The 1,153,433-nt window shown below is 45.0% G+C and overlaps 1 protein-coding gene across 6 annotated transcripts; it reads left to right on the top strand.

The window, feature by feature from the left end:
* The first annotated feature begins 408,741 nt into the window (after positions 1–408,741).
* Positions 408,742–1,126,211, top strand: ZNF462 (zinc finger protein 462). 6 transcript variants are annotated; one of them, XM_030194319.1, is made up of 14 exons: positions 408,742–408,972; positions 595,513–595,558; positions 707,635–707,884; positions 734,867–740,319; positions 741,513–741,674; positions 749,078–749,376; positions 828,387–828,505; positions 837,589–837,771; positions 936,972–937,236; positions 945,075–945,211; positions 1,035,269–1,035,489; positions 1,049,938–1,050,064; positions 1,098,253–1,098,373; positions 1,124,148–1,126,211. In XM_030194319.1, the coding sequence occupies exons 3-14, from the start codon at positions 707,668–707,670 to the stop codon at positions 1,124,341–1,124,343; spliced, it is 7,500 nt and encodes a 2,499-aa protein (XP_030050179.1). In that variant the 5' UTR covers positions 408,742–408,972; positions 595,513–595,558; positions 707,635–707,667; the 3' UTR covers positions 1,124,344–1,126,211. The 6 variants fall into 6 exon arrangements, with proteins under 6 accessions (XP_030050179.1, XP_030050176.1, XP_030050180.1 ...); XM_030194316.1 differs by having other exon boundaries at positions 1,035,266–1,035,489; XM_030194318.1 differs by lacking the exon at positions 408,742–408,972 and adding an exon at positions 409,710–409,777 and having other exon boundaries at positions 1,035,266–1,035,489.
* Positions 1,126,212–1,153,433: the final 27,222 nt, after the last annotated feature.

Raw genomic sequence — 1,153,433 nt, 5'->3', positions numbered from 1 at the left:
AACCTCTACAAAATGGCCAAGAGCAAGGAGCTGTCTAAGGATGTCAGGGACAAGATCATACACCTGCACAAGGCTGGAATGGGCTACAAAACCATCAGTAAGACGCTGGGCGAGAAGGAGACAACTGTTGGTGCCATAGTAAGAAAATGGAAGAAGTACAAAATGACTGTCAATCGACAAAGATCTGGGGCTCCACGCAAAATCTCACCTCGTGGGGTATCCTTGATCATGAGGAAGGTTAGAAATCAGCCTACAACTACAAGGGGGGAACTTGTCAATGATCTCAAGGCAGCTGGGACCACTGTCACCACGAAAACCATTGGTAACACATTACGACATAACGGATTGCAATCCTGCAGTGCCCGCAAGGTCCCCCTGCTCCGGAAGGCACATGTGACGGCCCGTCTGAAGTTTGCCAGTGAACACCTGGATGATGCCGAGAGTGATTGGGAGAAGGTGCTGTGGTCAGATGAGACAAAAATTGAGCTCTTTGGCATGAACTCAACTCGCCGTGTTTGGAGGAAGAGAAATGCTGCCTATGACCCAAAGAACACCGTCCCCACTGTCAAGCATGGAGGTGGAAATGTTATGTTTTGGGGGTGTTTCTCTGCTAAGGGCACAGGACTACTTCACCGCATCAATGGGAGAATGGATGGGGCCATGTACCGTACAATTCTGAGTGACAACCTCCTTCCCTCCGCCAGGGCCTTAAAAATGGGTCGTGGCTGGGTCTTCCAGCACGACAATGACCCAAAACATACAGCCAAGGCAACAAAGGAGTGGCTCAGGAAGAAGCACATTAGGGTCATGGAGTGGCCTAGCCAGTCACCAGACCTTAATCCCATTGAAAACTTATGGAGGGAGCTGAAGCTGCGAGTTGCCAAGCGACAGCCCAGAACTCTTAATGATTTAGAGATGATCTGCAAAGAGGAGTGGACCAAAATTCCTCCTGACATGTGTGCAAACCTCATCATCAACTACAGAAGACGTCTGACCGCTGTGCTTGCCAACAAGGGTTTTGCCACCAAGTATTAGGTCTTGTTTGCCAGAGGGATTAAATACTTATTTCCCTCTGCAGAATGCAAATAAATTCATATACTTTCCACAATGTGATTTTCCGGATTTAATTTGTGATGTGCTATCTCTCACTGTTACCAATAACCTACCCTTCAATTATGGGCTGCTCATGTCTTTGTCAGTGGGCAAACTTACAAAATCAGCAAGGGATCAAATACTTATTTCCACCACTGTATCTTTCCACACCAGACATCACTGCAGAAACCCAGGCCAAAGTATCGGCCTGCTTATCCGACATTGCTGCCTGGATGTCCAACCGCCACCTGAAACTGAACAAGACCAAGACCGAACTTATTGTCTTCCCACCCAAGCCCACTTCTCCTCTCCCTTCACTCTCTATCTCAGTTGATAACACCCTCATCGTCCCCGTCTCATCTGCCCGCAACCTCGGTGTCATCTTCGACTCCTCCCTCTCCTTCTCTGCGCATATCCAGCAGATAGCCAAGACCTGTCGCTTCTTCCTCTATAACATTAGCAAAATTCGCCCCTTCCTCTCTGAGCACACCACCCGAACTCTCGTCCACTCTCTCATTACCTCTCGCCTTGACTACTGCAACCTACTCCTCACTGGCCTCCCACTTAGCCATCTATCCCCCCTTCAGTCCGTTCAGAACTCTGCTGCATGTCTTATCTTCCGCCTTGACCGATATACTCATATCACCCCTCTCCTCAAGTCACTTCACTGGCTTCTGATCAGATACCGCATACAGTTCAAGCTTCTCCTACTAACCTACAAATGCACTCGATCTGCAGCCCCTTCTTATCTCTCTACCCTCATCTCCCCTTACGTTCCTACCCATAACCTCCGCTCTCAAGACAAATCCCTCCTTTCAGTACCCTTCTCCACCACCGCCAACTCCAGGCTCCGCCCTTTCTGCCTCGCCTCACCCCATGCTTGGAATAAACTCCCTGAGCCCATACGCCAGGCTCCCTCCCTGCCCATCTTCAAATCATTGCTCAAAGCCCACCTCTTCAATGTCGCTTTCGGCACCTAACCACTACACCTCTACTCAGGAAATCTAGACTGCCCCAACTTGACATTTCGTCCTTTAGATTGTAAGCTCCTTTGAGCAGGGACTGTCCTTCTTTGTTAATTTGTACAGCGCTGCGTAACCCTAGTAGTGCTCTAGAAATGTTAAGTAGTAGTAGTAAGTAGTCGAGTTACGAAAATAAAACTTAAGTATTGAAGTTTTATTTTCATAACTCCCAGAAAATGTTCTTTGGATAAAGGATTTGGATATATACTCATTTGTGACATGACAAACTCAAGAGAGAAGGAAAGCTTGTTTGGCCTTAAGGAAAGATACTTTCACTTGGTGCTTCATTTCTTCTGGCTTACCATTGTAAATGCCTTGTTAAATATTTGGGGGTTAAATATGTCTATTATGACCCAGAGCAGTTGCATACCTTTATAGATTAAAAGAAGATCATGAAAGGTTCTACTTAAGGCTCTTTTTTAACATCTTTGTGAGTGATATTGCGGAAGGGCTGTCTGGTGAGGTTTGTTTCTTTGCGGATGATGCCAAACTCTACAACAGGGTGGACACCCCAGACAGTGTGGATGACATGAGGAAGGACATAGCGAAGATTGTGGAATGGTCTGATATTTGGCAACTAAGATTTAATGCTAAAAAAATGCAGGGTCATGCACTTGGGTCACAAGAATCTGAGGGAATGGTACAATATAGGGGGCAAAGTGCTTTTGTGTACAAAGCAAAAGCGGGACTTGGAGGTGACCTTAAAGTGGCCAAACAGGTGGAAAATCGACGGCCAAAGCCAGAAGGATGCTCGGGTGCATAACGAGAGGGGAAGACCAGCGGGAAGAAAGAGCTGAAGGTGCCCTTGTATAAGTCTCTGGTGAGGCCCCATTTAGAGTAATGTGTGCAATTCTGGAGACTGCGCCTACGGAAAGATGTAAGCAGGATGGAGTCAGTCCAGAGGGCGGCTACAAAATTGGTAAGCGGTCTTGGACATAAAAGATATAAGGACAGGCTTATGAACCTCAACATGCATATGCCGGAAGAGAGGCAGAAAACAGGAGATATGATAGAATCATTTAAATATCTCAGGGGCATTATTGTACAGGAAGAGCCTTTTTCAAATGAAGGAAAACTCTGGAATGAGGGGGCATATGATGACGTTAAGAGGAAATAGGGTTAGGAGAAATCTAAGAAAGTATTAATTTACGGAAAAGGAGGTGGAATCTTGGAAAGTTGTGGAGATGAGGACTGTGTTAGAGTTTAAGAAAGCATGGGACAAGCATGTAGGATCCCTTAGGAAAAGGAAGAGTTAAGCATTACGGAGGATGGGCAGACTGGATGGGCCATTTGGCCTTTTTCTATGTTTCTTAACTTAGTCAAGAATGAGATATTTTAAAGTTTATGGGGATTTTGTTTCATGCTATTGTCAATTCATTAGTTTATGTAAAGATTTTCCTTTGTACCTCCCTATTTACTTGACTCCTCCCCCACCCCCAATTGATTATTACATAAGTATTGCCATACTGGAACAGACCAAAGGTCCATTAAGCCCAGCATCCTGTTTCCAACAGTGGCCAATCCAGGTCACAAATACCTGGCAAGATCCCAAAAAGTACAAAACATTTATTCTGCTTATCCCAGAAATAAGCAGTGGAGTTTCCCCAAGTTCATTTTAATAATGATCTATGGAGTTTTCCTTTAGGAAGCTGTCCAAACCTTTTTTTAAACCCCGCTAAGCTAACTGCCTTTACCACATTCTCTGGCAACGAATTCCAGAGTTTAATTACACGTTGAGTGAAGAAATTTATTCTCCGATTCATTTTATGTTTCAATCATTTTTATCAAAGTTCACACAATCAGCTGTTACATTTCACATTGCATAATTGTTTCCACAATTACTGTTGACATACCATCATATTTGTATTTTATCTTTTTATTCCCCCCCCTTGACTACTCCCCTACCCCTCCCCATTCCTTATCCCCCTTCCTCCCCCAAACCCTCCCCTCCCTCCCCTTCTATGTCCAATAACGAGCAGAGGCAACGTGAGCAGCAGCATCTAAGATTATAGGTTCAGTATCTGGCTCCGGTCTGTTCGGGTCAAAGTGTCCCAAAAGGGTGCCCATCTGCATTCAAATTGTTTCCTCAGCTGATGTCACGTCCGTGGCCGTGACAACCCTCAGACTTACCCTGTTTCTGGGAGTCAGTGTCTGTGCTGGCTTCTGCTTGTCTCTGTGTCTGTGTCTGTCTTAGGTTCTCTCTGGCTCTGTGTGCTGATTGCCCTACTGAACCTCACCTGTGTGGGCTATGCCTCTTCCAAGATGGCTGCCGCCTCTTCATCTCTGCCAGTATCCAAGATGGCTCCCGCTGTTACTTTCTATGGGATGCCTGCTCTGAGTGTCAAGCCTCTGTTTGGTTGCAAGGTGATTGCTGCAGCTGTAGCTCTGGTGTTGAGGGCTTTATTAATCACTTGGAGACTACAGTCCTGGCCTTTGCATCTCATCTAATCTCATCTAAAGGTCCTGGTGTATAGAGTGCCCTGTACACAGTTTCAGTGTTTGCTCTGAGTGAGTTTCTATGTTTGTGTATACTAGCTAGCTTAGGCACCGTGTGGCTTGTAGCCTGTGTATAGCTTTGCTAGTGTTCTATGTTTGTCCAGACTAGCTAGCTTAGGCACCGTGTGGCTTGTAGCCTGTGCATAGCTCTGCTAGTGCTCTGTGTTTGTTTCCAGTGTTTGACTAGCTAGCTTAGGCACCGTCTGGCTTGTAGCCTGTGCATAGCTCCGCTAGTTCGCTGTGTTTGTTTCCAGTGCATGACTAGTTAGCTTAGGCACCGTCTGGCTTGTAGCCTGTGCATAGCTCTGCTAGTTCTCTGTGTTTGTTCCTAGTGTAGACTAGCCAGCTTAGGCACCGTCTGGCTCGTAGCCTGTGCATAGCTCTGCTAGTTCTCTGTGTTTGCTCCTAGTGTAGACTAGCCAGCTTAGGCACCGTCTGGCTGGTAGCCTGTGCATAGCTCTGCTAGTTCTCTGTGTTTGTTTCCAGTGATAGACTAGCCAGCTTAGGCACCGTGTGGCTTGTAGCCTGTGCATAGCTCTGCTAGTTCACTGTGTTTGTTCCTAGTGTTAGACTGGCCGCCCTTGCTAGTCACTATCCCAAGACTGTCTTTGTTCCTAGTGTTAGACTGGCCGCCCTTGCTAGTCACTATCCCAAGACTGTGTTTGTTCCTAGTGTTAGACTGGCCGCCCTTGCTAGTCACTATCCCAAGATTGTGTTTGTTCCTAGTGTTAGACTGGCCGCCCTTGCTAGTCACTATCCCAAGATTGTGTTTGTTCCTAGTGTTAGACTAGCCGCCCTTGCTAGCCACTATCCCAAGACTGTGTTCCGTTCAGCTAGCCGTCCTGCTAGCCCTCCTGCTGAGACAGTGACTTCAGCTAGCCGTCCTGCTAGCCACCTCCAGAGACAGTGTTGCATCTCCTGCTAGCCGTCCTGCTAGCCCTCCTGCGGAGACAGTGACTTCAGCTAGCCGTCCTGCTAGCCACCTCCAGAGACAGTGTTGCATCTCCTGCTAGCTGTCCTGCTAGCCCTCCTGCGGAGATAGTGACTTCAGCTAGCCGTCCTGCTAGCCACCTCCAGAGACAGTGTTGAATCCTGCCGACTGCCAGAACCCGGACAGACCCTGCTTGTCTGCCTTGCCTTCGCCTAGGGGCCAGGGGGCACCCCTGGACCTTCATTCCTGCTGTTCCTGTAAGTCCTACCGGCTGCCAGAACCTGAGGGCTCAACCCGAGGGGGAAGGCAGTCAAGTGTAGGTGAAGCCTAGGTCCAGGGTGTTCCAGTTCCGCGGGTTCCGCTCCAGTGTGTCCCAGTCCAGCGGGTTTCACCCCTGTATGTTTCAGTCCAGTGGGGCCACTCCAGTGTGTCCAGTCCAGTGGGCCCCACTCCAGTGCGCACCCGTCCGGTGCGTTCCAGTTCCGAGTGTTCCGGTGTAGAACTCCAGTCCGGAGTTCCGGTCCAGTCTTATCTCCTCTCTACCTGGAAGGTGATTTTGCCTAAAGGACTCACAAACCCCGCGCTTCCGGGGAAGAAGCCTGAAGGTATGCCAAGGTCCTCGAGAGCGCGAGAGACGCGACAGCTGAGGCTGGTTCCGCACTTCCAAATGTTCTGTACGTAAAAGCATGAGTATTTGAGTTTGCCAGTTTTGCAGTGATGGTGGTTTATTCCCCAGCCACTCCTGTAAAATTGCTTTTTTTGCTACCACTGTAGCTCTTTTTACAAAATCTGTAAGTCCTTTCAGCATGGGCTTACTTAGCCTTGGATGTCCAAAAAGCAGCTATGGATCGTAGTTCCATCTTCAAGACCAGAGCTCTGTTACTTGCCTTAGTATGCTTCTCCAAAACCAGGCTACTCTTGGACAGGTCCAAAACATATGAGCCAACGTGGCCCCTTCTTGATGGCACTTCCCACATGCTCCATCCGGTGATGCTTCCATATGGAACGCTCTTCTAGGTGCCACGTAAATCCTTAATGCAAATTTATATTGTAATTCCCAGTGCTCTGCCAGTTTTGTAGTCTGCCAGAGTGTCCGCACATGGTCCTTGAACATAGTCTCTGTTATCTGGCTTCCCAGATCTTGGCTCCATTTTGCCGCATAGCCCGCATAGTCTGGTTCTGGCATTGTATCTCGGATGTGGCGGTGGTGGTAGGCCATTGGTACTTTCAATTTCGCCCCCAGCGATATGGCAGATGCCAGTTCCTCCCTCACGTCCTCGGTGAGGTCTGTCCAAGGCAAACTGGATACGTGGAGGGGCATAATCGAAAGATCGTCCAAGTACGCATTAGGACGTCCTTACGAAAATGTCCAAAATCAGGCATGTATAATCGAAAAATAGTATGGGTGTTTTTCGATAATCGATTATCCCTGTTGCAAAATGACCAAATGAGAAGCGCATAAACGTTACTAAATAGAGCGTCCTAACACGTTTGATTATCGCAGCTGAAAACGACCAAATCAGAAAGTGTGTAAAAGAATGTACATAGTTGTACTGCAAGTACAGTGCATGCTGTTCTGGATATCCAGGTACGGGAAATATGAGGGACGTTCATACGCGTCAAATACAGGAAGATCATGCCGCTCCACCGAATATTCCTCATATATGCCCTATCTGGATGTCCAGAACTGCATGCACTGTACCTACTGAACATGCAGCTATAAGCATATTGTGTGTATGTGAAAAGGGTTGGGTGCTTCATACTCATCTATATAAGGCAAGTTCCGGATGCATGAAGGGCCCACACAAATAACAACCAGTCATGCACGTCAGGGACGTCTATGATTACGACGGCGTCCACGTGCTGATAGGGCCATATATGGGATGGTAATCCATATATGGAGCTGTGCACGAAACGACGTCCGTCACGCAAGGGCGTCCATATAAGGCACTTGTTTTCCAACACCTATTCTCACTGAAAAAATGGCGCACCGACGTGAGCCAAAGTTCAGCCACGCAGAGAGCCTGCTGCTGGTGCGGCTGTGCCTTAGGCACCGGCACATGCTGTTTATCACGCACCACCACCCCCCCCCCCCCCCCCCAGGATCCAGGCCATGAGAGCCTGGTCCCGCATCAGGGACAGGCTTGAAAGGTAAGTGTTTGGCCCACCCACTCCCCTCCTGTACCTACACATATAACAGCTCCGTCATCAATGTAACCAGTAACTGGAGTGTGCATGCAAGGATAATGAGTAATTTGGGTACATGCACAATCACTAATAAAATGTATGTACTTGAAAGGACGACCATTAATTCCCACATCCCTACAATAATGTATTTCGTTATTTAATTATTTCTTGCATTTGTACCCCACATTTTCCCACCCCTCTTTGCAGGCTCTATGTGGCTTACAACACATCATGAATAGTGAAAACATTATACCAATTAAACGTATAGCATACTTGATAACATGGTAATGATAACACATATAAAGTAGTTTAACAAGCATAACTTATAATGCATACAAACGGGACTCTCTGGCCTCATGGCCACGTCTATGGCATCATCTGCATAGGAGCCAACTCGGTGGCTGCTGTGGGTGCTTCAGCACCCGTAATATTGAATAAATTCCTTGTATGTGTCCAGGGAGGGGTGATCCCCACTGGGGTTAGTACCCCCAATAATTTAAAAAAGGTGGCTCCTATGAATCTGTACCAATGGAAGTGGTCCCCCCCCCAACAGTGTTGACCCTCTCTGCTATTTGATTGACAAATGAATGTGTGTGCAGAGGGCAAGAAGGACCATCCCCTGACTCCTGCTCTACAAACTTATATCTTACAGACGCTTCGGGGTTCACCAGGACCTCGAGTCCCTGAGGAGGAGGTTCCGCCGTGTGAGGCAGGAGAGCCCTGATCTCATCAGGGCAGTGCGACGGCACCTCAGGGCTCGCCGTAAGTATTCAAAACAGGACACTTGTACTGATTTCTAAATATATTTATTGAATAATGCAAATGTCCTGTACAATATCAATTTCCATGTGGCTAATAGCCAACTACTAAGTAATAACATATCTGTCCCAGATCACGGACGCAGGTTGCAGGTGCCCTCCCATGACTGTGGCTGCAACTTCCAACAACCATCCCCCCCCCGAGATGAATGAGATGACATGCTTCACTTTACTCTCCCCCTTTCTGGGGTGGGTAGATAGTGTGTCCTGGTAGACCTGCCTGAGGCGCTACTTTTACTGGATGTCATGGCCTCCCTCACATAAAAGTTATGTGCTAAACACCCTTCCCACCACCCCCCCCCCCCCCATTAAAAAAACAACAAAAACAGGTCAGCAAACCCTCGTCGCATCTCACAATGTAAACATGCTGGTCAGCAATGAGTGTGGTCTGCCAACATGTCCTGTGTGTGCTGTGTCAGAGCAGCTTCCAGGGTTCCCTGTCATGTCATCTGATGCATCTCGGTCCCCATGGGTATAGGCCACGCCTCTCCACACCTTTCCCCCGCCTCAGGCCACCCAGGTACTGCAGTATGCAAGCCATGTTGCATGTGCTGATCTCAACCACACTCTTTTTACATACACAGGGCTCCAACACCAGCAGGAGGAGCAGGCAGATGAGGAGGGCCACCTGGAGGAGGAAGAGCCAGCCCAGGAGGGCCACCAGCAGGAGGAGGAGGAGGAGCCGCTGAGGAGGCCCACGAGGAGGAGGAGGAGGGGGTCCTCATCATTGATGAGGACATTCTGGAGGACCCCTCCCCACCTGCAGCTCCATCTGAGCCATCTCCCTCCCCTCGGCCATCTCCATCCCCTGAGGCAGCTCCATCGCCTGAGGCAGCTCCATCGCCTGGGCCACCTCCATCCCCTGGGCAGGTGGTAGATGGCCAGAACCAGCTGCTGCAGGAGGTCAGAGCGCTAAGGCAGGGTAATGAGCAGCTCCACGGCCCACTGAGGGTGGTGCTGCTGCAGCTCATTACCCTGCTACAGAGGGCGCTGGTAAGAGGCCGTGGCCGGCCTTGACCTACTTTGGGAGAGGGGGTAATATGTAGGGGTTGTGGGGAGTGATATGTAGGGGTTGTGGGGAGTTGGGTGAAATGCTGAAATGTGTGTGTGGGGGTGTTGGGGGGATATGTTGTGGGGGGGAGGAATTGTTTGAGGGGGGGTTGGGGGGATATGTAGGGGTGTTGGGGGTTTGTTGTGTGTGGGGGGGGGGGATTTGTAGGGGTGGGGGTGGGGGGGATTATGTTGGGGTTTTTACATTAATATATTTTTTTTATATTTATTCTAACAGAGTGTCTGTGTCTCTCTACCTTGTGCATTACATATAACCAAATGGTGGTGTTGATGTGAGAGGAGGCAGCAATATGCATTGCACGAAATTTGAATTGTGAATGGGAAAGTTGATGCATGTCTGTGATAATGTTGCCCATACAGAAGCCCACCTGTTCATTCCAACCTGCATGGCCGTATGTGCAGGGGGGGGTGGGGAGATATGTTGTGGGGGGGAGGAATTGTTTGAGAGGGAGGGTTGGGGATATGTAGGGGTGTTGGGGGTTTGTTGTGTGTGGGGGGGGGATTTGTAGGGGTGGGGGTGCGGGGGATTATGTTGGGGTTTTTACATTAATATATTTTTTTTATATTTAATCTAACAGAGTGTGTGTGTCTCTCTACCTTGTGCATTACATATAACCAAATTGTGGTGTTGATGTGAGAGGAGGCAGCAATATGCATTGCACGAAATTTGAATTGTGAATGGGAAAGTTGATGCATGTCTGTGATAATGTTGCCCATACAGAAGCCCACCTGTTCATTCCAACCTGCATGGCCATATGTGCAGGGGGGGGTGGGGAGATATGTTGTGGGGGGGAGGAATTGTTTGAGAGGGAGGGTTGGGGATATGTAGGGGTGTTGGGGGTTTGTTGTGTGTGTGGGGGGGATTTGTAGGGGTGGGGGTGCGGGGGATTATGTTGGGGTTTTTACATTAATATATTTTTTTATATTTAATCTAACAGAGTGTGTGTGTCTCTCTACCTTGTGCATTACATATAACCAAATGGTGGTGTTGATGTGAGAGGAGGCAGCAATATGCATTGCATGAAATTTGAAGTGTGAATGGGAAGGTTGATGCATGTCTGTGATAATGTTGCCCATACAGAAGCCCATCTGTTCATTCCAACCTGCATGGCCATATGTGCAGGGGGGGGGTGGGCCGCGGAGGCTGGATGGCTATTACTGTTGAGGAACACAAATGGCCATCCAGCCTCTCTCCCTCCCCCTTACCATACAGCCCCACAGCATAGAGTGGCATAAATAATAGATTTGTTGTCTAACACTTGTGATCTGCCAAGTACAAACTTGCACATAACCCTAGGTAGCACATACATGATGTTTTCTCAGTGTTATCACCAGACACCCTTACCCACAACCATACCAAATTGGTGAGGGGGGGGGGGGCCACCAAGGAGCTACAAACAGCTGCCTCATCTTTTCACATTCAATGCATCTGCAATGGTATATAGTGCTGAGGACAAAAGGGAAAACAATGGGAAAACCATTAGATGGAGGCATAGGCGTAGTTTGAGTGTTTCATTTGGGGGGGGGGCAAAGGATGGGGCGGAGCATATTAGCATATTCATAATGAATATGTATGAGATATCAAGCCAGCTCTTTCTCCCTTCCTTCCTTCTTTCCTCCTTACCCAGCACTCCCTCTTCCACTCCAGTAATATTTCCCCACCCCCTTTCCCATACCATGCCAGTGTTGACCTTAGAAATGCATAAGCTCTATATGTAGATCCTTCAAGAGGTAGTGTGTCATGATTTAGGCTCTACACCCTTTCTGATGTTTTGGTGCCACCTCAGTAAAGCCAACACACAATCTCTCCACTGCAATACACTATACACAAACTTGTGCAAAAACACACTCATAACCTTACTAAACCATAACAGCACTAATTCCAAGGACAGGACGAGCTGCAACCTTATGCGTGAAAAGGCAGAACTGTAATTACACCAGGCTCTAAAACACCAATACACTACCTCGTGAAAAACACATGACACAACAGACATGACACAAGGAACTAGAAAGCAAAAAATATGAAGGCAAAATACTGAACTGGAAAATTAACTCAAGAAGTCAGACTCAGCATGCAGCAATACCAGAAAAATTGAAACTTACATGCAAAATTTCACAGATGCACATTTCAAAAAGCTGACATATTCCAATTAATAAATTCTGAATAAAATACTTTTTTCTACCTTTGTTGTCTGATCATTTAGTTTTTCTATTCGCTTTGGTCCCAGTGTCTTCTGTTTTATGCAGTGTCTTCTTTCCATTTGATATTCCATTTAATAGATTCAAAATAAAATACTTTTTTGTACCTTTGTTGTCTGGACATTTTACTGTTCAATCATGCTGGTTCCAGGTTCCTCTTTTCCTGTCTTTCTGTTATCAATAGAAATCAAACAAAATAAACATGGAAAAGAAAATAAGATGATACCTTTTTTATTGGACATAACTTAATACATTTCTTGATTAGCTTTCGAAGGTTGCCCTTCGTCAGATCAGAAATAAGCAAATGTGCTAGCTGACAGTGTATATAAGTGAAAACATTCAAGCATTACTATGACAGGGTAGGAGGTATGCATGGGGACATCAAAGCATATCATTGATATTCTAACAGGATGGGTGTGGATAGGTGAGGGGTGGGGTGATCAACAGAGACATACAGCTTTATGGTTTATAATGGGCTAGGAACCCCAGATCCTTGTTAAGTCCTTTCTGTTGGGTGTTAAAATATTCAATCATTCTGACTTCAAAGGTCTTATGTTCTTGTATGGTTTTAAAGTTACCTTTCAGGATTTTCACTGTGAAGTCACTGGTACAGTGTCCTGGTCCTATAAAATGCTGACCAACAGGCGTGAGAGCCCTACTGGCACCAGTATTGTTCATGTGATGTCTATGTAAATTGAATCTTGTCTTAAGCATCTGGTCTGTTTCTCCAATATAGCATCCTTCGTTGTATTTTTTACACTGAATGATATATACCACATTGGAAGATGAGCAAGTGAAAGATCCCTTTATGTTGAATATCTTTCCTTTGTGGATGACTGTGGGGTCCTGTGAAATATTTTGGCATAGTTTGCAACTGGATAAATTACAGGGAAGTGTGCCCTTCTGTTCCTTTTCAGTCTGTGATGGAAGTTTACTTCTGATTAGCTTGTGTTTTAAGTTGGGTGGCTGTCGGAAGGCCAGTACTGGTGGGGATGGGAATATCGCTTTCAGTAGTTCATTCTCCTGGAGTATAGGTTGTAGATCTCTTATGATTTTCCTCAGTTTTTCCAGCTCTGGATTGTATGTCACTACAACACTACAAGGGGGATTCTGTCTGTGGATTTTTTCTCCTTGTACTGTAGCAGATTCTCCCTGGGTGTTTTGAGGGAGGAGGCAATATTCTTGGAGATTATTTTGGGGTTGTAGCCTTTCTGTTTGAAGGATGCAGTCAGGCTTTTAAGGTGTCTGTCTCTGTCCCCTGGGTCAGAGCAGATACGGTGGTATCTTGTGGCTTGGCTGTAAATGATGGATCTTTTTGTATGTGAAGGATGGAAGCTGGAGTTGTGGAGGTAGCTGCATCTGTCTGTGGGTTTCTTGTATATAGAGCACAACCTCACCTGAAGAAACTCATACCAAACCAGCCTGCTGTGGGCACATTCTACATGCTACCCAAGATCCACAAACCGGGAAACCCTGGCAGACCAATCATATCAGGTATTGGCACACTCACGGAAGAAATATCTGGATTCATAGAGGGAATTCTGAAACCTCTCCTACACAAAACTAACAGCTTCATACAAGACACCACAGACTTTCTGAATAAATTGAAAAATATCAAGCAACTACCACCTAACACCCTTCTGGTCACGATGGATGTAGAATCACTATACAGCAACATTCCACATGCGGATGGCATAGCTGCATGTGGAAGACTCCTAAAAAAAAATCCACACTGGACCATCAATACTCACCAGAAACTATTACAAAATTAATCAAATTCATTTTAACTCACAACTACTTCCACTTTAACAATGATATCTATCTACAAATAATGGGCACTGCGATGGGCACCAGGACAGCACCCCAATATGCCAACCTTTTTATAGCTGAGCTGGAAGAGACATTTCTGAATACACACCAGGCCAAACCTCTAAAATACTACCGGTACATCAATGACATTTTTATGATTTGGACGGAGGGTGAAGAAACTCTGAAACAATTTTATTCTGCCTTCAATACATACCATCCTACAATCAGATTCAAAATTGACTACTCCCCAGAAAAAGTCAATTTTTTGGACACCACGGTCTCAATCAGTGATGGCTGTATACAAACATCTATATACAAGAAACCCACAGACAGATGCAAGGATCTGGGGTTCCTAGCCCATTATAAACCATAAAGCTATATGTCTCTGTTGATCACCCCACCCCTCACCTATCCACACCCATCCTGTTAGAATATCAATGATATGCTTTGATGTCCCCATGCATACCTCCTACCCACCCCCATCCTCCCACCCTGTCAGACTGTCATAGTAATGCTTGAATGTTTTCACTTATATACACTGTCAGCTAGCACATTTGCTTATTTCCGATCTGACGAAGAAGGGCAACCTTCGAAAGCTAATGTATTATGTCCAATAAAAAAGGTATCATCTTATTTTCTTTTCCATGTTTTATTTTGTTTGATTTCTATTGATAACCTTAAGAGTGGACTAACACGGCTACCACACTCCTGTCTTTCTGCTAATTCTCCTTCAACTGCTTGCTGTCCATTTGTCTTATTCCATTCCTTCACTACACCTACCTTTGACACATTATTTCTTTTTTAGCTCTTTCCTCTCTGTTTTGTTTCTTTACTGCCTCTCTGTTCACTTAAATTTCACCCTCGTCCTCATCCTTCTCCTTTTTAGTTTTCAGCTATCAAATTCCATTTCCTTCTCTCACCCACTAGCTGCCCCATTCCTCTTCTCAGTCCTTCCTCCAACCTTCCATTTCCTTTCATCTTTAATCAACTCTCCATTACCACATTTCTGCCCCCCCATCACTATCATCATCTCATTTGTTTCCTTCCCACCTCCCGTTTGGCCTCTCACCATTTGCAGCATCTTCCTCCCTCCAACCTTCTAGCCCAGCACACCTGCTCCCTTTCTCCCCTTGTAGCCTAATGTCTCCCTGTCCCTTCCAGCCCCCCCCCCCCCCTTCCCTATGGTCCAGCATTTCTTCCTCCCGCTCTTCCCTCCCTCCAATTGTCCAGCATTTCTCCCTCACTCCCTTCTGTCCCTGGATCCACAATCTCCCTCTTTTTCTCTTTCCCCTCTAGTGTATATCTATCCCTCCCTCTCATCCATCCCCATGTACAACCTCTCTTCCCTCCTTCTTCTCTCTCACTGCCCACATCACTCTCAGTATCTCCCTTCCTTGCACCCTGGGCCCAACATCTATCTTTTTCGTTCTCTTCCTTCCCCTTTTAGCATCCCTCCCATCCCCATACAGCATTTCTCTCTGTCTCCCTCCCTCCCACTTCCATGTTCCAACATTTCCTATTTTCTCTTGCTGTCCCTCCCTCCTCCTCCACATCCAGCATTATTTCTCCCTCTCTCTCCCTCATGCATCTCCCCCCACCAACATTCCCTACCTCTCTCGCTCACCTCTACCTAGCATTACCCCATCACCCCAACAGTGCTCCTGTGACTGTCTCTCCCTGTCTCCCTGCCACCAGCCAGCATGCTGCCTCGGTCTTCCCCGCCGGCGCTGCCTCGGTCCCTGACTCCCTGCAGCATTTTTGTCTTCACCCGTCCTGTACCCGTCGCCGTCAGCGCTGCCATTCATTCTCACAGGCAGCCTCATTCCCGCTCCCCTTTGCCACATCCACTCCTCCGACCGGCTCTCTCTGATGCACTTCCTGTTAAACAGGAAGTGCATCAGAGAGAGCCGGAGGATGCGGCAAAGGGGAGCGGGAATGAGGCTGCCTGTGAGAATGAATGGCAGCGCTGACGGCGACGGGTACAGGACGGGTGAAGACAAAAATGCTGCAGGGAGTCAGGGACCGAGGCAGCGCCTGCGGGGAAGACACAATTAAGCCCCGCCAGTTTGCCGGTGTGACTCGTTTGGGGGGGCAATACCCCCCCTCGCCCCCCCCCCCAATCTACGCCCATGGATGGAGGCTTACTGCATCACAGTTGCAATATAATACAAGAGTTACAGAAGGGCACAAATAAATATGGTGTTCATTCACACCTTTTTCTGTAGTAAGTCAAGGTGACCTACCTTCCTGTATTCTGGGTTTTCCCCTGTCCCAGGAGGACTGTAAGTTTGTACCTGAGGCAATGGAGGGTTAAGTGTCTCGCTGTAGCTCACAAGGCGCAGCAGTGGGAATTGAACCGGCAACATTGTGATTACAAGGCTGGTGATCTAACCACTAGGCCACGGCAGCCACCAGGTTGTAGCTACCTGCAGGTAATTTGGGTTAGGACCTGTAAGCACAAACCCTCTCCCTCACCATGTCTTAAGGGCTCAGTAGGCAGTACCTGTGGCCACCTTGAAACTAGTTTGCAGCCTACATGTTAGAAATGTTGTTGTTCCAGAACTATAGAGGATTGTAGGACTGTGTTCAATACTGTGCTAAAAACATGAATTGCCTATATTGTTCCCCCTCCCCGTCCTATCAAAAGTGAGAATGGGTGGCCATTTCATAAATGGGGACTGGGGTTCAGCACATAAACAAGGATTGAACCTACCGGGAACCAATACAGCAGCTGCAACAGCTGGCCCACAGCATTGAGGACCTGGCAGAACCACACAGTACGAGGCTGATGGCCTCCAACCAGTGCACAGGAACCTGTGGTGAACATACAGCTAAGAGTTGACTGCAGACAGTGAACGGACACTCCTTGATGATGAGCAGAAAGAGAAGAGGTGGCAGAGAAATAAGAGCTTACCATGAACGTCTGTTTCAAGAATGTGTAGTGTGCCTTCTATCTTCTGAAACATTAGCTGGAAGTCTGCCTCAGTGAAAGGACCCTTGCCGAGGGGGTGCTTGATTTGGTGCAATTGTAGCAATTTCTTGGCTCCCACAGACTGCCTGCTACAACCAGGCAGAGAGAATGGGAGACAGGAAGAGGCTCAAAGGATGGAAACGGAAGCGTTGTTGGCTGAGGGCAACCACAATTAACAACCCCCCAAAATACACAGGTGTACCGAAGCATACCTTGCCAAACACAAACCTTAATATAAGTGAAGGTAAAACGTGTGAACTAATGTGAATCAGAACTGCCAAAGTCCCAGCGCATAAAATCGCGGGTTAAATGGCAATCAAGAAGGGGAAGGCAGGTGGGGACACCCATAGTTATCTACCCATAATCGAAATCACGCGCTTCAAATCGCTACCTCAGCTGGGCACATTTAGGAATTGTGTGTATAATCGAAATTAAAGCGCCCATATCAGACACGCCTATCCCCCGTCCAACATGGGCGTTCCTGGCGTCGATATAAACGCCCACTCCGTATTTTCGAAATCCCATTGGTACAATGCCGCCACGCCAGCCCCCAACCCGGAAGGGTAATTTCTCAGATGCAGAGGTGGAGCTCCTGGTGCAGGAGATAGAGCAAAGGCACGCCAATCTGTTTGCTCCCACAGGGCAGAGGCTGGCTGCGACCACAAAGCAGCGGGAATGGGAGGCGGTATGTGACAGGCTGAATGCAGTCTTCCATTGTGGGAGAGACGTCGAGGACTGTAAGCGGAAGTGGCGCAAGCTGAGGAGGGATGTGAGGAGGAAGGCTGGGGCCAATCCCGCAGCACATGACACAGCCAACCTCACCCCCATGGAGCTGATGGTTCACGCTCTCCTACCCCAGGAGGGCATCCACGGGATCGGGTCCCTTGACACCTCGGCCCAGCCTGAGGGCTCAGGTAGGTTGTCCATTATGAGGTTGGGGTATCTGTTGTGCTGCACTGTGTTATACAAGTTGGGGCCAGGGGGAGGGAGGTGAGGAGTGGGGGGGGGGGGGGCAGGAGGAGGAGTTTCACCAGGGTGTGTCTCAGACTGTCTTCATATGTGGAATAAACGCCCACCTTTATGATGGTGTCCTGACCTCCTAACCCCTACTCACTTGCTCTGTACCCTTACTCCCTATCCCTACCATAGTCATTGGCTTCCCTCTTACTTGTCCTGTGTGTGCATCTTAATTAAATTGTAAGCTCTATTTGAGTAGTGGTAGTATTAATGTGTGTCCTAGGAGCAGACTCTGTGGGTGCTGTGGGTGTTTGAGCACCCCCAATATTGAAATATCATGTAGGTGTCCAGGGAGGGGTGATTTGCACTGGGCTTAGCACCCCCAATAATACTTTACACTTGGCTCCTATGGGTGTGTGTAGGTTACTACTGTGGCACAACTTTGGAGCCCTTCCTTCCTACTCCCTCCTATTTTCCCATCACCAAACTGTGCCTATTTCCTTCTATCACTTCTGTGCTCTACTCAGTGTGGGCCACAAGCATGCAACTTAAGGAGCAGTTCTAGGCAGTCTACCAAGTCAGTAGTAACAGAAGACATGCTCAAATGTCCTTCACTTTAACAAATATACAACAAACAGCTTGTCCACAAAGTTGTGAGCGGTGTCCCTCTCTTGGCTGTCCGTCCACCACCTGTACCCAGCTGCCTGTGGTGCTGTCTTTCACATCGGTGTCAATTCCATTCCTCCTCACCATCTCTCTTTGCTGGGTCATGAAGCGTGGGGCAATGTATATGAATGCTGAAAGACAAAAGTGGGTTATTTTCACCAACATACTTCCTCACCCTTGTGCTATACAGGTGATGACTCTGATGAGGCTGTCCCTAGTGGCCTCCAATCCCAACAAAGGCCTACACCAGCAGTACAGCCTTAACCTCCACCACCTACAGCAGCAGTACAGCCTCAACCTCCACCGCCTGCAGCAGCAGTACAGCCTCAACCTCCACCGCCTGCAGCAGCAGTACAGCCTCTACCTCCACCGCCTGCAGCACCAGCAGTACAGCCTCTGCCTCCACCGCCTGCTGCAGCAGCAGCAGTAGAGGCTGTACCTCCACCACCTGCAGCAGCAGAACCAGCAGTAGAGGCTCAACCTCCACCAGCACCACCAGCAGAGGCTGGACCTCTACCACCGGTTGACTTTGCTGATGAGGAGGATACGTATAGGGGGCCAGCTCCTCGCCAGAGGCCATCCAGCCAAAAGAGGCAACTACTGCGGCTGGCCACTGATTTGCTGCGGCACTATGTGCGCTTGGAGGAGTACTGGCAGCAAAAATTAGAGCTGCAGCGGGAGGCACTGCAGGCGCAGCGCCAAGCCCACCAGGAGGTGCTCCAGGTGCAGCACCAAGCCCACCAGGAGGTGCTCCAGGTGCAGCACCAAGCCCACCAGGAGGTGCTCCAGCAACTCCAACAGCTGCAGCACACCATTGAAGGCCTGCGCCCTCAGGTCACAGCACCTACTCCACTGGTGCTGCTGCTGCTGCAGCAAAACCTGCCATCCACCTCCTCCAGTGGGCAGCAACCACCAGCTAAGAGGTGGGCGTTGAGATCGTCCGCCTCCGCAGCCACTAGTTCAGCACCCACCAAACCAGCTCCCCTTCTGGGTCCTGTGGCCAGGCTACAGTCAACAAGATGGCCAGATTTCCACAGCGAAGCCGCAGGCTGCTGTATGGATACGGAGGAGGACAGTGGGAGCAGCCCATCAGAGGAGTCTGAACAGACTTCCCCTGCAGCACCAGCTGCAAAGGAAGTCCGTGGGAGGGGTAAGAGGGGACCGGGGAGGGGACGAGGAAAGTGACGGCACATACTGGAGGGTGAGGGTTGGTGGGGGGTGTGATGGTAACACTTATATGAATAATACAAATAAATGTGCACTTACTTTCACAGAAAACTTGTTTCCGTGAGTCTTTGTCTGGCTCTGACGCCAAGCTGGTAAGCAGTGAGCTCTGCTCTGTGGGCTGGGGGTGGAGGGGACTCCTCTTCCTGCTCATCTGGGGCCTCCTCTGGTGGCTGTGGCTCCTCTGGGAGGGCCTGTCCTCTGCGCTGGGCCAAATTGTGCAGCATGCTGCACGCCACAAAGATCTTGGCCACCTTTTCTGGACTGTAGAGCAGCTCTCCTCCAGACTGGTCCAGACAGCGGAACCGGTTTTTCAACAAGCCAAAGGTCCACTCGATGATCCCCCGGGTGCTCCGATGCCTCCTGTTGTAGGTTTCTTCTGCCCCTGGTTGTGGGTGCACCACGGGGGTCATGAGCCACGTCCTCTGCGGATAGCCTCGGTCACCTTTGGAGAAAAACAGAATGAGATAGATGAGTTTGTATTGCCTGGAGCAGGTACAAGGGGGGGGATTAGGATAGTGGGTTGTGGAGTGAGGTGGAGGAAGGCAGGGCAGAAGGTTGTCCAGTGGAGGAGGTATAGTATGGGTACATCCATGTTGCACTTACCTAGTAGCCATTCACCAGTGAACTCCCCTCGCTCAAACCTGCGGAAGATGCCCGAGTGCTGTAGGATGTAGGCATCGTGGGTGGAACCGGGGTACCTGGCACACACGTCTAATATCTCCCCCTGGGCATCACACACAACGTGCATGTTCATAGAATGAAATGCCTTCCTGTTTCTGTAGCAGTGGCGTAGCCAAGGGTGGGCCCGAGTGGGCCCAGGCCCACCCACTTTGGGCTCAGGCCCACCCAGTAGCAGCACACCTATGATGTGGCTGGCAGGGCTCCCCAAGCCCCACCAACCAAAAACTCACAACTGTCTCTCCTGCATACCTTGTAAAAAGCGGATCTTTGCCTGCAGCGAGCAATGACTGATACATACTATTCAAACTGGCCCCACAGCCTTCCCTCTGATGTATTCCCACCTATGCATTTACAGGAAGTTGCATCAGAGGGAAGACTGCGGGGCCAGAATGAGCAGTGTGTATTAGTTGCTGCTCACTGCCAATGAAAATCTGCTATTTAAAAGGTATGAGGGGGATGTTTGAAAGACCATATGGCTTGCAGGCGAGAAAGGGAGAGACCAAATCACTTGTTGGACAGGGCGGAGTTCTGCCCATCTTGGGCCCAGGCCCACCCAAAAATTGAATGTCTGGCTACGCCCCTGTTCTGTAGGTGGCTTCGTGTGGCCGGGGGGCGGGGGGGGGGGTCTGAGTGCAACATGTGTGCAGTCAATCACACCTATGACCGAGGGCAATCTAGCAACAGCATAGAAGGCAGCCATGTTGTTGTGCAGGGCCTGGGGGGTGGTGGGGAAAGTGATGTAGTGAGAGGTGTGAGTTAGAAAGGCATCCAGGAACTGGGTGAGACAGTGTGAAATAGAAGCCTGGATGAGCCCTGTGTTAGCAGCTAATACAGATTGAAAACTCCCAGTGGCCAGGACAGAGAGAGAGGCAGTGATTTTGAGGTGGACAGGGATGGGGTTATTCCTACGGGTCTGAGGCTGAAGGAGGGGTTTCAGCTGCTCACAAAGCTGCACAATGGTCGCCCTATCAAACCTGAACCTTGTTAGACACTGCTGGTCAGTGAGGTGTAGGAAGGTGGTGCGGGGCCTGAACACTCGGGGCCATGAATACCTCCTGCGGTGTGTGGCCTCTTCCTCTACCATGCCAGCCACCAGTGCATTAACTGCATCCATATCCCCACCAGTAGTGCAAGTATTAGTACTAGTAGTAAAACAAGAACAGCACACAGATCTCTCACTGCCAGCCACCACGCCCTCTGGCCAGTCACTCCCCAAACAGTACAGGGAACACAGAGACAAACGGAGGTCAGAGAATACAATATACACATGGGAACAGTGAATGGAGAGGGATAGGGGGAGGGGAAGGGACCGATAGAGCAAGGAGGAGGAGTAGGGAAAGGTCAAAAGGTAAGACACAAAAGAGGCAGGTGAGGGTAACAACGTTCCAACTAGGGCAGACAGACGAACGCAACAGGTACTCCACACACTCAGCTTTCTCTGCAACCAGCAATTCAGCTCTCCCAACACCGATCTCGCTACTCTCCAACTCCATGCAATCGCTAATGGGTCTAAAGACGATTTCCCCCTTGCTCTGGTCACTTTTATTTCGGGTCTAAGCAATGACGCCCATGCTCCCACCCACTCAAAATCATTTCGCTATCCGTTATACGTTGTAGACGACCACCTCGTAACACCGCCCCTGACACGCCCCTTATTTGGGCGTTTGTATTACTACTACTACTACTACTACTATTTAGCATTTCTATAGCGCTACAAGGCATACGCAGCGCTGTACAAACATAGAAGAAAGACAGTCCCTGCTCAAAGAGCTTACAATCGTATCTGAGCGTACGAGCGAAATGGACGCACTGAAAGTTTTGTTTCCATTATACTGATTTATTCATTTTTGGGAGATAAACGTCTATCCCCGGATTGGGGTCGCACTATAGGCGTTTTTCTCTTTCGATTATAAGCAGGATAGTGTTTTAGCTGATAGTAATGGAAATAGTCCGCTGAACTTATTTTGAACTGGGCTCTCAATTCTGAGAACGTTCTGATATGTCCTTCGTCTGTGAGCACATGATGCAGGTATTCTATCCCCTTTTCCTTCCATTTGTTGAATACTGCATAGCTTCTCCCAGGTTCAAAACCTGGGTTAAATAGTAGGTGAAAGTAGAAAAAGACCTGCACGGTCCATCCAGTCTGCCCAACAAGATAAACTCATATGTGCTACTTTTTGTGTATACCTTACCTTGATTTGTACCTGTCCTTTTCAGGGCACAGACTGTATAAGTCTGCCCAGCACTATCCCCACCTCCCAACCAACAGCCCCGCCTCCCACCACCGGTTCTGGCACAGACCGTATAAGTCTGCCCAGCACTATCCCCGCCTCCCAACCACCAGTCCCGCCTCCCACCACCAGCTCTGGCACAGACCGTATAAGTCTGCCCAGCACCATCCCCGCCTCCCGCCACCGGCTCTGCCACCCAATCTCGGCTAAGCTCCTTAGGATCCATTCCTTCTGAACAGGATTCCTTTATGTTTATCCCATGCATGTTTGAATTCCGTTACCGTTTTCATCTCCACCACCTCCCGCGGGAGGGCATTCCAAGCATCCACTACTCTCTCCGTGCAAAAATACTTGCTTACATTTTTCTTGAGTCTGCCCCCCTTCAATCTCATTTCATGTCCTCTCGTTCTACCGCCTTCGCATCTCCGGAAAAGGTTCGTTTGTGGATTAATACCTTTCAAATATTTGAACGTCTGTATCATATCACCCCTGTTTCTCCTTTCTTCCAGAGTATACATGTTCAGGTCAGCAAGTCTCTCCTCATACATCTTGTAACGCAAATCCCATACCATTCTCGTAGCTTTTCTTTGCACCGCTTCAATTATTTTACATTCTTAGCAAGATATGGCCTCCAAAACTGAACACAATACTCTAGGTGGGGCCTCACCAACAATTTATACAGGGGCATCAACACCCCCTTTCTTCTGCTGGTCACACCTCTCTCTATACAGCCTAAAAACATTCTAGCTATGGCCACCACCTTGTCACACTGTTTCGTCGCCTTCAAACCCTCAGATACTATCACCCCAAGATCCCTCTCCCCGTCTGTACTTATCAGACTCTCCCCGCCTAACACATACATCTCCCGTGGATTTCTATTCCCTAAGTGCATCACTTTGCATTTCTTCGCATTGAATTTTAATTGCCAAACCTTAGACCATTCTTCTAGCTTCCGTAGGTCCTTTTTCATGTTTTCCACTCCCTCCGGGGTGTCCACTCTGTTACAGATCTTAGTATCATCCGCAAATAGGCAAACTTTACCTTCTAACCCTTCGGCAATGTCACTCACAAATATATTGAACAGAATCGGCCCCAGATTGACAAATAGGGGGTAGCTTTCGGCGAGAAACCATGCATGCGACAGATCCATTTCCACACCGCTATCATTGTAGGCAAAATGTGTGACTTCTGTAGGACTTCTGGGGGGGGTGGTGCTTGCTACCATGCAGAAATCCTGTAAAGTTGTCCGAGCCAAACAGGCTTAGTTCCATCTGGGTAACTGAATATTCACTTGTCTTTCTAAACCAGTCATTTAAGTGTCTGATTCCACAGGCTACCGTTAAATATCGTAAGTTCAGGAGGCCCAGGCCCCCGTATTCTCTTGGGATCTGCAGTATCCGCATGGCAATTTTCGCTTTCTTTCCTTTCCAAAGAAATTTCTGCAATAGTTTATTTATTTGGACTTGATCGCATCTTCAGATTCCTTCACTCCCAACTCCTCTAGCCCTGTGTCTCCCACCCCCGGAGAGATGGTGAGCCAATGTGATTTGTGTGCATTTATTTTGAACCCCGAAAGAACACTGTATTGTTCTATCCGTGCCCAGAGCTGCTTCAACGAATTCTGGGGGTCTCTCATCACCACCAACAAATCATCTGCAAATGCCAGAGTCTGCACTACCTCTTCGCCCACCTCCAGGCCCTTTATCTGCTCATCTTTCTTTAGAGTGCGAAGCAGAGGCTCAATAGACAACAAAAACAATAGGGGTGAAAGGGGGGGCATCCTTGACGAGTACCCCGCCCTATGTCTATAGGGTCCGTTCGCACTCCATTGATTAATACAGACGCAGTAGGCTTAGTGTATAGCGTTTGCACGGTCTGTAGATACCAGCCATCCATCCCCGTATATGCTAACACTCCAAACAGGAATTCCAATCCTATTTTGTCAAATGCCTTTTCGGCGTTGAGACTTAGGAGGATTGCTGGTATTTGATTAACTTGACTGTTGCTCATTGCCTTCAGCAGTTTGCGCACATTAGTGGAGGAATGTCTGCCTTTCACAAATCCCGCTTGCTCAGGCCCTATTATATCTGGTAAATATTTGGCCAACCTGGTGGCCAGTATTTTTGCTAGTATTTTGATGTCAACATTCAAGAGCGAGATGGGCCGGTAGTCTTCAGGTTTATCCCCTTCTTTCCCTGGCTTGGGCAGCAACGTTATCAGTGCCGTGTTAATTTGTCGGGGAAACCTGCCTGTCTCCACTGCTTCCTTAAGATAAGCATGCAGCACTAGTAATGCTTTCTGGGGTATCATATTATAGAACTCTCCCGTAAACCCATCTGGACCCGGGGCAGAGTGGAGAGGCAAGGATTTAATGGTAGCTTGGAGCTCTTTGCCAGTGATTGGCCGATTTAGAGCCTGCAGTGCTGATGGAGCTGATGGTATCTTTGAGGCTTCTAAATATCTTATGAGGGATTTTTTATCTATTCCTTTATACTTTTGGTATGTTTGGCTGAAATGTTCTAGGAATATTTTTGCTATTTTTTCGCTTTTCGTATGTATTTGACCTCTCTCATCCTTTATGGCTGATATCACTCTATTCCTTCCCCATGTTTTAACCACTCGGGCAAGCAGGGTCCCTGTTTTATTTCCAAATCTTTGCAGCCTGTACTTATAATATATAGCCCCTTTAAGTGCCCTTTCCTGCAGCAAGGAGTTAAGTGCCACTTGTGCAGCTTGTAGCTTCTCCCTATGTTCCTTAGTTGAGGTGCCCGTGCTTCTAACCGCACTATAGCTGCTGTTAGCTTTCTTTTCCGTGCACATACATATGCTATTATATCTCCTCTCAGTACTGCTTTTGCTGTTGGCCAATACAACTCAGCATTTTGTTCATGTTGCTTATTATAACTGGCAAATTCCTCCCATTTTTTGTTCACATATGCTTTGAAATCTGCATCGGCCGCCAAGTAGGCTGGGAATCTCCACCCTGCTTGTCCCTGGTAAAACTGTCCTGCCTCCAAGTCTATCCATACCATTGCATGGTCTGATACTTCTTCCGGCCCTATTTCCGCTGTGTAAACTTTTTGGAATAGTTTTTGCCCTACTAAAATGTAATCAATTCGAGAAAGGGTACCATGGGCTCTTGAAACATGGGTGAAGTCTTTTTCTCCAGAATGCAGGACGCGCCAGGTATCCACTGTATTTGTTGCTATCATAAAACGCGAGAGTGCTCTAGCTCTGGGGACCCCCCTATGAGCTTTACGCGGCTCTGAGCAATCTAACTGGGGGTCTGCCACCATGTTCAAGTCTCCCATTATCAACTGTTGTAAGCTGGAGTACTGGTTACAGTGCTGAATTAATTCTTGGTAAAATCTTTGGTCATAGGTGTTGGGCCCATACACTGCCACTACTAATACGTCCAGGCCCTGAAGCCACATGCGCACTAACACATAGCGGCCCTCAGGATCCTGTACTAACAGTTTCGTTTTTGATGCCAGGCCTTTTCGCACTAAAATAGCTACTCCCTCATGTCTCCCTTCTGATGAAGCTGCATGCACCTCCCCCACCCAATCTCTGGCTAGTTTTTGGTGCTCTTCTGCTGTGAGTCGTGTCTCTTGCTGACAGGCTACATCTGCCTTGTGTCTTTTAAGTGCTGTTAAGATTTTGTTTCTTTTAATTGGTGATGAGAAACCCCCCACGTTCCATGTAATGAATCTCGTTGTGTTAAGTTGGGTCATAATGTCGTGAAATTATTTTCCTTCTACAGTTAAACTTAACAATATGAGGTCTGGGCGCCCAGCTCCACCCATTCCCCCTACTCTCCCTTCTACCTCTACTCCTTCCCCTCTGCTCACTAGTTCCATTAGCACCAGCCCTCAAAACATTCATAAGTGTGAATTCCTCCCCATCCTGACCCAATCCACCTGCTATACCTGCCCCTCCCCTCCCCCCTCTCCCATCCCTCCCTCCCCCCCCCCTTCTTCCTCTCTCCCCAATTGAACCCTTGTCTTTATCCATCTCCTAACAAGATAGATATTGAGATCACATACATTTTGCCAGGGACCTCCGCGCCCTATCAATAACAAATGTATTCAAGGAGGAAGTGACGTCAGCGCTTGTGGATGGACACCTGACGAGAGGGCTCCGCTCCTGACGGAATTAAAATAAGATAAAACCCCTCCAAATTGAGCGCAGTACCCGCAGCTTTATATCGGAAGGATAGCTAAACTTATGGCAGCCCGAAAGAGTCTCACAAAGTTCAAGTTTACGAGCAAAAAAGGCGAGGCAAGCAAGATTGCGGGATCGCGATCGGGCACACGAGGTGGCAAGATGGCGGCCGGAGATTCTGAAACGGATCCGGACCCCGAGGAACCAGCAGTGAGTGGCACAGATCTGGATAGAAATGAAGTGTCGCGCTGGTTCAAAGAATTAAAAGCAGAAATGATAGCCACCCGGAAGGGAATACAGGCCTCTGTGGCAGAGCTCCGTGAGGAGCTGAAGGACATTGGATTGTGGGTAGCTGAGACGCAGGAACGAGTGGATACGCTGGGAGAAGAAGTGCAGATACTACAGGTAGCACTGAAGAAAGAGCAGCAGTTCAGATCGGATTTTGAACAAACAGTAGAAGACTTGGAAAATCGCTCACGGAGATGCAATCTCAGATTTAAAGGAATCCCAGAAGAAGAGCAATATAGAGATGCCATGAAAGTGGTGCAGGAGATTAGTGCACACATACTTAAAGAGCGGCCTGGAGGAAGAGACCAACAAGAGAGAGAACTACCAGTTCTGGACAGAGCACATCGGAGCCTGGGGCCACAAAGAGGCGGGCAACCCAGAGATATTATTGCCTGTTACCATGAATTCAGAGTGAAAGAAGCAGTGTGGAAAGCAGCCCGCGTAATGGGAGACTTTAGCTGGAAAAATTGTAAACCAAAAATTTATCAAGACTTGGCCCGAACCACTCTTCAGAAACGGAAGGAGTTTAAAGAGGTGACTCAATACTTGCAACAGATGGGTCTAAGATATCGGTGGCTGTACCCATTTGGGCTCCAGGTCACAGTCGGAACTACACACAGAAGGCTGCAATCACCTAAAGGAGCCTGGAAGACCTTGAGAGAAATGGGGTGTGAGGACTTGCCAAATGGGGAGAGCTCAACACCACACCGCAAGCAGACACCAGTGAAAGATCGAAGCTCCGGAGAGAATCAGACCAGAAGAGAAAAGGACCTTAACATCATGAAGGAGAGGCAGAGAGAATCCGAAGATGAAGGACTGGACTGAGTAAAATCAGATAAGCTATTCATGGGGACTTAAGTTTTCATACATAGTGAATTAAGCTATAGACTATAAAGTAATATGAAGGACCACTGAGGCTGCGGGACTGAAGGGGAGGTTTGATTGGGGAGGAGGGGGAGAATATGAAGGAGTCTAATGTCGGGGGACATTTTCAGCGGGGACTCACTTCCTTTGGGAGGAACTGGCGAGAAGGGAGGAGAGCCAGTTGAAGGGGAAGGGAAGGGATGGGGGAGGGGGGCCAGAGGGCAAGGGGGGGAGGGGAAGGGGGGGATTTTGAGGGTAGGATCTTGGAATGTAAATGGTCTCAACAGTCCCGGGAAGAGAAGTATTATTTTTCGAGAACTACGCAGGTTGGAGTGGGATATAGCAATGTTACAAGAGACACATATACAAAAGAAGGATGAAAAATTGTTAAGGAACCGGGTACTGGGCGAGGGGTACCTATGCGCGAATCCCAAAGGGGGGAAATCTGGGGGGCTGGCTATATATGTCAAAGATAACCTGCAATTCACCAAGGAACAAGAATTCAGGGGGAGGGATGGTAGATGCCTGGCAATTAAAGGATCAATTAAGGGCCACCCAATTACACTCATTAACATTTATGCACCAAATGAGGGACAAGGGGAATTTTTTGATAAATTATGAACAAGCCTAATACCCTTTGTCGAGGGTCAAATACTACTGGGGGGTGATTTTAACTTCCCCGCAGCGGGGCTTGACCACTCGAAAGGAAAAGAACAAGGGGCGAAATACACAAGAGGGAAACTTCTCAAACTAATGCGGGAATTAGATTTACTGGACTTTTGGAGGTTGCAACACCCAGGGCAAAAAACCTACACGCATTACTCACACGCACAAAAGACATATGGTAGGATAGACGCGATCTGGGGTAGTCGTTCGTTATGGGGAGCCCTTAGAGGGTCTGAAATTGATAATATACATGCCTCAGACCATGCCCCGGTGTGGGTCATGGTGGGGGGGTTGGGCAAGGAGAGAGGGGGAAGGGTATGGAGGCTTAATGAGTCCTTGATAGACTCAGAGGAAAATTGTAAGGAAGTAAAGGATATAATCAAGGAATACCTGAAATTCAATGACAATACAGAAGTAACAGATGGGACCTTATGGGATGCCCTCAAAACAGTGGTGCGGGGGCACCTGATTAAAAAAGGGGCACAACGAAAGAGGGAACAAGGGACTCAGGAAATGTTAATTCGTCAAAGGTTGGCAGAGTGTGAGGCGCTCCACCATGAAGAGGGGAATCCCCAAGTGTTCAGAGAATTATTGGCTTGTAGAGCAGAGCTGCAAAAATTACAAATTGGGAAGATGGAATTCCAATGGAAATTATTACAACAAAAATTCTTTGAATATAGCAATAAGGCAGGCAATATGTTAGCTCGGAAATTACACTGCAGACAGGTACAAAATACGATAACTAAACTAAAAAGGGGAGGAGGAAGCATGGTGCATCAGGATGGGGATATTAGGGCCGAGTTTGTGAAATATTATATGAAACTATACTCGAAAGAAGAAGGGGCAACATTGGAGGAGAAGCGGAATTACATAAGGGACTTGGGTCTGAATAGAATAACGGAGGCTCAAAGGGTGAACTTAGAAGCCCCAATAACATTGGAGGAAGTGTTAGGAGTCATCAAGGGATTAAAAGGAGGGAAAGCGCCGGGGATAGATGGATACACGGGGAAATATTACAAAGTATTTAGACAAGAATTGGCTCCCCTACTGGTAAGAGTGGGTAATGCCTGCTTTATGGGGGAAGAGATGCCTATAAGTATGCATGCAGCGGGGATTACAGTACTCCTCAAGCCAGGGAGGGACCCTACTTTGTGCGGCTCCTACAGGCCGATCTCCTTGTTGAACATAGATGTTAAGATCCTGGCCAAGGTGATGGCGGAGCGCTTGGGCAAGCTTTTACCATTCTTGATTCATGAGGATCAAGCGGGGTTCGTGCCCCATAGGCAAGTAGCGGATAACATTCGTAGAACTTTGAATATTAAGTGGGGAGCTCAGAGGAGAGGGGACTCCCTTACCCTTTTAGCGATTGATGCAGAGAAAGCATTCGATAGAGTGGATTGGGAGTTCCTATGGGAGAGCATGGCACAAATGGGGATGGGGAAAAATCTTATAGGCTGGCTGAAGAAATTGTATGCCCGCCCGGTGGCAAAAATTAAAATCAATGGGGGATACTCTGAACACTTTGATATTCAGCGGGGAACTAGGCAGGGGTGCCTGCTTTCCCCATTATTATTTGCCGTAGCCATAGAGCCATTTGCTCAGAGGATCCGTTTGTTCCAAGAGATACGAGGGGTTCGGATGGGGGTAAGGAGCACAAGATTGCACTATTTGCGGACGATATTTTATTTTATATCTCATCTCCTATGACGACAATGCCTGTTTTGATTAAAGAGTTGAAGAATTATGGATGGGTATCGGGATTTAAGGTGAACTACGATAAGTCCGAGGTGATGGGGGTCACTATAACAGAAATGGAGGAAGAAAGAATAAAAGAAGTGTTTAAATTTAAAGTAGCTAAAGATAGTTTTAGGTATCTAGGGATACAGATCCCGCGGAATCTTAATAAGTTATATCAATTAAATTACATACCTTTATTAAAAGAAGTGCGAGGGGATATGACTAAATGGCAAAAGGGGTGGCTTTCATGGTGGGGTCGTATTGCGTCAGTAAAAATGAATATTCTCCCCCGGCTTCTATTTTTGTTTCAAACATTACCAATTCCAGTACCTAAGAGGGAGCTCATGAAGTTGCAAGCGGATATAGGAACATTTATCTGGGGGGGAGCACCGGCAAGGTTAGCACGGAAAATAATGTGGGGCACACCTGACCAAGGGGGGAGGGGGATACCAAACATCCTCTGGTACTATTGGGCATCACAGCTAAAACAAATAGCGGTATGGGGAAAAGTAGACTTATCATCAATAACAAAATTAGAGCAGATATTTGTCCAAGAAGGGGTATTGGAGGGCCCCAATTCCGGATAATACATATAAGGGACTCACCCTAAACCCCTTTGTATCACATCTCTTAGCTTTATGGGGTACTTTAAAATATAGGCTTAGGGGATCTAGGACTAAATCCACATTCGCTTGGATCACACAGGACCCAGGTTTCCCAGCCGGGATTCAGGGTGGAGTGTTTAAAACATGGTTCCATAAAGAGCTGATAAGATTTCGAGACTTGCTGACAGAAGAGGGAATTAAACCTTTTGCAGAATTACAGGAGGCCTATGAACTACCACCATCTGATATATATGCGTATATGCAGGTAAAACACTATATAACATCCACAAGGTGGGTTAAAGATAAATTAGTAGAAAAGGAAAAAATGGAAGATATATGGGGGAAGATCGATTTATGGGGAAAGGGAATCTCTAGGCTGTACGATCATATACGGGGGTCACAATTTGTAAAACATCAATACATGCAGGCCTGGGAGAGGGATTTGAAACAAGAACTGACTGACTCTGAATGGGGAAGAGTATGTAGAGAGGTCAAAAAGGCCTCTGTATGTGTATTATTGAAAGAGAATGCATATAAAGTATTAAGTAGATGGTACTATACGCCGGAGAGAGTAAAGGCAATGTTCCCTGAAGCCTTGGATATATGCTGGCGATGTAAGGAGGAAAAAGGCACTTTTTATCATGTATGGTGGGAGTGTGCATACATACAGAAATTCTGGGAGGGAGTTACGGGACTATTGACAGAGGCCCTGGACACTCCATTCCCATGTGATCCAAAATGGTGTTTATTGGGGTGGGGGAACCAGAAAGGAGTGAAATGGGGACAAAGGGTTAAGAGGTTAGGCCTCGCGGCTGCAAAATCCATAGTAGCAGCGTTCTGGAAACAAGACAAGGGACCCACAGTACATGACTGGATTGGGAAGGTCAGGGGATTAATGGTGATGGAGGAACTGACAGACAAAAGGAGGGGGAGGTTTAATGCTCAGGCTGAAGAATGGAAACAACTTGATCGACTATTGGGGAAAGAATTGTAAGGGTGGGGGGATATAAGGAGGGGAATTTGGGAATGGAAGGGACCAAGGAAGTGGGAATGGGGGGGAGGGAGGATAAAAATAGGGGGGGGGGGGGGGAAAATGGAGGAGACATAGGAGGGGACATTCTTTATTGTATATATGTTTGTATTCTGAGGTTCAGAGAAGGGAATGATTGTTGTCACCAGAATTTAGGATGAGACAATGTAATGTAACTCTTATAAGGTTTGTTCAATAAACTTTACAAAATTGAAAAAAAAAAAAAAACAAATGTATTCAAACCTACTTTATAACCTAATTTGCTTTCAAACCAGCAATAACAAACAACAATTTTATCGTTTCACTGACATCCTCAGTATACCTTCCACCTCACCACACATGTCCCAATTCAGTCTGATGGCTTCTCATCCGGAAGACTGTTCAATATTTTAGCCACGCCAGCCTTCGCTTTCTCTGCGCATTCAAAAGTTTGCCAATGTCCGTTCTGCATTACTTTCAATGTGGCCGGATATAATAAAATACATCTGATATTTTTATCATACAGCTACTGGCACAATGGTGTGAACTGTCGCCTTCTTTCTTGCAAAGCATACGAGTAATCCTGAAAAATGTGCACCTTGTGGCCTTCATATTGCACAGTGTCCCGCTTCGCTCTGTAGCCACGTAAAAGTTCAGCCTTATGAATATAATTGTGTAGCTTAATAAGCACTACTCTCGGAGCGGTGCAACCATCTTGCTTCTTGCCCACGCGGTGCGCCCGTTCAAGGCACAATGGTCCCACGCTATCCAATAGGGCAAACTCTTTTTTCAGCCAAGTTTCCATTATAGTTGAAAGGACTGCAGTCCCGATCGTTTCTGGTATTCCAATGATCCTTAAATTAGATCTCTGGGAGCGGTTTTCGAGGTCGTCCATTTTTTCCAACAACATCTTCACCGTGTTGGCCATCTCACCCCGCTCTTCCGCAGCCGATGGGCCTGCGTCTTCCAGAGATGAAACCCTCTGCTCGAGATCTCCCGTCCGATTCCCCAGATCAGCCAACAGGGTCTCAAATGCAGACAGCTGCTCTGACAATTTTCCAAACTTAGGCTCTAAAGCCGTTGTCACTGCCAGAGTTAACTGCTGCAGCTGCTTTTCTGGTTGCTGCTTCGTCTCCATAGTGCCGGTCTGTTTCAGTTTCTCTTTCTCCCGCTTAATTCCCTTCCCCACCATACTGCTCCACAATGATTCCAAATATCTGTCCATTGAGCAGGGATTTACAGGAACAAAGAACTCAGTAGGCTAATTATAGCTGTTAAGGTGCCCGAAGGTCCCGGAGAGCAAAGAAGCCCGTCTTGCTCTCTCAAGGCATCACGTGATCTCTCTCCGATTCATTTTAAATGTACTACATTGTAGCTTCATCAAATGACCCCTAGTCCTAGTATTTTTGGAAAGAGTAAACAGACGCTTCACGTCTACCCTTTCCACTCCACTCATTATTTTATAGACCTCTATCATATCTCTCCTCAGCTGTCTTTTCTCCAAGCAAGAGCCCTAGCTGCATTAGCCTTTCCTCATAGGGAAGTCGTCCCATCCCCTTTATCATTTTTGTCGCCCTTCTCTGAGGTTTTTAAAGTACCCCATGAGTCAGTGACTCCGATTTAGCTGCAGCACTAACGAAAAAGGTCAGTGGCAGGGGCAGAGGGAGGCAGCAGGACTGGGGGGGGGGCAAATGGTCCTCATTGCCCAGGAGCCAAGACTGCTCTCAGTCTGCCCCTGCACATGTTTATTCACGCCTTCAAAGAAATGAATCAAATTGGTGTGGCAAGACTACCCTTGCCTGAACCCATGCTGATCTGTCCCATTAACCATGTTATCTATGTGTTCTGTAATTTTATTCTTTATAACAGTTTCCACTATTTTGCCTAGCACTGAAGCTGGGCTTACTGGTCTGCAATTTCTCAGATCAAGCTCCATCTCTGGCCATCTTCAAATCTAGGCTAAAAGCCCACCTTTTTGATGCTGCTTTTTAACTTCTAACTTTTACTCACTTGTTCAGTACCCTCATTTTATCATCCCCACCTTAGTAATTCCCTTATCTCTTATTTGTCCTAATTAGATTGTAAGCTTTGTCGAGCAGGGACTGTCTCATGTTCAAGTGTACAGCGCTGTGTACGTCTAGTAGCGCTATAGAAATGCTAAGCAGGTCCATGGCAGAAATCACATGATTACGCTGGGTGCACCTTTTGAATCCACTGGGGTGGGGGGGGGGGGGGCAGTTCTTCCTAGACCTCGAGAAAACTGGCCAAATTAAATTCCTCAATCTTGAGCGTCAAAAAGGGTCAAGGCTCAAATTGAGGTTGGTGCTCAGGCCTGAAGAGCCCTGGGAAAAAGAAGGAAAAATTGAAAAGTCGAAAAATCTAATACAATAAAGGGGAAAGGTACCAAAAATTTAACAAATGAAGAAAATTAGAGAAATTAAGGAAAGGAAACTGCACGGGAAGCACTGAAAAAATTAATGTTAATACATGCTGAAGAGAGACCACAAAGATGTGACCTCTCAGCTCCACGGACATAGGCGCCTACGCCATGAGTGCTGTTGGTGCTCAAGCACCCCCAATATTTCACCCACCAGAACTTCCTTTCGCCAGCCCAGAATTTTAAAAGTCCCTCCCTCCGAGTTCCAGGGTTCCCCTCCCTCTGAGTTCCAGGGTCCCCTCCCTCCCTCCAAGTTCCAGGGTCCCTCTGAGTTCCAGGGCCCCCCTCCCTCCGAATTTTAAAAGTCATCTTACCTCGTCGGGGTTACGGCGGCAGCAGCAGTGAAAAGCATGCAGGCTCGGCACTTCAGCCTTCCCTTCTCTCAGCTCTGGTCCTACCCTCATTTCCTGTTTGGCAGGACCAGAGCTGAGAGAGAGAGAGAAGGCTGAAGCTCCCTATCTGTTTTCGCATCCTGTTCAAACTTCTTCTACTAACCTATAAATGTACTCACTCTGCTGCTCCCCAATATCTCTCCACACTCGTCCTTCCCTACACCCCTTCCCGTGCACTCCATTCCATGGATAAATCCTTCTTATCTGTTCCCTTCTCCACCGCTGCCAACTCCAGACTTTGCTCCTTCTGTCTCGCTGCACCCTACGCCTGGAATAGACTTCCTGAGCCCCTACGTCTTGCCCCATCCTTGACCATCTTTAAATCTAGATTGAAAGCCCACCTCTTTAACACTGCTTTTGACTTGTAACCACTTGCCTCCATCTACCCTCCTCTACACATTAATTGATTTGCTTGCTTTATTTTTTGTCTATTAGATTGTAAGCTCTTTGAGCAGGGACTGTCTTTCTTCTTCTATGTTTGTGCAGCTCTGCGTACGCTTTGTAGCGCTATAAAAATGCTAAATAGTAGTAGTAGTAGTAGAAGGGACATGTGAATGCACGGTGGGACGCTTCTAGAATTTTCTACTGTTTATGCTAGGCAGCGAATACTAATGGCCTGCTTGTCCTCAGTGAACGTCCAAATTCCGATTTTTGCAAAGGCAGAAAAGGGACATCCAATTCTGCAGTATATCCAAATAGCAAGGGGACATGTTCTGGGTGGGACTAGAAAGGGCCCAAAATCAAGACATTCAACAATTATTACTGAACGGGAAGAAATGTCCAAGTCAAAAAAGGCCGTCCTAAGTTATACCTGTTTCAGTCATGTCCAGCAGCTGACCACTAAAGGAATTAAGGGATGAAACCTCTTTAATTGTAAGGAGGGGTGACAAAACTTTCTTCAGGTATATTAGTGAAAGGAGGAAGACTAAAAAGGGAATTGTGAGACTGAAAGATGCTGCGAACCGCTGTGTAGATAATGATGAAGAAAAAGCAAGTTTGCTAAATTGATACTTTTGTTCTGTTTTCACAGAAGAAAATCCTGGAGAAGGACCGCGATTGACTGGCAAAAGTACATATGAGAATGGAGTGGATATAGCACCGTTCATGGAAGAGAGTGTGTATGACCAACTTGAAAATCTAAAGGTGGACAAAGCCGTGGGACCGGACAGGATCCACCCCAGGATATTGAGGGAGCTCAGAGAGGTTCTGGTGGGTCCTCTTAAAGATTTGTTTAATAAATCCTTGGAGACGGGAGAGGTTCCGTGGGATTGGAGAACAGCGAACGTGGTTCTTCTTCACAAAAGTGGTGATAGGGAAGAAGCTGGAAACTATAGGCCAGTAAGCCTCACTTCGGTTATTGGAAAAGTAATGGAAGTGATGCTGAAGGAAAGGACTCTGAGGGAATGAACTCAGGGGGGGGGGGGGGGGGGGCTGGAGACAGGCGGGGCTTTCGGTGATGCAGCCGCTTCGACGGAGGTGGTCGGCGGAGCGGAGGGGGTCACTGGGTGGCTGGAGGGGGGGCAGGGAACAGAGGAGAATCACACACACTCTCTCTCACAGACACACTCCGTGGAAAACCTTGCTAGCACCCATTTCATTTGTGTCAGAAACTGGCCTTTTTTACTAGTACTTTATTTATTTGAAATCTATTTTATTGACGATCATAATAATACAGCCAATACGAAGGCACATATACATTGTCATCATAATACCATAACAATCTTTAACTAGTTCCATAACGTCAATACCTTTTAATTTCCTCCCCCCCCCTCTCCGAGTATTAACAATTCCTTTCCTTTGGCCCACTGAAAATAACACTCATATATAGTTAACACGTATACATCAATACTTCAATAAAGGCTGGTCTCACCCATACAATTAGCCACCTTACACAGATCGTTCCAACTTGGAGCTCTCTTCCCCCCCTCCCCCCTCCCATTCCTTATAATCCCCCCCAAATAATGATCTTATACCCCCTTCCCCCCCCCCCCCCTTCCCAAATCCCCAGACTACAACGTAGGAGTATTCATCAGTAAGCTACGAGCTCTGCTAGACAGGGCCTGCACATATGGTTCCCATACCTCCCAGAATCGTTGCCTACTTCTAGGACCACGACTCGCTCTATATGCCTCCATCATCACCAATGAGTGAAGCATATTCCTCCACATCCAATAAGATGGCCCTGTTTCCTGAGTCCAATATTGCAATATACATTGTTTCCCAATGATTAAAGCCTTATATATTAAGAGTCGCTCCCCCTGCCGAATAACTAGCCCACTCTCATCCAGTCCCAACACCATATTCTTGGGTGGCAGACGTATCTTCCTTTTTAGCAATATTTCACAATATTCCATGATTTTACCCCAAAACTGCCTAATTACTGGACATTCCCATAGCATGTGAAATACAGAAGCTCTCTGAAAGTTGCATTTACTACAGTTTGGCTCCTGTATTCTTCCAGCATAATAGGCCTGCACTGGGGAAAAATATGCTCTCAATATGATTCTAAATTGTATCTCTCGATGCCGAGCACTGGTTACTTTATGTGTTATCTCCTTCAGGTATTTAACTATGTCCCCACTTCTTATCTCCACTTGCATGTCAATAGACCATTTCTGAGCCACTACCTCATAACTTCGGGGTGGAGCAATCATTCTTAACTGTTTATAAAGTATGGAAACCGAAGTCTGTTCCCTACCTTGTGGCAAAAATAAGTTCACCAATAAGTCATAAATTCCTCTATCACACTTGCTTCTACTTAATTGCATAATGTAGCTGATGATATTCATACCATGTCACATTCTTTGCACCCACCATACCCTCCAGAGTCTCTCTTGAGATAACCTTCCCTGGGTCCTGCACAACATCCGCCACCAAGATCACCCCCTCCTGTACCCAGTTAGCAACCCTCTTTTGCATATTCCCCGGACCAAAATCTGCATTCCCCACTGGTCAGTACAATGTGGATTCTTATTCAATTGCTTTAATATATATTGCCACATACTACGCATCGGGTGTAATAAAATATGTTGCCTCCAACTCTTAGGCAGGTTTTTACCCTTAAGATGTAACAAATAATATGGATGGTAGGGCCTGAATATTTCATACTCAGTCTTCCAATCCGTATACTCTTCTGTTTCCAATATCCAGTCTGCTAGGTGTCTCGTCAAACATGCCCAATTATATTGTCTTATATCAGGCATCCCTAAGCCTCCCTCCTCCCCTCTTCCATGCATAAATTCCATTTTGAGTTTTGCCTTCTTCCCACCCCAGCAAAACCTGGACAACATTCCATTAAGTTTCTTAAGATCTTTCGTCTGTACCAGAATCGGCAACTGTCTTAGCACATAAAGCCATCTCGGGAAAAGTACCATTGCGAAGAGACCTACTCTCCCGCTCACCGTCAAGGGCAATCCCTCCCATCTGGCCAACTGATATCTCGTATGCTGAAGGAGCTCATCTACATTTCATCTATATAATCTATTCAAGTCCCCAGTTAACACAATGCCTAGATATCTAAACTCCCTTGCCGACCATCGCAATGGAAATTCACCCTTCCACTGCTCTCTTACTTTATCAGTCATAGGCAATCCCTCAGATTTTTGCATATTAAATTTAAATCCCGAGAATGTACCGTATTCTGCAAATACCTCCATCAGTACTGGTAACGACCTCTCTGGTCTATCCAGATGAACCAGGATATCATCCGCAAAGGCTGAGATTTTAAATTCTCGGTTTCCCAATTTTATCCCTTCAATCTCGGGATTCCCCAATATGTCACACACTAAAGGGTCCAATGTTATGGCGAAGAGCAGTGGAGACAAAGGGCACCCCTGCCTAGTACCCCTATTTACCGGAAAGCTTTCAGAGTACGAGCCATTAACCAGCACTCTGGCCGCTGGGTTTTTGTATAATATAGATATTGCTTGTGTAAAGTACCCCTCAAACCCATAAGCCCGCAGCGTTGCAAAAAGAAATTCCCACTCAACCCTATCGAACGCCTTCTGGGCGTCGAAACTGATCAATAGCGAGTCTCCTCCTTCCCTACGCACTCGCTCCATCGTAGCTAATATCATCCTAATATTCTTCACACTCTGTCTCCCTTGAATAAATCCCACTTGAGGAGAGGCCACAATCCCAGGCAGCACCCCAGCCAATCTCACAGCTAAGATCTTAGCCATCAGCTTTGCCTCATAACTGATGAGTGATATCGGTCTGTAAGAATCTGGTAAAGTCGGATCCTTCTCAGGTTTCAGAAAGACCATTATATCTGCCAATCTCAAGGATGACGGGAGTTCCCCCAATGCCACAGAATCATTAAATGCATTGACTAATGTGTCCCCAATGTCCTGTACTAAGATTTTATATAGCTCAGCCCGGAATCCATCCGGACCCGCTGCTTTATGCAGTGCACTATCTCTGATTCCTCTATGGACCTCTTCTATTTCTATCGGTTTGTTGAGCTCCTGCCGCTGCTGCTCTGATATCTTAGGCAGTGCTACATTCTCAAGATACATATCTGGATCTAAATCATCTGCGTCATTCTTGGCATACAACCTAGCATAATAATCTTGGAACACCGCCTGTATCCCTGCATCCGTGTGTACCAAGCCCCCTGATGACTCCCGCACTGCCAGCACTCTTCTCTGTCCCCTCGCTCTCCTCACTAATCCCGCCATCATTTTCCCTGGCTTATTGCCATACTGAAATAATCGATATCTATAATATTCAGCTGATTTACTTGCTCTTTGGTGCAATAACTCATTAAGTGAGGCTTGTGCAGCCAACAGTTGCTCCCTAGTATGACTTGTGGAATGTTGTCCATAAGACCTCCTGAGACGTACTAGTAGTTTCCCCATTCTAATGATCGCTTGATCTCTCCGTTTCTTCTTCCTAGCGCTATACGCTATTATCTCTCCCCGTAAGACAGCCTTTCCTGCTTCCCAATATAATATCGGGGTATGTATATGTGATGAGTTATGCATGGTATATTCTTTCCATTTCTCTCTAATATGTGTCCTGAATTCTTGATCATAATACAGATCCATGGGAAAGGCCCATCTAAACTGTCTACTTTGTAGAGTCTGATCCCTCATTTTTATATATATAGCCGCATGATCTGATATGATCGTAGGGTCAATATCTGCCTCGATAATACCAGAGAAACTCTCTTCATCTATCAATAGATAATCAATCCTTGATTGTGTATGGTGTGCTCTAGAGTAGTGAGTATAGTCTTTAGTGGTTGGGTGTAACACTCTCCACGCATCTACCATTCCCAGTGCTCCACATAGCAGAGATATACCCTTATTATCTCCTACTGCCCCTCCCGATTTAGTGTGTGATCTGTCCATACTCGGGTCCGCCACCACATTAAAGTCCCCCCCAATTATCTTCTGCTGAATGTTGGACTTTTGTACCTTGCTTAAGAAATTATGATAAAATTGTTTATTGTACACATTTGGGGCATAAACATTGCAGATTAGACAAGACCTGCCATTCACCTTTACCTGTGCTATAATATATCTCCCATCTGCATCTGTATGGGTCTGGACAACTTCGACTGTGAGGGATTTATGAAATAGGATCACCACTCCCGCTTTTTTCCCCACTGCCGGGGATTCTAGCATAGTCCCCACCCACCAAGTTTGGAGCTTCTTATGCTCCTGGGCTGTTAGATGTGTTTCTTGGAGAAGCGCAATATCAGCACTTTTCTTTTTAAGGCTATGGAGAATTTTCTTCCTTTTAATGGGTGACGATATGCCCCCCACATTCCAAGAGTATACTTTAAGTCCTATTACGTGACCTCATCTCGCTCTTGACTCAACAGATGTACATCTACTAATATCCAGCAGGAGTGGTGTCCCAGCTGCACCACCCCCACTGCTCTTTTCCACTCCCCATCATCCTTCCTCTCTCTCACTTGCACTCTCTTACTGATGTATTTCAATTGGTAGCCTGTATCCCTTCCCCTATACTTCCCCTCCCCCCTCCTCATCCCCCCCTCCCTTTCCCTGATCCCTCATCCCCTTCCCCAACTTCCCTTCCCATTCCAAGAACTAGTCACGATATAACACCTGCATTCACCCTTCAACACAAACTATTCAACATCCCCTTCCCGTTCTATTCCCCAACATATTGTCTAAATATATCCATATACATCATATCCACTACTTCAGTCTTTATAGTCTCACTTATAGGTGACAGGAGAGATCCTCTGATATTTTGTTCAGTTGATGTCGTCCTCCCCTCACAAACTGCCATCTGCATGTTCTCGAAGTCCGCTCTCCAACTCGAGGGCCCTCCAGGAAGCAGTCAATTATCTTGCCAAAATCCTCGCTGCCATTACTCTCACATATCTAAGTTCAGAATCCAAAATCCAGTACCTGCAGCATAATAATCCTCATCTATACGATCCCCTGAACTTTCAATCCTGAGTCTCTCTTATCCATGGTTGAACCAAACACTTAACTCGTAATCATTTCGTGTAATCCGGAGGGCCCCAAACAGCCCTCCACAGAAGCCATTGTTCTTTCTCTCTTTCCTCAATTAGCTGGGTCTGTTTCTTTTTGTTGTATATAGTCTTTAGCTGCTTCCACCTTATCAAAAATTTTTGTAACTCCATTTATGGTAACCCGCAATTTAGCTGGATACAAGAGTGCAAACTTTATCTTCTTATGAAACAGGTCTGTACACAAAGGCGCGAAGGACTTCTGTAATATCTGTACCTGCTGAGAGTAATCCTGAAAGCATAAAATCTGCTTTCCCTGATAGGTAAGAGAATTGCCACTGCGAATCGCATCCAAAATATGCTGTTTATGGCGAAAGTTGAGACTCTTGAATATTACCACTCTTGGTCTAGCCACTGTCTGCCGCGCAGGCCCCACTCTATGGGCCCTCTCCTCGCAGAAATGTTGCAGTTTATCTGCTAGTTGTAGTGTCTGTGGGAGCCATTCCTCCAAAAAGGTCGGCATGTCCTTATCCAGCAGTGATTCAGGGAGTCCAACTAGTCTCAAATTATTTCGCCTACTACGATTCTCTAAATCGTCTACCTTTGCTTCCAGATCCTGCATGCGTCGTTTCAGTTGCACTGAGTTCTCTTTCTCTGCCTCTACGGTCTCCTCCAGGTCCGAAATACGTTGCAGGCCCTCATCCAGCTCTAGACTCATGCTGTCTAACCGCTCATGAGCTTCTTCCGTCCGATCGTATAATTGTTGAAGTTTCTTGTCCAGTGCTGCCTCAACTGCTGCTGTTACCTCTGCGGTGATCTCTGTCAGCCACGCCGAACCCACGTTATGCTCTCCGAGCTCACGATGGTCGGCCATTTTGTTATCAGCCAGCTTCGTTTTATCTCGCTCTCTCCTGACCGTTTTCGCCACCATTCTTTGTTCGATCACGTTTCCTTCAATCGCCGGTCAATTCCCCGGGTCTTTACAATCGCAGCTGCACCGCTTTTCTTTATGGAGTCGGCAAATTATCAGATTATAGGGTGAATGTGCATGGAGCTCCGCTCACTAGCATCAGCCCTGCACCATGGCGTCACGTGACCTCTTTACTAGTACTTTAATAAGTGAATACAAGATTCTTAGTACACTTTTTTTTTCTAACTTTTTTTTTTTAATACTTTTCTCTTTGTTGTTTTACCTCATGGTTTGGATGCATGTCATTTTGACTGTACAAATATGGGTTTTATCTGGTTTAATGCTGTTTTAGTTTTAATATTACTGTTTATTGTTTCAAAATACAATTAAACATGATAAGAATTGTGGTTTATCCTTTACAAATATACTCCACTATTCTTGTTGTTTTAAAGTGTTTAAGGTTCACTTGGAATTGCCAATATATATATATATATATATATATATATATATATATATATATATATATATATATATATATATATATATATGTATGTATATATTTTATATCTTATACACAAGGGTGGCTGAAACACAGACAGGCCTGTGTCAAGTTGTGCCTTGTTTTGAATAAAAAGTTTTTGCAACATTTCTGATGCACACTTTCATTGTCATTTTCGCAACATTACTGACTGCACACTGTTTCATTGTCATCTTTGCTGTGTTTTATTTGTTCTTGGTTCTGAGGTAGCCATGTGCCTGTTTTTGTTTTTGTTTTTTGTTTCCCCCCTTCCGTCCTTCCCTACACCCCTTCCCGTGCACTCCGCTCCATGGATAAATACGCCTGGAATAAACTTCTTGAGCCCCTACATCTTGCCCCATCCTTGGCCACCTTTAAATGTAGACTGAAAGCCCACCTCTTTAACATTGCTTTTGACTCGTAACCACTTGTAGCCACTCGCCTCCACCTACCCTCCTCTCCTCCTTCCTGTACACATTAATTGATTTGATTTGCTTACTTTATTTTTTGTCTATTAGATTGTAAGCTCTTTGAGCAGGGACTGTCTTTCTTCTATGTTTGTGCAGCGCTGCTTACGCCTTGTAGCGCTATAGAAATGCTAAGTAGTAGTAGTAATAGTGAATTTCCTGGAAGCCAATAAGTTGCAAGATCCAAGACAACATGGTTTTACCAAAGGTAAATCATGCCAAACGAATCTCATTGAATTCTTTGACTGGGTGACTGGAGAATTGAATCATGGACGTGCTATAGACGTAATCTACTTAGATTTCAGCAAAGCTTTTGACACGGTTCCCCACAGGAGGCTCTTGAATAAACTTGACAGGCTGAAGATAGGACCCGACGTGGTGAACTAGATTAGGAACTGGTTGATGGACAGACACCAGAGGGTGGTGGTTAATGGAATTCGCTCGGATGAGGGAAAGGTGAGTAGTGGAGTGCCTCAGGGATCGGTGCTGGGGCCGATTCTGTTCAATATATTTGTGAGTGACATTGCCGAAGGGTTAGAAGGTAAAGTTTGCCTTTTTGCGGATGATACTAAGATTTGTAACAAAGTGGACACCCCGGAGGGAGTGGAAAACATGAAAAAGGATCTGCAGAAGCTAGAAGAATGGTCTAAGGTTTGGCAATTAAAATTCAATGCGAAGAAATCAAAGTGATACACTTAGGGAGTAGAAATCCACGGGAGGACGTATGTGTTAGGCGGTGAGAGTCTGATATGTACAAACGGGGAGAGGGATCTTGGGGTGATAGTATCTGAGGATCTGAAGGCGACGAAACAATGTGACAAGATGGTGTCTGTAGCTAGAAGGTTGCTAGGCTGTATAGAGAAAGGTGTGACCAGCAGAAGAAAAGAGGTTTTAATGCCCCTGTATAAGTCATTGGTGAGGCCCCACCTGGAGTATTGTGTTCAGTTTTGGAGGCCGTATCTTGCTAAGGATGTAAAAAGAATTGAAGCAGTGCAAAGAAAAGCTACAAGAATGGTATGGGATTTGCATTACAAAGATGTATGATGAGAGACTTGCTGACCTGAACTTTGTATACCCTGGAAGAAAGGAGAAACAGGGGTGATATGATACAGACATTCAAATATTTGAAAGGTATTAATCCGCAAACTAACCTTTTCCGTAGATGGGAAGGCAGTAGAACTAGAGGACATGAAATTAGATTCAAGGGGGGCAGACTCAAGAAAAATGTCACGAAGTATTTTTTCACAGAGAGAGTGGTGGATACTTGGAATGCCCTCCCACGGGAGGTGGTGGAGATGAAAACGGTAACGGAATTCAAAAATGCGTGGGATAAACATAAAGGAATCCTGTTCAGAAGGAATGGATCCTCAGAAGCTTAGCGGAGATTGGGTGGCAGAGCCGGCGGTGGGAGGCGGGGCTAGTGGTTGGGAGGCAGGGCTAGTGCTGGGCAGACTTCTACAGTCTGTGCCCTGAAAATGGCAGATACAAATCAAGGTCAGGTATACACATAAAGCAGCACATATGAGTTTATCTTGTTGGGCAGACTGGATGGACCGTGCAGGTCTTTCTCTGCCGTCATCTACTATGTTATTATGTTAATCCCCCAATGGTTGCTCTCCTCCTCCCTCTCCCCTAAACCTGAAAGGGGATACTAGGCTCTATGATAGCTTCAGGTATTATGAGTAGCCCAGTGGTTTAAACCAGTGACGGGCTCACAATTACAAAATAAAGTTAAAATGGGATTTGAACTTGGGTCCCTTGGTTTACAATTCACTGAACTAACCACTAAGCTGCCCCTCTGCTCTGCAGGGATATCTGTGTGGCCATTGTTCTAAGAATGTTGCCAGACAGATGTACTTGTCCCTGCTATTTTGGTATTCATATGTTGGACATTCCAGTTTGTAAAATGGTTGCTCATGCTGAATGTCCTCAGCACACAGATATCTATCTCATGTATTTTCGAACAGGAAATGCTGAGGTATTTTCTGTTGGAAAATACATGTGAGACGGACGTCCATTTTGGATGTTATGAGCTGGACATCTCTGATCTGACTTGGATGTCATTTTGAAAATGCCCCTCCACATGACTCTATAAAATACCAGCACAATTCCTACTGAAATCATGCCTAGATTGATGGCACAGACACTGCACCTGTTCAAGAGCAAGTGCAAATGTCTGGGCATTGAACACACGCATAAACATTGCCCTGTTATAAAATTACCCTCTTTACTGAAGGGATTTGAAGCTACTATAATTCATATTTGAATGTTCACTTGCCTACTTGAATGTCGTGTTATATTTTCTAAGCAAAAAAAAAAAAGGAGAGCAGAAGTGTGCCCCTAACAACAAATCACAAGCAATAGAATGTAAAGGAAGAAGGGAGTAGACCAAAGCAGATGGTTTATTAAAAATTGACAATAAAAACAACTTATTGCAGTTCTGTGTTTTGGCGCCACATACGCCTGCTTTAGGAGTCAAACAAATTATCTCTGCAAGAAACAACACAACATACAAACTATAAAATTACATAAATAATAACCATATGTGAAAAATATAATAAAAAGGAAATAATAGGACCCAGGTACAAAACTTAGATTGTGACCCCTCTGCGTACATCTAGTAGTGCTATAGAAATGATTAGTAGTAGTAGTATTTCGATGATATAATACAAATACCAAAATGGGTGCTGTGCAGGTGATAAAAATAAGTTTTAAAATATACATTATAGTAGTCTGACAAAAGATACAATTATATCAGAACATATAAAAATGATATCATAACTACAGATTGTTATTTTAAAATATATACGTGTTTAAGGGCCCATTTTAGCAAGCTGTGGCAAAGGAGACCTGCACTGCCGTCGGCATGTGTTTTACACCTGCGCCGAGGCCCCCTTTTAACGCAGCTGGTAAAAGGAAAGGAAATGGCCATGCGGCAAGCACTTGCCGTGCAGCCATTTCAGTTTAAAACAATAACATACTGATGTAGCAATACTGTGGTGAATCCTTAGCGCAAGGGAATGTGCACACCCATTTTTTAAATAATGATGTACTAAGTAGAACAAAAAAATTTTAGAATGCCAAAAACAACTGTAATGAAACCCACTTATCGCATGTTATATATTCTCCGAGGAGAAGCAGGCTGCTTGTTCTCACATGTGGGTCGACGTCCGCGTTGGTCCAGTAATCGGCATTTTGCAAGCAAAATATAAACAAAGTTTTGCCAGAGTCTTTTGGCGCGTGTGCGTGGACCAATTTCCCACCTGTCGCGTGAGCGTGCCTCCTCAGTTTTCTTTTCTCCGCATTGAGGTGAGGTAGTTTTTTTCTACGCTCCTCTTAGGCCCAGGAAAGAGTTTTCGAGTTTTCGATTTTAGGCTGTGCGGTCGGGTTATTCCCTTATTTTGTGCCCTTTTTCTTTTATCAGGCACAATCGCGTCTTTTGATTTCGCCGAAGCCATTTTTCCTTCCATGTGGCTTCAGACATTGTACTCGGTGCAACCGAACTAGGGTTACCATATTTGCCCTAAGAAAAAAGAGGACACATGCCCCGCCCCTTGGCACACCTCTTCCCCGCCCCTATCCCGCCCATGCCCCACCCCTTGCACCAACCCTTGCCCCGCCCCCTATTCAAGACTTCAATGGAAGTCTCACGAAGCTGCCGCTTGAACTGTTAGCAGCAATTTTGAAGTGGCACAGGGAGCAAGACAGTCTGTAGGTGTGCCAGGCAGGAAAGAGGGGGCTCTTTTCTGCCCTGAAGAGATCGCTAGATCACCAGGGCACCACAGTAAGGTAAAGGAGAGGAGGGGAGAATAGGACACCCTGAGGACTGCCCAGCAGTCTGCCCTCCAGCCTGCCCAACCCACCCGGATGCATGGCCGTGTTCTCAACAAGAGGGCATGTCCAGGTAAAACTGGACATATGGGTGCTCATTTTCAAAGCACATAGACTTATAAAGTTCCATAATAACATACATAACTTTGTTAGTCTATGTGCTTTGAAAATGAGCCTCATGGTAACCCTACCAGGGAGAGCCACGATTTTATATCAGATTTCAAGTTTTTGAACAACTGTTTGCCCTCATTTGCATGGACAAATAAAACCCACAAGAAAATGGAGGTAGACCAATAACGTTGAAACACAAGGGTTTGGCTTTAATTGACATCTAAAAGCACAACAAACAGTAATATTTAACACAGGATTCAATGAGTCCAAACAGAAATAACAATTGTGGCACCATTTAACCAACCATGGAATAGTGCCCACAAGAAAATGGAGGTAGACCAATAACGTTGAAACATAAGGGTTCAGCTTTAATTGGCATCTAAAAGCACAACAAACAGTAATGTTTAACACAGGATTCAATGAGTCCAAACAGAAATAACAATTGTGGCACCATTTAACCAACCATGGAATAGTGCCCGCAAGAAAATGGAGGTAGACCAATAACGTTGAAACACAAGGGTTCAGCTTTAATTGGCATCTAAAAGCACAACAAACAGTAATGTTTAACACAGGATTCAATGAGTCCAAACAGAAATAACAATTGTGGCACCATTTAACCAACCATGGAATAGTGCCCGCAAGAAAATGGAGGTAGACCAATAACGTTGAAACACAAGGGTTCAGCTTTAATTGGCATCTAAAAGCACAACAAACAGTAATGTTTAACACAGGATTCAATGAGTCCAAACAGAAATAACAATTGTGGCACCATTTAACCAACCATGGAATAGTGACTTCAAAAGAATGCAGCAGTATATCAATTGCACAGGAACAAATGAAGTGTAAAACAGAGACCTGCACGGGAATGGGACAAATAAAACCCACAAGAAAATGGAGGTAGACCAACTATCTAGTGTAAAACCTCTTACAACTATAAAAGCAGCAAAACTGCAAAAATTTGTCAAGCAGCTGTATTGAGTGTACCGTACAACAGAGAATTGCAGTGGTTCCCAAACCTGGTCCATACTCCTGGAGGCACCCGCATTCCAGCCAGTCAAGTTTTCAGGATACCCACAATAAATATTCATGAAAGAGATTTGCAAAGTTTGCATTCAGTGGTACCGGAGGCTCCCCAGCCAGATTTCCAGGATACCCACATGCAGTGCAAACCTCTCTCATGACACTGTAGCAGCAGTAGACAATCTATGTTTCAAAAGTTTCTGAATCTGAATTTGATTGATTCTGAGCTCTAGAATACTTATCAGAAGAGCGGATATTCCGCAACAACTTTGGTTGGCACTTGATATACATATGAAAGTCTTTGCATGTCATATGCTTAAAGTTGTGGTGTACAAAGAGAATTCCCTTTACAGATTCAACCAGAAGTTTGTTTCTCTCCTTTGTCCATTGGCTCTGCATTAAGGAAAAAACTCGTTCAGTGTTAGCATTATGTGATGGAATCGCAAAGAAAAACTCTGCAATGATAAGAAGTTCTGAGAAACATTCCTCAGTCTTGCAACTGTTGAAGTACTTCACCCATTTCTCATGTGACAATAACTTTTCAAACTCTTCATTTTGGTTTGACTCAACAAATCTCTTCAAGTTGCAGAACTGATCAAAACATTTGCTATCGTCAATGCCTATTTCCTTTTCTTTGAGATATGCCACAGTTGCAAGAACTTCATCCCAACTTGGAATTTTAGTGAAAGCCATCCATGAAAATACAGTGAACTCCAGTGGCACGGTCCACATTTCCAAATATTGCAAACATGTGGTGTACAGCGAGGCTACTTGTGAACAAAATGCTTCACAGTGGTCATCCTGTCCATCTTGATGCAACTTCTTTAACAACTCCTTCACCTTTAGTGACATGAAACTCTGTTGTGCTCGGCATGTGAGAACAGACTGGACAGATTTAAGGCAGTTCATAACCTCCAGTAGCGAATTATTTTCACGTTCAATTTTTTCAATGTGTGAATGGAACACATTCATCAGCGAATGCATATGCCAAAGGTAAATCTCACTAAGATCATTTTCAAAGAAATTTCGAATCACAACAGGTGGCATTTCTTGAGACAAAAAGAAAGACTTCAAGGCTGGAAACATCTGCAACATGCGATGGATGCTAGGAAACAAAGACAGCCATTGAGTCTTGCAGTGATAAAGTAGCTGACGATATTCCACTTCAACAAATTCACAGTACTCTTTTAACTGTTCAGTTCGAACAGTGTAGATTGAGAAATAGTTGTAAATTTTTAAAACTATTGACTCAATATCAACATCAAGTGTATCAGCGCCATGCTGAATGCAGTTATTCAAAACATGTGCTGGACAACCAATTCCAACTAATGTACCATTGCCACTGCTTTTTCCTTTCATCTTCTTTAAATTAGCAAACACATTCTTGCCAGTATCTCTACGCTGAACACCTCCAAAATTAGTATTACAATTATCTCCTGCAAAGGCTATACACTTCTGAAATAAGCTATGTCTGTCCAAGGTGTTCTTAATGCACGTTGAAATTGTTTCTGCAGTTTCATCTGGAGTGCTATGCACATCAATGAGTTTCGACTGTAAACCACCATTTTTCCAATCGAAGTAGTAAATAAGAATTGGAAACAACTTCTGAGATCCATGATTACTACCATCTGTTGCAACCCCACAGAAGCGTACACAGCTTAGTGCTTTTACAACCACATCAACGGAATGCGGAGCCAGCACACTATTAACAATTGCTTCGGTTTTTGTTCGTGCACATGATATTTTTCGTGCAATGCTGGAGTCAGGTAATACTGTTTTTACTAACCTGCAACTGCAGTCCATAGATTTATAGCTACGATGATGTTTAACTGCATGAAACGCCAATGTTCCTTCAACAGCTGAAACAGAATCATCAATTTTGGAACATGGTGTTATGAAAAAATCTGTAAGTTTCATAGATGAGCTTTCTCCCCGAACACTCTTAACATGTTTCGACGTTCTGATATGTGCCTCTAAATCAAGTGTACCTTTATGCGCAACAGAAATATAAGTCCCACCACCACATGTTATGCATTCCGCTTCCCTGTCATGTCAACCTGAACGAAAACATGGGTATTTCGCTTTCATCACATCAGTAAATGAACAGTTTCGTTTCGGCATTTCTAGTTCGTAGCTCATGTTCGATGACTGTGGTCAGTGCAGTGAAAACTCTGTAAACACAAACCAAACACATTTGCTTATTTCCGATCTGACGAAGAAGGGCAACCTTCGAAAGCTAATCAAGAAATGTATTAAGTTATGTCCAATAAAAAAGGTATCATCTTATTTTCTTTTCCATGTTTTATTTTGTTTGATTTCTATTGATAACCTTTAAGAGTGGACTAACACGGCTACCACACCTCTCTACTTAACACAAACCAAGAAAACCGTAATATCTATTCCTTGTATGTCCAGGATTCCCACTGTCTCCCTGTTCACTCTCTTCCACTTTCATCCTGTCTTCTTATCCAGCATATCTCCCCCAAGCTCAACCTCATTCCCAGATCCAAAACGTCTCCCAGTTTCTTCCCCCCCCCCCCCCCCCCCCCATTGTCTGTTAAACTAATTTAGGAATGAAAAACCAAAATGAGAATATTATGATGGCTTTTATATCACTCCATGGTGCGACTGCACCTTGAATACTGAGTGCAATTCTGATCACCATACCTCAAAAACTATATAACGGAATTAGAAAAGGAATAGAGAAGAGTGACGAAAATGGCAAACATGATGACTTCCTATGAAGAAAGGATAAAGAGGCTAGGGCTCTTCACCTTGGAAAAGAGACAGCTGAGTGGAGGTATGATAGAGGCCCACCCCCCCTATCTCCTCCCTCTCAGGCAGAACCCCACCTACTTTAATTTCTCTACTTCAATCAATAAGCATTCTCCACCATCCACCTTTTGCCAGCTCTCTCGCCCCCCCCCCCCCCCCTACACGCTTCTACGTTCCCTTAAGGTTACCAGATTTTTGGTTTGCAAATCTAGTACACAAGGGCTGGGCCTCTGCAGACATCTCTCTACCATAAAAATTATAAAGGAATATAATTTTTAATTTGATTCTATTTTATAACTTTAAGTTGCTTTGCACATAATACCTAAAAACATTACCAGAATTCAAACAGCATCAATCCAACCTATGAAAAAGCAACACTGCAAATATGTCAGAATCTAGAACACCAATACATCACATCTGCAGTTAGGACAATAGAATATGCTGGACTGTCACAGATTGTTAAACAGAAATTATGCTGTAGAAGAATCACTCACCACAGTCAAACATGCAAAACACAAAATACAAAGATATTGTATCTTAAGCCCATAGCTAATGGAAGCTGCAGGTTTAAATTTTATTTTAATTACTATCAAGAGTTATGTTTAAAATGTAAACCTACCCTATGTTCCTGATGGTTTGGTCCACTGGAACCTACATATATCAGTGTTGCCACTATACCCAGCAAGCAAAAGCAGAGGAAAGGTTCATATAACTCACTATCACCTTAAACTTGATAGGAATCTTCAGCTTTAACTGAAAGAATAGATCCAGAGAGCCTTCTTATTCCATTTGTATTATGACCCCCTTCCCCTCCTTTCCACATCAGAGGGTCAAGCATCGACATACACATTTTTTTTAGATCACAAGGCTGGTTAGTGATTACAGCACTACTGGATGTAATAAAACTGGGGTTTTCTTTTTTTATTACCTCAGCATTGCTAAACAGTGTTAACACGCTTGTCTCTTCAGGAAAGAGAGAAGTTAAAACAAACCTTTGTAGCCTTTCTATTCTTTTTTTTCTGTATATTCCGCTCCCGTTGCAGGCAGGCAAGTTAGACAGCACTTAAAAGCTGGAGCCACAGAATAACAAGTCACCCTGCAACCCACAACAAGATGATTAGTTCCGCATGGCCGGGGGGCACTTTTAAGGGAAACAACATTGGGCAATAAAACGTTTAACAGAAAAAGAAAAAACCCAGCCAGCGTGATAGGACGGAGGATACCACTTGTACAGATAGATGAGGAGAGGAATGGTAAGGAAGCCCTGGAGAGTTGAAAAAGATAGCACAGAGAAGCTGCCGGACATTTGTGCACCTTTGTTCCAATCCAAATGAAATCGAGAACAGGAGGATTTATTTTAACCAACGGGGAGAGAGATACCAATTGAATTACCCAGCCAGTTCCATTCTGGTCCCTCCCCCCCCCCCCCCCCCCCGCAGGCGGGCCCCAGTTTTCTTCTACTTGAACAACTACTTCTATCTCCGGTTTTCTTCTACTTCCCCGAATCCCCACCACACTACCGCGACTGCATGGCAGGCAGCCTGCCAACTAAGTGAAGTCTAGCAGCTACATCAAGAAAGTGACTCCGTCCGACCCAGACCCACACGACTCGGATAAAAAACAAATTTACCTCGTGGCTGCAGCAGGCACTACTAGTTGACTCGTGCGTGCAGGAGGACGGAGGGAGGGCAGATCGATCAACTAATCAGCTGACTGGGGCGGGTACGTCATCACGCATGGACGCTGCACGTCGGACGAGGGGAGGAGACTGAAAGTCAGGAGGAGGAGCGGAGGACTCGGAGAAAACCCGGACAAAGCCAGCAAACGAAGAAATCCGCCCGGACTCCTGACAGCGCCCTCAAAAAGAGGACATGTCCGGGGAAATCCGGACAAATGGTAACCCTAAACCGAACCATCTCAGGTACTGATACCCACACCTGGTGTATCCAGTGCCTTGGGCCCGACCATAGCCCAGCCGCTTGCAATCTGTATCTTCGTATGAAGAAACGGACCCAAGCGTCTCGAAAAGCCCAACGAGAAAAACTTGATGGGGCTCAGTCCGGTCCTTCGACATCGGTACCGAGGTCAGCGGTGTGGAGGTTTTGGCTGCTGAAAGACCAATTCGTGCTGGGAGCAGTGAGGCATCAAGTGGGTCTCCACCTGCCTCGAGGCCTCCTGTTATGCAGGCCCCCCGGGACCGACCTTCGTCGGACCTGGCCCCGAGGAGGTGTGAGGATTCCATGTCCTCCTCATTGGTACCGAGGAGTCTCGATGACGGACATCGAACAAAGGCGAAGAAGCACCGTCATCATTCTTCTTCGACACACGGTGCCGGGAGCTCCAGGGCGTCGAGGGAATCGGCACCTGAGAAGCATTGGTGCCGAGAGGATCGCTCCCCCTCTTTTCAGGAGGTGCCGATGTGTTGGTCTTCTGGCAGCCCGGTACCTGCTCTCAAGCCTCGACAGATTCTGCCACCGGCTCCTTTACTGACCCCACAGCCTTGTCTGACGGCGGCTCTCGACGAGCGCATCAGGGCTCTGCATCCAGAGCTTCTGGAAGGATTGCTGCGCCAGTCTGCTTCGGTGTCGGGGGTGCTTGTGTCTTCCATACCGTCTGCTTCAGCGGCATCTGGACCTTCGCCTGTGGTGAGGTCCCCGACCTCGGTGCCACCTGCCACCCAGGTCGACTCCCCTTCTATGTCGGTGGAGGAAGATTCACCGCAGTCCAGGCGGGCGTCGACTTCTCGGCACAGCCATCGAGGACGTCGCTCCTCGGCGTCGAGGCAGGCTCAGTTTCGGACTGCTCTGAGGGATGTCTTGTCCGATACCGAAGATGAGAGAGTTCGTGGGAGGAAGAGGAAGATCCCAGGTACTTTTCTTCTGACGAGTCCTATGGGATTCCCTCAGATCCTTCCCCTCCACCAGAAAGGAGACTTTCTCCACCAGAGAGTCTATCCTTAACCGCCTTTGTCCGGGAAATGGCTGCAGCTATTCCCTTCCCTATGGAGGTTGAGGATGAGCCCAGGGCTGAGATGCTCGAGGTCCTGGATTACCCTTCTCCACCTAGAGAGGCTGCAATGGCTCCTTTGCATAATGTACTGAAGGAAGTCCTTATGCAAAACTGGTCGTTCCCTCTTTCTAATCCCGTGATTCCGAAAAAAGCTGAATCCCAATATCAGATCCACGGTGAACCTGGTTTGATGAGGTCTCAGCTACCTCACAATTCCATGGTGGTGGACTCCGCCCTCAAAAGAGCCAAGAGCACTAGGGACTATGCCTCGGCGCCCCCAGGCAGAGAATCTAGAACCTTGGACTCTTTTGGAAGACATATCAGGCCATTATGTTCGCTGCCGATTTCCAGACTTACCAGCTCTTCACGAGAATCCACTTGCAGTGAGGCAACTGTCCAGCTTGATTGATGCACTCCCTCTGGAGCAGGCCGAGCATTTTTGCCAGGTGGTCGGATAGCAGAAGGCGTGTAGAAAATTCCTGGCCAGGGGTACGTTCGACACTTTTGATGTAGCATCCAGGATCGCTGCCCAAGGTATAGTGATGCACAGACTCTCATGGCTGTGTGTCTCTGACCTGGATCATTCAGTCCAGCAGCGGATGGCAGATGTTCCTTGCTGGGGGGGATAACATTTTTGGTGAAAAAGTAGAGGCTCTAGTTGACCAGATCAAGAAGTATAATGATGCTATGGATTCTCTCTCCCGCCGGGCGTCTTCTGCTACTACCTCCTCATCCAGGAGTTTTTTTGGAGGGAAGAGGAGTACTCCCTATTCGTATGCTTTGCGTAGGTACACTCCTGCTTCTCGGCAGCCTGCCCAGGCTCAGTCCCAGCGCGCTCGTTCTCATCAACAGCATGCACCTAAGACCACTGCGGCTCCCCAGCAAAAGCAAGGGACGGGCTTTTGACTGACTCCAGTTCAGCATAGCCTCAGTAAACGTGTTCATACCAGACGACTTGCTGGTTGGGGGGAGAGGTTAATGTTTTTTCACCACATGTGGCCTCTCATAACCTCCGACCGGTGGGTTCTTCAAATTGTCTGGTTAGGATACACCCTCAATTTGGAATCCAAGCTTCCAAATTGCCCACCGGGAGCTCAGTCCTACAGCTCACAGCACAAGAAGGTACTTGCAGAGGAACTCTCCGCCCTTCTAAAGGCCCAAGCGGTCGAACCCATTCCACCAGGGGAAGAAGGGCTGGGATTCTATTACAGGTACTTCCTTGTGTAAAAGAAAACAGGGGGGATGCATCCCATCCTAGATCTAAGGGCCCTGAACAAATTTCTTATCCAAGAAAGGTTCAGGATGGTTTCCCTGGGCACCCTTCTTCCCATGATTCAGGAAAATGATTGTCTATGCTCTCTGGACTTAAAGGATGGTTAAACACAAATCTCAATACTTCCAGCTCACAGGAAGTATCTTTGATTTCGGCTGGGAACACAGCACGTTCAGTAACGTGTACTGCCTTTTGGCCTGGCTTCTGCGCCCAGAGTGTTTACAAAATGCCTATGCAGACTAGGAGTGCATGTGTTTCCTTATCTCGACGATTCGCTGGTGAAGAGCACCTCGAAGGAAGGTGCTCTGGAGTCCATGTGAATGACTATTCAGATGCTGGAGCTACTGGGGTTCGTCATAAATTATCCCAAGTCCCATCTCACCCCATTCCAAAAATTGGAATTCATTGGCGCTCTGCTGAACACTCAGATAGCTAGAGCTTATCTCCCCGAGGCAAGGGCGGACAACCTTCTGTCCCTGGTGTCCATGGTTCGAGCGTTTCAGCAGGTCACGGCTCGGCAGATGTTGAGACTTCTGGGGCACATGGCCTCCACAGTTCATGTAACGCCCATGGCACGTCTACATATGAGATCAGCTCAATGGACCCTAGCTTCCCAGTGGTTTCAAGCTGCGGGGGATCTAGAGGATGTAATCCAACTGGACGCCTACTTTCGGAATTCTCTTCAGTGATGGACAATTTGATCCAATTTGACTTTGGGGCGACCATTCCAAGTTCGTCAGCTACAAAAAGTGCTGATGACGGATGCATCTCTCCTGGGGTGGGGAGCTCATGTAGATGGGCTCCACACTCAGGGAGCTTGGTCCTTTCAGGAAAAAGGTCTGCAGATCCACCTCCTGGAATTAAGAGCGATCTGGAACGCTCTAAAGGCTTTCAGAGATCGACTATCCAACCAAATCATTTTGATTCAGATAGACAATCAGGTTGCCATGTATTGCACCAACAAGCAGGAGGGCACTGGATCTCGCCCTCTGTGTCAGGAAGCCGTCCAGATGTGGCTTTGGGTACACCGTCACGGCATGTTTCTCCAAGCCACTCATCTAGCAGGCGTAAACAACAGTCTGGCCGACAGGTTATGCAGGATTATGCAACCTCATGAGTGGTCACTGAACATGGGCGTAGTCTGCAAGATCTTATGAGCATGGGGCACCCCCTCGGTGGATCTTTTTGCCACTCAGATCAATCACAAGGTCCCTCAGTTCTGTTCCAGGCTTCAGGCCTACGACAGACTAGCGTCAGATGCCTTTCTCCTGCATTTGGGGACAGGCCTTCTGTATGCGTATCCTCCCATGCCTCTAGTGGGGAAGACTTTCCTGAAACTCAAGCGAGACTGTGGAACCATGATCCTGATTGCACCCTTCTGGCCGCGTCAGATTTGGTTCCCTCTTCTTCTGGCGTTGTCCTTTGAGGAATCCTGGAGATTGGAATGTTTTCCAGCCCTCATTTCCCAGAACGAGGGGTTGCTTCTACATCCCAACCTCCAGTCTCTGGCTCTCACGGCCTGGATGTAGAGCTTAGAATTCGCCTCCTTGGGTCTTTCAGAGGGTGTCTCCTGAGTCTTGCTTGCTTCCAGAAAAGATTCCACAAAGAGGTGTTACTCTTTCAAATGGAGGAGGTTTGCCGTCTGGTGTGACAGCAAGTCCCTAGATCCTCTTTCTTATCCTTCACAGACCCTGCTTGAATACCTTCTACACTTGTCAGAGTCCAGTCTCAAGACCAACTCCGTAAGAGTTCACCTTAGAGCTATTAGTGCTTTTCATCGTCGTGTAGAGGGTAAGCCTATCTCTGGACAGCCTTTAGTTGTTCACTTTATGAGAGGTTTGCTTTTGTCAAAGCCCCCTTCCAAACCTCCACCAGTGTCATGGGATCTCAACGTCATTCTCACTCAGCTGATGAAAGCTCCTTTTGAGCCACTGAATTCCTGCCATCTGAAGTACTTGACCTGGAAGGTCATTTTCTTGGTGGCTGTTACTTCAGCTCATAGGGTCAGTGAGCTTCAGGCCTTAGTAGCACATGCACCTTATCTCAAATTCATCACAACAGAGTAGTCCTCTGCACGCACCCTATGTTCCTGCCAAAGGTGGTGTCGGAGTTCCATCTGAACCAGTCAATTGTCTTGCCAACATTCTAACCCCGTCCTCATACCCGCCCTGGCGAAAGCAGTTTGCATACCTTGGACTGCAAGAGAGCATTGGTCTTTTACATGGAGCGGACAAAGCCCTATAGACAGTCCGCCCAGTTGTTTGTTTCTTTCGATCTCAACAGGAGGGAAGTCGCCATCGGAAAACGCACCATCTCAAATTGGCTAGCAAATTGCATTTCCTTCACTTATGCCCAAGCTGGACTGACTCTGGAGGGCCATGTCACGGCTCATAATGTTAAGCCATGGCTGCATCAGTGGCTCACTTAAAGTCAGCCTCCATTGAAGAGATTTGCAAGGCTGCAACATGGTCATCAGTCCACACATTCACATCTCACTACTGCCTTCAGCAGGATACCCGACGTGACAGTCGGTTTGGCCAGTCAGTGCTGCAGAATCTGTTCAGGGTTTAGAATCCAACTCCACCCCTTAGACCATTTCATGTCAATCTATGTTATGTCCTCACCGTTGCGAGGCCCAATTGACCAATGTTCATTGTTTTGAGTGAGCCTGGTTGCTGGGGATACCCTATGTGAGAACAAGCAGCCTGCTTGTCCTCGGAGAAAGCGAAGATACCTTTAGCAGGTATTCTCCAAGGACAGCAAACTGATTGTTCTCACAAACCCGCCCACCTCCCCTTTCGAGTTGTTATTTATTTCTTTATTTGCTTTTTGATTAAACTGAGGAGGCACGCTCACGCAGTGTGCGGGAAATCGGTCCGCACATACGTGGTGCGCACTGCACGCATGCCAGAAGACTCTGGCAAAACTTTGTTTATATTTTGCTTGCAAAATGCCGATTCCTGGGCCAACGCGGACATCGACCCATATGTGAGAACAATCAGCCTGCTGTCCTCAGAGAATACCTGCTACAGGTAAGTATCTTCGCTTTCTTTCTTGTAAAACACTGTGAGGAATCTGCATATATTGCTCACGACCAAAACTCCTAGACAGAAATCTGTTACCATGGTAAATAAACTTAAATTTATGCGTGTCAAAAAATAAATATGGACAGGTGTGAAGGAACATCTTTACTTACCTAAAATGCTTTCGAAAAGGAAATGGTTAGCGCAGCAGTATCCCGGCTGTTATCAGGCATCGCCACCCACACGCTGCCAGGTTACCGTGGGTGGGTGGTGATAAGGATTCCCTGCCGCATGGCCATTTTGGTTTTGGGGTTTTTTACCCGCTGTGTTAAAACACTGGTATGCGGGAAAAATCGGCCCCACCGCTACTGCAGGGCCCTTTTTCCCACAGCTAGGTAAAAGGACCCCTGTGTGAATACAAAACTCATTGTGAATATAAACCAAGTACCTCATTGGAAGTGCAATTTAAAGCCTTACACTATTTGAAAAATAAATCCCCAAGTGATAACCAAATGAATTATATTAATACAGTGAACAAAATTTAAGTGTGGTGATCCAGTGATTAAAAAATGTGATGATTATTGAAAATATAAAAATAATAACATGTGATTAAAATGAGGCAAGCCAAAGATAGTGAAATATATAATAGACACATACCCCTGGATTCTATATATCACACTGAGATTTCCGCACATAAATTGAAGCATATTCCATAACAATACACACAACTTAATTAGTTAACAAGCTTAGTGCTGACAATTGGATGTTAACAACAACTGTCAGTATTGATTAGCATTAATTAGAATTTATGCATACTACCACTAAGCATATTTTTCAAAGTCGTGTACGTAAATTCTAATGCATGCTGCCAAAAAGGGCATGGTTATAGGGGTGGAATGGGCAGGTCATGGGCATTCCAGAATACTGCACAGGGTTATAGAATCTACCTGCTCTGCGCCTAACTTAGGTGCCAGTATTTGCATTAAGTTTTACTTGGCATAAATGGCCACACCTAGAGTTAGGCTCTCATGCAGAAATTTAGGCTTATACTATAAAGTAAACCTAATTTAGGCGTACTTTATAGAATATGCTTAGGTGAATTGCATTTTGGTGCCAAAGTTTTAGGCATGATATCTTATATCTAGTCTAAAATGTATATACATACAATAAATAAAAAGAATATGAAGGTCCAATGAATAAAATTGTGGTGATTCTAAAAATACAGGGAAAATAAAACTTAATTGAAGGTGCAGTAATGGTTTATGTATCTAATAAGAGCAATATACATCAGTTGTAATTGTAAAGATCACAAAAGTGAACTGATTTGACGCGAAAAATATGTACCAAATAATATAATGTGTAATGATTTAAAGTCTATAATTGACTTATGTATGATGATTGAAAGTCTAAAAATTAAACCGTGCTAAAAACGCTAACATGCCTTTGTAAAAGGGGTCCTTGGTGTTATGGTAGGCATCGGGTGGGGGAAAGGGGGGTCAAGTACATAAGGAATGTTGAGACTGTTTAGGTGTTTTATTCCATTATTATGTTATGATTGATTCTGTTATAATACCAAGACAAAGTGATAGGGAAAAAATGCCATTTCGTAAGAACCGGTTTTCTGAAATAACCTACTGTATGTAACATTCCTGGGTTTCATTTTCAGCGTGATAGTGCAAGCTGGGTATCTCAGATCTATCAGCCATACCTTTTCCCTGGTGCCATTACAACCATAGACCCATAGAAAAATGTAGGCAAAGACTTTCTCAGAGGACAAGCAGTCATGATATTCTCACAAATGGGTGGCATCATCTGATGGAGCCCAGTGCGGACACTGCCAAAGTGTACTGCCACTTTAGATCTTTAAGGTAGTGCCCCGACCATGGGCGCCTTCCTGCCTGACACGGGAGCATGGGACCTGCAGTCTTTTGTTTCCTGTGGAGCAGAGAGATTATATTTTTGGTCTCTGAGCAAGTAAACTTTTTACCTTTTGATACCTTCCCTTTTCGTGTCAAATTGCCTCATAACTATTTGTTTTTGTCATAGATTTACTTTTATAACATTTTTATTAATTTTTTTTAATGTTGCATTTTTTGGCCCGACTACCCTTCTGTCTGCCCAGGAACCATCAGCCTTTCTCAGGTACGGGATTAATCGAGTTCCCCAGGCCTTTGAATCTTTTGACCTTGCTTCTGCCATTTTTCCCTCCATGTCATCGAGGGTGCCGAGTGGCTTTAAAACGTGTACTCAGTATAATAGGACTATTTCAGGCAAAGACCCCTGGTGTGTTCAGTGCCTAGGTTCCAATAACTGAGACATTCACTGTAACCTCTGTCAGAGTATGCAGAAGTGGTCCATTAAAGCCTGCAGAATCCAGTGTCAACAACTTTTTGGTTCTGCATTGACATCAGAATCATGCATGGCAGGAGATTCAGTCAGATTCAGAACCAGTATCAATATTGAGTGCACTTATGCAGCATCGAGAAGCATCACTTATGCAGCCTAAGAAGCATCACCATCGCTCTCCCTCTAGGCACTCGTCCTACACCTACCTTGCATCAATGTATGGAAATACATGCTGCAGTGACCACTCTCCATCTCATTTCGCTTTGAGAGTTTTCAAGATCCTCCAGATCTTGTATGACCATCTCAGGCTATGTCCACACACCAGCTTCTCAGCCGATACCAACACCTACCCTGCATGAGGAAATCCAGGCTATGCTCAAAGAAGAGCTTTCAGGGCTACTGCAGTCACAGTTTCTACAGGCTTGTGCCTGCCTCAGCCCAGCTCATGGATACATTGGAGAGACAGTCATGGGAGAGGTCCCGTACACTAGCTCGATGTCAGCTTGTAACTGACCAACTCGTGTATCATCATTGGCAGAGGAGCTTTCTCCAACATCAAAAGCTGATACGCATCAATGTAGTTTGATGCATAGTTGATGGACCTGCCGCACTCTCTCCTGTGTACTCCTCATGAGCAGAGTGGAATAGCAAAGAGGTGCTGAGTGTCTTGCAACAACAGAAGAGAAAACAAAAAGCATTGAAAGTCCAAATGTAGCATGATATTTTTATTTATTTTATTTTATTGCATTTGTATCCCACATTTTCCCACCTATTTGCGGGTTCAGTGTGGCTTACAATACATTGTGAATGATGGAAATACAATGTGTTACAGTACAATTATGGGTTACATTATGAGGAGTTGTGGGAAGACAAAGTCAAGTCAAAACAACATTTAGAGCGTAGAAACTATGGAATGTTACAATGGGGAAAAGATAGGGCAATAGAACAATAGTACGAAAACCTTAGGTAAAGTAATTTTATATGTGGGTGGAGTATTCGGGGTAAGAGAATTTAGAAGAAAGTGTATTGATGCATTTCTGTTAGTTTGTATGGACTTCATGTGTTTTGATCCTTGCAATAAATATTCTCAAAGAGATAAGTCTTTAGTCGTTTGCGGAAGTCGGTTAGTTCGTAGATCGTTTTCAGGTTGCATGGTAGTGTGTTCCAGAGTTGCGTGCTCATATAAGAGAAGGTTGATGCATGTAGTACTTTGTATTTTATGCCTTTGCAGTTAGGGAAGTGGAGATTGAGGAAAGTTCGGGATGATCTTTTAGCGTTTCTGGGTGGTAGGTCTATTAATTCAGACATGTATGCAGGGGCTTCACCGTGGATGATTTTGTGGACTAAAGTGCATACTTTAAAGGTGATACGTTCTTTGAGTGGGAGCCAGTGCAGCTTCTCACATAAGGGTTTTGCACTTTCGTATTTTGGTTTTCCGAAGATGAGTCTGGCTGCTGTATTCTGGGCTGTTTGAAGTTTCCTCAGTATTTGTTCTTTGCAGCCTGCGTATAATGAGTTACAGTAGTCCAGATGACTGAGTACGAGTGATTGCACTAGGCTGCGGAAGACGGATCTCGGAAAGAATGGTCTTATTCTTTTCAGTTTCCACATGGAGTAGAACATCTTTTTGGTTGTGTTGTTTGCGTGGGTTTCAAGTGTTAGGTGGCGGTCGATTGTGACTCCTAGGATTTTTAAAGTTTCGGAGATTGGCAGTTGTAGTTTGGGTGTGTTGATTTCGGTAAATTTATTCGTGTTGTATTGGGAGGTAAGTATGAGGCATTGAGTTTTTTCTGCATTCAGTTTCAATCGGAATGCATCTGCCCAGGTATTCATGATGTGTAGACTCTGGTTGATTTCGTTGGAGATTTCGTTAATGTCTTGTTTGAAAGGAATATATATCGTTACATCATCTGCGTATATGTAAGGGTGAAGATTATGATTTGATAGAAGTTTTGCCAAGGGAATCATCATTAGGTTGAAAATAGTTGGTGAGAGGGGGGATCCTTGCGGTACTCCACATTCAGGTGTCCATGCAGCAGACGTAGTTGAATTTGATGTGACTTGATATGAGCGCAAGGTTAGGAATCCCTTGAACCAGTTTAGGACATTGCCTCCGATGCCGAAATATTCAAGTATGTGTAATAGAATTCCGTGGTCAACTTGACATGTCAAATTGTAGGAGGAGTATGTTGGTGCCTGTAGCAATCATTTGTTTGAATTTGGTCATAAGGGTGATTAGGACTGTTTCTGTGCTGTGATTTGATCGGAATCCTGATTGCGCATCATGCAGTATTGAGAACTTGTTGAGATAATTTGTGAGTTGTTTGGTTACCATCCCTTCGGTTATTTTGGTTATTAGTGGAATAGATGCTACTGGTCTGTAGTTAGTTATTTCGCTTGCGTTTTTCTTTGTGTCTTTGGGTATTGGGGTAAGTAAAATTTTTCCTTTTTCCTTTGGGAAAAGTCCGTTTTGTAGCATGAAATTCACGTTGTTCGTTAGGTCTGTTATGAATTGTTGAGGAGCTGATTTCATGAGGTTGTTTGGGCAGATATCTAGTTTGCAATGGGATTTGGCGAATCTTTTGAGCGTTTTAGAGAGGAGGTCCTCTGACAGTAGTTCGAATTTGGTCCAGATCCTGTCTGCTGGGTATATTCCGTCTTCTGGGTCTAGACAGTCTAGGAGTGTGGCGTATTCAGTAGGGCTGGTGGGTATTTTAGGTCGTATTTGTATAATTTTTTCCTTGAAGTATTTCGCAAGGTCGTCAGCCCCTGGTGTATCTTTGCTATTGTTCGTAACTGGTGTGGTGTCTAGCAATTTATTTACAAGGTAGAAAAGCTTGTGTGTGTCTTTATAGTTTGGTCCGATTATTGTTTTGTAGTGTAGTCTTTTAGTTTATGGTATATTTGTATTTCCTCCGAAGTGATTTCCAGGCATTTAGTGTGTGTTCATCTTTCTTTTTGTTCCATGCGCGTTCTAGCTTTCTGACTTGTGTTTTGAGTTTTTTCAGCTCTTCAGTGAACCATGGATTTGATTTTTTCCTGCGTGATGTTCTGGTTTGGATTGGGGCAATTGTGTCCAATGTTGTTTTGCATATGTCATCCCATTCTTGGAGGAATTGGATGCTGTCTGTATTTGTTGACCATTCATTTTGGTAGACCTGTTGCCAGAATGTTGTGGGGTCTATTTTTCCTCTTGTGGTGTATGTTGTTTGTTCATGTTTGTTGATTGCGTTTTTGTGTATTTTTCGCCAGTGGAGGGAGACATATGCTTTATGGTGGTCTGTCCACAGTGCGGGTGTCCATCTTGTGTCTGTAAGTTGGAGAGTTGAGTCTGAGTCGAATTTGTGTGTGATGATGTCTAATGTGTGTCCCTTAACGTGCGTTGGTTGAGTGTTAGGTGCGTGTAAATCCCAGAGTTTTAAGAATTCTTTGCATTCTTGTGTGCCTGTTGAGGTGTCGTCTTCGAGGTGTAAGTTGATATCTCCTATTATGAGGATGTTTGAGGCAGAGACACATGTATTCGAGATGAAGTCCATGAGTTGTGTTTGGGAGTCTTTCCATTTTCCTAGTGGTCTGTAGAATAGGATTGCGCTGAGGTGTCCTTGTAGGTTCGGATGAGTGATTTTTGTCGAGGCGATTTCGAGTTGTGGTGAGGTGGATTCGCCAGTGGTTGTGATGGTGAACTCGGATTTATAAATTATGGCTATTCCGCCACCTCTTTTTCCATTTCTTGTCCAGTGGGTGATTTTGTATTCTGGTGGGCATGTCTCTATGATGGCGGGGTCTGTAAGGCTGTGGAACCATGTTTCCGTGATGAATAAAAGGTCTAGATTATCTGTGGTGATCCAGTGTAGTATGTCTACTGAGTTGCTTACTGCTGATCTCGCGTTGATGTATCCTATTTGGATTGAGCGGTATGGTTCTGTAGGGAGGTTAGATGTGTTTATCTTTACTAGTTGTCTGTTTTCTCGGCGGTTGAATTTGTCGTTGTTCTTGGGGTTTTTTTTCTCTCTCTGTTGGTGGTATTCGTATGCGGGGGATTTTCCTTTAGGTTGGTTATTGTGTTTTTGGTCTAGTGAGTTGTTGTTAGGTTGTACGTAGAGTTGGTGAGTTGTGGTTGGGTTGTCGTTGATGCTGGGGGTGGTCCATGCGTGGTAGATTATAGGAATGAGGTAGATTATTATCAGTAACTTGTTAGTTACTGATAATAATCTACCTCATTCCTATAATCTACCACGCATGGACCACCCCCAGCATCAATGGGGGTGATATGATATGAGGTTAATTGTCAGAATTATTGATTTTGCTGGATCAGATACCAATATAAAAAATACATCTGCAAAGACTTATTGGGACAGAATCAGATCAACTGGTCTGGCTTTCATTTCACATTCCCCTTCCCCCTGGAAAACTACTGACAAACCAGCTGGGTGTATACCTAAACCCATTAACATATCTCCAAAGAATCAATCACAGAGACTATTCCTAACAAAAGACTATACCTCCACCTATTCTCAGACAAAGACTAAGCCCATCTAAGCTCAATCACCCTCAGACAATGGACCAGCAGATGTTCCTTTCCAAAGACAGCTATCCCAGAGACTGCAGTAACAAAAGACTCCACCTGTGACTCAGACTGAAAGCCCATCTACCTATTCACAGACAATGATTCAGGCTGGGGCTAAACAAAAAACACTGATCACCTATAGAAATACAGCTGGCTACCTCAGACAAATCTTATCAGATGTGCCCCCCCCCCCCCCCATCAACTATCAGACAAGACACCAGCACATGTGCAGCAGTGGCGTAGCTAGGTGGGGCGCAAGGGTACCAGTCGCTCCCCTAATCAGATTACAAATGAAAACGGCACCTACCTCACCACCTGAGCCACCACACAGCAGCATGGATTTTATTTTACACTTTGCTACAGTCAGACTAACACTTCTTCTCCCCTTTCTCTCTCTCTCCCATATTGTACCAAAACAACCGTCCCTGAACCTCTTCTTTCCTCAAACACTCCACCCCAACACCTGAGCCTAGCAGACTAACACCGGCACTTTCACTTTCTCTTCCCCCTCCCCCTCAGTTCCACAAACCTGCTTTCTCTAGCAGCACCTCCCTGCTGCTGTTTCCCTGCAGCGATCACAGGCTGCCTGAGTGAGGGTCTGATGCTTCCTTCTGCTCCGCCCTTCTAACACAACATGTTGTGTATGCAAGGGTGACACGCGGCAGAGGGAAGCATTCGGCACCGGCTCAGGCAGCCTGTTATTGCTGCAGGGGCTGCTAAAGAAAAGCAGGTTTCATGGATTTGGAAGGGGAGAAGAAGGTTAGATTGAGAAGAGAAGACGGTATCAGCCAAGGAAGTTGGATAAAAACAGAAGACAGGGTGAGTGAGCCTATCTAGCCCATTATATGAAATAAAAATTGAGTATCATTACAATAGCTTAAAAAATTAGTGTAGCTGGTAGAAACAGCAGTTAAAAACTCTGTATTTTTTTGGAGGAAGTGACGTCACGAAGATAGATGGCTGCCTAAAACCTTAGCTCCTGCACTTCCCCACGATTCTGAGCCATTTGCCACATTCACCCGCAATACTTTTGATGTTTCATCGAGTGTTTACGTCGGGGAACAGCAACTGCCTGCAATGAGCAAGCCACCGGCGTCGCAGCACCGGGAGGGAGAGCGCCATTCCACTCGGCAGGCGGCAAAGGGCCCGCTGCGTCCTGTGTCACCAGAGCTGCGGCAGTCGTCAGACTCCGATACGGCTTCATCCCACGCGGATCCAAGCTGCTCCACGGTTCAAAAAAAGAAAAGTGCGCCGGATGACCTGGCAAAATGCTTAGAAGCAATCTGAGAGGAAATCAAAGCCTCCAAGGTGGAGATCCTTGAACACGTGGATGCCATAAGCTTGGACCCACGCGAGCTGGGGGGCCGTGTTGAGGCCTTGGAAGAGCGGTGCGACGAGCAGGCAGAAACTAATGAGGCGCTGGAATCGCGCATTGCCCAACTGTCAGAGCAAAATGAGGATTTACAATACAAATTGGACGACCTCGAAAACAGAGGTCGCAGACATAACTTGAGATTTCAAGGCGTTCCAGAGGCGGGTGGCGGAGAGGATGTCCCTACCATTGTGCGCGAAATATGTGGAAAGCTACTGGGCGACAGCTCTGATCTGGCAGCGGTGGAGATCGATTGGGCACACTGGGTAAAGCGTTGGCCAATAGACCCAGGGATATAGTTGTGCACTTCACGTCTTATTCAGTAAAGGAGCGAGTCTGGCAGCGGGCTTGCCAGCAGCCAACCCTGGATTACAATGATGCAAGAATCGCTGTTTTTCAAGACATCACAGTACACCCTGGCGCAGAGAAGATCTATGAAACCCGCATTGGAAATATTGGTCAAGGAGAAGATTGCTTACCGCTGGAGCTTTCCTTTTCCGCTCTGCTTTTAACTAAATGGTAAGTAGTACCGATTCTGTCGGGTTTCTGAAGCATGGCAGAGTCTGCATGAAGCGGGACTGACTCCTACAGCAGCAATGCCAGTGGGGATTGCTCCTTCTACGAAAGCCAAGCTTCAGAAATGGAAGCACGTGGGGCAAAAGGCATCGAAGTCTGGGACCTGACTTGGTGTGTGCAAATGCTGACTCTGGATGGACGTGTAAAACAAGTATGGGGTGAACAAAAGGTTTTGGCGTAATGGCTGGGAACTGCTCAGCTAATACTGTTTATAGTATGGTTGCAGGGAAATGGGAAAGTGGCATAATAAGCTAAAGGTGTGATAGGATGGGGTCGTGTGAAAGGTGCAGGAGGGGGGAAGGGTAGTACATCGGGTTAGTGGGTTGCTCCTCCAAGAATCCCATTCAGTGCTCTAGGCGCTGTCTGGTGGGTACCATAGAAGGAGGGGATGTTTTGTAAGGGTGGGGGAAGGGATAGTGTATATGGGGGTTGGACAGTAGAAAGGTTGGGTGGGGGGAGGAATTGGCAGAGGGTGGAGGTCCAGCTAAAAATGAAAGGGGGGAGGGGGGAAGGACTGGGAGGGATGAAGTATGGGGGGCGGTTGGGATGATGTGGCCAGGTTGTTTAATGTATAAGAGTGTGTGGAAATTGTGGAAGATTGAAGATGTGTGCCATAAACATCAAGAGCAATGAGTGCAGAGTTAAAAATCCTATCCTATAATGTCAAGGGATTGAATATGCCTCAAAAGAGGCAGAAGCTATATAAAGAGATACAGCGGCTGGGGCCGCACATAGTGCTTCTACAAGAGACACACCTCTGCCACAAGCATGAGCGATTTCTCTCCTGCCCGGGTTACCCTGGGGTGTACTGCACCTTCTCTAAGAGCTCAAAAGCAAAGGGAGTGGCGATATTGATTCACAATGCGATAGGGGCACGGGTAATGAAGGTTAAGAAAGACCCAGGTGGGCGTTTCTTATTTATACACATTCAAATAGACCAGGTAGATTTAACGATAGCATCAGTATATGGCCCGAATAGTGGGCAGATAGAGTTCTTTACTAAAGTGAAAAATTCCTTAGCATCTTTTGTACAGGGTTCCCTAATAATGGGGGGTGATTTCAATGCTGTTATGAGCCCCAGTATAGACAGGTCAGGTGCCTCCAGCACAGAGGGAGGGGGACAAAAAGAGGCTGCAACACTGGAATCTCTGGCACACTCCTTGGGAACTATAGATCTATGGAGACTGACACATGGCGGACAGAGACTATACATTTCACTCCCCAGTGCATGATTCCTACTCACGCATCAATTATATATTTGTTGATGCCACGTTGGTGGAGAGGGGACCCCAGGCAGGAATAGGCAACATGACACTTTCAGACCATGCACCGGTATGGGTTACTCTACCAACCATAAGGCCCGAACTAAAAGATAAGAGATGGACCTTAAATACTAGTTTGCTGCTGGAGAAGGAGGTGGAGGAGGGCTATAGAGCGGTGCTGAAGGAGTACTTGGAGTTCAATTTGGATTCGGGTTCTCCTTTGGGCACAGTCTGGGATGCTCTGAAGGCGGTCTCCAGGGGATATTTTCTACAACTTGCTAGTAAGCGATTTAGGGTGCTTAAGGCACAAATAGCAAGATGTCTGGAGAAAATACAAAACCTGGAGTGTCAGCATAAGGCGCATAGATCCCCTTTGATTTGGAACCAGTTATATGGTGAGACGGCAATATTGGATTCTATTTACTCAGAGCAGTTTAACCTGGGAAGAGAGAGGTTACGGGTGGGAGCATACGAGACAGCCAACAAGGTGGGACGTCACCTCGCGATAAAGCTGAGGAGACAAAAAGTTGATCAAATGGTCAAACAAGTGAGAGATGGCACAGGTGCCATGCTGAGTAATACCACTTCAATTCGCAAATGTTTTAGAGAATTTTATCAAAATTTGTATTCCCAGGAGATAGCACCCTCTCTGGAAACCATTGCTGAATATCTGGCAGATAGCGAACGTTCTACCTTGTCCCCACAACACCAGGAAATGTTGGAAAAACTGGTTACCTCACAGGAGCTCCAAGAGGCTATTCGGGGTTTACCCTCGTGCAAGTCTCCTGGATTGGACGGGCTTCCCAATGAGTTCTATAAGAAGTTTGCACCTGAGTTGGCCCCACTTCTAGCAGATCTGTTCAACCAGACGGGAGGGGGGAGGGTCCCTGCCACCATCCATGATGGAGGCATGGATAGCAGTGTTGTCTAAACCAAATAAGGATATTGCGGAGTGCAGTTCGTACAGGCCCATATCGGTATTGAATGCAGATGTCAAAATATTAGCGAAAGTACTGGCCAATAGGTTGGGACCACTGATGCCGACACTCATACAACCTGCCCAAGTAGGCTTTGTGTCGTATCGCAAGGCCATGGATAATATCAGATGTTCTTTGGATCTCATGTTTTTAGCCCAAAGAAATCGAAGACCCTTGTATCTCCTCAGTTTAGAAGCGGAAAAAGCTTTTGACCGGGTCCATTGGCCCTTTATGTATAAAGTTTTGGAGGCAATGAGATTTGGACCACAGTTTAGAAGATGGATTCAGGCATTTTATGAGTCCCCTCGAGCTTGCATTAGAATAAATGGGAGCGGAGGAAGTGACGTCACCCATGAAGATGGCAGCTTAGCGATCGGGCTCCCACTCACCGCAACCTAAAAAGCACGAGGTCTCCCGATAGCGATATTGCTGCTGCCGGTTTTCGAGCCCCAAAGACAGCGGAAGTGCGGGTGATCCGGGCGACGATGAGTATGCAAGCTGAATTAAGCCAATTCGGCTTTAAAGGAGGGATACCAGTGAACCGAGAGGCGGGAGCGGGAGATCCTCCCCCACGCGCCAGAAGACCAACGGAGGAGGCGTCCCAGAACAGCCCATGTCTTTTCGGGGAGGATGTAGAGCAAATGGCGGCGGACCCCTTAGCTGAATTAAAAGAATGGCTACAAGAAATTCGAGCGGATGTGAAAGTGGTCCGGGCGGAGCTGGAGACGCTGGGCTCTGACCTCCGCGGCGAAATCAGAGAATTAGGAGGCCGAATAGAGGAGGTAGAAACCCGGGTAGAAGAGCACTCGGAGGAGCTTGGGTCCCTAGATCGGGCGGTTGCAGATGTCCGACTGGGCCAACAACAATTGGCAGAGAAGCTGGAGGACCTAGAGAATAGAAGCCGCCGCCTCGAAACCCCGGAATATACTGACTGTGAAGCAGTGGTGAGCGCCTTGTTGGGAGAAGCAGGTACCCCACTGGAGGCGGACACAGTTGGCTTGGAGCGCTCCCATAGGTCTCTGGGCCCAGCTAGAAACAACTTGCCTAGGGACATCATAGCATGTTTTCAAGATTACAAGCTAAAAGAGCGGGTGTTCCAGGCTGCAAGACGCCTCCAAAGCTTCAAGTGGGACACATATCCAATAGAGATCTACCAGGACCTGGCAGCTGCCACCTTAAAACGCCGAGCGGAGTTGCGGCTGGTCACGAGGCGCCTGCAGGAGCTTGGCATTCGCTACCGCTGGAAACATCCTTTTGCCTTAGTATTTTATAAGGAAGGCCGGATGCACCAGGTGAGAACACTTGCTGAAGCCCGAGTAATGCTACTGGAGGCACAGGAGAACATCGGGAGAGCCAACAAGAGCAAGAGCCAGATGCCCCACTCAAAGTGGCAGCGCGTGGGCAAAGGACATAAGCGATTGCAGCGCCAGCAATCTGCTGGCCAACTCACATGACTGTGGGTAAGGGGGACTAATGATATGCTGAGGCGAGCCAGGGGGTGGCCTGATAAATGTTCAAAGGAACTAGCTGCATAGACCTCTTAAGTTAAGTTTACATTGGCTTGGATAGTTGTTGTCGGAAGACCTGTTATGTTATGAAGTTGTAAAGGTATAATGATAAGGTGAGTGGAGAGATGAGTCGCTTCCTCCACTAGATACTTCTTAAATGAGGGAGGATCAAGGTGAATTTGGGAGGAGGGCGGGATCACAAGAAGGGGAAATAAAAGATGGGGGAACGAACAACAACAAGGAGTGTACGGTTGATGAGGGTTGTAAGCATGCGGGAGTAGGCTCCAGGGGCCCACAGAAGACGTAAAGATGCAGGATGTAACATTGGCGCTCCTGAATGTCAGGGGTCTCAATGTGTCTATGAAGCGGCAGCTTCTGTTTAGGGAGCTAACTCGTTTAAAAATAGACATAGCCCTGATTCAGGAGACTCATTTAAAGAAGCAACATGAGGGGTTGTGCAGGCATCGTCATTATCCGCACATTTTTTATGCATCCAACACCCTAGGCTCCAAAAGCAAAGGTATCATGGTGGCATTCAAGGACTCCCGCCCGTGGCAGATCCAAAAGGTTATCAGGGATAAGGGTGGCCGTTTTCTTTTGATAATTGTGCAACTGGGGACACAAAAGTACACTATAGTTAATGTATATGGGCCAAATGAAGACCACGGGGGGTTTTTCCACCAGCTGGACCAGTTACTTCTGACACATGGGGAGGGACATGTGTTAGTGGGGGGGGGTGATTTTAATATTACCTCTAATCCACAGTTAGATAACTCCTCCCCAACAGTAAAATATGCCCGTTGGGGGAGGGAGTCTCTCCATGCTTTTATTGCCAAGTGGCATCTGAGTGATATTTGGAGGCAGGCCCACCCCACCCAGCGAGACTATACCTATTTCTCTTCGGTCCACAACTCTTGCTCACGTATTGATTTTTGGTTGGGGGACACTACTGTCATAGGAAAGGTAAGGGACCAGCGTATCGAGCCACGTACGTGGTCAGATCACAATCCGGTCATCCTAGTGCTGAAGATCCCGGAGGGGCGACAGACTGCTTCACAGTGGAGATTGGATGATGCGTTGCTGGCTGAAATGACCCATGTGCTCCAATTTGAAAGGCTTATTAAAGAATTTATCCAATTTAATGATAACGGGGAGGTTTCCCCAGGGGTGCTTTGGGAGGGTTTTAAGGCGGTCATGAGGGGCCACTTTATTGCCTTAAAAACTCATATCCATAGGGAAAGAACCCAAGCAGAGGAATTTGCCCGCAAACAACTAGCCCAGGTGGAGGAACTAATCCGCAGACGAGACCCTGGAGGCCCATCACAAAAGTTATTAGACCAAGCTCATAAACTTAGGCAAGAGATTCGAGAACTCCAATTAGCTGACATCTCAGAGCAGTTGCAAAGGGTGCGCAAAGCACATTTTGAGTTTGGCAACAAAGTTAGTAGGCTGTTAGCACATAAATTAAAACAACAGGCAAATAGAACGCACATAACACGCCTAAAAGATGAAAGTGGGGATGGCACAACAGACCCGGAGGCCATACAAGCAATCTTTAAGCGATACTATGAGAAATTATATACTCCTGACATTAACCCAGAGGAGGTGGAGATTAATGCTTTCTTAGATGGGGTTCATTTGCCAACTCTCACAAAAGGGCACAGGACCGGCTATCTAGGCCAATTGAGCTGGAAGAGGTTGAACGCGCTATTAAGGAGCTGGCGCCTAGTAAGGCCCCGGGGCCAGACGGGTTTACGAATAAGTTCTACAAAACCTTTGTAACTCTCGTGGCCCCTATGTTGCAGAGGGTGTTTAATGACCTGGGCGAGAGGGGTTCTCTGCCGGAGACTTGGCACTTAGCAAATATTGTAGTTCTGCCTAAGCCGGGCAGAGACCCCCAATTGAGTAGCTCATATAGGCCTATCTCCTTATTGGGGGTAGACTATAAAATCTTTACCTCCATATTGCTGGCCCGCTTGCAGCAATACCTCCCGCAACTGATTCATGAAGTTCAAGCAGGGTTTATACGTGAGCGCCAGACGTTCGATAACATTCGCAGGACGCTCCATCTTATTCAGTATGCTAACATTAAAAAACTCCCACTCTGTATAATCTCATTGGACGCGGAAAAGGCGTTCGATAGGGTGCATTGGCCATTCTTATTTGCCACACTGAAGAGGGTGGGCATCTCCGGGGATTATTTACATTGGCTCTCTCTGTTGTATAGGGCGCCTACAGCTTCGGTAAGAGTTAACGGGAGTCAGTCGTCTCCATTTCTATTGAGGCGGGGAACGCGACAGGGCTGTGCCCTGTCGCCCCTCCTTTTCGCCCTGGTGGTAGAACCATTGGTAGCTTACATTAGATCCCACCCGAGTATCAGGGGAATGAGGTTGGGACAAACAGAGACCCGGATTTTATTGTTTACGGATGATATCCTCCTCACATTGACAAACCCCACCAGGTCACTTCCAATCATAGGGGCAGCCCTGCGAGACTATGGCTGGGTAGCTGGATTCAAAGTTAATATGGACAAATCAGAAGCATTAAATATCACTATACCAGCAGATCAAGTAGATGAGCTGAGGACTACCTTCCCCTATCGCTGGGCACCCAAATATATCAAATATCTAGGGGTAAACATAACAAAAAGGTGGGAGGGCCTGTATGAGGCTAACTTCCCAGCAAAACTACGGGAGTTTCTACTAGAGCTGGATAAGTGGGAGGGCCTAACAATTTCCTGGATGGGACGGATCAGTGCAGTTAAAATGATTTTATTGCCCAAAATGCTATATTTATTTATGGCGCTCCCAATCTCGATACCCGATACATTTTTCAGAAGCCTGCAACAGCGGGTATTTTCCTTCATTTGGAAGCGAAAGCCACCACGGGTGCGGAGGTCAGTAATGCATCAGCCAAGAGCACATGGGGGGATGGGAGTGCCTTCGTTCTTGCTTTATTATAGGGCAGCTCATCTCCGAATATTAGCTGAGTGGCACCAGGGGAGGGCGAGGGCATGGAAAGATATGGAGCAGTCTTGGTGTAAGTCCCACCCGCTCAAAGCAATACCTTGGCTACCTGACAGAGTGTTAAAAGGGATAATAAAAGAGGCCCCCCCAATTGTGGGGTGGCCACTTATTATTTGGAGTAGAATCCGTACCAACTTTTTCCGAGGGCACAATTTTTTCTTACATATGATGATTCGGTATGCGCCAGGTTTTGGCCCGGGATCTGCAGATCAATGCTTTAAGAAGTAGGAACAAAGGGGGCTAAGAGAATTGGGTCAGGTACTAGAGGATGGGGAGCTTCTTACATTTGAGGAAGTGCAGGAGGAATATGGGATTCCTGCCTCCAATGCTTTCCAATTCCGCCAATTGAGGGATTTTATTCTGAGACGCACAAAGGAAGAGCTGAGTTTAGAGGAAACACAGCTAGAGCGGGCAATGGTTGGAGGAGGTGGAAGAGGGGGAATATCTTGGCTTTACAAAGCACTTCTCCCACAATCACGCCCCATTCTGTACTACACTCAGAAGTGGGAAGAAATATTAGGGGCTCCATACGAATACCATATATGGGAAAGGGTGTTCATGTCCTTACTTAAAGTGTCAGTCTCTAATACTTTGGTAGAAAATGGCTACAAAATATTATATTGCTGGTACTATACACCACAGAGACTAGCCAAGATGTTTAAGTGGGGGTCTGCTCTCTGCTGGCGCCAGTGTGGTATGGTGGGGGACATGGTCCATGTTTGGTGGGCTTGCCCGCAGGCTCAACAATATTGGATGAGAGTGTTGAAATTGATCACTAGCATAACAAAAATTGTTTTTCCCATGAAACTAGACCATTGCTTACTACATATAAGACTGCAAGGCAGCAAAAAGTACGCGCACCAACTGGCCGCCCAGATACTGGTGGCCAGCAAACTAGTGCTGGCGGCGGCATGGAAGCAACAGACTTTACCAGGCCTAAAGGCGATCCTGCGGAAATTGGACTATATTCAGTTGATGTCTAAGCTGACTGCTATGAGATTGGGTCGACTTATACCCTATCATCGAGTTTGGGACCCATACACGGAGTGGTTGGCACAACCGGACCCTACCTTGTCAATCAACTAAGAGGGAGGGGGGGAAGGCGGGTAGGGGAACTATAAACAGTTGGACAAAGTTAATCTAAAAGTGTTAAAAGTATACGCTGGAAATTATCCGGCTGAATATTTGCAATTATATTTGTATGTTTGACTTTCATTTAATAAAATTTATTTAAAAAAAAAAAAAAAAAGAATAAATGGGAGCAACTCGGAGTTGTTCACCCTGCACCAGGGAACTGGACAGGGCTGCCCGTTATTTCCTTTATTATTTGCTATGGTCATGGAACCCTTTGCTTCGCGCATGAGGTTAGATCCGGGAATTTCGGGGGTCCGAGTGGCAGATAGAACTCATAAAATGGCCCTTTTTGCAGACGATATTCTGTTATACGTCACACGTCCACTGACAACCTTTCCAAATCTTATACGCCTCATTGATGAATACTCTGCATTATCGGGGTTCAAGGTAAATATGGCAAAGTCAGAGGCATTGAATATTACGCTTCCAACAGAAACCATAGACTATTTGAAGGCGTCCTATCCGTTTAAATGAGCTAATAAACAAATTAAATACCTGGGGGTGAATATTATTTCGAAGTTAACTGAGTTATTTGAGGCCAACTATAGGGGCCTAATTTGCCAAATAAAGGCAGATCTGGAGAGGTGGGGGGATCAAGATGTCTCCTGGTTTAGTAGGGTGGCCATTGTCAAGATGAACGTGCTGCCCCGAGTGCTATATCTGTTTCAAGCGCTGCCTGTGATGATACCCAGGTGAGTTCTTACATCACTACAGGACTCTATTGTGCGTTTCGTCTGGGCCGGTAAGAGGCTGCGCCTGGCACGTAGGATAGGAGACAGGGAGGCCTGGGTGTCCCCAATCTCCTGTGGTACTATAGGGCACTACAAGGGAAAGCGGCTATCGAATGGTACCAGGATTATCCCGATAGGCAGTGGGTACACTTAGAACAGCATTCTGTGGGGTCCCGGCCGCTGGGGGCACTCATGTGGCTTCCCAAAATGTTTTGAGTACTGGAAGAGGGGATGTGTTCGTCCATTTGTGTCACGCTCCATTACTGGGATAGTTTATTCCCAAAGGGAAAGTGCATACTGACCCGGAAGGCGCCCATAGCATTCAATCCTTTGTTCCTACCGGGGACGGAAGTGGGGGTATTTACAAGATGGTATAAGGAGGGCATGAGATGCTGGGGTCAACTGTTTGATGATGAGTCTCTGCTCTCGCTGGAGGCCTTGCGGAATAGGGGCCTTATAGGAGCTGGGGAGGAATTTGCATATCATCAGTTGACCCACTTCCTTAAGACTGAGGCGGTTAGATCAGCCCTAGGCAGGACCAGGCTAGGTCTAAAAGACATTTGTGATAATAGTACCTTGTCTAGAGGCTTGATCAGTAGGTTATACCGCGGAATAAGTTCACAGGCACCCAGGTACACCCTGCATAGGAAAAGTTGGGCAAAAGAGCTTGGGGTGAATCTGGGGGAGCCCGAGTGGGAGAGAATAGAACGCACAGTGGCTGGTGTGTCCACACATGTCCCGTTTAAGGAAAATGCAGTGAAAGTTCTGTTTCGATGGTACCTCACCCCAGACCGTCTCAGGAGAATATATCCAGGTCTTGAGGGTCTGTGTTGGAGAGGGTGTGGAAAAAGGGGTACCATGGGGCATGTGTGGTGGAGTTGTGTAAAGGCCCAAGCTTTTTGGAAATCAGTTCATAGCCGGCTGCAGAAGTGGGCGGGAGGCCCTTATTCCCTGGTCACCAGAGCTTTTTCTCTTTAACGCACGACCTGTAGGGCTTCAGAACCACCAATGGGCTCTGGTGTGATTAGCGGTGGGAGTGGCCAGGGTGGTTATAGTGTCCCAGTGGAAACAAGTGGGAGTACCATCAATCCTTAAATGGCATAACAAATTGCAATATGTGTGCGAAATGGAGAGGCTGTTAGCTGAAAGAAAACATCAGACGAGTACATGGCAAACGATCTGGAAACAATTTTCACAACTCTATAATTAGAAGAATACATGACCCTAATGAGGGAGGCTTCTATGAAACTGTTCACGTGTATCCTGGCGGGTAGGGTGGGTGGGGATTGAAATTTATAAAAACTCACTATAAAGTTTGAAGTATAAAGAGGCTATACTAAGTATAGTAACATAGTAGATGACGGCAGAAAAAGACCTGCATGGTCCATCCAGTATGCCCAACAAGATAAACTCATATGTGCTACTTTTTGTGTATACCTTACATTGATTTGTACCTGTCCTTTTCACGGCACAGACCGTGTACGTCTGCCCAGCACTATTCCCGCCTCCCGCCACCGGCTCTGCCACCCAATCTCGGCTAAGCTCCTTAGGATCCATTCCTTCTGAACAGGATTCCTTTATGTTTGTCCCACGCGTGTTTGAATTCTGTTACTTTTTTCATTTCCATCACCTCCCGCGGGAGGGCATTCCAAGCATCCACTACTCTCTCTGTGAAAAAATACTTCCTGACATTTTTCTTGAGTCTGCCCCCCTTCAATCTCATTTCATGTCCTCTCGTTCTACCTCCTTTGCATCTCCGGAAAAGGTTCGTTTGCGGATTAATACTTTTCAAATATTTGAACGTCTGTATCATATCACCCCTGTTTCTCCTTTCTTCCAGAGTATACATGTTCAGGTCATCAAGTCTCTCCTCATACGTCTTGTAACGCAAATCCCTTACCATTCTCGTAGCTTTTCTTTGCACTGCTTCAATTCTTTTTACATCCTTCGCAAGGTACGGCCTTCAAAACTGAACACAATACTCTAGGTGGGGCCTCACCAACGACTTATACAGGGGTATCAACACCTCCTTTCTTCTGCTGGTCACACCTCTCTCTATACAGCCTAACAACCTTCTAGCTACGGCCACCGCCTTGTCACACTATTTCGTCGCATTCAGATCCTCAGATACTATCACCCCAAGATCCCTCTCCTCGTCCATACCTATCAGATTCTCCCCGCCTAACACATACGTCTCCCAAGGATTTCTATTCCCTAAGTGCATTTCTTCGCATTGAATTTTAATTGCCAAACCTTAGACCATTCTTCTAGCTTCCTCAGATCCTTTTTCATGTTTTCCACTCCCTCCCGGGTGTCCACTCTGTTACAGATCTTAGTGTCATCCGCAAATAGGCAAACTTTACCTTCTAACCCTTCGGCAATGTCACTCACAAATATATTGAACAGAATCGGTCCCAGCACCGATCCTTGAGGCACTCCACTACTCATCTTCCCCTCCTCCGAGCGAATTCCATTCACCACCACCCTCTGGCTTCTGTCCGTCAACCAGTTCCTAATCCAGTTCACCACTTCAGGTCCTATCTTCAGCCCATCCAGTTTATTTAAGAGCCTCCTGTGGGAAACTGTGTCAAAAGCTTTGCTGAAATCTAAATAGATTATGTCTATAGCTCGTCCCTGATTCAATTCTCCTGTCACCCAATCAAAGAATTCAATGAGATTCGTTTGGCACGATTTCCCTTTGGTAAAACCATGTTGTCTCGGATCTTGCAACTTATTGGCTTCCAGGAAATTCACTATCCTTTCCTTCAGCATCGCTTCCATTACTTTTCCAATAATCGAAGTGAGGCTTACCGGCCTGTAGTTTCCAGCTTCTTCCCTATCACCACTCTTGTGAAGAGGGACCACCTCCGCCGTTCTTCAATCCCTCGGAACCTCTCCCGTCTGCAAGGATATATTAAACAAATCTTTAAGAGGACCCGCCAGAACCTCTCTGAGCTCCCTCAATATCCTAGGGTGGATCCCATCCGGTCCCATGGCTTTGTCCAACTTTAGCTTTTCAAGCTGTTCAAACACACTTTCTTCCGTGAACGGTGCTCTATCCACTTCAATCTCATTTGTACTTTTTGCAGTCCATCGCGGTCCTTCTCCAGGATTTTCTTCTGTGAAAACAGAACAAAAGTATCTATTTAGCAAATTTGCTTTTTCTTCATCATTATCCATATAGCAGTTCGCAGTATCTTTTAGTCTCACAATTCCCTTTTTAGTCATTCTCCTTTCACTTACGTACCTGAAGAAATTTTTGTTGCCCCTCCTTACATTTCTAGCCATTTGTTCTTCCAGCTAAAGAAAGGGGAAGAATGGGGATTTATTATTTGTAACTGTGTAAGATGTGCATCAAAGCTTTCTCCGTTCTGTACAGGAAGCAATGTTGTTTTGTTCCGTTGTCCAATAAAGACTTCATGCAAATTTAAAAAATCTGTATTTTTTTGCTCCTTTTTCTATACTGTTCTATACACTACAGATGAAATTTCAGTGAGGATATCCTGTTTCTTGATGGGTTCATCTTAACTGTTGTAATCAGCCTTGGGAAGCCAGGTGTTATAAAGTTGATGGAATATATTGAAATTAAATGGAAGTAAAATTAAACTCTCCTTTCATTGGGGCTCATAGAATCACATCTTCACTTCATGTTTTGTAGAAGGTTACATTTTAGATACACAAATACACAAAGAGGTGCTGGACTTGGGAAGGTGGGAAGGGGGGGGGGGGTTGAGGGAAGAAGGTGCTGGACTCTTGGGTTTGAGGAAAAAGGAGCAGTGCTGGTCTCAAGGGAAGGCTAGGAAAAAAGTGAGAGTGGTGCTGGATTCAGGAGACACCTGAGAGATAAAGAGAAAGTGGTGTTGTAGTCATGGTGGGCCGGGGACTGAGGGATAAAGAGAAAGTTGCTGGACTCAGGAGAGGCTGAGGGAATGAGAAGAAGAGTTGCTGGACTCATGGGAGGGGGGGCTGAGGGCAGAAGGAGAGGTTCTGGACTCATTGGGGAGAAGGGAGATGTGCTGAACCCATGGGGAGGGAGAAATAGGGAGGGAAGGGGACAGGTGCTAGATCGCAGGGGTAGGGAGATAGGAGAGATGTGGACCATAGTGGTGGAGGAGAGGGGAGGGACAGAGAGATGCTGGGCTACAAGGGTGTAAGAAGGGAGGGGTTGATACTTGTCATGGTGCAATCATGTGGGAGAGACCATGGGGGATCTCAAGTTAGGAGTGAGAGGAGTATAGTTAAGTACAGAGGGAAGAATTGTACTAATCAGTTCTGTTCATGCTTCAGGCCCATGACAGACTAGCATCAGATGCCTTTCTCCTGCATTGGGGGACAGGCCTTCTGTATGCGTATCCTTCCATATCTCTAGTAGGGAAGACTTTGCTGAAACTCAAGCAAGACTGTGGAACCATGATACTGATTGCACCTTTCTTGCCGCATCAGATTTAGCTTCCTCTTCTTCTGGAGTTGTCCTCCAAAGAACCGTGGAGATTGGCGTGTTTTCCATCCCTCATCACTCAGAACGAGGGGTCGCTTCGACATCCCAACCTCCAGTCTCTGGTTCTCAGGGCCTGAATGTTGAGAGCTTAGAATTTGCCTCCTTGGGTCTTTCAGAGGGTGTCTCCTGAGTCTTGCTTGCTTCCAGGAAAGATTCCACGAAGAGGTGTTACTCTTTCAAATGGAGGAGGTTTGCCATCTGGTGTGACAGCAAGGCCCTAGATCCTCTTTCTTGTCCTACACAGACCCTGCTTGAATACTTTTTACATTTGTCAGAGTCTGGCCTCAAGACCAACTCAGTAAGAGTTCACCTTAGTGCAATTAGTGCTTATCATCGCCGTGAAGAGGGTTAGCCTATCACTGGACAGCCTTTACTCTGTATACTCATGTATACTCTGGAGGAAAGGAGAAACAGGGGTGATATGATACAGATGTTCAAATATTTGAAAGGTATTAATCCGCAAACGAACCTTTTTCGGAGATGCGAAGGAGGTAGAACGAGAGGACATGAAATGAGATTGAAGGGGGGCAGACTCAAGAAAAATGTCAGGAAGTATTTTTTCACAGAGAGAGTAGTGGATGCTTGGAATGCCCTCCCGCGGGAGGTGGTGGAAATGAAAACGGTAACGGAATTAACATGCGTGGGATAAGCATAAAGGAATCCTGTGCAGAAGGAATGGATCCTCAGGAGCTTAGTCGAGATTGGGTGGCAGAGCCGGTGGTGGGAGGCGGGGCTAGTGCTGGGCAGACTTATACGGTTTGTGCCAGAGCCGGTGGTTGGGAGGTGGGGCTAGTGGTTGGGAAGCGGGGATAGTGCTGGGCAGACTTATACAGTCTGTACCCTGAAGAGCACAGGTACAAATCAAAGTAGGGTATACACAAAAAGTAGCACATATGAGTTATCTTGTTGGGCAGACTGGATGGACCGTGCAGGTCTTTTTCTGCCGTCATCTACTATGTTACTATGTTAGGTGAAAGAGAAGGGAATAGGAGACCAGGGATGGAGTGGCACAGGAGATGTAGGGGGGAGAGGAGGACATGGAAAGTTGATAGGTACAGGCAAGTGAAATATAGGTGGAGGACTGAAGAGCGAGAAGGTGAGAGACAGAAAACAGAGAGAGAGGAAATATATCAGAGAGATATAGTGAGGGAATAGGAAACGATAAGAGTAACATGGAGAAAGGACAAATGGACTGCACTTACTGAAAATAGAGCAGAAGACATACAGGCAAACAGAAAAGAAGAAACTGGAACCAATATGCTTGGAAAAATAAAGTACCTAGGCAACAAAGGTAGAAAAAAAAGTGTTTTATCTGAATTTATTTGGTGGAATACGTTAGCTTTGGGAAATGTGCATCATGGATGTCTTTGGGGTTTTTTTTCAGTACAAGAGGAAACGCATTTCTGTTTTTATTTTTCCTACGTTGTGGTACATACCTAGTTTGACTTCTTCGGTTTCCCAGTCCACTTTTTGTCTTTATATTTCTAATTTGTGATCCCTTGGTCTATATTTGGTGTGTGACCGAGGTGTAGTATTCTGTTGGCAAATAGTTTCTGTGTAGAATTCTGTAACAGTCCCACTTGTTCTGTTGTACCAGCGTCCTGTGTATTGTTTGTTGTGCTGCCTGTGCTTACATAGGGTTCTTGTTGTTTAAATCATAGGAATCAGCGCTAATGTTCTATGGTAGATTTTTCTATATGTATGTTGAGTTAGGATTTTTTCAAGTTTTCTGTTATTTCATAATGTGCCTGGTAGTGGAAAACAAAAAAAAAACGTCTATCTTTCCCTGATGAAAATACTGTTTAGAAAAACATCCGGCTTTGTGATTTGGACATTTTATTTTTTGGTCCATTTTCAGACAAAAAACGTCCAAATGCAAAATGTCCAAAATAGATGAAGAGTGGCTTTGATCCTGGCAACATGGGTTTGATTCCCAATGCAGCTCCTTGTAACCTTGGGCAAGTCAAGTGCACGAGGGGCATTTTTGGATATGACATCCAAGTCTGAATTTGAACATTTTTGTAAAACGTCCGAAATCAGAACTGGAAAGAAAGTCATTTTCTACAAAAAAAAATCTTTTCCTTTTGAAAATGCTGTTTGGAAAAACGTTTTGTGATTTGGACGTTTTATTTCTTGGTCCATTTTTCAAACAAAAAAACGTCGAAATACAAAACGTACAAAATACACAAAAAATCCACAATAGAGTGAAACCATTCACATGTTTTAAGTGTAGTAAAAAACTTTGATTGTATTGTAAATCTCAAAGTACATCAGACAGTCCACACGTGAGAGAAACAATTTGCATGTATAGAGTCAGAGGCGTAGGCAGGTTTTGACATCAGGGGGAGCAGACTTTTGTAAAATAGGCGCCAGTGCGAGGCTTGAGTTCTTCTATATTTCAGGAACGCCAACTCTTTAGCCTTTATTTTCTCAGCCGCTTGCTTGGAGAATCATATCGGTTTCCTTTTTCTTTTATTTACTCTCCTTACATAAAGGTTTGTGGCCGTATTTATAGCTTCTTTCAGGCTGGACCACTGTCCTTCCACTTCTCGTTCGTCCTCCCAGCCCATCAGCTCCTTCCTCAGGTATTCCCTTTATGTGTAACCCATAGCTGCTTTAAGTTCTGAATATTGTCTTAACCGGCGATGCATTAGCTGGATCCGCATAAACTGGATATTCGGTGCCAAAGCCCGGATATGGCCCTGTATTGAATTTCCAGGAATGCTGTCAAAATCTTCCTCTGTGACTCATGGACTGTGTGACAATGAAGATGGTATTAGTTCCAAAGCTTTACACCCTCTACCTTTTGGGTGAAAAAGAATGATGAAACTCAATTCCAATTCAATATAAGAACCTTTATATGGAACTCCAAACCTCCTAGAATTAGCTGTGCCAAACTGTCCATGTCTACGTTAGAAGGATGCCTTGGGCTGCCAGATTTACACCTTTACAATATAGCCACCTTCATGTGCTGGATCTATGAGGCAATTACAGGTCACTGGAGACTAGAGAGTTGCACGAGGACAGAAATCCAACCCATCCCCACCCGTCCCCACTGGAATCCAACCCATCCCCACCCATCCCCGTAGGAAATCTAACCCATCCCCGCCCGTCCCCACAGGGAATCTTACCCGTCCCTGCCAGAATTTAACCTGTCCTCACCCACAAGAATTTAATGGTACATTAAAAGAAAATTCCTGTCAGCTCTCTCAGTCTCTGGGTTTGAGCCGCAGCACAGCAGGCAAGGAAGGAACGGAAGCTGGAACACTCTGGTGTGCACATATAAGACTTCTCTGATTCACTGGCACTGTGTGCTAAGAGATCACCACATGCACGCACCAGTAGGTCAGGTTGTTATGGTATAAGCCAATCATCAGAATTAAATGTGTAGCATGATGTTGTGTTGGATCAGATACATATATATACACCAATATATTTGTGCAGCTTAAAAAAAAAAAAATATATATATATATTTGACACTGCAGCAGAACTGGCTTTCATTCCAAAAGCCCTCTTCCCTTTCCCTTTGGGGAACATTAAAAAAAAAACATTTAAAAGACAAAGGTACTACTGACCTCACCTCCCCCTTTAACAAAAGACTCCTCAAGTAAGAGACTGCCTCAAGGCTAAATTGACTCTCTTCCTCTGATCAAAAAAGCCTGGCTGATCAACACAACAAATCAGTAGAGGCAAGGAGACAAGCAGGTGGGAAAGGTATGAAATACAGCTACTAAAAACAAAGGACACCTGCTGGCTGCCCCAGGCAAATCTTATCAGAGGAATAGCTATCACAGAGAATCAAGCAGGAAGCCCTGTACATCAAAAGACCATTTGTCAGCAAAATCCAGACAGCAAGTCTCGTGATGTCATAAGACATGAGACCAAGACTCAGGGGTCATGTGCAAAAAAACCAGGAAGCCAGCAGCCTGGCCTGCTTCCCTGCAAATAAGAGTATAAAAGGACAAGCTGTTTCCCCAAGAAGGGCACTCTCTTCAAGACTCTCCCACCAGGAGATTCTCTCTTCAGCACCAATCCAGATGCCTTGCTCTTGATCTGCAGTCCACCTGCCTCATGGCTCTTCAATGGACCACAAAATGCTTTGCAACAGACTGCTTTGTAAGTTATAACTTTTGATCTAGACCTGCTACTCTACTTTACCTTACTTAAGCACAGATTATCTGTAAAGATCTTTTAAAACCTACCTCTCGTGTGCAATTGTATATTAAATCAACCTTTTTGAAGCTAAATATACGGTCTCTTTGTGTTCTGAGTATATGGTATCTTTTATATATACTTAATTTATTTAATTTATTGCAATTATCACCTTTGGTGATTGGTGGAGAAATTAATATCCTAAAACTTATAAATACAGCACCTGCTCTTAAATTATACTGTAAACAGTAGCGAGTGCTCTAGAGCTCTTTCCCCAAAATAAATAATTTCTTGTAACAAGGTGACATCTAATGCTCATGCTTATGTCAGAGCTGAGGTCTGTGCATCAGCCTGGAAGCAGAGAGGATTAATAGTAATAGTAAATGACAGCAGATAAAAACTGGATCGGTCCATCCAGTCTGCCCAATGTTCACAATCGTTATCAATTCATGATTAAATCAACAATGAATGTGATATATACTTGATTACGGTCTTTCTGTGGTGTTTCTGGGACATAGACCATAGAAGTCCGCCTGGCCCTATCCTTATGTTCCAACTGCTGGAGTTGCCCTCAAAGCCCATTCCAGGCTATTCATCTTTTCATTTGCGGGACACAGACCGTAAAAGTCTGTCCAGAACTGTCCTCATGTTCTAGCCACTAAAGCTGTCTAAACCCTTTCCAGCCCATCCAAAACCAGATTGCCATTTATGAGACACAGACCGTACAGGTCTCCCAGTATCGGCCCTAGTTCATCACAGCCAGAGTCACCATGTAAGTGTTATGCAACACATCCACACACATGCAGCCATTTAAGTTTAGGTTTTTTATAACTTCCATTTTCTAAATAGAGATCCTCTGTGTTCATCCCATGCCTTTTTGAATTTCGCCACCATTTGTATCTCTACCACCTCCTTAATGGAGGCTTTCCACATCTGTGCTGTTAAAGCAAGGAGGAGACAGCACTCAAAGAACTTGGGTACTTGGTAGGTGAGAGGCTGGCGCAAGTGCAGCATACACTTCCACGGGAACCCCACAGGAACTGCTTCCATCCCCATGGAATCCCCGCAGAACTGCTTCCGTCCCTGCGGGAATCCCGAAGGATTCCCGCAAACCCCGTTCCCATGCAACTCTCTACTGGAGACGCTCTGCTCAAGATCTCCTAAATAACTGTGCTGCCCATCTTCCTTTCTCAGTTGTATTCATGAGCTGGGGGGAGAAGATATATCCTCATTACTGCAACCTTTCAGAAAGGCCTGGAGGTGGTGGAGAACTTCAGAATCTAGGAAAGCTTGGAGAAAAGGCTGCTGAGGGATGATATGATAGAAGTCTACAAGATAATGAGCGGAGTAGAGCGGACAGATGTGAAGCGTTTGTTTACACTTTTAAACAACAACAAAACCAGGGGACACAAGATGAAGCTAGAATATGGTAGATTTAAAACAAATAGGAGAAAGTTTTTCTTTACTCAGCGTGTAGTTAGATTCTGGAACTCGTTGCCGGAGAATGTAGTGACAGCAGCTGGCCTTATGGAATTTAAAGGGGGTTTGGACAGATTCCTGAGGGAAAAGTCCATTGAACATTATTCAAAAAAATTTTTTTTTGGGGGGGAGAGGGGGTTTGCCGGGTTTTTGAAGCCTGAATTGGCCGCTGTCGGAGACAGGATGGTGGGCTTGATGGACCCTTGGTCTTTCCCAGTATAATGGTGCTTATGTACTTATCCCCATTTCTAACCATAATTCACAACCTATAATTTATGCAAGGCATGGGCAGGAATTTATTTACAACCTGGGATAAAAAGGAGGCCACTACAATAGGGGTGTTCCTGAGGTGGGAGAAGGGCAATTTCCTTAATTTAGTCAACTGCAGAATAAATGGCAGATTCCTTCTACTCATTATCTGCAATACCTACAACTATGCCACTATTATAATGTTAAATAACCAATATGGAGATGGTTGAAGCATTGGTTCTCTCACTAAGACTTTTGACTTAATCCCTTTGACATCTAATAAACTTTCATTTTTGTATAAGGTAGGGAGAGAACTATGTGAAAGGAAATATTTAAATGTTTTAGCCATGGCATGATCCAAAGATCTGAAAATAGACATCACTGTCTAAGACATACAGAATCAATTCTAAGGACCTTATGAAAAAGTAAAAAACACAAATCTACAGGAAATCCAATCAAACTGTTACACAGGACGTGTTTGACTAGGAAGAGAGGGACCTAGATGGGTTTATGCAAAAGGCATGCTACTTCATTCCATCTTAGAATGTTTGGAGTAAAGTATTCTCTACATTAGAAACAGTTTTACAAACCTGACTAGAATGGAATTATCAGGATCTCCTGATGGGGGATGATCAGATTTTTACTGATCAAGGCCTTCCCAAAGAAACAAGAAAGTTTCTCTTTATAGCGATCCTAGTTGTTAAGAAAACGATTCTACAATTTTGGGCCTTTCAGGATACACCACTGTTCCAAGACTGGCTCTCTAGAATGAATGATATATCTACTTTTGAACAATGCATATACCACGCTAAGACAAAACCTGAATGGGTGAATTATAAAAATCTGTGGAAGAAGGCAATCAAAACATGGCTGTTTTTGTGTGTTTGGGGATACTGGTGGATGACACTTTTATGGGATGTTATACAACTGTAAATTGTGTGTACCTTGTGTGCTGTTTTATTCTGTGTGAGTGATATAATTTTAGTCTCTTTTCTGTTTTACGCTGGAGTTCCTTTTCATTCTTTTTATTTCAATTGTAAACAAGTAAAGGCAGTATAGAAAATGCAAATAAACTGTAAACAGCTAACTTCACAAACTTTCAACTCACAAACACACACCAGGACATGGCTAAATGCTTGAGTACTTGTATACTCAAATGCTTCATGTTTGTACATATTATTTAAGTGAAGGTTGAATGAGGGATAATTTGCTGTTGCTTTGTTATTGTTTTTGTGGTTAATAAGAACATGTATCACGTCTTGCACCATCTTACTAAGTAAATTTAGTTGAATCACAAACCTTACTTGAAATAATTGTTTATTCAAATGTGTAGCACTCTATAAATACCTTTGTTTGTAAACATTTGTGGGGGTCTTGGGAAATTCCTTAGCTTTGTTATGGCTGTACAGCTGTTGATGGTTTGATTACTAGTTGATTTTTTAACTTTCTATTTAAATAACTTTTCCAGTAATATATACAAAGAGAAAGGAATTCCATCAAATTAATAGGCATTATAAAATAATCTAAATAATAAGCACATGAATATATTTCAAGGCAGATTTTAGTTAGAAAGTTGTAAGGGGATATCAGATGACCAGGAGGGGGCATAGAAAATTCCCATAGTACTTTACAAGAAGCTCTGCCAAATATTGAGCCTCTTGTAAAATAGGTACATAACTGCATATTGATAGTGCCCCATGTCCAGCAGGAGCAGCAATTTTAGGGGGTCTCTTACTAAAGCTTAGCTTGAGTAATATGCAGCAGGGCCCATAGGAATAAAATGGGCCCTGCTGAAGATAACTCAAGCTAAACTTAGTAAAAGACCCCCTCATAAAGCTGCATGTGGGGAAAACAATCCTGTTAACACTCCCTTTCCTGGTGTGTATGGAAGTATTTTTTTATTATTATGGCTCTCGCTCTCCACATTGATCCTGCAACATCACCCCCCCTCCCCCCATCCCTCTGGCACTGATCCCCCTGATCATCCCATCTGGCCTTCCAATCTCCCCAAGACATCTGATTCCTTCCCTGACCCCCTTAGCAGCCAACTTCCCAACACATCAGATCCCCCAACCCCCTCAAAGTATCTGATTCTGTCCAGAGAAAGAAGATTCCCATCTAACCTCCTGGCAACAAACATCCCCAGTGCCCCCTCCCTGGCAGACTTCACCCACCTCTATCCCTGATCACCGTCTCTGGCTTTATGGGGGGTCCATGGTTTCTAGTGGAGCAGGAGTAATCCCCACTTCTGCTCTTATGGGCCCAGGTTCCAAAATGGCAACTGTAACCCCTTAATTGATGGCCTGAACCCTAGCAGTAATAATGTAGGGACCATGGTAACCAGTTTTAGAATCCAGAGCTTTTAAAAAAGGACCAAGTGAGGATTGGTGCTGCTCCCACTAGACGCCAAGGACCCCAGATGGAGAATGGAGGTTGGGGGATCAATACCGGAGGGTGGGGGGTGGGAATGATATTTGGAAGGCCAGACCTTGGCATTATTACCTGTCCTATAAAACAGTCACTTGTTAGTGCCTTGAGTCAGGTGTAAATGCTAATGTTTAGATTTTTTTTTTTTTTTGATCAACGTAGATTATTGGGGAAACACATTTCGATAGATTAAGCCTATCCAAACCATACCCTCTTCCAACTCCTACTATGCCTCCCCACTTCTAAATAGCCCCTTTTCTAAACTAGCATTTATATCTGTATGCCAATTTGCATGCATAAATGCTATTTACACACAGGGATCTTGTAAAATAGTGGCCATAATCAGAGAAAGGAAGGCTATTATTTATTTATTTGTTGAATTTGGAAGAATACCATAGATGAAACAGAAAAACTTAAGAATTTGATATTTTGAATATTGAAACTATTTCTATGGTTTTAATCCAGGAACCATCCCCTTACTTCTAAGGTCATCACACACGTAGGCATTAAACAGTACTGCCTTCAAGGGCACTGTCTTGAGATACATTAGGAACATAGGTCTAATGCCTGAAGCTTGTGCTCCATGGTCTTTGGTTCTGTCTTCCTCTTTTGCTATTTCCTAAAGATTGAACTCCTTTGTAACCATTCTGAATCCTGTTTGAATACTTACAGATTGTCTGATTCTCAGGCACAAGTATTCATGAGAACAAACTGTGAATGAAACCTTTGTCTACACAGAGCAAAGAAAAGGACAGTGCACATTCTTTACACAAAACACATTTATATGCAAATAAATAGAACAGTTGTTGACCATCATGTCTTGGAGTTTAATCAGATAGACCTGAGTAATATGTATAAACAGCGGGTACATAGTACAATGGGGGGGGGGACTTTTCTAGTGTAACTAGTCCCCCCCCCCCCCCCCCCCCAGACAGGGTTATTTCCCAGAGATGTGGTCTCAGGACAGCGATGTTATAGTCGTGGCTGCTGTCAGAAAACACACTCAGGATTAGGGGACTAGTGCAGGATACTATCCTCGTCTTCCGCTCTCAAAGAATGGAAGAGGAATTAAAGCTAAAGTTTAGGATTTTTCTGATAAAGGAGAACAAACTCAGTTTTTCTTTTAAATATAGTTAAACAATTTTAATATTTCAGCTTAAACTTTTAAATTAAACATTAACTCACTATTAGAGATAAACAAGCTTCGATTACTACCCTATTAACAAAACCCCTAAAACCTTCTCTGTAATATACCTTTTGTTTCCTTACAGGAAAACAAGCATCAGCTTTTATCTATAGCGCTATCAGATAAGTGTCCACTTTCTTTAACTTCTTGTTGTAGTAGTACTAATGTTACTATGTGTCATGAGTACGTATTTTATCAAGAATTTGATTCTTTGCTCTGTTTTTTTTCCCTCTCTCTCCACAGGTTTCCCGTAACGTCTTCTTCACAAGGATGGTAAGTATATTTTGTAACTTTCTCTCATGTATAATAGTGTGAGCTTCTTACTAATTTTCTTTTGCTTAAAGTCACCAGTTACTTAGCTGTCGTGGTTTCCTCTTTCCCGGGTGCAGACTTGCTTGCGTTGGAGCTCGTGAGTTGTCTGGTTTTGTTCACTTTTTCTATGGTCTTCCTCCTACACCTCTCTCTTAATTAAAATAATTGGAAGGAAAACCTTACTCTTCCTACTTTCTTCTTTTAATAATCTTAAAGAGGGAGTGCTATCAACAGCGGAACTGTGGGCTCTATTTAAATAAAATCAAAATAAATAAAGGCCTTTACTTTCTAGCGCCTATGCTATTGATTTCTCTTCCCTACTCTTAATCAGTGCGTTTGGTCTCTCTCAGTGGTGCAGCACAGCTTCAACATTCCACCAGCAGCACAGCTCTGAACATTCCACTCACTGTTCCCACCTTACATACACAGTTTTTTTTTTTTTAATTCTTTTTCCCTTACAATGTATAATTTTCCCCAAAAATGTATTAAACCTACTCCCCCTCTACCTAACCTCCCTCTTACATTCATTAAATTTTAACTAACCTCTTACACAAATCTTTCACACACTAACCCCACCAAACACATCAATTGCAGCAAAAACACTTCCCTCTTAAAACAGACACTTCTTCTAGTTCTCTCCCCACCTTCAATTATCCCAACTACCTTTAAAATTATTTTTCCTTTCGTTTTCCACCCAAATTACTCCTCTCTCACTCACACACAACCAGTGCAGCGCTTCCTCTCCCTCTGAGACCCAAACTCACTCTCTCAACTCCCAACTGACCAGCAAGCCGTTGCCAAGGCGACCAGGACTCAGCTTGCTCAGCTGTTGTCCCGGGGTGATGTCACTATAGACCCCTGATGTCACTATAGAACTCTTATTGTTTTTCTCTGGAGGAGCTCAGGAAAGATTATTTTAACCCCTTAGGGTTACACTAGCAATTAAATGGCTTAGGGTCTAAATGTACAGCTTCTATTTGACATGAAACTGCTGTATGATAGTCATAAACCAACACTTTTTAAGTGCATCCACAGTTCTGATTACACAGATCAGACATGTGTGTGCTCGGTATTAAGGCAGAAAGCTGCCTATTTTCTTTATTTTCTCTCCAGAAATTCAGCAGTTTGCTATGAAACTGCATGGTTTGTTTGTTTTTTTAATGTTAGTTGTTACATCCTTGTCTTTGTGAGGCTATCTTGACATTCTGCCATGAAGTGGAAACAGCCTGTTCTTTCAATACTATTCCATGCTTTTATGCCTAGATGTATCTCATGTATCTTCATTTCCTTTGTCCTCTAAGGCAGCAAATAAATGTTTGTATAAATAACTATGAATTTTCTTACAGATCTGCCTCCTCCCCAATGATGTTCTAGACAGGATGATGAACATGCAGCTGTGTATATATACACCTTTAGTGATTAGTGGCATCCAAAACCAACCTTAGCCAACTTTATTTCCATCGCTCTGAGAGGGAGTGAAGCTGAGATTCCCAAACAACTAGAAAGAGACTGCAACTGAGATGTCCTGGAAAAACAGCAAATCCCTCAGACCTGGAGGATCCTGTTACCATGAGAACTGCAGATATTTCCATTGTGATGGCATGCTCCATCAGCCATTTGTTACACCCATTTGATTAGGAGGTACGTCTCCTTTAATGGGATTTTCATCAGACATTATCCCATGGCAGTTTGCAGAAATACTCTTCTTTTTCATGTATCCAATACTCAGATTATTTTAATGTCTTTTATTGAGGACTGAAGACAACTTTTGACCAGGCAGTTTTCATCTGGTCCTTTATACCTCAAGTTGTCAGAACCAGGGCTGGGATCGGGTACACGTTTACTTACACATATTAATATGTTCCTTCATTTTAAATTCCCCTCTCCTCACCCCCAACACACCTGGTCTGGCCAATTCAATGAGAGTCTTTTGCCAGAAGCCATGCACCAAAGGTCCTTCTGACATACAATATGTTACCTTTTAGCCATTGCCGTAGCCAGGGAGTGGGATTGTATGGGCCTTCCATGTGGTAGTGCACAGCACCTACCAACAGAGCTACTGAACAAGACTAGGCTGAAGACATTTTGCGAGGGAGTTATCAATGTTGGCTACCATTGATAGGTTATTTTACCACAAGTCAGGCTATTTTAGCACAAGTTCTCCCCTTAATGAAATACTAAAAAGCGAGTATCTCTCAGAAGAGATGCCAACTCATCCTAGATGAAATTGCCCCTCTTTGTTCCAGAACTTTATGTAAACGTCAATCATCACCATGGTTTTATGACCTACTAAGAAACCTAAAATCACAAACCAGAAACTTAGAAAAAAAGCATGAAGTAGATCAAGAAACAACCTCACCTTTAATGTTTTGAAACAGTAACAGAAAATTATAAGAACGCCATTAAAAGAGCAAAAAGAACCTACTATACTCAAAAAATCACAACCAATGGCACAGATATAAAGAAACAATATCAACTCATAAAGAGCCTCCTTAATACCAATATAGTTACCTGATCACCTTCAAACAGCCCATCTGCAGACCAATTGGCTATGCACTTCCTATATAATAAAACTCACCTCCAACGTTCTAATGTGCTTGGGACCGTGGATCCCTCGGCTCGGAGGTGGTCTGCTAGGCAGCATCGAACCCGATGACGTCACTAAACCCAGCTGATCAGAGGAACTGGCTGCTGGCACGCACAAACAAAAAAAACAAATCGGATAAACAAAAAGGCTCGAGACTGCCGCCCAACTGAGGAGAATACCGCCGCCCTCCTGAAACTGCCGCCCACCTGAGGAAAATACCGCCGCCCTGACACTGCACTAACAAACAAACAAAAAAACAAGTGAAGAGACAGCCTCCGGGCGCCTCAGCAGGGGACGTCGACCACACCGCAAGCTGCACGAAGCTGAACCGCCCTCCGGACACGCACTAACAAAAAAAAAAAAAGGTGAAGACACAGCCTCCGGGTGCCTCAGCAGGGGACGGCAACCATAACGCAAGCTGCAGGAAGCTGAACCGCCCTCCGGACCCGCACTAACAAAAAAAAAAAAGGTGAACAGACAGCCTCCGGGCGCCTCAGCAGGGGACGTCGACCATAACGCAAGCTGCACGAAGCTCACGGACAAACTTTCCTAACAGCAGGTACACTTAAGGGAGGGAGGGAGGGAGGGAGAGAGGGGGGGCCTGGAACTTGAAGGGGAGACAAAGACACATGGAGAGGGGGAGAGAACAGAATGGGAGGGAAGGGGAGAGGACAAATGTTGCACTTGGATGGATGGAGGGCATGGGAAAAAAAGAGCACAATCGCTAGATTGAAAAAAGGAAAAGGAACTGAAAAACCAAACACCGGGGGGGGGGGGGGGGGGGGGGCATGACCCTGCACACACACACACACACACACACACAGTCTTTCACTCTTTGTCTGTCACTGTGACACACATTCTCAAACACACACACACACACTCTCTCTGTCACACACACATACACGCTCTCTCTCACACTCAGGGAGGGAGGGGGCAGGAACTTGAGGGGGGGAGGAGGGAGAGAGGGGCCTGGAACTTGAAGGGGAGACAAAGACACATGAAGGGGGGGGGAAGAGAACAGAACAGGAGGGAAGGGGAGAGGACAAATGTTACACATGGATGGATGGAGGGCATGGGAAAAGAAGAGCACAATCGCTAGATTAAAAAAAGGAAAAGTTACTGAAAATCCAAACACGGGGGGGGGGGGGGGGGAGACCCTGCACCGGACAGAAGGAAGGGGTCATGCACACACACACACACACACACACACACACTCTCACACACACACACACACACACACACACACAGTCTTTCACTCTTTGTGTGTCACTGTGACACACACTCTCTCAAACACACACACACTGTCTGTCTGTCAGACAGACACACCCTCTTACACACACATACCCGCTCTCTCTCCACGCAACCAGTCTTTCACTCTCTGTGTCTCACTGTCACACACACTCTCTCACACACACACACACACACACACACTGTTTCTCTGTCACACACACACTCACACATACTGTGAGAGGGTAGGTAAAAGGGGATCTGGGAAGGCACGCAGAAGGGGGTGCAGGCAGTCGGGGAACCCCAATGGGGTAGACTTCATGTGCCCAACACCCACATTCAGAAAGCTGCGCTACCGGAGGCAGAGAGGTTGGCCGGGTTAAGGAAGAAGAGGAGGAACTACCAGTCCCAGAATCTCTCTCTTCCCCACCCAGCTGTGCAAGAATTAGGGGAGGAGATAGAAGATTGGGAAATGGTCTCTGAGGGAGGTGATGAGGGCCAGCTGGAGAGGTTGGGGGTGGGGGAAGTTGAAGAGGAGGATAAAATGGAGGTTACTGAAGGACTAGAGGAGGAACAGATGGAGATTGGAGCCCTGGCTCAAACCCAAAAAGCTGCTGTAAGAGGGTGGCTAGCTGTACCTTGGAGGGACTGGTGGAAGACCGGAGGAGAGAGGCTAAGGTACTGGGGGAAATCTCTACTAAAGAGGAAACAGGTGCAGCCTGTGGGAGAGAAAGAGAGCTGGGCACAATTGAAACCCCAGCCTGAACCAGGTGGGAATAAAGCTGTGTAACCGTGCTGTAAGAAGGTGCAAGAAAGACTGTGTAAACTGTTTCATACTAAAAGGTCTGGGCTGCAACCTACCAAGCTATTGGGTTTTTCCCTCTGAAAATGTACTGTTCCCTAAGTGAAGTAATCTGAGCTAAAGTGAAGTGAAGTTATATGGACTGTTTTTGAACCTGAGTTTGAAGTTATATGGACTGTTTTTGAACCTGAATTTGACTGTGTTGAACCTGAATTTTGGTCACCGCATCTCAAGAAAGATATAGTGGAACTGGAAAAGGTGCAGCGAAGGGCGACTAAAATGATAGCGGGGATGGGACGACTTCCCTATGAAGAAAGACTAAGGAGGCTAGGGCTTTTCAGCTTGGAGAAGAGACGACTGAGGGGAGACATGATAGAGGTATATAAAATAATGAGTGGAGTGGAACAGGTGGATATGAAGCGTCTGTTCACGCTTTCCAAAAATACTAGGACTAGGGGGCATGCAATGAAACTACAGTGTGGTAAATTTAAAACAAATCGGAGAAAAGTTTTCTTCACCTACCGCATAATTAAACTCTGGAATTCGTTGCCGGAGAACATGGTGAAGGCGGTTAGCTTAGCAGAGTTTAAAAAGGGGTTAGACGGTTTCCTAAAGGACAAGTCCATAAACCGCTACTAAATGGACTTGGGAAAAATCCACAATTCCAGGTTTGTGCGTTTGGGAAGCTTGCCAGGTGCCCTTGGCCTGGATTGGCCGCTGTTGTGGACAGGATGCTAGGCTCGATGGACCCTTGGTCTTTTCCCAGTGTGGCATTACTTATGTACTTATGTACTTATGAATTGTGCTCTGGGCTGCTAGCCTAAACAACCTGGAGTGAAGGGTGTTTTGTTGATTTGAAGCAAGAAAATAAAAGCTCTTACTTATAAACATTGGGCTTTGAATGTGCCTCTGTGAAAGGAACGGAGGGAGGAGGAAGTCCTGGGAGTTCACAGGGCCTGGAGCCAAGGCTCAGAGGGGCCAGATTGCTGTGGAGTGAAGGCAACAGTCGTGTGGAGGAAGAGGCAGCTAAGCAGGGTCGAGCCTAGCTGGGTCCTGGATGGGCGACCCAGCTACAATACACATACACTCAGACTCACTGCTCACCGCTGTATTCCCAGAACTTCAAACACAAAGGTTGGGGGTACCTGCACTTCAGACAGAATGAGGGGGTCATGCATACACACAGACACATACCCTGGCACACTATAGTTCAGTGACACACACAGACACACACACACACACACACTCTCTCTCACACACACACACACACACACACACACTTTTCCACTCTCTGTGTCTCACTGTGACACACACACAATCTAACTTTCTGTCACACCCACACTCTCACACACACATACACTCTGATTCACTGCCCACCCCTGTACTCCTGCAAGGGCTTGCTGGAAGGAGAAGGATATGGAGACACACCCACATATACTTTGTCATACACTATCTCTGTGTCACACACACACACGCTCTGTCTCTCACACACGACCAGTCTTCCAATCTCTGTGTCTCACTGTCACACACACTCTCACAAACACACACACGCACACTGTTTCTCTGTCACACCGACGCTCACAAAAACACATACACTCTGTCTCACTGCCCACCCCTGTGGTCCTGCAAGGGCAAGGATTGTGGATATTAATGGAAGAAAGGAGCGATGCACAGCACCTGTACATTGCCTCTCTCTCTCTCTCTCTCTCTCTCTCTCTCTCTCTCTCTCTCTCTCTCTCTCTCTAACATACACACTCCAAGGAACAAAAAATGGACACTGAAAATCCAAACACGGGGGAGGGGGCATACACCTCAGAAAGAAGGGACAACAGCCAGCACTTCAGACGGGAGGGGCCTCTCAAACACTCTCTCTAACATACACACTATCTCTGTTTCTCACAGACACTGTTGATTAATCATTTTATTACTGTATTCCAAACACAGTCTCTCTCTTTATCTTTCACAGCCTGTGGCTCTCTCTCACACACAGTCAAAATGACAGACAACCAACAAGCAACTAATACACAAAATGAGGAAGAAAAAAGAAAAAAAAAAAAAGAGGCAGAAATAAAATGGCACCAAGCAATGAATGAACATGAAAAGGCACAAGAAAGACAAAGAAATACTGCAAGGAAAAGGAACCACACCAAACAGAAGACAGAAGAGCAAAAAGCAACTAGAAGACAAAGAAAAACTGAATTACAAAGGAAAAGAATCAATGAAATGACAAATGAACAAAGAGAACTCCACAGAAAAAAACACACTATAAGACAAAGGGAAAAATTACAGCACATGACAGATGAAGAACGGGAAAAGAAAAACAAAAGAAGATCATATTTACGAGCAGAAAAAAAACAAAGAAAACACCCTTCATTATCTCCTCAGACCCTTGCTGAATTCTTTCACGACAAGGTTCAAAAGATAAACCTTGCATTCTCTACCTCTCCACCTCTCCCTCCACTAGTCCGTTCCCCTCTCTTTCCTTCCCCTCAGTCCCTTTCCTCCTTTCCTGAAGTTACTATTGAGAAAACTACACTTCTCCTTTCTTCCTCAAAATGTACCACCTGTTCCTCTGATCCCATTCCCACCCACCTTCTTAATGCCATCTCTCCTGCTCTTATTCCTTTTATCTGTCACATTCTCAACCTTTCACTTTCCACTGCGACTGTCCCTACTGCCTTTAAACATGCTGTGGTCACACCTCTCCTTAAGAAGCCTTCACTCGACCCTACTTGTCCCTCTAATTACCGACCCATCTCCCTCCTTCCCTTTCTCTCCAAATTACTTGAGCATGCTGTTCACTGCCGCTGCCTTGATTTTCTGTCCTCACATGCTATTCTTGACCCACTACAATCTGGTTTTCGCCCTCTCCACTCAACCGAAACTGCGCTTACTAAAGTCTCCAATGACCTATTACTGGCTAAATCCAGAGGTCTCTATTCCATCCTCATTCTTCTTGATCTTTTCGCTGCTTTTGACACTGTCGATCACAGCATATTCCTCGATACCCTGTCCTCACTTGGATTCCAGGGCTCTGTCCTTTCCTGGTTCTCTTCCTACCTCTCCCTCCGCACCTTAAGTGTTCACTCTGGTGGATCCTCTTCTACTTCTATCATTCTGCCTGTCGGCGTACCTCAGGGTTCTGTTCTTGGTCCCCTTCTCTTTTCTACCTACACTTCTTCCCTTGGTTCATTAATCTCATCCCATGGCTTTTCCTACCATCTCTATGCTGATGACTCCCAAATCTACCTTTCTACCCCTGATATCTCACCTTGCATCCAAACCAAAGTTTCAGCGTGCTTGTCTGACATTGCTGTCTGGATGTCTCAATGCCACCTGAAGTTAAACATGACCAAAACCGAGCTTCTCATTTTTCCCCCCAAACCCACCTCCCCACTCCCCCCATTTTCTATTTCTGTTGATGGCTCTCTCATTCTCCCTGTCTCCTCAGCTCGAAACCTTGGGGTTATCTTTGACTCTTCTCTCTCCTTCTCTGATCATATCCAGCAGATCGCCAAGACCTGTCGTTTCTTTCTTTACAACATCCGTAAAATCTGCCCCTTTCTTTCCGAGCACTCTACCAAAACCCTCATCCACACCCTTGTCACCTCTCGTTTAGACTGCTGCAATCTGCTTCTTGCTGGCCTCCCACTTAGTCACCTCTCCCCTCTCCAATCGGTTCAAAACTCTGCTGCCCGTCTCGTCTTCTGCCAGGGTCGCTTTACTCATACTACCCCTCTCCTCAAGTCGCTTCACTGGCTCCCTATCCATTTTTGTATCCTGTTCAAACTTCTTCTACTAACCTATAAATGTACTCACTCTGCTGCTCCCCAGTATCTCTCCACACTCGTCCTTCCTTACACCCCTTCCCGTGCACTCCACTCCATGGATAAATCCTTCTTATCTGTTCCCTTCTCCACTACTGCCAACTCCAGACTTCGCGCCTTCTGTCTTGCTGCACCCTACGCCTGGAATAAACTTCCTGAGCCCCTACGTCTTGCCCTATCCTTGGCCACCTTTAAATCTAGACTGAAAGCCCACCTCTTTAACATTGCTTTTGACTCGTAACCACTTGTAACCACTCGCCTCCACCTACCCTCCTCTCCTCCTTCCTGTACACATTAATTGATTTGATTTGCTTACTTTATTTTTTGTCTATTAGATTGTAAGCTCTTTGAGCAGGGACTGTCTTTCTTCTATGTTTGTGCAGCGCTGCGTACGCCTTGTAGCGCTATAGAAATGCTAAATAGTAGTAGTAGTAGGGAAAAAAATACAAGACACAGAACTGCAAATGACTATACAAATGAAACCAAATAAAAGAAAACAGAATACCAACTCTGATGAGGACAACGTACCAAATAAAAGAAAAAAAACAGAAACAAAACACAAAAGAAAAACAGCTATGATGGATGAAGAAAAAACACAAAAACTCAACAATGATAGGACAGATGAACATATACAGTCAACAGAAACAACACAGAAATAATAGAGAGAAACAAAGAAAAAAATTCTGACAAACAACAAAAACTACACTACTTGATGATGAACAGATACATAGTAAATGACAAATAGCACAAACGGAAAAAAAGAGGCGTAAAGCAGAAGCACAAAAAAAAAAGACATAATGCACGCACTGAACATGAAAAAGCAGAAGAACGTGAAAAAGCAACTGCAAGGAAAAGAGCTAACATACAACATATGACTCCTGTGGAAAGAATCAGTAACAGGAAAAGAAAAACAGAAAGGAAGCGAATTGCAGAAATGACGGACCAAGAAAGAGAAACACCTTCAAAACAGATACAAATAGAAAGAGAAGAGCACTTTTACAACAACAAAGACAGAAACAAATGACAACAACACAAACTGCAGACAACAATGACACAAGGAATAACACAACGACAGTATAGTGCACAACTCATACCAAAGGAATTGCCATAACAGACTGTGTCAACCAGAACGACATTCAGTACTAAAGTTGTGGACAGCTAAACACAGTCTGTATAGTTTGCAAAGCAAAATTTTTCAAACATGAAACACCATCTGACAACCTTTTCACACAATGCTGTAGTAAAGGAAAAGTTCAACTACCAAAAATTAAAACACATGAAATCATAGTAAAGCTTCTTTGTGGAGAACATGAATATGCAAACAATTAAAAAAAACATTAGGTCCATTAACAGTTCTTTAGCTTTCGCATCCATGGGAGCGAACATTGCAGCACCACCAGGATATGGCCCTTACTGTTTCAGAATTCATGGAAATATTTATCATAGAACAGGAACACTATATCCTTCAAAAGACAAAAAAATGACAATTTGCACAGTTATATATTCTAGATCCTGATGAAGCAGCGAGTCAAAGACTACGAAACTCAACAAATGAAAAAATGACTAGATTTAAGCAAATAATTGCAACTGGCAACAATATACTCCTCCTACAATTTGACATGTCAAGTGCCTTTGATATGGTTGACCACGGAATCCTACTACACATACTCGAATACTTTGGCATTGGAGGAAATGTCCTGAATTGGTTCGAAGGGTTCCTAACCCAACGTTCGTATCAAGTCACATCAAATTCGACCATGTCTAAAGCATGGACACCTGAATGTGGAGTTCCACAGGGATCACCTCTCTCACCAACCATCTTCAACCTAATGATGATCCACTGGCAAAACTCCTATCAAACCATAACCTCAACCCATATATATACGCTGATGATGTGACAATATACATCCCCTTCAAACAAGACATTAACGAAATCCTCAACGAAATCAATCAAAGTCTACACATCATGAACACATGGGCAGATGCATTCCGTCTGAAATTAAATGCAGAAAAAACTAAATGCCTAATACTCACCTCCCAATACAACACAAAAGAATTCACAGCCATAAACACACCAAACCTGAACCTTCAAATCTCAGAAACGCTAAAGATTCTTGGAATCACTATCGACCACCACCTAACGCTCAATACTCATGCTAACAACACAACTAAAAAGATGTTCTACAGCATGTGGAAACTTAAAAGGATAAGACCATACTTCCCAAGATCCGTCTTTCGCAGCCTAGTACAATCCCTCGTGCTCAGCCATCTGGATTACTGCAACTCGCTATACGCAGGTTGCAAAGAACAAACACTGAGAAAACTTCAAACAGCCCAGAATACGGCAGCCAGACTCATCTTTGGAAAACCAAAATATGAGAGTGCAAAACCATTACGAGAGAAACTACACTGGCTTCCACTAAAGGAACGCATCACTTTCAAAGTATGCACATTAGTCCACAAAATCATTCACGGCGAAGCCCCAGCCTACATGTCTGAGTTAATAAACCTACCACCCAGAAATGCCAAAAGATCATCCCGAACCTTCTTAAACCTCCACTTCCCCAATTGCAAAGGCGTGAAATACAAAACGCTACATGCATCAACCTTTTCTCACATGAGCACGCAGTATTGGAATACACTGCCACGCAACTTAAGAACAATCAACGAGCAAGCTTCCTTCCGCAGATCACTGAAGACCCATCTTTTCGAAAAGATTTACGGAAAGAACCAAAACACATAAAGTCCACACCTACTATTCACGAATGCATCACACATTCACCTCGGAACTCTCATTCCCGTAATATCACATCATTCATAACTTCAATCACAGAAAGATATATATCATATGTCTTTATGCCTTCTTATTGCCCTCTAAGCTCTCATTGTTTCCTCCCAATGTTTCAATGTTTGTGCTCCATTGTTACACTCCCAAGGACACTCCAATTGTTTCGCATAATTATGCAAAATGTAATCCATGACCAATCTGTAACAAATTGTATTTCCAATATTTAACTCATATTGTAAGCCACACTGAACCCGCAAAAAGGTGGGAAAATGTGGGATACAAATGCAATAAATAAAATAAATAAAAATAAATGATATATTAATGAAGCAATTAAGTAAAATTATGGCACAAAAAAATCCATTTGCACATGCATGTAAAATGTTGTTTGAAGTGGAAAATGAATGCATATATGAAGCAAAACGACAAAAAAAGAACCAACAACAGTATCAATGGTCATTGTTAAAGACCGTAAAAATGATCAAAGACGATACAATGCTCCTAGAGCAAATGAAGTCGTATTCATCTTCCAAAATACAGATAGAGAACCTCCATTACACAGAGAACTAATTATACATTGCAGAAACAAGGAAAACAAGGAACAAAAACATGAGATAATCAGTGTCTTAGATCCAAAACTGGAACCTATGGTATATCCAATATTCTCCGAGGACAAACAGGCTGCTTGTTCTCACAAATCGGTGACGTCCACGGCAGCCCCTACGATCGGAAATCTTCCTAGCAACAGCGTTTGCTAGTCCTCGCGCGCGCCCGCGATGCGCGCATGCGCGGCCATCTTCCCGCCCGAAATCGCTCGTGTTCGCTAGTCTCCTTTTTTTCGCGGCTCAGGACGGCTGGTTTTTTCGGTCGCTCCGCACCCCTAGGAGATCCCTCGCAATTCGCGGTCTTTTTTCTCTTTTAAATTTTCCTCTATTTCTAGTGTTGGCCTGTAAGTTTTCTTTCGTGGTCGAGTGCGGCTTTTTTCTCCGCCCGTTCACTTTTTGGTGAGTTTTTTGTGCCACTTTTTCACCATCGCGGATTTCGATTTTGCCGGCGTGATTTTTCCGCCCATGTCATTGAAGCCTTCCAACGGCTTCAAACCGTGCATCCAGTGCGGCCGGATAATCTCCCTCACTGACAGGCACGCTTCTTGCCTTCAGTGTATGGGGGCTGGGCACCGTCCTCAGGCCTGTAATCTCTGCCTTCTTTTGAAGAGGAGAACTCAGGTGGCGAGATTAGCCCAGTGGAACGTTTTGTTTGGGGCTTCATCCGGCGCGTCGACATCCTCCGTTCCGCGGTCCTCGGCATCGGGGCCTTCGGTACCGCGCCCATCCTCTACTTCGGTATCGACATCGAGGCCTTCGGTATCGAAGTCTTCGTCTGGTGGAGCTGCGAGACCGGGATCATTCCTCGTGAGGATGTCGTCGGAGGGTGCTTCAATGTCTGGAGTGCAGGTGAGGGCTGTCCATTCCCCTGCTGGTGGCGGTGAGCCCATGAGCAGGTCTTCGCCTGTCTCGAGGGCTCCCACGGTACAGCCCCCCCGGGACCGACCCTCTTCGGACCCGGACCCAAGGAGACGTTTGGATTCGACGTCTTCCTCTTCGGTACTGGGGGGTACCGATGCCGTGCGTCGTGCTAAGGCAAAGAAGCACCGGCATCAGTCACCCTCCAAGCGTGGTACCGAGAGCTCTGGGTCGCCGGTACCACCGGCACCCAAGCGTCTGCATCGGGAGGACCGCTCACCCTCCATTCAGGAGGTATCGATGCGCTCACCTGTGGACAGCCCGGGTACCGCCTCCATCCCCGGAACGGATTCGCAGCTCGTCGCCGGTACCGGCCCCACCGCCTTTCTCCGCAGCCTCTCTGAACGAGAGCCTCAGGGCCGTCCTTCCGGAGATCCTGGGGGAGTTGTTGCGTCCTTCTCCTCCGGTACCGGGGGTGCTTGCACCGCCGGTGCCGTCGAGTGAGGCGACAGCTGGGCCCTCGTCTGCGGTGAGGACACTCGCCCCCGGTACCGCTTGCGGTGCCGCCCGCCTCCCAGGAGGACTCCCCGACGACGTCGATGGAGGGAGCTCCATTGTCTCCGCTTCGGGAGTCCTCTTCTCGACGCTCCCACCGTGGCCGTGTTTCCATGGAATCGAGGCGGGCGCAGCTTCGGACCGAAGTCTACAAGCTGGTGTCCGACACTGATGAGGAGGCCTCATGGGAAGCAGAGGAAGGCGTCGGATATTTCTCTGACGAGGAGTCTGACGGTCTTCCTTCTGATCCTACTCCCTCGCCTGAAAGACAGCTTTCTCCTCCGGAGAGTCTCTCTTTTGCGGCCTTTGTCCAGGAAAATCTACAGCAATTCCCTTCCCAGTGGTCACGGAGGATGAGCCGAGAACTGAGATGCTGGAGCTCTTGGACTATCCTTCGCCACCTAAGGAATCGTCCACAGTACCCATGCATCATGTCTTCAAGAAGACGTTGCTGGCGAACTGGGCGAAGCCCTTAACTACGCCCCACATCCCCAAGAAGATCGAATCTCAGTATCGGATCCATGAGGACCCGGAGTTGATGAGGACTCAGTTGCCACACGACTCTGGTGTGGTGGATCTGGCCCTCAAGAAGGCTAAGAGTTCTAGGGAGTATGCTTCGGCGCCCCCGGGCAAAGACTCTAGAACCTTAGACTCCTTTGGGCGGAAGGCCTACCATTCTGCAATGCTCATCGCCAAAATCCAGTCCTACTAGCTCTACATGAGCATACACATGCGGAACAATGTGCGACAGTTGGCGGACTTGGTGGACAAGCTCCCTTCTGAGCAAGCCAAGCCTTTTCAGCAGGTGGTCATGCAGCTGAAGGCGTGTAGGAAATTCCTGGCCAGGGGGGGTCTTTGACTCTTTTGATGTTGCATCCAGGGCCGCTGCTCAAGGTGTGGTGATGCGCAGGATCTCATGGCTGCGCGCCTCCGATCTGGAGAATCGAGTCCTGCAGCTGATTGCGGATGCCCCTTGCCGGGGGGATAATGTTTTTGGAGACAAGGTCGAACAGGTGGTTGAACAGCTCCACCAGCGGGATACCGCTTTCGACAAGTTCTCCCGCCGGCCGCCTTCAGCCTCTACCTCTTCGGGTAGACGTTTTTACGGGGGAAGGAGGACGGTTCCCTATTCTTCTGGCAAGCGTAGGTACAATCCTCCTTCTTGCCAGCCTGCTGCTCAGGCTAAGCCCCAGCGCGCTCGCTCTCGTCAGCAGCACGCGCCTCAGGCCCCTGCGGCTCCCCAGCAAAAGTCAGGGGCGGGCTTTTGACTGGCTCCTCTAGAGCATAGCCGACGTCCCAGTATCTGTGCCGGACGACCTCCCGGTCGGAGGGAGGTTAAAATTTTTTTCAACAAAGGTGGCCTCTTGTAACCTCCGATCAGTGGGTTCTCCAAATAGTCCGGCTAGGATACTCTCTCAATTTGGCCTCCAAACCTCCAAATTGCCCACCGGGAGCTCAGTCCTTCAGCTTCCAGCACAGGCAGGTACTTGCAGAGGAACTCTCCACCCTTCTCAGCGCCAATGCGGTCGAGCCCGTGCCACCGGGGCAAGAAGGGCTGGGATTCTATTCCAGGTACTTCCTTGTGGAAAAGAAAACAGGGGGGATGCGTCCCATCCTAGACCTAAGGGCCCTGAACAAATATCTGGTCCGAGAAAAGTTCAGGATGCTTTCCCTAGGCACCCTTCTTCCCATGATTCAACAGGACGATAGGCTATGCTCTCTGGACTTAAAGGATGCCTATACGCACATCCCGATTCTGCCAGCTCACAGGCAGTATCTTCGATTTCGTCTGGGAACATGGCATTTTCAGTACCGTGTGCTACCCTTTGGGCTCGCCTCTGTGCCCAGAGTGTTCACCAAATGCCTGGCCGTAGTAGCGGCTTCTCTACGCAGGCTGGGAGTGCATGTGTTCCCGTACCTCGATGATTGGCTGGTAAAGAACACCTCCGAGGCAGGAGCTCAGCAGTCCATGCAGGTGACTATTCAACTCCTGGAGCTGCTAGGGTTTGTGATAAATTATCCAAAGTCCCATTTTCTTCCAGTTCAGAAACTCGAATTCATAGGAGCCCTGCTGGATTCTCAGATGGCCCGTGCCTACCTTCCAGAGACCAGGGCCGACAATCTGCTGGCCCTTGTCTCCTCGGTGCGGGCGTCTCAGCAGATGTTGAGATTGCTCGGCCACATGGCCTCCACGGTTCACGTGATTCCCATGGCCCGCCTTTTTATGAGATCAGCTCAATGGACCCTAGCCTCCCAGTGGCGCCAGGCTGCTGGGGGCTTAGAGGACGTGGTCCGCTTGTCCACGAGGTTTCTCCTCTCCCTCCATTGGTGGACAATTCGATCCAATTTGACCCTGGGACGTCCCTTCCAGATTCCTCAGCCACAAAAGGTGCTGACCACGGACGCGTCACTCCTGGGGTGGGGAGCGCATGTCAATGGGCTCCACACCCAGGGGAATTGGTCCGTCCAGGAACAAGGTCTACAGATCAACCTCCTGGAGTTGCGAGCGGTCTGGAACGCTCTGAAGGCTTTCAGGGATCAGCTGTCCCATCAAATTATCCAAATTCAGACAGACAACCAGGTTGCGATGTATTACATCAACAAGCAGGGGGCACCGGATCTCGCCCCCTGTGTCAGGAAGCCGTCAGCATGTGGCATTGGGCACGCCGGTTCGGCATGTGGCTCCAGGCCACATATCTGGCAGGTGTAAACAACAGTCTGGCCGACAGATTGAGCAGGATCATGCAACCGCATGAGTGGTCGCTCAATTCCAGAGTGGTTCGCGAGATCTTCCAAGTGTGGGGCTCCCCCTTGGTGGATCTCTTTGCCACTCAGACCAATCACAAGGTCCCTCAGTTCTGTTCCAGGCTGCAGGCCCACGGCAGACTGGCGTCGGATGCTTTCCTTCTGTTTTGGGGGGAAGGCCTCCTGTACGCGTATCCTCCCAGTCCTCTGATAGGGAGGACTTTGCTGAAACTCAAGCAAGACAGGGGAACCATGATTTTTATTGCTCCTTTTTGGCCTCGTCAAATCTGGTTCCCTTTTCTTCTGGAGTTGTCTTCCGAAGAACTGTGGAGATTGGACTGCTTTCCAACCCTCATCACGCAGAATGAGGGGGCGCTTCTCCATCCCAACCTCCGGTCTCTGGCCCTCACGGCCTGGAGGTTGAGAGCGTAGACTTCGCCTCCTTGGGTCTGTCAGAGGGTGTCTCCCGTGTCTTGCTTGCTTCCAGGAAAGATTCTACCAAGAGGAGTTACTTCTTCCTCTGGCGACGGTTTGCTGTGTGGTGTGATGGCAAGACCCTAGATCCTCGCTCTTGTCCTACACAGACCCTGCTTGAATACCTTCTACATTTATCCGAGTCTGGTCTTAAAACCAACTCTGTAAGGGTTCATCTTAGTGCGATTAGTGCATACAATTACCATGTGGAAGGTAAGCCGATCTCTGGACAGCCTTTAGTAGTTCACTTCATGAGAGGTTTGCTTTTGTCAAAGCCCCCACTCAAACCTCCTACAGTGTCATGGGATCTCAATGTCGTTCTCACCCAGCTGATGAAACCTCCTTTTGAGCCACTGGATTCCTGTCATCTGAAGTACTTGACCTGGAAGGTCATTTTCTTGGTGGCAGTTACTTCAGCTCGCAGGGTCAGTGAGCTTCAAGCCTTGGTGGCTCATGCTCCTTATACCAAATTTCATCATAACAGGGTAGTCCTCCGCACTCACCCTAAGTTCTTGCCGAAGGTGGTGTCGAAGTTCCATCTGAACCAGTCAATTGTCTTGCCAACATTCTTTCCCCGTCCTCATACCCGCCCTGCTGAATGTCAGCTGCACACATTGGACTGCAAGCGAGCATTGGCCTTCTATCTGGAGCGGACAAGCCCACACAGACAGTCCGCCCAACTTTTTGTTTCTTTTGATCCCAACAGGAGGGGAGTGGCTGTGGGGAAACGCACCATATCCAATTGGCTAGCAGATTGCATTTCCTTCTCTTACGCCCAGGCTGGGCTAACTCTTGAGGGTCATGTCACGGCTCATAGTGTTCGAGCCATGGCGGCGTCAGTGGCCCACACATTCACATCTCACTACTGCCTTAAGCAGGATTCCCGACGCGACAGTCGGTTCGGGCAGTCGGTGCTGCAGAATCTGTTTGGGGTTTAGAATCCAACTCCATCCCCCTAGGCCCATTTTTATTCTGTTCCAGGCTGCACTCTCAGTTAGTTGGAAAAGTTTAGGTCAATCTCAGTTATGTCCTCGCTGTTGTGAGGCCCAATTGACCACGTTTGTTGTTTTGAGTGAGCCTGGGGGCTAGGGATACTCCATTTGTGAGAACAAGCAGCCTGCTTGTCCTCGGAGAAAGCGAATGCTACATACCTGTAGAAGGTATTCTCCGAGGACAGCAGGCTGATTGTTCTCACCTACCCGCCCGCCTCCCCTTTGGAGTTGTGTCTTCCCTTGTCTTGTTTTTGCTTGGTACGGGACTAGCGAACACGAGCGATTTCAGGCGGGAAGACGGCCGCGCATGCGCGCATCGCGGGCGAGGACTAGCAAATGCTGTTGCTAGGAAGATCTCCGATCGGAGGGGCTGCCGTGGACGTCACCCATTTGTGAGAACAATCAGCCTGCTGTCCTCGGAGAATACCTTCTACAGGTATGTAGCATTCGCTTTATTCCCAGATGGAGATCAGAGTTGGGGGATAGATATTCCTTTATGCAAACAACCAACATCTATATGCAACCTGAACAACATATCAAAAAAACCTAGAATACGAGTAACACAAATGCAGTACTATGGGTACCGTTTTGCAATTAGAGATGAATTTAACCCTTTCCTAAGTGCAGGTAAATTAATACAACAATATTTTGTAGATGCATACATTAAAACAGAGGCAAACAGACTAAATTATATTTGAAACAATCAAAAACAAGAATTGAAAAATACTCAGGCTTACTGGACCACCTAGCAAGTGAAGCTACAAACAGAGGAAATACACCAGGACAGGCATTTATTTTGCCATCATCATTTGCTGGAAGTCCTAGAAATATGCATCAAAACTATCAAGATGCAATGGCTATAGTTAGAAAATATGGCAAGCCAGACCTGTTCATAACTATGACTTGCAACCCAAGATGGGAAGAAATTAATAACAATCTACAAAAAGGAGAGGCACCACAATTTAGACCTGACTTATTGGCAAGGGTGTTTCATTTAAAATTAAAAGAATTAGTGCATGATATATGCAAACAGCATATATTTGGTGTTCCTCTTGCTATCATTTATGTAATTGAATTTCATAAAAGAGGTTTACCCCATGCCCACATATTACTTATTCTCAAGGAGGAAAACAAACCTAAAATAAAGCAAATAATTGACAACATCGTATGTGCAGAAATACCTTCTGAAAAACACTTCCCAAGACTACATGCAACAGTTATCAAACATTTTTTTTTTTGTTACATTTGTACCCCGCACTTTTCCCACTCATGGCAGGCTCTATGCGGCAAGCAATGGAGGGTTAAGTGACTTGCCCAGAGTCACAAGGAGCTGCCTGTGCTGGGAATCGTACTCAGTTCCTCAGGACCAAAGTCCACCACCCTAACCACTAGGCCACTCCTCCGCCATGCAATCAGGAAAATGTACATTTACCGTGCATGCAAAATGGCAAGTGTTCTAAACAATTCCCAAAAGCATTCCAAAATGAAACCATAGAAAACAGTGATGGATTTCCCAAATATCGACGACGAGATAATGGCATTGGTACAGTGTTACATGGACAATTCATTAACAACAGTTGGGTAGTCCCTTACAACCCTTTTTTACTTTTAAAATACAACTGCCATATAAATGTGGAAATATGTGCATCTATAAAAAGTGTAAAGTATCTTTTTAAATATGTCTACAAAGGACACGATTGTGCAAATGTACTTATTACAGAGCACAACAATGTACAACATGATGAAATAAAAACATTTACAGACTCAAGATATATTAGTGCTCCCGAGGCTGCATGGCGATTAAACAGCTTTCAAATGCATCATCAATCACATACCATACAGAGATTAGAAGTACACTTAGAAAATGAACAGAGCATTGTTTTCCAAGCACAGAAAGTTGAAGCAGCAGTAGAAACAGCCAAAACAAGGGATACAACTTTAACAGCCTGGTTCAAACTAAATGCAAAAGATAATAATGCAAACAACATTTTGTATGCAGATATACCTGTACACTATACTTCTGATAAAACGCAAAGGAAATGGATGGGGAAGAATCCTTTAGTGGCCTCAGCGAGGGCAGCATGGAGATGGCTCTGTAAGAGATATCGCTTCGACTGGAGAGTGACACCCTTTTTGCCTTTGTTTCATAACCCTGACTTTTCAGAGGGCACCTCCTCGAAGACTTTTGGTCGCTGGAGACAGCTAGGGATCAAATATATCTATCAGTTGGTTACGGAGAAGGGTAAGACCCAACCATTTTTGGAACTAAAAAAGGAGTTTAAGCTTAGAGAGTCGGACCACTTTGCCTTTCTTCAGGTTCAACACTACATCAGATCCTTAGGCTGGTTGAATTTAAGCGAGGATGTTCAGGATACATTGAGTTCTGAATTGACTTTGGGGGCTCAAACAGCAGTGCCTTTAAAATACCACCACAGGTCCTTACAAGACTCGACAGAGAATATAGACTTTCGCACCAGCGCTCAACGCTGGGCTAGAGATTTACTGTCAGAGGTAACGGAAGAGATTCTGTGTAACTTTCTTTCATCCATCCATAGGGCTTCCATTTTTACCCGGCACTGGGAAATGCAGTACAAATTCGCTCTTAGACTGTATATCTCACCAGATAGAGTGATGAAGGCAGGCTTTGGAGAAGTTGACACTTGCCCGTGGTGTGATCAGAATCAAGCCACACTCGGTCACATGTTTTGGTACTGCCCGCACGTTTTACAGCTGTAGATACAAATTTTACGAGAGATCAAGAAATATTGGGGATGTACAATCCAGAGACATCCCCTGATGCTTTTTCGGGTCTACAAGTATGTTAAACCGACTCTTCCGGGCTTCTTGTCTTTCCTACTGAGAGTGATTTTGATGGGAAAGAAAGTCCTTTTACAACATTGGCGAGATACCAGAGCCCCAACAGTAGGTACTTGGAGAATACAAATGATCGAACTCCTCAAACTAGAAAGACGTGGCATTTTGGATTTATCCTCTGAGGAAGGCAAGCGGTTTCAAAGAACATGGGAGAAATTTTGGGACACTCTGCAACCCCTTGCAAGGAGCAGAATTCTAAACTAGAGGCGTTTGGCTTTGAGTTACCGGCTGGACTTGATGACTGGGCAGCTTGTGTTTGGGGAAGGGACCAGAGTGGGGGGGAATTAGGACGGGAGGTTGGGATTTAGAGAGAGATGGGGGACGGGAGGGTAGCAGTAGTTGAGGGACAAGGGAGCAATAAGAAACAACCTGGATTTTCCTGCAATCAGTCTGTTGATGGCATCCAATGCTTTTGCTAAAAAACAACAAAGCAGTGGAATCAAATGCATTTATTGGAACAATACCCGACGTGGCCACGTTTCGCCCTCAGGCTGCGTCAGGGGTATAAACTATAAAAACAAAACACAAGTATAAAAACATGTATAACCATACATATTAACAATGTCATAAGCATGATTCAACTAATAAAAGGCAATTATATAAAAAAGATATTTAACATATATAAAACAATCCTTTAAGAGTTCTAAAAAAACATGTATAGACATACATGATATCATCTGTAAAACAAATATTTATAATTATCATTAAAATCATACATCACATAAAATTTTTATCAGAACATCTACAATTACTCATATCACATTTATAACTCTGAATAAAAAATGTTAAGATCATACAATTAGAATCAAAACATTTCAATGAAGAGGGGAAGAAATTTCTTTATACATACCTATCAAAAGTGTATGTAAATATATCATACACACTAGTAGTTCCAAAAATCTAGTTCTACACAGATATAAAAACAAAAAATAAAAATATCATCAGACAAGAAGCATATCTAAATGTGCACAAAACTTTTAAAAGACTCTATACATTCTAGTTTCTCCACTGATATTCTTAACACAAAACCAAAAAAAACTCCTTAGAAATAAATAACCAGTCCACATTACTGCTAGAGGCAGGAAACAGTTCACTGAATAAAAGACTTCTCACAAAAATATAACAGAGGAAGCACTGCAAGCACTCAATCTTAAAAACAACATCTAGTACGTCTCCATCAGATCACAGCTAGACTCCCTACATATTCCAAAGATGTGCAAGATGAACAGAAATAAAGCAAACACTTACCCACTTATCTGCTACTTCCAACTAAACTGATATGCATTAGCTTTACTAGCTTCTGAGACCCATGACTCATATAGCATCATCATAAGGTTAAAGGCCATCTCTAAGCACATTGCAAGTATCTTAAAGGGCCAGATAGCTATTTTACATTGGAGAGCCAGATTTTAAAATAAACAGTGCTTAATTGTGAAATGTTCATAAAGGTTACAAAACTGATGATCTAAATTAATAAAAGCTTACAAATGGGTATAAACATGAGGCAGCTTGGGCAGAGAAATCATATTTGTTAATTTGGTGTTTAACTTTTCAGTCCTGTAAAGTGGAGGAATGCCATCTGGGTTTAATTTACTCAGAAGTCTAGCTTTTGCTAGACCAGAGGTTAGAAAGGTCAGAGAGAAGTAATTATTTACCACATCTGGATACCATTATAAGCAAGGCATATTGCAGGCAATTAAAAGGATTTGTTAATTGTTCTTCTATTTTTAAATTGTAAAGAATTATGTACAAGAGTCCCAATAATATTATAATAATTTTCTTTTTATTCAACTGCCAATACCATGACAGAGCTATGTAAAGAACTTTTACATAGGAAGCAACACAGAGAATAATCTCATCAGGTACAGAGATGAAGTTGCTTGCTAACAATTTTTCTGTCTTTACTTATATACAGAATATTTTGGCATTCCTTTTCTTCTTTTGCATACAATGTTCTTTACTTAAACTTTGTACACCCTATTTGCTCATATATGTGTCCTGTTATTTTTCCCTTATCTTTGTCCTTGCTTCTAACCACAAATCAGCATTTCTTTTATCAGACATTGTTTGTTCCTAATCTCCTATGTCAGGTGAGGCTTGTTCTGTGTTTGCACAATTCAGTTTTCCGCTGACCATGTGCACATTCCTTTTTCAAGGTTATTACTTTCTCAGTTTCTTCTGAGTCTGTGTAATTTTCCATCTTATTTCTATACAAGTTACACAAACCTCCCTTGAACACTGTTTTACAGTGTTCACCACACTTATAGTTCTGCTAGCATGTTTGAGCCAGTTTAGGATATGGAATTTTTCATCATTCCTTTTAACTGGGCCGTCGTAGCTACAGAACATTTTCTTTCAAGTGTATGTAATCTAGACAATCAATTTTATTATATTCATACTGCCTTTTTGTGGTTAGATTTACAGATATCATTCTACTGCTTCCTCTTGTTGTTTCACTTTACTATACAGTACATTTGTCATATTCTGTACATTGTTAATTCTCACTTCCTTCCTTTTCCATATTTTACATGTCAACAAACAATTCCAGATCACCAGTGCTATGCTAACAAGCAATACTACCAATAGGGGATGTGCAATCCAATTTAAAAATCTATTTGCTGAAGCTGAATGTCCTGTCAAGGGGTCCCACCAATGGTGTGCCACTTTACTCTCTATCATTTCGCTCATCACCATTACTTCTTTATTATCAAGAACTGCTGCTGCTGTGATCACATTTATGTCTTTATGCACTCTTTTTATTATCTCTTTTACCTTTCTGCTATCATTTAATATTTTATATAATTGGGTCATGTTGACATTCAACCCTGATTGTTGTAAGTGCGTATAGTTATATTGTATTTTTACATCCTTCTGTTCCTCTGGATATAACTAATATGTATAATTCCTCCAATGCCATTTACTTACATTATAAAAACAATCATTTATCACAGAAGTGTTCAATGTCCGTAAGAACTCATTATCTTGGATTGTTTTGTTAATAATACACAATACTTGGGGCGCTATTTCAGAAAAACTTTCATACTGTATGTCGAATATAGTCATATCACAGTTTTTTATTCCCATTCCCGTCAGTATACATCGCTCATCTATTTCACTTTCTCTTAGAGAGACATATCCCATTGTTGTTTGTTCACAATTATCCAGAGAATGTATTTTGTTATCATTACCGATATATTTTCCCTTCAAATTTGGACTTAGTAACCAATTTCTGAACTCTATCTTTAATAACAGAGGTTTCAAATAAAACTTACAAAGCTGGGTTACTTGTCGTATCTGAAATCTAGTAACCATACCTAAACATAGGTTTTCTGTACACTGACTCTGTCCTTTCTTCGTACTATACCAATACTTGATCCCCTTTTTTCCAAATAATTCATCAAGTACCTGTGTTTGGCTGAGTAATAGACCATTTTGAACTTGGTCCTTCTGGTGTATAGCTATTATATCTTGCATATTACACCATGTATAATTTAAGAATTCCGTTATATTTTTCCATGTACTATTTTCCCATTGTACTATTTCTTGTAATATATCATTGTGCCCTGCTATGGGCATCTCCCATAATCCTGAAATTTTCGGTATTCGTGGCAACCATTTGCCAATTATATGTAATTCATCCTTCAAATCTGTACCCAAATTACTTAACCGACTATATAAGGTTTGTGTATCTACGGTGTTCAAGACTCCTAATCCAGTACCTGCACTTCCCAATAATGTATCATACCAGGCCCTACGACGTCTGCACTTGGGCAGTTTTGGGAACGTTATATTATATGTTATGGTAACTCGTCGAGGGCTATAAGTAACCGACTCACACGCGTTAGGTCTCCTAATTATTGTGTCATTTATTCGTCCTAATGTAGCTTCGGTTTCTATCTTAATAAAATGTACCCAATATGTTCCATTAACTACTTCTGAACCATTTGTGATCATCAGATGCATCTCCTCCTTTATTTCGAACGGTATTTGTGTATTATTACAGGATTCTATAGTATCTATCCTTGCATCCCAATTAATACCTTTCCAAGTATTTGGCCAATATCCCTTTGGTTTTTTACAATAACGTATTTGTGTAGCATTGTTAGGAGTAAAGCTAAAAGGTGCTTTCAAAATTACTAATTGAGTCCAAAGAGCGATATTGTTATCCTTCACATAGTCTGCAGTATGTTCGATCCATACCTCTGAAGGTAAGGGAATAGTAGCATTCCAGAAAGTGCATGTAGTACCACTTTTACATGTTACATTATCTTGTGTTCGCGTTATTCTTTCTGGATCCAATGTGAGCTTACCTACTAGCGTATTCTCCTGAATCCGTACAATAGACATGGCCGGAGAATATGCAAGCACCATCAGTGGCAATAGACCTATCCATATTGCAATTTTATACAACATTATCTTTTACCGCTCTAATGTCTGACAAGTGTACCCAAGTACAATGATCACGCAATTTTGCTGCAGTATGTGTGAGTTCCTGTATCTCGAATGGTCCAACGTAAATTGGATCTTTCCAAGTCTTGTGGGTGAAATTCTTCCTTAGTACTTTCTGTCCTATAGAGAAATGAGAACAAAATGTCATGTTAGGTAGTCTCTTTGACTCTCTGATTGCCATATCCCTAGTCAAATCTACTATTGGATTAACTTGTTTCCAATAGTTTGTTACTCCCTCTAGTGATTGATCCACATGCACTACAGGTATCCCTCTTGGATCTCGGCCTGTATGCAATTGGAATGGGGAAATTTGTAGTTTTGAGCTTGGATGACTTCTCAGTTGTAACAGGGCAAGCGGTAGTACATCCAGCCAAGTATACTGTTTTTCATTGTTTTTATTCAAAGCCTTTAAAAGAACTCTAAGTTTTGTTTTAATAAGACCGTTGTAGCGTTCCACTAGGCCATTTGAAGTAGGTCTATATACTGCCACCCGTCTGTGCAGTATACCGCAAAGTTGAGTCATATCTTTCACCAAAGCATTAACAAAATGACTTCCATTATCTGAAACTAATTTTTTTGGACATCCATGGGCTGGTAGTATATGATGCAAGAAGGTATTCACTACCACTTGAGCATTTTCTTTTGTACATGGAAATGCTTCTACCCATTTTGTAAATGCGTCCACCCAAACTAAAAGATACCTTTTACCTTTTACCGGTATTACCATATCTGTAAAATCCAGGTGCCATTCTATACCTGGTCCCGATGGAATGGGTATGGATCCGGGAGAAATCACTGGTCCTCGATGTACTATATTTTTAGAACAAACCATACAATTTAATACAATTCGTGTGGCATAAGCAAATATATTTGGATGCCAAAAAGAAACTTCCATAGCTTTGCTCATGTCAGACGCTGGTAAATGCAACGTTATATGCCAATTATAAAAATTATTTATCAGTTCTGAAGTGGAAATGCAAATTTTTCCACTAGGGTGTATCCATTTTGTTTTTCCCGCATCCATCTTACAATCTAGATTTTGCCATTTCAATTTTTCTTGTTCAGTAGGAGCTACCCTTTCTTGTGTGGGATCTGGTGGGAATGGTGTCTCACCAATGTCCCCCGTATGGGATCGTGTATGTACCATTATTTTATTCTGCAACACTTCTTTTGCGGCTTTGTCTGCTAAATCATTTCCTTTTGCTTCAAGTGTATTTTTACCCGTATGAGCTGCCACCCATACTATGGCCGTTTTACTACCATGACTTTCTCGCTCACTTAAGATTTGAAAGACATGCTGCCAAGTTTTGCAATGTTGCAGGGGCTTTCCATTCGCCGTCAAAAATCCCCTCCTCTGCCATTTTAACAGATGATACTGCAGAGAACTCACGACATATGAGCTATCCGTGTAAATGGTACAATTCTGATTAATTTCAGTTTCTTTTAAAGCGGCATAAACACCCATTAGTTCAGCTTCCTGTGCCGTGCTGCCTGCTGGTGCATTATACTGCAATTTCCTTTCTACCTTCAAATCTGTAGCATATAAGATTACTTCTAATGCTGCAAAGGACGATTGGGTACCTGACTGAGCTGCGTCTGTGAACCAATGCTTACCATCTAAGTTGTCTAATGGTGAAAAGGACAGCATAAAAAATGAAGGTATGTTAATCAATTGTTCTATCTCTTTTTCTACCTCTGTTTCCATACAGAAGATTAAGTCCATATTATTTTTCTGTTCTTTTGTCATTGGTTTTGTTTCTATATCCTGTCCTATAAGTACTGCTTGATATTTTCCATATCGTGTACTTGTAAGTGCTGCCTGGCTATTAGACAACATGTGATGTATGGTATGATCTGTATGCAGAACAATAGGAGTATGTGGCATGACTGCTCTCCATTTTTCTATAGCGGCAACTAATGCCACTAGATATTTTGACAATGGAGGTAAACCCTTTTCTACTGCATTAAAACTTCCTGATAAATATGAAACAGGATTTGTAAATTCCTTTTCTTGATTTACCATTGCGGCCCATGATGTTCCCATATCCTTGGTCCAAATGTGTACTTTCTTACAAGGATCTACTGTTGCTAGAGGATTATGACGTGACAAATATTGTACAATAACCTTTATAATGTCAATATCTTTTTTTGTTAATTCTATAGCAGTTTTTAATGGAGTTCCTGCTGGAACCTTTAGATGGCGGTACAAAGGGGCAATAATCTGCGAATAATTAGGAATCCATTGTCTACAATAATTAAAAGATCCTAGCAATCCCCGTAATTGGGTTAAGGTACGTGGCAAAGGAGCCTTCAGAATTTCCTGTAAAGCCTCACGTGTTACTATTTTTGATGTTCCTGATATTGTTTGTCCCAAAAACGTCACCCGAGTACGGGCTATAACACACTTATCCCTATTGCATTTGTATCCTGCCTGCAATAGTTGTTGAAATAATTGTTTTGTCCAATATATACATTCCTCCCTTGTGGGTGCTGATAGCAGTATGTCATCAACATAAACAAACAAGGAAATATTATCGGGTAAATATTGTCTAAAATCAGATAAATCTTTCAATATTTGTTTAGAAAAAACAGACGGACTTTCTGTATAACCCTGTGGTAACCGTGTCCAACGATACGGTGTTTCACCAACAACAAAAGATGTTAAATCTCTTGATTCTTCAGCGAGGGGTATAGAAAAGAAAGCATTAGACAGATCAATGACAGTGTTATAGTTATGAATAGGCTGACTTTGTAATAGCGTCAAGGGGTTAGCACACACAGGAAATTGTGCTTTCACCAAATCATTTAATCCTCGTAAATCATGTACTATTCTTACATCTCCATTAGGTTTTGGTACTGGGAACAAGGGTGTATTGTACGGTGATACTGATGGTTCTATTATTCCAAATTTTAAAAGTTTATTTAAATGTTGCATTGTCTTAGATAACAGGGCTGGTCGGATAGGGTATGGATCTAATTTAGGTCCCTCACCATCTCTTAAAAGCCTAATAACGTGAGGTACCATTTTGGCCTTTCCATAGGGTTCTGAATCTGTACTCCATAATTCCTCTGGGAGTTCTTTCAAGATTCTATCCTCTTCTTCACTATCCCCCAGATATAATTCTTTCTGGACTAGAGATATTAAAAGGCTTTGTTTTTCCTGCGGAAATTTTAAAGTTAAGCCTAGCTGAGTCAGTAAATCTCGTCCACACAAATTTACTGGACAATTGTCTGATATAACAAATTGTACTGACGCAACTCGACTTATCTCTTCTCGCTGCTTGTTTTTAACATTCAATTCCACTACAGTTGGTGTCGTGATGCGCTTTTCCTGCTTTCTTCCCTCAAAGCCTATTAAAGTATTAGTTTCTCCGCTGAGATATACGCCCTTAGGTTTCTGTGACAATACAGATTTAGTTGCTCCTGTGTCAATCAAAAATCTAATTGGAACATGTAACGCTCCAATATACAAGGTAATGAATGGTTCTGAATTATTTAAAGAAAAGGAAACTTCTTCGCCACACCCCTCTGTAGCTAGTCAATAACATTCATCTGTCTCTGGCGAATCATCAACCCAGGTAGCATATTGTTGCTGTACCTGTTGTATAGGTTGTGGTTGTACCTGAATGCTATTCGGATCTACCACCTGTCCTACTGTTGGTGCTGGCACTGGGATTGGTTGACTTATGGGTATCGCCTGGGTGACTACAGGTCCCATCCCCTGATTTCTCATATTACATTCATTAGCATAGTGTCCCATATTGTGACAATTCCAACACTGAACATTTGCTCTTCTATTTGGTGATGGTTGACTAAGACCTCTTCCTCTTCCTCTACCTCTAATCATGCCTCTTCCTCTAGAAAATTGCATCTGATTCTGATACATGGGAAACATTTGTTGTTGCTGGTATGGAACCTGATATTGAGTGGGAAAATTCTGTGCTGGCTGAGTCTGTGGGGTCATGTAATAAACAGTTTGTTTTTCCGGTTTTTTATTCTGTCTTTCCTTTCTATCTTCCAAATCCTTAATCTGCATGTTCATTAATTTCTCTGATGTTTTCGCATGATCCTTTACTGTTGACTCTAAAACCTTCATGTGAATATTACTAAAATGTATTAATGTTGCCCTAATCTCTGGCCATGGTTTTGTCACTAATGCTACCACATTATCTAAATTTTTTCTCATATTATTAGGTAGTGTAGCATAAAACAAGTGCAAAAATATCGCCGATGTGGGTGCCACATCCGCATCGTCCCCTGTCTGTGCTTTATAAATCTGCATACATTTTGTCAGATGTGTCACAAAATCAGTTTTACCATCCCATCTAATAGTCGTAATTGCTGAGAAATCAACAGCAGTTGGGTATATTACTTGCAATGCGCGGGAAAGATCTCTGCGTGCGTTACCAGTAAACATAGCTCCATCTTGGGTGTGCAGCACTAAGTTTGGATTCTGTGCCTGTACTGCCAATTGTGCTAAACTAACTCCTGCTGCTGTACAAAATGCTTTAAAATCTCCCACTGCTAATTGAGTGCCTGCTGTTAATGCATCCATCTGTTCCAACCAAATTCTTGCTCCCTTCTGAATATTGGGTAGTTTATTTGTCATTGTACTTATATCTATAGGAGTATAAGGTTTATAAACTCGTGAAGTATTACCCAATGCATCTGTACGTATAAACACAGGATATGCCGATTGGGTGGTCCCTTCATCCTTACTGCTTTCCTGCATTTGTTGCTGTATAACTTCGATCCAGGTCTTTAGACCTAAAAGTAACTCTTCCTGTTCCTTCCATTCCTTTCCTTTCTCTATGACAATCCTTTCTAACTCATGTATTTCTTTTAAACTTCCAGGACCTTTAATATTGCATGGAAGCCTAATTTCTGCTTCCTTAAGAGCATTCACTAACTGATTCCAAAACACAAACCCATATCCTGTTATATTCTTTCGTATTAGAGTAGCAAACAGATTTTCAAGGAAAATACACTTATCTGATGTCAATCGTACTTTTCCTTTCTCTGTTGACTTAAAACTTGTTCCTGGTTGAGAATCCCTTTTATCTTTATCTCCTTTCGTATCCCCTTCCTCGTTTTCACTTACCTCCTCATCCTTCTTTTTCTCAATTAACTTAACATTGCCCTTCATTGTAAATGATCCCTTTATCTCAACACCTGCTTCTTCACTCGCAACTGTACTGGGAGCTTCTGTCCCTTCAATTTCTGTGGCATCTTCTACTTCAATTACAATAGGTTTTTGTTTTTGTCTAGGTTTGACTACAGGTTCAGTTCCCTTCTTAACTGAGGCCGTAGTAGACCATGGGTGATATCCTGCAGCTACACCATCTAAATCGTCTTGACTTTCCTTACCTAATTCTTTTAGTAATGTCAATGGATAAAGTGAAGTTGGAGGATGAATCACAACTGTAGGAGTTGTATTTTCATTATATGGCGGTGGTGCCGTAGGTTCAGTTTGTTGGGCTTTTCGTTCAGTCTCCTGTTTTTCTAACAATTTTCTAAGACTTTCTTTTTTATCATGATGCCACATATCACTTGTTACAGAAAAAAGATTCCAAAAATGCAAATGTTTAACTAACGATTTGCCCTTTTTATGGTTCTCAATATACTTAAGCAATTGCAACAATGAGTGCTTTTCAAAAGATCCATTCTGGGGCCAGCCCAAAAAAGAATCCTTCTGCGCATATTTTACCCATTTAGTATGAATTTTCTCTAGCTCTTTCTTATCAAATGGAAAAGATTCCATTACATGTTGCAAAGGTGTACACATGCGTGTGCTATCTATATACAATGTATACTGTACTTCGGACGTCTCCGATTCAGTATCTTTCTGAGCACAATTTGCCATAGCTATTTGACAATAATAACAGCAAAGAAATGGTAATGCAAAAAATAGAAGAAAAAGACCGAAAGAACAGATTAAATATAACAAAAAATACAAATCAGACAGCGTGTAGGTAATATAAAATATATATACTTACGGATCCGAAACTTTTCTCGTCGTTTTCTATTTTCTCGTTAAGCACGGGACAGATAGCCTTCTCACGAGCTGGCCAGTATCGCGAGCTTAATGGCAATCCCCGTCAAAAATGTAAATAATAAATGAAAGCGGACAGGTAAAAATATTACCGTCCTGCCGCGCAGGTCGCCAATTGTTAATTGTTCTTCTATTTTTAAATTGTAAAGAATTATGTACAAGAGTCCCAATAATATTATAATAATTTTCTTTTTATTCAACTGCCAATACCATGACAGAGCTATGTAAAGAACTTTTACATAGGAAGCAACACAGAGAATAATCTCATCAGGTACAGAGATGAAGTTGCTTGCTAACAATTTTTCTGTCTTTACTTATATACAGAATATTTTGGCATTCCTTTTCTTCTTTTGCATACAATGTTCTTTACTTAAACTTTGTACACCCTATTTGTATATGTGTCCTGTTATTTTTCCCTTATCTTTGTCCTTGCTTCTAACCACAAATCAGCATTTCTTTTATCAGACATTGTTTGTTCCTAATCTCCTATGTCAGGTGAGGCTTGTTCTGTGTTTGCACAATTCAGTTTTCCGCTGACCATGTGCACATTCCTTTTTCAAGGTTATTACTTTCTCAGTTTCTTCTGAGTCTGTGTAATTTTCCATCTTATTTCTATACAAGTTACACAGATTAGATTGAACGTTGTTTAGAAGGAGATAGAATAAATAATTCTAGATGATTTAGAATTTGTCTTATAAGGAATTCTGATTTCTGCTTATTTTAGAATATGTTTTATTCTGTGTAATTAATAAGTTCTATTTCTATGTAGAATATCTTTTCAATTCAGTGTTACATCTTTGACTGACTTTTCAAGTGAAGCTTTGTCTGCAGTTTAAGGGGTCATCATCTGGTTTGAATTATCTACAGTCCTAGCGAGTTCTGTGTAGGAAGCTAGGTGAAAGAGGTCAGGGAAAGTCAAGTCATCTCCTTGATGAATAGCTAAATGAAGGACTGGTTTTCTGAAAGTAATAAATATATGTGTGCCATTAAGCAAGACTGGCCCCTTGGCCCTTGACCCCTTAATGAATGCCAGAGTCCAGTTAGCAGTTAGTATGAAGTTAGCTGGGAACCTAAGAATTTAATAATAATAAAATGCAAGAGATAGGTGCCACATTGTCTAGTGTGAGAGGCCCCAGGTCATAGGTCAGTTTAGGAAATATCTCAAACCTATGTAACTGATATTTTGGAGTAAATGTATAGAGATAATTAGTTCAAGGCAGGGTAATCAATCTATTCTTTACCATCTGGTGAGAAAGGGGGGGCTAGAGAGGTGTAGGACCCTATATAACTGAGAGCAGAAGCAGCTTACGTAGGAAGAAGAGAAGGAGCTGAGACAGAAGCCACAAGACACAGAGAGCTGAGAAAGAGAAGAAGAGACCTAGTGCTGATGTCCTACTTTGTTTGCTGGCAAATAAAGAAGATTTCTCTCTCATTCTGGTGTGTGGTGTTTGACTCCTGAAGTACCACAGATTCTGCTAACAATAGTGGTAATTCCTGCAACAAACACAATGCTTTCAAAACCGAAAACTCTAGGAATAAATAACCTGTCCACATTACTGCTAAGGCAGGTAACAGTTCACTGAATGAAAAACTTCTCACAAAAATGTAACAGCAGAGAGAGCACTGCAAGCACTCAATCTTTAAAAACAACATCTAGTACGTTTCAATGAGATCACAACTAGACTCCCTACATATTCCAAAGGTGTGCAAGATCAACAGAAATAAAGCAAACACTTACCCATTTATCTGCTACTTCCAACTGAACTGATATGATTAGCATTACTAGCTTCTGTGAGACCCATGACTCATATAGCATCATCATAAGGTTAAAGGTCATCTCTAAGCACATTGCAAGTATCTTAAAGGGCCAGATAGATATTTTACATATGAGAGCCAGGTTTAAAATAAACAGTGTTTAATTGTAAAATGTTCATAAAAATTACAAAACTGGTGATCTAAATTAATAAAAGCTTATCTAAACAAATGGCTTTGTCATAGAAAAACCGAGTAGTCACTCTCTTGATTTAACCCATATGGTTTCACTGTATTAAATTTAAAAATAAGCCTCTGTTCTGCCTTTAACAACAATTTGTTGACATCTCCACCTCTCCAATGTGTTTTGATTCTCAATAATACAAGAAATCTCAATTCTTCAAAGGAGTGCATAAAATCATGCATATGTTCTACCAGTGGTTTTTCAAACTTCTTGTTTTTTATGGCACTCTTATGTTCTGCAATGCGTTTGTTGAATATACGTACTGTTTTACCAATATATACTAGTCCACAAGGGCAAATAATTGCATAGACAACCTGAGATGTTTTACAATTCGAATATTGTTTTAGTTCAAATTTTTCTCCTGTCTTTGGATTTTCAAAAAATTTTGCTTTCAGATTTACTGTACAAAAACAACAATTCAAGCATGGGAAATGCCCCCAAACTGGATCTTTCCTTACAGGTACTGGTAATGCTGATGGTGCTAAGAAATCTTTTAAATTTCTATTTCTCTTAAATGCTATCATCAGTTGTTTCTCAGAAAAGCACGGTATATTCTGAACAAGTGTCCAATGTTTTCTAAGTATTTTAATAATATCACGTGACACATGGTCAAAATAAAGGGTACACATAATTTTATCTGTATTCTTATCAGGAATATTATTATTTCTATGGAGGAGGTTACCTCTTTGATGTTCTTTTGTTTTTAGCATCCCTTCCTCTATGTGGATATCCCCTCTGTTTAACTCTATCAGCCATTACATGCATCTGTTTCTGAAAATCATTAGTATCTGAACATAATTTTTTAACTCTTAAAAACTGACTATATGGGAGGTTACGTTTCAACGGTTGGCTATGACAGCTATCATATTTCAAAAGTTTATTCCTGTCTGTTGTTTTACGGTATATTGTAGTTTTAAAATTACCATGTTCAAATTGTATTTTTATATCCAGATATGGTATTTCTTTTCTATTAAAATACATTTGAAATTTCAAATTATTATCACGTGTGTTCAACCATTCGTGAAACTCTCTCAGCTGTATTTCACTACCTTCCCATAACATCAGTATGTCATCTATGAATCTCCTCCATGTTAAAATGTATTTTCTCAAGGGACTAGTCTGTATATATTTCCTTTCAAAATTACCCATGAATAAGTTTGCCAACGATGGGGCTACCGTTGCCCCCATGGCTGTCCCTTTCACCTGTTGGTAGTAACATCCTTCAAATTTGAAAAAAATTTTTTTTAAAGCTATAGTAATTATTTGCATGATGAATTCTGTGGGTATTCTTCTATATGATTTCCTTTCAAGCAATGCTTCTTGAATTACTGCCAATGCTTCATCTTGTGGGATACTTGTGTAGAGAGACTCGACGTCAAAATTACATTACAAAATATTCTGGTGTTATCAGAGGAGTTTCTTCCATGCATAAATCCTGTTTGATTAGTGTTGATAATTTTAGGTAAAACAACTTGCAATCTTTCAGCTATGATCTTAGCATATATCTTAGCATCAAGATTGATAAGTGATAGAGGCCGATAGTTCTGTGTGTACTGGGGGTCTTTACCAGGTTTCGGGAGGACTGTAAAAGTAGCTTCAGTAAAACTGCCATTAACCTCACCAGTTGTAACTAAATGGTTATAGAATGATGGGAGCAAGTGTTGCCTGAAAAGCTAAGTAGAATTCTAATGTAAGACTTTATGGCAGATAATACATCTTGTTCCGTTATGGGAGCCATTAATTCCAAATTATCAGTTTCATTGAGAGTATGATGTTCAAGATCCTTTAGAAAAGCTAGCTCATGGTCACTTAAGTTGGACTCTGATTTATATAAAAATGAGTAAAAATGCTGGAAGGTCTTTAATATATTTTGTTGGTCTGTAATTATTGCATTATTATCATCTTTAATGACAGAGATATAATTTTTTTCAGCTGGCATGGTTGAAAAGTGAGGTGAAGGAAGCTATTAGGGCTAAAAGAAACGCCTTCAGAAAATGGAAGAAGGAACTGTCTGAAAATAACAAGAAGCAGCATATGGAGTGTCAAAGCAAATGCAAGGCCAAGAGGGATTACAAAAAAAAGATAGCATTAGAGGCAAAAAAACATAGCAAAAAAAATTTTTTTTGTATATTAAAAGCAGGAAGCTGGCAAAAGAATCAGTTGGGCCGCTGGATGACCGAGGGGTAAAAGGAAGGGGTAAAAGGAAGATAAAGACGTAGCGGAGAAATTGAATGAATTCTTTGCTTCGGTCTTCACCGAGGAAGATTTGGGTGGGATACCGGTGTCGGAAATGGTATTTCAAGCGGACGAGTCGGAGAAACTTACTGACTTCACGGTAAACCTGGAGGACGTAATGGGGCAGTTCAGCAAACTTAAGTGTAGCAAATCTCCTGGACCGGATGGTATTCATCCTAGAGTACTGATAAAAACTGAAAAATGAGCTTGCGGAGCTACTGTTAGTGATATGCAATTTATCCTTAAAATCAAGCTTGGTACCAGAAGATTGAAGGGTGGCCAATGTAACGCCGATTTTTAAAAAAGGTTCCAGGGGAGATCTGGGAAATTATAGACCGGTGAGTCTGACGTCGGTGCCGGGGAAAATGGTAGAGGCTATTATTAAAAACAAAATTACAGAGCACATCCAAGGACATGGATTACTGAGACCAAGTCAGCACGGCTTTTGTGTAGGGAAATCTTGCCTGACCAATTTACTTAAATTCTTTGAAGGAGTAAACAAACATGTCGACAAAGGGGAGCCGGTTGATATTGTGTATCTGGATTTTCAAAAGGCGTTTGACAAGGTACCTCCTGAAAGGCTACAGAGGAAATTGGAGGGTCATGGGATAGGAGGAAATGTCCTATTGTGGATTAAAACTGGTTGAAGGATAGGAAACAGAGAGTGGGGTTAAATGGGCAGTATTCACAATGGAGAAGGGTAGTTAGTGGGGTTCCTCAGGGGTCTATGCTAGGACCGCTGCTTTTTAATATATTTATAAATGATTTAGAGATGGGAGTAACTAGCGAGGTAATTAAATTTGCTGATGACACAAAGTTATTCAAAGTCGTTAAAATTACAGAAGGACCTTACGAGACTGGGCGGCTAAATGGCAGATGACGTTTAATGTGAGCAAGTGCAAGGTGATGCATGTGGGAAAAAAGAACCTGAATTATAGCTATGTTATGCAAGGTTCCACGTTAGGCGTTACGGACCAAGAAAGGGATCTGGGTGTCGTCGTCGATAATACACTGAAACCTTCTGCTCAGTGTGCTGCTGCAGCTAGGAAAGCGAATAGAATGTTGGGTATTATTAGGAAAGGTATGGAAAACAGGTGTGAGGATGTTATAATGCCATTGTATCACTCTATGGTGCGACCACACCTTGAGTATTGTGTGCAGTTCTGGTTGCCGCATCTCAAGCAAGATATAGTAGAATTGGAAAAGGTGCAGCGAAGGGCGACTAAAATGATAGTGGGGATGGAACGACTTCCTTATGAAAAAAGACTAAGGAGGCTAGTGCTTTTCAGCTTGGAGAAGAGACGGCTGAGGGGAAACATGATAGAGTATATAAAATAATGAGTGGAGTGGAACAGGTGGATGTGAAGCGTCTGTTCACGCTTTCCAAAAATACTAGGACTAGGGGGCATGCGATGAAACTAGTAGTAAATTTAAAACAAATCAGAGAAAATGTTTCTTCACCCAACGCATAATTAAACACCGGAATTCGTTGCCGGAGAACGTGGTGAAGGTGGTTAGCTTAGCAGAGTTTTAAAAGGGGTTAGACAGTTTCCTAAAGGACAAGTCCATAAACCACTACTAAATGGACTTGGGAAAAATCCACAATTCCAGGAATAACATGTATAGAATGTTTGTACATTTGGGAAGCTTGCCAGGTGCCCTTGGCCTGGATTGGCTGCTGTCGTGGACAGGATGTTGGGCTCGATGGACCCTTGGTCTTTTCCCAGTGTGGCATTACTTATGTACTTATGGATTTTAGATAGTTGGCTAGCAGATGTCCGGCTTTATTATTGTTGGCATAGTATTGGGCTGATTTCATGAATATCTCTTTACTAGCATTGTTGGCTAATAATAAGTTGTATTTATATCTTACTTTTTTTAACTTTTCCAAAGTGCCCAAATCAGAAGGTATTTTCTGATGGATCTTTTCTAAACATGATATAGATTTTTCCAGATCGTTTATTTCATGTTTGTTTCTTTTTTTGTTTGGCAGAGAAGCTAATAATTGAACCACGTATGAAAGCTTTGAAAGCGTCCAATTAGTGTCATCTAATGTATTAAATTTAAAGTATTCTATAATGTCACTATTAATTTCTTCTATAAATTCAGGGTAGGCTAATAAACTAGCATTGAAGCGCTGTCAAGTCTCTCGAGACTTGTATAGCTGTTTCTTAAGAGTTATTTAGCTGTAAGTCTCAATATCTTGAAGTATAAACCCCTAGCACATCAACACACCTAAATCTCTTGTTCTTTTCTGAAGTTCCTTTATTGAATAACATAGATGATTACTCACAGTTAGATGTTCACAAGCACAAAGGAACCCTGTAGTTTGTGAGCTTTATCAGTGGAGAGAAGGTAGAAGTTTAACCAGGATCAGCTCATTGCAGAGATAAGAAAAGTAGTTCCACAGATAGAGGCAGCTCGGAGTTAGGTGTTTGGGAGTGCAGTACCCTCTTTTAGGAGAGTATTTTCAGGGTGAAAAGACTAGTGCTTTTCCAGAGCTACAACAGGATCATTGCTTTGTCCTGGAGCAAAATGGATACTGTCCTCATGGACGGGGGGGGGGGGGGGGGGGGGGGCCGAGCCAGAAGCTCATACAGACTCAGAGAAGAAGGAGTAGAAAGGCCAATAGGGACAAAGCCTGTCCTTGAGTGGCAAGGGTGGCTCTAGGGGGCAGCCCCTGATTGGAGGAAAAGGTCATACCTGGCTGACCTCTCAGGACAGAGGTAGTAGGAATGGCCAGGAAGTGCTGGCACATAAACAAAGAAGCCAAGCTTGGCTGAGACAGAGGAGTGATCTAAGCAGCATCACAACCAGTAGTAACAGATCTTATACAGACAGGCAAGTGAGGTTGCGTTGTCTGTGAACTACATTACACACAATGCATTGCTCACACACATATCTTAGCAGTGAAGACTGCAGCAAAGATCTTTAGGAGTAAGAATAGCAGTGAAGGCATTAACACATTTTAGGGTCACACTACAACTAGTGCCAGGCTGTCAGGGGACAGAACAAGCGCCATGTTTTTGCCCTTGCTTTAGATGATAGATCAGCAAGTTGTAAAAAGATGTGTGCATGATCAGATAGGTGTATAGTATCAATATTGGTATTGGATACATTATTTAATAAGGCCTCAGAGATTAAGTAGTAGTCAATACGAGAATAGGAATTGTGTGGTAGGGAGTAGAATGTATAATCGCGTTCGTTGTCATGTAACAAGCGCCATACGTCACATAGTTCAAATTGTGACCATTATCAGGGGCATTTTCGAAAGAGAAGGATACCCATCTTCCAACACAAATCTGGAGATGGGCGTCCTTTACTTGGTCCATTTTTTTTCACGACCATGCCTTGAAAAGGTGCCCGAACTAACCAGATGACTACCGGAGGGAATCGAGAATGACCTCCCCTTACTCCCCTTGTGGTCACCAACCCCCTCCCACCCAAAAAAAATTTAAAAACATTTTTTGCCAGCCTCTATACCAGCCTCAAATGTCATACCCAGCTCCATAACAGCAGTATGCAGGTCCCTGGAGCAGTTTTTAGTGGGTGCAGTGCACTTCAGGCAGGCGGACCCAGGCCCATCCCCCCCTACCTGTTACACTTGTGCTGGTAAATGTGAGCCCTTCAAAACCCACCAGAAACCCACTGTACCCACATGTAGGTGCCCCCCTTCGCCCCTTAGGGCTATGGTAGTGGTGTACAGTTGTGGGGAGTGGATTTGGGGGGCTTCATCACTTTACATGCTTGATGATACATGACGCTCACCATACTATCCCTTAATGTTTAGGAATTTAATAACACAGACAAGAAAAGCAACACTGGGCCTTCAAGAAAGAGATAACAGCCATCCTTTATTGTGACAAAGACCTGACACGGGCCATGTTTCGGTGCACAAGCGCCTGCCTCAGGGGTCAGAGTATGTCTTCGCAATATATTAACAGGAGTTTACAGACAGTCGAGCTAAGTTGCCAGCTGATGCTGGACTTGCAGTCAGTCGAGCAAAACGCTGTCTTTCGGAAAGACTGTCTGTAAACTCCCCTCCTCTTCTCTGCCCTTCTCTTGCGCCCTATGGAATGCCCGCTCTATCTGTAACAAACTCGCCTATATCCAGGACCTCTTTATCTCGCGTCACCTCCATCTGCTCGCCATAACAGAAACCTGGCTCTACCCTGATGACTCTGCTTCAGTCGCGGCCCTGTGCCATGGCGGTTATCTATTTTCACATACTCCTCGCCCTGCCGGCCATGGGGGCGGTGTTGGACTACTTCTCTCTCCCTCCTCCAGATTTCAACCCCTTCTTCCACCTCAATCTCACTGTTTTTCCTCCTTTGAAGTCCACTCTATCCGCCTTTTCTCTCCTCTGCCTCTTCAAATAGCGGTCATTTATCGTCCCCTAATAAGTCCCTTTCATCCTTTCTCAGTGACTTTGACGCCTGGCTTGCCTTCTTCCATGATCCTTCTTCCCCCTCTCTCATCCTTGGTGACTTTAATATTCCTGCTAATGATCCTTCCAACTCTTATATTTCCAAGTTACTCGCTTTAACATCCTCCTTTAGTCTCCAACTATGCTCCACCTCCCCCACTCATCAAAATGGTCACTGTCTTGATCTCATCTTCACCTCCAACTGTTCACCCTCTAGTTTCCTTGCCTCTGATCTTCCCTCCTCTGATCACCATCTTATAACTTTCACACTTAAATCTCCTCCCTCCCAGTCCCGTCCTATCTTATCTAATTCATCTAGGAATCTTCACGATATTGACCCTTCATCTCTATCCTCCCATGTTTCAAACCTCCTCTCTACTGTGGCACCATCCACGTCTGTCAATGAGGCTGTTTCTTCCTACAACAATACTCTATCCTCTGCCTTAGACACTCTTGCACCTTTGATGACCCACCCTGTAAGGCGTACAAAACCCCAACCTTGGCTGACTTCTAATATCCGCTACCTACGTTCCTGTACCCGCTCCGCCGAACGCCTCTGGCGGAAATCTCGGGCCCTTGCTGATTTCTTACACTTTAAGTTCATGCTGACCTCCTTCCATTCTGCTCTTTTACGTGCCAAACAGGATTATTATATCCAACTGACCAACTCTCTTGGCTCTAATCCTCGACTTCTCTTCACCACATTGAACTCTCTCCTCTCCCCCAACTCCCCCTTCATTATCTCCTCAGTCCCTTGCTGAATTCTTTCACAACAAGGTTCAAAAGATAAACCTTGCTTTCTCTACCTCACCACCTCTCCCTCCACTAGTCCGTTCCCCTCTCTCTCCTTCCCCTCATTCCCTTTCCTCCTTTCCTGAAGTTACTATTGAGGAAACTACACTTCTCCTTTCTTCCTTAAAATGTACCACCTGTTCCTCTGATCCCATTCCCACCCACCTTCTTAATGCCATCTCTCCTGCTCTTATTCCTTTTATCTGTCACATCCTCAACCTCTCACTTTCAACTGCGACTGTCCCTGCTGCCTTTAAACATGCTGTGGTCACACCGCTCCTTAAGAAGCCTTCACTCGACCCTACTTGTCCCTCTAATTACCGACCCATCTCCCTCCTTCCTTTTCTATCCAAATTACTTGAGCGTGCTGTTCACTGCCGCTGCCTTGATTTTCTCTCCTCACATGCTATTCTTGACCCACTACAATCTGGTTTTCGCCCTCTCCACTCAACCGAAACTGCGCTTACTAAAGTCTCCAATGACCTATTACTGGCTAAATCCAGAGGTCAATATTCCATCCTCATTCTTCTTGATCTTTCCGCTGCTTTTGACACTGTCGATCACAGCATAATTCTCGATACCCTGTCCTCACTTGGATTCCAGGGCTCTGTCCTTTCCTGGTTCTCTTCCTACCTCTCTCTCCGCACCTTTAGTGTTCACTCTGGTGGATCCTCTTCTACTTCTATCCCTCTGCCTGTCGGCGTACCTCAGGGTTCTGTTCTTGGTCCCCTTCTCTTTTCTACCTACACTTCTTCCCTTGGTTCATTAATCTCATCCCATGGCTTTTCCTACCATCTCTATGCTGATGACTCCCAAATCTACCTTTCTACCCCTGATATCTCACCTTGCATCCAAACCAAAGTTTCAGCGTGCTTGTCTGACATTGCTGTCTGGATGTCTCAACGCCACCTGAAATTAAATATGACCAAAACCGAGCTTCTCATTTTCCCCCCCAAACCCACCTCCCCGCTCCCCCTGTTTTCTATTTCTGTTGATGTCTCTCTCATTCTCCCTGTCTCCTCAGCTCGAAACCTTGGGGTCATCTTTGACTCTTCTCTCTCCTTCTCTGCTCATATCCAGCAGATTGCCAAGACCTGTCGTTTCTTTCTTTACAACATCCGTAAAATCCGCCCCTTTCTTTCCGAGCACTCTACCAAAACCCTCATCCACACCCTTGTCACCTCTCGTTTAGACTACTGCAATCTGCTTCTTGCTGGCCTCCCACTTAGTCACCTCTCCCCCCTCCAGTCGGTTCAAAACTCTGCTGCCCGTCTCATCTTCCGCCAGGGTCGCTTTACTCATACTACCCCTCTCCTCAAGACCCTTCACTGGCTCCCTATCCGTTTTCGCATCCTGTTCAAACTTCTTCTACTAACCTATAAATGTACTCACTCTGCTGCTCCCCAGTATCTCTCTACACTCGTCCTTCCCTACACCCCTTCCCGTGCACTCCGCTCCATGAATAAATCCTTCTTATCTGTTCCCTTTTCCACTACTGCCAACTCCAGACTTCGCGCCTTCTGTCTCGCTGCACCCTACGCCTGGAATAAACTCAGGGCCGTGCCTAGGGTCTCTGGTGCCCCCCTTTAGACTATCAGTTGGCGCCCCCCCATGAAAATGATCGCTCACCACTTGCCACACTGAAAGGAATTGTCAGCAATATTCTTAGAAACAAATTGGTATACATTTCAAAATAAGATAGCAGATGTAAATTCTCAAAGTGGACATATTCCAAATGCTAAAATGAAAATAAAATGATTTTTTTCTACCTTTGTTGTCTGGTGACTTTCTTTTTTCAATCATGCTGGTCCAGTATCTGATTCTGCTGCTATCTGTCCTCTTAACTCCATTTCCAGGGCTTCCTTTCCATTTATTTCTTTACTTTTCTCCTTTCTTCTTCATTTCTTGCTCTATATCCATTTCCAGCAATTTCTCCTCTCTCCCTGGGTCCTGCCCTTCCATTCTTGTCCCTCTCTGCCCTTCCCTCCTCCATCCATAGCCAGCAATCCTCCTCTCTCCCCTCCCCTCCATTTCCAGCAATTTGTCCTCTCCCTGGGCCCCCATGTCCATCCTTGTCCCTCTCTGCCCTTCCCTCCTCCATCCATAGCCAGCAATCCTCCTCTCTCCCCTCCCCTCCATTTCCAGCAATTTGTCCTCTCCCTGGGCCCCCATGTCCATCCTTGTCCCTCTCTGCCCTTCCCTCCTCCATCCATAGCCAGCAATCCTCTCTCCCCTCCCCTTCCAGCAATTTGTCCTCTCCCTGGGCCCTGCCCTCCCATCGATGCCTCTCTGCCCTCCCATCCATGCCTCTCTGCCCTTCCCTCCACGCCCTGGGGCCTTTAAATCTTTTACTTCCGGTCGCAGCAGCGTCAGTGAAAGCGGAGCGCTGCCGACGTCTCCCTTCCCTTTGCGCTCTTGGTTCCCTCAGTGTCCGCCTTCTTCTGACGTCAGAAGAAGGCGGGACACTGAGGGAACCGAGTGCAAGGGAAGGGAGACGTCGGCAGCAGTGGCGTAGCTAGGGTAGTTGACACCCGGGGCCGGTCATTTTTTTAACACCCCCCCCCCCCCCAAAGCCAGTACTAGGCATACTGAGAATACAAAACACTCACGACCTATAGAGCAATTTTACCATACCATAAGCAGTCGTTTCTACGAGTCACACAAGGAAAAGGAAAGCATCTTAAGCACTACAGTGAGCACTAGAACATCAATTCACCTATTGTAAAACGAAACCAGACAGAATAGTACAGATCGTCGATCCTGCACAGTCAATGCCAACTGAAAGCCATGTCTTTTTCACAAACACAGATACACCCTAATCCACTATAGAATAAGTAATCATAAACTTTCTATTTAGACAAAAATTAAACTGAACCCCCGATGCCAGACTCTGCATACAATGCAACACCACAGAAACAGAAAATGTCTCCTAGTACTCTGCAAAATATAAAGACAGCAGATGTAAATTTGAAAAAAACTAACAAAAATGAATCACCACTTTACAAATTAACAAATAGAAATAAAACAAATACAGAAAATAAAATGATACCATTTTATTAGACTAATACATTTAGCTTCCAGAGGCCAAAATCTCCTTCCTCAGGTCAATACAGTATAGTGCTGTTACAGTATCCTATCCTGATCTGAGGAAGGGGGTTAGTCCAATAAAAAGATTACCTTATTTACATGTTCTATTTATAAACATTTATTAACACAGCTAAAATACTATATCCTAAAGCAAAATAATAAAAATATATATTTACAGTTTGTTGTCTTTGGTTTCTGCTTTATAAGTACATAAGTACATAAGTAGTGCCATACTGGGAAAGACCAAAGGTCCATCTAGCCCAGCATCCTGTCACCGACAGTGGCCAATCCAGGTCAAGGGCACCTGGCACGCTCCCCAAACGTAAAAACATTCCAGACAAGTTATACCTAAAAATGCGGAATTTTTCCAAGTCCATTTAATAGCGGTCTATGGACTTGTCCTTTAGGAATCTATCTAACCCCTTTTTAAACTCCGTCAAGCTAACCGCCCGTACCACGTTCTCCGGCAACGAATTCCAGAGTCTAATTACACGTTGGGTGAAGAAAAATTTTCTCCGATTCGTTTTAAATTTACCACACTGTAGCTTCAACTCATGCCCTCTAGTCCTATTATTTTTGGATAGCGTGAACAGTCGCTTCACATCCACCCGATCCATTCCACTCATTATTTTATACACTTCTATCATATCTCCCCTCAGCCGTCTCTTCTCCAAGCTGAAAAGCCCTAGCCTTCTCAGCCTCTCTTCATAGGAAAGTCGTCCCATCCCCACTATCATTTTCGTCGCCCTTCGCTGTACCTTTTCCAATTCTACTATATCTTTTTTGAGATACGGAGACCAGTACTGAACACAATACTCCAGGTGCGGTCGCACCATGGAGCGATACAACGGCATTATAACATCCGCACACCTGGACTCCATACCCTTCCTAATAACACCCAACATTCTATTCGCTTTCCTAGCCGCAGCAGCACACTGAGCAGAAGGTTTCAGCGTATCATCGACGACGACACCCAGATCCCTTTCTTGATCCGTAACTCCTAACGCGGAACCTTGCAAGACGTAGCTATAATTCGGGTTCCTCTTACCCACATGCATCACTTTGCACTTGTCAACATTGAACTTCATCTGCCACTTGCAAGCCCATTCTCCCAGTCTCGCAAGGTCCTCCTGTAATCGTTCACATTCCTCCTGCGACTTGATGACCCTGAATAATTTTGTGTCATTGGCGAATTTAATTACCTCACTAGTTATTCCCATCTCTAGGTCATTTATAAATACATTAAAAAGCAACGGACCCAGCACAGACCCCTGCGGGACCCCACTAACTACCCTCCTCCACTGAGAATACTGGCCACGCAATCCTACTCTCTGCTTCCTATCTTTCAACCAGTTCTTAATCCATAATAATACCCTACCTCCGATTCCATGACTCTGCAATTTCTTCAGGAGTCTTTCGTGCGGCACTTTGTCAAACGCCTTCTGAAAATCCAGATATACAATATCAACCGGCTCCCCATTGTCCACATGTTTGCTTACCCCCTCAAAAAAATGCATTAGATTGGTGAGGCAAGACTTCCCTTCACTAAATCCGTGCTGACTTTGTCTCATCAGTCCATGTTTTTGTATATGCTCTGCAATTTTATTCTTAATAATAGCCTCCACCATCTTGCCCGGCACCGACGTCAGACTCACCGGTCTATAATTTCCCGGATCTCCTCTGGAACCCTTCTTAAAAATCGGAGTAACATTGGCTACCCTCCAGTCTTCCGGTACTACACTCGATTTTAGGGACAGATTGCATATTTCTAACAGTAGCTCCGCAAGTTCATTTTTTAGTTCTATTAATACTCTGGGATGAATACCATCAGGTCCCGGTGATTTACTACTCTTCAGCTTGCTGAACTGACCCATTACATCCTCCAAGGTTACAGAGAATTTGTTTAGTTTCTCCGACTCCCCCGCTTCAAATATTCTTTCCGGCACCGGTGTCCCCCCCAAATCCTCCTCGGTGAAGACCGAAGCAAAGAATTCATTTAATTTCTCCGCTACGGCTTTGTCCTCCTTGATCGCCCCTTTAACACCATTTTCGTCCAGCGGCCCAACCGACTCTTTGGCCGGTTTCCTGCTTTTAATGTATGTAAAAAAATTTTTACTATGTATTTTTGCTTCCAACGCTAATTTCTTCTCAAAGTCCTTTTTTGCCCTCCTTATCTCCGCTTTGCATTTGGCTTGGCATTCCTTATGATCTATCCTGTTACTTTCAGTTGGTTCTCTTCTCCACTTTCTGAAGGATTGTTTTTTGGCTCTAATGATTTCCTTTATCTTACTGTTTAGCCACGCCGGCTGACGTTTAGTCTTTTTTCCCTTTTTTCTAATACGTGGAATATATTTGTCCTGAACCTCCAGGATGGTGTTTTTAAACAGCATCCACGCCTGATGCAAGTTTTTTACTCTGCGAGCTGCTCCTTTCAGTCTTTTTTTCACCATTTTTCTCATTTTGTCGTAATCACCTTTTCTATAGTTAAACGCTAGCGTACTTGATTTCCTAGTTTCACTTCCTTCAATGCCAATATCAAAACCGATCATATTATGATCACTGTTATCAAGCGGCCCTCGTATCGTTACCCCCTGCACTAGATCATGAGCACCACTAAGGACTAAGTCTAGTATTTTTCCTTCTCTTGTCGGCTCCTGAACTAGCTGTTCCATGAAGCTGTCCTTGATTTCATCAAGAAATCCTATGTCCCTTGCGTGTACAGATGTTACATTAACCCAGTCTATATGCGGGTAATTGAAATCCCCCATTATTATTGTGTTGCCCAGTTTGTTTGCGTCCCTGATTTCCTTTAACATTTCCGCATCCGTCTGTTCGTCCTGGCCAGGCGGACGGTAGTACACTCCTATCACTATCCTTTTCCCCTTTGCACATGGAATTTCAATCCACAGTGATTCCAAGGAGTGTTTTGTTTCCTGCAGAATTTTCAATCTATTTGATTCAAGGCTCTCGTTAATATACAATGCTACCCCTCCACCAATCCGATTCACCCTATCACTACGATATAATTTGTACCCCGGTATGACAGTGTCCCACTGGTTATCCTCCTTCCACCAGGTCTCAGAGATGCCTATTATATCTAATTTTTCATTTAGTGCAATATATTCCAACTCCCCCATCTTATTTCTTAGGCTCCTGGCATTCGCATATAGACATTTCAAACTATGTTTGTTGTTCCTAAGTACATCATGCTTAGTACTTGACAGTATTAATTGGCAATCTTTTGTCTGATTTTTATTGTTATTTAAAGATACCCGATCTACTACAATCTCTTTTGCAACCTCACTATCAGGATACTCTATCTTCCCTGTTATGGTGATATCTTTGAAAGATACCTTATCCCGAACCATGCTCTTTTGAGCGACTGTCGGCCTTCCCCCCATTTCTAGTTTAAAAGCTGCTCTATCTCCTTCTTAAACGCCGATGCCAGCAGCCTGGTCCCACTCTGGTTAAGATGGAGCCCATCCTTTCCTCATCTTCTTTTCACCGTCTTCCTTCCATCCAGCATCTGTCTTCGCTCTCTCTCTGCCATCCAGTGTCTGCCCTCTCTAATGTCCCTTCCATCCACATCTGCCCTCTATTTCTGCCCCTTCCATCCACCATCTGCCCCAGTCTGCCATCTCTCTCTCCCCCTTCCATCCACCATCTGCCCTCTCTCTCTCCTTTCCCTCCAGCATTTGCCCTCTATCTCTGCCCCTTCCATCCACTGTCTGCTCTTTCACTCCCTTCTATCCACTGTCTGCCCTTTCTCTCTGCTCCTTTGATTCACCATTTGCCCTCTCTCTTTCCCCCTCCCATCCATTCAGGGTCTGCCCTCCCTCTCACTCCCCATTCCATCCAGGATCTATCCCCCCTCTCTCAATGCCCCCTCTTTTCGGCTCCCAGTTCCCACCTGCGGCTGCCCCTAGTTCCAGATCCATTGATTCTCCCATCCACCCCTGCCCCAGGCATAACCCCATTCTCCCTCCTGCTCACTTTTCAGACCCCAGTTCCAGCTCCATGCCCATTCTCCCATCTGTCTCCCACCCAGTCCCTTCTGCCCATCCGAGTCCCCCTCACCCCATCTGTCTCCCACCCAGTCCCTTCTGCTATCCAAGTGCCCCCCACCCTCACCCCATCTGTCTCCCACCCAGTCCCTTCTGCCCATCCGAGTCCCCCTCACCCCATCTGTCTCCCACCCAGTCCCTTCTGCCCATCCGAGTCCCCCTCACCCCATCTGGCTCCCACCCAGTCCCTTCTGCTATCCAAGTGCCCCCCACCCTCACCCCATCTGTCTCCCACCTAGTCCCTTCTGCCCATCCGAGTCCCCCTCACCCCATCTGGCTCCCACCCAGTCCCTTCTGCTATCCAAGTGCCCCCCACCCTCACCCCATCTGTCTCCCACCCAGTCCCTTCTGCCCATCCGAGTCCCCCTCACCCCATCTGGCTCCCACCCAGTCCCTTCTGCTATCCAAGTGCCCCCCACCCTCACCCCATCTGTCTCCCACCCAGTCCCTTCTGCTATCCGAGTCCCCCCCACCTTCACCCCATCTGTCCCCCACCCTTACCCTGCCTCGTCTTCTCCCTGCCACCCGGTCTTTAAAAAGAAATTGCCGACGCGATAGGGAGCGCAGCACCTAGTGTGCAAGTAAAAGAAGCGGATCCGATCATCTCATTGGGCCTTCCTTCACTGTCCCGCCCTAGAGGAAATAGGAAGTTGCGTCAGAGGAGGGCGGGACAGTGAGGGAAGGCCCAATGAGATGATCGGATCCGCTTCTTTTACTTGCACACGAGGTGCTGCGCTCGCTATTCGCGTCGGCAATTTATTTTTAAAGGGCTGGTGCGGGGGGGGGGGTGCCAGGAAGAAGAGCAGCGGGAGCGGCAGCACCCCCCTTTCTGATGACACCCGTGGCGGACCGCCCCCACCGCCCCGCCCTTGCTTCGCCATTGGTCGGCAGCGCTTTCACTGACGCTGCTGCGACCGAGGTAAAAGATTTAAAGGCCTTGGCGGCGCGGGGCGAGGGTAAGCACCGCGGCGGTGCCCTCCAGAGGTGGGCGCCACCCTGCGGCGCTTACCTCGGCACGGCCCTGAATAAACTTCCTGAGCCCCTACGTCTTGCCCCATCCTTGGCCACCTTTAAATCTAGACTGAAAGCCCACCTCTTTAACATTGCTTTTGACTCGTAACCACTTGTAACCACTCGCCTCCACCTACCCTCCTCTCTTCCTTCCCGTTCACATTAATTGATTTGATTTGCTTACTTTATTTATTTTTTGTCTATTAGATTGTAAGCTCTTTGAGCAGGGACTGTCTTTCTTCTATGTTTGTGCAGCGCTGCGTACGCCTTGTAGTGCTATAGAAATGCTAAATAGTAGTAGTAGTAGTAGTAGTAGGAAACCCCTGTTTATATTTTGCAAAGACATACTCTGACCCCTGAGGCAGGTGCTTGTGCGCCAAAACACGGCCCGTGTCGGGTCTTTGTCACAATAAAGGATGGCTGTTATCTCTTTCTTGAAGGCCCAGTGTTGCTTTTCTTGTCTGTGTTATTAAATTCCTTAACATTAAGGGATAGTATGGTGAGCGTCATGTATCATCAAGCATGTAAACTGATGAAAACAGCATTGTGTATACACTCCTAAGAATGAAGTCAGTATTATGTAGTGGGAGTATCATATTATTAGAAATGAGTACATTAACATATAGCATAGCAGTGTGTAAACCACAAACACAGTATGTTCCAACCATGAGATATGGATACCCGGATAACCAGCATTCCCTCACTGACTCCAAGGTTTTATGGAAACCATATATGGTTTTAGGAATATCAATAGTAATGGAAAGGTATTTAAACAATCATATGATTATTATAAATCGTACAAAAATGTCAAGAGAACTTTATAACTGATTAAGACTAGTCCTATAAGAAAAACAAAAAGAGCAAGAAAGAAAATATATTGGTTAGAAAATCTTACACGTAGATTGCATGATAGCCCATATAAAGACTAAACTGTAATATAAGCAGTCATAATAGAAAATTTAAGTTCAACTTGCGTCAATTTTACTTGGAGCAACTTCTTCCACGTAAGAGGCCAAGGTGTCAGGAGAAGTGAAATCTTTGGTAACATTATTGTAAGTTACCTGCAGCTTAGCAGGGTAAAGTAGGCCATATCTGGCGTTAATTTCTTTCAATTTGGGACGGTAAGCCAGAAGTTGTTTCCGTGCTTGAACCGTTGCTTTGCAGAGATCCTTCAGGAATTCAAGCTCTTGGCCTTCATATTTTACTGGGGCACGAATGCCTTTCTGCAGCGAAACGGGTTCAACCTGATGCCGTTTACTATTTTTACCAGATGCCATGAGTTATAGGGCTGTTAAATTGTAATTAGTTACATATGGTTATTTGATAATCCAATTGATTGTAGGAGTCTTAGAGAGCTCAGTGATTATGCTGCCATCTCAGTCGGTGCTCCACAGTGCCCCCCCCCCCCCCCCCCCAATAGAAAGACATTTGCTATGCACATTTCCCAGTGCTAAAATATTCCATTTAAACTATTCAAAATTAAAAAAATAATTCTGGACATTTTATTTTTTCATCATGTTCATTCCAGTTTTCCTTTTTTGTTTTCCTATCTGTCATCTGCTAATTCTCTTTCAAGTGGCTGTTGTCCATTTGTCTTTTCTCTCTCCTGTCTATTTCCTCACCACACCTGCCTCTGACATATTGATCATTCCTTTTTAGCTCATTCCTCTTTTTATTTTATTTTCTGCCTGTCAACTCAAATGTCACTCTATTTCTCACCCTTCTCCTCCTCTTTAATGTTCAGCTACCTATCAAATCTCCATCTTGTCTCATCTACTAGCTGTCCCATTCCCCACCTTCCTCAGCCCTCCATTCCCATTACGATATTTCTATCCTCTGTAAACACAATCCTCTCATTCATTTCCTTCCCACCTGGCTTCTCCCACATGGTTCCCCTATTCCTAGCATCTTCCTCCCGCCACCCTTCTGCCCTCTCTGCATGGTTCAACATTTCTCCCTCTCTTGCCCCATGCCCATTGTCTGGCATCTCTCCATCACGTCCTTCTGCTCCTGGATCTAACATCTCCCTTTCTCCCCTCTTCACCTCCTGTATTTCTCTCCCTCACTCTCATCCCTCCCTTGTTCAACAATCTCCCATTGTCCAACATCTCTCTCTCTCTCCCTCCTTTCTGCCCTGGTTCCAACATATCTCCCTTCCTCTCCTTCACCATCATGCAAAATATTTCTTCTTCTCTTACATCCCCTCTCCATGCAGTATCTCTTCCTCCCTCTCTCCACCTCCACATGCAGCATCTCTCCTTCCCTCTTTCATCAGAAAGGGGGGTGCTGCCGCTCCCACTGCTCTTCTTCCTGGCACCCCCCCCCCCCCCCCCGCACCAGCCCTTTCAAAATAAATTGCCGACGCGAATAGCGAGCGCAGCACCTCGTGTGCAAGTAAAAGAAGCGGATCCGCCCGGGGGGGGGGGGGGGTGAAAGACTGGGCGGCCAATGGCAGATGAAATTTAATGTGGACAAATGAAAGGTGATGCACATTGGAAAGAATAATCCGAATCACAGTTACCTGATGCTAGGGTCTACCTTGGGGGTCAGTGCTCAAGAAAAAGATCTGGATGTCGTTGTAGATAATAGGCTTCAGGTCAGTGTGTGGCGGCAGCCAAAAAAGCAAACAGGATGCTAGGAATTATTAGGAAAGGGATGGAGAATAAGACCAAAAATACTATAACACCTTTGTATTGCTCCATGGTGTGTCCACACCTTGAATATTGCGTTCAGTTCTGGTTGTAGTATCTCAAAAAATATATAGCAGAATTAGAACTGGCGGGCGGTAGTAGTAAAAGCAGCAAGCAGGCAGGCTTGACTCCGTCGTTCACTTCCCTGCCTTCTCAGCGTCCCGCCCACCCGAAAGGAAATGACATCAAAGAAAGGCGGGATGCAGAGAGGGCAAGGAAGCGAAGGACGGAGTAGAGCCTGCCTGTTTGCTGCTTTTACTACCGTCGCCCGATAGTACCAGCACAAAAAAAGCACTGGGTAAGACTCAGTCATTTGGCCGGGCATTCCCCCCCCTTGCCCCCCCCCCCAACTACGCCCATGACTGTCGGCTTTCTCCCGATTTCTAGTTTGAAAGCTGCTCTATCTCATAAGTACAGAAGTATTGCCATACTGGGATAGACCAAAGGTCCATCAAGCCCAGCATCCTGTTTCCAACAGTGGCCAATCCAGGTCACAAATACCTGGCAGATCCCAAAAAAGTACAAAATATTTTATACTGCTTATCCCAGAAATAGTGGATTTTCCCCTAGTCCATTTAATAATGGTCTATGGACTTTTCCTTTAGGAAGCCGTCCAAACCTTTTTTAAACTCCGCTAAGCTAACCGCCTTTACCACATTTTCTGGCAAAGAATTCCAGAGTTTAATTACATGTTGAGTGAAGAAAACTTTTCTCTGATTCATTTTTAAATTTACTACATTGTAGCTTCTTTGCATGTCCCCTAGTCCTAGTATTTTTGGAAAGCGTACACAGACGCTTCACATCTACCCGTTCAACTCCACTCATTATTTTATAGACCTCTATCATATCTCCCCTCAGCTGCCTTTTCTCCAAGCTGAAGAACCCTAGCCACTTTAGCCTTTCCTCATAGGGAAGTCGTCCCATCCCCTTTATCATTTTCATCGCCCTTCTCTGCACCTTTTCTAATTCCACTATATCTTTTTTGAGATGCAGAGACAAGAATTGAACATAATATTCGAGGTGCGGTCACACCATGGAGCGATACAAAGGCATTATAACATCCTCATTTTTGTTTTCCATTCCTTTCCTAATAATACCTAATATTCTATTTGCTTTCTTAGCCGCAGCAGCACACTGAGTAGAAGGTTTCAACGTATCATCAACGACGACGCCTAGATCCCTTTCTTGGTCCGTGACTCCTAACGTGGAACCTTGCATGATGTAGCTATAATTTGGGTTCCTCTTTCCCACATGCATCACTTTACACTTGCTCACATTAAACGTCATCTGCCATTAGACGCCCAGTCTCGTAAGGTCCGCTTGTAATTTTTCACAATCCTCCCGCGATTTAACGACTTTGAATAACTTTGTGTCATCAGCAAATTTAATTACCTCACTAGTTACTCCCATCTCTAGGTCATTTATAAATATGTTAAAAAGCAGCGGTCCCAGCCCAGACCCCTGGGGAACCCCACTAACTACCCTTCTCCATTGAGAATACTGACCATTTAACCCTACTCTCTGTTTTCTATCTTTTAATCAGTTTTTAATCCACAATAGGACACTACCTCCTATCCCATGACTCTCCAATTTCCTCTGGAGTCTTTCATGAGGTACTTTGTCAAATGCGTTCTGAAAATCCACATACACAACATTAACCGGCTCACCATTATCCACATGTTTGTTCACCCCTTCAAAGAAATGTAGTAGATTGGTGAGGCAAGATTTCCCTTCACTAAATCCATGTTGACTTTGTCTCATTAATCCATGCTTTTTGAATATGCTCTGTAATTTTGTTCTTAATAATAGTCTCTACTATTTTGCCCAGCACCGACATCAGACTCACCAGTCTATAATTTCCCGGATCTCCTCTGGAACCTTTTTAAAAAATCGGCGTTACATTGGCCACCCTCCAATCTTCCAGTACCACACTCGATTTTAAGGATAAATTACATATTACTAACAATAGCTCCGCAAGCTCATTTTTCAATTCTATCAGTACTTTGGGATGAATACCATCCGGTCCAGGAGATTTGCTACTCTTCAGTTTGTAAACTGCCCCATTACATCCTCCAGGTTTACAGAGAATTCATTAAGTTTCTCCGACTCATCAGCTTTGAATACTATTTCTGGCACCTGTATCCCACCCAAATCTTCCTCGGTGAAGACCGAAGCAAAGAATTCATTTAATCTCTCCGCTACGGCTTTGTCTTCCCTGATCGCCCCTTTTACTCCTCTGTCATCTAGCAGTCCAACCGATTCTTTTGCTGGCTTCCTGCTTTTAATATACCTAAAAATAATTTTACTGTGTTTTTGCCTCCAACGCAATCTTTTTTTCGAAGTCCCTCATAGCCTTCCTTATCAGCGCTTTGCATTTGACTTGACATTCCTTATTTATTTATGGCATTTATATCCCACATTTTCCCACCTGCGGGCAGGCCCAATGTGGCTTACAACAGTAAAGGGCTGAAAAGACATACATTAATTTGGCATAAACAATCAAGTACATGGAAGTAGGAGTGATCAGTAAGTAATTACAGGGAAGGGGTAAGAAAGTGGAGGATGTCATTAGGTACAGTACAACAGTTAGGGATGCAACGGCAGGACTTTAGTGTAAGCTATTCCAAATAAGGTGGTCTTGAGTGCTTTCCTGAAGGTCAGATGATCGGGAGTAGTTTTTACAGATTTAGGTAATCCATTCCACAAATCAGCACCAACATAGGGGAAGGTGGATTCTTAAGTGGCTTTATACTTGAGTCCAGAACATGTAGGGTAATGGAGAGTTAAGTACGAACAAGATGATCTATCAGAGTTCCTAGGTGGTAAGTTGATAAGGTTACCCATATAAGCTGGAGAGTTGATAAGGTTACCCATATAAGCTGGAGCTTCTCCGTAGAGGATTTTATGCACCAGGGTGCAAACTTTAAAAGTGATCCGGTCTTTAACGGGTAGCCAATGTAGTTTCTCATGCAGTGGCCTCGAACTTTCGAACCTCGATGTTCCATAGATCAGCCGTGCAGCAGTATTCTGAGCAGTTTGTAATTTTCTTTGAAGCATTTCTTTGCACTCTGCATAGATTCCATTGCAATAATCAAGGTGGCTTAATACTAGTGTTTGAACTAGATTGCAAAATACATCTCTAGGGAAATAAGGCTTTATACGTTTCAGTTTGCAAAGAGCGAAGAATGCTTTCTTGGTGGTAAAGTTTGTTTGTTGCTCCAGTGCTAAGTTTCTATCTACTATAACTCCTAGGATTTTTAGAGTCTCAGAGATGGGCAAGGCAAGCTCAGGAGTGATTAAGGTGGACAGTTTGTACTTGTTATGGAAAGAGGAGAGTATAAGGCAATGGGTTTTCTCAGTGTTGAGTTTTAACTTAAATGAGTTGGCCCAAACAAGCATGGTGTGCAGCCCCAGTCTGATTTCACTGTGTATTTCGCTTAAGTCCTTTCTGAAAGGGATATAGATTGTGATGTCATCCGCATAGATAAATGGGTTGAGACCAAGATTCGAAAGAGCTTTTTTTCCAGAGGAGTCAACATGATGTTGAAGAGTGTTGGTGAAAGAGGTGAGCCCTGAGGCACACCACAGTCCGCTGACCATGAAGGCGATAAACTTGTGGTGGTTTTAACTTGGTAGGTTCGTGATGTTAAACAACCTTTCAACCATGCAATGACGTTTCCACTGGCTCCAAAGTAATTGAGTAGCTGTAGCAGGATTGTATGGTCCACCATGTCAAAAGCACTCGACTTGTCGAATTGTAAAAGTAGAATGCTTTTTCCTACAGCTATTTCCTTTTTGAAGTTGGACAAGTGTGTTACTAGCATAGTTTCGGTGCTATGGTGCAGGCAGAATCCCGACTGTGATTCATGCAAAATATTGAACTGGTTCAGATATTCGTTGAGTTGTTTGTTCACCATGCTCTCCAGTAATTTTACAAATAGTGGAATTGATGCAATCGGTCGATAGTTGGTGAGATCATTGCTTTTTTTCTTGACGTCCTTTGGAATTGGGGTGAGTAAGATGTTTCCATGGTGTTCAGAGAATATTCCATTAGCAAGCAGGAAGTTCAAATGTTGCGTCAGATCAGCAGCACAGCAGTTTGGGGCGCATTTGAGTAAGTAGTTTGGGCAAATATCCAATTTGCAAAATTTACTCAAAAATCTGCGTATCTCCTGTGTTACAGAATCAACTTTTAGAGGTGTGAAGTTTGAAAACGTTCGGTCAGCTGGGTGCTCACCGGGACCAGGATCCATGCCATTGATAAAATGCATGAATTGTTCTGCGGTAATGAATTCTGCAACCTTATGATTTTTTCTTTGAAAAACTTGGCCAGATTTGCTGCAGACGGGATGTCTAGATTGGTAGATGTAAGCGTAGTAGTATTTGTTAAGTGGTTTACGTAAAAGTAGAGTTTTCTCATGTCTGAGTAATCCGGACCTATTTTGGATTAAAATAGAGTTTTTTAGATTGTCTTATTGCATACTTGTAACGTCTTTGAGATTGCTTCCATGCATTGAGAGTCTGAGTGTCCTTGCGCTTTCTCCATGCCCTTTCAAGTTTTCTGGTAACGGTTTTGAGTTTTCTAAGATTGTCACTATACCATGGTGTAACGGCATGCCTGTTTGTTGTCTGTATTCTAAGTGGAGATATAGTGTCTAAATTTCTTCTGCATCGTTCATCCCAGTTTGAGAAGAAGTGAACTGACTCCACCGGTTCAGGCGAATCAGTCTCGTAGATTAACTGCCAGAATACCTGTGGGTCTATATATCCTCTGGTGCTGTATGTCATTTTGGTTTGGGCGTGCTGTGGACCTGTTTCCTGCCATGAAATGGAACAGATTAACTTATAGTGACCTGACCATGGAATTTCTGACCACTTAACATAGGTTAATAGGAAATTGAGGTTATCAGTCAATTTATGTGATAGTAGGTCAAGCGTGTGACCTTTTGAATGGGTTGCCTGATGATTCCAGCATGAAAAGTCCCAAGAATGGAGGAAGTCCAAACAGTCGCGTGTGTGATTGGATGAACAGTTTTCAAGATGTAGATTTATGTCTCCTAAAATAAGTACATTAGGACTGGCCATACATGTGCTTGAGACGAAATCCGTAAAGGTAGTCTGTGCCTCTTTCCAGTTGCCAGGCAGTCTATATAACAGGATGCCGGTCAAGTGACCATATAATGCTTTATTATGGATTCTAATAGAAGTGATTTCTAGAAGCGGTGTGATGGAATCTGCAATGGCTTCTATTACGAAGTTGGAGCGATAAATAAGTGCAATACCTCCACCTCTTTTTCCTGTCCATGGCCAGTGGATGCGTTTATAGCCTGGGGGGCATAAGTCAAGTATGATAGGATCAGTTTGATTGTGGATCCAAGTTTCTGCGATGAAGAGAAGGTCTAGGTAGTCTGACAAAATCCAGTCGTGATAATTGCAGTTTTATTAACTACAGATCTGGCGTTAGCGTAGCCCACTAGAATAATATGATAGGTGGAGTCCAAGGGCTGTGTAGGATAGATTCCTATGAGCTGTCTGTTTCTGGCTGATGCAGTCTTAGACTTGCAATGCTTGCCAAATTGTAGATGTTGATCTAATTTAGGCAATCTATCATTGATATGTGAGTAAAATCTCCTGGGCATTCTGTACTGGTTGTGTATAATGGGAATACAATTGTTTTCAATGGAATGTGATAAGTAAAATAAGGAAAGGAAATAACATGTGAGAAAAGATGTAAATATATGCATTTGGGGGGTATTGGAATGGAAACTAGGCTATCAAACCAAATAATCTGTAGTGGTTGTAATCCAGGGCAATACTGCTAGATAGAGAAAGGCAGGGGCAGATGGCAGATTCCCAACCTCAAACCAATCAGATGAGAGCTGCAGAGGGTCAAGTGAAGGAAATAGCACAATGCAGGAATTGATCACAGTCTGGTAGTTTGAGGAAAGACTGCCTCTGCTAGCAGCCAGCCACCAGATATAGAGCCAAAGCCGGAAGATTAGTAGGCGATCCAAGTCAGGAACAAGACAACAGCCTCTCACGAAGTGTAGTGAGATCAAAGAGCCCCGGTTACTCTAGGCTGCTGGCAGCACACAACAGCTGAAGGGTGGCACAAAGGATGTGTGAACTCGGAGAAGGCCCGCAGCGCGAGACGTTAACAGCCTGGTGGACACTTTCAAGGTGGATAGGGCCAAAAAGGCTGCTTGGGACGAGTCAACCAGCAGCACCCCGAAACATACCGGACCCAGCAGCACGTCCCAAACCCGCAGGTGCTCTCAAACACTGACCAGCAGCAACGCTTCCGGATCGCCGAAACACAGGCAGAAAGATGACTCCGACGACCGCTAGGAAGCAGGCCAGCAACCCGACACGCTCCCCACGGCGATCCGCACCACAAAAGGCAAACCAAGAGGCACCCGACAATCCGTGAGAGCCTACAAGGCAGGCACTAGCAAAATCAGGCCAAACTACGATCGGGCAACGGACATACTCAATGCGATAATCAGGAGCTAACGGTTCTTAAGTCCCGCTTCTGGCAGCCATCTTCAGTTTCTGCTGTTTCTTATTATTTTCAGTCGGTTCCTTCTTCCATTTTCTGAAGGATTTTCTTTTAGCTCTAATAGCTTCCTTTACTTCACTTTTTAACCACGCCGGCTATTGTTTGGTCTTCCATCCTCCTTTTTTAATATGCGGAATATATTTGGCCTGGGCTTCCAGGATGGTGTTTTTGAACAGCATCCATGCCTGATGTAAATTTTTGACCCTCGCAGTCGCTCCTTTAAGTTTTTTTTTTCACCATTCTTCTAATTTTATCATAGTCTCTTTTTTAAAGTTAAACACTAACGTATTTGATTTCCTATGTATACTTACTTCAAAGCTAATATCAAATCCGATTATATTATGATCACTGCTATCACGCAGCCCCAGCACCATTACCTCCCGCACCAGATCATGCGCTCCACTAAGGACTAGGTCTAGAATTTATCCTTCTCTCGTCGGCTCCTGTACCAGCTGCTCCATAAAGCTGTCCTTGATTTCATCAAGGAATTTTACCTCCCTAGAATGCCTCGATGTTTCATTTACCCAGTCAATATTGGGGTAATTGAAGTCACTCATTATTATTGTGTTGCCCAGTGTGTTTGCGTCCCTAATTTCCGTTAGAATTTCTGCATCCGTCTGTTCATCCTGGCCAGGCGGACGGTAGTACACTCCTATCACTATCCTTTTCCCCTTTACACATGGAATTTCAATCCACAGTGATTCCAAGACGTGTTTTGTTTCCTGCAGAATTTTCAATCTATTTGATTCAAGGCCTCGTTAATATACAATGCTACCCCTCCAAAAATTCGATCCACCCTATCACTACAATATAATTTGTACCCCGGTATGACAGTGTCCCACTGGTTATCCTCCTTCCACCAGGTCTCAGAGATGCCTATTATATCTAATTTTTCATTTAGTGCAATATATCCTAACTCTCCCATCTTATTTCTTAGGCTCCTGGCATTCTCGCATATAGATATTTCAAACTATGTTTGTTGTTCCTATTTACATCATGCTTAGTACTTGACAGTATTAATTTGCAATCTTTTGTCTGATTTTTATTTTTATTTGACACCCCATTATCTAATACGTTCTCTTTTGCAACCTCACTATCAGGATACCCTATCTTCCCTGTTTTGGTGATATCTTTGAAAGATACGTTATCCCGAACCATGCACTTTTGAGCGACTGTCGGCCTTCCCCCCGTTTCTAGTTTAAAAGCTGCTCTATCTCCTTTTTAAATGCTGATGCCAGCAGCCTGGTCCCACCCTGGTTAAGGTGGAGCCCATCCTTTCAGAATAGGCTCCCCCTTCCCCAGAATGTTGCCCAGTTCCTAACACATCTAAAACCCTCCTCCCTGCATCCACGCATTGAGACTCCGGAGCTATGCCTGTCTCTTGAGCCCTGCGCGTGGAATGGGTAGCATTTCAGAAAATGCTACCCTAGAGGTTCTGGATTTGAGCTTTCTACCTAAGAGCCTAAATTTGGCTTCCAGAACCTCTCTCCCACATTTTCCTATGTCATTGGTACCCAGATGTACAAAGACAGTCAGCTCCTCCCCAGCACTATCTAAAATCCTATCTGGTTGATGCGTGAGGTCAACCACCTGTAGGAGTATTTGCTGTGATCTCACCCACCCGGTGTGCACATGAGAGCACCTTTACAGCCAACATGGACGCTGCAACCTTTCACCTATATGTCTGACTACCAACTGTGCAGAAGTCAGCATTTCAGCTTGTAATAGATTTACTGAAGCCTGCACCACCTCCAAGGTCACTCTGTATCGGGGGAGAATGCATGTCCCTGAGAGAGAGAGAGCTTACGAGATAAGACGGACAATGGAAGCTTCATACAGATGCTGGGAGTACATGGTGGGATTATTTCTGATTGGCTCCCAGAAAACTGATGGGTCGGAGACGCGGGAACAGAAGAAGAAGAAAGAAGTTAGTTGGCGGGAAGAACGGAAGGAAGAAAGAACAGAAGAAAAGAAGAGGAGAGGACTTGCATTTCTGCAAGCACCTGATTTACCTGAGAGACTTACTGATAATACCTGGCAAAGCTTTTCCCCAGGTTACAGCTGTCTACAGGATCTATACTGAGTCTGTATCATCTGTTGCTGAGCAAGACAAGTGCATCACCTAAGCTCGTGGGACCTTGCTGAGACATTCAGCTGAGATATCGGAAGGAACCTGATCTGGTGACCGGAACGGTGAGATCATAGCCTACTTCCTTCAAGCTGGGTTAGATAATTGGTCTGTGCTCGGACCCATCAGATGCGTGACGTCAGGATTTATGATCTCTACTCGCTGTTAGCCTAGTATAAGATTTGTGTGGTAATCATTAGGATCTCGGTATTGTGTTTATCTGTCGTTACAGATTAGCCACTAGGATAATCATAGTTATTCTCTATATTTTTGGTATCATTGTGCATGCAATCAGGAATTGCTGATGCTATAAGCTGATAAGGATTTTTCTATATTTTTGTATATAACACTGTATAAATAAACTAATATATTCCATTGGTCTGTCCGTTATTTTCCATGTAGCGAATGTCGGGCGGAGGCCACACCCCCTAGACATAAGCGAGTACGTATGTAGGAATTGGCCTCTTACAAAATCTATATAACCACCTACAAATTGGGGGCGTTCGTCCGGGACGGTTGGTGCAGGAATAGCAGAAGTTAAGCCTTTTTCTGGGTCTTTTCAGAAGGCTGGTTTAATCTCCTGTTTTTCTTTGCACGAACTGCAGTTCCACCTAGCTGACGGCAGACCTTTGTTTATACAGCTGTGTTTTATTGCTGTAATTGGTTGACAGATTTATTACTCTGAGCTCCAAAAGAGAAATAACGGTTTCTCTAACTCTCTGTCAGGAAGGAAAACAGGGTGTGTTTAGTCTTTAACATGGCGACCGGCACGGTTGGCACATTGCCTGAAATGCTCCTAAGTGAACAGGAGAAGGGCGTGCTGAAAATATTACTGCCACTCTCTCATAGTAAGACAAAACCAGCACCTCCTACAGTAGAGTCTGTACGTGCTTTATTTAGTAGCAGTTCACCAAATAGCTCAGAAGTATATGCTACGGTTTTAAATACAATTATAAAAGAGAAACAGCATTTGTCACAATGGATGCTTTGTGAACTGGGCGTGTCTCTTTTGGCAGTTAAAGACTCTTTGATGAATGAGATAAGAGAGGTATCTGTACCTCTAACAGATCGCATAGCGGATTTGCAGTTAGATTTGTCCCAGACTAGGGAAACTGTCCAGGAGCGAGACAGCGAGTTAGCTGCATTACGAGTTGATTTAGAGACTGCCAAAACTGCTTTAGCAGGGACCAGTGTAAGCCCCGCCCCACCTCACTCCTCTGAAGAGATGTGTACGGAGTGCCAGACACTGCATGATAAGTGTAAAACTTTGCAGTGTGACCTATCTGATTGTGAAGCACGTAATTACACATTAAAGGAAGAAATTGCCCAGTACCTCGTGTCTTTTGATTCGTTGCAAGAGAAATTTTCTCGTTTGACTGGTGCTTTACACAACCAGACTAGGGAAACAGATAAGTTGCAGACATTATATCGGGAGCTAAAACAGGTCTCAGAAGGTGTTCAGAGTGAGTTGCGCAGGGAGCTAGTGACCACTCAAGAAGAATCTGTGTCTGTGTTTCAAGATTGGCACGCGGCCAAGCTAGAGTTGGCTGAGTTAAAAGAGAAGCAGGAGACAGTCTCACTGCAATTACAATGTACAGTGAAGGACAGAGATTCATTGTCTAAAGCATTAGATGAGTGCACTGTAAAGATTTCCACAATGCAGCAAGAGCTTACGCACATGGCGCAGGAAGAAGTACCATATACCTTAGAGTTCCCCGACAGTTTTGCTGCGGGTCACCCAAGCCCAGCTCCCGAAATGAACCGTTACGTGAGCCGGGAGGGACCCGAGTTAAACACACCCATTGGGGGCATGGCTTCGGCTCTTTCCCGCCCCTCTGTACAATCCAGCCCCATAGTGGCTGGTGACCGAAGCAGCAGACCCGAGACAGTGACACACCCATTGGGGGCACGGGATCAGGGACGGCCTGCTGAAATCATCAGCTCACTTGGTCAGGTGCCTAGCTCAGGGTTTCAGCCTTCGGCAGATCCACCCAGTTTTAGCAATACACCTGCCCCGAGGTTCTCTACACCTGGTAGTGATCAGCGGCATGTCAGGCCGGAACCCAAGAAAGGAATGTCTATGGAGAGGCAAGCATATATTATAAAGATGCTACGCACCGTAATAGCGCCTTTTAAAGAGTCTGCCTCGGTATCCATAGAAACCCATCTTAAGGCAGTGCATGAACTCCTGCAGACCATGCACGTCTCTTCTGAGGATGACATCAGAGCCCTCCTCAAATGGACCTTTAGCACCGAGTGCCATGAAGTTCTAGATTTGATCATGTCCGATAACCCCGATTTACGGTCAGTGGAGCAAGCCTTAGCGAAGCGCTACGGTCTCTTTGCCAACTCTCTTGAAGCTAAGCGTGCAGCGTATACTATTAGTTGTAATCCGGAGGAGAGTCCGCGGGAGTGGGCCCATCGCTTGAAGCGTGCATTTTACCAAGGGGGGGTGCCGCCTGATTCTAAAGATCTTGAATTTGGTGATTTCAGGGAACTTTTTATACAGGGTCTGCCGGATCTGATAAAGATTCCCTTGGCAGGAAAAAACGCAGAACCCTATTCCAGCCTTCTAAAGCAGGCTGAAGGAATTTTTGAAATCTGCCGCGCCAAGCCAATCGCAGAGACTCCGAAACCGGCATCCAAGAGTCGCAACAGGGTGATACCACCCGCTGTTTGTGCGGTCACTTCCACGCTTTCTCTGGAAAACAAAGCGCCGAGACCAACTACGCCGCCGGGCTCTCAGGCCCTGCCGCGGGATGCAGCGCCTCCTATTGCACAGGAGGGACAGCAACAACCTAAAAAGAAGCGGTTTAATCAGAAGAAGTGGAATGCAGAGAAGATCCGTGCTATGCAAGCTCAGCTGGACCAATTGATGGCAAGATGTTCAATCGCGGAGTCTAGCAGTGTACCTAAGACACCTTCATCTCATAAAAAGGTCAAATTCCAGAAGCAGAAGGACCAGTCTTCTAGACCGCCGACCCCTCCGGGGCTGAGTGTTAAATCTGTTGAGGTGGAACAGCCATCCTCTTCGGAGGAAGAACAAGCATGACTAGACGTGGCCACAAAACCTGTTACCGCAAGCGTCCCCACTGTCCACGTGGATGCGTTGTCGTCCATCAGTGAGGAGTCCCCCGTGAACCATGCTGCGTCGCAGCCCTCGAACCCGGAAGGGCCTCTTTCAAAAGACTCATCCCAGGAAGTCAGGTATTTTCTAGGTAAGCTTATATCTAAAGGTTACAGATATACCGTGGAGTTGTTAATTCAACAAGTACTTTCCTGTGAAGGTCTCCTGGATACAGCATCAGAGGTGACTTTGGTCACCCAGGGCCTGTTTCAGAAACTCGAGGCATCTCTAGGGGGGGGTCAGGATGTGCTGCGTGTCACACCGTGCGACTTGTCACTGGTGGCCTATGGCAATCAAAGTATTGGAACTGTGGGACAGGTTTGGCTATCTTTACAGCTTGGACAGATGACCGTCAGGCACCCTGCCATCATCACTACCAGTGAGGGTGAAGAATTTCTGATTGGAAATGACCTTTTGAAGAGATTTCGGCCTGTTTTGGATTATGACGAGGAAACGATCTGGTCTAAGGTCACTCGACCCCTTAAATATGTGCGAGGGAGATACTGGCGTACAGTCGGTGATGCCAACTCTGTGGAGCTACAGGACACTCCCCTGCGGATTGATCTCCGGTGTTCCGCGGATCCGCCCATGCGGGAGCCTCCGTTGACAGAGGCACCAAAAGGGGGTCAGACGCATGAAGAGCTGGTGCAACAAGCGGACCATCTAGAGATTGTTTCACAGGACACAGCATCACCTGAAATCTCATCTCCTATCTCTGGTCCTGATTTTGCTCATCCTTGCAAGGTGACTGTCATCACCCAGAAAGGTGATGAATTCACCATACCAGTTCAGGTGGCTAACACCCAATGGCTTCAAGCTACTTTACTGTTCACTAGTGATCTCTCCTACATCAGTGACTCGTTGTACAGCCAAATTCGTAAGTCTGTACAACTTCCCTTCAGCAGATGTTCCTCTACTTCGGTACAGGTACCGGGACAAGGCTCCAAGCCGCTTGACGGAATATGTGGCCTTCCCTTGACTGTGGGAAAGAAGACATTCACTCACCACTTCTCTATTGTCCGGGGCTTGAGGGAACCCTTATGTTTGGGGTCAGATTGCCTTGCACGACTGGGAGTTTATGTGGACCTGGTGAATCTAGTCCTGTGGAGTAGAATGCAGAACAACCCAGTGGAACTTGAACCTACGGCTGTTTGTTTGAAGTCTGGACAGACCATTCCCCAGGTCTGTGAGGTAGTCTGTGACAAGGATGTAACCATTCCAGGTAGGGTACGGGATTTTTCCCTCAAGCTTCGCCTCGCTCAAGGACAACGTCTGCTGGATGAGGTAGTGTTCTTTAACCCACATGCCCACTTTCGAGACCTTGGATTGGCAATTGGTGTTCTGCCATGTTTGGAGGTCACCGGTACCACCTTATACCTGTTGGTCACCAATCCACAGTCTGCTGAAGTTGAGCTATCTGCTGGAGATTCTTTTGGCTTTCTGGTTGGCCAGTCTTTCCATGATGTCGAGGTAAGTTTGCCTATCCTTGGCAGGCTGCCTTCTTCTTGGGACACCTGCCAGGGGGGGGAGACGACTGACAGTTGGTTTACCTCTCCCAGGGGCCTCATATCTCTCGAGTTTGTTTGGCCCTATGATGCGACGTGTGCTCAGGTACAGGTGGAAGATGACTTCTTGTTTCTGTCCAGGGAAATGTCTGTACCTCAGAAGCCTCGAAGGGTGAATTCTGTGGAAACCTCAACCTTGCAGGAGGACATTGAAGAACAGGTGGAAATTTCATCCAACCAACCTTTCTCAGAGTTTGATGCTATGGTGAAAGAGCAAGTGGAACAGGCTGATGCTTGTACTACTCACACAGAGAAGAGGAAGTTGACTCAGTTGTTGTACAATTACAAGGACCTTTTTGCTGTAGATTCGTATGACTGTGGACTTACGAACCTACATGTCACCAGAGTGCCTACGGAACCTGGTGGCAAGCCTGTCTTTGTGCGTCAGTATAAGATTCCATTGGCTTCCTATGAGTCTGTACAAGAGATTCTCAACACTTTGGAGACCAGGGGTATCATCAGACAATGCAACAGCACGTACAACTCCCCTCTGTGGCCCATCTTGAAAAAGAATAACAGCTGGAGAATCGCTCTGGATTACCGTCAGTTGAATAAGCGAGTACCCTTGTCCCGGTGGCCTATGGCTCCACTGGATCAGAACCTTGCAACCATCAGGGGGCTAAGTATTCACCAGCCTGGATTTGGCATCAGGTTTTGGACAGTACCAGTCCATCCCCACGATCAGCATAAACTGGCTTTTACGTTTGGGAAGAAGCAGTATACGTGGAACAGGACACCCTTTGGGTTTCTCAATTCACCTGCTGAATTCAACATTTTCCTACACAAAGCCCTACCAGATGCTGAAGCTCGAGGAACAGTGGTCTATGTGGATGACATTCTGATCAAGAGTCCTACCTTTCAGGAACACCTGGAGGAGATGGAGCATGTCTTCACGCAGTTGGCAGATGCTGGAGCTAAACTGACTCTTGCCAAAGGACAATGGTGCAGGAAATCACTGAATTACTTAGGGTATGAAATTTCTGCTGAGGGTCTGCGACCCCAGAAGAAGCGAGTGCAGTCTTTACAACAGTTGAAACAGCCCACCAACATCACTGAACTTCGTTCCTTTCTAGGAATTTGCAACTACTCCAGACAGTTCATAGATGAGTATGCGGAGATCACCCGACCGTTGGTCAAGTTGTTGAAGAAAGATACACCTTGGGTCTGGGGGCCAGAACAGAAATCTGCTATGCAGGAGCTGAAAGACAAGCTTAGCTGCTTCCCATGCCTCGCATACCCCGAGGGAGGTCGTGAGTTCTACGTGGACTTGGGATATTCCCAACACTCTATGAGTGCTGTCCTATATCAGAAGTATGACACGGATAAGAGGGTAGTGGCGTATGCCAGTAAAGGACTAACGGATGTGGAGAGGAAGTATTCCGAATGTGAGAAAGCACTCCTGTCTACCGTTTGGGCTTTGCAACACTTCAGAAGTTACATCCAAGGTGAGAAGCTAATTGTGGAGACTTGCCACCAGCCCATCAGTTTCTTGGGTAGTGACCGAATTAAGACCGGTCGAGTGTCAAACAGCAAAATAGTCTCCTGGACATTGGCTCTTCAAGGCTGGCCTCTGGAGGTAAGGTATGCTCAGAAACATCGTAACGCAGTAGCCCAAGGTATGGCTGACCTACATGATTGTGCAGAACAGGATTCCATTGCAGGTATTCCCGAAGCAGATGTTCCCCCGCTAGAGAAAGAACCTCATCGACACCATCTGTATGATGAACAGACTTGTGCTACCATGCCTAAGGTCTATGTAGATGGTTGTGCTTACCGTCGTGATACAGTCAAGGAATTGGTTGCAGGAGTAGGAGTGGTATGGGATCCAACCAATCTTGAAGAGACCCTGAAGCACAGCTTGGGCTCGCGAACTAATCAGTACGCTGAGATTGTGGCAGCTCTGGTGGCGGTACAGTCTGCAATTCAGAAAGGAGTCCGACAGTTGGTCATATGTACGGATTCGGACTATGTGAGACAGAATTTTGTGTCCCATTTGCCCATCTGGAAGCAGAAAAATATGTTAAATTCCAAAGGAAAACCAGTACATCATGGAAACTTGATCCAGATTTTAGATCAACTGGTAAAGGACCATGACATGACCATCTATTGGAAGAAGGTCAAGGGTCATGCAAAAGTTGACAGTCCCGACAAGCTGGGAAACGACTTGGCCGATCACCTGGCCAAGGAGGGTGCGCTTACAGGAGAATTATGGCGACCCCCAGATGTGGAGACTGCGGCTGTCCATGCGGTCACCCGACGACAGGCGAAGCAGTCCAACGACACGCCGGTGGTCCAGTGGTGCAGGGAAGTCCCATCCTTTGATCTTGTCATGGCACAGAAATCCGACCCGGTGATCGGGAGATTTTATGAGTACATATGGAATCCGCAAGACTGTTCCCTGACGGAAGAACACAAGCAAGATGAGGAAATGAGGATACTCTACGCCTCCCGAGAGAAGTTCAAACTTCACAAGGACCTGCTTATTCGGACGAGCAAGCATGGCATTGAGCAATGGGTGGTGCCTAAAGAATATCGAGGCATTATGTTGCAGCATGCCCATGACGAACCATGTGCTGGACATAGAGGGGAGAATATCACCTATGAGACCCTAAAGCAAGTAGCTTATTGGCCTCACATGCGACAGGATGTACAGTTGTACACGCGAGGGTGTTTGACCTGTTGTCGTTTCCAGCCATCTTCACCATCTCACCGAGCACCACTTAGGAAGAAGGGTATCGCCATGCCCTGGTCGGATATCCAGATTGATTGGGTTGGTCCTGTAGTTCGATCCACTCGTGGTAACAAGTACTTGCTCACAGTCACCTGCTTGTTCACCAAGTGGTTGGAGTGTCTGCCTGCACCCAACTGCACGGCAGAAACCACGGCTACCTTACTACTGAATCATGTGTTCAGCCGGTGGGGTTTGCCTATGCGAGTGGATTCAGACCAAGGTTCTCAGTTCACGGCGGAGGTGATTCAACATATGTGGAAAATGCTTGGAGTAAAGAGTAAGTTGCACATAGCTTACCGACCTCAATCTTCGGGACAGGTGGAAAGAGCTAATCGCACTATCGTGACCATTCTGAAGAAGTATGTGTCATCCTCAGGTAAGAATTGGGACCTTGTCTTACCATTGGTCCTTATGGCGATTCGTTCCACACCCCACCGTTCCACCGGAGTGTCTCCTTTTGAGATGATGACAGGTAGGGAAATGACATTACCAATTCATTTGTTGTACAGGACTAATGATGGGAACTTGTCCAGTGCTACCTCCACTCATGAATATGTCACCCATTTGCGTAAGCATTTGCAAAGTGCCTTTGCCTTTGCTCAGAAAAATTTGGAAAGTAGCGCTAGAGGTAGAAAAGCCTATTATGATCAAGGGACTACCTCTAAAGAATACCAAATTGGCGACAAGGTATTCTACTTCAATTTTGCCAGAAACAAGGTTAAAGAAAGGAAGTTTCTGCCTAGTTGGCGTGGTCCATTCCCAATAGTGGAAAAAGCTTCACCTGTGGCTTACCAAATTTGCCTCAAGAAAAATACTAAGGGTGAAGACACCCTTAAATGGGTCCACATCAATCAGTTGAGACCACGTCATCCCAGTCATTTGATTCCAGACGTACGTGTTGATGACACGAACTGTACTAACACCCCAACAGCATAGTCTGTTTTCTTTGTACCTTGCAGATGCAGAAAAGAACCCTGATGATCGTGTTCTTGATCTCCGTGCTGCTGGGATCGTGGTCCAAGATGATCGAACCTGGTCCCATGTCTGGAGTTGTTCTGCAAGATACCCCTGGCTTCCTGATTACCCAGTCCCAGATTGTTCCCCAGAAAGTAGTTGTGTCCCTTGACCCAATGCATGTACTACTGAAACATTTCAATATGAGTAACTTAACTCTGTCTGCTGTTACCCATTCCTGGTTTCTCAATTATATGCAAAATGCCCGTGCACAAGTGAAGAACATTTTGCATCAACTGGACAAAGTCATGGTACAACCTATGCAACCTTATAATTCCAGGTCCAGATCTAAGCGTTTTCTTGGTCTGGCCGGTGGTTTGATTTTTTCGGCCATTGGTTCACTTTTTGGTATTTCCATGTCTGTTGCCAACGTAGTTTCTGTCCAAAAGCTGCAGGCCAATATACAAGCCATCCAAGCAGACTTGAAAGCCATCGAGACCAAATTGGTAGTCCAACAGAGCCAACTTGTGGCCCAGGGTAAAACTATTGCTGATACGGTCACTCTTGTGAATTTACATACACATAAAATTAGTGCTAACACAGCTGATTTGTTGACAATTAAAGGTACCATGAATGAAGACCGTGTGTTTATACAACCTGTTAAGGACCTTATCCAGGATTTATTTAGGGAAGTAGATACTAGTGTTAGGAAGCTAATGCAGGGACAGATACCAACGTACCTGATACCATCTGATGTTGTTAAAGATGCCTTTGCCAAAGTTACCCGTTTGTCTATTGAACCTTTTCAAATTCAAATCGCATTTCATTTAGGTACTGCCTTTCCCCTTTATTTGGATATGGAGCGTATGGAAATTGCCTTCATCCTTAATTTGCCATTTATTATGCCTGAGAATGTATACCAGCTTAAACAAGTTGTAATGTAGGTACGTGGCATGAGAATTTGTACCTTAATGTTGATACACCTAAGTATGTTGCTTACCAACAGGATGCTCCGCAACATTATTTGGTCCCTAACTTAGACCTTTGCCACAAAACTAAAGATGTTAATTGGCTATGCCCTGGTAAACCTTTCCTGAAAGACACAACAGAAGCTCTTTGTGGCTTGTCCACAGAGAATGTCCAAGAGAAGTGTAAGGTTACCGTGTCAAAATATGACGATTTTTCTGATACCACTGTAGCTGTACTGGATACGGTATGGTTAGTTAGCACACCTAGTACGGAACTTACTGTCACCTTCCAGAAGCATGATGTAATCAACCGTTACACTCTTCCTTGCAATGTTTGTGTGATCGCTGTACCCAAGTATGCTGTTGCCCATGTAGGAGGAGTTTCCCTGTTTTATCTTGACACAGACCCGGTTGTTTCTGAGTTGGAAGTGCTTGATGTATTTCGTGGACATCCTATTGACTTTGCTATGGACCTTATACCATTTTTACAGTCCAAAGACTCTCACACTGTTGAATTATCTGTCGACCATGAGACTCTCGAGGTTGCAGATTACAAACGTCGTTCATCTGATGTCACCCAGTTCCACATGTCCACTCACGTTGTCATCCCACTTTTGACCATCTCGTGGTTCATCATGTTCCTGTGTGCTGTAGTGTTTTGGAGAGACCTTCGTCATTTACGCTATCGCGTAAACACTTTGTCACCTACGGCGATGAGATTGCAAGACTTTATGTAGTTACATCTGACCAGCGTTTTGCCAACAATTTATTCTGTTTTCACTTTTCTGTACTAATATGCTTTGCTTTGCATGATGTGATTATGGTTCATGATTTGTTTGATTAATTTTCATGTGTTAAGACTTTTAACTAACTGCACATGCGGGTTCTATTATTCAGTATTTTGCTGTATTAGCATTTTTGATTTCCTTGTGAACATTATTTTGCTTAATAGAACTGTTGGAAGTGTGTTAGTTTGCATTAGTTGAGATTTACTTTGAAACTTTTTGTAGTTGACCATGAAGTTGTACCTGAATCCTGACTGAACTGTCTGGCTTATTTTTGTAGTTAGGTTGGAGAAGGCCTTTACTCCTTTGTAGTAATTTCCATCTCCAAGGGGGGGAATCTGTAGGAGTATTTGCTGTGATCTCACCCACCCGGTGTGCACATGAGAGCACCTTTACAGCCAACATGGACGCTGCAACCTTTCACCTATATGTCTGACTACCAACTGTGCAGAAGTCAGCATTTTCAGCTTGTAATAGATTTACTGAAGCCTGCACCACCTCCAAGGTCACTCTGTATCGGGGGAGAATGCATGTCCCTGAGAGAGAGAGCTTACGAGATAAGACGGACAATGGAAGCTTCATACAGATGCTGGGAGTACATGGTGGGATTATTTCTGATTGGCTCCCAGAAAACTGATGGGTCGGAGACGCGGGAACAGAAGAAGAAGAAGAAGTTAGTTGGCGGGAAGAACGGAAGGAAGAAAGAAAGAACAGAAGAAAAGAAGAGAAGAGGAGAGGACTTGCATTTCTGCAAGCACCTGATTTACCTGAGAGACTTACTGATAATACCTGGCAAAGCTTTTCCCCAGGTTACAGCTGTCTACAGGATCTATACTGAGTCTGTATCATCTGTTGCTGAGCAAGACAAGTGCATCACCTAAGCTCGTGGGACCTTGCTGAGACATTCAGCTGAGGTATCGGAAGGAACCTGATCTGGTGACCGGAACGGTGAGATCATAGCTTACTTCCTTCAAGCTGGGTTAGATAATTGGTCTGTGCTCGGACCCATCAGATGCGTGACGTCAGGATTTATGATCTCTACTCGCTGTTAGCCTAGTATAAGATTTGTGTGGTAATCATTAGGATCTCGGTATTGTGTTTATCTGTCGTTACAGATTAGCCACTAGGATAATCATAGTTATTCTCTATATTTTTGGTATCATTGTGCATGCAATCAGGAATTGCTGATGCTATAAGCTGATAAGGATTTTTCTATATTTTTGTATATAACACTGTATAAATAAACTAATATATTCCATTGGTCTGTCCGTTATTTTCCATGTAGCGAATGTCGGGCGGAGGCCACACCCCCTAGACATAAGCGTGTACGTATGTAGGAATTGGCCTCTTACAAAATCTATATAACCACCTACACACCTTCGCACCAGGCAGGCAAGTTACCAGGCGATCCTCATGTCCACCAGCCACCAGCTATCTATATGCCTCTTAGTATATCCAATATAGTATAAGCGGCATGGGCATATGATACAATACACTACTTGTGAACTGTCACAGGAGATCAAAGGAGGTCCTACACCTTTCAGAAGTTCCATGAATAAACAAACCATGCAAGGTTCCACGTTAGGAGTTACGGACCAAGAAAGGGATCTGGGTGTTGTCGTCAATAATACACTGAAACCTTCTGCTCAGTGTGCTGCTGTGGGTAGGAAAGCGAATAGAATGTTGGGTATTATTAGGAAAGGAATGGAAAACAGGTGTGAGGATGTTATAATGCCGTTGTATCGCTCCATGGTGCGACCGCACCTTGAGTATTGTGTTCAATTCTGGTCGCCGCATCTCAAGAAAGATATAGTAGAATTGGAAAAGGTGCAGCAAAGGGCGACTAAAATGATAGCGAGGATGGGACGACTTCCCTATGAAGAAAGACTAAGGAGGCTAGGGCTTTTCAGCTTGAAGATGAGACGTCTAAGGGGAGACATGATAGAGGTATATAAAATAATGAGTGGAGTGGAACAGGTGGATGTGAAGCATCTGTTCACGCTTTCCAAAAATACTAGGACTAGGGGGCATGCGATGAAACTACAGTGTAGTAAATTTAAAACAAATCGGAGAAAATGTTTCTTCACCCAACGCATAATTAAACTCTGGAATTCGTTGCCGAAGAACGTGGTGGCGGTTAGCTTAGCAGAGTTTAAAAAGGGGTTAGACGGTTTCCTAAAGGACAAGTCCATAAACCACTACTAAATGGACTTGGGAAAAATCCACAATTCCAGGAATAACATGTATAGAATGTTTGTATGTTTGGAAAGCTTGCCAGGTGCCCTTGGCCTGGATTGGCCGCTGTCGTGGACAGGATGCTGGGCTCGATGGACCCTTGGTCTTTTCCCAGTGTGGCATTACTTATGTACTTATGTTGGTGGTTAAAGAGAACTTAAAGTACACACATTTACCATATGGAAAGTGTCCTCCAGGAGAGTGATCAACCTGAGAAACCTTCAAAATTTCACCCATATTGGCTTGTCGTCTATATGCTATTTTTGGGTGTTCGCAAAGATTGGGATGCACCGCAAGTGCATTCCAATGTTTATGAATAATACCACCAACAGCAGTAGCCCGAGATGAATATGGAAGAACACATACCGGGGACATGTTTCATTCTGTTTAGGCAGAAAGAGCCATGTTACGATCAGCATATAGGGCCCGCTTACAGGCTTTCTTGACGACACCACTGGGATAACCCCTATACATAAATCTTTCAATCATATCCACAGCTTGAGATTTGAATTCCTCAACTGAGGAACATAAACATCTCAGTCTAAGAAACTGGCCGACAGGAACACCCCTCTTCAATGAATTAGGATGAAAACTAGAATAATGTAACAAGGTGTTCCTGTCAGTCTGTTTCCTATATATGATAGTATTAAATCTACACCCAGAAGATTTTAATATTTTAATATCCAAAAAATCAATCTCAGATTCACAGAGTTTTGTAGTGAAAGTGATATGGGGGTCCACACTGTTGATGTAACCAATAAAAGCCTGCAAGCTATCCAAAGAACCATTCCATAGATGACATCGTCTATATAGCGTTTCCATAAAATAAGATGATCTTTAAAACAAGAGTCATAAACAAATTGATTTTCAAATCTTGTGAAATCTTGTCATATATAAACATGCCAAGAAGTACAGAGTGATGCACTTGATAACTTTTAAAAAATATCTAATTGAGGTACTGAAAATTCCTGAAGAATCACATCCTCCTATATCAAAAATTTATTATATACAGCCTTTTCATAAGAAGGAACATGAACCTGGAGAGAGACTTGAGATTTGCTTCGGAAAATTTGTTAATCTTAAGGATATTTGAAAGTTGATAATTTTCCAAAATTTCAATTTTATTTTGCAGGAAAAGGTTTTCTTTAATAAGATTAACTTGAATCTGTTGACAATTTTGTATTGTTTTGGAATTTGTTTCAATTTCTTTACCCATAGATACTAATTTTTTATCAAGCACTGTTATTTTTTTCCGACTCAGAGTTAAATTGCTGATTGAAAAATTTGAACTTCTGAGAAAAGGAAGCTTCCAAACCTACCAAAGCTTCCCATATATTGTCCAAAATTATTGTTTGAGGTTTATTAGGCAAATAAGACTTACTTGGTAAGTCCAAATCTGAAAAGGAAATCACCGCTGGTTGTGTCGCGGATGACTCAAGATTTTCCCCAAGGATACTTTCTCCTCCTCCTTCACCCGCCATTTCCACCACGGGGAAAGTCGGCGTTTCTGGCCTCGGGCCGGCACCCGCGCCTAGAGACCCTGTCGATTCTTATACATCCGGGGTTTCCTGGACCATCCTCGGGGCCGCCGCCGGCATAGGAGGTGGGATTCTCGATTCGGGACTAAATGATGTTTCTTCTTCTAGCCGGAGGAATGGCAAACCTCTCCCCAAACTCTCCGGCAGTGAAGGAGTACCCGCCAAAACACCTGGTGAGAAGAAGCGATCTAGTGTCCCTGCAACAGGCAAAACAAGCATTGCGGGGCTGGCATGTTGTCTGCCTCTCCTTTTTGGCATTTTGCGATCAGGAAATAGCGTTTCTCGAAAGAGATAGGCAGGTAGGTCGAGAGCAGCTTCTAGCACTTCTTACTCAGACGCCATCTTAGTGCAAACTTTTTAAAGCTGAACAGACAAAAGACTAAGGGCCCTGTTTACTAAGCTGTGCTATAGGTGCGCTAATGTTTTTAGCGCGGGCTAATACTAGAGACACCCATAGGAATATTTGGGTGTCTGTAGCATTAGCGTATGCTCATTTTTAGCATATGCTAGAAACACTAGCATACCTTAGTAAACAGGGCCCTAATATTGTTTGTTTTGGGGACTATAATTCTTCGCATTAAAAATCTTTACAATTAGTTACAGGACAAATTTTGCAAATAACAAATAAATCTAAAGTTTTAGGCATAATTTTAGATTATCCTTTGATGATCATATTGCAGCTTTGGTATAAAGAAAAATTGAATTTTTGACCGTGTCAGTTAAGAGCAATCTGGTCCAGTTTAAGCATGGAAAGTTTTTGAAGGATTGTTCAGATTGTCCTTTTACCATATCTTGATTATTGTAACTTTATATGGGGGTCTAACATCAAAGTTATTATGAAGATTACATCTGCTTCAGAATACGGCTGCTAGACTGATTCTGAGAGTCAATACATTTGAAAGAGTGACTCCTTTTTTCTTGCATTGGCTTCTGGTGCATTTGCGTATTAAGTTTAAAATAGCTTGTATAGTTTTTAAAACTTTGGTGGGACAAAATTCAGTAGGTTTATCTAAACATGTGACCTTATTGTCTGCTGAATGAGCTTTTCATTCTATATATTCTAATGCTTTGTTGTTTCCAAATTTTTGTGGAGTTAGGTTTAAATATCTGAGCAATTCTTTTCAATATTTAGTGGTAAAAATTTGGAATGATATTCCATATCAGGTTAGATCCATTCGGTCCTATTTTTTGATTAGAAAACAGTTGAAGGCTCAATGATTTTCAGTCTCAAATATAGATTCAGTTTAATGTAAATTGTATTGTTATTAATTTGTAATTCCATCTGATTGAGATGTTTCTTTTCTTGTTATCCACAATGAATCCCATGGAGATATTGCAGAATATAATTTATGAATGGAATGGAACTTCGCCCTCTACTGCCTCAGATGCAACATAGATTGTAAGTCTCCAGGCAGGCAAATAATTTGAACATCTGGTTTTAATTTGCTTTAAATTTGACTTTGGAAAAGGTAATAAATCCAAAATCCAAGTGCTGCTGAGAGAAATGTATTGGGGAGGGCATAGAATGGGCTGAGTCAAGACACAGAGTGGGACACAGAGTGCAGCCTCTGGCAGAGGAGCAGCACTCAAGTTTTGCAGCCGTCCCTCAGGATCATACATACAGTTTCCCAGACTTTAGAGCCCAGTAGACTAGCACGATCCGGCCCATGCATGCAAAGTACTGGATTTCCAGTGCTGCTCTGTCCCCAGGCTTGAGAGCTGCTCCTCCAACACAGTTCTTTCTGCACTTTACTACCTGCTGCAATTTTGACTGCTTTGCTTGTGTCACTGAACTCTTTGAGCTGTTATATGCATGCACATGCTGTATGCTGTCTCTGTCACATGCCATGTCATTGACTCAAATATTCACTTCTAGGTCTGAAGAAGATGCAAACTGTGGGCTTAATGAAGGAAGTAAAAAAGAATCATGAAATTGAGTGTGCCTTCAATGAACCAACCTAAGCCAAACCCTAACAAATACCACTGCCATGTAGGAACTTGAGCTATGGTAAGATGCCACTGCTATGATATAAGTACAGAGAATCAGTAGCGTATCTAGGTGGGGCGCAGGGGGAGCGGTCGCACCCCTAAACAGGTACTTTGAAAAAATGGCGCCTATGCGCCACATGCAAAATCTTTCTCTCCCCCCTCTCGTACGAGACTTGCATCTGTTGTTCTCCTGTCTCTTCTCCTGCCCGCAGCTTGTGGTCGTTCTTACTGCCCTGAAGGCTTCTCCCTCCGGCGCTGGCAATTGGCACAGTCAGCTGTTTGCCAGCGTCAGGACCTCTCCTTAGGCGCGTTCCACCTCTGCGGGCGGGATGCGCCTGAGAGGTCCCGACGCTGGCAAACAGCTGACAGTGAATCGCCGGTGCAGCAGGGGGGAAAAGGCTTCAGAGAAATAAAGAGTAGTTACTTACCTGTAACAGGTGTTCTCCGAAGACAGCAGGCTGCATATTCTCACAAGTGGGGTGACGCCACGTCGGCCCCGGAGGATTTTAAAGCAAAATCTAAAAATCTCTTTTACGGCGTTCCGTTGCGCGAGCGATCGCACTGCGCATGTGCGCACACCTCTTCCTGCTCGCTGTGCGGACACGCCCCTCAGTTAAATCCAAAAGATGGAGGAGACAACTCCAAAAGGGGAGGTGGGAGGGTTTGTGAGAATATGCAGCCTGCTGTCTTCAGAGAACACCTGTTACAGGTAAGTAATTACTCTTTCTCCAAAGACAAGCAGGCTGATATTCTCACAAGTGGGGTATCCCTAGCTTCCAGGCTTACACAACACAACAAACAGTGGTCAATTGAGTCTCGCAACGGCGAGGCCAGAATAAAAATTGACCTGAAAAGAAGAAACATCTAAATGAGTGTAGCCTGGAACAGAACAAAAATGGGCTTAGGAGGGTTGGAGTTGGATTCTAAACCCCAAAGAAGTTCTGCAGCCCCGACTGCCCAAACCGACTGACGCGTCGGCTATCCTGCTGAAGGCAGTAGTGAGATGTGAATGTGTGGACTGATGACCACGCCGCAGCTTTGCAGATCTCTTCAATAGTGACTGATCTTAGATGAGCCACCGACTCAGCCATGGCTCTAATTTTGTGAGCCGTGACATGGCCCTCTAGAGTCAGTCCAGCTTGGACAAAAAATGAAGGAGATGCAATCTGCTAGCCAAGAAGAAATGATGCGGTTTCCGACAGCAACTGGCATTAAAAGAAATAAACAACTGGGCGGACCGTCCGAGGGAGCTCGTCTGCTCCACGCAAAAAGTGCGCAGCTTGCTTTCGCCAGGGCTTGTAAGATGAGGGAGAAAGAATGTTGGCAAGACAATTGACTGGATCAGCTGGTACTCTGATACCAGCGCCAGTAAGAACTTTGTCTGCATGCGGAGAACTACTCTGTTAAGATGAGAAGTAAGGTAAGGCGCTTGAGCTACTGGAGTCTGAAGCTCACCGACCTTACGAGTTGAAGGAACAGCCACTAAGGAAAACGACCTTCCAGGTCCAATACTTCAGATGGCAGGAATCCAGTGGCCCGAATTGAGCTTGCAGCAGCTGGATGAAAACGACATTGAGACCCCAAGATACTGGATAAGGAGTGATAGGGGCTCTGACCGAAGCAGAAGAGCCAATTGTCAAAATTATTGGGGATGCTAAGCCCAACAGAAAGAATCCCCCCTAGACACATACAAGGAATTCTCTCAATATTGGGGGAGAAATAAACCTGTCATGAAGTGGACAGCTAAAGGCTGACCTTTTACACGTTGATGATAAGCTCTTATTGCACGAAGATGAATACTGACAGAGTTGGTCTTGAGACCAGACTCAGACAGGTGTAGAAAGAACTCAAGCAAGGTCTGTATAAGACAAGAGGCAGGATCTAGGGCCTTGCTGTCACACCAGACGGCAAACCTCTTCCATGAAAAAGAATAACACCTCTTTGTGAAATCTTTTCTGGAAGCAAGCAAGAGTCGGGAGACACTCTCTGGAAAACTCAACGAAAACCACACTCTCAACATCCAGACCGTGTGAGCCAGAGATTGGAGGTTGGGATGTAGAAGTGCCCCCTCGTTCTGCGTAATGAGAGCTGGAAAACATTCCAACTCCAGAAGAAGAGGGAATCCTATCTGACGCAGCTAGAAAGGAGCAATCAGAATCATGGCTCCACAATCTTGCTTGAGAATCAGCAAAGTCTTTTCCACCAGATGTATGGGAGGATACGCATACAGAAAACCTGTCCCCCAAAGAAGGAGAAAGGCATCCGATGGTAGCCTGCCGTGAACCTGCAGCCTGGAACAGAACTGAGGGACTTTGCGATTGGACTAAGTAGTAAAAAGATCCACTGAGGGGGTATCTCACTTCCGGAAGATCTATCGAAACTATAGGCATGCTCAACAACCATGACTGTAGCATTATCCTGCTCAGCCTGTCGGCCAGACTGCTGTTTACGCCAATTAGATAAGTGGCTTGGAGAAAACATGCCGCGTTGCGGGCCCACCGCTACATCTGCATGGCATCCTGACTCAGAGGGCAAGATCCAGTACTCCTTTGTTACCGAGTACATCACAACCCGATTGTTTGGTTGAATTAAAATAATTTGGTTGGATAGCCAGGAGGGATGCAACCTTCGTCAGCAGCTTTTGACTGAGTAAGGTGGACGGGACGCCTCAGAATCAAAATGGAGAGAATTAACCACCTCTGAGGGGAATTCCGAAGACTGGCGAACAGTTGGGTTACACCCTCTAGATACCATAAACTTGATACCACTGGGAAGCTAGGATGCACTGAGCGGATGTCATGTGCAAAAGTGCCATGGGAGTTACGTGAACTGTGGAAGCCATGTGTCTAGAAGTCTCAATATTTACTGTGCTGTAATCTGTTGAGACGGGCAATCATCGTGTTAAGGGAACACATGCACTCCTAGTCCATAAAGATACGCTGCAACAACAGCTAGGCACTAGGAAAAACATACTCTGGATGCAAAGAGAGTATAAGTATCGTTTTCCTGAAGTATGGGAAGAAGGATGCCCAGGGAAAGCATCCTGAACCAAAATCTGTTTAGGCCCCTTATGTCTATGATGGGACGCAACCCACAAGGAAGGACCTGGAATAGAATCTCAACCCTTCTTGCCCTGGAACGGGCTCGACTGCATTGGCGCTGAGAAAGGCAGAGAGTTCCTCTGCAAGTACTCACTTTTGATGGAAGCTAAAGGATTAAGCTCCCAATGAACAATGTGGAGGGTTTGATTCCAGATTGAGAATGTATCCTAACCGGACTATTTGAAAAAACCCACCGGTTGGAGGATAAAAGAAGTCACCTTTGGTGGAGAAAATTTAAACTTCCCCCCCGACAGGCAGATTGGCCGGTACGGACATTTTTTTTTTTTTTATAGTGGCTATGCTGAATTGGAGCCAGTCAAAAACCCCTCTCTGGTTCCTGCAGAATAGCTGCAGGGGCCTGATTAGGTGCACGCCGCTGACTAGAACGAGCATGCTGAGGCATAGCCTGAACCGGCTGTCGAGAAGTAGGAGTATAGGTACGACCCCTTAAGGCACAAGGAAAACTACTCTTCTCTCTAAAGAACTTCCGAGATGAGGAAGTGTATGCACAGCATATCTACAATTTTCTGCTGAGTCTCCTCCTCCAGGTGATTGGCACACAGTCATGAGAGTCTGCGCATCACTGTACCTAGAGCAGAAATCTAGGTGTTACATTACAAGTGTCGAAAATGCCCTTGGACAGGAACCTGCGACACACCGTGTGCTACCTGACCACTTGGTGAAAAGGTTTAGCCTACTCCGGTGGGAATGCTCGTAAAGATCTGGCAGGACTTGATTGTGGACGCGATCATGCCAGCCTGGTACGCCATTCTCCAAAAGAGGCTAAGGATGTATGCTCTGGCCCCGGGGGCGCCGAAGCAAGTTCTTAGAACTCCTATCTGTTCTGAGTGGCAGAAGACTCAGGAGAAGATGGTAGTCCAGGACCTCGAGCATCTGGGCATTGGGCTGATTCACAATCTCCACTGTAATGTCAAGACAGATAGAAGATCTAGAGGATTCTCAGCAGAGAAAACCCCATGACCTTCATGTTCATCAGATGAACCATCATTGAACTGAGCTAATTACTCAAACCGAGCAGCTCAGATCCAAACGCGTCCGATATGGAGGCGCGGTAAGGTCTACGACAGGGTCGAGAAGTTGCCCCAGTAGGCCGCGAACACCCCTACCAGAGGCAGCATCGGTGAAGGAGACCAGGTGAAAAGCTAGATGCCGCAGGAGGCGGTAGCACCCATGGCATCCAATGGTATCCATGGTCCCGAAGCCAAGGACAAAATCTGGAAATGCAAGGGAATCGAAACCAGACTGCCAGATGACTTCCATAACAGAGATGTGACCGATGGTACCGATAGTACCCATGGCATCGACGGTACTGATGATACACATGGTACCGATGACCCCCGGTACCAATGGTACCCATGGTACTTGGTACCGATGATAGTCATGATATCTGGTATCGATGGTACCCATGATACCTGGTACCGATGGTACCCATGACATGTGGTACCGATGGTACCCATGATATCCGGCACCAACAGCACCGACGGTACCGATGGTACACATGGTACCGACGGTGCTCATGACACCTGGTACCAATGGCACCCATGGCACTGATGGTACCTGGTCATGATATCTGGTATCGATGGTACTCATGTACCGACGGTATCCATGATACCTGATACCCATGGTATCCATGGTACCGACGATACCCGATACCGATGGTACCCATGGTACTCGGTACCGATGGGTGATGATACCTGGTACCGATGGTCGATGGTGCCCATGATACCTGGTGCCGATGGTGCCCATGATACCTGGTACCGACGGCACCCATGCCCCAATGACATTCGGTACCGACGGTACCCATGGTACCGATGATACCCGGTGCCGACGGGACCCATGGTACCGATGATACCCGGTACCGACGGGACCCATGGCACCGACCATGGCACCAATGTTCCTGGTACCGATACTCCTCGGTATCGACGCACCGATGATATTCGGCACCGATGGTACTCGGTACCGACGGCACCCATGGTACCGATGATACTCGGTACCGACGGTACCCATGACACCCGGTACCGATGGCACCGATGATACCCGGTACCGATGGCACCGTTGATACCTGGTACCGGTGTATCGATGTCCAATGCCAGGATACCTCCATAACAGAGGGAGCAACGCTCTCGGCACCGACTGATGTCTGAAGCCCGGATACCTCCATAACAGAGGGAGCAAAGCTCTGGGCACCGATGGTACCGACACCCGCTGATGCGCCCGAATGACCTGCCAAGCAGGAGGCGCCGAGGCAGGTGGAGACCTACTCGATGCATAACTATACCCAGCGTGCATCGGTCTCTGTCGGACTCCAGAATTGATCTCCTTCAGGCATCCCTGACAAGTAGCATACGTCTCGTCTTTGAGACACTACTTGCGCTTCACAGGGAGATGATCCGGCCCAAAACACATCCGCCGATGCGCCCGAATGACCTGCAGAGCAGGAGACGCCGAGGCGGGTGGAGACCTACTCGATGCATAACTATACCCAGCGTGCATCGGTCTCTGTCGGACTCCAGAATTGATCTCCTTCGGGCATCCCTGACAAGTAGAATACGTCTCGTCTTTGAGGCACTACTTGCGCTTCACAGGGAGATGATCCGGCCCAAGACACATCCGCCGATGCGCCCGAATGACCTGCAGAGCAGGAGACGCCGAGGCGGGTGGAGACTCACTTCAAAGGTTACACCACTGATTTTGTGTCACCAGGTTGCCCATTCACCAGGGTTGCACCTGCTTAAGCTCCTGCTTTTCTCCTGTGACATACACCTTCACCACTTGTGAGGCTTAAAGACAGTGGTGTGCTGAAGCAGGCTCTCACAGCTCTCGAGAGCCATTTGTGAAGTTTTAATAAATGGGTCCTAAAAATGTGGGCTTGTTTTATTTGCTGGCGAGAGAGAGCCCACAGATAACAATATACCAGCACTTTTATAAGAAAAAAGAAAAAGAGAAGCTTAAATGCTTTGTTTTCATTTCAGGCACAGCCCCTTGTGACTCTGGCAATTACTTAACTTTTCCTTGCCTCAGGTACAAAAAGTACCTGTAAATATAAGCCACAATGAGCCTGTCCATGAAAAAGTATAAATGAAAAAATAAAAAAGAGATTTTACTCCAAGGACCTGAAGAAAACACGAAGCACTAACGAACTCCGTGTCTCCTCAGACGCGGAAAAAGAAAAACTGAGGGGCGTGTCCGCACAGCGAGCGGGAAGAGGTGTGCGCACATGCGCAGTGCGATCGCTCGCGCGACGGAACGCCGTAAAAGAGATTTTTAGATTTTGCTTTAAAATCCTCCGGGGCCAACGTGGCGTCACCCCACTTGTGAGAATATCAGCCTGCTTGTCTTTGGAGAAATAGGCTCTCCTGTTTTAAAGAACCTCCTTGCTCGTACCGTTTTCTGTTCTCAAGCTAACCTCCTTGAACTCCCCAGTAGCAAGTTGGGCTGTTTCCTATTCCTCTGCAGTCCTTCTGGGCTCGACTATTTCCTTTGAGCCTCGCACATGGCTGAAACTGATGGGGACCAAGCCGGCAGAGGAGTAGGAAGCGCTCCAATGTGCAGTTGGTTGCTCCGCATCTTCCCGCGATGCAGGGTGAGTAAGTATACAGTGAGGGAGAGGGAGGCAGCCGGAAAAGCCATCTGTGCCCTGCTTTAGGGCAAAAAAAGCGGAAGGCAGCACAGAAATATGCGCGGGAAAATCAGAATTCTATGCAGTGTGGCTCCTAGTCCATATTTCCCCTGTTTTACAGACATTCAACTTTAATTGAAGTTCTGGAAACTGTGACCTTTTCCAAACAACAATTCAGTTATCCCAGCCCCCACTGCCCTCTTCAACTGGACAAAGTATTTGTATGTCATCAAACGGGTAATAAGTGCAGCCTTATTCTTTCAACACATCGCACAGGTCTTGTATTCAGATTAAATACCGCAGTGAGAGAGCAGAAATCCTTGTGGAACTCCCCTTGACAGGTCCCACCTCAAGAGGTGTTTCCTCCACCCTTTTTCAGATCTGGCTGATATTTTTTCCTATCAGAGTGACTGTGCATATCCAAAAAAGAAGAATAAGGATTGTACATAGTCTACTACTACTACTACTACTTATCACTTCTATAGTGCTACAAGGCATATGCAGCGCTGTACACCATACACTAAAAGACAGTCCCTGCTCAAAGAGCTTACAATCTAAATAAGACAGGTAAACAGACAGAACAACTAAGAGGTAAGGGAATTAAAGAGGTGGGTACAGGGCAAGTGAGAAGTGGTTAGGGGTCAAAAGCAGTGTTAAAGAGGTGGGCTTTTAGCCTGGATTTGAAAACGGCCAAAGACGGGGCTAGACGTACAGTCTCGGGAAGTCTATGCCAGGCGTGAGGTGCAGCGAGATTTGGTATGGTGGCATTTTTAATATGGTAATACTAGGGCCCAGTTAAGGAACAGGTTATTTTGAGTTAGTCTTCACTGGACCAAACTTGCTTCCCTTGTGCCATCACTATCTAGCAGGATACACAGTGTCTTAAAAGGTGGAGGATAAAGGATTTTTGTTGTTGTTGTTGTTGTAATCTGCCATGGGAAGATAGAATATATTGAAATTAAATGAAAGTAGAATTAAACTCTCCTTTCATTGGGGCACATGAAATCACATTTTCATCTGTTTTGTGGTTTACCTTTTAGGTACACAAATTGGTTATTCTGTTTCAACCAAATTCATGTTTAATGTAGGGTATAAATGTAATAAACAAATAGAGAGAAACTCTGAATGTTGAGCACCTGATTCTCATAACATGATGTCTGTTTTAGTGGCCTTGACCAGGAGAAAAAAAATCTCTGCACAAGTATAACACGTGCTAGAGTGTCCTTATAACCAGCCCCTCCAAATGAAACACTGGGGAGCGCTGAAAGAGACAGGGAAAAAGGTTAATATGGGGAGAGAGAAGGATATAGTAAATGCTGGACAGGGATGGAGAAGGACAAGAGTCAATACTGGACAGGGAGAGGGTTGGGGCATTGAAACACAAAGAGGCAGTGCTGGAGAAAGAAGAAATGGGGACATAGGGGCACTACTGAAAAGGGGGGGGGGGGATAGATGCTCTACTGAAAAGGAGGGGGATAGGGACACAGGGGCACTACTGGAAGGGGGGAAGGAGATAGTGACACAGGGCACTACTGGAAAGGGGAGGAGATAGGGACACAGAGAAGGTACTACTGGAAAAGAAGAGGAGGTAGGGTCACAGAGTAGAAAACAGTAGAAAAGGGTATTTTAATTTCAATTTGATATTAGGAATATGACAGTATTTGAAAACGCACATCTCCGATACCTTCAAATTAGTAACCCTGCAGGGGTCTGAGTGCATTTTGTTAAGTAATTTTGGATGTACTGCAGCACAGATTTTGATGGGTAGAATCAGGGACTGCAAATCCCACATGAATTTGGGATGCGAGTTCACACTAGGACTGGTTAAAAAAGCTCCCTTCTGTAACTGGATCACTTGGTAGCTCTATACACAGCTATTTGATAGTGGGGAAATAAAACGAAAGATCACTTGCCCTGTACCCACCTCTTTAATTCCCTTACCTCTTAGTTGTTCTGTCTGTTTACCTGTCTTATTTAGATTGTAAGCTCTTTGAGCAGGGACTGTCGTTTAGTGTATGGTGTACAGCGCTGCATATGCCTTGTAGCACTATAGAAGTGATACAGATGTAGAGAAGGAAAAGAAAAAGACAAGAGGTGAGAGAAGAAATGGAAAGGCCAACCTGGAAAAGAATTTGTAAGGTTGACTCATGGAAAATGGAAAAAAAGACTGGGACCAGCCAAATTTCCAGACAACAAAGGTAGAAAAAATATTTTTATTTAATACTTTGTAAGGACTGAGCTGTACCTGCTTTGTAAAATGTACATTTTTTTATATTATTATTTTGCAAAGTACAGGAGAAAATGCATTTCTGTATTTTTTTTTTTTTTTATACCAGTATTGCACTATTTATAGAGTCTGGCTTCCTTGGACAGAGAGGAGGGGGTTCTCTATTTCAATTTTTGTTGTTGTTGGTGGTGGTTTCTTTTGTTTCGGGGTTTTTTTTTTGTGGCTCCCTATTCTGTATTAGATTGGAATATTGTCACAATTTGGGTTTCTGCCAGGTGCTTGTGACCTGGGTTGGCCACTGTTGGAAACAGGATACTCGGCTAGATGGACCATTGGTCTGGCAATGTCACTCACAAATATATTGAACAGAATCGGTCCCAGCACCGATCCTTGAGGCACACCACTACTCACCTTTCCCTCCTCCGAGCGAATTCCATTCACCACCACCCTCTGGCTTCTGTCCGTCAACCAGTTCCGAATCCAGTTCACCACTTCAGGTCCTATCTTCAGCCCATCCAGTTTATTTAAGAGCCTCCTGTGGGGAACCGTGTCAAAAGCTTTGCTGAAATCTAAGTAGATTACATCCATAGCTCGTCCGTGATTCAATTCTCCTGTCACCCAATCAAAGAACTCAATGAGATTCGTTTGGCACGATTTCCCTTTGGTAAAACCATGTTGTCTCGGATCTTGCAACTTATTGGCTTCCAGGAAATTCACTATCCTTTCCTTCAGCATCGCTTCCATTACTTTTCCAATAATCGAAGTGAGGCTTACCGGCCTGTAGTTTCCAGCTTCTTCCCTATCACCACTCTTGTGAAGAGGGACCACCTCCGCCGTTCTCCAATCCCTCGGAACCTCTCCCGTCTGCAAGGATATATTAAACAAATCTTTAAGAGGACCCGCCAGAACCTCTCTGAGCTCCCTCAATATCCTGGGGTGGATCCCATCCAGTCCCATGGCTTTGTCCACCTTTAGCTTTTCAAGCTGTTCATACACACTCTCTTCTGTGAACGGTGCTCTATCCACTTCAATCTCATTTGTACTTTTTGCAGTCCATCGTGGTCCTTCTCCAGGATTTTCTTCTGTGAAAACAGAACAAAAGTATCTATTTAGCAAATTTGCTTTTTCTTCATCATTTTCCACATAGCGGTTCGCAGTATCTTTTAGTCTCACAATTCCCTTTTTAGCCATTCTCCTTTCACTTATATACCTGAAGAAATTTTTGTCACCCCTCCTTACATTTCTAGCCATTTGTTCTTCCGCTTGCGCTTTCACCAGACGTATCTCTCTCTTGGCTTCTTTCAGTTTCATCCTGTATTCCTCCTTGTGTTCCTTTTCTTGAGTTTTTGTGTATTTCTGGAACGCCAACTCTTTAGCCTTTATTTTCTCAGCCACTTGCTTGGAGAACCATATCGGTTTCCTTTTTCTCTTGCTTTTATTTACTTTCCTTACATAAAGGTTCGTGGCCCTATTTATAGCTTCTTTCAGCCTGGACCACTGTCCTTCCACTTCTCGTATTTCCTCCCAGCCCATCATCTCCTTCCTCAGGTATTCCTCCATTTTACTAAAGTCAGCACGCTTGAAATCCAGAACTTTGATTTTTGAGTGGCCGCTCTCCACTTAGCTGTAATATCAAACCAAACCGTTTGAAGGTCACTGCTGCCCAGGTGGGCACCCACTCGGATATTTGACACGCTATCCCCATTTGTGAGCATCAGATCCAGTGTCGCTCCCTCCCTCGTGGGTTCCATCACCATTTGTCTGAGCAAACCACTTTGTAAAGCATCCACGATCTCTCTACTTCTTTCCGATTCCGCAGACGGAACCTTCCAATCTACATCCGGCAGATTGAAATCTGCGATCAGGTCTTTATCTAATTCCTCCAATTGTTTCGGAGGTCTGTAGACAACACCCACGTGTATAGAGGTTCTATCCTCTCTTTTTAAGGTGATCCATATCGCTTCTTCCTTTCCCCAGGTCCCTGTCATTTTGGTCGCTGTGATATCATTTCTCACATATGGAGCTACTCCTCCACCCTTACGACCCTCTCTATCCTTCCTAAATAGATTATAGCCTGGTATGTTTGCATCCCATTCATGGGAACCATTTAGCCACGTCTCCGTGATTGCAACAATGTCTAAGTCTGCCTCCAACATCAGGGCTTGAAGGTCATGAACTTTATTGCTTAGACTGCGAGCATTTGTGGCCATCGCTTTCCATGTTCATTTCCTGGTATGTGCTTCAACATTTGTGATTTGGGGTTGTCTTTTCTCTTTGGGTACCTTCATATCCTTTTGTTCCAACTTCATTTCTTTCTCTTCTGCCTCAGTTCTATTTTCAGGATCATCACCATGCTGTAATGGAGCAAAAGAATTCTGTAGGGGCAACACTACAGCCCCTGAGCAACAACACAGACACTGCTGTGTAGCTGACACCAACCGGAGCCTATTTTATAAAAGTCTGCTCCCCCTGAGATCAAAACCTGGCTACGCCTCTGGTGTTGGGAAGATCATTAAGATAATCATGAAAGTGGTTGAGGAGAAACTTGAAGAGGGAAAGATTATTTTATGAGTACACAAGTGCACTTTCACATTTATTTTCTCACTCCGGTATATGGATCACAGTTAGTACATGGACTACAATGCGCTGTCACAAATGGTATATTGGCTATACAACGAGGAAGATAAAACAACTTATAGCCGAACACATTAGTAATCTGAGGATTTTTAAAAGGGAAGCACCCTTAGTTGTACACTGGACAACTTTGAATCATACGCTGGATGACTTAAAATACACTGTGTTGGCACAAATTAGAACACCTTTTGGTGGTGATGTAGCAGAAATGCTCAGAAATAAAGAACAGAGGATGATTTTCCAGTGGGATACTGTTATTCCACGGGGATTAAATCGTGAAATTGAGTGGCTGTAGGCTTAATGGGGAGGCGGAGTTAGTAAGATTCAGGAGTATAAGACAGCGCATGTTTGAGCGTCTTTTCCAAGAGGAGAGTCGTGGCTGGGAGACTGTCTCACCGCAGGTATGCCAAAAAGCATATAATAAATGGCTTGAGAAAAATGGCGCAAAATAAATGATAACGAACTGAATGTTTATAAAGTCTCTAATATACTGATGTCTTTGTTTGAGCTACGCCGACATTGTCATTTTAATCTGCTTTTAACTTTTAGATTTTGTGATTTCCCCTGATGAAGCAACACCGTTGCGAAACACAGCTGGTGTTGGGAAGATCATTAAGATAATCATGAAAGTGGTTGAGGAGAAACTTGAAGAGGGAAGGATTATTTTATGAGTACACAAGTGCACTTTCACATTTATTTTCTCACTCCGGTATATGGATCACTGTTAGCACATGGACTACAACGTGCTGTCACAAGTAGTGCCCCAGAGAACTGTCTCTAGATAAGTATTTTGAAAATTTAGAATTGATTGTTATATATGTGTCAAAAAAATTCTTTTTTTAATATTTTTGTTCAACCTTGGGGGCAGGTAGGGACACAGTGCAGTGATGTTTGAGTGATTAACATATTAAACTCAATCATGCGGAGTGATGGTTAATATGCACAACTGAGCACTGTATTATTCATCAGTATATTGATTATGTATGTGAGTTAGAAGTAATTGAAGAGCATGTGAAAAAATTTAAAAAATTAAACAAGGGTTTCTATTTGAAAGCAAATTGATTGATTTATGAAACCAGGACAGAATTAGTTACCCCAGATATTTTGCATTGATTAAATTTTAAATGCCAGACCCGCGACCATTCTTCTAAGGTTCAGAGATCCCTTCTCATTGTTTCTACTCTATTAGCTATTTTCGTGTCATCCACAAAAAAGGCACACCTTTCCTTCCAACCCTTCAGCAATATTAAACAGAATAGGCCCCAGCACTGACCCCTGAGGAACTCCACTGCTCACCTTCCTTTCCTCTGAGTGGATTCCATTTACCACCATCCTCTGCCACCTGTCGGTCAACCAGTTTCCTATCCAGTTCACCACTTTCGGTCCTAAATTTCAACCTTTTCAGCTTATTCACAAGTCTTCTGTGGGGGACCGTATCAAAGGCTTTGCTGAAATCTAAGTAGATTACATCTAGCGCACATATGAGCATATATACATCCTCCACTCAAAAGGAGTCCAGGATTCAAGCTTCTATGTCTGGGGGGCGCCGAAGCAAAATCATAAGAACATAAGAATAACCATACTAGGTCAGACCAATGGTTCATCTAGCCTAGTATCCTGCTTCTAGCAGTGGTCAATCAAGGTCACAAATACTTGGCAGAAACCCAATTAGTAGCATTCCATGCTACCAATTCCAAGGCAAGCAGTGGCTTTCCCAATGCCCATCTCAATAACAGACTATGGAGTTTTCCTCCAAGAACTTGTCCAAACCTTTTTTAAACCCCGACACACCAACTGCCATTACCACATCCTCTGACAACAATATTTCCTTCTATTTCTTTTAAAAATATATCCATGTAATTTCATTGAGTGTCCCATGGTCTTTCTACTTTTTGAATGAGTGAAAAATTGATTCACTTCCATCTGCTCCACATCACTCAGGATTTTGTATACCTCAATCATATCCCCCCTCAGCCCTAACCTCTTTAGCCTTTCCTGATATGGGAGCACTTCCATCCCTTCTTTCATTTTGGTCATTTTTTTAAACCTTTTTAAATTCAAGTATATCTTTTTTGAGATACAGTGACCAGAATTGAACACAGTGAGGTTGCACCATGGAGCGATACAGAGACATTACAATATTTTTGGTCTTATTTTGCATCCTAATAATTCCTAGCATCCTGTTTGCTTTAGCCACCGCTACACACTGGGCAGAAGATTTCAGCATATTGTCTACAATGACACCTAGGTCTTTTTCTTGAGTGCTGACTCCTAAAGTGGACGCTTGCATCAGATAACTATGATTCAGATTATTCTTCCCAATGTGCACCACTTTGTATTTGTTCACATTACATTTCATCTACCATTTGGATGCCCAGATTTCCAGTTTCCCAAGTCTTCCTGCAATTTCTCACAATCTGCATGCGTTTTGACATATTTGAATAGTTTTGTGTCATCTACAAATTTGGGGGGTCTTTTACAAAATGTCAGTAAGTCCAAAGCAGGCTTACCGAACACTAAATTGGAACTACCACTGGCCCAATGTAGCCTCCAGTGGTTGTTCCTCCCTGAACACACACCATTTCCAGGGGAAAAAGAAAACCCCCAGAAATGGCTTACATGGCGGTAACCCAATGCCCGATTACTGCAGGGTTACGGCAGGAGCCCTTATCACCACCTCAATGGGTGGCGGTAAGGGGTCCTGACGCATGGGAAAATAGCCCCTGCCACTAGCGTGGGGCTCTTTTCCCGCAGCTTGGTAAAAGGACCCCTTAATCACCTCATTCATTGTTCCGATTCCAGATAATATATAAATATGTTAATAGCACCAGTTCCAGTACAGATCCATGTGGCCCTCCACTATTCACCCTCCTCCATTGAAAAAAATGACCATTTAACCATACCCTCTGTTTTCTGTTCTTAATCCACAGGAGGACATTTCCTCCTATCCCATGACTCCTTAATTTTCTCAGGAGTATTTCTGTCAAAAGCTTTCTGAAAATCTAGATACACTACATCAGGCTCACCTTTATCAAAATGTTAATTCGCACCTTCAAAAAAAAAAAATGAAACAAATTGGTGAGGCAATACCTTCCTTGGCTGAATCCATGTTTGACTCTGTCCCATTAAACTATGTTTATCTACCTGTTCTATAATTTTATTCTTTATAATACTTTCCACTATATTGACCGGCACTGGTCAAGCTTACCAGTCTGTAATTTTCCAGATTACCCCTGGAACCCTTTTTAAAAATTGGCGTCACATTCACCACCCTCCAATCTTCAGTTACTATGGACGATTTTAATAACAGATTACAGATCACTAGCAGCAGAACAGCAATTTCATGATTGAGTTCTTTCAATACCCTGGGGTGTATATCGTCTGGACCAGGTGACTTATCACTCTTTAACTTGTCAATTTGACTCAATACATCTTTCAAGTTCACAGAGATTTCTTTCAGTTCCTCCTCTTGACAGTACTTATATTGCTTCTTATTTCCTTCATTCAGATCCTTCTTCCATTTTTTGAAGGACAATTTTTTTTTAATCTAATATCCTCTTTCACCTCACCTTTTAACCATCACCCCTGAAAACCATTTCCTTAAAGACCTAAGCAAAGAATTCTTTAAATCTCTTTTCTATGGCCTTGTCCTCCCTGAGTGCTCCTTTTGCTGCTTCCTGATTCAACAATCCCACAGATTCACACCTGGAAAAAAGTATTAATATTAGTTTTTGACTCTGCAGAAAGATTTTCTTCATATTGTCTTTTAGCCTTCTTTATCAATGCTTTGCATCTGGCTTGACAGTACTTATATTTCTTCTTATTTCCTTCACTCAGATCCTTCTTCCATTTTTTGAAGGACAATTTTTTTTTTTATCTAATATCCTCTTTCACCTCACCTTTTAACCATGCTGCCTGTCGATTCCTCTTTTTCCCACCTTTGTTAATATATTGAATACATCTAGTCTGGGCTTCCATGCTGGTATTTTTAAACAACGTCCATGCGTGATTTAAAGTCCTAACCTTTGCGACCAATCTTTCAGCTTCTTTTTAACCATTTTCCTCATTTCGTCATAATCGTCCTTTTGAAAATTAAGAGTTGCTACATTAGATTTCCTTAGTGACTTCACTCCAGATAGCTCAAATTTGATCATGTTATGATCACTGTTTCCCAGCGGATCCAACACCGTTATCTTTCATACTATACCCCGCATTCCACTAAGGATTAGATCCAAAATAACTCCCCCTGAAGCATTTATTATATCTAGAAATTTTACCTCCCTAGCACTTCTTGATGTAGGAATTATCCAGTCAATATTAGGATAATTGAAATCACCCATTATTATAATGTTGCCCAATTTCCCAGCTTTCGTAATTTCTCTAAACATATTTTCATCTGTCTGTTCTTTCTGTCCTCGCAGAAGATAGTACAGCCCTACCAGTATACTCCTTCCTTCACACCTGGAATTTCTATCCATAAAGTTCTCACACTGCTATCTGTTTTGTGTAGAATGTTTATTTTACTTGACTCAATTCCCTCTTTAATATATAGCACAACCCCCCCCCCCCCCCATTTGATCCACTCTATCAGTGTTATATAATTTGTAGCCTTGATTGTCCTTCTACCAGGTCTATGAAATGCCTGTTATGTCTACTTCTTCATTTAGTGCTATATACTCCAATTCTCCTTTCTTATTCTTAAGGCTTCTAGCATTTGTATATAGACACTTTGAATTATCTTATTTCCTTGCATCTACAGGCTGCTTTAAAATTCATGGGGATAATTTGCATCCTTTATTCTGTTCTCCCATTGAACACTAATGGCTTTCTTTCACCATTATTGAAACCTCTCTTGGTATTCCCTAAAGGTCCTGTTTCAATGGTATCCTTCAAGGATACTCCACACTGAACCATGTGCACCTGGGCAACTGTTGGTTCCCCTCCCCCCGCCCCCCCAATTTTAGTTTTTAAAGTTGCTTTACTCCTTTTTAAATGTTAGTGCCAGCATCCAGACTCCGCTTCCCCAGAATTTGCCCAGTTCCTAACAAATCTAAATCCTTTATCCTTGTACCATCATCTCAATTACGCTTTGAGATCTCAGATCTCTGCCTGTCTCTTGGGTTCTACGCATGGAACGGGGTGCATTTCTGAAAATGCTACCCTGGAGGATCTGGATTTCAGCTTTCTACCTAGGAGCCTAAATTTGTCTTCCAGAAATTCTCTCCCACCTTCACACCAGGCAGGCAAGTGACCAGGCGATCCTCACGTCCACCAGCCACCAAGCTATCTACATGCCTAATAATCGAATCATCGACTATAACAGCCATCCTGACCTTTCTGTCCTGGGCAAAAGCTCCTGGAGACACATCCTCAGTGCAAGAGGATATTGCATTACCTGGTGGGCTGGTCCTGGCTACAGAATTACTTCCAACTTCACCAGGGTGATGGTCTACTTTTAGACCTCTCTCCTCCAAGGCAGCACAGCCAGTCTGGAGGTGGGACTTCTCTACAACATCCCTGTAGGCTTTCTCTATGTACCTCTCGGTCTCCCTCAGCTCCTCCAAGACTGCTATTCTAGCCTCGAGAGAACAGACTCATTCTCTAAGAGCTAGGAGTTCTTTGCATTGAGCACACGCATATTACCTCTCACTAACTGGGAGGTAATCATACAATGCAAAGACTAGATAGCACCCCTCTCGTTGCTGGATTGCTGTCTGCATCTTAGTATTATACAGTTGTTTAATTAAATCTTAAGGTACTAAGGATATTAAATTAATAAAAAGAGCCTTAAGATTATATGGTATAATGTGTAATTTCTTTAGTGTTTGCTTCTCCTCTTATCCTAATTAGAATAATTGACTATAAATGATGAAGACGGAACTAGGCCCTGATGTGCCTTCTATAGACTATTTATTAATGCTGTGGCAGAAAATTCAAGTTTTAAAACTATGGTAGAATGGGTATGGAGACTAGTCAATAAAATTAGCTTTTTTAAAAAAAATTCTGTCTTTATCAATAACCTACAATTCCTCTTTTAAACCCCAATCTTTAAGTTACCAAAACACAGAGCAAAATAATGTTCATTTACCCAGAGAGATGCCCTCTTCTCTCAGAACTTCTCAGAAAGAAAGTTAAGTGGGACCTCTGTATAGATTTATTTCTAAGGGGAAGCTAACCCAGTAATCAGATTGCCCTTAGTAACCTTTGCAACTATTCTACTTCCTCACACCTTAATTAACACCTAATTCATGTCATTAGTAGTGCTACCTCTCCAGCAGCCAAAGAACAGAAAATAATTCTCTTTTAGGACAAAGTTTGAGCCCCGCTACTATACTTTTTATTGTTCTTGGCTGTTAAGTTTTTACCTCTAGAGAAAGTTTCAGTTTTAAATTATGAAAAAAGAGTTGTATGCAATGAAAACTAGTTAATAATATTTGTTCTTTTTTTTCCCCTAAGACTGAAATAGTCCCTGTTGTGCCTTCTGGAGGCTATCTGATAATGCTGTGGCAGAAAGTTTTTTTGTTCATTATTCTGTCATTATCAATAACCTACAATTCCTCCTGGCCCTTTTCAGAGCGGATTCCACCACCAAATAGTGATGAGGCAACTGGGGCCTATTAAAACCAGGAGAACTCTTTAGGAGGACAGGAACTGACAGAGGGGACTCCCAGTTCTTCACTTGAACATCTCGCAGTAACTTGTGAACTGGGACTGTCACAGCCTCTCTAGGAGGAGAATCATAGTCCAGGACCTTGAACATCTCAGCCCTAGGTTCATCCTCTGTCTCCAACTGCATTGGAATAGAAGCCTCATTTCCCTGACAAAAGCAGGGAAGGAAAGGGGTCAGCTGGGATACCATAGGACTCCTCCTCTGAGAAGTACCTAGGGTCCTCATCAGACGTCCGTGAGCACTCCTCATTGGTGTCAGCAAAGAACTCCTCATGGGAGGGCTGAGACCAAGCCTGTCTTGAGAGAGAGGAACTTTGTTCTTGTCTGGAAGGACATCGAGGTGTAGGCTCCACTCTGGTGAAACTTCCTCCATCAACATCGAATGGGTGCCAGCAAAGGTGGCTGTTGACACAGCAACCACACATGGCAGCAGCATCGGAGACCTTACCGTTGGCTGAAGGCCTTGCAGGGCAGCAGAAAGAGGCATGGCAAGCACCCCAGATGCCGATGCACTCTGCTGGATAAGCCCTGCCAGGTGCTCATGGAGCATGTCCTGGTTGTGCTCATCAAAGGCCACCATTGGGAAAGGCTGGGGTGTTGGTTCAGAGGCAGCTTATGAAACTGTCGGGGACCGGAACTCATTATGCCCCAGTGCTCCCTACACCTTACATCGAAGGGGATTGATGCTTGTGCTTCTTGGCCTTTGCCCGATGCCGAGCATCAACACTCATTGGTGCTGATGAGGATGTTGTTGAATCCCCATGTGTCCTTAGTGTCAGGTCCAATGTTGACTGGCCCTGGGGGCTCTGCATAGCGGCCAGCATCGAGGCAGGTGGAGACCTGCTCAATGCATGCCCACTCCCAGTGTCAGATATGGGTCTAGCAATCATGAGGACCGATGCATCCAATGCCAGTGCAAGCACCAAAGTTGATGCCAATGCTGATGTCAACGATTCAGACTGAGCTCCACAAATTTTCTCTTTTTTAGCCTCTCTAGACAGCTGGATTCTTTTCTGCATATGCAAAGAAGACAGCTAGGAGTATGTTCAGGCCCCAAACACTGGAGACATCAAGAATGAGAGTCTATTCCAAAGATGGTCCGATTGCACCGAGAACAGCGCTTGAAGCTACTGGGAACCTTTGATGACATTGAAAGAAAAACAGCCATGGCCAAATCAAACGACTCAATGGTGACTTCAAAAATGGGCAAAGCACTAGAAAAGAGACAGGGAAATCTCCCGACCGAAACTCAGGCCTAAGAGGGCTTGCAGAGTGTGAGAAAAGGAAATTTTAAAGTGGGGAAAAACATGACTGAAGCAATAAAGGAAGGGAGAAAAAAATCCCAAAGGGAAAACCAAAATAGAGCAGGAAGAAAATTCTGCTGGGAAGGCAATGAAAAATACTCAAAAATTTACTCACACACCAGACGCCATGAGGAGCAATGGACAATGCAATCTCTCCTCAGGGCAGGTGAAGAGACTGTTGGTCCCATGTTCTCATGCCATGCGGAAAAGCACTTGCTCATGAGCAGTAGGGACGCTAGTATGTACTTTTAAAGTTATACGTGAGAATAATATGGCCTGCTTGCCCTCAGAGAACATATTTTCAACTTTTGTATTTCTTTATTATTTTATTTTTTCTACATTTCCTCTCCCCATGACTTCTACGTTTTTCTTATATTATTCGTTTAGTATTTCCTTTAGATTTTCTCATCCTCTTATCTTTTTTTTAGTTTATGTTATGGGTTCCAATTCTTTTATTTTCACATTTTCCTTTTGTTTCCCTTTATCCCACCTATACTCTTCCATTCACTTCTCCCCCTCCTGCCCATGCACCTTGCTCCTCACCTTCCCACACACATTCTTCTTCCCCCACCTCTTCGTAATTCCCTCATCTTTCACCTGTTTCACTCATCTCTTCCTCCATCCCACCCTTTTTCTCTTTCTATAACCTCCACTTCTGGCCCTTCCCACACATCTCTCCTCCTCACCCTTCTTTCAGCAATTCTTGCACTTTCATCTCTCTTTTCTCCTTCATCCTGTCTTTCTCTTCTCTTGCTTTTTCCATCTCTTACCTCCACCTTCTCTCTCTCCTTTATCTCTTTCCTTCTCACTCCTCATAGACTCCCCTCTTATCTCTCCTGTCTCTCATCTTCCCCCTCCCCAGCACACACTCCCCCTCTTTCTCGCTCTCTCTTCTTGCCCTTCCTCCTCATCCTGGCACATATTTCTCTCTCTCTCTTGTTCTCCATTTTCTGTCACACCCTCTCACCTTCCTGCTTCTCTCTCCCTCTCTCTCTTTTCCTCCTCCCTTCTGGCACTCTTCTTCAGGGGTAACAGAACATCTTGAAGCGTTGTCTCTGCTCCTCTGCCCCATTCCACCCCTCACCAATGTGATTCTGATACTGTGTACATGGTCCCTGTGGTCCACCCCATTCCACTGCCTATGCCTTCTCTTCCTTCCTCTGCCTTGGCACACTCTCCTCCTCTCTTCACTGCCAGACACTGACAATTGTACAGCTACCCATGAACTATAGATGCTCTCTCAACATTGTACAACACTATTGTAACTCCACCAAAATGTAAATTTTAAGCCACTTTGAACCAAAACCTGTTTTTGGTTAACAGTGGGATACAATAATGCATAAATAAATAAATGTAGTTGCCCAAGGATGTGTAGTAGAAGTCCATTATATAATGGCCCCTAGCTGCCCAGATGCCGTTATAGAATTCTAACATAACCAAGCATCAGCACACCTAACATTTATACGCCTACAGTTACATCAGCCAGTATTCTGTAAGTAATACAAGTAACTTATCAAATTCTGGCTTTTCAATCAAGCCTTTCCTTCTGGACCTTCAGACTATCTAACCACCTTGCCCTTTCCCTCTAATTACTCTACACCTTTTCCTTCTCCTCCCCTGCTTCTCTGAGCTTTTATTGTTAAGTGCCCAGCTGCCATTTGGCGATGGGTGGTAAATCATATGTAATAAAATAAACTGAGAGCCCCACCCATGTCACACTCATTTAAGCACTGCCTTGATTTTATGTGCTTTGTAAGTTAAGTATGTTGGTATAGAATAGCCTTTAGGTGCCCTGCCACCAAATTTGCGGGTGAAGCAGCAGAACAGAGACCTTATTGGTGGCAATGATGGACCATTTTTATATGTGTTTGAAGAGAAACGTACCAGTTCTTTGCATTTCAATGGATCTGTCAGCAACATTTGATACACTACAACCACCAATCTTGCTGAATAGGTGCTCAGCTAGTGACGAGGGGGAAGGGTGGAGATTTATGTTGTTTAATATTGTAATGAGGTTCTGAGACCCCCCAGTGTTTCAGGACAGCTTGGACTTTTCCTTTTCAGGTTTGCAGAAAATTAGGCTGGTAATGAGCCCTTCAGTATAATAGACAGAACCCGACTTCTAAGAAAATGCTAAGAGACTGTATTTTTAGCTCAAAGCAGCATCAGTAGTCCCTCTTTCATGCGCACCATTCACTCAGGGTGAGTTTCTCTTCCTCACTCCACTGGACTCTTCTTCCACCAGAAACTTCTGATCTGACTTAGGAACGCCCAGCACCCTTGCTGCTCAGTGCTCCAAGTCTCTGTTGCAGCATCAGGCAAACTTACATCAAATAGGCTATTCTTAAATTCTTGGGCTTATGCAAATTAATCCATTCAAACTCTTAGACACTATTTCAGGGGGGTTTCTTTAGTCAGCTTTTCTTCCTTCACACTCCAAACCTGGACTGACTCCTTTCTGGACCAAACTCTTAGGAGTACAGTCCAACAGCTACCACACCCTGGATAAGACCAACCTCAATGTGATCATACGGTCCTGGGGAGCTGTTAGTCCAACTCAAAATAAAGTTCAAAATATATAGTTAAGACATTAAAGTTAAGTACCTCCTTCATGTTTTGTACTTCCTTAAATCCAGTTCCACCCCCCCCCCCCCCCCCCCCCAGGCCTTCTGGGTCCTGTTCTTCTCCAGTAGGCAGTGGATGGTGGTCCTAGTCCTGAGCCTCTTCTTCTTCCTCCTCATTCTTCTTCTACTACCTTCAAACCCTTCCCTTCCTTTCCTTTCAACTGTTCCACCTATTGGAGCTTGTCTCCCCTTCTAGGATCCTCCTTCCAGCTCTGTTCTGGCATAGGACAGAACTTTCTAAATGGAAGGCCATTTCTGACCTCCAAAACCTTTTGGACCTAGTAAGGCTTCCTGGGGCTTAGTCGTTTGCATCCCCCCCCCCCCCCCCCCACACACACACTTTCTTCTCTTAAAGGGCTATGACCCTATTCTACCTAGGCAGATCCTGTGCCTGCCAGATCTTAAAGAAGAAATTCCATTTCCCTTTCTACATTAGCCTTAACTAAGAAAATCAGAGAGCCAGAGCTCCCTCTTGTGGTAACTCAAAGACAGGGCACCATCTGTATCTGTCACAATACACAGGTGAAGCAAAAAAAAAGTAACCCCCTACTGTTATTTGCAGTTTTCTCATTTACAGAATTCTCATTTTCTCTGCTAACGACACCTTGCCATTTATTGCGGTTCCAATTCAAAATGCTTTTAAAATAAATTATCTGTAAATTAACATATTATCAAATACAAATCATTCAAATTGAAATTATTGTTTATGAAAATGTACCTCACTGTGACATCATTAACAGTAAGCTGGTACCCTGTGTGGGTTTTTTTTTTTTAAATAATGGTAGTATTACAGTGCAAACATTTTTGAACATGAAAAAATCTCTAGGTGGTCACATTTTACTTTCTTCCATTTGGGTTGATCTTGATTACTCTTTAGAATGTCCTTTTATTTTTGCATAAGACCATTTTCTGTTTCTTCACTCCCCCTGTCTTCTTTCCTTCATTGCTCTCTTTCATCTTCCCCCCCCCCAACCCCCACCCATTTCTTTTGTCTGCCTTTTTATCTATTTTTAGCTAGATTTCATTCTTCCTTTTCCCTCTCCAGCCTATGTAACTCCACTCCACTTCATACATTTACTTCTCTAAGAACATAATGTAAGAATAGCCATACTAGGTCAGACCAATGGTCCATCTATCCCAGTATCCTGCTTCCAATAGTGGCCAATCCAGGTCAAAAGTACTTGGCAGAAACCCATGCTACCAATCCCAGGGCAAGAAGTGGCTTCCCCTATGTCTATCTCAATAGCAGACTATGAGCTTTTCCTCCAGGAACTTAGCCAAACATTTTATAAACCCAGATATGCCAATTACTGTTACCACATCCTCTGGCAATAAGTTACAGAACTTAAGTATTCATTGAGTGAAAAAATATTTCCTCCTATTTGTTTAAAAAGTAGTCTTCCCATTTCCATCAGTCTACTGTATAAGGGAAAATTTCTTTTATGTGATAGACTAGCCCCACCTAGTGCATCCCAGGATGTGCTGTGTGGTGCAGGGAGCCGCTATTTTGAAGAGGGCATCGCCAGAAGCAGGAGCAAGTGGGTACCTCTCCTGCTTGTTTTCAGATACGGTTCTGGGGGGGAGGGGGTCCTGGGGGGAGTGCTGCTCAATGCTAGGAAGAGAGGGAGGGGTCCTTTAAACCATCAGGGCATTTATGTTGATGTTTGGCAGGGGGAGTGGGGGAGCCCACTAGACCACCAGAGAAGTATTTTATCTTTTCCTATTAGTGGATGGGGAGAGGGAGGAAGGGAGGTCATTAGGCTTGGGGTAGGGTGGTCAGGTTGGAATGACACCCACCTATTTCAACTAACCCTCCTACGCTGCCCTGGACCTGGTGCAACTTTTCCTAGCACAACACGCAGGTTAACTTTTTTTTTTTTTTTAGCATGGCTGTGGATAATAAATGACTGCATAAACATACATTTAAATGCATTTTAATGCGGTCTGTGGTAAAGGTTTCTGCATGAGTTAACATCTGTGCTGAAACCCTTCCTGCATTTCTATCCCAAACTAAAACTATATAATGCCAATGTTAATCATGCGGCCAGTTTTCTGCATGGGCCCATCAGAATGGAATCAAGGCTGACCCGCTGAGAGTGCCTCTTTAACCCAGCTAGAAGTGTGCACATTGTAGAGATGCATGCATGCAGCAGGATAGAGGAGGCCAAAGTAATAGATGTGAAAATTGTATTCCATTTGTTTTGCTGTCTTAGATATAGAATGCCTCCTAATTTATCCAAACATCAGACCTACATTTTAACTGTCCAAATATACACTCAGTGACAGATCAAGTGGATGTGTCTTTTTATTCCACTTCCCTGGTGAAAGCAGTGAATAAGCATGTTAAGCTGCCATCTCAAGCGTTATCTTTGTGTTAGAAATGAAATACATTCCTCTTACCAGCCTCACCTTTAAACCAAAATAACATTCAAGTCTGAGAAAATTTTCTTAGGGGTTTCAAATAGGACTCAATAATGTTGATATATACACCAAAGCTTTTCCCTATGAGAAGGCCACAGTCAAGCTGTTTTAGGCCTGTATATATGCATCTGCTATATTAATGAAATCAGTAATATAGAATTCAAACCATTCTGTCTTAGCAGCATCAAGTTCTTGTCAGTTGCCAAAGAACGTAGTCATCAAATGTATTAGAAATCAAGTATGATCATCATGACCGGCTCAAGAGACTATCCAGCTCATAATCGAAAGTGATCGCCGGCCATTTCCCGACACAAATCGGGAGATGGCCGGCAATCTCGGAAAAGCGGCGAAATCGGTATAATCGAAAGCTGCTTTTTTTTGACAGCATCGCCACTTTCCCGTCGCCTCACTGGCGAAAGTTCAAAGGGGCGTGTCGGCAGCAAAGCGAAGGCGGGACATGGGCGGGTATGGGCGTGGCTACCAGATAGTCAGCTTTCGCTGATAATGGGAAAAAAACGGAGTCAAGCAGTATTTCGCCGGGTTTACTTAGTCCTTTAATTTTCACGACCAAGCCTCAAAAAGGTGCCCCAACTCACCAGATGACCACTGGAGAAAATGGGAGATGACCTCCCCATACTCCCCCAGTGGTCACCAACCCCCTCCCATACTAAAAAAATAAAAATAAAAACCTTTTTTGCCAGCCTGTATGCCAGCCTCAAATGCCGTACCCACCTCCATGACAGCAGAATGTGTTCTATCCTCTGACAGCCTTTCCCTGGTTGTGATTTGGCTCTCGGGTAAGTGTGACACCTTTTCTGTTAGGTGCACTGCAGAGTCACATCAGCAATGCATTGTGGTGGGTGTAGGGTACTGGGCTCTACTCCCATGGTGCTTTTCCCCCTGCTAACTGGGTCAGAGTGTGCCCTGTTTTGTTTCCTGTTGTAGTCCATGCGGTAGTAGCCATTTTTGTAAGACAGTTTTAGATCCCTTTCCTGTGTTACCCACGTCAGAGAACGTAGTTCTTACCTTGAATGGTGCTGAAAGAGGGCATTGTACACCATTGTGCCAGCTCTGACCTACTGTTAATCTTAGTACCAGGGGACTCTTTGCCAGTGGGGCACAACCTCTGATCTGCAGTTAACTGTGAGTAAATGTGCTTATTTCAAGAAAGGACTTTTTCAGAGAGATTAGTCTTCAGGTATGAACTGCTGTGTCAAAGTTATACAGCAGCAATAAGTCCTAGAGGCTGTATGCAGGTCCCTGGAGCAGTTTTAGTGGGTGCAGTACATTTGTGGGTAGTGGTTTTTTTTTTGGGGGGGGGGTGGGGGGCTCAGCTCCCAAAGTAAGGGAGCTATGCAAGTGGGAGCTTTTCTGAAGTCCACCGCAGTGACCCCTAGGGAGCCCGGTTGGTGTCCTGGCATGTCAGGGGGGGCCAGTGCACTAAAAATGCTGGCTCCTCCCACGGCCAAATGCCTTGAATTTGGCCGGGGTTTGAGATGGCTGACATAACTTTCCATTATCGCTAAAAAACGAAGCCGGCCATCTCAAACCCCGGCCAAATCCAATGCATTTGGCTGGCTGCAACCGTATTATCGAAATAAAAGATGGCCGGCCATCTTTGTCGAAAATACAGGTCTGGCCAGCTGTTTGCGGCGCCGCTAAAATACATCAGCGGCCATGTATTTTGCCGGCGCAGTTCGATTATTCCCCTCCACGGCACCCTGAGCAAACTTTTGCTTAGGCATCCCCCTCCTGCATGGGCGTAGTTTGACTGTTTCATTTGGGGGGGGGGGGGCAAAGGATGAGGCGGGGCATATTAGCATATTCATTTGCATATATGTATGCAAATGAATATGCTAATATGGAGGAAGGAAGGAAGGGAAAAAGAGCTGGCTTTTTTTGGGAATAACCATAATGAATATGTATGAGATATCAAGCCAGCTCTTTCTCCCTTCCTTCTTTCCTCCTTACCCAGCACTCCCTCTTCCTCTCCAGTAGTATTTCCCCACCCCCTTTCCCATACCATGCCAGTGTTGACCTTAGAAATGCATAGGCTCTATATGTAGATCCTTCAAGAGATAGTGTGTCATGATTTAGGCTCTACACCCTTTCTGATGTTTTGGTGCCACCTCAGTAAGGCCAACACACAATCTCTCCGCTGCAAAACGCTATACACAAACTTGTGCAAAAGCACACTCATAACCTTACTAAACCATAACAGCACTAATTCCAAGGACAGGACGAGCTACAACCTTATGCGTGAAAAGGCAGAACTGTAATTGCACCAGGCTCTAAAACACCAATACACTACCTCATGAAAAAAAAGCAAAACAAAAAGGGCTGCAAATACTACATGCTAGCAGAATACTGCACCTTGATCACACATGAAAAACACATGACACAACAGACATGACACAAGGAACTAGAAATCAAAAAATATGAATGCAAAATACTGAAATAGAAAGTTAACTCAAGAAGTCAGACTCAGCATGCAGCAATACCAGAAAAATTGAAACTTACATGCAAAATATCACAGATGCACATTTCAAAAAGCATACATATTCCAATTAATAAATTCTGAATAAAATACTTTTTCCTACCTTTGTTGTCTGATCATTTAGTTTTTCTATTCACTTTGATCTCAGTGTCTTCTGTTTTATGCAGTGTCTTTTTTCCATTTGATATTTTTTCTCTCACCATGTCCACCATCCTCCTGTGTCCTTAGGCGTCCTGTCTACCATCTGTAGCCCTGTCCCTATCCTTCCTCGAGTTTCAGTATCTGCCCTCAACGTGTTCCAAACCAGCCTTTAAACTCAGCAGTTTGCCCTCCATCCATATCCAGCATTTCTCCTCACTCCCCTCCATCAATGTGCATCTACTTCCTTTGTCTTTCCTTCCCTCCATCCTTGTCCAGCATTTCTCCTCTCTTCCCTGCCCTCCACTCCATCCATGTCTAGCTTCTCCTCTCTTCCCTCCCCTCCATCCATGTGCATCTCCTTCCTGACTTCTCTCCCCTCCATCCATCTGTCCAGCAATTCTCCATTCTCCCCTGCCCTGTCCTCCATCCACCCATATCCAGCAAATGTCCTCTGTCCCCTGCCCCCTCCATTCATCCATCCATATCCAGCAACTCTCCATTCTCCCCTGCCCTCTCCTCCCTCCATCCATATCCAGCAAATTTCCTTTCTCCCCTGTCCCCTCCAAGTATAGAATAAGTAACCACAAACTAAAATTAAACTGAACCCTCAAGAGGCCAGATCCCACATACAATGCAACACCATAGAAACTGTGATGCATGACCCCTAGTAATGTGCAAAATATAAAGATAGCAGACATAAATTTGAAAAACTGACAAATACCAATCACCACTTTACAAATTAACAAATAGAAATAAAACAAAAAATAAGATAATATCATTTTATTGGACTAATACATTTTTCAATTAGCTTTCAGAGGCCAAAACCTCCGTCCTCAGGTCAGTACAGTATACTGCTGGTACGGTCCTGTCCTAAGGATGGAGGTTTTGGTCTCTGAAAGTTAGTCAAAAATGTATTAAAATTAGTCCAACAAAAAGATCACCTTATTTTCATTTTCTGTGTAAAACCACAGCCACAATACCACTTTATTGTAAAGCAAATAAATCAATCTTTTTTCTACCTTTGTCGCCTCTGGTTTCTGCTTTCCTTGTCTTCTCTTCACTCTCTCCCTTCCATCCAGCATCTGCTCTCTTTCTCTCTCCCTTTCGTCCAGTGTCTGCTTTCTCTGCCCCTTCCATCCACTGTCTGCCCTCTCCCCCTTTCCATATGGTGTCTGCCAGCTTTCTCTGCCCCTTCCATCCACTGCCTGCCTTTTCTTTCCCTTCTTTCCAGCATGTGCCTCCCTCTCTCCTTTTTATATGATGCATTCCAGCATCTCCCCTTCTCGCCATCTTTCTCTCTCCACTCTCTGTTCCCCATCCATATCCATCTTCTGCCTATCTCCTCTCTATTTGACTTTTTTCTCTCCATGTTCACTGTCATTCCCTCTTACTCCCTCTCTTTCCTATCCATAACCTCCCCTCTGTGTCTCTGTCTCTATTCCCCCATGTTCAGCATTTGCTCTGTGTCCCCATCATGTTCTTCACCCTTCTTTCTCCCTTTCTCCTGCACTCCAAACCCAGGGCCAGTATCTCTCTCCCCTGCTTCATAATACTGCATCTTGTTCTCCCCCCTCCCCTGATCCAGCCTTTTCCCAGTCTCCTCTCCCTCATGCAATCCCACCTTTCTCTTCCCTCCCTTCTTGCTTCTCTTAGATCTAGACTACCATCAATGTCACTCCTTTCTCCAACCCCTTTTCCCATTCCCCTGCCATGCTTGCCTTCCTCTCTCCCACCACCCTTTCCCCTTAGGTCTGCCATTGCAGTCTCCACCCCCTCTTCCTCTTAGATAATGCCATCACATCCTCCTCTCTCCCCCCCCCCTTCCCTTTGGTCTGGCTGGCTGACATCGCTCCCCCCCCCCCCCCGAACTAGTGCGGTATCGCTCTCTCCTCCTCACTCCATGAGGAGGCGGGACACTGTCCAGAGAAGGCTTCCGGGGCTGGCCGAAGGCAGCGCTTACATTATTGATGCTGCTGCTCGAAGTTTAAAGACGTGCAGGAGCAGAGCGGGTCATGGAGTGAGGAGGAGGAGAGCGATACCGCACTTCAGGCCCCGCCCGTGGCTATGCCCTTACCTGCTTCCTGATTGCTGCTTTTACTACTGGCAGTGGCGCCTCGCCCGCCAGTTCGCCGTTGCGACAAGACTAAGTCGCCGTCGACATCGTCTGGGGGGGGCAATGCCCCCCTCCCCCACCCAATCTACGCGCATGCCCTCCTGCATAAGTGCTCCTCCACATTGGTACAAACCCCCTGCCCACATTGACACACTCCCACATCAGCTCCCTTTTAGCAAGTCAGTCCACCTGCATAACCCCAACATACTTCAGGGATCCGTGGTCATGTTTAGTTTCAGATGTCTCACCGCCATCTGAAACTAAACATGACCAAGACTGAGCTTCTTATCTTTCCCCTAAACCACCTCTCCTCGTCCCCATTCTCTATTTCTGTGGATAACATTCTCATCCTCCCTATTTCAACAGATCGTAACCTTGGGGTCATCTTTGACTCCTCTCTCTCTCCTTCTCTGCACATATTTAGCAGACTGCTAAAACCTGTCGTTTCTTTCTCTATATCACCAAAATTTGCTCTTTCCTTTCTGAGCACACTACCAGAACCGTTATCCACACTCTTATCACCTCTCGCTTAGACTATTGCAAATTGCTTCTTACAGGTCTCCCACTTAGCCATTTCTCTCCTCTTCAATCTGTTCAAAATTCTGCTGCACGATTTATATTCCACCAGTGTTGCTATGCTCATATTAGCCCTCTCCTCAAGTCACTTCACTGGTTCCCTATCCATTTCCACATACAGTTCAAACTCCTCTTATTGACTTACAAGTGCATTCACCCTGCAGCTCCTCAGTACCTCTCCACTCTCATCTCTCCCTACACTCCTCCCCAGGAATCTCTCTTATCTGCACCCTTCTCCTCCACCGCTAACTCTAGAGACTCCGTTCCTTTTATCTTGCTGCACCATATGCCTGGAATAGACTTCCTGAGCCGGTACGTCAAGCTCCTTCTCTGGCTGTCTTCAAATCTAGGCTAAAAGCTCACCTTTTTGATGATGCTTTTAACTCCTAACCCTTACTCACTTGTCAGTACCCTCATTTTATCATTCCCGCCTTAGTAATTCCCTTATCTCTTATTTGTCCTATTTGTCTGTCCTAATAAGATTGTAAGCTCTGTCGAGCAGGGACTGTCTGTTCATGTTCAAGTGTACAGCACTATGTACGTCTAGTAGTACTATAGAAATGATAAGTAATAGTAGTAGTAGTGGGGGGTGGGGCAACAAGAGCAGGATCAGTCCCCACTTGTTCTTGCCTGATGGCTGCCTTCTTAAAAGATAGTGCCACTAGGGAGTTCAACCTGCCATAGAAGAGAACAAAGCTTGAACCTGCTGCTAAGGTTCAGCTGCACTGTTTCAAAGAAAGCTCTAGAACAGTGATTTCCCAAACTGTCTTGGGGAAACCTCAGTCAGTCAGGTTTTCAGGATATCCACAATGAATATGCATGAGATAGATTTGCATACCAAGAAGGCAGTGTATGTAAACTGATCTCATGAATATTCATTGTGGATATCTTGAAAACCTGACTGGCAGGGGTTCCCCCAGGACAGGTTTGGGAATTACTGCTCTAGAACATCAATACACCCTCTGGGAAAACTAAGTTAGATTACTAAACATCCCTACACCCCTTCCCGTGCACTCCGCTCCATGGATAAATCCTTCTTATCTGTTCCCTTCTCCACTACTGCCAACTCCAGACTTCGCGCCTTCTGTCTCGCTGCACCCTACGCCTGGAATAAACTTCCTGAGCCCCTACGTCTTGCCCCATCCTTGGCCACCTTAAATCTAGACTGAAAGCCCACCTCTTTAACATTGCTTTTGACTCGTAACCACTTGTAACCACTCGCCTCCACCTACCCTCCTCTCTTCCTTCCCGTTCACATTAATTGATTTGATTTGCTTACTTATTTATTTTTTGTCTATTAGATTGTAAGCTCTTTGAGCAGGGACTGTCTTTCTTCTATGTTTGTGCAGCACTGCGTATGCTTTGTAGCGCTATAGAAATGCTAAATAGTAGTAGTAGTAGTAGTAATTTCCACGCTAACAGAATACCTGGTCTCAGTCACACACTTAAAATAAAGATAGACCCTCAGAGAGTACAGAATAATTGATCACAAATTTAAAATGGAAATATATGCACAAAAATTAAACTGTGCCTCCAAGACACCACACTCCGCATGCAGTACAACACCAGAGAGATAGGAGATGCAATTCCTCCTATACTATGCAAAATATAAAATTAGCAGATTTAAATTTAGAAAATCAACACATTCCAATCACCAAATTGAAAATATTTTTTCTACCTTTATTGTTTGGCTATTTTATGTTTCTAGTAATGTTGGTCTGAGTCTCTGGTTTCTGCTTTCCTGTCTTCTCTTAACTCTCTTTCCATGGGCTCCAGTCCATCTGATACTTCTCTTCTGTCATGTCTTTCTCATTTTCTCCAGCATCTCTCCCTCCTGTCCAAAATCTGCACCTTATTCTGTTCTATTTAGCATATTTCCTATTTTGAAATCTCTCTCTCCCTCTCCTCTTTCGTTCTTTCTCTCTTTTTTCCCTGTGTTCTGCATCGCTCTCTATCCTCTCCCTATATCCAGCATATCTCTCTCTCCTCTCCCTTTATCCAGCATCTCCCCTACTTTCTCTCCTCCTACACCTCCTAAATCCCCTCTGTCTCTCAATTCCAACCTCCTGTATCTAGCATCCACACTCCTTCTACCTCCCAATGTCCTGCATATCCTATCCATTTTCCTATGCCTCTGTGTCCAACATTTCCCCTTTCTGCTTATATCCCTCTGTCTCCAAATGCTTCCCATGTCCAACATTTCCCTTCAATCTATGTACCCCATCTCCTTTGCCCCATGTTCAATATCCACTCCATCTTCATATGCCTCACATCATGTCCCATATCTTTCTTCCATCTCCTTATATTGTCCTATTTCCAGAATTTCCTCTCTATCTCCCAACTCCCACTTCCCATGTGTCTATCTGCACTTTCTCTCCTGATTTCTCCATATATCTGGCATAAGTAATTTCTTCTCATCTCTCCCCATGTCCTCATTCCCCTCTCTGTGCCCAAGATCTTCCCTCCGTCTCCTTGTGTCCTCATTGTCCAACATCTCCCTTAACAATGCCTCCTCAATCCAGCAACTGTTTCCCCCCCCCCCATGTCCAATAGCTTCCTTATGTTCCCTTCATATCAGCATCTTCCCTCCCTCCCCTCTTCCCCCAGGTCCAACATCTCTCCATATTTTCCCTCCCTCTCTCCCCTCCATCCCTAGGTCCAACATCTCTCCCCACCCCTTTCACCCCATGGTCCAACATCTCTCCATTCTCCCTCCCATTTTCCAGCATCTCTCCTTCCCTCTCCTTCTCTCTCCACCTCTGGGACCAGGTCCAACATTTCTCCCTCTTCATCCCTCACCCCTCCACCCTGGAGTTCAATATTTCTTCTTCCTCCCTCCCATTGTCCAGCATATCTCCCTCCCTCTCTCCTCTAGGACTGGATCCAACATCTCTCCTCCCCTCTTCCCTTCCCTCTGTCCACAAGTCCAACATCTCTCTTATCTCTTTCCTCCCCCCCCCCCCCTCCATTGTCCAGCATGTCTCTCTCCCTTTTCTTTATGCTTGGGTATCTCCTCCTCTCTCTCAAACTAACTCCCACTCGTGGTCCGACACCTCCCTCGGTCTACCTTTAAATGGGTGTTTCTCTTCCTGAGCACCGGCAGTGATAACATTTCACATAATGCTGTCCGTGGCAGCCCTGGCATCTTCCATTTGCCATGCCCCTCCACAATAGGAGGTTGTATCAAATGGGGTGGGACATGGCAGAAGAAAGATGTCAGGGCTAGCATGCAGACTTACATGAAACACTTCCACTGCTAGTGCTAGATAGGGAAAAAAGCCCATTTAAAAGTAGACCAGTGGGGGTGGCCTAAGAGAGGGGGGTTGCCAAACCCGGAGGGAGATAAATGAGATATGTTGGAGGGGTGAGAAATGCTGCTGCTAGCTGAAAGAGCAAAGAGTTGGCTGCTGCAAGACAGCTGGTGAGGCAGACTTTTGGTGCCCATGAGGTATGGCGTCCTGAGCCAGTGTTTCCTGTTCCATGCTTTGAGAAGTCTTGATGCTCACCCACCAGTCAGCTGTATATTCCCTATGATGCAGACCTAGGAAACCTGACTTCTGGGCTTGTGCTTCTTGGGTATTTTCTGGGGTTCCATGACCACTCAGGCATCTGGGATGTCTTTAGTAAATATATATATTTTAAAGGGGTCCTCACTTCTGTTCTAGGGTTGTAACAGGAAATCCAGTTCAGGGCACAGGGTTCCAGTGCAGCACCAGTTCCACCGAACACCATCAAACCCCCAAAAAACCCACTCAGTTCAAAGGTTCAATTAAAGTTCAGCTCAAAAACTTAAGTAAAGTTTAGTTCAAATGCTTAAGTAAAGTTCAGTTCAAAAACTCAAATAATAAAAAACCATGAGCATTTCACCTTTCCTCCTGTAGCACTCCAGCAGCCCTGCAGCAAGCAGGGCTGGCAGTTCAACTCCCACTCCACAGTAACAAACTCCTGTGGCCTCCCACAACTGCCTTTAAGCGCTGGAAAGGTTGGCTTTTGTATCTTCCCAGTCCATGCTGGCTTGCTCCTCTAAGCCAAGAAGTTCTGGAGGCAGGTCCTTTTCCTCCTCCACATATTCCATAGGTTCAGTTATCTCTCCACAGACTTCTCCTCTCCCTCCATAGGCGCCCCGTATAAGAGGCTTGGGGAGGCTTAGCCCAACCATTACCTTCCCCTGCCTCCTTCTCAAATTTGGTGCAGGAAAGAAGTTCGTCGTCAGAACAATTACAAAACCTCCCCCTGTAACTGAGATGCACTTCCTGCTGCCCTTCCGTTCCGGTGGCAGAGCCTCGCTGTGACTGTGAGCCTGCCTGAGTGTTGCAGCACATGGCTCCACTATTTACAGTCAGTTACCGACTGAGACAGGGAGGGAGCGGAGGCAACAGCAGATCGAGCAAGTGCCGAAGAAGTGGGTAAATGTTGAGGGGGAGGAGTATTTGGGTCTCTTATTTATTGCTTTGCTTAACTGAGAGGGGAGACAAGACATTGGGGCAATGTTGGATTGGGGCAGAGAGAGAGAGAGAGAGAGAGGGTTTATAAGTCAAAATAAAAATAATATTTTGTTTCATGCAGATGGGCTATAAGCCCCTAAAGCAGTCCATTGGTTTTCTTATATTTTGCCTTTGCTGAACAGGGAGGAGGGGCAAGACAGTGGGGCAATGTTGGATTGGGGCAGAGAGAGAGAGAGAGGGGGGGGGGATTATAAGTCAAAATAAAAATAAATATTTTGTTTCATGCAGATCTCTTTTGTTTAAACATAACTAAATGGGCTATAAGCCCCTAATGCAGTCCATTTTGTTCTTGTGATGACTTACACTGTGCCAAAATTGAAAACTCTTATCTCTGTCTGGTCATTAATAAAAGAGCTCATTGTGAACGCTTTCCACCCTAAAAGGCTGTTTGTGCATAGTGTTTTGCAGTTGAAGGATTGTGTGTTGGCCTTACTGAAGTGACATCAACACTTTAATTTAATTTTAGTTTGTTTGTCATAACATCAGACATGATTTTAGAATATTTTGGAGGATATGATGTCGAATTGTTCCATAGATGTTTATGTGATTTCGTGATGGTAAGTGCTTGAAATAATTGAGTTTAAAATATGATATGTCATTTATGATATATAAATCCATTTTTACATGCACATAGAAGCATTTCTTGTCAATAACCAGCAGCCCTTCCTTGGGACTCAGTCTCTTCTCCACCATGACAAAATTATATACCAAATACACTGCAAGAAAACTTTCACTTGCTAACCTTCAATCTCACTAATTAGGGTGGTGCTTGTAACTTTTCACATTTGGGATGTTGTACTTATTTTTTTTCTGTGTGTTTACAATTATGGATGTAAGCCCTACCCCTAACCCCACCCCCTTTAGCCTCCCCAAACAGTTGGGCCACCGACTGCCTATGTCTCCCACACTTCTTAGAGCTTTTAGGAGATCTGCCCTCTCCTCCTCACAGCTGGGAGGAATTATATATTTTATTTATTTATTTGTTGCATTTGTATCCCACATTATCCTACCTCTTTGCAGGCTCAATGTGGCTTACAATACATCATGAATAGTGGATACAAGAAGAGAGTAAACATTTGGTATTACAGAGGGTTTTGGGTTACATGATAATGATGAAGCATATTAGTAATAAAACAAGAAAACATTATAAGACAGTTTTGGATACATGTGGAGGATTTCACATGTGTTGATCTTTGTGATATGTCTTGTTGAAGAGATGGGTCTTCAGTAGTGTGCGGAAGCTGGTTAGTTCATGGATTGTTTTTAGGTTGCGCGGCAGCGCGTTCCAGAATTGTGTGCTCATATAGGAAAAGGTTGATGCGTGCATTAGTTTATATTTTAGACCTTTACAGTTGGGGAAATGAAGATTAAGAAATGTGCGAGATGATTTTTTAGCGTTCCTGGGTGGTAGGTCTATCAGGTCTGACCTGTAGGCTGGGGCATCACCATGGATGATTTTGTGAACTAGGGTACACACCTTGAACGCGATACGTTCTTTGAGTGGGAGCCAGTGTAGCTTCTCACGTAGGGGTTTAGCACTTTCATATTTAGATTTTTCGAATATGAGTCTGGCTGCTGTGTTCTGGGCTGTCTGGAGTTTTTTGAGTATTTGCTCTTTGCAGCCAGCATAGAGTGCATTGCAGTAGTCTAGATAGCTGAGTACCAATGATTGTACCAGATTACGGAAGACGGTCCTTGGGAAGAATGGTCTTATTCTTTTTAATTTCCACATTGAGTGAAACATTTTTTTGGTTGTGTTTTTCACATAACTTTCAAGTGTTAGGTGCCTATCAACGGTAACTCAGAGAATTTTTAGGGTGTCCGAAATTGGTAGGTTCAGTTTTGATGTGTTGATGGTGGTATATTTGTTCGTGTTGTGTTGAGAGGTGAGTATTAGGCATTGGGTTTTTTCTGCATTAAGTTTCAGCTGGAATGCATCTGCCCATGAATGCATGATATGAAGACTTTGGTTGATGTCGTTGGAAATTTCCTTTAAGTCTTGTTTAAATGAGATGTAGATAGTTACGTCATCAGCGTATATGTATGGATTGAGGTTTTGGTTTGATAGTCGTTTGGCCAAGGGTATCATCATTAGGTTGAATAAGGTCGGTGAAAGGGGAACTCCGCATTCAGGTGTCCATGTGGCTGATGTAATCGAATTTGATGTCACTTGATATGAGCATGTGGTTAGGAACCCCTTGAACCAGTTGAGAACGTTGCCTCCAATACCGAAGTATTCGAGGATGAATAGTAGAATTTCGTGATCAACCATGTCAAAGGCGCTAGACATGTCGAATTGTAGAAGTAGTATGTTCTTGCCGGTTGCAATCATTTGTTTGAATTTAGTCGTGAGCGTAACTAGTACTGATTCAGTACTGTAGTTAGACCGAAATCCTGACTGGGAGTCGTGTAATATTGAGAACTTGTTTAAATAGTTTGTGAGTTGTTTGGTCACCATCCCTTCTGTTATTTTGGTTATTAAGGGAATGGATGCTACTGGCCTATAGTTGGTTAGTTCACTAGCATTTTTCTTTGCATCTTTGGGTATGGGGGTGAGTAGAATGTTTCCTTTCTCCTTTGGGAAGAGTCCATTTTGTAGCATAAAGTTCACATGTTTCGTTAGGTCTATTATAAATTGTTGAGGGGCCGATGTCATAAGGTTGTTTGGGCATATGTCTAGTTTGCAATGAGATTTGGCAAATCTTTTAAGCGTTTGGGAGGTGAGATCCTCCGATAGTATCTCGAATTCGGTCCAAGTTCTATCTGCTGGGTATACTCCAGGGTCTGGGTCCAGACAGTCTAGGAATACAGCGTAGTCAATGGGGCTGGCAGGTATTTTGAGTCGCAGTTGTACGATTTTCTCCTTGAAGTACTTCGCGAGGCTATCGGCTCCTGGTGTGTCTTTGCTGTTGTTTGTGACTGGTGTGGTCTCTATTAGTTTATTTACGAGTTGGAAGAGTTTGTGTGTGTCCTTGTAGTTTGGTCCAATTTCCTTTTTATAATATAGTCTTTTAGTTTGTCTTATGGTATATTTATATTTTCTTCAAAGTTGTTTCCAGGCGTTAAGTGTGGGGTCGTCTTTCTTTTTATTCCACGCTCGTTCTAACCTTCTAACTTGCATTTTAAGATTTTTCAGTTCTTCATTGAACCATGGTATTGAGTTCTTTCTGTGTGAGGTTCTGGTTTGAATTGGGGCAATGTTGTCTAGTATTGACCTGCATCTGTTGTCCCACAGAAATTGGGCTTCTTCACTGCTGCTCCCTCTGCTGGTAGCTGGAGTAACTGACCCCCATTTGCTGGAGTTACTTCCATTTCTGCTAATGTTTAAGATCCCTTCCATGTTTTGGGGTCCACCGCTCTCCTTCAGTCTCCCAAGGGATTCTGGGTATGGTAGTTCTGGGATTGGCTGCTTCTATGGTCATGTTTACCTGCCTTATCACTATATCCTATATAATAAAAAGCACCTCCAACGTTCTGAAGCTGACTCCCTGAAAGTGAAGCCTTGAAGCATTCGTGCTCCTGCTGTATCTATCTCCTGAATTGACATCACGTACTTCCGGATTTGTCACAAACAGCAGTTACCAATCACTGGAAGGGAACACTGCAGAGTTGCCAGGCAACGGAATGCGACGTCACATGCATGAGGGTGTTGTCGTCCCTCCCTCCCTTCCAGTTCCGGGCCCCCTCCCTCCGAATTTTAAAAGTCATCTTCACTTACCAAGTCGGGTTTACGGCGGCCGGCAGCAGCGGTAAAAGGCGAGCAGACTCGGCCCTTCTCTCTCTCTCAGCTCTGGTCCCGCCCTTGCGGAAACAGGAAATGAGGGCGGGACCAGAGCTGAGAGAGAAGGGCCGAGCCTGCACGCCTTTTACCGCTACTGACGGCCGTCGTAACCCCGACTTCGTAAGTGAAGATGACTTCTAAAATTCGTAGAGAGGGGTGCTGGAACTGGAAGGGAGGGATGACGATCCTGGAACTGGGAGGGAGGGAGGGACGAGGGAGGGAGGGGGGATCCTGGAACTGACAGACATAATCGCACCCAGTCTCACTCTCTCTCTGTCACACACACACACACACTCACACATTCATAGTTACATATAGTTACATAGTAGATGACGGCAGAAAAAGACCTGCATGGTCCATCCAGTCTGCCCAACAAGATAACTCATATTTGCTGCTTTTTGTGTATACCCTACTTTGATTTGTACCTGTGCTCTTCAGGGCACAGACCGTATAAGTCTGCCCAGCACTATCCCCGCCTCCCAACCACCAGCCCCACCTCCCAACCACCGGCTCTGGCACAGGCACAGACCGTATAAGTCTGCCCAGCACTATCCTCACCTCCCACCCACCAGCCCTGCCTCCCAACCACCGGCTCTGGCACAGACCGTACAAGTCTGTCCAGCACTATCCCCGCCTCCCAACCACCAGTCCCACTTCCCACCACCGGCTCTGGCACAGACCGTATAAGTCTGCCCCAGCCCTATCCCCGCCTCCCAACCACCAGCCCCACCTCCCGATCTTGACTAAGCTCCTGAGGATCCATTCCTTCGGCACAGGATTCCTTTATGCTTATCCCACGCATGTTTGAATTCCGTTACCGTTTTCATTTCCACCACCTCCCGCGGGAGGGCATTCCAAGCATCCACTACTCTCTCCGTGAAAAAATACTTCCTGACATTTTTCTTGGGTCCTCTCGTTCTACCACCTTCCCATCTCCGGAAAAGGTTCGTTTGCGGATTAATACCTTTCAAATATTTGAACGTCTGTATCATATCACCCCTGTTTCTCCTTTCCTCCAGAGTATACATGTTTAGTTCAGCAAGTCTCTCCTCATACGTCTTGTAACGCAAATCCCATACCATTCTCGTAGCTTTTCTTTGCACCGCTTCAATTCTTTTTACATCCTTAACAAGATACGGCCTCCAAAACTGAACACAATACTCCAGGTGGGGCCTCACCAATGACTTATACAGGGGCATCAACACCCCCTTTCTTCTGCTGGTCACACCTCTCTTTATACAGCCTAACAACCTCCTTGCTACGGCCACCGCCTTGTCACACTGTTTTGTCGCCTTCAAATCCTCAGATACTATCACCCCAAGATCCCTCTCTCCGCCCGTACCTATCAGACTCTACCCGCCTAACACATACGTCTCCCGTGGATTTCTACTTTGAATTTCTTCGCATTGAATTTTAATTGCCAAACCTTAGACCATTCTTCTAGCTTCCGTAGGTCCTTTTTCATGTTTTCCACTCCCTCCGGAGTGTCCACTCTGTTACAGATCTTAGTATCATCCGCAAATAGGCAAACTTTACCTTCTAACCCTTTGGCAATGTCACTCACAAATATATTGAACAGAATCGGCCCCAGCACCGATCCTTGAGGCACTCCACTATTTACCTTTCGCTCCTCCGAGCGAAATCCATTCACCACCACCCTCTGGCGTCTGTCCGTCAACCAGTTCCTAATCCAGTTCACCACTTTGGGTCCTATCTTCAGCCCATCCAGTTTATTTAAGAGCCTCCTGTGGGGAACCGTGTCAAAAGCTTTGCTGAAATCTAAGTAGATTACGTCCATAGCTCGTCCCTGATTCAATTCTCCTGTCACCCAATCAAAGAACTCAATGAGGTTCGTTTGGCACGATTTCCCTTTGGTAAATCCATGTTGTCTCGGATCTTGCAACTTATTGGCTTCCAGGAAATTCACTATCCTTTCCTTCAGCATCGCTTCCATTACTTTTCCAATAACCGAAGTGAGGCTTACCAGTCTGTAGTTTCCAGCTTCTTCCCTATCACCACTTTTGTGAAGAGGGACCACATCCGCCGATCTCCAATCCCTCGGAACCTCTCCCGTCTCCAAGGATTTATTAAACAAATCTTTAAGAGGACCCGCCAGAACCTCTCTGAGCTCCCTCAATATCCTAGGGTGGATCCCATCCGGTCCCATGGCTTTGTCCACCTTTAGCTTTTCAAGTTGTTCATACACACTCTCTTCTGTGAACGGTGCTCTATCCACTTCAATCTCATTTGTACTTTTTGCAGTCCATCGTGGTCCTTCTCCAGGATTTTCTTCTGTGGAAACAGAACAGAAGTATCTATTTAGCAAATTCACTCTCTCTCTCTCTCTCACAGTCACTCTCACACACACTCTCTCAAACATACACACTCCAAGGAAAACCTTGCTAGCGCCCGTTTCATTTGTGTCAGGAATGGGCCTTTTTTACTAGTATATAACATTTACTTAGATTTATACAATATGCTACAGTGGCTTATAAAATTTGTCGTACCCTTATACATTTTTCATATTCTGCTGTCTAAAAATTCAATTCAGAATGCAGAAAACAAGTTTGTTTCACTGATCTACACAACCTAGTCTATTTTCAACAATTACAGAAGTATACGAAAAAGCAATTAAGAATCAGAAAACAAAATATTTTTATTGCATAATCTTCACAATCTTTGTTATAAGCTCCCATATTAGCTCTGTTTCCAAAAACTGCCTTAACAAAGCCCACAATAAGTTAAATAGATCCCACCTGTGTCCAATCACCAGGGCCAGCTCAAATGATTGTGGCACCCAAAGCAACTTTTGCTTTTGCACATCCATCTTTGGGTCAATCTTGCAGTATGAGCACTGTAGACAAGGGCAAATTTTGGTCAGTAGTGTCACCAGCTTAAGTGAAACATTGGTGCTATGCTGTCATTATCCAAGTTGTGAGCCCTTGGGCCACAGTCGGAGAACCAACTGTGGCAGATGGAGCACCAGGTAGAGTAGCACTGGCAAACTGAGCTACCTCCCAGAAACAAGGAAGAGACTTGACAGGAGCAGGAGTACTATAGCAGAAGTAAGGCAGTTCCACCAGCAAGGGGTGCCTCCAAGTAGGAAGGATAAAGGAGAGTCTCCCTACAATGTAGACAGAGCTTCAGGCAGGAAACCACTCAGACAATAGCTAGAATGTGTCTCAAGAACATGCTCACACAGTAGCCGGAAAGCTTAACTGAAACCAAATCACACAATAGCAGGAAAGCATCTCTGGAACCCACTCACACAGATAGCTGGGGCAATGGAGGGTTAAGTGACTTGCCCAGACTCACAAGGAGCTGCAGTGGGAATCAAACCCAGTTCCCCAGGATCACAGTCCACCGCACTAACCACTAGGCTACTCCTCTGGAGCCCACTCACACAGATCTTCATGGACAGTCTTTGTACATCAAACCAATACCACAAATCACCTGCCTTTTCACAGCACAGAGGGAACCCTGTAAGGAGCAGGGTTGGCAGTTTCTCCCACCTCTCAGCACCACGCCCGGTGTGGCCTCCTCCGCTGCCTTCATGTGCTGGGCAGGGCAACCTTTGAATTCTCCCACTCCATGGTAGCTGGCACCTCTCCCTTGGGCAGCTCTAGTGGCAGACTACTTCCTTCCTCCACATACTCCATGGAATCCCTCTCTCCTGGTGACTGAGAGCCTCCAGGAAATCTGCTCTCCCCTTCTCACAGCTGGGGGGAATTATATACTGATGACGAAGCCAGAGAAACTGAGTTTCATCCTTCCCTCTCCCTCTAGTGGGGAAGGGAGTAACAGGCTCACCCTGCCTCGAGCCATTGCTCCCCCTGCTGGGGCTGGGAATCCATTCCATCTTTTTAGGACTACTCTCTTCTCTCATTCTTGCAAGGACTTCTGGGACCCGTAGTTCTGGGCTCAACTGCTTCACTGGGGAATCTCTGGGGCTTGCCTTGTCACACACCCCCTCCCTCAAGAAATTGCGACTCTCGGAAGCCCACAGCGGCTTTTCCGTAGAGTCTGCAATTCGTGATAGGGCATCAGCATTCCCATGGAGCCTCCCTGCTCGGTCCTGTACGGTAAAAGAAAAGGCCTGTAGGGCTAGATACCACCTAGTAAGGCGGCTGTTGTGCCCCCGCATCTGCTGCAACCATTTTAGAGGGGCATGATCTGTAATAAGGGTAAATGGACGGCTCTGCTAGTAATACTTCAAGGCTTCCACTACCCACTTAATAGGTGTTAATTTTCTACTTAAAAACAAGACTGGGTGTTCCTCCTGCCCAAACTCCTGGGATAAGACCGCCCCCAACCCCATTTCGGAGGCATCCGTCTGTAGCAGAAAGGGTTTCCCAAAATATACCCCTTTCAAAACGGGTTCCTTACATAAGATATTTTGAAGAGTGTTAAAGTCCTGTTTCCTTTTCTCTCCCCATACTAAGGTATTGGGGTGGGCCTTCTTGAGCATGTCTGTCAATGAGCTCGAAATCTCTGCAAATCTAGGGATAAATCGCCTATAATACCCTATGAGCCCTAGAAAGCTACGCAATTGCTTTTTATTGGTGGGTAGGGGGAATCCCTGATACCCTGCACCTTATCAGTCAGGGGTTTGATGACCCCACCCCCCACCCGGTACCCCAAGTATTTCACTTTCCTACTGGCAAATACACACTTCTTCTGGTTTAAGGTCAGCCCTGCTTTCTAGGGATTCTAACACCGCCTCCACCCGGGGCAAATGGGATTCCCAATCAGTGCTAAAAATCACTATGTAGGCGGCGGCACATTCCTGATGCAACTGCAGAATATGGTCCGCTAATTGTTGGCAGCATGCAGCCGCCCCATTCAAGCCAAAAGGCATCTTTTTGAATTGGAATAAACCCAAAGGTGTACTAAAGGCCGTTTTCGGTTTTGCTTCTTCTGCCAAAGGAATTTGCCAGTACCCTTTAGTAAGATCAAGGGTGGTCAGATATTGGGCTCACCCTAATTTATCCAGTAATTTGTCGATACGGGGCATGGGGTACGCATCAGATCTAGAGATAGCATTAACCCTCCTAAAGTCAATGCAGAATCTTTGGGATCCGTCTGATTTGGGCACAAGAACTACTGGACTGGACCAGGGACTATTAGATTCCTCTATTACCCCTATATCCAGCATCTCCTGTACCTGTCTAATAATTTCCTGTCACCTGGCCTCGGGCACCATATAGGGTCTCTGACGAACAATCCTTCCTGGCTTTGTATGAATGGAGTGTGTAATTACATGAGTTTCCCCCGGAAGGGGATTAAGGACATCCTGAAATTCCTCCAACAGGGTCTCTACAGCTCGCCTCTGTTGGAGATTTAGGGAAGACCCAATGACTGGTGCCCCCCTCTCCCGGAGGTCACTGAGCTGGGGTCCCTGGTCCTCATCCAAGGCAGCCACCATTCATTCCCGCTGTATCCATGGACACAACACATTTATATGATACGTCTGGGTTTTCCCTTTCTCATTCTTAACTCAATATGACCAGGGACCTACTTTCTCTTTTATCACAAAAGGACCCTTCCATTGGGTGGTGAACTTATGGGTGTCCGAGGGAATCATTACTAGGACTTTATCCCCTGCCTGAAAATTCCGGACCTTAGTACCCTGGACGTAGTATCCCTTCTGTGTCTCCTGGCACTTCCCTAGATTACCCTGTGCATAATCAGAGAGGTGGTGTAACTTAGCTCGCAACTCCTTTAAATATGTGCTTACAGTCCGGGGGTCATCTACTTATTCCACCCACTGCTCTTGTATAATATCAAGAATTCCCCGTGGAAATCGCCCATACACTAATTCGAACGGGGACACCCCCAACGAGGCCTGAATGTTCTCCCTGCTGGCATATAGAGCGAACGAGAGTAACTGATCCCAGTCCTCATATTGACGGTTCAATCCCCTCCTTAACATACTTTTGACCAGCAATTGTGACGCTGGAGTCACTATGGGATATGGTTTACAATATCCAAACCTCTATGCAAACTACTTTAAAGCAGAATTCTTCTGATATTGAAGTTCTTTCTGAGGCTGCCCTGCTTCAAGCACAAGTGACTGCACAGCAAACCCAGAAATTGGAACGTGTGGATATCAAAATTCAAGAAATGGGATCTATAGAAACAGCTTTGGTTAAAGACAATAATTTCCTACATAAACGACTTGAATACCTTGAAAATCAGACTAAAAGGCTTAACCTTAGGTTTCTTAATTTTCCCAAATCGCCATTAATTTCTCCTTTGGAGATGGTTAAAAAATATTTGGTGGACATCCTGGGAATGGATAAGGACTCCCTCCCTCCCATTACACGGGCTTATTACATCGGGAGTACTGGAGTGGTGGTGGGAAATCCCCCCGTAATAGGGGAGGGAATGAATCTTACCTCATTCCTAGAAAGCTCATTAGAAATAGTTACTCAGAGGTTAACTCTGCTTGCCACTTTCGCGTTGGAGCCTGATACGAATGCCATACTACGGCTTTCGTTGAGACACTTAGAAAATCTGTTTTTGGGCTCAAAGGTCCGTATCTTTCCAGATCTCTCACGGCCTACACAGATGAGACGAAGGGCCTTTTTTGGAACTTCGCCCCAGGGTGGTGGCATTGGGAGCAAATTTTGTTTTGCGATTTCCTTGTCTTTGTAATGTGGTGCTTGAGGATAAACATTTTCAGTTTGTAGATCCAAAACAGTTGAAAGAGTTTATTGATGCAAGAGTTGATGTGAATATAGTAAACCTTCCCTAATTTAGCAGGCTGGGGTCTGAACCAGAGGAAGCATCTATTGATTATTAATTTTTGTATCTTTTTTCTTTTTTAATTTCCTTAATCTTGGAATCAAATTTCAATTTTAACTTGTGGACAAATGGGCTGTAAAGATATATACTTATCAATTTTGTTTCCTAATGTTAAATAATGCCGATTGCATATTCACTTTATGTGGTGATATATTGGAAAATTTAACTAAAAAAAAAAAAAAAAAAAACATACTTTTGAGGGTCTTGTTAAACCGCTCCACCATGCCATTAGACTGAGGGTGGTAAGCTGAGGTGGTAATGTGCCGAATGCCAAAGGCCTCCCAGAGCTGTTTAACCGGTATGATTTAAAATTAGAACCTTGGGGAGAGGTCACGTGATGGCGTAGTGGAGAGCAGCAGCAAGTTGTCTTTCCTCCTGAGACCCTTCCCGGTTCTCCAACTTAAACAATGCGAAGAGAGACGGGAAAGGAAGAAACAGTAAGCTTAACATTTCGCTAGTATATGGATCCTTTCTTAATTTGCGCAGAGGCGGGCATGCCAAGCAAAACAGGAAAAAAAGAAGCAGCGAAGCCGCGCGGGCCTCCCGAAGCCAAGATGGCGCGGAGTCCTGGGGCCGAACCATCATTGTTCAGCGAGCCTCAACTGCAGCAAATAATAGCCGCAGTTAAGAGCGCGACGGAACCGCAATTTGCACTTTTGACACAACAAATGTCAGTAATAGACAAAACGCTGGAGGAAACAGTACGGCGCACAGGAGAACTAGAATGCAGAGTGGCTGAGACGGAAGATCGAGAGACAACAATGGCGTCGTCAGTGCAGGTCCTACAAAAGTTGGTAAGGGAGCAGGGCCAACTGATAGACGAACTGGAAAACCGCTCGCGTAGATCGAATATCAGACTTGTGGGCTTTCCGGAATCTGTTCCGGACCAAAATTTGTCAGCGGTTCTGGAGCGCTGGATAAATGCTGAACTAGCGTTGATAGACAGCATAGGAAAATTATGCCTGGAACGGGCCCATAGACTCGGCCACAAACAAGAAGGTGCGCAGCGCCCCAGAGTGATAATAGTGAAGATCCACAATTTTCTACATAAAGTGGAAATCCTCCGGGGCGCAAGGCAGAGAAAGGACGATCTTAAGTATGAGGGCCATACTGTGAAGATATTTCAGGATTACTCTTGGGCATTACAACAGCGTCGCCGAGAATTTAATCCTATTTGCAGTGTGCTACACACCAAAAAAGATAAATTCATGTTGGTATACCCAGCTACATTAAAGATCCATCATAATGGGAAATGGCATGCTTTCACAACACCTAAAGAAGCAGCAGTTTTTCAAAAAGCAATGCATGTAAAAGCAGAATCTCACTAAGACTAAAATAGGATTCACGAGCACAACACCTTGGGAAAGGAGACCATGTGGATTACAGTAAATGGAGGAAGTTCATGAGTCTAAGAGGCAGTGACCAGGAGTGTGGATGGTGGCAGGCAGCTAGACTCAGACATGTTCACAGCCATCCCCACCATAAACCAGATTTGGGAGGTGATGGAATATAATACCATTCTGAGTAAAGGATCGAAACTGTAAACGGAACAAGCTAAAGGTTTAAGTTTGAGTTACATGAAAGTGTTTGTTTGTTAAGTTAGCATGTTTAAAAATGAGAAATTGCAAATGTCTGTAAATGTCAAAGATCATATGATGGGAGCATAAGGATTTGGGGGAGGACTGGGGGGGTTATCACAACGACCTATGATCATCCAAGATCTAGGGGGAGACGAGAAGGGTAAAGAGGGGCGTAAGGGAAGATTCGGGGTACTTCTGGGAGGGAGGGGAAAGAACTTAGAGAGAAGGATGGGGAAGGGATGGGAAAAGAATGGAGGGGGGGGGGGGGATAAGGGAGGACAGGGACTACATTTAAGAGACCAGGAAAAGAACTCAAGTGAGCAAGGAAGGCTCTGTCCTTCAGACAACACCTTAGGTACACAATACAAACAGATGTCCTCAGATCAGGCAAAACAAAATAGAAAGGATCAGGGCGAGGCTGGGCGCCCGATCCTCCATTACAGAACTTTTGCATACAGGAACCTAATAAAGGATGTTAATGGCTAAGACCGTTAGATTTAATACCTGGAATGTAGGAGGAATTACCTCTCCTATCAAACGCGCTAAAGTGTTGACAGCGCTACGTAGGAAGCAAACCGATATAGCATGCATCCAAGAAACCCGCCTGTCCCAAGTAGAAAACCAGAAATTAAAAAGGAACTGGGTGGGTGAAGTATATGCCTCTCCAGCAGAAGGTCGAAAAGGAGGTGTAACTGTTCTCATACGAAAAGGATTAGTATCAAAATCAGAACTAATAACGGTAGACTCGAAGGGTAGATATGTACTATTACATATATGGCTGCAGGGCAGAGAACTACTATTGCTAGCCCTTTATGGGCCTAATACATACGACAAAAACTTTTATAATCATTTGATACAGTTATGCAGGCCGTACAGATCTCTGAAGCTTATGGTCATGGGAGATTTTAATTTGGTAGCGCGACCTATGGAAGACTGTTCAGATCCAAATAGGGCTCATAGGGGAGGCCCAAGGGCTAGGACATTATCATCATTCATGCGAGCCTTGAGCCTGGTTGATTCTTGGAGAACTCTGCATCCGGGGCAGAAAGATTTCACTCATTTGTCGAGAGCTCACGGGACGTATTCCAGGTTAGACTATGTCCTAGTGGCTCGCTCATTGTTTCCGAATGTGACCTCAGTGGAGATAGGGGCTGTGGACATATCAGATCACGCCATGGTTTGGTTGGACTTAGAGGCGCCAAAACACTACCAACAGCATGGAAGGGGATGGAGGTTCCCGGCCTACCTATATAAAAATCAGGAATTTGTAAAATACATACAGGCAAAGTGGGATGAATATGAGAAATTTAATGGACAACATAGAGATAACCCCGCATTGTTTTGGGCTACGGCAAAAGCAGTGATGAGGGGTGAGGTGATCGCATATGTAAATAGTAGAAATAAGAAAATCTCTAAAGCTATTATAGATCTAGAAATGAAATTACGAATAGCTAAAAGGAAAGTTATAAGATCACCAACAGGGGCAAATAGAGACAATATGCAGTCGGTGCAAGTAGCACTAAATTCCCTCTTGCACGAGAGAGCTACACGGGGACTCTTATATAACAAATACAGACTCCAGAGATTTGGGAATAGGACGGGCCCAATGTTAGCGGGGATGGTTAAGACATGGGGGAATCACCAGGTAATCACAGCATTGAAGGATGACCAAGGGAAATTACATCATACGAGTGAAAAGATTGCAGAAATTCTTAGACATCATTTCTCGGGGATATATTCAACCCCAAGTAAGAGTGATGTAGGAGCAATAAATCAATACTTGAGACAGGCTCATCTGCCAGAGCTAACTCAACAGGAGCTGGAGTCTTTGAATGGTCCAATTACTGGCAGAGAAGTACAGGAATGCATAAAGTTCTTAAAACTAAATTCAGCGCCCGGCCCGGATGGATTGTCGGGAGAGTTTTACAAATTGCTAAATGCCAAGTTAGTTAAGCCATTGATATTAACTTACGAACAGGTAGTAAAGCGGGGACAGGTGGCGGATTATGCCAACGAAGCCCTAATAGTTCTTATAAAGAAACCAGGCAGAGCAGAGGAACTCCCAGACTCATATAGGCCGATATCCTTAATAAATGTAGATTTAAAAATATTATCAAAGATAATGGCAAACCGCCTTTCTAGGATACTGTCCAGGGTAATAAGTACAGAACAGGTGGGCTTTGTTAAAGGGCGGCAAACCGTAGGAAATGTCCGGAGACTTCTAATAGGAATGGCCTCATGCCAGGGATCTGAACAACAATCCTTGGCAATCAGCTTAGATGCAGAAAAAGCTTTTGATAAGCTGCACTGGGATTATTTGTTCGCCACCCTACAGACTATGGGATTCCAGGGCTGGTTTGTTCGAGCACTTCAAGTATTATACACAGATCCAACAGCCGCAGTGTTAGTTAATGGGATTAAAACACCATCATTTCACATAGGTAGGGGGACACGCCAAGGCTGTCCGCTCTCACCATTCTTATTTATATTGTCCCTAGAACCGTTGTTAAGGAGGCTATGCCTCAGGACAGATATTGTGGGAGTGGACGTGGGAGGTACTATAATTAAAACACTAGCATTCGCAGATGATTTACTAGTCCTTCTTAAGAACTCTAGATCCTCAGTACCGGCACTACTACAGGAGATAGAATCCTACGGGAGGCTCTCTGGGTTTGTGCTGAACAAACAGAAGTCACAGGCACTTCCAGTATATGGGATACCACCTGAAAGGGGAGGAGGGGAGATACCAGTGCTACCAGAGGGGACGCCCTTGAAGTACTTAGGAGTATATATCCCTCAGAACTTAACTTATCTTTATGACAGTAACGTTCAAAAGCTGTTACGGGACACAAAAGATAGACTGACTACATGGCAGGGATACCCATTGTCATTGTTGGGCAGAATAGCCTTATACAATATGGCAATAGTACCTCGCTGGTTATATGTTTTTCAGGTTCTGCCGTTGTATTTGAAATAGAAGGATGAGAGGCAACTCAACAGGCAGTTGCAAAAGTTTCTGTGGAATGGGAAAAGGGCTAGACTCCCCTTGAGGACATTGCAGGTGCCTGTTGAGTATGGAGGCTTGGGCCTTTTAAGCATTAGGCAAATGACAATTGCAAGTGGGATGAGACACATAGCAGACTGGTATAGGAACACGCAGGATTTTTCGGCCACCTCGCTGGAGTTAGCTCTGACTGATAATGTACATTTTAGTTGTATACTGCATGAAACAGGGAGAACCCCGCCTTATGAACTTGGACGATCAATGATAATGCCTACAGCGAAGAAAGTTTGGCGATGGGTCTGCAAACTCCATAGATTCAATGCGGAAGCAACTCCATTTTTGTCCATAAGCAGAAACCCAGCTTTCCCAGCAGGAGATATGTATCAGATCTTCAAGAAATGGCAACAGCGAGGAATTAAATATGTGTACCAGATTATAAATGAACAGGGACGCCTGCTGCCCTTCAAGGAACTGCAAGATAAATATTCTCTTCCAAATACAGATCTCTTTCATTATAGTCAGTTGAAGCATTACATTGATAGCCTGAAATGGCAAAACTTGGCTGAAGATGTGCAGGAAGAACTGGCCGCAGCATACTCCTTATCTGCTCAACAAAAAGTTTCCTTGTCGCTCTACCATAGACACATCCGAGACACTGCAGCAGAACTGCCTTATGAAAGGCTAGCTCAGGCCTGGTCAGATGAACTAGGGGTGACCCTATCACAAGACATCTTCAAAATCCATGTTTTGAACTTGAAGAAATCTACAAGCTTTGTTTGGTGCTGGGAACTACAATATAAGTTTGCAGTCCGAATGCATATAGCCCCCAGACGGGCATTCCACATGGGCTTGTCCCCGGCAGGGGAATGCCCCAAATGCAATCATGTTGGGGCCACGTTGGGACATATGTTTTGGACATGCCCACATATTACAAAATTTTGGAGACAACTGATAACAAATATATCACAGATGTGGGATACTCGCTGGATTTTGGATTACAAATTATTGTTCGGTCACGTTAAAATTGTGGCCCCAAAACCTAAAGGACTTAAAGAATTCACAAACAGGGCGGTCATTGCGGCCAAGAAGGTGATTCTGCTGGAATGGATGGCATCGAAAGCGCCAACTCTACAACAATGGAGGACCCAGATGATAACTTTAATGAGAATGGAGAGATTTGATATAGTGCAGTTGGACAATAAAAGAGGACAGCAATTTGAACGGAGATGGGCACCATTCTGGCAAACGTTAACGCCAGCAGCACGGGGACATCTGTTAAATTTATAACAATGCCAAGGAAGGAGGATAGAGAAATATTGTGTAAAGTAGTCTCGGAGGGCATGGAAGGGCGGGAGGGAGGGTTAGGGAGGGACTGGGGGGGAAAAGGGGTGATAGAGGGAGGGGGGAAACAGAAAAATGTATGGAACAGGATGAATATTGTATAGACAGCTGAAAGTGCTGGAACTATCGCAATAATGTACGCTTGAATTGGTGGATGTTTCTAGCTGATATGTAAAGTTATGTCTTGTTTCAGAATAAACAGATTTAAATATAAAATTAGAACCTTGGTCCATGAGGACCTCCCTTGGGAAGCCCACCTCACAGAATAGTTTCACTAACTCACTGGCAATCCCATTAGCTTTTGTATTACGTAGGGGTATGGCCCAGGGGAACCGTGTAGCCCTGTCCATAATGACCAAAATGTATAGGAATCCTCTCAGGGTTCTAATAAGGGGTCCAATGATGTCCATGGCCATGCTAGACATGGGCTCCATTATGATGGGCAGGGGTAACAGCGGGGCCTTTGGGAGGAAACGGTCTGCAAGCTTCTGGCATTGGGGACAACTCTGACAATAGTCCTGCACTTCCTGATGTACCCCTGGCCAATAAAAATGTTCCCAGCACTTGCTTCAATGTATTTTGGGAGCCCTTATGGCCCGCTAAGGGATGATCATGGGCCCCCCTAAGGATGATTTTCCAGAACACTCTGGGGATTACTAGCTGTTGCTCCCGGGCTCCCGGACCTCTCTATACAATATCTCATTTTCCAGCCTAAAGCGTGGAAAACTCCCAGAAGGCCCTCCTGCCGTTTGCTCAAAAGCCCTTTTTAGAACAGGATCCTCTCTTTGCTCTTGCGGAAAAGCGGGGAATCTTTTTAACACTTCCTCGGGGATCCAAGACATGACTTCCCCCTTACCTATTTCCCTCATGGCCCTCACTCGGTACTGTCTCTCCAAGAGCCAGGTTTCCTTCGTTTTCCTCCCCCTCCTCGGAGCCTCTAACAACTCTTCATGAAAGGGAAATATTTGCCTCAGGGAGTCACCACCTGTGGTGTCTGCTTCTGCCTTGGCCTCCTGAGCCCGAGTGGTCACCCACCCATGTAATTCCTTCAGACATCGGGTAAAAGGGTCCCAGTCCTTTCCCAATATCAGATCAAAGGGTAATTTTGGTAACACGGCCAAATTCAACTGTCCATTAAAGAGGGGGCTACAGAGCCCTATTCTAAATGCGGTAGCAGCAGTGGTGTGCTGGAGCCGGCTCGCACCGGCTCGCAAGAGCCGTTTGTTAAATTTTCTGGCATCTTGCGAGCCGGTTGTTGGCCCGTGCGAGCCGGCTCGCCTCCGCTCCCCCGCCCCGCAAATCCATCTTCCGTCTGCCCTCTGCTCCCCATAGTAGCCCTGCTGGTTTCCTTTCTGCGCTGCCGCCGCCGTCCTGCCTTTAAAAAATTAATTTTCCCTCGAGGCGGCCAGCATTGAAGCGAAGGCAGCAGGCTCAGCTCAGTTCCTGCCTTTGTTCCATTCCTTCGCATCATGGCTCCGCCCTTGCGCAAACAGGAAATACGTCAGGCAAGGGCGGAGCCATGATGTGAAGGAACGGAACGAAGGCAGGAACTGAGCTGAGCCTGCTGCCTTCGCTTCAACGCTGGCCGCCTCGAGGGAAAATGCATTTTTTTAAAGGCAGGGCGGCGGCGGCAGCGTAGAAAGGAAACCAGCAGGGCTACTATCGGGGAGCATAGGACAGATGGAAGATGGACGACCAGGGGAGCGGAGAGGGCTGGAAGATGGCGAAGAGGAGGGCAGGGGGGAGACGAGGATTGCTCGACATGGGTGAGTGGATGGAGGGCAAGGCAGGGGGGAGAGGAGGGTCGCTGGACATGGGTGGGTGGGTGGATGGAGAGCAGGGCAGGGGGTCGCTGGACATTGGTGGATGGAGGGGAGAGGAGGGTTGCTGGACATGGGTGGGTGGATGGAAGGCAGGGAAGAGGAGGGTTGCTGGACATTGGTGGATGGAGGGGAGAGGAGGGTTGCTGGACATGGTTGCATGGAGGGGAGAGGAGGGTTGTTGGACATGGGTGCATGGAGGGCAGGGGAGAGGAGGGTTGCTGGACATGGGTGGGTGGATGGATGGAGAGCAGGGCAGGGGGGAGAGGAGGGTCGCTGGACATTGGTGGATGGAGGGGAGAGGAGGGTTGCTGGACATGGGTGCATGGAGGGCAGGGGAGAGGAGGGTTGCTGGACATGGGTGGGTGGATGGATGGAGAGCAGGGCAGGGGGGAGAGGAGGGTCGCTGGACATTGGTGGATGGAGGGGAGAGGAGGGTTGCTGGACATGGGTGGGGTGGATGGAGGGCAGGGAAGAGGAGGGTTGCTGGACATGGGTGGGTGGGTGGATGGAGAGCAGGGCAGGGGGGAGAGGAGGGTCGCTGGACATTGGTGGATGGAGGGGAGAGGAGGGTTGCTGGACATGGGTGGGTGGGTGGATGGAGGGCAGGGAAGAGGAGGGTTGCTGGACATTGGTGGATGGCAGGGAGAGGAGGGTTGCTGGACATGGTTGCATGGAGGGGAGAGGAGGGTTGTTGGACATGGGTGCATGGAGGGCAGGGGAGAGGAGGGTTGCTGGACATGGGTGGGTGGGTGGATGGATGGAGAGCAGGGCATGGGGGAGAGGAGGGTCGCTGGACATTGGTGGATGGAGGGGAGAGGAGGGTTGCTGGACATGGGTGGGTGGATGGAGGGCAGGGAAGAGGAGGGTTGCTGGACATGGGTGGGTGGATGGAGAGCAGGGCAGGGGGGAGAGGAGGGTCGCTGGACATTGGTGGATGGAGGGGAGAGGAGGGTTGCTGGACATGGGTGGGTGGATGGAGGGCAGGGAAGAGGAGGGTTGCTGGACATGGGTGGGTGGATGGAGAGCAGGGCAGGGGGGAGAGGAGGGTCGCTGGACATTGGTGGATGGAGGGGAGAGGAGGGTTGCTGGACATGGGTGGGTGGATGGAGGGCAGGGAAGAGGAGGGTTGCTGGACATTGGTGGATGGAGGGGAGAGGAGGGTTGCTGGACATGGTTGCATGGAGGGGAGAGGAGGGTTGTTGGACATGGGTGCATGGAGGGCAGGGGAGAGGAGGGTTGCTGGACATGGGTGGGTGGATGGAGAGGAGGGCAGGGGGGAGAGGAGGGTTGCTGGACATTGGTGGATGGAGGGGAGAGGAGGGTTGCTAGGCATGGGTGGAGGAGAGGGAAGGGAGAGAGAAGAAATGCTGGACATGGGTGGATGGAGGGCAGGGGAGAGAAGGGTTGCTGGGCATGGGTGGATGGAGGGCAGGGGGGAGAGGAGGGTCGCCGGACATTGGTGGATGGAGGGGAGAGGAGGGTTGCTGGACATGGGTGCATGGAGGGGAGAGGAGGGTTGCTAGGCATGGGTGGAGGAGAGGGAAGGGAGAGAGAAGAAATGCTGGACATGGGTGGATGGAGGGCAGGGGAGAGAAGGGTTGCTGGGCATGGGTGGATGGAGGGCAGGGGGGAGAGGAGGGTCGCCGGACATTGGTGGATGGAGGGGAGAGGAGGGTTGCTGGACATGGGTGCATGGAGGGGAGAGGAGGTTTGCTGGACATGGTGCATGGAGGGCAGGGGGGAGAGGAGGGTCGCTGGACATTGGTGGATGGAGGGGAGAGGAGGGTTGCTGGACATTGGTGCATGGAGGGGAGAGGAGGATTGCTGGACATGGGTGCATGGAGGGCAGGGGAGAGGAGGGTTGCTGGACATGGGTGGAGAAGAGGGAAGGGAGAGAGAAGAAATGCTGGATATGGGTGGAGGGGAGGGAAGAGTGAGGAATGAGATGAGAAGAGGGAAAAGGAAGAGAGGAGAATAACTGCAAATGGATGGAGAAAAGAGGCAGAAGCTGAGGACCAGAAATGAAGAAGAAAGGAGGAAATAAATAAATGGAAAGGAAGCCCTGGAAACGGAGTTAAGAGGACAGATAGCAGCAGAATCAGATACTGGGCCAGCATGAGCAGAAAAACAGTCACCAGACAACAAAGGTAGAAAAAAACTCATTTTATTTTCATTATAGTGTTTGGAATATGTTCACCTTGAGAATCAGGTGCTCAACATTAAAAGTTTATATTTATTTACTTATTTATGGCATTTTATCCCACATTAAACATGAATTAGATTGGAACCTGGGATCATTTAATAGTTTTTTCCTGGAGAGAGTAATGCATTGCCCCCCCCCCCCCCCCGGCTATAGCCAGCTCTGCAATTTGGGGGGGGGGGGCGCAGAGGTGGACGGGGGGGGGGGGGGGGGCACCGAGGTGGACCGGGGAGAGAGCCTGTTGTTAAAAATTTACCAGCACACCACTGGGTAGCAGCCCCATGAATGCACTTAATGCCTATAGTGCCACAATACCTCCCCTCACCCTCTTTAATGTTACTCCTTATCCTATTCCACAAAGATCTGGATAACATGGATTGGTTAGCCCCAGAGTCCAAAAGTGCCTTTACTGAGATTCCCTCCAACTGGACTTCGTGGAAGAAAAAGGATTCCTGGTCCCTTCCTATTTGACCCATGAATCCTACTTTTTCTCTACAATCCCAAAGGAAATGACCCCTCTTCCCACACTGGAAACACCTTCCCCCTCTTGGCTAGGGCCCAGGGGTCCTCATTCCCTGCTGCAAATGGAAAAGGGATTAAGGGGGGAGTTTCTCTGCTTCATAATACAACTCTGCTCTTCTAGTCACATCCTCTAGGGAGCAAGTTCCTTGCCTAATAAGCCACTCTCGCACAGAACTAGGTATAGCGAAGAGGAATTGTTCCACCACTCTATCACCTGTTCTGCCATTTTCTTATCTGGCTCCAACCACTTGCAAGCCATATTTGAGTTTTTGTGCTAAGGCCCGGGGTCTCTCTTCCCCGCTTAGGGCTGTCTCCCGGAAGAGTCTTCGGTAATAATCCTTGGTTAACTCCAGCCTACTTTTAATGGCAGCAATAACCTGTCCATAGTCCAAGGCTTGGGCCGCTAAAGCCTCCCCAGTTAAACAGCCAGCCAGCCTCATAGCCCACTGCTCCGGCGGCCATTTTACAGCCCTTGCAATACACTAAAAAGTCACTATAAAGTCCTCCACATCATCCTTTTCTCCCATCTTGCCCAAAAACAAAGACCCATAGGTAGCAGGTCCTACCGCCATAGGGGAATACTCAGGAGTGACGGGTGCTGCGACTTTACCTCCATCACCTGCATCTGGACTTGCAGGGCTTTTAAGAGGGGTCCCTGCTGCTCCCTCATAGCCTCCACCACCTGGTATAAAGCCTGCTGCGGGTCTTCCTGTTGCTTCTGAAATTGGGCTGCCATCCAATGCAGCCAACTCCTTCTGCTCCATCTTCGGTGGCAAAGATCCTGTAAAGCAAAAAAAATCCCAAGTGCGGTACTTTTTTTTTTTAAACCTCAGTGGGGCCCCTTTAAGAATACAGCCTGGGTCCTATACCTCCTGGCTTTTGCTCCCTTAGCTGCTCTCCTTATCCAGCCGTGGCCCTACCTAGATACTGCTTACCTTGGGTGACCGCTGGTCTGCGCCTTCATAAGGGAAGCCAGAGTCCACTGCAAACGCCTCTTTGCCGTGGTTCACGGTCTCATCCCCATTTGCGGTGCCATTGTAAAGGGGGGTCTGCTTCCTCCTCATGGGTGGAGCCAGCAAGCCTGCGGGGCTCCCAAGGTTCCAGGACAGAATACTGCTGATACTGTGACTCAGGGCCAAAGTATTTTATTATCAAGGCAATTTCATACCAAAAATCATAATTATATTCTTCAAAACAAAACGTACAGCCCTCTTAATATAGTCTTCAAAAGAAAAAGGTACAGTCCTCATAAGATGATCTTCAAAAGGAAAAAGGTACAATCCAGGTTCCAAAATCCCTCAGCAAGCGCTCAGCTCCTCAAGACCTCAGGTCTTCTATTAGGTCATTAGCTTTCCCTTCCCCCTCCTTCAGAAGGCTTTAGTAAGAGTTCAGCACACTTCCAATATAGCACAACAGTTCAGAACAGATCTTCATGGACAGTCTTTACACCAACCCAATACCACAAATCACCTGCCTTTTCATAGCACAGAGGGAACCCTGTAAGGAGCAGGGTTGGCAGTTTCTCCCACCCCTCAGCACCATGCCCGGTGTGGCCTCCTCCACTGCCTTCATGTGCTGGGCAGGGCAACCTTTGAATTCTCCCACTCCGTGGTAGCTGGCTCCTCTCCCTTGGGCAGCTCTAGTGGCAGACTACTTCCTTCCTCCACATACTCCATGGAATCTCTCTCTCCATTCGTCTCCCCTCTCTCCTGGTGACTGAGAGCCTCCAGGAAATCTGCTCTCCCCTTCTCATAGCTGGGGGGAATTATATACTGATGGGGAAGCCAGGGAAACTGAGCTTCATCCTTCCCTCTCCCTCTAGTGGGGAAGGGAGTAACAGGCTCACCCTGCCTCGAGCCATTGCTCCCCCTGCTGGGGCTGGGAATCCATTCCATCTTTTTAGGACTACTCTCTTCTCTCATTCTCTTCTGGGACCCATAGTTCTGGGCTCAACTGCTTCACTGGGGAATCTCTGGGATTTGCCTTGTCACAGAGTCCCATAAGGAAACGTCGAACAGATGGTAAGAGGCTAGAAAACCAAGAAGTGATAGAAGATTACCAAGAGTTATCGACAGAAATGGCAGGTACAAAATCATCAATATGAAGCTTAGCTAAAGTAACAATTTTGTCCATAGCATTTGTAACAATATGCGAGCAATTAACAACAGTACAGCATTCAGAACTATTTAAAACAGTACATAAACCAGCTTGAGAAGCTAACAAATAACCCAATCCTAATCTATTGTAATGAGAAAAAATAGTAAGTTCATCAATTTGGTCTTGTACAGCACTAAAGGCAATGTTAAATTCATGGGTCAAAACATGTGCAAGAGCTTGAGTCTTAATTAGGCATAAGCAGGACTTTGGTTATCTTATGGGAAATAACAGAACAAGGGAGTAGGAGAAAGATAAGGCCATAATAAAAATAGAAAATCAGGAAAAGCCCATAATGTTTTTTGTTGACATGTCCAGGTGACAGATGAATTAACATAGGTCAGTGTTGGTTTCAGGTATTGTGAATCAGCAGTCTGTACACAAGTACAACGCTGTCATGGTTCACACAGTCAGGGTATCACATGGGAGATATCATGCTGTTTCTGGAAGGTGTCAACTTGGAGTAAATAAGAGTGCTTTGAATCTCATAGTTGTTTAGGCCTGAGGTAATTAACAAAAATCCAGAAACTCAAGGCTGTTATCAGATTTTATGCTTTACAAAGTTGTAGTTATATTTAAGTCACAATAAAATCAATTGCTAGTCTGGCCTATCCCAAAAGAGTATATCATAAGTCATATACATATCCCTATTCAAACAACCCACTCACAGGTTAGCTGGAAAGTGTCACTGGAACCCGTTCACACAGTAGCACTAGGCACAGCCAGGAAAGAACTCAGGAACATCTAATGAACCACGAGCATCTACAAGACCCAGACACAGCCAGGAGCTTAGAGATGTAGAGGCAACGATGCCAGATCCAGGAGGTGGAAAAGTACTTCCTGAAGCATGATGTCCCGTTGAGAATCCTGCGCCTTAAGTTGTGGCATGAGCCAGTGTCCAGAACAGAAAGAGTGCCACACTGCTAGAAGTATCAAATTCAGCTGGGACCATGACCCAGGAATAAGGGTAGGACTGTGACACAGTGTTTAACTTAATCCATATATTCAACTTTAGTATCCCTATAAGTAGCAGCACTGAATACATAGATAGAGCAGCAACTGTGCCAGCACTGTAAGGAAAGTTCTATAACTTAAGTGCCCACTGTGCACGTGTTGCACACATAAATATGTAGAATAATAGCATATAAGAACATAAATGCAAACACTGTGCCTCAATGCTATTCTACAAATACTTGCTTTACTTACATAGCATGTATTTGCAAGAGGGCATACACCAGGGCAGAGCATGAGTGGGACTTAGAGGCTGCTACTTACATGTGTAACTTATAGAATACTGTAAGATACATGGCTATGTTTCTGGATTTAGGTGCTTGCACTTAACGCCAGTTCTACAGCTGATGTAAGTATGGACACTTAAATGTTAGATGTGTTGATACCAGGTTATGCTAGAATTCTATAAAGGAACCTAGACAGTGACTCCTGAATCGGACAAGGGTGGGATGTGGCAGCTCCTAAGCACAAGCCTGTGTTTAAATGTTGTACAGTGGCACAGAATCTGCTTGCAACTTTGGCCTGGGTCTGAGAAGAGGTAGGACAGAGGCTTGGGCAGGAAAGAGGGGGAAGATGCTGGGGGTAGGAAAGGGGAGAGGAGATGTGAATGAAGGGGAGTAAAGAGTGGAAAGGAGTATGCGAGCTACCTAGAATGGAGAGAAGGAAGGAAAGAGGGTATGCTAGCCACCTGGTGGGGAGAGGAGGGAGGGGAAGGGGGATGCTGGCCACCTAGGAAGGAGGGTAGGGAAAGGAAGAGAAGATGCTGGAGTACAGAAGGATTAGGGAAGGGAAAGGGACTATGGTAGAATTAGGGACTTGAGTTGTCCCAAGGGAGAAGGAGGAGCACAAGGCTGAAGGCTCACCTGGGGTATAAGATACCCTTGAGCCAGCTCTTGTATCTGGCCATTAAGCAATTGAAAAGGCCCAACATTATCCACATATTTTTTTCAAAATACATGACTAGGTCATTTACATGCTCACTGGTGAGTGCATAATTGCCTTTCAATAATGATCTAATAATGTTGTTCACATGGGACATTTCCAGATCAACCATAAAACTTCCCCAAAATCAGGGGTGCTGAGTAGAGCAGAAAAAGCTGTTTCACTTGAAATTCAATATAGAAAAATGATTCTGTTCAGAAATTCTGGTGTCATATCAGTTGCAGCAGTTCAAACTCCCTCCACTTTCAGGCACTGTGTAAAGTAACACAAAACACTGCCAATAGACACTCAGAAGGTTACCATACCTTACCAGCATCAAGTCCAAGAGCTCAAACATCACCAACCCTACCCATAAAGAGACAGCACTGCATATATTCGAGGCCACCAGTACACCTCCTATTGGGAAAAGAATACAAGGCAGGATGCTACAGATTCCTACTCAGAATCTATATGCTAACAAAATCCCTCACACAGGCAAAATACAAATCATCACCTAGTAAAGAATAAGGTGCAGAAAAAATTGGGATTGTACCACAACTTAATTTACCACAGGAGTGACTTTTTCAAAACATGTCTAACCTTTTGTGCTCTTGATCCATTCCCATCGAATTGGCTAACGATCTCAGAACTTGGTCTTCTTCCAAAGATTCTTATCGTAATCAATTACAGTCTCTCAACTGGTCAGGTTCGCTCATCATGGAAATCAGCAATTCTGTATCCTACTCTTAAGAAAGCATCTCTAGACCCTTAAGTCCCCCCTCACTATTGCCCTGTATTCCATCTCTCTTTTCTTTCTAAGATTCTGGAAAAAATAGTCTCCCCCAAACACTGAGACCCTCACTCAGACCCCCACAAATGCCCCACCCACCCTTGTAGGCCCCCTAGGGCCTCCTGGGCCTATCTACCAAATCTAGGGGGGTCTTGGGGTTAGGACAGGAGCAATTTCCAGTCACTCCTGCTCCTTCTGGCATCAAGCTCAAAATAGCACTAGTGACTTCTAGTGGTAGTGTTGCAGTAATTTGTGGCACCATTTTTCACCCAGTGCTAGAATGGACAGGAGACATTTGGGGCTGCTCCTGCCCTGATTCTAAGACACCCCAGGAGGATCTAGGGAGCTTGAGATGGGGTCTTCAAGGGGGTCTGTTGGGGACCATCGGGGGTGACCATCAAGGGAGATCTTAGTGGGGGGGGGGGGGGGCACCAGGAGCAGCCCAGGAGCAGCAGGCTGTAGCTTTATGGTCCAATGCTCCTGGTCCAGAAAAACACCATTATTCCATTTACATAATAGTGAGATACTAACCATGCAAATGTATGCAAAACAGTTATTTACTATGTATACCACAGTACAGTCTATTAATGTGTGTTACAATAATATGACCATACATTATTGCTCTTTAACAAACAATAAGGGGCAAAGAACATGTTATGGCTATAATGCACCTCACTAGCTACCATACTAAAAGACTTTCAAATTAGAAACAAACATGCAGGCAAGAAAAAAAAACAATCAGAAAAACCCAAGAACCCTGTCTCTGTAAGCAGTAGAACACTGAAAAGAAAAAGAGAAACAAAAATGCATGACCTGTACTCAACAAAATACAAAAATATTTCTAATTATCTACTATAATAAAACTCACCCTCAACGTTCTGAAGACAACGTTCTGAAGTCACTCACTGAAGGGTTCATGGTGGTGAAGCCACAACACTGACCATGTCTCTCTGCCCCGCCCTCGCATGACGGACCAATCAGAAAAAACACCCTCAACATTCTGAAACACAAAGGACCATCACAACACCGTTCCCAGGCAACACTAGGCAACGTAAGACGGACCAATCAGAGGAAACTACGTGACAATAAGGGAGGAGCATTCCCCAGCAGAATGGCTCATTATCTGTGCAGCACGGAGAGCACAGAACCACCGCCGGAACGAGAGAAGAATATTCCTGCTGTGGGTATGTGCAAAAATAGACCGGGGGGGGGGGGGGGGGGGGGATTTTTTAATGCCTAATGCCAGTACTGAAGAGTGCCAGAGGGCCTATAGCACAGACTATGTTTGGGATCGCTTGACATGGAGTCAGAGGAGCCGGAAAACAAAGTGCCCGTCACCATCTGGGATGTGGGCGAACAGGACAAGCTGCGGCCCAGCTGGAAGGATTACCCGCGACCCAGCCAGCAGCAAACAGCGACCAAGGAAGGGGGAGGAGAACTTCTTCCCTGCCTAGGAATCGCTGGAGACTGGCTGCCAAACTAACGAAACAACCGCACACCGATGCACTACCTCCATCATTCGAAAGGCATCCACTCTTTCTTCAACAGAAATGCAAACTAATAATACAAAACAAACAAAGAATACATGGTTTCTCAGGCGGCTGCAGGTAACTCCCCACCCCCTTCCTCTTCCCCTTTTGCCGAAGCGGCCAAGGACGTGCCCAACCATCCCCAGCCTCAGGCAAGCTGTCTCCCACCTCGGGGATCCCTCAAGCACCCGGAAAAAGACGGCGCTGATTCCTGCAGCGCATAAATGTTCCAGCATTCCCCTGCAGCCGGCCTGAAATGGATCAAACATACCGGATCACCCCCCGACGGCCCGAGACCGTGCTCTTCTCCCTTCCGCCAACTTAAAACAACCATCCCCGTCCTCAGGCAAGCCGTCACCCACCTCCAGGATGCCCAGAACCCCAGCCCAATGGAAAAAGATGGCGCTGCTTCCAACAGCACATTTCACTTCCAGCGTTCCCCTACAGCAGCCCTGAAACGGCCAAAAAATACCGACAGACAAAGAACGTGCTCCTCTACCTTCCGCCCATCTAAAACAACACTGCTGCCTCAGCACAACACAAAAAAAACCATGAAAAAAAAAAACACTCAACAAAGGCTGACCCCCCTACAACCACATTTACATTTCACCAACAGAAAGACCCCCCTCCGCAAACCTCCTTGACAGACAAAACCACACACACACACAATACAACAGAAACACACCCTCAAAGCCACACACCAATCCAACCCACTTTGCCAGCACAGCACATCCCCCAACCCCCAAGCAAAAAACAAAACAAAACAAAAAAAAGACACACATCAACAACCTGCACACACACCGCACCCTCACACACTCACACACACACACAAAATAACTCTGTGACACATACACACACACACACAAAAAAAACCACATGCTAGCGCCCGTTTCATTGGTTTCGGAAACGGGCCTTTTTTACTAGTCCTATATAATAAAACGCACCCCCAACATTCTGAAGCTGACTGCATAGCTGAGGCATTCCTGCTCTCTGTATCCATCTCCTGAATTGACATCACGTACTTCCGGGTTCATCACAAGCAGAAGTGACCAACCACACGAGGTTTCTCGGCTTCAGAATGTTGGAGTGCATTCTATTAAATAGGATTGATCAGTTCCTTGAAGCACAGCCAGAGCTCAGCGTCCTGCACAGTAAAGCTCAGACAACAGAAAGAGAGGGGGGGCCTGACACCAGAGAGGGAGGGAGGGGGGGCCTGACACCAGAGAGTGAGGGAGGTATGTCACACACACACTCACTCTCTCACACACTGTCTCTCACACACTCTATGTCTCACACTATATCACATTCACTCTCTATGTGTCACACAGTCACTCACACACTCTCTTGGTCTCATACACTCAGTCTCAAAGAGAGTTTGTGTCTCACACACACTTTCTCTCTCGCACACACTGTATCTGTGTGAAACACTCTCTCTCTCACACTGTGTCTCCCATACGCACTTGCACACACAGGGCCGGTCTTAGCAAGTGCGGGGCCCTATGCAGACCAATTTGGTGGGGCCCCATCCTAGCCCCACCCTACCGTAGCCCCACCCCCACCATAGCCCCACCCCATTGATAAGATTATTCCATTTTAGAACATTTTTTTATTTATCAAATTTCAAAGACAAATGAAGCTAAACTTGTACAAAAAAATGATTGAAATAATAAGCACAATGCTATCATGAAACCTCCCCTCCCCAGAAATTATTCAGTTCAAGTCCACTACAATTAGTAGTTCCAATTCTCATAACAAAGGAGAATAAAGGAAAAATATTAAGAAAAGATTCAGTACTTTCAAATTCCCCTATTACTCTGTAACCCATATATGCAATAAAATAAAAATGAAATGAAAAGATATACAATAAAATAAAGTGATATGTAAAATATAATGTACAATATAAAAACATATAGACCACCAAGGTATTAAAATTGTTTTAAAATATATACCACAACTCTCTGACTCAAGAAGACTCCGACTCTGTCATCCATAATTGTCTGACAACACACAGAAAAAAATAAGTAAAAAAAAAAAAGTCACAATTAATATCTTATACACCAATATACCAGCCATACGGAAAATGCAGATTATCAACAATATGAAGCTAGCAAGGGATCATAATATCACAATTCTCATGTAGAGCCACAAAACACCCTTTTAGAGATAGTGTGTCATGATTTAGGCTCTACACCCTTTCCGATGTTTGGTGCCACCTTAGTAAGGCCAACACACAATCTCTCCACTGCAAAACACTATACACAAACGTGTGCAAAAACACACTCATAACCTTAACAAACCATAAACAGCACTAATTCCAAGGACAGGACGAGCTACAACCTTATGCGTGGCATGGAAAGGCAACTGTAATTACACCGGGCTCTAAAACACCAGTGCACAACCTAGTGAAAAAAAACAAAACAAAAAGGGCTGCAAACTATACACTAGCAGAATACTGCACCTTCCTTGATCACACCTGAAAAACACATGAATGCAAAATACTGAACTGGAAAGTTACCTCAAGAAGTCAGACTCAGCATGCAGCAATACTACAAAATTAAAACTTACATGAAAAATATCACAGATGCACATTTCCAAAAACTGACATATTCCAATTAATAAATCCTGAATAAAATAGTTTTTTCTACCTTTGTTGTCTGGTGACTTTGTTTCTCCGAGGACAAGCAGGCTGCTTGTTCTCACTGATGGGTGACGTCCATGGCAGCCCCTCCAATCGGAATCTTCACTAGCAAAAGCCTTTGCTAGCCCTCGCGCGCCGATGCGCACCGCGCATGCGCGGCCGTCTTCCTACCGAAACCAGCTCGTGTCGGCCAGTCTTCTTTTGTCCGCGCTCGGTATGGTCGTGTTTCGCCGTTCGTGCCCCGGAAAGTTGACCTCGCGCGTCGTTTTCGACTCGTTTCTTCTCAGAAAGTTTTTAAAAAGTGTTCGGAAGAGCCTGTTGGTTTTTTTCCTTCCCGTAATTCGAGCTTTTCGCCCCGGTAAGTTTTCTTTCGTCGTCGGGGTAGGCCTCAGTTAGGCCTTGGTCGAAATTTTCTTCTCCCTATTTTTGTGGTGCCAATTTTCGTCATTTCGAGTTTTGATCTCACCGGCGTGATTTTTCCGCCCATGACATCGAAGCCTTCCAGCGGCTTCAAGAAGTGCACCCAGTGCGCCCGGGTAATCTCGCTCACTGACAGGCACGTGTCGTGTCTTCAGTGTCTGGGGGCTGGGCACCGCCCTCAGGCCTGTAGTCTGTGTTCCCTTTTACAAAAGCGGACTCAGGTAGCGAGGTTAGCCCAGTGGAACATTTTGTTCTCGGGCTCTTCATCGGCATCGGCACCGGGGGTATCGAGTGCATCGACGTCTTCAGCGTCCAGACCTTCATCCTCGGCTGCCAGTGCATCGAGTGCATCGAGGCATCGGCCCTCTGCATCGGCGCTGAGACATCGGACGACTGTATCGACGTCGGTGGTACCGGGACCTCGTCTGCTGATGTCGTCGGACGGTGGTGCTTCGTCTGGAGTGCAGGTGAGGGCTGTCCATTCCACTGCTGGTGGCGGTGAGCCTTTGGGTGGGTCTCCCCCTACCCTGAGGGCTCCTGCGGTACAGCCCCCCCGAGACCGACCTTCTTCGGCCTCGGCCCCGAGGAAGAGACGGCTGGATTCTACATCCTCCTCGTCGGTGCCGGGAAGCTCCGGTGACATGCTTCGCAAGAAGTCGAAGAAGCATCGACACCGGTCCCCTTCCCGTGTCGGCACCGAGAGCTCTGGGTCGCCGAGGGAGTCGGCACCCAACAGGCATCGGCACCGAGAGGACCGCTCACCCTCTGTCCAAGAGGTGTCGATGCGCTCCACTCTGGACAGCCCGGAAGAGCCTCCACGCCCAGAACAGACTCTGACATCGACGCCTGCATCGACCTCCATGCCTTTTTCTGCAGCCGCTCTGAACGAGAGCCTCCGGGCCGTTCTCCCAGAGATCCTGGGAGAGCTGTTGCGCCCTACCCCTCCGGTACCGGGGGTGCTTGCGCCACCGGTACCGTCGAGCGTGGCGCCGGCTGGTCCATCGCCCGGGGTGAGGTCTCCGGCGTCGGTGCCGCGTGCGGTACCGACTGCGGTCGCCTCCCAGGAAGGCTCCCCGACTACGTCGGCAGAGGGAGCTTCGCCGGCGCGGGCGAGGGAGTCTACCTCTCGACGCCCCCACCGTGGCCGTGGTTCCACGGAGTCGAGCCGGGCACGGTTGCAGACACAGGTTCGTGAACTTGTGTCTGACACCGAGGGTGAGGCCTCGTGGGAAGACGAAGGAGACATCAGATATTTCTCTGACGAGGAGTCTGAGGGTCTGCCTTCTGATCCCACTCCCTCTCCTGAAAGACAGCTTTCTCCTCCCGAGAGTCTGTCTTTCACTTCCTTTGTCCGGGAGATGTCAACGGCCATCCCCTTCCCGGTGGTTGTGGAGGATGAGCCCAGGGCTGAAATGTTTGAGCTCCTGGACTATCCTTCTCCACCTAAGGAAGCGTCCACAGTACCCATGCATCATGTCCTAAAAAAGACATTGCTGGCGAACTGGACCAAGCCTTTAACTAACCCCCACATTCCCAAGAAGATTGAGTCCCAGTACTGGATCCATGGGGACCCAGAGCTGATGCGCACTCAGTTGCCTCACGACTCTGGAGTTGTGGATTTGGCCCTAAAGAAGGCCAAGAGTTCTAGGGAGCATGCTTCGGCGCCCCCGGGCAAGGACTCTAGAACCTTGGACTCCTTTGGGAGGAAGGCCTACCATTCTTCTATGCTCGTGGCCAAAATTCAGTCTTACCAGCTCTACACGAGCATACACATGCGGAACAATGTGCGGCAGTTGGCGGGCTTGGTGGATGCGCTCCCCCCTGAGCAAGCCAAGCCATTTCAGGAGGTGGTCAGGCAGCTGAAGGCGTGCAGAAAATTCCTGGCCAGAGGGGTGTATGACACCTTTGATGTTGCGTCCAGGGCCGCTGCTCAAGGTGTGGTGATGCGCAGACTCTCATGGCTGCGTGCCTCCGACCTGGAGAATAGAATCCAGCAGCGGATTGCGGACTCGCCTTGCCGTGCGGATAACATTTTATGGAGAAAAAGTCGAGCAGGTGGTAGAGCAGCTCCACCAGCGGGACACCGCATTCGACAAGTTCTCCCGCCGGCAGCCTTCAGCCTCTACCTCTACAGGTAGAAGATTTTTCGGGGGAAGGAAGACTGTTCCCTACTCTTCTGGTAAGCGTAGGTACAATCCTCCTTCTCGACAGCCTGCGGCCCAGGCAAGCCCCAGCGCGCTTGCTCTCGTCAGCAGCGTGCGCCTCAGCAAGGCCCCTCGGCTCCCCAGCAAAAGCAAGGGACGAGCTTTTGACTGGCTCCAGCAGAGCATAGCCGACATCCAAGTGTCAGTGCCGGGCGACCTGCCAGTCGGAGGGAGGTTGAAAGCTTTTCACCAAAGGTGGCCTCTCATAACCTCCGATCAGTGGGTTCTCCAAATAGTCCGGCAAGGATACACCCTCAATTTGGCCTCAAAACCTCCAAATTGTCCACCGGGAGCTCAGTCTTACAGCTTCCAGCACAAGCAGGTACTTGAAGAGGAACTCTCCGCCCTTCTCAGCGCCAATGCGGTCGAGCCCGTGCCATCCGGGCAAGAAGGGCTGGGATTCTATTCCAGGTACTTCCTTGTGGAAAAGAAAACAGGGGGGATGCGTCCCATCCTAGACCTAAGGGCCCTGAACAAATATCTGGTCAAAGAAAAGTTCAGGATGCTTTCCCTGGGCACCCTTCTTCCCATGATTCAGGAAAACGATTGGCTATGCTCTCTGAACTTGAAGGATGCCTACACACACATCCCGATACTGCCAGCTCACAGGCAGTATCTGCGATTTCAGCTGGGCACACGTCACTTCCAGTACTGTGTGCTACCCTTTGGGCTCGCCTCTGCGCCCAGGGTGTTCACAAAGTGCTTGGCTGTAGTAGCAGCGGCACTTCGCAGGCTGGGGGTGCACGTGTTCCCATATCTCGACGATTGGCTGGTGAAGAACACATCCGAGGCAGGAGCCCTGCAGTCCATGCAGATGACTATTCGCCTCCTGGAGCTACTGGGGTTTGTGATAAATTATCCAAAGTCCCATCTTCTCCCAGTGCAGAAACTCGAATTCATAGGAGCTCTGCTGGATTCTCGGACGGCTCGCGCCTATCTCCCAGAGGCGAGAGCCAACAACTTGTTGTCCCTCGTCTCGCGGGTGCGAGCGTCACAGCAGATCACAGCTCGGCAGATGTTGAGATTGCTGGGCCACATGGCCTCCACAGTCCATGTGACTCCCATGGCCCACCTTCACATGAGATCTGCTCAATGGACCCTAGCTTCCCAGTGGTTTCAGGCTGCTGGGGATCTAGAAGACGTGATCCACCTGTCCACGACTTTTCTCAAATCCCTGTATTGGTGGACGATTTGGTCCAATTTGACTCTGGGACGTCCTTTCCAAATTCCTCAGCCACAAAAAGTGCTGACCACGGATGCGTCTCTCCTGGGATGGGGAGCTCATGTCGATGGGCTTCACACCCAGGAAAGCTGGTCCCTCCAGGAACGCGATCTGCAGATCAATCTTCTGGAGTTGCAAGCAATCTGGAACGCTCTGAAGGCTTTCAGAGATCGGCTGTCCCACCAAATTATCCAAATTCAGACAGACAACCAGGTTGCCATGTACTACGTCAACAAGCAGGGGGGCACCGGATCTCGCCCCCTGTGTCAGGAAGCCGTCAGCATGTGGCTCTGGGCTCGCCGTCACGGCATGGTGCTCCAAGCCACATATCTGGCAGGCGTAAACAACAGTCTGGCCGACAGGTTGAGCAGGATTATGCAACCTCACGAGTGGTCGCTCAATTCCCGTGTAGTGCGACAGATCTTCCAGGTGTGGGGCACCCCCTTGGTAGATCTCTTCGCATCTCGAGCCAACCACAAAGTCCCTCAGTTCTGTTCCAGGCTTCAGGCCAACGGCAGACTGGCATCGGATGCCTTCCTCCTGGACTGGGAGGAGGGCCTGCTGTATGCTTATCCTCCCATACCTCTGGTGGGGAAGACTTTGTTGAAACTCAAGCAAGATCGAGGCACCATGATTCTGATTGCTCCTTTTTGGCCGCGTCAGATCTGGTTCCCCCTTCTGGAGTTGTCCTCCGAAGAACCGTGGAGATTGGAGTGTTTTCCGACCCTCATCACGCAGGACGAAGGGGCGCTTCTGCATCCCAACCTCCGGTCCCTGGCTCTCACGGCCTGGATGTTGAGAGTGTAGACTTTGCCTCTTTGGGTCTGTCAGAGGGTGTCTCCCGCATCTTGCTTGCTTCCAGGAAAGATTCCACTAAGAGGAGTTACTTCTTCCTGTGGAGGAGGTTTGCCGTCTGGTGTGACAGCAAGGCCCTAGATCCTCGCTCTTGTCCTACACAGACCCTGCTTGAATACCTTCTGCACTTGTCTGAGTCTGGTCTCAAGACCAACTCGGTAAGGGTTCACCTTAGTGCGATTAGTGCATACCATTACCGTGTGGAAGGTAAGCCGATCTCAGGACAGCCTTTAGTTGTTCGCTTCATGAGAGGTTTGCTTTTGTCAAAGCCCCTGTCAAGCCTCCGACAGTGTCATGGGATCTCAATGTCGTTCTCACCCAGCTGATGAAACCTCCTTTTGAGCCACTGAATTCCTGCCATCTGAAGTACTTGACCTGGAAGGTCATTTTCTTGGTGGCAGTTACTTCAGCTCGTAGAGTCAGTGAGCTTCAGGCCCTGGTAGCCCAGGCCCCTTACACCAAATTTCATCATAACAGAGTAGTCCTCCGCACTCACCCTAAGTTTCTGCCAAAAGTTGTGTCGGAGTTCCATCTGAACCAGTCAATTGTCTTGCCAACATTCTTTCCCCGTCCTCATTCCTGCCCTGCTGAACGTCAGCTGCACACATTGGACTGCAAGAGAGCATTGGCCTTCTATCTGGAGCGGACATAGCCCAACAGACAGTCCGCCCAATTGTTTGTTTCTTTTGATCCCAACAGGAGGGGAGTGGCTGTAGGAAAACGCACCATATCCAATTGGCTAGCAGATTGCATTTCCTTCACTTACGCCCAGGCTGGGCTGGCTCTTGAGGGTCATGTCACGGCTCATAATGTTCGAGCCATGGCAGCGTCGGTAGCCCACTTGAAATCAGCCACTATTGAAGAGATTTGCAAAGCTGCGACGTGGTCATCTGTCCACACATTCACATCTCATTACTGCCTGCAGCAGGATACCCGACGCGACAGTCGGTTCGGGCAGTCAGTGCTTCAGAATCTGTTCGGGGTTTAGAATCCAACTCCACCCCCCTAGGCCCATGTTTGTTCTGTTCCAGGCTGCACTCTCAGTTAGTTGGTAAATTTTTTAGGTCAATCTCAGTTATGTCCTCGCCGTTGCGAGGCCCAATTGACCATGGTTGTTGTTTTGAGTGAGCCTGGGGGCTAGGGATACCCCATCAGTGAGAACAAGCAGCCTGCTTGTCCTCGGAGAAAGCGAATGCTACATACCTGTAGAAGGTATTCTCCGAGGACAGCAGGCTGATTGTTCTCACAAACCCGCCCGCCTCCCCTTTGGAGTTGTGTCTTCCCTAGTCTTTGTCTTGCTACATATGAGACTGGCTGGCGCGGGCCGGTTTCGGGCGGGGGGACGGCCGCGCGTGCGCATCGGCGTGCGAGGGCTGGCGAGGGCTTTTGCTGGTGGAGATTCCGATTGGAGGGGCTGCCGTGGACGTTGCCAACACACAATCTCTCCACTGCAAAACACTATACACAAACTTGTGCAAAAACACACTCATAACCTTAACAAACCATAAACAGCACTAATTCCAAGGACAGAACGAGCTACAACCTTATGTGTGGCATGGAAAGGCAACTGTAATTACACCTGGCTCTAAAACACCAGTGCACAACCTAGTGAAAAAACAAACAAACAAAAAGGGCTGCAAACTATACGCTAGCAGAACTACTACTACTACTTAGCATTTCTATAGCGCTGCCAGGGTTACGCAGCGCTGTACAAGTTTAAACATGGGGAAGGACAATCCCTGCTCAGGAGAATACTGCACCTTCCTTGATCACACCTGAAAAACACATGAAGGCAAAATACTGAACTGGAAAGTTACCTCAAGAAGTCAGACTCAGCATGCAGCAATACTACAAAAATTGAAACTTACATGAAAAATATCACAGATGCACATTTACAAAAACTGACATATTCCAATTAATAAATCCTGAATAAAATAGTTTTTTCTACCTTTGTTGTCTGGTGACTTTGCTTTTCTGATCATGCTGGCTCAGTATCTGATTGTGCTGCTATCTGTCCTCTTAACTCCGTTTCCAGGGCTTCCTTTTCATTTATTTCTTTACTTTCCGCCTTTCCCCTTCATTTCTTGCCCTACATCCGTAAGTAAAAGCTGGGTCCTCCGCAGACTTGACTGTCCAGTGGATCCAGCTTCTGCCTATTTCTATATCCATGTGCACTTTTTCTCCTCTCTTCCTTTTCCCTGACCTCATCTCCTTCCTCACTCTTCCCTCGCCTCCATCCATGTCCAGCATTTCTTCTCTCTCCTCCATCCACCCATGTCCAGCGACCCTCCTGTCCCCCCTGCCATCCATCTATGTCCAGCAACCCCCCCTGTCCCCTCTGCCCTCCCCTGCCATCCACCTATGTCCAGAGACCCCTCCCCTCCATCCACCCATGTCCAGCGACCCTCCTGTGCCCCCTGCCCTCCCCTGCCATCCACCTATGTCCAGAAACCTCCTCCCCTGCCATCCACCCATGTCCAGTGACCCTCCTGTGCCCCCTGCCCTCCACCTATGTCCAGAAACCCCCCTCCCCTGCCATCCACCCATGTCCAGCAACCCTCCTCTGCCCTCTGCCATCCATGTCCAGCAACCCCCCCATGTCCCCTATGCCCTCCCCTGCCATCCACCTATGTCCAGAAACCCCCTCCCCTGCCATCCACCCATGTCCAGCGCCCCTCCTGTCCTCCCTGCCCGCCCCTGCCATCCACCTATGTCCAAAAGCCCCCCTCCCCTTCATCCACCCCATGTCCAGCGACCCTCCTGTCCTCCCTGCCCGCCCCTGCCATCCACCTATGTCCAGAAGCCCCCCTCCCCTCCATCCACCCCATGTCCAGCAACCCTCCTGTCCCCCCTGCCAACTGCATTCCACCTATGTCCAGAAACCCCCTCCCCTCCATCCACCCCATGTCCAGCGACCCTCCTGTCCCCCCTGCCAACTGCCATCCACCTATGTCCAGAAGCCCCCCTCCCCTCTATCCACCCCATGTCCAGCGACCCTCCGGTCCCCCCTGCCAACTGCCATCCACCTATGTCCAGAAGCCCCCTCCCCTCCATCCACCCCATGTCCAGCGACCCTCCTGTCTCCCCTGCCAACTGCCATTCACCTATGTCCCGCGACGCGAGTCTCCTCGTTCCCCTGCTGCCCCCCTCCCCTCCCCGCCAAACGACCCTCTTCTGCCACCCGACCCGCCCGCACCTCACCTCACCTGACCCGACCCAGCATTTAAAAAAAACCTCCAAGCGGCGGTGCCCGTGCCTCGCATCTGAGAGGAGAAAACTCGCTTCGTCGTTGGCCGGCCTTCCCTCAAGTCCCGCCCTTGCGGAAGTTACATCAGAGGGCGGGACTTGAGGGAAGGCCGGCCAACGACGAAGCGAGTTTTCTCCTCTCAGATGCGAGGCACGGGCACCGCCGCTTGGAGGTTTTTTTAAAATGCTGGGTCGGTCAGGTGAGGGGCGGGTCGGGTGGCAGAAGAGGGTCGTTTGGCGGGTCGGGGAGGGGGAGGGCTCAGACAGGAAAGGTCTCGGGTGTCTGGAGGGAGGGGGAGCAGCAGGGGAACGAGGAGACTCGCGTCACGGGACATGGGTGGAGGGCACGCGAGTGTGGTCGGAGAGGCGAGGCAAAGGCGAGGCGTGCCGCGCGGGGCCCCCTTAGGTGCGGGGCCCTATGCGGCCGCCTCGGTCGCCTCTGCCTAAGACCGGCCCTGGGGGAAGTGGGGGATGGGGTACTGTGGGACACAATGAAGGCGGTGGTGAGGGGTATACTGATTAAATGGGGAGCAAGGAAAAAGAGGGAACGGGGACAGAAGATGATGGAGTTACGACAAAGATTAAGCAAACTAGAAAGAACGCACCAGAGAAACCCATCCCCCCGGGTGTGGGAGGAGCTCTGGAAAATTAGGGGGGAGCTAGAGCAAGGGCAGATGGTGGAGGTGGAATATATGAGGACGAGAATCCGGCAGCAGTTCTTCGAATTTGCTAACAAATCTGGTGTCATGCTGGCCAGATGTTTGAGAGCGAAACGGGTAAAATCTAAGATACAAAAAATTAAAGATGGTACGGGAGGGTGGCTGTATACGGATTCCGACATAGAGAAGGGATTCCTCAGCTATTATAAAGGCCTATACAGAGCTCCAGTCCCCGGAGATTGTTGCTGGATACCTAGACTCGCTTCCTCTCCAGAGCCTAAGTGATGAGGGGCGCCAAAGGATGGAGGAGCCTATGCGGCAGGGGGAGATCACGGGGGTCATTCTAAAACTACCCAATGGTAAGGCCCCCGGACTTGATGGGTTTACAGCAAGATTCTATAAACAATTCGAGAGTCTGGTAAGCCCGTTGTTGTTGAGGGTGGGTAATGGGGTATTGGAGGGAGGGGAGCTCCCGAGATCAATGATGGAATCATACCTAAACCGGGGAAAGACCCGACAGAGTGTGGGTCCTATAGACCCATTTCCTTGCTCAACGTGGATACTAAAATCATAGCTAAGGTATTGGCCAACAGATTGGGCAGATTGTTACCTACATTAATAGATTCAGATCAAGCCGGTTTTATACCGGGGAGGCAAGTATGAGATAATATCAGAAGAACACTGCACCTGATGTGGGAGGCTCAGCACACTAGAACAGGGGTAGCTATACTGTCGATAGATGCTGAAAAGGCCTTCGACAGGGTGAATTGGGGCTTCTTGAGGGCAGTGCTTCAGAGAATGGGCCTGGGAGGGAATTTTAGTCTCTGGGTAGAGGCCCTGTATAAGAACCCAAAAGCATGCCTGAATATTAATGGGGGATATTCGCCCTTTTTTTCGATTGGTAGAGGCACCAGGCAGGGGTGTCCACTGTCCCCACTGCTTTTTGCCCTTTATGTGGAACCAGTGGCCTTGGCGATCAGAGACCACCCGGGGGTAAGAGGGATGAGGATTGGTGACCGGGAACACCGCATAGCGCTGTTTGCCGATGACATGCTACTATATGTAAAGGACCCGGGAGACAATCTCCCGATTATCTTGGGGATATTTGAGGAGTATGAGAAATATGCTGGGCTCAAAATAAATAGGGATAAAAGTGAGATTTTGGGAGTCTCCTTAAGGGAGGAGGAGGAGGCAGAGCTAAGAGTCCGGTTTGAGTTTAAGTGGGCGAGACAAAGAATTAGGTACCTAGGGATCCAGTTGCCGGGGGACCTAGAGAGGTTATTTGCACTTAACTATGAACGCTTGCAAGAGCAGATACAAAATGACATGTTGAGATGGAAAACCAAATGGTTATCATGATGCGGGAGGATGGCTGTGATTAAAATGAATGTGCTACCATGCATATTGTTCCTCTTCCAGACACTGCCAATTGTGGTCCCGAAAGCATTTCTTAAAAGGCTACAGAGTACCATATTGAAATTTATATGGGGAAACAAGAGACCGCGGCTGGCACAAAGGGTCTTGTGGGGGGGAAAGGAGAGAGGAGGGAGAGCGATCCCCAATTTGGAGTGGTATTATTGGGGTTCTCAATTGAAGATGCTTTTGGATTGGGAACGGGGTAAGGAGAAGCCTGCTATCCAAGTGGAACAAGCCTACTGGCCACAGAGGACGTTGAGGTTATTGTTGTGGACTTCTGAGAGATTGGGGAGAGGGCAAAGAGGGAGGGGCAATCCTTTTCTAGGTCATCTACTGGAAGTATGGGGAATGTTGAAGAGACGAAGGGGGCGCCCAGCGGCGGTGTCATCACTGGCTCACCTTAGGTGGGAGCCTAAATTCATAGCGGGTAAGGAGAATGCTACGTTTGCTAGATGGGAGCAGAGGGGAGTGGAGAGATTTCGAGATGGGATGCATGGAAGTGGCTTGTGGACCTTTGAGGAGATGAGAGAGAGGTATGGGATCCCTGAAGGAGACAGATTTGCGCATACACAATTAATACACTTCATGGGGAAACAGGGATGGAGGGGGGGAACACCACAGGAGGGAGAATGGTTGGAAAACTTGTGGAGCCTGTTGCGAAAAGTCCCAAGGTCCATCTCTGTGGTGTACCGCTACCTCCAGGGGGAGGAAGAGCGGGCATACTCATTCCAGGGAGCGTGGGAGAGGGACTTACACTGTCACTTAACAGAGGAGGAATGGGAACACATATGTGGGGAAGTTCAGAAGGCTTCAGTTTGTGTATTGATACAAGAAAATGCCTATAAAGTCCTCACGCGGTGGTACTACACACCAGAAAGGTTGAAAAAAATGTACCCTGGGATCTCGGAAGAGTGTTGGAGATGCAGGACACAGACAGGCACATTTCTCCATGTATGGTGGACCTGCCCGGGGGTGGTGCCATTCTGGCAAGCAGTGATGAAAGTGCTGGTCAAGACTATGGGGGTATCCCTGGTGTGTAACCCAAAGGCCTGCTTACTGGGAATGCACAATGAACGGGAGGTGTGGGAAGAGAGTAAACTGATGCGCTGGGGACTAGCAGCAGCAAAGTGTCTCATCGCGCGCGGCTGGAAGTCAGTGGACACCCCCGATATAAGGGAATGGAAAATCCAAGTAAGGCAATTGTGGTACATGGAGAGATTAACGGTCTATAGAAGGGAGGGTGAACTTAAACGCAAGAAGGGATGGGAAAGGGTACAACACATGATAGAGCATCTTTAAAGAGGCTGATGGGCATTCCAGGGAAAGGGGAGGGGGGAATAGGGGGTAACACTTAGAGGGAGAAGGGGAGGGGGGGAATTATACATATTTGCATAAGTAATGGGGGATTATATGGGGGGCATTAATGGATGGGGGAAGGTACAAGGAGCAGGGGGGGGATTATAGAGTTGAACACGTGGAGACACATCGTAGCTAAGAGATAGTCTGCCTGATGTAACAAAGTTAAGCCTCCAAGAACTGGGGAGGGGAGTATGTTATGGGTCGTTGATTGTAAATGTAACTGTTGGGAAAAGAAGCAACCCAACATAGCTGATCAGAGTGTGTATGGAGGCACAGTGGAGAGATAGCTATCACAATTGATGTTTATTCAAAGTTATATGGTTAAGATGGTATATAGAAGATAAAATACAATACTGTATGCAACTGATTACGGTAAATATTGAGGCACACATGTGAGATAGTTATAATAATTGATGTTTATTCAAGGTTGCATGGTGATGTATGTACATTTATGACAAAATGCAATAAAAATTTTCAAAGTTAAAAAAAAAAATTTAAACTTTGTTTTATATATATAACTATTTACAAACAATGTTCATTTTGCTCATTGAGGGTTCTCCCTTCCCTCCACGACCCTTTTTATAAGGTCTATTAGCAGCAGCAGGAGATGGCCCTGTGTCTCCAGCTGCTGCTGTACCGAGTGCCGCAGTGCTGCCAACTCCAGCAGCAACTAGTTTTGTATAGTAACCAGTTGCTGCAGGAGTTGCAGTACTGTGGCACTGTTGTCCACTGGTGGTGCTGCTGGTGCTGGTGGGTGCTGCTCCTGCTCCTGCCTTCTCCTCCTCCCCCTCCAGAGAAGGCATATTTGCCCATTCATCGGGCCCATGTCGCACCTCCCATTCCCCACCTTCTATGAGGACCACCTGTTCCACTTCCTCCTCCTGGCCCACAGCCTCGGCCTCCTGCTCCTCCTGCCCCCCCCCCCCCCCCCCAGCCTCAGCCTTCTCCTCTGCCACTGGTGCTGCCGCCACTGCCTCCTCCTCCTCCTGCTGCCCTGTGTATGTAAAAGGATTGTCCAACATGGCTTATGTATTGCAGGAGCTGGCTGGCATGAGGCAGGGATGGGGAAAGATGTGGTCAGTGGTGAGCCCTGGGGTAGTCGCCTGGGGTGTGAGATGCATTAAATGACATGACAGGGAACCCTGGAAGCTGGTCTGACATGGAGTACACAGGATGTGTTGCCAGGGCACACTCATTCCTCAGCAGTATGTTAACATTTTGAGTTGTGACTATGGTTGGATGATCAGTTTTTGTGTGTGTGTGTGTGTGTTGGGGGGGGGGGGGGTTGAAGCACTATTTCTCATGCTATGACATCCACTAATAGCAGGACCTCAGGCAGGAATACCATGAAACATTATCCACCCAAAAAAGGGGGATACAGAAGTGAGGCACCCTTCCCTGCCGTACCTGTTGCAATGTCACCCATTCCTTTATATGTCATCTCATTCATCTCAGAGGAGGTTAGTTGGAAGTTGCAGCCACACTCATGGGAGGGTAGCTGCAACCTCAGGCCTTGATCTGGAGCAGAGGTGTTATGACTTACTTTTTGCCTATTAGCCACATAGAAGCTGATTTTGTACATGAAATTTGCATTATTAAATAAATGCATTTACAATAATCCTCTTGTCTTCTTTAACTTCTTTGTAACACCAATTGTATGATGTAACCTGGCATGGTGATGCCATAACAGGTCACTATAAGCCAGTGGCGTACCAAGGGGGGGGGGGGGGGGGGGGGGCGGTCCGCTCCGGGGGCACGCCGCTGGGGGGGGGTGCCGCGCGCCGGTCAGCGTCGTTCGTTTCCATGCTCCCTCTGCCCCAGAACAGGAAGCCTGTTCCGGGGCAGAGGGAGCATGGAAACGAACGACGCTGACCGGCGCGCGGCACCCCCCCCCCCCCACTGGGGGGGTCTTTCGCTGGGGTGGGGGTGTACTTTCGACGGGGGGGGGGGGGGGGGGGGGGGGGTCGCGCTGCACCGGGGGGGGCTGCACCCGGGGGGCGGGGCGCATCGGCGATCCGCCCCGGTGTCTGCCCCTCTAGGAACACCACTGCTGTAAGCCACATTGAGCCTGCAAATAGGTGGGAAAATGTGGGATACAAGTGCAATAAATAAATAAATAAATAATACAAATGACTACAGGTGCTCTGTTTATGTTTCAACAATTTTTATTGATGATATAACAAGATTAACTGTCAACAATCTCAGTATATATCTATTTGAGAACAAATCAAACTGAATACAAGCGTGGTGATAAGCTCATCATCAAAATTTTAACATTTTCCCCCCCTCCAACTCCCTATCCCTCCTCCTCCCTCCCTCCCTTTTCCCCCTTCTCTACCACACTGTCTGCTCGCATCCTTCCAACTCCTGCAATGGAAAAGTAGTATCTGTGTCACATATTCATTAAATGCCCTCTGGCATAAGGTGTTAGTGTCTGCCAGAACGGGGTCCAGCAGTCCCAGAAAGCTCTGGCCTCGCACGGCCGCCGGCTTCTCATGCTCGTCCTTTCCATACGTAGCAGGTGGATCATTAGCCCTCTCCATTGAGAAACCGTGGGGCCCTCTGCGGACAGCCATGCCCGCAGTATCGTTTTCTTCGCCACCATGACAGTTTTCAAAACAAACGCCTTGCATCCTCTAGGTAGGGGCTTAGAGAGCTGTAGGTAGCCAAAAAGTAGTCTAGGGTCTTCTTGCCAAGTTATAGCCCAGGAGACAGCTGTCTGCTTGATCAAGGCCCTCCAAAATTTCCGGACCTGTGGACAACTCCAAAACATATGGCCCAGTGTGGCTCCCTCAGCTGTGCATTTGGGGCATGCTCCGTCCAGCGATACTCCCATGTGAAAAGCTCGCCTAGGTGGTATATATGCTCTCAATGTGAACTTAAATTGTAATTCCCAGAGATTTGTTAAGTCTGTGTTCTTGCGGTATCCAACAAGGTGCTCCTGTATCAATGTAGTTGTGATTTCTGTCTCTAGTTCTTCACTCCACAATTTTGATAGCCTTTCAAAGTCCGGTTCTTTTGCTATGTCTTTAAGGTGTCTGTGGTAGTATGTGAGCGGAACATTACTTTGTGCCCCCAAGGAGAGTACCGATCCCAACTCCTCCTGTACATCTTCTGTCAAATCTTCCAGCGGGAGGCTCGCTATGTAGTGTTGTAATTGATAATAATGGAGCCAGTCTGATGGGCTCAGAGAGAACTGGGCCTGGAGAATCGGCCACGGTTTGATCTTTCCGTTTTCATCTATAGCCTGTAAAATGTATTCCAGTCCTTTATCCTTCCAGCGTGCAAACGCTTCATGGAGCAGGCCCGGCTGGAACTCCGGATTGCCACAGATTGGAAGGTACGGAGTCACTCGGGTCGAAAATCGATGATGCCGACACACCCACCTCCAGACCGCCCGTGCTGCTGGCAAGGACTGCGCCATATTTAACAAGCTATGCTCTTCTTTAGAATTCGAATGTACCAAATAACTTATGTGCCTTTGTTCATTTGCAGATAGTTCCAGGTGAGTGGGGGTAAAGTATTGTGTGCGCCGTAGCCAATCATTCAAATGTCGCAGTCCACTGGCTATCGTCATGTAGCGCAGGCTCAGCAAATCCTAGCCCGCCAAATTCTGCCGGCAAGTGTAAGTTGGTCAGTGCTGTTCTAAGTTTTTTTCTTTGCCCATAAAAAGGTCTGTAGCATCTTATTAAGTTGTTTTTCATCAGTCTTGGTCAGATATAATGGCAAGGTCTGGAACACGTACAGCCATTTAGGTATTATCACCATGTTGTACAGAGCTATTCTACCCATTAGTGATAAGGGGAGGCCCTGCCACATTTGGAAACTCACTCTCGTATCATTCATCAGTTTTTGTACATTTCTAGCATACATTCGGGAAAGCTCTCGGGGTATTTTGACTCCCAAGTATTTAAGTTCTTCTTCCTCCCACTCTATGGGCAGTGAAAGTCTACGTTTTATATTGTTCCCCGGCAGTACTTCTAGCGCTCTGGATTTTTGGATGTTCAGTGTGTAACCCGATATTTCCCCATATTCCTGGATCACCTCTAGAATCCTAGGGACTGATTGTTCAGGGTTTTGGGTCACCACAAGCAGGTCGTCAGCAAACGCCAGGGCCTTGACCCTTCCCCCCTCTACGGTTACCCCCCGCACCTCCCCGTCCGCTCGTAACGCTCGAAGCAAGGGTTCCATCGCCAAAATGAACAGGAGGGGGGAAAGGGGGCATCCCTGCCTCGTCCCCTGGAGTATCTGAAAGTTTTCTCCTTTTACCCCATTCACCAGTACTGCCGCCTTGGGTTCGTTGTACAAAGCCTGCAAGGCGTCTCCAAACCAACCCTGTATTCCTATATAACTGAGTAACCCAAACAGGTATTTCCAATCTACTTTGTCAAACGCCTTTTCCGCGTCTAAACTCAGGATCAGGGCTTGCCTGTTCCGGACAAAGCCTACCTGCTCCTCTCCTATAAGGTCTGGCAGCAGGTGTCCCAAGCGCGTGGCTAGTATCCTCGCTAAGATTTTTACATCTACATTAATCAAGGAGATGGGATGGTAAGATCCTAGTTCCGTCCCATCCCATCCCGGCTTGGGTAGCAGAGTGATCAGGGCCTCATTCGCATAAATGGGGAACTTCTTGTCTTCTATTGCTTGTTCTAAGTATTGTCCAATTGCTTCTAATCCCTCCTTGGGTAGTGATTTATAATATTCACCCATGAACCCATCCGGTCCTGGTGCCGAGTTCATGGCCAGGGCTCTAATTGTGTCTTGTAATTCTTTCCCTGTTAACGGTTGATTTAGCATATCTACATGTTGTTTTTGGAGTTTCGGGAGCCCCATCTTGTCTAAATATGTAGGTAAGGTACTTAAATTTCTGGCTGAGTGCCCTCCATAAAGTGTTTGAAAGTAGCTATGGAAGATCTTCCCTATATCCTCACTTTGGTTTTTAATTACACCTAGGGGGTCTCGTATTGCTGCTAGGGCCATTCACCTTCTCCAGCCGCGCAAGGAGTGTGCCTGCCTTGTTCCCAAATCTCTGCAGCTTGTATTTATAATATATGAGAGATTTCCTGGTTTGGCTGTGGATTAATGTGTTAAGCGTCACCTGGGTCGCTACGTATCTCTCTTTGTTTGCGGCTGTTGGGGATTGTGTGTACTGTCGTTTGGCTTTCCTAAGTTTGGCTTCCATGTGCAAAATCGCCTTGGCTTGCTTTTTCTTTCTCGCATGAACATATGCTATGATATCTCCCCATATTACCACTTTGGAGGCCATCCAGTATAGGCTAGGGTTGTCTGCATGTTGTTTGTTAAATCGCTTATATTCCCCCCATTTGGTAGCTAAATATTGTGTGAAATCTTTGTCCCCATAAAGGTAGCCCGGGTATCTCCAGCCCCCCATGTTTTGGTAGTGGTCTGGGACTTCAAGGTCCGTCCACACCAGAGCATGATCCAAGATTTCTGTAGGCCCAATTCCGGGGTCGCACACCCAGGGGAAGGCTAGGGTATCTATCAGCATATAGTCTATTCTAGAACTTGTGCCATGAGCCCTGGATAGGTGTGTACAGTCTTTAGTCTCCGGGTGTAGCACTCTCCAGGTATCTACTAGGCTCAAAGTGTTCATGAATGCTGGGAGTGCTCTTTGCTTGTTCCCACCCAGCGGCGCGCCTCTGGGATTTGTGGTGTCCTTCTCTGGGTCCGCTACTAAGTTGAAGTCCCCACAGATCAGTAGCCTCAGTGATGCTTGAGGGGCGCAGTGCTTTATAATAGCTTGAAAGAAGGCTGGCTTATATTCATTAGGCCCATATAGAGAGACCAGCAAGAATTCTTGGTTTTGGAGCCAGAGGCGTATTATAACATATCTCCCCTGGGGGTCTTCCGCTATCAGTTCGGCTTCGCCGCTAGTCCCTTCTTAATTAGAATTGCTACCCCATGTTTCCTGCCTTCCGCTGAGGCCGAGAACACATGTCCTACCCATGCTTTTTGCAATTTCCGGTGCTCCTCCTCCGTGAGCCTAGTTTCCTGGAGGCAAACCACGTCTGCCCTATGTCTCTTCAGAGCCTGTAGTATTTTTGTCCTTTTCACTGGTGTGGCTATACCCCCTACATTCCAAGATACAAATCTAATCGTTTTAATCATCCCTATTCCTGTGAATGGGGTCGGGCGCCCAGCCTCACCCTCCCCTCCTCCCGGTTCCTCACCGGTGTCCGCTGCCATTTTCTGAAATCACTCAAAAGTTTACATGCCGTCTGTCTTTGAGGAAGCCCGAAGGTTCTGCGAACTTGTGTGTGTGGTGCGTCCTTTGCCTTGTTCCCCCTCCCTTCTCCCCACCCACCCCCCTCCACCCCCTTCCTTCCCTGGCCCTCCCTCCCTCCCCTTCTTCTCCCTCCCTTTCTTATCCTCTCTATCCCCTTCGTGTGCCTGGCTACCCCACTGCCTTGGCGGGGAACCAGAGGTCACGCAATGATGGGCTTCCCCCCACCTGTACTTCCTAAGCCCCGTTCTCAGCCCATGGGGCAATAGGCTACCCTCCACCTGTGGAAAGTGTGTCCCCCCTTGTGGCTAACATTGGCTCCCCACATTCACCCATTCTATTCACATTCACAGCCAATCAAACCAAAAAACATGGTTGTTAACTTAATTTCTTACGTGCTTGCCATTTGCTCCTTCCCTCAGTGCCACGGCCCTCACTACCCAAAGTTCAGGTCAGGGCCTTCATCAGCCTTTTTTAGTCTCTTCCTCGTAGCTGAGGCATTTCTCATCCCTGTTGTTCCACATCTGTGGGTGGCTCGGCTTTCATCGGTTCCTGGGCTTCCGATGGGGAGGGGTAAAGGTTTTCCATCCTCCCTCTGTTAGTACTTTCAACTGGGCCGGATATAGGAGCATGAATCGTCGGTTCTTCCTGGCCAGGTGCCGGCACAGTGGACCAAACGCTTTCCTGCGTTCTTGTAATGCCGCTGAATAGTCCTGGAAGATCTTTACTCCGGATCCATCATATGCTAAAGTGTCCCACTTTGCCCTGGCACCTCTCAGGATTTCCTCCTTATGGAGGAAATTATGAACTTTAATTATCACGGCCCTGGGCCTGTTTCCTATGTTGGGCTTCCTTCCCAGCCGGTGGGCCCTTTCTAGGCATAGTGGCCCTATGCTGTCCGAAAGCGCAAGTTCAGACTTCAACCAGCGTTCCAACTGCGTAGCTAGTGATCGATCTGGGATCAATTCCGGTATGCCTATCAGCCTCAGGTTAGACCTTCTTGACCTGTTCTCCATATCATCCAGATGCTGAGCTTGGATTTTCAGGGCCTTCTGCAAGTCTCTAATAGCTTTGTCTTTATCTGTTGTTAAGTCCTCCAGATCAGAGACCCGGACCTCCAGCTCCCCCGTCCTGCGCGTTGTGTCGCCTAACAGCGACTCAACTCCCTCCAGCCGCTCTGCTAATCTGGTCAGCTGGGGCTCCAGCGCGTTTTTCACCGCTTCTGTTAGTTGTTGCAATTGCTCTGGGTGGAACTGTGGCGGGCTGTCCGACACCGATTTGGGCGCCATCTTGGATTCTTCCGGGCTTCGTTGTTTCTCTGTGCTCTTTTTCGCCATTCTGCTTGGCATTGGCCGCATTTCACGGGTCACAAAGTGATCCATGTGCTTTCCCGGATCACACTTGCACGTTAGGGTCTTAGTCGTTCGGTTTATCGCGCGTTTTAATCGCGAGGGTGGGGGGGTTTCCCAGAGAGTCAGAAGACACGACTTCCTCCCTCAAATCATCACGTGACTCTCCCAGGTGCTCTGTTTATAATACTTACGTTGAGCCCTGAGGTGCTGTCGCATGCTCCTAATAATTTCAGGGCTGTCCTTACATATGCGGCGGAATCTCTGCCATAGGGATTGCAGGTCCCTTTGTATGCCAAAACGTCTGCAAGATACAAGATTGTACATCAGGAGTCAGGGGATGGCCCTTCTTACCTTCACAACACCAATTCCTTTGGAAGCCAAATTGGAGAGACACACAACACTGATGGGGGGGGGGACATTACATTGGTACAGGTGATGTCATTGAGGTGGTCATGAGGATAGAGAATAACGTTTCTGTGCAGTATTGCAGGGATGTGGGAATGTTTTTCCTTTCTAGATTCTATTAATGGATGTGCATGTGCACATATCACTGATTACACTTGAATGCAGACTACAGTTAGTGCTTACATTGCTGAGGGAGCTCTTATATGTGGTGCTACAGGAGGGGGACCTGATAGCCCATGCCCAGTGCTGGGGGGGGTGTGCATTCCCAAACAGTTACCTTTCCAAAGTGTCCTTTATTATAGTCCATGCTCTAATGGAGATGGTCCTTGGGGGCAGATGGTGGTGATGCATGAAGAGGCACCATCTGTGCCTCAGGCAAAGCTGCACTAGGCACATGCTTTCTGCCACACTGAAACTGAGCTCTCTTCGCAGTGCCATGTTTCTCAGTGAATAAACGTTCTAAAACGTGCATCACCTTATATGGATGTCCAACACATATGAATGTCGTTACATACATACATACATACTACTATTACTCATCATTTCTATAGCACTACTAGACGTACGCAGCGCTGTACACCTGAACATGAAGAGACAGTCCTTGCTCGACAGAGCTTACAATATAATTAGGACAGACAAACAGGACAAACAAGAGATAAGGGAATATTAAAGTGAGGATGATGAAATAAGGGTTCTGAACAAGTGAGTAAGGGTTAGGAGTTAAAAGCAGCATCAAAAAGGTGGGCTTTTAGCTTAGATTTGAAGACGGCCAGAGATGGAGCTTGACGTACCGGCTCAGGAAGTCTATTCCAGGAATATGGTGCAGCAAGATAAAAGGAACGGAGTCTGGAGTTAGCGGTTGAGGAGAAGGGTGCAGATAAGAGAGATTCCCGGAGAGGAGTGTAGGGAGAGATGAGAGTGGAGAGGTACTGAGGGGCTGCAGGGTGAATGCACTTGTAAGTCAATAAGAGGAGTTTGAACTGTATGCAGGAACGGATAGGAAGCCAGAGAAGTGTCTTGAGGAGAGGGTTAATATGAGCACAACGACACTGGCGGAATATTAGTCGTGCAGCAGAATTTTGAATAGATTGAAGTACATAAGTACATAAGTAATGCTACACTGGGAAAAGACCAAGGGTCCATTGAGACCAGCATCCTATCCACAACAGCGGCCAATCCAGGCCAAAGGCACCTGGCAAGCTCCTCAAACGTACAAACATTCTATACATGTTATTCCTGGAATTGTGGATTTTTCCCAAGTCCATTTAGTAGCGGTTTATGGACTTGTCCTTTAGGAAACCGTCTAACCCCTTTTTAAACTCTGCCAAGCTAACCGCCTTCACCACGTTCTCCGGCAACGAATTCCAGAGTTTAATTAAGCGTTGGGTGAAGAAACATTTTCTCCAATTTGTTTTAATTTTACTACACTGTAGTTTCATCGCATGCCCCCTAGTCCTAGTATTTTTGGAAAGCATGAACAGACGCTTCACATCCACCTGTTCCACTCCACTCATTATTTTATATACCTCTATCATGTCTCCCCTCAGCTGTCTCTTCTCCAAGCTGAAAAGCCCTAGCCTCCTTAGTCTTTCATCATAGGGAAGTCATCCCATCCCCGCTATCATTTTAGTCGCCCTTCGCTGCACCTTTTCCAGTTCCACTTCCACTATATCTTTCTTGAGATGCGGCAACCAGAATTGAACACAATACTCAAGGTGCCGTCGCACCATGGAGCGATATAACGACATTATAACATCCTCACACCTGTTTTCCATACCTTTCCTAATAATACCCAACATTCTATTCGCTTTCTGAACCGCAGCAGCACACTGAGCAGAAGGTTTCAGTGTATTATCGACGATGACACCCAGATCCCTTTCTTGGTCCGTAACTCCTAACGTTCTTTGTGAGTTAGTTCTGTCTCTGTCTCTGTGTGCTGGCTGCATTGGATTGTCTGTGTGCTGTTTCCCGTTCCAGATTTCAGCCCAGTTCGGTCCAGATCTTCCAGACTGCCAGACTTCCTCTTTCTGTTTGAACCTACACAGCACCCATAGTTTCCTGGTGATTGCTGCAGCTGATCCTCAGCTGCTGCTGGGCTTATTAGCTAGTTTGAAACCTTTCTGCTTTGCCTTTGCAGCGCCTAAGGCCCTGATATGTTGGTGCTTGTGGCACTTCTGCCTAGCTTAGTTTCCGGTTCTTGTTCCCTGCCTGATTCTAGTTTAGTCTTTGTGTAGTTTAGCTTGTCCTGTCCTAGTTTTGATTCTTGTTTGTATTTCTGTGTCTAGTTCTTGGTTCCTTGTGTGTTTTGTTTGGTGACTGCCTGGCAGCTTCCTGTCTTATTTCTTATCTGTTTGTGTTTCTTGTTTTCCGGCTGCGCTGGCAGCTTTTAGTCCTTCCCTGTTGTGTGTTACCTGTTGCTATCCTGCCCCTGCCCTGTCCAGCAAAGCCCTGCCGGCCGCCTGCACCCAGGGGCTCAACTCCTGGGGAAAAGCGGCTAAGCGCAGGTGAAGACTAGGGTTCCTGCTCTGCCTATTCCAGCTTGTTTGCCTCTGCTGCAACCCCAGTCCGGGGTTCCAGTCCTGTTCTGCCCTGTCCCAGGTTTGAGGGTGGTTTTGTCTGCCACTGCCGCTCCTCAGCAGTGGCCCAACGGCTCACAAACCTAGTTCCTGTTTGGAAGACGTGACAAGGACCCACTGATCTGAGGTAATCTTGGTCCACTCCTCGAGAAAGAGGGAAAGGCGTCCTCCTACAGCTGTAAAGGAGGAGTGGACCGGCGTCCCATCATTGTGGAGGATGGCCCTAACTCCTGGCCTTGAGCCTGCCGCTGTGGAGCGTTTGTCCGAGCGAAAGGAGTTCCTCTGCTGAAAGCAGGCATGTTGAGTAAAACCAGCAGAGCGCCCTGGGCGATACCTTCTAGCTTAACAGAAGCGAGGTCTGGCGGAGAAGGGAACCACTTGACCCTTTGGAAGAAGGCTGCGGCCTATCCTCAGGTAACCGCTGGGGTTTAGCATCCCCCAGGTCTTTAACAATCTTCTCCAACTCCTCTCCAAATAACAGAAGGCCCTGAAAGGGCAACTTCACTAGCCTTTGCTTAGAGGCCATGTCAGCCACCCAATGCTGTAGCCAGAGAAGGCGGCGGGCAGACACCACCACAGACATCTGTTTAGCCGAAGCTCTGACCAGATCATAGAGGGCGTCAGCTAAAAACGACAATGCCGACTCCATGCACGGTGCAACCTCAGTGAGGGACTCTGCACCATCCATGGGCTGTTCCACTGCCTGTTGTAACCAAGAGAGGCAGGCTCGAGCAGCAAAAGAACTGCAAATAGAAGGCCTTAAGGTTTGGACCGAAATCTCAAAAGACCATTTTAGCGCTGATTCCGGCCGCCGGTCCTGAATGTCCTTCAGGGCGACCCCTCCCTCTACTGGGAGGGTGGTCTTTTTTGTCACCGCCATGGAGAGAGATGGCTAAGTGGGAGACCTGTGAGAAGCAAGTTGCAATTGTCTAAGCGAGAGGTGATAAGAGTGTGGATGAGGGTTCTGGTAGTGTGCTCAGAAAGGAAAGGGCGAATTTTGGTGATATTTTAGAGAAAGAAATGCTGAATATGTGCAGAGAAGGAGAGGGAGGAGTCGAAGATGACCCCAAGATTACAAGCTGATGAGACAGGAAGGATGAGAGTGTTATCCACAGAAATAGAGAATGGGGGAGGAGGAGAGTTGTTTAGGGGGGAAAGATAAGAAGCTCAGTCTTGGTCATGTTTAGTTTCAGATGGCGCTGAGACATCCAGGCCGCTATTCAGCTTATTTTCGAAAGAGAAAGACGCCCATATTTCGACCCAAATCGGGAGATGGGCGTCTTTCTCCTGTGTGCGACGAAATCAGTATAATCGAAAGCCGATTTTGGTCGTCTTCAACTGCACTCCATCGCAGGAATGAACAAAGTTGATGGGAGCGTGTCGGAGGCGTGGTGAAGGCAGGACTGGGGCATGGTTATCGGCCGAGGAGAGATGGGCGTCTTTAGCTGATAATTGAAACAAGAAGGGCGTTTTGGACGAGAATTTGGTCCGTTTTATTTGGACCCTTTTTTTCAGGTCCAAGTCCCAAAAAACTGCCCCAACTGACCAGATGACCACCGGAGGGAATCAGGGATCACCTCCCCTGACTCCCCCAGTGGTCACTAACCCCCTCCCACCAAAAAAAAACCCCACTTTACAAACTTTTTTTCCAGCCTCTATGCCAGCCTCAAATGCCGTACCCACCTCCATGACAGCAGAATGTGTTCTATCCTGTGACAGCCTTTCCCTGGTTCTGATGTGGCTCTCGGGTGAATGTGACACCTTTTCTGTTATGCGCACTGCAGAGTCACATCAGCAATGCATTGTGGTGGGTGTAGGGTATTGGGCTCCGTGATTCCAGTGGCTTGTGTTAAATGCTCACGATGTTGGTAGTTGGTAGGCTCTACTCCCTTGGTGCTTTTCCCCCTGATTACTGGGTCAGAGTGTGCCCTGTTTTGTTTCTGGTAGTCCATGAGGTAGTGGCCATTTTTGTAACACAGTTTTAGATCCCTTTCATGTGTTAGCCACGTTACAGAACTTAGTTCTTCCCTTGAATGTTGCTGAAAGAGGGCATTGTACAGCATTCTGCCAGCTCTGACCTATTGCTAATCTCAGTACCAGGAAGACTCTTTGCCAGTGGGGCACAACCTCTGATCTGCAGTTAACTGTGAGTAAACGTGCTTATTCAAATAAAGGACTTTTTCAAAGAGATTAGTCTTCAGGTGCCAACTGGTGTGCCAAGGTTATACAGCAGCAACAAGTCCTAGAGGCCTGCGTGTATGCAGGTCCCTGGAGCACTTTTAGTGGGTACCGCAATGCACTTCAGGCAGGTGGACCCAGGCCCATTCCCCCTACCTGTAACACTTGTGCTGGTAAATGGGAGGCCTCCAAAACCCACTGTACCCACATGTAGGTGCCCCATTCACCCCTAAGAGCTATGGTAGTGTTGTACATTTGTGGGTAGTGGGTTTTAGGGGAGGGGGGTGGGGGCTCAGCACCCGTGGTAAGGGAGCTATGCATGTGGGAGCGTTTTCTGAAGTCCACCGCACTGACCTCTAGGGTGTCCAGTTGGTGTCCTGGCATGTCAGGGGGGCAAGTGTACTATGAATCCTGGCCCCTCCCACGACCAAATGGCTTGGATTAGGATGTTTCTGAGCTGGGCATTTTTATTTTCCATTATCGCTAAAAAACACGCCCAGCTCACAAATGACTAAATCCATGGCATTTTGGTCCGTACAAACCGTATTTTCGAAATGAAAGATGGACGCCCATTTTTTTCGAAAATAGAGTCTGTCCCACCCCTTCACGTACCCGTTCTCGGACATAGATGCCCATGGAGATGGGCGTTCGCGTTTGATATCAGATAGGCAGGCTGATACTTTGGCCTGGATTTCGGCTGAGATTTCTGGTGTGGAGAGGTATAGCTGGAAGTCATCAGCGTAAAGATGATACTGAAAACCATGGGATGAGATCAGAGTACCAAGGGAAGAAGTATAGATGGAAAAAAGAAGAGGTCCCAGGACAGATCCCTGAGGTACACCAATTGACAGTGGGATAGAAGTAGAGGAGGATCCACTACAGTATACACTAAAGGTACGCTGGGAGAGATAAGAAGAAAACCAGGAAAGAACAGAGTCCTGAAATCCAAGTGAGGACAGCGTATCAAGGAGTAGGCTGTGATCAACAGTGTCAAAAGCAGCAGATAGATTGAGAAGGATGAGGATAGAATAGAGACCTTTGGATCTGGCCAGGAACAGATCATTGGAGACTTTAGCAAGCACTGTTTCAGTTGAATGAAGGGGGCGAAAGCCAGATTGAAGTGGATCAAGAATAGCGTGAGATGAAAGAAAGTCAAGGCAAGGGCGGTGAACAGCATGTTCAAGTATCTTGGATAGGAAAGGGAGGAGGGAGATGGGGCGATAGTTGGAAGAACAGGTAGGGTCCAATGAAGGTTTTTTAAGGAGTGGTGTGACTACAACATGTTTGAAGGCATCGGGAACAGTCGCAGTGGACAGTGAAAGATTGAGGATATGACAGATAAAAGGGATGACAGTAGGACAGATAGTGTTAAGTAGATGGGTGGGAATAGGATCAGAGGAACAGGTAGTTAGTTTCGAGGAGGAAAGAAGATGTGTAGTTTCCTCTTCAGTGATTTCAGAAAAGGAAGAAAAGGAGGCAGGGGTTGGAGGGTTGAGAGAATGGACTAAGGGAAGGAGAGGTGGAGGTGACCTGGTTGAGAATTGAAGTTTAATCATGTGAACCTTATCATGAAAGTACTCAGCCAGAGTCTGGGGGGAAAGTGAAGGGGGAGTTGGAGGTGAAGGCACTTTGAGGAGAGAGTTCAGTGTGGCAAAGAGACGTTGAGGGTTTGAGCCAAGAGAATTTGTCAACTGGATGTAATAGTCCTGTTTGGCAAGTAAAAGAGCAGATTGGAAGGAGCTCAGCAAGAATTTGAAGTGTATGAAGTCAGCATGGGCACAGGATTTCAGCCAAAGGCATTCGGCAGAACGGGCACAGGAACGTAGGTAGTGGATTCTAGAGGTCAGCCAAGGCTGGGGTTTGGTACGTTTTACAGAATGGGGAATGGGAGGAGCGAGAGTATCCAGAGCAGAGGAAAGAATAGTATTATAGGAAGAGACAGCCTCATTGACAGACTTGGATAGCATAGTGGTAGAGAAGAGATTTGAACCACTGGAGGACAGAGTAGAAGGGTCAATAGCTTGAAGATTCCTAAATGTATTGCTTAAGATTGGACGGGACTGGGGAGGAAGGTATTTAAGTGTGAAAGTTATCAGATAATGATCAGAGAGGGGAAGAGTTGAGGCACAGAAACTGGAGAGTGAGCAGTTTGAGAAGAGGATAAGATCAAGACAGTGGCCATTCTGGTGAGTGGGGGCAGTGGAGCACAGTTGAAGATTGAAAGAGGATGTTAAAGCAAGAAGCATAAGAGTCAGAGGGATCATTAGCATGAATGTTAAAATCCCCAAGAATGCGGGAAGGAGATGAAGGTTCAAGAAAGAAGGAAAGCCAGGCATCAAAGTCAATGAGAAAGGAAGAAAGGGACTTATCAGGGGGTCCATAAATGACTTCTACTTGGAGAGGCAGAGGAGCAAATAGGCGGATGGAGTGGACTTCGAAAGAAGAAAAACAGTGAGACTGAGGCGGAGGAAGAGGTTGAAATTTACAAGAGGGTGAAAGTAGTAGCCCGACACCACCTCCGCGGCCAACCGGGTGAGGAGTATGGGAGAAAAGATAACCTCCATGGCATAGGGCCACGATTGAAGAAGTGTCTTCAGGGTAAAGCCAAGTTTCAGTTAGGGCAAGCAGGTGGAGAGTACGAGACATAAAGAGGTTAAGGATGTAGGAAAGTTTGTTACAGACAGAGCAGGCATTCCACAGAGCGCAGAAGAAAGGCAGTGAAGAAGAGGGGAGGAGAGGAACAGCAATTAGATTGGAGATATCACGGTGTGACCTGCACAAATAGGATGATAGCTGATGTGGAGGACCAGGATTGGGATTAATGTCCCCAGCGGAGAGCAGGAGAAAGAGCAAGAGAGTATGAAGAAGGGTAGGAGAGGTATGATGACAGCGATGAAGGCGAGATGTACTCAGATAGAAAGGAGATGGATGAATGGAAGGAAGGAAATGTTGAAGGTTGAGAGCTGAGAAAAAGGAAGCGGAAAAAACAGATGGTGAGATGATGAATACAGAGGGTGGACAATGTGTTCCTGCAGTGTACAGTGGTTTCAGATGGAGAAACAGATTAGGAAGGGACAGTACCAAGAAGAAAAAGTGTGCTGGAGCCATAAGTAGTAACTGGGAGAAAATAAATGTAAAGAGAAAATGCTCCGCGTGCCATTAGAGCGGAAGCCCTGAGAGGATCGGACCTGGAAGTCACCCTGGAGAAGGCTGTAAGGATATGCAGATGAGTTGCGAATCCTCCACAGCACCTGAGAACTGGGCACCTGTCAGCTGAGGAAAGGCTTACCAGGGGTTAGGCTGAAGCCAGCATGCCTCCCCCTGAGCCTGGACATTTAGCCCAGGACGGTCATCACGTGGACGGCCATTACGTTCATGGACGTCTTCACACGTGCGAAGTCTTATATGGATGATTATTAAGTATGTGAACGTCTTCATATATACAATGCAAAATATGAACATTTGTTACATTTCCAGTACCTTTATGTCCCGCAAGTACAGTGGAGATTTGTAGCTGGTGACATTTGCCTTATAGACTTTCTTCGGCGGTTGTGCTTGAAAGACATCCTTTTTACTTTACTTTGGATGTTTCTGATTTAGCCGTTTTGCACTGCGATTTTGGAATGCCTAAGGACATCTATACTAGGAATGGAGGAGTAGCCTAGTGGTTAGTGCAGTGGACTTTGATCCTGGGGAACTGAGTTCAATTCCCACTGCTGCTCCTTGTGACTCTGGGCAAGTCACTTAACCCTCCATTGCCCCTGGTACAAAATAAGTAACATAGTAGATGACAGCAGAAAAAGACCTGCACGGTCCATCCAGTCTGCCCAACAAGATAAACTCATATGTGCTACTTTTTGTGTATACCTTACCTTGATTTGTATCTGTAATTTTCAGGGCACAGACCGTATAAGTCTGCCCAGCACTATCCCTGCCTCCCAACCACCGGCTCTGGCACAGACCGTATAAGTCTGCCCAGCACTAGCCCCGCCTCCCACCACCGGCTCTGCCACCCAATCTCCGCTAAGCTTCTGAGGATCCATTCCTTCTGAACAGGATTCTTTTATGTTTATCCCACGCATGTTTGAATTCCGTTACCGTTTTCCTCTCCACCACCTCCCGCGGGAGAGCATTCCAAGCATCCACCACTCTCTCCGTGAAAAAAATACTTCCTGACATTCCAGGTGCCCTTAAATACAACTAAAGATCAGACAAAAGATGGCAAATCAATAGTGTCAGGTACTAAGCATCATGCAAATAGGAACAACAAACATACTCTGAAATGTCTATATGCAAATGCTAGGAGTCTAAGAAATAAGATGGGAGAGTTGGAATATATTGCACTAAATGAAAAATTGGATATAATAGGCATTACTGAGACCTGGTGGAAGGAGGATAACCAGTGGGATACTGTCATACCAGGGTACAAGGTATATCGTAGTGATAGGGTGGACCGGACTGGTGGAGGGGTAGCATTGTATATTAACGAGAGCCTTGACTCAGATAGAGTACAAATTCAGCAGGACACAAATCACACCTTTGAATCATTGTGGGTTGAAATTCCATGTATAAAAGGGGAAAAAAACAGTGATAGGAGTGTACTACCGTCCGCCTCGCCAGGATGAGCAGGTAGACGCAGAAATGATAAAAGAAATCAGAGACGCGAACAAAATGGGCAATGTGATAATAATGGGTGACTTCAATTATACAAATATAGACTGGGTAAATGTAACATCGGGACACGCTACAGACAGGGCCGGTCTTAGCAAGTGCGGGGCCCTATGCAGACCAATTTGGTGGGGCCCCACCGTAGCCCTGCTCCACCGTAGCCCCGCCCCACCATAGCCCCACCCACTGTAGCCCCACCTTACCCTGGCTCCGCCCCACCCTACCTCCGCCCCATTGATAAGATTATTCCATTTTTAGAAAAAATTTTTATTTATGAAATTTCAAATAAAGACAAATGAAGCTAAACTTGTACAAAAAACTGATTGAAATAATAAGCCCAATGCTATCATGAAACCTCCCCTCCCCAGAAATTATTCAGTTCAAGTCCACTACAATTAGTAGTTCAAATTCTCATAACAATTAGAATAAAGGAAAAATATTAAGAAACAATTCAGTACTTTCAAATTCACCACCAACAAAAATCTGGTTCCATGCTAGATTATAGTTTGTTTGTTTTTTGTTACATTTGTACCCCTCGCTTTCCCACTTATGGCAGGCTCAATGGCAGTTGTTAACTTGGTTTGGTTTTGGTTTATTTTTTTAAATAAATAAATAAATAAATAAATAAATAAATAACCAATGTGCCAGGGCTTTTTAAAAACTCTACTTACCAAAAGACCACTGTCTTATCTTATTTAGGGTATTTTAAAGAACCTTTATGCATTAAAAAGTTTGGTTTAGAGGCCAGCCCAGCCCAGCCCAGACAGTTAATCTGCTATGTAGAAGACCTGGCACCTGGGTTTGACTCCAGAGACCAGAGCTAAGCTTCTTTTTTTTTTTTTTTATGTTTTTATTAGTAAGAGTGAGTGTAACAGACTTCCATCAGACAAGACAACCGCTTTTCCGCTCATCTAAGCACACATGCAGCTGCAGGGTAAGGGTTCCAGAAAGAACTACCAAAGTAGCATCAATCATCATCATTTATACCTGCTTGCTTCCTTGCCCGAATCACTGGGCAAACTTGCTCCAGGCGGCGGTGGTGGGTCAGTGGTGTGTGGGTTGCTCCACTGGCACTTGACAATCTTCTTCTAGTCGCACTTCTGACTCCCCAGCGGGCCCAGTGAATCCACGACGTCGATGGCTCACCGAGAGGCTCCGACCACGCTCCTCGCTCTTCTTTTTCTCCCTTCCCGCTCAATGACTCCCGCCCACAGGAAATACCATCAGAAGAAGGCGGGACATTGAGCGGGAAGGCTGGGGTGTGAGCCGTTCATCGTGCTTGTTGGCTGCTGCTGCCTGTGCTGCAAGTTACTCTGTGTCGGGGCCGGGTCGTTGAGTTCTGTACTGTGCTGCTGGGACTGGCAGGCGGGAGCTGACGGCGGGCAGAGCGGGGGCGGGCTGTGTGGGCACTGGTGGCGGCGGGAGGCAGCGGAGCGAATTGGCGCTTTTGATGATGCGATACCGCATGCGGTCCGACAAGCGAGCGGGGGTTGGAGGGAGAGGCAGAGTTGAGGCTCGCCGCGCGGGGCCCCCTTAAGTGCAGGGCCCTATGCGGCCGCCTCGGTCACCTCTGCCTAAGACCGGCCCTGGCTACAGAGGTACAATTCCTTGATGAAATCAAGGACAGCTTTATGGAGCAGCTGGTGCAGGAGCCGACGAGAGAAGGAAAAATTCTAGACTTGGTCCTTAGTGGAGCGCATGATCTGGTGAGTAACGTTATGGTACTGGGGCCGCTTGATAACAGTGATCATAATATGATCAGTTTTGATATCGACCTTGAAGTAACTGTACACAGAAAGTCAAATACGTTAGCATTTAACTTTAAAAAAGGAGACTATGATAAAATGAGAAGAACGGTTAAAAAAAAACTTAAGGGGGCAACTGAGAGAGTAAAAACTGTACAACAGGCATGGACGCTGTTCAAAAATACCATCCTGGAGGCCCAGGCCATACATATTCCGCGAATTAGAAAAGAAAGATGGAACTCCAAAAGACAGCCGGCCTGGTTGAAAAGTGAGGTGAAGGAAGCTATTAGGGCTAAAAGAAACGCCTTCAGAAAATGGAAGAAGGAACCATCTGAAAATAACAAGAAGCAGCATAAGGAGTGTCAAAGCAAATGCAAGGCGCAGATAAAGAAGGCCAAGAGGGATTACGAAAAAAAGATAGCATTAGAGGCAAAAAAACATAGTAAAATTTTTTTTCGGTATATTAAAAGCAGGAAGCCAGCAAAAGAATCGGTTGGGCCGCTGGATGACCGAGGGGTAAAAGGGGCCATCAAGGAAGACAAAGACGTAGCAGAGAGACTGAATGAATTCTTTGCTTCGGTCTTCACCGAGGAAGATTTGGGTGGGATACCGGTGTCGGAAATGGTATTTCAAGCGGACGAGTCGGAGAAACTTACTGACTTCATGGTAAACCTGGAGGACGTAATGGGGCAGTTCAGCAAACTGAAGAGTAGCAAATCTCCTGGACCGGATGGTATTCATCCTAGAGTACTGATAGAACTGAAAAATGAGCTTGCGGAGCTACTGCTAGTGATATGCAACTTATCCTTAAAATCGAGCGTGGTACCGGAAGATTGGAGGGTGGCCAATGTAACGCCGATTTTTAAAAAAGGCTCCAGGGGAGATCCAGGAAATTATAGACCGGTGAGTCTGACGTCAGTGCCGGGGAAAATGGTAGAGGCTATTATTAAAAACAAAATTACAGAGCACATCCGAGGACATGGATTACTGAGACCAAGTCAGCATGGCTTTTGTGTGGGGAAATCTTGCCTGACCAATTTACTTCAATTCTTTGAAGGAGTAAACAAACATGTGGACAAAGGGGAACCGGTTGATATTGTGTATCTGGATTTTCAAAAGGCGTTTGACAAGGTACCTCATGACAGTGGCGTAGCCAGACCTGACATTTTGGGTGGGCCCAGAGCTAATATGGGTGGGCACTGTATATATATAAGTGAGAGTAGCATTTCTTGAAATACTCCTAAATAATGCCTTAAAGTGCACTTGATGAAGGATTTCTAAATAAACAGTCTGCCCAACAGCTGTCCAGCATCAATATAAACCACATACATACTCAAAGCCTATGTAGCAAACTTTAACAACACCAATTCTGAACACACAAATACTAATAACAGTACCTTTAAAAAGGCAGCAGTGAATATACACAACAGCAATACGCGTCTCACTGGAAAAGTCAGACTACTCAGACTGATATAGATCCCAACACAAACCACATGCCAGAAGAATCACTTTGGTCACATGCAGAACACAGACCAACCCTCATCAATTGCCCAGCATCAGCTCTGTCCTTCCCTACTCCTTCATTCCTCCCTGTAGCCCGACATCAGTCCTACCCTTCCCTTCCCCACTCACCTCATCCATCCCTATAACCTGGCATTAGTCCTACCCTTCCTTTCCTACCTCCCCCCCCCAATCCATCCATCCATCCCCGTAGCCTGGCATCAGCCCTTCCTTTCTCTACACTACCCCCCATCTATCCCTATAACCTGGCATCAGCCCCATCCTACCCCCACCCCTCCTTGTAGTCTAGTATCAGCCCTGTCCTACCCCCTACTCATCCCACCATTATGATGTTAAAAAAAAACCATTTACAATTGTATTACTTGCAGGGCTGGGCTGGGCTGGGCTGAGAAAGGCAGGGACAAATCAAACATGTTAAGTATCACATACCATGTAAAATGAGTTTATCTTGCTGGGCAGACTGGATGGACCCTACAGGTCTTTTATCTGTTGTCATTAACTATGTTACTTTATAACACCAGGCTTCCCAAAGGCAGATTACAGAAACAATTAAGATGAACAGTTAAGATCAAGAAATAGAATATTCTCACTGAAACTTTGCCATCTGTATTGTATAGAACAGCATAGATAAATGAGCACAAAATACAAAGATTATCACTGCTATTTCTACCAGCTATAATAATTTTTAAGCTGTTTTACTGATGTTCAATTTTTATTTTATATTTAAATCTAGATATAGGAAGGTTTCAAATAAATTAAAAAGCTGTTAAATAAGTAAAAAAGAAAAAAAAAATCCCACCTCCACCTTTTAAGGCACTGCCTAATGCCTATCCAACCGTAACTGTTTTAGACTTTTTACAGATGGACTACATATTTATTTTGAAAATTCTTTTGCTAAAGTCCGTATAATGGACTAGATAGGAACACCCCATCTCCTGTTTTCTTCAACCTCATTGTCCTGTCCTGTTCTGTGCCGTGTAGGGGACGGGTCGGGTGATAGCTCCTGCAAGTGCCGCGGAGGTGGAACCCTGCAGCCCACAAAGTCAGCGAGCCAGAGCACACACATGTGCCGTGGGACCGGTCCCTTACCTTACCTCTACTACAGCCACGGCGCCAGCCCAGCAGTCAAAGAAGAAAGAAGAACAGGTCACAGGAGTCAGCTTTGCACAACCAACGAAGATCAAGCGCCGCTGCCGCCGAACAGCTGGGCTGCTGCAGCAAGTGCAGCCTGCAACACACACCGGACCTCCCCCTCCCGTGCTGCCGGCGCCTGCACTGCTTGAAGCCAAGAGAAGGAGCAGAACGTCGTCGAGAGAGCTCATCTCAGCCGCAGCGGCCTTGTGTGGTAAGCTATTTTACTACTACACAAGGCCGCTGCAGCTGAGCTCTCTGGACGACATTCTGCACCTTCTCTTGGCTTCAAGCAGTGCAGGCAGCACAGTGAGGGGCTGGGAGACAGGAGATTGGGAGTGCGCGGACAGCAGAAGGCTGAGTGGGCTGACAAGCGGCAAGCAGGCGCCGCCGCCAACCACCTCCGAATCCGATCCAGCCAGCGTTTGGAAGTGGCACTGCGTGCACTTCAGGAACTAAACTAGTGATTTTTTCCATCCCCCCTAGCTATGCCTACGCCACTGACAGGGCAGAACTGAAAGGCTGTGCAGCACTCTCACTGCAGCCTAACCTAACCGGCACCTAGAAGACCAGCACTGGATTGGAGGAGCAGGACAAATTGGGTGGGCCTGAGGTGTGATTGGGTGGGCCTGGGCCCATCCAGGCCCACCCGTAGCTACGCCCCTGCCTTATGAAAGGCTACAGAGGAAATTGGAGGGTCATGGGATAGGAGGAAATGTCCTATTGTGGATTAAAAACTGGTTGAAGGATAGGAAACAGAGAGTGGGGTTAAATGGGCAGTATTCACAATGGAGAAGGGTGGTTAGTGGGGTTCCTCAGGGGTCTGTGCTAGGACTGCTGCTTTTTAATATATTTATAAATGATTTAGAGATGGGAGTAACTAGCGAGGTAATTAAATTTGCTGATGACACAAAGTTATTCAAAGTTGTTAAATCACGACAGGATTGTGAAAAATTACAAGAGGACCTTACGAGACTGGGAGGCTAAATGGCAGATGACGTTTAATGTGAGCATGTGCAAGGTGATGCATGTGAGAAAAAAGAACCCGAATTATAGCTACGCCATGCAAGGTTCCATGTTAGGAGTTACGGACCAAGAAAGGGATCTGGGTGTCGTCGTCGATAATACGCTGAAACCTTCTGCTCAGTGTGCTGCTGCGACTAGGAAAGCGAATAGAATGTTGGGTATTATTAGGAAAAGTATGGAAAACAGGTGTGAGGATGTTATAATGCCGTTGTATCGCTCCATGGTGCGACCGCACCTTGAGTATTGTGTTCAATTCTGGTCGCCGCATCTCAAGAAAGATATAGTAGAATTGGAAAAGGTGCAGCGAAGGGCGACTAAAATGATAGCGGGGATGGGACGACTTCCCTATGAAGAAAGATTAAGGAGGCTAGGGCTAATCAGCTTGGAGAAGAGATGGCTGAGGGGAGACATGATAGAGGTATATAAAATAATGAGTGGAGTGGAACAGGTGGATGTGAAGTGTCTGTTCACGCTTTCCAAAAATACTAGGACTAGGGGGCATGCGATGAAACTACAGTGTAGTAAATTTAAAACAAATCGGAGAAAGTTTTTCTTCACCCAACGTATAATTAAACTCTGGAATTCGTTGCCGGAGAAAGTGGTGAAGGCGGTTAGCTTAGCAGAGTTTAAAAAGGGGTTGGACGGTTTCCTAAAGGACAAGTCCATAAACCGCTACTAAATGGACTTGGGAAACATCCACAATTCCAGGAATAACATGTATAGAATGTTTATACGTTTGGGAAGCTTGCCAGATGCCCTTGGCCTGGATTGGCCGCTGTCGTGGACAGGATGCTGGGCTCGATGGACCCTTGGTCTTTTCCCAGTATGGCATTACTTATGTACTTATGAGTCTGCCCCCCTTCAATCTCATATCATGCCCTCTAGTTCTACTGCCTTCCCATCTCCGGAAAAGGTTCGTTTGCGGATTAATACCTTTCAGATATTTGAACGTCTGTATCATATCACCCCTGTTTCTCCTTTCCTCCAGGGTATACATGTTCAGGTCAGCAAGTCTCTTCTCATACGTCTTGTAACGCAAATCCCATACCATTCTCATAGCTTTTCTTTGTACCGCTTCAATTCTTTTTACATCCTTAGCAAGATACGGCCTCCAGAATTGAACACAATACTCCAGGTGGGGCCTGACCAACGACGTATAAAGGGGCATTAAAACCTCTTTTCTTCTGATGGTCACTACCCTCTCTATACAGCCTAGCAACCTTCTACTTACAGCCACCACCTTGTCACACTGTTTCATCACCTTCAGATCTTCAGATACAATCACCCCAAGATCCCTCTCCCAGTCGTTACCTATCAGACTCTCACCGCCTAACACATATGTCTCCCGTGGATTTCTACTCCCTAAGTTCATCACTTTGCATTTCTTCACATTGAATTTTAATTGCCAAACCTTAGACCATTCTCCTAGCTTCCGCAGATCCTTTTTCATGTTTTCCACTCCCTCCCGGGTGTCCACTCTGTTACAAATCTTAGTATCATCCGCAAAAAGGCAAACTTTACCTTCTAACCCTTAAGCAATGTCACTCACATTGAATATATGTAAACCGCTTTGAATGTAGTTGCAAAAACCTCAGAAAGGCAGTATATCAAGTCCCAATTCCCCTTTCCATTATACCTACCTGATTTTGGACATTTTTGTTAGGACGTACAAATTCAGACTTAGACGTCCTATCGAAAATGCCCCGCCATGTCTTCTAAAAGATAGTGAAAGATAGTCCAACAAAAAGGTATCATCTTATTTTCCATGTTTTGTTTTTATTATTTATTAACTAGTAAAAAAGGCCCGTTTCTGACACAAATGAAACGGGTGCTAGCAAGGTTTTCCTCGGTGTGTGTATGTTTGAGAGAGTGTATGTGAGAGTGACTGTGTGTGAGAGAGAGAGAGAGAGAGTGTGTGTGTGTGTGTGTGTGTGTGTGAGAGAGAGAGAGTGAATCTGGGTGCGAGTGTGTCTGAGAGAGAGAGAGTGTGTGTGTGAGAATGAGAGTGTGTGCACAGGGCCGGTCTTAGGCAGAGGCGACCGAGGCGGCCGCATAGGGCCCCGCACCTAAGGGGGCCCCGCGCGGCACGCCTCGCCTTTGCCTCGCCTCTCCGACCACACTCGCCTGCCCTTCACCCATGTCCCGCGATGCGAGTCTCCTCGTTCCCCTGCTGCTCCCCCCTCCCTCCAGACACCCGAGACCTTTCCTGTCTGAGCCCTCCCCCTCCCCTCCCCGCCAAATGACCCTCTTCTGCCACCCGACCCGCCTGCACCTCACCTGACCGACCCAGCATTTTAAAAAAACCTCCAAGCGGCGGTGCCCGTGCCTCGCATCTGAGAGGAGAAAACTCGCTTCGTCGTTGGCCGGCCTTCCCTCAAGTCCCGCCCTCTGATGTAACTTCCGCAAGGGCGGGACTTGAGGGAAGGCCGGCCAACGACGAAGTGAGTTTTCTCCTCTCAGATGCAAGGCACGGGCACCGCCGCTTGGAGGTTTTTTTAAAATGCTGGGTCAGGTGAGGTGAGGTGCGGGCGGGTCGGGTGGCAGAAGAGGGTCATTTGGCGGGGAGGGGAGGGGGGGCAGCAGGGGAACGAGGAGACTCGCATCGCGGGACATAGGTGAATGGCAGTTGGCAGGGGAGACAGGAGGGTCGCTGGACATGGGGTGGATGGAGGGGAGGGGGCTTCTGGACATAGGTGGATGGCAGTTGGCAGGGGGGACAGGAGGGTCGCTGGACATGGGGTGGATGGAGGGGAGGGGGTTTCTGGACATAGGTGGAATGCAGTAGGCAGGGGGGACAGGAGGGTTGCTGGACATGGGGTAGATGGAGGGGAGGGGGGCTTCTGGACATAGGTGGATGGCAGGGGCGGGCAGGGGGGACAGGAGGGTCGCTGGACATGGGGTGGATGAAGGGGAGGGGGCTTTTGGACATAGGTGGATGGCAGGGGCGGGCAGGGAGGACAGGAGGGGCGCTGGACATGGGTGGATGGCAGGGGAGGGGGTTTCTGGACATAGGTGGATGGCAGGGGAGGGCATAGGGGACATGGGGGGTTGCTGGACATGGATGGCAGAGGGCACAGGAGGGTTGCTGGACATGGGTGGATGGCAGGGGAGGGGGGTTTCTGGACATAGGTGGAGGGCAGGGGGCACAGGAGGGTCACTGGACATGGGTGGATGGCAGGGGAGGGGGTTTCTGGACATAGGTGGATGGCAGGGGAGGGCAGGGGGCACAGGAGGGTCGCTGGACATGGGTGGATGGAGGGGAGGGGTCTCTGGACATAGGTGGATGGCAGGGGAGGGCAGAGGGGACAGGGGGGGTTGCTGGACATAGATGGATGGCAGGGGGGACAGGAGAGTCGCTGGACATGGGTGGATGGAGGAGAGAGAAGAAATGCTGGACATGGATGGAGGCGAGGGAAGAGTGAGGAAGGAGATGAGGTCAGGGAAAAGGAAGAGAGGAGAAAAAGTGCACATGGATATAGAAAATAGGCAGAAGCTGGATCCACTGGACAGTCAAGTCTGCGGAGGACCCAGCTTTTACTTACGGATGTAGGGCAAGAAATGAAGGGGAAAGGCGGAAAGTAAAGAAATAAATGAAAAGGAAGCCCTGGAAACGGAGTTAAGAGGACAGATAGCAGCACAATCAGATACTGAGCCAGCATGATCAGAAAAGCAAAGTCACCAGACAACAAAGGTAGAAAAAACTATTTATTCAGGATTTATTAATTGGAATATGTCAGTTTTTGTAAATGTGCATCTGTGATATTTTTCATGTAAGTTTCAATTTTTGTAGTATTGCTGCATGCTGAGTCTGACTTCTTGAGGTAACTTTCCAGTTCAGTATTTTGCCTTCATGTGTTTTTCAGGTGTGATCAAGGAAGGTGCAGTATTCTCCTGAGCAGGGACTGTCCTTCCCCATGTTTAAACTTGTACAGCGCTGCGTAACCCTGGCAGCGCTATAGAAATGCTAAGTAGTAGTAGTAGTTCTGCTAGCGTATAGTTTGCAGCCCTTTTTGTGTGTTTGTTTTTTCACTAGGTTGTGCACTGGTGTTTTAGAGCCAGGTGTAATTACAGTTGCCTTTCCACGCCACACATAAGGTTGTAGCTCGTTCTGTCCTTGGAATTAGTGCTGTTTATGGTTTGTTAAGGTTATGAGTGTGTTTTTGCACAAGTTTGTGTATAGTGTTTTGCAGTGGAGAGATTGTGTGTTGGCGACGTCCACGGCAGCCCCTCCAATCGGAATCTCCACCAGCAAAAGCCCTCGCCAGCCCTCGCGCGCCGATGTGCACGCGCGGCCGTCCCCCCGCCCGAAACCGGCCCGCGCCAGCCAGTCTCATATGTAGCAAGACAAAGACTAGGGAAGACACAACTCCAAAGGGGAGGCGGGCGGGTTTGTGAGAACAATCAGCCTGCTGTCCTCGGAGAATACCTTCTACAGGTATGTAGCATTCGCTTTCTCCGAGGACAAGCAGGCTGCTTGTTCTCACTGATGGGGTATCCTTAGCCCCCAGGCTCACTCAAAACAACAACCATGGTCAATTGGGCCTCGCAACGGCGAGGACATAACTGAGATTGACCTAAAAAATTTACCAACTAACTGAGAGTGCAGCCTGGAACAGAACAAACATGGGCCTAGGGGGGTGGAGTTGGATTCTAAACCCCGAACAGATTCTGAAGCACTGACTGCCCGAACCGACTGTCGCGTCGGGTATCCTGCTGCAGGCAGTAATGAGATGTGAATGTGTGGACAGATGACCACGTCGCAGCTTTGCAAATCTCTTCAATAGTGGCTGACTTCAAGTGGGCTACCGACGCTGCCATGGCTCGAACATTATGAGCCGTGACATGACCCTCAAGAGCCAGCCCAGCCTGGGCGTAAGTGAAGGAAATGCAATCTGCTAGCCAATTGGATATGGTGCGTTTTCCTACAGCCACTCCCCTCCTGTTGGGATCAAAAGAAACAAACAATTGGGCGGACTGTCTGTTGGGCTGTGTCCGCTCCAGATAGAAGGCCAATGCTCTCTTGCAGTCCAATGTGTGCAGCTGACGTTCAGCAGGGCAGGAATGAGGACGGGGAAGAATGTTGGCAAGACAATTGACTGGTTCAGATGGAACTCCGACACAACCTTTGGCAGAAACTTAGGGTGAGTGCGGAGGACTACTCTGTTATGATGAAATTTGGTGTAAGGGGCCTGGGCTACCAGGGCCTGAAGCTCACTGACTCTACGAGCTGAAGTAACTGCCACCAAGAAAATGATCTTCCAGGTCAAGTACTTCAGATGGCAGGAATTCAGTGGCTCAAAAGGAGGTTTCATCAGCTGGGTGAGAACGACATTGAGATCCCATGACACTGTCGGAGGCTTGACAGGGGGCTTTGACAAAAGCAAACCTCTCATGAAGCGAACAACTAAAGGCTGTCCTGAGATCGGCTTACCTTCCACACGGTAATGGTATGCACTAATCGCACTAAGGTGAACCCTTACCGAGTTGGTCTTGAGACCAGACTCAGACAAGTGCAGAAGGTATTCAAGCAGGGTCTGTGTAGGACAAGAGCGAGGATCTAGGGCCTTGCTGTCACACCAGACGGCAAACCTCCTCCACAGAAAGAAGTAACTCCTCTTAGTGGAATCTTTCCTGGAAGCAAGCAAGATGCGGGAGACACCCTCTGACAGACCCAAAGAGGCAAAGTCTACGCTCTCAACATCCAGGCCGTGAGAGCCAGGGACTGGAGGTTGGGATGCAGAAGCGCCCCTTCGTCCTGCGTGATGAGGGTCGGAAAACACTCCAATCTCCATGGTTCTTCGGAGGACAACTCCAGAAGAAGGGGGAACCAGATCTGACGCGGCCAAAAAGGAGCAATCAGAATCATGGTGCCTCGGTCTTGCTTGAGTTTCAACAAAGTCTTCCCCACCAGAGGTATGGGAGGATAAGCATACAGCAGGCCCTCCTCCCAGTCCAGGAGGAAGGCATCCGATGCCAGTCTGCCGTTGGCCTGAAGCCTGGAACAGAACTGAGGGACTTTGTGGTTGGCTCGAGATGCGAAGAGATCTACCAAGGGGGTGCCCCACACCTGGAAGATCTGTCGCACTACACGGGAATTGAGCGACCACTCGTGAGGTTGCATAATCCTGCTCAACCTGTCGGCCAGACTGTTGTTTACGCCTGTCAGATATGTGGCTTGGAGCACCATGCCGTGACGGCGAGCCCAGAGCCACATGCTGACGGCTTCCTGACACAGGGGGCGAGATCCGGTGCCCCCCTGCTTGTTGACGTAGTACATGGCAACCTGGTTGTCTGTCTGAATTTGGATAATTTGGTGGGACAGCCGATCTCTGAAAGCCTTCAGAGCGTTCCAGATCGCTCGCAACTCCAGAAGATTGATCTGCAGATCGCGTTCCTGGAGGGACCAGCTTTCCTGGGTGTGAAGCCCATCGACATGAGCTCCCCATCCCAGGAGAGACGCATCCATGGTCAGCACTTTTTGTGGCTGAGGAATTTGGAAAGGACGTCCCAGGGTCAAATTGGACCAAATCGTCCACCAATACAGGGATTTCAGAAAAGTCGTGGACAGGTGGATCACGTCTTCTAGATCCCCAGCAGCCTGAAACCACTGGGAAGCTAGGGTCCATTGAGCAGATCTCATGTGAAGGCGGGCCATGGGAGTCACATGGACTGTGGAGGCCATGTGGCCCAGCAATCTCAACATCTGCCGAGCTGTGATCTGCTGTGACGCTCGCACCCGCGAGACGAGGGACAACAAGTTGTTGGCTCTCGCCTCTGGGAGATAGGCGCGAGCCGTCCGAGAATCCAGCAGAGCTCCTATGAATTCGAGTTTCTGCACTGGGAGAAGATGGGACTTTGGATAATTTATCACAAACGCTGCTGACGAGAGCAAGCGCGCTGGGGCTTGCCTGGGCCGCAGGCTGTCGAGAAGGAGGATTGTACCTACGCTTACCAGAAGAGTAGGGAACAGTCTTCCTTCCCCCGAAAAATCTTCTACCTGTAGAGGTAGAGGCTGAAGGCTGCCGGCGGGAGAACTTGTCGAATGCGGTGTCCCGCTGGTGGAGCTGCTCTACCACCTGCTCGACTTTTTCTCCATAAAATGTTATCCGCACGGCAAGGCGAGTCCGCAATCCGCTGCTGGATTCTATTCTCCAGGTCGGAGGCACGCAGCCATGAGAGTCTGCGCATCACCACACCTTGAGCAGCGGCCCTGGACGCAACATCAAAGGTGTCATACACCCCTCTGGCCAGGAATTTTCTGCACGCCTTCAGCTGCCTGACCACCTCCTGAAATGGCTTGGCTTGCTCAGGGGGGAGCGCATCCACCAAGCCCGCCAACTGCCGCACATTGTTCCGCATGTGTATGCTCGTGTAGAGCTGGTAAGACTGAATTTTGGCCACGAGCATAGAAGAATGGTAGGCCTTCCTCCCAAAGGAGTCCAAGGTTCTAGAGTCCTTGCCCGGGGGCGCCGAAGCATGCTCCCTAGAACTCTTGGCCTTCTTTAGGGCCAAATCCACAACTCCAGAGTCGTGAGGCAACTGAGTGCGCATCAGCTCTGGGTCCCCATGGATCCAGTACTGGGACTCAATCTTCTTGGGAATGTGGGGGTTAGTTAAAGGCTTGGTCCAGTTCGCCAGCAATGTCTTTTTTAGGACATGATGCATGGGTACTGTGGACGCTTCCTTAGGTGGAGAAGGATAGTCCAGGAGCTCAAACATTTCAGCCCTGGGCTCGTCCTCCACAACCACCAGGAAGGGGATGGCCGTTGACATCTCCCGGACAAAGGAAGTGAAAGACAGACTCTCGGGAGGAGAAAGCTGTCTTTCAGGAGAGGGAGTGGGATCAGAAGGCAGACCCTCAGACTCCTCGTCAGAGAAATATCTGATGTCTCCTTCGTCTTCCCACGAGGCCTCACCCTCGGTGTCAGACACAAGTTCACGAACCTGTGTCTGCAACCGTGCCCGGCTCGACTCCGTGGAACCACGGCCACGGTGGGGGCGTCGAGAGGTAGACTCCCTCGTCTGCACCGGCAAAGCTCCCTCTGCCGACGTAGTCGGGGAGCCTTCCTGGGAGGCGACCGCAGTCGGTACCGCACGCGGCACCGACGCCGGAGACCTCACCCCGGGCGATGGACCAGCCGGCGCCACGCTCGACGGTACCGGTGGCGCAAGCACCCCCGGTACTGGAGGGGTAGGGCGCAACAGCTCTCCCAGGATCTCTGGGAGAACGGCCCGGAGGCTCTCGTTCAGAGCGGCTGCAGAAAAAGGCATGGAGGTCGATGCAGGCGTCGATGTCAGAGTCTGTTCCGGGCGTGGAGGCTCTTCCGGGCTGTCCAGAGTGGAGCGCATCGACACCTCTTGGACAGAGGGTGAGCGGTCCTCTCGGTGCCGATGCCTGTTGGGTGCCGACTCCCTCGGCGACCCAGAGCTCTCGGTGCCGACACGGGAAGGGGACCGGTGTCGATGCTTCTTCGACTTCTTGCGAAGCATGTCACCGGAGCTTCCCGGCACCGACGATAAGGATGTAGAATCCAGCCGTCTCTTCCTTGGGGCCGAGGCCGAAGAAGGTCGGTCTCGGGGGGGCTGTACCGCAGGAGCCCTCAGGGTAGGGGGAGACCCACCCGAAGGCTCACCGCCACCAGCAGGGGAATGGACAGCCCTCACCTGCACTCCAGACGAAGCACCACCGTCCGACGACATCAGCAGACGAGGTCCCGGTACCACCGACGTCGATACAGTCGTCCGATGTCTCGGCGCCGATGCAGAGGGCAGACGCCTCGATGCACTCGATGCACTGGCAGCCGAGGATGAAGGTCTGGACGCTGAAGACGTCGATGCACTCGATACCCCCGGTGCCGATGCCGACGAAGAGCCCGAGAACAAAATGTTCCACTGGGCTAACCTCGCTACCTGAGTCCGCTTTTGTAAAAGGGAACACAGACTACAGGCCTGAGGGCGGTGCCCAGCCCCCAGACACTGAAGACACGACGCGTGCCTGTCAGTGAGCGAGATTACCGGGGCGCACTGGGTGCACTTCTTGAAGCCGCTGGAAGGCTTCGATGTCATGGGCGGAAAAATCACGCCGGCGAGATCAAAACTCGAAATGACGAAAATTGGCACCACAAAAATAGGGAGAAGAAATTTTCGACCGAGGCCTAACTGAGGCCTACCCCGACGACGAAAGAAAACTTACCGGGGCGAAAAGCTCGAACTACGGGAAGGAAAAAAACCAACAGGCTCTTCCGAACACTTTTTAAAAACTTTCTGAGAAGAAACGAGTCGAAAACGACGCGCAAGGTCAACTTTCCGGGGCACGAACGGCGAAACACGACCGTACCGAGCGCGGACAAAAGAAGACTGGCCGGCACGAGCCGGTTTCGGGCGGGAAGACGGCCGCGCATGCGCGGTTTGCATCGGCACGCGAGGGCTAGCAAAGGCTTTTGCTAGTGAAGATTCCGATTGGAGGGGCTGCCATGGACGTCACCCATCAGTGAGAACAAGCAGCCTGCTTGTCCTCGGAGAAACAAAGTCACCAGACAACAAAGGTAGAAAAAACTATTTTATTCAGGATTTATTAATTGGAATATGTCAGGTTTTGGAAATGTGCATCTGTGATATTTTTCATGTAAGTTTTAATTTTTGTAGTATTGCTGCATGCTGAGTCTGACTTCTTGAGGTAACTTTCCAGTTCAGTATTTTGCATTCATGTGTTTTTCAGGTGTGATCAAGGAAGGTGCAGTATTCTGCTAGCGTATAGTTTGCAGCCCTTTTTGTTTTGTTTTTTTTCACTAGGTTGTGCACTGGTGTTTTAGAGCCCGGTGTAATTACAGTTGCCTTTCCATGCCACGCATAAGGTTGTAGCTCGTCCTGTCCTTGGAATTAGTGCTGTTTATGGTTTGTTAAGGTTATGAGTGTGTTTTTGCACACGTTTGTGTATAGTGTTTTGCAGTGGAGAGATTGTGTGTTGGCCTTACTAAGGTGGCACCAAACATCGGAAAGGGTGTAGAGCCTAAATCATGACACACTATCTCTAAAAGGGTGTTTTGTGGCTCTACATGAGAATTGTGATATTATGATCCCTTGCTAGCTTCATATTGTTGATAATCTGCATTTTCTGTATGGCTGGTATATTGGTGTATAAGATATTAATTGTGACTTTTTTTTTTTTACTTATTTTTTTTCTGTGTGTTGTCAGACAATTATGGATGACAGAGTCGGAGTCTTCTTGAGTCAGAGAGTTGTGGTATATATTTTAAAACAATTTTAATACCTTGGTGGTCTATATGTTTTTATATTGTACATTATATTTTACATATCACTTTATTTTATTGTATATCTTTTCATTTCATTTTTATTTTATTGCATATATGGGTTACAGAGTAATAGGGGAATTTGAAAGTACTGAATCTTTTCTTAATATTTTTCCTTTATTCTCCTTTGTTATGAGAATTGGAACTACTAATTGTAGTGGACTTGAACTGAATAATTTCTGGGGAGGGGAGGTTTCATGATAGCATTGTGCTTATTATTTCAATCATTTTTTTGTACAAGTTTAGCTTCATTTGTCTTTGAAATTTGATAAATAAAAAAATGTTCTAAAATGGAATAATCTTATCAATGGGGTGGGGCTATGGTGGGGGTGGGGCTACGGTAGGGTGGGGCTAGGATGGGGCCCCACCAAATTGGTCTGCATAGGGCCCCGCACTTGCTAAGACCGGCCCTGACTTCCCCTGTATCATTTGTTCTCCAGTACTCCTGTATACCAGTCTTCACTTCCTCCCTCACTTGTTCCTCTCCCAGGAGTGACTCGTTGAGTTTCCACCTGGTGTTCTGCCTCCTGGGGTCCCATCCCTGTAGTCTGATCCATATCATAGCATGATCAGAGATGTGAATTGGTTCTATTTCAGTCTCCACTATCATTGGCGCCCAGTTGCGGTGTACCCACAACCCATCTATCCTGGTATAGGAGTTAGCTGCATAAGAGTAGAACGTGTACCCTCTTTGTGTGCCCCTTACTATTCTCCAGCTGTCTACCAACTCCATGTTAGCCAAGAATTTTCGTAATGCCTTTCTCCCCGGTCCTGACTGGTACCCCCCTCCTCCCGAGTGGTCTAATCGCGCATCCGGGGCAATGTTAAAATCTCCTCCCACTAGTCCCTGCCTTCCTATAAACCCTTGAATCTCCTCCCACAGTGTGCGAAAAAAATCCCCTTGTCCTCTATTTGGGGCATATATGTTGACCAGCGTCACCTCCTTCCCTTGTAACAGTCCCCGGATGGCCACACACCTCCCCGTTATGTCTTTGAATTCCTTCATGTTAGTCATTCCACAGGTCTGTCTTAGCATTATTGCCACACCCCCTACCTTCCTCCCCCCTGTCTCCTGGTGTACAATCACCTCGTTGTACAGTCTAGAACATAGCAATTGCCCATATCTGGGTCTCAAATGTGTCTCTTGCAAGAACAAAACATCACATCGCAGCCTATTAATCTCTTTCATTACCCTCGCTCTCTTTCCTGGGTTATTGAGGCCATTCACATTCCAGGAACCCACTTTCAAATCTCCCCCCTCCCCCTGATCCCCCCTTCCCTCCCTGTCCCTCCTTCCCTCTCCCCTTTCCCTGTATCCCTCCCCTACCCGACATGCCTACTGCTGTCAGGCAATAAGGAGGCTCCGCGTTCCCCCCCAGGCCCCCAGATCCCCAACCCCCCCTCTGTTACCCAGTTATATACCTTGGGTCTCCCCCCCCTCATACCTCCCTTTATTATCCTTCCCTCCCCTTCGTCCCTCGTACTCTTTGCGAATATCATTAAGCAAGTTTGACATTTTGCCCCCTCCCCGCTATCTTACTCCTCTTATTTCCCAGCTTCCAATGTCCAACAGCAACCCACCATCCCCTCCCCAGGCAGTCAAGTTCCTAAACATGTCTTTCATACTCATCCAAGTACTGTCTCTCATAGGCTTCAGGAGGCAGTTCTATCGCTCTTCTTTCCTCTCCTCACTGCCACTTGCCATGCTGAGTCTGGTCGTGGATCCTCTGCCCTTTGTGGCTGGGGCTCTTGGGCTGGGACGTCCTCGCACCCCAGTGCTCTGAGCGCTGCCCATGCTTCTTCCGGTGTTTTCACTTTCTTTGATTTCCCCTTCACCGTAAGCCACACTGCATAAGGGAACAGCCATCTGTATCGGATCCCTTTGTTTCGCATGAACCCTGTCACTTCTCGCATTGTCCTTCTTTTTTGCAGGGTTACGCCTGCCAAATCTTGATATACTCCTATCTTGTAGGTTTTCCATGTTATTACCTTCTGCTGCCTGGCTTTAGCCAAAATCCGTTCTTTAGTGGGAAAGTCTAAAAAGCATGCGATAATATCTCTGGGTGCCAGATCCCTCTGTAGCCCCACACTTCGATGTGCTCTTTGTAGGCGGATCTCCTGCTGCACACCCTCCTCCTCTGGATTCAGGATAAACTGACACAGTTCCTTTATCACGGTCTCTGAGTTCGTAAAAATGTCCAGCTCTGGGATTCCTTTAAACCGCAGGTTATTGCGGCGGGATCTGTTTTCCAGATCTTCCACCTAGTCTTTTAATTGTTGGATCTCCGCTGCGCTGACAGGCGTCTCCATCCTTTTGTCTTTTGCTTCCGCCTGCACACGTTCAAGTTGTTCCTCCACCACCTCTACTCGTGTTCCCAAGTTTCGGATCTCCCTGAGCGTATTTTGGACATCTGTTCGGTAGCCTGCCAGCTCAGACTTCAGTTCTTTAAACCAGCCCACCACCTCAGCTTTCGAGATCTCTTCAGTGGTTTCCCCCTCTTCTCTGTGACTCTCCTCCTCCGAGTCCGATGGGATGTCACTCAACTTTTCCGTTCCTTGGCTGTTACCTGCTGTCTCTAGTTTCCCCTTGGCTGCAGGGTCCGCCGTGAATCTAAATTTTTCAAGGCTTTTTCTTGGAGGCATCTTGGAGTACTGCTCTCTCCGCTCCCCCTCCTCCTCCTTTCCAACTTCTTTGGGCTGCGCTTGTTTGCGCTGCACCCTTATTTCTCTATTATAGCTGCTGCACTTGCTCTGTTGACCCGCAGCTGTCTTGCCAACAGTGAATTCTGCCCTGTGCCAGCTCCGGGGCCAATGCTGCTGCTTCCTGTCCAAGCTGCTGCCTGTCGCGGGGCCCCTCTGTCGTTGTGAGTAGGGACTACTCCAGCTGCTATCCGGCCGGTCTCTCCCGCAGCTACTGCCTCCCTATCACAGCTGGTCTCGGGATTCTTTTCCTCTCACTGTGGCTTTTAACTGTCTGCACCTCCCCCGCTCAATCGATGGCTGATTTCTCTCTCCACATGCACACCATGAGTCGGGGGGAGGGGGAACAAGGAGACACCGCACCCACAGCAAATTAATCCGGTCCCTCCGATCTCCACTCTTCAGCACTTGATCTCTCTGGTACCTCTGCTGCGAGACACCCGCTCAGGTGAGGGGGGAAAGCGCGTTCCGGGTCTGCTGCGGCGGTTTTATCGCCGTTTCCGCCGCTCTTCCGTTCCGGCCGCCATCTTGTTTAGCGTCGCTGAGCTGCAGGAGGGCTCCCTGGGGCTCCCCATGCGGTTTGGCACCATCCCACCGCTCCCCCGTCGGTCCCCTACTTCCCCTCAAGCTGCTCTCTCATTCAGGGGGGGGGGGTTCAGCGACCTCGATCCCGGGGGCCTCATCAAGGGTCTCGCGGAGCTCACTCCTCGGCGGCCATCTTGGATCACGGCTCCACTGGAAGTCAAAGTTTAAATTTTTTACCATATCAGGGTCTGTGTCTCTACTTTGTGCACTACATATGTGGTATTTTCAAATGCTGGGCTTGATGTGAGAGGAGGGAGCAATCTGGGTTGCATGACAGGTCAACTGTGACACAGAAACTTAGGTACATACATGTCATAAGTGTGGCCATGTAGAAGGCCACCTGTTCCTTCCAAGTTGCATGACTGTATGGTAAGAGGGGAGGCTGGATGGGCATTTCTGTTGATGAACAGAAATGCCCATCCAGCCTCTCCCCCCTTAGCATAAAGCCCCACAGCACAGAGTTGTCTAAATAATAGGTATGTTGTCTAGCACTACATACTTGCAGATAAGCATAGACAGTACCTAGACTATTGTTTGCTTTCTGTTCAGCAGACAACCTTACCCACAGCCAACCAACATCGGTGAGGGCCAGGAAGGACATACAAACAGCTGGGTCATCTTTTCACATTGAATGTATCAGCAATGGTATATACTGTTGAGGAGAAAAGGGAAAACAACAGTGAAAACATTAGATGGATGTTTACTTCATCACAATTGCAATATAATAAATTACTGCTTACTACTACTTAACATTTCTAGAGCGCTACTAGGGTTACGCAGCGCTGTACAAATTAACAAAGAAGGACGGTCCCTGCTCAAAGGAGCTTACAATCTAAAGGACAAAATGTCAAGTTGGGGTAGTCTAGATTTCCTGAGTAGAGGTGTAGTGGTTAGGTGCCGAAGGCGACATTGAAGAGGTGGGCTTTGAGCAATGATTTGAAGATGGGCAGGGAGGGGGCCTGGCGTATGGGCTCAGGGAGTTTGTTCCAAGCATGGGGTAAGGCAAGGCAGAAAGGGCACAGGCTAGGGGAATTATATAGGCGCCACCCTGTAGCCACCTGCAGGTAATTTAGAACAGGAACTGTAACTAGAACCCCTCTCCCTCACCATGACTTAAAGGCTCAAGCCCATGGTAGGCACGCACCTGTGGCCACCTAGAAAATGGTTTGCAGGATTTAATTTACAAATGATGTTGTTCCATAACTATGGAGGATTGTAGGACTGTGTTCAATAATGTGGATAAGACATTCAGTACATATATGCTTCCCACCTTCCCACCCTCACAAACCTTGAGAAAGGGGGGGGCACTTCATAAAAGGGGACTGGGGTTCACCACATAAAGAAGGATGGAACCTACTGGGGAGACACATGAGGTGCAAAAGAAAAGCTACCAGATGTGGATACCCGTGAACCAGGTGAAAATAGAGGCGACATTTGAATCCAGAGAACATGCACAGAATGGGGAGCCCTTGACCATGAGGGATGCACACATCCATTCTCAGGGCCTCTTCCCCTCCCCCACCCCCACAGGCAGCCACAACTGAGTGTGTCCAATAGAGAACAAGACATCTGTACAATGATGTGGGTAGAAACTATCATCACTATCAGAGTCCAGTGCAGGGGCGTAGCTACGGGTGGGCCTGGGTGGGCCCAGGCCCACCCATTCTCGGCTCAGGCCCGCCCATTTGGATGTCCTTCTCCAATCGGAGGCGGAGGGTTGTACGGGGGTGTGGCCGGTGTGGCTTACATGCTCTACTGCCTCAGCCTGCACCTGCTCTTCGTGCCCCGCCGCTCTCGCGCTACCTGCACGCCGCCTCCTGGAAGCCCCGCTGCGGGCGGCCGACATCGATCCCAAGACCCGCGCCGCCTTCCTGCTGGGCGGGGCCGGCATGTACGCGGTAGCAGCGCTGGTGCACACGGCGCTGGAGCAACCCGAGGCGGCCGAGCAGGCCCTGGAGCGCTTCCAGCAGCTGGGCCCCGTCTGCGCGCCCGCCTCAGATTTCCTCCGCGGCTCCGACGAGCTCTTTGTGGGCCTTAGTCTGTGCGCCGCCCTGGAACTGAAGCAGAGGCTAGGACAGGAGGTAAGTCGGTGTGGAAGCCTCAAGGTGGGCCATCTATGGTAACCAAGAAGTAGCTGTGGAATGAACTATTGACCCTTACATCATCTGATGTATGGGATCCTGTTGACACTGATTCCTGAAGGTTTTTTTCCCCTTGGGTTTCACTCACCTGAGGAGGGGGGTTGGTATGGGAGGGGGAGGTGTATGTGTGCTTGGTTTCTTGGGGCTACAAATAGGGGCAAAATTGGATGGCAGGAGGCCTAGATCTGAACTTTATCTCAGATAAGAATCAACTGAGGAGTTGAGTTTTGAGTTTATTTTTTATATCACTCTGTACCAGGGGCGTAGCTACGGGTGGGCAGCCTAGCGTACCACGTCGCGGGCAGCCGGGCATCCGCTCAGGTCTCCCAGGGCAAGCTCCGAAGTTCCGAACATCAGCCCGCTGGCGCCTATCTTCGGGAATGCACTGCAGGGCTGCGCAGGCAGCGCGTCGTAGTGTTTCCCATGATTCCATCCATCCTATGCAGCAGTAGTAGCGCTAATGACTGGACGTGCGCACGTGCACGCACGCAGGTGCGAGGCGAACCTCAGCCTGGCCCTACCTGGACGTGGGAATTGGTTTGGGAACTGGAAGTTCGAGACAGACGAGAGATCATTCCAATCCAGAGTCAAGTTTCAGCACTCAGCAGTGTCTCCATAACTTTACTGCCAAGGTAAGCAGCAGCTGCCTGCTGCCAGCAGCCCAGCCCAGCAGCTGCCAGCAGGTAATAAAATTGTAAATGCTTTTTTTTTTTCATCATAATCATCATGTAATTTTTTTTTTAAATTAAGGCTAGCTCAAGAATTAGGTGTCTGCTTTGGTTGAATCGTAGCTGCCGTCTTCTGAGTATGTTTGTCTCTAGTTACTCTAGGTTGATAAGATGGTCGTTGATAACTTATTTTAGAATGATAAGATGTTCTGTAATTCTTGCGTTGTTGAAAACAGGGCTTTGAAGAAAAATACAAAAGCTTTTTATGATTAGATTTTTGTAGTTGTGGGCTCAGTGGTTGTATATTTCATATAATGTTTTTTTGGCTGGGGATGATCTCTGTAGTGGCCAGGTTAAAATAAAAAAAAAGTTTTATGTTTAATGTGGGTGGGTTTTTGGATGGGGGTGGGCTCTGAAGTACCCAGGTCATTAAAAAAAAACAAAAGGTTTTATATTTCGTGCTTCAGGGTGGGGGAGGGGGAAGATTGGGAACAGGGGAGATGCCAGACTATGGGGGTAGGACAGGGCTGAAGCTAGGCTACAGGGAGGGGTGGGGGGTAGGGTAGGGCTGATACATAGCTATGGGATGGATGATAGGGAAGGGAAGGGAAAGGAAGGGCTGATGCTGGGCTACGGGGATGGAGGGGGGTAGGAAAGGGAAATAAAGGTCTGATACTGGGCTACAGGGATGATTGGAAGGGGGAAAGGACTTCAAAGGTATTTACCCATGTTCTTTTTAATACAGTTTAATCAGTCATTTACATTTGTTATAAACTAAACTTTGAAGGATATATGCCATTTCTGTAATTATATTGCAGGATCCTGACATATGTGTTGAGATGTTTGCTATTATAGTAGACTTAAGTCTTGTCAAATTTAAGATATGGGATAACGTAACTCTATTTAAAAATATCAGTTTTTCCATTAAGTATGTGTATGGTTTATGCTGATGCAGGGCAGCTGTTGGGCAGACTAATTAGAAATCCATCATCCAGTGCAATCTAAGGCATTATTTTGTAGTATTCCAAGAAACACTACTCATACCTGTATACATAGTGCCCACCCATATTACCTCTGGGCCCACCCAAAATGTCAGGTCTGGCTACGCCACTGGTCCAGTGTATTAGAGTCCACTGCTGTCCCTTGCAATCCTGTTGACCAGCTGCAGTGCTGTAACCTGTCCTGCAAGATGCAAGAAGTGTTTGTTTAGCACCTACATAGCAGAAGGGGAAGAGGTGGTTGAGAGGTGTGAACTTACCTTGAACTTCTTCTGGTGCAAAATATTGCCAGACAACACACCAATCTGTTTGCTCCAAGGGATCAGAGGCTGGCTGCTTCTACTAAGGAGAGAGAATAGGGGACAGTGAGGGACCACATTAAACACAGCAAGCAGCTCCTGGAGGGTAGAGAATGGAGAGTTGGTCAGATATAGAAAATGCAGAGTACAGGGGCGTAGCCAGACACTCAATTTTGGGTGGGCCTGGGCCCAAGGTGGGTGGGCAGAAGAACTCTGCCCTATCCCACAAGTGCTTTGGTCTCTCCCTCTCTCGCCTTTATACCATATGGTCTCTCAGACATCCCCCTAACCTTTTAAATAACAGACTTTCACCGGTAGCGAGCAGCAACTAATACACACTGCTCATGTTGGCCCCACAGCCTTCCCTCTGATGCAACTTCCTGTTTCCGCATAGGTGGGAATACATCAGAGGGAAGGCTGTGGGGCCGGTGTGAGTAGTATGTATCAGCTGCTGCTCACTGCAGGCGAAGATCTGCTATTTACAAGGTATGCAGGAGGGATAGTTGGGAGTTTTCGGCTGGTGGGGCTTAGGGATCCCTGCCAGCCACATCATAGGTGTGCTGCTACTGGGTGGGCCTAAGCCCAAAGTGGGTGGGCCTGGGCCCACCCGGGCCCACCCTTGGCTACGCCACTGGCAGAGTATATGATAAGCTGCCAGCTAACACCCAGCCTGAAACTTTTTCAAAGGAAAGGTACACAGCCCACACACCAGTTATCTTTCAAGAATTCCCCAAAGGTGTACACATAAGCATACAGGTTTACTATAAGTGAACCTAAAACGTTTATAAATGCCACCCAATAATCTAAAGAAAAACATCTAAAGTGCGAGCACAGAGAAAGACGTTTTAAAGAGGTGCCCACAATGGGAATGCAAACGACCAAACCGGCAGAGCAGCTGTGGACGTTTATAGTTTTCACCCATAATCAAAATTAGGACGTCCAAACTGGCAGAGCAGCTGTGGACATTTATAGATTCTACCCATAATCAGAATTAGGTCGTCCATCTTGGGGATGTCTACTCCGCCCTCACTTGGACGTCTTTCAGGCAGTATTTAAACGTCCTTCTCAGTATTTTCAAATTTTTGGATGCCATTGTCAGAATGGCACCAAGACAAGCACCCACCCACAAGGGTAATTTAAGCGAACCTGAAATAGAACTCCTGGTGCAAGAAATTGCAAAAAGGAACACCAATCTGTTTGCTTTCAGGGGGCAGAGGCTGGCTGCTTCAACAAAGGGGAGAGAATGGGAGGCAGTGAGGGACCGGGTCAACGCAGTCTTCCACTGTGGCAGTGATGTAGAAGACTGCAAGTGGAAGTGGTGCCAGCTGAAGCACAATGTGAGGCATAAGGCTGGTGCCAACCCCCCAACAGACGGCACTGCTAACTTGACCTCCCTCTAGAGCGTATTGTTCATGGGCTCTTGCCCCAGGACGGGATCCACGGCATTGGGTCCCAGACACATCAGCACAGCCTGAGGGCTCAGGTAGGTTTAGGATTAGGAAGCTGTGGTATCTGTTGTGCTGCACTCTTTTTTCCACTGCTTTCCACACCTCCGTGCTGTAGCCACTGTGTCCTCTGCACTCCTTCCACAGTTCTATGTCTACCCACCTGCCTGTGTGGCTCTCTTGCACATCAGTCAAGTACACTGCGCTCCTCGATTCCAGCTCTGTACCATGTACAATGACATCTGTGGGTTGCCTACCAATGCCATTCCTCACCATCTGATTGCTGGGTCTTCACATGTGGGGCTATGTATATGAATGCTGCAAAACAAAGGTGGGTTATTTTTACCAACACACTTCCTCCCCTTTTGCTATGCAGGTGATGACAGCGAGTCAGATGCAGAAGCTGGTCCTAGTACCCACCAGCCCCAGCACACTGAAGGACAGATAGAGCAGCAAACTAGTGGGCCTGGAGGTGTGACTGCACAGGAAACCATTCAGGGACAGTCACATGGAGTAGAACCACAGGACACAGCAGCAGGAGAGAATTTCCCTCCCCCACCCACAGCCTTTGCCGATGTTGGCACAGAGGAAGAAAAGGAAGAAGGGGAGGCACATCATGAGCAGAGATCATCCAGCCAGAGGAGGCAGCTGCTGCACCTTGCAACCCAATTGCTGGGCCACAATGTGCAGCTCGAGGATTACCAGTGCCAGAAATTGGAGCTGCAAAGGGAAGTACAGGCCCAACAGGAAGCGTAGTACAGCAGCTCCAACGGCTGGAGCAGAGCATCAAGGGCCTATGTCATGACCTCCAGGTGCACTCTAGAGCCCTGATGCAGCATCAAGTGCCATCTCCTTCAACCAGTGCACAGCAACCACCGGCAAAGCAGAGGAGGTTGAGATCCTCAGCCCCCCCAGACACTGGTCCATCAGCATACAAGAGACCAGCAGCCACCACACCAGCTCCCCTTCTGGATCCTGTGCCTAGGTTGCAGGGCAAAACACAGACCTTCAAGGTGGCTGGACTTCCAGAGGGCAGCTGAGGCAGCAGGCTGCCTTGTTGACAGTGGGACCTCATCAGGGGTGGACTCTCAATAGAGTTCCCCAGCAGCACCAACAGCTGGACTGCCACCAGCTGCTCAGGAACACAATGGGAGGGGTAGGAGGCAACGGGGATGGGGCACTACTGCCAACTCCAGGCTCCGCCCATTCTGCCTCGCCGCACCCTATGCCTGGAACAACCTTCTTGAGCCCCTACGTCAAGCCCCCTCCCTGCCCATCTTTAAGTCTCTGCTTAAAACCCACCTCTTCAATGCTGCCTTCAGCACCTAACTCTTACCTTCAGGATATCTGGACTGCCCCAAATTGACTGCCCCCATCGTATCATCTACTCACTTGTCCTTTAGATTGTAAGCTCTTTGAGCAGGGCCTGTCCTTTTATGTTAAATTCTACAGCGCTGCGTAACCCTAGCAGCGCTATAGAAATGTTAAGTAGTAGTAGTAGTAGAACGGGGCGAGGGGAGGGGGTGGGGAAAGTAGACAATAGTGTATTTGATGGGACATGCTGGGGTGGGGGAGTGTGGACGTGGTAAGGGTGAGGGTGTGCTGGGAGGTGGGAGGAAGGAGTGTGAGGGTTGGAGGGAGGGGAATATGCACAGAATGGGTGATGGTGGTGGTGTTTAACTAGTATGTGATTGCAATAAATGTTTACTTACTGTCACAAAAAACTTGTCTCAATTAGTTTTTTCCTGGCTTGGACCCCCACCTAGTGGGCACTGCTCTGCTCTATGGCCAGGATGTGGAGGGGTTTCCTCATCATCTTGATCTGGGGGCTGCTGCTCTGGTTGCTGTGGCTCCTCTGGGAGGGCCTGTCCTCTGCGCAGGTCCAAATGATGTAGCATGCAGCAGGCCATAAAGATCTTAGCCACCGATATACTCATATCACCCCTCTCCTCAAGTCACTGCACTGGCTTCCGATTAGGTACCGCATACAGTTCAAGCTTCTCCTACTAACCTACAAATGCACTTGATCTGCAGCCCCTCCCTACCCTCATCTCCCCCTATGTTCCTACCCATAACCTCCGCTCTCAAGACAAATCCCTCCTTTCAGTACCCTTCTCCACCACCGCCAACTCCAGGCTCAGCCCTTTCTGCCTCGCCTCACCCCATACTTGGAATAAACTCCCTGAGCCCATTCGCCAAGCCCCCTCCCTGCTCATCTTCAAATCCTTGCTCAAAGCCCACCTCTTCAATGTCGCCTTCAGCACCTAACCACCATACCTCTATTCAGGAAATCTAGACTGCCCCAACTTGACATTTCGTCCTTTAGATTGTAAGCTTCTTTGAGCAGGGACTGTCCTTCTTTGTTAAACTGTACAGCGCTGCGTAACCCTAGTAGCGCTCTAGAAATGTTAAGTAGTAGTAGTAGTAGTGGCTGTACAGCAGCTCCCTTCCAGAACGATCTAGACATCAGAAACTGTTTTTCAGTTGTCCAAAGGTGCGCTCTATGATGCCACGTGTGGGCTATCTGCTGTTGTGGTCCTCCTCTGGCCCTGTTTGTGGGTGCACAATAGGGGTTATGAGTCAACTCCACTGTGGGTAGCCTCTGTCACCTTTGGAAAGAAGCAGGATGAGAAACATGAGTGTGTATGGTTTGGAGTGGGTACCTTGTGGAGGTGGGGTGGGAATAGTGGGTTGTGGAGTGACCTGGAGGAAGACAATGCTGAGGGTTGCCCGGTGGAGGAGGTATAGTTTTGGCTGATCCATGCTGCACTTACCCAGGAGCCATCCGCTGGTGATCTTCCCTCGGTCAAACCTGCGGAAGATTCCTGAATGGGTTGAACCTGGGTATCGGGCACACACATCTACAATCTCCCCCTGGGTGTCACACACAACTTGCACATTCATAGAGTGGAATGCTTTCCTGTTCCTATAGGTGGCCTCTCGTGCCCGGGGGGGGGGGGGGGGGTCTGAATGTGACATATGTGCAGTCAATGACGCCTATATCCGAGGGGAAGCGAGCTACGGTGTAGAAGTGAGCCATGTTGTTCTGCAGGGCCTGGGGGGTGGTGGGGAAGGTGATGTGTGGGTAAGAAAGGCATCAAGGAACTGGGTGATGCAGTTAGAAATGGCAGGCCGGGTGATGCCCGTGTTGACAGCTAGCACAGACTGGAAGCTACCAGTGGCCAAAAAAGAGAGAGAAGCGGTGATCTTGAGGTGCACAACGATGGGATTGTTCCTATGGGTCCTGGCCTGCAGGAGGGGTTGGAGCTGGTCACAAAGGTGCTGAATAGCAACCCTGTCAAAGTGGTACCTATTGAGACACTGCGGGTCAGGGCCTGGAAACTCTGGGGTGTGAGTATCTCCTGCAGCGCCTCTCCTCTTCCTCCAACATGTGAGCCATCTGTGCATTCAGTGCCTCCATTTCCCCACACAACAGGTGCAATAATGACACCAGTGCTCACCTCTCTCTACCAACCTGGTGAAACCTACCACCACCAACAAACACAAGCTGACACTCACTCTCCCACCACCAACAAACACAAGCTGACACTCACTCTCCCACCACCAACAAACAATGCAGTCACACACAGCACAGCCAAACAACAATCACTCTCTCACCCACTGCACACTCTCTTGCCACTCCCTCTAGCCACTCAAATCTCCAAGCTGCAACCGACAGTCTTCACAAACACACATACAGCAGCAGCAGCACACAGGACAAAGCGAGAAACACAGACAACAAACAGGTAAGGGGATGCAATAAATGAAATGTGAACTTGGGGACAGTGAATGTAGAGAGATGGGGAGGAGAGGGGGGAGATAGAGGAAGGAGTAGTAGTGACTGGGGTTGGGGGCTAGAAGGGGAAGGAAAAGCTGAAAAGGTCAAACACAAAAGAGGCAAGTGAGGGTGAAAACGTTCAGACTAAGGCACACAGACAAAGGTAACAGGGCACTGAACAACTCTCAACTTTCTCTCAAAACAACTATTCCTCCACTCTCCAACTCCACAAAATTGCTAATGGGTCTAAAGACAACTTACCTCTTATCCTAGATGTTCCCGCCAAGGTGAAAACATTTTGCAGTCCGTTATACGGTGGAGACATCCATTTCGTAACGCTGCCCAAAACACGCATCTAGCACCCCTCTTATGGGGACGTCTATACTTGGATGTCCTTGTGGTTAGAACGTCTTTTCGTCTCTGTTTTGATTTTTGGCTTTGGACGTCTTTCTTATACAAAGACGTCCATGTGCCTTTTATGTCACTTTTTGGATGTTCTTCTCTTTCGAAAATGAGTCCAAAAATCATCTACCTCAAGTCAGGACAGTATTAGCAAAAGATGACAATATCAAAATATATAAAAGTGAAACACAAAAGCATTCCAATGGCAGTCTCAGGGGAAAGGGATGGGTGGGCAACGGAGGGAGAACAGAGGGAGATAAATGCATGGTCGGAAATATTGGTAATAAGTTTCACTTATACTTTCTGATATTGTCATCTTGTTTTGCACATGCTATCCTAATCTGAAGAAGATTTTTAGCGTCTGAAAGATAGTCAAAAATGTAATAAGTTAGTCCAACAAATAAATATCCCCTTAATATCCATTCTTTTTTTTTTAATTTTTACTTATTACCCTTTAAAATGGACTAGTAAGGTTACCATACAACTTTATAATAAAAAATGTCGAAAAAACAACAATAAAAATATTTTGTCTGAGTTCTGAGAGATCTTCTGGGACATTTCCCTGGTAAGTGAACATTATTTTGCTCTGTGTTTTGGTAACTTAAAATTTGGGGTTTAAAACAGGAATTGCAGGTTTCTGATAAATACAGTTAGAATTTAAAAAAAAAAAAAAAAAAAGCAAACTTTATTAACCAGTCTCCATACCCTTTTCCCCATTGTTTTAGAACTTGAACTTGCTGCCACACAACATTAACAGATAGCCACTAGAAGGTACAACAGGGCCTAGATCAATATTCATTCCCACCCCTCCCCACTCCCACCCATCCCTAGCACATCTCTTCATTTATAGTTAATTATTCTAATTAGGATAATGAGGAGAGTTTCATTAGTTTTAATTACATTTAATTATTTTATTAGAAGCAAACACTAAATAAATTGTTTGAGTATACCATATAATGTTAAGGCTCTTTAAACTCATCTAATATCCTTAGTACCGCAAAACGTTTTAATTAAACAACTCTCTAATAGTAAGATGCAGACAGCAGTCCAGTAGAGAGGTGCTATCCAGTCTTTTGCACTGAGTGTCATATGCATGATTATCTCCCAGTTGGTAGAGGTTATATGTCTGTGCTCGATGCAAAGAGTTCTCTTAAGGCTAGAGTAGCAGACTTGGAGGAGATGAGGGAGACAGAGGTACATAGAGGAGACCTACAGGGATGTTGTAGAAAAGTCCAACCTCCAGTCTGGTAGCCCTTTGCTGCCTTGGAGGAAGGAGGTCACATAAAAGGAAAGCATCACCCTGGTGAAGTTGGAAGTAATCCTGTAGCCAGGACCAGCCCACCAGGGGATGCAATATCCTCTCACACCGAGGATGTGTCTCCAGGAGCTTCTGCCCAGGAGGGAAGGGCTAGGACTGTAGTATTTGATTCGATTATTAGGCTGGGTGGCTGTGGACGAGGATCGCCTGGTTACTTAGCTGTCTGGTGTGAAGGTGGTGGCCTCATGGGTCACCTAGATAGGATTCTAGATAGTGTTGGGGAGGAGTTGGCTGTCTTGGTACATGTGGGTACCAGTGACATAGGAAAATGTGATAGGGAGGTTCTGGAAGCCAAATTTGCTGAAATCCAGATCCTTCAGGGTAGCATTTTCAGAAATGATCCCTGTTCCAGGCACAGGACCCAAGAGGTAGGCAGAGAACCGAAATCTCAATATGTGGTTGAGACTATGGTGCAAGGATGAGTGATTTAGATTTGTTAGGATCTAGCCAACATTCTGGGGTAGGGGAAGCCTGTTCCGAAAGGATGGGCTGCACCGTAACCGGGATGGAACCAGGCTGCTGGCATCAACATTTAAAAAGGAGTCTTTTGCATTGAGTGTCACAAGTAAGATTATCTCCCAGTTGGTGAGTGGTTATATGTGTGTACCTGATGCAAAGAGATCCTAGCTCTCAGAAAATGGGTCTGTTCTCTTGAGGCTAGAGTAGCAGACTTGGTGGAGCTGAGGGAGACAGAGGTACATAGAGGAGACCTACAGAGATGTTGTACAGAAGTCCCACCTCCAGTCTGGAAGCCCCTGTGCCACCTTGGAGGAGGGAGGTCTCCTAGAAGGAGAGCATCACCCTGGTGAAGTAGGAAGTACTCCTGTAGCCAGGACCTGCCCACCAGGGGATGCACTATCCTCTCGCACCGAGAATATGTCTCCAAGTGCTGCCCAGGAGGGAAGGGTTAGGTCAATTGTTGTAGTTGGTGATTCGATCATTAGGCATATAGATAGCTGTGTGGCTGGTGAACGAGAGGATCGCCTGGTAACTTGCCTGCCTGGTGCGAAGGTGGAGGACCTCGCGCGTCACCTAGATAGGATTTTAGATAGTGCTGGGGAGGAGCCGGCTGTCTTGGTACATGTGGGAACCAATGACATAGGAAAATGTGGGAGAGAGGTTCTGGAAGCCAAATTTAGGCTCTTAGGTAGAAAGCTCAAATCCAGAACCTCTAGGGTAGGATTTTCTGAAGTGCTACCCGTTCCATGCACAGGGCCCAAGAGACAGGCAGAGCTCCAGAAGTCTCAATGCATGGATGAGACGATGGTGCAAGGAGGAGGGTTTTAGATTTGTTAGGAACTGGGCAACATTCTGGGGAAGGAGGAGCCTATTTCGAAAGGATGGGCTCCACCTTAACCAGGGTGGGACCAGGCTGCTGGTATCTGCGTTTAAAAAGGAGATGGAGCAGCTTTTAAACTAGAAACTGGGGGAAGGATGACAGTCGCTCAAAAGAGCATGGTTCAGGATAAGGTATCTTTCAAAGATATCACCAAAACAGAGAACATAGTAACATAGTAGATGACGGCAGAAAAAGACCTGCATGGTCCATCCAGTCTGCCCAAGACAAACTCATATGTGTATACCTTACCTTGAATTTGTACCTGTCCTTTTCAGGGCACAGACCATATAAGTCTGCCCAGCAGTATTTCCCACCTCCCAACCACCAGTCCCACCTCCCATCATCGGCGTATAAGTCTGCCCTCCTTTATCCTCGCCTCCCAACCACCACCCCCTCTTCCCCCCAACTGCTCCGCCACCCAATTTCAGCTAAGCTTCTGAGGATCCATTCCTTCTGCACAGGATTCCTCTATGCACATCCCACGCATGTTTGAACTCCGTTACCGTTTTCATCTCCACCACCTCCCGCGGGAGGGCATTCCAAGCGTCCACCACCCTCTCCGTGAAAAAATACTTCCTGATATCTTTCCTGAGTCTGCCCCCCTTCAATCTCATTTCATGTCCTCTCATTCTACCGCCTTCCCATCTCCGGACAAGATTCGTTTGCGGATTAATACCTTTCAAATATTTGAACGTCTGTATCATATCACCCCTGTTCCTCCTTTCCTCCAGGGTGTACATGTTCAGGTCAGCAAGCCTCTCTTCATACGTCTTGGAACATAAATCCCATACCATCCTCATAGCTTTTCTTTGCACCGCTTCCATTTTTTTAACATCCTTCGCAAGATACGGCCTCCAAAACTGAACACAATACTCCAGGTGGGGCCTCACCAACATCTTATACATCTTCTGCTGGTCACTCCTCTCTCTATACAGCCTAGCAATCTTCTAGCTACTGCCACCACCTTGTCGCACTGTTTCGTCGCCTTCAGGTCCTCAGATACTATCACCCCAAGATCCCTCTCCCCGTCCGTCCCTATCAGACTCTCCCCGTCTAACACATACGTCTCCCTTGGATTTCTACTCCCTAAGTGCATCACTTTGCATTTCTTCGCATTGAATTTTAATTGCCAAACGTTAGACCATTCTTCTAGCTTTTTCAGATCTTTTTTCATGTTTTCCACACCCTCTGGGGTGTCCACTCTGTTGGAAATCTTGGTGTCATCCGCAAAAAGGCAAACTTTACCTTGTAACCCTTCGGCAATGTCACTCACAAATATATTGAACAGAATGGGCCCCAGCACCGATCCCTGAGGCACTCCACTACTCACCTTTCCCTCCTCCGAGCGTACTCCATTCACCACCACCCTCTGGCGTCTGTCCGTCAACCAGTTCCTAATCCAGTTCACCACTTCAGGTCCTATCTTCAGGCCATCTAGTTTATTTAAGAGCCTCCTGTGGGGAACCGTGTCGAAAGCCTTGCTGAAATCTAAGTAGATGACGTCCATAGCACGTCCTTGATTTAATTCTCCCGTCACCCAGTCAAAGAATTCAATGAGATTCGTTTGGCACGATTTCCCTTTGGTGAAACCATGTTGTCTCGGATCTTGCAACTTATTGGCTTCCAGGAAATTCACTATCCTTTCCTTCAGCATGGCTTCCATTATTTTTCCAATAACCGAAGTGAGGCTTACCGGCCTGTAGTTTCCAGCTTCTTCCCTATCCCCACTTTTGTGAAGAGGGACCACCTCCGCCGTTCTCCAATCCCTCGGAACCTCTCCCGTCTCCAAGGATTTATTAAACAAATCTTTAAGAGGACCCGCCAGGACCTCTCTGAGCTCCCTCAATATTCTGGGGTGGATCCCGTCCGGTCCCATGGCTTTGTCCACCTTTAGCTTTCCAAGTTGTTGATACGCACTCTCTTCCGTGAACGGTGCTATATCCATTCCATTCTCAGGTGTACTTTTGCCAGTCCCTCGCGGTCCTTCTCCAGGATTTTCTTCAGTGAAAACCGAACAAAAGTAGCTATTTAGTAAATTGGCTTTTTCTTCATCATTATCTACATAGCGGTTCGCTGTATCTTTTAGTCTCACAATTCCCTTTTTAGTCCTTCTTCTTTCACTAATATACCTGAAGAAATTTTTGTCGCCCCTCCTTACATTTCTAGCCATTTGTTCTTCCGCTTGCGCCTTCGCCAGACGTACCTCTCTCTTGGCTTCTTTCAGTTTCATCTGGTATTCCTTCCCGTGTTCCTCTTGAGATTTTCTATATTTCTGGAACGCCAACTCTTTAGCCTTTATTTTCTCAGCCACTTGCTTGGAGAACCATATCGGTTTCCTTTTCCTCTTGCTTTTATTTACTCACCTTACATAAAGGTCTGTGGCCCTATTTATTACTTCTTTCAGCCTGGACCACTGCCCTTCCACTTCCTGTTCGTCCTCCCAGCCCATCATCTTCTTCCTCAGGTATTCCCCCATTTTACTAAAGTCAGCACGCTTGAAATCCAGGACTTTGAGTTTAGAGTGGCCGCCCTCCACTTCAGCCGTTATATCAAACCAACCCGTTTGATGGTCACTGTTTCCCAGATGTGCACACACTCGCACATTTGACACACTATCCCCATTTGTGAGCACCAGATTCAGCATCGCTCCCTCCCTCGTGGGTTCCGTCACCATCTGTCTGAGCAGAGCACTTTGGAAAGCATCCACGATCTCTCTACTTCTTTCCGATTTGGCAGACGCAACCTTCCAATCTACATCCGGCAGATTGAAATCTCCTATCAACAGAACCTCTTTTTTCTTTCCTAATTTTTGAATATCTGCAATCAGATCTTTATCTAGTTCCTCTAATTGTGTGGGGGGTCTGTAGACAACACCCACGTGGACAGAAGTTCTATCCTCTCTTTTTAAGGTGATCCATATCGCTTCTTCTTTTCCCCAGGTCCCTGTCATTTCAGTCGCCATGATATCATTCCTCACATACAGAGCTACTCCTCCACCTTTACGACCCTCTCTATCCTTCCTAAATAGATTATAGCCTGGTATGCTTGCATCCCATTCGTGGGAACTGTTGAGCCACATCTCTGTGATTGTAACAACATCTAAGTCTGCTTCCACCATCAGGGCTTGAAGGTCATGAACTTTATTGCTTAGACTACGAGCATTTGTGGCCATTGCTTTCCACCTATATTTCTTGGTATGTGTTTTAACATTAGTGATTTGGGGGTGTCTTTTCACTTTCGGTACCTTCATGTCTTTTTGTTCCAACTTTATTGCTTTTTCCTCTGCTTCAGTTCTATTTTCAGGAGCATTACAGTGCTGTAATGGAGCAAAAAAATTCTTTAGTGGCAACACTTGTGCGGGTGGATGCTTCTGTGCCACATGACGAAGTCTGCCTGAGCCTACAGTGAACCATCTGTTCTTATGTGGTTTTATTCTTTGAGGGAGTGGTGAGAAGCTATTTCTCTGTGCAGTCCTAGAAGCTGGTTTAATTGTATCCAATTCTTGCATTACTTTACTGAGCTCTTGTTTAAAACTAGATAGTTGAAGACAGATAGGGCAAGCTTTAAGTCTCCAGATGATTGGCCTTGAAACTAAAGTACCACAATTATTGCAGAGAATAAAAGTCATCCTGATTTCTTGAATTGGGTATGAACAGGTGTACTTAGTTGGGGTTAACAGTCTGTAAGACTGCCTGTGTATGATTAAGTTAATGAGGTTTGGTTTGTCTATAAATGAGTGAAAAACCCTGGGGTAGGTGGGATTATAAGTCCCAAGTGCCAGCTAACTACTGTGTTAAGGCAATTCTCTGGGTGGGACCAGAATTTTCAAATGATTTAACTTCCAAATTTGCCCTAGAATATAAAAAATAAGCTTTCCTTGTTGTAATATAAATCCAGATATTCCCAATAATTATATCAGTTTCAACAATGTAAAATGCACTTTAGAGCCCCAATACAATACAGCCTCCCTCTCAGAGCTTGGTAGGAAGAGAAAAAGAAAGAAAATAAGAGGTTTCACAGGGCAAAAATTAATTAAGCACTAAGCTTTAAATTAAAGAGAATATCAGGAATCTCACCTTAGCCAGCAAGTTGAGAAGTTTGGAATTTAAAAGGTCCAAATTTGTTATACTTTGGAGGAGTTTGCTTCAGGTACAGAGAGGTCAGCACCTGAGCAAAGTTAGAAATGGTATGACCCCTATTCAGAGCTCAACCCTTACCTCCTGCTGTGTAATGATTAAGTCCCAAGTGCCAGCTAACTACTGTGTTAAGGCAATTCTCTGGGTGGGACCAGAATTTTCAAATGATTTAACTTCCAAATTTGCCCTTAGCCAGCAAGTTGAGAAGTTTGGAATTTAAAAGGTCCAAATTTGTTATACTTTGGAGGAGTTTGCTTCAGGTACAGAGAGGTCAGCACCTGAGCAAAGTTAGAGAAGATAGGGTATCCTGATAGTGAGGTTGCAAAAGAGACCATAGTAGATCAGGTGTCCTTAAATAAAAATAAGACAAAAGATTGCAAATTAATACTGTAGAGTACTGAGCATGATGTAAATAGGAACAACAAACATAGTTTGAAATGTCTATATGCGAATTCCAGGAGCCTAAAAATAAAATGGGAAAGTTAGAATATATTGCACTAAATGAAAAATTAGATGTAATAGGCATCTCTGAGACCTGGTGGAAGGACGATAACCAGTGGGACACTGTCATACCGGGGTACAAATTATATCCAGTGATAGGGTGGATCGAATTGGTGGAGGGGTAGCATTGTATGTTAAGGAGAGCCTTGAATCAAATAGATTGAAAATTCTGCAGGAAACAAAACACATCTTGGAATCACTATGGATAGAAATTCCATGTGTAAAGGGCAAAAGGATAGTGATAGGAGTGTACTACTGTCCACCTGGCCAGGATGAACAGACAGATGCAGAAATGCTAAAGGAAATTAGGAAAGGAAACAAACTGGGCAACACAATAATAATGGGTGATTTCAATTACCCCCGATATTGACTGGGTTAATGTAACATCAGGGCACGCTAGGGAGGTAAAATTCCTTGATGAAATCAAGGACTGCTTTATGGAGCAGCTAGTACAGGAGCCGACAAGAGAAGGAAAAATTCTAGACCTAGTCCTTAGTGGAGCGCATGATCTGGTACGGGAGGTAATGGTGCTGGGGCTGCTTGATAACAGTAATCATAATATGATCAGATTTGATATTAGCTTTGAAGTAAGTATACATAGAAAATTAAATATGCAACAAAAACAACACACTCCATAGTTTCTACTAATTTTCGATGTGAGATCCGTCAGCTCCCTCCATGTTCCAGAGTGTGTGTGGAAACAAAGCACCATTGGTAGACCTTATGCCTCTGTTCTCATTTCCTCCATCATGTGTTTTCTACCTTGGCAGTATCACCGGTGGTGGGAGGCGGGGATAGTGCTGGGCAGACTTATACGGTCTGTGCCAGAGCCGGTGGTGGGAGGCGGGGCTGGTGGTTGGGAGGCGGGATAGTGCTGGGTTTGTGCAGCGCTGCGTATGCCTTGTAGCGCTATAGAAATGCTAAATAGTAGTAGTAGTAGGTAGACTTGTACGGTCTGTGCCCTGAAAATGACAGTTACAAATCAAGGTAAGATATACACAAAAAGTAGCACATATGAGTTTGTCTTGTTGGACAGACTGGATGGACCGTGCAGGTCTTGTTCTGCCGTCATCTACTATGTTAACGTTTAACTTTAAAAAAGAAGACTGGAGTGGCCTAGTGGTTAGGGTGGTGGACTCTGGTCCTGAGGAACTGAGTTCGATTCCCACTTCAGGCACAGCTCCTTGTGACTCTAGGCAAGTCACTTAACCCTCCATTGCCCCATGTAAGCATCATTGAGCCTGCCATGAGTGGGAAAGCGCAGGGTACAAATGTAACAAAAAAAAAAATTTTCATACATATTCAAACAGGAGATTTAGAGGCACGCGTTTCGGCACTAGAAGATGATGTGCGCACGCAGGGCCTGGACTTGATTAATCTACGCCAACAGTTGCTGGACTATTCTGTGAAAATTGACAACTTAGAAAACCGCTTGAGAAGGAATAATTTGCAAATAGTAGGCTTACCAGAAAGTGTGCCAGAGCGGAACTTGGCTTCTTGGCTGGAGAACTGGTTGGCAAAAGAATTGGCTCTCTTTGATTCTATGGGCCCCCATGTGATAGAACGTGCACACCGCATGGGCAGGAATGCAGAGGACCGAACCCAGCCTAGAATTGTGATAGTAAAGATCCTAAATTACAGACATAAATTGGAAATTCTTCAGGGCTTCCGTTCGAAAAGAGAGACTTTAGTATTTGAAGGACAACGCATATTAATATTTCAGGATTTTTCACCTGCAGTCCAAGAACAACATTGGAAGTTTCATCCAATCTGTGTGGCCCTCAGTAACAAAGGAACTTGGTTTATGCTTTTATATCCATCACTGCTTAAGGTCTTGCTGAATGGTCAATGGTTAGCCTTTAAGACTGTGACTGCTGCAAAATTGGCACTTATAGAAGAAGATATTCTCATGCCAGATCATTGATTTTGACTGCATGTGCATGTCAAATAATGGCAACCTGCAAAAAACATGGATACACCAAAGTATGCTTGTCAAAATGGGAGGAGGGGGTCCCTAGCATTAATGGTGACCCTCTACATTCCCCAGAACTTTAGCCTGGGTAAATGTTGATGGGGTTGTTTGGGGTTTTGGGTTTGGGTTGGGGAGCATTGGGGGGTGTGAAGGTAACTGGCAGGAGTGTTTGGTTTTAAAGAGTGTACAAGTGATGTTGGGTTTATGGGGGTGGGACAAGGGTAAACTGTTTAATTATGTAATCTGCAGTTTGATTCTCAGGGCAGCCCAGCAGGAATACAGTGTGATTATCAAGTTAGTATACATTTTGGGAGCCGCTTTGATGTATGCAGTTGGGGGGCGACCTAGGCAAGGCTGGGTGCCAGGGTCTCTAATTAATATGATATCAACTATGACTCTCTCTCTTAAATGCAAGTCCCCATGCCTGTTAGAATAGCTACCTGGAATCTGGGAGGAATCACATCGCCAATAAAATGCACAAAAATATTAACAGCCTTAAAACATCATAATATCAACATAGCCTGTTTACAAGAGACTCGTTTCTCCCATTCTGAACATGCAAAGCTGCATAGGGTGTGGGTGGGAGAAGTACATGCGGCCTCTACTCAAGGGAGAAAAGGAGGGGTGGCGGTGTTGGTCAGAAAAGGCCTCCCCTGTAAAGTGACTACGTTAGTTCGGAGTTCTATGGGGAATTATCTGATACTGAAGCTGTGGATGCAGGGAACAGAGATATTGTTGGTGGTAATATATGGCCCTAGTCAACATGACCCCCAATTCTTTAATGCGGTGCTTCAACATTGTTTGCAATTTAATTCGCTTACAGTGATGGTTTTGGGAGATTTCAATCTAGTATCAGACCCCTTTATAGATTGTTCTAATCTGGGCGTGTTAGGTTCCAAAAGGGCTCGGGCACACATTTTCAACCATTTTAAGCATACATTAAATTTGGTGGACACATGGCGGGCTTTACACCCCGGAGAAAGAGACTACACACATCGTTGTCAAGCACATGGAACACATGCCTGTTTGGACTACTTATTAGTTGACACTACTTTTTTCTCCCTCGATATTAACAGCAGTAATAGTTCCTGAGGAAATTTCTGACCATGCTCCAGTTTGGGTGGATGTCGAGTTGTCAACTGAAGGGAGGATTGGAGTAGGCTGGAGATACCCTACTTATTTACACAAGGATTGTCACTTTCAGAAATATGTACAAGAGAAATGGGAAAGTGATATTAATCATAATAAAGAACATATAGAGCAGCCCACTTTGTTCTGGTCGGCCTCAAAGGCAGTGCTGAGGGGCGATATTATCTCATACATTTATGCTCGGAAAAGGCGTTTAGCCAGAGGCATTTTACTTTTAGAATCAAGATTGTGTAAAGCCAAATGTGCTCATATCTCTAGGCCTTCTCGAATAACTTTAGAGGGTCTACAAGTGTCTTGTCCACAATGTTGGTGAGCCCTTAGGTCCCACAAGGCCCCGAGGAGCCTCAAAGGACAGCCGTGCAACCCCAAATCTTCACCCGTGGCGACCGCTGTTCACCAGGGGTTGAGCCCCCAGCTGCAGGCGGCCAACGGGACTGCTGGAACCGCGGGGTTGACGGACTGACCTGGCTGGAGTCGGGAGACGTGGGCAACTAACAAGCAGTAGTCAGGGTCAAGCAAGTTTCTGGGCAGGCAGCTATCAAAGCAGTAGTCAGGTTCAAGCAAGTCTCTGGGCAGGCGGCTATCAAAGCAGTAGTCAAGTTCAAGCAAGTCTCTGGGCAGGCGGCTATCAAAGCAGTAGTCAGGTTCAAGCAAGTCTCTGGGCAGGCGGCTATCAAAGCAGTAGTCAGGTTCAAGCAAGTCTCTGGGCAGGCGGCTATCAAAGCAGTAGTCAGGTTCAAGCAAGTCTCTGGGCAGGCGGCTATCAAAGCAGTAGTCAAGTTCAAGCAAGTCTCTGGGCAGAATACCAGGAAGTAACAAACACGGGAACACGGAGCAGGGCTTGGGGAACAGAACCTGAAGCAATGTGTCAGCTCAGTTTCCATCTTTAAATATCGTGCCACATTAGCCGCCCTGCCCTCGTAGGAGTAGCCCACCAATCCGGCCCTGGGTATCGGCAGAGCCCCTCGGATTGGCTCTGCCCGATCTCCCAGGCGGAACCACCAGCTTGGTCTTCCAATCCGGCGCTTTGTAGGTGGAGCTCCAGGGTCCCCGGCTCTGGAAGGAGAAAGACGCCGACCCACGCGTACTAGCGTCGCCATCTTGGGCGGCGCGAACCCTGACTCCACACCCGGCGACAGAGAGACCGGTGGCCGCAGTCGCCGGCCGCCGGACTCGGCCAGACCCGCCCCCATCGCGGCGGAGCCCGCCCCCACGCCAGGGCCCATGGGCTGCCACCCTGCGCCGCGGAGGACGCCGGCTCCCACCCCCCGCGGCGGGAGAGCAGGTAGAGGCGTGGGACGCGACAACAAGCTATTCAAACAGCTTTGAACACTATGCTGCATGAGAAAGAATCCCATTCTTTATTATATTATAAATATAAATTATGGCAATCATCCAGGAAAGATGATGGCTCGTTTAATTAAGGCATGGGGGGGGGCCCAGGGTGGTGACCTTCTTGCGAGACTGTAATGGTGACCTTACTAATAACCCAGCGCGTATTGAGCAGACATTTACTAAATATTTTACCTCACTATATAAGGACCTCAGCCTGGGGCTCAAGGACTAATTGATTATTTGCGAGATTGAGGCCTATCTAAACTCACTATACAGGAGATAGACTTCTTAAATGCCCCATTATTATTGTCGGAGTTTCAAGGGGCGATTAAAGGCTTAAAGATGTCTTCTGCTCTCGGCCAAGATGGTTTTGGGGGAGAGTACTATAAGATTTTGCCTTCAAAAGCTTTGGGAGTCCTTTTGGCATATTATGATGAAGTAATTGAACAGGGGCAATTCCCGCAATATGCTAATTCTGCATATCGGCCCATATCCCTATTCAATGTGCATATAAAATTGCTTTCTAAGATCGTGGCTGAAAGAATGACACACTGTCTTCCCAGATTCATATGTTTTGATCAGGTGGGGTTTGTACGCCAGCGGTATTCGGCACTTAATGTGTAGAAGTTATTACTGGCAATGGCTCACTACAGTGTAAAAGAGGTTACATCTGTCATTGTCAGTTTAGATGCAGACAAAGCTTTTGACAGAGTGGGCTGGGAATATATGTTTCACACTTTGTCCTATATGGGGTTTACTGGATGGTTCTTGCAGGCTATCAAAGCATTGTACGCCAGTCCCACTGCTTGTTTACTGGTAAATCGTGTTAGAAGGACTGAATTTCCTATATTAAGAGGTACAAGGCAGGGGTGCCCTCTCTCCCCCTTGCTTTTTGTAATTGCTATGGAACCCTTATTGTGCACACTATCTTTAGCAGAGGGGGTGAGGGGGGTGTCAATATCCACATATCAAATAAAAACCTTGGCATATGCGGATGACCTACTTGCGGTGCTGACAAATCCTCTACAGTCCCTTAATAATTTAATACCTTGCTTGCAATATTATGCCACTCTGTCAGGCTTTCAGTTAAATTTGGAAAAATCATATGCCCTGGCATTATCACCGGATGTACAGAGGTCGTGGCGAGGTGTATTTCCCTTGCGTTGGGCTCAAGGAACGCTTAAATATTTGGGGGTACAAGTGCCAGCAGATCTTAGCCAATTGTACACACTTAACGTAAATCGGTTACTGAAAGAAACACAAGAACAGCTGCAGTCATGGAGGGCTCTCCCTGTTTCCTTAGTGGGACGCATAGCTTTATATAATATGTTTATTGTACCCAAATGGTTGTATGTATTTCAACTCTTACCATTGTACTTAAAAGTATCAAATGAAAAAAAATGAAATAGAATGTTACAATGTTTTCTGTGGAAAGGTGGGAGGGCGCAACTCCCTAGCTCAACATTATACATTCCGGTAGAGTATGGAGGCCTGTGATTGATTAGCATGCGAAATATCACTGTTGCCAGCGGCATGAAACATATAAATGACTGGTTTTGTGGTAAACAAGATTATTCAAATACTTCACTGGAGCTGCACTTTAGTAGCCTTCTCCATACAGCAGGGGAATATCACCAGAGGTGTTGCGGAACTCATCTATAATGACTACGGCCAAGGCGGTCTGGAGGTGGATTTGACTGCAGAGGGGCATATTAAAGCTTTTACGGACCTTCAGGCTGAGTTTGCTATTCCCAGCAAGGATACATTTTTTTATCTCCAATTAAAACACTATGTTCAGTCGCTTCCCTGGGAGGCCTTGGTCGAGGATGTCCAGGAGGAAATTTCAACAGCATTTTCTTTAGAGGCACAACAGCAAGTATCTCTCTCCTTTCATCACAGACATATTAAAGATACAATTCCAGAATTGGATTATGCCCGGTTGCTGCAATGCTCTTTGACTTTGCCACAACTGAAGGCCCATATCCTTGGTCTTCGACAATGCTTGTCATCTGTCACACAATGGGAATTACAATATAAATTTGTCCTCAGACTGTACATTTCACCTCGAAGAGCATTTCACATGGGACTTTCTCCTTGAGGCTCCTGTCCCTGGTGTGGAGCTGAGGGAGCTATACTGGGACATATGTTTTGGTTCTATCCCCGCATTGCCAACTTTTGGAAAGAATTATTGACACAAGTTTCTAAAATGTGGCGTTCAGGATGGTATTACATTCCTGCTTTATTGTTTGAGTACCCCAGGCTGGGTCCTCCAGTCTTGTCTGGTTACAAATCCTTTGTAAAGAAAGCCACCATTGTAGCAAAACAGGTTATCTTGAATGACTAGTTGGCAAGCAAAAGACCTTCACACCAATAATGGCAATGTCACATGATTCTCTTACTGAGACTGGAGCGTTTGAGAGTTAGAGACTTTGAAACAACAAAGGGAGAACAATTCCAGTATTGCTGGGCCCCTTTTTGAGAAACGTTGACTCCTGCGGCTCGGAGTCGGCTACTGAAATTATGATGTTCACCTGATATGTGTTTGTCCTGAGGTAATTCTGTACTCTGCTATTTTGAATAGGGGTGGGAAGGGGGGTGGGAAGGGTGGGGATACTGTTAATTATGAGCATATTTGGCTGTCTCTGTTTATGTTTCTTTATTAATAAAAATGATTTCAACATAAAAAGGAGGAAGGACCGGCAAATGAGAGCCAGCATGGTTAAAAAGTGAGGTGAAGGAAGCTATTAGAGCTAAAAGAAAATCCTTCAGAAAATGTTAGAAGGATCCAACTGAAAGTAATAGGAAACAGCATAAGGAATGGCAAGTCAAATGCAAAGTGCTGATAAGGAAGGCAAAGAGAGACTTTGAAAAGATGATTGCATTGGAGGCAAAAATACAGAATAATAGTTTTTTTAGGTATATTAGAAGCAAGAAACTAGCAAAAGAATCAGTCAGACCGATAGATGACAGAGGGATAAAAGGGACAATCAGTGAAGACAAGGCCATAGGTGGAGAGTTTAAATGAATTCTTTGTTTCAGTCTTCACTGAGGAAGATGTAGAAGAGATACCAGAGCCAGAAATGGTATTCAATGCTGACAAGTCAGAGAAACTGAATCAAATCTCTGTAAACCTGGAAGATGTAAAGGCGCAATTTGACAAATTGAAGAGCATCCCAGAGTATTGGCAGAATTGAAAAATGAACTTACAGAGCTATTGTTGGTAATATGTAATTTATGTTTAAAATCAAGCATGGTCTTTGGTATCCTTGGTCGCTCTCCTACTGTCTTTGTACTGTTATATTTATCGTGGGGTATTTTGAGTTCTCCGCCTGCCAGCGGATTTCTTTTCACTGGAAATTGGAGAATGTCCAATGTAATGCCAATTTTTAAACAGGGTTCTAGAGGTGATCTGGGAAATTATAGACTGATGAGTCTGACGTCAGTGCCAGGCAAAATGGTAGAGACTATTATAAAGAACAAAATTACAGAGCATATGCATAAGCATAGATTAATGAGACAAAGCCTAAATCGATTTAGACAAGGGAACTCTTGACTCATCAATCTACTACTTTTATTTGAAGGGGTGAAGAAGCATGTGGATAAAGGTGAGCCGGTCGATATTGTGTATCTGGATTTTTAAAAGGTATTTAACAAAGTGTCACGATTGTGACTATATTCCCTGCCGGACTTGCCTTGGGGTTCCTTCAGCCAAGCCAAGTCTGCTTGTAAATCCTGAAGCCTGTGTGAAAATCCTGAAATCTGTTCCAGTCCAGTCTAGCTCATTCCGGGATCCTGTTCCAGCCAAGCCGTGCTCTGCTGTTGTGCTGCTAAGCCCCACCCTGCTGGTGACCTCACCTGTAGTGCCTTTATTACCACCTGGGAACTTCCTAAGTGGGCCTTTGCATCGCTATAGGTCAGTCGGTGTGCTGTTGCACTTCTGCTTGGTTCTTTCTGTGGGCATTTCTGCCTTCTGCTTCAGTGTGTCTGTTTGGGGCATTTCTTCCTTCTGTGTGCTTCAGTGTGTCTGTTTGGTCAGTGGTGTTTGTTATATTCCTCTTACTTGTAGTTCATGCTCTGTCTCCTTGTGCTGGCTGCTGCCAGTGGGTGTGTAATTAGCCCTCACCATACTACACCTGGGATTGTTCTCTCTGGTTGCAGTACTCTGTGGTGAGTCTGTTTCTCTCTAGTGTTTCTCTGTGTGTTTTGTGGCTGCCTTGTGTTCAGCCTTCTGTTAATGCTCTGGTATTGATTTATAGTTGTAGCCTAGGGGGTCACGTAGTGCCATGGCGGAGAGCGGTCGCTGAAAAGCGGAGCTCCCACACTTCTGAGATTACTGATCTGCAAAACCGGCATCTGGTACACGACTTGCTAATATAAAACTCCTGTGGCAAACTGGAACGGAGAGTGAACAAAACAAGAACTTTTACTCGCTTCCTAGTAGCGGAATGGCCTCCAGAATTCAAAAAAAAGAAAAAGAGAAGGGCACGACCCGGATCCTAAAATGGCGGACAGCCTGCCGACACAGGGCTCCTCAGTATGCTCCGCGTGGACCGCTGAAATAACAGCAGAGGTAACGGCGGCGGTAGAAGCTGCACTAGATAAAAAACTACAAGCTCTCTATGACAGAGCTGAAGCTGCTCACGAACGCTTAGATGACTTTCATTTAGACTTAGACCATATTCAACAGCGAGTCAGTGACATTGAAGACCATATGCAGGAGACTGAGGAGCCCAGAGAGACGCTCCAAAAGAAAATGAAGGAGATGGAACAGAAGTTGGACGGGCAAGGAGAAATAATCTGCGTCTTGTCGGATTACCTGAAAGCCTGAAAGATGCGGATCTGGTGAGTTTTTTGGAACGCTGGCTTACAGAGAAGCTGCAATTAAACAACCTGCAAGATCCGTTGTGAATTGAACGTGCCCACCAGATAGGACCCTGCCGTCCATCAACGGAAAAACCCAGAGTGGTCATAATGAAACTTTTACAGTACGGGCAGAAACAGGCGATTTGAGCCATTCGAGCGGGTCAGATATTACAATATGAGGGTCGAAAAAACTTATGCTTCCAAGACTACTTGATTAGTGTGGCAACGTCGAGACACGCCTTTGCTCCGATATGCGCTGAGTTGTAAGAGCGAAAAATAAAATTTTTTCTGATCTATCCCACCAAACTGAGAATTTATCAAGAAGGAGTGGAAAAAAATTATGAAACAGTAGAGGCGGCTAAAGATTTCCTGAAGACATTACCAATCAGAACAACGAAATGAGGTAACCTATAGAAGTTTACAGACTGGTAAGCGGACATATTTCATGAGACTGAGAAATTGAAAGGGCCTCTTGAGAGATTAATCAGCAATGTAACAGAGAGACGTATTTGCTCATAGAGGTCCTGGGCGAATAATAGACCAAGATAACACATTATATTTAAATGGAAAAGAGATTGCAGCTCTCCTATGAGAGGACACAGCTACATCAGATGTTTCCATGGGAGATAGCCTCGGAGGACAGGAATAAGAGGTTGGAGAAGCATGAAGCCCCATGAGCTAAGCCTTGACATGGGACAGCACGTGGCTTAATTTTGAATCGTGAGGACCACGCAAATTGATCCCACATGGCTACAGCAGAGGGGGCCAAGCGGAGAATACAACACTTCTGGACCTTTGAGATAAGAAAACTCTAGGAAAGTTATCATTCTTTAAATATCTTATGTTTATATAATGTTTGAATGTGAATTATAAGTACATAAGTAATGCCATACTGGGAAAAGACCAAGGGTCCATCGAGCCCAGCATCCTGTCCATGACAGCAGCCAATCCAGGCCAAGGGCACCTGGCAAGCTTCCCAAACGTACAAACATTCTATACATGTTATTCCTGGAATTTTGGAGTTTTCCAAGTCCGTTTAGTAGCGGTTATGGACTTGTCCTTTAGGAAACCGTCCAACCCCTTTTTAACTCTGCTAAGCTAACCGCCTTCACCACTTTCTCCGGCAACGAATTCCAGAGTTTAATTACACGTTGGGTGAAGAAAACTTTTCTCCGATTTGTTTTAAATTTACTACACTGTAGTTTCATCGCATGCCCCCTAGTCCTAGTATTTTTGGAAAGCGTGAACAGACGCTTCACATCCACCTGTTCCACTCCACTCATTATTTTATATACCTCTATCATGTCTCCCCTCAGCCGTCTCTTCTCCAAGCTGTATAGCCCTAGCCTCCTTAGTCTTTCTTCATAGGGAAGTCGTCCCATCCCCGCTATCATTTTAGTCGCCCTTCGCTGCACCTTTTCCAATTCTACCATATCTTTCTTGAGATGCGGCGACCAGAATTGAACACAATACTCAAGGTGCGGTCGCACCATGGAGCGATACAACGGCATTATAACATCCTCACACCTGTTTTCCATACCTTTCCTGATAATACCCAACATTCTATTCGCTTTCTTAGCCGCAGCAGCACACTGAGCAGAAGGTTTCAGTGTGTTATCGACGACGACACCCAGATCCCTTTCTTGGTCCGTAACTCCTAACGTGGAACCTTGCATGACGTAGCTATAATTCGGGTTCTTTTTTCCCACATGCATCACCTTGCACTTGCTCACATTAAACATCATCTGCCATTTAGCCGCCCAGTCTCCCAGTCTCGTAAGGTCCTCTTGTAATTTTTCACAATCCTGTCGCGATTTAACGACTTTGAATAACTTTGTGTCATCAGCAAATTTAATTACCTCGCTAGTTACTCCCATCTCTAAATCATTTATAAATATATTAAAAAGCAGCGGTCCTAGCACGGACCCCTGAGGAACCCCACTAACTACCCTTCTCCATAGGAGGGATATTATAAATGGATATTTAGTAGCTTAAGGTGCCTGTCACTATAGTAACAGGGGAGGAAGTGGGGTACCCACACGTGACGGGTTCTACATAGAACTACATGGGGGTGACAGGGTTTGGGGAGATAGGGACTAGAAAGATTGGGGGAAGGGGGAGGGGTTTTGGGGGAGGTCAGTAAAGGGAGGGGATGGTGGGCGCTCCAACAGGAAGAAAAAACCTTGGCGGGGAAGGGACTGGAAGATCACAGAGGACAATTAGGGGGAGGGGTAAGCTGGGATACTCATACTTTCTAGAGAATTTGCACCCCTCTAAACACCAGTTTAATGGAATCACCTAAATAGAGATATGATTAAGATATTGTCATGGAATGTGGGGGTATAACATCACCAGTCAAAAGATCTAAGATTTTACAAGCATTGAACAGACAAAGGGCACACATAGCACTGCTTCAAGAAACGCATCTGGATGCAATTGAGCACAAAAAACTGGGCCAATGGTGGGTGGGTGACCTGGTGGACAGTCCCACGACCAATAAAAAAGCGGGGGTGGTAATTTTATTTCGAAAAGGGCTACAATATGTGATATACCGTAAAGTCACTGACTCTCAAGGGAGATATGTTATTCAACACATAACACTAAACAACAGACCATTGCTATTGGTTAATATATATGCCCCAAATCAATATGACAAACAATTCTTTCAGAATATTATCAGGCAGGTGCAGAGTTTTGAGCAGATGCCGGTGATAATGGGCGGAGATTTTAATCAAGTATTTGACCCAATGGTGGACAGCACTGGCATCTCTCGGATTAGACCAGTGAACTATTCTAAGGGAGTGCCCTGGGTGTGTTCAGAGTTAGAGCTGTTGGATTCTTGGCATCTGTTACACCCAGGAGAGCGTGATTATACCCATTTATCTAGGGCCCACGGTACACAATCACGTATAGATTATTAATATCACAATACATTGCGACTCATCTGGAAAAGGCGGAGATAGGCCCATCACAAATATCCGACCATGCAATGATTTGGGTAACATTGAACTGGAACAATGAAGCTCCGAGGCCTTTTTCTTGGAGATTCCCTAGAGCTTTATATTATGATTCCCAGTTTCATGCATTTATGAAAGATAGATGGAGAGATTATGGGGAACTCAATAGAGAAAGCTTTCAATCAAACCCAGTACTTTTTTGGGAAGCCACTAAGGCGATGGACACATAATATCTTACTCAGCTCATAAAAAGAAAATGAGGGAAGCTGAGATGATACGATTGGAGGGGAGGGTGCGAAAGCTCTGACAGTTATATGGTAAAACACAATCTAGCACCCATAAGAAATTACTGATGATGTTGCAGGTGGAACTCAACCAACTGATTCATTCCCGTACACAAAAATCCTTGACATACTATAAATACCAGATGTATAAACATGCTAACAAACACAGGAAGCTTTTAGCGAGATTAGTTAACCAGACAGGGGGGAGGAGATGGGTAACACAAATCAAAGACGAACAAGGAACTAGACACCACACTAATAAAGAAATTAATAGAGTATTTGAAGCCTTTTATACTCGATTATTCTCACCACCAGAGGAGTAGGGCCTAGAAGCAACATCATATTTAAAGGGGCAGATCCTTGGGAGAAGCCAGCAGAGGTTCAGTGGTGTATACGAGATAGTCCGATGTATAAATCACCGGGAATAGACGGGTTCACCTCAGAATGGTACAAAAGTTTAGTTGATGATATTGGGGTGTGTCTAACAATGGTCTTTAATACATATATTGCACAAGGGGAACTTCTAGATTCACTGAGGACAGCGCAAATAATTGTTTTACTGAGATCCAACTTTGGAACAGAATCTTATCACCCAATATTCCTGATATCCTATGAGGCTAAATTATTTGCTAAAGTTCTGTCAAACAGATTGGCTAGGTTCCTACCTCAATTGGTGCTAGACCCACAGGTAGGATTTGTGCAGGACCGATCGGTTGCAAAAAACTTGAGGAAGATTTTAATGGCATTGGAACAGATAAAACTTGGTAAGATCCCTTCAGTACTGATCAGCTTTGATGCTCATAAGGCCTTTGATCGGGTGCGCTGGGACTTTATGTTCGCAGTGCTGGAGGCATATGGAATGACCGGGTTTTTTGGGGAGGCCATTAAGACACTGTATCATGGCCCATTGGCAGAGGTGATGGCGAACGGAGTGACATCCCGAAGGCTTGAAATAGTCCGAGGCACTAGACAGGGCTGTCCATTGTCCCCTCTCTTGTTTGTGTTGGTGATAGATCCCCTAATTCGAGATATTTGGGGGTCAAAAGAAATACAGGGGATACACGTGGGGCTTGAGCATTTTAAAATATCCGCTTTTGCGGATGATTTATTTGTCATCCTCAGACAGCCGAGCGTGTCTATCCCAGTGGCTCTGGAACTCATTAGGGAATTTGGAGACTTCTCGGGTTTTGGACTTAATTTGGATAAGTCTGAGATCCAACCGCTATATATGACAGATGACGAATGGTCTCGATTGGCTTGCCCACTCAGACGTACAGATAACTCGTTTATCTATTTAGGAATACAACTACCAGGGGATCCCTCAAAGGTATACCAGAGGAACATAATTGTCTTGTTTGAGTATACAAAACGCCTCTTAGAGAGATGGTCTAATTTACCGCTATCTCTTTTGGGACGAATCGCCCTATTTAACATGATACTTTTCCCGAAATGGCTTTATTGCTTTCAGGTACTGCCAATATATTTTTTGAGAAGAGACTGGAGGAAATTGATGGGTCTACTTTCTAAATTCTTTTAGAATAAGAAAAGGCCCCAAATAAACTGGCAAAACCTGTTAGATAATTGGGAGAGGGGAGGAATGGGAGTGCTAGACTTAATGCAATACAATAGAGCCTGCTTAATGAGACATATAGGGGATTGGCTAATGGGAACAACTTATCATACGCCGAGAGCTGAGGAAGAAAAATGGATTAGTCCGTTGAAACTGTAATATGTGCTGCAAGCCAAACAATCCTCTCTCCCGAAAAATATCAGGAACAGTTTGTTGATTAGGCCGCTTCGGCTGGTGTGGAGAGAACTAGGATGCACATGGGCCTTTGATGCTCATCAAAATGGGCTACTGCCTATAAGAGGGAATGGAGATTTTCTCCCAGGTATGGACAATGTACAATTTAGAATTTGGGAACAAAAAGGGATTCATAATATACAAGACATGGTAGACTCAACCGGTAAGATTAAGCGGTTAGACTCCTTGGGATTGGGAGTGATAACATGGATGGACACCTTTGCATACCAACAGATTTCCCATTATATGGTAGGAATCCCTAAACAATCGCTTGCTATGGATATACCCAATAAAATAGATAAATTCTACGAATTACCAACAGACGAAGCCATATCAATATCACAGCTACACAAAAGGCTTTTGCAACAGGAAAAGCATAAGCACATAGAACATCTTATAACGAAATGGTCGACGGATACTAAAAGAGTAATAACAGTGCAAATGCTGCTGAGCAATATGAGACAGATTCCCAGAAAAATACACAGTGCAAAATTAAGAGAATGCCAGGGAAGGGTGATTTTTCGAGCCTATACATCTAAATTGAGGCTCTATAAAATGGGAGGCGTGGATTCTCCTACTTGTGAAAGATGTAGAAGGGCCCCCTGTACCTTTTACCAAGCCCTGTAGGAATGCCAGAGAATCCAACAGTTCTGGATTAGGATATTTGGGTTTTTGGGATTTTTGATACACAAACGCATCTTGCCACGATCAGAGCACGTTCTTCTGGGGGAAGATGTTGTGTTGGGGGCTGGAGCTGTTCACTATTGATTTACAAAGCATGTTTAATAGGCAAAAAATGCATAATGGTCAATTGGGTCAAACCAGAACCTCCCACGTATTGGCAATGGCATAATAGATTCCGCGCCCTGTTGCTGATGGAATTGCGAGACGTCTCCTTGAGATTCAAAAGACAAAAAGAATTATACCTTACATGGAAGAGCTATATACACGTTCTTGCACCTCGAGCCAGGGAAGGGTAATTTTTCGAGCCTATACATCTAAATTGAGGCTCTATAAAATGGGAGGCGTGGATTCTCCTACTTGTGAAAGATGTAGAAGGGCCCCCTGTACCTTTTACCAAGCCCTGTAGGAATGCCAGAGAATCCAACAGTTCTGGATTAGGATATTTGGGTTTTTGGGATTTTTGATACACAAACGCATCTTGCCACGATCAGAGCACGCTCTTCTGGGGGAAGATGTTGTGTTGGGGGCTGGAGCTGCTCACAAAGCATGTTTTACAAAGCATGTTTAATAGGCAAAAAATGCATAATGGTCAATTGGGTCAAACCAGAACCTCCCACGTATTGGCAATGGCATAATAGATTCCGCGCCCTGTTGCTGATGGAATTGCGAGACGTCTCCTTGAGATTCAAAAGACAAAAAGAATTATACCTTACCTGGAAGAGCTATATACACGTTCTTGCACCTCGAGCCCGTAGTTCTATTCTTAATCGACTGGGGGACCCCCACATTCCTACATGACATAATCAGTAACACTAGATGGTGATATAAGTTCCATGAGATTATGGGAAACTTCCTGTTGGGGAGGGGAAGGAGAGGGGTGGGATATAGGGAATTCCAAGAAGAGGAAATTGGAAGAGACTTAAGGAGGAGGGAAGCAGAGACCGCTACTCCATCACTGCTGATAAATAGGCAGCACACTAATGACATAAACTGAGACTGGCAACTGTTGCTATATTATGTTTAGCCTACGCTGCAAAGCCTCTGAGATAAATTCAGTACTGCACCTTGGAGGAAGAGCAGAGGAACAAGGAACAACTTTGTTTGTCAATTTCTGGATGATGATTCTTTTGGGGGAAAAATATTACTATGCCTGTTAAACAGTTGCTTATGTGAGTTACTAATAGTATTGGATACTTACAAATGGTTTTGTTTAAAAAAAATACTGTTATAAAGCTTTACAGCAGGGAGAGGGTGGGAGAGGGAGGGATTTGGGCAAGGATAAATAGAAGAACTTGTTTGGACGTTTGAAATAGGTCTGATAGTAGACTGTTGTATTAACATTGTTAATTGTTGAAATTTTATGCCTGTGTGGTTTCCTTATGTTATCAATAAACAGATTTAAATATAGTTGTAGCCTAGCTTTGTGTTCTGCCTTGTCTGTCTTATTTTGTGTCTCTAGTTCCCCTCTGCCTTTTTCCCTCAGTCCCTGTTTGTGCAAGCTTGTTGTTGTATCCTGTTATCTGAGGAAGTGCCCTCAGTTCTGAGTCCTGATTCCTGGTCCCTGTTAGTCAAGCTTGTTTTGGAGTCCTATTCCCTGTGTGAGTTCCTGTATCCTGTACGTCCTGCCGGCTGCCCGTACCTAGGGGCTCAGCGGCCAAGTGCAGGTGAAGTCTTGTTCCAGTCCTGTGTTCCAGTCCGAGTGTTCTAGTCCAGTGTGTTCCTGCTTTGCTTACCTACATCTGTAGCCCCTGTCTTGGTGGTGTATCTGCCCAGTGCTGGTTGGGGGGTTTGCCTGCCACTGCCGCTCTACGGCAGTGGTTCAAGGGCTCACGAATCCAGGTTTCCCTTGAGAGGCCTGACACAAAGTACCTCATGAAAGACTCCTGGCATTATAGTGGGTTGTCAAATTTATGCTTGTCCTGTAATAGTAGTATAGGTACCCTTGAGCATGTTTTTCCTGCCCTGATCTTCAATCTTTTTGGTAGGATGTATGGGATAGAATAAGTGATATTCTTCACATCAGGTTTCCTCTGTCATATAAACTCATTATTTTCCGATCTGCAGGGCTAGAAAGCAAAGACTACAATTGTAATTACAAAATATATGATACATTATTAGCTTTTGCAATTTCCACTATTATTAATAGCTGGAAAAAACACAAATTAGTCTCTTTCTCTTTTTGGTGAGCCATCGTATGCACCATTCTCAAATATAAGAAAATTCTATCTGAACGCAATAACTCTATGAAAAATTTTCAAACAACATGGGAACCGGTGATTATGTTTTGTCAACTTTAATAATTAGGTTATAGTGTGCATTCAATGCCCATTTTTTCTTTTTATATGAATATTTATTTTATTATTATATATTTTTTTCTCCTTCATTTATTGCACTTGTTATAACAAAGAAGTTGCAGTGTATAGAGTTGTCCTTCTACCATATCCATGAATGTTCATTGTTGGTTTATTTGTTATATTTGAACACATTATTGAACATTCAATAAACATATTTGAACTAAAAAAAAATTTTTGAAAGACTCCTCAGAAAATTAGAAAGTTGTAGGATAGGAGGCAATGTCCTATTGTACATAAGTACATAAGTAATGCCATACTGGGAAAAGACCAAAGGTCCATCGAGCCCAGCATCCTGTCCACGACAGCGGCCAATCCAGGCCAAGGGCATCTGGCAAGCTTCCCAAACGTACAAACATTCTATACATGTTATTCCTGGAATTGTGGATTTTTCCCAAGTCCATTTAGTAGTGGTTTATGGACTTGTCCTTTAGATTAAAAACTGGTTAAAAGATAGAAAACAGAGAGTAGGGTTAAATGGTCAGTATTCTCAATGAAGAATGGTAGATACTGGGGTTTCCCGGGGTCTGTGCTGGGACTGCTGCTTTTTAACATATTTATAAATTATCTAGAGATGGGAATAACTAGTGAGTTAATTAAATTTGCTGATGACATGAAGTTAATTAAATCACAAGAAGATTGTGAAAAATTGCAAGAGGACCTTGTAAGACTGGGAGACTGGGCATCCAAATGGTAGATGACTTTTAATATGAGCAAGTGCAAAGTGATGCCTGTGGGAAAGAGAAACTCAAACTATAATTAAGTTATGCAAGGTTTCACATTAGGAGTCACCGAGGAAAAGTGTCATTGTTGATTATACATTGAAACCCTTTGCCCAATGTGCGGCAGTGGCCAAGAAAGCAAATAGAATGTTAGGAATTATTAGGAAAGGAATGGAAAACAAAACTGAGAATGTTATAATGCCTTTGTATCACTCCATGTTGCGACCACACCTCGAATACTGTGTGCTGTTCTGGTTACTATATCTCAAAAAAGATGTGGAGGAGCATAATTGAACGCAAACGTCCATCTCCGAGAACGGGTCCGTGAAGGGGTGGGCCAAATCGTATTTGCGAAAAAGATGGACATTTATCTTTAGTTTCGCAAATACGGTTTGTGCCAGGCAAATGCATTGGGTGTGGGCGTTTTTGAGATGTGGGCGTTTGTTTGAGCTGGGCGTTTTCGTTTTTCAGCGATAATCGAAACCGAAGCGTCCCAGCTCAAAAACGACCAAATCCAAGGCTTTGGGTCGTGGGAGAGGCCAGGATTCATAGTGCACTGGTCCCCCTCAATGCCAGGACACCAACCGGGCACCCTAGGGGGCACTTTTAAAAAATAGGAAAAAACATTAAATTATCTCCCAGGTGCATAGCTTCTTTACCTTGGGTGCTGAGACCCCCCAAATCCCCCCCCCCAAACCCACTCCCCACAACTCTACACCATTACCATAGCACTTAATGGTGAAGGGGGGCACCTACATGTGGGTACAGTGGGTTTTGGGGGGGGGGGTTAGAGGGCTCCCATTTACCACCACAAGTGGTACAGGTAGGGGGGGATGGGCCTGGGTCTGCCTGCCTGAAGTGCACTGCATTACCCACTAAAAGTGCTCCAGGGACAGGACTTGTTGCTGCTGTATAACCTTGGCACAGCAGTTCACACCGTAAGACTAATCTCGCTGAAAACGTCCTTTATTTCCATAACTGCGTTTACTCACAGTTAACTGCAGATCAGAGGTTGTGCCCCACTGGCAACGAGTCTCCCTGGTACTAAGATTAGCAGTAGCTCAGAGCTGGCAGAATGGTGTACAATGCCCTCTTTCAGCAACATTCAAGGTAAGAGCTAAGTTCTGTAACGTGGCTAACACACAAAAGGGATCTAAAACGGACTTACAAAAATGGCCACTACCTTGTGGACTACCAGAAACAAAACAGGGCACATTCTGACCCAGTAAGCAGAGGGAAAAGCACCATGGGAGAAAAGCCTACCAACTACCAACACAAGCTAGTGAAATCACAGAGCCCAATACCCTACACCCACCACAATGCAATGCTGATGTGACCCTGCAGTGCACCCGAGAGCCACATCTGACCCAGGGAAAGGCTGTGAGAGGATTGAACACATTCTGCTGTCATGGAGGTGGGTACGGAATTTGAGGGTGGCATAGAGGCTGGGAAATAAGGTTTTTGCAAGTGGGTTTTTTTTGGTGGGAGGGGGTTAGTGACCACTGGGGGAGTCAGGGGAGGTGATTCCCGATTCCCTCCGGTGGTCATCTGGTCATTTAGGGCACTTTTTTGGGACCTGTTTGTGAGAAAAAGGGTAAAAAAAAAGTGTCCTAAATTCTCGCTAACAACGTCTTTTTTTTTCCATTATCGGCCGAGCGCGCCCATCTCTGCTTGGCTGATAACCACGCCCCAGTCCCGCCTTCACCACACCTCCGACACGCCCCCATCAACTTTATTTATTCCCGCGACGGAGTGCAGTTGAAGACGACCAAAATCGGCTTTCGATTATACCGATTTGGCCGCCCACGGGAAACGGACGCCCATCTCCCGAACATGGGCGTTTTTCTCCTTTCGAAAATAAGCAGGATAGTGAAATTAGATAAAGGGGATGGGACGCTTCCCTTTGAGGAAAGGCTAAAGCGGCTAGGGCTATTCAGTTTGCAGAAGAGAGAGCTGAGTGGAGATATGATAGAGGTTCATAAAATACTAAGTGGAATGGAACTGGTAAATTGCTTGTTTTCTCTTTCCAAAAACACTAGGACTAGGAGGCATGCAAGGAAGCTACTGAGTAGTAAATTTAAAATGAATTGGAGAAAACATTTCTTCACTCAACGAATAAATAAACTCTGGAATTCGTTGCCAGAGAATGTGGTAAAAGCAGTTAGCTTAGCACGATTTATAAAAGGTTTGAATAATTTCCTAAAAGAAAAGTCCATAAGCCATTATTAAGATGGACTTGGGAAAATCCACTGCATATACTAGGATAAACAGCAAAAAAATCTGTTTTACTGTTCTGGGATTTTGCCATGTACTTGTGGCCTGGATTGGCCACTGTTGGAAACAGGATACTGGGCTTGATTGACCTTCGGTCTGTCCCAGTAGGCAATGCTTATGGTCTTATGTTCATGTTATTTTTCCAATTGGATTGATCCTAGTGTCTCTTTAACATTTTCTCTTGTTGTTTTTCACATAAGTCCTTTTCCATGATCTCATTTCCATTTTTTGTTTCTTCCCTCTTCCTGTCTTCCTCCCCTATATCTGACATTGATCCTTCTATTTTATCTTTTCTCACATCTGCCTTTTTATCTACTTATAATTAAATTTCACATCTTTCTCTCCTTCCAATCTTCATTCTCCCTCTATGCATCTTTAAGTTACTTGCCAGCTTTCTATTTCTTACTCTTCCGTATTCTCCGAGGACAAGCAGGCTTTTATATTTTCACAAGTGGGTGATGCCCGATCCACGTCGCCCAGTCCACCATTTTGCCAAAGCTAAAAAAAGAGCGCTTTGTGGAATGTGGTCTCCTCAGTTCTCTTTTTTCCATGTGAGGAGAAGGTGCTGTTTTTTGCCTTCTCCTCATTCATCCAGTCTGAGAGCTTTTTTTGTGCCTTCCAGCTGTATTTTTTCTCATTTTCTTTGTGACTCCTCTTATAGGATCTCTTTTTTACCTTTCTTTAGTTTCTTAAATTTGTTTTGCCCAGTTTGAAGTTTACTTATTTTTTTTGCATCATCGAGCCATTTTTAGGCCCTGACTTCAGCTGGTTCTTTTTCTCTCCATGCCTTGCCCCTTTTTTCAGGCATAATTGAGTCATTTGATTTAGCCAGGAGAAGTTTCCTGTCCATGTCCACGAAGACACCCAGTAGCTTCAAGCTCTGTACTTGGTGCAATCGGACTATCTTGGGAAAGTATACCCATTCTTGGTGTCTGCAGTGTCTTGGGCCCGACCACAGCTCTGCTAACTGTGTTCTCTTTCTTAACATGAAGAAGAGGACTCAGGTTTCCCGAGAGGCTCAACAAGAGAGAATTTTTGGATGCAGAGCCAAGTCCAGTTCCTCGACTTCGGCATTGGCATCAAGGTCAAAGGCATCGGCATTGACGTTGAGTGTCACACCGGCATCGTGAGAGTTGGTAAGCATGACTGCTTCTAGACCCTTAGACACTGGGAGAAGTGAGGCATCGTGTGTCTCCACCTGTCTCGAGGCCTCCTGTTGTGCAGGCCCCACAGGACTGTCCATTGTCAGACCCAATCCCGAGGTGATGCGAGGATTCGACATCATCCTCAGCACCGAGAAGCCTTGGTGACACGCTTCGGGTGGGCCAAGAATCATCGCCATCGGTCACCCTCGATGCATGGTGCCGGGATCTCTGTGGCGTCGAAGGATTCAGGACCTGAAAAGAGTCAGCGCTGGAAGGATCGCTTCCCCTCCATACAGGAGGTGCTGATGTGCCTCTCTCCAAGCAGCTGAGATCCCACTCCCGCATCGACTCCAGTGGTTCTTCAACCTGTGCCTCAACTTGCACCCTAGCTTTTCCCAGTGTCGGCCCTCAATGAGTGCATCTGGGCCTTGCTCCCAGAGCTGCTGGATGGCCTTATGCAACAGTGTGAATCGATGTCAGGGGTGCTTGCATCTACCCTACCTCATGTTGTGGCCCTGCCTGGTCCTCAGCCTGACGCAGGCGCCACTTACGGCTCTGGTGTAGACTGCCACGCAAGCCAGCACCCCGATGTTGGTGGAGAAAGCTTCACTGGTGTTAAGGCGAGAGCCGACCTTTCAATGCCGCTCTCAAGGACATGGTTCCTCAGCCTTGAGGCAGATTCAGTCTTGGCAATATCATAGGGAGATATTGTCCGACACCGAGGAAGAGCGTTCATGGGATTCAGAGGAGGATCCCAGATACTTTTCCTCTGATGAGTCTTATGGGTTTGCATCTGAACCCTCCCCTCCACCTGAAAGGAGATGGTCTCCCCTGGACAGCCTTTCATTTCCACCTTTTGGTCTACATATCTCCTCCTAAGGAGACTGTGACTGCACCTATCCATGAGGAACTCAAGTTAGTCCTCGTCAGGAACTGGGGGTCCCCTCTGTCGATCCCTGTTATGCCAAGAAGATTGACACCCAGTATCGGATCCATGGTACATCTGATTTTGATAGGCCTCAGTTGCCTCACAATTCCATGGTGGTGGAGTTTGCTCTCAAGAGAGCCAGGAGTACTAGAGACTATGCCTAGGCTCCCCCAGGCAGTGAAGCTAGAACCCTGGATTTTTTTAGGAGGAAGGCTTCAATGTTCATCTCCTGTATATAGTCCTACCAGCTCTTCATGAGCATCTACTTATGAAACTCGGTGCGACAGCTGTTGCATTTGTTGGTTGCCAGAGGCAGTTTTGACATTTTTCATGTGGCATCCAGGATCTCTGTTCAAAGTATAGCAATGCACAGACTCTCATAGATGCATGTTTCTGACTTGGAACACTCTGTTCAGCAGCAGTTTGCAGATGCCCCTTGCCAGGGGGATAACCTTTTTGGAGAGAAGGTTGAGGATCAAGAAGCATACTGATACAATCTCTTCTCTCTCATTCCAGGTGCCTTCTGCATCCCAGCTAGGAGGGTTTTTGGCAAGCCACGGAGCAGTTCCTACAACTATTCTAGACATAGGTACACTACTTCTGCTCACCAGGCTCAGCCCCAGTGCGCTCGTTCACATCAACAGCATGGGCCTAAGACCCCTGCTGCTCTCCAGTCAAAACAAGGGATGAGTTTTTGACTGGTTCCAGCAGAGCAAAGCCACAGTAAAAGTGTTCATTCCGGACGACATGCTGGTCAGGGGGGAGTTTCAAATTTTTTACCATAGGTGGCCTCTTATAACCTCTAACCGGTGGGTTCTTCCAATAGTCCATCTCAGATACGCCCTCAATTGGCATCTCAAACCTCCAAATTGCCCACCGAGAGCTCATTCATTCAGCTCTTAGCACAGGCAGGTACTTGAAGAGGAACTCTCCGCCCTTCTAAAGGCCTATGTGGTTGAACTCGTTTCACCAGGGGAAGAAGGGCGGGATTCTATTCCAGGTACTTCCTTGTGCAGAAGACAGGGGAGGATGCATCCCATCCTAGACCTAAGGACCCTGAACAAACTTCTAGTTCAAGAAAAGTTCAGGATGGTTTCCCTGGGCACCCTTCTCCCAATGATTCAGAAAACCAATTGGCTATGCTCTCTGGACTTAAAGGATGCATATACTCACATTCTGATTCTTCCAGCCCACCAGAAGTATCTTCGGTTTCGGCTGGGAACACATCACTTTCAGTATTGCATGTTGCCTTTTGGCCTAGTGTCAGCTCCCAGGGTCTTCACCAAATGTCTAGCAGTAGTTGGAGCATCGCTACACAGACTGGGAGTCCATGTGTTCCCATATTTTGATGATTAGCTGGTAAAGAGCACCTCAAAGGACAGTGCTCAGGAGTCCATCCGGATGACTATTCGGGTGCACGAGCTACTAGGGTTCATTTTAAACAGTGACTGGAGCTCATAGGAGCCCTGCTCGACATACAGAAAGTTCGAGCCTACCTCCCAGAAACGTGGGCATAAACAATACCCTGGCCGACAGACTGAGCAGGATAATGCAACCGCATGAGTGGTCTCTCAATATGGGCATAGCCTGTAAGATCTTCTGAGTGTTTGGCACCCCTCGGTGGATCTTTTTGCTACTCAGATCAATCACAAGGTCCCTCAGTTCTGTTCCAGGCTTCAGGCCCATGACAGACTAGCATTGGATGCTTTCCTCCTCAATTGGGGGACAGGTCTCCTGTATGCTTATCCTCCGATACCTCTAGTAGGAAAAACTTTGACGAAACTCAAGCAAGACCGCGGAACCATGATTGTGATCATGCCGTACTGGCCGCAGCAGATTTGGTTCCCTCTTCTGGAATTATCCTCCAAAGAACCGTGGAGATTTGAGTGTTTTCTGACCCTTCTCATACAGAACAAGGGGTCGCTTCTACATCCCAACCTCCAGTCTCTGGCTCTCACAGCTTGGATGTTGAGAGCCTAGAATTTGCTTCCTTGGGTCTTTCGAAGGCTGTCTCCCAAGGCTTGCTGGTGTAGCACCCCCTTGGTTTCATCACTACCCCAACTCAAAGCAGTAGTGAAATGACTACTAATCACAGTGGTTGACGGTAGACAAGTTCCCCTGAGTCAAGGCACACTTCCATCCTGAATCGCTTCAGACGTTTAAAAAAAAAATTTAAAAACCTGCATTGAAATTTGGAGACATGTGGAGGGGGACAATCAAATGGGGACGACCATCTCTAAGGGTGCCCATCTCTAAGGGTGCCCATCTCTACGGATGGTGCCGCGAAGGGGCGGGGCATCCCGTATTATCAAAACAAGATGGGCGTCCATCTTTCGTTTCGATAATACGGTCAGGGACGCCCAAATCTCAACATTTAGGTCGACCTAAGAGATGGTCGACCTAAATGTTGAGATCGTCAACCTTAGAGATGGGCGACCTCGATTTTTGCCGATAATGGAAACCAAGGATGCCCATCTCAAAAATGACCAAATCCAAGACATTTGGTAATGGGAGGAGCCAGCATTCATAGTGCACTGGTCCCCCTGACATGCCAGGACACCAACCGGGCACCCTAGGGGGCAGTGCAGTGGACTTCACAAATTGCTCCCAGGTGCATAGCTCCCTTACCTTGTGTGCTGAGCCCCCAAAACCCACTCCCCACAACTGTACACCACTACCATAGCCCTTAGGGATGAAGGGGGGTACCTACATGTGGGTACAGTGGGTTTCGGGTGGGTTTTGGAAGGCTCACATTTACCACCACAAGTGTAACAGGTAGGGGGGGATGGGCCTGGGTCCGCCTGCCTGAAGTGCACTGCACCCACTAAAACTGCTCCAGGGACCTGCATACTGCTGTCATGGAGCTGGGTATGACATTTGAGGCTAGCATAGAGGCTGGCCAAAAAAAAATTTTAACTTTTTTTTTAGGGTGGGAGGGGGTTGGTGACCATGAGGGAGTAAGGGGAGGTCATCCCCGATTCCCTCCGGTGGTCATCTGGTCAGTTCGGGCACCTTTTCGAGACTTGGTCGTGAAAAAAAAATGGACCAAGTAAAGTCGGCCAAATGCTCGTCAGGGACGCCGTTCTTTTTTCCATTATCGGCCAAGGACACCCATCTCTTAAGCATGCCCTTGTCCCGCCTTCGGTACGCTGCCGACACGCCCCCGGGAACTTTGGTTGTCCCCGCGACGGAAAGCAGTTGAGGATGCCCAAAATTGGCTTTCCATTATGCCTATTTGGGCAACCCTGAGAGAAGGATACCCATCTCCCGATTTGTGTCGGAAGATGGGCGCCCTTCTCTTTCGAATATGCCTCTGATAGTAACACTTGAGAACACCCACAAATACTCACTCTCTTTTCTAATAACAAACTTATATTGCACATTTTAAATAAAAACCATTCAATACATACTTTTAAAACCAGTTAGAATTTGTTTTCACAGTGCTTTCTTTTCTTTAAAAAAAAAATTCCTTAAGACCTATTAACTAAAGTGTCCAGTGCATTATCTCTTTCCAGGCACAACAATCTTTTCTTCCCAGAGAATCTTATCAGATAAGTATTTCTTTTTTTTTTTTACTTAAATTCCCATCTATCATTAACCTTTTTAAGAAATTGTTTCTTTGTGGTAAAATTGTTGTTTCACGGTTTAGTCTTCACAGAAACCAAGGAAAACAGGATCTCAGGAACTCCCCACCCTCTCAGGTAAGTAATACGTTGTCAAGTCCCAGTAACATTAAGGGCCGCTTTTACTAAGCCGTGTAGGTGCCTACGCGCGCCCAACAAGCACCAAATAGGAGTTCCCCGCCCAGTTACCGCGTGGCCTTTGCGGTAATTTCAATTTTGGTGCGCATCCACTATGGGCGTCTGAAAAATAATTGTTATTTTTGGATGCACGTAGCGGACGTGCACCTAATGGCATCTGACACACGTAGGTCATTACCGCCCAAATTCTTTACCGCTAGGTCTATGGCTGGCAGTAAGGTCTTGGACCCAAAATGGACATGCGGCAATTTTGATTTTGCCACACATCCATTTTCAGGAAAAAAAAGAGGACTTTTTTACAGGTGCACTGAAAAATGATTTTGCACATGCCCAAAACCCACGCCTGCACTACCACAAGCCATTTTTCAGCGCGCCTTTGTAAAAGGACCCCTAAGAGTGGTATAATCGAAAGGGACACCCAAGTTTTGCTGAGGACGTCCTCGCAAAACGTCCCAGTGGAGGGGCAGGGAAACCCATATTATTGAAACACGATGGACTTCCATCTTTCGTTTTGATAATACAGTCAGGGACGCCCAAATCCTGAAATTTAGGTCGTCCTTAGAGATGGTCGTCCCTAAACGTGGTCGTTTCTGATTTTTGGCGATAATGGAAACCAAGGACGCCCATCTCAGAAACGACCAAATGCAAGCCCTTTGGTCGTGGGCGGAGCCAGCATTCGTAGTGCATTGTCCCCCTGACATGCCAGGACACCAACCGGGCACCCTAGGGGGCATTGCAGTGGATGTCATAAATTGCTCCCAGGTACATAACTCCCTTACCTTGTATGCTGAGCCCCCCAAATCCCCCCCAAAACCCACTACCCACAACTGTACACCACTACCATAGCCCTTACGGGTGAAGGGGGGCAACTTTCTGAGAAGTTCTGAGAGAAGAGGACATTTCTCTGGTAAGTGAACGCTACTTTGCTTTGTGCTTTGGGAACTTAAAGATTGGGGTTTAAAGGAGGAATTGTAGGTTAGTGTTAGACAAAATTAAAAAGCAAATTTCAACAGCTAACAGGTTATCAATAGAAATCAAACAAAATAAAACATGGAAAAGAAAATAAGATGATACCTTTTTTATTGGACATAACTTAATACATTTCTTGATTAGCTTTCGAAGGTTGCCCTTCTTCGTCAGATCGGAAATAAGCAAATGTGCTAGCTGACAGTGTATATAAGTGAAAACATTCAAGCATTACTATGACAGTCTGACAGGGTGGGAGGAGGGGGGTGGGTAGGAAGTATGCATGGGGACATCAAAGCATATCATTGATATTCTAACAGGGTGGGTGTGGATAGGTGAGGGGAGGGTGATCAACAGAGACATACAGCTTTATGGTTTATAATGGGCTAGGAACCCCAGATCCTTGTTAAGTCCTTTCTGTTGGGTGTTAAAATATTCAATCATTCTGACTTCAAAGGTCTTACGTTCTTGTATGGTTTTAAAGTTACCTTTGAGGATTCTCACTGTGAAATCACTGGTACAGTGTCCTGGTCCTGTAAAATGTTGACCAACAGGCGTGGGAACCCTGATGGCACCAGTATTGTTCATATGATGTCTATGTAAATTGAATCTTGTCTTAAGCATCTGGCCTGTTTCTCCAATATAGCATCCTTCGTTACATTTTTTACACTGAATGATATATACCACATTGGAAGATGAGCAAGTGAAGATCCCTTTATGTTGAATATCTTTCCTTTGTGGATGACTTTGGGGTCCTGTGAAATATTTTGGCATAGTTTGCAACTGGATAAATTACAGGGATGTGTGCCCTTCTGTTCCTTTTCAGTCTGTGAAGGAAGTTTACTTCTGATTAGCTTGTGTTTTAAATTGGGTGGCTGTCGGAAGGCCAGTACTGGTGGGGATGGGAATATCTCTTTCAGTAATTCATCCTCCTGGAGTATAGGTTGTAGATCTCTTATGATTTTCCTCAGTTTTTCCAGCTCTGGATTGTATGTCACTACAAGCGGGATTCTGTCTGTGGATCTTTTCTTTTTGTACTGTAGCAGATTCTCCCTGGGTGTTTTGAGGGAGGAGGCAATATTCTTGGAGATTATTTTGGGGTTGTAGCCCTTCTGTTTGAAGGATTCAGTCAGGGTTTTAAGGTGTCTGTCTCTGTACCTGGGTCAGAGCAGATATGGTGGTATCTTGTGGCTTGGCTGTAAATGATGAATCTTTTTGTATGTGAAGGATGGAAGCTGGAGTTGTGGAGGTAGCTACATCTGTCTGTGGGTTTCTTGTATATAGATGTTTGTATACAGCCATCACTGATTGAGACCGTGGTGTCCAAAAAATTGACTTTTTCTGGGGAGTAGTCAATCTTGAACCTGATTGTAGGATGGTATGTATTGAATGCAGAATAAAATTGTTTCAGAGTTTCTTCACCCTCCGTCCAAATCATAAAAATGTCATCGATGTACCGGTAGTATTTTAGAGGTTTGGTCTGGTGTGTATTCAGAAATGTCTCTTCCAGCTCAGCCATAAAAAGGTTGGCATATTGGGGTGCTGTCCTGGTGCCCATCGCAGTGCCCATTATTTGCAGATAGATATCATTGTTAAAGTGGAAGTAGTTGTGAGTTAAAATGAATTTGATTAATTTTGTAATAGTTTCTGGTGAGTATTGATGGTCCAGTGTGGATTTTTTTAGGAGTCTTCCACATGCAGCTATGCCATCCGCATGTGGAATGTTGCTGTATAGTGATTCTACATCCATCGTGACCAGAAGGGTGTTAGGTGGTAGTTGCTTGATATTTTTCAATTTATTCAGAAAGTCTGTGGTGTCTTGTATGACGCTGTTAGTTTTGTGTACGAGAGGTTTCAGAATTCCCTCTATGAATCCAGATATTTCTTCCGTGAGTGTGCCAATACCTGATATGATTGGTCTGCCAGGGTTTCCCAGTTTGTGGATCTTGGGTAGCATGTAAAATGTGCCCACGGAAGGTTGATTTGGTATGAGTTTCTTCAGGTGAGGTTGCGCTTGTGTAGGAAATGTTTTGATAAGGTCTTTCAGCTGTTTTGTGTAATCCTGTGTGGGGTCCTCAGTTAGTTTCCTGTAGTATTTATTGTCTGAGAGCTGTCTATGCCCCTCTTCAATGTATTTTTGTATGTCCATAATTACCACTGCGCCTCCTTTGTCTGCGGGTTTGATGATAATGCGTTCGTTAGTTTGTAGGGTTCTTATGGCCGCTCTTTCTGGTGGGGTAAGATTGTACAGAATTCTTTTTTGTTTGTTGGAGAGTTGTGATTTAACCCTATGTCTGAAACTTTCTATGTAATTATCCAGTTTGTAGTTTTGTCCCTCCTGTGGGGTGAAATAAGTGTTCTTCTGTTTAAGACTGTATTTCGGATCATTTGATGTCTATTGTGGAAATGTGCTTTAAGACGCATTTTTCTGAAGAATTCTTCTAGGTCTGAATATAGCTGGATTTCATCTAGGTTATTCGATGGGCAGAATGAGAGCCCTTTGGAAAGCACAGAGATCTCATGTTGTGATAATTGATGGTTCGACATAGGGTTAAATCATAACTCTCCAACAAACAAACACCCAGGCCCACCCATAGCTACGCCCCTGCTCCATAGTCTTTTCCACATAGTTTTAAAAGCTTTGTACCACAGCATTAACAGATAGAATCTAACAGCCACTGCAGGATCTAATTTAGTATTAAGGGTGAATAAAAAGAGAGAGAGAGAGGGAAAAGCAAGCAGGGCCTAGTTTAGTATTAAGGGAGGAATAAAAAGAGAGAAAAGCAAGCATCATTAACTAGTTGCCATAGTGTATAAACCCTTTCCCCACAGTTTTAAACTGAACTTTCTCTAGAAATAGGCATTTTCCCCATAGTTTTAAATTGAAACCTTTTCTAGAGGTAGGAACTCCTTTGTTCTAAACGGCAGTTATTTTTCTTTTCCTTGGCTGCTGGAGAGTTAGCTCATCCAGTGACCTAGTTTTAAACTGAAATCTTTTCTAGAGGTAGGAACTCCTTTGTTCTAAACGGCAGTTATTTTTCTTTTCCTTGGCTGCTGGAGAGTTAGCTCATCCAGTGACCTAGTTTTAAACTGAAACCTTTTCTAGAGGTAGGAACTCCTTTGTTCTAAACGGCAGTTATTTTTCTTTTCCTTGGCTGCTGGAGAATTAGCTCATCCAGTGACCTAGTTTTAAACTGAAATCTTTTCTAGAGGTAGGAACTCCTTTGTTCTAAACGGCAGTTATTTTTCTTTTCCTTGGCTGCTGGAGAGTTAGCTCATCCAGTGACCTAGTTTTAAACTGAAACCTTTTCTAGAGGTAGGAACTCCTTTGTTCTAAACGGCAGTTATTTTTCTTTTCCTTGGCTGCTGGAGAATTAGCTCATCCAGTGACCTAGTTTTAAACTGAAATCTTTTCTAGAGGTAGGAACTCCTTTGTTCTAAACGGCAGTTATTTTTCTTTTCCTTGGCTGCTGGAGAGTTAGCTCATCCAGTGACCTAGTTTTAAACTGAAACCTTTTCTAGAGGTAGGAACTCCTTTGTTCTAAATGGAGGTTATTTTTCTTTTCCTTGGCTGCTGGAGAGTTAGCTCATCCAGTGACCTAGTTTTAAACTGAAATCTTTTCTAGAGGTAGGAACTCCTTTGTTCTAAATGGCAGTTATTTTTCTTTTCCTTGGCTGCTGGAGAGTTAGCTCATCCAGTGACCTCAATTAAGTGATAATTAAGGGTGGGGGAAGTAGAATACTTACATAGGTTGCTGAATCAGCTTAAAAGAGCCTGTTCAAAAGAGGCCCCTTAGATTCAAAAGTATATAAAGAGGAAAGGTCCCACTGAACTTTCTTTCTGAGAAGTTCTGAGAGAAGAGGACATTTCTCTGGTAAGTGAACGCTACTTTGCTTTGTGCTTTGGGAACTTAAAGATTGGGGTTTAAAGGAGGAATTGTAGGTTAGTGTTAGGCAAAATTAAAAAGCAAATTTCAACAGCTAACAGAAAACAGCTAATCTCCATAGTCTTTTCCACTTAGTTTTAAAAGCTTTGTACCACAGCATTAACAGATAGAATCTAACAGCCACTGCAGGATCTAATTTAGTATTCCCACCCACCCCTAGGACAACTCCTCATTTATAGTCAGTTATTGTAATTAGGGTAACAAGCAAGGAGTGCTCTTATAGAGTTTTAAATACATTTCATCACCATCTAAGAAGGAAATACTAAATAAATCATACAATATACTATAAAAAGTAAAAGACACTTTTATATTAGGCTAATATCCTTAATACTGTAGCAAGTTTTAAATTATTGAAAAACTCAAAAACACTAAGATGGAGTCAGCAGTCCAGCAGCGAGAGGGGTGCTATCCAGTCTTTTGCATTGAGTGTCACATGTATGATTATCTCCCAGTTGGTGAGATGTCATATGTTTGCGCCCGATGCAAAGAGCTCCTAGCTCTTAGAGAACGTGTCCGTTCTCTTGAGGCTAGAGTAGCAGACTTGGTGGAGCTGAGGGAGACAGAGGACATAGAGGAGACCTACAGGGATGTTGTAGAGAAGTCCCACCTCCAGTCTAGTAGCCCTTGTGCTACCTTGGAGGAGGGAGGTCTCCTAGAAGGAGAGCATCACCCTGGTGAAGTAGGAAGTACTCCTGTAGCCAGGACCTGCCCACCAGGGGATGTACTATCCTCTTGCACCGAGGATATGTCTCCAAGTGCTGCCTGGGAGGGAAAGGTTAGGACAGCTGTTGTAGTTGATTCGATCATTAGGCATATAGATAGCTGGGTGGCTGGTGGACGTGAGGATCGCCTGGTGACTTGCCTGCCTGGTGCGAAGGTGGCGGACCTCACTCGTCACCTAGATAGGATTTTAGATAGTGCTGGGGAGGAGTCCGCTGTCTTGGTACATGTGGGTACCAATGACATAGGAAAATGTGGGAGAGAGGTTCTGGAAGCCAAATTTAGGCTCTTAGGTAGAAAGCTCAAATCCAGATCCTCTAGGGTAGCATTTTCTGAAATGCTACCTGTTCCACGTGCAGGGCCCAAGAGACAGGCAGAGCTCCAGAGTTTTAATGCGTGGATGAGACGATGGTGCAGGGAGGAGGCTTTTAGATTTGTTAGGAACTGGGCAACATTCTGGGGAAGGGGGAGCCTATTCCGAAAGGATGGGCTGCACCTTAACCAGGGTGGGACCAGGCTGCTGGCATCGGCATTTAAAAAGGAGATAGAGCAGTTTTTAAACTAGAAATGGGGGGAAGGCCGACAGTTGCTCAAAAGCGCATGGTTCGGGAAAAGGTATCTTGCAAAGCTACCTCACAAACAGGGAAGATAGGGTTTCTGGATAGTGAGGTTGCACAACAGACCGTGGTAGACCAGGTGCCCTTAAATACAACTAAAGATCAGACAAAAGATGTCAAATCAATAGTGTCAGGTACTAAGCATCATGCAAATAAGAACAACAAACATACTCTATTGCACTAAATGAAAAATTGGATATAATAGGCATTACTGAGACCTGGTAGAAGGAGGATAACCAGTGGGACACTGTCATACCGGGGTACAAAGTATATCGTAGTGATAGGGTGGACCGGACTGGTGGAGGGGTAGCATTGTATATTAATGAGAGCCTTGACTCAGATAGATTACAAATTCAGCAGGACACAAATCACACCTTTGAATCATTGTGGGTTGAAATTCCATGTATAAAAGGGAAAAAAACGGTGATAGGAGTGTACTACCGTCCGCCTCGCCAGGATGAGCAGGTAGACACAGAAATGATAAAAGAAATCAGAGACGCGAACAAAATGGGCAATGTGATAATAATGGGTGACTTCAATTATCCAAATATAGACTGGGGAAATGTAACATCGGGACACACTACAGAGATACAATTCCTTGATGAAATCAAGGACAGCTTTATGGAGCAACTGGTGCAGGAGCCAACGAGAGAAGGAAAAATTCTAGACTTGGTCCTTAGTGGAGCGCATGATCTGGTGAGGGACGTTATGGTACTGGGGCCGCTTGATAACAGTGACCATAATATGATCAGTTTTGATATCGACCTTGAAGTAACTGTACACAGAAAGTCAAATACGTTAGCGTTTAACTTTAAAAAAGGAGACTATGATAAAATGAGAAGAACGGTTAAAAAAAACTTAGGGCGGCAACTGAGAGAGTAAAAACTGTACAACAGGCGTGGACGCTGTTCAAAAATACCATCCTGGAGGCCCAGGCCATACATATTCCGCGAATTAGAAAAGAAAGACGGAACTCCAAAAGACAGCCGGCCTGGTTGAAAAGTGAGGTGAAGGAAGCTATTAGGGCTAAAAGAAACGCCTTCAGAAAATGGAAGAAGGAACCATCTGAAAATAACAAGAAGCAGCATAAGGAGTGTCAAAGCAAATGCAAGGTGCAGATAAAGAAGGCCAAGAGGGATTACGAAAAAAAGATAGCATTAGAGGCAAAAAAACATAGTAAAAATGTTTTTCAGTATATTAAAAGCAGGAAGCCGGCAAAAGAATCGGTTGGGCCGCTGGATGACCGAGGGGTAAAAGGGGCGATCAAGGAAGACAAAGACTTAGCGGAGAGACTGAATGAATTCTTTGCTTCGGTCTTCACCGAGGAAGATTTGGGTGGGATACCGGCGTCGGAAATGGTATTTCAAGCGGACGAGTCGGAGAAACTTACTGACTTCACGGTAAACCTGGAGGACGTAATGGGGCAGTTCGGCAAACTGAAGAGTAGCAAATCTCCTGGATCGGATGGTATTCATCCTAGAGTACTGATAGAACTGAAAAATGAGCTTGCGGAGCTACTGCTAGTGATATGCAACTTATCCTTAAAATCGAGCGTGGTACCGGAAGATTGGAGGGTGGCCAATGTAACGCCCATTTTTAAAAAAGGCTCCAGGGGAGATCTGGGAAATTATAGACCGGTGAGTCTGACGTCGGTGCCGTGGAAAATGGTAGAGGCTATTATTAAAAACAAAATTACAGAGCACATCCGAGGACATGGATTACTGAGACCGAGTCAGCACGGCTTTTGTGTGAGGAAATCTTGCCTGACCAATTTACTTCAATTCTTTGAAGGAGTAAACAAACATGTGGACAAAGGGGAGCCGGTTGATATTGTGTATCTGGATTTTCAAAAGGCGTTTGACAAGGTACCTCATGAAAGGCTACAGAGGAAATTGGAGGGTCATGGGATCGGAGGAAATGTCTTATTGTGGATTAAAAACTGGTTGAAGGATAGGAAACAGAGAGTGGGGTTAAATGGGCAGTATTCACAATGGAGAAGGGTAGTTAGTGGGGTTCCTCAGGGGTCTGTGCTAGGACTGCTGCTTTTTAATATATTTATAAATGATTTAGAGATGGGAGTAACTAGTGAGGTAATTAAATTTGCTGATGACACAAAGTTATTCAAAGTCGTTAACTCGCGACAGGATTGTGAAAAATTACAAGAGGACCTTACGAGACTGGGAGACTGGGTGGCTAAATAGCAAATGATGTTTAATGTGAGCAAGTGCAAGGTGATGCATGTGGGAAAAAAGAACCCGAATTATAGCTACGTCATGCAAGGTTCCACGTTAGGAGTTACGGACCAAGAAAGGGATCTGGGTGTCGTCGTCGATAACACGCTGAAACCTTCTGCTCAGTGTGCTGCTGCGGCTAGGAAAGCGAATAGAATGTTGGATATTATTAGGAAAGGTATGGAAAATAGGTGTGAGGATGTTATAATGCCATTGTATTGCTCCATGGTGCGACCGCACCTTGAGTATTGTGTTCAATTCTGGTCGCCGCATCTCAAGAAAGATATAGTAGAATTGGAAAAGGTGCAGCGAAGGGCGACTAAAATGATAGCGGGGATGAGACGACTTCCCTATGAAGAAAGACTAAGGAGGCTAGGGCTATTCAGCTTGGAGAAGAGACGGCTGAGGGGAGACATGATAGAGGTATATAAAATAATGAGTGGAGTGGAACAGGTGGATGTGAAGTGTCTGTTCACGCTTTCCAAAAATACTAGGACTAGGGGGCATGCGATGAAACTACAGTGTAGTAAATTTAAAACAAATCGGAGAAAACTTTTTCTTCACCCAACGTGTAATTAAACTCTGGAATTCATTGCCGGAAAATGTGGTGAAGGCGGTTAGCTTAGCAGAGTTTAAAAAGGGGTTGGACGGTTTCCTAAAGGACAAGTCCATAAACCGCTACTAAACGGACTTGTAAAAATCCAAAATCCCAGGAATAACTTGTATAGAATGTTTGTACGTTTGGGAAGCTTGCCAGGTGCCCTTGGCCTGGATTGGCCGCTGTCGTGGACAAGATGCTGGGCTCGATGGATCCTTGGTCTTTTCCCAGTATGGCATTACTTATGTACTTATGTACTTAGATGTGGGTACAGTGGGTTTCGGGTAGGTTTTGGAGGGCTCACATTTACCACCACAAGTGTAACAGGTAGAGGGGGATGGGCCTGGGTCTGCCTGCCTGAAGTGCACTGCACCCACTAAAACTGCCCCAGGGACCTGCATACTGCTGTGATGGAGCTGAGTATGACATTTGAGGCTAGCATAGAGGCTGGCAAAAAAAAAATTTAATTATGTTCTTTTAGGTTGGGAGGGGGTTAGTGACCACTGGGGGAGTGTAGGTGGTTATATATATATTTTGTAAGAGGCCAATTCCTACCTATGTACTCGCTTATGTCTAGGGGGCGTGGCCTCTGCCCAACCTTAGCTGCATGGAAAATAACGGACAGACCAATGGAATATATTAGTTTATTTATACAGCGTTATATACAAAAATATAGAAAACTCTTATCAGCTTATAGCATCAGCAATTCCTGATTGCATGCACAATGATACCAAAAATATAGAGAATAACTATGATTATCCTATTGGCTAATCTGTAATGACAGATAAACACAATACCAAGATCCTAATGATTACCACACAAATCTTATACTAGGCTAACAGTGAGTAGAGATCATAAATCCTGACGTCACGCATCTGAGGGGTCCGAGCACAGACTAATTATCTAACCCAGCCTGAAGGAAGTAAACTATGATCTCACCGTCCCGGTCACCAGATCAGATTCCTTCCGATACCTCAGCCGAATGTCTCAGCAAGGTCCCACGAGCTTAGGTGATGCACTTGTCTTGCTCAGCAACAGATGATACAGACTCAGTATAGATCCTGTAGACAGCTGTAACCTGGGGAAAAGCTTTGCCAGGTATTATCAGTAAGTCTCTCAGGTAAATCAGGTGCTTGCAGAAATGCAAGTGTTCTCCTCTTCTGTTCTTCTGTTCTTCTCCTCGGTTCTTCAGCAACTAACTTTTTTCTGTTCCCGCTTCTCAGACCAATCAGTTTTCTGGGAGCCAATCAGAAATAATCCCACCATGTACTCCCAGCATCTGTATGAAGCTTCCTTTGTCCGTCTTATCTCGTAAGCTCTCTCTCACTCTCTCTCCCTCAGGGACATGCATTCTCCCCCGATACAGAGTGACCTTGGAGGTGGTGCAGGCTTCAGTAAGTCTATTACAAGCTGAAATGCTGACTTCTGCACAGTTGGTAGTCAGACATATAGGTGAAAGGTTGCAGCGTCCATTTTGGCTGTAAAGGTGCTCTCATGTGCACACCGGGTGGGTGAGATCACAGCAAATACTCCTACAGATTCCCCCCCTTGGAGATGGAAATTACTACAAAGGAGTAAAGGCCTTCTCCAACCTAACTACAAAAATAAGCCAGACAGTTCAGTCAGGATTCAGGTACAACTTCATGGTCAACTACAAAAGTTTCAAAGTAAATCTCAACTAATGCAAACTAACACACTTCCAACAGTTCTATTAAGCAAAATAATGTTCACAAGGAAATCAAAAATGCTAATACAGCAAAATACTGAATAATATAACCCGCAGGTGCAGTTAGTTAAAAGTCTTAACACATGAAAATTAATCAAACAAATCATGAACCATAATCACATAGATCATGAAAATCACATCATGCAAGGCAAAGCATATCAGTACAGACAAGTGAAAACGGAATAAATTGTTGGCAAAACTCTGGTTAGAGGTAACTACATAAAGTCTTGCAATCTCATCGCCGTAGGTGACAAAGTGTTTACGCGATAGCGTAAATGACGAAGGTCTCTCCAAAACACTACAGCACACAGGAGCATGATGACCCACGAGATGGTCAAAAGTGGGATGACAACGTGAGTGGACATGTGGAACTGGGTGACATCAGATGAACGACGTTTGTAATCTGCAACCTCGAGAGTCTCCTGGTCAACAGATAATTCAACAGTATGAGAGTCTTTGGACTGTAAAAATGGTATAAGGTCCATAGCAAAGTCAATAGGATGTCCACGAAATACATCAAGCACTTCCAACTCAGAAACAACCGGGTCTGTGTCAAGATAAAACAGGGAAACTCCTCCTACATGGGCAACAGCATACTTGGGTACAGCGATCACACAAACATTGCAAGGAAGAGTGTAACGGTTGATTACATCATGCTTCTGGAAGGTGACAGTAAGTTCCGTACTAGGTGTGCTAACTAACCATACCGTATCCAGTACAGCTACAGTGGTATCAGAAAAATCGTCATATTTTGACACGGTAACCTTACACTTCTCTTGGACATTCTCTGTGGACAAGCCACAAAGAGCTTCTGTTGTGTCTTTCAGGAAAGGTTTACCAGGGCATAGCCAATTAACATCTTTAGTTTTGTGGCAAAGGTCTAAGTTAGGGACCAAATAATGTTGCGGAGCATCCTGTTGGTAAGCAACATACTTAGGTGTATCAACATTAAGGTACAAATTCTCATGCCACGTACCTACGTTTACAACTTGTTTAAGCTGGTATACATTCTCAGGCATAATAAATGGCAAATTAAGGATGAAGGCAATTTCCATATGCTCCATATCCAAATAAAGGGGAAGGGCAGTACCTAAATGAAATGCGATTTGAATTTGAAAAGGTTCAATAGACAAACGGGTAACTTTGGCAAAGGCATCTTTAACAACATCAGATGGTATCAGGTACGTTGGTATCTGTCCCTGCATTAGCTTACTAACACTAGTATCTACTTCCCTAAATAAATCCTGGATAAGGTCCTTAACAGGTTGTATAAACACACGGTCTTCATTCATGGTACCTTTAATTGTCAACAAATCAGCTGTGTTAGCACTAATTTTATGTGTATGTAAATTCACAAGAGTGACCGTATCAGCAATAGTTTTACCCTGGGCCACAAGTTGGCTCTGTTGGACTACCAATTTGGTCTCGATGGCTTTCAAGTCTGCTTGGATGGCTTGTATATTGGCCTGCAGCTTTTGGACAGAAACTACGTTGGCAACAGACATGGAAATACCAAAAAGTGAACCAATGGCCGAAAAAATCAAACCACCGGCCAGACCAAGAAAACGCTTAGATCTGGACCTGGAATTATAAGGTTGCATAGGTTGTACCATGACTTTGTCCAGTTGATGCAAAATGTTCTTCACTTGTGCACGGGCATTTTGCATATAATTGAGAAACCAGGAATGGGTAACAGCAGACAGAGATAAGTTACTCATATTGAAATGTTTCAGTAGTACATGCATTGGGTCAAGGGACACAACTACTTTCTGGGGAACAATCTGGGACTGGGTAATCAGGAAGCCAGGGGTATCTTGCAGAACAACTCCAGACATGGGACCAGGTTCGATCATCTTGGACCACGATCCCAGCAGCACGGAGATCAAGAACACGATCATCAGGGTTCTTTTCTGCATCTGCAAGGTACAAAGAAAACAGACTATGCTGTTGGGGTGTTAGTACAGTTCGTGTCATCAACACATACGTCTGGAATCAAATGACTGGGATGACGTGGTCTCAACTGATTGATGTGGACCCATTTAAGGGTGTCTTCACCCTTAGTATTTTTCTTGAGGCAAATTTGGTAAGCCACAGGTGAAGCTTTTTCCACTATTGGGAATGGACCACGCCAACTAGGCAGAAACTTCCTTTCTTTAACCTTGTTTCTGGCAAAATTGAAGTAGAATACCTTGTCGCCAATTTGGTATTCTTTAGAGGTAGTCCCTTGATCATAATAGGCTTTTCTACCTCTAGCGCTACTTTCCAAATTTTTCTGAGCAAAGGCAAAGGCACTTTGCAAATGCTTACGCAAATGGGTGACATATTCATGAGTGGAGGTAGCACTGGACAAGTTCACATCATTAGTCCTGTACAACAAATGAATGGGTAATGTCATTTCCCTACCTGTCATCATCTCAAAAGGAGACACTCCGGTGGAACGGTGGGGTGTGGAACGAATCGCCATAAGGACCAATGGTAAGACAAGGTCCCAATTCTTACCTGAGGATGACACATACTTCTTCAGAATGGTCACGATGGTGCGATTAGCTCTTTCCACCTGTCCCGAAGATTGAGGTCGGTACGCTATGTGCAACTTACTCTTTACTCCAAGCATCTTCCACATATGTTGAATCACCTCTGCCGTGAACTGAGAACCTTGGTCTGAATCCACTCGCATAGGCAAACCCCACCAGCTGAACACATGATTCAGTAGTAAGGTAGCCGTGGTTTCTGCCGTGCAGTTGGGTGCAGGCAGACACTCCAACCACTTGGTGAACAAGCAGGTGACTGTGAGCAAGTACTTGTTACCACGAGTGGATCGAACTACAGGACCAACCCAATCAATCTGGATATCCGACCAGGGCATGGCGATACCCTTCTTCCTAAGTGGTGCTCGGTGAGATGGTGAAGATGGCTGGAAACGACAACAGGTCAAACACCCTCGCGTGTACAACTGTTCATCCTGTCGCATGTGAGGCCAATAAGCTACTTGCTTTAGGGTCTCATAGGTGATATTCTCCCCTCGATGTCCAGCACATGGTTCGTCATGGGCATGCTGCAACATAATGCCTCGATATTCTTTAGGCACCACCCATTGCTCAATGCCATGCTTACTCGTCCGAATAAGCAGGTCCTTGTGAAGTTTGAACTTCTCTCGGGAGGCGTAGAGTATCCTCATTTCCTCATCTTGCTTGTCTTCTTCCGTCAGGGGACAGTCTTGCGGATTCCATATGTACTCATAAAATCTACCGATCACCGGGTCGGATTTCTGTGCCATGACAAGATCAAAGGATGGGACTTCCCTGCACCACTGGACCACCGGCGTGTCGTTGGACTGCTTCGCCTGTCGTCGGGTGACCGCATGGACAGCCGCAGTCTCCACATCTGGGGGTCGCCATAATTCTCCTGTAAGCGCACCCTCCTTGGCCAGGTGATCGGCCAAGTCGTTTCCCAGCTTGTCGGGACTGTCAACCTTTGCATGACCCTTGACCTTCTTCCAATAGATGGTCATGTCATGGTCCTTTACCAGTTGATCTAAAATCTGGATCAAGTTTCCATGATGTACTGGTTTTCCTTTGGAATTTAACATATTTTTCTGCTTCCAGATGGGCAAATGGGACACAAAATTCTGTCTCACATAGTCCGAATCCGTACATATGACCAACTGTCGGACTCCTTTCTGAATTGCAGACTGTACCGCCACCAGAGCTGCCACAATCTCAGCGTACTGATTAGTTCGCGAGCCCAAGCTGTGTTTCAGGGTCTCTTCAAGATTGGTTGGATCCCATACCACTCCTACTCCTGCAACCAATTCCTTGACTGTATCACGACGGTAAGCACAACCATCTACATAGACCTTAGGCATGGTAGCACAAGTCTGTTCATCATACAGATGGTGTCGATGAGGTTCTTTCTCTAGCGGGGGAACATCTGCTTCGGGAATACCTGCAATGGAATCCTGTTCTGCACAATCATGTAGGTCAGCCATACCTTGGGCTACTGCGTTACGATGTTTCTGAGCATACCTTACCTCCAGAGGCCAGCCTTGAAGAGCCAATGTCCAGGAGACTATTTTGCTGTTTGACACTCGACCGGTCTTAATTCGGTCACTACCCAAGAAACTGATGGGCTGGTGGCAAGTCTCCACAATTAGCTTCTCACCTTGGATGTAACTTCTGAAGTGTTGCAAAGCCCAAACGGTAGACAGGAGTGCTTTCTCACAGTCGGAATACTTCCTCTCCACATCCGTTAGTCCTTTACTGGCATACGCCACTACCCTCTTATCCGTGTCATACTTCTGATATAGGACAGCACTCATAGAGTGTTGGGAATATCCCAAGTCCACGTAGAACTCACGACCTCCCTCGGGGTATGCGAGGCATGGGAAGCAGCTAAGCTTGTCTTTCAGCTCCTGCATAGCAGATTTCTGTTCTGGCCCCCAGAACCAAGGTGTATCTTTCTTCAACAACTTGACCAACGGTCGGGTGATCTCCGCATACTCATCTATGAACTGTCTGGAGTAGTTGCAAATTCCTAGAAAGGAACGAAGTTCAGTGATATTGGTGGGCTGTTTCAACTGTTGTAAAGACTGCACTCGCTTCTTCTGGGGTCGCAGACCCTCAGCAGAAATTTCATACCCTAAGTAATTCAGTGATTTCCTGCACCATTGTCCTTTGGCAAGAGTCAGTTTAGCTCCAGCATCTGCCAACTGCGTGAAGACATGCTCCATCTCCTCCAGGTGTTCCTGAAAGGTAGGACTCTTGATCAGAATGTCATCCACATAGACCACTGTTCCTCGAGCTTCAGCATCTGGTAGGGCTTTGTGTAGGAAAATGTTGAATTCAGCAGGTGAATTGAGAAACCCAAAGGGTGTCCTGTTCCACGTATACTGCTTCTTCCCAAACGTAAAAGCCAGTTTATGCTGATCGTGGGGATGGACTGGTACTGTCCAAAACCCTGATGCCAAATCCAGGCTGGTGAAATACTTAGCCCCCCTGATGGTTGCAAGGTTCTGATCCAGTGGAGCCATAGGCCACCGGGACAAGGGTACTCGCTTATTCAACTGACGGTAATCCAGAGCGATTCTCCAGCTGTTATTCTTTTTCAAGATGGGCCACAGAGGGGAGTTGTACGTGCTGTTGCATTGTCTGATGATACCCCTGGTCTCCAAAGTGTTGAGAATCTCTTGTACAGACTCATAGGAAGCCAATGGAATCTTATACTGACGCACAAAGACAGGCTTGCCACCAGGTTCCGTAGGCACTCTGGTGACATGTAGGTTCGTAAGTCCACAGTCATACGAATCTACAGCAAAAAGGTCCTTGTAATTGTACAACAACTGAGTCAACTTCCTCTTCTCTGTGTGAGTAGTACAAGCATCAGCCTGTTCCACTTGCTCTTTCACCATAGCATCAAACTCTGAGAAAGGTTGGTTGGATGAAAATTCCACCTGTTCTTCAATGTCCTCCTGCAAGGTTGAGGTTTCCACAGAATTCACCCTTCGAGGCTTCTGAGGTACAGACATTTCCCTGGACAGAAACAAGAAGTCATCTTCCACCTGTACCTGAGCACACGTCGCATCATAGGGCCAAACAAACTCGAGAGATATGAGGCCCCTGGGAGAGGTAAACCAACTGTCAGTCGTCTCCCCCCCCTGGCAGGTGTCCCAAGAAGAAGGCAGCCTGCCAAGGATAGGCAAACTTACCTCGACATCATGGAAAGACTGGCCAACCAGAAAGCCAAAAGAATCTCCAGCAGATAGCTCAACTTCAGCAGACTGTGGATTGGTGACCAACAGGTATAAGGTGGTACCGGTGACCTCCAAACATGGCAGAACACCAATTGCCAATCCAAGGTCTCGAAAGTGGGCATGTGGGTTAAAGAACACTACATCATCCAGCAGACGTTGTCCTTGAGCGAGGCGAAGCTTGAGGGAAAAATCCCGTACCCTACCTGGAATGGTTACATCCTTGTCACAGACTACCTCACAGACCTGGGGAATGGTCTGTCCAGACTTCAAACAAACAGCCGTAGGTTCAAGTTCCACTGGGTTGTTCTGCATTCTACTCCACAGGACTAGATTCGCCAGGTCCACATAAACTCCCAGTCGTGCAAGGCAATCTGACCCCAAACATAAGGGTTCCCTCAAGCCCCGGACAATAGAGAAGTGGTGAGTGAATGTCTTCTTTCCCACAGTCAAGGGAAGGCCACATATTCCGTCAAGCGGCTTGGAGCCTTGTCCCGGTACCTGTACCGCAGTAGAGGAACATCTGCTGAAGGGAAGTTGTACAGACTTACGAATTTGGCTGCACAACGAGTCCCTGATGTAGGAGAGATCACTAGTGAACAGTAAAGTAGCTTGAAGCAATTGGGTGTTAGCCACCTGAACTGGTATGGTGAATTCATCACCTTTCCGGGTGATGACAGTCACCTTGCAAGGATGAGCAAAATCAGGACCAGAGATAGGAGATGAGATTTCAAGTGATGCTGAGTCCTGTGAAACAATCTCTAGATGGTCCGCTTGTTGCACCAGCTCTTCATGCTTCTGACCCCCTTTTGGTGCCTCTGTCAGCGGAGGCTCCCGCATGGGCGGATCCGCGGGACACCGGAGATCAGTCCACAGGGGAGTGTCCTGTAGCTCCACAGAGTTGGCATCACCGACTGTACGCCAGTATCTCCCTCGCACATATTTAAGGGGTCGAGTGACTTTAGACCAGATCGTTTCCTCATCGTAATCCAAAACAGGCCGAAATCTCTTCAAAAGGTCATTTCCAATCAGAAATTCTTCACCCTCACTGGTAGTGATGATGGCTGGGTGCCTGACGGTCATCTGTCCAAGCTGTAAAGATAGCCAAACCTGTCCCACAGTTCCAATACTTTGATTGCCATAGGCCACCAGTGACAAGTCGCACGGTGTGACATGCAGCACATCCTGACCCCCCCCCTAGAGATGCCTCTAGTTTCTGAAACAGGCCCTGGGTGACCAAAGTCACCTCTGAGGCTGTATCCAGGAGACCTTCACAGGAAAGTACTTGTTGAATTAACAACTCCACGGTATATCTGTAACCTTTAGATATAAGCTTACCTAGAAAATACCTGACTTCCTGGGATGAGTCTTTTGAAAGAGGCCCTTCCGGGTTCGAGGGCTGCGACGCAGCATGGTTCACGGGGGACTCCTCACTGATGGACGACAACGCATCCACGTGGACAGTGGGGACGCTGGCGGTAACAGGTTTTGTGGCCACGTCTAGTCATGCTTGTTCTTCCTCCGAAGAGGATGGCTGTTCCACCCCAACAGATTTAACACTAAGCCCCGGAGGGGTCGGCGGTCTAGAAGACTGGTCCTTCTGCTTCTGGAATTTGACCTTTTTATGAGATGGAGGTGTCTTAGGTACATTGCTAGACTCCGCAATTGAACATCTTGCCATCAATTGGTCCAGCTGAGCTTGCATAGCACGGATCTTCTCTGCATTCCACTTCTTCTGATTAAACCGCTTCTTTTTAGGTTGTTGCTGTCCCTCCTGTGCAATAGGAGGCGCTGCATCCCGCGGCAGGGCCTGAGAGCCCGGCGGCGTAGTTGGTCTCGGCACTTTGTTTTCCAGAGAAAGCGTGGAAGTGACCGCACAAACAGCGGGTGGTATCACCCTGTTGCGACTCTTGGATGCCGGTTTCGGAGTCTCTGCGATTGGCTTGGCGCGGCAGATTTCAAAAATTCCTTCAGCCTGCTTTAGAAGGCTGGAATAGGGTTCTGCGTTTTTTCCTGCCAAGGGAATCTTTATTGGATCAGGCAGACCCTGTATAAAAAGTTCCCTGAAATCACCAAATTCAAGATCTTTAGAATCAGGCGGCACCCCCCCTTGGTAAAATGCACGCTTCAAGCGATGGGCCCACTCCCGCGGACTCTCCTCCGGATTACAACTAATAGTATACGCTGCACGTTTAGCTTCAAGAGAGTTGGCAAAGAGACCGTAGCGCTTCGCTAAGGCTTGCTCCACTGACCGTAAATCGGGGTTATCGAACATGATCAAATCTAGAACTTCATGGCACTCGGTACTAAAGGTCCATTTGAGGAGGGCTCTGATGTCATCCTCAGAAGAGACGTGCATGGTCTGCAGGAGTTCATGCACTGCCTTAAGATGGGTTTCTATGGATACCGAGGCAGACTCTTTAAAAGGCGCTATTACGGTGCGTAGCATCTTTATAATATATGCTTGCCTCTCCATAGACATTCCTTTCTTGGGTTCCGGCTTGAAATGCCGCTGATCACTACCAGGTGTAGAGAACCTCGGGGCAGGTGTATTGCTAAAACTGGGTGGATCTGCCGAAGGCTGAAACCCTGAGCTAGGCACCTGACCAAGTGAGCTGATGATTTCAGCAGGCAGTCCCTGGACCCGTGCCCCCAGTGGGTGTGTCACTGTCTCGGGTCTGCCGCTTAGGTCACCAGCCACTATGGGGCTGGATTGTACAGAGGGGCGGGAAAGAGCCGAAGCCATGCCCCCAATGGGTGTGTTTAACTCGGGTCCCTCCCGGCTCACGTAACGGTTCATTTCGGGAGCTGGGCTTGGGTGACCCGCAGCAAAACTGTCGGGGAACTCTAAGGTATACGGTACTTCTTCCTGCGCCATGTGCGTAAGCTCTTGCTGCATTGTGGAAATCTTTACAGTGCACTCATCTAATGCTTTAGACAATGAATCTCTGTCCTTCACTGTACATTGTAATTGCAGTGAGACTGTCTCCTGCTTCTCTTTTAACTCCGCCAACTCTAGCTTGGCGGCGTGCCAATCTTGAAACACAGACACAGATTCTTCTTGAGTGGTCATTAGCTCCCTGCGCAACTCACTCTGAACACCTTCTGAGACCTGTTTTAGCTCCCGATTTAATGTCTGCAACTTATCTGTTTCCCTAATCTGGTTGTGTAATGCATCAGTCAAACGAGAAAATTTCTCTTGCAACGAATCAAAAGACACGAGGTACTGGGCAATTTCTTGCTTTAATGTGTAATTAAGTGCTTCACAATCAGTTAGGTCACCCTGCAAAGTTTTACACTTATCATACAGTGTCTGGCACTCCGTACAAATCTCTTCAGAAGAATTAGGTGGGGCGGGGCTTACATTGGTCCCTGCTAAAGCAGATTTGGCAGTCTCTAAATCAACTCGTAATGCAGCTAACTCGCTGTCTCGCTCCTGGACAGTTTCCCTAGTCTGGGACAAATCTAACTGCAAATCCGCTATGCGATCTGTTAGAGGTACAGATCCCTCTCTTATCTCATTCATCAAAGAGTCTTTAACTGCCAAAAGAGACACGCCCAGTTCACAAAGCATCCATTGTGACAAATGCTGTTTCTCTTTTATAATTGTATTTAAAACCGTAGCATATGCTTCTGAGCTATTCGGTGAACTGCTACTAAATAAAGCACGTACAGACTCTACTGTAGGAGGTGCTGGTTTCGTCTTACTATGAGAGAGTGGCAGTAATATTTTCAGCACGCCCTTCTCCTGTTCACTCAGGAGAATTTCAGGCAATGTGCCAACCGTGCCGGTCGCCATGTTAAAGACTAAACACACCCTGTTTTCCTTCCTTACAGAGAGTTAGAGAAACCGTTTTTCCTCTTTTGGAGCTCAGAGTAATAAATCTGTCAACCAATTACAGCAATAAAACACAGCTGTATAAACAAAGGTCTGCCGTCAGCTAGGTGGAACTGCAGTTCGTGCAAAGAGAAACAGAGGGTTAAAACAGCTTTCTGAAAAGACCCAGAAAAAGTTTTAACTTCTGCTATTCTTGCACCAACCGTCCCGGACGAGAGCCCCAATTTGTAGGTGGTTATATATATATTTTGTAAGAGGCCAATTCCTACCTATGTACTCGCTTATGTCTAGGGGGCGTGGCCTCTGCCCAACCTTAGCTGCATGGAAAATAACGGACAGACCAATGGAATATATTAGTTTATTTATACAGCGTTATATACAAAAATATAGAAAACTCTTATCAGCTTATAGCATCAGCAATTCCTGATTGCATGCACAATGATACCAAAAATATAGAGAATAACTATGATTATCCTATTGGCTAATCTGTAATGACAGATAAACACAATACCAAGATCCTAATGATTACCACACAAATCTTATACTAGGCTAACAGCGAGTAGAGATCATAAATCCTGACGTCACGCATCTGAGGGGTCCGAGCACAGACTAATTATCTAACCCAGCCTGAAGGAAGTAAACTATGATCTCACCGTCCCGGTCACCAGATCAGATTCCTTCCGATACCTCAGCCGAATGTCTCAGCAAGGTCCCACGAGCTTAGGTGATGCACTTGTCTTGCTCAGCAACAGATGATACAGACTCAGTATAGATCCTGTAGACAGCTGTAACCTGGGGAAAAGCTTTGCCAGGTATTATCAGTAAGTCTCTCAGGTAAATCAGGTGCTTGCAGAAATGCAAGTGTTCTCCTCTTCTGTTCTTCTGTTCTTCTCCTCGGTTCTTCAGCAACTAACTTTTTTCTGTTCCCGCTTCTCAGACCAATCAGTTTTCTGGGAGCCAATCAGAAATAATCCCACCATGTACTCCCAGCATCTGTATGAAGCTTCCTTTGTCCGTCTTATCTCGTAAGCTCTCTCTCACTCTCTCTCCCTCAGGGACATGCATTCTCCCCCGATACAGAGTGACCTTGGAGGTGGTGCAGGCTTCAGTAAGTCTATTACAAGCTGAAATGCTGACTTCTGCACAGTTGGTAGTCAGACATATAGGTGAAAGGTTGCAGCGTCCATTTTGGCTGTAAAGGTGCTCTCATGTGCACACCGGGTGGGTGAGATCACAGCAAATACTCCTACAGGAGTAAGGGGAGGTCATCCCCAATTCTCTCCGGTGGTCATCTGGTCAGTTCGGGCACCTTTTTGTGCCTTGGTCGTAAAAAAAATAGGACCAGGTAAAGTCATCCAAGTGCTCGTCAGGGACACCCTTTTTTTTCCATTATGGGTCGAGGATGTCCATGTGTTAGGCACGCCTAAGTCTCGCCTTCACTACGCCTCCGACACACCCCCCCTGTAAACTTTGGTCTTCCCTGTGACGGAAAGCAGTTGGGGACGCCCAAAATTGGCTTTCGATTATACCGATTTTGGGCGACCCTATGAGAAGGACGCCCATCTTATGATTTCTGTCAAAAGATTGGCGTCCTTCTCTCTCGAAAATGAGCCTGTGTCTCTAAAGCATTGAAAATTGAGTACTCTTAAAATGCTTTTAAATGTCTGTTCTTTAAGAACCTCGATTTTCTAAAAAAAAAACGAATTAAAAGAAAACCCTGTGTGCACACAAAAAAAATATTTTGACATTTCATTTATCCTGTTCCTCGGGCTCACTTGCGTTGGCTAGCCTCCTTCTCTCCGTCGGAACCACACAGCTGTGGAACCGGAAACTGGAACTGGATCTTCAGTCTTAATACTTACTAGCCTGTCTGACTTTAATTAATCCAAAAAAAGAAAGGCTACCTTTATGCTGTGAACTTGGTGTATGTAACCTTTCTTCAGCAGGAACCTATATGAAGTTTGCTAGTCACAAAATAAAAATATAAGCTAGCATCCCTTTCTGAACTAGCCCAGTGTACTCTATCTAGAGTTACCATATGGCAGGTTTTACCCGGACATGTCCTCTTTATGAGGACATTGCCGAGCAACCGGGTGGGTTTTGCAGGCGGGCCTAATGGTGTCCTATCCTAGCCTCCCCTCCCCTTACTTACTCTACTGCCCTGGTGGTCTAGTGACCTCTTCGGGACAGGAAAGAGCCCCCACTGAGAGCTGAAGTATCGCGAGGCCGCTTCAACTCTCGGTGCCCATTTTGAATCGGCACCGGGACCATCAGTACTCAGCATTGCACAGGGAACAAGATGCAGGGCAGCGCTCCGGGCAAGAAAGAGGGGGGCTCTTTCCTGCCCCGAAGAGGTCACTAGACCACCAGTAGAGTAAGGTAAGGGGAGGACACCCTTAGGGGTGTGTGACAGGGTGGGGGTGGTGAAAGGGGTGGGGTGATATGTGATAGGGGTGGGGTGTGAAAGGGGCGGGGCAGGTATGGTGGGGTGGGGCATGTGTCCTCTTTTTGGGGGAACCAAATATGGTAACCCTAACCCTATCAGATCTATTTTCAGTCAGATCCACCAGTCTGCAGCTCTGATCTGACCTGGAAAGATTAGTACCTAGCAAGCAGATTCCCTTTTTGGGCCACTCTGCCTTGGGGTTGCCCTCACTGAAGGAAACTTATTTCCTTTCAGTAATACTTGGACCTTTTGGGCCTGCTTCCCAAAGTCACCTTTATAATGCCCACTCCTTGTGGCAGGAGAATTATTTGGATATCAATCATTGACCAAACCCTTTTAGATTTCTCCTTCTTTTTGATACTCTTTTTCAAAATTCCCCTCTAGTATTTACTTAAATTCACAAAACGCTTTTCAAAAGGTTTAATTTCTCTGCCAAGGCAAGCTGCTCTAAATTATTAGCCTTCCCTTTAAAACACCACTGGCCACCCAAACACTTCTTAGACCTGTTTCTTTCAGCTAACCTGCCAACACCTATAGACACATCTTTCCTTTACTAGTGCCTGTCTCCAACTGAACTTTTTGTCCTGCATAAGCTGTTGTTATGAAAACAGATCTGGCTAACATCATCTGATCCCCTTTAGCCAATCAGTAACCCCGAAACAAAAGTTACAGTTTTCTCTAAGAATATGGAACCTGGAATCTTTTAATGCCAGCTCGATGGCGTCAGCATTTAAAAAGGAGATAGAGCAGCTTTTAAACTAGAAATGGGGGGAAGGCCGACAGTCGCTCAAAAGCGCATGGTTCGGGAAAAGGTATCTTGCAAAGATACCTCACAAACAGGGAAGATAGGGTTTCTGGATAGTGAGGTTGCACAACAGACCGTGGTAGACCAGGTGCCCTTAAATACAACTAAAGATCAGACAAAAGATGTCAAATCAATAGTGTCAGGTACTAAGCATCATGCAAATAAGAACAACAAACATACTCTGAAATGTCTATATGCAAATGCTAGGAGTCTAAGAAATAAGATGGGAGAGTTGGAATATATTGCACTAAATGAAAAATTGGATATAATAGGCATTACTGAGACCTGGTGGAAGGAGGATAACCAGTGGGACACTGTCATACCGGGGTACAAAGTATATCGTAGTGATAGGGTGGACCGGACTGGTGGAGGGGTAGCATTGTATATTAATGAGAGCCTTGACTCAAATAGATTACAAATTCAGCAGGACACAAATCACACCTTTGAATCATTGTGGGTTGAAATTCCATGTATAAAAGGGAAAAAAACGGTGATAGGAGTGTACTACCGTCCGCCTCGCCAGGATGAGCAGGTAGACACAGAAGTGATAAAAGAAATCAGAGACGCGAACAAAATGGGCAATGTGATAATAATGGGTGACTTCAATTATCCAAATATAGACTGGGTAAATGTAACATCGGAACACGCTACAGAGATACAATTCCTTGATGAAATCAAGGACAGCTTTATGGAGCAACTGGTGCAGGAGCCAATGAGAGAAGGAAAAATTCTAGACTTGGTCCTTAGTGGAGCGCATGATCTGGTGAGGGACGTTATGGTACTGGGGCCGCTTGATAACAGTGACCATAATATGATCAGTTTTGATATCGACCTTGAAGTAACTGTACACAGAAAGTCAAATATGTTAGCGTTTAACTTTAAAAAAGGAGACTATGATAAAATGAGAAGAACGGTAAAAAAAAAACTTAGGGGGGCAACTGAGAGAGTAAAAACTGTACAACAGGCGTGGACGCTGTTCAAAAATACCATCCTGGAGGCCCAGGCCATACATATTCCACGAATTAGAAAAGAAAGATGGAACTCCAAAAGACAGCCGGCCTAGTTGAAAAGTGAGGTGAAGGAAGCTATTAGGGCTAAAAGAAACGCCTTCAGAAAATGGAAGAAGGAACCGTCTGAAAATAACAAGAAGCAGCATAAGGAGTGTCAAAGCAAATGCAAGGTGCAGATAAAGAAGGCCAAGAGGGATTACGAAAAAAAGATAGCATTAGAGGCAAAAAAACATAGTAAAAATGTTTTTCAGTATATTAAAAGCAGGAAGCCGGCAAAAGAATCGGTTGGGCCGCTGGATGACCGAGGGGTAAAAGGGGCGATCAAGGAAGACAAAGACTTAGCGGAGAGACTGAATGAATTCTTTGTTTCGGTCTTCACCGAGGAAGATTTGGGTGGGATACCGGTGTCGGAAATGGTATTTCAAGCGGACGAGTCGGAGAAACTTACTGACTTCACGGTAAACCTGGAGGACGTAATGGGGCAGTTCGGCAAACTGAAGAGTAGCAAATCTCCTGGACCGGATGGTATTCATCCTAGAGTACTGATAGAACTGAAAAATGAGCTTGCGGAGCTACTGCTAGTGATATGCAACTTATCCTTAAAATCGAGCGTGGTACCGGAAGATTGGAGGGTGGCCAATGTAACGCCCATTTTTATTTCAAAATTTGTTTATTATTTTGCATATGGTTACAATAAAACATTTAACAGAAATCTTCTCTCTCTCCAATGCAAATCTATTCTCTAAGTTATACACAGGTCTGGTTAGGGAAATTTACCCCTTCCCAGCCTTAGTACAATATTCTGTGTTGTCACAAACTTTAACTTTAACTCTTTAAATCTTACCCCCCCCCCCTTCCACCCTCTCTATCCCCATCTCCATCCCCCCTCCCCTCCTCCCATCTCCCACCCTCGTCCCTTTTAAATAAAGACTATTCTGCTTGATTGTGTAACGCCCATTTTTAAAAAAGGCTCCAGGGGAGATCCGGGAAATTATAGACCGGTGAGTCTGACGTCGGTGCCGGGGAAAATGGTAGAGGCTATTATTAAAAACAAAATTACAGAGCACATCCGAGGACATGGATTACTGAGACCGAGTCAGCACGGCTTTTGTGTGAGGAAATCTTGCCTGACCAATTTACTTCAATTCTTTGAAGGAGTAAACAAACATGTGGACAAAGGGGAACCGGTTGATATTGTGTATCTGGATTTTCAAAAGGCGTTTGACAAGGTACCTCCTGAAAGGCTACAGAGGAAATTGGAGGGTCATGGGATAGGAGGAAATAGAATGTTGGGTGTTATTAGGAAGGGTATGGAGTCCAGGTGTGCGGATGTTATAATGCCGTTGTATCGCTCCATGGTGCGACCGCACCTGGAGTATTGTGTTCAGTACTGGTCTCCGTATCTCAAAAAAGATATAGTAGAATTGGAAAAGGTACAGCGAAGGGCGACGAAAATGATAATGGGGATGGGACGACTTTCCTATGAAGAGAGGCTGAGAAGGCTAGGGCTTTTCAGCTTGGAGAAGAGACGGCTGAGGGGAGATATGATAGAAGTGTATAAAATAATGAGTGGAATGGATCGGGTGGATGTGAAGCGACTGTTCACGCTATCCAAAAATAATAGGACTAGAGGGCATGAGTTGAAGCTACAGTGTGGTAAATTTAAAACGAATCGGAGAAAATTTTTCTTCACCCAACGTGTAATTAGACTCTGGAATTCGTTGCCGGAGAACGTGGTACGGGCGGTTAGCTTGACGGAGTTTAAAAAGGGGTTAGATAGATTCCTAAAGGACAAGTCCATAGACCGCTATTAAATGGACTTGGAAAAATTCCGCATTTTTAGGTATAACTTGTCTGGAATGTTTTTACGTTTGGGGAGCGTGCCAGGTGCCCTTGACCTGGATTGGCCACTGTCGGTGACAGGATGCTGGGCTAGATGGACCTTTGGTCTTTCCCAGTATGGCACTACTTATGTACTTATGTACTTATGTAATATCCTGAAACTTTATTTTCGAAATTTGAAAGCTCAATTCCATGGTTCCAAAGTATGGATTTATCCAGATGTCACCAAGTCTACACAACAAAAAAGGAAGATGTTTCTTGCTTTAAAAAAAAGGACAATTGATATAGGTGCATCCTTTTATTTGCATACCCGTGTAAGTGTATAGTGAAACTGGGCCAAACTAAATATACATTCTTTTCACCGGAACAGCTAAAATCGTTTGTAGAAATGAAACAAGTGAAATGATTTGTCTGGAGTTAATGCAGCTTTACTTAAAATTGTTTATTTCTTCATACTTCCCTAACTCTTTCCCCCCCCCCCCCCCCCCCTTTTTTCTTTTCTTTTTTTCTTTTTTATTGGGGTCTAAGGAAGGTTACAAATTATATTGTATGCATAAATGTTTAAAATTTTACATTCTATATGAATATTTAATTTAATGTTATTTGAAAATTTCAAATCTAAAATAATTTCTCATTTCTACCTGCATTTCTGTACAAGGTAATCCTTGATAATTGTATTTTAAAAGCATAAATTAAAAAAAAAAAAAGAACAAAATTACAGAGCATATTCAAAAGCATGGATTAATGAGGCAAAGTCAACATGGATTTAGTGAAGGGAAATCTTGCCTCACCAATTTATTACATTTCTTTGAAGGGGTGAACAAACATGTGGATAAAGGGGAGTCGGTCGATATTGTGTATCTGGATTTTCAGAAGGCGTTTGACAAAGTACCTCATGAAAGACTCCAGAGGTGTTGGAAATAGGATGCTGGGCTCGATGGACCTTTGGTCTTTCCCAGTATGGCAATACTTATGTACTTCACGCTACTGTAATTGTGAATATAAAAAATACACATTTTCCTGGATACGCTACATTTTCCTCAATAAAGTCAATAAAATATCCAATGAAATTTTCCAAAAACCACCCAGAAAATTCCACAAAATTTCCCTCTATCTGATATAACCAAGGAATTTCAAAGCGTGCACTCAGAGATGCATAGCCCCTCCGTAACGTGTTCTCCCACTAAACAGTCTTAGATTAATTTTTCACCAGGTCAGACACCATAGCCCACCGAAAGGAAGTCCCCAAAGACCCCTACCATCAAAAAGAATTTTTTACAAATTTTCTCTGGAACCCCAGCCAATGCGTTCCAAAAATCATGTTTTAAAATTAAAATTTAAACAATCTAAACCCAAGGACCTTCTTACCTTTCTCCCCATACATGAAGAAGACCACCTCCACTTTCCAAAACAATCCAGGAATCCCACTGGAGCTCCATTTAAAAATCACCGAAAATTGCGATTTTGCTTGGAGCTGCAGCCGGGCAGGCCAAAAATTGAGGCCCCTGCCAGCTCTGGATCACCCTTGGACCCTGCAAATGGGTCCAAACATTAAAAAAAAAAATGAAGTGGCCCTGGAACACCTTCGGACCCTGAAAAATCCCAGATCACCTCTGCACCCTACAAAGCCCAGCTGCAGCCCCGTGGAGCCCAGTCACAGTCCCATGGAGCCACCAGAAGCCCCCCTCTCAAAAGAAAAAAAAGGTAAGGGGCTAAACATTTAATTTACTCTAAAAAATTAGTTTTTTTAATCCTTTACACTGGCTTCTAGGAAAGATTTCACGACAAGGTTTAAAAGATAAACCTTGAATTCTCTACCTCACCACCTCTCCCTCCACTAGTCCGTTCCCCTCTCTCTCCTTCCCCTCATTCTTTTTCCTCCTTTCCTGAAGTTACTATAGAGGAAACTACACTTCTCCTTTCTTCCTCCAAATGTACCACCTGTTCCTCTGATCCCATTCCCACCCACCTTCTTAATGCCATCTCACCTGCTCTTATTCCTTTTATCTGTCACATTCTCAACCTCTCACTTTCCACGGCAACTGTCCCTACTGCCTTTAAACATGCTGTGGTCACACCTCTCCTTAAGAAGCCTTCACTCGACCCTACTTGTCCCTCTAATTACGACCCATCTCCCTCCTCCCTTTCTCTCCAAATTACTTGAGCGTGCTGTTCACCACCGCTGCCTTGATTTTCTCTCCTCACAAGCTATTCTTGAACCACTACAATCTGGTTTTCACCCTTTCCACTCAACTGAAACTGCGCTTACTAAAGTCTCCAATGACCTATTACTGGCTAAATCCAGAGGTCAATATTCCATCCTCATTCTTCTTGATCTTTCAGCTGCTTTTGACACTGTCGATCACATCATACTTCTCGATACCCTGTCCTCACTTGGATTCCAGGGCTCTGTCCTTTCCTGGTTCTCTTCCTACCTCTCCCTCTGCACCTTTAGTGTTCACTCTGGTGGATCCTCTTCTATTTCTATCCCTCTGCCTGTCGGCGTACCTCAGGGTTCTGTTCTTGGTTCCCTCCTCTTTTCTATCTACACTTCTTCCCTTGGTTCATTAATCTCATCCCATGGCTTTTCCTACCATCTCTATGCTGATGACTCCCAAATCTATCTTTCTACCCCTGATATCTCACCTTGCATCCAAACCAAAGTTTCAGCGTGCTTGTCTGACATTGCTGTCTGGATGTCTCAACGCCACCTGAAATTAAATATGACCAAAACCGAGCTTCTCATTTTTCCCCCCAAACCCACCTCCCCGCTCCCCCCGTTTTCTATTTCTGTTGATGGCTCTCTCATTCTCCCTGTCTCCTCAGCTCGAAACCTTGGGGTCATCTTTGACTCTTCTCTCTCCGTCTCTGCTCATATCCAGCAGATCGCCAAGACCTGTCATTTCTTTCTTTACAACATCCGTAAAATCCGCCCCTTTCTTTCCGAGCACTCTACCAAAACCCTCATCCACACCCTTGTCACCTCTCGTTTAGACTACTGCAATCTGCTTCTTGCTGGCCTCCCACTTAATCACCTCTCCCCTCTCCAATCAGTTCAAAACTCTGCTGCCCATCTCGTCTTCCGCCAGGGTCGCTTTACTCATACTACCCCTCTCCTCAAGTCGCTTCACTGGCTCCCTATCTGTTTTCGCATCCTGTTCAAACTTCTTCTACTAACCTATAAATGTACTCACTCTGCTGCTCCCCAGTATCTCTCCACACTCGTCTTTCCCTACACCCGTTCCCGTGCACTCCGCTCCATGGATAAATCCTTCTTATCTGTTCCCTTCTCCACTACTGCCAACTCCAGACTTCGCGCCTTCTATCTCGCTGCACCCTACGCCTGGAATAAACTTCCTGAGCCCCTACGTCTTGCCCCAACCTTGGCCACCTTTAAATCTAGACTGAAAGCCCACCTCTTTAACATTGCTTTTGACTCGTAACCACTTGTAACCACTCGCCTCCACCTATCCTACTCTCCTCCTTCCTGTACACATTAATTGATTTGATTTGCTTACTTTATTTTTGTCTATTAGATTGTAAGCTCTTTGAGAAGGGACTGTCTTTCTTCTATGTTTGTGCAGCGCTGCGTACGCCTTGTAGTGCTATAGAAATGCTAAATAGTAGTAGTAGTAGTAAGAGGTGTTACTCTTTTAAATGGAGGAGGTTTGCCATCTGGTGTGAGATCAAGACCTTTTATCCCCTTACTTGCCCTACACAGACCCTCTTGAGTATCTTCTACACTTATCAAAGTCTGATCTCAAGACCAACTCCATAAGGGTTCACTTTAGTGCAATTAGTGCTTATCATCAATGTGTAGAAGGTACGTCCATCTCTGGACAGCCTCTAGTTGTTCGCTTCATGAGAGATTTGCTTTTGTCAAAACCCCCTGATAAACCTCCACCAGTTTAATGGGATCTAAACATCATTCTAACCCAGCTGATGAAAGCTCCTTTTGAGCCACTGAATTCCTGCCATCTGAAGGACTTGACCTGAAAGGATATTTTCTTGGTGGCTGTTACTTCAACTCGTAGTGTCAGTGAGCTTCAGTTCTTAGTAGTGGATGCACCTTACATTAAGTTTCATTATAACAGAGTAGTCCTCCGCACGCACCCTAAGTTCCTACCAAAGGTGGTGTCGGAGTTCCATCTGAACCAGTCGATTGTCTTGCCAACATTCTTTCTCCAACCTCATGCCATGGTGAAAGCAGCTTGCACACCTTGGATTACAAGACAGCGTTGGCCTACTGGAGCAGGCAAGGCCCTACAGACAGTCTGCCCAGCTTTTTGTTTCTTTTGATCCCAACAAGATGGAGGTCACCATCGGGAAACGCACCATTTCAATTTGGCTAGCAGATTGCATTTCCTTCACTTATGTCCAGGCTGGGCTGGCCTTGGAGGGTCACATCATGGCTCATAATGTCAGAGCCATGGCTGTGTCAGTAGCTCACTTGAGGTCCACCTCCATCGAAGAAATTTGCAAAGCTGCAACGTGGTCTTCAGTCAACACATTCACATCACACTACTGCCTTGAGCAGGATACCTGATGCGACAGTCGGTTCGGGCAGGTAGTGTTGCAAAATCTGTTTGGGGTCTAGAATCCAACTCCACCCTCCTAGGCCCATTTTTAATCTGTTCCAGGCTGCACTTTCATTCAGATTGTATGTAGTTTCAGGTTAATCTGTGTTATGTCCTCAGAGAAAGCGAAGATACTTAGCGGTAGCAGATATTCTCTGAGGACAGCAGGCTTCATATTCTCACAATCCCTCCCACCTCCCCTTGGAGTTGTCTGGTTATTTTTTACTTAATTTTTTGCTTTAGTATTAAGCTGAGGAGACCGCACTCAAGCATGTGCGGTGGAACGCGGCTCACACTCCACAAAGCTCTCTTTTTACCTTTGGCAAAACACTGGATCGGGCTACACAGATCGGCATCACCCACTTGTGAGAATATGAAGCCTGCTGTCCTTGGAGAATACCTGCTACAGGTAAGTATCTTCGCTGTCCTCCCATTCACCACTTCTCATTACTTCCCCAGCCTCCTATATTCCGCTCTGTTCTTAACCTACTTTCTAGCACCCCATTTCTACCCCCTGTACTGATCCTTCAGCCTTATCTGCCTTCTGCTTCTCATCTCCTCACCAGCTCCAGGTCCTTCACCCACTCATCCCTTCTCTACCTCCAGTCCCTTTCTTTTGTCTTGCTGCTATCCCATACCCCCTTTTATCTCTTCAATTTCAAACTCTCTCACTTCCTTCAAGGACCTGTCCCTTTCCTTTGCTTTTCCTGCTCTCCATACCTTCTCTCTTTTTCAATTCTTTCCCAAACCATCCAGGCCCTTCAAGCTATCTCCCATCCTCGCATTTCTGCAATATTAAAGTCCTATTCACACCTTTTATTCAGTCACTTAGCCTCCATTGTCCTCGTAATCCCTATTCAATTTCTTAGTCTACTACTACTACTACTTAGCATTTCTATAGCGCTGCCAGGGTTACGCAGCGCTGAACAAGTTTAAACACAGGGAGGGACAGTCCCTGCTCAAGAGAGCTTACAATCTAACGGTAACAGACTACGTAGTCAGTGTAGGTAGCAGGAAAGGGGAAGGTGGTTAGGCGCCAAAAGCAAGGGAGAAGAGATGGGCCTTGAGTAAGGACTTGAAGATGGGCAGGGAGGGCGCATGGCGTAAGGGCTCAGGAAGTCTGTTCCAGGCATAAGGTGCTGCGAGGTAGAAGGGGCGGAGTCTGGAGTTAGCGGTGGTGGAGAAGGGTACAGATAGGAGTGATTTGTCCTGAGAGCGGAGGTTACGGGTGGGAACATACGGGGAGAGGAGGGTAGAGAGGTAATGGGGTGCACTTGAAGGTCAATAGGAGAAGCTTGAACTGTATACGGTAGTGGATTGGGAGCCAGTGAAGCGACTTGAGGAGAGGGGTGATATGAGAGTATCGGTTCACGCGGTAGATAAGACGTGCAGCGGAATTTTGGACAGATTGAAGGGGGGATAGGTGGCTAAGCGGGAGGCCAGCGAGGAGAAGGTTGCAATAGTCAAGACGAGAGGTAACGAGCGAGTGGACGAGGGTTCGGGTGGTCTGTTCAGAGAGGAATGGGCGAATTTTGCTAATATTATAGAGGAAGAAGCGACAGGTCTTAGCTGTCTGTTGGATATGGGCAAAGAAGGAGAGGGAGGAATCGAAGATGACTCCGAGATTGCGTGCTGAAGAGACGGGGAGGATGAGGGTGTTGTCAACAGAGATGGAAAATGGGGGAAGAGGAGAAGAGGGTTTGGGTGGAAAGATAAGGAGCTCAGTCTTTGCCATGTTCAGTTTCAGATGCCGGTTGGACATCCAGGCAGCGATGTCGGAAAGGCAGGCTGAAACTTTGGCCTGGGTTTCAACTGTGATGTCGGGAGTGGAGAGGTAAAGGTGGGTGTCATCGGCATAGAGATGGTACTGGAAACCATGAGATGAGATCAACGAGCCTAGGGAAGAGGTGTATATCGAGAAGAGAAGTGGTCCAAGGACAGATCCTTGGGGAACCCCAACAGAGAGCGGGACGGGGGTGGAAGAGGAGCCATTAGAAGATACTCTGAAGGTGCGTTGGGAAAGATACGAGGAGAACCAGGAGAGGACGGAGCCCTGGAACCCAAATGAGGACAGTGTGTCAAGAAGTAAATTATGATTGACGGTATCAAAGGCAGCGGATAGGTCGAGGAGGATGAGGATGGAATAATGGCCTTTGGATTTGGCGAGGAACAGGTCACTGCAGACTTTAGAGAGTGCTGTTTGTCGAGTGTAGTGGGCGAAAGCCAGATTGAAGCAGGTTGAGGACAGCCTGAGAGGAGAGGAAGCCAAAGCAACGGCTGTGGACAGCACGTTCAAGTAATTTGGAGAGGAAGGGTAGAAGAGAGATGGGGCGGTAGTTGGAGGGACAGGTGGGGTCAAGTGATGGTTTTTTGAGAAGTGGTGTGACTACTGTGTGCTTGAAGGTGTCAGGGACAGTAGCAGTGGAGAGAGAGAGGTTGAGGATGTGACAGATTGAGGGGGTTAACTGTAGGAGAGATGTTGGTAAGCAGATTGGTGGGAATGGGATCCGAGGAACAGGTGGTGCACTTGGAGGAAGAAAGAAGGCGAGCAGTTTCCTCTTCGGTGATCTCAGGGAAGGAGGAAAAGGAGGCCGGGTTAGGTTGGTTGAGGGAGTGAGTTAAGAAGTCACAGGGAGGAGAAGACTTGGAAGTGAATTCAAGGTTCCCCACTAATGCCCCAGCTAATTCCCAAGTCACCATTCTTCTACCCTACCCAATCCCTGAGTCCTCACTCACAATCCCACTAAGCCTTGAGTCCACTTGTACACTCCCAATACCCAGCCAATTCTAGAGTCTGCCTAATTGTGAGCATTTGCCCTCCCGCATCTCTATGTCCCCAGTCACATCCCTCTCGTCTCTTTCTCCCTCTTCTGAATCATTCATAGTTCCTGCCACTCCTCCATAACACCTCCTCCCTTCCCCAATACACACCCATCTAATTCCTTCTTCTATAATCATTTACCCTCCCTTTTCTCCTCCTTACTACAGGCGTCATCCCTCTGCTCTTTCTACTACACCTTCCCCTGCACATGCCCTTGCTTCTCACCCCTCACAGTACTGGGGTACTTTTATTAAGAAGACACTTACCTTTATTTTGCAAAAACGTGTGTAAATTACCATAATACCAAAAGGTAGGTGTTCACTATGATAGAGTCTGGGTAGAGCGCAGGCAGGGTGCACACTTACAAGCATAACTCTAGATTCAGTAAATGGTGCTCAAAATTTAGTGCCGAAAAGAAATCCATGCAGAGTGCTATTCGATAAATGATGCTCTGAGATGGGCATTGTTAACAGAATAGCACTTAGAGCTGGGTTCCATGTCATGAAAATGACGCCCGAATAGGACACAGCTGCGAGAGCTCCAGGCTCAACGGCGTAGTCAGTCAGAGTGGAGAACAGCCCCGGCCTGGGCAAATCACGCTCACCTAGAGAAGCTCCAAGACCGGCGGGCGAACCGGCGGAAAGACTGGCGAGCTCCGGCGAGGTGTTGGACGACTCCCGAGCGGGTGAGACACGCCAGCGGGAGACCGGGGCTGAGCCCAGGGCCTGAGTCGGGCATCGGACCCACAAGCAGCTGAGCACCTTGTCCAGGTACCTGCACAGAAGTGGAGGAACACTTACTGAAGGGAAGTTGCACAGACTTGTGTCACTGATGAAGGAAACATCGCTAGGCAACAGCAAAGTGGACTGAAGTGATTGGATGTCAGCTATCTGGATGGTGATGGTGTAAGCATCAACCTTTTTTTGGATGGCAGTCAACCTGCGAGGATGCGGTGGATCAGGACTGGAAGTGGAAGAGGAGGCCTCCTGTGATATGTCGGCAGCAGCATCTGGCGAGTCACCTGCAGTAGGTGAGTCGTGCAAAATAATCTCCAAATTGTCAGCATGTAGAACAATGTCAGCTATCCGATCTTTCTGAACTCGGATTACCTCATCATGCTGCTTCCCACCTTTCGGAGAATCATCCAACTGGAGCTCCAAAATATGAGGGTCTGCTGAATTCTGGAAATTAATTCGAATAGAGGTGTCCCTAAGCTCCACGAAGTTGAACCACCGACTCTGCTCAAGTGCTTTACTCGCCCATAAGGAATGGGATGTGTGACTTGAGACCATTCCCACCCACCTTCTTAATGCCATCTCACCTGCTCTTATTCCTTTTATCTGTCGCATTCTCAACCTCTCACTTTCTACTGCGACTGTCCCTGCTGCCTTTAAACATGCTGTGGTCACACCTCTCCTTAAGAAGCCTTCACTCGACCCTACTTGTCCCTCTAATTACCGACCCATCTCCCTCCTTCCTTTTCTCTCCAAATTACTTGAGCGTGCTGTTCACCTCCGCTGCCTTGATTTTCTCTCCTCACATGCTATTCTTGACCCACTACAATCTGGTTTTCGCCCTCTCCACTCAACCGAAACTGCGCTTACTAAAGTCTCCAATGACCTATTACTGGCTAAATCCAGAGGTCAATATTCCATCCTCATTCTTCTTGATCTTTCCGCTGCTTTTGACACTGTCGATCACATCATACTTCTCGATACCCTGTCCTCACTTGGATTCCAGGGCTCTGTCCTTTCCTGGTTCTCTTCCTACCTCTCCCTCCGCACCTTTAGTGTTCACTCTGGTGGATCCTCTTCTACTTCTATCCCTCTGCCTGTCGGCATACCTCAGGGTTCTGTTCTTGGTCCCCTCCTCTTTTCTATCTACACTTCTTCCCTTGGTTCATTAATCTCATCCCATGGCTTTTCCTACCATCTCTATGCTGATGACTCCCAAATCTACCTTTCTACCCCTGATATCTCACCTTGCATCCAAACCAAAGTTTCAGCGTGCTTGTCTGACATTGCTGTCTGGATGTCTCAACGCCACCTGAAATTAAATATGACCAAAACCGAGCTTCTCATTTTCCCCCCCAAACCCACCTCCCCGCTCCCCCCCGTTTTCTATTTCTGTTGATGGCTCATTCTCCCTGTCTCCTCAGCTCGAAATCTTGGGGTCATCTTTGACTCTTCTCTCTCCTTCTCTGCTCATATCCAGCAGATTGCCAAGACCTGTCGTTTCTTTCTTTACAACATCCGTAAAATCCGCCCCTTTCTTTCCGAGCACTCTACCAAAACCCTCATCCACACCCTTGTCACCTCTCGTTTAGACTACTGCAATCTGCTTCTTGCTGGCCTCTCACTTAGTCACCTCTCCCCTCTCCAGTCGGTTCAAAACTCTGCTGCCCGTCTCATCTTCCGCCAGGGTCGCTTTACTCATACTACCCCTCTCCTCAAGACCCTTCACTGGCTCCCTATCCGTTTTCGCATCCTGTTCAAACTTCTTCTACTAACCTATAAATGTACTCACTCTGCTGCTCCCCAGTATCTCTCCACACTCGTCCTTCTCTACACCCCTTCCCGTGCACTCCGCTCCATGGATAAATCCTTCTTATCTGTTCCCTTCTCCACTACTGCCAACTCCAGACTTCGCGCCTTCTGTCTCGCTGCACCCTACGCCTGGAATAAACTTCCTGAGCCCCTACGTCTTGCCCCATCCTTGGCCACCTTTAAATCTAGACTGAAAGCCCACCTCTTTAACATTGCTTTTGACTCGTAACCACTTGTAACAATTTGCCTCCACCTACCCTCCTCTCTTCCTTCCCGTTCACATTAATTGATTTGATTTGCTTACTTTATTTATTTTTTGTCTATTAGATTATAAGCTCTTTGAGCAGGGACTGTCTTTCTTCTATGTTTGTGCAGCGCTGCATATGCCTTGTAGCGCTATAGAAATGCTAAATAGTAGTAGTAGTAGTTCTTGGACATAATCCAAAATAGGCCACAATCTCTTCAGAAGATCATTTCCAATCAAGAATTCTTCACCAACACTGATAGTAATGATGGCAGGGTGCTTGACAATCATCCGACCGAGCTGCAAGGAAAGTCAAACCTGTCCCACAGTACCGATGCTCTGATTGCCATAAGCCACCAGTGACAAGTCGCATGGAGTGACACGCAGCGTATCCCGACCTCCCCCTAGAAATGCCTCGAACTTCTGAAACAGGCCCTGGGTAATCAACGTCACCTCTGAGGCTGTATCCAGTAGACCCTGACAGGAAAATTTCCGTTGAATCAACAGATTTAAGGTATATCTGTAACCTTTTGGAATAAGTTTACCTAGAAAATACCTGTTTTCCTTAATCGAGTCCTATAAAAGAGGCCCTTCCAGGTTCGAGGGCTAGACATCAGCATTGGTCACGGAGGACTCCTCACTGACGAAAGACAGAGCATCCCCGTGAACTGTGGACACGATGGTTGGTGAAGGATGGGCAGGTCCTAGTCATGCCTGGTCTTCCTCTGAAGAGGACGGAGGCTCCACCTCAACGGAGTTGACACTAGGGCCAGTCGCGGTGGTCAGCCCAGGAGACTTTTCTTTGGTCTTCTGGAAGTTGCCTCCTTTCCTCCGTGGAGATGTGGGTTTCGGTGTAGAACCAGGATCTAGAACCTGATGTTTAGCGAGCAATTGGTCAATCTGTGCTTCAGGGCTTGGATCCTCTCCGCAGCCCACTTCCTCTGATTAAACGCTTCTTTTTGGATGTTGTTGGCCCTCCCGCGCAGTAGGAGGCGCTGTGCCACTTGACTTTCACAGCTGGGTACTGCCAACCCGGGACTGGGTAGAAGGACTTGACACCTTGTTTTCCAGAGAAAGCGTGGATGTGACAGCATAAACGCTAGGTGGAGCCACCTTGGGGTGATTTTTAGAAGCTTATTTGGGAGCAGCCGCAGTGGGCTGCACGCAACAGATATCAAAAATATCTTCAGCCTGCTTCAGAAGGCGGGAATAAGGTTCTTTATGTTTTCCTGCCAAAGGAATTTTCAATTGGTCAGGCAGACCTTTCACAAAAAGATTTCTGAAGTCACCAAATTCAAGATCTTTGGCATCTGGGGCAGTCCCCCTCTGGTAAAATACTTGCTTCAGGCGATAGGCCCATTCACGAGAACTCTCATTAGGACCACAGCACATATTAAATGCTGCACGCTTTGCTTCAGTGGCATCCTCAAAAAGACCATACTGCTTCTTTAAAGCTTGTTCCACTGTAAACAGGTCAGTGTTGTCAGCCAGAACAGCCTTTAAATAAGTTTGGCACTCTTCAGCGAACGTCCATTTAAGTAAAGCCCTTTTATCTGAATCAAAATGAACCTGTAAGGATTGAAAAAGGTCATGCACTGTATCCAGGTGAGTGTGTATTGATGCCGTAGAAGACTCTTTAAAAGGCTTAATGGGAGACTTCAGGCTTGGACCTCATGGCGTCAAGCGCAAACGCCAAAGTCTCTCGCTTTTTCAGCAGAAGGAGAGATCCTCGCTCGGCGGGGTTGGATGCCCTGGCTCAACCTTGACCCTCGGGCCTCCTGTATGTGTTCCCTCCTTGGCCCTTGATAGGAATGCTAAAGAATCATCTCGCACATTCCTCAATCTTAATTTCCCCAACTGTAAAGGTCTAAAATACAAATTAATGCACGCATCAACCTTTTCCTATGTGAGCACGCAATTCTGGAACGCACTGCCACGCAACCTAAAAGCAACCTATGAACTGACCAAATTCCGTAAACTACTAAAGACCCATCTCTTTCACAAGATATACCACAAAGATCAAATCATGTGAAACTCATACATATATCCAGAAATGTTAATAATGCCTTTTATTATATTACTATCATGTATTCCATCACCATGCAATCCAACATCCTTCTGTAACACCAAATGTCTATTCTCTTCTCATTTCCATTATCCATGTTTTGTAAGCCACATTGCGCCTGCAAAGAGGTGGGAAAATGTGGGATACAAGTGCAATAAATAATAAATAATACTAATAATACTACTTTGGATTCGCCTGCACCGAAGATTGGTGATTCTCATCGCCCCAGATTGGCCAAGGCGTCCGTGGTACACGGATCTTTGGCGGATGCTGGTGGACGCACCTCTTCCTTTGCCTCGGGTTCCAAACTTGTTAGTTCAGGGTCCGGTGACTATGGAAGACCCTTGCTGCTTTGGTCTTACGGCCTGGCTCTTGAGAGGGCGCAATTGAGGGACAAGGGCTATTCTAATAGGTTATTGCCACGCTCTTGCAGGATCGCATGCGGATCTGGTGCACTTTTGAGGTGTGGTGTACTCCAAAGGGAAAATTAGTTTCTTACCTTGATAATTTTCTTTTAGTCACAGCAGATGAATCCATGATCCCTCCCTGTCTGACTTTAGTTTTTGTACAGATGTTGCATACAGACATTGTGTCTCATCAGGAGTACTTAAAGACAAGCTATCAGAGTTGCTGCATGCTGTTTTTATTGCAGGAGGTTGATAACGTCCCTCCTTTGTTTGGTTATTGCTCCGGTTCAGGGGCGTTTGTTCTCTGTGAGGAAAGTTTATGTTATTTTGCCTTTCTTATTCACTCTGCCTTGGAAATTTCATATACTGAAGGCAGAGGGGGCTGGGCATCCAGGAACACCATGGGTGGCGGCGGGGAGGCAGGCCAAAATGTTGTCCCCCCCACACACACACACACTTTGAGCTCTGGCCCCCCTCCCCATCGAGGTCTGGCTATGCCCCTGCCCCTGCCCCATACCATTTTGGTCACTATTGTTTGAACCACTTCAATTCTTTTTACATCCTTAACAAGATACGGCCCCCAAAACAACACAATACTCCAAGTGGGGCCTCACCAACGACTTGTACAGGGGCATCAACACATTCTGTATGCAGCCTAGACAATGCCTTGTTGCATTCTTTCGTCACCTTGAGATCCTTGGACACCATCACCCCAATGTCCCTCTCCTGAGCTGTGCTTATCAATCTCTCTCCTCCTATCTGGTGCATGTCCTTTGCATTTCTGCACCCCAAGTGCATCACTCTGTACTTCTTGGGATTAAATGTTAATTCTCTATACTTAAGAAACCTCTATTAATTTGAATAGATGATTCGATAATTTACTAAAATATTTTTTCAAATTATTTTAAAATTCCAAATTTAAAGTACTGTAAAGTGATTGGTTCTTAGAGTGATCACAGTGCTCATAATATCACACACTATAAGAGTGATCTTCAAAGGTGTTCAATGCAACCATTGCAAGCCATCATTGCACCAGAATGTCCAACCCTGCCTGCCGTTTCTCTATACTAGGGGAAAACTCCTAAACGTTAATTCAAAATAGTAGGATATAATTCCAAGCCTGCACTAAAGAGCATTCCAGTTACTGCACCAAAGCTGGCGGCTTTCGTGGGTGGCTCCAGTCCATCTTACTAGGCCCTGTAACAGGGACGTACTTCGGTGGTTCTATGAGAAAGACGTCCTTATTATTATACTTTGGACTTCTTTGATGTACCTGGTTGTTCCGTAAGTACAGTGCATGTAGTTGCAGACAGCCAGATACGAAAAATATAAAGAACATTCATAAGTGTAAAATACAGGAATAAGGACAGGTGTCTCAGAGAACTGCCGAAGGATGTCCATCTTGCAAGGGCCACCGAAGGACAGCGGGCCTGTAAGAGGGGCGTCCTTCGGCAGCTAAGGGAAATATAAGGAACATACATATTTTATTGTGTATATATGAAGAGGTTTGCACACTTGATAATGATTCAGATAAGAAAGACTGCGCACGTGTGAACTCGTACTCATACAAATAAGGCCCCGCATGCATGACAACGGTCCATGCACGTCATGGACATCCATACGACATGGTCGTCCACGTGCTGACTCATCATCCATATATGGGATGGTTGTCCATATATGGAAGTGTGCATGCAAGGACGTCCATCACACTTTCCAAACTCTTGTTCACTGAGAAACATGGCACTGCGATGAGAGCCAAATTTCAGCTAGGCTGAAACTTTGTGCTTGGTGCAGCTGTGCATCAAGCGCAGAAGAATTCTGTTTAGGCAACACCACCACCTGCCCCCCAGGACTTTCTCCATCCAAGCCTGGGGTGAAATAAGGGACAGGTTGGAAAGGTAGGTGTTTGCTCCCCCCCCCCCCCCCCCATCCTGGGCTATCAGGGCCCCCTCCTGTAGCTACACATATAAGAGCTCCCTCAGCAATGTAAGCACAAACTGTAGTCTGCATTCAAGGGTAATCAGTGATATGTGCACATGCACATTCATTAATAGAATCTATGTACTAGAAAGGAAAAACATTCCATCATCCCTACAATACTGCACACAAATGGTACTCTCTGTCCTCATGTCCACCTCAATTACATCATCTGTACCAATGTAATGCTCCCCCCCCCCCCCCCCCCCCCCCACCAATTAGTGTTGTGCATTTCTCCTATTTGATTTCCAAATGAATTTGTGTGCTGAAGGTAAGAAGGGCCATCCCCTGACTCCTGGTGTACAAACTTATATCTTGCAGAAGATTTGGCATTGGGAGGGACCTCGAGTCCCTCCGGCGGAGGTTCCACAGAATCAAGCAGGAGAGCCCTGAGGCGCAGATGGCGCCTCAGGGCTTGACGTAAGTATTATAAACAGGGCACCTGTACCCATTTGTAAATGTATTTATTTAATAATGCAAATGTGTACAATATCAGTTTCCATGTGGCTAATAGGCAACTAGTGTCATAACACCTCTGTCCCAGATCAAGGCCTGAGGTTGCAGCTACTCTCCCGTGAGTGTGGCTGTAACTTCCAACTAACCTCCTCTGAGATGAATGAGATGACATGCCTCACTTCTGTATCCCCCTTTCTGGGGTGGATATGGTTTCATGGTATTCTTGCCTGATGTCCTGCTCTTAGTGGATGTCAAAGCATGATTTGAAAGTAATGTAAAGAAATAGTGCTTCCACCCCCCCCCCCCCTCCTCCTCCCCCCCACCAAAAAAAGTTCATCCTACCATAGTCACAACTCAAAATGCTAACATGTTGCTGAGGAATGAGTGTTCCCTGTCAACACATCTTATAGTGTATTCCTTTTTCGGACCAGCTTCCAGGGGTCCCTGTCATGTCATCTCATGCATCTCACACCCCATGTGTCTAGCCCAGGGCTCACCACTGACCCCACCTTTCCCCATTCCTGCCTTATACCAGCCAGCCAGCTCCTGCACTATGCAAGCCATCTCAAGGACAATCCTTTTACATACACACTAAGAGGTAGATGCACTAAACGTTTTTCATCGTTAAATGAGCCCTCAGGGAAGAATTTCCTATCCTTTCCATGCACTTAAGCCTATTTTCCGACGACAGTAGCAGCTAACGAAAACGGAATGGAGATGAGCAATTAGTGTGAAAACCCCATTGAAACGACATGCACTAACCTTTTCCGATTGCCTTTACGCAGGAAAAAGGCAGGAAAACTAACGAGAGGTCTGGACCACTCGTTAGGACAGCTCTGTGCCAGGAAAAATCATTAAGAGAAAAAATAAACAAACTTTGAGCCAATCCCAGCGCATTAGCAGAGCTAAAAGCGCTGTGATTGGTCCAAAGGACGTCAGAAAAACATAAATAAATAAAAATAAAAAAAGGATCGGGAGGGGGCAAGGGCGCTCATCAGGAGCGTCCTGTACGGACGGCCTTGCCCCCCCCCCCCCCCCCGCTGCTCCCCACTTTCCGCCGCTCCCCCCACCCCGAAAAAGCAAAATTCAAGCAGCCCCTGCCCCCCTCCCTTCCTCACTACTCTCACCTCAGCTCCGCCTCCCGACATCCTCCGTCCTGTGCCCCGCCCCCTTTTGGGGTCGTCGCCGCCATTCCCCTCCTCCATCGGGCCCCCCTCCCTCTTACCGGGCCCGTGCAGCGCCTCTCTCCTCTGTCCGAAGGCGCTGCACGGGCAAGAAGAAAGCCTGATGCCTGCCTTTGCCCAGCTTCGATGGCGCGTCTTTCTCCTGCTGGGCCCGCCCCTTTCTGACACGACGTCAGAAAGGGGCGGGCCCAGCAGGAGAAAGACGCGCCATCGAAGCTGGGCAAAGGCAGGCATCAGGCTTTCTTCTTGCCCGTGCAGCGCCTTCGGACAGAGGAGAGAGGCGCTGCACGGGCCCGGTAAGAGGGAGGGGGGCCCGATGGAGGAGGGGAATGGCGGCGATGACCCCAAAAGGGGGCGGGGCACAGGACGGAGGATGTCGGGAGGCGGAGCTGAGGTGAGAGTAGTGAGGAAGGGAGGGGGGCAGGGGCTGCTTGAATTTTGCTTTTTCGGGGTGGGGGGAGCGGCGGAAAGTGGGGAGCAGCGGGGGGGGGGGCAAGGCCGTCCGTACAGGACGCTCCTGATGAGCGCCCTTGCCCCCTCCCGATCCTTTTTTTATTTTTATTTTGATTTGGGAGCCATGTGCTTGTGATTTGACTGTGTTTTGACTGTTTGTGGCATGCGCAGAGCAGCTAACATAACGCTTGGCTGCTCTGCGCATGATTTGGGGGCCGATTAACGATGTGTATTGTGATTCTTTGATACATTGTACGTTTCAATACCGATCTCAGCATGTGTGACTTTTTTTTTTGGTGCATTTTTCGTTATTTTAAAATCGTTAGGGACTTTAACGATTTAGATTTTTTTACGTTTGGTTGCTGCATCTGCCTCTAAGAGTTAAATCAATTGAAAATTCCTTGACCAGACTGTACCATTTGGGTCCATTCAGCTAGAGAATTCCCTTGATAACAGCACTTAGCTGACACTTTGGGAGATAAGCACCCCCACAGCTGGAGGCAGGGTTGGGCTCAAACAAAAGGACATACCAATTATTTCTAACTTTCCAGGTGCTGGAACTGAACCAAACTCCTGCAAAGGAAAGGTTTAATTCTGACCTCTAAATCCCAACTTCTCAACTGTCTGGCTTTAGGTGAGATACCTGATAATCTCTTTAATTTTAATGCTTATTGCTTAATAAATTTAATTAGCACTGTGAAACCTCTCCTTTCTTTCTTTCTTTCTTTCTTTCTTTCTTTCTTTCTTTCTTTCTTTCTTTCTTTCTTTCTTTCTTTCTTTCTTTCTTTCTGTTCCTGCCAAGCTCTGATAGAGAGGAGAGGCATTTTACATTACTGAAACTGCTATAATTATTGGGAATATTTAGATTTATTTAAAAGGAAAGTTAGTAATATCTAGGGCAGTTTTAAAAGTTAAATCAATTGAAAATTCTTTGACCAGACTGTACCATTTGGGTCCATTCAGCTAGAGAATTCCCTTGATAACAGCACTTAGCTGACACTTTGGGACTTATAATCCCACCCACCCAACCCAGGGTTTTCCACTCATTTATAGACAAACCAAACCTCATTAACTTTACTCCTCAATCATACACAGGCAGTCTTGCAGGCTGTTACTCCAACATAGTACACCTGTTCATACCCATTTCAACCAATCAGGATGACTTTTATTCTCTGCAATAATTGTGGTGCTTTAGTTTCAAGGCCAATCATCTGGAGACTTAAAGCCAGTGGCGTAGCTAGGGTAGTTGACACCCGGGGCCGGTCATTTTTTAACACCCCCCCCCCCCCCCCGAAATCCAATACTAGGCATACCAAGAATACAAAACACTCAGGACCTTTAGAGCAATTCTACCATACCATAAGCAGTAATTTGTACGAGTCACACAAGGAAAAGGAATGCATCTTAAACACTACAGTGAGCACTAGAACATCAATTCACCTATTGTAAAATGAAAACAGACAGATTAGTACAGATCGTCGATCCTGCACAGTCAATGCCAACCGAAAGCCATGTCTTTTTCACAAATAGATACACCCTAATCCACTATAGAATAAGTAATCATAAACTTTTTATTTAGACAAAAATTAAACTGAACCCCCGATGCCAGACTCTGCATACAATGCAACACCACAGAAACAGAAAATGTCCTCTAGTACTGTGCAAAATATAAAGACAGCAGGTGTAAATTTGAAAAAACTAACAAATACCAATCAGCACTTTACAAATTAACAAATAGAAATAAAACAAATAATATCATTTTATTGGACTAATACATTTAGCTTTCAGAGGCCAAAACCTCCTTCCTCAGGTCAATTCAGTATAGTACTGTTAGTGTCCTATCCTGACCTGAGGAAGGGGATTTTGTTCTCTGAAAGTAAAATGTATTAAAATTAGTCCAATAAAAAGATTACCTTATTTACATGTTCTATTATAAACATTTCTAACACAGCTACAATACTACTTTATCCTAAAGCAAAAAAAAATATATATATATATATATTTACAGTTCGTTGTCTCTGGTTTCTGCTTTCCTCATCTTTTCACTGTCTTCCTTCTATCCAGCATCTGTCTTCGCTCTCTCTCTCTCTGCCATCCAGTGTCTGCCCTCTCTCTCTGCCCCTTCCATCCACTTCTGCCCCTCCCATGCACCATCTGCCCCAGTCTGCCATCTCTCTCTCTCCCCTTCCACCCACCATCTGCCCTTTCTCTCTGCCCCTTCAATCCATCTGCCCTCCCTCTCCCATCCGTCCAGGGTCTGCCCTCCCTCACGTGCCCCCCTTCCATCCAGGATCTGTCCCCTCTCTGCCCCCTCTTTTCAGCCCCCAGTTCCAGTCCCCTTCATCCACCACATGCCTTGCATCCCCCCCTTTCAGCCCCAGACCCATTCTCCCACCTGCCCAGGCATGGCCCATTTTCCCTCCTGCCCCCTTGTCAGACCCCAGTTCCAGCTTCAGACCCCTTCTCCCATCTGAGCACTCCCCTCCCCCTAATCCCCTTCTCCCCTTTCTGAGCACCCATCTGAGCTCCCCCACCCTCCCTAATCCCCCTTTAAGCACCCCTCTGAGCTCCCCCCCCCCTCCCCAATCCCCTTCTCCCCTCCTTGATGCTTTCCCACCCTCCCTAATCCCCTTTAAGCACCCCTCTGAGCTCCCCCACCCCTCCCCAATCCCCTTCTCCCCTCTCTGAGCTCCCCACCCTCCCCTAACTCCCTTTAAGCACCCCTCTGAGCTCCCCCACCCTTCCCCAATCCCCTTCTCCCCTCCCTAACCCCCTTTAAGCACCCCTCTGAGGTCCCCCACCCCTCCCCAATCCCCTTCTCCCCTCTCTGAGCTCGCCCACCCTCCCTAACCCCCTTTAAGTACCCCTCTGAGGTCCCCCTCCCCTCCCCAATACCCTTCTCCCCTCTCTGAGCTCCCCACCCTCCCTAATCCCCTTTCAGCACCCCTCTGAGGTCCCCCACCCCTCCCCAATCCCCTTCTCCCCTCTCTGAGCTTGCCCACCCTCCCTAACCCCCTTTAAGCACCCCTCTGAGGTCCCCTCCCCTCCCCAATTCCCTCTCTGAGCTCCACACCCTCCCTAATCCCCTTTAAGCACCCCTCTGAGGTACCCCACCCTTCCCCAATCCCCTTCTCCCCTCTCTAACCCCCTTTAAGCACCCCTCTGAGGTCCCCCTCCCCTCCCCAATTCCCTCTCTGAGCTCCCCACCCTCCCTAATCCCCTTTAAGCACCCCTCTGAGGTCCCCCACCCTTCCCCAATCCCCTTCTCCCCTCTCTGAGCTCCCCCACCCTCCCTAATCCCCTTTAAGCACCCCTCTGAGCTCCCCCCACCCTTCCCCAATCCCCTTCTCCCCTCTCTGAGCTCCCCCACCCTCCCTAATCCCCTTTAAGCACCCCTCTGAGCTCCCCCACCCTTCCCCCAATCCCCTTCTCTGAGCTCCCCCACCCTCCCTAACCCCTTTAAGCACCCCTGAGTTCCCCCACCCCTCCCCAATCCCCTTCTCCCCTCTCTGAGCTCGCCCACCCTCCCTACCCCCCTTTAAGCACCCCTCTGAGGTCCCCTCCCCTCCCCAATTCCCTCTCTGAGCTCCACACCCTCCCTAATCCCCTTTAAGCACCCCTCTGAGGTCCCCCACCCTTCCCCAATCCCCTTCTCCCCTCTCTAACCCCCTTTAAGCACCCCTCTAAGTGCCCCCACCCCTCCCCAATCCCCTTCTCCCCTCCGAATCCCCCCCTCCCGACCCAACCCCAGATCCGTTCTCCTACCCTGTCCTGCTTTAAAAGAAAAATTTTTGAAGCGCCGGAAAATGGCAGGCAGCGCGCCTCACGTCTGCCCTGCTAGTAAAGAAGATCTCGCTGACGTCGTCGCCCTTCCCACATTGAGTCCCGCCCCCCTCTGAGGCAATTTCCTATTACCGCGAGGGCGGGCGGGACTCAGTGTGGGAAGGATGACGACGTCAGTAAGATCTTCTTTACTAGCAGGGCAGACGCGAGGCGCGCTGCCTGCCACTTTCCGGCGCTTCGAAAAAAAAAAATTTTAAGGCGGAGCAGCGGGAGTGGAGCACCCCCTCACCCGATGACACCCGGGGCAGACTGCCCCCACCGCCCCGCCCTTGCTACGCCACTGCTTAAAGCTTGTCCTATCTGTCTTCAGCTATCTACTTTAAAACAAGAGCTCTGTAAAGTAATGCAAGAATTAGATGCAATTAAAGCAACTTATAGGACTGTGCAGAATCATAACTTCTCACCACTGCCTCAAAGAATAAAACCACATAAGAACAGATGGTTCACAGTAGGCTCAGGCAGACTTCGTCATGTGACACAGAAGCATCCGCCCGCACAATTCTTTGCTCCACTACAGCACTTTGATGTTCCTGAAAATAAAACTGAAGCGGAAGAAGAAAAGAAAAAGCAAGGAAGGGGGAACAAAAGATGAGAAGGTACCCAAAGAGAAAAGACACTCACAAATCACTAAAACCGAAACACATACTAGGAAATGTACATGGAAAGCAATGACCACAAATGCTCGCAGTCTAAGCAATAAAATTCATGACCTTCAAGCCCTGATTTTGGAGGCTGACTTGGACATAGTTGCAGTCACAGTCACAGAGACATGGCTCAATGGTTCCCATGAATGGGATGTAAACATACCAGGCTATAATCTTTTTAGGAAGGATAGAGAGGGACGTAAAGGTGGAGGAGTAGCTGTGTATGTGAGAAATGATATCGCAGCGACTGAAATGACAGGGAACTGGGGAAAGGAAAAAGCGATATGGATCACCTTAAAAAGAGAGGATAGAACCTTGGTCCACGTGGATGTTGTCTATAGACCCCCGACATAATTGGAGGAACTAGATAAAGATCTGATCGCTGATATTCAAAAGTTGGGGAAGAAAAGAGAGGTGCTGATGTTGGGAGATTTTAATCTGCCGGATGTAGATTGGAAGGTTCCGTCTGCAAAATCGGAAAGAAGTAGAGAGATTGTGGATGCTTTCCAAAGTGCTCTGCTCAGACAAATTGTGACGGAACCCACAAGGAAGGGAGCCACATTGGATCTGGTGCTCACGAATGGGGATAGTGTGTCAAATGTCCGAGTGGCTGCACACCTGGGAAGCAGTGACCATCAAACGGTTTGTTTTGATATAACGGCTCATGTGGATGGCGGCCACTCAAAACTCAAAGTCCTGGATTTCAAGCGAGCTGACTTTAACAAAATGGGGGAATACCTGAGGAAGGAGCTGATGGGCTGGGAGGACATACGAGAAGTGGAAGGACAGTGGTCCAGGCTGAAAGAAGTAATAAACAGGGCCACAGACCTTTATGTAAGGAGAGTAAATAAAAGCAAGAGAAAAAGGAAACCGTATGGTTCTCAAAGCAAGTGGCTGAGAAAATAAAGATTAAAGAGTTAGCGTTCCAGAAATATAGAAAATCTCAAGAGGAGGAACACGAGGAGGAATACCGGATGAAACTGAAAGAAGCCAAGAGTGAGGTACGTCTGATGAAGGCGCAAGCGGAAGAACAAATGGCTAGAAATGTAAGGAGGGGAGACAAAAACATCTTCAGGTATATTAGTGAAAGGAGAAAGACTAAAAAGGGAATTGTGAGACTAAAAGATACAGCGAAACGCTATGTAGAAAATGATGAAGAAAAAGCCAATTTGCTAAATAGATACTTTTGTTCTGTTTTCACTGAAGAAAATCCTGGGGAAGGACCGAGAGGGACTGGCAAAAGTACACCTGAGAATGAAGTGGATAGAGCACCGTTCACGGAAGAGAGTGTGTATCAACAACTTGGAAAGCTAAAGGTGGACAAAGCCATGGGACCGGACGGGATCCACCCCAGAATTCTGAGGGAGCTCAGAGAGGTTCTGGCGGGTCCTCTTAAAGATTTGTTTAATAAATCCTTGGAGACGGGAGAGGTTCCGAGGGATTGGAGAATGGCGGAGGTGGTCCCTCTTCACAAAAGTGGTGATAGGGAAGAAGCTGGAAACTACAGGCTGGTAAGCCTCACTTCGGTTATTGGAAAAGTAATGGAAGCGATGCTGAAGGAAAGGATAGTGAATTTCCTGGAAGCCAATAAGTTGCAAGATCCGAGACAACATGGTTTCACCAAAAGGAAATCGTGCCAAACGAATCTCATTGAATTCTTTGACTGGGTGACAGGAGAATTAAATCAAGGACGTGCTATGGATGTAATCTACTTAGATTTCAGCAAGGCTTTTGACACGGTTCCCCACAGGAGGCTCTTAAATAAACTAGACGGGCTGAAGATAGGACCTGAAGTGGTAAACTGGATTAGGAACTGGTTGACAGGCAGACGCTCGGAGGAGGGAAAGGTAAGTAGTGGAGTGCCTCAGGGATCGGTGCTGGGGCCGATTTTGTTCAATATATTTGTGAGTGACATTGCCGAAGGGTTACAAGGTAAAGTTTGCCTTTTTGCAGATGACACCAAGATTTGCAACAGAGTGGACACCCCGGAGGGAGTGGAAAACATGAAAAAAGATCTGAAGAAGCTAGAAGAATGGTCTAACGTTTGGCAATTAAAATTCAATGCGAAGAAATGCAAAGTGATGCACTTAGGGAGTAGAAATCCAAGGGAGACGTATGTGTTAGGCGGGGAGAGTCTGATAGGCACGGACGGGGAGAGGGATCTTGGGGTGATAGTATCTGAGGACCTGAAGGCGACGAAACAGTGCGACAAGGCAGTGGCTGTAGCTAGAAGATTGCTAGGCTGTATAGAGAGAGGAGTGACCAGCAGAGGTTTTAATGCCCCTGTATAAGACGTTGGTGAGGTCCCACCTGGAGTATTGTGTTCAGTTTTGGAGGCCATACCTTGCAAAGGATGTTAAAAAAATGGAAGCGGTGCAAAGAAAAGCTACGAGGATGGTATGGGATTTGCGTTCCAAGACGTATGAAGAGAGACTTGCTGACCTGAACATGTATACCCTGGAGGAAAGGAGGAACAGGGGTGATATGATACAGACGTTCAAATATTTGAAAGGTATTAATCCGCAAACAAATCTTTTCGGAGATGGGAAGGCTGGTAGAACGATGAGGACATGAAATGAGATTGAAGGGGGGCAGACTCAGGAAAGATGTCAGGAAGTATTTTTTCACAGAGAGGGTGGTGGACGCTTGGAATGCCCTCCCGCGGGAGGTGGTGGAGATGAAAACGGTAACGGAATTCAAACATGCGTGGGATATGCATAAAGGAATCCTGTACAGAAGGAATGGATCCTCAGAAGCTTAGCTGAAATTGGGTGGCGGAGCAGGTGGGGGGAAGAGGGGTTGGTGGTTGGGAGGCTAGGATAGGGGAGGGCAGACTTATACGATCTGTACCAGAGCCGGTGATGGGAGGCGGGACTGGTGGTTGGGAGGCGGGAAATACTGCTGGGCAGACTTTATACGGTCTGTGCCCTGAAAAAGACAGGTACAAATTCAAGGTAAGGTACAAATTCAAGGTAAGGTATACACATATGAGTTTATCTTATTGGGCAGACTGGATGGACCATGCAGGTCTTTTTCTGCCGTCATCTACTATGTTACTATGTTACTATGTAGGGCACCAGCAGCAGCAGGAGGAGGAAGCTGAGGCACCATCAGTGGTGGAAGAGGAGGAGGAGGAGGCAGAGGCAGCAAGAACCCAAGGGCCAGGTCCTTGGCATGACATGCCTCCCCTTGAGGGGGATGAGGGCCCAACACCACCCGCCCTCTCCACCCCATCCCCAGCCCCGTGCCTCGTGTAGCAACTGGTGAATAGCCAAAACCAGTTGCTGCAGGAGGTGTCAGCAATCAGGCTGGAGATGGCGGCAATGCAGCAGGCTAACAAGCAGCACTTCAGGGTGCAGAGGCTGCTCCTGGTGCTGCTCGTTAGCCTGCTGCACAACGCCTTACAGGGACGAGGACGTGGCCACCCTGAAAAGACTTTGGGGGGGAAAAACAATTTGTAAATAGTTATATATTTTTCATTTACTTAAATACACAATTTCATATTTTTTTCATATAACAGGGTGTGTGTCTCTACTTTGTGCACTACATATTATCAAATGCCGGGGTTGATGTGAGAGAAGCCAGCAATCTCTGTTGCATGACAGGTGAACTGTGACAGAGAAACTTTGGTACATACGTGTGATAAGTGTGGCCATACAGAAGGCCACCTGTTCCTTCTAAACTTCATGGCTGTATGGTAAGGGGGGGAGGATGGGTGGGCATTTCTGTTGAGTAACAGAAATGCCCATCCAGCCTCTCCCCCCTTACCATAGTGCCCCACAGCACAGAATTGTCTAAATAAAAGGTCTAGCACCAGTGATCTGCCAAGTAGAAACTTGGAGATAACCATAGGTAGCACATAGACGATGTTTGCTCTCTGATCGCCAGACACCCTTACCCACAACCAAACCACATTGGTGAGGGCCAGGAAAGAGCTACTACTACTACTTAACATTTCTAAAGCGCTACTAGGGTTACGCAGCACTGTACAATTTAACATAGAAGGACAGTCCCTGCTCAAAGAGCTTACAATCTAAATGACACCTAAAAGCGACCTATGAACTGACCAAATTCCGTAAACTACTAAAGACCCATCTCTGATAGGGGCAGTCAAATTGGGGCAGTCTGGATTTCCTGAAAGAGATAGGTGCCGAACGCAGCATTGAAGAGGTGGGCTTTAAGCAAAGACTTGAAGATGGGCAGGGAGGGGGCTTGGCGTAAGGGCTCGGGAAGGTTGTTCCAAGCATAGGGTGAGGCGAGGCAGAATGAGCGGAGCCTGGAGTTGGCGGTGGTGGAGAAGGGTAATGAGAGGAGGGATTTGTCCTGTGAACGGAGGTTTCGGGCGGGAACGTAAGGGGAGATGAGGGTAGAGAGGTAGTGAGGGGCAGCAGACTGAGTGCATTTGTAGGTAAGAATGAGAAGCTTGAACTGAATGTGGTATCTGATTGGAAGCCACTGAAGTGACCTGAGGAGAGGGGTGATATGAGTATATCGGTTCTTGCGGAATATAAGACGTGCAGCAGAGTTCTGAACAGGTTGAAGGGGGGATAGGTGGCTAAGTGGGAGGCCTGTGAGGAGTACGTTGCAGTAGTCAAGGCGAGAGGTAATGAGAGCATGGACGAGAGTTCGGGTGGTGTGTGTGTTCAGAGAGGAAAGGGCGAATTTTGCTGATGTTAAAGAGGAAGAAGCGACAGGTCTTGGCTATCTGCTGGATATGCGCAGAGAAGGAGAGGGAGGAGTCAAAGATGACTCCGAGGTTGCGGGCAGATGAGACGGGGAGGATGAGGGTGTTATCAACTGAGATAGAAAGTGGAGGAAGAGGAGAAGTAGGTTTTGGTGGAAAGACGATGAGCTCGGTCTTGGACATGTTCAGTTTCAGGTGGCGGTTGGACATCCAGGCAGCAATGTTGGATAAACAGGCTGATACCTTTGCCTGGGTCTCCGCGGTGATGTCTGGTGTGGAGAGATACAGCTGGGTGTCATCAGCATAGAGATGATACTGGAAACCATGAGATGAGATCAGGGAGCCCAGGGAAGTGGTGTAGATTGAGAAGAGAAGGGGTCCAAGGACAGATCCCTGGGGAACACCAACAGATAGCGGGATGGGGGTGGAGGAGGATCCATGAGAGTGAACTCTGAAGGTGCGGTGGGAGAGATAGGAGGAGAACCAGGAGAGGACAGAGCCCTGGAACCCAAATGAGGACAGTGTGGCAAGAAGTAAATCATGATTGACAGTGTCAAAAGCGGTGGATAGATCGAGGAGGATGAGGATGGAGTAGTGGCCTCTGGATTTGGCAAGGAACAAGTCATTACAGACTTTAGAGAGTGCTGTTTCTGTTGAGTGTAGAGGGCGAAAACCGGATTGAAGTGGATCGAGGATAGCATGAGAGGAGAGAAAATCAAGGCAGCGGCTGTGAACGGTGCGCTCAAGTATTTTGGAGAAGGGTAGGAGGGAGATGGGGCGGTAGTTGGAGGGACAGGTAGGGTCAAGTGATGGTTTTTTGAGGAGAGGTGTGACTACGGCATGCTTGAAGATGTCAGGGACAGTTGCAGTGGAGAGAGAGAGGTTGAGGATATGACAGATGGTGGGGGTGACAGTATGAGAGATGATGTTAAATAGGTTGGTGGGGATGGGATCAGAAGAGCAGGTGGTGCATTTCGAGGAGGAAAGAAGGCGAGCGGTTTCCTCCTCGGTGATGTCAGGAAAGGAGGAGAAGTTGGCCTGGGTTGATTGGTTGAGGGAGAGGGTTGAAGGGTGAAGAGGAGGAGATGGCTTGGTAGTGAACTCAAGGTTGATCTTTTGCACCTTGATTGAGGAGAGAGCGAGGGGGGGTGGGAGTGGAGGGCACTTTAAGGAGGGAGTTAAGGTTGGTGAAGAGATGGCAGGGGTTGGAGCTGAGAGAATTGGTCAATTGGGTGTAATAATCCTGTTTGGCAAGGAATAGGGAGGAATGGAAGGAGGATAGCATGAATTTGTAGTGAAGGAAATCTGAGTGGGTGTGGGATTTCCTCCAGAGGCGTTCAGCAGATCGGGGGCAGGAGCAAAGGTAACGGATGCAAGGGGTAAGCCATGGCTGGGGAATAGTACGCTTAGTGGGACGGGGCTGGGGGGGGTGAAGATGTGTGAAGGTGATCAGGTGATGATCGGAGAGAGGAAGAGCTGAAGCGTGGAAATTGGAGGGAGAGCCGGAAGAGGAGAGGACGAGGTCAAGACAATGGCCGTCTCGGTGAGTAGGGGTGGTGGAGCATAGTTGGAGGTTGAAGGAGGATGTTAGAGTGAGGAACTGAGAAGCGTGAGGGTCGGATTGGTCATCAACGTGTATGTTAAAGTCTCCGAGAATGAGGGACGGAGATGAGGGTTCGAGAAAAACGGAAAGCCAGGCATCAAAGTCAGTGAGGAAGGAAGAGAGGGATTTATTAGGGGGGCAATGGGTAGAATAGCCGGATGGAGTGTGCTTCAAAGGATGAGAAGCAGTGAGACTGCGGTAGGAGGAGGGGTTGGAAACTACAGGAGGGCGAGAGTAGAAGCCCGACACCTCCACCGCAGCCAGCTGGGCGGGGAGTGTGGGAGAAGAGATAACCTCCATGGCAGAGGGCCGCGACTGAGGCATTCATCAGGGGAGAGCCAGGTTTCAGTTAGGGCGAGCAGTTGAAGGGAACGAGAGATGAAGAGATCGTGGGTGAAGGGCAGTTTGTTGCAGCCCGAGTGGGCATTCCATAGGGCATATGAGAAGGGGAGGGGGAAGGAGGGGAATAGAGATGAGATTGGAGACATCATGGAATCGTTTGCATGGATAGGAGGAGGACAGGTGAGGGGGGCCTGGATTAGGATTAATGTCTCCCGCGGATAGCAAGAGGAGGAGCAAGAGAGTGCGGAGGAGGGTGGGGGAGGTCGGACGACGAAGGCGACGAAGACGGGATGCACTTAGGAGGAATGGTGATGGGTTAATGGCAGGAAGGAAGTGTTGAAGGTTAAGAGCTAGGAAGGAGGAGGGGGACAAGAGAGATGGTGAGGTGGTGAGGGATGGGGGTGAATAGGGTATTGCCGTAGCGAGCAGGACGGGAGGGGACATGGGTGGGCAATGATTTCCAGTGGTAGACAGCGGTAGGGGGAGGGGAAAAGATTAGGAAGGGACAGGGCAAGGAAGAGAATGTGGACAGGGTCCATAAGTAGTGATTGAGGTGTAACAGGTGTATATGTAGTGACTGGGGTGTGAGGCAGATAGATAGAGCAGAAAGCTGGATTGGAGGCTTGGAATTGGTGGAATTGATGGAATTGATGGACTGGAGAGCAGGTAAGTCAATGGCTGACAAGCTAGCAGGCGGGCTGGAACAAGCTGGTGCAGTTGGACAGGAACGAGCAGGGAGAATTGATGGAATTGATGGACTGGAGAGCAGGTAAGTCAATGGCTGACAAGTTAGCAGGCAAGCTACAAACAGCTGGGTCATCTGTTCACATTGAATGTATCAGCAATGGTATATAGTGCTGAGGAGAAAAGGGAAAACAACGGTAAAAGCATTAGATGGATGTTTACTTCATCACAATTGCAATATAATACACCAGGTACAGAAGGGCACAGGCTAGGGGAATTATAGGCACCGGGCAGGTAATTTAGAATAGGAACTGTAACCAGAACCCCTCTCCCTCACCATGACTTAAGGGCTCAAGGCTGTGGTAGGCACGCAGCTGTGGCCACCTTGAAAATAGTTTGCAGGATAGAATTTAGAAATGTTGTTGTTCGATAACTATGGGCTGTGTTGAATAATGTGGAAAAGACATTCAGTGCATATATGCTCGCCCCTCCCCACCCCCAGCAGCCTTGAAAATGGGTGGGCACTTCATAAAAGGGGACTTGGGTTCACCACATAAAGAAGGATGGAACCTAGCGGGGAGACACATGAGGTGGAAAGCAGGAGAAAAACTACCTGCTGTGGATACCTGTGAACCTGTTGAAAAGAAAGGTAAGATTTGAATTTTTATTTATTTATTTGTTACATTTGTATCCCACATTTTCCCACCTATTTGTAGGCTCAATGTGGCTTACATAGTACCGGAGAGGCGTTTGCCCTCACCATAGTGAACAAATACAAAGCCACATTAGGGAATCGTATTGGAGGAGAGTTGTGTTATGTCCATTATGTTCTTTAGTTATGTTGTGTTGCAGCAATCAGGCATTTAGGTTGGATCGGTAGGATATGCCTTTTTAAACAGGTGAGTTTATAATGTTTTCCGGAAGTTGAGGTGGTCGTATATCATTTTCAAGGCTTTCGGTAATGCGTTCCACAGCTGTGTGCTTATGTAGGAAAAACTGGATGCGTAAGTTGATTTGTATTTTAGTCCTTTGCAGCTTGGGTAGTGCAGGTTTAGATATGTTTGTGTTAATTCGGATGTGTTTCTAACTGGTAGGTCAATCAAGTCTGTTGTGTATCCCGGGGCTTCACCGTAGATAATTTTGTGAACCAGGGTGCAGATTTTGAAAACGATGCATTCTTTGATTGGGTGCCAGTGTAGTTTTTCGCGGAGGGTTTTGCAGTTTCATATCGTGATTTTCCAAATATAAGTCTAGCTGCTGTGTTTTGAGCGGTCTGGAGTTGCTTTAAGGTTTATTCTTTGCGTCCCACATAAATACCATTGCAGTAGTCGACGTGGCTTAGTACCATTGACTATATCAGGTTACGAAATGTATCCCTCGGGAAGAGTTGTTTCACGCGTTTGAGTTTCCACATTGCATGGAACATTTTTTTTGTTGTGAATTTCACTTGGCTCTCTAGTGTTAGGTTACGGTCCATTGTAACGCCGAGGATTTTCAGGCTTTCTGAGATAGAGAGGGTGTAGTCTGGGGTGTTGATACTTGTGGGGTTGTCTGCGCTGTGTTGGGATGTGAGGATGAGACATTGTGTTTTTTCTTTATTGAGTTTTAGTTGAAATGAATTTGCCCATGAGTCCAGGCTGAGCTTGACTTTGTTGGTGATTTCTGACAATTTAGTATTGTAAGGTATGTATATTGTGACATTGTCTGCATAGATGAAAGGGTTGAGGCCTTGGTTAAATAATGACTTGGCTAGTGGGGTCAACATTAGGTTGAAGAGGATCGGGGATAGCGGTGATACTCCACAGTCTGCTTTCCACGGTGATGATATGTTTGAGTTAGATTTTACTTGGTATGTTCTTGTGGTTAGGAAACCCTTGATCCAATTAAGTATGTTTCCACCAATCCCAAAGTTATCTAGTAATCTTATTAGTATATTATGGTTTACCATGTCGAATGCACTGGACATGTTGAATTGGAGGAGAAGTATGTTTTTGCCTATTGCTATTTCCTGTTTGAATTTGGCTAGGAGAGTGAGTAATACTGTTTCAGTGCTGTGGAGGGGGCGAAATCCTGACTGTGATTCGTGTAGTATTGAGAATTTGTTTATATAATCTGTAAGTTGTTTGGTTACCATGCTTTCCATCAGTTTGACTGCCAACGGGATTGATGCTACTGGGCGATAGTTAGTGATTTCGTTTGTATTTTTCTTGGTATCTTTGGGTATCGGGGTGAGTAGGATATTGCCATTTTCCTTGGGGAAGAGGCCTTGCTGAAGCATGTGATTTAGGTGGGATGTGAGGTCTGCTATGAAGCGGTCAGGGGCGGATTTCATTAGGTAGCTGGGACAGGCATCAAGTTTGCAGTGAGTGTTTGAGAACCTGCTAAGCGCTTGGGTAACTTTCGACGGTGAGAAGGGTGAAGTTTGACCAGGTACGGTCAGCCAGGTATTCTCCAATGGTTGGGTCCAGCTCATTGAGGAAGTTTTCGATGTCAGTGTCCTGAGGTAGCGTGTTGCATAGGTTTACAATTTTTTCATTCAAATACTTAGCAAGTTTATCTGCAGATGGGATGTCTGAGTTCGTTGTAGTGACTGTGTTGGTGTCTAGAAGTTAGACCCTAGGAAAGAGGGGACTTGATCCACCCTATAACTCAATCATTGTTTGATGTTGTTGCTGCTCACTTTCTGGAAATGTGACGAACCCTGTATCTCTCCTCAAAAAGGCATTTAAAAACTGATCTCGGCACTATGATGTGAATGGCTGGTTGATGCTTGCTGCTACTGCAAGGGGTGTCTGCAGGGATCCAGTTGTTAGGAAGGCAAGAGCTGTGGTGACATTCATGTGGACTGGTAATGTTTGTCTCTGCCATGCACTGGGCTCCAGCTCCTCTGGCTGGTTGCAGAGGTGTGCTATGTCCTCCATATCAAATCTAAACCTCCTCAGGCATTCCTAATCTGTCATATCCAGGAACTATGTTCTGGTTCTGTATATTCTTGGCCTGTGCACTCTTCTTCTCCCTTTTCTACGAGCCAGTGCCTACAGTAGCAACACATCATTCACATTCACAGTATTGGACAGTGATCTTGTAAGCAGTTCCCACCAGCCAACCAGTACCCAACACCAATTTGTGGCAGTAACTACCAACAACAACAATATCACAAGGTTAGAGTGGCTCACAGAGACATAAATAGAGAGGCAAGGTGTATGGGTAGTAGGCAGGATTAGTGGCAAACAACACACACATTCCAGAGGCAAACAGTGTGTAGAAGGGACACACAGACACAGGAAGGGAAAGGGGAGATACACGCACTCTCTCTCTGGGGGAGGGGTACAATGGTAAGGGGAAAGGAGGGCCCACAGGGCTCTGGGAGTTGAAGATTTGTGGAAAGTCTGGAGGTGGAGAGGCTATTCCATGGGTTGTGTGATAATGGAGCTATGAGAGGGCTGGGTAATAGATAAATGGGATTACAGGCCTAAGCAAAAACAGAGATGCCAACCAAGCCACACAACACATCTACCAATGCTCATGGTCAAATGAGATGATTCATCTATCATTTTGGTGCTATTTAAGGTGTTGTACATATTGACATGCCTTTTACTTGTCATCTGGTCACTTACCACTTGCGGGTCACATACTGTTTTCATCCACTCTTTGCCCCAAACACACTCTTTTTATGGTGCACATATTTTCACGCCATTCCAGACATAAACAACAAGGGCACACTCCTATAGAATACCATGTAACAAGTTCCCTGCCTGTTGCATACACATATGACATTTTTGTGCACCTAAACAGTGTATAAGTTTTATAGAATTGCTCCCATAGTCTTTTCTGCTTCAGATATGGAACTAGTTCTCCATAACATGCTTGGTCTAGAATCAATGAGATTTCAAAAACATCTTCCATCTCAAAAACTTGCACCTAGTTTGCACTCAGCCGCAAGCAGCGCATTAAGGAGCTCCTTATCAGCGCTCGTTTGTTGACATGACATCATCAATGTGCTCACCTCTAGTGTGCAGTATCTCCTGCATCAGCTCCCTGCTCTTCATCTGCATACTCGTTGACAGCAAAGATGATGTGTCTTTAGGTCTTCCAGGTCAGGCAGCACATAGCAGCAGGAGAGACTCACTGGCACTGTGGGAACAGCTGGAGATGCTACTCAAACTGTAGATGATTTTATTTTTTGTTACATTTGTACCCCACGCTTTCCCACTCATGGCAGGCTCAATGCGGCTTACATGGGGCAATGGAAGTGACTTGCCCAGAGTCACAAGGAGCTGCCTGTGCCTGAAGTGGGAATCGAACTCAGTTCTTCAGTTCCCCAGGACCAAAGTCCACCACCCTAACCACTAGGCCACTCCTCCTGTGCCATCTCTCTAATCTTCACCCAAGTTCCTGATTATTTCACAGGGGTGAGGCTTTGGTTTGGCAAGGACCAAGAAGTTTAATGGGAAAGTAGGAATTTGAGGATTGGATGGGGAGTTAAGCAGGAATTTAGGGAGAGGGGAGAAAAGGGACTTAAATTTGAGGGGGTGAGTGAAAAGGAGTTAGCAGGGCCTGGGAAATGGTATGGGGAGAAAGGGATGTCTGAAAACAAGACAGGAGAAACTCAAAAGAGAGCACGGGAGGGCAGGGGATCAAATTTGGTGGGGGAGGCATGAGAACTAAGTGATTTGGGTGGAAGGAGCTACAACAAAAGAGTGAACCCAGATAGTGAGAGAAGAATGGGGACCTGGTGATTTGAGAAGCAGGGTTGCTGCAAGGTTATCAGGTGCACTAGGCAAACCTTCAGCATCACAACCCTCCCCCACCAATTAACTTTTAGGCCTTTAGGCCCTCCCTACAAAATTTAAAAATACCCCAACACCCCATCCTCCCAGAATAATCTGAGAAAATGGACTATTTGAAACTTGCCCATCCTGTCTGCTGGTAAAAGTTTCTTTTGTTATTGATTTGAGTTTCTGGTTGTCAAGATCTGTTGCTTTTCTATCAGGTGCTCCTTTGAACCCTCCCCCACCCAACTGCTTCCCTAGTCAGCTGCCTAATTCTGCTTAATGATCAGGCCAGCCCTGGGGAGAAAGGAAGAGCAGGAATATGGACAGCAAGAAGTAGGGGAGAGCAGAAGTAAAGATGGAGGATAAAGAGATACCTGGTGGAAAACAAGCAGGAGCTCAGATCAGATTTTGGGATGGCAAATGAGTGAGGACTGTAGGGCTGAGTATGACAACGAGAACTTAGAGGGGAGAGCAGAGATTGTGGGATTGAAAGGGAGGAGAAAAAGGCCCTGGGTCAGGAGGAGAAAGCAATGACTCAGATCATTTCGGGATAAGGGGAGCATGGACAAAAACAGAGCCAATAAGAAGGGAAAAATAAAAGGTTTATATACCCCTTATGCAGGTGTAATGTTCTCATTTCTTCTTTCCTTGCCTATTTAAACTTGTAGTTCTTGTCCTGTGTGTTATAGTAAGTCTAAATAAATAAATAAATATGGCCAAGTTTAGTTTTTAGGTTAATTTGTTCATTGATGCTATCTGGATTTAGGTTTAATTTAAGAATAAATACATTGTTTTGACTCTTAATATTTATTGTCTTATTTATTGGGTTGGTAGCACCTTTACTGTTTTATTTAGGTTATTTCACAATGTGTCTGGTAGCAGTGGTGTGACTGAGAAAATATCAGAATCGGAACCTAGAGTATCTAAATGAACCTAGAGTATCTGAATGCAACTTCTCCTTGAGCTACTACTGAAAAGGTATGAACTAAAACCATACTATATTGTATTTATTTATTTATTTTGTATGGCAATTTGTATGGGGAAATGTCCTAGTTCTGCTTGTCATCCATTGTTGGGGAAGGATGTCTGTGGATACAAAGTTAATGGTTACATGTAAATTCATGATGTCTATCTGACGTCACAATGGGGAAAAAGTTGAGAACCTCTGCTGTAGACTCAAGCCCCCCCCCCCCCCCCGGCTCACCCTCTCTCTTTCAGTCCCATCTTTATGCTGCCAGTTTTCCCCTCCCCTTTCCAAGGCTTACCCCTCCATTCTGTACCCTTTAAAATCTCTCCTGTTTGTCTCCTTTTCAAAATGGCTTTTTCTCTGCAGCCTGCAGTGGAGTGATTGCAGCCATAAGTCCTAATTGGTGGGGAAGCAATGATGAGAAGTGGCGATAGAAACTTCAAGGATCTGATTTCCTTCTCTACATACATTTCAGTCACCTGATCTATGTTGCTGTAATGAAAAACATGAGATTGCTTTATATGTCAATTTTAGTAATACACCCAAAACTCTTGGTTACACACCAATGGGTTGCAATATCCTAATTAAGAACTGTTACTTTAAAAGAGCTACAGAAGTTCCCAGCTGAGATTGGGGAAAATGCTGTTCATTGAGTAATTTCAAAATTATCCCTCAAATTTGCCCTGTATGGGTGGGTGGCAAGAAAGAAGCCATTGCTTTAGAAAAGTCATGTGTGTGCCACATAGCATTTTCAAAGAAATATGTACAAGACAATGCATATGTGTGGCAGAAAAGTGGAATTTTTTGGTCTTAATGCTAAACGATACATGGAATGTGACACAAACACAGCACATAACCATGTATGATGGTGGTAGTGTTATGAACTGGAAATGATCTGGAAAAAGGATGGTATAAAACATAGGTACAGCAGATCCTGGAGGAAAACCCTTTGCAATCTGTCAGAGACCTGGGACTGGAAAGAACATTCACCTTTCAGTAGGACAACAATCCTAAGCACAAAGAAGAATGCCCAGTGAAAGTTCAGACTGAATCCAACAGAAAAGCTTGAGCTAATCTACTAAGAATAGGTAAAAATTGCATCATCCCACTGCAGAAAGTTGGTAGGCACTTATTCTACATGACTCATTGTTGTTATTGCTGCAAAAGAAGCTTCTACCAAGTACTGATTTAGTAAGGCAGTGAAATTGATAGGGACCTTCAACTAAGTGATCATCTCCCTTATCTTGAAATCATTACATTAGGTACCAGGGCACAGTACAATACATTTAAGATGCTCATGGTCACCTTTAAGATTTATTTATTTTATTTATTCAGAACATTTATACCCCACTTTATACCACTTAAAGCAGCCTCAAAGCGGCTTACAATGAACTGAGGAAACAATTACAATGACAGTAGAGAGCGTAGAAGGATCAGAGGAAGAAGGGAAGGGAAAATGCACTGAAAGGCTTTGGCCAGGTCAGAGGAGATACAAGTACAATGAAATCAGGAATTAATTAGATAGAAACAAAGAAACAGAGAAAAATAGACAATAAGGAAAGGTGAAAAAGTCCAAAATGGTCCATAAATATGTTGGTAGGAAGGACTTCAGGTGATATTTTGAGGCCGAGGTGTAGGCTGAACCCCCTTTTGCTGCCTGTGCAAGTCTCTGATGGTAGAGAAGGTTTTGATTCAGTTGGATTGAACAGTGGCAACCGGCCACCCAACCGTGGCAGGATGAGAGCGACCAAACAGGCCAAGTCGAAAAAGCAGACTGCAGAAGAAGTTGAAAGCTGCTCCTCAACCGTCCGCTCCAGCTCCTCAGACAATGGATGCAGCTACCAGGCGACGCAGTTCCAAAAGGCCCAACGGCCCAGCCACAACGATCAATGGATGATGAACAGGCCCGAGGTGAACGAGCGGCAGGCTGAGTGCCTATGGGTGCAACCAAAATGCAACAGCAGTAGTGAGTGGCCTGAAGAGAAGAAGAGGGAACCAGAGGCAGGAGTAATTACAGTTTCATGTGCCAGAGAGGCCAATGCATTTATCAGAGAAGAGTTGATTAATGGCACTAGGGTAGGGCAGGTTTGTCTAGAAAGAATTAGATCAAGAGCTTTTCCAGAAGCCATTTGCAATTATTTAGATTATCTGTAATGTAAGAAACATGTGAAACCTTGATTGTTGTTGAAGTAGAATAGAAATACGCATCTGAAGAAGATTGGTGAGGGTAGAAGGTGTAGAAGAAGAAGGATAGCATGGGTTATTGGTTGGGGAAAGAGTATGGCTGTGGCATTAGACAAAAGGAGTAGCTAAAGGGATAGTGCTGGGCAGTGCATCTTTTCTAGCAAAAAAGGTGCCGATACTCAAATGCTAGGCCACCCTTCAAGGGTGGGGTGATCACTGAGGGATCCACCCCACAATAGCCAGGCTCCCTGCAACCAGTCACAGAACCTATGACAAGGCAGAATTGGTGTGTAGAGCCTGAGCTCTTTCATTAAAACTTGGGGTCCTTGGGTCAATTTTAGCAGACAATGGAAAAGGTGCCGGTACTCAGTACCCCCAAGTACCCCCACAAAAAAAGCCCTGGTGCTGGAAGTTTATTGAATGATTTCTGACTAAATGTACTATGATGCTAAAAATCATTTTGGATGTTGAAATACAAGGAAAAAGCAAATCAAAGTAAATGAATAGATAAAATATTGTGTTTGTCAGAAAAGAGAGTTATTCTGATGTTGTTGTAATTACTTATATTGTTACTTTTTGCATATATTACTGTAGCACTGTTGAGTGTGGACTTAAGTTGTCCTGTAGGGAGGTGCAAGTAAACAAAAAACAACATTCAGAATTTGCATGCATGCATCACCAATCCCTTGCCCATCCAGGGAAAGAAAGAGCTTCTGATTTCAGAATCATATTTCTTTTAAGAGGTGGTATCAGCCAACATGCATGCAATCAACTGCATCTATTATGTTAAGTAGGCCACAAAGTCCCTTGAAATGTCCTGCCATATGTCCTTTCACAAAGCAGAATTTTAGTTGTAATAGAAGTGAATTTTAAAGATTGTTTTTCAACTCTGCCTTGACCAACAAGTGCACTCGGCGGTCTGTATTTTTGATTAGAAGTAATTCTGTTTAAAAATGATTGCTTAACTTTGATTCTGTGAAAATAAGTTGGAATGTAGAAGATAAGACACAGCTGTATTATTGCTTCTTTTCCTGGTCTAGAAACTCCTAGCATTGCTTGGATGTAGGGACCAGTGATGTAATGATTGTTTATAGGTATTATTTCTTTTCAGTTATATAGCTAATCATTGTGTATATAGCTTAATCATTGTGTATGTCTCATTGAATGAAATTATGCTAATTAGAGCTTTTGGCAAAAACAAAGGAATCGGATAACACTAGGGTTTTAGAACCGTAAGTGTCAGAAGTAGAAAAGAAAGTACACCTTTTTTTTTTAAGCAGAAAGAGGAAGTAGTTTTTTTGTATAGTTAAATGTTTATGTGGATTTGAAAACTGAGAATTTGGGATTATGTCATTTATATATATTGACTCATAGTCTTTGGCAAATAGATTAGCCACTTGGCTACCTACTTGGTACAAAAATAATTGGAAACTTATATGCCAAGGATTTGTGGGGCAGAGAATTATGGCAAGATATTAGGAATTATGTAAAATACTAATGTTATTGTATTTTATGTAGATGCTCATTGCAAGGGAGATACTCTAGAACGCCTGTACAGCACAGTGGCTGATGAATAAAGTAAAATCACACCCCTCAAGGTGGAAACTGTGGAAGAGCCAGATAATTGCTCAGGTTTGGCGAAATGGGTGCACCAAAAATGTGAACATCTGGGAAGAAAGGCCACTTACAGGTGGGCAACAGATCTTGGTATTAGTTTAATTATGGATGTTATTAGAACTGTTATTGTTGAATGTCTGGTCTGTTAATACCAGACTAGGCAATCTGTTCCCCAAATATCTAAGGGGCAATTATAAAGGGGAAAATTACCTGAACAAATTTGGTAGATGGATTATATAGGACCTTTACCCAATTTGCAAGGATGTCAATATGTGTGCACAGTAGTAGATACTTATTCTAGATATGTAATTGCACATCATTGTAGGCAACCCTATTAAAACTTTAGAATTGATAATTGATAATGGTTCCCATTTTAAAGGTTAATTAGTATAATAATGTGCCTTAAGTCATAATATAATACTGTCTTGATCCTCTGATCTGGGCAAGAAGAATGGACTTATGTTCCAGCAAATAAGTGTTATCTTAGAGAATAACTGATCTGCTTATATGCTTTATTCATAGATCCTTGTAAGAATCAGTATAATCCTCCCTCTTATGGTGTCTTTGGGTATGGCTATTACCCCCGGTGGATATTTATGACTCACTGCCAAGAGTCAGGGCAAGCTGATTGGGAGATGGAAGAAACATAATGAAGTCTGACAACAAGATTATTACACATGTTCAGCTTACTAGATGTGTCCTGTGGCAACTATCAAATACGGAAAGGAGTCCTGCCACACGAACAAGTTTAATATGACTTGCACAAGTCAGAGATAGACAATACAGCAATGTTGACACAAAAATGCGGACATTATTGACATTTACACCACTAATGTGTTATTAGCACATGTTTATATGCTTCTTGTTTGAATGCTACACCTATGAAGACCTGTGTAAATACTGTAGTATCCTCAATTGTCTTAATTGTAGAGTAAAATGAGCTTGGTATGATACATTGTTAGGAGCTTTTGGTACAAGTGTAGAGATAACAAATGTTATTGATGCTGAAACATTAGCCTATAAAGTAAAATGTATTAGGACTGACATTAATCAGCCTATTACTTTGAGTGGAGGAGTGGCCTAGTGGTTAGGGTGGTGGACTCTGGTTCTGGGGAACTGAGTTCAATTCCCACTTCAGGCACAGGCAGCTCCTTGTGATGCTGGGCAAGTCACTTAACCCTCCATTGCCCCAGAAATAAGTACCTGTATATGTAAGCTGCATTCAGCCTGCCATGAGTGGGAAAGCACGGGGTACAAACGTAACAACAAATATGCTAAAGTTTTTTTTTATTATACTCAAATGGTTTATAAGTAGACATTAATATAGCGTAATTTACTATTTGCATGTTGTAATATTTATTTGCCCTTATACAAAGGAATAAGGCTCAAGATGACTAACTTTGAACACTTGTGGGGGTGAATTTCACCAGTGGGTTCCTTCCTCAACCTGATTAATAACTTCAAATATTGCTTTGTGCACTGACCTCTTTTGTTCTGGGCAAATTGTGAAGTTTAATGTAACTAAGCAGTGTGTATCCTATATAATAATTCTCACCTCCAACGTTCTATGCTTGGGACCGTGGCTCCCTGGCTGCAAGTGGTCTGCGAGGCAGACACGCACGGACGTCACTGACGTCAACACAGCTGATTCCGAGGCAAGGGGCGGAGTAGGGAAACACGCGCAGCGTGTTTCCCTACTCCTCCTACTGCCTCGGAATCAGCTGTCACCCCCCCCCCCCCGCACTACGGCCCCCTCGAAACCCACCCCCTCCCGCGAACCTGTCGATCCCCCCCACGGAACACCAAAAACCGCACCCCCCTCCCGCCGCTGTTGTGCACTACCTTCGGGTGGGTTCCTCAATCATCTTCTCAGAAAGTTTAACTCCGTGATTCTGACGTCAGACGCACACAGAGGAACTTCCAGACAAGATGACTGAAGAACCTACGGGAAGGGAAGAACAACACTTCAGCTGTAAGCACAGGTAGCACAACAATGGCGGCGGCGGTGGCGGCAGTTTTCGCTGGCACGGGGGGGGGGAACGACAGGTTCGCGGAAGGGGGGGGTTTGAGGGGGCCGTAGTACGGGGGGGGGGGGGGGGGAATTGCCTGCCTAAGGCCCGTTTCCTTGCCTACAGAAACGGGCCGTTTTTTACTAGTTGTTTATAATACTGAATTTTGGTTAGTTATTGGTGGGCAGCATTATTCATATTTGCCCTTGGACTATACTTCCTACTAATTTTAGTATGTTTGTTGAAACTAGTGCTCAGTATATTACCCATTTGTATAATCTATCTTGTTCCTTTTTTTTGTGGTTGTTTTAGTAATAACTTTTGTATGGAGTGTTGTTTAGACAGAGTTGAAAATCAAGGACCAAATGTAATAAAAGTGAATTTTAAAGATTGTTTTTCAACTCTGCCTTGACCAACAAGTGCACTTGGCGGTCTGTATTTTTGATTAGAAGTCATTCTGTTTAAAAATTATTGCTTAACTTTGATTTTGTGAAAATAAGTTGGAATGTAGAAGATAAGACACAGCTCTAATTAATTTGGTATGTGAAGGGAGAGGTAGAGCCTGTTTCGAGTTCAGACTGGCCACCTGGACTGAGAAACATGTGACCACATTCCCACAGTATGGCTTGTTTACCAAAACAGAGAAATTCTCAAGCATTCTGTAATTTTCATTAGCTCTGAACATGAGATCTAAGCCTAATAAAAAAGGGGGGCCTTTTATAGTGAACCTGGAAGCTCATCTATTGGTGGACGCATTGCATAGAACCAGACTCCTGGTCAAACTCCGGCTTCGTTGAAAAAGGGGCTTCTCTCAGCTGATGTAAAAAGCCTGGATGTAGAGATTAAGGACCATTGATGATGTATGTATAGTGTATAATTTCTTATTTTCCTGGTCTAGAAACTCCTAGCATTGTTTGGATGTAGGGACCAGTGATGTAATGATTGTTTATAGGTATTGTTTCTTTTCAGTTACATAGCTTAACACTAGTGCATCTTTTCAAGTCTTAAAATACATATGTGAAATACCTAGAGAAGTTGCATCCTCTATGTGGCTAACTACAGAAACATAGTGAGCTCCATATTTGGATGATTTATCTAGTTAACTTTGTGAGTTGACTTCATAAATCATCTCATAGAAAGGGGAAAGGGGAGCTGGAGGAAGTGCACCTGTGGTAGTGGGACTTACCCTGGCAGAACATCACCACAGAGAAGTACTGAAGAGCGCTGAAGCAGTGATCCGGCTGGCCTGTGATGTCATTTTAAGGGACCGGCCACTGGGCAAGGGTGCATGCCTTAAGGGGCATACCCTGTCCCTTTGGAACCACGATAGAGCCACAACAGAACATAATGGAGTCTGAGTATTACTTGGAAAACAAACCAGCAGATCAATATAACATGTAAAGATTTTATTAATGATACCATATACCATTAATAAAATCTTTACATGTTATATTGATCTGCTGGTTTGTTTTCCAACGTTGGAATTTGCAGATCATTTGCTTTGTTGTTATTTGAGTATTACTGACATGAAGTTTGTTTTTGGAGGTACATTTTCTTGTATTTTCTCTTTATGGGTAAATGTAAAGGTAAAAATAAAATCTCTTCAGTCCCTTGGTTGTTATTGGTCCTATGAAAAAGGATACTGTGGTGTCTAAGGGAGTGGCAGAGGAATTTCCAATTTCTAGTGAGATCACGTTGGCTTTGAGGGTATTCTCACATTCTGGGGATCAACTTACCCCTCTGCTTCTATGTCCTCCTTGACAAGTCCTGGAGCAGTATCTCTTTTATTGGGTTCTCTGATTTCTAGCATGACTGATGATATGTGTACTCTCTCCACGTTCAGCCCTGTGGCTAAGTTCAGGTTCCTTCACTTGTGGACATTTCTAACTTGGCTTTGTGACTGATTTATGATCTTTTTCAGGAGTTAGACAAGATGTTTCTGTTGCTGATATATGGTTTTTCGTAACTAGGACTCCTGGCCTAAAACTATATTGAAAACATCTGTGATCCAACTAGCTGAAATGCCTAAACAGACTGCAGATAAGTGAACAGATTGGCTGGTGCTGAAGCAAAAATGACTCAAGCTGTGCCTCATATTTCTACCTTACAAGAGGGTGAAACATCTGTAATTAAAGCCAGTCTCATTTTACATTCAAAATTAGAGGCATTGGAGAACCAGTATATTTATTTAAAAAATTCTATTCTGCTTACACCTAGGTGGATCACAAAGCAACATACACAATAAAAAGATAAAAACAAACACATTATCAGAACAAAGAAATACAGTCAGTGATAAGTCACTTGGACTACTGTAATGCTCTGTACGCAGGCTGTAAAGAACAGACCATTAAAAAACTCCAAACAGCCCAGAACACTGCAGCCAGACTCATTTTTGGAAAAACTAAATACGAAAGTGCGAAGCCCCTAAGAGAGAAACTGCACTGGCTCCCGCTGAAAGAACAAATTGAGTTCAAGATTTGCACAACCGTTCACAAAATCAACCACGCAGACACCCCACTCTATATGTTAAATCTAGTGGACCTACCGCCCAGAAACGCCAAAAGATCGGCCCACAAATTCCTCAACCTGAACTTCCCCAGTTGGAAAGGAATTAAATACAAACAGTCATATGCCACTACTTTTGCGTACAGAAGCACACAAATATGGAACGCATTACCCATGGTCCTGAAAACCATGGATAATCTAACCAACTTTCGCAAATCTTTGAAGACACATCTCTTCAACAAAGCCTACAAAAGCAATCCTCAATGAAACAAATCATTCCTTAAACCACTCATGTGCACCACTCATGTGCACCAAAAAACACCTCTCACACTACCTTACCTACCACCTTTCCATCTAAATCCCCATTTACCTTCAGCCTATTATCGATTGTACTGTACTTAAGATCCCTCAGCCTATCATCGATTGTATTTAAGATCTTGTAATGACTACATCATAACAACACTCTGTAAGCCACATTGAGCCTGCAAAAAGGTGGGATAATGTGGGGTACAAATGCAATAAATAAATAAAATAAAATAAAGACACAAGCATCAGCTCCATGTGTGTTCAAACAAGAATGTCTTCAGTAATTTACAAAATTGTTCTCTGCTGCTACACAATCCAGGTAATCTGGTAATTTCTTCCAAATTTGTGGATCTGCTATTGAAAAAAAACAGTATTCTGAGTATCAGCATAGCTTACAGATTGAATTTTGACATTTGCCAATAACTTCAAATTTTTAGACCACAACGATCTGGCAGGCTGATATTTCTGAATCACATCTGTAAGGTACCAAGGAACACAATCAGAGTACAGTACTTGGTATAGATCAAAGAATCTGTAGTTCTTAAATTTTCCTGTCCTGTCCTGTCCTAATTAGATTGTAAGCTCTGTTGAGCAGGGACTGTCTCTTCATGTTCAAGTGTACAGCGCTGCGTACATCTAGTAGCGCTTTAGAAATAAGTAGTAGTAGTACTTTTTATTATCAACAGAAATTTTGGGACCCTTTTACTAAACCAAAGTAAAATTTGCAGATATTGTGGCACAGTAGCTGCAAATTTAACATAGCAACTATTGGGGGTGTTTCCATCATTTGCCATTACAGGTGCCATATTAATTTGTAGCTACCGTATTGTACTTTGCTTTAAGATAGCACTGAAGCACTTAGCACATCCTATTTAGGTGGCAATAAGTAGGTCCTTGCTACCTGCAAAAGTGATGAATAACATGTGGTATTTGCAGTACGCTAAACCGCAAAAAAGTACCAGGAGTCTTCAAGAGTGGGGGCATCAACTCAATTTTTTTTTATCAGACCTGACACGGTCCGTGTTTCAGCAAAACAACCTGCTTCAGGAGTCTAGCAGTAGTCATGAAATGCAATTGTGTCAACCTGAAAATGCTCACTGCAACATTCTGCAAATTTGGGGCAAAGAGAGATATGTGTGGGTAGCAACTTTGAATTATTTAAGGGGTACCCAAACTGCCTGTAGGCATCTTTTTATGTTTTAAGATTTGGCTTTTTTTTTTTTTTTACATTTGTACCCCATGCTTTCCCACTCATGGCAGGCTCAATGTGGCTTACATATTGTATACAGGTACTTATTTGTACCTGGGGAAATGGAAGGTTAAGTGACTTGCCCACAGTCACAAGGAGCTGCCTGTGCCTGAAGTGGGAATTGAACTCAGTTCCTCAGTTCTCCAGAACCAAAGTCCACCACCCTAACCACTAGGCCACTCCATTGACTGATTGACACAATTGTATTTTGTGATTACTGCTAGACCCCTGGCATAGGCAATTTCACCGAAACATGGACGGTGTCGGGTCTGATCAATAAAATACTGAGAGTTAACACCCTCACTCGTAAAGGCTCCTTGTACTTTTTTGTGGTTTTCCACTCTTCTGGGATTCCCTCTCCAGTGGTCTCTGTATTTGCAGTGCACTAACCACAAAATGTCTTGCACATCCATTCTCTGCCCATGATACGCCCTCTAGCACAAAAAGCATTTACCATGCAGTAACTGCAAAAATACCGCAAAGCCACTTAACACAGTTGTGCGCTAGTAGTTACTGTGTAGTAATCCACGGGTAACCCCGGGATTCTATAATAGTGTGACTTAATTTGGATTTGCGCATGCAACGTAATTAGTAAACAAGTCGATCAGCACCAATAAATGCCACTTAACAAGCAACTATTGACACTAATTGACATTAATTAGAATTTACATGAACTGTCTAATGTGATATGCGTAAATTCTAAGAGGGGCATTTTCGAAAGAAATGTCTAAATCAGAATTTGGACATTTTACAAAGATGTCCAAATTCTGAACAGGAAAGAAGGTCATTTTCGAAAAAGATGGACATCTATCTTTTGTGTACGAAAATACTATGGACGTCCTGTGATTTGGACGTCCTTTTTTTGGTCCTTTTTTTTTTTTCAAACAAAAGACGTCCAAATGCAAAAAGTCCAAAACAGAGGAGGAGTGGCTTAATGGTTAGTGCAGCAGGCTTCGATCCTGGCAACATGGGTTCAATTCCCACTGCTGCTCCTTATGACTTTGGGCAAGTCAGATGCACAAGGGGCATTTTTGGATATGACATATAAGTCTGAATTTGGACGTTTTTTGTAAAACGTCTAAAATCAGAACAGGAAAGGCCATTTTGGAAAAATGTTTTGTGATTTGGATGTTTTATTTTTTTTGTCCATTTTCAAACAAATACATCCAAATGCAAAACGTACAAAATACACAAGAAAATCCACAATAAAGTGAAACCATTCACATGTTCTAAGTGTGCTAAAAGCTTTGGTTGTAATGTAAATCTCAAAGTGCATCAGAAAGTCCACACGGGACAGAAACCATTTGCCTGTATAAAGTCTGGTAAAAGCTTTGGTCAGAAGGTAAACCTCACAATGCACCAGAGAATACACACAGGAGTGAAACCATTTTCATGTCTTGAGTGTGGTAAAAGCTTTTGTTAGCAAGAAAGCCTCACATGGAATCAGAGAATCCACACAGGGTTGAAACCATTTACATGCACTGAGGAGGTAAAAGCTTCAGTTGCATTGGGACAGGTAATTAGGGAATGTACTCTTGCTATGAAGTATGGAAAAATAGCATTCTAGTATTTAGATATATGTAATGAGACCTCATTTTCATCTATAGATCTGAATTCAACGCCCAGATCTTATGATAAACAATAAACACAAGGCTCAAATGTTATTAAAAAAAATAGAAAGCTTGTCATCAGGTAGAATAGTGGAAAAGTGGCATCCCAGGAAAGCAATAGGGCATTCTTGTGGGCACTGTAGTGGACTTTATAAAATGCTCCCTGCTTTTTAAACTTATGGGCCAAAAGTCTACTTGCTTTGTTCCCAAATTCAAAATGCGTCTGTCGGACCCTTTGCAGCTGCTCCGAGATATCAGCCAGTTGCAACTCATGTTTCTCCTGATGAAGTTTATGTGCTTGATCTAACAAAGGTTGAGGGGAAGAGCGAGCGCAATTATGAGTTTTTCCACCCCGGCTAAACGTTTCCGCAAAGAATCCTCCGTCTGCTAATGCTCTTTTCACACATGAGCCTTTAAGGCAATAAGGTGCCCTCACATGATCGCTTTGAACCCCTCCCATAACACCACAGACAAGACCCCCCCCCCCATTATCATTTAGTTGAATATATTCTTTAATCAGACGCTCAAGTTGTTGAACATTAGTCACATCAGAGAGCAAGGCATCATCTAGGTGCCAGTGTGGGGCATCTTTCGGAGGATCCCGAGAACAAAAACATAGAATGACCGGGCTATAGTCTGACCATGGACGGGGCACTATCCAGTGATCCTGAATACATGAAATAATTGAAGCATTGCCTAACCAAAAATCAATACGAGAGTAAGATCAATGAACTGAAGAGAAATACATGTATTCTCTCTGTACAGGGTTAGTGTGCCGCCAGAAATCCATCAATTGCCACCTAGCTAGAAATGCATGAAGCAATGAGCGGCTCTGCTGAGCGTATTGTATTGCCTGAGTCGAATTATCTAGCCTGGGGTTGAAGGTAAGGTTAAAGCCCCCCCCCAACTGACCCCTCCCCATGTGTCAGTGATCCAATTGGTGGAAAAATTCCTTGTGGTCCGCATTAGACCCATATACATTAACTGTAGTGTATTTCTGTGTCCCCACTGAGAAGACTAATAATAGAAAATGACCCCCCTTATCTCGAATAGTTTTTTCAATGCGCCAAGGGCGGGAATCATTGAACGCTGTCAGAACCCCCTTTGTCTTGCCCCCCTCATGGTTAGATGCAAAATACATAAGTGGGCAGTTACGATGTCTACACAAATGTTCGTATTGCGGCTTTAGATGCATCTCCTGAATTAGGGCAATGTCCACCTTTAAACGAACCAGCTCCTGAAATAGAAGCTGACGCTTCAGAGGCACATACAGACCCCTGACATTCAGGAGCATTAACTTTATATCTGACATCCCAACAGTTTCATACCCCCACTCCGGCCATCAACAGCTCCTCCATTCACACCCCTCTCCCTCCACTCCCAACCATCACTCAACCTCCAAAACAACCCCCCCCCCCTGCACCCAGCCAGGTCACTTCCCCCCTCCCATCCCCCTATACCAAATTGAGATCCTCCCTCATACTAGAAGTATCTGTTAGAGAGAAGTGACCCACCCTCCCACCCCCGCTTATACACTTCCGCACCATTGTAGATAAAGCATATCCTCCAATATTCCAATATTCCCCAGCACTCAAACAAGCTAACGATGAACTTTTAAACATAACTTCTTTTTTTTGTTGTCCCCCCCCCCTTACAAGTCCAACCTGCATCCTCATATCTCATAACCAATATCAATATTGCAGTTCAAGTCTTATCCTGGTGTATTCATCTATGCAGTTACCATAGTCATGGGAGTCGTCCTGCCGATTGTTGGCATTGCAGGCGCTTATGTCCCTTCACCACCCGCTGCTACTTAGGGTGCACAGCTGATGAAGCAGGTGCTTTTGCTTTTCCGGGTGTCTCCAACACCGCTGACTGGCTTACGATAGTGATCTAACCTGGTGCTGGCAGCCATCTTTATAAAACACCAATACAAAGGGATGTGCCCAGCGATAACGCAGTCCCAGCTCACGGAGCCTTGCTGTAACCGGTTTAGGGTGGCCGCTGCCAAGTCTTGATAGATCTCTATATGGTATGAATCCCATTGAAAGTTGTTAAGCTGCCGGGCTGCCTGTAACACTCGCTCCTTGAGTTTGAAATCCTGAAAGCAGGCGATAATGTCCTTAGACAAGTTATTCCGGGCGGGGCACAAAGCCCTGTGGGATCGCTTGATCAGGATCTCAGTGGCATCCAAGGGGGTTCCTGCTTCTGTAAGAATAGCGTTAGTCACCCGTTTTACCACTGATTCACAGTCAATATACACATGGGGTTTCTGGGAGCCCCTGAAATCTTAGATTATGTCTCCGGCTCCTATTCTCCAGATCTTCAATTTTATCAGCTAATTGCTGGTAACCCAAATGTACATCCGACACCCTGCGATCCAGGGATCCCATCTTCTACATTTGCTCCTCAACTCGGCTCTCCACTTCCTCCAGCCTATAACCCAGGTCCTGGATCTCACCTCTTAAGTCTGCCTCTAATGAGGCCAGCTCAGAGTGAACGGCTTTCAGGTCGGAGCGAATCTCCTGCAGCCAATCCTTTAGGTCAATCGAGGGAATCGTCCATGCTAAGTCTTGGCCTTCCCCAGACGCAGATGGATCTCGGGGCGACAAACTCTCTGGGTGCTGCGAGGTGCGCATGGGTGGCGGTTCCGGGTCCGCCTGCGGCTTGCAGTTGCACCTCCCGCATATGCGAACTGTGACAAGTTGGTTTGCAAACTCATCGTCTCTGAAAGCTTGGACTCTTCTCCATGCCATTCTAGTCAAAATCAGCTGATTAAAGCTTAAATGCTGGGGAAACGCTTCGAAAAACAGCATGGGCGAGCAGGAGCAATCTCTTCAGACCACCATGCTGTTTGGTGACATCACTTCCTCCGAACATAGTCATTTTCAAACCTCCAACTTTTTGTTTCTAAAATGGCCATTTGCTAGATGTTTTTGTGCTTGGTGCATCTATCTTTTAGGACCATTTTCAAAAAATAAAACATCCAAGGGAAAAGCGCACAAAAACAAACCACTGCGATGTAGAGGGGTCCAGCATTCTTAGTAGACTGGCCACACAGAAATCCCAGCAGAGCAATGGGGAATCCTAGGGGGCACTACAGTGGACTGCTGCTTGCTTCCTGCTTGTGTTAAAGAAAAAGAACATTCAGTTCCCTATAACAGCTTTACAGCAAAGAAACACCACCTGCTGGCCAAATAGAAGAAATACACTTCAGGACATAGTTAAAACAGGAAAATATCTAATACAGTTTAGAGGCTTAAAACATATTGGACGTTTTTTACTATGGAGCGCTCATGTTTTTAGTATGCGCTAAAATTGTGGGCACGCTAAATGTTAGAGATGCCCATAGGAATGCATTGGCGTCTCTAACATTTAGCGCGCCCACAATTTTAGCGTGCACTAAAAACATAAGCGCGCCTTAGTAAAAGATGCCCATTGTTTCTCATACCTCTTTTGATATAATCTCTTTTGATATAATCTCCATCTCCTCAGATAATGTTGACTAGGAACAAAAATTATTATCATCCCCTATATTGTTTTTTTTTAATTTCCTTTTATTATTTGTAAATGTTGGTCATTGTTTGTTGTTGTGTTGTCAATTGTATTAAAAATTTCTAATTAAAAAAGAAAGTGGTTGATGGAGATTTTTTTCTTATTATTAATAGCAAGGGAGTGGGATTTCTGTATTTCTGTAAAAAGTGGATACTTGTGTAATTTGTTTAAAATGCTATAAATAAAAAGTCCATAGTTTGCTATAGGCAAAGGGAAGCAACTGCTTGCCCTAGGATTGGCAGCATGGAATGGTGCTACTAATTGAGTTTTGCCAGGTACTTGTGACCTGGATTGGCCACTGTTGGAAACAGGATACTGCACTGGATGGACCATTGGTCTGACCCAGTATGTCTGTTATGTTAACTTTATTTGGCATTTTCAATCCACCAAGTGTAGCCAGTTATCTTTTTAAATATCCAGTTAAAAGATAACCATGAACTGTTTAGTAATCTTTAATGGGATATTCAGTGAGTTGAAAAGCTTCTCAAGGCTAGGTAAGGCATGAGAGTTGTTTATCAGAGGATCCAGGTTTTTCCTAATCTTCTCATATAAAGCCTATATATCATTAGAGCCTGAAATCCTGGTCCTTTGTTTTTGCACTTCGTGCGCCTGAACAGCAAAAATTAGTGCATGCTAATGGTTGAAGGCGTGACCAACATGTCCTCTGCAAATAATGCTTTGAAACGTTCATTAATATGCACTTGGATGTACTTAGCATGGAGAATCTTAGGGCTTCCTAATGAGGAGACACTAAAAACATCTGCTGTAACAGAAAGGCACGGTACATACTATGCACTATATATAATATGCAGTCACACCAATTCTCTGCCTAGTTCCTACCCCCAATACAATATGTGGTTAACACATGAATTTGTGTGTGCTAACTGGCATGACATTGTGCCAGGGGCACAGCCAGAACTTAATTTTGGAGGGAGCCAAGGGGTGGACTGGGGGAGCCAAACATTTTCTCACCCCCCCCCCCCCCCCCCACAGCTGCTGCCATTGCATCATACCTTTGCTGGTGGAGATGCTCAAGCCCCGCCAGATTAACAGATTCACTGCCTGTGCTGCTTGAGAAGCGAAGAAGCCAGCAGGTACTCTGTCCTCCAATGCTGACACTTCCATGCATACTCAGTTTAAAACATGAATTGGGCATGTGTGGAAGTGCCGGCATCGGTGGCTGGAGCACCCCCCCGACTTCCTGCTGCTCAGGTGGCATGGGCAGGGCTCCAGTGGCAAATCTCTTCAGCTAGCGGCCCCTCAAGCCATAAACCTGGTGCCACAAGTTTGAAGGGGGCCAGGGCCCCCTAGATCCCCTGTGGGTATGCCACTGCATTGTGCGAACAGTTGGCATGCTTGTGTGGTAGCTATTAACATTTACTAATTCGCTCATTAACAGCTTTATGCATCATAGTAAAAAAGCCCCCAAATGACATTTCCCTGTTCATTTCTTCTGTCTCTCTTACCGTTCTTGCTTTTTCTGTCTCTTGCTCTCTTTTCCCTCTTCTGCTACAGTCAGAGCACCATTAAAGGCCCTATGTTTGCCAATAGTGTGCCTGTCAGATGTGCCTTATTACAGTTACTTGCCTCCAGGTGGTGAGAAATTTTGTATTTAAATAGGGTTTGTTATCACCCTGTAAACTCACTGTAAACTGGATACCTGCCCCAGTTACCTATTAAAATCCGCTCCCCACCATTTCATAGCAGACCTCACATCCCACTTAAACTACATGCTTCAACATGGTCTCTTCCCTAAGGAAAACGGCAACATCCTACTCACCCCGATACCAAAAGATACCAAGGAAAAAACAGACGATATCACCAACTACCGCCCAGTAGCTTCAATCCCACTGGTAGTCAAACTGATGGAAAGTGTGGTAACCAAACAACTCACTGACTACATAAACAAATTCACAATACTACACGAATTACAATCAGGATTCCGCTCTAACCACAGCACCGAAACAGTACTAATTACCCTCTTAGCCAAATTCAAACAAGAAATTGCAACAGGCAAAAGTGTACTTCTCCTACAATTTGACATGTCTAGTACGTTCGACATGGTGAACCGTAACATACTACTAAACATCCTAGACTACTTTGGGATTGGTGGAAGTGTACTTAACTGGATCAAGGGCTTCCTAAGGACTAGAACATACCAAGTGAAATCAAAATCGACCATATCATCACCGTGGAAAGCAGACTGTGGAGTACCTCAAGGATAGCCACTATCACCGCTCCTATTCAACCTAATGATGACCCCACTAGCCAAGTCCCTATCCAGTCAAGGCCTTAACCCTTTCATATACGCTAACGACGTCACATTGTACATCCCTTACAAAAATGATCTAACAGAAATCACCAAAGAAATTAAACTCGGCTTGAACATCATGAACTCATGGGAAAATGCATTTCAACTAAAACTTAACACAGAAAAAAACACACTGTCTCATCCTCTCATCCCAATATAACACAATCAAACCCACCAACATAACCACCCCAGATTACACCCTCCCTATCTCAGACAACCTGAAAATTCTCGGAGTTACAATCAACTGAAATCTTACACTAGAGAGTCAAGTGAAAACTACAACAAAGAAAATGTTTCACTCAATGTGGAAGCTCAAATGAGTGAAACCTTTTTCCCCGAGAGAAATATTTTGCAACTTGGTACAATCCATGGTACTTAGCCATCTAGATTACTGTAATGGAATCTACGCGGGATGTAAAGAACAAATCATAAAGAAACTCCAAACTGCTCAAAACACAGCAGGCAGGCTTATATTCAGAAAAACAAGATATGAAAGCACCAAACCTCTACGAAAAAAATTACACTGGCTCCCAATCAAAGAACGTATTGTGTTCAAAATCTGCACCCTGGTTCATAAAATCATCTACGGCAATGCCCCGGGATACATGACGGACCTCATAGACCTACCAACCAGAAACACAACAAGATCAATACGAACATACCTAAATCTCCACCACCCAAGCTGCAAAGGACTCAAATACAAATCAACCTATGCATCCAGCTTAAGCACGCAACTATGGAATGCGCTACCAATCGCCGTGAAAACAACATACGACCACCTAAACTTCCAGAAATTCCTAAAGACTAACCTGTTCGAAAAGGCATACTCTAACGATCCAAGCTTTCATAGGCACCGACTCCATGGGTGCTGTGGGTGCTCGAGCACCCCCAATATTTTACGGACCGGAAATTCCCTTCCAGCCCAGCCAGAATTTTAAAACTACTACTACCCTCCCAGTTCCAAGGCCACCCCTCCCTCCGAGTCCGAGTTCCAAGGCCCCCTCCATCCGAATTCCAAGGTCCCCCTCCCTCCGTCCGTCTGAATTTTAAAAGCCCTCTTACCTCGCGTCAGTGAAAAGCATGCACTGCAGGCTCGTCAGCGCTTCAGCCTTCCCTTCTGTCTCTCGGCTCTGGTCCCGCCCTCATTTCCTGTTTCCGCAAGGGCGGGACCAGACCAGAACCAAGAGACAGAAGGGAAGGCTGAAGCGCTGATGAGCCTGCAGTGCACGCTTTTTTTGTGTTCAGTTTTGGAGGCCGTATCTTGCTAAGGATGTAAAAAGAATTGAAGCGGTGCAAAGAAAAGCTACGAGAATGGTATGGGATTTGCGTTACAAGACATATGAGGCAGTGGCGTTCCTAGGGGCGCTGACACCCGGGGCTGATCGCTGATGTGCCCCGCCCCCCAGGTGCAGTGCCCCCCCCCCCGGGTGCAGCGCCCCCCCCCGGAAAAGCGCGACCCCCCCTGGCAAAATAACCCCCTGGGTGCAGCGCGACCCCCCGGCGAAAGAACCCCCCCTGGGTGCACGCCGCTGGGGGGGGTGCCGTGCGCCTGTCGGCTCTTCGTTTCCATGCGGGGATAGTGCTGGGCAGACTTATACGGTCTGTGCCAGAGCTGGTGGTGGGAGGCAGGGTGGTGGTTGGGGGGCGGGGATAGTGCTGGGCAGACTTATACGGTCTGTGCCCTGAAAAAGACAGGTACAAATCAAGGTAAGGTATACACAAAAAGTGGCACATATGAGTTTATCTTGTTGGGCAGACTGGATGGACCGTGCAGGTCTTTTTTTGCCGTCATCTACTATATGTTCACTGACACGAGGTAAGAAGAGGGCTTTTAAAATTCGGATGAATGAAGGGAGGGGGGCCTTGGAACTCGGAGGGAGGGAGGGGGGCCTTGGAACTTGGAGGGAGGGGGCCTTGGAACTCAGAGGGAGGGCCTTGGAACTCGGAGGGAGGACCTTGGAACTCGGAGGGAGGGAGGGAGTGGGGCCTTGGAACTCAGAAGGAGGGGGGCCGGGGGGCCTTGGAACTTGGAGGGAGGGAAGGGAGGGAGGGAAAGGAGAGAGAGGGGAAGGGAGGGAGGGAAAGGAGAGAGAGAGGTAGGGCGGACCGCTGGAACTGGGAGAGTGGGTGGGAGGGATTTGAACTCGGAGGGAGGGAGGGGGCTGGAACGCGGAGGGAGGGGGCAGGGCAAGGGGAGGGGGAGAAGGGCAGGGAATGCACCACCTGTAAAAAAAAATTTTCAGCACCCCCAATCATTTTGAAAAGTTGGATCCTATGCAAGCCTTTACCCCGCAACATAACAATATAAAAGTTTGTACTGAACATAACCTAACTTTTCCTCCTTATGACCTTCAATGTGTTTATCACACTTGATCATTACTTTACCATAACCCCACTTTGTATTTGTTCATACTGGTATTGGCAATCGCCTCTACTGTACTATGTAAGCCACATTGAGCCTTTATCATGAGTCTGCATCTACTAGGTGAATACTTAATATCATTGTAAATGGTCATTTGCATAAACATTTAATATAATTTCTGTCACTGCACAGTAAACTTATTCATTGTTTTAATACATGCATGATCAGGTTTTGTCAGGCCTCTCAAGGGAAAACTGGATTTGTGAGCCCTTGGACCATTGCTGTAGAGCGGCAGTGGCAGGCAAAACCCCCCAACCAGCACTGGGCTAAAGACACCAACAAGACAGGGGCTGTAGATGTAGAGAAGCAAAGCAGGAACACACTGGACTAGAACACCAAGACTGGAACAAGAATTCACCTGCACTTGACCGCCGTTCCCTATGGGTTGAGCCCCTAGGTGCGGGCAGCCGGCAGGACTTACAGGAACACACACAGGGAATAGGACTCCAAAGGAAGTTTGATTAAACAGGGACCAGGAATCAGGACTCAGAACTGAGGGTACTTCCTCAGGTAACAGGGTACAACAACAAGCTTGCACAAATAGGGACTGAGGGAAAAGGCAGAGGGGAACTAGAGACATAAAATAAGACAGACAAGGCAGAACACAAAGCTAGGCTACAACTACAACCTAATCCCAGAGCATTAACAGAAGGCTGAACACAAGGCAGCCACAAACACACAGAGAAACACTGGAGAGAAACAGACTCAATACAGGTGCAGTAAGTACCATCCCAGGTGCAGTAAGTACAGAGCTAATTACACACACACTGGCAGCAGCCAGCACAAGGAGACAGAGCAAGAACTACAAGTAAAAGGAATATAACAAACACCACTGACCAAACAGACACACTGAAACAAAAGGCAGAAATGCCCCAAACAGACACACTGAAGCAGAAGGCAAAAATGCCCACAGACAGAACCAAGCAGAAGTGCAACAGCACACCGACTGACCTATAGCGATGCAAAGGCCAACTTAGGAAGTTCCCAGGTGGTAATAAAGGCACTACAGGTGAGGTCACCAGCAGGGTGGGGCTTAGCAACAGAACAGCAGAGCACAGCTTGGCTGGAACAGGATCCCGGAATGGACTACACTGGACTGGAATGGATTTCAGGATTTGCACACAGCTTGGCTGGAGGAACCCCAAAGCAAGTCCGACAGGGAATATAGTCACAATTGTGACAGGTTTTCACACTAAAAGTAGCTTAAATAAAACAAAATAAAACATGGAAAAGAAAATAAGATGATACCTTCGAAAGCTAATCAAGAAATGCATTATGTTCAATAAACAAGGTATCATCTTATTTTCTTTTCTATGTTTTATTTTGTTTTATTTCTATTGATTACCTTTAAAAGTGGACTAACACGGCTACCACACCTCTCTACTCAATTAATATTAAAGCAGCTTTGCACATAGACCTTCTAAGATTTTAATTACAAAAGGTACTTTATATTATACTGATCTGTGGGAGAACCTCTTTTATGTTTAACTCATTTTTATTCATATAGATCTGCGATCGTACAATACAAGTCTTTAAGCCATCTTTCACAATGAGAAATTCGAATAACATAACAATCAAAGATCCATATATTACCAACTTAAATCAGTCCTTTTCCTTACCTACCCCCCCCCCCCCCCCCTATACCCGAACATCCACTCCCCCTCCTTTTCCACCCTCATCCCCCCATACCTCCCCTTCCCTTCCTAATTATTCTCAATGCAATGTATCCGTACTTCAGCGTTGTTCAGTCTTCTGGTAATTATCTATTCAGCAGGCGGCTACGTGCAACCGAAGTTAAAGTATTTAGGAATGAGCTCCAGCATTGCAGCCAGTTCTCTCCTGCTATTGAAGTAAAGTTTTGAATGCCCATCCGCTCTATCCGCATCAGGGTAATCATGCGCGGTCTCCAACCTTGTAAAGTGGGATATCTGTTTGTAATCCACTCAGCCAGTATGCATTACTTAGCTGTTATAACTGTTTTCTTCAAAAAGGCCTTCAGTCCCTTCACATTACGCCTTGGGACCAAATAATGGTCAAACAACAGGCGGGCATCCAGTTTCCAGTGTACTTTCCACATCACCAACACTTGGTCCACAATGGCCTTCCAAAATTCTTGTATTCCTTTACAGTGCCACAGCATGTGGCCCAGAGTCGCTCCTTCAATCCTACATTTTGGACATGACCCCCATGGGGACGTTCCCATGTGAAACGCCCTCCTGGGTGCTACATACATCCTCAATGTAACTTTATACTGTATTTCCCAGTGTGTTGTATAGGCTGAGGATCTTCGGATGGTCAGGATGTGATCTTTAAGCTGGTCTACACTCTGCCAACCATTTATATTGAGTCTCAGGGGCCATGTCCTTTATGTGGCGATGATGATATGTTAGGCCAACTCCTCCTGCACATCCTCTGTTAAGTCCATCCAAGGTAATGAACGGATATAATGTTGCAACTGGGTATAATGAAAGTAATCCTTGGGAGGGATAGAATATTCTGTTTTCAGGTCTTGAAACGGTTTGAGTTTACATGCAGAAGATACGTAATCCCTTTTGTTTCCAATGCGAAAAAGCAGGGTAAATACACCCTGGTTGGAATTTGGGATTGTTAGCTATAGAAAGAAATGGAGTTACTGTAGGAGAGAACTGGTGCAGTCGACATATCCATTTCCATGCCGCTTTTGCTGAGCTCATTATTCCTGTTATTTTCAATATACTATGTACCCCTCCTCCCCCAGTGTGCAGACAGTTACTAAAGTGTGTCCCCAAGAGAAGATTCAATTCCAAATCTGTGTTTGAGTAGTGGGATGTCAAACTAAACCAGTCATGGCACTAGCCACCGTTATATTTTTGACACTTGTTAGCCCCATTCCACCATGTTCTGTTGGGGTGTACATTGCTTCCAGGGATAGGCGTGCCTTCTTCCCTTTCCAAAGGAAGCATCTTAGGGAATTATTCAACTTACGCTCCTCTTTGTTTTTAAAGAACATAGATAACAGTTGGAACACATATAACCATTGTGGTACAATAAACATATTGTATATTGCTATGCGTCCCCATACATTTAATGGCAGTGATTCCCACCCCTGCAACCTCTGGTTGGTTTCTCTCAATAGGTACTGTATGTTTATTGTATAGATTTGTGTTAGTTCTGCAGGTATCATCACCCCCTTCTGCTTACTTAAAAGGAAAGCCTGTGTCTTCACTACCCACGCAACCTGAGGATATTGAAAGGGCTTGGGATTTATCTAGATTTAAAGAGAACCCCGCCACTTGCCTGTAATCTTCTAGAACTTCCAATAGGGCTTAAGAGAGTGTTTAATGTCTGTAACTATTACTAGCAGGTCATCTGCTGATGGTAAGTTGTTGGCCACCTACTCTTACTCCTTTTATTGCTTCTACTTTGTTAATTTGCCTCAGGAGCGGTTCTAAGTAAAGCACAAACAACAGAGGGGACAGGGGACATCCCTGTCTCGTGCCACGTCCTATGCTGAATTCCTCGCTTATCGCCCCATTAGCTAGTATTGCCGCTCTCGGATGGTTATATAAGGCCTTCACTGCACTTTGGTACCATTCTCCAAATCCCAGATGCTCTAAAGTTTGGAAGTCCCAATTTACTTTATCGAAAGCTTTTTCAGCATCCAAACTCAACAACACCGTGGGACTTCCTTCCTCTTGACATTTGGCCATGGCCACTAGTGCTTTCCGAACATTCCAGGCCGAAGACCTATTTCTAACAAATCCCACTTGATCTGGCCCTATCAGCCTGGGCAAGATTGGGGCCAGCCGATCTGCTAGAATTTTTGCTATCAATTTGGTGTCCACGTTTAATAAAGATATAGGTCTATACGATTCTGCTAACTCTGTGGGCTTGCCTGGTTTAGGGATTAGTGTGATCATGGACGTATTAGCGTACAGGGGAAAGACCGCACTCTCTATAACCTCCTCGAAATATTCAAATAAATCGCCCCCGGCTTTTGGTGGTAACATTCTGTAATATTCACTGGAAAATCCATCTGGCCCGGGAGCCAAGTGCAATTTCAGTTTTTTTATTGCTGCCTGTATTTCTTTCAAGGTCAATGGGGCGTTCAAAGCTTGCTGTTCTATTTCAGATAGTTTAGGAAGTGCGGCTTGTGCTAGGTACTGCTCTATTTTCTGTGGACTCCCCAACCGCTCCCAGGTGTATAATGAGGCAAAATGTGTGGCCAGGATTTGTGTCATCTGGGCGGGATTATTTGTCATCTTCCCCTGCTGATCTTTTAGCGCGTCTATCGTTCGAGGGCCACCCCCAGCCTTTATTACTCGTGCTAACATATGGCCTGGTCGATTCCCATATCTTTCCAACCTGTATCTCCTGTACAGTTGAGAGTGTGTTTCCTTTTCATGCAACAAGGTATTGAGAGACACCTGTGTCGCCTTTAGAGTTTCTAGCGTCAAGGAGAACCTCTTTTATAACCTTATCTGTAGGACAGACTTTGAAGTCTCCTGAGATAGGCAGAATTGGGATTTTCAGAGTAGTTTTCATCCAGATGAAATCACAAATATATGTGCAGCTACAGCAGGGGTGACATCACAGTGAATTCTAGAACCCAACCTTTCAAAGGAGAAAAAAAAATCAAAGCTATTTGATTGTTATTTGAATGTTCTAATTGTGTGCTTATTAGATATTCCATCACTATTATGCTAATCTTGTATTATATCTCTGTTATTTGAATTTCAGTGCTGTTAAATGTGTATATTTTTGATCCTGTTTCATGGCAGTCTTATTATTAGGTTTCAATTTGTTGTTTTCAAGTTTTCCTCTTTCATTGCATTTATGTTTACACTTGTTAATTTTACTATTGTTATGCTGTTAACAAAATGTTAAGTTTGATGTTAAACTGTACCTACTGTACACCTTGGGTGAATGTCTTCATAAAGGCGGTTAATAAAACCAAATAAATAAATAAATAAGTTATATAGCTAATGCACAGGGTTGTTAGGGATCAAATGCATCAAACATTGGCCCCTAGACACAAACCCCAAAATTCTATATATGGTGCTCAAAATTGCATGCTCAAATTTGGGCATGTGCCCAATTTGCATATGTAATTCAATTGAATAACAAGCTAATTAGCACCAATAATTTGATGTTAATAATTATTGGCACTAATTTGAATTTACACGTGCATTTTACTTATTATTCTATAATTTATGTGCGTAAACTTTTTAGCATGGCTCCAAAAAGGGAGCGGAGCCATGTGGGGGGCATAGGCAGGTCAGGGCATTCCTGGAATTTGCAAGCAGTGTTATAGAATACGGCAACTCCGTGCCTAATTTAGACTTGTGGATTTATCCCATGTTTCAGTTGGTGCAAATCCTTCTGCCCAAAATTGGGTGCAGATTCTGGCACTAAGCGCTATTCTATTAATGGTGCCCAACTCGGAGGCCCATTCATAGGTTACTGCTTCATGCTTATTGTTTTTGGCATCCAAATGTGGGTGCCATTTATTGAATTTATCCCAAAATAGAAGCAAGCCAAAGGTTTCATCATACAAAGTCATGGACAAATGAGATTTGAACTAGACCCCTATTTGTTGCAAGCAGTAATCATAAAACATGCAAATCATAAGGCATGCAAATCTTTGTCTAGCATATAATGAAAACTAGACTAGTTCAGTGTGCCTCCAGGACAGGGCTAGAGTGCTCCTGCTTGTCGGTCAGCTGGAGCTGGGTTACTAGAGGTTTACTGCCAAAAAAAGAATGTTGTTTAGATCTGCATCCCCTGCAGATACCAATTCATAGTCTGAACAGACTGTCCGGAAGGTGGACATAAAAAGGAAATAACAAATATCTCAGGGCTCTAAATGAAGGGCCTATGACAGCTCAGCCTTTGACCTGTCCTTCACTTTTAAGGAACTGAAATAGATTGACAGAAAACCTGAGTATGTGTGGGCCACATGGTATGGATGAAGCTCTAAATCAGTGGTAAGAAAAATGCCTGAGAACTGGTATTTCAGTCTCAGTACTCTGTATTGATTTTTGTTGCACTGCATACCCTGATGACAAATGAAATGCATGGTAATTGTGCATGAAAAACAAACATATATAATATTTTATGGAGAATAGTTCAGTTAGATCAGAAGAATCTTTGGAGAAAATTAGAATAGATGCTAATTTAGTTTATATATGTTTTACATTGTTTTCTTTGTCTACAGCTTGCTGATACATTGTGATCATGACTTATGAACCCTGACTGCTTCTTTGAAGGGTTTGAATTGATCATCCAAGACATGCCTACAGAGACTGGAGGGTGCAGTGTCATAAAATGAATTAAAAGGTATTTGTGCAGCAAAATGTCTCAAATAGAGGTCTGTAAACATAATTCCAAAGATGCTGCAGGTTATTTTCCTGTATAAATATCTCTATTAAAATTCCAAAAGGTACAAGAATCTAGTTTTTGTGGTGAGAAACTTCAAAATATTTGACAAACATGATTAATTAATCATTTGCACATATGCTTTCAATAGCAAATGGATGAGCTAAGAAAAATCTTCTTTATGATTTTGATTTGCTGTACATTCAACCTTCAGCTTAAGATTTTCTTCTCATCCTCATGGCAGACCATATCAAGATCTAAGAGACATCAGCTTAAAATGATGCATTTCAATGTGTACAGAGGAGCTTTCAGTTTTTGGTTGGTGTACTAAAGATCAGTGTGATGCATCTCTCTCTCTCTCTCTCTTCTCAGTAAATCAGGCTGTTCTTCTATCTTAGAAGTGCAGTGAAGGCTACAGCATATGCTTGGGGAACCTCATTTGCCCTCCACTGCTTGCTTTTCTTGTATCTTGCTTTTTTTTTCTCTTCTAGTCTTTCTGTGCTTGTCTGTTTTGGTCCTCTGAGATGACTCAGACAAATGTTCCAGCTTTAAGTTTGCTCCTATTTCCTCCTTTTCATTGTCTTCACGTTACCATCTTCTCCTTCCTTGCCCCTATGTTGCTGCCTTTGTCTATGTGTGCGTGCGTGTGATATTTTTCTCCCACGTTGTTGTGATTGTTAAAAAGGCTTTGTGCACCCCCTTGTGGTAGAGAATGCCCTCTTCCTTCTCTCTCTTTCTTTCTCCCTCCCTCTGGTTGCTCATTATTCAAAGAGAGACAGAGTGAGTGAGAGACACACACACACACATACGTATGATCTCTCAGGTCATCTGCAGCTGCAGCAGCCTGTGAAGGAGAGGAAAGCAGGAGGGAAGGCAAGCCTCCATTGCTGAGAGACCTGGCAGAAACCACAAACAGCTCCAGGAAAACTCCACCAGGGCAAGAGTCAGAGCAAAAGCGGCAGCAAAGCACTGGGGTGGGGGGCGGAAAGGATCAGCCCCAGCAGAAGAAGCCCGTGGCCACGTCCCAGACGCTGTAAGTTCTTAAAATGAAAAACTCGTTGCTTGATATTTTTTTAAAGAAATTAATTCATTCATTTAAGCCCAGGAAGACTTTGCTGATTAGGTTTGAGGGGAGAAGGCTCTGGGATGGAGTCTCACAGAGGAGCAGAAGAAGGCGCACGAGAGGAGATGGTTATGGTGCTGCTGGTGGTGGTGGTAGTGGTAGTTGTGGGAGGAGGAGGAAACAGCAGCTTAATATTATATATATATATATTTTTTTTTTTAATGTGGGAGAGGAAATGCAAGATACTGAGCTAGCACAACAGAAGCTTTAGAACAAATGGACTGTGTGTTGTATGGAGAAGATAGCTATGCTCTCATTTGGGGGAAAGAAGGAAGAAAAAAAATCTCACTTCTTTGGCTCACGCGCTGTCTTTTTAATAGTCAGGCAGAGGGGAGGAAGGAACCCGCAGCAGCTCCCTGCTTCTGCCTCTCCCTCTGTGTGTCTTTTATCTCGCAGTCCTCTATGTGCAAGCTGTCTGGCTTGGTTTGTGTCCAGACTCCAAAACACAAAGCTCCTCCACAAACACTATCCAGGCTTTTGTTTCCTGCAGTAACCTTGTTTTCCTCTCAGTGTAGCTGCTAAACCTGCTTAGTCTCCAGGAAAACTGCCTGGAGAATATTTAAACCTTACAAAAAGTTTATTTTATGAAATCTGGAATTGGAAGGACCTCCAAGTTGGGGTTTTCCACGGTTTTTTTTTCTGTTTCATGAAGCTTCTTACATATGTAAGAGGAAGTGACTACAGCAGTTTTGCAGAGAGCTGTGATCTGAGTCAGGTAAGCCATGTCATGTAGTAGCTCCACCAGAAAATGGAGGAGAGCAGGCTTCCAGTAGACAAAGCTGAGCTGGGGAATGCTTCTAAAACATGGATGCTCTTCATGTTGCAGGTTTTCTGGCATAGGCTGGTCATTTTAAAGATCTTTTTAACTGCTCTTGAACACTGTTTTGGTTGCACTTCATGATGACTGTCTTAGAAGCAAACTGGAGGGTCTCTTTTTTTTTTTTTAATTTTTTTTTTTTTTTTTTAGAGTTTCTCAGATTTTTCACCATAAGGGTAAGCACATCAGAGAACAAGAACCTCCATTTTGAAACAATTTTTAGACTCTTCCTTTGGTTGAACATCATAGGTTTTCACATGTAATTTTAGTAGAAAGATAAAGAAAACAGTTTTTGTAGGAGGCTATCTAAAGCAGGATGATCATGTGCTGCCATGGAGCATCATGACATTTAGCAGCTAAGGATGAAGGAGAAATTGTGAAATACTAATCTTGGGCAAGAATAATAATTTTTAATGAAGGTCTGGATGAACACCTGGTTTGATTAATTTCATTACATGTTTGTAAAAAGAAGTCAATTTTTTCAAGCCCAGTAGCCTTAAAGGTATCTATGGGCCAACTGGTACTGGAGAGGTCCTGAGATCCAGGATTTGCTAAAGAATGATCTCCCTTTAGATCATCCTTGATACTTTTTAAATATACATGAATTTTTCTTCTTGCTGTATCTCAAAGTGGCAATAGACCAAACTCCATAAAAGAAGAACAAAAATGTGACTTTTCTGTCACAGAGAGAGCTAAGACCTATTTGAACTTGTGATTGTAATAATGGTCTACTTCATTTCTGAGTGGGATTATTTTTGCAGGTTCTTGGTCAAACTTGCTACAGTTGGCATATATGTGTGCCTCACTCTCAACCTGTTTTTGCTGTGAGGATGTGAAGTTTTGGTAGTGGATCAGAATTGTTAAACACTATCCTTAACCACTTTGCAAATATGATCTATCCCAGAATCCTCCTTCAAAAGAGTGCCCCAAAGATTTTGTGGGTTGATATATAAAAAGTATATTATGCTGCAACAGCTCTGCAGAGGGGTCACCAAAAGCATTTGCAGGCTTATTTCATTCCAGTTTATATGATGATTCTTATGATGTTAAGATTGCATCACCTGAGTTGAGATTTGATCCAGGAACACCACTGTGTGGCCTAAACCCATGCAAATGCAGATGGTACCAGATTTATCAGAGAATTGGTACAGCATTGGTGATAGAAATGAAATGGTAAGCCTATCACAGATTCAGTTGATGATGGTTCTAGTCAAACATTTAAAAAAATATAAATCATGAATTTTTCAATTCAGTTCCTCGTGTGTCATTGTTTAGTTGCTGATTCTTATTTATTGTATACTGTTTATAATTTTTTTTTGACTTTCTGTATCTGTAGTGATTTCAATAGTTTGTATTGTATACCAATCTGGCTGTCCCTAGTTCAGTTGAGAGGACGGTTTAGATATAAATATATGTTAATAAATGAAATAAATATAGATGTTTTCATTTTTTTTTGTTTTTTGTTACATTTGTACCCCGCGCTTTCCCACTCATGGCAGGCTCAATGCGGCTTACATGGGGCAATGGAGGGTTAAGTGACTTGCCCAGAGTCACAAGGAACTGCCTGTGCAATACTAGCTTCATTATAATGTGTAGCCATCTGTTGTGGAGCACTGCTACCATGAATTCTCTTAAAATGTGTGCAGCAAAATTGCATTGTGCTAATCATTCTACATAACTATGTTTTTAGGTAGTAATTTATCATCTGCATTTGTAAGCGGATACTTTAAGATATGTAAAGTATGGGGAATAAGTCAGGAGACCAAGATGTAAATTATGTGTTTAAGAAACTTACGGAAACCAACATTACTTTTACAATAGACAAAAGAAAGAGTAGCCTATTGATCAGTAGCAGTGGGTTGACAACCAGGGAAGCCTAGTTCAAATACTACTGATGTTTCTTGTTATCTTGGGCAAGTTTCTTAATTCTCCTTTGCCTCAGATACAAGCTTAGATTGTAAGCCCTCTAGGGACAAGAAAATACCTAGTGCACCTGAATGTAACTCAACTTGAGCTACTATTGAAAAAAAAAAAAAAAGAACAAAAGCACTAGTGGTGGGGATGATATTTGGTGGTTTCAACTACCACATGTTCAACACTGCTTCTTTGTTTTGCTGTGTAGATGCAGGTCACATTATGGAATGGAGAAAATTCTAGAGACAAAGAAAGGATTGTAGATGGCTGATGGTCTTTCAGTGATGCCATGTCTGTATAAAAAATCCCAAGCAAGCCCCCCTTTTTTTCCAGAGAAAGTCAGCTGATCTTTATATTAGTGTTTCAAAACCCACCTGTACATTAATCTTCTAGAGATGCCTCTAAGGTGTTTGTGCTTTGTGATCTACTGACATTGAGATAGCCATGTTGTTTCAGTAATTCTGTTGCTTAAAAAACTCTGTGTCCGTGGATGCATAAGTAGCCTGAAGATATGTCTCATCCTAGTTTCTACTGAAGTTTGACTATTGTGCATTGTGCCTTCTTGATTGTATATTAGATGTCCTGCTAGTAAATTTTATTTCCTCTTGCTGTTTCTTTCAGTTGAATATACTAAAACAATTCCTAAATTTAAATATTTGGAAGGCTTTTGCCAGATATATGGATAGCCTTATAAAAGTCTTCACACTCTTATTAATTTTTCACATTATGTTATCTAAAAAATACAATTCAAAATGTATTAAAATAAAAATTTGTCTCACTGATCTACATAAATCTGTATTGTTAGCACGAAAGAACAACTATAGAAAGAATGAAAAGGTAATTAAGAAGAAGAAACCAAAAGGTTTTGAATACATGTGTTTTCACATTGATGGAAACCCCTCATAACATTAATGAGTCATTTAGGATAAGTGTCTACCAACTTCACAGAGTGGGATGATACAGTTTTTGCCCATTCCTCAAGTTCTTCCAGTTTGGCTGGGGATTGAATGTGGACTGCAGTCTTCAAGTCTTTCCACAGATTTTCTGTTGGATTCAGAGCTGGGCTTTGACTAGGCCCCTTGAGGACATTCAGGTTTTGCTTTTGCTTTGTGCTTAGGATCACTATTCTTCTGAAAGGTGAATCTTCTCCCCAATCCTAGGCCTATGGCAGACTGGAACAGGTTTTTCTCCAGGTTCTGCTTTCTCTCCATCTTCATATGCCTATCTCCGCTGTTACAAAGTATTTCCATAATACAATAGTGCCACTACCATGCTTCACTTTATAGATGGTGTTAGGGTGATATGCTGTGTTATTTTAAGCACATAGACCTAAAAGTTCCACTTTGGCCTCACCAGACCACAAAACCATCTCCAACATTCATGCAGTAACCCCTAAGCTTTTCTTTTGAAAACACTATGAAATACACAATACAGCTTTTGTTTAGTAGTTGATTCCTTTTGGTCACTCTCCTTTGCTGGCTGTATTCTTGAAGTTGTTGAGCAATCATCGTTTTCCCCAGTCTTAGCCAGTGACCTTTATAGTTCTAGTAAGGAAATCTTAGACCTCATAGTGACTGTCCTCAGCAGTTTCCTTAACTCACAGGTACTGGGGATGGAGGGAAGGTCTGGTTGACAATGTCTTGCTGATACCAAACAGTATTGGACCTATTAGTACCCCAGGGGATATTCAGACACACAGACTTTTTCTTATAGCCTTTCACCTAGCTGTAACTTTGAATAGCTTTATCCTGGAGTTCTTTTGGTACTTCATATCATACATCAGACAAAGCTTGATTCTTCATCTAGGAATATTCAAAGTGGCTCATGTATTGTGACTGGAAACAGGTTGGTTCTATATAAGTTACTAAAGGCAATTTTTGGGAAACAGCTAATTTGGGTTTGCTGTGACAAAAAATGAAGATGTGTTGATTTCTTTGTAATTATTCTGAATATTTTTATAACTGTTCTTGCAAGTTAAGTGTAGAGTACGTTGTAGATCAGGGGTTCTTAACCCAATCCTCGGAACACACCTAGCCAGTTAGGTTCTTAAAGGTTCTTAACCAGTCCTCGGAACACATCTAGTCAGTTAGATTCTCAAGATATCTACAATGAAGGGGTCCATAACCAGTCCTCGGGACACACCTAGCCAGTTAAGTTCTCAAGATATCCACAATGAATATGCACGAGATAGATTTGCATAGAATGGAGGCAGTGCATGCAAATTTATCTCTTGCATATATATTGTGGATATCCTGAAAACCTGACTGGTTAGGTATGGTCTGAGGACTGGGTTGAGAACCCCCGTTGTAGATTGATGAAATTAATTCTTACCCTAATGCATTTTGAATTGTATTTTTTTTAGATAGTAGAATGTGAAAAATGCACAAGTGTAGTCTTTTTACAAGACACTATATGAATTTTCTGAACCTTTCTAATCACTATGAATTTGAGACAGATTCTCTAAGGCTGTGATAAGGTGGCATTTAGGGATCAGCCAGGAATTCTTGATTTCTTCAGTGTGTTTGTAGGATTGAAATGGCCAGAACTGAACATAAATTGAGCCATAGTTTGAACCAGTCAAGAGGTAATAATATCTCCGTTTCCTTCCTGCTACTGATTGCTTATTTTAAGCATGCTAGAGCCACTGACTATAGTAGCAGCTGCCCTCCATCTCAAGACACCAGGAGTTCTCCAGCAAGCTATGTAAAGTGTTGTGACTGACTCTTCTGATCTGCAGGAGAGTTTATGTATAGCATAAACAGTGTTGAAAGGTCAAGAATATATATCTGTAGATATGTTCATGGTTTTTCAGAATAATTTTTTGCTATTGCTGCAGAGTGGTACAAATCCCTTGTGAAGACAGAGCTCAGTGTATTAGGGAGAATCAGCTTCTGAATTAGTGTTTGTATAGTTCAAAAAATGAGAAAACAATATGTAAAAGTTGCTGAAATTGCATTGTAAATTGTTTTCTGTATGACTGACCTAGATGCAGTCTATGGACTTTTCCTCTAGAAATTTGCCCAAACCTTTTTTAAACCCAGATACTCTAACCGCTGATACCACATCTGGCAATGAGTTCAGAACTCAACTATTCATTGAGTGAAAAAATATTTCCTCCTGTTCATTTTAAAAGTATTTCCATGTAACATCCTTAAGTGTCTCCTAGTCTTTATACTTTTTGAAAACGTAAAAAATCGATTCACTTTTACCCATTCTGCACCACTCAGGATTTTCTAGACCTCAATCATATCTCCCCTCAGCCATCTCTTTCCAAGCTGAAGAGCCCTAACCTCTTTAGCCTTCTCTCATATGGGAAGAGTTCCATCCCCTTTATCATTTTGGTCGCTCTTCTTTGAACCTTTTCTGCTATAATCTTTTTAAAAATATGGTGACCAGAATTGCACGCAACAGTCAAGGTGAGGTTGTACCATGGAGCGATGCAGAGGCATTATAATATTCTTTGTCTTCTTTTCTGTCTTCATGAATTTAATTTCCGTAGAATGATGTTTAAGAGGTCTTATATGTGGTTACCATGTGAGATCTACCAATAGTCTGACAGAAACATGAGCACGCTGAACAGAAAATGCAGTTCTGAGCACACAGATTCCCCTAATGAAGCAGTTCAGTAAAACCGGAACCCCGTTGGGATTTATTAAGATGAGTAGTGCTCATGAACACTTTACTCATGGAATTTGATTTTTTAAGAAATTGAAAACAATAGAAGATAAAAAAGTAATATAAAATGATATATGTTTGATTGTGCACCTGAAATTAAGGGAGGTTTTGGCCAATGGTTGATAGCAAGTCTGTTGAGACAGCAACAAAAGACTTTTATGTCCACAGATGTTCTCTGAGGTCTTTTCCAGCTTTTGCTCCCTTTTGGTTCATTCATTTATAGTTTTGTTAGTGTGTTACTATCTTTGTGAGTGAACGAACCTCTGAATTTGATTAAATTATAGAAAACTATTAGCTAAGCATTATGTACTTTTTGGAATTAATGTTTTTTTAGTGGGTCAGATTCTGCACTGATGAGACTAATGAATCTGTAGTGATGGGTAAATCAACATCCTTTCCAAGAAGTCTTCTCAGTTTTTTTTTTTTTTTTGTTACATTTGTACCCCGCGCTTTCCCACTCATGGCAGACTCAATGCGGCAGGCAATGGAGGGTTAAGTGACTTGCCCAGAGTCACAAGGAGCTGCCTGTGCTGGGAATCAAACTCAGTTCCTCAGTTCCCCAGGATCAAAGTCCACCACCTTAACCACTAGGCCCTCCTCCACAAAAAGTTGGTGCTTAATTGGCAGTGTAAGTTCCAATAGCCATATTGGTCCTGGAGAAAACTGAAGGTTTTGTAAGTTGTGCTACCTTTTTTAAAGGACCAAAACAACTGTAGTAGATAAGGGTTTGAGACTTCATGCTTGTGAGGACTCGTGTACAATATCTTTTTGGTCTTTGAAAAAATATCCCAGGCTACAAAAGCTCTTGCTTAGTATGGTTGTCAGACCATAAGGGTGACTTCTTAGAAAGTATCTTAGATCTATCGTTGTCTAAGCCAGGTGAGCCACATTCGGCAATTACCTTATATGTGCAACCAGTGATTAACTATAATACCAAAGTAAGAAAGACAGTGGTAGAATGTGCAGAAAATGACAATTTCTTATAACTAAGTTTATTCTGAAGCAAAGACATCATGCAGTTTTAGGTTCATCATTTATTATCAACTGGCCCCAAAATATCAAGGTACTGCAGAAGTGGAGAATGGCACAATATCCTAGCAATTCTATGCCTTCTGTCAGCATAAAAAAAGGACTGAACGTTACTGTATATTTATTTATTAGGATTTATTTACCTCCTTTTTGAAGGAATTCACTCAGGGTGCTTTTTATTCCTATGGGCCCTGCTGCAGATAACTCGAGCTAATCTTGAGTAAAAGAGCCCCTGAAGGCGGTGTACAGTAAGAATAAGTCAAACATAAGCAATTGACAATTATAGCAGTAAAAATATTCAAATAACAATACAAAGTATGGCATAGTATTTTACATTACAGTGTGAACACAATACACAATAAAACATTTTAATAGACAGCATAGGGTGTAAGCAAAGATGGAATATAAAGATGGATAAGATAGAGTTTAGGATGCAAATGTGGTTTCCAAGGGAAAATAATGGGTATACCCTTCAGTTTTAGGTGTTCCGTCCTCCTATCAGTCATGTTTTGGTATTTTGGAATTAATCTTCTATAGAAATCCAAGGAGGTGTGTTACAGTTATATAGTGAAAAACTGAACCCCTGCTCCCCCCATCCAAATAAGATCCTTATTCATAAAGCTTTTGCATCCTTTAGGTCAGCATACCACAGTACACTGTATTTGCCAGTTTTTATAGCTGACTCTGCACCTCTAGTTTCTCTGGAATATCTTGAAGGGTCTTCTTTGACCTAGTAACATAGTGGCAAAACCCAGACTTCTGCATTAAGATCACAGTTTCTTATTTTGCAAGGCTAGTCTGGAGATATTTCTTTGTGGTGTGGTTTTCTACTTTTATTTAGTGATGTCTTTGTTATTTTCAGTGTAAAAGAAATTAAAATATTGGCAGAAATATCTTCACATCTGGCCAGTGTCAGTGGTGATGGCCAGATATAAGGGATGATCTTTGTACATTCAGGTCTCTTTGAGGTGAAATCATTTTTAACTTAGGTACAATAAGTAAACATTCAGTCATTTAAGGTGACTAAGGACGTGATTCACAAAGGGAATTATTTACTAATGGCATGCAGTACCACAGGGCCCATTGCATAAAATAAGACTCACTAACAGCATCAGCATGCATTAATGGAGGAATGGTCTAGTGGATAGAGCACCGGTCTTGCAATCCAGAGGTGGCCAGTTTAATCCCGCTGCTGCTCCTTGTGATCTTGGGCAAGTCACTTAACCCTTAATTACCTCAGGTACAAACTTAGATTGTGAGCCCTCCTGGGACACAGAAATATCCAGTGTACCTGAAGGTAACGTACCTTGAGCTTCTACTGAAAAAGGTGTGAGCAAAATCTAAATAAATAAATAAAATTGTTAGTAAATGACCTAAATTTTATATTCTATTGTATATTTAATTAATGATTGCAACTTGCCTTTTCCAGATCTGAGCTCAAGGTTCTTGAGTTTTGCCCCTGACCAAATTAGCATAAAATCAGCTGTGGCTGAGGCAGTTGAGGATGAAGTGATTTTCCCAATATCACAAAGGAAGAGTGGGATTTAAACTGTGGTTTGTACTTTTCTAGTCACTAAGATAGTGGCTGAAGCACTAAATGGAAAATACATTTTGTGAAACTGGTAGCAGAAGAAACTGGGCATATCTCTTCTATAAATCCTTAGGTTTGGTTTGAAAGGATGCCATTTGCTGAAGGTGTGGACTTTAGGCTTAAATGTAGAACAGAAGGCCACTCGTTATTAGTTATTAAATATTGCACCACACGTTTCAGATAATATAATGGGGTTGTGCTGTTCTCCTTGCACTAAAAAAATGTCATTCATTAGAAATGAAACCCTGTAATCCATCAAAACATGTCATTAATATTTTGTGGAAGAGCACTGAAAATGTCAGTGATGGTCAAATGATTATACTACTCAAACTGTCCATTCTGCTGTCATGGGAAAGTTTTGTATTTTTACACGTGTTTTAGGAAAGCCGCAGAAAAGTTTTTTCCATTGTCTTTGTAAAATATTTTATAAAGTACTGGCTTTAATAGAGCCTGAAGATAAGTACATAAGTATTGCCATACTAGGACAGACTGAAGGTCCATCAAGCCCAGCATCCTGTTTTCAACAGTGGCCAATCCAGGTCACAAGTACCTGGCAAGATCCCAAAAAAGTACAATACATTTTATGCTGCTTATCCTAGAAATAAGCAGTGGACTTTCCTCAAGTCCATTTTAATAATGGTCTATGGACTTTTCCTTTAGGAAGGCATCTAAACCTTTTTTAAACCCTGCTAAGCTAACTGCTTTTACTACGTTCTCTGACCGTGAATTCCAGAGTATAATTACATATTGACTGAAGAAACTTTTTTTCCTATTCATTTTAAATGTACTACTTTGTAGCTTTATTGTGTGACCCCTAGTCCCAGTATTTTTGGAAAGCGTAAACAATTGATTCACGTCTAGCTGTTTCACTCCACTCATTATTTTATAGACCTCTATCATATCTCTCCTTAGCTGTCTTTTCTCCAAGCTGAAGAGCTGTTTCAGCCTTTCCTTATAGGGAAGTCGTCCCATCCCCTTTATCATTTTCATTTCCCTTCTCTGTACCTTTTCTAATTCCACTTGAGATGCGGTGGCCAGAATTGAACACAATATTCATGGTGCAATCATACCATGGAGCGATACAAAGGCATTATAGTGTCTTCATTTTTGTTTTCCATTCCTTTCCTAATAATATCTACTTGCTTTCTTAGCCATCGCCACACACTGAGCAGAGGGTTTCAACATATCATCAACAATGATGTCTAGATCCCTTTCCTGGTCTGTGACTCCTAATGTGGAACCTTGCATGACGTAGCTATAATTCGGGTTCCTCTTTCCCACATGAAAATGTACTTGCTCACATTAAACGTTATCTGCCATTTAGATTCCCAGTCTCATACGGTCCTCTTGTAATTTTTCACAATCCTGTTGTGATTTAACAACTTTGAATAACTTTGTGGCATCATCAGATTTAATTACCTCACTATTTACTCCCATCTCTAGATCATTTATAAATACGTTAAAAAGCAGCGGTCCCAGCACAGACCCCTGGGGAGCCCCACTATCTACCTTTCTCCATTGAGTATACTGACCATTTAACCCTACTTTCTGTTGAACTTGATTTATAATTTTATCTGGGTTGGATTTGGTTTACACCCTAATTCTGTATATGGCGCTAAGAATTGTGCAAGCAGATTTGGGTGTTCACTCAATCTACATATACAGTTTAATTGACAAATGAGCCTATTAGGGCTGATAATTGGGAGCTAATAATACATTATTGGCACTAATTGGAATTAATTTACTCACACATCTTTAGGTGCCAGGTTAAGCATGTAAATTTTACGCACAAATCAGACGGGGGGGGGGGGGTGGCCATGAGGAGCATGGGTGGATCAGGGGAGTCCCTGGAATTTGTGCACAGGGTTACAGAATAAGGGAGATCCGTGCCTAATTTAGGTGCAAGAATTTATGCCATATTTCAGTTGGTGTAAATCCTTGCACCCCAAATTGAGGCGGATCCCAGTGTAAAATGCTACTTTTTTTATAGAATAGTGTGTAGTGCTAATTTTTATCAGCACCCAGATTTGGGCACCATTTACAGAATGTAGGGGTCCTTTTACAAAGGTGCGCAAGCGTTTTTATAGCACTCTAAAAATAAGCATGTGTTAAACATTAGAGCTGCCCATATATTTCTATGGACATCTCTAGTGTTTAATGTGTGCTAATCATTAGCGTGCCTTTGTAAAAGGACCCCCTTACTCCTTTGTTTCTGTCTTGGATCGATAAAGCATTTTGGTCCTGGGTTTCTCCCTGAAAAATAGCTAGATCAGTACTGAATATTCTAGTAATTGGAAAACATTGCTCTTAGCATTTAAGATCAATTACAATCATAAAAAAAAAAAATATATATATATATATATAAACATGCAAAGAAACCAGAACATACAATACTTTTTTCTGTACAGTGACCTAATTTGACTAACTGGAGACCAGAGTAGTTTTGAAAAATGAACACTTTTGGTATTTATTTCTTTTACAATGCTATTAAATTTCAGTCAGACCTAGTAGAAAGCATTCATGCCAAAGAAGGTTTGTGATTCAGACAATGGAGATATTTAGCAATAGTGAAGTGGTTGTGTGGAAAATAACAAGAAGAGAAGATAATGTTGGAAGGAAATTGTGCCCACCATATAAGGTAGTTGGACATCTGGCACATGTTGTTCTAGGCCCAGATGAATGGACAGTTTAATTTTAGTCCTCCTAAGGAAGTGGGATATGCTAAAATATCTCATAATAGTGCAACACTCTGTTCATGGAAGATTGATGAGGAAAACAAAATGCTTTTTCTTGTCAACATGAAACTATATAGAAAAGAAAGAAAAAGTTGACTTGTAGGATCGACTGTTTAAAAATGCTAACTGATAGCAAATGTAGTTTGAGAGAACATTTGCAAATTGTGAACCTTCCGAGGTGCAGAAACAGAATGCTGATATAAGTTGCAAACACGCCTCTGTGTTATAGAATATTGTTTTTATGCTTCTGTTAACAATTTATGTTAATATTTAGTTACCCAAGAAAAAGTGTTGCAGTCTTTGTGGATAATACATTGAGGTGCCAGTGCGCCAGGGCTGCAAAAAAACAAAAATGTTAAGAATTATTTGAAAAGGAATGGAGCAACATCACCATTAGTGCTCTGTATAGGTCCATGGTGCAGTTGCAGCTTGAGTATTGAATACAGTTCTGGACACCCCATGAAAAAAAGGATATAGCAAAACTAGAGAAAAATCATAGTGGATGGAACACTTTCCATATGAAAAAAAGTCTAAACGGGTTAGGGCTCTTCTGCTCAGAAAAGAGACTACTGAGAGCCAGATGCATTAAACCTAACGAGCCAGCAAAGTGGTTTTTAAACTAGTTCTAGCCAGTTTAGCGAGCAAGTAGTAAAACGAGACATGCACAAAAGGGTTCTCCGAGCCATTTTCCTGTCATGTTAGCAGCTATCGAAAACGGAATGCAAAGCTATTATAATGAGCTAATTACTATTATAATGTGCATGCAAGGTGATGCACAGCCGTTTCCGACCCCATTCACAAACGCAGTCCCTACCTTTACCGTGGAAATTTTAACGGGATGTCTGGAGCTGTCAGTTCTTCATTGTCGCAAGTAGAAGGGGAGAAACAAAAGCTATAAAAAACTGATCTACCTTCAGGGATCTGCCAGGATCTTGCAATCTGGATTGGCACAGAATGTTGGCTCAGTAAACCTGGGTGTAACCCAGCATGGGTTATTTTATGTAGTATGATGAATAACTACACATATTTTTCCTGAGTATAAAGAGAAGTCATGTCATCAAAACAAAGTGGTAGTTGTTTATTCGGTCACATTCAGTAATTAAATTGGCACAGCATTACTGAACAATGAAAAGTGAGGAAATGTGATTAGACCAAGAAAGGCCACATAACTAGATTACTGTAGTTACAAGCAAAACTGGCTGATATCATAGCACCCCATTCTGATACCCCGAACTGGATTCAACCAATCAGCACTGCAGCGTTACTTCCTTGAAGCACATGGCCACGGAGGAAGACGAAATATGGAGATTGCGGGTCGGACCTCGGCTGGCGGGGGTTGGGGCCCCCCGCCAGCAAAAGTAAGCAACGGGGGAGGGTTGACGGCAGGGAGGGGGTGGAGAGAGGCGGCGGCGGGGGGGGGGAGGGAGGCAAAAATGTGCCCCCCCTCTCTGGCTCTGGCCCCCCCTACCGCCGGATTCCAAATACGCCCCTGCTAAGCATATAGATACTTTTGGTCTTTTCATTGTTTAACATCAGTCTTGCACTCACATCTGTGCTATGGAGTTGGTTGAAAAGGCTAGCAACCTTATGTTGAATCATAGAGGGTTTAAAAAAATGAACTGAACATTACTGTATATTTATTTACTAGGAATTATATACTGCCTTTTTGAAGGAATTCAGTCAAGGAGGTATACAGCAAGAATAAGTCAAACATAAGCAATAGACAAAGTATGCCATAGTATTTTACATTAACACAATCTAATATAATAATTTGCTCTTGCAACGTTCCAATGTCTCTGGCTGCATTAGTAACCACCAGCTGACGTCACTCTCCCACATTGGAACGTTGCAAGAGCAAATGACTATATTAGATTTGAAGCCAGGAGGCGGGACCCCCCTCTGAGTTCCAGACTCTCCCTCCCTTCGAGTTCCAGACACCCCCCCTCCGAGTTCCAGACCCCCCTCCCTCCGAGTTCCAGACCCTCCCTCCCTCCAGACCCGCCCTACGAGTTCCAGACCCTCCCTCCCTCCGACTCGACTCAGTTCCAGCCCGACCTCATCTCCCACTACCACAACAATCCTTCGCCTGCCCCTTGCCTTCCTGCATGCCACCCACCCAGAATTTAAAAGGCATTTAAAAAACACAGAGCTGACCTCTGTGGTACCCTCCCCTCCCCCCCTCTTACCGGGGTCCCGGCAGCAGTGAAACACGAAGAGGCGTGGTGAGTCGGCTGCCTTCCCTTCTCTTCGCTCTGAGCTCTGCCTCTGGTCCCGCCCTTGTGGAAACAGGAAATGAGGGCGGGACCAGAGGCAGAGCGAAGACAAGGGAAGGCAGCCGACTCACTGAGCCTCTTCGCGTTTCACTGCTAGCACAGGGGTCAGCTCTTTGTTTTTTAAATGCCTTTTAAATTCTGGATGGGCGGCACGCAGGAAGGCGAGGGGCAGGCGAAGGACTGTTGTGGGGGTGGAAGGAGAGGTCGGTCTGGAACTGAGTTGAATCGGAGGGAGGGAGGGAAGGTCTGGAACTCGGAGGGGGGTCTGGAACGGAGGGAGGGAGGGAGGGGGGTCTGGAACTCGAGGGAGGGAGGGGGGTCTGGAACTCGGAGGACGGACAGAGAGAGGGTGGGAGGGGGGCCTGGAACTCAGAGGAGAGGGGAAGGGGGCCTGGAACTCGGAGGGGGGGAGGGAAAGGGGGCCGTGGGACTCGGAGGGGAAGGAGGGAGCTGTGGGAGGGGACAGAGTGAGGGAGGGGGGGATAAGCTTGCTAGCACCCGTTTCATTTCATTCAGAAATAGGCCTTTTTTACTAGTATGTAATAAAATATTTTAATAGACAGGATAGGGTGTAAGCAAAGATGGAATATATAGATGTATAAGATAGAGTTGAAGATGCAAATGTGATTTCCAAGGAAAAATAATGGGTACACCCTTCAGTTTTAGGTGTTACTGGCCTCCTCTCAGACATGTTTTGGTATTTTGGAATTAATCTTCTGTAAAAATCTAAGGAGGCATATTACAGTTACATAAGTAAAAAGCTGACCAGTGATTCTTCCTCCTCAACCTCACAGATGGTTGTTACCAAGGTCCTTAGTAACAACCAGCTGTGAGGTTGAGGAGGAAGAATCACTGGTTGGCCAGATGGTTAGGGGAGGAGGATGCTACTTTCACAGTACTTCAAAAGTGTGTACAGGTAATCAAAAAGAGAGATGCAGGTGGTATGCAAATAAATGGAGTCTGAAGAGGGACAGCGAGAATATAGTAACTGAAGAAGAGGCATTTAATTATGGAAAACAATGAAAAGTTGAAGTAAGGATCTCACACAATGATGGTAGTGGTGGGAAACTTACATGGAAAATCTTTAAGTTCTACAGTGAGAGAAAATAAAATAAGTTGATGTCTATGTTTGAAATACAAAAAGACATTTGCAGTGAATTTATTAAGGGAGCAACTTCACTGTGCTAGCAAATAGATGGTTGGAGGAATGGCCTAATGGTTAGGGTAGTGGGTTGTGGACCTGGGGAACTGGGTTCAATTCCTGCTGTTGCCTGTTGGTCAGCAGTGAGTTGAGATCCAGGGAAACCAGGTTCAATTCACTCTGCAGCTCTGTGTGAGCCTAGGCAAGTCACTTAACCCTCTGCTGCCTCAGTTACAACAGTAGTACAGTGTACTACTTAGACTGTGAACCCACTAGGGACAGACCCCCTGAAAACTGTAAACCACTTAGGTGTAAGCAGTTATATAAATACTTGAATGAATGGTTAATACTGCAGACAGCTGAACCTCTAATATGGCATTTCTCCAGATGGGTTCACTGTTGAAGATAAAATGTTTCAGAAAAAACTGGGAGAACAGGAAAGAAGTAAATCATCAGAATAGCTTGTATGCCAGTGCTGAAACAACAAAACTGGAGTAAGTAGAAGGTCAAGCTATGTATCTGAAAGCTTACAGTGTTTTATAGGCAAGGTTCTTCTCCAGAAGGGTTCTGTGACTGAAGGAATTTTGATTCTTTGTATAGCTGTAGCCTGCAAAATTTATTTTTGTTTTGTTTGATGTACTGCCTTGCTGCATATTAGTGCAAATAACTGTACACAATGTGCACCTTTGAAGCCATTTCTTTAAGAATTCTATAGTAATAGCTCAAGGTATGGTACATTCAGGTGCACTAGGTATTTTCCTGTCCTGGAAGGCTTACAATCTAACCCCCCTTGTTTACTAAGCTGTGCTAGTGGCTGATGTGCACTAATGCCGACACAGTTCATTCACTATAATTTGATCTAGGCTTCCCTGGTTCTCAGCCCACAGCTCTAACCCTTAGGCTGCTCCTACACTCCATTGTGAAGAAGCTGAGGTCACACCTACTCTTTTTTGTTATGTTAAGTTTTTCAGAAGTTTAGAGAAAAAGGTGGCTGATCTGAAGTTCAACTTTAAGATGCTTTTCAAAGATCTTTCTTTCGCACCACTTAGCACTGCATGTGTTCTCTCTTTAACCTAAACTTCAGACTGTGTAGTACAAAATATGGCATAGTCCATTTGTATATTACCATGGTAATAAATAGAAATAAATCAAAGGAAAGGAAAGGAAAATAAGGTGATCTTTTTTTTTTAATCGGTCTGTCTTAATGCATTTTTTGTTACGATGTGAATAAATGGAGCCAGGAATATGCTTAAATATGAAATGTCTCATTGTTAATGAAGAAACTCTTTTCTGTGGTTTACCCATGTAATAACTTGTTTTGTATATTGTATGGATTTATTTGGGCTTTAATCTTCCAGCACTTAAACTTTTGCTAGTTAAACTCCTGATTTCCTAGTGTTTCCTTCTGTAGAGGGCTATAGAGGTCTGTGCTGTGAGGGGGTCTGGTGGTTAGATCATTGGACCCCAAGTCACAGAGATAACTAAGGTACAGATTTTAAATGTCTTCTCCCACAGACTCTGTAACCTTGACCCATTTTTATCTGTTTGGCCTCAGTTTGCACAGCTTCTTCAGTGATGATAAGAACAGAGTTTTTCTTTTCTTCCTTTAACCCTTTAGTGACTTTTATGAAATCTCAGGAACAGAAACATGCTATTATTTCATCCCCACAAACTGGCTACATGCCATTTTGAAGTATGACGGAAAGCTTATCAAAGTCCTGGTTTGAATGTAAAAGCAACCTGCTGTTCCTTTCATTGCCAAAGTCGGTGAATTGTCATTTGAGACTGGATTTGGTGGATGAACGGAAAAGACAGTGCCTGTATTATTTATTTTATAAGAAATATGTAAATATCCCTCAAGAAGGGTTGTTAAAGAAGGGCTGCCTTCCTTGTAAAGATAGCACAGTAAAAATAGCGAATCTGAGAGCAAGACCTGTTATTGCTCTGCTCTTAAATCTTACCAGAGCAATGATAGAAAGGGATTCTGAAGCAGCGTTGTGCTAGGCAGGTTTACAGAAAGGTTGATATTTGTAAGCAGTTGATGCAAAACCAAAGTTGTGAAGATTAACGGATTCACTTAACTGGAATCGTGCTAAACCAATTATGCTGAGTTTTTGTCTTGAAGTGAAAACTGTTAAGCTTAAAAATTTGAGGTAAAAAAGAATGTGTCCTTATATTTTTTTATGTTAAAATTTATTTGGGGTGGGATAATCTGCAGATCTTCCATTTGAGTATGCTATCCTTGTCTTCCTAAATTGTTCCTTTTAGCTGTCAAGGTTGTATGTAGTGCTTTGTGCTGCCTATTATGACAGAGTGGAACAGCACAAAATGTAATGAAAATATATTTTTTTAATATACGTGGAGGGGCATAATCGAACGGAAATGCCTATCTCCATGGGCATTTATCTCCGACAACGGGTCTGTGAAGGGGCGGGCCAAACCGTATTTTCGAAAAAATGGACGTTTTTAAGCTGGGCGTTTGTTTTTTTTAGCAATAATGGAAACTAAAAACGCCCAGCTCAAAAAGGTCCTAATCCGAGCCATTTGGTCGTGGGAGGGGCCAGGATTGGTAGTACACTGGCCCCCCTGATATGCCAGGACACCAACTGGGCACCCTAGGTCAGTGCGGTGGACTTCAGAAAAAGCTCCCACATGCATAGCTCCCTTACCACGGGTGCTGAGCTCCCAACCCCCCTCCCCCAAAACCCACTACCCACAAATGTACAACACTACCATAGCTCTGAGGGGTGAAGGGGGCACCTACATGTGGGTACAGTGGGTTTTGGAGGCCTCCCATTTACCAGCACAAGTGTTACAGGTGGGGGGGGGGGATGGGCCTGGGGCCACCTGGCTGAAGTGCACTGCGGTACCCACTAAAAGTGCTCCAGGGACCTGCATACACGCAGGCCTCTAGGACTTGTCGCTGCTGTATAACATTGGCACAACAGTTGGCACCTGAAGACTAATCTTTCCGAAAACGTCCTTTATTGGAATAACCGCGTTTACTCACAGTTAACTGCAGATCAGAGGTTGTGCCCCACTGGCAACGAGTCTCCCTGGTACTGAGATTAGCAGTAGGTCAGAGCTGGCAGAATGCTGTACAATGCCCTCTTTCAGCCACATTCAAGGTAAGAACTAAGTTCTCTAACGTGGCTAACACAGGAAAGGGAACTAAAACTGGCTTACAAAAATAGCCACTACTGCATGGACTATAACAGGAAACACAACAGGGCACACTCTGACCCAGTAGGCAGGGGGAAAAGCACCATGGGAGAAGAGCCTACCGACTACCAACATCGTGAGACTGTAACACAAGCTAATGAAATCACGGAGCCCAATACCCTACACCCACCACAATGCAATGCTGTTGTGACCCTGTACTGCACCCGACAGCCACATCTGACCCAGGGAAAGGCTGTGACAGGATCGAACACATTCTGCTGTCATGGAGGTGGCTACGGCATTTGAGGCTGGCATACAGGCTGGAAAAAAAGTTTTTAAAGTGGGGTTTTTTTTGGTGGGAGGGGGTTAGTGACCACTGGGGGAGTCCGGGGAGGTCATCCCTGATTCCCTCCAGTGGTCATCTGGGCAGTTGGGGCACCTTTTTGGGACTTGTTCGTGAGAAAAAAGGGTCCAAAAAAGTGACCCAAAATCGCTGTCAAAACGCCTTTTTTTTTTCGATTATCAGCTAAAGACGCCCATCTCTCCTTAGCTGATAACCACGCCCCATCCCGCCTCCAACACGCCCCCATCAACTTTATTCGTTTCCGCGACGGAGTGCAGTTGGAAACGCCCAAAATCGGCTTTCGATTATACCGATTTGGGCGCCTTTGCGAGAAAAACGCCCATCTCCCGATTTGGGTCGAAATATAGGCGTTTTTCTTTTTCGATTATAAGATGGATAGTTTCTGAACACATTTATATATTTAGCTCTAGCTGTAGTCTTCGAAGGTGAAATCAGACCTATGAAAGCATCCAAAGGACTAGAGTAGCAAAAACACAAAGAATTAGCATCTGCAGGGTTATAAAATTGACAAGACCGTTAAGGAAATACAATGTATGCTAAAATATTACATAATTATATAGTGGAAACTCACTGTTAGTGGGAGGTAGAGAAAGAGGAGAGAAGGTATGAAATGATTTGCAAAATTGAGACGTGAGGTAAGGAATAATATATTGTAGAGGAATATATTCAAGTTATTCCCCAAATTTTCCACGTCATCACTGTGACCCCTGACGCAGGTGCTAGTCACCGAAACACGGCCCGTGTCGGGTCTTTTTGTCAAGGCTCATTCATTAAAGAACTGTGTTCCATTTTTAAAGGCCCGTGGTGCTGTTTTTTTGTTTGGACTTTAGTTTGTACTTCGTTCCCTCTCTTTTGTTATATTAAAGTAGAATAAATAAATTGGTCAGATGTGACAGGAAAAGGCTTTTCCTTTCTGGCTTAGAGATCCATGTATTAAGATCTCTCAAACTTCACGCACACTCTGTAGTAACAAGGAAGAGTAGTTTTGCGACTAGGACTTTGGTGTAAATAAACCTGGTCACCAAATAGCATGTGTACTTTTTCTGCCTGTTGTTACAGACTTCATATGCACCCCCATTTTCATTAAATCTGATTTGCTAAGGTTTCTTCACGTGCAGTTTTTCTCTCCATTCATAGTTAATAAACTGTTTTACATAATTTTGCATTATGGTTACTAATTAGCAGTGAAATTGCATGAAATGTTCCAAGTCTAAAACAAATAGTTATATTTTGTGCACTGACGGGTATGTTTTAAAAAGCAAGTAGCACTGCTTTGATGGAGAAAGCAGGGAGCCTCAGTGGTGGTGGGAGGGTAGCTACAGTGGAGCATCGTTAATATGCGCACCACTAAAGTGCGGTGATAACCTGTCTCCCAAAATCATAAAATTAATGCGCGGTACTCGATAATACATGATAGGCTGTACCAGAAATGACCTAGTGGTAGCTACAACAAACTTTCTTGGCTTGGATATGAAGCAAAGCAGTGTCTATGACACTATAATATTTCATTATTTTTCCAGTAATAAGCATACCTATAGTACGCAGTTACATAGTCATGCCTTCCGAACACTTCATACTAATGGTGCTCCACTGCACCACTGACCATTTTGTTCTGGTGCTGCATTGACTTATGGAAATGGACTTTTAGAAAAATGTTCACCTGATATACATGTAAACTTATTTGTGTATTGCATGTAAGTTTGCCTGGATTGAGATGTTGCGAAGGACTTGCATCTACATATGTTTGGAAATTCCACTTTATTTTGTACATTAACCCTTTAACTTTATGTGTGCCAGAGATCAGGTCAAAATGTAAGTACATAGCTCCCCACAGGTAATTTTCAAAGCGGAAGTACATATTTAGGGCTCTATTTACTAAGCCGTGTTATAGGTGTGCTAGCGTTTTTAGCACACTCTAAAAACTTTAGCACACCTTAGTAAACAGGGCCCTAAGTCTGACTATGGATTGTGTGAATGTGTGTTGTGGCTTAGGGGGTAAAAACTTTATAATCCTCAGCTGAATTTTTACCCCCCCCCCCCGATCAGTGCCGTAGCAAGGGCTAATGGCACCCGGTCGCCGCTGCGCACCCCCCTCCGGGTGCAGCACGGCGCAACCCCCCCCAGACCGCATTCTTATCTGCGGGAGGGCCGATCCGCCCCGAGTGCACGTCACTTGGAGCTGCGTCGGCCCCGCTGGTTCCCTGCTCTCTCTGCCCCGGAACAGGAAGTAACCTGTTCCGGGGCAGAGAGAGCAGGAAACCAGCGTGGCTGGCACCCCCCGAGCGCGTGCACCTGGGGTGGACCACCCCTCCCGCCCCCCCCCCCCTTCCTACGCCACTGCCCCCGATAATTTATTGAATTTATGGCTATAATATGATGAATTTGTGGGTTGTTTCATTCTTTTAAATTGTTTACTGCTGATGTTAATGTTTAGTTATGTGTGCATTTGTAGGATGTTTGCGGATTGTAACATAGTAACATAGTAGATGACTGTTTTTGTGTATATCTTACCTTGATTTGTTAACTGTCATTTTCAGGGCACAGACCGTACAAGTCTGCCCAGCACTATCCCCGCCTCCCAACCACCAGCCCCGCCTCCCACCACCGGCTCTGGCACAGACCGTATAAGTCTGCCCAGCACTACTTCTGCTGAGTTTAAAATCATTAAAAAAAAAAACCCCCAAGAACGTTTGCTTTGAAATTCAGGGAAAATCTGCCAGAGAAACATTCTGGGAAAATCTGCCAGAGAAACCTATGCATGTAGAAACAAAGAAAAACAGAAAAATGATGGCAGATAAATACAATGTGGTCTTTCCTGTCTGCCCATCTGCACCAACTACTGAGCTCTACAACCCTTCCTCTCCCTTAGAGATACTCTATTTTTGTCCTATGCTTTCTTGAATTCACACATTATGCTTGTTGTTCCTTAGATTACTCCTAAGTCTACCCCCTTTCACGTTCATCCTATGATTCATTGTTCTAAAGCAACCTGTTAACTGAAAGAGGCCCATCTCTTGTGCATTTATACCATGCAGGTATTTCAGTGTCTCTATCCTGCATCCCCTATTCTGCCTTTCTTCCAAAGTATATATATTTAAATCATTCTATCTGCTCCCCGTATGCTTTATGATGAATACCACTCGCTAATTTAGGAGCTGCGCTTTAGTCCAACTCTATTCATGTTCAAATTCAAGTTAAGTTTATTTGATATACTGCAAATATAACAACAACAAAAAAATCTAAATGGTTTACAAATCCCCGAATTCTATAAAGGGCGCCTTAAGTTGTGCGTGCTAACTTGGCCGCATTGCCAAATTGCCTTCACAACTTAACTGATTAACAAGCCAGTCAGCGCCGATAATTGGTACTTAACCAATTAGCGGCACTAATTGGCTTTAATTAGAATTTATGTGCACAACTTTCTAGTTGTATTCTACAACACAGTGTGTGTAAACTCAAAGGCGAGCAGATGAAAAGGGGGTGTGGCCATGGTGTGGAATGAGCAAGTTGTGGGCATTTTAAAATAGCTATCATGCTATTATGCAAAAAAAACACCCAATCTGTGTCTAATTTAGGTGCGGTATTTAGGCCTGGTTTTAGGTGGCCTAAATGGGTGCGCCTAAATTTTAGTTGCAAGAATGGCGCGTGAGCACCTATTTTTAGGTGTACTTTATAGAATCACGCTAAGCATATGGTTTTTCTGTGCCAATTTCTAAGTCACCATTTATAGAGTTTGGCCCAAAGTAAATACAATATGAAAGAGGGGACCATAACACAAACTGATAGAACATCGAGCCTAATACAGAGCAACATAATACGTACATAAAAGGAGAAGAGGGAAAGGAATAAGATCTTCAGCTCTATCCTCAGAGTTCCTGGTCAGTTACACCATAACTAGAGAGAGGAGTAATGAAAGAGTTGAAGTCAAGTATTTGCTAGGAAGGCATGGGAAAAATAATACACTTTCAGCTGAGATTACTTATCCAGAGAGGTTTCCAACTTGAGATAAAGAAAGGAGGCTCTTCCAGAGGTTAGGGGTGGTTACACTAAATTATGAAGTTTTGATGTTGTCCAAATACACTTGCCTGGAGGAAGGTACAATGTTTATTTTTATTTAAAAAGATTGATATTCCACCATTTGTGGCTCACAGGTCACAGCGGTTTATATTACAATAAATAAAATAATTCCAAAAGTAAGGAAAAGGAACACAAAATAGGAAAGAAACGCACCAAAATTATAAGAACAAAAAGTATAAAATATTCAAAGTATAGTAATTGTAGCAATAAACAGGCCCGTCCTACGTCAGACAGTGGTCGATATACATTGGTGAAAGATCATCTTACATCAAAAACTTAAGAACATAAGAATAGCCATACTGGGTTAGACCAGTGGTCCATCCAGCCCATTATTCTGCTTCCAGCAGTGGCCAATCCAGGTACCAATCCCAGGGCAAGCAGTGGATTTCCCTATGTCCGTCTCAGTAACAGACTATTGACTTTTCCTCCAGGAACTTGTCCTAACCTTTTTTAAATCCAGATATGCCAACCGCTGTTACCACATCTTCCGGCAATGAGTTCCAGAGCTTAACTATTCTTTGAGTGAAAAAAATATTTCCTCCTAGTTGTTTATAAAGTATTTCTGTGCAATTTCATTGATTGTCCCCTGGTCTTTGTACTTTTGAATGAGTGACAAATCGATTCACCTCCACACGCTCCACACCACTCAGGAATTTGTAGACCTCAATTATATCCCCCCTCAGCTGTCGTCTTTTCCAAGCTGAAGCAGTTCCATCCCCTCTGTCATTTTGGTCGCTCTTCTTTAAAACTTTTCTAATTCTGCTATATCTTTTTTGAGATACTGCATCCAGAGTTGAACAAATACTCAAGATGAGGTTGCATCATGGAGCGATACAAGGCATTATAATATTTTTGGTCTTATTCTGCATCCCTTTCCTAAGAATTCCTAGCATCCTGTTTGCTTTTTGGGCTGCCGCCGCACACTGGACAGAAGATTTCAGCATATTGTCTGCAATGACACCTAGGTCTTTTTCTTCAGTGCTGACTCCTAAAGTGGACCCTAGCATCAGATAACTATGATTTGGATTATTCTTCCCAATGTGCATTATTTTGTATTTGTCTTCATTAAATTTCATCTGCCATTTGGATGCCCAGCCTTTTAGGTTTCTAAGGTCTTCCAGCAATTTTTCAGAATCCGCATGCATTTTGACAACTTTGAATACTTTTGTGTCATCTACAAGTATATCACCTCACTCATCGTTCCTATTTCCAGATCATTTAAATAGCACTGGTCCCAGTACAGATCCCTGTGGCACTCCACTATTCACTCTCCTCCATTGAGAAAGATTGCCATTTAACCCTTCCCTTTGTTTTCTGTCCAATAATCAATTCTTTATCCACAGAAGGACATTGCCTCCTATCCCATGACTTCTTAAGTTTCTCAGGAGTCTCTCTCTTTCTGGTAAGCTAGATATACTATTTCAACCAGCTCACCTTTATCGACTTGTTTATTCACGCCTTCAAAGAAATGAAGCATATTGGTGAGGCAAGACCTCTCTTGGCTGAATCCATGCTGACTCAGTCCCATTAAACCATGTTTGTCTACGTGGTCTGTAATTTTATTCTTTATAATATTTTCAACTGTTTTGCCCGGTACTGAAATCAGGCTTACCAGTCTGTAATTTCCTGCATCACCCCCTGGAACCCTTTTTAAAAATTGGCATCACATTGACCACCATCCAGTCTTCAGGTACTACGGACGATTTTAACGACAGGTTACAGATCGCTAGCAGCAGATCAGCAAATTCACGTGAATACCACCCGATCCAGGTGATTTATCATTCTTTAACTTATCAATTCTCAGTACATCTTCCAAGTTCATTGAAATTGCTTTCAGTTCCTCTGCATCATCACCCCTGAAAACCATTTCCAGTATAGGTTGATCTCTTACATCTTCTTTCATAAAGACCGAAGCAAAGAATTCATTCAGTCTCTCCGCTATGGCCTTGTCCTCCCTGAGTGCTCCTTTTGCGCCTTCCTGATCTAATGGTCCCACAGATTCCCTCGCAGGCATCCTGCTTCTGATATACCTGAAAAAAAGTGGTACTATGAGTTGTCGTCTCTGTGGCAAGTTTTTCTTCATATTCTTTTTTAGCCTTCTTTATTGATGCTTTGCAGCTAGCTTGACAATGCTTATATTGCTTCTTATTTTCTTCATTTGATTCTTTTTCCATTTTTGAAGGATGCTCTTTTTGCTCTAACAGTCTCCTTCACCTCACCTTTTAGCCACGCTGACTGTCGTTTGCTTTTTTTTCCACCTTTGTTAATATGTGGAATACATCTAATCTGGGCTTCCACAATGGTATTTTAAAACAACATCCATTTCTGATTTGATGGTCTAACTTTTGTGGCTGACCTTTTCAGCTTCTTTTCATCCATTTTCCTCACTTTGTCATAGTCGCCCTTTCAAAAATTAAAATCTACTACTTCACTCCAGATAACTCAAATTTGATCATGTTATGATCATTGTTTCCTAGCTGATCCAACACCTTTACCTCTCGTACTATGCCCCACATTCCATTAAGGATTAGATCCAAAATAGCTCCCCCTCTCATTGGTTCCTGGACCAGTTGCTCCAAGAAGCAGTCATTTATTAGATCTAGAAATTTTACCTCCCTAACGCTCCCTGATGGTCAGGCAGAAAAATTTCCAAATATGAGTTGGAAAAAATGAGTTTTAAGAATGCCTTTAAATTTGGTAAAAAAGAAAGGGGTTTTGGGCGCGCGCAGAAATATTTTTCAGTGCACCTACCAAAAATGCCTTTTAACAATTTTTTGCTGAAAATGGACATGTGGCAAAATCAAAATTGCCACACGTCCATTTTGGGTGTTTGACCTTACTGCCAGCCATAGACCTAGTGGTAAGGAATCTGCGCAGTAACGACCTACACAAGTCAGATGCCATTTGGTACGCATCCATTACGTGCATCCAAAAATAAAAAAATATTTTACAGACGCGCGTAGTGGATGTGCGCCAAAAATGAAATTACTGCAAGAGGCACGCGGTAGTCGGACGGTAATTCCATTTTGGCGTGCGTTGAACCTTACGCAGCTTAGTAAAAGGGGTCCAAAATTTGGTAAAAAAGTTCAGATTGATTAGATGTTGGTAAGTATATGTAAGCAAATTAATTGTTGTAGAAACTGTTCATTGTATCATGTTCTACTGTAAGCCACATTCACCCAAGCTTCGCTTGGAAAATGTGGAATATAAGAACTAATAAATGGAAATGGAAAAGTCGTTCCATATTTTTAGCCACAATGAGGCAGATCTTTTCTGGCAGTCCTTCCATAATATCGCTTACTAAAATGTTGAAAAGAACGGTCCTGTGTACTTTGAGAGTGATTTTAAAACAGGTTGCCTGGGTTGAAATACTAAGAGGGTGCCTATTTGTAGCCAATTTTATAAAAACACAAGGGTGCCTATGTGTCTACCCTTGGTGTTTTATAAACTGTCAGTAACTGAGGCTAGATCGGAACCACAAAAGTTGCTGGTATTCAGGAGCAGGAATAAATGTTAGCACAATAAGTACAGTATTTGGTATATATGTATTTTGTAACCCATGCATATAAATTGCAAGTCCTCCAGCACTCTGCCCCAGAGGCATAGCCTGAGTCCAGTGGGGGAGGGGAGGCGAAGGCGTATTTTGCCCTGCTTCCCCGCCGCTCTCCACCCCCGCCGCAACCCCAACACCAGCAGAAGCCTTCCTGTATTGATACTTGGCGCCACGCTGCCTACGCTGCTTTTCTGCCCTGGCGCGCATGCTCAATTTTAGTGAAATTGAGCATGAGTGAAGCTCGCACATGCGCAATTTCATTAAAACAAAGCATGCGCATAAGGGAGGGGAAAGCAGGGCAGGCAGCGTGGCGGTGAATATCACTGCAGGAAGGCTCTGCTGGTGGGGCTTGCTAGCAAATTTTGGGGGTCTGAATCCAAATTGGGGGGAGCCCAGGCCCCCAAGGCCTCCTGTAATTATGTCACTGCTCTGCCCAAACTGTGCTCCAGAATACAGCTACCACCCGAATTGTGTAAAAATACATGCTTAACACTGTATTATGCATGGAACCCATGGGGGTTGCTTTATAAAAGTCATTTTATGCTTGAAAAATGTTTATAAAATTACACCCCAAATGTGTATGTACACTTACAAAATTACTCCCTAAAGGAGTGGACAGTGATTTTAGCTTGTAAATGTGGCTATTTTAGTGCATTGTCCTTTCAGTGAGAATGGAAACTGAGGTTGCTTAGTGCTCTCTTCTGGGTTCGGGCTCTGAGCGGGCTGGAGCCTCCGCAAAGGACAGGCTCCGTCAGACTCTTCAGTCTCTCACTCACTTGGTGCGCAGTGCCTCCACCTGGGGAAAGAAGGGTTAGCAGGTGGGATTACCCTCTTCTCCCCTAGAAAACTTGAAAGTCCAGGTCCCAGACCCCCGTGGGAAGTAAGGCTGGTGGTTAGATTTGGCTGACTTAGGGGGAACAGCGATACACTTTCTAGTCCCAAATGACCACTCCATAGTCAGCATCTTCAAACTCAGTTTGTTTTTCAGCTTAAACTCTCCATTACTTGGTGCAATCTTTAAACAAGATGTATTTCTGACATTCCCCGGGAGAACTTTGGTATTCTCTCTCGGATGTATGGTTGCTCTGAAGTAGAATTATTTACACATCCATACCTATCCCGCAAAGACAGTTTCCCAAAGGCTATTCTCTTTCTGTATTTGAGGTCCAGACCCTTGTGGTCTGATCTCCACCCAGGGTGACCTTTGCTCACCTTGACTATGAGATGGGCACGCCTTGGCTCCGATCACCCAGAGCTCTCCTTTCCAGTCACTGCTTTTCTTAGCAGCAACTCTCTTCTTCTATAGCCAGTGGACAGGAAGAAGTTCCTTAGTTCTGGGACTCCCCTTTACCTTCCAGGTCAATGGTAGGGGACCCTCAGACAACCAAAGACCAAGGACCAGAAAATGAACTCTCTCCCCCAAATGGACAACTAACTGTTTTTTTTTTTTTTTAATTAACAACTAACTCCACCTCCGCCATCACTCTTCCTTTCAGTGCGCTTTCTCTCTGCATTTTATTCCAGAACTACTCCCTTTGGATTGGGCTTTCTCCCACCTGGTGACTTCCTAGTCACTCCCCCCAGTGACTCTACACATGGACTTACTCTGCTAGTAATCCCCAGTTTAACAGGGGATTACACTTCAATTTCAAAAATGCTACCATTTTGTGTCTACGATTTCTTGGAAAAGAAATTAATTTGCTAATGGTTGAGAAGCAAATTATTGTGTGTAAGACTAATATGTGAAAATACATAAGCCTAGATATGAATTGTGAAACCTGGGAATGTTTTCTTGATTACATGAAGGAATGCAAGGGTGTTATTCAGGGGAATCCCCCAACCCTCTCATCAGAATTGATTCCATAGAAGAGCCTGATTCCAGTGCTCCTGAGCTGTCAGCCTGTAAATTTGTTGGTGGCATCCCTCACTGCAGTTATGTTGGAATCAGCTGACTGCCTGGATGGCAAGATCTCATTGACCTCAAATATATCTGCTTTATTTCTCCAGCTTCTTGATAACAACAGTAGTCAGCTGACACTATGGGACTTATAATCCCACCCACCCTCCCCACATCACCCACCCCAGGGTTTTCCACTCATATATAGACAAACCAAACCTCATTACCTTTACTCCTCAATCATACACAGGCAGTCTTGCAGACTGTTAACCCAACATAGTACACCTGTTCATACCCATTTCAACCAATCAGGATGACTTTTATTCTCTGTAATAATTGTGGTGCTTTAGTTTCAAGGCCAATCATCTGGAGACTTAAAGCTTGTCCTATCTGTCTTCAGCTATCTAGTTTGCACCAAGAGCTCAGTAAAGTAATGCAAGAATTGTACGCAATTAAAGCAGCTTCTAGAACTACACAGAAAAATAACTTCTCACCACTGCCTCAAAGAATAAAACCACATAAGAACAGATGGTTCACAGTAGGCTCAGGCTGACTTCGTCAGGTGACACAGAAGCATCCACCCGCACAAGTGTTGCCACTAGAGAATTCTTTTGCTCCATTACAATACTGTGATGCCCCTGAAAATAGAACTGAGGCAGAGGAAAAAGCAATAAAGTTGGAACAAAAAGACACAAAGGTACCCAAAGTAAAAACACCCCCCCAAATCACTAATGTTGGAACACATAACAGGAAATATAGATGGAAAGCGATGGCCACAAATGCTCGTAGTCTAAGCAATAAAGTTCACGACCTTCAAGCCCTGATGTTGGAAGCAGACTTGGATCTTGTTGCAATCACAGAGACGTGGCTCAACGGTTCCCACGAATGGGATGCAAGCATACCAGGCTATAATCTACTTAGGAAGGATACATAGTAACATAGTAGATGACGGCAGAAAAAGACCTGCATGGTCCATCCAGTCTGCCCAACAAGATAAATTCATATGTGTATACCTTACCTTGATTTGTACCTGTCTTTTCAGGGCACAGACCGTATAAGTCTGCCCAGCAGGATTCCCCGCCTCCCAACCACCAGTCCTGCCTCCCATCACCGGCTCTGGCACAGACCGTATAAGTCTGCCCTCCACTATCCTCGCCTCCCAACCACCAACCCCTCTTCCCCCCACCTGCTCCGCCACCCAATTTCGGCTAAGCTTCTGAGGATCAATTCCTTCTGCACAGGATTCCTTTATGTATATCCCACGCATGTTTGAATTCCGTTACCGTTTTCATCTCCACCACCTCCCGCGGGAGGGCATTCCAAGCATCCACCAAAAGAAATCTCTATTCTTTTGTTCCCCTCCTGGTCATCACTGGTACTTATTTTGTAACTGGGGCAATGGAGGGTTAAGTGACTTGTCCACAGTCACAAGGAGCTGCAGTGGGAATCGAACCCAGTTCCCCAGGATCAAAGTCCACTGCACTAACCACTAGGCTAGTGTCCATTACAAGCTTTGGTTTTGCTGTGTTGCTGTTTTATTAATTTGCAGTCTTATCACTCCTTCACATTAGGGAAGTTGGTAGGCATAAGACTAAGAGGCCCGTTTACTAAGCCATGAAGATGCCCACGCGTTCCCAACGTGCATCAATTTACATAGTAACATAGTAAATGACGGCAGAAAAAGACCTGCATGGTCCATCCAGTCTGCCCAACAAGACAAACTCATATGTGCTACTTTTTGTGTATACCCTACTTTGATTTGTACCTGTCCTCTTCAGGGCACAGACCGTATAAGTCTGCCCAGCACTATCCCCGCCTCCCAACCACCAGCCACGCCTCCCACCACTGGCTCTGGCACAGACCGTATAAGTCTGCCCAGCACTATCCTCGCCTCCCAATCTCGGCTCTGCCACCCAATCTTGGCTAAGCTCCTTAGGATCCATTCCTTCTGAACAGGATTCCTTTATGTTTATCCCACGCGTGTTTAAATTCTGTTACCGTTTTCATTTCCACCACCTCCCGCGGGAGGGCATTCCAAGCATCCACTACTCTCTCCGTGAAAAAATACTTCCTGACATTTTTCTTGAGTCGTAAAGGTGGAGGAGTAGCTCTGTATGTGAGGAATGATATCACAGCGACTGAAATGACAGGGACCTGGGGAAAGGAAGAAGCGATATGGATCACCTTAAAAAGAGATGATAGAACCTCTGTCTACGTGGATGTTGTCTACAGACCCCCGACACAATTAGAGGAACTAGATAAAGATCTGATCGCAGATATTCAAAAATTAGGAAAGAAAAAAGAGGTTCTGTTGATGGGAGATTTCAATCTGCCGGATGTAGATTGGAAGGTTCCGTCTGCCAAATTGGAAAGAAGTAGAGAGATCATGGATGCTTTCCAAAGTGCTCTGCTCAGACAGATGGTGACAGAACCCACGAGGGAGGGAGCGATGCTGGATCTGGTGCTCACAAATGGGGATAGTATGTCAAATGTCCAAGTGGGTGCACACCTGGGAAGCAGTGACCATCAAACGGTTTGGTTTGATATGAATGCTGAAGTGGAGGGCGGCCACTCTAAACTCAAAGTCCTGGATTTCAAGCGTGCTGACTTTAGTAAAATGGGGGAATACCTGAGGAAGGAGATGATGGGCTGGGAGGACGTACATGAAGTGGAAGGGCAGTGGTCCAGGCTGAAAGAAGTAATAAATAGGGCCACAGACCTTTATGTAAGGAGAGTAAATAAAAGCAAGAGAAAAAGGAAACCGATATGGTTCTCCAAGCAAGTGGCTGAGAAAATAAAGGCTAAAGAGTTGGCATTCCAGAAATATAGAAAATCTCAAGAAGAGGAACACGGGGAGGAATACCGGATGAAACTGAAAGAAGCCAAGAGAGAGGTTCGTCTGGCGAAGGCGCAAGCGGAAGAACAAATGGCTAGAAATGTAAGGAGGGGCGACAAAAATTTCTTCAGGTGTATTAGTGAAAGAAGAATGACTAAAAAGGGAATTGTGAGACTAAAAGATACAGAGAACCGCTATGTAGATAATGATGAAGAAAAAGCCAATTTGCTAAATAGATACTTTTGTTCTGTTTTCACTGAAGAAAATCCAGGAGAAGGACCGCGAGGGACTGGCAAAAGTACACCTGAGAATGGAGTGGATACAGCACCGTTCACGGAAGAGAGTGTGTATCAACAACTTGGAAAGCTAAAGGTGGACAAAGCCATGGGACCGGACGGGATCCACCCCAGAATATTGAGGGAGCTCAGAGAGGTTCTGGCGGGTCCTCTTAAAGATTTGTTTAATAAATCCTTGGAGACGAGAGAGGTTCCGAGGGACTGGAGAACGGCGGAGGTGGTCCCTCTTCACAAAAGTGGTGATAGGGAAGAAGCTGGAAACTACAGGCCGGTAAGCCTCACTTAGGTTATTGGAAAAGTAATGGAAGCAATGCTGAAGGAAAGGATAGTGAATTTCCTGGAAGCCAATAAGTTGCAAGATCCGAGGCAACATGGTTTTACCAGAGGGAAATCGTGCCAAACGAATCTCATTGAATTCTTTGATTGGGTAATTGGAGAATTGAATCATCAACGTGCTATAGACGTAATCTACTTAGATTTTAGCAAAGCTTTTGACACGGTTCCCCACAGGAGGCTCTTAAATAAACTAGATGGGCTGAAGATAGGTCCCGAAGTGGTGAACTGGATTAGGAACTGGTTGACGGACAGATGACAGAGGGTGGTGGTAAATAGAGTTCTCTCAGAGGAGGGAAAGGTGAGTAGTGGAGTGCCTCAGGGATCCGTGCTGGGGCCGATTCTGTTCAATATATTTGTGAGTGACATTGCCGAAGGGTTAGAAGGTAAGGTTTGCCTATTTGCGGATGATACTAAGATTTGCAACAGAGTGGATACCCGGGAGGGAATGGAAAGCATGAAAAGGGATCTGAGGAAGCTAGAAGAATGGTCTAAGGTTTGGCAATTAAAATTCAGTGCGAAGAAATGCAAAGTGATGCATTTAGGGAGTAGAAACCCACGAGAGACTTATGTGTTAGGCGGTGAGAGTCTGATAGGTACTGAGGGGGAGAGGGATCTTGGGGTGATAGTATCCGAGGATCTGAAGGCGACGAAACAGTGTGACAAGGCGGTGGCCGTAGCGAGAAGGTTGCTAGGATGTATAGAGAGAAGTGTGATCAGCAGAAGAAAGGAAATGTTGATGCCTCTGTACAAGTCGTTGGTGAGGCCCCACCTGGAGTATTGTGTTCAGTTTTGGAGGCTGTACCTTGCGAAGGATGTTAAAAAAATGGAAGCGGTGCAAAGAAAAGCTACGAGAATGGTATGGGATTTGCGTTCCAAGACGTATGAGCAGAGACTTGCTGACCTGAACATGTATACCCTGGAGGAAAGGAGGAACAGGGGTGATATGATACAGACGTTCAAATACTTGAAAGGTATTAATCCGCAAACAAATCTTTTCCGGAAATGGGAATGAGAATGAGAGGACATGAAATGAGATTGAAGGGGGGCAGACAAAAAAGATGTCAGGAAGTATTTTTTCACGGAGAGGGTGGTGGATGCTTGGAATGGCCTCCCGCGGGAGGTGGTGGAGATGAAAACGGTAACGGAATTCAAACATGCGTGGGATATGCATAAAGGAATCCTATGCAGTAGGACGGGATCTTCAGAAGCTTAGCCGAAATTGGGTGGTGGAGCAGGTGGGGGAAGAGAGGTTGGTGGTTGGGAGGCGAGGATAGTAGAGGGCAGACTTATACAGTCTGTGCCAGAGCCGGTGATGGGAGGCGGGACTGGTGGTTGGGAGGCGGGAAATACTGCTGGGCAGACTTGGAAATACTGCTGGGCAGACTTGTACGGTCTGTGCCTTGAAAAAGGCAGGTACAAATCAAGGTAAGGTATACACATATGAGTTTATCTTGTTGGGCAGACTGGATGGACCATGCAGGTCTTTTTCTGCCGTCATCTACTATGTTACTATGTAAAACTCTCCAAGGTATTTGGATTGATTTTTTCTTCCCCCTTGCAGGGTGGATAAGGTTCATGAGATGGGGAAATGCCCTCTGGAAAATTAGTGGGTGTAGGAAGTGGGGAGTTTTGCAGAATTATTTAGTCAACAAAGGTTCCGGGCTTATTGTCCAGTGGGATGGGAGACAGTTATCTAGGATAAGGCCAATAGGAACATGGGTAAGTCCTCCCATTCTGCTTTCTGCTGAATCTGCTGTGGTTTCCCTTTCCATTCAGTCCATTCTGGATAGTGTTTTTGGAAAGTATTGGCTTTTTAGAGAAAGGAGTTAACTCATTGGTGTATTAAGCCTCATGAAACAGAAGCCAGTAATCACCTTGAGAGGACTGTGAAATATTTTACTATTCATCCTTTGTGTGGAAGAGTTCCTCCATAGCTAAGGTTTTTCTTTCTGTCAGATACAGTTGATGGGGAAACCTTAAGCCCTGGGGATGGGCCTAATTTCTTGGATGATCATTTTTTGAGTGGTGTCTTGGAGAAATCTGGGGAGGCAGATACTATCATTGGTGACTTTTGTGTCTGCACAAGATCAAGATGTGATCCAGAGAGCTTTTCACATAATTTTCATGTACAGTTTTCGAGAGATATTGCCAAACCTGTATAAGTTAACACAGGTCCTGGAACAGGAAGAAGTTTCTTGTTATGAGCCAGGGAGATGTTATCAAGTTGGAAATTCTCTTCTTGAATTTTCATGTAAATGTATACTGAAGTTATCTGACCTTACTTATGTCTTCTTTGAACCCGTCCACTTGAGGTTTTCTTTTTAGATTCAGAGAAACCCTTGGTATTTAATTCAATATAGTAGTGTCAGCATGGAGCTGGGTTTGCACTTGTGTGAGGTTAGGCTGAATATGAACCTGGCTATGTCTTTTTTTTGTTCCCTTGGGATTTCCTGTATTTTCCTAGCTCTTACATTTTTTTTTCCTTTGGGCTTCTTGCCTTCCTTTCTTTTCTTTTTGTTGTCGCTGTTTGGTAGATTCTTTATGAAGTAATTCCTGTTGTAACAGTTCCTGCTTATGTGCTGATAAGTGCTGCAAATTGGATTGCGCCCTTTTCTGTTCAAGTTAGTACTTGTTAAATTTGAAATGCAAATAAAAATGTTTCCTTGGGGTAGGCAAATCGTACTTGTTTTATTTTCCTAAATTGTTCACTTATTTTTGGGTATTTGCATCAGCAGAACCAGAAAATAACTGAATTCAGGTATTTATCTGCAGTTAAAGTAGCGGCAGACCTCAAGTGCTAGAATATTAACTTTTGCAACCTGGACCTTCACCAGGGTGAATGCAGTTTGACATAGGCTGGAGTAGCTACTAGAGACCCTTAATTAATTTAAAGCTGGTTGGCAGCAGTGGACCTTAATTAGCATTTAGTGAAAGCCACTGGGGGAAGGCAGCATTACTAAAGGACTAGTAGTAGGCAGAAAGTCAGTTTAGCTCCCTTCATGAGATGAATAGAACAGAAAGATATAATTTCATCTGTCTCTGACTCCTTTCATATTGTTATAACTTTGTTAATCTCAAGAATTTAAAGCTTTTTACTTACTGGAAGGTGAACTAATTGTGGTCTGATTTAAGAGGATCACTTCATTTTTTTCTTGGGAGGGGAGGAGTAAAGATACAGGTTTACTGTTTTATATGTGCTACAAATTTGTGAGGCATTTTGTTTTTTTTCCAATAAGAGGTTCTGCTGAACACTATTGCCAAGTAGCCTTGCTAACTTGCAAGAACCTTGAATTTTCATGATTCACATTCCCAAAACAGACTGTCTAGTGACTCGGTTATCTATGAATCATTTGGAGTAATCACTCCCACCCCCCACCCCCCACTTAATTCATTTTTTTTAGGGAACAAGATCCATTATGCTGTAGAATCAACATGAGGGGAAAATAAATTAGAGATGATAAAACACCATAACTTCAGAGTACATAAGAAAAGAAAACCTAGGAATAGACAAATTAAGACCACTCACATCTTGAAAGCTGACATACATTATCCCTGGTCCAGTAAAAGGTATCACAGCCTACAGATAAGCTAACTTCCTCTAGGACTCATACATCTGTTGGAAATGTCTGTTTCCTTGTTTCTGGTGCACAAGATTTCTAGTACTCCTGTGTTCCTCAGGGCAGTGCTTTTTTCCTGTCTCTTCCTGAATTAGCAGTAAAGCTGAATGTAAGCCTGGGTTATTTGTTGAAGTCCGTTTTTTGTGGCTTCCTAGGAATGGGAGGGCTGTTGCTTCTTTGTTCTCACTGGGTGAGGTCTGCCCTGGGTGCCCCTCCTCCCCCACCAACTCTAGAGATTTTCCTGGTGTTGGACTTTGATTCAGATGAAAAAAATGCTCAGAAATAGCAGGTAGACCAGTGGCGTAGCCAGACTGCCAATTTTGGGTGGGCATGAACCCAAAGTGGGTGGGCACAAAATTTTCTCTGTACCCCCCCCCCCCCAGCAAAATTTAGTCACACTCAGATGCATTTGTCACACAGGGTAAAGTGCTGCTTTTCAGTGCATCAGATTTCAGACAATTTATTTAATAGCCTAATCCTTTTCAGTGAGCTTTCAGAGCCAAAACCTCCTGCCTCAGGTCAGTATAATGCTGTTACGGTATCCTGACCTAAGGAAGGAAGTATTGGTCTCTGAAACTTTATTAACACCATATTACTTTATCCTAAATTAAAAATAAAATTATTTTCTTTACGTTTGTTGTATGGCCATTTACTTTTTCTCATTGTGTTGCTCTCAGTCTCTAGATTCTGCTTTCCTTCGTTTTCGCTTAACTCTTCTGCCAGGGTTTCCTGGCCATTTGTCATTTTTCTCTCCTTTTTCTTTGCTTTCTTCAATATTTTTCTGCCTCTCTCTGTGTCCAGGTTTAATTCATTCTTTCTATCCATTCTTTAATTTCCTTCATCTACTTATGGCTTTTCATCTTTTTCTCACCCTTGTTCTCCCCATTCCCCTTCCTCTTATTCTCCAATCTTTCACTACTCCCCCTTTCCATGCAGCAGCTCTCCTCTTTCTCTCCCCATCCTTCCAGTGTCTCCCCTCTCTCTCCCCATCCTTCCAATAGTCTCCCCTCTCTCTCCCCATCCTTCCAATAGTCTCCCCTCTTTCTTTCTGCATCCTTCCATCGTGTCACCTCTTTCTCCCTACCCTTCCATCCAGCGTCTTCCCTCTTTCTCTCCCCATCCTTCTACCCATCTACCCTCTCTCCTGATCCTTCCATCTAATGTCTCTCTCCCTTTTTCTAACCAGTGTCTGTCTATCTACCCTTTTCTGTTCAGTGTCCCTTCTCTCTCCACATCCTTCTAGTCTCTCCCCTTTTTCTCTGCATCCTTTCATCCATCTCCCCTCTTTCTCTCCCCATCCTTCCATCCAGTGTCTCTCTCCCCATCCATCTGTTTTCCCTCTTTCTCTCCCCATCCTTCCGTTTTCCCTCTTTCTCTCCCCATCCTTCCGTCTGTTTTCCCTCTTTCTCTGCCATCCTTCCGTCTGTTTTCCCTCTTTCTCTCCCTATCCTTCCGTTTTCCCTCTTTCTCTGTCATCCTTCCATCTGTTTTCCCTCTTTCTATCCCTAACCTTCCGTTTTCCCTCTTTCTCTGCCATCCTTCCATCTGTTTTCCCTCTTTCTGTCCCCATCCTTCCATCTGTTTTCCCTCTTTATCTCCCCATCCTTCCATTTTCCCTCTTTCTCTGCCATCCTCCCATCTGTTTTCCCTCTTTCTCTCCCCATCCTTCCATTTTCCCTCTTTCTCTGCCATCCTCCCATCTGTTTTCCCTCTTTCTTTCCCCATCCTTCCGTTTTCCCTCTTTCTCTGCCATCCTCCCATCTGTTTTCCCTCTTCGCTCCAGGGGCAGTGACGTAAGAGACGGGAGGAGCCTGCAGAGCTAGCAGCCAATGCTTCAAGGCTGCCTGCGGTGCCGCGTTTTTTTTAAAACATTTTTTCTCGTCGCGTTAGCGTTGGCGCTCAGCTCAGTCAGCTGAGCGCTTCTTTTTTTTGTAGCACCGGCCCTGCTGCTCATCAGGAAAAGCAGCAGTGGCCAGCAATGGGGACTGGGGCTGGCGCGGGCCTTGAGGAAGAGTGGGTGGGCGGGCCAGAGCTGAAATTGGGTGGGCCTGGGCCCACCCAGGCCCACCCGTAGCTATGCCCCTGAGGTAGACAATGTCAGCAGCAAGTCTTCAAACTTGAATCCATGTATGACTTCTAATTTGATTTGTATCAAATTATTTTTTTTCTGTTGGCCCTCTGTCTTCAGCTTTAGGAAGAAAGAGTATATCAGCATAGTTGTGTGTGATCATCTGGTGGCAGACAGTGGTAAATCGGCACTTGTATTTATGATTCAACATTTTTTATTGATGACAACCAGAATATACAAGACTTGTGAGACACTTCAAGCCCCGAACAGCTGACACAGTATAAACGATACAGCATTATCCGTCATCAAGTTTTAACATTGTTTGATAAATCTCCTAACTCCCCCCCAAACCCTCCCCCCCCAACTACACCGTAATGATAAAAGAGGAACAACCATTGAAGTAATAACATCATATCAGAAACATATTAGAGACCACACTCCATCCACTGCTACGAAAATCGTGTTCTGTATATTCAGCAATGGGCTTGCAGTCCCCAAGTGGTATGTTTAACACACTGTCATAAACTTCAAACTAGAGCTAAAGATCCCATGCTCTCCTCTTTACCTCCTGGGGTCCAAGCAGGGGAGCCTGTGTTCTGATGGCCCTCTCTCCTACCCCCACAAGGTAGTTCTCTTAACGAGTACTAGTACGAGTGCTTTGAACTAAATATAACTCCCCTCCCCCTCCCTTTCCCATTCTGCCTGAGTGACCTATAAACCCTCCGAATTAGTAACCTCGTTCTTAATTAAATGACACAAGTTGCTGAGGTAGGACCCTTTAATGCGCAAAGTTTATTAAGAATGTAACTTCGTGCTTTGGGAGACATCACATTAATATAATCTGTCCAAGTTAAATAAAAGTGTTTTTGTGTTTTGAAATTAAGCAGTGCATCCTGAAGTTCCAGCAAAAGTAAGGCATGTAATCGATTAAGCCATTGCCAGAAAGAGGGGGCCCGATCCAGTGTCCAATTCATCAGAATACATTTCATACCGACCACATAGGCCTTGTGGACAAGTGCATTTTGGTAAGCTGTACCCTCCTCCACCAGAATTTGGCATCCCAGCAAAATACATTTTGGCAAACATCTAACCCGGGAGCCTCCAATTCTTTCCAAAAACCTTGTTATCCTTCTCCAAAAAGCCTCGATTGCCGGGCATTACCAAAAGGCATGGTAAAAATCACTTTGGTTCGCCCCACATCGCCTACACTGGGCCGATTCTAAATACCCCATCCGGTATAGGCGAGACTGTGATGTGTATGCTCTGTAGATTACTCTAAACTGACATTCCCGAAGTTCTACACTCCTTGTCCATTTCCCCACCCCTCTCAACCCCCTCAGAAGATCCCGGGTTGAGACCTCCGTCTGTGTGTCTTCTGCCCACCTAGCAGCCACTTTTCCTAAATCTCTCTGTGGACGGGTAGCTATCAATCGCTTGTATAACATGGAGATGGAGACAGGGTCCCCCAACGGTACCTCCAAAAGATCGTCCAGCTTGGTGGCCACATCAACACCCAGCGCCCTCTTAGGCAAAGATGCCATATAGTGTCGCACCTGTTCATATGCAAATCGGGAGCTCCAATCTGTAGGATTTAGACCAAGGTCCTCCATGGATTTGATTGCTCCAGAGGGCTCCAGCACCTGATGTAAAAATACAATCCCCTTCGCTCCCCAGTCCCTCAATCCGGGATTTTCAGTGCCCGGACGGAAGGCGTCATTTCCTTGCAGGGGAGAAGTCTACTACATTCCTCCTGCGACTTGACGACCCTGAATAATTTTGTGTCATCGGCGAATTTAATTACCTCACCTAGAGATGGGAATAACTAGTGAGGTAATTAAATTCGCCGATGACACAAAATTATTCAGGGTCGTCAAGTCGCAGGAGGAATGTGAACGATTACAGGAGGACCTTGCGAGACTGGGAGAATGGGCGTGCAAGTGGCAGATGAAGTTCAATGTTGACAAGTGCAAAGTGATGCATGTGGGTAAGAGGAACCCGAATTATAGCTACGTCTTGCAAGGTTCCGCGTTAGGAGTTACGGATCAAGAAAGGGATCTGGGTGTCGTCGTCGATGATACGCTGAAACCTTCTGCTCAGTGTGCTGCTGCGGCTAGGAAAGCGAATAGAATGTTGGGTGTTATTAGGAAGGGTATGGAGTCCAGGTGTGCGGATGTTATAATGCCGTTGTATCGCTCCATGGTGCGACCGCACCTGGAGTATTGTGTTCAGTACTGGTCTCCGTATCTCAAAAAAGATATAGTAGAATTGGAAAAGGTACAGCGAAGGGCGACGAAAATGATAGTGGGGATGGGACGACTTTCCTATGAAGAGAGGCTGAGAAGGCTAGGGCTTTTCAGCTTGGAGAAGAGACGGCTGAGGGGAGATATGATAGAAGTGTATAAAATAATGAGTGGAATGGATCGGGTGGATGTGAAGCGACTGTTCACGCTATCCAAAAATACTAGGACTAGAGGGCATGAGTTGAAGCTACAGTGTGGTAAATTTAAAACGAATCGGAGAAAATTTTTCTTCACCCAACGTGTAATTAGACTCTGGAATTCGTTGCCGGAGAACGTGGTACGGGCGGTTAGCTTGACGGAGTTTAAAAAGGGGTTAGATAGATTCCTAAAGGACAAGTCCATAGACCGCTATTAAATGGACTTGGAAAAATTCCGCATTTTTAGGTATAACTTGTCTGGAATGTTTTTACGTTTGGGGAGCGTGCCAGGTGCCCTTGACCTGGATTGGCCACTGTCGGTGACAGGATGCTGGGCTAGATGGACCTTTGGTCTTTCCCAGTATGGCACTACTTATGTACTTATGTACACCCACTATCAATGGCCCAAATCTTCGCCAGATCCCTCCATAGCGCCCTCAATGGTCCTATCAAGACACTAGATCTAGCATGTGCTTCCACTTCTTTCCCCCTCGCATGTAGCATATAGAAATTGTGCCGTGGCCTACACAACGCCTTTTCCATGGCTACCGGAGTGTATGCCTCTGTCTGCTGGTACCAATCCCCTAAATGACGTAGTAGGCAAGCTATGTTGTAAAGTTTAATATCAGGGACTCCCAGCCCCCCCATCTCTCCCGTGTCCCATAAGATACTCAAACTTAATCTGAGGTCTCTTCTTAGCCCAGAAAAATTTAGAAAGCATACTATGTAGCGCACTTACATCCCTTTGCTTAAGGTAAATCGGTATTGTTTGCAGAAAATATAACCATTTAGGGAACAACACCATATTAAACAACGCGATGTGTCCCATTAAAGACAATGGTAATCCTTCCCATCTCCCAAGAGTATCTTTTGTGCTTGTTAGCAAGTGTGCAATATTAGTCTCTCCAAGTTGTCTAGGGTCTTTAGTGAGTTGGATTCCCAAGTATTTAAAGGCCGTTCCCGCTCTTCTAAATGGACATTTTAATCTCACCCACTGGTCCTCCCTCATATTTCTCTAGGTTAAGCCGAAATCCAGAAAAATCCCCAAACTCCACAAAAAGTTCCATCAGAGAAGGCAGCGAAACCTGGGGGTCCTCTAGAACTACTAGCAGGTTGTCTGCAAAGGCCGAGATCTTGAAAGAATCCTCCCCTATCTGCACTCCTCTCACCTCCCCCGTCCGTTTGATGTCCCTAATAAGGGGATCCAACACCAATATGAAGAGAAGTGGCGAGAGGGGGCAACCCTGCCTAGTTCTGCGGGCTATCTCAAAAGGGGCCGAGGCCCATCCATTCACCCAAACCTCAGCTGTCGCTCCGTGGTATAGAGCTTTTATTGCATCATGGAAGAACCCCTCCATACCATATGCCCGCAAGATGGCAAACATAAAATCCCATTTGACATGATCAAAGGCCTTTTCGGCGTCGAAGCTGACTATTAAAGCTGAGGTCGCGTGATGATGTATTTTCTCTAAGGCCCCCAGAACTTGCCTCATGTTGCGTACTACTGTTCTGCCCCGGACAAAACCCACCTGTGACTCTTCCACCACCTGTGGCAGAATTTTTGCTAATCTGTTTGCCAGAATTTTTGCAAATAATTTCGTCTCAAAAGGCAATAGAGAAATAGGCCTATACGAGCCTGCACTCAAGGGGTCTCGGCCTGGTTTTAACAAAACCACTATTTGGGCCCTCCGCAGTGATTCTGGTAGGGCTCTCATCTGAACAAACCGATTAAACACCACCGTAAGGCAGGGTGCTATTCCATGCGCAAGAAGTTTGTAAAATTCAGCAGACAGCCCATCTCCCTCGGGCGCCTTAAACAAAGGGCTATCCCGAATACCCCAGCTCACCTCGTCCTCTGTTATATCCCCCTTGATGCTGTCTTGATGGTTCTCAGCAATTTTGGGAAGTGATTGACCTGCTAGGTACCATTCCGCCTGAAGTCCTTGCTCATCTGGCGCCGAATACAGCGCCTCGTAGAACTGCCTAAAGACTTCATTCACTCCCTCTGACGTATGCTGCAATCCTCCTTTTGCATCCCTTATCTGAGAAACAAAACGTGACCCTCCCACCTGTTGCACTAACCGGGCCAGCAGTTTCCCTTGTCGATTAGCATGCTTGTATAATTGGTATCGGAAGTATTGATTAGAATTTTTGGTTTTCACATGTATTAATTGATTTAAAGCAGACTGAGCTTCTAATAACTGAGATTTATGTATGCTGGAGGGCTTAACTCCAAACCTCTGTCGTGCCTTCCCGACTATCTTCCCCAACCTGAGAATCTCTGCCTCCCTAGCTCTTTTCTTGTGGGAGTAATAGGAGATAATGGTACCTCTCAGCACGACTTTAGCTGCTTCCCAAAATAATACCAGGTCCCTTTGATAAGTGTCTTTATTAAACTCTGTGTACTCACTCCATTGAGCTTGTATAAAAGAAGAGAACTGCCCATCATAGTAAAGTTCCCTAGGGAATCGCCATCGGGCTCTCTGCGCTCTCTCCTGCATGCACTGCTTGTAAAATAGCCTGTTTGTGCCCATAGTTGAGGATTTTCAAAATCACCGCCCGAGGCCGCGCCGCTTCTTGTCTCCTTGGCCCCAGTCGTGTGCTCTCTTGATCCTCAGGGTGGTTGGAATCCAGGTTTCTAGGAAACTGCCCAGCTCTGACTCTTGGATCTGTTCCGACAATCCGATCAGGCGCAGATTATTGCGCCTGGATCGGTTCTCCAAATCATCGATTTTATTCTCCAGGTCCACTATCCTTTTCTGCAGGGCTTCCACCGGCTGCACCTCAGTCGCTATGCGGTCCTCGATGTCACTGATCCTTTGCTGGACATGGTCCAGGTCCAGATGGAATCCATCTAGGTGTTCGTGAGCCGAGTCCGCCCTGCCATATATCGCTTGTAATTTTTTGTCCAGGGCCGCCTCAACTGCAGCCGTTACCTCCGCCGTAATCTCGGCTGTCCATGCCGAGCAGACACTACGACTCGGCGATTGCGGTGCGGACGCCATCTTAGGTTCCGCGGCCTTGCTTTTTTTCTTTTTTTTGAAGTTTCGCCGCCATCCCGCTTTCTCCGGTCACTACTGCCAGCTAGAGTGCAGCACCTGAATCAGCTCTGCAAGCCAGATAAGGTATGAATCCTTCGGACCCCCAATGAGGTTAGATAATTAGAAAAGATGCGGGGGAATAGCAGGAGCTCAGCACAAACGAGTCCTCACTCCTGCATCACACCACGTGATCTCTTGGCACTTGTATTTATTTATTTATTACATTTGTACCCCGCGCTTTCCTACTCAAAGCAAGTTCAATGCGGCCTACATAGCAGTTGGGATTACAAAGTATTGGTGGAGAGAAATAAGTTGAGTATTATCAGAGTAATAAAAGAAATAAGAATGAAGAAATGCAGGGATGAGGGGAGTAGAAGTATGAGCAAGGGTAAGTGAGCAATTGGAGGGGTAGATGAGCTAGGATCCGTTCTCACTGAGAAGGTCAGTATTAATCAGAGTTTGAGTTTCTTTTGACATTACTAACAGACTTTGTACAAGAGACCCTGCCATTATCACATTTATATGGAATAAGCAAACTTTACTTAGCTTATGGGATATTTCACAGAAAACAAAAACTAATTTGATCTCCCTCCTTCTTATTTTCTGTTCTGTTGTTTGACCTTGGAAGAAACTAGAGAAACTGATGGAAATGTAGGGGGTACCTTAAGATAAGTGAATGTTAATAATAGTTGTATGCCTTGGCACTATAAATTTGGACCCTGATCAAACAAACTATTAAAAACTGTCCTGTATCTGCTGTGCCATGAAGGCTGCACACACATATTTTTGCCTTAATAGTGAATTGATGGAAACAAATTGTAATCTTTATGAAATGTTTATGCATAGCACAGCCTCTGTACTTTGATGAATGTAAGGTTTTGCCTATTTGTGGTCTGTTCTTGGTTTAAATGTAAATGAAAACTTTTTCACTCATAGTAATTGTATGTTCATCTCTCCTGTTTCTCATCATAAATTTTTGATAGGTTCCATAAGGCATAATAACAATTTTATTTGTGCAGTATATGAGATCTACATGCAGGATTTATGGTCTTCCTTGTGGAGTGTTTATTTTAAGAGTTTATATCTGTGTAGATTTGCTAACACTGTACTGTAATATCAGATGGACTGTTGAGACCTTAAGAGTTGGACAAACTATTTTTAGTGTGTATTCTAGGTAGATGATGTTTCAGATACAAGAATGACTTCCTATATGAGCCATTACCATATACTGAAAACTGAAATACTGCTACCTTAATAGAAAACAAAGAGGTCCTTGTATTTTGGCTGTTTTTTTTTTTAAACTTAAAGAAGATGTAACTGTTTTTTTTCCTTTTCTTTTTTGTTGACTGAGATATTCAGATAATGAAACACAGCATTAGACAGTGAGGACTTCTACCTCACATAGCTATCGCTTGAAAGAAAAAATCCAGTCATGCTATTTGGTGGTTGGAGGCTTTCATCCAAGTAATATTGTTTAATAGACTCATCAATTCCAATACTGTAATTATTATAGGACTTAGAAGTACTAAGCATTTCCCCATAGACACGGAATAGGAACAACCTTTTAGTGCCAAGGTAGTATGGATCAGCTATATGAATTAGCTGAACAGCTTCAGTCGCGGCCATATGCCATGGAGGTTATCTTTTCTCCCATACTCCTCGCCCGGTTGGCCGTGGAGGTGGTATCGGGCTACTACTTTCACCCTCTTGTAGATTTCAACCTCTTCTACCTCAGTATCACTGTTTTTCTTCCCTCGAAGTCCACGCCATCCGTCTGTTTGCTCCTCTGCCTCTCTGAGTAGCAGTCACTTATCAACCCCCTACTAAGTCCCTTTCTTCCTTTCTAACTGACTTTGATGCTTGGCTTTCCTTCTTTCTTGAACCTTCATCTCCTTCCATCATTCTTGGGGATTTTAACATTCATGCTAATGATCACTCTGACTCTTATGCTTTGCAGTTTCTTGCTTTAACATCCTCTTTCAATCTTCAACTTTGCTCCACTGCCCCCACTCACCAGAATGGCCACTGTCTTGACCTTATCCTCTTGTCAAACTGCTCACTCTCCAGTTTCTATGCCTCAACTCTCCCCCTCTCTGACCATCATCTGATAACTTCCATACTTAAACACCCTCCTCCCCAGTCCTGTCCAATCTTAAGCAATACATTTAGGAATCTTCAGGGTATTGACCCTTCTACTCTGTCCTCCAGTGTTTCAAATATCTTCTCTACCACTATGTTATCCAAATCTGTCAATGAGGCTGTCTCTTCCTATAATACTATTCTCTCCTCTGCTCTAGATACTCTCGCTCCTCCCATTCTCCGTTCTGTAAAACGTACCAAACCCCAGCCTTGGCTGACCTCTACAATCCGCTACTTACGTTCCTGTGACCGCTCTGCCGAACGCCTTTGGCTGAAATCCCGTGCCCATGCTGACTTCATACATTTCAAATTCTTGCTGAGCTCCTTCCAGTCTGCTCTTTTACTTGCCAAACAGGACTATTACATCCAGTTGACAAATTCTTTTGGCTCAAACCCTCGACTTCTCTTTGCCACACTGAACTCTCTTCAAAGTGCCTTCACCTCCAACTCCCCCTTCGCTTTCCCCCCAGACTCTGGCTGAGTTCTTTCATGATAAGGTTCACAAGGTTAAACTTGAATTCTCAACCAGGTCACCTCCACCTCTCCTTCCCTTAGTCCAATCTCTCAACCCTCCAACCCCTGCCTCCTTTTCTTCCTTTTCTGAAATCACTGAAGAGGAAACTACACATCTTCTTTCCTCCTCGAAACTAACTACCTGTTTCTCTGATCCTATTCCCACCCATCTACTTAACACTATCTCTCCTACTGTCATCCCTTTTATCTGTCATATCCTCAATCTTTCACTGTCCACTGCGACAGTTCCTGATGCCTTCAAACATGCTGTAGTCACACCACTCCTTAAAAAACCTTCATTGGACCATACCTATCCTTCCAACTATCGTCCCATCTCCCTCCTCCCTTTCCTAACCAAGATACTTGAATGTGCTGTTCACAGCCGTTTCCTTGACTTTCTTTCATCTGACGCTATTCTTGATCCACTTCAATCTGGCTTTTGCCCCCTTCATTCAACTGAAACAGTGCTTGCTAAAGTCTCCAATGATCTGTTCCTGGCCAGATCCAAAGGTCTCTATTCTATCCTCATCCTTCTCGATCTATCTGCTGCTTTTGACACTGTTGATCACAGCCTACTCCTTGATACGCTGTCCTCACTTGGATTTCAAGGACTCTGTTCTTTCCTGGTTTTCTTCTTATCTCTCCCAGCGTACCTTTAGTGTACACTCTAGTGGATCCTCCTCTACTTCTATCCTACTGTCAATTGGTGTACCTCAGGGATCTGTCCTGGGACCTCTTCTTTTCTCCATCTATACTTCTTCCCTTGGTACTCTGATCTCATCCCATGGTTTTCAGTATCATCTTTATGCTGATGACTTCCAGATATACCTCTCCACACTAGAAATCTCAGCCGAAATCCAGGCCAAAGTATCAGCCTGCCTGTCTGACATTGCTGCCTGGATGTCTCAGCGCCATCTGAAACTAAACATGACCAAGACTGAGCTTCTCATCTTTCCCCCTAAACCAACCTCTCCTCCTCCCCCATTCTCTATTTCTGTGGATAACACTCTCATCCTTCCTGTCTCATCAGCTCGTAACCTTGGGGTCATCTTCGACTCCTCCCTCTCCTTCTCTGCACATATTCAACAAACTGCTAAAACCTGTCATTTCTTTCTCTATAATATCACCAAAATTCGCCCTTTCCTTTCTGAGCACACTACCAGAACCCTCATCCACAGTCTTATCACCTCTTGCTTAGACTATTGCAACTTGCTTCTCACAGGTCTCCCACTTAGCCATCTCTCTCCTCTTCAATCTGTTCAAAATTCTGCTACATGACTAATATTCCGCCAGTGTCGTTATGCTCATGTTAGCCCTCTTCTCAAGTCACTTCACTGGCTTCCTATCCGTTTCCACATACATTTCAAACTCCTCTTATTGACCTATAAGTGCATTCACTCTGCAGCTCCTCAGTACCTCTCCACTCTCATCTCTCCCTACATTCCTCCCCGGGAACTCTGTTCACTGGGTAAATCTCTCTTATCTGCACCCTTCTCCTCCACTGCTAACTCCAGACTCCGTTCCTTTTATCTTGCTGCACCATATGCCTGGAATAGATTTCCTGAGCCGGTACATCATCTTTGGCCGTCTTCAAATCTAAGCTAAAAGCCCACCTTTTTGATGCTGCTTTTAACTCCTAACCCTTATTCACTTGTTCAGAACCCTTACTTTATTATCCTCACTTTAATATTCCCTTATCTCTTGTTTGTCCTCTTTGTCTGTCCTAATTAGATTGTAAGCTCTGTCGCGCAGGGACTGTCTCTTCGTTTTCAAGTGTACAGCGCTGCATACGTCTAGTAGCGCTTTAGAAATGATAAGTAGTAGTAGTAGTAGCTTTTTGAGGAATAACCACAGAATCCAGGACCAGCCTGTGAGGTTAGTGGCAAAAACAGACAACCAATTTTATGACATGTTACCAGTACAGTTTCCCCTGGATACTATATAAGATGCCCACATTTGGGCGTGCTGCTGAGATGTGTGTGCAAGTTAATTGGTTAACGAGTTCTTAATGGTCACACACAAAGAGAGCAAGCAAGGTTCAACAAATGATTAACACCACTTGAAAAAAAGTGAAGGGGAAAAGACCTCATAAAAGAAGGACCTGCCACTGCAAGCCCATGGCAATTAGACAATATTTGTCTGATGCCTGTTTGCTGTAATCATTGGTCAAAAATCCCCACCCAACCACAAAGACTGGAAAAAATGTTCACATCTTAGTATTATTTTTTTTGAATATTTTTTCTTTATGCACTTAAAAACGATACATCCGTGTGTAGTGTACTGCCCAACATGCAAAGTTCAAGAAAAATAAATCAAAATTCAGCTTAGCTTGGTTGTCTGAGCTTGACATATGTAGTTCTCTCGGAAGACCACTGAAACCCAGTGGACCCGTTTCACCAAAAGGCTTCTTCAGGGGATACCGGATTCTCAAACCGTGGAGACTTTTCCAAACTCAGGAGTAACACTTGACGTGTGCTCGTTGTATCGGTACTTAATGAGTTCTTAACCATAAGTGGGTGCCGACAACCAATTATTGATGTTAATTGACACTCAGTAATACCATGGCGCCTAACTCCCATAGGGGGAAATTCTATATATGGCGCCTTAAAAATTGGTGCTGTAAAACCATGCGATTAGCATGAGTCTATAAACTATGCCTATGTAGTTTACAGAATATGCTCATGCGCTGTTCTTGAGACTAAAATTTAGGTGCACCCATTTATGCCACCTAAAACCAGGCCTTAAATACCTGTGCCTAAGTTAGGTGCAGGTCAGGTGTATTCCACAATAGTGTGTATAGTTTTTTTGGAATGCCCACAACCCACCCGTAGCCATGCCCCCTTTTTGACTCTGTGCATTACAGTTTATATGCACTGTTATAGAATATGTCTAGAAAGTTTCTAATTAATGCCAATTAGTGATGTTAATTGCTTGTTAAGTATCAAGTATTGTTGCTGATTGGCTTGTTAATTAAACTGTGCATGTAATTTGGCCATGCAGCCAAATTAGCATGCACAACTTAGGGGAATGGGACTTGATATACCACATTTCTGTGTTTTTTTGCAACTACATTACCTATTTGTACTTGGGGAAATGGAGGGTTAAGTGACTTGCCCAGAGTCACAAGGAGCTGCAGTGGGAATTGAACCCAGTTCCCCAGAATCAAAGTCCGCTTCACTAACCACTAAGCTACTCCTCAAGTCACCATATATAGAATATGGGGGATAATGCTTCTCTCAGAAAGAGGTGTGGCCATAGGAGGGGTGTGTCAGGTGTTCCAAAAAGTTACATGCATAGTTCCATAGAGTCCCACAGATCAATCCAGAGACTGGTGGGTTATGTCCCTCTGCCAGCAGGTGGAGATAGAGAGAACTCCGAGGTTCACTATATGTGGACATGTGCAGCCACCGAAACCTCAGTATTCTCTCTATCTAGCAGGTGGAAGGACATAGCTCTGCAGCTCTGGAATTTACTCCTCACCCGTTCCCTCGGGCAGAGTTGAGCTTTCCCTAAGGGGTTGAGGGCTCACTGCGGTGGTGAGCAGGGTACACCTGGTGGGGCCAGGTCCCTTCCTTACTCCCCCCCCTCCCGTTGGAGGCCCCGCTTGCAGTTTCAAGTGAGTTTTTTGTGGAATCTCCTTGCAAGGCTCCGCACAAGGTAGCAGCAGTCAAAGAGACTCTGACAAATTTGATTCAACTCGGGGCCGTGGTTTCCGTACCCCTGGAGCAGAGAGGTTTAGGCCGTTACTCCATTTACTTCGTGGTACCAAAAAAAGGGGGAACCTTTCGTCCTGTACTCGATCTGAAGGGCGTGAACAAGGCCCTGCGAGTACTTCACTTTCGGATGGAAACTCTTCGGTCAGTTATGGCTGCAGTTCAGCCAGGGGAGTTTCTCACCTCTCTCGATCTTAAAGAGGCTTACTTGTACATTCCCATTTGGCCGCCTCATCATCGGTTTTTGCGGTTTGCAATCCTGGGACAACACTTTCAGTTTTGGGCCTTGCCCTTCGGGCTAGCCACTGCGCCGCGGACTTTCTCCAAGATTATGGTAGTCGTAGCAGCTTTCTTGCGTTGAGAGGGGGGTGCAGGTTCACCCTTATCTGGACGATTGGCTGATAAGGGCGCCTTCCTACCAGGAGAGTGTGCAGGCAATGGACAGAGTGGTCACTTTGCTTCGCTCTTTGGGATGGTTAATCAACTTGGACAAGAGCCAATTGGTGCCTTCCCAGTCCCTGGAATATCTCGGGGCGTTGTTCGACACGCACGCAGGCAAGGTGTTCTTGCCAGAGGTTTGGAGGCGGAAGGTTCAATCTCAAGTTCGGAGGTTTGGAGGCGGAAGCTCCAATCTCAAGTTCGGAGTCTTTTGGAGCTGCAAGGCGCCCAGGACCTGGGATTATGTGCAAGTGTTGGGCTCCATGGCAGCCAGGTTAGAGGTGCTGCCGTGGGCCAGGAGCCACATGCGACCTCTTCAGAAGTCGCTCTTGAGTCGGTGGTCCCCCTTGTCAGAGGATTATACGGTTCGCCTTCTAGCTGTACGGTGGTGGCTTCGCCGAGACAAGCTGAATCTGGGAATGCAGTTGGCAGTCCCGGACTGGGTGGTTGTGACCACGGATGCCAGCCTCGCAGGCTGGGGTGCCCATTGTTTGGGACAGAAGGCGCAGGGGTCGTGGACCTGTGCAGAGGCGTCATGGTCCATCAATCGGTTGGAACTCAGAGCAAGTCGACTGGCCCTTCTTCACTTTTGCACGATTCTGACAGGAAGGCCGGTTCAAGTTCTTTCCGACAATGCGACAGCGGTAGCTTATGTCAACCATCAGGGGGGCACCAAGAGTGCTGCTCTAGCCGAGGAGGCGGCCCTTCTCTGTCTGTGGGTGGAGGAGCACTTGCCCCTGATCTCGACGGCTCACATAGCCGGAGTTCTAAACATCGAAGCGGACTTTCTAAGTCGGCACATGCTGGATCCAGGGGAGTGGGAGCTCTCCGTTCTTGCGTTCTCGCTGATAACAGTCCGGTGGGGAGTTCCGGCCATGGACCTCATGGCGCGGGGGGGCCCAATGCCAAAGTTCCTCAATTTTTCAGCAGACGCAGGGATCCCCTATCCCGGGGGATAGATGCTCTTCTGCAGCCGTGGCCCCGATCCGACCTTCTGTATGTGTTTCCGTTGTGGCACATGATAGGCAGGCTCTTAGGTCGGGTGGCTTGTCACCCAGGTCGGGTGATTGTAGTGACTCCGGATTGGCCAACTGGATTGGTACGCCAACCTAGTCCGTCTTTAGGTCGACAGTCCGTTGCGACTGCCGGCTCATCGGGGGTTGTTATGCCAGGGTCCCATTGTGATGGAGGATCCCTCCCCATTTGGTCTTATGGCCTGGCTATTGAGAGGGCAAGAATAAGGAAAAAAGGATATCCAGACAAAGTCATTGCTACCATGTTAAGAGCTAGGAAGTGTTCCACATCTGCAGCTTACGCTCAAGTATGGCGCACCTTTGAGTCGTGGTGTGAAGCGGCAGGTCTGACTGCGGAGTCAGCTTTGGTAGCTTCTATTTTGTCCTTTTTGCAGGATGGTCTGGAGAAATGTCTCTCCTTGAGTTCCCTGAAGGTTCAGGTGGCGGCCTTGGCTTGTTTCCGAGGTCGTCTTCAGGGGTCCTCTCTAGCAGCACACCCGGATATCGTCAGGTTCCTTCGGGGGGTGAATCAGTTGCGCTCCCCGTGTATTTCTCTGTTTCCGACATGGAATCTTAATTTGGTGTTGTGGGCTTTTCAGTGGCCGCAGTTTGAGCCTCTGTCTCTTCTTTCGATGAAGGATTTGACCTTGAAAACGGTGTTTTTGGTTGCTATTTCTTCAGCGAGGAGAGTGTTGGAGATCCAGGCTCTGTCCTGTAGGGATCCTTTTCTCTGGTTTACGGAGGCAGGGGTTACGCTGCGGATGGTTCCTTCCTTTCTTCCAAAGGTTGTGTCCCGTTTTCATGTTAATCAACAGCTGTGTCTTCCTGCTTTTCATAGGGAAGACTATCCTGCAGAGTTTTGGGCTCTACGGTGTCTTGATGTGAGACGGGTTCTCATCAGGTACTTTTAGGTCACGAACGACTTTCGTTGTTCGGATCACCTTTTAGTGCTGTTCGCAGGTCCAAAGAAAGGACAACAGGCCTCGAAGGCCACGGTTGCTCACTGGGTTAAAGACGTGATCTCTTCGGCTTACAATGCTTTGGGGAAAGACCCTCCCGCTCAGTTACGGGTGCATTCTACTAGAGCGCAGGTGACTTCGACGGCAGAGTCGAGGTTAGTTTCTTTGGAGGAGATTTGCAAGTCAGCGATTTGGTCATCTGTGCATATGTTCTCAAAACACTATTGGGTGGATGTAGCAGCGTGAACTGACGCCTCTTTTGTGGCTTCGGTCTTGCAGACTGGAATCTCTGTGTCCCGCCCTAATTAAGTACTGCTTGGGTACATCCCACCAATCTCTGGATTGATCTGTGGGACGCTATGGAAGGTAAAATTAGTTGTTACCTGATAATTTTCTTTCCATTAGTCCTGACAGATCAATCCAGAGGCCCACCCAGAGATTTCTGCTAGTATCGTTTCATGCTTCTGGTTTGTGTTTATAGTTTTGCGGTTCTAGAGTTTTGTTGTTGTTAGTTCTCCGAAGGTTGGAGCAAATCTTTTTACTTGCTGTGAGCTGCATGAGTTCTTCCTGCGTTGCGGTTGCAGGATATTTTTTCGTATTTCTGGAAGCACAGGAATATGAGTTAAGTGGTGAGCTGAAGATCCACGTGGCTTTGGTATCGACAATACTGAGGTTTTGGTGGCTGCACATGCCCACATATAGTGAACCTCTGAGTTCTCTCTATCTCCACCTGCTGGCAGAGGGACATAACCCACCAGTCTCTGGATTGATCTGTCGGGACTAATGGAAAGAAAATTATCAGATAAGAACTAATTTTACCTTATAGAATACTTGGCCACTAGCATTTACACCTAGTTTAAGCAGACATAAGTCTGGCGCCCAAAGTTACACACGGGAATCGTCGCTATACACTGTTCTGTGAAGGACTTGCACCCTGTGCCGATTTTGTTTGCACCCATTTTTGAGCATTTATAGAATTCCCCCCTTTATTCCTATATTGGAGCACAGCAATGACCTTTTTAAATAGAATTAGATGCAACACAGGATGCTGTTGAAAGACATAATTAAACTGGGTATTCCATTTGCAGAATTATGACAAATATTGTCTTATAGGACGATATGATCCTTGGTTTGTCAGTATGTCTCTATCTCCAGTAGGCAGTGGACAATCTTTTGCACGCTCCTGGTTTTATCTGTGTTGTGGCTTCTGTTCTGGATTTCCTGATTCGGTTGAGCCTGGGGGTACTTAGGCTAAGCGGGGCTACCTTTAAGGGGTATCCCTGGTGGTACTAGGTCTCTCCCCTTCACCCCTGTCCAGCTACTTTCTCCTTCCTCCTTCCTCACAGAGTTAAAAAAATAATAATAAAAAGGAGAAAAAGGATTACAGCAGCTTTGCCTGTTTATGTGTCTGCTTAGATGTTGGATGGGGTTGACTCTGCTACAACCAGTATACTCTGTGCCAGAGTGGTGAGTCAGAACTTGTTTCTGGAGAAGACACAAGCTTCAAGAACAAATTCGCCACTTGTCGTGACTTACAAATCCCCAAGCTTGGGGTTACATTTAGGTGTTGGGCTCCACAGCGGTGTCCTTGGTGGTGGTGTCTTCGGCGTCCAGTCCAGCAGTCTTTCTTGTCCCGGTGGTCACTGGTTTCTCAGGGCTGCAGTTAGTGTCTCATGTGGAGACCTGTGCCAAAGCACAGTATGTCGGGGTGGCTTCAACCGAACAAACTCCTCCGAGGTGCATATCTGACATCCCCTCTTTGGATAACTGTAGTCACAGATACCAACCTGATAGTTTGGGGAGCCTATGGTCTTCAACAATTTGCTCGAGGTCTATGGAGCCGCATGGCAACGCTGAGGCAGTCCAGTTGGCTGGGGCTTAGAGTGCTGCACAATGCTCTTCAAACCTTTTATCTATTCTGGAGGGCAAACCAGCTCTGGTTCTCTCAATCAACACAATGGCAGAGGATTCCATCAACTGACAGGGCAGCACTCGATGTCTTCTTCTGGCAACAGACGTGCGCCTTCTATTTCACGGGGTGGAAAGGCATTTGCAGCAGCTTTCAGCCTCCCACCTAGAGGAAACTCTCAATGGGCAAATGGGTTTCCTTAGCAGTAACTCCCTGGACCCAACGGAATGAGAGCTGGTGATGGACACTTTCCAGCTGGTAATTCGAAAGTGGGGCACTCCCCTAATAGATCTTATGGTGACAAATTACACTGTCAGAGTTTCTAGGTTCTTCGGCAGAAAATGGGAAGTTGGTTCAGAAGACATAAATGCTCTTCTTCAGCCTTGGCCGGAGTCAGCCCAGGTTTATATGTTCCCTATGTGGCCTCTAATAGGATGCGGTCCTTTGTCGCCAGTGGTTGATGATTCAGTGTGCTCTGGAGGCCCAGGAGGCCAGGATATGCGGACTTGACCGTCTGGTAGGCAAACCATTCGCCTTCATCTGAGTCACGGACTCCTCCATCAGGGTCCCTTTAGGATGGAGGATCCCTCCCACTTTGGTCTTACAGCCTGGCTCTTGAGAGGGCAAAATGGAGAAGGAGAGGATATGCTGAAGATAATGTATCAACTTTTCTTCTGGCAAGAAAGCTATGTATGCATGTGTCTGGCGAATTTTGAAATGAGGTGCTCCGATTGGGCGTGTTCTTAATTTCAGGCCTTTTTGCTACACATATTAGCTTTCTTGCAGAATGTTCTTAGACAGATCTCGCTTTCAACTTCTCATTCAGATGTGGTTAATTTCTTGAAAGGGGCTGGTCGTCTTAGGCCTCCTCTTTGTTGTCTTTGTCCCGATTGGAACCTTAGTGTGGCTCTGCGGGCTCTAAACGAAAAAAAGCTCCCTTTGACTCTTTGAAACAGGCTACTTTGAAAGACCTTCCTCTCAAATCTTTCCTTCTAGTAGATGCTGCCTGGGCTCAGGGATTTGAGTTATAGGTTATGTTGGGCAGAGATCCGTTCCTTCCTCTCTTGGATTCAGGAGTGAATGTACCTATCCTTATCTTCCCGGGGTGGTTTCGGCTTTCCATCTTAGCCAGCCTCTTTTTCTGCCCTCTTTTAAGGAAGGGAATTTGCAAGACGTATTTTTGCTTGCTCTGTTGCCTTGATGTTCGTCGAGTGCTTCTCTGGTATTTGCAAGCTACCAATGTTCTCAGGCAGTCCGATCCTCTTTTTATTCTTTTTTTTCGGGCCTGAATTGGGGTCCTGCAGCATTTAAGGTGACTATTTCCTTACTGCCTCTGTGTACCTTCTTTTTGGCAAGCAGCTTCCGGCTTCTCTTTGAGCACATTCTGCTAAGGGCCCTAGCGACTCTTGGGCAGAATCATGAGGTTTTGTTTTGTTTTCCATCAAAGGCATATGTAAAGCAGCTACTTGTTCCTCATTGCATACTTTTCCCAAGCTTTATCATCTGGATTTTGTGGCTCAAGCACATTCTTTTGGCCATTTGGTGCTCTCTGTGGGATTATCGGATTCCCACTGTACATGAGGACTGTTTTGCTACATCTCACAAGTCTCTGGATTCATCTGCTGCAGGTGCTAAGGAATGAGAAATTATGACTTGCCTGATAATTTTCTTTCCTTTAACTGCAGCAGATGAATCCACAACCCTACCCTTTTTCAGTGCTCTGTTCGTTTGTTCATTTCTCTGTTTAGGTTAATGGCTCACTTTGGTGTTAAAAGGTTTTGCTGTTTTCTACTATTCATGCTTCTCCTCTGTGAGGAAGGCAGATCTATTATGCCTCTTTATTCTTTCTGCTTTGTTATGCAAAACACTGATTGATCAAGGAGTGTACCATCCTATAAGACAGTGCTCTCTATCTCCACTGGTAGATGGTCACAACTCACAAGTCTCTGGATTCATCTGCTGCGGTTAAAGGAAAGAAAATTATCAGGAAAGTCATAATTTCTTCTTAAATCTGTAAATTTGGGATAAGGTCTTTAGGAATTAGCCTCTTTGTGGAGATAAGGCATCAGCTGTCACTCCAAATGTGGTGCAAAGTCAACCATTGTGAAAGCACTGTGGCTTATAGTTTCAGTTTTCATTAGCTGAGGTCCATGTGTGCGGAGGTTATTTTGCTTGGAGGTAAAATATGGTCTTTCGTTATTTAAATAATTATATATATTCTGGCTTGAATTCTGTTTGGGTGATTCTAAAGAATTTCCGGGCTCTATCAGAGGCAGATTCTGACCCAGTTTAAACGTTGCCGACTATTACAACCCATGCGCATGGCTTGGAGAAGGCTGGCTATCAGCATGGGGGGCACACCAGCAACATCAGAACTGTTAGCACTCAGAGGAAATCTGAATTTTGAGCCAGGGCAAAGTAATACTACATTTATAAGATGGGGTAATAATGGAATCACAAGGGTGGAGGACCTGATGGGACCAGAAGGGAGCCTACTAACATTTGAAGAATTACAAGATAAGATAGGGAACACTTGGGGAGACCGCTTTGCCTATGCTCAGGTTAAGCATTACATTTTACATCTAAACCAGCCTGCATTAAGATTGAAACTTGAACATCTGGTAAACACATTTTTTCAAAACCTGGAGACAGCGGGAATGACAGTTTCAACCCTATACAGAGCACTAGTGTCATGCTATCCCCAGAATAACCTAGGATATATCATATAAAAAATGGGAAAGAGACTCGGGGAGGTCATTAAGAGGATGGGACATCAGGGCAACACTGGGACGCATTCCGTCACTCACCATTGATGAGAGATTAAGAGAATGTGGTTATAGGGTGGTTATGCGGGCATATATGTCAGGGCAACAATGGGGACATATGAGGGCCACAAATGATACTAAATGTGTAAAATGCAACCATGCACCCCACAACTTATACCATGCTTTTTGGGGCTGCCCAAGGGTACGTGCCTTTTGGAAACAAATCCAGAATTATTTAACTAGAATAACACAGGTCTCAGTAGGTGGAACCTGGGATCATTATGTCTTAGATACACAGGCCGCCTTTGCGACTCAGGCGAAAGGAAATAGAGTTTGGTGTTGCAAGGTATGTTTAGTGGCACACAAGACTATTCTACAGAAGTGGATAGACCCGGATCCACCAGTGTATTGGCACTGGAGGAACCATATACATGAGCTGGCCACCTGGGAAGCCAGAGAGGCGAAGGGAACCCCGAAAAGGAAAAAACAGTTCATGTTAATATGGGGGCCGATATATACAAGGACTTAGTCCACGGGGGCAAAGTTTGCTCCTCAATCTATTGTGAGTTACCTTGGCAGTACACATGGTCTGAATGTTTAAATTCATTATCCCCAATGTTGTCTGACACACAGAAGTAAGGGTGGAGGAAAGGGGAATAGAGGGTGGGGAGGGGGGAAGTATACAAAAAACTTGATGATGGTCTGTTCAATACTTATATGTGAAGTTTCACTGTAAAGTTTTATATTTTATGGTATCTGTTATACCATATTTATTTCACCATTAATAAAAACGTTGAAACATAAGAATTTCCGGGCTCTATTGGGTATGATGAAGATGCAGCATTTTAATCAAACTTGTGGTATGCAGAAGCTAGATGCTCTGAGAAAGGAACCTGCAGCAATTGTTTTCAAGCACCAGTATTGGTTAACTTATAGTGTTAGAATGGAAATGATATTACAATGAAATAAAATTTATCTATTAGAAAATAATTTGAGAAATGTATTGCTCTTGATTGTAAATTTTCAGAGCATATAGTCTTTGCATTTAGTATCATCAGTGGACTTTCTTTTAAATTCTGGATTGTTCATCAGGCTGGTATAATGTCCACTGTGTAGAACAGTTTCTGGACTCCTTTACCCTACGAATCTATATCATGCTTGTCCTAAATCAGCTTTATAACCAAATACAGAATGGGAAACAACTCAATGCTGCTTTTTCTTGTTACTTGTGCACAGTTTGGGTAGGCATAAAAAGCTGGTAATCATTTTTTTTTATTTTTTTTACACGTCCTCACAAAGTTCCTGTCTCAGAGGATATTTAACTACATCTGCATTGACTTGGGAGCCTAAACTTTCCAAACTTTTTGAGAAGTCCTTGTTAAAATGAATCAGTTGTTAGCCTGTACTTGTAATTCCTGGGACTTAAAGGTGATAATGTCTTGTGGGTTTAGCAGAAAGCTGTCGAGTGCAAGCTCTGACAATCCCGAGTGGGCCTCATCGGTTCACATTCACAGAACCAAACTTTAGTTTTCAGTTTACTAGGAGGCTTATTTTCAAAGCACTTAGCCTCCCAAAGTTCCATAGAAACCTATGGAACTTAGCCTCCCAAAGTGCTTTGAAAATATGCCTCTAAGTGATAAGTTTCGGCTGTAATATCGGTTTTGGCCAAAACTGAAAAAAAAACTCAGTTTCGGTCAGCCTCTAATTTCCAACTCTGTGTTTTGCAGCCAAGTATTACTTAAGATTCTTAGACACACAGCATTGGTTCATTTATATGTAGAAAAACAGATAGTAAAGACCTTTCCTTGTCATCAAGCAGATGAATCCATTACGAATGGGTTGTGTACACCTACCAGCAGGGGGAGATAGAGAGCACTGAAAACCATAGTGCCTCTTGGCCAGCTAGCTCCATCTGTCTCTCAGTATTCTCTATCTCCCCAGCAGGGTTGGACGCAGCTTATTCAGCTCCTTCAGAAATCTGCCTGGGGTGGCTCCTGTGCTTTTGCCAGTTGTAGCGGGGTGTTGTGGCTGGTGGTGCCCACTTTAAAGGCACGTAGGTTCGCCCTTTCCCTGCCTTACCCGGCCCCGATGTGGATACAGGCATATAGGTTCGTCCTTTCCCTGCCTTTCCCACTCTCCTGAACCTCCGGAGTGCCTCTGTAGCTGTTGCCTCTAACTTTCCTCACAGCGTTTAAGAAAAAAAACCGCAACGCACTTGTTAGTGCTGCAATTCTGAGGCTTCCTTCTGTCTGTGCAGCGTGACTGGAGCTCTGGGACTTGGTCTGGTGAGGTAAGAGAGTCTTGTAGCACCTCCGGGGAGGGCCCGCGATCGGGACGTTCCGCCATTTTGAATTTTCCGCCGTTTTCGGCGATGGCTGCGGAGGTGGTTAAGCGCTGTTCATGTTGTGGCAAGTGCAGATCTGCAGTGGGGCTCTGTAAATCGTACTCTTCAGACGTCAGGGCCGGCCCGAGCATGGCGAGCGATGTTTCTTCCCGCTCGGTGGAGCTGGCAGCGGGCGCCATCTTGGATGCGCCACATGGCTCTACCCCCGCAGGTGCGGAGGGGTCTGAGGCCGGAGGGAGCCTCAGATGGAGGCTACCAGAGTAGCTGATTACCCCGGATTGGAACCGGGAGGCCAGGGTGAGCCTTTCTCCCCTGAGTTTGTGTTGCGTTTACATAAAGCATTTATGTTAAAAAGAGCTCTGCCACAGATGTCTGACTCTGCGTTGATACCTGGTTCCCCTCCGGTGGAGACTGGCCAGGGATTGCCATCAGGCATTTTTCCCCAGACAGTTGGCCGCAAGACAAGCGCAGAAGGGTCAATTCCCCTTCAGAAAGTGGCGCACCCCCCTTTTCCCCCCATGGTCGGGCTGTGGGGATTCTGAGGGGTCTGGCAGGCCTTTGTGGTCAGAAGAGCCAGAGGAAGGTGTAGGTTTGCCACTGGACCCAGATGATCCCACTGCGGTTAGGATTTTCCACCGCGAGAAGCAGCTAGCGCTTATTTCTGATGCCCTGCAGGCCCTCTCTATTGAAGATCCTGCGATGGCGAAGCCTCCTCTGGTAATCCGAGGATGGCAAGTACTAAGAAGCCTGCTCGAGCCTTTCCTTTGCATGACTCCATCCAAGAGCTTATTTCGGCTCAATGGGCTGACCCTGAGGGGCCTTTGAAAGTTGCCAGGGCAATGGGGCACTTATACTCTCTTAGTGAGGAGCACTTGGCACGCTTGGCCGTGCCTAAAGTGGATGCCCTAGTCACGGCTGTGACAAAGAAGACTACCCTCCCAGTAGAGGGAGGGGTCGCCCTGAAGGCCATGCAGGACCGGCGTCTGGAATCAGCAGTGAAGCGGTCCTTTGAGATTTCAGGCCTAGCCTTACGGGCATCTGTGTGCAGTTGTTATGCTGCTCGAGCCTGCCTCGCTTGGTTGCAACAGGCAGTGGAACAGCCCGGAGTTGGAGTGGAGCCCCTTGCGGAGGTGGCACCGTGGATGGAGTCGGCCTTGTCATTTTTGGCTGACGCCCTCTATGATCTGGTCAGAGCTTTGGCTAAACAGATGGCTGTGGCGGTGGCCGCTTGCCGCCTTCTATGGCTACGGCATTGAGCGGCTGACATGGCCTCTAAGCAAAGGTTGGTGAAGTTGCCCTTCCAGGGCCTTCTCCTATTTGGTGAGGAGTTGGAGAAAATTGTCAAGAGCCTGGGGGATGCTAAACCCCAGCGCGTACCTGAGGATAGGCCGCGGCCTTCTTCCAAGGGTCAGGCGGTTCCCTCCTCTTCCAGACCTCGCTTCCATGAAGCTTGAAGGTACCACCCGGGACGTTCTGCTAGGTTTACTTTACATGCCCGCTTTCAGCAGAGGAACTCCTTTCGCTCGGACAAACGTTCCGCAGCGGCCGCCTCAAAGCCTGGAGTTCATGGGCGACCCTCTCAATGATGGTGCGCCAGCCCACTCCTCGATTCCTGCAGTTGGAGGACGTCTTTCCCTCTTTCTCATGGAGTGGGCCAAGATTACCTCATATCAGTGGGTTTTGGACCTGATCAGAGATGGCAACAGACTAGAATTCAATGCCCCGGTGAGAGATGTGTTTGTGGAGTCCCGATGCGGCTCTGCCATCAAACGGGCGGCGGTAGAGAAGACCTTGCAAGGCTTGTTGCACCTCGGGGTGGAGGTCCCTGTGCCTCCCGCCGAACTCGGCTACGGCTGTTACTCCTTTTACTTTGTGGTGCCGCAAAAAGGAGGGTCTTTTTGGCCCATACTCGACTTAAAGGAAATCAACAAGTCACTGAGAGTGCGGCATTTTCGCATGGAAACCCTGCGCTCCGTCATTGCAGCGGTACAGCTCTGGACGTCTCTGGACCTGAAAGAAGCCTACTTGCACATTCCTATTTGGCCCCCGCACCAACGGTTTCTCCAGTTTGCGGTGTTGGGAAAAAAAACGTTTCGGGCCTTGCCTTTTGGCCTCACCACAGCTCCCCGAACCTTTTCCAAGGTAATGGTGGTAGTAGCTGCCTTTCTCAGGCGAGAAGGTATCCGGGTTCACCCGTACCTTGACGACTGGCTCATCAGAGCGGACTCTGCAGAAGAGAGTCATCAAGTTACAGCCAGAGTGGTCTCAGTACTTCAATCTCTGGGCTGGGTCATCAATATACCCCAAAGTCACCTGACCCCCTCTCAATCTCTCGAATATTTGGGGGTCTGGTTCGACACAGCCTCGGGGTTTGTCTTTCTACCTTAGCAAAGGCGGTACAAGCTTCAGAACCAGGTCCGTCTGCTCCTGAGGATGCCTCGCCCGCGAGCTTGGGACATAGTTCAGCTATTGGGGTCGATGACGGCCACCTTCGAAGTGGTGCCATGGGCGAGAACGCACCTGAAACTTCTGCAGTGTTCCCTTCTTCAACGATGGTCTCCAATTTCTCAGGATTACCAGCGCAGACTCACGTGGCTCCCTGCGGCCCGACTCAGTATGGAGTGGTGGATCTCAGACAGCATGCTGTGGTGAGGAATGCCGCTAGCACTCCCCAATTCGTGCCTGGTGGTAACAGATGCCAGCCTGAAGGGATGGGGAGCGCATTGCTAGCGAAGGCATGCCCAGGGTCTCTGGACACCCGAGGAGTCAGAGTGGTCCATCAATCGCTTGGAGTTAAAAGCGATATTTCAGGCGCTTCTGGCCTTTCACACGACCCTGGAGGGACTGGCTGTCAGAGTTCTGTCGGACAACACGACAGCGGTGGCCTACATAAATCGTCAAGGCGGCACTGGCCGCAGGGGCCGCTCAGATATGCCACTGGGCCGAGCTACATCTGCAGTTTCTGTCAGCAGCTCACATTGCAGGTCAGAGCAACGTGCAAGCCGATTATCTAAGCAGGCATCAAATCGACCCAGCGGAGTGGGAACTGGCAGACGAAGTGTTCCTTCAGATCTGTGCCAAATGGGGGGCGCTCATAGCGGATCTTATGGCGTCAAGCGCAAATGCCAAAGTCCCGTGCTTTTACAGCAGATGGAGTGATCCTCGCTCGGCGGGGTTGGATACCTTGGCTCAACCCTGGCCTCTGGGTCTCCTGTATGTGTTCCCTCCTTGGCCCTTGATAGGGCGAGTACTCCTGCGGATTCGGCTAAATCAAGGAGAGGTGGTTCTCATTGCCCCGGATTGGCCCAGGCGGCCGTGGGGTGCGGACCTCTGGCGGATGCTGGTGGAGGCTCCCCTTCCTTTGCCTCTGATACCGAACCTGTTGTCACAGGGGCCGGTAACCATGGAGGACGCCTGCCGCTTTGGTCTTACGGCATGGCTATTGAGAGGGCGCAATTGAGAGACAAGGGCTATTCCAACAAGGTCATCTCCACTCTCCTTCAGGCCCACAAGCGTTCCACTTCTGTTGCCAATGCCCGGATTTGGCGCCAGTTTGAGGCTTGGTGTGCTGCTAAAGCGATTACACCCATGCGGGCTTCTGTCTCACCGATACTTGACTTTTTGCAGGATGGTTTACAAAAAGGCTTGGCCTATAATTCCCTGCGTGTTCAAGTGGCAGCCTTAGCATGTTTTCGGGGGAAGGTGGCTGGCCTCTCCCTGGCTGCTTGTCCGGATGTGGCATGGTTTCTTAGAGGGGTGCTTCGGCTCCGTCCTCCCGTGCGGACTCCATGCCCGGCCTGGATCCTGGGGTTAGTTTTAAAGGCCCTTCAGAGTTTGCCCTTCGAGCCGCTTAGGCGAGCTTCGGAGAAGGATGTGACCCTTAAGACAGTCTTTTTGGTGGCCATTACATCGGCGAGATGGGTGTCTGAGCTCCAGGCGCTGTCCTGTCGAGACCCATTTCTGCAATTCTCAGAGTCCTTATGGTACGTACAGTGCCTTCCTTCCTGCCTAAGGTGGTTTCAGCGTTTCACCTAAACCAGCCTATTTTCCTGCCCTCCTTTTCTAAAGAGGAGTTTCCCTATATCTTTTGGGCAATTGCACCTTCTAGATGTGCGAAGGGCTCTGTTGCAATATCTGCACATTTCAAATGCTTTCAGGACCTCTGATCACCTTTTTGTTTTGTTGTCAGATCCTCGCAGAAGGTCTCCAGCATCTAAAGCTACTCTAGCTCGTTGGCTCAAAGAAGCTATTTTTTCAACATATCTGCTGTCTGGCTGGCCTCCGCCTGAAGCCTTTAAGGCACATTTCACAAGAGCGATTTCTTCTTCTTGGGCTGAAACTGGAGCACTCTCTCCAAGAGATATGCAGTGCAGCGACATGGGCGTCCTAAGCTCTCATTTGCCCGACATTACAGGCTGGATGTGGCTGCCAGGAGGGATGCGCATTTTGGAGCACAAGTGCTGGCGCGTGGTGTGGCCTGTTCCCACCCTATCTAGGGATTGCTTTGATACATCCCATTCGTAATGGATTCATCTGCTTGATGACAAGGAACGGAAAATTAGGTTCTTACCTTAGTAATTTTCTTTCCTTTAGTCATAGCAGATGAATCCATGAGCCCTCCCTGATTGATTGATTGATTGATGCTGTTTTGGGTTCAGTTTTTCCTGTAGATATGGTCCCATATTGGGAGAAGTTGGAAAACAGTCTTCAGGATTTCTGTTCTACTACAGGAAGTTAAGTTTGTCCCTCCTTTGTGTTATTGCTCCTGTTCTGGGGCGTTCGTTCGCTGTGAGGAAAGTTCATGTTATTCTACTTTGCGGTGTAACACTGCTTTGGAAGCTTCAAATACTGAGAGGCAGATGGAGCTAGCTGGCCAAGAGGCACTATGGTTTTTCAGTGCTCTCTATCTCCCCCTGCTGGTAGGTGGACACAACCCATTCGTAATGGATTTATCTGCTATGACTAAAGGAAAGAAAATTACCAAGGTAAGAACCTAATTTTCCCTTCTTTAGCTATATGCACTGTACTAAATAGTGCACTGATATTGTCCTTCAATTTGATCGTTTTAGAGCATCAGTCGTCTGTTAGAGGAGAGCTGATTGCACAGTAGTTGACAATTATTTGTATCTATATTTATTGATTTGGTATCATGATGGTCTGCAAATAGAATCTATAGTGAAGACAGAAAAATACTGGCATCTAACAACCAGATTGGACAAGGACTGACTTGAGAGGAAAAGAGGGAGAAAGTTACAGTCAATTTTCAGAAACCATCTGGGAGAGACATCAGAAAGGGTAGCAGTTGTGCCCACTTAGAAAGCCACAAGAAATGCCATAGCTGTGAATAACCAGTTTCTTTACCCCATTTTGAATCTTGGATAAGAAAGACTTCTTCAGATAGGCAGAACACTGAAAGCGTATGGGCTGAAGCCATATCTGAGGTGGTAAAAGGATCAGGAGGAAAATGCACTGGGAAATGTACATGCAGGAGAATTTGGAATACAAAAAACTTGCCAAATACAATTGAAAATTAAACTGTATCACATGATCAGTTATAAAGGGTCTTGAGACAATTGGGAACTAGGGCTGGTCTTTGAGAAGAAGCTGGTAACCATGATTAACCATTTCCAGAAATGATTTCAACAGAAAGCTGTACACAGAGATTGGTGCAAGAAAATTCATGTCTACATGATTCATACTTCAGTGAGGCTTATTTTCAAAGCACTTAGCCTCCCAAAGTTCCATAGAAACATATGGAACTTAGCCTCCCAAAGTGCTTTGAAAATATGCCTCAGTGTGTGCTACCTTTCTTTCAAGACAGGATCAGGTCAGTGGTGGCTAGAAATGTCCATTTGCAAAGTATTTTGGAATTTACAAGACACAACAGAGTATGTCTGGCTATTTTTAGGTCAGTTCACCCTAGCTGCTGTGCTGGAGATGAACCAGATACATCGCTGTAAAATCTTCATGGGTTACGGTTGCATATAGTGTACCAAAGTAAATTTAAACAGCTCACCCTCTTAAGTTGGGGAAACAGACCTTCTGGATAAACAGAAGATTATCCCAAGCTTTTACTGTTGAGACTGGTTAGTACCTGGTAGTACAGCCAGTTGCTACACATATTAGGTATTGAAATGGTGCCTGAAGATCTGCAGAGCAAGCAGTTCTGCTACCACTTCTGTGACGCAGGAGATAATTCTGTTGGGCAAGCAGCAGCATGGGGGTGGATCTAAAGTACAGGATGTGTAATGTCAACATGAAGCTTTGGAGCTGGCAGAAAGAAGGAAAGCAGCCATTTCATGCCCATGCAGACTACCCTGAAGGACTGATTACCCCCCCCCCCCCCCCCCCCCCCCCCCCCCCCCCCCCCCCCGTGTCTTAGTTTCATGTTAGATTGCTTGATGCGTTCTCAACAACAGGCTTTTAGCCCAGCATGATTTCAGCATTCTTCTTGGATTGGTTTGTTTAATCAACAAATTGTGGAAGTATGTAGGCAGTGAAAAATGTGCTGTCCAGATCTATAAAGAGATGAGTTATACCATTTTAGATTTCACAGTGTTACACTTGCATCAACTGTTTTGTATTCACAACAAAGGCCATGGCATGAGAGATGCAGTCACTTAAAGGTGAAATTAAGTTGCAAGTAGTACTGTAGAGATATGCATGTGTTTTGTAACATGCGTATCTCTACAGGCATTGAAATTCTTCTTGCTTTCCATTTTTGTAGTGATCAGATCCACATCTTAATCTTCTGTTTTACCTTCATTTATGAACAGCTGAGGATCTGTTGTGATTATCTAACATTTTCTTGAAGTCTGATACTGTTTTTACATCTGCCCTGGGTCTTTCAGAGAATAATAGAGGCTCGGACTGTTGCAAATTAGGAGCCTTCAGAGCCGTGGAATTTAAAACTTATTTAAATTAAAATCACATTTGCTTACCTAAAGGGTGTAAACTGTGATCCTTTAAATTTTCAATAAAAATTATTTATTTTGAAAATATTTTCCTAGCCTTAGAGTGTGCAAACTTGTTCAAGGAAATATCCAGTTGTCGCATTTTGTCTTACCCCATTATAGAATGGTTATAGTTTTTAATATGCTTTAAAGTGCTGAAAGCACATTTATTCAAAGCCACTGATGCAGGTAGACTAAGAAAGGCACATAAAGCAATTGTGATATTACAAAACACAGAAGATAGTCCATGTTCAAGGACTTCTTGGAGGAGCTCATTTGGCCTACAAGGTAATTAAAGTTTAAGGAATATGTTCACTTGAGGAAGACCAGCTAACTCATTGGCTAGTTCCTTTGAAATTTCCTTGTTGTACTTTTCATGAAACTGTGTTGATGCTAATTGCAGATCTTTATTGCTTAATTCTCTGAATTGCCAAAGGAATCCAAAGGAGGCACAAATCTGCCATAGTGACTCTGACAAGTAAGACCAGAATTGATGGAGTCAATTATAATAAAGAACACTTTGGTTCTGTAGAGGTTCTCAGAATGTGATTGAGTAGACTAGTGACTAGTGAGAAGCTGTGACTAGTAGACAATTCAAATCAAATGGCAGTATTCTTTGGTTACTGTTTTTGATTCAACAAAAATGGCTTCCCACTGGTGATGAGTTTGTTAAATATCTTTAAGGAGGTCTTCAATGTTAGCTTACTCTGCAAGTGTAACACATCATGTTTGTCAATCACTAAGTTAGTTTCAAGGATCATCTTAAGTAAACTTCATCCATATGGATAATAATAAGATGCATTTAAATAATGACATATATTTCTGTACTGACTTCAATTCAGTATGAGATTAAGATGTGAACGTGGGATCTTCAAGTTCTTTTCAAGCATTTCTCAAAGAATATAAGTACAGACCACCAGATTGTTAACACACTGTGAAGTGGAACAGGCATATGCTTGCTCAAAATCTTCAACATTTTTTGGTTTATATGAAGATCAGGCAAAGAAGTCTGAGAAATGGCAATACGTTTCCATGCCCACGTTAGTGATTTCTGTTCCTAATGTTGAAGCTCTGCAAACTGAAGTGGTTCTTCTCAGGCCAAAGTATCAGCCTGCTTATCCGACATTGCTGCCTGGATGTCCAACCGCCACCTGAAACTGAACATGGCCAAGACCGAGCTCATTGTCTTTCTACCCAAATCCACTTCTCCTCTCCCTCCACTCTCTATTTCAGTCGACAACACCCTCATCCTCCCCGTCTCATCTGCCCACAACCTCGGAGTCATCTTCGACTCCTCCCTCTCCTTCTCTGCCCATATCCAGCAGACAGCCAAGACCTGTCGCTTCTTTCTCTATAACATCAGCAAAATTCGCCCCTTCCTCTCCGAGCACACCACCCGAACTCTCATCCACTCTCTCATCACCTCTCGCCTTGACTACTGCAACCTACTCCTCACTGGCCTCCCACTTAACCATCTATCCTCCCTTCAATCCGTTCAGAACTCTGCTGCCCGTCTTAGCTTCCACCTAGACCGAAATGCTCATTTCACCCCTCTCCTCAAGTCACTTCACTGGCTTCCAGTCAGGTACCGCATACAGTTCAAGCTTCTCCTACTAACCTACAAATGCACTGAATCTGCAGCCCCTCATTACCTCTCTACCCTCATCTCCCCTTACGCTCCTACCCGTAGCCTCCGCTCACAGGACAAATCCCTCCTCTCAGTACCCTTCTCCACCACTGCCAACTCCAGGCTCCGCCCTTTCTGCCTCTCCTCACCCTATGCTTGGAATAAACTCCCTGAGCCCATACGCCAAGCCCCCTCCCTGCCCATCTTCAAATCCTTGCTCAAAGCCCACCTCTTCAATGTCGCTTTCGGCACCTAACCATTGTACCTCTATCCAGGAAATCTAGACTGTCCCCAATTTGATTGACTGCACTTTTTTGTCCTTTAGATTGTAAGCTCCTTTGACCAGGGACTGTCCTTCTTTGTTGGATTGTACAGCGCTGTGTAACCCTGGTAGCGCTTTAGAAATGTTAAATAGTAGTAGTTCTCTCAGGAGCTTAATCTTCAGAAGTATATGGTCAGGAGTCTTTTACACAGGAAATGATGTTATTCGCTTTAAGCACTTCATTAGCTTCTCATATATTTAGGCTCCTTTGCCATCTTTGGCTTGCATGGCTTTTGAATCTTCCTTTATATTGACGAATATTGACCCCAGACAGCCACAGACAGGAAACAGGAAAAATCCTATGACCTTCAGACTGCAGGAAGTAACATCAATAGGAGCAAGGACCTTCTCCACAGAAAATAGGAGAGGGGGAAAATTCTGACCAAAGAAGGTGAATGACAAGTCTGTGGAGTTCCAATATCTGCTTGAGATTACAGAGCAGAAAACACCTGGAGGTAGGTACTGAAGTAAAAGCAGGTACCTGAAGATCAAGGAGCCTCTGGTGCAGGAGCCAAGAAGCCAGTTGAGAGGGGAGGAGCTACACAGCAGGGAGATAAGCAGCTCCCTTACCCTCCCTCTGCATGAGAGCTGGGCAGAGGAAGAGTAGTTTTGGTGAAAAAAAAAGATGCAGTCAGTGAAGTGCTTGTAAAAAAAAAAAAAAAGCCAGAGCCCTGAAGCAGAGCATAGGGGTAGCAGAAGGAGGAAGAAATAGAGCTATAGGAGAGAACCCAATACAAAAGACTGCAAGAAGAGAGGTGTGAAGATGAAACACTGAGCTGGGCTAGTGTGCTGCTGGAGCCAGATAAGAAGAGAGCCCCACTGCACAGGTGACCACAAGGTCCAGAAGTAAAGACGAACTCCATGGGTGAGTGAACCAGTGTTGCATGAGTGAAAGGTTGAGCCATGGGAAGGTGGCCAGCACTGTAAGTGTGCCCAGAAATGACCAAGGGAACAGACATGCATGAAAGAATCTAGCAACAGCTGCATAGGACTTGTTCACTGCTGAAGCTACAGAAAGAAAGACAACTAAGGGAGCCCAAGCTGTGAGATAGAGACTCGGGACTGAGGAACCTGCTGCGAGAGAGAGAGAGTGTGAGTGGGCTGTGAGCAGGAAAGGAACCAGGGCTGCTCAGTGTGAGAGGAGGTGCTATATGAAAACCAGCTGCAAGGAAGGAGAGCCTGCAGTGAAATCTTGTTCTCACATTACCCGTAGTTATGGACACTGAATGTTATTGTATTTCCTTGTCAAATAGCACCACAAAAGTATACTAAGGTTCCAATTGCAAGATAGGGAACACTTACACATAGTTCAGAAGAACAAGAAGCCTAGTGAGTGTAGGTAGGGTATTGCTTCAGTTTGATTTTGTTAAGTTAGGGAGACATGTTAATTACCTTTGCTTGAACAGGTTTTGTTTAATGGACTTTTAAAGGGTAGTTCTCTAATCGGGCACCTGCATTTACTTGTCCCTTGCATGTATAAATGCAGAGAAAATGAGCACTTACACACATAAGTTCCCCAAGTGCTATTCTATAAGGGCGCACATAAGTGCTATAGTGCATAACTGCAAGGGGCTGTATGCATGGTTGGAGCTTCCATTTACATGTGTAACTTCCAAAAAACTGTTAAGTTACATGTGCCCTTGTTGCATTTAGGTGCTCACAGCTGTGACAGATCTCTGGCTGTAATAACTGTGGGTGCCTACATTTTAGACACACTGATGCCAGATTATGCTAGAATTTTATAACAGAATCTGGTCGACCAGATGCTGTTACAGAATAGGTGCTCCTTGTGCATCACTGGGGCCCACTTATTTGTCACCTTACTGTGTTACAAGGCTGTTCATGCATGTGCCCTTGCTTTTTTATTTCATATTTCCGATCTGGTTAGAAAGTACATAAAAACATAAGCGTTGCCATATTGGGACAGACCAAAGGTCCATCGAGCCCAGTATCCTATTTCCAATAATGGCCAGTCCAGGTCACAAGTACCTGGCAAGATCCAAGACCAGTGAAGCCAATTTTATACTGCTTATTCTAGAAATAAGCAGTGGATTTTCCCAAGTCCATATTAATAATGGCTTATTTTCAAAGTCTTTTTTTTCTCAGTGTACCAGTTATGCACTATGCATTCCTTATTGGATAGGAGTGCTCTGTGTCTCTTGCTTCACTGCCTTTTTCTTTCTTACTTGTGTAATTCCTAGTTTTGTGGGCTCCTTCAGTCTCAGATTCTTAGATTGCAGCTTGCTGAAAATATCTCTTTCAGGCTGCTCCTTGGTGCTAGGAGGTATGATAGTGTGACACTGCTGCTTGCTGAGGAACAGCGGTTATCTGTGCGGCACTGTATCCCTTTTAAAATTCTTGTTCTGAACTCTGGTGTCCCTCCTGATTCATGAACAGTCTCTGGTTTCATATGTTCCTGCTTGTACTTTGATGAAGAGCTGTGGAGTCGATACACCAAACCGTTGACTCCGACTCCTCTATTTTTCTGCTGTCCGACTCCAATTCCTATTGATATTTGGCTTTATATGTTTTGTTCTGGATCAATAGTATGGTAAATATAAGTTATATTTACTAGTACTTTAGATCCAAGACAAAGAAATATGTACAGGTTGGCATATGCTGTTCTCAATAGAAATCAAACAAAATAAAACATGGAAAAGAAAATAAGATGATACCTTTTTTATTGGACATAATACATTTCTTGATTAGCTTTCGAAGGTTGCCCTTCTTCGTCAGATCGGAAATAAGCAAATGTGCTAGCTGACAGTGTATATAAGTGAAAACATTCAAGCATTACTATGACAGTCTGACAGGGTGGGAGGATGGGGGTGGGTAGGAGGTATGCATGGGGACATCAAAGCATATCATTGATATTCTAACAGGATGGGTGTGGATAGGTGAGGGGTGGGGTGATCAGCAGAGACATACAGCTTTATGGTTTATAATGGGCTAGGAACCCCAGATCCTTGTTAAGTCCTTTCTGTTCGGTGTTAAAATATTCAATCATTCTGACTTCAAAGGTCTTACGTTCTTGTATAGTTTTAAAGTTACCTTTCAGCATTCTCACTGTGAAATCACTGGTACAGTGTCCTGGTTCTGTGAAGTGCTGTCCCACCGGGGTGGGGGCCCTATCCACACCCATCCTGTTAGAATATCAATGATATGCTTTGATGTCCCCATGCATACCTCCTACCCACCCCCATCCTCCCACCTTGTCAGGCTGTCATAGTAATGCTTGAATGTTTTCACTTATATACACTGTCAGCAAGCACATTTGCTTATTTCCGATCTGACGAAGAAGGGCAACCTTCGAAAGCTAATCAAGAAATGTATTAAGTTATGTCCAATAAAAAAGGTATCATCTTATTTTCTTTTCCATGTTTTATTTTGTTTGATTTCTATTGATAACCTTAAGAGTGGACTAACACGGCTACCACAATCCTCTACATATGCTGTTCTAAAATTATAGACATTCTGACTTAGTTGTTGATGCTGTGTTGGGCAATATAGTGGTTGGGCTGTGACCCCAGCGGCTCACCCTATTCCATTGCCTATTCATAGCAATGGAGAAGGCTCTGTCATGTTTATGACTCTTGAATATAAGCTTCACTGTTGTATTTTGAAGTAGCTACAACCTAGATCTTAACTTTATTAATAACCTTAGATTGAGAATATTACAGTAATCCTGTTGAGATAAAGTATGGGGCCTATGCTAGGATTCTGGAATGTTCTCCATCCAAATGGCAGGGCCGCCTCGAGATGGGGTAAGGGGACAATATTTCCCTGTCCTGGCCTCCAAGGGGGGCTTGGCACCTTCAGTGGCAGGCAGGCACACAGACAGAAGGTTGGATTTCAGTTTGATTTTCACTTACTGCATCTACTCTCTCCTTCGTTCTGTTCCTCCCCTCCTGTGTGCCAGGACCCAGCTTATCACATTAATACAGCTCTTCCACCACAGGTCTTCTTTCCTGCCTCATCCCACCTACTGTGTAAAGTACTTCCTGTTTCTGCATAGGTGGGAGGGGACGTGGCAAGAAGAAGAACCTGTGGTGGTAGAGCTGCTATCACTGGGGTTCGGCACACAGGAGCAGGAGAGAGACCGAGGGAGAGATCAGACGCAGTTAGTGATGGTCAAACTGCAATTCTGATTTTGATTTGTCAATTGTAGATGGGGAGGGCACGAGAGGGAGCACCAGGGGGCTGCTCTACCTTGGGCCCATCTTTGTCTTTTGGCAGCCTTGGCAGGTGGCTTCTAATTTGCCTAAGACGATACAATTTAAAACACTTCTTTCACTTTGGAATTCTATTTTCTACTGAAAAAAAAAAGTTGCATGTACTTGATTACAAAGAGAAAAAAGTAGAGGCGGACAATGTTCATCAACACCAAGGAAAATTTATTCTAAAGCCAATTGTTGTAAAGGCACTACATTTGTAGAGACACGACTGGGGACCGTGTTTTAGTGGTAATGAACTGCCTTTCTCGGGGGGGGGGGGGGGGGGGGGGAGGTGGGTCACACAATCTAAACACAAAGATAAATACAAAATTAAAACCTTTTGTGTTTAATTAAATAGATAAATAGTAAAACATATCTAAGTTGCAAGGACAGGCATATAAATAAATAAATAAATGAGACCCTAAACTAACATGACCAATAAGTTAAGGTAAAAAAACATGAAAAAAAGTTGATACCAATTTTGTATATAAAATACAAAGCTATCCCCCCTGTTTACAAAGCTGCGCGGCAATGCCAACGCAGCCCATTCCCTGTAATTATGCACATTACATACCCCCCTGTTTACAAAGTGCGGCTTTGTAAACGGGGGTATGTAATGTGCATAATAACAAAGTATATAAACAGGATAATAAACTGTCTTAGTTGAATGTATAAAATCATGAAAAAACATATATTATATGTTAAACATCAAACACAATAAATAAAATCGGATACATAATACAGTCTTTTAAAATAACAATATAATGCTTAATTTCATTTTAACAAATATGAATAAATATAAAAAGTATGCGTGATGTCTAATATTATACCATATTATTTAAACAGGTTGAGAAAAACAATTCTGCAGACCTGTATGATGTTATCCAAATGTTTAGTTCTTTTTCGTGCACCATTATTTTGATCTAATCTCAGCTCACTCATAGCCATGCTAAATAAATAGAAATTGACAGGCTTATGTTGGAAACAAAAGTGTGTTAGTTAAAAACAAAAACAAAATGTTGCATGTACTTGATTTACACTTTTTCAGGATGTACTGTTTTTAGCCATACTAGAGCTTCTAGTGTAGACACAGTACCTTGTTTGTATTCTTCCGTTGAACTGTTTGTACTCTGCTGTATACATGATAATACAGTAAACGATGGTAGATAAAGACCCGCATGGACCTACGTTTTATAGTCTTCAAAACTGATCACAGTCCTTCAGGTGAGTCCTCATCAACCCTATGTACAGATGTTCTGTCACCTCTGCTTTTCCTCCCGGTTTTTCCTTTTCATGGACATTTTAGCATTCTTCTGGCTTTTATCATTGTCTTGTCATACTGGCGGTAACTTTAGAAGGAGGCACCTAGTTAAAGCACCTTTTAAGACGTCTATGTGAAGTCTATTTTATAAATACAAGTAGACATCATCTTTTCTTTATAAAATATTAGTGCAAGTGGCAGATGTGGACATGTACACCAGCTCTACAGCTGGTGTAAATGCCTGTACCCATGTTTTTAAAGTATGTGCGTATTGAACAATCCACACTGAAACACAACTTGATACCACAAAATAACTATTAATAACCAAGAGAGGGAGGAAGTGTGCGCCTGAGTGGGTAAGATGGAAAACTATTCCTCTGAACTGTGATCCTTTCCTTACTTTCCTCACCTGACTCTTCTACGCTACTTTTCCACCAGACTTGTTCTGCCCCCCCCCCCCCCCCCCACGCCCAGTGCTGTTTTCTTTTCATGAAAACACCCTTGTGGGACCAATCATCTGTACTCGGTCTTCCCAATTATCATGCTATGACTCCCTACATCTCCTTCCCTTTCTCTTTCCTCTCACAGACTCCCCCCCCCCCCCCCCCCAAATCCTTGACCATAGCTACAGACTGTACTGCCTTTCTCATGGCTTTGGAAATTAGTCCTAGCCTTTTAAAAATTCATCTAAACTACTAACATTCTCCAGCAACAGATTACACAGTTTAATTATGATTTGATGGAAAAAAATACCCTCCTTTAATTGATTTTAAAGCTCCCACCAATTAGTTTCATGACGTGTCATCGGCCATTTAGTTGCTCAGTTTCCTAGTCTTCCAGGATCCTCCTGCAGTTTCTCAGTCTAGTTCATGTTTTAAGTACATTGAATAATTGTGTGTAATCTGCAAAATTTGATTACCACATTCATTGCTCCCCTTTCCAGATAATTAATGAATGTTAAACAGCACCGGGCCCAGTACAAATCCCTGGGGTGCTTCACTGTTAACCTTTCTCCATTTGACAGCCTGACTTATTTACTTAGGAGTCTCTCATGAGGAATTTTATCAAATGCCTTCTGATAATTTAGATACACTATGGGGCTCATTTTCAAAGTACATAGACTTTAAAAAGTTACATAGGTTTGCTAATTCCATGTTGGTCTTTCTCCATTAAGCCATTTTTATCCATATACACTAATTTTTGTCTTAACAATAATCTCCACCAGGGCAGGGCCCTAAACCTGCCTGACACCAGGATTAAATGGAAGAACTGTCATAGGAATCAAACCTTGTTGAAGAGGAAGCATAACCATTTCATTCGGGGTCAGGGCTAGGACACCGTGCCTGAGGCTGTGGAAAAAGAGCAGTGAGAGAGGGTGGGGAAGGGGAACAAAAGGAAGAAGGGAGGAAGGTTGAATGAGAAGGAAACAGCAGAAAAAAATACAACTGAACAGAAATATAAAACTATGCCAACAGAATTTGATAAGTGATCAAAAAAGAAGAATTGGATTTCAAGAGGAGATCTAAGATAGTAGATTGATTGAGATGGCATATTGTAGTGTTGGAGATGACTGGTGTTTGGTGTTGGCACTTACCTCTTTTATAAAACACAATGGAAAGTTGTATTTCCTTGTCATCAGCAGCAGATGAATCCATTAACTGATGGGTTGTATCCGCCTACCAGCAGGTGGAGATAGAGAACACTGAAAGACCATAGTGCCTCTAGGACGGCTAGCCCCAACTGCCATCAGTATTTCTCCATCTTCCAGCAGGTGTGGACGTAGCTTGATCAGCTCCTGGATCTCAGATTGCCTGGGATGGCTCCTGTGCTTTGCCAGTTGAGCAGGGGTATTGTGGCTGGTGGTGCCCACTTTAAAGGCATATAGGTTCGCCCTTTCCCTGCCTTACCCATTCCCCCCACCTCCTGGAGTCCCTCTGTTGCTGCCTGCCTCCAACTTTCCTCACAGCATAAAAAAAAAAAAAGAGCGCGCTTTTACCTCGTGCCTGTTCTGAGGCTTTTTCCAGTGATCCTGGTTCTGTGCAGCTTGACCGGAGCTCGTTGACTCGGTCTTCTGAGGTGAAAGGTGCCGCGGACGCTGCTCCAATTGGGGTACGTTTTGGCACGAAGCTGCCATTTTATTGCTATATTCCCATCCTGTGAAAAAACGGACGATGGCTGCTGAAGGAGTTAAGCGCTGCTCCAGTTGTGGTAAATGCAGATCAGCAGCGGGGCTGTGTAAAACGTGCTCCTTAGATGCTCACGCTAGTTTGAGCATGCCGAGCGATGTTTCTTCCCACTCGATGGAGCAAGCAGCAGGAGCCATTTTGGAAGCGCCGCATGCCTCGACCCTCGCGGTTGCGGAGGAGTCTGAGTGCAGGGAGACACCTCGTTTAGAGGCTGCCAGAGGAGCTCCTACATCCGTTTCTCCTAATTCGGAGGCGGAGGGTCAGGGTGAGTTTTTCTCCCCTTAGTTTGTGCTTTTAATGCATAAGGTGTTCATGCTGAAAAGAGCTCTGCCGCAGGTGTCTGACACTGCGTTGCCTCCTGGCTTCCCTCCGGGTGTTGATGCCCCGGGGATGACATCAGATGTTATTTCCTCCCCCGAGCATTGGAATCACGCTAAACATAGACGAGTGCGAAGGTGGCGGACCTCACGCGTCACCTAGATAGGATTCTAGATAGTGCTGGGGAGGAGTCCGCTGTCTTGGTACATGCGGGTACCAATGACATAGGAAAATGTGGGAGAGAGGTTCTGGAAGCCAAATTTAGGCTCTTAGGTAGAAAGCTGAAATCCAGATCCTCTAGGGTAGCATTTTCTGAAATGCTACCTGTTCCACGTGCAGGGCCCAAGAGACAGGCAGAGCTCCGGAGTCTCAATGCGTGGATGAGACAATGGTGCAGGGAGGAGGGTTTTAGATTTGTTAGGAACTGGGCAACATTCTGGGGAAGGGGGAGCCTATTCCGAAAGGATGGGCTCCACCTTAACCAGGGTGGGACCAGGCTGCTGGTATCGGCATTTAAATGGAGATAGAGCAGCTTTTAAACTAGAAATGGGGGGGGGGGGGGGGGGGGGAAGGTCGACAGTCGCTCAAAAGCACATGGTTCGGGATAAGGTAGCTTGCAAAGATACCTCACAAACAGGGAAGATAGGGTTTCTGGATAGTGAGGTTGCACAACAGACCATGGTAGGCCAGGTGCCCTTAAATACAACTAAAGATCAGACAAAAGATGGCAAATCAGTAGTGTCCAGTACTAAGCATCATGCAAATAAGAACAACAAACATACTTTGAAATGTCTATATGTAAATGCTAGGAGTCTAAGAAATAAGATGGGAGAGTTGGAATATATTGCACTAAATGAAAAATTGGATATAATAGGCATTACTGAGACCTGGTGGAAGGAGGATAACCAGTGGGACACTGTCATACCGGGGTACAAAGTGTATCATAGTGATAGGGTGGACCGGACTGGTGGAGGGGGTAGCATTGTATATTAACGAGAGCCTTGACTCAGATAGATTACAAATTCAGCAGGACACAAATCACACCTTTGAATCATTGTGGGTTGAAATTCCATGTATAAAAGGGAAAAGGACGGTGATAGGAGTGTACTACCGTCCGCCTCGCCAGGATGAGCAGGTAGATGCAGAAATGATAAAAGAAATCGGAGACGCAAACAAAATGGGCAATGTGATAATAATGGGTGACTTCAATTTTCCAAATATAGACTGGGTAAATGTAACATCGGAACACGCTAGAGAGGTACAATTCCTTGATGAAATCAAGGACAGCTTTATGGAGCAGCTGGTACAGGAGCCGATAAGAGAAGGAAAAATCCTAGACTTGGTCCTTAGTGGAGCGCATGATCTGGTGAGGGACGTTATGGTACTGGGGCCACTTGATAACAGTGATCATAATATGATTAGTTTTAATATCGACCTTGAAGTAACAGGAAGTCAAATACGTTAGTGTTTAACTTTAAAAAAGGAGACTATGATAAAATGAGAAGAACGGTCGAAAAAAAACTTAGGGGGACAACTGAGAGGGTAAAAACTGTACAACAGGCATAGACGCTGTTCAAAAATACCATCCTGGAGCCCAGGCCAAACATATTCCACTAATTAGAAAAGAAAGATGGAACTCCAAAAGACAGCCGGCCTGGTTGAAAAGTGTGGTGAAGGAAGCTATTAGGGCTAAAAGGAACCGTCTGAAAATAACAAGAAGCAGCATAAGGAGTGTCAAAGCAAATGCAAGGCGCAGATAAAGAAGGCCAAGAGGGATTATGAAAAAAAGATATCATTAGAGGCAAAAAAACATAGTAAATTTTTTTTTCGGTATATTAAAAGCAGGAAGCCAGCAAAAGAATCGGTTGGGCCGCTGGATGACCGAGGGGTAAAAGGGGCAATCAAGGAAGACAAAGACGTAGCAGAGAGATTGAATGAATTCTTTGCTTCGGTCTTCACCGAGGAGGATTTGGGTGGGATACCGGTGTCGGAAATGATATTTCAAGCGGACGAGTCGGAGAAACTTACTGACTTCACGGTAAACCTGGAGGACGTAATGGGGCAGTTCAGCGAACTGAAGAGTAGCAAATCTCCTGGACCGGATGGTATACATCCTAGAGTACTGATAGAACTGAAAAATGAGCTTGCGGAGCTACTGCTAGTGATATGCAATTTATCCCTAAAATCGAGCGTGGTGGGGGAGGAAGTGACGTCACGAAGCTGAATGGCCACTTGATCTTCGAGCTCCGTCCTTCCCCACCTTCAATAAAGCATTCTATGCGATAATTTCTATTATTTCCAGCCTGAAACGGTGGTAACGTGGAGACGATCACTCCCACAGCTACAATTGAGTAAAAAAAACAGCCTGCCGCCTCGAGACAGCGAGCGACTCGCCACGAGGCAACTGGTGCGAGGCCTATCCCATCCTGCTTCCCCTAAACCACGGAGCACACCAGAGGCGGAGCCGTCTTGCTCCCGGGAAGATCGCGGTGACTCGGCTCCAATGACGGCCCTCCTGTCAGAATTGACGAAGTGCCTTGAGGTAATTCGCGCCGAAATCCAGGCTTCTAAGGAAGAAATATTAGAACACGAGGATGCACTGAGTGTGGACCTAAGGGAGCTGGGAGGCAGGGTGGAAGCGCTAGAAGAGAGGGCAGACGAACAGACGGAGAAGAACGAGGCGGTGGACAGGAGATTGATTAAGATGGCTGAACCAGCAGAGGACTTTAAGTTCCAGTTGGATGATATTGAAAATAGAGGTCGCCGCCAAAATCTCCGGTTTAGAGGCGTTCCGGAGAATGGTGGGAAGGAGGATGTCCCAACAGTGGTGCGGGCGATCTGTGAAAAGCTGATGGGAGAAAACTTTGATGTCGGAGCAATGGGCATCAATAGAGCCCATAGAGCGCTGGGCAAACCTAGAGAAAACAGACCGCGGGACATGGTGGTCCGATTTACATCATATGCAAGTAAAGAACAGATATGGCAGAAAGCGCGCCAGACTAACATGGTGGAATACAACGGAGCACGTGTATCTATATACCAGGACCTCTCTTTATTTACTTTAACCCAGAGAAGAACAATGAAACCTGTTATTGAGATCCTGGTGAAGGAAAATATACCCTATAGATGGACTTTCCCATTTGCTATCTGTTTTGAAATAAAAGGAGAGCAAATCCGCTGTCGTAAGGTGGAAGCAGCATGGCAGTGTCTGTATGAGGTGGGTTTGGCCCCAACTGAAACTATGTTGCAGGAGTTGGCCCCATCTACAAAAGCCAAAATGCAGCGGTGGAAGCGAGTGGAGAAGATTGTGAAGAAAAAAACACCGCAGACATGAACATGGACAGCCTGAGTTGGAAGAACTTAAACTGTATCTGTGGTGTGTTGCTCCCTTTTGGGAACAATGTGGGGGGAGGGATCAGACCACGAAGATAGGAGGATGTCAAAGGCTGGAAGGTGGAGGACGCATAGAGGTGTATGTGTGCAAAATGCGGTGGGGTAAGTGGGCGGGGTAGGGGGTTAGGCGGGATAGGAAATGTACTTATAACTAGTTCTTGCTTAAATTTGTTGCACTGTTTGGCTGGTGGAGTTACTTGCTCTAAGTTCCCAAGAGGTGCTGTTGCACCGGTTGGTGGGTAAAAGATAGAGGGAGGGGGGGGGGAACAGAGAAGGGGGGTGGGAGGGGGGAAGAGAGGATAGGGGAGAGGGAGGGAAGAAGTGGGGGGGTTTAGGGATAAGTACAAACCTTTCATCAATGAACTGTTATGACATGAGTAAATCCAATGACAGATTTTAAATTTCTTACTTACAATGTAAAAGGGCTAAATTCCCCATACAAGAGACATGCAATTGGGCGTGAATTAAGTGTAATGCATCCACATGTGGTTTTTCTGCAAGAAACCCATTTTCTGAGGAAAAATGAGGGCTTGCTGCGCCTCAAGCAATACCCGAAGGTATATTGTGCATCAGATGTGAAGGGGGCTAAAAAAAGAGGAGTAGCCATTATGTTTCGAAAAGATGTCCAAGTGCAATTGATGCATGTGAGAAAAGATCCAGAGGGGAGATATCTCCTTCTGCATGTTCTTTTGGAGCGGGAGGAATACACTCTGGTCAATGTGTATGCTCCAAATTAGCGGCAGGAGTCATTTTTCAGGCGGCTCCAAAGGGAATTAAAAAATTTTGCTAGAGGTAAGCTGTTGATGGCGGGTGATTTTAATGCCATCATGCAACCGAGACACGACCGTTCGGCTCCTCCTGCTCCAATTGACTACAAGGTATCTCAGGCATTGAGAGATTTAGTGGAGGCAATGGGCCTCTATGACTCGTGGAGATTGCGACATCCTAGGGGGAGAGATTACACCTTATACTGTCATGTGCACCTCTCTTACTCTAGACTAGATTATGTGTTTATTGACAAGACCTTATCAGAGGGAGGGGGAGACTCACATATTGGTCATATCACTATCTCAGACCACGCCCCAGCTTGGGCCATAGTACCATCTCTGACAGATGAGGTGCGGCAAAGCAGGTGGACACTTAATAACTCCTTGCTGCAGGACCCGGACATTGTGGCTAAATTTACCCCAGTTTTGAAAGAGTATTTTGACACTAATATGGACTCGGGTCCTGCACTGAGTGTAGTGTGGGATGCGTTTAAAGCAGTCTCAAGAGGCTACTTTATTAAATGTGCTAGTCAGAAGATTAGGGTGCGTAGAGAGCGTTTGGCACAGTGTGTGGAGAGTCTGGGTGGTCTGGAGGCCCGGTACAGGACCACGGGCTCTGTGTCGGACTTCCGAAAGCTCCAAGCAGTGCGGCTGGAGTTGAGGGAGTTACACGAGGAGAGTTTGAAATATGTGCATGCACGCCTAAAGCAGGTATATTACGAAAGCACGAATAAACCTGGTAGACTGTTGGCTCATAAGTTACGAAAGATGAGAGCAGATAGACACATTCTGAGAGTAAAAGATGAGAAGGGTACTATGCTATATGCATCAGGTCAGATCAGGGAGCGATTCGCTCAATAATATGAAACCCTATATAGAAGGGATGCTGCTGTACAAATTGGGGAAATTGACAACTATCTAAAGGAGAGGGGTCTCTCGGTCTTGTCAGAACAGCAGAAGCGAGAACTTGACACCCCAGTAAAGGCGGAAGAGGTGCTCCAGGTTATTAAAACATTATCAACAGGGAAGGTCCCGGGATTAGATGGCTTTACAAATGAGGTTTTCAAGAAATTTGCGGGACAGCTAGCGCCATATTTGGCCTTGATTATCAATTCGGTAAGAGACGGGGCTCCACTTCCTAAAACGATGATGGAGGCCTGGGTGGCGGTCATACCAAAACCAGGCAAGGACAAAACTGAATGTGCATCGTATCGCCCCATTTCGATACTGAACACGGACGTTAAAATACTAGCAAAGGTACTGGCGAACCGTCTGAGTAGAGAACTCCCTTATCTGGTCCTTCCAGATCAAGTGGGGTTTGTGGCTAAAAGGCAGGCAGGGGATAATATAAGGAGAACTTTGGATCTACTGTATGCTGCGCAGGTGAAGGCCAGACCATTAGTGCTGTTAGGTTTAGACGCAGAGAAGGCCTTTGATCGGGTCCATTGGGGATTCTTGGACAAAGTTTTACAAAGGGTAGGGATAGGTCAGTTCTATAGATCCTGGATACAAGCCTTTTATGCGACACCACAGGCCTGTGTGAGAGTTAACGGGGGGAATTCCGGAGCTTTACCTTTGAGTCGGGGCACTAGACAGGGATGCCCACTATCTCCCCTTTTATTTGCATTGGCGATGGAGCCTTTGGCGGATGCAGTTTCGGGAGAATGTTGATATTGCTGGAGTACAGGTAGGAGCACAAGAACATAAAATAGCATTATTTGCAGATGACGTTCTCCTGACCTTGACTAAACCATTGGTTTCCCTGCCAAATGTAATGAAAGTGATAGAGGAATACACTAGAGTTTCTGGGTACAAACTAAATGCCAGTAAATCGATTGGCTTGGCGGTGGGAGTACCAGCGGACTTGATGGAAACGTTAAAGACATCTTTTCCCTTCGTGTGGGAAGATAGAAACTTAGGATACTTGGGAGTCCGCATTCCCGGGAACCTGTCAAGTCTTTTTACAGATAATTACCCGAGTCTTAAGAAAGAGGTACAAAGGGATCTGGATCGATGGATGTCAATGGGGCTGTCCTGGTTGGGGCGGATTGCTGCAATTAAAATGAATGTTTTACCCCGGATTTTATACCTCTTCCAGGTACTTTAAAAAGGAGTTTAAAAAGGGGTTAGATAGATTCCTAAAGGACAAGTCCATAGACCGCTATTAAATGGACTTGGAAAAATTCCGCATTTTTAGGTATAACTTGTCTGGAATGTTTTTACGTTTGGGGAGCGTGCCAGGTGCCCTTGACCTGGATTGGCCACTGTCGGTGACAGGATGCTGGGCTAGATGGACCTTTGGTCTTTCCCAGTATGGCACTACTTATGTACTTATGTACTTCCTATGCGTTTATCCAGATCCTTCTTGTCAAGTTTGTAGGAGGGTTTGATGAGGTTTATCTGGAATGGGAAACGCCCACGCTTGCCCCGAGCGTTATTATACAAGAGTAGAAGGGACGGAGGCTTAGGGGTTCCTAACCTATTTTGTTACTACAATGCGGCACAGTCTAAAGCAGCAATTGAGTGGTTTAGAGCAGAGGACCACAAACTGTGGGTACATATTGAACAAGCACTGATAGGCTCCCGCAAACTGGGGCAGTTGATGTGGATAGCTGGGAAGTCTAGAGGCCGGGTAGATAAATTTCCACCCACAGTGCAGGCCACCTTTTATTACTGGGACCTAATGTTTAAGGAACGTCAGCCTCCAATATCGGGACTGGCGCCAATAGTGGACAACCCGATGTTTGAACCGGGACTGGGGCATACCATTTTCAGTAAATGGGCAGAAGCGGGATTAGATCTATTGGGGCAGCTGCATGTGGGAACCGACATGATACCATACGAAACATTAGTGCAGGACTACGGACTTAGAGCGAATGATCGCTACGCTTACTTGCAGCTGCAACATTTTGTTCAGGGGCCTATATACTTAGGATGCATGGGTAGAGAGATACACCCTCTGGAGGAGGTGTGTGTTGCCTCACGAAGTATGAGAGGAATGATAACGAAACTATATGCATACTTGATAGCACAACTTAATCCCTCCATCTTACATCGTTTACCCTATTGGAGGCAGAATGGTTGAAGTTGGAGAGAGGGATATTGAAGTCCTCAACGCCAGTAGCTATACTGGAAAGCGCCATAAAAGTCTTTTACAGGTGGTACCTTACACCTATGCGACTGCACCATATGTATGCTAATGTGTCGCGAGAATGTTGGAGGAAATGTGGATAAGTGGGGTCGATGGGACATATATGGTGGTCATGCCCTAAGGCGCAGGCCTATTGGAAGGGAGTGCGTGCAAGATTGCAGATGTGGGTGGGGAAATCTGTACAGTGGCATCCTTTGATTTTCCTGCTGGGACAAAGACCAGAGGGCCTCACCTTGAGCCAGTGGCTCCTGGTGAGAGGAGCTTTGCATGCAGCCCGCATTAATTTGGTCAAGAATTGGAAAGTGGCATCAGTCCCTCCAATAGCGGGATGGATTACAAAAGTGAAATATATATGTGAGATGGAGAGACTGACGGCTGTAAAAAGAAAAATTTTGCATAAATGGGAAGGGATTTGGGGGCCCTTTGTTAAAGCCTATCCTGGAAAACAGACGAAGGGTTTGATAGGGGAGGGGAAATAGAAGGGAGGGGGGATAGGGAATTTGGGAGGGGGAGGGAGGTATTAGAGAGAAGGGTGATAGGGAACGGGGTGTTACTTACAAATAAAAAGTAAAAAGTTGAAGTATATTATGTATTTGATTACATACTGCAAACTATATTGTGGATTCTTTGTTATGCAACTGGCACATTGTTATGTGTATTTTTGAAATGAGAATGTGTTAGGTAAACTATGTTTAAAATTAACAATGTTCAATAAAGACTTCTAAAAAAAAAAAAAAAAAAGAAAAATTGAGCGTGGTACCGGAAAATTGGAGGGTGGCCAAAGTAACACCCATTTTTAAAAAAGGTTCCAGGGGAGATCTGGGAAATTATAGACTGACGTCTGTGCCGGGGAAAATGGTAGAGGCTATTATTAAAAACAAAATTACAGAGCACATCCACGGACATGGATTACTGAGACCGAGTCAGCACGGCTTTTGTGTGGGGCAATCTTGCCTGACCAATTTACTTCAATTCTTTGAAGGAGTAAACAAACATGTGGACAAAGGGGAGCCGGTTGATATTGTGTATCTGGATTTTCAAAAGGCGTTTGACAAGGTATCTCATGAAAGGCTACAGAGGAAATTGGAGGGTCATGGGATAGGAGGAAAAGTCCTATTGTGGATTAAAAACTGGTTGAAGGATAGGAAACAGAGAGTGGGGTTAAATGGACAGTATTCACAATGGAGAAGGGTAGTTAGTGGGGTTCCTCAGGGGTCTGTGCTAGGACTGCTGCTTTTTAATATATTTATAAATGATTTAAGCTTCTCCTACTAACCTACAAATGCCCTCGATCTGCAGCCTCTCAATACCTCTCTACCCTCATCTCCCCTTACACTCCTTCCCGCAACCTCCGCTCACAGGACAGATCCCTCCTCTCAGTGCCCTTCTCCACCACCGCGAACTCCAGGCTCCGCCCTTTCTGCCTCGCCTCACCCTATGCTTGGAACAAACTCCCTGAGCCCATACGCCAAGCCCCCTCCCTGCCCATCTTCAAATCCTTGCTCAAAGCCCACCTCTTCAATGTCACCTTCGGCACCTAACCATTATACCTCCATTCAGGAAATCTAGACTTCCCCAATGTTGTGTTCTCGAGGGCCTTGGCATTCTGTCAGGCTTCTTCCCCGGAAGCACTGGGTTTGTGAGCCCTTGGACCACTACCGTGGAACGGCAGTGGCAGGCAAGGTCACCTTCAAAGCAGAGACTGGACTCTGCAAAGGAGTACACAGGACTGGAATGCACCGGACAGGTGCGCACTGGACTGGAACCCACTGGACTGGAACACACTGGAGTGGAGCCCACTGGACTGGAACCCACGGGACCGGAACCCGCTGGACAGGAACACACTGGACCTAGGCTTCACCTACGCTTAGCCACCGTTCCCCGAGGGTTGAGCCCTCAGGTTCGGGCAGCAGGCAGGGCTTACAGGAAAACCGGAACTGGAACTAGCAAGCAGGAACAACAGGAATCAGGATACAGAAGTGCCCCCAGGCACCTAGGTGAAAGCAAGGCAGACAAGCAGGGAATGTCCGGGTTCCGGCAGTAGTCAGGTCTGGCCACAGGCAGAGAATATCCGGGTTCAGGCAGTAGTCGGGTCAGGCAACAGGCAGCAAGTATCGGGTTCAGGCAGTAGTTGGGTCAGGCAGCAGGCAAGTATCGGGGTTCAGGCCGTAGTCAGGTCAGGCAGCAGGCAACAAGTATCAGGGTTCAGGCAATGGTCAGGTCAAGCAGCAAGCAGAGAATATCTGGGTACAGGCAGTAGTCAGGTTAGACAACGGGCATAGAGTAGTCAGATTCAGGCAATGGTCAGGTCAAGCAGCAAGCAGAGAATATCTGGGTGTAGGCAGTAGTCAGGTCAGACAGCGGGCAGAGAGTAGTCAGATTCAGGCAATGGTCAGGTCAAGCAGCAAGCAGAGAATATCGGTACAGGCAGTAGTCAGGTCAGACAGCGGGCAGAGAGTAGTCAGATTCAGGCAATGGTCAGGTCAAGTAGCAAGACTACGGCAGGAGCTCCAGTAGCAAGGAGTACTGGCAGCGGACAGGACTAGGGCTGAAACACCAGAAGCAAAGGAAAACACACACGGGAAAATCAGAAGGCTAAACACAAGAAAACTAGTAAAGCTGAGCACAAGCTAACAAGCAAAGCTATGCCCAAGCTAACTAGCCACACGCTAGGAACCCACACAACACAACACAACACAACACAACACACAGGAGAACTAGTAAAGCTGGACACAAGCCAACAAGAAAAGCTATGCCCAAGCTACTAGTAACAAGCTAGGAATACACACTGAACTGGACAAGGTAGAAGTGCACAGAGCACTCTAACAGACCAGGGACCTTAGACAATGCAAAGGCAAAGGCTACAGTCTCTAAGTGCTTAATAAAGCCCTTCAACACCTGAGGCGCAGATGCAGCAATCTCTAAGTAACTACGGAGGCTGTTCAGGCACAAACCAAGGAGCAGGCAGAAAGCACAGTGAACCAAGAGAGGATTGCACCAGGTGCAGTGTAGTGAAGCAATTAGAGTCATGCTGTAAGCAGCCAGCACACACAGAGAGAGAGCTAACCCAGGCAACACCCACAGGTGCAGAATAGTGAAGCAATTAGTGTCATGCTGCTGGATGCAGCCAGCACAGGGAGCCAGAGCTAGCTCAGAAAGGACAGACAGAAGAAACAGGAGCCAGCTAGGAAGCTGACCCCCAGGAACAAGGTAAGTCTGAGGGTGGACACGACCACAGACGTGACACCCAATTTCTTTGACTGCACTTTTTGTTCTTTAGATTGTAAGCTCCTTTGAGCAGGGACTGTCCTTCTTTGTTAAATTGTACAGCGCTGCGTAACCCTGGTAACGCTTTAGAAATGTTAAGTAGTAGTAGTAGTATTTAGAGATGGGAGTAACTAGCGAGGTAATTAAATTTGCTGATGACACAAAGTTATTCAAAGTTGTTAACTCGCGACAGGATTGTGAAAAATTACAGAAGGACCTTACGAGACTGGGAGCAAGTGCAAGGTGATGCATTTGGGAAAAAAGAACCCAAATTATAGCTATGTCATGCAAGGTTCCACGTTAGGAGTTACGGACCAAGAAAGGGATCTGGGTGTCGTCGTTGATAATACACTGAAACCTTCTGCTCAGTGTGCTGCTGCGGCTCGGAAAGCAAATAGAATGTTGGGTATTATTAGGAAAGGTATGGAAAACAGGTGTGAGGATTTTATAATGCCATTATATCGCTCCATGGTGCGACCGCACCTTGAGTACTGTGTTCAATTCTGGTCGCCGCATCTCAAGAAAGATATAGTGGAACTGGAAAAGGTGCAGCGAAGGGCGACTAAAATGATAGCGGGGATGGGACGACTTCCCTATGAAGAAAGACTAAGGAGGCTAGGGCTTTTCAGCTTGGAGAAGAGACGGCTGAGGGGAGTGGAACAGGTGGATGTGAAACGTCTGTTCACACTTTCCAAAAATACTAGGACTAGGGGCCATGCGATGAAACTACAGTGTAGTAAATTTAAAACAAATCTGAGAAATTGTTTCTTCACCCAAAACGTAATTAAACTGTGGAATTCGTTGCCGGAGAACGTGGTGAAGGCAGTTAGCTTAGCAGAGTTTAAAAAGGGGTTAGACGGTTTCCTAAAGGACAAGTCCATAAACCGCTACTAAATGGACTTGGGAAAAATCCACAATTCCAGGAATAACATGTATAGAATGTTTGTACGTTTGGGAAGCTTGCCAGGTGCCCTTGGCCTGGATTGGCCACTGTCGTGGACAGGATGCTGGGCTCGATGGACCCTTGGTCTTTTCCCAGTGTGGCATTACTTATGTACTTATGCAGGGAAGAGTTTCCAGACTCCTTTGGGCAGTTACACCTTCTGGATGTCGCAGGGCGTTGTTGCAGTATCTACAGATGTCAAATGACTTCAGGACTTCTGATCGCCTTTTTGTCTTGTTGTCAGGTCCTCGGCGTGGAGGCCTGGTGTCTAAGACTACTATAGCCCGTTGGCTCAAGGAAGTCATTTTTTCTGCGTATCTGCTTTCAGGTCAGTCTCTGCCTGAAGCGTTTTAAGGCGCGCATTTGACGAAAGCAATTTCCTTCTCGTGGGCTGAAACGGGTGCACTCTCTCTTCAAGAGATCTGTAGTGTGGCTAATTGGGCTTCTCAGATCTCATTTGTCCGGCATTGTAGGCTGGATGTTGCAGCGAAGCAGGACGCTATTTTTGGAGCACAAGTGCTTGCTCGTGGTGTGGCCTGTTCCCACCCTAAGTAGGGATTGCTTTTGTACATCCCATCAGTTAATGGATTCATCTGCTGCTGATGACAAGGAAGGTAAAATTAGGTTCTTACCTTGATAATTTTCTTTCCTTTAGTCACAGCAGATCCCACCCTGTCTGACTTGTTTTTTGTTCAGATCTTTCATGCAGATATAAATCTCATTGGGAGAAGTTGGTTACCAGTTCTCAAAATTTCTACATTATGTTCTACTACAGGAGGTTGAGTTCATCCTCCTTTGTATGGCTATTGCTCCTGTTCTGGGGCTTTGTTCACTGTGAGGAAAGTTTATGTTATTATACCTTTATGGTTCACTCTGCTTTGGAAGTCTCAAATACTGAAGGCAGTTGGGGCTAGCTGTCCAAGAGGCACTATGGTTTTTCAGTGTTCTCTATTTCCACCTGCTGGTAGGCGGATACAACCATCAGTTAATGGATTCATCTGCTATGACTAAAGGAAAGAAAACTACCAAGGTAAGAACCTAATTTTCCCTTAATCACCATCACACTGTTTTATGTGTGGTTTCTTAATATATATCCATTTTTCTTAGGTTTTTAAAGTATATTTCTTTTCGATTGGTGGTAGCACAAGGAAAGCAAGTTTGGTCCAGTGAAGACCAACTCAAAATAACCTGTATGACTAGGAATAAAAACACACACTTTTATATGCAATATCACAATTCCTCATGTACAGCCACAAATCAGCCTTTAGGGAGGATAGTGTTCACAATGAGCTCCTCTTATTTATTGACCAGAGTTTTCAGTTTTGGCACAGTATAAGTCATCACAAGAACAAAATATAAGAAAACCAATGGACTGCATTAGGGGCTTATATTATAGTCCATTTAGTTATGTTTTAACAAATGAGAAATCTGCGTGAAACCAAATGTTTATTTTTATTATTTTGACGTATAAAACTACTGTCCCTGAAGCATGCTCAAAACAGAGTAATCCATTTGTGTATCTAAAATTTAAACTTCTACAAAAGAGATGAGGTGAAGATGTATTCCATGTGCCTCAATGGAAGGAGAGTTTAATTTTACTTGCATTTAATTTCAGTATATTCCATATTTGTAACACCTGGCTTCCCAAAGCAGGTTACAACAAGTTAACATGAACCAATCAGGAATCAGGATATCGTCACTGAGATTTAGCCATGTATTACTGTATAGAACAGTGTAGAAAAATGTGCACAAAGTACAGAGTTTATTACTGCTGTTTCTACCAGTTACAATAATTTTAAAGCTGTTTTAGTGATACTCAATTTTATTTAATGATATTTATATCTAGATATGAGAAGCTTTCAAATAAATAAAACAAGCTGTCAAATAAAAAAAAATTCCTTATCTTCCACTTTTTAAGGCCCTGCCTATCCAGCTGGAATAGCTTTAGACTTTTTACAGATGGACCACGCATAGGCAGTCCATTATTTTTTAATAAGCTTTTGCCATTGTTTTCAATAGCATTTGCCATTGTTTTGGGTGAACTTAAACGGCGGCAAACTCCGCCTACTAGCTTCATCCCCTATAATGGGCCAGATAGGCTCATGCCATCTCCTGTTCTCAATCTAACATCCTTGGGTTTTACAAAGCAGAGAAGATGCACCTGTGCTATTGAGAGGAAGGAATATGTTTGCTGCTGCATTAGTAAACTACTATGGCAGGGGTTCTTAATTAGTGGTGACTGCATCCATAAGGGGTAAAAGGTCATAATGGGGTGCGGAAAAAAGTCTTGAAATGTGAGGCAGTTTATTGAAACTTTCTAGACAAAGTGAAGGCAGTTATTAGAACAGTGATTGATAGTATAACTGTGTACTGCTGCAATTTTAGCGACATGTTAGCAGTTAGGACTGTTAGCAGCTAACAGCGACATATGTGACGCTATATATTTCATTCAAAAATGACCTATCAGAAATTGCAGGTAAAATTAACCTCAGCTTCCAGATTATGAATTCATGGGCGGACGCATTCCAGCTAAAGCTCAACGCAGAAAAGACACAATGCCTTATACTATCATCGCAGTATAATAAAATCAATTATACCAATATAAATACACCAAGCTATACTCTTCCTGTTGCAGACACTCTGAAACTCCTAGGCGTAACAATTGACTGAAATCTTAACCTAGATAGTCATGTGAAAAATATCATAAAGAAAATGTTCTATGCAATGTGGAGGCTTAGAAGAGTGAAACCTTTCTTCCCAAGGGAGACATTCCGCAAACTAGTGCAGTCATTGGTATTGAGTCATTTAGACTATTGTAACTCCTTATATGTGGGATGCAAGGCACAAACCATTAAGAAACTCCAGACTGCCCAGAACACCGCAGCTAGACTGATATTCGGAAAGACGAAATATTAAAGTGCCAGACCCCTCAGAGAAAAATTGCATTGGCTCCCAGTAAAAGATCAAGTCGCATTCAGAATTTGCACTTTGGTTCATAAAATCATTTATGGAAATGCCCCATCTTACATGTCTGACCTAATAGATTTACCAGAGAGAAACAACAAAAGTTCATCACGTACCTTCTTAAACCTCCAGAGGACTTAAATACAAATCTGTACATACATCTAGCTTCTCATACATCTGCGCACAACTATGGAAAGAATTACTGACCACCATAAAAACTACACATGATTTGACAATCTTCCGGAAATTACTGAAGACTAACCTGTTCAAAAAGACGTACAAAAAGGATCCTCCATAACGAACTGATTCCTAAACTACACCAGATACAACTACTTGGAACTCTTCTAATTTGTTCATTTTAATTATACCTTCATTACTGAATATTATATATTGGCCTGATCTCATTATGTTATGCTTTATCTACTTATCTACTTCTAATCCTACATGATATTCTTATGCACCTTATTTGTAACCATATTCTGAAATTCTTAGTCCATTAATGTGATTATTGTTTAACATATTGTAAGCCACATTGAGTCAGCAAATAGGTGGGAAAATGTGGGATACAAATGCAGCAAATAAATAAATATGTGCTGTTTGTAGTCACTAATGGACTCATGATTTAGGAAAAGGGATGCAATGGTTTCATTGATTAGCTAAAGGACTGGGAACCAAAAAAGGTTAATATTTCCTGTACTATATGGCATAGGAGTGGTGCTGAGCAGTTCAGTTCTGCAGGAGGCTTCCCCATCAGTTATTGACATGAATCTCAATATTGTGGAAAGCTATTTTGGAGAGAAGGAAGGGGATGAAAAACCCTTCAAAATATATGCTGATTTGAAAAATGGCTATTCTTATTATGAAATTAATTTCCACAAAAAACCTATCAATCTAAAATGTACCCTTGCTGTTTGAGAAGTTGCTGTGCCTGCAAAATCCAGAAGCTTTCTTAGAATGAAACTCATATTACTAAACCTGTGATAAATCCTGGAAAACGTGTACTGTAACATTTTGGATAAGCCATCATCTTATGCTTCATCATATGATTATCAAATGGGGGAGGGGGTGGCGGAGGACTTAATAAGCAAAGTTATCCAGGTGTATTAAAAAAAAAAACCCAATAGCTGCTAATTTGAGATGGCATTGAATGGATCCTTTCGATTATGGTCACAGTATATTTCAGTGGTAGGTAGGACTCCTTGAATGTCTTGACACGGGTTGAATGTCATTGTAAATCAAGCACATTCTGAGACCTTCTAATAGAGGTAACCTTGTAGCTTAAGGAAATAGTGGTACTGTATATTTCAACATTACTGAAGGACATATTCTGAAGAGCCAGCTCATTAAGCAAGCTTCTGAAGGGTGTGCTCAGCAGAGCAGCGTCCTGTTATTCGGTTAATGGTTGACCTATTGCCATGTGCTTCCTGGAACATATTGTAGCATTATGTATGTGTTCCAGCAAGACTGGGATAATAGCAGGAAAGTAAAAGCTTCATGGAAACAAACCATCTTGTTGTGAGAGGTTTGGTTTTATCTTTTTTTCCTTTTTTTGTTGGGAAACAGGAGTGGTTGGAGGAATTGTAGGTGTATGCTTTCTGTTTGCTACCTATACTTTCCAGCCTTATTTAAATTACTTTACAGAGAGTCATTGTTAGCACATAATGTTTCTGTACAGAACAATCAGGAAATATCACTAATACCTCTTTTTCTGTGTAGGTCAAGTTAGGAGATGATGTGAGATTATGGCAACAAGGATGGATTAGATTAGAGAAAGGGCACTTAATATATTTTTTTTCTTTTGCCATTATTTGTTTTGTTGTGTAAATCTTATGTCTGAATTTTGGAAGGAATCCAGAATTAGTTCCAGATTAATGTTTGTACCTGGAATCAGCAGGACTGCAGCTTTTGTATTTAGATACTTCAGTCATGGGTTGGTAGAAAGTTCCATATTTGTTTTATGATTTAGTTTCCAAAGAAACTTGAAGTCTTATTTTCTCTGTGTTGTCCTGTTTGTTTGATGGCTGAAAAACGTAGCATTGGGCTATGCTATTCTGAACAAGATATTCTGATCTTTCCCAGTGAATTCACTAGTATAAAGGAGCTTTGCTCAGTGGAAAACACCAGTATTTTCTCTACCTCCAGCAGAGAGCTCCTGGGAGTCCAGTTCAGTATGGCATAGGGGACGGTATTCCTTCTAGAGAAGTGCATGGCCAAACTCTTAAGCCCAAAAGTGTAACCTATATGACCGAGAGGCTCTCAGGGTCTGGGTCTACATTCAGCGGTAACCCTGGAGGTGGGGCACACCACCTCTTTTCAGTTGGCACTTCTGTCTTGCAGGGCTCCGCCTGTCAGGATTACAACTGACAGATTCCGCCTCCGTCCAGGGTGAGGCCTAATCTGGACTGGTGGAACAGTCCTAGTCATCTTCATGGATTAAGTGGTTGTTCTCACTGGTGTGAATCTCTTCAACCGGGGAGCTCTCTGGTTGGGCTGAGTGGTGTAAGACTGTGGGTTTCTGATGGAGATCTCTCTTTCCATCATCCAGGCACAGTCGTCCTCTTAACGCTTCAAAAACTCCATCATTATCAATGCTATGACCGCGCTTAAATTTGCATGTCATTATCATTGATCATTAGGGAGTTTATTCCCTGCATTGTTCTAGCGGTATTTTTACCGTGTTGTTTCGAACATCGCAGGGGTTCTTATCATCAGGACCTGAGAGCATCAGAAGTTTGTTGTTTTCTCCAGTAGAGGAGTGTGGTAGCCGTGTTAGTCCACTCTTAAGGTTATCAATAGAAATCAAACAAAATAAAACATGAAAAAGAAAATAAGATGATACCTTTTTTATTGGACATAACTTAATACATTTCTTGATTAGCTTTCGAAGGTTGCCCTTCTTCGTCAGATCGGAAATAAGCAAATGTGCTAGCTGACAGTGTATATAAGTGAAAACATTCAAGCATTACTATGACAGTCTGACAGGGTGGGAGGATGGGGGTGGGTAGGAGGTATGCATGGGGACATCAAAGCATATCATTGATATTCTAACAAGATGGGTGTGGATAGGTGTGGATAGGTCAGCATTTTACAGGACCAGGACACTGTACCAGTGACTTCACAGTGAGAATCCTGAAAGGTAACTTTAAAACCATACAAGAACGTAAGACCTTTGAAGTCAGAATGATTGATTATTTTAACACCCAACAGAAAGGACTTAACAAGGATCTGGGGTTCCTAGCCCATTATAAACCATAAAGCTGTATTTCTCTGTTGATCACCCCACCCCTCACCTATCCACACCCATCCTGTTAGAATATCAGGGGTATGAGATGGCTGGCAGTTTTTTCCATTATCGCTGAAAAACAAAACCGGCGATCTCAACCCCGGCGAACTCTGGCATTTGGCCGGGCTAAACCGTATTATCGAAAAAAAAGATGGCCGGCCATCTTTTTCGAAAATACGGTTCTGGCCAGCTGTTCCGCTGCCGCCAAAATAGATTGCCGGCGATCTATTTCGCCGGCAATGTTCGATTATGCCACTCTATGATAAAATGAGAGGAACGGTGAAAAAAAAAAGAGGAGCAGCTGCGAGGGTCAAAAATGTACATCAGGCATGGGTGGTATTCAAAAATACCATCCTGGAAGCCCAGGCCAAGTATATTCTGTGTATTAAAAAAGGAGGGAGTAAGACCAGAAAACAGCTGGCATGGTTAAAAAGTGAAGTAAAGGAAGCTATAAGAGCTAAAAGAAAATCCTTCAGAAAATGGAAGAAGAAACCGACTGAAAATAATAGCATAAGGAATGTCAAGTCAAATGCAAAGCACTGATAAGGAAAGCAAAGAGGGACTTTGAAAAAAAGATTGTGTTGGAGGCAAAAACACGTGGGGGGGCATAATCGAACGTGAACGCCTATCTCCATGGGCGTCTATGTCCGAAAACGGGTACATGAAGAGGCGGGACAGACCGTATTTTCGAAACAATGGACGTTTTTCAGTAGGGCATTTGTTTTTTTTTAGCGATAATGGAAACTAAAAACGCCCAGCTGAAAAACGTCCTAATCCAAGCCATTTGGTCATGGGAGGGGCCACGATTCGTAGTGCACTCGCCCCCCTGACATGCCAGGACACCAACTGGGCACCCTAGAGGTCAGTGCGGTGGACTTCAGACTACGCTCCCAGATGCATAGCTCCCTTACCACGGGTGCTGAGCACCCAACCCCCCTCCCCCAAAACCCACTACCCACAAATGTACAACACTACCATGTACAACACTACCATAGCTCTTAGGGGTGAAGGGGGCACCTACATGTGGGTACAGTGGGTTTTGGAGACCTCCCATTTACCAGCACAAGTGTTACAGGTAGGGGGGATGGGCCTGGGTCCACCTGGCTGAAGTGCATGCGGTACCCACTAAAAGTGCTCCAGGGACCTGCATACACGCAGGCCTCTAGGACTTGTTGCTACTATATAACATTGGCACACCAGTTGACACCTGAAGACTAATCTCTCCGAAAACGTCCTTTATTGGAATAAGCACGCTTACTCACAGTTAACTGCAGATCAGAGGTTGTGCCCCACTGGCAAAGAGTCTCCCTGGTACTGAGATTAGCAGTAGGTCAGAGCTGGCAGAGTGGTGTACAATGCCCTCTTTCAGCCACATTCAAGGGAAGAACTAAGTTCTCTAACGTGGCTAACACGTGAAAGGGATCTAAAACTGGCTTACAAAAATGGCCACTACCTCATGGACTACCGGAAACAAAACAGGGCACACTCTAACCCAGTAAGCAGGGGGAAAAGCACCATGGGAGTAGAGCCTACCAACTACCAACATCGTGAGCATTTGCCACAAGCTAGTGGAATCACGGAGCCCAATACCCTACACTCACCACAATGCATTGCTGATGTGACTCTGCAGTGCGCATAACAGAAAAGGTGTCACTCTCACCCGAGAGCCACATCAGAAACAGGGAAAGGCTGTCACAGGATAGAACACATTCTGCTGTCATGGAGGTGGGTACGGCATTTGAGGCTGGCATAGAGGCTGGAAAAAAGGTTTTTAAAGTGGGATTTTTTTGGTGGGAGGGGGTTAGTGACCACTGGGGGAGTCCGGGGGGGGGGGGTCATCCCCGATTCCCTCCAGTGGTCATCTGGTCAGTTGGGGCACTTTTTTGGGACTTGTTCGTGAAAAAAAAGGGTCCACAAAAAGTGACCCAAAATCGCGGTAAAAACGCCTTTTTTTTTTCGATTATCAGCTAAAGACGCCCATCTCTCCTCGGCCAATAACCACGCCCCAGTTCCGCCTTCACCTCGCCTCTGACACTCCCCCATCAACTTTACCCGTTTCCGCGATGGATTGCAGTTGGAAACGCCCAAAATCGGCTTTCGATTATACCGATTTGGGTGCCCACGGGAAAAAGACGCCCATCTCCCGATTTGGGTCGCAATATAGGCGTTTTTCTCTTTCGATTATAAGCAGGATACTAAATTTTTTTTTAGGTATATTAAAAGCAAGAAGCCAGCAAAAGAATCGGTTGGACCACTAGATGACCGAGGGGTAAAAGGGGCAATCAGGGAAGACGAAGCCATATTGGCGAGATTAAATGAATTCTTTGCTTCGGTCTTCACCAAGGAAGATTTGGGAGAGATACCGATGCCAGAAATGGTATTCAAATCAATCTATTACATTTCTTTGAAGGCGTGAACAAACGTGGCTAAACACGAGCTGATTGATATTGTGTATCTGGATTTTCAAAAGGCGTTTGACAAAGTACCACATGAAAGACTCCAGAGGTAATTGGAGAGTCATGGGATAGGAGGTAGTGTCCTATTGTGGATTAAAAACTGGTTAAAGGACAGCAATCAGAGAGTTGGGTAAAATGGTCAGTATTCTCAATGGAGAAGCGTAGATAGTGGGGTTCTCTAAGGGTCTGTGCTGGGACCACTGCTTTTTAACAAATTTATAAATGATCTAGAGAGGGGAGTGAGGTAATTAAATTTACTGATGACACAAAGAGGGGCATAATCGAACATCGCCGGCAAAATTGTTCACCAGCGATCTATTTTGGCGGCGGCGCAACAACTGGCTGGAACTGTATTATCGAAAAAAGATGGCCGGCCATCTTTTTTTTTCGATAATACGGTTTAGCCCGGCCAAATGCCAGAGTTCGCCGGGTTTGAGATCGCCGGTTTTGTTTTTCAGTGATAATGGAAAAAAATGCCGGCCATCTCAAACCCGGTGAAATCCAAGGCATTTGGTCATGGGAGGAGCCAGCATTTGTAGTGCACTGGTCCCCCTGACATGCCAGGACACCAACCGGGCACCCTAGGCGGCACTTCTAAATGTTAAAAAAATACACAGATAGCTCCCAGGTGCATAGCTCCCTTACCTTGGGTGCTGAGCCCCCCAAATCCCCCCAAACCCACTCCCCACAACTCTACACCATTACCATAGCCCTTATGGGTGAAGGGGGGCACCTACATGTGGGTACAGTGGGTTTTGGGGGGTTTGGAGGGCTCAACACTTGGTCTGGTCAACATCTGGTCAGTTGGGGCACCTTTTTGAGGCTTGGTCGTGAAAATAAAAGGACCAAGTAAACCTGGCGAATACTGCTTAACGCCGCTTTTTTTTCCATTATCCGCGAAAGCCGGCCATCTGGTAGCCACACCCATGTCCGCCCATGTCCCGCCTTCGCTATGCCACCGACATGCCCCCTTGAACTTTCGCCGGTGCGGCGACAGGAAAGCAGCGATGCTGTCAAAAAAGCCGCTTTCGATTATACCGATTTGGCCACTTTTGAGAGATCGCCAGCCATCTCCCGATTTATGTCGGAAGATGGCCGGCGATCACTTTTGAAAATAAGCCTGAAAGTTATTCAAAGTTGTTAAATCACGAGAGGATTGTGAAAAATTACAAGAAGACCTTACGAGACTGGGAGACTGGGCGTCTAAATGACAGATGGTGTTTAATGTGAGCAAGTGCAAAGTGATGCATGTGGGAAAGAGGTACCCGAACTATAGCTACATAATGCAAGGTTCCACGTTAGGAGTCACCGAACAAGAAAGGGATCGCGGCATCATTGTTGATGCTACGATGAAACCCTCTGCTCATTGTGCTGCGGCGGATAAGAAAGCAGATAGAATGTTAGGTATTAGGAAAGGAATGGAAAATAAAAATGAGGACATTATAATGCTTTTGTATCGCTCCATGGTGCGACCGCACCATGAATATTGTGTTCAATTCTGGTCACCACATCTCAAAAAAGATATAGTGGAATTAGAAAAGGTACAGAGAAGCGCGACGAAAATGATAAAGGGGCTGGGATGACTTCCGTATGAGGAAAGGCTGAAGCATCTAGGGCTCTTTAGCTTGCAGAAAAGACGGGAGATATGATAGAGGTTTATAAAATGAGTGGAGTGGAACGGGTAGACGTGAATCGTTTGTTTATTCTTTCCAAAAATACTAGGACTAGGGGGCATGCGATGAAGCTACAAAGTAGTAAATTTAATACGAATCGGAGAAAATTTTTTTTCACTCAACGTGTAATTAAACTGTGGAATTCGTTGTGAGAGAATGTGGTAAAGGCGGTTAGCTTAGCAAGGTTTAAAAAAGGTCTGGATGGTTTCCTAAAGGAAAAGTTCATAGACCGTTATTAAATTGACTTGGGGGAAATCCACTGCTGTTTCTGGGATAAGCAGCATAAAATGTATTGATTTTGTTGGGATCTAGCCAGGTATTTGTGACCTGGATTGGCCACTGTTGGAAACAGGATGCTGGGTTTGGTCTGTCCCAGTATGGCAATACTTATGAATGAGTTCTTGTGCATGTGAATCTGAAGAATCTTCTATATGAAGATTTAGGTCATCTAACACTACCAAGTTGTGGGAGGAACGATGTTGACGGGCTTTAGCGGGTAGAATGTCAGTAAGAGGTCCAGAAGGCTCCCAAATTTGAGAAGCAGCAATAACCACATCACCTGATAGTGCTTTATTTTGCTCTTAAGAACACCAAATGGACAAGACTCTGTGTCTCAGTAGCCCCTAGGAAGGCCACTCATATCTTTTTTTCCTTCTTGGGAGGAAAGATTTCTAGAACATTGTGCTCAATTTCCATATAACTTCTGCATTAGCTGGTAACTTCTTACCAGCGTTTCATGAGCTAATGCACGCAAAGAGTGGGCCTAGTGGTTAGAGCACCGGTCTTGCAATCCAGAGGTGGCCGTTTCAAATCCCGCTGCTTCTCATTGTGATCTTGGGCAAGTCACTTAAACCTCCATTGCCTCAGTTACAAACTTAGATTGTGAGTCCTCCTGGGACAGAGAAATACCTAGTGTACCTGAATGTAACTCACCTTGAGCTACTACTGAAAATGGTGTGAGCAAAATATCTATATATATATAAAACTCACCCTCAACGTTCTATTGTCTGACGTCACTGAAGCCAAGGTTCGTAAGTTCGAAGCTCTGAAGCCACGAAAAACACAGTCTCGGGGCCCCGCCCTCGCGTCAAACGTTATGACGTTGAGGGCGGAGCAATTCACTCACATTGATGGCGGCCAGGGCGGCGCAATGGCGTCACTGACGACGAAGGTGCGTTGGGTGGGGGGGCCAGAGTCACACATCGACGGCGACCACGGCGGCAGAATGGCGTCACTAACAACGAAGGTGCGTTGGGTGGGGGGGGGGGGCAGAGGAAAGCCTTGCTAGCGCCCGTTTCATTGGCTCCAGAAACGGGCCTTTTTTTACTAGTAAATAAATAAAGCATGCTAGTGTTTCTGCCTCAAAATAAGTTGACTGTCATAGATCCAAGATTATGGAGTGTGGAAAACACATGGTCAAGTCATCTAGTTTATCTACAGCTCCAAGTGACCCAATCCCTACATATTTCCTCAGGAAGATCCATCCTTCTTTTACATTAAGGGGATCATTTACGAAACAGAGTGCCCAAAAAGCGGCCCAAAGTGGCAGATGAACTTTTTTTTTTTTTGCCAGAACGTCTAAATCACTATTTTCGAAAACAATTTTTAACATGTTTTGTTATGCAGTTCCTCTGCATTGTGTCCATATCATAAGGGGGTGTGTTGGGCATGTTTGGGGCAGTATTTGGGCATTCCCAAAACTTGGACGTTTTTCTGCCGTAATGGAACAAAGTAAAAATATCCAGGGCTAAAAGTTAAACGTTTTGGTCTAGACCTGTTTCAGTTGCAAAAAGGTGCCCTAAATGACCAGTTGATCACTGGAGGGATTAAAGCATGACCCTCATACTCCTCCAGTGGTCAATGACTCCCTTCCCACCTCCCAAAGATGTGAATGAAACAGTACATACCAGCCTCTAGGACATCTTCAGATATAAGGTCCAGTCCTGCCTAGTGGTCAGTGCAGTGCACTGTAGAGAAGAGAACCCAGGTTCATATCCCACCCTAACCGGTACACTTGTGGTGGAAAGTAAGAGCCTTCCAAAACCCACCGAAAACTTACTGTACCCACATATAGGTGACACCTTCTATTGTAGTAGTGTACAGTTTGGTACAGTGGGGTTTAGAGGGGGTAACGGTGAGATGTGTACCTGGGACCTTTTATGTGAAGTTCACTGCAGCGCCCCCTAGGTTGCACCACTGCTCTGCTGGGATGGTTGTGTGGCCAGTCTACTAAGAATGCTGTCCCACCCCCATACATCCCAGTGGCTTGTTTTTGTGCATTTTCCCCTTGGACTTTTTTTTTATTTTTCAAAAATGGTCACAAAAGAAAAATGCACTGAGTACAAAACGTTTAAGAAATAGCCATTTTCGAAATAAAAAGAGAGAAATTTTACTGGTTGAAAAATCTGTGTTTACCACTTAAGTTTTAGATGTTTTCAGCAAAATGTCCAAAATTGGATTTAGATGTCATATCAAAAATTGTCCTCCATGACTACAGTCTTTCCACATTTGGAAAGTTCCATTTCATCTACAAATGAACCACTAGATTCACAATTGCCATTTCTCTCTAAAATAACTGAAAAAATTGTAACTCAACAGCTCACTTCCTTTCTTGATAAGGTGAACACCTCACATCTAAATCAGACTGGATTTCGACAGAATTTTTGTACTGTGCACTCCTTGTATTGCTTTAGACCAAAGGAAAGAAGTTCTGCTTGCTTCTCATGATCTAACTGCATTGTTTGATCTGGTTAACCATTCCATTCTGATTACTCATCTGAAAGGAATTTCAGGGAATGTCCTATACTTTTCGGGTATATTGGTCAGCCACTTCTTTTAACACTTTCAATAGCGCATGTGGTGTACCACAGAGATCATTGTTTGGCCTCATTTTGTTTTGTGTTTATTTGGCACCACTAGCTCTTTTACTTCAAAATCTAGGTATATCATTGTGCATATATGCGGATAATGTACAATTCCTTTTTAGTCCAGATTCTAGATCATCATCCCTTATGTCTCAGATATCTACTAAATTACTAAAAAGGAGGAAAACCAAAATCTACCTCAAAAAGTCAAAAGACAGACAAAGCAAAAGTGGAAGTCACCAAAATGTAAATGTTCAAGACTGTAAATAAACATAAACAGCCCAATAATAATAATGTCCATCAAGTTTATTCATCCGTAGTTGGTAAAACCTCAGTTCAATAAAAGGTTTTACCAACTATGGATGAATAAACATGATGTACATTACTAAATTAGACACAATCACAAAATGATTATCAATGAACGAACTAAAATTAAATACTTCTCAAACTGTTGCCTTGTATTTTTTTTTTCTTTCTAGGTTTTCTCCTTTACAATACTTTCCATTGATATATGTCACTCGCAGTTCCTTTACAACATACAATTAAAATTTTTGAGTTATATTTGATGATCAGCTCAAAAATCTTTTTTTATTAGACAGATTTGATCCACAAAAACACTTTTGATATTACTTCTGTTTGTATGTTGGTTCATGCGTTGGTATCAACTTAGAAAATAGGCGGTCGATGGCCCAACTGTTTGGGGAGGCTAAAGGGGGTGGGGTTAGGGGCGGGGCCAGGTCGGGGTCGGGTGGGGTTAGGGGCGGGGACCGGGTGGGGCTTACATCCATAATTGTCTGACAGCACACAGAAAAAATAAGTAAAAATAAAAGTTATAATTAACACCTTTTATTAAATGTAACATAACATAGTAACATAGTAGATGACAGCAGAGAAAGACCTGTAAAGTCCATCCAGTGTAGATATTACATATGTATCATATGTCAAAAAAAGTGGTTGCTCAATGTCAAAGCATATACTAACCAATGTGTATACTATTCAAAAATGTTATCAATTATTAAACACTGCTATTTCTATCAATGGAAAATCCCCAAATGAAATAGTCACATTAGTGAAGTAACATCCGGCGACTAGACTGGTGCTATGACAAACTAAAATTAAATTAAAGTGTTGATGTTTGTCACCTCAAGGCCAACAATGCCAACTGTAAAACACTACACACTATGCACAAACTTATGCAAAAGCATAATCAGAACCTCCATAAATATTACACTGGGCAGACCCTAATACATCAATATACCACCCAAATGGACAACATCACAGACCGTCAACAATATGAAACAAGGTATCATATCACAATTCTCATGTACAGCCACAAAACATCCTTTTAGGGTGGATAGTATTCACAATGAGCTCCTTTTATTAACAACCAGATAGAGATAAGAGTTTTCAAATTTCAATTTTGGCACAGTGTAAGTCATCTTTATGACAACTGATGCACTCAAGCTTGCAAGTAATTAATTTGAAACTCCAAAGCCACAGTCTCACACTACCTGTGTATAAAACAGGATACAGGAACAAGTTATCATCATCACCCACAGTTAAATGTGAATCTTCTTTCAGCATATAGAGTGGAGAAAAAAGGGGGGTTCAGTAATACCACCCAGCCAGCCCAAGATGATCGGACTATATAAGGCGTAGTAGGCCCGGCGCAACATCATCTAGCCCCCCCCCCCAAACTCCACACTATATTAAATGGCCAAAATTAATATAAAAATGGACTTGAAATGTCTTGAGGGTTAATAATGGACAACAGTGGCGTAGGAAGGTGGGGTGGTCCGCCCCGGGTGCACGCCGCTGGGGGGGGTGTCGGCTCCGCTGGTTCCCTGCTCCCTCTGCCCTGGAACAGGTTACGTCCTGTTCCAGGGCAGAGAGAGCAGGGAACCAGCGGAGCCGGCGCAGCTCCCAGCGACGTGCACTCGGGGCGGATCGGCCCGCCCCTTGCCACTCCGCCGCTTCCCTATGTAAGTACGCGCTCCGGAGGGGGGAGGGTGCTCTCCGAGGGCGGGGTGCGCAGCAGCGACCCGCCCCAGGTGTCAGCCGCCCTCGCTACGGCACTGATGGACAAATATTCCTGTACCCAAAAAGTTGAGATCACACATCACAGTCTAAGTCAAGTCATCATCACAAACAATATAGGAAACAGCATTAGGGGCTTATAGCCCATTTAGTTATGTTTAAACAAAAGAGATGGGCAAAAATACAGTGGATCCAGTGGGCACCTATGAAGGTAAGAAATATCAGTGCTCTTCCAAAGTTAACTCTGTGTGCTTAGAAAATGGCAAACCAGTCCTGGTTTTCTAACAGTAGTCTTAATCATGCATTTTATTCCAAAGCAGAAGGAACAGGAACAGTAACACCTCAAGGTGAGATCCAGAAAGATCTATACTAAAAGAGATGTGCATCATTGCATGAAACAAAGTATTTATTTTTATTTTGACTTCAGTTTGTTTTAAAACCCAGAGTCAGTCAACTGAGCACCTACCTCTGTCTCCTCTCTCCTGAAATGCAGACTGTGCCTACGTGCCAATTTTTTTCTGGCAGGAAGTGGGAGGGAACAATTCTCTCTTCTTGTTCTTCTTCTTACCAGCCAACCTTGAGCCTGCAGTGCCTTCCCTACATGAGGCGCCCCTCCCATGCGTTCCCGCCTATGCGGCACGGAAGCGAGCAGCGAGGAGGCTGACTGACTGGCTGCCTGAGGGCGAGGGGGCGAGGCACAGGACCGCGGCGTGCCGTTGAGAACCCGAGCGGGCGGAACTACTGCGATCAGCTGATCGTGTCGTCGGTGAGTCGGTCCGAGCCCCGGGCGGGCGGAACTGGGTCGTGTGTGTCGTCGTCGTCGTGGGGGGGGGGGGGGGCGTGCTGCGTGAAACTAGTGACGTTATCAGGCTCCGCCTCCAATCGTTTGGCTGGGGGAGGCTTAGCCTCCCCAAGCCTCTTATACCGAGCCCCTATGACTTAGACGGTTTCAATTAATAAAAAATACAGCTGTTAAACTGATTTATGGCACAAAAAAATGTGATGGTTTCACTCCATTATTAGTATTACAGCATTGGCTTCCAACATCATTTTGACTGATGTTTAAAACTATAATATTGATATATCAAATAACAGTGCCGTAGCGAGGGTGCCTGACACCCGGGGCGGGTCGCCGCTGCACCCCCCCCCCCCCGGGTGCAGGGCATGGCGCCCCCCTCTCCAGAGCGCACCCCCCCCCCCAAAACGCACCCTAACTTGCAGCGGGGGGCAGGCGGGAGGGCCAATCTGCCCTCAGTGCACGTCACTGGGAGCTGCGTCGGCTCTGCTGCTTCCCTGCTTTCTCTGCCCTGGAACAGGAAGTAACCTGTTCCGGGGCAGAAAAGAGCAGAGAACCAGCGAGCCGACACCCCCCCCCCCAGCGCGTGCACCAGGGGCGGACTGCCCCTCCGCCCCCCCCCCCCCCCCCCTTCCTAGGCCACTGTCAAATAATGCATTCTGGTTTGCCACTATTTCTTTATCAATCTCTTATTTCTTATTCTCCAATTCGTACTTTTCATTCTTGCAAAATAATTTACTGGTAATCCCTATTCATCTGTTCCTATCTGGCTAGAATATCATGTTTTCAGGTTGTTGCACCTGACATCTGGCATTCAGTTTCCTCTTTCCAGAAGTTTAAAATTCTTTTGGAAACCTATCTTTTTACAAATGCTTTCTCACCAACTACTAATTAAATTACTACTGACTAAACCATGTTTGCGCTTCCTGGAGCGGCAGAATTACACTTCTGTTAGTTGACCTTTTTACATCTTCCCCTCCCTCCTTGTGTACGTTAGTGTTAAATGTTATATCTTTTAATAATCCTACTATAAACTATTCATACTTGTTTCTTTCCTTGTCTTCCCAATTATACATTTTAATTATTGTAAACTGCTTAGATATAATTTTATAGAGGTATGTTAAATAAAGAAATATGAAACCTCTGAGGTTTGGAAAAATGATATGAGAAGCCTCTGCTGTGAGTATTAGTGTAGACAGACCTTCATGCTTTGTGCATCAGAACTGAGATATACTCACCCTCTCGTTCTCTAATATTGTGCTCACATTTTTTGCACTTAGGAGTAGATTCTATTTATGGTGCCTGAAAAATCGGTGCCGAAAATATTTCCACCTAGGCGTATTCTGTAAACCGCACTTAGATTATAGAATACACCTAGCAGCCAGCCTACGCATAACTCCAGGTGTGTTCATTTATGCCTAAGTTAGGTGTAGAACAGATGTATCCTATAACTGTGCGTAGAGTTTTAGAACGCCCGTGCCCTGCCCATTCCACGCCCATGGCTACGCCCGTTTTTGGCAGCACACATTTGAATTTGCTCACACCACTTTACAGAATACACCTAGCAAGATGTGTATAAATTCTGATTAATGACAATTAGTATCAATAATTGCTTGTTAAGTGGAAATTATCAGCGTTGATTGGTTTGTTAGGTAATTAAATTGCACATAGAAATCCAGAATAAGACCAGATTTACACATGCAATTTCAGTTGCACTCACAGGTTATAGAATAGTGCCAATTTCTCATGTAACTTAATTGAAAAATTAGGCACTAATTGGCATTAACTAAGAATAATCAGCTATAATTGGAGTTAATTGGCAGTATTTTGCAGGTATGCACATAACTACACTTAGTTGTAATTCAGTTCCCAAGCGCGGGGAAAAATACCACCGGAACAGCGCAGGAAATTTACTCCCCAATGATCAACGCTAATAACATGCAAATCCATGCGCCTTATTAGTGTTGATCATAGTTGACTTCTGTGAGAGGAGTGTGCCTAGGCATGTGGTCAAGGTACAATCCTCCCTGCAGAAGAGCTTTGTCAGGTCTGGGCTGTCAAAAAAACAAAACAAAACCCTGACTTGTCAAACCATAGCCCTGCCCCTCTCCCCCCAACACAGAGGCCTGGAGGTCCAGTGGACCTTCAGACATCCCCTCCAATCACAAATACAGAATCCTGGTGGTCTAGTGGGACCCTTGCTAGGCCAGGCCCCACCTTCCTTCCTGAAAGCTGGTCCTTGTGGTCTACCGTTCCCCCCTACAAGCCCCCTTATATGGTTGTTAAGCACATCCCAGGAGGCATTTTGAGACAGCGCCTGCAGCAGGAGGAAGGGAGTTCTAGCCCCTCCTCCTGAGACGAGTCACTTTTTTTTTACGGTATTTGGGGGGGGAGACACTAGACCACCAGGGCTAAGCTTTCATGGGGAGGCTGTGCTGGGCCAGCCCTGGCAAGGGTCCCACTGGACCTCCAGGGTTTATTTATTTTCGAGGCAGGGGGTTAAGTGTTTGGGGGTCTGGGAGTCCACTCGACCTCCAGACCCCTACATCACAGGGTGGGGCTGCGGTCCCATTGGACCATCATGGTTTTTAGAATGTTTGGAGGTGGGGGGTTCAGCCAGACTGCTTCGCAAACCTTAATGCCAGCTAGATTGCAGCGGGAGGAGCGCCCTTCTTTGGTATGCTTCCCGCTGAGAATTGGGGAGAAATAGCAAATGAGGCAATCAGCATGCATTTGCATACTCACTGCACTGTTCCTTCCTGTGCTCGTTTGACCCTGTGCGCCGGGCACTAGACTGGCGCTAATGGCCTCTAGCTCCGTTGTTTACCTTTGAATGTCTGCCTGTCAGTGTGTATATTGTTATGTGGAAGGAACATGGATGAGGCGGGGGAATTCCCAGCACTTACATGCTAAGGTTATACAATTGTGTTAGTTATGTGTGTAACTGACAGCATTTAGGCACAAGCATTTGACACATTATCTATGACAGTGGTGCTCACATTTCCTCTCAAGTCCCTGCCTCCTCCTCCCCTACCCAGTCGGTATTGAGTCCTACCTTCCATCCAGCTTCAGCCCCACCTTCTCTCCTCCTTCCATCCAGCTTCTGTCCACCTTCTCTCTCCCTGGTTATAGAATAGCATTCGTTATGTGTGTAACTGACAGCATTTAGGCACAAGCATTTACACCAGCCTTTGACATGGTGCACATAACGCACGCAGGACGTCAGGAGTCAGGACGCACAGAAACAGATCAGTGAAGGCACCGGAGACCGGTGCTGAAGAAGACTTCAGCTGGCGGGGGTTGGGGACCCCGCCGGGCCCGCCAGCAAAGGTACCAGGCAGCGGCGGTGGCAGGAGGGGGGATCAAAAGTGGTGTTGGGGGGTGGTGGCTGGGGGAGGCGGGCTAAACTATGCCCTCCTACCTCGGGCTTTGGACCCCCCTCCCGCTGAGGTCTGGCTATTCCCCTGCTTTCTATGTGTCTGCAACCAGGAGATGAGAGAGGGAGGCAGTTTGAAAGGTGACAGTGTTACAGTTGATGAGTGTATGTATACTTCAGGTGTTGGAACTGCTTCTCCCATAGAAATATATTGTGGCATTTTTGAAGAGAGGTGACTAGGCAGCATGCAGGGTAATGTGGTAGTAGTAGAGAGTATTTCTTGGGTGTGGAGCAGTTGCAGGGAGCAAGTTTGGGGATAAGGCAGTTTTCAGAGTGGTGGGGCAGTTGCCTGGGGTAAAATTTGGAGGTGAGGTAGTTTGCACCAAGATGGGGGGGATACATTTTGGGCTGTTAGAGAAGCAGATTGTGGAGGGTGGAAAGTTTTCAGAAGATGGGACAGTTTTGAAGATTGGAAGTATAGGGGAATTGCACCTTTTAAACTGCATTGCCCTGTTCTGTGGCTGCTACATTTCACTCTAAGGGGGGTCTTTTACTAAGCTGCAGTAGCGTTTAGCTCACAGTAGAAATCAGCTGGCGGTAAATGCCGAGATGCCCATTATATTCCTGTGGGTGTCTTGGTATTTACCACCAGCAGAATTCTACTGCGAGCTAAAAACTCTTCCGTGACTTAGTAATAGACATAAGCATTACCATGCTGGGACAGACCAAGGGTCCATCGAGCCCAGCACCCTGTCTCCGACAGCGGCCAAAAGAACAAACTTTCGGTGGCAGGATCCAAGATGGTGATGGTGCAAGAAGCGTCAACGGACACGCTTCAGAGCCTGACCCGACTTTCGTTGCTGTGAGCGCCTTACCCGTCAGAATGATGAGGAAAAGGAGGTGCAAAGTTCGGGAAGCTCCCCCTGTCCCTAGCGGAACGCCCCAGCTCCTACAAACGACGCTGGACAGGTTCGGAGTGTTGCCCGCTCCCGCGTTGGTTTCAACTCCCTCTGCCAGAGCCAGCGTACTGACGCTGGACAGCAGTGCAGACGGGGCTTCCCTAAGCCCCGTCAATCATGCAGCGCCCCCTCAACCTGGAAGGGAAACTCTCTGTGTGAGCCCTGATGCCTTGGACTGAAGTGTTGTGCAGAGCGATCAGGGAGGGAGCCTACAGGAGAGGAGAACTGGAGCTGACAACTTGAGAGAGCCAGAATTAACATCGTCTCATGTAGTTTTGTCTAAAACAGTGAGTATACTGGAGCAAGCTATGAAAGCCCCCCAACCGGATATTATTATGGGGAAAATAGCGAAACCTGCCGTAGTGACCTTAGAGTCACTTTGGGATTTGACGCTACTCAAACAGCTCTACAAACTTTAATTTTAAAAATACGGAGACAATTAAAGCTTTATCAGAGACTGCGTTGAACCAGTTACAAATTAATGATTCTCAAGCCTCTGAAGTTAAAAGTCTAACTGAAAAGACTGAAAAACTTGAACTTATTGGACAGACTTTAATTAAGGACAAGAATTTTACTTTAAGACGCTTGGAATACCTTGAAAATCAGTCTAAGAGATTGACTCTACGCTTTATAAATTTTCCGAGATCACCTCTGATTTCCCCAATTCAAATGGTTAAAAAATGTCTTGTTGAGATTCTAGGAATGCAGGAGACTTCATTGCCACCAATAACTAGAGCTTTTTATCTTCAGAAGGTTATTAATACACCTGAAAATTTACAAAAACAGGAGACGATGAATCTCACTGCATTTCTGGAATCATCTCTTGAGATAATAACACAGAGAACTACGTTACTGGTAACCTTTGCATTGGAAATGGATAGGGACGCAGTACTCAAACTCATTAAAGACATTTAGATTCTGTATTTTTGGGTTCAAAAATAAGAGTTTTTCCGGGATCTCTCCAGGGAAACACAAAAGAAACGTAAGATGTTCCTACTGCTGCAGTCTAGGACAATAGCGGTTGGGGCTGATTTTCTCTTGAGGTTTCCCTGTATTTGTAAAGTTTCAATCTAAACAGTATCAATTTTTTGACCCAAAACAATTAGAGGAATTTCTAATAAGCAAAGAAGAGGTTAATGTACAAGTCTAATCTCATATGAAACACTGTATGGCAGGCTAGAGTTAACCACTTGGGAAGGATGCATCTTTTTGTTATTTTTTTTGCCTGACTGCTTATTATTAAGTAGGAAATATATTTTTTCTTTATTCTTGGATCATTTATCTTAAGCATTATTGGTGGACGATAGTAAATATAAATGGAGAAATTATTGTATTTTTATGTTTTGAAGAATTTTCCTTTATGTGTATTAACACTCATAAAGTATATTATGCTTGTTAAAAATGAATAAATAAAGAATTAAAAAAAGAACAAACTTTCCTTGTCATCAGCTGCAGATGAATCCATTACGAATGGGTTGTGTCCACCTACCAGCAGGGGGAGATAGAGAACACTGAAAACCATAGTGCCTCTAGGACGGCTAGCTCCATCTGCCTCTCAGTATTTCTCTATCTCTCAGCAGGGTTGGACGCAGCTTGTTCAGCTCCTTGAAGATTCTGCCTGGGGTGGCTCTTGTGCTTTTGCCAGTTGTAGCAGGGGTGTTGTGGCTAAGTGGAGCCCACTTTAAAGGCACATAGGTTCGCCCTTTCCCTGCCTTACCCTTCCCCTTGTGTGGATGCAGGCATATAGGTTTGCCATTTCCCTGCCTTTCCCACCCTCTTCTGCCTCCGGAGTACCTCTGTAGCTGTTTGCCTCCAACTTTCCTCACAGCGTTTAAAAAAAAAAATTGTGCTTTGACAGCACTGCTATTTCTGAGGCTTTTCCTGACTGTGCAGCGTGACCGGAGCTTGTGGACTTGGTCCTTTGAGGTAAGAGCGGTACTCAGCTCCTCCGGGGAGGGCCCGCAGACGGCGTTCCGATTGGGGTGATTTTGGCGCAAAGCCGCCATTTTGAATTTTCTTCCGCCGTTTTTCGGCAATGGCTGCTGAGGGAGTTAAGCGCTGTTGCCGTTGTGGCAAGCACAGATCAGCAGCGGGGCTCTGTAAAACGTGCTGTTTAGACGGTAGAGCCAGTACGAGCATGGCGAGCGACGATTCTTCCTGCTCGATGGAGCTGGCAGCGGGCTCCATCTTGGAAGCGCCGCATGGCTCGACCCCCGGGGTTGCGGAGCAGTCTGAAAGCAGAGGGGCGCCTCGGGCCGAGGCTACCAGAGGAGCTCCGTTCCCCGTGGCTCCCAATTCGGAGACAGGAGGTCAGGGTGAGTTTTTCTCCCCCGAGTTTGTGCTTATTTTACATAAAGCCTTCATACTGAAAAGAGCTCTGCCGCAGGTGTCTGACACTGCGTTGCTACCTGGTCCCCCTCTGACTGATGATGGCCCTGGGCTGATGTCAACGTGGATTTCCCTGAGCATTGGATGCACGCTAAGCATAGACGGGTAAATTCCCTGTCAGAGAGTGGCGCACCCCCCCCCCCCCCCCCCCCCCCCCCCCCGTGGTCGGGCTGTGGGGACTCTGGGATCTGGCAGGCCTTCGTGGTCTGAGGAGCCAGAGGAAGGTGCCGGTTTGCCACTGGATCTGGATTTTCCCACTGCGGTTCGGATTTTCCACCACGATGAGCTGCCAGCACTTATCTCTGATGCCTTACAGGCCCTCTCTATTGATGATCCTGTTAAAGGCGAGGCCTCCTCTGGTAATCCGAGGATGGCAAATACTAAGAAGCCTGCTTGAGCCTTTCCTTTGCATGACTCCATCCAAGAGCTTATTTCTGCTCAATGGGCTGACCCTGAGGGGCCCTTGAAAGTGGCCAGGGCGATGGGGCATCTTTACCCTCTGAGTGAGGAGCACTTGGCCCGTTTTGGGATGCCTAAAGTGGATGCCTTAGTCATGGCAGTGACAAAAAAGACCACCCTCCCAGTAGAGGGAGGGGTCGCCCTAAAGGACATTCAGGACCGGAGGCTGGAATCAGCGCTAAAATGGTCCTTTGAGATTTCGGGCCTAGCCTTAAGGGCGTCTGTTTGCAATTCTTATGCTGCTCGAGCCTGCCTCTCTTGGTTACAACAGGCAGTGGAACAGCCCGTCAATGGTGCGGAGTCCCTCGCTGAGGTTGCACCGCGAATGGAGTCGGCCTTGTCATTTTTAGCTGACGCCCTCTATGATCTGGTCAGAGCTTCAGCTAAACAGATGTCTGTGGCGATGTCTGTGGCTACGGCACTGGGCGGCTCAAATGGCCTCTAAGCAAAGGCTGGTGAAGTTGCCCTTTCGGGGCCTTCTGTTATTTGGAGAGGAGTTGGAGAAGATTGTTAAAGACCTGGGGGATGCTAAACCCCAGAGGTTACTCCTCACTACCTCTCTATCCTCATCTCCCCTTACGCTCCTACCCGTAACCTCCGCTCACAGGACAAATCCCTCAGTACCCTTCTCCACCACCGCCAACTCCAGACTCCGCCCTTTCTTCCTCGCCTCACCCTATGCTTGGAATAAACTCCCTGAGCCCATACGCCAAGCCCCCTCCCTGCCCATCTTCAAATCCTTGCTCAAAGCCCACCTCTTCAATGTCGCTTTTGGCACCTAACCATTGTACCTCTATCCAGGAAATCTAGACTGCCTCAATCTTGATTGACTGCACTTTTTGTCCTTTAGATTGTAAGCTCCTTTGAGCAGGGACTGTCCTTCTTTGTTAATTGTACAGCGCTGCGCAACCCTTTTAGCGCTTTAGAAATGTTAAATAGTAGGATAGGCCGCAGCCTTCTTCCAAGGGTCAGGTGGTTCCCTCCTCCTCCAGACCTCGCTTCCGTGAAGCTCGAAGGTATCGCCCGTTGCGCTCTGCTGGCTTTACTCAACGTGCCCGTTTTCAGCAGAGGAACTCCTTTCGCTCAGACAAACGCTCCACAGCGGTAGGCTCAAGACCAGGAGTTCAGGGCCGTCCTCCACAAAGCTGGGACGCCGGTCCGCTCCTCCTTTACAGCTGTAGGAGGACGCCTTTCCCTCTTTCTCGAGGAGTGGATCAAGATTACCTCAGATCAGTGGGTCCTGGACCTGATCAGAGAAGGTTACCGATTGGAATTTGGTGCCCCAGTGAGAGACATGTTTGTGGAGTCCCGATGCGGCACTACCATCAAACTGGCGGCAGTAGAGGAGACCTTACAAGTCTTGTTGCACCTTGGAGCGGTGATCCCTGTGCCTCCCGCCGAACACGGCTGTGGTCTTTACTCCATTTATTTTGTGGTGCCGCGAAAAGGCGGGTCTTATCGGCCCATTCTCGATTTAAAGAAAGTCACTAAGAGTGCGGCATTTTCACATGGAAACCCTGCGCTCCGTCATTGTGACAGTTCAGCCAGAAGAGTTCTTCACGTCTCTGGACCTGAAAGAAGCTTACTTGCACATTCCTATATGGCCCCCGCACCAACTGTTCCTCCGGTTTGCAGTGTTTGGAAAACATTTCCAGTTTCGGGCCTTGCCTTTTGGCCTCGCCACAGCTCCCTGAACCTTTTCCAAGGTAATGGTGGTAGTCGCTGCCTTTCTCAGGCGAGAGGGTATCCGGGTTTACCCGTACCTCGATGACTGGCTCACCAGAGCGGACTCGGCAGAAGAGAGTCGTCACATAACAGCCAGAGTGGTCTCAGTAGTGCAATCTCTGGGCTGGGTCGTCAATATACCCAAAAGTCACCTGACCCCCTCTCAATCTCTCAAATATTTGGGGGTCCGGTTCAACACGGCCTCGGGGTTTGTCTTTCTACCCAACCAAAGGCGGTGCAAGCTTCAGAATCAGGTCCGTTTGCTCCTGCGGATGCCTTGCCCACAAGCTTGGGACTTTGTCCAGCTGTTGGGGTCGATGACGGCCACCTTGGAAGTGGTGCCATGGGCGAGAGCGCACATGAGACCTCTGCAGATTGCCCTGCTTCAACGATGGTCTCCTATGTCCCAGGATTATCAACACAGACTCACGTGGCTCCCTGCAGCCCGACTCAGTATGGAGTGGTGGCTCTCAGACAGCATGCTGCAGCGAGGATTGCCGCTAGCACTTCCCGATTCGTGTCTGGTGGTAACGGATGCCAGCCTGAAGGGCTGGGTGGTAGCACATTGCCAGGGAAGCTATGCCCAGGGTCTGTGGACACCCGAGGAAGCGGGGTGGTCCATCAATCGCTTGGAAGTGAGAGCAATATTCCAGGCTCTTCTGGCCTTTCACAAGATTCTGGAGGGACTGGCTGTCAGAGTTCTGTCAGACAACACGACAGCAGTGGCCTACATAAATCGTCAAGGCGGCACTGGCCGCAGGGGCCGCTCAGATATGCCACTGGGCCGAGCTACATCTGCAGCTTCTGTCAGCAACTCACACAGCAGGTCAGAGCAATGTGCAAGCCAATTTTCTAAGCAGGTATCAAATCGACCCTGCAGAGTGGGAACTGGCAGACGAAGTGTTCCTTCAGATCTGTGCCAAATGGGGATCGCCCGTAGCGGATCTTATGGCCTCAAGCACAAATGCCAAAGTCCTGTCCTTTTTCAGCAGATGGAGAGATCCTCGCTCGGCGGGGTTGGATGCCTTGGCTCAACCCTGGCCTCTGGGTCTCCTGTATGTGTTCCCTCCTTGGCCCGTAATAGGGCGACTCCTCCTGTGAATTCGGCTGCATCAAGGAGAGGTGATCCTCATTGCCCCGGATTGGCCCAGGCGGCCATGGTATGTGGACCTCCGGCGGATGCTGGTGGAGGCTCCCCTTCCCTTGCCTCTGGTACCGAACCTGTTGATGCAGGGCCCGGTGACCATGGAGGATCTATGCCGCTTTGGTCTTATGGCATGGCTATTGAGAGGGTGCAATTGAGAGACAAGGGCTATTCTAACAAGGTCATCTCCACTCTCTTGCAGGCTGTAAGCGTTCCACTTCCGTGGCCTATGCTTGGATCTGGCGCCAGTTTGAGGCTTGGTGTGCTTCTAAAGCGATCACACCCATGCGGGATTCTGTCTCACCAATACTTGACTTTTTGCAGGATGGTGTACAAAAAGGCTTGGCCTATAATTCCCTGCGTGTTCAAGTGGCAGCGTTAGCATGTTTTCGGGGGAAGGTCTCGGGCCTCTCCCTGGCTGCGTATCAGGACATTGCACGTTTTTTTAGAGGGGTGCTTCGGCTCCGGCCTCTCGTGCGGGCCCCTTGTCCGGCTTGGAACCTGGGGCTAGTATTAAAGGCTCTTCAGTGTTTGCCCTTTGAGCCGCTGAGGCGAGCTTCGGAGAAGGATGTAACTCTAAAAACAGCCTTTTTGGTGGCCATTACATAGGCGAGACGGGTGTCTGAGCTCCAGGCGCTGTCCTGTCGAGACCCATTTCTGCAATTCTCAGTCCGGAGTTACGGTACGTACAGTGCCTTCCTTCCTGCCTAAGGTGGTTTCAGTGTTTCACCTAAACCAGCCTATTTTTCTGCTCTTCTTTACTAGGGAGGAGTTTCCGGAATCTTTTGGGCAGTTGCACCTTCTGGATGTGTGCAGGGCTCTGTTGCAGTATCTGCAGATGTCAAATGCCTTCAGGACCTCTGATCACCTTTTTGTATTGTTGTCAGGTCCTCCCAGAGGGTCTCCAGCATCTAAAGCCACTATAGCCCGTTGGCTTAAGGAAGCCATTTTTTTCTGCATATCTGCTAGCTGGCCGGCCTCCGCCTGAAGCCTTTAAGGCACATTTCACAAGAGCGATTTCCTCTTCTTGGGCTGAAACTGGAGCACTCTCTCTTCAACAGATATGTAGTGCAGCTACTTGGGCTTCTAAGCTCTCTTTTGCCCGTCATTACAGGCTGGATGTGGCTGCCAGGACGGATGCGCTTTTTGTAGCAGAAGTGCTTGCGCGTGGTGTGGCTTGTTCCCGCCCTATCTAGGGATTGCTTTGATACATCCCATTCGTAATGGATTCATCTGCTGCTGATGACAAGGAAGGAAAAATTAGGTTCTTACCTTGGTAATATTCTTTCCTTTAGTCACAGCAGATGAATCCATGATCCCTCCCTGATTGACTCTGTTTTGTGTTCAGTTTTTCCTGCAGACATGTTCCCTCATTGGGAGAAGTTGGAAAACAGTCTTCAGGATTTCTGTTCTACTACAGGAGGTTGAGTTTGTCTCTCCTGCCACGTTTTCCAAAAAGCAGGAACTAGGTTTGTGAGCCCTTGGGCCACTGCCGAGAAGCGGCAGTGGCAGGCAAAACCACCCCACACAGGGAGAAGGCAGAACTTTGACAGGGCCAGCTAGACTTCACCTGCACTTGACCACCGTTCCTCAGGAGTTGAGCCCCTGAGTGCAGGTGGCCGGCAGGACTTACTGGACAGGGCCGGAACTGGATACCAGCAGGAAACACTCAGGAGGCTAGGCAGAATACTAGACTAGGATTCTCAGACAGACAAGGGACAGAACTGAAAGCTGCAAGCAGCCACTGAAACAGGGAGCAAACACTGGTAGATAAGAGACAGAACTGAAAGCTGCCAGGCAGCCACTGAACAAGAAACACAGACAACCTATAACTAGACAAAAACATACAAACAAGAAACAAGACTGGGAAACAAGCAATACAGTACAAGAAGCTACACAAAGACTAAAGTAGAATCAGGCAAGAATACAGACTATAAACTGGACTAGGCAGAAGTGCAGCAAGCACCAACAAACTAGGGCCTTAGGCGATGCAAAGGCAAAGCAGAGAGTTTCCAAATGGCTAATAAGCCCAGCAGCAGCTGAGACTCAGCTGCAGCAATCACCAGGCAGCTACGGGTGCTGTGCTGGCTCAAAGAAGCCAAGCAAGTCTGGCAGGCCAGAAGATCCGGACTGGACTAGGCTGAAGTCTGAAACGGGAAACAGCACACAGACAATCCAATGCAGCCAGAACACAGAGACAGAACTAACTCAGAAAGAACAGACAGAAGCCAGCTCAGGAGCTGACCACAGGAAATAAGGTGAGTCTGAGAGGGGTCACGGCCACAGACGTGACACCTCCTTTGTGTTATTGCTCCTGTTCTGGGGCGTTTGTTCGCGGTGAGGAAAGTTCATGTTATGCTACTTTGCGGTTTAACACTGCTTTGGATGTTTCAAAATACTGAGAGGCAGATGAAGCTAGCCATCCTAGAGGCACTATGGTTTTCAGTGTTCTCTATCTTCCCCTGCTGGTAGGTGGACACAACCCATTCGTAATGGATTCATCTTCTGTGACTAAAGGAAAGGAAATTACCAAGGTAAGAACCTAATTTTCCCATTTGTCCTGCCCATCCCAGAAATAGTGGGTTATTCCCAAGTCCATTCAATAACATTCTATGACCTTTACCTCCAGGAAGCCGTCCAACCCTTTTTTAAAGTCCGGTAAGTCAACCGCCTTAACCACTTTTTCCGGCAACGAATTCCAGAGTCTAACTACGTGTTGAGTGAAGAAACATTTCCTCCGATTCGTTTTAAATTTACTACACTGCAGCTTCATCGCATGGCCCCTTGTCCTAGTATTTTTGGAAAGCGTAAACAGATGCTCCACATCGACCCGTTCCATTCTACTCATTATCTTATAGACCTCTATCATATCTCCCCTCAGCCGCCTTTTCTCCAAGCTGAAGAGCCCCAGCATCTTCAGCCTTTCCTTATAGGGAAGTCGTCCCATCCCCTGTATCATCTTTGTCACCTTTCTCTGCACCTTTTCTAATTTTACTATATCTTTTTTGAGGTGCGACGACCAGAATTGAACACAATACTCGAGGTGCAGTCGCCCCATGGAGCGATACAATGGCAGAATAATATCCTCATTTTTGTTTTCCATCCCTTTCCTAATAATACCCAACATTCTATTTGCTTTCCTAGCCGCAGCAGCACATTGAGCAGAAGGTTTCAACGTATCATCAACGACGACACCTAGATCCCTTTCTTGGTCCGTGACTCCTAACGCTGAACCCTGTATGATGTAGTTATAGTTTGGGTTCCTCTTTCCCACATGCATCACTTTGCACTTGTTCACATTAAACGTCATCTGCCATTTAGACGCCCAGGCTCCCAGTCTCTTAAGGTCCTCTTGTAATTTTTCACAATCTTCCCGCGATTTGACGACTTTGAATAACTTTGTGTCATCAGCAAATTTAATTACCTCACTAGTTACCCCCATATCTAGGTCATTTATGAATATGTTAAAAAGCAGCGGTCCCAGCACAGGCCCCTGAGGGATCCTACTAACTACCCTTCTCCATTGCGAATATTGACCTTTTAACCCTACTCTCTGTTTTCTATCTTTCTACCAGTTTTTAGCGCACAGTAAGACACTACCTCCGATCCCATGTCCCTCTAATTTCCTCTGTAGTCTTTCATGAGGGACTTTATCAAACGTCTTCTGAAAATCTAGATACACAATATCAACCGGCTCACCTTTGTCCACATGTTTGTTTACCCTTTCAAAGAAATGCAGCAGATTGGTGAGCCAAGACTTCCCTTCACTAAATCCATGTTGACTTTGTCCCATTAGTCCATGCTTTTGAATATGCTCTGTAATTTTGTTTTTAATAAGTCTCTACCATTTTGCCCGGCACCTTCGTCAGACTCACCGGTCTATAATTTCCAGGATCTCCTCTGGAACCTTTTTTTAAATATCGGCGTTACATTGGCCACCCTTCAATCTTTCGGTACCACACTCGATTTTAAGGATAAATTACAAATCACTAACAGTAGCTAAGTTTCTCTGTTACAAAAGCTGGATCTCCTTTTCCTATAGAAATGCATTGGGCCATATTCGGGGGGGGGGGGGGGGGGGGAGGGAGATTCATTTCCCTGGAACCCAGATCTGATTTGGACCATTTTCGAACTCAGTGAGTCTTGTTACTGTTTAGTCCTGTTCGTTCTCTTCTACAGAAGATGGAACTCCTTCTCCCATAGAAATGCATTTGGTCATTTTTGGGGAGCTTATATCTCTTGAACTCCCAGTCCGATCTGGTCCATTTTCAAACTCAGGATGTCTTTACAAGTTGTTCCCTTATGTCAAGTTTTATCCCATTACATTAAATGTTCAGGGAGTTATTTTGCCCTGGACAGACAAACAGACAAGACATTCTCAACCCCTTTTGTATAATTGTTCCAACTTCCATTGGGATGAAACTTTAGATGTTATAACAGGCTTCTTCCTTTTTTTTTTCAGGTAGACATAAAATTGGGGAAACCACTTTATTAACCAAACCTCTTCCCTTACTCATTGTTTGAAAGGAAGGAAGGAAGGATTTGAATACAGATTAGAGTTGAAATTGCTGTGATAGTTCACTCAGTTTGCTTGCAGCAGCCACACTTGCTTTTGTATCCTAGAAACTGTTGTACAGAACAAAAGGAGATTTGTTTTCAGTAGGCAATCCTAGTCAGATCCTTCAATATATCAGCTTATCTATTTTTTGTTCTTTAACATTCTACAGTCTTATGCCTAAGTCTTTTTAATATTGCTAGGTTTTGTTTTCAAGATGTTTTCACACTTCATTGGAATACAGAGTGGCATATGGCTATGCCCCCATTTAAAAATAATTTTTTTTCTCTGAGTCCACTCTTCTGCTGTGCAAACTACATTCTTCTCTGTATTCATTCTTTTTCAGTCTCTTGTAAGCCACCTTGAGCCTGCATTCTGTGGGAAAAGGTGGGGTATAAGTGCTCAAAATAAATAAATAAATATAAAAAAGAAGAAAGGTTATAGATTTGATTGTTCTTTCTGCCTATGAACACAGTATAAACAAGTGCAACAACACTTTGCAGGGACCATCTTCCCATCCAGGAAGGGGTCAGTGCCTACTTTGGGTTGAAAAAACATCAGTCCTCTGCATGTAACAGCCCATCTATCTGACCAATGAAATTATGGCTTTGTGTAGTATTGCAGAAATACTGAGCAGCACATTATCAGCAAGCAAAAAAAAAAAAAAAACGGAGACGTTCTCAAGGGTGCTCAGTGATCCATTTTTCTCAAAATCTTTTTGGATGCATTTCATGTGCAGCACCAGGTACCTTTGCATCTCCTTGTGACTATGGGCAACTCACTTAATCCTCCATTTTCGCAGGTACAAAATTTTTGGGGTCCTTTTACGCTAACAGATTTGAATTAACATGCTCTAAATGATAAGACGCCCATAGGAATATAATGGGCAGCTTTTCATTTAGTGCCCGCTAAAGAACCCCTTAAATTGTAGGCCCACTAGGGACAGAAAAAGTACCTGCAAATAGTATATATAAACTGCTTTGGTTGTATCCACAGAAAGGCAGTACAGTATATTAAATCCCTGACCTTTTTTTAGGGGGCGTGCCAAGATGGCGGACTGACTGGTGGACGCTCTGCAGCGTCTCTGAATTTCCCTGGTGGTCGAGATTTTCTCTGACGGAGTAAAGAAGCTGATTTTTCCTTTCTAAATATGCCGCACACCAAGCGGAAAGGAGTAGTCAAGGGCTTACCGGTGACAAACTCGGAAACTGCTCAACTTCAGACGACGCTCGACAGATATGCCACTAGTACTCCACGACAGACTGGTTTGAGTCAAATTCCCGCAGTGGGAGACGTTGGTGGATCGTCTTTCTCACAGGGAATAGAAACATCATTATCATCACCGGAGGTTAATCCCCCGCCTTGCCCAGCAAGTCTCAGAAGCGGGCTAGACTTCCTGGAGACGTCCGAAGATGGCGCAACAGGAGATCCTGTTACCAGAGCCCAAGCTGAGATGCTGGGAGTATTAAACAAAGTTGAACTAATAGTTCCCGAGGCGGTAACTTTAGATTCCATCTGGAAAGCGATACAGATGCTGATTACTACAGTTGCGCCAATCATGAGTAAATTGGACTCTTCAACATCCGCATTAGAGACTTTTAAAAAACAATCAGAAAAAACTAATGGTGCTGTTCAACAGGATCTCGCTACTCTAAAAGGAAAAACGGACTTGCTAGTAAAAGATAAATTGATGATACATCGAACGATAGAGCAGTTTGAAAATTACAACAGGCGTTTGAATTTAAGGTTGCTGAATTTTCCAATTTCTACAGAAATGAATGCGATGGCTATGTTAAAAAAATATTTGACTGAAAACCTTCAATACTCCCCAGATTTAATTCCCCCAGTTAACAAAATATATTATTTACCTGATTTAAAATGTGGGGAGAAATTGAAGGAAGTACAGGGTTTACAAAATCTAACTGCTCTTCAAGAACAATCCGCTATTGAAATCTTTGAAAGGAAAACATTACTTGTTTCGTTGGTTTTTGAACAGGATCTAAACTCCATTTTGAAGATGTTCTTCAAAAATTCTACAAAAACTTTTTTTGAAAATAGAATATGGATCTACCCAGATGTGGTGAAAACCACACAGGATAGAAGAAAAGCTTTCCTGGCTCTTAGAGAAGAGACCCGATTGTTGGGGGCAAGATTTATTTTGTCTTATCCTTGTAAATGTTTGGTAAATTACTTAGATAAAAGATATGTTTTCTTTGAACCAGAGCAACTCAAAGTTTTCTTAGAAATGAAAAAAGTGACCAGATAGTCTCTGAATATTACAAAAATCTGGATTGACATACAATTTATGTGAAGTTAACCAGGCCTTGTATGTTTGGATGTTTTTCTTTATATGTTTTTCCACCAGTTGATACTTAACGCCCCCCTACTGGTTTGACTAGGTGGTCTAAGAAAGAGTTATTATTTTCTTTTGCCTTCTCTTAAAGTTTAAGAGAGGTTAATTTATTTATTTCCTAATGTTTATCATATATGCTCTGTTTTTCTGCAACAAGATTTAATGCTTGTAATTTAACGTTAAAATTATAAATAAATAATTAAAAAAAAAAAATCCCTGACCTTTTACCCTTTAAAAGCATCACTTCCAGTTTGAGTTTCTGATGAAGACCTTCCTTATATTAGTCAACATGGAAAAGATGGGTGGAGGGGTACTTTCATAAACTTCATTATTCTAGTAAAGATATAAAGAAGGAATGAATATATTTATTTATTTGCCAGCAGGGTTACCTAAAGATTTTTCTAGTGTTGTTTTTATAGGAACTTAGTTCTCAAAATGAAAAGGTGATTGATGAATGTGTCCACTTAATCTATCTTGGGCTAATAAAATAGTAATTTCAGAAATGTAACGGTACTTTATGACATCACTGAGTGCTCTGCCGTAAGTGGCTCAAAATGAATTTTCTAAGTAGCTGCAAAGAGCCCTTCGGAGGGTAAGTTGGTTGTCAGATCATTTGAACGTAAAACGTATTCTCCAGCCAAGGGCATACTTTCATGGATCAGTAAGCTGCCTTGAACTTGGAGCATTGAGTTCACTTGCAAGGAAGCTGGTTGCTGAAGCACATATGGCCTTCACGATCTGCATTTTGAAGAGACCAAATCCGTTATGGTATCACTTTTTACTCCAAATCATCTGCTGCACTGTAGCAAGTGGGAAAACAATCAGAGCTATCGTAGCACTATTATAGAGGTTAAAAACCAAGCTTTGTATGATGATGAAGAGGAGGTGGTTATCAGTTATTCTTACCAGTGACATAGAAGGTTTAGCAAAACACTAGAAAAGGGGCTTTTCATCCCTTCTTCAATGCTGCCTTCGGCGCCTAACCGCTTGAGATAGATAGAATGCCCCAATCTATCCACCCTATCAGATTAACTGTTCACTCGTCCTCTAGATTGTTCACTTGTCTTTAGATTGTTCTCTTGTCTTTTAGATTGTAAGCTCTTTGAGCAGGGACCGTCCTTCTGTGTTTAAATTGTACAGCGCTGCTTAACCCTAGTAGCGCTTTAGAAATGCTAGTTAGTAGTAGTAGTAGTAGTAATAATCCCTCAGGAAGAAGAAGAAAAGTGTACTGGATTGGAAATTGAGTGGAAGTATTAGAAACGATTTGGATAGAATCCTACATTAAATCTAACCCTGTGGCTCAGTTTATGTGGAAGGTACCTACTTGGATCCTAGGTTGGGTCTTCCATTCCCTGCATCAGGAGTATTCACAGCCTCCTTAGTGGTAGGCAGAGACTCATGATGACACCTAGTGGCTGGCATCAGAGCTTATGATTGCAGGATTCTTGAAGGAGCCCTCCGTCATGGCCCCTAGCCAGGATTGTCAGTAGAATGACCAGACAAGATAAATTGGGGAAGCATATAAAAATAGACAAGATAAAATGGGGAAGGATATAAAATAGTGGAAAAATCTCCCCAGCAGTTGCATGTCAAACAAATGAAGGTTCATAGCACAAGGATCCCAGCCCTGGTTTTCAGTGAGTTGCCATGCCCAGAGAAGCAGAAGGAAACAAAACGACAGAATTCTCCATTACAGTTTGGTTATTCAGAGGTGTAATACAATCTTTGCAGATGAGAGAAAAATAATCATAATGGGAAGGTAATGTAGACGTATTTGTGAAACCTTAACATAGTAGGTGACGGCAGAAAAAGACCTGTAAAGTCCATCCAGTCTGCCCAACAAGATAAACTCATATGCACTACTTTATATGTTTCCTTGTCATCAGCAGCAGGTGAATCCATTAACTGATGGGTTGTATCCGCCTACCAGCAGGTGGAGATAGAGAACACTGAAAGACCATAATGCCTCTAGGACGGCTAGCCCCAGCTGCCCAGCATTTCTCTATCTCCCAGCAGGTGTGGACGTAGCTTGATCAGCTCCTGGATTTCAGACTGCCTGGTGTGGCTCCTGTGCTTTGCCAGTTGAGCAGGGGTGTTGAGGCTAGTGGTGCCCACTTTAAAGGCATATAGGTTCGCCCTTTCCCTGCCTTACCCATTCCCCCGCCTCCCGGAGTCCCTCTGTTGCTGCCTGCCTCCAACTTTCCTCAAAGGGTTAAAAAAAAAAAAGCACGCTTTTACTGCGTGGCTGTTCTGAGGCTTTTTCCAGTGATCCTGGTTCTGTGCAGCTTTGCCAGAGCTCGCTGACTCGGTCTTCTGAGGTGAGAGAGGTGCTCAGCTCCTCCGGGGGAGGTCCTGCGGAAGCCGTTCCGATCAAGGTAAGTTTTGGCGCGAAGCTGCCATTTTGTTGCTATATTCCGTCCTGTGAAAAAACAGACGATGGCTGCTGAAGGAGTTAAGCGCTGCTCCCATTGTGGTAAACGCAGATCAGCCGCGGGGCTGTGTAAAATGTGCTCCTTAGACGCTCACGCTGGTTTGAGCATGCCGAGCAATGTTCCTTCCCGCTCGATGGAGCTGGCAGCGGGCGCCATTTTGGAAGCACCGCATGCCTCGACCCTCGCAGTTGCGGAGGAGTCTGAGTGCAGGGAAACACCTCGTTTAGAGGCTGCCAGAGGAGCTCCTACATCCGTTTCTCCTAATTCGGAGGCGGAGGGTCAGGGTGAGTTTTTCTCCCCTGTGCTTTTAATGCATAAGGTGTTCATGCTGAAAAGAGCTCTGCCGCAGGTGTCTGACACTGCGTTGCCTCCTGGCTTCCCTCCGGGTGTTGATGCCCCGGGGATGACTTCAGATGTTATTTCCTCCCGCGAGCGTTGGAAACACGCTAAACATAGACGGGTAAATTCCCCGTCTGACAGTGGCGCATCCCCTCCCCTCCCCCCCCCCCCCCCCCCCCCCCCCCCCCCGTGGTCGGGCTGTAGAGAGTCTGAGGGATCTGGCAGACCCTCAGGGACGTATGATCCAGAGGAGGGTGCCTGTTTGCCACTGGATTTGGATGATCCCAAAGCGGTCCAGATTTTCCACCGCGACGAGCTGCCAGCTCTCATTACTGATGCCTTGCAGGCCCTCTCGATTGATGATCCTGCTGAAGGCGACGCCTCCTCTGTTAATCTTAGGATGGCAAATACTAACAAGCCTACTTGGGCCTTTCCTGTGCATGACTCCATCCAAGAGCTTATTTCTGCTCAATGGTCTGACCCTCATGGGCCTTTGAAAGTGGCCAGGGCTATGGGTCAGCTTTACCCTCTGCGTGAGGAGCACTTGGCCCCTTTGGGGATGCCTAAAGTGGATGCATTGGTCACGGCGGTAACAAAAAAGACCACTCTCCCAGTAGAGGGAGGAGTCGCTTTGAAAGACATGCAGGATCGGTGGCTTGAGTCCGCGCTGAAGCGGTCCTTTGAAATTGCGGGCCTTGCCTTCAGGGCGTTGATTTGCAGTTCCTATGCAGCCCGGGCATGTCTTTCCTGGCTACAGCAGGCGGTGGAACAGCATGCTGATGGTGCGGGCTCCCTTTCTGAGGTTGCCCGCGGATGGAGTCGGCCCTGTCATTTTTGGCTGACGCCCTTTATGATCTGGTCAGAGCTTCGGCTAAACAGATGTCTGTGGCGGTGTCTGCCCACTGCCTTTTTTGGCTGCAGCATTGGGTGGCTGACATGGCCGCTTTCAGCAGAGGAACTCCTTTCGCTTGGACAAACGTTCAGCAGGGGCCGGTTCAAGGCCAGGATTTCAGGGGCATCTTCTACAATGATGGGACGCCGGTCCACTCCTCCTTGCCTACAATAGGAGGACGTCTTTCCCTCTTTCTAGAGGAGTGGACCAAGATTACCTCAGATCAGTGGGTCCTGGACCTGATCAGAGAAGGTTACCGACTGGAATTTGGTGCCCCGGTGAGAGACGTGTTTGTGGAGTCCCGATGCGGCACAGCCGAAAAACGGGCGGCGGTAGAGGAGACCTTGAAAGTCTTGCTGCACCTCGGAGCGGTGATCCCGATGCCTTCCGCCGAACGCGGCTGCGGCTGCTATTCCATTAATTTTGTCGTGCCTCGAAAAGGCGGGTCTTTCAGGCCGATCCTTGACTTACGAAGAGTAAACGAGGCTCTCAGAGTACGACATTTCCGCATGGAAACCCTGCGCTTCGTCATTGTGGCGGTACAGCCAGGAGAGTTTCTCACGTCTCTGGACCTAAAAGAAGCTTATTTGTACATTCCTATCTGGCCTCCACACCAGCAGTTCCTCCGCTTTGCAGTGTTGGGAAAGCATTTCCAGTTTCAGGCCTTGCCTTTCGGCCTAGCCACAGCTCCCCGTACCTTTTCTAAGGTAATGGTGGTAGTAGCTGCCTTTCTCAGGCGAGAGGGTATATATCCAAAAGTCACCTGACCCCCTCTCAGTCCCTCGAGTATTTGGGGGTCCGGTTCGACACGGTATCGGGGTTGGTCTTTCTCCCCAACCAAAGGCGGTGCAAGCTTCAGAATCAGGTCTGTCTGCTCCTGCGGATGCCTCGCCCACGAGCTTGGGATTTTGTCCAGCTGTTGGGGGTTGACGACGGCCACCTTGGAGGTGGTACCTTGGGCGAGAGCGCATATGAGGCCTCTGCAGATTGCCCTGCTTCAACAATGGTCTCCGATGTCCCAGGAATATCAACGCAGACTAAAGTTGCTCCCTGCGGCCCGTCTCAGTTTGGAGTGGTGGCTCTCCGACAGGATGCTGCGCCAAGGAATGCCCCTGGCGCTTCCTTCCTGGTGCCTGGTGATAACAGATGCCAGCCTCCTAGTCTGGGGAACGCATTGCCAAGGAAGCTATGCTCAGGGTCTGTGGACACCCATGGAAGCGGGGTGATCCATCAATCGCTTGGAACTGAGAGCGATATTCCAGGCTCTTATGGCCTTTCAAAAGACTCTGAAGGGGCTTGCTGTCCAGGTTCTGTCAGAGGAGGCCGCTCAGATTTGCCACTGGGCCGAGCTACACCTGCAGCTTCTGTCAGCAGCTCACATTGCAGGTCAGAGCAACGTGCAAGCTGATTTTCTCAGCAGACATCAAATCGACCTGGCGGAATGGGAACTGGCAGAAGAAGTCTTTATTCAGCTTTGTGCCAAATTGGGGACACCCAGAATGGATCTAATGGCGTCAAGTGCAAATGCCAAAGTACCTTGATTTTTCAGCAGAAGGAGAGATCCTCACTCGGCGGGGTTGGATGCTCTTGCTCAACCCTGGCCCTCGGGCTTCCTGTATGTGTTCCCTCCTTGGCACTTGATAGGATGAGTCCTACTGCGGATTCGACAGCACCGAGGTCTGGTGATTCTCATAGCTCCAGATTGGCCAAGGTGTCCGTGGTATGCGGATCTCTGCCGGATGTTGGTGGACGCACCAGTGCATTTGCCCCTGGTGCAGAAGCTGTTGGTTCAGGGTCCGGTGACTATGGAGGATCCCTGCCGATTTGGCCTGGCTATTGAGAGGGCACAATTGAGAGACAAAGGCTACTCTAATAAGGTCATCTCCACTCTCTTGCAGGCCCGCAAACGGTCCACCTCTGCAGCTTATGCTCGGATCTGGTGCAAGTTTGAGGCGTGGGGTGTTTCAAAGGCGATCACTCCCACGCAAGCTACAGTCTCAACTGTGCTGGACTTTTTGCAGGAGGGCTTACAAAAAGGCCTGGCTTACAATTCCCTGCGGGTGCAAGTGGCAGCATTATCGTGCTATCGAGGGAAGGTCACTGGCTTGTCCCTTGCTGCTCATCTGGACATTGCCCGATTTCTCAGAGGGGTGCTTAGGCTCTGTCATCCTGACCGGTTGCCCTGTCCGGCCTGGAAACTGGAGCTAGTGTTGAAGGCTCTTCGAGCCGCTTAGGCGAGCTTCGGAGAAGGATGTGACATGCCTTCCTTCCTGCCTAAGGTGGTTTCATCGTTTCACCTGAACCAGCCCATTTTCCTTCCTTCCTTTTCTAGGGAAGAGTTCCCGGACTCCTTTGGGCAGTTACATCTTCTGAATGTCCGCAGGGCGCTGTTGCAGTATCTACAGATGTCTAATGACTTCAGGACTTCTGATCACCTTTTTGTTTTGTTGTCAGGTCCTCGGCGTGGAGGTCCAGTGTCTAAGGCCACTATAGCTCGTTGGCTGAAGGAAGTCATTTTTGCTGCGTATCTGCTTTCAGGTCTGTCTCCACCTGAAGCGTTTAAGGCGCATTCCACAAGAGCAATTTCCTCCTCGTGGGCTGAAACGGGTGCACTCTCTGTTCAAGAGATCTGTAGTGCGGCTACTTGGGTTTCTCAGGTCTCATTTGTCCGGCATTGTAGGCTGGATGTTGCAGCGAAGCATGACGCAATTTTTGGAGCACAAGTGCTTGCTCGCGGTGTGGCCTGTTCCCACCCTAAGTTGGGATTGCTTTTGTGCATCCCATCAGTTAAAAATGGATTCATCTGCTGCTGATGACAAGGAAGGTAAAATTATGTTCTTACCTTGATAATTTTCTTTCCTTTAGTCACAGCAGATGAATCCATGATCCCTCCCTGTCTGACTTTGTTTTTTGTTCAGATCTTTCATGCAGATATTAATCTCATTGGGAGAAGTTGGAAAACAGTTATCAGAATTTCTACATGATGTTCTACTACAGGAGGTTGAGCTCGTTCCTCCTTTGATGCTCCTGTTATGGTGCGATTGTTTGCTGTGAGGAAAGTTTACGCTATTATACCTTTATGGTTCACTCTGCTTTGGAAATCTCAAATACTGAAGGCAGTTGGGGCTAGCCATCCTAGAGGCACTATGGCAGTGATGGTGAACCTTTGACATGTGTGCCAGAGAGGGCACGCAGAGCCCTCTCTGTTGGCACGCGTGCCTGGTCCACCCGCCCGCGACATTGCTGGTCCGCCCACTCTCTCTCCCTCCCTCCCTCCGAGCACAAGGCTGGCCTCCCTCCCTCCCACAACCAACCAACCAAACAAACAAGCATCAGGCTGCCTGCCCTCCCTCCCAGCACCAGGGCCCCCCTCCTCCGAAATTTAAAAGGCATACCTAGGGGTTAAGGCGGGATCGGCAGCGAAAAGTGTGTTCTTTGCTCGGCGCGCCTTCGGCCTTCCCTTCTGTCTCTGAAGCTCTGGTCCCGCCCTCATAGGCGGGACCAGAGCTTGAGAGACAGAAGGGAAGGCCCAAAAGCGCGCCGAGTGAAGAACACGCTTTTCGCTGCCGACGCCGCCTTAACCCCGAGGTACGCCTTTTAAATTTCAGAGGAGAAGGGGGGGGCCCTGGTGCTGGGAGGGAGGGAGGACGGACAGGCGGCCTGATGCTTGTTTGGTTAGAGGGAGGGAGGGAGGGAGGCCTGGTGCTTGGTGCTGGGAGGTGTGGTGCTGGGTGGGTGGGTGGGAGGCCTGACGCTGGGTGCTGCTGGATGCTGGGTGGGAGGGAGGCCTGATGCTGGGTGCTGCTGCTGCGTGCTGGGTGGGAGGGAGACCTGGTGCTGGGTGGGTGGAAGGGAGGGAGGCCTGACGCTGGGTGCTGCTGAGTGCTGCTGCGTGCTGGGTGGGAGGGAGGCCTGATGCTGAGTGCTGCTGCTGCGTGCTGAGTGGGAGGGAGACCTGGTGCTGGGTGGGAGGGAGGCCTGATGCTGGGTGCTGCTGCTGCGTGCTGGGTGGGAGGGCGGCCTAGGGAGGGCGGCCTGGTGCTTGGTGGGAGGGTGGGCAGGGGGGAGAGGAGGGTGGCTGGATATTTGTGGCTGGAGGGGAGAGGAGGGTTGCTGGACATGGATGGAGGGCAAGAAATGAAGAAAGGAGGAAAGTAAAGAAATAAATGGAAAGGAAGCCCTGGAAACGGAGTTAAGAGAACAGATAGAGAGCAGCAAAATCAGTGACAAGGACCAATATGGATAGAAAAACAAAATCACCAGACAACAAAGGTAGAAAAAATCATTTTATTTTCATTTTAGTGTTTGGAATATGTCCAATTTGAGAATTTACATCTGTTGTCTTATTTTGCACTGGGTATACTGGAGCTGTAACAGCTTACAGAAATGATTTATAATGAAAGAAAATCATGTTATTTTTTTCTCCTATACTAGTATAATATTTTCAATGATGTCTGTTTATATGCGCCATGGCTGGTGTAAGGGGTGTGGCTATCATAGGGGTGGAGTCATATGTGGTGACCCCGCCCATAATGAGTACCAGCACTTCGTGATAAATAATTAGATTTTGGTTTGCTGTTTGGGCACTCGGTCTCTGAAAGGTTCGCCATCACTGCACTATAGTCTTTCAGTGTTCTCTATCTCCACCTGCTGGTAGGTGCATACAACCCATCAGTTAATGGATTCATCTGCTGTGACTAAAGGAAAGAAAATTACCAAGGTAAGAACCTAATTTTCCCATACTTGACCTTGATCTAGATCTACCATTTTCAGGGCACTAACCGTAGAAGACTGCCCAGTACTAGCCCCGCCTCCCAACCACTGGTGCTGCCACCCAATATATATGTAGAGTTTACATACTGTAGAATAATAGAATTGTATCAGACCTTACTGCAGAATATAATAATCACTGAAAAGAAAAGTCAAATATATGTTATGCTTATAATTAACTAGCTTGTTAGTAAGAAGTAGGCCGGAATCATCTCAGGAGTTTGGAATGTTTTAATTAACTGAGAGAATGAAGGAGGTGTATGTGCCTTATCTAAAAAAGGTAACTGGAAGGGCAAGGAAGGGAATCATTATATTTTCTTTCTTCTTATTACTTGTTAACCAGAACTATAGCACCTGGTGATTGTGAGATAACAGTATTGCTGGCTATTTAAGGTTACATTGAAACAGTACTGACAGACTGCTGACTAAGTTTTCCTTATGTTTGGTAGTCTCCCTGCATGCAGGCTTGATTTACAAATAAAGATCTTTATATGATTGAAATCAGAGTTCTGTGAGTTTCTTCGGTAAAGGGAAAATTTCCATAACACCTGTTCCAGCCAAGCCTGTTAGAGAATCCTGAATCCTGTTCCAGCCAAGCCTGTTTGAGAATCCAGAATCCTGTTCTTGCCAAGCCTGTTTGAGAATCCTGTTCCAGCCAAGCCTGTTTGAGAAAACTAAACCTCTTTCTCCCTACCCTTACTTTGAAAGCACTGAACCAGGCCCATTCTTTGATGTTTCCAGAGCTGTTAGTGAGCATTGCATCTTTTCCACATTGCTTCTGCTGTCTCCTGCATTCATAAGATGTCACCCAGATTTTTGGCGGGGAAGAGGGATGTAAAGAGTCTGCATAAGCACTGGAGGTATTGCCACAAAGGGCCTGGATCCTTTTTTTTTTCTTTTGTGTGTGCCTGTGTTTGCCACTATTGTTTGCATTCTAAGAGATTGCCTTCCTCCACCATCACACTGAAGCGAGTGTGAGCTTCCCTGATGTGGTGTGAAGAAACGAGACAGAGGGCTGAAGTGCACGGAGCTGACATTAATAAGGTGCCATGCCCTCGTGACCCCACTCCCCAGCGGTAGGAGTTGCTGCTAGGCGAAGGGGAAGCCTGGCGGCCATAAAGCAGCTTTTGTGCCAAAGCCAGGCTCCCTGATATGATAGGATATTAGGGATGCGAAGCAGGGGCTTAAAACCTTCAAGGTCAGGAAATGATCCCTCTTTTGCTCATGTGGACAGGAAGGAGAGCTGCCTACCCTCCCACCCACCCATTGATTTCCTTATAGTTTTCTATTTTATGCATTTCGCATCTTGGAGGGCAGGGATACCTGAGCCTGGGTGAGTGGTGTAGCGGTGATTCATCAAGCTATGACTGGTGCAGCTGGGTTCGCTGCACCTGGGTTGGGCACACCTTGCTGCATGGCAGGGCACCCTGGGTACAGTGTTTAGCGCATTGATCAGTCTTGCTAATGGCGATGGACTGGGTGCATGATCAGTCTTGCTAATGGCGGAGGATTGGGTGCATTACTTGTAGCTTCTAGCAGCTTATCAGTGGCTTGGGTATCCTGTTTGGCTATTGTGTTTGAATACAGCCATGTCTCTACAATAAAGCTGCGGCCAAATTGTTGCCCATTTAATCTACAAAGTGTATGTGTTGTTATTTGCTATATAGGTTATATATAGGCTATATAGGTGTCACGGTTGCCTATGTTAATGCAGAGTTGAAAAGTTGTTCAAGTACTGTGCTTTTGTTTTTGGCAGTTTAGAAGTTGGATTTGGACTTGAAGGGGTTTTTGGTAGTTTAGAAGTTGGATTTGGATTTGAAGGGGTGGGGGGGGATTAGATTTATTATGTCTCTGTCACAAATTGTGCATTCTCTTCAAGCAGTGTAGGAAAGTAGGGATATGCCAGACTGTATCGCAACTGTTATTGCTGTTTGCAGCTTGTGCCCTTCTACTGTGAATATCCCATTGTGGCTGTATGTGGGGAAAGGATAAATATGAAATTCATGAACAGATGTGACAAATATTTATACACCTGCTGAAAGTGGTTATCACGCTGAGTGGAGGAGTAGCCTAGTGGTTAGAGCACTAATCTTGATATCCAGAGGTGACTGTTTCAAATCCCACTGCTGCTTCTTGTGATCTTGGACAAGTCACTTAACCCTCCATTGCTTCAGGTACAAAGTTAGATTATGAGCCCTCCAGGGACAGAGAAGTACCCAGTGTACCTGAATGTAACTCACCTTGAGCTACTACTGAAAAAGGTGTGGATAAAATCCAAATAAATAAACCAACTGACTCTGGAATTTACAATGGGGTTGATTAATACATATTTGATAAAAGAGTTTATCTAATCTTTTATTTTAAATAAATAATAGAAGATAGCAGGGGAGGAAAATTGGTATTAGTTTTTTTCAGGCATATCCTGTTTCATATTTCTCTCATCTAATGTGCCTAGAATTTTTGATAGTGTGGAATAGAAATTATTTAGATAAATAAGAAACCCAGGACAGGTGGTCATGTTAGAGGAGCAGCTGTAGTTTTGGAGTGTTCCATAAATTTAGAGGTGGAAGCTGTGAAAAGTATTGAATAGTCTTCAGTTTTAGTACTGAGCATGCTCTTGCAGAGACTTGCAGTATTCATTACTGCGTTACATTTGGATAGGGAAAAATCATCTGTATTAGGTTATTTTTAGTATTTATCTTGGGAGGTTTGATAAAGGATTTTTTTCATGAGATTTAGGGCATTTCCAAATCAGTGATTCCCAAACTCATCTCTCTCTAACCATATCTTAGACTCTGTCTTTATTTTAGACGCTGAGTTTATGCATACTGGCATAATATCATCCAACTAACTACCATAGCTGGTTTATTTTACCATACACTCTTTTTTTAAAATGAAGTTGGAACCTGATTGTCTCTGAAAAAGAGTGAAATTAGTGGTGAAGAATGCATCCCAATCAAATATTGAGGCCCTGAATGAGGAGGGGAGTGGGGTGGGATCTTGGATTCTTGTTGTATTAGATAGTGGACAAATGAAATAGTGTGCTGAGGGGAAATTTTATTTATTTATTTTATTTATGACATTTGTATCCCACATTATCCCGAGCAAGTTCAGTGTGGCGCATATAAAACATTAAGGGGTCCTTTTATAAAGCTGCGGTAAAACATGGCCTGCGATAGCGTCTTTCTGGCACACACTGGGCTACTTTTTAGTGTGGCTAGGAAAAAGGCCATTTTTTTAATGGCCCAGGAAATGGGCGTGTGCAAAATTGAAAACTAGTACACGCCTATTTACGGCCTGAGCCCTTACCACCAGCCATTGATCTAGTGGCAAGAGCTCATATGTTACCCATGCAGTAACCATTCAGTGCGTGCCAACTTGCCCGCACTGCAAATTACTGCCGGAAATGCCCCCCACAGTAAAAAATAGAAAAATATTTTCTACCATGGGATTCGGCGTGTGCCAAACTCAGAATTACCACCAGACAAATGTTTTACCCCAGCGGTAGTGCTGATTTGGCTCTCTACCCTCATCTCCCCTTACATTCCTACCCGTAACCTCCGTTCTCAAGATAAATCCCTCCTGTCGGTACCCTTCTCCACCACTGCCAATTCCAGGCTCCGCCCTTTCTGCCTCGCCTCACCCCATGCCTGGAACAAATTCCCTGAGCCAGGCCCCCTTCCTGCCCATCTTCAAAGCCTTGCTAAAAACCCACCTCTTCAATGTCGCCTTCGGCACCTAACCACCATACCTCTATTCAGGAAATCTGGACTGCCCCTACTTGACATTTCGCCCATTAGATTGTAAGCTCCTTGGAGCAGGGACTGTCCTTTTTCTTAATCTGTACAGCGCTGCGTAACCCTAGTAGCGCTCTAGAAATGTTAAGTAGTAGTAGTAGTATGTTACCCGTGAATTAGCCGTCCTGCAGTTTTGTAAAATGGCCCCTAAACTAACTGACATCAAGATTCAGATTACATTACATTAAATATACATTCAAAGCTCATGATAGTACAATACAATTAATGAGAATAATATTGTAGAATTAACAAGAATTAAAAATTGAGAGAGAAACCTATGAAGTAAGTTTTTAATAGTTTACTAAATGTAAGATAGTCATTTATATGACTTAATCATTTGGGAAGGGAATTCCATCTTTTACTATATTGGTAGGAGAAACCAGTATAGTGGATTTTTTTGTATCATATCTTGTTACAATTTGGGTAGTGGAGAACTAGGAAGTCTCTAGAATTTGTAGATGCATTACGTATTGGTAATTCAATAAGGTTCTAACTAACTTCTTAGTCTCACACACCACACAAGGAATGACACAGGCTGCACATACTGCAGCAGGACATGCTTATCTACTCCTACCCTAGCTGAGATAACATTTAATCATCTATCTAACCACATGTACAACGTTCTTTAAATTAGTCACATTAACTCCTCTTACTCTCTTACCTATCTATGTGTTCCACCTTTGCATATACCCTATTTTGCCTATTAAATGGCCCTGTTTAATAAGGCACACTGTAGGCGCGCAAACTTTCTAGCAGGCGCGCTAACGCTAGAGACACCCAAAAAGGCGGCAAATAAATCCTAATAAATAAAAAGGTGGAGATAGACCATAAATGATTGAACAGTAAACCCCAAAATGTATGGTGGGTAGATCCAAGTAAACAGTCTCCCTGGTTTTATGAAAACATGTACCTTAGTAGTGTCAGTTGGAGACTGTTTGAGGAAAGATTAAAACCATCCAGAATCTGAATTTGTAAAAGGCAGAGGCAAGAAAATAGAGAAAGACATGTAAAAATTCTAAACAAATGTATTTCTGGTGAGTTGACCATAGCAGAAAACTGTCTGCTACCCTGTTTCTTCCATGCAAAGATTGCTGCTATTAGGACAAGTGTGTGTCATTCCAAAAACAGACACTATAGAACTGTGTTTGAAGAAATTGGAGAATCACCTGATGACCAACTTTTTGAATGGATTCCTTTGTCTATAGAAACAAGAGCTGGCACCTAGCAGGTTGCTGTACCTGTAGAATTGAGGAATTTACAGCAATGAACATGATAGAAATTGAGAAATGTACAAAGACTTCACTGCCATCATCTGTTTTTTTTGGTTCTGCAGAGCAGGGACTTTTATCATGGATTCTGCATGTTATTAACTTATCTTTGGAAAAGAGGCCATAGTAAAACCAGTCCTGAAAGAGAAAGAGCCTAATCTTATGGCTTCAGACAATTGTCATCGAGTCTCGAATGACCCCTTCTTCAGCAAGTTGATAGAGAAAACTGATTAATGTTAGTGATCGAAGATATATGGATGCAGGCTAATAGAGGAAAAGATTCCCTTTAGTTTCTCGACTGTATTTGATACCATTGACCATGACATCACCCTGTGGCACCTACTTGGGGTAGGGTTTGTTGGAGAGGCTTGATATTAATTTGTTTCACCCCAAAAGTCCAAGGTGTGCTGTGGAGTCTTCTGAAACATGAAATGCTAGATAGATTAGTAGTACCACCCTTATTGTTCAATATCTGTTTAGCATCTATGGTAGGAATGAACCAGATATATGGGATGCATTTTCATTTATGTGCAAGTGGCATAAAGTTGGTGGTGACTGTAAATATTAATACCATATCAACCTGGTTAGAGCAGCACAAGCAAAACCTGCTGTGAATTAGTACTTTTAATTTGATTAATTTAAAGTTGTATTGATATTCTTCTTCTTAAATAGATTCAAAGTGGACTCTAATGTTACAAGTAGATGAAGTTAATTTTCCTCTCATTATCAAGGTTTGTGCTTAATCTTAAAAGGAAGTTGTCTGTAGTTTGGGAGTACAAGTAGACTTCCAGTTATCTATACAGGTGTCCCAGCTGCTGAGAACCTTATTTATGTCGCTGAGGTGTAGCCTAATGTTTGGTGCAGCGGCCGGAGAACCTAGAGAACTGGGTTTGATTCCTAATGCTGGATGACCCTGGATGAGTCACTTAACTCTCCATTGCCTCAGGTACAGAACTTAGACTTTTGAGCCTCCTAGGGACAGAGAAAGTACCTGAATATAATTTGTACAGTGCTGTGTACATCTGGTAGCTCTGTAGAAATAAGTAGTAGTACATATGTGCTTTGTTAGAAAGGAAAGACAACAGTCCATGCACTGGGCCTTCCTGCAGCAAGACTCCACCATCTCCAGTTGCTTCAAAATATAGCCACATACTTGATAGAGTATAAGAAGCAATGAGCTTTGTTGGCATTGCCACAGTGGGAATTGTAGCATGGTGTGGTGGATTCCCATGGGAATGGAAGATTCAATTTAAAATCCTCTCTGTTGTCTTCAGGTGTTTGTATCACCCTACTCCACAGTGCTTGGCAAAATTACTGTGTCAGTGTGAGCTTCTTAGACACAGAGGGGCATTTTGAATAAGTCTAAATCCGACTTTGAATGTTTTTTGGAAAACGTCCAGAAATCCAATAGCGAAGATAGCCATTTAAGAACCTGAAAAACCTCTATCTTTTTTTTTTCCCCTGAAAATGGCCATTTGCTAGGCGTTGTTGTGCTCAGTGCGTCTTATCTTTTTGGTCCATTAAAAAAAAAAAAAGTCAAATGAAAAACTCACAAAAGAAGCTATTGGGATGTAAGAGGAGCTAACCACTACACCTCTATTCAGGAAATCTTGACTGCCCCAACTTGACATTTCGTCCTTTAGTTTGTAAGCTGCTTTGAGCAGGGACTGTCCTTCTTTCTTAAACTGTACAGCGCTGCGTAACCCTAGTAGCGCTCTAGAAGTGTTAAGTAGTAGTAGTAGCTAGCATTCTTAGTAGACTGGCCACACAGACATCCCAGCAGAGCTGTGGGGCACCCTAGAAGACACTGCAGTGAACTTAACATAAAAAGTCCCAGGTATACATCTCACCGTTACCTCTTTATATTGTATGGGGAACCCACCAAAAACCTAAAGTACCCAACCATACACCACTACAATAGTCTTTAGGCCTGCAAGCTTCACCTATATGTAGGTACAGTAGGTTTTTGGTGGGTTTTAGAGGGCTCACATTTTCCACCACAGGTGTAACAGAGTGTGATATGGACCTGGGTCCCCTCCTCTATAGTGCACTGCACTAACTACTAGGCTATAATAGGTACCTGCGTGCTGTTCTAATAGTACATAAGTACATAAGTAATGCCATACTGGGAAAAGACCAAGGGTCCATCGAGCCCAGCATCCTGTCCACGACAGCGGCCAATCCAGGCCAAGGGCACCTGGCAAGCTTCCCAAACGTACAAACATTCTATACATGTTATTCCTGGAATTTTGGATTTTTCCAAGTCCGTTTAGTAGTGGTTTATGGACTTGTCCTTTAGGAAACCGTCCAACCACTTTTTAAACTCTGCTAAGCTAACCGCCTTCACCACTTTCTCCGGCAACGAATTCCAGAGTTTAATTACACGTTGGGTGAAGAAACATTTTCTCCGATTTGTTTTAAATTTACTACACTGTAGTTTCATCGCATGCCCCCTAGTCCTAGTATTTTTGGAAAGCGTGAACAGAAGCTTCACATCCACCTGTTCCACTCCACTCATTATTTTATATACCTCTATCATGTCTCCCCTCAGCCGTCTCTTCTCCAAGCTGTATAGCCCTAGCCTCCTTAGTCTTTCTTCATAGGGAAGTCGTCCCATCCCCGCTATCATTTTAGTCGCCCTTCGCTGCACCTTTTCCAATTCTACTATATCTTTCTTGAGATGCGGCGACCAGAATTGAACACAATACTCAAGTTGCGGTCGCACCATGGAGCGATACAACGGCATTTTAACATCTTCACACCTGTTTTCCATACCTTTCCTAATAATACCCAACATTCTATTCGCTTTCTTAGCCGCAGCAGCACACTGAGCAGAAGGTTTCAGTGTGTTATCGACAACGACACCCAGATCCCTTTCTTGGTCCGTAACTCCTAACGTGGAACCTTGCATGACGTAGCTATAATTCGGGTTCTTTTTTCCCACATGCATCACCTTGCACTTGCTCACATTAAACATCATCTGCCATTTAGCCGCCCAGTCTCCCAGTCTCGTAATGTCCTCTTGTAATTTTTCACAATCCTGTCGTGATTTAACGACTTTGAATAACTTTGTGTCATCAGCAAATTTAATTACCTCGCTAGTTACTCCCATCTCTAAATCATTTATAAATATATTAAAAAGCAGCGGTCCTAGCACGGACCCCTGAGGAACCCCACTAACTACCCTTCTCCATTGTGAATACTGCCCATTTAACCCCACTCTCTGTTTCCTATCCTTCAACCAGTTTTTAATCCACAATAGGACATTTCCTCCTATCCCATGACCCTCCAATTTCCTCTGTAGCCTTTCATGAGGTACCTTGTCAAACGCCTTTTGAAAATCCAGATACACAATATCAACCGACTCCCCTTTGTCCACATGTTTGTTCACTCCTTCAAAGAATTGAAGTAAATTGGTCAGGCAAGATTTCCCCACACAAAAGCCATGCTGACTTGGTCTCAGTAATCCATGTCCTTGGATGTGCTCTGTAATTTTGTTTTTAATAATAGCCTCTACCATTTTCCCAGGCACCGACGTCAGACTCACCGGTCTATAATTTCCCGGATCTCCCCTGGAGCCTTTTTTAAAAATGGGCGTTACATTGGCCACCCTCCAATCTTCCGGTACCACGCTCGATTTTAAGGATAAGTTGCATATCACTAGCAGTAGCTCCGCAAGCTCGTTTTTCAGTTCTATCAGTACTCTAGGATGAATACCGCTACGTCTTTGTCTTCCTTGATCGCCCCTTTTACCCCTCGGTCATCCAGCGGCCCAACCGATTATTTTGCCGGCTTCCTGCTTTTAATATACCGAAAAAAAATTTTTACTATGTTTTTTTGCCTCTAATGCTATCTTTTTTTCATACTCCCTCTTGGCCTTCTTAATCTGCGCCTTGCATTTGCTTTGACACTCCTTATGCTGTTTCTTGTTATTTTCAGACGGTTCCTTCTTCCATTTTCTGAAGGCGTTTCTTTTAGCCCTAATAGCTTCCTTCACCTCACTTTTCAACCAGGCCGGGTGTCTTTTGGACTTCCGTCTTTCTTTTCTAATTTATAGGGCTGACTATAACATCTGAAGTTGTCATAGAGGCTGGTATATGATGTTTCTTTTACATCTTTGGGGGGGGAAGGAGGGGGTCAGTGACCACTGGGGAGTAAAGGGGGGGGGGGGGGGGGTCATGCCTTAATCTCTCCATTGGTCATTTGAGGCACCTTTTTGTGATTTAGTTGTTATTAAAACAGATCTAGCCCAAAGCGTCCAACTTTTACCCTGAGCGTTTTTGCTTTGTTCCATTATGGCAGAAAAATGTCCAAGTGTTAGGATTGCCCAAATCCTGCCCCCAACATGCTCCCTTGTGATTTGGATGCACTTCAGATGAACTGCATAGAAAAACATCTTAAAATGGGTTTAGAAAATAGTGATTTGGATTTTGGGGGGGGAAACATCCAAATGCTGCCTTGTGCTACTTCTTGAACGTTTTTCTGTTTTGAAAATCTGTAGGTTACGACTCCAAATTGGGTTGTAAAGCCTATGTTTTGGGTTGCGAACTGGGTAGTTGCTCCATGAGATATTGTCCTGCGCCGTCTGTGGGCTGTACACTTTCTGCTGCTGGAATTGGGGATAACCTTAGGGGCAAGGTCACAGTCTGACTCCGCCCCTTCAGTAGCCACACCTACAGTAGCCACACGCCTGTTTATATGCACCATGGCTAGCAAAAGCGATCACTGAAAATATTACACCAGTATAGGAGAAGAAAAATAACTTGTCATTTTTCCATTATAAATCATTTCTATATGCTGGTACAGCTCCAGTATACCCAAAATGACACAAACCAAATTAGCACACAGACCAGGAATTAGGAGAACAGTCTTGCCAAATATGAACCACAATAAGTTATCAAAATCTCAGATCCTAACAAACAGATCCTTATTCAGACACTTGGCCTTGCAGTCACACATGCAGAACAGATAGCCCCTTTTCAAATGCAGGCAAAAATCAACCTGCTAGATTCTGCATGCAGCACACTAGCAGAAATAAACATCTTAACTCCTATACAGTGTAAAATAAGACAGATGTAAATTCTCAAATTGGACATATTCCAAACACTAAAATGAAAATAAAATTATTTTTTTACCTTTGCTGTCTGGTGTCTTTGTTTTTCTGATCATGTTGGTCCCATTCTCTGATTCTGCTGCTCTCTATCTGTTCTCTTAACTCCATTTCCAGAGCTTCCTGTCCATTTATTTCTTTATTTTCCTCCTTTCTTCTTCATTTCTTGCCCTACATCCATAAGTAAAAACGGAGTCCTCCGCAGACTTGACTGGAAGAGTTAGAGTGGATCCAGCTTTTGACTATTTTCAAAAGGAGGAGTGGCCTAGTGGTTAGGGTGGTGGACTTTGGTCCTGATGAACTGAGTTCAATTCCCACTTCAAGCACAGGAAGCTCCTTGTGACTCTGGGCTAGTCACTTAACCCTCCATTGCCCCAGGTACAAATAAGTACCTGTATACAATATGTAAGCTGCATTGAGCCTGCCATGAGTCAGAACACGTGGGGTACAAATGTAACAAAAAAAATAAAATAAAAAAACAAAATCCATGTGCAGTTTTTCTCCTCTCGACCCTTTCCCTCATCTCCAACCATGTGCATCTTCTTCTTTTTTTCTTCCCTCCCCTCCATCTATGTCCATCTCTCTCCCATCCCTTGCATCCATGTGCAGCATTTTTATCCTCCCCTCCATCACTGTGCATCTCCTTCCTCTGTCTTCTCTGCCCTCCATCCATGTCCAGCGATTCTCCTCTCTTACCTGTCCACCCCTCCAGCCATCCATGTCCAGCAATTCTTTTTCTCCTGTTTTTCTCTCCATCCATGTCTAGGTGAAGATGTGATTCCATGTGCCCCAATGAATGGAGATTTTAATTGTGCTTCCAATATTTATAATACCACGCTTCCCAAGGCAGATTACAACAACAGTTAAGATGAACCCATCAAGAAACAAGTTATCCTTATCCTCACTGACATTTTACCAACTGTATTGTATAGGGCAGTGTAGAAAAATGAGCACAAAATACAGTTTCTTTATATCTACATATGGGAAGCTTTCAAATAAATTAAAAAGCTGTCCAATAAGTTAAAAAATAGTCTTTTCTCCTCCACCTTTGAAGGCACTGTCTATCCAACTAGAACAGCTTTAAATTTTTTACAGATGGACCAGGCATGGGCAGTCCCTTATTTCTTCTTATCTTTTTGCTATTGTTTTCAATAGCGCTTGGAATTCTTTTGGGTGAAGCAGTGTGATAGACTCACCACGTCAGCAGTCTCCCGCTTTTTCTAACCTCCACTCCAGAATGCAGGATGCCTCTCTCCTGCGCCCCCACCCCCTGTGCACGGGTCAAATGAACATTTCCTCCCTCCCCAATGTCTCTCTTCTGCGCCCCCTCCCTTGCCAGCATCGATGAACATTTCCTCATGCATCCTCCCTACCATGTACATTTCGAAATGATTTTCCCTCTCTGCAGTGTTCCACATTCAGCTGCCTGCCCTGCGTCATCTCAGGAGTCCTTTCTCACTGCCGTGCTGCGCTCCGCCCCCTTTGCTGTAACTTCCTGTTTCCGCAGGGGCACGGCAGAGAGAAAGATTCCTGGGCTGATGCAGGACAGGCAGCTGAATGTGAAACGCTGCTTCTGTTAGTGCTCTAAAGTTGAACTGGAACAGGTATGGGGAGAGGGGTTTCATAGTACATAAGTACATAAGCACCGCCATATTGGGAAAGACCAAGAGGCTTATTTTCAAAGCACTTAGCCTCCCAAAGTTCCATAGAAACCTATGGAACTTAGCCTCCCAAAGTGCTTTGAAAATATGCCTCCAAGGGTCCATCAAGTCCAGCATCCTGTCTCCGACAGCGGCCAATCCAGGCTTCAAGAACCCAGCAACCCCCCTCCCCCCCCCCCCCAAAAAAAAATTATTAATGTTCAGTGGACTTTTCCCTCAGAATCTGTCCAAATCCCCTTTAAATTCCGTAAGGCCAGCTGCTGTCACTACATTCTCCGGCAACGAGTTCCAGAGTCTTAATACACGCTGAGCAAAGAAAAACTTTCTCCTATTTGTTTTAAATCTACCATATTCTAGCTTCATCTTGTGTCCCCTGGTTTTGTTGTTGTTTGAAAGTGTAAACAAACGCTTCACATCTGTCCGCTCTGCTTCTATCATATCACCCCCCAGCCGACTTTTCTCCAAGCTGAAGAGCCCTAACCTTCTCAGCCTTTCCTCATAGGGAAGTCGTTCCATTCCCTTTATCATTTTCGTCGCCCTTCTCTGCACCTTTTCTAATTCCTTTATATCTTTTTTGAGATGCGGCGACCAGAATTGGACACAATACTCGAGGTGCGGTCGCACCATGGAGCGATACAACGGCATTATAACATCCTCGTGTTTGTTTTCCATCCCTTTCCTAATAATACTCAACATACTGTGTGCTTTCTTAGCCGCGGCAGCACACTGGGCAGACGTTTTTAATGTCTTATCAACGATGACTCCCAGATCCCTTTCTAGGTCCGTAACTCCTAACGTGGAACCTTGCATGACATAGCTGTAATTCGGGTTCCTCTTACCCACATGCATCACTTTGCATTTGTCAACGTTGAACTTCATCTGCCACTTGGACGCCCAATCCCCCAGTCTTGCGAGGTCCTCCTGTAATCTTTCACACTCCTCCTGCGACTTGACGACCCTGAATAATTTTGTGTCATATGCAAATTTAATTACCTCACTAGTTACTCCCATCTCTAGGTCATTTATAAATATGTTAAAAAGCAGCGGTCCCAACACAGACCCCTGCGGGACCCCACTAACTTACCCTTCTCCACTGCGAATACTGACCATTCAACCCTACTCTTTGCTTCCTATCTTTCAACCAGCTCTTAATTCATAGTAATACTCTACCTCCGATCCCATGACTCTCCAGTTTCCTCAGGAGTCTTTCATGAGGCACTTTGTCAAACGCCTTTTGAAAATCCAGATACACAATATCCACCGGTTCCTCATTGTCCACATGTTTGTTCACCACCTCAAAAAAATGCAGTAGATTGGTGAGGCAAGACTTCCCTTCACTAAATCCGTGCTGACTTTGTCTCATCAGCCCATGTTTTTGTATGTGCTCTGTAATTTTATCCTTGATAATAGCCTCTACCATTTTGCCCGGTACCAACGTCAGACTCACCAGTCTATAATTTCCCGGATCTCCTCTGGAACCTTTTTTAAAAATCGGCGTAACATTGGCTACCCTCCAGTCTTCTGGTATCGATTTTAGGGATAGATTGCATATTACTAACAGTATCTCTACAAGTTCATTTTTCAGTTCTATTAATACTCTGGGATGAATACCATCAGGTCCTGGCGATTTACTACTCTTCAATTTGCAGAACTGACCCATTACATCCTCCAAGTTTACAGAGAATTTGTTTAGAGAGAGAAGCTTAGGACAGCTACCGTTGGTGGCAGAGGCAGTGGCGAGAGAGAGAAAGAGAGCGCAGCTCAAAGTGAGGACAGTTGAAAAAAGATGTCGGTACGCAGTACCGGCGTGTACCGTCACAAAAAAAAAAAGCCCTGCTTACATAGTACCGTACAGTCGATCGCCAATATCGGTATGAACAAATACAGAGTGGTGATGTAGTAGACTAGGGAATCATAAGGGGGAAGAGTTAAGATATGTCCAGGACGAGCTTTGGTTTCGTTGTGTTGCAGGGTTAAGGCATTTAAGTTGGATCGTTAGGGTATGCCTTTTTGAACAGGTACGTTTTTAGTAATTTCCGGAAGTTTAGGTGGTTGTTTGTTGTTTTCACAGTGCTTGGTAATGCATTCCATAGTTGTGTACTTATATAGGAAAAGCTGGATGAATAGGTTGATTTGTATTTGAGTCCTTTGCAGCTTGGGTGGTGGAGATTTAGGTATGTTCATGTAGATCCTGATGCGTTTCTGGTTGGTAGGTCTATGAGGTCTGTCATGTATCCCGGGGCATCTTAAAGCTGACAACCTCATAAATGACCCAGTTTACAAAGGCACACTAGTGTTTTTAGTGTGCGCTAACCGTGTAGATGCACAAGTGCGGGGCCAGAGCTGAGAGAGAGAGAAGGGAAAACAACTAAGCACCGAGCCGAGCCTGCATGCTTTTTACTGCTTCTACCGCCCTAACCTCGACGAGGTAAGATAGATGACTTTTAAAATTTGGAGGGAGGGGGCCTGGAACTCGAAGGGAGGGAGGGAGGGGGGACCCTGGAACTGGGAGGAGGGACCCTGGAACTCAGAGGGAGGGAGGGGGACCCTGGAACTCGGAGGGACTGGAACTGGGAGGGGGGCCTGGAACTCGGAGGTGGAAGGGGGACGAGGGAGGGGGGATGGGGGACAGGGGGAGAGGGAGAGGGAGGGGGAGGGGAGATGAGGGAGGGGGAATGCACCACCTGTAAAACAAAAAATTCAGTACCCCCAATCATTTTGAAAAGTTGGCTCCTATGATGTTGTCCATTCCAAAGTGAATTGGCTAAAAATAAGCTAGAGGATAAACTGACTACTACAACACTAAAATGATTGTTTTTGGTTTGTATTTGAGACCAGTCCTCTGTACCTTCTCCAGGCTCCCTTGAATCTACTTGATCCTGCACTACCACTGATACAGACATGCTGTCCTCTTCACAGCCAAGGATTTAGTTTTCTTGTTTAAGCCTGTGCTATGTACGGATCATTGGGGGAGGAAATCTTTTAGGTATTCTGAAAATTAAACCTGATTGTTTCCTTTGAAGTTTGGCGTAAATAACTTTTGCCTTAAACAAAGTGGTAGCCGTTCCATATTGACAAACAGAATAAGCATGAGGACAACTAACAGGTAACAAATTTAACACAAATTGGAGAAAGTATTTTTTCACTTTACGCACAACTAAGCTATGGAATTTGTTGCTGAAAAAATGTGGCCAAGGTATCTAGAAAGTGTAAACAAACGCTTCACATCTGTCCGCTCTACTCCGCTCATTATCTTGTAGACTTCTGTCATATCACCCCTCAGCCGCCTTTTCTTCAAGCTGAAGAGCCCTAACCTTCTCAGCCTTTCCTCATAGGGAAGTCATTCCATTCCCTTTATCATTTTCGTCGCCCTTCTCTGCACCTTTTCTAATTCCTTTATATCTTTTTTGAGATGTGGCGACCAGAATTGAACACAATATTCGAGGTGAGGGCGAACCATGGACATGATTGGAAAATAAATTGGCTCTGATAGAAGGGTCCTCTAAATCCTATACAGTTGAGTATAAATCAAAAGCTTGAAAATTTGGAAAATGTTATTCGCCAAAAGACTCTTGAGATTTATTAATTTTCCTAAATTACCATTGGTAGCTGCATCTTTCATTTTAAAAAAGATATTTCATAGAAATCTTGAAGATTACAGAACAATCTTGTCCTCCAGTCTCTAGAGCTGTAAAAAGAGAAAGAGATCAACAAGGGGCTTCTGGTTCTGAAATTTCTTTTGACTCCTTGAATGTAGCTCGACTTTTGGAAAGAAATGATGAAGGAGCTATACCAGCTACTTTAATAGTTAATTTTGTTTTGGAGCCAGGTAAAGATTGGGTGTTAAAACCTTTCTTTCACAGTCAATGAGTCCCTTTCTTAAACTGCAAAGTTCAAGTGTTTCTGGTTGTTTCACGTCCCACATTAAAAAGGAAGCAACAGTTTCTTCTATTAAGACCTTGAGTAATACAGCTAGGAACTAAGAACATAAGAATAGCCATACTGGTTCAGACCAATGGTCCGTCTAGCCCAGTATCCTGTATCCAGCAGTGACCAAGCCAGGTCACAAGTACCTGGCAAAAACCCAAATAGTAGCAAGATTCCATGCCAATATACTATTGACAAAACAGATCTAAAACACTTGAACAACATCTTATAGATCAAAGTCTTACATGAATACTATAGGTCACTCGTGTGAAGTCTCAAAAAGGCATCTGGCATGTGAGTGATTTAACAAGTATACCTTGGATATTTCAAGCACCTGTTTTGTGTAGAATTATATTTCCACACATTCACTGCCAGACTCCTGAGGCAGTGAATGTGTCGAGTCTTTTGATGTACTTTCAATAAACACCATTGAATTGGACTGACTTGGAAGTGCCAACTCTTCACCCTTGGTTTGCAGAATAACATTCTAACACATGTACAGATAGGTGCGGAAACATTTTTTTGTGTTCAGACCAGGGTTACTGTTTGAGCTGCACGTGACACCTCTGCCGGTGTTCCTGCTGGTGGGTTATCAATAGAAATCAAACAAAATAAAACATGGAAAAGAAAATAAGATGATACCTTTTTTATTGGACATAACTTAATACATTTCTTGATTAGCTTTCGAAGGTTGCCCTTCTTCCTCAGATCGGAAATAAGCAAATGAGGTAGCAGATAGTATATATGAGAGAAACATCAAAGCATTACTTTGACTGTCTGACAGAGTGGGAAGGTGGGGGTATGCATGGGGACATCAAAGCATTTCGTTGATATTCTAACAGAATGGGTGTTGGTAGGTGAGAGGAGGGTAATAAACAGAGAAATACAGCTTATGTTTTATAATGAGTTAGAAAACCCAGATCCTTATTAAGTCCTGTTTGTTGGGTGTCAAAATATTCAATCATTCTTATTTCAAAGGTCTTACATTCCTGTATTGTTTTAAAATTACCTTTCAGTATTCTTACTGTGAAATCACTGGTGCAGTGTTCTGGTCTAGTGAAGTGTTGGCCCACAGGGGTGGGGGCCTGATTGGCACCGGCTATTTTCATTTGATGTCTGTGTAGATTGAAAATAGCCGGTGCCAGTCATTCTGTTAGCTTCATTCTGAGTCTGACGTCCTGCACGTACAACGTGCAGCGACGTCAGAATCAGAAGAAACTTTCGGCGCCAGCTTTACTGGAAGAAGAAATGAAAGGACCTCGGCTTGGCTGGCGGGGGTTGGGGGTCCCCCGCCAGCTGACGGAATTCTTTTAACGGCAGCCGGCAGCGGCAGGAGGACGCGGACCTCGGCTGGCGGGGGTTGGGGTCCCCCGCCAGCGAAGGTAGGCAACAACAACGGAGGGGGAGGGTTGGCAGCGGTAGGGGGGTCCAGGGCGAAATCTGCGGGGGCCCAGGCCCCTGAGGCCCCACGCAGATACGCCCCTGGTTGTTAGCACAGAACCATGTGCTCTCTATAGTCTAATTCTTCTCGCACACTTCCACTTCAGTTCTGCTTTTTTTTTTTTTTAACCTATGCTCCTTTTGGTACCAAAAAAATTTGTGAGTTTTATATGCTGGCATTAGAGAGAAGAAACAAATATGAAATCCCCATTACGGTGATAGCAGAAGAACGAGCTAACCTTTTCAGCCTTCCCAGACCTGGCTTTGAAGCTCTGGAGTTGTGCTCAGCCTTTCAGTCTTCTGCACAGAATGGTTAATGGCCTCATTACCATTTATTTAAATATGCTATACACTGGTGTCTAACGCAAGGCTTTGTGCAAGGTTAGCTCCTACGCAGAACCCCCTTTTTTGCATCTGTGGGCCCACAAAATGCGTTAAAGGCACATTGGCCCCTCAGTGAATTCAGTGTATTGCTCACTGTCCCAGAATCATCTGTTGAGCTCTATTGCTAATGACCTGCTGTGAAATAAAGCTGTAAATGTGTGGCTGTGACATAGTACTTGCACATTCTCAGAGTCCTGGATCTGTGGACACAAGAACAGTCTGCCACCTAAATATGGGATTAACCCAAAGTACCTTTTTGTGTGGTAGCTGTCCCCATTTACAAAGCTGGTCTTTATGGGGTAATTTTTCAAATTCTAAACTGAAACCTATACATTTGTTGCATTTGTTTATTTTATTTATTTATTGCATTTGTATCTCACATTTTCCCACCTTTTCGCAGGCTCTATGTGGCTTACATATTACCGTTAACGGCGTTTTCCAATTCCGGTCTGAACAAATACATGGTATGAATGAATACATGGTTGTTATCTGTCCACTGTACTCCAACCCCGCTCATGAGCCCTTGAGCCCAGACCCCCCTCCCCTCCCTCAACAGTAAAGAAGTCACGGGGAGCCCAGGGTAGACTGAACCACAGTAGCAAGAGCCTGCCTTCAGTGTACTCACCAAGGACACCAGCTTCGAGGAGAGGAACAGGCTTCCTCACAGGTAGAGGACACAGGAACCACCCGGCGGCAACCGGTACTCCCCATGGAACAGCAGGCACAGTGAAACTGGGGCAGCTAACCGTCTTCACCTGCACTTAGCTAACATTCAGTAAGAGTTGAGCCCTTACCTGCAGTCAGCCGGCAGGGCTTAGGGACTCCCGAACCAGCAGCAGCACTAGGAGAAGCTGATCCCCACTGAGAATCAGATCTGGGCAGGCAGTACCCAGAACTAAACCAAAAAATACAAGCCAGAGACAAGCCACTGGCTACAGCACACAAACACACTCAGAACCAGAGACCAAAGGGTTAACACACACCAGCTACAGGAAAGAGAAGGGGCCACAGCAGGGAAGCAAAGAGAAAATACTCAGACTCTGCTCTGAAACCCAAAACTACACTCAGCTGCTCCCTCGGGGTGGGGGGGGGGGGGGGGGAACAACCAGAGAAGGGAAATGAAGAGGAACTAAATCCAGCACAGACACACAGCAAGAGAACACAGAACAGAGAGAGAAAGGGCAACACAGAATACCCCTCCTCCACAGCACAAGCTCTCAAACACAGATATCTAACAGGCTAAAGGCAAGCACATAGCTCATGCCAAAGCACCGTACCCTGGGCTAGCAGGTAACAAATAGACCCTGGATACTGACGTCAGCACTGCAAACGTCAGCTACACCTCGAGCTGACCAATGGCAGGTAAGTCCCTCCCAGCTACTCTAGCAGAGACATTCCCACTCCTCCCCAGCCTGCTAGCAGAAACATAACAAAGGTGATATTGTGGTAGATAAGGTACATGTATGGTAGGTACAATAGGGGGGAACTTAGAGAGGGAGGGGGGGAGGAAGAGTCAGTTAATGTCCTTTACGTTCTTTGGTTGCATTGTGTCGCAGGTGTCCATGTATTTTTATGTTGGGTCCGTGGGGTATGCTCTTTTGAATAGGTCTGTTTTTAGTGCTTTCAGAAATGAAGGTGGTCTGGCATAGTTTCTACTATTTTTGGCAGTGCGTTCCATAGTTGTGCGCTTAAGTAGGAAAAGCTGGATGCATAGGTGGATTTATATTTGAGTCCTTTGTTGCTTGGGTAGTAGAGGTTTAGGTATGATCGTGCAGATTTTGTGGTGTTTCTGGTTGGCAGGGTCAGACCAATAGTCCATCTAGCCCAGTATCCTGTATCCAGTAGTGACCAATCCTAGTCATTGGTACATGGCAGAAACCCAAATGGTAGCAAGATTCCATGCTACGAATCCCAGGGCAAGCAGTGGCTTCCCCATGTGTATCTCAATAGAAGATTATGGAGTTTTCCTCCAGGAACTTGTCCAAACCTTTTTTAAAACTCAGATACGCTAACCACTGTTACCTCATCCTCTGGCAACGACTTCCAGAGCTTAACTATTCTTTGAGTGAAAAAATATTTCCTGATATTTGTTTTAAAAATATTTTCATGTATCGTCATTGAGTGTCCCCTAGTCTTTGTACTTTTTGACAGAGTAAAAAAATCGATTCACTTCTACTCGTTCTACACTACTCAGAACTTTGTAGACCTCAGTCCTATCTCTCCTTAGTCATCTGTTTTCCAAGCTGAAGAGCCTTAACCTCTTTAGCCTTTTCTCATATGAGAGGAGTTCTATCCCCCTTATCATTATGTTCGCTCTTCTTTGAACCTTTTCTAATTCTGCTAATATCTTTTTTGAGATACAGTGACCAGAGTTGAACACTGTACTCGTTGAGGTTGCACTATGGATCGATACAGAGGCATAATAGTATTCCTGGTCTTATTAACCATCCCTTTCCTAATAATTCCTAGCATCCTGTTTGCTTTTTTGGCTGCCACTGCTCATTGGGCAGAGGATTTCAATGTATTGTCTACATTGACACCTAGATCTTTTTCTAGGGGACTGACTCCCAAGGTGGACCCTAGCATCAGGTAACTATGATTTGTATTCTTCTTCCTAATGTGCATCACTTTGCATTTGTATACATTAAATTTCATCTACCATTTGGATGCCCAGTCTTCCAATTTCCTAACATCTCCCTCCAATTTTTCATAGTCCACATGTGTTTTAACAACTTTGAATAGTTTTGTGCCATCTGCAAATTTAACTGGCGCACTTGTTCCGCTTTCCATATAATTTACAAATATGTTAAGTAGTACCGGTATAAGTGAGAGTGGGATGTTTGACCACGAGAATACCGGTCCCAGTACAGATCCCTGTGGCACTCCACTATTCACCTTCCTCCATTGAGAAAAATGGCCATTTAACCCTACCCTCTGTTTTCTGTTTAATTCATTTATCCTGCTCATTAGTCTTTGACCACTCTGTTGAGGCTGCTAGTGGCACTGTCGATATCACTCTGTAATGGTGGTTGGGTGAAAGTTTGATTCGTCCCCAATAGACATGATACATAGTCCAGCAACTCTTTTCATATATAGCATCAAGCAGCTTTCCAACAATAAGAACATTCTATTACTGTTAACTTATTCTGAATTTGAATCTAATAAGATTCCATAACTAAATCCTAAACCAGTCTTTCTCAGTCATACAGTCATCTCAGCTACATAAGTATTGCCATACTGGGAAAGACCAAAGGTCCATAGAGCCCAGCATCCTATTTCCAACAGTGGCCAATCCAGGTCACAAATACCCGGCAAGATCCCAAAAATGTACAAAACATTTTATACTGCTTATCCGAGAAATAATGGATTTTCCCCAAGTCCATTTAATAACGGTCTATGGACTTTTCCTTTAGGAAGCCGTCCAAACCTTTTAAAACTCCGCTAAGCTATCAGCCTTTACCACATTCTCTGGCAGAGAATTCCAGAGTTTAATTACACGTTGAGTGAAGAAAAATGTTTTCCGATTTGTTTTAAATTTACTACATTGTAGCTTCATCGCATGCCCCCTAGTCCTAGACAGATGCTTCACATCTACCCGTTCAACTCCACTCATTATTTTATAGACCTCTATCATATGTAACCTCAGCCGCCTTTTCTCCAAGCTGAAGAGCCCTAGCCGCTTTAGCCTTTCCCATAGGGAAGTCGTCTCATCCCCTTTATCATTTTGTCACGCTTCTCTGCACCTTTTCTAATGCCACTATATCTTTTTTGAGATGCGGCGACCAGAATTGAACACAATATTTGAGGTGCAGTTGTTTGTGTTATGGTTCTTTCTTTATCTTGTTCAGGGAAGTCGGCATTACCATACCCATGTTTATTTAATTTTATAGTAATGAGGGTCACTAACAGGCTTATTTTCGAAAGAGATCGCCAGCGATCTTCCGACACAAATCGGGAGATGGCCGGCCATCTCCTAAAACCGGCCAAATCGGTATAATCGAAAGCCGATTTTTGGACACACTCGCCGGCATTCCGTCGCGGAGGCGGCTAAACTTCAAGGGGGCGTGTCGGCAGGGTAGTGAAGGCGGGATGTGGGCGTGCTTACGAGAATGCCGGCTTCAGCTGATAATGGAAAAAAGAAAAACAGCGATGACGAGCATTTGGCCGGTTTTACTTGGTCTATTTATTTTCACGACCAAGTCTCATAAAGATGCCCAAACTGACCAGATGACCACCGGAAGGAATCGGGGATGACCTCCCCATACTCCTCCAGTGGTCACCAACCCCCTCCCACCCAAAAAAAAAACTTTAAAACATTTCCTTTCTAGGAGGGGAAGCCAGTCGGCCAGCTCGTAAAAAAAAAAAAAAAAAGGATCTTGCTGATCAGCTATGTTATGACTTACTTGTTCTGGAGTGCTGTATTTTGTGATACTGTTTTGAGAAATGTTCAAGAAAGACTTCATACAAATTAAAAAAGTCCCTGCCGTTCATTTTCCCTTGATGGCCGTTCCTGACGTGCACTTCCCCTTATAGCCGTCTTTCTCTTGATGACCGTCTTTTTCTCCGAAAGTGCACTTCTCTTAATGGCCGGCTTTCTCCCCAAACAGGGAAATCAAAACAGTTTTTACTCACGGTTTTTTTAGTAGTAATAGTGGGATTTGAACCAGCCACCTCTGCATTACAAGAGCCATGATGTAACCACTTGGCCACAGCTCCACTTACTTGGCTGCCCCTCCCTTTTGATTTTACCCCTTCAGGTCTCTCTCAGCCAATCACAGTGCGCCAAGCTGTCTGTGAGTGGCTGAGAGAGACCTGGAGGGGTATAATCAAAAGGGAGGGACACCCAAGTCAGTGGAGCTGTGGCCAAGTGGTTACATCACTGGTCTAATGCATAGATGGCTGGTTCAAATCCCACTGCTGTGTGCAAAAACGTTTGATTTCCCTGTTCAGGGAGAGAGACGGCCATTAAGAGAAGTGCACTTTCGGAGAGAAAGACAGCTATTAAGGGAAGTGCACGTCAGGGACGGCCATCAAGGGAAAATGCACGGCAGGGACTTTTTTCATTTGTATGAAGACTTTCCTGAACATTTCTCAAAACAGTATCACAAAATACAGCACTCCTGAACAAGTAAGTCATAACATAACTGATAAGCAAGATCTAAACATCCAGAAGTACCAGTGAACTACGAATGCTGGCCCCTCCCACAGCCAAATGCCTTGGTTTTGGCCGGGTTTGAGATGGCCGGTTCCAGTTTCCATTATCGCTGAAAAACAAAGTCGGCCATCTCAAACCCGGCGATCTGTGGCATTTGGCCGGCCCCAACCATATTATCGAAACAAAAGTTGGCCGGCCATCTTTTTCGATAATACGATTCCGGCCAGCTGTTGCGGTGCCACCAAAATAGATTGCCGGCGATCGATTTCGCCGGCACTGTTTGATTATGCTCCTCTAAGTAGGAAGCAAAATATTTCAACACATGTTCTTTTCTGCATAAAATAAAAATCAGAAAAAAATAGGAATAACATATTTAGTTTTAAATTTATTTATTGACTAGTAAAAAAGGCCCATTTCTGACACAAATGAAACGGATGATAGCAAGGTTTTCCTCGGAGTGTGTATGTTTGAGAGAGTGTATGTGAGAATGATTGTGTGTGAGAGATAGAGAGTGAATCTGCGAGTGTGTGTGTGTGACAGAGAGAGTGAGACTGGGTGCGAGTGTGTCTGTGAGAGAGAGAGTGTGTGTGCCTGGGGCCCCTCTCTCCCACCCATTTCCAGTGTCCCCCCTTCCTCCGTGTTCCAGGGTCGTTCCCCCCTCCCTCCCTCCGAGTTCCAGGGTCGTCCCCCCGTTTTTTTTTTATTTTTATTTTTTGTACATGTGGTGCATTCCCCCCTCCTCCCTCTCATTCCCTCCTCCAAGTTCCAGACCCCCGTCCCCCCCCAGTTCCAGACCTCCCTCCCTCCGAATTCCAGACCCCCCTCCGAGTTCCAGACCCCTCCTGCTCTCTGAGTTCCAGACCCCACCTCCCTGCCTCCCTCCCTCCGATTTGCAGACCCCCCTCCCTCTCTCCAAGTTCCAGATTCCACCTCCCTGACCCCTCCCTCCGATTTGCAGACCCCTCTTCCTCCGATTTCCTGACCCCCCCTTGGAGTTCCTGACCCCTGGACCCCCTTGCCGCGACCCTCTCGAGCCCCCCTTCCTGCCGCCAACCCTGTGAAGAAAGTTACGGACACAGGCTGGCAGACACATAGAACGTTGGAGGTGATAATTATTATATAGGACGCGTCATAATGGGTCTAGTGACATCAGCTAGGGCTTCGGAGCCCATCTGTGAAGAAAGTTACGAACATAGGCAGGCAGACGCATAGAATGTTGGAGGTGAGAATTATTATATAGGATTTTACAGTGCTTGATTTCCACATCTCACCAATAAGCCCAAATATATGTTTCAATTCCAAATAAAACATCACAGTTGGGGTTTGTTGAGAGACCAAGATGGTGTAGGAGCTCCACTCTGATTTCAGTTGGCCTTATCCTTGTTGTGAAATGCGAAAGAGTAGAGGCAAGGTCCGACAGCTTCCTCCGTCGACGGGTGGTTCCTAGCTCCCGAGGCAGAACTCCTGCCCATTCAACCGAATGAGCCTCATCAGTTTGCTGGAGCTTTCCCTATGCAGCAGCAGTGCTAGCAGGGTATCTCTTAGCCCTGTCCTGATGTCAGCTCCACCACAGCCCAGAAATATCAGCATCTCAGGGCAGAAATGTAAGCCACATTGAGCCTGCCATGAGTGGGAAAGCGCGGGGTACAAATGTAACAGAAAAAAAATACTGGAGGATTTCCCTGTTATGGCATCCACCCCTGGGGTAATCTTTGCACAGAACATATCAGCCAGTGCTTACCATCTGTTGTGAGTACTGTTAATTCTTAGGAGGATGGGGCTCAGTCGAGCATGGTGACTCTGTTGGTAAAGCCGATGGAAGTTACTTTAGAGGCTCTTTTGGAAGCCATGGAAACAGAACTCTTCCTTGAACAAGGTGGTGACTAAATTTTCCTTAAATTTAAATCTAGTGACTGTACTCTGAATAACCAGGCTTATGCATTGGAACAACAGACTGCTAAGGTAAATAATCTTGAGTCTAAAGTCTCTGAGTTACAAGACATCAGTGGGACTCTTGTTAAAGATAAGATCTGTGTTTCAAGGAAATGGGATATATGTAAAATGGTTTGAGAAAGAACACTTTGAGAATTTTGAATTTTCCAAAGTTGCCCCGAATTTCTCCTGTTGATATGGCCAAGAAGTATTTCTGGGAAATACTTACGTTTCCATCTGAGACATTGCCAGGTGGTAAAGATTGGTCTGGTCTACAGGAGGCAAATTTAACAGACTTTTTGGAATCATCTTTTTTGGACCTTATTACTCAAAGAACTACACTCTTGGTGACTTTTGCATTAGAACCTGACAAGGATACAGTCCTAAAATTATATTTCCATTATATGAATTGTGAATTCATGGGTTCCAAGATATGAATTTTTCCTGATCTTTTGAGAAATATTCAGAGACGACGCCAAGAATTCTTGGCTCTGCGCTCTAGGGCTCAGGCCCTAATTTTTTGCTTCGTTTTCCTTGTCTGTGTTGTGTTGTTTATCTTATCAAAATAGCTCCTGTGCCTTTAGTGAACCCAAACAATTATTATTATTTGTGGTTTCTAAGGAAGAATTGGAAGTACAGATATGACCACCGATAGATGATTAGGTGGTACTGTTATAACTGGATGTGGCCTTCATTTGTTTTTAGTGTTTTCTCTCTGGATATAAGCATTTCCTTTATTTCTTTTTACTGTATATCTTGGTCCTATTATCCTCTGTTGTGGACGTAATGTTTGATTATATTTTCCTGATATTTTATGCTTTTGTATATTTTGCCTAATTTCTTTAGTCTCATTCATTGGTGATGTGATTGCATAATTTGAAATGATTAAAAGTAAAAAAAAAATCACAGTGTATGAAAAGAAATCTTCCTGCCTACTTCACTATATACTCTATACACAAGTGGCTTTGTAAGACTCAATACCAACCCACCCACCACAATAAAACTTAACCCATTTCTATTACCTGTAGCCTCCATCATCCTTTCTGCCTTTATCTTCTTCCAGTATCTTCTTCTTGGCATTGTTCCAACAGCACTGTATCCCACAAACATGGACCCTGAACTGCAAAAGCTTTCCTTGAAGTAGCTAGAAGTCTGATTCCTGGTGGGACACTCATCAGTAATTACTGGGAAGATCTTAGCCTTCTAGTAGGCTCATACGGATGCACCAATTCATGCAAATAAACCAGCATATCAAGATACAAAGACTGAAAAACTAGGGGTTATCTTATATTGAATGCATAGCTCCACCAGAAGAGTGGGGGCTGTCAAAATCAGGAAAATGTGGCCAGTATTTCATACAACCAACAAACTATGTTTTGTGTCAGCTGTCAGTGATTTAGTTGACATTTACCAGCCCATAGTTCAAACCATTACAATAATCCAGTCTCTTTGTTATAAAAACATGATTAGGGTTGATAAAGCTTTCTGTTACAAATTGTTACAAATAAAAAACTTTCTAATTAATGGATCATTCAATTTTGAAAGAATGGAAGAAATTGATTAGGTCAAAATTAGCTTCTTCCTGTTACTCAGAATATAAGTGTTGCCATACTAGAATAGACCAAAGGACCATCAGGTCCATCAAGTCCAGCATCCTGTTTCCAACAGTGGCCAATCCAGGTTACAAGTACCTGACAAAATCCCCAAACAGTACAATACATTTTATACTTATCCTAGAAATAAGCAGTGGATTTTCCCCAAGTCCATCTTAATAACGGCGTATGGACTTTTCTTTTAGGAAGTTATCCAAACCTTTTTAAAACCCTATTAAGCTAACTGCTTTTACCACATTCTGTGACAACAAATTACAGAGTTTAATTACATGTTGAGTGAAGAAATATTTTCTTCTATTTGTTTTAAATTTACTTCTTTGTAGCTTTATTGCGTGCCCCCTAATCCTAGTATTTTTGGAAAGAGTAAACAAATGATTCACCTCTATCCGTTCCACCACTCATTATTTTATAGACTTCTATCATATCTCCCATCAGCTGTCTTTTCTCCAAGCTGAAGAGCCCTAGCCACTTTAGCCTTTCCTCATAGGGAAGTCGTCCCATCCTCTTTATCATTTTCATCACACTTCCCTGTACCTTTTCTAATTGTACTATATCTTTTTTGAGATGCAGTGACCAGTAATTGTACACAGCAGTTACACCATGGAGAGATACAAAGGCATTATAACGTCCTAATTTTTGTTTTCCACTACTTTCCTTATAATACTTAACATTCTATTTGCTTTGTTAGCCGCCTCTGCACACTGAGCAAAGAGTTTCAATGTATCTTCAACGGTGACATCTAGATCCTTTTCCTGATCGGTGACTCCTAATGTGGAACCTTGCATCATGTTACTATAGTTTGGGTTCCTCTTTCCCACATGCATCACTTTGCTCTTGCTCACATTAAACGTCATCTGCCATTTGGATGCCCAGTCTCCCAGTTTCATAAGGTCCTTGATTTAATAAATTTGAATAACATTGTGTCGTCAGCAAATTTTAATACCTCATTAGTTACTCCCATCTCTAGATGGTTTATAAATATATTAAAAAGCAGCGGTCCCACTGAAGTACTTGTTATGCTGCTTGTATGGCTACTATTCACAGTGACTTTGGAAATACAATTTTAATGTAAGCATTTGTCATCTCTTTTATGCTGCTGTGACCAAAATAACCCTTGCCTCTTGCTTGGTAAGATGGTTGAAAGCTTCCTGCAACAAATACAGTCCCTGTGTTTGTAGGAATCAAAGTTTGAAGATCAGACTCGGCTTCCTTTGTTCAGCTATGTGATCTACATACATCTGAGGCATTTGCTTGCAAAGGGCTTCTTCTGAAGAAGGCTACATGTTCTAAACAAAATATTCAAGAATGGTTGAGTATGGTAGGTCACAGTCCACATTTTGTATTCATAAGACTTTGTTTTAGGGTTGTCTGACAATTCTGTTGATAAGAATGTGGCAATGAACCTAAGTGTTGCTTATCAAAATATTGAAAATGACAGTAGATTAGGACTGCAAAGTCCATTTAGTCTGCCCATTCCTGGAGCATTCCTGCATAGCTTACTTGGACTGAAGCTTTGTACTTACTACCTTCCACCAAAAAGCTAAGATATATTTCCTTAAATTACTCATAAATAACCCCCCTTTGAGTCACATATGGTCCCTTATTCTGGAATTTCCTTTCCAGTCACAAAAATTCTAGTTCTTTGTGCATTTCATGCAATGATACCTAGTTAACAGTAAAATAACATGTCTTAATGTAAGCACACATTGATAGCTCCCTTTCAGTCTCATTCCATAGGTTATATAGTGCAGACTCTGGACATTTTTGTGTTGAATTATAGTTCTGTATCAAATAGAAACCTATTAATATGAATACTAGTGTTCACTACTAATTGTAAATAACTATTAATGGTGCTCAGAATGAACTCATATTACCCTTCTGAGCATCATTATTACGTATTTACAATTAATAGTGAACATTATTATTAACATCAATAAGTTTCTATTTGATACAGTATTGGATTGACAGAGAAACCATAGAATTGATATGATTTAACAAGTTTTTGGATTGAATTAAAGTTGCCAGATTCTTCTCGGGCTTTTTCGCCATCAGAACTGTCCACCCTATTGCAGACTTCTGTATCATTAGCAAAAGGCACACTTTTTCTTCCGGACCTTCTGTAGAGTCCGAGAAAGAGTTCTTAGTTGTTTTTGCTGCTATTATGTTTTACTTTTTTAATCTTGTATGCATTCAAGTAGACTAGCATGGGAACCACACTAGTGTGTCCAAGCAAAAAAGGAACTCATCAGTGAAGTGTCACAAGAATCAGTCTAGAAGTCAGTATAACTCATACATTTCTGGATCAGCTTTCAAAGAAGATAAAGTTCTCTTCTTCAGATAAGAACAGATTACATTACTAGAAAATATAAACGAATCATAGAAAGCGAATCATAGAAAGCATTCCAATTACAGTCTGAAGGAGAAAGAGAGATTGAGGTGATTATAATGAGTTAGGAGTAGATTCAGTACTGGCACTCAAAAAACAGCGCTGAAAAAAATCCGTGCACAGCGATATTCTGTAACTGGCACTCCAAATTGCCACCATTTATAAAATAGCACTTAGAGCTGATTTCCACTCTAAACTTTGGGCACGAAGATCTATGTCAACTGAAGCCAGGTGTAAATCCTTGCACATAATTTAGGCGCAGATCAGAGGTACTTGGTAATACTGCACACATCTTTATTTTTTTTGTAACTTGAATTTTATTAATTTTACAAAAGGCATCATACACAAACACTCAAAATAGTACATGACCTTCAGAACTATAGATACAAATGATACCCTTCCTCTCTTCCCAGTCCCTCCCTCTGACAAACCCCCCACTGCATGCATCTCTATTGAACGCCCCTGACTTGCCCATGCCCCTCCCATGGCCAAGGCCCCTTGTGAGTTGTACGCTATCTGCCGGATTCAATATAGTGCGCCTAGAGTTCCACGCCGAAATCCAAGTGTATTCTATAACTATGCGTGTAACTTTCCCATAGTTTTAAACTGAAACCCTTTCTAGAGGTAGAAACTTAAAAGCCAAAAACTTGTTCTAAAAGACCGTTATTTTCTGTTCTTTGGTTGCTGGAGAGGTAGCATGTCCAGTGACCTCAATTAGGTGTTAATTAAGATGTGGGGAAGTAGAATATTTGCATAGGTTGCTGAGTTAGCTTGTAAGAGCCTGTTTAAAAAAAGGCACCTTAGATTCAAATTATATTTATTTATTTATTTATTACATTTGTACCCCACATTTTCCCACCTATTTGCAGGCTCAATGTGGCTTACATAGTACTGAGAAGGTGTTCATATAAAGAGGAAAGGTCCCACTGAACTTTCTTTCTGAGAAGTTCTGAGAGAAGAGGACATTTCTCTGGTAAGGGAACTTAAAGATTGGGGTTTAAAGGAGGAATTGTAGGTTAGTGATAAGCAGAATACAAATATAAAAAAGCAAATTTTATCAGCTAATCTCCATAGTCTTTTCCCCTTAGTTTTATAACTTGAACTTTGTACCACAGCATTAACAGATAGGTTCTAGCATGCACTGCAGGATCTAGTTTAGTATTAAGGGGGAATAAAAAGAGAGAGAGAGAGAGAGAGAGAAAAGCAAGCATTATTGCCGTAGTGTTCAACCCTTTTTCCATAGTTTTAAACTCAGAGCAAAGCAGTAGCGGCAGCCTGAGGCTGCTGCCCCCCCTCTGGTGTCTACCTCCAACATAGACACAGCTCCCAGGGTTGTGGAGTCTCTGTGCCCTGGGCAACGCTTCCGATCACCAGACCATGAGTAAAGTGCTTATTATATTTCAAGATATTGAGACTTTACAACTGGCAAAGCTTGAAAGGTACCTGCCTGTTGGTGTTTGATCTCGCTTCCAGTTTGGGTGGTTCTCCTGCTGTTGCCGGTCTCTAATCTATCGGTCCCACTTTACCATCGAAACCACTACCGAGTCTATAACACCTCAATTTGAAATTGCCTCAATCAGAATCTACTACAAAACCCTACGCGATCATTTGAATTGTGTCTTGTTTTACAGACCTCCAGATAATTGGAACGAAGGCCAGACCAACTTCATGGACTTAATTTCAAACACATGTGTAACCAACTCCAATACACTAGTACTAGGAGACATCAATCTTCACTTAGAAGACCCGAACTCTATCAACACACGAGAATGTAAGGAATTTCTCCTTTTATGCAATCTCAAATGGCCACAAATGCAAGCAACCCACGTCAAAGGGCACACACTTGATCTCATCTCACACAAACTCTCAACAGACCAGAACCTAACAATAACCAATATGAGATGGACAGAGACACCCTGGACCGACCACTACAAACTAAACTTATCCCTACATAGGTGGAAGAAGGGTATACAATGAATACCAGAACACACATCCTACAGCACAAGAGGTCAAGTAGACACGATAACATTTCGGCAACTAATATACAATAACGAATGGGCAACACAAACAGACTCCATATACTACCTCATAGAATGGGACAAAAGGTGCAAAAGCATACTAGATGAAATTGCACCTTAAGAACAAGAACCCTGCGCAAGCATAACTCGACACCATGGTTCAATGATGAACTGAAAAAGTTAAAAACACAAACCAGGAAACTGGAACGAGCATGGAATAAAACAAAAGATGAACATACACTCAACACATGGAAACAAATACAAAGAAAATACAAATACGCAATAAGACAGGCCAAAAGATACTATAAAACCAAAATAGGGACAGATTGCAAAGGCATGAAGAAATTATACCAACTCGTGAACAAACTCCTAGACACCAACTTGGTCACTACCACGAATACAGACATCCCATCTGCAGATAAACTTGTGAAGTACTTCAATGAAAAAATTGTAAACCTATGCAACACGCTACCTCAGAACAACACCGACTTTGAAAACTTCCTTAATGAATTGGACCCAAGCATTGGAGAATACCCGGCAGATCGGACCTGGTTAAACATCGCCCTCCTTACCGTCGAAACAGTTATCCAGGCGATTAGTAGGTTTTCCAACACTCACTGTAAACTAGATACCTGCCCCAGCTACCTAATGAAATCTGCCTCTAACCACTAATAGCAGACCTCACATCTGTATAATTATACTACAGCAAGAGACCCTCACTGGATCCACCGGAAGGGTGGAAGGCCAGATTTTAGGACTCAGGCTGTAAAAATACCAGCTAGGTTTAAAAATCTATGACTGGCTGCGCAAGGACTTGCTTTTCCTGTAAGTTAATATGTGTCCCCGCTTGGGATCCATCCACTGGAATAGTGATGGGTCAATTTACATACCTTTAACAGCTAAAATAACTGAAGAAGTACTGACTAGGCCAAATAACAAGTACATGATTTAATATTTCAGAATCTGTAAAAAACAGGTCTGAACAATGAGTCCTGACACAAACTGGTACAACTGTCACTTTAAATCAGATGAACAAAATGGAGTCTATTAGTTTTGTATAGAAGGCTACAGAGGTTATACAGAGTTCTTAAAAGTATTGCGACACAGACAGATGTGGAACTGTTATCTCAACGCTTCCCAAAACATGCTGATAAGACTGTGTGGGAAAGTATCATCTCAGAAATTGAGAGCTAGGTATCTCACCATAGACTTCTATGGAGAGATTTGTGTATAAAAGAGGGGACAAATTGCCATAGTTTTGGAATTTTCCCCAACGCTTCTGTCAGACGGCAGGGCTCTGTCCGGTCATACCCAGAATCTGTCTGCTGATTGTACCTGATTAAAGTCTGATGTCTGTATTCGTACCAACTTGAAGACTTGTCTTTGGGTAAGAAATAAAATGTATCTATCTATTTAAACCAATCTCTGTCTTTATTCTATCTTCTCTTTACCTTATATTTAGCTTACAAGGCACATCACATACACTCAGTCTCTGGAGAAACTTAGACAGTTTTTTAATAGGCATTATCTGGGAACATAAATGGCCCAGAGTATACCTAGATCCAGGAACACAGAAAGCAGTAGTTATGGGAATTAGAATTCGATTACAGCCCCTAATGCAAACCCAGAGCAGACCTCCTTGTGATTGGGTGACAATGGAGGTTGGAGAAACCATACAGAACCTGTTATGTGAAATAGGTATCTTTAGTCCCCCGTGTGATCTGGAGTCAGAAAGAGGTCCAAGAGGGGGAAATTAAAACACATCCCACCTAAATTACATGCTTCAGCAAGGCCTCTTCCCTAAGGAAAATGGCAATATCCTACTCACAAACCAGTTTATTCAGAATATTCATATCAAGGACCCAACACGGTCTCTGAGAAGAAGCTGATTGGCTTGAATAATTCCTTTATGTATGCAAGTGGTTATAAAAACAAGTTGATCCGCAGAAAGAACAAAAGACCAACACCATGGTTTGCTGATCGGTTGGCTGGTCTTTTGTTCTCTCTGTGGATTAACTTGTTTTTATAACCACATGCATACATCTATTATTCAAGCCAATCAGCTTCTTCTCAGAGAAAGTTGTTTGTGACCCCTGAGGCAGGCGCTTTGGCGCCGAAACACGGACCGTGTCGGGTCCTTGATATGAATATTCTGAATAAACTGGTTTTTGATATTATCTCCCTATTGGTTTACGCATTTGTCAGCCTCTACTTTTGCTGTTTTGCTTTGACTCTCCGTGGAGGCTCCTCCTGTCTTCTTAGATTTGCTCTTCAATATCCTACTCACCCCAATACCAAAAGATACCAAGAAAAAAACAAACGAAATCACTAACTACCGTCCAGTAGCATCTATCCCATTGGTGGTCAAACTGATGGAAAGCATGGTAACCAAACAACTTACAGATTATATAAACAAATTCTCAATATTACACGAATCACAGTCAGGCTTTCGCCCCCTCCACAGCACGGAAACAATATTACTCTTCTAGCCAAATTCAAGCAGGAAATAGCAATAGGCAAAACCATCCTTCTCCTCCAATTCAACATGTCTAGTGCATTCGACATGGTAAACCATAATATATTAATAAGATTACTAGATAACTTCGGGATTGGTGGAAACATACTTAACTGGATCAAGAGCTTCCTAACCACAAGAACATATCAAGTAAAATCAAATTCAAGCATATCATCACCGTGGAAAGCAGACTGTGGAGTACCGCAAGGATTGCCGCTATCAACTTAATGATGACCCCACTTGCCAAGTTCTTATCCAACCATGGCCTTAACCCTTTCATATATGCAGACGATGTCACAAAATTCATTCCTTACAAAACCAAACTGACAGAAATCACCAACGAAATCAAGCTCGGCCTGAACATCATGGATTCATGGGCAAATGCACTTCAGCTAAAACTCAATAAAGAAAAAACTTATTGTCTCATCCTCTCATCCCAACACAGCGCGGACATCCCCACAAGTATCAACACCCCAGATCACACCTTTCCTATCTCAGACATCTTGAGAATCCTCGGCGTTACAATGGACTGTAACTTAACACTAGAGAGCCAAGTGGCATCCACAACAAAGAAAATGTTCCACTCAATGTGGAAACTCAAACGCGTGAAGCAATTCTTCCCGGGGGAAACATTTTACAACCTGATACAATCAATGGTACTAAGCCACTTAGATTACTGCAATGGAATTTATGCGGGATGTAAAGAACAAACCTTAAAGAAACTTCAGACCGCTCAAAACACGGCAGCTAGGCTTGGTAAAATGCGATTTGAAAGCGCAAAAACCCTCCGCGAAAAACTACACTGCCTCCCAGTCAAAGAACGCATCGCCTTCAAAATCTGCACCCTGGTTCACAAAATCATCTATGGAGAAGCCTCGAGTTACATGACAGACTTGATTGACTTATCAATTAGAAATACATCTGAATCAACACGATCTTATCTAAATCTGCACTACCCAAGCTGCAAAGGACTTAAATACAAAACAACTTACACATCTAGTTTTTCCTACATAAGAACACAACTGTGGAATACATTACCAAAAGCCTTGAAAACGACGTACGACCACCTAAACTTCCGGAAATCACTAAAAACCAACCTGATTAAAAAGGCATACCCTACCGATCCAACTTAAATGCTTAATCTCTGCAACACAACCAAACTAAAGCACGTAATGGACATAACACAACTTCCGTTCTCTGATTTCCTAATGTGGCTGTGCCACATGAACTTGATCTTACCACAACATCACCCTGTATTTTGTTCACATCGGAGCCTTCAAAGGCCTCTCCGGTACTATGTAAGCCACATTGAGCCTAAAAATAGGTGGGAAAATGTGGGATACAAATGTAATAAATAAATAAACCTTTTCTAGAGGTAGAAATTTAACAGCTAAAAACTCTTGTTATTTTCTGTTTTTTGGTTGCTGGAGAGGTAGCACGTCCAGTGACCTCAATTAGGTGTCAATTAAGGTGTGGGGAAGTAGAATATTTGCATAGGTTGCTGAGTTAGCTTGAAAGATCCTGTTTAAAAAAAGGTCCCTTAGATTCAAAATTATATAAAGAGGAAAGGTCCCACTGAACTTTCTTTCTGAGAAGTTCTGAAAGAAGAGGACATTTCTCTGGTAAGTGAACAGTATTTTGCTTTGTGCTTTGGGAACTTAAAGATTGGGGTTTAAAGGAGGAACTGTAGGTTAGTGATAGGCAGAATAAAAATATAAAAAAGCAAATTTTATGAACTAATCTCCGTAGTCTTTTCCCCTTAGTTTTAAAACTTGAACTAAGGTGAGAGGTGCTGTCAGGTCACTGCAGGGGGCCCGATGCGGAGGAGGGCGGGAGCGCGGCGGGGAGGGTGGAGGTTGGTGCGCGCGAAGTTCGTTTCCAGGCGGCAGTGTCTGACAATGACTCTGACTCCGTTTCCCTCTCTGTTCCGCCCTCTGATGTCATGATGTCTTGATGTGAGGGCGGGACAGAGAGGGAAGTCTCTACTGCGCATTTGCAGGTGAGTCGGTCACTTGCCATTTATATGTTTGATAATACTATAGCAGATACATTTTATGAATATTTTAAGTTCAGAAACTTCATCTTCTCTTTTTGACCTGGTGACTAGAAACATAAAACCAGATCTCTATTTATGTTTAAATCTTTTTTATTATGAAGCCGTGGCAAAACTTTACCAGACATGATCCACATACAAACATCTCCACTGGTCCAATTATGTCTGACTAGAAACAATGTACAATTTTCTCCCAACCCCCACCCCCTCCCCCCTCCCCTTCCCCCCTCCCCCCACGGAAGCAACCCCCCCCCCCCACCTTACCCCCCCTTCCCGCCCGCAACACAAGATAACACTCAACAGTCTATCCTACGTTCCTATGACACTGTCAATTCAAGAGTCTACTGCGTGCTAGGGGTTGCAGAGTGTCCCAAAAGCTCGCCCATGTTTTTTGGAGCACCCGACCCTCTTTGGAGTCCAGATCCTGAACTCCGCGTCTCTCCAGCCTCAGCAGTTCTATCATTTGTGACCTCCATGCTCCAATAGATGGTCCTCTGTGTTCTCTCCAATGGAGGAGGATGACCCGTTTTCCCCATCAGGACAGCCCGCTGTACAAACGAACAAAAACCTGGCAATGTGGGTTTAGTTTGTTTGAATTCGCCAAAAAGAAGTAGAGGTTGTCTCTGGATTGTGCGCCCCCAATATTTCTTCGTCTCACCAAGAATGAGAGTCCACAATTTGGACGCATGGCAACAAGACCAAAACATGTGAGCCAGCGTGGCAGGGGCCACCGCACACCATGGGCAGGCATCTGATTGACCAAAGCCTGCCTTGAAGGCCCTCGTTGGGGAGACGTACAGTCTTAAAGCAAATTTATATTGCATCTCCCAGAATCGAGCAAAGAGAGATGTTCCGAGTATGGAAGTCAAACATCTGCTCAGTATATCTCCTGAGATTTCAGCCTGCAAGTCAACTGCCCATTTTCGTGCTCTGGTATGATAGTCTATGTCCTCTGTTGAATCCTGCAGGAATCTATGATGGAATTTTAACGGCACTGGGTTTTGTGCTCCCAGTGTCAGAGCAGTATTTAAGGTATCCTGGACATCCTCACTCAAGTTACTCCAACCCAAGGCTGTGATATAGTGATGAATTTGTAGGTAGGCAAACCGGTCACGTTCAGTCAATCTAAATTCCTGCTGCAGTTCCGCAAATGGTCGTGTCTTGCCCTCCTCCGACACCAACTGATAAATGTATCGTATTCCATTCCTCCGCCATCGGGCAAAGGCAGCTGAGGAAGTCCCCTCCGGGAAGTCCGGGTTGTTAAGCAATGGTAAAAATGGGGTTGCCTTCCAGTCGAAATGATGCCTCTTGCATAGCCACTGCCACGCTGCTCTGGCTGCTGTCATTAGCGGGTGCGTTCCTAAACCCTCCTCCAATCCCTGTCCTAAAGAATGTAATCCCCACCCCAGGTGTGCAGTGGGAGCCAGGCCCATCTCTAAGAGCGTAGCCGAGAAATCTTGCGTTCCAGTTAGCCAATCTCTGATGTGCCTCATGGCACACGCTATCGTTAAGTGTCGAATGCTGAGAAGTCCCATCCCCCCATGCAATTTCGGTTTCTGTATCACCTGTATTGGTAGTCTGGGTCTCCGCCGGCTCCACAGAAACTGCTGTATCAGATGGTTAAGAGCCCGCTCCTCCCTCGACCTCAGATACAGGGGCAACATCTGGAACGTATAAAGCCATTTCGGGGCGATCATCATGTTGAAAAGACCCACCCGACCCGTGAGAGAGAGAGAGGACATGCACCCCACATCCGTAACAATCTCCTGGTTGTCTCTAATAGGGGAGGGACATTGAGCTCGTACAGTTTTTTCATATCGGCTGGTATGATTACTCCCAGGTATCTAATCTGGTGTTTTGCCCAAAGTAGTGGGAACGGGCCCCTCCATGTGTGTTCCACTGCCTCACTAAATGGTAGGGCCAGGGATTTTGTTCGATTGAGTTTGTAGCCAGAGAGGTGACCATAACTATCTAGGACGGAGAGGAGAGCTGGTAATGAACCCTGTGGGTCGCTCAGCAACATCAGCACATCATCCGCATATGCGAGCACTTTTATTTCCCTCCCGGACACCTGGATACCTTTTATGTCTTTGTTCCCACAAATCTCAACCAGCAATGGCTCAAGCGTTAACAGGAAAAGCAATGGGGACAGGGGACAGCCCTGCCTAGTGCCCCTTTCGATGGCAAAGCTCTCCGTGAGGACCCCATTTACCCTAATCCTAGCCCGCGGGTTTGTATACAATGACCCCACCGCTTGAAGGAACCACCCTGTCAATCCTCTGTCCTTCAGGACTTCAAACAAAAATGGCCATTCGACTCTGTCAAAAGCACGTTCCGCATCCAGGCTCACAAGCATCTTGTCTGCCTCCGATTGTTCCCCTGAGAGCATTGCTAAAATTAGTTTCCTGACATTAAGGACAGACTGGCGGCCCCTCACAAAACCTGCTTGTTCCTCGTGCACCAGTTGTGGCATTGGGGGCGCCAGTCTATCCGCCAGGATGCGGGACAATAATTTAACTTCCACATTTATGAGTGAGATTGGCCGATAAGAACTAGGTTCTAGGGGGTCCTTATCTTTTTTGGGAATGAGGCAAATGGAGGCCATATTCTCATGTCGTGGGAAGCTGTCCGCCTCCACCACGGAGTTAAGGTAATCCATCAGTGGGCCCAGAATCTGCATTTTTAGCATTTTATAGAATTCACCAGACAGCCCATCGGGCCCCGGTGCAGAATGGTGTTTCAATGCCCCTATGGCCTTCTGCAGCTCCTTCGCTGCCACCGGCTGATTCAACAAGTCCCGGTGGGCTGTCAGGACATCCCCCAAGTCCCGTTTTTGCAAATAAGCCTTAATAGATGTCTTTTCGCTCATGGGCTCTCGCTTTCCCCCATATAATGTGGCGAAATGGGTAAAAAAGGTCTGGGCAATTTCTTTTAAGTTATTGGTGATCCCGCCCCCTTTCCTTCTTATGGCTGGGATAAAGTGTGGCTTCTGAGCGCCTTTCACCAGCCTGGCCATCATCCTGCCTGCTTTATCCCCAAACTTATAAAGGTGATATTTTCTAAATAACAGGGATTTCATAGTCCTTTCATGTATTAAGCTATTTAGGGCTGCCTTAATGGACATAAATAATTCATAGTGGGACTGAGTGGGATCCCTGGTGTATTTTCTTCTTGCCCCTCTCAACTCCTTTTCCAGAGCCACTAGTCTCTGTGTTATCTTTTTGTTTTGGTTGCTTACATAGGCAATTATCTTGCCTCTGAGCACCGCTTTGGCGGTGGACCAAAACAAGATGGAGTCATCTGAGTGCTCAGAGTTGTGGTCTTTGAATTCCTCCCATTTCTTGTGTAAATATAATTGAAACTCCCTTGAGGAGGACAGGTAGGCCGGAAACCTCCACCCCGGCTCCCCTTGTGAGGATGCCCCGGACTCAATCTCTACCCAGATGGGGGAGTGATCGGAGATCTCTTCTGGTCCAATCGTGGCTGACGTGATTTTAGCAAAAAGATCCTGGGAAGCAAGAATGTAATCTATTCTCGATTGTGTTTGGTGCGCTCTGGAAGTGTGAGTGTAGTCTCTCTCCTCTCCATGCAGAGTCCTCCAAGGATCTACCAATCCTAGCTCCTGACAGAAGAGTTCAAGAATGGAGGGGGAGAGAACTGAACGCTGTGACGATGTGTGTGATCTGTCTAATTCTGCATCCATAACCAGATTCATATCTCCAGCTAGTATTAATGGCTGTATTCCCTGGCCCTGGCAGCGTGCTAATAATTGGGCGTAGAATTGTTGAGCAGACGTATTGGGCCCATAAACCGAGGCCAATAGAAACTCCTTCCCCTGTAAGTTAAGTTTAACCCCCACCAGTCTCCCCTCTCCGTCTCTGAACTGCAGGGTTGCTGAGCACATGAGCGTTTTGTGGATTAAAATGGCTACTCCCCCTCTGCGACCTGTGGCTGGGGAACAAAACACCTCTCCCACCCTGTGACGCTTTAGCTTCTCGTGTTCTTCCTGGGAGAGTCGCGTCTCCTGGAGACACGCTATTCCAACTTTGTGGCGATTGAGGGCTGCTAGGATTTTAGCTCTCTTGATTGGGGAGGAAATACCCCCCACATTCCAAGAGGCCAAGCGTACCCTACCCGTCGACATACATATCTGTGAGGTTCCCAAGTTGAGAAGGTTGGAAATGTTCTATTGCCCCAGGGCACCCAGCCTTGCTCCGGGGGTCTTCCTTTCCCACTGCACACCACTCCCCTGTGTGTCTCTCAGTTGCTTCCGGTGAAGCTATTTGATGTATAAGACTGACCCAATAGTATGTGCCTTCACGAATGTTTGCATCTTGTGTTGTCCCCCTATAGGATTCCTCCCCCTCCTTCCTCCCCCCAGAACTACCCCACCCCAGCCCCCTTCCTTCCCTATCTCCCTATCCATCTACCCGTTTGTGTTGATTGGGGAGTCCCTACCATGCACGGGGCCTCTCACCCTAGTGATGCTACCATGTTATCAACTATCATTACTTACTGCACCAGTTACAACAGCCAGAGTCAGCTCACGCTATATCATTCCCAGCGTTCTGGCCCCTCTGTTCAGGCCTCGCGTTCTCTATTCCGGAGATGAATTCTTTTGCTGCTTGATCAGAGTCAAACGCTCTCCATCTGCCATCATGGCGGATGTGTAGCACCGCCGGGTATGTGAACATAAATCTTATCTGGAGGTCTTGCAGCCGGCGGCAAAGTGGGTTAAACTTCCTCCGTCGTTCTTGCAGGGAAACTGAGTAATCTTGAAAGATTCGTATGAGATGTCCATCATACATTGTTGTCTCCCGCTTTAATCTGTAGCCTCTCAAAATCTCCAGCTTGTGCAAATAGTTGTGTACCTTTAGGATGACTGCACGCGGGGCCTGACGGCCATCTTGTATTCTGCCCACTCTGTGTACCCGTTCCAGACATAGAGCCCCCGAATGGTCCGACAAGGCAAATTCTGACTTCAGCCAGTTTTCCACTACAGTGGCTAAGGCAGTGTCGCTGACCGACTCGGGCAGGCCAATTAAACGCAAGTTACTGCGCCGAGACTTGTTCTCGAGATCATCTAGTTTTTCGTTGAGCGCTTTCACCGTATCCTGCAACTGTGTGACTGACTGCTGCAGCGGGGAGTGGGAGTCTTCGAGCTCAGAGAGTCGATTCTCTAATTCACCCGCCTGCTTCGTGACATCCGTTAGCCTGGTTTCGAAGCTTCCGATCTGGGCTGATAGTTGTTCGAAGCGCGGTTCCAGCGCTCGTGTCACCGCGGTAGTTAATTGTAGGAGCTGCTCTTCTGTAAAGGAAGGCCCACCGCATGGTGCCTGACGCTCTGCGCCCGAATCTGCTGTTCGCGGTTTCTCTAGCTCCTTTTTGACGCTCCGGGCAGGCATTGTTTTGCTCGGCTTTTCAACGAATTTGTCCATCCACGACTTCTCCTTGCTCTTTTAAAGTCTTTTCGGCTAACTCTGAGCAGTTTAACGCCGAATTATGTCGGTTTTAGGCGTTCGGCCTCGGAGAGCAGAGATTTGCGTCTTGCCCTCTCAGCGCATCACGTGACTCCCCGATCTCTATTTATATTTGAAATGCATAAGAGATTCTCTACACAATAATTTATTTTTGTTACAGAATGGAACACCAAAGGAGACCTTTATTTTCCCACAAATCTAATGAGAACTATATAAAGCTTGCATGGCCATGTTTCTTTTTCGTTTGCATGGATTCATACACGATGAGCATGTTTACTGAAAAGTACATACTGCTGACAAAAATGGTTTACTCGTTGCATATCAGACAAAGCAGCTGGTGCTGCTTTGGATGCATTTCTGAGGGCTCTATTCACAGGGCAGTTGTTGTTTTTTTCCTGAATGCTTTGTGTCGGTAAACTTTGAAAGAAATATGTGCACACTGAGGTGAAAATCTTTTTACAAAATAAGCTATAGTTTTACTCTTGGTGAAACAAAACTCAAACTGAAGGCAATTCATTTGCTGGTTTCTTTCAGCTGCTATTAAGGTTAACCTAGAAGGCAGAGGTGTAGATGATGCTGAAATATGCAAGTTAATGCTAGAACCTACTGAAATGACTTTTCACCTTCTCTAAGGAATGATTTCATAACCCTCTCATCTCCACTGATGAAGAAAGAAGCTATGAGTTTGCCTTCACTCTTAGACAGCAGTGGAGCATGTTGGAGGGCAACTGCTGAAGGTATCTTATTAGAGAAGTTGCAGTGACTAGTTCCTTATTTTTAATAGTTTTGTTTTTGTAATCCAGAACCTTTGTTTTCTTCTTTTTTTTTCAATTGTGCTGTAAAGTCCAAATATTTTCAAAAGACATTAGGAGAAATCATCTTTTAATACTTCTGAAAGCCAGCAGGTTTTGAAACTTGTCTTTAGTGAATAAAGGCTTTATTGTCTTTTTTCCCCCATTCCTGCACAATGGAGCTTTCAGAGAACCTCATGTAAATGAATAGCTACAGCTTTTGTGCTGCAGGGTGTGCCAGGGTTTGCTGAGAGAGAAACTGGCAGGCGTTTAACAAAGGTCATTAGACTTTGGAATTTCTCAAGCAGAGCCAGATGGTAAGTCTTCTGTGTAGAAGGACGACTCCCAAGAGAGCTGAGGCTTCTGGATAAAATTTTGTTTGTTCCTCATGCTTAAGGTTTTACTCTTTATCCAGACATGCCAAGTCACACAGAGGCATATGACACATGCAGTCAGGCCCCTTCTCCAGCTCACACACATAAAGGGCCCAATCTCATACACTGGCGTCCTCTCCTCCCTTCTTGTGGGTCGGGCATCTCTCCCCACTGCCCCCCTTGAGTGCAGCACCTCTTTCCCTCTTTGTTCTCCCCCCACCCCACTGCCGTCGAGACACAGCTGAAGGAAAACCCTCGGGATTGACTGAAGCAGTCTGCTATTGCTGACTGTGCTGGCACTGCACAAAAATATTAATAGTGGCAAGAAGAGATGTATTGGGGGGTGGGGGAAGCACTAAGAGGGAGAGAGGTGCTGCATTGTGGGGGGAGGGTAACAAGGGAGACAGGTGCTGCAGCGAGGTAGGAGTAACAAGGGAGACAGGTGCTGCATTGTGGGGGGAAAGAAGGTAGAGAGCTGCTGCATCGTGTGGTGGGCAAGGAGATAGGTGCTGCATTGTGGAGGGGGACAAGGAGGGAGAGAGGTGCTGTATCGGGTGGGGGCAAGGAGGGAGAGAGGTGCTGCAGTGGGGGGGGGGACAAGGAAGAAAAGAAGTTCTGGACAAAGAGTTCAGGTAGGGAAGAGAGAGATCCAATGAGGGGGTGAGGAAGAGGGGGCACGGAGAGGGAAAGAGGTACTGGACTGGGGAGGGGAGACAAGAAAGGAGATAGGTGCCAGGACCTGCAGGAAGGAAGGGGGAGTGGTGCTGGTCCTGCAAAGGGGAGACATGACAGAACAGAAGCGAGGGAACACTTGCTGAACCCTTGAGGGGAGGGGTCAGAGAGAGGGAGAGATGCTGGCATGTAACGAGGTGCATAGAGACAAAGAACAGTTGTGTTGAACAGGGCAAGAATAGGGACACAGAGACTGGAGATGCTCCAACATGGCGTGAAGACAGGGGTGATTCTGGGTCACAGAGAGAAGATGGATATGTGCTTATGGATAGTGGACATAAAGAGAAAGTGCCAAATGGAGACTAGCAAAACAGTTAAGAGAAGAAAGAGGAAGCAGAAACTGGGTCCAACACATTAAGAAAAATAAAATGACCAGACAACAAAGGTAGAAAAAATAATTTTATTTTCTACTTATTAATTAGAATGTGTCAATTTTTGGAATGTGTGTCTGCCAGTGCCAGAACTGGTTTCAGACATGGCTGGGGCCCATGAGAAAAATCTCACTCATTGGCTTTCAATCTCCAGCATAGTGGTGGTAAATCTCCAGCTTTGAAATGGGCCACCCTTCAGTTTTAAGAATGACAGGGCAGATATTACTCTTCTGACTGGAATTTGTCAACCAGATTGTCACAGAGAAGGTGAAAAAGCCTTCCAAGATATTTCTAAATTATATTTGAGAGGACAAAAGATCAGTATCTTAATGTGGGGAATGTACCTGTTTTAATGAAAGAAAAATATCTATATGAAAAAAATATACTTCCAATGCTGATTTCTTGCATCACTGTGGGAGCATCTTGTCTGCCTGAGATACAGCTGTGATCAGTGTGGCCATGTTGTGTGCAGGCTAGAAGCTTTGAGCTTCTGAGTGCTTTGCTTGTGTGAGCTAAAATGGCTGCTGCTGAAACTCAGAGGACTAGGGCAGTTTAGTGTAGCTTAAAGCTTCTGCTTGTATCTCTTGAAAGTATGATAAATACATTCAGCAGAACTGTGGCTTCCTTGATTCAGATGAAAGGACTAAGCTTGGGGGATGGGTAGTGAAAACTGGATGATCAGCTTTTCTCTGAGGTGCTGGAGTCCTCCATGGAAAATATGCTTTCAGATCTAATGGACTGTGCTGAAGGAGATATGGGGTGGGGCTTCAGTCACTGCTGTAATTTGATCCAGGGTAACAACCTCTTCCAGGCTGCTTGTTCTGCTGCTAAAACACAAAGGCTTCTGTCTTGATTCCTCTAATTTTGTTAGTTTGAAACAATTTTGTGAACAACCCAATTTTACTAGCAACAAACAAACCAACTGCAATGTAGGTAAGTCACCTTGGTGTCTGCCTGGCCAGAATGTTTCTTGACAAAAGGTTTATTTCAGCAAATGTATCAAGAGGAGCATTGCTGTGTACAAAATCCTGAAGCAGTGCCCTCTTTCATTCAACATGACTTTAATCTGACTGTAGAAATCATTCTATGTTCTACAGTAAAGGAATGGAATGTTCTTCATTAAAAGCGGTTGCTGCTGTTCAAGTGCTCAGCCCTCTAGATCCTCAAATCATAGTGACACACTGTGCTATGTAGGCAACTAATCAGTGGTTACTTTGATCAATAGTATTGCGTTTGTGAAAGAAGTGATCATTTTCTTAACCTGTTTTGTATGATTGCCTTCAATCATCAGCATCTAGACTAAAGTTTTATCCCTGCAGAAAAGTGGGGGTAGCTTCTGCTGAGATTTTGGTCTTGTCAACTTGAGGAAGTAAATCGCAGAACAATACATGGCTTACACCAAATCCAGTTAAAGGTTTTTGTCTTAAGCTCTCCCTCCATTCACCTTAGAATTATTTATCTGTAAAAAGTCATCTTGTAAGGATATAAACTGGACTGGTGAACTTGTGGCTAAGAAATGCAACTGAATTAAAATTAAACATTTTCTTCTGCTAAAATGTGTAAAAATGCTGATAAAATCATTTAAGATGCAGGGCAGCTGGAGCAGCCTCTCTTTGAAACTGGCCTGCTTTAGTTTTGAATTCAGTACATGTACTAGAGAGGGTGAACTTATGGCAGAAGCACAGAAGATAGAATTTCTGCTCAGTTTCACTGGCGTTTTGAAGGCATGACTCTTGATTGAAAATGAAAGTGAAGAGACCATAAAAACTAATATTTCAAAACAGCTGGGACTGCTAAATTCAGAAAAAGTTACTCCTCCTTGGATACAGTGAAGGAATTTGTACAGTATTTGTGGTGCTCAAGCACCCACAAAGTTGGTACTTCCATGACAGACAATAGTAAGTAGAGGAATAATCCTAGTGATTAGTGCAGCAGGCTAAGGTTAGGAAATCCAGGGTTCAAATTTAGCTTCTCCAACTGATGCTGGGCAACTCACTTTGCTTTCCACTGTAAGCCCACTTGGACAGGGAAATAAGCAGAATACCTAAATTGTAACTTACTTTGAGCTTGGATTTAGAAAGGTGAATAATTGTATCTGAAATCCAAACCTGATATTCTAGCTGTTGGGTACTTTATGGAAAATGTGTACAAAAAGGGTTACCATTTCTACATACACTGTGGTTAGACTTGGTTTTAAGCATAAGACAAAGTATCAAACTCACAAACTTACAAAACTCATGGAACAAATATTTTGAAAAATATTTCAAAAAAAACTTTCAAAACAGTTGGAGGAAAAGACCTCATTAAACTGGTGCAAACAATATTATAACCAAGTAATCACATAAGTCTGCTACCTTTGAAAAAGTAATCATTGGTCAGAACTTTGGGGGGTTTTCTGACCGATGATTACTTTTTCACGGGTAGCAGGCTTATGTGATTACTTGATTATAATATTGTTTGCACCATTTTTGTCAACAATTGAGGTCTTTTCATCCAATTTTTTGAAATATGGCCCTGACTGTGGCTTATAATTATAGTTTGCAATAGTTTTCTTCTTTTTCCTCTTAATATGGGGTCAGATGCCCTTTGCAAAGCCTCAAGGCCACCAGGTAGTGGAAATGTGCACAATGTTTTCTGTTGGCTGGTTGTGTGGTTCTGCTCTGTCGTTGGGGTGTTCTTAAGTGCAGAAATCACTTCTAGAAGGGAACCTATTTAAGAACGAATAAACTTCCTGAGCCCTTACGCCAAGCCCCCTCCCTACCCATCTTCAAATCCTTGCTCAAAACCCACCTCTTCAATGTTGCTTTCGGCACCTAACCTTTATATCTATTCAAGAAATCTAGACTGCCCCAATTTGACTGCCCTATTTGACTGACTGTACATTTGTCCTTTAGATTGTAAGCTCCTTGAGCAGGGACTGTCCTTCTATGTTAAACTGTACAGCGCTGTGTAACCCTAGTAGCACTTTAGAAATGTTAAGTAGTGGTAGTAGTAGAAATCTGTAGTGAAGCGCTCTTTTTAGATATTTGAATGGAATGTTGATTAGAACTATGTGCTAAATACTTGAATAGTTAGTTCATACCAGGGAACATATTTATTTCATAACTTTTAAGAAATTCATGTGATGCATGGCAAGCTTAATATTCTTTTTTTTCATGACTCTACAGCAAGAGAGGACAGTGCTGGTCCTCAAAGGTCTGATTTTCAGTGTAATCACAATTTGTAAATTTTTTCAGTTGGTTAAGTAGTTGTGTGCAAATAAATTCAATATATTAGGATTGTAGCTATCTTGAAAAGCAGACACGTCTGTGGCACTTGAGATTCGCCCAACAGGGTTGATCTAGGCTTGGATTTACCCCATTGCATACAGGGACTTGTAGTTCTGATTTCCCTAGTGTAGTTCCTAAGGAATGCAAGATTACAAGATCCTGCATGCAGTGGATCAGCCCTGTCATGCGAATCTGGAGCTATCTGGAATCCCTGTTCGAAATTATACTCTTAATCTCTAGTAGATATGGTAAGGGATTTGTGGGATTATTATTAGGTATTCCATTCTACTTTTATTTATGCTCATGACATCATGATTTACATCCCATTTTCTGAAGAAATATTTTGCTATATTACTTGGGAATCAACCATGTTCACTTCTCTCCCCCATAGCCTTATGATCCAATTTTAAGACTACCTTTCTATTGAAGATAATTGCTTCCTGAGCGTTATGCTTTTGAAATATTTAAAGATCTGTGTTCTACCTACCCTCCTTTTGGCCTTCAAATTGTACAGATGTTACTCTTTGAGTGAACGAGTAGGCTAATGGCTAGAACAGCAAACTGAGACCCAGGGATGCCAGGGTTCAAATCCCACTGTTGCTCCTTCTGATCTTGGGCAAGTCATTTAATCCCTATTGCCTCAGGTACAAACAAATACCTACTGTACCTGAATATAATTTACCATGAGCTAAATCCTAATCCCACGTATATATATGCTGTTAAGGATTAAATATAGACTGCACCATTTTGGAAGCTCCTCCTCAAGATTTCCTCTACTCTGTTCATATCCCCATGGATATATGGAGGTGTATTTTCAAAGCACTTAGGCTTACAAAGTTACATAGCAAATGATGGAACTTTGTAAGTCTAAGTGCTTTGAAAATGAGCTCCTGGCACTGACAACAGGACCTACCAGTCTGGATGAGATCTATTACTGACCTATGTGGAGGTATTAACAACTTCTTCTCATTTTGCATTTTAACACACAATCTGGTTTCCTCAGTGCCTTCTCATGCTCTTTGGCAACCTGAGGGCATCAACTGTGACCAACCCTAGAGTGTTTTGCTAGTTGCTTGTAAATATCATGTATTTTTAGGTTACTGTACCCAAAATATATTCCTCTGCAGGTATTTTTTCCATTCTGTTAGCTGTCATGCTAATTTCCTTCTCATTCATTCCTTTTAGTAAGTCAAGGGCCTTGCAGATCACTGTCTAGCAAAAACACATACTTTCCAGTCCTATTACACTGCAGTGACTAGTCTGCCCCATAACTGATTTCTGTAGGCCCCACTGATCACAATCTTTCCTCAGAGGGGTACTTCTACTCTGGAGTGTCCCTTTTTTAAAGAAAGTACTTCAGCTATTACTTCAGTGACTAATCTGCCCCAGAACTGATTTCTGTAGGCCCCACTGATCACATTCCTTTCCTCAGAGGGATACTTCTACTCTGGAGTGTCCCTTTTTTAAAGAAAGTACTTCAGCTTGAAACTGCTGAATTAGAACTCATCAAGAAACTAGACACCACTACCCCAGACCTGAACAGGGACAATGGCTTCATGGCCCACTACAGATGTAAATAGATTTAACTATTCTCAGATTATCTGCTTATTGATTTCTTTCACCCACTTTACTACAGTTGTAAAGGGACTTAATTATGCTGCTATTATCACTCCTTCCACAACCTGTTCTGCATTTCTCAGTGTCTTCCCTATATTCTGTCTCCTCCTTCCCCCATTAATTCCATCCTCATGTATATATATCCACTGCTTAAAACTACACTTTGTGTGCATCTGACAAAATGGACCTAATAAAACGCACCTCCAATGTTCTGAAGCAGAGAAAGTGAAGCCTTCAAGCATTGAAGCATTAGTGCAACGTTCTAAAGCCCAGAAGCACTGGCCAACCGCACAGCAGCAGGAGGCCCCGCCCCTGCCGCCCTTGCCGCAATGCCATGCCCCCCCCCCCAGGAGAACGTTGAAGGTGCGTTTTATTACTTTACAAGCACTGGGTGGCTGGAAGCAAAACACTCGCTGCCTCCCTCTCAACCTACCTCACAGACACACTACACACCCTCCCATTTCGCCCACAACGCTAAGACCCACCTGCCACCAAGAAGCAGAAAAACAACCCCCCTGCATCCACTAGCCACCTCCCTCTCAACCCCCCTCCCACACACACAACACACCCTCCCAGCTCGCAAGCAATGACCCACTACCCCACAAAAACGCAGGCAAAAGCTCCATCCCCTGCAAGCCACTCACTGCCTCAGTCACAGACCCCCTCCCTCAGACACAACATACCCTCACACGTCGCCAAGTCCCCCCACCAAAAAAAAGAACAAGATCCACCCCCCTGCAAGCCACTCACCGCCTCAGTAACAAACTCCTCCCACACACACCCTCCCAGCTCCCCAGCACACAAACACACAACGAACCAAACCACTCGCCGCCTCCCTCTCAACCCACCTCCCAGACACAAGACACACCCTCCCAGCTCGCCAACAGCGCTGTCTCCACCCACACTTCCTCCCACTTTGCCAACACAGGACACTACTACTGACACCCCCCCAACCCCCCCCCCCCCAACAAAAAACAAAACAGCACCACAATTATGCCAGCCACCAAGAACACTGCCAAAACGCACCACCCCGCCCCAAGCAACGCTGACCCCCCTCCAAACACCATGCCACACCCTCTCCGTTCAGCACCACTGGCACCCCCCTTCCCCCCCCCCATCATTGTGAGACATACACACAAAACACAGACACTCGCCCCCAACCTCCCAGTCAGCCACACACTATCTGAACTGCACACACACACAAACTCTCTCTGTGAGACACACATAGACACACTGTCTCACATACACAATCTATCTCTGTGACACACATGATCTTTCACTCTCACATACACATACACACACAACCACTGTCCCCCTCCCTCCCCAAAAAACAACGATAACAAACACACACACATACAATGATGCGGAACATGGAGAGATGCACACTCACACTCTCTCTCTCTCTCACTGTATATCACCCCTGCAACAATAACCACCCTCAAAACCATCCCCCACTTCCTCCCACTTTAGCAGCATGGCCCATCCTCCAGCCCCCACCCCACTTAAACCAAATTTAAAAAAAATAAAAAACAAAACTAATACGAGCCAGCAACAACACGCTGAAAACCCACACACTCCCCCCCCCCCCCACCAACGCTGACCCACCTCCAAGCCCACAGCCACACGCTCTCAGTTCACCAGCCCTGCCCCTCCTGTCATTGTGAGACACACACACAATATCACACTCGCAAACAACCTCCCAGTCCGCCCCACCGTCTATCACGTTCACACACACACACAAACTCTGTGACATAAAAACAGTGATGCAGGCACACAGATCGCCACCCCCCCAAACCCCCCAAACTAACAAGATTCCTGTACCTCCAAGAAACACAGTATAACCCAACAGCCAACTCCTCAAAATTCACCAGACAACCCCCTTCCTCTAACATTGTTACCCCTCCAAATTCACCATTCAACCCCCTTCCTCTAACATTGTTACACACACAAGCAATAAACACCACACACACACACACACACACACACACTGACACACCGTCTATCACTGACACACACACACCGTCTATCACTGACATTCTTCTTGAGTGTGTCACAGAGATAGATTCACGGAGAGGGTGGTGGATGCTTGGAATGCCCTCCCGCGGGAGGTGGTGGTGATGAAAACAGTAACAGAATTCAAACATGCGTGGGATAAACATAAAGGAATCCTGTGCAGAAGGAAGGGATCCTCAGGAGCTTAGCCTAGAATGGGTGGCAGAGCTGGTGGTTGGGAGGCGGGGCTAGTGCTGGGCAGACTTATTCGGTCTGTGCCGGGGCTGGTGGTTGGGAGGCGGGACTAGTGCTGGGCAGACTTATACGGTCTGTGCCGGGGCTGGTGGTTGGGCGGCGGGGATAGTGCTGGGCAGACTTATATGGTCTGTGCCAGAGCTGGTGGTGGGAGGCGGGACTGGTAGTTGGGAGGCGAGGATAGTGCTGGGCAGACTTATATAGTCTGTGCCAGAGCTGGTGGTGGGAGGCTGGGTTGGTGGTTGGGAGACGGGGATAGGGCTGGCCAGACTTATACGGTCTGTGCCCTGAAGAGGACAGTACAAATAAAAAAGTAGCACATATGAATTTATCTTCTTGGGCAGACTGAATGGACCGTGCAGGTCTTTTTCTGCCGTCATCTATGTTTACTATGATATTTCTGTCTCACAGACACACACACAGCCACCGCCCCCCCCCCCCCCCCCCCGCCCAAACCCACAAAAAAAACGCTTACACACACAAACAATGAAGCGGAACATGGAGAGGGGGCAGGGAAGAGAGGAGAATCGCTGGGTGGCTGGAGGGGGAGCAGGGAACAGTGGAGACTCGCTGGGTGGCTGGAGGGGGAGCACGGGACAGAGGAGACTCAGTGGGTGGCTGGAGGGGGGGCAGGATGGAGAAGAGCATCGGTGGGTGGCTGGAGGGGGGGGCAAGGGAAAATAGAATCGCTGGGTGGCTGGAGGGGGAGCAGGGGAGAGAGGAGAATCGCTGGGTGGCTGGAGGGGGGACAGAGGAGACACACTCGCACCCAGCAGTCTCACTCTCTCTCTGTCACACACACACACTCACTCTCTCTCTCTCTCTCACACACATATTCTCTCAAACATACACACTCCGAGGAAAACCTTGCTAGCGCCCGTTTCATTTGTGTCAGAAACGGGCCTGTTTTAATAGTGCTTCAATAAATTGATTAGTCCATAAAGTACCAACTTCTTTTTGTCATTTTTGCTGCTCTGGACTAACATGTCTATTTCTCCAAAACTCTTTATTTTGTCACTCAGGGCCAGATGCACTAAACTTTACGAGGCAATAACGAGCCATTAACGAGCAAGTAGTAAACCCTGGCATGCACTAAATACTTTTTTCCGACGACGGTAGCAGGTAACACAAACAGAATGCAGATCAGCAAATTGTGTAGAAACCCTATTGAAATGAGATGCACTAAGCTTTTCCGCTTGCCCTAATGCTGGAAAATGCTGGGAAAGCTAACGAGAGGTCTGTACCTCTTGTTGGGGCTGCGCGGGCTTCAAAAATTTATAAAATGTAAAAAAAAAAAATCAGGAGGGGGCAAAAACGCTCATCAGGAGCATCCTTTATAGACGTTCTTCACTGTAGGTATTATAAAAAAAATCGCAGGCATCTGCTGCACATATGGTACGCCGCTCCCCCCTCCCCCCTGCATTGAAATCAGAACTTTTATGCAGCCCCGGCCCCCCTTCCTCCCTCCCTTCCTTGAAATGACAGCTTCCCCGCCATCCTCCGCCCCCGTGGCCCCCCCCTGAGGTCTTCACCGCCGCCGCTCCCCCCCTCCACCCACCCCCCTCCGTCTGCCACCGGGCCCTTGCAGCGCCTCTCACCTCTGTGTGAAGGCGCTGCACCGGCAACAACAGCTGATCGCCTCTTCGGACTTCCCTTCTTTGCTCCTGGCCCGCTCTCGTCTGACGTAAGTAACCTACGTGGGTTACTTACGTCAGATGAGGGTGGGCCAGGAGCAAAGGAGGGAAGTCTGAAGAGGTGATCAGCTGTTGTTGCCGGTGCAGCGCCTTCACACAGAGGTGAGAGGCGCTGCAAGGGCCCGGTGGCAGGCGGGGGGAGCGGCGGCGGCGATGACCTCAGGGGGGTGGGGCCATGGGGGGGCGGAGGATGACGGGGAAGCTGCCATTTCAAGGAAGGGAGGAGGAAGGGGGGCCGAGGCTGCGCAAAAGTTCTGATTTCATTGCAGCGGGGAGCTGCGGTGACCTCGGGCGGGGGGGGGGGGGGGGGGGCAAGGCTGTTAATAAAGGACATCCATAAAGGACGTGTCTGGGTTTTTTTTTTTTTACATTTTTTATTTATAACCAATTGGGTTTTTTTTTTTAAATGTCTTTGGCATGCGCAGAGCAGCCAGCATAACGCTTGGCTGCTCTGCGCATGCTCTACCGGCCGATTATCCAACGGTTTTACGAAGGGTTAGAGAATGCAAGTGAGCTGCAATGAGCAGCTCATTTGCATTCCCTTTCCTTCATGCATAGCGGTTCCCTACCGATTCGCTATGGAATTCGGTAGGGAAAGGCTCTAACTACGACTTTAGTTCATCCCCCACTCAGATTCTTTCTTGTCTTGGTTTTCAGTTTAGGACCCATCCAGAGACTATCTAACTTGTTTATAAGTTTCATTTATGGAACAATGCAAATGGATGTGCCGAAATTTGAGGAACTCATATTCACTGTTCTTCCCAAACTTATTTCCTAGGTCATTCAGTGAGATAAATTAATCAGAATCCATCTTGCTTTGGATACTGCAATTCTCTGGTCTCAGGATAGTTTAGTGTCTTTTCTTTGTTAGTGATACCATTAATTTCCCCATCACTAAGGTCAGGCTAAATAGTCTCTGGATGCCAACCACCTCCCTACCCCCTCTCTTAAAAAGACAGATTGCATCTGCTTTTCTTCAGTCCTCTGGGGTCATTTGCATCTCCCCTGAATGATGATCACTGTTGTGAGTGGTTCTCTGGGCACCTGTTAATGTCCTGTAATTTATCTCATCTGTTCCCAGTTCCTTGTCAGTTTTTAGTTTTCTTAGTTCCTTGAGAGCTCTTTTTTTATGAATAGTCTGAAGTTCAGCTCCCTTCAGTGTGAGCTTTTTCTACATATCTGCAGTCCATCAGTACCCATTTTTGTGAATTCTACACAAAATTATTTCTTTGGAATTTGTACTTTCTCTGTTGCTCTTTACGCATTCCTTCCCGCCACGTTTTTTTCAAAAAGCTCACCCTTGCACTTTCTTCTTTAGCAAAAGTACCATAAAAAAGATCTGACGTCCTCGCTGTTCTTTCTTACCAATCTTCTCTTTCAGTCTTATTTTTTTCCTGTAGGTCTCCCTGTTTCTCAAGACCTCTTCTTCATCTGTGAGCCTCTGCTCTACCCTCCCATGTGCTAATCTTTTTTTGCCTTTGTCTTTTCAGCCTTTTCTTTTGAACACCATACTGTTCTATTTTTCATTCTTTTTGTTTTTCTTTGTATTATAAAGACCATTCAAATCTCTCTATAATTTCAGCCACTGTCCCTCTACATCTCCTGGTTTCTCTCTGTCTTGTCTGTTAGTACTCATGAAGTGTGATTTAGCATTGTTTTTATATTGAGCTGCACTGTTCAGTGATTACTAGCCACCCACCCCAACATCAGTATTGCCTTTTTCCCTTTTGTGGGTATTAGGCCCAGTTTCATTCCCACTTGTAAGGCTACAAGGATGCTGTCTGATTGTCTAAGTAACATTCCTTGAAAGAGTGGGAATACCTCACTTCAAAAGAGATGTCCAAACTACATTTGGCAGTCTCTCACAAATAGTGCCTTCCACTTATATTTCATTTAATTTATTATCACTCGATATATGGCCTTTAATTATATATATTATATCAAAGCAGTTTACAAGAAAAGTCTAATATAAAAATAGAGCACAAAACAGCTGCACTCTCCTTACCCACTAGATTTACCCGCTACCTACTGTATATTTATTTTTAATTTCTGATATACTATCTGCAACCCTGAAAGCTATCAAAGCAGGGTACAGTAGGTAATACAAATATGATAAGCTTAGGTCCCACTAAGTGATGCCTGTTAGGGACCTACAGAGTCTGCATATTTTCAGCAGAGGTCTGAGAGTGGTACAAGGCCACAGCAACACAGGGGGACCAAACCCATGGACAGGAAGGGAAAAGGATAAGATTTCTCATATTGTTTGTTTATTAGAGCTAACTAGTAGGACAAAGTGTTTCACAAATAAAATAAATAATAAAAGCAGGAAATGGAACGCTATAAAGCACTAAGAAAGAGCCTTTCATCCATGGATAAAGAATAGGGAGAGAGAGAGGATAAGTCCAAGGATTTGAATTGGTGCCAAACTGACACTATTGCATGGAACCATAGGCTTGTTCAAATAAAAACTTTTTCAGTTTTTTAAATGATGACTTGAAGCCTTGGGGGAAGAGAAATTCCATAGGAAAGGTACCAAGAAAAAGAAAGATGAGTGTCATGTGGATTCTCCTCAAGCAAGATTAAGAGAGGGAAGAGTAAGTCGGTGAGAGTCCAAAGAGCGTAATGATCTTAAAGGGGTATATGGGGAAATTAAAGAAGAAAGATAGGGAGGAGTGTTGGAATAATAGGCCTTATGACCTAAAGATAGTATCTTACATTGGATTCTGTAGTGGGCAGGGAGCCCATGAAGCTTCATGAGTAGAGGCGTTTATATGATCAAACCATTTTGAGTTAGATATAAGGTGATCAGTTGTATTCTGCAGAGATTGAAGACGTTTTTGTTGGGATTGAGGGAGGTTGGCATAAACAACATTACAATAATTCAAGTGGGAGGCGAGTAGGGCATGTATCGGGGCGAGGGAGTCAAGGTAGGAGCATAATGAGCAAATATTTTGAAAAAAATATATAGAAGCCTGTCTTCAAGTTATTGGAAATGTATAATAGGAAGGATACACTCCAAAATAACAAAATGAGACCAAATAAGTGAAAAGGTTGAGTAGGTAGAGGAAGATTCCCCGAGATCCAGCATGCTACAGTTTTATCTCTATTTAACACGAGTTTGTTGGCAGAAAGCCAGGTGGCATGTTGGGCTAAACCAGTTTTGTAACGGAGTGATATCCAGGTATAGTGGTGAGGGTGGGTAGAAAAGGAGGATGTCATCTGCGTAACTGAATGCTTTAATTCCAACATTTTGGATGATTGTCACTGGAGGACTTAGGAAGATATTAAACAGGGGAGTTAGGGGGTAGACCTTTGAGAGACAACACTAGTGAGGAGCAGTTCAGTAGAAGTAGAGGCCGATGTGGAAACTGTGAACATTAGATCTTCAAGAAAAGATGTGAACCATGAGAGAACTGTACCCCTGATTCCAGTCTCAGATAGACAAGAGAAGGGTGTGGTCTATGAAATTGAAAGCTGTGGACAGATCCTAAAGAAATTAGCAGAATAATGTGATTGGAATCAAGGCAGGAATGTAGATATCTCAGTAAAGCTGTAAAAACTACCTCAGTACTATGTGTAGGCCTATAGCCTACCTGTAGGGAATATAATATCAGTGTGTTGTCAATGTGAGAAGCCAGTTGAGTAAAGACAATCTTCTCTGTTAGTTTGTACACAGGACGATAGTTGGAAACATTGAGAGGGTCCAGCGAGGGTCCTTCAAAATAGGCTAGACCAAAGCTTGCTTCCATGAAAGAGGGACTCTACCCAGGGTAAAACTGGGATATGATTGAGTGCATATATTGCATAAGACCGTTGTAAGAGATTTTAATTCAGTGAGAAGGAATTGGAGCTAATGAACAGGTTTTTGGATGAATAGCAGATAGTAGAAGTATGAAAAATGTTTTTTTTGTTACATTTGTACCCTGCGCTTTCCCACTCATGGCAGGCTCAATGCGGCTTACATGGGGCAATGGAGGGTTAAGTGACTTGCCCAGAGTCACAAGGAGCTGTCTGTGCCTGAAGTGGGAATCAAACTCAGTTCCTCAGTTCCCCAGGACCAAAGTCCACCACCCTAACCACTAGGCCACTCCTCCACTCCACGTGAGAGATGAGATATTCCATCCCATATGGAGGTTGGAAATGGATCTGGGCTAAGGGACACGTGGGCCGTACGGAGGAGATTTTGGTCTGAAAGAATGAAGCAAGAGTATAAGCATGTGGCACTGATGAATGGAAGAAAGAGGGGGGAAGTGAGGGAGTTCACAGTTCAGAAGAGTTGCTTATTAGAGGAAGGAGAGGTATTGATCATGAGTGAAAAATACTCCCTTTTCGCCTTTTTTTTTTTTTTTAAGATGAAAGTTATAGATACAATTAGCTAATTTGACTTGTATAACGGAAGAGGGTAATCTTCGTTTCTGCCACAGAAGAGGAAGCTGGGGGGGGGGGGAGGAAAAAGCAAATTTGCTACAGAGATGGGTTTGCAAGACGACATTCTTTCACCAGGTGTCAGCCTTTAATGATGTATTTGGCTGAGCCTTTCCTGAATCATTTCCCTGTTGTGGAGGTCTGTACTCAAAGGACCTTTTTCCAACCCTGTATTTAGTTACATGTATATGAGCTTTATCATAAGGTACAGCTCTGTCTTTTACAACTGAGTTTTGTTTCCATATTTCATTGTATCTGTTTATGAGATAACACTTTCCAGGGCAGGCTCTAAAGCTTCCAGGTTCAAAATTTTAGGATCAAGACTTCAAATTATTGTGCACGTGGAGGGTCATAAAAGTTTTCATGAGGGCGTCCTCGCAGGACAACCCCGTAAAGGGGCAGGCAACCTGTATTATCGAAACAAGATGGGCTATCTTTTGTTTTAATAATACGTTGGGGACGCCCAAAACATTAAATTTAGGTCGACCTTAGAGATGGTCATCCTTAGGTCATTTTTGAGATGGTCGGCCCCGGTTTTCGGCAATAATGGAAACTGAGGACGCCCATGTCAAAAATGATCAAATCCAAGCCATTTGGTTATGGGAGGAGCCAGCATTCGTAGTGCACTGGTCCCCCTGACATGCCAGGACACCAACCTGGCACCCTAGGGGGCACTGCAGTGGACTTCAGAAAAAGGTGGTACATAGCTCCCTTACCTCGGGTGCTGAGCCCCCAACCCCCCCCCCCCCAAAAAAAAAACCCACTCCCCACAACTGTACACCACTACCATAGCCTTTAGGGATGAAGGGGGGCACCTACATGTGGGTACAGTGGGTTTCTGGTGTGTTTTGGAGGGCTCACATTTACCACCACAAGTGTAACAGGTAGGGGAGGGATGGGCCTGGGTCCGCCTGCCTGAAGTACACTGCACCCACTACAACTGCTCGAGGTATCTGCATACTGCTGCGATGGACCTGAGTATGGCATTTGAGGCTGGCAAAAAAGTATTTTTAAAGATTTTTTTTTGAGGGTGAGAGGGGGTTAGTGACCACTGGGGGAGTAAGGAGAGGTGATCCCCAATTCCCTCCGGTGGTCATCTGGTCAGTTCGGGCACCTTTTTGATGCTTGGTCGTAAAAAAAATGAACCAAGTAAAGTCGCCCAAGTGTTCGTCAGGGACGCCCTGCTTTGTTCCATTATTGGCCGAGGACGCCCTTCTCCTCAGCATGCCCCAGTCCTGCCTTTGCTACACTGCCGACACGCCCCCGTGAACTTTGGTCGTCCCCCGCGACGGAAAGCAGTTGAGGGCACTCAAAATCAGCTTTTGATTATGCCGATTTGGTCTACCTGGCGAGAAGGACGCCCATCTCCCGATTTGTGTCGGAAGATGTGCGCCCTTCTCTTTCGAAAATTCACCTGATAGCCTTCCAAATTTTGTTCCTCATAATGTGCATGTTTACTGTCTTGGTCATTTTATTGTGTAATAGAAGCTTTTCACCTATTGGAAGCTTTTCTACTGTCTGCATTGCTCATTGTGCAGGTGGGGAAGAGTAAGAGAAGGGGAAAAATTTGGTTGTTTTTTTGTGCTTCCTTTTGCTGACTAGTTCTTGCCCTATAGTAAAATATTGTGTTACATACTTAGTAAATTGTGTTTTTATTGTTCTTTCTTTCCAGAATTTCCTGATGTAAAAGTCTCGTCCAAGATTGAGGGCTGTGCAGTGTGAGTATGACATGTTTTCTATTCTCACATATGCATCAAAAGTTCTTTTTTTTTTTTTTTTTTTAAGATGAGTTATTCCTGTTTTCAAGCAGAGTTTAGAATGGTTAACTAAAGACAAGATTGTACTAACTTTAAAATGTAGTTTTGCTTCATGCAGGGTTATTGTACTTTCACTCCTCAGCAGCCTTGGCCCATGGACTGTACTTCTGAGTAAGAAGGGGAGAGATGGGTATAACAGTGACCAGCTTCTTTAGACCAAACACCCTTGTCCCACCTTCTCCTCCTCCACCAACCTTTCAACCTAGTTTTCGTCATAGAAGAACCATAGCAGCGGCAGCTTCTGAGGAGTTCAGAAGTAAGCAATAAATGTTTCCACAGCGGTCTTGATGGCCCAGCAGCGGCAGCAACCTTTGTCTTGAGCTTCAGTCAGGCTGCTGGTATTCTTGGATATTAAGGAAAGGAATCTCTTTGAACACTTCTTGCATTCATCCTCGACAAGCAAACTATGTTTCAGCAACATGTAGACACTATCTCGGAGTCAAATTGTGTAAATTACAGTGCTTTAAATAACATCCTGAAGGTCAGCATATTTTTTATGAGATTTCTTTCTTTCTTCATTTATATTCTGTCTTTATCCAAGGGGGATTACAAAGACCACACATAATATCAAAAATACAAAATACAAGTTACAATCTTTATAATTAAGAAAAAAAAATCCATTCAGCATCCAGTCTTCTCAAATGCTCCATAGTCACAGTATGCTGTCAGTCAAGTTTTGTGACTAGTTATAAATGACTTCCTTTTTGGACTGCAAGAAAAGGCTTCTTGGAAGCCAAGTCTTTTAAGAATGGCAAACAATTTTATAAGAAGTTGCCAAAAAAAAAAAAAAAAGATTTCATTTTTGCAAAGTGTGTTGTGCATCATGGGCAGCAGTGTCTTCCACGTAGACCTTACCCCCCCCCCCCCCCCTTTTTACAAAGCCGCGAGGCAATGCTAATACAGCCCATTCACTTTAAATGGGCTGTGATGGATTACTGCACCGGCAGCTGCTAGTGCGGCTTTGTAAAAGGGGGGCTTAGTCTAGCATTTGCCCTTGATTAGAGACTCTGGCATGGCTTCTCACGGATACTGATGGACCCAGAGTAGAATATTCCCAAAGGAAAAGGGAGTCCTTGTGTGCTTTGGCCTGTGGTGGCTTTCTCAAGATATGGCTACATTTTGAGTCCATACCTAAGTCTGAGCTTATGGTGAGTTATATTTCAGGTATGATTGGGTGTTTCCCTACTCTAGAGGGCTTTCTCTAAACTTATAGCTGAGGTAATGGTATGTGATGTTATTTGTTATAAGGACACAAGCACTGTCAGTGGGAGAAGCAAGATCTGAACTCTAGTTTCCTTGAGTCTGAGCCCACTGCTTTAACCACTAGGCTACTCCTCCTCTCCAAAGAGGATGCCTCAGCTCTAAATGATTCCACTGAGAATAGAATGAAGATGGAACTGGAAGGGAGCTATAATGCTACTATCATCTTAGTGCATTTGATGTAACACTAAAAGAAATGCATCAATACACTCTCTTCTGAGTTCTCTTCCCCCGTATTTTCACCACACTTAAAACTCTACCCACAGATAAAATTGTTATACTCTAATGTTCTCTTGCTGTTGTTCTATCGCCCTATCATTTCCCCATTGTTACATTCCACTGTTCTATTCCCCAAATGATATTTTGACTTTGACTTTGTCTTCCCACAACTGTTCACAATGTAACCCATAATCGTACTGTAACAAATTGTATTTCCATCATTCACAATGTATTGTAAGCCACACTGAGCCCGCAAATAGGTGGGAAAATGTGGGATACAAATGCCAGGAGTGGAAAATCTCCAACTCTATTCCATTCTGTACAAATTGCAATCTGGATTTAGACTTCTCTACAGCACCGAAACTGTTCTTACCGCTCTCTTAGTCAGCTTCAGTTGGGAACTCAGTATTAGTAATAAAATTTTAGTACTCCAATTCGATATGTCTAGCGCATTTGATACTGTCAACCACAATATTCTGTTAAATATTCTTGACCATTATGGTATTTGTGGTGCTTTCCATGATGGTTCCTCTTGGTAATATACTTTTATTTATGCTGATGACATCACTATTTATATCCCATTTTCCAAAACTCTTTATGATATCATTAACATATTAACAGATTAGGTATCACAACTGAATCCTGGGCTTCTAATTTTAAATTGAAACTTAATACTGAGAAGACGACATTTTTATTAATAACAAATCCTTATCATCCGACTATACTCAAAGATTTTACAATTGATAACATAACTATCCTCTTGTATCCTCAATGAAAATCTTAGTGGTTACAATTGATCAGTTTTTATCCTTAGAAAGTCAAGTCTCGAATGTTGTCTCTAGTTCCTTCCAAAGTTCCATATGCTTTGGAAACTAAAGAGATTGCGATCATTTTTCACAAGACCAGTCTTCTATACCTTAACCCAATCTCTTGTTCTAACAAAAATTGACTATTCCTTAGCGTTCCTCCGGACCGGCCCAGAATTTGACTGATGGGTTGTGCACACCTTCCAACAGGTGGAGACAGAATTCTGACTCGTCCCAGTGAGCCAATGAAAGCCCTTGCTAGTGAGAGAAGAATCTAGTATTCTCAGTCTCAGTATTGTCTGTGCTCTTACTCCTGGGAACCTAGTTGAGAGGCAGAGGTCGACTATTATAATTTCATTTATGCTGGAATTAAATGCGGCCTTCTTAAAAAAACTACAAAACACGGCTGCTTGTCTAATTTGTAAATCACTGCAGTTTGCTAAAGCTACCACACTCCTTCATAATCTACACTGGTTACCTTAAAGAGCAGAATTTCGTGCAAGCTATGTGCAGTGGTCCATCAAAATTTATTTGGTATGTCACTGTCCTATATGAATGAACTCACTGATCTACCTCCATACAATGCTTCTGTGTCATACAGAGTATATCTCATTTTCTCCGAGGACAAGCAGGCTGCTTGTTCTCACGACTGGGTTGACGTCCATGGCAGCCCCTCAAACCGGAGTAAAAATCTCGCGGGAGGTCCCGCACGCAGGGCACGCCCACCGCGCATACGCGGCTGTCTTCCTGCCCGTGCGCTCAGTTTTTTGCTTTCGCGCTGGAGAGAGACGTGTCATCGTCCCTCTCTGTGTCAGCCCTGGAAAACCGGTTTGCGGCCTAGTCCGCGCTTTTACTTTTCTTTTTTTCTTGTTGTGCGTTCGCGCCCTTTAAAAAAAAAAAGTTTGTTTTTCCTCCCCTCGTCGAGTTTAGTCACGGGGTCGCCTTGTTGTGGCCTTGTGGCTGCTTCTTTCTTTTTTTTTCTGGTGTGCTTTTCACCGCCACCATCGACGATTTTGATCTCGCGGACGCGATTTTTCCTTCGATGTCCTCGAAGGTCCCGAGCGGATTCAAAAAGTGTGGTCAGTGCGGCCGGCAGATCTTGCAGACCGATCCTCACGCTTGGTGCCTCCAGTGCCTCGGCCCGGAGCATAATTCCAAGGCGTGCACCTTGTGTCTCGGCTTGCGGAAGCGGACACAGGTGGCGAGGCAAGTTCTGCGGGACCGTCTTTTGGAACTTGCGCCGGCCCTTCGACTTTGACGGCATCGGTGTCAACGGCTGGGTCTTCGGTACCGATGTCGATGTCTTCGGCGCCGATTATGGCATCGACCCCAGGAGCACATGTTCCCTTGGCCCGACGACCTGCTAGCGACGGCGGCGGTGAGCGGCCGTGTGGGCAGTCCGCCCCGGCAACTCCCGCTGCTCAGGGCCATCTGGACCGAACCCTGTCGGATCCGATCCCTAGAGGCCGTGGAGACTCCACTTCCTCCTTGTCTATGCCGCGGAGCGCCGAAGACGGACATCGGAAGAAAGCTGCCAAGAAGCACCGTCATCGGTCGCCCACGGCGCATGGGACTGGCAGCTCCGGGACATCGAGAGAAGACTCGACCCCCAAGAAGCGGCCGCGCCGGGAGGAGCACTCCCCCTCTGTCGAAGAGGTGTCGATGCGCAGGCCGTCGGGTACCTCGGTACCGTCTCCTGGACCCAGGCAGCTTCCAGCACCGACCCCCCTGCCTCTCCCGACAGCGGGCCTAGACCAGTGCCTCCTGGAAGGGCTGATGCGCCAGGCCTTGTCGGCACCGGGGGTGCTTGCGCCCTCAGTGCCATTGATGGAGGCGCCGGTGGACTCTGGTCCGGTGATGTGGTCTTCGACGCCGGCGCTGCTTGCGGCACCTGTGTCGATCGCCACTCAGGTGGAATCCCCATCGACGTTGATGGAGGGAGCTTCGTCCCTGCCGGCGCGGAACTCCACCTCTCGACACTCTCATCGAGGACGTGGTTCCTCACAGTCGAGACGGGCCCGGTTGAGGTCTGAGCTGAGGGAGCTCATGTCCGACACCGAGGAGGAGGCCTCGTGGGGAGAGGAGGAGGACCCCAGATATTTCTCCTCCGAGGAGTCTGTGGGCCTTCCCTCCAACTCCACACCACCAGAGAGGAAGCTCTCGCCTCCTCAGAGCCTCTCTTTTGCCTCTTTTGTTCGGGACATGTCTATCAGCATTCTCTTCCCAGTGGTTACTGTGGATGAGCCGAGGGTGGAGAGTCTTCCACGTACCGTTGCACAATGTCCTCAAAGAGACACTGCTTCGTAACTGGTTGAAGCCATTATCTAATCCCACCATTCCCAAGAAAGCGGAGTCCCAATACAGAATCCACTCAGACCCGGAGTTGATGCGGCCTCAACTGCCTCATGACTCAGCGGTCGTGGACTCTCTTCTCAAGAGAGCACGAAGTTCGAGGGATACCGCCTCGGCTCCCCCTGGGCGGGAGTCTCGCACTCTGGACTAGTTTGGGAGGAAGGCCTACCAGTCTTCCATGCTCGTGACCAGAATACAATCATACCAGCTCTACAAGAGCATCCACATGCGGAACAATGTGCGGCAACTGGCGGACCTGGTTGACAAGCTCCCCCCGGAGCAGTCCAGGCCCTTCCTGGAGGTGGTCAGGCAGCTGAAGGCGTGCAGAAAATTCCTGTCCCAAGGGTATCTATGACACCTGTGATGTGGCATCCAGAGCTGCGGCCCAAAGTATAGTGATACGCAGACTCTTCTGGCTGCGTGCCTCTGACCTGGACAACCGCACCCAGCAGTGGCTGGCGGATGTCCCTTGCCGGGGGGATAACATTCTTGGCAAGAAGGTCGAGCAGTTGGTGGACCAACTACACCAGTGGGAAACCGCTCTCGACAAGCTCTCCCACCGGGTGCCTTCAGCATCCACCTCTGCAGGTGGACGTTTTTCCCGGGCCCGGCAGGCTGCACCCTACGCCTACAGCAAGCGTAGGTACACCCAGCCGGCCCGAAGGCCTCCTCAGGCACAGGGACAGTGCACTCGTTCCCGTCAACAGCGTGCACCTAAGCAGCCCCCTGCGCCTCCACAGCAAAAGCAGGGGACGAGCTTTTGACTGGATCCATGGGAACATAGCCGCCATCAAAGTAGCCGTGCAGGATGGCCTGCCGGAAGGGGGGAGGTTGAAAGTTTTTCACCAAAGGTGGCCTCTCATAACCTCCGACCAGTGGGTTCTCCAAATAGTGCAGTGCGGATACACCTTGAATTTGGTCTCCACCCCACCAAATTGTCCACCGGGAGCTCAATCCTTCAGGTCCCATCACAAGCAGGTACTTGCAGAGGAACTCTCCACCCTTCTCAGCGCCAGTGCGGTCGAGCCCGTGCCACCGGGGCAGGAAGGGCAGGGATTCTATTCCAGGTACTTCCTTGTGGAGAAGAAAACAGGGGGGATGTGCCCCATCCTAGACCTGAGAGGCCTGAACAAGTATCTGGTGCGAGAAAAGTTCAGGATGCTTTCCTTGGGCACCCTTCTACCCATGATTCAGAAAGATGATTGGCTATGTTCCCTGGATTTAAAGGATGCTTATACTCACAACCCGATACTGCCAGCTCACAGACAGTATCTCCGATTCTGTCTGGGGACACGTCACTTTCAGTATTGTGTGCTGCCCTTTGGGCTCGCCTCTGCACCACGGGTGTTCACGAAGTGTCTCGTGGTGGTTGCGGCGTATATACGCAAGCTGGGGGTGCACGTGTTCCCGTATCTCGACGATTGGCTGGTCAAGAGCACCTCAGAGGCAGGAGCTCTTCGATCCATGCAGTGCACTATTCAACTTCTAGAGCTGCTGGGTTTTGTGATAAATTACCCGAAGTCCCATCTCCAGCCAGTCCAATCTCTGGAATTCATAGGAGCTCTGCTGAATTCATAGACGGCTCAGGCCTATCTTTCCGAGGCGAAAGCTCAGAATCTTCTGTCCCTCGCTTCCCAGACCAGAGCGTCTCAGCAGATCACAGCTTGGCAGATGTTGAGACTCCTGGGCCATATGGCCTCTACAGTCCATGTGACTCCCATGGCTCGTCTTCACATGAGATCAGCTCAATGGACCCTAGCTTCCTAGTGGTGCCAAGCCACCGGGAATCTAGAAGATTTCATCCGCCTGTCCATCATTTGTCGCAATTCGCTGCACTGGTGGACAATTCGGACCAATTTGACCCTGGGACGCCCATTCCAAATTCCTCAGCCCACAAAAGTGCTGACGACGGATGCATCTCACCTGGAGTGGGGAGCTCATGTCGATGGGTTCCACATCCAGGGGTGTGGTCCCCCCCAGGAAAAAGATCTTCAGATCAACCTCCTGGAGCTCCGAGCGGTCTGGAACGCACTGAAGGCCTTCAGGGATCGATTGTCCTACCAAATTATCCAAATTCGGACAGACAATCAGGTTGCAATGTATTACATCAACAAGCAGGGGGGGCACCTGATCTCGCCCTCTGTGTCAGGAAGCCGTCAGGATGTGGCGTTGGGCACGTCAGTATGGCATGCTTTTCCAAGCCACATACCTGGCAGGCATAAACAACAGTCTGGCCGACAGGCTGAGCAGAGTCATGCAACCGCACGAGTGGTCGCTCCATTCCAGAGCGGTACGCAAGATCTTCCGAGAGTGGGGCACTCCCTCGGTGGACCTTTTCGCCTCTCAGACCAATCACAAGCTGCCTCAGTTCTGTTCCAGGCATTGGGCACACGGCAGACTGACGTGGGATGCCTTTCTCCTCCATTGGGGGACGGGCCTCCTGTACGCTTATCCTCCCATACCTTTGGTGGGGAAGACCTTATTGAAGCTCAAGCAAGACCGCGGCACCATGATTCTGATCGCGCCCTTTTGGCCCCGTCAGATCTGGTTCCCTCTTCTTCTGGAGTTGTCCTCCGAAGAACCATGGAGATTGGAGTATTTTCCGACTCTCATTTCGCAGAACGACGGAGCGCTTCTGCACCCCAACCTTCAGTCTCTGGCTCTCACGGCCTGGATGTTGAGGGCGTAGATTTTGCTTCATTGGGTCTGTCTGAGGGAGTCTCCCGTGTCTTGCTTGCCTCAGGATTCCACTAAAAAGAGTTACTTTTTCAAGTGGAGGAGGTTTGTCGTTTGGTGTGAGAGCAAGGCCCTAGAACCTCATTCTTGTCCTGCACAGAACCTGCTTGAATACCTTCTACACTTACCAGAATCTGGTCTCAAGACCAACTCAGTAAGGAATCACCTTAGTGCAATTAGTGCTTACCATTATCGTGTAGAGGGTAAAGCCATCTCTGGAGAGCCTTTAGTCATTCGATTCGTGAGAGGCTTGCTTTTGTCAAAGCCCCCTGTCAAGTCTCCTGCAGTGTCATGGGATCTCGTCGTCCTCACCCAGCTGATGAAACTCCTTTTGAGCCACTGAATTCATACCATCTGAAGTACTTGACCTGGAAGGTCATTTTCTTGGTGGCAGTTACTTCAGCTCGTAGAGTCAGTGAGCTTCAAGCCCTGGTAGCTCATGCTCCGTATACTAAATTTCATCATACCAGAGTAGTCCTCCGCACTCACCCTAAGTTCCTGCCAAAGGTGGTGTCGGAGTTCCATCTTAACCAGTCAATTGTCTTGCCAACATTCTTTCCCAGACCGCATACCTGCCCTGTTGAACGTCAGTTGCACACATTGGACTGCAAGCGAGCATTGGCCTTCTATCTGGAGCGGACACAGCCCCACAGACAGTCCGCCCATTTGTTTGTTTCTTTCGACCCCAATAGGAAGGGGGTCGCTGTCGGGAAACGCACCATCTCCAATTGGCTAGCAGATTGCATTTCCTTCACTTACGCCCAGGCTGGGCTGGCTTTTGAGGGTCATGTCACGGCTCATAGTGTTAGAGCCATGGCAGCGTCGGTGGCCCACTTGAAGTCAGCCACTATTGAAGAGATTTGCAAGGCTGCGATGTAGTCATCGGTCCACACATTCACATCACATTACTGCCTCCAGCAGGATACCCGACGCGACAGTCGGTTCGGGCAGTCGGTGCTGCAGAATCTGTTTGGGGTTTGAATCCAACTCCACCCTCCAGGACCCGATTTTATTCTGTTCAGGCTGCACTCTCAGTTAATTGTTCTTCGTAGGTCAATTTCTGTTATGCCCTCGCCGTTGTGAGGTTCAATTGACCTGGTTTCTTGTTTTGAGTGAGCCTGAGAGCTAGGGATACCCCAGTCGTGAGAACAAGCAGCCTGCTTGTCCTCGGAGAAAGCGAATGATACATACCTGTAGCAGGTGTTCTCCGAGGACAGCAGGCTGATTGTTCTCACTTACCCTCCCTCCTCTCCTTTGGAGTTGCGTTTTTTCCTCAATTCTTTGCTTGTCATTCAACTGAGCGGGAACGGTCGCGCACGGGCGGGAAGACAGCCGCGCATGCGTGGTGGGCGTGCCCTGCGTGCGGGACCTCCCGCAAGATTTTTACTCCAGTTTGAGGGGCTGCCGTGGACGTCAACCCAGTCGTGAGAACAATCAGCCTGCTGTCCTCGGAGAACACCTGCTACAGGTATGTATCATTCGCTTTACATTTCCCCAGTTGCAGAAATGTATCTTACAAAACAATCCACAATGCTAACTTTCTTATCAATGCACCAGAATCTGGAATTCTCTTCCTAAACAAATTAGATATACTAGTGATTATGGGTTATTTCATACTTTATTGAAAACTTACCTTTTTAGCGCTATCTTCAACAGTGTTAGAACTCAGTGCTGAATATTTAGTTCCTCATATTTCACGTCTTCCCGACGCCCCACTGAATTTGCCTCATCACTTCCCATTTATGTTTCAACATTTTTATTGACGACAATCCAATATTAACACTTCACAAATAGAAGAACTACAGAAAACACACTCGCGTGTAAAAACAGAATACACATAATAGTAGACAAGAGTACCATTTGTCATCAAACTATTAAACCTTTTATACCCCCCCCCATCCTGTAAGTTGACAACAATTTATTAAACATCTGATTCCAGTTCAACACCCCGTTTTGCTACCCACCACCCTTAAATCACAATGTCCCTCCCTCACCCCTTCCCCCTATTATTATAACTGTTCAACAAGGCAACAAAGACCCCAACATACTCTCCTACTGCTGTTAAATACTAACCCTGTAAATTGCAAGAGCCCTAACATAATCCCAGACCCCACTCCCTATCTCAGCGTTAACAGTTCCCTGGTAAAAAAAAAAAAAGTAATTATAGGTCATGAATGATGAGGCTGCGCCCTCGAGGATTTAAGTTGTCCAGATAAGGATTCCATATAAGCAAGAATGTCTTCTTGCTTCTAAACGTACCCTTCGCCTCCCTTGCCTCCCAAGAGACCAAAAGACATGGGCGTAGACTGGGGGGGTGGGGCGAGGGGGGGCAGTCTTAGACTTACCGGAAGTTGCTTCGGCGAACTAGCGGGCGGGCGCCAGTAGTAAAAGCAACAAACAGGCACGCTCGTCTCCGTCCGCTTCCCTGCCCTCTCAGCGTCCCGCCCGAAAGGAAATGACATCAGAGGAAGGCGGGACACAGAGAGGGCAGGGAAGCGGACGGAGACGAGTGTGCCTGCTTGCTGCTTTTACAACCTCCGCTCGCTCGGCCGCCCACCCATTCACGACTGGAGTGGAAATGCTGGCTCCTGTCTAGTCCACAGTAAGGAAGGAAGCCATCTGCTTCCACTTCCCCGCGCAGCCGTCGCCGTTCACTCAAACACAGCAAGCAAACCTGTGAGCTGCTGCATCCACGTTGTCGTTGCTGCGAAGGGGGGGGGGAGATGCTGGATAGAATGAGGAAGGGGATGGATAGAAACAAGAAAGGGGGTGGGTAAATACTACTGAAGAGGAAGAAGGAGTGCTGAGTAAGGAGGAAAGAAAGAAGGAAGGAAGGAAGGGAGAAAGAGCTGGCTTGATATTCCCAAAAAAGCTGCGCCCCATCCTTTGCCCCCCCAAATGAAACAGTCAAACTACGCCCATGCCAAAAGATGTACCTGGTTCCTCCAGTGCCAAAAGGCTGGAGGGTCTGGTGAAAGCCAGTATTGTAGGATAACTTTCCGTACCACCAAACACAACTTGCAGCTCAGTAGAATTGTGGCACCGGGTAAGGGTCGAAAAGCTCCAGGTACATCTAGCAAAAATTGTTCTACTGACCCCTGGACGTCTCGACCCAATAATCTTGATAAAAATCTCTGAATCTGTTCCCAGAAGCTCCAAACCCTTGGGGCAAGCCAAAAAGCATGGTATAGAGTGTGGCACGGATACTCACATTTCAAGCAGGAAAAATCCCCTTCAACCCCCATATGAGCCACTTGGACTTTGGGCATGCATGCTCTCAGAATCACTCGAAACCCACATTCTCTAAGTCTTGCATCAGTGGTCAAGTTATGAATCCTTTTGAGGGAAGCCCATACATCCCAATGGTCTAATGCAATCCCCGAATCCACCCCCCCCCCCCCCCCATCTAACTTTAAGAGGCGAGAAATGCTTCTGGGACAGGTCCCTCACCAGAGCCCTATGGAGCTGCGAGATTGAAAGCCCACAGATCTCCACTTCTGCAAAAAAAAAAAAAAAAACTCCAGAATCAGCGCCCCCCCCCACTTTGATCTCCAGTAACGACCTGTCCAGAGAAGATATGTAATGTCTGTAGTTGCACATAGTCAAACTTATCCCTCCAAGCAGAACTCACCCTGCTCTGCAAATTGTCCAAAGAGAGCATCACCTCTCCTCCTCGAGCCACATGTTCTAACAAGGAAATCCCTTCCCTTTCCAAAGCTTCAAAAGTGGTATTATCCATCCCCGGGGAGAACTCCCCATTCCCCTGAATAGGAAGTTGATCTGTAGTATATACTTGCCCCCCTCCACCCCCCACTCTCCCCACTAAAACTTTCCACATCTCCCTCAGGAGACCCAACATCACACTATATCTAAATTGCCTAGGCAGGTGGCTGCCGTGCAATGCAACAAATAATAGAAAGAGTGAGGTGCATAAAACTTTTTCCAATTCCACCGGTGTATATCCCTGGGTGTCCCCAAACCAATCCCCCATATGGCGCAGCAAACACGCCTGATTGTAAAGTTTCAAATTTGGAACCCCTAGACCTCCCTATCTCCAATTCCCAACAGATACGCCTTTTTCATTTTTGGTTTCTTCCCCGCCCAACAAAATTTACTATAAATAGCCGGTACACATTTCTCAAGTCCCTCTGAAGTAACCTCAGAGGTAGCACCTGAAGCACATATAACCATCTGGGGAACTGAACCATTTTCAAGAGGCTTATCCTCCCTATCAGAGACAGCAGGAGATCTTTCCAACCCGCCTACATCCGGCGGGTACCATCCAGTAGGCTCCCCACATTTAGTCTGTACAACTTCCTAATTTCCATAGCTAGTTTGATTCCAAGATAAGTAAAGTGTTCTACTGCCCACCTGAGAGGAAATTCCTGCCCCCACAACTTCCGCACCTGAGGCGAGGATGGCAAGGCCTCCGATTTCTCCAGATTTAAACGGAACACCGCAAAATCCCCATATTCCTGAAAGGACTCCAGTAACGCATTAAGAGACTCTCTTGGGTTTGTCAAATGTACTAAGATATCATCAGCGAAGACCGCCACCTTAAAACATTGTGCACCCATCTGAACTCCCTGAATATCCGGGTTCGTCATGATCTCTCTTATTAGGGGGTAGAAGGACAAAAGGAAAAGCAAAGGCGAAAGGGGGCACCCTTGCTTCGTACCCCTACACACCGGAAAAGATGCCGATTCTTTACCATTCACCATAACCTGTGCCATAGGCTCCGAATATAATGCTCTTAGAACCGATAAAAAAGCCATAAGCCCTTAAAGAAGTAAACATAAAGGCCTTTTCGGTGTCAAAACTAATAAGGATCGATGGAAAGGCTTTATGCTGCGTAAATTCCAAAGATGCTAAAATTCTACGGAGATTTTTTGTAACCGAGCGACCCTTCACAAATCCCACCTGTGCTTCATGGAGTAAGCCAGGCAAAACCCGAGCCAACCTATTCGCCATAATTTTTGCCAGTAGTTTAACCTCATAGTTCAAAAGAGTAATAGGCCTATATGATTGCGGCAGCAGTGGATCCATGCCTGGCTTGGGCAAAACAACGATGTGCGCTAATGCAAGAGAAGGCAGTAGTGCTTCCAGGTCTACTACCTTGTTGAAAAAATTTGTTAAAGGGAAAACCACCTCCTCTCCCATATGCTTATAAAATTCCGCCCTTAAGCCATCCTCTCCCGGAGACTTGAACATAGGACTGTTCTTTATTGCCACCATCACTTCCTCTTCCTCGATTGAAGAATTCAGAAAGTCTCTATCTCCCTGATCCAGATAAGGAAGAGCCAGATTATCTAGGTACAGCTCCCCAGGTAAGCCCTCCTCAGCAGGTGCGGCGTACAGCTCACGATAGTAGTTAAGAAAAATATCGCCAATGGCCTCATCCAAGTGTACTCTCTGCCCCCTCTTATCTTGAAGCGTTAGAATCTTTGGAGAACCTCCCTTAGGCTGAGTTAAACTGGCCAATAACCTACCCGTCTTATTACCCTGTCTATATAACAGATAATCGGTAATACATCTGAGATTTAATTGCTATCTGGCGCCACCTGAATATCTACAACTCGTTGGCGATGTCTCCCCTCTCTGGAGATCTTAAAACATTGCCTCACACATCATAGTTGTGCGCCCAGCCTTAAGATTTCTCTATCTCTGGCTTTCCTAACATGATGGGAGTAACTAGGTATTTCCCCTCGTAATACCACTTTTGCAGTTTCCCAATAAAGAATGGGATTCGACACATGGGCTGCATTGGTGCTGTCATACCCCTTCCAACAGCTCATCAAGCGTTTGTGAAGGCCTGGGTCTTTGTATAAGTCTAGGGGGAATTGCCATCTATATCGACCACCTCCCAAAGAACCCAATGCCCACTCCATTCACACTCAAGCATGGTCAGAGATAACATAAGGTCCTAATTCTGCTTTCACTACTTTACTAAATTCATTTTTAGAGACTAGTATATAATCTATTCTAGCTTGTGTAGTGTGGGCTCTAGATAGGTGAGTATAATCTGTCTCCACTGGGTGGATCTCTCTCCACACATCAACTAAATCCATCACTTGTGCCAACTGTCGCAGTCCCTTGTGCCAATTGTCTCAGTCCCTTGTTAGTGTGATAGGAAGCCTGTGATTCCTGCCTAGATCTATCCAACATAGGATCCCACACTGCTTTAAAATACCCCCCACCACCACCAGGGAAGAATGCTGATGTTGTAGGAGAAGGTTAATCACCCTTTTATAGAAAGTTTTATCATTTTGATTAGGGGTATATATATTGCAAATTAGAAAGGTATGGTGGTTCACCATCACCTCTGCTAGAATAAACCTCCCCCCAGAATCCACCTCTACTTTCTGCACCCTGTCAGCCACCCCTTTCCTAACCAAAATCGCCACACCTCCTTTTTTCCCCTGGGCATCTGCTACCACACATTCTCCCACCCACCAGGTTCGGAGCTTAGTATGTTCCAGAGATTGTAAATGTGTGTCCTGCAACAGTGCAATATCGATACGATGTCATTGTAGATGTTGTAAAATTTTTGTTCTCTTAATTGGCCCATTGATCCCCCCCACATTCCAGGGTACTAACTTTACCATATATCATACCAAAAAAAAGCCATCCTATAAAACTCTAAGAAGTTTGTATGTCCCATGGGAAGGTCCCAGCCAACCCCTGGAACTCCATTTCCCTTCTGCCACAGCCTCTCATATACCTATTCCTCTCACCAAGAAGGAGAAAGAAGAAAGAGAAAAAAAAAACCCCTTCCAAACTCGCCACCCCAGCGAATCTAGATCTGAGCAGATCTACCCCCTGATATGCACCTGACAAAATTGAAAATTACAACGTCACCACTACCACATATACTTAAAAAAAAACAAACACAAAACTCGATCACTCCCTTTCACTCCTAATTCAAGCGTACCCTTTCCCTACGCCACAGTGCTTCTTTCAAAGACCAGACAAATCTCTCAAACAATCACTCTCCACTGCCCCCCCCCAGACCACATAAAGTTCCTCAGTGATACCCCGGGGCAGGACAACCACCAGCCCTCAGTCCAATCAGTTTTATCCCGCCATCTCTCCTCGTTATCATGGACCAGCAGTCTGTTCGCTTTCCACCTTAATCAGGAACTCCCAAGCCTCCTCCACTACCACTATCGTTCTGGATGATCCATTATGTGGAGTAAACCAAAGCAAATTTATCTTTCAAAGTGTAAGCCCCTCCCCCACTCCTGGTTTACCAAATGTATTCCGATTCAGGTTTTCAATGTAGTCTAGACCGGGTGGCACAAACATACCAGGAGTGGAGAGAAGATACAAAAAAAACTAATAAGAAGTAGAATTGATTAAAAGTTAATTTATTTATAACATTGGTTTTAAACTCAACAATCCAGTACTTTATAGCTTTCACATTAGCTGAGGGTAATACTCTTCTTTATTCACAATTTGTTCTTTACACATCAAAATGGCAACACTTAAGCTTCTTTGTTTCTATTTTTTTAGTGCAAACTTTGTTACCATTATCCATTGACCTTTATGATTTTATTATAGTCTTTATAGCAATTCCCTCAAGAGTCTTTGTTTCCTCCTACTATGGTAGAGTTTAAAAGGATACTTTTGTTCCAGTTGCTGTTGTTGTCTTTCTCCGAGGACAAGCAGGCTGCTTGTTCTCACGACTGGGTTGACGTCCACGGCAGCCTCCAGCAACCGGAAGAAAACTTCGCGGGCGGTCCCGCACGCAGGGCACGCCCACCGCGCATGTGCGGCCGTCTTCCCGCCTGTGCGCGACCGTTCCCGCTCAGTTTTTTTCTATTCGGGGCGAGCCGGCTCCATTACACGAGGTAAGCATGGCAGGAGGGCGCCATCACAGGCCATGCTTACCTCCCCTCCCGCTCCCAAACATGTCCATCGATTGTCCTTTGCCCCCACCCTCCCCTCCCGCTCTCATCCATCTTTTTTTATTACCTCCGTTGAAGCGCCGCGTTAAAGCCCTGCTGCCCGTCTCTAGCCTTCCCTGTTTGCTTCTGATGAGTTTGTGCCCTTAGTCCCGCCTTCTGACGTCAAGGACAGTCCTTGAGGTCTGTCAACAAGTCAAGCTTCCAGGATACCCCTAATGAATATGTATAAGATAAGAGGTTTCCATGCCTACAACCTCCACTGTATGCATATTTCTCCCATGCCATATTCATTAGGAATATCCTGAAACCATAACCCATTGGTGGCTCTCGAGGACTGGGAATGAATATCACTGCCTTAGATCCAATCCATTGTACAATTGTGGAGAGATACAAACTATGCCACACATTTATTTATTTATTGCATTTGTATCCCACATTTTCCCACCTATTTGCAGGCTCTACTTTGAAGTCTTACAATGCCAAATGGAAGCGTTTCTCTAGCTGGTGTTCCTGCTATCATCTCCATCCTGAAAATGCTCCTATATCTCATGTCTTGGATTACCTTCTCCATCTTTCAGAATCACAGCTGTCTTACTCCTCCATCCGACTTCATCTCTCAGCTCTCTCGGTGTTCCACGACCCGGTGGATGATTTGACCCTCATGCAACACCGTTGGCGAAACGTTTTCTTAAAGGGCTCATGCATTTCTATCCTCCCATTCGCCCGCCAACTCTGGCATGGGACCGTAATCTGGTACTCAGTGCACTCACAGCCTCTACATTTGAGCCACTTCACACAGCGGACCTCAAATATCTGACTTGGAAAACACTGTTCTTGATCACGTTGACTTCGGCACGTCGCATTGGTGAAATCCGGGCACTCGTCCACTAGCCACCCTATACTCAATTACTACGTGATAAGGCCATACTCCGTACTCATCTGAAGTTTCTACCAAAGGTGATCTCACCTTCCCATTTAAATCAAATCATCATGCTGCCCACCTTTTTTCCTCCTCCACATGATTCCGAGCATCATAAGAGATTTCATACGCTGGACTGTCTGAGAGCCCTTACCATCTATTTGGATAGAACTAAATGCACCAATAGACCTTCTCAATTATTCCTTTCACTCCGCTCACCTCACCAACCAAGGCCAGAGCTAGTCAACCGGTCAGAACGACTGCTGACCGGTTAAATAGTGCTTAACTGGCTGTCCGCCGATATTCTGCAGGGAGTAACCAGTTAGCGGCTAGCCGGTTATATCAGCCGATATAACTGGCTATTTGCTGAATTTTAAAACAGGTTTCCTTTTCCTGGATTGCAAAATCAGAATTTACCCAGATGTCTCAAAACTTACACAAAAGAAAAGACAAGAATTTCTTAAACTTCGCCCCAAAGCTCTCCAAATAGGTGCCTTATTTTGGTTGAATTTTCCTTGTAAATATGCTCTAAAATTTAATTCTGTTAAATATGTTTTTTTTTTAAATCAAAACAATTAAATTCTTTCTTGGAAGCTTATCAATAGAAATCAAACAAAATAAAACATGGAAAAGAAAATAAGATGATACCTTTTTTATTGGACATAACTTGGAAGCTAAACTGGTGGAGTCACCTAGACCAATTCCAAGGACAATAACAACTTCAACTCCGTAAAAAGTAATTATCCCTGGATGCCCTTCTCAGCCGCCTTTTTCATTTTTTATAAGCTTAGAAGCTATTATGTTATCTTAGATTTCTAATTTCCTCTAGTATTGTATAATGCCTCCAGATACTGGACTTGAGATGAGTAATGCATCCACTCTATGACCCCTCATTACCTCTCCTCTCTCATTTCTCCCTACATTCCTCCCCATGAACTCCGCTCTCTGAGCAAGTCTCTCTTGTTGTCCCCCTTCTCCTCCACTGCTAACTCCAGACTTCGCTCCTTTTATCTTGCTGCACCTTATGCCTGGAACCGCCTTCCCGAGCCCATACGTCTAGCTCCATCTCTACCTGTTTTTAAATCTATGCTGAAGGCTCACCTTTTCACTGCTGCCTTTGGCTCCTAGCCACTACCCATTTGTCCTCCTCCATGTTCTTCTTTACCCTGTAATTCCCTTGCCTGTAGTGTCTTGTCTGTCTGTTTTACCTAGATTGTAAGCTCTTTCAGCAGGGACTGTCTATGTCAATTGTTCAGCGCTGCGTGCATCTGGTAGCGCTATATAAATGCTAATAGTAGTGGTAGTAATAGATCAATAATTTGTTTAATTATATATTATTATATTTCCTTGTTAACTGTTTTTTGTTTTGTTTTTTTACTTCAAATCATCTTTTTCTATTTTCAAGATGTATACTTGGATAATAATGTAAATCTGATAAATAATAATTAAAAACAAACAAATAAACAGGTATATCTTTGGCCAGTTTAAAGATAACCGGCAAAGTCTGACTTAGCCGGTTATCTTTAAGCCGGCCAAAAATAAATCGGATATTCAATGCCGGTCGCCGGAAATGGCCTGGCATTGAATATCCAGGCTTAGCGCCCACCACGGGAGTTAGCTGGTCTAAATCCTGCGGTTTGAATACCAGCCCCTTATAGTTTAATAGTTTACAAAATTTTATATACCCCCTTTTATAACAAATCAAAATGGTTTACAATAAAATAAATAGATGTGTAGATGTGTTTTACTAATGAGAAGGCCATTTCTTGACTTTGCAGATTTATATCTACTAAGTAAATAAATTAAATAACAGACCTAACAGGTATGTTAGATATACTTTTGCTCTGGTGGGTGACTAGATCAAGTCTTGTTATTCAAGTATGGCGTAGTAAGTGCAGATCACTACAAATACAAGCTTCAGGAAGTGGAATGTCACCCTTCTGTATCAGGAACAAAAAACAGAGCACAAATCTTCCACAAATTCACACAGACTGCAAAAAGAGTGGAATAAGCCATCCACTGCGTCCAGGAAGACCAAATGTATTCTTCAAAAGAGATGTGCTGACCAACCCAATACAGGCTGTGTTTTGACATACAAAGCCTTTGTCAGGGGTTCTTTAGAGCCAGCAAATCAAGTAAAATATGGTCACATTACAAAGTGCCTTTAACAATAATAAAACTTGCTGCATCACTCACAGATGTCTTACTCATGGGGTGAGAACAGTAAGGCTTAGGTTTTGAGGCCAGGGCTGGCACTGTCATAAGCCACTTCTTAAGGTTTGCAAAATCTCAGTTCCACAGCTCCTCTAATTCTCTTTCTTACATTGTCTTTAATACTTTCACCTCTCTCTCCCTTTCGAGTGTGTTTCAGAACAAAGACCAGATTAGGAAGACAGCGAATGTGACACAATAAAATGATGATGCTGTGTGGTCTAGAAGAACTCGACGACACAGCCGTGTTTCAGCCCAGTAGTCTGTCTCAGGAGTCTATACATAAGAACATCAAAATCACATAAATAAAGTGATGGTAATGATAAAAAGTTAAAAACAATGTGCACATAAATTACATAATGTTGTAAACACTTAAAAGTAAATTGACACAGAAAAATCCAAGAAATAAAACCAACATGAAGATCACAATGTTATCATCATATAACAAATAAACATCAAAATGATAAATGAAATAAAAATATTATGCATTAAAATCACAATGTTATCAACATATAACAAATAGACATCAAATGATAATGAATGAAATAAGAGAATAAAAGCATTATGCATTATAAAAGCTTGTGAATCAAACCAGTGAATGTAAAATAGACTATGGAAATGCCATCTGATGATTAAAATATAATAAATACTATTATTTATTTATTTGTTACATTTGTATCCCACATTTTCCCACCTATTTGCAGGCTCAACGTGGTAGGTTTATTAGGGAACTTAGGGAGGAAGAGGGGAGCTGGGGTGTGTCCATTACGATTTTTAGTTTTGTTGTGTTGCAGGTGCTCAAGCTTTTATGTTGGGTCGGTGGGATATGCCTTTCTGAACAGGTTTGTTTTCAGTTTGTTCCAGAAATTTAGGTGCTTGTATGTTGTTTTTACTATTTTTGGCAGTGCGTTCCATAGTTGTGCGCTTAAATAGGAAAAGCTGGATGCATTGATTTGTATTTGAGTCCTTTGCTGCTTGGGTAGTGAAGATTTAGGTATGTTTATGCTGATGAAAAAGAAAAAATGCACCCAAATAAAACACTTAAAATGCACCTTCCTATGTTGTGTAGATAGATCTGCCAGTGTCTCTTGTTGTGATGAAGTGTTTCAAATCCTGTCTAAGGATAAAAGTATTGAATGTAAATCCTACTTTGAAACGCTTTGTTGAAATGTGTGGACTTTGAATCAGTATATGCTCACTGTCCCTGTGGAAGCCCACTTGTTACCAGTCCACCCATGTGAATGTTCACCTGCAAAGTCTAAACCATCATATCTTGGTATATACTTACAGAATATTGCCTAGCTACAAAATGGTTATTTATGCACATATGTATTCAGATATGCGCATAAATGACTGGAATAATGGCATTAACATGCACTCTTGCTGCCTAAAACTAGGTGGCTCCTTAGAGAATAACCCCCACAGTTCCAGGGTGGAGCTGGGTGGTCCTAGAACTTATCTGGATGCTGGTAATATTCAGTCTGATATCTAGATAAGTTAGGACAGGCTATTAACTGTGGAAACCCACTCATTCACCAGTGCAGGTTTTACTTACAAACAGCAGAGGAGGCAGAAAAGCTTCCTCAAGATCTCTGCATGTACATGGGCTATTAGTAGTCCTAAATTATCTGGATCAGTTCTCCATATATCAGACTGAAAATTGCTGCTATCTGGATACGGTCTGGTCCTGACCCCATTACCCAGAAATTCAGCTCTGGCTACTATCTGGATATTGGTGCTGAATATTCCGATATCTTTTTGATCACCATGGCTGAAGTTTAGAATGAATAATGACTGCAGTGGCTGAATATTAACATGATTTGTTTTACTTTTATTTGCTGGTGATGCCTCTGCCCATAAATACATTATTCCATATCATCAAGCTGATCAATCTATAGACTGGTGGGTTGTGTCCATCTACCAGCAGGTGGAGATAGAGAGCAAACTTTTGCCTCCCTATATGTGGTCATGTGCTGCCGGAAACTCCTCAGTATGTTCTCTATCTCAGCAGGTGGTGGTCACACACAGCAGCAGCTCTGGCTAGGCCTCCAAGCCTAATCCTTAGGTTTTGTTGAGGCCTGGGGTTGAGGGCTCTTTTGAGCAAGTGCAAACCTGGTGGTGCCAGGTCCCTCCTTTTCTCCCCCCTCCCGCTGGCTCCGTTTAAAAAAAAAAAAAAAAAATTTTGAACGTCTTTAAAGGCGTTTAATTCGGCGTTTCTTTAAACGTTCATTGCAGCTACTCACTGGGACACCAGTTCGTTACAGCTCGGAGCGGCAAGCAGGTAATTTTACCTTTTTATAGCGGGCAGGGGGTTCCCCGATTCTTCTCCTCGTGGCATATGGCGTCGGAGGGCGAGGGCGCAAAGGGTCGCTCCCCGGATCGCTGGAGCGCTTCTAGAGGGGATGCGGGGGTTTTACAACCTGATTCGCCCTTGATGGGTGACAGTTTAGTGACCGATGAATGTCCCGGTCGTTCCTCCGGCGTGGCGGTTTTTTCCCGCCATAAACGCCCATCCCCCGCTCCTCGCCTCCGCCATCTTGGCCGGCCACGCGGCTCGGACGGCTTCTTCGTGGGCCGCCCTTGAGGTTGGAGACATTAATGCCATGAACGCCCTTAATTTGGGCGACGGCACAAGCAGCTAAAGTTAAGCGCCGTTCTTCCCGCGCGGCTCCTTCGCGGAGTTTCGCGCCGGACGCCATTTTGGATGCGCAGCATGTCTCTCCCCCGCTATTGCGAGCGCCGGTTGAGAGTGCGTCTAGGGCTGTTGCCCAGGCTGCGGAAGTGCACAGTCTGGGGGGTTTCTCCCCCGAGTTTGTTTTGCTGCTGCATCAGGCTTTCCTCATGCAAAACGCTGCCCCTGCTCCCTCTTCTGATAAAGAGGTTGAGGTTCCCAGAGGTAAACGCCCTCGGGTTGATTTCCAGGCCTTGGAGGACTTTGTCTCCTCCGATGTAGATGAGGGCAGCGTGTCTGAGGTCTCCCAACGGTCCTTTGCGGATTCCTTGGAGGAGATAGATCCCCGCTCGGATGGAGCGGATGACCCCTCTGCAGCGCGGCTTTTTAGCTCAGAGGATTTGCCCAACCTGTTAGTGCAGGCCATGGGCATTTTGAAGATTTCCTCTCCGGAGGACGTCTCTCCCTCAGCCCCTATTGGCTCTGCCATTATGCTGGGGACGAAGCGCCCGCCTAGAACCTTCCACGTGCATGATGCCATGCACACCTTAATTTCGGCTCAATGGGATGTCCCGGAAGCGAGCCTTAAAGTGGCTAGGGCTATGTCCCGCCTCTATCCTTTGCCTGAAAGTGAACGTGAGGCCTATCTGTGGCCTACCGTGGATTCTTTAATCACTGCAGTGACTAAGAAAACGGCGTTGCCGGTGGAAGGTGGCACGGCCCTAAAGGACGCCCAAGACAGATGATTGGAGGCGGCCTTAAGGTCGTCCTTTGAGGCAGCTGCTTTAAGTTTGCAGGCCTCAGTTTGCGGCTCCTATGTGGCCAGGGCGTGCCTGACTATGGTGCAGCGGGCTTCCCCCTCGGATCTTTCCTTGAGGGCTGATTGGCCGGCCCTGGAATCGGGCTTAGCCTATTTGGCAGACTTGCTGTATGATGTCTTGAGAGCCTCAGCTAAAGGCATGGCTCAGACAGTCTCTGCGCGGCGGTGGCTTTGGCTGAAACATTGGTCTGCTGACCACGCCTCTAAATCCCGCCTGGCTAGATTGCCTTTTAAAGGCAAGCTGCTCTTTGGGGTCGAGCTGGACAAAATCGTGTCCGATCTCGGCACGTCTAAGGGCAAGAAATTACCAGAGGTCAGGGCTCGGGCTAGTACTCGTCCCGGTACCTCCAGAGGACGGTTGCTGGAAGCCCGTCGGTACCGCCCGGGCAAGTCGGGTTCCTCTGCCCCCTCTTCCTTCAAGAGGAATTTCTCCCCCAAGCAGCATTCCTTTCGCAGAGACCGCCGTCCCGGAGGTGCTCCCTCCGGTCCTCCCCAGGGTCTCGTACCCAATGACGGGGCCTTGGTCCACGCCCCAGTGCAGATTGGAGGACGGCTGTCCTCGTTTCTGGGCGAGTGGACCACTATAACTTCAGACGCTTGGGTGCTGGAAGTCATCAGAGACGGCTACAAGCTAGAGTTCTGCCAACCCTTAAGAGACGGGTTTGTACTCTCTCCCTGCAAGTCTCCGGTCAAGCTGTGGCAGTGCAGCAGACCTTGGACAACCTGATCCGCCTGGGTGCGGTCATTCCGGTGCCAAAAAATCAGATTGGCAAGGGACGTTACTCCATTTACTTTGTGGTTCCAAAGAAAGGAGGTTCTGTCCGGCCTATCCTCGACCTCAAAGGGGTCAATCGGGCCTGGAAAGTGAGGCACTTTCGCATGGAGACTCTCCGCTCTGTTATAGCGGCAGTGAAGGCAGGAGAGTTCTTGGCTTCCTTGGACATCAAGGAAGCGTACCTGCATATTCCCATCTGGCCTCCTCTCCAACGCTTTCTGCGTTTTTCAGTCCTGAGACGACACTTCCAGTTCAGAGCCCTCCCTTTCGGGTTGGCTACTGCTCCGCGGACCTTTTCCAAAGTAATGGGGGTCATAGCGGCCTTCCTGCTAAAGGAAGGAGTACAAGTCCATCCTTCTCTGGACGACTGGTTGATCCGAGCCCCCTCTTATGCAGAGTGCGGCAAAGCTATGGACCGGGTAGTTGCTCTTGTGAGCTCCCTGGGATGGATCATCAACTGGAAGAAGAGCCAGCTGCGCCCGACTCAGTCCCTGGAGTATCTGGGAGTTCGATTCGACACCCAAGTGGGCAGAGTGTTCCTGCCAGACAATCGGATTGTCAAGCTTCAGGCTCAGGTGGACTAGTTCCTAGTAGCCTCTCCTATTCGGGCTTGGGACTACGTGCAGCTGTTGGGCTCTATGACGGCCACGATGGAAGTAGTGCCCTGGGCCAGGGCTCATATGAGACCACTACAGCTATCTCTGCTGCTGCGCTGGACTCCGATGTCGGAGGATTATGCTGTGCGCCTTCCCGTGGACCCAGCAGTGCGCAAGGCGCTGAGCTGGTGGACGCAGACAGACAAGTTGTCTGCAGGATTGCCTCTGGTGACCCCGGAGTGGATTGTCGTCACGACAGACGCCTCTTTGATGGGCTGGGGAGCCCACTGCTTGGGAAGGACAGCGCAGGGGCTCTAGTCTCCTGCAGAGGCAAGTGGTCTATCAACCTCCTGGAACTCAGAGCCATTCGGTTGGTGTTATTGGAGTTCATCCCGGTACTGGTGTTGTAGCCTGTACGGGTCCTGTCGGACAATGCCACGGCTGTGGCCTATATCAACCGCCAGGGAGGTACCAAGAGCGCCCCTCTAGCCAAGGAGGCTATGAGTCTTTGCCAGTGGGCGGAAGCGAACCTGGAGCAGCTTTCAGCGGCCCACATTGCCGGAGTCATGAATGTCAAGGCGGACTTTCTCAGTCGCCATACCTTGGAGCCCGGAGAGTGGCAACTATCTGCTCAGGCGTTCTTGGACATCACGAAGCGCTGGGGCCAGCCGAGCCTAGATCTGATGGCGTCATCGGCCAATTGCCAAGTGCCGCGCTTTTTCAGCAGAGGACGGGACCCTCGATCCCTGGGAGTAGATGCTCTTCTCCAACAGTGGCCGACACAAGAGCTCCTCTATGTGTTTCCGCCCTGGCCCATGTTGGGCAGGGTGCTAGACCGGGTGGCAAAGCATCCCGGCAGGGTAATCCTGGTGGGTCCGGATTGGCCCAGACGTCCCTGGTATGCGGACTTGATCAGGCTCTCAGTCGACGATCCTCTGCGGCTGTCAGTGGAGCAGGGCCGGTTACATCAGGGTCCCGTGGTGATGGAGGATCCCTCTCCCTTTGGTCTTACGGCCTGGCTATTGAGCGGCAGCGTCTGAGGAAGAAGGGCTTCTCAGACAAGGTCATCGCCACTATGCTGAGAGCGAGGAAACGCTCTACTTCTACTGCTTACGCCAGGGTTTGGCGTATCTTTGCAGCATGGTGTGAAGCAGGCTCACTTTCTCCCTTCACTGCTCCAATTTCTTCAGTGTTGGCGTTCCTGCAAGAAGGTCTGGAGAAAGGCCTGTCGCTCAGTTCCCTTAAAGTCCAGGTAGCGGCTCTGGCTTGCTTCAGGGGCCGCCTGAAGGGTGCTTCCCTGGCTTCGCAGCCAGATGTGGTGCGCTTTCTCAAGGGAGTTAATCACCTGCGCCCTCCTCTGCACTCAGTGGTGCCTGCGTGGAATCTCAACCTGGTGCTGAGAGCATTGCAGAAGCCGCCTTTTGAACCCTTGTCGAGGGCATCTCTGAAAGACCTGACGTTGAAAGCAGTCTTTTTGGTGGCTATCACTTCAGCCAGAAGAGTTTCCGAGCTCCAGGCGCTCTCATGTCGAGAGCCTTTTCTGCAGTTCACTGAGGCAGGAGTGACTATTCGCACAGTGCCTTCCTTCCTGCCCAAGATTGTTTCTCGCTTCCATGTGAATCAGCAGCTCTGTCTCCCTTCCTTTCGTAGGGAGGACTACCCAGAGGAGTACTCTGCTCTTAAATATCTGGATGTGAGACGAGTCATCTTCAGATACTTGGAAGTGACCAATGATTTCCGGAAATCGGATCATCTGTTTGTCCTGTTTGCAGGTCCTCGTAAGGGTCTGCAGGCTGCTAAGCCTACAGTGGCAAGATGGGTCAAGGAAGCCATTGCAGCGGCTTATGTGGCCGCGGGGAAGGTGCCGCCTATCCAGCTGAAGGCTCACTCCACGAGAGCTCAGGCGGCCTCGATGGCAGAGGCCGGATCCGTCTCCTTGGAAGAGATATGCAAGGCGGCAACTTGGGCTTCGGCTCATACATTCTCCAAGCATTACCGTTTGACTGTGGCTGCACGGGCGGAGGCCCGGTTTGGAGCTTCAGTGTTGAGGTCAGGGATTTCAATGTCCCGCCCTGGGTGAGTACTGCTTCGGTACATCCCACCAGTCTATGGATTGATCAGCTTGATGATATGGAAGGTAAAATTATGTATAATCATACCTGATAATTTTCTTTCCATTAATCATAGCTGATCAATCCATAGCCCCTCCCAGATATCTGTTCTGTTTTTATTCTGGTTGCATTTCAGGTTCAAGTTTAGTCTTCAGTTATTTCAGAAAGACTTCGTGTTCAAGTTCTTTCACTTGGATTCTTCAAGAGTTGAGACGAGTTTGTGTTACAGTGAGCTGCTGCATTCCTCTCCCCTCCGTTTTACGGGGCTGGATTGAGACATAAATTCTGCCGGCACTCCCTCCCGCTTCGTGCGGCTGTAGGGCAGCTTTGTACCCCTCCCGCTTCGGCGGTGTTAGGGTCAGTCAGCTCCTCCCGCGGTTGCGGTTGCAGGATAAGCCAGATCCCCCCGCATCGGCGGGTGTGGTGTCCCTCCCCCGCTCCGCGGGGATGAGCTGGACGGATTCCCCTCCCCCACTTGTGTGGGGATGAGCTGGGTTAATTCCCCTCCCCCGTTTCGGCGGTGGTGAGCTGGGCAGAGTGTCCCTTCGTGGGTGTAATTCTCTAAGTGCTGAGTCCTGCGGATGGAGCTTTGATATCGACATACTGAGGAGTTTCCGGCAGCACATGACCACATATAGGGAGGCAAAAGTTTGCTCTCTATCTCCACCTGCTGGTAGATGGACACAACCCACCAGTCTATGGATTGATCAGCTATGATTAATGGAAAGAAAATTATCAGGTATGATTATACATAATTTTACCATAGTGCACATGTAGAAGCATAATTAATAGTGTACATAGCAGCATAGCTATAATTTGAATGACAAAATGAGCACTAATTCATTCTTTTTTAAATGGTGGCAAGTGTATCACACATTTATTTGAAACTACCAGAACTTGTGCTGAGGTTGTCCCTATGGCTTCACTTTGCTACAACTCATTTAATTTACTCATTCACTGCGGGTGAACTTGACCCAGCAAATCTATTTACTAGAGAAATGTATTCATTGTATTGGCAAAGTAGCAGTTGTAGAGTTCTGAATTAAGTGTAATTTTTTAGATAAACACTATGAGCTTTCTTTATGGGTAGACAAAGGTTAAGTGAGGTATCAGGTCTCATGAAGTGCCTCCCATAATTTTAATTAGTTATGAGGTCATAAATTTTCCAATTTCATTATAAAGTGAGGACTGGAAGTTTCTGGTGAATTGGCAATTTATTTTATAGCCTTGTGTAAACCTATTATTGTCTCTTCCCAGCTGGCAGGAATAGTAAATGCAAGTTGAAGTAATACTCTTCTTGTATTTAAGGGAAAGCATGGGGAACATGAGTGCTGAAGTTGTGTTTCATCTTGTGACCTCTTACTTCCTTGTTATTAGAGCTACTATTTATGCTGCTTCACTGTGCATGTTGTGGTGAACAGAAGCACTTTAATTTGGTTGGCTGGCCAAGACCCAGTCAGGAACCCTTGGCATTGTACTGATTTTGTAGGTATGTGTGCCTCCTGATTGACTGATCTGAAACCCAGTTAATTTCGTGGGTCATTGTGGCTCCCGAATGTATGTGTATGTGTGTAGGGGAGGGGGAGGTTGGAGATAGAGGGTCCTTGGGACTATATTCCTTACATGTAAGCTCCCATATTTATTAGTCAACAGTTCTCTACCCTCATCTCCCCTTACGCTCCTACCCGTAACCTCCGCTCACAGGACAAATCCCTCCTCTCAGTACCCTTCTCCACCACCGCCAACTCCAGGCTCCGCCCTTTCTGCCTTGCCTCACCCTATGCTTGGAATAAACTCCCTGAGCCCATACGCCAAGCCCCCTCCCTGCCCATCTTCAAATCCTTGCTCAAAGCCCACCTCTTCAATGCCCCAATTTGATTGCACTTTTTTGTCCTTTAGATTGTAAGCTCCTTCGAGCAGGGACTGTCCTCTGTGTTAAATTGTACAGCGCTGTGTAACCCTGGTAGCACTTTATAAATGTTAAGTAGTAGTTCTGAGATAGGATATGGTTTATTAAAATTTGCTATACCGCCAAAGCTAACTTGCAGGTCTCTGCAGTTCACAATAAATAAAATGTAAAAGAATGAAAATAGAAAAGAACTACAATTTGAATAGGAAAGATCAGGTCCTAGCAGAAACCATCTCACTATAGAAAAGGAAGAAATAAAAACAGACACACAGAAACAGTGGAGAGCTAAAAGCTATAACATCATAGTGTCAAATTCTCAAAGGGGAACATATTTAGAAAGATTCAAAGGCTTCTGAGAGGAGAATTAGATCTATCATTCCTAATACATAAGTGAGCAGTACCCATATGCTCCCAACAGTAGTAATGCAATGGTAGTTAAGTACTATCCCAGGATGTTGGGAGTGTGTAAGTTGTTAACAGCATACTACAGATTGAATAGTGCTGCAATTTTAATGTTTAGGGTGATATGGCGGTTAGCTTAGCAGAGTTTAAAAAAGGTTTGGACGACTTCCTAAAGGAAAAGTTCATAGACCATTATTAAATTGGACTTGGGGAAAATCCACTATTTCTGGGATAAGCAGCATAAAATGATTTGTACTTTTTTGGGGGAATCCTGCTAGGTATTTGTGACCTGGATTGGCCACTGTTGGAAACAGGATGCTGGGCTTGATGGACCTTTGGTCTTTCCCAGTATGGCAATACTTATGTACTTATATGGCCTCTTGACATGTTCAAGATGACACCGGAGTGCAACCTTACTATATTTCAGTCAGCATGAAATCTGCACCCACTTATTACATGTTTCGTGGTGTTTCAGACTTGGCGGCACTCGAGTTCTTCAGAGTTCACCAGCAGGTTATCGAAACAATATACCATTAAATCCTGCTCATGAACATCTACATCTTCTGTTGAAAACCTTTCTAAAACTAACCCTAAAAAAACAATCACATCAAATACTATGGATAGCAATGGAAAATATTAAAATATAGAGAATGAAAAACAACCACTGTAAAAATATATGCACCTCAAAAAGAAATAAAGATTTTAATGATTTGCAATCAAAACCCCCTGAAAGCTGTCAAACAAAATACTTGTATTGAAAAGTTATAAAATTACAGAATGCTAACATAAGTCAGCAGTCAATTGCTTACATTTAGGTGTGCCCATTTATGTCATGTCTATAGCAGGTATAAAAGTAGTTCCAAGTAACTCGCTTCTTAAGGGTATCGTGTATCTGTAATGTTCAGTATTTTGAATAGCCAACCTTGGTGTTCCAAGATATATAGTTAAGAACATTGAACAACTCATGAGGCCTCTCAGCCCAAGCTATATCATGTAGAGAGGCTGATGCTCCTTAGACAAACAGAGAATGAGACATTAGTCGTGAGACATCAGTAATGATGAAATGGACAACCAAAGAGGTGATAATCTTTGAATAAATATCGAATGAAAGAAAACTGGTCTGGTATGACTAAAGGAAAGAAAATAATCAGGTAAGAACATAGTTTTTCCTTCCTTGTCATCTATAACAGATCAGTCCAGACTAATGGGATGTAGCAAAGCAGTTCCCCACTAGGGCGGAAGAAACAAACACCAGAAGAGATAGAATGTTGAAACAATCCAAAGACCTAGGTCATGGCAGGGAGAAGGACTACCGAAAGCCACAAGGCCCAATGGCAGTCGCAAAGGTTCGAACTGAAGATAAAAAGGGTAGAGCCAGGCAGTCCCCAATGTCTTAGGGGTGCATCAGCCTCTCTACATGCAGAGGATGACACCCTGGACATGAAAAGACATACTAGGAAGTAACAGGTCGAGATATGGGCTAAGTCTGAGTTGATATATTAGTGGTATTCAAATGGAATAAGACCTTGAAAAATAAAAGAAGAGCCTTACACTGAAGGCAACCAGACCAAGATAGTAACCACCCCTCACAGAAAGAAGGGTACAAGACTTGCCACTGAACCTGTGGAAAAATATTGCAAAGTGAGAGGAGAAAAGGACCCCAGCACTTTTCAGGAGGCGATACACTGGCAAGAAGATCTGTCAGCAGGACCAACAGCAGAATAACTTCAACCACCTAGACACCTGCTGAAAGAAAAGCTGATGTTGTGGTTGTAAGCAGTGCCTCATGACCAGAGATGTAGCTGTGCACCCCAGCCAGAGAGAGAATGGCACTTTACGTCCAGAGATGGAGCTGTGTTCCACAGCCCCAGATGTGGCTGCGCTCCCTACCTAAAATGGAGCCTCACTCCACGTTCGGAGAACATGGAGAGACAGCGCTGTGCTTCACATCTAGGCCTGGAGCAGAGTCATATTCTGAGATGGAATGAGTTCAAGAGATGGAGTTGCACTCCACAGCCAGGAAGAAAGCTGTGCCTCCTCCACCTGTTTTGGAGATGTACCAGCGCTCTACCTGTAGAGGTGGAGGAGGGACGTGTGCTCACTATGCAACTATGGAACCATGCCCTTCAGTTAGCGAGGTAATTGTGCCCTGCCTTCAGGAATAGATCTGTGATGATCTGACTGATATGGCAATCGGTCTCAAATCTCACTGAGATGGAGAGAAACTTAATGAATAGAGAGAGGTCCGTGCTTTTTGGCCAAGGACTGAGCAGTGCTCCACATCCAAAGATGGAGACAATGAGGAGGCCACAGAGAAACAATATGCAGCCCCTGGCTGGGAATACTGACAGGACAGAATGCCCAATGCTGAGAAGAATGTAAATGGAACCAGAATAGACCCAAATTCAGTCCTCTGAACACTGGCACTCATATGGGTAGGAGCATGAAAGCCCTACTGATGGCAAGAGGCTGCAAGTGAATTATCCAGGAAATAAATTACCCTAGGACAGCAAAGAGGCTGAAGAAGCTCTGACAATCATGGCTCATCAGTACAGCATAACCCATCCACTGTTACTCTGGAGCTACACAAGAAAGCGAAAAAGACTGAAGTCCCCTGGAGACTAAAAGCTGCTGAAAAGACCAGAATAAGGCTCTGACACTGCAGAGGCCAGGAATCTTAGTTCATACTGAATCCAAGAACCTGTAGGGCACCTAACCACCACGCCCCAGAGAGTGATGCCACTAGACCACCCAGGCATGGGCAACAGAATGTCCAGCCTAGGAAGACCAAGATTCTTGTAGCGCGCCAAACGTGGCAACATAGTGCTATAGTCAACTGCCTGCTTCTGGTAGCCCCTGGACAAGAGTGCAGGAATTGGGCAGCCTAGAGGCTTGCTAGATAGCAGCATAGGACTGTAGAATCTGTACATCTCCATGCTGTAGCTGCATAACAGTGAGTAAACTCAGAAACAAATAACACGAATTTTGTTCTATAGCCAGAGACTAGAGGAAGTTGTAGTTCAGGGACAAAGATCCTAGGAAACTCTGTTGCACAGCCAAATCATTGGCTATAACACACAGTCACAGCACTGGACATATAACCGCAAAATGCTACCCATGAGTATGCTGAAATAGTACCACACAGGAGACATGAGAGTGCTGCCTGAGCAGCATCTGTAGCATCTAGGACAAAGGAATGCCATCGAAGTAGTCCCCAGGACAAAAAAGGTGCTGTGCGTCTCACTGGACAAACATGATTTCCGACTTGTGCAGCCTAGATGACATAGACTAACTGGTTGGCGCAGCAAGTGAGACAAGGGGAAATGTCCTGAAGGGACGTCTGTGACCAGGAAAATTGCCACGTGTCACCCCCGAGACAAGGGAATAGGGCTATGTGGATCCCCAAAACCAGAGACGCCTGCAAACTCCGAGCATATGGCATTGTGTAGCCCTAGTTAAAGCAGAGACATAACCCATTAGTCTGGACTGGTAGATTCCAAAACTCTGATGTAATCTAAAATGGCTTCAGAGTGTGGTGTCTGGCTTCTGCCACTTGGGGCCTCAGCATGGTTCAAATGACTGCCAGCAGATGGAGGCAGAGAAAAGTAGTTCCAAGTAATTTGCCCCTTAAAGGTATCATGCAGCCTGGAATATTCAGTATTTTTCTCTGTCAAGCGGATGGTAGTCAGATCGTGCAGCTCCTCCTTGGGGTTTTGTGTGGTACCTCCTCACCCTGTGTTCTTATTGGCTCAGCTGAGCAGGGGGTTACTGCTGGCTGACTTTGCTCTGCTCTAAGGTGCCAAACAGAGCTAATATGACACCTGGTGGAGGCTGGGTCCCTCCCCCTCCAGCTGTGTTCCTGGTTTTTCACCATAAGGAGTGCTATGAGGCAAAGAAAGGAAAAGAACAGGATGTATTTATTTATTTAATACATTTATACCCCGCATTTTCCCACTAGTTGTAGGCTCAATGTGGCTTACACAAAACTGTAGTAGGGCTACAGTACAAAAAGTACATTTATACAGTATAAGGTCTAAAATACAAACTAGTACATGCGTCCTGCTTTGGACGCAGCTGTGGAATGCATTACCACTTGATCTGAAAGCTATTCAAGACCTAATCAACTTTCGAAAATCACTAAAGACTTTTCTTTTTAACAAGGCTTACCATAATAATCAACAATAGGAATTCCAATGCATCACTACTTACTTCATGGTCTAACTGTTTTCTAATTTACTGAATTGACTACTCCAATATGTTACACTTGTTTTTTTTTGTATGTAACCAATTGTTTATCTACTCTTGAATGGCGCTTGCCATGATGTAATATTGTAAGCCACATTGAGTCTGCAAATAGGTGGGAAAATGTGGGATACAAATGCAACAAATAAATAAATAACTAGTATAATAAACAAATTGGCATCATTTAAACAACAAGATAGTAAAGAAAATCTAAGATATTAGTGTCCATGAATTATTTGAAACCAGAAGTAAATCTAATTATGTTGCACCTGGATAATAGACCTTTTTGAATAAGATGGACTTCAGTAATTTTCTAAAATTTAGATAGTTCTGAGTTGATTTTACTAATTTGGGTAAAGCATTGCACAGTTAGTTCCTATGAAGGAAAAGTTGGAGGCATATGTAGATTTATATTTAAGGCCAATACAATCTGCATAGTGTAAATTTAAGTAAGATCGGGAGAAACTGGATCTGTTTCTGGGTGGTATTTGACTTTATTGTGTGGACTCTTCAGCAAGTATTGTTTCAGTTTTCCTTGGCGTTTGGTAAGTGCTCTTTATTATGTTCTCTCAAAGGTTTTTTTCTTGGGAATGTGGCTTCCAGTCTTTATTGTGCCTGTCTTTTAATAGTCTCAGCAACCTCAGAGGTATGGTCATTGGGAAGCCACACCTCTTACTCTCTGTGGGTATGGAGAGGTGTGGTCATCGGGAAACCGGGACACGCTGAGCTCTTACTCTCTGTGGGTATGGATTAAAAAAAAAAGTTTTTATTTCACTGTGTGTCTCATTTTTCTGTGGCAGGAGGGTACTGTGTGAGGTACTTTTTCACTTTCTTGTTGCCATATCAAGCCTAACAGCTGTTAGCAACTGTCCCTCTTCAGCTCTGTTTTTCCTTTGAGCTCTGGTAAAAGCAATATGGTGGTATATTTGGATATGGGACGTGGCTGTTGACCTATGGTTTCAGGTTCCTTAGGAGAAAAAACCCCTCCAACACCCTCTGCGCTCAGTGCACACACTGCTGCCGGATATTTATTTATTTATTTATTTGATTTATTTCCAATGCTTGATATACTGCAGATTGACCACCACTCACTACAACTCACGCAACTCTCACAACCCCTCCAACAGAATTCACCATGACACCAATCCTCCAACATAACTTAAGCATGCCTTTAATAAGTATACCTTCACAAACCAACAACAACCACAGAAACACATCAACATCCATGCTACCATCCTCAGAAACACCTAAAATAAGACAACATCAAAATCCACCCAACACTCCAAACTACTGACCCACATCTATTTGTCCGAATAGGTTATATCAATGCTAGATCAGTAGTAAACAAAAGCGAAATCATCACAGATTGGATCACCTCAGAAAACCTCAACCTACTCTTCATCACAGAAACCTGGATCCATAACTCAGAAGATCCTATCATAAACGAACTGTGTCCTCCAAGCTACAAAATATCACACTGGTCTAGGAAATACAAAAGAGGAGGAGGAATCGCACTCATCTACAGATCCAACTTAGCACCAGAGGACGAATCGACAAGGAAACTTTCTGGAAAAAAATCTACGACAACAACTGGTCAATAGATCCAAACTCAAACCACTTCTTCACAGAATGGGATAACAGATGCAAACTTATTCTGGATGAAACCACCCCACTACACTCCAAAACTCTACACACACACACACAAAAAAAAAAAAAAACCCTCACCATGGTTCAATTGTGAACTAAAAAACCTAAAGACACAAACCAGGAAACTAGAAAAAACTTGGAGCAAATCAAAAGACGATCTCACCCTGAATGCATGGAAACAAACCCAAAAGAAAAACAAGAATGCCATTAAACGAGCCAAAAGAACATACTACACTAAGCAAATCACATCCACCGGAACAGACATAAAGAAACAATACCAACTCATATAGAACCTCCTGAACATGAATCCAGTAACAACTTCACCCTCAAATTGTCCATCTGCCGACCAGCTGGCCAAATATTTTAACGACAAAATCATTAAGCTATGCAACACAATTCCCCAAGACGACGCCAGCATCGATACTTTCCTTGACGAACTGGACCCCGACTCGGAAGAGATCCCGGCAGACTGCTCCTGGATAAACTTCACCCTCCTCAGCACTGAAGAAATTTCCATAGCAGAATCCAAACTCTCCAAGTCTCACTGCCACCTGGACCCATGCCCCAATTACCTGATGAAAAATGCCCCAGCACAATTCATTACAGACCTCACCACCCATCTAAATTTCCTACTTCAACAGGGCTCCTTCCCCTCCAAACATGGCAATATACTACTCGCATCAATACCAAAAAACCCCAAGAAATCAGCAAACGACATCACTAATTACCGACCTGTGGCCTCCATCCCTCTTCTGACCAAACTAATGGAAAATAGAGTGACCTCCCAACTCAATGAATTTATACAAAAATTCTCTATACTACATGAATCACAATCGGGTTTTTGACCTGCACACAGCACAGAAACAGTACTTCTTACCCTAATGTCCAAGTTCAAACAAGAAAATTCAATTGGAAACAACATACTTCTTCTGCAGTTCGACCTATCCAACGCATTTGACATGGTAAACCACGATATTCTTACAAAACTACTGGACAAACTAGGGATCGGCAGCAACATAATTAAATGGATAAAAAGTTTCATCACCACCAGATCCTACCAAGTCAAATCAACCACATCAATCTCGTCTGCGTGGTCATCAAAATGCGGAGTTCCCCAAGGATCGCCTCTATCCCCGATCCTCTTCAATCTTTTGATGATTCCTCTGGCCAAATCCCTATCCAAATCTGGTCTAAACCCCTTCATCTATGCAGATGACGTCACCATTTTCATCCCTTTCCAATCCAACCTAGCAGAAATCTCTGATAAAATAATTACTGGCATGAACATCCTAGCCTCCTGGGCTAACGCTTTCAAGATGAAAATGAATAAAGAAAAAACTCAATGCTTAATCCTCTCATCACAATACTCTACTCCCAAATACTCTGACCACCCCCGACGTCACAATCCCAATATCCGACAATCTAAAAATCCTAGGAGTAACTTTAGACAACCACCTAACTCTAGAAACTCATGCAAAAACCATTACGAAAAAGATGTTCAACATGATGTGGGTACTGAAAAGAGTGAAACCATTCCTCCCCACAAAAACATTCCGCAATCTGGTACAATCCACTGTACTCACCCAAGCTGACTACTGCAACAGCAACTTCATTGGATGTAAAGCCCAAATCCTGAAAAAACTCCAAACCGCCCAAAACACGGCAGCCAGACTCATCTTTGGTAAATCACGATTGGAAAGCGCAACACCACTCTGTGAAAAATTCCACTGGCTTCCCATCAAAGAATGAATAAACTTCAAAGTTCACACACTGATCCACAAGATCATCCACGGAGAATCTCCAAGCTACATGACCAATCTGATCGACCTTCCAGCCAGGAACGGGTCCAAATCTTCTCGAACATATCTCAACCTTCATCTTCCCACGTGCAAAGGTCTCAAATACAAAACCTACTACGCATCCAACTTCTCCGTTATAGGTAGCCTACTCTGGAATGCCATACCAAGATCCATCCGAACAACCAACGAACATGTACCCTTCCGAAAGCTGCTGAAAACCTACCTCTTCAAACAAGCCTATCCAAACGACCCGACTTAATTTACGAACCTAATCCACACCATTAACAGCACCTATACCTCTATCCCCCCTCCACAACTCTTCCTCCTGTCCTACACTATATAACCACACCATAACCCTTCTATCCTTCAAATGTGTTATTTATGTGATACTCTGTAACCCATAATTTGTAAGCCGCACCGAACCTGCTATCGAGCGGGAAAGAGCGAGGTATAAATGCAATAAATAAATAAATAAATATGGTGACTATGCGGTTTACAACATAAAAGCAATTAGGGTACAGATACATGATGGAGGACAATTATGTAGAGGAACCAAAAGATTCATTAAACAGGTGAGTAAAACCTTAAATTTAGGGTAGGAGGATTCTGAATGGATGGAAGATGGGAGAGAGTTCCATAGAGAGGGCCCTAGAAAACTGAAACTGGTCTCAAAAGATATTGAATGTCGGGAGGAAGGGAGGGAAAGAAAGGGAAATGAGACTTGATATAGTGAGTAAGTTACCAGCTGCATATTTGAGGGAACGTGAAGGTATATAAGGAGTTAGAAGGGAGGAAAGGTAAGCGGGAGATAAAGGAAGATGAGATTTAAAGACAAGCCAAAGAAGCTTAAACTTGATATGGGCAGAAACTGTAAGCCAATGCTCAGAACGGAGAAGGGGGTGACATGATCAAAGCGTTCTACGGAGTTAAGTAACTTAACAGTGGTGGACTGAACAAGCTGAAGACGTTTGATAGATGAGGAGGGAAGTCCAACAAACAGTAATCTATAAGAGAGATGACCAAGGAGAGAAGAAGTGTGCAGACCAGAGAAGGCTCCAAAAGACAATGCAATGGATGGATATGGTGCAGAGCGAAAAAAGAAGAACACAGCACTGAATCAACATGTGGCTTAAAAGTTAAGTTGGAATCAAATGTAACATCAAGAATCTTAATAGTCTTACAGAGAGGAATAGGAGTACCATCCAAGATGGGACAAGGTGATGATGGAGAATGAGGTGTTAAGGAATTTCTCATGCAACTATACTTCTTTGTGCTTTGTGAGTGTTTGTTCTGGGGCCTGTTACTGCAGACTTCAGCCATCTGTAGCCAGAGGCCTGATAACTGTTTTATCTGCAAACTAGTACAAACCAGTTTTAGCTGGACATATAAGAATAACGGTTGGTAAAACATGAGGTAATGACCAGACACATAGGCAGAGCCCTCTGTATGTGCAGGATTCCTCATTGGGTAATTTATGAGGTGGTGCTTTTATGATGGAAGGTGTATATAAGTGCCAGTAGATCTAGGGAACACTGGTAGGTAGGGCATATTCCCCGGGGTGGGGGGATGTGTGTGCTTTCCTCTCCCCCCTTGACTATGGGTGGGGACTTGGTCTTTGCAGCTAAGAATCTTTCTTTTGTTTATTTCTCTCTCCTTTCTCTCATCTTTGTGTCCTTCATATCATATGTCCTGATGAGGAACAAACTTTCCTTCCTTTTTTCCCTCTTCTCTGAGTTCAGACTAATTCTTTTTAGGTTTTGTGAGATTACTAATGTTTGCTACAGATACCAACTCCTGTTGTTGTGAGTAATAAAACCTCCCTTTTACTGTCTTTTGGTTTGTCTGACTTTATTCTTCCTGAGAGTAGCTCTAAACGCAGCATTACAGAGGCCACATGAAAGTGATAGCATCACATTTAGAAGTATTGAGGAAAAGATTATTTTTAAGCCAAGATGAAACCTTGGATAGGCAGGTATTAAGAACAGAGGGAGCTGAATACTGTCTGTGTAATTAAAAGGTGTGCAGCCCTGCTCCTGAAAGACTGAAAGGGGAGAAGGAAAAAGGTTGAATAAAGTAGTTGCCAGGATAGAAACCCTGTGGTACCCCAGAGGGCAATTGATAGGAGAATGGGAACTTTCATGAAAGACTTGAAATGTACGATCAGAAAAATAATCAAAAAAACAAGAAACGACAGTCCCATGAATGCCAAGAGATTGAATACAGGAGAGAAGAAGAAAGTGATCTACGATGTCAAAAGCAGAGGAAAGATCTAAGGAAACAACAATGACAGATCTGGTCAAAAAAACCATGTATAGAATTGTTTAGAGCTAACAGAAGGCTCTTAGTGCTATGAGACTGACAAAAGCCTACTTGATAGTGATGAAGAGCATTGGTCTTTTCTATAAAGTTGTCAAGCTGAAATAGAACAAGCTTCTCCAGAATTTTTGAGAAGAATATCAGATTGGATATAGGCCAGTAATTGGCTGCAGATGTGGGATCAAGATGAGGTTTCTTGAGCAGTGGACGAACAAGGGCATACTTCTAGACCGGGGGGGGGGGGGGGGGGGGGGTCAATGCCATGTAAGAGACTATTGCACAGTAGGGGAAGAACGTGAGGTGCAAGAGACGAAAAGAGACAAGTGACCAGACAGCCAGGCCAGGCCTTGAAGGGAGAAGACAAAGATGGGGAAGTGTGAGGAGGGAGTAGAAGTGACTGATGGAGGGAAGAAAACTTGGAGAGCCAGAAGTCAGCCAAAGTAGAAAGAGGAAGCAAAGAAGGATCATATGAAGGGGAAACAGTGTGAGCAGAGGAGAGTTCCTGAAGACTGCGAAAAGCAACCTGTGTATGATTAATAGAGGCAGAAAGATGCCGCGTGAAGAATGCATGCTTGGCAAGAAGAAGCTTAGATCGAAGCAGACGAAAAATAGTGAGAAAATTATCTTGAAGTTCTTCTGTATGTTGTTTTTGTCAAAGACGTTTGGCATGGCGAACGTGTAGTTGAAGAAGACAGAGTTTAGGAGCAAACTAAGGAAAGCGTGGACGGGAGGAAGCCGTAGTAGGAATCAAGGGAGCGTGACTTTCGAGGAGATGCTGTAGCAAGGAATTTAATCACCTGAGTTGAGAGAGGGAGAGAAGTTGAAGGAGGGGAGAGCTGATTGAGATCGTCACAAAAAAGATAGAGAAATGAGTCTGTCAGGGTATGATAGGTAGTGTAAGAAGTGGGGGGTGCAGGTGGAGGTGCTGGAACAGAGAGAGAAAAGGAAACAAACAGGTGATCAGACCAGGTAACAGAGAGAGCAGACATAGAGGAGGGGACCAGGGAATGAGAAGATCAAGAGTATTACCAGCAGAATGGGTAGGAAAAGAAACATGTTGAGTAAGATTAGCAGCAGAGGTTAAGGCCAAGAAAGATGACACAGAGTCAGCGGGGGGGGGGGGGGGGGGGGGGGGGGCTGGTTGAAGTCACCTAAAAGTATAAGGAAGCGCATTCAGAAACAAAAGAAGAAAGCTCATTGAACATAGAGATAAATGATGAGGGTTGATGATAGAGAATAGCTAGGTGAAAAGAAAAAACAGCGGAGGACACTTGAAGAAGAAGAACTTCAACATGAGCAAGAGTTTTGACAGTACAGTGTAATGCAGAGGAATAGAGAGAAGGCTATACCTCCCTCCCCCCCGTGCTGCGTTGCTTGAGGTACATGATAGGAGAGCATGCCAGAAGGACAAGATTCAAGAAGGGAGGCAGAATCACCTGGTCTAAGTCAGGTTTCAGTGATACAGAGAAGATCCATACAGTAAGAAGGAAAAAGGTCAGAAATGAGAGAGCCTTTATGACGCATAGACCTTGCATTAAGAAGGCCTATTCTAAGCGCTGAGAATGAAGGAATTATAGGATGAGAGTGGGTGAGGGGCAAGAAACCAGGGGGCATAGGTCAAAGTTCTAATCAAGGGATGAGAGTGGAAGGGGCGATAGATCCGAGGGCATAGTAGGACAGAGGCTGAGGAGATGCATGAAAAAAAGAGTCAGATGAAATCAGAGGCAAAGTGAAAAACAAGAGCAAGGAGAAAAACAGAGATGGTCAGCAGAAGAAAACAGAGATGTGGCCCGGAGGCGTCCAAGGAGTGCACAAGGAGCACGACCTGTCCCTTGGTCGTGCTCCTTTGGCACGCATCCTCGGCGCACGCCCCCGGTGCAAGCACCTAGAAGCAGTATGAATTAAGTAGTAAATGGTGGGTGATGTCACCTTGCATGGAGAGTGGTAGCAGAGGATCACAGAGAAGTAGGGTCAGCAACTTGTGGATATCTGGAGAGGAGAGACAAACAATATACACACAGCATGCAAAATAATCCAACACAGATACATCAGTGTACAATCTTCTTGCAAGTGCCTAGAGGCAGTGTGAATTAAGCAGTAAATGGTGGATGATGTCACCTTGCAGGGAGAGTGGTAGCGGAGGATCACAGAGAATAGGAATGATGTGTGGAAATCTTGCAGGGAGAGCAGTAGCGGAGGATCATAAAGAGTAGGAAGACCTGAGTGAGCAACACGTGGAAATCTTGCAGGGAGAGCAGTAGTGGAGGATCACAGAGAGTAGGAAGACCTGAGTCAGCTTCGTGGGGAAATCCTGCAGGGAGAGACAAAATAAGAAAACTGCACAGAACAAGTGCAGCGTGGCTGGGGTAAAATATGTAACCTAATACCAAATAAACAACTCCAACCAATATTAACTGTTGGTCGCAATACTCATTGGGTAAGATGGAGAAAAAGCCCTCAGAAACCACTAGTATGATACTGGTGGTTTAGTGCGAGGTTATACAAAGTTTTATGAAATAACTCACGCAGCGGTTCTATCATTGGGCAAAAAACTCCACTACCCGGACTACTTTTTAAATCTCAAGGTTCTACACACAATTTAAGCAGTATTTAAGCAGTATTATTTGTGTGCTTTATGTTCAACAACACACAGAATAGTGAGTAGCACTATCAATTCTCCTTGCTGGTACTTCCTCCAGGACAGTGTGTCTCTTTCCATGTTGTGATACCCCCTTTCTCACTCAGGGTGACCTGGTTCTCAATATGCAGATCATATGCAAATTAGTGTGCTACCCCTTCTCGCTCAGGGTGACCTGGTTCCCACTAAGCAAATTAAACAGGTCTCACCAACTGCATATTTCTCAGGCAACTCTTTATTCCAGCCACTGGGCACACTTCTTCTAGCTTAATACTTTGTGCTTTCATAGGTCTTCACACTGAACCTCCCCACACAGATACATGGGCTCAGTACTAGCTTCAATACTTTGGGGACTCCTAACCCCAGGCTTTGCAGCCTGCTTCTCTCAGTACTTTGGACACACAGTCCTCCCTTTGAACACACAGTTCTTTACCAGTACTTGGGACACACAGTCCTGGACACACAGTTCTTTACAAGTACTGGGGACACACCGTCAAACACTAATGCTTTAGGGACTTCTTACCCCAGGATTTCCAGCCTGCTGATCTCCTTTGGACACACAGTCCACCACAAGTCCATAGGGTTAACCAGTATCTTCCAGGGGGATCTCTCTTCTTCTGCTGCCAGCTCACTTCTCTTCCTTTCACCCTTTGCAACACCCAGGTGGGTATATAGGGGTTAATTAGCTACACAGGACCCAGCCCATAACTGGCTACACCTGTGGACATCCCAGGGCTCTCCCCGGTCCTAGCAACCTCTTACTTCTCACAATGTGCATCTCCCCCCTTTTGCAGTGTTGTTACTCTCTCTTGTTGGCAGGCCATCTGCCCTATCATTCTTCATTCATTCTCTGGTCTTTCCCTTAGTGAGTTACCCCCTGCTTCCTGAGGATAGGTCTAAATAGCTAAAGAAAGCACTAAGAGCCTTCAAAATCAGGACAAAAGTTCCTTTAATTAAATCACTTGGATAACAATCTTCGAAAAATGATTCAACACAGGCCATGTTTCGGCACACAGCACCTGCGTCAGGGGTCATATAATTTGCAGTGTCTAAAAGTGCAGAAAAATGTGCCCCTTATCACAAGTATTGGCATGAAAAACTGTCCCTTGATGCTTAAGGGAATTAGGGGGTAACAGCCTTATTCATAATGGATTTTTTTTTCTGTTTTGTTCCCATGAAAGGAGAAATTAAGCTTTACCTGCTAATTTGCTTTCCTTTAGTCCATCCAGACTGGCCCAGATCCCTCCCGTTCAGCAATTTGTTTCTATAGTTATATAGATGTTTCTTAGTCCTCTCGAGGAGAGCTGTGTTGTCGGTTTACACTTCTTTGGTTGTTCAAAAAAAACAAACAAACCCAGAAAGCATTTGTTCCATGCTTCAATGCATTTTCAGGCAATGCCTTGGTGCCTAGGGAGAGTAAGGCACCTTTTGCATGTTATACAGGCTTCTTCTTAGACTTGTGTTCCTGGCTGCTCAGGTTCCCAGGTGCACAGAATGTAGCTTTCTTTCCTTGTGGTGTGGTACTGTATACTGGATTCTTCTATCTAGCAAGGGCTCTTATTGGCTATCTCTGATGAGTCAGAATTCTCAGTCTCTACCTGCTGGAAGGTGTGCACAACCCATCAGTCAATCACTGGGCTGGTCCGGAGGAATGTGTAATTTCTCCTTCCTTAGCATCCCTCTGGACCAGCCCAGTGATTGACTAATGGGAAGTAACAGAGCAGTGAAGTCATGGTTGGGACCCCAGGAATCCCGCTGTAAGAACCTGTTCCCCAAACACAGTCTCTTGACGACTCTGCACATCCAACCTGTAATGCTTAGGAAAAGAATGCAACGAGGACCAAGACGCAGCTCTGCATATCTCCATTGGAGGCACCAAACACCGCTCGGCCCAAGAAGCAGCCTGACCTCTGGTAGAGTGAGCCTTAACTCCTGCGCAGTGGCGTAGCTACATGGGGCCTGAGGGGGCCTGGGCCCCTATAGATTTCGTCCTGGACCCCCCTCCCGAAGACCCTCTCAACCTCCCCCCCCCACAAGCCTGCCCCCGCCGCCGCCTACCTTCGCTTTTGCTGACAGGGGACCCCAATCCCCGCCAGCCGACGTCCTCTTTGTCCTGCAGTCACTGCAAAAAAGTCTTCGTTCTGTTGCATGCTGATGTCCTGCACGTTGTATGTGCAGGATGTCAGCATGCAACAGAAGAACGAAGACTTTTTTGCACTGACTGCAGGACGAAGAGGACGTCGGCTGGCGGGGATTGGGGTCCCCTGCCAGCAAAAGTGAAGGTAGGCGGCAGCGGGGGAGGGTTCGCGGTGGGAGGGGGGGTCGAGAGGGCGTGAGGTCGTGAAAGGTGGTGGCGGGTCGGCAATGGCGGGGGGGGGGGGCTAAAATGTGCCCCCTCACCTCGGGCTCTGGACCCCCCTCCCACCAAAGTCTGGCTATGCCCCTGCTCCTGTGGGAGCTGGCTTGCCTGCAAAAAGATAAGCGGAAGCAATCATCTTGAGCCAACGAGAAATGGTGGGCTTAGAAGCTGCTAGCCCCTTCCGGGCTCCTCTAATAAAGACAAACAAACGATCTGTCTGCCGAAACTTTTCTGTGTTCCTCAAATAGAACTTGAGTGCCCTTCTAACATCCAGACACTGAGGCGGCGCTGGTCTTCCGAACCTGAGGAAGACCCTAGGACTGGCAAAATAACAGACTGCGACACATAAAAATGTGACAAGACCTTGGGAAGAAAGGAAGGAACCAGCCACAAAACCGCCTGGTGCTTCGCGAACTCCATGAACGGCGACCGATAAGAAATGGCCTGCGAAACTCTCCTAGCTGAAGCAATAGGCACCAGAAAGACCACCTTGAGAGTCAAGTCCTTCAAAGTGCAGGACGTGAGAGGTTGAAAGGGAGGATGAGACAAAACGGAAAGAACTAAATTAAGGTCCAACAATGGAAAAATAATCCGCGCGGGAGGTCGTAGGAGACCAACCCCCTGCAAATAATGCACTACATCTGGATGAAAGGCCAGGGATTTACCTTGAACCCAACCCCTGAAGCAAGATAAGGCTGCAATCTGGACCTTGAGCAAGGACAGCAACAAAGGTTTGTAGCGCCCCTGCTGCAAAAAATCCAGAATCTGGGCTACAAAACGGAGAAAAAACCCTGTCCTCGCACCACTCCTCGAAAACTCTCTAAGTTCTGGTATAATTTAGAGAAGTGGAACAATGTCTAGACTTGAACATGGTTGAAATTATTCCCACCGAGTAACCTCTCTTAGTTATCCTCACCCACTCAAGAGCCAAGCTGTAAGACAAAATTGACCTGGGTCTGGATGAAGAACCTGAAGAACCCTGTACTAATAACCCTGGAAAAACTGAGAACCTGAGAGGGGGGCCGACCAACAGACTCCAAAGATCGGCGTACCAAGGCCTGCGAGGCCAGTTCAGGGCTATCAAAATTACTCGACCTCCTGAAAGCTTCTATCTTTTGGATCAGGTTACCTAAGAGAGGCCATGGAGGGAAGGCATACAGGGGACTCTCTGGCCAAGGTTGAAGCAGCGCATCGATTCCCTGAGCTTTGGGGTCTCTCCAGCAACTGAAGTACCTTGGCACTCTCGCGTTGGCCGCTGAGGCGAAAAGATCAACGGATGGAAGTACCTAGCGATGCACGAGAATCTGGAACGCTTCCTCGCCAAGATCCCACTCCCCAGGTTCCAGGGTGGAGCGACTGAGAAAGTCCGCCTGCACATTTTCCACTCCTGCCACGTGGGCCGCTGATAGGGCAAGAAGATGAGCCCAGCTTAGCATTGTCGGACATGATGCTCACTAACCGGCCTTCCAGGAGTGGACAAAAGGCTTGAAGCGCCAAGCAGATTGCACTCATCTCCAAGAGATTTGATGGAGCTGCTTGCCTCCTCGGGTGACCAGAGACCCAGAGACTTGGCTCCCCAGCCCTTCAGACTGGCATCTGTCATAACCACGGTCCACTTTGGAGCATATAGTGGCATTCCCCTGGATAGATGGGATGTCCGAGCCGGGAGCAGTAGCTTCTTCCAAAGGGGATCCCTCTGGGGAGATCACCTAGAGAAGAGGGACCTTTGAAGTGACCTCGTGAGTCCTGGCCCAGGGCACTGCCTCTATCGTGGCCGCTATAGAAGCCAGAACCTTAAGATAGTCTTTCGTTGATGGCCGCACTGACCAGCGGAACTGACGGACCAGTGCAACTGTCAGGTTTTCAAGGCAGAAACTAGGTTCGTGAGCCCTTGGGCCACTGCCGAGGAGCGGCAGTGGCAGGCAAAACCACCCCACACCAGAGACAAGGTAGAACTCTGACAGAATCAGCTAGACTTCACCTGCACTTGACTGCCCTTCCCCAGGAGTTGAGCCCCTGGGTGCAGGCGGCTGGCAGGACTTACTGGACAGGGCAGGAACTGAATACCAACTAGGCTGAACAGAGACTGAGGGTCAGAGGGGAAAGGAATATACATGGGCAGCAAGACAGGAAACTGGGCCAGGAATCACAGACAGACAAAACTACACAAAGCAGGAAATGGACAAGCTAAAGGACAGGAACTGAAAGCTGACAAGCAGCCACTGAAACAGGGTACAAACACTGACAGAAAAGAGACAGGATTAAAGCTGCAGAGCAGCCACTAAGCAAGAGACACAGACAAACAGAAACTAGACCAAGAATACAAACCAAAAACAAGACTAAGAAATAAGCAATAAACCTAAGCTAAACTACACACAGACTAACTAGAATCAGACAAGGAACTATACAAGAAATCAGACTAGGCAGAAGTGCAACAAGCACCAACAAACCAGGGACCTTAGACGATGCAAAGGCAAACACAGAAGTTTCCAGGTGATTAATAAAGCCCATCAACTGCTGAAGCTCAGATGCAGGAATCACAGGGCAGCTATGGGTGTTGTTCAGGCACAAACAAGAAAAGCAAGTCTGGCAGCCCGGAAGATCTGGACCGGGTGACAGTCCATAGCAGCCACCGGTTCTGGCCACCAGAGGGCGAGGTGAGCACAAACAAGGAAACATTCACATACGTGACAGCAACTTGAGAATCTGGGCTTCTGTGAAGAATATGTGCTCCTTGAGAGTGTCGAAGCGCACCCTCAAGTAATCCAGGGACTGAGAGGGTTGTAGGCGACTCTTCTGAAAGTTGACTTTCCATCCAAAGGACTGAAGGAACTGAACTATCCTGTCTGTGACCTGCCGACTCTCCTGGAAAGACTTCCTGTCTGTGACCTACCGACTCTCCTGGAAAGACTTGGCCCTGATGAGCCAATCGTCCGGATAAGGATGAACAAAAATCCCTTCCTTACTGAGAGCCGCTGCCACGACAACCATCACTTTGGTAAAGGTCCAGGGAGCTTTTGCCAAACCAAACGGTAACGCCAGAAACTGGAAATGCTGCCCAAGAATGGCAAAGTGCAGGAAGCGTCGATGTAGAGGACAGATTGGGATATGTAGATAGGCTTCTGTCAAATCTAGAGCTATCATAAACTCTCCAGGCCTGACCAGTACAATGACCGACCAGAGAGTCTCCATACGAAAAGAGGAAACTGTGAGAGGCCGATTGACTGCCTTGAGATCCAGAATCGGCTGGAAAGAACCCTCTTTCTTGGGAATGACAAAATAAATTGAATACCGTCCTTGTTGGAGTTCTGCTGCAGGAAGTGGACAAATGGCCTGGAGGCTGAGAAGCCTGTCCAGAGTCCCCCTGATGACATCCACCTTGAAGCAAGCTTGACAGGGAGACTCCAGAAAGGCGTTCACCAAAGGGTGCGCAAATTCTAAGGCATATCCATTGCGAATAACCTCCAAGACCCACTGGTCGCAACGCACTCCCACTGGAATTAGAGGCTGGTCCCCCACACCTTCATTGGGATGGACGAGAGGACGACCGGAAGGAGGCTCCTGAGTTCTTACCTCCTCTGCAGGCGCCATGAAAGGACTGAGTTCTTCGAAAGAAGCGCCACTGTTGAGCCAGAGCTGACCTATTCGGTCTGACGCACCGAAAATTATGTCCTTGACTGCGGCTCAAAAATACACCGTTGCCTGAAAACTTTGGCCGGTCTTCCGGGAGTCTTGGAACCTTAGATTCCCCTAGACTATGAACCAACTTTTCTAAATCCTCATCAAACAGGGAGCCTCAAAAAGGAAACTTGCTGAGCTTAGACTTAGAAGCTGCATTCGCTGACCAACCTCTCAGCCACAGAGACCTCCTAGCAGCCACTCCCAACGCCATAGACTTTGCCAACGCTCGCAATAAGTTGTACAAGTCATCTGCTGAAAAGGCTGAACCCATCTCCAGATTAGCCACTTCCACGTCCATAGAGGACAAATCATCAGAAGGTCTGTCCAGCACTTTCTTGGACCACTAAAAGCAAGCTCTACCTACCAGGGAACCACAAATGGCAGCCTGCACCGCTAAGGCCGAGACATTTTGAGCAAAGCATCTAACCAATGATTCTGCAAGTCTTTAAGTGCCGTACCTTCATCTGTCAGCACTGCATTGCACTTCGTGACCACTGAGACCACCGCATCTTCCACTGGGGGCTTTAAAAGGACCTTGTCAGCTTCTGGAACCGAATAAAGATGGACCATTGACTTTGCAGGTCTGAAGGCTGAGTCTGGGGCATCCCACTGAGCCTGAATGATGTCCCTGATATCCTAATGCATGGGAAAAGTCTTACCTGGCTTTTGGACTCCCTTTAACAGGAGGTGCACCTTGCGAGGCTACGAAGTGGGAGTCTCCTCCTCAAAACGCAAAGTGGAGGACTCCAGGGAAATGAACTCCTGAAGATCTGCCTTGTGAAAAATTCTAAGAACAGAAGGGTCCTCACCAGGGACTAGAGAGTCCATCTCTGCCCCTAAGGAATCAGAAAGGTCTTCCAGGGAATCCCCCTGGGACAAATCCTGGCATGCTGTGCTCTGGGTCAGATTCCCAATCTTCATCCTGATCCCAGGATCTTCTAGGCCGTTTTGCTGCCACAATCTGACCCTGTCCCTGGACCCCTGAAGAGTAGGAAGGGGGAGCTGACTGCTGTAACAGAAAAGCTGTATACATTTATATCACAAACTCTGGGAGAAAACCTTCTGCAGAGCTGGCAGGCAGAAGGGAAATGCCGGCAGACTGAAACTGAACAGGAGGAAGAGACCGGGAAACCTGCTGTTCAGCTGAAGGAGCCAAAATGGCGGCAGTTCCCACCAAAATGGAAACCGCTGGAATGTCGGAGAGAACCACCAAATCAGCTTCCCCTGAAAGAGACAAAACTGCTGCCAAAGGACCCGGGTCAGACGCACACTCTAGGGCGGGTCAACTTGCAGCAGCCACTTCTGTCAACGCTGCGGAGCTGACAAACCGTGCAGCGCTTGAGCTTCTTGGCCATGCCAGCAAGGACAGCTTCGGCGTGCTCTGACTTCTGTTCTCAAAAGTGCCCTTTTCTTTTTAACCTGGAGCCGGGCAGAAAGAGATAGAAGGGATGTGAGGCACTGAAATTAGCAGGGAAGAGAAGAGCTGTACTGCCCGCTCAATGAACGGTACTGCCCCTCCGAGATTTTTATTTTTTAAACACAACTAAATGTGGCTGCCTCTCCCAAGCTCAGAATCTCTTCCCCCGAAGAGACAGCCGCTGAAAGACCCACACAGTGAGCCTACCAAGAGCAGGGAGGACTGGGGGGGAGGGACCCGGCCGCCTGGGTGTAACACCCCTGAGGTAAACCAAGGCCCCCGTGGAGCGCTACCTGAACTAGGTTCCCAACAATAGGTGCACAGAATAGTAGGAACTTTAAAACGTTCTCCTTTTTTTTTCCCCAAACACAGAAAGAACAGGGAGAAAAGGAGAAATAAGAGACTGACAGGGCTCACCACCTTCCACCTGCTGGAGACTGAGAATACTAGATTCTTCTATCTAGCAAGGGCTCTTATTGGCTATCTCTGATGAGTCAGAATTCTCAGTCCACCTGCTGGAAGGCATGCATAACCCATCAGTCAATCAATGGGCCAGTCCAGAGGGACGCTAAGGAAACAGTCTTTGTTGACTGATGTTCTCAGAGTACTTTATATTTGGTCAGAAAAGGAGTAGTGATTTGATATTGGAGGTTTCTAAATAATACCCAAAGGGATAGTAGAATAATAATCAAAAATTCACTCTAAATAATTCTACTATAGTATACACGAGTATTGGAGGTGTACTACTGCCAACACATATGAAAAAAATGGAGAAAAAAGACTTCAGAAATTCTAACGAGTGCTCTTCATGTGGAAAACCACCTTTCAAATTTCTAGCACTCTAGTTCTTCAATCACCAGTCTTCACAAAAAAACTCCACTCTTCTAATTCATATAATGCATGCCTACACACCTTTTCACAATACTCGATGTTGAAGGCTCAAATCATAGTGAACAAACGGTGAAAATAATTTCAACTTAACTGAAATATTCTGTCATCGCATATAATGTTCCAAAAGCCCAACAGGAGACCCTGTTTCGCCAATCCTAGGCTGTTTCAAGGGCCAAAGTTCTCATAAAGACAGTTCATTCTTGTTTTCCAATTTCACCGCATTCAACTGCCTCTTATCGGCGTCCTGAAAACAACTCCTACTTCCTTCCTCTTTATATGTACGTCATTTCTTCCAACTCATTGAATCATCTTCAACAACTTTATTGACAAAGATTTGTTTCACAAAAAAGCTTTCCATTCAATTGCTATGTTTAATCCCTTGGGTATGACAGTCTGCAGTGTATATATCCATCGTTGTTCCCGCTGTCTCAACTTTTTCTTAATATCTCCTTTACGTTCCGAAACATTGCATCTGATCAAAGTCATGTTGTTTCAAGAGACTATGAGAAACCAGAGGTTCATATGTCTTTTTTGCTTGTATGCAATGTCTATGTTCAATTAGTCGCGTTTTTAACATTCGGGAAGTTTGGCCCACGTAATATAAATCACAAGGGCATTTTAATAAATAAATTACATTTTTCGATTGACAATCCGTTGCACTCTTTAAATAATATGACTTGCCTGTACGTGTATCCATGAATTTATCCGTTGCATACATAATATGGCACACTGAACATTGACCGCATGCCTTATGTAATCCTGTTCTCATATTCATGTTATTCCCACGGTTCCATGTATCAGCTACACATAATAAATCCTTTAAGTTATTCTGTCTTTGATAGGAAAACAAGATTCTTAAATCACGGAACCAAGGATAAATCTGTAACATAGGCAAGTGCTTTTTAATAATCTTCATCATTCTGTTTGTATGTATGTTATATTTAGTTACAAAAGTCACAACTTCCTGTTGTTCTACTGTATTTTTCATAGGATTAAGAAGCCATTCTCTATGGTTATGATAAGCTCGTTTTTTTGATCGAGATATCAAAGCTGTGGTAAATTTATCTACCAAGGTGCTAAATAGGGATGAAATGAGCGTTTTAAGTAAGGGACTTACATTTGTCCCGACTAATTTTCATGATGCGTTTCAAATACGTATGGACTTGGAAAAGTTCATTCGTAAGTTGAATTTGAAATTATTTTTTTCTTCGACAGAACAAGAGCAGACAATAGATAGATCAATTGTCAGTGAAACTTCAAAGTGGACCCCGTCTGGCGCTTTAGACGCGGGTTTAGCCACTTTTAAAAAATGCATTTTGTTAGATTTTGAGAAAGAAGAGGCAGTCTTACCTAAGAGGGGGATGAATTTAACAAGTAGAGAACGGATTTCCTTAAGGGAATTAAAAAACAATACTACCATTGTCATCCGTAAGGCTGACAAAGGGGGAGCGGTGGTAGTACAGGATACTATTGATTATATGGCCGAGATACATCGTCAATTGTCTGATATGACAACGTATGAAGAAGTCATGGTGGATCCTTCCAATAGGATACAAGCTATTCTTCAAGATCTATTGTTGGAAGGTAGGAGCCTGGGCTTTCTTACTAAAAAAGAATTTAAATTTTTGGACTTTCGGGATTTTCAAATTCCTGTATTTTACACTCTGCCTAAAATCCATAAAAATTCTTCTAAACCACCAGGGCGTCCTATAGTTTTGGCTAGGGGTTCATTGTTAGAACGCCCAGCTCAATACATAGATAAAATTCTGCAACCCTTTGTGTTTTCAATTGACTCATTTGTGAAAGATAGTTCTCATTTTTTACAATTGTTGGAGACGAGAAGAACTGAAATATATGATAATACACTGCTGGTCACGTTGGATGTTTGCTCGCTTTATACCTCGATTCCACAACATGAAGTAATTGAGATCTTGGAACATTATTTAAATAAAAGAGAACGGCCACATTTGGTACCGACAAATTTTGTAATAGATTTGATTAGGATCACATTAACAGAAAATTATTTCACGTGTAATAAAAAATATTATATTCAAAAAACTGGGGTATCAATGGGAGCAGCATGTTCACCTACCATAGCAAATTTATTCATGGAATATTTTGAATGCCGATGGGTGTATAAATCAAGATGGAATCAACAGTTGAAAAGTTGGTGGAGGTATATAGACGATATTTTTGTTTTATGGAGTGGTACGTCTAGGGAATTACAAGACTTCGTTACGTATCTAAATGGGTGTCACGATACAATTAAATTTGAATACACATGCAGTGAAGACTCTATAGCATTTTTGGATGTACAGGTTAATTTTGTGCAAAGAAAATTGGAAACGTCTGTATTTGTTAAACCCACGGATCGGAATACTACACTACATTTTCATAGTATGCATCCGGCTCATTGTAAAACCAATATTCCCTTTGCACAATTTTTGCGTTATCGCAAAATTTGTTCCACGAATGAAAAGTTTATGCAACAGACGTCTGATTTACAACGGAAGTTTCAAGATAGAGGTTATCCCACAGCTTTGATATCTCGATCAAAAAAACGAGCTTATCATAACCATAGAGAATGGCTTCTTAATCCTATGAAAAATACAGTAGAACAACAGGAAGTTGTGACTTTTGTAACTAAATATAACATACATACAAACAGAATGATGAAGATTATTAAAAAGCACTTGCCTATGTTACAGATTTATCCTTGGTTCCGTGATTTAAGAATCTTGTTTTCCTATCAAAGACAGAATAACTTAAAGGATTTATTATGTGTAGCTGATACATGGAACCGTGGGAATAACATGAATATGAGAACAGGATTACATAAGGCATGCGGTCAATGTTCAGTGTGCCATATTATGTATGCAACGGATAAATTCATGGATACACGTACAGGCAAGTCATATTATTTAAAGAGTGCAACGGATTGTCAATCGAAAAATGTAATTTATTTATTAAAATGCCCTTGTGATTTATATTACGTGGGCCAAACTTCCCGAATGTTAAAAACGCGACTAATTGAACATAGACATTGCATACAAGCAAAAAAGACATATGAACCTCTGGTTTCTCATAGTCTCTTGAAACAACATGACTTTGATCAGATGCAATGTGTGGTTCTAGAACAAATACAAGTTTCGGAACGTAAAGGAGATATTAAGAAAAAGTTGAGACAGCGGGAACAACGATGGATATATACACTGCAGACTGTCATACCCAAGGGATTAAACATAGCAATTGAATGGAAAGCTTTTTTGTGAAACAAATCTTTGTCAATAAAGTTGTTGAAGATGATTCAATGAGTTGGAAGAAATGACGTACATATAAAGAGGAAGGAAGTAGGAGTTGTTTTCAGGACGCCAATAAGAGGCAGTTGAATGCGGTGAAATTGGAAAACAAGAATGAACTGTCTTTATGAGAACTTTGGCCCTTGAAACAGCCTAGGATTGGCGAAACAGGGTCTCCTGTTGGGCTTTTGGAACATTATATGCGATGACAGAATATTTCAGTTTTGAAATTATTTTCACCGTTTGTTCACTATGATTTGAGCCTTCAACATCGAGTATTGTGAAAAGGTGTGTAGGCATGCATTATATGAATTAGAAGAGTGGAGTTTTTTTGTGAAGACTGGTGATTGAAGATGTAGAGGTTTCTAAATAACAAATGAAATATAATCTGGCCAAGTGCAAACTGATGTGCATAGGGAAAAGTAATCCTCAGTAAGTGCACAATGCTGGGTTCTATATTAGGAGTTATTGTCCAGGAAAAGAATGTTAACAATATGTTAAAATCATAAGCAGTCCAAAAAGCAAATAGAATGTTAGAAGTTTGCAAAAGGGGACTGGAGAATCTCATTGTGCCTTAGGTATAAGTCCATGGTGCATTCCGTTTCACCTGATAAAATATAAGAGTTCTTACCCAACATACCCTTTCTTAGGAGTTAAGCTAATTTCTATCATGGCATATGCAAAACTAATCTATTTAAAGACATAGCCCCCAGTCAAAAAACACTTCAGGGACATACCTTAGTGCCACAGTATATTGGGGAATATTTATACTGTGAAAATGATGAGGCTCTTGTGATGATGAAGCTCCCACCTCAGGATCCCAGATCCCTCTTCACTCAGGGTGAACTGGTTCTCAATATGCAGATTTTATGCAAATTGATCTACTACCCTTTTCTGCTCAGGGTGACCTGCTCCTCAAAAGGCAAACATAGTCAGGTCTCACCAATCAGGCTATTTTCATACACATCTTTATTCCAGCCTCTGGGGCACACTTCTCTTAGCTTAAAACACTTTCACAAGCTTAAACAGTTCTTCCAGCTTAACCATTTCATTTCTTCCTACTCAGTGCAATCTTCCATTTTAAACATTTCTTCTTGCACAGTTCAATATCCATAGATTTCTTCCCCCTGAGCCCTCTCACACAGGCATTTGGGCTCAGTACTAACTCAGTCCCTGGACACACAGTCCCTCCTTGTAGCACACAGCTCTAGACACACAGTCTTTTCCTCTGGGACACACAGTACCTCTTCACTGTTCTAGACACACAGTCTTTTCAGCTGGGACACACAGTACCTCCTTGAACACACAGTTCTTATTCTTGATACTCTAGGGCCTTCTTACCCCAGCCAGCTTCCTTCTTGGGAACACACAGTTCTACCCTCAGTCCAAAGGGCACAGCCAGTACTTCTCATGGGGATCCCTCTGCTTCAGTTACCAGCCCTCTTCTTCAGCTGCCAGCTCTCCTTTCCTCCCTCACCACTCAGGTGGGGGCTTAAGTGGTTAATGGCTAAACAGGACCCAGCCCATAACCTGCTGCACCTGTTTCCACCTCCAGGACTCTCCCCGGTCCTAGCGACCTCCAGCTATACCTCCCCTTACTCCATTTGTGACTCACCCAGCCCTTTTCCCTGGACATTTTAGGGGAACAGCGCCCTCTAGGGGCCTAACCAGGGTAGGACAGCCTCTTCCTTCTCACAATACGTATTCACGTCTTCAGGGCCGTGCCAATACGGTAAGTGGGGTAAGCACCGCAGGGGGCGCCGACCTCTGGAGGGCGCCGCCGCGGTGCTTACCCTCGTTGCTTACCCTCGCTCCACGCTGCCGAGGCCTTTAAACTTTTTACTTCCGAGGCTCGATGGTCGCAGCAGCGTCAGTGAAAGCGCTGGAAATGGAGGGGAGGTGAGAGAGGAGAATTGCTGGCTATGGATGGAGGAGGGAAGGGCAGAGAGGGACAAGGATGGACATGGATGGGAGGGCAGGACCCAGGGAGAGAGGAGAAATTGCTGGAAATGGATATAGAGCAAGAAATGAAGAAGAAAGGAGGAAAGTAAAGAAATAAATGGAAAGGAAGCCCTGGAAACGGAGTTTAGAGGACAGATAGCAGCAGAATCAGATACTGGGCCAGCATGATCAGAAAAAGAAAGTCACCAGACAACAAAGGTAGAAAAAAAACCATTTTATTTTCATTTAGTCCACTTTGAGAATTTACATCTGCTATCTTATTTTGCAATGTATAGCAATTTGTTTCTAAGAATATTGCTGACAATTTCTGTCCGTGTGGCAAGTGGTGAGCGATCATTTTCACGGTTAAAAATCATAAAAAATGATTTGTGATCTATTTGTTGAGCAATCCCACAAAGATGCACTCCACATCTTTCAGCTCCTATTTCCTTTGCATCTTGTGCCACATGGGGGGGGGGGGCACCAACTGATAGTCTGCAGAGGGGCGCCAGAGACCCTAGGCACGGCCCTGCACGTCTTCAAGTAATGGTGTATACCCTCACACACAGAGACTAGGCTTAACAGTGGAAATGGGCTCTAAAGTACTTATCTTTACCTTTATGCAGTTATACTGAGTACTGAGGCAGAACAGCATCAAGAGGCACTGCTAATATGTGAGTAGGCTCTGGTAGACTAAGAGGCATATTTTCAAAGCACTTTGGGAGGCTAAGTTCCATAGGTTTCTATGGAACTTTGGGAGGCTAAGTGCTTTGAAAATGAGCCTCTAAGTTTTGTGACACAGAAACACTCGCCCTTCCAAGCTTTGCCCCTGTCAAATTCTTTTGCAGCGTTGCATCATTATGATAGCGAAAAAAGAAGTTCTGTGGTAGAATCAGAGGCAATGAAAATAACATAATCCCCAGAAACATCCCCCAACTAATGACAGAATTGTGAAAAGCAGAAAATTATTACTGCTCGGAAACTCCATTATCAGAGGCATTAACTTAGGAGCACAGTTCAGGGGTTCCAACGTAGTGAAATGGCTTCCAGGATCTTCAGCTACAAGATGTACAGAACAAATACTGAAAGTGATCCGAGAAGAGAGCAAGGCTTCTAGTGCTGATGTTGTAATTCACCTGGGGACAAATGACCTGGCCAACAATAGCAAGTTTACAGCACAGAGTGTGTTCCAGAAGTTTGGGGAGGGACTGAAATCTTTGGTTCAGACTGTGGCTTTTTCTGAAGTAATTCCTACATTGGGGAAGGGAGAGGAAAGACTATGCAAAACAGAGGAATTCAATAAGTGGCTTGAGTCTTGGTGTAAAGAAGAAGGTTATAGATACATAGGAGAACGGGGTAATACATGGAAAAATAACAGGCTGTACTGTAATGATGGGCTACATCTTTCTGTGATGGGAAAAAGGATCCTTGGGGAGAAATTCAGACCATATGTTTCTAGACATTTAAACTAGAGGGTGGGGGTGACAAAAGGAAACAGGGGATTTCGGAAAGTCACCCCCAGAATAAACATAATGGCAGAGGGAAAGGTCATGTAAATATAAAAAACCACCCAAACTCAAATATGGGAAGAGGGGGCAATAAGCCCCTACAATGAGATGCAAGAGGAGTTTGACCTCCAACCACAACATTTATTTCATTACACTAGAATTATTATTTTTTATTTTTTTGTTACATTTGTACCCCGCGCTTTCCCACTCATGGCAGGCTCAATGCGGCTTACATGGGGCAATGGAGGGTTAAGTGACTTGCCCAGAGGCACAAGGAGCTGCCTGTGCCTGAAGTGGGAATCGAGCTCATTTCCTCAGTTCCCCAGGGCCAAAGTCCACCATCTTAACCACTAGGCCACTCCTCCACTCTTAGAGATTATATCCTTCGAAAAGTGAAGGGGGAATTACAGATGGAGGAAACATAGTTGGAGCGGGCACTGGGAGGGGGCAGCCATAAGGGGTGTGTAACAAGAATATATGCAGCACTTCTAACATTTAGTACCCCAATTCTGAACTACACACGGAAATGGGAACCAGACACAGGGACAACACATGATATACAGAGCTGAGAGCGGGCGTTAGGCTTTTTACTAAGGGTATCGGTGAATAGCTCAATGATAGAGAATGGTTATAAGATCCTGTACCGTTGGTATTTTACACCGAAAGGATTAGCTAAAATGTTTACAGGAATCTTGAATCAATGCTGGAGGGGATGCCAAGCAGTGGGAGATATGCTACATATATGGTGGTCCTGTCCAAAAATGCAAATCTACTGGAAGGATCTGCTCAATCTGCTTCAACAGATACGGGGACGAGAATATCCGAAGACAGTGGATCATTGTTTGTTGCATTTTCGAACTCCAGGATTGCCAGCACCATTGCATCGTTTAGCATCTATGTTTCTGGTGGCAAGTAAGATCACAGTGGCTTCCGCCTGGAAGAAACAGCTGGCTCCTCCAGTTGTCAAAGTCGTACATAAAATGGACTACCTATACCAAATGGCGAAGTTGACAGCGATTAAGAATGGACATCTAACCCGGTTTTACAAGATATGGGATAAATATAAAGTGTGGAGATCCCAGGCGGGGATCAAGCTGGATGCCACCCAACTGGTGATACCGGCAATATGAGTGATATTAGCAGTAAAGGACCTTTTCTTAGGGAAGCACTTGGAATAGAGACAATATGACCAGGAAAACTATATGGTAACAAAGAGGGAAAAGGGGAGGGGCATAGTGGGGGGGGGAGGAGGGAGGAGGGAGGGGTAAGTACATGGAGTCAATTGTGTTAAAAGCGTTTTATTTGTGCATGAATCTTAAAAATCAAAAATAAAGTTATAAAAAAAAAACCCACCCAAACTCACTAAGCACATGGAAAGCTATGTGCACAAATGCTCGTAGTCTAAGTAAAAAGGTTCAAGACTTGCAAGCCCTGATGTTTGAAGAAAACTTGGATATTGTTGCTATTATGGAGACGTGGTTCAATGATTCTCATGAATGGGATGTGACCGTACCAGGCTATAATCTTTTTAGGAAGGATAGAGAGGGCCGAAGAGGTGGAGGAGTGGCTCTGTATGTGAGAGAGAATATCAGAGCGGCTGAAATGCGGGGAACCTGGGGAAAAGAAGAAGCTCTATGGATCGTCATGGAAAGAGAAGACAGAACCTGTATCCATACAGGAGTTATCTACAGACCTCCTGTGCACACGGAGAAGTTAGACAAGGATCTGATAGAAGATATTCAAAAGATTGGTATGAAAGGGGAGGTGCTACTGTTGGGATATTTCAATTTGTCTGACGTGGATTGGAACGTACCGTCTGCAGAATCGGAAAGAAGTAGGGGGATTGTGGATGCCTAGTGCCTTGCTCAGACAAATGGTGACGGAACCCACGAGGGAAGGGTCGATGCTGGAGCTAGTGCACACTAATGGAGGTAGTGTTTCCGATATCCGGGTGGGTGCCCACCTATGTAATAGTGATCATTACACCATATGGTTTGATATAAGGGCGAAGGTGGAGTGCGAACACACAAAACTCAAAGTACTGGATTTCAGACGTACTGATTTTGATAAAATGGGGGAATACCTGAAGAAGGAGATGTTGTCATGGGAAGGCTTAGGAAAAGTGAAAAAACAGTGGTCCAAGCTGCAATAAATATGGCGACTAATCTTTTTGTGAGAAAAGTAAACAAAAGCAAGAGAAGCAGGAAGCCTATATGGTTCTCCAAACAAGTAGCTGAAAAAATAAGAGCAAAAGAGGCTTTGTTCAACAAATACAAAAGAATGCAACGAGAGGATCATGAAAAAGATTATCGGATTAAACTGAAAGAAGCGAAGAGGGAAATACGGCTAGCGAAAGCGTGAGCGGAAGAAAAAAATGGCTAAAGATGTAAAGAGAGGTGACAAGACTTTTTTCAGATATATTGGAGAAAGGAGAAGAGATAGGAATGGAAGACTGAAAGATAATGAGAATGGCTATGAGGAGAGTGATGAAGATAAAATGAATGTGCTAAACAATTATTTCTCTTCGGTGTTCACGGAGGAAAATCCTGGAGAAGGACCGCGGTTGGCTGCCGAGGGAACATCTGGGAATGGAGTGGATACTGCGCCGTTTACAGAAGAAAGAGTTTATATAAACAGCTGGAGAATCTGAAGGTGAACAAAGCTATGGGGCTGGATGGGATACATCCCAGGATACTGAAGGAGCTCAGACCTCTTAAAGATTTATTTAATAGATCTTTAGAGATGGGAGAGGTTCCGCGAGATAGGAGATGAGCGGATATGGTCCCTCTTCACAAAAGTGAAGACAGGGAAGAAGTGGGAAACTACAGACCAGTAAGTCTCACGTCGGTGGTAGGAAAAATAATGGAGTCGCTGCTGAAAGAAAGGATAGTTAACATTCTAGAAACCGACGGGTTACAGGACCCGAGGCAACATGGCTTTACCAAAGGAAAATCCTGGCAAACGAATCTTATTGACTTTTTTGACTGGGTGACCAAAGAACTGGATGAGGGACGTGCGCTAGATGTAATCTACTTGGACTTCAGCAAAGCCTTTGATACGGTCCCCCACAGAAGACTCGTGAATAAGCTGAAAGGGTTGAACTTAGGATCGAAAGTGGTGAACTGGATAGGAAACTGGTTGACCGACAGGTGGCAGAGGGTGATGGTAAATGGAATCCGCTCGGAGGAAAGGATGGTGAGCAGTGGAATTCCTCAGGGGTCAGTGCTGGGGCTTATTCTGTTTAATATATTTGTGGGAGATATTGCTGAAGGGTTGGAAGGAAAGGTTTGCCTTTTTACGGATGACACGAAGATAGCCAATAGAGTGGATACCCTGGAGGGAGTAGAAACGATGAGAAGGGGTCTCCGAACGTTAGAAGAATGGTCGAGGGCCTGGCAGTTAAAATTTAATGTTAGTCCTAATAGGGGATATGCATACAATAGGAAGTACCTAAAACATTAATAGCAAACAGTACGCCTGTTCAATGTAAATGACAAAATCTTTATTAGTGAAGATAAATCAGTGCATTAAAAAACTACTAAATAATATCCCTGCAACTCACTCGCATTACCATCCACACCACACTTATACCCTGATCACATATGCAAATAACACAGAGAGCATTAAACATAAACCCTGAATTGCAGTTTCTTCAGTCTCTATATATCATCAGAGCACAAGCTCAATAAAGATCAGTCAGTTAGCCATAGATAATAATGGCATACAAAACCCAGTTCTTAGTAGTAGTAGTAGATATTGCTGATCTTTGTATCCAACAAGTTCTTAGGTGAAGAGAGGAAAAAATGCTCACTGCAAACAATGTAAAACCACTGTTTTTATCCCTGTGATAAAAAAGCACACAGAGAAACACTGGGGATTGCAAAGTCACATAAATCCTCTGTGATCCTACACAGAGTCAAACCTTTAATTTAAAGGCAGCCATTAAGTGTTTCAGGCAAGTGGGAGGCTTCCAGGGATTGATTAATTACCCACACCATTGGTATACTTTAAAGGTCCCCAATGCGAGACCGCATTTCATAGCTCTTCTTCAGGGGGAACCACCCCTTATGGCCTATAACATATCAACAAAAAAATGCAATAGCATAACTAACTAACAATCACTCTTCAAATGAATACAATCAAGAAATATAAACGGCAAGTGACCGACTCACCTGCAAATGCGCAGTAGAGACTTCCCTCTCTTTCCCACCCTTGCGTCAAGACGTGATGACGTCAGAGGGTGGAACAGAGAGGGAAACGGAGTCGGAGTCGCTGTCGGATGCTGCCGCCTTGAAACGAACATCGCTCGCACCAACCTCCACCCTCCCCCCCCCATCCCCGACGCTGCTCCCGCCCTCCTCCGTATTGGGCCCCCTGCACTGACCTGACAGCACCTCTCACCCCCGTGTGGAAGCGCTGCAGGCAGCAGCAGAGCGATCTGATGCTGCCTGCAGCGCTTTCACATGGAGGTGAGAGGTGCTGTCAGGTCAGTGCAGGGGGCCCGGCACGGAGGGGGGAGGGAGCGGAGGCGAGGAGGGTAGCTGGAAATCTCACCTGTTTTAACGGGCTTAATGGCTAGTACATATAAATATACATTGTAACAGCTAGTCACCAACGGGACCAACGTCCAGGCATGGAATCCTAGCTCCGCCTCCAAGCTACCAGCTCATAAACCGCAACAAAGAGCGACAGGCTAAATACCAAACAGTGAAAAGGAAACACCCTTAACTTAAAGGAACAGAGTCTCAAATCCATTCAGTTTGCAGATTAAGCCCTCTAGGGGTCACGGTATCCCACTGAAAAATATAACGCTGCTCAATAGCCAACAACTGAGCAGTGATATCCCCACCTTCCCCCTCAGGGGTGGGCAGCTGTACTAGCACAACACATTTCAAATCTTCTAAAGTGTGTTTACATGAAGCTGAATGAGCTACTAGAGGAACATCCTTTTTACAGATTCTAAGATTACTAACATGCTCTGCAAGCCTCTGCTTTAAACGTTGCTTAGTATGCCCGATGTAATATAAGGGGCAAGGGCATATAATACAATATACAACCCTTTCACTATTAGAAGTGGTGTTGCTATGCAGATAGAATCTTTTTGTAGTATGTGGAATAGTGACCCCACTAGTGGGGATAGAATGCTTACAATAAACGCATTTCCCACAAGGGGAATGCTGACCAGCACTCTTACCTGAAAAAGGGCGTTTCGACAATTCACCGAGGTTATCCTGTCTATTGTACGCAATTTTAGGGCATTCCCTGAATTCAGGATGAAATGACAGAACGTGCCAGTGCTTATGTATCAGTTGTCCAATTTTTGAAGCCCGGTGAGAAAAGGGAAGTATACATGCCAAAGCCCTCCCTTGCGTAACTTGTCTAGGCAAGAATAACCACTCTCTCTGGGCATATAAAGCTCTTTTATATGCGTTTCTGACCACCTTTACCGGATAACCCCTTTCTATAAATCTGACCCACATGTCTCTTGCCCGGGTTTTGAATTCTAAGACAGACGAACAAAGTCGACACAGCCTAAGTAACTGACCCACAGGAACACCCTTTCTCAATGCTACATGATGATGACTAGAATAGTGCAAAAGGGTGTTCCTGTCAGTCGGCTTCCTAAAGATTGTAGTCTGAAAACCCCCATTATCGGACTTTGACAATATTAATATCAAGGAACTCAATCATCTTTTTATCTACCTTGGCAGTAAACTTAATGTGGGGATCAGCAAAATTGAGTCTGCAATGAAGGACATTAGCTCATTCTCTGGCCCGTCCCAAAACAGGATCACATCGTCAATATATCTTTTCCATAAGATGATATGATCAAACCAAGGGGAAGCATATAAAAAGTTATTTTCAAATTGTGTCATGTAGAGACTGACCAGAGAGGGAGCAACCATGGCCCCCATAGCGACCCCCACTAACTTGAATGTAGAATTTATCCAGAAACTGAAAATAATTGTGACAAATAACCAGCGTTAACAATTGGCACAAAACTGACACTTTAGCAACTGAGATCGCAGATTTAATGAAATATTCACGTGCTAGTTCTATCATCTGTTGTTGTGGTATACAGGTATACAGAGAGACCACATCCAGTCCAACCATAAGGAGATTAACCTCTGACCTCCCCGTCAAATTCAGAGAGTCCAGGATCTGTATAAAGTGACTGGAATCACGTACATAGGATTCTGCTCGGCTAACAAAAGGGCTCAGAAACATATCCAAGTACTTAGAAATGGGCTCCAATACTGAATCACATGTGGACACAATGGGCCGACCGGGCGGGTTCTCAACAGACTTATGGACTTTAGGCAGAAAATATATATGAGGAGTCCTAAGGTTAGAATGACATTAAAAATCGTTGTTCTTTAGTGGTAAAAATACCCTCAACCACAGCAGCATCCACTGAGGTCTTAATATGCTGTTGCAATGATGTGGTTGGATCACTTTCTATAAGTCTATAGTGCTCTATTTGCTGAAGTTGACGTAAAGCTTCAACTTCATACTTCTGTCTGTCAATTATGACTGTGGAACCCCCCTTGTCGGCCCGTGTGATCAAAATCTGATTATTATTGGCTAGTTCCTGTATCCCCCGCCGATGTTCAGAGGTAACATTGCTGACATAAGGGAAATGTTTTTGTTCCACCCCTTCCAAATCAGAGAGAACCCATCTCTGAAATGCTAAGATGGAAGCATCAGTCGGGCCCGGGGGGACCCATTTGGATCTGACACCAGACCTTGGAAGATGTATCTCATCAGTGCTCTTATCTGAAGAATTACCAAAAAACAGGCGTAGTCTCAAGTCCCTAAAGAGCTGAAACAAGCCCCTACGGGTGGAAAAAGCGTCGTAAGAATTAGAAGGGACAAAGGAGAGGCCTCTACCCAGGATCTCCCTTTGCTCAGGGCTCAAAATGGTCCCAGAAATTTTAATTTTGTTGTTTTCTTGATTCCCTTCCGTAATTTCCCTCCCACCTTTGTTACCTCTTGTCTGGGTTCAGCAGGAGTCTCTTGCATTTCTTGTAGCTGTTCGGGCAGGCGTAAAAAAGAACTCGATAAAGAGATAAAGAACCACCCGCCCCAGATGCCTGCATATGGGCAGTGGCACCACATTTATTATTTCTGCCCTTAGCAGCTTCATCTTCGCCAGAAGAGTCGCTAGAAGACATTTTGAAGTGAACACGTCTACTTTTAGGGTGCCCTTTACGACCCCTATTTCTCCTGTCCATCCATTCGTAGACGTATCCCTTCGTATAGTTATATTCGTCTCATTTGTACTTGGATATTTTCCGAGCCCTTTGTTCAAGCCGGTATTGCTCCACTTATTGATTATGTTCATCAAGTTGTTTCTGATATAACCCAGCATCCTGAACACTCCTAATACTATCCTGTTTAGACTGAAGTTAAAATGTAATGCCAAGAAGTGTAGAGTGATGCACTTGGGGTGCGGAAATCCAAAAGAGAGATACCGGATAGGAGGGAAGAGATTAGTAAGCTCGACTCAGGAGAGAGACCTTGGTGTCGGAGGATCTGAAGGTGAAGAAACAATGTGACAAGGCGACGGCTGTGGCCAGAAGGATGCTAGGCTGCATAGAGAGGGGCATAACCAGCAAAAGAAAGGAGGTGTTGATGCCCCTCTACAAGTCGTTGGTGAGGCCCCGCTTTGAGTATTGTGTTTCGTTTTGGAGGCCGTATCTTGCTAAAGATATAAAAAGACTATAAACGGTGCAAAGAAAAGCTATGAAAATGGTATGGGATTTACGTTGCAAACCGTACGAGGAGATATTTGCTGACATGAACATGTATACTTTGGAGGAAAGGAGAAACGGGTGATATGATACAGACTTCAAATATTTGAAAGGTATTAATCCACAAATGAACCTTTTCTGGAGACGGGAAGGCGGTAGAACTAGAGGACATGAATTGAGGTTGAAGGGGGGCAGACTCAGGACTAATGTCAGGAAGTATTTTTTTCACGGAGAGGGTGGTGGATATGTGGAATGCCCTCCCGCAGAAGGTGGTGGAGATGAAAACGATAATGGAATTCAAACATGCGTGGGATTTTTATTTATTTATTTGTGGCGTTTATACCCCGCTCTTTCCCGCTCGATAGCAGGTTCAGTGCGGCTTACAAAGTATCACGGAGATGATTCAAAGTATGGAACAAAGTGTCGCAGAGATGACATAATTACATAGAGTAGGACAATAATAAGAGATGTGGGGAAGGAATTGGAGTGTGGGTAATACTAGTGGTGTGGAATTATGTGTGGCATTATGTTTGAGAATTAGGACGGGTCATTTGGGTAGGCTGCTTAAAAGGAATGGTTCCGTGGAATCTTAGCAGAGATTGGGTGGCAACGCCGGTAATTGGAAACAAAACGGGAGCTGGGCAGACTTCTACGGTCTACGCCCTGATCGTGACTGAATAGATAGGGATGGGCTGGAGTGTCAATTTTAAGGGGCTTCGATGTTAGTTTCAGAACTTAGTACAAGAACAGTACTGGGCAGACTTCTTCGGTCTGTGCCCTGAGAAAGGCAAGGACAAATCAAACTCGGGTATACATATAAAGTATCACATACCATGTAAAATGAGTTTATCTTGTTGGGCAGACTGGATGGACCGTACTGGTCTTTATCTGCCATCATTTACTATGTTACTAATGGTAGGTAATCTTAACCTGAAACCAATCAGGTGGAAAATACTGACCCCAGAGGAACATGATAGTAATTAGAGAGTAGAGATGAGGCTAATTAAGGATTTACTTAGAGAAAGCAGAGCTTCTCTTGGGTTGCAGATTTCAGAGCAGTGCTAAGGAGTCAGCCCCAGAGGAGCAGAGGTCAGTCCAAGGAGACTGTAGTAAGATGAGGCTAATATCCCAGATAGAGGGCTTGCAACTACGTTTGAGTCACATGGCAAAACAGAGTATTGAGTATGTGGTTGCTGCACAGACGTTATGCTGACCTATGTTCAGATACAGGGGTGTGGAATTATGCTATTTTTTCCCCCATGTGTTTGGACAGGCTGTTATGTAATCCTGTGGTTGTTTGGAGCTGGCCATGGGCAGCATCCCATGACACTGGCATCTGAGCCAAAATGTCACAGAGTTACATATTGTCCTGAACCAAATATGATACCACCTGCAGAGACCATTGTTGACAACACTGTTTCTTTGATGCATAAATTCTGCAGTACAGTGAGGCAAGACAGAGGCCCACTGAGGCATATTTTCAAAGCACTTAGCCTTCCAAAGTTCCATAGAAACCTATGGAACTTTGGAAGGCTAAGTGCTTTGAAAATATGCCTCGTATGCATCTTGGAGTTCCCCTCTATCCCTCTCGATCAAATCTATACAGACAGTCAAGAAGCAATTCAAGTTTCTGGGATCTCTGAACCAGAGGTGGTCAAAGTATGTTTGCAACCGTGAGTTGTCTTTATGGGGAGTGGAAGGTTGTACTCCTGAACAAACACTTAACTGATGATTTCCCTTGCCTTACTTACGGGAGTTTGTCTCTGACCATACTGCCTTCCCTGGAATAACTTGGTATGGATTTTCTGTTGGTGACCTTATGTCTCAGAATTACATGCCATGGATTCTTAGTTAGGGATCCAACCTTTAGGAACCATCATGCTATGTGTTGCTATTTCTGTCTATTGGAATTCTTAGCATTGACTCCTTATAACAGATCAAAATAATTATAGTAAGTGATGGCAGAAAAAGACCTGTACGGTCCATCCAGTCTGCCCAACAAGATAAACTCAAATGTGCTACTTTATAAGTATACGTGACCTTGATTTGTATCTGCCATTCTCTGAGGACAAGCAGGCTGCTTGTCCTCACGACTGGGTTGACGTCCACGGCAGCCCCCACCAACCAGAACAAAACTTTGCGGGCGGTCCCGCACGCAGGGCACGCCCACCGCGCATGCGTGGCCGTCTTCCCGCCCGTGCGTGACCGTTCCCGCTCAGTCTTTTCTTTTCCGCGCTGGAGAGAGCCGTGTTCGTCTCTCTCTCTGTCAGCCCTGCAAACCGGATCTCGTTGTTTGCGCGAATCTTCATAATTTTTTTTCGTAGCCGCGTTTCTCTTTAGTTTTCTTTAAAAAAAAAAAAACGCGCTGAACTTGATTTTCCCTCGTCTCTTAGCGGGGGCGTCGCGTTGCGGCCTTGTGGCCGCGTGGTCGATTTATTTTCGAGGTGTGATTTTTACCGCCACCATCGAAGACTTTGATTTCGCCGACGCGATTTTTCCGTCGATGTCCTCGAAAGTCCCGAGTGGATTTAAAAAGTGTGGTCGGTACGGCCGGCATATCTCGCAGACCGACACTCATGCTTGGTGCCTCCAGTGCCTCGGGCCGGAGCACGATACCAAGTCGTGTACTTTGTGTCTCGGTCTCCGGAAACGGACACAAGTAGCGAGGCAAGTTCTTCGGGACCGTCTTTTTGGAACTTGCGCCGGCCCCTCGACATCGACTTCGACGGCATCGGTATCGACGGCCGGTTCTTCGGTACCGGTATCGATGTCCACGAAATCGGCACCGATGGCATCGACCCCAGGAGCATAGGTCCCGTCGGCCCGCCGGTCCTCCGGTGACAGCAGGGGTGAGAGGCCGCGTGGGCAATCGGCCCCGGTCACTCCCTCTACCCAGGGCCCTCGGGACCGAACCCTGTCGGACCCGGTCCCTCGAGGCCGAGGGGGATCGACCTCCTCCTCCTCCATTCCACCAAGCGCCGATGACGGGCACCGCAAGAAAACGAAGAAGCACCGTCATCGGTCGCCATCGATGCATCCGGCTCCCGGCGCCGGAGAGTAGTCGACGCCGAGGAAGCGACAGCGTCGAGAGGAGAGGTCCCCCTCTGTAGTAGAGGTACCGCCGCGTCAGGGTCCCAGCACTTTGGTGCAGTCTCCTGGACCCGAACAGCTTCCGGCACCGACGCCTCTACCGGCCCCCTCGCCTTTCCCGACAGCGGGCCTTGACGAGTGCCTCTGAGCCATCCTTCCGGGAATCCTGGAAGGGCTGATGCCCCAGACTGTGCCGGCGCCGGGGTGCTTGCGCCCTCGGCGCCGTTGACTGTGGCGCCGGTGAGCTCTAGCCCGGTGCCGAGGCCTTCGACACCGACGCCGCTTGCGGAGCCGGTCTCGACCGCCACGCAGGTGGAGTCGACGTCGATGGAGGGAGCTTCATCCCCGCCGGCGCGGGAGTCCACCGCTCGACGACACCACCAAGGCCTCGGTGCCTCGACGTCGAGCCGGGCCCGGTTGAGGACTCAGCTGCACGAGCTTATGTCCGACACCGAGGAAGAGGCCTCGTGGGGGGAGGAGGAAGACCCCAGATATTTCTCCTCGGAGGAGTCTGTGGGCCTTCCCTCCGACCCCACTCCTTCACCAGAGAGGAAGCTCTCGCCACCTGAGAGCCCCTCCTTTGTCAGGGAAATGTCTATTTGCATTCCCTTTCCCGTGGTCTCTGTGGATGAGCCGAGGGCTGAGATGCTCGAGGTCCTCGACTATCCATCACCACCTAGAGAGTCCTCCACGGTACCGTTGCACAATGTCCTCAAAGAGACACTGCTTCGGAACTGGTTGAGACCATTATCTAATCCCACCATCCCCAAGAAAGCAGAGTCCCAATACAGAATCCACTCGGACCCAGAGTTAATGCGGCTCCAATTGCCTCATGACTCGGCGGTCGTGGACTCTGCTCTCAAGAGGGCACGGAGTTCGAGGGATACCGCCTCGGCGCCCCCAGGGCGGGAGTCTCGCACTCTGGACTCGTTTGGGAGGAAGGCCTACCAATCTTCCATGCTCGTGACCCGCATCCAGTCTTACCAGCTCTACACGAGCATCCACATGCGGAATAATGTGAAGCAACTGGCGGACCTGGTTGACAAGCTCCTGCTGGAGCAGTCCAGGCCTTTTCAGGAGGTGGTCAGGCAGCTGAAGGCGTGCAGAAAGTTCCTGTCCAGGGGTATATATGACACCTGTGATGTGGCATCTCGTGCTGCGGCCCAAGGTATAGTGATGCGCAGGCTCTCATGGCTGCGTGCCTCTGACCTTGCCGGGGGGATAATATTTTTGGCGAGAAGGTCGAGCAGCTGGTGGACCAACTGCGTCAGCGGGAAACCGCCCTCGACAAGCTCTCCCACCGGCCGCCTTCAGCATCTGCCTCAGCAGCTGGACGTTTTTCCCGGGCCCGGCAGGCTGCGCCCTATGCCTTTACCAAGCGTAGGTACACCCAGCCGGCCCGAAGGCCTCGTCAGGCACAGGGACAGTCCCAGCGTGCTCGTTCTCGTCAACAGCGTTAGCCTAAGCAGCCACCTGTCCCTCCACAGCAAAAGCCATCTCCAGCCAGCCCAGTCTCTGGAATTCATAGGAGCTCTGCTGAATACTCAGACGGCTCAGGCCTTCCTTCCCGAAGCAAGGGCCAACAACCTCCTGTCCCTGGCTTCCCAGACCAGAGCGTCTCAGCAGATCACAGCTCGGCAGATGTTGAGACTTCTGGGTCATATGGCCTCAACAGTTCATGTGACTCCCATGGCTCGACTTCACATGAGATCTGCTCAATGGACCCTAGCTTCCCAGTGGTTTCAAGCCACCGGGAATCTAGAAGATGTCATCCGCCTCTCCACCAGTTGCCGCACTTCACTGCACTGGTGGACCATTCGGACCAATTTGACCCTGGGACGTCCATTCCAAATTCCACAGCCCACGAAGGTGCTGATGACGGATGCATCTCGCCTGGGGTGGGGAGCTCATGTCGATGGGCTTCACACCCAGGGACTGTGGTCCCTCCAGGAAAAGGATCTTCAGATCAACCTCCTGGAGCTCCGAGCGATCTGGAACGCACTGAAGGCTTTCAGAGATCGGCTGTCCTGTCAAATTATCCAAATTCGGACAGACAATCAGGTTGCAATGTATTACGTCAACAAGCGGGGGCACCGGATCTCGCCCCCTGTGTCAGGAAGCCGTCGGGATGTGGCGTTGGGCTTGCCAGTTCGGCATGCTCCTCCAAGCCACATACCTGGCAGGCATAAACAACAGTCTGGCCGACAGACTGAGCAGAGTCATGCAACCGCACGAGTGGTCGCTCCATTCCAGAGTGGTACGCAAGATCTTCCGAGAGTGGGGCACCCCCTCGGTGGACCTTTTCGCCTCTCAGACCAACCACAAGCTGCCTCTGTTCTGTTCCAGACTTCAGACACACGGCAGGCTAGCATCGGATGCCTTTCTCCTTCATTGGGGGACCGGCCTCCTGTATGCTTATCCTCCCATACCTTTGGTGGGGAAGACCTTACTGAAGCTCAAGCAAGACCGCGGCACCATGATTCTGATCGCGCCCTTTTGGCCCCGTCAGATCTGGTTCCCTCTTCTTCTGGAGTTGTCCTCCGAAGAACCGTGGAGATTGGAGTGTTTTCCGACTCTCATTTCGCAGAACGACGGAGCGTTGCTGCACCCCAACCTTCAGTCTCTGGCTCTCACGGCCTGGATGTTGAGGGCGTAGACTTCGCTGCGTTGGGTCTGTCTGAGGGTGTCTCCCGTGTCTTGCTTGCCTCTAGGAAGGATTCCACTAAAAAGAGTTACTTTTTCAAGTGGAGGAGGTTTGTCGTTTGGTGTGAGAGCAAGGCCCTAGAACCTCGTTCTTGCCCTGCACAGAACCTGCTTGAATACCTTCTGCACTTATCAGAGTCTGACCTCAAGACCAACTCAGTAAGGAATCACCTTAGTGCGATTAGTGCTTACCATTATCGTGTGGAAGGTAAAGCCATCTCTGGAGAGCCTTTAGTCATTCGATTCATGAGAGGCTTGCTTTTGTCAAAGCCCCCTATCAAGCCTCCTGCAGTGTCATGGGATCTCAACGTCGTCCTCACCCAGCTGATGAAACCTCCTTTTGAGCCACTGAATACCTGCCATCTGAAGTACTTGACCTGGAAGGTCATTTTCTTGGTGGCAGTTACTTCAGCTCGTAGGGTCAGTGAGCTTCAAGCCCTGGTAGCTCATGCTCCGTATACCAAATTTCATCACAACAGAGTAGTGCTCCGCACTCACCCAAAGTTCCTGCCGAAGGTGGTGTCGGAGTTCCATCTTAACCAGTCAATTGTCTTGCCAACATTCTTTCCCAAACCGCATACCCGCCCTGCTGAACGTCAGTTGCACACATTGGACTGCAAGAGAGCATTGGCCTTCTACTTGGAGCGGACACAGCCCCACAGACAGTCCGCCCAATTGTTTGTTTCTTTCGACCCTAACAGGATAGGGGTCGCTGTCGGGAAACGCACCATCTCCAATTGGCTAGCAGATTGCATTTCCTTCACTTATGCCCAGGCAGGGCTGAATCTGGAGGGCCATGTCACGGCTCACAGTGTCAGAGCCATGGCAGCGTCGGTGGCTCACTTGAAGTCAGCCACTATTGAAGAGATTTGCAAGGCTGCGACGTGGTCATCTGTCCACACATTCACATCACATTACTGCCTCCAGCAGGATACCCGACGCGACAGTCGGTTCGGGCAGTCGGTGCTGCAGAATCTGTTTGGGGTGTAAATCCAACTCCACCCTCCAGGACCCGAATTTATTCTGGTCAGGCTGCACTCTCAGTTAGTTGTTCTTCGTAGGTCAATTTCTGTTATGCCTCGCCGTTACGAAGTTCAATTGACCTGGGTTCTTGTTATGAGTGAGCCTGAGAGCTAGGGATACCCCAGTCGTGAGAACAAGCAGCCTGCTTGTCCTCAGAGAAAGTGAATGATACATACCTGTAGCAGGTGTTCTCCGAGGACAGCAGGCTGATTGTTCTCACCTACCCTCCCTCCTCCCCTTTGGAGTTGCGTTTCATCATTTTTGCTTGTCATTCAACTGAGCGGGAACGGTCACGCACGGGCGGGAAGACGGCCGCGCATGCGCGGTGGGCGTGCCCTGCGTGCGGGACCGCCCGCAAAGTTTTGTTCCGGTTGGTGGGGGCTGCCGTGGATGTCAACCCAGTCGTGAGAACAATCAGCCTGCTGTCCTCGGAGAACACCTGCTACAGGTATGTATCATTCACTTTTTCAGGGCACAGACCGTAGAAGTCTGCCCAGCACTAGCCCTGCCTCCTAACCACCGGTGCTGCCACCCAATCTCTGCTAAGCTTCTGAGGATCCATTTCTTCTGAACAGGATTCCTTTATGTTTATCCCACGCTTTTTTGAATTCCGTTACCATTTTCATCTCCACCACCTCCCTCGGGAGGGCATTCCAAGTATCCACCACTCTCTCCGTGAAAAAATACTTCCTGACATTTTTCTTGAGTCTGCCCCCTTCAACCTCATTACCGCTTTCCTATCTCCGGAAAAGGTTCGTTTGTGGATTAATACCTTTCAAATATTTGAACATCTGTATCATATCACCCCTGTTTCTCCTTTCCTCCAGGGTATACATGTTCAAGTCAGCAAGTCTCTCCTCATACGCCTTGTAACGCAAATCTCATACCATTTTTGTAGCTTTTCTTTGCACCGCTTCAATTCTTTTTACATCCTTAGCAAGATACGGCCTCCAAAACTGAACACAATACTCCAGGTGGGGCCTCACCAACGATATGTACAGGGGCATCAACACCTCCTTTTTTTCTGCTGGTCACACCTCTCTCTATACAGCCTAGCAACCTTCTGGCTATGGCCACCGTCTCGTCACACTGTTTCATCGCCTTCAGATCCTGAGATACTATCACCCCAAGATCCCTCTCCCTGCCTGTACATATCAGACTCTCACCGCCTAACACATACGTCTCCCGTGGATTTCTACTCCCTAAGTGCATCACTTTGCATTTCTTCACATTGAATTTTAATTGCCAAACATTCGCCCATTCTTCTAGCTTCCTTTTTCATGTTTTCCACTCCCTCCACTCTATTACAGATCTTGGTATCATCTGCAAAAAGGCAAACTTTACCTTCTAACCCTTTGGCAATGTCACTCACAAATATATTGAACAGAATTGGCCCCAGCATCAATCCCTGAGGCACTCCACTACTCACCTTTCCCTCATCCGAGTGAATTCCATTAACCACCACCCTCTGGTGTCGTCTGTCCGTCAACCAGTTCCTAATCCAGTTCACCACGTTGGGTCCTATCTTCAGCCTGTCAAGTTTATTCAAGAGCCTCCTGTGGGGAACCGTGTCAAAAGCTTTGCTGAAGTCTAAGTAGATTACATCTATAGTACATCCTTAATTCAATTCTCTGGTCACCCAATCAAAGAATTCAGTGAGATTATTTGGCATGATTTCCCTTTGGTGAAACCATGTTGTCTCGGATCTTGCAACTTATTGGCTTCCATGAAATTTACTATCCTTTCCTTCAGCATCGCTTCCATTACTTTTCCAATAACCGAAGTGAGGCTTACCGGCCTGTAGTTTCCAGCTTCTTCCCTATCACCACTTTGTGAAGAGGGACCACATCCGCTGTTCTCCAATCCCATGAAACCTCTCCCGTTTCCAAGGATTTATTAAACAAATCTTTAAGAGGACCTGCCAGAATCTCTCTGAGCTCCCTCAATATCCTGGGGTGGATCCCGTCCAGTCCTATGGCGTTGTCCCCCTTCAGATTTTCAAGTTGTTCATATACACTCTCTTCTGTGAACTGTGCTATATCCACTTCATACGTACTTTTGCAAGTCAATCATGGTCCTTCTCCAGTATTTTCTTCAGTGAAAACAGAACGAAAGTATTCGTTTAGCAAATTTGCTTTTTCTTCATCATTATCCACATAGTGGTTCGCAGCATCTTTCAGTCTCAGAATTCCATTTTTAGTCTTCCTCCTTTCACAAATGTAATTTTAGTCGCCCCTCTTTACATTTCTAGCCATTTGTTCTTCCGCTTGCACTTTTGCCAGATGTATCTCTCTCTTGGCTTCTTTCAGTTTCATCCGGTGTTCCTCTCTGTGTTGCTGTTCTTGAGTTTTTCTGTATTTCATGAACGCCAACTCTAGCCTTTATTTTCTCATCCACTTGTTTGGCGAATCATATCAGTTTCCTTTTTCTCTTGCTTTTATTTACTGTCCTTACATAAAGGTTTGTGGCCATATTTATAGCTTCTTCCAGCCCCTTCCTCAGGTATTCCCCAATTTTACTAAAGTCAGCATGCTTGAAATCCAGGATTTTGAGTTTTGAGTGGCTGCCCTCCAGCTGTTATATCAAACCAAACTGTTTGATGGTCACTGCTGCCCAGGTGGGCACCCACTCGGACATTTGACACACTATCCCCATTTGTGAGCACCAGATCCAGCGTCGCTCCCTCCCTCATGGGTTCCGTCACCATTTGTCTGAGCAGAGCACTTTGAAAAGCATCCACGATCTCTCTACTTCTTTCCGATTCCTCAGATGGAACTTTCCAATCTACATCTGGCAGATTGTACATGATTCATGTTTTTCTGTATCTTACTTGTTACATACATGTACTTACTTTGCACTTCTATGACTCTTTGTATCTATTTTTGCACAGTAAAAGAAAATCATTGTATGTTAAGTGTTCTTGGACTTCAAGAGCATAGACAGTTCTCCATAAACCAGGGCCTTCACTAATGAAGAGATATGCTAGCTCTTGCTCTCAGTAAAATACAGGCCAATAGCTCATAATAAGAGCTAGGCTTCTTAAAATCAAAATCATCTCTGATACAAAAGAGAGCTAGCTTGTAAGAATCAGTGATCATCTTTGACACAGTTACATTTCACTGTAGCAAGTGCTGAGCTGGCAATGGAGGGGGGCATTTGCTCTGAGACTGGCCACCTGCAAGACGTCATGAGCAAGAGTTGCTATGGTTGTGTAGAGATAGTACTGGGTCAGCTGCACCCCAGGTGAGAACATCCAAAGGAGGGGGCTAGGGAAAGTTTGGGGAAAATGCAAAGTCATCTAATAAGATGCGCTCTGAGCATATCTTGTTTATACTTAGAGCTTGATAATATGTGAAGTCATTTTGATCAACTGATAAGGTCCAAGAACCCTGGTGACAAAGCTGGGGCCCATTGAAATGAATAGGGTGAAAATAGTATAAAAATAGGAGTCAGAAGGGTATTAGAACAGAAAGGAGGCTACAAGAGAAGGAGGGTGACAGACAGTGGTGTGCTGGAGCAGGCTCTCATAGGCTCGCAAGAGCTGGTTAAGTTTTTAAGAATTTTGGGAGCCGGTTGTTAAAGTAGGGCCCTCCATGGCTACTTTAACAACTGGCTCCCAAAATGTGCTGCTGAATTCTCTTTTACTTTGCTGGTGGGGATGGTGAGCCCTGCCAGCCAAGTAAATAGACTACTGCTGCTCCCCGCTCCTTGTTTCCAGCTCTGTGCAGCAGGCTGGGACTTCTCGAGCATGTGAGAGAAGTTCTAGCATGCTGCTCAGAGCAAGACGTTGGGAGTGGTGGCAGTCCATTTATTGGCTGCCAGCAAAGGTATGCCTAGCGTGCCCGCACGAAGGGAGGGAGGAGAGAGAGGGAAGTGTTGCTCCCCCACCCCCCCGGCCACCCCTGGCCCTTCCAATTGCAGAGCTGGTTACGTCCGGAGAAAGAGCCTGTTGTTAAAAATTTACCAGCACACCCTGGTGACAGACGTGCCGTGAACTGCTGTTCAAACCATACAAATACCTGATTTGCCTGTACTGCTATTGGTAAGATTGAAATAAACTATCTTCTTATATCCCAGCGAGTCCTTCTGATTATGGAGTTCGTTAATTCCTGGACTGTGTAAGAGCAGTCTGGGGGAGTATGAGATCAGAATTGGTGGGGGAACACGCAAATTATATACACTAATGATGTCTAGGTTTACTTACACTAAGCTATGGTTTTTCCCAGAAGACACTAACTGATAGGCCTATTAATGGGCCTAAAAATTATGACTGTATGTTGCCTGCATAGCCTCTCGTGCAGTGGAGCTTGCAGAACCTTCTCTTCCAGTCTTTGCTATTCCTGGCTCTTTCTCCATCTTTTTCCCTTTTGCCTCTACTGCTGGAGCTAAAGCACAAAAAGAGACTCCACACTGAGAAGTCATCCTGTCAGGTATGGCCTGTTCTGCCTTACAAAAGCTTAATGCTACCCTCTGGGTTTCAGGTTTTTTTCCCACCTTAGATATATCTCTACTTCAGGAAGCAGGTTAAAGCTTGGCTCTTCAACCAGGCCTTTAATGGAAGAAGTAACTAACTTGTTAGTCTCACTCACACACACGAGTGGCACGGGCTGTAGTTTATTCACTACTACCCAGACCTTGTACCTTTATTTAAATTAGTCACCTTACTTTCTAACTCCTCTTACTCTCTTACCTATCTGTATGTTCCATCTTTGCTTATACCCTACACTCCTGCTTATTTTCGAAAGGAGAAAAATGCCCATGTTCGGAAGATGGGCGTCCGTTTCCCGTGGGCGGCCAAATCGGTATAATCGAAAGCCGATTTTGGTCGTCTTCAACTGCACTCCGTCGCGAGAATGAATAAAGTTGACGGGGGCGTGGTGAAGGTGGGACTGGGGCGTGGTTATCGGCTGAGCAGAGATGGGCGCGCTTGGCCGATAATGGAAAAAAGAAAGGCGTTTTTAGCGAGAATTCAGGACACTTTTTTCTCTCGAACAGGTCCCAAAAAGTGCCCTAAATGACCAGATGACCACCGGAGGGAATCGGGAATCACCTCCCCTGACTCCCCCAGTGGTCACTAACCCCCTCCTACTAAAAAAAAAAACACTTGCAAAAATCTTATTTCCCAGCCTCTATGCCACCTTCAAATTCCCTAACCACCTCCATGACAGCAGAATGTGTTCGATCTTCTCACAGCCTTTCCCTGGGTCAGATGTGGCTCTTGGGTGCACTGCAGGGTCACATCAGCATTGCATTGTGGTGGGTGTAGGGTATTGGGCTCCGTTATTTCACTAGCTTGTGTTACAGTCTCACGATGTTGGTAGTTGGTAGCCTCTTCTCCCATGGTGCTTTTCCCACTGCTTACTGGGTCAGAGTGTGCCCTGTTTTGTTTCCGGTAGTCCACGAGGTAGTGGCCATTTTTGTAAGTCCATTTTAGATCCCTTTCGTGTGTTAGCCACGTTACAGAACTTAGTTCTTACCTTGAATGTTGCTGAAAGAGGGCATTGTACACCATTCTGCCAGCTCTGAGCTACTGCTAATCTTAGTACCAGGGAGACTCGTTGCTAGTGGGGCACAACCTCTGATCTGCAGTTAATTGTGAGTAAACGCGGTTATTGAAATAAAGGACATTTTCAGCGAGATTAGTCTTATGGTGTGACCTGCTGTGCCAAGGTTATAGAGCAGCAACAAGTCCTGTCCCTGGAGCACTTTTAGTGGGTAATGTAGTGCACTTCAGGCAGGCGGACCCAGGCCCATCCCCCCCTACCTGTACCACTTGTGGTGGTAAATGGGAGCCTTCTAACCCCCCCCCCCCCAAAACCCACTGTACCCACATGTAGGTGCCCCCCTTCACCATTAAGTACTATGGTAATGGTGTTGAGTTGTGGGGAGTGGGTTTTGGGGGGGATTTGGGGGTCTCAGCACCCAAGGTAATGGAGCAATGCACCTGGGAGGTAATTTAATGTTTTTTCCTATTTTTTAAAAGTGCCCCCTAGGGTGCCCGGTTGGTGTCCTGGCATGTGAGGGGGACCAGTGCACTACGAATCCTGGCCCCTCCCACGACCCAAAGCCTTGGATGTGGTCGTTTTTGAGCTGGGACGCTTCGGTTTTCGATTATCGCTGAAAAACGAAAACGCCCAGCTCAAACAAACGCCCACATCTCAAAAACGCCCACATCCAATGCATTTCCCTGGCACAAACCGTATTTTCAAGACTAAAGATAAACGTCCATCTTTTTCGAAAATACGATTCGGGCCACCCCTTCACGACCCGTTCTCGGAGATGGACGTTCTTACACATGGGGGTTTGCGTTCGATTATGCCCCTCACTGTCAATTAAAATGTTCTATTACGTATTGTGTTGACATTGTAAGTAGTATACTATGCCATACTTTGTATTGTTATTTGAATATTTTTACTGCTGTAATTGTCTATTGCTCATGTTTGATTTATTCTTACTGTACATGCCTTGAGTGAATTCCTTCAAAAAGGTGGTAAATAAATCCTAATAAATAAAATGCATTAAATACTGTCTCACTGCACAATAGTACATATCATCTGAATACCTAATCACTTCATTCTTCATTGCATGCTCATTACAATATCTACAATTAAAATATCTACATATACAATACAAAGGCAACCATTATAATAATTGTGCTATAAAACCCTTTATCATGTTTTTTGCATAGCGTTTCTCACACTGTTCCTGGAATATCCCCTAGCCTGTCAGGTTTTCAGGATATCCATAATAAATATTTATTAGAGAGATTTGCTTGCAGTGGAGGAAGCGCATATTTTTCGTGGATATCCTAACACCTTACTGGCTAGGGGCAGCTCCAGGAATGGCTTTGAAACACTGTTTGAAGAGATCTGATAAATGGTTAGTTTGTGTTGAAGGAAAGATGTTTATCATATGAAACAATGTCCACTTTTTGCATTATTTCAGCTATGCACTTGTTTACAGCCCCTATAGCCTAAAGACTTTAGAAGAAAAATCGGGTATACCTCACCAATTCTGTCTTCCGGTGAGTGACGTTTTATACACTCACTACTTTCTTCATAGTCTTTGGAACAAGAATGGACTGTGTCCATGTGTTTATCTCCCATTGTAACAAAGTGGACTTGGTTCACTTTTGTTCTCAGGGGCTCAATTTAGTTCATAGGTTCCTGTGAACCAAATGTACTGAGAGGTTTTTGTTATGTTGTAGCAGAATGTTTAGTATAGCTGCCTAAAATAGATGTGGGTCTGAGTCATGAGCTTAGGACAGTCTTTTTGGCTGAAATTGAGAACCTGTAGAACAAGGAGGTTAATGCTTTGCTTTTAATACCATGCTGGGCAAACCAGGAGGATTAGATCACCTGTTAAAAAAATATTAGCCATAAACTTTGATATGTTTTGGTGCTAGCTTTAGGTATTTTTATCATGTTGCTTTCTTACCTATGCCCCTAAAGTGCTTGATAATGATGACTTTGAAATATTAGTCTTGTAAACTTGGAATAACTCTACCCTACTTTAGTAATTTGTTCTTTCTGATGCATTAGTCTGAATAGACAGAAGTATGCCATTTTTTTTAGGCCATGAGTAAAGATAGATACTTGGATTTAGCTCACGTGTTTTCAATAGTAGTTCAAGGCATGTTACAGGTATAGTAGATATTTCTCTCTTCCCAGAGGGCTTATAGTCTAAGGGACCCTTTTATGAAGTAGCAGTAGCCATGTTGCTGCACGCCAAATCAGCCCTACTGCCAGGCTCACTCAGGAGGTAACCCAGTGGTAACCGCCAGAGCCCCTATTGCCTCCTAAATAGGAGGCGGTAAGGGCTCCCCTAGGAAATGGCCGTGTGCCAATGCCTTAGCTTAGCACACAAGGCACAACAACAAAAAAAAAACAGAAGTATCCCCTTCACAGCAGAACAAAAAGAAGGGGATAGTCCAGTGTGGTTCCAAAGCACATGGTTTATTTAATAGGAAATGGCTGGAATTACTTGACGCAGTCCTGCATTTCGGCGCCACATGCTCCTCCTCAGGAGTCCATTATATAAATTCAGCCACAGATGATGGATTACAGATGCTGCATTTTTGGATTTTTTTTGACTTTTCAAAAATGCTAATGGACATAACACACTTGTGCACTTCGTCCATCAGCATTTTTGATACTGTATTTTTGGATGTTTTTTTTACTTATCTGTAATCCATCATCTGTGGCTAAATTTACATAATTGACTCCTGAGGCAGGCACATGTGGTGCCAAAATGCAGGACTGCCTTCAGTCATTACCTATTAAATAAACCACATGCTCTGGAACCACACTGGTCTACCCCCTTCTTTTTGTTTAGCTTAGTGCACAGTCATTTCCTTCCAGACCTAAAAACGCCTTTTATTGGCGGTGATAAAAGGGGGCCTCGGCGCATGGGAAACCCACACACTGATACCACCGGAGGGCCCCTTTTACTACCTGTATGCAGGGTCTACAGAACACTGCCTCTTTCCCTTAAGAAAAGTCCATCCAATAGCCTTGGCCACCTTAAGAACAGTCCCTCCAATAGCCTGGACAACCTTAAGAGCACAAGACCCACCCAGGGAGGAGATGTGCTGGGAGGGGCGGAGGCCATACCTGAGAATATAGAAGACAGAGCCAGACTGAGGATAAGGATGCCCAGGGAAGGAAGAATTGTGACTTGGCTGAGGTAAGCCAACCTTGTGCTTTTGTTAAGACTCGCAAGCTTTGCTAAGGTCTTGCTGGAGCCAGACCTGAACCTCTGAGGAAAAACAAGAACTGCTTAAGGTGTGGCAACCTTGGCAGTTAGAACTTGTGTTAGGCCTGCCGCTAGAGGCCTGCTTAATAACTGTGCCCCCGATATTCAGCCGGCGGCGGACAGCATTTTTTTAAACACTGATCGTCGCCAGCTAACTTATACCCCGATATTCAGTGCCAGGCACTGAATATTGTGGATTTAGTTTAGGCGGGCTGGGTGCCTGGCACTTATGCGAGTCTGGCCGATATTCAACCAGGGGCGCATAAAAGTTATGCGGCCACCATTTTAGACCAGCGTCACAAGGGGCAGGACTGTGCTCCTGCCCCAACCACCCCGCTGGACTACCAGGGATACAAGTAGGCCTGGAGAGAGGGCCTGCCTGCATGGCTGGGGGGATAAGGGGGTCTTCAGGGGCACGGGGTCCTGATGCGGCGTGGGGGGGGGGGGACGGAAAGGAGGACATGAGGTGAGGGGGCTCGGGGGCTCGGGGGCTCTAGTAAAAGTAAATTAAAAGAAACATTAAAAAAAAGTTATGTGGATGCCGGGCCAATATTCAGAGCCAGCATCCACATAGCTAATCGGCCTTATTTAGGACTGCTGTTGACCTGTCCTAAATGAAGCTGCTTAGCTATGTGGGTATCTGCACTGAATATTGCCAGCACCCGCATAAACTGGGCCTACTCCCCAGTGCCGCCCATGACCTTCTCACTTTTTGTTTGGGTGGTCTCAGGATATTCAGAGGGACTGTCCAGTTAAGTGCCACTGAATATCCCTGTTTTTTTTTTTTTTTTTTTACATTTGTACCCTGCACTTTCCCACTCATGGCAGGCTCAATGCGGCTTACATGGGGCAATGAAGGGTTAAGTGACTTGCCCAGAGTCACAAGGAGCTGCCTGTGCCGGGAATCGAACTCAGTTCCTCAGAACCAAAGTCCACCATCCTAACCACTAGGCCACTCCTCCACTTAGGCCTCAGGAAGCTATTTAAGCGGTCAGGAGAGGCGTCTGCTTGCTTAAATTGACTTGAATATTGGCCTCTGTGTTCCTAAACCACAGAGGAAAGAACAAGCCCACGGAGTATTTTAAATATTTATACTGTGTTCATATCTTATGTCTGGCTGCATTATTTCTCTAGCCCACTCCCAACCCTCACTCTGGGTCTCACATGTGGTGGCAGTGATGGGATCCGGAGCTTGTCCTGCCGAAGGAGCTGGATCTGTGAACTCCAAGGCTCTGGGCCTATCGACAAGACAATGTGGAGAGAGCGAGGGAACATGTGGAGAGAGGGGGGAACATATAGTTAGTTCTGAACAGGCAGGCTTTTATTTTGTTTACTGGTACACTGTGCGGTCTGGGCCACTGACATCAAAAAGATACAAAGGCTGCTCCACGCCTTGGTGGAGGGCCAGGAGAGCCAACAGAGACAGCAGGAAATCTGGCAATGGCAACAGCAGCAGCAGCAGCAACAGATACAGCATTAAGTGTTGCAGAAGCTCATAGAACTACAATAGAGCTTGCAGGCCCAAGCAGGGATGGCTGCCCAGGCACCTAGCCTTTATTAAAATCAATTGCCCGACATGGCCACATTTTGCCTCCCAGAGGCAAATCATTCCACTATAAAAATACACACAAAAAACAAATAACATAGAGGCATATTTTCAAAGCACTTTGGGAGGCTAAGTTCCATAGGTTTCTATGGAACTTTGGGAGGCTAAGTGCTTTGAAAATGAGCCTAATAGTAACATAGTAGATGACGGCAGAAAAAGACCTGCACGGTCTATCCAGTCTGCCCAACAAGATAAACTCATATGTGCTGCTTTTTGTGTATACCCTACTTTGATTTGTACCTGTCCTCTTCAAGTAACAAATAATTTTAAAAACATATGAAATAATATCATAAATTATTAATCCAGTTAACAGTAAGTAATACAAATAAAAACTAACCCAAAACAATTACAGACCTATGTTAATTAACAATATAAGCATAAAAATATTATTCAGTCAGTATGTTAAGACTCATTCAATTATTAATCTTCAAAAAACATACATACATACAAAACATGATAATCCTGCTGGGACGGCCACCTATGCGGAGGTGAAAGCAGCCATCCTGTAGAGGGGGGGCTGCACCCCAGGGGCTTAACACCAATGGTTCTGGAAAGGTTTCCTGCAAGCCAAAGAAAATCCTCGGTGTTTCATTTACCGACTCAAGAAGGTCGCCTGGAGATATCTGCAACTGGAAGGAAAGACAGGTCTGGAGATCACACTATTGTCCTCCCAGAGCAGTTCCTTGAAGGATTACCACTGCCTATGAAGTAGTGCATACGGCAGCACCCCAAAGTGACCCCAGAGAGTGCATTAGAAGCAGCAGAAGCCGTCTACGAAGCATTGCAGGAGTCTGAATCCTATATGGAGAAGAATTGACGTGTAAGTCCTGGGAGGAAAAGAAAGAAAATTGGAGTGGACCTCCTGAGGGAGCAGAAACCGTCCTCCAGCCCAGGGTCTCCAAGGAAGGGGTTGGAACAATGGAAGGCTTCATCTCCATGGACCCACCACAGCCCTTTTTCCCGGGTGTGGGAAGTATACTCTCCCACCTGCTTCAGATGTGGAGGAGTGGGTCATATAGCAAGAGACTGCCAAGATATAGAGAAGGGTGTTAATGGAGGTGAACCTGATGGCCATTCATGCCTACAGCTTTGTGGAAGCTGTCCAGCTGGGAACCAGAAATTGTGTACTAAAAATGGAGCTAGAAGGATACGTGTACCAAGCGCTAATGGACTTGCGATGTGAAGACTCTAGTCCGAATAGAAATACTCAACCGTTCACAACTGAACTACGAGCAAACTGTGATCCTGGCCTGTGTACGTGGGGACCAGAGACAGTATCTGACAGCTCAAGTGTCCTGTAAAACACCAGTGAGGTCAGCTCATCTGGAGGTAGCAGTCTTACCTTGGCTACCATACCCAGTGGTTTTGGGCTGGGATTGCCCCAATTTCTGGGCCATCTGGGCCCGGCTGATCGATGGCCCAAAGGAGGAGGAGGAGTATTTTCCTGATATCTTCCCACTGGAGATCCTGGATTTATAAAACAAAAACCCAAAGTTGATAAAGCCCTGCCGACAGCGGCGGCTAGAGAAACACCGTTGCACCCTGAATTTAGGAGCTGCCATAGACGGAGATCTGGAGCAGGCGGAAGATGATGGGTCAAACATCTTCGACCCCTTTGAATAATTACCCAAATGGAGCAGTGAAGGAGCTATGGGGAGTTTCAGAAGGGCACAGTCAGAGGACGAGTCCCTTAGGGTGGCCCAAGCTAGGGTTGTTGCAATGGATGGGAACCCCATGGGCAACCAGGACACTACTAGAGAAACAGGAAGCCTATATGGTTCTCCAAATAAATAGCTGAAAAAATAAGAGCAAAATAGGCTTTGTTCAAGAAATAGAAAAGAACGCAACGAGAGGATCACGGAAAAGAATATTGGATTAAACTCAAAGAAATGAAGAGGGAAATACAGCTAGCGAAAGTGCGAGCGGAAGAAAAAATGGCTAAAGATGTAAAGAGTGGTGACAAGACCTTTTTCAGATATATTGGAGAAAGAAGAAAAGGTAGGAATGGAATTGCGAAACTGAAAGATAATGAGACTGGCTATGTGGAGAGTTAGGAGGATAAAGTGAACATGATAAACAATTACTTCTCTTGGGGGTTCATGGAGGAAAATCCTGGTGAAGGAGCGCAGTTGGCTGCTGAGAGAATATCTGGGAATGGAGTGGATACTGCACTGTTTACAGAAGAAAGAGTTTATAAACAACTGGAGAATCTGAAGGTGGACAGAGCTATGGGGTTGAATGGGATACATCCCAGGATACTGAGGGAGCTCAGAGAAGTCCTCACGGGACTTCTTAAAGATTTATTTATTAGATCATTAGAGACGAGAGAGGTTCCGCGAGATTGGAGATGAGCGGATGTGGTCCCTCTTCACAAAAGTGGAGACAGGGAAGAAGTGGGAAACTATAGACCGGTAAGTTTCACATCGGTGGTAGGAAAAATAATGGAGTCGTTGCTGAAAGGATAGTTAACTTTCTAGAAGCCAACGGGTTACAGGACCCGAGGCAACATGGCTTTACCAAAGGAAAATCCTGCCAAACGAATCTTACTGACTTCTTTGACTGGGTGACCAAAGAACTGGATGAAGGACATGCGCTAGATGTAATCTACTTGGATTTCAGCAAAGCCTTTGATACAGTTCCCCACAGAAGACTTGTGAATAAGCTGAAAGGGCTGAACTTAGGACCAAAAGTGGTGAACTGGATAGGAAACTGGTTGACTGACACGTGGCAGAGGGTGGTGGTAAATGGAATCCACTCAGAGGAAAGGAAGGTGAGCAGTGGAGTTCCTCAGGGGTCAGTGCTGGGGCCTATTCTGTTTCATATGTGAGAGATATTGCTGAAGAGTTGGAAGGAAAGGTTTGCCTTTTTACGGATGACACGAAGATAGCCAATAGAGTGGATACCCTGGAGGGAGTAGAAACCATGAGAAGGGATCTCCAAAAGTTAGAAGAATGGTCGAGGGTCTGGAAGTTAAAATAATATTAGCACTAGCTTTATCTTGGGTAACTGATAGTTCCGGTTTCACAGTTACTAGCATATCAGTTACTTATTGAAACCGTATTTCTTTATTTTTTTGTTTGCTTTTATTGTGTAAATCAAAAAAAACTTTATTACAAAGAATTACTTTCTAAATATTGTGCAGTGCTCAGTTTTCACCTATTACATTGGCTTTTGCTGTTCTTTGTAATAGTGTGCCCCAGACGACATGGCACTACAGCCCTCCCTACCTCCATACAGTATGCAAGATCATTCTGGATGAAATAGCCCCTTTACACTCCAAAACGTTATGTAGAAGCTCTCCATGGTTTAATGACATATTAAAAAAATTAAGTCATAAACCAGGAAACTTGAAAAAATTTGGTGTAAATCAAAAAAACAACATCACCTTCAATACTTGGAAACAGTCACAAAGAAACTATAAGAAGGCCATCAAGCAAGCCAAAAGATCTTATTACACAAAGAAGATTACAACTACTGGAACAGACCTGAGAAAACAATATCAGCTTATAAAAAATCTTCTGAACACCGACCCAGTTACAACAACATCCTCAAACTGTCCATCTGCCGACCAACTAGCCAAATACTTTAAAGATAAAATCATCAACCTGTGTATCACAATCCCCCAAGACGATTTCAGCATTGATAGCTTTCTTGACGAACTGGACCCAGATATGGACCAAATACCTGCTGACCGCTCCTGGACAAACTTCACCCCTCTTACTACTGAAGAAATTTCCACTACAATATCCAAACTATCTAAAGCACACTGCCACCTTTACCCTTGCCCCAACTATCTTATGGAGAACGCACTTTCACATTTCATTACAAACCTCACCACTCACTTAAACTTCCTCCTTCAACAGGGATCCTTCCCCACCGAACATGGTAATATATTACTTACACCCATACCAAAAAACACCAAAAAAACCCAGCTGATATCACATCACCAATTACCTCCCTGTGGCCTCTATCCCTTTATTGACCAAACTGCTGGAAAACAGAGTAACCTCCCAACTCAACAAATTCATACAAAAGTTCTCCATCCTTCATGAGTCGCAATTGGGTTTTCGACCTGCCCACAGCACTGAAACGGTATTACTCACCTTAATATCAAAATTCAAAAATGAAATATAATTTGGAAACAACATCCTTCTTCTGCAATTTGACTTGTCTAGCGCATTTGACATGGTGAATCATGATATCCTTACAAAGTTACTTGACAAACTTGGAGTCGGTGGTAACATCATCAAATGGATAAAAAGTTTCATCACCTCAGGATCCTATCGAGTCAAATCAACCACATCTATCTCGTCTCCCTGGTCATCAAAATGCAGGGTACCCCAAGGTTCACCTCTTTCCCCGATCCTCTTTAACCTTATTTATTTTATTTTTGTTACATTTGTACCCCGCGCTTTCCCACTCATGGCAGGCTCTATGCGGCGGGCAATGGAGGGTTAAGTGACTTGCCCAGAGTCACAAGGAGCTGCCTGTGCCGGGAATCGAACTCAGTTCCTCAGGACCAAAGTCCACCATCCTAACCACTAGGCCACTCCTCCGCACCCTAATCACTAGGCCACTCCTCCGCTCCCTCTAGCCAAATCCCTTTCTAAATTTGGACTCAATCCCTTCATTTATGCAGATGATGTTACTATTTTTATCCCCTTCAAATATAGCAGAAATCTCCGATAAAATAATCAGTGGAATGAACATCTTAGCCTCTTGGGCCAATGCTTTCAAGATGAAATTGAATAAGGAGAAAACACAATGCTTAATCCTTACACCCCAGTACTCTACACTCACTCTGACTACAATCAACACCCCTGATGTCACCATCCCCTTATCAGCCAACCTAAAAATATTAGGAGTATTATTAGACAAACACCTAACTATGGAAAATCACGCAAAAGCTACAAAAAAAAAAAAAGAAAATGTTCAACATGATGTGGATGTTGAAGCGTGTGAAACCCTATCTTCCCCTAAAAACCTTCCGCAATTTGGTCCAATCCACTGTACTTACACACGTTGACTACTGCAATAGTATTTTTATTGGATGCAGGGCCCAAATCTTGAAAAAACTCCAAACTGCTCAAAACACGGCAGCCAGACTTATTTTTGGTAAGTCGCGGTTTGAGAGCGCAACACCTACTACTACTACTACTTATCAGTTCTAAAGCGCTACTAAACGTACGTAGCGCTGTACACTTGAACATGAAGAGACAGTCCCTGCTCGATAGAGCAACACCTCTCCGTTTAAAACTTCATTGGCTTCCTGTTATGGAACAAATAAATTTCAAAGTCCACACAATGATTCATAAGATTATCTACAAAGAATCCCCAGCCTACATGTACAATCTGATTGACCTTTCATCCAGGAATCGCTGTAGATCTTCTTGAACTTATCTAAACTTACATCTTCCCAACTGTAAAGGAATCAAGTACAAAACATATTATGCATTTAATTTCTCCGTTAGAGGCAGCAAGCTCTGGAAAGCCTTACCAAGATCGATTCGAATAGTCAATAACCATTTACCCTTCCGGAAGCTACTAAAAACTTACCTCGTCAATCAAGCCTACACAAATGACTTGACTTAATTAGGAATCCTTCTGCGCTACCCAGATCTGGCTATTGACAGAACTTGAATTATGCTTCCTCATTTATCCTTTCTGAATTCATCCCTCTTCCAACCATCATTATACATTTTCTTTAATTAATAATATACTATCCCAATTTAACCCTCTTCCCACGCCCAACATCTTCCACCTTCCTCCCTTACCCATCTTACTTACCCACTTTTTATTGTCCACCTCTTTATATACTACATTCAGCTGTTTTCCATTTTGTATTATCTTGTATACCTGTTATATTATGTAAGCCACATTGAACCTGCTATTAAGTGGGAAACTTGTAACCACCTGCCTCCACCTAACCTCCTCTCTTCCCGTTCACATTAATTGATTTGATTTGCTTACTTTATTTATTTTTTGTCTATTAGATTGTAAGCTCTTTGAGCAGGGACTGTCTTTCTTCTATGTTTGTGCAGCGCTGCGTATGCTTTGTAGCGCTATAGAAATGCTAAATAGTAGTAGTAGTAGTAGGAAAGCGCGGGGTATAAATGTTACAATACAATACAATGATTCAATATCGTTAATACTGTCCAGCATTTTTTTTTTTACTCTATTCACTTATCTTAGTGCTGTGGCCTTCTTTCGTGATAATGAAGGTGCATCAATGCTTCCGGTGTAACAGTTGAGTGCGTATTGTGCTCGTGAAGTCTTTAATTCCTATGTGTATCATTTCCCCCATATTTTTAGCTCGTGTATAAGCAAATTGAGGATTTTCTTCAAAATTGCAGTGGCGTAGCAAGGGCGGGGCGGTGGGGGCGGTCCGCCCCGGGTGTCATCGGGTGAGGGGGTGTTCCGCTCCCGCTGCTCCGCCTTAAAATTTTTTTTTTTCGAAGCGCCGGAAAGTGGCAGGCAGCGCGCCTCGCGTCTGCCCTGCTAGTAAAGAAGATCTCGCTGACGTCGTCGTCCTTCCCACACTGAGTCCCGCCCGCCCTCGCGGTAATAGGAAATTGCCTCAGAGGGGGGCAGGACTCAATGTGGGAAGGACGACGACGTCAGCGAGATCTTCGCTGCCTGCCACTTTCTGGCGCTTCGAAAAATTTTTTTTTAAAGCAGGACAGGGTAGGAGAACGGATCTGGGGTCGGGTCGGGAGGGGGGATTCAGAGGGGAGAAGGGGATTGGGGAGGGGTGGGGGCGCTTAGAGGGGTGCTTAAAGGGGATTAGGGAGGGTGGGAGAGCATCAAGGAGGGGAGAAGGGGATTGGGGAAGGGTGGGGGAACAGGGGTGCTTAAAGGGGTTAGGGAGGGTGGGGGAGCTCAGAGAAGGGGATGGGGAAGGGTGGGGGAGCTCAGAGGGGTGCTTAAAGGGATTAGGGAGGGTGGGGGAGCTCAGAGAGGGGAGAAGGGGATTGGGGAAGGGTGGGGGAGCTCAGAGGGGTGCTTAAAGGGGATTAGGGAGGGTGGGGGAGCTCAGAGAGGGGAGAAGGGGATTGGGGAAGGGTGGGGGAACTCAGGGGTGCTTAAAGGAGGTTAGGGAGGGTGGGGGAGCTCAGAGAGGGGAGAAGGGGATTGGGGAAGGGTGGGGGACCTCAGAGGGGTGCTTAAAGGGGATTAGGGAGGGTGGGGAGCTCAGAGAGGGAATTGGGGAGGGGAGGGGGACCTCAGAGGGGTGCTTAAAGGGGGTTAGAGAGGGGAGAAGGGGATTGGAGAAGGGTGGGGGACCTCAGAGGGATGCTTAAAGGGGATTAGGGAGGGTGTGGAGCTCAGAGAGGGAATTGGGGCGGGGAGGGGGGACCTCAGAGGGGTGCTTAAAGGGGGTTAGAGAGGGGAGAAGGGGATTGGGGAGGGGAGGGGGACCTCAGAGGGGTGCTTAAAGGGGGTTAGGGAGGGTGGGCGAGCTCAGAGAGGGGAGAAGGGGATTGGGGAGGGTGGGGGACCTCAGAGGGGTGCTTAAAGGGGATTAGGGAGGGTGGGCGAGCTCAGAGAGGGGAGAAGGGGATTGGGGAGGGGTGGGGGACCTCAGAGGGGTGCTTAAAGGGGATTAGGGAGGGTGGGGAGCTCAGAGAGGGAATTGGGGAGGGGAGGGGGACCTCAGAGGGGTGCTTAAAGGGGGTTAGAGAGGGGAGAAGGGGATTGGAGAAGGGTGGGGGACCTCAGAGGGATGCTTAAAGGGGATTAGGGAGGGTGGGGAGCTCAGAGAGGGAATTGGGGAGGGGAGGGGGACCTCAGAGGGGTGCTTAAAGGGGGTTAGAGAGGGGAGAAGGGGATTGGGGAGGGGAGGGGGACCTCAGAGGGGTGCTTAAAGGGGATTAGGGAGGGTGGGCGAGCTCAGAGAGGGGAGAAGGGGATTGGGGAGGGGTGGGGGACCTCAGAGGGGTGCTTAAAGGGGATTAGGGAGGGTGGGAGAGCATCAAGGAGGGGAGAAGGTGATTGGGGAGGGGTGGGGGAACTCAGATGGGTGCTCAGAAAGGGGAGAAGGGGATTGGGGGAGGGGAGTGCTCAGATGGGAGAAGGGGTCTGAAGCTGGAACTGGGGTCTGACAAGGGGGCAGGAGGGAAAATGGGCCCATGCCTGGGGCAGGTGGGAGAATGGGTCTGGGGCTGAAAGGGGGGGATGCAAGGCATGTGGTAGATGAAGGGGACTGGAACTGGGGGCTGAAAAGAGGGGGCAGAGAGAGAGGGGACAGATCCTGGATGGAAGGGGGGCACGTGAGGGAGGGCAGACCCTGGACGGATGGGAGAGGGAGGGCAGACGGATTGAAGGGGCAGAGAGAAAGGGCAGATGGTGGGTGGAAGGGGAGAGAGAAAGAGGGCAGACTGGGGCAAATGGTGGATGGAAGGGGCAGAGATAGAGGGCAGATGTTGATGGAAGGGGGAGAGAGAGATGGCAGACTGGGGCAGATGGTGCATGGGAGGGGCAGAAGTGGATGGAAGGGGCAGAGAGAGAGGGCAGACACTGGATGGCAGAGAGAGAGAGAGCGAAGACAGATGCTGGATAGAAGGAAGACAGTGAAAAGATGAGGAAAGCAGAAACCAGAGACAACGAACTGTAAATATATATTTTTATTTTTTTGCTTTAGGATAAAGTAGTATTGTAGCTGTGTTAGAAATGTTTATAATAGAACATGTAAATAAGGTAATCTTTTTATTGGACTAATTTTAATACATTTTACTTTCAGAGAACAAAACCCCCTTCCTCAGGTCAGGATAGGACACTAACAGTACTATACTGAAATGACCTGAGGAAGGAGGTTTTGGCCTCTGAAAGCTAAATGTATTAGTCCAATAAAATGATATTATTTGTTTTATTTCTATTTGTTAATTTGTAAAGTGGTGATTGGTATTTGTTAGTTTTTTCAAATTTACATCTGCTGTCTTTATATTTTGCACAGTACTAGAGGACATTTTCTGTTTCTGTGGTGTTGCATTGTATGCAGAGTCTGGCATCGGGGGTTCAGTTTAATTTTTGTCTAAATAGAAAGTTTATGATTACTTATTCTATAGTGGATTAGGGTGTATCTATTTGTGAAAAAGACATGGCTTTCGGTTGGCATTGACTGTGCAGGATCGACAATCTGTACTAATCTGTCTGTTTTCGTTTTACAATAGGTGAATTGATGTTCTAGTGCTCACTGTAGTGTTTAAGATGCATTCCTTTTCCTTGTGTGACTCGTACAAATTACTGCTTATGGTATGGTAGAATTGCTCTATAGGTCCTGAGTGTTTTGTATTCTTGGTATGCCTAGTATTGGATTTCGGGGGGGGGGGGGGGGGGGTGTTAAAAAATGACCGGCCCCGGGTGTCAACTACCCTAGCTACGTCACTGCAAAATTGTCCTAAAAATATGGAGGAAATGCTACAACAACAACAAACTGGATCTTGTAATAACTTAAAGATAATAGGTGGAGAAGGACACACACCTTGTCAGAGATGTGTTTACTGCAAATTTATCTGGCAAACTAATTCTGTAACTAATCCCGTAACGGGGAAACCTTTTTGGAACACAACAATGATTAACTGCGAGTCAACTGAAGTAGTGTATGGAATTATTTGCCCCTGCAAAAAGTGGTATGTAGGATACACGACCACAAAGATAAAACAAAGAATAGCAGAGCACATCAGCAATTTAAGAATAAAAAAGAAGGAAGCCCCCTTAGTGGATCACTGGGCAGAGTTGAATCATGAGTTGCAGGATTTAAAATATGTAGTATTAGTGCAGATCCATCTACCAGATGGGGGTGACATAGCAAGGAGATTACTGCAAAAGGAACAACTCATATTTCATTGGAACACGGTGATACCGTTTGGTCTAAACTGGGAGATTGAGTGGATACATGATTGAACTAAAGGGCGACATGTCATCATTGACGTGCACAAATACAGAGCGCATGCGCTGGGGTTTTTTGGATCAGTAATCTTGGAGGGGTTGATACTCCATGCCAGGTATGCCAAAAACTTGAATGATAAAGCATGTTATGAAAGATTAGTAAAAAGAATAAGGATTAAGTTTAATCTTTTGTAGATGTGAAAATGTAAAGTGTGAAGTAAAGCTCAGTAAGTTTAAGGAACAAGAAGAAGAGTAATATATAAATCTTTTGCAGAGGCATAAAGTTCTCCTGAGGACGCAATAACACCAGCAAAACACAGCTAGTGTTGAGAACCAAAGAACAAGTTTGATGAATTGAAGAAGGAAAATAATGAGTAACACATAGGAATTAGAGACTTCACGAGCACAATACACACTTCATTATCACGAAAGAAGGCCACAGCCGAAAGATAAGTGAATAGAATAATAAAAATGCTGGATAGTATTAACAATATTGAATCATAAAGCAATACTGTATGGAGGTAGGGAGGGCTGTAGTGCCATGATGTCTGGTGCACACTATTACTAAACAGCAAAAGCCGATGTAATAGGTGAAAACTGAGCACTGCACAATATTTAGAAAGTAATTCTTTGTAATAAAGTTTTTTTGATTTACACAATAAGAGCAAACAAAAAATAAAGAAATAAGGTTTCAATAAGAAATTGACACGCTAAAATTTAATGCCAAGAAGTGCAGAGTGATGCACTTGGAGTGCAGAAATCCAAAAGAGAGATACTGAATAGGAGGGGAGAGATTAATAAGCTCGACTCAGGAGAGAGACCTTGGGGTGTTGGTGTCGGAGGATATGAAGGTGAAGAAACAATGTGACAAGGCGACAGCTGTGGCCAGAAGGATGCTAGGCTGCATAGAGAGGGGTATAGCCAGCAGAAGAAAGGAGGTGTTGATGCCCCTCTGCAAGTCGTTAGCGAGGCCTCACTTGGAGTATTGTATTCAGCTTTGGAGGCCGTATCTTGCTAAAGATGTAAAAAGAGAAGCGGTGCAAAGAAAAGCTACAAAAATGGTATGGGATTTGTGTTGCAAACCGTAAGGAGGAGAGACTTGCCGACCTGAACATGTATACCTTGGAGGAAAAGAGAAACGGGTGGCATGATACAGGCTCAAATATTTGAAAGGTATTAATCTGCAAACAAACCTTTTCTGGAGACGGGAAGGAGTAGAACTAGAGGACAAGGAAAGGGTGGTAGATACGAGGAATGCCCTCCCGTGTGAGGTGGTGAAGATGAAAACGGTAATGGAATTCAAACATGCGTGGGATAAACACAAAGGAATCCTGTTTAGAAGGAATGGATCTACAGAATCTTAGCGGAGATTGGGTGGCAATGCCAGTAATTGGGAAGCAAAACCAGTGCTGGACAGACTTCTATGGTCTACGCCTTGATCGTAACTGAATAGATATGGATGGACTGGAGTATAAATTTAAAGGGCTTCGAAGTTAGCTTCGGAACTTTTAGTACAAAAACAGTGCTGGGTAGACTTCTACAGTTTGTGTCCTGAGAATGGCAAGGACAAATCAAAGTCGGGTATACATATAAAGTATCGCATACCATGTGAAATGAGTTTATCTTGTTGGACAGACTGGATGGACCGTTCAGGTCTTTATCGGACGTCATTTACTATGTTACTATATATTACAATATTACTAAGGTAGCACGCCTTATTTTGTGGTAAAGAATGGCTTGCTGTATGGGGTGGCCAAAGGAAACCTGGAGGGAGAAGAAGTAGAGCAGCTATTAGTCCCACAGCTCTTCCCATAGGCAGGCCACCTTCTAAGTAGATACCTGGGGGAGGAGAAAACCCGGGAATGGATTTTAGCCCTGTTCTTCTTGCCAGATGTATTTAAGCTCTTTTGCCAGTCCTGCCCAACCTGCCAACTGAATAGTCCTGCGAGGGTCCCACCTGCCCCTCTTATGCCTATGCCCCTTGTTGAAACTCCATTTGAATGGATAGCTATGGACTTTGTGGGACCCTTGGCACACACTACCTGAGACCATAAGTATATCGTGGTAATTCTGGATTATGCTACTCACTATCCAGAGGCTATTGCATTGTGCAACATGAAAATTACCACCATGGCTAACATGCTGTGGGAGGTCTTCTCCCAGTTGGGGATTCCGGCAGAGATATTGACAGACCAAGATACTACCTTCATGTCTAGGATGATGAAGTAAATGTGTGCCTTGCTCATGGTGAATGTTTTACCAAGCTTGGTGTATCACCCACAGATAGATGGCCTGGTGGAACATTTCAATAAGACTTTGAAACAGATGCTGAAGAAGTTTGTGGCCTAAGATGGGAAAAACTGGGATTGCCTACTCCCATACATACTGTAAGCCAATAGTTCAAATGGAGAGAGTTCAACAGGATTCTCTCCATTTGAACTATTATACAGAATCCTAGCAGAAACCCAGTTACTAGCAACAGTCCATGCTACCGATCCTGGGGCAAGCAGTGGCATCCCCCATGTCCATCTCAATAACAGACTATGGACTTTTTCTCCAGGTACTTGTCCAAACCTTTTTTAAACCCAGATACGCTAACCGCTGTTACCACATCCTCCGCCAACAAGTTCCAGAGCTTAACTATTCTTTGAGTGAAAAAAATATTTCCTCCTATTTGTTTTAAAAGTATTTACATGTAATTTCATTGAGTGTTCCTTGGTCTTTGTAGACTCAAGAGTTTGTAGACCTCCATCATATATTCCCCTCAGCCCTCTCTTCTAAGCTGAACAGGCTTTCAGTAAGGAACCAAACTTCTTATGTAGAAAAGTTACTGCTATTCAAACACTTTAGAGTAAAATATTATTTGATGAGAGCTATTGCTCACACATCTTTACCCTACTACCTGTTCTTTTGACCATATACCATCATCATGGCTCAAATCATTCCATATAGATTTGCTCCCTTTATTCATCAAATAATCTCAGAGTTTGTCATTAGGATCTATACTGTCTGCATTTAAAATAGCACGTGTACGTCCAGTTTTAAAGAAGACTATGCTTGATCCACTACTACCTTCCAGTTATCATCCAATGTCAGATCTGCCCTTTATGTCCAAGCTTCTTGAAACAACACTTTTTACTCAACATCAGACGCACATAGAGTCCTCTAATGCACTTCACCCACGTTGGTCAGGGATCTAGGTGTCATCGTTGATGATACATTGAAACCTTCTGCTCAGTGTGCTGCTGCGGCTAAGAAAGCAAATGGAATGTTAGGTATTATTAGAAAAGGAATGGAAAACAAAAACAAGGATGTTATAATGCCTTTGTATCGCACCATGGTGCGACTGCACCTTGAATATTGTGTTCAATTCTGGTCGCCTTATCTCAAAAAAGATATAGTGGAATTAGAAAAGGTGTAGAGAAGGGCGACGAAAATGATAAAGGGGATGGGACGACTTCCCTATGAGGAAAAGCTAAAGCGGCTAGGGCTCTTCAGCTTGGAGAAAAGGCGGCTGAGGGAGATATGATAGAGGTCTAGAAAATAACGAGTAGAGTGGAACGGGTAGATGTGAAGCGTTTATTTACGCTATCCAAAAATACTAGGACTAGGGGGCATGTGATGAAGCTACAATGTAGTAAATTTTGAATCAGAAAATTCTTCTTCACTCAACGTGTAATTAAACTCTGGAATTCGTTGCCAGAGAATGTGGTAAAGGCGGTTAACTTAGCGGAGTTTTAAAAAGGTTTGGACGGCTTCCTAAAGAAAAAGTCCATTGACCATTATTAAATGGATTTGGGGGAAATTCACTATTTCTGGGATAAGCAGTATAGAATGTTTTGTAGTTTTTTGGGATCTTGCCAGGTGTTTGTGACCTGGATTGGCCACTGTTGGAAACAGGATGCTGGGCTTGACGGGCCTTTGGTTTTTCCCAGTATGGCAATACTTATGTATGTACTTATGTAGAACTGGTTTTAGTACTGAAACCATTCTTGCCTTTTTTTTGAGTGAGTTACTGGTAAACTAGAGGCTGGCTTCATTGCTCTGGTCATCTCATTAGATCTCTCACCAGCATTTGATTTGGTCAGCGATACTCTATCAGTGATTAGGCATTACAGGGAATATCTTAAACTGGTTTTCTTCTTTTCTTAAAGACCGTGCTTTTCAGGTAACTCAGTCTTCCTCAACATCATCAGTATATCCTATTTATTGTGGTGTCCCTCAAGATTCAGTTCTTTCCCCCTTGCTTTTCAGTATCTTTGAATCAAGGCTAATGGGCTTACAATCTCATAGCATTAGCTCCTACTCACATGCAGATGATTTTCTTTTTATCCATTACACCACAATTGAATCTCTTGCCTCTGCAACAGTGTCTTTGTGAAGTAGCAATCTGGTTAAATCAACATCAATTAGGGGGTCTTTTACAGAGGTGTGCTAGCGTTTTTAGTGTGCGCTAAATACTAGAGATGCCCGTATATTCCTGTGGGCACTTCTAGTGTTTAGCACGTGCTAAAAATGATACTGCGCCTTTGTAAAAGACCCCCTTAGTATTAAATCCTGAAAAATGGTTGCCTCTTGGCTCACGGGTTCTACATTGCCTCTTGACATTACATCACATCTCACTGATAAACCGGTTCCTACTGCTCCTGCCTTTAAATATTTGGATGTTGTACTGGATTCAGGACTAACTGTTTCTTCTCAAATCTCAGCTGTCCTTAAGCAAGATTCCTTGTCATCAGCAGCAGAATGGGTTGTGTCCACCTACCAGCAGGGGGAGATAGAGAACACTGAAAACCATAGTGCCTCTAGGACGGCTAGCTCCATCTGCCGCTCAGTATTTCTCTATCTCCCAGCAGGGTTGGATGCAGCTTGTTCAGCTCCTTCAAGTTTCTGCCTGGGGTGGCTCCTGTGCTTTTGCCAGTTGTAGCAGGGGTGTTGTGACTAAGTGGAGCCCACTTTAAAGGCACATAGGTTCGCCCTTGCCCTGCCTTTCCCACCCTCTTCTGCCTCCGGAGTGCCTCTGTAGCTGTTTGCCTCCAACTTTCCTCACAGCGTTAAAAAAAAAAAACAATGCGCTTTTCTGAGCTGCTATTTCTGAGGTTTTTCCTGACTGTACAGCGTGACCGGAGCTCGTGGACTCGGTCCTTTGAGGTAAGAGCGGTAAGCTCCTCCTGGGAGGGCCCGCGGAAGGCGTTCCGATCAGGATGATTTTGGCGCGAAGCCGCCATTTTGAATTTTATTCCGCCGTTTTTCAGTGATGGCTGCTGAGGGAGTTAAGCGCTGTTCCCGTTGTGGCAAGCGCAGATCAGCAGCGGGGCTCTGTAAAACGTGCTGTTTAGACGGTAGAGCCAGTACGAGCATGGCGAGCGATGATTCTTCCTGCTCAATGGAGCTGGCAGCATGCGCCATCTTGGAAGCGCCGCATGGCTCGACCCCCGCGGTTGTGGAGGAGTCTGAGAGCAGAGGGCTGCCTCGGGCCGAGGCTACCAGAGGAGCTCCGTTCCCTGTGGCTCCTAATTCGGAGACGGGAGGTCAGGGCGAGTTTTTCTCCCCCCAGTTTGTGCTTATTTTACATAAAGCCTTCATGCTGAAAAGAGCTCTGCCGCAGGTGTCTGACACTGTGTTGCTACCTGGTCCCCCTCTGACTGATGATGGCCCGGGGCTGATGTCAGACGTGGATGCCCCTGAGCGTTGGATGCACGTTAAGCAAAGACGGGTAAATTCCCCATCGGAGAGTGGCGCACCCCCCTTTTCCCTCCTGTGGTCGGGCTGTGGGGACTCTGAGGGATCTGGCAGGCCTTTGTGGTCTAAGGAGCCAGAGGAAGGTGCCGATTTGCCGCTGGATCTGGATGATCCCAGTGCGGTATGGATTTTCCACCACAATGAGCTGCCAGCACTTATCTCTGATGCCTTACAGGCCCTCTCTATTGATGACCCTGTTCAAGGCGAGGTCTCCTCTGGTAATCTGAGGATGGCAAGTACTAAGATGCCTGCTCGTGCCTTTCCTTTGCATGACTCCATCCAAGAGCTTATTTCTGCTCAATGGGCTGACCCCGAGGGGCCCTTGAAAGTGCCAGGGCGATGGGGCATCTTTACCCTCTGAGTGAGGAGCACTTGGCCCATTTTGGGATGCCTAAAATGGATGCTTTAGTCACGGCAGTGACAAGAAAGACCACCCTCCCAGTAGAGGGAGGGGCGCTCTGAAGGACATTTAGGTCCGGCAGCTGGAATCAGCGCTAAAACGGTCCTTTGAGATTTCGGGCCTAGACTTAAGGGCGTCTGTTTGCAGTTCTTATGCTGCTTGAGCCTGCCTCTCTTGGTTACAACATGCAGTGGAACAGCCCGTGGATGGTGCGGAGTCCCTCGCTGAGGTTGAACCGCGCATGGAGTCGGCCTTGCCATTTTTAGCTGACGCCCTCTATGATCTGGTCAGATCTTCGGCTAAACAGATGTCTGTGGCGGTGTCCACCCGCTGCCTTCTATGGCTACGGCATTGGGCGGCTGACGTGGCCTCTAAGCAAAGGCAGGCGAAGTTGCCCTTTCGGGGCCTTCTGTTATGGAGAGGAGTTGGAGAAGATTGTTAAAGACCTGGGGGATGCTAAACCCCAGCGGTTACCTGAGGATAGGCCGCGGCCTTCTTCCAAGGGTCAGTTGGTTCCCTCCTCCTCCAGACCTCGCTTCCGTGAAGCTAGAAGGTATCGCCCGGGGCGCTCTGCTGGGTTTACTCAACTCCTTTTGCTCGTACAAATGCTCCGCAGCGGCAGGCTCAAGGCCAGGAGTTCAGGGCCGTCCTCCATAATGATGGGACGCCGGTCTACTCCTCCTTTGCAGCTATATGAGGACGCCTTTCCCCTCTTTCTCGAGGAGTGGACCAAGATTACCTCAGATCAGTGGGTCCTGACCTGATCAGAGAAGGTTTACCGATTGGATTTCGGTGCCCTGGTGAGAGACGTGTTTGTGGAGTCTCGATGCGGCACTACCATCAAACTGGTGGCGGTAGAGGAGACCTACAAGTCTTGTTGCACCTTGGAGCGGTGATTCCTGTGCCTCCCGCCGAACACGGCTGGGGTTCCGTTTACTCCATTTATTCTGTGTGCCGTGAAAAGGCATGTCTTTTGCCCATTCTTGACTTAAGAAAGTCCAACCGAGTCACTAAGATGTGCGGCATTTTTTTCCACTGGGAAAACCCTGCGCCTCGTCATTTGCAGCGGTACAGGCCAGGAGAAGTTGCCTCACGTCTCTGGGTACCTAAAAAGAAGCTTATTTGCACATTCCTATATGGCCCTCCCTCACCCAATGGTTTCCTCTGTTTTGTGGTGCTGTGAACAACATTCCAGTTTGGGCCTGCCTTTTGGCCCATCGCCTCAGCTTCCTGAACCTTTTCCAAGGCAAGAGGGTATCCGGGTTCACCCGTACATCGACGACTGGCTCACCAGAGCGGACTCTGCAGAAGAGAGTCGTCATGTAACAGCCAGAGTGGTCTTAGTACTGCAATCTCTGGGCTGGGTTGTCAATATTCCCGACCTAAGGCGGTGCAAGCTTCAGAATCAGGTCCGTCTGCTCCTGAGGATGCCTCGCCCGCAAGCTTGGAACTTTGTCCAGCTGTTGGGTTCGATGACGGCCACCTTGGAAGTGGTGCCATGGGCAGGAGCGCACATGAGACCTCTGCAGATTGCCCTGCTTCAACAATGGTCTCCTATGTCCTAGGATTATCAATGCAGACTCATGTGGTTCCCTGTGGCCCGACTCAGTATGGAGTGGTGTCTCTCAGACAGCATTCTGCGGTGAGGAATGCCGCTAGTGCTTCCCGATTGGTGCCTGGTGGTAGCAGATGCCAGCCTGAGGGGCTGGGGAGCACATTGCCAGGGAAGCTATGCCCAGGGTCTGTGGACACCTGAGGAAACGGGGTGGTCCACAAATCGCTTGGAACTGAGAGCGATATTCCAGGCTCTTCTGGCCTTTCACAAGATTCTGGAGGGACTGGCTGTCAGAGTTCTGTCGGACAACACGACAGCAGTGGCGTACATAAATCGACAAGGCGGCACTCAGTGTCAAGCACGGGCCGCAGAGGCCACTCAGATATGCCACTGGGCCGAGCTACATCTGCAGCTTCTCTGAGCAGCTCTGTTTGCGTCTGTTCTTGCGGCCGATGGAGTCCAATCAGGCCAGCAATACTACGCAGACAAACCCTCTCAACTATACCTTTAAGAAACTCTGACAGGTGGATTAAAGCCTTTAAAACAAAAACACAGAAAAGAGAGCCAAGAGAAGCTTCCGTTGGGGGAAAACACAAGTTTATTCTATTTTCCCAAGATTAGGAAAAATAAGGAATAAATATAGATACAGTAAAGAATAGAAAAGAAGAACATATTACAGAAAATGAAATTACAGGTGACTTGCCTGCCTGGTGCGAAGGTGGCGGACCTCACGCGTCACCTAGATAGGATTTTAGATAGTGCTGGGGAGGAGTCCGCTGTCTTGGTACATGTGGGTACCAATGACATAGGAAAATGTGAGAGAGAGGTTCTGGAAGCCAAATTTAGGCTCTTAGGTAGAAAGCTCAAATCCAGATCCTCTAGGGTAGCATTTTCTGAAATGCTACCTGTTCCACGTGCAGGGCCCAAGAGACAGGCAGAGCTCCAGAGTCTCAATGCGTGGATGAGACGATGGTGCAGGGAGGAGGCTTTTAGATTTGTTAGGAACTGGGCAACATTCTGGGGAAGGGGGAGCCTATTCCGAAAGGATGGGCTCCACCTTAACCAGGGTGGGACTAGGCTGCTGGCGTTGGCATTTAAAAAGGAGATAGAGCAGCTTTTAAACTAGAAATGGGGGGAAGGCCGACAGTTGCTCAAAAGCGCATGGTTCGGGAAAAGGTATCTTGCAAAGATACCTCACAAACAGGGAAGATAGGGTTTCTGGATAGTGAGGTTGCACAACAGACCGTGGTAGACCAGGTGCCCTTAAATACAACTAAAGATCAGACAAAAGATGTCAAATCAATAGTGTCAGGTACTAAGCATCATGCAAATAGGAACAACAAACATACCTCTGAAATGTCTATATGCAAATGCTAGGAGTCTGAGAAATAAGACTGGGAGAGTTGGAATATATTGCACTAAAACGAAAAATTGGATATAATAGGCATTACTGAGACCTGGCTGGAAGGAGGATAACCAGTGGGACACTGTCATACCGTGGTACATACAAGTATATCGTAGTGATAGGGTGGACCGGACTGGTGGAGGGGTAGCATTGTATATTAACGAGAGCCTTTGCACTCAGATAGATTACAAATCAGCAGGACACAAATCACATCTTTGAATCATTGTGGGTTGAAATTCCATGTATAAAAAGGGAAAAAACAACGGTTGATAGGAGTGTACTACCGTCCGCCTCGCCGGATGAGTCAGGTAGACACAGAAATGATAAAAGAAATCAGAGACGCGAACAAAATGGGCAATGTGATAATAATGGTGACTTCAATTATCCAAATATAGACTGGGTAAATGTAACATCGGGACATGCTACAGAGAAACAATTCCTTGATGAATCAAGGACAGCTTATGGAGCAACTGGTGCAGGAGCCGACGAGAGAAGGAAAAAAAAAAATTCCTAGACTTGGTCCTTAGTGGAGCGCATGATCTGGTGAGGGACGTTATGGTACTGGTGGCCCGCTTGATAACAGTGACCATAATATGATCAGTTTTGATATCGACCTTGCAAGTAAACTGTACATAGAAAGGTCAAATACGTTAGCGTTTAACTTTAAAAAAGGAGACTATGATAAAATGAGAAGAACGGTAAAAAAAAAACTTAGGGGGGCAACCTGAGAGAGTAAAAACTGTACACAAGGCGTGGACGCTGTTCAAAAAATACCCATCCTGGAGGCCCAGGCCATACATATTCCCGCGAATTAGAAAAGAAAGACGGAACTCCAAAAGACCGCTGGCTGGTTGAAAAGTGAGGTGAAGGAAGCTATTAGGGCTAAAAGAAACGCCTTCAGAAAAATGGAAGAAGAACCGTCTGAAAATAACAAGAAGCAGCAAAGAAGTGTCAAGCAAATGCAAGGGCGCAGATAAAGAAGGCCAAGATGGATTACGAAAAAAAGATAGCATAGAGGCAAAAAAAACCATAGTAAAATTTTTTTTCGGATATTAAAAGCAGGAAGCCGGCAAAAGATCGGTTGGGCAGCTGGATGACCGAGGGGTAAAAGGGGTGATCAGGAAGACAAAGACGTAGCGGAGAGACTGAATGATTCTTTGCTTCGGGTCTCACCGAGGAAGATTTGGGTGGGATACCGGTGTCGGTAAATGGTATTTCAAGCGGAGCGAGTCGGAGAAACTTACTGACTTCACGGTAAACCTGGAGGACGTAATAGGGCAGTTCAGCAAACTGAAGAGATCTCCTGGACCAGATGGTATTCATCCTAGAGTACTGATAGAACTGAAAAATTAACTTGCGGAGCTACTGCTAGTGATATGCAACTTATCCTTAAAATCGAGCGTGGTACCGGAAGATTGGAGGGTGGCCAATGTAACGCCCATTTTTTAAAAAGGCTCCAGGGGAGATCCGGGAAATTATAGACTGGTGAGTCTGATGTTGGTGCCGGGGAAAATGGTAGAGGCTATTATTAAAAACAAAATTACAGAGCACATCCGAGGACATGGATTACTGAGACCGAGTCAGCACGGCTTTTGTGTGGGGAAATCTTGCCTGACCAATTTACTTCAATTCTTTGAAGGAGTAAACAAACATGTGGACAAAGGGGAGCCGGTTGATATTGTGTATCTGGATTTTCAAAAGGCGTTTGACAAGGTACCTCATGAAAGGCTACAGAGGAAATTGGAGGGTCATGGGATAGGAGGAAATGTCCTATTGTGGATTAAAAACTGGTTGAAGGATAGGAAACCGAGAGTGGGGTTAAATGGGCAGTATTCACAATGGAGAAGGGTAGTTAGTGGGGTTCCTCAGGGGTGTGTGCTAGGACCGCTGCTTTTTAATATATTTATAAATGATTTAGAGATGGGAGTAACTAGCGAGGTAATTAAATTTGCTGATGACACAAAATTATTCAAAGTTGTTAACTCGCGACAGGATTGTGAAAAATTACAAGAGGACCTTACGAGACTGGGAGACTGGGCGGCTAAATGGCAGATGACGTTTAATGTGAGCAAGTGCAAGGTGATGCATGTGGGAAAAAAGAGCCCGAATTATAGCTACGTCATGCAAGGTTCCACGTTAGGAGTTACGGACCAAGAAAGAGATCTGGGTGTCGTCGTCGATAACACACTGAAACCTTCTGCTCAGTGTGCTGCTGCGGCTAGGAAAGCGAATAGAATGTTGGGTATCATTAGGAAAGGTATGGAAAACAGGTGTGAGGATGTTATAATGCTGTTGTATCGCTCCATGGTGCGACCGCACCTTGAGTATTGTGTTCAATTCTGGTCGCCGCATCTCAAGAAAGATATAGTAGAATTGGAAAAGGTGCAGCGAAGGGCGACTAAAATGATAGCGGGGATGGGACGACTTCCCTATGAAGAAAGACTAAGGAGGCTAGGGCTATTCAGCTTGGAGTAGAGACGGCTGAGGGGAGACATGATAGAGGTATATAAAATAATGAGTGGAGTGGAACAGGTGGATGTGAAGTGTCTGTTCACGCTTTCCAAAAATACTAGGACTAGGGGGCATGCGATTAAACTACAGTGTAGTAAATTTAAAACAAATCGGAGAAAAGTTTTCTTCACCCAACGTGTAATTAAACTCTGGAATTCATTGCCGGAAAATGTGGTGAAGGCGGTTAGCTTAGCAGAGTTTAAAAAGGGGTTGGACGGTTTCCTAAAGGACAAGTCCATAAACCGCTACTAAACGGACTTGGAAAAATCCAAAATCCCAGGAATAACATGTATAGAATGTTTGTACGTTTGGGAAGGTTGCCAGGTGCCCTTGGCCTGGATTTGCCGCTGTCGTGGACAAGATGCTGGGCTCGATGGACCCTTGGTCTTTTCCCAGTATGGCATTACTTATGTACTTATGTAAAGTGGGAACAGGACATCCTTCCAAACTCCCTGGCTTGGGAGCCAAAAGAGATGTACACTGCCCAACCTCCTATCTGGCAGAGAAATATTTTATAGGATTTCTTTTCCCTTTCAATACATGGTGCACAAGAAGGAGGGAGGGTTTCCTCACCCCCTTAATTAGCATCTTACAGTCAGGCAGGATCTCCTGACAATAAAGAAATATATAGCATCTGTTTATATTTTCTTTTGAAGATGCATTTGGTCTGTTGTCCAAATGTTTTGGACCTCTTCTATTCATCTTTACGGCCTTTCTCACAAGAATACATTTCTCAGAACCTATAGAGGTGTTAGGTTTCTCTTGTCAATAGAACTATTGCTATTGACTCCAGGGATCAGGGAGATAGTGTTTGAATTGTTCTAGGTAGAGAAGGAAACAAGGTGTTACCTGGTCTTCCTCTCATGGTTGTAAAAAGGGTAATTCTCTCCTGGATAGTAGCCTTACTTCAAAGGGCATGGGAAAGAATTCTGTCTCCTGACCATATTCAATGGGAGAGATTGTGGGCAATCAGGGCTTATAGTGTAATTGCCATTCCAGCAAGCCAGCAAGCTTCTCATGATTAGAAGGAAAGAAACCTTCATTTCTCTCTGTCCAACATATGAGACATTAATTTCTGTACATTAAATAATTGGAGGCCTTCCACCTCCTACAACAGCTCACATAGCAGGTCAGAGCAACGTGCAAGCCAATTTTCTAAGCAGGTCTCAAATCGATCCTGCGGAGTGGGAACTGGCAGATTAAGTGTTCCTTCAGATCTGTGCCAAATGGGGAATGCCCGTAGCGGATCTTATGGCCTCAAGCACAAATGCCACAGTCCCGTCCCTTTTCAGCAGACGGAGAGATTGCTCAGCGGGGTTGGATGCCTTGGCTCAACCCTGGCCGCCGGGCCTCCTACTACTACTTAACATTTCTAGATGTGTTCCCTCCTTGGCCCTTAATAGGGCGACTCCTCCTGCGAATTAGGCTGCTTCAAGGAGTGGTGATCCTCATTGCCCCGGATTGGCACAGGCGGCCGTGGTATGCAAACCTCCGGCGGATGCTGGTGGAGGCTCCCCTTCCTTTGCCTCTGGTACCGAACCTGTTGACGCAGGGCCCGGTGACCATGGAGGATCCACGCTGTTTTGGTCTTACGGCATGGCTATTGAGAGGGCGCAATTGAGAGACAAGGGCTATTCTAACAAGGTCATCTCCACTCTCTTGCAGGCCCGCAAGCGTTCCACTTCTGTTGCCTATGCTCGGATTTGGCGCCAGTTTGAGGCTCGGTGTGTTTCTAAAGCGATCACACCCATGCGGGCTTCTGTCTCGCTGATACTTGACTTTTTGGCAGGATGGTGTACAAAAAGGCTTGGCCTATAATTCCCTGCGTGTTCAAGTGGCAGCGTTGGCATGTTTTCAGGGGAAGGTCTCGGGCCTCTCCCTGGCTGCACATCCGGACATTGCACGGTTTCTTAGAGGGGTGCTTCGGCTCCGGCCTCCCATGCGGGCCCTTGTCCGGCTTGCAACCTGGGGCTAGTATTAAAGGCTCTTCAGTGTTCACCCTTCGAGCCGCTGAGGCGAGCTTCGGAGAAGTATGTGACTCTAAAAACAGTCTTTTTGGTGGCTATTACATCGTCGAGACGGGTGTCTGAGCTCCAGGCGCTGTCCTGTCGAGACCCATTTCTGCAATTCTCAGAGTCCGGAGTTACGGTACGTACAGTGCCTTCCTTCCTGCCTAAGGTGGTTTCAGCGTTTCACCTAAACCAGCCTATTTATCTGCCCTCCTTTTCTAGGGAGGAGTTTCCGGAATCTTTTGGGCAGTTGTACCTTCTGGATGTGCGCAGGGCTCTGTTGCAGTATCTGCAGATGTCAAATACTTTCAGGACCTCTGATCACCTTTTTGTATTGTTTTCAGGTCCTCGCAGAGGGTCTCCAGCGTCTAAAGCCACTATAGCTCGTTGGCTTAAGGAAGCCATTTTTTCTGCATACCTGCTATCTGGCCAGCCTTCGCCTGATGCCTTTAAGGCACATTCCACAAGAGCGATTTCTTCCTCTTGGGCTGAGACGCGAGCACTCTCTCTTCAAGAGATATGTAGTGCAGCTACTTGGGCTTCTAAGCTCTCATTTGCCCAACATTACAGGCTGGATGTGGCTGCCAGGAGGGACGCGCTTTTTGGAGCACAAGTGCTTGCGCGTGGTGTGGCTTGTTCCCGCCCTATCTAGGGATTGCTTTGATACATCCCATTCGTAATGGATTCATCTGCTGCTGATGACAAGGAAGGGAAAATTAGGTTCTTACCTTGGTAATTTTCTTTCCTTTAGTCACAGCAGATGAATCCATGACCCCTCCCTGATTGACTCTGATTTGTGTTCAGTTTTTCCTGCAGACATGTTCCCTCATTGGGAGAAGTTAGCAAACAGTCTTTAGGATTTCTGTTCTACTACAGGAGGTTGATTTTGTCCCTCCTTTGTGTTATTGCTCCTGTTCTGGGGCGTTAGTTCGCTGTGAGGAAAGTTCATGTTATGCTACTTTGCGGTTTAACACTGCTTTGGAAGCTTCAAAATACTGAGAGGCAGATGGGACTAGCCGTCCTAGAGGCACTATGGTGTTCAGTGTTCTCTATCTTCCCCTGCTGGTAGGTGGACACAACCCATTCGTAATGGATCCATCTGCTGTGACTAAAGGAAAGAATATTACCAAGGTAAGAACCTAATTTTCCCATTCTTTGCACTTCATCACTTGAGATGTATTTGTCATTATTTGAATGCTGACGTGATGCGTACATTATTGTATGCTTATATTAATGCTCATTATGTGAGTTTATGTTGTTGGGCAGACTGGATGGACCGTGCAGGTCTTTTCTGCCGTCATCTACTATGTTACTATAATATCATGCTCTGCACTATCTACAATTCTGGGTGGAGTACAAAAAACATACATTTTACTGTAGCATATTCATTGTGCCAAAAACTCACTAAGTCCATGGTATTTTAATGACTTTGTGTTGAATACTCTATGCAAAATTACACAGTTCAAAAGCCACTTCCTTTTTTTCCTCAAAACTGCTGCTGATGGACTGAGTGAGTTTTGGAAAAGTTCTCTTGAATTTCATCCTTAAGATGTCTTCACCTCCCTCTTTGACATACATAGCACCTGAATGTGATATAAAATACACATACTTGATTATGTTCTGTGTGCTGTTTTCAAGACATGGACCTTAGAAGTCTGCCTGGCACTAGCCTTTACTTACCAATTACTGGAATTGCTTTCTTAGCACCACTCCTGCCCATCATAATACATCAATAGCCATGAGATCATTTGAGTTTTGTTTTGATTCCAGTTCTTTTTGTTTAGAGATCCTCTGGGTTTATCCCTTGCAATTTTGAATTCCTTCACTGTTTTTGTCTCCATCATTGCCACTGGGAGGGGCATTCTAAGCATTCTCTGCCTACTCTGTGAAGAATGCCATACCAAGATTCATTCGAACAACAAATGAACACCTACGCTTCCGAAAACTGCTGAAAACATACCTCTTCAAACAAGCCTATCCAAACGACCCAACTTAATTTACGTTCAAAATCCACACCACTAACATTAAACATGCCTCTACCCCCCCCCACCTATCTTCATCCCATCCTTCTCTATACAATTGTATTATCTTTGTGATTCTTTTTACCCATATATTGTATTACCTCTGTGATACTTTGTAGCCATACATTGTGTTATCTCTGCGACACTTTGTACATTGTAAGCCGCACTGAACCTGCTATCGAGTGGGAAAGAGCGGGGTATAAATGCTATAAATAAATAAATATATGCAGGGTTGTCAAAAACAAATCTAAAAAAGTTACAGACATTACAGAATAAGGCTGTCAAATTACTCTGTCAGGCAAGGCGCAGGGATCACAAGACTCCGCTTTTGAAACAGTTGCATTGGCTTTCAATAGAATACAGAATGTGGTTTAAAGTCTTAGGGCCAGATGCACTAAACTTAACGAGCCATTAACGAGCAAGTAGTAAACCGTGGCATGCACTAAAGGTTTCTCCGAGCCATTTTCTGATCATGGTAGCAGCAAACGAAAACGGAATGCAGATGATCCAAAGGCTATTATAATGAGCTGCAGTACAGTTGCAAGGCTATTATAATGAGATGCACTACGGTTTTCCGATCCCCTTACCTTGAAAAACCTAACAGGAGGTCTACACTTCTCGTTGGAGCAAATCGGAAGAAAAAAATGTCGTCGTCCTTCACTCAAAAAAAAAAAAAAACCCACTCTAAAAAGACGTTCTTTTTACAGGCTACAAGCTAATCTACAGTTCAGAGGCAAGAGAATAAAAACTAACCTGACAATACGGAGGAACCTGACAAGTGGAGTTACTGGACGCTGCCATGTCTGTCTCTTTCTCACGTGAACCTTCCAGCCCAGAAAAGCTGCTTTTTATTTTCTTTCAGCCTGGCACAAAGGCAAGCGATGCTTAAGCAGTTTTCAGCTGATACTGGTAACAGCTAAATGCGCTGTGATTGGCTGAGAGAGACCAGGCGGGAGGGACGTCCAAAATGTTTTGATTTGTGTCCTCGCACGTCCCGATCCGGGGGGGCGCAAGCTGAAAACAACCTTAAGCTCCTTGTCTCTCTCCTGCTTCTCGCTGCTTGGCCAAAGGGATTCCCGGGAAGGTAGTGAAGGACGTCCATAAAGGACATCCTTGGCTGCTCGTCAGAGATGTCTTTTTTTTTTTTTTTTTATAGTGAAGGACGTCCATAAAGGACGTCCTTGGCATGCGCAGAGCAGCCAGCATAACGCTTGGCTGCTCTGCGCAGGCTTGACCGGCCGACTGGTTTCCAATGGAATAGAGAATGCAAGTGAGCTACAACGAGCAGCTCATTTGCATTCCTTTTCCTTGATGCATGCCTGTTCCTTACCGATTCGCTAAGGGAATCGGTAAGGGAAGGGCTTTAACGATTTTTTAGTTCATCTTCCCCTTAGTCATGACACATAAAGTTCTTTATCAGGGAGTACCATTATATCTTATTGCCTTTCATATTCCCTACCCCAGAACGAACCCTACATTCCCTGAACGATAACAGAATCTTTCTGCCTGCCCCTTCCCTTGCGAAATGGGAATCTGCTAGAAATAGCTCCTTCTATTTTCTGGCTCCAGCATTATGGAATTCTTTGCCTCAATACTTAGGCTTGAAAAATCATATACGATTTTCATACTTTACTAAAGTCCTATTTGTTTCAACTTGCCTTTGATAGTTATTGAACACTGCTGAATATATTCGTAGGATGAGTAGACTGGCCCAATTTAGAGCAATGGATAGATGGATCTTGAAAGGTCCTCTTGTGTGGATGATTATCTCTTTTCTTTCGCATAATGGAGTTCCCTTGTTCTGAGTTTTGTTTGTTTTTATTGTTAATGTAAACCACTTCAATTTGCTTTGCAGCTTAACGGTATATCAAGTTTAATAAACGATAAAGATGGACATCAAATAGGGAGATTAACATTTTATTAGGCTAAATAACATATTGTACAACTAAAAATAATAATTATTGAAGGCGTTTATGATAGTTACGGCTTCTGATTTTAGGTTTTAACTGATAAACAACTTTAACCCCCTCCCCCCTCAGTTGCTAAAGAAGTTTATTGGATAAATGTTGAAGCCCCACTTCTTACAGTGGGGCTTCCACTCCTTCCCCACACCATCCCTCACCAGTAGTGACGTGAAAACAGATAAGCAAAAAAGCTCTAATTACTTGGAAATTAATCACTTAAATTTATAATTTTATAAACACCCAGGATTAGGCGTTAAGATATTGTGTATGGCTCTTGGGTGGAAGAAAAATGTGACCACCTCTGGGTAAAAGTGATTGAAGACACCAGAGCAAAAAATGAGGTTTTAATGAATTTTGTTAGAGCAAACAATTTGCAATACAACAGTCCAAACCCTATCTTTTTATGTGAATAAATGTTACAGAAATTCAAACAAGCAACATTTTCAGACTGCTTATGGACCTGTGACATGAAAAATCGGCCATTGTCAACAGATCAATTACCCATTTTGGATCCGCTATTTTAGTCACTTTTCCCAGAGACAGTCACAAATATTAAACCTCCAAGCCTATCAAAGGCTATGCCACAGTCTGTAATGGTCATCACAATGGATTTGTGTTTGTGGTGTATTCTTTGATATTTGCAAGAGGAGGCTGATGCTTCGCAAAGAAAGACTGCACCTGGAGATTGGGAATTCTTTGTCGTATTTTTTTCCACTCATCAATACTTTCCTACACAAAGCAATAAGATCACAATTTGATAGTATCACATTGTCTGTAAATCTTTAATATAATTAGAGCTATCTCAGGATGATTTGCAGGCTGTGCTAATGTAACATTGGTATGCTAGTTTATGAGGTTTTTATGCTTAAAAGCTTTGTTTTGCTCGTAGATGCAAAGTGCTTGCAAATAATTTTCAAAGGGAGAATAAAGGGTAGTTTTCCTTTGAAAATGAGTGCATGGTTAATTATTCACATTTTTGGCATCTGTATTTGTGCTGGCTAACAAGGAGAAGATAAAACAGTGGGTGTGGTCAAAGGCACCCAATGCTATTCCTCAGCCTGGGTTTTAGAAAAAGATGGTGGTAGCAGCTGGACTCTGCAACACTGGCAGAGAGTATTGTACAGAGGCAGCAGTAAAAGGAGGTAGCAAATGAATGAGAGTGGGTGTTCATTGAGGAGAAAGCAGAAGATTATGTGAATCTGAGAGTTTGTGGGGGTTAAAACAATTAAAGAAGAGAGAAAATCTTTGCATCCCAGGGCCATCCTTCCCACCACTTCTCTTTGTATGCTTCAGCCTTCCTAAACAAATGGTTCACCAGTTGCCTCTGTGTGTGCTGTTGAAATGCCAACTAAACATGCGATTTATTCCTGCCAACCTAAATATGCCCAAAAGAGAGCACCTTTTTTAAACACATCTAAGATCAGTCATTCTGAAGAGACCAGATTTCAGACAGGTCTGTGCTGTTTGTCTACCACAAGGGCTTTAGAAATTGGCTTACCCAAGTTTTGAAGATAAAACCTATATTGTTACTGAACCAGATACTTGCCCACCTGAAAAGTGCTGCAGTAGTTTGCCTTATAGTTTTGGCCAAATTCACAAATCTTTAGTTTATTGTTCCTCTTCTCGGTGTTCTGATGCAAGCTTAGCATCCTTAGTGCAAATCTGCTTATTGTTGAGTGACAGAAAATGGGTTGATCTTTATTCCATAACAGACAAAGGAAGATCTGCTGCTGCTGCTTCGGGTGCATTTGTTGGTGCTCTGTTCACTGGCAGTTGTATGTTTTTCCTTCATGCTTTGTGTCGTGAGGCTTCAAGAGAAATATGTGCACAGAAAGTCTTCACAAAATAAGCTGCATCTTGCTTTCAGTCCTTGATGACAAAAGAATCAAATTGAAGGCTGTATCTGGTTGTTCTCTCCAGCTGCTGTAAGATTAACCTCTTCTCTGACTCAGAGCTACTCTGTAGTTGATGTTGCAATAATAATATAGACTAGAACCTGCTGAAAGGACTTTTGTCCTGTTTTCTGAATGTGTGGTGCGTTTCATGACTTCATAACCCTTCTTTCATCTCTGCTGGAGCAGAACAAGGGGTCTGGTATTTTGAGTTACTCACAGACATCAAATCGTATCTTGCAGGTCATAATTCTTGAATTGTTATGTTAGAAGTGTGGAAACAGCTGTTCATTTATTCTGTTTCATTATTCAGAACCTCCTTTTTTGCCCGTTTTTTTCAATGCTAAAAAATCCAAGTGGAATAAGCCATGCTTTTAGATCTGTAAATTTGAGAATTTTCATTTTGAGAATATACATTTTTTTATTTGTATTTTTTAAATATTCCTACATAATGAAGCTTTCAGAGAACCTCATGGAAATGAATAGCTATAGCCTTTGTGCTGCAGGGTGTGTCTGCTGAAGGGGGTTTGCTATACTGAAAAGATAGCTGACTGCCTGGCTGGCAATTAACAAGGTCTGTAGACTTTGGAATTCTCAAGCAGAGTCAGAGTCTTCTCTATAGCATGAATCCTAAGAGAGTAGAAGCTTCTGGATAAGTCTTTTGTTTTCTGTGCTTACTAATGATGCTTAATGATGTGTTATCTCATCTTGTGAGGCTATGTTAGGACATGCATGAGACCTCTGGCAGGAATTAACCTACAAATCTGTTCTTCCTGAGGTTAAAGAACCTTCAGGACATTTGTAAATAACATATTGGGGTGAGAAAAGAATGCTGTTTTAGTAACACATGGAAATAGTTGTTATTATTTTATTAAAAAGCAAGACATGTCCATCTGAAGCTGGTTTCTTAGCATTCAGGCTGCATCTTGCCTGCCTGAGATACAGCTGTGATCAGTGTGGCCATGTTGTGTGCAGGCTAGAAGCTCTGAGCTTCTGAATGCTTTGCTTGTGTGAGCTAAAATGGCTGCTTCTGAAGCTCAGAGGACTAGGGCAGCTTAAAGCTTCAGTGACGAGGAGCTTTTTGAAAGTATGATAAATGTGTTCAGCAGAACTGTGGATTCTTTGGCTGAAATGAAAGAACAAGCTTGGGGAATAGGTAATGAAAACTAGATGATCTGCATTTCTCTGAAGTGCTCTAAATGCTGGAGTCATCTGCACTGTGGAAATTTTTTGATTTCAGATCTAATGGACTGTGTGCTGAAGGAGATGTGGGGTGGGGCTTCAGGCACTGCTGTAATTTGATCCAGAGCAGATAGCAACCTCTTCCACACAGCTTGCTCTGCTGCTGAGACACAAAAGCTTGGAGTATCTTGATTCTTTTAACTTTGTTAGCCTAAAAGGATCTGGGGGGGGGGGGGGGGGGGGGGGGGGAGGGTCTGCAAACTACCCTTTAAGTAAACCACATTGCTGTCTGTGCTTTGTTTCCAAAATATTTCTTGGGAAAAGGTTTATTTCAACAAGCTTATCGGGAAGAGCATTGATATGTGCAGAATCCTGAAGCGGTGCCTTCTTTCATAATATTCACTGAACATCATTATTGAACTTTAATCATACTATAGAACCATTTTGTAGTCTGTGATACAGGAGTGGATTTTTTTTTTTTAAATCATGGAATACTGTCTGCCATTCCATTCTTTAGTCTTAAACTCTAAACCAAAATGACCCATTTAGGATGCTGGGAACCCAAAAAATTAATTTGTACATCAAAATAGTCTTCAGTTTGTTTAACAGGACTGTATATATGTTGAGGCGGACCTTTATCTTTCTGTTTTTTTGGGGTTTTTTTGGTAGATGTTACGCAGTTATATACCCGCACAATCTTTCCAGCTTTGGTTAGCTATTTATGTAATTCCTGTTTTGTCATACATATTACAGATGGGTGAAATATGTGGAGGTTTGTGGCTATCTCTTAGAGCAGTATAGAAGATACCACAAAATGTAATACACTAGAATAAGCCTTAATTTACTTCCACCTGGTTTTCTTTTAGTTCTAGTAACAAGTAAGGTTAAGAGGATAAAACCAAAAATAATTAGTTTTTTTTAAATAAAAATTTAACTGAAAAGAATCCTGTTTTACTTTTTCAGTTACTTTCTCCTACACTTAAATTGTTCTGTGTATTATGCCTTTGATTAAATAGGTATTTGTTTTTCTAATTTTTCTCTTCCAGAATTTTACCCATGTGAAAGCACCATTGAAGATCATGGAGGTCCTGCAGTGTGATGGCTGTGATTTTCGAGCACAGTCCTACGATGAGCTTAAGGGACACATTCAGGATGTCCATACAGCTTATGTGCAGCCAACAGATGTTTCAGAGGATGGCATTAACCAATCCAGACCTGTTGGTATGCATACGGTCAGTCAGACAGAAGTGGAATTCTCACAAGTAAAGGATGAGTTTGGAGCTTCAGAGATCACAGGTAAATTCAGTCAGTTTTTTTTTTTTAATTGGAGTATTAAGAACTTTTCAAAGGTTAGCTTTTGATAGAACTGTAAGCCTCCTGTTTTTGCTTTTAAATCTCCTTTCTGTTTTGCTGTAGCTAGAATGCCTTCCAGCTGCCTTGCATTGTGTCTTATGTATCATAGTTCCAAACAAGGATGGTTAAGTTTGGCTTTGCTTGGAAGTTGTACTCAACAAGCCATAAAAAAAAATATGTTCAATGACCTGGGCCAGCCTGACAGTTTGGTTCCCAGGCTTGGTTTTGTTCCTGAGGCACTGGGGATGCTGCAGAATCTGCATTCTCAAGCCCTGAGGGATGAAGGGAGTCTCTGGACATCATCTAACAATGACACCTAATGGCCAGATTTCAGGAGCATGTTTTGAGAGAGCCTCTGAGCTAGGGCTTTCATTGTAATGGTTTGTCTGTGCAGGAGTTTGGAAGTAAAAAAAAATGGGGAAAACCCCAGGCAGTTGCCCTTGAAGATTTATGATGGAGGGTTAATCTGACTGAGCTACATGTGCAAAGGAGCAAAAAGAAAACTGTTGAATCCCCTTTCCATACTCCTTAAAACATGTACAGTAAGCAGAGGGATGCTGATATGCATAGGGAAAGCATAACCAGCAGAAAAAAAAGGTGATTGTGTCAATCCTTCAGTAAGCTGTTGTCCCCAATTGGCAGGACACACCTTCTCCTCTGCTCTGGCCTTGAAGCAAGTAGCCCAATGATGCAGCCAGTGCTGGATAGCTACTTTACTTAGAAATAAGCGTCATACTGGGACAGACTGAAGGTTCACCAAGCCCAGTATCCTCTTTCTAACTGTGGCCAATTCAGGTCACAAGTACCCCGGCAAGGTCCCAGAACAGTAAAACAGATTTTATGCTGCTTATCCTAGAAATACTGATCAAATCGTATGGCACAATTCTACTACAACTTCATCCGATATGCAGTACAACAGTTAGTAGAAATTGTGGTGTATGTATGTTACTTGCGACTTGTTACTACGTCTAGTTCTTTTTCTTAGGGAAAGTCTCATACAGTCGTAGGGGTCTTTTTCATACTACGCCAATCATGGCATACCTCAGTGTTACGACATATAATCACAGACGATCCCTTCCTCTACCCTCTTATTTTGCTCTTATAAATTTTCTTTATTTTATACTTTTTTTCGCTTTGTTCCTCATTTTTTTTTTTTTTATGTTCTTCAACGTTTTTTTTTTATTGATGACAAGTCAAAAGGAACCGATCCAATACACCACAATGACATCAGTGCAAAATCACACCCAACAAAGTAACATCAACAAAAATACAGCACTGCCAACAGTCATCAAACTTTTAACATTTTTACCCCCCCTTCCCTATGCTTTGTTTCAAACAGTTTTTAGTGAAATTTCAGCATTACACCTCTACTTTAACCATTTCACTATACAAGATTCACCAACTAACTATGTTGCTTAAGACAGCATAACTATATCATCATCCAAACATATTTGTACACTTTTTGACTCCCCTATCCCTCCAAAGCCCTCCCTCCTCCCCCTCCCTCGATATCATTGCCAGCCCACACACCTTAGATTTCCTCTTTTTTTAATTGTGTTTGCATGAGGAGGACACTTCCACAGGTTCAATAAGTACACGCTAAGTACTGTACACCCTTGTGTTGAAATAAATTTATAAATTTTTAATCTAGGCTGTACTAATTTTGCAATGAAAAACATAACTTAGCTTAAATTTCCAGGTACAGATATTTCCCCGACAGGTTCCTGTTTCGCTCAACGCGGCATTCTCAAGGGGTTAGTCTCACACTGGTTAGCATAACAGCCTTTTCTCGATCAGAGTGAGAAAAGGCTGTTATGCTAACCAGTGTCAGACTAACCCCTTGAGAAAGCCACATTGAGCGAAGCAGGCACCTGTCGGGGAAATATCTGTACCTGGAAATTTAAGCTAAGTTATGTTTTCATTGCAAAATTAGTACAGCCTAGATTAAAATGTATAAATTTATTTCAACACAAGGGTGTACAGTACTTAGCGTGTACTAATTGAACCTGTGGGAGTGTCCTCCTCATGCAAACACGAATAAAAAAAGAGGAAAAAGAGCGAAAAAAAGGTATAAAATAGAGAAAATTTATAAGAGCAAAATAAGAGGATGGAGGAAGGGATCGTCTGTGATTATATTTGTCGTAAAACTGGAGTACGCCATGATTGGCGTAGTATGAAAAAGACCCCTACGACTGTATGAGACTTTCCCTAAGAAAAAGAACTAGATGTAGTAACAAGTCGCAAGTACATACATACACCACAATTTCTACTAACTGTTGTATTGCATGTCCTAGAAATAAGCAGTACATTTTCCCAAGTCCGTATCAGTAGTGGCTTATGGAGTTTTCTTTTAGGAAATTATCCAAATCTCTTTTAAACACTGATAAGCTAACGGTTTTTACCACATTCTCTGGCAACGAATTCCAGAATTTAATTACATGTTGAGTGAAGAAATATTTTCTCTGGTTTGTTTTAAATTTACTACTTAATAGCTTCATTGCATGCCCCCTCGTCCTAATATTTTTGGAAAGAGTAACCAAGTGATTCACGGTTACCTGTTCCACTCCACTCAATATTTTTTAGACCTCTATCATATCTCCCTTCAGCCATCTCTTCTCCAAGCTGGAGAGCCCTAGCCTCTTTAGCCTGTCCTCATAGGGAAGTCATCCCGCCCCTTTTATCATTTTCATTACCCTTCTCTGTACCTTTTCTAATTGGCCACTATTAGAAACAGGATACTGGGTTTCATGGACCTTCGGTGAGTCCCAGTATGATGATGATCATGTTCTTATGTTCTTGTGAGAGTAGATAAAAAAAAAAAAAAAGAGAAAGCAGCAGAAAACATTTGACACACATTATACCCACTTGAACACATTGCACCCAGCCACACAGTAGAATGCACTTGCTCAGTCACACACATACCCTTCTACTTAGACACACAGACCTCACCTACATGCCTGTAGACATCCCCCATCCCCGCTTTCTCAACACACCTCACCTACTCATTCACAGCCATCAATCCAAATTCATTCATTCACTAACTCACATACACAATACACACCCTTGGACTCACTCAGTCATATCACAGTCACATCCCAGTTACTCGGATCCACTCACTCAGTCATGCACGTAACATAGTAATTAATAGCAGATAAAAACCTCCATGGTCCATCTAGTATTCGTTATTAATACATGATTAAACCAATAAACCAACAATCTAACCATATTAACATTTCTTCGAGGACAAGCAGGCTGAATATTCTCATGATAGGTCGTCTGCAACGGCCCAGGAGACCAGAACTCTTTAGAAAAATCTTTAAGTTTCTGGATCACTCCGTCGCGTGGGTCCAAGCGCACTGCGCATGCGTGAATGGCTTCCCGCCCGTGACGTGAGCGTGTCCTTACTAGTTCTTTTTGATCCGCACTTCAGGAGAGTTGTGTTCGCTGCTACTTCCTATTTTCGGCTCAGGAGAATCGGGTTTTTTTTTTTGCGTTTATCGCACCCTCTTTTCTTTTTTCTACTTATACGTATCAAATAATAATAATAATAATAAAAAAAATAGTTGTTTCCCTTATTTTTTTAGGTTTTCCTCCCTCTTGGAAGTTTCCTTTCTTTTTTCTTTGCAGCCGCCTTTAGGCTACTCGGCCGCGTCTTTTTTCCCTTTTTTGTGCCTTTTTATTTGGCACAGTCGAGCCTTTTGATTTCGCGGGCGCTATTTTCCCACCCGTGTCATCAAAGACTCCCAGCGGCTTCAAACGCTGTACTCACTGCGACTGGACCATCTCGGGTACCGACCCCCACACGTGGTGCCTCCAGTGTCTTGGGCCTGATTATCTTCCAGCTGCCTGTAAGCTGTGTAAGTTGATGAAGAAAAGGACCCAGGTGGCTTGAGAGGCTTAGTGTGAGAGACTTTTTTCTGATTGGTCCGGTCCTTTGACATCGACATCGGTACCGAGGTCGGCGTCATCGGCGTTTACGTCGAGGGAAGCAGCAACACAGAGAGTCCAGGTAATGGCTACCGAAAGACCGCATCGAGCTGGGAGCAGCAAGGCATCGAGTGGGTCTCTACCTGTCTCGAGGCCTACTGCTATGGAGGCCCCCCGGGACCGACCTTCATCGGACCCGACCCTGAGGAGGCGTGAGGATTCCACGTTCTCCTCTTCGGTACCGAGGAGTCCCGATGACAGGCGTCGAGCGAAGGCGAAAAAGCACCGTCATCGATCTCCTTCCATGCACGGTACCGAGAGCTCCGGGGAGCCGAGGGAGTCTGCACCCAAGAAGCGTCGGCGCTGGGAGGACCGCTCACTCTCCCTACAAGAAGTGCCGCTGCGTCGGTCATCTGGCAACCTGGTACCGGCTCTCAAGCCCCCTCACATTCTTGCACCAACCCTCCAGCCTTTTCCGATGGAAGCTCTCGACGAGTGCATCAGGGCCCTTCTTCTGGAGCTTCTGGAAGGGTTGCTTCACCAGTCTGCCTCGGTATCGGGGGTGCTTGCGCGTTCCGTACCAACTGTAGAGGCAGCATCTGGGCTATCACCTGTGAGGAGTTCTCCGTCCTCGGTACCGCTTCCGGTGCCGGCATTGGCTGCCACCTGGGTCGATTCCCCCTTGACGTTGGTGGAGGAAGCTTCACTGGAGTGTAGGCTGGAGTTGACTTCTCGACACCCCCCACGAGGTTGTCGATCCTCGACGTCGAGGTAGGCTCAGGTTCGGGCTGCTCTTAGACAGCTTTTGTCTGACACCGATGAAGAACTCTTGTGGGAAGAGGAGGAGAACCCCAGGTACTTCTCGGAGGAAGAGTCATGTGGCCGCCCCTCTGATCCCACTCCACCAATTGAAACTAGGATGTCTGCACCTGAGAATCTTTCTTTCTCATCCTTTGTGTGGGAAATGTCTAAGGACATTCCATTCCCTATGGAGGTTGTGGATGAGCCCAAGGCTGAGATGCTCGAGGTCCTGGATTATCCTTCTCCACTTGCTGAGGTTGCAACGGCCCCCCTGCACAATACACTCAGGGAAGTGCTGATGCAGAATTAGTCTTGCCCTCTCTCTAATCCAGTGGTCCCCAAGAAGTCCCAGTACAGAGTCCATGGAGAGCCTGTAATGGAAGGCCAAACTTCCTCACGATTCCATGGTGGTGGACCCTGCTCTCAGAAGAGCCAAGAGTAATAGAGACTTTGCCTCGGTGCCCCCAGTCAGAGAGTCTAGGACCTTGGATTCTTTTGGGAGAAGAACATATCAGGCTGCAATGCTCGCCGCCAAGATCCAAACATAACAGCTCTACACGAGCATTCACTTACGGAACTCAGGCAACTGTCCAGTTTAGTTGAAGCACTTCCTCAGGAGCTTGCTGAACCTTTTCATCAGGTGGTCAGGCAGCAGAAGACGTGTTGCAAATTCCTGGCCAGGGGGTCTTACGACACTTTTGATGTAGCATCCCGAGTAGCTGCCCAAGGTATAGTGATGCACAGACTCTCATGGCTGCGTTTCTCTGACCTGGATCAGAAGACCTAGCAGTGAATGGCGGATGTTCGGGGGGGGGGGGGGATCTTTTTGGAGAAAAAGTAGAGGACATGGTTGATCAGATCAAAAAGCATCATGACGACATGGATTCTCTCTCCCGCCAGACGCCTTCTGCATCCGCCTCCTCTTCTAGGAGGCTTTTTTGGGGGAAGAGGAGTGCTCCCTATTCCTATAACAGTCATAGGTACACTCCTGCTTCTCGGCAGCCGGTTCAGGCTCAGTCCCAGCATGTGCGTTCTCATCAACGCCGTGCGCCTAAGGCCCCTAGGGCTCCCCAGCAAAAGCAAGGGACGGGCTTTTGACTGGCTCCAGTGCAGCATAGCCTCAGAAAAAGTGTCCGTGCCAGACGGCTTGCCTGTCGGGGGGAGGTTGATATTTTTTCACCAAAGGTGGCCTCTTATAACCTCCGACAGGTGGGTTCTTCAAATAGTTCAGCTAGGATACACTCTCAATCTGGTATCCAAGCCTCCTAATTGCCCACCGGGAGCTCAATCCTTCAGCTCTCAGCACAAGCAGGTACTTGCAGAGGAACTCTCCGCCCTGCTAAAGGCCAATGCGGTTGAACCCGTTCCACAAGGGGAAGAAGGGCTGGGATTCTATTCCAGGTACTTCCTTGTGCAAAAGAAAACGGGGGATGCATCCCCTTTCTAGACCTAAGGGCCCTGAACAGATTCCTTCTCCGAGAAAAGTTCAGGATGGTTTCCCTGGGCACCCTTCTTCCCATGATTCAGGAAAATGATTGGCTATGCTCTCTGGACTTAAAGAATGCCTATACCCATATCTCAATGCTCACAGGAAGATTCTTCAATTCCGACTGGGAACTCAGCACATTCAGTACTGTGTACTGCCCTTTGGCCTAGCATCTGCGCCCAGGGTCTTCACAAAATGCCTGGCAGTTGTTGCAGCATCGCTACGCAGACTGGGAGTGCATGTGTTCCCTTACCTTGACGATTGGCTGGTGAAGAGCACCTCGGAGGCAGGGGCTCTACAGTCCATGCAGATGACTATTCAATTGCTCGAACTACTGGGGTTTGTAATCAGTTATCCCAAGTCCCACCTTGTCCCAGTTCAAAAATTGGAATTCATTGGAGCTCTGTTGGACACACGGACGTCTCAAGCTTATCTTCCCCAGGCAAGGGCAGACAACCTACTTGGCCCTTTTGTCCTTGGCTCGAGCGTCTCAACAGTTCACAGCCCGGCAGATGTTGAGACTCTTAGGGCACATGGCTTCCATAGTTCATGTGACTCCCATGGCACGCCTACATATGAGATCAGGTCAATGGACCCTAGCTTCCCAGTGGTGCCAAGCCACAGGGGATCTAGAGGATGTAATTGATCTGTCCACCGATTTTTCCAGTTCCCTTCAGTGGTGGACCATTCGATCCAATCTGACCTTGGGACATCCATTCCAAATTCCTCAGCCACAAAAAGTGCTGACAACAGGTGCATCCCTCCTGGGGTGGGAGCTCATGTAGATGGGCTTCACACTCAGGGAGCTTGGTCCTATCAGGAAAAGGATCTTCAGATCAACTTCTTGGAGTTACGAGCTATCTGGAACGCTCTCAAGGCTTTCAGAGACCGGCTTTCCAATCATATCATTTCTATTCAGACAGACAATCAGGTTGCAATGTATTATACCAACAAGCATGGGGGCACCGGATCTCGCCTTCTGTGTCAGGAAGCCGTCAGGATGTGGCTTTGGGCACACCTCAATATGCTTCTTCAGGCCATGTATCTGGCAGGCGTAAAAAAACAGTCTGGCTGACAGTTTGAGCAGGATATGCAACCTCACGAGTGGTCACTAAACATGGACATAGTTCGCAAGATCTTCCGAGCGTGGGGCACCCCCTCTGTGGTTCTTTTTGCCACTCAACTCAATCACAAAGTCCCTCAGTTCTGCTCCAGACTTGAAGCCCACGACAGACTAGCGTCAGATGCCTTTCTCCTTCTTTGGGGAACAGGCCTTCTGTATGCGTATCCTCCCATACCTCTAGTAGGGAAGACTTTGCTGAAACTCAAGCAAGACCGCGGAACCATGATTCTAATTGTGCCCTTTTGGCCCCGTCAGATCTGGTTCCCTCTTCTTCTGGAATTGTCCTCCAAAGAACCGTGGAGATTGGAGTGTTTTCCGACCCTCATCACCCAGAACGAAGGGTCGCTTCTTCATCCCGGCCTCCAGTCTCTGGTTCTCACAGCCTAGATGTTGAGAGCTTAGAGGTTGCCTCTTTTGGTCTGTCAGAGGGTGTCTCCCTAGACTTGCTTGCTTCCAGGAAAGATTCCATGAAGAAGTGTTACTCTTTTAAATGGAGGAGGTTTGCCGTCTGGTGTAACAGCAAGGCCCTAGACCCCTTTTCTTGTCCTACATGGGCCCTGCTTGAATACCTTCTACACTTATCAGAGTCTGGTCTCAAGACCAGCTCCATAAGGGTTCATCTTAGTGCAATCAGTGCTTATCATCAACGTGTAGAAGGTCAGCCTATCTCTGGACAGCCTTTAGTGATTCGTTTCATGAGAGGTTTGCTTTTGTCAAAGCCCCCAGTCAAATCTCCACCAGTGTCATGGGATCTCAATGTCGTTCTCACCCAGCTGATGAAAGCTCCTTTTGAGCCACTGAATTCCTGCCATCTGAAGTACTTGACCTGGAAGGTTATTTTCTTGGTGGCTGTTACTTCAGCTCGTAGAGTCAGTAAGCTCCAAGCCCTAGTATATCAAATTTCATCACAACAGAGTAGTCCTCCGCACTCACCCTAAGTTCTTGCCGAAGGTGGTGTCAGAGTTCCATCTGAACCAGTCAGTTGTCTTGCCAACATTTTTTCCCCATCCACATACCCGCCCTGGTGAGGACAAGTTGCACACCTTGGTCTGTAAGAGAGCATTGACCTTTTACGTGGAGCGGACAAAGCCCTACAGACAGTCCGCCCAGTTGGGAGTCGCCATCGGAAAACGCACAATCTCCAATTGGCTAGCAGATTGCATTTCCTTCACTTATGCCCAAGCTGTGCTGACTCTGGAGGGCCATGTCACTGCTCATAATGTTAGAGTCATGGCTGCGTCAGTGGCTCACTTAAAGTCAGCCTCCATTGAAGAGATTTGCAAGGTTGCAATGTGGTCATCAGTCCACACATTCACATCCCACTACTGCCTTCAGCAGGATACCCGACGCGACAGTCGGTTTGGGCAGTCGGTGCTGCAGAATCTGTTCGGGGTTTAGAATCCAACTCCACCCTCCTAGGCCCATTTATGTTCTGTTCCAGGCTGCACTCTCACTTAGTTGTGTTTCTTTTTAGGTCAATGTATGTTATGTCCTCGCCGTTGCGAGGCCCAATTGATCAAAGTTCTTTGTTTTGAGTGAGCCTGGGGGCTAGGGATACCCCACCATGAGAATATTCAGCCTGCTTGTCCTCGGAGAAAATGAAGATACATACCTGTAGCAGGTATTTTCCGAGGACAGCAGGCTGAATATTCTCACAACCTGCCCTCCTCCCCTTTGGAGTTGTTCCAGTTCTCTTTTTTTTTGCTGTTTATTCAACTAGTAAGGACACGCTCGCGTCGTGGGCTCGGGAAGCCGTTCGCACATGCGCAGTGCACTCGGGCCCGCGCGACGGAATGTTCTACAAACTCCTAGTTTTTTCTAAAGAGTTCCAATCTCCTGGGCTGTCTTGGACGACGACCCATCATGAGAATATTCAGCCTGCTGTCCTCGGAGAATACCTGCTAAAGGTATGTATCTTCATTTTACTTGCTAACTGAAAAGCACTTTTCCAAAACTCAGACCATTTTTTGTCAGTTTTTAGTTATATAATTTGTTTTGTTCACCAAGGCAAAATGTATGTATGTATTAATTTCTGCTCTGCACCATCTACAATTCTGGGTGGAGTACAAAAAACATACATTTACTGTAGCGTATTCATGTGCCAAAACTCACTAAGTCCATGGTATTTTAATGACTTCGTGTTGAATACTCTATGCAAAATTACTCAGTTCAAAAGCCACTACCTTTTTTTCTCAAAACTGCTGCTGATGGACTGAGTGAGTTTTGGAAAAGTTCTCTTGAATTTCATCCTTAAGATGTCTTCACCTCCCTCTTTGACATACGTAGCACCTGAATGTGATATAAAATACACATACTTGATTATGTTCTGTGTGCTGTTTTCAAGACATGGACCTTAGAAGTCTGCCTGGCACTAGCCTTTACTTACCAATTACTGGAATTGCTTTCTTAGCACCACTCCTGCCCATCATAACACATCAATAGCCATGAGATCATTTGAGTTTTGTTTTGATTCCAGTTCTTTTTGTTTAGAGATCCTATGGGTTTATCCCTTGCAATTTTGAATTCCTTCACTGTTTTTGTCTCCATCACCTCCACTGGGAGGGGCATTCTCTGCCTACTCTGTGAAGAATGCCATACCAAGATTCATTCGAACAACAAATGAACACCTACGCTTCCGAAAACTGCTGAAAACATACCTCTTCAAACAAGCCTATCCAAACGACCCAACTTAATTTACGTTCAAAATCCACACCACTAACATTAAACATGCCTCTACCTCCCCCCACCTATCTTCATCCCATCCTTCTCTATACAATTGTATTATCTTTGTGATTCTTTTTACCCATATATTGTATTACCTCTGTGATACTTTGTAGCCATACATTGTGTTATCTCTGCGACACTTTGTACATTGTAAGCCGCACTGAACCTGCTATCGAGTGGGAAAGAGCGGGATATAAATGCTATAAATAAATAAATTAATTAATACTTTGCCCTGCAACCTCAATTCATGTCTTCTAGTTCTGCTTCTTACCTATCTTTGTAATCAATAGAAATAAAACAAAGTAAAACATGAAAAAGAAAATAAGATGCCTTTTTTATTGGACATAACTTAGTACAGTTCTTGATTAGCTTTCAAAGGTTGCCCTTCTTCATCAGGTCGGAAATAAGCAAATCGTGGTAGATGACAGTATATATAAGTGAGACATCAAAGCATTTCAGTGACAATCTAACAGAGTGGGGATGGAGGTGGATGGGTGAGACAGGGGGATATGCATGGAGACAGGAGAGTGACAAACAAAGCAGTACAATTTACAAATTTATGGCTTATAATGGGCTAGAAAGCCCGGATCTCTGTTAAGTCCTGTCTGGTGGGTGTCAAAATATTTAATCATTCTGACTTCAAAGGTCTTACGTTCCTGTATTGTTTTAAAGTTACCTTTCAGGATTCTTACTATGAAATCACTAGTACAGTGTTCTGTTTTTGTAAAGTGTTGCCCCACAGGCGTGGCATCCTGGCTGGCAATGGCGTTTTTCATGTGATGTCTATGTAAGTTAAATCTTGTTTTTAGCATCTGGCTTGTTTCTCCAATTTAGCATCCTTGGTCACATTTTTTACACTGGATGATGTATACCACATTGGAAGATGAGCACGTGAAGTATTCCTTTATGTTGAATGTTTTTCCTTTGTGAATGACTGTGGGATCCTGTGAGATGTTTTGGCATAGTTTGCGGCTGGATATGTTGCAAGGATGTGTGCCATTCTCTTCTTTTTGAGTCTGTGTTGGGAGCTTACTTCTAATTAGCTTGTGTTTTAAGTTGGGTGGCTGTCTGAAAGCTAGCACTGGTGGGGATGGGAATATCTCTTTCAGTAATTCATCCTCCTGGAGTAGAGGCTGTAGATCTTTTATGATGATTCTTAATTTTTCCAGCTCTGGGTTGTATGTCACTATAAGGGGGATTCTGTCTGTGGCTTTTTTTTTTCTTTGTACTTTAGTAGATTTTCCCTGGGTATTTTTGAGGGAGGAGGCAGTATTCTTGGAGATTATTTTGGGATTGTAGCCTTTATGTTTGAAGGATGCAGCCAGGATTTCTAGGTGTCTGTCTCTGTCCCCTGGGTCAGAGCAGATACGGTGGTATCTTGTGGCTTGGCTGTAAATAATGGATCTTTTTGTACGTGAAGGATGGAAGCTGGAGTTGAGGAGATAGGCTGCATCTGTCTGTTGGTTTCTTGTATATAGATGTTTGTATATTGCCATTGCTGATTGAGACTGTGGTGTCCAAAATGTTGAGTTTTCTGGGGAGTAGTCAATTTTGAATCTGATTGTAGAATGGTATAAGTACATAAGTACATAAGTAGTGCCATACTGGGAAAGACCAAAGGTCCATCTAGCCCAGCATCCTGTCACCGACAGTGGCCAATCCAGGTCAAGGGCACCTGGCACGCTCCCCAAACGTAAAAACATTCCAGACAAGTTATACCTAAAAATGAGGAATTTTTCCAGTCCATTTAATAGCGGTCTATGGACTTGTCCTTTAGGAATCTATCTAACCCCTTTTTAAACTCCGTCAAGCTAACCGCCCGTACCACGTTCTCCGGCAATGAATTCCAGAGTCTAATTACACGTTGGGTGAAGAAAAATTTTCTCCGATTCGTTTTAAATTTACCACACTGTAGCTTCAACTCATGCCCTCTAGTCCTAGTATTTTTGGATAGCGTGAACAGTCGCTTCACATCCACCCGATCCATTCCACTCATTATTTTATACACTTCTATCATATCTCCCCTCAGCCGTCTCTTCTCCAAGCTGAAAAGCCCTAGCCTTCTCAGCCTCTCTTCATAGGAAAGTCGTCCCATCCCCACTATCATTTTCGTCGCCCTTCGCTGTACCTTTTCCAATTCTACTATATCTTTTTTGAGATACGGAGACCAGTACTGAACACAATACTCCAGGTGCGGTCGCACCATGGAGCGATACAACGGCATTATAACATCCGCACACCTGGACTCCATACCCTTCCTAATAACACCCAACATTCTATTCGCTTTCCTAGCCGCAGCAGCACACTGAGCAGAAGGTTTCAGCGTATCATCGACGACGACACCCAGATCCCTTTCTTGATCCGTAACTCCTAACGCGGAACCTTGCAAGACATAGCTATAATTCGGGTTCCTCTTACCCACATGCATCACTTTGCACTTGTCAACATTGAACTTCATCTGCCACTTGCACGCCCATTCTCCCAGTCTCGCAAGGTCCTCCTGTAATCGTTCACATTCCTCCTGCGACTTGACGACCCTGAATAATTTTGTGTCATCGGCGAATTTAATTACCTCACTAGTTATTCCCATCTCTAGGTCATTTATAAATACATTAAAAAGCAACGGACCCAGCACAGACCCCTGCGGGACCCCACTAACTACCCTCCTCCACTGAGAATACTGGCCACGCAATCCTACTCTCTGCTTCCTATCTTTCAACCAGTTCTTAATCCATAATAATACCCTACCTCCGATTCCATGACTCTGCAATTTCTTCAGGAGTCTTTCGTGCGGCACTTTGTCAAACGCCTTCTGAAAATCCAGATATACAATATCAACCGGCTCCCCATTGTCCACATGTTTGCTTACCCCCTCAAAAAAATGCATTAGATTGGTGAGGCAAGACTTCCCTTCACTAAATCCGTGCTGACTTTGTCTCATCAGTCCATGTTTTTGTATATGCTCTGCAATTTTATTCTTAATAATAGCCTCCACCATCTTGCCCGGCACCGACGTCAGACTCACCGGTCTATAATTTCCCGGATCTCCTCTGGAACCTTTCTTAAAAATCGGAGTAACATTGGCTACCCTCCAGTCTTCCGGTATTACACTCGATTTTAGGGACAGATTGCATATTTCTAACAGTAGCTCCGCAAGTTCATTTTTTAGTTCTATTAATACTCTGGGATGAATACCATCAGGTCCCGGTGATTTACTACTCTTCAGCTTGCTGAATTGACCCATTACATCCTCCAAGGTTACAGAGAATTTGTTTAGTTTCTCCGACTCCCCCGCTTCAAATATTCTTTCCGGCACCGGTGTCCCCCCCAAATCCTCCTCGGTGAAGACCGAAGCAAAGAATTCATTTAATTTCTCCGCTACGGCTTTGTCCTCCTTGATCGCCCCTTTAACACCATTTTCGTCCAGCGGCCCAACCGACTCTTTGGCCGGTTTCCTGCTTTTAATGTATCTAAAAAAGTTTTTACTATGTATTTTTGCTTCCAACGCTAATTTCTTCTCAAAGTCCTTTTTTGCCCTCCTTATCTCCGCTTTGCATTTGGCTTGGCATTCCTTATGATCTATCCTGTTACTTTCAGTTGGTTCTCATCTCCACTTTCTGAAGGATTGTTTTTTGGCTCTAATGATTTCCTTTATCTTACTGTTTAGCCACGCCGGCTGACGTTTAGTCTTTTTTCCCTTTTTTCTAATACGTGGAATATATTTGTCCTGAACCTCCAGGATGGTGTTTTTAAACAGCATCCACGCCTGATGCAAGTTTTTTACTCTGCGAGCTGCTCCTTTCAGTCTTTTTTTCACCATTTTTCTCATTTTGTCGTAATCACCTTTTCTATAGTTAAACGCTAGCGTACTTGATTTCCTAGTTTCACTTCCTTCAATGCCAATATCAAAACCGATCATATTATGATCACTGTTATCAAGCGGCCCTCGTATCGTTACCCCCTGCACTAGATCATGAGCACCACTAAGGACTAAGTCTAGTATTTTTCCTTCTCTTGTCGGCTCCTGAACTAGCTGTTCCATGAATTGTAAAATTGTTTTAGAGATTCTTCCCCCTCAGTCCAAATCATAAAAATGTCATCAATGTACCGGTAGTATTTTAGGAGTTTGGTCTGGTATGTATTCAGAAATGTCTCTTCCAGTTCAGCCATAAAGAGGTTGGCATATTGGGTGCTGTCCTGGTGCCCATCGCAGTGCCCATTATTTGTAGATAGATATCATTGTTAAAGCGGAAGTAGTTGTGAGTTAAAATAAATTTGATTAGTTTTGTAATGGTTTCTGGTGAGTATTGATGGTCCAGTGTTGATGTTTTTAGGAACCTCCCACATGCAGCTATGCCATCCGCATGGAGGATGTTGCTGTATAGTGATTCTACATCCATCGTGACCAGAAGGGTGCTAGGTGGTAATTGCTTGATAGTTTTCAATTTATTCAGAAAGTCTGTGGTATCTTGTATGAAGCTGTTTGTTTTGTGCACAAGAGGTTTCAGAATTCCCTCTGAGTCCAGATATTTCCTCCGTGAGTGTGCCAATGTCTGATATGATTGGTCTGCCAGGGTTTCCGGGTTTGTGGATTTTGGGTAGCATGTAGAATGTGCCCACAGAAGGCTGGTTTGGTATGAGTTTCTTCAGATGTGGCTGTACTTGTTTATATACAAGAAACCCACAGACAGATGCAGCTATCTCCACAACTCCAGCTTCCATCCTTCACGTACAAAAAGATCCATTATTTACAGCCAAGCCACAAGATGATACCGTATCTGCTCTGACCCAGGGGACAGAGACAGACACCTAGAAATCCTGGCTGCATCATTCAAACATAAAGGCTACAATCCCAAAATAATCTCCAAGAATATTGCCTCCTCCCTCAAAACACCCAGGGAAAATCTACTACAGTACAAAGAAAAAAAAGCCACAGACAGAATCCCCGTTATAGTGACATACAACCCAGAGCTGGAAAAAGAAGAATCATAAAAGATCTACAGCCTCTACTCCAGGAGGATGAATTACTGAAAGAGGTATTCCCATCCCCACCAGTGCTAGCTTTCAGACAGCCACCCAACTTAAAGCACAAGCTAATTAGAAGTAAGCTCCCAACACAGACTCAAAAAGAAGAGAATGGCACACATCCTTGCAATATATCCAGCCGCAAACTATGCCAAAACATCTCACAGGACCCCACAGTCATTCACAAAGGAAAAACATTCAACATAAAGGAATCCTTCACATGCTCATCTTCCAATGTGGTATACATCATCCAGTGTAAAAAAATGTGACCAAGGATGCTATATTGGAGAAACAAGCCAGATGCTAAAAACAAGATTTAACTTACATAGACATCACATGAAAAACGCCATTGCTAGCCTGGATGCCACGCCTGTGGGGCAACACTTTACAAAAACAAAACACTGTACTAGTGATTTCATAGTAAGAATCCTGAAAGGTAACTTTAAAACAATACAGGAACGTAAGACCTTTGAAGTCAGAATGATTAAATATTTTGACACCCACCAGACAGGACTTAATAGATACCTGGGCTTTCTAGCCCATTATAAGCCATAAAATTGTAAATTGTACTGCTTTGTTTGTCACTCTCCTGTCTCCATGCATATCCCCCTGTCTCACCCATCCACCTCCATCCCCACCCTGTTAGATTGTCACTGAAATGCTTTGATGTCTCACTTATATATACTGTCATCTACCAAGATTTGCTTATTTCCGATCTGACGAAGAAGGGCAACCTTCGAAAGCTAATCAAGAAATGTACTAAGTCCAATAAAAAAGGTATCATCTTATTTTCTTTTTCATGTTTTATTTTGTTTTATTTCTATTGATTACCTTTAAAAGTGGACTAACATGGCTACCACACCTCTCTACCTATCTTTGGAAAGATTTGTTTATTTGTATATTAATACCTTTCAAATATTTAAACATCTGTAGCAATCTCCTTGTCCTTTCTTTCCTCTATATTCAGGTTTTCAACTCTCTTCTTATATGTCTTTTGGCACAAGCCACATACCATTTTGTCATCTTCCTTTGAACTGTTTCAAGTCAAAATGGGGCCTTGCCAGTGGCTTGTAGAAGGGCATTAACACCTCATTTCTTCTGCTGGTTAAGACTCTCTTCATTCAGCATGGCATCCTTCTGGCTATGGCCACCACCTAGTCACAATGTCTCTCTCCCTATCTGTGCGTATCAGCTTATTGCCCTGCAGCACATACAGCTCTTTTGGATTTTGACTCTCCCCAAGTGCATCATTCTGCACGTCTTTGCATAAAATTTTAACTGCCAAACATTAAATCATTCTTCTAATTTTTGTAATTCTCTTCTTGTATTGTCCACTCTTGGGTTGTCCAACCTGTTGCAGAGCTTCATGTCAGCTGCAAAAAGGCAAATGTTTCCTTTCTAACAATTCAGCAATGTCACAGATATATTGAATAGAATTGGACCTAATACTGTGCCCTGGGGCAGTCCACTATTCCTCTTTCTTTAAGGAGATTCCATTTACCACTCCCTTCTGTCATCTGTCAGTCAACCAGTTTCTAATCCAGTTCACTATTTTGGGTCCTACTTCAGCCCACTCGGTTTATTAATGAGCCTCCTATGAGGAGCCATGTTAGAGAATTTGCTGAAATACAGGTAAATTATATCTAGCATGTGTCCTCAATCCAATGTCTGGTAACCCAGTCAAAGAGATTAATCAGCTTTGATTGGCATGATTTACCTTTGTTAAATCCATGTTACCTCAGATCTTGTAACTCATTGGATTCCAGTGGAGTGGAGTGGAGTAGCCTAGTGGTTATTGCTGCAGACTTTGATCCTGGGGAACTGGGTTCAATTCCCACTGCAGCTCCTTGACTCTGGGCAAGTCACTTAACCCTTCATTTCCCCAAGTGTAAACCACTTTTAATGTAGTTGCAAAAACACAGAAAGGCAGTCCCATTTTCTTTCCCTTTCTTTCAGCAGAGCATCCATTATTTTTTCCAACCTCCAAACTGAGGTTCTGTTACTACTTTGTGAGGAGGGACCACGTTTTGCTGTTTTCCAATCCTGTGGAACCTCTTCTGTCACGTATCAAAAGGACTCAACCACACCATTAAATATTAATGTTATTTAATCCTCAAAAGGTGATTAACAAGTGACGTGGCAATAAGTTTCACGCAGTGATGGAGGAAAAAGCCTCTGTAGCCCCGATCCAGAAAAAGAGTTTTTATTCTGATTGCAGGGGGTGAGATCTTCATCGGCTTAAAAAACCTCCTTGATTCTAATTTTAATTTACTATTTTGTCTTGTATCTAGTATTTTATTTTGCATAGTTTAATCACAAAGCAAAAAGCACTTACCTTTATAGTAACCTCTCCTGTCTCCAAAGATTTATTAAATAAATCATAATCTCTGCGCTCTCCCAATATCCTGGAATAGATCTCGACTCGTTCCTTGGATTTGTCCATTTCTTCACTTTCTTCTGTGAACGGTACAGTAGCTACTCCATTCCCGTATATCTTTGCCAGCCAACGAAAGGCCTTCTCTATGATGATCTTTCATGAACACAGAACAGAAATACTGGTGTAGCATGAGTGCTTTTTCCTCATCACAGTCTTACAATTTCATTTCTAGCCTTCCTCCTTTCTCCAAAAGGCCAGAAAAAATTCTTCTCTTTTTACATCTTTATCCATTTTTTCTTCTGTCTGTGCTTTTTCCAGATGTATTTCTCTTTGCTTTTGTAAATTGTATCCAATATTATTTTCTATGTTTCTCTTTTTGTATTCTTTTATAATTCCTTGAATGCCACCTCTTTTGGCTTTTATTTTTTCAATATCTACCCTCGGATGTAGCCCATTTGGACCCATCGTTGCAAACACTGTCATCTGAAAATCGTTCAAGACCTTCCACACTTCCATTTCTGTCTCTTTGTGAACACAGAAGCGCTTGTTAAACAATTCCACTTTATCCTCATCAGCTTCTTCCTGTTTCTCCCCTTCACCTTTGAGTCTCACAATGCCACTTTTGTACTTCCTCCTATCACTAACATATTTTAAAAATGCCTTGTCCTTCCCCCATTTTGCCATATGAGAAAGAGGGGCTTGATATAAACAGAGGGGTGTATACGAGAGAGAGAGGGACAATATAAACTGGGAAAGGGTATATGAGAGAGAGTGGATAAAAACTGGGGGTGGGGGTACTTATGAGAGGGAGAGAAGACTGGTGGGGACCCAGGCTATAGTGATATGTGAAACCAAGAGGCAATTGCCACTCTGCTTCACCTATCAAGGTGGTGCTGACAGAATGATTTGAGAAGAGAAACCGCTGGCTTCTATGGTGATTTGCAGAGGTACCTTAAGGAACTGATTTGCTAAAATTTATTTGCCCACAGAAACAGAATAGGAAAAGAGCCTTAGTAGATTAATTTCTAAAAGAACTACTGTGGGTAGGGATTCCTTTCCTGCCACCCCCCCCCCCCCCCCCCCAAAAAAAAAAAAAACTAAAGTTTAGTGTGGACAGTTTTGGAGGAGTGGTGAAGGAGAAGCGAGAGAGGTCTCAACTGTTGGCTCCTAGATTTAATACAAATTTGTGGAAGCCTGCATTTCAGGGTCCTTTGGCAGTCCGCTAATGTAGAAAAGCAACTGTCCTCAGCAATATGAATACAGACGCTTAGAGAGAAGACAGCCAAAAAGAATTCTGGTAACCATACACTCAAGAGCATCAGTGGCCATAAGTTTGCTGTTACTAATCTATATAAATAATTCTCACCTCCAACGTTCTGAAGCTCACTCTGTGGCAGGGAAACACTGAAGCCCTGTACTGTTGGTAGGCTAGGCTGTCAGCGCCTCTCAGTCATAGACCCGCCCTCAGCCACGCCCCATCCAGACATAATTCACAACCCCAACGTTCTAATGAAGCCTCCAACATTTCAACGTTCTAAATTTGTAGTTGTGTAGATCCCATGAGTGTCTGCCCCGCCCTCACGTCAAACGTGATGACGTTAGGGCGGAGCACAGACACTCAACGAATCAAGGAAGCCCATTGACTAATCTCTGTTTCCACTCCCCAACGCAGCCGTCATTCCCATACACTCAAAACCAAACAAAATCGCCGCTGCACCCCGTTCCCCCGCCCACAGTCCCCCTCACCCACCCTCCCGCAGCCTCTCGCTCACCGTTCTGCCGCAACCCCTCTCCTCTCCGACTCTGGCCATGCAGCAGGACGATTACTACACACGAGTGGAAGTGACCCAATCAACTACACTGTAAGCAAGGAAGCCCATTGGTTAATCTCTGTTTCCACTCCCCAACACAGCCGTCATTCCCATACACTCAAAACCGAGCACACCTAGGAGCTGCTGATCCACATTGTCGTTTTTTTTTTTTTCTTCTTACATCTGAAACATGTCTAAAGCTGTTTTCTACTGGATAAACTGCGCCTTAACAGGTAAAGGACAAAAGGTTTTTGTTTTTGGTTTCTTACTGCACACCTTTTTAATTTATTTGAAAGCTACCCATCTGTACATATGAATATCATGAAATCTAAATTAAATATCACTAAAACAGCTTTGAAAATTATTCTACCTGGTAGAAACACCAATTTTAAACTCTGTATTTTCACATCATTTGTCAACAATACAAAGTTTATCCAGGGTGCCCGTGGCTGCGTCAGCCCTGCCGTTGCCTGTCAATGTGTGTCACTGAAACAGTATGAGGGACCTCCAGCTGCCTGTGGGTCACGACAGGACTTAGCTGCTGGACGCCAGAAGCAGTGTCTCAGGTTCCCACCAAGCACCTCGCATGGAGGGAGGAAGGTAGGGGACAGGACCGTAGAACTGGGAGGGAGGGAGAGCGACCTTTGAACTGGGAGGGGGACTATGGAACTGGGAGGGAGGGAAGGTGACCCTGGAACTGGGAGAGTGGGGACCCTGAAACTCTGAGGGAGGATGGGGGGGACCCTGAAACTGGAAGGGACCCTGGAACTTGGAGGGGGGATGACTCTGGAACTCGGATGGAGGGGGGACCCTGGAACTGGAACGGAGCAGGGAGGGGCCCCTGGCACACACTCTGATTCTCACACACACACTGTCTCTCTCACGGACACACTCGCGCCCAGTCTCTCTCTCTGTCACACACACACACACTCGTACATTCACTCTCTTTCACACAGTCAATCTCACACACACTCTCTCAAACATACACACTCCGAGGAAAACTTTGCTAGCGCCCGTTTCATTTCTGACAGAAACGGGCCTTTTTCACTAGTCTGTTTATAAGATTCTGTGGTGACCTGACACAGCCATATTTCAGTGATGTGCCTTGTTAGGGTTCTGAAAATCTTTGCATAGACATACAAACAATTTAAAATACACATAAAACCTTTAGTATGTGCAATTTAAAGTAAATAATCCTAAACTATATATAAATAATAAATACATTAAAACAAGTGACACACCATCAAAAGTAAACATCACTTTTTGCTGACTCCTGCACACTTTAGAGCACCCAATATTAAAGATGCTGCTCTATTTTATTCCGACAACATCAGTCTTTTTAAAGACTTGATCCTGGTTGTACAGTTTCGTTTTTTTTATTGATTATCTCACAATAACCAGACACAGACTCCTGAGGCAGGCATTTTTGCCGAAACATAGTGCCTTGTTGAGTCAAGTTATAAAACAGAATAAAGAGTACTGTTCTTATTCTCCATCTTGTCTCCTTGGTCCTTTGGAAGAGTCTTTTTTTTTTTTTTTTTTTACTGTTTAAATATTTTATTAGGTAACATCACAATACAAACATTGGAAACATGAACAGTTTTATCCCAGACATTTCTCCCTTCCCTCCCTCCCCAACCACCCCCGCTCCCCATCCCACCCCCTCCCCCTTATTCCAACTGTCCTGCTTGGGTTAAATGATGAAATCGAGACCACAGTTCAGAAGCTGGGTTGTACATGCCCACTCCTTTGTCCGTAAGCTGCTCAAATTCTCCAACTATGGAGAGTTTCAAAATCCAGTCCAGTTGTGATGGAGCCCTTTGCTTTTTCCAGTGCAAAGCAATAACGCTCTTAGCCGCTGTTAAGCACATCCTCTTAAGACGCCTTTGCCATTTGTTACCCCTTTGGAAGAGTCTTATTGATTACACTACACCCTCCTCACTGACTTACTTTGCTCATAGTGGACCCTGTTTCTTCACCTAGCTGGTTAACCTCAATCTATGAAATAAACATAATTTAGATTAAAATTATCATGGAGACATATAGGATTCCTTTTATTAAGCTGCGGTAAGCCCTAGTGCATGTTTATAGTGTAAAAGGATATACCATGTGACAGGTGGAGACATCTTGCAATAAGTTCTGAATGTCTGCACTCAAACTATGCACTAAAGAATTTTTTGGAATTTTTCTCCGAGGAGACATTTCTTGGGGTGGGGGGGCGGAAAGTGGGTGTGACCACAAATCAATTAGGGGTCTGTTTACCAAGCTGTGGTAAAAAGGGCCCTGCGGTAGCGGCAAGGTCGTTTTTGCTGCGCGCCAGGGCTCTTTTCACTGTAGCGGGTAAAATGCTCCTTAAAAAGATATAGCCATGTGGTATGATTATTCTTACTGTGTGGCCATGCTGGGGGAGCACTTACCGCTACCCATTGAGGTGGCGGTAAGGGCTACTGCAATAAACTGGCGGTAACCGGGCAGTGTACATTGGGCCTGTGGTTGTTCTGGGTTGCAATGTGGCAAGCCCATTGCTGCGCAGCAACCCTTTAGTAAAAAGGCCCCTTAATGCAGCTGTATTGCCGCGGGAGTAGTGCATGAGCTCTTAATGCCTACAAAATAAGTGGTGGTAAGGGCTCACGTACTAATTTTTATTAATGGCCCACGCTAAAGGCAACTTTAGCAAGCTTTGTGGAACCTTGCTGTGAATGCTGTGGCTTTTTGCCAGTTTTGTTAATTCTAGAGTGAAGTGCATTATATTTATTCCTTCTAGTTTTGAGCCCCTGATGCTACTTCTTTAAAGGCAAAACATGGCCACGGTGGGAATAGTTTGATTCATCTGTTGTCAATAGATTATCCACTACCCTCAGCACTTGGTATATTTGGTCAACTTTAGTGCATGGCCATTAATTCAGAAAATGGAAAATTGGACATTTTAAAGCTACAATAAAAACAGTCTTAGCAAGCAGGAAAAACCTGCGTAACGGCACACAAAGGGCTCTGTTTACTAAAGTGCGCTAGTGTTTTTAGCATCTACATGCTTAGCATGCGCTACAAAACGCTAGCGTGGCTTAGTAAACAGGGCCCTAAGGTTATTTTTTATTGTAGTTTTGTAGAAGGACCCCATAATAAATCGATTAATAAAAATCAAATGTTAATCCAAATAAAAAGTCAATATATTAACATAACTATCATGATTTTTCTAAGCCAGGAAATAGCAAATGTAACATAGCAAAGGACTAATGTACTGTATAATGCCTTATATTAAACTTTGCTTAGCATATGGCAATTAAACTGCATTGTTGCCTAAATAAAATTTGAAACTCAATATAATACAGCTAGTTAAAGAGACTACTAAAAATGTGTATAAGATTATATTTAGAAAGATTGGAAACTGTGGGCCTCATTTTTTTTTCTTCAAGCCGCACTAGAGGTCCCTGGTGTGGTAATGCTGACAAAGCCCATTCACTAGCGTGACTTGATGAAAGAGGCCCTCATGCCAACCTTTTGAGCCAATTGCATTAAAATTCATATGATTAGATATCACTATCAACCAAATAAGCTTACTGAATTCATATAAAAACTCTTTAAGATATCATGCATTCAATATAAAGACAAACTTTTAAACAAATGTTGTTGAGAGGAAGAATTCACTACTGGATCCTTGACCAGCCTGTTAATGTATTTAAAACGTATGATCATACTACCTGTCATGAAACACCTAGCCACCTGCCTGGGGTTACCCAACGGCCACTTAGGGGGTCTATCCCCAGCATGGTTCAGGTCTGCCTGCATCTGCCGCTTTGCTCTACACTAGCACCCTCCTCCCACCGACTGGGTCCCAACCACTTCTGGGCGAGTCTCCCGCTCTCAAATTATCCCCTGTGATTTCTAGGTTACTGGAGCCACACTCCCAGTGGTCCCACAGTTCCCAGAAAGCATTCATAGATCCAGCACACAAACCACCAAGATTATTTTATCAGTCCAGACAAAGAGGCAATAAACTAAATTGTTTGTCTTAAAAACTGAACAGTGTAACATAAAAAGTTCAATCATTAAACAATAACAGGTAACTGAAATATGGATCAATTATAACACTGGAGCAAAAGCTAGTATTCTCCAAATCAAAATGGGCTCCTGTGCCATTCAGAGCCCAGAACAAGAAAATTTCAAAAATATACTGCTTCTTGCTTCCTGTTTGTGTGCAAAAACTACTACTACTTATCATTTCTATAGCGCTACTAGAAGTACGCAGCGGTGTACACTTGAACATGAAGAGAGAGTCCCTACTCGACAAAGCTTACAGTTTAATTAGGACAGACAAACAGGACAGATAAGAGATAAGGGATTTACTAAGGTGGGAATGATAAAATATGGGTACTGAACAAGTGAGTAAGGGTTATGAGTTAAAAGCAGCATCGAAAAGGTGGGCTTTTAGCCTAGATTTGAAAACGGCCAGAGATGGAGCTTGACATATCGGCTCAGGAAGTATAGGCATATGGTGCAGCAAGATAAAAGGAGTTAGCGATGGAGGAGAAGGGTGTAGATAAGAGAGATTTACCCAGTGAACAGAGTTCCCGGGAAGGAGTGTAGGGAGAGATGAGAGTGGAGAGGTACTGAGGAGCTGCAGAGTGAACGCACTTATAAGTCAGTAAGAGGAGTTTGTACTGTATGCAGAAATGGATAGGGAGCCAGTGAAATGACTTGAGGAGAGGACTAATATGAGCATAGCGACACTGGCGGAATATAAGTCGTACATCAGAATTTTGAACAGATTGAAGAGGAGAGAGATGAGATGGCTAAGTGGGAGACCTGTGAGAAGCAAGTTGCAATAATCTAAGTGAGAGGTGATAAGAGTGTGGATAAGGGTCCTGGTATTGTGCTCAGAAAGGAAAGGGCGAATATTAGTGATATTATAAAGAAAGAAACAACAGGTTTTAGCAGTCTGCTGAATATGTGCAGAGAAGGAGAGAGAAGAGAAGATGACCGCAAGGTTGCGAGCTGATGAGACAGGGAGGTTGAGAGTGTTATCCACAGAAATAAAGAATGGGGAAAGAGGAGAGGTTGGTTTATGGGGAAAGATAAGAAGCTCAGTCTTGGTTGTGTTTAGTTTCAGATGGTGGGGAGACATCCAGGCAGCAACGTCAGACAGGCAGGCTGATACTTTGGCCTGTATTCCTGCTGAGATTTCTGGTGTGGAGTGGTAGATCTGGGAGTCATCAGCGTAAAGGTGATATTGAAAACCATGGGATGAGATCAGAGTACCAAGGGAAGAAGTATAGATGGAGAGAAGAAGAGGTCCCAGGACAGATCCCTGATGTACACCAACTGATAGTGGGATAGAAGTGGAGTAGGATACACCAGAGTATACACTAAAAGTACGATGGGAGAGATAAATCCAAGTGAGGACAGCGTATCAAGGAGTAGGCTGTGATCAACAGTGTCAAAAGCAGCAGATCGAGAAAGATGAGGATAGAATAGAGACCTTTGGATCTGGCCAGGAACAGGTCACTGGAGAACTTTAGCGCTGTTTCAGTTGAATGAAGGGGGCGAAAGCCAGATTGAAGTGGATCAAGAATAGCTTGAGATGAAAGAAGATCAAGACAACTGTGGTGAACAGCATGTTCAAGTATCTTGGATAGGAAAGGGAGGGAAGGAGATGGGGCGATAGTTGGAAGGACAGGTAGGATCCAATGAAGGTTTTTTAAGGAGTGGTGTGACTACAGCATGTTTGAAGGCATCAAAAACAGTTGCGGTGGAAAGTGAAAGATTGAGGATATGACAGATAAAAGGGATGGCAGTAGGAGAGTTAGTGCTAACTAGATGGCTTGGAATAGGATCAGAGGAACAGGTGGTTAGTTTCAAGGAGGAAAGAAGATGTGTAGTTTTCTCTTCAGTGGTTTCAGAAAAGGAGGCAGGGGTAGGAGGGTTGAGAGAATGGACTAAGGGAATGAGAGATGGAGGTGTCTTGGTCGAGAATTCAAGTTTAATCTTGTGAACCTTGTCATGAAAGTACTCAGCCAGAGTCTAGTTCTCTCTAACAGCTTTACAGTGAAGAAACACCACCTGCTGGCCAAATAGGAGAAATACATTTCAGGAAATAATGCAGGAAAATCTACTATAATAAAACTCACCCTCAACGTTCTGAGGACACTGACGTCAGTGAAGCCAAGCCCTGACTTCCTTCAAAAGGTTCGAAGGTTCGTGGTGGTGAAGCCACCAAAATCGCTCCGGGCCCCGCCCTCGCGTCAAACGTCATGACGTTGGGGGCGGAGCAATGGCAGAACAATGAAGGGGTTGGCCGGGGAGGGGGTGATGGCGACGAAAACCTTGCTAGCGCCCGTTTCATTTGCTCTGAAACGGGCCTCTTTTACTAGTATCCAATACATTTTACAGGCTTAAAACACACTTTCTTCATAATTATACACTACTGTTAACATAGAGGGGCATCTTCGATATGATGTCCAAGTCCAATTGTAAACATTTTGCTGAAAACGTCTAAAATTCTCATCCTGAACATAGCAATTTTCAAACCGGAAAAAGTCTATTTTTTTTGTGTGTTTTGAAAATCACTATTTTCCAGATGTTTTTGTGCTCAATATGTATTTCTTTAGCTACCATTAAAAAAAAAAAGTCCTAACTGACCATACAGACATCCCTGTAGAGCAGATGTGCAGCCTAGTGATCAATGAAATGGACCTCGTATAGAGGGACCCTGGTACAAATCCCACCTTAACACCCTTATTTTGTATTGTGAACCCTCCCAGAGTACCTAAAAACCTGCTGTACCTAACTGTACACTACTACAAAATCCTTCAGGTCTGCAGGTGACTTTATAGGTACATTTAGTATTTTGTGGGTTTTGGAAAGCTTACAATTTTCACCACAAGTGTACTAGTTAGAGTAGGATATGGAATTGGGTCCCTTTCTGTACAGTCCACTGCACTGACCACTAGCCTACTCCTGGGAACAGCGTGCTGCTTTAATAGGAATGTTCATAATATCCAAAGTTGTCACAGAGCCTGGTATGTACTGTCACTATCGCACCTTTAGAGGGTGGGTGGGGGGTCAGTGACTGCAGGGGGGATTAAGTGGAGGTCATGCTTTAATCCCTCCAGTGGTCAGTTGGGCACCTTTTAATGATTTATTCATGATTGAAACAGGCCCAGATAAAAATATCCCATTTTTTGTACTAGATCTTTTAATCTTGTCCCATTATCCCTGTAAAGTCCAAATTGTGGGCCTGCTCAAAACACGCTACCAATGCACTCCCTTGTGATTTAGGTAAACTGCGGAGAAAACCATCTCAAATCTTGAATTTTGAAAATCACGATTTGGTCATTTTCCTGTTTAAAAAAAAAGCATTCATCTGCCACTTTGTGCCACTTTTGAGACGTTTTTCTCTTTTGAAAATTAGCACTATAGTAAAGATGATGGCAGATAAAGAACTGCACAGTCCATAGGTAGTCAAAGTTCACTCTGAATGTTATATTTCCTAGTCACTAAAATGTTTTAGAATTTTGTGGATGAGGACTGTCTCTTGAAACAACATTTACATAATCACATTGTATTCTGTACTTGTAATTTTTTAAAATCATATTCTTTTATGAAAGCTGATGTTAAAATTATAATCTCCATTTTTCTTGTTCCTTTTTTTTAGGACAAAATACAACTCAGATGGGGACTGGTACCTATTATGGACAAAGCTCAGGTTTTTATGGTCAGAATATCGTATCCAACACTAAACCAACGAACAAGTTTTTTCAGTGCAAATTCTGTGTGCGGTACTTCAGATCAAAAATACTCCTCATTGAGCATACCAGAAAAGTACATCATGGTCACACTGGAGGGAATCCATCAGGGTCTGCTGTAGATGGATCTGGAAATTACAATATCATGATGCATGATGGCTTTGGCAAGGTTTTCTCTTGCCAGTTTTGCACCTACAAATCACCAAGGCGAGCAAGAATTATTAAACATCAAAAAATGTACCATAAAAATAGTCTAAAAGAGACTTCTTTATCTGTTACTGTATCTGAGTCCACATCTTCGTCTGTTCCACTTCAAGAAGGATGCAAGGAACTTCCAGCAGAAGTAGTGGAGCGCAGTATTCTAGAGTCTATGGTTAAACCTCTAACAAAATCTAGAGGAAACTTTTGTTGTGAATGGTGTAGCTATCAAACTCCACGAAGGGAACGCTGGTGTGATCACATGATGAAAAAGCATCGTAGCATGGTCAAAATATTGTCAAGACTGAGACAGCAGGATGGTACAAATGTTTCAGATCAACAAAGCAAGCCTTCACAGAGTCCCTCCTCTAATGCTAGCTTCATGCCTTTAAATGCTGCAGGATGCGATATGTCCAATGCTAGCTTATCCAATATCAGAGGCTCTATGAGCAATTTGCTTCCTAGAGGCAATTCTACATCTTCCAAGTTTTCTTCTGTTTCTTATCCTCAGATGAATCCCAAATCACCTCACAACTCTAGTATGGGGAATATGACAGACAGATCTCCTTACGGAATGACTGATTTGAGAAATTCTTGTCCTGATATGGAAACTAGCAGTTTGCTAAATGATTCCAGTTCTGATGATGAACTTAATGACTTGGAAAGTGAAAATGGCTTGAATTCTGTAGACCATCAGAGTGCAGGAATTTCTGGAGAGCTACTGTTGGGGTCTGAAAGCAACAAATTACTGGAAACAAAAGGAATTCCATTTAGAAGATTTATGAATAGATTCCAGTGTCCCTTTTGCCCTTTCCTCACCATGCATCGGCGCAGTATCTCTCGGCATATAGAAAATATCCATCTCTCTGGAAAAACTTCTGTGTACAAATGTGATGAATGCCCATTTTCTTGCAAAAGTCCATTAAAACTTGGCGCACATCATAAACAGTTTCACACAGGTTCACCATCTGATTGGGATCCAGTGAACTCTCACAGTGAAAGCATTCCTTCTCTGAGTGACACTCCAGTATCTTATGAGGGTGTAAATGGCAGGAAGCCAGGAATAGTGATGGAGTCTCCCCAGCTGTCACCTCAGCAGCATCCATACAAATGCACAATATGTAACTACTCCACAACTACTTTGAAAGGTTTGCGAGTTCACCAGCAACACAAGCATTCCTTTTGTGACAATGTACCAAACTATATGGGACAGCAGACAAACCTTTTGCAAGACAGTGAGGCAGATCCCAGTGCTTCTTCCAGTACTGTGAAGAAAAGTCAAACTTCTATTCTTGGATTATCTTCTAAAAATAATTTTGTAGCTAAGGCCTCTAGGAAGATGTCAAATGACTTTCCCTTGGACTTATCACCAGTGAAAAAGAGAACTAGAATTGATGAGATAGCTAGCAACCTACAAAGTAAAATCAGTCAAACTAAACAACAAGAAGATTCTGTGATTAATGTTGAAGATGAGGAGGAGGAGGAGGAAGAAGAGGAGGAGGAGGAGGAGGAGGAAGAAGAAGAAGAAGAAGAAGAAGAAAATGAAGTGGAGATAGAAGTAGAATTGGACAGAGAAGAGGATCAAGGAGATCAACTGCTAGAGGCATCAGATTCATACACTCCACAGCAGATTTGGACAAGTAATCACAGTGCTCATCCGAAAGACCATAACTTCAGGGATGTATCACAAGATTATACATCTACCAATGGAGCAGAGATTGAGTTGACTTTATCAGAAGATGAGGATGATTTTTATTACAATTCTGGGAACTTCAAGGATCAACAAGAACAGAATGCATCAGGTTCTTGCAGCCAGTCTAGTGTGTATGGTGGAATTGATCAGACTAGTGAAAATGCTGAATTCAGTGAAGACTCTGAAAGACTGTACTACTGCAAACACTGTGATTTCAGCAACAAATCTGCCAGGAGTGTTAGCACTCATTATCAACGAATGCATCCCTATATCAAATTCAGCTTCAGGTATATCTTGGATCCCAATGACCACAGTGCAGTATACAGATGTCTAGAATGTTACATTGACTATACAAACTTTGAGGATCTGCAGCAACATTATGCTGAGCATCACCCAGAAGCAATGAATGTGCTTAATTTTGATCAGTCTGACTTGATATATAGGTGTCGTTTTTGTTCTTACACTAGCCCAAATGTTAGAAGCCTTATGCCACATTACCAAAGAATGCACCCAACAGTGAAAATTAATAATGCGATGATATTCTCTAGCTATGTTGTTGAACAGCAAGAAGAATTAAATTCTGAATCCCAGACTCTCAGAGAAATTTTGAATTCTGCCCCCAAAAACATGTCCACATCAACACCAGTACCTCAGGGGGCAAATATGTCTTCAGCTTTTAACAAAAATGCTACAAAGCCTTTTGGTCCTGAAAGTGATAACCTCAAGGACTCTTCAGTTAATAGTGTTGTGGTTTATGACTGTGATGTATGCTCATTTGCAAGTCCAAATATGCATTCTGTTTTGGTGCATTACCAGAAAAAGCATCCTGAAGAGAAGGCTTCTTATTTTAGGATACAAAAAACAATGCGTGTGGTTTCTGTTGAAAGAGGTTCTGCCATTTCACAACTTGCTTATGATGCAGTTCGACCCATTTCTCCCAAAGTTTCTAACATGCCTTCACCTGCAGACTTGAATGCTGAGCTGTATTACTGCAAACACTGCTCATATAGCAATCGCTCTGTTGTTGGAGTGCTTGTCCACTATCAAAAAAGACACCCAGAAATCAAGGTTACTGCAAAATACATTCGACAAGCACCTCCCACAGCAGCAATGATGAGAAATGGAGAGGCATCACGTGTTGCTTCATCTAAAAAGCCAGCATCTACGCAACAAATGAAAAAGAGTGGTGTACCGACTCAGGAGAATGAAATGTTCTTCTGCCAGCATTGTGATTATGGAAATCAAACAGTCAAAGGGGTGCTAATTCACTATCAAAAGAAACACCGTGATTTTAAAGCGAATGCAGATATGATTCGACAGCACACAGCTACTATCAGAAGTCTCTGTGATAGGGGACAGAAAAAAACTACTGCCAGCATACATGCTTCTCCTCCCAGTGCTGAACGAGACAAAAGTAAGCTTCGAAGTCTCAAGTGTAGACATTGTTCTTATTCAACACCTTATTTTTATGCATTGAGAAAACATATGAAAAAAGATCATGCTAGTTTGAAAGCCACAGTCACTACAATTTTGCATTGGGCATTTTTGGATGGATTGATCGAGGAGGGCTATCACTGTGAGTGGTGCATCTATTCACACGCAGAGCCCAATGGTTTGCTCATACACTACCAAAGGAGACACCCAGAGCATTATGTTGACTACACCTACATGGCAACTAAGCTTTGGGCAGGGCCTGATTCCTCCTCTTCCCAGGTGACGCAGTCAGAGACAAGGACTTATAAATGTAGAGACTGTACTTTTGAAGCATCTTCCATTTGGGACATCACTAATCATTATCAGGCCTTTCATCCTTGGGCTATGAATGGTGATGAATCTGTATTGCTGGAAATCATAAAGGAGAAAAATGCTACTGATAAAGCTAGAACTCAGTCTGTAGAAGCTACTGCCCCCCGAGATAAGTCTCTGCATAAGGCAGTCTCAAATACTAATTCAGAAAAAGAGAGTCATGATAAATCAAGCCTTTCCCAAGAAAAGACTGTTCACCTGGCCACTCCAAATCCAGCAATATCCTCCTCTCCTTACCAGTGCACAGTTTGTCAGTCTGAGTATAATAACCTGCACGGCCTTCTAACTCACTATGGTAAAAAGCATCCTGGCATGAAAGTTAAAGCTGCCGATTTTGCTCAAGATATAGATATTAATCCAGGATCTGTGTATAAGTGCAGACATTGTCCATATATTAACACTCGCATCCATGGTGTTCTAACTCACTACCAGAAACGTCATCCTTCTATAAAGGTCACAGCAGAAGATTTTGTACATGATGTGGAACAATCCGTTGATATCTCTCAGAATGACATGGAAGAGACAAGTAGAGTTTTTAAGCAAGGATATGGTGCTTATAGGTGTAAACTGTGCCCCTACACCCATGGAACCCTTGAAAAACTAAAAGTTCACTATGAAAAATATCATGATCAGCCAGAGTTTGATATGCTTTCACAGTCGCCACCAAAAGAAACCGCTTCTGTTGAACCAGAGGTCATTTCTGAAGAAGAGTCTTCAGAGATCTTGGCATCAGATGAGGCAGTAGATACTCCTGTATCATCATCTTGCTATTCAGGTTCTCATTTAGTTTCACACACGGTGTTCAGGTGCCAGCTTTGCAAGTATTTCTGTTCTACCAGGAAGGGGATAGCAAGACACTACCGAATCAAACATAACAATGTCCGAGCACAACCAGAGGGTAAAAACAACCTTTTTAAATGTGCATTATGTACTTACACCAATCCTATTCGCAAAGGCCTTGCAGCACACTACCAAAAACGGCACGATATTGATGCATATTATACCCATTGTTTAGCAGCTTCCAGAACTGTTAGCGACAAGCCAAATAAAGTAGTCATTCCTTCCCCTCCAAAAGATGATTCTCCCCAATTAAGTGAGGAATTGAAGAAAGCGGTGGAAAAGAAAAAATGCTCATTGTGTTCTTTCCAGTCTTTCAGCAAAAAAGGTATAGTGTCCCATTATATGAAGCGTCATCCTGGTGTTTTCCCTAAGAGGCAGCATGAAAGTAAACTAGGTTGCTACTTCACACCTGTTTATGCTCAGGAGCATGAAGCCCAAAGGATGATGAAAAATAAAAATGACTTTGAACATTCTGAGGTAGAGGCTGAAACTAAGGAAGCCGAGTGGCTCCCTTTCAGATGTATAAAATGTTTCAAACTATCTTTCAGTACTGCTGAACTCCTGTGCATGCATTACACGGACCACCACAGTAAAGATTTGAGAAGGGACTTCACAATACTGGGTAGTACCACCCGCTCTCATAACAGTACCTTCCAGTGCAAGCACTGTGATAGCAAATTAAATAGCACGGAAGAGCTGACATCACACTTGAATAGTCACAACGAAGAATTCCAGAAGCGGGCCAAACGTCAAGAGAGAAGGAAGCAACTTTTGAGCAAGCAGAGATATACAGACAGTACATTTACAGATTTCAGAGCTGAACGGGTAAGTACATTATGAATCCCATCTCTTGCCAATGTAGGATTATTCTTGATGCTACTGCCATAAATCATATATTAGCAACCATCTTCTCTATGCTACTGCCCATAAATCATATATTAGCAACCAATGTACTGCCTGCTTACCAATAGGCTGATGAACCCAGTAAGTTGCTGATAACAACCTACATACTCAACGTTAATCTCCCAGTGAGACAGTTAAGCAGCAAACTAAACCTCAAGAGCCATATTAATATTTTCGTCTAATTATCTGCTTACATTTAGTAAAGTTTTAAAATACTGTATTGTAGAAGCTGCAGTAACACTGATGTAGATTAATCTTCCCTTTCTATACCTCAGACTCCTCATGATGGAATTGTATGAGGTATTTCACCTCCTAGCACTCTTGACGTACAATATTTTTAAATGTGGCTTTCATGTTATGATTGCTTTTTGAAATAAACGGCAAAGTGGTTTACATGTCACTAAAAATCCCAAAACAATAGATTACCATTAATACCTCCAGAACAATAATACTAGCATGACAGAATTTTGTGTTCAAATGTAGACTTCATTGAAGTTTTCCTTAACTACGAGCCAGTCATGTTGCTCTCGTTCCAAAATAAACATATATTAAAGACAATTTAATATAATAATATTTAGTATTTTTGGTGGGGAGGGGTTGTTCCAACTGAGTGAGTATTTTAGATTGGTGACATTTTTGTACAGTAATGTCATGTAGTGCATTTACCATTTGAGCCATGGAACCAGGCAGTCCTGCATAATCCCCTTAAACCAGAGCTTCCCAAACTGTGGGTCAGGACCCCAAATGAGGTCATAAAACTTAAGTTTGGGGTCATGACCTAGGTGGGCTCTCTATAGATGCATTATTCTGTACCTACAGGGGTCAAATAATTTTATTTGGCTGTAATCTTGGGGTCACAGCCACAAAAAGATTGGGAAGCACTGCCTTAAACCTTCATGGGTGGTTTTTAAAAGACTTATGATCAAAGTAAGGCAATGCTAGTACTTCCTTTACCCCAGGTACAATATTAGAAGCATTATACACGTCATATTTGGAAAAAATGCTTTTTCTTTTCTTTCCAAAATGGTGTTTGGGGCAGAATCTTTTGTATCCCACAAAAAAACCTTTTGCATTGAAAATTTCTAAAGACATATATATTAATTTTATTCAACCAGATGTTGGGTCACCTGGAAGACGTACCAAAGTCTTATAGGGAGAACCATGTCGTGGGGTACAGATGTAAATTTTGTATAGAGGTTCATCCAACTCTTCGAGCCATCTGTAATCATCTTCGCAAGCATGTGCAATATGGAAATGTGGTGAAAGATGCAGTGAAGGTGAGAATTTGAGAGCACTGTGTATGAAGCTACTTTGGTGAATTAAGTTACTTCCCTGATTAAATGTGCTTTACCATGACACATGATGGGAATTTCATTGTATAAAATGGAGTTAAGATTTTGGGAGAAGAAGTAATGATTTTGTTCTAGAAAGTAAGTTCCATCGCTTACTTGTGGGTGGTTTCTCACTTTGTTCTATATTCTCATCTTGGCTGGCTGCTGATTGTGCTCAAAACTAATTGGTGCTGCAACTCTGAAGACACATTACAAACACATTCAAGAATTACTCTGCAGGTTTTTCTTCCCTGGCGCAGGGCCAGTCACAAGCAGGAGACCCAGAGAGTTGTTTTGTTATGTCAGTTCTAAGTGGAGGTTTGAAGACTGAGTGTTCTGCTCTTGAGAAGTAATTTAGGATATTTATAACAGAAGTTTTTCTGTTCGATTTTGTATTAGAATAACAACAAAGTGTTCATATTCAAGTCTTTCCAATGTTTTTTTTTAGTTTGGACTTTCAAAGAGCCTAGAGCAGGATGCTAGGTAACAATTGCCATCCAGGAAAAGGATCTTGCAGTCATTATGGACAAAACCTTAAAATTCTCAGCTCATTATGTGACCAAAAACCTAACAGAAAATTAGGAGTTATTCAGGAAAAAAATGAATAAAACAGAATATTATGATGCATCTGTATCAATCCAAGATGCAACCTGATCTTGAGTGAGTGTTCAGTTCTTGTCACTACATCTAAAATAAAATACAATAGAATTAGAAAAAGTATGGAGAAGGACAACTAAAATAACTAAGGGGATGAAACAAGGCCTTTATGAAGAAAAGCTAATCAGATTAAGGTTCTTCATCTTGGAGAAGAGATTGCTGAAAGGAGATATAATAGAAGTATATAACATATTGAGTGAGATGGAACAGGTGGGGAAATGATTATTTACTTTTTCAAGACTAAGCAACAGTTTATAACATTACCAGGTAGCATGTTTAAAACAAACTGGAGGATTTTTTTTTTCTTGCAATGCAAAATCAGACTGTGGAATTTATAGCCAGAGGTATATGGTCAATGCATCTTACATGGCTAGGCTTAAAGAGAGGAGTTTCTGGAGGAAAAGACCAAAAACCATTTTTAACCTAGTAAAGTCATTCCTTATTGCTGGTTGTGAGCAACAAGGAATGGATCTGCTCTTTGGGATCCTGCTAGATACGTGACCTTGATTTTCCATTGTCAAAGACAGGGTGCTCTGACGCACTGTGCTACAACTTTTTTTTTTTTAAACATATGTTCCATATCATCAAGCTGATCAATCCATAGACTGGTGGGTTGTGTCCATCTACCAGCAGGTGGAGATAGAGAGCAAACTTTTGCCTCCCTATATGTGGTCATGTGCTGCCGGAAACTCCTCAGTATGTTCTCTATCTCAGCAGGTGGTGGTCACACACAGCAGCAGCTCTGGCTAGGCCTCCAAGCCTAATTTTTAGGTTTTGTTGAGCGCCTGGGGTTGAGGGCTCTTTTGAGCAAGTGCAAACCTGGTGGTGCCAGGTCCCTCCTTTTCTCCCCCCTCCCGCTGGCTCCGTTAAAAAAAAAAAAAAAAATTTTGAACGTCCTTAAAGGCGTTTATTTCGACGTTTATTTAAGCGTCTATTGCAGCTACTCACTGGGACACCAGGTCGTTACAACTCGGAGCGGACAGCAGGTAATTTTTACCTTTTTATAGCGGGCAGGGGGTTCCCCGATTCTTCTCCTCGTGGCATATGGCGTCGGAGGGCGAGGGCGCAAAGGGTCGCTCCCCGGGTCGCTTGAGCGCTTCTAGAGGGGATGCGGGGGTCTTAAAGCCTGATTCGCCCTTGATGGGTGACAGTTTCGTGACCGATGAATGTTCCGGTCCTTCCTCCGGCGTGGCGGTTTTTCCCGCCATAAACGCCCATCCCCCGCTCCTCGCCTCCGCCATCTTGGCCAGCCACGCGGCTCGGACGGCTTCTTCTTGGGCCGCCCTTGAGGTTGGAGACATTAATGCCATGAACGCCCTTAATTTGGGCGACGGCACAGAAGCGGCTAAAGTTAAGAGCCGTTCTTCCCGCGCGGCTCCTTCGCGGAGTTTTGCGCCGGACGCCATTTTGGATGCGCAGCCTGTCTCTCCCCCGCTATTGCGAGCGCCGGTTGAGGGTGCGTCTAGGGCTGTTGCCCAGGATGCGGAAGTGCACAGTCTGGGGGGTTTCTCCCCCGAGTTTGTTTTGCTGCTGCATCAGGCCTTCCTCATGCACAACGCTACCCCTGCTCCCTCGTCTGGTAAAGAGGTTGAGGTTCCCAGAGGTAAACGCCCTCGGGTTGATTCCCAGGCCATGGAGGAATTTGTCTCCTCCGATGTAGATGAGGGCAGCGTGTCTGAGGTCTCCCAACGGTCCTTTGCGGATTCCTTGGAGGAGACGGATCCCCGCTCGGATGGAGCGGATGACCCCTCTGCAGCGCGGCTTTTTAGCTCAGAGGATTTGCCCAACCTGTTAGTGCAGGCCATGGGCATTTTGAAGATTTCCTCTCCGGAGGACGTCTCTCCCTCAGCCCCTATTGGCTCTGCCATTATGCTGGGGACGAAGCGCCCGCCTAGAACCTTCCACGTGCATGATGCCATGCACACCTTAATTTCGGCTCAATGGGATGTCCCGGAAGCGAGCCTTAAAGTGGCTAGGGCTATGTCCCGCCTCTATCCTTTGCCTGAAAGTGAACGTGAGGCCTATCTGTGGCCTACCGTGGATTCTTTAATCACTGCAGTGACTAAGAAAACGGCGTTGCCGGTGGAAGGTGGCACGGCCCTAAAGGACGCCCAAGACAGAAGATTGGAGGCGGCCTTAAGGTCGTCCTTTGAGGCGGCTGCTTTAAGTTTGCAGGCCTCAGTTTGCGGCTCTTATGTGGCCAGGGCGTGCCTGACTATGGTGCAGCGGGCTTCCCCCTCGGATCATTCCTTGAGGGCTGATTGGCCGGCCCTGGAATCGGGCTTAGCCTATTTGGCAGACTTGCTGTATGATGTCTTGAGGGCCTCAGCTAAAGGCATGGCTCAGACAATCTCTGCGCGGCGGTGGCTTTGGCTGAAGCATTGGTCTGCTGACCACGCCTCTAAATCCCGCCTGGCTAGATTGCCTTTTAAAGGCAAGCTGCTCTTTGGGGTCGAGCTGGACAAAATCGTGACCGATCTCGGCACGTCTAAGGGCAAGAAGTTACCAGAGGTCAGGGCTCGGGCTAGTACTCGCCCAGGTACCTCCAGAGGACGGTTTCAGGAAGCCCGTCGGTACCGCCTGGGCAGGTCGGGCTCCTCTGCCCCCTCTTCCTTCAAGGGGAATTTCTCCCCCAAGCAGCATTCCTTTCGTAGAGACCGCCGTCCCGGAGGTGCTCCCTCCGGTCCTCCCCCAGGGTCTCGTACCCAATGACGGGGTCTGGGTCCACGCCCCAGTGCAGATTGGAGGATGGCTGTCCTCGTTTCTGGGCGAGTGGACCACAATAACTTCAGACGCTTGGGTGCTGGAAGTCATCAGAGACGGCTACAAGCTAGAGTTCTGCCGACCCTTAAGAGACGGGTTTGTACTCTCTCCCTGCAAGTCTCCGGTCAAAGCTGTGGCAGTGCAGCAGACCTTGGACAACCTGATCCGCCTGGGTGTGGTCGTTCCGGTGCCAGAAAATCAGATTGGCAAGGGACGTTACTCCATTTACTTTGTGGTACCAAAGAAAGGAGGTTCTGTCCGGCCTATCCTCAACCTCAAAGGGGTCAATCGGGCCTTGAAAGTGCGGCACTTTCGCATGGAGACTCTCCGCTCTGTTATAGCGGCAGTGAAGGCAGGAGAGTTCTTGGCTTCCTGGGACATCAAGGAAGCGTACCTGCATATTCCCATCTGGCCTCCTCATCAACGCTTTCTGCGTTTTGCAGTCCTGGGACGACACTTCCAGTTCAGAGCCCTCCCTTTCGGGTTGGCTACTGCTCCGCGGACCTTTTCCAAAGTAATGGTGGTCATAGCGGCCTTCCTGTGAAAGGAAGGAGTACAAGTCCATCCTTATCTGGACGACTGGTTGATCCGAGCCCCCTCTTATGCAGAGTGCGGCAAAGCTGTGGACCGGGTAGTTGCTCTTTTGAGCTCCCTGGGATGGATCATCAACTGGGAGAAAAGCCAGCTGCGCCCGACTCAGTCCCTGGAGTATCTGGGAGTTCGATTCGACACCCAAGTGGGCAGAGTGTTCCTGCCAGACAATCGGATTGTCAAACTTCAGGCTCAGGTGGACCAGTTCCTAGTAGCCTCTCCTCTTCGGGCTTGGGACTATGTGCAGCTGTTGGGCTCTATGACGGCCACGATGGAAGTAGTGCCCTGGGCCAGGGCTCATATGAGACCACTACAACACTCTTTGCTGCAGCGCTGGACTCCGATGTCGGAGGATTATGCTGTGCGCCTTCCCTTGGACCCAGCAGTGCGCAGGGCGCTGAGCTGGTGGATGCAGACAGACAAGTTGTCTGCGGGAATGCCTCTGGTGACCCCAGAGTGGATTGTCGTCACGACGGACGCCTCGTTGTCGGGCTGGGGAGCCCACTGCTTGGGAAGGACAGCGCAGGGGCTCTGGTCTCCTGCAGAGGCAAAGTGGTCTATCAACCTCCTGGAACTCAGAGCCACTCGGTTGGCGCTTTTGGAGTTCATCCCGGTACTGGTGTTGAAGCCTGTATGGGTCCTGTCGGACAATGCCACGGCTGTGGCCTATGTCAACCACCAGGGAGGTACCAAGAGCGCCCCTCTAGCCAAGGAGGCTATGAATCTTTGCCAGTGGGCGGAAGCGAACCTGGAGCAGCTTTCAGCGGCCCACATTGCCGGAGTCATGAATGTCAAGGCGGACTTTCTCAGTCGCCATACCTTGGAGCCCGGAGAGTGGCAGCTATCTGCTCAGGCGTTCTTGGACATCACGAAGTGCTGGGGCCAGCCGAGCCTAGATCTAATGGCGTCATCGGCCAATTGCCAAGTGCCGCGCTTTTTCAGCAGAGGACGGGACCCTCGATCCCTGGGAGTAGATGCTCTTCTCCAACAGTGGCCGACACAAGAGCTTCTCTATGTGTTCCCGCCCTGGCCCATGTTGGGCAGGGTGCTAGACCGGGTGGCAAAGCATCCCGGCAGGGTAATCCTGGTGGGTCCGGATTGGCCCAGGCATCCCTGGTATGCGGACTTGATCAGGCTCTCAGTCGACGATCCTCTGCGGCTGCCAGTGGAGCAGGGCCTGTTACATCAGGGTCCCGTGGTGATGGAGGATCCCTCCCCCTTTGGTCTTACGGCCTGGCTATTGAGCGGCAGCGTCTGAGGAAGAAGGGCTTCTCAGACAAGGTCATCGCCACTATGCTGAGAGCGAGGAAGCGCTCTACTTCTACTGCTTACGCCAGGGTTTGGCGTATCTTTGCAGCGTGGTGTGAAGCAGGCTCACTTTCTCCCTTCACTGCTCCAATTTCTTCAGTGTTGGCGTTCCTGCAAGAAGGTCTGGAGAAAGGCCTGTCGCTCAGTTCCCTTAAAGTCCAGGTAGCGGCTCTGGCTTGCTTCAGGGGCCGCCTGAAGGGTGCTTCCCTGGCTTCGCAGCCAGATGTGGTGCGCTTTCTCAAGGGAGTTAATCACCTGCGCCCTCCTCTGCACTCAGTGGTGCCTGCGTGGAATCTCAACCTGGTACTAAGAGCATTGCAGAAGCCGCCTTTTGAACCCTTGTCGAGGGCATCTCTGAAAGACCTGACGTTGAAAGCAGTCTTTTTGGTGGCTATCACTTCAGCCAGAAGAGTTTCCGAGCTCCAGGCGCTCTCCTGTCGAGAGCCTTTTCTGCAGTTCACTGAGGCAGGAGTGACTATTCGCACAGTGCCTTCCTTCCTGTCCAAGATTGTTTCTCGCTTCCATGTGAATCAGCAGCTCTGTCTCCCTTCCTTTCGTAGGGAGGACTACCCAGAGGAGTACTCTGCTCTTAAATATCTGGATGTGAGACGAGTCATCATCAGATACTTGGAAGTGACCAATGATTTCCGGAAATCGGATCATCTGTTTGTCCTGTTTGCAGGTCCTCGTAAGGGTCTGCAGGCTGCTAAGCCTACAGTGACAAGATGGGTCAAGGAAGCCATTGCAGCGGCTTATGTGGCCGCGGGGAAGGTGCCGCCTATCCAGCTGAAGGCTCACTCCACGAGAGCTCAGGCGGCCTCGATGGCAGAGGCCGGATCCGTCTCCTTGGAAGAGATATGCAAGGCGGCAACTTGGGCTTCGGCTCATACATTCTCCAAGCATTACCGTTTGACTGTGGCTGCACTGGCGGAGGCCCGGTTTGGAGCTTCAGTGTTGAGGTCAGGGATTTCAATGTCCCGCCCTGGGTGAGTACTGCTTCGGTACATCGATCAGCTTGATGATATGGAAGGTAAAATTATGTATAATCATACCTGATAATTTTCTTTCCATTAATCATAGCTGATCAATCCATAGCCCCTCCCAGATATCTGTACTGTTTTTATTCTGGTTGCATTTCAGGTTCAAGTTTAGTCTTCAGTTACTTCAGAAAGACTTCGTGTTCAAGTTTTTTCACTTGGATTCTTCAAGAGTTAAGACGAGTTTGTGTTACAGTGAGCTGCTGCATTCCTCTCCCCTCCGTTTTACGGGGCTGGATTGAGACTTAAAATTCTGCCGGCACTCCCTCCCGCTTCGTGCGGCTGTAGGGCAGCTTTGTACCCCTCCCGCTTCGGCGGTGTTAGGGTCAGTCAGCTCCTCCCGCGGTTGCGGTTGCAGGATAAGCCAGATCCCCCCACATCGGCGGGTGTGGTGTCCCTCCCCCGCTCCGCGGGGATGAGCTGGACGGATTCCCCTCCCCCACTTGTGTGGGGATGAGCTGGGTTAATTCCCCTCCCCCGTTTCGGCGGTGGTGAGCTGGGCAGAGTGTCCCTTCGTGGGTGTAATTCTCTAAGTGCTGAGTCCTGCGGATGGAGCTTTGATATCGACATACTGAGGAGTTTCCGGCAGCACATGACCACATATAGGGAGGCAAAAGTTTGCTCTCTATCTCCACCTGCTGGTAGATGGACACAACCCACCAGTCTATGGATTGATCAGCTATGATTAATGGAAAGAAAATTATCAGGTATGATTATACATAATTTTACCTTATTAAAACTTTCCTGTCATTGAATTCCTTAGAATGTAGTTAGTTTGATTTTGCTGGTGGTTTTCAACATATGACCTCTTGATATGTTCAGAGAAATCATGATTCTTGATTTTTCTCATACATTATACTTGTGTATTGTGAAACACACACTGAGAAAATATTATGCTTATTTTATGTGCCTAATAAGAAGGTAAAATGAGAAAAGAGAGGCTGACAGAACTGACAAGCATTCTACATTTCTTTTCATTTTTTTGTCAAATAGGAAATTTCAGACTCCAATTTAATGGCAGCAGACCTTGGCAATGAGGACACTAAAAACATAGATGAAGCAGCAGCTGAGACTGCAGTGGGTGCTGCTGATGCAGAGGACAACACAGCAGAGGTTACCCTGGAAGAAGATTTGCAGCCTGGAGGCTATCACTGTACCCAGTGTGATCGTGTTTTAATGTCAATGCAGGGTCTACGCTCTCATGAAAGGAGCCATTTGGCGCTGGCAATGTTTTCCCGTGAAGACAAGTACAATTGTCAGTATTGCTCCTTTGCTTCAACATTCAGGCACAAGTAAGTTTCAGCACAGAACTCAGTGGTAGTATTAACCCACTAGGTTCACTCCTTTGCATCCATGACCTTTTAATTCTCGTCTATTCTAGGAGAACCATTTGGTAAGAAAGACATATGAAAGAAGCTGTGCCTTACAAGCTAGATGCTTCTCATGCTTAGAGTGGTGTGGCAGGTTGGCAGTGGCAGCAAGCCATCTGGAAAGGCCACGGAGGCTAGATGTCTGGCTAAAAGCTGTGCTGGTTATTGGTGGAATTTGGATTGCTTTGAGAATTTGTGGCCCTACATGGGAGAGGACAGGTATTGGGTGTACACTAAAAAGGAGGATGTGTGTGTACTACTACTCATAACAGTAAAATATAATAGGGGAAGATTACAAAAGGTGTCTTAAATAAGGCTTGGATATATCTTCAAAAGCACTGACGAGTAACTGAGCAGATAGTCCAATTGGTCTTTCTCCACTGTTATTTACTAAGTTACTACGAGGATTGAAGCACTATTCTCCCAACTCACAATGAACCAGTGCTGGAGCCAGTCTGATGCACAGCATGAACAGCTGCGCAATCCAAGGGTGGATATTTTTAAGAATAGGAGGCAAGGGAATAATCCATGCAGCAGCAGTGAACAGAGACTCATGGAGTCACAGTCACAGATAGCGCCTGTTCACACTGAACTGAAAACGCAAACGGGAAGGAGAAAAATGCTGGAATTAGAGAAAAGAGAGAAATAAAACAATAAACATACATTCTGTTTGTCCTTTAGAGCAAAAATGTAACAAAGAAAGTATATGAACAAGTTAAGATGCCCTAGAAACATACCTATAGAAAGGAGAACCAAGAAACAGAAAAGATGTTGTAAGAACAAACTGCAAAACAGTAGTGTCATTTTACTCATATCTAGGGTGCCTTTCACTCTAAGGGACGTAGCTATCAATGTGGGCTACTGTTAAGACATGTTATTTTACCAGTAATTTGTGCCATTTTAGCACAGTCCCCATTTTTTGCAATGAGACGTAGTTACTAATAACTGGTGTTAACTTGATAATTCCGCCCCTAAATATTTATGTACTCGCTATAAACCATATTTTCTTGAAACCATCATGACTATACCACCAAACCCAGATAAGGGGATTAACTGTGACAAAGTTGAAGCAAATTGTTTTCTCTAATTGTTCCAAAGCTATGATCACAAGCATCGTGGGATAGGTTTGGACTAGACTCTGGCAGTAAAACCTATTGCTTTTGTTTGTTTTCACCTGGCTGTTTGTTTCCTTTTCCTCCTTTGGGATTCCAGACTGATTAGAACTGGCCTCTACGTGGCTACACTGCAATAGGCAACTAACTACTCATGGTTTCTCCGCTATTTGATTCCCCATCCCACCTTATTTAAAGCTTAGTCACTGCAGTTCTTAGTCAGGAACCACAGAGGACACCTCCCTATGGAACTCAGAATGCCTGCACAGAGTCTGTGCAATAACTGGGAAATCAAACCTGTGTTCCATTCAGAATTGCACAATAATCTAAAGATCAGTTATCATTTATGAATTGCTACTTCTCAAGTTTCCTTGTCCTGCTAGAAAACCATTTTGGCTAGGCTCCGGTACAATTGGTATGACTGCATGATTTGTGTGGAGATTTTATGGGAAGTGAAATGTTCTGTGGATGTATGTGTAAAAGCGTAATAGTTATACCAGTCCTTCACTGAAAACTATGCTAGTTACATATGAAACTGTAATGCTTATGAAATTTATTACTGTTTTACTGTGAAATATTATTTTACTACTGTCTTATTGTCTTATTTTGTAATACTGTTTGTGGGTTTTTTTTAAATTGGAAACCACTGTGATGCTTACCAAGGACAGCAGTATGTCACAATATAAATGGAACAGAAATGCCACCCAGCTACCAGGATGGCCTGCACACAATGGGTGATAATTTTATACACTGGAGCTTCCTTTTCAGTGCCCTGATTAAGTGTAGGGGTACCAATTCTATAATTGGCATCAGGGCATCCTGATTCCATTATAGTACCTGCATAGAATATGCAAACTGCTTTGGTTGTATCACAAAAAGGAGGTATGTCAAGTCTTTACAGAATACTAGCACAAACCACCATTGGTGCACCAAAAAGAAGGTGTGCCTGCTTACTCCAAATCAACGGCATTCGTAAGCGGACACACATAAATGCGCCAGTCAACACATGCAACTTATAGTATTTTATATGCTGCACGCATAGATGGCTGACATGGCCATGCTCCTCCCACATATACAACCCCCTCCACAAATGCATGCTATGCCACTTAGTTGCAAGGTTAAAGAATGGCACTTTGGGCAGAAGCATGCATAAGTGGAACCTATTCTGCAGTTACACATACCAGATGTACAAAACTGCAGATGTGCCTTATACAGAATTATGTTAGAATTTTTTTTAATTTCTTAAAAACAACGAGCCTGATATTCAGCCCATGGCGGTAAGAAAAAGGAAGGGATAGTGTACAGATGGGCAGACTGGCTAGGCCACATGCCCCCCAATATTCAGCTGGCGTCAGGCTGCGCAGTGACTACCTAATGCCTGTAGTCAGGTTGGATATTCAGTGCTGGGCTGTAACTGGTGTCCGGCATTGAATATCCAGTTTCATTTTTGACTGCAGCAACTTAACTGGTTAAGCCAATACTGAGCACTAACTGGTTAAGTGCTTAGCGGTTGATAGGCCTGCTATTTACGTGGCCTATTTTAACCGCTAAACATAGCCAGGTTGACACTGAATATTCACGTCTAACAGCTATGTCACATAGCTAGCTGCTAACTGCAAATATTCAGCGGAGATAACCAATTATCTCCCGCTGAATATTCACAGTTAGGTGCTAAAACACTGTTTAACTTGCCAGAAGTCATTCCTGGCCAGTTAAATAGCTTTGACTATCAGCCAGATGGTATTTATCTGCCTTTCTTTTTCTGTGTTTAATCCTGGATATTCAATGCCGGGGCATGTCCAGTTTATGGCACTGAATATCTGGGTATCTGGCACTGAACATTTGTGACACAAAGAAAAAAGAACTAGCCCTTGCAAAGAACAAACCCACAAACAGCAAAGGTGACAAAGTCCCAAAACAAATGGTGTGGTGTGAAAATTTATTGGTAGGTATCAAAAGACTCAACACAAGCTGTTTTTCGGCCATATGGCCTGCCTCAGGAGTCAATACCAACAATTTCATAAATAGCTAAAAAAAATCTTGAAGAAAGCACGAACAACTGCACCAAATGTCACACTTCAAAGAACATTCCGTTTATGTTTCAATCATTTTTATTAAGTTGACAGAATCAGCTGTAACCTTTCACATTACACAAGTAAGTTCCATAACAGCAGTTGGCGAGGAACTGAGTTCGATTCCCACTTCAGGCACAGGCAGCTCCTTGTGACTCTGGGCAAGTCACTTAACCCTCCATTGCCCCATGTAAGCTGCATTGAGCCTGCCATGAGTGGGTAAGCGCGGGGTACAAATGTAACAAAAATAAAAAAATAAATATCTTCACATTTTGTATTTTTATTAATATTAGTAGTTTCTCCCCCTAAACTACTCCCCCTCCCCTCCCCGTTCCTACCCCCCTTCCCTCCCCAAAGCCTCCCTTCCCCCTTTTCCCCTCTATGTCCAATAACAAGCAGAGGTTACAGGAGCAGCAGCAGCAGGGATTATAAGTTCAATATCTGGCTCCGGACCATTGGGGTCATGGCTTCCCAAAAGGCCGCCCAGCTGCATTCGAATTGTTGTCGTCTTATCCGTGGCTGGTTCCGCATTGCCAGATGCTCTGTAGGTAAAAGTATAAGCATTTGAGTTTGCCAATATTGCAGTGATGGTGGTCTGTTCCCCAGCCACTCCTGCAGGATTGGTTTTTTCACAACTACTGTAGCTCTTTTTACAAAGTCTGTGAATCCCTTCGGCGTTGGCTTGCTTAGTCTTGGGTGTCCAAAAAGCAACTTTGGATCATATGTCCATCTTCGAGACCAGAGTTCTGTTACTTGTCACAGTATACTTTTCCAGAACCAAACAACTCTTAGGCAGGTCCAAAACATGTGAGCCAATGTAGCCCCTTCTTGATGGCACTTCCCACATGCTCTATCCGGTGACGCTCCCATATGAAACGCTCTTCTAGGCGCCACATATATCCTTAGTGCGAATTTATATTGTATTTCCCAGAGTCTCGCGAGATGTGCTGAGGTGAGCAGTCGCAGGTTCGCTGCTCTCCCTGGTTCCCCCCCCCCCCCCCTGGTGAGGCCCGCCAAGTACCGAGAGAGAGCCTGGCAAACGGCGAAAAAGTGATTAAAAGGTATCGGTTTATGGACAAATACCTGGTGCGGAGTTTGGAGGTTATGCCGGGGAAAACAACAAAAAAAAGAGCCAGAGAAGCAAAGAGGAGGGCAGGAATCCACAATGGCGGCGAGCCCGGAACCGGCGGCAAAATTGTTTACCCAGCCCCAGATAAACCAGCTTATGGAAGCAGTTAAATCAGCTTTAGAACCTCAGCTGCAATCTTTGTCAGGACAAATTGCTAATTTCAAGAGCAGATTGGAGGAGACGAAGTGGAGAACGGAGGAGCTAGAGCAACGGGTACCCGTGGTGGAAGATAGTGACGCGGGCTGCAAAGACACGATGGCGCAATTGCAGAAGCAAGTCTAAGAACAAGCTCAATGCATAGACGAACTAGAGAACAGGTCCCGGAGATCGAATTTGCGGATCGTAGGAATACCGGAATCCCTACCAGATGCGCTGTTCGGACCACAGCTGGAGAAATGGTTAAAAACAAAACTGGTGCTTTCGGACAGCTCGGGCCAGCTGTGTCTGGAAAGGGCACATAGGATCGGCAAGAGAGGGAACCCAGGGGACTGGCCCAGAGTTGTAATGGTAAAAATCCATAATTATGTGCATAAAATTGAAATCCTGAAAGGAGCACGCCAGAAATGACAGAACCTAAACTATGATGGGACACCAGTTAAGATATTCCAGGACTACTCCACAGCATTACAGGCGCAGCGTAAAGCGTTTGGGCCCGCTTGCAAGACACTCTCAGAAGCAGGGACACATTTTATGTTGTTGTACCCAGCGCAGTTAAAAATACTACACAAGGGCACCTGGACTATGTACAGCATGCCGGGGGCAGCCACAAAGTTCATAGCAGAAAACATTGCACTGGATAAAATTGATTGAAAGCAAAGGTGGTAGAGCTGGTAAGACCCAGTGAAGCTGGCGGCTCGCCCTCCTGTGGTGAGGTAAAGGGGACATAAAGCAACAGAGGAAATGTTAATTTTGGATATGACTGTTTAAGACTGGATGTTTATTGTACAAATAACATATACCGTTTAGTTTTAAGTTGCCCATTAAAAAGAAATAGCGAACGGGGTCAGAACTAAGATAGAAGAGGAAACGAGGGTAGAGGTTAGGGCTGGCTTTCCGGGGGGGGGGGGGGGGGGGGGATCAGGGGATGCACTTACGAGACTCCATAGAAATCCTTTCTTTTAGGGAGGACTTGGAGGATATAGAGAAGAGAGGGATAAGTGGGGTTGGCGGGGATTCTAAGACTCCGTGGGGGAAGGGGAGAGGAAATGGGAAGGGAGGGAGCAAGGGGAGTTGGGGGGAGTCATTTCGGGTGAGCAAAGTGCGATCGCAGAACAGACGTGGCCGGTTTATATATATGTATCTCAAGGTGCGAGGGGATCCTGGGGAAGGGCTGGGCCTCCAGGGTCAGGCGGAAGAGAAGGGTATACAGCTCAGAATGGGTGGAAATGACAAGCATGGCGCAGGTTAAGACAGCACGCTTCATTACATGGAATGTAGGAGGGGTAACATCGCCAGTGAAACGCTCTAAAATCATATCAGCTTTAAGGCACCATAATGCTGACATTGCATGCCTCCAGGAGACTAGATTGACAGAGATCGAGCATAATAAATTGAAGCTATCCTGGGTGGGAGAAGTATATTCAGCTTCGGCAGAAGGCAGGAAGAGGGGCATAGCTCTCCTAATCCGGAAAGGCATAGCAGCAAAGGTGGAATTGGTTGAAAAAGATCCCCAGGGGTGGTACGTCTGTATTAAATAGTCTTGGGCCTTTACAGCCCAAATGAATACGATCCGCAATTTTATCAGCAACTGCTAAGAATTTGTTCCAAATCACAAAACAGGAACCTAGTGCTCCTTGGGGACTTTAACCTAGTAGTTGACCCTGAGAAAGACTGCTCGCACCCAAGGGAAGCACGCCAAGGAGGACCACGGGCAAGACCATTAGGCACATTTATGAGAACTTTGGGGGTTATGGATGTCTGGCGAGCAATGCACCCGGAAGAAAAAGATTTCACCCACCTGTCTAGGGCCCATGGTACATTCTGTAGAATTGATTACATAATGATAGCGAACTGTTTGTTTTCAGGGGTTGTGCAGTCTGAGATAGGGCCGGAGGAAGTCTTTGACCATGCTGTGGTGTGGGTGGATTTAGAAGCCTCACACTTTTATCAAGTAGGGGCAGGGTGGCGCTTCCCAGGGTACTTGTTTACAAATCAAGAATTCAAGACCTTCTTGGGCGTGAAGTGGGAGGAATATAACAAATTTAATGAGGGACATAAAGATAACCCAATCCTTTTCTGGATGGCGGCCAAGGCCATGTTGCGAGGTGAGGTGATTGCTTTTGTCCAGAAGAGGAAAAAGAAGATTGCTACGGCCATATTACAACTAGAACTTAAGCTAGCAAAAGCGAAGAGAGCCCACCTCCGCTCCCCGACGGCGGCTACCAGGGATAATTTAAAAGCTATTCAAATAACTTTAAACACACACCTTCATGAGAAAGCGACTAGATCTAGGTTTTATCAGAAACATAAACTCCATAGATTCGGAAATAAAACAGGTCCCATGCTAAGTCGCTTAATGAGCTCCTGGAGGGCGAACAAAGTTATCACAACCATGAAGGAAGCTAAGGGTGGAGTAGCAACAAGTAGTGAAGCAATTACAAAAATTTTTGTGCAGCACTTCACCAACTTGTACAAGAAGCAAGATGCACAAAAGGATAACGGGCTGATTGATTACCTAAACAAATTACAGTTACCCAGATTAACCACGCAGGACCAAGATGCACTAGACAGGCCAATACAGGGCACAGAAATTCAAAAAGTGGTCAGGGGGTTAAAATTGCATTCAGCTCCAGGGCCTGATGGGTTCTCTGGGGAGTTCTACAAGCTTCTCCCAGAGATGGTCTCCGGGGCATTGCAGGATTATTATTCCCAGGTAACAAACATGGGTGAGTTCCCACGAGACGAAAATGTAGCCTTAATATCCCTGATCCCAAAGCCAGGGAGACCCAGTGATCAAGCAGATTCATACAGGCCCATTTCCCTGCTTAACGTAGATATAAAAATATTAGCCAAAGTCCTAGCAAACCGGCTAGCCCCGATTCTTCCGCAGCTAATAGGAGAAGAGCAAGTAGGGTTTGTACGTCAGAGGCAAGCGGGGGGCAACATCAGGAAATTGCTCTTAGCAATGGCACAGTGCAAAATGACAAGAACCTCAGCTCTGATACTAAGCCTCGATGCCGAAAAGGCTTTTGATAAAGTAGATTGGGACTTTATGTTTGGGGTGCTGGGACATGTGGGTATACAGGGTTGGTTTAAAGAAGCAATACAGGCAATGTATAAAGGTGTGAGGGCTTCAGTTATAGTAAATGGGGTTCGAAGTGGGGAGTTTCCGATATATCGAGGCACACGTCAGGGATGCACCTTTGCTATTCATCCTATCCCTGGAGCCGCTACTGAGGACCTTGAAATTGATAGAAGAGGTGCAGGGGGTGAAGATGGGAGAGTTCATGGTAAAGACACTAGCTTTTGCTGATGATCTGTTAATAATACTGCAGGATCCAGACAGGTCTTTACCAGTACTGCTAAGAGAGATTGCAGTGTATGGTAATTATTCTGGATTCACATTAAATTTGCAAAAATCAACAGCACTGGCCGTTTTAAGGGAAGATAAGGATAAATGGAAGAGGCGGTTGCCAGTTTCCTGGGAAACAGAGAGGTTCAAATATCTGGGAGTAACGATCACAAATGACTTAACCCAAGTGTATGCCAGCAATATATCTAAATTGATGGGGGATATGAAAGCAAAACTGCAGATGTGGCAGGGGTACCCACTCTCACTCCTGGGTCGTATAGCTGAGGTTAACATGATGATTATCCCGAAGTGGCTTTATATGTTTCAGGTGTTACCCATTTTTCTGTCCACTAAAGATGAAATGCAGATAAATAAAGCGCTGCAGAGGTTCCTTTGGAGTGGGAAACGAGCAAGGATACCGCTTGCTATTCTACAGACACCATCAGAATACGGAGGGTTGGGACTTCTCAGCATCCGACACATCACAGTAGCCAGCGGTATGCGGCATATCAACGATTGGTACAGAGATACCCATGATTTCTCAGCAACAGCATTGGAGCGCTACATGCTCCAGGAACTGCACCTTGGATATGTACTGCACACGCCACGAGCGGACCTTGCCCAGGACTTGATTGATACAGGGATTTACAGCTCGGCCCAGGCGGTGTGGAAATGGATATGTCGCCTGTATCGTTTTTCGCCCAAAGTGACTCCATATTTGCCTCTTTTGGGCAATCCAGAGTTTCAACCAGGATTGTTACATACGGCATTTCACAGGTGGAGGGTGAATGGCCTAATTTATTTGATACATGTGGTCAATGAGGAAGGCCATATAAAATCTTTTGCGGAACTGGGACATCAATACAAATTGGCCCCGATGGATGTTTTTCATTACACCCAGCTTAAACATTATGTCCAAAGTTTGCCATGGGAATCGTTGTCTGAGGATGTGCAGGAAGAACTAGCGGAAGCCTTTTCCTTTCAGGCCCTGCAGAAAGTTCCTTTGGCATATGATCATAGATATATCCGAGACAACTACTTGGAGTTGGATTATGCTCATCTGGCGGAGGCTTGGAGTGCGGAGTTGGGAGCCCCAATTCTGCAAGAACTCATTAAAAAACACATCTTGAATATGAAAATGTAACAAGAATTAATTTCAGTTCTTAATATCCATTAAAACGTTACAAAAATGTTACAGTTCTAATATGGTATTTAAGAGCAGGGGGAAATTGCTCAAAGCATGTGCTGTATTTCTAAGCCTTTAAGAGCATGTGCTCCGACCATGTGGTCTCACACAAAGGCTGTGCACATCTAACCTTAAAAAAAGAATTTATTTCTACTACAGGTACTGTAAGAATTAAAATGTAACGTTATAAGAAATATTTAATTTGGGGATATATTGCTCCAGAGCACTCGCCAATATTTATAATTTCTCCACCAATTATCTATTAAGATAATAATATTCGAAATTGCAAGAATAAAAGGAATTAAGTATATTTATTGGATTGCATTAACCTGCATTACCAGGTTTAAGAACATATGTAAAAAAACAGAATATATATTTAGCTTCAAAAGGAGTTTATTTTAAAATACAATTGCAGCGAGAGATAAGAGTCTTACAGAGAATCTGTGCTTAAGTAAGGTAAATATGAATTATTAGTTACTTACAAGTCCTTGTTACAAAGCTGAGTGATGAGCACATGGTTACAGGAGAGAAGGGTTGAGCTGTAGGTCCCCAGAGCAGCAGGTCCCAAGAAGCGCGTGAGCTGGGCTTTTCCAGGCTTTTTATACAGTCTGTTTGCAGGGAAATATGAGTGCATGTGCTGTGTGCATTTGCTTCCTGGTTTGCACTCGACCCTGGGTAGTTGCAAAGCATTGTGGTATCTAGGTCTCATGTCTTATGACATCACAAGACTTCCTGTCTGGATGTTGCTGACAAATGGTCTTTTGAAGCACAAGGCTTCCTGTCTCAATCTCCGTAGCAGATACACATTATACTTTCCTTTTGTCAATAGTTGTGTGGATTCCCACCTTCACAGGTTTTCTGTCTCCTTGTATCTACTGATTACCTTTGATCCTTTGTTCTGTTGACCAGCCAGGCTTTTGATCAGAGGAAGAAAGTTAAACCTTTGAAGCAGCCTCTTACTTGTTTGTCCTTTTGTTAAGTAGTAGAGGTGTTAATGGTTTTAGGTGAATGCCTAGCCAAGCTTTTGCTTATCAAAGGTTTCCCAAGGAAAAGAAGGGGGGGGGGGGGGGGGAAGATGGGCTTGAAATGAAAGCCAGTTTTTAAAGCTGTACAAATATATTGATATATATCTTTATCTGATCCAACACAATCAATAATCCTGATAATTTAAACTGATACCATTACATTCCCTCTCTTGTTTCCGAGTGACAATAATTTATAATATACTGGAACGAAGAACCATAAAATAAACGATAAAAGCTAAAAAAAAACCCCTCTTAACTCTAACCTAATACAGTAGCATAATTTCACAAGAACAGTAGCAAAGATGTTGGACTATTTACATTGGTGTGTATATTGGGAGAAGTGAATCTTTTGATAGTGGACATTGAACAGACTGGATGGACCGCGCAGGTCCTTTCCTGCCGTCATCTACTATGTCACATCACTATGAATCTTGGAATATGTCACTTAGTGGGAATTATGACTATTATGATAAGCAAAAGACTCATCACCTTTGTTTGCTCATAACTTAAAGTTAGGCTAGCTAGGTTAAGTTTTCTGTGGTACACGGTCTTTGCGGGACACTGGGAATTACAATATAAAGTGGTGTCCAGAGCACATGTCCCACCTAGACGAGCCTTTCACATGGGATTATCTCCAGATGGAGCTTGCCCTAAATGTGGGCTGGAGGGAGCAGAATTAACTCATATGTTTTGGAGCTGGCCAAAGATTTGGGACTTTTGGAGGACCTTATTACAGGGAATATCTGTGATGTGGCGAGCAACTTGGAGACCAAGGCCAGAACTTTTGTTTGCCAAATTCCAGATTTCGACCCCAACCCCGAAAGGAATTCGGAACTTTGCACTAAGAACCACTATTATGGCTAAGAAGGCAATCCTCCAAGCATTGCTGTCCTCCGGAGGGCCATCAGTTCAATATTGGCGGGGAGGCATGCTGGAACGTATGCGTTTTGAGCGAATTGAAGTAAACAGCCGCCGCGGAAACAACGGGAGTTTACATGGCGATGGGGCCCACTATGGGATACTTTAACTCCTGCAGCGCAGAGCTATCTGCTAAATTTGTAACTCTACACACAGCAGTTATTAAAATAAAGGCTGGATGTTCTGTGAAGTGAGAGTGGGTGGGGTGGAAGGGGGGAGGGGAAGAAGGGGGGGTAAAAATAAAAATGGAAATTTGCAGAGGTTTTTTACGGTGAGTGTAAACAGCAAGTTCAATTTGTTATAAGTATTGCTATTGGCTTGGTTTATGCATACTGTTTGTTTGGTATTGCCAATAAAAATTATTGAAACATATTGCATTTCCCAGTACTCCGCCAGTTTTGTGGTCTGCCAAAGCGACCGCACATGGTCCTTAAACATAGTCTTGGTTATCTGGCTTCCCAGATCTTGGCTCCATTTTGCCGTGTAGCCTCGGCATTGTATCTCGGATGTGGCGATGATGGTAGGCCATGGGCATTTTCAGTTGCGCCCCCAGCGACATGGCAGCAGCCAGTTCTTCCCTCACGTCCTCGGTGAGGTCTGTCCAAGTCAGACTGGACACATAGTGCCTTAACTGATAATAAAGGAAGTAGTCCGCTGAATTAATTTTGAACTGAGCTCTCAGTTCTGGAAACGTTCTGATATGCCCTTCGTCTGTGAGCACATGATACAGGTATTCTATCCACTTTTCCTTCCATCTGTTAAATACAGCATAGCTTGTCCCAGGCTCGAGCCCCGGGTTGCCACAAATCGACAGGTAGGGGGTAGTTTTAGATGAAAAGCCATGCATGCGGCAGATCCATTTCCACACCGCTTTCATTGTAGGCAAAATGTAGGACTGCTGGGGGGGATGTTGCCTGCTGCCATGCAAAAATTCTGTAAAGTTGTCTGAGCCAAACAAGCCTAATTCCATGGTGGTAGCTGAGTATTCACTTGTCTTTTGAAACCAGTCATTTAGGTGCTTGATTCCACAGGCTACCGTTATGTATCGCAAACTCAGGAGGCCCAGACCCCCGTATTCTCTTGGGATCTGCAGAATCCGCAGAGCAAGTTTTGCTTTCTTTCCTTTCCAAAGGAATTTCTGCAGTATTTTGTTTATTTGCCATTCCACTTTCCTTGGAAGATAAAGTAGGAGCGTTTGAAACACATATAACCATCTGGGTACAGTCATCATGTTGTATAGTGCTATTCTGCCTAGTAAAGAGAGCGGGAGGGATTGCCACAGCTTCAACTTGTCTGCCATGTCCTCCAATAACCTGTTCACATTTTGGGCACACACTTGAGCCAGGTTCTGGGGAATTTGGACTCCTAAATACTTGATTGCCTCTTCAGCTTCTTCCACTCCCAGTTCCTCTAACCCTGTGCCTCCCACCCCAGGAGAGATGGTGAGCCAATGTGATTTGTGTGCATTTATTTTAAAACCCGAAAGAGCACTGTATTGTTCTATCCGTGCCCAGAGTTGCCTTAACGAATTCTGGGGGTCCCTCATCACCACCAACAGATCATCCGCAAGTGCCAGAGTCTGCACTACCCCTCCACCCACCTGTAGTCCCTTTATCTGCTCATCCATCTTCAGCGTGCGAAGTAGTGGCTTGATAGACAGCAAGAACAATAGGAGTGAGAGGGGGCACCCCTGACGAGTACCTCGCTCTATGGCTATTGGGTCTGTTCGTACTCCATTAATTAATACAGACGCCGTCGGATTAGTGTATAATGTCTGTACGGCCTGAAGGTACCAGCCACGCATGCTCATATAATTTAACACCCTAAACAGAAATTCCCATCCTATTTTGTCAAATGCCTTTTCGGCGTCAAGACTGAGGAGGACTGCAGGTACATGATTTGCTTGGCTGTAGCTCATTGCCATCAGCAATTTACACACATTAGTAGAAGAATGTCTGCCCTTCACGAAGCCCACTTGTTCAGGCCCAATTATATCTGGTAAGTATTGAGCCAGCCTGGTGGCCAAGATTTTTGCTAGTGTTTTTATATCTACATTAAATAATGAAATTGGTCGGTATGCCTCCAGTTTGTCCCTTTCTTTACCTGGTTTGGGTAATAATGATATCAATGCCATGTTATTGTGAATGGGGAACCTTCCTGTCTCCACTGCTTTCTTTAAATAGTCATGCAGTGCCAATAACGCTTTCTGGGGTATCATATTGTAAAACTCTCCCGTGAATCCATCGGGGCCTGGGGCAGAGTGATGTGGCAATGACTTTATGATGGCTTTGAGCTCTTTACCAGTGATTGGGCCATTCAATGTCTGCAATGGTAGTGGAGAGAGTTTTGGCAACTTGGAGGCTTCTAAATAACTCATGAGGGATTCTTTATCTATATCTTTATATTTTTGATATATTTGGCTGAAATGTGCTCGGAATATATTTGCTATTTTTTCGCTTTTCGTGTGTATTTTACCTTTCTCATCCTTTATGGCTGATAGCACTCTATTTCCTCCTCATGTTTTCACTTCTCGGGCAAGCAGGGCCCCAGTTTTATTGCCAAACCTGTGCAGCCTGTATTTGTAATATATGGCCCCCTTAAGTGCCCTTTCTTGCAGCAGGGAATTAAGTGCCACTTGTGCTGCTTGCAGTTGCTCCCTATGCTCTTTTTTAAAAAAAATATTTTTATTGTATGAAGACAGAGACAACCAGTTATAAACAAAAACCAACCATCCACAATTTTGTGATAAAACAGAGCAATAGTACATAAATAGTCTTCTCTCCACCAGTCTTGGCTTCATAACTTTTTATAGTTTACACCCCCCCTCCCTCCCATCTCCCTACCCCCCCCCTCCCCCAAAGGTTGCTCCTGCCCCATTACGTGCAGACCCCTTTAATTACTCATTGCTAAATCTTGCGGTGAGAGTATTTTGAGTGCTCTCCCCCAGATGTCTCTGTATTGGCGGTTCCTCCCTGAGGCAGAAAGTCTGAACGATAAGCTTACCCAGTGGGCCATCTGAACCATACAGTTTTTCCATACATTTAGGTGTGGTGGCTCAGCATCTACCCACGCTTTCAGCACACACTTCTTAAGCAACATCATTGCCAATAACACAAATTTGCAGTGAGCTGCCCCCAATTTTTGTTCTCGAAGTGATTCTCCACACCCCATTAATATAATCGAGTACTTCCACTCTACTGGGCGTTGCAAAACCTCCTCCACTAACCCTAACGCTCCGACCCATAACGTGTGAAGTGTTGGCCATTCCATGAATGAGTGTAAAAATGTTCCTGCATTTTTCTTGCGCTTATTGCACTTGTCATCTTCCCACATTCCCAGCTGTTTCCCCTTTACCTTAGTAATGTGGACCCTGTTAAGAATTCGATATTGTATATCCTGCAGTGCTGCATTTGGAGTAAGCTTGCCCAGATTTCAAAATATCGCACCCAATCGCTCTACTGTAACTTCTTCTACTACATCCCTACTCCACTCCTCTGCTAAGTGTACCATATGGGGCGCTTTCTGATGTTCCCTCATCACCTGGTACCACCCTACCATTTTATTACATAGAGGCGTCATCCGCATAAATGTATAATCTAGTTGTGTAAAGCGGGTGAGGCTTTTACTCCTTCGTTCCATGCTCAAAATATAATCTCGTGCTTGCAAATATGCAAGAAATTGGGAGCGAGGGATCTGCAGTTCGTGTCTGACTATGTCAAAGGCTGGGAAGACATCATCTCCATCCTTCCTAAATTGTCCTATGAATCTGCACCCCTTATCCCGCCAACTCTGAAACATTGATCTTCCCATCCCTGCTGGGAAAGCCATGTTTCCTACCAGCGGCAAAAAGGGACTGGTTCCCCTCATCGCTCCTCCTTGTCCTCTCCACCATCTCCATGCCAGCTGCAATGCTGCCACATACAGGTTGTCCACTGTCTTTTTTGCACCCTGCACTACCCATGATTCTAATACTGTAAAGGGGTCATTCAAACCATACCAACTTTCCCAGAATCCCGGGAGGGCATAAAATCCATGTCCTGTGATCAGCTCATGGATCCAGCGTAACAGGGCTGTCACATTGTACCTTCTCAGGTCTGGTAGTCTGAGGCCCCCCTGTCCCTTGTCCCTTGTCAATTTTACAAAAGATATTCTGGGGCGTTTCGCAAGCCAAATAAAAGTGCTTATGACACTTCTGTATTGTTTATCCTCCGGGGTTCTCACCCACAGTGGAAGCATCTGCAATGGATATATTAACTTAGGCACCATCACCATCTTAACCAGAGCTATTCTTCCCAGAAAATTTAGTGGTAGATCTTTCCAGCAGTGACACAAACGTTTTACTTCTTCCAACTTATTTATCACGTTTTGTTTGTAAGCCCATGACTGGTCCGCGCTAAGGTAAACCCCTAAGTACTTAATGCCCCTTTGTGCCCACTTCAATGGAAAGTTCTGTGATTCTGCAATCGCGCTCGGAGTGTTAACCTGCAGGGCCTCAGACTTTTCAAAATTTATGCTGAGGCCCGCAAATTCCCCAAATGATTGAATAATACCCATCACCACGGGCAGCGTGCGGGTTGCTTCATCCAGCAAGAGCAACATATCATCTGCAAACAAATTGATTCTGTACTCCTCTCCTCCCACTTTAATTCCTTTCAGACTGATGTCCTGTCGTATCCTGGCCGCTAGGGGCTCTAGTGTCAATATAAATAGGAGGGGTGACAGGGGGCACCCCTGCCTAGTACCTACCCCCAGAGAAAATGCTTCAGTCAAGGAGTCATTAATTATAATCTGTGCCTTTGGTCCATTGTACAAAGCTTGGACCCATTCAAGAAACTCCCCCCCGGATACCGAACCGTTTCATTATCCAGAACATATATTGCCACACCACTTTATCAAATGCTTTTTCGGCATCTAGGCTGGTCACTATAGCGTCCCCTGCTATCCCTCTCCTCTCCATCAAAATGCGACACACTTTTAGGATGTTTGCCGATGCAAAACGTCCCTGGACAAATCCCACCTGGTTAGGATGCACCAGGCAGGGGATCACCCCTCCCAGACGGTCTGCTAGTATTGCTGCCAATATTTTAACATCTTGGTTTAGCAGGGAAGTAGGTCTGTATGAACCCACCAATTCATCATCCCTTCCTGGTTTGGGGATTACTACAATGTGTGCATGATTGAGTACCGTTCCCAAAGTCCCTGTCTCCCTAACTTCATCACACATAGAAACAAAGGGCGCTACTATTACATCCTGAAGGATTTTATAGTATTCCACCCCCAACCCGTCTGGGCCTGGCGCCTTTGCCAGCTTCAATCGTTTGATGACCTTTTGAACCTCCTTCCCTTGTATTGGCGCATTCAGCGTGTGCAATTGCTCCATCGTTAGGGACGGCAGCTCAACTCCTGCAAGGAAATCCTCACACTTGTCCTCTGAAAAAGGGGCCTCCTTATATAAGGACGAGTAATAGTTCACAAACTCCCTTTGTATGTCTCTGGACATTATGCTAACTTTCCCGTCTCCCATTCTAATTTTACTGATAAATTTTCGGGTTGTCCTGGGCTTCACCAAGGATGCCAACAGATTGCCAGTTTTGTTACCCCACTGATGCAATTTGTATTTATAAAGCTTAATGTTATAAGTCGCACTTTCGTCCAGGATCTCTTGCATGTCTTTCCTGCACTGCACATATGCTGTTTTATTAGCCTCAGAGGGAAGCCCAGTAAGGGCCCTACGAGCATCCCTCAGCTTCACTGTAAGGGCATCTATTTTTTGTCTGCGGCTCTTGTTCTGCGAGGTGACATAAGCTATGATTTTCCCTCGTAGTACAGCTTTTGCAGCTTCCCAGAACATTCTCGGGCTCACTGAGTTCCCATCATTCTCCTCTATGTAATCCATCCAGCACTTTCTCAGATAAATTTGAAAAGCCCTACTTTGATATAATGCTGGGTTCATCCTCCATCTTGCCAGACCCTCTCTATTCCCCCAATTCAATTCCACCCACACCAGGGCATGATCAGACACATCCGGCACCCCAATCCCTGTTTGCAAGGCAGCCATACTCACTGAATGGGAGACCAGTAGATAATCCAGTCTCGAATGCACTCCATGGGGATGAGAAAAAAAAGTATAACTATGTTACTATATAATCAGCCTCCTCCAAATGCTGATGACGCCATATATCTACAAGCTCTAACTCCCGCATTACTAGGTTCACTCCCTTGTCATCATGGTCTCTTCCCACTTTTCTGGGGGGTTTGCAGTCAATCGAGGGATCACTGATAATATTAAAATCTCCCCCAACAATTAAATGATAATTGTCAAACACAACTAATTTGGCTATCAGTGTTGTAAAAAATTTGTGAGAGTAGACATTAGGTGCGTAGACATTGCAAAGCACCACCTTTTTACCCTGCAGCAGCCCCGCCACTATGAGAAATCTCCCTTCTGGGTCTTGATATAGCTTATGCATGTCAAAAGTTAGTGTTTTCCTAATCAGTATGGCTACTCCTCGCTGTCTCCCATTGTATGAAGCAAAAAACACTTCTCCAACCCAATCCCTCTTCAGTTTGAGGTGTTCTAATCTGCTTAAGTGGGTTTCCTGTATCATAGCTATGTCAGCCCTCTGTCGCTTGAGCGCTTGCAATATTTTAGTCCGCTTCACCGGGGAATGCACTCCATCGACATTCAGCGTTACTATCTTAAGACTAGCCATGAGTTATATCAAACAGCCAAATAAGGCAATCTGATATTTTTGTTGCCTCCTGAGCGTCTCCCAGCTGGACTCCCAGGATCTCTTTCCTCTCTCTCGGTCTCTGGAACCGCATATTTTGTGATTCCGGGGTTTGCCACGTGTACCTCTGTGTATGTTTCTCCAATAGGAGCGATTGCAACCTTTGTTCCCCCTGCCCATCCCTTCCCTCCCTTGCCCTATTCCTACCCTCCTCCTCGCTTATTCCCCTAATCAACCCCATTTCCTTTCCCCGCACCCTTTCAATCCACAACACACACTCCTTCCTTGCACACCACCAACTTTCCCGGCTCCCTCTTCCCCTCCCACTTCTCTCCTACCCACCTCCCCTCAATTCCCATATACATTCCTTACTTCAACACAAGATAATGAACTCTTGATTAACAGCTAACATGAACTTGTCCTTTACTCATAACAGCAAAAGAAAAGGAGGGGGGATTTCTCAACAAGGAGCTCCTGACACTATTCAGGTCTATTAATCTACTATCGGCCTATTAGCAGGCCAAATCACTAGATGCAATAGTTCACATGGGCCAACATATTCACGGATCATAACTTCTCCGAGACAGATCCGCTTCCCCCTCTTGGTCTTGGATATCTTTGCTTCCACTTGCAAGTTGATATTCTGCCTGGCCAGCCACCTCCCTTATTCAAGTCACTGCATGCAATAAATCTCAGTCACATGCAACCATTCTCAGTATACTACACCAGCCTGGTCCACAAGGGCTTGCATCTGCTGCTTCAATTCAAATAGGTCCCGAGGGTTTCCAGCACTGCTGATTTTGATATGTGTACACCATGTCTCGTACAAATCAGGGTAGCAGGATCCTGCCTCCATTCTGCTGCCAGACTCCAAAGGTCAAAAGCTATCCTCTCAGTCCCGACAAGGCCACTGGCAACTTGCCACTTTTACTTAGTTCAAACATCGCAGTGGAGGAGATCAGAGGGTTGTGAGTCTTGTCTCGCGAGCTTGGCGTTAATCCCCCCGGCATCTTCAGTGACTGAATTTAATTCCAGACTAGAAGCAATGAGGAACAAAAAACCAGTAAGAAAAACAATTTCCTTATAGAGTCTGAAGCGAGGTTTCAGTTCTTTGAACAACCAAATATTGAAAATAAAGGAAAAGTTTAGAGGGCTCTGCTCCTTGAGATGCTTAAAATCTCCCTTGGTCGAATTTAAAGGAGATCAGCTCTCACCGGAGAGAATTCATCATCTCACAATGGAGTCCAACCTCCACCAACTGAATCATAAGTAGCTGTCTGTGTTTCCTGCTGTGCAATTTCCCATTGATAAATTAATATTTGCAGAGAGCTGTTTCACAGTGTCGTTTTATATCCTTGGATAAGGTAATTCTTCTCTATTTCAGTTTAAATGTGTAGAATGCTGTCTGGTTATCAGCATCAGCGCTTGTTGTTCCCACGATGAAATATTTATTCTTATCGGTCTTCTTAACAATGATGCTCTGCAACCCCAGTCGTTACTTTCCATGGGGAGTTATTTGCCAGGTTAATTTCCATATTACACTCTAAGCTTCTCAGTTCCTTGTATAATCTTGGTAAACAATCGTGAGCAGAGGGTTCTGCTCCAACTGGTAGAGCCCTGGCTCCAATCTCACGCCTGCAGCCTGTCCACAAAAGAGCCCAGTTCCTTGGGATCAGTAAAGAACAGTGCGTTATTATCCTGCATGACCCTCACTTTAGCTGGGAACAGCAGTGCAAATTTAACTCCCTTATCAAATAGTCTCTTGCACTGCTGTCCCATTTTCCGGCGCTGCTCTGAAACCACAGCTGAGTAATCTTGAAAAAGAAGTAACTTCTTCCCCTCATATTCCACCACTTTCTTCCTTCTGTAAGCTTGCATCAAATTTTCTTTGTCCGCGTAATTAAGAATCTTAATAATTACTGGCCGTGGACGCGCATCTCCCTCTCTCACTGGCCCGATTCTGTGAGCTCTCTCGATCTTCAGGGGTAGGCCCGATGTTTCTATACCCAATTGCTCAGGGAGCCAGCTTTCCACCAGCTTCCACAAATCTTTATCTTTCACAGACTCTGGCACCCCAAGAATTCTCACATTATTTCTCCTACTTCTATTTTCTTGATCATCTACTTGCTGTAGCAGGCGCATGCATTTTTGTTCAAGCGCTTGTATTCTAGCGTCTGCGGCCTCTGACCTGTCTTCTTGCCTCGATATCCTTTCCTCCGCTTGCTGTATCCTGGCGCTTTGCCGCTCTACCGCTTCCCGAATCTGCTCCACAGACATCTGGAATTTGGAAAGCTTTTCCTCCAGGATCGCCGTGACCTGGGTTATCAGTTCCTGCATGCCCACCGCAGGCTGATTCGCCACCCCTGCGGACTCTTTTGCCACCGCCATTTTAAGTCGCACGTCCTGCACTCGATTCTTTTTACTATACCGGCTATTCGCGGGCATTCCAGTCACTCACCGCTGCAATCAGCTTCGCTTCCAGATCAAGTGGAAGCGCAAGTGTTTATATAATACCTCCGATCAGGTGGGTGGTTTTGGAGAGTTTTTTGCGGGTTAATTTCGCGGTTTATAGGGAGTCAGGCTCGGAGCCGGTGCTCGGGACGTCCGTTCAGCGGCGCTGCATCACGTGACCCCCCGCTCCCTATGCTCTTTATTTGGAGTTTGGGTGTACTTGCGTTTGGCCCTCATCGCCTTTGCCTCTAACCTCACTATAGTTGCGGTTAGTTTTCTTTTCTGCGAACAGGCAAATGCTTTTATATCTCCTCTCAGCAGCGCTTTTGCAGTCGGCCAGTACAACGCTGGATTTTGTTCATGTTGCTTATTGTGACTGGCAAACTCCTCCCACTTTTTGTTCACATATGCTTTAAAATTTGTATTGGTCGCCAAATAAGTTGGGAATCTCCACCCCGCTTGCCCCTGGTAGAACTTTCCCGCCTCCAAATCCAAACCATGGCATGATCTGTTATTTCTTCAGGCCCTATTTCAGCTGCATAAACTTTTTGAAATAGTTTTTGCCTGACTAGAATATAGTCTATTTGCGATTGGGTGCCATGGGCTCTCGAGACATGTGTAAAGTCTTTTTCACCGGAATGCAGGACACGCCAAACATCCACTGTATTTGTTGCCATCATGAGGCGGGATAGCGTTTTAGCTTTAGGGCCCCCCCTATGGGCTTTCCGTGGGTCTGAGCAGTCTAACTGGGGGTCTGCTACCATATTCAAATCTCCCAGTATCAACCGTTGGGGGCCTGAATATTGATTACAATGCTGGATTAATTCATGGTAAAATTTTTGATTATATGTGTTGGGGCCGTACACTGCTGCAACTAACAAATCCAGGCCCTGGAGCCACATGCGCACCAACACGTAACGGCCCTGAGGATCTTGTATCAGCAGTTTCGTTTTGGCGGCCAGGCCTTTGCGCACTAAAATAGCTGCTCCCCCATGTCTCCCTTCTGAAGAAGCTGCATACACCTCTCCCACCCAGTCTCTGGCTAACTTTTGGTGCTCTTCCGCTGTTAGTCGTGTTTCTTGCAGACAAGCTACATCCGCCTTATGTCTTTTAAGTGCGTTTAAAATTTTTTTCCTTTTAATTGGTGATGAGAAACCCTCAACGTTCCATGTTATGAATCTCATTGTGTTAGGTTGGGTCATAATGTTGTAAGCTTATTCTTCCACGTTTAAACTTAACAGTATGGGGTCTAGGCGCCCAGCTCCACCCAGTCCCCCCACTCTTCCTTCTGCCTCCACTCCTTCTCCTCCACTCATGTACTCTCTGCAGTTTTGTGTCCTTCTCCCATCCCCCCTCACTTTCCCTTCCATCTCTCCCCACTCTTCCCCATCCCCCACCTAAACCCTTGCATTTATCCATCTCCGAACAAGCTAGATACTGACATCACATACAATTTGCCAGGGACCCTGGCGCCCTACAAATAATATTCTAAATTCAACATACCTTCAAACCTAACATGTCTACAAAGCAATATTTACATATAACAACTTTGTCATTTCAGCGACATCCACAGGTTACCTTCCGCCCTCACTGTGCATGTTCTGATTCAGCCTTTTGCCTGAGCATCCGGCAAACTTTGCAGAATTTTAGCCACTCCATCCTTTGCAGCCTCTGCACAGTCATAAAGTTGCCAGTGTCCATTTTGCATTATTTTTAGTGTGGCCGGGTATAAACATGCACCTGATGTTTTTCTCATACAGCTGACGGCATAGTGGTGTAAACTGCCTCTGTTTCTCCTGCACAGCAAGCGAGTAATCTTGAAAAATGCAAACTTGATGTTCTTCATATTGTAAGAGGTCCTTCTTTACTCTGCAGCCATGTAATATTTCCACTTTGTGGACATAGTTATGTAGTTTAATATGCACTGCTCTTGGCACTCGGCGGCCATCTTACTACTACTACTACTACTACTTAACATTTCTAAAGTGCTACTAGGGTTACACAGCGCTGTACAATTTAACATAGAAGGACAGTCCCTGCTCAAAGAGCTTACAATCTAAAGGACACATGAACAGTCAGTCTGATAGGGGCGGTCAAATTGGGGCAGTCTGGATTTCCATCTTGCTTCTTGCCCACGCGGTGTGCCCTTTCCAGATACAGCGGCCCCGCACTGTCTGATAGTGCGAACTCTTTCTTCAGCCAAGCTTCCAATAGAGTGGAAAGCACCACGTCCCCGATCGATTCCGGTATTTCAATAAGCCTTAAATTCGATCTCCAGGAGCGATATTCAAGATCGTCCACCTTTTCTGATAACATCCTCACTGTGTTGGCCAGCTTGCTTTTTTCTTCCGCAGCCGATGGCCCCGCATCTTCCAGAGAAGAGATCCGCTGCTCTAGTTCTCCTGTCCACTTTCCCATTGCAGTCAAAAGTGTCTCAAATGAAGCAAGCTGCTCTGTTAATTTTCCCAGCTGAGGCTCCAAAGCCGTCGTCATTGCTAATGTTAGCTGCTGCAGCTGCTCTAGTGAGAAACACTGCCCTTCTTGTTGTTTCCGGTTTGCTGCACTTTCTCTCGTTTAATTCCTTTTCCTACCATACTGCTCGGCGAGGCTGCCAAGTATCTGTCCATTGAGCTGCAAATTTACAGCAATAAAATGCTTATTAGGTATTAAAGGCAATTACTTTAACGATGTTCAGGCGCCTAAGGGTCCCGGAGAACAAGGGAAATACGTCCTGCTCCCTCAAGGCATCACGTGATCTCCTCGAACATTCCGTTTATAGTAGTGCTGCGAAACAGCTCTTTTTGCAGAACAATTGTTGGTATTCACTCCTGAGACAGGCCATATGGCCGAAACACAGCTCGTGTTGAGTCTTTTGACACCTACCAATAAATTTTCACACCGCACCATTTGGTTTGGGACATCATTTGTTACCTTTACTGAATATCTGCAGTCACCTGGAAATTAACCATGCACTGACCAATATTCAGACTAGCGCCCACTTTATTCGGCTGTTAAATTTAGGACAACTTTTTTGCTATCTGAACTTGAGCTGCATACTTAGCTAGCGGACTTCATATTGCCACTAATCGGCTAAGACACAGCTCCATACAAACACCGCTGCTGGACCATCCGTCTGGTTAGAGCCGATATTCAGTGACACTACCTGTTTAAGTACCACTGAATATCAGCAGCTCAGTGGGCTTTAACCGGGTAGGAACCTCTCCTGCCCAGTTAAACCCAGCACAGATTACAATGTAACATATGAAAGAATATCACACAGGAACTTCAAGCATAATTTGATTAACAAAGCTGTCTCTATCTAGTTTATCAAAGGAAAAGCCTGCTTAAAGAAATATCTTTTAATTTTCTTCCTGAAGCGTAGCACATCTTGCTCTAGCTGTAGCTCTACAGGAAGGGAAATCCACAGAACAGGTGCAGAAACAAAAAAGGCCCTAGCCCTAGAAGACACACGATGCACCCATTAACAACTCCGATATATTGACTTCAAAGCCTGACTAGGTCTATATGCAGCAAGAGCCTGTCAAACACAGGGCAATGCTTCCAAGTGTTTTGAAAACTACCACAACCATTTTAAATATAGCACACCGAATGATGTGAAACCACTGCAGTGTGATTATACTGGGAGTGATGTGCTTGAAAACTGGATATCCTATCAAACAGCATGTTGCAGCATTTTGACCAAATTGCAAAGATTTCACAGAAGACATAGACCATTAAACAGCTAGTTGAAGGACTTAAGCCATTATATAAAACAAACTTCTGAACATCAAGCATTAAATGCCTGATGACAATTTAAATTAAAAAAATTTACTTGGCAATTCACAACTCTGAAGCTAACTAAAATGGTATAATGGTCACTCTTCTAATTACGGGCCTTTATTTGCAGATTAACCTAATTTTTACTGAAAGAAATCCTAGAGTCAATAAAACTTATTATTGTTTTCCAGTTTTCATCTTAAATTTGAAAGACTCAACACAGAGATTTTGAGTCCTGTATATTCCAATTCTGACAGATAAAAAGTTGAGTGCTAGGAAACTGGACATGGTGTTGAAAAGGAAAAACACCAGAACGATAATGATCATAGATGTGTCAGTTACTATTCTGTTAATCATGTAGACAGAGAAAAGGCCTTCAAGTACTAAAAAATACAGTCCGAGCCCAAGAAAAGAATATAGAAATATTTCTTTTTGTTCAGATGCCACGGGCCTGATTAATAAGAATTTTCCAAGCACACCTAGATAATTTGTAACATTTTATGAACTCCAGTGGGAAGCTCTCTTTGGAATGATGCAAGTACTACGGCGAGCATCAGCAGTAAATTTGAGAGTCTGAGATCATACTCCACATACCTTGGCTTAGAAGCTAGTTTCATTACATAAGTACATAAGTAATGCTACACTGGGAAAAGACCAAGGGTCCATCAAGCCCAGCATCCTGTCCACGACAGCGGCCAATCCAGGCCAAGGGCACCTGGCAAGCTTCCCAAACGTACAAACATTCTATACATGTTATTCCTGGAATTGTGGATTTTTCCCAAGTCCATTTAGTAGCGGTTTATGGATTTGGCCTTTAGGAAACTGTCTAACCCCTTTTTAAACTCTGCCAAGCTAATCGTCTTCACCACGTTTTCCGGCAACAAATTCCAGAGTTTAATTAAGCATTGGGTGAAGAAACATTTTCTCCGATTTGTTTTAAATTTACTACACTGTCGTTTCATCGCATGCCCCCCTAGTCCTAGTATTTTTGGAAAGCATGAACAGACACTTCACATCCACCTGTTTCACTCCACTCATTTTATATACCTCTATCGTGTCTCCCCTCAGCCGTCTCTTCTCCAAGCTGAAAAGCCCTAGCCTCCTTAGTCTTTCTTCATAGGGAAGTCGTCCCATCCCCGCTATCATTTTAGTCGCCCTTCACTTCACCTTTTCCAATTCTACTATATCTTTCTTGAGATGCGGCGACCAGAATTGAACACAATACTCAAGGTGCGGTCGCACCATGGAGCAATACAACGGCATTATAACATCCTCACACCTGTTTTCCATACCTTTCCTAATAATACCCAACATTCTATTTGCTTTCCGAGCCGCAGCAGCACACTGAGCAGGTTTCAGTGTATTATCGACGACAACACCCAGATCCCTTTCTTGGTCCGTAACTCCTAACGTGGAACCTTGCATGACGTAGCTATAATTCGGGTTCTTTTTTCCCACATGCATCACCTTGCACATGCTCAAATTAAACGTCATCTGCCATTTAGCCGCCCAGTCTCCCAGTCCTCTTGTAATTTTTCACAATCCTGTCGCGAGTTAACGACTTTGAATAACTTTGTGTCATCAGCAAATTTAATTACCTCGCTAGTTACTCCCATCTCTAAATCATTTATAAATATATTAAAAAGCAGCGGTCCTAGCACAGACCCCTGAGGAACCCCACTAACTACCCTTCTCCATTGTGAATACTGCCCATTTAACCCCATTCTCTGTTTCCTATCCTTCAACCAGTTTTTATTCCACAATAGGACATTTCCTCCTATCCCATGACCCTCCAATTTCCTCTGTAGCCTTTCATGAGGTACCTTGTCAAACGCCTTTTGAAAATCCAGATACACAATATCAACTGGCTCCCCTTTGTCCACATGTTTGTTTACTCCTTCAAAGAATTGAAGTAAATTGGTCAGGCAAGATTTCCCCATACAAAAGCCGTGCTGACTTGGTCTCAGTAATCCATGTCCTTGGATGTGCTCTGTAATTTTGTTTTTGATAATAGCCTCTACCATTTTCCCTGGCACCGACGTCAGACTCACCGGTCTATAATTTCCCGGATCTCCCCTGGAACCTTTTTTAAAAATCGGCATTACATTGGCCACCCTCCAATCTTCCGGTACCACGCTCGATTTTAAGGATAAATTGCATATCACTAACAGTAGCTCCGCAAACTCATTTTTGAGTTCTATCAGTACTCTAGGATGAATACCATCCGGTCCAGGAGATTTGCTACTCTTCAGTTTGCTGAACTGCCCCATTACGTCCTCCAGGTTTACTGTGAAGTCAGTAAGTTTCTCCAACTCGTCCACTTGAAATACCATTTCCGACACCGGTATCCCACCCAAATCTTCCTTGGTGAAGACCGAAGCAAAGAATTCATTCAATCTCTCTGCTACGTCTTTATCTTCCTTGATCGCCCCTTTTACCCCTTGGTCATCCAGTGGCCCAACCGATTCTTTTGCCGGCTTCCTGCTTTTAATATACCGAAAAAAAATTCTATGTTTTTTTTGCCTCTAATGCTATCTTTTTTTTTTGTAATCCCTCTTGGCCTTCTTTATCTGCACCTTGCATTTGCTTTGACACTCCTTATGCTGCTTCTTGTTATTTTCAGATGGTTCCTTCTTTCATTTTCTAAAGGCGTTTCTTTTAGCCCTAATAGCTTTCTTCACCTCACTTTTTCAACCACGCCGGCTGTCTTTTGGACTTCCGTCTTTCTTTTCTAATTCGCGGAATATGTTTGGCCTGGGCCTCCAGGATAGTATTTTTGAACAGCGTCCAAGCCTGTTGTACAGTTTTTACCCTCTCAGTTGACCCCCTAAGTTGTTTTTTAACCGTTCTTCTCATTTTATCATAGTCTCCTTTTTTAAAGTTAAACTTCATAGTATGGGCAAAACTATCCCACTTGGAGACATTGCCCCTGAAAAGAGCAAGGTATCCCATATGTATTGCAGTCAGGAAGGGGTGAAACAAGAACATGGAGCTCAGCTGTGGCAACATGGAAGGAGGAACTCCAGCCACTGCAGTGAAACTTCAGAGGCAAAAAAACACCTCAGGTGGGAAACATCAGACAATGCAAGAGAAAAAAGTGAAGACTGCAGAATGCAGTAGGAGGGTCAGTTTTATAATACATCCCCTAACCTATGTAGCAAGTATGTGTATAAGTCACAATGATTCTCAAAGGGAAACAGTGGGCAAATTGCATATTTATTATGAACAGGATTTGAGAAATTTACATGTACATTTTTAGAAATCCAGAAGTATATGTACAAAGTCCGAACTGTGCCCCAACCCCCTTCCAGGACTCTGAAAACACTTCTGTATTATGCGAATAACGTCACCCACTTATACTCTGGGCGACTTTATAACTAGTCAGTAAAATTCTTCGAGGAAGTTACATGGAAATACTTTTAAAACAAATAGGAGGAGATTCCAAGATGGCGCTCTGAACGGACGCACCTGAGTTTGCTGCGAGAGGACGGTGCACGTCTTTGCTTCCTTCGTGGCTTTCGACCCGTCGATAACGATGGGGAAACGGAGGGGAAAGGTGAAGGAGTTCCCCTCGGCTCCTGGAACCTCGTCAATGTTGAAACAAACGACTCTGCAGTTTCCCAAGACGCAATCAGGACCTCTGGGTACTTTGACTCCTTCTGCAGCTATCGATGCTTTAATATTGGAGACGGGGCTTCCCTGAGCTCCGTGGAACGCATGGCACCACGACAACCGGGGAGTGAGTTGTTCGCAGCAGCCCAATCAGTAACGGACACCGGAGGGGTGAAACTGGAGCTGTCAGAGGGGAGGACTACAGCGAATACGAGCGGGACCCAAGCTCAAGGTATTTCGGCTCAGTTGGCCTTAAAGGTATTGCCTCAGGACATTGTGCCTAAACTTTCTCGTAGCGAGGCCCTGCCGAACTCCCCTTTACCAACAAGTGGTATAACTAAACCGGCCATTGTGACACTAGAGTCACTGTGGGATATGGTCTACAGCATGCACCCCTCTATGCAAAATATGATGAAAGAAAATACTAGCGATATTAAATTTTTTTCGGAACCCGTTCTGATACAAGCACAAGTGACTGTACAGCAGTCCTCTAAAATTGAAAATGTGGATACCAAGATTCAAGAAATGGGGACTTTGGAAACCGCTTTGGTTAAAGATAATAATTTTCTGCATAAACGTTTAGAATATCTGGAGAACCAGGCAAGAAGACTTAACCTTAGGTTTCTTAATTTTCCCAAGTCTCCTTTAATTCCTCCTTTGGAGATGGTGAAAAAATATATGACTGAGATTCTAGGAATGGACAAAGACTATTACATCTGGAATTTTAAGGGGAAGTTAGGAGACTCCCCCTTATAATTGATGGGTGAAGAAATGATCCTTACTTCTTTCCTGGAAAACTTGTTGGATGTGGTTACTCATAGGACAACTATGCTGGTCACTTTTGTGTTGGAGCCAGACCGGAATGCAGTTTTAAGACTTTAAGACACTTAGAAAGACTATTTATGGGCTCAAAAGTCAGAATTTTTCCTGATCTCTCTAAGCCAACACAGGTGCGATGCAGGACCTTTCTGGAACTGCGTCCCAGAGTTGAGGCTATGGGAGCAAATTTTGTATTACGTTTTCCTTGTATTTGTAATATAATGCTTGAGGGTAAACAATTTCAATTTATGGACCCTAAACAGCTTAAAGATTTCTTAGATGCTAGAGTTGAAGTAAATGTAGTATGTCCTCCCATATAGCAGGCTGGAGTCTGAATACAGAGGTAGCAACTGTGAGTTTCTTTATTTTCCTGTTATTAGACTTATTTTATCTTGGAATCATTTTTCTTTAATTGTGGATGGAAGAGTTGATTTTTCTTTCCTTTAAAATATTTTCCTATTTTTTGTTACATTGGAGCTGATTGCATAATCACATTGTTTTGTGAGGTATTATAAAATACTAATAAAGAAATTAAACTATAAAAACAAATAGGAGGAAATATTTGTTCACTCAACGAATAGTTAAGCTCTGGAACTCTTTGCCGGAGGTGGTGGTAACAGCGGTTAACGCATCTGACTTAAAAAAAATGTTTGGACAAATTCATGGAAGAAAAGTCCATAGTCTGCTATTGAGACCGACATGGGAAGCAACTGCTTGCCCTCGGATTTGTAGTATGGAGTCTTGCCACGATTTGGGTTCTGCCAGGTACTTGAGACCTGGCTTGGCTACTGGAAAACAGAATACTGGGCTAGATGAACCATTGGTCTGACCCAGTATGGCTACTCTTATGTTCTAACCTGGACTATTTCCCTGATGCATAGAAAAGGACCTGCCAGATCCGCAAATCCCCTTCACCAAGAGGGGGGGGGGGGGGGGTCCACTGCAGCCTCCTGCTTCTCCTCAAAGTTAAGAGTCGAAGACACCAAAGAAGTAAGTTCCTGCAAGTCCTGTTTGTGAAGGACCCTTACTACCAAAGGGTCCTCACCAGGAGGCAAGTCATCCCGAGAGGGAAACCCTTCCTCCTTACCAAGAAACTCCCTGTCTCCAAAATACTACTTATCCAAGTCCCACCCCCAAATGACTCCAAGTCCAACTCCATGGCAGCTACCTACTGCTCTTCCCACAATGCTCTTGGATGCTTGGAGCTTGGCAGGGACTCCCTCCTCAGACCTGGGTTTGCTTTGATTCAATAAAAAAGCTTTATACGTAGCCAAGACAAACTCCAGAGGACATCCCCCCTGACTTTAAGAAGGCTCCATTGGCGTGATAGAGGTCTGCCTCATGGACCCGCGCAGGTGGCTCTCCCGTCACAGACTGCGATTCAAAAATGGTAGAGTTTCCCACAACTGGACCTCCTCTGCTGCTTGCACCCAACTCCAAAACTGGAGCAAACATAAGTACATAAGTATTGCCACACTAGTTCACACCTCCTAGTCTGCGATTCCCTTGATATATCAGGAAATATATTTATCTTTGAACCCAAAAAACTATCAGCCATGTATCGGAAATACAATTTCAAAACATTGTTCCTATCTAAATCAAAGGCAAAAGTCACTAGTAATATAACTCTCTATATAGGGTCCTTCATTACCAGATTAACTGATTTTCGTAGAGAAACCATTTCCGTAATCAAAGTCTCTATTTTTATATCTTGGACTTCCACTTTATTAGATAAGTATTGTTATAATCACATATTTATTCCTGAAAAATTTTTGACATCTGAAGAAGAGAATTATTTACACTCTGCAGTACTTCCCATAGTGCGTCCATTATGACATTTTTTGGCTTCACCAGGTCCAATTTCTCCACAGAAACCGCTCCAGATATCTTCGGGGGGAAGAGCTCACTCTCCAATCCCCCAGTTGGTTTATTATCCGGAGTCAATGCTGTGCCAGGACCTCCTCGGATCGCGTGAGAATCCTAACCCACTTCGGGCGTTTCCACTGTCGACCTCCATAGCGAAGCGTTACTGTTTCCGGGTCTTGGAGAGGTCATGCCAACAGGGGGACTCAAAGTCACTCCCTCTCCACTGAGATTCGGCAATAAAGCCTTGCTGTTCCCCGAAGCAGGAACCGATATCCCCGACGTTATGACCCCGAATCTCTCCAAAGTAGACTGAGAAGTGGTGGGAACCCCAGCCATGTTCGAGGAGGACAACACCACGGCTTTGCCTTTTTTCTTCCCCATTCTCTGGGGTGCGCGCCTACTTCTTCAGGTATTCTGGTGTAAAACGGGAACTCAACTAACGTACGTCCTCCCTCGACGCCATCTTGGATCCTCCAGTTTGGGACACTCTTTGTCTGGTTTCTCCTCAGAGGCCTGTCTGATATGGATAACCCTTCAGCATAGCCCTCTAAGTCATTGAAACACGGAAGCCCCTCCACCACTTACAAGGTGGTGTCCCTTCGGAGCAGATGGTATGCCTTTTTTGAACAAGTTGGTTTTTAATGATTTCTGGAAGTTTGTTAGGTCATGCATTATTTTTATGACATTTGGTAGTGCATTCCATAGTTGTGTGCTTATGTAGGAGAAGCTGGATGCATAGGTTGATTTATATTTTAGTCCTTTGCAGCTTGGGAAGTGGAGGTTTAGGTACGTGCGTGTTGACCTTTTTGTGTTTCTGATTGGTAGGTCTATGAGGTCTGCCATGTATACTGGGGCCTCACCGTGAATAATTTTATGAACCAGGGTACAGATTTTGAATGCAATTCGTTCTTTGATTGAGAGCCAATGTAGTTTTTCTCATAAGGGTTTGGCACTTTCGAATTTCGTTTTTTCAAATATGAGTCTGGCTGCGGTATTTTGGGCCGTTTGGCGTTTCCTTATGATTTGTTCTCTGCATCCGGCATAGATTGAATTGCAGTAATCTAGGTGATTTAGTATCATTGATTGTACCAGTCTGGGGAATGTTTCCCTGGGGAAGAAAGGTTTTACTCGTTTGAGTTTCCACATTGAGTGGAACATTTTCTTTGTTGTAGTTTTCACTTGGCTTTCTAGTGTGAGGTTGCGGTCAATTGTAATTCCGAGAATTTTCAAGCTGTCTGAAACAGGAAGGGTGTAATCTGGGGTGATTATATTGGTGGGTTTATTCGTGTTGTATTGGGATGAGAGGATGAGACAGTGTGTTTTCTCTGCGTTGAGTTTTAGTTGAAATGCATCCGCCCATGAGTTCATGATTTGCAGGCTGAGTTTGATTTCATTTGTGATTTCTGTTAGATCATGTTTGAATGGGATGTATATCGTAACATCATCTGCGTAGATGTAAGGGTTAAGGCCTTGGTTGGATAGGGATTTGGTTAGTGGGGTCATTAGGTTGAAAAGGGTCGGAGATAACGGTGATCCCTGGGGTACTCCACATTCTGGTTTCCATGGTTATGATATATTTGAGTTTGAAATCACTTGGTATGTTCTTGTGGTTAGGAAACCTTTGATCCAACTAAGTACACTTCCACTGATCCCGGTATTCTAGGATATTTAGTAGTATTTTATGAGTTACTATGTCGAACGCACTGGACATGTTGAATTGTAGGAGAAGTATGCTTTTGCCAGTTGCAATTTCTTGTTTGAATTTGGTTAGGAGAGTAATTAGTACTGTTTCGGTGCTGTGGTCTGAGCGAAATCCTGATTGTGATTTGTGTAATATTGAGAATTTGTTTAAGTAATCGGTGAGTTGCTTGGTTACCATGCTTTCCAGCAGTTTGACTATCAGAGGGATAGATGCAACCGGGCAGTAGTTGGAGATTTCATTTGGGTTTTTTTTTTTTGTATCTTTAGGTATTGGGGTGAGTAGTATGTTGACTTTGTCCTTAGGAAAGAGACCATGTTGCAGCATGTGGTTTAGGTGTGATGTTAGGTTTGCTATGATGCGTAGCGGGACGGATTTTATTAGGTAGTTGGGGCATATGTCCAGTTTACAGTGGGTCTTGGCTAGCCTGTTAATCGCTTGGGTGACGATTTCATCGGTAAGGAGAGTGAAGTTTGTCCAGATGCGGTCTGCTGGGTATTCACCAAGGATTGGATCCAGGCAGTCAGTAAATTTTTCGATGTCGGTGGTGTTCTGTGGTAGCATGTTGCGTAGGTTAACAATTTTCTCGTTGAAGTATTTAGCAAGTTTGTCTGCAGATTGGGTATCTGTATTGGTTGTGGTAACCAATGTGGTATCTAGTAATTTGTTCACGAATTGATATAGTTTGTTCATGTCTTTGTAGTGTGGCCCTATTTTGGTTTTGTAATAGGACCTCATCTTTGCAAATAAGAATCCATATCATGGTACCTTGCTCTAGAATATAAGAACATACTCCCCCCCCCCCCCCCCCCCCCCCCCGATATTCAGAATGAAATGACTGCCTAGACAGCACTTAGCTGCTTATTTGGCAATATTCAGCAGCTGATAGCCGGCTTTCCTCCACTGAATATCACCAGTTAGCAGCTAAAAGATAGCTGGTAGTATCGCCCGATATAACTGGCTATCCGGCGATTTTCAGCACAGAACCGGATGAGTTTGGTGGCCATATTTGGCCACCATAATAGGTGGAATAAACTTTGGCCCACTCCAACTTAACTGACCAGCGCTGAATATCGGTTTGGCTGGTTAAGTTGAATCTGGCCAAATTTAAACAATATATTTAATGCCGACCACCAGAAACAGCCCAGCATTGAATATCCGGGGTCACTGCTGACCACGGGAGGCAGCCCAGCTATCTCCTGCGGTCTGAATATCTGCTCCATAAAATGTGCCATATTGGGTCAGACCTAAGGTCAGTCAAGTTTAGCATCTTGTCTTGGACAGTGAGTAATCCTGTTAAACCAGTTCACAAGAAAACACCTGGCAAGATACCAAGGAGTAGATGTATTTCTCATTGCTTTTATTCATACATGTGAGGTGGCCTTCACAAACCTGTTTATGGATTTTTCCTCCAGGAACTTGTCTAAGTTCATAGAAAAAAAGGAAATTGGGTGGGGGGAGGGGGGGGGAACCATGTAGTGAGGTGGAGAAACAAGAGATGAAGGGCTGGATTAGGGAACAGAGTGGCTGTTCCTCTGCTCTGTTCCAGGCTCGCCCTTCTCCTCCCTGCAAGTTACCTGTGAGGGGCTGGAACAGAACACCTCAGCTGTTCTGAAGTCCGAACAGAAGTGGAACTGCATTTCCAAGCCATTCCCCCAGTAATTAACTGCTTTTATATTTAAATCTATTTTATTAAGTTGCAAAACAAGGTAAACAGCGGCAACCACTTCTCATGTGTCAAGATATTTGTACAACATATCAATAACGTGTCCACAGTCACCAAGATATTAACTTTTTCTTCTTCTCTTACTGGAGATGTGCTAATAATGTAAAACAGCAAATTACAACCAACTAAAATGCCGTAACATCTTTATTTTCCCCCCTTGCTACCCCCTACCAACCCCTTCCCCCCTCCCCCCCAAGGCCCTCCGTTGTTTCAGCAGATCCATAGGACTCAAAAGTTCAACATGTAACTGCGTGCTGCAGAGGTCATAGTGTCCCAAAATGGGTTCCATCGCTGCTGAAACCTTTCACCAGCTTTAGAGTCAAAATCTTTTATAGCCATACGCTCCATTCGCAATAGGAACACCATACAAGTACGCCACTGTTGCCAGGTAGGATATTGATATGACAACCACTCTGCCAGGATTGTTTGTTTACCAACAATTATAGCTCGTTGTGTAAATGCAGTATATCCTTTTTTTGGTTTCGCACTCAGTTTGGGGTGTCCAAAAAGTAGAGATGAGTCATAATGCCACGGTTGTCCCCATATTCTGGCAACATAAGCTATGATCAATTTCCAGAATTTCTGAATTCCAACACAGGTCCAGAACATATGGCCCAGTGTGGCCCCAGCAGCACCACACTTTGCACATTCTCCCCAAGGTGATAGTCCCATATAAAATGCTCTCTTGAGTGGTATATCCAGGCGCAAGACCATCTTATATTGCAATTCCCAGTGCATAGCATAATCCGTGATTCGGCGTATTTGCAGAATGTGAGGTTTAATCTGTAGTGCTGTAACTGCCACCTGCAAGTCCACTGCCCACATGTGTGCCAATCTGTGGTATTCCAACTCCAGAGCCGTATCCCGGATATGCTTGTCACCACAAGCATATGACATCGGCACCCACTGCTGCGATTCCAGTGAAAAGGCAGAAGAAAGCTCCTCTTGCACATCCTCTGTCAACGCCGTCCACGGCAGCGAGGAGATGTAATGGCGTAACTGTCCATAATAAAATTCATCACTGTCCGGCAAAGCATATTCATCTTTCAAATCTGAGAACAAGCGAACACGTCCCTCCCTAGTTACCACCTGCAACAAGTATACAATGCCCTTACGTTTCCACCTCTGAAACACGGAGTACATTTGGCCAGGAACAAAGGCACAGTTTTCACATATTGGCAAATATGGTGTTATTCTTTCAGAGAAGTGATGTAACCGGCACACCCATCCCCATACTGCCTTAGCCGTGCTCATAATCTCAGAGTGTCGCAGAGCATATGGCATAGGCACACCCGTACCATGTAAGTAATTGCTACAATGCACTCCTGGGGATAAACCCAACTCCAAGGATGTATTGGTATAGTCACTTGTATTCCTATACCAATCATGTGTCTCATTCCACTGGCAATATTAAGGAACTTTAAATTTAACAACCCCAGTCCTCTGTATTCCACTGGTATACTCAAGGTAGAAATAGGGAGGCGGGCTTTTTTCCCTGTCCAGAGAAACTTTTGTATCTGTCTATTTAGAAGCCGCTCATCCCCGCTTCTCAAATACAGAGGGATAGTTTGAAAAATATATACCCATCTGGAAGCAATAATCATATTAAAAAGTGCGATTCTCCCCAATAGGGACACAAGAAGTGCACTCCAGGACTGTAAGTTCAGCTTGGTGTCTGTGAGCAAAGTTTGCACATTAAGCTCGTATAGACGGGACAAATCTACTGGTATGCGAACTTCCAAATATTTAATAAAATCTGTTTCCCAAGTAAGGGAGAATTTAGACTTCCAACCAGGGCAGCCACACCCTACCACCTCTAGAGCTGAGGACTTAAACAAGTTCAACTTAAACCCAGATAACCACCCAAAACCATCTATTTCATGTAATAAAGTCGCCAAAGACCCAGGTGGGTTTGTTACAGTTAGTAGCAAGTCATCCGCATAAGCCAGCACTTTTACATGCCGACCAGCCAGTGAGACTCCTGAAATGTCTTTTTGACTCATAAGTGTACGTAAGAGCGGCTCCAGGGAAATCACAAACAATGAGGGGGAGAAGGGACAACCCTGTCTAGTGCCCCTCATGATTTCAAACTCACTCTCTCGTATCCCATTGACAAGGACCCTAGCTCCCGGTTTAAAATAAAGAGCCTTAGTCGCCTGTAAAAACCAACCAGTGATCCCCATGGCTCTCATAGTGGAGAATAAATAATCCCACCCCACCCTATCGAACACCTTTTCGACGTCCAGACTCACTGCTACAGATGGGACCCCCTCTGCCTGACAGGATGCCATAGCCAACAGAAGACGGTGGACATTGTGCGTGGCCTGTCTATTTCGTTTAAACCCCACCTGCTCCGTGCCAATCAGCTTAGGCATATACTTGGCGAGTCTTTCAGCCAACATCCCCGCCAACAATTTAGTGTCAACATTTAGCAGCGATATCGACCGGAAGTCCTCTGCTCTGTCCAGGGGCTTACCTCGCTTTGGTATTAATGTGATTAAAGCTGAGTTGGCATAACGAGGGAAGCCCCCCCTTATTTATCACTGCGTCATAATAATGTAAGAGGGCTACTTGGGCATCCAAGGGCAAGGTTTTATAATATTCCCCTGAGAACCCATCTGGACCCGGGGCAGTGCGTGGTTTTAACTTTTTAATAGCTTGTTGCAATTCATCTAAAGTCAAAGGGGCATTAAGTGCTGCCAATTCATCATTAGACAAAGTTGTAAGTCCTGCTTTTTCTAGGTAGTTGTGTACTCATTGGGCTCTGTAGGGGACGAGTAGAGCGAAGCAAAATATTTAGTGATAACTAGTCCAATTTCCTTCTGTGTAGATGCTAACTTGCCCCGCTCGTCCCGCAACACAGTCACTACTTGGGGTCCCCCCAATTCTTTATTATTCTGGTTAGTAGCCTCCCCGTTTTATTACCGAAGCGTTGCAACTTATATTTATAGTAAATCGATGACCTAGTCTCATATTCCTGTAGTAAAGTGTTCAAAGTTATTTGTATGGCCTTCCAATTTTCTAAGGTAGTGGGCCTAGGCCTATACAGATGGATTCTTTTGGATCTCCAGACGCAAAATGTTTGCAGCATGGTGCTTCCTCCTTAAACTACAAAATGCTATAATATCTCCTTGGAGAACTGCTTTAGAGGCAGACCAAAATAAAACAGGGTCCGCTTGCGCATGTTCCCCATTGTAGAGGGCGTAGTCCCCCCATTTACCAATTAGATAGTCCTGAAAGGAAGGCTCACCACTGAGGTAAGCGGGATATCTCCAGCCCGCCCCCCCAATACCATCGCCAGGGGTTATCAAGTCTACCCACACTAAAGCGTGGTCCGATATCTCTTCTGGGCCTATATGGGCTGCCTGCACCTGTGGAAACATAGATCTCTCTACAAAAATGTAGTCTAATCTTGCTAGCGTGCCATGGGCTCTAGATCTATGGGTATAATCTTTTTCTCCAGGGTGGAATGCTCTCCAGGTATCTACTAAGTTTAACGTTCATGCAAACGTTTGTAATTCTTTCGCCCGTTGCCCTGAGTAGTGCGAGTCTAAAACTAAGTTAAAGTCTCCGAGGACTGCCAGTTTGTCCAACTGATGCTGCAGACATTGACTGCCCAAGGTCTGAAGAAAGCCCCTATCATAGTCATTGGGACCATATACCCCTACTAATAAAAATTCAAAACCTTGAATCCACACCCGTAAGATGAGAGAGCGGCCATGCCCCCCCCCCCCCTCCACCACTGTTACTCTACATGCTAACCCTTTGCGAATAAGCACTGCCACACCTCCCCTACGTCCCTGAGCAGCAACTGAATAGTACTCTCCCACCCAGGAGCGTTGTAATTTAGCATGTTCTGCATCAATGAGACGTGTTTCCTGTATACAGGCAATGTCAACTTTGTGTCGCTTAAGGGCTGTTAGGATTTTATTTCATTTTATAGGGGATGTGATCCCTCCCACGTTCCAGGATATTATTCTTATTGGCATACTTTTAGTATTATCTGAATCCTCCTGTCATTGCTATGCACTATGAGCAGTCTTTGAACCACCGGGTATATAGAGTGTCCCAGCTGAACCTCTACCCTCCACACACGCTGCTGCTCAACCTGTAAAACCACCATCAGAGCCCAGATACTAGTATACTGAATAGGGCCTCTCCCTACCCCAACCCCCCCTCCCTATCCCTTACCTCCCAAACCAAATAAGCACCCCTTGTCATCCACCTAATCTAGTCAGGTGCTGAAAGTGAGACCCCAATGAACATTAGAGACCCCAGACTCCCCAAACTAACCAAACATATTGCATACATACATTTCACTCACAGAATGTTTAAGCAGTTTAGCTTTTACAGAACGCTCCACCACTCAGCAAACAGTACCAGGTTCAGACAGCATCAATAACTTTACTTTCAATCAAACATTTTTTCGCATCCTCCGTTGTAGAAAATGTCTGCCATTTATCTTGTATGTAGACTTTTAGCTGAGCAGGGTATTGTAGTGCAAAGCGGATGTTTTTGTGTACCAAGGTAGAGCAGAGTGAGTGATATTGTTTCCGAATTAACTGCTTTTAAACCCAACTATGCTACTTGCTCTTTTTTTTTTTTTTAACATATTCTGGCAATGAATTCCACGTCTTTCTGAGCAGCATTCCAGACCAGTCAAGATGCTTGGGTTTATGCACTCCTATCAGCAGATAGAGACTTGAGAACACTATCTGAGCATTGTATAAGAACCCTGTGAAATCCCTAGCTAGCCAGTATTTCTCAGTCTCTCAACAGATTTATTTATTTTTTTGTTACATTTGTACCCCGCGCTTTCCCATTCATGGCAGGCTCAATGCAGCTTACATATTGTATACAGGTACTTATTTGTACCTGGGCAATGGAGGGTTATTGCCCAGAGTCACAAGGATGGTGGATGTGCAGCCTGTGCAGTCTGAGTCGGTCTGGTAGGCCTGGGTGGGAGGGTGCCACCCAGTTTTTTCTTCATTCCTTACAATTTTATTAAATTAAAAAGAAGAAGGAAACAAAAGAGCCCTTTGTCTCATCTGTTGTTCTTGAGGTACTGTCTTTGGGGGCCACTTTTCCTTTTCCCCAGGGGTGTTACTGATGGAAGGCCCAGTCCCTTACCCCCCCCCCCCTTGCAACTAGTTGCACGTGTGCCTTGGCTTCAGGTTCTCCTGATTGCCTTGAGTGCCCTAGCCCCCACTACAGCTGCTGGGTCATAATTTATATTTCAATAATTTTTATTGATGAAGTACCAATGAAAACAACAGGTAATCAACACTCTCGACACATTCCACTAGTGAACAAAAACCAAGGAGAGTGTAAGAGAAATAACAAGTTCTTCATCTCCATTTTAACATTCCCCTCCCCTCCCCTCTATAGCATCTATTGTGTTACACTTCAAACAAACATTTACCTTATTACAGAACAATCGAATTTAGTAGCTGCAGTAAATACAACTGTCAGACTTAAACCTGGAGAGCTTGGAGTCTTATAGCTCTCCACCAGTCTTGACCTATCATTCTGCTATAAACAAACCCCTCCCCTCCCCCCCCTTTCCAGTCCTTCCAAAGAAAATGTGGTTGATACAGACGACCTCTTAGCTTAGTCCATAGAGGGTACAGCTTTATTCTTTTGCCAGCCTTTCAACTTATGAAGAATTTGACGCTTAGACGTAGGATGGAGTGTGTTCCAATATTTTCCCCAGATCTTTGTGAAAGTACCTGAGTCCTTCTCCTGGTCAGTTAGGGGAACCGTGCCACAAAGCTCCAGATGCAATAATTCGGTCACCTTAGACCTCCACATGTCTCTGGTCGGAGCCTGCTCATCTCTCCATTTAAGCAGGATCACTTTTTTCCCCACCAGGGTCGCTCTCTGCAGAAAACCAATAAGTCCCGATGGCACAGGTTGCCCTACATTAAAAATGTCAAACAACACCAGAGCGTTCGTCGTTATTCTCCGTCTCCAGTATTGTCCAGATTCTGCCATTAATTGTATCCAAAACTGTTGAATCTCTGGGCACAGCCAGAACATGTGGCCCAAGGTCACTTGCGCCTCTCCACACTTGGGGCATATCCCTGTGCCAAATCCTGCTCTCAGTGCTCTAACCGGCGCTATATAGGCTCTCAGGAGGAACTTGTATTGCTGCTCCCACTGTCGTATGAAGGTGGATTTACGCAGGATAGCCAGTAAAAAGTTCTGAATCATTTCCACAGTAATTTCAGTCTCAAGGTCCCGCGACCAGCTTTCCGCTATTTTGGTATAGTCAATGTCCTCCGTAGTGTCCAGGAGATTTCTATGATGGAAGCGCAAAGGCACTATATTTTGGGATCCCAATGTTAGTGCTGTAGCAAGTATGTCCTGTACGTCTTCACTTAAATTAAACGCTCCTAATGAATGAGCATAGTGTTGTACTTGTGCATGCGCATAAAAGTCATTGGCTGAAATATCATATTCTCTCGTCAGCTCCTCCAAAGTTTTGAGCTGTCCCTCTTCATCCAATATCTGGTACAAATAATGAATTCCTTTTTGCCTCCAACGCACAAAGGCTTTTTCTGTTGTCCCCGCCGGGAAGTCTGGATTCCATTTCAAGGAAACAAAAGGCGTTGCTGCTGCGGAGAAGTCATGTCTCTTGCATAACCATCTCCACATCGCTCTCGCTGAGCGCACAAACCAGTTCATAGGGGACCTGGCCCCTGTCTTCTTCTTAGTGGTGTGCAATAGGTAACTCAGATGCGTTCTAGGTTCCAATGAGGCCTCTAATAATGTGTTTGTGAAATGTTGACTACCTGCCAGCCAGTCCCTGACATATCGCATTGTACAGGAAATAGTGAGGTATCTTATGTTGAGCAGTCCCATTCCTCCATGTGTTTTGGGCTTATACAATACTTCTAAAGGGAGTCTGGGTCGTTTGTTGTTCCATAGAAACTGTCTTAGTGTCACTTTCAGCTCCTTCTCCTCCCTACCCCGCAAATGCAGCGGCAACACTTGGAATTTATATAGCCACTTAGGGACTATCAACATGTTGTAAAGAGCTATACGCCCCGCCAGAGTAAGAGGGCAGGATCCCCAGATTCCCAGTAGACTCCTCGTTTCTGCTAACAAGGGTCTCACATTTATCTTATAAAGTGTAGATAGTTGTGCTGGCACTTCCACCCCCAGATACTGCAACCGACCCGCAGCCCATCGAAAAGGAAAGGGACCTATCCATTCCTGTCCAGCCTCCTCTGTCATCGCTAGTGCCAGAGACTTAGACAGATTTAATTGAAACCCCGAGAGGCCTCCATAATGTTCTATCTCCTGTAATAGACACTTTACCGATGTCTGCGGATCATTTACCATCAATAACAGGTCATCCGCATATGCCAAAAGTTTTAGCACTGTCTCTCCCACCGTTATGCCTTTAATTTTGGGGTTGCGTCTAATGTGGCACAAAAGTGGCTCCAGGACTAGCAAAAAAAAGCAGGGGGGACAATGGGCAACCCTGCCTCGTCCCTCTCCCTATCACAATTTCACCCGTTCGGACCCCATTTACCCGCAATCTGGCTCTCGGGTCTGTGTAAAGCGCCCCCAGTGCTCCCGCGAACCAGCCCCGTACTCCAATCCAGCGTAGAGTCTCATGCATAAAAGGCCACGCAACCCTGTCAAAGGCACGTTCTGCATCTAAGCTAATCACTAAACCTTTAGGTGCCCTCTCCGGGGCCACGGTCATCGCGGCGATCAACTTCCTCACGTTCATGACAGAGTGCCTGCCCCTCACAAAGCCTACTTGCTCCTCTCCAATTATGGAGGGCATTACTTGTGCCAGGCGCTCCGCCATGACCCGCGAGAGGATCTTTATGTCGACGTTTATTAAGGAAATGGGTCTATACGCGGCCGGATCATCCAAGTTTCGCCCGGGTTTCGGTATTAAGCTTATCAACGCTTCATTAGCATATTTTGCATATACTGCTCTTCTTCTGTTACTTCTTCATATAAGCTCACTAGGGGCCCCACTACCTGTGTCCGAAGCATTTTGTAAAATTCGCCCGAGAAGCCATCTGGGCCTGGGGCTGAATGTATCTTTAGTGTCTGTATAGCCTTTAGCACCTCCTTTGCTCCCAGAGGGGAGTCTAAGACACCTCTTTGTTCCTCTGTCAACTGAGGCAGGGTTGATTGCTGCAAGTATGCCCTAATTGTATCCCGAACCCCTTGCCCTTCACCCTCTCCTGTGTAGAGCCTGGTGAAATGCGTGTGGAAGGTGTCTGCTATCTGTTCTGGATTTGACGTGAGGGCGCCCGAGAGGGTCCGTATCTGTGTAATAACATGTGGTCTGCGGGAGCCTTTTATCAGCCGCGCCAACATACCGCCCGGCCTATCCCCATAGCGGCTAAGATTATACTTGCGTGTAATCGTTGCCTTGTTATATCTGTCTTGTAGCAAACAATTCAGCTCCACACGTATGGCGATCAAGGAGTTCAAAAGAGCCCTATTAGGGGTTTCAATGTATTTCTTCCTAGCTACCTTAACCTTTCGTTCTAGTTCCACTATTTTTTGCGCTATTGTTCGATTCCTCTTGGAGACATAGGCTATCACTTCTCCACGCAGCACTGCTTTGGCGGTGGACCAGAAAAGGCCCGGGGTTCTAATATGTTGCTCATTATGTTTCGCGTAGTCCTCCCATTTTTTTGCTAAAAATTCTGCAAACTCTGGGGAAGTGTACAGATATGCAGGGAATCGCCAACCACCCAACCCACGGTAGTACGGCTGGGATTCAATGTCCACCCAAATCATGGCGTGGTCTGAAAGCTCCTCCGGGCCCACCTCCGACCCCACGATTCGAGCAAACACCCCAGACGCCACCAAGATGTAATCAATTCTGGACTGTGTTCCATGCACTCTCGAGGTATGCGTATAGTCACGCTCCTCTTCATGTACTAATCTCCAAGGGTCCATCAAACCCAGCCCACCACAGAAGGTTTCGAGCACCCCCAACCCGGAACTCCCCCCCGCATATGTCCCGTTCTGTCTAGCTCCGGGTCCAGTACCTGGTTCATATCACCTGCCACTATTATGGGATCCGATCCCTGCCCCTGGCACCGCGCAAACAGGTCCGCAAAAAATTTTTTCCCTCCCGTCAGTGGGGCGTACACTGCTACCTTAAGATATGCTTGCCCCTGTAGGTTCAACCGGATCCCCACGTATCGCCCCTCGTCATCTGCAAAAGGAATTTGGCCTCTGCCATCACTGACTTATGTATCAATATTGCTACCCCCCTGCGTCTGCCCACTGCTGGAGAGCCAAAAACCTCGCCCACCCAATTTCTCTGCAATTTTTTGAGTTCTACTGCGGACAACCTGGTCTCCTGAATGCAAGCTATTCCCGCTTTATGTCTTTTAAGCGCACTTAAAATCTTTGCTCTCTTAACCGGGGACGTTATCCTACACACATTCCACGATATTACTCGTGTAGTTCCATCAGATTGTTTAATCGTTATCCACTGTCTCCATTAAGTAGATCAGCTTGTTCTTTATCTCTACCCCTAGGGAGCCCAGCCTCCCCCCAGGGATCCATATTGCTCTCATTAAATCCAGCCCCTTTTTTCTCCACTTCTTCTGCTGTTCAGTTCCCTTTTTTCCCTCCATAATGTCTTTTAGTCTCCATATCCAACCACTCTTTATGTACCTCACGTTTCCTTTACTCCCCTCCCCCTCCCCACCCTGTACCCTCCCATCTATCCATCCCCTCCCCCCCTTTCCCCCAATTCCCTATATCCCATACTATCTTGTGGGATGCTGGGGTTCCCCGCATCCTCCGCTCTCCCCTTCCCCTGAAAATGTTAATTAAATCTAACACTGGTTAATTCTGTGCCTGCTCCCTGTGTGTGGTCTCACTAAATGCCCTTAGTGATTGTACCTCCTGTAGGCCTTTCTATCAGCTGTTGTCATTTATCTTCTGCCTGTTCGGCGGTCTTTCTCAATTGCACTAGTTCCTGCACATGCTTTTGTGCTTCCTTAATGTCTGCAAATTGTCTCCAGCGTCCCTCTGTCTTCACCTTCAATATTGCAGGATAGATCAGCATAAACGGCACTTGTGCCTCGTGCAACTGCTGGCATAGTGGCGTGAACCGCCGGCGTTTCTCTTGTAGGGCCATCGAGTAGTCCTGGAAAATTCGTAGTTGATGCCCATCGTATCGCAGTTCATTCCTTTTAAGTCGGGATCCACGGAGTATTTCATCCTTGTGCACATAATTGTGCACCTTTACGATCACTGTTCGCGGAGCCTGTTTCCCTTCTTGTTTCCTGCCAACACGATGTGCATGCTCTAAGCATAATTTCCCCGCATGGTCAGAGAGTGCAAATTCCTCTGCCAGCCATTTCTCCAGGACTGTCGGGAGTACATTATCTGGCACTGTTTCGGGAAGCCCCACTATCCGCAAATTTCCGCGGCGTGACCTATTTTCCAGGTCATCCACTTTTGCCTGTAAAGTTTCTAATGCGGCAGCCATATTGTGTGCTTTCTGTGCTACTGGACCTGCTGCGTCTTCCGCCTTCGACACCCGGCGCTCGAGCTCCCCCAGTCTCTGCTCCTCGTCTGCTGCTTGCGCTTCCAAGTTAGACACCTGGGAGTAAAGTTTGTCCAATTTCTGGTCCAGCGCGATACTCACTGCCTCCGTTAGCTGCCGCAGTTGCTCCTCCGTGAACGAACCACTACTGTTTGCCTTCTGGCCTTCCTCAACGCCGCTTGGCGCCTTCGATTTTTCTTTATCTTTCTTCGTGGTTCTGCTCGCCATGGTGGGTTGTGGCGAGCTCAGGTATCTGTCCATAGGGCTTCCCACTGCTATTGAGCAAGGTTTGTCGATTTATTTCGTTCTATTTCCAGTGTTTAAATGCGATTATTGTAGTTGGGGCCTAGGAGGACGCGGGACCACGTCTTCCTCTCTTTAGAGCATCACGTGACCCCCCCGGGTCATAATTTAAAAAAGAAAAATGGATGAGAGAAACATTGAAAAGAGCAGCAAGAACTACAGTGACAGGCTGAAGGAATTCCTGGTGCCTGTGGTGCACCTGGGGATAGCGAGTACTTTGTTATTTGAATTTGACCTCTCTGGCGCTGTTCCTTGTCCTCTGGTTTTTGCCGGCATGAGCACAGACAAGCCATGCCACTGCTGTGCTTGTGATAAAAAGGGTATTGAGTGTGCAAGTGCCGTCATCATATGTGGGTGAAGCAGTTTTAGTGGGTCCATTGACCGCAGTCACGTCTTTGGTGGGAACGGCCGCCATTTTGGAGTTTGTTTAGTATGGTACTTATATACCACCTTTCAGTATGGGAATCAATGTGGTGTATAATTAATGAAGTCATTAAAGGAACTCCAATCGATAGGAAACAAAAAGAGCAATAGGAAAGAATAGAAACTGGGAGAGAGAGGGGGAATGGAGAGGAACCAATAAAGAGAATACCGATACCCAGAGTCGCTGCCTACTTACAAACCCTCGGGTAAGGTCTGGGAGAACAGATGTTCCTCCGCACTTATCTCTGGAGGATTCCCGCCTGGGCGCGTGGCTGTTGAGGATTGAGATCCACTAGGGGGTGGAGGGTCTTTGGTTTTTCCTTCAAATTTGTGTGGACCTTATACACATAGCCTGGCAGTTTGCAGAGGCCTTGGGAGGGGGGTGCTCTGTGGAAATCTGGGTCATGTACTGCTTCTGCTAAATGCCATTTCTGAACCTGAGGAAGAGACCCTTTAGGAGGGGGACCTTGGGGAGGAAAGGAGTCTCTTCTCGGGGAAGCACTCCCATTGTGGTGTATATATTTCTTCTGGAGGAGCTCTTTGCCCAGGTCATGGCTGTTTGAATTTTGATGATGAGGTGGTTGTGGAAGGTGCGACTAGAAAAGTGGACCCGGTGGTGAAGGACATTGGGCGGCTGCCTAGAACCTTTCTCATGAATCAGGACATTTGTGAAATGATTCACGTGGAACGGAAGTGTCCTGATACAATTGTAGAGTGGTGCGTTCCGTGGAAAAGTTGTATCCCATTTCAGAGGGGTACAGGAATTCCTTTTGTCCCCCCCCCCTCCATGATAAATGCTTTGGTGACTCCAGTTGTGGACTACCATTCCTGTAGGTGGCGGTGCTGCTCTAAAGGATCCCCAGGACAGGAAGATGGAGATGCTTTTGAGAAGCAGTTTTGATCTTTCCACTGGCAATGCAGGCTTCCGTATGTAGGGGTCTAGTGGCCAAGGGGTGTTTCTGATAGGCTTGAAGGCCCTCCGCCAAATCAGAGATCCATCAAAAAGGAGATGGTAAAGCTAGAGAAGGAAGCTGCCTCCTTCTTGGCGGATGTTCTGTATGATCTCTTGAGGGCTTCTGCCAAGAATTAGGACCCTTTTGGTAGCAGCACGCAGAATTTTGTGGCACCAGAGGAAAGGCTAAAGCAGCTAGGGCTTTTCAGCTTGGAGAAAAGGCGGCTGAGGGGAGATATGATAGAGGTCTATAAAATAATGAGTGGAGTTGAACGGGTAGATGTGAAGCATCTGTTCACGCTTTCCAAAAATACTAGGACTAGGGGGCATGCGATGAAGCTACAATGTAGTAAATTTAAAACGAATCGGAGAAACTTTTTCTTCACTCAACATGTAATTAAACTCTGGAATTCGTAGCCAGAGAATGTGGTAAAGGCGGTTAGCTTAGCAGAGTTTAAAAAAAGGTTTGGACGGCTTCCTAAAGGAAAAGTCCATAGACCGTTATTAAATGGATTTGGGGAAAATCCACTATTTCTGGGATAAGCAGTATAAAATGTTTTGTACTTTTGGGGATCTTGCCGGGTATTTTTGATCTGTATTGGCCACTGTTGGAAACAGTATGCTGGGCTTGATGGACCTTTAGTCTTTCCCAGTATGGCAATACTTATGTACTTTTGTAAGGCTGGGCGGCAGATGTTACCTTCAAGTCTAAGCTTTGTACTCTCTCTCTCTTTTTAAGGTTCTATGCTTTTTGGGGAGGAGCTGGATAAATTGGTGCATGGTCTTGGGGATTCCAAAGTTGCCAGAAGATAAATCCAAGAGTGCAAGCATGGATGGTTCCGTATGTTACCATCTCAGTTGTTTTGGTACCTCAGCGGAATCATTTCTTTCAGAAGACTCAGTCCTTTTGAGGAGGTCATTGTGGGGGCAGAGACTCTGGTGCAGAAGACCCCGGTCAGCATCGGAACTCTCAATGAAGGTGTACGGGTCCAACATCTTGTGGCAGTGGGGCACTTGGTTGAGAGCACTGGGGGTGCATGTACTCTCTGGAGTTAGAGCATCCTCTTACAGATTTGTTTGTGGAGTATCCCTGCTGTTCCCGGCTGAAGGTCGGAGCGGTCAGGGACACATTGCAGTAGTTCACCAGTCTGTGTGCAGTGGTCCCGGTGCCCTGGGACGAACAAGGCTGAAGCGGTTATTCCATCTGTTTTGTGGTCCCAAAAAAGGAGAGTACGTTTAGTCCGATTTTAGATCTCAGGCAAGTGAACAGAGCTCTCCAGGTGCCCTTCTTCCATATGGAGAAGTTGTGGTTGGTCATTGTGACACGTTCCTCACCTCTTTGGATCTCACTGAGGCCTACCTACACACTTCCATTCATCAGGCGCATCAGCATTTCCTCCATTTTGCTGTCTTGGCATGGCATTCTCAGTTCTACTCGCTGCCATTCAAGCTGTAGACTGCTCCTTGGACCTCTTCTAAGGTAATGGTTGTGGTAGTGGTGGCCTTCTGCAATGAGGGTATTCTGGTGCATCCCTATCTGGGTGACTGGCTGATCTGGGTGAAGTGCTACCAGGAGAGCAAAATCTCCATTGCTCAAGTAGTTCTGTTTCTCGAGCAATTAGGCTGGATTGTCAGTCTTTCCAAGAGTCATCTTGTTTCTTGTCAAACTCTCGAGTATCTGGAAGTTTGCTTAAATACCCAGGTGGGTCAAGTTTTTCTTCCTCGGGCTCTGATCAGCAAGCTACAGGGTCAGGTTCATTTCCTTCTTTCCATGGCTGTTCTATATTTGCAAGTTTTGGGGGTCCATGGTGGCATCTCTGGAAGTGTTCCATGGGCCCCGGACTCACATGTGACTTCTGAAGATGACATTCCTGGCCTGTTGGTCTCCACGGTCCGATTCCTTGGAGAAGCGATTGCCTCTCGGGAGAGGCCACACAATAGTCTCAGGTGGTGGCTACGAAGCAGCAGTCTGTAGAAGGGCATGTCATTGGAGACTCCATCTTTGATCTTGGTGACAACGGACACCAGTGTTGGAGGTTGAGGGGCCTACCCTACGTCTTAGGTCATGTTGCCCAGGTCACCAGAGGAGGCACAGTGCTCAATCAGCTGGAGACCCGAGCCATCCGCCTCGCTCTGGGGGCCTTTCATAGCCTGCTGGAAGGAAAGACCTTGAGAGTGCTCTCCAATAATGCCATGGCAGTGGCAGAGGCCACTCTGCTCCTGTAGTGGGCGGAAGTTCATCTGTTTTCATCTGTTGGCTCTCTCCATGGCTGACATGGCAGACAAGGAAAACGCTAGTCAGATTTTCTGAGTAGGTACACCTTGGATCCAGGGGAATGGTCTTTGGCTATCCAGAGCTGGATCTGATGGCGAAGACGTGCAGTGCTCAGGTTCCTCAGTTTTATGGTCAGTGGTGAGAGATGAAATCGGAGGGAATTAATTCCCTGATTCTTCCTTTACCAACAGAGTCCCTGTTGTACTGTGTTTCCCCGAAAATAGGACATCCCCCCCGAAAATAAGACCTAGTAGAGGTTTTGCTGCAATTGTAAAATATAAGGCCTCCCCCAAAAGTAAGACCCAGCAAAGTTTTTTTTCTTTTAAAGCAGGGCCGCCGAGAGCCAGACAAGGTCAGCCCCCCCACCCGAGGTCGCCGGGCCCCCCCTCCACCCACCCTCCGTCGCTCCCGGAAGTTGGAACTAACCTTAAAAGCCTCCTTTCACCAAGTTCGCACTTGCAGCAGGCAGCAAGCAGCAGCAGGGCAGGACACTTCTTCCTTTCGTGTCCCGCCCTCACCTGACGTAACATAACGTCTGTGAGGGCGGGGCACGGAAGGAAGGAGAGGTCTGCCCTGCTGCTGCTTGCTGCGAATGCGAACTTGGTGAAAGGAGGCGTTTAAGGTTAGTTCCAACTTCTGGGACCGACGGAGGGCGGGTGGAGGGGGGGCCTGGCGACCTCGGGTGGGGGGGGGCGACCTTGTCCGGCTCTCGGCGGCCCTGCTTTAAAATAAAAAAACTTTGCTAGGTCTTACTTTTGGTGAAAGGAGGCGTTAAGGTTACTTCCAACTTCTGGGAGTGACGGGGGGGGGGGGGGGGGGCGACCTCGGGTGGGGGGCGACCTCGGGGTGGTGGGGCGACTCCGATGTTTCCCCGAAAAATAAGACATCCCCTGAAAATAAGACCTAGCATGTCTTGGGGAGCAAAAATTAATATAAGACAGTGTCTTATTTTCGGGGAAACACGGTTTGTGTTCCCCTCTTGGCTGTTCATAGGTCAGACCCTTCAACTCATGGAGACACATCTCTACCTGGTGGTCCTGACAGCACCAGATTGACCTTGCAGACCTTGGAACAGAGATCTCATACTTCTTCACAGGAAACCCAGGCTCCTACAACAGGGACTGGTACAGATGGTAGACCCGTCTCCTTTTTAGCTTACCAAATCTGATTACCAATCAGTGATTTTGACCATGTGAGGTCACATAAGCATTCCATGTTAGCGTACGTGAGGGTCTAGCGTATTTTTGAGACCTGGTGCAGTGGCAAGGGCTTAGTTCCTTTTTGGTCTTCGGTTCCAGATATTTTGGAGTGGACTGGGGCCTTTGCTTCTCTAAAGGTACAACTTGCCGCTCTCATATATTTCTGTGGCAGGATCTGGGGTAAATGCCTAACCTCCCTCCTGGAAGTGGTGCATTTTCTCAGGGGGTGAAGGTGTTGCGTCCTCCCTATCGGCCTTTGGTTCCTCCGTGGGATCTGTCTTTGGTTTTGGGTGCATTGGTGTCCATTCTTTTTGAACCTCTGTCTTCAGCTACCCTTAAGGATGTCACTTTGAAGACAGCTTTTTTGGTGGCAGTGACCTCGGCCTGGAGGATCTTGGAGTTGCAGGCTTTGTCATGTAGGAGCCTTTTTTGGTGGTGTCGGACCAGAAGGGTAAACATCCAGACTGGTTACAAGCCTGCCCGGTGTAAGTGGTTCCATCTGGTGTAGTAGGAGATTTTCAGAAGGACATGTATATAGGGAAGGATTTGTCTGGACAGGCAGGTACTGGTGTCACGTTTTCAAAAAGCAGGAACTAGGGTTGTGAGCCCTTTGGCCACTGCCGAGGAGCGGCCGTGGCAGGCAAGACCACCCAACACAGGGATAAGGCAGAACTCTGACAGGGCCAGCTAGACTTTACCTGCACTTGACCACCGTTCCTCAGGAGTTGAACCCCTGGGTGCAGGTGGCCGGCAGGACTTGCCGGACAGGGCCGGAACTGGATACCAGCAGGATACACTCAGGGCTAGAGCACACAGGGAGGCTAGGCAGAATACTAGACTAGGACTCTCAGACAGACAAGGGACAGAACTGAAAGCTGCAAGCAGCCACTGAAACAGGGAACAAACACTGGTAGACAAGAGTCAGAACTGAAAGCTGCAAGTAGCCATTGAACAAGAAACACAGACAACTTAGAACTAGACAAAGACATACAAACAAGAAACAAGACTGGGAAACAAGCAATAAAGTACAAGAAGCTACACAAAGACTAAACTAGAATCAGGCAAGAATACAGACTATAAACTGGACTAGGCAGAAGTGCAGCAAGCACCAACAAACCAGGGCCTTAGGCGATGCAAAGCAAAGGCAGAAGTTTCCAAATGGCTAATAAGCCCAGCAGCAGCTGAGACTCACTGCAACAAACACAAGTCAACTACGGGTGCTGTGCTGGCTCAAACAAGACAAACAGTCTGGCAGGCCAGAAGATCAGACTGGACTGCGCTGAAGTCTGGGAACGGGAAACAGCACACAGACAATCCAATGCAGCCACCAGGTCTGGCCACCAGAGGGCAAGAGGAACACAAACCAAAACACAGGCATACTGAAGCACAGAGAGGCTTAACACACACAGGTAGACAAGAGACAGAACTAACTCAGGAAGAACAGACAGAAGCCAGCTTAGAAGCTGACCGCCGGAAATAAGGTGAGTCTGAGAGGGGTCACGACCACAGACGTGACAACTGGTTACAAGCCTGCCCGGTGTAAGTGGTTCCATCTGGTGTAGTAGGAGATTTTCAGAAGGACATGTATATAGGGAAGGATTTGTCTGGACAGGCAGGTACTACACTTTGTTTGGTAGTGCAGTACAGTTTTGTTTGCTTACTTCTTTCAGTCTGTTACTATATTCTTCTCAGGTTTCTCCACGAGCTCATATTTGGATTAAAGAAAAGAAGGCAGAGATGCTATGACATCACATTGAAAGTGACTGAGCTTGCTCATCTGGGTGAGCTGGCTGTTCAGCAGTACAGTGTGCAGTGCTATGCGTCTTGAGGCTAAGGGGGCTGAGGCTTTGGGTGTCCTTTCATTTGCTCTGTTAATGGAAATCCTGGCTGGCTTGGGATTGCACAGGGTTCATATACAATTTTCAGTCTCCATCTGCTGGTAGGAGTGCATAACCCAAGCAGCTTGACTGGTCTGGATCCCTAATGGAAAGAAAATTAGCAGATAAGGTCTAATTTCTTCTTAATTGTACACTTAATACAAAAATACTTCTCTGTTTTAAATGTGTTACCTATTTATTTTATAGAGTGGCCCTCAGTATAGTTTCTTATTCACCTGTTCTATTTCACTCAGTTTTAAAGATCTCTATCGTATCTCTCCTCAGACATCTTCTCCAAGCTGAAGAGCCCTAATCTCTTTAGCATTCCTCCATAGGAAGCCGTTCCATACCCCTTATTATAGTCACATTCATCCTTTTTTGAGATGGCGTAACAAGGACTGCACATAGTACTGAAGGGTCATTATGTTATTCTCTGTTTCATTCGTCATCTGTTTCCCAACAATTCCTAATATTCTGAGCTGAGGGTTTCAGAGTACTGTCCACAATGACTAAAATTCTTTTCCTGAGTGGTGGCTCCTAATATGGAATTCAGTTTTGTCTACAGCTATGATTATTTTTCTCTGCATTCATCACTTTGCACTTGCCCACATTAAGAGAGTAATATTCAGCCAGCTGCAGTCATGAGCCGATGATCAAAAACCCCATTCTGTTCTGAATAGCATTGTAAAATTAGTGCCGGAACAGCAATAGCACCCCTATGATCAAAGCTAATAGCAAGCAAATTTATGTGCACTATTAGCTTCAATCATCAGGGTACTTATGCGGGAGGATTATGTCTGGCCATGCACCCAAGGCATAGTCCTCCCGCAGAAGTTGTTTGAAGGTCCGTGCTGTCAAAAAAAGAAAGCCTGGTCCTGTCAAACATACTGATGTGGGTTGGAGGTCCCATGGACCTCCAGATCCTCCAAAGCCCCCTCCCACCCGAAAGAGAACCTGGTGGTCTAGTGCCCTTAAACACCCCCACCAGCCCCCACTGGTGGTCTAGCGGCTCCAAACCCCCTCCCTGTACCTCAGGATGATGGAAGAGGGAGTAGCACTCCCTTCTCTTTCCGGTGCTGCCACCAAAATGGCTGCGCCCTGCCCAGTGCATCCTGGGATTTGCTGGGCGGAGCTTCCTTGCCATATAAAGGAGTGAAGGAGTAGCCTTGTGGTTAGTGCAGTGGACATTGATCCTGGGGAACTGAGTTCAATTCCCACTGCAGCTCCTTGTGACTCTGGGCAAGTCACTTAACCCTCCATTGCCCCTGGTACAAAATAAGTACCTGAATATATGTAAACCGCTTTGAATGTAGTTGCAAAAACCTCAGAAAGGCAGTATATCAAGTCCCATCTCCCTTTCCCTTATATGGTAGGGAAGCCCCACCAGCGCATCCCATGATGAACTGGGTATGGCGGGGTGCTGCCATTTTGGAAGCGATGCTGGAAGCAGGAGGGGGAAGGGGTTTGGGGGCAGTAGACCACCAGTGCAGGTGGGGATTCAGTTGCCCACTGGACCATGTGGGAGGTTTTTTTTTTTTGTCTTGGGGAGGAAGGAGGGTGCTAGAGGTCCACCAGACTTCCACTCTCCATGTCGGTGTCCGGGGGTATGTAGGAGCTTGGGGGGGGGGGGGTACTAGGTCATCAGGACCTTTAGCCATTGAGGGCTCTGGGGTCGAATGGACCCCCAGGACTGACGATAGCAGCCCTAGCTAACAGCGATAACCTGGGCTGGCTGTGACTGGGCCAAGGGGGGGCAGAGAGGGAAGCTTTAACTCGAGCTGGCATAGGGTTAAGGAGCTATTCCGCTCGTACGATCAGAGCGTTGTTCTCTGATCATATGGGCAGAATACCACAGATCTCATTTAAATCTACCTTTTCTACGACTTTTGAAAGAAAGCACAGATTGGAGATTGGTCTATAATTAAAAGGAATAGAATCGGATACACAAACTTTCAAAATAGGGCAAACTAAAGCATGCTTCCAAGCTGCGGGAAGCGCAAACCAATAGGGAGATAATATCAAAAAACAGTTTATTCAGAATATTCATATCAAGGACCTGACACGGTCCGTGTTTTGGCGCCAAAGCGCCTGCCTCAGGGGTCACAATCAACTTTCTACAAAAAACAGGACAAATTAAAAACATAATATTAAGAGATTTCAAATATTTTATTAAGGCGGGTATATTTTATTTGAAATCTCTTAATATTATGTTTTTAATTTGTCCTGTTTTTTGTAGAAAGTTGATTGTGACCCCTGAGGCAGGCGCTTTGGCGCCGAAACATGGACTGTGTCGGGTCCTTGATATGAATATTCTGAATGTTTTTTTTTTTAATATTATCTCCCTATTGGTTTGCGCATTTGTCAGCCTCTACTTTTGCTGTTTTGCTTTGACTTTCCGTGGAGGCTCCTCCTGTCTTCTTGGATTTGCTCCAAGCTGCGGGAACCATGCCTTTAGTAAGACTTGAATTAACCATCAGTAAAAGCAATGGTAATAGACCATGTTTGGACAATTGGATCCAGCGAGAAGGAATGGGATGTAATTGGCAGTACGTTACATGCATATTCACAGTCAGTTTAGTGAGAGAAATAAGTGTGCAAAGATTGAATGTATGCCATTCTGTAGTTGGTACTCTGGGGCACTCCACTATTTACTTTTCTCACATATCCTCTTAATACTTTAATTTTCTCAGGAGTCTCTCACGAGAGACTTCGTCAAATGCTTTTGAAATCCAGGTACACCCTATGAACTGGCTTACATGTTTATTATCATGTTTTATTATCATTGTTATGAACATGTTTATTATCATTGTCAAAAAACCTGACAGATTAGAAAGTCAAGACCTACCTTGTATAAATCCATGATGGCTCTTGCCCCCATTAAACCCCAACTCCTCTGTTTACAAAGCCGCGTGGCAATGCCGACATAGCTCATTCAGAGTGAATGGGTTGTGTCAGCATTACTGCACTGGCAGCAGCTGGTACGGCTATGGAGACGGGGGCCTTAAATCTGCAATTTCATTTTTGAGTTTTCAGACCTATATGATGGTGTGGGCCAAAAATGTTTAGTTTGTGTTTGGTTTATTTGGCTTTGTACCCAATTTTTGTTTGTTAAATAGCTTTTCTAAAAGTGCATTAGAACTTGTTAAAGTAAATATAGAAGCGAAGTGAAAAACACTAACACCCACACTATAAAAATTCACTATATTATGTGTTCAGATATTTAGTCATGTGCTAGTTAACTTTCTCCACTCCACTGTACATAAGTATTGCCACACATGGACAGATCAAAGGTCCATCAAGCCCCAACAGTGGCCAATCCAGGTCACAAATTCCGGGCAGGATCCCAGAAGAGCTCAATACATTTTATGATGCTTATCCCAGATATAAGCAGTGGATTTTCCCAAGTCAATTTAATAATGTTCTATGGACTTTTCCTTTAGGAAGCCATCCAGACCCTTTTAAAACCCCGCTAAGCTACCCGCCTTTACCACATTCTGTGGCAACGAATTCCAGAGTTTAATTAAACGTTGAGTGAAGAAAAGTTTTCTTCGATTCATATTAAATTTACTACTTTGTAGCTTCATCGCATGCCCCCTGGTCCTAGTATTTTTGGAAAGAGTAAACGAACTATTCACGTCTACCTGTTTCACTCCACTCATTATTTTATAGACCTTTATCATATCTCCCCTCAGCCATCTCTTTTCCAAGCTGAAGAGCCCTAGACGCTTCAGCCTTTCCTCATAGGGAAGTCGTTCCATCCCTTTTATAATTTTCGTCGCCCTTCTCTGCACCTTTTCTAATTCCACTATACCTTTTTTGAGATGCGGTGACCAGAATTGAACACAATATTCAAGGTGCGGTCGCATTATAACATCTTCACTTTTGTTTTCCATTCCTTTCCTAATAATATCTAACATTCTATTTGCTTTCTTAGCCACCGCAGCACACTGAGCAGAGCACGACACCAAGATCCCTTTCTCGGTCGGTGACTCCTAACATGGAACCTTGCATTCCCGTATGCATCACTTCCATATCATCATGCTGATCAATCCATAGACTGGTGGGTTGTGTCCATTTACCAGCAGGTGGAGATAGAGAGCAATCCTTTTGCCTCCCTATATGTGGTCATGTGCTGCCGGAAACTCCTCAGTATGTTCTCTATTTCAGCAGGTGGTGGTCACACACAGCAGCAGCTCTGGCTAGGTCTCCAAGTCTAATTTTTAGGTTTTGTTGAGTACCTGGGGTTGAGGGCTCTTCTTGAGCAAGTGCAAACCTGGTGGTGCCAGGTCCCTCCTTTTCTCCCCCCTCCCGCTGGCTCCGTTGGAAAAAAAAAATGTTTGGACGTCCTTAAGGGCGTTTATTTCAACGATTTTTGCAGCTGCTCACTGGGACACCAGTTCGTTACAGCTCGGAGCGAAAAGCAGGTAATTTTACCTTTTTATAGCGGGCAGGGGGTTCCCCGCTCGGTCTCCACGTGGCTTATGGCGTCGGAGGGCGAGGGCGCGAGGATTCGCTCCCCGGACCGCGTGGGTGCATCTAGCGGGGATGCGGGGTTTTCAAAACCTGAATCGCCTTTGTTAAGCATCAGTTTGGAGTCCGGTCAGTGTCCCGGTTCTTCCTCCGGTGCGGCGGTTTTTCCCGCCATAAGCGCCCATCCCCCGCTGCTCGCCCACTCCATGTTGGCCGGCCACTCTGCTTGGACAGCTTCTTCTTGGGCCGCCCTCGAGCTGGGAGACGTTAATACTATGGTCGCCCTTGATTCGGGCGACGGTAAGAAAGCGGCCAAAGTTAAGCGCCGTTCTTCCCACGCGGCTCCTTCTCGGAGTTTTGCGCTGGACGTCATTTTGGATGCGCAGCACGTTTTTCCCCCGCTCTTGCGAGCGCCGGTTGAGGGTGTGTCTAGGGCCGTGGCCCAAGCTGCAGAAGTGCACAGTTCGGGGGGCTTCTCCCCTGAGTTCATTTTGCTGCTGCATCAGGCTTTTCTTATGCAAAACGCTGCCCCTGCCCCCCTGTCTGATAAAGGGGTTGAGGCCTCCGGAAGCAAACACCCTCGGGTGGATTTCCAGGCCCTAGAGGACTCTGTCTCCTCTGATGTAGATGAGGGCAGCGTATCGGAGTTCTCCCAACGGTCCTTTGGGGATTCCTTGAAGGAGACGGATTCCCGCTCGGATGGAGCGGATGACCCCTCTGCAGCGCGGATCTTTCGCTCAGAGGATTTGCCCAACCTGTTAGTGCAGGCCATGAGCATTTTGAAGATTTCCTCTCCAGAGGACGTCTCTCCCTCAACCTCTGTTGGCTCTGCCATTATTCTGGGGACGTAGCGCCCGCCTGGAACCTTCCACGTGCATGATGCCATGCACACCTTGATTTCAGCTCAATGGGATGTCCCGGAAGCGAGCCTCAAAGTGGCTAGGACTATGTCCCGCCTCTATCCTCTGCCTGAAAGTGAACGGGAGGCCTTTCTTTGGCCTACCGTGGATTCTTTAATCACTGCGGTGACTAAGAAAACGGCGTTACCGGTGGAAGGTGGCACGGCCCTAAAGGACGCCCAAGATAGAAGATTGGAGGCGGCCTTAAGGTCGTCCTTCGAGGCGGCTGCTTTAAGTTTGCAGGCCTCAGTTTGTGGCTCCTATGTGGCCAGGGCGTGCCTGACGATTGTACAGCGGGCTTCCCCCTCGGATCCTTCCTTGAGAGCTGATTGGCCGGCCCTGGAATCAGGCTTGGCTTATTTGGCAGACTTGCTGTATGATGTCTTGAGAGCCTCGGCTAAAGGTATGGCTCAGACAGTCTCTGCACGGCATTGGCTTTGGCTGAAGCATTGGTCTGCTGACCACGCCTCTAAGTCTCGCCTGGCTAAGTGCCTTTTAAAGGCAAGCTGCTCTTTGGGGTCGAGATGGACAAAATTGTGACCGATCTCAGCACATCTAAGGGCAAGAGGTTACCAGAGGTCAGGGCTCGGGCCAGTGGTGCTCGCCTCGGTTCCTCCAAAGGACGGTTTCAGGAAGCCCGTCGGTATTGCCCGTGCAAGTCGGGCTCCTCTGCCCCCTCTTCCTTCAAGAGGAACTTCTCCCCCAAGCAGCATTCCTTTCACAGAGACCACCGTCCCGTAGGTGTGCCCTCCGGTCCTCCCCCAGGGTCTCGTACCCAATGACGGGGCCCTGGTCCAGGGCCCAGTGCAGATTGGAGGACGCCTGTTCTCGTTTCTGGGCGAGTGGACCAGGGTAACTTCAGACGCTTGGGTGCTGGAAGTCATCAGAGACGGCTACAAGCTAGAGTTCTGCCAACCCTTAAGAGATGGGTTTGTGCACTCTCCCTGCAAGTCTCCGGTCAAAGCTTTGGACGTGCAGCGGTCGTTCCGGTGCCAGAAGATCAGCTTGGCAAGGGACGTTACTCCATTTACTTTGTGGTACCAAAGAAAGGAGGTTCTGTACGGCCTATCCTCGACCTCAAAGGGGTCAATCGGGCCTTGAAAGTTCGGCACTTCCGAATGGAGACTCTCCGCTCTGTTATAGCGGCAGTGAAGGCAGGGGAGTTCCTGGCATCCTTGGACATCAAGGAAGCTTACTTGCACACTCCCATCTGGCCTCCTCATCAATGCTTTCTGCGTTTTGCAGTCCTGGGACGACACTTTCAGTTCAGAGCCCTCCCGTTCGGGTTGGCTACTGCTCCGCGGACCTTCTCCAAAGTAATGGTGGTCATCGCGGCCTTCCTACGAAAGGAAGGAGTACAAGTCCATCCTTATCTGGACGACTGGTTGATCCGAGCTCCCTCTTATGCAGAGTGCGGCAAAGCTGTAGACCGGGCGATTGCTCTTTTGAGCTCCCTGGGGTGGATCATCAACTGGGAGAAAAGCCAGCTGCGCCCGACTCAGTCCCTGGAGTACCTGGGAGTTCGTTTCGACACCCAAGTGGGCAGAGTGTTCCTGCCGGACAATCGGATTGTCAAGCTTCAGGCTCAGGTAGACCAGTTCCTAGTAGCCTCTCCTCTTCGGGCTTGGGACTATGTGCAGCTGTTGGGCTCTATGACGGCCACGATGGAAGTAGTGCTCTGGGCCAGGGCTCATATGAGGCCACTACAACACTCTCTGCTGCAGCGCTGGACTCCAGTGTCGGAGGATTATGCTGCGCCTTCCCCTGGACCCAGCGGTGCGCAAGGCGCTGAGCTGGTGGCTGAGGACAGGCAAGTTGTCCACAGGGATGCCTCTTTTGACCCCGGAGTGGGTTGTCATCATGACGGACGCCTCTTTGACGGGCTGGGGAGCCCACTGCTTGGGAAGGACAGTGCAGGGGCTCTGGTCTCCTGCAGAGGCAAAGTGGTCTATCAACCTCCTGGAACTCAGAGCCATTCGGTTGGCGCTTTTGGAGTTTCTCCCGGTAGTGGCGTTGAAGCCAGTACGGGTCCTGTCAGACAATGCCACGGCTGTGGCCTATGTCAATCGCCAGGGAGGTAACAAGAGCGCCCCTCTAGCCAAGGAGGCCATGAATCTATGCCAGTGGACGGAAGCGAACCTGGAACAGCTGTCGGCGGCCCACATTGCCGGAGTCATGAATGTCCAGGCGGACTTTCTCAGTCGCCATACCTTGGATCCCGGAGAGTGGCAGTTATCGGCTCAGGCGTTCTTGGACATCACGAAGCGCTGGGGCCAGCCGAGCCTAGATCTGATGGCGTCATCGGCCAATTGCCAAGTGCCGCGCTTTTTCAGCAGAGGACGGGACCCTCGATCTCTGGGAGTAGATGCTCTTCTCCAACAGTGGCCGACACAGGAGCTTCTCTATGTGTTCCCGCCCTGGCCCATGTTGGGCAGGGTGCTAGACCGGGTGGCAAAGCATCCGGGCCGGGTAATCCTGGTGGGTCCGGACTGGCCCAGACGTCCCTGGTATGCGGACTTGATCAGGCTCTCAGTGGACGGCCCTCTGCGGCTGCCAGCGGAGCAGGGCCTGTTACATCAGGGTCCCGTGGTAATGGAGGATTCCTCCCCCTTTGGTCTTACGGCCTGGTTATTGAGCGGCAGCGTCTGAGGAAGAAGGGCTTCTCAGACAAGGTCATCGCCACTATGCTGAGAGCGAGGAAGCGCTCTACTTCTACTGCTTACGCCAGGGTTTGGCGTACCTTTGCATCTTGGTGTGAGGCAGGCTCCCGTTCTCCCTTCACTGCTCCAATTTCTTCAGTGTTGGCATTCCTGCAAGAAGGTCTGGAGAAAGGCCTGTCGCTCAGTTCCCTTAAAGTCCAGGTAGCGGCTCTGGCTTGCTTCAGGGGCCGCCTGAAGGGTGCTTCCCTGGCTTCGCAGCCAGATGTGGTGCGCTTTCTCAAGGGAGTTAATCACCTGCACCCTCCTCTGCACTCAGTGGTACCTGCGTGGAATCTCAATCTGGTGCTAAGAGCCTTGCAGAAGCCGCCTTTTGAACCCTTGTCAAGGGCATCTCTGAAGGACCTGACATTGAAAGCAGTCTTTTTGGTGGCTATCACTTCAGCCAGAAGAGTTTCCGAGCTCCAGGCGCTCTCATGTCGAGAGCCCTTTCTGCAGTTCACTGAGGCAGGAGTGTCTATTCGCAAAGTGCCTTCCTTCCTGTCCAAGATTGTTTCTCGCTTCCATGTGAATCAGCAGCTCTGTCTCCCATCCTTTCGTAGGGAGGACTACCCAGAGGAGTACTCTGCTATCAAATATCTAGTTGTGAGACGGGTCATCATCAGATACTTGGAAGTGACCAATGATTTCCGGAAGTCGGGATCATCTGTTTGTCCTGTTTGCAGGTCCTCGTAAGGGTCTGCAGGCTGCTAAGCCTACAGTGGCAAGATGGGTCAAGGAAGCCATTGCAGCGGCTTATGTAGCCGCAGGGAAGGTGCCGCCTATCCGGCTGAAGGCTCACTCCACTAGAGCTCAGGCGGCCTCGATGGTGGAGGCCGGGTCCGTCTCCTTGGAAGAGATTTGCAAGGCGGCAACTTGGGCATCGGCTCATACCTTCTCCAGGCATTACCGCTTGACTGTGGCTGCTCGGGCGGAGGCCCGGTTTGGAGCTTCAGTGTTGCGGTCAGGGATTTCTATGTCCCGCCCTGGGTGAGTACTGCTTCGGTACATCCCACAAGTCTATGGATTGATCAGCATGATGATATGGAAGGTAAAATTATGTATCATACCTGATAATTTTCTTTCCATTAATCATAGCTGATCAATCCATAGCCCCTCCCGGATATCTGTACTGTTTTTATCCTGGTTGCATTTCAGGTTCAAATTTAGTCTTCAGTTCCTGTTCAGGAGGACTTCGTGTTCAAGTTTTTTCAATTGGATTCTTTAGGAGTTGAGACGATTTTGTGTTATAGTGAGCTGCTGCATTCCTCTCCCCTCCGTTTTACGGGGCTGGATTGAGACCTAAATTCTGCCGGCGCTCCCTCCCGCTTCGTGCGGCTGTAGGGCAGCTTTGTACCCCTCCCGCTTCGGCGGTGTTAGGGTCAGTCAGCTCCTCCCGCGGTTGCAGTTGCAGGATAAGCCAGATCCCCCCCGCATCGGTGGGGTGGTGTCCCTCCTCCGCTCCGCGGGGATGAGCTGGACGGATTCCCCTCCCCCACTTGTGTGGGGATGAGCTGGGTTAATACCCCTCCCCCGTTTCAGCGGTGGTGAGCTGGGCAGAGTGTCCCTTTGTGGGTGTAATTCTCTAAGTGCTGAGTCCTGCGGATGGAGCTTTGATATTGACATACTGAGGAGTTTCCGGCAGCACATGACCACATATAGGGAGGCAAAAGGGTTGCTCTCTATCTCCACCTGCTGGTAGATGGACACAACCCACCAGTCTATGGATTGATCAGCTATGATTAATGGAAAGAAAATGATCAGGTATGATACATAATTTTACCTTTGCACTTTCTCACATTAAATGTCATCTGCCATTTAGATGCCCAGTCTCCCAGTCTTGTAAGGTCGTGTTGTAATTTTTCACAGTCCTCTCGTGATTTAAAAACTTTGAATAACTTTTTGTGTTGTCAGCAAATTTAATTACCTCGCTAGTTATTCCCATCTCTAAATCATTTATAAATATGTTAAAAAGCAGCGATCCCAGCACAGACCCCTGGGAACCCCACTATTCTCCATTGAGAATACTGACTATTTAATCTTACTCTCTGTTTTCTATCCTTTAACCAGTTTTTAATCCACAATAGGACACTACCTCCCAAAGCTCCAATTTCCTCTGGAGTTTTTCATGAGGTACTTTGTCAAACACCTTTTGAACATCCAGATACACAGTATAAACCGGCTCGCCTTTATCCACATGTTTGTTCACCCGTTCAAAGAAATGCAATTGATTGGTGAGGCAAGATTTCCCTTCACTAAATCCATGCTGGCTTTATCTCATTAATCCATCTTTTGAATATGCTCTGTAATTTTGTACTTTATAATAGTCTCTACCATTTTGCCCAGCACTGACGTCAAGCTCACCGGTCTATAATTTCCCGGATATATGGGCTACCCTCCAATCTTCTGGTACCATGCTTGATTTTAAAGGTAATTTACATATTACTAACAATAATTCCGCCAGATCATTTTTCAGTTCTATCGGTACTCTAGGATGAATACCATCTGGTCCAGGAGATTTGCTACTCTTCAATTTGTCAAATTGCTGCATTACAAGCCTCTAGGTTTATAGATTTCAATTCAGTTTCTCCAACTTGTCAGCTTCGAATACCATTTCTGGCACCGGTATCACTCCCAAATCTTCCTCGTTGAAGACCAAAGCAAGAAATTCATTTAATCTCTCCAATATGGCTTTGTCTTCCCCGATCGCCCCTTTTACCCCTCAGTCATCTAGTGGTCCAATCGATTCTTTTGCCAGCTTCTTGCTTTTATGTTTAAATATTTTTATTGGTGCAAAAATAAACAAACACAATGTTGTCCTTGGAGAAACGCTCCATACACCACTAAAGTCATATCATGTTGGTAGAATAGAACTCAGGAGGCCTTCTTCTCCATCCCCTTAAACAACTCAACTCCCCCCACCCCCCCAGATCTCCTCCCCCCTGTGTCGCACTTAAGAATTCAAAATTCTACTACGCGCTACTGCAGTCAATGAGTCCCAGAAGGGGGACCAGACTTGGCAAAGCCGGTCTACTTGTGGCGAGGATAGGTCTTCTACTCCCCTACGCTCCAAAGCGCAGAGGTGAATCATATTAGATCACCAGTGTTGCAGTGTGGGCGGGTCACCGGTTATCCACTGTTGAAGAATCGATTTCTTTCCAACCAAGATTGATTTTTTCAAGAAGCATCTAAGGCCCCGAGGAGCAAATGGGGACACCCTGAACACCTCAAATAGCTGAGATGGAGTTGGTTTCCAAACAACCCTCCAGAGCCCAGACACATGCTGACAGACCTGGCGCCAAAAACCAAGGTTCTTCGGGCACCTCCAAAACATATGTCCTAGGTCAGCTGGGGATTGGGCACACTTCTTACACCTATCTTCTGTCCCCATAAATGCCCTATGTGCTCTATGAGGTGAAATATACATCCGTATCAAAAATTTATAATGTGTTCCTTGCAACGTCACATTCTCCGTCAGTCTTTGGGTTCCCAAGAGACAGACCTTTACCGTTTCCATCTGGAGGTTTGTCGCTAGCTCTTTATTCCAGCAATTGGTTAATTTACCATATTCCACCTCACCCAGATGTTCTCGCAGGGAAGCATGGTAGTATTTGAGTGGGACCCTTAATTGTGCGTCTAACCCCAATATAGTGACTAATTGTTCCCACACCTGCGCTGTCATAGTGGGGGCCGGCAGGGATCTTAGATATTGGTGCAGTTGGAACATAGAAAAGAAATTTAGTCTCTTAGTCCCATGCTCCAACTGCAGTTCCACCTGAGATTTTAGTGTGCCATCCTCATTATATAGCTGGTATAAATACTGTAAATTTTTTGTACCGCACATGGCAAAATCTGCCGAAGTGGAACCAGGCATGAAGTCTCTATTACCCTGGATTGACAGTAACGGAGAGGATTCTGCGGACAAGCCGTAGAACCTACAGACCCACCGCCAAGCTCTCCTCATAGGCATAAGTATTGGCGCATAGGCCGGAGGTGTCCGCAGCCTCCCTGGCGCAGCGTGCAACCAGGCACTAAAGTGCTCTGGGGCAAACAGTTTCGTCTCAGTCCCAGTACATCAGAAGTGGGACGTTCCCTGGAACCAATCCGTGAGGTGCCACATGTTACTGACAATTGAAAGCAGTCTGATACTCAACAGCCCCAACCCTCCCCCCTGATCTCGGTAAAAAGAGCTGAGACGCTCGCATACGCGAATTCTTACCCTGCCATATGAACCTCACTACCAACCGTGTCACCCATTGGTCGTCTTTCTGCGACAGGCACAGCGGCCACCATTTGTAGCACATAAGTCCACTTAGGCACCAATATCATGTTATAAAGTGCAATTCTTCCTGAGAGGGACAGCGGAAGCGAGTGCCAACCCCGCAGTACGCGCCGTGTACTTTGCCGAAGCGGTTCAATATTCACGTCGTACAGATCAGATAAATCAGCAGGGATTAGTACTCCCAGATATTTTAAAGGCCCCGTAGACCACGTAAGGGGAAACTGTCCCTCCCATGTCTCCCTAATCGAGCTCTGCACTGGAAACGCCACTGACTTCTGTAGGTTAAGGGTAAACCCCGAAAAGAAGCTAAATTCTCCTATAGTATCCAGGAGGTGCGGCAACGACCGACAGGGGCGTGTCAAGGTCAGCAGAATATCGTCTGCAAATGCCAAAGTTTTCACCGGAAGGGAGGGCATCTCAACTTCCGCAATTTTAGGGTCTCTTTGAATCGTATGCAATAGAGGTTCCAGATAAACCAAAAACAACAACGGTGAAAGTGGGCACCCCTACCTCGTCCCCCTCGCTATCGGGAACGTGGCGGAACGAGTTCTATTTGCTAATATAGCGGCCTGGGGGTGGAAGTACAAGGCCGCAATCGCGTGCGCAAACCAGCCCACGTAGTCGACAACTCCAAACAAGTAATCCCAGCGTACTTTGTCAAACACCTTTTCGGCGTCGAGGCTCACCAAAAGCAATGGTTCTTGTGACAGTTGACTATAGGCCACAGCCATGCAAACTTTACGGACATTAATAGAGGAATGTCTGCCCCTCACAAATCCCACCTGTCCCTCTCCCACCATTGTGGTCATATGTGGGCTTAGCCTCTCCGCTAACACCCTAGCTAAGATTTTGAGATCTACATTAAGGAGAGAGATCGGTCTGTATGACTCCGGACGTTCTGGGTCTTTCCCCGGTTTTGGTATCAGTGTGATCCACGCCTCATTGGAGTTCTGTGGAAACCCACCTCCCTCCACCGAGGCGTCAAAAAAGGAAACCAGGGCGCCACATAGTTGTGGAAACATACACTGATAGTATTCTGTCGTGTACCCATCGGGGCCGTACCCCTTTTCAGCGCTTTGACCACTTTCTGAATTTCCTTAGCTCTCAAAGGGGAGTTCAACTGATCTATTACCTCCGCCGTTAATCGTGGGATACCCGAATCTTCTAAATAGTCTACCAAAGCGGGTCCACTCCACTCGCCTGGGTTGCTATAAAGGGATGCATAAAAATCATGTAGAATCTGTACTATCCCCTCAGGCCGGGCTTCACGCGAGCCATCTGGCTTTATCAAAGATGGGACAAATCTATTACCCCCCCCCCCCCCCCCCCCCCAGTTCCTTAATACTCTTGCCAGCAATTTCCCTGATTTATTACCGAATCTATGAAAGGTGAATGATCGGTGAAACAGCTGTTTTTTAGTACGCTCATGGATGAGAGAATTCAGTGCCGCGAGCGTCGACACCATCTCATCCCTATTCCTAGGTGAGGGGGGCCGCTCAATGTTTACGTTTTGCTGCCTGGAATTTATGCTCCAGCTGGACAATACCCTGTGCTAACCTCTTTGCCCGGGCACACATGTAGGAGATGACCTCCCCCCTCATAACTGCTTTTGACGTTTCCCAATAGAGAAGGGCTTCATCCTCATGCTGTGCATTGGAGTACGCAAACAACTGCCATTTCTGTCTAAGATGTTCTTGAAAGTGTACATCCCCCGCTAGATGTGATGGGAATTTCCACTGGTGTCCTCTAAGTCTACCCGCTCATAGATCCATATCCACCCATATCTTAGCGTGATCTGAAATCTCCATTGGCCCCACCTCTGCTTTCACGATCTGTGGGAAAAGTGTACCCTCAGCTAAAATATAGTCTAACTTAGACCACGTGCCGTGCGCTCGGGAGAGGTGGGTGTAATCGCGTGCAGTAGGATTGACCAAGCGCCATGGGTCAACTAAATTCAGCGCCCTGCACAGGTGTTGTATGCCCTTACCCCTACCCAATGCCATCCCTGTTGAAGGTGCCGACCGGTCCAATTGCCCATCCATCATCTGGTTGAAATCTCCCACTAAGAGCCAAGGGGCAGTTGTGTGTTGGAGACCCAGACGAATTATGTGCTGAAAAAATGTATGATCGTATACATTTGGCCCATAAATGTTAAGCAAGAATACTTCCTGTCCCATTATGTTCAAGTGCAAAAGTATATACCTCCCCTGTGCATCCCGGGCTACTAACCAGGCCTTACATTGTAGAATTTTGTGGATCAGGATTGCCACTCCCCCCTTTCGCCCCTGTGCTGGTGAGAAAAAACCTTCCCCCACCCACCTTTGCTTGAGCTTTTGACTTCCCTCCTCGAACAATTTTGTCTCCTGTAAACATGCTATGGAGACTTTGTGACGCTGCAAGGCTGTTAGAATTTTTGCTCTTTTTATTGGCAATCCAATCCCAGCCACATTCCACGATATTAATCTAGGCGGATGCATCTAACCCGGGTCCCAGGACTCCATCTCAGCTTCCTTCAAATTCAGTAGTGATGTTAAGGCCCCCGGGTGCCCAGCCCCCACCCCGGAGCCATCCTCTCCTAACCACTCCACATAGTGCACATTTTCCCCTTCCATCAAGTACAAGTTTCTGTGCAACACTCTCGTCCCCCATGCTCCCCAAATAAAACCCTCCTTCCCAGCCCACCCACCCCCTCCCCCCCTTCCTGTCCCCTCCCATTAACCCACAACTGAGAAACCCCCATGATACCTGAGTCACAAAATGCTGCGATCCCCACCCCAACTCCCGCCCGTCAACCATACTTTTTAACCAAGTGGAATTTTCCTGAATACAAACTTACAAACAGTGCATACTTGCCCCTGCGTTCTGCAATTATATAATGTCTTTCATGTCCGACTGACCCAACAGTCCAATGCTTTCTTTCAAGTAGGGGTCCCAGTTGTGTTCAGTTCTCTATTGATAAACTGCATGGCTGCTTGATGTGATACAAAAGGGATCCATTTCCCCTCATGTTGCATCTTTAGAGTAGCTGGGTAGAGCAACATGAAGCGCTGATTTCTTTCCACCAGCGAGGTGCAGACTGGATGAAACTTCCGTTTCCTCTCTTGCAAGCTGGTTGAATAATCCTGAAAGATTCGTATTTGTACTCCAGCGTATGTCAGGGATTCCCTTTTTAATCGATATCCCCTAAGGATCTCTTCTTTATGAATATAGTTCAGTACTTTAATGATAACGAATCTAGGGCGCTGGCTGTTCTGGTGCTGTCTCCCGATCCTGTGTGCTCTCTCTAAACAGAGCGGCCCACGGCTGTCTGACAAAGCAAATTCTTTCACGAGCCACTCCTCCAAGACCGTGCTCAAATTTTTCTCCGGGATAGTTTCTGGCAACCCCACTAACCGGAGATTACTCCGTCTAGCCCGTTTTTCTAGCTCGTCCAGCTTCTCTGCCTGCTGGTTCAGTTTTTCTTTAAGGCTCTTCATCTCTGGGTCACACTGCTGCCATGTGTCCTCCAGTGCAGACACCCTAGTTTCCACCTCCGTTGCGCGGCTCACTAGCGTTGCCATCAGCCCATCCACCTTCCCCAGGCGGTCATTCAGCGACGTGAGCCTGGGTTCCAGCGCCGTTTCCACCGCCGCTACCAGCTGTGACAGTTGGTGGGCCGAGAACGCTTCACTTCTCGGCGTTCCGGGCGCCATCTTGGATTCGCCACCAGCGCCAGCCGTTTTTTCTTTCTCCGGCTTTGCACTTTTACGCGATGTTCCCGGCGACATGGACACCAGATATTGGTCCATGCACTCTCAACTAGCTATAGTGGACTAGGTCAGTCGATTTCGGGGCTATTTGCAGGCAGTATCGGGCAAGAATCGGGCAGGGATCCCGGAGCAGTGCGAAAGCGTGGCTACTGCTCCCTCAGCATCACGTGACCCTGCTTCTTGCTTTTAATATACCTAAAAAAATTCTTACTGTGTGTTTTTGCCTCCAGTGCAGTCTTTACTGTGTGTTTTTGCCTCTAGTGCAATCTTTTTTTTTTTTTCCAAAGTCCCTCTTTGCCTTCCTTATCAGCGCTTTTCATTTGACTTGACATTCCTTATGCTGTTTCTTGTTATTTTCAGTCAGTTCCTTCTTCCATTTTCTGAAGGATTTTCTTTTAGCTCTGATAGCTTCCTTCACCTCACTTTTTAACCATGCCGGCTGTCGTTTGATCTTCCTCCCTCCTTTTTTGATACACGGAATATATTTGGCCTGGGCTTCCAGGATGGTGTTTTTGAACAGCATCCACACCTGATGTAAATTTTTGACCCTCGCAGCCGCACCTTTAATTTTTTTTCACCATTCTTCTCATTTTATCATAGTTTTCTTTTTGAAAGTTAAATGCTAATGTATTGGATGTCCTGTGTATACTTACTTCAAAGCAAATATGAAATCTGATCATATTTTGATCACTGTTATCAAGCGGCCCCATCACTTTACCTCCCACACCAGATCATGCGCTCCACTAAGGACTAGGTCTAGAATTTTTCCTTCTCTTGTCAGCTCTTGTACCAGCCGCTCCATAAAGCAATCCTTGATTTTGTCAAGGAATTTTACCTCCCTAGCATGCCCTGATGTTACATTTACCCAGTCAATATTGGGGTAATTGAAATCACCCATTATTATTGTGTTGCCCAGTTTGTTAGCCTCCCTAATTTCTGATAACATTTCTATTATCCGTCTGTTCATCCTGGCCAGTCGGATGGTAGTACACTCATATCACTATCCTTTTCCCATTTACACATGGAATTTCAATCCACAGGGATTCCAAGATGTGTTTTGTTTCCTGTAGAATTTTCAATCTATTCGATTCAAGGCCTTCCTTAACAAACAATGCTACCCCTCCACCAACTGAATCCACCCTATCACTACGATATAATTTGTACCCCGGTATGACAGTGTCCCACTGGTTATCCTCCTTCCACTAGGTCTCAGAGATTCCTATTATATCTAATTTTTCATTTAGTGCAATATATTCTAACTCTCCCATCTTAGTCTTCTGGCATTTTCATATAGACATTCCAAACTATGTTTGTTGCTCCTATTTTATTTTATTTATTTTATTGCATTTGTATCCCACATTTTCCCACCTATTTGCATTCTCAATGTGGCTTACATCATGCTCAGTACTTGACTGTATTAAATTGCAATCTTTTGTCTGTTTTTTATTTTTATTTGAGGACATGATCTACTACGGTCTCTTTTGCAACCTCATTATCGGGATACCCTATCTTCCCTGTTTTGGTGATAACTAGATACCTTATTCCGAACCATGCGCTTTTGAGTGACTGTTGGCCTTCCCCAGTCTCTAGTTTAAAAGCTGCTCTATCTCCTTTTTAAATGCCGATGCCAGCAGCTTGGTCCCACCCTGGTTAAGGTGGAGCCCATCCTTTCAGAATAGGCTCCCCCTTCCCCAGAATGTTGCCCAGTTCGTAACAAATCTAAAACCCTCCTCTCTGCACCGTCGTCTCATCCACGCATTGAGACTCCGGAGCTCTGCCTGTCTCTTGGGCCCTGCGTGTGGATCTGGATTTGAGCTTTCTACCTAAGAGCCTAAATTTGGCTTCCAGAACCTCTCTCCCACATTTTACATAAGTACATAAGTACATAAGTAATGCCATACTGGGAAAAGACCAAGGGTCCATCGAGCCCAGCATCCTGTCCACGACAGCGGCCAATCCAGGCCAAGGGCACCTGGCAAGCTTCCCAAACGTACAAACATTCTATACATGTTATTCCTGGAATTTTGTAGTTTTCCAAGTCCGTTTAGTAGCGGTTTATGGACTTGTCCTTTAGGAAACCGTCCAACCCCTTTTTAAACTCTGCTAAGCTAACCGCCTTCACCCCTTTCTCCGGCAACGAATTCCAGAGTTTAATTACACGTTGGGTGAAGAAAACTTTTCTCCGATTTGTTTTAAATTTACTACACTGTAGTTTCATCGCATGCCCCCTAGTCCTAGTATTTTTGGAAAGCGTGAACAGACGCTTCACATCCACCTGTTCCACTCCACTCATTATTTTATATACCTCTATCATGTCTCCCCTCAGCAGTCTCTTCTCCAAGCTGTATAGCCCTAGCCTCCTTAGTCTTACTTCATAGGGAAGTCGTCCCATCCCCGCTATCATTTTAGTCGCCCTTCGCTGCACCTTTTCCAATTCTACTATATCTTTCTTGAGATGCGGCGACCAGAATTGAACACAATACTCAAGGTGCGGTCGCACCATGGAGCGATACAACGGCATTATAACATCCTCACACCTGTTTTCCATACCTTTCCTGATAATACCCAACATTCTATTCGCTTTCTTAGCCGCAGCAGCACACTGAGCAGAAGGTTTCAGTGTGTTATCGACGACGACACCCAGATCCCTTTCTTGGTGCGTAACTCCTAACGTGGAACCTTGCATGACGTAGCTATAATTCGGGTTCTTTTTTCCCACATGCATCACCTTGCACTTGCTCACATTAAACATCATCTGCAATTTAGCCGCCCAGTCTCCCAGTCTCGTAAGGTCCTCTTGTAATTTTTCACAATCCTGTCGCGATTTAACGACTTTGAATAACTTTGTGTCATCAGCAAATTTAATTACCTCGCTAGTTACTCCCATCTCTAAATCATTTATAAATATATTAAAAAGCAGCGGTCCTAGCACGGACCCCTGAGGAACCCCACTAACTACCCTTCTCCATTGTGAATACTGCCCATTTAACCCCACTCTCTGTTTCCTATCCTTCAACCAGTTTTTAATCCACAATAGGACATTTCCTCCTATCCCATGTACATAAGTACATAAGTAGTGCCATACTGGGAAAGACCAAAGGTCCATCTAGCCCAGCATCCTGTCACCGACAGTGGCCAATCCAGGTCAAGGGCACCTGGCACGCTCTCAAAACGTAAAAACATTCCAGACAAGTTATACCTAAAAATGCGGAATTTTTCCAAGTCCATTTAATAGCGGTCTATGGACTTGTCCTTTAGGAATCTATCTAACCCCTTTTTAAACTCCGTCAAGCTAACCGCCCGTACCACGTTCTCCGGCAACGAATTCCAGAGTCTAATTACACGTTGGGTGAAGAAAAATTTTCTCCGATTCGTTTTAAATTTACCACACTGTAGCTTCAACTCATGCCCTCTAGTCCTAGTATTTTTGGATAGCGTGAACAGTCGCTTCACATCCACCCGATCCATTCCACTCATTATTTTATACACTTCTATCATATCTCCCCTCAGCCGTCTCTTCTCCAAGCTGAAAAGCCCTAGCCTTCTCAGCCTCTCTTCATAGGAAAGTCGTCCCATCCCCACTATCATTTTCGTCGCCCTTCGCTGTACCTTTTCCAATTCTACTATATCTTTTTTGAGATACGGAGACCAGTACTGAACACAATACTCCAGGTGCGGTCGCACCATGGAGCGATACAACGGCATTATAACATCCGCACACCTGGACTCCATACCCTTCCTAATAACACCCAACATTCTATTCGCTTTCCTAGCCGCAGCAGCACACTGAGCAGAAGGTTTCAGCGTATCATCGACGACGACACCCAGATCCCTTTCTTGATCCGTAACTCCTAACGCGGAACCTTGCAAGACGTAGCTATAATTCGGGTTCCTCTTACCCACATGCATCACTTTGCACTTGTCAACATTGAACTTCATCTGCCACTTGCACGCCCATTCTCCCAGTCTCGCAAGGTCCTCCTGTAATCGTTCACATTCCTCCTGCGACTTGACGACCCTGAATAATTTTGTGTCATCGGCGAATTTAATTACCTCACTAGTTATTCCCATCTCTAGGTCATTTATAAATACATTAAAAAGCAACGGACCCAGCACAGACCCCTGCGGGACCCCACTAACTACCCTCCTCCACTGAGAATACTGGCCACGCAATCCTACTCTCTGCTTCCTATCTTTCAACCAGTTCTTAATCCATAATAATACCCTACCTCCGATTCCATGACTCTGCAATTTCTTCAGGAGTCTTTCGTGCGGCACTTTGTCAAACGCCTTCTGAAAATCCAGATATACAATATCAACCGGCTCCCCATTGTCCACATGTTTGCTTACCCCCTCAAAAAAATGCATTAGATTGGTGAGGCAAGACTTCCCTTCACTAAATCCGTGCTGACTTTGTCTCATCAGTCCATGTTTTTGTATATGCTCTGCAATTTTATTCTTAATAATAGCCTCCACCATCTTGCCCGGCACCGACGTCAGACTCACCGGTCTATAATTTCCCGGATCTCCTCTGGAACCCTTCTTAAAAATCGGAGTAACATTGGCTACCCTCCAGTCTTCCGGTACTACACTCGATTTTAGGGACAGATTGCATATTTCTAACAGTAGCTCCGCAAGTTCATTTTTTAGTTCTGTTAATACTCTGGGATGAATACCATCAGGTCCCGGTGATTTACCACTCTTCAGCTTGCTGAACTGACCCATTACATCCTCCAAGGTTACAGAGAATTTGTTTAGTTTCTCCGACTCCCCCGCTTCAAATATTCTTTCCGGCACCGGTGTCCCCCCCAAATCCTCCTCGGTGAAGACCGAAGCAAAGAATTCATTTAATTTCTCCGCTACGGCTTTGTCCTCCTTGATCGCCCCTTTAACACCATTTTCGTCCAGCGGCCCAACCGACTCTTTGGCCGGTTTCCTGCTTTTAATGTATCTAAAAAAATTTTTACTATGTATTTTTGCTTCCAACGCTAATTTCTTCTCAAAGTCCTTTTTTGCCCTCCTTATCTCCGCTTTCCATTTGGCTTGGCATTCCTTATGATCTATCCTGTTACTTTCAGTTGGTTCTCTTCTCCACTTTCTGAAGGATTGTTTTTTGGCTCTAATGATTTCCTTTATCTTACTGTTTAGCCACGCCGGCTGACGTTTAGTCTTTTTTCCCTTTTTTCTAATACGTGGAATATATTTGTCCTGAACCTCCAGGATGGTGTTTTTAAACAGCATCCACGCCTGATGCAAGTTTTTTACTCTGCGAGCTGCTCCTTTCAGTGTTTTTTTCACCATTTTTCTCATTTTGTCGTAATCACCTTTTCTATAGTTAAACGCTAGCGTACTTGATTTCCTAGTTTCACTTCCTTCAATGTCAATATCAAAACCGATCATATTATGATCACTGTTATCAAGCGGCCCTCGTATCGTTACCCCCTGCACTAGATCATGAGCACCACTAAGGACTAAGTCTAGTATTTTTCCTTCTCTTGTCGGCTCCTGAACTAGCTGTTCCATGAAGCTGTCCTTGATTTCATCAAGAAATCTTATGTCCCTTGCGTGTACAGATGTTACATTAACCCAGTCTATATGCGGGTAATTGAAATCCCCCATTATTATTGTGTTGCCTAGTTTGTTTGCGTCCCTGATTTCCTTTAACATTTCCGCATCCGTCTGTTCGTCCTGGCCAGGCGGACGGTAGTACACTCCTATCACTATCCTTTTCCCCTTTGCACATGGAATTTCAATCCACAGTGATTCCAAGGAGTGTTTTGTTTCCTGCAGAATTTTCAATCTATTTGATTCAAGGCTCTCGTTAATATACAATGCTACCCCTCCACCAATCCGATTCACCCTATCACTACGATATAATTTGTACCCCGGTATGACAGTGTCCCACTGGTTATCCTCCTTCCACCAGGTCTCAGAGATGCCTATTATATCTAATTTTTCATTTAGTGCAATATATTCCAACTCCCCCATCTTATTTCTTAGGCTCCTGGCATTCGCATATAGACATTTCAAACTATGTTTGTTGTTCCTAAGTACATCATGCTTAGTACTTGACAGTATTAATTGGCAATCTTTTGTCTGATTTTTATTGTTATTTAAAGATACCCGATCTACTACAATCTCTTTTGCAACCTCACTATCAGGATACTCTATCTTCCCTGTTATGGTGATATCTTTGAAAGATACCTTATCCCGAACCATGCTCTTTTGAGCGACTGTCGGCCTTCCCCCCATTTCTAGTTTAAAAGCTGCTCTATCTCCTTCTTAAACGCCGATGCCAGCAGCCTGGTCCCACTCTGGTTAAGATGGAGCCCATCCTTTCGGAATAGGCCCCCCCTTCCCCAGAATGTTGCCCAGTTCCTAACAAATCTAAAGCCCTCCTCCCTGCACCATGACCCTCCAATTTCCTCTGTAGCCTTTCATGAGGTACCTTGTCAAACGCCTTTTGAAAATCCAGATACACAATATCAACCGACTCCCCTTTGTCCACATATTTGTTCACTCCTTCAAAGAATTGAAGTAAATTGGTCAGGCAAGATTTCCCCACACAAAAGCCATGCTGACTTGGTCTCAGTAATCCATGTCCTCGGATGTGCTCTGTAATTTTGTTTTTGATAATAGCCTCTACCATTTTCCCCGGCACCGACGTCAGACTCACCGGTCTATAATTTCCCGGATCTCCCCTGGAGCCGGGACAGCTGGCTCCTCCCCAGCACTATCTAAAATCCTATCTAGGTGACACGTGAGGTTTGCCAAGTCACCAGGCGATCCTCACATCCACCAGCCACTCAGCTATCTACATGCCTAATAATCAAATCACCCACTACAACAGCTGTCCTAACCTTTCCCACCTTGGCAGTAGCTCTTGGAGACACATCCTTGGTGCAAGAGGATATTGCATTCCCTGGTGTGCTGGTTCTGTCTACAGGATTACTTCCAGCCTCTCCAGGGTGATGCTGTCTCCCCTCCTCCAGGGCAGCACAGATTGGAGGTGGAACCTCTATAACGTCCCTGTAGGCCTCCTCTATATGCCTTTCTGTCTGCTACTCTAGCCACAAGAGAATGGACTCATTCTCTGAGAGCTAGGAGCTTTTGCTTCGAGCACACACATACATCTCACCAAATGGGAGATAATCATACATGTGATACTCAATGCAAAAGATTGGATAGCATCCTTCTCTCCACCTAACTGACCAGTAGACCCACCGAGAGCTTTTTAATGCAAGCAAATTAGTTGTGTGCATGTTCATTCATAGGTTAACTTGCATTGAATCAATTTTTTATACTAAAACTTTAAATTCACATTGACAATCTGAATGTGTGCTGATGAATGCACATCTGTACCGTCTGGTCCTAGAGATCTGTTATTATTTAATTTGTCAATTTGTGCTTTTACATCTTCCAGCTTTGCTATGATGTATTTGGAACTTACTACCATTTTTTGAAAGATCTTTTTTTTCCCCCTTTTTTTATAAACTATAACAGACTGTTACGTCACCATTTAACTATGCTGGCAGTATCTTGGCCTTCTTTTCCACTAGATGTTTGCTTGTTAGATGTGTTTTTGAACACCTATCGTTATTTTTTCTATGTTCTTTAGGTTATAGTTTTTAGATCATTTCAGAGGGCTTCAGGTACAGACCCTACTTCATTTAGGTAACTTCTCTCTGGACAGCCACCACTCTGTTTTTCTCTCTCTGGAGGTGTTATTAGATTCAGAGTTAAGGCAGGGCCTTATGGACAAGAATGTTATCTCCTCAAAAAAGAAAAACAGAAATAAAAGAACGAGCATTTAAATAAATATTCTAAGTTAAATTGTAAGTTCCTCAAGGGGGTCTTTTACAAAGGCGCTCTAACGTTTTTAGCGTGTGCTAAACACTAGAGACGCCTATAGGAATATATAGGCATCTCTAACGTTTAGTGCATGCGCCAATCAGCATGCACTAAAAACATATGGGCGTCGCTAGCGTGTATATTTTTAGTGTGCGCTAAAAACACTAGCGTGCCTTTGTAAAAGGGCCTGAGAGATTTATGAGTTTTTTTATTCTGTATGGCTCTCTTCGTACGGCTTGAACTTTGTATAACATGGTACACTGATAATAATAAATTCTAGTAATTGATGATTTCATATAATAGGAAAATCAATCACATTAAACCTTGATGTAAGGAAGACTTCAGATAACCTCAGTTTATTGTCTTCCAGAAATCACCAACGAAATCAACCAAAGCTTCCAAATCATGCACTACTGGGCGGACGCATTTCAACTAAAACTCAACGCTGAAAAAACACAATGCCTCATAATAACCTCACAATACAATACAAATAAATTCACTACCATACCCACCCCAAACTTTTCTCTCCCTGTTTCAAACAAATTGAAAATTCTAGGAGTCACCATTGATCGAAACCTCACACTCGAAACTCACGTGAAAAACACAACTAAGAAAATGTTCCACTCCATGTGGAAGCTCCAAAGAGTAAAACCTTACTTCCCAAGGGCTATTTTTCGGAACCTGGTACAGTCAGTGGTACTAAGCCACCTGGACTATTGCAACTCACTTTATGCCGGCTGCAAAGAACGAACCATCAAAAAACTTCAAACAGCCCAAAATACCGCAGCCAGACTCATATTTGGGAAAACAAAATATGAAAGTGCAATACCCCTAAGAAATAATTTACGCTGGCTACCACTTAAAGAACGTACCACATTCAAGATTTCCACGATTGTTCATAAAATCATTTACGGAGATGCCCTGACCTACATGCTAGACCTCATTGACCTACCACCAAGAAATGCTAAGAAATCATCCCGCACCTATCTCAACCTACACTTCCCCAGCTGCACAGGTCTTAAATACAAATTAACTCACTCGACCAGCTTCTCCTATATGAGTACGCAGCTATGGAATTCACTCCCAATTCACCTGAGAAAGATCAACGAATTAACTAACTTCCGCAAAGCCTTGAAGACTTACCTCTTTAACAAAGCCTACCACAAGAACCCTTAACTAGCTATAATACAACACCTATCCAACTATAATATAACACCTTTACAACTTTACTCAGAATGTACTTTCCTACAAATGCTTGAACAAATCCTCTTGCCTTCTTTAACTTCTTTGTAACACAAATTGTATGATGTAACCTGACATGGCTATGCCATGACAGTTCTCTGTAAGCCACATTGAGGCTGCAAATAGGTGGGAAATTGTGGGATACAAGTGCAATAAATAAATAAATAGATTACTGTAATGTTCTCTATGTGGGTTTATCTGCTAGATACTTAAGGAAGTTACAATTAATACAAAACATTGCTGCTCAGTTGATGTTTGGTATTTCCAAGTTTACTAGTGTATCTAGTTATTTAGTTCACCTGCACTGGCTTCCATGTAGAGAAAGGATCTTATTTAAAACAGCGTGTATTTTTCATCAGATGGTTTATGGAATGACATCAGGACTATTGACTGACACTATTGTTATTCATTTGTTTGGTTTTTTTCTTCTGTGCTTGATAAGCTTATTTTTCGCCCACCTTCTTGTAGTAGTCTGAGTTATGTCGTGTCTAAGACTATTTTCATCTGTAAATGTCGCCCTTTGAAATTCATTCTCTACTTTATTTTGATTTGAGCAGAACTATTGGAAATTTAGGAAAGAACTCGAAATATATTTATTTGGGTCTTCATAATTTGGTTTAATACATTCTTCTTTTGCTGTTATGCTTTTTTGTTCAATTTTGGGTTTTTTATTTATTTATTTATTTATTTATTTATTTATTTATTTATTTATTAGAATTTAATATACCACTCTAACTAGCAGACCTGAATAGTGTACATAAAATGAGATAAAATTAAAACAAAAAGTGGGAAAAATAATTCCATTTTTAGACAGGAAAGATGCACCTCATTCATACAATAACAAGCAAGGATCAACATAAACTATAGAGATCAGGGAAAGGGAACAGAGTGAGGAAAGGGTTAAAGGTCAGTGAAAGCCCTGCGAGCAGTAACCCATCTCAAGAGTGTGTCTTATAAGCTTGTTGAAATAACCAGGTTTTCAGTGCAATTTTAAAGTTTTTAAATGAGGGTTCAGCCCTGACAGTCAAAGGAAGAGAGTTTCCAAAGAAGTAGGCATGGTGACGAGTAAATTCAAGTTGGGCAGATTAAGGACTTGGAAGTACAAGACAAAAATCATTGATAGAGTGAAGTAAGTATACTGGAGAATAAGGAATAGTCAAGGATGCCTGATAGGCAGGTGTTCCAACTTGAAACGCCCTAAAAGTCAGTGTGAGAAGTTTGAATATAATTTGCTGTTTGATACATAACCAGTGAAATCTTTGCAAAAAGGAGGTAACGTGATTTTATTTTTTAGAATGAGAGATCAGTTTAATAGCAGTGTTCTGGATTGACTGAAGCTTCTTAATGTTCATACATGAAGAAGCCAAGGAAAATGATATTACGATAATCTAGTCTTGAGACCAGAAGGGACAAGACCATAGAGTGAAACGTAGACTGGTCAAAGTAGCAGCATACAGTGCATAGTTGGTGAACACAAAAAAACACGTTTTAGGTAGATGTGATACATGAGGGGAGAACATCAAGCAAGAGTCTAGGATGGCTCCCAAATACCGAAAAGAATCAGCTGGAGCAATGTGTGTACCAAAGAGACAGAGATGAGAAGTAGGAACAGTCAAGTCACTAGAAGACCATCAGGCCACAGTCTTTTGCTTGTTGATTACCAATTTGTGATCTGAGAGCCAATGAGAAACCAAATCTAAACAGTTTTGCAGATGGCTTAGAGTAGGATTGATGGCTTGTGGAACAGAGTAAGAGGATATTGGAGTAAAAATGGAAAGAAATACTAGTTGATTGTATAAGAGCACCAAGTGGGCTTAGGAACAGATTTTTAAGAAGAGGGTACAAAATTGAACCTTGGGGGGTGGGGGGGAAATACATGTTAGTGGGCATGAGGAGGCAGACAAGTTGGGAGCTACAACCTTATAGAACCAGCCAGCAAGAAAAGAATGGAACCAGGCAAGACCTACTCCAGAAATGCCAAGAGAGGAAAGTTGTGTGAGCAATAAATTATGGTCAACCAAGTCAAACGTGGCAGAGAGATCTAAAGAAATAGCTTGAACTACTTTATGTATTCATGAATGCTGTAAATTTGTGAGATTTTGTGGCTCATTTTCAAAGCACTTAGAAAGTTCCATAATTTTCTATGTAACTTTGTAAGTCTAAGTGCATTGAAAATGAGACCCTTTGTAACTTTGCAAGTATAAGTGCTTTGAAAATACACCTCCACATGTCATAAGTTTGTATTGTACACTGCATTGAACCCATATCGGACCTATAGCAGTTTATAAGTTTATCGGTATGTAACTACGCCTGCAAATTCATTGTAAAATTCATTGCTTAAAGTCCTATTTTCAGCATGCTTGGATGCATTCTAAAATGTATGCATCTGTGTATAGAGTGTGCCCAAGCAAACTGAAGCTTCTTGATAGGTAGTAATATTTTGGTGGCTAATATGTCTTAAAGTGCAACTGAAACACTGCTGGTATGCTTATTTGTTGTTGTAACAGAAATTTATTTTTGACTCTTTCTAGCTTAGACCGTCACATGCAGACTCACCATGGGCATCATAAACCATTCAGGTGTAAACTCTGTTCATTTAAATCATCCTACAATAGCAGACTGAAGACGCACATACTGAAAGCTCATGCGGGTAGGTGTCCTTTTGCCAGAATTTCAGAGGCAGGAATTGATTCAGCAGCCAAAATGGGGGAATACTGTGCTAAGCATATTATTTCATGCTCATGTGCATATGAACAAGGGCCTTGTGAAGTTTCAGTAGCTCATGGAAACATTATCTTTTTGGTTGGCCTGTCTAAAGGTGTCACAATCTGCAAAGATGCCACTATCCTCATAAGTACATAAGTATTGCCACACTGGGACAGACCAAAGGTCCATCCTGTTTCTAACAGTGGCCAATCCAGGTCACAAATACCTGGCAAGATCCCAGAAAAGTTCAGTACATTTTATGCTGCTTATCCCAGAAATATACACAACAAACTGTCAGTGGAGCAGCTCACACTTATTTATGCTTTAATAAGGGGATGTCTCATACTGTCACACAGGCACTTCTTTTTTGTGCTTCCTTAAAGCCTCAGCTTTAGTGATTCAGTTATAATCATCGACTACCCCCAACTAGGAGTGGCCTAGTGGTTAGGGTGCTGGACTTTGGTCCTGAGGAACTGAGTTCGATTCCCGGTACAGGCAGCTCCTTGTGACTCTGGGCAAGTCACTTAACCCTCCATTGCCCCATGTAAGCCGCATTGAGCCTGCCATGAGTGGGAAAGCGCGGGGTACAAATGTAACAAAAAAAAAAAAAAACCACCAATAGTGCTGTCAACCACCTCAAAATAAGTGTGCTGCAATAAATAAATGTTTCAACTGTGCTTATATAACAAATAATTCTTCTTTGGTTTATATCAATTTTTTGTAAATTTTTATGCACTATCGTTTGTAGCTTATATACAGAGCTTAAACTCGTGCAGAAACAATGTTTAAACTTGTCAAGCAGGATCAATGTTTTGACTTATCTGGCTGAAAAAACCCCTGCTGCTTTATTATCTGTAGCTCATGCTGTGGATTCAGCTGCCCTGCATTACTTAGATCTCACTTGTCAGCATTCCATTAAACAGCCTGGTTCACAGTGCCTCACTTTGTCAAGGGAACTTGCATATACTTCACTAGCGACTTGTGCTGCTGCAGCTAAGAAAGCAAATAGAATGTTTGGTATTATTAGGAAAGGAATGGAAAACGAAAATGAGGATGTTATAATGCCTTTGTATCGCTCCATGGTGCGACCGCACCTCGAATATTGTGTTCAATTCTGGCCGCCACATCTCAAAAAAGATATGGAATTAGAAAAGGTGCAGAGAATGGCGACGAAAATGATAAAGGAGATGGGACGACTTCCGTTTGAGGAAAGGCTAAAGTGGCTAGGGCTCTTCAGCTTGGGGAAAAGGTGGCTGAGGGATAGAGGTCTATAAAACAATGAGTAGAGTTGAACGGGTAGATGTGAAGCGTCTGTTCATGCTTTCCAAAAATACTAGGACTAGGGGGCATGCAATGAAGCTACAAGGTAGTAAATTAAAACGAATCGGAGAAAATGTTTCTTCACTCAACGTGTAATTAAACTCTGGAATTCGTTGCCAGAGAATGTGGTAAAGGCGGTTAGCTTAGCGGAGTTTAAAAAAGGTTTGGATGGCTTCCTAAAGGAAAAGTCCATAGACCGTTATTAAATGAATTTGGGGAAAATCCACTATTTCTGGGATAAGCAGTATAAAATGTTTTGTACATTTTTGGGGTCTTGCCAGGTATTTGTGACCTGGATTGGCCACTGTTGGAAACAGGATGCTGGGTTCGATGGACCTTTGGTCTTTCCCAGTATGGCAATATTTATATGTACTTATACAGTGAGATGGTAGCCCACATTGAAAACTTCCCCCTCCTGAGCTCCATTACTCATAGCATTTCCCAAATTGCCCTCTATTTGCTGACTTCCTTTCTGAATTGCTGCCCCCCACCTCCTCTCACTACCACCACACTCCTCAGAACCTCCCCAAGAAGCAGGAAGGATGATCGTAGATAGGCTTGGTTCTTCCCTAGCTTCTACTGTCACTTTATGCAGGCTGGAACTTGCTTCCACCCTCCCTGGCAACATTTTACATGGATGGGCAGAGGGCTGCTGCTCCTGCTAATAATTTTACTTAAGACAACTGGGATAGGAGAGGCATCTGGTTGACTGCCAGCCCAACCTCCACCCTCGACCTAGACCCCATCCAGTAGTGCTTTCTTTTTGGTCTAACCAGATATACTGTAGGCGTACTGTGATAATACCTATATTTGACAAGCCAATTAGGGGGCTAGGGCTGGACAGGTGCTAGATAACTTTCTCCACTCCACTCTCTCCACCTAACTGACCCCCTCCCTATAGAGTCACCTAGACTTTGAGCGGCTACATTTAGCCACTTACTGAAACTGTGCAGTATAGCAGCTCAGCCCAGCCACTTACCTTTCTGCCTATTATACTGAAGTTAGCATTGCTATGATGTATCTAAGTGGATAAATGTAGGCCCTCTGGGACATCTCTGGCCCCTTCTTTTACTAAGTGGCTATCTTTCAGATAGAAGTTAACTTGTCTGTCCAGAATTTATGCATCTAGAGGCCTGGCATTTAGGAGAAAAAAAGGTGCTTTTATGGTCGGCACCACTACTAACCACAGCCCTAGATTCTGTTGACCTCCAGGGTATTGTGTTCAAAGTCTGGATTCATTGGAATTTTTCTTCGATAGCTGCTAGTTACATGTGTTTATTCTGTTCCATAAATAAGCATATGGCAAAGACAAATCAATAATTCTTGGACATTAAGATTATTACTTGAGCTTTTTTAAAACACAATCAAAATAATACAGCACTAGTATATGTTGTACTTCAGGTACAATATAGAAAATGTGCTTTAGCTTCAAGCATTTTAATTGGTGATCATGTACTACAGAGCTGATTGTTCGGCATTGTTACTTCACACATTCAGAATAGCAGCTGTTGCCTTTTTATAATATTACCAACAAACCTAGAACCCTTTCCCATCTCGGATATCCCATTAAACCCCCTTCTTCCTTCCCTCTAACCCCTCCTGCCCCCAGGTAAATATAATTGGTGAATTGGAGATTACAGTTCTTTCCTTTCCAATTCTCAATTGTGTAGAAATAGAAAGCTTGGACTCTTATGGCTCCCTATGCCCTAAATGGAAAATGTGCAAAAATTCACCTGTTACCAATGGCATTGTTACTATCCAGCTTATAATCGAAAGTAATCGCCGGCTATTTCCTGACACAATTCGGGATATGGCCGGCGATTTTGCAAAAGCGGCGAAAAGCATATAATCGAAAGCTACATTTGTGATAGCTTCGCCGCTTTCCCTTCACCTTGCCGGCGAAAGTTCAAAGGGGCGTGTTGGCGGCGAAGCGAAGGCGGGACATGGGCAGGCTTGGGCGTGGCTACCAGATGGCCGGCTTTCGCGGATAATGGAAAAATAAAACCCGGCGATAAGCAGTATTTCGCCGGGTTTACTTGGTCCTTTTATTTTCACGACCAAGCCTCAAAAGGGTGCCCCAACTGACCAGATGACCACCGGAGGGAATGGGGGATGACCTCCCCTTACTCCCCCAGTGGTCGCCAACCCCCTCCCACACTAAAATTATTAAAATACAAACCTTTTTTGCCAGCCTGTATGCCAGCCTCAAATGTCATACCCAGCACCCTGACAGCAGTATGCAGGTCCCTGGAACAGTTGTTGTTGGTTGCAGTGGACTGCAGAAAGACAGAGCCAGGCCCATCCCCCCCTACCTGTTCCACTTGTGGTGAGTAATGTTGAGCCCTCCCAAACCCCCCAAAACCCACTGTACCCACATGTAGGTGCCCCCCTTCAGCCCTTAGGGCTAGGGTAATGGTGCACACTTGTGGGCAGTGGGTTTTGGGGAGGATTTGGGGGACTCAGCACACAAGGGAAGGGTGCTATGCACCTGGAAGCTAATTTGGTTGTTTATAAAAGATGTTTGAAGTGCCCCCTAGGGTGCCCGGTTGGTGTCCTGGCATGTGAGGGGGACCATTGCACTACAAATGCTGGCTCCTCCCACGGCCAAATACCTTGGATTTCGCCGGGTTTGAGATCGCCAGCAGTTTTTTCCATTATCACGGAAAAACAAAAGTGGCGATCTCAAACCCGGCGAAATCCAAGGCATTTCGCCGGCCCACACCACATTATCGAAAAAAAAGATGGCCGGCCATCTTTTTTGAAAATACGGTTCCGGCCAGCTGTTGCGCCGCCGCCAAAATAGATCGCCGCCGACGTTCGATTATTCCCCTCAATGTGATCATTTGGTATTATCTGTAATGGCACTCGGTCTTTTAATCAGCACACGTATTGTATATTACCTTGAACAGCCATTGTAGCAAATATTGACAAACTACCAGAGTGAGAGTTGAGAGTGTCTTTTCTTAGTCCCTATGTGACCTTTGCCTAATTGGCAGAATATATACAAATTAGATCAGTTCTGTACAATACACTCTTTATGGGACTCTGTAATCATCTCTTCTGGAATGCAGTGATATGACAGCTTTGTCAGAATGGTCAGTCATATCACAAAGGCACTAGGATAGCTGCATTTTTCATTTGGGGGGGAGGGGAGGGTTGGGGTGGGGTTTAGCTGTAAGATATAGGCAAAAATAACTTGAGCTGCAGTCATAAAGGTTGAATGATCCTGCATGCACTTGGAATCTTTTGGCATCTTTCTCAGTTTATTTACTGTATGGGCACCCCGACATAATAGCCCTGACAAAACAGCCTGGTAACAAAATAGCCCTTGACAAATCAGCCTCTAACAAAATAGCTCCCTAGAAAAAAAAATGCAGTGCCATATTCTTGGCATCTTGATCAGTCCCTTTTGTCGGGGGGCTAATTTGTCAAGGGCTATGTTGTGGGCAGGCTGTTTTGACAGTGGCTGTTAGATCAGGAGCTTTTTTGTCAGAGCTATTTTGACCATGTACCCTGTGTATGTCTTTTTTGCGCGTATGTGGCCTCTCATAAAATACCAACTGGTTAAAAGTATGCCCTTTTACATGTTGGTGCATAATTTGCAAGTGAGTTTATACAGGGGTGGAGTTTGAGCAGAACGCACATGTACTCACATACATTATCAAATATGCTAATCTATGAACATACTTAAAAACTATAATCACGATCTCGGGTTCCAAGATGGCGCTCTGACCGGACGCACCTGAGTTTGCTGCTGAGGTCCTTTGTAGCTCTTTCTGCTGTTTCGCTGTTTCTGTGCCCTCCTCGATGGGGAAACGGAGGGGGAAAGTTAGGGAGCATTCCTCGGCTCCTGGGACACCCTCGGCGCTCCGGCAGACGACTCTGCAATTTCCAACGCAGCAACCGGGACCTCGGGGAACTTCGACCCCCTCTGCCGCTCTCGACGCATTGGCGTCGATCGAGAGCGCTAACGGGGCTTCCCTGAGCCCTGTAGAGCGCATTGCTCCGCCTCAACCCGGAAGGGAATTGCCGATAGCCCAAGCAGGGAGGGAGAATGAAGGCGTTCAACCTAACCTGCCCGAGGGAAGGACTGCGGCGATAGAAAATGGTCCCCAACCGAAAGAAATGCTTTTTCAATCAGCTTTACAGGTACTTCCTTTGGAAATTGTTTCTAAATTATCTGAAGTTGGTGCTCAAATTCAATCCCCTCCTGGAATTTCTGGCGTGACTAGACCAGCAATTGTGACATTAGAGTCACTATGGGATATGGTACATAATATTCAAATCTCCATGCAACCAACACTGAAAGAAAATACTGACAAAATAAGAACTATTTCTGAAGCTGCGTTACTCCAAGCACAGGTATCTGCGCAGCAGGCCTTGAAATTGGAAAATTTGAATACTAAATTACAAGAAATGGGAACTTTAGAGACTGCTTTGGTTAAGGACAATGTTTTTCTTCATAAACGAACAGAATACCTGGAGAATCAGATTCGGAGACTTAATCTTAGGTTTCTAAATTTTCCTAAATCTCCTTTGATTTCACCTGTTGAAATGATTAAGAAATATATGGTGGACATTCTCGGAATGGACAAGGATTCATTGCCCCCCATAACACGGGCCTATTACATCTGGAACCCACAGGGGGGCAATGGAAACCTCCCAATGGTGGGGGATGGAATGAATTTAACTTCATTCCTTGAGAGCTCACTGGAGATTATTACCCAGAGGACTACTATGCTTGTTACTTTTGTCTTGGAACCTGACCGCAATGCAATACTAAGACTTTCCTTAAGACACTTAGAAAATCTGTTTATGGGTTCAAAGGTTCGCGTTTTTCCTGACCTCTCAAGGCCCACTCAAGCTAGGCGCAAGGCCTTTTTGGAACAGCGTCCTAGAGCGTTGGCATTGGGAATAAACTTTGTACTACGATTTCCTTGTATATGTAATTTAACTCTTGAGGGTAAACAATTTCAATTTGTTGACCCTAAACAGTTAAAAGAATTTCTTGATGCTAGAGTAGATATGAATGTGGTGTGCCCTCCATAAAATGCAGGCTGGGATCAGCACCCTGAGGTAGCAACTGGTGGGGATTAATTATTTTGTGTTATTTACACTTATATTTCTTGATTCTTGGAACCAATGTTTCTTTATCTGTGGACAAACAGGCTTTAAATGTTATTTCTTGTTTTTATTTTTTTTTCCTGTTGTAAATGCCTATTGCATATTCATAATTTGTAGTGAAATAATGATTTACACCAATAAATAAAATATATATAAAAAAAAAAAAACTATAATCACAGACATTATAGACACATACTGAAATTTTATAGTGATGAGTAAGTGCCTATTTGGCCTTATAAAATTAACCTAAAATAGTGCCTGATAATTTGTGTATACTAGGTGCTCCCTTATAAATTTGCCTTCTAGCCCCCAGATTCTATATAGCGGGTCTAGAGATCCATGCTGAAATAGAAGTATATTCTGTAACAATGCGCATGACTTAATTGGCTTAACAAGCTAATCAGCATTGTGAACAGCTCTTAACAAGCGAATGAGCACTAATTTGCAATAATTAGAATTTATGCACACAACTCACTAAGCGCATTCTGTAATGCAGTGCGTTTTTTTTTTAATTCTTTATTTATAAATTTTACATTTACATCTTATGACATAAATATAGGAAATATCAGAAATTAATACAAAAAAGGGAAAAAATACTTATTACCAATATTGGTTTAAAGTAGGAAGTAATAAGTTTAAGTTTGTCCCCAATAAGTTGGATCAAGATACTAGGAAATATCATAAAAGAAAATGCCTATAATAATAAGCCAAATTACTATTAACGGTAGGGACATAGCAGATCTTTACAGCCAACATTGCAGCACTCTAATTAGGGTGGCAAAACATCAGGTGAATGAACATTTTCCTTAGATGAAATGAATTCTAATAGTTTAGAAGGGGTAAAAAATATATAATTCGATTCAAAAGTAACATAACATTTGCAAGGAAATTTTAACAAAAAAGTGGCACCCAATTTAAGAGCTCTAGATTTATACAATAGAAATTCTTTCCTCCTCTTTTGCGTATTCCTTGCCATGTCGGGGAAAATCTGGATTTTTTGCCCTAGAAATAAGTAATTTAGATGGCAAAAATATAGTCTTGAGATGTTGTTTCTATCCAGTTCAAGAGCAAAGGACACAAGCAGTGTAGTTCTCTCTGTAATAAGCTCCAGAGAGTTTTCAAGAAATTCAGTCAAATTCAAACTTGAAATAGCCTGAGGTTGCTCTTTTGTTGGTTTCACAATTCCAGTGATGTATTGGGTCCGTGTTATAGAGGGATATCCCTCTATTGGGATCCCCAATACCTCACCAAAATATTTTTTAAGCATATCACTTGCTGAAATTAAAGGCGACTTGGGAAAATTCAAAAGTCTCAGGTTATTTTTCCGGCTATTGTTTTCCAGGTATTCTAATTTTCTTTCCTGAATTTCTTTTTCTTTAACCAAAGTTACCGTTGAATTTCTTTTTCTTTAACCAAAGTTACCGTTAAATTCTTTAATTGTTTAACTTCATTTTCCATCACTGAAATTTTTTCTCTATGTTCTTGAACATTTAAAGATAGATTGACTAGTTTGTTTTAATTCCTTAATTTCGCCATTGATAGAAACATTCATCTGCAGTAGTGTTTTATTCACCTCCTGGATTGCGTCCCATAAAGTATCCATAGTCACCTGAGTTGGTCTCTTTAATCCTCCATTACTCACGGAAGGCGAACCTCGGGTACTAGGGGCAGCGACCTGCGTCTGTCCCTGGCTTGCTGTTTCTTTACTCGGGGTCGATGCGCCGGCGGGTCCTCCTTCCACGAACAACGGGGCCCTAGCTTCCAGCTGTAGTGGTTGTGGAGGCGCGGTGAGAACGGGAGGACTCAGCGTCACTCCCTCAGCACTGCGCTCGTCTCCCGAAGGAGTTGAGCCTGTTGAAGTAGAGGTCCGCTCGCCAAGTATCCCGATTCCAAAGTTCTCTAGTGTCGCTTGCCTTGAGATTGTTGTCGACGTTGGTACCACGGAGGTAGGGACCAACGCTTTTCCCTTTCTCTTTCCCATCTACAAAGTCGGGGAGAGAAATTCTCGTGGTCGCTGACAGAAAAAAACTCGGGGAGCTCTGAGATCACACAACCATTAGCGACACCATCTTGATCCAGTGTTGTAGCCCTGTAATGCAGTGCGTTTAACTTCTAATGTGCACAGTCAAAAAGGGTTGTGGTTATGGGAAGGGAAATGGGCATTTCGTGGGCATTTCAAAATTTACGTGTGTAGTTATAGAATGTGGCCCAGTGTGCCTAAATCTACGCACTGGGATTTACGCATCATCTTTGGTGGTGTAAATGGAGGCGCATAGTTTTAGGTGCTGAGATATCAACTAAGCATATTCTATATATTGTGCCTATATCTAGGCACTGCTTATAGAATATGCTTAGTTGGCATTGAATTCTGCGTCAGTTTTTTAAGTGCTGTATATAGAATCTCCCTCTATATGTGGTCTCAGAAAAAAAAAATCTGTTTTGCTGCTGCCCACAAACAGAAATTAATACGATGATGTAGACTGGAATGTATACCATTATAACATGCACATGTGTATATGTGTATGATATATAAAGATAGATTTATTTTCTTTTTGTAGAATGATGTAGTTATTTTTTCCCCAGGTGAACATGCCTACAAATGCTCCTCCTGTTCATTCTCTTCCATGACGATCAGCCAGCTGAAAGAACATTCTTTGAAAGCTCATGGGAAAACCCTGACACTACCTAAACCACGCACTGTTCCTCAGGCACTCTCTAGTGCCCTAAAAACCACTGACCAGGATGGAGAAATAGAAGAAACTGATGGTAAGATTCATTTTAGACAAAGGAACAGTCTGTTCTGTTCAGCAGTGAACTTCATTGGCTTGTGTTGTTGCCTTTCTTAATTAGCAACATAAGAAAACATTTTCAGTGAATATACACTGAAGTGTCAAGGTTCATATCATCATAGCCAGTGCCTATTCACGCAGACTGTTGCATGCTGTGAAGCATTAATCTTGAACCCCAGCTCTGTGTTTATGGGGTGGTTTTAAAATTCTGGGCAGGTACTGCAGGCAAATTTTCATAGGGAAACTCAGTGGGAATTTCCCTATGAAAATTTGAGAGACTTCAAGGAATATGAGTACTTCTATCCAAACATACTTTGTCCTGGCAATCTATGAGTGGTAAAATATGCACAGAAATTTTAAAGTGAAATCTTTATGTTAATTTTACTTTCTCCCACCCCTTTTACTGCTTACAGCGCATTCACTTTCAGACACACATATGGGGACACTTTTTTAATGGTAAATGTGTTTATTTATGTACCATATTTTGAAATTTGCTCACCTTGATAACTGACCGTTATGAGTAGAAAAGAGAATATTAGGTAGTATTGGTTTGAACTGCCTCATATTGAAGGTTAACTGTTAATCAGTAGCTATCTGGTCTGTGCGGTAGCATTGTGAAATAGTTTTTGATAAACAAAAATTATACTTTTCACATGAAACCAGTTCCTTGGATGCTGCTACTTGTTTGCTTTTGCCAACAAATGGAACTACATCCTCTTTACTTAGTGGACAAGATGTGAATTTGATCTGAAGGAATGTCCGATGTTACTAGCTTGCTTGTTGCTAAGTGATCTTGCCTGACAGAAAGTATAAACTGAGCCAAAAGGGATACAAGTACGGTATATCCCAATTCATTATCAGCATGATTTAGAGGAAGCAAATTTGTTTAGCTTACTTTGTCGACTTTTTTTTTTTCATTAAAATGGGTGCCCTGTGATTACCTCCAAAATACACAATGTTGGTAGCAATATTTTTTATGCATTTGCTCATCAACTTAAATGTTTGCTATAGCTAATACTAAGTTCTACCATGTATTTCAATATGGGGCTAATTTTTGAAAAAGAAAAATGTCCAAAAAGTGTCATAAAGCACAAGGATTTCTTCTTATTTTAAAAACCTATTTTGCAGATGTTTATCTATGCATTTCATCTGCAATGTGTCCAAGTCAGAAGGGGGCATGTCGTGGGGGGGGGGGGAGGTATTTGAAAGGCAGGAGTAGACTGGGCTTAGGGCATGCCTAACACTTGGACGTGTTATAAATTATTTGTAGGCTCAATGTGGCTTACATAGTTCCAGAGAGGTAGTTACAGACTCCGATGTGTGAACAATTACAAAGTTGCTAGTACAATATAATGATTTTGGGGCGGTTCTCTTCATGCGGGTTTCGAGGGTGGTATCGTTCATCAAGGGATTGAGTATTGACCGTCACTTTATTGATTGTAATGATGTATGTAATATAAAGCATATCCTAAATATCATGCAAAATTATTAATGCTTAAAAGTAATGTGAAATATAGGTGCTCACTTAAGTAAATGACACTTATCTGATTGAGGAGCTCATAAATGCTTCAGCTGTTACGTAGATGTTAAGAGGAGACCACCAAAATGCTGTATGTGATCAAATAATCAAAACATCCTCAATAAAGTGAAAAAAGTGCCTGGAAAACATGCCTAGAAATAAATGTCCCCACATAATCCACTAAAAGTCATGAGGCTGCAGCCACAAAGTAATATAAAAAATACTGTTGCTTCAAGAATCCTCAGAATGAAATAAATTCCTTCTCAAACTAAAGAATCCCTTCTATCTGTCTAATATTGGGCATGGATATCTTCAAGATTAAAGTAAATTCAAGCAGCAATCCACCGTACCATGTAAAACTCGCTGTGACTAAAATCACTGCTATAGCCAAAAATCGCTGTAGGCACTCACAATCCAAGTCCCATCTTCAATAAAGGAAAATTTCAATCTTAGAACAGGCCAAAATATTGATCCCAATTCTCCGATGATCTCTGCCGATTACTGCCGATCTCCTAAGGAGATCAATCTAACTCTGATTATTGATTTTACTGAATCTAAACTCGTCTCTCAGTAGTAAATGTTTTATAAGATAAATGCCAAAAAGTTTTTTACCCACCATAAACTTCTCATTATTGAATTCAATTCAAACTATCTTCGGAGCAGACTGGTTGGCAACTCAGAGTTTTTCTTGCCTGAATGAAAAGACGCCCACACATGCACTCGTAATCATGGAATCTAATCCCGCCCACAATGCAGTCAGAACCAATAACTGTCCTTCAACGTTCAAATGTTTTACCGCACAGTCTCTTTATTGAGACCTAGTGGAGTAACCATTTACCAATTATAAATCATCCTTTGTTCCTTTAGCAAAAGTTTTTTAGATATATTTCCAGTGGTGTGCTGGAGCCGGCTCGCTCCGGCTCGCAAGAGCCGCTTGTTAAATTTTGACAGCTCTTGCGAGCCGGTTGTTCTTGGGGGCGAGCCGGTTCCATTACGGGAGGTAAGCATGGCAGGAGGGCGCCATCACAGGCCATGCTTACCTCCCCTCCTGCTCCCAAACATGTGCAACAGTGTCCTTCGCCACCACCCTCCCCTCCCGTTCCCATCCGTCAGTTTGTATTACCTCCATCGAAGCACCGCCTTATTTAAAGCCCTGCTTGCTTCTGATGAGTTTGTGCCCTTAGTCCCGCCTTCTGACGTCATTTCCTTTTTCCGCGAAGGCAGGACTGAAGGAACGAACATCATCACGAAGCAAGCAGGGAAAGGCTGGAGACGGGCAGCAGGGCTTTAAATAACGCGGCGCTTTGACGGAGGTAATACAAAAAGATGGATGGGAGGGAAGGGTGGGGGGAGACGGAGAATCGCTGGACATGGATGGGAGCGGGAGGGCAGGGGAGGGAGGAGAATCGCTGGGCATGGATGGGTAGAGGGACAGGGGAGAGAATTGCTGGGCACGGATGGGTAGAGGGGGGCAGGGGAGAGAATTGCTGGGCATGGATGGGTAGAGGGGGACAGGGGAGAGAATTGCTGGGCATGGATGGGTATAGGGGGCAGGGGAGAGAATTGCTGGGTATGGATGGGTAGAGGGGGGCAGGGGAGAGAAGAGAATTGCTGGGTATGAATGGATAGAGAGGGGCAGGGGAGAGAGGAGAGTTTCAGGATATGGATGGAGGGGAGGGCAAGAGAAATTCTGGACATGGATGGAGGGGAGGGAAGGGAGAGAAAAGAAATGCTGAACGTGGAGGGAAGATAGAGGAAGAAGTTTAGATGAGGGAAAAGGAAGTGAGGAGAGAAACTGCACATGGATGGAGAAAATAGGCAGAAGCTGGATCCACTGTACAGTCAAGTCTGCGGAGGATCAGAAATGAAGAAGAAAGGAGGAAAGAAAAGAAATAAATGGAAAGGAAGCCCTGGAAACGGAGTCAAGGGAACAGATAGAGAGCAGCAGAATCAGATACTGGGCCAGCATGATCAGAGAAACAGTCACCAGACAACAAAGGTAGAAAAAATAATTTTATTTTCATTATAGTGTTTGGAATATGTCCACTTTGAGAATCAGGTGCTGAACGTTAAAAGTTTATATTTATTTACTTATTTATGGCATTTTATCCCATATTAAACATGAATTAGATTGGAACCTGGGATCATTTAATTTTTTTTTTACCTGGAGAGAGTAATGCATTGCCCTCCCCCCCCCCCCCCCCCCCCCCGGCTATAGCCAGCTCTGCAGTTTTGGGGGGGGGGGTGCAGAGGTGGACCGGGGAGAGAGCCTGTTGTTAAAAATTTACCAGCACACCACTGTATATGTCCCTCAGTACCATGAATCTGCAGTAACACTACAAATTTAAAATCCTCAGTTGAATGATTAGCCATCCAATGTTGAACTAAGGGAGCCTGAATGTGATTGTTGCGAATGTGGCACAAATATTCACCTACCCATAGTTTGATCTTTTGTTTGGTTTGTCCTATGTACCAAATGCTACAAGGACATTGAATGGCATGTATTACCCCGCTAGAATTACAATCAGAACGATAATTTAAATGAAATACATGTCCGGTATGAGGTTGTATAACAGATGTGGTAACTATTGCAAATTTACAACAGATACATTTTCCACATTGAACATGTCCCATCTTACCCAGCATAGATGAAATGTTATGAGATTTGCCCTTGTAATTGGATAATATTTCTGTTATATTTCTACCTCTAGTATATGCAAATTTAGGTTTTGATTTTAAATGGTGATGTATGCTAAGTACATGCCAATAGTTAGAAATAATTTTTCTAATATTAAAGGCATTCTGAGAAAAGGACATAACACACTTAAAACTGTGCACCTCCATTTACACCAATGAAAACATGGCATAAATCCCGGTGCATAGATTTAGGCACAGAGGGCCAGCGCGCAATACTTCACAGAATGCGTATAGGGAGTTGTGCACGTAAATTCTAAATATTGCCAATTAGTGCTCATTATTGTTTGTTAAAGTGCTATTAAGAACACTGATTGGCTTGTTAAGTGAACTATGTTATGTGTGATGTTACAGAATATGCCTGGATTTTGGCACAGAAATCTAGGCGCAATGTATAGAATCTGGGGGTATGCACCTGCGGTTATGTGCCCCTTATATGTTTAAATACAGAGAAAATTAGCTCTTATGCACACATGTGCCCTAAGTTGTATTCTGTGTGGGTGCACATAAGTGTTACGATGTGCAAATACAAGGTGGGTGGAATATATAGGTGAGACAACTTACAGAATACTATGGGGCCCTTTTACTAAAGTGTGGTAAAATTTACAGTTAACGTACATTTGAGAACTGCAAATTTTGGACTAAATTCAGTAAATGGCGCCCAAATTTGGGCACTGGAAAAAAAAAAGTGCACTGAGCGCTATTCTATAAACAGCGCTCTGAGTTGGGCACTGTTTATAGAACACTGTTTATGTGTAGCACGAGGATTTACACCGACTGAACCCCTAATATAGGTGTAAATCCCTGCCCCTATATTAGGCACATATCCCCTGAATTCTATAATAGTGAATTTGAAATTTATTATTTCTAGCCCATCCTTACCCAGGGTGGGGTACAACAGAAAAACATACATAATTTATAAAAAGACAAAATACACATATAAAATACAAAAATAACAGCAGTGCACAGTATCAGCAAGGAGTCTAATAGCTGTCTAACAATTGCTGCTCAAACAGAGTCATGGTAAACTTGGTATAGCAAATAATGCCTTCAAAGTTTTCTGGAATGGGGGAAAAGAGGTTTCAGGCTTAAGCCGCAGGGGCGGTTTGTTCCATTCAATAGTTCTGCACACAGAGAAGGTACCAGTTTGCGTGGTCTCCTGTCAAATACACTGGAGTACAGGAACAGTGATGCCCCCCTGACCTGCTCATGCCCCTCCCATGGCTATGCCCCTTTTTCAGGGGATTTTCGCACACATCTTTATAGAATAGTGCGTAGATTGTTAGCGCCCAATTATTGGTGCTAATAAACTTGTTACTCAAATTGTGTGTGTGCCCAAACTTATGCATTCAGTTTTAAGTGCCATTTATAGAATTCCTCTGCATATGCAGCAATTTATGAGGGCTTTCCTACTTTTTTTGCAGGTTCTGCACTAATGTTATCATTAGCACACAGTAACTGCAGAAAGTTAAGGCGGGAGCTGCTATGTTAAATCTGCGTTAGCCAGTAAGTGCGCACAAAGTATAGCGATCTAGCTGGCTAATTCTTCCATGCCCGCTCTGCCTATGCCACGCCTCCTCAGTCAAAAATTCCGAAAAAAACTTTATGTAGTTTAATGGGCATTAACAGCCATAGTTCCGCAAAAATGTTTAACGGTATTGTGCAGTAGCCTGTTGCTGCTGCTAACGGTGCATTAATCCCCAGATTCTATGTAGCACGCCCAACATTCTGTGCCAAAATCCAAGCGTGCGTATCAATTGGCTTAAGCTAATCAGAGTTGTTAACAGCTCTTAAGCAATAAAGAGCACTAATTGGCAATAATTAGAATTTGTGTACAAATCACAAAGCGTATTCTGTAATGTAGTGCACCTACATTTTAATGCGTGCAAGAATAAAGGGGTGTGGTTATGGGAGGGGAAATGGGCATTTCATGGGTGTTCCAAAATTTACATGCATACTTATAGAATATGGCTCAGTGCGCCTAAATCCACATGTGTGGGTTTACGCCATGTTTTCGTTGGTGTAAATGGACACGCATAGTTTTAGGTGCTGGGATATCAACTAAAAGTATTCTATATACCGCGCCTAAATCTAAGCGCCACTTATAGAATACGCTTAGCGGAAATGTTTACCATGTGGAATTTTTAGACGCCATATATAGAATCTGGCCCTATATGTAGTTCGGTGGGCAGTAACAGCCATAAAACTGCAAAAATATTTAATGCTGCTATCTGCACATTACGGGCTTAATTCCCTATAGTAAAAGGGCCCCTAAATGTTACACATGCTATTGCCATATTTAGGCACGCTTTATTATACCAGATCTATGGCTGGTGTAATTGCACACTTCTAAATGTAAGGCATGACGAGTCTGAGTTAAGCTAGTATGGCATCTGGGCTAACACCACCCGGCATCGGCACACTTAAAAGGAGGTGCCCACCTACATGTGCTATGTACATATTTGATAGCAGCCTTCCAAGTATTTGAAAATAACCTTACAAATATTTCTTCTGCCGCCTTCCTTCTGTGTGCCCAGTTTTCTGTTTCATATCTTTTCTGTGGTACAGCCTTTTGTGGTACTTTCATCTGTTGTTTTCCTCCAGCAGTTTGTCAGGGTTGGTATTAGAGAAAAAGAGAATAAAAAATGTAAACCTTGTCAGGGGAGAAGGATAGATCTTCACAAAATATGAGAAGGCTGCAACAGATACCTCTAGGCTCACTAGTAATGGTATCTCTTGTGGGCAATGTCTTCAGATGGGTTATTTTTGCACATACCATTACAGTAATGAATCTCACTTTTTAAGTCGTGGTATGTGGATTTTAATCTCGGTCTTAAATTTACTGCTAATGCTTGCCATTAGCTGTTCCGATCAGGATATGGCAGGCAGTAGTCTCTGAAATAACAGGATGTCCTAGTGGAAGCATAAGAATTTATGTACCGAAATTTGGCTGAACCTAACATGAAATAATCTAGGGGACTGGATGTTCGGGCACAGGTATGCTCACATTAGCCCTCTCCTCAAGCCACTTCACTGGCTCCCTATCCCTTTTCGCATTCAATTCAAACTTCTCTTACTGACCTATAAGTGCATTCACTCTGCCGCTCCCCAGTACCTCTCCACTCTTGTCTCTCCCTACGCCCCCCCCTCGGATACTCCGCTCTGTAGATAAATCTCTCTTGTCTGTCCCCTTCTCCTCTACTGCTAATTCCAGTCTCTGTTCCTTTTATCTCGCTGCACCTCATGCCTGGAATAGACTTCCCGAGCCTGTACGTCTAGCCCCGTCTTTGGCCGTTTTCAAGTCCAGGCTAAAAGCCCACCTCTTTGACAATGCTTTTGACTCCTAACCTTTACTCACTTGCCCTGTACCCCACCTCTTTAATTCCCTTACCTCTTAGTTGTTCTGTCTGTTTATCTGTCTTATTTAGATTGTGAGCTCTTTGAGCAGGGACTGTCTTTTCGTGTATGATGTACAGCGCTGCGTATGCCTTGTAGCGCTATAGAAGTAATAAGTAGTAGTAGGTAAACTATCATCACTGGCTGTTTAGATGATTTTAGAGGTTTGTGGTTAGGCATAGGAAAGTGACTGCTGAAAAGAACTAACTGGGGTCTTGTTTGCTCTGCTACCCAAGATGGGAAAGTACAAAAGAAGACAACCAAAAAAAAAGATGGTCTTGGATAAGGAGAAATTGCAGGTGACGACACCTGTGCCAGGCAGCAGCTGGGGTGTATTGTGGGCAGATAGATGAGAAAGTCTTTTTCTACCATTATCTACTATGTTACAATAGGGCTCATTTAGAGTTACGAAGTTCCATAGGTTACTACAGAACTTTGTAAATCTAAGTGCTCTGAAAATATACCTCTATGTAATGCAAAAACAGAACAAACAGGAGATTCATAGTTTGACTGTTTTCCCCTCATCAATCTAGCCACCTTGCCAAGTGTGAAATTGATGATGTGAGATCTTATTTTGAAATTCTGACTGGAGAATTGAAATTCTCCAGGGTTGTTCTTGACCCTTCAATTCTTCTAGCCAGGGTAACCTAAGCAGCCTAATGTCATGGACAGTGTTACCTTTTGCCATACTAATAACTCACATACTTGCCTTGTGAAGAGATTAATAGGCAGTTTTTTTAAACAGGTTTGTTGTATGTTATATGTATAATATGTTTCAATTGATACGCCAGTTTTTTAGATATGCATTTTACTGTACATTGTTTTGGGCTCTTAGATGTAAGACTGGCAATATACCGAGTAAAAGGATATTTTTATGGAAATGACAGATCTGTGTACAGCATTATTTAATGTAAAATTACTGGCCTCGTGCACCAAATTACATAACCTGTTTAAGAAGGTTACTGGGCTTTGGAAGCTTGAATCTAAGGTTTATGCCATGCAAAGTTACTATCCTGTTCTGAGGGAATATATTTTCGAAGACCACGTTTATAGGCTACTAATTCACAAACATATATAGTATATAATAATCAAGATGTTGAATAATTTGATAACAACATATATGACAGAGCATAAGCCCAGTTGCAGCCCTCTTAAATACCTAACAGACTGTCAATTGACATTTAACTAGCTGCTATCAGAAATAATTGCATTCTGAGGCCTGCTTTAAATAGACTTAATCTTCTTCCAGAAACCTAGATTATCAGTTTGTTAGTGGAGCACCAATGGCAATGCATTCCACAACAATGATACAGGCCCTCTTATGGATCCCAATCAAATGTGACCTTCTTAATGAGGGGGAGGCAATCTTTAGACTTAACCAAGGACCTAAGTGAAGGACTTGGCTCATATGAAGAAAGGATAGAACTCTGATAAGAAGCCGCCTCATCGCTGATAGATGCAAGCACCAGTAGCACATCTTTTAATTTAAATCTGGGATCCATACAGTAATTGACATAAAATAAAAATTGCTCTACAGGGTCAGACAAAAGGTCCATCCAGCCCAGTACTGTTTCTAAAAGTGGCCAATCTAGGTCACAAGGACCTGGCAGAATCCAAAAAAGTAGCAAGATTCCATTCTTTATTTCCAGGGATAAGCAGTGACTTTCCTCAGGTTTACCGTAATAATGATTAATGGACTTTACCACCAAGAATGTGTCCAAAGCTTTTTTTTAAACCCTGCTACACTTGCTGCTTTTATTATGTCCTTCAGTGAGTTCCAGATCTTAACTATAAGTTCAGTGAAAAAAAAATATTTTCTTCTGTTTGTTTTAAATATTACTGTATAACTTCATGGTATGTCCCCCTAATCTTGGTACTTTTTGAAAGAGTAAACAGAGTAAACATCTGATTTATGTTTACCCGTTCCACTCTGCTCAGGAGTTTATAGACTTCAATCATATCACCTTGGAGCTCTCTCTTCTGAAGAGCCATAACCTCTCCGCCTTTCCTCATATGAGATTCGTTCCATCCCCTCAATCATTTTGTTCACCCTACTGTGTACCTTTTTTCTAATTCTGCTATACCTATTTTGAGATGCTGCAGCCAGAAACTGCACACACTAGTCCAGGTGTGGTTGCATCATAGGGCATTATGATATTCTTTGTTATGATTTATTTATTTCCCAATTGGGTCATAACTGTGTTTATTCTGTTCTCCCTTCCTAAAAATTTGTAAAATTCTGTTTGCTTTTTTGGCTGCCATCACACAATGAGCAGAAGATTTCAGCGTCTTGTCCACAATGACACCTAGGTCTTTTTCCTGAGAGGTAACTCCTAATTTAAAGCTGTAATTTGGATTATTCTTCCCACTGTGCTTCACTTTACACTTGCTCACATTAAATTTTACCTGCCAAAATTATCAGCCAGTTGCAATATCAAGTAAAATAGATACAGCAAACTGAGAGCTTAGTCTGTGGTATGATGATGCAAATAGTATGTTGTGATCTAAGCTCCATAGGAATTTCAGTTCCTTAGGATAGGAAGGGCTACACAGAAATTAAAATAATGATAACAACTAGTATATTAACTTTGTTGGTTCTTTCTGTCTAAAAAACTCAGCTAATAATTAACTGTAATTTCCTGCTTTGATAGTTGACTTTTAGAAGTCTAACTGGTTCTGAGGAATAAAGTCTGAACTTCTCACTTGGGAATTTGCAGCATGGTCACTATTCAAAAGCACTTACCCAGATAACAGCATCTGCTGTCTAAATATCCAGATGGTGCCTCTGAATGTCCTTACAGACCACCTCAACACTATGGAGGCAGTTCTGTAAGTGGAGGAGTGGCCTAGTGGTTAGGGTGGTGGACTCTGGTCCTGGGGAACTGGTCCTGGGGAACTGAGGAACTGAGTTCGATTCCCACTTCAAGTACAGCTCCTTGTGACTCTGGGCAAGTCACTTAACCCTCCATTGCCCCAGGTACAAATAAGTACCTGTATATGTAAGCTGCATTGAGCCTGCCACGATTGGGAAAGCGCGGGGTACAAATGTAACTTAAATTAAAAAATAAATAATAAATAAAAAATAGATGCCCTGATTCCGCATGGTGAGAGCCTGTATTATAAAGGCATCTGGGTGCCTGTATGCCATTGCAAAATATTGATGTAACCTGATATCGGTGCGCATTACATTTGCACGTCCGCAGTTACATCAGCTATAGACCTTGTGTAAATATGGTAGGAATGCACATAACTTAAAATTTTATGTTATGTGTGTAAGTGGCAACATCGCCCATGCCCCTTCCATGTTCCACCCATGTAAACGCCCCCTTGCATTTATGTGCAAGGCCACTTAATGCACGCCCTTACAGAACAGCAGTTAACCATTTTGCTGACACACACTAAGTGGTATTCTGTATGCTGCCTTTGGTGAATTTGTTCATAAAGGTGGTTAAGAAATCCCAATAAATAATTTAACTTGTGCAAGCAGGGCCGGTATTGGGGGGGGCCTACAGCTCAGGGGGCTCCCGTGGTCTGCCACCTCTTCCCATTCTTGCTACCTTCATCCGAGGTCTTCCTCCCTTCCCTATCTTCCTTAATTCACGTTTTTGTTGGGGGGGGGGGGGGTGGGTAGGCAGTGCAGCATTCTTATATTCTGCCTGTGTCTGCCCGGCACTATTTCTCTGCTACGTTCCTTCCAGTTTGAAACAGGAAGGTGTATCATGCAACTTCCTGTTTCAAGAGGGAGGAATGTGGCAGTGAAAGAGCACCAAGGCAGATGCAGACAGTGTATAAGCATCGCTATCGCACCTCTGACTCTCTCCTCCCCCCCCCCCCCCCCCCCGGTCAACAAAATTCAATGTAAGGAAGACAGGGAAGTTAGAGAGACCTGGGATCGAGGTAGTGAGAACAGGAGGAGGTGGAAGACCATGGGGGGGCCCCCTGGAGCTGTTTCTAAAGTAGACCTAGACCAGGGGAGGGTTTTAGAGATAGGGAGACGTGCCATACTGGAAGTGGGGGGAGGATATGGAAGAAGAAATGAAGGGCCTGGGAACAGGGGGGGAGGAAGAGAGAGAGAGAGATTGCAGACAATGGGGTGGAAGGAAGAAGAGAGAGAGGGAAATATGTTTGACCCTGGAGTAGTGGGGAGGGAGGGAGACATGCTAGATGACAGGGCAGTTGGGAAGAAGGAGAAAGATATAGGACACAGATAAACAAGGAAGGGTGAGGCAGGTGCTGATCAAAGGAAGGGTGGGAGGGAGAGATGCTGGCTCGTGTGGGGTGGGGGAGGGAAGAACAACAGGAAAGTGGGGAGGCAGCAGACAGGAAGAGAAATGGGACAGGAAGATGAGGGTGTGGAGGAAAAGGGACGGGTAAAGGAGATACTGGGCTACAAGAGTGGAGAGAGGGAAGGGAAAAATGGCGGGAACCGTGTGGGAGAGATAAAGAGGGGTGGCAAGATAATCAATGAGAGGAAGATAGAGAATACAGAGGTAGTAATGGAGGGTACATGAAAGATGGAAGGGACTAGCAGGCTGGGGAAGGAGTGAGATGGGAAATGGGACAGCTAGGGAATGAGAGAAGAATATGGAAAGTTTAATAGGTGAAAGTCAAAAGAAGGAGAAGGGTGTGAAAAAAGGTGAAATTTGAGAGGAGAGAGAGAAAAGAAAAAGACCTATAAAGGAAGGATCAATATGTCAGAGACTGGTGTAATGAAGGACTAGAACAAGGCTGGAGAGAGAAGAAAAGCCGCTAGAAAGAGAGTTCGCAAAAGACAATCGGAGAAACTGGGACCAACATGGTGGAAAAAGTAAATGTCCAAACAACAAAGGTAGAAAAAAATGTTTTATTTTGAATTTTATTAACTGGAATATGTTAACCTTGGGATATAGGTATCACAGATGTCTTTGTATTGTGTTCAGTGGCATAGCCAGACAGTTGATGCCCCCAGGGCTGAACTCAAATGTGGGTGGGCACCAATTTCTCCCTGCCCTCTGCCCCCCACCTGAAGGTAAATTATAAATACCTGAGCTGGCAGGGATCTTCAGGCCCCTCCAAGACTTCCTCTTCCTTTGCCACTCCGTCAGCCAGAACTCTGCCACCAGCAGTGTCCCCAAGCTGCTGTTGCCACTGCTAACCCACCCCTGTGAATGCTTGTTTTTTCTGCATGCATTGGGGGGGGCAGCAGTGACAGCAGCAGCTTGAGGACACCGCTTGGAGAGCTCTGGCTGCTGGACCAGAGGAGGTGGTCTTCAACTGGCACAGCTTGGGGATTCCTACCAGTTACAGCAAGGGTGATGGTTAGTTTTGGGGAGTCCTCTGTGGTTTTCCACCGATTGTGTTTAATACAAAAGGAAGTGCATTTCTGTTTTTATTTCTTCAATGTTGCAGTACTTCAGTACTTGTCTAGTTTAACTTCTTGGGGTTCCTAGTTCAGTTTTGGTATTCATATTTCTAATTTCTGTATTTGGTGAAGGTGTGTCTGTGTTTCACGTGTGAAGAAGTCATGTAAAGCTGTTTTATGTGTGGCAGAGATTGGGGGAAGGGCCCCCTCAATTTCTGCCCTGGGCCCCAGCATGTCTAAAACTGGCCCTGTGTACAAGTAATGTGTAAATGCATGCATCCAGTTATAGAATTGCCCTTTGTGGGATAGGGCTGAGATAGTGTTCCCAGTGGAGTGGTGGACTTAATAGTGCAGCGGGTTGAAATCCAAGGAAACCAGGTTCAGTTCCCTCTGTTGCTCCTTGTCACTTACTGCTGGATTCTATATAGTGCACCTAGAGATCCACGAAAGCCAGGTATATTCTAAAACAACACACGTAACTTAATTGGCTTAACAAACTAATCAACGTTTTTAACAGCACTTGAGCAATAATGAGCACTAATTGTTACGCGCATTCTGTAATGAAATGTGTCTAAATTTTAATGTGTGCAGTTCAAAAGCAGAGTGGCTTTGGGTGGGGAAATGAGCATTCCGTAGGTGTTCCCAAATTTACACGTGTAGTTATAGAATATGGCTCAGTGCATGTAAATCTAGGCACAGGGATTAATGCCACATTTTCATTTTTTAAATGGAGGTGTGTAGTTTTAGGTTCTGGGGATATCAACTAAGCATGTTCTTGGGACCATGCCTAAATTTAGGCACTACTTATATAATACACTTAGGCGGAAATGTTTACTGTGCTGATTTTTTAGGCGCTATATAGAATCTGGCCCTTAGCCATCCATTGCCCCAGGTACAATATATACCTTAGATTGTGAGCCCATTAGGGACAGTGCAGCATACCTGTAATAGAGATTGTAAACTGCATAGTCTCAGGGATCACTTGCGGTATATCAAGTGCTGAAAATAAAAATAAGTAAATAACAACTGAGATAGCTGCTATATGAATAATTTATCCAGGTAATTTAACTAAAAGGCTGCCCTAAGTTCTCAAGCTGAATATTGCCAGCCACTGTCCGGATTGTGGTGCTGAATATTCAAATATTTTCTAGCCACCACAGCTGGTGTTTAAAAAGAACACTGATCATGGTGGCTGTTTATTGACCCAATTGTATTTTAGTATGGAGGGCATTTTCAAAGCATGTTACCTAGATAATTTTACTGTCTGAAAATTGCCTTCATTTAATCTAACAACACAAACAGGGTTCTAGGGTGCAGAGACTTTTAACCAGATTGAGGAAAGGTTTTTCAGGGAGCATGTTTTGAGTTCGTAAAGTAACATGTAGATTAAGGAGAATGTGAGATTTGTCTTTCATAAAACCAGAGTTCTCTTGTATGTGAAACGCACTTTGTTCTCATCCTTTTGTGATTTGTTTGCATTGTTAGAGGTAATCCCCTTAACTGGAAGGCAGCCAGCTGGTTTTGATTTTGTGAATGTGTCTTTTTCCTGAAGCCCTGTCTCCTATCTGTTCAGTTGTCCTTATTCAGTCAGTGGCTGCTCAGTCTGTTGTGTATAAATATGGGCAGCAAGGTGGCTCTTGGCTAATCAAGGGTGTTCTCCTGTGTGTTCTGATGGAGGGAGAACCATAAAAGCAGAAGTGATCCCAAATTAATGTGCTTGATTAACCAAGAAACAGCCAACAGCTATGGGTTTCATAGTAACATAGTAGATGACGGCAGAAAAAGACCTGCACAGTCCATCCAGTCTGCCCAACAAGATAACTCATATGTGCTACTTTTTGTGTATACCTTACCTTGATTTGTATCTGTCTTTTTCAGGGCACAGACCGTATAAGTCTGCCCAGCACTAGCCCCGCCTCCCAACCACCAGCCCCTTGATTTGTATCTGTCTTTTTCAGGGCACAGACCGTATAAGTCTGCCCAGCACTAACCCCGCCTCCCTACCACCAGCCCCGCCTCTGCCATCCAATCTCCGCTAAGCTCCTGAGGATCCCTTCCTTCCAAACAGGATTCCTTTATGTTTATCCCATGCATGTTTGAATTCCGTTAACGTTTTCATCTCCACCACCTCCCGCGGGAGGGCATTCCAAGCATCCACCACTCTTTCCTTGAAAAAATACTTCCTGATATTTTTCTTGAGTCTGCCCCCCTTCAATCTCATTTCATGTCCTCTAGTTCTACCACCTTCCCATCTCCGGAAAAGGTTCGTTTGCGGATTAATACCTTTCAAATATTTGAACATCTATATCATATCACCCCTGTTTCTCCTTTCCTCCAGGGTATACATGTTCAGGTCAGCAAGTCTCTCCTCATACGTCTTGTAACGCAAATCCCATACCATTCTCGTAGCTTTTCTTTGCACTGCTTCAATTCTTTTTACATCCTTAGCAAGATACGGCCTCCAAAACTGAACACAATACTCTAGGTGGGGCCTCACCAACAACTGGTTTTCCCAGTCATTTGGAATAAAAAATAGGTTATAATTTTTTTTTTAATTTCAGCTATATAGAACAGATGATGAAAGGATTTATGCTTCTAACTTTTAGGCTAGGCTCCTAAATTGGCCTTTTTGAAAATTTACTAGGGCTGAGTGCCTAAATTTTATGCTCAAAATTTCACTAACTCCCTAAATTTAGGATCCTAAAACGTGTTTGGAAATGAAGGCAAATTTAAGCCAGGGGGAAAAAAGTTAGATGTGTAGCATTGATTTTCAATACCAGACTCATAAATAATGGCTGGCCTAAATTTTAGGAGCAAAACCTTTAAGCTCTTAAACTACAGTGAATTTTTAACACAAAAATTAGGCTCCTCTGACTGAAAATAGGAGACAGATTTAGGCACTCAGAGCCTCATTTACAATCCTACGCTACTGATTCTTGGTGCGGAAAATGAGAGGAAGCCCATTCAATTCCTGTGGGCTTTCTCTCATTTGCTGTGCAGGAATCGCTTGTGCAGCTTTGTAACAGAAGCCCCAGTTTTTAATTTTACTGTTCATTTATTCCCTTGTATGTATGTCCATTATCCACCATCATGTAGGTATAATAAAGGTAATTATAACAGCCTGCCTAGGACAAGAGGGTAAGCAGGTGTCTATTTTAAGCCTATTCTATAAAGAAAAGTAGGCATTTATTTTCTTTGTAGAATACTGCTCAAGTGGCCGAAAACCCACTGTATTAGATGCCACTTACACTTATAAATGACTAGAATACCAGCATTTACACACACTCCTGGTACCGAAAACTAGATGGCTCTTCAAAATGCTTTCCTTTTGTTTCTCATGTTTGCGTTCTCAGACTTTTTGATAGGTGGACACTGTGGTGGATCTGTCCTTCTGTAAAGGAGTAGAGGTTGGAGCCTATAAGTGTAATCATTCTGAAGTTCCTGTCTACAGTATTGCAGGCATATATGTACAGCATTGCTTTAATAGTTTGTAATCACTTTATTAAAACTGCTCCAGTCAGTTTTTAAGCTCTGCAGCTGGTGATATTTTTAAATGCTGGCAACAGTGTTTAAATAAAATCTGGATATTCTGTACTCTTATCTGGATAGTGGCTGAGGCTCACTGTTCGAATGAGGTGGTGACAGGCTTCACTATACTATACAGATAGTGGTGATATTCAGACCACAGGAGTTAGACTAGCTAACTCCTACGGTCAGTGCTGAACCCGGGTATTCAATGCTGGGCCACTTCCGGTGACTGGCATTGACTATCCGGTTTATTTTTGACCTTTTCACCTTTTCACGCAGCCAAATATGGAAGCTAAACCGGCTTTAAAAATAGGCAGATATAATATAACTGGCTATCTGCTAGCCGCTAACCGGGGATATTCAGCGGGGTATAGCCGGTTATCCCTCGCTGAGTATCGGTGGCTAGCCAGTTTAAGTGCTATTTAACTGGTCAGCACCTGTTCTGGCAGGTTAAATAGTGTTGAATATCGGGAGGATTGAGTCTACTATCCAGTTAGTTATCTGGTCAGCAGACTGAATATGCCTGTAAACTAGATAACTAGTATCTCTGTTCTAGCTCTGTTCACTGTCCACTCCATCACTATTCACATAGGGCTGAGGCAGTTTGTAAGGAAATTCAGTGGCATTATCTGGATAAGTGCCGCTGAATGTTCATCTGGTTGTGTTCCGTAATGCTGGTGAAATATGGGGAAATAACAAGCCCTTGACTAATGAGCTAGCATGCTTATGTTGCTGTGCCCACCAGTGTGCTTTTAATCCTGTTACTGGTGGACAATCTCTGAAAGGCACTTTCTATGCCATTCTAGCCTTTAGGATCACTGCTGAGACTGCCGGGTAGCATTCCTGATGTTGCTGATTGTGGTTGCATTATTTATCTGCTTATTGTAAGGTGATGGCACAGGCATCAAGGTCAGCAGGTCTTTCTATGAAATTGCCCAGATACCCTTATTTATTTGTACAGTTAATTTTATGGAGCTTTGGGATTGGTTCTGATTTTATGGAGCTTGAATATGGAGTTTTCAGATACAACATTTTAGCTCCATTGCATGCCTTAACTGAAATCCATTTCTTTTAAAACCTGAAAATTTACATGTAGGAACAAGAGAGTAAATTACTGCCTTAGCCTGAGTAGGTGAAAAAATCTTACTAGTAATGGCATGCAGTAGAACAAGTAGCTGGAGGGATTTTGGCTCAGTTTGAGTACAGTCTACTAAAACACTGAGGAAAGCTGGGTAGAAGGTTAGGATGATGAATGATCTGTATCTGTGCAGGTAATATAATAATAATAAAGCAAAGAGGTCTACTAAAAAGGGAGAGGGCTTGTTTTGGGTCCCAGCTAGAAAGGTGGGCATACGTTAATTCTTTAGGATGTAGATATGGGTCTTACGAAGCCCATAGAGTACCAAAATTAATGTCCACAGATCTCTTTTATGAGACAGAGTGACCTACTTGCAAGGGTGGTGTATCAATTCTCCATAAAATACAATATGATTGGTTTTCTTGAATAAAGAAATGCATTTTTGGAGAGATTCAAATGATTGAATTCTTTGATTGGGTGATAGGAGAATTGAATCAGGGACGAGCTATGGACGTAATCTACTTAGATTTCAGCAAAGCTTTTGACACGGTTCCCCACAGGAGGCTCTTAAATAAACTGGATGGGCTGAAGATAGGACCCGAAGTGGTGAACTGGATTAGGAACTGGTTGATAGACAGACGCCAGAGGGTGGTTGTGAATGGAATTCGCTCGGAGGAGGGAAAGGTGAGTAGTGGAGTGCAAGGATCAGTGCTGGGGCCGATTCTGTTCAATATATTTGTGAGTGACATTGCCGAAGAGTTAGAAGGTAAAGTTTGCCTATTTGCGGATGATACTAAGATCTGTAACAGAGTGGACACCCCGGAGGGAGTGGAAAACATGAAAAAGGACCTACGAAAGCTAGAAGAATGGTTTAAGGTTTGGCAATTAAAATTCAATGCGAAGAAATGCAAAGTGATGCACTTAGGAATAGAAATACACGGGAGACGTATGTGTTAGGCGGCGGGAAGAGGGATCTTGGGGTGATAGTATCTGAGGATTTGAAGGCGACGAAACAGTGTGACAAGGCGGTGGCCGTAGCTAGAAGGTTGTTAGGCTGTATAGAGAGAGGTGTGACCAGCAGAAGAAAGGGGGTGTTGATGCCCCTGTATAAATCGTTGGTGAGGCCCCACCTGGAGTATTGTGTTCAGTTTTGGAGGCCGTATCTTGCTAAGAATGTAAAAAGAATTGAAGCGGTGCTAAGAAAAGCTACGAGAATGGTATGGGATTTGCGTTCCAAGACGTATGAGGAGAGACTTGCTGACCTGAACATGTATACCCTGGAGGAAAGGAGAAACAGGGGTGATATGATATAGACGTTCAAATATTTGAAAGGTATTAATCCGCAAACGAACCTTTTCCGGAGATGGGAAGGTGGTAGAACTAGAGGACATGAAATGAGATTGAAGGGGGGCAGACTCAAGAAAAATATCAGGAAGTATTTTTTCAAGGAAAGAGTGGTGGATGCTTGGAATGCCCTCCCGCGGGAGGTGGTGGAAATGAAAACGGTAATGTAATTCAATAAACATGAAGGAATGGCTCCTAAGGAGCTTAGCCGAGATTGGGTGGCAGAGCCGGTGGCGGGAGGCGGGGATGGTGCTGGGCAGACTTATACGGTCTGTGCCAGAGCCGGTGGTGGGAGGCGAGACTGGTGATTGGGAGGCGGGGATAGTGCTGGGCAGACTTATACGGTCTGTGCCCTGAAAAGGACAGGCACAAATCAAGGTAAGGTACACACAAAAAGTAGCACATATGACTTTATCTTGTTGGGCAGACTGGATGGACCGTGCAGGTCTTTTTCTGCCGTCATCTACTATGTTACTATGTAACACTGTATATTCCTACCAGAGCAGTGAAAATAAGTATTGTCATTAAGTACATAAGTAATGCCTCACTGGGAAAAGACCAAGGGTCCATCGAGCCCAGCATCCTATCCACGACAGCGGCCAATCCAGGCCAAGGGCACCTGGCAAGCTTCCCAAATGTACAAACATTCTATACATGTTATTCCTGGAATTGTGGATTTTTCCCAAGTCCATTTAGTAGCGGTTTATGGACTTGTCCTTTAGGAAACCATCTAACCCCTTTTTAAACTCTGCCAAGGTAACCGCCTTCACCACGTTCTCCGGCAACGAATTCCAGAGTTTAATTACGTGTTGGGTGAAGAAAAATTTTTTCTGATTTGTTTTAAATTTACTACACTGTAGTTTCATCGCATGCCCCCCTAGTCCTAGTATTTTTGGAAAGCGTGAACAGACGCTTCACATCCACCTGTTCCACTCCAGTCATTATTTTATATACCTCTATCATGTCTCCCCTCAGCCGTCTCTTCCTTGTCTCCCTTTTTTTCCCATAGAGCTCCCATTTTTCTTCTGTGGAAGAAAATTTGTTAAATTTATATGCTTTTGCTCCCATTGAAAGCTTTTGGGAGTCTGACTGTGATACCTGCTGGCCTTTTATCCACATCAGGACAGAGACCTCAAAAAGTACCATTTTGAGGGGTATTTTTATCTTCACTGACGACATTCAATTTTTGGTTCCACTAGAATCCACTTCTCCTGATGTTATGAACCACAATATCTTCACACTTAACCATAATTGCTGACTGGTTCTGTGCTATTATATTTTCTGTGAAGTCCTCAGCCCCATTATTTACTCCAACTATGATTCATGGAGTTCCTATTCCCTGATGCAGGTGACATCAGAATAGTGCTGAATTCTGTGATAATAGTTCGTCAGCTAATTTGAGTGCCATCAATGAACTATGTAGATTAGACATATGCCTTAAGTGCAAACGCTAATGTACCTAAAGTAAATCTCTTAGTGTTGGAGATACACATCTCCCTAGGAGATTCCACATTCTTGTTCCACACTTTCTTGAATTCAGATACAATCTTTGTCTCCTCCACTGGGATGCCATTCCCTATATCCACCACCCAGGTAAATACTGCTGTTATAAAAAATGTATGACCCAACATGAGCCATGTTTTGGCGCACTGCGCCTGCGTCAGGAGTCAATTAGGTTGTGATATCTTAGAAGCAACGGAACTTTCTCCTTTAGAGAAGACGTTGAATAATGATCCCGCTCAGTACAGACATTATCCTGCTCAGAGCATGAAGGGGCTGTCTTGGTTCCGATTTTGCTGAGTGATTAAATATATTCTGTCTGTACTGAGCAGGATAATTAATTAACTAGTCATCTTTAAAGGAGAAAATTCCGTTGCTTCTTAGATGTCACAACATAATTGATCTCTGACGCAAGCGCTCTGCGCCAAAACATGGCCCGTGTCGGGTCACTAAGGAAAGAATTGATGTTCAAGTAATATAATTAAAGGAACTGTGTCCCGATTTTGAAGACTTCTGGTGCTTCATTTTCCTATCTGGACTTTGTTCTGTACTTTAGTCCTTCTCTGTGCTGTTTTATTATAAAACTTTACACGTATAACTGTTAAATATTATGGAATTGCCAAAAGCCAGAAGGAGGCTAGGTTGCATAGAGAGGGAATTAACCAACAGGCATGAGGAAGCCATGATGCCCCTGTACAGGACACTGATGAGGCCTCACTCAGAGTACTGTGTTCAGTTTTGGAGGTCATATCGTGCTAAGAGCATAAAGAAGCTAGAGTTGTACAGGTGAAAGCAACGAAAATGGTAAGAGGTCTTTAACAAGACAAATGACAAGAGACTTGGAGGTTCTAAATATGTATGCCCTAGATGAAAGGAGAGACGTAGGAGATATGATACAGATCTTTAAATATTTGAATAGTATTTCTGAGCAAACAAGCTTTTAACAAATGAGGGAAAGCTCTGGAACTAGAGGACATGATATGGGGCTACAAAGAAGAAGAACCAAAAACAACTTTAGGAATAAATGGTGGTTGACAGGAGTGCCTTCCCAAATGAGGTGATGGCGCAGTGGATCCCTAAAGGTCAAGAGGATAAAAACCAAGAATGAAACGACTAAACTCAAAACAGTCGTGAAACAAATGCTGTGCTTCTCCTAAGAAACCATGAGGAATGTACCCTTCACTGTTTGTCAAATACTCCCATGGCTACCTTACTGGGCAGAGTGGAGGGGTCATATTGATCTTTAACTTCTGCCATCCACCTGCTGTCAACTATGTTACTATGCCTGGGCGAAGCAGTAAATCTGGTTATTGTCTAATGAGTGGACTACTAGTCACAATCATCTACAAACAGTGAGTCTCTGGCCACTGATTACACCACTTTATCCTGTGGGTATCTCAAGCTGAGAAGCCCCATCTGTCTAAGCCTGAATACGAATACCCCCAATCCATGTTCTACAAGGCAAGGGCATTATGGGGAAGAGAATAAAGAAGAGTGTTGGCATCAGTACACAGTTTTACTTGGTGCCATTTTTGGAATAGAGAAAGGATCAGAGGATTGACCATATTCCTGACTTTTAGCCGGTATCATTTTGTGGAAAGATCTGATGATGGAAACAGATTTCTGGGCCAAGTTTCTGGTGAATTTTCCATAGCACATACTAATTGTAGTAAACCGTTTTGTCAAAGCTACAAAGACAGTAGGTGGATCTTGATTTTAATCAAAGACCTTCTAAATCTGTCTTGCCAAGAATACCAGGTTGGCGGTTCTTTGACCAGTTTCTCTGCCTGATAGCTTTACTGACTTAATAGGAAGATGGTACTTTGTCCAGCTCCAGCAGTAGTGGGTGTTGAGTGATAATATTTTTTGGATCTTTATACATTCTGAAATGTTCTTTTCAGTAGTTAGGATATTGGTTTCTTGTATCAGGATTTCAGCACCAGCTAACAAAAGATGTAATACCATCAACAGATTCAGAGACCCTCCTAGGAAATTGTGCTTGTTATGGTTGTGTACAGATAAATTATTTGGGGTTTTCCTCCTACCATTTGTTTGTCATTTGCTGTGGCCTAGTTTAAACATTATGCTTGAGCCTTCTTCCCCAGGGACTTGTCAATAATGTACACACTGTGAAGTGTTTATATATTGTCTAGAACATGACTATTTTTTGTGTCATGTTCATTAAACTAGTGTTGATGTTGTATTTTAATAAACTCAAGAGCATCAACGCTTATAAAGAGGTCCACAGTGTGAAGTTAGCTCTCTGCATATTCATTCTGTAACAGTGAAATACATGTAGTTTGCTGTAACTTCTTTGTTATTAGATCTTTAAGTTTAGTGATGATTGGTAAAGGTTTCTGTCTGCAGTTTCATGCTCTTGGCTGAACATGGAAGGACTTCTGACGTCTGTAATCTGACCAGTAGTCTGCATCACTTGCATCATGGTCAGTTGTTTCTTCATGAATATTTACTTGTGTGATGTGGTCTAAAAGATATTCTTGTTTGTGGCAGGGGTGCATACAGGTAGTCTCATACATGTTAGCTGCTGTACATGTTAGTGATTACAAAGCTGTGTTCAGCGCATTTGAACAGAAGCAAGCGGCTATTTAGAAATAGAAACATAAAGGCAGATAGCAACTATCCAGCTTATAATCGAAAGTGATCGCCGGCCATCTTCCGACATAAATCGGGAGATGGCCGGCGATTTCTTAAAAGCGGCGAAATCGGTATAATCGAAAGCGGCATTTTTGACAGCATCGCCGCTTTCCCCGTCGCTTCGCTGACGAAAGTTCAAGGGGGCGTGTCGGTAGATTAGCGAAGGCGGGACATGGGTGGGCATGGGCGTGGCTACCAGATGGCCGGCTTTCGCCGATAATGGAAAAAAAAAGCGGCGTTAAGCAGTATTTCGCCGGCTTTACTTGGTCCTTTTATTTTCACGACCAAGCCTCAAAAAGGTGCCCCAACTGACCAGATGACCACTGGAGAGAATGGGGGATGACCTCCCCATACTCCCCCAGTGGTCACCAATCCCCTTCCAAACTAAAAAAATAAAACTAAAAACCTTTTTTCCAGCCTGTATGCCAGCCTCAAATGCCGTACCCACCTCCATGACAGCAGAATGTGTTGTATCCTCCGACAGTCTTTCCCTGGTTGCGATGTGGCTCTGGGGTGAGTGTGACACCTTTTCTGTTAGGTGCCCTGCAGAGAGTCACATTAGCAATGCATTATGGTGGGTGTAGGGTACTGGGCTCTACTCCCATGGTGCTTTTCCCCCCTGCTAACTGGGTCAGAGTGTGCCCTGTTTTGTTTTTTGTTGTAGTCCATGCGGTAGTGGCCATTTTTGTAAGCCAGATTTAGTTCCCTTTCCTGTGTTACCCACGTTAGAGAACGTAGTTCTTACCTTGAATAGTGCTGAAAGAGGGCATTGTACACCATTGTGCCAGCTCTGACCTACTGCTAATCTTAGTACCAGGGGACTCTTTGCCAGTGGGGCACAACCTCTGATCTGCAGTTAACTGTGAGTAAACGTGGTTATTTCAAGAAATGACTTTTTCAGAGAGATTAGTCTTCAGGTGTGAAACTGGTGTGCCAAAGTTATACAACAGCAATAAGTCCTAGAGGCTGTATGCAGGTCCCTGGAGCAATTTTAGTGGGTGCAGTACATTTGTGGGTAGTGGGTTTGGGGGGCTCAGCTCCCAAAGTAAGGGAGCTATGCACGTGGTGGGAGCTTTTCTGAAGTCCACCGCAGTGACCCCTAGGGTGGCTGGTTGGTGTCCTGGCATGTCAGGGGGGCCAGTGCACTAAAAATGCTGGCTCCTCCCACGGCCAAATGCTTTAAATTTGGCCGGGGTTTGAGATGGCCGACATAACTTTCCATTATCGCTGAAAAACAAACCCGGCTATCTCAAACCCGGAGAACTCCACGGCATTTGGCCGGGCTAAACCGTATTATCGAAAAAAAAGATGGCCGGCCATCTTTTTCGATAATATGGTTCCGGCCGGCTGTAGCGCTGCCGCCAACATAGATCGCCGGCGATCTATTTGGCCGGAGATGTTCGATTATGCCCCTCCACATGGCCTATCCAGTCTGCCCATCAAAGAAGCACAGCTGAGCAGGTGCCTCCAACTCCTCTAATCGGAGGTTGGTCAACTTAGATAGCTGTTGGACCTTGCAGGGGTCCCACTATTAGAAAAGAAATGGCTCTGAAAAAGAAAATAAGAAGAAAATATTAATAATATCTTTGTCCACAATATAATGATCCAAGTACTAGGAAAATTAGTCAGCCAATCAACTTTACCCATAATTAATTAGAGCAGAAGAAATACAAGGATACACAGCCGAGTAGCATAACTTTCAAGGATAATCACAACTTATTCCTTACTATTTATAAATTCCAATAATTTCCCAGGTTAAAAAAAAACGTAATTAGTTGAACTTAGAGATAATACATCTACAAGGAAATTTAAGTTCCTCCTATTTTAACAGTTCTTGGTTTTAATGCCAAAAACTCTTTTCTTCTTTTTTGAGTATCTCTTGATAAGTCCGGAAATATCTGAATTTTAGATCTTAGGAAAAGATCATTAATATGACGAAAATATAATCTAAAATTATTGTTCCGGTCTGATTCCAAGTCAAACATCACCAACATTGTTGTTCTTTCAGAAATAACTTTCTAGAAATTCTGTTAACTTCAAATCAGGTTGTGTGGAATTACTTATATTTCTTATTCCCGTTATATATTGAGTCTTTATCACTGGGGGAAAACCATCCGGTGATATACACAAAACTTCTCTAAGGTATTTTTTTCCACATCTTTATTGCCGGAATAAGAGAAGACTTAGGAAAATTTAAAATTCGTAAGTTATTCCTTCTAACCTGATTCTCCAAATATTCAATCTTGTGTGTTTGGTAGTTATTTTCTTTTATTATCAACATAATATAAGTTTTTGAAAAATATACCTCAGTTTCTAGAACTTCAACTTTGGTTGCTTATTCCTCTATCTTACTGGATATATAAGTCTGTGTTTGTTTCATCTCCTTCATATCACCACTCAAAGAAGTTGAAATTTGTTGTAGAGTGTTACTTATCCCTTGAATTGCATTCCATAATAATTCTAATGTGATTTCAGCTGGTCTTGTTGTTTCGCCATTACCTTCGAGAGGGTTAATTTGTAATCTTACAGGGTGAGGAAAAAAACACCCCTGTCTTCCCTATTGTGCTGTTAACACAGGGGTTGATGCGGCTGCGGGGCCTCCACGATCAGCTATCGAAATACCACCACTTCCGGATGTTTCCGTTTGCTGTATCACCGCCAATTCCGATTCTCTCCTGGTCTCGTAGGTGCTGTAATCGAGGGAGGGCTAAGCGTCACTCTCTCTGCTATGGTCCTGTTCATCTGTTGGTCCTCTTGAAGTGTTGCCTTAAATCCCTGGCGTATGCAGCCCGAGCTCTTCCAGCGTCGTCTGTCGCATGGGGGGATTATTCGCCCCACCCGTGGAGGTGGCCATAGGGGCTTTACCCTTCCTTTTCCCCATTACTGGGTAAAGGTTTTCCCCATTGAGGATTCTGCTGGAAGTCAGGAGCTATCAAAACGCATGTCTGCTCTAGACGCCATCTTGGATCTGTGGATGTTACTTGTTGCCCATGATTGGAAGTACTTGATTATACATATTAATAAGAAAATTAGAAACGTATAGCAAATGATTATTTATCTCTATTAAGGATGAATAATTAATATTAGGAAAAATCTTTCCATTGACACAGGTTAATGCTGTGTTGTTAAAAAAAAAACAAGATTCATACTGAGGAGATTGGGTAGGGCATACCTTCCTTGATCAGTAAGGATACAGTCCTACAAAAGATAGGTGTAATTGTTCAAAGATACGCGAGTACCCATGATTTCAGGTTGCCACAGTTGGGAACTAGAAATCATAGCTATTACAACAATTTTTGCATAGTAATTCAGGTTGCCTTACCGTATATATGGCAAAGTTACAATAATACTCAGTTCAGTTAGATTTTGGTTCCTGAATGGATTTCCAAGCCATATTGGGTATCCATTTGTGGAACAATGTCCACCATACATGGTAATTGTGAGTCATTAATTCTAACTGTACTCTTTGCTTTTGCATGTCTGCATGTTATCAATAGAAATCAAACAAAATAAAACATGGAAAAGAAAATAAGATGATACCTTTTTTATTGGACATAACTTAATACTTAATGCATGTCTGCATAAAACCTTTCTATGGAGCAAGCAGGCCAATTAAAAAGTTGTCAAACACTCTCACCAATCTGAATAGTATTCCACTGAGTAATATTAAATTAACTTTTAAATGTATCTAATAAATGTACATTTAGTTATTGGGTATCCCAAATTGTAGGATATCAGTGAGCTTGCAAATTATTTATGCTATATCTCGGCCAGTTAACCCATTAGTGCCCGATGTTCCCATATGGGAACAAATCAATTTGTTCCCACATAACTTATTATGGGAACATTGGGCACTAATGGGTTAATCAATTAGCTAAAACTTCCACATCAATAGAATCCAAAATACCCATGCCTGCTCCTAATCCTCCCAACAGAGTATTATACCGTTCTTGTTTAAATCAACAATGGTATGCAGGAGGTAGAACTGCAAAACTCACATTAAAATGTACGGAAATGTTTTTTCATCTGAAATGATTCCTCTTAGTATATTAATTCAAAAGGAGTGAAGCCTGTGAAACTGGGATTACCTTAATCAGTGGGAATTGGATTAGAGATTCAAGTGTTTGTATTGTTAAATAATTTCTGGTTTTAAAAGAGAAAAAAATGAAATCAGGTGTATTATTTCCACTAATATTGGACAATAAGTATGTTTCCAACTAAATTGACTATACACTGTCTTGGGTTTGAAGAAGCCAACCAGATGATCAATGTGGAATAATGATTCAGATGGATAATCAGGTTAATACCACGTTTTCTTTGTTTACTGTTGTTTAATTGATCTCCTTGTCTTCTTTCATTCTCCCTATTTATTTTGTGGTCTAAGAAAGAGAAAGATTGTATATAATCCATTTATCTAGTTGAGATTGTTTTCCTCTAATATTGTATTAATGTACAGTCATCTCTGTATTACTGTTTGCAAGTGACCCTTGTAAAATGAAAAACTATAAATAAATGATTTAATAAAATGTACGGAAGTACTAGTATGCTTGAAAGCCACAAATTCATATGTGGAGGGGATACGTGTCATACTGTTGTAAATTGCGTTAGGTAAGTTGCCTGATTTACCTATAGAATCATAGAACAGTTCAGTTTAAAATAGGGGTGGCATTGAAACAGACTAAAGTCTGAAAATGTTCTAATTCCATACTTGAGTTATATTCATTGCTCCTCTGCTTACATTGTATTTATTTATTTATTTATTTATTTATTTATTTATTATATTTGTATCCCGCACTTTCCCACTAAAAGCAGGCTCAATGCGTCTTACATAGTAATAGGTAACACAGAATTTTGTTATCTAAAGTAGGAAATTAAGTATAACATAATAGAAGGATGGATGGGTAGTAATAGGATGGGTAGGTAGGTAGAGACAAGTGATAGAGGTGGGTAAGGTGGGAGATAGATTCTGGGTCAATATCGTTTTCTCTTCAGTATATGTAAGGTAGATGAGTTCATGAGATTAATCTGGGTCTTTTGGCTAGGCTTGTTTGAATAGATGGGTTTTTAGTGCTTTTCTGAACGGTAGGTGGTCATGGATTGCTCGGATAGGTCTAGGGAGATCGTTCCATAGACGGCTGCCCAGGAAGGAGAAATCGGATCCATAATAAGTTTTGTACTTGAGACCTTTACAGCTGGGGTAGTGCAGGTTGAGGTACTTTCGTGAGGATACAGACATGTTTCTTGCTGGAAGGAAGATTTATCATATAGTTCGGAGATTCTCTGTGTATTATCTTGTGCATTAAAGTCTGGGCTTTGAAATTGATACGTTCTTTGATTGGGAGCCAGTGCAGTCTTGCACGGAGAGGAGTTGCACTCTCAAAACATGATCTGCCAAAGGTGAGTCTTGCTGCTGTATTTTGGGCGGTCTGAAGTTTTTTTAGGATATAGGCTTTGCAGCCTAAGAAAATACTGTTGCAGTAATCAGCATGGGTAAGTACCGTGGATTGCACTAAATTCTGGAATGTTTTCTGAGGTAGATAAGGTTTTACGCGTTTCAATATCCACATCGTGAACATTTTCTTTGTGGTGGATGTGGCGTGATTGTCGAGGGAGAGGTGGCTGTCTGGTGTCACTCCGATTTTCAGGTTTTCAGAAATGGGGATTGTAGTGCCGGAGATGGTGAGATTAGATGGGGGAATTGTGGAGTGCTGAGATGAAAGGATTAGGCACTGTGTTTTTTCTTTGTTCAATTTCATCCTAAAGGCGTTGGCCCAGGAGGTTAAGATGAGCATGTTTTGCTTAATTCCTTTTATGGGGTTTCCTCTCAATGAGCATAGAGCATATATACTGCATGACCTGAGCAAAACAACTTACATAACATAAAGCAAAAGAGCATGTACAAAATACAGGCGTCAAAGGACAGCAGATGTTTTTTTTTTTTTTAATTAATTTTTATTGTCACCGATACAATTTGTAATCACATTCCACAATATCAATAATGCTGTCAAGTACATACAATATATATCCCATAGAATATCTAGTGTACACCAAAGAGTCCAACAGCATAATCAGTACAACCCCTTTTTGCATTGGCTTTTTCAAATACCCCTACATCCATTCATCTCGTCCATCTCTTTTTTCTCCACACCTTCTCACACCATCTGTGCACAGACACTCCCTCCCCCCACCACACTTCCCTTACCCATCCCTCCTCCCCCCCCCCCCCCCCCCCATCTTCCCTTAGCTTAGCCGCTGTAAACAGTCTGTCCACACCTTTGAATATTGCTTGTTCACTAACTTTAAGGATTTGGCTTATATCTGGCCCTCATGCTTGCCAACTTCACTCATCCTTGCCCTCCATGCTTCATTTGGTATGCTCTCAGAGGAGGTCCAAAATTGTAAAATAGTTTTTTTAACTAACACTAGGGTCATGTATATGAATCTCCTATACGGTTGCAATAGTACCTGTGCTATCAAGAGAGTTTGATCCCCTAGAAGTAATGTTGCATAGTCCCACTCTATCCATTTTTGAGTGACCTGGTGTATTAATTGAAAGGCCTCATTCCATAGGGAGAGGCTCGGACATAAGTACATAAGTAATGCCATACTGGGAAAAGACCAAGGGTCCATCGAGCCCAGCATCCTGTCCACGACAGCGGCCAATCCAGGCCAAGGGCACCTGGCAAGCTTCCCAAACGTACAAACATACCAGGAAAGAGTGAAGAAAAGTTCCCCCTCCCCGTTGACCTCTCACACACTGTCCATCCCCCCACAGACCCATAATTACCCCTTTAGCCTTGGTAATATAAGCTTGATGCAGTATCTTGTATTGTGTTTCCTGTAAATCTGCTGCCTTAACCATTGCGTATAATGTGGCAAAGAGCTTGTTGAACATTTGGAGTGTATAGTTCGTGCCTAGCTCTTTGTTCCATTGCCCCACCAACCTTTCCGTACCCCCCTCTGGGATGTGCATTTGTAAAGTCTTGTACCACGTGGAAAGGCTGTTTACTTTATATGGGATCCAAAGCAGAATCTTATCTAACAAGCCCCACAGCCATTGATCCCCATATTCCCCCTTCAGAGAAGAATAGTAATGCCTCACCTGAATATACTGCAGCAAGTTATTATTAGGGACATCCCATCTCTCTTTTATTTGATCAAAAGATTCCATAGCGTCCCCTCCCTCTACTAGGAGATGGCCCAGAATCCTGCACCCTTTTTGCTTCCACTTGGTAAACACCGAGTACCCCATACCCGCCGGAAACTCCGCATTACCCACCATGCCCAAAAAGGGGGACGCATCAGGTGACCGATGTTGATGTTCTCTCCACAAAATCCACGCCCTCCTCATGGGTCTCAGAAAGGCCAGCTTACCCACTATCTGAGGGTCAGTGCTAGTTCGCATGTGTATTAAATTTATAAAGGACCATGGTCAACTCCATCCTCCAGCCCTCCGTTTGGCAAAAGCTGATAATGATCTGCCAACCCTTCAAAGATGAAACGCATAAGTGCTGCAACATTGTACATGTGAAGATCAGGTAGCCCCAGGCCCCCCGCCCCCTTGTTGTGGGAGAGATTCTGATGTCCAATTCTTGCCCCCTTCCCACACCAAATAAAAGAGCGGATAATGGAGCGGAACAGACGCTCCTCCCTCCTTAAAACCCAAATAGGTGCCACCTGTATAGGGTAGAGAACTTTGGGCAACAGGACCATTTTTACGAGAGCTATTCTTCCCATCAAGGAAAGCGGCAGATCCTTCCAACGCGCACACAACTGTCTAATTTTTTCCACAGGATCCGTTACATTCTTCCTGTAAAATGTCCCAACACTGGTACTGAGAAAAATACCCACGTATCGCATTACACCCTTGGCATATGGGATCGGCAGTCCAGTTACTCCCGGGTCCCCACTATGCCCTGATAAGGGGAGTACTTCAGATTTAGAGCAATTTACTCGCAGCCCTGATTAATCCCCAAATCCATCCACTATTGCCAATGCCTTCGGCAGATCCGTAGGGGCATGTGCCACAAATAATAAGATATCATCGGCAAACAAGTTAAGTTTAAATTCCCTGTGCTCCACCTGTAGCCCTCGGATCGTTCTACTACTTCTTATTTTTATGGCTAGCGGTTCTATTGCTAGTAAAAAAAAAAGGAGTGGCGCGAGAGGGCAACCCTGTCGGGTGCCCCTGTGTAACACGAAACTCTTTGTAAGTTTTCCATTGACTAATAATCTAGCTAAAGGCATCGTTTAAAGGGCCTTAATCCAAGATAAATATGTCCCTGTTATGCCAAACAGGTCCAGAGTCCAAAAGTATTGCCACGAGATGCTATCAAAAGCTTTCTCCATGTCCAATCCCACAATGGCTTCCTTTCCCCCACTCCCTCTGTATTCCTGGATTGTCAACATGGCCCTCATAATATTCATAGATGCAAATTGCCCCGGGACAAATCCAGCCTTGTCTTCGTGTACCAAAAAGGGGATTACCACATTCAGCCGCTTTGCCATTATGGCCGCCAGTAATTTAATATCCTGATTTAAAAGCGATATGGGACGATATGATCCCACCTGCGCCGCGTCTTTGCCCGGTTTCGGCAATAATACCACATGGGCCACGTTGCACTGAATTGCTAGCCCATCTTCCACTATCCCATTAAACCATGCTCTCAAAGGTTCCCCACATTAAACCATGCTCTCAAAGGTTGACACGGTTCCCCACAGGAGGCTCTTAAATAAACTGGATGGGCTGAAGATAGGACCCAAAGTGGTGAACTGGATTAGGAACTGGTTGACGGACAGGCGCCAGAGGGTGATGGTGAATGGAGTTCGCTCGGAAGAGGGAAAGGTGAGTAGTGGAGTGCCTCAGGGATCGGTGCTGGGGCCAATTCTGTTCAATATATTTGTGAGTGACATTGCCGAAGGGTTAGAAGGTAAAGTTTGCCTATTTGCGGATGATTCTAAGATTTGTAACACAGTGGACACCCCGGAGGGAGTGGAAAACATGAAAAAGGATCTGAAAAAGTTAGAAGAATGGTCTAAGGTTTGGCAATTAAAATTCAATGCGAATAAATGCAAAGTGATGCACTTAGGGAGTAGAAATCCAAGAGAGGCATATGTGTTAGGCGGTGAGAGTCTGCTAGGTATGGATGGGGAGAAGGATCTTGGGTGATAGTATCTGAGGATCTGAAGGTGATGAAACAGTGTGACAAGGTGGTGGTCGTAGCTAGAAGGATACTAGGCTGTATAGAGAGAGGTGTGACCAGCAGAAGAAAAGAGATGTTGATGCCCCTGTACAAGTCGTTGGTGAGGTCCCACCTGGAGTATTGTGTTCAGTTTTGGAGGCCGTATCTTGCTAAGGATGTAAAAAGAATTGAAGCGGTGCAAAGAAAAGCTACGAGGATGTATGGATTTGCGTTACAAGACGTGTGAGGAGAGACTTGATGACCTGAACATGTATACCCTGGAGGAAAGGAGGAACAGGGGTGATATGATACAGACGTTCAAATATCTGAAAGGTATTAATCCGCAAACAAACCTTTTCCGGAGATGGGAAGGCGGTAGAACGAGAGGGCATGAAATGAGATTGAGGGGGAGCAGACTGAAGAAGAATGTCAGGAAGTATTTTTTCACGGAGAGAGTGGTGGATGCTTGGAATACCCTCCCGCGGGAGGTGGTGGAGATGAAAACGGTAACGCAATTCAAACATGCATGGGATAAACATAAAGGAATCCTGTGCAGAAGGAAGGGATCCTAAGGAGCTTAGCCTAGAATGGGTGGCAGAGCTGGTGGTTGGGAGGCGGGGCTAGTGCTGGGCAGACTTATACGGTCTGTGCCGGGGCTGGTGGTTGGGAGGCGGGAGGCGGGACTAGTGCTGGGCAGACTTATACGGTCTGTGCCGGGGCTGGTGGTTGGGCGGCGGGGATAGTGCTGGGCAGACTTATACAGTCTGTGCCAGAGCTGGTGGTGGGAGGCGGGGTTGGTGGTTGGGAGGCGGGGATAGGGCTGGCCAGACTTATATGGTCTGTGCCCTGAAGAGTACAGTGCAAATAAAAAAGTAGCACATATAAATTTATCTTCTTGGGCAGACTGGATGGACCGTGCAGGTCTTTTTCTGCCGTCATCTACTATGTTACTATGTTACTACTAGGTCAGCCAAGATACAATAGTATTCTGGGCCAAACCCATCTGGTCCCGGGGCCTTGGTCAGCTTCAAAGATTTAATGCCCTGCTTAATCTCCTGCCCCAAGATACTACTACTACTAACTAACATTTCTAAAGCGCTACTAGGGTTACGCAGCAATTTAAACATAGAAGGACAGTCCCTGCTCAAAGAGCTTACAATCTAAAAGACAAGATAGGTGCATTCAAAACGTGCAGTTGATTCTCTGTGGGCTGTGGTAGGTGTATCGTTTGAAAAAACCTCTCGCACGCCTCTGGGTCAAACTCCCGGGCATTGTACAAAGAGCTATAAAAGTTTACAAATTGCTGCATTATATGGGCCTCTTGTGTGTATACCCTCCCCACCTGATCTTTAATTGTGGTAATAACTTGCCTTTTGCGGGGCTGCCTAACCAAGTTAGCTAGTATCTTCCCCACTTTATTACCCCATTTAAACAGCTTAAAGCGCTGGAAGTAGATATCACTCTCAGCCCTCTGAGTCAAGATATCATCTATTTGTTTCCGAACCTGCATCATCTGGGCTTTACTGACTTCGGTCATGGAGCTCATATGTGTTCTCCTCAACTGGTGGTATTCTCTAGACAATCGTAAAAGATCTGCCTCCCTTTGTTTCCTCTGCCCTGCTGTGTATGCTATAATGTCGCCTCTCAGCACTGCCTTTGAGACCTCCCAATACGTGCCCGCATCTACTCCCAGAGACTGATTATGCCTTTGTACTCAAGCCATTTATTTCTCAGAAATTCGTGGAATTTTCTATTATACAATGTTGGCGAAAATCTCCACACCCTCTCTTCTGGTTCTACAGCAAATGATATGTTCAAGGTGACTGCTGAATGATCACTCAACATAGTGTCAAGTATGCTCACTTTAGAGAGTCTGTTCAGCCAGGAAGTGGTAACCAACATGTAGTCTATTCGGGAGTATACATTATGCGGGTGAGAGTAAAACGTATATTCTCTATCTTGCGGATGTAACAACCTCCATATATGCACGTCCCAGTTGAGAAGCCATGAAATTCACCCCCTTATTTTCCCAATTCCCTCCCTTGGCCTTCAGGGGCTTGCAGTCAATTGAAGGATCAGCCACAACGTTAAAATCTCCCCCCATCAATATTAGGCAGTTAGGGAAGGACACTACTTTGGCCACAAGTTCGGAAAAAAATTGGGGGGAGTAAACATTGGGCCCATATACATTACACAAGAGCATGTGTTGTCCCCACAATTCGCCCATGATCAGTACATATCTCCCCTATTTGTCCTGAACCACTTTATGAGTGTTAAAGGGCAATTTTTTGTGTATTAATACGGCCACTCCTCTTTGTCTGGAGTTTTAAGAAGAGTACCCTACCTCCCCCACCCAGCTCCTCCGTAATTTTTGATGTTCTATGGCTGAAAGGTGAGTTCCATATCATCAAGCAGATCAATCCATAGACTGGTTGATTGTGTCCATCTACCAGCAGGTGGAGAGAGAGAGCAATCTTTTGCCTCCCTATATGTGGTCATGTGCTGCCGGAACATCCTTAGTATGTTCTCAATCTCAGCAGGTGTGTGGTCACACGCAGCAGTTCTGGCTTGGTCTCCAAGCCTATTTACTTAGGCTTTGTTGAGTACCTGGGGTTGAGGGCTCTTCTGAGCGACTGCAAACCTGGTGGTGCCAGGTCCCTCCTTTTCTCCCCCCTCCCGCAGGCTCCGTTAAAAAAAAAAAAAAAGCAAATCTTGAAGCAGAAACGCTTTTACTTGCAGCTGCTCACTGGGACACCAATTCGTTACAGCTTGGAGCAGGAGGCAGGTAATTTTACCTTTTTGTTAGTGGGCAGGGGGTTCCCCATCGATTTCCTCGTGGATCATGTCGTCGGACAGCAAGGGTGCGAAAAAGCGCTCCCCGGATCGCGATTGTGCGACCAGCGGGGAGTCGCGGGGATCAGAGGCGGAGACGCCATTTTTGGGCACATATCCGGACTTTGAGTTAGCCGGGTTTTTCTCTGCTGGGGCGTCATCGGCCTTTCCCGCCTTAGGCGCCCAGCCCCCGTTGTCCGCCCCTCCGACGTTGGCCAGCCATGCAGCTCGGACAGCTCCAGGAGTGGCCACCCTTGAGTTGGGCAGCGGTAAAATAAAGGTGGCGAAATTTAAGCGCCATGCTTCCCGCGCACCTCCTTTGCGGAGTGAGGCACCGGACGCCATTTTGTCTGCGCAGTGCGCCTCTCCCCCGCTCTTTGGAGTGGAGGTTGAGAGTTCCTCCAGGGCTGTGGCCCAGGCTGCGGAGGTACACAAACAGGGGGGTTTCTCCCCTGAGTTTGTTTTGTTGCTGCATCAGGCCTTTCAGCTGCAAAACGCTGTTCCTGCTCCCCTGTCAGTCATGGGTGAGGAGGCTTCCCTGATTAAACGCCCTTGGGTGAATCATCAGGTTTTGAGGGACTCTGTTTCCTCTGATGTAGATGAGGGCAGCGTTTCTGAGTTCTCTCAAAGGTCCTTTGGGGATTCTTTGGAGGAGACTGATTCTCGCCCTGAGGGGGGAGATGACCCCTCTGCAGCGCGGCTTTTTCGCTCAGAGGACTTGCCAAACCTGTTAGTTCAGGCTATGAGCATCTTAGGCATTTCCTTTCCGGAGGAAGGCCCTCTCTCAGCCTCGGTGGGTTCCGCTATTATGTTGGGAACCAAGCGCCCCCCCAGGACCTTCCACATTCATGAAGCCATGCGAATTTTAATTTTGGCTCAATGGGATTCTCCGGAGGCGAGCCTTAAAGTAGCCAGGGCCATGACTCGACTGTACCCTCTGCCAGAGGGTGAACAGGAGGCCTTGCGCTGGCCGGCAGTAGATTCTCTAATAACTGCTGTGACAAAAAGACGGCTTGCCGGTGGAAGGTGGCTCTGCCCTGAAGGACTCACAGGACAGGAAATTGGAGGCGGCCTTAAAGTTAGCCTTTGAGGCGGCCGCCTTGAGTCTGCAGGCCTCGGTTTGCGGCTCCTATGTGGCGAGGGCATGCCTGACGGTTCTGCAGCAGGCCTCCCCCTCGGATCCTTCCTTGAGGGCGGACTGGCCAGTCCTGGAGTCGGGCTTGGCTTACTTGGCAGACTTGCTGTATGATGTCTTGAGAGCCTCAGCTAAAGGTATGTCTCAGACAGTCTCTGCCCGTCGGTGGCTATGTCTTAAGCATTGGACAGCTGACCATGCCTCCAAGTCTCGCTTAGCCAAGTTGCCTTTTATGGGCAAGCTGCTCTTCGGGGACAAGCTGGACAAGATCGTGATGGATCTCGGCAGTTCTAAAGGCAAGAGGTTGCTGGAGGTCAAGGCACGGGCCAGCAGTGCTTGCCCTGGTTCCTCTAAGGGCCGTTTTCAAGAAGCCCGTCGGTATCGCCCGGGCAAGTCGGGCTCCTCCTCCTCCTTTATGCAGAGATTCTCCCCGAAGCAGCATTTCTTTTGCAGAGACAGCCGCTCAGGAGGTTCTTCCTCCGGTCCGCCCCCAGGGTCTCGTACCCAATGACGGGGCCCTGGTCCATGGCCCAGAGCAGATAGGAGGAAGGCTGTCTTCGTTTCTGGGTGCGTGGACCAGGGTAATTTCAGACGCTTGGGTTCTAGAAGTCATCAGAGACGGCTACAAGTTGGAGTTCTGCTGGCCCCTGAGAGACGGGTTCGTGAACTCTCCCTGCAAGTCTCCCCTCAAAGTGGCAGCAGTTCGGCAGACTTTGGACAACTTGCTCCGCCTTGGGGCTGTAGTCCCAGTGCCCTAGAGCAGCGTGGCACGGGACGTTACTCCATTTACTTTGTGGTGCCAAAGAAAAGGAGGCTCTTCTCGGCCTATTCTCGATCTCAAGGGAGTCAATCGGGCCTTGCGAATACGGCATTTCCTTATGGAGACTCTCCGCTCCGTGATCGCTGCGGTACAAGGAGGAGGGTTCCTGGCATCCTTGGACATCAAGGAAGCTTATTTGCACATTCCCATCTGGCTGCCTCATCAGTGCTTCCTGCGCTTTGCAGTGCTGGGCCGGCACTTCCAGTTCAGAGCCCTCCCGTTCGGGTTGGCTATGGCCCCGTGGACCTTCTCCAAAGTGATGGTGGTCATTGCGGCTCATCTCTGCAAGGAAGGCGTGCAAGTCCATCCCTACCTGGACGACTGGCTGATTCGAGCCCCCTCCTTTGCGGAGTGTGGGAGAGCAACGGACATGGTCATTGCTCTTCTGAGCTCCCTGGGGTGGATCATCAACCGGGAGAAACATCATCTGCAACCGACTCAGTCCCTGGAGTATCTGGGTGTTCAGTTCAACACCCGAGTGTGCAGAGTGTTCTTGCCGGAAAACCGGAGCCTCAAGCTTCAGGCCCAGGTGGGTCGGTTCCTAGACTCCTCAGCTCCTCGGGTTTGGGATTATGTGCAACTGTTGGGCTACATGACGGCCACGATGGAGGTAGTACTCTGGGCCAGGGCCCATATGAGACCACTACAGCACTCTCTTCTGCGGCGCTGGACTCCGGTTTCGGAGGATTATGCAGTACGCCTGCCCCTGGACCCGGCGGTGAGAAGGGCGCTAAGTTGGTGGCTGATGTCAGACAAGTTGTCAGCCGGCATGCCTCTCACGTTCCTGGAGTGGATTGTCGTCACGAGGAATGCCTGCTTGACGGGCTGGGGAGCCCACTGCCTGGGAAGGACAGTGCAGGGGATATGGTCGCCAGCGGAGGCGAAGTGGTCCATCAACCTCTTGGAACTCCGGGCCATTCGGTTGGCGCTTCAGGCGTTTCTTCAGGTGCTGATAATGAGGCCAGTTCGGATCCTGTCAGACAATGCCACGGCCGTGGCCTATGTCAATCACCAGGGAGGTACCAGGAGCACCCCCCTAGCCAGGGAGGCCATGAAGTTATGCCAGTGGGCAGAGGCGAATTTGGACCAGCTGTCGGCGGCTCACATTGTGGGAGTCCTCAATGTCGAGGTGGACTTTCTCAGTCGCCATACCTTGGACCGCGGAGAGTGGCAGCTATCTGCTCGGTCGTTCTTGGAGATCACGAAACGCTGGGGCATGCCGACCTTGGATCTGATGGCGACCTCAGCAAATTGCCAAGTGCCGTGGTTCTTCAGCAGAGGACGGGACCCTCGATCTCTGGGGGTTGATGCTCTTCTACAGCAGCGGCCAGTACAGGAGCTTCTCTACGTGTTCCCGCCTTGGCCTATGCTGGGCAGAATCCTCGGCCGGGTGGTGAAGCATCCAGGCCGGTGGTCCTGGTGGGTCCAGACTGGCCCAGACGTCCTTGGTATGCGGACCTGATCCGGCTTTCAGTAGACAGTCCTCTGCGGCTTCCAGCGGAACGAGGCCTCTTACATCAGGGTCCCGTGGTGATGGAGGATCCCTCCCCCCTTTGGTCTTACGGCCTGGCTCTTGAGCGGAAGAGGCTGAAGAAGAAGGGCTTCTCGGACAAGGTCATCACAACTATGCTGAGGGCACGGAAGCGCTCTACTTCTACTACTTACACCTTTGCCTCGTGGCGCGAGGCAGGCTCCTTGTCGCCCTTCTCGGCACCAATTGCTGCAGTGTTGGCGTTCCTGCAAGAAGGTCTGGAGAAAGGCCTGTCCCTCAGTTCTCTTAAGGTCCAGGTAGCGGCTCTAGCTTGCTTCAGGGGTCGCCTGAAGGGGGCTTCCCTGGCTGCTCAGCCAGATGTGGTGCGTTTTCTCAAAGGGGTTAATCACCTACGCCCTCCTCTGCACTCGATAGTGCCTACGTGGAATCTCAATCTGGTGCTGCGGGCCTTGCAGAAGCCGTCCTTTGAGCCCTTATCGCGGCTGTCTCTGAAGGATTTGACGTTGAAAGTGGTCTTTTTGGTGGCAATCGCTTCAGCCAGGAGGGTGTCCGAGCTTCAGGCGCTCTCGTGCAGAGAGCCGTTCCTGCGGTTCACGGAGGCAGAAGTGTCTATTCACCCAGTGCCTTCTTTCCTGCCCAAGATTGTTTCTCGCTTCCATGTGAATCAGCAGCTTTGTCTACCCTCCTTCCGTAGGGAGGATTATCCAGAGAAGTATCTTGCTCTCAGATGTCTGGATATTAGACGGGTCATCATCAGATGCTTGGAAGTGACCAACGATTTCCGGAAGTCGGATCACCTGTTCGTGCTGTTCAGTGGCCCCTGTAGGGGTCTGCAGGCATCTAAACCTACCGTGGCACGTTGGGTCAAGGAAACAATTGCGGCAGCTTATGTGGCCGCAGGGAAGGTGCTGCCTATCCAGCTGAAGGCTCATTCTACTAGAGCACAGGCGGCTTCAATGGCAGAGTCCAGATCCGTTTCCTTGGAGGAGATTTGCAGATCGGCGACTTGGGCGTCGGCTCATACCTTCTCATGGCATTACCGCTTGGACGTGGCAGCACGGGCCGAGGCCTAGTTTGGAGCCGCAGTGTTGCGTTCTGGGATTTCCATGTCCCGCCCTGGGTGAGTACTGCTTGGGTACATCCCACCAGTCTATGGATTGATCTGCTTGATGATATGGAAGGTAAAATTATGTATCATACCTGATAATTTTCATTCCATCAATCATAGCAGATCAATCCATAGTCCCTCCCAGATATCTGTACTGTTTGTTCTAGTTCAGTTATATTTCAGGCTCAAGTTTAGACTTCAGTTCCTGTTCAGGAAGACTTCGGGTTCAAGGTCTTCCAATTGGATTTCCCTGGAGTTGGGACGACTTTGTGTTACAGTGAGCTTGCTGCTTCCTTTCCCCCGTTTCAACGGTGGCTGGATTCATATCTAAATTATGCCGGTGCTCTCTCCCGCTTCGTGCGGTAGTAGGGTAGCTTTGTATCCCTCCCGCTTTGGCGGTGTTAGGGTAAGCCAGCTCCTCCCGCGGTTGCGGTAGCAGGATATGCCAGTTTCCCCCACATCGGCGGGTGTGGTTCCCCCCCCCCCCCCGCTTCGGCAGTGGTTGGCTGGAACAGTGTCCCTTTGTGGGTGTAATTCTCGATGTTGGTGAATCCTGCGGATGGAGCTTTGATATCGACTATACTGAGTTATGTTCCTGCAGCACATAACCACATATAGGGAGGCAAAAGATTGCTCTCTGTCTCCACCTGCTGGTAGATGGACACAACCCACCAGTCTATGGATTGATCTGCTATGATTAATGGAAAGAAAATTATCAGGTATGATACAAAATTTTACCTTTCTTGAAGGAATGCTATGTCTGCCCCCTCTCTCCGCAGCCAAGAAAGCAGCTTAGTTCTCTTAACCGGAGAGTGCATACCATCCACACCTTCTGCTCAGTGTGCTGCTGCGGCTCGGAAAGCGAATACAATGTTGGGTATTATTAGGAAAGGTATGGAAAACAGTTGTGAGGATGTTATAATGCCGTTGTATCGCTCCGTGGTGCGACTGCACCTTGAGTATTGTGTTCAATTCTGGTCGCCGCATCTCAAGAAAGATATAGTGGAACTGGAAAAGTTGCAGCGAAGGGCAACTAAAATGATAGCGGGGATGGGACGACTTCCCTATGAAGAAAGACTAAGGAGGCTAGGGCTTTTCAGCTTGGAGAAGAGACGGCTGAGGGGAGACATGATAGAGGTATATAAAATAATGAGTGGAGTGGAACAGGTGGATGTGAAGCGTCTGTTCACGCTTTCCAAAAATACTAGGACTAGGGGGCATGCGATGAAACTACAGTGTAGTAAATTTAAAACAAATCAGAGAAAAGATTTCTTCACCCAACGCGTAATTAAACTCTGGAATTCATTGCCGGAGAACGTAGTGAAGGCGATTAGCTTGGCAGAGTTTAAAAAGGGGTGCGAAGGATCCAAGATGGCGACTGGAGCAGAAGTGTGTTTTGGCAGCTCCTGACTCTCAGGAGGAATCTATCTCCTGGATAGGCTCTTTACCCAGAAATGGGGAAGAGGAAGGGCAAAGCCGTTTCGCTTACCTCCACGGCCAGGTGAATGCCCCCTCCATGCGACAGAGGACTCTGGAGGAGTTCGGGCTGCAGACGCCGGGAGCTCAAGGGAACACTACGAGAGGCCCAATAGACGATCTGGACCAAAGCGTAGAGGGAGTGATGCTTAGCCCTCCCGTGATTACACCTCCTCCGAGGCCAGGAAGAGAATTGGAGGTAGCGGGGTTACAGCACGCGGAAGCATCCGGAAGAGGTGACATTTCGTTAGCTGAAGGTGGAGGCCCTGCAGCCATATCGACCCCGGTGTTAACAACTCAACAAGGATGATAGGCGAACTTTTTTGCTCAGCCGGCAACATCACAGTATAGTTGGACCGGAGGAGAGGGCAAAACAACAAGGCCAGCTGTAATCACTTTAGAAGTTCTATGGAACGCAATTCAGGGAATGACCAATACTCTACAACAGCTTTCAGGCTCCCTTCGTGGAGATATAACGGAGGTTAAACAAACTCAGAATCGATTGACTGGTCAGATAGAGGAACAAACCACCAAAGTAGAAGCTCTGGAAAATGAGGTAAAAACTTCGAAAGATCTTATTGTGGCGATAATAAAAAACAATAACTTCCAAGAACGTAAGATTGAATATCTAGAGAATCAGGTCAGAAGAAACAATATACGTATATTAAACTTTCCTAAATCTCCTCTTATACTGGCCATGGAAATGTTAAAGAAGTATTTCAGAGAAATATTGGGCATTCCTCCCAATGGTTTTCCACCAGTGGTGAAGGCTCAATATATAACCGGAATGGGAAGACCAACAAATGTTCTACAACCTGATTTAAATCTAACAGAATTTCAACAAATGTTCTACAACCTGATTTAAATCTAACAGAATTTCTTGAAAGTTCGTTGGAAGTTATTTCTGAAACAACAACTATGTTGGTGACGTTTGCCTTAGAGCCTGATCGGAACAATGTTCTTAGATTGTACTTCCGTCATATAAATACTCTTTTCCTAGGATCTAAAGTACAGATATTTCCAGATTTATCTAGAATTACTCAAAGAAGAAGAAAAGAGTTTTTGGCGTTGAAGCCAAGGACTCTGGGTTTAGGAGGAACTTTCCTCCTAAAATTTCCTTGTAGATGTATTGTTTCTTTAAATGCACTTAATTATGTTTTTTTCGAACCTGGGAAATTACTAGAATTTATAAATGCTAAAGAGAATTGTGTTCGTCCCTGATTTTGATACACTTCTCGGCTGTGTTCTTTGGGCTTCTTCTACTCTAATTGCAATAATTGAAACTTAAAGTTAATTTTGCCTAGTACTTGGATCATTATATTATATTGTGGACTAATGATATGAAAATAATTTTCTTTTTTAATTTTATTATTGCCTATATTATATAACCTTAGGGTTTTGCTGAATTTCCAATGTTTGTGTTAATAACATGAATGTAATGAAAAATGCATTAAAAAAGGGGGGGGGAGGGGGGTTAGATGGTTTCCTAAAGGACAAGTCCATAAACCGCTACTAAATGGACTTGGGAAAAATCCACAATTCCAGGAATAACATGTATAGAATGTTTGTACATTTGGGAAGCTTGCCAGGTGCCCTTGGCCTGGATTGGCCGCTGTCGTGGATAGGATGCTGGGCTCGATGGACCCTTGGTCTTTTCCCAGTGTGGCATTACTTATGTACTTAATTTCAGGTTAACCATGGTCATATTGTGTGGTGTCATTACCATAGATAGAATTGCTGTACAGCTCGCCAGTCTCCCAGCCCAACCAGCGAGTATCTTCATTCTGCCCAGCTAGCGAACAGACTGTCACAGTTATTTTTACTTTCAGATCCCTATCCCTCCCATCACTAGATCCCCCATTCCTCCCTCCCTCCCCACTTAGACATCAGCCACATCCACACCCCCCTCCACTCTATACATTCATCCACCTCCCCCCAATCCCTTCCTAACCATGCCTCCCACCCTTGTTTTGTTTTTGTTACATTTGTACCCCGCGCTTTCCCACTCATGGCAGGCTCAGTGCAGCTTACATATAGAGGTACTTATTTGTTCCCCAGGTCCAGAGTCCACCACCCTAACCACAAGTTTAATATGTGATTACATTTCTTAGACCCACTCCCGCTTCAACCATAAAACTAACTCAGCAATAAAGCTTCAGTTCTAACAGCAACAACTTAAAAACCAAACAGTCTATCCCTGCTACTTACTCCTCCCACTCCATGCTCCATCTTACACTCGGAGCCCATTTCCACCAAATAGCGCATCCAACATGTCTGAACTCAAAGTATTTCCAGTCATTTAGTAAGTGCTTGCAGATAAGGTCTCCATCCCCCACTTCAGGGGCGGTCTGCTTCAATCACAGGCTCTTTCTCAACTCACTGACGCCGGCCGCATTGATTTTCTCCATCAATGTCTTCGCCTCTCCCGCCTCGCTGATATAGGTCACCCGGTTTTCATGCTGCACCCGTAACTTTGCCGGGTAGAGAAGGGCGAACTTGATTCCCTTTTTATGCAGTTCAGTGCACGTGGGCGCCATAGCTTTCCTTAGCATTGCCACTCTTGTGGAATAATCATTAAAGATAAGCAGTCTTTGGCCCTCGTAATTCAGTGTTTTCTTTGAGCGGAAAGTCCTTAAGATCTCCTCTTTTGCCTACCAATTAGTGAAGTGGGCGATTACCATTCTGGATCTGGCACTCTCCTCACTTTGCACCCCAATTCGATGCGCCCTGTCGCAGCATATTTTGTTTCTGCCAGTTTCGATGCCCAGCTGGTCTGGAAGCCAGGAGTCAAAGAAGTTATATAGATTTTTGTCCAGCACCGCCTCAGGGAGACCAACTACTCTCAGATTGTTTCTCCTTGCACGGTTTTCTTGCTCTTCCAGGCGATCTCTTAATTCTCCCGTTTCTTTTTGAAGAGCTGAAATCTGGGCTGCCATTTGCCGTGCGTCGTCCTCTCCTGATGCTACCCTTTTCTCCGCTTTGGCTATGCGGGTGGCTTGCGCATCGAATTTATAGCTTACCAAGCCTATTTTCCAGTGCCTCCGACACTGATCGCGTGATTTCCGCAATCCACTCTCCTGCTTGCGGTTTGTTTTTGCTTCGCGCGCTGCAGTGATGTGTCCGCCATCTTTTTCGGTGCCGTGAGGTTTTTGCTCCTATCTGGGATTTTGTGGGCATACCGCAGGAACTCTCTCAGAATCTTAGCTAATTCTGGTCTCTGCTCCTTGAACAAGCGTCCAACACCCTCAGAAGTCAAGCTCAGCCAGTGAATCTGGCTTTTTAAAGCTGAAATTAGCAGATCTCCCGAGGAGCCACTCTCCACCACGTCCTCTCAGGCAGCAGGCATCACGTGACACCCCCCCCCCCCCCGACAGCAGATGTTCTAAGGGTCAGCTGACATGTTTACATAGTGTAAGCCCAGAAGGCAATGGACAGTAATTTAGATTACCACTACAAGCATAAATGCACAGATCCATTGTCTAGGCCATTGTACTGATGGTTCTGCTGGCCAGCAGAGCCATTGGCTGTGTAGCCTAGACAGCAGCTCCACACCTTTATATCACTTTTTTCTTTGCTGGAAGTAGTTGGGATAAGGGGTAAAGAAGCCACGGGACCAGTGGTGTGCTGGAGCAGGCTCTCACAGGCTCGCAAGAGCCGGTTGTTAAATTTTTGAGAATTTTGGGAGCTGGTTGTTAAAGTAGGGCCCTCCATGGCTACTTTAACAACTGGCTCCCAAAATGTGGGCTTGGGCCCTCTGCTGAATTCTCTTTTACTTTGCTGGTGGGGATGCTGAGCCCTGCCAGCCAAGTAAATAGACTGCTGCTGCTCCCAGCTCCTTGTTTCCAGCTCTGAGCAACAGGCTGGGACTTCTCCAGCATGTGTGAGAAGTTTCAGCATGCTGCTCAGAGCAAGACGTTGGGAGTGGTGGCAGTCCATTTATTGGTTGCCAGCAAAGGTATGCCTAGCGTGCCCGCATGAAGGGAGGGAGGAGAGAGAGGCAAGTGTTGCTCCCCCCCCTGGCCACCTCTGGCCCTTTCAACTGCAGAGCTGGCTATGTCCGGAGAAAGAGCCTGTTGTTAAAAATTTACCAGCACACCCCTGCACGGGACCAGGGGAGGGGAAAGAAGGAAGATACTGGAACAGAGTGCAGAGATACCTAGGGTGGCCCATCCCAAAGAGTGAACCTGAAGGCCAATAAGTGAGGCTTTTTTTGTGATGCATTTGGGATATAAATTTGGCATGGTGATAAAGGGGCTGAGGCCTGTCAAGGGCTGCTGGCTACTTTTACTGACAAGCAATGCCTTCATGTGAATCTAAAAATTGATTTCTAATATCATTGGTGACATATTACATATTTTTAAAAATTCTTTATAATTTTAAGAATACATTACAAGTTAACCACTTGTTTAAAAAAAAAACAGAAATGAAACTTATTTAAAGGAAATAGCAAAGAAAACAAGAAGTCTGAGAATTCTAAATGTACAACTTCAAAACTGCATTAAGATCTTGTTCAAAAACAAGTCATTCTTTCTGAATTCTTTTACTAAGCCACGGTAGCATTTTTATCTCATGGTAGAAATCAGCTGGCAGTAAACTCAGAGACGCCCATTATATTCCTATGGGTATCTTGGCGTTTACTGCCAACTGATTTCTACCGTGAACTAAAAACGCTACAGCGGCTTAGTAAAAGACCCCCCTCAAAGATGACTCAAGTGTAGCAGGTACATTCAAATCCTCCAGTTTCTCCTCTTGAACTAGAGTCTCAGCTTTTCGTCACGGGGATGACCAAAGTTCACGGGGGCGTGTCAGCAGCGTAATGAAGGCAAAACGGGGGTGTGGTTAAGAGATGGGCGTCCTCGGCCAATAATGGAAAAAAGAAGGGTGTCCCTGACGAGCATTTGGCCAACTTGGTCCCTTTTTTTTCACGCCCAAGCCTCGAAAAGGTGCCCGAACTGACCAGATGACCACCGGAGGAAATCGGAGATGACCAACCCCCTCCCCCCCCCCCAATTTTTTTTAAACATTTTTTTCCAGCCTCTATGCCAGCCTCAAATATCATGCCCAGCTCCATCACAGCAATATGCAGGTCCCTGGAGCAGTTTTTAGTGGGTACAGTGCACTTCAGGCAGGCGGACCCAGGCCCCCCCATGTTACACTTGTGGTGGTAAATGTGAGCCCTCAAAAACCCACCCGAAACCCACTGTACCCACATGTAGGTGCCCCCCTTCATCCCTAAGGGCTATGGGTAGTGGTGTACAGTTGTGGGGAGGGAGGGTTGTGGGGGCTCAACACCGAAGGTAAGGGAGCTATGCATCTGGGAGCAATTTGTGAAGTCCACTGCAGTGCTCCCTAGGGTCAGGGGGACCAGTGCACTACGAATGCTGGCTCCTCCCACGACCAAATGCCTTGGATTTGGTTGTTTTTGAGATGGGCGTCCTCAGTTTCCATTATTGACGAAAACCAAGGTCGATCATCTCAACATTTAGGTCGACCATCTCTAAGGTCGACCTAAATGTTGAGATTTGGGAGTCCCCAACCATATTATCGAAACGAAAGATGGACGCCCATCTTGTTTCGATAATACGGGATGTCCCGCCCATTTGCGGGGACGTCCTCAGAGATGGGTGTCCTTAGAGATGGTCGTCCCCGTTCAGTTATGCCCCTCTTTGTCTCATTAATCCATGCTTTTGAATATGCTCTGTAATTTTGTTCTTAATAATAGTCTCTACCATTTTGCCCAGCATCAACTTCAGACTCACCGGTCTATAATTTCCCGGATCTCCTCTGGAACCTTTTTAAAAAATCAGCGTTTCATTGGCCACCCTCCAATCTTCCGGTACCACACTCGATTTTAAGGATATAATTTACATATTACTAACAATAGCTTCGCAAGCTCATTTTTCAGTTCTATCAGTACTCTGGGATGAATACCATCCGGTCCATAGATTTGCTACTCTTCAGTTTGTAGAACTGCCCCATTACATCCTCCAGCTTTACAGAGTATTCGTTAGGTTTCTCCGACTCATCAGCTTCAAATACCATTTCCAGCACCGGTATCCCACCCAAATCTTCCTCGGTGAAGACTGAAGCAAAGAATTCATTTCATCTCTCCGCTATGGCTTTGTCTTCCCTGATCACCCCTTTTACTCCTCGGTCATCTAGCAGTCCAACTGATTCTTTTGCTGGCTTCTGCTTTTAATATACCTAAAAAAAATTGTTACTATGTGTTTTTGCCTCCAACGCAATCTTTTTTTCAAAGTCCCTCTTAGCCTTCCTTATCAGCGCTTCCTAGTGGCTGCACTGTCTTCAGGAAATCCAGAACAGCCTCTTGTTGCAAAGTTTGCGGTAAAAGATTTAAGACGTTTCCGCTCGGCCGAAAAAACACCTTCCCCTCATATTCCAGGACTCCTCCATTTGCTGCAGTCTGCCATCTCCAGAAGTGGCACCGTCAGGCAATGCAAGCGCCTGCAGCCCTTCATCGGCACTCAAGTCCAGCAGGAGAAAGGGATGTGCAGAACACAGATCAGTGTGTCTCATAGTTGCTGTTTCTCACTGATCAGCAGGAGCAGTTCACAAACCATCAGTTAGAGCCTCCTCAATGGAAAGTTGCCAGTAAGGGGAATTCACCCGGGATTCAGAGGGGTAATCTCCTGAGCTTTCCTTTTACATTTATTCCCCATCGTTATGGGGATGTGCAGAGCAGGACTTCACCATGCCCACTCTCAGGCAGCCATCTTGCACCTGCCCATTCCAGCTCTTTTCCAGTATCGTCCCTCTGGGTCCCTTTCTTACTCCTTTTTCAGAATCTCCCCTCTGGGTCCCTCTCTTACCCCTTTTCCAGCATCTTCGTGTCCCTGCCCTTATCCTTATTCCTATTCTCCTCCCAAGTTCACCATCCAGCTTATTTTCGAAAGAGAAAGACGCCCATATTTCGATCCAAATCGGGAGATGGGCGCCTTTCTCTCATGGGCGCCCAAATCGGTATAATCGAAAGCCGATTTTGGGCGCCTCCAACTGCAATCTGTCGCGGGAACGAACAAAGTTGACAGGGGCGTGTCGGAGGTGTGGTGAACGCGGGACTGGGGCGTGTTTATCGGCCGAGGAGAGATGGGCGCGCTCTGCCGATAATGGAAAACAGAAGGGCGGCAGTAGCGAGAATTTGGGCCGCTTTTTTTGGACCCTTATTTTTCACGAACAAGTCCCCAAAAAGTGCCCCAACTGCCCAGATGACCACCGGTGGGAATCGGAGATGACCTCCCCTGACTCCCCCAGTGGTCACTAACCCCCTCCCACCAAAAAAAAAGAACTTTAAAAACTTTTTTTGCCAGCCTCAAATGTCATACCCAGCTCCATCACAGCAGTATGCAGGTCCCTGGAGCAGTTGTTAGTGGGTGCAGTGGACTTCAGGCAGGTGGACCCAGGCCCATTCCCCCCTACCTGTTACACTTGTGGTGGTAAATGGGAGCCCTCCAAACCACCCCCAAAACCCATTGTACCCACATCTAGGTGCCCCCCTTCACCCATAAGTGCTATGGTAATGGTGTAGAGTTGTGGGGAGTGGATTTGGGGGGGGTTGGGGGGCTCAGCACCCAAGGTAAGGGAGCTATGGGCTTGGGAGGTATTTTAATTTTTTTTTTACTTTTTACAAGTGCCCCCTAGGGTGCCCGGATGGTGTCCTGGCATGTGAAGGGGACCAGTGCACTATGAATCCTGGCCCTTCCCACGACCAAATGCCTTGGAGTTGTTCGTTTTTGAGCTGGACGGCTTCGGTTTCCATTGTCGCTGAAAACCAATACCGCCCAGCTTAAATCCGCCCAAATCCGATGCATTTGCCCAGCACCAACCATATTATCGAAACAAAAGATGGACGCCCATCTTTTTCGAAAATATGGTCTGTCCCGCCCCTTCGTGGACCCGTCTTCGGAGATAGTCGCACATGGAGATGAGCGTCCGCGTTCAATTATGCCCCTCCATTTGACCTCAGTGCCCATATGTCTCCTCCCCCTTTTCAGCATTGCTCCTCTGTGTCGTTATGTTCCCCCCTTTTTCAGCATTACCCCTGTGTCCCTATCTCCCCTCCGCTTTTTTAGCATTACCCCCTCTGTGCCCCCTTTTTTAGCATTGTTCCCCCGTATCCCTCTTCTCTTTCCTTTTTTCCTGCATTTCCACCCGTTTCCTTATCTCCTCTCCCCTTTCTCAGCATTACCCTCTCTGTTGCCCCATCTACTCCCTTTTTCAGCATTGCCCTCCCCTATGCCCCTATCTACCCCTTTTCAGCATTGCCTCCCTCTGTGCCCTTATCTACCCACCCTTCAACATCGCCCCTCTGCATCTTTGTCCGTATAGTTCTTGCCTGCTCCTTCTCGTCTCTATCATTGTTTATCCCCCTGTTCAGTTTCTCCCCTCTACATCCACTCCCTTGTGGTGTGGCATCTCTCCCCCTCTTTTTCTCTCCCCCCCCCCGATCTCTCACTTTTCCATGCTTTCTTTCTTCCCCTCACCACCTGTGAAACCTGCATCTGACCCTCTTCTTTCCTCCTGTTCTCCCCTTCCTCGCAGTTCTATGTCCTTTTTTTTATACTGTTGTCGGCGACTTGGCAGTGATTAAGACAGGCCTTCTTTCTGCGTGTCCTAGCTATGTGGAAAAAGAAAATTTAATCCGAGTAGGCGGGACGTGCAGAGGGAAGTTTCCGAAGATATCGGCAGCCTGTCGTAATCGCTGCCAAGTTGCCAACAACGGTTAAAAAAAAAAGGATGGAGGACCTCAGGGAAGGGGGGGAACAGGAGGAAGCGAGAGGGACAGATGCAGCAGACTTGCTGGTGAGTGGGGAAGAAAAAGAGCAACAGTGATGGGGTTAAATTTAACATATAGTAAATGACAGCAGATAAAGACCTGAATGGTCCATCCAGTCTGCCCAACAAGATAAATACATTTTACATGGTATGTGATACTTTATATGTATACCCGTGTTTGATTTTTCCTTGCCACTCTCAGGTCACAGACAGAAGTCTGCCCAGGGCTGTTCTTGTGCTAAAAGTTCTGAAGCTAACATTGAAACCCCTTAAAATTTACACTCCAGACCATCCATATTTATTCAGTTACGATCAGGACATAGAAGTCTGCCCAGCACTGGTTTTTGCTTCCCAATTATCGGCGTTGCCACCCAGTCTCCACTAGGATTCCATGGATCTATTCCCAACAGGATTCCTTTGTGTTTATCCCACACACGTTTGAATTCCATTACCGTTTTCATCTCCACCACCTCCCACGGGAGGGCATTTCATGTATCTATCACCCTTTCCATGAAAAAATACTTCCTGACACTAGTTCTGAGTCTGTCCCCCTTCAACCTCAATTCATGTCCTCTAGTTGTACCACCTTCCCGTCTCCGGAAAAGGTTTGTTTGCGGATTAATACTTTTTAAATATTTGAACGTCTATCATGTCACCCCTGTTTCTCCTTTCCTCCAAGGTATACATGTTCAGGTCAGCAAGTCTCTCCTCCTTACGGTTTGCAATGCAAATCCCATACCATTTTTGTAGCTTTTGTTTGTACCGCTTCCAGTCTTCTTACATCTCTAGCAAGGTACAGCCTCCAAAACTGAACACAATACTGCAAGTGGGGTCTCACCAATTATTTGTAGAGGGCATCAACACCTCCTTTCTTCTGCTGGTTATAGCCTTCTGTTTACAGCCGTCGCCTTGTCACATTGTTTCTTCACCTTCATATCCTCTGACACCAACACCCCAAGGTCTCTCTCCTGAGTCGAGCTTACTAATCTCTCCCCTCCTTTTCAGTATCTCTCTTTTGGGTTTCTGCACTCCAAGTGCATCACTCTACACTTCTTGGCATTACATTTTAACTAATCTTGCTTTCAAAAAACCATAAAAAAACTGAAAACCTAAAAATTACCTATAGTGCAGAGTGCAAAAACAAAATTTTTAATATTTTTTATATAATATGCTGATGGTACTCAGTGACTGAGTAGCTTTTGCTAGGCTAACTGGCAGTCCTAAAATATTTCATACCCGAGCTGACATCATAGCACCAGTGCCTCCCTCCTACCTATAATATGAAACTATTGCTATTATCAACAGTTTTTATACATTGGCAGCCTCTATACAAGTAGAAGTCCCAAAAAGCATGTGAATACATAAACTTCCACGTAGGATGGGTCACTTATCTTGGTGCTGTGAGGGGGTAACAGTTGGTTCAATCTAGTCCAGCTGAGGCCCCAGTCCAGTCAATGACGTGCAGTAAAACATGATTTCAAAGAATATTCCCTGTGTACATTGCCTTTTTAGTTCCCTAAACTAAACTAAAATGGCAGTGTACACAGAGAACATTCTTTGAAATCATGTTTTACTGCACGTCATTGACCAAGATAAGTGACCCATCCTACGGGGAAGTTTATGTATTCACATGCTTTTTGGGACTTCTACTTGTATAGAGGCTGCCAATGTATAAGAATTGTTGATAATAGCAATAGATTAATATTATAGGTAGGAGGGAGGCGCTGGTGCTATGATGTCAGCTCGGGTATGAAATATTTTAGGACTGCCAGTCAGCCCAGCGAAAGCTACTCAGTCTCTGAGCACTATCAGCATATTATGTAAAAAATATGTTAAAAAATTTTTTTTGTACTCTGCTCTATAGGTAGTTTTTAGGTTTTCAGTGTCTTTTGGTGTTTTTGAAAGCAAGATCATTTCAAATAATAGGAAAACCGAACGTTGATATATACCCCAGAGGAGCTGAGCTATCAAATTTTAACTGCCAGACCCTCGACCATTCTTCTAACTTTTAGAGATCCCTTCTCATTGTTTCTACTCCCTCCAGGGTATGCACTCTGTTGGCTATCTTCGTGTCATCTGCAAAAAGGCAACTCTTTCAGCAGTATCTCCCACCAATGTATTAAACAGAATCAGCCCCAGCACCAACCCCTGAGGAACTCCACTGCTCACCTTCCTTTCCTCCGAGCGAATTCCATTTACCACCACCCTCTGCCAGTCAACCAGTTTCCTATCCAGTTCACCACTTTCAGTCCTAAGTTCAGCCCTTTCAGCTTATTCACGAGTCTTCTGTGGGGGACCGTATCAAAGACTTTGCTGAAATCTAAGTAGATTACATGTTGCCCATGTCCTTTGGTCACCAAGTCAAAGAAGTCGATAAGATTCGCTTGCTAGGATTTTCCTTTGGTAAAGCCATGTTGCCTTGGGTCCTGTAACCGTCGGTTTCTAGAAAGTTAACTATCCTTTCTTTCAGCAGCGACTCAATTATTTTTTCTACCACCAACATGAGACTTACCAGTCTGTAGTTTCCCACTTCTTCCCTGCCTCCACTTTTGTGAAGAGGAACCACATCCGCTTGTCTCCAATCTCATGGAACCTCTCCCATCTTCTAAAGATCTATTAAATCTTCAAGAGGTCCCGCCAGGACCTCTCTGAGCTCCCTCAGTATCCAGGAATGTATCCTATCCGGCTCCTTAGCTTTGTCCACCTTCAGATTCTCCAGCTGTTTATAAACGTTCTTCCGTACACGGCGCAGTATCCACTCTATTCACAGATAGTTCATTGGCAACCAACCGCAGTCTTTCATCAGGATTTTCCTCCTTGAACGCCAAGGAGAAGTAATTGTTTATTGCGTTTGCTTTATCCTCTTCACTATCCACATAGCCATTCTCACTATCTTTAAGTCTTGCAATTCCAATCCTATCTGTTCTCCTTTCTCCAATATATCTGAAAAAGGTCTTGTCACCTCTCTTTACATCTTTAGCCTTTTTTTCTTCCACTTGTGCTTTCGCTAGCTGTATTTCTGTCTTCTCTTTTGAGGTTAATCCGATAATCTTTTCTGTGATCCTCTCATTGCATTCTTTTGTATTTCTTGAACAAAGCCTCTTTTGCTCTTATTTGTTTCAGCCAGTTGTTTGGAGAACCATATAGGCTTCCTGTTTCTCTTGTTTTTGTTTACTTTCCTTGAATAAATGTGACTTTGAGAGAAGTTGAGGCTGGCAGAGACTGGCAAAGCCTACACATTCTCATACATTGCTGCTATGCTGGACTGCTTTTACCAATAGGCAAATAGGGCAGTTGCCCCAGGCCCTGCAAATAGAGGACCCAGCCATGCAATTACCCATTGGTAAATTTCCCCTTTCTATGACGGGAAAAAAGATCCTTGGGGAGAAATTCAGACAGTGTGTTTCTAGACATTTAAACTAGAAGGCGGGGGTGACAAAAGGAAACAAGGGAATTGAGAAAGCCACACCCAGAATAAACATGATGGCAGAGGGAAAACCACCTAAACTCAGCACATGGAAAACAATGAGCATAAAATGCTTATAGTCTAGGTAAAAAGGTTCAAGACTTTCAAGCCCTGATGTTTGAAGAAAACTTGGATATTGTTGCTATTATAGAGACGTGGTTCAATGATCCCCATGAATGGGATGTTACTATACCGAGCTATAATCTTTTAAGGAAAGTTAGAGAGGGACGAAGAGGTGCAGGAGTGTCGCTGTATATGAGAGACAATATCAGAGCGGCTGATATGCGGGGAGCCAGGGGAAAGGAAGAAGCTTTATGGATCGTCAGGGAAAGAGAAGATGGAACCTGTATCCACACAAGGGTTATCTACAGACCTCCGGCACAAACGGATACAAACGGCAAGGTAGATTTATGCACTCTGCTTTCCTTTTGCTAACCAATGGCAGCTGTATTGCTGCATTAGATACATAATACCATATTATGATAGCCCTTTGATGGTAGCCAACAGCATTCAGTGATTGATTACAAGTGGACTAAGTGCAGAAGATCTGTGAATAGCTGAGAGACTTAAGAAGAATTATGGTTGATTCATATGAAGCTTGTACACTTTGAGGTTTGGGTCTTCAATGCTCTGTGACAGTTCACCATCTGTGTATTGTTTCTGACTTGAGTTTACACGCCGATCAACTTTTTTCTATTGTGCTCCTTTCCTCTGGAATTCACATTCAACCAGTGTTCAGACTTAGCAATCCTGTCTAAACTTTAGGTCTGCTTAGAAAGTGTATCTTTTTTTTTCTTTGGCCTTTCTGTTGGGTTTGTAGGACAGAGCTGGTCATAAGCTATCAAAGTGCAGCCTTGTTCTCTTTCTTTCTTCTTTTGTCATTGATGGTGTTGTAGTTCCTTTCATTTCTTATTGCTCTTGATTTTGATTGTAAACTACTTAGATTTTTTTTTTTTTTGAAAGGCGGTGTATATCAAGAGACTATCAAACATAACCATAAACACAAAAACAAAACGGAGTACTGTAGTACCTCTCTTAAGCAATGTGGGAGTCTTCCATTATGTTCTTGTGAAATATAACATACTTGCAGAGAGTGCAATATAGTAATCATGCAGGTATGGTGATCCGTTAATTAACTTTAAATGTGAAATTGTGAGTTTTGCCAGCAACCTATCTACTGTAACACACAATAAGACGTATTTTCAAAGCGCTTAGACTTACAAAGCTCTATAGATTTCTATGAAACTTTGGAAGTCTAAGTGCTTTGAAAATGAGCCCTAGTGAGTATTAGTTTACCAGTAGAAATCAGTTACAATTGAAAACCTTACTTTAATAGAAAATAATGAGGATGAAGTAAATTGTCTATAGGAAAATGATTTTCCACCATAAAGTGTGTGAGAACCTGTGTGCTGACTCGAAAGTGGCAGATTTGATGGCATTCATCTGTTTTGGACTTTGTTGTCAAGTAAATGAGGCAATCTGAGAATTCTGGAGAGATACAGAAGTCATCTAAAAAAATAGATTCAGACCTGTTCAAGTTCAGTCTGAGGGCCACAAGCAGGCCAGGCTTTCAGGATATCCCTAACAAATATGTACAAGAGAGATTTGCATGCCCACTGCCTCCATTATATGCATATCTTTCTCATGGATATTCATTATGAATACCCTGAAAACGTGGTCTGTTTTTCAGCCCCTCTGACTGAATCTGGACAAGCATGCTGTAGATCATAGTCATGGAATGATGATATAAATATTGTGTTTGTCACTATTGGTAAATCTGTGTCAGGGACTGAGATTTTTTACTTATTTGTTAAGATTTATTATTTGTAGAAATTTAACCTAAGACAGTTTACAGAACTAACGAGAGGGCGCTAGGAAGCAGTTGTAATCTATGGCAATGCATAAGAAAGCTAGTTGGACAGACCATATCTGTGGTTCTCAACCCAGTCTTCGGGGCACATCCAGCCAGTCGGGCTTCCAGGATATTCACAATGCATGCACTGCCTGCTTGGTATGAAAATCTTTCTCATGCATATGCATTGTGAATATCCTGGAAGCCCGACCTGCTGAATGTGCCCCGAAGACTGGGTTGAGAAGCACTGTATTCTTTTGAGAAGCATCAAATTCTGTTTCTCTGTAAGAACCAACTGGAATATTTGCAAAACGTTAAGGCTTCCAGAGATTTCTTGAGGAGTACACAAATATAAGGGTCCTTTTACAAAGGTGCACTAGCGTTTTTAGCTTGTGCAAAAAATAAGAGTGCGCTAAATGCTAGAGATGCCCGTATATTCCTATGGGCGTCTTTAGCGCGTGCTAAAAATGCTTCTATGCCTTTGTAAAAGACCCCCTTGTATAGCAGCTATGCTTCTTCTATTGATTAACCCACCTCATGACTTTTGATTTGATGTGCTGAGCTTTTGTTAACAAGTGAGAACTTGGAGAAGAGGACTTAAAATGCATATTGTAATGTGAATTGTATATGGGATTATGTTCTGCATTAGTGGAGTTATAAAAATTTAAGTATAAGCCGTAACATAAGATGTGATAGCGGTAGAGAGCCTGGAAATTTAATCCACAAATTACTGGAGATAGAAAAGTAACATCCTAGGTTGATAAAGATAAATGGAGCATAGAATGTAGCAACTTGGATGTCAAAAGATGTACTAAGAAAATGGGATAATAGAAGGGTGGTGCAGTTTCAGAAAGGGGAATGCATGTATATGACCACTGGGATCAATTTTGGGATTTACAGCTGCTCACAGTGATGTCTAGCTAAAGATGCTTGATTTGAGTAGCACTTTATTAGAGGGATTAGGGGATGTTGCCCCCTTAATCACCCAATGCTTTTTGTCGCCCCAGGTTCACTTATTAATGGGTCATAAATCTTATGGAATGTGTGATTTAGCAGCATTACGCTATTCTACTGTGAAAATGATCAAGTCTATAGATCAGACCAAACAGAAACGACTTAAATTTTAAGAAAGATGCTTAAGACTTCATCTCAGGGGTAGGCAACTCCGGTCATCGAGGGCCGCAGACAGATCAGGTTTTCAGGATATCCACAATGAATATGCATGAGATAGATTTGCATACCATGGAGGCAGTGCTTGCAAATCTATCTCCTGCATATTCATTGTGGATATCCTGAAAACCTGACCTGCCTGCGGCTTTCGAGGACCGGAGTTGCCTACCCCTGCTTTATCTCATACAGTGAGTTAAAATTGATTATATGTGATTATGAGGCTCATTTTCAAAGCACTTAGACTTACAAAGTTCCATAGGTTACTAAGGAGCTCATTTTCAGAAGAGAAAAACATCCAAAAAGTGGCATAAATCTGCATTTGGAAATTTTTCTCACAAAAACGTCCAAATTGGTATTTTCAAAACCAATTTTTAGACATTTTTCTAAGAAGTCCGTCAGAAGTGCGTTCAAATCGCAAAGGGGCATGTCAGGGGCGTGTCAAAGGTGGTATCTGGGTGTTCCTAACCCTTGGACGTTTCTCAGCCATAATGGAACACAACAAAACCATCCAGGACTAAACTAAGACATTTTGAGCTAGACCTGTTTTTATAACGAATAAGGCACAAAAGGGTGCCCTTAATGACCAGATGACCACTGGAGGAAATCAGGTGTGACTCCCCAATACCCCCCCCCCCCCCCCCCCCCCCGTGGTCACTGACACCCTCCCACCCTCTACAAATGTGAATACAAGTATGATTTAGCAGCCTCTGTGACAGCCTCAGATGTTAAAGCCAGGTCTATTAGAGCAGCATGCAGGTCCCTGGAGTAGTGTCGTGGTCAGTGCAGTGCACTAAGGAGTGGGGGACTCTGGTCCCTATCTCCCTCTACCTGTTACATTTGTGGTGAAAACTGTGAGCCCTCCAAAACTCACCATAAACCCACTGTACGCACATATAGGTGCCTCCTTCACCTATAAGGGCTGTTGTGTACAGCTGTGGGCAGTGGAGTTTGGGTGGGTTTTGAGGGGGCAGCAGTGAGGTGTGTGCCTGGGAGCATGTGTTTGAAGACCAGTAGGGTGCCCCATTTATTTCCTGGGATGTCTGAGAGACTAGTCTACTAAAAAATGCTGGCCCCTCCTACATCCCAGTGGCTTCATTTTCTACATTTTTCACTTGGGGTGTTTTTTTGTTTGTTTGTTTTTTGGGTTTTTTTTTTTTTTTTAAATGGACCAAAAAACAAAATGACCAAAGCACAAAACCTTGTTAGAAACAGTATTTTTGAAAACAAAAAATAAGATGTTTTTCTGTTTTGGAAAATGAACTTCTTTCTTATTCAGATTTTGGACCTGTTTGGCAAAACGTCTAAAGTTGAACTTGGACATCATATTGAAAATGCCCCTCTATGTAACTTTTTAAATCTAAGTGCTGTGAAATACTCCTTCACATATTTCCTTTGTAATCTTTGAAAAAATTGTTCATTTATTGATGGTTATTTAATCCGCAGTGAAAACAGGTATCTGCGGACAGTGTTTGATAATGTTAATGTTCTGTGACAGCTTGGTGAAACATAAGAACATGCAAGTTTCTACACTGGCAAACATACATGTCTTGATGATTTACACCCTATAAGTGTGTAAATAAAGAAACTGACACCTGTTATAAAAAGAATAATCAAAAAAGTTTTATTTTTATCGACTGCCCCCCGTTGGACAGAAGCATCTGGGGAACGCCCAGATGGAAGCAAAATCTATTTTTATCAATAATACAAAGATATTTATATATATATGCTTAGCAGGAATACAGAGATATATTTGCTCAGCTTTGATATTGCTTTTGCTTAAGTCACATATATGCTGCTCTGTTTATATTCACTTTCTTTCACACTGAACCCAATGTGTACGTCATCAACCCTCTCTCTTTGAAGCTCGTTCTCACATTACATTTCTTATCTACAAATGGCTGCAATCAACATTCCATTCTGTTCCCAGCACAAACTTTCTCTGCTTTCCACCAAGCTGCCCTTCAAGGTTAATTCTATGACTCCCTTATTGCATTCACAGGGCTGTGACTCATATCTCGTTTGCCTTAATTCTTTGACCATAGGAACTTCACACTATTCAACAGTTTCTCATTATATTTCTGTTCATTATTATTAACAAATCCTCCCTTGAACCTTGTAAAGCAAGGTTCACCAAAATTTCATGGTTATAGTTTTCATCACTGTTAGACTGGGCATCATCCTATAAACAGGTAACACCTCAGGCCGTCCTGGCAATGACAAACATTTTCTATCAAACCACAGAATTTCCGGGAGTCATCAGTAACCCAGGACAGTTTGGTTCATAGTCACTGGTATCAGGTATTATATTTTGTATCTGAGTTACCATGGTCATTTTCAATGAATCTTGGCATGTTCGTCTCCAGCAACTAAGTAAACAAGGCAAACAACATAATAAGAGTCCTGCAACACATATGAAAACAATACATCCAGTCACAATCCCTCTTAACCATGGGCCTAATCCTCCAAACCAATTTTTTTATGGTATCCCACCATGACGTGTCCAATATCCCTTCATAATCACTTACTTGAATTCTTGCTAGAGAAAGAATGCGCTGCATTGCATATCTCGCTGTATCATCAATTTCTTCTTGAAGTGCTGTTATAGCTATGTCTAATTCATGTGTTACAACATGTAATAGTGATTGTAAGCGTCTGATTGACATACCCATTTCAGCTGCAATGGCAGATCCTGCAAATGGAAGCCATCCAGTGGCTGACAAGGCATCTAGATGTTTCTTGGTCATAGGATAGGTACTGTTAATATAATCTAATGCTAATTGTAAAGCTTGATCATCTCCTGTTAAAGCACTAAAGGAGGTACTGGAAACATCTCTTTTACTTCGTTTCTGACTATTAGAACCATGTGATGTGGCATTTAATGGAATGATCAAATCAAATAAATTTAGTTGAACAAGAGTGCAGAACTTATAACATAATGGAAGATAAGTGTACAGGATATTATCACATAACAAATAATCCCCTAACCGTAAAGACTGTAGAGAAGTTAGGTTATGATATAAAGCATATGTTTGAGAAAAAGGAAAAATAGGATTATCTGGTTCCTTAACTGAAGAACAAGCAGTAGGTACAGCAGTAATAGCTTGCATGGAAGAGGCATTAAATTGACATAATGAAAAGAAGAAAGTCAAATTTGTGAGAGTAAGGTTAGTAGAGGTCACATAAGAGGTTGTCAGTGTCCGGTGACAAGTTGTTTTGTTAGCACAGGCCATAGATGTTGCAGTCTGATTTATGACATAGGATCCCTGTAACACAGTCCAATTCCGGGATTGTATGTCATAAGTATAATTACATAAAACATTAGGTATCTTACCCTGAAGTGAACTAGAATTTATCAGACACCAATAGTTTAATGCAGGAATAGTATGAGCAAACAAAGAAGGCAGGCGTTGAGCAGTAACATTGGTCCAATATTGCCTGTGCTCATGACCCAGACCCAAATAGCAGGTACCATTACTGAAACAGTTATGAATACCTTGCAACTTAATCATAGAATAAGGGTGAACATGTGCTGGAATGGTAGTTACAGAAGTGACAAGTGGAGTGCAAACAATACAGTTAGTCAGATTAAGAGTCTTTGAGGCATGTTGAATTCTCTCAACATATGTATTGAGTCCATAAGTAAGTCCTACCAGCAGACAGATTACAAAAACCTTCATAATTCCTCTGCACTGATGATGTTGTTAATCAATGCCTTCTGGGGGTACAATGGTGGTTTCTATTTGCTCAGGTGGTCCTGGATCAGGAGCCTTGCGTAAATCAGATAGATGTATCCAGGTAGTATGGTCTGACAATTTTGCTGCTGTGCGAGTTAAATCAGTGATAGTGAATGGTCCCACATAAACTGGATCCTTCCAGGTTTTGTGAGTGAAGTTTTTTCTTAAGACCTGCTGTCCTATGGAAAAGGAAAGAGAGAGATCATCACCTCTGTCCCAATGAGACTGTTTCTGAGTTGGGTTAGCTAAAGACTGAACCAGTTCCATAACAGGTTGCAATTGCTGCCAGTAGACTTGAGGCGTATGCAACGGGGTAACAACAGGCGTTCTCATATGTCTGCCTGTTTGTAATTGAAAAGGTGAAATTTTTAATTTACTCAGTGGCGAGCTACGTATAGACATTAGAGCCACTGGAAGTAGATCATACCAATTGTACTTATTATGTGGAGCCACAGACTCCAAGTCATGCAACAATGTTCTCAATTTAGTTTTCAGTATACCATTGTATCGTTCCACCAGACCATTAGAGGTCGGGCTATATACTGACACCTTGCGGTGAGTAATATTCAAGATAGTTTGCAATTCCTGCATAAGTACATTGTTAAAATGTGAACCATTATCTGAAACAATTTGAGAAAGCATCGACTCACAAAAGGATATAGCGTTTACCTTGGATGGGGTGAATCATATCAGTAAAGTCAATATGCCATTCAATACCTGGTCCTGTTGGAGTAGGCAAACATCCCGTGGGTATGGCTGGACCTCTACGGGGAATGGTCACAGCACAAGAAAGACATGTTTTAACAATAGATTCAGCCAATTCTCTAAGATTGGGGTTCCAATACAGTAAAGATAAAGAATCTACCAAAGCTGAAATAGAATCATGGTGCTCACTATGTATTGCAGTAAGTTTAGTAATGGCTTCAGCTGTGGACAAACAAGTTTTTCCAGAAGGATGTATCCAGCCAGTAGAAGTAGAGATACACCCTGTATTTTTCCAGATTGCTTGCTCCAATGGTGTGGGGGGGGTAAAATAGTCTGAGCAGTACTTTTACCAGTGCGTGTAACAACCATGCATAAGGGAATAGCCTGAGAACTAACAACTTCCGTAGCCGCTGTATCAGCAAGCTGATTACCACGGGCTTCAAAACTGTTAGCTCCTGTATGTGCAGGGACCCAAATAAACGCTGTCTTAACCCCTACAGCCTCACGAGCCTGAAGTAAATCAAAAAGCAATTCCCAATAACGGAGGTGCTGTAAAGTTTTACCATTAGATGTAATAAAACCTCTACGTTGCCATTTCAGGAGATGGTACTGCAATGAGCTAATAACATAAGAACTGTCAGAATATATTACAAACAGGGAAACATTTGAAGGTAAAAGTGAAATGAAGTCAGTGAGATCAGACATGAGCTGTTTTGAAAAGACAGTAGGGCTATCAGTAAAACCCTGAGGCATACGCGTCCAGCGGTATCAACCCAAAGTCAGCGAAGTTTGATAAGGTGGGGGCAGCTTATGGCTGTCCTCGTTTGCCTGCATGCGTGCGGTTTCACGTGCTTGTGTATCTATTTTCATTTTATCAGAGTGAAACAAATCTGCTGTTACCATAAAGAGATTAAGGACATGCAGATGTTTCTGAAGGGATTTACCCTTTTTGTGCTGTTGAATGTACTTTTGAACTGACAATATTTGGGGACGAGCAAAAGATCCCGTGCCTGGCCATGCCAGGAATGGGTCTTTAGTTGCATATCCTGCCCATTTTTCACAGACCTTTTGAATAACAGGAGCTTCAAAGGGAAAAGTATCTTTAACATGCACAAGAGGTGAACAATTCTTTCGGCTATCTACATACAAAACATAAGGAGTGATAGATGTTTCTTCCTGACCCTCTGCAGCGGGTTTAAAGGAAGGTTCGTTCTTAAACTGAAAAGGTCTCATGATATAATAACAAACAATGCCTAAGCTAGCAAAATACACAGCAAACAATAATATAAATAATGAAAGATACAAGAATAAAAATAAAGAAGCAATTTTTCAAAAGACTTTGCTCCAAGATATACTCACGGTTCAGCTGATTGACAGTCTATAACCTACTCAATCCAGGCTGGCCATTTCTGGAGATCATAGGAAAGAAAGTCACACGATAAAAAAATCCAAAAACTTAATCCAAAAGACGGCAGCCGCGTCCTGCCGCGGTCGCCAATTTGATGATTTACACCCTATATGTGTGTAAATAAAGAAACTGACACCTGTTATAAAAAGAATAATCAAAAAAGTTTTATTTTTATCGACTGCCCCCCGTTGGACAGAAGCATCTGGGGAACGCCCAGATGGAAGCAAAATCTATTTTTATCAATAATACAAAGATATTTATATATATATGCTTAGCAGGAATACAGAGATATATTTGCTCAGCTTTGATATTGCTTTTGCTTAAGTCACATATATGCTGCTCTGTTTATATTCACTTTCTTTCACACTGAACCCAATGTGTACGTCATCAACCCTCTCTCTTTGAAGCTCGTTCTCACATTACATTTCTTATCTACAAATGGCTGCAATCAACATTCCATTCTGTTCCCAGCACAAACTTTCTCTGCTTTCCACCAAGCTGCCCTTCAAGGTTAATTCTATGACTCCCTTATTGCATTCACAGGGCTGTGACTCATATCTCGTTTGCCTTAATTCTTTGACCATAGGAACTTCACACTATTCAACAGTTTCTCATTATATTTCTGTTCATTATTATTAACAGTCTCTGTGTCCCTTCTTGATGATCTGCACAGAAACCGTGATGTCATATCGAAAATGTCCCTCCATGTAACTTTGTAAGTCTAAGTGCTTTGAAAATACACCTTTACATGTCCTTTTGTAAAATATTAAAACTTTCCTCTTTAGGAAATTCTTGCTTATGGGGAACTCATAATCAAATCTAAAATTTTATTTAATTTTGTGATTTGATTCTTTTATTATTTTGCTAATTATGTATCTTTTTTGTTAAACATGTGTCTGTGCCAGCACATACACATTTTATATTCTAAAATACCTACATACTCGAGTTTGTACCAAATCCTAGAAATAAGCAGTGAATTTTCCCCAAGTCCATTTTAATAATGATCTATGGACTTTTCCTTTAGGAAGCCATCTAAACCTTTTTTTAAACACCACTAAGCTAACTGCTTTTACTACATTCTCTGGCAATGAATTCCAGAGTTTAATTACTTGTTGAGTGAAGAAAGTTTTGCCCCGATTCGTTTTAAATTTACTACTTTGTAGCTTCATCGTGTGCCCCCTAGTCCTAGTATTTTTGGAAAGAATAAACAAGCGATTCATGTCTACCCGTTCCACTCCACTCATTATTTTATGGACCTGTATCATATCTCCCCTCAGCCATCTTTTCTCCAAGCTGAAGAGCCCTAGGTCCTCAGACAAAATGGGCCAGTATAATAAGCTAGCCCTTTACACACCTTTGAGACCTCTAAGGTCCTCTCAAGGATCTGTACCCTCATCAAAAGACATTATACAGCATGATACAGGAAGCATCTGAAAGCCTTACTCTTCTCCCAAGCCTTTAATACATAGGGTGACTGACTATACAGTCATTCTGCACCTGGACTAGCTTGCTACACCCACTGTAACATAGGCCTAGATGCACTAAACTCCATGCAAACAGCCCTTACCTTACTGATCCCCGTTACTGCTTAGCGATTTTGAAAAAGCTGGGCATGCATGAAGGAAATCACAAGCAAATTAGCTGCTCGCTGTTAGCTCATTTGCATGCTATTTTTACCTTCATTGGGGGGGGGGGAGCCAGTAAGTCAGCTGAGCAGGTGCAGAGCAGCCATGTGCTAAGCGTGTCTGCTCTGCGCATGCTACAGACTACTTTCATACACAGAGATGACTGCATCTGTGAAAGCAGTAAAGGTAGCCTTTTGTTTGTTTGTTTTTTCCCAAGACCAAGCCTCCACTCTTGTCCGGTGAGATCTGAAATCCTACCAACTGAAAATGTCTTTATGGTGGGTGGACGACAATCAGCTGCTAGAGATGCCCATCTCAGGGCTGGTGAGACTTCTTGCATAGTCCAGGAGATTACAAGAAGGGCAGGCAGCTGTAGGTCAAATACTTGCAGCTCTTGTTCAGAGAATGGATCATATTTGTCGGTTTACAAAGAGAACAGGAGATGCTTTTTCAAAGGCGGAATTCCAGCACAGGCAGAGCAATAAGGTACCACATCATTTAGGCAGACCTTTAGAGGTGCAAGTGAACTCTCCAGCAACAGGTTACTGACTAAGTTGTCTCCTGAACAGTAGGTAAGCAATTAGACTGAGGGTGTGATTTATATCAGCTTGGTTTCTCTGTTTGCCTGGCCCCATGATTTTTATCATCTTGGTTTCTCTATCTGCCTGGCCCCGGACAGCTGAAGCAGGATCCTTTCCTCCCATTGCAGGGACTCACCAGCTCCCAACAGCCTTTCGAGTTGGATTTTTGTCACACTTTTTTGTGTTCTGGTTAAAAGCAGTCACTGCTGTTACAGTGCATTTGCCTACAGCACTCTTTGCCCTGATATTTTGTTGTGTGATGCTCAGTCACCATGAAGAACTATAGTGGCTGTATGAAAGGGACTCGGCATATTTAAATGGAAATCAAGGTGTTTGTTTTATTTTCTCCACACTGCTGATTTGGGGGGAGAAAAGCAAAGCGGCAGCTTTTTTCCTGAAACATTTCTCTCCTTTCTCTTGTTTGTTGGCGTTTTCCTGGGGCAGCATGGATCGATGTGGTAGTACGTGCAAGAACTGTCAGGACTGACAGATCCAGACCTCCCGTTACATTTTCAACGGTAATGGTAGGGGTTACTTCTGTGCATCGGGTTGGAAAATGGTTGTGCATCTCTTTGTGTGCACATTTGTATAGTAATTTGCTCATTATGATATCTTTGCATTCCATTTTTGTTAGCTGCTACCATGATAGGAAAAGAGCTTGGAGAACCCTTTTGTGCATGTCTCACTGTGCTTGCTAAACCGGCTAGAACCAGTTTTAAAACCATGTTGCTGGCTTTTTAGGTTTTGTGCATCCGGGCCTTAGATCTGTTCCTTATCTGTTGCTTATCTATACAAAGAACTTGCCTTGAGTTTAGCCAACCATCAGATTATCCCAACTGACTCTGTACCACGCATCTTGTTCCCATCATATATCTGCTCTTGGTCCCTCAGCTAAATGGTAAGCCATATTGTAGAAAATCTTTAGCATCATATTTATGTTAGCTGAATGTTCTAATGTATGCTTATTAGGGATATCATTACTATTATGCTAACATTGTATTATCTCTCTGGTATTTGAATTCCAGTGCTGTTAAATGTGTATATTTTTGATACTGTTTTATGGTAGTTATATTATTAGATTTCAATTTACTGTTTTCAAGTTTACCTTATTTATTGTATTTAGTTTATTCTTGGTTATTTTACTATTGTAATGCTGTTAACAGAATTGTAAGTTTTATGTTAAACTGTACCTGCTGTCCACCTCCTTGGGTGAATCTCTTCATAAAGGCGGTTAATAAATCCCAATAAAGCAATAAAATAAAAATTCTATAAACCACGCCTAACTTTAGGCATAGTTTATAGAATACGCCTAGGCGTATTCTTTTTCAGCACCGATTTTTCAGGAGCCATATTTAGAATCTAGTCATTTTTATGCAATGATCAAACTTTTAGAGGTGTTCATTCGGATCTGTTGATTCTGTCTGGTCTCTTCATTCTCCAGGCTTGCTTATTCTCACAGATGGGTAGACGCCGTTCCTGCATTGCTCGGCCCAGCAAAATTGCTACAGTAAAAGATAGAGCATTGAAAAGCGCAAGCTGCGCTCCAGCGTGCATGCACCAGTGCTTTCCTGCCTGTTGCATAAACGCACAGGTTCAGTTTCGCTTTTTCCGCATGAGGAGCAGCTGCTTTCTGTAGTGGCTCCTCACACACCCAGTCAGAGCGTTTTGTGCTTTTTTTGCAGTGCCTTCGGTGTTTTGGGGTTTTTTTTCGCTAAGCCCGCTCTTCTTGCTCTTCTGTTGTTTTCAAAAAATAAAAATTTCCCTTATTTTTTTAGGTCTCTTTTGGCCTTTGTTAAGTTTCCTTTGTTTTTCGACGTGGGCCATTTTTAGGCCTGCCTGGTTGGCCTGTTCTTCTTTGTGCCTTTTCCCCCTTTTTCAGGCACCATCGCATCTTTTGATTTGGCCGCTGTGTTATTTTCCTTCCATGTCCACGAAGATTCCCAATAGCTTCAAGTGTTGTACTGGGTGCAACCGGACCATTTCGCGGAAGGACACGCATTCTTGGTGTTTTCAGTGCCTAGGACCCAATCATACTACGGCCAACTGTGTCCTCTGCCTTCATATGAAAAAGAGGACTCAGGATTCCCGAGAGGCTCAACACGCCAAGATTTTTGGAGCCTTGTCCAGTCCCTCGATGTCGGCATTGGCATCAGGGTCAGAGTCGTCGGCATCAATGTTGAGCATCTCACCAACATCAGGAGTCCAGGTAGAAATGGCTGCTTCGAGGCCCCATGACACTGGGAGCAGTGAGGCATCGAGTGGGTCTCCACCTGTCTCGAGGCCTTCTGCTGTGCAGGCCCCCCCCCGGAACCGAGGCAATGGGAGGACTTGACGTTGTCTTCATTGGCACCGAGGAGCATGTGTGACGTGCATCGGGCGAAGGCCAAGAAGCACCGACACTGATCTCCTTCGATGCATGGTGCTGGGAGCTCTGGGGCGCTGAGGGATTCGGCACTCAAGAAGTGTCGACACTGGAAGGACCGCTCCCCCACTATCCAGGAGGTGCTGACGCATGTGTCTCCAAGCAGCTGAGATCCTGCTCCTGCACCAGACCCAGCGATTCTGCAGTCTGCGCCTTAGCCGACACCACAGTCTTTCCCAATGGTGGCCTTGCTCCCTGAGCTGCTGGATGGCCTAATGCAGTGATGTTCGTCAGTATCAGGGGTGCTTGTGCCTACCATACCTCCCACTGCGTCCCTTCTTGACCCTCAGCCTACGGTGCGATCTCTGACACCGGTGCTGCTTTTGGCACTGGTGTTGACAGCCACCTAAGCTTTGATGGAGGAAACTTCACCAGAGTCGAGACAAGAGCCAGTTTCTCGATGTCACTTTTGAGGACATGGTCCTCTGCATCGAAGCGGGCCCGGTCTCGGACATCCCTTAGGGAACTGCTATCTGACACTGAGGAGGAGCGTTCATGGGCATCAGAAGAAGATCCCAGGTACTTTTCCTCTGACAAGTCCTATCGGATTCCGTCTGAGCCCTCCCCACTACCTGAGAGGGGAATGTCTCCACCTGAGCACCTCTCTTTCACCTCTTTTGTATGGGAAATGGCCAAGACCATTCCATTCCACGTGGAAGAGGAGGATGACCCAGGGTCAAGATGCTGAACATCCTGAACTACACCTCCCCTCCTAAGGAGGCAGTGACAGCTCCTCTCCATGAGATACTCAAGGAAGTCCTTGTTAGGAACTGGGCATCCCCTATGTCTGTCCCTGTGGTCCCCAAGAAGATTGACACCCAGTATCAGATCCACGGGGTACCTGGTTTGGTAAGGTCTCAGTTACCTCATTAATCCATGGTGATGGAGGCCGCTCTCAAGAGAGCCAGGAGTACTAGGGACTATGCCTCAGTTCCCCCAGGCAGAGAAGCTAGGACCCTGGATTCTTTTGGGAGAAAGATGTATCAGGCCTCTATGCTCATTGCCCGTATCCAATCATACCAGCTCTTCATGAGCGTATACTTGTGGAACTTGGTGCGGCAGCTGTCAGACTTTGTCGATGCACTCCCTCTGGAGCAGGCCGAGCCATTTTGCCAGTTGGTCAAGCAGCAGAAGGCGTGTCGCAAGTTGTTGAACAGGGGCACTTACGACACCTTTGATGTGGCATCCAGGATCTCTGCCCAAGGTATAGCAATGCGCGACTCTCATGGCTGCATGTTTCTGACCTGGAACATGCTGTTCAATAGAGGTTGGCGGATGCCCCTTGCTGGGAGGATAACCTTTTCAGAGAGAAGGTTGAGGAGGTTGCAGATCAAATCAAGAAGCATACAGATACTGTATCTTCTCTCTCCTGCTGGGCGTCTTCTGCATCTACCTCCTTATCCAGGAGGTATTTTGGCAAGTTGCAGAGTGCTCCCTATTCTAGGCGAAGGTACACTCCTGCGACTTGCCAGCCTGCTTAGGCTCAGCCCCAGTGTGCTTGTTCTCATCAACAGTCTGTGCCTAAGGCCCCCGCTGCTCCCCAGCAAAAGCAAAGGGCGAGCTTTTGTCTGGCTCTAGCAGAGCATAGCCATGGTCAAAGTGTCCTTCCCGGACGATTTGCTGGTTGGGGGAAGGTTTAACGTTTTTTCACCAAAGGTAGCCTCTGGTAACCTCCGACCGGTGGGTTCTTCAAATTGTCTGACTCAGATAAACCCTCAATTTGCTTTCCAAGCTTCCAAATTGTCCACATAGAGCCCATTCTTTCAGCTCTCAGCACCAGCAGGTACTTGCAGAGGAACTCTCCACCCTTCTCAAGGTCCATGCGGTCGAACCCGTTCCACCAGGGGAAGAAGGGCAGGGATTCTATTCTAGGTACTTCCATGTGCAGAAAAAGACTGGGGTGCGTCCCATCCTAGACCTAAGGGCCCTAAAGAAATTCCTAGTCCGAGAAAAGTTCAAGATGGTTTCCTTGGGCACCCTTCTTCCCATGATTCAGGAAAATGATTGGCTATGCTCTCTGGACTTGAAGGATACGTAAACACACATCTCAATACGTCCAGCCCACCAGAAGTATCTTTGGTTTTGGCTAGGAACACATCACTTTCAGTAACGCATGTTGCCTTTTGGGCTAGCGTCAGCTCCCAGGGTCTTTACAAAGTGTCTAGCGGTAGTTGCAGCGTCGTTTTGCAGGCTGGGAGTTCATGTGTTCCATTATCTCGACGATTGACTGATGAAGAGCACTTCGGAGGACGGTGCTCGGGAGTCCATGCAGATGACTATTCGAGTGCTGGAACTACTAGGGTTCGTTAATCAACTACCCCTAAGTCCTGTCTCCATCTGGTTCAACAATTGGAGTTCATAGGAGTCCTGCTCGATACTAAGACTGCCCGAGCCTACCTCCTGCAGACGTGTGTGGACAACCTTTCCCTAGCGTCCAAGGTTCAGACATCGCAGCAGGTCACAGCTCGGCAGATGTTGAGATTGTTGGGCCACATTTATTTTATTTATTTTTGTTACATTTGTATCTTGTGCTTTCCCACTCATGGCAGGCTCAATGCGGCTTACATATACAGGTACTTATTTGTACCTGGGGCAATGTAGGGTTAAGTGACTTGCCCAGAATCACAAGGAGCTGCCTGTGCCTGAAGTGGGAATTGAACTCAGTTCTCCAGGACCAGAGTCCACCATCCTAACCACTAGGCCACTCCTCCACATGGCTTCCACAGTGTACATTACACCCATGGTACGTCTACACACTAGATCTGCTCAGTGGTATCAAGCCACGGGAAGTCTAAAAGATGTCATCCAAGTGTCCCTGGAGATTGTGTGCTCTCTTCAGTGGTGGACAGTTCAGTCCAATTTGACCTTGGGGCTCCCATTCCATATTCCTCTGCTGCAAAAAGTGTTGACAACGGATACATCTCTCCTGGGTTGGGGAGCTCATGTAGATGGGCATCACAGTCAAGTTGCTTGGTCTCTCCAGGAAACGAATCTTCAGATCAATCTCCTGGAGCTCTGAGCGATCTGGAATGCTCTAAAGGCTTTCAGAGATTGGCTGTCTTGTCTAATTATTCTAATTCAAACAGCCAATCAGATTGCAATGTATTACACCAACAAGCAGGGGGGCACCAGATCTTACCCTCTGTGTCAGGAAGCCGTTCAGATATGGCATCGGGCTCACCAACACGGCATGTTTCTCCAAGGCACTTATCTGGCGGGCGTAAACAATAGCCTGGCTGACAGGCTGTGCAGGATAATGTAACCAGACGAATGGTCTCTAAATATGGGCATAGCCTGCAAGATCTTCTGAGCGTGCGGCACCCCCTTGTTGGATCTTTTTGAAACTCAGTTCAACCACAAGGTCCCTCAGTTCTGTTCCAGGCTTCAGGCCCATGACAGACTAGCGTCAGATGCCTTCCTTCTACATTGGGGGACAGGTCTCTTCTGTATGTGTATCCTCAAGTACTCAAGCAAGACCGCGGAGCCATGATTCTGATCACACCATACAGGCCACAGCAGATATGGCTCCCTTGTGTTCTGGAATTGTCCTCCAATGAACCATGGAGTTTGGAGTGTTTTCCGACCCTCATCAAACAGAATGAGGGGTCGCTTCTACATCCCAGTCTCCAGTCTCTGGCTGTCATGGCCTGGATCTTGAGAGCCTAGGGTTCGCTTCCTTGGATCTTTTGTACAGTATCTCCCGAGTCTTCTGGCTTCCAGGAAAGATTCCACTAAGAAGTGTTATTCTTTTAAATGGAGGAGGTTTGCCATCTAGTGTGACAGCAAGGCCATAGATCCTCTTTCTTGTCCTACACACAGTGGTGTGCTGGAGCCGGCTCGCAAGAGCCGCTTGTTAAATTTACTGGCATCTTGCGAGCCGGTTGTTGGCAGTGCGAGCCGGCTCGCCTCTGCTCCCCCGCTGCCCCGGTCGTCCATCATCCGTCTTCCCTGTGCTCCCCGACAGACCTGGTTTCCTTCCTGCGCCGCTGCTTGCCTTTAAAAATTTTATTTTCCTTCGAGGCGCGCCGGCGTTGAAGGGAAGGCAGCAGGCTTAGCTCGGTTTCAGCCTTCCGTTCCCTTCCCTCGCATCATGGCTCCGCCATCTTCTGACGTATTTCCTGTTTGCGCGAGGGCGGAGCCATGATGCGAGGGAAGGGAACGGAAGGCTGAAACCGAGCTAAGCCTGCTGCCTTCCCTTCAACGCCGGCGCGCCTCGAAGGAAAATAAAAATTTTTAAGGCAAGCAGCGGCGCAGGAAGGAAACCAGGTCTGTCGGGGAGCACAGGAGGAGGGCAGGGGGGAGACGAGGGTTGCTGGACATGGGTGGATCATGGAGGGGATGGCAGGGGGAGACGAAGGTTGCTGGACATGGGTGGATGGAGGGGAGAGGAGGGTTGCTGGACATGGGTGGATCATGGAGGGGATGGCAGGGGGAGACGAGGGTTGCTGGACATGGGTGGATGGAGGGGAGAGGAGGGTTGCTGGACAATGGGTGGATGCAGTGGAGGGGGGAGAGGAGGGTCGCTGGACATGGGTGGATGGAGCATGGAGGGCAAGGAGGAGAGGAGGGTTGCTGGACATGGTGGATGGAGGGCAGGGGAGAGGAGAGGAGAGTTGCTGGACATGGGTGGATGGAGGGCAGGGGGAGAGGAGGGTTGCTGGACATGGGTGAATGCAGGGCAGGGGGAGAGGAGGGTTGCTGGACATGGGTGGATCGAGGGGAGAGGAGGGTTGCTGGACATGGGAGGACGGAGGAGAGAGGAGGGTTGCTGGACATGGGTGCATGGAGAGCAGGGGAGAGGAGGGTTGCTGCTGGACATGGGTGCGTGGAGGGCAGGGCAGGGGGGAGAGGAGGGTTGCTGGACATGGATGGAGGAGAGGGAAGGGAGAGAGAAGAAATGCTGGACATGGATGGAAGGGAGGGAAGAGTGAGGAATGAGATTAGAAGAGGGAAAAGGAAGAGAGGAGAATAACTGCCCATGGATGGAGAAAATAGGCTGAAGCTGCATCCACTGGACAGTCAAGTCTGCGGAGGACCAGAAATGAAGAAGAAAGGAGGAAAGAAAAGAAATAAATGGAAAGGAAGCCCTGGAAATGGAGTTAAGAGGACAGATAGCAGCAGAATCGGATACTAGGTCGGCATGATCAGAAAAACAAAGTCACCAGACAACAAAGGTAGAAAAGATCATTTTATTTTCATTATAGTGTTTGGAATATGTCCACTTTGAGAATCAGGTGCTCAACATTAAAAGTTTATTTTTATTTACTTATTTATGGCATTTTATCCCACATTAAACATGAATTAGATTGCCCCCCCCCCCCCAGGCTCTCTCCCCAGCTATAATCTGCTCTGCAATTTGGGGGGGGGGGGGGGACGCAGAGGTGGCCGGGGGGAGGGGGCGCAGAGGTGGACCGGGGAGAGAGCCTGTTGTTAAACATTTACCAGCACACCACTGCCTACACAGACCCTGCTTGAGTACCTTCTACACTTATCAGAGTCAGGTCTCAAGACCAACTCCTTAAGGGTTCACCTTAGTGCAATTAGTGCTTATCATCAACGTGTAGAAGGTAAGCCTATCTCTGGACAGCCTTTAGTTGTTCGCTTCATGAGAGGTTTGCTTTTGTCAAAGCCCCCTGTCAGACCTCCACCAGTGTCATGAGATCTCAACATCGGCTAATGATGTTAGAGCCATGGCTGCGTCAGTAGCCCATTTGAAGTCGGCCTCCGTTGAAGAGATTTGCAAGTCTGACGTGGTCTTCAGTCCACACATTCACATCTCACTACTGCCTTGAGCAGGATACCCGACGCGACAGTCGGTTTGGGCAGTCGGTGTTGCAGAATCTGTTTGAGGTCTAGAATTCACCTCCACCCTCCTAGGCCCATTTTATTGTGTTCCAGGCTGCACTTTCATCTAGTTTGTATATAGTTTCAGGTTAATCTGCGTTACGTCCTCGCCGTTGCGGGTCCCTATCCCCCTCTGCCTTTCACTCTTGTGGTGGAAATTGTGACCCCTCCCAAAGCCACCAAAAACCTACTGTACCCACATCCATAATGGCTATAGTGGGTTTTGGAGGGCTCGGGGACAAGATAAGGGAGCAAAGGTGAGATGTGTACCTGTGCCCTCTAGGATGCCTCATTGCTCTCCTGGAATGTCTGAGGGACCAGTCTACTAAAAATGCTGGCACCTCCTTCATCCCAGTGGCATGAATCTCTACATTTTGCACTTACTCGTTTTGTTTTTCTTGAAAATGACCAAAAAGGTTAACGTTCAAAGCGGAAAACCTTGTTCAAAACAGTATTTTCAAAATTTCAAAAATGTCCTTTCCTATTTGGATTTTGGTGCAAAATGTCCAAAATCAGACTTAGACGTCATATCAAAAATGCCCTTCCATGTAACTTTGTAAGTCTAAGTTCTTTGAAAATACACCTCCACATGTCCTTTTATTTTATTTATTTATTTATTTATTGCATTTGTATCCCACATTTTCCCACCTCTTTGCAGGCTCAATGTGGCTTACAATATATCATGGATAGTGGAAATGAGAGAGAATTGACATTTAGTGTTACAGAAGGATTTTGGGTTACATGGAAATGGAATACATGATAGTGATATAACAAAAGGCATTCTTAACATTTCTGGATATATGTGGGAATTTCACATGTTTTGATCTTTGTGGTATATCTTGTCGAAGAGATGGGTCTTTAATAGTTTGCGGAAGTTGGTCAGTTCATAGGTCGCTTTTAGGTTGCGTGTCAATGCGTTCCAGAGTTGCCTGCATAGGAGAAGGTTGATGCGTGCATTAGTTTATATCTTAGGCCTTTACAGTTGGGGAAATGAAGATTAAGGAATGTGCGAGATGATCTTTTAGCATTCCTGGGTGGTAGGTCTGTCAGGTCTGACATGTAGGCTGGGGCCTCTCCATGGATGATTTTATGTACTAGGGTACATACTTTGAACGTGATGCGTTCTTTGAGTGGTAACCAGTGTAGCTTCTCTTATAGGGGTTTTGCACTTTCGTATTTTGGTTTTCCAAATATGAGTCTGTCTGCTGTGTTCTGGGCTGTTTGGAGTTTTTTGAGTATTTGCTCTTTGCAGCCGGCGCAGAGTGAGTTGAGTACTAATGATTGTACCAGATTGCGGAAAACGGTCCTTGGGAAGAATGGTTTTACTCTTTTTAATTTCCACATTGAGTGGAACATCTTTTTGGTTGTGTATTTCGCGTGATTCTCCAGTGTGAGGTGTCGGTCAATGGTGGTTCCAAGAATTTTCAGGGTTTCCAAAATTGGTAGATTTAGTTTTGGTGTGTTGATGGTGGTAAATTTGCTCGTGTTGTGTTGAGAGGTGAGTATTAGGCATTGGGGTTTTTCTGCATTGAGTTTTAACTGAAAGGCATCTGCCCAGGAGTGCATGATATGTAGACTTTGGTTGATGTCATTGGAAATTTCTGTTAGGTCTTGTTTGAATGGGATGTAGATCGTTACATCATCAGCGTAAATGTGTGGGTTGAGGTTTTGTTTTGATAGTAGTTTGGCCAAGGGTGTCATCATTAGGTTGAATATAGACGGTGAGAGGGGAGATCCCTGTATAACTCCACATTCAGGTGTCCACGTGGCTGATGTAGTCGAATTTGATGTCACTTGATATGAGCGTGTAGTTAGGAATCCTTTAAACCAATTAAGAACGTTGCCTTTGATACCGAAGTATTCAAGGATGTGTAGTAGGATTCCATGATCAACCATGTCGAAAGCGCTTGACATGTCGAATTGTAGAAGTAATATATTATTGCCGGTTGCAATTGTTTGTTTGAATTTAGTCATGAGCATAACTAGTACTGTTTCAGTACTGTGATTAGAACGAAATCCTGACTGGGACTCTTGTAGTATTGAGAACTTCTTTAGATAGTCTTTGAGTTGTTTGGTTAACATCCCTTCTGTTATTTTGGTTATTAATGGAATGGATGCTACTGGTCTATAGTTGGTTAATTCACTCGCATTTTTCTTTGCATCTTTGGGTATGGGGGTGAGTAGGATGTTTCCTTTCTCCTTTGGGAAGAGTCCATTTTGTAGCATAAAATTCACGTGTTTCGTTAGATCTGTTATAAAGTGTTGGGGGGCCGATTTCATAAGGTTATTTGGGCAAATATCTAGTTTGCAATGAGATTTGGCGAATCCTTTAAGCGTTTGGGAGATAAGATCTTCCGATATTATCTCGAATTCAGTCCAGATCCTATCTGCTGGGTATACTCCAGGGTCTGGGTCCAGACAGTCTAGGAGTGTAGTGTATTCAATGGGGCTGACAGGTATTTTAAGTCGCAGTTGTACTATTTTCTCTTTGAAGTAATTCGCGAGGTTATCAGCTCCTGGTGTGTCTTTGCTGTTGTTCATGACTGATGTGGTGTCTAGTAGTTTGTTCACAAGTTGGAAGAGTTTGTGTGTGTCCTTGTAGTTTGGTCCAATTTCGGTTTTGTAGTATAATCTTTTGGTTTGTCTTATGGTGTATTTGTATTTTCTTCGGAGTTATTTCCAAGCATTAAGTGTGGGATTGTCTTTCTTTTTATTCCATGCGCGTTCTAGTTTCCTAACTTGTGTTTTGAGTTTTTTTCAACTCTTCGTTGTACCACAGTATTGAGTTCTTTCTGTGCGAGGTTCTGGTTTGAATTGGGGCAATGTTGTCTAATATTGTTCTGTATCTATTATCCCAATCTAGGAGGAATTTATTGTGTCTGTCTTTGTTGTCCATCCGTTATCGTAGATCTGTTGCCAGAATGCTACCGGGTCTATTTTTCTTCTCGTGGTGTAGGTTTTTCGTTCTTGTTTTTTTATTGTGGTTTTCGTTCACCATTGGAGGGAGATGTATGCTCTGTAGTGGTCTGACCATGGTGTGGGTATCCATTTTGTGTAAGGTTTAGGTTTAGGTTTAGGTCTGGATCGAATTTATATGCGATAACGTCTAGTGTGTGTCCTTTGATGTGTGTTGGTTGTGCATTTGGTACATGAAGATCCCATAATTGTAGGAATTCCTTGCATTCTTGGGTCCTTATTGAGGTAAGATCTTCCAGGTGCAGGTTAATATCGCCTATTATGATAAGGTTTGAAGTAGAGATGCATGTATTTGAGATGAAGTCCATGAGGTGTGTTTGAGTGTCTTGCCAGTTGCCTGGCGGTCTGTAGAGTAGGATTGCGTTAAGGTGTTCCTGCAGGTTTGGGTGATTGATTCTTACCGATGCAATTTCAAGTTGAGGTAGGATGGATTCAGCTGTGGTAGTGATAGTGAACTCGGATTTGTATATTATGGCTATACCACCTCCTCTTTTCCCGTTTCTTGTCCAGTGGGTAATTTTGTATCCTGGTGGGCATAAATCTAGGATTATGGGATCCTTAAGGTCGTGGATCCAGGTTTTTTTTTATTTGTACCCCGCGCTTTCCCACTCATGGCAGGCTCAATGCGGCTTAGGTACTTATTTGTACCTGGGGCAATGGAGGGTTAAGTGACTTGCCCAGAGTCACAAGGAGCTGCCTGTGCCTGCAGTAAGAATCGAACCCAGTTCCCCAGGACCAAAGTCCACCACTCTAACCACTAGGCCACTCCTCCACTAGGAAGTCAAGTTTGTCTGTGGTGATCCAGTCTGTTATAATGTCTGTTTTGTTTACTACTGACCTGGCGTTAACGTATCCCAGTTGGATTGGATGGTATGGTTCGATCTGTGTCATAGATGTGGTAATTTTTATTAGTTGCCTGTTTTCTTGGTATTTGGTTTTGTTGTTTCCTTTCTTCCCTTTCTGTTGGTTGTTTCCATATGTATTTGTTTCCATATGTATTTGTTTTTCCTTTTAGTTGGTTGTTATTCTTATGTTCTGGTGAATTGTAGGTGGGTTGTCTATAGGGTTTGTGTATTGTGGGTAGGTTGTTGTTTAAGTTGGGAGTGGTCCAAGCGTGGTAGATTAGGGGGAGGAAATAGATTATCATGAATAGTTTTTTGGTATTCATGTTGGTTGTGATTTGTATGCAGCTTAGACAGTACAGTATGCGCAATGTGGTATGAGCGATACAGTATAACCAGTACGGTATAAGCAGTGCAACTTAAACAATAAGCAGTATAGTATACGCGGTACAGTTTAGGCAATACAGTGTAAGCAGTGCAGTGTGAGCAATGTAACTTAAACAGTGAGCAGTGCACAGTGTAACCAGTATACGCAGTGCGATATAAGCAGTACAACCCAGGCAGTACAATATAAGCAGTGCAACTTAAACAATTTATGTTTAAATCTTTTTTTTTAAGAACAACCAAACTTATACAGATTATGCAGTTAAAAGAGACCAATACAATTATCAAAGTTATAACTCCAGTCACCATATAATTATTAATGTTTTATCCCCCCCTCCTACCTCCCTCCCCCCTTACGATTATTAACGAGAACCATCTTTGTAGGATGCAACAACATGTATGATATACTGTTCAGGGTACCTGATAATAAGAAAGTCTCATCAGAACCACCACCATCCTTCCTTTTGAGGCAGTAGCTTAATGACGCGACCTACTGCAAAGGGCCTTGTTTCTTATAACCCTTCATCTAGCTTCACCGCCTCTTATACGAGTCTTACAGCTTTATTAATTATATAAACACCCTTAAAGAATAAAACAGTTTCCACAATATCAGTCGTCAGCGGTACTCATCTCAGAGTTAACCCCAAACCTACCCCCTCTCATCCACCCCCTTCTCCCCCCCACATTACTTCCTCCTGCCCCACCATTCACTCTAAACTCCACATTCATCCTCATTCACTCCAGCGCATTCAACACCTGCAACTTAAACAATTTAAACAGTAAGCAGTGCATGTGCGTTGTGCAGCATAGATTGTAAGTTAGTGCAGAGTTAAGGTTCTTTAAAGCAGTAGTAAGTTAATATAGTTTTGGTAATCCGAGTTGGATGTTTGTTTTGTTTTGTTTTTGTTTAGGCACTTAGAGACAAGTTCATAGATCCATTATATGTCTCTACACAAGATATAAAGAGTCTAAACTAGAAGGTTTCTATGAGAGTCTATGTTGCATGCACTAGTACAAGGAGTTTGAATACTACCCATTCATGCTTCTCATGGCATCCATCGGAAGGTCGTCCCACCGGGTAGGGTTCGGTCAGTTGGTGTCAGTATTTGCCCTTCCTCCCTCTGCTCTCAGCCGTGGTTCGCGTTCGGTGGTGCACGTGTGGTGTTTTGCTTTCCGCCGTCGGTTGGTGTCCGTCTCGCCACTAGCGTCTGTCGTTCTCTTCCTCGCTCCACTCGGTCCGACGGTGTTCAGTCAGATGGTCCACGTGGTCTGTTTTGGATCGGCGTTCGGGTTGTAGCTCTTCTGGTGTTCTTCAGAAATCCTTCATAAAATGGAAGAAGGGACCGACCTGTTAAGATTGGGTTTGGTCAGATCCCGCTCATTTGTCTCGCCAGGTAACTCAGGCTCCGCCACGCGGGTAGGTCGCGTCCACGTGGCGCACCGAGCACTGGCGTTGCTGCGGTTCGTGTCTAGCGTCACTTCAGATCAGGAGTTTGTGCTGGGAGGTTGCGGGTAGGCTCTCCACTTTTTAGCCCACTTGGTGAGTGATGTGGCAGTCTCAGATCATCTCGATCTCCTCGTTCTCCGCTGGGATCTATTGCGATCTCTTTTCCCTGTTCTGGTACGTTCCCGGGCTGTTCCTGCCGGGGATCACGCCGGCGGTTTGTAGTTCCGCAAGATCGGTAGAGCCGAAGGCCGGGCAGTTTGGACTCCCAACGTGAGGGGATCCTCTACTCTCTACCCTTGCTCGTTCCTGGGCTGTTCTCGCCGTGGAGCCCGCCGGCGGCGTGAAAGTCTTCGGGAGCGGAAACTCGGTTCCAGGGACCGCTTGTACTCCCGGCGTAGGAGGTTCCCGTGCCGGGTTTCAGCTACGATAGAGAGGCAGTGGGGAGCGCTGGAGAGTGCTGGAGAACCGGTCCTTGGGCCAATTTCCTCACGAAGCTCCTCACGGTGCGTCCTCTCAGTTGGCCATCTTGAATCAATTTCTTCATAAAATGTTTAAAACTTTCCTCTTTAGGAAATTCTTGCTTATAATCGAATCTGAAACTTTATTCTTTTATTTTTTAATTTTGTGATTTGATTGTTTTGTTATTTTGCAATTATGTATCTTTTTTGTGAAACATTCTAAATCTGTGTTGTTCATATTGTTGATAAATGTAAGCCACATTGCTCTGATATTGTTTCGGATAATGTGGGGTATAAATGTTAATAAATGAAATGAACACAGAGGAACTTTGGGGTATAAATGTTAATAAATGAAATGAACACAGAGGAACTTTGAGGGATAGGAAGAGATTGTAGGGCTTGCTAGTTGGTAGGGATGGTCAAATTGGATAGCCTTTATGTTTTTTTTCTGCTTTCCCTCTCTATGGGGGTCTTTTACCTAGATGCGCTAGCATTTTTATCTGGCGCTAAACTCTGAGATGTCCATTATATTCCTTTGGGCGTCTCAGCGTTTAGCGCCAGCTGATTTTTAGCACAGTTTTATTATTCATTGACTGAAAAAATGCTTTATAAACTTTGATAAATGTTTTACTAAATGTTTTATGGATTATCCCCTAGTCCCAGTACTATTTGAAAATGGTAACTAGATGTTCCCTTTCTACAGAAGGAAGGGATCCCCAGAAGCTTAGCCGGCGGTGGGAGGTGGGGATAGTGCTGGGCAGACTTATACGGTCTGTGCCCTGAAAAAGACAGGTACAAATTAAGGTAAGGTATACACAAAAAATGACACGAGTTTATCTTGTTGGGCAGACTGGGTGGACTGTGCAGGTCTTTTTCTGCCGTCATCTACTATGTTACTAGTTGCACTATGACTCCAAGATATATTTGCGAGTGATAACTACTAGTATGCAACCCAGTATTCTAGTTAGTTAGATTTTTTCCCTATTTAACTCACTTTGCACTTATCAATGTTGAGGTAATTAAAAAAGTCATTTTCTTGCATATGTTGCCACATCCTATATAATAATTCTCACCTCCAACGTTCTGACTTGCTGCCTGGGACCGTGGCTCATTCAGAGTTGGTCTGCTAAGTTCCGTAGATCAGGCTGACATCACCGTAGCCATTATGATGTCAACTTCAGAACCCGGGGGGGGGGGGGGGAACCATGCCTCACAGCTGATCCATGTTCAGAGGAGGGTCGCTGGACATGGGTGGCTGGAGGGGGGGGGCAGGGGAGCGAGGAGGGTCGCTGGACATGGGTGGCTGGAGGGGGGGCAGGGGAGAGAGGAGGGTCACTGGACATGGGTGGCTGCAGGGGGGCAGGGGAGAGAGGAGGGTCGCTGGACATGGGTGGCTGCAGGGGGGGGCAGGGGAGAGAGGAGGGTCGCTGGACATGGGTGGCTGCAGGGGAGCTGAGGAAAACCTTGCTAGCGCCCGTTTCATTTGTGTCAGAAACGGGCCTTTTTTACAAGTATGTATATAAATGAACTCTTATAAAACACGACTAGAGTAAAGTCTACTCAATGAAATACTGTACTATACATTCCTGCTTGTATAATTTAAGCACGGACATTTACACCTATTCGAGAGTAGGTGTAAATGTTTACAGCTGCAAGGTAGGCATGATTTCTGCAACCTACAAAGGTTTCTTCGCCCATTTTCAAAGCAAATGGATGTCTCAAAATGCTCCAAAAAATGTTCAAATCGTGATTTTCGAAAGACAGAATTTGGACGTCAAACACAGCAGTTCATCTAAATAGTGAAGGGGATATGTTGTGGGCAGGGAATATGGAGGGCCCAAATTTTGGATGTCCAGCAGTGATAGTGGAAAGAAAACAAGGGCTTCCTAAGTTAGACCTGTTCCAATCATGTCCAAGGTATAAAAAGTTGCCCTGATTGACTAGTTGACCACTGGAGGGACAATGGTTAGTGTCTCCCTTCACCCCTGAAAGTGACACTGGAAAGAGACCACTAGTCTCCCTGAAAACATCGGGTATTATGGGCATTCAGAACACAACAGCAAGCAGGTCTGAAGGGTAACCTAGTGATCATTGCAGGTTCAAATCCCACTTCAGCTCTCTTTTTTAGCCTTTTAAATTGTGAACCCTCCAGAAACAGAGATAGATCGCCTAAATATTAGACACCTGCAAGCCAGAGGGCTATTGAGGTGGTTCACATTCAGGTACAATAGGTATTTCCCTGTCACTGAAGTGGAATATGAACTAAGATGCCCTGGATTGCAGTCCAGGGCTCCTCTGCTCTGCAGGGATGTCTGTATGGCCATTTTTGTACAAATGCTGCCAGACAGATGTCCTTGTCCCTGTTTTTTTGGTGTTCATAATTTGGATGTTTTATTTTGGAAAATGGCAGTTCATTTTGAACGTTCTCACCTATTTTTGAATGGGAAACTTCATTTTCCTGTTTGAAAATGACTGTGAGATGGATGATTTTTTTTGGACATTATGAGCAAGACGTCCCAATTCTAACTTGGACTTTAGTTCGAAAATGCCCCTCTACACGTCTTTATCAAATCACACCTAAGTAGGCACCTACCTGCTGTCTTAAACCAGGCGTCCTGTTGTAAAATTAACCTCCCTATGTCATCTGCAGTTTAGATGCCCATTTACCCATTCTGGCAAAGCTTACTGGTGCTTTATGTGAAGTTAGCTTAGCTCTACTGGGCTATTAGGCAAACAAGACAGCTTTGGTTCCTGGCCATATATAAATCTTAAGCACAGTACAGCAACTAAGCATTAAGTCGATGTGTTACTGATATTTGCTTCTTTCTACTGTAGATACAGTTTTTAAGTTGACTTATTTTTTAGTGTAGCCTCAGGTGTCTGGAATCAGCTACCCTTTTGGCAGCCCCTTTTTGAAGTCCTTGTCTTCAGGACAACAGTCTGCTTGTCTTTTCTGACTTCTGACTCTCCCATTTTCCAGCTCAGACACTGTTTCCTTTTAGCCCTTCTGATATGATCCACCTGTGACCAGACGGGTTTGGAGTTCTGTTTTGCACATTTCTCATAACTCTGACCTAGAGACCCTTTCAGCTTCTGAATTCAAGTCCTTCAGTCGAGCTGATTAGCAAACTCCTCCCTGGAGCTCTATTGTTGCCCTCCCTTCAGCACTGTCTGTCATGTGTGTATTTTAATCCTTTTCCCTCTGTGTTCTTTCAGTAGTTAATAAAAGTTTTTCAGGAACATTTTTATAGAAAAAATATATCTCTGTGTGTATAAAACTATTCCCTTTCATGTACAGGAGTGTGAGTTTCTGTTGTGAAGACAGAGTCTCCTAAATAGAGGAGTATATAAATGGTTCTCTTTGGCTCCTGATTCTCCTTCCAGACTTCTCAGACGTCTTGTTGTTTACTGTAGAAAAATACCCTACTGATACTTGCTTCTCCTTCCAGCAAAAACCCTGTTCATTCATTAGGGCACATCCAGTTCATTCGTGCATATTTATTTAAAAAAAAGGAACTAGAGCTTGGTGTAGCACAAGGATCTGATAATGGTGATCTCCCACTGAATATCATGGTTAACAGCTTTATCATGGATATTCAGCACCTAACTGGCTATTCTGAGCAGTAAAAATAGATCGCTTAAATAGCAGGCCTATGTTTAACAACTAAAAAGTTAACCGGTTAGCATAATCAGTTAACTTTTTAGCAGCCAGAATAAACCCGGATATTCAGTGTTGATTGCTGGATATGGCCCGGCATTGAATATCCGGGTTTAATACCAGCGGCAGACTGCAAACACACTGCCTGCTGCTGGCTGAATATCAGGCCCTTAATGTCCACAAATCTCTGAATTAACCCGTGTCAAAGCCATCTATAACAACATCATTGGCTCGCCCATGTTTAGGCACACCCTCTTAATGCCATTTCAATGGCATGAGTAAATTGCAGGCCTAAGTGATATGCATAATTTATGCTAGTCTATATTATAAACCACATGTGTAACTGTGAGACACAACCATGGCCCACCCATGAGTAAGTTCCACTTGTAGTTAGACACTATGGCACTTAGGTGTGTTGCCTTATAGAATGATCACATAGGGTTCTACCTGTCAATCAATGGCATCTTTGATCATATTGGCAATAGAAGGAATAGAAACAGAGAAAAATGTAGGCAGTTAAAAACCATATGGCCTATCCAGTCTGCCCATCCATGCTATCTACTCTCTCTTTCACTCCCTTACCTATGTACTTGTCCCAAGCTCTCTTGAATTCAGATACTGTTTTCATCTCCACCACTTCTACTGGGAGACCGTTCCACGAATTCACTACCCTTTCCGCAAATAATTATAAATCCTACAAAGTGATATAAATCCTCTAGAGAAAGCCTTAAAATGCAAAAAGGGGACAATTGTATAACTAGGGGCTATAAATTAGGCATCTAGATGCAGCACGCTGAGCACTAATTGTATAATGACATCTAGGAACCAAGATTCCATTATAGAATGCCAGTGTAAGCGCCTACATTTAGGTGCACCTACTTATGCCATCTTAATAGCATGCATAAAAGTATGTGCCTAAATGCAGCACTTTAATAATCTGCAAGTTACACATGTAAAAGTCCCACCCGTGCTCCTCCCCTGTGAACATTTCCCTTATGGATTAAATTCTATATGTGGCGCCAAAAAATAACCCTGCTCAGCACTATTCTATAAACCGTGCTTAAAGTTAGGAGCGGTTTATAGTATAGTGCTTATGCTTGGGAACCACAACTACATTTAGGGGCAGCCATTTACACCAGTGGGCACTTTTTGTAGAATTAGGCTGTGGGTTATGTGCATTATTTATAGAATGGGTGGTGGATGTCTGGAATGCCCTCCTGCGGCATTCCAGACACTGTAAGCTGAAGAAGACAAAACCGGTGATGGAATTCAAAAATGTGTGGGATAAACACAGAGAAACACTATGTAGTAAAAGGAGAAAATCCAATTAAAGCAAAACTTAAATGACCTCATAACTAGAGTGAGCTTTAACATCAACTTCAGAGGTTGGGAACTATGTCAAATGCTGGGCAGACTTCTATGGTCTAGGTCCCATAAATGGCAAAAACAAATCGGGATCGAAGCTGGATTGGACTTTGACAACAACTCCAGTAATTGAGAAATAGGATAGTGCCAGGCACACTTGTACATCTGTGCCCCAATATTGGCAGAGACAGACGTAGATTAAGTATACCAGTGTTTAATCATGAAGAAGTGGAACCTGTGCAGAGTAGCAAATTCAACTCTGGCCACCTTGTTGGGCAGATTGGATGGACCATGCAGGTCTTTCTCTGAGGACAGTAGGCCATATTCTAAGATGTGGGTGATGTCATCCACGTTGGCTGGTGCAGAGTTTAAAGAAGCTAATATATCTTTAAAAACATGCATAGAGGGGCATAATCGAACGCAAACGCCCATGTGTAAGAACGTCCATCTCCGAGAACGGGTCCGTGAAGGGGTGGGCCGAATCGTATTTTCGAAAAAGATGGACATTTATCTTTAGTTTCGAAAATACGGTTTGTGCCAGGCAAATGCATTGGATGTGGGCGTTTGTTTGAGCTGGGCGTTTTTGTTTTTCAGCGATAATCGAAACCGAAGCGTCCCAGCTCAAAAACGACCAAATCAGGCTTTGGGTCATGGAAGGGGCCAGGATTCATAGTACACTGGTCCCCCTCACATGCCAGGACACCAACCTGGCACCCTAGGGGGCACTTTTAAAAAATAGGAAAAAACATTAAATTACTTCCCAGGTGCATAGCTCCTTTACCTTGGATGCTGAGACCCCCAAATCCCCACCCCCCCAAACCCACTCCCCACAACTCAACATCATTACCATAGCACTTAATGGTGAAGGGGTGCACCTACCTGTGGGTACAGTGGGTTTTGGGGGGGGTTAGAGGGCTCCCATTTACTACCATAAGTGGTACAGGTAGGGGGGATGGGCCTGGGTCCGCCTGCCTGAAGTGCACTGCATTACCCACTAAAAGTGCTCCAGGGACAGGACTTGTTGCTGCTGTATAACCTTGGCACAGCAGTTCACACCGTAAGACTAATCTAGCTGAAAACGTCCTTTATTTCAATAACCGCGTTTACTCACAGTTAACTGCAGATCAGAGGTTGTGCCCCACTGGCAACGAGTCTCCCTGGTACTAAGATTAGCAGTAGCTCAGAGCTGGCAGAATGGTGTACAATGCCCTCTTTTAGCAACATTCAAGGTAAGAACTAAGTTCTGTAACGTGGCTAGCACACGAAAGGGATTTAAAACGGACTTACAAAAATGACCACTACCTCGTGGACTACCGGAAACAAAACAGGGCACACTCTAACCCAGTAGGCAGGGGGAAAAGCACCATGGGAGAAGAGCCTACCAACTACCAACATCGTGAGACTGTAACACAAGCTAGTGAAATCACAGAGCCCAATACCCTACACCCACCACAATGCAATGATGATGTGACCCTGCAGTGCACCCGAGAGCCACATCTGACCCAGGGAAAGGCTGTGAGAGGATCGAACACATTCTGCTGTCATGGAGGTGGGTATGGAATTTGAGGGTGGCATAGAGGCTGGGAAATAAGGTTTTTGCAAGTGGGTTTTTTTTGGTGGGAGGGGGTTAGTGACCACTGGCGGAGTCAGGGAAGGTGATTCCCGATTCCCTCTGGTGGCCATCTGGTCATTTAGGGCACTTCTTTGGGACCTGTTCGTGAGAAAAAAGGGTCCAAAAAAAGTGTCCTAAATTCTCGCTAAAAACACCTTTCTTTTTTCCATTATCGGCCGAGCGCGCCCATCTCTGCTCGGCCGATAACCACGCCCCAGTCCCGCCTTCACCACGCCTCCGACACGCCCCCGTCAACTTTATTTGTTCCCGCAATGGAGTGCAGTTGAAGACGACCAAAATCGGATTTCGATTATACCGATTTGGCCGCCCACGGGAAACGGACGCCCATCTCCCGAACATGGGCGTTTTTCTCCTTTTGAAAATAAGCAGGATAGCGTCCCCACCACATATGCTTGAGTACCTTCCCGCCTGCTGCAAGAGTGCAGGACCACCAGTCTCTTCTCATCAGTAGTGAGGAGAAAACTCGATTGTTCCACACTCCTCACTGTTTCTGGTATGTAAGCATTATTTCTTTGATTTTGTGCCTTCCGTTCAGAGGTTTTTACCCTTTTTTTTTTTCAGTTGCATACGTCTGCATAACTGCTAATATTGTATAAATTTATAAGCACATTACACTTAAATTTAGGTGTCATGTTATAGAATGAAAGGGAAAATTTGTTCACTGGAGGACTAAAGAAGTAGAGGGAGCATGATAGAAATTCACAAATATTTGGCTGATGTCAAAGTATGAGTCAGTGAAATTTTTCATAGAAAAGGAAGTTCAAGGACAAAATATGAGCATTTTATGGAGAAGGTAATCAATGCATGGAATAGCTTATCAGGCAAGTTAGTGGCAACCAAACTGATAGAATTTAAAAACACTTGGAGGAACTTGGAGTAACAGGTAGAAGAAATATTTGGGACAACTGGGGAGGGTGGTGGGAGAGCAAGGTTGAGATGATGGGGGGGGGGGGGGGGGTGGAATCATGTGAGGGGGTAGGGAAGATGATGTTGGTTTAGGCCAGAGATTTTCAACCCAGTTCTCGGGGCGCACCCAGCTAGTCAGGGTTTTCAGGATATCCCCAAAGCCTGTTTTGGTGGATATATCCTGAAAACCCCAATTGGCTGGGTGTGCCCCGAAGGCTGGGTTGAAAACCTCTAATGTGCGGTTTATGAAGGCAGAAGTGCTGAAACACGACCTGTGTTGGGTGTTGTCAGGAGTATCCTATGTATTGGACTTGAAGTCTATATTGGGTGGTGTTGTCAAGCATATTCTGTACATTGCATTTGAAGAGTGTATTATGGACATACCTTTTGGACTTTGTGAATAAATTAAGCCTTTTGGACAACCTGGAACTTTGAAGTGTTTGTTTTCTTCCTTCTGTTTGTGTGTTCCTTCTTATTTTTGCCTTCCAGTAGGTTTGTATCATGGCTGATTTTTGGTATAGTAACATAATAGTTGACGGCAGAGAAAGACCTGTATGGTCCATCCAGTCTGCCCAACAAGATAAACTCATATGTGCTACTTTATATGTATACCTGACCTTGATTTATATCTACTATTTTCAGGGCACAGACAGTAGAAGTCTGCCCAGCCCTAGCCCCGCATCCCAACCACCGGTGCTGCCACCCAATCTCTGCTAAGCTTCTGAGGATCCATTCCTTCTGAGCAGGATTCCTTTATGTTTATACCTGACATTTTTTATTTCCGTTACCATTTTCATCTCCACCACCTCCCACGGGAGGACATTCCAAGCATCCACCACTCTCTCCATGAAAAAATACTTCCCGACATTTTTCTTGAGTCTGCCCCCCTTCAGCCTCATTTCATGTCCTCTAGTTCTACCACCTTCCCGTCTCTGGAAAAGATTTGTTTGCGGATTAATACCTTTCAAATATTTGAACATCTGGATCATATCACCCCTGTTTCTCCTTTCCTCCAGGGTATACATGTTCAGGTCAGCAAGTCTCTCGTCATACGTCTTGTAACGCAAATCCCATACAATTTTTTAGCTTTTCTTTGCAACGCTTCAATTCTTTTTACATCCTTAGCAAGATACAGCCTCCAAAACTGAACACAATACTCCAGGTGGGGCCTCACCAACGACTTGTACGGGGGCATCAACACCTCCTTTCTTCTCTCTGTACAGCCTAGCAACCTTCTGGCTACGGCCACCGTCTTGTCACACTGTTTTGTCGCCTTCAGATCCTCAGGTACTATCACCCCAAGATCCTTCTCTCTATCTGTACATATCAGACTCTCACCACCTAACACATACGTCTCCCGTGGATTTCTACTTCCCAAGTGCATCACTTTGCATTTCTTCGCATTGAATTCTATTTGCCAAACAGACCATTCTTCTAGCTTCTGCAGATCCTTTTTCATGTTTTCCACTCCCTCCGGGGTGTCCACTCTGTTACAAATCTTGGTATCATCTGCAAAAAGGCAAACTTTACCTTCTAACCCTTCGGCAATGTCACTCACAAATATATTGAACATAATCGGCCCCAGCACCAATCTCTGAGGCACTCCACTACTCACCTTTCCCTCATCCGAGTGAATTCCATTAACCACCACCCTCTGGCATCTGTCCGTCAACCAGTTCCTAATCCAGTTCACCACATTGGGTCCTGTTAAGAGCCTCCTGTGGGGAACCATGTCAAAAGCTTTGCTGAAATCTAAGTAGATTACATCTATAGCACATCCTTGATTCAGTTCTCTGGTCACCCAGTGAAAGAATTCAATGAGATTCGTTTGGCACGATTTACCTTTGATAAAACCATGTTGTCTCGGATCTTGCAACTTATTGGCTTCCAGGAAATTCACTATCCTTTCCTTCAGCATCGCTTCCATTACTTTTCCAATAACCGAAGTGAGGCTTACTGACCTGTAGTTTCCAGCTTCTTCCCTATCACCACTTCCCTATCACCACATCCGCTCTTTTCCAATCCCACGGAACCTCTCCTGTCTCCAAGGATTTATTAAACAAATCTTTAAGAGGACCCGCCAGAACCTCTCTGAGCTCCCTCAGTATCCTGGGGTGGATCCCATCCGGTCCCATGGTTTTGTCCACCTTTAGATTTTCGAGTTGTTCATACACACTCTCTTCTGTGAACGGTGCTATATCCGCTCGCTTCTCATATGTACTTTTGCCAGTCAATTGTGGTGGTTCTCCAGGAGTTTCTTCAGTGAACACAGAACAGAAGTATTTGTTTAGCAAATTTGCTTTTTCTTCATCATTATCCACATAGCGTTTTGCAGCATCTTTCAGTCTCACAATTCCATTTTTAGTTTTCGTCCTTTCACTAATATACCTGAAGAAATTTTTTGTCGCCCCTCTTTACATTTCTACCCATTTGTTGTTGCGCTTTCGCCAGACATATCTCTGTCTTGGCTTCTTTCAGTTTCATCCGGTATTCCTCTCTGTGTTCCTCTTCTTGAGTTTTTCTGTATATGTTGTCAAATAAAGAATATAATAGTTGGTGCAAGTCATTTAGGAGCTCAGAGACCCAGAGGAATCTGAGTTGGGGAGAGGGATCCTGTAGCCCTGCTCCAGGCCTTTAGGCTCCATTATATCTATTATTCAGTGAAAGGTGAAGTACTAAACAAGTACAGTTTATGTTGGGTATGTTATGGGACTCCGCCATGCCTTGTGTTTGGAAGACAATTAAATGTCTGTCAAAAGAACTGTAGGTCTGAGCAGTTTTCATCCTTATATTTGAAAAGCTGAAGTAAAGAGCCTTTTCCTCTTCAGGGAGGATGAATTGAAATTCAACAGTGCTGCATTCATCTTACAGCGCCATTATCTGTGTCATGACCAGACAGCAGTGGGCTGTACAATGCAGGGACAATGTGGTTGAATTCTTCAGTATGGCATTCAGAGTAGCAGGTTAGAATTGGCTCAGGACCTTTTTTGGTGTGTTGGGAGTGCATTTCATTCATTAGAATTGCCATTTGAATGTACTCTTGGTAAGTATTACAAAAAATAGCTCACTTATTACTAAACAAAATGGAATTCTCATAGGCTCAGTACTTTGTTTGCGGACCCATCCCAGAAATGTAGAAATAGATACACACACATTTTCCTCTGTCTCCATGAACAGACTTGCTCATTTCTTTGAAAGAAACCTTGATTGGCATTTAATTTTAGGCTCACTGTAAGGGGATTTGGGATTAAGGATAAATTTTAAATGTTTCACTAAAGTATGAAAGATAGGCCTCGGGAGAACACTGCTTCATTCTCAGATTTGTGCTCAACATTTAAATCTTCAGAGCCCCCAGAAAGCCATGTGGTTAAGTATTATCCAAGGCCTGGAATTCTGACAGTCTGCCTTACAGCCAAAGTTTTTTTTAGTGTGGATATTGTGGATATGTTTTGAAGTATCTGTTCTTGTTGTGCATATATTGGTTTATTTGGTTTTAATTGAGAAGCTGTAACCCTCATGTCTAAAATGCCTCATAAAATTTAGCCCACGTGTTTAAATAGGCTAGGTGTGTTTAAGGAAGTATTTTTGGCAGAGTGTGGGCGGAGTGACAAAGTACATACATAGGTTATAAAAATGCATGTACTTCCACCACAGACATTTGTACCAGCTTCTAGCATTTTAGCTGTGAGATCAGCTGCTTTTGTGTTTTATAAAGACACACAGAGCCCTATTTTACATAGAACGTAGATATCGGAATTGAAACGTTTAGGTCAGGATGTGCTCAGTTTCTAATAGTATTTAAGAAAGGATCTGCTGACGTTGAGACTTTTCCAAAATACCTGTAGAAGCGTATGTATATTTATCTTAGATTTGTGTAGATAGAGCAGCTGTTTCACAAACATACCTGTTGAACAAATGAACACCACAGACTTGGCAGCTTCCGTCTGGAGATTTTTGACACGCGTGGAAGTGATTTCCCAGCTTATTGTTTCCCGCGTCCTGCTATCTGATTCTGGATGCTAGCATTGTGTTTTTTTTCATTTCCAGTTGTGCTATCATTAGCGCTGGATTTGGACTGTGCTCAATAAAATCTTCTTTCTCTCTCAATACTACATTTGTGACCCTTGAAACGGGCAAACATGGCCTGTGTCGGGTCTTTTTAACTGTTGGTGCTTTAACAATAACAGTTGAGTGGAGGAGTGGCCTAGTGGTTAGAGCGCAGAGAAAAACCCACTGAAGTGGAAAGAACATCAATGTCCTCCTATGAGGAGTCACAGAAGAAAACGAGGAGTGGGAACAGAATCTGGCTCTTCAAAACAGACCAAAGACACTCGATGTTCAGAAGCAATATCACTCACAACACCTCTCAACAGTCTTTATAAAGACCACAAAGTTTATTTTTGAAGACATAACAGTAAAGATTGTCAAACATGTTCACCAAGACTCCTGAAGAAGGCACTTTCAGTGCCGAAACATGATACTGTGTTGTTATCCTCTATTAAAATTTTGTAATTTATATTCAGTGTTTTTGGTGTGTTTTGAAGATCCTAATTCTGTTCTCACTCCTCGCTTTCTTTTAGTGGTTAGAGCACCATTCTTGACATCCAGAGGTGCCCAGTTCAAGTCCCAATCCTGCTCCTTTTGATCTTGGGCAAGTTACTTAACCCTCCATTGCCTCAGGTACAAAATTAGATTGTGAGCTGTCCAGGGACAGGGAAATACCCAGTGCACCTGAATGTAACTTACCTTGAGCTACTTCTGAAAAAGGTGTGAGCAAAATCAAAATAAATAGAGTATTTTTACATTTACGTTACTGGAAGTTCTTTGGCCCAGCCCTACTCTGGTTCCTAGTATTTTTTTACTTAGGGATTTCTTCTTTCCTTTTTGGCTGGCATTTTGTTTTCTAGGATTTCTGAGCTTCCACACATAAGTGTTGACAGCTTCACGTGTAGCTGCCCCATTTAGACAAACTTAATTTGTAAGTGCCGCCCCTTATGTAGAGAGGCTGTAATTTTAACATGGTTTCATTTTGGAGGTAGACAAAAACTACATGAGATTAATGAAAATGACTCCCTTACAGGCTTATTTTCGAAAGAGAAGGGCACCCATCTTTCGAGACAAATCGGGAGATGGGCGTCCTTCTCTCAGGGTCACCCAAATCGGCATAATCGAAAGCCGATTTTGGGTGTCCCCAACTGCTTCCCGTCGCGGGGATGACCAAAGTTCCCAGGGGCATGTCAGAAGCGTAGCGAAGGCGGGACTGGGGCGTGCCTAACAGATGGGCGTCCTCGAGCGATAATGGAAAAAAGAAGGGCGTCCCTGGCGAGCACTTGGGTGACTTTACTTGGTCCATTTTTTGTTACAACCAAGCCTCAAAGAGGTGCGTGAACCTACCAGATGACCATCGGAGGGAATCGGTGATGACCTCCCCTGACTCCCCCAGTGGTGACTAACCCCCTCCCACCCTGAAAAAAGCTTTTTTTGCCAGCCAGAAATGTGATACTCTGGTCCATCGCAGCAGTATGCAGGTCCCTGGGAGGGGGAGGTATGTGTGTGTCAGCGGAGTCATAGTGAAGGTGTGGGCATCCTTCTTTCAAACATTTTAGACGTCCTGAACAGCCCCCCCCCCCCCCACACACACACACACAGGGACGGCCAGTTTTCAAGGGAGTGGAGTGACCTAGTGGTTAGAGCACTGGTCTTGCAATCCAGAGGTGGCTGGTTTAAATCCCACTGCTGCTACTTGTGATCCAAAATCCAAATAAATAAAGGGGGTGTCGGAGGCATAGCAGGCATGGGCGTCCTTCTCACAGAAACATCCACATTTTGGACGTCTTCAACTGCCATTGCAGGGGCGGAGGCATAGCAAAGGACATCCTCAACTGCCGTTGCAGGGAACAGAGGCATAGCGAAGGACATCCTTCACCCATACTCTTAAAAAAAAAAAAAAAAAGAAGACGTCCCTGACGAGCACTTGGACGTTTTCATCTGGACTTGCATTTTTCTAAGGTTGTAGATGGCTATTATACACGCAGCTTGTCTGCATGTATGAAGCCATCTTTGACATGCGCAGAGCAGCCACGCATAATGCTTGGCTGCTCTGCACTGGCTTCCCCTCCTTAGGAAGGAAATCGTGTGCAAATGAGCTAACAGTGAGCAGCTCATTTGCATGTGATTTCCTTCATGCATGCCCGTTCCTTTCCGAATCGCTAAGGGATCGGTAAGGGAAGGGCTTTTTCCATTCAGTTAGTGCATCAGTTAGTCCACTGCAGTGCCCCCGGTTGGTGTCCTGGCATGTCAGGGGCACCACCAGTGCACTACGAATGCTGGCTCCTCCCATGACCAAATGAGTTGGATTTGGTCGTTTTTGAGACGGGCGTCCTCAGTTTCCATTATGGCTGAGAACCGGGGATGACTACCTCTAAGGTCGACCTAAATGTTGAGATTTGGGCATCCTCGACCGTATTATCAAAACGAAAGATGGCCGCCCATCTTGTTTCGATAATATGGGTTTCCCCGCCCCTTTGCAGGGTCGTCCTGTAAGGACGCCCTCAGGAAAACTTGGGCGCCCGTTCGATTATGCCCCTCTTAATCTCTCATTTAAAGCCCTGGCCAAAACATGCACTTTTTAAAACCTTTACATGCTGTTGAGCAGATGTAAAAGCCAAGGTGGAACTTTATCCCTATACACGTATATTCACAAAATACAGAACTCCTAAATTTGTGCTCCTAAATTAGTCTCTTAAATTTGTGCCTTATTTTCAGCCAAACTTAGCAGCATAACTTCTCAACTGAAAATTCATCTTAATGTAGGAGCTTAAAAGTTATTCTCATAAATTTTGACCTTCCATTAACTTGCTTAGATTTATCAGTGCTACGCTCCTAACTTTTTCCCCCACCTTAAATCCACCCTTGTTGCCACCCACTTATTTATTCTCCTAAATTTGAGTTTAGTAAAATTTGGAGTAATAATTTATGCATTCAGCCCTACTAATTTTTCAAAGAGACCAATTTATGAACATACCTCTCAAGGTTAGGAGCATAAATTCTTTGAATACCGGGCTTGTAGATTGCAGTCCCTTCCAAACGCCTCCTTTTTGAATCCTGTATAGTGTGAATTTCCATGTGTAAACAGCAACTCTGTGAAATTGATTTTTACAGTTGTCTACTAAGACACTGGTAAATCACAAATAGGACTTCTGAAATAAATCTTATAAGCACCTTTGTTTTTTCATAAAAGAGGCTTACTATAGACACCTACAGGCTTATTTTCGAAAGAGAAGGACGCCCATCTTTCGACACATCACAACATGGGTGTCCTTCTCACAGGGTCGCCCAAATCTGCATAATTGAACATATCCCTTGCATTGGTATAAAAAAGAATTAAACCATACTCAAAAACATGCAACCTATTCTACAAGAGGTCAAATTGACTTGGTTATATTCTGGCAACATATTTACAAAAACAACTGGTCAGCACAATTGGACTCAATAGACTTTCTCCAAGTATGGGACAACAGATGCAAAAACATATTAGACACTATAGCACCATTACAAACCAAAACCTCTTGTAGACAGAACTCAATACCATGGTTTAATGAAGAATTGAAAAAACTAAAAACACAAGTCAGAAGGTCAGAGTGAGTTTGGAAGAAAAAGAAAGATGAAGCTACATTCAGTGTTTGGAAACAACTACAAAGAAAGTACAAATGCACCACCAGACAAACTAAAAGATCATATTACAAAACCAAAGTAGGACCAGGCTACAATGACACACATAAACTCTTCCAACTTGTGAACAAATTATTAGATACCACCCCGGTTATTTCAAATACCTCAAACACCCCATCAGCTGACAATCTTGCGACTTACTTTAATGAGAAAATTGTTAAGTTATGATCCACAATATTAACTACTTCCACTGATTACGTAAAATTCCTTGACTGTCTTGATCCAGCCCTCGATGAGTTCCCAGCAGATAGAACTTGGACTAGTTTTGACATACTCCCGTATGATTCCATCTCCCAAGCGATCGATAAGTTCGCCAAATCTCACTACTATCTTGATATTTGTCCCAACAACCTTATAAAATACGCCCCTCAATGATTCATAACGGACCTCACAATGCATTTAAATTACATGCTACAACACGGACTCTTCCTAATAGATAAAGGAAATATTCTACTCACCCCAATTCCTAAAGATCAAAAGAAAAAAAACCAGATGATATTACCAACTATCGCCCAATAGCATCCATCTCTCTGGTAACCAAACTGATGGAAAGTATGGTAACCAAACAACTAACCGGCTATTTAAATTTTCTATTCTTCATGACTCTCAATCAGGCTTTCGGTCAAACCGTAGTACCGAAACAGTACTAACTACTCTCCTTAATAAATTTAAACAAACAATTGCAATAGGCAATAATATACTTCTCCTGCAATTTGATATGTCCAGCGCATTCGATATGGTGAACACAAAATACTATTAAATATCGTAGAATACTTCGGAATTGGTCGAAATGTTCTCAATTGGTTCAGAGGCTTCTTAACCGCAAGGACTTACCAAGTAAAATCTAATTCGATTACATCAACACCTTAGAAACCTGATTGCGGAGTTCCCCAAGGATCACCACTTTCGCCCACCCTTTTTAATCTAATGATGACACCCCTGGTCAAATTGTTAGCCAACCAAGGCTTCAACCCACATATATACGCAGATGATGTTACAATTTACATCCCATTCAAAACGATCTAAATGAAATTACTAATATCAACCACAGTTTCCAAATCATGAACTCATGGGCGGATGAATTCCAACTAAAACTTAATGCTGAAAAAACACAATCTCTTATCCTCTCATCACAATTCAACCCAAATAAATACACTTCTATAACCACACCAAACCTCACCCTTCCCATTTCGGAAAGCCTGAAAGTTATTGGAGTTACCATTGACTGAAATCTTACATTGGAAAGTCATATGAAGAATACCACAAAGAAAATGTTCCACTCAATGTGGAAACTTAAGAGAGTAAAACCTTTATTCCCAAGAGATATATTTCGCAGCCTGGTGCAGTCAATGGTATTAAGTCACTTAGACTATTGCAATGCTCTATACGCTGGCTGTAAAGACCAACAGCCTTATTTTCGAAAGTGATGAGCGCCCAGATTTCGACCCAAATCGGGAGATAGGCGCCCATCTCGCAAAGGCGCCCAAATCGGTATAATCGAAAGCCGATTTTGGGCGTCTTCAACTGCACTCCGTCGCGGGAACAAACAAAGTTGACCGGGGCGTGTCGGAGGCGAGGTGAAGGCGGGACTGGGGCGTGTTTATTGGCCAATCAGAGATGGGCGCCTTCGGCCGATAATCGAAAAAAATGGCCGTTTTTAGCGCGAATTTAGGTCACTTTTTTTGGAACCTTTTTTTTCACGAACAAGTCCCAAAAAAAGTGCTCTAAATGACCAGATGACCACTGGAGGGAATCGGGGATGACCACCCCTGACTCCCCCAGTGGTCACTAACCCCCTCCCACCAAAAAAAAACCCAACTTTAACAACTTTGTTTTCCAGCCTGTATGCCAGCCTCAGATGCCATACCCAGCTCCATCAGAGCAGTATGCAGGGCCCTGGAGCAGTTGTTAGTGGGTGCAGTGGATTTCAGGCAGGTGGACCCAGGCCCATCCCCCCCCACCTATTACACTTGTGGTGGTAAATGGGAGCCCTCCAAACCGCCCCCCAAAACCCACTGTACCCACATGTAGTTGCCCCCCTTCAGCCATAAGGGCTATGGTAATGGTGTAGAGTTGTGGGTTTTGGTGGGGGGGGGGGGGGATTTGAGGGGCTCAGCACCCAAAGGAAGGGAGCTATGGACTTGGGAGATATTTGACTTTTTTTTAATTGTTACAAGTGCCCCTAGGGTGCCCGGTTGGTGTCTTGGCATGTGAGGGGGACCAGTGCACTATAAATCCTGGCCCCTCCCACGACCAAATGCTTTGGATTTGTTCATTTTTGAGCTGGGCGCCTTCAGTTTCCATTATCGCTGAAAAACGAAACCCCCCAGCTCAAATCCGCACAACTCCGATACATTTGCCGGGCACAAACCGTATTATTGAAAAAAAAGATGGGCGCCCATTTTTTTCGAAAATACGTTCTGTCCCGCCCCTTCACGTACCCGTTCTCAGACATAGACGCCCATGGAGATGGGCATTTGCGTTCGATTATGCCCCTCCAAGTCATCAAAAGACTTCAGACCGCCCAGAATACTGCAGCCAAACTCATATTTGGTAAAGCAAAATACGAAAGTGCCACACCCCTTAGAGAGAAACTGCACTGGCTCCCAGTCAAGGAACACATTATGTTCAAGATTTGTACCTTGATTCACAAAATCATTCATGGAGATGCTCCTGTCTATATGTCAGACCTCATAGATCTACCACTCAGGAACTCCAAAAAATCATCTCGCACACTCCTGAATCTCCACTTCCCAAGCTGCAAAGGACTAAAATATAAACTGACACATGCATCCAGTTTTTCTTATATAGGCACGCAGCTATGGAATGTACTGCCAACTGCCATGAAAAAAATACATGACCTAATCAACTTTCGGAAATCCTTGAAGACCCACCTCTTCAACAGAACATACCATAATGATCCATCATTTGAACTTTAAAGCACCGTCTCATCTGCTATTCCATAAATGTTCTCTCTATACATGTTACTTTTATACACTGTATTTCCCTTGTTTCCTATGTAATTACTAATTGTATATGTTTATTCAGTCATGATGATACCATGATGGAGCAATGTAAGCCACATTGAGCCTGCAAATATGTGGGAAAATGCGGGATACAAATGCAATAAATAAATTAAATAAATAAATCGAAAGCCGATTTTGGGCGTTCCCAACTGCTTTCCTTCGCAGGGACGACCAAAGTTCCCGGGGGCTTGTCGGAGGCATAGCGAAGGCAGGACTTGGGCGTGCCTAACACATGGGCGTCCTCGACCCATAATCGAAAAAAGAAGGGCGTCCCTGATGAGCACTTGAATGACTTTACTTGGTCCTTTTTTTGTTACGACCAAGCCACGAAAAGTTGCCCGAACTGACCAAATGACCACTGGAGGGAATTGGGGATGACCTCCCCTTACTCCCCTAGTGGTCACTAACCCCCTCCCACCCTCAAAACAATTCTTTAAAAATATTTTTTACCAGCCTCAAATGTCATACTCTGGTCCTTCGCGGCACTATGCAGGTCCCTGGAGCAGTTTTAGTGGGTGCAGGCCCATCCCTCCCCCCCACCTGTAACACTTGTGGTGTTAAATGTAAGCCCTCCAAAACCCACCAGAAACCCACTGTGCCCACATCTAGGTGCCCCCCTTCACCCATAAGGGCTATGGTAGTGGTGTACAGTTGTGAGTAGTGGGTTTGGGGGGCTCAGCAGACATGGTAAGGGAGCTATGCACCTGGGAGCAATTTGTGAAGTCCACTGCAGTGCCCCCTAGGGTGCCCGGTTGGAGTCCTGGCATGTGAGGGGGACCAGTGCACTATGAATGCTGACTCCTCCCACGACCAAAGGGCTTGGATTTGGTTGTTTCTGAGATGGGCGTCCTTGGTTTCCATTATCGCCGAAAATCAGAAATGACCAAGTCTAAGGACGACCATTCTAAGGTCGACCTAAATTTCCAGATTTGGGCATCCCCAACCGTATTATCAAAATGAAAGATGGATGTCCATCTTGTTTCGATAATATGGGTTTCCCCGCCCCTTCACGGGGACGTCTGGCGAGGACGTCCTCAGAAAAACTTGGACGTCCCTTTCGATTTTGCCTCTCCTAGTTGATTTCCCAACCTGTGTGACCTGTTAAAAAACTACCTTCTTATAAATCCTCATTCCTTTACAAAGTTCAGGTTTCTCAATTAAAGCCTACAGTTTGTATTTAGAGATTCCTGTGTGACCCGTTACAAAACTACCTTTTTATAAATCCTCATTCCTTTACAAAGTTCAGGTTTCTCAATTAAAGCCTACAGTTTGTATTTAGAGATTCTTCAATTTCATTGTTGCCAATTTCACTTATAAGTACATAAGTGTTGCCATACTGGGACAGATCAAAGGTCCGTCAAGCCCAGTATCCTGTTTTCAACAGCAGCCAATCCAGGTGACAAGTACCTGGCAAGATCCCAAAACAGTACAATACATTTTATGCTGCTTATCCCAGAAATAATAGACCAATACACACATCTGAGCTTCTGATTGAAAGTGACTTAAATAAAAGGTTAATTGTTTGTTTATACATTCATATCGACAAAGCATTGAGGCAAAGATGATGAGGATGTGTTTAATGTAGTCACAAATTCCACATGTCTAGAACCTGACATGGTCGTGTTTCGGCATGTAGGCCTGCCTTAGGGGTCAACAATACCTGTGAACATATGTTGGTAGAAATATAGGTAGTATATGTTGATAGAATACGGTCCAGTGTGTGTTAAATTGATCGCTGTGTCCCTGTTCCGGGGGGGGGGTGGGGTTCTGGAGCTGTTTATGCTTAGCAGAGCACGAGCGCCCTGTTTCAGATCATGGCCGTGTTGGATCCTAGACATGTTGAATTTGTGACTACCTTAAAGGTCCTTCACATTTTAAACTTTGGAAATCCTCATCGTCTTTGCCTCACTATTTTGTAATTGTCCACACGTCACTGAGTTTTTGGATCTTCTCCTCCTTTTGTGTTTATACATTCAGACCGCCATATCATTGCATCACAAATATAGTTAGTCATGAAGCTGAGGTGGTTTTCTTTCTGTTTCTCCCCACAGACTCTTCATATTCAGAACCTCCAGATGTGCAGCAGCAGCTAAACCACTACCAGTCCGCTGCTTTGGCAAAGAACAGCAACTCCAGCCCTGTACCTCTTCCTGTAGCCACTACCAGTGCTGAGCAAAAAAGTGAAGGCATCCTGAACTGTGAATTTTGTGAGTTCTCCTCTGGCTACATCCAGAGCATTAGACGTCACTACCGTGACAAACACGGAGGAAAGAAGCTCTTCAAGTGCAAAGACTGCTCATTTTATACATGCTTTAAGTAAGTAGAAAGAAATGGTGACAACCACTTAGCTCTGTAATGCTGAACAATTTCCTAGAGCATCCAGTAGAAGAACAGTAAGATGTGTCCTGATAATATTTTGATTTAAGTGAATGTTGTTGTTGTGCTGCTGCTTTCTGATATTAGTGCTGTGACCAAATGTGGTAGAACAGGTTTTGTAAGAATTATTAAAATCCCACAGATGTTCAGTGCCCTAAACTCTTCCAGTTGAGTCAATAATTTGCAGTAAATTTATTCCACCCAATAGTTTAAGCTATTTTACCGGCCAGACACAGCTGTTGACCAGTTAAATAGCATATCGGCGCCTAACCGCAGTGGGAGATAGCCGGTTAGCGCCTAGTGTGTAACCAGCTATATCTTGCGACTTATCTGGTTAGGCACCGATATTCAGTGCCTAACCAGATAAGTTTAGCTGTCAAATAGGACTGCATAAATAGCTGTCCTATCTTCAACCGCTAAAAAGTTAACCATTTAGCACTGAATATTAGCATTACCAGTAACCATTTTAACTGTTAAAAAACCCCAGATATTCAATGCTAGTTGCTGGAAGCAGCCCGGCATTGAATATCTTTGTTTAACTCCAGTGGTGGATAGCAAAAGTGCTGCCCACCTGCAGCTAATTATTGGACTCATTGTTCTGTAGGAATTAGTTCACTGGTGATACTAAGATATTTTGATCTGAAGGCGAAACATAATCAGTAGTGGAGAAAACAGCCATCACCACTCTAAAACAGGTTTAGTTCTTTTTTAATGCTTCCGTGTCATCCAGAGAATATCTTATTTCACTTTTCCCCAGTTGTAGAAATGTATCTTACAAAACAATCCACAATGCTAACGTTTCTTGTCAGTGCACCAAAATCTGGAATTCTCTTCCTAAACAAATTAGATATACTAGTGATTATAGGTTATTTTGTAATTTATTAAAAACTTACTATTTTTTAGATTGTAAGCTCTTTAGAGCAGGGACTGTCGCTCTCTATGTTGGATGTTCAGCGCTGTGTGCGTCTGGCAGCGCTATACAAATTAATAATAATAATGATTTTAGCTCTGTCTTCTACAATGTTAGAACTCGGTGCTGAATATTATTTAGTTCTTCATATTTCACTTTTTCCTGATGCCCCACTGAATTTGCCCCATCACTTCCTATTTAATATTTTTATGATGTATTCTTTAAATGTAACTGTAATTTATTTTTTTTCTTTTATGTTTATTTTGTAAGCCACATTGAACATGAGTCCCACTTGGGCTAATGTGGGATAGAAATGCCATAAATAAATGTAGTGGGTGTGGAGATGTAGAGATGAACTACATAGAAACATAGTTGCAAATAGTATTGACCATTATACAGCAGGTTCTTTTTCTTTTTATTTTTTTTACTGCTCCATTTTACTTGAAAATAAGCACTGCAGATTTACCACTCACAGCATACATTGAGGCCTGAAGAGCTGGTATTAATTTGTGGAATGCATTGTCCGGACAGCTTCAGCAATGTGGTAGTAAAATACAGTTTAGAAAGTTGCTGAAAACACACAGCTCTGCTTGTTGTAAATAAAACCTAGACATATCAACTTTGTCTTAGATTTGTGTTTTAATAGAGTGTTGAATTTTGTTACATTCTCTTCTGTAAGCCAACAGGGTGAATCGGCTACACAATTGGGTGATATTCAACTGCGCTTGGACACAGAAAGTTTCTGGGCATGTGTGCCTTTTGTAGGCTGGTTCTGCTTTGGGAGGATCAAGGCTGAGCTGAGTCTCAAAAAAAAAAATCTTTAGTGTAGCACCAAAAAGGTTGGCACCTTGCCTCAAGACTGAAGGTTAGAAGAAAGGCAAATTGCATTATAGGAAGCCAGTCAGCACTAAACCAATGCCACAATATGGAAACCAAATCCTCAGTGCAGAAGTTAATAAATAATTCAGCATAGACCCTCCATAACAAAATCTGAATACAGAATACCTGTGCTAACGTCTTGGAGCAGAAGACTTTGGTATTGTCTTTCTGTCCCAAATTTTGATGATAATATTCAATGGTGAACTATTGTGCCAAGGATCTGGACACAGAAAAAAATATAAGAACATAAGTATTGTCATACTGGGACAGACCAATGGTCCATCAAGCCCAGTATCATTTTTCCAACTGTGGCCAATCCAGATCACTAGTATCTGGGCAAGATCCCAAATGAGTAAAACATTTTATGCTGCTTATCCCAGAAATAAGCAGTGGATTTTCCCAAGTCCATCTTAAGGCTTATGGACTTATCTTTTAAGAACTTGTCCAACCCTTTTTTTTTTTTTTTAACTTTATTTTTATTACATTTAGAAAAAAATTTTATAAAGAAAACTCACATTTACAGTAAAGGAAAATATACCATCAGAGAAGGAAAAAAAGTTGCAAGGAATGTTTATCTGCTATAACTGCGTGCAAGTGAAAGAATTCCTCAGTGAAGTCTCTTTGTGCTTCTTCTCAGATCACTCTAGCTAAAAGATTATGAGAACTTCCCATGCTTCAAGATGAGTTTGTTTGTGTTATCTGTTAGTTGCTAAGACCCAGCTGGCACATCACTTGGTGGCAGTAGTAGATGTATCATTGTGAAAAGAGAAAACGTCAATGGATTTTTCCAGTATTCCTCTAGATGTTACATAGGAAACAAAACTTTTCACATGATTATGTTGATGTCTAGAATAGCAGCTCTTCAAATGGTTGATAATCAAAGCAATTTAAACAGTCAGGAGAGGTTCCTGCCCACTTAAATCACACTTATTGGACTGGCACTGCCTGGTTGTCTGCTTTGACCTGCCATTTTTGAGGTGGGCCGGAGAGATGCATTGGAGGGTGCAGTCGGGGAGGAGCTGTCAGCTAAGTAGATGCTGGCATTATTCAGTGCTGGTGCCCGCATAGTTAAGTGACCAAATAGGACCACATAAACAGCAGCTAGCTTTGGCCACCTACGAATATTTGCCGGCACCCATCTAGCTTCTAGGTACAAGCCTGAAGTGTGCTGATCCTCTTTCCCTCCTTCCCACCCCCTGGAACATCTCAGAAGCCCCTTCTGATCCCCCTCCTTCCCTCCCACTCCTCCTCCAGTATATCTCGCAAGCCCCTTCCTAAACTCCCACCCCTGAGCATCTTGAAAGCCCCTTATGATGCCCCCTCCCCCTATGAACCACAACCCCCTCCCCCCCAGGATATTTTTGGGCATACTTGCCTGATCCCTGGTGGTTTGTAATAAGAGGTTGCAGCAGCCACTTTGAAGGCAGGAGCGAGTGGGCATCATTTCTGCCCATTCCTCCATTACACCACCTGGGATCAGGTAGATAGGCCTGAAGGGATCCAGGAGGTGGGTATTGTGAATGTTCAGGGAAGAGGTGATCAAAAGGGACTTGAGATGTTACATAAGTACATAACTATTGCCACACTGAGACAGATCGAAGGTCCATCAAGCCCAGCAACCTGTTTCCAACAGTGGCCAATCCAGGTCACAAGTACTGGCAAGATCCAAAAACTCCGACACCAGGCCCCCTTTGGAGGCTGGGGAGGACCCAGAGTTTCCTCCAGCGCTGCTCTTCTGCCCATTGCTGAGTGGCTGCTTTTCTTCTCAGGCGCCCATGCTCTGTTTTTTTAATTTTTTTTATTTTATTATTTATTCATTTAAACAATATTTACAAGAAACATCTTGATTAGGATAGAGTCAATAATAGGAATTACACAAGTGAATATAATAAAAAGACAAAAAGGAAAAAAAAAAGTAAATAAACCTTTACTTTTCAAAACCTTATGACTCTCAAGTCCATAAATGGAGATCCAAGATTAAATAATCTAGGGAGAAATATAACACAGGAACTAATTAAACGGCAATTCTTGCTCTGCTAAGAAATTGTACATCTTCTTCTTAATGCTTCTCCATTTTAACTGAGGTTATCAGTGTTGAAACGTGGACAGGTTCAGTAAACATGTATTTTTTACCCCCAAGTCTTATTATGCACTTGCAGGGGTACCTTAAAAAGAAGGTACCCCCCAAGTGCAAAACCTCCGGCTTAAGGAGCAAAAATTGTTTCCCTCCGTCTTCTTGTCGCCTTAGAGACATCAGGAAATAGCATTATTCTGAAGCCCAAAAGGGTTTTCTCTTTATTATGGAAAAAACAGACGGAAAATCCAGTTCTATCAGGCATCAATGCGACAGTCCCCACCAAAGTAGCGGCCGTCGTCGAGTCAGAGGTCTCAAGCAAAAGAGAGACATCTATCGGTATTTCTTGATTCAATTTTTTTCCTGGGACATAATATACTTGTGAAAAGGGTGGAAAATCCTTTTCCAAGATAGTCAAACTTCAGAAAAATAATGTTTCAACATCGTCCAAGGGAGAAACATTTGGTAACCTAGGAAAATTGACAATCTCAGGTTATGATTTTTAGTGAAATTATCAAATATTTCCATTTTTTGCCTGATATTCGTTACCTTCTTTCAACATCGTAGTTTGTATTGTTTTCCATCTTCATAACCCTTTGATCAGTTTTTTATACTTTTCCATTCAAAACTTTAGTCTCTTCCTTTTTTGCAATTCCATTTCAATATGCTTTACTTTTGGTAAAACCTCATTAACTTGTTTATGGAAAAGCTGTCCCAGGTTAGACATTAAGTCCCACAAAACATCTAGAGTCACTTCTTTTGGTTTTACCGCTAACTCTTTAGGAAGTTCAAACCTTGCTGAAGACTGCTCACGATCTTCACTTCGACTCTCAGTTTCTCTCCCTTCGTTTCCCACCGGCACTGTGGGCAAACTGCCCTCCATTCCCTCCTCAGATAGAATCGATGCTTCTCCCCGGCGTTCTCCTGGGTCCGTGCCTTCTTCCAATGGGGAACCTGTCGGGTCAGAGAGGAAGGAGCTTATGCCGAGGGGTTGGGGAGGTGGAGTTCGTGCTGCGGGGCTCAAAGTTGTTTCGAGACCAGGGGAAGCCGAAATCTCCCTTTCGCCGACGTTCCCTACTGGTGGCATTCCGCTTTCAGGTACAACTGCTCGTGGCCTCAAAAATTGGTCAATTGGACCTGGTAAAGGGGGTTGAGGCGGGGAAGCTCTGCCCGCTATTCTCCCCCTACGCTTCGGCATCTTGAGAGCGAGGTTCGGAGCGTCCTAACAGAGCGACGCCATCTTGGATCTCCCTCATGCTCTGTTTTGAAACTGAGCATGCCCTGAGAGGAAAGTGCTGGAGGAAGATGTCTTCTCCTGGCAGGGCCTCGGTTTCCCTGCCAGCGAAGGTATTTTAATCATGTTGCGGGGGTGGCAGCAGCGATCAGGAGGGGTGGCAGCGGCCCTGCCCCATGCCTGGTTCAGTCAGTGGCCCTGCTTCGAAGAAATGTAACAGATAAATACCATCCTTTCCAGGCGATTTGCTACTGTTCAGTTGGTCAGATTGAGCCATTACATCTTCCAGGTTTATAGAGATTTCATTCAGTTTCTCTGACTTGTCAGCTTTGAATACCATTTCTGGCACCCAAATCTTCCTCGGTGAAGACTGAAGCAAAGAATTTATTTAATCTCTCCGCTATGGCTTTGGCTTTCCTGAGTGCCTCCTTTACCCCTTGGTCATCTAGCGGTCCAACTGATTCTTTTGCTAGCTTCTTGCTTTTAATGTACCTAAAACATTTTTACTGTGTGTGTTTGCCTCAAACGAAACCTTTGGAGAGGAATTGTCATGGGCTTGTGAGTTGTTTAGGGGATGAGAGGGAGGGAGATCAGAGTCTTGGGGCAGCTAGGAAAGGCTAAATTAGCCCTGGATATTCAGTACCGGGTACCGGACATGGCCCAGCATTGAATATCCGAGGCTAGTTCTTCCACGGTGGTCAGGATTTAAAAAAGCTGGCAGTAGTGAACTGAATATCGACTGGCAAATTGACATGTTGGAGCAGATATACTCGTGCTTATAAAAGATGCAGTCAGTTTGCAAAACTTTATTGAATAAAAGATTCAATTGCAGCCAATATATAGAAGATTGCGGTAAACACCTCATCAGACCCACATATGATATATTTGGTACATCATGTAGACCTTTAGCCACAGGAGTTGCTGCCTGGTTACATGATTCAGGAATCTGCAAGGATGCTAATCTAAAACTGGCTTATGTTCTCTGTACAAGTGATAATTTATTTTGTGAAGTTAAAGAAATTGTGGACACCATAAAAGACCATGGTAGTTATGTGAAAAGCCCTATTCATTGATTTACACACATAGGGCTAGATTCTATATATGGCGCCTGAAAAATCTGCACGGAAAAAAAATATGCCTAGACATATTCTCTAAAGTATGCCTAAATTTTATAGAATAGGCTTAAATTTCTGTGATGTATATAAAATATGCGGAGCGCCTCTCCAAACGACCAAATTTGGTCGCGTCCATTTAGTCCATGTTTTACTTGGCGTAAATCCCGACACCTATATTTGGCGCAGACCGGGTGTATTCTATAATAATGGGCATAGATTTTAGAAACACCCATGACCCTCCCATTCCACACCCATAATTACGCCCCCTTTTCAACTATGTGACTTGGAATTTACATTCACCTTGTTTCAGAATACACTTAACGAGTTGTGCTAGTAAAACGTAATGCCAGTTAGTGCTAAAATTGCTTGTCATCATCCAGTTGACAGTGCTGATTAGCTAGTTAACCAATTGTTACACACTTTGATTTCTGCACGGAAATTAAGGCACCATATATTGAATTTTGAGGATAGGGCTGGATTCAGTATTTGGGCGCCCAGCACTGTTCTATGAAGGGTGCTCTGGGATGAGCGTTCTGTATAGAATAGCATTGGGCGCGAGGACTTACAGCAGCTGAAACCAGGTGTAAATCCTGGCACACAAGTTGGGCGCATATCCACAGTATTCTATAATACTATAAGCAATTTTCCAGTACACCCATGACCCATGCCCTTCCTATGGGAATGCTCCCTTTGCAGTTGCATGCAGATACACTTAGGCACTATCCTATAACTGGACGCGTAAGTGTATTTCTGCTCTGATCTGCTGTTTTGCACCTTGCTTCTGTTAGAATGCGTTTCTGTGCCGAAAGTTGGCTTGTAATCGGTGTATAACTGTTAGTATGTGCTTTATAGAATTGCCCTGATAATGTGTCTGAGCAGGTTACAGGTAAAGGCCACATGACCTATCTAGTCTGCAACATTCACTGTCTCCTCCTTCCCCCTAAGAGATCCCACATGCTTGTATAGAAACATACTGTTGAAGAAACTGAGAGGCAAAATGCATTGGAATCAAAGATGTACCTAAAAGTATTATTTATTTATTTATTTATTTTATTGCTTTTGTATCCCACATTTTCCCACCTATTTGCGGGCTCAGTGTGGCTTACAATACATTGTAACGATGGAAGTACAATGAGTTATTACATGATTGTGGCTTACAATACATTGTAACGATAGAAGTACAATAAGTTATTACTTGATTATGGTTACATTATGAGGAGTTGAGTTGAAACAATGTCCAGGTATCGATAGGGGAAAGAATGAAATTGAAGAGAGAAAGGCTGGGTGTGTAGAATTATGGGGATAGGTGTAATAGGAGAATGTGTTATCAAAAACTAGAACTCATAGCTAACTATAATAAAAACATACATTTAATATATTCAGAGCTTACCAAGAAAATATGATGATTGCTGTGAACAGAATGTACTTTTACATTATACATGCAAGCTTGCATTCTGGATTATTTTCATACCTTCTTTTGCCACATTTTTTGAGCAGCACTATATTGCATGGGCCTTTGAAGCTTACAAATCACCTTTTTATTTTCTCTACCAATTTGTTTCATAGATCGGCTTTTACTATGCATGTGGAAGCTGGGCATTCAGTGATCCCTGTCGAAGGACCCAAAGACCTGCGCTGTCCTCTCTGCCTCTACCACACCAAATACAAACACAACATGATTGACCATATAGTACTACACAGAGGTAAAGAGACTAACTCCTTCATATCTCTGGTCTGTTCCTGCTACTCAGAATGCTGACTGAACTCCCTTGGCTTCTTCACATGAATGACATTATAAAAACACTGATGGAATCTTTTATGTATACAGTTTTCATTTGATTTGGATTTATTCGCTTTCTGTTTGACAGCTACAGTAGAAACCCGGCATTGAGACCTTTTGCTGTATTTGTTTTTTTTGTGCCATAATTGCAGTGGGATAATCTGTATCTTTTGTACACAAAGTTTTCAAAAATTTTCCCTGCAGTTTGAGTGTCTATTTAGCATAAAGCTAGCCAGGATATAGAAAGATTTTTGGCATAGCCTATGGAAGGGCGTTTATCTTGCTTTCAAAAATTTTCCCTGCAGTTTGAGTGTCTATTTAGCATAAATCTAGCCAGGATATAGAAAGATTTTTGGCATAATCTATAGAAGGGTGTTTATCTTGGTGAAAAACAAAGTGACGTAGGGATGAATGGATAAGCCCTACCAACCCTTGTAGTTCACAATGCCAGGCATAGATCAGATGTACTTTGCCACAGAGGTTTTTTTTTTTTGTTGTTGTGAACTGAGTAAAGACATGGATTATGAAAAGTACATCATCTTAAGTTCATCCCATAGAGCTCAATGCTGACATTCAATTGTGGATGACAGCAATCCCAGAAGAGACCTTACAACAAACATTTGATGCTCTTGAAATACCTATAAGTTCTTTAATTCTTAGCAGTGTTTAAATTCTGTAATGGTGATCAGATTCAGAGCTCAATTAGAGCCTTTTGAAAAAAGCCGAGGAACAGATACTGAGGTAAATAACTTCCTCCTTTTTCCATGGTAGGGAAAACATTAGAACATTAGAAACATTTTGACTTGATGAATCCATTTGGGATTTTTTGTGGAAAAAGGATGACTTGAACAGGAAAATAATGAATTGTAAGGCACCTTTGACCAAAATTCAAGATGCATCACCACAAGTGCTATAGAAATATGCTAAAGTGGTATAAGAATGTCAAAGTTGCATGAAACTCAGGGCATCATCCACAAGCAATTGATATATATGTATTTAGGCAAACACTTGGATGAAGTTTCATGAGGTGTCCATGACAGTACCATTAGCAGGGTAACGTTTCCTATCTTTTTAGTACTAGTTTATTCTCCGAGGACAATCAGGCCTCTTTGTATTCTCACAGCTGAGTGACGTCATCTGATGGAACCCAGTGCGGATGCTGACTAGTGGTATTAACAGAATTTTTTAGCAATGTCCCACCACGCATGCATTGATGCCTTCCTGTTCAAGCACGGGTCTCTGTGTTTGGTTTTCCGCAGAGCAGGGAGGATGTGTCTTTGTCAAGTGCGTATATTTTTCTCTTGTGCATTCCCGTGTGGCTTTTCGTTCCCCTCGGATCATTTATTTCCCTTTAATTTATCCCTTTTTTTAGTTACCCTTTTAATTTCTTTTTTTAGTTTTTTGGCCCTTAAAGTTTCTTTATTTTTCTGTGTTGCTAAGCCCTTTTAGGCCAAAACCCCAGACTCAGTTTGAACACTGCACCGTTTTCCTGGTTCAAAATTGAGGAGTTTAATTTGTCCTTTTCTCGAAGTCCACGAAGACCCCCCCAGAGGCTTCAAAAGGTGTACCCAGTGTAATCGGGTGATTTTATTGACAGACCCACACAACTGGTGCATTGGATGCCTTGGACCTGATCATGAGCCTAACTCTTGTTCTCTCTGTTTGCAAATGCAGCTGAGGACACAGAGAACGTGGAAGGTTCAACAGGAGAAGCTTATTGGCTCCTGAAAGGCAGATACATCGGCACCGGAAGCATCGACCTCGATGGCTGCCAAGAATTCAGCATCCACTGGGAGTGCACTGGCATCAAGGAGGTTGAGTAGGCCTTGAGATCAGTCAGCATGAGACCCGACACCAAAGGAAATACAGGTTCGACATCATCCTTGTTGGTACCGAAAGACCACGATGCTGTACATCGGGGAAAACCCAAGAAGCATCAGTCCTCCTCGATGCATGATTCTGGACGCACCAGGACATCTTCATCACTGGTACCCAAGAAGCGCTGGCACTGAGAGGAGTACTCCCCCTACTTGGAAGAGGTGCCCTCTACCGGTCCAACACCTTCTCAAGCTGCTTCTCTTCCGGCTCCTCCACCTTTGCCGGTGCTAGAAAGATTGAATGTCCCTTGTTTCATCTATGTGGATGATATTACTATGTTGATTCCATTGGTGGGTGATTGGGCCAAAATGTTGGCTACAATATCTTCTTGTGTACATTGGATTTCATTTAATCATCTAAAATAAAATTGTGATAAGTCTAAATTTCTATTGCTCGGTCCTACTGATTCACTGGAGTTTTCACAACCATTTTCACCTTTGAATCACGTTCAAAAATATTGGGGGTACAAGTAGATAGTTTGTTGACATTTTCTAAGCATGTAACTTTGCTTGCTCAGAAATCTTTCTTTACTTTGAGAAAACTGAGGGCAATTTGCAAATATTTTGACATAGGAATGTTTAGATTATTAGTACAGTCATCAATTTTGTCTAGGCTGGATTACTGTAGGTGTGTATATTTGCTGTACTAAATTTTTGGTCAAACGTTTAAAATTAATCCAGAATACAGCCGCTTGACTGATATTCTCATCTAGTAAATATGATTCTGATTCTTTGTTGTTTCAAAAACTGCATTGGCTTCCTATATGTAGTAGATCAAAATTTAAGATTATGTATGGTAATGCTCCTTCTTTTCAGGTCTTGATGTTTGTTGCCTGCATCTAGTCCTACCAGCTCTACACGAGCCTCTACTTGCAGTCCTTAGTCCACAGTACACTACATCTTGCGGGTACTCTCCCACTGGAACAGGCCTCAGAGCTTCACCAGTTGGCCAGTAAGCAACAGGAATGCAGAAAATATCTAGCCAGGGGCATCTACAACTCTTTTGACATAGCATCCAGTCTCTCCGCTATGGAAGTGGGGATGCACAGACTCTATGGTTGAATGACTGTGACCTGAAACCAGTGGTGAAGGAGAGATTGGTGGACATTTCCTTGCCAAAGTGACAACTTGTTTGGAGATAAGGTGGAAGAGGTCACCTACCTCATAAAGAAGCATACGGACACCATCCAAACTCTGTCTTGGCACCCTCCAGCGGCATCTTCTTCCTCATGGAGGTTTTTGAGTGGGTCTAGATGGCGAACTACTAGTCTCAAAGGGATAGGTTCTGGCCACCTTCCCGCTCTGCCCAGAAGGCCCAGGCTCAGCGCTCCTGGCCTCACCAGGACGAGCTTTTGACTGCCTCCAAGAGAGCATAATCACCCTTAAAGTAACTGTCCCAGACAGCCTTCCAGTGGGGGAGTGAGCTGAATTTTTACTGTCCCAGGTGGTCCCTTGTAACCTCTGACTAATGGGTTCTTCAAATATCCGTCTCGGTTACACCCTGCATTGGTGTCAAAAACCACCAAATTGCCCACCGAGAGTGTCATCACTCATCTCTCAGCACAAGAGGGTACTTGTAGAGGAAAATATCTGCCCTTCTACAGGCCAAGGCAGTCAAACCCGTGCCACCAGGGAAGGGATTCTATTCCAGGTACTTCCTTGTTTCCTAAACTTAAGAGCCCTGAACAAATTCCTGGTCAAAGAAAAGTTCAGACACCCTTCTCCCCATGATTCAGGAAAATGATTGGCTGTGCTCTTTGTACTTAAAGGATGCCTATACCCACATTTCGATAACTCAGATTTTGAATAGGGAAACACCACTACTAGTATCGTGTACTGTCTTTCAGCCTCGTGTTGGCACCCAGGGTATTCACCAAATGTTTAGCGGTAGTAGCGGCATATCTCCGCAGACTGGGAGAGTACGTGCTTCCCTTGATTGACTGGTCAAGAGCACATCACAGGAGGGGGTGACAGAGTCAAAGCGCCTATTCGGGTGTTAGTTACTAGGGTTCGTCATAAACTACCCCAAGTCCCACCTTCTTCCAGATCAACGATTGGAATATACAGGAGCCCTGCTAGTTACATTGCAGGCTTGGACTTTTCTTCTACAAGCGAGAGCAGAGACCTTATCAACATTTGCTTCTCAAATACAAAGCATAAAGCAGGTCACATTTCCACTTGAGAGAAGCTCAGTGGACCCTAGATTCCCAGTGGTCTCAGGTGGTTGGGAACCTAGCGGATGTCATCCAAATTCCTTCAGAGTCAACTCTTGTCCTTCTCTTGTAGACCATTCACACGAATTTGACTGTGGGACTGCCATTCCAAATTCCATCTCTTCAGAAGGTGCTGACAAGGGGTGTATCCAACTTGGAATGGGGAACTCACGTAGAAGGACTCCACACCCAAGGGACGGTCAGCTCAAGAAACAGATCTCCATATCAATCTCCTCAGGCTCAGGGCCATTTTGGAACTCTCTAAAGGCTTTCAGAGATTGGCTGCAAAACCAAATTATTCTCATCCAGACAGACAACCAGGTTGCAATGTTTTATGTATCCTACCCTTTGTGTCAGGAAGCAGTGGGGATGTGGCAGTGGGCCCTGTTTCACAGGATGAACCTCCGAGCCACATACCTCCCAGGAAAGGACAACTGTCTGGTGGGCAGACTGAGCAGGATTTTGCAACCGCACGAGTGGTCTCTCAATATGGCTGTAGCCCTCAAGATCTTCCCAGATTAGGGCACCCCCTCAGTGGATCTTTTTGCCACTTACCTCAACAACAAGGCTCCCCAGTTCTGTTCCAGGCTCAAATCACACAGCAGACTAGCATCAGATGCCTTTCTCCTACATTAGGGGGAGGGACTTCTGTATGTGTATCTTCCAGTATCTCTCATAGAGAAGACTGCTGAAAATCAAGTAAGACTAGGAAACTATAATCCTGATCACGCCTTACTGGCCAAGACAGATCTAGTTTCCTCTTCTTCTGGAGTTATCCTCTGAAGATCCATAGAGATTGGACTATTTTCTGACCCTCGTCACTCAGAACAAGAAGTGTCTTCTACATCCCAACCTCCAGTCCCTTGCCCTCAAGGCTTGGATGTTGAGAGCATAGAATTTGAAACCTTAAATTTACCCGAGGGTGTCTCCCGTATCCTGCTTGCTTCCAGGAGGGACTCCACTGAGAGGTGTTACTCATTTAAATGGAGGAGGTTTGCTGTCTGGTGTGAGGGCAAGGCCTTAGATCTCCTCACTTGTCCTACACAAAAACTGCTTGAATACCTCTTACACCTCTAAGTCTGGTTTGAAAAACAATTCTGTAAGGGTTCATCTCAGTGCAGTTAGTGCTGCTTATCACCGTGTAGGGGGTAAGCCCACCTCTGTGCAGCCTTTAGTCATTCACTTCATGCGATGTTTGTATCTCCAGCCATATCGTGGGATCTCAACATTGTCCTCACCCAGATGATGACAGCTCCTTTTGAGCCACTTGATTCCTGTCATCTGAAGTATTTGACCTGGAAGGTTGTATTTGTTGTGGCCTTAGTCACTGATCCACCTTACACAAAGTTTCACCACAATAGAGTAGTTCTCCGCACGCATCGTGTTCCTTCCTAAGGTAGTGTCAGAGTTCCATCTTAATCAGGCGGTCATTCTACCAACATTTTCCCCAAAACTACATACCCATGCTGGCAAGAGTGTACTGCATATTTTGGATTGCAAGTGAGCCTTAGCCTTCTATCTGGAGCAGACTATAGCCCATATACAGTCCACCCTGCTTTTTGTTTTTTTTTTTTACACAAACAGGATGGGCGTAACCATCAGCAAATGCACAATTTCCAATTGGCTACCAGATTGCATCTCCTTTACTAATGCACAGGCTGGGCTGACTCTCTATAGGATCATGTCAAGGCTCATAATGTCAGAACCATGGCTACGTCAGTAGCTCACTTGAGGTCTGCCTCCATAGAGGAAATTTGCAAATCTGTGACATGGTCATCTGTTCATATATTCACATGTCGCTACTTCCTTAAGCAGGGTAGCCTGCAGATAGCTTGAATAGCAGGATAGCCTGCAGAATTTGTTCAGTTTCTAGAATCCAACTTATCCCCCCCCCCCCCCCAAAGGCACAGTTGGGGCGTAGCCAGACCTCGAAGTGGGGGGGGGGGGGCAGAGCCCAAGGTGGGGGCACATTTTGGTTGGCATGCTCAGTTTCATTAAAAAGAGTGTGCCGAATGTGAGGGGAAGACAGAGCAGGGCAGGCGGTGCTGAAGACCGGCGCTGGATGAAGGCTTCAGCTGGCAGGGGTTGGGGACCCCCGTCAGCAAAACCAGAGGCCCATAAGAAATTTAAGGGGAGGCCTAGGCCTCCGTGGTACCACCTAGCTACGCCACTGTTTCACACTACACCTTCACAAGTAGTAATAAATAGTTTCAGGTTGATTGAATTACAGGCCTAGATGCTTCAAGTCCCTATTGTCCTAGTGTTGTTCTCGGTGAGCCTGGTAGCTAGGGGTTCCCAGCTGTGAGAATACAAAGGCCTGCTTATCCTCGAAGAAAGCAAAGTTACTCACTTGTAGCAGGTGTTCTCCGAGGACAGCAGGTCAAATATTCTCACATACCCTCCCACCTCCGCTTGGAATTGTATTCTTTAACTTTTTGAAAAGACTGAGAAACTTGTGCTCACAAGTCGGGTGGGATGGCACCAGTGCACATGTGATGGGGATGCTGCTAGAAAGTTCTCAGTTAATACTGCTAGTCAGCGACTGCACCGGGCTGTGAGAATATTTGGCCTGCTGTCCTCGGAGAACACCTGCTACATGTGAGTAACTTCGCTCTTCTGTTCAGGCTTTAGAAGTGTTGGAAATTTAGCTTAGCTTTATTCCAGTTTCATTATTTTCCTGATAAAAAATATATATATGCAGACTGGCACTGTCTATCTTCTGCCAGTGCAACGGCTGGTGTACCTTGTTCAAATCAGGACAGTGTGGCATAAGCATAATCATTAGCCCCTCCCCTTACCCTCCCCCAGAGCAAGAATATAGTCTGTAAAGTCTCAGTCATTTTTCATTCAGTGCTAGAAAGAGGCAAACATTTGGAAAAAAAATATGGCTTTCTTTCAAAGGCTTATATTCATGCTAAGTAAGTTTTACGATTGTTAACCTTGGTATCAAATTGACATTTTTTGACAGGGGGCCTCAGGCACATTTTTGGGAACTGAAGTACAGTGCTCTCACGTTCACCTGGAAAAAATTGGGAGTTCCTTCAATTAAATACTGATAAATTGAAGTCCCAAAAATGTTCAAACAGGGCAAGTTAGGTAATTGTCAATTTAAGAATACCAGAAGGTGGGAAGAGGAGAGGTTAATACAGTCCAAAGCAATTTGTGCTTTCATTTCAGGAAGTTAGAAAAGCAGAAGCATTTCAAATGTCCAGTGACACAGACAAAATAGCAATATGGTTGCTGTGTTTTTTGAGATCCTTTTACCACATATTGACATATGTGCTATGTGAGAACCAGGTCACCTCAGTCATTAGTACATGGAATAAGAAAAGATTTTGTGCACTGTGTGCCTTGGACTTCATAACCTATGGGATTGAATTTCATGCACATAAGATTTTCAACAGCCAAATCATTCTTGGGGTTCAGAGGGTCTCAGAACCTTATTGCTAAAATCCAGAACTACCAGATGAAGACTTTTATGACATGTCTTTTTATTTTTTTTTTTATTTATTATCGTTTGTTTGGCCTTGCTCATTTTCCACATATAAGCTTCCAGCCTAGTTGGAACAGGTCTTAATGCTACTTTGCCATATATAATGGGGGAAAGACAGGCAGTATGGACTTTCATTCTTATCCACTGAGGCATGTACCCTTTACCCTGTTTTCCTCTTCCTATAATCCAACCACAACAAGGACTGTCATCACTTGAGAACAACAAGCCTAGACTTTGAAATCTCATGTATGACTGTCATTCAGTGGTTGGAATTATGTCACCCTGGTCCTTCTCTTACCCCATTCCCCTCCAGAAACTGAGAATGATCCTTCTGTAACATTTCCAACCCCTGAGCCTGAGGTTACATTTTTTCTGAATGGGGCTCTTTAGTGCCTTTCTCGCTACCCTTCCGAAACGCCCCCTTGAAGTTTGGCCAGCTCCACGACGGAAAGCAGTTGGAGCCAGCCAAAATCGGCTTTCGATTATACCGATTTCGCCGGCTTTAGGAGACTGAAGAGGCTGGGGCTCTTTAGCTTGGAGAAAAGGCAGCTGAGGGGAGATATGATAGAGGTCTATAAGATAATGAGTGGAATGGAACGGGTTGATGTGGAGCGTCTGTTTATGCTTTCCAAAAATACTAGGACAAGGGGGCATGCGATGAAGCTGCAGTGTGGTAAATTTAAAACGAATCTGAGGAACTTTTTCTTCACTCAACGCGTAGTTAAACTCTAGAATTCGCTGCCAGAAAAGGTGGTTAAGGCGGTTAACTTAGCGGACTTAAAAAAAGGGTTGGACGGCTTCCTGGAGGAAAAAGCCATGGAATGGACAAGGGAATATAGTATTTCTAGGATGGACGGGACAAATTGCTTGTTCTTTTGGCCGCTGTCGGTGATAGGGTGCTGGGCTCGATGGACCCTTGGTTTGTCCCAGCGTGGCGATGCTTATGTACTTATATAAATTTGCATATCCTATATTGTGGATAACTTGGTTTGATTTAAAGAGGTCTGTGATTGGTGAAATGATACAACTGCAAAATAAAATATATCAGTCTCTTTTATAGCAGTTGCTGTTTCCCCATACTGATTGCTTACCGTTCTAGTCATCTTAAAAAATAAATTAGCCTTTAGCATTGCATACGATGACGGGGCCCTTCCAGAAGCCTAAACATAAGCCACTATTTCCTAGATTTGTGGATCAGAGCATTTCATGAAATTTGTGTTAATTGCACTGAATCGTGACTAAACACATATGAGATGTTTTATTGTAATCCACCCAGAGTTTAAGGTTGAAAGGCGACATATAAATGTAATCTATAAATATCAAATAAGAAAAAATCAGGTCAAATTGACAGGTAGAAAAGTAATGTGATGGGCTTTCTTACATCTGTATGACTAGCAGTAATATTCCCTTCCATATCATCATGCTGATCAATCCATAGACTGGTGGGTTGTGTCCATCTACCAGCAGGTGGAGATAGAGAGCAAAGCTTTTGCCTCCCTATATGTGGTCATGTGCTGCCGGAAACTCCTCAGTATGTTCTCTATCTCAGCAGGTGGTGGTCACACACAGCAGCAGCTCTGGCTAGGTCTCCAAGCCTAATTTTTAGGTTTTGTTGAGTACCTGGGGTTGAGGGCTCTCCTTGAGCAAGTGCAAACCTGGTGGCGCCAGGTCCCTCCTTTTCTCCCCCCTCCCGCTGGCTCCGTTAAAAAAAAAAAAAAAATTTTGGACGTCCTTAAGGACGTTTATTTCGACGTTTATTTAAACGTTTATTGCAGCTACTCACTGGGACACCAGGTCGTTACAGCTCGGAGCGAGAAGCAGGTAATTTTTACCTTTTTATAGCGGGCAGGGGGTTCCCCGATCGATCTCCACGTGGCCTATGGCGTCGGAGGGCGAGGGCGCAAAGAATCGCTCCCCGGACCGCGTGTGCGCTTCTAGCTGGGATGCGGGAGTTTTAAAGTCTGATTCGCCCTTCTTGGGTGTCAGTTTGGAGGCCGGTCAGTGTCCCGGGTCTTCCTCCGGTGCGGCGGTTTTTCCCCGCCATAAACGCCCATCCCCCGCTGCTCGCCTCCGCCATCTTGGCCAGCCACTCTGCTCGGACGGCTTCTTCTTGGGCCGCCCTTGAGCTGGGAGACGTTCATGCCATGGCCGCCCTTGATTTGGGCGACGGCAAAAAAGCGGCTAAAGTTAAGCGCCGTTCTTCCCGCGCGGCTCCTTCGCGAAGTCTCGCGCCGGACGCCATCTTGGATGCGCAGCATGTTTCTCCCCCGCTCTTGCGAGCGCCGGTTGAGGGTGCGTCTAGGGCTGTGGCCCAGGCTGCTGAAATACACAGTCTGGGGGGTTTCTCCCCCGAGTTTATTTTGCTGCTGCATCAGGCCTTCCTTATGCAAAACGCTGCCCCTTCTCCCTTGTCCGACAAAGGGGTTGAGGCCTCCGGAAGTAAACGCCCTCGGGTGGATTCCCAGGGCTTAGAGGACTCTGTCTCCTCTGATGTAGATGAGGGCAGCGTATCTGAGTTCTCCCAACGGTCCTTTGGGGATTCCTTGGAGGAGACGGATTCCCGCTCGGATGGAGCGGATGACCCCTCTGCAGCGCAGATCTTTCGCTCAGAGGATTTGCCCAACCTGTTAGTGCAGGCCATGAGCATTTTGAAGATTTCCTCTCCAGAGGACGTCTCTCCCTCAGTCCCTGTTGGCTCCGCCATTATGCTGGGGACGAAGCGCCCGCCTAGAACCTTCCACGTGCATGATGCCATGCACACCTTAATTTCGGCTCAATGGGATGTCCCGGAAGCGAGCCTCAAAGTGGCTAGGGCTATGTCCCGCCTCTATCCTTTGCCTTTAAGTGAACGTGAGGCCTTTCTTTGGCCTACCGTGGATTCTTTAATCACTGCGGTGACTAAGAAAACGGCGTTGCCGGTGGAAGGTGGCACGGCCCTAAAAGACGCCCAAGACAGAAGATTGGAGGCGGCCTTAAGGTCGTCCTTCGAGGCGGCTGCCTTAAGTTTGCAGGCCTCAGTTTGCGGCTCCTATGTGGCCAGGGCGTGCCTGACGATTGTGCAGCGGGCTTCCCCCTCGGATCCTTCCTTGAGGGCTGATTGGCCGGCCCTGGAATCGGGCTTGGCTTATTTGGCAGACTTACTGTATGATGTCTTGAGAGCCTCGGCTAAAGGTATGGCTCAGACAATCTCTGCGCGGCGCTGGCTTTGGCTGAAACATTGGTCTGCTGACCACGCCTCTAAGTCCCGCCTGGCTAAGTTGCCTTTTAAAGGCAAGCTGCTCTTTGGGGTCGAGCTGGACAAAATTGTGACCGATCTCGGCACGTCTAAGGGCAAGAGGTTACCAGAGGTCAGGGCTCGGGCCAGTGCTCGCCCCGGTAATTCCAGAGGACGGTTTCAGGAAGCCCGTCGGTACTGCCCGGGCAAGTCGGGCTCCTCTGCCCCCTCTTCCTTCAAGAGGAACTTCTCCCCCAAGCAGCATTCCTTTCGCAGAGACCGCCGTCCCGTAGGTGCGCCCTCCGGTCCTCCCCCAGGGTCTCGTATCCAATGACGGGGTCCTGGTCCATGGCCCAGTGCAGATTGGAGGACGCCTGTCCTCGTTTCTGGGCGAGTGGACCAGGGTAACTTCAGACGCTTGGGTGCTGGAAGTCATCAGAGACGGCTACAAGCTAGAGTTCTGCCGACCCTTAAGAGACGGGTTTGTACTCTCTCCCTGCAAGTCTCCGGTCAAAGCTGTGGCAGTGCAGCAGACCTTGGACAATCTCATCCGCCTGGGTGTGGTCGTTCCGGTGCCAGAAAATCAGCTTGGCAAGGGACGTTACTCCATTTACTTTGTGGTACCAAAGAAAGGAGGTTCTGTACGGCCTATCCTCGACCTCAAAGGGGTCAATCGGGCCTTGAAAGTTCGGCACTTTCGCATGGAGACTCTCCGCTCTGTTATAGCGGCAGTGAAGGCAGGGGAGTTCCTGGCATCCTTGGACATCAAGGAAGCGTACTTGCATATTCCCATCTGGCCTCCTCATCAACGCTTTCTGCGTTTTGCAGTCCTGGGCCGACACTTCCAGTTCAGAGCCCTCCCGTTCGGGTTGGCTACTGCTCCGCGGACCTTCTCCAAAGTAATGGTGGTCATCGCGGCCTTCCTGCGAAAGGAAGGAGTACAAGTCCATCCTTATCTGGACGACTGGTTGATCCGAGCCCCCTCTTATGCAGAGTGCGGCAAAGCTGTGGACCGGGTGATTGCTCTTTTGAGCTCCCTGGGGTGGATCATCAACTGGGAGAAAAGCCAGCTGCGCCCGACTCAGTCCCTGGAGTATCTGGGAGTTCGATTCGACACCCAAGTGGGCAGAGTGTTCCTGCCGGACAATCGGATTGTCAAACTTCAGGCTCAGGTGGACCAGTTCCTAGTAGCCTCTCCTCTTCAGGCTTGGGACTATGTGCAGCTGTTGGGCTCTATGACGGCCACGATGGAAGTAGTGCCCTGGGCCAGGGCTCATATGAGACCACTACAACACTCTCTGCTGCAGCGCTGGACTCCGGTGTCGGAGGATTATGCTGTGCGCCTTCCCTTGGACCCAGCAGTGCGCTAGGCGCTGAGCTGGTGGCTGAAGACAGACAAGTTGTCTGCAGGGATGCCTCTTGTGACCCCAGAGTGGATTGTCGTCACGACGGATGCCTCTTTGAAGGGCTGGGGAGCCCACTGCATGGGAAGGACAGGCAGGGGCTCTGGTCTCCTGCAGAGGCAAAGTGGTCTATCAACCTCCTGGAACTCAGAGCCATTCGGTTGGCGCTTTTGGAGTTCCTCCCGGTACTGGCGTTGAAGCCAGTACGGGTCCTGTCGGACAATGCCACGGCTGTGGCCTATGTCAACCGCCAGGGAGGTACCAAGAGCGCCCCTCTAGCCAAGGAAGCCATGAATCTATGCCAGTGGGCGGAAGCGAACCTGGAACAGCTGTCAGCGGCCCACATTGCTGGAGTCTGTTTAAACCTCCTCGTTTAAACTGTTTACTGAGTATTTTCACCAAAAAAGAATAAAAAATGAAAGCAGAAAAGTTGTATAATTTTTTCTTTTTATTCAACTGCCAATTCCATGACAGAGCTATGCAAGAATATTACATAGGAAGCAAGTACGGAGAAACAATCTCATCAGTTACAGAGATGAAGTTGCTTGCTAATACAAATGTCTCCTTCCTTATATCTACATATTTCTGGCATCATCACACATCCCTTACATGTTATTTAGCTCTTTACTAATTTATCTCAAGCCATCTGGCGTCTAACTTTCTCTCCCCTTTTTTTTCCCTTCTGCAGTACTATCAGACACATGTTTCATATGTCTTGCCAACCTTTGTTCTTACTTTCAACTCATGGTCATACTGTAGACATCCTGTTCCTCTACCCCCTTCTTTCTCAGGACTCTCAGTACATTCTTGATAAAGGTTATTATAATGTCAGATTTTCAGTGTCAGCTATTCCAGCTGCACTTCTGGAGTCCATTTTATATTTGTGACTCCATTTTGTCAGTTTTAATATATACAATCCTCCCTTGAACACTGTGTACAGTGTTCACATATTTAGGCAAACACTATAGTATGTCTAGCATGTTTGAGCTCTGTAGGGATGTAGTATTTCTCATTACTCCCTTTCTAGAGGCCGTCATAGCTAGCATACAGTTTCTGTCAAGTGTTATTCACTGTTAATCTTTGAATAGATTTTATTACATGCCATTCTTTCCTTTGTTTGTCCATGTACTGGATATATGTTAATATGTTCCCCCTGTGTTATCATAGTGGTAGTTGTTATCCTGGTCATCATTTTCCCACATAATTTCATACAGCATGGGATAAGGCAAAGTAACAACAATATTACAATTATGAAGACTGTGACAAATGACACCAGACCCTTCAACCAGGGGCTCAAGGATCCAAACCATCCAGTTATTGAATCCCACCAAGATGTGTCTAAAATTCCCTTATAATCACTCACTTCAATTCTTGCCAGTGAAAGGATGCGCTGCATTGCATTTTTCACAATTATTGATTGATTTCTAATAACTGAACAATATGATGTATCATTCACTATGCCACATACTCCTCCGGATTGGGCTAACATAAAATCAACCGCCATGCGTGTATGCATTGCATATCTCGCTGTATCATCAATTTCCTCTTGAAGTGCTGTTATAGCTATATCTAATTCATGTGTTACAACATGTAATAGTGATTGTAAGCGTCTGATTGACATACCCATTTCAGCTGCAATGGCAGATCCTGCAAATGGAAGCCATCCAGTGGCTGACAAGGCATCTAAACGTGTCTTGGTCATTGGATATGTACTATTAATATAATCTAATGCTAATTGTAAAGCTTGATCATCTCCTGTTAAAGCACTAAAGGAGGTACTGGAAACATCTCTTTTACGTCGTCTCTGACTATTAGAACTATGTGATGTGTCATTTAATGGAATGATCAAATCAAATAGATTTAGTTGAACAAGAGTGCAGAACTTATAACATGATGGAAGATAAGTGTACAGGATATTATCACATAACAAATAATCCCCTAACCGTAAAGACTGTAGAGAAGTTAGGTTATGATATAAAGCATAAGTTTGAGAAAAAGGAAAAATAGGATTATTTAGTGCCTTAAGTGAAGAACACGCAGTAGGCATAGCAGTAATGGCTTGTATAGAAGAGGCATTAAATTGACATAATGAAAAGAAGAAAGTCAAATTTGTGAGAGTAAGGTTAGTAGAGGTCACATAAGAGGTTGTCAGTGTCCGGTTACAGAACATTTTGTTAGCACAAGCTATAGATGTTGCAGTCTGATTTATGACATAGGATCCCTGTAACACAGTCCAATTTCGGGATTGTATGTCATAAGTATAATTACATAAAACATTAGGCATCTTACCCTGAAGTAAACTAGAATTTATCAGACACCAATAGTTCAGTGCAGGAATAGTATGAGCAAACAAAGAAGGCAGGCATTGAGTAGTAACATTGGTCCAATATTGCCTGTGCTCATGACCCCGACCCAAATAGCAGGTACCATTACTGAAACAGTTATGAATACCTTGTAACTTAATCATAGAGTAAGGGTGAATGTGTGCTGGAATGGTAAGTACGGAAGTGACAAGTGGAGTGCAAACAATACAGTTAGTCAGATTAAGAGTCTTTGAGGCATGTTGAATTCTTTCAACATATGTATTGAGTCCATAAGTAAGTCCTACCAGCAAACAGATTACAAAAGCCTTCATAATCCTTTTACACTGATAATGTTGTTAATCAGTGCCCTTTGGAGGTACAATGGTGGTTTCTATTTCCTCAGGTAGTCCTAGATCATGAGCCTTACGTATATCAGATAAATGTACCCAGGTAGTATGGTCTGATAATCTTGCTGATGTATGAGTTAATTCCTTGATCTCAAATGGTCCTACGTAGATAGGATCTTTCCAGGTTTTGTGTGTGAAATTCTTCCGAAGTACTTTCTGACCTATTTCAAAATGAGAACAAAAAGTCATATTAGGCACTTCTTTTGATTTGGCTATTGCCATATCTCTTGTCAAATTAATTATTGGATTAACTTGTTTCCAATAAGCTGTCACTCCTTCATTAGTCATCTCTATTGGATTTACAGGGATCCCTCTTGGATCTCTTCCTGTATGCAATTGAAAAGGTGAAATCTGTAATTTCGTACTGGGATGGGATCTCAATTGAAATATTGCCAATGGTAACACATCCATCCAAGTATATCTTTTCTCTTTATTACTTAATGCTTGTAATAGCACTCTAAGTCTGGTTTTTAAAAGACCATTGTATCGTTCCACAAGGCCATTAGAAGTAGGTCTATACACTGCCACCCTTCGGTGCAGTATCCCACACAATTCAGTCATATCTTTGACCAAAGCGTTGACAAAATGACTACCATTATCTGTAACAAGTTTCTGAGGACAGCCATGCGCTGGCAATATTCTCTGCAAAAAAGTTTCAATTACTACTTGTGCATTTTCCTTTTTACAAGGGAATGCTTCTACCCATTTTGTAAAAGCGTCCACCCAGACCAAGAGATACCTTTTACCGGTATTACCATATCTGTGAAATCCACATGCCATTCTACTCCAGGTCCCGTCGGTATTGGGATTGATCCAGGAGAAATAACTGGTCCCCTGTGCACTATATTTTTGGAACAAACTAAACAATTTAGTACAACTCTTGTGGCATAAGAAAGCATATTAGGATGCCAAAATGAGACTTCCATGGCTTTACTCATGTCAGAAGCTGGTAAATGTAATGTAACATGCCAATTATAGAAGTTATTAATTAGTTCTGAAGTAGACATACATATTTTCCCACTAGGATGTATCCATTTACTTCTATCAAGGTTCATTTTACAATCTAAATTTTGCCATTTCAATTTTTCAGTCTCGGTTGGTTTTTCTCGGGGTTGTGAGACATCTGGTGGATATGGTGTATCAGTGCACTGTATATGAGCACGGGTAACTATCATGGTAGAAAGTACCTCTTTAGCTGCCTTATCAGCTAGATCATTCCCTTTTGCTTCAAATGTCTGTTCTCCTGTATGAGCTGGTACCCAAACAATGGCAGTATGTAGTCCCTTTCCTTCTCTATCACTCAAACAATTTAACAATTGTTCCCACAAACTTTCATGTTTCAGGGGCTTTCCATCTGCTGTCAAAAATCCCCTTCTTTTCCATTTTAACAAATGATATTGCAATGAACTAACTACATATGAACTATCAGTATATATAGTCCCTTTCTTTTCTGTCCCTAATTGTCTCACAGCTTCTAATACTGCTGTTAGTTCTGCTTCTTGAGCTGTTGTGCCTGCTGGTAATCTTTTTTGAATCTTTTTACAGATTTCAGTGTTTCCTTGATTTAACTGAACCTTAAGTGCTGAAAATGAAGCATGTTCGCCTGTTTGTGCTCCATCAGTAAACCAAATGTCTCCCTTTCCACTAAGAGGTTCAAAGATGAGTAATCGAAAGACTGGGATGTCTTTTAACCCATCTAGGTGTTCCTGAGTCTCTTGTTCTAATTGGAACAATGCATCCATTCGTTTGATATTTTCCTTATTCAATGGCTGAGTACGAACATCTTGTCCTATTAATATAGCCTGATACTTACCGAATCTCGTACTAGTTAATGCCACTTGGCTAGTAGACAGCAAGTTGTGGATGGTATGGTCAGAATGAATAATAATAGGGCCAAAAGGCATAACCGCTCTCCATTTCTCAACAGCCGCAACTGCGGCTACCAGGAAACGGGGAATGGTCTCCATCCCTCTTTCTACTGGACTAAAGGTTCCTGATAAAAATGATACAGGTGACACAAAAGTGTCTTGTTGATTTACCATTGCTGCCCAAGTAGTGCCCATATCTTTAATCCATAAATGTATCTCTTCTTTGGGGTCTACCGTGGTTAACGGATTATATGATACTAGATGCTTCACCAACAATTGTATAATGACAATATCACTCTGAGTAAGCTGTATGTGAGTCTTGTGCGGCGTACCAGCCGGTACACGCAAATGGCGATACAATGGGCTAATTAATTGAGAATAATTAGGAATCCATTGCCTACAGTAATTAAGAGAACCCAACAGTCCTCTTAATTGTGTAAGTGTGTTTGGTAAAGGAGACTTTAAGATCTCTCTCAAGGCTTCTCGTGTTATAACCTTAGCTGCACTTGAAACTGTTTGTCCTAAGAAGGTAACCTCCTTCTTACACACAAAGCACTTATTTCGATTACACTTATATCCCTTTAAAAGCAACTGTTCAAACAATGCCACTGTCCATGACAAACAATCCTCCCTTGTGGATGCAGATAATAATATGTCATCGACATATACAAAGAGAGACACAGTGTCAGGCAATAACTGTTTAAATGATTTCAAGTCTTCCATTATTTGCTTAAAGAAAACTGACGGACTTTCAGTATACCCCTGTGGCATTCTTGTCCAGCGATATGCTTTATTTTCTAAAGTAAATGAAGTTAAATCTCGTGATTCCTCTGCGAGGGGGATAGCGAAGAAAGCATTTGACAAATCTATAACTGAGTTAAATGCATGAATAGGCTGTGATTATAATAGCGTCATTGGATTTGGACAGACTGGGAACTGAGCTTTTACTAGGTCATTTAAACCTCGTAAATCATGAACAATTCTTACATCACCATTTGGTTTAGGGACTGGAAAAAGAGGTGTATTATACGGTGAATTTGATGGTTCTATGATATTATGTTTCAACAACTTCTCAATATGTAACAAGGTCTGAGGTAATAATTGTGGTTTGATAGGGTATGGCGGCCACACTGGGCCATCAACCTCATGTTTAAGGCGAATCACATGGGGCTCCATTTTAGCTAGTCCATAGGGATCATCAGGTGTGCTCCATAAATCTGCTGGTAATCTTTGCATCACCTGTATACCCTCATCATCCTCATCAATATAGAAAGTGTCTTGTAAGACCGAAATCAACAAACTCTGTTTACATTTTGGAAACTTTAGGGTGAGTCCTAATTATGAGAGCAGATCTCGGCCACATAAATTTACGGGACAATTTTCTGCCATCACAAAATCAATGACTCCTCTCCTGCTCATTTCTACCTTATTAGGCCCAAATGCTTTTAAAGTTACTTCAGTGGGTACAGTAACACGCTTATCCTGTTTTTTTCCTTCAAATCCTACTAATGTATCTATCTTTTTGCTTAAGGGTACACCCCTAACTCTAGTACTCAGTACTGATCTAGTGGCTCCGGTATCAATTAAAAAGGACATAGGCACTTTCTCAGGACCTATGAAAAGGGTAATAAAAGGTTCTTGATTAGTTAAAGAAAAGGTAAAATCGCTATTCCCCTCTTCGGTTAGTCAATAGGCATCCTCCTCATTTTTCTCCTGTTCCCACAAAGGGAATTGTTGGAGTGGTATGTTTTGCTGATTCTGAGGCTCTGGCATCATACTCTGTGTCAGCACAAATGGATTGTTAGACCCCATCATTTGTCCTAAATTCTGGGGCATCTGTGGTGATTGCTGAACCTGACTATTAGAATTGGACACTAATGGAAATGCTGGCTGTCTGGCTGGACATTCATTCGCATAATGTCCCAAATTTTGACAAACCCAGCATTGAACATTTGCTCGTCTGTTGGGAGAGGGCTGACTAAAACCCCTTCCTCTTCCTCCTCGACCTCTGCCCATACCTCTACCCCGATTAAATTGATTATAAGGTTGTTGATATCCCTGTTGGTAGGTTGCGGGAGGATAAGCTTGACTCTGATTTTGGCCTGGAGGTATCATATAGTAAATAGGTTGCTGCACCTTAGTGGGTTGTTGTGTTTTCTTATCCTCTATCTCTTTTATCTGCATAGCCACCAACTTATCTGATAATTTTTGTTGTTCCTTTGCTGGTGTTTCTAACATTTTTATATGTATGGTACTGAAATGTAACAATGTAGCTCGAATTTCAGGCCATGGCTTTGTTGCTAAAGCTACCACATTATCTAGATTCTTTCTCATATTCGTGGGCAATGTCACTAAAAACAAATGCAGAAAAATAGCGGAGGCAGGAGCAACGTCAGGGTCGTCTCCGGTCTGAGCTTTATAAATCTGCATGCATCTCATCAAGTGAGTAGTAAAATCTTCCTTTCCGTTCCATTTGGTAGTAGTAATAGCGGAAAAGTCTATCTCAGTGGGGTACATAATTTGTAATGCAGCTGTCAACTCTCGCCTAGCATTTCCTACTAAGGCTGCACCATCTTGGGTGTGGTTCAATATTGCAGGGTTCTGTGCCTGCACGGCAAGTTGTGCCAAACTAACGCCTGCAGCAGAACAAAATGCTTTAAAATCACCAACTGCTAATTGTGACCCCGCTGTTAATGTATCCATCTGTTCTAACCAAATTCGTGCCCCTTTCTGAATATTTGGTAATTTATTAATCATGGTACTGATATCAACTGGGTTATATGGCTTATAGACTTCGAGTCTATGTCCTAACGGATCGGTGCGTGTGAATATGGGATACGCACTCTTAGCCATAGATTGTTCTTTGTTGACTTCAGTTTTATCCTGCTCTGATATTTCATCCTGCAATAAACCTCTCCATAAATTAAGTCCTTCTAATATTTCTGTCTGATTTGACCAATCGGTTCCTTTTGTCTGGACTTTATTAATTAGCCTATCGACGTCAGCTAAACTAGTTGGTCCTTTAGCATCGATTGGCAATCAGGTATTTTCTTCTGAAAAAGTTTGAACTACATTATCCCAGAATGCATATCCAAAGCGATTTTTATACATCGTGGGTATGCGAAACATTAATCCTTTAAAAAGACAATCCTTATCTGCTGACCACCGTTCAATTGTATCTTCCCCTGGAATCTTTCCCTTCTCCTTATCCTCTGTTTTCTTACTAGTTTTGGGTCTTGTAACCGGGTCTCGTAGTTCCTCCCTTTCTTTACCTTGTTCTTTTAATATTTCCACATTCCCTTTCATTGTAAACGTGCCCTGCATTTCAACATCCGCTCTCTTCCTATTTTTACTTTTCTTATCCTGTTTCCTTGTCTTGGGAATGGATATTCGGGCTTTATCTTCGCTATCAGTGTCATGGTCTGAATCAGTGTCATTATCAGAACAATCTGTTTCTATGACAATCTGCTTTGGTTGTTTAGGCTTGGGTTTTGGTTTAGACCCCCAAGGTTCATAACCCGCAGCTGTCCGATCGGCAACCGTGGCTTCAGCTTGTATTTGAGATAAACCTTTTAAATTTGGATATATACCTGGTGTGTCCAAATGATCAGCACCCTCATATGGAGGTGGTGCGGATGGAGTAACAGATTGAAGAGGGGAGATCCCCTGCCTTTCCCTTTCTCGCTCTGCCACAAAAGCTTTGTCTTGGCATTGCCGTTTATCATAGCGCCACATGTCAGCAGTTAGTGTAAATAGATTCCAAACATGCAAATGCTTTTTTAAGGAATCCTTAGTCTTATTATCGCGGATATGATTAAGCAACTGTAATAATATAGGTTTTTCAAAGGAGCCATGCTCTGGCCAACCTAGAAATGGATTTTTCTTGCTATATGTTAACCATTTTTTGTGCAAATCTTTAATGCGCTTTTCATCAAAAGGAAAAGCGGCTATAACATGTTGCAAAGGAGTAAAAGTACTAGAACTATCTACAAATAAGGTGTATTTGGATTCAGAATCCGGTGGAGGCACCTCTATATCAATGTTAATATTAGCCATTTTACAGCAAGTACAATAATATTGTAAATAATATGCAATAATAAACAACAAAAGAAAATATAAACAAAAAAGCGGGAAGAAAGAAAGCAGCGTTAAAACGTGAAGAAATGAATTAAAAATGACGTCACTATTTTATACTCACCGTCCGTTGGTATCAGAAGATTGCAGGTTTGAGTCCTGTCGTGGTCGCCAATTGTTTAAACCTCCTCGTTTAAACTGTTTACTGAGTATTTTCACCAAAAAAGAATAAAAAATGAAAGCAGAAAAGTTGTATAATTTTTTCTTTTTATTCAACTGCCAATTCCATGACAGAGCTATGCAAGAATATTACATAGGAAGCAAGTACGGAGAAACAATCTCATCAGTTACAGAGATGAAGTTGCTTGCTAATACAAATGTCTCCTTCCTTATATCTACATATTTCTGGCATCATCACACATCCCTTACATGTTATTTAGCTCTTTACTAATTTATCTCAAGCCATCTGGCGTCTAACTTTCTCTCCCCTTTTTTTCCCTTCTGCAGTACTATCAGACACATGTTTCATATGTCTTGCCAACCTTTGTTCTTACTTTCAACTCATGGTCATACTGTAGACATCCTGTTCCTCTACCCCCTTCTTTCTCAGGACTCTCAGTACATTCTTGATAAAGGTTATTATAATGTCAGATTTTCAGTGTCAGCTATTCCAGCTGCACTTCTGGAGTCCATTTTATATTTGTGACTCCATTTTGTCAGTTTTAATATATACAAGTCATGAATGTCAAGGCGGACTTTCTCAGTCGCCATACCTTGGATCCCGGAGAGTGGCAGTTATCGGCTCAGGCGTTCTTGGACATCACGAAGCGCTGGGGCCAGCCGAGCCTAGATCTGATGGCGTCATCGGCCAATTGCCAAGTGCCGCGCTTTTTCAGCAGAGGACGGGACCCTTGATCTCTGGGAGTAGATGCTCTTCTCCAACAGTGGCCGACACAAGAGCTTCTCTATGTGTTCCCGCCCTGGCCCATGTTGGGCAGGGTACTAGACCGGGTGGCAAAGCATCCGGGCCGGATAATCCTGGTGGGTCCGGACTGGCCCAGACGTCCCTGGTATGCGGACTTGATCAGGCTCTCAGTGGACGAACCTCTGCGGCTGCCAGTGGAGCAGGGCCTGTTGCATCAGGGTCCCGTGGTGATGGAGGATCCCTCCCCCTTTGGTCTTACGGCCTGGCTATTGAGCGGCAGCGGCTGAGGAAGAAGGGCTTCTCAGACAAGGTCATCGCCACTATGCTGAGAGCGAGGAAGCGCTCTACTTCTACTGCTTACGCCAGGGTTTGGCGTACCTTTGCAGCGTGGTGTGAAGCAGGCTCACTTTCTCCCTTCACTGCTCCAATTTCTTCAGTGCTGGCGTTCCTGCAAGAAGGTCTGGAGAAAGGCCTGTCGCTCAGTTCCCTTAAAGTCCAGGTAGCGGCTCTGGCTTGCTTCAGGGGCCGCCTGAAGGGTGCTTCCCTGGCTTCGCAGCCAGATGTGGTACGTTTTCTCAAGGGAGTTAATCACCTGCGCCCTCCTCTGCGCTCAGTGGTGCCTGCGTGGAATCTCAACCTGGTGCTAAGAGCCTTGCAGAAGCCGCCTTTTGAACCCTTGTCAAGGGCATCTCTGAAAGACCTGATGTTGAAAGCAGTCTTTTTGGTGGCTATCACTTCAGCCAGAAGAGTTTCCGAGCTCCAGGCACTCTCATGTCGAGAGCCTTTTCTGCAGTTCACTGAGGCAGGAGTGACTATTCGCACAGTGCCTTCCTTCCTGCCCAAGATTGTTTCTCGCTTCCATGTGAATCAGCAACTCTGTCTCCCTTCCTTTCGTAGGGAGGACTACCCAGAGGAATACTCTGCTCTCAAATATCTGGATGTGAGACGAGTCATCATCAAATACTTGGAAGTGACCAATGATTTCCGGAAATCGGATCATCTGTTTGTCTTGTTTGCAGGTCCTCGTAAGGGTCTGCAGGCTGCTAAGCCTACAGTGGCAAGATGGGTCAAGGAAGCCATTGCAGCAGCTTATGTGGCCGCGGGGAAGGTGCCGCCTATCCAGCTGAAGGCTCACTCCACTAGAGCTCAGGCGGCCTCGATGGCAGAGGCCGGGTCCGTCTCCTTGGAAGAGATTTGCAAGGCGGCAACTTGGGCATCGGCCCATACCTTCTCCAGGCAATACCGCTTGACTGTGGCTGCTCGGGCGGAGGCCCGGTTTGGAGCTTCAGTGTTTTGGTCAGGGATTTCTATGTCCCGCCCTGGGTGAGTACTGCTTCGGTACATCCCACCAGTCTATGGATTGATCAGCATGATGATATGAAAGGTAAAATTATGTATCATACCTGATAATTTTCTTTCCATTAATCATAGCTGATCAATCCATAGCCCCTTCCAGATATCTGTACTGTTTATATTCTGGTTGCATTTCAGGTTCAAGTTTAGTCTTCAGTTCCTGTTCAGGAGGACTTCGTGTTCAAGTTTTTTCAATTGGATTCTTCAAGAGTTGAGACAAGTTTGTGTTACAGTGAGCTGCTGCATTCCTCTCTCCTCCGTTTTACGGGGCTGGATTGAGATATAAATTCTGCCGGCGCTCCCTCCCGCTTCGTGCGGCTGTAGGGCAGCTTTGTACCCCTCCCGCTTCGGCGGTGTTAGGGTCAGTCAGCTCCTCCCGAGGTTGCGGTTGCAGGATAAGCCAGATCCCCCCGCATCGGCGGGGTGGTGTCCCTCCCCCGCTCCGCGGGGATGAGCTGGACGGATTCCCCTCCCCCACTTGTGTGGGGATGAGCTGGGTTAATTCCCCTCCCCCGTTTCGGCGGTGGTGAGCTGGGCAGAGTGTCCCTTTGTGGGTGTAATTCTCTAAGTGCTGAGTCCTGCGGATGGAGCTTTGATATCGACATACTGAGGAGTTTCCGGCAGCACATGACCACATATAGGGAGGCAAAAGCTTTGCTCTCTATCTCCACCTGCTGGTAGATGGACACAACCCACCAGTCTATGGATTGATCAGCTATGATTAATGGAAAGAAAATTATCAGGTATGATACATAATTTTACCATAGCAAGATCACTGTGCACTTTAGTTTCATATTTAAAGGGTCTCATTAGAGGAGAAAGGGCATTACTTTGTAAGCTTGTTAAAGCATCATTCAGTAGATATTTTTAACTAAGCTAAGGAAGGAGTGATTGCTGAGCAGAGAGAACCCTGCACTCCCAAGAGGGAAGTGAATAAGCTCTTCAACAGTTAGTTATTTTGCATTACACTAGTAGACCAGCCTTGTCATACATTGCCCCTTTAGAGACCAGAGTTTAAATAATTGTGCCTGATCCTGTCTTCTGCATTGCTCTAGCTGAGGCTTGTAACAATATGAGGTCTTTGCTCAAAGCAGGATAGACTGTTGGGTACCACGTTTACAGTGACACCTGATAGCCAGCCTGTGAATAGAAGGGGCCTAGCCTTCAGTAGCAGGAGTTTCCTGAGATTATTAAGCTGAGATTGGCAAAATGAATAGGAGACTGTGCCATTTGGTAGTAGTACTAATGTTGACAGTATTTTTATAATTTTTATCCAATTTGTGAACATTATGGGTCTTAACACACATATATGCTACTAGAACTTAATTTCTTTGATGGGGCATTAGTTCTGCTATTTCATAGCTGCAGCACTGTACACCTGGGAGCCATAATTTATCACCAATAATTAGCAAGCTCAATGATTATTTTATAGGTTGTTATAGTCCTTTGGATCTAATGCATGATAAAATTATAGACCTTTCCATTCATTTGCAAAATATATATATGTAAACCGTTCTGTTTTGCAGATGCAATAAGATACGGTATATAAATTAACATAAAAAAAAAAAAAAAAAAAAAAGTGCAGAGGGCCTATGAACATTTTTTCCACACAGTTATACCTAGTGCATATCAGAAGGAGATTGCTTAATGTAGCCTTGATGCAGGAATTACCACTATTGTTAGCAGAATCTGTGGTACTTCAGGAGTCAAACACCACACACCAGAATGAGAGAAATCTTCTTTATTTGCCAGCAAACAAAGTAGGACATCAGCGCTAACCCTCTTCTTCTCTTAGCTCTCTGTGTCTTAGCTCTCGGTGTCCTGTCTTCTGTCTTGGTTCCTTCTCGTCTAACGTAAGCTGCTTCTGTTCTCATTTATATATTGTTCCTAAACCCCTCTAGCCCCCCTTTCTCACCAGATGGTAAGGAATAGATTGATTACCCTGTCTTGAACTAATTATCTCTACCCATTTACTCAAAATATCAGTTACGTTTCAGATATTTCCTAAACTGACCTACGACCTGGGGCCTCTCAAACTAGACAATGTGGCACCTATCTCCTGCATTTTATTATTATTCACATAATCAGATTCCCGGTTAACTTCATAACTTGAGCTGGGTTCATTAAGGGGCTAATCTTGCTTAATGACACACAGACATGGTTTGTTATTACTTTCAGGAGACCAGTCCTACACTCAACTATAATCCATCAAGGAGAAGAGTTGACTTTTCCTGACCTCTTTCACCTAGCTAGGACTGTGGATAATTCAAACCAGATGATGACCTCTTAAACTGCAGACAAATCTCACTTGAAAGTCAGACACTGAATTGAAAAGATATTTTACATAGAGAAATAGAACTTATTAATTAAACAGAATAAAACATATTTTAAAATAAGCAGAAATCAGAATTCCTTATAAGACAAAATCTAAATTATCACCTATTTCCTTCTCTCTAAACAGCATTCAGCCTAATCTTTTAAAACTGCCTGCTTGCTGATCCCCTCGAGACTGTCCAGTATGCCTTACTTAGAATGGCATCCAGATGTGGTTTATTTATTATGCCTATGAACTAGCATTAACAATCCATCACTCAAAAAGGGACAAAGAAAGTTTTATTTCTCTCTGACCTTTCTAACCTCTAGTCTAGCAAAAGCTAGACATTTGAGTAATTAAAACCAGATGGCATTCTACCACTTGCAGGACTGAACCAAAGTTAAACAGAATTAACAAATTAATATGATTTCTCTGTCCAGGCTGCCACAGCATTCAAATCTAAATAGCATAGCCATAAGGAGAATATAAGACCTTTTTGGGCCTTATGGCTTTTCCTTCTCTGAAGTCTCTGTGGTAGCACCAAGAGGATAGATTTTAAATTTATGAATTATTAGGAAAAGAATAGAAAATAAAATAGAGAATTTCATAATGCCTCTGTATCACTCAGTGGTACTACTTCAACTTGAGTATTGTATTCAGTTCTGGTCACTGCATCTCAAAAAAGATATAGCAGAATTTATAAACCTGCAAAGAAAGGTGACCAAACAGATTAAGGGAATGGACAAATTAGGAAATGCTAAAGAGTTTTAGGGCTTTTCAGTTTGGAAAAGAAAAGGCTGAGGGAAGATATGATAGAGGTCTATAAAATCCCAGTCTTTAAAAAAGTGCAAGACTAAGAGACATACCATGAAAGGATAAATATTCAGCCATCAGCAGTGAGCATTTTTTAGCTGCCACTAGCGTTATTGCTAGATATCAGTTCCGGCCCATGTCCAGGCACCAGCATTGAATAGCTGGGTTTATGTGGCCAGCTGTCTCTTATGCGGTTAAAAGTAATATCCAGCACTTAACTGCCTAAGCAACACCACATAAAGATAGGACTGACTTTTATGCAGTCCAATTTGGCCGCTTAACTTAGGCAGTTAAGTACTGAATATCGGCACTTAACGGCATGAGCTGACTCCGCCCCCCAGACAGCCCACAAAACAGCCGGCTCTCAGTTTAGTGTGCTGTGGTGATATTCAGCGGCACTTAATCGGTTAGTTCCACAGAATATCAGTGAATAGCCCTGCACAACCAATTTTACTGGCCAGGAGACATTTCTGGCTGGTTAAATTGCTTTGAATATCGACCTCATTGTTGTAGTACATTAAAAACAGGTTGGAGAAGATCTAAACCTCTTTGCTAGAGGGTGTGGTAAAAGCAGTTAATGTAGCTCAGTTTAAAAAAGCTTTGAACAGTTCCTGGAGTTAAAGTACATAAACCCGTATTAAGGTAGACCTAGGGAAGGCCACGTACTTACTGGAATTTTATCAGGTACTTGTAACCTGGATTGATCACTGTTAGAAACAGCATAGTGAGCTAGATAGACAATTGTTCTGACCCAGTAATGCAATTTTTATGTTCTTATATAAGTAACTGTGTTGCCTCTGTGTGTATCTTTCAGTTAGAGGTGAAAGGTCATTTGTGCTTTCCCCCACACTTCACTCCTTAAGGGCCTAGTTGTGGGAGTGGCAGTAGTAGCCAGTGTTGCCAGGTGGGCGGTTTTACCGCCCAATTGGGCGGTTTTCCGCGACCTGCCGCGGGAAATTTTTGCCCGCAGCGGGTTGCGGTTTTTTGGGCTCCTTTTAGGTCGTTTGGGCGGTTTTAAAAGCGTTTTTTTTCGGCCGCGGGGGGCGGGGTTAGTGACGTTTTGGGCGGGGTTGATGACGGCGGGGGCGGGGATGATGACGCGGGGTGGGGGTGTCAGGGGCGGGGTTTGACTTTGGGCGGGTTTTGGGCTGGATTTGGGCTCGATTGGGTGGGAAAAAATTTTTCCACCTGGCAACCCTGGTAGTAGCAGGTTGTTGGTGAGCATGGAGATTGTAGAAGCACATATTTTGAATTGATTGGAGCAGTGGGCTAAAGTGGCAGCCAGGGAAACTGGGCAAGTTAAATTTTGTCCTCCATTGATTTTGGTACAAACAAGAGATGCCAAAGAATGAAAATAACAGGAGATGTGTCAGAAGTCGACATCTAGAAAGATTTAAGTGTCAAAAGGTTTCATAAAACAAAATCATGTTTAGCTCTCTGGTGCCTCTGAAAGCATATAGACAGAATGGAAGTGATATTAGGACTGAACTATTAGGATGTAATTGGAAACTTCAGCTTTGGGGGGGGGGGGGGGGTAGAACTTAATTTGTTTGTAGAGGGGAAGGAAAAAAAATAAATGAAGGGGAGAACCTATTTGAGTTTTTTTTTTTTCTTTTCTTTTTTTTAATGAACTTTTCATTAATTAAAATATCTTCCTTTTATTTTTCCTTTGCATTTTCAACTTGGAATTTTCATTAAAAGTAAGCAGGCATAGCAAGGAAGTATTCCCAGAGCATTCAGGGGTGATCACAAAGAAGGCAGACACAGTAAAGGTAACAGCATGTCTAGTTAGGACACCTGCTCAAAGATGTTGCCTGGAGCAGTTTAGGCTTGGCAGAGCAGACTTCATGTCTAACTAATCTGCATATATATGCCCAGCACAAAAGTGGGCCCAAAGCCCAAGAGGAAAGTCCCAGTGAGCTATGCTGAGTTCCACTAATAGTTAGACTCCATTTGGGCTGTTCTTAGCTGCTTTGACATCTTGGCTTGAGGCTGTAGCCTAGAAGAAGAATTTGTCCCTTTCAGATGGCACTGTAGCGCTGTAGTCCACAGCATTGAGCGCTAATTTTGCTGGGAACACAATGTAAAAGACATATCACCATAACAGGGAAGATAGAGTATCCTGATAGTGAGGTTGCAAAAGAGATTGTAGTAGATCGGGTATCTTTAAATAACAATAAAAATCAGACAAAAGATTGCCAATTAATACTGTCAAGTACTAAGCATGATGTACTTAGGAACAACAAACATAGTTTGAAATGTCTATATGCGAATGCCAGGAGCCTAAGAAATAAGATGGGGGAGTTGGAATATATTGCACTAAATGAAAAATTAGATATATTAGGCATCTCTGAGACCTGGTGGAAGGAGGATAACCAGTGGGACACTGTCATACCGGGGTACAAATTATATCGTAGTGATAGGGTGAATCGGATTAGTGGAGGGGTAGCATTGTATATTAACGAGAGCCTTGAATCAAATAGATTGAAAATTCTGCAGGAAACAAAACACTCCTTGGAATCACTGTGGATTGAAATTCCATGTGCAAAGGGGAAAAGGATAGTGATAGGAGTGTACTACCGTCCGCCTGGCCAGGACGAACAGACGGATGCGGAAATGTTAAAGGAAATCAGGGACGCAAACAAACTGGGCAACACAATAATAATGGGGGATTTCAATTACCCGCATATAGACTGGGTTAATGTAACATCTGTACACGCAAGGGACATAAGATTTCTTGATGAAATCAAGGACAGCTTCATGGAACAGCTAGTTCAGGAGCCGACAAGAGAAGGAAAAATACTAGACTTAGTCCTTAGTGGTGCTCATGATCTAGTGCAGGGGGTAACGATACGAGGGCCGCTTGATAACAGTGATCATAATATGATCGGTTTTGATATTGGCATTGAAGGAAGTGAAACTAGGAAATCAAGTACACTAGCGTTTAACTATAGAAAAGGTGATTACGACAAAATGAGAAAAATGGTGAAAAAAAGACTGAAAGGAGCAGCTCGCAGAGTAAAAAACTTGCATCAGGCGTGGATGCTGTTTAAAAACACCATCCTGGAGGTTCAGGACAAATATATTCCACGTATTAGAAAAAAGGGAAAAAAGACTAAACGTCAGCCGGCGTGGCTAAACAGTAAGATAAAGGAAATCATTAGAGCCAAAAAACAATCCTTCAGAAAGTGGAGAAGAGAACCAACTGAAAGTAACAGGATAGATCATAAGGAATGCCAAGCCAAATGCAAAGCGGAGATAAGGAGGGCAAAAAAGGACTTTGAGAAGAAATTAGCGTTGGAAGCAAAAATACATAGTAAAAATTTTTTTAGATACATTAAAAGCAGGAAACCGGCCAAAGAGTCGGTTGGGCTGCTGGACGAAAATGGTGTTAAAGGGGCGATCAAGGAGGACAAAGCCGTAGCGGAGAAATTAAATGAATTCTTTGCTTCGGTCTTCACCGAGGAGGATTTGGGGGGGACACCGGTGCCGGAAAGAATATTTGAAGCGGGGGAGTCGGAGAAACTAAACAAATTCTCTGTAACCTTGGAGGATGTAATGGGTCAGTTCAGCAAGCTGAAGAGTAGTAAATCACCGGGACCTGATGGTATTCATCCCAGAGTATTAATAGAACTAAAAAATGAACTTGCGGAGCTACTGTTAGAAATATGCAATCTGTCCCTAAAATCGAGTGTAGTACCGGAAGACTGGAGGGTAGCCAATGTTACTCCGATTTTTAAGAAGGGTTCCAGAGGAGATCCGGGAAATTATAGACCGGTGAGTCTGACGTCGGTGCCGGGCAAGATGGTGGAGGCTATTATTAAGAATAAAATTGCAGAGCATATACAAAAACATGGACTGATGAGACAAAGTCAGCACGGATTTAGTGAAGGGAAGTCTTGCCTCACCAATCTAATGCATTTTTTTGAGGGGGTAAGCAAACATGTGGACAATGGGGAGCCGGTTGATATTGTATATCTGGATTTTCAGAAGGCGTTTGACAAAGTGCCGCACGAAAGACTCCTGAAGAAATTGCAGAGTCATGGAATCGGAGGTAGGGTATTATTATGGATTAAGAACTGGTTGAAAGATAGGAAGCAGAGAGTAGGATTGCGTGGCCAGTATTCTCAGTGGAGGAGGGTAGTTAGTGGGGTCCCGCAGGGGTCTGTGCTGGGTCCGTTGCTTTTTAATGTATTTATAAATGACCTAGAGATGGGAATAACTAGTGAGGTAATTAAATTCGCCGATGACACAAAATTATTCAGGGTCGTCAAGTCGCAGGAGGAATGTGAACGATTACAGGAGGACCTTGCGAGACTGGGAGAATGGGCGTGCAAGTGGCAGATGAAGTTCAATGTTGACAAGTGCAAAGTGATGCATGTGGGTAAGAGGAACCCGAATTATAGCTACGTCTTGCAAGGTTCCGCGTTAGGAGTTACGGATCAAGAAAGGGATCTGGGTGTCTTCGTCGTCGATGATACGCTGAAACCTTCTGCTCAGTGTGCTGCTGCGGCTAGGAAAGCGAATAGAATGTTGGGTGTTATTAGGAAGGGTATGGAGTCCAGGTGTGCGGATGTTATAATGCCGTTGTATCGCTCCATGGTGCGACCGCACCTGGAGTATTGTGTTCAGTACTGGTCTCCGTATCTCAAAAAAGATATAGTAGAATTGGAAAAGGTACAGCGAAGGGCGACGAAAATGATAGTGGGGATGGGACGACTTTCCTATGAAGAGAGGCTGAGAAGACTAGGGCTTTTCAGCTTGGAGAAGAGACGGCTGAGGGGAGATATGATAGAAGTGTATAAAATAATGAGTGGAATGGATCGGGTGGATGTGAAGCGACTGTTCACGCTATCCAAAAATACTAGGACTAGAGGGCATGAGTTGAAGCTACAGTGTGGTAAATTTAAAACGAATCGGAGAAAATTTTTCTTCACCCAACGTGTAATTAGACTCTGGAATTCGTTGCCGGAGAACGTGGTACGGGCGGTTAGCTTGACGGAGTTTAAAAAGGGGTTAGATAGATTCCTAAAGGACAAGTCCATAGACCGCTATTAAATGGACTTGGAAAAATTCCGCATTTTTAGGTATAACTTGTCTGGAATGTTTTTACGTTTGGGGAGCGTGCCAGGTGCCCTTGACCTGGATTGGCCACTGTCGGTGACAGGATGCTGGGCTAGATGGACCTTTGGTCTTTCCCAGTATGGCACTACTTATGTACTTATGTACATTATGAAAAAAAGACTTTGCCAAGTAAAATAAAGTTCATATTTCACACAAATATGAGGCAGGCCTTTGAATTTACCTTTAAAATATTTTCTTGACTTACAAATTTCAGAGCTAGAATCAGTCCATGAAGTTATACTGGGACAGACTGAAGGTTCATCAAGCCCAGCATCGGGTTTCCAACAGTGGCTAATCCATGTCACAAGTACCTGGCAAGAGCCCAAAACAGTACAATCATTTTTTTTTTTTGCTTTAATAGGGAAAATTCTTTATTTCAATGTTTTTTATTGATGACAAATCAAAAGGTACAATACAAACTCACCACATTGACGTTTGTGCAGTATCATCACACGTAAGATAACCACAGTCATCAAATTTTTACAATTTTTGCCCCCCCCCCCCTTTATACCACTACTGTATCTGGTATTACAACAGTGTTAGTAGTACTGCAAAGAATTAACATACAATACTCCCAGTAGATACTCCTTAAACAATACCAATGAAGTGCAAAAGAAAGAGCAATCACATTTCCAAACAGTAAACCTTGTTGCTCCCCCTCCCTGCTGGGCTTATATTTATGGTCCATCATATTTTTATTGATGACAAGTCAATAACAATTTACAACCTAGCAGTCAATACTACAAAATAAGTAACAATAATAGAAAACACTCCGTAAGCCAAATAACCAATTCGTCATCAAAGCAATTTTATCTCCCCCCCTTCCCTCCTCCTAAGAAAACTCCCTATGCCCAATAAAATCTACTCACCCCCATCCCCCCCTAATACTCGATATAAATTTTTAAAAAAACATACCTATATCTATATATATATAATGTCCCTCCTTGTTCCTTTTCTCTCCCTTTCTCTCTTTCGTACACATATGTATAAACCTCAAAGTTTATTCAGTATCAAACTGCGGGTCTTATGCGACAGGGATTGTATGTATGGTACCCAAATTCTCAAAAAAGCTTTTTTCCCCCCCCTTAAAGAGGTCCCCACCATTCGCCGTTCCTGCAATAAAGGTTCATGCAGCCGGTTTCGCCAATGCCAAAAATCCGGCGGGTCTTCACTCATCCACGCACCCAAGATGAGCTTCTTTCCCAAGAGACAAGCCTTGCGAATGAGCTGCTGAGCCCCTTTATCCTGAAGCACAAACTCTTCATATTTATCCAGCAAAGCTCCCAAAGGAGAAAATGGGATCCTGGAACCCACCAACGACTCCAGATACCGAAATATCTGCTGCCAAAAAACCCGTATCTGACAGCAGTCCCATAAGGCATGAAATAGTGTGCCCTCCTTCTGCTTACACTTAGAACAAAGAGGATCTGGTATCCCCCCCCCCCCCCCCCCCCCCATTTTAAATACTTGAGCTTTAGACATGTATGCTCTGTGTAAAATTCTATATTGGCACTCACGCAAATTAGCATTCACCGTTAATGCTGGGATGCGGGAAGACAATTTCCTAAACTCCAGCTGCATCTTTGGTCATTTTAGATCTTGCGCCCAACGCTGTTGAATATTCCCTGTGTCCTTCCCCCCTCCTAATTCCCAAAGAGCCCGATGCAATCCTGACACTGACAACCTTTCCCCAGGTATGGAACCAGAGAACCCTCTAATGCAACGCCCATGTCCACTACCTAACTTCCCCGGGTCTACGGTCTTAATATAATGCACTAGCTGCTGATATGCAAAAGAATGACTATGGGTTATGCCTACCCCCAGGGCTCCCAATTCCATTAGTCTCCCCCCAAAGCCCAAGACATGCTCTATCCTTGTTATCCCCATTTTTGCCCAAGAACAATACACTGTACTTTCAGACCCGGGGGTAAACAATGGGTTACCCTGCAAAGGCAATTGATCCGAGACATCTGCCACCAACCCCCACAACCGATTCAAATCCCGCCAAGTCTCTCGAAGTGGATTCAGCAAGATACTCCCCCTAGCATGTAACAAATAAGAGAAATGAGTGGGCTTAAAATAATCTTGCTCCATCTGACGGGGTGTAAAGTCCTGTCTACCAAGCAACCAATCTCCCAAATGACGAAGCAAGCAGGCTTGATTGTACCGCCGAATGTCCGGAAACCCCATCCCCCCACTCTCCAGGGCCCCAGTAAAAGCTTCAAGGGAAGTTTTGCTTTCGCATCCTTCCATACAAATTTCCGCAGATGCCTATAAATTTGATTTAAATCTTTATTCTTTAGTCGCAGAGGTAGTACCTGAAAGGTATAGAGTCACCGTGGGAATTCTACCATGCGAAATAAATGTATCCTCCCATGCATATTAAGTGGTAATACCCTCCATGCATCCAACTTACTCTTCATCTTAGTTAACAATCTGGTGAGGTTGATGGAGTATAGGGCTGATGTCTGCATAGAAACTCTAACTCCCAAATACAAAAGTGAATCAGCGGCCCACCTTAAAGGAAACGTAATCCCCCACTCCCTTCTGACACTCATATGTGCTGTCAGCGCCAAGGATTTAGAATAGTTCAGTTTGAAACCTGCAAAGTCTCCGTATTCCTGCATCGTCTCCAATAACGCTTCTAAAGACTTCTTAGGCCGGGTAAGATGCACCAGAATATCATCTGCAAAAGCAGAGATTTTAAAAGACGACGACCCCCATTCTACCCCAAAAATTTCAGGGTGGGCTATTATGTCTCGGATCAAGGGATCCAATGCCAACACAAATAACAGAGGTGATAATGGGCATCCCTGCCGTGTGCCCCTTCTGATCGGAAACATAGAAGATTGCTCCCCATTTATCCACATATATGCACGTGGGTTGGAGTAAAGTGCTCCCACGCATTCCGAAACAATCCCTCCACCCCCACTTTCTCCAATACAGCAAAAAGAAACCCCCAAACTACCCCATCAAAGGCCTTCTCTGCGTCAAAACTGACCAGCAGAGAAGGCCTTTGTTGTTTCTCCACTATCTCCAAGGAGGCCAGAAGTGCTCTAACATTATTTGCCACTGACCTGGCTTTCACAAATGCTACTTGAGGAGCCGCTATTAATTCTGGAAGCACCCTGGCCAGCCGATTAGCTAAAATCTTAGCGTATAACTTGACATCACAATTGAGCAACGATATGGGCCTGTAGGACCCTACCTCAGTCTCATCGTTACCTTGCTTCAACAATACAATTACTTTTGCTACATTAAGGGAATCAGACATGACCCCGGAATCTGCCATATCATTGAATAGACTTAACAATGGGGGTGTCACATACTCTTGTAGCAACTTGTAAAACGCCATACTGAACCCATCGGGGCCTTATGTATTTTACATTGTTGAAATGCCAACATAACTTCTCCCTCCATAATAGCACCATTAAGGTACTCCCTCTGCGACTCCGAGATTTGGGGTAGCTCTTGATTGTCTAGGTATACTATACTGTCCGGTATAACATCTGTTGGGTCCCTGTAAAGTGCCTCATAATATTTCCTAAAGCGCTCTACTATCTCTTCAGGATGCTTAAGAAGATGCCCCCCCATCCACCCGTACTGGCATAACTCTCATAGGACTCCCGCTCCCTTTCACCAGTCTCCCCAATAAAGTCCCAGCCTTATTCCCATGCAAGAAAAGTTGATATTTATAATAAAGGTGGGACTTCACCGCCCTCTGATGAAGTAACTCGTTCAACTCCTGTTGGGTTGCCATAAGAACCCCCTTCACTTCGGATGTCAGCACCTTCCCAAACCTAATCCGCTGCAACCGGATCACCTGTTCTAACCAGAGAATCTCCTTATCCCTCATCTTCTTCAATCTAGCCCTGTACGCTATGATCTCTCATCGCATCACCACTTTTGCTGTTTCCTAATATAAACTGGCTTGTCGCTGATGGGCACTGTTATGGCTCGCAAATTCCTTCCATTTGTCTATTATGAAAGCCCTAAAATTTGGGTCCCAAGCTAACTCCAGCGGAAACCGCCAACCCCATCTCCCGCCCCCACCTCCAGTTAGTTGCAGTTGCATCCAAATTATCGAATGGTCCGAGATCTCACAAGGCCCTATCTCTGCCAGCGTAACTTTAGATAAAAGATCTTGAGAGATAAGAAAATAGTCGCGTGATTGTGTCAGGTGTGCACTTGAAACATGCGTATAATCTTGCTGTATGGGATGTAAAACTCGCCAGATATCTATCAAATCAAGTGCTGTGCAGAGGGAGGACAAACTTCTGGCTGACACCCCCAACCCAGGTGGCCGCTGTCCGGATCTATCCATCTGAGGGTAGAAAACGAGATTAAAATCCCCGCCCAGGATCACATTTCCCCTCTGATAGGGACCCAGCAGCTCCATAATGGTTCTATAAAATTTATGATCAAAAATATTGGGTGCATAGATGTTGCAAAAAATGTATGTATTGTTGCCTATGATTACTTCGGCCAGTACATATCTGCCCACTGGGCTCTTGAGCAATTTAACCTGCATTTGAAGCCCTTTTCTAAAGAGTATCAGCACCCCCCCTTTTTTATGATCTGTCGGCGAGCCCACCACCTCCGCTACCCATCCTCTCTTAAATTTACCATGCTCCACCGCTGATAGATGGGTCTCCTGAAGAAAGGCAACATCAGCTTTATGTCTTTGCAAAGCTTGTAAAACCTTTGTTCGCTTTATGGGCAAGGAAATCCCCCCCACATTCCAGGATACTAGCTTAATAGATCCCATCTACCACATGGACCATGGATCGAATAAATGTAGCTGAACTCAATAATTGAGGGCCCACCCCCCAGGCCCTGGGCCGCCCTCGCTCCGCTACTACTCCATTGGGAACCAGACACTGAAATATATGCAAAAGATAAAAGAAAAATAAAATAAAATAAAAATCCCCATAAGGACTCCCCACTCTCCCGCTCTCCCCTCCCAACCCCCCACCCCGTCCTACCCTATCCCCCTGAATCCTACCCAGATACCAAAACTGAGTTCTCGTTAGAGAACAGGTCACGTCTCCGCCCCCCCCCCCCCCCCCCCGGCCTTCCCGCATCACTTATAACATACTTCAGAACATGTACCCATAATGCAATATCAATAAATTTATCAAACATATGGTTTAAACATCATGTTATACGCAAAACATCTCAATTCCAAACGGGGCCCTGCTCATATATCAGACACACTATAGTCCCGTAGTTCCTTCTACATCCTTCTGATCAGGCTTTTTCATATGCAGATAACTTGCTGGCCTCTCTGCCTCTCACGATCCTCGTCCTCCATCCTCCTCCAAGCTCCGCTGCATGCTGTTCACGAAACGTAAGGCTTCTTCCGGGGAGGTGAAAAAGTGAGGTTTTACCCTCGTGCTGAATTCTCAGCCTCGCTGGGAACAACAATGAGAAGCGCACCTTTTTCTCATAGAGGTGCTTACAAACCTCTGCAAAGTGCTTGTGTTGGGCTGCCACTGCAGCTGAGAAATCCTGAAAGCACAATATTGTGTGAGCTTCACATTGCACCTTCCCCTGCTGCCGCCATGCTTGTAAAATGTCCTGCTTGTGAGAGTAATTAAGCACTTTACAAATAACCACCCTTGGCCTCTCTTTATCTTGCCTGGCCAGTCCCAGCCGGTGTGCTCTTTCAATTTTCAGAGAATTTTCCAGCTGCTTCAAACTCAGCACTTTAGGCAGCCATGCTTCAAGAAACCCCCGTAAGTCCACTTCACATATAGTCTCTGGTAACCCCACCAGCCGGAGATTGCTTCTTCGTGACCTATTTTCTAGGTCCTCAACTTTGAGCTCTAGAGCGTCTAGCTTTTTTTGCATCTCTTTTTGTCGGGTCTCGGACTGCACGCACTGATCTTCTACATCAGACAGCCTCTGTTGGAATCCAGACACGTCCGTGCGCAGCCCGTCCAGCTTACCGTCAACTTGTTCAATCTGGTCAGAAATGCACTGCAGTTTTTTTTATCTACGGACGCCTCTAGCATTGTCAAAGCCTCTGCTGCTACTTCAGCTGCCCACACCGAACTCACCGACTCTCCCGAGGGACCAGGGTCCGCCATCTTGTTGTCACCTGTGCGGCCCCGCGCTCCCTCTTTTCGCGGCGCTTTGCTGGTCATTCCGACCCAATATCTGAGCTCGCTATGCGATCCACTCTCTCCAGGTATATTCTTTTCGTGTTTCCCGTTTGTTGTGGGTGTTTGCTCTCGAGTGTGATGCAGTTAGGGCTTGATGTTTCTCGAGGGGCCTTGGAGCTCAGACGTGCGGCTCCCTTCCCCTTAGCCTAGCATCACATGACCTCCAGTACAATACATTTTATGCTGCTTATCCTAGAAATAAGCAGTGGATTTTCCCCAAGTCCATTTTAATAATGATCTATGGACTTTTCCTTTAGGAAGCCATCCAAACCCTTTTTTTAAAACCCTGCTAAGCTAACTGCTTTTACTACATTCTCTGGCAATGAATTCCAGAGTTTAATTACACATTCATGTCAGAAAACAGGAGCAAAGTATGTATTTCTCACAGGCTTTCTGCTTCTGATGTACCTGAAAAAGTTGTTACTGAGTTTTTGCCTCTGCGACAAGTATCTCTTCATATTCTCTTTTATTCTTCTTTATCAATACTTTGTATCTAGCTTGACATTGCTTAGGTGGCTTCATATTTTCTTCAGTTGGGTCCTTTTTCCATTATTTGAAGGACATTCTTTTGGCTCTAATAGCCTCTTTTATTTCATCTTTTAACCATGCTGGCTGTCAGTTTCTCTTCTTTTTACCTTTGTAAATATATGGAATTCATCTGGTCTGGGCTTCCAAAATGGTATTTATAAATAATGTCCATGCCTGATTTAATGTCCAAACCTTTGCAGCCGATCCTTTTAGCTTTTTTTTAACCATTTTCTTCATTTTATCATAACCGCCCTTTCAAAAATTAAATGCTGCTACAGTAGATTTCCTTTGTAGCTTCATTCCAGATAGCTCAAACTTAATCGTGTTATGTTCACTGTTTCCCAGCGGACCCAATACCGTTACCTCTCATACTGTGCCCTGTGCTCCACCAAGGACTAGATCTAAAATGGCTCCCTCTCTTGTCGGTTCCTGGACCAGTTTCTCCAAGAATCGGTCATTTATTACATTTAGGAATTTTATTTCCCAGGATATAACATTCATCTAGTCAATATTGGGGTAATTGAAATCAAAGAAAAACACACCTTCCTACCTTGTATATAACGTGTTTGAAAGCAACAATGGCGTCCCCAAAGTGAAAACATAATAACAAAAAATGTGGAGAAAAAAAAGACATCAGATCCCTCGGAAACACCTCTTTGTCAAAGGACACGCCTTTTGTATAATGAGGGAACCGTATCAGTCATGTGTCTTTTAAAAAAACTCCACAAAACAATATTCACACTGGCTTAACCATGTACTCTACAAACACTTGTAAAGGAGACATAAATAACACATTTCCCAAAGCTTGGCAAGAGTACTTATCTCGGCTGAAGAAATGTCCAACTTTATATTATGAATCCAGCCTCGCGTGTAATATGGAAGTGAGGAGTACATTACACGTGAGGCTGGATTCATAATATAAAGTTGGACATTTCTTCAGCAGAGATAAGTACTCTTGCCAAGCTTTGGGAAATGTGTTATTTATGTCTCCTTTACAAGTGTTTGTAGAGTACATGGTTAAGCCCTGCTAACTGTGTTCTCTGTCTTCGTATGAAGAAAAGGACTCAGGTTTCCCGGGAGGCTCAACACGAAAAGATTTTTGGAGCCAGGTCCGGTTCCTTGGCATCAAGGTCAGAGGCATCGGCATTGACGTCGAGTGTCACATAAGAGCTTTGATAAGCATGGCTGTTTTGAGACCTCAAGACACTGGGAGCAGTGAGGCATCGATGGGTCTCCACCTGTCTTGAGGCCTCCTGCTGTGCAGGTCCCCTGGGACTTTCCATCATCAGATCCGACCCCAAGGCGATATGAGGATTCGACGTCGGTCGTGTTGGCACCGAGGAGTATGGGTGACATGCTTCAGGCGAAAGCCAAGAAGCACCATCATCCGTCACCCTTGATGCACGGTGCTGGGAGCTCCGGGTCACTGAGGGATTCGGCATCCGTGAAGCGTTGGCGCCGGGAGAGCCACTCTCCCACCATACAGGAGGTGCCAATGCGATTGTTTCCAAGCAGCCGAGATCCTGCTCCCATATCGGCCCCTGCAGTTCTGCAACCTGTGCCTCAGCCGACACCCCAGTTTTTCCTGATGTCGGCCCTCGATGAGCGCATCCAGGCTTTGTTCCCTGCTGGATGGCCTCATGCAGTGATGTGCTTCGGTATCTGGGGTGCTTGCGCCTGCCATACCTCCTGCTTGTGGCCCCGGTGTCAACTGGCACCCAGGCTGGTATCCCCTCGACGTTGGTGGAGGAAGCTTCGCCGGAGTTGAGGCAGGAGCCGGTCTCTCAATGTCGCTCTCGAGGACATGGCTCCTCGGCATCGAGGCATGCTCAGTCTTGGACATCTCATAGGGAGATTTTATCCAACACTGAGGAGGAGCGCTCATGGGACTCAGAGGAGGATAACACCTACAGAAGGTGATCTCTCCACAGGAGAAGCGAAAGCCAAAACCAACAGACAGTGGGTCCAAAAAAATTCTTCTCACAAGTGGTGTTTTCCTAAACAAGGTCTTTATTTCGAATCAGTTAAAACAACCTAACACGAATCGTGTTTCTGCCGTAAAGGCCTGCGTCAGGGGTCTATGAATAAGCATAAATATAATAATCAAAAACACATTCATACATATATAGAAAACACAGTACAAACTATAAAAAACTAAAAATAAAATGCCATATGTTGGACTTCTGGTGGAGCCGAACAGCAAGATGGCTGCCACACTGTGAGCTTGGTCGCGCCTCGCATGAAGCCCCGATCCCGACAACATCGGATCTGCTTCCGAGGGCACAAATTAATGTCGAAGAGCGGCGGTAGCAGGGAGACACTCCCGGACGACTCCCACTGCAGCCCGTAACAACACGAGGGCTACCGAACGCACCGTACCTGGACCCAGACCTAAGATGGCGGCCTAAGGCAGGAAGCGGCACCAGAGCGGGAAACGAGCCGAACGGTGAGCAGGGGAGCCAGAAAGCTTGCGGGAAGGGGAGAAGTGCGAATCCGCGGCAGAGACCAAGGAGCGGGGAGAGTGGGAAGAGCACGACAGGCCAGATAAGGCCCCGGAACGCGGAGTAACCAGGGAAGGAAGGGAGGCCCTGCCAGATGCAGCACAAGCGAGCAGCTGGGAACGGAGCTGGAAATCAAGAAGGAAACAAGAGGGTAATGCCCACTGGCAGCAGATACTGAATACTGAGAGACACCCACAGCGAACAACCTTTAGAGTAGCGGTCACGGCGCGGGGGCAAGGAACTGTAAAAGATCGCAAAACGGAATAAACCCTTCCCCCCCCCTGAATGGAAGCACAGAGGGTATGAAATAAATCCTGGACTCCCAATATAGAACCTCAGAGACCAGGGAAAAGTGCTTGTGCATTAACTACAGAAACTAAGGCATCCTGATTAGACCCGGCACTTAAAGAAAATTTGAACTGAGTCTGTAGTTGAACCGCCTGCCGTGGCGCAAAAGCTGCCTGCGGACAAAGATAGATTGTGCATGGAACAATTTCTGAAACCTATATCCTCCGGAACTACCCGTAGAGGTACGAAATTTGATAAAGAAAAAACATCCCCACCAAAAACCGAGTAGCAAAATGGCTGATGCCAAAGGTGGAGGTGCAGGAGAATTCACTGAAAAACAACTGGCGCAGATAACAGCGGCTGTGAGTGCTGCCTTAAGTCCGAGATTCGATTTATTGGTGGGGCAGTTGAAAAACCTGGAGTCCTCCGCGGCAGATACGGAGAAAAGAGTGGGGGAAGCGGAAAATCGAATCTCAGCGGTAGAGGACTCTACCTCACAATACACGCAGGAGATCACACGTCTGAGGGACCAGCTCAAGTTACAACAGGACAAAATGGAAGACATGGAAAATAGAGCACGAAGATTTATTTATTTATTTATTTATTTATTTATTTATTTGTTACTTATATCCCACATTTTCCCACTCATGCAGGCGCAATGTGGCTCACAGAGAATTAAATAATAGTACAATCTTAATAGCTTAGTCAAACATAAAGAAGTAGGTTGGAGGGAAGAAACTAACAACGTGAACTAGGTAGGGTAAGGGACAAGGGATGTTTTAATCAACATGGCAAGTTGAGTGGTAAGTCTTGGCAAAGAGGAATGTCTTTAACAACTTCTTAAAAAGGGCATGATCCTCTTGAGTTTTAAGGTGACGAGGTAGTGCGTTCCAGTATTTGGGACTCCAATAACAGAAAGACGAGGCGAAGATTTTCTTATACTTGACTCCCTTACAATTCGGAAAATGGAGGTGGAGATAGGACCGAGCAGCAGGGTTGGCATTTCTAGGCGGAAGGTCGATCAAGGGGAGCATGTAATCCGGGGAGGTCCCATAAATGATTTTATGTGTTAGGGAGCAGATCTTAAAAGCGATGCGCTCCTGTACAGGCAGCCAATGAAGTTTAAAGCGCAGGGGTTCAGCATGTGCAAAACGCCTTTCTTTAAGGATGAGCCTCGCCGCAGTGTTCTGAGCCGTTTGGAACATTTTCAATAAGGAGGCCTGGCAACCCACATAAATACCACTACAATAATCCAGGTGGGATAGGACAAGCCAGTGGACAAGGGTACGGAACAAGTCTCTGGGAAGGAGATATCTGATTCGCCGAAGTCTCCACATGGCCTGGAACATTTTTTTGGAGACTGATTGTACGTGATCAGCCAGCTGGAGATGTGAATCCAGATGCACTCCTAAAAGTCTCAGGCTTTTAGTAATCGGGAGGGTAGAGCCCAGAACTGGAAGCATTGAGTCAGATATATTAGAGTGCGTGGACGAGAGGATGAGACAATGAGTTTTTTCCCTATTTAGCCTGAAGCGGAACACCCTGGCCCAATGTTCTAAAGTGGAGAAACAGGCATCTATGAGGTTGGTAACTTCTGATATTGTGGTTTGAAAAGGGATGTAGACTGTAATATCGTCCGCATAGATGAAAGGGTTGAGGTCCAGATTAGCAAGTGCTGTGGCTAAAGGCATCATCATAATATTGAATAGTGTCGGTGAGAGGGGAGAACCCTGAGGGACCCCACAGGAGGCATTCCACGATTCAGAAGTATTGGAATTCACCATTACCTGATAGGACCTAGAAGTCAAGAAACCCTTGAACCAATGTAAAACTGGCCCTCCTATACCAAAAGAATCCAGTAGATGGAGCAGGAGTTCATGATCCACCATGTCAAAAGCACTAATATCAAATTGTAGCAGAAGAATTTTCCGTCCAACAGATAGTTCACGTCTAAAGTTGGATAAGAGGGTGACCAGGACGGTCTCTGTGCTGTAATGAACTCGAAAACCTGATTGCGAATGGTGGAGGATATCAAAATTAGTCAAAAATTCGTTGAGCTGAACATTGACCAGACTCTCCATCAACTTGATAACTAGAGGTATGGAAGCCACTGGGCGATAATTTGAGATGACATCTGGTTTGATCTTTGGATTCTTTGGGATTGGGGTGAGAAGAATGTTTCCATGACCTGACGGGAAAAGTCCTGCGCTTAACATATAATTGAGGTAACAAGTCAGTTCTTCAATATAAGATTTTGGTGCAACTTTTAGGAGATGAGTCGGACATACATCTAATTTGCAGCTTTTATTTGTGAATTTTTGTAGAGCAGCATTCACCTTGTCAGGCAACAAGCGATTAAATTTTATCCAAAAGCGGTCTGCAGGACAAGCACCCGAAGGCTCGGCCAAGGATGCCAGGAAGTCATCCACATCAGAGAGGCAGCTGACGGTTGAAGACCGTAGGGTAAGAATTTTCTCCTTGAAGTAAGATCCCAGTTGTGTAGCTGACGGAGGATCAACACTGGAGCGTTCTAGCTTGCGAGTATCTAGAAAGGTGTTTAGTAGCTGATATATCTGTCGTATGTCCCGGCCAGCCGCTTTCATCTTAGTTGAAAGGTAGGTGCGTTTTGCGTTTCGGGTAGCGTATTTATACTTGCGGTGACTACTTTTCCAGGCTTCCCTAGCCTGATCCGATTTACATTTTCGCCAAGTTCTTTCCATACGTCGTACCTCGCATTTCAATGCTCTCAATTCTGCTGAGAACCAGGGTGATAATCTACGAATGTACGAGGTTTTGAGCCTCAGGGGTGCAATTGTATCCAGCACAGTATTGCAAGTGTGGTCCCAGTCAGTGAGATAAGTGGACGAAGATGGTTGCATATCCAAGCCGTGATTATAAAGAGACCTCCAGAACAAGTTGGGGTTAATGATGCCTCTGGTGTAATATTGATAAGACTGACGAGGCCGAAGGGGATCTGAGGTTTGCCAACACAGGGTGAACTGTAGTTTAAAGTGATCCGACCAAGCCGTTTCCATCCAGCCAGTATCATGAATGGAAAAATTTTGATCGTCTTGAAATTTAAATGAGAGGAGGTCAAGTGAATGACCTTTACGGTGAGTTGGACCTGAGATAGGGCATTCAAGGTCACAAAGGTGGAGAAAATCCAGGAACTGGGATACTTCTGGGGAGGTGGAATTATCCAAATGGAGATTGAGATCACCCAAGAAAAGTATGTTCGAGTTGTTCATACAGGTATTAGAGATTAAATCCAGAAGCGTAGATTGACTGCTTGACCAGGTGACTGGAGGTCTGTAAAACAGCACACAGACCAGTTGGCCATGAAGGGATGGGTGATGGACCTTTACTGCAGCAATTTCCAGCGACGAGGAGATCGAATCCAAAATTACATCTACTATGAGGTAGGAGCGGTAGATGAGCGCCAACCCACCCCCTCTCTTATCTACTCTGTCCCAGTGGATGATCTTGTATCCTGCTGGGCAGAGATCCAGCACAATGGGATCTTTAGGTGTTCTTATCCAGGTTTCCGTGATGAACAACATGTCTAGAGCGTCAGAGGAGATCCAATCAGATATCAGTTCGGGATTACTCACTACGGATCTCGCATTTATATAGCCCATGTGAAATGATTGGAATTGTACTTGTTTTGCATGCACAATGGGAACCCGAGTGTGAAGATATTGCTGGCGAGGATGGGATTTAGAGATATCCGAGGCAGATAGATGAGCGACTTGCGGCAAGTTGCGAGGTGGCATGCGGGATGAGAGCTTCCTGTTTCCGGTGATGATGGGGATGTGAGAGTAAGAGAGTTCAGTAACCGTTAGGGCAGAGTGCAACAGAGCTGACAAGTAGAGAATTTGAGTTGTGTAGGACGAGAACATGATTATGCCAGGGGTAGTAGGAGATGAGATGGACAAAGACTGTAATCCAGTTAATGAAGATGGGAGGGACAGCTGGTATATGAGAAGGTTGAAATTAAATATACAGGGGAATCCACAGGTTATAGGCTAGCAGAGTAAGTCGGTCCAGTCCTGCACTTAGAGCGATCAGAGTCAGGATACAAGAATAATAGTAAGAAGAGGTTCCTTGCATTTGCATTTGCCGTTATCCTGATGTTTAGTCGGCGGCCATCTTGATTTTAACTGTAATTAATATTTTGTAAGGCAAAGTAATTTCTTCCATGAAGCAGCCACGTCCTTTTTTCCTGCCACTTCCAATCCAAGTTGAAGAGAGATAACCTGTCTGACCCTTAAGCACCGCCCTCAGTGAACAGCTGATATGTGGGATGCCGGCGATCCCCTACTGAGTCGATGCGAAGATGTAATCTGCGATTAGTTGGCCTCCCGGAAAAGATTCCTGAGAAGACGCTAGGACATCACCTGGAACAATGGCTGAAAAAGGAACTGGCCCTCTCGGATAGCTATGCTCTGTATTGAGAGAGCCCACAGACTGGGACGCTGGCAACAGGGCATGCAAAGGCCGAGAATAGTCATTATAAAGGTGCTCAACTACCTGCATAAAGAAATTTTACGGGGTTTCAGACTGAAGCGTGAGTCCCTTACGTATGAGGGGTCCCCGATAAAAATTTTCCAGGATTACTCGGCAGCAGTACAAGAGCAAAGACGCAGATTCCACCCTATATGTACCGCGCTGGTCAACAGGAACACTAGATTTATGTTGCTATACCCAGCGATCCTGAAGATTCAACACGAGAACCAATGGCGTGCCTTCCATACAGCCCAGGATGCCCAACAGTTCCTGGATGCAGAACTGAAAGAACCAGACCCATGAACCCCATCCGAGTAGGGGATCGGAGAGTTGCTTCAATGGAACTCCCCCACCACATCAGGGGGAGGCCGAAAGACTGGTAAATGATGAATAGTGTCATGGTAACGAATAAGACTTATATTTTGTGCTTAATTTAATGTTATTTAAAGAGAGTTAATGTAGGGGGGGGATTGGGGATTGTTGCACCGATCACCGGGGCCTCAGGTTTCCCTGGATGCTCGATATTAGTTATAAGAGAAGAACCATAAAGGGAGGAGGGTAGAAACTTTTATAAAGCTGGATGCAGACAAGTCAGGGGCTCGCTGCAGGCGATAGAAGTCTATGGGTAAGAGGGGAATTTTGGAAAGGGAAAGATGGGAGAGGGGGGAGGGCAGGGTCGTGGGGTGGGGCAGAAGGGGGAAAGGGTTGAGACAGCATTGTAGGCGGGAGTTAGAGAGGGAGGGATTTCTGCACCTAAGAGAAAGCTTTTACAGGAAGGGTATCACTAAAAATCTATACTTGTTAAAACATGTGAGGTTAAGGAACTGTGTTAAAGGGGCAAGGTATGCAGCATGGCCACCGGGTAGGGGCTGGGACCCGGGGGCCGCAGAATTGGCAGCAGCTTTACATTATTTTGACACCGATCTAAGCAACACACTGTAACTTAATAATGTGGAATGTGGGGGGCATTACTTCCCCAATTAAAAGGAAAAAGATATTAGCGCATTTAAAGCATTTAAATGCTGATATTGCGTGCCTACAAGAAACAAAACTGACAGACATAGAACACGAAAAGCTTCGCCAAGCTTGGATTGGGCAGGTCCTTTATGCATCATCCAAGGGGCGAAAAGGGGGAGTAGCGATTTGTTTTCATAAACGTTTGACCTATTCTGTAGAAAAGGTCTTGCAGGACCCTGTAGGGCGGTTCCTCTTGGTCAAATTATGGCTGCAAGGCAGGGAATTATATATATTAAACATATACGCCCCCACACCGCCAGAGCGATCCTTTTTTCCCAGACTGCTGAGACAGCTGTTGCCATACCAGGGAAAAGACTTGATTATAGTAGGAGATATGAATAGCTTGATGGACCCCAAGACAGATTGTACAGGAACCAGGGGGCAGACACACGAGGGTCAAAAGGCAGGTAAAATACTGCAGGAGTTTGGGAATTCTCTCTCTGTGGTGGATGTGTGGTGAAACCTGCATCCAGAGGCACGAGAATACACGCATAGATCGAGAGCCCACGGAACGTGGGGAAGGATAGATTATGTATTTATTTCAGAGGACCTCTTCCACAGCGTGAGAGATTCTAAGATAGAAGAGATATTAATCTCTGATCATAGTCCCATCTGGTTCACATTGGACGCCCCTTGTAGCTTTCAATCGACCAGACGTTGGAGATTTCCCAGCCACCTAGTTCAGGATAAAGCATTTCAGAAATTCTTAGCGGCAAAGTGGGAGGATTTTACACAAAATAACAAAGAACACCAATCCAATCCACAATTATTTTGGTGTACCGGGAAAGCAGTGTTACGGGGAGACCTGATTGCGTACATAGCTGCAAGACGAAAGAAGTCTGCCAGTAGCCTTGTTACTTTAAATAGACAATTACAGAAGGCAAGGTGTCGACACATAGCACAACCGTCAGAAAGGAACAAAGACCATTATCTAGCTATACAGGCTGCAATTAACTCGTTGCATGAGCGAATGCTCTGAAACCAGACCTTCCAAAAGTACAGGTTTCACAGATTTGGCAATAGGACAGGGGGCCTACTAGCTAGACTAGTCCAGAGAAAGGGAGGAAATCGAACAATTCCAACGATGAAAGATAAAAAGGGGGATCTAACCAATAGATCGGATGAGATATGTAGGATCTTGCAGGAGCACTTTACAAACTTATATGCGCTGGGGCAGTCGGGGGGAGAGAGGGAGAGTAGAGAGTTGTTTTTAAAAGGCCAAATGCCGAAATTAGGGGAGTCAGAAGTGGCATTACTGGATTCTACGCTACAGCCCAAAGAGCTACAAGAGGTGATTAAAGGACTAAAATCCTTCTCGGCACCTGGGTGGGATGGATACTCAGGAGAGTTCTACAAAATGATGCAATACTCTGTGATAGGCCCCCTGTTCGAATATCATCAGGCAATCATCCGAGAAGGGTGGTTCCCTATGCATGAAAATACTGCATGTATATCCCTCTTATTGAAGCCGGGAAAGGCCCAGGAGGAACCAGAATCCTATAGACCAATTTCGTTAATTAACGTAGATATTAAACTTTTGGCAAAGATTCTGGCAGAACGCTTAAAGAAATGCCTCCCCAGTATTATTGGACCAGCACAGGTGGGATTTGTCCCCATGAGGCACTCGGTGGTGCATGTAAGGAGAGCACTATTAGCAATGGCCCAATGTAGATATCAGAAAACCCCAGGGATAATAGTAAGCTTAGATGCTGCCAAAGCTTTTGACAAGGTTGGATGGGATTTCCTGTTTGCCACGATGGAGTGGGTAGGACTGCCCGAGGGGATCCTACAGGCCATCCAGGCCCTTTATACTGACATGCAGGCACATGTGGTGATCAATGGAGGCAAGTCAGATGGCTTCCCAGTAGGCCGGGGAACGAGACAGGGTTGCCCCCTCTCCCCCTTACTGTTCGATTTAGCATTAGAACCATTGCTTCGGTTCTTAAATTCAGACCTGGGCATCAGCGGCGTACATATAGGAGATCAGGCGGTTCGGGCTTTAGCATACGTGGACGACATTCTGCTGGTGCTTACCGAGCCTCAGAGATCACTTGAGACTGCGCTGAAGGTGATCCAGGACTACGGTCAATTGTCAGGGTTTACCCTCAATTATAACAAATCGGGTGCAATGCCCCTAGAAGGTAGTGTACGAACGAAATGGAAGGGGAAATTCCCCATCAAATGGATAGACTCTAAACTGAAATACTTGGGGGTGATTATCACAACCAACCAATCTTCTTTATATAAGGAGAACGTTGGCCCGTTATTAGACATGACTAAACGTAAGTTGTCCATGTGGCAAGAATTACCACTTACCATCTGGGGTCGAATAGCACTCTTCAATATGATGATTGCTCCTAGATGGCTATACATATTCCAACAACTGCCCCTCTTTTTAAAGTATAGGGATGAAAAGGCGCTGATAAGATTAATACAGGGCTACCTATGGCAAGGGGGAAAACCCAGAATACCATACCACCAAATTGCAACCACGTGAGAGGCAGGGGGCATGGGCCTCCTGAACATTAAGTTTTTAACAATTGCCTGCTCTATGAGACACATTAATGATTGGTACCATGGGAAATCTCATTTTTCCCTGACACACGTGGAGATCTCCCGGTTTCCGGGAATCTATTTTAGCTCGCTATTGCATACCAGGGGAGACCTACCTAGAGACGCTTTTAAAAGGCACCCATTGTTGAGAGTCCTCAGGGAAACCTGGAGATGGATATGTAGACATCATCATTTTTCGGCCCGGGTGTCTCCCTGGCTGTCCATCTGTGGCAACCCGGCTTTCCCACCAGGTCAAGAGGGCGGCATATTTAGCAGGTGGGCAAAACAGGGAATGGTATATCTAGCACATATAGTGACAGAGGAGGGGACGATGTATTCGTATTCAGAGCTCCAATTGAAATTTAAGATCCCGGGGGGAAATTACTTTGCTTATTATCAACTAAGGCATTATGTAGCAACTCTGAACTGGACAGATTTGACCGAGGATGTGGTGGAGGTCCTCTCGGAAGATTTTACTTTGGGAGCGCAATTATCAGTACCCCTGAAATTTCATCATCAGCAGCTTAAGGACACGACCGAAGAGCCGGATTTTGTTAGTCTGGCCAAGGAGTGGTCTCGAGATCGGCCGAGGTATGCAGGACGTTGCTGAAATCTCTGTACAGACAGAGGCTTTTTGATACCACAGAGAGAGAGGTTATATAGATGGGTATTGAGAACGCACATATCCCCACGCAGAGCACTAAGGGCAGGGTTTTCAGCAAATGGGGAATGCCCCAAGTGTAAGCACAAATTGGCCTTACTGGGGCATATGTTCTGGAGCTGCAAATACATTGAAAGGTTTTGGCAAAGGGTGGGGCGAGTGGTAGATCGGATGTGGCAGTGCACCTTTATAAGGGACCCCCAGATACTATTCAACATCTTTACCTATTCGGCAGAACCCCCGGAGGGATTCAAGGCGTTTGCAAAGATGGGTGTGTATTTTGGAATAACTTCTATCTTACAATTCTGGAGATCCAAGGAGGAGCCGCCATTGCAGGTGTGGAGGGCACAATTGATAAAGCAAATGCGAGTAGATAAATGCGGGGTCAGTGATATAGATAGCATACCGGGTCAACGATTTAAGGCACAGTGGGAACTCTTGTGGGCCACCCTCCCTCCTAGAGGGAGAAGTCTGCTGCTAAATTTCTAGAGCCCCTCAGACACTATATACTTCCCTTAAGGCTGAGCAGTGAGGGGAGAAAGAATCCAGAGTAATGGTAAACGGGAGTTCTGGCACACACTAGCTGACCCTACACCCCTCCCCAAGCGCCGCAGCAGAAAGGTTGCAAGGAGATTAAGGAGGACATTAATATCCGCATACTCATTTACACTGAAGCCCAGGACATGGGTAGGCAATAGAATACTAAGAGGTGCAAGAGACAGGGGGGAGGGAGGGAAGTGGTGAATGGGCGAGGAGGAACACACACCGTATTTAGCAATGCCATGCTGGAGGGATCGTATGCTGTTCTGTTGGTCCCTTGGGGAATGTGAGAAGAGGAGACCATGGACTGCTGCTGCCTTGCCCGGAAGATAGATACCATGATTGTAGTAGGTGCAGGTTGGGGGGGGGGGGGTAGGAAGGGAAAAAAAGGGGGGAAAGCTCATTAATGACAGCAGGATAGTCAGTAGAACTTTGTTGTACTCACTTTATGTTCATTGTCAAGTTTTGTATAATTGGCTTAAGTCTTCGTGTTTAGGGACTGATCACACACAACAGGGAAGAGGGCCATCAGAAACCAGGCTCTCTGTGGTTCGATGGAATGCCGATGTTCAAAGATAGTGATCGCAAGGATGAGTTAACTGGCCTATTTTATGTTTAGAATGTTAATAAGCAGTTTGAATTAACTTATGAGGGGGCGGGGGGTTGGAGATGGAGAATAGAGGGGAGAAATGTTAAAACATTGATGATGAGACTGTCACCATGAATGTATTCTGTTCTTATTGTTTCACATGGTTAAGTTCTGTGCATGTTGACTGCTGAGTTTGTTATATCATCAATAAAAACTATTGAACCTAAAAAAAAATATATGTTTATATAAAGGAACATACCTATTGACTTCCAAGTTAACTTCTGCTGAGAAATCTATGACAAAGAAATGATAAAAAAACATATTATATACCATGTCATAAAATAAGTTGAACAAATTTTGTTTTGCACAAAAGCATATAACGATAATAAACGTAAGTAGCCAACTATGTAAGAAATATGTATAAAAAAAAAATATATATATATAAAATAGGATGATTTACATAAACATTAAAAACAATCTCAAATATATGTACATGTATATCATAAATAGAGCAAAGTATTTTGATGAGAAGTACTAAATGAAATTTTTAACCACAATACTTAGTTGAAAGATAACAAACACAAGATCATTATGTATATTGATAAAATTGTGCCAAACGGAAACTAGATAACAAAGATACGGGTTTCAAAAACTCTTCAAAACAAAAAATAATACAAAACACAGATATATATGCAAAATGAACCAAAGAACTAAAAAAATTAAAAAGATTTGTCAAATTTGAGGTATTGTTTGAAAGAAAAATATAATAAATAAAAACATAATAGAAAAAGAAAAAATATATATACAATGTACATGGACTGAAAAAATGCATATATATAACAATATCCATGATTAATGAATTTTTGGCAAAAAAGGGGGTAATTTTTCATAGTATTGTCGCAGTGTATATACAAAAACTGGTGCAAACAAGATAAGAGATAAAAAAAAATTCCGCGATATACAACGTGTACTCATATACTACTATAACATGAGGCACTAACTCAAAAAACAAAAACTAGACAAAAAACAAATGACGACGAAACCGAAAATTGCTTCACTTGTTTTGGCGCTAACAGTTAAAAAAGGGATGGCGAGTAGCCAATGGTAATTCAATGCCAAACACTGCTCGATTTAGTAAAAGAAAAATAAAACCTTATAATAACCAATGGTATCGATAGCAAGTATAGTGGTATGGTATACAAACAATCAGATCTAATTATTTAAACCCGTCTGTTCTAAAGAAAGCCGCTTATATGATGATCAAGTTGTATAGAAGATCAAATCTGTTCATGTACTGAACAGCCTTCTCTGTCAAACCAGGTATGCCAAAATGGATAACCGAAAGCCGAGCGCCAACACAAAGAAATTAAAAGCAAAAGAGTGTTGTGAATTGGGGGGGTCCCGAGCCCCCCAAGAAGGCTGGAGTGACCTTAAATCTGACTCCATCTCTAAATAGCATTAGTACTGGGGTAATCGAGGAGTTATACAGTTCTAAAAGGAATTGCCACTGAGAGAGACGTTAGGTCTAAGGGACCTGCATTAGTCCGCCTCTCAGCACTGGCAAGGAATAGATACCAGCCTTATGACAAACTGGATTTAGGCTACAGGTTATACAATGCAGCGAATGATAGCCTGATACAGCAAAAGCATTTATACTTACAGCCTTTCATCATTAAGTGAAGCCCACAAATCATCATTTGGAATGAGGAGTTTATTTGCCAAGGTATAAGTCAAATCAATGATTGACAACAGGCAAGTACAATCAATTAATTATAGGAATATAATAAGCTGCAAACAGGTGTTAATTAGTTCCTAATCTTTTATAATTTCTCTTACCAATTAGAGGTTTTACAAGGGAAAGCAATTAGGTAATTTGTTAATTCTGCTGGACACATTGGTTTCCCTTGGAGAGAGAGAGGCAACCCTTTTCTCTCTAACTTAAACCAGGAAATACCCAGATTTTTATAGGTGCCCTCAGGATATGGATAATATGACAGTAGATATACCTGATTGGATCTATGCTAATGTCATGGTTGTCACTGATTGGCTCATGCTAATGAGTAGCTTCTATCTTGCTAACATGGTTTTGTCTTTAGCTCGCTTGACCACAAATCGTAAGCAAGACCCTGCTCACAGGAAAGTCTCCCTCCTCTCTTGGACAGCTAGTTCCCTATTTTCTCTGCACCTGGCATGACTCACTCATTTCTCAACTTGTTTTTCTAACTTACATTAGAGAAAATTCCACTTTGTAACAGATACGGGCTTCCATTTTGTGCTGAAATCCTCCATTTTGTTTCCATATCTATTAACTTAACTTTTCCTAATTTAGCTTATTTAGGCCTCAATCTGGGCTCCAAACTAGGCCATACTTTTCCAGTAAGCTCCCAGTTATGTCAGCCATCAGATTTCTGACTCGGCCAAGGTCTGTAATGGCCTGAGCTCTATGACTGGGCCCGCCACCATTCCAGTGGGGGGGTCTCTGGCTGTACCATAATTATACAAGAGGAAATGATGTTATTTCTGTCCTGTTTTGGCGCTAACAGTTGAATTAAAAGGAGGAATAAAAAAATATATATATAAAGTGAAACCGAAAATGGCTTCACTTATTTTGGCGCTAACAGTGGAATTAAAAAGAAAAGGGATGGTGAGTGGCAAATGTCAATACAAAGCCAAACACTGCTTGATTTAGTAAAAGAAAAATAAAACCTTATATTAACCAATTTAAAAGAATGTTTAAACCTATCCACTTCAAACAATATCAATAGTAAGTATAGTGGTAAGGTATACAAACAAATCAGATCTGATTATTTAAACCCGTCTGTTCTAGAGAAAGCTGCTGTAAAGTATGATGATCAAGTTGTGTAGAAGATCAAATCTGTTCACATACCGCATACAAAGTGCCACTGCACAGCCTTCTCTGTCAAACCGGGTATACCAAAATGGATAACCGAAAGCCGAACACCGCCAACACAAAGGAATTTAAAGCAAAAGAGGAAATGACGTCACTGCTGTTTTCCTGCCAAAGAAAATTGAAACCAACAATTAAATGTATATCCAAATCGTATCCGTGACAAGAGGAACAAACAGAAAACAATATTAACATTTACAGCAGAAAAATATATATACTAATGAACTAAGCATATACAATAAATGCATTCATAAACACTGATCTAAAGATAAATAAAAATAATAAATTATTGGTGCCAACCTAGCAAATAAAAGTAGGAATGATACATGTTGAAAAAGGTGTCCATAAGATGATACCTCCAGATAAATAACAAACAAATTGACAGAAAACTAACTAGGGAAAAAAACAAAAGCAATATTCAGATCTGCAGCAAAAAAATATATATATTGTTTAACTAAGCCGCTGCAATGGACGCATTCATAAAAACGTATCTCTAGATAAATGAAAATAAACTATTAGTGCCAACTAAAAAAAAGAAATAAAAAAGGAATGATACATGTGGAAAAAATGTCCATATGATGATCCCTCCAGATAAATAATAAATGAACTAATGCAGCCATGCATACCGATGTGCATATATCAAATGTAATGTATAATAAAATAAATTAATAAACTTTTAATACCTAAAATTTTAATGTTTCAAAGGATTGTAAAAAGTAAGAAAATAATAATAAAATATTTACTGAAAAAAACAAAAAATAATTATAAACATATAATCGAATATTATATTAAAGGGTTTGTGTATGTGTGCCAAAGTAAGAAGTATATCATATATGTATATAATATACATATATGGAGGAGTGGCCTAGTGGTTAGGGTGGTGGACTTTGGTCCTGAGGAACTGAGTTCAATTCCCACTTCAGGCACAGGTAGCTCCTTGTGACTCTGGGCAAGTCACTTAACCCTCCATTGCCCTATGTAAGCCACATTGATATGAGTGGGAAAGCACGGGGTACAAATGTAACAAAAATAAATAAATAATGGTTATAAAATGTATAAAAACATGTATTATAGTAATAATTTATTTAAACAAACAAAAGGAAAGAAAAATATTTTAAAACAATATTAAGAAACAAAAAAAAATTAGAAAAATAAATTTTCATACAGAGGTTTTTTAGAAAAAGGATGAAAATTTGAAGCCAGAATTTAAATAAATATTATATCATCAATACCAAACCTGTAAAATTGCAAATTGTACATAGTAAACATTAAATGAATAATAATGAAATATATAAAAAAGATTAAAAATAAGAATTAAAAAATATTTTAAAAATGTGAAAACAAAAAACCAATTGAAAAAATAAACTTTCATATAACCGTTTTAATTAAAAAAAAAAAAAACGGAAGATGAAATTACAAGTCATGAATAGATATGCATAAAAACAAAAATTTTTGAAAAATAATATCACAATGTCTAAACCTGCTGAAAAAATAAAGTAAACGATTCATATAGGAGCCAATAATTGTACATGGAAAATAATAAATGATAATGAAATATTAAAAAATGTAATGTTAAAAATAAAAATGAAAAATATTTGAAACAACCATGTATTTATGTATGTGATATACACATAAAGCATATACCACAAAAAAGAACTAAAATCCGTATCTGTATTCAGTCCATTTGGTGTGACTGTTCCGAGGGTGTATATTGTCCTCTGTTCTTCTCTCAACAATTTAACATCCATATTCCCTCCACGCCACGACATTTGTATCTTTTTTTAAATACAAAGAATTTGATGTCTTTTATAGTGTGATTCTTCTCAACCCAGTGTGAAACATGTCTTGTTAAACAACTCCTGTGTTCTATTAGTCTTGTTTTAATTGCCCTTTTAGTTTTACCTACGTACAGTAAATTGCAAGGACATATCCTATATAATAATTCTCACCTCCAACGTACTAATGTGCCTGGGACCGTGGCTCCCTCGGAGGTGGTCTGTTAGGCAGCTTAGAATGCACTGACGTCAGTGATGTCACTGACAGCTGATTCCAAGGCAAGGGGAAGAGTGTTTCCTTACTCCTCCCCCAGCCTGGCAAACAGCTGTCAGTGCCCCCCCCCCCCCCTCGGCGCCACACCCAAGCCCCTGCCCTGCAAAACCGCGAGCCAGGCAGGGGGAGGAGTAGGGAAACACGTGGAGCGTGTTTCCCTACTCCTCCCCCTGCCTACCAGTCAGCTCTCAGTGCCCCCCCTCGGCGCAGCACCCAAGCCTCTACCCCCCCTCGACGCATCACCAAAGCCCCTACCCCCCCTACCAATCAGCTCTCAGTGAACCCCCCCAGCGCATCACCCAAGCCCCTACCCCCCCTTGGGCACATCAACCCCCTCACCACCCGCAGCCGCCAATACTAATGCTGTCCGGCCGCTGCTGCTTCTCCTGTGGAGCAGCAGCGGCCGGTACAAAAAGAAAAAAGCCAAAAAAAGATTTTTAACCTGAAATGCGGCTCCGTAGACAGCCATCTGGCTTTGGCTGTCATCACTGCAGCCGCTCCTCCTCTCCCCTCCACGTCACTGCCCCTGCAGGAAGACCCCGGAGGAGCAGCTGCAGAGATGACAGCCAATGCCAGATGGCTGTCTACGGAGCCGTGTTTCAGGTTTAAAATCTTTTTTTGGCTTTTTTCTTTTTGTACCGGCCGCTGCTGCTCAACAAGAGACGCAGCAGCGGCCGGACAGCGTTAGTATTGGCGGCTGCGGGTGGCGAGGGGGTTGATGTGCCCGAGGGGGGGGTAGGGGCTTGGGTGATGCGCTGGGGGGGGGGGGTAGGGGCTTGGGTGATGCGCTGAGGGGGGAGGGGAGGGTCACTGGACATGGGTGGCTGCAGGGGGAGAGGAGGGTTGCTGGACATGGGTGGCTGCAGGGGGGACAGGAAGAGGGAGGTGGGGAGGGGGTCCTGAGACCAGATGGGTAGCGGCAGGGGAAGGCAGGGGAGACAGAAGGGACGCTGCAGGGGGGGCAGGGGGAGAGGAGGGTCGCTGGACATGGGTGGCTACAGGGGGGGCAAGGGAAAAGGAGAGGAGGGTTGTTGGACATGGGTGACTGCAGGGGGGCAGGGGAGAGGAGGGTCGCTGGACATGGGTGGCTGCAGGGGGGGGCAGGGGGAGAGGAGAGTTGCTGGACATGGGTGGCTGCAGGGGGAGCAGGGGAGAGAGGAGGGCCGCTGCACTTGCGTGGCTGCAGGGGCAGAGGAGGGTTGGTGGGGAGGGGGTCCTGAGACCAGATGGGTGGCTGCAGGGGGGGCAGGGGAGACAGGAGGGGCGCTGCAGGGAGGGATTACCTTGCTAGCACCCGTTTCATTGCCTACCGAAACGGGCCTTTTATACTAGTTATAACATAAACCACTCCCACAGTGTTGCAGTCTGAAAAATATTTAAGGGTATAGTTCTTTTGATTATTCTGACAATAGAATGATATCAGGGAATGTTTGCAAACAGAGCACCTACCGCAAAGAATAATCATAGGATTCGGAAGAGTAGATGGTACCAAAAATTCTTTTAAATTGCGATTGCGTGAGTATGCTATCACTGGTACTAAGTTTGTAAAACACTTTTCTGTCTAAGATATGCCAATGTGAAAATTTTAATGTGCAAACCAGATCTGGACTGTTTGTCTACCTTTTCGTTTAGAAGGTCTTGTCTATCATCAATAGCTCTCATGAGACTCTTATTTATGCATTTTTGGGGTTAACCTCTATTACTGAACCTGTAAAACATACCTTTAGATTTGTCTTTGAAGTCATCAAAATCTGTGCATAGTCTACGTAACCTAAGAAATTGTGAATACGGTAAGTTTTCTTTGAGTGACCGGTTGTGAAAACTAGTGAAATGCAAATAATTATTCTTATCTGTTGGTTTCCTATAGATTGTTGTTTTAAAGGAATATGTAGTTTTCTTAATCAAAATGTCTAAAAAAGAAATCTCACTGTGGTGATAATGCATTTGGAAACGTAAATTTGGATCCCTGGTGTTTAGCCAATCAAAAAAGGAAGACAATCCTTCTATAGAATAAAAATGTCATCTATATACCGTTTATACATTTTTATTCCTTCCTCATATGGATGTTCTTTTAAAAATTTCTTTTCAAACTCCGCAACATACAAATTAGCAATATCAGGGGCCATTGCTGACCCCATAGCTGTCCCTCTAATTTGTTGAAAAAATCTTCCATCAAACCCAAAATAATTCTTTGTCAATGCTATAGTAGCCAAAGTGATTATAAACTGATTTGGGATACGTCTATCATGGATTCTTTTCATGAGAGTATTCTCAATTACCAACAAGACCTCTAACTGTGGTATGTTAGAATAGAGAGCCTAATAATTCTCTAATAGCGTTATGTGTGAAGAATCTCTCACGTATGATTCTATTAGTGGAACAAAGGGTCTTAAAAAATGATCTACGAATTTAGAAAGTGGTTCTAAAACAGAACCATTTGCTGATATAATCGGACGGCCAGGCGGATTATTTAATATTTTATGGATTTTGGGTAGCATGTAAATGGTGGGCACTGTAGGAAACTTAATTGTGAGACAATTTTTTTCTTTAATTGTTATGTACACTGCATCATAGGCAAAATTCACTAATTCTAGTATTCCTTTCTGGAGTGATGGAGTAGGGTCCTCTATTCAACATAATACTGTCTATCTAGAATTTGCCATTCAACTTCTGATACATATTCGTCTCTATTTTGTATGACAATCACTCCTCCCTTGTCAGCTGGTTTCAAAACAATTTCATAATTGCGTGATAATGCTAACAAAGCTGCATGTTCATCCTTTGTAAGATTATAAAATGCCTTACATTTGCTTCTCTCCAAACTATCTATGTCTGCAAGGACACATTTATAGAATGTTGAAACAACCGGGTCAGGAGGACCAGGAGGAATCCATTTGGATTTATCCTTCACTACTGAGCAGTGGCGTAGCCAGACCTGAGATTTTGGGTGGGCACGCACTGTCTATATAAATATGAGCAGTGTCTCTTGGGATCCTACAAAATAATGCCTTAGAATTCACTTGATGATGGATTTCTAAGTAGTCTGCCCAAAAGCTGCCCTGCATCAGTATAACCACATACATACTTAATGGAAAAATTGATATTTTTAAATATAATTACATTATCCCACAATCGCTCCACTGCAAAATGCTATACACAAACTTGTGCAAAAACACACTCATATCCTTACTAAACCATAACAGCACTAATTCGAAGGACAGGACGAGCTACAACCTTATGCATGAAAAGGCAGAACTGTAATTACACTAGGCTCTAAAACACCAATACACTACCTCGTGAAAAAAAAAAAGCAAAACAAAAAGGGCTGCAAATACTACATGCTATCAGAATACTGCACCTTGATCACACATGAACAACACATGACACAACGGACATGACACAAGGAACTAGAAATCAAAAAATATGAAGGCAAAATACTGAATTGGAAAGTTAACTCAAGAAGTCAGACTCAGCATGCAGCAATACCAGAAAAATTGAAACTTACATGCAAAATATCAAAGATGTACATTTCCAAAAGCTGACATATTCCAATTAATAAATTCTGAATAAAATACTTTTTTCTACCTTTGTTGTCTGATCTATTCGCTTTGGTCCCAGTGTCTTCTGTTTCATGCAGTGTCTTCTTTCCATCCGATATTTTTTCTCTCACCATGTCCACCATCCTCTTGTGTCCTTATGTGTCCTGTCTACCATCTGTAGCCCTGTCCCTATCCTTCCTCAACTCAGCAGTTTTCCCTCCATCCATGTCCAGCATTTCTCCTCACTCCCCTCCATCCATGTGCATCTACTTCCTCTGTCTTCCCTCCCCTCCATCCATGAGCATCTCCTTCCTTTGTCTTTCCTTCCCTCCATCCTTGTCCAACATTTTTCATCTCTTCCCTGCCCTCCACTCCATCCACGTCCAGCATTTCTCCTCTCTTCCCTCCCCTCCATCCATGCGCATCTCCTCCCTGACTTCTCTCCCCTCCCTCCATCCAGCAACTCTACATTCTCCCCTGCCCTCTCCTCCATCCACCCATATCCAGCAAATGTCCTCTGTCCCCTGCCCCCTCCATTCATCCATCCATGTTCAGCAAGTCTCCTCTTTCCTTTCCCCTGCCCTCTCCTCCATCCATCCATGTCCAGCAACTCTCCATTCTTTCCTGCCCTCTTCTCCATCCATATCCAGCAAATTTCCTCTCTCCTGCCCTCTCCTCCATCCACCCATATCCAGCAAATTTCCTCTCTCCCCTTTCCCCTCCATCCATGCATGCCCAGCAATTCTCCTCCTTCCCCTGCCCTCCGCTCCATGTCCAGCAACTCTCCATTCCCCTGCCTTCTCCTCCATCCAACTCCAGCAAATTTCCTCTCTCCCCTTTCCCCTCCATCCATGCCCAGCAATTCTCCTCCTTCCCCTGCCCTCCGCCATGTCCAGCAACTCTCCATTCCCCTGCCTTCTCCTCCATCCATCTTCAGCAAATTTCCTCTCTCCCCTGTCCCCTCTAGCAATCCCTGTTGTCCAGCAATTTTCCTCTCTCCCCTGCCCATCCTGTTTCTATCCATCCCCTTCCCCATTCTATCCAGCATCTCCCTCTCCCTCTCTCCCCCTTCACAGCATCTCCCATCTGTCTGTCTCAATAAAGAACGACAACGTGGATGCAGCTTGCAGCAGCTCACAGGTTTGCCTGCTTTGTTTAACTTGCCTGAACGGCGACGGCTGCGCTGGGTAGTGGAATAGATAGGCTGCTGGCTCACTTCCACTCCACTCCCCAAGTCGCTGCGGCGAACGGGCGTCCCTAAAAGCAGCAAGCAACCAGGCTCGTCGACTCCGTCCTTCCTTCGCTTCCTGCCCTCTCTGCGTGCATCCCGCCTTCCTCTGATGTCATTTCCTTTCGAGCGGGCGGGACGCTGAGAGGGCAGGAAGCGAAGGAAGGATAGAGTCGACGAGCCTGGCTGCTTGCTGCTTTTAGGGCCGCCCGTTCGCCGCTGCGGGTAAGAAAAAAAATAACATCAGAGCTGCAATTGGCTCGCAGACTAGTCCAGGCCCACCCAGCCCCACCCGTAGCTACGCCCCTGCTGCTGAGATATCATTATATGTCACCGTGTTACCTGAGAAAAACTTTCTAATTAGTAATTTCCTATAAAAACGAAACATGTCTACCCTAGTTTGAAAAGAGTCATACCTGGCTGTAGGTACAAAAGAGAGCCCTTTTTTAAAAACATTAATCTGATACTCGGTAAGATTGACATTTGAGAGATTAACAGTAGAAGTGTCTTCATTAGTAACTGCCGTATTTAGTATTGTTGATTGTATTGGTTCTGGAAGGAGTAGCTCCTGCCTCTGGCTCTTCCTCTTCCCCTTCCCCGATGGTAATAATGGCCTCTCATATACTGGCCTCTGTTCGAAGCATTTTCATTTGTCCGCACTAGTTGTCTTTCTTGTAAATTTCTCATTGGCCATATTTTGTCTAAAAAAGAAGAATGTGAGGGACCTGCTACCGGGGTATTAGTAGAGCTAGATAGTGGGGAAGTGAAACATTCTTCATCACTCCTGATTCTTTTGTTATTTCTAGTGTTTGGTGAGCCATTGTCCTCCGCTGGTCTCTTATGTTTCTGAAATATATTCCCTGTAGCCTGTCTATTAACTTGATTATTCTGAAAACGTGACCTGAATCTTGAATGGTTAAATCTCGGGTCCTTCTTTGGTCTGGACCATGGGTATATAGAACCTCTCCTATAGTTTTCCGTATCTCTATGTAACTTATTGATTTTACTCCTCTTAATCTCACTTCTAAAACTATCCATCCTTCTATTAACATCAACAATAACTTCCTCAAATTTAGGATCAATATTTTTCAAAATCTCTAATTTCTCAGTCACATTAGGTCTCAAGATGTCATTCCTTTTTTTTTTATGTTTCTATAATAAGGATCATTAAATTAAGAGAACACTTGTTCAGGATAGAATACCACTGATTGAGGAAGTCCTCATCATCAGTGAAGAGCTGAGGCTCCTTCATAATCCTTAGACCCCCTAGGGATCTTTTTATTTCTACAGTATTGCAACAACGTAGCATAATGCAGTTCATTTTGCATAATAGATTTATTAACCTTAATCATATTTATTTATTACATTTATTTCCCACACTTTCCCACTCAAAGCAGGCTCAATGTGGCTTACATAATAATAGAAATACAGAATATTGTTAGAAAGGGTAAAAATTAAGTATACCAGAATAATAGGAGAGATGAGTAGGTAGGGATAGGCAATGGAGGGGAGCAGAGTGGGAGATATAGTCTGGATCAATGTCGTTATCATATGGATGTGTGATAGGTAGATGAGTTCATAAGATTAATCAGGGTCATGTGGATAGGCTTGCTTGAATAAATGGGTTTTTAGTGCTTTCCAAAAGGGTAGGTACTGGAACTGGATACCCCGGCAGTGGCCCAAGAGCTCACGAACTCCAGTCCTGCCTCGAGGACCTGACAGAATGCCAAGGCCCTCGAGAACGCAACAACAATCCTGGGGAATCTTACTGCAAAGGTTGGTAATTTTGTTGTTGAAGTACTTGGCAACTTGAGGATGATGATGTAATTGTGTTGGTGTTAAGAAGATTCTTTATGAATTGATATTGTTTTTTATGTCAGAGCAGCTGGTTATAATTGTTTGTGTGTAATAGGATCTTTTGGCTCGTTTAATGGCATTTTTGTAGTTCCTGTGTGATTGCTTCCATGCGTTGTAGGTGAGGTTGTTTTTTGATTTACTTCATGCTTTTTCTAGTTTCCTGGTTTGTGATTTTAGGGTTTTCAGTAGTTCGTTAAACCATGGTGATGGGTTGCGTCTGCATAAAGCTTTTGTACGTAATGGGGCTATTTCGTTCAATATAATTTTCCATCTGTTGTCCCATTCAGTGAGGAAGTAATTTGAATTGGGTTGTGTAGACCAGTTGTCGTTGTATATTTGTTGCCAAAACCTTTCCTTGTCAATCCAACCTCTATTAATGATTGTTACAGGATCTTGCTTTATAGGCTCGTCCTTTTTCCGCCAGTGAAGGGAAAGTGTCACTTTATGATGATCCAACCAGGGGGTGGCAGACCAGTTGATATCAGAAATGTAGATGTTATGGCTCGTAGTGAATTTGTAAGTGATGATGTCGAGCGAGTGACCTTTGTTGTGGGTAGGTTGTATAGGAGGGAGGTCAAATTTATAAAGATGAAGAAGATCCTTGCATCCTTGAGTGTGGGCAGAGTTTGGATCTTCTAAATGTAGATTCAAATCCCCAGTTAATAATACATTGGAATTATTGATGCATATCAATAAGAGATTCAGTAGTATCTTCTTCCACCTCTAAAGGTGTAAAGTCCTGCATAAGTTTTTGTAGTCTTTCTCCACTGAAGCTGAGGACATCATTCCATGGCTCGAAAGCCATGTTTTACCTCCAAAGTCCAACGAAGCCAACACCTACAGAAGGTGATCTCTCCACAGGAGAAGTGAAAGCTAAAACCAACAAACAGTGGATCCAAAAAAGTCCTCTCACAAGTGGTGTTTTCCTAAACAAGGTCTTTATTTCGAATCAGTTAAAACAACCCGACACAAATCGTGATTCGGCCATAAAGGCCTGCATCAGGGGTCTATGAATAAACATAAATATAATAATCAAAAACACATTCGTACATATATAGAAAACACAGTACAAACTCAAAAAAACTAAAAATAAAATGCCATATGAGTGGAGGAGTGGCCTAGTGGTTAGGGTGGTGGACTTTGGTCCTGGGGAACTGAGGAACTGAGTTCAATTCCCACTTCAGGCACAGGCAGCTAGCTCCTTGTGACTCTGGGCAAGTCACTTAACCCTCCATTCCCCCATGTAAGCCGCATTGAGTCTGCCAAGAGTGGAAAATCGCGGGGTACAAATGTAACAAATAAAATATGTAAAGAAACATACCTATTGATTTCCAAATACAGAAATAATCTTGTAGAACAAATGACAAACAGTTAACTTCTGCTAACTGAGAAATCTATGACAAAGAAATGATAAAAAAACATATTACATACCATATCATAAAATAAGTTTAACAAATTTTGTTTTGCACAAAAGCGTATAACGATAATAAACGTAAATATCCAAATATGTAAGAAATATGTATAAAAAATATATAAAATAGAAGGATGATTTACATAAACATTAAAAACAATCTCAAATATATGTACACTGTTTGTTGGTTTTGACTCAGAGGAGGATCCCAGATACTTTTCCTTGGACACGTCTTATGGGATTCCCTCTGAGCCCACCGCACCACCTGAGAGGAGACAGTCTGCTGGAAAGCCTCTCTCCCATCTTTTGTGAAGGAGGTGGTTCATGCCATTCCATTTCCTTTAGAGGTGGAGGATGAGCCCAGGGCCAAGATGCTCGAGGTCCTGGACTATTCATCTCCTCCTAAGGAGGCTGTGACGGCTCCTCTCTATGAGATACTCAAGGCAGTCCTCGTCAGGAACTGATAAAACAACAAGGCAGACGATCCACAAAATCCAATATGGAGGCAAACAAAGCAGATCAGTCAGTAATATAAATCAATCTTTATTATAGGGTAAACACCCCAATAGAAAATGCCTATTGGGGTGTTTACCCTATAATAAAGATTGATTTATATTACTGACTGATCTGCTTTGTTTGTCTCCTCATCAGGAACTGGACAATCCTGTCTGTCAGTCGGTGCCGGGCAAGATGGTGGAGGCTATTATTAAGAATAAAATTGCAGAGCATATACAAAAACATGGACTGATGAGACAAAGTCAGCACGGATTTAGTGAAGGGAAGTCTTGCCTCACCAATCTAATGCATTTTTTTGAGGGGGTAAGCAAACATGTGGACAATGGGGAGCCGGTTGATATTGTATATCTGGATTTTCAGAAGGCGTTTGACAAAGTGCCGCACGAAAGACTCCTGAAGAAATTGCAGAGTCATGGAATCGGAGGTAGGGTATTATTATGGATTAAGAACTGGTTGAAAGATAGGAAGCAGAGAGTAGGATTGCGTGGCCAGTATTCTCAGTGGAGGAGGGTAGTTAGTGGGGTCCCGCAGGGGTCTGTGCTGGGTCCGTTGCTTTTTAATGTATTTATAAATGACCTAGAGATGGGAATAACTAGTGAGGTAATTAAATTCGCCGATGACACAAAATTATTCAGGGTCGTCAAGTCGCAGGAGGAATGTGAACGATTACAGGAGGACCTTGCGAGACTGGGAGAATGGGCGTGCAAGTGGCAGATGAAGTTCAATGTTGACAAGTGCAAAGTGATGCATGTGGGTAAGAGGAACCCGAATTATAGCTACGTCTTGCAAGGTTCCGCGTTAGGAGTTACGGATCAAGAAAGGGATCTGGGTGTCGTCGTCGATGATACGCTGAAACCTTCTGCTCAGTGTGCTGCTGCGGCTAGGAAAGCGAATAGAATGTTGGGTGTTATTAGGAAGGGTATGGAGTCCAGGTGTGCGGATGTTATAATGCCGTTGTATCGCTCCATGGTGCGACCGCACCTGGAGTATTGTGTTCAGTACTGGTCTCCGTATCTCAAAAAAGATATAGTAGAATTGGAAAAGGTACAGCGAAGGGCGACGAAAATGATAGTGGGGATGGGACGACTTTCCTATGAAGAGAGGCTGAGAAGGCTAGGGCTTTTCAGCTTGGAGAAGAGACGGCTGAGGGGAGATATGATAGAAGTGTATAAAATAATGAGTGGAATGGATCGGGTGGATGTGAAGCGACTGTTCACGCTATCCAAAAATACTAGGACTAGAGGGCATGAGTTGAAGCTACAGTGTGGTAAATTTAAAACGAATCGGAGAAAATTTTTCTTCACCCAACGTGTAATTAGACTCTGGAATTCGTTGCCGGAGAACGTGGTACGGGCGGTTAGCTTGACGGAGTTTAAAAAGGGGTTAGATAGATTCCTAAAGGACAAGTCCATAGACCGCTATTAAATGGACTTGGAAAAATTCCGCATTTTTAGGTATAACTTGTCTGGAATGTTTTTACGTTTGGGGAGCGTGCCAGGTGCCCTTGACCTGGATTGGCCACTGTCGGTGACAGGATGCTGGGCTAGATGGACCTTTGGTCTTTCCCAGTATGGCACTACTTATGTACTTATGTACTTATTATTATACATCCTTTCAGTCTTTGGAATCCTTGGTCGTCCTCCCACTTTTTTCAGTCCCCAAGAAGATTGACACCCAGTATCAGATTCACAGTGAGCCTGCGTTTGTATGGCCTCAGTTGCCTCGCAACTCTATGGTGGTGGAATCAGCAATGCGCAGACTCTCATGGCTGCGTGTGTGTAACTTGGAACATTCTGTTCAGCAGAGGTTGGCGGATGCCCCTTGCCAGGTGTATTTTCGGAGAGAAGGTTGAGGAGGTCACAGACCAAATCAGAAAGCACACTGATACTATCTCTTCTTTCTCCCACCGGATGCCTTCAGCATCCACCTCCTCATCAAGGACGTTTTTTGACAAGTCGAGGAGTGCTCCCTACTACTACTCTAGGCGTAGGTACACTCCTTCGGCTCTTCAGCCTTCTCAAGCTGAGCCCCAGCGCGCTCATTCTCATCAACAGCATGCGCCTGAGTGCCCTTCTGCTCCCCAGTCAAAACAAGGAACAAGATTTTGACTGGCTCCAGCAGAACATAGCCGCAGTAAAAGTGTTCGTTCAAGATGACTTGCCGTTCGGGGGGGGGGGGGGGAGGTTGAAATTTTTTCACCAAAGGTAGCCTCTCATTACCTCTGACTCAAATAGTCCATCTCAGATACACCCTCAATTGGCATTCTAAGCCTCCAAATTGCTCACCAAGAGCTCATTCATTCAGCTCTCAGCACAGGCAGGTAGTTGCAGAGGAACTCTCTGCCCTTCTGAAGGCCAGTGCTGTAGAACCTGTTCCACCAGGGGAAGAAGGGCAGGGATTCAGTGTGCAGGGAGGATGTGTCCCATCCTAGACCAAAGGGCCCTGAAGAATTTCTAGTCTGAGAAAAGTTCAAGATGGTTTCCCTAGGCACCCTTCTCCCAATTATTCAGAAAAATGATTGGCTATGTTCTCTGGACTTAAAGGGTGCATATACTCATATCCCGATACTTCCTGCCCACCGGAAGCTTTTTCAATGTCGACTGGGAATACATCACTTTCAGTACCGCGTGTTGCCTTTTGGCCTCATGTCAGCTCCCAGGGTCTTCACCAAGTGTCTAGCAGTAGTCGCAGCATCACTAAGCAGACTTGGGAGTCCATGTGTTCCCATATCTCGACGATTGACTGGTGAAGAGCACCTCAAAGGACAGTGCTCGGGAGTCCATGCAGATGACAATTTGGGTGCTGGAACTACTAGGGTTTGTTTTAAACTACCCCAAGTCCCATCTACACCCTGTCTAGAAATTGGAATTCATAGGAGCCCTGCTCAACACACAGAAGGTTCAATTCTACCTCCCGGAAGCCAGAGCAGACAATCTTGTCTTGCTGGAATCCAAGGTTTGAGCAGATCACAGCTCGGCAGATGTTGATATTTCTGGGCCACATGACTTCCACAGTGTACGTTACACCCATGACGCGTCTTCGCATGAGAACAGCTCAATGAACCCTGGCTTCTCAGTGGTTTCAAGCCACGGGGAATCTGGAGGATGTCATCCAAGTGTCCCCAGAGCTTGCTTGCATTCTTCAGTGGTGGACAATTGAACCAATTTGACTCTGGGACTTACATTCCAAATTCCTCAACACAAAAGGTGCTGACGATGGATGTCTCTCTCCTGGGATGGGGAGCTCACATAGATGGGCTTCACACTCAAGGAACTTGGTCCCTCCAGGAAACAAATCTTCAACCTCCTGAAGCTTTGAGCAGTCTGGAATGCTCAAGGCTTTCAGAAATCGGCTGTCCCATCATATTATTCTCATTCAAACAGACAATCAAGTTGCAATGTATTACACCAACAAGCAGGTGGGCCCTATGTGTCAGGAGGCTATCCAGTTGTGGCATTGGGCTCGCCTACATGGCATGTTCCTCCGAGCTACTTATGTGGTGGGCGCAAAACAACACCCTGGCCGACAGGCTGAGCAGGATAATGCAATCACACGAGTGGTCTCTTCACATGGGTATGGCCCGCAAGATCTTCTGAGCGTGGGGCACCCCCTTGGTGGATCTTTTTGCCACTCAGATCAACCACAAGGTCTCTCAGTTCTGTTGCAGGCTTCAGGCCCACAGCAGACTAGCGTCAGATGCCTTCCTCCTCAATTGGGGGACAGGTCTTCTGTATGTGTATCCTCCTATACCTCTAGTGGGGAAAACTTTGTTGAAACTCAAGCAAGACCACGGAACCATGATTCCGCGCTGTATTGACCGCAGCAGATTTGGTTCCCTCTTCTTCTGGAATTATCCTCCAAAGAACTGTGAAGATTGGAGTGTTTTCCGACCCTCATCACTCAGAACGAAGGGTCACTTCTACATCCCAACCTCCAGTCTCTGGCTCTCACAGCTTGGATGTTGAGAACTTAGAATTTGCTTCCTTGGGTCTTTTGGAGGATGTCTCCTGGGTCTTGCTGGCTTCCAGGAAGGATTCCACTAAGAGATGTTACTCTTTTAAATGGAGGAGGTTTGCCATCTGTGGGAGAGCAGGGCCCTAGATCCACTTAGTTGTCCTACACAGACCCTGCTTGTGTACCTTCTACATTTCTCAGTGTCTGGTCATAAGACCAACTCCGTAAGGGTTCACCTTAGAGCAATTAGTGCTTATCATCAACATGTAGAAGGTAAGCCTATCTCTGGACAGCCTTTAGTTGTTCGCTTCATGAGAGGTTTGCTTTTATCGAAGCCCCCTGTCAAACCTCCTCTAGTGTTCTCACCCAGCTGATGAAAGCTCTGTTTGAGCCACTGAATTCTTGCCATCTGAAGTTCTTGACCTGGAAGGTCGTTTTCTTGGTGGCTGTTACTTCATCTTGTAGGGTCAGTGAGCTTCAGGCCTTAGTAGTGTACATAAGTACATAAGTAATGCCACATTGGGAAAAGACCAAGGGTCCATCGAGTCCAGCATCCTGTCCATGACAGCGGCCAATCCAGGCCAAGGGCACCTGGCGAGCTTCCCAAACGTACAAGCATTCTATATATGTTATTCCTGGAATTGTTGATTTTTCCCAAGTCCATTTAGTAGTGGTTTATGGACTTGTCCTTTAGGAAAACATCTAACCCCTTTTTAAACTCTGCTAAGCTAACCGCCTTCACCATGTTCTCCGGCAACGAATTCCAGAGTTTAATTATACGTTGGGTGAAGAAACATTTTCTCTGATTTGTTTTAAATTTACTAAACTGTAGTTTCATCGCATGCCCCCTAGTCCTAGTATTTTTGGAAAGCGTGAACAGACGCTTCATATCCACCTGTTCCACTCCACTCATTATTTTATATACCTCTATCATGTCTCCCCTCAGCCATCTCTTCTCCAAGCTGAAAAGCCCTAGCCTTGTTAGTCTTTCTTCATAGGGAAGTCGTCCCATCCCCGCTATCATTTTAGTGGGTGGCCTTATACTAAGCTTTATCACAACAGAGTAGTCCTCAGCATGCACCCTAAGTTCCTGCTGAAGGTGGTGTCGGAGTTCCATCTGAACCAGTCGATTGTCTTGCCAACATTCTTTCCCCAACCTCATGCCCATCCTGGCAAAAAAGGAGACGAGTCAGACTCAGAAAGAAGAAAACAAACGAACGAAGGATGATGGCTTCGGCTGGCGGGGGTTGGGGTCCCCCGCCAGCAAAGGTATGCGACGGCAGGTTGGCGGCGGGAGGGGGTTTGTCAGGCCGTCGGTAGGGGGGTCCAGGGCCAAATCTATGGGGGCCCTGGCCCCCGTGGCCCCATTACAGATACGCCCCTGCCTGCTACAGGTAAGTATCCTTGCTTTTCTGGAAGTTCTAAGCCTCCTTGTTGCTAATTTCCATATAACAGTTACATTTTCATTTTAGGCCCCCCCCCCCCCCCCCCAGCAAAAGGATGCTAATGTCATCTGCAGGGAATAGACAACCCTTTTTTTCACACAAAGGGAAATGACTTGCCATTTGGGGAATAGGGTCATTTGAAATAAACATCACAGAATTTATAGTCCTTAGTATTTCCCAAATCCTTTTCAATTTTCCCCAGTATCTCTATTTGTACCCAAAGTAGTCATTTCATCCTCCCTCCCCAGTCATTTCCATCTCATTCTCTCCTGCCCATCACAATGGGGCCTCAACAAAAATTAATGCCCCCTTACCTCTCCCTTTTCCCCAAAACATTTGATCTGCATGCTCACCTAATTATTTGTAAATCAGTCAATCTAACACCACATACCTTGTCCACACATTCAATAAATCTCCCCCACACACACTCTAAGGGAGGTGCAGTTTTCAGTGTGGGATACTGTTAGGGCATGTTATTTTACCACTAGCTAATATTATTCCCCACACATAGTCTAAGGGAGGTGCAGTTATCAATGTGGGATACTGTTAGGACACGTTGTTTTACCACTAGTTAATATTATTTTAGCAAAGGTCTCTTTTTATTCAATGAGAGTTATAGTAGTTAATACTCATAGTAACTGGAGTTAACAGTAGAATAACATGGCTTAATAGTAACTCATGTTGATAACTTTCCTCTTAAGTCTAGAAAATTAGAGCAGAAATAACAGCAACTGCATTGAATTAAAGAGTTGAAGGTTGTGTATATATTGGAGTAGTCGATGAAGGTGCCTGCCATATTGAATGTACTAGCACCAAGATGATAATTGCAGTAATGTTGGTAAAGAGAGGGGGAGATGCTGGATGGAAGGGGGAGAGAAAGAGATCAGAAAGACTGGGGAATAAGAAGAAGGTGAATAGGAGAGCTGGGGTGATGGAAAGAGATGAAAAGCTGTAGGTAGATACATTAAAAAGAAGGACATTGAGTTAAATCTGGACAGAGAGACAGAAAAATACATTGAAGAAAGCTAGAAGGAAAAGGAAGAGAGAGAAAAGTGACAAGAGAATGAAAAGAAGATGAAAGAAAGCAGAAGCCAGAGCTCAAACCAACACAATTAGAAAAATAAAATTAGCAGAAAACAAAGGTAGAAAATGTAATTTTATTTTCTCTTTTATGATTAGAATATGCAGGTTTTGGGGATATCCATTTCAAAATCTCTGCTGATCGGAGCTCAGGGGTACTTGGTTGAAATTTGTTTGTCTTAGGAAGTAACTTGACTTGAAGTTGAGAAACATTACTGTAAATGTATTTATTTATTTATTTATTATCTCATTTGTACCCCACAGTTTCCCAATAGTGTAAATTGTGGTTTACAGTGGTTATGAGGAAAATTTGCAAAGCTATTTGGCCTGTTAGGTTGACTGTCTGAAAGTTGCTCTCAAAAGAGCTAAAAGTAAGCACATTTTTGTCTACATGTAGAGGAGGTGGCATTTGTAAGTAAGAGAGTTCAATTTGCAAATACAAATGTTTCTGTGCAAGAAGCACGTAGGTGTAGCCTCACCTCAAGTTCCTCATAGAATACATTTTTATAATTATGACATTGATCCATAAAACCTATCATTCAAGAATGTTGTCCTTATTATCTCAATTTTCGATACCTCACTCATCAGGTAGAACTTTATACTCTCTACAACAAAATCTATCTGTAGTGCCCTTATTTAAACAAATTCATCTTGATACCATTCATAACTTGGTCTTCAGTGTTACTGGCCCAGTTCTCTAGAATCATCTTCCCAACCATATTCACTTAGAAATGTCATATCAACATTTTAAGAAGAAATTGACATTTTTTTCCTGTTTGAAGAAAAGCTATCCTTAGTATAAGGATGGCTAGTTTTCACTGCTGACAGCAAAGATGAGAATTAAGAGCACTCAAAATTTTTTCTTTTAGCTGATCTATTATATTGATTGAATTGTCACTCTTCCTTTCAGATTTTATTTTAATACTAGTAAAAAATGCCCGTTTCAAAAGGAAAGGAAACGGGCGCTAGCAAGGCCACCCCCCACCCTCCCAGACTCTGCTGCCCCTCCGTTCCCCCCCTTCCGCGACCCAGTTGACCCCCCCCTTCGCGGCGAAAACCATCCCCCGCCGCTGTCCAGTACCTGTGCTGACGGGGGACCCGAACCCTCGTCAGCCGAAGGCCTATGCTGGCCTTCACTGCGTTGCTTCTTCAATGATTTTGTGTTCAAGTTCCTCTGCGTGCGGTCCCAGGCACAATCGAACATTGCAGGTTGGCGTTTCGTCGAGTGTCAGTGCTCCGCCCTCGTCGTCATCACGTAGTGACGCGAGGGCGGGGCAAACACTCATGGGCAAAGGGGATATCTCGACGCCTCAACTTCCGGTGGTGGCTTCATTTAGAATGTTGGGGTTGCGAATTATGTGCGGATGGGGCGTAGCTGAGGGCGGGTCTATGACTGACAATGAGTGGTGCATGAGTGAGAGTGAGTGTTGCTGACAGCCTAGCCTACCAACACTGCAGGGCTTCAGTGTTTCCCTCCCAAAGAGTGAGCTTCAGAATGTTCCAGGTGAGAATTATTTATATAGAGGGTACCAGCACAGTGGTTTACATTACAATAAGAGAAGTATATCAAATGAAATTAAACTAAACTAAACGCTGGTCACGTGACGCTATGGTGGAGAGAAGACGTGTGTGAGCTTGTCTCCGTGACCTGACTGCTCTATTAAGACTCTGAAATAGAATCGGAGCCTGAAACGAAGTGTTCTTTGATATAGAACGTAAAAGTGAATAAGATAGCACAAAAAAGAAATGAAGGAGAGCCAGCATGGCAGCGAAATCTGCACAGAAAGATAAGCTTCGGGGGAAAGGGCTAGGATATAAAATGGCGGCCTCACCTCCTGAGCCTGGGCTGTCGGTGTCTTCAGCATGGATAGGGGAAGTCACATCTGAGATGACGGTGGTGATGGAGGAGCTATTGGAACGACGTCTTGCTCCCCTTGACAAAAAGCTGGACAATAAATTAGAACAGCTGAGCTCGAAGCTGGAAGAGCTAACTAGAGAATGCGTGGCATATCAGAACAGGGCGAGCGAAGTGGAAGAAAAAATGTCCGTAATGGAAGGTTGCCAAGCAGATTTAATGAAACAGTGCAAGGTAATGGAAGCAAAATTAGAAGACTTGGAGAACTGCTCCAGACGGAATAATATCCGTTTGGTGGGGCTGCCGGAGGCTCTTGGTGGCCGGTCCTTAGAACGAGTGCTGGAACAATGGCTTACAAAGACAATCGATTTTCCTGTCGAATTGGGCCCGCTCCGCATAGAACGAGCCTACAGATTGGGAGTACGACAGATGGAGCGGAATAAACCACGAGTGGTGATTTGCAGAGTTTTAAACTTTGCACATAAACAACTCATACTCCAAGCGGTGCGATCTGATAAGCCCCTGACATATGAGGAATCTCGGATTCTCAGTTTTCAAGATTATTCGGCCGCTATAGTGGCAAAACGGCACACTTTTTCATCAGTGTGCTCACAACTATTTGCAATGAAGATCCGATTCACGCTTCAATATCCAGCCACTCTGAAAATTACCTACAAGGGGACAACAAGACCTTTTTTGTCCGACAAAGAAGCTAAAGGGTATGTTGAACATCTGACAAAATCGGATCAAACGGCAAACGAAGATGGCGAGCAGACATGAAGGAATGCAGCGGCATATGAGCAGAGGCCCAGTGGTTAGCGGTAAGCGAAAATGAAGACGGTCAGAGAGACTAGTTGCCGCTAACATATTAAAATATAGCACGAAGGACAAAGAGTTGTTTTGTATTAACTTTGAAAGTTAAACTTAGACGTTTATGGTTCAAGTTCATGGACTGGCAGAATATGGAACTTACAGTGTGTCACCTAGAGACTATAAGGGAGAGGAGGGACTGCTTAATCGGGTTGTTCCCTTCGGGGTGAACCTCGCATCATCAGAAAACATCAAATCTTTTTCCTCGGATTAAGAGGTAGCAATTTGTATCCTACTTTCGAAGTGCTCTTTGCTTGAGAGAGGTGGACACAATGCACAACTGAAGCATGAGGATGAGGGACGGAATAATACTCCATTTAGAGGAGTATCTGTTGGTATAGGAGGCTATGGCCCCAGTGCTGCTTTAGGATGTACCTAGAATCAGAACAGCACTACAGGGATAAAGTACTCAGAGACATTCAAGGACATTAATGTATTACAGCTGTCTGCTTTACTGTAGGTAATGCTTTTGGATGCTACAAGACAGTAAGGTGACTGTATAATGATGTGGTTAAATCTCTTATTATATTAATGGGGAAGAGGGGAAGTTAATAATATAAGACATGTATTATAATAGGAAGGGGGACTGGAAGGGGAGGTTTTGAAAATAAAAGGGCTTAAGAGGCTACAAGGGAACATGAAGTGATGGGGCTTGACTTTACGGGAGCGGTGGGGTAAGCATTAAACGTGATGGCTTTCTATAGGGAAGCACTAAACGTGATGGCTTTCTATAGGGAAGCACCCAGGGAAGGGGACCATGGGGGGGGAGACGGGAGGGGGGGACAGGGAGGAATTGGGGGGTTTATTAAAGTAAGAGATGGTCAGAGGGGTAAAGGAATTAATGATGGAGGCAGTGTGCGTGTGGTTGAGGCAATGGAAAGGGACGGATGTGTGATGCAGCGTGTGGGATCAGCTCAGAAATACAAAAGGCATTATAGGATAAAGGGGGGCTATAGGCTGGGATGGCTCCTCTGGATCAACAGTGGTTAACCAGTGGAATAGGGGATAGGTGGGATTAAAATAGTTACTTGGAATGTGGGTGGTATCCACTCACCCATTAAACGATCAAAAATTCTCCATTATCTACAGAGAATCAGGGCGGATGTGGTTCTCTTGCAAGAAACACACCTATCAGACTCAGAACATGCAAAATTGGTAAAATGGTGGGTAGGGGATTGTATAGCATCAGCGGCGGTGGGGCGTAAAGGAGGGGTGGCTATACTATTTAGAAAAGGGGTTGCCTCACAGATTAACCAGTTGAATAAGGACCCAGGAGGGAGATACATTTTTTGTAATGTCACCATTGCAAAACGACAACTCATGTTGGGAAACATCTATGCACCAAACACGTTAGATCTGAAGTTTTATAATAAACTGACCATGATTCTCAGTAGAAATGATTCACTCCCTGTGATCTTAGTTGGTGATTTCAACACGGCCTGGGACCCGCAGGTTGACAGATCACACCCACCTGCTGACAGGGGTGTTTCCAGAACAAGGGGTCTGCCGGATATGTGTAATACTTTAGATCTTATAGATGTATGGCGCACATTGCACCCTGGGGTTAGGGAATACACCCATCAATCGCGAGCACATAACACCCACTCTAGAATTGATTACCTGCTCATATCACGCTCATTTTTTACGCACATTGGTGAAGCTATCATAGGACCTTGTATAATATCAGACCATGCAGCGGTGTGGATGACGTGGCTTATAGGGGATTTAGAACAGGAGACTCGGGAGTGGTCCTTCCCAAGTTATTTATTTATCTTTATGGTAACGACAAATTTCGAGAATTCTTATCCAACAAATGGGAGGAGTATAAGTATTTTAACGATGGAACAGTGCAGGGGGCCGCAACATACTGGGAGGCAGCTAAAGCTGTACTGAGAGGGGAGATCATTAGTTTTGCTAGTCAGTATAAAAAGGCATGAGACAGGGAAATATTACGATTGGAGAAACAGCTGGCCAGCTTGCGGAAACAATATGGGAGGTCCCCATGTGCTAGAGTGAGGAAAGAAGTGATTTCTGAACAAATTACTTTGAATTCCCTACTCCATGAACGAGCGGCAAAATCTCAGGCCTATTACAAATATCAGTTATATAAGCATGGAGATAAGGGGGGCAAACTTTTAGCCAAGCTAGTAGCACCACACTATGTATCAAAGTATATCACCGGTATTAAAGGTAGAGACGGGAAAATAGTGCGCACTGACAAACAAATAAGGGAGGAATTCCTCAGGTATTTTCAGACTCTTTATAGAGCAGAAGAGTCTCAGGGTATACGGGGGGAGTTATATTTGCAAAATGTGATCATTCCCAGACTGACACAAGAGGAATGTACAACATTGAATTCTCCTATTAGTACAGATTAAGTTTTTTGGGCCATCGGCCAGAGCAAATTAGGGAAAGCACCTGGCCCTGATGGATTTAAGGCCAAGTTCTATAAATTGATGGTGGAATCTATAGTCCCGTCGCTAACTGCGGCGTTTAATGACTGGGTAGTCGATGGAAACCTGCCAGAGCGATTAAATCTAGCTCAAATTATAATGCTTCCCAAACCCAGCCGGGATCCATTGCTGGTATCATCTTATAGGCCTATTTCATTGTTAAATCATGAAGTCAAAATGTATGCAAAAATAATAGCTAATAGGCTAAGCAAGGTACTGCCCAGGTTAGTTCATGAGGCAAAGGTAGGGTTTATTCAAGATCGATCCATAACTAAAAACTTAAGGAGTATATTAACGACATTAGAAAGGCTTAGGAGACATCCGGAACCGGCTATTTTGATCAGCTTTGATGCCGAAAAAGCCTTTGACCGAGTGGAATGGCCTTTTCTGTTCTCTACTCTAGAGTCCTATGGCTTCAGCGGTTGGTTCGTCAAAGTGATACAGGCATTATATTCTTATCCCCGGGCACGGATATTAGTGAATGGAGGTCAGTCTGAGGACTTTGAGATTAGCAGAGGGACCAGGCAAGGTTGCCCGCTATCGCTGCTCCTGTTTGCTCTATACTTAGACCCTATGGTCAGAGACATTCAAGCATGCCCAGCTATTAGGGGCGTGAGAATTGGCAGGCAGGAGTTCAAGATTGCGGCATTTGCTGATGATCTATTGGTGATAGTAACGGACCCCCAACAGTCTTTGGGGGCTTTATTAGAAACCTTTAGCGAATTTGGAGACTACTCAGGCTTCAAATTAAACCTGGATAAGTCAGAGGCTTTAGCAGTTACCACAGATACTAGGTGTTTGTGGGCTGAGGGCTTTCCATTAAGGTGGGCAGATGTCTCCTTCTGATATCTGGGGGTGCTCCTGACAACCAAAACTGAAGATATATATAAGTTAAATGTCAACAGATTATTAGCGCAAACAGAAAGGCAATTGGACGCCTGGAATGTATTGACGATACCCTTGGTGGGTCGTATCAGTCTAATCAGGATGGTAATCCTGCCAAGATGGTTGTATGTAATGCAAATACTACCTCTACGGCTCCTTAAAAAAAGACATTCAGCAATTTTACAAGGTTGTGATGAGATTTTGCTGGGTAAAAAAGAAGGCGAAACTTAAGTTGCAGCTTCTGATGGGAAACTGGAGTCAGGGGGGCCTGGGTTTACCTAACCTCAGATTTTATAACTTAGCCTGTCTGATGAGGTCCCTGAGAGACTGGATCTTTGGAACTAGTATACATACACTGAGAGCGTTGGAAGAGGCGTTTTTTCACCCTTTTAACTTAATCACTTTATTACACGCCAAAAGACATTTGATCCCCAAAGCTGTTAATAAAAGTATCTTATTAAAACCCTTTTGGGAAACCTGGCAGTTTTGGGGGGATAGTCTGGGGGGCGACCCGGGTACATCTGAATTAATCACAATTAAAGGGAACCCAGAATTTTCACCGGGTCTGGAAAATCCTGTGTTTAGCCAGTGGGAGGACAGAGGCTACTTTATTTAAATACTATACTTGATGATGCAGAGAAATTAAAATCTTTAGACCAATTACTGCCACCTGCTGAGCAGAGATGGGGGGACAGTTACGCATATCATCAGATTCAACATTATGTTCGTTCCCTGGATGGGGCAAAGCTTGGATTTAGACTGGGGGAGAAAGTACAGGCCCTTTATGATGAAGTATCAACAGAGAACCCGTCTATCTCAGGCATTTATAAGAAATGATGGAGTCTGATCTCACGAGAGGGACCCGGTCAGCTTAGGCAGAGGTGGGAAGCAGACTTAGGGACAGATTTAACTAGTTGGGACATTGAAAGGCACATTAGGGGGATTCCTAAACTCATTACGGGCGCTCGGTATAGGGAATGTGCGTTTAGAACACTCCATAGAGCATACTTTACACAGAACCAATTGTTTAGAGCAGGAGGGATTCAATCACCATTGTGTTTGAAATGTGGTCAGCAGGAAAACACGTTTTACCATGCATTTTGGGAATGTGTAAAGATAAAGAGATTTTGGCAACGCATAGTGGAGTTTCTATCTTCTATATTGCCAACACGGATAAGAGGCACACCACATCAATTAGTTATGGATTGCCCGGGGGCATTTAGAGGCTTGTTAGCGGATAATATACTTTTATGTTGCAAATTGAGCTTGGTGGCCCGGAAATGCATATTGCAGGCCTGGGTCTCGAAAACCCTACCAGAGTATTGGCACTGGGCGCAATCAAGTACACCAATTGATGACCTGAGAAGTGCGAGAAGCAAGAGGCTCGTGCAGATGCAAAAAGAGCTTTCTAAATATCTGGGGACCATTTTTGGGGACATTAACACAGAGAGGTAGAAGCCATATTCTTAATACGCTGTGAACATGGGCTGGTAACACATGTCATATGGAAGTCTATAATGTTGCCCACACTTACGCACACACACATTTATATACCTGACCATTCCTAGAGGGGAGGTAAGGTAAGATGGGTGGGAGGGAGGGAGGGTGGGATAGGGAAGGGGGGGGGGAAAAGGGTTATACATGCTCGCAGTCTAATGTTAATACAAGGAATATGTCTTATGGGATTTGATGGGGACCTGACTTATATGGATTTCATTGGATTTATGATGCACGGTAAGGTATCATTACCACCCTAGGAAGGGGCGGTGGGTACATATAATATAGTTGGATGATGGTTTATACTGTTGGGCCTTGATGGCCAACGTTCCTGTTTGATTCGGTTACATTTAGGGGTGGCGATGACAGATTTGCTTAATGAAATAAACTCTTAACAATGTATACTCTGTGGGGAGGGAGGGAGAAAAATGTTATAAACTTAATGACGAAAAGTTTTCCCAGAAGGTTCTGTTGTGGACTTTTAGCTTTGTATGAATATTAATGCTGATATTTGGTCCATCTGTATCATTGGTGATGTCATTAATAAAAAATTGTTGACTACTAAACTAAACTTGGTGCAAAGTCCACCAGTAAGACATATAATTCTCAATAAACATAATGATAATTGAGGCAATTGTTTGAGTGGGTACCTCTGTCCCCCAAATGCCACACATTGAGAGTCTGTTCAATAACGGCACAGCTGGGAGTCCTGCCCATACTCTGCCCACATGCGCGTCCCCTTGCAGTTGTACACTTGAGACTAGATTCAGTAAATGGCACTCAAAGCTAGGTGCTGGGATGGGATGATCTGTGCTAAGCTAGTATTCTGTAAAGGACGCTCTTGTGTGAAACATCCTTTTATAGAATACTAATGTGATCATTTATATCTGCTAAAGGCACACAAATGCAGGTATTCTATAACATTAAATAGCAACCCTGCGCTTGTAGATTACTTCAATCACACTTAAGGAGTGAGCAGACAAGTCAAATAGGAGCCTCGGCAGCAACTCGTTTCACACAGGAACATATACTGTGACTTGCCTGCATCTTTATTGGCTTCCATATTTTATGACTCCTGAATCTCACAATATTTCACTTACAGAATATATTTCATATAAACTTTAAAGCTTATCTTTTTAAACTCAAATAACTGCAGTCAGATCCACACCAACATGGGGTCATGTTTCGCCACACTGCATCAGGGCGATGGCGGCTTATCTTAGACAGCATACTATTTAGGCACCTCCTCAACTTGTCAGCGTAATCTACAAGTGCAGGGTTGCTATTTAATAATTTGAATTACCTCTTCTGTGCATACACCATTGTTGGACTATTTACCATTCGTATTCCATAGCATTGCACCTAAAAACTGGCCCTGACTGTCATGTTCCCTGCCTGCGCAAGGAATGGGCATCTGAAGAGATGGCGGCCATTTTAGATTTGGGCATATACAGGAGAGGGTGGCCATCTCTGAGGTGGGCGTCTTAGGTTGGGGCGGCCATCTTGGTGTTGGGCAGCCGCAGGAAGGAAGCCCATGTTTGGCCTTGAGGGCGTCGCCAGTTGGGGCAGCCATCTTGAAGACAGCTGTGCATGTTTGGGCCTAATTAATGCACAATTTAAAGCCAGGCCATCAGTCCTCCCACGCTTCGGCTTCTATTCAGTGCTTCTGGTTCTTCTTCTGTTTGCTGCCTGGTATTGACCTTCGCCTGATCCTGGATTTTCTACTGTCTGCTGCCTGGTATTGACCTTCGCCTGATCCTGGATTTTCCCACTGTTTGTGCCTGGACCTTCTTTGCCCGCTGCCTGGCTGTGCCCCGTGGACTCTGTTCTGGACTCAGTTCTTCCTTCTTTTGGCTTCCCCGCACCTGGGGGCTCAACCCCTGGGGACGAAGGGAGACACAGGGGGAACTCGGGATTGGCCGACAGCTCGGTGGAATTCTTCCTCCATCGGGCACAAGGGCTTACATCTCCACTTGGCGTGCCTGACAGAAAGCCGAAGCCATGAGCTCGTCGGACAAGTCCGAGATGGCCGAGTTGACCCGAATTGTACAACAGCAGCAAGGACAGCTAAACCAACTATCCATGGCGCTGCAGAATGTCTGCTCCCAGATGCAGACCATGCAGACGGGCCACCAGGTTGTTCCTAGCCCTTCGGAGCCGGGGGGATCTCCCTTGGGACTCCGGCTGCCAGACCTGCCACTCCTCTGATGGCACACCTGCCTGCCGAGGTTTCATCAACCAATGCAGAATGCTATTGAAATGCAGCCCCGGGCCTTTCCATCTGACCAAGTTAAAATTACATATATGATGACTCTCTTGTCTGGACCAGCCACTCCCCTTTGGTAGCAGCGGGATCTCATGTTAACTAATTTCAATGAGTTCCTACGCCAATTCCGGATGGTGTTCGACGTTCCCAGAAGACCATCTTCCGCCGCTGGGGAGCTGTTGCGAGTGCACAGGGTACAGACTCTGTGGGGTATACTCTATTCGCTTCTGGACGCTAGCTGAGGAACTTGGCTGGAATCAAGAAGCCTTGATTGCCATAGTCTGGCAGGGATTAAATAGCCGCATTAAAGACGAGTTAGCCGGACGAGAGGTACCTGCGTCCTTAGATGCAGTGACCTCCCTATGTACCCAAGTGGATGTCCGGTTTCAGGAGAGAGCCCGAGAACGGGGGAATCCGCGTTCGGGACCCCCGGTCCACCTCGAGGTCACAGTTCCGTCGTCCCCTCAGCGGGCACTGGGGTCTGCGGTGGAGAGGTCCGAAGAACCAATGGTATGGGCCGATCACGACTCTCAGAGAAGGAGCGAGCTTTTCGTCGTAGGAATCGACCTCTGCTTCTACTGCGGGAAGACCGGCCATATAGTAGCTTATTGTCCTTGCAAGGCGGGAAACGACCAGACCCAGGACCACTAAGCCAGGTGGCCCTGGGTCATGTGTTTGCTAAGCCTGAACAAGTATCCCCATTGCATGAAAAATTGGTTATTGTTCCATTGACTCTGTAATATCAGAATTTCACATTGTCCACCTCGGCTTTGATAGATTCAGCAGCCTGGAGGTAATTTCATCGCCACCGGACTCCTGAACGAAGTTAGGTAATCCTTGTGTAACCTGTGGATCACCACTGCAGTACCTCAGTGTAGGGGATAGCCTTGCCTCACACTATCACACAAATCACCAAACCGTTACAGATGAAGGCTGGGAGTAAGTCATGATGAGACGATCCAATTGTATGTTCTTCCTCAGGCTATTCCACCCCGTGATCCTGGGCATGCCCTGGCTATGCCAGCACATGCCTCAGATCAACTGGAAGACCGGCGATGTGGCTAGTTGGAGTCCTCGGTGTCAGGAGATCTGCCTTAACTCAGGGTCTCCTCTGGAGCTAATGTGAAGGTGGCAACGGGAGGTTTGAACGCTTGCCGTTCCCAGCTCCCCAGTGAGTATCAGATGTTCCGGAGTGTGTTTGATGCCCGGGAGGCGGGATGTTCTGCCCCCTCATCGTCCTTTGATTGTGCTATCGATCTTATGCCTGGACAGACCCCTCCCTGGGGATGAATATATACACTGTCTCATGGGGGAGTCGGATGCCATGCGCCAGTACGTCCACGAGAATTTGAAAAAAAGATTCATTCTGCCCGTTCCTCCTCTCCTGCGGGCGCGGGATTCTTTTTTGTGTCGAGGTTTAAATGCCATCGCGATTAAAAACAGGTACCCCTTACCCCTTAATCCAGAGCTCTTTGATCGTCTCCAAGGGGCCACCATTTTCTCTAAATTGGACCTGAAAGGTGCTTAGAACTTGGTGCGTATCCGGCCAGGGGATGAATGGAAGACGGCTTTTAACACCCATGAGGGGCATTTTGAATATTTAGTCATGCCTTTTGGACTGTGTAACGCCCCAGCTGTTTTCCAGGACTTCGTCAACTCCATCTTTCAAGATTTGTTATACGTCTCAGTAATTGTTTATCTGGACAATATCCTTGTTTTTTCTAAGTCCCCTCAAGAACATGTAAAGCATGTGCGAATAGTACTGCAAAGGCTATGAGAGAATCACCTATTCGCCAAACTTGAGAAGTGTGAATTCCATCAACAAAGTATTCCTTTTTTGGGATACATTATCTCAGCTACTGGGTTGCGGATGGACCCAGGGAAAGTCCGAGCTATTCAAGAGTGGCCACGCCCTCAGGGATTACAGGCAATACAAAGGTTCTTGGGCTTTGCCAATTATTATAGACAATTTATTCACCAATATTCAGTAGTGGCAGCTCCCCTTACCGCCTTGACGAAAAAGGGAGCCAACGTGAGGGATTGGTCCCCACAAGCTATTGAAGCCTTTGAAAGCCTAAAGAAGGCTTTCTTATCTGCCCCGGTTCTTTACAGTCCGGATACCCGGCGACCATTCATTTTGTAGGTGACGCCTCGGCCTTAAGAGCTGGAGCTATCCTATCACAGACTTCAGGTGCAGGGAAAAGGCACCCTTTGCGTTTTCTTCTTCAAAACGTTTACAGCAGCTGAACAAAATTATACGGTTGGGGATCAAGAACTGCTGGCTCTTAAACTGGCATTTGAGGAATGGCGATATCTCTTGGAGGGGGCAGTTCATCCGATTCCTGTTATCACTGACCACAAGAACTTATTGTATCTGCAGGAGGCGAAGAGACTTAATCCTCGTCAGGCCAGGTGGTCCTTGATTTTCTCCTGTTTCAATTTTCGTCTCAGCTTCCGCCCTGCAGTTAAAAATATACAGGCAGATGCCCTGTCCAGAGCCTTTGACCCACCGGAGGAGATTGAGGAGTGAAGTCCTATGTTGAATCCGGCCTGCATTGCTGTCTCCGCACTATCTACCCAAAGCTCTTCCAAGATTCTCATGTCCCCTCGGTTCAGGAGAAATATACTTGGATGGGGACATGCTTCCAGGATTACAGGACACCAAGGCTACTATAAGACATTACATCTCATTTCCCGGTTTTACCAATGGCCTCATATGGCCCAAGATGTCCTGCAGTTTGTCACCACTTGCCCTTCGTGTGCTCACAAGAACCCTCCTGGGAAGCCTTGGGGGTTGCTCCAACCTATACCAGTGCCACAAGCGCCATGGCAAGAGGTCTCCATGGACTTTATAACGGAGCTACCCCCCTCTCAGGGTTGTACGATCATTTGGGTGGTAATTGACCAATTTTCACGTATGGCACACTTCATTCCTCTGAGGGGACTTCCGTCAGCGGCAGTGCTAGCCCAGCAGTTTATCCTGCATATTTTTCGCCTCCACGGTTTACCCATACGTATTATCAGTGACCGAGGGCCACAGTTCACGTCCAGATTCTGGAGGGCCTTATGTACAAGCTTTGGAATCACAAACCACTTCTCATCGGCATATCATCCACAGCCAATGGTATGGTAGAGCGGGTGAATCAAACGCTGAAACTGTATCTGCGGATGCATGTTAATATTCGGAAGGATAACTGGGCCTTGTTGTTACCATGGGCAGAGTTCGCTTATAATAACAGTCTTCACTCGGCCTCTCACACCTCTCCGTTCTTCGCGGCTTATGGATGGCACCCACGATTGCCTCTCTCCCCATGCCATCAGTGATCGGAGATGTTTCAACCGCTGCTCCACCTCAACTTCAAAGGACCTTAACTGACCTCCGGAAAGTTTAGGATGAAGTACAGTCACACCACCAACAAGCCATGGAGACTTATCAACGATTTGCAGATCAGAAGAGGCGCTTAGCACCACTACTCCAGCTGGGACAATGGGTATGGCTCAACACCAAATACCTCAAACTCAGGCTGCCTTCTTTAAAATTTTCCCCCAGATTCATTGGACCGTTTGCCATTACTGAGCGAATAGGGGCCGTTACCTACAGACTACGATTGCCTCCTCACTTCAAGATACATAATGCGTTCCATGTATCTTTACTCAAGCCATTGGTATCCTCCAAGTGGCACCCCAAACCCAAAGAGTCCCGGAGGTCTCCTCAGAACCTGAGTTTGAGGTACAAGAAATACTGGATTCAAAGTTTAAGCGGGGACGCCTGTACTATCTATTGGCATGGAAACACTATGGGCCTGAGGATAACTCATGGGAACCAACGAATCAGATTCATGCTCCCAATTTGCTACAGGACTTTCATGATCGATACTCCTCTTAACCAGGCCCAGGACGGAGGGGGAAGCATTAGGGGAGGATACTGTCATGTTCCCTGCCTGCGCAAGGTATGGGCATCTGAAGAGATGGCAGTCATTTTGGATTTGGGCATATACAGGAGGTGGGCGCCTTAGGTTGGGGCGGCCATCTTGGTGTTGGGCAGCCGCAGGAAGGAAGCCCATGTTTGGCCTTGAGGGCGTCTCCGGTTGGGGCAGCCATCTTGAAGACAGCTGTGCATGTTTGGGCCTAATTTCTGCACTATTTAAAGCCAGGCCACCAGTCCTCCCACACTTTGGCTTCTATTCAGTTCTCTGGGTAGTTGCAGTGCTTCTGGTTCTTTTTTCTGTTTGCTGCCTGGTATTGACCTTCGACTGATTCTGGATTTGCTTCTGTCTGCTGCCTGGTATTGACCTTTGCCTGATCCTGGATTTTTTACTGTTTGCTGCCTGGTATTGACCTTCGCCTGATTCTGGATTTACTTCTGTCTGCTGCCTGGTTTTGACCTTTGCCTGATCCTGAATTTCTACTGTCTGCTGCCTGGTATTGACCACTGTTTGTGCCTGGACCTTCTTTGCCCGCTGCCTGGCTGTGCCCCTTGGACTCTGTTCTGGACTCAGTTCGTCCTGCTGTTGGCTTCCCGCACCTGGGGGCTCAACCCCTGGGGAACGGAGGGAGACACAGGGGGGAATTCGGGGTTGGCCGACAGCTAAGTGGGAATTCTTCCTCCATCGGGCACAAGGGTGCAGATCTCCACTTGGCATGCCTGACACTGACTCACCCATGCCTTGCCATGAGCCAGGTCCCCTTTGCGATATGAGCTATGAAATTTAGGTATGCATGTTATAGAATAGGGTGTAGGGCAGATCCACGTGTAAATCCTAATTACTTGCCATTAAGTGCTTATTAACTTCAGCAATTGATTATTAGTGCTTAATTGAATAATTTCATTTGTGATCCACAACCCAAATTTGGTGAACCTATACAGAATACGGGGGCACTTATGCACACCCCTATAAAAGAACTACTAGTGTTTATATATATATATTATATATACTAGTAAAAAAGGCCCGTTTCTGACACAAATGAAACGGGCGCTAGCAAGGTTTTCCTCGGAGTGGTGGTATTTTGAGAGAGTGTGTGTGAGAGTGACTGTGTGAGAGAGAGAGAGTGAGTGTTTGTGTGCAGTGAGTGAGTGTGGGTGCGAGTGTTGTGTAGAGACAGAGTGAGAGTATGTGTGCAATACACCGACTCTCTGTGAGACCCGAGATAGAGTGTATGAGATCGAGAGAGTTGTTTGAGAGTGACTGTGTGACACATAGAGAGTGAATGTGATACAGTGTGAGATATAGAGCGGTGATGACGAATCTATGGCACGCGTGCCAGTGAGGGCACGTGCGCCAGTCGCTGGTCCGCTCCGCCCACTCTCCCTCCCTCCCTCCGAGTACCAGGCCGGCCTCCCTCCCTCCCTCCCACCACACACCAAGCACCACGCCACTTGCCCTCACTCCCTCCCTCTTCCAAACAAGCTCAGCCCGCCCTTCCTCCCTCCCTCCCAGCACACCCCCCCTCCTCCTCCTCCTCCTCTGAAATTGAAAAATGTACGCAGGTAAGGCAGCGTCGGCCGTGGCAACGAAAAGCGTAGTCTTCACTCGGCGCGCTTCCTTCTGTCTCGCTCTGAAGCTGGACCAGAGCTTGAGAGCGGACAGAAGGGAAGCGCGCCGAGTGAAGACTACGCTTTTCGTTGCCGCTGCCGACGCTGCTTAACCCGGTACGTTTTTTCAATTTTAGAGGAGGAGGGGGGCCCTGTGCTGGGAGGGAGGAGGACGGGCGGGCTGATGCTTGTTTGGAAGAGGGAGGGAGCGAGGGCAAGCGGCGTGGTGCTTGGTGAGAGGAGAGGGAGGTCGGCCTGGTGCTGCTGGGTGGGAGGAGGTAGGCCTGACGCTGGGTGCTGCTCCTGCGTGGTGGGAGGGAGGAAGGCCTGATGCTGGGTGCTGCTGGGTGTGGGTGGGAGGCTAATGCTTAGTGCTGGGGAGGAGGGAGGCCTGGTGTTGGGTGCCGCTGGTGGGAGGGAGGGGAGGCTTGATGCTGGGTGGTGCTGGGTGGGTGATTGGGAGGGAGGCCTGATGATGGGTGGGTGGTTGGGAGGGAGGGAGGCCTGATGCTGGGTGCTGAGTGGGTGGGAGGGAGGCCTAGTGCTGGGTGGGAGGGCTGGCGGCCTGATGCTGGGAGCTGGGTGGGGGAGAGGAGGGTGGCTGGAGGGGAGAGGAGGGTGGCTGGACATTTGTGGCTGGAGGGGAGATGAGGGTTGCTGGACATGGATGGAGGGCAAGAAATGAAGAAGAAAGGAGGAAAGTAAAGAAATAAATGGAAAGGAAGCCCTGGAAACGGAGTTAAGAGAACAGATAGAGAGCAGCAGAATCAGTGACTAGGACCAATATGGATAGAAAAAATCACCAGACAACAAAGGTAGAAAAAAATCATTTTATTTTCATTTTAGTGTTTGGAATATGTCCAATTTGAGAATTTACATCTGCTGTCTTATTTTGCACTGGGTATACTGGAGCTGTAACACCTTACAGAAATGATTTATAATGAAAGAAAATCTGTTATTTTTTTCTCCTATACTAGTAAATATTTTCAATGATGTCTGTTTATATGCGCCATGACTGGTGTAAGGGGGTGTGGCCTAATCATAGGGGTGGAGTCATATGTGATGACCCCGGCCATAATTGAGTACTGGCACTTCGCGATAAATAATTAGATTTTGGTTGCTGTTTGGGCATCGGTCTCTGAAGGTTCGCCATCACTGATATAGAGTGTGGTGTGACAGTGAGAGAGAGAGAGAGAGTGTGTGTGACAGAGATACCTTCCCCCCCTCCCTCTCTGGGCTCAGGACCCCCTCTCTCTCCCCCTCCCTCCCTTCCTCCCCTCCTCCTCCTCCTCCCACTCTGGGTCTCAGGACCCCCCCTCCCTGGTCTCAGAACCCCTCCACACCCCTCTCAGGACCCCCTCCTCTCTCTGGGCTCAGGACCCCCTCCCAATGTTCCCCTCTTTCTTTCTGCATCCTTTCATCCAGGTCTCCCTTTTTTCCGTACCCTTCCATCCAGCCTCTTCCCTTCTCTTCCATCCTTCACCCATCTACCCTCTCTCCTGATCCTTCCATCTAATGTCTCTCTCCCCCTCCTTCTATCCAGTGTCTCTCTATCTCTCTACCCTTTTCTGTTCAGTGTCCCTTCTCTCTCCACATCCTTCCAGTCTCTCCCCTTTGTCTCTGCATCCATGCATCCATCTCCCCCTTTCTGTCCCCATCCTTCCATCGTGTCTTTCTCTCCCCATCCTTCCATCTGTTTTCCCTCTTTCTCTTCCCATCCTTCCATCCGTCTACCCCCCTCTCCTATCCTGTGTCTTTCTCTCTATCCCCTTCTTTCCCTCCAGGCCCGTCCACCACAGACCTGCCAAGTCTCTCGAGAAACACGCGGCGCCAGCTCCCATTTCCGGCCACTGCTGCTGCTTCTGTTAAGCAGCAGCGACCGCTACAAAAACAAAAACAGCTGTTTTTAAAAAGCAAGTGCGGCACCACAGACAGCCATCAGGCATTGGCTGTTGGCTCTGCAGCCGCTCCTCTCGCCTCTCATGTCACTGCCCCTGGAGGACGACCCCGGAGGAGCACAGCGACGTGAGAGGCGAGAGGAGCGACTACAGAGCCAATAGCCAGTGCCTGATGGCTGCCTGCGGTGCCACGCTTGCTTTTTAAAAACAGCTGTTTTTTGTAGCGGCCGCTGCTGCTCAACAGCAGAAGCAGTAGTGGCCGGAAATGGGAGCTGGCACCGCGTGTTTCACGGGAGACTTGGCAGGTCTATTTGGGTGGGCGGGCCTGGAGGGAAAGTGGCTGGGCCTGGGCGGCGACCTCGGGGGAGGGGTGGAGGGGGGAGCAGTGACTGCGGCGACCTCGTGGGGGGTGGAGGGGGGAGTGGTGGCGACCTCGGGGTGGGTGGAGGGGGGGATCCGATGGCGACCTTGGGTGGGGTGGAGGGGTGAGCGGCGGCAATGACCTTGGGGGAGGAGCGTAGCAGCAGGGGCAGAGCCTCATGCTGCTGTCGTGCGGTTGGTCAGTGCTGCGTGTGACGTCAGCTTGGCTTCGGAGCCTAGCAGACCAACTCAGCCACGAACACAGGCAGCAAGACAGAACGTTGGAGGTGAGAATCAAACATAGAAACGACAAGTGACCGACTCACCTGCAAATGCGCAGTAGAGTCACTCAGAACGCTAAGAGGGTAGAAATCCAAGCCCCGCCTCCACCAGCAGTACAGCCCAATAGGGAGAAGGGCTTGGACATGGGCGTGGAAATCGGAGGAGGAGGGAGCAGGGACGGAAGGAGGGGGCGGAACTGAGGGAAACACGCTGGGGGGAGGGCAGGGGAGAGAGCAGGGTTGGTGGACCCGGGGGGGGGGGGGGGGAGATAGGAAAACAAAAAACTAGCCCGTTGTTACGGGCTTAACGGCTAGTTATTATATAGAATATATATATATGTGTGTGTGTGTGTGTTACATTTACGCATGCAAAGAGTTAAAGAATTGGGGCCATATTCTATATATGGCGCCTAAGAAATCCGCGCGGCAAAGATTTCCACCTAAGCGTATTCTATAAGTGGTGCCTAGATTTAGGTGAAGTATATAGAATACGCTTAGGCGGAAATCCTAGCGCTTAAATCCCTGCACCTAGATTTACGCGTACCAGGCCATATTCTATAACTGCACACATACATTTTGGAATGCCTATTTCCTGGCCCATAGCCACGCCCCTTTTAAACTGCGCATATTAGAATTTAGACACAGTGTTGGTCCTTATCTGCCATCATTTACTATGTTATGTTTCATTATAGAATAAGCTTAGTGAGTTGTGCATGTACAGTCTTGCTTAAGTGCTGTTATCAATGCTAATTAGCTTGTTAAGCCAATTAAGTTACACACGTTGTTATAGAATATGCCTAGATTTCTGCACGGATATAGAATTGCTATATAGAATTTGGGGGGTACTCTTCCCATGTGATTTAAAGTTTGTTGAATCTTTGAAATGTCAGTATGAAACTGTTTTGTAATCATTTCTGTTTAATAGAAACAGTTTATTCCATTTTAAAATTTTGATCCATTGTTAAGGCCAAAAGAACAAATAAAGACCATGTGGCAATTACAGACCTCTAGTTATAAAATGGTATGGGACATGTAGACTGTAACTAAGATTATTTTTATACTGTCACTAACCAGACATGCTATAAACTCCAGTAATGAGATGCTATTAACCTATGAATTTGGCAGGAAAAAAAGAAAAGCTGAAAAGAATGGCCTTACAATTCAACAAATCTTTCAAAAGTTCTTAAGTAGTGAGAGTTGTGCCAAGCACAACCCCTCCTCTAAAGCCACCAGTTTGATTTTTATCTTTAATTGCATGTTTTATGTGGGATCCATTTATGTCATGTGTGGGCAATATATTATTTTTCTTTTCGACAATATATTTTCCTGTTTCTCATTCCACCCGATTTGATTCCTACTAGAAGAGAGAGTTGTGCCTATTGAAGTGTGTCGTTCCAAGCTATCCAGGCATTTGCAGGGAGTGGTTTTCCGCTGTGATAAGTGCACCTTCACTTGCTCCAGTGATGAGAGTTTACAGCAGCACATAGAGAAGCACAATGAGCTGAAACCCTACAAGTGCCAGCTGTGCTACTATGAGACCAAGCAAACAGAAGAGCTGGACAACCACCTCCGAGATGAGCATAAGGTGAGCCTGACCTAGCAGCTTTTAAACTTCACTTGATCCTATATAATAAAACTCACCCTCAATGTTCTGAGGACACTGACGTCAATGTCACTTCCTTCGGGTTCGAACGGTTCGTGGTGGTGAAGCCACCGAAATCACTGTCTCTGGCCCCGTCCTCGCGCCAAACGTTATGACATTGAGGGTGGAGCAATGGTGTCAGATCGAGGGCGGAGCAGTGGCGTCAGTGGCTTCACAACGAACAAGGACTTAGGAGATGAAGGTGGCGTGCGTTGACGAGGTGTGGAGCAATGGCGTCAGTGCCTTCACAACGACGAAGAGGTGGGTAGGGAGGGGGGGTTGGGGAGGAAAACCTTGCTAGCGCCTGTTTCATTTGCTCCAGAAACGGGCTTTTTTTACTAGTGTATATATAAATGTTATATTAAGTCACACAGCAAATGAGGAGTATTAACTTATGTATATCACAGTTTTGTAACTTAAAAAAAAATGACAAGGAGAGTTGACCAATCATGCACATGGAGCATTTCTCAGTCTTCTGTGCACATGGTTCTTCTGATGAAATAAAAATGCGGATTAGCAAGTGTAGTTAGGTATAGATTCAGGCTTCCTGAATGTTTTGACATCTTTGGTCAATCAGCTTTTGGCAGAGGGAAATATTCATTTAGAAGCTATTTTGCTCACCCCTCTGCTAAAGAATGTAAAATTAGGGCCTACTCAGTGCTCAGACTATAGACTATCTCTAAGATGGTTGAGGCTGCAGTGGGGATTCAACTTCAGAATTACCTTACTAGGTTCAACATTTTAGATGGTTGGCTGTCCTGCTTTCGTCCTGGCTTTAGTACTGAGACTGTGCTTCTGGCTACAATGATTGAACTAAGATGGAATTTGGATATGGGTACGCTGATAGTAATTAAGCTGTTAGATCTGTCGGCAATCTTTGATTTGCTCAGCCTCAATATTTTGCTGAAGAGATTGTCTGATATAGGAATAGTGGGGCAGGTTCACAAATGGTTTAGTGAATTTTTGCAACACCGCTGTATGGACTGGTTCTTTTTCTCAGTCATGGAACATGGACCTGGAAGTTCTACAGGACTTCCCGTTGTTCCCTATCTTATTCAGTGTTTGTTTGAGAGAATTCCATCAGCTCTTGAGATCACTTAAGATTACCTATCTCTCATATGTTGATGATATCACCTTGTTTTTTTCTGGTCTCACTTACGGGCCTTTTTTCTAGCGGGTTGCTGATTGGCAATTCAGAACTACTGCCGCCCAACACAGCCGCCAGCGGTAGTTCCGGCTCCAGCTTGGGCCATTTCCGACGCTGCTGGATTTTAAATATATATTTATCGCAGGGGGTTACATGATGTTAATATTGCTCGGTTACCGCTGGGGTAGCGTAGGAGCCTATACCTTCAACTCAGTAGGTGGCAGTAAGTGCTCTCCCCCCCCTCCCCCTGGCATGGCCACGCAGTAAGTGCAAGTTTATTACATGGCCATATGTTTTTTCGGGCTTTTTATCTGCTGCAGTAAAAAGGGCTCTGGCGTATGGCAAAAACAGCTGCTACCGCAGGGCCTTTTTACCGCAACTTGGTAAAAGGACCCCTTAATTTATCGGAGATTGCCAAGCAAATGTCTTTTATATTTGATAAGATATCCTATTGGATGTTAGAAAATGATCTGAAGATTGATCCAAGTAAAACCAATCTCTTGTGGGTTGGGGGACAAGATACGGTGATCCCTACTGTACCTGTTAAGCTGTCTGGTGTAGACGTTTTTCTTCAGTCTAGTATTAAAATCCTTGGGGTAACCTTAGACTGTACTAATATGGAGTTGCATATTAATGACCCATCTGAGAACAGTTCTGCAAGCTACACTAGAAAATAGTCTTATTAGGTTTGCCTTTGGCTCAAATTTGACGTCTGCAACGTGCAGAATGTAGCTGCTAAGCTCATTCTTGATGGGGATCTATGCTACCCCCTACCTAATCAAATTGCACTGGCTTCCGGTACAAGCCAGAATTCGTTTTAAATTACTATTGTTTGTGTTTAAAATTTTATATGGTCAGGTTCCAGATTATCTTTCTGTGGCTGTTTCTAAGTATTCTGTGTCTAGAAATTTTCAGTCTTTGCAGAAGATTAGACTGGCCTTGCCACCTGTGTCGAAGTGTCGTATGATGTATGCTAGAAATAGGTCCATTATTGGCTGTGGTCCTGAATTCTGGAATAAGTTACCCAGGGAGCTTAGAGAGATCACTTGTTACCATAGTGTTAGAAAGGCAATAACAACTTTTGTTTCACCAATATTTAATAGACTTGTCAGCTGATGGATTAGTTTTGTCGGACTACATAATTTATTGGCATACTGGGACAGACCAAAGGACCATCAAGCCCAGCATCCTGTTTCCAACAGTGGCCAATCCAGGTCACTAGATCCCAAAAAAGTACAATACATTTTATGCTGCTTATCCTAGAAATATGCAGTGGATTTTCCCCAGTCCATTTTAATAATGGTCTATGGACTTTTCCTTTAGGAAGCCATCCAAACCTTTTTTCAAACCTCGCTAAGCTAACCGCCTTTACCACATTCTCTGGCAACGAATTTTAGAGTTTGATTACACGTTGAGTGAAGAAACATTTTCTACGATTTGTTTTAAATGTATTACTTTGTAGATTAATTGCGTTCCCCCTAGTCCTAGTATTTTTGGAAAGAGTAAACGATTTACGCCTACCTGTTCCACTCCACTCCACTCATATATCCCCTCAGCCGTCTTTTCTCCAAGCTGAAGAGCCATAGCCGCTTCAGCCTTTCCTCATAGGGAAGTCGTCCCATCCCCTGTATTATTTTTGTCGCCGTTCTCTGTACCTTTTCTAACAGCCTGCTTCCATGCAAATGGGGATAGAACACTCCCTGCCTGGTATTGATAGATACCATTATCTAATTTCTCAAAATATACGCCATTATGAGCATGCAAAGTCCATTAATAAAGCTGGATCTTGAAGGTTAACAACTCCTTGCTTGTCTCAAGTCCTCTGTCGTTCAGGTACTCCTGTCTTGCAGGAGCTGTAAAAGAGACCATAAACTACAAACAGCCTGCCTCCATGCAAATGGGGGCAGAACATACAACTTTCTGTACATTTAGGGTTGCTTTCAGTAAGCTGTGGTATCAAGTGGCTTCTCCTGTGCTTCAAGTCCATTTTTACTGCAGCAGTAAAATGGCCAGTTTTCCATTTTTTGTATTAATGGCCATGCACTAATGCCAACCTTAGCGTTTGGCTATTAAAAACAAATTAGCCCCCTCTGTACAAAATAAAAAACATTTTTTGCGCATGTTTAGAGCATTCCAATTTCACCTCACATGTTTAGCATATCCCTGTAATCTTTTAGTTCTCTGTAACAGGCTCTTCCTCTGTGCTTGCTGCCCCCCCCCCCCCTTTTTCTCTCTCCATTGGGCCTGAGCACATCCTGTGGTAAGCCATTGTAAGGTGTGGTAAGCGTGCACTGTTGCTTACTGACGGTTAGTAAAAGGACCTCGTAATGCAAAATGACTAGTTGCTGATTTTAATAGATTGTGAATAATAAAAATGTAAACATGGCATATGCAAAAGTGTGGTGGATGCACTTCCAGTTTATTCATTAATGGCCCCGTTTACTAAGCCATGCTAGAGGCGCATTAGTGCGTGCTAACTGTAGACGCCCAAGATGCCCATAATAATCCTGTGGGCATCTACATGGTTTGCACGCACCAATGCGCCTCTAGCATGGCTTAGTAAACAGGACCCTAATACTTTTTAAAAAATTGTTAATAAGACCTGAAAGGATTAGTGACTTGTTAAGCCTTCAATTAAGAGAAGAAAATTCCATGGTTATACAAATAATCTGACCCTTCTTTCCTCTGTGATTATTGTTCTGTCTGTTTTCAACAACCAAGGCCTCTTCTAGGCAGCAGTTTCAGCATATGGAAATGAAGATTATTCATTCTTGCAAAGCAGGATAAGGCTATTTTAAAAAAATCTCTAAATGCTTCCAGGTAGCTATTTTAACTGTCAAAAACATTATGATATGAACATTACATGGAACTGTTGAAATCAAAGCAAGATCTGGAAAACCAAGAAAAATCTAATGGAATTGCCCAAAAACTGAACGGATTCACAAAACAGAACCACAAATCTTTGTAAATGGTCTGCTGAGTAGTTCTCAGAATGAAATCTTTTCAGTCACCTTATTTTAAAAAATTGTCTAAAGTAAGCAAAAGAGATCTTTGATAAGCCTGATACATTGTGATACAAAATTCTCTAGACTGATGCAACAGAAATTGAACTTTTCACGCACAACTATACAAAATATTTTGCAGGAAAAAGGGTAAAGTATTTGAAGTTAAGAACACTTTGCCAAACATAAAGCAGTCACAAAGAAAATACTTCACAGGTGGAAGTAAAAATGTATTGGTTAAATATCAACAAATCCTAGAAACTGATCTCTCACAGTAGATGAAGAACTTGAAGTTGAAAAGAGTTTGAATGTTTCAGCAATACAGCAGTCTGAAAAATATCTCAGAATCAACTATCAAATACATACAAAAAAAAATGATGACTGTTTTGGAATGGCCTTCGCAGTTGCTTAACCCTCCATTGCCTCAAGTACAAACTTATTAAAGTTTAGCACATGCTAACAGATAATAGCACTCGCTTAATGCTGCACATCTTATTTTATGCTTATGTGCCACGTGTTGCTTAGGGGTCCTTTTACTAAGGTGCGCTAATGGATTTAGCATACGCTACATGATAAGTGCGCACGATACAGCAAATTGCATACTAATGCAATTTAAATTAGCTAAACTGTACCCTCTGATGCTCGACGAAGAATGCCCTGAACAAGGGTGCCCTTACTGTGGGAAACCTACTTAGGTTTCTGAAGAGTCCATAAGCTATAAAATTTGCAGCCACTGCTGCATTGCTTCTCCCTACTCCCAAAACAGGCCCGAGACCCACCACCTATGCCACCACTGCCTTCATTGTTGGGATAGTACACAGCAGTCCCATATCTTTGGCCTCTGCCAGAGTCAACAGCACCACCGAGTTTGATCCGCTGTGCTCTGTGTCTACCTTCCAGAGGAGTTTATAAAATGTGAAAAACTGATTGACCACCGCTGTCCTCTACTTCTACTCAAGAATATGCTAGTGCTCACAAGTATGCGAAGTCCAGTTCATATAAGTTCTGGCAAAGGTAGGCTTGAAATAGTTCTGCTGTGTGCTTCTGAAATTCACAGGGGGAAGGGGAGGGAGGGAGGCCAATGCGCATCTGCTGAGCAGGTCCTCCCCTCCTTCCTTTATTTATTTATTTATTTATTGCATTTGTATCCCACATTATCCCACCTATTTGCAGGCTCAATGTAGCTTACAGAGTATGGTAATGACATAATCATTTCATTTCATGATAACTTTCCAATGCTCAGTGCTAACAACACGCATATTATTAGCGCTGAGCATTGGGGAGTTATTTTTCAGTGGTGAGCATCTTCCCATTAGTGCATGCTAAATCTGTTAGCGCACCTTAGTAAAAGGTGCTAAGCTTAAGTATAAGTCCTCCAGATGCAGGAAAGTATAAGCTCAAGTATAAGGCCTCCAGGTGCAGGAAACTACCTACTGAATCTGAATGTAACTCACCTTGAACTACTGGAAAGGCATGAGAGACAAAAAAAAATCTTTAAAAATTAAAAACAAACTTGCTGTGCATGCAAGGAGACCTAAGTGTATATCTAAGCTAGAAGAGTAGTGAAAGGAGGAGAAAAAAACATTGCAAAAGCAAGAAGAGAGACTCAGATAGCTATAGGAAATGTTTAGAAGCTGTTACTTCTGCCAAAGAAAGTATTAAAATGATGTTTGCACTTGCCATATTCACTGTAAATCGGTAGTAATTATACATTAATGGGGAAATTCTATAAAGTGGCACCAAAATTAGGGTATTACAATGGGGTGCGCTTAGTGCCAACTCTGTAACAGGGGCATAGCCAGACAACAGATTTTAGGTGGGCCTAGGGAAGAAGTGGGTGGGCACCAAGTGTTCTCCCCCCTCCCCCACCACCAAAAAAAATATCTCAGCTGGTGGGATAACACTTATTTCCACCTTGGCAGTCTGTAGCAAGCATGCGCTAAAAATTGAGAATGTGCAGGTGGCAGTATCATGGAGAGTAGCATTTTTGTTACCATCAGGGGGAAGTCTTCAGTAGGCGGAGCTTGGGATCCCCACCAGGTACCACTAAACATGTGCTACTGTTGGGTGGGCCTGAGCCCTAAGTGGGTGGGCCCTGGCCCGCCCAGGCCCACCTGTGGCTACGCCACTGCTCTGTAATGATGTTGAGGCATGCCTAAACCGTTAACAGATTACACACACAATGCGGGTTTGGCATGCTGAAACTTAGGCATGAACATATATGCCAGGTCAGTGGTTAGCGTAAGTTCCTGTGCCTAAGGGCAACATGCAGTGCATGAAACTATCAGTATTCTATAAGTTGCGTAGTAACATGCTCATGACATGCCCATGCTCCATCCACAGGTATGGCCCACTTTTAGTTACACACTATGTTGGTGGGCACCTGTTTTCTTAGAGGGTGCAGATGGAAGGAGTGACTTAAAGATCAAGCAGAGAAGTTTGAATTAATCCGGGCAGAAAAAGGGAGCTAGTGTTCAGGACAAAGAAGGGGAGAGACATGATAATCGATAGGCAGAGTGCAGAAATTTTACAGCAGTGAATTGATTGTTCTCCGAGGACAAGCAGGCTGCTTGTTCTCACTGATGGGTGATGTCCGCGGCAGCCCCTTCAATCGGAGATCTTCTCTAGCAAAGACGTTTGCTAGCCCTCGCGTGCACACGCACACCGCATATGCGCGACCATCTTCCCGCCCGAACTCGCTCGTGTTCGTCAGTCTTCTTTTTTCCTCACTTGGGACTGCTGTGTTTACCGTCGTTCTGTGCCCTGAGGAGATCCTCGCGCTTTTCTTGCGTCCTTCCGCTTCGGAAATCTTCTTTTATTTTCTAGTTCGCGTGTTCTTAAAAAAAAAAAAAGAAAGAAAAGAATTCCTTTATTTTCGAGTTTGTTTTTCCCGTCAAGTTTCCTTTTGCTTTCGAAAGCAGCCCTGTTGGCCGCCCGTACGGGTTTTCTCCCTTTTTATTTTTGGTGCCTTTGCATCATCGTAAATTTTGCCGGCGTGATTTTTCCACCCATGTCATCGAAGCCTCCCAGCGGCTTCAAGAAGTGCAACCGGGCTATCTCGCTCACTGATAGGCACGCTTCATGCCTTCAGTGTCTGGGGGCTGGGCACTGTCCTCAGGCCTGTACTCTCTGTTGTTTGTTGAAAAAGAGAACTCAGGCGGCGAGATTGGCCCAGTGGAACGTTCTGTTCGGGGCCTCGCCTGGTGTTTCGACAGTCTCAGTATCGAGGTCATTGGCCGGTGCATCGACGTCTGCGGTACCGAGGTCATCGACCGGTGCTCCAGCGTCTACGGTACCGAGATCCTCGTTGGTACTGATGTCGTCGGAGCGTGCCTGTTCATCCGGAGTGCAGGTGAGGGCTGTCCATTCCCCTGCTGGTGGCGGTGAGCCCTTGAGTAGGTCTCCCCCTGGGATCGACCTTCTTCGGACCCAGCCCCGAGGAAGAGGCGCATGGATTCGACGTCCTCCTCGTCGGTACCGGGAGGTTCCAGTGACATGCTTTGTGTGAAGACAAAGGAGCATCGGCACCGGTCACCTTCCTGACGTGGTACCGAGAGCTCTGGGGTCGCCGAGGGAGTCGGCACCCACTAGGCATCGACACCGGGTGGACCGCTCACCCTCCATTCAGGAGGTGTCGATGCGCTCTACCCTGGACAGGCCGGTACCGCCTCCGCGCCCCGAGCAGATTCTGAGTTCGTCGCCTGTACCGGACTCCCAGCCTTCCTCGACAGCCGCTCTAAGCGAGAACCTCAGGGCCATCCTTCCAGGGATCCTGGAGGAGCTGTTGTGCCCTTCTCCTCCAGTACCAGGGATGCTTGCGCCGCCGGTGCCATCGAGTGAGGCGACGGCTGGCCCCTTGCCCGTCGTGAGGTCTCCGGTGCTGGTACCGCTTGCGGTGCCCGCGTTGGCTGCCTCCCAAGCAGACTCTCCGACGACGTCGATGGAGGCAGCTTCATCGCCGCCGATGCGGGAGTCTACTTCTCGACATTCCCACCGTGGCCATGTGTCTACGGAGTCGAGGCGGGCACGGCTTCGGACAGAGGTTCATGAACTAGTGTCCGACACCGATGGTGAGGCCTCGTGGGAGGCAGAGGAAGACATCAGATATTTCTCAGATGAGGAGTCTGACGGTCTTCCTTCTGATCCCACTCCCTCCCCTGGAAGACAGCTTTCTCCTCCCGAGAGTCTATCTTTCGCGGCCTTTGTCCGGGAAATGTCTACGGCAATTCCCTTCCCTGTGGTTATGGAGGATGAGCAAGGGCTGAAATGTTTGAGCTTTGGACTATCCTTCACCGCCTAAGGAATCGTCCACAGTACCCATGCCTCATGTCTCAAAAATATACTGCTGGAGAACGGGCGAAGCAGCTAACTAATCCCCAACATTCCCAAGAAGATCGAGTCCCAGTATTGGATCCATGGGGACCCTGAGTTGATGCGGACTCAGTTGCCTCACGACTCTGGGGTTGTGGATCTGGCCCTTAAGAAGGTCAAGAGTTCTAGAGAGTATGCTTTGGCGCCCCCGGGCAGAGACTCTAAAACCTTGGATTCTTTCGGGAGGAAGGTCTATCATTCCTCTATGCTCGTGGCCAAAATCCAATCTTACCAGCTCTACACGAGCATACATATGCGGAATAATGTGCGGCAGTTGGCGGACTTGGTGGATAAGCTCCCTTCTGAGCAAACCAAGCCTGTTCAGCAGGTGGTCAGGCAGCTGAAGGCGTGTCGTAAATTCCTGGCCAGGGATGTTTATGATACTTTTGATGTCGCATCCAGGGCCGCTGCTCTCAAGGTGTGGTGATGCGCAGACTCTCATGGCTGCGTGCCTCCGATCTAGTGAATAGGATTCAGCAGCGGATTGCGAATTCTCCTTGCCGGGGGGGATTATATTTTGGTGAAAAAGTTGAACAGTGGTAGAGCAACTCCACCAGCGGGACACCGCATTCGACAAATTCTCCCGCCGGGCGCCTTCAGCATCTACTTCAGCAGGTAGACTTTTTTATGGCGGACGAAGGACTGTTACCTATTCTTCTAATAGGCGTAGGTACAATCCTCCCTCCTGCCAGCCTGCTGCCCAGGCCAAGCCCCAGTGCGCTCGTTCTCGTCAACAGAGTGCGACTCAGCAGGCCCCTGCGACTCCCCAGCAAAAGCAAGGGACGGGCTTTTGACTGGCTCCAGCAGAGCATAGCCGGAATCAAAGTATCTGTGCCGGACGATCTGCCGGTTGGGGGGAGGTTAAAATTTTTTCACCAAAGGTGGCCTCTCATAACCTCCGACCAGTGGGTTCTTCAAATAGTCCGGCTAGGATACTCCCTCAATTTGATCACAAAACCTCCAAATTGTCCACCGGGAGCTCAGTCCTTCAGCTTCCAGCACAAGCAGGTACTTGCAGAGGAACTCTCCGCCCTTCTCAGCGCCAATGCGGTCGAGCTCGTGCCACTGGGGCAGGAAGGGCTGGGATTCTATTCCAGGTACTTCCTGTGGAAAAGAAAACAGGGGGGATGCGTCCCATCCTAGACCTAAGGGCCTTGAACAAATAACTGGTCCAAGAAAAGTTCAGGATGCTTTCCCTGGGCACTCTTCTTTCCTTGATTCAGGAAAACAATTGGCTATGCTCTCTGGACTTAAAGGATGCTTACACTCGTATCCCAATACTGCCAGCCCACAGACAGTATCTTCGATTTGTCTGGGAACATGGCACTTTCAGTATTGTGTGCTACCCTTTGGTCTCGCCTCTGCGCCAGGGTTTTCACAAAGTGCCTGGCTGTAGTAGCGGCGTCTCTACGCAGACTGGGAGTGCACGTGTTCCCTTACCTCGATGATTGGCTGGTGAAGAACACCTCCGAGGCAGGAGCTCTACAGTCCATGCAGATGACTATTCGACTCCTGGAGCTACTAGGATTTGTGATAAATTATCCAAAGTCCCACCTTCTTCCTGTTCAGAAACTCGAATTCTCAGACAGCTCGTGCCTACCTCCTGGGAGCGTCTCAGCAGATCACAGCTCGGCAGATGTTGAGATTGCTCAACCACATGGCCGAGTGCATGTGACTCTCATGGCCCGCCTCCACATGAGATCAGCTCAATGGACCCTAGCGTCTCAGTGGTACCAAGCTGCTGGGGACCTAGAAGACGTAGTCCTGCTGTCCACGAGTTTTCTTCAGTCCCTCTATTGGTGGACAATTCGGTCCAATTTGATTTTGGGACGTCCTTTCCAAATTCCTCAGCCTCAAAAGGTGCTGACGACGGATGCGTCTCTCCTGGGGTGGGGAGCTCATGTCGATGGACTTCACACCCAAGGGAGTTGGTCCCTTCAGGAGAAAGGTTTACAGATCAACCTCCTGGAGTTACGAGCGGCCTGGAACGCTCTAAAGGCCTTCAGAGATCGGCTGTCCCATCAAATTATTCAAATTCAGACAGACAATCAGGTTGCCATGTACTACATCAACAAGCAGGGGGGCACCGGATCTCGCCCCCTGTGTCAGGAGGCTCGCCAGTACGGCATGTTTCTTCAAGCCACGTATCTGGCAGGCATAAACAACAGTCTGGCCGACAGATTGAGCAGGATAATGCAGCCTCACAAGTGGTCGCTCAATTCCAGATTGGTACGCGAGATCTTCCAAGTATGGGGCACGCCCCTGGTGGATCTCTTTGCCACTCAAGTCAATCACAAGGTCCCTCAGTTCTGTTCCAGACTTCCTGTACGCTTATCCTCCCATGCCTTTGGTGGGGAAGACTTTGCTGAAATTCACGCAAGATTGGGGCACCATGATCCTGATCGCTCCCTTTTGGCTGCGTCAGATATGGTTTCCTCTTCTTCTGGAATTGTCTTCCGAAGAACCGTGGAGATTGGAGTGTTTTCCGACCCTCATTACTCAGAACGAGGGGGCACTTCTGCATCCCAACCTCCGGTCCCTGGCTCTCACGGCCTGAATGTTGAGAGCGTAGATTTTGCCTCCTTGGGTCTCTCAGAGGGTGTCTCCAGAGTCTTGCTTGCTTCCAGGAAAGATTCCACTAAGAAGAGTTACTTCTTTCTATGGCGGAGGTTTGCCTTCCTGTGTGTCAGCAATGCCCTAGATCCTCGCTCTTGTCCTACACAGACCCTACTTGAATACCTTCTGCACTTGTCCGAGTCTGGTCTTAAGACCAACTCTGTAAGAGTTCATCTTAATGCGATTAGTGCATACCATTACCGTGTGGAAGGTAAGCCGATCTCGGGACAGCCTTTAGTTGTTCAATTCATGAGAGGTTTGCTTTTGTCAAAGCCCCCCGTCAAACCTCCTACAGTGTCATGGGATCTCAATGTCGTTCTCACCCATTTGATGAAACCCCCTTTCGAGCCACTGGATTCCTGCTATCTGAAGTACTTGACCTGGAAGGTCATTTTTTTGGTGGCAGTTACTTCAGCTCGTAGACTCAGTGAGCTTCAAGCCCTAGTAGCTCATGCTCCTTATACCAAATTTCATCATAATAGAGTAGTCCTCCGCACTCACCCTAAGTTCTTGCCAAAGGTGGTGTCGGAGTTCCATCTGAACCAGTCAATTGTCTTGCCAACATTCTTCCCCCGTCCGCATACCCGCCCTGCTGAACGTCAACTGCACACATTGGGACTGCAAGAGAGCATTGGCCTTCTATCTGGAGAAGACACAGCCCCACAGACAGTCCGCCCAAATGTTTGTTTCTTTTGATCCCAACAGGAGGGGAGTGGCTGTGGGAAACGCACCATTTCTAATTGGCTAGCAGATTGCATCTCCTTCGCTTACACCCAGTCTGGGCTGACTCTTGAGGGTCATGTCACGGCTCATAGTGTTAGAGCCATGGCAGCGTCAGTGGCCCACTTGAAGTCAGCCACTATCGAAGAGATTTGCAAGGCTGCGACGTGGTAATCTGTCCACACATTCACATCGCATTACTGCCTCCAGCAGGATACCCGACGCGACAGTCGGTTCGGGCAGTCGGTGCTGCAGAATCTGTTTGGGGTTTAGAATCCAACTCCACCCCCTTAGGACCATTTTTATTCTGTTCCAGGCTTAACTCTCAGTTAGTTGAATAAGTTTAGGTCAATCTCAGTTATGACCATGTTTGTTGTTTTGAGTGAGCCTGGGGGCTAGGGATACCCCATCAGTGAGAAAAAGCAGCCTGCTTGTCCTCGGAGAAAGCGAAAGCTACATACCTGTAAAAGGTATTCTCCGAGGACAGCAGGCTGATTGTTCTCACCAACCCGCCAGCCTCCCCTTTGGAGTTATGTCTTCCCTTGTCTTTTTCTTTGCTATTTACTGGACTGACGAACACGAGCGAGTTTGGGCGGGAAGATGGTGCGCATGCGCGGTGTGTGTGCGCGCGTGAGGGCTAGCAAACGTCTTTGCTAGAGAAGATCTCCGATTGAAGGGGCTGCCGCAGACGTCACCCATCAGTGAGAACAATCAGCCTGCTGTCCTCGGAGAATACCTTCTACAGGTATGTAGCTTTCGCTTTATATGCATTTTATGGAGTAGAGAGGGAGACCTGTGTATAGAGAATTACAGTAGTCTAATCGAGATATAAAACAGAGAGAAGTGTGTGCAGAAGGGAGGATTCCAGAAAAGGACGGATAGCAAATGTGGTGAAGTGCAAAAAGTACAGAATGAAGAACAGAAAAGATTTGGTGCTTAACCGAAACTTAGAATCAGAAATCACGCCCAGAATTTTGATGGCATCTGAATAAGGGAGAAGATGGCCATCAATAGAGGGTAGAGGAGCCAACCCCAGGGTTAGGGAAGGAAATGGATTCACATTTAGAGATATTACCATTTTCAGGGCACAGACCATAGAAGTTGCCCGGCACTAGACTAATTCGCCAACTACTGAAATGTCATTGAAGCCCCACTCCAGCCCTCCAAATCTATCCAACAGCAATCAGGGAACAAAGCGTAGAAGTCTGCCCAGCACTGGTTTTGCTTCCCAATTACTGGAATTGCCGTCATATTAATGCTAAGCTTGTTTGGTTCCAAGCCTTCTATACTGGAATCCTTTTTGTTTATTCCATGCATTTTTGAATTTCTTTACCATTTTCATCTCCATCACCTCCCAGGGGAGGGCATTCCTGCTATCTGCCACTTTCTTTGTGAAAAAGTACTTCCTGATATTATCCCTAAGTTGTCCCCCCCCCCCCCCCCCCCCCCAACCTCAGTTCATGTCCTCTAGCTCTACAACCTTTCTGTCTCTGGAAAAGGTTTGTTTGCAATTTAATACCATTCAAATATTTGAATGTCTGTAAATGACACTATTATACAAACTCTGGCGTGCAACTGGTGCCTACCTTTATATTTTGCAGAAGGATGTGTTGAACCTCATGTAGAGGTTGTGTCAGCCTTTCTTCATTCCAGGATTTGTTGAAACAAACAGATTGACAGTGGGTGCCTGAACTTACATAAGTAATGCCATACTGGGAAAAGACCAAGGGTCCATCAAGCCCAGCATCCTGTCCACGACAGCGGCCAATCCAGGCCAAGGGCACCTGGCAAGCTTCCCAAATGTACAAACATTCTATACACGTTATTCCTGGAATTGTGGATTTTTCCCAAGTCCGTTTAGTAGCGGTTTATGGACTTGTCCTTTAGGAAACCGTCCAACCCCTTTTTAAACTCTGCTAAGCTAACCGCCTTCACCACTTTCTCCGGCAACGAATTCCAGAGTTTAATTACACGTTGGGTGAAGAAAAATTTTCTCCGATTTGTTTTAAATTTACTACACTGTAGTTTCATCGCATGCCCCCTAGTCCTAGTATTTTTGGGCACACTGCTGTATGTATGCAGAGAGAAAAAGAATTTATTAACATAAATTATATGTACACATACTAAAACACCAAACAAAAATTGAAAAGCAGTATTTTGAGGGGTCTTTAGCAAACATTCCTGTTAATTATTATTGGGTAACTTTAGAAATATTACAGAGAATCTGTTGCTTGCTCATCCATGAGTGCAGATATCTCTAATGCTTTGGCATCAAGGATTTCATGTTTGGCGTCTTGTAAGCCCATATCTGATATTTGGGGATCATAAACAACAGGAAATTTCATGGAATGTTTGCCTGTTATTAGGTCCTCGGTTACCATGAGGTTGCACCATCAGCTGTGGAAGTTAATCAGTTTATTTGTATTTCTGTGTCTAGTGAAAAGGGGTATTTAAGCATTCAGCATAAGTGAATTAGATAGAAACATGTTTATTTTTGCTCTTCCAAGAGTGGTTAATAAATGTGTGTTTTGTTAGGTGTGTCGCAACTTTGAGCTGGTTGGACAAGTTAACTTGGATCAACTGGAGCAAATGAAGGGAAAACCAGAGGCTTGCAGCAGTGATGAAGAAAAAGATGATGCTATCAACAAGACTGAAGAGAGAGGTCAGTATTTTGTCTTTTTCTTTCATACAGAGAACTATATGGGCACGTGAGTGCAGCAGGCTGGAAAAGGAAGGTGCACTGGTATGAAATATATTCCAGCTTGTTAAAATGTATCCATTCTGTTATAGATGCTCAAAAAAGGGGCCTGTGCATTTAAGTTTCCAGTGTATACTAAATAGTATGCTATAGCATGCACACTAGAGTGATCCCTGGAGATATTAGCAGATGTGTGGAATATATGGGGGAATTTTATATATGGCGCACATAGTTATGTGTACAAATTTGGGCATGCACAATTTAATTGAATAAAGAGCTAATTAGGGTCAATAATTGGGTCATAATCATTAAGTGGCACTAATTGGCACCAATTTGGATTTATGCTTGCATCTTGCTCGGTTCTATTCTAAAAATATGTGCGTGTAAATCTGTTAGTCTGAAAAAGGAGCGTGGCCGTCGGATGGTCATTGGCAGACCAGGGGCATTCACTAAAGATGCATGCACTTTAGAATTCGGGGGATCCGTGCCTCATTTTTACATGCAAGGATTTACACTAGATTTCAGTTGGTGTAAATCCTTGTGCCCAAAGTTGAATGCAGATTCCAGCACTATGCGCTATTACTGAATCTAGTCCATAGTGTGCTTTTCTTGTCAAGGCTGACTTTGTTTCAGTGTGGAAAACAACACTGCAGATCAGTATAATATATAGAGCTATATTAATAATACCAAATACCAGAAAGTTGCCCGACACAGGCCGTGTTTCACCCAAAGGGGCTGCGTCAGGGGCTACAATAAGCAAACACACAAAAAATATAAAAACCGTTACATAATATATAAAATATCATAGCGCGTACTATTTTTATCCCCTTCAAATCCAAGATTGCAGAAATTTCTGATAAAATAATCAATGGGATGAACATTTTAGCCTCTTGGGCCAATGCTTTCAAGATGAAATTGAATAAGGAGAAAACACAATGCTTAATCCTTACATCCCAGTACTCTACACTCTCTGTGACTAAAATCAACACCCCTGACATCACCATCCCCCATATCAAACAACCTAAAAATATTAGGAGTATTATTAGACAAACACCTAACTATGGAAAATCACGCAAAAGCTACGACAAAGAAAATGTTCAACATGATGTGGATGTTGAAGCGTGTGAAACCTTATCTTCCCCTAAAAACCTTATGCAATTTGGTCCAATCCACTGTACTCACCCACGTTGACTACAGCAATAGTGTTTTTATTGGCAGCCAGACTTATTTTTGGTAAGTCACAGTTTGAGAGCGCAACACCTCTCCGTTTAAAATTTCATTGGCTCCCTGTTATGGAACGAATAAATTTCAAGGTCCACACGATGATTCATAAGATTATCTACGAAGAATTCCCAGCCTACATGTACAATCTGATTGACCTTCCAGCCATGAATCGCTCTAGATCTTCTCGAACGTATCTAAACTTACATCTTCCCAACTGTAAAGGAATCAAGTCCATAAACCACTACTAAATGGACTTGGGAAAAATCTACAATTCCAGGAATAACTTGTATAGAATGTTTGTACGTTTGGGAAGCTCGCCAGGTGCCCTTGACCTGGATTGGCCGCTGTCGTGGACAGGATGCTGGGCTCGATGGACCCTTGGTCTTTTCCCTTATGTACTTATAAAACATATTATGCATCCAATTTCTCTGTTATAGATAGCAAGCTCTGGAACGCCTTACCAAGATCGATTCGAACAGTCAATAACCATTTACCCTTCTGGAAGCTGCTAAAAACTTACCTCTTCAAGCAAGCCTACCACTACTACTTATCATTTCTATAGCGCTACTAGATGTACGCAGAGCTGTATACTTGAACATGAAGAGACAGTCCCTGCTCGACACAGCTTACACAGACAAACAGGACATATAAGAGATAAGGGAATTACTAAGTGTGTAAGGGTTAGGAGTTAAAAGCAGCATCAAAAAGGTGGGCTTTTAGCCTTGATAGAAGACAGCCAGCCTACACAAAGGACTTGACTTAAATTAAGATCCTTCTGTGCCTCTCGGATCTGACCTTATGACAGAACCTGAAATACGCTTCCTCTTTTACCCCTTTTACCCCTTTTTGATTTCATCCCTCTTCCAGCCATCATAATACATTCTTCCTTAATTACAACACACTATCCAAATTTACACCCTCTTCCCACTCCCTACCTCTACCACCTTCCTCCCTTACCCATCTTACTTACCCACTTTTTATTGTCCACCTCTTTATATACTATATTCAGCTGTTTTATCCATTTTGTGTTATCTTGTAAACCTGTTATATTTGTAAGCCGCATTGACCCTGCTAATAAGTGGGAAAGTGTGGGGTATAAATGTTACAATACAATACAATTTTAGACATACTTAAAAATATGAACATATATAGATAACAATACTATATATATAAAATGTATACATAATATATAGAAACAAATATAAACATATATAGCCTTATTGGTAATTCAAACAGTAATAATATCCATAAAAATAGATAAAAATACGGACAATTAAAAATCAACAACATAATTATCTGGAGAACCATCAAAAAGTCAGACCCACAAAATAATATATCAAACAGGCACATATAAAAACTAATCCTACACTTTTTTTTATATATAAACTAATCCTTCAATCATAAACAAATATTTAAGAAACTTTAAAACATAGCAATATTATAACACCTTATTAAAACACTTCATACAGACAAATATTATTATTTAAAATATACGTAAAGAAAAACAACAGGATCATATCATAGTCTAATTCATATTGTATCATAAAAAATTCTAAATATTAAATAATATATATATATATGTATGATAAAATTCAATATAAAATAATGCAATGCAAATTTTTTTTTAATAATATAGATAGGACACATACCTATAGTATAAACCGTATAGTAAAATACTTGTCCAACAGTAAATGCTATAAAGAAAGAACAAGAAATAAAAAAATGAAAAAAATGAAAAATAAAATTAATGGAGTAGATTGAAGAATGTACTCGTTTACATCAATCCTGAAAGACATACAAAAAAAACCAGCACAAAAATTACTCCCTAAATTAATACAAGAAATAAAGGATCACTCACTGCTAACATGTGCCTCTTTGCATGGAGACTACTTGCATACCCATATAAACTCAAACCTCAAAATTAAACAACATTGTAATTGAATGCTCCATACACTGCGACTCAAAGTCTGTACCCTCCTGATAACTGCATATCATCATGTACCCAAAGATGTGCAACAACAATTATTGAGCTAACAAAAACCAATAAATAAATATATATATACAGTGCACACCATTTAAGTGCCCGGCAGATAAGAGCATGCTCTGTTTAACTGCATTCCATACTTCGGTCTCATTTTTGGAACCATCAATTTCTATGGGGACAAACTTTGTTTTAGCGCACCACTGATAAGTGCAAGATTCGCTTATATGCATGGTTCAAGATCACTCCTCTTCAGGAAAAACAACGCATAAGCGCATGCATGGAATATGGAAGCGGATTGGCGCATGACAACTGAGATATCAAATTTACCGCCTCTTTAACTGCTCCAGGCAGATAAGGGGAAAGAATGTGGTTGGAGCATGCACCGGGGTCGTCGTCGTCGCGCGGGGGCGGCAGAATTGTAAGACTTTAACACTGGCTGAACGAATAGAAGTTCTTTAAAAAATTAGAAAACAAAGAAAGTCAAGCATCTATTGCTAAAGAATATGGTGTCAATCCCAGTCAAATTTCACGTGTCTTGAAGCAGAAAGACCAGCTTCTGGAAGACTGGCAAAACAATACAAATCCACAACAGAAACGAAAATGTGCGGAAAAAGTTGAGGAGGTAGAATATGCTCTTCTTCGGTGGTTTTCTCGAGTCAGGAGCAGACAGTTTCCTGTCAGTGGTCCACTGCTTATGGAGAAAGCTAACCAGGTGTCATGTTCCCTGTTTACGCAAGGTATGGGCATCTGAGGATATGGTGGCCATCTTGGATTTGGACATCTCCAGGATAGGGCGGCCATCTCAGAGGTGGGCGCCTTAGGATGGGGCGGCCATCTTGGAGCTGGGCAGCCTCAGGAAGGAAGCCCATATTTGGGCTTGAGGGCGTCTCCGGTGGGGGCAGCCATCTTGAAGACAGCTGTGCATGTTTGGGCTTAATTCCTGTCCTATTTAAAGCCCAGTCCTTCCACGCTTTCTGCTTCTATTCAGTTTCTATTCAGTGCTTTTGGTTTTGCTACTATTTGCTGCCTGGTTTTGATCTGTGCTTGATTCTGGACTTGCTACTGTTTGCTGCCTGGTATTGACCTCTGCCTGATCCTGGACTTGCTGCTGTTTGCTGCCTGGTATTGACCCCTGCCTGATTCTGGACTTGCTACGGTTTGCTGCCTGGTATTGACCCCTGCCTGATTCTGGACTTGCTATGGTTTGCTGCCTGGTATTGTTCTTTGCCTGTTCCTGGATCTGCTACTGCTTGCTGCCTGGCACGGACCACTGTTTGCTCCTGGTCCGGCTTTTGTCCATTGCTTGGCCGTGCCCCGTGGACTTTGTTCTGGACTCAGTTCTCTCTGCTGTCTGCTTCCCGCACCTGGGGGCTCAACCCCTGGGGAACGGAGGGGGGCACAGGGGGAACTCGGGGTTGGCCGACTGCCCAGTGAGGAATCCTCCTCCATCGGGCACATCTCCACTGGGCGAGCCTGACAGAAAGCCGAAGCCATGAGCTCGTCGGACAAGTCCGAGATGGCCAAGTTGGCCCGAATCGTTCAACAGCAGCAAGGACAGCTGAACCAATTTTCCACAGCGCTGCAAAATGTCTGCTCCCAGATGCAGACGATACAGGCGGACTGCCAGGTGGCTCCTAGCCCCCCGAAGCCGGGGGAATCTCCCTTGGGACTCGGGCTGACGGACCTACCACGCTTTGATGGCACACCTTCTGCCTGCCGAGGTTTTATCAACCAATGCAGAATGCTATTTGAAATGCAACCCCGGGCCTTTCCATCTGATCAAGTCAAAATCACATATATGATGACTCTCTTGTCTGAACCAGCTCTGGCATGGGCCACTCCTCTTTGGGAAGAGAGAGATCCCCTGCTAACTAATTTCAACGAGTTCCTAAGTCAATTCCGGATGGTGTTCGACGTTCCCGGAAGACCGTCCTCCACTGCTGGAGAGCTGTTGCGAGTAAAGCAGGGTACAGAATCGGTGGGGTATATGCTATTCGCTTCCGGACCCTTGCTGCGGAACTTGGCTGGAACCAAGAAGCCTTGACTGCCATATTCTGGCAGGGATTAAATAGCCGCATTAAAGATGAGTTAGCCGGACGAGAGGTACCTGCATCGTTGGACACAGTGACCTCCCTATGTACCAGAGTGGATGCTCAGTTTCAGGAGAGAGCCCTTGATCATCTCCAAGGGGCCATCATTTTCTCCAAGTTGGACCTGAGAGGTGCTTATAACTTAGTGCGTATCCGGCTGGGGGATGAATGGAAGACGGCGTTTAACACCCATGAGGGGCACTTTGAATATCTAGTCATGCCTTTTGGCCTGTGTAACGCCCCAGCGGTCTTCCAGGACTTCATCAACTCCATCTTTCAAGATTTGTTATACTTCTCAGTAATTGTCTATCTGGACGATATCCTTGTTTTTTCCAAATCACCCCAAGAACACATAAAGCATGTGCGGGTGGTACTCCAAAGGCTACGAGAGAATCGCCTATTCGCCAAACTTGAGAAGTGTGAATTCCATCAACAAAGTATCCCTTTTTTGGGATACATTATCTCAGCTACTGGGTTGCAGATGGACCCCGGGAAAGTCTGGGCTATTCAAGACTGGCCACGCCCGCAGAGCTTACGGGCGATACAAAGGTTCTTGGGCTTCGCCAACTACTATAGACAATTTATTCATCAATATTCAGTAGTGGCAGCTCCCCTTACCGCCTTGACGAGGAAGGGAGCCAATGTGAGGGATTGGACACCACAAGCTATTTAAGCCTTTGAAAGCCAAGTGGCACCCCAAACCCAAAGTGGGGTCAATTCCGGAGGTCTCCTCAGAACCTGAGTATGAAGTACAAGAAATACTGGATTCTAAGTTTTTAAACGGGGATGACTGTACTATCTGTTGGCATGGAAGCACTACGGGCCTGAGGATAACTCATGGGAACCAGCGAATCAGATTCATGCTCCCAGCTTGCTACGGGATTTCCATGATCGATACCCCTCTAAACCAGGCCCAGGGTAGAGGGGGAGGCATTAGGGGAGGATACTGTCATGTTCCCTGTTTACGCAAGGTATGGGCATCTGAGGATATGGCGGCCATCTTTTATTTGGGCATCTCCAGGATAGGGCGGCCATCTCAGAGGTGGGCAGCCTTAGGAAGGAAGCCCATATTTGGGCTTGAGGGCGTCTCCGGTGGGGGCAGCCATCTTGAAGACAGCTGTGCATGTTTGGGCTTAATTCCTGTTCTGTTTAAAGCCCTGCCTCCAGTCCTTCCACGCTTCGGCTTCTATTCAGTTTCCTGGGTAGTTGCAATGCTTCTGGTTTTGCTACTATTTGCTGCCTGGTTTTGACCTCTGCTTGATTCTGGACTTGTTATTGTTTGCTGCCTGGTATTGACCTCTGCCTGATCCTGGTCTTTCTTGCTACTGTTTGCTGCCTGGTATTGACCTCTGTCTGATCCTGGACTTGCTACTGTTTGCTGCCTGGTATTGACCTCTGCCTGATCCTGGACTTGTTACTGTTTGCTGCCTGGTGCTGACCTCTGCCTGATTCGGGATTTGCTACTAATTTGCTGCCTGGTATTGACCCCTGCCTGATTCTGGACTTGCTACAGTTTGCTGCCTGGTATTGTTCTTTGCCTGTTCCTGGATCTGCTACTGCTTGCTGCCTGGCACGGACCACTGCTTGCTCCTGGTCCTGCTTTTGCCCATTGCTTGGCCGTGCCCCGTGGACTTTGTTCTGGACTCAGTTCTCTCTGCTGTCTGCTTCCCGCACCTGGGGGCTCAACCCCTGGGGAACGGAGGGGGGCACAGGGGGAACTCGAGGTTGGCCAACAGCCCGGTGAGGAATCCTCCATCGGGCACAAGGGCTCACATCTCCACTGGGCGAGCCTGACACCAGGTAGCAGAAAGTCTTGGACTGACTGAATTCAAAGCCACTGTTGAATGGTTGGAAAGATGGAAGGAAAGGAACAGCATAAAATTCAAGAAACAGCATGGTGAGAAACAAGACGCTGATGACTTTGGTGCTGAAAATTGGGTTGTTTCAGTTCTTCCTACCATCTTGAACGAGTTTGCACCGCGTGACATTTTCAATTCTGATGAAAATAGTCTCTACTGGCGAGCGATTCCTGATGGAACACTTGCATTCAAACATGCCAAAACTACTGGAGGTAAAACATCAAAGGACTGACTGACAATCCTCCTTTGCTGCAAGTGAGAAGTTGGAACCACTCGTCATTGGAAAGAGCAAACAGCCCCGTTGCTTCAAGAAAGTTAAGCGACTTCCTGTGTCATACGAGGCTAACGCAAATTTGTGGATGACGGGGAAAATTTGGAAGCAGTGGCTAAAGAAGTTAGACACTAGAATGCGGGCACAAAAGCATCAGATTTTGCTGCTTTGTGATAACTGTGCTGCACACAGGAATGATGTCAGACTGTCTAACGTCAAGGTGGTCTTCCTCTCTGATCCAACTTCTGGATCAGGGCATAATAGCCAATTTCAAACAACATTATCGGGCTCTTGTGCTACGTCATCTGATGAGCGTTATGGATGACCAGACTGGGAAGGATAAACGTGCTGTTGAACTGGCTCGTAATCTATCACTGTTGGATTTCCTACATATGCATAAAGAAGCCTGGACTCATGTTACACAGGCAACCATTGTGAACTGCTACAAGCGGACAAGCTTTGTTAAGGATGTGGAGAGGGATGAAGCAGGTGCAGCTGTTGCAAACGCATCAGATGAAGAGGTTATTGACATCCCAGCGGTTTTACTGAAGAGGAGTTCCATCGCTACGTAGCTGTTGATTACGATCTACAAACAGCTGAAGACAGCACTGATGTTGAGATATGCTCCTACATGCATGCAACAACGGCTGATGATGGAACAGATGAAGAAATGAGCAGCGAGGCACATGCTGATGAAATTCAACAACCTCCTCCTGTCTCTTTTGCAAGAGCACTGGAGAGTCTCAATACTGTGCGGGCCTATCTGGAGGCCACTGGATGTCAGTGCTATGACAGTTTTTACCATCTGGCAGACATAGTCTATGGAACTCACAGACCCAAGAGTGAGTGTACAGAGAACTATAACTGATTACTTCAAGCCAGCCTAATGTCAGTTAACTGAGACTGTATACTGTACATATAATAATAAACAGTACTGTACATATGTTTATCAGATGTCAAGCTTCTTTGGGTCACAACGGTTAAGTGCATGCTCTGGTTAACTGCATGCATTTCTTTGGTCCCAGACCTTGCACTTAAGCGGATTGCACTGTGTATATATACTGTAGTGCTGGAAAAACAGATGGGAAGTACGCCCAGACCTTATATACATCAAGCTCAGGTCAAAGTTCAAACAAACGCACCAAAATGAAACCCACAACATAATACAAGAATAAAATAAACTTTAGAGGCATTGACTGGCTAATCTATTCCAACTTATTAGTATATCGCAAAACACAAATAATATATCCATACAATTAGTCAATATAATAATTATAACTAATGGACGTCTAAAACCCTCTCTTTCTTATATGATTTTATTCTTTAAAGTATATATTAAACCACAAACAAATGACAACATAATTGTTCCTTATGTCGGTTAATAAGTGTACAAATACATAAATTAAGCATTTAAAAATTATTTTAAAATAGAGCCTATTCATGTCATAATGACGGACCAAAATCAATATGTAAATTTGTGGCTACCCAATTCTTAGAGAAACGCCACTTTATGATGAAAGACATTGAAAAAATTATATATATATAAATATAGAACCAATTCACATGATAGTGACAGACCAAAGTCAATATATAATTTGAGGCTACCTAATTCTTATAAAAACGACGCTTTGTAATAAGAGACGTTAATATATACATATATATATAGAGAGAGAGAGCCAATTCATGTCATAGTGATAGACCAAACTCTATATGTAAATTGAGGCTACCCAATGCTTAGAGAAACACCACTTTGTGATTAAAAAAAAACGTTAAAAGCTTTATTGAAAATGTACTGATTGATTATCTAGATAACACCTATATTCACACATGAACGTGAAACAAAATGAAAAAGAAAAAATAAATAAAATCATGGTGATCAAAACAGTATATATAAAAAGAGCAAGATAAAAAGGCAAGGTAACAGATGGGAGCATGTTCATTATAACCATTCTACCGATAGAAAGAGGTAAAAATGAAGAATCAAAAAGAATACTATACCAAAAAAATATATATCTATACACAACTATATATAAAATATATATATCAACATCAATAAAAAATAAATAAAAATAAAAAATAAATGAAAAATAATAATAATGAACAATGTGGAGAAAAAAAATAATAAAAATTGAAAAACAATCAATTAATTAAACACAAGAGGTTTGGTCGTGAAGCAAAATTAACGGTGTGTCATGAAACAAATATAAAAAAGGTTGTGTCCTATCTATGCTGTGCTAACTTATAGGAAAACAGAAACACTATGGTCCGACCACTACAAACTTAAACCTATCCATAAATTGGCAGAAGAAGAGCACACACCACATTCAAGAACGCACAACCTATAGCACAAGAGGCCAAATAGACCCGAAAACGTTCTGGCAACAAATATACAATAACGAATGGACAACACAAACGGACTCAGTACACTGCCTCTCCAACTGGGACAAAAGATTCAGAAACATACTAGACGAAATAGCACCCTTACAAACTAGAACATCACGAAGACATACCTCGATACCATGGTTCAACGACGAACTGAAAACACAATCTAGGAAACTCGAAAGAGCATGGAATATAATAAAAGATGAACCCATGCTCAACGCTTGGAAACATATACAAAGAAAATACAAATACGCAATAAGGCAGGCCAAAAGGTCATATTACAGAACTAAAATAGGACCAGACTACAAAGACACGAAGAAACTATACCAACTTGTAAACAAACTACTAGACACCACCCTGGTCACCACAACCAACGCAGGCATCCCACCTGCAGACAAACTTGCCAAATATTTCAATGAAAAAATTGTAAATCTACGCAACACACTTGCTCTTGACAATACTGACATCGAAAACGTCATTGATGGCCTGGACCCAACCCCTGGAGAACACCCAGCGGTCTGAACCTCACCACCGAAACAGTTAACCCATGCAATTTAATTTATAAGTTCTCCAAAACTCACTGCAAACTGGATACGTGTCCCAGCTACCTAATAAAATCCGCCCCTGTCCGCTTCATAGCAGATCTCACATCTCACCTAAACTACCTGCTCCAGCAAGGTCTCTTCCCAAAGGAAATTGGGAACATTCTACTCACCCCTATTCCAAAAGACACCAAGAAAAAGTCAAGTGAACTCACCAACTACCGCCCAGTAGCATCTATCCCACTAGCAGTCAAACTGATGGAAAGCATGGTAACCAAACAACTCGGTGATTACATAAACAAATTCTCAATCTTACATGAAGCACAATCAGGATTTCGCCCCCTCCATAGCACTGAAACAGTACTCATCACTCTCCTGGCCAAATTCAAGCAGGAAATAGCAATAGGTAAAAGCATACTTCTCCTTCAATTCGACATGTTAAGTGCATTCGACATGGTAAACCATGACATACTACTAAGACTCCTCGATTACTTCGATATTAGCGGAAACATACTTAGCTAGATCAAGGGTTTCCGAACCACTATAACATACCAAGTGAAATCAAATTCAAAAATATCAGCACCATGGAAAGCCGATTGCGCAAGGATCACCACTATCACCGATTCTCTTCAACCTAATGATGACACCACTAGCCAAGTCACTATCCAACCAAGGCCTCAACCCATTCATCTATGCAGACAACGTCACAATATATATACCTTACAAACATGACCTGACAGAAATCACCAACGAAATCAAACTCAGCCTAAACATCATGGACTCATGGGCAAATGCATTTCATTTAAAACTCAATACAGATAAAACACACTGTCTCATCCTCTCATCCCAACACAATACGTACAAACCCACAAATATAAACACCCCTGACCACACCCTCCCCATCTCAGACAGCTTGAAAATCCGCGGCATCATTATCGACCGAAACCTTACACTTGAGAGCCAAATTAACTCTACAACAAAGAAAATGTTCCACTCAATGTGGAAACTCAAACATGTGAAACCATTCTTCCCGAGGGAAACATTTCGCATCAATGGTACTAAGCCATACAGACTACTTCAATGGATTCTTATGAGGGATGTAAAGAAACTTCAGACCGCTCAAAACACAGCAGCAAGGCTCATATTTGGAAAAACGTAATTCGAAAGCGCCAAACCCCTCTAGGAAAAATACTCTGGCTACCAATCAAAGAACATATAGCTTTCAAAATCTGCACCCTGGTCCACAAAATTATCTACGGAGAAGCCTCGGGATACATGACAGACCTCATAGACCTACCATTAAGAAACAGATCACTTGAACATACCTAAATCTTCACTACCCAAGTTGCAAAGGACTCAAATACAAATCAAGAGAGTGGAGGAGTGGCCTAGTGGTTAGGGTGGTGGACTTTGGTCCTGGGGAACTGAGGAACTGAGTTTGATTCCCACTTCAGGCAGCTCCTTGTGACTCTGGGCAAGTCACTTAACCCTCCATTGCCCCATGTAAGCCACATTGAGCCTGCCATGAGTGGGAAAGCGCGGGGTACAAATGTAACAAAAAAAAAACGTATGCATCCAGCTTCTCCTACACAAGCACACAACTGTGGAATGCACTACAGAAAGCCGTGAAAACAATGTACGACCACCTACACTTCCAGAAATCACTAAAAACCAACCTGTTCAAAAAGGCATACCCTACCGACCCATCTTAAGTGCCTAAACCCTGCAACACAACGAAACCAAAGCTTGTAATAGACCTTGTGGAACTCTTCCTCTATCCGATTCCCCTATGTGCCTACAACACAGGAACCTTATTCGACCACATTAACTCTTTGTTTCTCTACTGGAGAAGGCAAACGCCTCTACTATACTATGTAAGCCACATTGAGCCTGCAAATAGGTGGGAAAATGTGGGATACAAATGTAACAAATAATAATAAATCTGTTCCCATATTTAAGCCATTCGGATATAAAGTCTGTAAGTCAAAAATAAATTGTTGTTCTTTCCTTAAAAGGAAATTATCTATTGATCCACCTCTCCAATTCTGTTTATATACGAATAAAATGCAGAACAGTAGATCTTCAAATTTATGTCCCAAATCTATTGAATGTACACCTAATGGTTTTTCTAATACCTTTCTTTTCAAGGCACTCTTATGTTCAATGATCCTGGTATTGAACTTAGTCTTTCCTATATATGCCAAACCACAGGGACACAAAACTGCGCAGATAACATTCTTAGTTTTGCAATTTGAAAATTCCTTTAGATATACTTCTTTATTTGAAGATGGAATACAGAACACCTTAGTCTTCATATTCACCCTACAGACGGAACAAGATCCACAAGGAAAATGTCCTATAGGTAAATCCCTTAATGGTTCAATATCCTTATTCAATGTAGATGGTACTAGCATATCCTTAAGATTTTTCTCACGTTTATATGCTACAAGAAGTTCCTTATTATTTAGGGAAGAAACCCCTTGTAACTGATATCAATGTTTTCTTAAAATTTTAACAATGGAATTGGACATATGATTCAAGGGTAAAGTGCATACAAACTTGTCATTGTTTCTCTTTTTCGCTGGTTGTTGTAATATATCTCTAGACAACTCAGATGCTTTCTGAAACCCTTTATTAATATACTGAAGTGGATACCCTTTCTCTTGAAACCGTCTAGTCATATCAGTGGACCTGAAGTGGATCAGAACACAATCTGCGTAAGCGTAAAAATTGACTATATGGTACATTTTTCTTCAAGGATGAACTATGGCAACTAGTATAATTCAAAATTTTATTAACAACTGTTGGTTTGAGATAAATGTCCATTATAAACTGATCACCTTTGATGCTAATGTTAATATCTAAAAAAAGGTATAGTTTTCATATTATAATTCATTTGGAACTTGAGATTAGAAAAAAACTCTCCAGGTACTCACTGTCCCCCTCCAAATTAAAAAAAAATATCTATATAAATAAATCTCACCTTGAACATTCTGAAGCTTTGAAGCTCACTCTGTGGCAGGGACACTCACTGTCACTCATGCACCACTCACTCTCACTCATACACCCGCCCTCAGCCACGCCCCTTCCGCACATAATTCGCAACCCCAACGTTCTAAATGAAGCTGCCACTTCTGTTTTTGAGGTGGCAGAGACCAAAATTTTTCCCCATGAGTGTCTGCCCCGCCCTCGCGTCCTAACGTTATGACATCAAGGGCGGGGCTATGACACTCAACCAATCCCCAGTTCCACCGCCCTCCGACGCTCCAACCCCCCCACGCGCACCGACCCCGACGCTCCACCCCCCCCCCCCCCCCGCAACGACAAACAGCGACCGACGCACACCCTCCACGTCAGCTGTCAACACAACGAACCGGCCCACCGCAGCAACACCAGCACCGATGCCCGCCTCACACATTGCCGCTGCACCCCCCCCCCCCCCTCCGTTGTCAGCTGTATTAAAAAGGAAGTCGCCCACTGCACCGACAGCAGCAGCGGATGGACGAGGAAGTGCCCCACCGCTGCAACAGGAGGAGCGGGTGCACAGCTCGCACTTATCACCGCACTCCCCCCCCCCCCCACAAAAAAAATCGACGCACCTCCTCCCCACCCCCACCCGGTCCACGCGAATCCTCCACCCCCCCCCCCCCCCCGAGGTCGACGCATGCTTCGCTTTCAACTACTTCAACTGACTGACTGAAGTGTCCTCCTGATTGTAAAAGAAGCATAGAACAGCACAGGGCAGGCTCGCCTTCACCCTTCCCCTGCTCTCTCAGCGCCCCGCCCTCATTTCCTGTTGGCCGGGACGCAGAGAGAGCAGGGGAAGGCTCAAGACCAGCCTGCCCTCTGCTCTTTTGTGCATCTTTTACAATCAGGAGCACTTCAGTCAGCTGAATCAGTTGAAAACGATGCCTGCGTCGACCTCGGAGGGGGGGAGGTGCGTCGGGGAAACATCACTGATAGCAGCCACGGAACGCTGCAGGAGCAGCAGGAGCACACATCAGGGCTAGCAGCCACGAAAAGCTGCAGGAGGAGTAGGAGCACACATCAGGGCTAGCAGCCACGGAAAGCTGCAGGAGCAGCAGGAGCACACATCAGGGCTAGCAGCCATGAAAAGCTGCAGGAGGAGTAGGAGCACACATCAGGGCTAGCAGCCACGAAAAGCTGCAGGAGGAGTAGGAGGTGGGGAGAGAGGCAGAGGGATGAAAGCACACACACACCCACTCTCTCTCACAAACGCACTGTCTCTCACAAACACACTGCACACACTAACTCTCTCTGTCACAAACACACACTTGCATCTGGCAGACAGGGACCATGGAGGGAAGGGGGCCACCTTGGGGGAGGGGGGCACCCTGGCACACACTCTCATTCCCACACACTCACTCTCTCTCTCTGTCACAAACACACACACTTGCTACCACCTCTTTCATCACACACTCTCTCTCTCTCTCTCACACACAAACACTGACACACTCTTTCTCTCTCTCTCATTCTCTCTCTGACACACACACTCCATCTCTCGCACACACTCTTTCTCAAACATACACTCTAAAGAAAACCTTGCTAGCGCCCGTTTCATTTCTCACAGAAACAGGCCTTTTTTACTAGTCATCTATATATCGCTTCCAAAGATGGATATTTTCTAAAAAAAATGTTGTCTAAAAGATACTTCTTTTCAAAATCACCTACGTATAAATTAGCTATAGAGGGTGCAAACGTTGCCCCCATAGCAGTGGCTTTAACTTGCTGATAAAAATTTCCATTAAATGCGAAAAAATTCTTTGTTAGTGCAATGACTGCCAATTCAACTATAAAATCAGTGGGTATACGACGACAAAAATCCCTATTTGCAATGGTTCTCCTAATAATTTCTATAGATTCCAATTGAGGTATATTTGTATAAAGGCTTTCTATGTCTAAAGTAACTAAAATCTTGTCACTACTTGGTTTCATGGTATTCAGTATATTGATCATATCGGCCGAGTCACGAACATATGATGGAGTTTGACTAACAAAAGGACATAGAAATTTGTCTATAAAAATAGAAAGCGGTTCCAATAATGAACCACATGCAGATACAATTGGTCTACCAGGTGGAAAGGTAAGAGATTTATGTATTTTTGGGAGAATATACAATGCAGGAATAACAGGTTCCTCCACTAGTAGCAAATCAGCTTCTCTTGATGTAATATACTGAGCCTCTGTTATGATTCTGTTAGAATTCTGCTAGTCAGACAGGGGAATGCTTGGAATTGCTCCTGATTGGTCCGTCAGGGGCTGAGCTGATGTCATTCTGATCTACTTAAGCTTACCTTTCCCTACAATCCCTGCTTTGGCGTTATTCCTGTTCTGCTGAAGCCTTATCTGCGCTCTGTCTGAGCTATTTGCTCTGTGCTTTAGTGGGGTTTGATTACTCCTTATCTTGCCTGCAGTTTCTGTTCCTCTGTCTCTGTTTGTCTGCTTCTTCTAGTGTGTGTCAAATTACCTCTCTCACTGCACCTGGGATTCTCTGGCTGTGGTGCTGTGTGGTAAGTTCCTACCTCGTTCTGTTCCAATTTGTTTGTTTGGTTCCCCTTCCTTTGGAGTTACCCTTTGTTGCTGTGTTTGTATTCGGATTTGTATGTCCTGCCCTTGTAGTAGGCTCCGGGACCCTTTGTTTCTCCCCCTGGGGTTGTTTGTTTGCTCATTCCCTCTACTCCAATTGTTTGCAGTGTCCCTGCCTCTGGCAGCTGTGTGTTTGAGCTTGGTTTAACCCTTTGTCTGCAGAGTTTCACTGCTTTCTGGCAGTTGTCTGCTTGGTGCAGTTTTCCCTTGTGTCTGTCAGGCCCAGATGCATCAACCAAACATAAAAAAAGCAAAATCGTTAAAGCCATTACCGAATTTTAAAAAACGACCAATGCTCCAAAAAAACAAGTCGCACAAGTTTGGTGCAGTATTGTAAAGAACGATGCACTAATCCCCGTCGGTAATCGGCTCGTAAAGCATGCGCAGAGCAGCCAAGCGTTATGCTGGCTGCTCTGCGCATGCCAGAAAGGTAAAAGAAAAGAAAGAAAACACAAACACGTGGCTCCCCACTTTCCCCTGCATGTCTCCACAAACATTAAAGGATCGGGAGGGGACAAAGGCGCTCATCAGCAGCGTCCTGTATGGACGGCCTTGCCTTGCTCCCCCCCCCCCCCCCCGTAGATAACTGACATCAGAGGAGGGCGGGCACAGGAAGAAGAAGGAGACATCGGAGGAGACAGAAGAGATCAAGAACAGCTGATCCATCCCGTGCAGCGCCTTCAAACATAGGTGAGAGGCGCTGCACCGGCCATTATGGTGGAGGGGGGGTCCGGTGGAGGGGGGAGCGGTGGGGACGAACTCGGGGGGGGGGGGGCATGGCACGGAGGTGGAGGAGAGCAGGAGTTGGAGCATTGCCGACTGAAGAAGAGAGAGACAGGAAGGGAGGGGGAGCCCAGCAACTGCAAAGGTTTCATTTTTAACAGCTTTTATTTTACAATCGGAGCAGCGGGGACTTCAGGGGGGGGGGCAAGGCAAGGCCGTCCATACAGGACGCTGCTGATGAGTGCCTTTGCCCCCTCCCGATCCTTTTTTAATTTAGTTTTGTTTTTTATTTTAGGCACAGGGAAGCAGGGAGCCACTTTTCTTTTTAAACATGCCAGCAATTTGGTTTTTCATCGTGCAGGGGGCAGCGGGGAGATGACAGCTCAGGCTTTAACCACAGGTCTGAGCTGACGTTAAATTTCTGGCGGTAAGTGAATCGTTGCTATCGTCGGTATGGTTAGTGCATTCCAAATTGTCTACATTTCAATGGTAGTTTCTCATTTGCATTCCAGTTTCGTTAGCTGCTAGCTTCCTCGGAAAATGGCCTTTGATGCATGCTACATTTGAAAATTTCTTCGTTAAGGGTCGTTCAGGTTTAGTGCATCTGGGCCTCAGTCCTTTCTGTACTGTAATTATCCTCTATATTGTTGAGCACTGTTCCTTTCTGTGCTGGGGCTGTGTTAGGCACCGCATTCCGTTTTACTGGCTTTTCCCTCTCCTGTCCGCTGAGGGTCTCTGCTTACAGTATCTTTATTTCACAGTCCCTCATTTCCTTTGTGTGCCGTGGGGTACTGCTTGACGTGTTTCTGTGTGTGCTGGTGCTCTAGTTCTCATAGAGGAAACCTCGTTTTTCCTCTTTCTCCCCTCCCTACGTATGAGTCGGTTCCGGGTAGGCATGTGAGGCCCGCATGCTTGAATTCTGAGTAAATGGGTTCCCGATCGACCGTGAGGCCGCCTGAATGCCCTATCTTCCCTTTTTTGGAGGTGCAAGTTGGTTGCTTGCTGTGTGTGTGTGCAGGACTTGGTAGCTAGGGTAATGTATAGTGCCTGCTCGGTCCACCCCGGCCTTGGCCTAACACCTATTCTAGGCCTCGGCCTGTGCTCAATGGCTCACAACCAGACTAACAGCCTCTCTACCTAATAGAACAAGTGAACTGATTTCTTTTGGGATCACAAAAGTGGGGTCATCCTTAAGTACTTTGTAAAATGTTCTATCTTCTAATTGTCTATTAATTTCCATAACATAATCTTCTTTATTCATAACAACAACAGCTCCTCCTTTATCTGCCGGTTTAATAACGATATTGTAATCATTTTGTAATGTCTTAATTGCGCTACTTTCTTCCTTAGTCATGTTATAAAAAATATTTCTATTGCCTCCTTTTTCGAGCGCCATGATGTCATTGAGGACAACAGTTTCAAACGCCTGTATCAAGTAATGTGTATTGCCGGGTGGGAGCCATTTGCTGTCTTTTTTAACTATCAAAAGATCTATTGTGTTCTCAGTGTTTACTTTAAAGAAATCTATTATTTTCAATTTCCTAATGAATTTATAAAACTCCACTCTTGTTTTAAAAGCATTATACTTGGGTGTGGGTTCCACTTAAGCCTCTTAACCGAGCCTCCGATTCCAGTCCGAGTGGCGCTTCGAACTGAGCCTCTGATTCCAGTCCAAGTGGCGCTTCTAGCCGAGCCGCCGAGTCCTGTCCGAGTGGCACTTCTAGCCGAGTCCACTCCAAGTTCCAGTTCCAGCCGAGATGCTGAGTCTACTCGTAGTTCCTCAGAAGCTTAGCTGAGATTAGGTGGCAGAGCCGGTGGTTGGGAGGCGAGGATATTGCTGGGCAGACTTATACGGTCTGTGCCAGAGCCGGTGGTTCGGAGGCAGGGATAGTGCTGGGCAGACTTATATGGTCTGTGCCCTGAAAATGACAGATACAAATCAAGGTAAGGTATACAGAAAAAGTAGCACATATGAGTTTATCTTGTTGGGCAGACTGGCTGGACCGTGCAGGTCTTTTTCTGCCGTCATCTACTATGTTACTATGTATAAAGGAAAGACCCCTACTTAAGACTTTATTCTCCACATCAGTTAATGTTCAATTAGAAATATTATAGACTGTATTCACGTTTTCCTGTCTTTGTCTATATTGAAAAAAGTCACCTCTACCACGTCCTCTACCACTATAGGGAATATAATAATCAGTGGCGTAGCCAAGGGTGGGCCCGGATGGGCCCAGGCCCACCTACTTTGGGCTCAGGCCCACCCAGTAGCAGCACACCTATGATGTGGCTGGCAGGGTTCCCCAAGCCCCACCAGCCAAAAACTCACAACTGTCTCTCTCCTGCATACCTGGTAAAGAGCAGATCTTTGCCTGCAGCGAGCAGTGACTGATACATACTATTCACACTGGCCCCACAGCCTTCCCTCTGATGTATTCCCACCTATGCATTTACAGGAAGTTGCATCAGAGGGAAGGCTGTGGGGCCAGAATGAGCAGTGTGTATTAGTTGCTGCTCACTGCCAATGAAAATCTGCTATTTAAAAGGTATGAGGGGGATGTTTGAAAGACCATATGGCTTGCAGGCGAGAGAGGGAGAGACCAAATCACTTGTGGGACAGGGCGGAGTTCTGCCCACCCATCTTGGGCCCAGGCCCACCCAAAAATTGGATGTCTGGCTACGCCCCTGAATTATAGTTACTCTGATATCCTGTTGTTGAATTATCTGTAACTGATTTTCTCTTCCATAATTGTTTCAGTTACAGCACCGAAACCGCCCTAAATCCTTTTTCTACCGGGGGGCGGGGAGGACGTTAATGGGGTCAGCAGTGTTTGTAATTCATTCTGGTTTCTAATTCCTCTGCGTCTCTCCAAGGACTCCTTGGTTGCTGGTTAGAGCTGTGGCCTATGGGGGTCCCCCTTTTCTCCCTATATCTCCTGGTTTCTTGGCCCTGAGAGGTTTCTTTTTGTTTCTGGAGGTCCTTTTTGTGCCTCGGCCCCTGGTGCTGTTTAGGGGCCTTGAGAGCCTGGGAAGTGAGCCTCATCTTTGCTCTGTGTAAAAAAAAAAAAAAAAATCTGTGGTTTGGCAGTGCTTTTCTGCAGTCTCTTTTTGTTTTGTGCTCAGATTGGCCTTGCTGCCGGGTGGTTTACAGCAGCTGTTGACTTTTGTTTCTAGTTAATTTTCAGTTGAGCTATAATTCCTTCTATGGAGGCTTTCTCCTTTGAGCCAGTTTTATTGTGAGCTCCCTTTGCCGGGGAGGGGCCTTTTTGTTTTTTCTGAACCAGTATTTCTGCTGTATTTGTCAAGTTTATTTATTTATTTATTTTATACCCCGCGCTTTCCCACTCATGGCAGGCTCAATGCGGCTTAGGTACTTATTTGTACCTGGGGCAATGGAGGGTTAAGTGACTTGCCCAGAGTCATAAGGAGCTGCCTGTGCCTGAAGTAGGAATCGAACTCAGTTCCTCAGGACCAGAGTCCACCACCCTAACCACTAGGCCATTCCTCCACAGTTGAGGCAGCCGTTGGATTTTTTTTTCTCCTGACCTAGTTATACCTGGGTTTCAGTTGAGTTGTGGTACCTTGTTTGGCTCTAGCTCCTATTAAAATATAATTATAAAAAAAAAAGAGAGAGAGAAGTGGAGCAGAGGTACATCTCGGAGATCTCCAAGTTTCATATCTCACCCCCCCCCCCCCCCCCCCCCCCCGCTCAGACCATTGAAACCTCCTTTATAAGATAATGTGGTGAATTTTGTGGTATTTTTCCTTTTTTCCCATCAATATCAGTACTCTGCCACTGTGAGTGTGTGTGTGTGTGTGCCTGTGTCCTCTTTCAAACATGAGAACAGTTTGTTTTACTTGACCTTCATGACCTTCAACATGACCTTCATTCAGTGCAATACATGTTCTGCTTTAATCCTAAGACAAACTATCTGGAACTTTAGAGCTTGTCCTATCTGTCTCCAGTTATCAGCTTTGAAAGATGAGATCAACAAACTCAAGAATGAATTAGCTACAATTAAAGAAGCATCCAAGATTACTCGATTCCCAACCAATTTACCACCACCACTACCAAAGAGAATGAAACAACACAGGAATAGATGGGTCACAATAGGCTCGGGTAGACTAAGATAAGTGACACAGAAACACTCATCCTCCCAACCTTTGCCCCTGTCAAATTCTTTTGCTGTGTTGCATCATTATGATGCTGAAAAAAAAAGAAGTACTGTGGTGGAACAAGAGGCAATGAAAGTAGCCACAACCCAAGAAACATCCCCCAAACAATGACAGATTGGTGAAAAGCAAAAAGTTCTTACTGCTCACAGACTCTAGTAACAAAGGCATTAACTTAGGAACATAGTTCAAGGGTTCCAACCTAGTGAAATGCCTTCCAGGATCTTCAGCTACCAGACGTACCAATCAAATACTGAAAGTGATCCAAAAAGAGAGCAAGGCTTCAAACTCTGATGTTGTAATTCACCTGGGGACAAGTGACCTGTCAACAATAGCAAGTTTACAGCACAGAGAGCGTTCCAGAAGCTTGGGGAGGGACTGAAATCTTTGGTTTGGACTGTGGCTTTTTCTGAAGTGATTCCTACATAGGGGAAGGGAGAGGAAAGACTACGCAAAACAGTGGAATTCAATAAGTGACTTGAGTCTTGGTGTAAAGAAGGTTTTAGATAGATAAGCGCATGGGGTAATATGTGGAAAAATAACAGGCAGTACTGTAATGATGGGCTACATCTTTCTGTGACGGGAAAAAGGATCTTTGGGGTGAAGAAACAATGTGACAAGGCGACGACCATGGCCAGATGGCTCGGCTCTAAATCTAATGTAGACCTTTTAAGCTTTCGTTTAAAACTCAGAGATTATAATTTTCATCTGAAAAAAGCAAAGTCCAGTTACCTTAAAGAATGATTGCAAGAGCCCCAAATCAATCCAAAGGACTTCTTTCTATTTTCCGTAACTTAACTTCTGCATCTTGGATTTATACCTTACTTCCATCAGCAGATACCGTCTTCCAATATTTTTCCTCCAAAGTCCAAAATCCACTCCTCGCTGTCCCTCTGTCTTGACTCCTACTTCGATGAAACAAAAAAGTGAGGAGAATGGATGAGGATACCAACTGTTTTATATTTATTCACTTAAAAAATTATGTGTACATAACAGCGACCCGACACGGCCGTGTTTCGGCACAATGGCCTGCTTCAGGGGTCTTTATAACCTAAATTAAACAATAAAATATATTAAAAAGTATATATTGATTTGACAAATATTTGATGAACATAAATATAATGAACTAACATTGTCTAAAATGATAGCATGGATTGTACAAACTTGTGAATTATCTTTAACTCGTTAAAATAATAACATGATCAAATATATATATGAAATTAAAAAAATATTATAAATTGTACAATATTATTATAAAAACACATGGTTAGTATTTTGAACAATACATGATTGTATGAAATGTTTCTAGTTGATCAAATAAACATATTGTATGAAATGTCGTGGCACAATAAAATGGAATAAAATTACAATTGAAATTGTATAATTAAACATTATGTGTTTTAATGAATGCTTAAATTATGTCTAATTGTACAAATAAACAATGTATAAATGTGAATAAAAATCTACTACCTAGGATTCTCCAAGTGATCAATAATAGCCTCTCCACAGAGGCAGTGCCCGCACCCTGGAAAACTGCAATAGTACATCCTCTTTTTAAATAAACCTTCTTTGGCTCCACAGGTTCCTGCTTGCTATCGTCCTGTATCCAATCTGTATTTTCTCTCCAAAGTTCTGAAAGGTTGTATTTGACCAACTATCCACCTTTGGTAATAAAATTCTTGCTCTCCACCCTAGACAATCTGGATTTAGGCCACATTACTGTACTGAGACAGTTTTTAACATCTGTCCTAAACGAGATATACTCCAATCTTGACAAACATAAAGCTGTGCTTGCAACATCTCTTGATCGTTCGGCACTGTTTGATTTGGTTAATGATAATCTTTTAGTGGCACACTTATCTTCTTTAGGTGTTGGTGGAACTGTCCTGGCGTGGTTTACTTATTTTCTTCCTAAAATGGAGGAGTGGCCTAGTGGTTAGAGCACCGGTCTTGCAATCCAGAGGTGGCCGGTTCAAATCCCGCTGCTGCCCCTTGTGATCTTGGGCAAGTCACTTAACCCTCCATTGCCTCAGGTACAAACTTAGATTGTGAGCACTCCTGGGACAGAGAAATATCCAGTGTACCTGAATGTAACTCACCTTGAGCTACTACTGGAAAAGGTGTGAGCAAAATTTAAATAAATAAATAAATTTCTCTGTAAGATTATCACCCCATCCTCTCTAGCATCTCCATGTCTTCTAACTTGCGGGGTGCTGCAAAGATCAGTCTTGTCTCCTCTTCTCTTCAACCTGTTTCTAGGTCCCCTCGCTATGCTGATCCAATCTACTGGAGTGACTTTTCATTTCTATGCTGTTGATATTCTTTTGCTATACCCCGCTAATTCATTTAACCCAACCATGGGGCCTCTTCAAGACTGTCTAACTATAGTATCCAGTTGGCTAACTGCCCACAAACTGGTTCTAAACAAAGAAAAAACAGTAGCGTGCTAGTTCACTAGTGGCCTTTTCACACCTACCGCCCCTTTGAATCTCTTCAGGACTTCTATAAGTCCTGTAGAACCGTTCGCTATTTAGGAGTTCTATTGGATTCCAGTCTTACTTTTTCTGCCAAAATGTCTAGTCTGTACAAATCCAGTTTCTACATACTCCATCAGTTGTGTTCAATTTGTAGGTACTTCTATCTAGATTCTCTTGTGCTGTCCTTATTGATAGCTAGACTCGATTACTGCAACATTGTCTACGTAGGATGCTCTCGCTTAAAGCTAAAGAAGCTGCAATCAGTACAAAACACGGATATTAAACTTATCTGTTATGCACGAAAGTTTGACCGTGTTTCTCCCCTGTTTCAAAAACTTCATTGGCTTCCAATAGAACAACATATTTCATTGAAACTCCTTATTCTCGCTTTTAAGGCCCATAGAGTTGGTCTTCCTGATTATCTCTCTGCCTTTACAGCTCCCTATTCACCGGCATGACTCCTTCGCTCAATAAATGATCATTATCTGATTCTTCCATATCCTAAATTACATGGAGGGGCATAATCGAACGGAAACGCCTATCTCCATGGGCGTTTATCTCCGAGAACGGGTCCGTGAAGGGGCGGGTCGAACCGTATTTTCGAAAAAATGGACGTTTTTGAGCTGGGCGGTTTTTTTTTTTTAGCGATAATGGAAACTAAAAACGCCCAGCTCAAAAACATCCTAATCCGAGCCATTTGGTTGTGGGAGGGGCCAGGATTGGTAGTACACTGGCCCCCCTGATATGCCAGGACACCAATTGGGCACCCTAGGTCAGTGCGGTGGACTTCAGAAAAAGCTCCCACACGCATAGCTCCCTTACCACGAGTGCTGAGCTCCCAACCCCCCTCCCCCAAAACCCACTACCCACAAAAGTACAACACTACCATAGCTCTTAGGGGTGAAGGGGGCACCTACATGTGGGTACAGTGGGTTTTGGAGGCCTCCCATTTACCAGCACAAGTGTTACAGGTCAGGGGGGGATGGGCCTGGGGCCACCTGGCTGAAGTGCACTGCGGTACCCACTAAAAGTGCTCCAGGGACCTGCATACATGCAGGCCTCTAGGACTTGTTGCTGCTGTATAACATTGGCACACCAGTTGACACCTGAAGACTAATCTCTCCGAAAACGTCCTTTATTGGAATAACCTTGTTTACTCACAGTTAACTGCAGATCACAGAGGTTGTGCCCCACTGGCAACGAGTCTCCCTGGTACTGAGATGAGCAGTAGGTCAGAGCTGGCAGAATGGTATACAATGCCCTCTTTCAGCCACATTCAAGGGAAGAACTTAGTTCTGTAACGTGGCTAACACAGGAAAGGGAACTAAAACTGGTTTACAAAAATGGCCACTACCGCATGGACTGCAACAGGAAACACAACAGGGCACGCTCTGACCCAGTAGGCGGGGGAAAAGCACCATGGGAGAAGAGCCTACCAACTACCAACATCGTGAGACTGTAACACAAGCTAATGAAATCACAGAGCCCAATACCCTACAACCACCACAATGCAATGCTGATGTGACCCTGTACTGCACCCGAGAGCCACATCTGACCCAGGGAAAGGCTGTGACAGGATCGAACACATTCTGCTGTCATGGAGGTGGGTACGACATTTGAGGCTGGCATAGAGACTGGGAAAAAAGTTTGTAAAGTGGTGTTTTTTTGGTGGGAGGGGGTTAGTGACCACTGGGGGAGTCCGGGGAGGTCATCCCCGATTCCCTCCAGTGGTCATCTGGGCAGTTGGAGCACTTTTTTGGGACTTGTTCGTGAAAAAAAAGGGTCCAAAAAAGTGACCCAAAATCGCGGTAAAAACGCCTTTTTTTTTCCGATTATCAGCTAAAGACGCCCATCTCTCCTCGGCTGATAACCACGCCCCAGTTCCGCCTCCACCACGCCTCCGACACGCCCCCGTCAACTTTATTCGTTTCCGCGACGGAGTGCAGTTGGAAACGCCTAAAATCGGCTTTCGATTATACCGATTTGGGCGCCTTTGCGAGATAAACGATTTAGGTCGCACTACAGGCGTTTTTCTCTTTCGAAAATAAGCAGGATAGTAACATAGTAAATGACGGCAGATAAAGACCTGTACGGTCCATCCAGTCTGCCCAATTAGCTCAACTTGAAAGTACTCGTCATCATACGTTCTTCTTTGCAGCTCCTGCTCACTGGAATTCCCTTCCACTATCTTTAAGTTCTGAACTTTCTTTTAAGAACTTCAAAAAGCTCTGAAAGCCTGGTTGTTTAAACAGGTTAACGAGAGGAGAGAGTTTGGTTGTCATACTGCATTGATAAATCCCCCCCTTTTCCCCAGCCCTGCTCTTATACAAATTGTCCACACTTCCTGCACTGATCCTTTCAATTTTGCCTGATTGTGTTTCTGCTGAGTGAAATTGCTTATCCTGTCAAATTTTGTAGTTCCTTTCTGAATCTGTTTTTGTTTTAGCCTGTAAACTGCCCAGATCTGCAAGGTAGCTTGAGCAGTATAGCAAGTGTAAATAAACTATTTGTACTTGAGAGACGCCACCTAAAAAAACTCTCACTCTTTTGCCTTCGAACTGATTCCTTGTAGAGCCCCTGTCCCCTTCCCCTACTTCATGCTCCCTCTTCTCTTCTCCCTTTCTTGTTAAAATATACTTCTCTTCCTCCTGTAGATCCTTTGTGTCTCTTTCCACCACTTCCCACTTGGTCCTTTTTTGCCTTTTCCCTCTGTGGCCCCATCTCCTTCCCTGCCTTGCATTTCTCTTTCCAAAATGAATGAAAAAAGTCATAAAACAGAAAAACTGTGGTGAAAAGCAGGACGTTGCATGGCTGTGTAATTGAACACCTGACAGACATGAAGAAGCATAACACGCTGATGGATCTTCGAGTTTGTGTGGCTGTCAGGATCCATATTGGTTTTATTGCTGCTGCTGCCGCTGCTGCTCTTTATCAGTCCCCAGAAATTGCTCTCCTGCACAAGTAGATTGTTTGCATACCTGCTTGTGCCAGCTCTGATTGGGTCATTAAAAACAGCGATTTTCTTCTGGAGAGGGACGTTGTATATCCTTGAAGGACCTGCTCTTTCTGAGTCTTTCTCTGCTTAGGTCTAGATGTTAGGCATTAATATAGTTGGGTAGAGCTGTAGGCTGTGTAATTTTGGGTGTATTTATCCCTCCCAATATGGTGGTCCACCCACCAATACCTAGGAATAAATAAGTCACCTAAGGCTGCATCAATTAGAAAAGCAATTTTATTCTCTTTACTCACCAAGTATAAATACAATGGTCAGTTGAAAAAATTAAAAACACAATCAAGGAAACTGGAACGCGCATGGAAAAAATAAGACGAAAGCACACTCAACGCATGGAAACAACTACAAAGGAAATACAAATATGCAATAAGACAGACCAAAAGGTCGTACTATAAAACTAAAATTGGGCCGGATTACAAAAACACTTGAACAAACTACTAGACACAACGCCGGTCATCACAACCAACAATGACATCCCATCTGCAGACAACCTTGCTAAATATTTCAATTAAAAATTTGTGAACCTACGCAAAGCTCTACCTCAGGACAACACTGACATAGAAAACTTCATTAATGGTCTAGACACAACCACTGGTGAATACCTAGAGGACTGAATATGGTCAAATTTCGCTCTCCTCAGCGACGACACAATTACCCAGGCGATTAAAAGATACTCCAACAGCCACTGTCAGTTGGACACCTGCCCCAGCTACCTAATATAATCTGCCCCCCAATGCTTCATAACAGATCTCACATCCCACTTAAACTTCATGCTTATAAGTACACAAGTAATGCCACAGTGGGAAAAGACCATGTTCAGTGCAGTATTGTAAAGTACAATGCATTAACATGGTGTAATCCCCGTCGGTAATCGGCCCCTAAAGCATGCGCAGAGCAGCCAAGCGTTATGCTGGCTGCTCTGCGCATGCCACAAACGTCAAAACAAAAAAAAAACAAACCCAAAACACATGTGTGTTTCTGGAGGGGGACAAAGGCGCTCATCAGCAGCATCCTGTATGGACGGCCTTGCCCTCCCCCCCCCCCCCCCCCGCCCGAGGTCACAGCTGCTGCCACTGCTTCCCCCTGCAGCATAGAAATCCAAACTTTAGCAGCCCCTGCCCCCTCCCTTCCTCTTTTCCTTTCTTTTGCCCACAGCTCCGCCTCCCGCCATCCTCTGCCCCCGTGCCCCGCCCCCCGCCGCCCCCCCTGAGGTCGTCGCCACCGCTCCCCCCCTCCACCAGGTACCCCTCCGCCTTACCGGGCCCGCGCAGTGCCTCTCACCTCTGTGTGAAGGCGCTGCATGGGCAAGAAGAACGTCTGATCACCGCGAGTCTTCAGGACGTCTCTCCTTCCCTGAGCTGGGCCCGCCCCCGTCTGAGTATGCCTTATCTCATACATTGTTCTTGAGATGTGCCTTACATTCCAGCCTGTTCTTTGAGATATACCAGGAAAGTCACTTTTGATCAGACAGAAGATTTTTAAAATGTATTATTGATTAAAGCAAGACTGAAAAGCAATCCTTAATATTTTCCATCACACTATGATGATAATATACAGCTGTTACAGCTCTACATTTCATTTACTTATATATTTAATAGACTGTCTTCCTGACCCAGAAAGTGTCACTCAGAGGGGCGCCTGGTAATGGTGTTTTTGCATCTACATTGAGAAACTGGGAAGAGAGTGGAAAGGTATATAATGAGGTTCCTAGATAGCCTCCCCCTCAGTCCCGCCCAACACTAACCACTACTTCCAGGAATCTCCAGGCTGTCGACCTTATCCTCCAGTATCTCTGATCTCCTCCCTTCCATCATGTCCTCCGAGTCTGTCAACAAAGCTGTCTCCACTTATAATACCGCTCTCTCCTCTGCTCTGGACACCCTTGCACCGTCCATCTCCCGTCCCACAAGCCGTACTAATCCCCAGCCCTGGCTGACCCCTTGTGCCCAATACCTTCGCTCCTGTACCCGTTCGGCTGAACGCCTCTGGAGGAAATCTCGCACCCACACTGATTTCATTCACTACAAATTCATGCTATCCTCCTTCCAGTCCTCCCTATTCCTCGCAAAACAGGACTATTACACCCAATTGACTAATTCCCTCAGCTCTAACCCTCGTCGTCTCTTCGCCACCCTTAACTCCCTCCTCAAAGTACCCTCCGCTCCCAACCCCCCTTACTTTCTCCTCATTCACTGGCTGACTTCTTCCGCGACAAGGTGCAAAAGATCAACCTCGAATTCACCACCAAACCATCTCCTCTTCAACCTATAACCCACTCCCTCAACCAACCAACCCAGGCCTCCTCCACTTTTCCTGATATCACCGAAGAGGAAACCATCCATCTCCTCCTCCTCGAAATGCACCACCTTTTCCTCAGACCCCATCCCCACCAACTTACTTAACACCATCTCTCCTACTATCACCCCCCCCCCCCCCCCCCCATCTGTCATATCCTCAACCTCTCTCTCTCCACTGCAAATGTCCCGGACACCTTCAAGCATGCTGTAGTCACACCACTCCTCAAAAAACCATCACTTGACCCCACCTGTCCCTCCAACTACCGCCCCATTTCCCTCCTACCCTTCCTCTCCAAGATACTTGAACGTGGCGTTCACAGCCGCTGCCTTGATTTTCTCTCCTCTCATGCCATCCTCGATCCGCTTCAATCCGGCTTTCGCCCCCTACACTCGACAGAAACGGCACTATCTAAAGTCTGCAGTGACCTGTTCCTCGCCAAATCCAAAGGTCACTACTCCATCCTCATTCTCCTAGACCTATCCGCCGCTTTTGACACTGTCAGTCACAACTTACTTCTTGACACACTGTCCTCTTTTGGGTTCCAGGGCTCTGTCCTCTCCTGGTTCTCCTCTTATCTCGCCCATCGTACCTTCAGAGTACACTCTCATGGTTCGTCCTCCACCCCTATCCCGCTCTCTGTTGGAGTTCCTCAGGGATCTGTCCTTGGACCCCTTCTTTTTTCAATCTACCCTGGGCTCGCTGATCTCATCTCATGGTTTCCACTATCATCTTTATGCTGACGACACCCAGCTCTATCTCTCCACACCAGACATCACTGCAGAAACCCAGGCCAAAGTATCGGCCTGCTTATCCGACATTGCTGCCTGGATGTCCAACCGCCACCTGAAACTGAACATGGCCAAGACCGAACTTATTGTCTTCCCACCCAAGCCCACTTCTCCTCTCCCTTCACTCTCTATCTCAGTTGATAACACCCTCATCGTCCCCGTCTCATCCGCCCGCAACCTCGGTGTCATCTTCGACTCCTCCCTCTCCTTCTCTGCGCATATCCAGCAGATAGCCAAGTCCTGTCGCTTCTTCCTCTATAACATTGGCAAAATTCGCCCCTTCCTCTCTGAGCACACCACCCGAACTCTTATCTACTCTCTCATTACCTCTCGCCTTGACTACTGCAACCTACTCCTCACTGGCCTACCACTTAGCCATCTATCCCCCTTTCAGTCCGTTCAGAACTCTGCTGCACGTCTTATCTTCCGCCTTGACTGATATACTCATATCACCCCTCTCCTCAAGTCACTTCACTGGCTTCCAGATACCGCATACAGTTCAAGCTTCTCCTACTAACCTACAAATGCACTCAATCTGCAGCCCCTCCTTACCTCTCTACCCTCATCTTATGTTCTTAATTAGATGAAGTTGTATTATGCAGATTGTTCACTATCGGACACAGTGGAAAACAAGGCTTTTGCCTTAATCCATCTATTCCAGTCAACACATTTAAATGAATAAATAAGACATACAGGATAATGTGTATCTGATTATACAATTTAGAAAGTACCAGCATGGTGTTTTTGTTGATTTTTGTATCTAAGAATAATCGTTGCTGGGGAGTTAATGTCCAGAGCAGATGGTGCTGTCTCATTTCCACCAAAAGGAATTGATTGAAACAATCCATGCAATTATTTTTAATGATTTGGGCCTGTTTGGTGCCCTTATTAATGAGAGAGGAAATGTTTTCTCATTTTTTTATGGCACGGTCTCTTAGTCTTAGTTTAAAAATTGAGAGCATGAAACAGCTATCAAGTTTAGATTGTGAGCCCACTGCGGCCAGGGAAAAAGTACCTGTATGCAGTATTTAAAACCACTTTGGTTGTACCACAGAAAGGTGGCATATCAAGAACCTAATAAAAATAATATTGATTGATTTTCAAGATAATTACAAGGTATATTTGTGTGTAATACAGTAACAAATAAAGACTAGTATGGTCTATCTAGTCTACATAGAAAGGTTGCTAGAGTTATACCTGCCGCTCTATGTACTTGTTTGGGTTTGTACATGTCATTTGTTCAGATTGTTCCTCTGTACGTCTTTCTTGAAGTGTGAAGGTCATTTTCAGGCTTATTTTCGAAAGAGAAGGGTGCCCATCTTTTGACACAAATCGCAAGACTGGTGTCCTTGTCCCAGGGTCGCCCAAATCGGCATAATCGAAAGCTGATTTTGGGCGTCCTCAACTGCTTTCCATCGCAGGGACGACCAAAGTTCACGGGGGCATACTTAACACACGTCCTTATCCGATAATTGAAAAAAGAAGGGCGTCCCTGACGAGCACTTGGCCGACTTTACTTGGTCCATTTTTTTTCTTGCGTCCAAGCCTCAAAAAGGTGCCTGAACCGACCAGATGACCACCAGAGGGATTCGGGGATCCCCTTACTCCCCCAGTGGTCACTAACCTCCTCCCACCCTAAAAAATTTTTTTTTTTTAATATTGTTTGCCAGCCTCAAATGTCATACCCAGCTCCCTGACAGCAGTATGTAGGTCCCTGGAGCAGTTTTAGTGGGTGCAGCGCACTTCAGGCAGGTGGACCCAGGTCCATCCTCCCCCTACTTGTTACACTTGTGGTGGTAAATGTGAGCCCTTCAAAACCCACCACAAACCCACTGTACCCACATGTAGGTGCCCCCCTTCACCCCTTAGGGCTATGGTAGTGTTGTACAGTTGTGGGTAGTGGGTTTTGGGGGGCTCAGCTCCCAAGGTAAGGGAGCTCTATGCACCTGGGAGCAATTTGTGAAGTCCACTGCAGTGCCCCCTAGGGTGCCCGGTTGGTGTCCTGGCATGAGAGGGGGACCAGTTCACTATGAATGCTGGCTCCTCACATGACCAAATGGCTTGGATTTGATCGTTTCTGAGATGGGCGTCCTCGGTTTCCATTATCGCTGAAAACCGGGGACGACCATCTCTTAGGTCGACCTAAATGTTGAGATTTGGGGGCCCCCGACCGTATTAACGAAAAGAAAGATGGATGCCCATCTTGTTTCGATAATACGGGTTTCCCCGCCCCTTCGCGAGGACGTCCTGCGAGGACGCCCTCAGGAAAACTTGGGTGTCCCGTTCGATTATGCCCCTCTTTGTTTATTTGAAATATCTTTTTTGTCAAATGCAGCGAAAGTAACAAACAAAATTCAAGTAGTCATATAAAGGCAATCTGGCAAAACAGAATGAAATGCACCTGAAATGATAATACATTTTGTCTTTTTCTCCCACCTCCTTACTAACCAGATATCTTTAAATACAGAGCAGACAGATTTAAAAGATTGCAAATCAATAATGTCCACTGCTGAGCAAGATGTAAATAGAAACAACAAACATTCCTCTCCTTTACAAAATTGTGCTACAATGCCGACACATCCCATTCAAGTTTCATTAGTGTTATGCTGACATTGTATTACAGGTAGATCTGTGTTGTTTACATTTCAGTGCTGTTAAATGTATATATTTTTGAACCTGTTTCATGGTAGCCCTGTTAGGTATAATAATCTTTATTATAGAACACAATGGCAGAATACCATAACATCAATCCAACATTTTCGTAATGTATTCCTACCACAATATACATGAGAAAACAAACATCCATATTTTATATATATTATTCACTAACTGTGCTTCGTGTGTTTAGAACCCAAAATCACGAGCTCTCCACCTGTCTATTAACTTAAACAAGAGCCCTTCCTAGAAATCCACCTTCCTCCCCCCGCCCTCCTACCCCTCTTGTCTTCAAATTCCACCAGTAAGGACTACTTGTCCTAACTACATACTTAAACCATTATATCGCTTAGGTCAGGTAAACTTATCTCAGTCCCCAACCTGCAAACTAACCTCCCCCCCCCTGAGATCCCAAATCTGCCCCCACTTCTCCTATTTATTCCATCCTTCCCTCCCAAGTACCTAATACCTACTTATGTTCTTTAGAAGATTATATCGAAGTTTGATTCATTAGAAGACTTCAAACTCTCGGGGATAAAGACCATTATTATATAGGGTTTCCAAATAGACTAAAATGTTTTCCTTCGTTTTGGAGTCAGGCGCGCGTCTCTAGCTTCCATAAGAGCTAGGTTATGAAAAGCATTCCGCCAGGACCAAATGTTGGGCGCCACACTCTGAGTCCAGTACTGCATGATACACTTTTTCCCCACCACCCCTGCTTTGTATATGAAGATACGTTCATGTGACAATAGGGAACCTTCACGTCCCACCCAGCCAAACAGTGTGCCTGTTGACAAAATATTCACTCGTTTATGCAGTAAATGCTCCCAATATCTAATCAAACATGACCAAAACTGTTGTAACATAGTGCTACTTTTTGTGTATACTCTACTTTGATTTGTACCTGTCCTCTTCAGGGCACAGACCGTATAAGTCTGCCCAGCACTATCCCCGCCTCCCAACCACCAGCCCCGCCTCCCACCACCGGCTCTGGCACAGACCGTATAAGTCTGCCCAGCACTAACCCTGCCTCCCAGCACCGGCTCTGGCACAGACCGTATAAGTCTGCTCAGCACTAACCCCGCCTAACAACATCAGCCCCGCCTCCCACCACCGGCTCTGGCACAGACCGTATAAGTCTGCCCAGCACTATCCCTGCCTCCCAACCACCAGCTCCGCCTCCAACCACCGGCTCTGCCACCCAATCTCGGCTAAGCTCCTGAGGATCCATTCCTTCTGAACAGGATTCCTTTATGTTTATCCCACGCATGTTTGAATTCTGTTACCGTTTTCATTTCCACCACCTCCCGTGGGAAGGCATTCCAAGCATCCACTACTCTCTCCGTGAAAAAATACTTCCTGACATTTTTCTTGAGTCTGCCCCCTTCAATCTCATTTCATGTCCTCGCGTTCTACCGCCTTCGCATCTCCGGAAAAGGTTCGTTTGCAGATTAATACCTTTCAAATATTTGAACGTCTGTATCATATCACCCCTGTTTCTCCTTTCCTCCAGAGTATACATGTTTAGGTCCGCAAGTCTCTCCTCATACGTCTTGTAACGCATATCCCATAACATTCTCGTAGCTTTTCTTTGCACCGCGTCAATTCTTTTTACATCCTTAGCCAGATACGGCCTCCGAAACTGAACACAATACTCCAGGTGGGGCCTCACCAACGACTTATACAGGGGCATCAACACCCCCTTTCTTCTGCTGGTCACACCTCTCTCTATACAGCCTAACAACCTTCTAACTACGGCCACCGCCTTGTCACACTGTTTCGTCGCCTTCAGATCCTCAGATACTATCACCCCAAGATCCCTCTCCCCGGCCGTACATATCAGAATCTCACCGCCTAACACATACGTCTCCCATGGATTTCTATTCCCTAAGTGCATCACTTTGCGTTTCTTCGCATTGAATTTTAATTGCCAAACCTTAGACCATTCTTCTAGCTTCCTCAGATCCTTTTTCATGTTTTCCACTCCCTCCGGGGTGTCCACTCTGTTACAGATCTTTGTATCATCCGCAAATAGGCAAACTTTACCTTCTAACCCTTCGGCAATGTCACACAAATATACTGAACAGAATCGGCCACAGCACTGATCCCTGAGGCACTCCACTACTCACCTTTCCCTTATCTGAGCGAATTCCATTCACCACCACTCTCTGGCGTCTGTCCGTCAACCAGTTCCTAATCCAGTTCACCACGTCTGGTCCTATCTTCAGCCCGTCCAGTTTATTTAAGAGCCTCCTGTGGGGAACCGTGTCAAAATGTCTATAGCTCATCCCTAATTCAATTCTCCTGTCACCCAATCTAAGAGATCACTGCTTCCAGCATCATGCACCAGTTCTTACTGCATGACTTCACTTGGCATTAGGTCAGGCTGACAATAGTCACAATGACATCTATCAATCCTCAATCTGAAGGAAGAACAATGTTTCTTCCATGTGGATGCATTCCCACATCCAGTACAGCTCTAAGGTCCTGAGGGGTCAATGCCTCTGATGCATCTGGGCTGCACTTTGTGGTGATAAAGAGCAGAAAAGCCCTTTTGATTCTACAAAGACCCTTAGATGAATCTTCCGACAGGTGGCACAGTTAGGAATGTCATATTTAAGGCCAAGAGTAAGGTAAAATTATGCCTTACCTGCTGACAATTTTCTTTCCTTTAATAGCAGCAGATGAATCCAATAGCTGGTAGGCCGTGGGAGGAGCCAGCATTCGTAGTGCACTGGTACCCCTGACATGCCAGGACACCAACCGTGCACTCCAGGGGGCACTGCAGTGGACTTCAGAAAAAGCTCCCAGGTACATAGCTCCCTTTACGTTCGGTGCTGAGCCCCTCCAAAAACCCACTACCCTTAACTGTACACCACTACCATAGCCCTTATGGGTAAATGGGGGCACCTAGATGTGGGAACAGTGGGTTTTGAAGGGCTCACATTTACCACCACAAGTGTAACAGGTGTGTGTGGGGGGGGGGGGGGGGGGGGGGGGCCTGGGTCCGCCTGCCTGAAGTGCACTGCACACACTAAAACTGATCCAGGGACCTGCATACTGCTGTCATGGAGTTCGGTATAACATTTGAGGCTGGCAAAAATAATTTTTTTTGAGGGTGGGAGGGGGGTGTAAGGGGAGGCCATCCCTGATTCCCCCCGGTGGTCATCTGGTCAGTTCGGGCACCTTTTTGTGGCTTGGTCGCAGGTAAAGTTGTCCAAGTGTTCATCAGGGACGCCCTTTTTTTTTCCATTATGGGTTGAGGATGCCCATGTGTTAGGCACTCCCAAGTCCCGCCTTCCCTACGTCTCTGACATGCCCCCGGGAACTTTGGTAATCCCCGCGGCGGAAAGAAATTGGGGACACCCAAAATTGGCTTTCCATTATACCGAATTGGGTGACCCTATGAGGACGCCCATCTTGCGATTTGTGTCGAAAGATGGGTGTCCTCCTCTTTCGAAAATAAGCCCGATAGTGTCTCAGTTGACAACATTAAAAATAGGGCAATACCACAGCGCATGAGCCAAAGTAGCATCCGGATTCCCACACTTTGCACAATTCTTTACATCTAGACAACCAGCATAATACGCCTGTCGAGGAGAAAAATAAGATCTGGTAATTATTCAAAATTGACACTCTCTGTACTGTGTGCTATAGATGCATCGTAGAATCAACTGTATGAGATGCAAAATGTCCCCAACATTCAAAGAGCAACAATTATGCCCCTCTTTGTTATATTTTGATTGCATCTTCTTTTTATATAGGGATCCTTTGGGTATATTCCATGCCTTTTTGAATTCCATCACTGTTTTTGTCCCTACCACCCCCACCTGGAGAGAATTCCAGGCATCCACCACCCTTTTCCATAGAAAAAGTATTTTCCTGATGTGTTTTTAATTTTATCTCCTTGCAAATTCAGTTCGTGTCCTCTAGTTCTACATCTTCTTCATCTCTAAAAATGTTATGAAGACTCAGAGGGAAAAACGATGAAGGTCCATATTTTTCAATTTTTTTTTTTTTTTTTTTGGGGGGGGGGGGGGAACAGACGGCACAAGGAATTTTTGATGCACTGCCAGGTAATGGCAGTACTGATGACAGAAGTTCTGAGTATGAACATTAGAAATACCCTTTAAAAGTACCCTGTTAATATACATAATGAGTCTTTAAAACTTTAGAGGCATTTTTCTCTGAATTTCAATTTTTGGACATTGATCGTTCTTTCCTCTGAGTCTTCATTTGTTTATTAATACCTTTCAAGTGCTTATGCATGGGGTTCTCAACCCAGTCCTCAAGATACACCAGTCAAGTTTTTTGGGATACCCACAGTGAAAATGCATGACAAATTTGCATACATTGCCTCCATTGTATGCAAATCTATCTCATGCATATTCATTGTAGATACCTTGAAAACCAGAGTAGCTTGGTGTGTTCTGAGGACTAGTTTGAGACTGCTTGCTCTAGGTTATATATATTCAGGTGCAATTCAGGTGGTAAATTAAGGTGCAGTAAAAGCCTCACTTTTATGGCACTTTAATAACTACCCCCCTTAGTCTTTTGTCATTGCTTGTCTCAGAATAAGCTAGTATTGTTTCATTCATGCACTGTAAAATGAATTCTTTCTATCATGCAAGTCTTTTTACAGTAAAGGAAGTGTCTTGTTGGCTCCTAGTTGATTTGTGGAAATACAAATGGAGCTGGTAGTATTATTGTAGTGAAGAGGACACATCTCAAAGGCATTTTACATTTGCTTATGTTATTAAATATATTCTATACCATCTTTTTCCTGACAAATATCAAAGCTGTTTATATACTTTAACAAGTACAACAAAAAGCAAACAGGGAACAGAGTGAGGAGCAGGCAAGGAGTAAGACCACAGTATCTCTCACCTGAACATCCATCCCTCTTCCCAACAGCTACTCACTTAAAACTAATGTGAAGAAAGAAAGTTTTAAGCCTGTTTTACATTTTTTAAAAAGTGGTCTCAGCTCATATATTGTGATGAGTTCCACAGTGCAGGTGCAAGAAAAAAGAAAGTGGAGTGGTGGGTACAGTCTAGTTGTGCTTTCGCTATTGTAGGAACCACAAGACAACTTTTATCTTGCAAGCAAAAGGTTTTATCTTGGACATACAGTATATGCAAATCAAACAGGTTGGAAAACCAGTATAGAATGCTTTGTGTGCTAGTATCAATATTTTAAATTTGATACGGTAAGTTACTAGTAGCCTTTAAGCAGCAGGGTAACACGGTCAAATTTGTGTGAATGGGTAATTAATTTGATTGCCATATTTTGCCCCCTTTGAAGATGTGAAATGAAAGAAATTTGTAAATTGAAGGGCATAGTTATTAACATGGGTTACCGTAAAGAAATGTTATTTTACCACAGGTCCCATGGGTTTAACAGTAAAATAACACACTGTAAAGGAAGACCATGTTGATAACTCCCCCCCCCCCCCAACTGTCTGTAAATTTTTTCCCCTTAATATGAGTAACAGTGCATGTATGTTTTCACAGTGCATATACCTTTGACAATTTTTGAAGAGGTCCTAGGGACGTGTTTAGGCCAGGGGGTGAAACTAATGTAACGAAGGGTTAAGGAAAGGGGAAAAAAATATATACTTACCTGGGGGGCTCTGGAGGTCCGGGAGGCTGCTGCCTAGGGTGAGTGGCCAGTGGCAGGCCTGGGGCCCATTGCGGGGTTGGGAGCAGCAGGCGGCGAGGTTTTTTGAAAAGAAAAAGAAAAGAAGAGATCCAGGCGGTGTGGGGCCGTGGGGGACGCTGCTTGAGGCAGCATCGCCATTTTTCTGACGCCCGGGGACGGTTGGGCACGTCCCCGGGTGTAGCGGGACGAAGCTGGGTTTTTTTCGTCCCGTTTCAGGGTCGGATGGGGCCGGTTTTGGCTTTGGCGCTAGGTGCCAAAGTAAAGAGGAGCGCCGAGAAGAGGAGAAAACGTGCGGGCGCGCTCCTGTAGGAGGCGCGCTACATGCACGAATCGGGATCGCGAGTTTCCCGTTTAGGCCGAAGCCGGGGCCTAAATTTTGGGCCCGGGCTCGGAAGTTTTTTTATTTTGATTCCGATTTCGTGTGGAGGACGTCGGGACCGAAACAGATGGGGGTCTTCGAGAGTGGGAAAAATCTACTTTCAGGTAAGGGGTTTTTTAATCTAAAATTTTAATTTATTTATTTTTAAATTGAAGAAATAGCGTTTTTTATTTTTAAAAAATCAGGATTTTATTGAATTTAAATTCTGTTTTCAGTTTTGGGGTCGGGGGATTTTTTGGGTGATTTAGTTTTTGAATTTTTATATTTTTGAGGGGTGTTTTGGGAAGGGGCTGATGTTATGAGGTTAGGAAAGGGTTAATTTTTAAATTTCAACGTGGTGTGTCCAGGAGGTGGTTTTAGAATTTTTGAGGGGGGGGTTTACATTTTTTGGGAATTTTTCTGGAATTTTAGGAGGTTTTTTTTCGGGCGGATATTAAATTTTGGGATTTTTAAATTTTTTTTTTTTTTGATAATTATAACATTACATTTATGTAATAACATCAATCACACATATCAGGTAATAATATTACACAGTAAATCTTTAAGGAAAAAAAAAAAATAACATTTTAGTCCACAATTGTTGATCCAAGAACAGGAAAATTAAATGACCTCATACTTTTGCATTGAGTGTCACATGTATGATTATCTCTCAATTGGTGAGGTGTCATATGTGTGTGCCCGATGCAAAGAGCTCCTAGCTCTCAGAGAACGTGTCCGTTCTCTTGAGGCTAGAGTAGCAGACTTGATGGAGCTGAGGGAGACAGAGAGGTACATAGAGGAGACCTACAGGGATGTTGTAGAGAAGTCCCACCTCCAGTCAGGTAGCCCCTGTGCTACCTTGGAGGAGGGAGGTCTCCTAGAAGGAGAGCATCACCCTGGTGAAGTAGGAAGTACTCCTGTAGCCAGGACCTGCCCACCAGGGGATGTATTATCCTTTCGCACCGAGGATATATCTCCAAATGTTGCCCGGGAGGGAAAGGTTAGGACAGCTGTTGTACTTGGTGATTCGATCATTAGGCATATAGATAGCTGGGTGGCTGGTGGACGTGAGGATCGCCTGGTGACTTGCCTGCCTGGTGCGAAGGTGGCGGACCTCACGCGTCACCTAGATAGGATTTTATATAGTGCTGGGGAGGAGACGGCTGTCTTGGTACATGTGGGTACTAATGACATAGGAAAATGTGGGAGAGAGGTTCTGGAAGCAAAATTTAGGCTCTTAGGTAGAAAGCTGAAATCCAGATCCTCCAGGGTAGCATTTTCTGAAATGCTACCTGTGCCACGCGCAGGGCCCAAGAGACAGGCAGAGCTCCAGAGTCTCAATGCGTGGATGAGACGATGGTGCAGGGAGGAGGGCTTTAGATTTGTTAGGAACTGGGCAACATTCTGGGGAAGGGGGAGCCTATTCCGAAAGGATGGGCTCCATCTTAACCAGAGTGGGACCAGGCTGCTGGCATCGGCGTTTAAGAAGGAGATAGAGCAGCTTTTAAACTAGAAATGGGGGGAAGGCCGACAGTCGCTCAAAAGAGCATGGTTCGGGATAAGGTATCTTTCAAAGATATCACCATAACAGGGAAGATAGAGTATCCTGATAGTGAGGTTGCAAAAGAGATTGTAGTAGATCGGGTATCTTTAAATAACAATAAAAATCAGACAAAAGATTGCCAATTAATACTGTCAAGTACTAAGCATGATGTACTTAGGAACAACAAACATAGTTTGAAATGTCTATATGCGAATGCCAGGAGCCTAAGAAATAAGATGGGGGAGTTGGAATATATTGCACTAAATGAAAAATTAGATATAATAGGCATCTCTGAGACCTGGTGGAAGGAGGATAACCAGTGGGACACTGTCATACCAGGGTACAAATTATATCGTAGTGATAGGGTGAATCGGATTGGTGGAGGGGTAGCATTGTATATTAACGAGAGCCTTGAATCAAATAGATTGAAAATTCTGCAGGAAACAAAACACTCCTTGGAATCACTGTGGATTGAAATTCCATGTGCAAAGGGGAAAAGGATAGTGATAGGAGTGTACTACCGTCCGCCTGGCCAGGACGAACAGACGGATGCGGAAATGTTAAAGGAAATCAGGGACGCAAACAAACTGGGCAACACAATAATAATGGGGGATTTCAATTACCCGCATATAGACTGGGTTAATGTAACATCTGTACACGCAAGGGACATAAGATTTCTTGATGAAATCAAGGACAGCTTCATGGAACAGCTAGTTCAGGAGCCGACAAGAGAAGGAAAAATACTAGACTTAGTCCTTAGTGGTGCTCATGATCTAGTGCAGGGGGTAACGATACGAGGGCCGCTTGATAACAGTGATCATAATATGATCGGTTTTGATATTGGCATTGAAGGAAGTGAAACTAGGAAATCAAGTACGCTAGCGTTTAACTATAGAAAAGGTGATTACGACAAAATGAGAAAAATGGTGAAAAAAAGACTGAAAGGAGCAGCTCGCAGAGTAAAAAACTTGCATCAGGCGTGGATGCTGTTTAAAAACACCATCCTGGAGGTTCAGGACAAATATATTCCACGTATTAGAAAAAAGGGAAAAAAGACTAAATGTCAGCCGGCGTGGCTAAACAGTAAGATAAAGGAAATCATTAGAGCCAAAAAACAATCCTTCAGAAAGTGGAGAAGAGAACCAACTGAAAGTAACAGGATAGATCATAAGGAAAGCCAAGCCAAATGCAAAGCGGAGATAAGGAGGGCAAAAAAGGACTTTGAGAAGAAATTAGCGTTGGAAGCAAAAATACATAGTAAAAATTTTTTTAGATACATTAAAAGCAGGAAACCGGCCAAAGAGTCGGTTGGGCCGCTGGATGAAAATGGTGTTAAAGGGGCGATCAAGGAGGACAAAGCCGTAGCGGAGAAATTAAATGAATTCTTTGCTTCGGTCTTCACCGAGGAGGATTTGGGGGGGACACCGGTGCCGGAAAGAATATTTGAAGCGGGGGAGTCGGAGAAACTAAACAAATTCTCTGTAACCTTGGAGGATGTAATGGGTCAGTTCAGCAAGCTGAAGAGTAGTAAATCACCGGGACCTGATGGTATTCATCCCAGAGTATTAATAGAACTAAAAAATGAACTTGCGGAGCTACTGTTAGAAATATGCAATCTGTCCCTAAAATCGAGTGTAGTACCGGAAGACTGGAGGGTAGCCAATGTTACTCCGATTTTTAAGAAGGGTTCCAGAGGAGATCCGGGAAATTATAGACCGGTGAGTCTGACGTCGGTGCCGGGCAAGATGGTGGAGGCTATTATTAAGAATAAAATTGCAGAGCATATACAAAAACATGGACTGATGAGACAAAGTCAGCACGGATTTAGTGAAGGGAAGTCTTGCCTCACCAATCTAATGCATTTTTTTGAGGGGGTAAGCAAACATGTGGACAATGGGGAGCCGGTTGATATTGTATATCTGGATTTTCAGAAGGCGTTTGACAAAGTGCCGCACGAAAGACTCCTGAAGAAATTGCAGAGCCATGGAATCGGAGGTAGGGTATTATTATGGATTAAGAACTGGTTGAAAGATAGGAAGCAGAGAGTAGGATTGCGTGGCCAGTATTCTCAGTGGAGGAGGGTAGTTAGTGGGGTCCCGCAGGGGTCTGTGCTGGGTCCGTTGCTTTTTAATGTATTTATAAATGACCTAGAGATGGGAATAACTAGTGAGGTAATTAAATTCGCCGATGACACAAAATTATTCAGGGTCGTCAAGTCGCAGGAGGAATGTGAACGATTACAGGAGGACCTTGCGAGACTGGGAGAATGGGCGTGCAAGTGGCAGATGAAGTTCAATGTTGACAAGTGCAAAGTGATGCATGTGGGTAAGAGGAACCCGAATTATAGCTACGTCTTGCAAGGTTCCGCGTTAGGAGTTACGGATCAAGAAAGGGATCTGGGTGTCATCGTCGATGATACGCTGAAACCTTCTGCTCAGTGTGCTGCTGCGGCTAGGAAAGCGAATAGAATGTTGGGTGTTATTAGGAAGGGTATGGAGTCCAGGTGTGCGGATGTTATAATGCCGTTGTATCGCTCCATGGTGCGACCGCACCTGGAGTATTGTGTTCAGTACTGGTCTCCGTATCTCAAAAAAGATATAGTAGAATTGGAAAAGGTACAGCGAAGGGCGACGAAAATGATAGTGGGGATGGGACGACTTTCCTATGAAGAGAGGCTGAGAAGGCTAGGGCTTTTCAGCTTGGAGAAGAGACGGCTGAGGGGAGATATGATAGAAGTGTATAAAATAATGAGTGGAATGGATCGGGTGGATGTGAAGCGACTGTTCACGCTATCCAAAAATACTAGGACTAGAGGGCATGAGTTGAAGCTACAGTGTGGTAAATTTAAAATGAATCGGAGAAAATTTTTCTTCACCCAACGTGTAATTAGACTCTGGAATTCGTTGCCGGAGAACGTGGTACGGGCGGTTAGCTTGACGGAGTTTAAAAAGGGGTTAGATAGATTCCTAAAGGACAAGTCCATAGACCGCTATTAAATGGACTTGGAAAAATTCCGCATTTTTAGGTATAACTTGTCTGGAATGTTTTTACGTTTGGGGAGCGTGCCAGGTGCCCTTGACCTGGATTGGCCACTGTCGGTTACAGGATGCTGGGCTAGATGGACCTTTGGTCTTTCCCAGTATGGCACTACTTATGTACTTATGTACTTATCAGAGTAATTAACTTCTTACTTAAGCAGAAGGAACATGAAAATCGCTAGCAGGTATAACGCTTACAATCCAATATTAATGCAGTATTATTCTTTTGTTGCAATAAATGCTTTTAACTTCTCGGGATCGAAATAAACATAATTTACAGAATTCAAAGAAATATGGAATTTACATGGGAACCTTAACATAAAGGTCCCACCTATACGCAAAACTCTCTCTTTTAATAACAAAAATTGTTTCCTCTTCCTTTGAGTTTCTCGGGCAAAGTCTGGAAATACTTGAATTTTAGATCCAAAGAACAATGAATTAGTGTGGCGGAAAAAGAGTTTAAAAATATTATTGCGATCTAATTGCAGAGCAAAAGTAACCAATAATGTAGTTCTTTCTGTTATAGTCTCTAATGAGGATTCTAATAATTCTGTTATATTCAGATCATCTTGAGAGTTAACAGGTAATAATTTCCCTTGTGCTCCAGAAATATACATTACTCGAGTAATCGGAGGGTACATCTCAGATGGTATACCTAATATTTCGTTAAGGTATTTCTTTAGCATGTCAATTGCTGGAACCAATGGGCTTTTAGGAAAATTGAGGAAACGTAAATTGTTAGCCCTCATTTGATTTTCTAAATATTCCGTTTTGCGTTGTTGAAGATTACTATCCCTTATTAAAACATTTATAGAAGAATTAATTGTTTTTACTTCTTTATCAAAATTCTCCATTTTTATAGTTTGTTCTGCATTTTTCAACTGCAAATCAGATTGTAGACTCTTTATATCCACCACAGCACCAGACAAAGTACCTGAAATTTGCTGCAAGCTGGTATTCAATCTTTGGATTGCATCCCATATAGAATCCATCGTAACGGTAGTTGGTTTCATAACTTCAAGATTCAAGGGCGATTCCCCAGGGCTTTTCTCAGACAAGATCCTTGTCGAAGCTGGCAACTGCACTGGCGTCGACGCGGCCGCGGGGTCTCCACACCCAGCCGTTGAGGACCGACTTCCGGATTCAACGCGCCGTTCTCTCGCGGCCGTCGCCTCTCGTCCTGGTCTTGGAGGAACCGTCAAAGAAGGAGGACTTAAAGATACTCCCTCAGCGCTTAGGTCGAATTGTTCACCCGGACCGCCATGAGCGAACATTCCGGTTCCCGGCGGTTGGAGTCCCGATTCTTCCAGCGTCAACTGCCTCAAAAGAGGGGGCTCAACCCTGCCTGTGGAGGTAGGCACTGCGGATTTACCCTTCCTCTTACCCATAACGGGTCTGAGAGCACTCAATTGATGCAGTTTTCGGTGGCTTTCAGGAGCTCTTTCCCACACGTCTGCTCAGGCAGCCATCTTGGATCCAATTCTGTGGGGATTTTTAAATTTTAAAGATATAGGTTAATAGAGGATGGGAGGTTTAATTAGCATGGGAAATTTGGGGTAGTTTGATTAAAATTTTCAGGGGTTTTAAATTAATTGAAGATTTTCCCATTGATCCCTATGGGAAATCTTTAATTAAAATGGGGCTTGAGTAGTGCTGCTCAACATTCCGCTGGTCAGCAGAAGGATACGGAATGTTGAGCAGGACTCAGGATTGGCTGGATGGGTTGCGGAACCCCAAGCCAAGGGTCCGTCTTCCAGGTAACGGGCAGGCTGGCAGTTGGCAGAGCATTGCTGACTGAGGTGAGGAGAGGAAGTGTTTTTGGTGGTGTGGCTGAGATAGTGGATTGGAAGTGGGTTTGTGGAGATTGGAAGTGGTTGAGGTTTGGAGTTGAGTGACAAGCAGAGTGTTGGGAGAGGTTGGAGGTTGAAGAGAGAATTTTTGGAGGTGCGTTGTGATTTTTGGGTGTAAAGTGTATGGTGAAAAAGGGATGTATATATGTTAATGCTCTTTAGTATAGGGATCATTTAAGTAAGATTAGGGGGTATTAGTGAGGATATTGTTATTTTAATTTTGTAAGTTAGTGGTGGCCAGTGTATAAAATTTAAGTGTGGATTAATGTCATTAGTGGGGTGGAGTTGTTAATAGGTAGATAGGGTTTTCCTTTCTTTTGGTTTGTTTAAGTGTGAGGTGTAGGTGCGGAGGTGACGGTCACAAGGGATCCTGAAACCATCTGGAAACATTCATCTTGGGCCCCAACGCAAGACAGATCCTGAGGAAAATTGGCCGGTGGTGGTGCAACTAGTGTGGTGACTATATTTCACAAACATAAATTTGCATACTTACCTGAGTTGAGCACGGTGCTGAGCTACAAGAGAGAAAAAAAATGCACACAAAGTATCATTTTCTTTTAGTGACTAAAGATTGAAATTAGAAATTATTAAAGAATTCATTGAATGTTCTAAAAGTAAAAGGAGAAAAGAAAGAATACTTATCTGATCTGTTCCATTAGTAGTGTTCAGGATTGGCTTCTGTAATAAAAGAAAGCAAAGAAGAATTAGTTCACTGTTAGTAGAATTTTCTGTTTAAAATTGTATCTGTTGTATATAAAATAAATGTTAATTTCATTGTAACATTTGAATTGAGTTTGAGTTTGGGTAACTCAAGTGGAATCCAATTTTAGTTTTCTTTCCCTGTACACTCTTTGAGGGTATACAGCGAGGTTAGTGAGCTTGTATCACCCCCTGTGTTCTCAGGTGTAAACCCCTACCTGGCCCGACTACATTCAACAGGGTTGGGGTGACACATATCAAACGGAACACAGAGGGGGGATAGCAAGACTAAGTGGGTCTTTTACAGAGTTTACCGCCAGCTGATTTTTACCGCGAGCTAAAAACGCTAGTGTGGATTTGTAAAAGGTCCCCTAAATGTGTATTGATTACATTTTGAAATCTACATATATCATTTTCCATGGAAACAGTACCTGCACGAAAAAGGAGGTAAAAAAAGTCTGTGGGTACTTTGTACTAGAGAGTTGCATGGGAATGGGGTTAGCGGGAATCCTGCAGAACCTGCGAGGTTCCCGTGGGGACGGAAGCAGTTCCTGCTTTGTTCCCATGGGGACGGAAACAATTCCTGTGGGGTACCAAGTTCTTTGAGTTCTGTCTCCTCCTCCTTGCTTTATCAGCGCAGATGCAGAAAGTCTCCATTAAGAAAGTGGTAGAGACACAAATGGTGACGAAATTCAAAAGGGCTTGGGATGAACATAGAATATCTCTAATTAGAAAATGGAAGTTATAAAAAAACCTAAACTTAAATGGCTGCATGTGTGTGGATGTGTCGAGTGACGCTTAGATGGCGACTCCGGCTGTGATGAACTAGGGCTGATACCGGGCAGATTTATATGGTCTGTGTCTCATATATGGCAATCTGGTTTAGGATGGGCTGGAAAGGACTTAGATATCAACTTCAGTGGCTGGAACATGAGGACATTGCTGGACAGAGTTTTACGGTCTGTTTCCTGCAAATGAGAAGACAAAAAGGCTGGAGTGGGCTTCGACAGCAACTCCAGCAGTTGGAACATAAGGATAGGGCCAGGCAGACTCTATGGTCTGTTCCAGAAATGCCAAAGAAAGGCCATAATCAAGTATATAATATCACGTTTATTGTTGATTTCGTTATGTATTGATAATGAGTGTGACTATTGGGCAGACTGGATGGACCATTCAGGTTTTTATCTGCTGTCACGTACTGTGTTGTTAATCTTCTCTGCTCCCAGGCTGATTCGCAGACCTCAGCTCTGACACAGGCACAAGCATCAGATATCACCTGACCTACTGGCATGTGCATGTGGCAAACTCTCAGCACACAGTGCCAGTGAATCAGAGATAGGTCTTACGTGTGCGCACCAGAGTGTTCCAAGTTCTTTCGTTCCTTGCCTGCAGTGCTGTGGCTCAGACCCAGAGAGAGACTGAGAGAGCTGACTGGAATTTTTTTTTATGTACGTTAAAGTTTTGTGGGACTGAGTAGGGACAGGTTAAATTCTTATGGGGATGGGTAAGATTCCAGTTGGGACAGGTGGGGGTGGGTAAAATTCCAGTGGGGGCGGGTAAGATTTCTGTCTCATACATAGTAACATATAACATAGTAGATGACAGCAGAAAAAGACCTGCACGGTCCATCCAGTCCAGTCTGTCTCTGTGCAACTCTGTACTTTATCCCCATGACAAGTTTCAAAGTGTGCTGCAAAGTCCTCAAGTAAAAAGTACTCACGTATTTTGTCCCAATGTAGTTTGAATATTCTCTCCAAAACAACAACTACCTGGAATAAGAATATAAGGGAAATGGGATGTGATATACCGCCTTTCTGAGGTTTTTGCAACTACATTCAAAGTGGTTTACATATATTCAGGTACTTATTTTGTACCAGGGGCAATGGAGGGTTAAGTGACTTGCCCAGAGTCACAAGGAGCTGCAAGAACAGACATACTAGGTTAGACCAATGGTCCATCCAGCCCAGTATCCTGCTTCTAACAGTTGTTGTGAGACCAATGCTCCTGGATGGATTTGATTGGGTGGTCTTTTCTTGTCAGAAGGTTTTGCAAAAGATGTTTCTGCTGACAGCATTGTTTCATAAATTCTGTCAGTGTCCAAAAGCAGCTAAAAAAAAGAATATACAGGCTACAGCTGGCTGCTTATGTGAATTCCGCCTTAAGTGAATTCCTTCAAAAAAGCAGTGAATAAATCCTAATAAATAAATTATGTTAAGTGTGGCAAGCCCTTAATTGCCTCCCAAAATCATGTTGAAATAAATACATTTGCTGGACTTGCTTGTTAGTTCCATGTGACTGAAGTGTTATTGGGTCAACGAAAATGTTCTCTCTGATGTGATTTTGAAACAGATTTATCCTCTGGAGTGCCTGGAAATTGTTTGGCAAATATGTTTAACAGACATTTTGGCCAAAATTCTCTATATGGTAATGATAAAATCCTGCACTAAGCGCTATTCTATAAACAGCACTCGGAGTTGGGTGCCGTTTATAGAATAGCATTTGGTACTAGGATCCACACCCAAATTTAGGCATGAGTATTTGCACCAGTTTTTACTTAGTGTAAATTATCACACCTAAATTAAGCACTGATCTCCCTTATTCTATTAAACAGTGCATAAATTGCAAGAATGCCCCGATCCATCCATGCCCCCCCCCCCAATGTTTGCACCCCCTTTGTGGTGCCTAAAAATATACACATAAATTTTAATTGCTGCCAATTAGCACTGGTAATTATTAGCACCTGGTTATCGGCACTGATTGGCTTGTTACTCAGTTAAATTGCGTGCAGAAATTGGGCTTGCACCCAAATTTCCACGTGCAATTTTGAGTACCTTATATAGAATTAGGCTATTTGTGTGCTTTTGTTTGCCCCTTGAAGGATGTGTTGTTTATTTATATTTTTATTTTTTTATTGTAGCCATTGTAAAATTTTCAGACAGTGGAACTCCCATTCCTGAAAAGCGTTACCCATGTGAATTCTGTGGCAGAACGTTCACGCATGGCTCAGACTGGGAACGGCATGTACTGAGGCATGGCATGTAAGTTAATGAAAAAAATGAGAAGGGAACAAAGGGGAAGGGACATTGTCTTGGAAAGTCATATAGGCCCGCACTCAAATTTGTCTTATCAAAATCACAGATCTTGAGGCTGTCATAGTGGAGCTAGATTTGGGCATTAGGGACTAAATTCTATAAATAGCACCCAAAACATTGGTGTCAAAAAAAATGCTTAGCACTATTCTATAAACAACACTTAAACGTAGGTGCCATTTATAGAACAGCACTTAGTGCCATGAACTGCAACTACATTTAGGCATGACCATTTACACCAACGAAAGCTTAAGAAGACAATTATTGGCGCTGATTGGCTTGTTCAATTAAATTGTGCATGCAAATTAGGCATACGTCCAAATTTGCGCACTCAATTTTTAGCGACTTTTATAGAATTTGGGGATAGGTGTAATGAAAAACAGGATTGTGCTGTGATAATTCCAAGCTATAATCTCTTTAGAAGAGACAGAGAAAAGAGTAGGAAGTACTTGTTTATATTGGGAATAGCACAATAACCACTGAAATAAAAGGAAGAGAGGGGAGAACAGCTGAATTAATATGGATTACGCTGGGGGGGAGGGGAACAGAAAAATTCTGTAAACCTGGGTGTATTACACAAACCTCCTGGCCAAGGAAAAGAGGTGGATTTATATATGAGAAGAGACATCACCAAGATGGTACACAAAGGAGAAGGTAGCTTCAGACCAGTGGCGTAGCAAGGGGGGGGGCGGTCCGCCCCGGGTGTCAGCTCAGGGGGGGGGGGTGCTCCCTGCCAGCTCCCCCCCCCTCGGCGAATCGACACCCCCCCCCCCCCCCCCGACCAGCTCCCGCACCCTACCTTTATGTTTAAATATTTTTATTGGTGCAAAAATAAACAAACACAATGTTGTCCTTGGAGAAAAACTCCATACACCACTAAAATTATATCATAACGGTAGAATACAACTCAGTGCAAATACATTTTTACTTCCCCCCCCCCCTCTCGCCTTCCTCCCCATCCCCTTAAACACCTCAACTCCCCCACCCCCCAAAAATCCCCTCCCCCCTATATCGCACTTAAGAATTCAAAATTCTACTACGCGCTACTGCAGTCAATGAGTCCCAGAAGGGGGACCAGACTTGGCAAAGCCGGTCTCCTTGTGGCGAGGATAGGTCTTCTACTCCCCTATGCTCCAAAGCGCCGAGGTGAATCATATTGGATCGCCAGTGTTGCAGTGTGGGCGGATCTCCGGTTATCCACTGTTGAAGAATCGATTTCTTTCCAACCAAGATTGTTTTTTTCAAGAAGCATCTAAGGCCCCGAGGGGTAAACGGGGGGACACCCTGAACACCTCAAATAGCTGAGATGGAGTTGGTCTCCAAACAACCCCCCAGAGCCCAGACACATGCTGACAAACCTGGCGCCAAAAACCAAGAATCCTCGGGCACCTCCAAAACATGTGTCCTAGGTCAGCTGGGGATTGGGCACACTTCTTACATCTATCCTCCATCCCCATAGATGCCCTATATGCTCTATGAGGTGAAATATACATCCGCATCAAAAATTTATAATATGTTTCCTGCAGCGTCACATTCTCCGTCAGTCTTTGGGTTCCCAAGAGACAGACCTTTACTGTTTCCATCTGGAGGTTTGTCGCTAGCTCTTTATTCCAGCAATTGGTTAATTTACCATATTCCACCTCACCCAGATGCTCCCACAGGGAAGCATGATAGTATTTGAGTGGGACCCTTAATTGTGCGTCTAACCCCAATATAGTGACTAACTGTTCCCACACCTGCACTGTCATAGTGGGGGCTGGCAGGGATCTTAGATAATGACGCAGTTGGAACATAGAAAAGAAACTTAGTCCCTTAGTCCCATACTCCAACTGCAGCTCCACTTGAGATTTTAGTGTGCCATCCTCATTATATAGCTGGTATAAATACTGTAAATTTTTTTTCCCCCACATGGCAAAATCTACCGAGGTGGAACCAGGAATGAAGTCTCTGTTACCCTGGATTGGCAGCAACAGAGAGGATTCTGCGGATAAGCCATAAAACCTACAGACCCACCGCCACGCTTTCCTCATAGGCATAAGTATTGGTGCGTAAGCCGGAGGTGTCCGCAGCCTTCCTGGCGCCGCATGCAACCAGGCACTAAAGTGCTCTGGGGCAAACAGCTTCGTCTCAGCCCCAGTACATGAGAAGTAGGAAGATCCCCTGAACCAATCCGTGAGATGACGCATGTTACTGGCAATTGAAAGGAATCTAATACTCAACAGCCCCAACCCCCCCCCCCCCCCCCCCCCCGATCTCGGTAAAAAGAGCTGAGACGCTCGCATATGCAACTTCTTACCCTGCCATATGAACCTCGCTACCAACCGTGTCACCCATTGGTCGTCCTTCTGCGACAGGCACAGCGGTACCATTTGTAGCACATAAGTCCACTTAGGCACCAATATCATGTTATAAAGTGCAATTCTTCCCAAGAGGGACAACGGAAGCGAGTGCCAACCCCGCACTGCGTGCCGTGTACCTTGTCGAAGCGGTTCAATATTCACGTCATACAAATCAGATAAATCAGCAGGGATTTGCACTCCCAGATATTTTAAGGACCCCGTAGACCATGTAAGGGGAAACTCTCCCTCCCATGTTTCCCTAATCAAGCTCTGCACTGGAAACGCCACTGACTTCTGTAGATTAAGGGTAAACCCCAAATAGAAGCTAAACTCACCTATAGTATCCAGGAGGTGCGGCAACGACCGGCAGGGGCGTGTCAAGGTCAGCAGAATATCGTCTGCAAATGCCAAAGTTTTCACTGGAAGGGAGGGCATCTCAACTCCCGCAATCTCAGGGTCTCTTTGAATCGTATGCAATAGAGGTTCCAGATAAAGCAAAAATAACAACGGCGAAAGTGGACACCCCTGCCTCGTCCCCCTTGCTATCGGGAACGTGGAGGATCGAGTTCCATTTGCTAATATAGCGGCCTGGGGGTGGAAATACAGGGCCGCAATTGCGTGTGCAAACCAGCCCCTTAAGCCCACATAGTCGAGAACTCCAAACAAGTAGTCCCAGCGTACTTTGTCAAACGCCTTTTCGGCGTCGAGGCTCACCAAAAGCAAGGGTTCTTGTGACAGTTGACTATAGGCCACAGCCATGCAAACTTTACGGACATTAATAGAGGAATGTCTGCCCCTCAAAAATCCCACCTGTCCCTCTCCCACCAATGTGGTCATATGTGGGCTTAGCCTCTCCGCTAGCACCCTAGCTAAGATTTTGAGATCCACGTTAAGAAGAGAAATCGGCCTGTATGACTCCGGACGTTCTGGGTCTTTCCCCGGCTTCGGTGTCAGTGTAATCCACGCCTCGTTGGAGTTCCGCGGAAACCCACCTCCCTCCACCGAGGATTCAAAACAGAAAACCAGGGCGCCACATAGTTGTGGCAACATACACTGATAGTATTCTGTCGTGTACCCATCGGGGCCCGGGGCCGTACCCCTTTTCAGCGCTTTGACCACTTTCTGAATTTCCTTAGCTCTCAAAGGGGAGTTCAACTGATCTATTACCTCCGCTGTTAGACGTGGGATACCCGAATCTTCTAAATAGTCTACCAAGCGGGTCCACTCCGCTCACCTGGGTTGCTATAGAGAGATGCATAAAAATCATGTAGAATCTGTACTATCCCCTCAGTCCGGACTTCATGCGAGCCATCTGGCTTTATCAAGGATGGGACAAACCTATTACCCCCCCCAATTCTTTACTACTCTTGCCAGCAATTTCCCTGATTTATTGCCAAATCTATGGAAGGTGAATGATCGGTGAAACAGCTGTTTTTTTGTGCACTCGTGGATGAGAGAATTCAGTGCCGCGAGCGTCGACACCATCTCTTCCCTACTCCTAGGTGAGGGGGCGCTAAATGCTTACGTTTTGCTGTCTGGAATTTATGCTCCAGGTGGACAATACCCTGTGTTAACCTCTTTGCCCGGGCACACATGTAGGAGATGACCTCCCCCCTCATAACTGCTTTTGACGTTTCCCAATAGAGAAGGGCTTCTTCCTCATGTTGTACATTGGTGTCCGCAAACAACTGCCATTTCTGTCTAAGATGTTCTTGAAAATGTACATCCCCCGCTTGATGTGTTGGGAATTTCCACTGGTGTCCTCTAAGTCTACCCGCTCCTAGTTCCATATCCACCCATATCATAGCGTGGTCTGAAATCTCCATTGGCCCCACCTCTGCTTTCACGATCTGTGAGAAAAGTGTACCCTCAGTTAAGATATAGTCTAACCTAGACCACGTGCCGTGCGCTCGGGAGAGGTAGGTATAATCGCGCACAGTAGGGTTGACCAGGCGCCATGGGTCAACTAAGTTCAGCGCCCTGCACAAATGTTGTATGCCCTTACCCAAGGCCATCCCCGCTGAAGGCACTGACCGGTCTAATTGCCCATCCATCACCTGGTTGAAATCTCCCACTAAGAGCCAGGGGGCAGTTGTGTGTTGTAGACCCAGACGAATTATGTGCTGAAAAAATGTATGGTCGTATACATTTGGCCCATAAATATTAAGCAAGAATACTTCCTGTCCCATTATGTTTAAGTGTAAAAGTATATACCTCCCCTGTGTATCCCGGGCTACTAACTGGGCCTTACATTGTAGGGTTTTGTGGATCAGGATTGCCACTCCCCCCTTCCGCCCCTGCGCTGGTGAGAAAAAACATTCCCCCACCCACCTTTGCTTGAGCTTTTGACTTTCCTCCTCGGACAGTTTTGTCTCCTGTATACATGCTATAGAGGCTTTGTGACGCTGCAAGGCTGTTAAAATTTTTGCTCTTTTTATTGGCGATCCAATCCCAGCCACATTCCACGATATTAATCTAGGCGGATGCATCTAACCCGGGTCCCAGGACTCCATCTCAGCTTCCTTCAAATTCAGTGGTGATGTTAGGGTCCCCGGGTGCCCAGCCCCCACCCTGGAGCCATCCTCTCTTGACCACTCCACATAGTGCATGGTTTCCCCTTCCACCAAATATAAGTTTCTGTGCAACACTCTCGTCCCCCATACTTCCCAAATAAAACCCTCCTTCCCAGCCCACCCACCCTCCTCCCCCCCTCCTACCCCTCCCCCTTCATTAACGCACAACTGAGAAACCCCCATGATACCTGAGTCACAACATGCTGCGATCCCCACCCCACCCCCCACCCATCAACCGCACTTTTTAACCAAATGGAATTTTCTTGAACACAAACTTACAAAAACAGTGCATACTTGCCCCTGCGTTCTACAATTATATAATTTCTTTCAAGTCCGACTGACCCAGCAGCCCAATACTTTCTTTCAAGTAAGGGTTCCAGTTGAGTTCAGATCTCTATTGATAAACTGCATGGCTGCTTGATCTGATACAAAAGGGATCCATTTCCCCTCATGTTGGATCTTTAGAGTAGCAGGATACAGCAACATAAAGCGCTGATTTCTTTCCACCAGCGAGGCGCAGACTGGATGAAATTTCCGTCTCCTCTCTTGCAAGCTGGTTGAATAATCCTGAAAGATTCGTATTTGTACTCCAGCGTATGTCAGGGATTCCCTTTTTAAGCGATATCCCCTAAGGATCTCTTCTTTATGAATATAGTTCAGTACTTTGATGATAATGACTCTGGGGCGCTGGCTGTTCTGGTGCTGTCTCTCGATCCTGTTGCTCTCTCTAAACAGAGCGGCCCACGGCTGTCTGACAAAGCAAACTCTTTCACGAGCCACTCCTCCAAGACCGTGCTCAAGTTTTTCTCCGGGATATTTTCTGGCAAACCCACTAACCGGAGATTACTCCGTCTAGCCCGGTTTTCTAGCTCGTCCAACTTCTCCGCCTGCTGACTCAGTTTTTCTTTAAGACTCTTCATCTCTGGGTCACGCTGCTGCCATGCGTCCTCCAGTGCGGACACCCTCGTTGCCACCTCCGTTGCGCGGCTCACTAGCGTTGCCATCAGCCCATGCACCTTCCCCAGGCGGTCATTCAGCGATGTGAACCTGGGTTCCAGCGCTGTTTCCACTGCCGCTACCAGCTGTGACAATTGGCGGGCCGAGAACTCCGCTTCGCTTCTCGGCGTTCTGGGCGCCATCTTGGATTTGCCGCTAGTGCCAGCCGTTTTTTCTTTCTCTGGCTTTGTACTCTTACGCGTTGTTCCCGGCGACATGGACACCAGATATTGGTCCATGCACTCTCAGCCAGCTGTAGTTGACCAGGTCAGTCAATTTCGGGGCTATTTGCAGGCAGTATCGGGCGGGAATCGGGCAGGGATCCCGGAGCAGTGCGGAAGCGTGGCTACTCCTCCCTCAGCATCATGTGTCTCCTGCACCCTACCTTTAAAAAGAATATCGGGAGGCAAGGCACAGCGCCTCGCGCCTGCCCTGCACGTAAAAAAATGTGGACCGTCGGGTCTTCCCTCGCTCTATCTGTCCCGCCCTCCGCTGATGCAACTTCCTATTTCCGCAAGGGCGGGACAGAGCGAGAGAAGGCCCGACGGTCCACATTTCTTTTACGTGCAGGGCAGGCGCGAGGCGCTGCGCCTCGCCTCCCGATATTCTTTTTAAAGGTAGGGTGCGGGAGCTGGTCGGGGGGGGGGGGGTGTCATCGTGCTGCACCCAGGGGGGAGGTGCAACGGCGAACCGCCCCGCCCCGGGTGGCAGCCCCCCCCTGCTACGCCACTGCTTCAAACCACTGGAGGTAGACTGGCACTGCATGCAGCAGTCGTGCTGTTATGTAAATTCTTCTATTCTTACACTTAAATACAACCTCATTCCTCAAAACTGGGGCCCAAAATGGTTTATAGCAAAAAATATAATATATGTAATATCATAAAAATGCAGTAATGAAAGTTCCTAATGCAGATCTGTCCTACCCCTAATCTCATTAGAGAAGTTATAAGTCACATTGCATAATGATATTCTCCGAGGACAAGCAGGCTTGCCATAGAAAAAACTAGAGCTTTTAGGAACGCGAGCCACACTCCAACATGCATGCGCAAGTGCCTTCCTGCCTGCTGCACAAACGCACCCGCCTCAGTTTCGCTTTTTCCGCTTGAGGAGCAGCTGCCTTTTGTGGTGGCTCCTCACACGCCTGGTTAGAGCATTTCTTTGTTTTTTAGTACCTTTCCACCTGCTTCATTTTGTCTTTTTTTTTTTTTTTAATTCTTCATATTTTAGTTTTTGCCTTGCATCTAAGTTTCCTTTAATTTTCGACGCAGGCCATTTTTAGGTCTACCCAGTCAGGTTTCTTTGTGCCTGTCCCCCCTTTTTCAGGCACCATCACGTCTTTTGATTTGGCCGGTGCATTTTCTTCCATCCATGTCCACGAAGACTCCCAGTGGCTTCAAGCACTGTACTCAGTGCAACTGAACCATCTCGGGGAAGTGCACCCATTGTTGGTGTCTTCAGTGCCTAGGGGCCTGACCATAGCCCTGCCAACTGTGTCCTCTGCCTTTGTATGAAAAGAGAACCCAGGTTTACTGAGAGGCTCAATTTGCGGATTTTTGGAGCCAGGACTGGTTCCTCGATGTCGGCATCAATTGCACCAACATCCAGGTAGGAATGGCTGCTTTGAGACCCTGTGACACTGGGAGTAGTGAGGCATCGAGTGGGTCTCCACCTGTCTCGAGGCCTTCAGCTATGCAGCCCCCCCCCCCCCCCCCCCCGGGACCATCCGTTGTCGGACCCGACCCCGAGGTGACGAGAGGATTCAACATCGTCCTCTGCACCGAGGAGCATGGGTGACGTGCATCGAGCAAAGGCCAAGAAACATTGTCAGAGATTTCCCTCAGTACATGGTGCTGGGAGCTCCAGGACACCGAGGGGTTCGGCACCCGAGAAGCGTCAATGCTTGGAGGACCGCTCCCCCTCTATCCAGGAGATGCCGATGTGTGTGTCTTCAAGCAGCTCAGATCCTGCTCCTGCACAGACCTCAGCGATTATGCAGCCTGCGCCTCAGCCGATGCCACAATGTTTGCTGAGGCTGCCCTCGAAGAGTGCATCCGGGCCTTGCTTCCTGAGCTTCTGGGTGGCCTTACTAAAATTAGAAATAATAGGCATCTCTGAGACCTGGTGGAAGGAGGATAACCAGTGGGACACTGTCATACCGGGGTACAAATTATATCGTAGTGATAGGGTAGATCGAATTGGTGGAGGGGTAGCATTGTATATTAAGGACAGCCTTGAATCAAATAGATTGAAATCACCCATTATTATTGTGTTGCCCAGTTTGTTTGCATCCCTAGGTTCCGTTAACATTTCTGCATCCGTCTGTTCATCCTGGAAGGCGGATGGTAGTACACTCCTATCACTATCCTTTTCCCCTTTATACATGGAATTTCAATCCATAGGGATTCCAAGATGAGTTTTGTTTCCCGCAGAATTTTCAATCTAAGTAATGCCACACTGGGAAAAGACCAAGGGTCCATCCAGTGTGGCATTACTTAGATTGAAAATTCTGCAGGAAACAAAACACATCTTGGAATCCCTATGGATTGAAATTCCATGTGTAAAGGGGAAAAGGATAGTGATAGGAGTGTACTACCGTCCGCCTGGCCAGGATGAACAGACGGATGCAGAAATGTTAAAGGAACCTAGGGATGCAAACAAACTGGGCAACACAATAATGGTGATTTCAATTATCCCGATTTGACTGGGTAAATGTAACATTGGAGCACGCTAGGGAGGTAAAATTCCTTGATGAAATCAAGGACTGCTTTATGGAGCAGCTGGTACAGGAGCCAACAAGAGAAGGAAAAATTCTAGACCTAGTCCTTAGTGGAGCGAATGATCTAGTGCGTTTAACTTTTAAAAAGGAGACTGATAAAATGAGAAGAACGGTGAAAAATAAACCTAGAGGAGCGGCTGCGAGGGTCAAAAATTTACATCAGGCAAGGATGCTGTTCAAAAACACCATCCTGGAAGCCCAGGCCAAATATATTCTGCGTATTAAAAAAGGAGGACAGAAGACCAGACGACAGCCAGCATGGTTAAAAAGTGAGGTGAAGGAAGCTATTAGAGCTAAAAGAAAATCCTACAGCATAAGGAATGTCAAGTCAAATGCAAAGCGCTGATAAGGAAGGCTAAGAGGGACTGAAAAAAAGATTGCGTTAGAGGCAAAAACACATAGTAAAATTTTTTTTAGGTATGTTAAAAGAAGGAAGCCAGCAAAAGAATCAGTTGGACCGCTAGATGAATGAGGAGTAAAAGGGGGCGATCAGAGAAGACAAAGCCGTAGCAGAGAGATTAAATGAATTCTTTGCTTCGGTCTTCACCGAGGAAGATTTAGGTGAGATACCAGTGCCAGAAATGGTATTCAAACCTGAGTCGGAGAAACTGAATGAATTCTCTATAAACCTGGAGGGTGTAATGGGGCAGTTCTACAAACTGAAGAGTAGCAAATCTCCTGGACCGAATGGTATTCATCCCAGAGTACTGATAGAACTGAAAAATGAACTTGCGGAACTATTGTTAGTAATATGTAATTTATCCTTAAAATCGGGCGTGGTACTGGAAGACTGGAGGGTGGCCAATGTAACACCGATTTTTAAAAAAGGTTCCAGGGGAAATCTGGGAAATTATAGACCAGTGAGTCTGACGTCAGTGCTGGGCAAAATGGTAGAGAGACTATTACAAAGAACAAAATTACAGAACATACTCAAAAGCATGGATTAATGAGACAAAGCCAACATGGATTTAGTGAAGGGAAATCTTGCCTCACCAATCCATTATGCCTCACTTTGCACTTGCTCACATTAAACATCATCTGCCATTTAGACGCCCAGTCTCCTAGTCTTGTAAGGTCCTCTTGTAATTTCTCACAATCCTTTTGCAATTTAACACACAATCCTCTTGCAATTTAACAACTTTGAATAAGTTTGTGTCGTCAGCACATTTAATTACCTTGGGACTTCCATTCCAAATTCCTCAGCTGCAAAACGTTTTGGCAACAGATGCATCTCTCCTGGGATAGGGAGCATCATGTAGATGGGCTTTACAATCAAGGAGCTTGGTCCCTCCAGGAAACGAATCTTCAGATCAATCTCCTGGAGCTTCGAGCAATCTGGAATGCTCTAAAGGTTTTCAGAGATCGGCTGTCTTGTCTAATTATTCTAATTCAAACAGACAGGTTGCAATGTATTACACCAACAAGCAGGGGGACACCGGATCTCGCCCTCTGTGTCAAGAAGCCATCCAAATGTGGCATTGGGCTTACCAACACGGCATGTTTCTCCAAACTACTTAACTGGCGGGCGTAAACAACAACCTGGCCGACAGACTGAGCAGGATAATGCAACCACACGAGTGGTCTATTCACATGGCTTGGCCCACAAGATCTTCCAAGCATGGGGCACCCCCTCGGTGGATCTTTTTGCCACTCAGACCAACCACAAGGTCCCTCAGTTGTGTTCCAGGCTTCAAGCCCGTGATAGGCCCGGATGCGCTCTTCGAGGGTAGCCATCAGAAAAGACTGTGGCATCGGCTGAGGCGCAGGCTGCATAATCGCTGGGGCTGGTGCAGGAGAAAGATCTGAGCTGCTTGAAGACACACACACGTCGGCATCTCCTGGATAGAGGGAAAGCAGTCCATACCATTTTCGTTGCTTTTCTTTGAACCACTTTAAGTCTTTTTACATCCTTAGCAATATACGGCCTCCAAAACTGAACACAATACTCCAAGTGGTGCCTCACCAACTACTTGTACAGGGGCATCAACACCTCTTTTTGTCTGCTGGTTATACCCCTCTCTGTGCAGTTTAGTATCCTTCTGGCTGCGGCCACAGGCTTGTCGCATTGTTTCCTCACCTTGAGATCTTCAGACACCATCACCTCAAGGTCCCTCTCCTGAACTGAGCTTACCAATCTCTCCCCTCCTATCTGGTACATCTCTTTTGGATTTCTGAACCCCAAGTACATTACTCTTCACTTCTTGGCATTAAATTTTAACTACAAATTTGTCAACTGGAGAGTATACTATTAATCCCTGTGCTACTTATAATCTATGCATTTCACAGATTTAATATACTTCAATACATCTTAATATTATTTACGTGTATATTTAATAAAATTCATCGTAGAAAAGCAGCATATTTACAATGTGTGATTGTAATATACATATGTTTATTCAATTAATCTTATAATAACAATGATATTAAAATCTCCTCAATCATATAATCTATTGAAAAAATTCTTTTTGTCCACACTGAAGGAGCAAAAGGAATCATGTGCACATGGTTCTTTTATTTCTGTATGCAAATGATAACTCTAGACATTCAAACTCGCTCTCCCTTGTTGTTAACAATATATTATTTCATGAGAGGTTTGCTTTTGTCAAAGCCCCCTGTCAAACCTCCACCAGTGTCATGGGATCTCAATGTCGTTCTCACCCAGCTGATGAAAGCTCCATTTGAGCCACTGAATTCCTGCCATCTGAAGTTCTTGACCTGGAAGGTTGTTTTCTTTATGGCTGTTGCTTCATCTCGTGAGCTTCAGGCCTTAGTAGTGGATGTACCTTATACTAAGTTTAATCACAACAGAATAGTCCTCCACATGCACCCTAAGTTCCTGCTGAAGGTGGTGTCAGAGTTCCATCTGAACCAGTTTATTGTCTTGCCAATATTCTTTCCCCGACCTCATGCCCATCCTGGCAAAAGCAGCTTGCACACCTTGGACTACAAGAGAGCATTGGCATTTTACATGGAGCGGACAAAGTCCTTCAGGTAGTCCACCCAGCTTTTTGTTTCTTTTGATCCCAAGAGGATGGGGGTCGCCATCAGGAAACGCACCATATCCAATTAGCTGGCAGATTGCATTTCCTTCGCTTATACCCAGGCTGGACTGACTTTGGAGGGTCATGTCACGGCTCATAAAGTCAGAGCCATGGCTGCATCGGTATCCCACTTGAAGTCAGCCTCCATTGACGAGGTTTGCAAGGCTGCGACGTGGTCTTCAGTCCACACATTCACATCTCACTACTGCCTTGAGCAGGATACCCGATGCGACAGTTGGTTTGGGCAGCCAATGCTGCAGAATTTGTTTGGGGTCTAGAATCCAACTCCACCCTCCTAAGCCCATTTTATTCTGTTCTAGGCTGCACTCTCATCTAGTTTGTATATAGTTTCAGGTTAATCTGTGTTAAGTCCTCACCATTGCGAGGCCCACTTGACCAATGTTTGTTGTTTTGGTTGAGCATGACTGCTAGGGATTCCCCACTTGTGAGAATAAGCAAGCCTGCTTGTCCTCAGAAAAAGTGAAGATATTTACCTGTAGCAGGTATTCTCCAAGGACAGCAGGCTTCTTATTCTCACAATCCCGCCCACCTCCCCTTGGAGTTGTCTATTTGCATGTTTTTATTTGTTTTTGTTTTTTTGCTTTTGTATTAAACTAAGGCGGGTGCATCCGCGTGGCTGGTGGGAAGGCACTTGCGCATGTGCGCAGAAACACGTCTACCCACTTGTGAGAATAATAAGCTGCTACAGGAAAGTATCTTCGCTTTCCTTCCCGATCAACTCCATAAAGATAAATCATAAAGTATACAATAAAATAATAATTGCTAGGAGTGGAAAAGACCTAGACGGGTCTGCTAGTGTAAGAGCCTACTCAAGGGGAGGCCACACTTGATGTGTTATTGACAAGTGGAGATTGTCACCAGCCATGGTAAGGGAAAAGTCTAGTGATCACTGTACCGTGTTGGTCAGTATTCAACTCTGACCTGAGCTGAAACATACTAAGTCAGAGGGTTGGAGTACAGGAGGGTTGACTTCAAGAGGATGTGTAATAGTACTGAAGAAACCTTACTAGGCTTCTGTGAACAAATGAGTATAGAGGATCTCTGGCAGTAGAAGAGAGCATAGAGAAGAAATAATACTGCAATTCTTTGTGTCAGGCAAGTTAACAAAAGGTAAAAAGATACCAATACAGTCCACTAAGAAGGCAACATAAATGGTAAGAGCAGAGAAGTTAATGTTCCAAAATACAATAAAACACAGAGGAAAACAGGGAAAATTAGCAAGAGAAACAAAGGAACCCAGTGAGGATGGTAAGAACTACAAAGGCCAAAAGTGAAGTGAAAATTGGCCTTCTTTAGATGTAAAAGGGAAAGGTGAATATACAAAGTTAGAATAGATGATGATTATTATTATTTGCAGCATTTGTATCCCACATTTTCCCACCTATTTGCAGGCTCGATGTGGCTTACATTATGCAGTAATGGTGATCGCCATTCCGGAATCAGAAATACAGAGTATTATTGCATTTAAGTACAGAAAATATAGGATAGGTTATAAGAAGTAGATATACAGTTCACGTCAGGCATTAAAGATCAAAGGTAAATGTAAAAACATTCAACAGTAATCATGTGAATAAAGTAAACAAATAAAAAGAGTTTAATGTTAACTTGAATTGGTAAGGTTTTGATGTCTGGTCATTATGAAGGATCTTTTAGGTACGTCTCTTTGAACAATTTAGTCTTTAGTAGATTACGGAAGTCTGTCAGAACATGCAAAGTTTTTATGGCAGTTGGTAGTGCATTCCACAGTTGCATGCTGATGTAGGAGAAGCTAGAAGCATAAATTGATTTATATTTAAGTCCTTTGCAACTGGGGTAATGGAGGTTCAAGAGAGTCCGTGATGATCTTTTTGTGTTCCTTGCTGGTAAGTCTGTGAGGTCTGACATGTATAACTGGGCCTCTCCATGAATAATTTTATGAACCAGGGTGCAGGTTTTGAATACAATTCGATCTTTTAATGGAAGCCAATGTAATTTTTCTCTGAGGGGTTTTGCGCTTTTGTATTTCGCTTTTCTAAATATGAGTCTGGCTGCAGTGTTTTGGGCAGTTTGGAGTTTCTTAATGATTTGTGCTTTGCATCCGGTGTAGATGGAATTGCAGTAGTCTAAGTGGCTCAGCACCATTGATTGCACCAGGTTGCGAAATATCACCCTTGGGAAGAAAAGTTTAACTCTTTTGAGTTTCCACATTGCATGGAACATTTTCTTTGTTACATTTTTCGCATGGCTTTCTAGTGTGAGATTTCTATCAATTGTGACTCCCAGGAGTTTCAAGGTGTCTGAAATAGGGAGAGTATGGTTTGGGGTAATTTGGTAGGTTTACTCTTGTTGTATTGCGATGAAAGGATAAGGCATTGTGTCTTTTCTGCGTTAAGCTTTAGTTGAAATGCATCCGCCCATGAGTTCATTATTTGGAAGATATGATTGATTTTATTTGTGATTTCTGTTAGGTCCTTTTTAAACGGGATGTAAATTGTGACATCGTCTGCATAAATGTATGGATTGAGGCCTTGATTGGATAGTGATGGCCAATGGGGTCATCATTAAGTTGAAAAGGGTTGGTGAGAGGGGCGAACCCTGAGGCACTCCGCATTCAGGTTTCCAAGGTGGTGATGAAACCAACTTTGATATCATTTGGTATGTTCTTGCGGTTAGGAAGCCCTTAATCCAGTTCAGTACATTTCCTCCAATGCCGAAATATTCTATGATGTTCAATAGTATATTATGGCTGACCATATCGAACATGCTGGACATGTCAAATTGTAAGAGGAGAACATTGTTGCCAGCTGCGATTATGTGTTTAAATTTAGTTAAGAACGTTATTAGTACTGTTTCGGTGCTGTGGTTAGCTCGAAATCCTGATTGAGATGTATGAAGTATTGAGAAGTTATTTAAGTAATCGGTAAGTTGTTTGGTAACTATACTTTCCATTATGTTAACTACAAGTGGGATGGATGCTACCGGGCGGTAGTTAGTTATATCATTTAATTTTTTCTTTAGATAATGGAGTGAGTAAAATATTACCTTTATCCATTGGGAAGAATCCATGTTGGAGTATGAAATTTAAGTAGGAGGTGAGATCTGTTATAAAACATTGAGGGGCAGACTTTATTAGATAACTGGGACATGAATCTAGTTTGCAGTGGGATTTGGCAAATCTGTTCATCGCTTGGGTGACGGTTTCCTCCTCCAGTGGAACAAAGTTTGCCCAGATTTGGTCCACTGGATATCCATCGGTGGTTGGGTCCAAACAATTAATGAATATTTCATGGTCGGTGGTGTTGAGTGGTAAGGTAGATCGTAGTTTTATAATTTTCTCGTTGAAGTAAATAGCCAGATCATCTGCTGATGGTGAATCTGTGCTAGTTGTGGTAACTGGTGAGGTGTCAAGAAGTTTGTGCACGAGTTGGAATAATTTATGTGTATCTTTATAATCTGGTCCTATTTTGGATTTGTAGTATGACCTTTTGGTTTGTCTAATTGTATATTTATATTTTCTTTGCATTTGTTTCCATGCATTAAGTGTGCTTTCATCTTTCATTTTATTCCATGCTCGTTCAAGTCTCCTTACTTGAGTTTTTAGTTTTTTCAGATCTTCATTAAACCATCTTCGTGAGGTTCTTGTTTGTAGTGGTGCAATTGTGTCTAGTATACTCATGCATCTGTCGTCCCAATTTAGGAGGTATTGTTTGGATTCTGTTTGTACTGTCCATTCGTTTGTATAGAACTGTTGCCAGAATAGAAGAAGATCAATTTGGTCTCTTGTAGTATACGTTGTACGTTCTTGTTTCTGATGCTAGTCTTTTTTCCGCCATTGTAGGGATAAGTTTAGTTTGTAGTGGTCTGACCATGGTATGTCTGTCCATTTAGTATAAGGGTTTGATCTGAGGAGAATTTGTATGTCATTAGGTCAAGTGTATGTCCTTTAACATGCATTGCTTGAGTATTGGACCAGTTAAATTCCCATGATTGGAAAAAATCCTTACATTCTCGCGCGTTATTTGCATTAGGATCTTCTAGGTGCAAGTTTATGTCCCCTACTATAAGAAGATTGCAGTTAGATACACAGGTATTCGAAATGAAGTCCATGAAGTGTGGTTGACAATCTTGCCAATTACCTGGTGGTCTATAAAACAGAACAACGTTTAAATGGTCTAACAAGGTAATGTGGTTAATTCTGAGTGATGCAATTTCTAGTTGTGGTGTTATGGATTCAGCTGTGGTTGTTACGGTGAAATAGGATTTATAGATCAGCGCAATTCCCCCTCCTCTCTTTCAGTTTCTTGTCCAATGAGTAATTTTGTAATCTGGGGGGCTCAGATCTAGTATAATGGGGTCGTTGTGATCATGAATCCAGGTTTCATTGATGAGTAATATAGATCAAGGTTGTCATCAATAATCCAGTCTGTTGTTATTGTAGCTTTATTGACAACTGATCTGGCATTAATGTATCCTATTTGAATTGTTTGATAAGGATCAGTTGGGTTTGGGATTGTGATGATTTTCCTTAGTTGTTTGTTTTCTTGTGTTGTGGGTTTATTATGTCCATTTTTTTTCCTTTATTTTGATTTTGTTTGTGTAAAGTGGTATGTCCTTTATTTTGGTTGTTGTTGTAGTTTTGGTGGTGTGTGTTGTGTTTAGTTGGTCTATTGATTATGTATATTGTGGGAATGCTATTTGTTTCCGAGAGGGGAGTGGTTAGTGTGAGGTGGATTATGGAAAGTGAGTAAATAATAAGGAAAGGTTTGGTGGTGTTTCGTTAAGGTGGTTATGTAAACTAGGAATTTGTTGTAGTATTGGTTCTTGATTCGATTGAATGATGTATATTTCCAGTTTAGGTAAAGTTGTAGCTAGACGGATTTCAGTTGGAGGAGAACTTCAGATACGGTTCTGATAATTATAACTAGAAGGAGTCCAGTTAGAAAAGAATTTCAGGTTCAGTTCAGGTGGCTAAAAACCTTTTCTAGGAAGTGGGGATCAAGAAGATAGTGGCAGTGGTTATTCGATGGGTAAAGGAGGCATATAGTGCAGGTTAGAAACTGGAAAAATAAGAACCTTTCACTTTGAGTGTAGTTATAGAATGGTGGTTATTTCAATAGGGGACTTGGAGAGAGAAGTGGCAGATCCAGGTATATAATTCAGACATGTAAACTTAGGCATATAATTCAGGTTAGAAGCTGGAGGACTTAATGACCTGAAGATGTATAGTAGTCGATGATCATCCGTGGTGCCCCAGGGCACTGAGGTTCTTAGAGCTGTAGCATCGGTCAGCTCAACTGCTGCAATGCAGGGTAGAGGATGGTCGATGCAGGCAGGCGCGGGTGCACTGGTTTCTCCCGGAGTGTGCGTGGGTCTCCCACTCCACAGTCACCGCGATTGGCATGAAGTGGTGATGGTCAGCCCTGGATCGGGCCAGCTGCAGGGTCTCCGTCGGGTTCCTAATTCATGTTGTCTTTCCGACGCACGATATTCATCTTCTTCGCTGCTCTTAGAAATCGCGGTGGGTGGTCATTTGCACAGCGTTCGCTCACCTCCCAACGTGCGGAGGGGCGCCACCTCCAGCCTGTGATGTCAGGGGCAGAGGAAAGCGCCGTTGTCCGAGCCGCACCGCGGTCCCGGCTGAGAGGAAGTTGTCTCTGGTGTCGGTCTGCCTGGGGAGGGCCGTCGGAAGAAGTTTGCTGCCTCTCGTCCCACGATCTGCAGGTGAGGCCTTCTCTCCGGGGACAGGTGGGGGTCGAGTCCACCTAGGGCAGCACCTCAGCCATGAGGCAGGGCTGGAGCTATGATCGAGCCCCAGTGCCGGACCGTTCACACCGGTAGCCCGTGAAATGCTCTGGAGGTGTCCCGCGCTAGTGGCAGCCTTCGTGTGCAGGCCAGGTTCCCGTACGATCCCGTTTGGAACTGGATCCCAAACTGGGGTCACTGTAGCTGCAGCTCCGTGACCCTCTTGTCGGCGGCCATCTTAATTCAAAGCGATTTAGCTGTCTGCTGTCTGGTTAAATCGCTTGGATGGGGTTAACTGCTAATATTGAGCTGCACTTAACCGATTAGGGCAGCTATGTTGGGGGCGTTCTGGGGACAGAATTGGCACTTGACCGCTTAAGTGCGGATATTCAGCACTTAAGCGGCCAGGTTTACTGCATAAATGGGTCCGCTTTCCATGCAATAACCCATGGCAGCTTAAATGCTGAATATCGACTTAAGCAGCTGTATCTTGACTGGCTTAAAAATAACCAAATATTCAAAGCCAAAGCCTGCGCAGATCCTTGCTTTGAATATCCAGGAATAAGAGTCAGTGGCGAGCAGAAGACTCACTGTCCAATGGCAGAATATTGACCCCAATATTAATATAATTCCGAGCCCAGCAGCAAAAATCATCCTGGGGAAGGCTGTTACTGTCCTTACAGTCTAAACCTCAGTATACACCCCTCCCAATACAAGCTCACTTAGATAAAACTGATCATTCCTATTTCAGTACCCCTCAGCCCATCCACCAATACATCATCTCATGGTGTTATGGCCAGCCACAGTGTTTGCATAGTTGTTTCTGCTAGGGGACTTCTCTAGCCTACAATGCTCACAGCAGAATATTTGGTAGCTGATGATCCAGTATCTTGCCAGTGTTTTACTTGAACCCCTCTCCACGCCCCGGGGAGACCCTTTTCCACGGAGGTGTGCAGAGGGTTTGTGCCTCCACAATCTGTTTGCGGCGTTGTGGAGGCATCAGAAGGCTCTGTTCCAATCTAATTCCCATGACCACAGCTTTCTGTCTATCTGGATTTAAATGATTCCTTGGCCATTTGTGTTCCCACATATATTCTATTAGAATCTAACAGTATTTTGTACACAGAATGAGTGTCTGGTGTGTGTATAGCTTAGTTTGTAAAGTAAGTAACAGGTGAGGAATACTTGAAAATAAAGACAGAGATAGGTTTCAGAAAGAAGGCTTTAATCTTACCAAGTGTTCAATCAAGTACAGACATCAAACAGATTCTGGATTCAATTGCACAGAGCTCTGCTGTCTGAGAAGTGTCGGGGAAGACTCCGAAATTAAGCCAAAATCTCCCTTCTTTTATACCCACAGATCTCAATAGAAGTCTATGGCAGGACCTATTTTTTTATAATATTTCACAATTTCTGAGATCATACTTTCGCATCCGGCCAGGTGCTTCCGTTCTTGTAAACAACTTGTTCCTTAATACCAAAAATATCTGTTCTAGCTATTACAAATTATTGTGCAACTTCCTCTTTTGTCAACATGTTTTCTCCTCTGCCAGAACATCTTATTCTTAGCATATCAGTTTCACTTCCCCTTTTTCTATTATCTTATGATCTAAGTTTCATCTTATAGAAAGACAAACTCCATTTTAATAAGTGCTACATTCAATTTGTACCTGATTTTGTTAAGACTCATCTATAAGGCCATTAGTAGGTTATCAGGCCTAGTCAGTTCTTTTCAGCTGCACAAAGCTATGTAGCTTGGCCCACCACTATTCCAGTGGATATATCTTAAACTAGAACGCATATTAACTTGCAGGAAAAGCAAGTCCTTGCTCAGCCAGTCATTGATTTTTAAATCCAGCTGGTATTTTTACAGCCTGAGTCCTAAAATCTGGCCTTCCACCCTTCCGGTGGGCATCCAGTGAGGGCCTCTTGCTGTAGTATAATTATACATTCCCCACTTGTCACCCCCTCTGGAGAGGGGTGACACAAAGCTCGTCAAGCTCGTCATCATCCATTCCAGAAGGTGGCAAGCTATCAAACGAGAGGGGGAGTTTTACTCTTATGGATTGCTAGCAGATATTATGCAAGACAGAAAACTTCATTCTTAGGTGGTATATTTTTGGGCATATGGAATTCCCTTTATATTACCCAACCCCTTGGGCCTTAATCTTGATGTTACCCCTCTTGAGGCTTACTCAAACCTGTAGTGAGAGAGGTTTTATGAATGGGACAAATCCATGAGTTCATCTACAAAATCTCATGAAGTATAGGTATGTGGGTAATAGCAATTTAAGGTGGATCGTACTAATAAACACTTTCAGGTCTTTCTATGGCTTCTATTGTATCTGTAGCGTAGTGCATGGGGAGATAATCTAATGTATCTATCTCAGTGGTCTTGGGAAGGAATAGTGGTTTTGATTAAGCATTGTTATGGTGGCTCAACAAATGTATGGTTAGTACTCTGATTGCAGGCTGTTTTAGGTTGTAGGTATTCAGAATCCTTAAATAAGTATGAGGTTGTCTTATACAGCAAAAAGGGTCAATCCTAGGAAAATTTATATTAACAAAGGTCATGCATGTATCTTGACATATGCATAATGACCTGGAAGTATGGGAAGCATTTTATATATCCGTTACCCCACTTGGAGCCCAGTCAAACCTACAGAAAGACATGCAACTTAAGTAAGCCTACACCAGAGTTAAACAATTGCATAACTGGTTGATACTAACAGGGTTTACACCTACATTATGATATCATAGCCAGTATTAGGGTTTGATGTTACCCTTGTATCTGAGCAATATCAACTTCAATTTAAATTACATAAACAGAAATAACGGGGAAACTCTTAGAAAAACAATTAGAACAATAAAGGACATAATAGGAAAATAAAAATAAAACCTTTTCAATATATAGACAGGATTACTGCTAAACTGAAAATAAAACAAAATATGAATCTATAATGTCCATAAACAGCAACAGTAATTCTCAAATTAAGTATCAGTTCTAAAGTCTCTTTCATCGATCATGGTTGAGACGGTGGAAGCGCTGAAGAATCTGGACGGAGATCTGGAAGATCTAACAGGGCTGGATTTTCAGGCTGGCCTGCTGAAGGGAGTGGCTGGTCTTGAGATGGTTAGGCTGGTAACATCTGGTTCTGCGGCTGAGTAAACACGTATATCTTTCACATGGACCCAAGACTTGTGGTCCAGTAGTTTGCAAGGTGTAAAGATTATTGCCACAACCTTAGGGGATCTAACATCATTTGGGCCTGGATAGATCTTGAAGACGTACTTGTGGTGTACAAACTTGGATCCTTCCATGTCTTTATTCTAGGCATGCACCATCATAATTAGTCCATAATCAGAAATGAAAGACAAGGTAAACATGGAGAAAACAGTGCTAATGAAGTGCAAAAGCAAAAGGGAAACCAATTTACATAAATAGCAATAGTATATATGAAAGTATATCTCCTGATTGGTAGGGGTCAACTGCAACCCTCTTAATACTAGGAATTGGGATCTATATAATATATCCTCTTGCTGTAGTATAATTATACACCAGCTAGGGCCACCATTTATTATTTATTTATTTATTTTAAAAGACTATATACCACACAATCTACAATCCTTGGCGGATCACAATTACAACATATGTATTATATAAAACAACAATTCAAACATACAAAAAGTAACATAAAACAATTACACAAACCTTCCATGAAAGTATCCTCCTTTTTTCTTCTTATTAATGAACAGAAAAGGCCTGCTGTAACAATACAGTTTTCAAGGCTTCTTTAAATTTGATCCAAATCCCTCATAGCTGTTAAAGAGGGTAGGCAGCATTGCATCAATTAACATTATTATTATTTATTGCATTTGTATCCCACATTTTCCCACCTATTTGCAGGCTCAATGTGGCTTACAGAGTTCTGTTATGGTTTTGCCATTCCAGGATAATAGATATGATTAGTGATGTAAAAGTGTTAGATAGGGAGAGAAGATTAGGATTAGGTGGATAAATACAAAAAAAAAAGTTAGACTGTCGTATCTGGGCTAGTTGGTGGGGTGATTTAGTAAGGTTATGGGTTCTCTTTGTATGCTTTGTTGAAGAGGTGCGTCTTCAGAGATTTTCGAAAGTTGGTTATATCTTCAATGGTTTTCAAGGTAGTAGGTAATGCATTCCACAGTTGCGTACTCATGTAAGAGAAAGTGGTTGCATGCATCTGCTTGTATTTTAGTCCTTTGCAGCTGGGGAAGTGTAGATTCAGGAATTTGCACGATGATCTTTTAGCATTTCTGGGAGGCAAGTCCACAAGGTTTAGCATATAGGTTGGGGCGTCTGCGTGGATGATTTTGTGAACAATCGTGTAGATCTTGAATGTGATGCGTTCCTTAAGTGGGAAAATGTGAGAGGAAATCTGCCAAAAAACGGAGAACTCAAATGCCCCACGGTAGAAACAAGTGTGTGAAAAAAGTGGGAGAGCGACCAAGGATGCCAGAAACTGGAAGATGTTCGTTAATAAACAACTTTATTAATAATTTGAAGACTGTACCAGGGACCGGAAGATATATCTCGGGAAGTAAGGTTTTACTCTTTTGAGTTTCCACATGGATTGGAACATCTTTTTCGTCGTATTCTTCACGTGGGCATTGAGTGTGAGGTTACGATCAATGGTAACTCTGAGAATTTTCAAATTTTGTGAGATGGGAAGGCAGCAGTATGGTGTGGTTATGGTGGTGAAGTTGTTTGTGTTATATTGTGATGTGAGTACAAGACGTGTTTTTTCTGCATTGAGTTTTAGCTGGAAAGCATCTGCCCAGGAGTGCATGATTTGGAGGCTCTGGTTGATCTCGTTGGTGATTTCATTTAGGTTGTGTTTAAACAAGATAGATATCGTGACATCGTCTGCGTATATATAAGGGTTGAAGTTTTGGTTGGCTAGTAATTTGGCTAAGGGTGTCATCATTAGGTTGAAGAGAGTTGGTGAAAGGGGGGATCCTTGGGGGACTCCACATTCAGGTATCCATGGTTCTGATATTTCCATCTTCGTTGTTACTTGGTATGATCTTGTGGTCAAGAATCCTCTGAACCATTTGAGAACTGTACCTCCTATTCCAAAGTATTCTAGTATTTGTAATAGAATTCCATGATTGACCATGTCAAAGGCACTAGACATGTCGAATTGTAGGAGGAGTATGTTATTGCCAGTTGCAATTGCTTGTTTGAATGAGTTCATTGCAGATACCAGAACAGTTTCGGTGCTGTGATTCGTCCTAAATCCTGATTGGGACTCATGCAGAATTTGAGTGTTTATCCAAATATTCAGTGAGTTGTTTCATCACTATGCCTTCCATGAGTTTGGTTATGAGGGGTATAGATGCTACTGGGCGGTAATTGGTTATATCCATTGTGTCTTTCTTGGCATCTTTAGGTAGAGGAGTGAGTAGGATGTTTCTTTTCTCCGTGGGAAAGAGACCATTTTGAAGTCTGTAGTTTATGTGTTTTGTGAGGTCTGTTTTGAATTGTTTAGGGGCTGATCTAATTAGGCTAGTCGGGCAGATGTCTAGTTTGCATTGTGACTTGGCGTATCTGCCAAGCGATTGTGAGATGTCATCTAGCGAGAGTGTATCAAAGTTGGTCCATGATCGATCTGCTGGGTGTTCCCTTGGTATTGGGTCTAGGCATTCGAGGAGGCTCGTGTAATCAGCTGTGTTGGTTGGTGTCATAAGTCGCAGCTTTATAATTTTTTCATTAATGTAGTTCGCAAGGTTGGTTGCGGATGGGGTGTCCATATTATTGGAACTATTTAACATCTCTAAAGCTGCCAAAAAAAAAAAAAAATTGCTCCCAGGCTCCACCACTGTCTTCACACTAGGCACAGCCATTAATGCTCGCCAGTGTGATTAATGTTCTTGGGAAAGAGTGACCTAATGATTACAGCAGTGGATTGCAAACCAGGAAGACCAGAGTTTAGGTCACCCTTTCTTTCCTTGTGAACTGCGGCTAGCCACTTTAGTGCCTAGTCTAAAACCAGTTAACATGTCGATTGATTTAGCAGCTCGAAATGCATCCATAAAACCCAGAAAATACCTTATACTTCATTATCCGAACTATAAAAACATCAATTTGAAGTCTGTATTTTGCAAAGATTTCTTTCATATAGGCACTAAATAGTGGAATTACCAGTTGAAATTAAACTATTTAATATTCAGAACATTTCTGAAAACATTTCTCTTTAAAAAATTACTGAAATAAGTATGTTATCCATCAATTTCTAGTATTTCTGTAAAAACCTATGAACTCTAGCTAAGTTGCTTTAACGGATCAATCTTTACTTCAGTATTTGTATCTGCTTTTACTTAACTGTTGTAAGCCACATAGAGCTGAATAATTGGTATTCGGATTATGTTGAATATAAGAACCAAAGTAATAAAAATAAGTGTTACAGTGCATGTTAACTGCCACATTAAACACCTAATTCGTAAATTCATATTAGAACAGAAAGAGTTTGGGAATGTGACTTGCAGTTGATGTGGCAGTCATTGTTGTGGGTTAACAGCATTGCTCTTTCTCCAAAGATTCTGGAACACCCTTAACAATTACCACAGAGGTTTTGCAGCTATTGCCCGCTAACTTTCCCAGTTTATGTGTGCATAAACTGCACAACTTTAACACACCTTAGTTAATAAGCGTCTTTTATTTCCCGTTGCTTTAGGTACCCACTTAAGACTAAAGGGTTTTGGGGACAGGAACTTATTGTACCTAAAAAATTTGGAAAGTTGGTTTAGAATACAGAATTCCTATGAATGCATTCATTTGAGCTACCCTAAAGTTCTATGTCTGATTATACAAAACTATGTGGTATCTCTAAACCTGGTATACAAATAATATTAAATTAATTAAGACACAAAGGTGCTCATTTTCAAAGCACATAGACTTACAAAGTAAAATGGCCATTTGCTAGATGTTTTTGTGCTCAGTACATCTATCATTTGGGACCATTTTCGGGGTGGGGGGAATGACCAAGGGGAAAATGCACAAAAAAGCCATTGGGATGTGTGGGGGGCAGCATTCTTAGTAGACTGGCCACACAGACATCCCAGCAGAGCAGTGGGTCAACCTGAGGGCACTACAGTGGACTTCACATAAAAGTTCCCAGGTACACATCTCACCATTACCCTGGTTTTGTCTAAACCTGTTTCAGTCATGGCTAAGTCAGAAAAAGGTACCCTAAATAACCAGATGTGCACCATTACACTAGCCCTTATGTCTGCAGGTGTCACCTATCTGTAGGTACAGTGGATTTTGGAGGGCTTACATATTCTACCACAACTGTACCAGTTAGAGAGGGTCCCCTTCTCTACAGTCCACTGCATTGACTACAAGGCTTCTCCAGGGACCTACTTGCTGCTGTAATAGGATTGATCATAACATCTGAAGCTTTCCTAGAGGCTGATATGTGCAGTTTCTTTCACATCTCTGGGGATGGGAGGGTGCTAGTGACCACTGGGGGAGTAAGGAAGGGGGGGTCCTGCCTTAATTCCTCTAGTGGTCATCTGGTTATTTAGGGCACTTTTGTGACTGAGTGGGTCTTTTACAAAGCAGTGGTAAGCCCAGTGCAGGCTTACTGCTTGCTAATCTGGAACTACCACCATCCCAACATGATTGCCAGTGGTAGTTTCGACTGGAGCACATGCCATTTTTGGCACTCTGCAAATATTTTTTTCTATAGCACGGTGCTAATCTGGTGGTAAATCGGAATTCACTGTGCGCTGCTCGATTACCACCGAGTTACCATGGGAACCCTTACCTCCACCTCAATGGGTGGCGGTAAGTGCTCCTTACCGCATAGTCGTTTTTGGTTTTGAGCATTTTACCCAATGTGGTAAAAAGGGTCCTTTTTCCTGCAGCTTAGTAAAAGAACTCCTTAGTCGTTATTGGAAGATGTCTAGTCCAAACCATCTAACTTTTAGCCCTGGACTTTTTTGCTTATTGTTACATAATGGTAAAAAAACGTCCAAGTTTTGGGAATGCCCAAATCCCGCCCCCTTGAGATTTGTTTTCAAAATAGCGATTTGGACGTTTTAGCAGAAAAACCCCATCCAACTGCCACTTTGTGCCACTTTTTTGATGTTTTTCTGTTTCAGAAATGAGCCCCTAGTAACATATGTAACTTTGTAAGTCTATGTGTTGAAGCAAATCTGATTTCTTGTTTTCAGTTCAAATTTTAAAGTTTTCCTTCATCCCTTCCACAGGTCTGTCAATGAAAGCAAACATAGGGTCCACCGAAATGGCCAGTCTAATGGAAAGCTAGATAACCTGAAGGAGCCTCTAATGGTTAAAAAGACTGAAGGTGAAACAAGACAGGTAGACTTTTGCTTGGAAAAGGAAGTGACAGTGTATGCTACAGACATCCTGCAGATGGAAAAGACAGATACTCAAAGAGAGTAGAGCATCGGACCTGATTTTATCAACGAATAGAATTGAAGGAAAAGAAAACAAAAGAAACAAAGCTGCTTAGGACTTATAAAGATCTATTTTCAAAGCTCAAATACTCGTACGAGTATGTGTATATTAAAGCTATTTAAATGAAACAGTAAGTTGCTCCGTTACATCACGACGCCTGTTCTATTTTTTTCTTCTTCTTCCTGATCTCTAAGATGGAAGTGACATTTGTTTGAGACTAATACAGTAATTGTATGTTACACAAGATGCTTTCCAATTAGAGTTTTGGATTGTCTAATTGAATGGGACACATTTTTTTGGGCGCACAACTTTAAGTGCGTTTTTGTAGTTTTAATACAGCAAGCTTTTCCAGTCTGTTGTCAGCTGCTTTAGAAAATGAAACAAAGTATAGATCACCTCCGTTTACAACAGTCACCTGTTTCCTAGTACCTCAGACTTAACCAAGGAGTTCTTTGCATTCATGAGTGCTACCTGTTGTCAGCGTAGTGATGTGAGGAGAGTGCCAGCCAAGATAACAACAAGAATGCAAGTGTTAAAATGAAAGGAAAACAAAAACACAAATCCTGTTTTAAATCCCGGTGTGGGGGGGGGGGGGGGGTCATTTCTTAAAGATACTGTGATTTTTTTTAAATTATTTTAATAAAAAAAAAAAAATGTTAAAAAAAGAAACCTGATTTACAATTGTATAGTCACTATTTGTGAACAAATTGTCAGTCCTTTATTCCAGGTATGCTTTTTGTTCATGTTTCATTTATGATTTTAACAGAATCACGTGAGATACTTTGGGCTGCAGGTGGTGCAGTTTTGTTTTTTGTTTTGATTCCCTGCTAGACATGTTACACTCTCAGCACAGCTCCGTTTTTCATAGAAGTTGTGGGGAAGAAGTTTGGGAAGAAGATAGAACTTTGTTTTTTCTGAATAAAAATATTTTGGTTTTCAATGGCATAATTAGAAAATTGGTAATATTGTTTTTCTTTTCCTCTTTTAAATAATTCAACTAAAGAACCACATTTATATAGCATAGCTATGCTTCTTCTCTGGACCAATACAGTGGTCTATTGCCTTCATAACCATTGTGGTGTCGTCAAAAGAACCTTCTTCAATCCCACATATTTTATGGAATGCTGGCTGGGTTTCTGGTTTGTGTTTTGTTTTGTTAATTATTGTGTCTTTACTGGGTGGAATGAGGGAATTTATCCTTTTACAAAGTAGAGGAGGAATGGATAACATACTTGAAGCCTTGAGAACTGCTCCCTGCTTACCAGGATGAGGAGAGCTGATCATTTTTCTTTTGTACTGTCACTACTTCATAAATGAAATGACACAGGGAGGTCTATGTGCATGGCAAGTATTTTTAATGAAGGCTGTTTTTTTTAAGTATATTTTATGGGAGGGTGGGGCAGGAAGCAAGGTAAGAGTTCAAGATATTGTTTAACATTAAAAAAAAAAAGAAAAAAAAAAAAAGAACATTTGGATAAATGGAAAGATTCTTAGCACATTTGGCCAACTGAAAAGTGCACATGCTGCAAACAAACGTTCTTTTATTTTTTTCCTGGAGTATTTTTTTTTATTTTATTTTGTTTTCCAGTTTACTGAATGCAGCTTCATATTAGGGAAACCAGTTTTGGAAGAGCAGGCACCTAAGCAAATGCTCATTTTTTTATGCCTGTAAATTTATTTTTAATTGGCTTCATTTTCAACTATATTCAAACAGTTCCATACCTAGATTAGGTGTGATTCATGGTTACCAAAAAAATTATTGTGACATGCTTTTATCACAACTTTATTTTTCAAATAACATGTAAATATTGTAATACGTTGGATTTTGTTTTGCTAACATGTTAATAAAAATATGGGACCATTATTATCCTTTTAACTATACAGCAGTCTATGGTTTGGTTTGGTGAAGCTTCACACCCAATATATAGACAAGGACAGCTTAGCAAACTTTATTATTATTTCTTAAAAGCCATAGGGGTCCTTTTACTAAGATGCACTGAAAAATGGCCTGCGGTAGTGTAGGCGTGGGTTTTGAGTGTACACAGATCCATTGGTTTGGTGAAGCTTCACACCCAATATATAGACAAGGACAGCTTAGCAAACTTTATTATTATTTCTTAAAAGCCATAGGGGTCCTTTTACTAAGATGCGCTGAAAAATGGCCTGCGGTAGTGTAGGCATGGGTTTTGAGTGTGCACAGATCCATTTTTCGGCGCGCCTGTAAAACAAGGCCTTTTTTAAATTTTTGCCGAAAATGGACGTGTGGCAAAATGAAAATTGGCGCACGTCCATTTTGGGTCTGAGACCTTACCGCTAAGTCAATGGCTGGTGGTAACCAGGCAGTAATGACCTACAAACGTGAAATGCCCCTTGATGTGCGTAGCTGACGCATGCCAGAAAATAAAAATATATTTTTCAGATGCGCGTAGTCATGCAGTAGCCGGGCGGTAACTCGTAATTGGTGCGTGTTGGGCGTGCGTAGGCGCTTACGCGGCTTAGTAAAAGGGCCCCATAATCTCTATATGTAGCAAAAATTTTGTAACATATCTTCCACAGGTGAGAACATACAGGGTCAGACCAATGGTCCATTTAGACCAGTATCCTGCTTCCAAAAGTGGCCAATGAAGGTCACAAATACTTGACAGAATCTCAAATAGTAGCAAGATTCAAGCTGCTGATCCCAGTGACAAGCAGTGGCTTTCCCTATGTCTATCTCAATAGCAGACTATGGATTTTTCCTCCAGGAACTTTTCCAACCCCTTTTTAACCCAGATACGTTAACCACTGTTACCACATCCTCCGGTAGTGAGTTCCAGACCTTAACTATTTTTTGAGTGAAAAAATATTTCCTCCTATTTGTTTTAAAAGTATTTCTTTATAATTTTATTGAGTGTCCCCTGGTCTTTGTACTTTTGAAAGAGTGAAAAATCGATTCACTCAAAAACAAAATTACAGAGCACATCCAAGGACATGGATTACTGAGACCATGTCAGCGCGGCTTTTCTGTGGGGAAATCTTGCCTGACCAATTTACTTCAATTCTTTGAAGGAGTAAACAAACATGTGGACAAAGGGGAGCCGGTTGATATTGTGTATCTGGATTTTCAAAAGGCGTTTGACAAGGTACCTCATGAAAGGCTACAGAGGAAATTGGAAGGTCATGGGATAGGAGGAAATGTCCTATTGCGGATTAAAAACTGGTTGAAGGATTGGAAACAGAGAGTGGGCTTAAATGGGCAGTATTCACAATGGAGAAGGGTAGTTAGTGGGGTTCCTCAGGGGTCTGTGCTAGGACCGCTGCTTTTTAATATATTTATAAATGATTTAGAGATTGGAGTAACTAGCGAGGTAATTAAATTTGCTGATGACACAAAGTTATTCAAAGTCGTTAACTCGCGACACGATTGTGAAAAATTACAGAAGGACCTTACGAGACTGGGAGACTGGGCGGCTAAATGGCAGATGACGTTTAATTTGAGCAAGTGCAAGGTGATGCATGTGGGAAAAAAGAACCCGAATTATAGCTACGTCATGCAAGATTCCTGTTAGGAGTTATGGACCAAGCAAGGGATGTGGGTGTCGTCGATAATACACTGAAACCTTCTGCTCAGTGTGCTGCTGCGGCTAGGAAAGGGAATAGAAGGTTGGGTATTATTAGGAAAGGTATGAAAAACAGGTGTGAGGATATTATAATGCCGTTGTATCGTTCCATGGTGCGACCGCACCTTGAGTATTGTGTTCAATTCTGGTTGACACATCTGAAAAAAGATATAGTAGAATTGGAAAAGGTGCAGTGAAAGGCGACTAAAATGATAGCGGGGATGGGATGAGTTCCCTATGAAGAAAGACTAAGGAGGCTAGGGCTTTTCAGCTTGGAGAAGAGACGGCTGAAGGGAGACACGATAGAGGTATATAAAGTAATGAGTGGAGTGGAACAGGTGGCTAAGCGTCTGTTCACGCTTTCCAAAAATACTAGGACTAGGGGGCATGCGATGAAACTACAGTGTAGTAAATTTAAAACAAATCAGAGAAAATGTTTCTTCACCCAACGCATAATTAAACTCTGGAATTCGTTGCTGGAGAATGTGGTGAAGGCGGTTAGCTTAGCAGAATTTAAAAAGGGGTTAGACGGTTTCCTAAAGGACAAGTCCATAAACCACTACTAAATGGACTTGGGAAAAATCCACAATTCCAGGAATAACGTGTATAGAATGTTTGTACATTTGGGAAGCTTGCCAGGTGCCCTTGGCCTGGATTGGCCGCTGTCGTGGACAGGATGCTGGGCTCGATGGACCCTTGGTCTTTTCCCAGTGTGGCATTACTTATGTACTTATGTACCTGTTCTACACCACTCAGGATTTTATAGACCTCAATCATATCCCCCTTCAGCCATCTCTTTTCCAAGCTGAAGAGCCCTAACCTCTTTAGCCTTTCCTTATATGGGAGGAGTTCCATTCCCTTTATCATTTTGGTCACTCTTCTTTGAACCGTTTCTAATTCCATTATATCTTTTTTGAGGTACGCTGACCAGAAATAAATGCAATGCTCAAGGTGAGGTTGCACCATGGAGTGATATAGAGGCATTGTAGTATTCTTTGTCTTATTTTGCATCTCTTTTCTAGCATCCTGTTTGCTTTTTTGGCTGCTGCCACACATTGGGCAAAAGATTTCAGCATATTGTCTACAATGACACCTAGATCTTTTCTTGAGTGCTGACTCCTAAGTTGCACCCCAGCATCAGGTAACTGTGATTTGGATAATTCTTCCCAATGTGCATCACTTTGCATTTTTCCACATTAGATTTGATCTGCCATATGGATGCCCAGTCTTCCAGTTTCCTAATTTTTCAAAAATTGGTTGAGTGTGCACGTACAAATGAGGACTGCATGTTGATGTTCCCAAGGGCTTAATTTATGTTTACCTGAGACATACATGCATAGGGTACACACACAAATGTATACCTTCAGAGCAGGTGTAAATGTGTGCACTTCTGGGTGTCATTGTATGAACCCATTTTGCATTTATAACATAGGTACCATTTTAGTCTTAGGCATCCTTTCATAAAATTTCCCCTATAATGTTCATGGAGGCCTGGAAATGCTAAATTTCAACATATGTATGTGCTCCATATTAGCCATGGACAGACCTATGGCAGTTTGGGCCACTGAAGGCCAAAGAACCTCATTTGGGGGAAGGTAGGCTGTTGGTGTTGAAAAACCACGGCAATTGAGGAAGTTGCTGCAAGCTCTGATGGGCTGTGGGAAGAAGTGTGCCACAGGGGGCACAGTATGTGAGGGGCAAGGATGGTGGGGACAGAGAATGCTGGGGGGGGGGGGGAGGAAGAAATGAAAGGAAAAGAGTGCTTGGGGTGGGGGAAAAGAGAACGGAGAGAAAGCATGGAAATACCTACTGACCACCTATCGCCATGTTTTATTTAAAAGAAGAAGAAGCATTCCTATCCATTGGTTTTCCACATGTATTTGTTCATATTCCTTTTTTTACATTTTTACAGTGGCCATGTGGCACCATAGATGGTGATTTAGATCTCATCGAGATTTCTCCCACATTGCGACTTCTAGTGTAGGCAAACTTAGGTGCATCTTGTAATTGTGGATGAATTTGTAAAACATGTCAATATTTCTTCAATATCGAACATATCTGGTAAGCTTGAGATGAATAGGGAAGAACACATACCAAATGATTGTTATTGGATCAAACATCGAGGAGTGACAGTCACAAACAGAAGGAAAAATAATGAAAAGGAGGCACCAAAAAATATAGAAGAGTACAACAACGAAACTTCTCACCGCTGATGTTCAAACCATGTTTTTAGAATTCTGAATACATTTTTGGTTTTAACATCAGCGGTGAGAAGTTTTGTTTCTCTATTGTTCTATATTTTTTGATCCAATAACAGCCACTCACGGTTGGTATGTAATGCTCACTTATAAACTTGTTGTTATGATCCTACTGGGACAGGCAGGGGAGTGACTTGGACTCGCTCCTGACTGGCCATGTCAGGAACTGGGCTGATGTCTGAGGCAGCAGACGTCAGATTTCAGACCCTATTTAAACATACCTCTCCCTACATAGGGAGCTCTAGCATTATCTCTAGCAGCTGTGAGCTTTCGTTGTCCTGCTTAGCCTGTGTACGTGGCACAGGATGTATTCTCTGTAGTTTGGTTGCCTTTTTCCCTTGTCTGTATTTCTTCAGTGCGTCGGTAGTAGCCAGCTTCTTCCCTGATTACTTTGCTTCTGCGCAGCTGTCTGCTTTCTCTCTGCCTGCCTTGCCTTTCCCTGCCTAGCTGTGTGTGCTAGCTGAGGGTAAGAACATTATTTATTTGTTTTGTCTTCCCTTTAGCCTGCTTTAACCCTTTGTGTACAGTGTTTGTTTTGGCTCTTGTGAGCACTGCTTCCTTTCTGACTTCTGTATTTAGTAGCAACCATTCCCTTTAGTCTGCTTTAACCCTTTGTGTGCAGTGTTTGTTATTTGGCTCTTGTGAGCACTGCTTTTTTTCTGACTTGTGTATTTAGAAGCAGTCCTTTCTCTTTTGCCTGCTTCTCCCTTTGTCTACAGTGTCTGTTATTTGGCTCTGGTGAGCACTGGTCCTTTTCTGCCTTGTGTATTCAAGCAGTCCCTCTCTTCAGTCAATCTTATCCTTTCCCGGCAGAATCTGTGCTCTGCTCCTTTTTGTCCTGTGAGTCTAGTAGTTTCACTTCAACTCAGCCTTACCCTTTACCTACTATGGGGACTGCCTTCTGCTACCCGGGTTATTGTGTAGCCTTTTGTCTGAGTTCTCTCCTTCTGGTTATTATTCTGTATCTGCCTGTTTGATCTAACGCCTTTTCCTTTGTATCAGTGCCTAGCGCTGTGTGCCGCCCGAGTGCCAGTCCCTTCTGGGACCTCTCGTTGACCTTTCCCTTTCCCTAGTTTGATTGGGCCACTGCAGCCTTTACACTTGGACTCTGTACGAGTGGGTTCCCATTCAGCCTTGAGGCCCATGAGTGGTATATTTCCCTTTTCTGGTGGTGATTGCTGGTTTCCCTGAGTGTGCTGGGCTCATGGCCCTTGTTGCAGCATAATGTCCGTTTGGTCTACCCTAGGCCTTGGCCAGTGTTCTTCCTTGGCCTCAGCCTAGGCACAAGGCCTCACGATCAATCTAACACTTGTCTTACTATAGTAGATGGATAACCACAATCCACAAACCTTTGATACATATCCAATGCATGAGTTTTGCACTGAGTCACAGATGAACACAAACGTTGTATTCTAAGGAACTGGCCCACTGGTATATTGTTCCGCAAGACTTAGGGTGAAAACTCGAATAGTGTAACAAGGTATTCTTATCAGTTTCTTTCCTAAACAAGGTTGTAGAAACTTATCCTAATTGGTGAATAGAAACTACAATATCAAGAAAGGTTACTTGTGTAGCATTATATGTAACAGAAAAAGGTAAAATTATGTCTTACCTGATAATTTTCTTTTCTTTAACGCTGCAGATGAATCCAGGAATTCCTTCAAAAAGGCGGTAAATAAATCCTAATAAGGTAAAATTATGTCTTACCTGATAATTTCCTTTTCTTTAACGCAGCAGATGAATCCAGGAACTAGTGGGTGAAGTTCGCCTACCAGCAGGTGGAGATAGAGATAAACAAACTAAACGCAGTGATGCCAGACGGCCAGCTCCTTCCTCAGTAGATGAGTCCAGGAACTAGTGGGATGTACCAAAGCATTCCTTAAGTAGGGTGGGAACCCGACGCTCCCCGCGCCAACACTCCCGCCCCAAAACTCGCATCCTCCCGAGCAGACATGTCTAGCCTGTAATGCTTTGCAAAAGTACGATGGGATGCCCAAGTAGCCGCCCGACAAATCTCTCCAGAGATAAGGCCTCTGCCTCCGCCCAAGAAATCGCCTGTGCCCGAGTAGAATGCGCCTTCAGGGCCACTGGAGACCCCCACCCTTATAGCAGATACGCCGCTCCAATGGCTTCCCTAATCCAGTGAGCAATGGAAGCCTTAGAAGCCGCCTCACCTCTTTTCGATCCCGACAAGAGCACAAAGAGATGATCCGAGCGTCGAAACTCGTTAGAGATCTGCAACTACCGAAACAAGGCTCTCCGCACGTCCAGGAAACTTAGCGAGGCAAACTCCCCCGGATAACCCTCTCTTCGAAAAGACGAAAGATAAAACGCCTGATTGACATGGAAAGCCAAAACCACTTAAGGTAGAAATGATGGCACTGTCCGGATCGACACCCCTGCTTCAGAAAACTGCAAAAAAGGATCTCTGGAAGACAAAGCCTGAATTTCAGAAATCCTCCTAGCCGAAGCAATGGCCACCAAAAACACTGTCTTAAGTGTTAGATCCTTCTCAGAAACCTTATTCAATGGCTCCAAACGGTGGGGCCTGGAGGGCTCGCAGTACCACATTCAAATGCCACGACGGGCACGGCTGCCGCAGAGGAGGCCGAAGCCGAAGAGCCCCGCATAGGAAACGGACCACATCAGAGTGAGCTGCTAAAGAGGAACCGTCCAGTTTGCCCCTAAAACAAGCTAGCGCGGCCACCTGCACTCGAAGGGAATTATATGCCAATCCCTTTTGAAGACCATCCTGAAGGAACTCCAGAATAACCGGAATGTCCGCCCAAAAAGGCGATTCAGCATGCAAAGCACACCACGTCGAGAAAGCTTTCCACACTCGCGCGTACGCTGCTGAAGCAGACTGCTTCCGTGCCCCCAAAAGAGTGGCAATGACTGGTCCAAAAAATCCCTTATTCCTCAGCTGCCGCCTCTCAACAGCCAGGCCGTAAGACCAAAGCGGGAGGGATTTTTCATCTGAACTGGCTCTTGATGCAGCAGATCGGGAGTCACCGGAAGTCGCAATGGTGGCTCTGAAGAGTGCTTGAACGAGATCCGTATACCACGGCCGTTGGGGCCAGTCTGGGGCCACTAGAACGACCGGCCCCCGATGCCGCCCTATGCGGCAAAGAACTCTCCCTATCAGAGGCCACGGAAGAAAAACATACAGTAGCTGTTGCTCCGGCCATGGCTGAAGAAGAGCATCCAATCCTGCGGATCCTGCCTGCCGTTTGTGGCTGAAGAACCGGGGAACTTTGGCATTGGTCTTCCTCAACGTTGACAGATCAGCCGAAAAGCCAAGTCCTACAGCTTCCAGTCCGCTGCGTCCAAAAGAGTCCAGCTGAGAAAATCCGTTTGAACATTGTCTTGACCCGCAATGTGCGCTGCCGACAGACTCTGAACATGCGCTTCCACCCATACTAGAAGACAAGACGCTTCCACTGCCAAGGGAAGACTGCAAGTGCTCCCCTGCTGATTGATGTAGGCCACTGTTGTGGTGTTGTCCGCGAATACACGAACTGCCTGCCCCTGCAGAAGGTCCTGAAAACTCCGCAGCGCATTCACGACTGCTCGCAACTCCAGACGATTTATCGGCCAAGTCGCTTTGAGAGGGGTCCACGATCCCTGGGCTACTCGATGAAGACAATGGGCTCCCCAGCCCGCAAGGCTGGCATCCATCACAACTACCACCCAATTGGGAGATGCCAGAGAAACACCCTTCTGCAAATTGGCTGACCGGAGCCACCATGCGAAACTGTCCCTGGCCCGGCTCAACCAAGGAAGGCGTCGTTGATAATCCAGTGACGGTGATGGCCATCTGCTCAAAAGGAAATTCTGAAGAGGCCGCATGTGAACCCTTGCCCATGGAATGACCTCCAAGGTTGCCGTCATGCAACCGAGGAGCTGAACATAGTCCCACACTCGGGGAGCGTGACAACTCAATAAGGTCCGTACCTGAGAAAGCAATTTGATCCTTCACCCCTTGGGGAGAAACACCTTCTCCCGCTTCGTATCGAATTGCACTCCAAGATACTCCAGAATCTGAGTAGGAACCAGATGACTCTTGTCCATATTGACCACCCAACCTAAGGATTGCAACACCGCAATCACTCGGTCGGTGACCACTCGACTCTCCTCTGCTGTCGTTGCCCGAATCAGCCAGTCGTCAAGATATGGATGCACTCGAATCCCCTCCTTCCACAGGAACGCCGCTACTATCACCATGACCTTGGAAAACGTGTGTGGGGCAGTGGCCGTTCCGAAAGGAAGGGCCCGAAACTGGAAGTGCTGACCCAGCACCGCAAATCTGAGAAATCTCTGATGGGGCTGCCAAATGGGAATGTGCAGGTAAGCTTCCCTCAAATCGAAAGCAGTCAAAAACTCGCCTGGTTGAACAGCAGCAATAACTGCCCTTAATGTCTCCATGCGGATGTGACGAACCCGCAAAAACTGGTTTACTTTTCTGAGATTGAGAATAGGCCAAAAACCCCTCCCTTCTTTGGAGTCACAAAGAAGATGGAGCACCAACCTGTGTGCCTTTCGAGAGGAGGAACAGGCACGATAACCCCTATTCTTAGCAGGTCTCGCAAACACTGCAGAACCGCAGTCCTCTTGGACCACGATACATAGCGGGACTCCAGAAAAAAGTCTGTGACTGGAGTGAAGAATTCTAGCTTGTATCCTTCTCGCACCACATTGAGGACCCACTGGTCCGAAATAATTCTCACCCATTCTGGAAGAAACAGAGAAAGACGACAACCGATCTGCTCTCCTGTTGCATCCGTCGCTCCTCCAGGCTCCTCCGCCGGGGGGGGGGGGGGGGCGGGAGCCAGCATCCTCCACGGCGAAGGGTGGCGGTCCGGAGGCCACGGTGGGGAGCCGGGGGTCGCCGCAGTGATGGCCGTTCCGTCCGGGACCGAGGCCGGAGGCCAGCGACTGCGGCCGCCGGTCTCTCGGTCGCCAGCTGTGGGGGCTATGTTTGCGCCGCCGAAGGCCAGCGTCTTCCCTCCCGGGCGGGAAGGCCCGGAGCTCCGCCTTTGAAGTGCCGGATTGGGAGGCCAAGTTGGTGGTCCTGCCTGGGGAATCGGAAAGAGCCAATCAGAGGGGCTCTGCCGATACCCAGGTCCGGATTGGTCGGCTGTACCTACGGAGGCGGGGCGGCTGATGTACCGTATTTAAGGAAGGGAACTGGGCTAGAATCTTGCTTCAGGTTCTGTTCCCGAGGCCAATCTCCGTGGTTCCTGTGTTTCGTCATTTTCCTGGTGTTGTGACTTTTGGACTTGGACTGTTTCCTGGTTATCTTGGAATCCATGACAATGTAGCCAACTGAGACAAGCTCTAGCCGCATAAGAACTACAACCAGAAGCTTGAAGTGTCAAAGCGGCCACCTCAAAGGCACGTTTTAAAGAGGCCTCTAGCTGTCTGTCTTGCATATCCTTAAGTGCCACACCACCTTCCACTGGAAGAGTAGTCTTCTTAGTGACCACCGTCACCAGGGCATCCACCCTAGGTACAGCAAACTGCTCTAAACAGTCCGCTGAAACCGGATACAGCCTGGCCATAGCCCTGGCTACTTTCAGCCCCCCATCCAGATCCGCCCACTGGGCCAAAATCAACTCTTCAATAGCTTCATGTACCGGAAAGGCCTTAGAAGGTCGTCTGGTACTAGACATCTTGGGGTTGACCGCCTAAGAAGCCGCAACCTCAGGGTCCTCTATATTCTGGGCTTCCAGCGCCTGAGAGATAAAGGAGGACAACTCCTCCTTATGGAAAATCCTCACGGCGGAAGAGTCCTCCGGTTGGTCAGTGAGGATACCGTCCTCTACCCCTGTCTGCTGCTCCGAGAGAGCCACCACGCAGGAAGCTGCAGGCGACCGTATGCAGGACCCCTCCTCAGACCCAAAGAAAGCCTAGGCTTTTTAAGGGAGGAGAAATCCTCTGGGGAAAAACCCAAAATCTCTTGGTTACCCCCAGACCCCGAGAGAATAAAGGCCGAAGCTGTCACAACCGCAAGGCCCTTTTCAACAAAAACGCCTGACGGAGTAGCAAAATAAACTCTGGCGAACCCCCTCCTCTGCAACGGAGGTCGCATCCATGGCACCTGCACCACTGTCCACAGTGGCTGACTGCCCCCCCCCCCCCGACTCCCCTACCAGCGGAGAAGAAGCTTTGCCCAAAACCACTACCAGAGCCGGCTCCGCAACCAATCGCAAAACGGCGTGAGAATTGCCAGGCTCTGGGCGGGAAAGCACGCTCTCGGGGGGCCACCGTTCCGTCAAGTCCTATAAAATCAGCGCACCCTATGCTGCAAAAGCCTGCCGCTGAACGCCATTTCCCACATCGGGAACAGTGTTTTACCGCCTCCGCTGCCATCGCCTGTCCTCGAACAGGAACCCTGCAGGACTTGCTCTGGACCGGGAAAGCGCAGGAACTGACAGCTGAGCAGAAAAAAAACCTCTCCGACTCCACTTCGAGGCAGGCTCAGAAAACAGGACTCGGACAGCAGTAACACAAACCTGATCTCAGCAAAAACACACTTCCCTGTGCTTCTCTGTTTCTCTTTTAAATAAATTCTATGGTTCTCTCTTTTTTTTTTTTTTTAGTGAGGAGGCAGAAAAACAGGGAAAGAAAGGAACAGCAAAAGCCTGTTCAGAGGGAATTTGAAGTGCAGCAGGGACCCAGCAACTGCGTATGCTGCCAAAGGGGAACCCACCAGTCCGCCACCCCTGGATCAAACTGGCCACCGGCCCAGGAGTACCCTCAGAGGCCTTGGGCTCAGGAGCTGGAGAAAAAGCCGTCCACCACCTGCTGAGATAGAGACATACTGAGGAAGGAGCTGGCCATCTGGCATCACTGACTTTAGTTTGTTTATCTCTATCTATTGCATTTGTATCCCACATTTTCCCACCTCTTTGCAGGCTCAATGTGGCTTACAATACATCATGAATAGTGGAAATATATAAGAAAATAGATATTTAGTATTGCAAAAAGATCTTGGGTGACATGATAATGATAAAGCATGATAGTAATATAACAAGAAAAAATCGTAAGGCAGTTCTAGATATATGTGGAGGAGTTCACATTTGTTGATCTTTGTGGTATGCCTTGTCAAAGAGATGGGTCTTCAGTAGTTTGCGGAAGTTAGTTCATAGATCATTTTTAAGTTGCGCGGCAGCGCGTTCCAGAATTGTGTGCTCAAGTAGGAAAAGCTTGATGCATGCGTTAGTTTGTATTTTAGACCTTTGCAGTTGGGGAAGTGAAGATTAAGGAATGTGCGGGATGTTTTTTTTTAGCGTTCCTGGGTGGTAAGTCTATCAGGTCTGAAATGTAGGCTGGGGCATCTCCATGAATGATTTTGTGAACTAGGGTACATATTTTGAACGTGATGCGTTCTTCGAGTAGGAGCCAGTGTAGCTTTTCTCGTAGGGGTTTAGCACTTTCAAATTTTGGTTGCCAAATATGAGTCTAGCTGCAGTGTTCTGGGCTGTCTGAAGTTTCTTGATTATTTGCTCTTTGCAGCCAGCATAGAGTGCGTTGCAATAGTCTAGATGGCTGAGTACCATTGATTGTATCAGGTTACGGAAGACGATTCTTGGGAAGAAAGGTCTTACTCTTTTTAATTTCCACATTGAGTGGAACATCTTCATGGTTGTGTTTTTTGCGTGAGTCTCAAGTGTTAGGTGACGATCAATGGTAACTCCAAGAATTTTTAGGGTGTCCGAAATTGGAAGATTCAGTTTTGGTGTATTAACGGTGGTGAATTTGTTTGTATTATGTTGAGAGGTGAGGATTAAGGGGATTAAGGATATACTGAGAACCCCACTTTCTGGGGAACAATGACTATGTACAAAATTGGAATAGGGTTATATTCCAATGTTCCCTTGATTTAATGTTGATCAGGAAATATTCTGCCAAAGTTCAGAATGCTTATAGGGCGGTGGCAAATAGGCACTGGCTTTTGAATTCTAGTTCGCAAGAATCAACCAAACCATTGGTGTGAGTGATGCCATTTTCTCCTATGTCCCAGAATATCCGCTTCCTTATCAATAAATATTGGCAGATTTGGGGGGGGGGGGGGGGGGTTCATGCCCCGTTTCATGAACCTCCCTGTTTTGCATATAGAAGAGGTCAAAATCTTGGAGTGCGGAAGTTGTGCATACTGCCAATATGTTTGTGAAGGAGATAGAATTCAGCCTCCACACAGTTTCCACCCATTTTACATGAATAGCAGGACGAACTGCAACACCAAGCCCCATTCCCTTTCCCTTTCTCTAATTTATAGTATATGGTGCCCTTGTAATATGTTCTATATTGGTCATACCACCCGCAAGATAAAGACCCGTATTGGGGAACATATCAGTAATATCAGAACATATAAGGCGGAGGAACCCCTGTCAGCCCACTGGCAGGAGTGAACTGGATTAGGAACTGGTTGACGGACAGACGACAGAGGGTGGTGGTAAATGGAGTTCGCTCGGAGGAGGGAAAGGTGAGTAGTGGAGTGCCTCAGGGATTGGTGCTGGGGCCGATTCTGTTCAATTATTATTATTATTATTGTTTGCATTTGTATCCCACATTTTCCCACCTCTTTGCGGGCTCAGTGTGGCTTACAATAAGATATGAATAAAGAGAATACAGTTGATACAAATTGGTTATGGGTTACATTGTACAAGTTATGCGAGATAATCAAATTATCATTAGGAATATCACAATGGGACATCAACAGGGAGACTTTGGGAGGATATAATAGGAAGTTTAAGGGCAGTGTTAAGACATATAGGCACATGGTTTACCTATTCCTGTAAGTATATGTATGAGTAATGTGGAATTGGGGGGAATGAGAGATCTTGAGTGGATGTGTGATGCATTGATGTAAGTGAGTGTAGACTCTATGTGTTTTGGTTTTTTCCGTAGATTGTCTCAAACAAGTGGGTCTTCAGTAATCTGCGGAAGGATGCTTGTTCGTGGATCGCTCTTAAGTTGCATGGCAGTGAGTTCCAAAGCTGCGTGCTCGTGTGAGAAAAGGTTGACGCGTGTAGCGTCTTGTATTTCACGCCCTTGAAAGTAGGGAAATGGAGGTTGAGGTATGTTCGGGAAGATCTCCTAGCATTTCTGGGTGGTAGGTCAATCAACTCGGACATGTAGGCTGGGGCTTCGCCGTAGATGATCTTGTGGACTAGTGTGCATACCTTGAAGGTGATGCGTTCCTTCAGTGGAAGCCAGTGTAGTTTCTCTCGTAGTGGTGTTGCCCTTTCATATTTTGGTTTTCCGAAGATGAGTCTGGCTGCTGTGTTCTGGGCTGTTTGAAGTTTCCTCAGTGTTTGCTCTTTGCCGCCTGCGTATAATGAGTTGCAGTAATCCAGATGGCTGAGGACGAGGGATTGCACTAGGTTACGAAAGACGAATCTTGGGAAGAGTGGTCTTATCCTTTTCAGTTTCCACATGCAGTAGAACATCTTCTTAGTTGTGTTGTTTGCGTGGGTTTCCAGTGTTATGTGGCGGTCGATAGTGACTCCAAGGATTTTTAGCGTTTCTGAGATTGGAAGGTTTAGGTTTGGTGTGTTTATCGCGTTGAATTCGTTGGTGTTGTGTTGGGAGGTGAGTACCAGGCATTGAGTTTTTTCTGCATTTAATTTCAGACGGAATGTGTCTGCCCATGTGTTCATGATGTGTAGGCTTTGATTGATTTCGTTGGAGATTTCTTTGATGTCATGTTTGAAGGGGATATATATTGTCACATCATCAGCGTATATATGTGGATTGAGGTTATGGTTTGATAGGAGTTTTGCTAGGGGGATCATCATTAGGTTGAAAATAGTTGGTGAGAGGGGTGAGTGACATTGCCGAAGGGTTAGAAGGTAAAGTTTGCCTATTTGCGGATGATACTAAGATTTGCAACAGAGTGGACACCCAGGAGGGAGTGGAAAGCATGAAAAGGGATCTGAGGAAGCTAGAAGAATGGTCTAAGGTTTGGCAATTAAAATTCAATGCGAAGAAATGCAAAGTGATGCATTTAGGGAGTAGAAACCCACGAGAGACTTATGTGTTAGGCGGGGAGAGTCTGATAGGTACTGAGGGGGAGAGGGATCTTGGGGTGATAGTATCCGAGGATCTGAAGGCGACGAAACAGTGTGACAAGGCGGTGGCCGTAGCGAGAAGATTGCTAGGCTGTATAGAGAGAGGTGTGATCAGCAGAAGAAAGGAAGTGTTGATGCCCCTGTACAAGTCGTTGGTGAGGCCCCACCTGGAGTATTGTGTTCAGTTTTGGAGGCCGTACCTTGCGAAGGATGTTAAAAAAATGGAAGCGGTGCAAAGAAAAGCTTGCGAGAATGGTATGGGATTTGCGTTCCAAAACGTATGAGGAGAGACTTACTGACCTGAACATGTATACCCTGGAGGAAAGGAGGAACAGGGGTGATATGATACAGACGTTCAAATACTTGAAAGGTATTAATCCGCAAACAAATATTTTCCGGAGATGGGAAGGCGGTAGAACGAGAGGACATGAAATGAGATTGAAGGGGGGCAGACTCAAAAAAGATGTCAGGAAGTATTTTTTCACGGAGAGGGTGGTGGATGCTTGGAATGCCCTCCCGTGGGAGGTGGTGGAGATGAAAACGGTAACGGAATTCAAACATGCGTGGGATGTGCATAAAGGAATCCTGTGCAGTAGGAATGGATCCTTAGAAGCTTAGCCAAAATTGGGTGGCGAAGCAGGTGGGGGAAGTGAGGTTGGTAGTTGGGAGGCGAGGATAGTGGAGGGCAGACTTATACGGTCTGTGCCAGAGCCGGAGATGGGAGGCGGGACTGGTGGTTAGGAGGCGGGAAATACTGCTGGGCAGACTTGTACGGTCTGTGCCTGAAAAAGGCAGGTACAAATCAAGGTAAGGTATACACATATGAGTTTATCTTGTTGGGCAGACTGGATGGACCATGCAGGTCTTTTTCTGCCGTCATCTACTATGTTACTATCTCCACCTGCTGGTAGGCGGACTTAACCCACTAGTTCCTGGATTCATCTGCTGCAAGTGACAAGGAAGTGGTATGATTCATATAATGAAAATAGCTATGAAGTTCTATCTCACATCCCTTCCATATTAGGATGACATCATAAATATAACATTCCCACATTATTATTTTAGACCAATACTGGCAATGATAAACTTGCTCCTCAAATGTAGTCATGTAGAGGTAAGCTATCGATGGGGCTACTGTAGCACCCATCGCAACAATCATAGTCTGTAAATAAAAATTCTCTTCAAACTGAAAATAGTTATTCTTGACAACCAATTCAGTCATTTTATTCAGAAGTGGCAATTTGGAACCAGAAACGTGTTTGAGACAAGTATTCATCAACGATATACACAGCTTTATCTAAAGGGATGTTAGTGTAAAGAACATTAACATCCATTGTAACTAGGAGGATGTCATCCAGATCAGTGATATGTAACCGTTGTAAACTCTGTATAAAATGAGGAGAGTCCCTCACATATGATTTAGCTAAGGACACAAACGGTTTCAAACAGTGATCCACATACTGTGATAGCAGTTCCATAAAAGAACCTCATCCAGACACAATGGACGACTTGGGATTATCCAAAGATTTGTGGATTTTTGATATGTAGCTCTATTTTTCAGGCATTCTGATCATTGCAATGGGCAGCAGACTCTAATCTAGCACAGGAAACTACATTACCTCATCATTTCCTCAGAAGTAATAGACGGAAATTAACCCTTGTAATTTCTTTCCCTGAAGCTAACTTCTACTGTATCTTAAGTTCAATAGACTTTACATGGTACAGGAATCAATTATATGCTTCAGATTTTTGATAACTATATAGATGGGCTTTTGGATTGTTATGTTTTTTTAACTGCTTACTTGTTTTTGTGCAAGAATCTTACTTTTTGTCCTATAACTGCTTGATTCATGTTTCATTATGTTCTTGGTTACCCTTGCCCTGCCTCCTACCCCGCCCCTTCACACTCCCCTTACCTGCCCCCCTTACACACCCCCTTCCATGACCCATTCCTCACCTTCTGACACGCCTCCTTCCACACCTACTGACACACCCCCTGAAACTCCACCCCCGGACACTCCCCTTTACCCCCCCTTCTGAAACCGCTCCCCTTTCTGACACCACTCCCCCTTCCCTTACCCCTCCCCTTGATGTCCCTCCACCCCCTGAACCGCCCATTTCTGATTTTTCTTCTACCTTGGTTTCCTCAGTGACTCAAGCAGAACTTAAGCAGTGGAAGCTTGCCCCATTAATCCTGCTGGTATCTGGCCACACCCTAAGGGTCAATTGTGTGCCTCGCTGTACATTTTATCCCTTTTACTACATGCTTTGCACTATCCTTTACATTTAAATGGTAATACTATATATGATCACCTTTCTTCAAAACTGTGGGCTCCTCAGCTATTACAGCAATGTAAAACTGTGGTTCAGAATTGTTATACCTGTTGGCCACTTGCCCATTGTGCAAGGACCTGGCCAGCACTGGCATGTGGACTTCACAGATATGCAAACACCTGTAAGAGGTAAACGGTACCTGCTCGTCTGTGTCGACTCTTTCTTACAATGGATAGAAGCATTCCCATGCACAAGAGAAACTGCACAAGTGATGGCACTTTCTCTCTGTAATGAAATTATTCCCAGATTTGGCATTCCAGGCAAGATTACTATTGATAATGGAACATATACAAATCCCAGTTCTTTAGAGAAAACAGTTAGGTAGCTGCAATAACTGTACTTACAAATAACATACTTTTCCAGATGCAGTAACCTTCCTGGATTTATAACTCAACAGAACAGATGGTAACAATAGTCATCATTTACTCGAACTGGCCCTGAGCCTCTCCTAGACCGGATTACCTTGTCTACCTGACCATTTGCTCTTCCACGTCCGGACCGCTTGTTGCCATTGTGTTTGCGGCTCAACCGTCTGTTCTCCACGGCCCACCGCTTCATGTTGCATTAGGCTGCGGTGTCCTCTTCACTTCAGGGAGCCTGTGTACATCTGAACCGCTCCCTCTTCGTTACTGTTGCTTAGCTGAGCGGCTCTCCTCTCCACCTTCCTGTGAACCGGGTCACTGACGGTGGTGCTTGGAGAGGAGGAGTGTTTGGCGTGTGCCTGCCTATCTTCTGTTGTGAAGCTCCACCTTCTCCATGTCTAATCAACTGGGGATCGCTGGCATCCCTCATACCAGCTGTTCATCGGGGGTTGTCCTGGTTCCACTGCTTGTCTGTCAAATAGATTATCCCTCCTCCTCAGCTTGCAGGAAAGACAGCAAAGAAGGGCCATTACTGCTCAATCAAAAATGGTCCTTTGCTCTGCGCACAACTGCCCCTTGTGGTTCTCTCCAGAAGTGCAGTACGTTGGATAGCTGGAACATTAACTTGAAAGTAAAGGGTGGAAATCTTCAGCTTGTTGAAGGCTCAGTAGGCTGAACTGGTGGAACACGCAGGGCAATGTGCTTCCAGGATGTGTCAATAGCCACAAAACAAATATACTACCTGAATCACTTTGAATGCCTGCATTTATCATAATTCAATTGATCTCTCCTTCTCTGGCCTGCGCCTTGGTCCCACTCCCTCTCCCTCTGCTGCCATCATCTGTGCTCTCTTGTTCATAGCACTCAACTCAGCCTCTGCTCAGCACAAGCTGGTTATCTTCACCTTTGTCGCTACCAGTTGTCTACACATAAGCCTCTTGTCTATGGGTTCTGTACTGCTTGAGTAGTGCAGTCCCTGTTATGCTCCTCTCACTGTTCCTCTTCACTCTTCTTCATTCCTTCGCTCCATCTGTATCTCTCTCCCCTCACACGTCTGACTGCAGTTCCATCCCTGTGCTTGTTACCGCTCAGAAAGCATCTCACCTCTCTAACCATCTCTCTACGGCTACTCCTCCTGGCCACCATCCCAGCGCTTTTCAGCGGCTTACTTTGCACCGCAGTGGCACCCCCAATCAAAGGCATCTTCAATATATCTCCTGTGCGAACATTCATCCGGATCCGTACCTCTCCATCAATGTGGGCTACATTAATGCACGGTCTGCAGTTAACAAGACGGAAACTATCTTGGACTGGCTCACCACTGATGAACTGGACCTTCTTTTTATCACGGAAACATGGATACGAGACTCTAAGGACCCTATCCTCCTAGATCTCTGCCCCCCCTGGCTTCAAAATCATACACTGGACCAGGCCGGGGAAAAGAGGTGGGGGGCCTTGCCGTGATTTACCACTCGGACCTCCGGATTGACTGACTGAATCCATATCGCCTAGTCTCGAGATTGCTTCCATCAAGGTCCACAGCAGCTCTCTACAAGATTGTCTCTGTTGCATTCTGTTCTACAGGCCACCCAACAATTGGGCTGCAAGTCAGGCAGATTGCATGGACTTTCTCTCCACTTCCTGCACCAATTATTCCAGCATCCTGGTTCTTGGTGACTTGAACCTCTATCTGGAAAATCAGCACTCGCCCAGCGCTTTCCAATGCCTGAGCTTCCTCAAACTCCTGGATCTTCATCATTATCCTGATTTGCGCCTGGCATGCAAACACAGACTACTTCGATTACCTCACTCGTTGGGAGAACCGGTGTCAACACATCTTAGATGGGCTTGCACCTTTGCAACTTAAATCCTCCTTCCACCGCAAATCTACAGCCTAGTTCACTCCTGGCCTTAAAGCACTCAAACAACAAACTAGGCGACTGGAAAGGGCTTGGTATAAATCTAAAGATGATCACACCTTATCAGCTTGGAAGCTCTCATTTCGCTCTTACAAATATGCTATTAAACAGGCCAAAAGAACTTTCTATCAGAAAAAAATTCAAACAGCTATGTTGGATGCACGGAAGCTTTACCGTCAGCTAAATTCCTTGCTTGACACTACTCCAGTTACTTCTCCAAGTGAGGGCATGCCATCAGCGATCCAGTTGGTCAACCATTTCCGGGACAAAATCCTTCTACTTCGGAGCACGCTCCATTTAAGCTCCTCCAGTGCTGCTGCCTTCCTTCAAAGCCTTGCACCTGCACATGGCCCTTGCCCAGCTGATCGTCACTGGTCCACCTTTGAGCCAGTCACCACGGAGAGGGTCTCTCTGGCCCTTCGCAAATTTTCTCGTACGCACTGCAAGCTGGATTGCTGCCCTAACTACCTGCTGCAATCGGCGCCGGAATGTTTTGTTGATGACTTTACATCCTATCTGAACTACATGCTCCAACGCGGGTGCTTCCCTGTTGATCATGGCCATATTCTCCTGACACCTATCCCAAAGGACCCAAAATGTAAGCCTAGTATTATTAATAATTACCGTCCTGTTGCTACTATTGCTCGTCAAAACTATGGAAAGCTTGGTGAATTCTTAGCTTGCTGATTATTTGGACAAATTTCAATTCTTCATGCCTCCCAGGCTGGATTCTGACCTCACCATAGTACCAAGACGGTACTAGTTATTCTCCTGTCCAACTTTAGAATAGAGCTGTCTTTTGGTAAAAACATCTTCTTCAGTTTGACATGTCGAGTGCGTTTGACATGGTTGATCACAATCTCCTCCTCGTGTTATTAGCTGAAGATGGTGTTGGTAGTACCGTTTTGGATTGGTTCCGGGAATTTCTGACTTGCTGATCCTATCAGGTCAAGGTCCAGTCCTCTTTTTCACCTTCCTGGAAATCTTGCTGTGGGGTTCCTCAAGGCTGCTGATGCCTCTAGCAACGGCCCTTCACAACCGTGGCCTGAATCTATGCTGACGATGTGACTATCTACATCCCCTTTCAGTCTTCCATAGCCGAAATCTCAGTGGACATTCAGGACAGTCTCGCCATCATGGTCAATTGGGCTAACACATTCAAGTTTAAACTTAATCAGAATAAAACGCAGTGCCTCATCCTCTCCTCCCAGTTCAAGAAGTCTATGCCGGGCATGGTTACTGCGCAGAATTTCTCCATTCCTGTTGCTGCAAGTTTGAAACTCCTTGGGATCATTCTGGATCCCCACTTGACTCTTGATCTACAAGTCTCGTCCAGTACGAAGCGAATGTTCCTGTCCATGAGGACCCTCAGGCGTATCAAGCAGTACCTACCATTTGCCCTCTTCAGGTCGCTTATCCACTTCCTCGTCTTGAGCCACTTCGATTACTGCAATGGAATTTACACCGGCTGTAAGGAGCATGCCCTTAAAAAACTCCAGACAGCGCAGAACACGGTAGCGAGGCTGCTATTTGGCAAATCTTGATTTGAGGCAACGCCCCTTCATGAGAAGCTCCACTGGCTCCCGATCAAAGAGCGGATTGAATTCAAAGTCTGCGCCCTTACAAGATTATTTATGGGCACGCTCCTGCCTACATGTACAGCCTGGTCGACCTCCCACCCAGGAATGCCGTGCAGTCGTCCCACACATATCGCAACCTCCACTTTCCTAACTGCAGGAACTTACGATACAAGCTGCTCTTTGCCTCTTCATTTTGCTTCCAGTGTCCCTGTTATTGGAATGCTCTGCCATCAGCGTTAAAAGAGACCACTGATCACAGCCTATTCAAGAAATCCCTGAAGACCTGCCTATGTGATCGGTCATTCTCCTCAGCTGCTTGATCCTTCACATCTCCGCCTTCCTTTCCCCTTCAGGTTTTCCCTCCCTCCCCTTATCTACTTTTTTTCCCCTCTGCTTTGCACTATTGCTATTATGTTGTACTTTCTCCTGACATTGTATTTATTTATTATATTTGTATCCCACACTTTCCCACTAAAAGCAGGCTCAATGCGGCTTACATAGTAATAGGTAACACAGAATTTTGTTATGTAAAGTAGGAAATTAAGCCTGCCTTGGTGGGAATATGTGGGATATAAATGTTCACAATAAATAAATAATTTATATTTACTGCATACGGTTTTTTACAATATTCTAAAATTTTCTGTTCACTATTTTTAAGGTAAACGAAACTTGCTCCCTTTCTGATTCTGTTTAGCAGTCATTATGTGACCCGTCAGTTTACTTCCCTATGAAAAAAAAAAAAATCATGTGGAACCTGAAAAACCACCTGCAACATATCTGTATAATATGTTCGCTAACAAGGAATTTTCTTTGTCTACTGCTGTTGCAGACTATTTTGATGATCCTTGACATACTGAGCTTGGAAAGGTTCCTACAGTACGTTGTATCCTAATCAACGTTATCAAGAGTGAAGACATGCCTTTAATTCCAGAATCCGGAGCTGGGTGATTTGGCTACCAGATTAAACCCTTATCCCGGTTCTAACTAATTTCTGTTTTTCCACCAATTCAATATTTTAAGTCCTGCAGGCCGCCAGCACCTAAGGGCTCAACCTTTAGGGAAAGGTAGTCTATGCAGGTGAAGTCTACTAATTCAATTCCTGATTACAGCCTCAATTCCACTCTGCTAGTTTTGCTTCAACCGACTTCTGGCAAGAGAAAGCCCGGCCACGTCAACTTCCTCCAATGTGAATTTAGCGTCCAAATGATTTCCTTAATTTAGGCCCTCTTTGTTGTGCTTTTGAATATTACATTGTTTTGACTATTTTTGCAGACTCATCTTTTCCAGAACCTGCATGCCATTTCCCAGGTGTGACCATGTGTACACTCTATCACAACTATGTGCCTACAGCGCCTTCCTGATACCAGAGAGTGACACTGTCTTCTGGAGATACCTCAATCACATGGACTTTCTACATAATAATTATGAACTTTTATTTCTCTGCACATTAATTTTCTACTTTTAATGTGAACTTTTCTTTTGTATCCTGTGCTCTCTCTCATCCCTTGTGTTCTAGGAATATTTACAATTAGAAATAACATATCTGTCTTGCTTCATTCAGATTACGCAAGCCAGAAGTGGGGATATTCTGCAAACCCCAATTCCTTGATCATAAGAGACTTAGCCCATAGAAAGTATACCCTTTTAAAGTTGAAGCTGTGACCTCTACTACAGCCAAGTTTAAGAACTATACATCTTGGATTCACTGAAAAGATATTACAGTCTTCAGCAAAGTGCAGGACTTAGAATCACAACTGGAGACATCTCAGAACTTGAATATCCAGCATAATACAGCCAAGCAAATCAGGACATAAATAATTTGAGATTCACAGTTGCCATTTATGGACATTATGGACTCATATTTCATTTTATTTTCCTATCATTTCTTTATAGCCAATTCATGTTGCTAATGATACAGTTTCCATTGTAAATGGACGTTCATAACTGAAACTTTATTGTTTTTAAATTTAATTTTCAGTGTACTTTCATTTTGGCCTTGATGTTGAATGTTTCTGTTTATGGAATTCAAACTGATACAGCTTATACAAGGGTAACACCAAACCCTAATACTGACCAAAATATTACAATGTATGTGTAAACCCCTGTTTAGGTATCATTCAGCCATACAATTATTTAGCTGTAGTGTAACCTTTCATAGTATAATTTTCCTAGGTTCTCATCCTGTGGAGTTTCATAATTATAAAGATATGTGGGAATTACCCATCAAGACTGCTGCTACCATTTTGCTGTATGATGCAGACGCTTATTGTTGTTTTAGCCTATCTTTAATTACACCATTGGCAATTCTAAACACAAAGATCCCCCTTACTAGTGCCTCCTATAGTTGCTGCTTCTTAGTGCTCATGATGGGATGGCCATGACGGGTAAAGTAAGGCCCAAGATTTCCAATCTGCTTAGGGATTCTGGATACCTGCAACCTAAGACAGCGTGCAATCAGACTACTAATTATATGTTTGTTGAGCTCATGACAACAAAGAGTTAGCTCAATAATTTGAGGCGATAGCAAACACTTAGGCGCAGGACTAGTTCGCTAGCAGCAAGCATTGACCTTAACCACATTTTGTGAAGGTCTTGTTTACAACAGACCTTCAATGCTCGTTTTAACATGACAGAGGTAATTTTATAAAGGGTTTTTTTGCTTGTACATATCAATATACAGATGAAAAAAAGCCTCTTGTAAAATTATCCCCAAGTATGTGCTGTGTCAAGTTGGCATGTATGTGCCCAGAATCTGGGTGTTTGGCATGTGTGATGGAGTTTCATGTGGACAGTAGGCAAAATCACTAAGAGGCATATTTTCAAAGCACTTTGGGAGGCTAAGTTCCATAGGTTTCTATGGAACTTTGGGAGGCTAAGTGCTTTGAAAATGAGCCTCAAAGTATATACATAGGTTATGAAAATACACATCTGTGTGTATACCTTAGCTGCATACATTTACTACTACTAATAATAATTTCTATAGCACTACTAGACGTACACAGTGCTGTACACAAAACAAGTTTGCAAGCTGAGCTTGCAATCTATTCAAGACAAACAGGACAAATAAGGGATTATGGAATTATTTATTATTATAATACTAGGGGGCATGCGATGAAACTACAGTGTAGTCAATAAAACTACAACAATTACCGACTGGATCACAACAGACAATCTCGACTTTCTCTTCATAAACGAAACCTGGATCCACGACCTCAAAGACCCCATAATCTTAGAACTATGCCCTCCAGGGTACAAAATAACCCACTGGACGAGGAACGGAAAAAGAGGAGGAGGCTTAGCTATAATTTACAGATCCCAATTCGCCGTCACAACAACATCCGAATCAATACTTCCTCAACTTGAAATTGCCTCCATCAGAATCAATCACCCTACCCTACAGGACCATCTAAACCTTATCCTGTTCTACAGACCACCAGGCAATTGGCAAGACTGCCAAACACACTTAATGGATTTCATATCGAACACGAATAAATGGCCACAGCTTTATTGTAAACACATCAAAACACATAACAATCCCTAGGAAGCACCCGAGCCTTGGCCCCGGAATTGCCGATGTTCCGGCTCTCCGCCATGTCTTCCAGCTAGAGAGCCTGTTTCTCAATCCGGCGCTGCGACCAGCCATGCTCTGCCCCTGTGCCGAAGGAATGGATCCTCAAGATCGGGAGGCAGGGCTGGTGGTTGGGAGGTGGGGATAGTGCTGGGCAGACTTATATGGTCTGTGCAGCGGGACTGGTGGTTGGGAGGCGGGGATAGTGCTGGGCAGACTTGTACGGTCTGTGCCAGAGCCGGTGGTTGGGAGGCGAGGACAGTGCTGGGCAGACTTATACGGTCTGTGCCAGAGCCGGTGGTTGGGAGGCGGGGCTGGTGGTTGGGAGGCGGGGATAGTGCTGGGCAGACTTATATGGTCTGTGCCCTGAAGAGCACAGGTGCAAATCAAAGTATGGTATACACAAAAAGTAGCAAATATGAGTTATCTTGTTGGGCAGACTGGATGGACCATGCAGGTCTTTTTCTGCCATCATCTACTATGTTACTATGTAAGTGGGGATATGTATATTGGTATTTGGCAGCCCAGGCCTGAGACTTTGGTTCAGGATCTAAAAATGACAAGAAAAGTACAGGCCTTTAGCTGTTATCTGAACGCTGAAGTTCTAGCAAGCTCCTGAGCTACTGGAGCACACCATGCAGCAAAATGAGGGAGGAGCTAGGGTGCAAAAACCTCAAAAACAGGACACAGATGGCTCCTCAGGAAGATGTAGCAATATGGTGAGCCAGTTACTGGTGAACAAAGGCTAGGTGCAAGGGAATTGCAAAAGTGTGTGGTTAAGCAGGCTAAAGATGAGAACATGTTTATGAGATGAAGCTACTCATTAGCATAAGCCAATCAGTGTTAACCATGACATTAACATAGATCCAATCAGGTGTGCTTACTGTCATATTACCCGTATCCTGAGCAAACCTATAAAAATCGGTGTACTTCCTGCTTCAAGCTAGAGAGAGGCGGCCAATGTAGCACAACAGAATTGGCAAATTACCTAATTGCTTTCCCATGTATACCTTTGATTGGTGAAAGAAATCATAAAAGACTAAGACCCAAATACCACCTGTTTGCAGCTGGGATACTGTATTCCTACAACCACTTGTATAGTTTTTGGTGTCTCAGAAGTAAATGTGATTTCATGTGGAAATATCCTGTAATAAGCTTTGGTAAGTTACAATAAACTTCTAATTTCTATATCTAAGTTATCCCTCCTTCTCCTTTATTATCTGCTATCTACACCCTGATTTGGTTGGGAACAGGTACACTTCCATCCAGTGATGGAGTCAGATGTAATGGTAAACAGCCTTCTCAATGTTCTGTCTGGGATGGGACAGCTAGATTGTCCTATCGGGCAGAACAATAGGTTTGGGGGGAACACTGAACCCCTGAAATAATTCAGAAATAAATGTAAGGAATTTTTGGAAAACGTTTATACAAAAATGTATACTCCTTCAAAGTGATAACCCTGTCCAGAATGGCCTGAGTTAGGCCCCGATTAACTATCACTTGTAAAGATTTTGTAGGATCCTCATCTAATTGACAATAGAATTGGTCATCATATAGTTGTCTATAGGCTCCTTGCGTATATCTATATAAATAATTCTCACCTCCAATTCTGAAGCTCACAGTGTGGCAGGGGAACACTGAAGCCCTGTCCTGTTGTAGCCTGTCAGCACAACTCACTCTCACTCATACACCCGCCCTCAGCCATGCCCCATCCGGACATAATTCGCAACCCCAGCGTTCTATTGAGTCCCCAGGCTACAGCCACTTCCGTGAAGGGTTCGTTAGTTCATGGTGGAGAAGCCTCTTCACTGACCATGTCTGTCTGTCACGCCCTCGCGTCGAACGTCATGACATCGGGGGCGGAGCAAGTTCAATGAAGGTTCAATGAGCTGCCACTGCTTGAATGCAGGGAGGTCTGAAGGTGCTGAAATCGGCAGGGTCATAAAAAAAAAAAAATGACACAAAGGCACATTCTTACCAGCAACAGCACACAATGCAGATCGCCAGGTTCCCCGACTTTCTCCTCCCCCACCCCAACAAATAACACAGCTTTAGAAGTAATTAAGAGAACTACTAGCAAGTTCCCACATTCATGCCCTCTGCCAAGAGTAAAGCTTTTTCAACAAGCTGTCCAGCCCATTGCTTCAAGGAAAAAGGCACAGCTCAGGTTTCGTTCTCTGCCAGGGAGAGGTGAATGCAGGGAGGACTGCAGGTGCTGTGTTCTGTATGTTACCTCAGGCAGGTACTAGGACCTAGAGGGCACTGTTTGGGGGCCGCTCTGGAGACCACAACATTGTATATTCGCTGCTGCTGCTGTGACTGATTCAGTGTCGGCTCTGCTCCCAAGCTTAGGAGTCTGTGTTTCATTTACGGAGAGGATAGCCTGTACAAGTATTCTTTCCACACACAAAAAGGCAAGTAGTTGAACACTTACCGGAAAAGTGTATCTCAGTCAAGGCTGTGCGACAGGGAATGTACTGAGCGAAGCGTTTTGCCGCTGGCCTTCTATTTATAGTTTAATTTGTCTTTCCAGGTCTTTCATTTTTTTTCTCTTGCATTTGCAGCAACATAAAATGATGTGGGAAAACGGTAACACCCCCCCCCCCCCCCCCAGAAAACTAACATATCCGCACAGATTACTCATGCAACTCACAAACTCCCCAAAAAAACAATAACTAACCCACCCTCAAAATCCTCCCTCTACAACAGGACAAAGGGAAGTACAGGGGAACAACATCAAACTCACTCACAGAAACACGCAACTACCCTCTACTCCCCACACACACAGTCCCAACCACAACATACATGATGTCTGTCTGCCACTAACACGCACGTTCCCTTACAAAACAACCCTATCCTCACCCACAAACACCCCCCCAAAATGCCAAACACTACCCCCCCCAATAAATACACACCTAATATGAAAAATCAACATCTCTCACTCACACCTATACACACAAGCAAACTCACCAGCCCCCACACCAACATACACACACTCTCATGCAAACACTCTCACACTCGCTCTCACATATGCACTCGCAGTCAATCAGACACACACGCTCTCGCACAGTCACTCTCTCTCTCACACTCACTCGCCCACACACACTCTCGCAAACATACACACTACGAGGAAAACCTTGCTAGCGCCCGTTTCATTTCAGTCCGAAACAGGCCTTTTTCACTAGTATTTGAAATACTCCATCAGAACTATAGCATCCCCTTTGTCAGCTCTTCTAATGACAAGGCAGGAGTTCTGTTGTATGTTGTTTAACGCTATCTATTGAGACTTGGACAAATTAGAGAATATTTTCTGCTTATTTCATCTCAGACAAGTCACAAGAACCAATTTTTCATAGGCTGCAATGTTAGGATCAGTGGG

The sequence above is a fragment of the Microcaecilia unicolor genome, chromosome 2 (assembly GCF_901765095.1).
Source record: "Microcaecilia unicolor chromosome 2, aMicUni1.1, whole genome shotgun sequence".
Taxonomy (NCBI): Eukaryota; Metazoa; Chordata; class Amphibia; order Gymnophiona; family Siphonopidae; genus Microcaecilia; species Microcaecilia unicolor.
Note: the sequence above shows the minus strand (reverse complement) of the source record. Positions and strands in the feature narration are given on the sequence as shown.

Excerpts from the sequence above, each read along its gene's own strand:
- ZNF462 (XM_030194316.1), top strand. The coding sequence starts at position 707,668 with ATGGAGGTCCTGCAGTGTGATGGCTGTGATTTTCGAGCACAGTCCTAC. Across the intron at positions 741,675-749,077 it reads TGGTGAAAGATGCAGTGAAG|GAAATTTCAGACTCCAATTT; the intron begins GTGAGAATTTGA and ends TTTGTCAAATAG. Across the intron at positions 1,050,065-1,098,252 it reads CAACAAGACTGAAGAGAGAG|CCATTGTAAAATTTTCAGAC; the intron begins GTCAGTATTTTG and ends TTTTTATTGTAG.